The following is a 1,138,918-nucleotide window of genomic DNA, read 5'->3' as shown; positions in this document are numbered from 1 at the left end:
GAGATAAAGGCTCAGTGACCCCATTAGTCTCATTCACCCACTTGTTTCACTGCAACCCATTCTCCCTCACACACCATCAAATCCCTCCAGGTTTTACACCCACCTGTAACTGGTGCTAACAAACATACTAGCATGACTTTGGGATGTGAAAGTGGAGCATCTGCTGGAAACTCACGCATTCACAGGGAGAATGTGCAAACACCTGAGGTCAGGATCGAACCTGCGTCACCGGAGCAGTGAGGCAACCGTCTTTGCTGTGCCAGCCTGCCAACTTGTTGCAAATAACAATCTGCTCGGGGAACTCAACAGGCCTATAGAGGGAAATGGATGCTCAACGTTTGGTGTTGAGACCCTTCCATTGACATTTCGTAAACTCACAAAGAGTCCCTTCTCCATTTCCTTGAGTCTGATCTGGTTAAAACCCGGGGTCAATCTGGCCCACCAGGGACCCGGGTTCAAACCTGACTACGGGAGCTGATTGTATGGAGTTTGTACATTTTGCCTGCGACCATGTGGGTTTTCTCTGGGTGCTCTGGTCTCATTCCACATTCCAAAGACATGCCGGTTTGTAGGTTAATTGAATTCTGTAAATTGCCCCTAGAGTTTGTGTAGGGTAACAGAACTAGTGTATGGGTGATTGTTGGTCCGAAGGGACAGTTTCCATGCGGTATCTTTAAACTAAACAAAATAATCCTGATGGTGTCAACAATAGTAGAGCTGTTGGATGTCAAAGGAAGGTGGTTAAACTCTCTGTACATAGAGTTGTACAGCATGGAAACAAGCCCATTGCCTGCTGAGTGCACAAAGTGCATGCTGGGCATCAAACACCCACTTACAGTAATTTTCCCCACATTCCCATCAACAACTGCCACTACCCCCCACCATAGCTCCTACCAATCATCTACATATAACCAACAACAACTAAGTTACCTATCAAACCTCATGTCTTTGGGATGTGGGAGGAAACCACAGCTGAGGGAGCCCCACATGGTCACAGAGAGAACATGCAAATGCTACACCAACAGCAACCTGAAGTTAGGTTCAAAATCGCATCACAGAAACTGGGAGGTTGCTGGTGTACCTGTTGTGCCAATATGCCGCCGATTTGCTGGAGGTGACCATTGACTGTCACTTGACACAAACATTACTTTGCATTTATCAATCCAACCCTGAATGTTATCAGGTTGTAAACATGATCTGCTTTGGTTTTTTGAGGAGTTGGGAATGGAACTGAACAGTTTTCTGTCTTCGGTGAACATCTTATAAAGAGTCAGTGATAAAGTAGTTCACAGACTTTAGTTCCGGAGGTAAACAAATAAAACCACAGATATTGGAATCTGAACCAAACAGAGAAATGCTGGAAGACCTCAGCCAGTCAAGTAGGCTCTGTAGAAAGAGAAATCAGTTAAGGTCTCAGGTTGAAAATCCTTCAGCAGTTTCTGGAGGATTGCCCACAGGAATTCCTGTACTGCTGCCCAAGGCTGAGAAGATAAGATGCCAGCAACCTCAACAATATTACTTTGTGTTAGGTATGTCTCCAGCCATTTTACAGGCTCTCATTGATCACCATGTCAAGGCTAATTTAGGCTTAGATGCGAAGAATGCCCGGATGGAAAAGGCCAGGATGTTTTAAATTTGATCTTGGTGTACATTCAACATCAATAGGACAGGAGAGAAATCTGAAAGAAAAGAAAGCAAAAGAATTGCAGAAGGTATGGAGTAAATCAGGAGTGAACGACGAGGCAACTTGGCTCAAGTCATAAGGACAATAAATTTCTAGTGTATCGAGGACAATTTTCTTAAATTGAACTGTCAAGGGAGCAGATCATACTAGATTTAGTAATGAGTAATGAGCCAGAATTTATTAATAATCTGACTGTAAGGGAACATCTTGCAATAAGCATAAAATAATGAAGATTTGTATACATTTTCCAAAGGAAAAAGATTACCAGAAACTAAGGTCCTGAATTGGAGAAGCTGATTCTAATGGTATAAAACCAGCCTGACAGCAGGTATTTGCAATTAAATCTACAACAGACCAGTGGGATTAATTTTAAAATGAAATTGTGAGATTGAGAAATGAGCCAATGTGTTTCCATGAGGGTGAAAGGACATCTGGAACCTTGCAGATAATGAGGATTGGCTAAAAGGAAACATGTAGCTTATGGCTGGTGTGGAGAAGTGAAAACAGAGTATGGAAAGTGCACAGGGTTCTTACAAATATAATTAGGAGGGCAAAGAGGATGTATAAAATAGCACTGGTGGGCAAGATTAAAGAAAATTACCAAGCATTTAAGACCTGGGAAACAGTAGGGCCCTTAGGGGACCAAAAGGGCAATCCATGCATAGAACCTGACGGAATAAATGACACCTTGGATGGATACCTCTCATCCATATTTACCAAGGATAAGTATTTTCTAATTAAAGCGTTCTGGGAGGGGGATAGGAGAATTCCAGAAGTAGATATCTTTGCAGTCTTAAGAAGGATAAATCCCCAGTATTTGATATGATGGCTCCCAACTTGGTTTGGAGGTGGGTGTGAGAGGGGGGTGGTGGGGGAGGGAGGAGATCATTGAAGTCATGAAGGGATATTTAAGTCCTCTTTGGCCACAGATGAAATGCCAGATGACTGGATGACAGGAAATGTGGCAACTGTATTCAAGAAGAACAGCAGGGATAAGGCTGGTAATTATAGACTGTTGAATCTAACATATGTTGTATGGAAATTATTGTAAAACATTTTCAAGGATAGGATTAATTTGCACTTGGAGAGGCAGATTAATCAAGAATAATCAGCACGGCTTTGTTAATGGGAGATCGTGTGTGACTAATTTAATTGAATGTAAGTCAATGATGTTATCCATGTGGGCCTTTGATATGGTTCGAGTCCATGGGAATTAAGAATTTTGGCAAGCTGATAACCCGAATTGCTTTGGCAACGGAATGCAGAGGGGTGATGGTCAAGTGTTCAAGAAGGAACTGCAGATGCTGGAAAATCGAAGGTACACAAAAATGCTGGTGAAACTCAGCGGGTGCAGCAGCTTCTACGGAGCGAAGGAAATAGGCAACGTTTCGGGCTGAAACCCTTCTTCAGACTGAAGAAGGGTTTCAGCCCGAAACATTACCTATCTCCTTCGCTCCATAGGTGCTGCTGCACCCGGGTGATGGTCAAGGTTTGTTTTTGTGACTGGAAGCCTGTGAACAGTGATGTACCACAGGGACCAGTGCTGCACTCGTTCCTGTTTATGATACGTGTGACTTCTGGGTGTGAATATAACATATGTTTGGAATGCTGCTGATGTTATGAAGCGGGACTTACTTACCATCACCCGGCAGGGTCGCAACATCGGAGACTTGGATTGCCTCACCGCAGAGGGAGAGCAAGGAGGGAAGAGACAATGACTTTGGGACTTAAAACTGTGTTGAGTGTTTGTTATTTATTCTATGTTATGACTGCAGGCTAAACCATTTCGTTGCACTGAAAAGTGCAATGACAATAAATTAAATCCAAAAAAAAAAATTAAAAAAAGATTGGTGGCGTTCTTGATAGTGGGGCAGGTAACCTTCATCATCAAATAATACTGATCAATTGGTAAGATTGGTGGATAACCAAGATGACATTACTGAGAGATTGTTCAGCAAGGCTACATGGGTGGAGCTGAGAAATAGATGATCATCTTGTTGGGATTGTACTACAGATTTCCACATAGACCTGGGTGGGCCAAACACCTGTTTCTGTGCTGTATGACACCATAACAGTTATAACCCAATTTGAAATGGTGGCTTTGAATTCAAGTGAAAACGATTTTTTAAAAAGACAAGCTGAACATGTAAAACTGTGAAAAATTAAATCTGCACAGATGTGTTTGAAAAACTGTTCAAATAAAGACTAATTTGCAGCTCTGAGTTTCAGAAGTCCCACGTATAATATCAAATATGAATAGAAAGCTAAAGTAAGTGTAGTTGACATATGCCAAGCCACTGATGATCCCATGAGTGTGATATATTTTAGGAAACAACAAACTGACACAAAGAAAATATTGTTCAATCAAGTAATACATGTTTTTGTTGTACAGGGTTGAAGCACAATGGAAAATAGCTTGTGAAACATGAATAGTTGCAATTGGCAAGCCTCGTGCTTCATCACTCAAGTAAGCGTGGTGTTGATCAATGCACAAATGATTCCTCACCTGCGAAGTGAATTCACGTGCAAGTGCTTATCACAGTGAGGCTTATGTAAGTTATGAATAACAAGAGTCAGCCCAGTCACTGCGTGATTTTAAGAGATCAACAATTAGAGTTACATTCTTACAACACCAAACAGGCCGTTCTGCCCATTGAATTCATGCTGACTATCAAGCATCCATTTACAATCATCCCATTTTATTCTCCCCATGTTCCCATTAACTCTCCCCAGATTTTACCACCCCCACACACAAGACAGAATTTACAGTAGCTAATTAACTTCCCAACCTGCATATCTTTGTGATGTGGCAAGAAGCTAGAGCACCCAACTGTCACATGGAGGTATGCAAGCTCCACACATACAGTCCCAGAGGTCAGTATTGAACCTTGGCAGATGGAGCGGTGAGGCAGGGACACTACCAACTGCATCACTGAGCTGGCAGGTATGCTGGGGAGTCAATGGCACAGAGTCTGTTGGAGTCGGCTGCAGTGAACTTTGGGGCTGCAGCTGACCATGTGAATCTACAGGTCCCACATATGCACCATTCCTTCGTGTTTTATTGTGGCTGTTGTAGTTGTAATCCCATTGTACTTGCATCCGGAGAGAAGCCAAGGGCAGGGCCACCCTTACAGACAATGATAAAGGACAAAAATATGGGCTTTCAACAGATTTCTAGCTCAATTGTCGAAAGGGCATTTCACCTGGAGGTCAAGGTTTTCAAAGTACCTGTATGACCAAAAATTATTCCCTTTGCAGCCAGAGCTTCAACCTCTGCAAAGGGGGTGCAGGGAGGATGTTTCCCATGGCTGAAGAGTGCAAGGCCAAGCAGCAACTTGGGCAGGGGAGAATTTTCTCCTGGCTGAAGAGGCTAGCACCAAGAAGCAATGCTTCAAAATATCAGTTTGGCCACTTAGGAGCAAGATGTGTAGAATTTCTCATGCAGTCGAAGATGAATCTTTGGAATTCTCTAACCCCGGTGGCTGGGGAAGTTCAATCAAAACACAGGCAGGTCTGCTATAATGGGTAGTTGCATAATGTAAATTGGATACAACGTGATAGATGAAGTGAGGAAAACTATATGTATTACGCAAGCCAAATGAATTATTACACAACCTCTATCAGGAACATTGACGCAGAGACAACAACCTGGCTGCTCAACACCCGGCTTGAGATATAACTATTCCTTTGGTTTATGTTTCATTCGCAAGAAGAAGGAGGAATGAAAGAACCACAAAAGTAACTTTGGAAATTGACAAGCAGACAAAAAGCTGTTTTGGAAAAAATAAAAATTGAAGGAAAATAACCTGTTTACATGCAACCTCCCAATAGTAATCAGAACACTGGCAGTGAATTGTCTTTTAAGAACACAATTCATTGCCAGTGGCCATTGAAATTTATAATAATTGCTTCCATTGACACTTGTGCAATGATACTCTGTCAAACAATGTCGCATACAGCCTTTAGTATTTTTAGCTTGCAGTAACAAAAATAATTTGTTGCTAAATAAAAATATATTTATTTTTGAAAATCCTTGAAGAGAAAAAAATTGGTATTGGGAGTCTGAGACTCTCCTGTCCTGGAACCCCACTTTCCCATTGATACAATTGTATTTACAATTAGATTTTCTATCACACAAAGTTTTTTAGAAACACAATTATTGTGTTATGTCAGAACTATCTGCAGGGATCACTAGATTCCTGGACATTGAGGGAATCAAGAGATATGGGAATAATAGACGAAAGGTGTACTGAGCTAGATCAGCCATGGTCTAAATGAACAACCAAGCTGCTAGAAAGGCTTACTCCCATTCCTGTTCTATATGTTCTTATGCAACCAATCTGCACTGCACTGCCTATGAAGTTGCAAGTCACTACTCCCCTGAATCTCTTGGACTCCAAATCATTCCTGGCAGTGGTGGATAAAATTCACCAAGTGCCACAATTTGCTGTGAGCTCTGGCCTTGAGGAGTGGGAAAACAGGGCAGCTTGCAGAGGTTACTCAAGCTGTGGGCTTTCTATGGGTAGTGATCATCTGCATCTTTAAAAACTCAAGGTTTCACATGTTAACCCAGTGCACTTTGACCTTGCAGATAATATGGGGCCATTAAGAACCCTTTTGGTCTATCTGTGCCACATTGGTGGGACGCTCACATGATGTGTTTATCCCAAGTCCGATGTCCCTGTTGTACGGCAGCTATCACTACCAGATCGCAGAGAACGTTACCTCATCTCTCTGAGGTAACTCACTCCAGCACAGGCTATTTGATTGCTGGAGTCAGATCTACAGCAGGACCACTAAGCATTTGCCGGTGACTCTGCACTGCTCAAGTTGAGATCCTATTGCCCGGACTGCTCACATTCCAGAGAAAAATGTGAAATTCCTGAAATTGTACCCGCATCAGACAGCTTTAAAAAATTCTCTGTGAATACCTTCAATAATATTTGAAGGACAAAACACAATTGATGACACATCATGTTAATACGATGTTAATAGAGACATTTAACAAGCGCTTAATAGTAACACCCCCACTGTCTCGCAGAAAGTGGAGATTTTAATCGTTTTTTTTTTCACAGAAGTTCCGGATTACAAAACACGGGGGGGGAGGGATTGTCCCACACCTCTCAAAGCATGGGAGGGATGTGTCCCACCCATACCACCCGAGATTTCCGCCCTCAGGCACTGGAATAGACTGTTGGAGGCTATGTAACTGCAAGGACGAAGAAGGGATGGAAGACCAGGAAAGCTGCAATAGGTGGTGACTCAAAAAACACCTTGATGGCCATTTGATTGCAATATCACACATCAGGAAACCTTTACCTTTTCAGATTCAGATTACTTTCTTGTCATATACAGCAGTGCTGTGAAATTCTTTGGTACTCCAAACGTCAACAGTAAATTTACAGTAACGATAAATACAACAATAAATATAATGACAAGTGCAAAACAGCAGAATTGGACAAAGATTGTAGTGCAAGAAAATATTGAAGTGCATTAACAGAATAACCAAATGCGGTAGAGTTAAGAGTAAGAGTGTGTGGCAGCACTTCCATGAAGTGGGTATGAAAGAAGGGATTGGTTCAGGAGTCTGATAGCCATGGGGAAGAAGTTGTCCTTAAGTCCGGCTGTCTGGGCTTTCGAGCTCCTGCATCTTCTCTCAGAGGATCGAAGAGAGAAAGGTGAATAGCCAGGATGGCAGGCATCCTTGACGATTCCTCCAGCCTTCCTGATGCAATGCACTGTCAAGATAGACAGTGGCTCTGGGCAGTGTTAACCACTCTCTGCAATTTCAAGTGATTAAGAACAGAGCAGTTGCCATACCAGGCTAAGATGCACCCCGTCAGAATACTTTCCAAAGCATATTTGCAGAAGTTCAACAGAGGACATGCTGAATTATCTTAGATGAAATTTGCTGATATGCTTCCTCAATCACAACATCAGTGTGGAGGGACCAGATTAGGGTGTGGCTGATCTGCAAGTCAAAGAACGATGCACAAAGCAGCCCCACGGCATTGCCACCCCATGAGCAGACCCACTATAATCGAGCATTGCCATAATGCCCTCATGCACAAAGTACCATCGGAATAGTAATAATTCACCAATGCTTCCTGTTCATCACAAGCAGAAGCTTTGACATGCACCACCAAAAAGATAAGGCCAGACATTGCTTAGTTACTGTATCTAATGCAAATTAAACTCAAACCACAAAGCATCCTTATTAGGAAACATATTTCCTGCAAGCTTACTTCTCCTCTTGTTGAAGCTGAGCCCATAACAACATTGTCCAAGTTCCCTCAGCACAAGCCCTGCAATGAGTCAGGAAATGGCTTCTCAATCTGCCCAGCAGCAGTTAGGAATGAGCAATAAAAATCACCATGCTGCGACCTCTCACAATCAAAGCGAATAGAGTGAAACCCAAATTCCCATCGTGATCCATCTCCCTAGATTCATAAGTTATAGATTCATTGAGCTATTCGCAGAGCTCAATCATCAGTGAACATCCTCCTTCTGACCTTATGGTGGAAGGAATGTTGTTGATGATGCAGCTGAAGCTGGTTGGGCCTTAATTATTAATTTATTGTATTATTGATTATTGTATATCTATGCGTGTGATATTGCATTAATGAGGCCTGTAAAGCTGAAACTAATAAGAATTTCATTGTTTCATTGTCAGTGACAAAGTAAACAATCTTGACTCCTGATAATGCCCTGAGGAACCCCTACTTTGATATGCTGAGACTGAGATGACTGTCCTCCAACAACCATAACCATCTTCCTGGTGGGGTCTGAAGAACAGTCCTTACCCGAAGCATCATCTATACATGCTCTCCAGAGATGCTGCCTTACCTAGCACTCCAGGAGTTACTCCAGCACTTTGTGTTTTTTTGTGTAAACTACTAAATGCAGTTCCTTGTTTCTACCATCTTCCTTTGTGTAATCTATGACTCCAACCACTGGAGTGTTTCCCCTCATTGCCCCGTGCGTTCAGTTTTACTAGGACCTTCTGCTGCCTTATTCAGTCAAAGGGTACTATGCCCAAAGTATTCACCCTCAACTCACACCAATTCCTGCTCCTCTGTTTGTTCATGACATTGGAGTCCCAACTTAGCACATGATGCACATTCCACAGGCTGAGACACGTTACATTGCTTCCACTTGTTGCATTCATGCAACTAACAAAGTATAAACTTAAAAAAAACTTTCTATTAAATTACTTCCTACTTACCTACCTATAATTAAACACTTTGGAAACTCAATGCTTGTTCAAACTCATGTACTCCTTTTAAACAATTTCCAAGTGAGATTGGGAAGCACCTCTTCAATCAGAGGATAATAGATATTTGGGAGTCTCTCCCCCAAAAGGCTGTATAATGCTGGGCATGAACTGAAGATTTCAGGACGAGATTAGTATGTAAGGGTAGCATGCAATATGTAGTAAGGGCAAGAGAGTGAAGTTGAGCCACAGAGCCAATTTCTGTGAATGCCAAAGGAGGCCGAGGCCCCTTCCCTCTGCAGCTATACTTCCTAAACGTTTAAACTACATTATGTTCCTTAACAAGTCTGGATAGACTTTAACAAAGACATTTAGCAATGTGATGGCATTAATTGTTTATGGCAAGATCCTGACGATGTTTATAAGACTGAAGATTTGTGGCCTATTTCATTTCCAGATTGTAAACCACTGTTTCCTTGGCAACTATTCCCACACAAATAAATTCTCCAAACCATCTGCTGGAGATGATAAATGTCTTGTAACACATGCCACAGCAACGACAGGCAATGATCAACTCCAACTGTGGCTGTTCACCTAATCTATGTTCCTGATGATATTATAGATCTCTATATGCTCACCCTTAAGCCTCCCATGCTCCAGGCAAAGAAGAACCAACCTGTCCATATAACACAAATCCTTCAGACTCAGTAACATCTCTTTTTGCACTCTTTCCAGTTTAATGACATTATTCCTACAGCAGGCTGAGCTGTATTCAAAGTACACAGTATTCAAAATGTGGCCTTACCAATGTCTCATACAGTTATAACATGATGTCCCAACTCCTGTACTCAATACACTGACCAATGAAGGAAAGCCTGCCAAATGCCTTCTTCACCACATTTGTGGAACAATGTACTTACACTCCTAGGTCCCTCTGTTTTACAACACTCTTCACGGTCCTACCCTGATTTTATTTTTCTAAAATGCAACTCATCGCATTTATCTGAATTAACTCCATTCCTTGGGCCAGCAGGTCAACTGTTCAGGATACACTGGTTCCAGTTGCTCTCACTTGCTGGTGCCCACTTACAAAGCCCTACCTAGAGTAGATGGCATTGAGAGGGGTATTCCGTGGGCAAGATTGGAAACCATCACCACTGTGTGGAAAACTCTAATGACAACTGCCCCCTCACTCTTTACTCTGGGGAAGTTTGCTCCTTGAGGAGATGGTACGGTTGTGCAGTTACTTGAACTGCTGTCTCACAGATCCTTCCTAACTTCTGATGCTGTATGTGTGGAGTGTGTGTGTGTTGTGTGACCATCCACTGGTTGCTCTGGCTTCCTTCCATGTCTCAAAGGCATGCAAGCTGGTAGGTTAATTTGCCATGCAATCTGCCTCTGGTGTGTAGGTGAGGGCTAGAATCTTGGGGAGAGTGAGAGTGTGGGGAGAATATAAAGGGAATAATGTAGGATTGGTGTAAATGGGTGGTTGATAATCAACATGGACTCAGTGGGCTGAGGGTGCCGTTTCTGTCCTGCATGGCTTGTGATTCTATAATTCTTCCCAGTATCCTGTTCAACATGGTGTATGAATACACCAATCCCTTGAGGAAAAAAATTCTAACACTGAGAATCAAATACAACTATCAGTATGCATCCAATAGAGTAACCTGTCAGGAAGCTAAGGATATGAAGCGATCTTGGAAAGGTGGTTGGGCACAGGATCTAAGTGTATGTTGGAGATGTGCTATGGTTTGTGCTCTCCTGTATCTAAATTTTACTCTTTCTGCCTGTCCCTTAGTTTATATTCCTTTGTAAATCTGTCTCACATCTAAACTACTAACCAAGTCTGGTAACTGAATGTTACCTGTTAACTGGTATGAAGACTTCCCCACTTCCACATCCAAATTATTAATAGGTACGACGAAGAGATAAGGGCCCAACTGAAACTGTTGCCAAATAGTACAGGTACTTGGTATGTTTCTCCAGTCAGTGAGAACTTCATTCATCTGAACTTCTCTTCACAACCAACCAATTGCAGATCTGTTCCCAGTCTACCTCCAGTCCTGTGAGTTTTCTCTTTTGCTTTTAATTGCTAAATTAATAGATTCAAATCCAGTGATCTGAAGAGGTGGCTTAAATTTACCAAGGCAGCTTAGGAAATTCAAATTTCATGTAGACAAAAATGGAATAAAGAGCTGGTATTAGCAAAGAATGTCAAGCCTTGAATGTACAGCATTGAAATGGAGCCTTTGGCCCAACATGAACCTTTTACACCATCAACATTAATTTCATTTGGCTGCATTAGGACTACAAAAAGTCATGATTTTTAAAAAAATCCCATGGTTTACTCAGGCCCTCTGGCAAATAAAGGAATTCTGTGATCCTTATTTAATCTGACCTGTTAGTGACTTTAGATCAAAGCAATTTCTGGTGCCCCTGAAATGGTCCATGAGGTAGTTCGAGAAGGACAAATAAATGCTACCTTGCCAGAAATATCCATGCATTTGAAATGAATCAATTGAAAAATCTGTTCATATAGACAACGCACGCAACCACTTCCCTCTGGTGACCTTTTCTGGGCCGTGGGTGAGGAAGTCTCATTTTCTGCATTTCTATAGTGTTAGTGCAATAGGGTGCTGAAGGTCATCTAACAAGCCAATCCAAAAGAATCCACAGATACTGGAAATCTGAAATAAAAACAGAAAATGCTGCAAAAAGTCAGCAGGTCGGGCAGTAATTGTAGAAAGTGAAAGTTAATGTTTTAGGATGGAGACTCTTTGTCAAGAAATTAAAGGTTGAGCTGAAGTGCTAAAGGAAATCACAACCACAGATGTGTTTTGACCCAGTTTCAGTTCACCTTTTCCCCTCTAATTACCCTGCCTTTGACTTCAAGCTCTAACCTGTTGCACACGCAGCAGCTTTTACGTAACTTATTTGATCAATTTGCTTCCCTTTTTTATTAACTGCTTTGTGCAATGGATCTTCACCGGTGATGGTTCAGGCTGGATTATTATCCATAGGGTAAAGCCAAGTGTTGCTGGAGAATTCAGTTCTTTTATGTACGGCAGCATGAACAAGGTGAACCTCACTCTCCTTCTCTTCATCCCTCGTCCATTGGAGAGGTATGGCTGGAACTGGAATTCATCAATCAGGTGGTTCCTCTCCTCCTAGAATGCCCCCTACCTTGATCTGTATGATTACTTGTAGTTAAAGATTATCTGTTCTCTTTCATATTGCAGCTCAAGGCAAACTGGCTGATGCATTCTGATACTGCAACAGGCAACAGCAACCACACATTGAAAGTACTAGAGAACCTCTGAGTGGGTGAAGATTTTGGGGAATGAGTTTATTAAGTGATTATTAGCTGACGGAGTAGAGATATATTTAGTAACCCTGACCAGAAACAGCGGGAGACAAAAATAATCGGAATACTGTACGATCTCCCCTCAGCAACAGTGGCGGCTTCACCACAAGGAACCCATCCTCTAGGAGAAATCCGTGCCAGTACCCAAGCCTGAAAATAGTGTAGCAGTTTGCAAAGGCTGTGGGCATATGGAGTCAGGACAACTGATAAATGACTATGATAATGGATCCGGAACTGTAAAACATATATGCTACAGATGTGAAATTCGCATCACCTAATATGCAAATGAAGCTGCCACACCTCTGTAGCCATTGGAGGTGATCATGATGGTTGTCCCAAAGGCTGTCAACATGGAAGGCTTGATGTCATTCCCAGAGACAGGCATTTATGGTGAACAGTCTGCACTGCAGCCTGATATCACTGCCACTACAATGAAAATCTTGCCCCCTCAAGCACTTCTTCCCTTTCCTGCCAAGTGTATATAACCGGGCCTCAGCTTGCGAACACACCCTTCTGTTGCTACATGATGTGGTGTATCCTGTGCTTGCTTGCCTGCTTATTCCCTTTAATATAATGGCTGCATGAAATTCAGTTTCTTCTCACTCAGCAAACTCTTTTAGTGCACAAATAGTAGATTCCACAAACCACACCATACTGCAAAATTGTATCTAAACCTGTATTCAACTTGTGGTCTATCATTCCACTCAAATTTGTGACTGGATACTGATTACTGCTGTTGCCCATTATACTTCATTATATTACTGGTTGGTTGAGTTTGCTATGATCTTGAACAATGGGGCTTGGGCTGGGATACCTCTATTGAGCTTGTTGACCAACCCTACAAATGTCATGTATCCTGATATATCTAGAGCCAACATGGTTCTCATCAACAGCTGGGTTCACATCCACAGGCGATGTCAAAACACACGTCTTCTTCCGTTCTGGGTTGTCATCTATGATGAAAAGATGGGAACCTACTCATTGTCATTTTCCTGTCCGATCCTCATATCCTTTGATTCCTTCAATATCCAGAATTTTTTTCGTTCTCTGTTTTGAATGGTCCATGACCGAGTCTCCACAGTTTCTTATGTAAAGAATGTTAAAGAATCACCTTCCCCTGGGTGGAGAAATTTCTCCTTATGTCAATCATCTTTCAGTCTCACCAACTTCCCTCGTGCAATTTTTGACCAATACTGACTTCCTTCAGTTTCTCATTCTTGCTTTACCCTTGGTTCTCTAATATGAGAAATGTAGATTAATTAGTAATCTCCAAAGTACAGAATTTCCATACCTTTGTCAACTGACGAAAACTTTTTTACTCAATTTTGTGATCCTTTTCCTTCACACTACCATGTCAACAGTGTTCAACATTAAATGCTGTGTTCCCCTTATAACGTGTGGCCTCATTTCCCAACAGTTATGCTTTAAGAAAGACTTGCTGCATTTGCATCAAGGTTATTATCGCCGTCCCCCAAACCTTCCCACAAACTCTAATGTTTCTGAAGAAGGGTCCTAACCCAAAACTTTACCTATCCATGTTCTTCAGACATGCTACCTGACCCATGAGTTACTCCACTTTGCATTGTAAACCAACACCTGCAGTTCCTTGTATCCACAGCTCTAATGCTGACTTCTTTACTGGTTTTAGGGGAGAGGAGTGGAGGGGGGTGGGGCGTTACCATTTTCCTACTAAATATTCAAAGCCTCCAGCAGTGTTGCTTCTTTAAGGAGTGCACATAAAAGAGAAAGCCCGCTGATTGTTACGTAAGGAACATAGCGTGGGATAGTAGGTTTCATACCCAATGCCAATATATTGAGGCAAAGGTGCCAACGTAAGAAGTAGGATGGGTGATGAGATTTGTCTGGTGGACTGTGATGAAGGAGTAAGGTACATCATTGGCAGGATGTTGTGAAGAGACAGAGTGTACAGTGATGTTGGTGGAAACATGTGAGAACATACTCTCTGATGACAGTAGTTCATTCAATCCCTGTTGCTGACATTGATATTCAAGAAGATCATGGCTCATCTTTCACCCCACGCTACTTTCCTATCCCAATAACCCTTGATTCCTTTAATTATTAAAAAAAAGCCCTCTATATCACTGTTTTGAATGCACTGTCTGAGCCTCGAGAACCGTCTTTGGTGGAGAATTCCAAAGATTCACTAACCTCCTGCCTCATTTCCCAGCAGTTAAACTTTTAGAAGGATTTCTTATCTCAGTCCAGAATGACTGACCCCAGTGGCTGTCATCATTCTAACCAGTAGAAACACTATCTTATGATTCATGCCCTGTAAGAAATTTGCAAGTTAAACTACCTCTCTTTCTCTTAAATTCAAAACTGTATAGGCTGGGTATGTTTAATATCTCCTCTGACAACAAGCCTGCGGCCCCACGAATCAATCTGATGTAACATTGTTGCACTCCTTAAATCACAAACAGTAATTCAGATTTAATATTGCCAGGTTTCTGTACAGTTGGAGCTGGATAACTTTCATTTGAGATGTTGCCAAGTCCTCTTACAATCAAGCCCATTTGCAACATACCATTTGCTGCATCTACATGTTAACACAGCACCCTCTGAACACTTACATTTTTCATAACGCCATTATTTAAAAAATAACATGTCTTTCCATTTTTGCTATCAAGGTAGGTGACCCCGCACTCTTCCAGATTATATTTGACCAGCCATGTCCTCGCTCATTCTTTTAACCTAGCTTCTCGCTAAAACCCCCTTGTATCCTCACAGCCAACACAACCATCCAGCTTTTCATCATCAGCAAATTTGGACATATTCCACATGATCCCCTCACAGGTCATTAATATAGATTGTGAACAGCTTAAATTGCAACATTGTTCCCGCCCCCCCCCAAAGATCCAAGAGTCAAGCATCAAGAGTGTTTTATTGTTATGTGTTCCAGATAGATCAATGAAATTCTTATGTGCAGCAGCACAACAGAATATGTAAACATAGTACACTGTAAGCAATATAATAAATGAGAAAAAAAAGTTCAGTGTGTGTCTATGTACATATGCACATACACACACACACACACACATATATATATATATATATATATATATATACATACATAAAAAATGAAAAATAATCGTGTAATATATTTAAGGTTGTGGTGTAAGGAAGACCCAATGGCTGTAAGGAAGACTCTGCTCCTGAACCTGGACGTTACAGTTTTCAGGCTCCTGTACCTTCTTCCCGATGGCAGGGGTGAAATGAGTTCATGGCCAGGGTGGTGTGGATCTCTGATGATGTTGGCTGCCTTTTTGAGGCAGTGACTCCGGTAAATCCTTTCGTTGGTGAGGAGGTCAGAACCCGTGATGGACTGGGATATATTCACAACCTTTACAGTCTTCTTCACTCCTGGGCATTCAAGGCCGTGATGCAACCAGTCAGTATGCTCTCTATTGAACACTCCAGACCCCCAAATGACCCATTTATTCTTACTCTTTGTTTCAATCTGTTAACTAATCCTCAATCCAGAGCAGGATGTCACCACCAATGCTGTATGCTCCATTTTTAAATATTTATAATGTCTTGTATGAAACCTAATTGAAGACTTGAAATTCTAAATATACTACTTCATCAGGTTTACCCTTATTCATTCTGCTAGTTACAACATCAAAAAAGGTTTGTCAAAAATGTTTCCCTTTCATAAATCTGGATTGACTTGCTTATTATTATTATTATTATTTTCTAAGCACGTTTCTTAATTATAGAAAGCAATAAAGGGAGGATGTTATGTGATGGTGAATTGGTAGGTGCAAGGGGAGGGGCAGATGCAGGCTGGTAGTTGCCACATGTAAGGTATGGTGCACAAGGAACTCCATTTGTTGGAATCTTGAGCAAAACACAAAATGCTGGAGGAATTCAGCTTGTCAGGCAGCATCCGTGGGGAGAATGGACAGACAATTTTCGAAGAAGGGCCCCAACTTAAAATGTTGTATGTCCATTCCCTCTATGAATGTTGTCTGACTAGCTGAGTTCCTACAAAATGTTGTGTTTTGCTTATAAATGGTATCGCCCTTCAAACCGTCAACCACTAAGAACTTCTTGTCCACTCAGCCATTTAGGTTCTCACCCAATGCAGCTGAATTGGCATGGAGTTTTACTAAGCAACACATTTGTTGACTGCAGTGCAATTACAATTCTGTTTGATGGCTCAGTATTAGGAAATAGCTTGCAGTTTTTGGAACCCGAGGGGAGAAAGAGGAAGAGGTAATTTGAAATGCTTTGCAAATGTTTTTAAAACATGCAATGCCTGTTACCCAATTTGCAGCTAAGAAACAAGCTGAAGATTTCAGAACCTTATTTCGGAACTGCTATTAAATTATTTGTTAACAATATTTGCTCCGCTGAAAAAAAAATCCTTCATTTCAATTGCCATTCAAATTAATTTTCTCCATAACCATTGCAAGACCTTAGCATAATTTTGAAAGTTTACTACATTTGTTGAATTGGACCCATTGGAATGGTCCAACTGATCACTTCCATGATTATAATGGTGCTTTTGTGGTTGTGTTAAATTGTCCTGAAATAATGTATATCCAGTGACTATATCTACATCTTCACTCAGGCCAGGTCAATAGACAAATCTTCTGGCTAGACCTCTTATTTACTGTAGCCAAATGTGAAGTTCATTTATAATATATGCTTCTGCTACTCTCTTCTTGCTTCCATGTTCTTGTTAATGGATAATTCGCATTGTCCATAATGAAACAGCTTCACCTCTTCAGACAAATTTGTGCCTGAATTCACCTGGCCATGAAGTATTTCACCTGGCCATGAAATTGTGTTTCTTTATGTAACTGCCATATCCACTACTGTGACAGGAAATTCATTGTCTATTGCCTTCGGAGCATGTAATTACCACTTTATGGATTGATCAATTTTGACAATATGCTGACACAATCTGTCAAACACTTCCCTGAAGTTTTCCCCCTCCATGACTGTTATCCTGATTACACAGACAATGTTGGATCCCATGCAGCATCTTACCATGGAGAAAAGGAATAGTTGATGTTTCGGCTTAAGATCTGAAGAAGGGTCTCAATCCAAAATGTCACCTATTCTTTTTCTCCATAGAGTTACTCCAGCATTTTGTGTTTTATCTTCGGTGCAGTTCCTCCCGACAGCTCCTTACCATGGTTGCCTGGAATATTGTTGGTGTCTCATTCAGTAGTTTAGCACATAACTAGAACGTCTTCTACACATTAATGATCAAGAATTGCTAGCTTTCCTCACCTACATTCATCCAGGCGTGAACCTAAAAGAGAACTATGCAAAAACTATGTATTCAACAACTTTATACAAATGTTGCAATTTGGGTAGAAGCTATTGTTCATCTTCATTGTCCAGCTGGATGGTTTTGGTCACTTTGGAAACCATTTTAATGGCTGTTTCCTAATCATTTTGTGCCACTTTTACCAAGATCTTACACCAAATATCCTACATCACTTTTACCTAGCTCTTCTATCTGAACTTCATGCCACAAAGTGTCTTAAGTAAATCCCTATATTAGTGCAGCTCATTCAAACCCGTCCATGACCTGATAGTCTGAATGCATTTTTCCAACTAATCCTCAGCCCTTTCAATGAATTTCTTTCACAATCAAGTTCATCTCATAACACAATCAGCCTTCATAAAAGGTAAAAGATCACACCTCCCACCTGTCCTAATACTCTTGGACTTCTTTTTTCACTTGTTTGACTGCCAATAATCTGCTTTGCTGTCTTCTGTCCAGTTTTGTATGCAGATGCTATCTGTTCTTACTTGCACGAATTAAGCATTTTTGTTATACTTAATTGAATCATTGTGAACTATGTGGTTCCTTCAGCAGTGTTTCCCAACATAATTGTTTTATGTTTGGGATTTCTTGTGTGTAGGACGTTGGCACCACCAAATGATGTGCCACCATGTTATGTTCTCATTTCAGAAAATCATTCAGCAACAATTACAATGTTTAAAAAAAACATTTGGTCAGGTACAAGGCTAGAAAAGACTTGGAGGGATATGAGCCACACTCAGGCAAATGGAACTAGCTCAGGAATGGATGTACGAGTTTGGCTGACAGGCCTTTTGCCAAGCTGACTAACTGTATGACTCTTTGGCAGATGTGAATGGTGAACGGTGAGAGTCTTGCATTCTGCTGCAGGCCTTCTTCATATGACTGAGACCTCCTTGCAGCAGCATGCAAGGCTCTCACCATTCAGACCTGGCAGTTGTTTTTGCTGAGCCCGTGGTTAGGAACTTTTCACTGCACCTCGGTACATGTGACAATAAACTAAACTAAACCAGAACCTCCAGCAAATGGTGCAGCAACAAGAATCACAAGATGAAAGGGGATATTGAGGAGTAAGAAGAAGGGACCTGAACAATGGAAAATCAGAAAGGCATGCTGAACAGAAGGGGCTTCTAGATATGCTGTCAGGAATTGCTTGGTTTCTAGCACACTCAAATACTTCTTCAAATGATGCACTAATTTCCCTCAAACATGACAATGTTTTTTTTGGCAGCAAAACCGAAAGTGCTGGAGGAATTCCGAGGGTCAGGCAGCATCCATGGAGGGAATGGATAGGTGATGTTTCAGGTCGATACACTTCTTCAGGCTCATTCTTATGTCAGTTATGTTTCAGTACCATATAAGAGGCCAAATTTCAAAGAATCTATTACTCTCTCATTGACTACATAAGCAGCAGTTATTGAAAGACATTCATACAACTACTAAAAGTGCTCATTTCCTGAGCACATAATTTACTTTACCCTCTGTAGACTTTGTCAGTGGATTCGAATAATTGTGCTAGTTTTGAGTGAAATGCACAGAGGTTTATTTAACTCTAGATTATGTAAAAATGCACGATGATTCCTCTGTGATACTGCTGAAAATGTTAGGCTAAATTTACTCAGCCTGGGCACAATGTTTCTTTATATTAGATCAATTCTTTATTGGCTAAAAGCTCCTTCCATTGAGAATCTCTGCGTATTTCATTCATCTGGCTCAATAGCCACATAACCAGGGTTATTTTCATGAGCAAAATGTGCAGACATTGGATAAGTTATAATGTTACTGTATTAGATTAAATGTCCTGCTGAAGCATAATGGAAAAATACTGATGCTATCAAAATCACATAATTTACCCTCAACAACTTGATGTGATTAATTAATTTCAGGTTGCTGGACTCGGTGCAATATCAGGCATCCTTTTCAGAATTGCAGTTTGCCTACTTTTTATCTGCGAGTTAGTGGCAGAGATTTGTGCTCCAAGTTAGGCAAAATAAATGAAAGCAATACAATGAACTAATGTCCAGCAGAGACTGCACTTCCTGAGGGTGTTCAGGAAGAACAACATCACTCAGAGGCTGATGGTCCTTTTATCGGTGCTCCATTGAGAGCATACTAACATACTGTGTATGCGTGTGGTACACCAGCTGCACAGCGGCTCAGAGGAAAGCGCTCCAGAGGGCCATTGACAACGCCCAGAGGATTGTCGGCTGCCCTCTCCTTACCTTGGAGGACTACACAGTGAACCAAAAAACCCAGAATATAATTCTTCCCAAAGGACACTCCCTTTTGAACTGTTGCCGTCAGGCAGACGGTACAGATCCACAAGGACAAGGACAAATAGACTAAAAAACAGTTTTTACCCCACTGCTATAAAAGCACTAAATGTAGCCGCCAAGGAACGCAGGGGCGATACAGACTAAGGGACTGTGGTAACGGTGAAATCGACAGAAGGATGGAGGGTTGGGTGTGTATGCGTGCTTTGTCTGTGATATTTATTTATTTGCTTATCTTTATTATTTTACCGTGGATGTTTCGTTAGCTTTAGAAATGTTTGAATGCTGCACTGACTGGCTGACATTTTAAATTTCGTTGTACATGGCCCATGTTACAATGACAATAAAGAAACTATTCTATTCTATTCTATTCTATCTATATTCTTAAAGGAGATTACTTGATTGATGGTATGAATGCACTGGTATATGAATGCCTGACTGTTCTCTACGAAGGCTCCAGTCAAAGCTGAGGGGAGACTTGATAGAAGTAAATAAATTGTGAGAGGCATAGATAAGATAGACATTCAGAATCTTTTTACCCAGGGTTAAAATATCTAACACTAGAGTTTCTAACTATAAGGTGAGAGGGTGAAAGTTTAATAGAGATATGCAGGGCAAGAATTTTATATCGAGAGTAGTGCTGGCCTGGAACCCATTGCCAGTGGTGGTGTAGGAGGCAGATACAATAGTGGTGTTTAAGAGGCCTCTAGATAGGCACCTGGAAGTGCAGGGGACAGAGGGATATTGATCTTGTATAGGTAGATTAAATCAGTTTAACTTGATATCATGTTTGGCAGTACAATAGACGTGCACACCTGGTAATCGGTTGAAGGACCCATTCCTGTGCTGCATTGTTCTATGATCTCTATGCCCAATGAGAGCGTGGTTGAGATGCATGTGCCAAAACAGGTCAACAGCAGGTTGTCTTCCTTCTCTGTGTTGCACCACTTGTACAACAGGAACCCATACGATAGGTTGGTGTTCAACGAGCACAGCTCAGCATTCATCTCTTCTAATCTTATCGTCAAACTCATGGAACTGTTTGTCCCTGTGCAACTGGCTCTTCGACTTCTTATCAGCAGACCTTAGTCAGAATCTATTGACAACTACACTTCTAGCTCGCTGACCATCATCACTGGAGCCTTCAAGGTTGTGTGCTTAGTCTTGTTTTATTTTCTCTAGATCCATGACTGTGTAGCCTGACACAGCTACACCATCTTTAAATTTGCCAACTGGAGATTTCAGCTCCATGTATCTGCTGATGTGCAGAATAATGTGCATTATTCCCTTTCTCTTCTATTTCTGCTACAACTGATTACCAGGTGTGCACGGCTATTGCATTGGAAGACCTTCCAACCCATCTCACATTATGGGTTGCCTCCTGTGGTGATCTTCATGTTTGAGGGCTCTGCCCTTGAATCAGGTTGCTTGCTCCTGCGCCTCTGGGTGCTCGATGTGCCTTTATCTAAGCCCATGTAGAGCAGCGCAGTGTGTAGCCTGTGGATGTTCTCTGAAGAATCAAAACCTTATTATAACAATGTGTGTCCAAGAACCAGCAGCTGTGTGAAATTCCATTGCATTTTCTGCAGAATGACAACTATTGTAGCCTCAACATTCTGAAGTAGAGAATTCCAGACATTCACCATCCTTTGTGAGAAATTCCAACACTCATCTTTAAATGACCGTCCCTTTATCTTGTATTATGTGTGCTCATACAAAACTTACCCACCAGCAGTGGCGTAGCGTGGGGGGGGGGGGGCCAGGGGGGGGGCAGTTGCCCCGGGCACTAAATTTTTAGGGGCGCAAAAAAATTGTTGAATAAATTTTTTAAATAAAATTAAGAGGCCCGGGGAGCCGTTGGAGCGAGGAGGGGTTACCTGGAGCTGTGAGTATAAAAACAGCGCGGGCCAGGCCACCGCCGCCCCAGCTCCGAGTTTTGGCCGCCGCTGCCTCTGCCCCCCCGCCCCGCCCCGCCCCCTCTAATGAGGAGGCGCAAAACTTTAAACTGCACGGGGCGCTCAAAACCCACCCTACGCCACTGCCCACCAGTGAAAATATCTTGACCTATACCATGCCATTGTGCCCTTATGTTTCAACAAGATCACCCCTCTTTCTTCTATATTCTAAAGAATGCAATCAAACTTATTTTAACCCTTCCAACTAGGAAATTAATCCAATGAATTGCTTCTGGAATGCCTCCAATATGGGCGTTATATATTATTTCTTAAATAAGGAAAATAAAACTGTACACAGTGGGTGACCCCAACAGCCATTCATGGGTGAGGCAATAGTCTACTTCTGTGATGTATGACTATGACCTTAATGGTGGCAAAACAGTCAATAAGTGGTTAAAAAAGAATACTGAGTGCTTTTGTCATCTGGGGCATGCAATGGAAGAGTAAGTTGGTTATGCCAGAGTAGTTTGGTTCTCAGTAAAATTCTGGTCACAATACAGGAAATAAGTGAGTACACTGGAGCAGGTGCAAACATTTATGTAAATGTGTCCAGGACTGAAAAAAAGGATTGCATAGATGGGGATTGTTTCCTTTGCAACATTGGAGGCTTAGGGTAAAGTTATTTGACGTGTATAAAATCATGATAGGCAAAGTAAATGGAAAGACCTATTTTCATTGCCAGAGAGGTAAAAAAAGCAGAAGCATAATGTAGGATTAGAGTAGACCAAGAAATAACCCACCAGTGACAGGAGTTTGAAACTCACTTAAATGATTGCAGAAGCAGAAACCCATGCACATCGATCCACTTCCACTTCTCGTCACACAGTTCCTTTTCCCTCCTCTATCTTTCGCACCCTTCCTACTCTGGGTCCCCGACTTTCCTCCATCCACCATGTTCCCTTCCAACCACTATCCCCTCTGGTCCTACATATCAATCTTGATCTTGAGATCCAATGTGCCTTCTCTTTAATCTTTCCTGGTATTTTCAAAGATCTGTGTGTACATATATGCAGACCATTGTGATCCAATACCCCCTTTAGAAATGTACCCTTTGTATTATTCCTCTACTATCATTTGTACTAACACTTTATCATGTTGCATATCCCTATATTATATTTAATTTGCCCGTGACGGCCATTCTAAATTCATGTGAGGTCTGTCACATTCCTAAAATAAAACACTGTACAAAATTCAAGTTATTAATGTATATGTCAAAAACATTTGTCTCCAGCACCATCCTCTGGGGAGTGCAATTTATTGAGAGAAAAACAATCTCATAACCATGCTTTGTTGCTAAGCCAGTTTTGCATCCATGCTACAATTGCCTCTTTTATTCCATGTTCTCCAATGCTGCTGATAAATATATCATGTACATATTATCGAATGTACTTAGATCAATCTCATGAGTAGCACAGTGGTGCAGCTGGTACAGGTGCTGCCTCATAGCACCAGAGACCCGGGTTCAATCATAACTTCGGGTGCAGTCTGTGTGGAATTTGCATGCTCTCCCTGTGACAGTGTGGGTTTCCTCCGGGTATTCTGGTTTCCTCTTGCATCCCAAAGATGTGCAGTTTTATTTAGTTGACCTCTGTAAATTGCTCTTAGTGTGTCGGGAGTGGGTGAGAAAGAGGGATAACATAGAACTAACGTGGACGGGTGATCGATGGTCGGCGTGGACTTCATGGATCTAAGGGCACGTTTCCCTGCTGTATCTTTAAATTAAAACACCTCATCAATCCTCTCCAAAGTCACCAAAGAATCCTGTCAAATTTGTTAAAATAATGGCGTTAGCTCTCCTTTATTGTCAACAATCATAAATTATGAAGAGACACAAAATGCTGGAGTAACTCTGCGGGACAGACAGCATCTCTGGAGGGAAGGAATGGATCATGTTTTGGGTCGAGACCCTTCTTTAGACTGAGGGTCAAGGGAAACGAGATATATAGATGATGATGTAAAGAGATATAGAACAAATGAATGAAAAATGTGCAAAAAAGTAACAATGATAAAGTAAAAAGCCATTTGCTAGGTGAGAACGAGAAACTGGTGCGACGGGTGGGGGACGGATGGAGAGAGAGGGAATGCAGAGGTTACTTGAAGTTAGAGAAATCAAGGTTCATATCACTGGGTTGTAAACTGCCCAAGCGAAATATGAGATGATGTTCCTCGAATTTGCGTTTAGCCTCACTAAAAAATGGAGAAGGCCTAGGACAGATAAATCAGTGTGGGAATGGGAATTAAAGTGTTTGGCAACTGTAGGTAGGTCCAGGCAGACTGAGCGAAGAATATGGTATATTGTGGTTATGATTAATTATGGTTTGGCATATAATTTCCAGGTTTCCCACCATCAACATTTAGTTGATCAGTGCAGAGTTGACATATTTATTCTTATCATCTTTTCAGAATAAGGTGTAACATTTGTAGTTCTCTAGACACACGCACTATCCCTTTTTTTCAAGTCGAGATTATATAATCAGGAGCTCTGCAAATTCCACTATTACTTACCTCAGTAATCTTTGATGCATTCCATCCTTCCTGGCAAATCAGTAGAGTAGAAGTAAGAGCACCAAGAGTCCTTCTAATATCTTCTGAACAATTTGTAGGCTCTCAAGTATCTCAACTAGCTTTTCTACGATAGTGACATTGACAACATCATCTTCCTTTATGCAGAGATGCAAAGTCCTTAATATGCTCCTCTGCCATGCTGTTGCGGCGTAATCTTTTTTGAGATTCCTAATCAGTTCAAAACTCTTCTTTAACTAAAACTTACATGTCTGTGGGACATTTTTTGTTTTCCTGTTACTGTTAGCTGCAGGTCTACTTTAATTCTCCAAAATGCCCAGCTAAGGCGATTTCTCACAAAACTTTACAATGAAAGTTCTGTTACACATTGTTTAATTGTGATGGCATGATTACTTACACATTTAAAAGTCAAACTCTGGGACTTTTTATGTATTGCTGTTTAATTTACCTCCATCAAAATATATACTCATAAGATTGAGTGTCAATGCCCACTTTGTAGAGTGGTTTTAATCACTTGTACAGGTGTCCAGATGGTCCTGCCAATTACCACCATACTGTTGCCATTTGTGGAACTTTAAAGATTAAAGAAGCGTATTTTTTTCTCAGACCTTATTTATTTACAGGTGTAAGGTGAACAAGCATGAGCGAACACCTCAACCCAAGTTAAAATTCTGATAGCAACACACAACAAACCATCGTTATTAACCATCGTTACATTTTAACTTGCACACATTGTCATTTTCATTTTTTTCTTTCTGCAGGAGTTTCTCTTGTGGATTCCAAGTTCCAGTAGTTTAATTTTAAGTGCGTAAAATGATGATCCTATCCTTGCGTTACATTACTTTCCTCTCCTTCAGTTCACCTGAACTGGGCCTCTGCCCAATCTCCCTTTGTGGGGCCTTGCCTCTCTTTTCCTCTTGGTGCGGTGCCTTTTCTCCATAATATCAGTTTCCTCTGTAGTTTGCTCTCTGTGGCTGCCGAGACATCTCCTTCTCCCTAAGTCTCTCTGCCATGCCACCTGCTCAAACACCCTGTCCACTGTAATGACTTTCTTCTTACTCACTTTACACTGTGCTGTCTGCTTGCATCCCATGTGCGTCCAGCAGTCATTTTCTTAGCATTAATATTTTCTTTGCGGAATTGCCTGCTTGTATTCTTTCTAGCTGTAACTGTGTTTGCTTAGACCCCTCGGCTTCTCTCTGCCAGACAGGCTGGTTCTACTTCTTTTGCGTGCTGCAGTGTGTCTACCATCATATAACGATTCTCTGCTGGACTGTCTGCTTAGTCTACCTCTTTTACCTGCAGATTTTTTTCTGATGTTCAAGCTCTCTCGGCTGGGGTGTCTGCTTATTTTTCTTTTGTTATCTTTAGAATATCTTCTGTCCTCAACAAACACTCTGCTGCGGGATCGGCTTCCTCGGCCCCCATGTGCTTGATTACTATTTCTAATATTTATACTCTCCCTGCTCTGCTGTCTGCTTGGTCTGCCTCCATGTGCCATAATACCTTTATAACTCATATTTTCTTTGCTGTGCTGTCTGTTTGATCTACTTCCGAGTTTTGGAGAAGAATTCCCTTTTTGGTGTCTTGCATCTTTTGCTTTCTCTGTTCTTTTTCTTAAGTACTCACCGAGCCGCTCTGGGGACCTTTTTCTGAAGCGGATTTCTTTGTCACTATCATTCTGCCTCTTTTTCCTCTGTTTTGTACTTTCTGTATCACCTTCCATGCAATCTCCGCAGCAAAAATTTCGAAAGGCTTTGCAAAGCATCAACATATCTTACAGGTTGGAAAGATATTGGAATCTTTACTTATATGGGTGTAACAGAAAGACATCTGGAAACCAAGAATATTATTAAGATTAATCAGAATGACTTTCAATAGATAAGGTCAAGCCTGGTTAACTATACTAAGTAATCAAAGTAGACAAAGAATACACTTAATAATTGAAGGCACAACAGACTGCAGATGCTGAAATCTGGAGCAAAAAAAGCAGAGCTGCTGGAGGAACTCGGACAGCTTCAGTAAGTCACCAGTCCAGATGAAAAGTCTAGTCCTGAAACATCGACTGCTCTCTTTTTTATATATATCTATAGAGGTTAATTGAATGAATTTGATATATATAGAATTGCAAAAGACAGGGAACAACATAAACATTAAACCAAGTTTAGTTTAATTTATTTAAGAAGGAACTGCAGATGCTGGAAAATCAAAGGTCCATTAACCATTAACCCATAAAGGTCCATTAATCCAATTGCCTCTTTCCTTCGCTCCATAGATGCTGCTGCACCCGCTGAGTTTCTCCAGTTTTTTTGAGTACCTTTAGTTTAATTTAGTTTAGTTTGGAGATACAGCGCGAAAACTGGTCCTTCGGCCCATCGAATCCGCACCAACCAGCGATCCCACAAACTAACACTAGAGATAATTTTACACTTATACCAACAAGCCAATTAACCTACAAACCTGTAAGTCTTTGGGGTGTGTGAGGAAACCGGAGCACCCAGAGAAAACCCACACAGGTCATGGGGAGAACATACAAATTCCATACAGACAGCACCCGTAGTCAGAATAGAATCTGATTGAACCTGGGTCTTTGATGCTGTAAAGCATCAACCCTACCACTGCGCCACCATGTCACCCTTGTCAAGTGTCAAGCAGACGATTGCACACAATTAATTTTAATGTTAAGTGCATTGGATTTTGACAGGAGTATAAATAAGAAGGTCAATCACATCTTGAAAATAAGTTCAACGTTTAAATGTTTAAAGTTAGATGTACATGGATGGAATAAGTAGTACAAACACTTGATAATGTATAAATGAATTATGCATCTCCTATCAATTAAAATATAAACACTGAAAAGTTATACTAAGTTGATCTAAAATTTTTGTTTGACCATGATTGAGGATCTGGTTTCCCTACACAGAATAATAATACAAAATGCTGTAGACTCGGATTGCTATTTTCCATTTATAAACATAACATGCATACGCTGAATAAAGTGGGGGGCAAAAATGTGAAATTCCAGAACTCTGAGCCTGGATCTTGAAAAAACAAATAAAGATTGCCCTAGCATTCTTCACAAGGAAGACATGCAGAACTGCAGATGCGGGAATCTTGAGCAAAACACAAAGTCCTGAAGTTTGACTCAGCAGGTCAGGCAGCATCCGTGAATGGAATGGACAGACTTTTGGATATCCATTCCTTTCGCAAATGCTGTCCGACCAATTCAGTAACTGCAGCACTTTGTGCTTTGAGCATGGGTGAAAGGCCTGCTTCCGTGCTGTAAATTGGAAGGTGTTTTGGATATGCATTCCCTTCACAGATGTTGTCCGGCCAACTGAGAAACTGCAGCACTTTGTACTGTCAGCATGGCCCTGCTTCCATGCTGTAAAATCTAGTGGCCAACCTCGAGCCACTCACATGGGATCCAGGGAGAGCTGGTTGACTGGATAGAAAATTGGCTTCATGGATGGCTTCAGTGAGTATTGCTCAACAATTGTTTTTTGGACTTTGACTAAGAGGTATGCCTCAGGGATCAGTGCTGGGCCCATTGCTGTTGTGCTTTATATCAGTGATTTGGATGAGAATATAGAAGGCATGATTAGTAAGTTTGCAGATGACACTAAAGTGGGTGGTATCGCAAAAAGGAAAGATGTTCATCAAAAAGTTACAGCAGGATTTTGATCAGTTGAGCAAGAGTGGGGGGAATGGTTAATGGAGTTTAATACAGATACGTACGAGGTGGTGTATTTTGGGAGGTCAAACCATGGAAAGAATTTCAGTGAATGTCAAGGCCTTGGAAAGTGTTGTTCAGCAGAGAGATCTGTGAGTGCAGGTACATAGTTCCTTGAAAGTGGCATCACAGTGCTTTTGGCACAATGGCCTTTATCAGTCAGGATATTGAGTGCAGAAGTTAGGATGTTTTGTTACAGCTGTACAAGACATCAATGAGGCCACATTTGGCATTGTTTTCAGTTATAGCCTTGCTACATTATTTTGTTACGCTGGAAAGAGTGGAGAGAAGATTTACAAAGATGTTGCCAGGATTTGGTCTGAGCTATAGGGAGTGGTGGAGGAGGCAAGGCCAGGTCCAGCGACAGGGACCGACTGCGGCCGCCATAGGGCAGCTAACAACGGAGAGATGCAGCCTTACTTGCCTCTGGTGCCTGAGTCGCGTCAGCGGCGGCAGACCCCTCCACTCACACGCAAGGCTATCTACAGGCAAACAAAGGGCTCGGTGCCCACTCCGCAGCCGGAGCCCAGGCCACGGGCCGCGGCCTATCAAGCCCCTCCTCTCCAGCATGCTCAGCGGCGGCCGCCGCCGGGCTGTGTCACGTGGCAGCAGGCCCATTGTCAAGGCAACGACGCGCGCGGCCTGGCAAGGGGGCGGGGCCCGGGCCCTAGCAACGCCAACCGCCCCGAGGTACTGCCGGCCGAGTGGAGCCGAACCCGGACCCTAGCAACGCCAACCGCCCCGCGGCACTGCCGGCCGAGCGGAGCCGAGTGGAGCCGAACCCGGACCCTAGCAACGCCAACCGCCCCGCGGCACTGCCGGCCGAGTGGAGCCGAACCCGGACCGAGCAACGCCAACCGCCCCGAGGTACTGCCGGCCGAGCGGAGCCGAACCCCCGGACCGAGGTACTGCCGGCCGAGCCGAACCCGGACCCTAGCAACGCCAACCGCTTACACCCAGCGGTATGAATATTGGATTCTCCAACATCAAGTAACTTGCTTTCCCTCTCTCTCCATCCCTCCCCCCCCCTTCCCAGTTCTCCGACCAGTCTGACTCTTCTCGTTTACATTTTATATCTGTTTGCTTCGTGGTTACCTTCTTCTAGCTAACAATGATCTATTTTCATTTTCCTTGAGCCGCATCCCCTTTTGTCTCATTTTCACATCTCCCCCTTCCTAAGGAAATTCCTTATCTCGGTATCTCCCTCTCCCCTGACTCAGTCTGAAGAAGTTGTCTCGACCCGAAGCGTCACCCATTCCTCTCCAGTGATGCTGAGTTACTACCCCCAGCGTTATTACTTACTGTCGGCCGAGCAGAGCCCGGGGGCCCCTGCCCCAGCAACGCCAACCGCCCCTCCGTGTTGCTGTCGGCCGAGTGGAGCCGAGCCCGGTTTGATCGGGCCAGGAGCCGGATCCGAGCAACGCCAACCGCCTTGCGATGCTGCCGGGCCGGCCGAGCCCAGTGGGCCGTCGGGCCGGTGCAGGGACCACCAGCGGAGGGCACAGGGTGACCTTGGCGGATCGGGCCGATGTGAGGGGCGGGCACGGGTCATGGGGCCCAGAGGAGGGGATCCTAGTACCCAGGCCAGGGGACTGCCTCAGACTAGAGCGCACAGTTGTACTCATTGAAACGGGCACTTCAGCCCATCCGGCCCATGCCGACCTTGTTGCCCATGATCTATAGTCATCCTATTGGCCCGCATTAACTCCGTATGTTCCTGTGCCTTGTCTATGCAAATGCCTATTCAACTGTCCAGCCATCAACCCCCACATCTGTACTACCCCCATCTGTACTCTGCCATCTGTACTCTGCCATCTGTACCACCTTCCATCTGTACCATCTCCCATCTGTAACCCCCCCATCTGTAACTCCCCCATTTGTAACCCCCCCCCCCCCCGTCCCATCTGCAACATCCCCATCTGTAAACCCCCCCTCATCTGTACACTCCCATCTGTGCCCCCATCTGTACCACCTCCCATCTGTACCCCATACGCAATCTATACGGTAACGATTAATTCTCTTTCTGTTTTCCAGTCGTTAAAATGGAAGAAAGCGAGACCCTTGATTTTCAGGCTCTGGAACGGGAGTTACAAATCGCCTTGACACTTGATGAGAAACATAAACGAGAAAATGATGCCAAGTTTAGGGCTATTCATCAGAAAGTTGGATCATATGAAGAATTTAGGTAATGCTAAACCTATCAACGGAATTTGCATTCAGATGTTGTAGGTGCTCACATATTGGGAAGTTTACATCTTTTGTGAAGGACATTTGGTACCTCTGTCACTCCATGTAATATGCCTCCTGTGGGGACATGAGGAATTGCAGATGCTTGTTAACAGAAAAGAGACACAAAGTGATGGAGTAACTCAGTGGGTCAGGCATCATCTCTGGAGATCATAGACAGGTGAGAATTAACAGCAAGTGTGCAGCTCCCAGAGCCACAGGGAGGCAGAGTGGCACAGCGGTAGGTTGCCGCCTTACAGTGCCAGAGACCCTGGTTTAATCCTGGCTACGGATGCGATCTATACAGAGTTTGTATGTTCTCCCTGTGATCGCTTGGGTTTTCTCCGGGTGCTCCATATTCCGCCACATTCCAAAGACATGCAAATTTGTAAGTTAATTGACTTCTGTAAACAATTGTTCCTAGTGTGTAGGATAGAACGAATGTGCAAGGCATATTTTAGGCGGTTACACAAAAAAGCTGGAGAAACTCAGCGGGTGCAGCAGCATCTATGGAGCGAAGGAAATAGGCAACGTTTCGGGCCGAAACCCTTCTTCAGACGGGTTATTTTAGGCGGTGTGAACTCGGTGGGCCGAAAGGCTTGTTTTCACGCTGTATCTCTAAACTAAACTAAATTAAACATTGAGCCAATGTACTACTTTTTTCATTTATAGGTAAAAGATTCTTTGGCATTGCTTTGAAGAGTAGCAAGATGTATCACTGGTGTCCTGCATAATATTTATTCTTACATAATTTTATCTAAAATAGTTTATTTGTTGATCAACACATTCCTCTTTTTGGAAGCCTGCTGGGCACAAGTTACTTACTTCATTTTGACTACTGTCCTCTTACAAATTTTCCCTACTTTCCACATGCTAAAATTAATTTTGGTGTTTCTTACATTACAACGGTAACAGTACATTAAAACACTTATTTGGCTAAAATGCGCTTTTGGGTATTTTCAAAGAGATGCGTGAGGCACTATGTAAATGCAAGTCTTTCTTGAGAAGCTAGTTCACATCCATTCCCTGAGTACTGATTAATTTCACAACAAACAGTGATTTGGGATAAGTTTAGGGCAGCACTGTAAGTGTTTGAGATGAAGATTTTAATGAACTGCAGGATTGAGAAGCGAAAGAAAATGAAACAAGATGATTTGGAGTCAAATCTCATGCAGAAAATGGAAATTGGATTGAGAGTAAGGAAAAAATAGAGAAGCAAAATAAAATGCAAAAGTTTAAAGTTTGAAATTTCAGAAGTCTTTAAGAAAAAAATTACTACCTGTTGTAATATGATCCCAGTTTAAATTGTTCTCACAGGGCAAAGAGATTAATTGGGATTACATTTGCATTATCTTATTTAGAGTCCTTGCACTCTTATGCATGTGATCTGCTTTCCGTAATGAGTTTATATTAACAAGCAAATCTAACATATTTGTAAAACTAATATGGGCTAACTGCACAATGCTGTTTTTGTGAAGTAAATAGCAGAATGGCATAAATCAGACAGCATGCTCTGGGATTTAAAGCTGGTGGCGTGACCCCTCTTTCCTTAGACTTTCTGCCTATTTACCGATTAATTAATTTGTGTCATTAACATGCAATTACTTTTCAAGAAAGAGTCAGCCCAGTAATTAGAAAAATCCAGTTCTGAAGCTCCTTTGTGCAGCTCTATTGAGTAGCAATGGATGCAGATGGAATTGGCATTAGACAGTCAAAGTCTCTCACCAAGGCTTTTGTAGGTTGATATTTTTAATATTTTAACAAATCCAAGCAGTATTTGATGTTGTCTATAACTCACACATTTGACATTTCGCTTTCTACCCTCACTTTAGAATTATTTGTGTCTGTCCTGTGCCAGAAAAATCACTCAACACTAACGTCATTACTGACAACCTGAGGCAGATTCTGTTATTTTAATTTGAAAAAAAAATTGTTAATAGGATACTTAGTTTGATTGATTAAAAGGCCCATAAAGTTTTTTACATTTGCTGTCGAATTCAGTGGGTATGATACATAAAAATGGTAAGGTTGGTTGAAATTCTATATTCTGGCATGCTTTGGACTTGCCTGATGCTGGATTGCAGAAATTGCCCCAGATCATCTTCCTCTGAGCAGGACAACTGTTCTTTTTAAATATAGACACTCTCCAGGTCATGTGAAGGTTCCAAGAACTGTCTGTCACCTAAGTTTCTGTGATTTGTAAATGCTGTAAATTGAGTTTACCATTGGCTGAGATTTCAAAAACTGAACTGGTAAGTTCATTAGCACAGGTTGATACAGATCTTAGTTCGCTCTTAGTTAGATACATTTAATTAATATTAGGGGCTAGTGGAGTCAAGGAATACGGGGAGAAGGCAAGTAAGGGTTATTGATAGGGGACGATCAGCCATGATCACAATGAATGGCGGTGCTGGCTCGAAGGGCTGAATGGCCTCTTCCTGCACCTATTTTCTATGTATCTATGTATCTATGTAATATACGATACGAAATAACTTTATTCATCCCCGTAGGGAAATTGGTCTGCCAACAGTCATGACACACAACATGGTACGCGAAAACTTGAAATTAAAAGTGAAAAAATAATAAAAAGACAAGCGACTGTTGGCTGGCTGCTGTGTGCACAGTGCCTTAACCAGAACAAACAAAAATACAAACAAACTAATGCAGGCTTATCTCTTGGGCAGAGGATTATAACCATATAACCATATAACAATTACAGCACGGAAACAGGCCATCTCGGCCCTACAAGTCCATGACGAACAAATTTTGTTCCCCTTAGTCCCACCTGCCTGCACTCGTACCATAACCCTCCATTCCCTTCTCATCCATATGCCTATCCAATTTATTTTTAAATGATACCAATGAACCTGCCTCCACCACTTCCACTGGGAGCTCATTCCACACCGCCACCACTCTCTGCGTAAAGAAGTTCCCCCTCATATTACCCCTAAACTTCTGTCCCTTAATTCTGAAGTCATGTCCTCTTGTTTGAATCTTCCCTATTCTCAAAGGGAAAAGCTTGTCCACATCAACTCTGTCTATCCCTCTCATCATTTTAAAGACCTCTATCAGGTCCCCCCTTAACCTTCTGCGCTCCAGAGAATAAAGACCTAACTTATTCAACCTATAAATATTTGAATTAGATTACTTATTGCCTATATTCAACTTATAAAACTAGAGTGCCCCCACACCGGGTCCCCTTTTGTTCTCCCACCGTCCAGGTCCTCCGTTGTTCTTCACAGCGGTCGTGCAACGCCGGGTCCTCTATTGTTCTTCACGGCGGTCCCCCAACAGCGGGTCCCCATTGTCTTCCCTCACTCCCTCCCTCACGCTCATCGACTGCTGATCGCGAGGCCGACCGCCACCGTGGCTCCCGCTGCCGAGGCTCCCGCTGCCGAGGCTCCTGCTGCCGAGGCTCCTACCACACCTGAGGCCTCCATCACCGCTGCCACTGAGGCTTCTTCGGCCCAGACAAGCCTCAACACCCGGCTTCTCCACAGTCACCTGGGAGGAGTGTGGGGCAAGTCGGGCCTACTGGGGCGCATTCCAGTCGGCGGCGCGGCTCGCCAGGACACTCCTGATACGCAGGCGCATCTCGCCGGGACATTATACATACAGCAAAACATGCTGGTCCACAGAATGCCATATTAAAGAGTTTCAAAGTGTAATTCTTATTTAATTTTATGTGTCGTTCCTTTAAACTTTGCTTGCCATGGGAAAATTTTAGAAATTCGTAGAGATGGAAATGTGAAGAAATGTGGTGAGTAAAACCTATTTTACCACTTTATATTCTGTAGGGATATTGTGCTAGCTTCACATCTGAAGCCCTTGGAAATGCGAGACAAGTTGGGAGCAAGGAATCAACCCTGGAATTCATGTGCCGGGGTAACAAGTGCAAAGGCCAGTGTTCCAGTGGAATTATCCAAGGTCAGTATTCAATACCAGAGTAAGGAGATTCTGGCGTGTTGAGTCAATGACATTCTATCTGATCCTTAGAATCCTGCAATAAGTAATCTAATTCAAATATTTATCATGATTAAGAGATTTGGAAGGGAAGTTAGCGATAACATTTATCTGGTGGGGAAATCCAAAACAAGAGAGCAAAACTTAAAATGTATGCTGGATTATTCATGACTAACAGTAAAAACAAATTCTTCTTGTAGAGGGTAATGAAAGTTTCAAGTACTCTTCCACAAAAAGCTGTTGAGACTGATCACCTGGAAATATTGGAACTAAGGTCAATATTAATGATGAAGGGTACGTCCCTAATGTTCATCTATAAGTAGGGCCAAATACAGTATGTAGTCATGTTATCACATGCGAGGAGAGACTGATGTGGAATGGCATGTCCATGTAGGGTCAAATGATTATTTCTACAAATGCTGTATATCATATATCATCATCATATATTTATTAAAACTCTGATCTTGTACGTATGTATATGTGTGTGTCTTTACATCTTCGTGAAAAAACTATGCGGTAACGATAACATTTTTCCATATTCCGGTTGACAATTTTCCATTCGAGGCCGGGATCACCTTATCTGAATATTTCATGCTTTATTTCTCGACCTATTACTGATTAGTCTAAAAAAGTGAAAAGACTTTGAAATTAAAATCACCCGCTTCAAATGATGACGTCACAATGGCTCAGCTAGCAGAAACCAGTCTAATGAAGATTTCATCCTATATTTGACATTTGACAAAAATGCCAACTTTCACAAGGTTTTTACATATTCTGATTCAAATTTTCTCCTCGAGGCCGAGATCACTTTCACTGAACATTTTATGCCTTCTTTCTCGAATTATTACTGATTATAGCATTAAAAAATCAAGCCTCAATGAAGATTTCATCCTATATTTGACACATTATTTGCGAATAAAGCATTCAAAATGCCAACTTTCACAAGATTTTTACATATTCCAATTCACATTTTTCCCCTTGAGGCAGAGATCACTTTCACTGAACATTTTATGCTTTATTTCTTGACATTACTGATTAATTACCTTGAATTTCAAACCAACTAGCTTCAAATTATGACGTCTTTGAATTTCAAACAGACCAGCTTCAAATTATGACGACACAACGGCTTGACTAGAGGGGGGAGGGCGAAATGCTATTGCAACACGCAGGGCAAGTGCAATTGGAATTTTTTTTAAAGATCACTGCTGAGGAAGGCAAGGGGAGTGCTGGAATCTTACGTTTGGGAACAGCTTGAGTTGGAGAACCACACCTCCCGTGGGGGCTATGGGTAAGGAATGGGTGCATTGGGTGAGTAAACCCAACAGTCTGCAGTTACAATATAAAAATGTTATAGGAAATTGTTTTAACTGTCCTGCCACTTATACGTTAATTTTAGACAATCGATAAATAACTTTTAAGGAGTATTACTGCCTTTTCTAAATTTCTTTTTTGATAATCTTTCTCTTTGTTTTCTCTGAAATGCATCACATTACAGCCATATTCTTTTTATGTTTTTCCTGATCATTGGGATCTTCCTCACAAGATGGTGCAAGAGAATTATGAGGAAGGTTGTTCAGCCCATCAAAATTCCCGAGAGACAGTGATACATTCAAAGCTGATAACTGCTTCTAAACTGATTTCTAGACCTCTCTCAGCAGCTCTGAATGGAGCACTCTCTCTTAAGTATTTCTTAATACAGCTTGTGTAGAAAGGAACTGCAGATGTTGGTTTATACCGAAGATAGACACAAAATGTTGGAGAAACTCAGCAGGTCAGGCAGCATCTCTGGAGAAAAGGAATAGGTGACGTTTCGGGATGGGACTCTTCTTCAGACTGCCTCCAATCTCCGATAATTTCTATGTTCTATATAGAATCTATGTTCCCATAGTTTCCAATGCAGTGTCTTCCCCCAAATCTGCTATGGGAGGGATGCTAGGGTCATCTCCTAGAATGGAGGTCCCCAACAGTGTACAGTAATCCGCTAGTCCCTGCTAAATGCTATTTACTGGGCAGCACAAGGGACATGCTAGTTCAAGTAGATGTTAAATCCAAGTGCAATAGAGCTCAATTCTTCTTAACATCAAGTTGTTGTTTGAATGTTCATCCAATCCCTACATCACTAGGCTCAGAGTATTTCTGCCTTCAATTCCTGTCACTGAGGCAATCACTGTTTATATATTCATTAACATAATTGCAAGGGTTTTAGATACCCAATGTTAAGGTTTAACACTCCCATTACTCCAATGACAACTGCAGTTACTGAGATAGTAGAGCTCCATTTACACTACCTTAGTGCACTGCTTCATTCTCAAAGGTATAGCTGTGTTGATTTAACAAATGCTGTGCACGTTGCCTCCATGAATGTTCTGCTTTTTGTTTTCTGTTACAAACCCATGTCCCCACAGAATGGGGTTGAGACTGGTTGGGCTTGACTGTCCCTGTCATTAAAACAACATTGTTTGAAAAGATTGTCTTTTAATTCATTTTGCTGTACAATGAAGACAGTTACATGCTAATTATTCCCCTATCACAGTACACAGATTCCTGGCCTCGGACCTCAGCGGAGTTTAGCCGTGACTGGAGAAGATACTACTGTACAGGACCAGAGAAATATGCCTTCCTTGTCACCTTAGGTGCCCAGCTCTTAGAAAGCATCTTCTGTGCCGAAATAGGATTTGGACTCCTTGGTGAATTCCTAGTCATACTTTGTAATCATTTCCAACCAGAAGATGCTCAAGCAATTTATTGGATTCTGCTGCACCTTTCTCAGACTCAACGGTTTGGCCTGAGTGTGGATTTCCTGAGCAGCAGTGAGAGGGAGAAAGGCCAAAGGCTGTTTCAGATGCTGGAACAGAAGCTGGGTGTACCTTTGCAGCGGGGAAGTAAGGCAGAACTGGATCCCGCGGGGGCTGCACAAGAGGCATGTGTTACCGAGGAGACAGTAAATGTGACAGCAATGCAGCAATTGATGAAATCATACAGGTTTACCTAGTGCTTTATATCTGAACTACTCTACCCCATTTCATGCTATTGTTAATTTCCCTGCACATCTCACAGTACAAAATATGATTTTTTTTTCTAAATAGGAATGTAAATATAAGGACCATAAATGAAGCAGTAGCAAGTGTATGCAATGTGACTCTTCAGGCTCGTTATACCTTTCAATAAGATCATGACTGAATTTAAAATACAACTCTATTTTCTTATTGTAACCCTTTTCCCCTAAGACAAAGCATCTCACTGTGTCTCACTGTGACTTGTCACATGTGACAATAAAAGTATCTAATCTAATCTCCCTTCGTATTTTTTGCATCCATAATCTGTGACCTTGATTTTAAATAGAATAAATTGAGCATCAACTGTCTAAGGTAAAAAAATCCTTTAAAAAAAAAAAGTTATTTTTGATTTGTCAATTCCCCTGTGGTTCATTCAGAGCCATTGGGCTCTCTTACACCTGGATTTATCAGCTATTAACTATTCTGAACTAGCATGTCGGTCTGGTATGTACAGATTTGAAACAGGCAATTGCTTGTATGAGACAACTGCAATAACCGCAATCCATTTGTGTTCATATCAGTTTCCAAGTTGCCATTTACAGTCCTAAATGTTCTTTATTTCAGGTTGTCTATTTTCAGTTAATTTGTGCATCTGGTTTATTAACTCTAATTAAATCAATTCAATCACTATTTTAATAATTGCCCATGGCATCATAGAGCTGTACAGCACACATATAGACATTCAGTCCAACTCGCCTCGGCCGATCAACTTGCCTTCACGAGTTAGTCACACTTGCCTGTGCACGAGTCATATTCCTCCAAACCTTTCCTATCCATGTACCTGTCCAACACTTTCAAATTTATTAATTATACTTGCTTCTCCCATTTCCTTTGGCAACTCACCCCAAATACATTTGTAAAAAAGGTTGCTCCTCAAATCTCCTTTAATTTTTTCCCCATCTCATTTTAAACCTATGCCCTCTAGTTTTAGACTCCCGTACGCTGGGGAAAATAATTTATTTATGCCGAACAACAATCTGAAGAAGGGTCTCGACCCGAAGAAGGGTCTCGACCAGCCATTGAACTTTGCAGGAAATTGTGTTTGAACCAACATTCTTGCTCTATGAGATATAAACTGTAACATTAAATGGTGGGCACGTCACATCAGGCTGATGCTTGTTTTCTGAGGTTGGGTAATGTCTTCATTGTTTTGTAGGTATATGAACTCTTTCCTGGCAGCTATACTAGCATTCCATGGCCACTGGGCTAGAATTCTGTCTGCTGGGACTAGGAAAATATAATGCAAATAAAGGAATGAAAAATGTTAATCGAGATTTCTATTTCTCTTCCATTAAGTTTCTGGAACATTTTGCATATCAATTGGTGAACCTGCTGATGATATTGGTTACAGAGGATCCCTCATAATGTGCACATTTTGGACAGTCTGTGGCACGTACACCTACCTGTATGTTAAATTCCAGTTTTTGCCTCTCTGTTCATGGTTTAGTATCCACCTTCATATCCCTTTCTGGCTCCCCTTCCAAGCCCTAACATCCACTGTTCCAGACCTAATTTAGCTGAAACTCTTTGGGTGGGGATATGAACAGATAATCCCAACTAAGGGAGGATCAAATGCATCAACCTTCATCCAGGCAATCTATACTAAATATCCAAATGTAGATTGGGGGATGATTCTGCTATCTTTGCGAAAGTGGCCTTTAGAAGGATGAATGTCAGATATTGAATGTCTTGCTAGTCTGTGTCTGAATTAAGGACATATATATGTATTGCTAATGTGTTTTCGTCAACAGAATACGCGACCCATTCGATAGGCTCTCTATGGCTATCAGATGTTATGCGGTTATCTTATGTTGTCAAACTTTTCTGCTCTTGAATATATAATAAAAACAAATAAAAAGATTACTTTCATGATATTCTTTTTGTGAAAAATTTCCACAAGTTGTTTGCCTTGAAAATTAGATTGTTTTTCCCTGTTCAGGAAACTCAATTAACTTAAACTTCAGGCAATGAAAAGAGAACATGGCTCAACAATACGCTGATGATGAAAGTTAGTTCAATAACGTTAGCATCAAAAGACAATATTTAAATTGCCTTGTGTTCAAGAAGGAACTGCAGATGCTGGAAAATCGAAGGTACACAAAAATGCTGGAGAAACTCAGAGGGTGCAGCAGCATCTATGGAGCGAAGGAAATGGGTAACGTTTTGGGCCAAAACCCTTCTTCGGACTCTTTAAATTGCCTTTTCCTGATTGCGGGTTCTGTGGTTTCTGTGTTGTCAGTGGATGCTGATTATACGATTGTTTTGAGCAATTTCCGCGACAGGACATAAAGAAATGCTTCAAGAGTTAGTACCTAATTGACATTAGTACATATCATGAATTGGTGCCACATCCTATACTACCTGTAATACAAAACTTGAAAATGCCATTAGTTTTGCTGCCATTTTCCACATTTCTCTCACATTTACATAGTCCATCTCTTACACTGCCCTTTTCATTCTGGTTCCATCTCAAGAGATGGACTGGCCACTACCATCTTTTATAAGCCCACAGATTCCAACAGCTGCTTTGATTATCCTCTTGTTCTGCCTCCCGTAAAAATGCCATTCATAGAAACATAGAAATTAGGTGCAGGAGTAGGCTATTCAGCCCTTCGAGCCTGCACCGCCATTCAATATGATCATTGCTGATCATCAAACTCAGTATCCCGTACCTGCCTTCTCTCCATACCCCTGATCCCTTTAGCCACAAGGGCCACATCCAACTCCCTCTTAAATATAGCCAATGAACTGGCCTCAACTACCTTCTGTGACAGAGAGTTCCAGAGATTCACCACAAAATGTTTTTCTCATCTCGGTCTTAAAGGATTTCCCCTTTATCCTTAAACTGTGACCCCATGTCCTGGACTTCCCCAACATCAGGAACAATCTTCCTGCATCTAGCCTGTCCAACCCCTTAAAAATGTTGTAAGTTTCTATAAGATCCCCCTTCAATCTTCTAAATTCTAGCGAGTACAAGCCAAGTCTATCCAGTCTTTCTTCATATGAAAGTCCTGACATCCCAGGAATCAGTCTGGTGAACCTTCTCTGTACTCCCTCTATGGCAAGAATGTCTTTCCTCAGATTTGGAGAACAAAACTGTACCCAATACTCCAGGTGTGGTCTCACCAAGACCCCGTACAACTGCAGTAGAACCTCCCTGCTCCTACACTCCCGAATCCCTTTGCTATGAGTGCTAACATACCATTCGCTTTCTTCACTGCCTGCTGCACCTGCATGCCTACTTTCAATGATTGGTGTACCATGACACTCGGGTCTCGTTGCATCTCCACTTTTCCTAATCGGCCACCATTTAGATAATAGTCTACTTTCCTGTTTTTTACACCAAAGTGGAAAACCTCACATTTATCCACATTATACTGCATCTGCCATGCATTTGCCCATTCACCCAGCCTATCCAAGTCACCTTGCAGCCTCCTAGCATCCTCCTCACAGCTAACACTGCCCCCCATATTCGTGTCATCCGCAAACTTGGAGATGTTGCATTCAATTCCCTCGTCCAAATTATTAATATATATTGTAAATAGCCGGGGTCCCAGCACTGAGCCTTGCGGTACCCCACTAGTCACTGCCTGCCATTCTGAAAAGGTCCCGTTTACTCCTACTCTTTGCTTCCTGTCTGCCAGCCAGTTCTCTATCCACATCAATACTGAACCCCCAATTCCTTTTACTCGGATTCTTCATTTCCATTGTATTTATTCTAATGATAAGGCACCCACTCTGTTGCCTCTGAAATGTCCCTCTTCCTGAAACATGGGGTTCTCCTCGGTCATCGTGGTTGGAGCTCTCAACCGCATTTCCTCGACTTCGTACATGTCTGCTCTCACTCCTCTCTCCCAGGACAGGACAATAATAGATTTCCTCCGAAGCTCACCTTCTATTCCAATAGCCTTCACATTCAACATATTATCCTTTATGATTTCCTCCAATTCATAAAATGATTCCACTGCAGGTCCCATCTTCCTGGCTCTTCCTGTTTTTGCATTTCACAGGGATTGATCACTTTGTGATTCCTTGGCCCATCCCTACCATCCACTCCCAATCCTATGGCACGTTAACCGGGAGAGATGCAACCCATGTCCATTCTTTCCTTCCCACCACCATATTCAATCCAAGTGAAGCAGATGGCGTTGACAATGTAGTCCCTTCTGCATTGGACGAACCAAATGTAAATTGGGTGGTCCTTTTGCAGAGCACCTGGACTCCGCAGAGGTAATTCTGACTATCCTGTTGCATGGCACTTTAATTTTCAATCCTATTCTCATTCTGACTGTCTATCCGCGTCTTTCACCACTGCCATACTGAGACCCAACATAAAGTAGGGGAACAATATGTTAACTTGCAACTGGGTACTTTGGAGTCTTCTGGAATGAATACTGAATTTTCCATCAGGTAAATTGCTCTCCTTGTTTTTCCATTATCATGCTTATGTCATTTTCTTATCACATTTCTTGAAAATACCGTACCAATGGTCAGTTCCAATGCTCTATATTGCCTGACCTGTTTTAACCTACTATTGTATTTTTTGTAATGCACCCCACCCTCCCTTGCCCACCCGACCCCCATCCCCAATGCTCGACCCCCATCAACCCCCCCCGAATGCTTTGAAAATGATTGCACTCTGGGTATTTTCCTGCTTTTGTTTCAAATTTTAACATCTGCCGTTGTTTTTTTTTTCCATCTCAGAATTGAATTCATTGAATAACATTGCAAGAATATTTTACAGTAACTACTTATCTCCATTTCTCATCTTACAAATGATGGTGTGTATTGTAGTTCAACACAGGTAATACCTGTGCAACATCAGTTCAGGTAACAGAAATCCATCCTTATGGAATTCACAAATCATTACTGAAATATCTTGCAAAAAATTAACTCTCACGGAATTAGTGTTTGTTTTTATTTTACTTCCAGCTATCATCTTGTGGCACATGGGTGGATGGCGTTTCACATTGTGGAAAATTGTGATAGGAACTGTGTTTTTGACGAACGCAACTCCTCTCCCATTTTACATGGATGGGAAACATTTGGAATGTTTCACAGGCAGATGGGACTAGTGTAAACAGGGAGTCATGGTCAGCATGAGCAGGTGGGGCCGAAGGGTCTGTTTCCATGCTGTATTACTCTATGATTCTATGTAATGCAGAGGTTGTCTGCGCTCTCTCAGTACAGGAATGTGCTCAAGTTTCTGTAAGGAGGCTTGAAACTACAGCTTTTTGATTTATAATGCCACCTATTGACCTGACCTATGCTTGAGGAAGATTGCATCTGTAAACTCAGTGAATTATTCTGCTTTAAATCTTCCCTTTGAGAAAATTAAGTCCAATGCTAGTGAGCAAATGCTGCAATATCCATTAATAGCTGTTCAGATTGAAATGCATAACTTTAATTTTGTAGGTAATGACATGTATTGCCTGCAGCATTTTTGTGTTCCTGGAATGTTTTCCATTTATTGAAGATTATTTTCTTTATCTGTATTTTTAAATATGACACTGAACATTATTTGGAAACTTTTCAAAACATAAATTAGGATTTCTTTCAGAATGTTGATTCTTTCTTCAACTGAATGGGACAGTAGAGACGAGTACTGGGGTTTCACAGATATTAGCAGTGACTTGATTGCACCTAAGATTGGTGAATGCTGTGCATATAAGGGGTGGATGGATACATTCTGCTCCAGTGTGAAATGGAAAAAATATTTCCCATACATTTTCTGTCAGGTTTGAGAAAATAGATCAAAGCTAGTTTGATTGGAGTAACCGAATTATGGTGCAAATAAACCTCCAAGAAAATATGTGTAACTCAATTACTTACTGCATTACACAAAATTTGGAGAAACTGCGGGTGCAGCAGCATCTATGGAGCGAAGGAAATAGGCGATTTCGGGCCGAAACACTGAAGAGGGTTGCCCGAAACGTCGCCTATTTTTCGCTCCAGTTTCATCAGATTCTCCAGCAAGACTTTGATCTTCCAGCATCTGAAATGGCTTCAAAGTCTTCCATGCAAAACCACTGTTTTTCAACAGGAGTTGCACTTTTCAGTTCATCAGGTTAAAGACCATGGCTTCAATGGTTATGAAAAACCCCAACACGTCCTCATGGTTAGAAAAACCCCAAACATTCATTTTTTCACCACCATCGCCTGGTTGGTCAAAGTGTGTATTATCCACAAAATACACTGCTGTTACTTGCTCGAGCTACTCCCATTGCACCCTTTACGACCTCACCACTAAGAAGGGGTAAGCCATTTAGAACGGAGATGAGGTAACACTTTCCCACACACAGAGTTGTGGGTCTGGGGTATTCTCTTCCTCAGAGGGCGGTGGAGGCCGGTTCGCTGGATACTTTTAAGAGAGTGCTAGATAGGGCTCCTGAAGATAGCAGAGTCAGGGGATATGGGGAGAAGGCAGGAACGGGGTACTGATTGTGGATGATCGGCCATGATCACATTGAATGGCGGTTCTGGCTTGAAGGGCCGAATGGCCTACTCCTGCACCTATTGTCTATTGTAAAAATAATAAAGGACAGGCAGCAAGTGCAGGGAAACAGCACCCCCTGCAGGTTCCTCTGAAGTTGCACACCGTACTGAATTGGAAATTAAACCTTATCTTTCCTCATTGCGGTCCTCATTGAACACCCTCCCTACTGCAATAATGGAAGCACCTTCATTAGCATCTCAAAAGGCTAGATAACCTCCTTCTCAAGGGCAATTAGGGATAGGCAATAAATATTAGCCTTACTAGCTATGATCAAATGGGAAAATTAATGAAAAAAGAATAAAGGTGTAGGAAGGTTTAGATGTTAGTTTAGATGTGCAGACGCTGGTTTAAACTGACAATAGACACAAAATGCTGGAGTAACTCAGTGGGACAGGCAGCATCTCTGCAGAGAAGGAATTGGTAACATTTCGGGTCAAGACCCTTCTTCAGAAAGATGTGTGAGAGTATAATTTGTTAAAATGGAGTGGAAAACAAAGGTACTTAGAAACATAGACATAGAAACATAGAAATTAGGTGCAGGAGTAGGCCATTCAGCCCTTCGACCCTGCACCGCCATTCAATATGACCATGGCTAATCATCCAATTCAGTATCCCGTACCTGCCTTCTCTCCATACCCCCTGATTCCTTTAGCCATAAGGGCCACATCTAACTCCCTCTTAAATATATCTTCATGTTTACATGAAAATTATTATCATAAAATCTTAGAAATGTTATGACACGGAAGTAGATCAGCTTTTCTATTGTCTGTAAGGGTTGAAAAAGAGCCTCCTAACCGAACCCCACCTTCTAGCCTTGGTTCTGGAGTCCTCAGAGATACAAGAGTATGTAGATGATGAAACCGAACTCCAACCCCATCCAATATTTCCTCATAGGTAACGATTTGGTCTCGGCAATAACCTCATAAACTTCATTTGTACCTTCTCCAGTGTTATCACATCTTTCCCACAATGTGTTGATTAGAAGTGTGATTGTGCTACACTGCGATTTAACAAACATTCTGCGTGCTTCTAGCATAACCTCCCTGCTATTGTACCCATTGACCAATATAAGAAAACGTCCAAGATGCTATTTTTTGGCCACCTTATTACCTGCCTGACCTAAGGATTTGTGGACACATACTACAAAATCCTTCTTCTGCTCTACGCCTCTCTGGCCTTTGCCACATGCTTTGTATACCATTGTCTTATTGCATCTCCTCAAAGCATTCCCTCCTGGATTAAATTTTATTTGCCACTTTTCTACCCAGATGACCAGATCATCTATATCTTACTAGCATCCAAAGCTTTCCCCCTTATCATCCACATGGATCATTTTTGTATCCACTGGAAACTTCTGCATCATGCCCAATTATTTAAACCTATCATTAATTCATGCAGCTGAAAGTAAGGGACAGTGAGTTCTCAACCTCGTGGAACCCCATTATAAAAGTAGAGGCTACTGAGCCCCATGGGCTTGTACTCAATGACAATATACTGTAGGTTTAAGGAGGGGTGGGGGGTTGATTTAATAGGAACCCGAGAGGTGACTTTTTTTACACAAAGGGTGGTGGGTATATGTAACAAGCTGCTGGAGGAGGTAGTTGAGGCAGGTACTATTGCAATGTTTAAGAAGCATTTAGACAGATACATGGACTGGATAGGTTTAGAGGGATATGGGCCAAATGCAGGCAGGTGGGACTAGTGTAGAAGGGGCATGTTGGTTTGCGTGGGCGTGGGCATGTTGGGCCGAAGAGCCTGTTTCTATGCTGTATGACTCTTACTCTATTGACATGGGACCATTTTACGATCTAGAAACTCCCTCATTCTACAGTCCACTGCTCAAACTTCCCTGCTACATTTAGACTAATGTTATTTTATACACTTTATTAGTTTAAACATTTTGTTCAATAATTACTTGTAGTTACAGTACATCTAAATAAATAGTTAACTTAACATATTTGATTATAATATTCTAATCCTGACTTAAACCTCTACAAAGTTTAGTTGGAAAAAACTAATACTTACTCACCAACCAATCACCCACTTGCTATCCAGCGACATCACTCTTGGCGTCTCTCTATCCCTGTCACTGAATTTCTCTCTCCAAATCTAAATCTACATATTCCATCTGTAGTCCACGTGTTACCTATGCTATGATGCATCCTCCCTAAGGACCACTCCGATCCCTGTCACCCGCAGACAGGCCAACGTAACGACCAGCACCATGAACAGCGCCTCCTGCTGGAAAACACTGGCACCCTGGACAGTGCTCTGGACAGTGAGCTGAGGCAACAGCCAAAGGAGAAACAACTGTATCCAATTAGCCAAGACTGGAGCAACTCACCTGCACCTTGTCAACCCTACTTTTTAAAAACCAGGGCAGTTCCAGTTGGAGGAAGAGAGAGAGAGAGAGGAGAAATAAGGAGGACTCCCTGCTAACTGAACCTCTCTTTGGATGCTCAGAGCAAGACTGAACTGCTGGGATACGCCAGAGACTGCCAGTGCCTCCTCCAACTGCCCATGGACGACGAGGGACTGAGCGCCTACATGGACTCGGAACTGTACCTTAACTATCCGTTTATTGGTTAAATAAACCTCTTCAGTGAGTTTAGCCTACCACAGGGGTGGGAGATTGCAATCTTCATGTGGTCCGCCCTGTTTCAACCAATGCAATCAACCTGGCGTATACAATCAAATAAGATCAATTAGAACACGTTGTCCTACGACTTTAGGCTGTGCATGCCCTACGCAAGAAGAAGAAGCCTACCACAAGTGCGTTGATGTAGTTATTCTCAACCCTGGGTCTTCCCCGACACCACACCTACCATTCCCCATATATTGTCCACCCATTCCTTTCATTCCCATTTATAATCAGGCATTTCATTCCTTCCCATGCATTCCTGGCACAGTGCCTACACCAACCTATGCCACGTTGAAGTGTCCATTTGAATTACATAGGAAAGAGCAACGTCTTTAACTGAGAACTGGCTTGCATTGATTAGAAATGGGCAGAAATCGGCGTTAAGCTGGAGTGTGACGTTTAGGCTGAGAATGATAACCACTGAGCGATGCCTGTCCATCCCACCTCTGTGGTTCACCGAATTCCTGTTCATATTCTCCCAATTTTGTTAGTCTTTGCTGTCTCCTCCCCTTCCTCAGCCCTCCTGCTATCTCCTCCCATCCCCCAGCCTTCGAGCTCCTCCTCCTTTTTCCTTTCTTCTCCCCGCCCCCCCACTCCCAATCAGTCTGAAGAAGGGTTTCGGTCCGAAACGTTGCCTTTTTCCTTCACTCCATAGATGCTGCTGCACCCGCTGAGTTTCTCCAGCTTTTTTGTGTACCCTGTTCATACACGATCTGTGTTAATAAGCCTTGGCATGTGAACACCGAGCCACCTCCGGAATTCCTGCTGGCAGCATGTTCTTTAATTCACAATGGCAGAGTTCTAGAACCAAAAGACGTTCCTTCTAGAACTCAACAGCTTTTTGTGGATTCCACGAGCTTGCCATTCAGTCCATGGCCAGATTTGATCAGACCCTGAGAAAATGTTGCCTGAACACTTTGTTCTTTTATTTACGCCCATTCTGTGGGCTCTGCCCGCTTATGCTAGTGAGTTTGTAATTGAAGAGAAAGAGGATATATTCAAGGTACAGTCCTGCCCTGCCTTCTTAATGTTCCTGAATGCTGCCTATCTGGCTGATATGACCTTTGAGCTACCATGCCTTTGTAAGCCCGAGAACGTGAAATCAGTTGTCTGGTACTATCAGGAGAAACTGGGCAAAGGACACACAAAAGTACTGACTGACTTCAATGGAACAAAGATCTTGGATACTACCCAATTACCTTCTGGATCGGCAATTAGTTCACGGTTCAGTATCTTAATGTTCAGCCTGGTTGTCTTCAATTCCCGCCCCCAGGATTCGGGGCATTATATGTGTGGCTCTGTGAAGGGTGATTATTTTTATGGTTATGACATTGACGTGCAGAGTTATAAAAAAGCACACATAAGCTTCCAAGAGGGGAAGCTGAAGCCTCAACTGGACGTGGAGACTAAGACCTACAAGATCTTTACGTTGTACTGGGATTGGACCAGATGTGATCGATGTGGGGTGAGAGGGGAGCAACGACGTGTTGGCTTGTGTTACTTCCGCAGCCCTTACCTCTATTTCAGGTACAAGAAGGCCATGCCTGACATCGTTTCCTGTGGCTCTGCTGCAGTCCCCCGCAGATACCGGAACATCCTGAAGAAGAGAAAAACGGAGATCTTGGTACGAAGCTGTTTCACGCCGTGCGCAACACGTTACCCCTCCATTGAAGGGCAGAAGTTCATCTTTGAACTGTTTGGTTTTACCAATGACAAGAATAAAAAGATTCCCAAAGTCCCAGTGCAGACCCACTTCCAAGTCATTGCAGAACCTTTGATTCTCGCCTGTCCAGGGGCTAGAGCAGAGGAAGCTGTAGCCTGGGATAAGGGGCACCGACAGCTCTACAGGCAGGAGTACATGATGGGTGTCAACAGCAGCATGAGGTTGTATATTGATCATGGTAATCATCTGGTTATCCGTGCCTTTCAGCTGAATGACATTGGGACTTATTACTGTTGGCGGCAAGGCCAAATGGTGGCTGGGATTAGGTTGTTGCTCGGCCTCGCAAAGAGGAAACACAGAAGTTTCACCGATCCCGAGTCCATCTTTGCGATGCAAATAATCCTTAGTACCTACGTCATACTGACGATAATATTTGTCTTCCTCAAATGCATGAAATGTATGAATCATTACTTTGTTTGTTTTTAAGACAGGAACAGGATGACATTTCTCCCCTTTACCAGTTCAAAGCAAATGGTCAAAGTCAGTGTCAGTGTCAAATTATGTTTGTAAGTAAATGTTTATCAGTCTTGCTGTTTATCTGGAAACCTAACCCTTATATCAGTGGGTCTCTGGTTTCAATTCTTAAATGGAAGGGTTTGGTTTGATGCCTGTGTGGTTCGGCGTTTTGTCCGATGAATACAGGAACAGGAAAATTGGTTACAGTAACCCTCTATTAATATAAAGTAGATTGCCCCATATTAAAGACTGGCACCACAGTGGTTGTAATGACTGTATGGAATATAGTGCTATCATATAGGGGGGCTTCAGCAGCCAAAATATCACAAGAATGTAGTGAGGCATTAATGGAGGGGAGGAGATGGTCATATTAATTGACTTGTCTTACAAACACGTTGGGAATGTTTAGGAATCAAATACCTGTAGTATAGAAGTTAATGAAATTTCATCTGCGAAAATTGCTCAGTGCAGTAAACAAAAGCTGTTCAAGGACTGGATAACCAATGGTAGTAGTTGAGTACATCACCAGATGATTGCACAGCCTGATGGCATTCTATAAAACAGGGCACTGTGTGAGATTCACACATCTATTGTAATGAGACATGTTGATGATGCAATAAATGGCGTTTGTGGGGTTGATCCTGAAGGAGTCCCTGATATGTGAGTGTATTTGGTATCCCTGTCGCAGTTACAGCACATGAAGGTTTTATGATTTATTTTCTTATTGACTTGATTTAATAAAGAGTGTTAACCAAATATTTTGAACTTTAATTGGCGATAAAGGTTGGATAACCATATCCATATAAGAACCATATTGATATTTGATGACACCTGATAACACCTCAAAAGAGGGAGATTGAGAGGGAAAGAAATAGGACACGAGGTAGTGCTGACAACTTAGTTAAAGGAGAATCCTAAAAGATTCTATGTATATTATTAGCCCAAACCAATTAGTTGGTTTGCTCACTATGGCCATGGAGGAGGCCCAGGACAGAAAGGTTGGATTCCTATGGTGGACCCAAGTATCTTTCTTCACCTTGTATTTTCAGTTGGAATCTGCAATAACTTCTAACCACATTCCGTTTGAGTGTGGCATTTACTCATGTAGTCCTCCAGAGGGCAGGCATGTACTGCTCCCTTGATCCAAGTTGCACAACTGAAAATAATCTGGCATATAACCATATAACCATATAACAATTACAACACGGAAACAGGCCATCTCGACCCTTCTAGTCCGTGCCGAACACATAATCTCCCCTAGTCCCATATACCTGCGCTCAGACCATAACCCTCCATTCCCTTCCCATCCATATAACTATCCAATTTATTTTTAAATGATAAAAACGAACCTGCCTCCACCACCTTCACTGGAAGCTCATTCCACACAGCTACCACTCTCTGAGTAAAGAAGTTCCCCCTCATGTTACCCCTAAACTTCAGTCCCTTAATTCTCATGTCATGTCCCCTTGTTTGAATCTTCCCTACTCTCAGTGGGAAAAGCTTTTCCACGTCAAACCATCTGAATCAGTGTTATTCGCTAAATCACAAGGTAGAAGGCACACCTCAATTTACACTTTTCATTATCTGACCACAGACTTAAATTGCTTTTACCAATATTTTTTACCCGTTTTTTGTTAAAGTCTAACAGATTAGAGCGACTTACGACTGATTGTAGGGAATTCATCATTAAACGATGCTTTCGTTGCCTTTGTGTGTCAGATACTATCCATTATTTTAGTACTTGAGACCCATGTAAAACCCGTGGTCTGTTGGACAGCAGTGATCCCTGGGCTCCCATATGTTTCTGCAAGCTGGACCACCAAAAGCAGGCAGGTCAAGGCACCATGAAAACATCTTCCATGCCTGCTCTACAAAACCCTCCAGATCCAGTGGAAAGACAGGTAGGAGTCACTCACAGAAGCCTAAAGTCCCACACCACCGATCTGGAAGAGCTACTTTCCAACAACCATTAGGTTCATGAACTGACCTGCTACAACTCTAATCCTACATCAGCAACAAAACAGTATGGACCACATCTTGAATCAAGATCTCTATCTCCATCATAGGTGATAGACTTCTGACCGACATCCACTATAAACCCACTGACTCCCACGGCTATCTAGACTACACTTCTTCCCACCCTGCTTCCTGTAAGGACTCCATCCCTTACTCCCAATTCCTCCGCCAACGCCGCATCTGCTCCCAGGATGAGGTGTTCCACAGCAGGGCATCGGAAATGTCCTAATTCTTCAGGGAACGGGGGTTTCCCTCCCCTACTATAGATGAGGCTCTCACCAGGGTCTCTTCAATACCCCGTAACACTGCTCTCTCTCCCCATCCCCCCACCCGTAACAAGGGCAGAGTCTCCCTACTCCTCACCTTTCACCCCACTAGCCGTCACATACAACAAATAGTCCTCCGTCATTTCCGCCACCTCCAACGTGACCCCACCACTCGCCACATCTTCCCATCTCCCCCCCTGTCTGCCTTCCGCAAAGACAGCTCCCTCCGCAACTCCCTGGTCAATTCTTCCTTTCCCTCCCACACCACATCCTCCCCGGGCACTTTTCCTTGCAACTGCAAGAGATGCTACACCTGTCACTTTACCTTCCCCCTCGACCTCATTCAAGAACCCAAGCAGTTGTTCCAAGTGCGACAGAGGTTCGCCTGCATCTCCTCCAACCTCATCTATTGCATCCGCTGCTCTAGATGTCAGCTGATCTACATCGGTGAGACTAAGCGGAGGTTGGGCGATCGTTTCGCCGAATACCTCCGCTCGGTCTACATTAACCAACCTGATCTCCCTGTGGCTCAGCACTTCAACTCCCCCTCCTATTCTGAATCCAACCTTTCTGTCCTGGGCCTCCTCCATGGCCATAGTGAGCACCACCGGAAATTGGAAGAGCAGCACCTCATATTCCGCTTGGGCAGTTTGCACCCTAGCGGCATGACCATTGACTTCTCCAATTTCCGGTAGCCCTTGTTGTCTCCTCCTCTTCTCGGCTCTCCCTCAGCCCTTGGGCTCCTCCTCTTCCTTTCTCCTTTCCCCCCCCCCCCCCCCCCCCACCCAACATCAGTCTGAAGAGTGTTTTGACCCGAAACGTTGCCTATTTCCTTCGCTCCATAGATGCTGCCTCACCCGCTGAGTTTCTCCAGCACTTTTGTCTATCTTCATGTCTAAGCTAATTCCAATTGGTTATACTGGAATTGGAATTGGAATTGGCCCATATCCTAAATTATTCCTATCAATATAGTTAACCATACATGATTGGGCCTTTCGATTTGCAGGTTTTACCATGATTTTGTTATGTGCAAGTTAAATTATATAAGGTAAACTACATTTTTGCCATACTACTGTCCTGTCAATTGATCCGATGGAATATTAAGATGCCAATCAGGTAAGCTTCATTGGGAGTGTTCAAGTATCAGAGGGAATGTATCATATCTATAAAATCATATCTATAATATAAACCGGTGAGTTGGAAAACAAGTTTAAGGAGAAAGTGAAGGTGTTATAAGACATGTTTTGTTGGAAGTGCTGAGATACTTGTAGAATGTTTTTAAAGCGAGTTGGACTAGTGGCATTACTGGATGGTATGACAGTGCCCTGGTGGGAGACAGAGAGAGACAATGAGACAGATAGCGAGGAGGGAGAGGGAGAGGGAGAGAGAAACAGAGAGAGAGAGAGAAACAGAGAGAGAGAAGAGAGAGAGGGAGCACCACCGTTTGGACTGGGTTGAGGGGGGGGGGGGGGGGTCTTGGTTTATCTATACATGCTCATCCTCAGGTTCTGATCATGTGAGGTGCTCATGTCTGCTGGCTGGGGCAGTCGGGGTCTCACAATCCTCTCACAAGCCATGAGTGGCTTTTGCCCATGTGGGGACGCTGAGCCATGGCTCGTATGGCTCGTTTGGTTCGAGCGCTTTCCAGAAGTGGCGACGACATTGAACGGTTGCGGCTCGCCTGCAGTCCGTCTGTTTTTACTTTTTTTTATTTTATTTGTTTTGTTTTGTCTTGTTTTAGTCAAATTTTGGTTTATTAGGTTGTGTTATGTGTGGGGTACGGTGGGTGGGGGGGATGAAACATGGTTTTCTGTCTCTTCCTTCGGGGGAATGAGACTCTTTCTGTCTTATCCCCCCTCCTCTGCCTCCGTCTGCACTGAGGCCTAATGGCAGAGCTGGCGGCCTCCAACTGCGACCGACCTCGAAGCTCAGGAGGCAGAGCCAGCCAGGTCTCACAACGCGAAGGCTGGCTGAATTCGGAGCTGTGTCGGCGTTCCGGTGGCAGCGGCACGACTCGGGCTGAGGCAGTGCTCCGGTGAGGGCGGCCCGACTCCAGGCTGAGGCGGCGGTCCGGTGGCTGAGGCGGCGTTCCGGTGGCTGAGGCGGCATTCCGGCGGCGGCGACCTGAATCCGGGGCTCGGCCGCGGGCCAGTGGACGACATCGTCGGAGCTCGCAGGCAACAGGCTGGTGCCTGTTTTTACGGAGCTCCCGCGGCAACAGCTGCGTCCGCTGGACTGGAGGGCGACATTTCGGCAGCTTCGACCACCCAGGGCCGCGGAGCTCGGTTGAGCCGCGGGACTGACTTACCATCGCCCGGTGGGGTAACAACATCGGAGGTCTGAATTGCCTCAGCGCAGAGGGAGAATAAGGAGGGGAAGAGACAGTGACTTTAAGACTTTTGCCTCCATCACAGTGAGGAGGTGCCTGGTGAACTCACTGTGGTGGATGTTAATTTGTGTTTATTGTGTGTTTTGTTGTTTATTATTGTTTATTATTATATGTATGACTGCAGGCAACAAAATTTCGTTCAGACCGAAAGGTCTGAATGGCAAATAAAGGAATCTAATCTAATCTAATCTCTTTCGGCATAGTCAATAATCTCCTCGTACGTTTTGGGGGGGATGCTGTGCCATTGCACGCTGGTCCTTAGCTGGCTGGCTCCTTATTAGATAATGTTCCATTGCCACAAGATCCAAAACTTCCACACCGAGGTAGGCCGGTGAGGGTGGAGCCAGCGTGTGGCAAGCCTCCTTAGTTGGGCCAGTTCAGCTCATGGAGGTTTGCAGGGGTGGTTCGTCTGGTCATGGAATTGCTGTGCCGCAGTCTCAGGGGAAAGGCAAAGGTGGTGCAGTCCCTCCATCTTGACGGTATCGCAGTCTGAAGCCACTACACGGGGTAGCAAAAAATAAGCCTCCTAGGCCTCACCAGGTATGGAGCCAAGATGTGCTTCCAACTCTGACATTGACATCCTTTTCCCTCAGCAAACAAAAACATGTAAACAATGGCATCTTCTACATGTGACTTTGATTTTATTTACATTTAACAATCAAAACCTGCCACAAAACCACAGGCAGTATCTAGAAATGCTGGGAGGACCAGTAAGTCTGGTAATGCACAGTAGAACTCATTGCATGACCTAGGTATGTTACAAAACCTACCTGAATCGTGGCTGAGCATCTGCCCTACCCCGTGTGTGTGATTTTGGCGCTGTTTAGAGGGGGCGGGTTTAAAACGCGATTTTTACTAGGCTGTTCCAATCGAAAATGTTCAGCCTAGTAAATCATTAACGGAAAATCGCTGAAAGACCCCGTCGCAAAAGGTATTATTCGTTTTTATGGCCTTGTATAATGTTTATAGTAGTTTAAAAATCACTCTCTCACTCCGCAACCTCTCGCAGCCCCAGGGTTTTATAAAGCAAACAATTAAAGGTATGTACCTTATTTTTACATTAAATGGGGCTTGTATATAACCCTGTAATTAAAGTTTTCTATAGCGTGTAGTTCATTTTGGGCTCTTTACATCCCGCAGTATTTTTCTGGGCACTTGAGGGCACAAATCCAACGCAATGTGAACGTTCTAAACCAGCGCGTTCACAGGAACCCACTAGAAAGCCGATTTAAATTGACTTTAATTTACAGCAAATGAACACTAAATTCCTTCCATTTGGCCTATAAATTGATGTAAATGAGATTTAAAAATCATGTTTTATTGTGAATTATTTGTGAATATTATTTGGACACTTGGGCTATTTAAAAATGGTAATCATTTATTAAGAAATGGATAGATGTTTAGATCTAGTGTTTGAAGTTTGAAATTAGCTACAATTGGGTAATTAACTAATTATATGCTTTAATTTCAGGTCAACCAAGTAAGATTATTTTATATTTGTTTCAGAATGCTTCAATCTATGATAACTGAAAATTTCATTCAGTTCTCTTAATTTTTAAGAAGGTTATGGGCTTTTGACTGTCCACGATCACAGCTTTTTTGTTACGTCCATAGAAAATCAATAGGGAACAAGATGCTAATTTCTTAGTATGAAAATGGCCATAACTTTTTTATTACTTGAGATTTGAAAGTGAATTAGGTGTCAAATTAAACTTATTGTTATGCTTTATCTGATGGGATAAATTGCAGACTTGATTTTTTAAATCTCAAAATTTTGTAACATTGCTACATGACCACCATGTATCATTTTTTATTTGTGACAGGTAGTGTTTCTCTTCCTGCTAATCCACCTAATAGAACACGAATAACAAAAAAAAATTGTGTATAAATAATCTTGATGTTGTGGTTGGAAAACAACTGGGAGCCTGGATCTGTAGATACAACAGGCCTTTAATCTGTCCAAGCAAAGCACAAGGGAAATCAGGCGGAAGAACCTCTGTGAAAATTAAAAAAAATTGTTGGTATCATTTAAAAATAAATTGGATAGGCATATGGATGAGAAGGGAATGGAGGGCTATGGTATGAGTGCAGGCAGGTGGGACTAAGGGAAAAAAAGTTGTTCGGCACGGACTTGTAGGGCCGAGATGGCCTGTTTCCGTGCTGTAATTGTTATATGGTTATATGGTTATACAGGTGCACAACCTTTTATCCAAAAGCCTTGTGGACCAGACACTTTTCGTAATTCAGAATTTGTCGGTCTTCGGAATGGAAATTTTTTAGCGTAGATTTTAATGGCTGGCTCAGTGGTAGAGTGTTCGGCTCATATCCGCAAGGTCGCGAGTTTGCGCCTTGATCCCGGCAGTTACTCGGTCGCGAGTTTGTCTTCAATGTCGTTTTTTCTTGCAGAATAAATGTTTGTATGAAATGCAGTGTAGGAGAGGTGTACTGACTGTGTGGGCAGAACTTTGGAAGTGATTGCCCACCAGTCTAAAAAGCCGCTGTGTCTCCCTGTCCCTGGGATAGCAGGGGGCGATCAAACAGCACAATACCCCCCACCCCCTCCAACTCCAGAGGAATACGCTCCCCGATGGGCCGCTACGGCGACAAGTGGCTGTTTGCCCACAGCCCGAGCTGCGCCACCCCAAGAACACCTTGCACACCATCCGCTTCTGCCCCTACGTGTTCCTCTGGAGTTGGAGCGGGGCTGGGCTGGAATTGCTGCTGGCTGTGGGTCTCTGGGATCTCCGTGCTTGCAGTGGGCCTGGGGGTCGCTGTCCCGTTGGTCCTGACGTCTCCGGCCACCCCCCTGGACTGGAGCTGAGGCTGGGAACTGTAGCGCCCTTGGCCCCTCCCTCTGCAACTGCAAACAACCCCACTCTCCTGCAAGGGCGGTACAGTTCCCAGAGGATAGCAGGTGGCCGGAGACGTCAGGACTAACAGGAACCCGCTCCCCGATGGGCCCCTACGACGCCCCGAGCTGCGCCCCGTCATCCGCAACCCAGGTTCCTCTGTAGTTGGAGCGGGGCTGGGCTGGGCTGCTGCAGGCTGTGGGTCTCTGGGTTCTCCGTGGGCCTGGTGGTCGACGTCCAATTGGTCCTGACGTCTCCGGTGACTGCACTGGCCTGCTGCCATCGCCGACGTGAAAACAGTACAAAGCCCCCGCGCCGGTGCAATGAGCGGGGAGCTGGAGAGGGGAGGGAAGGGGTCACATGCATGGCCGGGAAGCAGAGGGGTGTAGGTGGGGTGAAACTGAAGGGAGCGACAATCTACTGCTGCCTGCACGCTGAGTTAAAAAGTTCCCACGCAAGACTCATGATACACTGTGTATCGTGAGTCTACCGTGGGAACTTTTTAACTCAGCTGGCAGGTAGCAGCATATTGTCAATTATTAACCCTCCCGCACAATATACCCTCACCTTCTCTTTTATGAATGGGGATTTAGTTCCCCTTTCTTCGAGGACCGACCGGAGGTTCCGCTGTCACCTCTGCAGGCCGCCCTCGGTGAACGTTTTCAAGGACCTTTCTTCAAGGACCGAAAAAATGTCGCTATTCGGAGGTTTTCGTTATTTGGATCTTCGGATAAAAGGTTGTGCACCTGTATTGAGGTTTATATTTTCTATATATATTTATATATATAAATGTGTATATAATAACTAGAGAACATATGTTAAGGTAAGGGGGAGGTAGTTTAGAGGGGATTGAAGAAGAAGGTGAATGAAGTCTGGAACACAATGTCCGAGAAGGTGTTGGAGACAGAGACTCAGACACCATTTAACAAGCATCGTCGAGCACTTGAATCACCAAGGCATGGAGGGCTGCGAACCAAGTGCTGGTAAATGGGATTGGTGTAGATGAGTAAATAACGGTGGGCATGTATATGGTCGGCTGGCTGAATGGCTTATGCGATACGATACGATACGATAGAACTTTATTTATCCCAGGAGGGAAATTGATCAGCCAACAGTCATAAAACACACAATACAAGAAACAAGAAATTAAGGTGATGAGCGGAAAGGATTGGGAATATTTCTCTGCTGTAGTGTTATGACAGCAGAGACTGACCGCTGGTGTGTTGAAGTTAACCAGGACAGATCAGTAACCGACTACTGCATGCGTGGGCTGGGCTGGAATAGTCCAGGGCAGTTGGTGTCCATTGGCTGAGTCGGGATGGCATAGGTGTTGCTGTGCTTTTGCAAGTTCGAGGGACGTGTGGCTGGTGTGTATATGGGGTTAGATGGGATAGGCCAGGGAGCAGAACATAGAAAACAGAAAATAGCAGGAACAGGCTGCTTGATCCTTCACCATTCAATATAACCATATAACCATGTAACAATTACAGCACAGAAACAGGCCATCTTGGCCTTTCAAGTCCGTGCCGAACACTTATTTTCCCCTAGTCCCATCTACCTGCACTCAGACCATAACCCTCCATTCCTTTCCCATCCATATACCTATCCAATTTATTTTTAAATGATAAAATCGAACCTGCCTCCACCACTTCCACTGGAAGCTCATTCCACACAGCTACCACTCTCTGAGTAAAGAAGTCCCCCCTCATATTACCCCTAAACTTCTGTCCCTTAATTCTCAAGTCATGTCCTCTTGTTTGAATCTTCCCTACTCTCAATGGGAAAAGCTTATCCACGTCAACTCTGTCTATCCCTCTCATCATTTTAAAGACCTCTATCAAGTCCCCCCTTAACCTTCTGCGCTCCAAAGAATAAAGACCTAACTTGTTCAAACTTTCTCTGTAACCATGACCATGAGTGGTCTGCCCTAGGCTTCAACTCCTCATCTATATGAATTCCAGAGTGCCTTCCACATGTTGATTTTTCAAAATTGCATCACCCTCTCATTAAATGCCTTCAACAATCAGTGGTCAAGAATTCTCAAGGGCAATCATCCTCTGTGAGAAGATGTTGCAATGCCCCACAGTTTTAAAGGACTTCTCCCTAGTTTTGCAATGATGTTCCCTTGTTTGCGACTCTGGTGTGTATGGGGTGTTGCCACTTCTGAGGTGTCGGTGTGGATGAGGTAAAGATTGCGCTGCTGTACATGATTGTGATCATTGGGATTTACGTAGAGAGGGACGGCACAGCTACCTTGTCTGTGCGGTTGTTCCCTGCCCAGTTTTATTTCAAAATCTGATTGGAGGTGGAAAGTCTGAGCTGTCTGTAATGTGAAACTAGAAGAATCAAAACTGGTTTACAGCAAATAGTTCACTGAGAGACACGGAACATTACTATTGGATTTCTAACTTCAAAGTCAATGTGAGTATTTAACTATTTTTACCAAAGTTACATTTCTGTGCTGCCAGTGTTTATCTACTTGCTATTGTGGTGGTCCGCGGGAGTGCAGTACTAAGAGGCAGTGGACGCTATTCAGGTGCTACCTCTTGCTTTAGAAATGAAATGTCTTTGTTAACATAAAAGGATTTGGTATTCATAGAATATGATAACATAGTGGGAACTTTTCAGGTTGCAGCTGCATATTTCTTCATATAAATCCCCAGTTAGTCTTGACCATAGGCACAAAGTGCTAGAGTAACTCAGTGGGTCAGGCAGCATCGCTGGAGAAAAATGAACGATGATGCTTCAGGTAGGGACTCTTCTTCAGACTGACTGGCTGTCTTCTTCAGAGTTAGTCTTCCTTTCCTGCAATTGCTCCATCACCAAAAAAAAAAAAATACCTCTTCAACTATATTACTGATTTTGTATTGAGAGACACTATTCAATCTTCTTTCAATGTTGCTATCGGCAGTAGTCTTGCTTGCACTTTTAATTCTTTTTTAAATTTCTCTCAATTCTGGAGTCTTTGCTTAGGTTCAGGATCACTCATATTGGGGATCAGACACTGCATTCATTGCTATTCGCTAGGTTCAGTTGAATGAACACCATGTCTCAGTAGAGTTTGGGTTCCATGTTTCATGTTGATGTCTGTGTTCTGGATGCTACCTCTTGTCTAGTTCTACCCTTACTCTGGGACATTGGGGCCTGGTCCCATCGCCAATGCTCCTTATTATAGTTTGTGTTTTTCACTAGTCTATGTATTTCACTAGACTTCAATCCCATGAAGGTACTGCTCCCCAGTCGGGTCAGAGTTCCATGGATTCTGCTTCTCATTGGTGTGTTGATCCAAGGGTATTATCTTCCATTGGAACGAGAGATAAGGAATTATCCAAAGTTGAAGGGTTTGGACTTGTTTTTACTTGGCTTTAGAAGCAAGAGAGGTCTTATCAAAATAAATAAGAACCTGACTGAAAGACAATGAGAAGTTATTTCCACTTGTTGGAGAGTCAAGAACTATCCTTCCTTCTGGATTCCCCCAGCAGGGTAAATAACATCTCTGTAACAGGTTGTTTAAATTTGGCTTGTATTCTCGCGAGGCTAGAAGATGGAAAGATGAACCGATTCAATGATTTAATAGGAAGACACAAGGAATTGCAGATTATAGTTTATTAAAAAAAACCCATAAAGTGCTGGAGTAATTCAGTGGATCAGGTTCTCTGGAGAACATGGTTACTCAGACTGAAGTGATTTAATATGGTTGGCCACTGAGCAGACAAAAGTCATAGAGGTAGTTTAATTTAGTTTAGAGATACAGCGCGGAAACAGGCCCTTCGACCCACCGGGTCTGCACCGACCAACGATCCTACTATCGTAGATCAACATTATCCTACACCCGCTAGGAACAATTTACGTTTATACCCAGTCAATTAACCTACAAACCTGTACGTCTTTGGAGTGTGGGAGGAAACCAAAGATCTTGGAGAAAACCCATGCAGGCCACGGGGAGAAAGTACAAACTCCGTACAGACAGCACCCATAGTCGGGATCGGACCGGGGTCACCGGCGCTGCATTCGCCCTTAAGGGGCTGGGGTGCGAGTGGGGTGGGAGTACGCTCTGGATAATACTTGGCCCTGACCATCATTAAAAACTGATGACTGCTGTTATTGCCTTCTGGAGAATCTACTATAGTCAGACTTGTGGCTGCTTGCCAACATTACAATGGTAATTATACTTCAGAAATTACAGTACTTTGCTATAAAGTATTTTATTATGTCACCAGGTCATGAAAGGCACAGCTTGTATGCAAGTTTTATGTAGCAACTGTAGCATGGATTTCCATGTAGTTTCAGAGTGATTTATAGATCTGTTGACAGGTCATTGTAATCTGCCAGTCCATTCAATCTAGGTTTCCAAGGAAGTAGTTCTGTCTCTTTCTGTGAAATTGCTCTAGATTCTACTGACATTAACAGACGTTCTAGGTTACTATTGAAAAACGTATTCAACCCATTCTCATTGAATTTGGTAATTGCAGGAATGGAATCAATTAGGCGTGGTAAACTGTAGAATACTTTCATGTTTTTCATCAGTAGGTGTGTTTATATTCTAACCATAAATGAAATGAAGTTGAACCTGTTTGCTACAAATGGCTTTGATCAGAATTCTAAGGTACATGGTTCAATTTTGCAATTGTAACTCTATCATTCATATTCTCACTACAGGTTTAGTGATCAAGTAAACTTTTAAAAATCCATCATTTTTCCTCTTTGCAGACAATGAAGCATGAAGAATAACCTGTGATTGGCAATTCTTCAATGTTTTGGTTATTTTTTAGTATTGAATGCCTGGGAATTATTGGTCTCAGCTAATTGTGTTCTCATCTCAGTCCACCAATGTAAACATTCTACTCATTGGTCAGCAGATGTTGATTAGGTGGCTCTGCCTGGCTGATTCACCCAGAATGACTCCTCAAGATGAATTTCCCTGATTATCTTTCATTAGATAATTTATGCTGACTAATTTCTCAAGAATGTGCAGTTTTATACCGTTTGTGCATTTATTCATTGTTCTATGGGGCAATACAGTAATTATAGTTTTTTAAAATCTATCTATAGTCCTATCTATCTATCTATCTATCTATCTATCTATCTATCTATCTATCTATCTATCTATCTATCTATCTATCTATCTATCTATCTATCTGCCTTAGGTGGTTTATTTAGTTTAGTTTATACAGCCTGGAAACAGGCCCTTCGGCCCATCGGGTCCATGCTGACCAGTGATTCCCGAACACTAGTTCTATCCCACACACTACAGAAGCCAATTAACCTGCAAACCTGCAAAGGTGGAAGAAACCGAAGCACATCTATCTATCTATCTATCTATCTATCTATCTATCTAATAACTGGTTGCTGTGAACAATTCTGTAGGTGACTCACCAGTATAAAATCTTCACTCAACAATGACTGTGAGATACTACTCACTGTACAATTCAATTCAATAAACTGTAACTGATTTAGTGACGCAGCCTGTGAACGCAATGATTGCACATTATCTGTAAATGTTTCAGCCGGAGGGGTGTTTATCTGTAAACGAACAGTTGGGTAAACGCATCAAAGCCTCCAATATCAGCAGGGGAACGTGGGATGTAGGTTGAAGATGAAACGGATGCAGCCTCCAATATTATTGTGCACAACTGTGTGCTGAGAGCTGCGGAACTAATTAAGAATGCGAACAGTTAGAGCTCAAGGGAAGGGATTATATTGCCTACGAAGGCTTTTCAATACAGTACAATAATACTCTATTAGCCAAGTATGTTTTGCAACATACGAGGAATTTCATTTGCCAAGTCGGTCATACAAATAAAAAGCAACGGAACACACAAAATACATTTAACATAATCATCCACCTCAGTGACTCCTCCATATTCCTCACTGTGATGGAAGGCGAAATGTTCAATCTCTTCCCTTCTTTGTTCTCCTGCGGTCGGGGGCCTCAAGCCTTCCGTTGATGGGACGATCTTACTCCCGGTCGGGCTCTCCGCGTCAGGGCGATCACTCCTGCATCCAGGCGGGTGGTCCGGGGGGGGGGGGAAGCCCCGCTCAAAGTCAGTTCCAAGGAGGCTTCCAACTCCAAGATGTTAGGCCGCAGAGCGACCGGAGATATGACCCGGAAAATAAACGCATCTCCAGCACGGTAAGGGATTGAAAAAAAAGATTCCCCCGATTCCCCTCCCCCTCCCCCTCCCCCACATAAAACAAAGCAGAGAACATTAAAACGAACTTTCAAAACTCACTAAAAATAACAACAAAAGACGCAAAAACAGACAGACTGTTGGTGAGGCTGCCAATCGTACGGTGCCCCTTGTGGTTTTCAACCAGCCAATGCAAAAGGGTCCTAGAGTCACGTTATTGTGGCCCTGTGGAATGATGGAGCTGTGAAGATGGTGAGGTCGTGGTAGATGGGGCTTATCTCTGGACAAGAGACTGTCAATCACGTTTCATAAGGACAACAGGAGGAAAGTCTTGGTTTTATACTCAAGAACCCAAGATGTGCCAAATACGTTATAGACAATAATAGACACAAAATGCTGGAGTAACTCGGGTCAGGTAGCATCTCTGGAGAAAAGGAATAATGACATTTCAGGTCAAGACCCTTCTTCAGACGTTTCTCTGGAGAAAAGGATTAGGTGGTGCTTCGGGTCGATGCCCTTGTTCAGATTTCTGGAGATAAGGAATTGGCAACGTTTCGGGTTGATGCCCTTCTTCAGACCTCTGGAGAAAAGGGATTTATGATGTTTTGGGTCATAAACCAGCATCTGCAATTCCTTCCCACAAATGTATAACCGATGTCTATTGTAATGAAGGAAGCCAAACAGTTCAAATGTGCACAGTGAGATACCACAACATCAACATGATGATGACCATTGCGTCTGTGTTCAGGTTGTCAATAGAAGGATTAATATTGGGTAGAATTACCGGGAAAGGTCTCTTGCTGTTTTTCAAAAACGGTGTTGCGGGCTCTCTTACACCTGTTGAGGAGGGCAACCATTGAGAATCTATGGGCCTGTCCCCCTTACACAACTTTTTCGGCGACTGCCAGCACCTGTCATATGTCGTGGCAGGTTGCTGAAAATGTTCAACGTGTTGCAGTTCCAGCGGCGACCAGAACAAGGTACGACTCTTTGGGCGACTACTTACGATCATACAGGCTTCACCCCGCAACATGTCGTGGGGTATTGCCTTTGTGGCCACGAGTAGTCTCCTCAGTCGCCCAAAGAGTAAAACCTTGTTCTGGTCGCCCGCTGGATTTTCAACATGTTGAAAATTTTCGGCGACCTGCAACGACTCATGACAGGTGCCGGCAGTCGCCGAAAAAGTCTCGTAAGTGGGACAGGCCCATTAGGCTTCCTATTTATTTTGAATTCACCAGGACACTTTGTGGATTGTCTTCATTTCAAGCCCCTTGCTGAATGTGTAAAAAGGTGTGGAAGGACTGATGCCTTGTGAGAAGGGGCAGGGTGCAGGCTGTGTTATGGTTACTTTTGTTTTCTTGTTGGGAGAACCAGTTTTTGGCTCGTTGTCTAACTGCGTTTCTGTCCCTGGGTGGTTCTGTCACTGTAGCGTGGTGCATGATCTCATGCACATTTCCAAGCTTCACTCAACACCCTTGTCATTTCTTTTTGCGCAGCGCCAACAGTAGGGACTGCTGCATCTCTTCAATCGGAGGCCAATCAGTGCTGAGAGGTAGCAGCTCAACATGCTGCACCACTATGCCGCCCCTTATCTGTGACCATACAACCCTTGCCAGCCCGATCCAATCCATCTATCCTCCCACTGTCCTCAAGCTTCTGTCCTTGGACTTCTCCAATTGTTTTACCGGTTGGCTGCTTCATAGTGACATTATCCCAAAGCTTCCACATATTTGCTGACCCTCAGTCTGAAGAAGGGTTTCGGCCCGAAATGTCGCCTATTTCCTTCGCTCCATAGATGCTGCTGCACCCGCTGAGTTTCTCCAGCAATTTTGTGTACCTTCGATCTTCCAGCATCTGCAGTTCCCTCTTGAACTATTTGCTGACAACGTCTTTCTGTATTTCAGTTTCACCTGCGTTGACCCTACCCTTGCCTCCATCTAACCTCTAGCCCTGGGAGAGCAAATACTTCCACCAACTAAATAACGGAAAGACCAAAGTAATTGTCTTTGCCTCCTGCCACCAACTATGTTCCTTCACCAGCATTTCGTTCACTCTCTGGCATTTCATTCACTCGTTCACTGGCATATCTCTGACACTGACCAATACTATTCACAAAGAACATAAGTGGTACATTTGACCCCAGGATTAGCTATTGACCATTTGCACCTCCGTGGAATTGTCCAGCTATGCCACTTGCCAGCTTCCCTTTCAGTCATTAGCTGGATGATCATTTGGGCTTATTGCCCTGGTGATGTTGAGCAGCCTTCTTTAGCTGCTTGTGTCTGTGGTGTTGTAGAGTCCTACAGCCCGCTGAGTCTGTGCTTGCATTCATGTCCAGTATCTATCCCAGTGGCCGCCAGCTTGCTGTGCATGGTGGCTCAAATTCCCATCTAAATACTCCTTAAATACGAGAGTTCCCATCTCCACCATTTCCTCAGGCAGCAGGTTCCAGATTTCAACCACATTCTGGGTGAATATTGTTTTCCCCTCTAAATTTCCTACCCCTCATCTTGAACCTATGCTCTCCAATTTTAAACACTGCAAAGAATATGTTTCCTACTCTCTACTTTATCTAAGCCCTTCATAGCTTTGTACCCTCAACCAGCTCCCCCTCAGGTTTCTCCGTTCCAAGGTAAACAAATCTAGCCTATCCTTTTTTAGTCATAACTGGCGCACATTCTCCAAGCAACATTCTGGTAGTTCTCCTCTGTACCCCTTCCATTTGCAATCACATCCTTCACTTATGTGGAGACCAGAATGACACACAGTACTCTGGCTGTGAGTTACACAATTTTTTGTAAAGTTGTCCCTGCTCATATATTCTATGGCCTGGCTAATAGGGACAAGAATCCATTATGCCCCTTTCACCACATTATGTAGCTGGATTGCCACCTTCAGGGATTGCTGGACTGCTCCTCCATACTTTCCATCTTCTTTGATCCAGTGATGAGTTTTCATTCAACATAAACTCTGGGCTTTTTCTTGCCACCTTTCATTGATAATTATGTCTTATTTGCTGTGCTCCATTCAATGGATCTCATTCATGGCTTCGGAGCATTGAATAGTTTTTCTCAGAGCCCCAGCACTCTTTTTGTGCTTTCCTCCCATAGCAGCCCAGGATATATCTCACCACGCCCTGGGGAATTTATTCACCTTTAAGCCACCTTTATCCCTTGTCATGAGTCATGAGTCCTTTTGTATTGCCCCAGAAAAGCGATCATCCTTTTTTAAATTTCTAACCTCCAACCCTATGGCCTCACTTTAAGAACCTGCTTTGATATCCCCCCTCTTTATAATAGTAGTGGACCTCTTGATTAATATTTCACCTCACCGAGTCATAGCTGAAGGTTTTGGGCCTTGGAACGCTGAATTGCTCTTTCAACTACTGTATGTGTCCATGGCAACGGTGTCGTAGTTGTATTCCCCACCCTGAGTTCAACTACCTTACTTTACGCACCCCTGCATTAAAACACTCCTCCCTTGTGCCTTGAATTCTCTGCCTCTCAGACTAACTTTACCCAGGTAAAGCTGCGGTCAATGGACATCAAGGAGAAAATACTTGGACTTGGAGCTGACACAAAGGAAGATGGTTGTTGTTGAAGATCAATTATTACAGGGCCGGACATCACTGCTCGGTGATGGAAAGCGAAAAAACAATTCAATCTCTTCCCTTCTTTGTAACATTCGAGCCAGTGACCCATTCTCAACCACCATCTGTTTCATCAGTAATCCCCTTCCATCATGAGGTGGATATGGAGATGTTTGCTGATGATTGCTCAATGTTCAATATATCACCATTGCTTCTTTATTAATCTAACTGTTCCTTAGGCAACCTTATAGGAACACCTTCACTAGAGGGACTTATACCACCAGGGGCGCCTCACGTTTGGCAGCCCCGCCAACAGTCTTCCTGTCTTTTTTTGTTATTTTTAGTGCGTTTCAAAAATTTGTGTCAATGTACTCTGGTTTGTTTTATGTGGGGTGGGGGGGGATGGGGTCGGGGGAAACCTTTTTTTTCAATTTCCTACCCTGCCGGAGATGCCAATGTTTTCCAGATCGTATCTCCGGGTGTCTGCACCCTAACATCATGGACCTGGAGGCCTCCTTGGATTGACTTTGAGCCCCACCGCGGGGTGCGAACTTAACATCGGAGCCGATCCCTTGCCTGCGGACTTTACATCGAGAGTCCCAGGAGAGGCCGAGTCGGGAGCTCGAACGACACAGAGGTTCGACAAGCCCCGACTCGGAGTACGATCGCCCGGCGCGGCGGAGCTGACATCCCCCCGATGCGGGGGTTGATCGCCTTGATGCGGAAGGCCCAGACGCCGCTGGCTATGGGAGTCAAGATCGTTCCGTCAACGGAAGGCTCGAATGTTACAAAGAAGGGAAGAGATTGAATTGTTTTTTCGCTTTCCATCACAGTGAGGAATGTCAAGGAGTCACTGTGGTGGATGTTCATGGTAAAATGTATTTTGCATGTTCCATTGCTTTTTTTTTGTATTACTGACTTGGCAAATGAAATTCCTCGTATGTTGCAAAATATACTTGGCTAATAAAGTATTATTGTATTGTATTGTATTGTATTGTTCCATTTTAAGGGTATTTTTGAACGGACAATAAATGGTGCCTTTGCCAGCAACTCCTAGAACTTCGTTATTATTATGATATAAGAGATGGTCATTCAGCCCATCAGTCCAATGCTGGGTCCAAGCTGAATAATTGGAATGGAGGAGTGGGAGGGCTTAAAGAGGTAGAACTCAAAAATGAATTGAAAAGAAATCCAACGTTGGCATGTAACAAAGACCCGATGGTAACAGACCACCTGCACCTATTTGAGAGAGGAATTGTGTTGATGGTGTGTGCATGCAGACTATGAGGAGGAGATGGGGCAATGACTTGTGAAGGAGGGGAGGGAGAAATAGAAATGATTTGAGAATTGATTTGACCCTACGACCTTATGTCACAGCTCCCTTCCTTATGCCTCGGCTCGGAGCGTGAATGCAGAACAACTGGAGGTTCCTCAGGTGCAATGTGCTTTGTTGTTGCTTCACAGCTGGACCCCACCCTGTGTGAGGAATTCATCCTTCCACACTTAGCATTAAGTGCCTTCAACATGACTGTGAACAGTATGGTGGAAATCTCCACGTCAAGGTATTCCTGCTGCAAAACCTGTTAGTTCTGAATGCCTCTCTTCACTGCGCCCATCCTTATAACCCTATAATTAGTCATTAATGGGATATCTACTGTGCACAACAGAAGAAATGCGCAAAACCCTCCCCACATCATTCACTAAATCACTGCGTTGTTGACGAGCGCAGGATGCAGGAAATGTACTGGAATATGAAGGGCAGTCAGTCTCCTGTGAATGAATAAAGAAGATCGATGGCCTTGGGATTCTGCTATTAGCCGACTGCAGTAAAGCAACAACATCTGCTGATAGTGATGAGCATTTAACGAGTGTCTTATCTCAGAAGTAATCTATGGGTGTGAGGAAAGGCAAGACTATTCCTGCCCTTTCTGGATGTAAGTGCAATTGCCGCTTTGGTGCTTTGCATCGTGTCATCATAGCAACCACCACAATATTACAGCTGTATCGTTTACACCCTCTGAAGGGTGGCGACTTCCACAGTGTTATTCCGATGTTCCGATGCTAACCTTTCCTCCAAGACTGTGGATTGCTCACCACTCCGGAAAGGAATAAATACAGGAGGAAAATCACAGGGACTCCAAAGCAAGAATGGTTTCAAGTGTTAGTGCATTACATATAAAAAAAATAATGATGAGAGATAAGTGAAGCTTGTTGACTGAGTGTCAAGTACCATCCAGGTTGGTAACAGTAAAATGTCTGCCTTCTAATTGACATAGGTGGACAGGGGACCCTGAAGATAGACATGTTGGCTGACCCATTGTGCATAGTTTGTAGTGTTCTGAATTATATTGTTACCCGGGCTGACCAAAGATCCATAGGGCGAGGACAGTCCATGGAAGAAGATAGTCACAGTTGCCAAATCAACCCAGATACCCGTTGGGACTGTTTTCTCAACTTTACACTGCCAGCCCGTCTCTGTTGCCGTGTTAGACTTCACTGTACAAATTGAAGACCCACTGAAGGGCACATTCCAAGAACCAATATCCTTAGTCTTTAACCTGGAAATTACTTATTGTCTCTAACATGAGATGCTGCTTGACCAGCTGAGTGTTTCCACCATTGGCGACAATACAAACTCCACTTACACAATAGGATTTGTACATGAGTTGAGATTTCATGAATGAAGACACTTTGATACAAACATTTACATTGTACCATGATGTGCTTTTTTTAAATGAAGGCAGGATGCAAACAATATTTCTTAATGCAATTGACTGTGTGTGTGTTCTTTAATGGTGGTTTAATGGTGGTCCATGGCTTGCTGCTGATTATATGAGGGTTGAGCATCTTGTTACTGAGGTCTTCCTGCGAGTATTCCTGGCCTACTGTACCTCTAATGGGGCATGAAGGACAAAGGGAAAGAGATAAAGTAACAGGGTTGCCACAGTAAGGGAAATGTGAAAAAGTCTGTACATCATCAGTAAATCACTGCATCAGTGACTTGAATACAGGATGTAGGAAATGCACTGGACTATAAGAGATAGTTGGTCTCTTGTGCAAGAATCAATGGGATTGATGGTTATGAGTGTTACACCTGGGATTGCTGGACTGATGTTTCAGCCTCTGACACCCACTGTTCCAATGGTGGGATCTCGGCTGCAATCCAGCTGGCTGAAGCCACCCAAAAACATGTCCCCTCCCGATAAAGCAGGGAATGTATGAGCTACCCAGCACAGCTAAGTCTGTCTCCGTATAGATGCTGCCAGACCTGCTGAGCATTTCGAGCATTTCCTACTTTTATTTCAAATTTGCAGTCACAACAGTTTTGATTTTTGTGTGGTGACCAGTAGTTGCAAGTGAGTGTGTGGGGACTTTGGATTGTGCGTGCAGGTTGGGGAAGGACTGGAGGAAAATGCCACTATATCCTTGTTTAGGTAAGGTGACCAAAACTGTGCACGGTATTCAAGATGTGGCCTCACTAACTACAACTGGAACAAAACTTGCCTATTCTAAACCTCAGGCACCCATTACAACAAAGTCCACAATGCTGTTTGCCATCTTAACTATGTTAGACCTGCCTGCTAACTTTATGTGATTCGTGCATTGGAGCAGTTAGATCTCCCTGTACGTCACTCATTTGCAGTCTCATTTCATAATTGACCTTTTCATTCCCATGACTGCAATGCACAACATCAAACTTTCCCACATTAAACTTCATTTGCCCGGGTTTTGCCCCATTACTGTCCCGTGATTCAATGGGGACCTTGTGATTCGAGATGCAGAACCACAAAGTCCTGATTAGAACGTACCCTTCCACATATTAATTCAGTTCTCCTTCAGCCTCCTCTGACCCAAGGAAAATCCTAACTTATTCCCTCTTTCTTCCAAGCTACAACATTCCAATCTTGGCAACATCTTTATAAAGCTGCAAACAACATTCCCAATCTTGGTTTTTTTATGTTTTTTTAAAAATTTTTCTTTATCAAAAAAATCTATTTACACTACAATAAACAACAGCCAGAACCCACCACCTCTGCAAACATTATCATACTCTTTACTCTGATGTACAACTATGAGGAGCATTCAACACCCTGCGGAGCCCAGCGGTCCCGGAACTATCAGAGCACTGTGGGGGGCATAGTGGTGCAGAGGTAGAGTTGCTCATATGCATGGAGAGGGTCCAGAGGTTTAATAGGATGACAATACAAGGGCCCTTCCTTCCCACCAGAAGCAGATTCTTAGAGCAGGTATGGTTGCAGCTAAAAAAATAATATTACTGAATTGGAAGTCTCCACTCTCCCCATGTTTCAAGAGGTGGCTCAACAAAATGCTTTCTATTGCTAAGATGGAACAGATTCGTTTTAACAAAGGGAATTCACAAAATTATTTTTTGAAGGTGTGGAAACCATTTTCGATATTGCTTGATGAGGCATAACTGTCTGATTTGTTTATTTTGCTGCTATGTCTTTAATCTGAGCGAACTTTGATCTTGCACTCTGACTGATATTCTGGCTGCCCTCCACTCGGGTTTTTTTTGGGTTTTTTTTTGTTTGTTTTGTTTTATTTGTTTGTTTGTTTGTTTTTATTGTTTATTGATATGTTTTTGGGTTTGTTTGTTTTTGTTATTTTTTGTTTTTATTTGATTAAAAAATTATTTTTTTTATTTTTTTTAAATTTTTGTTTCTTTAATTGTTGTTTTTTGTTCTCTGTCTACTGTGTGTTTGTTATGATAAAATTTGAAAAAAATGAAGCTGTACAATAATTGTATAATTGTAGATGCCGAGCGATTTATCCGTGTACAATTGCTTCAAATAAAAATTTAAAAAAAAAACAAAAAGGATGATCCCAGAAATGAGTGGGTTAACATAATGAGTGAGTGTATCACGGCACTGGGCTTGTACTCACTGGAGTTTAGAAGGATGAGGGGGAACCTTATTAATACATACCGAATAGTGAAAGGCTTGGATAGAGTGGATGTGGAGAGGATGTTTCCACTAGTGGGAGAGTCTAGGGCCAGAGGTCATACTCAGAATTAAAGGACATTCCTTTAGGAAGGAGATGAGAAGGAATTTCTTTAGTCAGAGGGTGATGAATCTATGGAATTCTTTGCCACAGAAGGAGGCCAAGTTAATGGATATTTTTAAAGTAGAGATTCTTGATTTGTATGGGTGTCACGGGTTATGGGGAGAAGGCAGGAGAATGGGGTTAGGAGGGAAAGTTAGATCAGCCATGATTAAATGGCGGAGTAGACTTGATGGGCTGAATGGCCTAATTCCGCTCCTATTACTTATGACCTTATGATCAACTCCATCTACATTTCACACCATCTCTGGAAAACAGCTAAGATAATCAAGGGCCATTCACAGCCCTGTCATTCTCTCTTCTCCCCTCTCCCAATGAGCAGACGATACAATAGCTTGGCAGCACACACAATTGGATTAAAGAAAAAGCTTTTTCCCTGATGTTTTCAGACTCTCAAATGCATTTCTTATAAACTAGGGATGAATTTCCGATCACCCAATCTATCTGATTGCGGCCCTTGCACTTTTGTTTATATCCGTACTTACTCTGGTGCTGCAAATTTATACTCTCCACTCTTTCCCTCTCTCTGTTTGATGTACTCTGAATAGCATGATCTGCCTGGATAGCATGCAAAACAAAACTTGTACCTCAGTCTGAAGAAGGGTTTAGGCCCGAAACGTTGCCTATTTCCTTCGCTCCATGGATGCTGCCTCACCCGCTGAGTTTCTCCAGCATTTTTGTCTACCTGGTATCTCAGGATTTAATTTGTGTGAAAATAGCTACAAGGTATTCATTAAGAACCTACTCACATCCTGTCTCCATTATCTTTCTTGTCCTTGGAAAGGCGTAATCTTTCATTAGTTTTCCTCTTTCTCTTTAATTTATCTCACTGAACCATACAGACCTATTACATGTTCTTTAAGGTACATGCACTGATGTTGTTCCTCTTGACAGGATTCTTAAAACAAGGGTGATAATCTCAAAATAAGGGATAAACTATACAAGACAGAACGACTATTTTCATTTGGAGAGAGGCGAGTCTGCTCCAGCAGGTGTGGGGTTCAGTTGCTGAGTATATTCAAGACATTCATACTGTATATTCAAGGCAGATTGATATATTTTTATTTCTCATTATTTAAGAAAATCGAGGAATATAAGATCAGCATTGGGAAGGCTGACTGTATAGCTGAGTAGTGGAAGCTAGGAATAAAATAGGATAGGCTACGATTCGTATAAAAATGTGTTTGATGGTTGGCATGATCTCAATGGGCTGAAGGGCCTATTTCTACGCTGTATCTCTCTATGACACCTTGACTTAGAAAATATCCTTGGATCTACACCCTATACTTTTTTCATACTATTACAATGCTCTCCCATTTTCCCCTTTGCTTTTGTCCCACACTTTCCAAACTTCCTTTTGCTTTCTCCAACGTTGAATTCAGTTTCTGACATAAGCTGCTTTTTTTGTTTGCCTTTTGTTACTTTTAATACACAATGTCTTCCAGGGGGATCTAGATTTGGTACTTCTCACTTGGTCCACTTTTGCTAAATCACTTTCCAGTCTAAATGCTTGGTTTTAGCCTATGTTAAAATCTTTACTTTTGTTTCCTTTTGTTTTTCATAACAATGGGCTCTACATTAATTCGACATGCAGTACATTGGAGCCATAGAGTTGTACTACAGAAAAATGGATCCTTCAAGCCATCACGTTCATGCCAACCTTTTTGTCCATCTACCCGGCAAGTGGAATTAGACTGAAAGAAGTGCAAGTGAAGAGGTGAAGGACAGGTGTTGCACCCCCGACAGTTTAGTTTAGTTTAGAGATACAGCGCGGAAACAGGCCCTTCAGCCCACCGGGTCCGCGCTGACCAGCGATCCCGCACATTAACACTATCCTACACCCACGAAGGACAATTTTTACATTTACCAAGCCAATAGACCTACAAACCTGTACGTCTTTGGAGTGTGGGAGGAAACCAAAGATTTCCTGGGAAATGGGAATAACGTACAAACTCTGTACATACAACGCCGACAGGGATCGAACTCGGGGCTCTGGCACTGCATTCGCTGTAAGGCAGCAACTCTACCGCGGAGCCACTGTAACCGCCCTGGACACTGCACGGGAAAGTACTGAGGGGAGGGGAATGATTAGCTTCCTTTGTAAATCTCTGCCTCGCCCTTCCATCTCCTTTGGTCATTTCAATTCTTGAGGCAATTTGCCTTGTAATGGTTTCTCTTATATTTCCAGAATCTATAGGTCTTTTTGATTTTAATTTGTGAAAGTTTGCATGTCCGAATATGGTTGTGTATTTTTGATGAAGCCTGTAACTACTTCCCTTCTCATTCAGGTCCTGCTACCTTGTGCTGATACACCCATGCCTGAGTACGAGACCATGGATGACCAACCCTCACAAGGGACTGACAATGGCAAGCCAGGTACCATCTGAATCCATTGCAACCTGTAAATGATTTTTAATGGATTGGACAGGCGAGATGCAGGAAAAATGTTCTAGATGTTGGGGGAGTCCAGAACCAGGGGGTCACAGTTTAAGAATAACGGGGAAGCCATTTAGGATTGAGATGATGAAAAAACGTTTTCACCCAGAGAGTTGTTAATTTGTGGAATTCTCTGCCACAGAAGGCAGTGGAGACCAATTCACTGGATGTTTTCAAGAGAGAGTTAGATATAACAGAATCAAGGGATATGGGGAGAAAGCAGGAATGGGGTATTGATTTAGGATGATCAGCCATGATCATATTGAATGGTGGTGCTGGCTCGACGGGCCGAATGGCCTACTCCTGTTTTCTATGTTTCTATGTAGCTGGTGAAGTGATGAACTCCAGTCACTTTATACCTTTTGGACTTTACTTTAGGGATACAGTGTGGAAACCGAGTCTGCATCGACCAATGATCATCAGGGGCACCAACACTAGGGACAATTTAACAATTTTACCGAAGCCAAATAACCTACAAACCTGCATGTATTTAAAGTGTGGGAGGAAACTGGAACACCAGGAGAAAACCCACGTGGTCACAGGGAGAGTGTACAAACTCCTTACAGCCAACACCCATAGTCAGGATCGAACCCGAGTCCCTGGCGCTGTAAGGCAGCAACCGCTGTGCCACTCTGCTGCTCCTTTGTCTAACACCAACCTCAAACATCATGTTTGAAAATAGTGATGCCTAGAACTAGCACCTTGGCATAACTATACTCCAAGGTGCCTCTGCTCCTCTACCCCACTTAGACTTATACGTAATGCATTTGCAACCACTCTATCCTTCCTATCAACATGTACCACCTCACAATTGCCAACTTTAATAGCCAATAGGTTTGCCCTTTTATAGGTTTATTAATGTCCTTCTAGACCAAATGTCAGTCCTCCTCAATCTTGACTATTTGGTTATCATGTGCAAAATTTAGAAATTGGGTTCTTCGTCGGCCTCTGAATGACCTTATTCCCTTCCCTTCCTTTTCTATCAACGAATCTGCAAAATTATTTTCTATTTTGTTGTTTATTCCAAGATAATTAAATTTGACTTGCTCTTCCCAATGCCTCCACATGTTGTCCTATTACGGACTCCTCTGCTAAACCCTGTCCTTACCCTCAGTCGCTCACTGCGGGGAATCTCATGGTGTGCGGCTTGTTTTGTACAGCTGATTTCCTTAATGAGTTGTTCAAAGTCACCTTGTGAAATGCACATCCAGCAAAGGGGCCAGGATGGGAGCAGGAAGTGAAAGTAGAAGGCAAGAGAGGGTGTGACTTGGGAAATGGAACTGCAAGGGTCGAAAATCAAAGGGTAGGGGGTAATCAGTTGTGAGCTGGAATAAGTTTGGGGGGGAAAGGTTATAACAGTGCATGGTTCTCTGAGGTGTGGAACTGCCAATTTGCAGAGTGGGTCCATATGGGTGCCACACTGGAGCCAGGGTGGTGAGTGGGGAATGGGGCAATTGGTCCCAATATTGCTCCCAATATTTACTTTGCCCTTTGTCTTCGAACCCAGAATGCTACAAATCAGGAGGACATTCTTAGCATTACAGTATTTTTTTTCAGAAGTGGCATTTATTTCCCTTTAAAACCTTGGTATGTTTGCTTCAGTATTGCAGCCTGGCTCACCATGTTCTCACATTCAACAACGTCACCCTCAACTCTGTTCACTTGCTCCAGATGTAGTTATGGGAACCTGTGTGTGCTCAAGCTGCGCCTGTATTTGTGGGACACGTGGGCCGGTCACTGTTTCAGTCCTCACTCGGCCCACTCCCTCTGCTCTTTTCCCACTACATTGCTGACTGCGTTAGTGCTGCTTCCTGCATTCATCTTGAACTGTCAGTCAGTGTTTTGCTACAGTTTCTACCCTGCTCCTGTTCACACGGCCCATCCCCGACTCGCCCCTTCTCTGTATGCCTTGCCTGTACTTGCTTCAGAGTTTCTTTCTCCATCGGTATGGCCTGACCTGCTGGATGTGTCAAGTGGCAACTCTGTTTTTATAGCTTTTATTGTCTTTTTTTGTGGTGTTGACTTACTTCATTCATTAACCTTTCAACAAGATGATTTTAATAATAGCTTTTCACCATGGCAACCCCGACCTCACCCTGTCTGAAACATTCCCTGTACCCTGTCCATTCTCCTCCCACCTCTCGATACTTATTTTCTCTCTTTCCCTGCTCTGATGAGAGATCCTTGATCCTGCAGAGTGTTTTAATTTTTTTTTTACTTTAGTTGCTGTGAGGCTTTCATTCAGTTGAGAATCTTTTATCCTAGAATGTTTTTAAATGTTTGTGTGTGCGCATGCACGTGCATTTGTGTGTGTGCGCATCTATGTGTGTTTGTGTGTGTGTGTTTGTGTGTTTTTTGTGCAGGTTCGCACATGTGCACATGACTTCAACTTGTAAAGGTTATGAAGATGATTCAGTGGAGTGCAATCAAATAAACTTTGTTCGGAACTCAGGAGATATTTGGGCTTATAAAGAGTAGGTTTTGAGGTCTGTGTTTGGAGTAGGAGAGTTGGGCTGTGAGCTTTGGATGTGTCCACAAACTCTAAGCCTGGTTGGGTGAAGGGCCCAATTGCCAATGCTGTTGTGCTTGAAATCTGGAGCTACACACAGGGTGAGGCCTGGAGGAAGGAATACCAGATTCGGGGAGTTGTGGGGCTGGAGGAGATTGCAAAGAAAAAAAAGAAAGTGGATGAGTATATTGATGGCATTGTAAGTAACATTGAGGGTTTAAAATTGGAGGCATCGCAGTGAGGAGAGGGGAAGATTGACGTTATAGGTTTAATCTGCCAACTGCTGGAATCTGAAGAGGGTGCCAATCGACCATTTCATGGAAGATAGACACAAAAAGCAGGAGTAACTCCGCGGGTCAGGCAGCATCTCCCGAGAAAAGGAATAGGTGCCGTTTTGGGTCGTGGCCCTTCTTCAGACTGAGAGTCAGGGGAAAGGGAAACGAGAGATATAGTACAAATGAATGAAAGTAATATAAAATAGGAATGATGATAAAGGAAACAGGCTGTGAGCTCGGTGAAAATGAGTTACAATGAGACTCAACAAGACGACTCTGAAACTGTTCAACGTCTTCAGTGGGGGAGAGACGGAGACAGAGGGAATACAGGGGTTACTTGAAGTTAGAGAAATCAATATTAATACCGCTGGGTTGTAAATTGCCCAAGCAAAAAATGAGGTGCTGTACCTCCAATTTGCATTTGGCCTCACTCTGACAATGGAGGAGGCCCTGAACAGAAAGGTCAGTTTGGGAATGGGACGAGGAATTAAAGTGTTTGGCAATCGGGAGATCAGTTAGGTGTAACTGATTACTAGTCACTCTTGTTCTTTGTGAAAACGCAGAGGGAGCGAAACGATGACCCAGTCTATGTTTTGTCTTGCCGATGTATAAGAGTCCACACCTTGAACAATGGATACAGTAGATGAGGTTGGTGGAGGTGCAAGTGAACCTCACCCAACCTGAAAGGACTGTCGGGGTCCCTGGACTGAGTAGAGCGAGGAGGTATAGCGACAGGCGTTGCATCTCCTGTGGTTTCAGGGGAAGGTACCTGGGGAGAGGATAGTATAGGTGGGAAGGGATGAGTTAACCAGGGAGTTGCTGAGGGAACAATCTCTGCAGAAGGCAGAAAAGGGTGGAGATGGGAAGATGCGACTGGTGGTGGGAGGTGCGATCCCGTTGGAGGTGCGGAAAATGTCAGAATATTATGTGTTGTATGCAACAGCTGATGGGGTGAAAGGTAAGGACTAGGGAGACTCTGTCTCTGTTGCGACTAGGGGGAGGGGGAGCAAGAGTGGAGCTGCAGGGTACCGAGGAGACAAGTGTGAGACCCTCATCTACGATGGAGGTGGGGAACCCCCATTCTCTAAAGAATGAAGACATCTCGGATGTCCTGGTATGGAACATCTCATCTTTGGCACAGATGCACTGTAGACGGAGGAATTGGGAGCAGGGGAAATGTGTACGAAGGAACTGCAGATGCTGGTTTAAACCAAAGATAGACACAAAAAGCTGGAGTAACTCAGCGGGACAGGCAGCATCTCTGGAGAGAAGGAATGGGTGATGTTTTTCAGGTCGAGACCCTTCTTCAGTGATAGGAAGCAGGGTGGGAAGAAGTGTAGTCTAGACAGTTGTGGGATACATGTCTATATCACGTGATGGAAACATGGGTCTTGCAACAAACATTGTGCACCTTAAACGCACGAACATTGACCTTCTTTTACCACTGCAAAGAGCCTGGAAAGATTTGTCTTGTATGTGAGGTACACTGCAAAACATTGCACATGAATTCCCTACGCCATGAATCCAAATGTTAGAATGACATGAAAGGGTAAGTGGAAGATAGAATAGATGGTCCGTTGATCTTGTGTGTTCAACTGCACATTTACTTTATTGATTGAGCCATCATCAGATTAATTTTGCCGAAATAGTCATAATTTGGAGACAGCTGTGTTTTGTAATTGGATTACCATTGATAGAAGAGAGTGGTCCTATACCTGAGGCCAATGCTGAGGACAGTACTTTGATGCACTGCTGAGCACGAGTCACGGCCATATAATTGAGATAAACTATCAAGGTCTGGAAAACCAAAGTGAGGGAGGAGCAGAGGCCGGAGAAAGTCGATTGTCTCTGTGGGTTGGAAATCCTAGCAGCTAAAGCAGGAGTCTGAAGAAGGGTCCCCACCAGAAGGGTCCCCGCCAAACATCCTCTATCCATGTTCTTCAGGGATGCTGCCTGACCTGCTGAGTTACTCCAGCACTCCAGTCTTTCTTTTAAAAAAACAGCACTTACATTTCCTTGTTTCTATGAGAGTCAACAAATATTGTCTGCATCGTAAAGATAATTCAAGAGATGCTGGGGACCAGAGGTGGGTGGAAACAGCAGATTAGGTACGATCTGTGGAGAAAAATCATTCAGGTTGAGTAACACTTCCGCTGACAAATTTTGTGCATTAAATCATCTCAAGATGTTTCACAGGAGTGACAGTAAACACAGTTTGATAGAGAGTGACTCGGGGCATATAAGTGCACATGGCCAGATGATAACCGAAAGAGGTTTTAAGGGTTGCCTTAAAGGGTGAGAGAGGGAGAGGGAGACGTGAAGGAAATTTCGCTACTTAGGGCCTACTGTCCCACTAAAGCGACTTTTCAGAGACTGTCTTCGACCTTCAAGGTCGAGGGCACTCGCCTGAAAAACCTCCAGCTGGATCGTCCGTCAGCGATGAAACCGCGAGCTGGATCGACCGACCGCACACACACACACACACACACACACAGACACATCGCAATGGCGGGGGCCAGGGAAAGTGGGGGAGCGCTGTCTGAAATTCACACCCGCGATGAACAGGAAGGTAAAAGACGGTTGCCACAGTGTACAGTAAGTCCTTTAGAGAGCATGGAGGGTGGAGAGAGAAGGGGAGAGAGAGGGGGAGAAGAGGGAGGAGAGAGGGAGAGAAGGAGAGAGAAGGAGAGAAGGAGGGGAGAAACTTTTAAGAAGCCAGATAACTTTTAATAAAGTTTAGCGGGCATTTGGTGGGGTTTTCCTTGGTCCTTAAAACTCCAATGAGTCATTTAAAATGCCCGGTCAGCAAAGGAGATTGCGTACGGCTACCTTGACTGCCTAGAGACCCGATTCCACTGCACTACGAGTTCAAAAGAACCGAGCTGACCAACAGAATGATTTAGGTTGAAGGGTTTCGGCCCGAAACGTTGCCTATTTCCTTCGCTCCATTGATGCTGCTGCACCCGCTGAGTTTCTCCAGCATTTTTGTGTACCAACAGAATGATTTAGCCAGGTATTTTGTTTTGCTGGCATGAGCGGTTGTGGGAATAATACTGACCAGAACATCTTTCCCTGCCCTTCGGATATTCCTGTGTAATCATTAATCCACCTCAAAGGGGAGAGGGAGCATGAGATAAAGACATCACATGCAACAAGGCACCCTGGGCTGTGTGGCTTCAATTGCTGCTTGAAATCTCATCTGTCGCAATCAAAGCCACCAATGTAGATGAAACAATGACTTCCAGTATCAAGGTTCCATATCAATAAATATAACAATAACATAATAATCTTCGCATGATGAAGGCAAATATCTTCTTTAGGGGTGGGGTGAATGTCAGCTGGAAAAACACTGAAATAATCATACACGTGGCAATAAATAATTAAAAAAAAACAAGATGCTGGAGGAGGTTACACAGAAAAGCTGGAGAAACTCAGCGGGTGCAGCAGTATCTATGGAGCGAAGGAAATAGGCAATGTTTCGGGCCGAAACCCTTCAGGGTTTCGGCCCGAAACGTTGCCTATTTCCTTCGCTCCATAGATGCTGCTGCACCCGCTGAGTTTCTCCAGCTTTTCTGTGTAACCTTCGATTCTCCAGCATCTGCAGTTCCCTCTTAAACAAAATGCTGGAGGAACTTGGCAGGTCTGGCAGTATCTGTGGAGGGAAATGGACAGACCATCTTTTGGGTGGGGACCTTTCTTCAGAATGCACATCTCTGAAGTCCCAGTCTGAAGGGTCACGCCCGGAAACATTGCCAGTCCATTAGCACCACAGATGTTACCTAACCTGCTGCATTTTTTCAGCACTTCAATTTATGCCCAAGATTATAACATTTGCAGTTCCTTGTATCGACAAAAAATGTTGCCGGAATGTAGCTAATGAACACTAATTATGTACATTTGTATACTTAGCTGGATCTTTGTTAACTCCCTGTCTGCGTCATCTCTAAATGCCAACAACAGTTACTCACCTGCTGAGCGTGGTTGGGTGGGACTACTCATTGATCAAGTTTGCCTGGGTTACAGTGAGCAACAGCATCCTCATAGGTTTTGATGAATCAGCATTAGAATTGCTTCAAGATGAACAATAAACAATAGACAATAGACAATAGGTGCAGGAGTAGGCCATTCGGCCCTTCAAGCCAGCACCGCCATTCAATGTGATCATGGCTGATCATCTCCAATCAGTACCGCGTGCCTGCCTTTTCCCCATATCCCCTGACTCCGCTATCTTTAAGAGCCCTATCCAGCTCTCTCTTGAAAGCATCCAGAGAACCTGCCTCCACCGCCCTCTGAGGCAGAGAATTCCACACACAACTCTCTGTGAGAAAACGTGTTTCCTCGACAACTTCACTCTTGGAGGAGTTCAAGTTTCTGACCTAAACCTCAACCTCCAGGACCACACGGGGCTTCAGGAAAGGTGATGTGCCTCGATACGCATGGAAAGGTCCCATCCCATCCAAGGAGTGGATACGGTAGTCTCCGCTCCTTATCATGCCCCTGCCCATCCCGTGGTACCATGCACCCACAACCAGTTTGGCAGATGGGATGGCAGAAGTTTTGCTTCTGTCAGTTAACAAGGAGACACCCTCAGGATGGGCCTGGCATTGAAATACTTTGTTCATAGTTTTGCTGGAGTTATGGCAGAAGACTGCCCCCTGGCTTTGACCTAAAGCAGCTGCAGTTGCTGACTCAATGGCCTTTCCCCATCCATGCCTCTTGAATGCCATGTCGCTGTAAGACTCAGAATCAGGCTGAGAATATCCCAACCCACTGGAGATTAGAGAATGATGGATGGAACTCAAAGGCGACAGCTAGGTCAGTTTGCAGTCCCAGAAGTCAGGTCTGTGTCACTTGTTTCGTGCCAACGACTCCAATATATTGTACACTCATTTGTCCTGCTGTTACACTGAGGTGCCCCCACCCCCCCACCCAGCAATGGGAATTCAATGGTGAGCAGGAACAGGAAATTGAACTGACTTCTCCCTCTCTGAACCCAGGAGCATTGTGATTGATCATGTCTGTTTATCTAACATTTAATTCAGCACAGGCCGGATAGTGACCCTGTGTCCTCCATGTCCGTGTGGCGATCACTCATTTTAAATTGAATTTCAGTCCCATTTTGTTGAAAATATATCTCTGTTTAGTGTAAAAATGTGTTGTTGATGTATCTTTATGAATAGACTCAGCACTGACAATTCATCACTGTTGTCATAGACTCATAGAGTCATGCTGCACAGCAGTAGGCCCTTTAGCCCAATTTATTCGGACCGACCAGGGTTTATGACTGAGCTGGCCCCATTTGCCTGGGCTGGGTAGTGGGTGCATGAAATCAGTGGTGGGCATATAGAGCAAGCTGCTGGGGCAGATCGTTCAGGCAGGTACGATAACAGTTTTTAAAAGCCACAAGGAAAGGTCAGCCATGATCATATTGAATGATCATGGCTGACCTTTGTTTAGAAACATAGAAACATAGAAAATAGGTGCAGGAGTAGGCCATTTGGCCCTTCAAGCCTGTACCGCCATTCAATATGAACATGGCTAATCATCCAACTCAGTAGCCTGTACCTGCCTTTTCTCCATACCGCCTGATCCAATTATGCACAAAGGCCACATCTAACTCCCTCTTAAATATAACCAATGAACTGGACCTCAACTACCCTCTGTGGCAGAGAATTCCACAGATTCACCACTCTCTGTGTAAAAAATGCTTTTCTCATCTCGGTCCTAAAAGACCTCCCCCTTATCCTTAAACTGTGGCCCCTTGTTCTGGACTACCCCAACATCGGGAATGATCTTCCTGCATCTAGCATGTCCAACCCCTTAAGAAGGGATACGGACAAATGTGTGCAAATGGGACCAGCGTAGATGAAGCATCTTGGGCGACAGGAATGAGCTGGGCTGAAGGGCTGGAACACTATGAGTCTATCCCTCCAAACCTTTTCCTGGTAACATCCTGGCAAATCTTTTCTGGACCCTTTCCAGCTTGATGCCACCCGTCCTATAGCACGGTGACCAAAACTGCACATAATGCACCAAATATGGTCTCACCAATGTTTTGTACAGCTGCAACTTGACTTCTGAACTACTGTAGTCGATACTCTTACCGATGAAAGCAAACATGCCAAATATCTCCTTCACTCTCTGTCTACTTGTGTCGCCACTTTCAGAGAACTTTGTACCTGATCTCTCTGTCCCACACGATTCTCCAGAACCCTACCGTTTACCGTGTAAGTTCTCCCTTGGTTTGTCTAAAGGCCCTGTCCCACCATGCAAATTTACCCAAGAGCTCTCCTGAGTTTAAAAAAAAAAATCAAATTCATGGTAAGTACGTAGAATGTACGTAGCTGGTACGTTGGAGCTCATGGATGTCTCGTAGCGGCTCGTAATGCTAACGGCAGGTCCTCGGGAAACGGGGAAACTCGTGAGGGTTTTTAACACTGTGAAAATATTCCAAGAGTAAAAAAATACTCTTGATTAAGTACCACGAGTTTGATTTTTTTAAACTCGGGAGAGCTCTTGGGTAAACTCACATCGTAGGACAGGGGCTTTACTGAAATGCATCAAGGCTCTTAGGGCTAGCAGAATCAAGGGGTATGGGGAGAAGGCAGGAACGGGATACTGATTGTGGATGATCAGCCATGATCGCATTGAATGGCGGTGCTGGCTCGAAGGGGCGAAAGGCCTACTCCTGCACCTATTGTCCATGTATCTATGTAATGCTCCCTCACCCATCAAACACATTAATGTTTTTTTGTCTCCTGTTCCAGCTTCAAAACCGGACCTCCCCAAAGTGAGTGGTCGAGCCTGGGGAAGACTGCTGGTGAGTGTGGCTGTACGGTGCTGGGAGGAGAGGTGGGGCAGACCACTCGGTCTTCTGATAGGGGTACAGACGACTGGTATTCTGGCTGTGGCAGTGGAGTAGGCTACTGATGAGCTGGGATTTTTGTTGTCGGAGCGGGAGGAGGCAACCAGTGAGTTGGGATTCTTGTGGTGGACGTTGAGCTGCTGGTGAGCTGGGATTTGTGCCATCAATGGACCTGCCCGCAGGGTGGATGAGGTCCAGTTATTGGTGAGCTGGGATGCTCATTGTGGGAGTGCAGGTCCTGATGAACTGGGATTCTCGCTATGGCAGTAAGTTCATGGACACCAATGGTCCTGGTTGCAAGCTGGACGAGGACTAGTTGTTGGTGAACTGGGTCACTCGTTGCTCTTGCTGCCTGGCTTAACACCTCACTGCAGGTCAGATCAACAGAGATAACTTTCATGCTAAACAGCTGTATTCAGATATCGTGGACATAAAAGTCCCAGGTTGTCAGCGATACCCATCTGCATCCCCAGTGGAAGAAATTAGCCTTGTTTACGACCAGGTGAAAAACACATGATAGCGGGCACAAACCAATCTGTCAACCACTGAACTGATTGGCAGAGTGATCCTACTGAACGGAGGGTGGTGGGTACGTGGAAGGAGCTGCCAGAGGAGGTTGTTGGGGCAGCTACTGTAACAACATTTAGATAGATCCATGGATAGGAAAGTTTTAGAGGGGTATGGGTCAAACCAGGGCCACTGCGACTAGTGTAGATGGGTCATCTTGGTCGGTATGGTCAAATTGGACCGAAGGGTCTGTTTCCACGATGTATGACACTAACGCTGCTGAGGATGATTCTGGTGGGAGATCAGTGATCACCTGATAATAATCTGCTCTATTCAGCTGCTGTGGTGTTGGGGGCAGTGGTGGACTGGCCAGGGTGTCAGCTTGCCCGATGGCAAGGGGGCCCTTGATGAAGTGGGCCCCCTATTATCAAGTGGGCCCCTGATGAAGAGGGCCCCCTTTGTCCCCTGCCAACCAATATTTTTAGACCTAGTCCGCCACTGGTTAGGGGAAGGGAGGGTGGGCTGTAATCAGTGCCCCAAACTTTGTTGAGTGGAGACACAAAATACTGCAGATGCTGGAATCTTGGGCAAGAAAACAAGCCGTGGAAGAACTCAGCGGCCCAGGCAGCACCTGTGGAAGGGAAGTGGACAGATGCCAGGTCGGATAGGGTGCCTTGGGTCCGACCTGAAAAATTGTTTGGCCATTTGGCCATTTATTCCTCCAGCTGTTTGTATTTTACCAAAACCTTTCTGAGTATTGACTGTTGACATCTATTGATGAATTCTTAATTTTTCAGAAACTCTTTCACCTGAACACTTCTGTGATCTTCATCTTGGCAACTGAGTTCTTTGAAAAGATTGCTTTCTTTGGACAAAAAGGTAAGGGAAAATTTCAATAATAGTCCTGTATTCAGGAGCCATTCCTATTAGGAGGTATATCTTGAGGATTAAAGGCTGATCACTGAGCTCTGATAATCTTTAAATATTCTGTTGTTGAAGTGTTATGGCAGTTTAAAAAAAGTTCTCATCATATGGTGTTGGAGCAATTAGACTTCAGACTTTAAAGATACAGAGTGGAAACAAGCCCATCGACCAATCGAGTCCGTGCCGGCCAGCAATTACCCTACACCCATTTACCCTTTCCTACACATAAGGGACAATTTACATTTGCAAAAGCCAATTAACCTACAAACCTGTCGGTCTTTGGAGAGTGGGAGGAAACCAAAGCACCCGGAGAAAACCCATGTGGTCACAGAGAGAATGCGCAAACTCTGTCGATTCAGCAACAGTAGCCAGGATCAAACCCAGGTCTCTGGCACTGTAAGGCAGCAACTCGACCTCTGCAACACTCTGCTGCCCCATTCCATGGAGACTAAGGAGTGGACACAGTACCTGGGCAGTCCAGAGAGGGTCAGTAAGGAGTGGACACTCAGTTCTGGGCACGAAGGAGTGGACACCCTCCATGGGCACTATGGAGTATCTGGACACTCCATAGTGGGATAGTACTTCACTAACTATCTTGCTCTCAGAAGTTCTTTCATTGAAGAACCCTATTGAATATTTTGGGCATCAGAGTGTTAGTCATTGAACATCCTGAAGATCAGTCATTAATTATTCTGGACATCAATTCAATCCCAGAGCCAGAAATATTGTTTTTATCCACTGAGTCTCCAGGGCCTGGCACTGGGAGATGGACACACTTCCTTCTTCCTCAATGGGAGGGTGCTACCACTGACTTACAGCGTAAAGGAAATAGTTGAACAGTTTTAATCACTCACTGATTTGCCCCAGAAAGGTTACTTCAGCTCTGTTGGTTACCAATGTTTGTGAATGCCCTTCTCATTGCCCCTTGTGTGTCTCATTTAAGCTATCCTGGTGTTGTTCTTCACTGATGGACTCTCCCTGTCTGAGAGCAAGGCCACATCTCTCTACCATGTCTTCACCTTCTTTGCAACAACCTTCACCATCTTGGGAGCCTTCCTCTCCGACTACGTCTGTGGTCGATACAGGTATGAGGCGATCCCTCTCAGACGCTTAAGAAGGAATCTCTTTGGGATGCAGGGGTTTAAATGATCTGTTGGGGGAGGTATAAAATATTACCTTTGGTGGGGCAGTTCAGAACAAGGGTGATACTTTAAAATGGTTGTCCAGGGTTCTGTCAGGAAATGCTGCTTTGCCAAAGAGGCATAGGAAATCTGGAATGTGCTTCTCCTAAAAGCTCTAGATAGTGCTGTAGAGGGTGCAAAGGTGACTCACCAGCATGTGCCCTGGGATGGCGTGCTTCAGTTATAAGGAGAGACTGGAGAGGCTTGGTTTGTTTTCTCTTAAAGGGAAAAGTTTAAGAGGGAACATGATTGAGGTCTATAAAATTATGAGTATGGATTGGGTAGATGGCTGGAAACAGGGAGAAAGAATGACAGTGAGGGGGTGGGGTGGGGGTGGTTTTGGGGAAGAAAGGGGAAGGGGAAGGATATCTCTCAATTTACAACATATAACATGAGACCAATCCTCCATTACCCATACTGCCAACTGGAACAATATATGTCATAATCTTTAAAACTTCATTAAGTTTGCCCAAAGAGTGGACTCCTACTTCTTTGAGCCTGCCTTGATAAGCTAGTGTAAGTTTGTGGAGTTCCTGACCTCTTTCCACACTATACTCAAGCTTCAGTCTAACCAAGGATAAATGTGCTCATGAGAAGCAACGTGTAATACTTGGGACGACCTTAGAGAAATTGTTCTAATAATAGAGCGGGAAAGGTTGCAGAGAAGTTCCACATAATAAGTTGACATAACGGTTCAAAATTATTAGGGGATTTGATAAGAGAAGCTTAAGAGGGAATCCATTGGAGATGTAGAGGTTAAACAGTGGCAGAAGGTGATCAGAAGGTGCACTTTTAAATTGGGTACATTAAATGAGATGTATTGTATTGTATTGTATTGTATTTTAATGACCACACAGCCAGGCTGGTGGAATTTGTTATCAGTACAGCTCGGTACAGGTTCCAACATTTCATCAAACATTAAACATATAGCATAGATATACATACAAACAGATACATTACATAATACATAAGGGCCATGCTTATTCTTATTCCTCACCGTACAGAGTTTAAAATGTTAATTGCAGTGGGAATGAAACTGTTTTTAAAGCGGTTTGTTTTTGAGGCAATTGTCCTGTAGCGCCTCCCAGAGGGCAGTAGCTGAAAGGCATAGTGTGCAGGGTGAGTAGGATCAGAGATGATCTTGCGGGCTCTGTGTAATGTCCGTTTGTGGTAAAGTGATTCAAGGGATGGTAGGGGTAAGCCAATAATTTTAGATGCTCTGTTGATGATGCGCTGTAATTTCTTCCGGGAGAGTGAGTCGAGACTGCCGAACCAGACTGTGATGGATGAAGTGAGGATGCTTTGATGAAGTGAGGAAGTGAGGATGTGAGAAGAAGGGAAATGTTTCATGCGGCTAATTTTATGAGCACGTGTCAGTAGATTTTCTATTACCCCTCACACAGCAATTAGACATATAAACACAACAAGTTGGTGGTATGGGTACAGCATTAGGGATTAATTGAACAGTTCTATCAAGGAGCCGACATTGTTATAAAGTGCAAAATGATCATCCCCTGTACAAATAGATATGATGTTTCTATTTAGATCAAAGTGCCTGTGCTTTGGTAGACACAAAATGCTGGAGAAACTCAGCGGGTGAGGCAGCAGCTATGGGGAGAAGGAATTGGCGATGTTTCGAGAGAAGGCCAATTCCTTCTCTCCTTAGATGTTGCCTCACCCGCAGAGTTTCTCCAGCATTTTGTGTCTACCTTCGATTTTACCAGCATCTGCAGTTCTTTCTTAAACTTACCTGTGCATTGGATACATAAAACTTTGTACATTTAGGAAATGGTGGGTAATCATAGGACAGCAGTAAGGAGTCCATGATGTGACATTGTTTCTAATTCTTGGCTTCACCATCTTGGATTCCAGGAGCATTCTCATATTCTCCATCATATTCCTGGGTGGTGCCACTCTTTTGTCGGCTACTGCTTATCCAATACCAATTGGGATGCCAGGGTGAGTATATGAACCTGTCGTAGGTGAGTGTGGGTGGTGAGGTCCAACTGTAGTGTGTCTGGGACCTCACAGAATGACCACCACCATTGATTTCACTGGCTTCTTTGTTCCTCGCTCAGTTTGATGCTGGCAATGTACACATGCACAGGTCGCCCCAAGGCTCTTACACAATCTATTTTTGGTCCTGTATGTACAGGAGCGAATGTCCAAGGTTCACAAAAATAACACGGCTTGCTTCTCTCCAGAACGACTTGTAATCACACCCTCAACCAAGTAAATCAAACCATCCCTATTGCTCAGCCATGGTACCTTTCCCTGCCGGTGAATGCTCTCGGCCCATCTCCTATGCCAAGTATGGTGAGTTGCCCACATGATACCCTGGGTGGCACAGATCTTAAATGAGGCCAGAGTTTCAAAACAGCAGCTGAACCTTCACCATGGTTATGGGCAACCAAGTGAGGCTAAAACTGACCACAACATTGTTTTGGTCCTTGGAATTAACAAAGGTCTACAAATGTCCCTGGATGAGAATGGCATTAGATTGAGCACCAAACTGATGCGCCCTCATACATTTGCCCCTGTCCACACTTTGTCTATCAATGGGGGTGCCTGACTAGATGTGGTTGAAAGGCATGTGGGCATGAAGCCCATTTTGTGTAGCTATTCTATCCACTTTAACCCAGGCCCATGGCACGTGGAGCAAAGTGAGGACCAAAAGATGGAATTAAATTGAGAAACCGATGGATTGGGGTAAACCCATTGTAAATTGGACCAGGGCTCTTCCTTTCCAAAACCCCTGATAACAATCTCTCTGCTCCCTTCATAATGAATACCAGGCATGCGTGACATATCATCACGTTGGCATTGGGAATCACGAGACCAGCCGATCACCATCATCAGACTGACCAGCCCTGATATTGTCATTCATGGTATTATTATCTCATATCCCTTCCCTACATCTGCCCAGCAAAGTGGAATGATGCCTCTCTGTAGAAACTGCAACTGTGTAGGAATGGCTGCTCTCTCAACAGGCGCGAGGGGTTGAGAAGGATTTTTTTTTTACTCTGTTTCGTCCACATTAAATGAGTTCTCAATGTTCCCAATGCTCTCTAACCTTCTCAACCATCGAATGTTATTGCATTGACCGGACTCTCTCTGTTTGCAGGGTTGGTTCCGCCATTGGACTCTTCCTCATTAGTTTGGGATTCGGCAGCATCCAATCCAACTTGTCACACTTTGGTGCTGATCAAATTGGTATGAAAGAGGTGAGGACAGATTGCCTCGGTGTCTCTAAGACTTTGGGATGGTTCGGGAGACATGTTAAAAGATTGACCCAAGGAAGGATGGAAGTGGCCTTGAATGGAGTCTAGCAACAGCTCATCTCAGCAGTATAAGGTCATAAGGTCATAAGGAATAGTAGTAGAATTAGGCCACTCGGCCCATCAAGTCTAGTCTGCCATTCAATCTTTTAACTTGCTCACTGCTAAAAATGTTAGCTAATTTTAATTAATTATTCTGTGAGTTAGATTCAATTTACTAATGTCTGAATCATGGAAAAGGTCATGGGAATACATACAAAGGTAAATAAATCTCTGGGGCCTTATCAGGAATATCCAACGGCATTGTGTGAAGCTAGGAAATAAAATGATGGGAGCCCTTACTGGAGAGGATTTAGAGGAATTTGCAAAGGCAACGGTTGATTAGGGATGTTACTGGAGAGGATTCAGAGGAATTTGCAAAGGCAGGGAGGGGTTGATTAGGGATACTGTAAGTCAGCATGGTTTTGTGCATGGAAGTTTGAGGTTCATGAATTTGATTAAGTTTAAGAAGTAACAAAAAGGTTTGGCAGGGCCATAGATGGACCATGGACTTATATGGACTTCACCAAGGCCTTTGATAATGTTGGTCATGGAAGGCCTGCTCTGGAAGGTTAGATCGCATAGTATCCAGTGAGAGCTAGCTAATTGGGTATAGAATTGAGAGTATAGAGTGTAGTTCTGGTCACCCCATTACACTAAAAATGTGGAGGCTTTGGTGAGGTGCAGAAGAGGTTTACCAGAATGCTGCCTGGATTAGAGGGTATTTGCTACAGAGAGCAGTTGGATGAACTTGAGTTTTCTCTGGAACATGGGAGGATGTGGGTAGACCTGATAGAAGTGTATAAAATATGAAAGGCATAGATAGGATAGACTGTCAGAACCTTTTTCCCAGTGTTAAAACTGGAAGGAATAGCTTAAAGGTGAAGGGGAGAAAGTTTAAAGGAGTTGCCGGTGTAAGTTTTTTTATGCAGAGTAGTGGGTGCCTGTGTGGTGGGAGGCAGATGTGAGTGTGGGTCGGAAAGAACTGCAGATGCTGGTTTAAATCGAAGATGGACATAAAATGCTGGAGTAACTCAGCGGGCCAGGTAGCATCTCTGGAGAGAAGGAGTGGGTGACGTTTCGGGTGGAGACCCTTCTTCGGACTGAAGATATAAGAGTGGTATTTAAGAGGCTATTAGTTAGGCACATGGATATCGAGGGGTAAGGATCATGTGTAGGCAGATGAAATTGGCTCAGCTTGGCTCAAACATTGTGGGCTGAAGAGCCTTTTCCCATGCTGTATTTTATTCTGTTCTATGTTCTACATGCAGGTTGAGGAGATTAGTTTAGCTAGGCAGTTGTGGAGGGCAGTGTGAGTTGTGGTGTGGGGTTGAAGGTGTGGGGAGAAGGTTGTGGGGGGGGGGGGGGGGGGGGGGGGGGGGGCAGTGTGGGAGGAGTGTTGGGGAGGGGGGTCAAGTCTGTAGAGAAGTGCAGGGAGGAGCTGTGGGGGTAGGTGCGAGGGGAGGTACAGAGAGAGGTGTGGTAGGAAGTGTGACATTAATAACAGAGTTTGTTTCTCGTTTGCAGGAGAAACAATACTGGACGTACTTTTCACTTTTCTACTTTTCTGTAAATTTGGCATCTTTGATTTCCGGGATTTGCGTACCGATTTTGCGAGGTGAGAGATCTTGTCGAGTGAGGCGGTGAACCGGTGACGGGGTGGGAAAGACAGCCGTGGCTGAGGTCACACCTGGCTGGCTTTGTGCTCAGTCCTGCCTGCCTGGGGCAAGTGGCAGGTGTGGGGAATACTGAGAGTGGGAACAAGCCCAGGTGATTGCACTGCCATCGGTCAGTGCCTGGACTTCCTGCAAGTCTAGGTGTTCCTCTCAGCACGAATCCAAATTAGTAGAGACATTGCCAGCGAGAGCAGTCTCCACAAATAAACCTGCTTGTAGAAGTCCCCATCATTGTCTTTAGTGAGTAGGTAACAGTCTGAAGCAGGGTTTCGACCCAAATCGTCGCCCATTCCACCTCTTCAGAGATGCTGCCTGGCCCGCTGAGTTACTCCAGCATTTTGTGTCTATCTTTGGCTTAAACTAGCATCTGCAGTTCCTTCCTGCACACATGGTCTTTAGTGAGGCTGTGATGAAGGAATCTTTATATTGCAATTCACTTCACAACAGTGAACTGATTGAGATCTAGTTGTGCCAAAGCGACTCCCAGTGATATCTGATCAATGTTGCTGTCCTCCATTGATGCTTGACGTACGATGGATTGAAGCTGATTCTGATCTGTGTCTGTGACTTCAAGCAATATCTTATCTCTTCCAATGGTAGCTGATCTGTCCTGATGGCCTGCAGTTTCATTTCATGTGCTTTATTCACTTCCAGTGATACCTGCATGTTGCAGTCTCGCAGTGATAATCAATCTGCCCCAGCGTTATCTAATCATTTCCCCCTAACTTCTGCCCTGATTCCAGTGATATGTGATCCATTCTACTGCTTTGCAGTAATATTTGAATCTCATTGACTTTGAATGTTATCTGAGATGAGACAACATCCTCGAGTGCTATTTGATGTGCTCCATTCTCTTCCAGTGATATCTACTCTCGCTCAGAGGCATCCAGTGATATATATGACCCAGCATCTTTGACCATCTCTGACATCCAGCAGCTCTCCTTACCCGCCAACCTCAGGTATCTCCCAAAGAGATGCATAACACTGTCTTGGATTTCCCAAGGGAAATATGGTGAAATATTCCCAATATTTTCCCGTTCATAAAAACTTGCTGTGGTATATTTGCATATTTAATTAATTCTGGTAATCATCTTTCTTGCTCCCTTCAGATGAAATATTTATTTGCCCCAAAGGTTATCAATCTTTGGAATCTTTCATTCTAGAAAACTGAATGCCCAATATCTGTGTCTATTCAAATCAGAGATCAATAGATTTGTGGTAACAAAGGAAGTTACGGGATATGGAAATAGAAAAAGAAAGTATTTTAACATCAATTCAGATTAATATCAGCTATTATTTTACTGAATCATGGAGAAACAGAAAGGTTCAGATAGTCTATTTCTGTTCTTAGTTTTTATGTTACCACGTCCTGGTTACTCCTCTGTTTAACCTTTACATGTCCTTGCCTGACCACTAGGTGTTGGTATGTGACATATATAATGCCACTGCTGATGATGCCTTACCGTTGGGTTCTGGAGTATCGCAAATGTGTTTATTTTTGTAACATCTGTGTATAACAGTTTGGTAAATGCACAGTGTTGTATGATGTCAGTACTAACACCATAACATGTGCATATTACTGCCTGGTCACTGGTCCTGTTATCTAACTATAATGCAGCAATAACTGAGTGATGGATATTACACTTTACATGTAGAACTAGGAGGCTATGGTGGAAGTGATACTAGTTACTGGTATAATGAACAATTCCTTGTCTCTAATTCCAGAGGATGTCAAGTGTCTCAATGCAGACTGCTTTCCCCTTGCATTTGGAGTTTGTTCAATAGCCGTATTGGTGGCTCTAGGTAAGTTTCACCTTGTGTTGATCTATTTTCAGTGGGCAAAGTGTGGACCCTGCACAGTAAGATCTGGCAATATTTCCATGGTTTCATTGGTCTCTCTGTTGAGGTCTGGATTTCTAGCTGGATGTCAAACAAGTCCCACTGCCGTCTATGTCTCTGGTGACTGCACCTCTCTGGCCAGTAGTTCAGCTGCCTGGGTCCGTTATTCCTGAGCCTGAGCCACTTCTCTCTTTTGTTTTGTATTATCTGGTTAAAATCTATCTTTAAAAGGTGCCCCAAGAGAGATGTAGAGTCTACAGCCAGAAGGGAAAGTTGAAAGGGTGATGAAAATCTTGTGAGATGTAGTTCAAGAATAATTTTGAAGAAATACAAATAAAATGGCAAAAATAAATGAGAGGAAGAGAAGACAGGTATTATGAAAATAAGAGGGCCAGGTGATGGGATGAAATGGGCATTGGTTTATTATCAGCCTTGATCATATTGAATGGCGGTGCAGGCTCGAAGGGCCGAATGGCCTACTCCTGCACCTATTTTCTATGTTTCTATGTTTCTATGTACTGAGGTACAGTGAAAATCTTTTGCGTGCTATCCAAGTAAAAAAAAGTCCACACATGATTATAATTACAAGTATACATGAGGACAACAAAAAGAATGGACACAGAGTGAAGGGAAAGTGCAGATTTTACAAAGTGCATGGACCAAAATGAGGTAGAATGGAATTTAGGAAATACATCCCTTTGCTATTGATGGGTTCAAGAGTCTGATAACAGTGGGAAGGAATCTGTCCTTGAATCTGGTGGCTTGTGCTTTCAACCTTCTGTATGTTCTGCTCGATGGTAGGGATGAGAAGAGAGAATGATTAAGTGAGAATGGTACTTTCTTATGTTGGCTGCTGGGCTGCTGTCTTGAGGCAACGTGAAGTGTAGATGGAGTCAATGGTGGTGGGAGAGGGGTTGTGGGTGAAGGCTGGTTTGTGAGATGGAGTGGGCTGATGATGTGAGGTTTTATGACTAATCTAGGGCTGAACGGGGCACCACTGGCCCTAGACAGATCAAGGGAAAATCTATCTTAATTTAATTGTATCGATAGTTAATGTCTGGAGGGAACAGGCCCAGGAGAAGGTAGTGCGGGCTCTTTGGTGTGTAATCTGCAGCATTGACTGCTGTATTTCAGATGTGACACGATCTGATTGAGTGACTTGAGAGAAAGAATGCTCAATGCCCGACGTAAGCTGTCTTGTTTTTCAGTGATCTTTGGAGTAGGCACACCCAGGTACAAGATCTACCCACCATCTGGTAACCTGTTCTGCAAAGTCTTCTCTGCCACATGGGTAAGTGGTGCACTGTGCAACAAGGTGTAGCCTCCTGACCAATGGAAAAGGGACAGAGCTCAGTTCATTATCAGTTAACCTGTAGCAAGGCAAATGTGCAGTGAGTTATTGTAATTAATTAATTTATTGTGACTAATTTTTTGGAATTAATTAATTTATTGGAATTAATTAATTTATTGGAATTAATTTATTAGCCATGTATGTAAATATACAAGGAATTTGATTTGCCAACAGTCTCACACAAAAGCAATAAGATACATAAGCACAGAAAAATTCACAAAGACTTAAACAGCCACCACAATGGCGTGTGAGAATCCCCAGGGCACACAGCATAAGCGGAGACTGCAACAGCCATCAGTTCAATGTCCGGGCTACACACACGCTCCTTCACTGTGATGTGACCAGAGTTGTACCGACCGCTGTCACTCTCTCTGCAGTCCCTGCCCGCCCGATCAGTCAGAAAGCCGTCCACACTCGCACTAGACTCCGGGATATCCTCATGGAGCCATGACCCCGCAGAACACTCAGATCACTGCACTCACGGCACTCCCTCCGAGCCCTCACCAGTGCAGGCAGCACGTCCATCTTGTTTTTTCGGCGAACTCACATTCCCCACTGTGTTGGAAGGCAAATAACATACCATCTTTCCTCCTTTTCTCCCGCGGTCAGGGGCAATCGAAACTTCCGCAGTCGGGGCGATCGAAGCTCCTACGATCAGGGCGGTCGATGCTCCTGCGGTTGGAGCTCCCGCAGTCGATCCCTAACAAAGGGACCGCCAGCTCTATGATGTTAAAGCCGCAGTGCAGACGGAGATCCGATGAAAAAATCTCAATTACGTCGAGGAAAGAGATTTAAAAAGTTTTACATAGATACATAGATACATAGAAAATAGATGCAGGAGTAGGCCATTCGGCCCTTCGAGTCTGCACCGCCATTCAATATGATCATGGCTGATCATCCATCTCAGTATCCCGTACCTGTCTTCTCCACATACCCTCTGATCCCTTTAGCCACAAGGGCCACATCTAACTCCCTCTTAAATATAGCCAATGAACTGGCCTCAACTACCTTCTGTGGCAGAGAATTCCAGAGATTCAACACTTTTCACCAGAATTCCAGAGATTCACCAATCTTTCTTCATATGAAAGTCCTGACATCCCAGGAATCAGTCTGGTGAACCTTCTCTGCACTCCCTCTATGGCAATAATGTCCTTCCTCAGATTTGGAGACCAAAACTGTACTTGGTGTAGTCTCACCAAGACCCTGTACAACTGCAGTAGAACCTCCCTGCTCCTATACTCAAATCCTTTTGCTATGAATGCTAACATACCATTCGCTTTCTTTACTGCCTGCTGCACCTGCATGCCTACTTTCAATGACTGGTGTACCATGCCACCCAGGTCTCGTTGCATCTCCCCTTTTCCTAATCGGCCACCATTCAGATAATAGTCTGCTTTCCTGTTTTTGCCACCAAAGTGGATAACCTCACATTTATCCACATTATACTGCATCTGCTACATTCAAGTAGTCAATGAATGGAGACCACTATTCTGTATCTGAACCATACTGTAATTGCCCTGGAGTCTTTAAAAATATCGTCTTGATGACGTTTAACCATTATGTGCACTCTAATCTTTTTGTGTTGGTGATTTAGATTTAGTTTTACTCGCTATTTAACTAATGCATCATTGATCAAGTTCACTTCCAATGGCCTTGATGAGCTCCAAAGCATCTATGTTAACCATGCTGCGAATCCATGTCATCCTCGCATGGATAATGCGATAAGCACCCATCTGTTGCCTGTCTGCTCAACGTATTAAACATGTCATGTTTGGGTTATGCAGAGCGCCCTGAAAAACAAGATCAAGTGGCTCAGGAATAAGAAGAATGAGAAGGCCAGGGAGCATTGGTTGGACTGGGCCGACCCACGCTATGAGGTAGGTAACTACGTGTAATGGCTAATGCAATGACTCGCCATGGTAGCACTGGGAGGTCCACTGATGTCCATACCCTGCACGATAATGCAGGGAACTTGGTGTAATATTTTCTCCAGTGCCACTGTTCTTAACTCAACTGCATTGAATGATAGTTCTTTAGATTCCAGGTTCAGGTGTATTGAACGATTAGTAGTGCAAGTGTATAATGTAGCAGGTGTTAGTGATGGAGTCGTGTTCTCCTAGGATTTGATATATTTTACAAAAGCATTTTCAATTCTGCTGGGAGTTGGTGGTTGATGGGGTCTCCGGAGGATACATTATCATCCAATGAATGTATTAATATTAAACGACCATTGTTTTCCACTTATTTTGTTAACGTCCTGCCATGAACACTCCTTCTCTGCAGTAGAAAGTGGACCCTCTCTGTTGCTGATTCTGGCTCACCCCATACCTGAAAATGGATACCAGGCAGGATGATTTGAATGTTCATCTCATTACCTTCCCAGAGTTGTATTTGGTCACCACCCCGTTCCATTCTCACTGCTTCTTGTCAATGTGCACTTAGAATGAGCGGGCTGGGATTGATGGAGGATATGCCACATTTTATTACTTCAAACTCTGAAGGTTGTGAGCTCACCGCCCCCATCTCCCCAGGATACAACTGACAATCCAGTAGAGTCCTGAGTGTACATTTGCAGCACGTAAAACACTAAACCGAGATCCTTTCTGTCCCTTCGTCAAGGATTCCATGACATTTGCTCAATGAAGATCAAGAAGATTCTCCCTGGAGTTGCAGCCTCTATTTATCCGTTAGTCAACGTGATAAAAAAGATTGGCTCTTATCATAACTGTTAATGGGAACTTACTGAATGCAAATTGGATGCAATGTTTCAATGGATTATACATTGTGTTAGCCATGCCATGGTTTGGGACATGCTGAAGTAATGCAAGTCCATCTAAATGCAGATTGTAAACTGATCAAAGAAAGTAAACATGTAGTTGCAGCAAGTGCAGGAGATGGCAAGGCTTTGTAGTGAGAAGATTCAAGTGTTGGGATGTCTTACTGCAACTGTACAGGGTCTCGGTGAGCACACAACTTGAGTAATGTGTGCATTTCTGAGGGATGGTGAGAGTACAGCAGAGTTTCACTGGATTGATCTCTGAGATGACAGGACTGATGTGTGAAGAGGACTTGGGATGACTAGGTTTGTATTTGCTGGAGTTTAGAAGGATAACAGGAGACCTAATTCAACTTTTAAATTCCTGACACGACTGGACAGATTAGATGCAGGAAAGATGTTGCTGATGTCAAGGAGACCAGGACCAAGAATCACACTATAAGGATAGGAGTTGGCCTTTTGGGACATGGATGGGAAGAAATGCCTTGACCCAGAGTGAGATGAAGCTGTGTAATGCTCACAGCACAGAGGCCAAGTTATTGAATATATTGAAAGGAGTTAGATAGAAGTTGTTCTTGAGGCTAAGGACATCAGGAATGTGGGCAGAAATTAGGATAAGGGCACTATTGTGATGGACAGATATTACATTTACTGCTTGAACTTTTTTGTATTTCAGCAAGATCTCATCAGTGATGCCAAGAAGCTATACAACCTGTTGGTGTTATACCCACTGATGCCAATGTACTGGGCACTCTATGAGCAACAGGGCTCACGGTGGACTCTACAGGCCCATGAGATGGAGCTCAGCATGGGATCAATCACACTGAAACCTGACCAGCTGCAGGTACAGGGACCACACACCATTCAGTGGGTGACAGGGTCTGGAAGGTGAAGTGGTGGAGGGAATGGGAACAATGTTTTGGTTGCTGCTCGTGAGGGTGTCAGGGTGTTGGGCCATTGCATTTACAGGGACATTTATACCCCAGACATTATCTGGGTAATAAAGGTAAAGTGGCAGGAATATCATAGATCAGTGTTAGGTTCCTTTACCAAAGGGCTGACACACAAACCATGAATCCCATAGTCAAAGCCGGGGGGAAATGACTCTCAGAGAGGCAGTGAGTGGGACACAAAATCAGATCGGCTGGTTTTTTTTTTCCTTAGAATAGAAATAGCTGAAGGAAAATTGTCCTGTATAAAATTGTGAGGAGCCTAGATTCCCTTGGTTCCCATTTACTGCTTCTCTTAGTGCAGGAGGCAAACAACAGGTGGCTGGGAACTAAAGTCGTTGGTGGATGGATTGGTATGGAGAGGAGGAATCTCTTATTGCCCAAAGGGTACTGGGAATATGGAGCTTGAAATAGTGAACCCCTCAGTGGGGGAGGGGCATGAACCTGTCAGTGGGGGAGGGGCACGAACCTGTCAGTGGGGGAGGGGCATGAACCTGTCAGTGGGGAGAGGGTTGAACCCCAGAATCAGTGGGGGAGGGGCGTAAACCTGGAAGTGAGTGGGAAGGCGGTCAGAACGTCCCAGTCACAGGGAGCTGAGGTGAAGCCTTGGGTCGTTGAGGAAGGGAGGCAGCCTTTATCATCCAGGAGCAAGGTCTTGTTATCCCCACAGTGGACAGGGGCTGTTCTAAGTTACATCCCTCCCTTTATTTCCATGTCTCTACTCTATTCCAGAGCCTGAACCTGTTCTTTGTGCTGTTCCTGTTGCCGATATTTGAAGGAATCATCTATCCTCAGTTTGAGAAGATAAACTTGCTGTTACAGTAAGAACCACATGTCTCTGCTTCACCCCTCTCACCTCAACCCATGTGAATATCTCATCACAGGGCGTAACCTTCTTACCTCCTGATGCCTGGGCTCCTTTGGAAACTCATTCAGCTGAACCACACTGTATCAGGGCAATTCTTGTAATCCCTTAACATAGGTTTGGTGGGTCTTCTCATAGAGTTCTGACGGTCCGTCTCTCAACTACAGGGGTCTTGCATGCAAGGTTCTGTTCCTAACAGGGATATTGAGGGAATGGCTCCCTTTGTATGGTGAGAATGTTAATGGAATGCTTTCAATCAATCAATCAATCAATCAATCAATCAATCAATCAACCATTATTGTCATCTTGCAAGCAACAATTGTACAGTGCAAAATGAAAAGACGTTTCCCAGGGAATAGCGGAGCATCGCACATGAAATTTAAAACGTTTCACACATAATAACATTAGAAACAATCCAGTCCCTGATGGAACAGTATAAATAAATAGTTAAAAGCAGGTAAAACACAACGTTAAAATACAATAAAACCAATCATCAAAATGTCCGGGGCAGCTGATTTGAGTGGCCAGTGCCAGTTATTAACGTGTCCGTGCCAAGCCGCAGAATCAAGTGACTGTGAGTACAGAGTGACTGTTTAGCAGCCTCACAGCCTGTGGCAGGAAGCTGTTTAGCAGTCTTGTAGTCCGGGCTTTGATGCTGCGATATCTCTTGCCTGATGGCAGGAGATCCAGGTGTATGTGGAGGGGGTGCAGTTTGTCCTTAGCAATTCTCTGAGCTTTTTGCAGACAGCGGCTCTGGAACAGCTCTTGTACCGAGGGTAGGGAGACGCCAATGATCCTCTCTGCTCCCCTCACTACCCTCTGCAGAGCCTTTCTGTCTGAGCAGTTGCAGGTGGAGTACCACGTATTTATGCAGTACGTGAGTACAGACTCCACCGTACCCCTGTAGAAAGTCCTGAGGATGTTGGTGGGGAGTGAGGCCTGTTTTAGTTTCCTCAGGAAGTGCAGTCGCTGATGGGCCCATTTGACGGTCCCAGTGGTGTTCCTGGGCCAGGTGAGGCTGTCTGTAATTTGCACACCGAGGAACTTAATGCTCTCCACTCTCTCCACTGTGGTGCCACTGATGTTGAGGGGTGTTTGCTTTGGCTGCGCCCTCCTGAAGTCGACAACCATCTCCTTCGTTTTGTCGACATTTAATTCTGGATTATTTTTGCCGCACCAGTCCACTAGTTGTTTTACTTCCTCCCTGTACATTGATTCGTCATCTCCGCTGAAGAGTCCCACCACTGTTGTGTCATCCGCGAATTTTATGATCTTATTGTCCCTGAATCTGGCAGCACAGTCATGTGTGAGCAATGTGAACCACAGCGGGCTGAGCATACAGCCTTGAGCGGAGCACCGCGGTGCTCAGCGTGATCGAGCCTGAAGTGTTCTTGCCAACACGGACTGACTGCGGTCTCTCTGTCAGAAAGTCCAAGATCCAGTGACACAGGGTGGTGTTGAGGCCCAGCAGGGTTAGTTTCTCCACAAGTCTCTGTGGGATGATGGTGTTAACAGTTTTGAGTAGAATACATTGTGGATTACAGGGCTGACCCTCTCCAACCAGCTTGTCTCCCTCCTCCCAATCCCTCTTACACCTTTTGAGGCAGCCACCTTGACCCACATGAGAAAGGCCAACCCTCACCTGCCACCACTGTCAAGTCAAGTCAAGATAATTTATTGTCATGTGTCCCAGATAGGACAATGAAATCCCTGCTTGCTGCAGCTCAACAGAATATTGTAATCAAAAATACAGAACAGTTCAGTTCAATATACACATAGATAAGCAGATAAACGGCACTAGGCTGTTACAGTTCAGAGTCTGTATGTTGGCGAGTTTAATAGCCTGATGGCTATGGGGAAGAAGCTGTTCCCTAACCTGGATGTAACAGATCTCAGGCTCCAGTACCTTCTGCCCGATGGTAGCGGAGAGGTGAGTGCGTGGCCAGGATGGTGTGGGGTCCTTGATGATGTTGGCTGCCTTTTTGAGGCAGCGACTGCGATGGATCCCTTCGATGGTGGGGAGGTCAGAGCCGATGATGGACTGGGCAGTGGCTGCATCCTTTTCCGCTCCTGGACGCTCAAGTTGCCGAACCAGGCCACGATGCAACCAGTCTCTACTGTGCACCTGTAGAGGTTATAGAGAGGTACACAAAATTGCTGGAGAAACCATATAACCATATAACAATTACAGCACGGAAACAGGCCATCTCGACCCTTCTAGTCCGTGCCGAACACATAATCTCCCCTAGTCCCTTATACCTGCGCTCAGACCATAACCCTCCATTCCCTTCCCATCCATATAACTATCCAATTTATTTTTAAATGATAAAAACGAACCTGCCTCCACCACCTTCACTGGAAGCTCATTCCACACAGCTACCACTCTCTGTTACCCCTAAACTTCAGTCCCTTAATTCTCAAGTCATGTCCCCTTGTTTGAATCTTCCCTACTCTCAGTGGGAAAAGCTTTTCCACGTCAACTCTGTAAATTCAGTGGGTGCAGCAGCATCTATGAAGCGAAGGAAATAGGCGACGTTTTGGGCCGAAACCCTTCTTCAGAGGTTATAGAGAGTCCTCTTTGACATACCGACTCTCCGCCGTCTTCTCAGGAAGTAGAGGCGCTGATGTGCTTTCTTTATAATTGCATCAGTGTGCTGGGACCAGGAAAGATCTTCGGAAATATGCACACCCAGGAATTTGAAGTTCTTGACCCTTTCCACCATTGTCCCGTTGATATAAACCACCGATCCCATCCCCAAATCCATTTGGCCAACTAACCCTCCCTTAAAGCTAACCATTCCTCCCGAACACCTGAATGTAAAGTCCAACTTCTCCAGCCAACTTGTCATCCCAACAATGCAAATGAAGACTCACAATTCTTCACTCTCTGGAGGACAATTATGGATTGGCAATAAATGCCCAGATCCCAGAAAACAATGCAAACCATGCCGGAAACATCAGTGACCATCATTCAGCAGAATGCTTTTGGCTGTTCTCCATCAGCACTGTGTTTGCCAGCAGCTGTGTTTCGTAGTTTAGTTTATTAATTTCACATAGACCAAGGTACAGTGAAAGGCTTTTGTTTGCGTGCCGTCCAGCAAAAGACTATACATAAATCCCATCGCACCATCCACAGTGCACAGGTAATGGGTACAACATTTAGTGTAAAATATCTAAAACAGCCACCATACAAAATTGTGGGGCCACATAGCCCCAAGTGGCCAGCAATTGGTATACATATTGAGGAGCAATAGTGAGGGCACCATCGACTGCCAGTAGTGCGTATACACGCAGAGAGAGGGCAGCAGATTCATCGTTGCTGCTTGGGGCCTTGGTCCTGCTCCAGGAGGTGGCAGTAGCATCCCAGTAATCACCCAGAGTTGATCCTGGTAGAGTGAATGTTAGCCACACAGACCCTTTCAACAGTGGAATCCAGGACTGTGTTAGCAGTGATCTGGGATCTGATGCAGAAACCAGAACCTCCAATGGACCTGACATCAGTCTGAAGAAGGGTCTCGACCCGAAACATCACCCATTCCTTCTCTCCAGAGATGCTGCCTGACCCACTGCGTTACTCTAGCATTTTGTACCTTTTTTTACCTTTTTTTCCCCTAAACCAGCAGCAGAAGTTCCAGACTTTGGCTGTGCTGTCTTCCACGACCAGCCACCTGAGCGGACGGAATGCTAGTTGGGTCTGTGAGTTGTAACTGGCTGACCATCGCATCCAAACTGGAAAGGGTGGACTTCTAGTCCCACGCATGTGGCACACTTAGTCGAAAGCACCTCGATCTGACAGGTGATGCTGACCTGGATGAGCTGTGCATCCACCTGCACAGGTAGGTTGTCCCGTCTGGGTCTTCAGGAGCAGACAAATGGTATTCCACAGGTGTAGTAAAGGTCTGCAGATGCTGGTTTAAAATTGAAGGTAGACACAAAATGCTAGAGTAAAAGGCCTGTCCCACGAGCATGCGACTCCATGCGGCAAGCGGGACCTAAAGGGCGTGGTCAAACGGGCATGCCGTACGGCCATGCGCAAGAGCGACCTAACGTGGTCCCACTTCGATCGCCGGAGCCGCATGGAGTTGTGCGGAGCTGGATCCCGACATTGCACGGGGCTCCGAAAAACTGACTGTGTTCAAAAATTCCGCGTGGCAACGGCCTGCAGGCCCGCAGCCGCCTCGACACCGTACGTCACACGCGAACTTCACGCGGACTTCGCTCGAACTTCATGTCACTCACTCGACCTCCGCGCGGCCCCCGCTTCTGGTTTGGTCGCGCTTGCCGCATGCAGTCGCAGGTTCATTGGACAGGCCCTTTAGGTCGCACTTGCCGCATGGAGTTGCATGCTCGTGGGACAGGCCCTTAACTCAGCGGAACATGCAGCATCTCTGGAGAGAAGGAATGGGTGACGTTTCGGGTCGAGACCCTTCTTCAGACAATCTGCATTTTGGGAAGTTAAACTAGGCCAGGACATGCCTGGTGAATGGCAGGGGCTTGGGGAGTGGTGTTGAATAGAGGGACTTAGGGGTACTAGAATATAGTTCCCTGACATGGGCAATACAGGTAGACAGGGTGGAGAAGAAAGCATATGGTGGTGATGTATATGTGCTGGAATGTCATGTTGCGGCTGTATGAAATGCTAGTTCAACCACATTTGGAGTATTGCGTGTTCTGCTCTTCAAACTGTAGGAAAGAGTATTGCATGTAAAAAAGATACACAAGGAAATTATCTTTCGCTGCTTCTAGTACCCCCTCTCTTCCTCTTCCTCTCCCCATCCCCTCCCTTTCCAATTCCCTCTCCCTCTGTCTCACTCTCCTTCACCCTCCACCCCTCCCTTCTCCGTCCTCATCTCCATCCAAGTCGTCCTCCTTGTCTCCCTTCATGTTTTCTCTGTCTTCCTCCGTTTCCCTCTATCTGTGCCGATCCCTCTTCTTCCTCCCCTCTCCTCTCCTCTCTTTGTGTCTCTCTGTCTCTCTCTCTCTCTCTCTCTGTCTCTCTCTGTCTCTCTATCTCTCTCTCTCTCTCTCTCTCTCTCTCTTCTCTCTCTCTCTCTGTCTCTCTCTCTCTCTTCTCTCTCTCTCTCTGTCTCTACCTCTCTCTCTGTCTCTCTGTCTCTCTCTCTCTCTGTCTCTCTGTCTCTCTGTCTCTCTCTCTCTCTCTCTCTCTCTCTCTCTCTCTCTCTCTCTCTCTCTCTCTGTCTCTCTCTGTCTCTCTCTCTCTCTCTCTCTCTCTCTCTCTCTCTCTCTCTCTCTCTGTCTCTCTCTCTCTCTCTCTCTCTCTGTCTCTCTCTCTCTCTCTCTCTCTCTCTCTCTCTCTCTCTCTCTCTCTCTCTCTCTCTCTCTCTCTCTCTCTCTGTCTCTCTCTCTCTCTCTCTCTCTCTGTCTCTCTCTGTCTCTCTCTGTCTCTCTCTGTCTCTCTCTCTCTCTCTCTCTCTGTCTCTCTGTCTCTCTGTCTCTCTCTGTCTCTCTGTCTCTCTCTGTCTCTCTGTCTCTCTGTCTCTCTCTCGCTCTCTCTCTCTCGCTCTTTCTCTCTCTCATCTGATTTGTAACTCTCCCTGTTTTGCTGCCAATTTACAGGCCGGTCACACGGATGTCCATTGGGCTGTTTGGAGCAGTGGTTGCATTCCTTATTGCTGGGATTGTCCAGCTGCAAATTCAGGTGAGAATGAGACTTGATTCTGCAGCAAGCTGCTGCTCAGCATTTAACCTTCACTTCTGTAAATTTTCAATTTGGATGAGAGCCTTCATTATGTGGTGCATTTCATTGCCAGAGGGGAGAAATGATATCTGCACTGTGGTTCTGATTAAGTGAAATTACATTACTCCTGTACCTTAGATCCAAGTATGTGAGACCCACCTACTGAATATGATATAATGCTGCTCCATCAGTAACCTTGGTGTATATTTGTTCTGATAAGGATTTTGTCAGGCTATGGTGATGAGCTGATTGCCTTATGATCGCTCTATGATTGAGAGTTGCCCATCCCAGTATATTTGAAAGTTTCTGATTTAGTATTTATCCTGGCATCATGGGAGGTATCTGCTCATTTGTGTCAGAAGCACATCGCCCAACATAGGTCAATTTGGCACCTGACCCAACTGTTCGAAGATACAACAGTGCAGCCCAGGATCAGGCCCTTCGGCCCACGATGTCTGTGTCCAACCATGATCCCAATTTTAACTAATCCAACATGCCTGCGCATGGTCTTCAGTTGTAGACCAGATTGTCTCTGGTGCCTGTGGGTGGGGGGAGGTAGCAGTGCACTAAAGTCCACGCCTCACAGCAGGGAGGAGAGTCTTGAACCTTTTACGGGTATTCTGATATTCGGGATTACTTTCACAGAAGTGGCAGCTTCCACCTCAGCCAGACGGTGTGACTGAATTGAAAATCTTTAACGGAGCTCTTTGCAATCTTAACATCGATTTCTTGGAAAATCATCTTGTGATGGATCAGCACGCGGTAAGAATGTCTTATGTTGCAGCTTCCTGTACGATTAGTCATTGTCATTTATAAAGAACCATTTATTTTATTTTAATTTTATTTGGGTTTATTGTACGTACTGACTAGTGATTTGGAATGGACTGCCTGACAAAATGATGGCAATGGATTTGATGGGAATAATGTGTCCATGCTGTGCTTCACACAACCCTACTTCCAATCTAATTTTTCTCTCCCTACCTTCAAATCTGGCATCAGCCATGATCACATTGAATGGCCTACTCCTGCACCTATTGTCTATTGCCTATTAAATCCTGTTCAATCCTCATCTGCAACAGCCCTAACATTCGGCTTCTCTGGTTAACTCATCTAATGCAAGTGCACTGTTTTCTGTGAGAGAGGTTTCTTCTGGACCTCTTAGTAAAATGGTTAGTGACTATCTTATCTTGGGTTTCCCAACCCCAGTGTGATCATCCAGGCCAGGTATTACAGAGTAACTGGTGGTTACACAGAAAAGCTGGAGAAACTCAGCGGGTGCAGCAGCATCTATGGAGCGAAGGAAATAGGCAACGTTTCGGGCCGAAACCCTTCTTCAGACTGATCGGGGGTGGGGGTGGGTCGGGACAAGAAAGGGAAAAGGAGGAGTAGCCAGAAGGCTGGAGGGTGGGAGGAGATAGTAGGGGAGCTGAGGAAGGGGAGGAGACAGCAAGGACTAACAGAATTGGGAGAATTCGATGTTCATGCCCCAGGGGCATGACAGAGTAACAGAGTAATTACAGAGTAACTGGTTGGTGTCGTGGATAGTCCCCCACGTCCCTAGCAGAATACAATTCAACATCCCCCACCTGTCTTCTTGGGCACTTTGTCTTTATCTTTGGTTAGAACCAGCTTCTGCAGTTCTTTCCTTCTTCTTATTCTGATCTCAAATGCTCCCTCCACACAAGGCCATCCTGACCGTGGTCTTTGAAAGGAGCACAAGTGGAACTTCTCTGCTAGAAATCTGCCTGAGGGGAAAGCAGTGCAAATCCGCCAAAATGCCCTTAAATATCTTATACCCAGGATGCCCAGTGATGGAGAGGGGAGACTTCTCAGAGTCACCTCATGACTGAGGATGCAACTGAGCCCTCTTCTCTGTAAAACTCTTTTAGGTGGTCCTTTGCCTTAATGTGTGACTGGTACTGTCATGGGTCAGGCTACAATAACACAAACAGCAAGTTGGAAATAACTTCCCACACTGACTGGAATAACTTGTTTGTTTTAGTTGTCTCCCAGCTATCCCGTGCCCATGGTTCCCTACACACTGCGCATTGTTCCTGAACGCTGCTCACTGCCTCCAGTGTCAGGAAGCATCAACTTCACGACCGACTCAAAGGCCAGGAGTACCCTCTTCATAGTGCAAGATCTCAAAACCAGGGAATTGAATGTCACACAGGTGAGCAGGATGAACGGAAAAAGGTGTGCTGGTGAAAAAGTAGCTCATTGTAAATGACATGTCAAAGTATTGATTTCTAACTTGGTCTTTCCACATTTAAGCTTAAAGGCAAATCCAGAACGGGATTCAATTTATCTTCATACACAAAGCTCCAATGATAACAATGTGGGCCTGCTGAGGTTTTAAGGACTGGCCATCCAATGCAATTATATGCATCACGTTAGTATTATTTGGATGTCTGACTGGCAGCTTGTTTTAACCAAGAGAGATACTACAACTTCATTCAAATTGGGGCTTAGTTGAAAACTAATTTCCATTACAATTACAATTTTTATGGTGCAAATACCCCGTACACTATCTCTGCGCTGGTAGATATTATTGGAAATTAACGAGAGAAATTCAGGCTATTTGCACTTTTTTTGTATCAATCTCTACACTATTGCAGCTGGTAATGATGGATGTTCACTCAATACCCATTCTGTGCTGGGACAGACCTGGGAGTAATGATGTAGAGGGATCTGCATCTCATCCTGTGCTATAGTCTATCTAGAAGGGTTTGATAGGACAATCTAGGGGAAGCTTTACTCAGTATCTGACCCTTGCTCAACTCCACCTTTGGGACTGCTTCATGCAACCCTGCAGAGGATGATTCACTCTCCATCTGATGCAGTTTGTATCCAGTCTAGACAGATTTCAAGATGCCTCTATGATTGGACTGAGAAGTATTCCATTCTCATATTAACAATCCCCCAGTATAATGGGAAAAAATTATCCAAAGGCACCTGATTAACTGTACATTTTTGGTTCCACTTGCTTGGTTCAATATTGTCACACGGAGGTACAGTGAAAAGCTTTTGTGTGCGTGCTATCCAGTCCAAGAAAAGGCTTTACATGAATGCAATCAAGCCTTCCACAGTACACGGGTAAATGATAAAGGGTATAACATTCAGTGCAAAGATATAACATTTAAGGCTGATAAAGTCCAATTAAAATAGTTCAAAGGTCTCAAATGAGGCAGATGGGTCAGGCCCACACTCTGGCTGATGAGAGGACCGTTCAGTTGTCTGATAACAGCTGGAATAGATAAAATGTTCAAGAAGGAACTGCACATGCTGGAAAATCGAAGGTAGACAAAAATGCTGGAGAAGCTCAGCGGGTGAGGGAGCATCTATGCAGCGAAGGAATTAGGCAACATTTCGGGCTGAAACCATAGATGATGCCCGACCCGCTGAGTTTCTCCAGAATTTTTGTCTACAGCTGGAATAGAAACGGTTCCAGAATCTTGAGGTATGCTTTTTCAAACATCTTGTACCTCCTGCCTCGATGGGTGAGGGGAGAATAGGGAGTGACAGCTTGTGACTATTTATATCCCTACAGATTCCGGACAACACAGTGAAGATTTTGGATAACTTAGCTCTTGTTCGGTATGTTGTTTGCTGCCCTTGGAAGTGTTGCTTTCAAAATGATGTGCAGAGAAAATGACCCCTGCATGCACCTGAGGGTTACATGGTATCTGCATGTGTTAGGCCATTTGTCAGGGAACCTGCAGGTTCAGGGCATTGTAATGCCCCTGTCCCACTTAGGAAACCTGATGGAAACCTCTGGAGACCTTGCGCCCCACCCAAGGTTTCCGTGAGGTTCCAGGATATTTTGATGACTCTCCCTAAAGGTCGAAAGTGGTTTCCGCATAGTCGAGGCTTCCTCGATTATTGAAAAAAAAAAAAAAAAATAGCCTCGACTTAAAAATAGTTTGCAGTTTGGTCGAAGCCAGTGGAGTGGGGTTGCTGTTTACTGACAGGCAGTCGAAGGCCATCCCCTTCGCTGACCGGACATTTTGATTGGCTCATTGGAGTTTTCAGGAACGATCCTGTAGGATCTTTTGGTTTTCAGGACCTAGAAGATCCGCAGGAAAGTAAAATGGCCGCTAACTTTATTAAACTTCTTAAAACTGTGTCCACTCCTTCTCCCCCCCACCTTCTCCCCTTCTCTCCCCTTCTCTCCCCTTCTCCCTTTCTCTCTCCCCTGCTCTTCCCATTCTCTTTCCCCTTCTCTGTACTTCTCTCCCCTTCTCTCCCTCCCTCTCTAAAGGACTTACCGTACTCTGTGGCAGCCGTTTACCTTCCTCTTCATTGCGCAGACTGCACTCCTCCGCTGTCCCTGGCCCCCACCTTCGCTGTGTGTGTGTGTGTGTGCGGTCGGTAGCAAAGATCCTGTAGGATCTTTGGTCAGTAGATGCAGCTCACGCTTCGGTCAAGGCTTTCCAGGCAAGTGACCAGAACCTCTGGCGACTCATGGACACCTTGGGTGGGGCGCAAGGTCACCAGAAGTTTCTGCTCAGGTTTCCTAAGTGGGACAGGGGCATAAAGCTAACCTGCATGCATATTGGTGTCCATTTCATACTCTGACTTGGAAAGCTGTTTGGAATAGTGGAGACTGCAATAAAACATGAAGCTTCAACCGATGTATCTGGGTTATCATAGCTGCACACCTAATCGAGGACCTTGAAAGGCAGTTGTTTTTAAAAAATGTCCCTCATCTTTTTCAGAAAATTGGGCCTCCTAGGTACACAGAACAATTACTGGACCCTTTCTCACCACGCCTCCACTTTCCCCAAATGTGAAGGAAGGAACTGCAGATGCTGATTTACATCGAAGACAGACAGAAAATGCCGGAGTAACTCAGCGGGTCAGGCAGCATCTCTAGGGAAAAGGAATAGGTGACTTTTTGGGTTGAGACCCTTCTTCAGACTCAAACCGAAACGTCACCTATTCCTTCTCCTCAGAGATGCTGCCTGACCCGCTGAGTTACTCCAGCATTTTGTGTCTATTTTCCACTTTCCCCATATCTCCACTGCCAAACTTGATCATTATCATTCCAGGGAACTGCCCAAAGGCTTTGAAGCGGCTGGCAGGCAAACAACTTCAGGCAACATCATTGGCACGAGTTCTTAACTTAATTGAGGTGGTACGGTGCCAGGAATTAGGCCCATTGGGTGTGCAGCTCTATAAAACCTGCAGGACTACCTTACTTATGATGTGTGGCAGTAATTGCAATCTACCTTCTGCAGGATCTTCCCCTTGCTGGGAACAGCATCACCAAACCGCAACAGAACTGTGAGACTGAAGTGCAAACCGGATGCTTCAGAAAATCTGCATGTGATACCATTTGTTCCATCAGCCTACACACCCGTACAATTTGGCAGGTGAGACTGATGGTGTGAATTTTCAGTTCTAACTCTCACTCCATTCAAATTGTGAATGGCTTTTGCTCAAATCCTTTTTCTACCCTCATGTCGACCATTCCCGTTCATCTAATCTACAAGGCTCCCAGACTAAGCCAATCTTTATCTTTAGAATTTAGTGTTAAATCTCCTGAATTTTCCTGATTTTTTTTGTTAATGCCATTGGTCATATATTTTTGGGAATATTGGCTTATTGTTTGTTTTCTTTCTTCCACTGCATAGTTTGAGCTTTGTACCTGGTATGTTCTTCTTTCATTTATTCTTCAGTTGGTTATGTTGCCCCTTAGACACAAAGTGCTGGGGCAACTCAGCAGGTCAGGCAGCATCTCTGGAGAAAAAGGATGGGTGATGTTTCAGGTCGGGACCCTTCTTCAGACCTCTGAGTTGCTCCTTGTTGCTTTAAATGATGCCCTGTCCCTTTCTGGAGTTTATCTGACACATAGTTGGATGTTACAAAAGTGCAGATGTAGTGAGTGACTTGCTGCTTGACTCAAAGTTTTCCCACCTTCTCCAAACCATGCCACAGTGTGATAGAATAAACTTGATTTCCCCATTCTCCGTGAACATTAAATCCTGACCTTGTCAGGTACACCACATTCCCTGAGAAAGTAAAACAAACATGAACTAATTTCAAACTTTGCCAAATGTTGATTCTAGCAATTAGAATATTCTCAGTGATTAAACATTGCTTGATGAACCTCGTACCTCCTTGTTCAGGCAATCAATGTGATCAAAAACACATATAAACATGAACATACACACAGACATCATGCACACAGACACAAGTTGTGATATACATGTTCTCTGCTGTCTCCTCATTTCCAACAAAGTCCATTTGCAGAGCATGGAGATAAACCTGGACAAGGCAGAAAAGAGCTGACAAAAGGGTGTGTCCTCTTTATTCCAGAAAGCCTTTTATAAACATTGCTTTTGTGGGTCACATAGCATTATCCATAAAGTAGTAATAGACTTCAAGCAGCAATTACTGTTCATCACCAATGCTACATGTATCACACTGACAATATAATTAACCGCATTCATGCATACACACAGACACACAGCATTCATAAACAGCACTGCTGTCTCACAGCACCAGGGATTTGATTCGGATCTTGGCTGTGGTCTGTGGTGAGTTCACATGGTTATTTTTTGTCCTGTAAAATATCATCCTGTCAAGCCCAACGAGAAATGAGGTGGGAGATTTAAGAATAAAGGTTTGGTGGACTAAACCCAATCACCCCTAATAATATAACATTCCACCATATTGTGATCACTTTTCTCAAGAGGACCTCAACCACAAGGTTGTTAATGAACCTTTCCTCATTCCACAACATGAGATTGAAAGTAACCTGTGCCCTTATTGCTTCCTCAATTCACAGTGATTCTGAATGCACAATGATGGCATAGTGATTCTGCAGGTAGCCACCACTATCGTGCAGCTCCAGAGACCTGGGTTCAATCCTGACCTCAGATGTTGTCTGTGTGGAGTTTGCATGTTCTTCCTAAGATTCTGTGAGTCTGCTTTCTTTCCACACCCCAAAATTATGCTGAGAAGTTAATTGATTACTATAAATTACCCTTAGTGTAGGTAAATGTTAAAAATAATCCAAAGCGTGTTCAGGGACATGTGAGAGAGAATTAGCTGTAGGGTACAGGGAAATAGAGAAGAGGGATTGGGACTGATGGGATTGCTTCCCAGAGAATTAGCATGGACACACAGTTGGCCAAGTGACCACCTTCTGGGTCAAAATAAGCAAATGAGTGTACACACTTCGGATGCACGCTTACAGACTTTTACCCACTCAAACCACAATCACTCATCGAAACGAAAGATAATTTTCTTGCTGAATGAGCGCTTAGTCTATACTGTGCGAACATTTGAATCATGAACATTTAGGTCATTCTTAATCATAGCCTTTGTGCTTTTTTGTCTCAGGTGTTCTTTAGAGCTGTCAGATGGAGTTGGGCTCAGTTTTACCCCTATTGAGGACGAGGTGGAGCTGAAGCAAGGTGGAGTTTATACAATTGTTCTCCATCAAGCTAATAACACAGAGAATGTAAGTAAATTAGAGGGGTTGTATGCGTTACTCCCATCAAGTATCCACTTTTGCCAAAAGCTAACTTGGACAGAAGGAGCTATCATGGGTCTATTGTTGAGGATGAGGTCAAGTAAGGTGGCGCAGTGGTGCAGCGGTAGAGCTGCTGCCTCACAGCGCCAGAGACCCGGATTTGAACCTGACTATGGGTGTTGTCTGTTCAGAGTTTGTACATTCTCCCTGTGATTCCGTGGGTTTTCTCCGGGTGGTCTGGTTTCCTCCCACATTCCAAAGACTCCCAAGTTTGTAGGTTAAATGGCTTCTGTAAATTTCCCCCCAAATGTGTAAGATGCAAAAATGGGATAACATGAATGAATGAATGAATTCATTAATAAGTTTATTGGCCAAGTATTCACATACAAGGGATTTGCCTTGGTGCTCCGCCCGCAAGTGACAACATGACATACAGTGATAGTTAGGAATGGCACATCAAACATTAAACATTAATAATAACAACATGGAACTAATGTACAGGTGGGTCGATGGTTGGCATGGACTTGGTGGGCCGAAGAGCCTGTTTCCAAGCTATATTTCGAAAACTCTAAAAGAAGGTTTACTGTAGCATTGGTTTCCTCACTACATTCCCCAGATCCTGGAGCTCTGTATATCAGAGCTTGTCCAGCTCAGTCATCAGTGGAGCACTAATACCACTGTGGGTGGTGGACCTTAAAGTCCCCACACAGAGTATATTCTGAGTCTTTGCTTCTTCCGAGGGTTGTTAAAACATGCAGGAGTACCACTGCATCAGCTGCGGGAGGATGGTAGGTGATAATCAGGAGGCATATTTTGGTCATGTTTGATTGTTACTTGAGACATCATGGGGCATTTAGGTCTCCAAGGGCCACTTTCTCCTATTATGTATTTTGCTGTGCACCATCTCTGGTGGGTCTGCCCTGGGTGAGTGGAACTGGATGTACCTGGAACTGTGATGGAGGACATCATATTGTCAGTAGATGGGATACAGTAGATGAGGTTGGAGGAGGTGCGAGTAAACTTTTGCCGAACCTGCAAGGACTGTCGGGGTCCCTGGGTGAAGTCAAGGGAGGAAGTATAACGATAGGTGTTGCATCATATTGGCCTCCCGATGGGCTGCGGCTGTGGACTGGGATCTCAATGCCTCCTGGATCGCCGCATAGAAGCCCAGGTCGGGGCCCAGCCGGGGCCTCACGGGTCGGAGTCCGGGTCGGCGGAGCGGCCGACTGAGACCGCGGCACCTCGGAAGCGGTGAAGCAGCGGCAGCGGTGAAGCCTCGTGGGTCAATGAGAGCGTGGAGGACCACCGTGAGGGGGCAGGGGAAGAACAACGGAGGATCCGGCATGGGGGGAAGGGGGGAGGAGAACAAAAGGCTGTGCTTTGTAACTCTGACAGTGCCGTAGGTGGCTACTATTTGTATACATTGGGTGTGCAAGCAAAGAATTTCATTGTACCTAATCATATGTGACAATAAAGTATTCCATTCCATCCCATATTGTCTGTAAGGAATGATTCTGCGAGCACAACTACGTTAGGCTGTGGCTTGACTCGTCTGTGGCACAACTCTCCCAAATCACATATCAGTTATAGAGTCAGTCATACAGGCCCTTTGGCCCAACTTGGCCATGCCAACCAAGATGCCCCATCTAAACTAGTCCCAGTTGCCCGTGTTTGACCCATATCCCTCTAATCATTTCCCATTTGTGTACCTGTCCAAGTGCCTTTTAAATATTTTTTATAGTTCCCATATGTTTGTGAGGAACAGTGTGTAAGGTTGACTGGGCTGAAAATGACTTGCTTTGTCAGGATCTGATGCTCAACTCAGTGCCATGTGATCTGTCTGGTTTAAGTTCTTCTCTGGAAAACTGTGGTGGTACCAGAACAGGTGAATGTTTGGGTAACTTCAGAGGGAATTTCGGAGTCAATAACATTGGGCTGGCTCTGGAATCACATATATGCCCCACCAGGTGAGTTTAGCAGATTTCCACTCCTGAAGGGTATTAGTGAGCTAGGAAGGTTTTATGTGGTCATTATTTTCCCCCAAGATTGCAGGTGACTAACTGAATTTAAATTCCACTGCTGCTTAGTGCTATCTGGATACCTATCTAGGTAGTATCTAGTACCTTAACTACTGTGTCACCTGTGAACATGTAAAATCTTGCCCTGTGCGTGAAGGTGACTTTACTTGGGTTTCAGGAGACATTTGGGAGGGAGAGATGGTTGTGCGATTGGGCTAGGAGGTGTGTGTTTTGGTCATAATTAACAAATAAAGGAATGTTTGTGCAGCTGATAGTTTTCACCATTTCCATCTTGTTTCCATGTTCCTATGTGCTACAGTAATGGTCTTTCTCTTTGCCAGGTGACCGTGCAGTTGAACATTGACAGCTGGCCAAAGACTGTCTCCGTGCTCTGGCAGATTCCTCAATATTTTGTTATCTCAATCTCTGAGATACTGTTTGTGGTGCCTGGACTACACCTGGCCTATACTCAGGTAAAGGCTTTAGTCTACAGAGGCACTGAGCTCTCTGGTTTTGTTCTCATGCATCTCCTCTGTATTTGAAGTTTGAGTTGAAAGCTCTTTCCTTGGAAAAAAATGGAGACACTTGGATTTCACCAGCAGCTGGGGATAGGTGGAGGGTTTGCAGTCTCTCAACTCTTTTTGTCCAGCCAATTTGCCACAGTTAACCTGTTCACTGCAAGGTTTTGTTTTCAATATTGACCATGAGCCGAATATACTCGAGGGTGTACTACACTAAACAGGTTGAACAAGGTTGGCCTCCACTGATCCACCTTGATTCTGTAACCCTGGCCTGCATTGTAATTTCCAAGCAGGCTGGCTGCATCTCATCTACTATATGCATTTGGAGATCACAGCTAAGAATGGCTTTCTTCAACTGATGGCTGCAGGCAAGATGAATCTCAAAATATTTAAAAGGTTGCAGCTCATTTTTGGACAGTTTCTGCAAGGGCAAACACGGAAAAGCAGAATTGTTTATTTCAGGAAAACCCCAGATTTATTTTTGGACAAATTCACTTTATTTGTTATCCCCCTTTATCACATTGCCTGTATTTTTTAAGATAAAGGGAATGTTCTAAGGTTTATTCGAGCTGCTCTGTAACTGTGCATAGACTATTTAGGGACTACCCAAAAAATGGGGAATGGGTTTACCGTTTATTTAATATTTAATATTGATTCATTACATTTTGAGAATTCTTTGTTTAGGATTTTAAATCAATATACCTGAGATTTATGGGGTGGGTCAGGTTTATTTCTATGGAGTGGAGTGGAGTGAGATGGGAGCTGAGTACCATATCTGGTCATGTTATTAATTCATGGTATGAATCCATAAAACTATTGTAGTTTCATTAAATGTTTGCAATTGAAGTCTTCCTTCAAGTACTTTCACTTATTGCAATCAATATTAATGGCAATATGGAGACACAAAAATCTGCAGTTGCTGGTTATAAACAAAACGACACAGTGCTGGAGTAACACAGTGGGTCAAGCACCATCTCTGGAGAACATGGACAGGTAACATTTCAGTTCGGGACCCTTCCTCAGACTTTAAAAAAATCCTCGCCCGAAACGTAATCTATTCATGTCGTCTAAAGATGTTGCCTGACATGCAGAGCTACTCCAGTACTTTTTATCTATCCATGGGGAAATGTTGAGTGAATCTACTGCCTGGTAACATAAGCAGAAAGTGCCGCGACATTCAGCAGATCAAACAGCATCTGTAGAAAGAGAAAAAGAGTTAGCATTTGAACAGGGGACGTGAGTTAATAATGCACAATAGGTTTTACACCTCCCATCGGGATCAACAATTTACCCAGACACTTCCCTGCTTCCCCATCATCCAAACACAAGTATTTATCAGTAGTTTACAGTACGAGAAAATAAATACCAAAGAGAAGTTCAAGGGGTGAGCTCACAGGCCGTTCCTGAGAAATAGGTAGAACTTGTGGAAAGATTCTGTCTGGAAACTTTAATGTAGACACCCCGTCAGGCCCGTGGATGAAATGTCAGAGCCCACATACGTAGATACTGATGCACAACCCAAGTGTTGGTTCTTACACTGACATGTTGTGGAGGCATGGGGCAGACGTTGGCTAAATACACTGAGATTCTCAGATGCCACCTGAACACTGGGTTCCATTCAAATGAACAGACTCAATGCATGGTGGTGGATGAGGCCAATGACTAATACTGTTTAATGAACAAGGGGAATGTTCTCACTGAATACCCTGGCTGCCCTTGCTGCAGATGCTGTAACCTGGGGGAGGGATTTAAGTTTGATGAATGTCTTGATGAAGCATTTAAACACAACATTTCAAATAATAAGCTTCTGTTTGGCAGATGTAGACACAAAATGCTGGAGTAACTCAGCGGGTCAGGCAGCATCTCTGGAGAGAAGGAATGGTGGCGTTTCGGATCGAGACCCTTCTACAGACGATTTTTTGTCCGTGCAGGAGTCCGATTTTATTTTCAATCCCTTAATCCGAGTTCAGATTTATCTTGTTATTTAAGACACGGAATTGCCAGAATTGATTTAAACAGCAGTAAAATGGTCACCTGCTGTGGGGCTGAATTGATCTACAAATTGCAGGGGAAGGGACAGCTTTTACAATGAAAGCTAAAGATGGAACAAAGGATGATGTAATTGCGTCAAAAAAGAAGGAGCCCCTGCTTCTTGGTCTTTCTCTGCTCGTGAGTTTACAATGTTCAAAGGTTTCGAGTTTTAGAGACACAGCATGGAAACTGACTCTTTGGCACACTGAGTCCACGTTAACCACTGATCACCCATTCCCATTTATCTCATTTTCTCTTCTATACTGAGGGAAAAACAGGGCAAGAAACATTTATACAAAGTTGATTCGGTCTCTGGGATTCTCTTCCCCAGTGGTGCAACTGCTGGTCGACTGGTGCTGCCATGACTGAAAGCCCTGTCCCACGGTATGAGTTCATTCCAAGAGCTCTCCCGAGTTAAAAAAAAAAATCGAACTGACGGTAAGCACGGAGAATGAACGTAGCGGGTACGTCGGAGCTCGGGGACGTCTCTTAGCAGCTCGTTACGCTAACGGCAGGTACATGGGAAAACTCGCTAACGGCAGGTAAGCATGGGAAGACTCATGAAGATTTTTCAACATGTTGAAAAATGTCTACGAGAGCCCCGAGTACCGACGAGTGGCCATTACCGTAAATCTCCGAGTTCGAATCAGGGCAAACTCGGGGAGAGCTCGTACCGTGGGACAGGGCTATTAGGTTATCGATTGTTATTAGGCAGGAGTATCAATGGATATGAGGCAAAGGTGCTGAGGAGAGATGACTGTGACAAGATTGTGAGGCAGAGCTGGCTCAAAGAGCTGGGTGGCTTCTCTCCCAAGGTGAACAGTTGAATGGACAGTTTACTTCTCTGCTAAAAGGATACAAAGTGCAGGAGTAACTCAGTGGGTCAGACAGCATGGATGGGTGATATTTCGGGTTGGGACCCTTCTTCAGACTCACAGGAGACGCACTTCTATGCCCACGCCTCAACAAGTTTTATGCCAGGCTGGAAAACGGTCTCGACCCAAACCAACATCTATCCATGTTCCCCAGAGATACTGCCTGACCCGCTGAGTTACTCCAGCACTATGTGTCTTTTTATGTCAACCAGCATCTGCTTTTCCTAGTTTCTACTTCTCTGCTAACAGGCTAGTTGTTGGTTTGTGTTGCAGGCTCCGTCATCGATGAGGTCCGTGACGATGGCAGCTTGGTTTGCCACCAAAGGGATTGGAAATCTCATTGTGGTGATTGTGGCTGAGAGTACACTAATAACCAATCAGGTAAGTGGTCTGCAATCACCTGAGATACATAAAGATGTGCAAACATAACCAATAAATGGAAGTGGGAGCAGGCCATTTCCCCTTGAGCACACTTCACCATTCCCTATGCTTGATTCCCTATCTCAATACCAAATCCCTGCTCTCTTTCCCCATGCATCCTTGATGCCTTTTATGACTAGAGGTCCTAATTTTCTCCTTCTTGGATATATTCAATGATTTACCTTCCATTGATTTTTGTAGTAGAGAGTGCCAAAGGTCCATCAGCTTCTGTGTCAAGAAAAGTCTCCTCTTCTCAGTGCTAAGTATTATTCCCCTTGACTTGAGTTTGGGACACCTGATTCTAGACAGCCTGGGCCAGGGGGATCATGCTCTCTGTATCCAGCCTACCCGGCCTTGCCAGAATTTCCTACATTGTCAATGAGTTTCTAAACTCTAGTGAACCCAGGTCCTGCTGACCTAATCTTTCCTTGCAGACTATCCTGCCAACTGAAGAGTGGGGAGAAATTTCATTTCATCTCAGTCCCCAATGGTGCATCCCTTCTTCTGAGGCCATGACTCTTGGTTGCATGCTCACCCACTAGGCCGTACCCTCCCTGTGTCTACCCTCCATGCCCACAGAGTGTGCAATAGTTGGCAGCTTTCTCCGGCGTCTGAGTCTGGAAGTGCACATTCTATAGCCACCTCAGCATGGACACCACCAGAAGCCACCCACTATTGGAGGCACTGTTGGCACCACGGTGAGTCAAGGCCTTGCCTTGGGGTGGTGAAGAGCCCTAATCCCAGAGAATCTTCAGAAGCACCACATCCCACCATACATAGAAACATAGAAACATAGAAAATAGGTGCAGGAGTAGGCCATTCGGCCCTTCGAGCCTGCACCGCCATTCAATATGATCATGGCTGATCATCCAACTCGGTGTCCTGTACCTGCCTACTCTCCGTACCTCCTGATACCTTTAGCCACAAGGGCCACATCTAACTCCCTCTTAAATATAGCCAATGAACTGGCCTCAACTACCTTCTGTGGCAGAGAATTCCAGAGATTCACCACTCTCTGTGTGAAAAATGTTTTCCTCATCTCGGTCCTAAAAGATTTCCCCCTTATCCTTAAACTGTGACCCCTTGTTCTGGACTTCCCCAACATCGGGAACAATCTTCCTGCATCTAGCCTGCCCAACCTCTTGAGAATTTTGTAAGTTTCTATAAGATGCCCCCTCAACCTTCTAAATTCTAGCGAGTACAAGCTGTGTCTATCCAGTCTTTCTTCATACCACTGACAACATTGGTAAGTTTAGATTTCCCATGGTTGTTGTGACTGAGATGTATGGGATTCTGTGGGGAGGCCTTGGCCATGCTTTTGTGGACTTATTTTTGTGGAGGTCAAGGTCATGTTGATCCACGACTTTCTCACCAAAGGATCTTTCCAGTTGGCTGCAACAGATTTCTTCCAGTCTCCTAGTTTCCTTTCCAGTATTGCCAGACAGTTTCCTCCTGCTGAACATTATGTTCCTAGGAGTACGTCACGCTGAGGAGATCACACTGCCCAACATTCCTGGGATCTGATGGATGCTGTCTATCTTTCCTGGCTCCCTCACACCAGTGAACTCTCCAAACATTCCAGTAGACCTTGGGGCAGCGCAGTGGTTCAGTGGTAGAGTTGCTACCTTACAACACCAGAGGTCGTGGTTCAATCATGACTATTGGTGCTGTCCATATGGAGTTTGTATGTTCTCCCTGTGACATGGCAAAGATTCCACAGATTCACCATGCTCCAGCTAAATAAATTCTTCCTCATCTCCATTCTGAAGGTACATTTTATTTATCCTGAGGCTGTGCCCTCTGGTTATAGACTGTCCCATTACTGGAAACATCCTTTCCAGTTCAACTCTATCTAGGCCTTTCACTATCCGGTAGGTTTCAATGAGATACTCCCTCATCCTGTCAAACTCCAGCGAGCACAGGCCCAGTGATTTCAAATGCTCCTCACACACAATTATCCCCAGGATCATTCTTGAAAACTTCCTTTGGATCATCTCCAAAGCCAGCACATCCATCCTCAGATCGGGGCCCAAAACGGCTCACAATATTCCAAAATGCTGTATCTGTACACTCGCCTTTTGTGAAACATGCACCAGGGCACCCAGGCCCTGCTGCACCTCAAAGCTGTGTCATTTCTTAGATACAGATTTAATATTTCTTCTGCCTGGTTGGATATTTTTACATTTTCAAACATGATACTCCATTTCCCAGATTTTTGACCACTTTCTTACCCCCTACATCCCTTTCTTGGTTCCTCTTCACATTGTATTTTCCTACCTATCTATATTTCATCATCAAGTTTAGCAACCATATTTTGACTTTCAATTGTTGAGCTTCAATCCCCATGGCGTGCCACTCGTTTAGTTTCCTAAGCAGAAACATTAACCTGTTATGCCACTTCACTTTCCTTTCAGCAAACAAACCAGCCTCCTGTTCCTGACAATCTGTTAACACGTCATAGTCTTTCTCCTTCATTCCTTTGCCTGGGTCACAAAACAACTAGAGAACTTGTCAGCACTCCGTGGGTTTGCTGGTGTGCGATCTCCAGTCAGGGCGAGCACTTGTTGCCAGAACATGCACAGGTTTAGGGCAGACCACAGGGTTCTTTGACTGTGATGTCAGTGTATGTCCCAGGGAGCAGTTTGTGCAGTGCAGAGTCATGTCTTATTAAGAAACCTGCACTGCACACCTGATGGTCCAGGCCCACTTATTCGAAAGAAGGATGACTGAAGATTTGCTCCAGGTGATTAGGTTTCATCGTACACCTTGGATTAGCCTCAGTGAATTGTCGGTCTGTGTTCGGTCTCCTGGCCTAGGATCTTGAGCTTCATTGATGCTGGTTTCCTCCTTTCTCTCCTGGAAATAGGCGGTGGAGTTCTTCGTGTTTGCTGCACTCATGGGATTGACCACACTCATCTTCTTCGTCACTGCAAGGTTTTATGAATATCACCCGATCGACACCAAAGAGAAAGAAACCGATGGACTGAATTCAGAGATAAAATCACCGTTGTCATACTCAAATAAGGAGAACCTAATGGATAGCAACAGTTAGCTCCTCAAAAAACCATAAGTGCCCGTTCAGAGACTATCAAACCTTGAATGGAAGTCGACACATGTACATTCATGTACGTGTGTGGGTGTGTGCTTGGATATGTCTCAAGGGAGATTATCTTCTACATCCACTATGATTGTTAATCTTAAACAATATTTTCATTGACTTCACCCGGGTACTTTCTTTGATTGGAAGTTGGTTATAGTGTTGATGAAAATAATCAGTGCTATCTGGATCTGAAGAAGAGGAATAAACCTTGATGGGACTCCAGTGGAAACCACAACCATGGCCTGCAACTATCAAGTTTTAACTTTTGTCCTGGTTTGAGATGGATAATAAAGTCGGTGTGTGCGGTGATGTAGAGATTATGATGCTATGGTGATTTTCAGTATTATCTCCTTCCCATTAACTGCAGTTGATGAAGGTAGCCAAGGAGTTCCCCAGGGCAATGTCATCTTCAGCTGTTTCATCAATGACCTTCCATCCATCGTAAGTTCAGAAGTGAGGATGGTTACTGATAGTTGCCCAATGGTTTAATTCCACACATATCTGATGTTTGGATTTACTGTTTCTCATTATATTGAGGCTGTGCCCTTTGACCCGACACTATCTAGGATAAAGCAGCCCGCTTGACTGGCAATACACATCGTGGAACTCTCCACCCAGCAGCTCCATGGGAGTCCCTTAACCAGAGGGACTGCAGCATCTTAGCACCTCGAGGATCAATAGGGGTGGCAAATAAATGCTGGCTTCGTTGGTGATGTGCATGTCCCAAACGGATGTACCTTTAAAATGCAGATGAGGAGGATTTCCTTTCGCCAGAGGGTGTTGAATCTGTGGAATTTATTGACCAAGACATTTGGGTATTTTTAAAGCAGAGATTGATAGGTTCTTGAATAAGAAAGGGATCAAATGTTACAGGGAGAAGGCAGGAGAATGGGGTTGAGGGAATGATTCAATGGCGAAGTAGACTCGATGGGTTGAATTACCTAATTCTGCTATTATGTCTTATGGTCATAAAAATTGAATAAATAAAGGTAAAGTTGCTTCAAATATAGCGTACTCTTATGTCTCACAAATATCTGCAGCTGTGAAATCATAAGTGATGTAGAAATCATCAATGACTGAACAACTTTGTACAGTACAAATATTGTGGGCCAAAGGGCCTATTCTCGTGCTATACTGCTCCTTTAGTTAATTATTATAGATAGTGCTACGGAAAGAAAACAGGTTCAAAACAGGAAATGCCAGACCACATAGTGCCTGCCTAGAGTGTCTCAACCGTTATTTATAATGTTGTCATATAAAGAAACCAAAACTATAGCCAGTCTTGCAGATGTAGCCTCGCCAACATTCTGCATAATTGCAACTATTCTTCTCTGATTTTATATTCTAACTCTCAACAATAAATAGTGTTACAGAGTCATAGAGTGATGCAGTGTGGAAACAGGCCCTTCGGCCCAACTTGCCCCCACCTGCCAATATGTCCCAGCTACACGAGCCCCACCTGCGAGCATTTGGTCTATATCCCTCCAAACCTGTCCTATCCATGTACCTGTCTAACTGTTTCCTGAATGTTTGGATAGTCCCCGCCTCAACTACCTCCACCGGCAGCTTGTTTCATATCTCTACCACCCTTTGTGTGATAAAGTTACCTCTCAGATTCCTATTAAATCATTTTCCCTTCACCTTAAACCTATCTCCTCTGGTCTTCAGTTCACCTACTCTGGGCAAGAGACTCTATGCATCTGCCTGAATAACGGGCACAATTCTTTTTTTCCTTTCCCAATTACCTGTGCCTGCCTGCTAATTATTTATGTTTCATGCACAAAAACATTTTGATCCCTCTGTCCGTCTCTCCTTTCCTATCTCATTTAGATTATGGTCTACCTTTCGATTCCTCTTACCAATCTTTTTTGGTGCCTTTCATGTGGCGACTCTTTGCATACCTTGGGTATGCAAAACAAATAATATCACTGTGACTTGTCACATGTGACAAAGTATCATTCATCATTCAATCTGTTTGAAAATGCTCCTCCAAATTGCCTTTGCAACCTTCTGCCACTATAAAGATAACACATACTTTCAAGCTGTTGTTGTGGTTCAGCTTCCCATTGAGTGATGGTGCCAAATGCTCATTTACTCTCTTTATTTTGTGCAGTAAAACATCATATATTTAGCCAAAATGACTGGTCACTAGATGACGTTAGGTTGTAGGGACTTCATTTCATTGACAATCACAGGGGATGTCTATAAGAACCAAACCATCATTAGACATTTATTCCTCTACGTTTTGCTCCTTATGGGAAAGCTTGTTGCTTCTCATGCATTTCCACCTCTCTGAACATTGCTATCTTCCTCATCAAAGACAATACAAGTTAGAGCAAAGCATTAAGGGCATGTCCCACTTGGGAGACCTAATCCGCGAGTTCTGGTGAGTTTGCCCTCGACTCATACTCGCAGCATGGTTGACACGAGGTCGGAGGAAGTTTTTGTAACTCTTCTTCATGCTCGAGAGTGGTCTCCACGTACTCGAGGCCTCAGCTAGGTCGCGGCGTTTTTTTCAATATGTTAAAAAATGCCCACGAGTATAAAAAGGTTGCCATGGAAAAAATCTATACTTTTTTTACTCATAGGTTTAGTCGTAGTAGGTCGTAGTAGATTGGCATGTTAGTCGTAGGTAATCAAGGGTAGTCGAAGGTAGTCATAGATAGTCTTCATCATAGAAACATAGAAAATAGGTGCAGGAGTAGGCCATTCGGCCCTTCAAGCCAGCACCGCCATTCAATATGACCATGGCTGACCACCCAACTCAGTTTCCTGTACCTGCCTTCTCTCCATACCCCCTGATCCCTTTAGCCACAAGGGCCACATCTAACTCCCTCTTAAATATAGCCAATGAACTGGCCTCAACTACCTTCTGGCAGAGAATTCCAGAGATTCAACACTCTCTGTGTGAAAAATGTTTTCTTCATCTCGGTCCTAAAAGATTTCCCCCTTATCCTTAAACTGTGACCCCTTATTCTGGACTTCCCCAACATCGGGAACAACCTTCCTGCATCTAGCCTATCCAACCCCTTAAGAATTTGGTAAGTTTCTATAAGATCCCCCCACAATCTTCTAAATTCTAGCAAGTACAAGCCAAGTCTATCCAGTCTTTCTTCATATGAAAGTCCTGACATCCCAGGAATCAGTCTGGTGAACCTTCTCTGTACTCCCTCTATGGCCACCATTGAGATAATAGTCTGCTTTCCTGTTTTTGCCTTCAAAATGGATAACCTCACATTTATCCACATTATACTGCATCTGCCAAACATTTGCCCACTCACCCAGCCTATCCAAGTCACCTTGCAGTCTCCTAGCATCCTCCTCACAGTTAACACTGCCCCCCAGCTTAGTGTCATCCGCAAACTTGGAGATATTGCCTTCAATTCCCTTGTCCAAATCATTAATATATATTGTAAATAGCTGGGGTCCCAGCACTGAGCCTTGCGGTACCCCTCTAGTCACTGCCTGCCATTGTGATAAGGACGCGTTTACTCATACTCTTTGCTTCCTGTTTGCCAGCCAGTTCTCTATCCACATCAATACTGAACCCCCAATACCGTGTGCTTTAAGTTTGTATACAGGGTACTAATCTCTTATGTGGGACCTTGTCGAAAGCCTTCTGAAAGTCCAGATATAACACATCCACTGGTTCTCCCTTATCCACTCTACTAGTTACATCCTCGAAAAATTCTATAAGATTCGTCAGACATGATTTACCTTTCATAAATCCATGCTGACTTTGTCCAATGATTTCACCACTTTCCAAATGTGTTGCTATCCCATCTTTAATAACTGATTCTAGCAGTTTCTCCACTACCGATGTTAGACTAACTGGTCTGTAATTCCCCGTTTTCTCTCTCCCTCCCTTTTTAAAAAGTGGGGTTACATTAGCTACCCTCCAATCCTCAGGAACTACTCCAGAATCTAAAGAGTTTTGAAAAATTATCACTAATGCATCCACTATTTCTGGGGCTACTTCCTTAAGTTCTCTGGGATGCAGCCTATCTGGCCCTGGGGATTTATCAGTCTTTAATCCATTCAATTTACCTAACACCACTTCCCGGCTAACCTGAATTTCACTCAGTTCCTCCATCTCATTCGACCCCCGGTCCCCTACTATTTCCAGCAAGATTATTTATGTCTTCCTTATTGAAGACAGAACCAAAGTAGTTATTCAATTGGTCTGCCATGTCCTTGTTCCCCATTATCAATTTACCTGTTTCTGACTGCAAGGGACCTACATTTGTTAAAGGAACTACATATAGTCAAAGGTTTGACAATATGTTTGACTACATATAGTCAAAGGAAGGTCAAAGGGAGGTCGAAGGGGGTCGAAGGGGATCGAAGGAGGTCGTCTTCACTCTTGACTATTCGGTGTCCAATTTTCCCGAAGTTAGTTGTAGCCAGTCGAAGCTGGTCTTCAACATGGTCGAAGGAGGTCTTCAACATGCCATTTTTTCAAACCCTTCTAAACTTGCCAATTAGGTCGCCCAAGTGGGACAGCCCCTTTAACAACAAGTTGCAGCAACTGTCCTCAGTATACACGCAGTCAGGACGCTAAAAAGCAAAAAGGTTCATCTGGATATGCGTGTGCCCAAGGACAATGTGTATTGGCAGATTATTATATCGTTCAAGGAATTGTTTCCTCTAGCCACTATGACTGAAGCCAATTTGTAAGGAGATAGCTTCGTTACGCATCTACTAGCTCTCCACGAGACATTCAATACCGTCGAAAGATAAATCTTCAAAACACAGTCTCTTGATTAATAGTTTCTTTATTGCTGCAGAAAAACCAGTGAGATATTTACCCAAACTTCTTGTTTAAGTACATTTTAATCTTACTCATAGTCAAACTCATGCATGTACAAACTCCATGGTCAAACTTGTGCAAGGTCGAAAGCGTCTGACTGAAAAATCCCAGCCACAAACACCCATGCGTAATAAATCCCCTCCTTACCAGAAACTAAAAAACAAACAACTGGAGAAAAGCAGCGTCTGCAGGCAACGTTTCGGGCCGAAACCCTTCTTCAGACTGATCGGGGGCGGGGGCCACAAGAAAGGAAAAAGGAGGAGGACAAAGGCTGTCTCCAACTGCAAGGTAACAAAATGGGAGAAAATCCCACTCCCACAGGTGCTGTTCCTATTTACCCAGGCAGAGGTAACATTTAAGTTGAAGGTGAGCCACCGGGAAGCTGGTTATGCGGAACCATCGCGGCGAACGATACTGAGTTAAGCTAGAATGGCGCAATACTGCATAAACCCGTCGCACCCTAATTGCTTTCTGAGTATATAACGCAAGGCAATTACTAGATAGAACATCAAAAAAGTAGCTATAAAGGCTTAACATATATCAAAAACCACAAATAGCATGCATTCTATATCCGCCTTCAGACTTCTTCAGCAATTCTTCCATCTTCACCTTCGCCTTCTAGAAGCAAGCATAACAGTTGGTTATTGGTCTTATTAAAACATTGTTCTTAGTCTGAAGTCGTACTGTGCACACCAAACCCTTAACAACAGGCATGATACCCAGAGTATAGTCCAAAACACAAAAGCCCAAAGTTTTGACAGCATGAAACTTCTTCCTCCATGTCCGATCAACTCATGGATACGTTGTAACAATAATGTTGAAGTGTGAAAATCCTTCGAGAGAATAATAGGATTTTTTAGCAATAACGTGAGATTTTGTTTAATTTCCGGGTCATTAGCAGAGATTTCAAATCCCAGCTCAGGTTTTGGCCATTCTCTGTCTGGCTTACAGAGAAACTCTGGTCCATTAATCCATCTCATATTGCTTAAGAAGCGATCTGCTGTCAGTCCTCCAGAAGCTTCATCCGCAGGATTTTCTTTTGTGTTTACATATTTCCATTGTGAATCATTAGTAGCTCCCAATACAAAAGAGATTCTGTTTGCTACAAATGTCAAGAAACGTTTGTTGTCATCGTTGAAGTATTTAAGCACCGTAGTACTATCGGTCCAGAAGATAGATTCTTCCAGTTGAAGCTGTAGTTCTTTTTCTCGCAATATGTCAACTTTAACAGCTTAAAGCCCTGTCACACTGTGCGAGCTGACCCACGAGGTACCCCGAGCGAAAGACTCGTGGTTGTGTACGAGATTCCAAGTGTATGATCAAGAGTTTAACTGAGTTCCCACGGGTATGATAAGTTTGCCGTTTACTTGTAATTTCTGCGATGTTCCAAGTTCCTCTCCCGAGTTACGCTTGAGCCACCGTGAATGAAGGTCTGTTTTAATAAGCAACAGTGTTAAAGATGTTAACTGTGATAAAAATATATGATTCTGTTATTTGTGGAGCTGCTGCACAATTGAGACACTGTACACATTCTTCAAAATAGCTTTTCAATGCAGCAATCATTCAATCAGTTGCCCGTTTGCTGTTTAAAAAGATTGCAAAGAAAGATGAACCAGTCCAAAATTTGTGGTGATTGATATGGCATAAACTTGGTGGTATGAACAGTGTGTGAGATCAGATCCAGAACTAATCGGATTGGAACAGGGTGTGAATAGAGCATCAGAAAAATCAAAAGAAATGAAGAGTGATAGCAAGCAGAGCAATTTGTGGATTGTCAGGCAAATTCCACAGAAACTTTGCCGATCAATAACCGAAAGTCTGAACAAGTGTACAAAAAGCTGGAGAAACTCGGCGGGCCAGGCAGCATCTCTGGAGTAAAGGAATTGGTGAATGTTTCGTGTCGAGACCCGTCTGAAGAATGGTCTTGACCCGAAATATTACCTATTCCTCAGCGATACTGCCTGACCCATTGTCACTCCAGCATTTTGTCTGTCTCTAGTTCATGGTTGCCTGATTATGAGACTTAATAGAATAGAATTCAGCGCATCCGCATCTATTGCATTTTGAACTTCTCCTTTTCCCAGAGAGATCAGGTCACCGCTTGAGTCGCGTGTGGAAAAAAGGCACTTTTCTTCAACTCTTACATAATTCGGAACAAGAACAAAGAACCCTCGCTGTTCTCTCCGAGGGTTGGTGGGGATGGGGGAGGGGGTTCATTTTTAAGCTAAACAGGTAGAACGAGCTATATAAGTGGTGTTTGGTCTCCAGGAATTCGGCTGGTTCGGTGACAAATATCCATTACAGACAAAAGTCGCGTAACCCTACCTCTCCACACGGTCGGCTCACCTGAAAACGGACAAAAGAGAAGCCATTTCTGAGCTTGTTCCGAAAGGTGTCCGTGGGAAAAGGTGTTACAAACGGTGAAAACGGTACAATCGGCTTGTCGCGGAACAAACGTGGAACAAACCAGTTTCGGGGCACCCAGATCTCGCTCCACCAACACACATATACAACTTTAAGCAATATACAACTTTAAGCAATATCCCACTCATTCTGCACATCATCCTTATCTGGGAAACAAATGGTAATTTTCTGCAGTGAACCGCCCGCGTCCAAGCAGCGAAAGGCTTCAATGCGGTTGGCATTGTGAAGATCTGAAAGGAAGCTTTGCACGGTAGATAAAATATAATTTCACATTCCAATATTTGGAAAGCGATTATGCAACATGTGAATGTTATTAGAGTCGCCCGCATGTCTATTTACTGAAGATGATCAGGGAAAAAAAATGATCACAAAGGGAAATAGAGATAAAGACTTGCTCTGTATTACAGCGCCGTTCAGACTCAGGGTGGCCGAAACACCTAAATAACGATACAACCAGTGGTATATGGAGGAAACAACATGTGGATACACGTGTATTAGTATGGAGGCGGTGGGTGTAAACTAAAATGCTACTCAGTAGATTTAAACTATTCCGAATAAAATTATTACTATCGGTAAGAACTTCACTCTAACACGGAACTAATTAACGCTCGCTTTCCAGGAGCTGCATGTATCTTTCATCTGTCAATGGTTGGTTAGTGCTTGTAACATGCATGTTTGATATACAAACCATATTTTGAGTTCAGTTCGGCCTTAACATTTTGAGGAAGTACGTTGAAGTACAAGGGTAACTCCATTATATGAAATCCATTGTCCTTTCATCGTGAGGTTCAATAGAAACGTCATCCCGTCACCCATTCCTTCTCTCCAGAGATGCTGCCTGCCCGCTGAGTTAAAGAGTGCCTACGGTAGACTCACGAGACACTAAGGTAAACTCACGGGCCACTACGTTCTTACAGCGAGTTTAAATGTTTCCGTTTTTAACTTCAGCAGTACATTTTACTCGTGGAAAACTTGAAACATGTTTGAATATTTTTCAAGAGTTAACAAGTTTCACGGGTACCTGCCGTTAGCGCCACGAGTAGCTAAGTTGCATCCACGAGTTCCGACGTTCCCGCCACGTTATTTGTACGTGATTACCACGAGTTAAAATTGTTTTAAACTCGGGGTAGCTCGTGGGTCAGCTCGCACAGTGTGACAGGGGTTTAAGACTACAGCAGTAAGTTCCATTCTGGGAATTGTCATTTGTTTCAATGGTGCCACTCTGGCCTTTCCCATTAAGAATGCAACATGTACTTCTTTGTAGGTACACAAAAATGTTGGAGAAACTCAGCGGGTGCAGCAGAATCTATGGAGCAAAGGAAATAGGTGACGTTTCGGGCTGAAACCCTTCTTCAGACTGATAAGGGGTAGGGGGGGAGAAGGAATGAAAAAGGGGAGGAGGAGCCTGAGGGCGGGGGGATGGGAGGAGACAGCTCGAGGGTTAAGGAAGGTGAGGAGACAGCAAGAGCTAGCAAAATTCGGAGAATTCAATGTTCATGCCCGCCGGCCGCAGGCTACCCAGGCGGAATATGAGGTGCTGTTCCTCCAATTTCTGGTGTTGCTCACTGGCAATGGAGGAGACCCAGGACAGAGAGGTCGGACTGGGAATGGGAGGGGTAGTTGAAGTGCTGAGCCACCGGCAGTTCAGGTAGGTTCTTGCGGACTGAACGGAGGTGTTCGGCGAAACGATTGCCCAACCTCCGCTTAGTCTCGCCGATGTAGATCAGCTGACATCTAGAGCAGCGGATGCAGTAGATGAGGTTGGAGGAGATACATGTGAACCCTTGTTGCACCTGGAACGACTGCTTGGGTCCTTGAATGTAGTCGAGGGGGGAGGTGAAGGGACAGGTGTTGCATTTCTTGCGGTTGCAACGGAAAGTGCCTGGGGAGGGGGTGGTACGGGAGGGAAGGGAAGAATTGACAAGGGAGTTGCGGAGGGAGCGGTCTTTGCGGAAGGCAGACATGGGGGGAGATGGGAAGATGTGGGGAGTGGTGAGGTCACGTTGGAGGTGGCGGAAATGGCGGGAGATTATTTGTTGTATTTGCCGGCTGGTGGGGTGAAAGGTGAGGACTAGGGGGACTCTGCACTTGTTGCGAGTGCGGGGATGGGAAGAGAGAGCAGTGTTGCGGGGTATGGAAGAGACCCTGGTGCGAGCCTCATGTATGGTGGAGGAGGGGAATCCCCGTTCCCTGAAGAGCGAGGACATTTCCGATGCCGTGGTGTGGAACGTCTCATCCTGGGAACAGATGCGGCGTAGGCGGAGGGATTGGGAGTAGGGGATGGAGTCTCTTACAGGGGGTAGGGTGGGAAGACGTGTAGTCCAGATAGCCATGTGAGTCAGTGGGTTTGTAGTGTATGTCGGTCAGAAGTCTGTCCCCTGCGATGGAGATGGTGAGGTCAAGGAATGGTAGGGAAGTGTCGGAAATGGTCCAGGTGTATTTGAGTGCCGGATGGAAGTTGGTGGTGAAGTGGATGAAGTCAGTCAGTTGTGTGTGGGTGCAGGAGGTGGCCCCAAAGCAGTCATCAATGTAACGGAGGTAGAGGTCGGGGATGGGGCCCTGGTACGTATTGAACAAGGATTGTTCGACATACCCGACAAAGAGGCAGGCGTAGCTGGGGCCCATGCGTGTGCCCATAGCTACGCCTTGTGTTTGGAGGAAATGGGAGGAGTCAAACGTAAAGTTGTTGAGGGTGAGGACCAACTCCGCTAGGCGGAGGAGAGTGTCAGTGGCTGGGTATAGGTTGCTCCTCTGGTCGAGGAAGAACCGGAGGGCTTTGAGGCCATCCTGGTGGGGGATGGAGGTGTAGAGTGACTGGACATCCATGGTGAAGATGAGGGGGTGGGGGTCTAGAGAGTGGAATGTGCGGAGGCGGCGGAGAGTGTCTGAGGTGTCTAGAACATAGGTGGGAAGGGATTTGACCAAGGGGGATAGTATGGAGTCAAGGTATGCGGAGATGAGTTTGGTGGGGCACGAACAAGCAGAGACAATGGGTCTGCCGGGAGAGCGGGTTTGTGGATTTTGGGGAGAAGGTAAAACCGGGCCGTGCGGGGCTGGGGAACGATGAGGTTGGAGGCTCGGTCGGGCAGGGCGTGGGAGTTGATGAAGTCGGTGATGGTGCTAGATATGGTGGCCTGGTGCTCGTCAGTGGGGTCATGGTCCAGGGGTAAGTAGGAGGAGGTGTCCGAGAGTTGGCGCGTGGCCTCAGCTTTGTAGAGATCGACGCGCCAGACTACCACGGCACCTCCCTTGTCAGATGGTTTGATAACCCAATCTGGGTTTTTGCGGAGTGATTCGATGGCAGTGCGTTCAGGGGGGGAGAGATTGGAGTGAGACAGGGGAGTGGAGAAGTTGAGGCGGTTGACGTCGCGGTGGCAGCTCTGGATAAAGAGTTCCAAAGCCGGGACTTCGCGAGGGGGGTTCCACGAGGAGGTGGTGCGTTGGAGACGGGAAAAGGGGTCATCATTGGGGGGCGAGGACTCCTTCCCATGGAAGTGCGCTGTGAGGCGGAGGCGATGGTAGAAGCGCTCCAAGTCATGGTGGGCGTGGAACTCATTGAGATGGGGACAGAGGGGGACAAAGGTAAGACCTCTGCTGAGGACAGACCGTTCGGTGTGGGAGAGTGGTGGGAGGGGGGGGGGGGGGGGGGGGGGGGGGGATGGTGAACACCCGGCAGGGATGGGGGTTGGGGCCAGAGGAAGGCAGGTGTGTGGACTGGGGACGGGGCGATGTGTGTGGGGGGGGTTGTGGGTGTTGGAGGGGTGGTGGGTGGTCAGTGGGTGGGGGGGTGAGAGGGCTATAATGTGGGTGGGGAAGAGCGGGGGTCACATAGTTGGAGGGGGATGGGGGAGAGTCAGTGGAACTGCCACTGAGGTTAGCAAGGTTGGGCAGACTGGCACTAGGACCCAGTGGAGTCAAGCCCAGGAGAGTGGGAGTAAGCAACGTGGAGGCTTCAGGCCCAGTGCAGAGTCCAGGCTCCAGGTAAGGCGGCGGCTGTGAGTAGTTAGAGGGAGGTGGAGTGGCGCGGGTCACCGGACCCGATGGTCGGAGTCCCGTGGCGCGGGTCAACGGACCCGATGGTCGGAGTCCCGTGGCGCGGGTCAACGGACCCGATGGTCGGAGTCCCGTGGCAGTTGAGTCGGGGTCCGCGGGCGATGCGTCCGAGGTCCCGGTGGGTGGATAGTCGGCGGGGCGGCGCGGGACGGCCATAGCGGTGGTGCGGCGTGATGAGTCGGGTGCTTCTTTGTTATCATTTTCCAGTCTTAGATATGAAACTGTACTGTAACCACTTTCACTGGCATCTGAGAAATGATGCAGCTGTGTACCTCTGACCTGACCAAAGTTTGTAGGCTTCATGCACTGGTCCACTTTGAATTCTGAGATCTTGTTGAGATCTGCTAACCATTCTGTCCATCGGTGAGAGGAAGTTTGTGTTATATTCTCATCCCATCCAAGTTTTTCCTTACAAAGATCCTGCAAAATCAACTTGGTTGGCAGTGTAAATGGTGCAAGAAATCCCAAAGGGTCGTAAACGGAACCAATCACGGATAGGATACCCCTTCTAGTACATGGTCGCTCTTGAATTGAGATTCTGAACTTGAACACAACTTGAACAGTGCTCTTTCCATTGGCAAATTGGCTTTGTCCAAATCCAACTCCCTGGTCTCTTTGGCTCTATCATCTGGTGGAATGCTTTCCAATACAACACGACTGTTGCTGATCCACTTGGAAAGTGTGAATACTCCCTTATTGCAGAGGGAAGTCAGATGTTTTTCAATTTGAACTGCTTCCTGCTCAGTTGACATGGATTTTAAGCAATCATCCACATAGAAATTATTCTTCACAGTAGTTATCACCTCTTCCGGAAAGTGAGCTTTATTGTCCTCTGCGGTCTTCTTTAATGCAAAGTTTGCACAGCTTGGTGATGACACTGCTCCAAAGAGATGTACCTTCATGAGGTATTCAACAAGATCTTGTTGTGCATCCCCTTCAGGCCACCATAAGATTCACAAGTAGTCAATGTGTTTTTCTGATACTTTGACGATGAAACATCGCTTTAATATCAGCCATCAAAGCAATTGGTTCTTGTCTGAATTTAATGAGAACTCCAATTAGTAAGTTGGTAAGGTCTGGACCTTGCAGTAGTTGACAGTTAAGTGATGTTCCTTTGATGACTGCAGCACAGTAAAAGACCTCCCTCAAGGTCCGTTTCTTCGAGTGGTACACCATGGTGCGGAATGTACCAAAGCTCTCCATCACTTCGATTCAGTTGGTTTGTTGGTACCATTTCGGCATAATCATTTTCAATCATATCCTTTAGGAAAGACGTATATTCCTCATGAAATTTCGTATTCTTGCCAAACTTGCGTTTCAGATTCTGGGTGCGTTGCTCTGCCATACGGCAATTATTCGGCAGACTAACACTTTGTTTGAAAGGTAAGTCCAGACAATAGTGTTCGTCTATCATCTTTACTGAGTAGTTCATAATATCCAAGAACTTCAGCTCTTCCCTGGACATTTCTTCTGATTCCTTACTGGCACTTTCATTGAAGTCATGATTGTATTGCTTGATCAATAACATTTCTAATTTACCCATAGATATTTGATTAACAGCAGTGGCAGGGTTGTTCTTCTGGTTCCTGCTTTCATTGCCCCTTCTCAAGGAGCCATAGATAACCCATCCTAGTAGGGTTTTCACAGCAAACGGCCCATCACCTTGGCTCCTCACAATCTGTATGGGTTCCAATGCCTTCAAAGCATTCGTTCCGATAAGAAGGCCAATACCAGAATTTATTTGAGATATTTTCACATCCTTCAAGTAAGGCCATTGTCTCAAGTCCTCATGTCTGGATATATTTTGATGACAAACAGGCATGGTCTCATGTGTAAACACCAGATATTGGTATAAAATCGCCTCCTCCGAACTAAAACTAACAACTAAAAGCGCGTCTGTGTGAAACACCCCAGCCACAAACACGCCTCCAACTATGTAATAAATCCCACCCACATAATTACAGGCAGATAAAATTTAAAGGTCATAACCATAACATACAGAGTTAGGCTCAATGGCTACTACGCAATGGAACCCATTACTTTGGAGTTTGTCCAAAGTTTGTTGAAGGTGGCAGCACAACAGTAACGTGCTAAAGAAGGCTTGCGTGACACAGGTCTTCATTTGCTGGAGCATTGAATGCAAATCCACATTGAATGCAAATCCAGTGAGGTTAAACCATTGGTCAGACCGCAGCTGGAGCTCTGGTCACTGCACTATGGGAAAGATGTGATTCAGAGAAAGATGCAGCGGAAGTTCACGGGGATCTTGCCTGGGAAGATACATTTCTGTAACGAGGATAGGTTGGGTCTGTTTTCCCTGGAGCGGAGGTGGTTATGAGTGAACACAACCAAGGTATGAAGGAACATTATGAATGGTACAGATAGAGTAGGCTTCAAGAAGCCTTTTCCTTTATTAGTGGTAGATACCATTAGAGGACATATACAGGTATGCAGGGTAAGGGGGAAGTGATTTAGAGGGGATCTGATGGGAACCCTTTTCACCCAGAGAGCAGTGAGCACCTGGAATGCATTGCCTGAGGGAGTGGTGGAAGCAGAGTCATTGACAGCATGTAACATCGTCGAGACCAAGCGATTTAAATGCCCAAACGTTGAAGGCTACAAGCCAAGTACTGGAAAATTAGTTTAATACAGATGGATGTCTGCTGGACAGCATGGATGTGTTGGGCTGAATGGCCTGTTTCCACACTATTTGTCCTCATGATTGAGTGCCTGTTAACAAGGGCAGCTGTCACAGGCCAGGGGGTTGTCCACACATTGGAGTGGGGTGGACAACTAGGAATGGCACTGAGGCGGTGGGTGATATGAAGCCCAAGCTGCCCCTGCTTGTCCGGACACTACAGGCTCAGTGGTAGCATGGGTGTCAGGGCAACAGTTCTCATTGCCCATAAACCAGCACGCCGTCGGAAGAGGCAAAGCTGCTACGGGAATTTTCAACACGTACTGTCAACTGATGACACACCTCACAATGGTAGGATTCAGCCATCTTCAGAAGGTCCTTGGGTGTGTATCATTGATGCTGTTTGTGACTGTGCCGGAGTGTGTAAGAGTTGTGTAACAAGCACTGATGTGAGTGTTTCAGGATATGTGTGCCCATGAAGGTATCTGCATGTTTGTGAGATTCCAAATAGTGAGTCTGTGGGTATGAACGTATGTATGTACATGTGGAATAAAAATGTGTCTGCAAATTTTTTACATTACAAAGATGCATGTGAATTAGTTTGTGTGTGTGTGTAATACCTTCCTTTATTGATCCACTAAATGAATCCTGTGTTATTTATGATATCATTGGCAGTCCTTAACTGTCTGATGATTTGGATTAATAGCCTGATATAAACGATAGAAAGGAACAATGAACAATAATGGGCATGAAGTTGACTGATTCATATTTGGCACTTGGTATTGATGTAAATATTCCCAGGTGATTTATAACATCAGGCCTTCCAGGAGTTATTAGGCTGATGGCTGCCAGGAAATTTTAATCCGAGTGCCATAACCAAAAATATAACCATCAACAACGGTGTCTCAGGCCCAGACAGACCCTGATTGTTTGCTTGTTATTAATATCTTGAAGGGACCTGGGCCAATGTGTGTAACGTAGAGGGTGGGTCTCTTTCACCCAATAACAAGCAGGGTGTATGTTCGAGAACCAGCTGGGTCAGTCAAGGTGCAACATGTTTTGGTTCCTTTCCCCAGAAGCTAAACAGCTTGAATCTTTAAAACGGTGATGATGTTTTGATGGGTTTGGCACACAGAATACTTCCAGTGTTCAAAAACAAAGTGCCATAAACCTAGTGTGTAGGAAGGAACTGCAGATGCGGGTTTAAGCCAAAGATAGACACAAAAAGCAGGAGTAAATCAGTGGGGTAGGCAGCATCTCTGGAGAGAAGGGATGGGTAACGTTTTGGGTCGAGACCTGAAGAAGCCTACCCCGCTGAGTTACTCTAGCATTTTACATCTATCATTGTCCACAAATCTATCAGGGATTTTCAGAGGAAATGTTTTGTACTTATTGTGGTAGGATTGTGGAATATGCCGTGGGAGGGAGTGGTGGAGGTGAGAATCATTTATCAGTGGTGCTCAGAACATTGGCTGTCTGAAAAGCAAAGTAAAACAAATGAGCTTGGCGAAACCAGGAGCTGATATAGAAAATGATGGTAGACAAAAATGCTGGAGAAACTCAGCGGGTGAGGCTGAAGAAGGGTTTTGACCTGAAACGTTGCCTATTTCCTTCGCACCATTGATGCTGCCTCACCCGCTGAGTTTCTCCAGCATTTTTGTCCATCTTCAGTTTAAACCAGCATCTGCAGTTCCTTCTTTAACATAGAAAATAATGGAATCACTTTGGTCACCCCACTGTGGCCAAAGAAAGATCTGGATTACAAATGTAAACTGGTATTGACAGGAGTTCTGTGAATTTTTGTTTAGTTTAAGCCATTTCTTGCAGCACTTTTGGTCTGGGGAGGAATCAGCTTGACCTGGGAGCTTCCTCGAATGGCTCCAGTGTCCAGTCAAATATTAGCAGGGCCAGAGAAACTCACAGGCCTGGCGAATCTGAACAAATATGTGTAGAAGGCCTTTTATTCATAACATACATGGATAGGACAAGTTTTGAGGGACATGGACCAAATACAGGCAGGTGGGACTGGTGTAGTTGGCAGGTGTTGGCCGGTGTGGGCAAGTTGGGCCGAAGGGCCTGTTTCCACACTGTATCACTCTGTGACTCTGTCTGTGATGTTTGGAAAATAGCTGTTCAGCTTTAGCCCTCTCAACCGACAGCACTAGAAGTGGCGGCTCATCAAGTACTGTTGAAACATGAAGAGTGTTGGTGTCTCTCCCACCTTTTCAGGCGGCAAATCCCAGACCCCTTCATCCCGTGCGTCCTCATCTCCTCTCTAATCCTTCCACTAATTACTTTAAATCTACACTCTCTGGTTGGTGATTAGGGAACTTGGTGCTTCCTTTTAACTCTCTGCTGGACCCTCATCTATCTATATATTACTAAAATTCTCATCTTGTTTGTTTGCAGATTTGTGTTGTACCTCTATTTGCGCAAACACCTATATTATACACAATAGCGCTACAATTTTTGCCCCACCTTACTTACCGTTGTCCTTTGCTGTAAATGAAACAAGGTTTGTTCAGATTGATGGTATATTTTAAAAGTTATTAACATTAAAAAAGCGCCTCCACCCGCACATGGGCAGTTGGGGGAGAGTTCCTGTGCGTGTCTTTACTGGCATCACAAAGGGCACCCATAGGGTCCTCAGCTGCACCTGCGCAGTTGGGGCCCATCCTGAATTCAGATCGCCATCTTTTTTTCACAACGGCAACACGGGAACACGGTTAAGATTACATCCATTTTAATTTCTGCCACCCCGGGCCCGCAGGGATCCGCCGCCTTGGCGCTGAGGTTGGGGCTCTGTCGGCGGATTGCATTGGGGAACGGGTTGCGTTGGGGGACCAGGCCTCCCGTGGGACAGGGTCCCACTTAGTCTAGTAACCTTATATATTTATTTTAAGTCTCCCCTCTGGATCCGCTGTTGCTAAGAAAGTAACTCCAGCTTTTGAAATCTTTCTTCCCACCAACAATTTCAGCAGCATCCCGTTAAATCACCTCAGCACCCTCTTCAGTGTAATTAGATTTTTCTTCTCCTGACCACCTATCAATTTTTTCCAGAGATGCTGCCTGGTTCGCTGAGTTACTCCAGCATTTTGTGTCTGTCTTTGGTATAAACTAGCATCTGCAGTTCCTTTTTATTAGCTTAGATCTTTCGTGTAAAGTTGTGACCAGAACTGTGCACAGCGCTCAGACTGCACCCCTATGGGTGGTGCCTTAGTTCTAACATAACCACCACCCTATCCCTGTTACCTGCTTTTAAATGCACAGATTCTCTTGCCCAGAGTAGGGGACTCAAGGACCAGACGATATAGGTTTAAGGTGAAGAGGAAAAGATTTAGCAAGAATCTGAGGGGTATCCTTTTCACACAAGTGGTGGTAGGTGTATGGAACAAGCTACTAAACGAGGTAGTTGAGGCAGGGACTATCCCAACATTTAAGAAACACGAGACTAAGTGGGACCTATTGGGTCCCAGTCACATGGGAGGCCCAATGCAACTCGTTCCCCAACGCAATATTCCACCACTCACCCGTTCCCCCAATGCAACCCTTTCCCTACATGCAATATTCCACCACTCACCCATAGCCCCCATGGGAGGCCTGGACCCCAAAGCAACCTGTTCACCAATGCAATATTCCAGGTGGAACAACTTCAACCTTTGTACATGGCATTCATCGGCCTCACTAAGGCCTTCGACTCGGTATCAAGGGAACTCTTAATGGACGTCCTATCCACCTTTGGATGTCCTGAAAAGTACATTTGAATCCTGAGACTCCTCCACGATGACATGCTTTCCACTGTCATGGCCAGCAACAGTAATTGTGAGCCATTTCAAGTCAGATCAGGAGTGAAACAGGGATGCATGATTGTCCCAACACTGTTCATTATCTTCATTGCGACAACCATCCACATCACCTCTCCTCCAATGTCGACCTTGATGACGAGACCCAACATCGTCTTAAGTGTGCTGGAACAGCTTTTGACGTCTTCGAATGAGAGTCTTTCAAAATCGTGACATCCGAACAGACACCAAAATGTTAGTGTAGAAATCAGTGGTGATTCCAACGCTCCGGTTTGCATCAGAAACCTGGACAACATACCGACGCCATCTGAAAACACTTGAAAAGTTTCATCAACGATGTCTTCGAAGCAGCTTAAATGTCAGTTGGGAAGACAGAAGAACCAACGTCAGCGTGCTGAATGAAGCGGAAACATCTAGCATCGAAGCCTTCGTCATCAAGAACCAACTAAGATAGGTCGGTCATGTCGTTTGGATGGAAGACGAGCATCTACCAAAGCAAACCCTTCTACTCCCAGCTTAAGGAAGGCAAACATAAAAGAGGCGGGCAAAAGAAGAGATTCAAAGACGCCTTAAAAGCCAGCATGAAGAAATGTGAAATCGACATCGACAATTGGGAAACCAATGCCAAGGATGGAAAACTCTGGCGGACCATCACCCAAGAAGGAACACCGACCTTCAAAGCCAAGAGATGCCCAGAATTAGAAGAAAAGAGAAGAAAACGGAAAGAGAGGCAGCACCAACCAAAGCCCGATCTGCCATCTGGAGTTACCTGTCCTGAATGCCGAAGAACTTTCAACGCCAGGATTGGAATCATAAGCCACCTGAGAGTTCATAAAAACAACAGAACTTAAACCATCATCCTCGACCTCGAGGGATAGACCCGACGAAGATTCCACCACTCACCCGTTCCCACAACGCAATATTCCACCACTCACTCATAGTCCCTAACTGCGCAGGCGCGGCTCATTTACCCTCATCCACAGCACTCCCTCCCCCTCCTCTTCATCCTCTTCTTTCCCCTCTCCCCCCTCCCCTAATCCCTCCCTCACCTCTCCTTTTCCTTTCCACTACCCACTATCACTCCCTCCCTCCCTCCATGACTAATCTTCTCTCCCTACACCCCTCCTATCCCTCTATCCCCACCACCCACTCTCCTTCTTCACCTCCCCCACTTTCCCCCCTCTCCCTCCCTACCCCTCCTCTTTCTCAATCCTGCCACTCTCCGTCCTCACCTCCCCTGGATCGCGAGGTTGCAGCAGTTGGTCTCGCAGTCAGTCCCAGAGTCTCCCTCCTCACCACCCCAGGATCTCGATGTTGCAGCTCTTGGCCAGGCTCTGTTCGCTCCGCTCCTTCAGCTATATTCTCCCCGCCTGTGAGAGACAGAGAACCCAGCCAATCAGTGCGGCGATGTTGCGCCGGAAGGGGCGTCGCCATCCCGGCCTGGGTGTCGCCGTCCCGGGTGACTGACAGGAGAGGAGACCAATTTTGCGCTTGTGCGGTTTTTACGATTTGTAAACCTAAATAACTTTTAAAATGAGCACAGAATAAAACGTGTTGCACTTGAGCACAGGAGATGGTGAGTAAGGTGGCGAAATATCGTAGCACTATAGTGTACCGTTTTTACACAAATAGAAAATCCACATAAACCGGAAGAGCACAAGATCAGAGTTTTAGTGTATAGACAGAATAGGTAGAAGACAGATAAATAGCTTTAGACAGGTACATGGATAGGACAGGTTTGGAGGGATCTGGACCAAACACGGGCAGGTGGGACTATTGGAGCAGGGGACATGTTGGCCAGTGTAGGCAAGTTAGGCCGAAGGGCCTGTTTCCACACTCTCACTCTATGACTAAATTCCCAGCCATTCTGCTTCATTGAGCTTTATTCCACCACTCACTCATAGTCATTGCGTTTATTGTATTAAAACAGTCTTTCACCCACTGCACAGTGCTTTATATTCTTTGGTGGAATGAAGAATCTGAGGGAGTGCACACTGCCTAAGTGGTGAGGATTTGGGGCACATCTCATTTGGCTGCATATCTCAGTGATCAAACATTGGTGTGGATGATACCGATTACACTTGAAAAGAAGGGAAAGGGCTGGAGTTTGAAAGTTTACTCCCCAACTTGGGACATGCAAGTACTTTGCAGCCAAAGAAACTTCACAATGATTGTTTAAGAAGGAACTGCAGATGCTGGAAAATCGAAGGTAGACAAAAATGCTGGAGAAACTCAGCGGGTGAGGCAGCATCTATGGAGCGAAGGAAAAAGGTGACATTTCGGGTCAAGACCGTTCTTCAGACAATGCTTGTTATCAGTGCTGTAGGAAATGCCGAAGGCTGAAACCGCTCTGATATTCTGAGAAATATGGTGCACTGCTCAGTGGTTGCGTGAAAAGCTTAAATGGCGGAAAACTATTTGAAAAAACCGAGGAGAGAGGGCTTTAGATGTAAAGTGCAGATTGATAGAGATTGACAGAGGGCCGTTGTTTTATTGGAGATTAAGTCTAAGGCCATCCATCCAGCACTAGCCATGTTCTGTAACTCTTAGTTTCAACCAGTTTGTTTTTGTTCCTCTATACTCCATCTAACTCCCCTAGATACACTCCTGCAGACAGCTCCGCTGCGGATAACTAACATTTGTCAACCCCCTACCTGGAAGGCATCAAAGGCATGTGTGTTGTGAGGACAACATAGCTTTCCACCTACTCACACCTCCCTTGTTCTCTAAACCTTTCTTTGCAGCTTAAAACTACATTTGTTTTATTATTATTATTATTATTATTATTATTATTTTAATATTTCCGATTGAAGGGTCCTTGACCTGCAACATCTATTCCATTTCTCTATCCACAGATGCTGTCTGACCGGCTGAGTACCTTCAGAATCGTATCTGTGGACCTTTGCTTTCAAATTCAAATCACAGCACACTTGGCAGACACGTTTGAAGCTGCTTAAGTCCTAAACGCTTCACCTCTAACATTTTCACTTTCTTTAATCTGAGTACTTATCTCGGTATTGCCTTCTTTGTTCAATGTCGACTCTTGTCTGACAACATTCCTGTCAAATATTACTGGAGATGTTGTTGTTTAATGGTACCTGTCAGACAACTCAGTCAGTGATGTCGTTCACAGATATAATCGGGTAAATTATGCGTAGTTATACTTCCCGGTCTTTGGTTGAAGGAGTACAAAACATATTAAGGGTAGTCTCCAAGATTTTTTGTGACTCTCCTGCCTGCAGTGTGTTCTGATATCACCATATCTAAATTGGATTCCAGAGACATCATTCCTACCCTAGCATGCAGAGCATGAAGGGAAGGCAAAGATATCCACACATTGTAATAACGACATGTAGAGAATAAAGGAGACAGAACAAAATACAGTTTAAAACAGCTCAAGTATATTGTTCATGCTGCTAGTTACACCGGTCGCTTAAGCCATCTGATTCTAGTATGTGGATCCCCGCATACCAGGAAGTGGAACTTGCACACAAATCATGCAACGAATGTACGTACGTACATGAGAGAAACAATGTAATGTTATGAAGTAGATCTTTCGAGAATACAGCAGCTTGTTCAGCAGTTGCCACTAGATTTGGTTTCCTCGGTGGATTCTTGATATGTTTTCCTCACCAATTGCACTCTCCCGAAGGTGCTGGCTTTGCTTCTCGATGAGTTCTTGTTGCATTCTTTGTCATTGTTCACTCAAGGCTTGGCAGTGAGTCTTGATGGACTTCTCAGAGATATAAATGTCCCAATCCAACCTGCCTATCTCCTCGGGATGTCCATCGGATGGCAATGAGCGGCAAGCACTGACTGAACATCACCTGTCTAGCATTGAGATATTCCGGCTAATTGTAACCCTCCAGCCTTCATCCTGGTGGAACTCAATCGAGTCAACACAGGCTGCCAACCAAAACTGGCAGCGTAACGTTTATGCAGCTCATCTACACACAGGAGACATTCGGCGAGCCATTGCAACAGCAAGTTATTACATTTAGCCTCTCTTCAACAGTTCATTGTTTTAGAAGAGAAATAGAGTTTAAAAATATTAAGAAACATTTTTAAAGTCTTATGAAGCTAGAATATAAACTGGCCATGTTACCCGTTTTAAAGTAATCGACAGAAACGGAAGTAATCTTTTGTTAATAATGTCGATGAACTTTGATGGCATCCCACACTATTCACATCCGCACCAGGCTCCCTCGCGTAATGCATTCTCCTGATTGTTTTAAAGATCTCACATTCGGCTCAAAAATTTGATAAACCAATTATTTAGCAAAATCACACCAGGCGTGATGCACTGGAGAACCGTCTCCCTCTCCAAAAACTCAAGCAGGTCCAGGTGTCCCGTGTGAGAGGGCAATGTCTGTTTATTATGTGTGTGAACCAATGCTGCTGGCAGATAATGGTGCAGCCCATTGCTGAAGACCAAGAGAGACATCCTAGGGAATTTAGTGAAGTGTGGGGTGCGAGACTTTGAGTGGGCAATTGCAGCTTTCGTTACTCCAGTATTAGAATATATCAATCCTGCTTAAAGATAAAAGCCTAATCACCAAACCTTTCCATGGCAGCTAGATTTGCCTGCATTTCTAATGTTGGAAGACATGATTGCATTTCCACTGCAGTTACATGTGGTTGCATTTCCAATGCAGTCGTGTATTGTTGCATGTTTGCTTCTGGCAGTATTGGTCAAGTACACACTGGAGTTATATATACATGTGGCCTCATTTTTACTGCAATTCAATACAGTTGCCTTTCTGGTATCTATATTTTTAAGATCTGACCAACATTATTTCATGGAATCTCAACAATGAAACCTGAAACTGCTTGAATTTACATTAAAAATTACAACAATTTACAAACATTAGAGAGCCATTTGATATATTATTTCATATCCCTGCACAAAATACCTAATCATTGCTAGAGAAAATACGTGATTGAATAAACATTCTTACACCAGATTTACAAATTGAGCACTGAATTGTTTGGTTTGCATAGTGAAAGAGTTCCGACCTTACAAGATTTATTTTAAATCCATTTGATAGTCAGGTGATGTTTTGTTAGTTCATCACTTTCTTTTGAACATTTTTATTGAAATGATTATGACGGCTATGGCCAGGACAAGGGCCAGTACAAACAAAATCCACTGCCCTGCCTTTGCCTGGTCTGGCGCTAAACTCAATCCCAGGAAAGCCACATTGCTGTTTGCGGGAGCTGATGTTGTCGGAGCTGAAGGTTCAGTGGATGCGAAGGCTGGAAAGGAAGCAGTGAAAGTTAATCCCTGTTCTGACGCATTGACGATCAGAGCACTGGCTGCCCTGATCAGCCTGCCCTGTGCTTTTCTCTGAGTGATCTGAGCAGCCTTCCTGCACATCCCCTTACTTTGCTCAAAATATCACAATGGCTGCAAAACATTCCCTCTCTGCCCTCACCCTCTACACCTACAACCTATGGGGAGAGGAGGTTTTCTAATTGTGTGTTTCTTGATTTCAATCCCAAACATTCCATTTCTAATTTAGTCAGATTACCCACCTCATAGAAACATTGAAAATAGGTGCAGGAGGAGGCCATTCGGCCCTTTGAGCCAGCACCGCCATTCATTGTGAACATGGCTATTCGTCCCCTATCAATAACCCGTGCCTGCCTTCTCCCCATATCCCTTGACTCCACTAGTCCCTAGAGCTCTATCTGACTCTTTCTTAAATCCATCCAGTGACTTGGCCTCCACTGCCTCTGTGGCAGGGAATTCCATAAATTCACAACTCTCTGGGTGAAAAAGTTTGTTCTCACCTCGGTCTTAAATGACCTCCCCTTTATTCTAAAACTGTGGCCCCTGGTTCTGGTCCTTATTTGGCTATATCCTTAATATTCTATTGTGAAAGGAAGGCAAGCCTGTTTTCTGGTGATATGATCTAACCCTTTAAATCCCAGTATTCAGGTAAATCCACGGTCTACTCTTCCAATGCCAATATAAACTTCCGGAGTTGTTGCTCAGATTGAACACTGTTTTAAAACATATCAGTCGGAGCCAAACTCCAACCTTTTATTATCACAACTTTTTGAAGGTATGGGTCAATTCCTGAGGGCTTTCCATGAGTTCATTATAATTATCTCTAACAATTAGCACATTGGCACAGCTCATTGAATTGGTGTTTCACAGCTCCAGTGACCAGGATATGAATGAATAAATACGTTTATTGGCCAAGTATGTACACATACAAGGAATTTGCTTTGGTGCTCCGCTCACAAGTAACAACACGACATACGGTAAAGAATTAAGAATAAACCATAAAACATTGAAACATTAAGAATAAAACATTATAGTTTAAACATGCGAATGAAATAAAATACCAGAGCAAATGGAGGCTACAGACTTTTGGTTATTGAGTAGAGCTACTGCTTGTGGAAAAAAGCTGTTTTTATGTCTGGCTGTGGCGGCTTTGACAGTCCGGAGTCGCCTTCCAGAGGGAAGTGATTCCACGAGTTTGTGGCCAGGGTGAGAGGGGTCAGAGATGATATTACCCGCTCGCTTCCTGAGGCCCTTGCAGTGTACTGTTCGTCAATGGGGGGAAGGTTGCATCCAACAACCTTCTCAGCTGATCGAACGATTTGCTGTAGCCTCTGAATGTCGTGCTTGGTGGCTGAGCCAAACCAGACGATGATGGAGAAGGTGAGGACACACTCTACAAGTATAGAATTGGGCCATCATTGCCTGTGGCAGATTTTGTTTCCTCAGTTGCCGCAGGAAGTACATCCTCTGTTGGGCCTTGTTGACTGTGGAGTCGATGGTTTCTTGGGGTCTCTGTGAAATGTAGACATTCTCCCCATGACAATGTGGGCTTTATCCTGGAGCACTAGTTTCCTCCCACTTCCCAAAGACCTGTGTCTACTGTAAATTGTGGAATTAAGGCCGGATAACCATGAATAACACACGGACATTTCACATTCACCAGCACCACTCTAGCAGTGCAGCAGCAGTTGCAACAGTGCTGATGTTAGGAAGGGATAGTATTTGTGCTACAGCATGTACTGTTATTGTAAGGCAATGGCCCCATATTTTTGTTGTACCGTAGTCATCCGGCAGCTTGCAGCAACCATATTATAACAGAATAGCAGCTAAACTCTAGTGGTTCTGCTGCAGTTTTGCAGGCATAATGCAGCAGTACTGTGAGGATGCAGTATTGGTATTGGTTTATTATGGTTATATGTACCAAGATAAAATCAAAAACTTTGTTTTGCATACTATCCAGTAGTAGAAGACCATACAGTGCATTAGTACAACAGAGAGTGCAAAAGAGAAAACAAACAGAGTGCAGAGTATAGTAGTTCTTCTATAATGTGCAGTTTAAAAGTGTGAATACTGCAAAAAGGTAGAGTGTAAGTTGTCCAAAGAAGAGTTCCATCCTGAAACATCGCCTATCCATTCCCTTTTTTGATACAACTTGACACCCAGCACTTTGCGTTTCACTCAAGGTAGATTGTAAGATCGGGGCTATATCCTAGCCTTCGAGAGGTCTGTTGGAGCCGAATTAGGCCACTTAGACATGAGTGTGAAGGGAGTTTAGGTAGGGGCTGCGACTGCAGTCTTGTTGAGCATTAGTCTTGAGAATTATCCGGGAGACTGTTTTGTTGCCTGTTTTCACTGATGTGATCTATGGGTCAGAAGATCAAGCATCGAGAAGCAGAAGGGGGTGCTGAGGCCTAGGCCCAGGAGTTTGTAGATGATTTTGATGAAATTAGGGTATTGAAGATGGAGTTATATTCCATAAATGGAAGTCTAACGTAGGCGTCCTTGTTTCAGGGATGAGTTTGAGGCTGGGAGATGACGTCAGCTGTGGACCCGTTGTGACACTTGCGTACTGCATTGGGTCTGGACTGTCTTGAAGGCTGGAGTTGATGGGTGATGTGACCAGTCCCTTGAAGCACTGGCAGTTCTAGACAGTAGATGACAGAACTCAGGACGTTAGTCATTAAGGCACACTACTGATTTTTGCTTTGGCACTTGGATAATTGTGATATTCTTCAAGCAGGTGTGAACCTCAGATTGGCACGGGGAGAGGATAAAGATATCTGCAAGTGCTTCTGCCAACTGGTTCGTGCAGGCTCAGAGAACAAGGCTGGGGACTCCATCCAGGCCAGTTGCATTCTGTGGCTAAAGGTAGCAGTGCAGCACATACCTTAGCAGTATTGTAGCCATGTGCGGTAGTCAAACTGCAGCAGTATTGCAGCCATACAGCGGATGTGCAGTGGATGTACCACAGCAGTATCACAGCCATTCTATAGTCATGCTTTTATAGTACTATTGTTATCCTATAGTCATGCTGAGCAATACTACAGCAACAAAGTAGCAATACTGTGGCGGTCCTGTAGCTGTTGAGGTGTAGGACAAGACACAAGCTCACAATACAATATGTGGCAGACATGCAGCTATGTAGTAGCAGTACTGTTGCAGCTCAATAGCAGAAATACTGGAGCAGTCCTGCAGCCTGAATGTAGAAGTAAGGAGGCTATTCAGCAGTAGCACTGCAGATGCACGGTTGTTGCACTGTGGTTGTAATGTTGCAGCACCGTGGGCACGCTGCAGCAGCATTGTTGCCATCACTGTAACAGTACCGCAGATAAACAATAGCCATGCGGTAAAGCTGCAGATGTATAGTAGTTGATGGTGTTAGCCGTACTGTACATGAACTTTAGCCGTACCGCGTCAGAATGCAACCAAACTGCAGCCCTAGTCACAGAGTTGCAGGCACACTTTAGCAGCAGAAGCTGCACTGTAGCAATCCTGCAGGAATACTGTTGCAGCAATGTTGACATACGGCCATGCGATTATCTGCACTGTACCAATCAGCAGCAATGTTGTAAGATTCTACACCAGTTGTGTAGAAATACAATAGATTCCTATTCCTACAATAGAACAGTGCTGTCGTGATTCTGCTGTTCGTTGCGGCTGTAATGTGATAGAACTCTCGGCATACCATAACAGTAGTTTAGCCATTCTGTGGAAATAATGCAGCAAGCATTCCTGAAGCTGTATTGCAACACGACTGAAACCATTCTGCAGGAGTAGCGTAGCTTCTCTATTGCCATATTGCAGCTGTACTCTCACCAGACTGTAGCCACTGTGCAGCTGCACTGCTGCTGAACTGCAGCGATATTTGAGGTGCACTGTTGCAGTAATGTTGTCACTATCTGGCAGTACTGAGGCAGTCCATAGATTATTGTAGCACTTCTAGCAGTACCATCGCCAGGCTGTAGCTTCACTGAACCCAGTAACAAAGTCAGGTAATGTTTAAAAAGTATACTTTGTCCTTATTAATGATGGAAGCAAATAATTTAACTTGGTTGTAGTCATAACAAGATTCCAATCATTTCTGCAACTACATTGAACCCTGACTGAAACCTAAGTGTAGGAAATTGTAGATAGACACAAAATGCTGGAGTAACTCAACGGGTCAGGCAGCATCTCTGGAGGAAAGGAATAGGTGACGGTTTGGCTTGAGACTTGGTTGCTGCCTGACCCGTTTAGTTACTCCAGCATTTTGTCTCTTTCTTCAGTGTAAACTATCAGTTTGATAGTTATATGGATGGGAAGGGAATGGAGGGTTATGGTCTGAACGCAGGTATATGGGACTAGGGGAGATTATGTGTTCGGCACGGACTAGAAGGGTCGAGATGGCCTGTTTCCGTGCTGTAATTGTTATATGGTTATATGGTTATATAAACCAGCATCTGCAGTTCCTACTCACACAAGTAGGAAACTGTGTTCAGATCTGGTTTCCCTATCTAAGAACTCAAACACACAAAACTTAGAGGTCAAAAGAGTTTGGCCAGATTGATTCCTGGAATTGCTGGATTGAGAAGAGAATCTGCAGTTTTTTTGGTGTTAACAATATTTTCCCCGGCCTGTTGACTTTGTGCAAGGGATCACATATCTCAAAATACAGAGTTGGCCATGTAAGACTGAGATCGGAAGTGATTTCCATGGCCAGTCTGGGGTGAATCTTTGACATTGTTAACCTGTGTGGACTGTGGAGACTCCATCACTATGTATGGTTAAAACAGAGATCAATTGTTTTTGGACAATATGAATGCAGGAAATGGACATTTGGATCAAAGATCAGCCATGATCATATTGAATAGCGGAGCTGTTCAGGACAGAGTGATTCACTTTAGCTTCTATTTCTTATCTATTTATGTTTTCACCATATTTCAGATCCCATTGAGAGTCTCTAACAAATATTAGTATAATTCTAAATATAATTTCACATGATCTCCTGCTGCCCCAGTTTCTGCATGCCTACATATTCTGGTAAATTTACATGAATTTTGTTTAGCTTTCCTCTCCATTAGGGGGTGACATTTCGTTGTCTCTGTACTGAACACTGACAATGACAATTAAAATTGAATCTGAATCTGAATCTGGCTGCCTTACAGTGCCTGAGACCAGGGATCGATCCTGACTACGGGTGCTGTCTGCATGGAGTTTGTATGTTCTCCCTGGGACCACGAGTTTTCCCCAGGTGCTCCGGTTTCCTCCTACACTTCAAAGACCTACAGGTTTGTAGGTTAATTGGCTTCTGTGAAAATTGTACATTGCCACTAGTGTACGGGGTGTACGTTGGTCAGCGCGGACTCAGTGGGCCAAAGGGCCTGTTTTGCACTGTATCCCTAAACTAAACTAAACTAAACTCTCCGGGTCACAGGCTAAGTCCCCATGGAATATATTGCTCCGTGATGGCAGATGATACATTTTTCTTTTCAAACACCAGAGTTTTAGACTGACAGCTGCACTCAAGAAGTTCCGACTGCAGTTTCTGATTCTCAGGCTGATTCCTTCCCAGGCTGAGACTTGATATCTTGATACTAGTGGTTCACTCGCACCTAGAACTGGATGGGTTAATGACCACTGGTGATATATTATGCAAATGTACAACCTTACAAATAGGAACTGGTTTTTCAAGCCAATCCTCTATTTAATAAGATTGTGGATAATCTGGTAACTCTGCAATCCCATGTTATAATCAATTTATCAAACTTTTTTCCCCCAATCATTTCCCCCGTTAAGATTCCTTTGTAGGTTTCTTGTGTGTTCTTCAAGATGAATATCAAAATGTAAGGTCAAAAGACCAAAAGTTGCTCGGAGCAACTTCATATTCATAAGACAACAGCCGACCTATACTTGATCTCTATGGGACCATTTCCGAAATCTCCCTACCGTTTCTAGACCTTACTATCTCCATCGCAGGTGATAGACTTCTGACCGACATCCACCATAAACCCACTGACTCCCGTGGCTATCTGGACCACACTTCTTCCAACCCTGCTTCCTGTAAGGACTCCATCCCCTATTTTCAATTCCTCCGTCTATGCCGCATCTGCACCCAGGATGATGTTTTCTACACCAGGGCTTTGGAGATGTCCTCACTCTTTAGGGACCCTGAAGCTCTCACCAGGGTCTCTTCTATATCCTGTAACTTTGCTCTCACTCCCCATCCCCCCACTCATAAAAAGGGCAGAGTCCCCCTTGCCCTCACCTTCCACCCTACCAGCTGTCACATACATCAAATAATCCTCCGACATTTTCGCCACCTCCAACGGGATCCCACCATTGGCCACATCTTCCCATCTCCTTCCCTTTCGGCTTTCCGCAGACACCGCTCCCTCCGTAACTCCCTGGTCAATTCATCCCTTCCCACCCAAACCACCCTCTCTCCTGGCACTTTCCCTTGCAACCACAGGAAATGCTACACTTGTCGCTTTACCTGCCCCCTTGACTCTATTCAAGGGCCTAAGCAGTCTTTCCAGGTGTGGCAGAGGTTCACCTGCACCTCCTCCAACCTCGTCTATTGCATCTGCTGCTCTAGATGTCAGCTGCAGGCTTGGTGATCATTTCGCCGAACATCTCCGCTTGGTCCGCAATAACCAACCTGATCTCCCGGTGGCTCAGCACTTTAACTCTCCCTCCCATTCCGAATCCGACCTTTCTGTCCTGGGCCTCCTCCATGGCCAGAGTGAGGCCCACCGTAAATTGGAGGAGCAGCACCTCACATTTTGCTTGGGTAGTTTACACCCCAGCGGTATGAACATTGACTTCTCCAATTTCAGGTAGTCCCTGCTTTCTTTTTCTTTCCCCTCCCCTTCCCAGCTCTCCCACAGCCTCTTCCTTTCTTCTTCCCACACCCCACATCCTCACATCAGTCCGAAGAAGGGTCTCGACCCGAAACGTCGCCTATTTCCTTCGCTTCATAGATGCTGCCTCACCCGCTGAGTTTCACCAGCATTTTGATCTCCAGCTATACTTGATCTCCATGTACTTGCTAATTACTTATAACTGTTAACACCTTTGCCTGATAGAAATATATCAATCTTGGTCTACACATGTATAACTGAACCAGCCTCAGGAGCATCTGAGTGAGCAGGTGAGTGGTGGGGTGGTGGTGGGTGGTGGTGGGTGGGTGGTGGGTGGGTTGAAGAGTTGACCAGGTGGGCAATCGAGGGGATGTCGGAGACAGGCAGGGAGGGTTTGGTGGGGCGGCAGGTTGGTGTTTGCAGGGTGACAGGTGAGCGTGGAGTTGCATAAAAGATGACAGAAGCTTCATCTGACGGCTCTTTCGACGTGGAAACAGCGGCTCCAATCAGCGAGGCAGGTCAGTCGGCTATTTCACGTACTCTCGCGTACGATGAGCCACAGAAACGTCAGACTGTTAACCAATGCAGTTGTACTCACCAGCCCTTTTGTATGGCTGTGTGACTTGGACAATTGACAAGAAACATATCAAACAGTGCAAGTGTTTCCACCTGAGATCCCTGTGATCATTCATGGGCATCAAATGGTGGAGCAGAGTGACAAATTTGGAATATCTGGACAGGGCCAGCCCATTTGGCATCAAGGCCATGATGAACATGAGGGAACAGTTGCAGTAGACTGGTCGAGGAATCTCTATGGACAGCTCCGAGCAAGCTCCCTTATGGAATTCTTGCTCAGAAACTAGGGACATCCAAGGAAGTGATACTCGTTCCTCGCCCCGGATGGAACAAGCTTGTGAGCTTTGACCAAAAGGGCCTGAAATCAACTCTGAAGACTGCGGACAGGATGGAATCGGCAGAGCCAGAGAATGTGGAATGCCTCAGCATCTGCACCCACCTCAGTGCCTTCCCCTTACAGCCACGGTTCCTCAGTGCATGCCTCCAGGGCTGGTCTTGCCAGCCACATTCAGGCTCACATATGAAGACCACACAACTGACATAATCAAACACCAGGGCCAACCAACCGTGAGGCGAGTGATTGAAAGGGCTGGGCAAGGGTGGGGCTGGTGGAGATGGGAGGGCGTGGAGTTGGCAAGGGTGGGCAGGTGAGGGTTGTTTGTTTGGCGGGGGTGGGGAATGCGAGGGGCATGTGATGAGTGTTGCATTTCTGCCTTACTGTCGGGACGTGTTTTTCTTTAACTGGTGAACATTGCTGACCTGGTGTCCAGTCATACTCGGGCCATCCCAGTGTCTCGCCATTCTTCTTGTTTTCCACTTCCAGCCATGTGATCAGCGGCTCAAAATATGTCAGCAGAGACGCGGCCGACATACTTGTGTTCCCAGTAATCATCCTCATGGCCTCGTACCAGGGCTTGCTGCTTCCCAGCTTCATGGCGTCTCTGCGGGAAAGGCACAGAAAGAGTTAGACGTCGGCTTTGATTCTGAGTCACAGGTGACAGGAGGGGGGGGTATGTGAACCAGTCAAAATGCATGGGCTCCCTGACATAACGAGAGTTTGCCATCACTGTTGGACAAGGCATTGTAGGGTTAAGGTACCGTATGCATCGTATGTACCAGAGGATCTGGGTTTTAGGGTTATCCTGAGTTGGAATATATTGTGCAAGAAGGAACTGCAAATGCTGGTTTACACCAAAGATAGACACAAAATACTGGAGTAACTCAGCGGATCAGGCAGCATCTTTGGAGAAAAGGAATAGGTGACCTTTTGGGTCGAGGCTCTTCATCAGACTCATCTGATGAGGATCCTGCCGTGAAACGTCACCTATTCCTTTTCTCTGGAGATGCTGCCTGACCTGCTGAATTGCTCCAGCATTTTGTGTCTATCTTTGGAAAATATTGTGACAACTGCTAATTTGAGTATTGGAGCAGGGAGATTCTACTGCAGTTGTACAGGGTCTTGGTGAGACCACACCTGGAGTATTGCCTCAGCTTTGGTCTCCTAATCTGAGGAAAGACATTCTTGCCATAGAGGGAGTACAGAGAAGGTTCACCAGACGGATTCCTGGGATGTCAAGACTTTCATATGAAGAAAGACGGGATAGACTCGGCTTGTACTCGCTAGAATTTAGAAGATTGAGAGGGGATCTTATAAAAACGTACAAAATTCTTAAGGCTAGATGCAGGAAGATTGTTCCTGATGTTGGGGAAGTCCAGAACAAGGGGTCACAGTTTAAGGATAAGGGGGAAATCTTTTAGGACCGAGATGAGGAAAACATTTTTCACACAGAGAGTGGGGAATCTCTGGAATTCTCTGCCTCAGAAGGTAGTTGAGGCCAGTTCATTGGCTATATTTAAGAGGGAGTTAGATGTGGCCCTTGTGGCTAAAGGGATCAGGGGGTATGGAGGGAAGGCAGGTACAGGATACTGAGTTGGATGATCAGCCATGATCATATTGAATGGCGGTGCAGGCTCGAAGGGCCGAATGGCCTACTCCTGCACCTATTTTCTATGTTTCTATGTTTCAGTCACTAATTCTAGGGACCCATGACACCTCTCATTGGACCAATGAGCCAATGGCCAGAGAGATTATGTCAGGATCCAGCAATGTGTGGGATCAGGAGCTGTGGTGTGACCATCTGACCTCATCCCTGGTCTGGCTATTGGTTACATAAAAAGGTACAGCACAGGAACAGGCCCTTCGACCCACAACACGTGACGTTGTGTCATATATGATGTTGCTGAGTGCAATCTGAGCAGAATGTAGTCATCAACATTACAGCCATGTGAGGTACCTTGGGATGTTTCCTGAGACATACCATTCGAGGCATATAAAGACCGGAGGAGCAAGTTAGGATAGGAATAAAGTGGTATTCCATTTTCTGCTGTGTGGTACCGCTATTGGGAATGCTAACTTATCCACTACCCTATAACGTATCATGGAGTGACTTGCTTGACTTTATTCATTTTTTGAGATCGATGGCTCGTTTGCAAGGCTGGACTTTACTGCCTATTCCTAATTTCCCTTCAGGAGATGGGCTTGTTAGACTATTTCAGAGGACATTTTGAGTTAACCATATTGATGTGGTGAAAGTGTCATATAAAGGACAAAGCAGGGAAGGACAGATTCCTTCCCTCAACCTGTCCTTGCTGAAGAGCATCGGTGAACCAGATGGAAGATAGAACATCGAATAGTGTGGCACGCGACCAGGCCCTTCCGCGTATGAAGTCTGTTCTGACCATGATGCCAGTTTAAACTGTACACTTGCCTACATGTAGTTTATATCTGCCCATTCCCAGCCTATTTGTGGTCTACCTAAATACCTTTTAAATGTTGCTATCGTAAATGTTATAAGAATTCATCACATCTTCTGATCATCATCACCCATTCTCAATTGGCTTTTGAATTCCATACCAGCCATGGTGAGATTTGGTCAGATCCTGTGTTTGTTAGTCCAAGTCTCTGCGCTGCCAGCCTTGTATCCCAAGCATTGTACCAATAGACCTGTTTCACTAGTGATTTGTTTCACAGTTTAATGTAATTCTTTATGTAGACCACGGCAGCCCTTTTACATTGCTCTTACCCAATGAGTTTTCCAGCTGCACGTGACTTGTAGATGTCACATTTGTACAGAGGTCCAACGTGCTCTGCAGCTTTGCAAAGGCTCTCATGGAACTGGAACTGGATGATGAAGCTTACAAAATACCTGAGAAAAAGTTTAGGAAGATAAGCAGAATTCATGCATATTGCATAGGCGGACATATTGATGAAAATCAATGTTCTACTGGCCAAAACCGTTTCCGTAGAGTATTGTAAAGCATTATAGGATTCAATCAAATTCCAATGACATCAGTTAGTTTTGGTCATCTTAGTCAAACCCATCTTCCTGCCTCTCATACCTGACTCCCGTAAACTCTCTTCCTCACTCTCTGCAGTGTAATCAGCGTGGTGAGCAGGACTGCACCTTTACTGCACTTACTGTGTGTGCGTGCATACTAATTCTTTCACATTACTCTGAACATAACAATTTAATCATTTCACACTAATGTTCTCTTTCCCCAGTGCTGGTGCTAGTAGTTAATGAATACAATCTCCTTTATCCCACACTCTTTAAGCCATGGGCTCAACACTCAGACCTTATTAACTTTATCCAATCTTGCATTTGGCTCAGGTAGTAATCAAAGGTAGTATTACCTTTATAGTTCTTCCCTTTCACTTTGGAGTTTCAATCCATATATTCTGTTTTTTCTAATTCCACTTATGTTTTAGGTTTATACACGGAGCACAAGATCTGGTTCCTCCTCCTCCTACTGTGTCTCATTCCAGTCCTTTGGGACTTACACTCGTGGCTGCGGAGCATACTGTTTATCTTCACAACAATACTGTCCTCTGCCACTAAGGCACCCCCTCTCAGTCCCTTCCCTGTATGGCTATAATGATGCCATGGTCCAATCTCCCTCATATTCATTGTTCACGTTTGAATGCACTGTAAGTGCCTGTCAACCCGTTGGTCACAGCTTAAGCTGACCCACTGTCTCTGGTTCCCAGAACAACATGGCTTGTTATCATGTCCAGTCCATGAGAATTTCCCAAACCCAGGTTACTGCCTGACTTCAAGATTAGTCTGCACCAGGGATCAATGATCCAAATTCCTGATGAAATATGATAATCTGATGAAACTAATGCCTGAAACTCAGTGCAGCTCAACATGCCCCAACGTGCTAAGTTGGTTTCTAGACATCTCACTGCGCTCCAGGAAATTGTACTTGGAACAGGAGAACTAGTTCCTCTGACACGCACTTTACAGCTACAATACATTACCTGCCTTGCCAACTGTAAGAAAGATTGCTCAATGTAATGAGTGTCTAATATAGGGATCAATGACGTGGCCTCAGCCCAACGTTTTGTTTTGTTTTATGTGGTCAATCTGTTGTGATTTGTATTTGATAACCAATTTGATTTTTGATCATTCTAATCCCAGTAAAAATAATCCTCTTACATATTTACCTTTTCGATTGTAAGCTGTAAGAAAACGTGCATGTGTATCATCCTGTACTTATCAGCAAACAAAACTGGAACATTTACAACCTGGCGGTAACATTAACCATCCTAAGTACGGACAAACTAGGAACACAAATAGATTGCTTGGTCCCTCACGCTTCCTCTGCTACACAATAAGATCATGTCCTATCTTACTGTAAACTCTATTTTGCAATCCCATATATCTGCAATGTAATTTCACATCCTTGTTCATCAAGAATTTATCTAACTCTGCCTTAAAAATCTTCAAAGACTCCCTTTACAATTGGATTCTTGACTTCCTCATTGAGAGACCTCAATCAGTGCGGATTGATAGCAAGATCTTCTCCTCATTGACCAGGTGCACCTGAGGCCTGTGTGCTTACCCCCCTGCTCTACTCTGTACACCCATCTATGGCTAGGCATAAGTCCAAGGCCATGATGCCACTATTGTTGGCTAAATCACAGCGAGTGATGTATCAGCCTACAGGAGTGAAATAATAGAACACCTAGTTAAGTGGTGCCACAACCACAACCTCTCACTCAATGTCAACAAAACCAAGCAACTGATCATTGACTTCAGAAGGGAAGTCTGGAGACCATGTGCTGGTTTCCAGAGTTCGAAGAAGGTCCTGACCCAAAAGGTCACCTATCCAATTTCTCCAGAGATGCCATCTGACCCGCTGAATTACTCTTGTACTTTGAGTCTATCTTTGCCAGTTTCCATTGCTGGGTTGACAGTGGAGAACATCAGCAGTTTCAAATTCCTGGGCATTAGCTTCACGATGATCTGCCCTGGACCTAGTAAATAGATGTAATGAAGAAGAAGGCGTGCCAGTGTTTTTATTTTCTTAAAGAGAGTTGGCATGACACCGAATACTCTAATAAACTTCCACTGATGTGTCTTAGAACGTATCCTGACTGGTTGCATCATGGCAATTCCAACATATGGGAAACACAAGAGGAAGCAGAGAGTGGTGATCTCAGCCCAGTCCATCATGAACACTATCAATAACATTAAAATGAGGCAGCATCTATCATTATGGGTCCTCCTCTCTATCTGGACTTGACCTCTCTCACACCAACCATTGAGCAGGAAGGATAGAAGCCCAAAGTCCCACACCACCAGGTTCAAGAATAGCTATTTTCCTACAACCGACCTGTACAGCCCTAATCCTATCTTGGCGATGAAACACTACAAACCACCTCTTGTACTACCATGAACTTGTTTAAAAATTGTGTCTTGCAATAATGTATTGTTTATTTACTCTTTTCCATTTACTGTCGTGCAGAATTTATGCAGAATTTATGCAGAATTTATATATAATTTATGTTTTCGTTGTGTGGTCTGAATCTATGTGACTGTGATTCTGTTGCAGACAAGATTTCATTATACCTGTAGCATGCCATAATATATATGCATATGCCAATAAACTCATCTTGACATCACTTGCAAAGCTCTTGAGGAAGAGATTCCAAAGACAGAACTACCTGAGAGAAAATAAATTTGCCACCCATGGCTCTTTATTTTTAAGAGGAACCATTCAACATCACTCCGCCCATGTACCTCATGATCTCATACATTTCAAGCAAGTTCCCTCTCCCACAGCTTCATGTGTCCTTTTCATTATTTACCACACTATCCTTCCATCATCAGCAAATTACTGCAGCCAGGTCATTATAGAAATTGTAAAAACTGAACCCCAGCAAACATTGCCTGTGGTATGTCACTTATTACATCTTGCCACCTGAAAAAGCCAGCGCTGCAGTTCTTGGTTGCCAGCTCATCTTCCTCCCTTGCTAATATGTTAAATCCTAATCTGTGAGCTTTTAATTTTCCACAATAACCTTCGTGTGGTATCAAGCATCGTCGACAGCAAGCTGCACCCCCTTCCTCTCGAAAAGCATTTGCTAACCTGGCCAATTTATTTTAACTGACCCTAGGTCGAAGTTCCTGATTTAGTTTAATTTAGAGATACAGCGCGGAACCAGGCCCTTCGGCCCACCGAGTCCGCGCCGACCAGCAATCCCCGCACATTAACACTATCCTACACACATTAGGGACAATTTACATTTATACCAAGCCAATTAACCTACAAGCCTGTACGTCTTTGGAGTGTGGGAGGAAACCGAAGATCTTGGAGAAAACCCACGCGGTCACAGGGAGAAACGTACAAACTTTGTACAGACAAGACCCGTAGTCGGGATTGAACCCGGGTCTCTGGCACCGCAAGCGCTGAAAGGCAGCAACTCTACCACTGCGCCATTGTGTCACCATCGTCATTTAAGTCATTCAATTACTCTTCCTCAGTCAGACCAAAAATAGCATTGATGTCTTCTGGTCAAATTTCAACATCCTTATGGCTAAAAAAATGATCACTTCTTTCTGATGACATCACAGATGGTCAATGCCTTTGGTTGGACATATTTCTGGAAGTTCCATCACATGCCCTCCCCCACCCATAACTTCACCTGCAAACCCACCCTCAATCTGCCAAAGAGAATATTTCCTACTTCCACAAACTTTACAAATTATTGATGAGGAAGGAAAATAATTGTTTTCATTGAATCATTATAATTATAATTTTCTCCCAGGATTGATGGCAGAGTTTAATCTTCAAGTTATTGTGCCTCCAGGACAACTCTGCAGGGTTGGAAACCTGAGATATTTGAGTTAAAGTTACCATAAGATACATTAACAATATCCCAGAGCCGGAGAAACATCTGTGTTCAGGACATACCTGACATAGGGGACACTGGAAGGAATGTGGAATTTCGCACCAGGATCAAAATCTTCCTCTGAGCGAAGTACAGGAGGACACAGTCCTTGATATTTTAACCTGTGGGCAAGAGATACAAGGTAATTTGGGCACTAGCACAGCGCAGGTGAGGTTTAACATCTACCCTGAAGCTTCTACTTGCTGTAGGCTTCAGAAAGTCATTGTACCCTGGATCTGGGGTTGGTGGGTGGGAGATGGGGCAGCATACCAAATGCAGCCAACAATAATAGAGTCATTTGATAGGAACTGCTTGGGAACCATTCACAAGATGGTGGGTCCAGCATTCATCAGTTTCACTAATTGTTCTGAAGAAGATGCTTAGAGATTCCTGAACTGCTGATGTCTTTGTGGTGAAGGTTGTGAAATAGAGAGTTCTGGTATTCAGACCTTATGGTGGTAAAGGGTATATGAAATGCAGAAGGACTTGGATATCATGGTATCCCACAGGAGGTTTTTGTCCTGGTCTTTCTTGAGGGTGGAGGTCATGTGTTTAGAAGATGTAGTCACAAACATCATACACTTGACACATACTGGAACCTCGCTAAATCTTGCTTGAGAACACAGGAATTTAAGCGGGTCATATCTTGAGTCTGCTGAAGAAGAAAATCATCAACATAGTTGATAAGGTGAACTGCGGATGTTTCCGTTGAGGTTACACACACAAAACCACTTCCCTTAGACAGCACTCCATGCAACTCAATTGTTATCCCTCAATGTGTCCCGTTGTTGCAATAGGTCAAAACCATCAGAAGTGGAGACTCAGATGTAAGTCATATCCCCAGCCACACCAACATCCTTCCAGACTCTATGACATCTCATGACATCTCCTCTACCACTTCCCATCTTCTCTCAGATGCGAGATTCCCCCATGTAAAGACTACTTGAGTAAAGTTACTTTCTCTCTGTTCCGTTTTCTCTTCCCCTCTCTTTCATTCATACTGTTATCTGTGTCACAAGCCATCTATTTCTGATACTTAAAATCCATGCAGTCTCACTGTCTCTGGTAATGTAGGGCCATCTTACCAAATGAGTAAGGTGATATGTCAGCTGCAAACAATGCAACCACTGAGAAAGTTGCCAGAGCCATTCGCAGGATGGGGCACTGGTGGCAAGCCCAGTCTACATTATCCAACCCATACTCTCCATGAGAAGGTTATTGATGTGCTCACGGTCTATCATGTTCTCTCTTTCTTTACCGGATGTGATATATATGAGGATAAATGTATCGTGAACATGATATAGAGGAGGAATGACTTCAGTTAGAAAGGTATGGGATGTTGACGGTTCACACGGTGATTGATGATGGTCCTGAGGTGGACACAATGAAGCATTTATGTGCGGATGGATCATAGAAGAACGCGTAACCTTTATACATATGATGATTGAGGAAATTAGATTTGTGAACACTTTTGTAGAAATAAATGGGATTGAAACCAATAAATTCCCAGTGCCTGGGAATTTCAGATCATGGGGCCTGAAGTAAATCATTGGAATCTATTATTGAGGAAGTGCTTGCCATTAGGAAATAGAACTGGACCATTAACATGGATGTGTGAAAGGGTACCTGTCAGTGTTAGTGTTTTCCAATGACAAGGGGGAACTAAGGTCTTTACGCTGACTGGTTAGCACGCAACAAAAGCTTTGCATTGTACCTCGCTACACGTGACAATAAACCAAACTCAAACTCAAACGGCACTGCCTAGTTGGTCTCTCAGAAGGCCTTTGATAATGTGCCACAGAAGAGGCAACTATGTGACCTTCCCAATCACAGAACATCAGCCACTGTATTTTACCTCAGATTCCACCACTCTCGGTTGTAATCACTTTCAGGGATCCGTCCATCGAAAACCTTCCATCGCCATTGATCCATTAGGTAGCCAAATGGGAGGAAAGCAATCTTGTCCAGGGCAATGCTCATCAAGTAGTTGATATCACTCTCTGCATAAATAAACCTCCAGTCATTATGCCACTTATGGCAGTTTCATTAGCAATAAAAACTCATTGAGTGCAGTGCTCACTCTGTGTGGACCCTGGTGAGTAGCAGATCTTTGTCGACTTTTACAGCTGGGCTTTCCTAATCTTGTCATCACCATTTTCATATGCAAGCTAACAGTAAATGGTGATGGGAAGCAGCTGCCATCTCCCAGCTTTCTATTTGAAGGCACAGCTTGTAGAGATGCTGCATTACAGTGACAGAGACCCAGGTTCAAACCTGACCTCGGGTGCTGTCTGTGGAGTTTGCATCTTCTCCCTGTGACCACGTGGGTTTTCTCCAGGTGCTCTGGCTCCATCCCACATCCCAAAATGTGCGGGTTTGTAGGTTAATTGGCCTCTGGTGCGTAAGGAATAGATGCGGAAGTGAGATATATTAATGGTCAACATAGACTCTTTGAGCCAAAGTGCCTGTTTCCATGCTGTACATATCTTTTAAACAATTTAATCTGCAAATGAAGAATTCATGTGGCACAGTGGCGCAGAGGTAGAGTTACTGCCTTACAATAGACAGTAGACAATAAACAGCGCCATAGGCCCAGGTTCAATCCTGACGATGGGTGCTGTCCGTGTGGAGTTTGTACGTTCTCCCCGTGACCTGCATGGGTTTTCTCAGGGACCTCTGGTTTCCTCCCACACTCCAAGATGTACAGGCTTGTAGGTTAATTGGCTTGGTAAAATTGTAAAATTCACCTGGTATGTGTAGGATAGTGTTAGTGCGTGGGGAGCATTGGTTGGCACAGACCCATTATTAATTAAATTATTCTGTTTTCTGGTCTGTGAGCTAATTAGGGCATGATGCTGTATGTGTTCCGTGATGGTGAGTTTGGAGCGCACGTTTCAGCAGGTGGTCACCTGAGAGTGCAGGCATGGAGGGGCTGGGTGTCTGCCTAGTACTTATTCAGGTGATCCACAAGGACTGTCTGATCAGTCCTGCTCTGATTCCTGTCAGGGTTCAGCCAGAGTCAGGATCTCGGACCCCAGCACTGGAGGTGTCTCAGCTGCACAGGAAGGAGGAAGATCAAGAGGCAATTCTGGAGCTGGAGGAGCAGACAAGGGTTTCTGATCATCGTAGACCTGATTGCATGACGATCTGTTGCCTCTCTGGTGGCGGGTGAAGGATAATGCTGAGTGGCTGCAGGACATTCTGGGACGGGAGTGGCCAGAGATCAGGTTCCTGGGTAACACCAACAACAAAGAGATGAAATCCTGCGCGCAAAGTTTTGGACTTAAGAATGGAATTAAGTAGCAGCACCTGGAAAGTGTTAAGTCCAGAATACCACTGGATGCCACGTGTCAGTGAATACGGAAATAGAAGAGTGCAGATGATTGTGTGGCTGGAGATATGATGACAGAGATGTGCGGGGAGCAGAAGCTTTGCAGTCCTGGCCCATCCTGGCAGGTTCTGAGTAAAATGGGGGAAAGTATGGTCGTGCCAGGTGGGGGGGTGTGGCACCTGCACTGAGCTGGGGCAGATATGGTAGTGGGCAAGTTTGCTGCTGTTCAGAAGGGTGGGCGTAGTCAATGTACTGCAGAGCTGGGTATAGAGGTCACCACGTTGCTGAGGAAGCAAGAGCAAACAATGGAAGGAACACAGACACAAAGGGAATCAGGTAGTTATCTAAATGAAAGGAGGTCAGTGAAAAAGGTGGATGATCTGATATGTGGAGGCTGGCATTGCAGTTATTACACAAACCTTGGGTAGAGGGGCAGCTGAGACCAGCAGGGCCAGAACCGAGTGCTGGAAGGTTGGATTCAGGTTGGTCGTTTTGTCGTTTTGTCTCGGCCAACGCAGGATCAATGTGCTGAGGAGGTTCCTTCCGTATAGTACATTTTCCATGATTCACAGCTCAGCCACAAACAAACCAGCAACTAATTCCTCCGATTTCAAAGACATCCTGTAGTGAGCGCCGTGGGATTTACCTTTATTGTCCATCACCTCGTTGAGCAGCCCAATGGTTTTGAGGTGTTTCGGAGTGGAGACTGACAGAGCCATTACATCACCAATGGCCTCGTGGAAACCAGGGTTAGCCCCGTCACGGAATGAGATGGGAAGGTCTTTGTACTGAAGGAAGTATTGGACGTGACCCATTTCATGGTGCACAGTCACCAGGTCGTCCATGTTCACCACAGTGCACTGCTTAATTCTGTAGGAAAAGGATCACAGAAGAATTGAAAGGCCATCAGAGTATCTTCTGAGCAATTACTTTATGAGGAAATTATAATACAGCACAGAACGTTTCCCCTCGAAACTACATGCAGAAGTGTGTGGCAAGAATGATGGGGTCACTCTGATGAGGCTGAATTATGTTAAAAACTTACTGTCACTTCAACCACTGGGATCTGTGATTTCACACCGCTGCTTTGAAGATTGACGCGCATGCGCACTGGCGGGCTTCTATTCACGTAATCGCTCATCGTAACTCATAAAATAAAGATCAAACTTCAAACTGGTAAGTTCTAGTTTAATCTTAACTTATTATAGCTCCAGGGGAGGTTGGTGGTAATTAATGTGTTTGGAAGGACTTGGGGAATTATTGTCCACTATGGATTGATTGTATTACTAGTTGTACTAGTAATTGTCAAATTTTTGATGGAATGATAATGATAAGGCTGAATTATGTTAAAAATATAAGAAAATATTAAATGTATTCCTGGGCCAGCTTGCAACATATTTAGTCTCAAATCAGGCTTTTCTCCAGTAGATTGATACAGAAATGCAAGTCTAGGCTTGCCGGTGGTTATTGAGATAATGAATGACTATAACATTTGTCTACCATTTGACGAGAGAGAAAGCCCAGATTGATCCCACTAAGGGGTATTGACAAATGGCCGATGCCTTTAATATGTAAGATATCTTGTACCTAATGTCCAATGCCTTTGAAATGTAAAGTCCTTGTACCATATGACAAGATGCCTTTGATGTGACGCCTCCTGTAGTATCCTGTGTATTCTCTGTAACTCTGACCATGACTAATGTTTGTGGAATGTGCTAAGGTGAGAAAAAAACACTATATAATACGATGTAATTCTGTTGTTCAGAAAAGTGGACTGTGGACAGGCAAGTGTCTGTATTGGTCACACAAAAAAGCTGGAGAAACTCAGCGGGTGCAGCAGCATCTATGGAGCGAAGGAAATAGGCAACGTTTCGGGCCGAAACCCTTCTTCAGACTGATCGGGGGCGGGAGTGGGCGGGGACAAGAAAGGGAAAAGGAGGAGGAGCCCGAAGGCTGGGGGATGGGAGGAGACAGCAGAGGGGCTGAGGAAGGGGAGGAGACAGCAAGGACTAACAAAATTGGGAGAATTCGATGTTCATGCCCCCGGGATGCAGACTCCCCAAACGGAATATGAGGTGCTGTTCCTCCAATTTCCGGTGCTGCTCGCTGTGGCCATGGAGGACACCCAGGACAGAGAGGTCGGAGACGGAGTGGGAGGGGGAGTTGAAGTGCTGAGCCACCGGGAGGTCAGCTTGGTTATTACGGACCGAGCGGAGGTGTTCGGCGAAACGATCGCCCAACCTCCGCTTGGTCTCACCGATATAGATCTGCTGACATCTAGAGCAGCGGACGCAATAGATGAGGTTGGAAGAGATGCAGGTAAACCTCTGTCGCACCTGGAACGATTGCTTGGGTCCTTGAACGGAGTCGAGGGGGGAGGTAAAGGGACAAGTGTTGCATCTCTTGCGGTTGCAAGGGAAAGTGCCCGGAGAGGGGGTGGTACGAGAGGGAAGGGAAGAATTGACAAGGGAGTTATGGAGGGAGCGGTCTTTGCGGAAGGCAGATATGGGGGGAGATGGGAAGATGTGGCGAGTGGTGGGGTCACGTTGGAGGTGGCGAAACTGACGGAGGATTACTTTTTGTATGTGACGGCTGGTGGGGTGAAAGGTGAGGACTAGGGGGACTCGGCCCTTGTTGCGAGTGGGGGGATGGGGAGAGAGAGCAGTGTTGCGGGGTATGGAAGAGACCCTGGTGCGAGCCTCATTTATGGTGGAGGAGGGGAACCCCCGTTCCCTGAATAATGAGGACATTTCAGATGTCCTGGTGTGGAACGCCTCATCCGTGGAGCAGATGCGGCGTAGACGGAGGAATTGGGAGTAGGGGATGGAGTCCTTACAGGAAGCAGGGTGGGAAGAAGTGTAGTCCAGATAGCCATGGGAGTCAGTGGGTTATAGTGTATGTCGGTCAGAAGTCTATCACCTGCAATGGAGATAGTGAGGTCAAGGAATGGTAGGGAAGTGTCGGAAATGGTCCAGGTGTATTTGAGTGCCGGATGGAAGTTAGTGGTGAAGTGGATGAAGTCAGTCAGTTGTGTGCGGGTGCAGGAGGTGGCAGTCGTCGATGTAGCGGAGGTAGAGGTCGGGGATGGGGCCCATGTATTGAACAAGGATTGCTCGACGTAACCTACAAATAGGCAGGCATAGCTGGGGCCCATGCGTGTGCCCATAGCTACCCTTGTATTTGGAGGAAATGGGAGGAGTCGAACGTGAAGTTATTGAGGGTAAGGACCAGCTCCGCTAGGCGTAGGAGAGAGTGTCAATGGCTTTAATATGTTGCCTCTCTTGTACCTAATGTCGTGGTTGCCTTTGAAATGTAAAGTCCTTGTACCATATGACAATGTGCCTTTGATGTGACGCCTCCTGTAGTATCCTGTGTATTCTCTGTAACTCTGACCATGACTAGTGTTTGTGGAATGTGCTAAGGTGAGAATAAACACTATATAATACGATGTAATTCTGTTGTTCAGAAAAGTGGATTGAGGACAGGCAAGTGTCTGTATTGGTCACTTGACTGAGGTTCCTTGCCACTTCCATCGGTCGATAATAAGTAAAGTTTTGGAACTGGCCTACCAACCGTATTGTGAGTTGTCTGTTTATTAAGAAGCGAAGCCGTTTGATTGTTATATAAGTAACCTTCCATCGAGGGGATTTATCGCACTCGCTGCCTCAAAAAGGCTGGCAGTATCATCAAAGACCCACACCATCCTGGCCACACACTCATCTCCCTGCTACCTTCAGGTAGAAGGTACAGGAGCCTGAAGACTGCAACAACCAGGTTCAGGAATAGCTACTTCCCCACAGCCATCAGGCTATTATACCTGGCTCGGACAAAACTCTGATTATTAATAACCCATTTTCTGTTATTTGCACTTGATCAGTTTATTTATTCATGTGTGTATATATTTATATTATGGTATATGGACACACTGATCTGTTTTGTAGTAAATGCCTACTATGTTCTGTGTGCTGAAGCAAAGCAAGAATTTCATTGTCCTATACAGGGACACATGACAATAAACTCACTTGAACTTGAACTTTTTCAACTCTCTACCTTGGTGTGGTCTGCACCCTGGCGCATGGTGTAATGGAAACACCGGCCACTACTTTGTTCCCAGTGTATATTGTGCATGAGAAGGCAGTCGTATTCGTAGGTGTATTCTTGCAGGGAAGTGTGAGACCAATGTGCCAAGAATTCTGCCAGCTATTGATTACACACCAGTCGCCAACCAGTTTGCTCTGTAATAGCTGGCATGCACAGTCAGAGAAGCACAATTGTCCTTTGGAACAAAGGTCAGAGACCTGCTGGCATTTCTGCTGATCTCACCAGGTACTTTGTGGATGGAGAAATGTCTCATCCTTCTCCTCCTTGTGGAATCCCTAGCTAATGCTGAGAACTATAATCTGTACTCTGTATCCTCCCCTTTGCTCTATCTACTTTACGTGAGTTTGCCTTGGTTGTATTTATGGATGGTATATCTTATCAGTTTGGATAGCATGAAAACAAAGGTTTTCACTGCACCTCAATGATAAACCTAAACCCAGCCCCAAAACCTGTTATTACTCCAGTTGAACAGCAATTTCCAACTCCCATCCTATTTCCCGAATAGAGTAGATGTTTCACGCAACAAAGGGGAAGAGAAAGTATATTCTGAGTCTTAATCTAACCCAAATCTATCTTTTAACCCTCATATGTAAATAGATTATCCGTTCACTTGTGGAAGTCTAGTATAATGACTCCACTGGCCTGACACTAACCGGAAGTCCTTGCGGTTGAAGAAGTCCCAGGCAGAGGCATGACACACCACTTCTCGGTTCGCTGGTTTCTCCAGCATTGACTTATTCCAGAACTCTTCTGGCATTTTTATGAGGCCAAGCGACTGGAAGAACTTGTCTGATTCCAGAAACATTTTTACGGGAGTCCATTTCTGTTAAAGAGAGAATAAGGCGTTACAGGCAAAAGGATCAGCCAAACCAAATAGCTTTAGGCTGTCTTTCTATCAGGCTACAAAAAAAACAAACTGCTGGTGGAACTGAATGGGTCAGCCAGCAGTTTGGAAAGCAAAATGGGCCGGCGACCTTTCAGGCTGAGACACTTCTTCAGACTGATTGAATAGGAGGAAGTAAACTAGGAAAGAGAGGTGGGTAAGTGGGGCAATAACGGGCATGTGATAGGTGGGAGAGGGGTGATTGGCAGATATGTGGAGATTGATGTGGGGTTTCATTAGGCATGGATCGGATTGTGATCCCTCTGCGCAGGTTTGTTCAGGACTTTTCTTTGGTTGTGATTAGATGGGATCCTGTTGTCCAAGTCGTGATTGGGTTCTCCCTGATTTACGGTTGCACTGGGAGATTGCACCATGAGACGGGATATCACTGTAAATGTTTCAATGTGCGATTGGATTGGGAACAGATTTTGGTGGGTTGGCAATAGGATTTAGCTGTGCGATTAGATTGGTTCTAACGATGCAGTGGTTGGTGTGCCAAGGCCTGGTTTGGGAGATCACTGGATGGGTGATTTAGATCCAGCTGCAAAAATAGATTTGGCCCACACTGTGCAGGGATGTGATGGTTGGAGTGTGACCTGACTGTGAGGGGATTGAGATGACATTGTTTGGTTGGGTTAGGAATTCAATATGCAATGGCCGCTTTGGAGTCTTCCTGTGCATGGGATGGTGTACAACTGTCCTATCCATCTGTGGACTGGGACCTCAGAGTGTGTCGAGGGGTTTGACTATGTAGTGATTAGACCATGATCTGCTTGTGCAGTTGTTACTCTTACAAAGCAACTATTGCATTGGGATCTTACAGTACAGTTGCTGGGGTTAGATCTTACTGTCTCATGGGGTAGGAATGGATTGTGATCTCCGGCACCCATGCGACCATTCTGTGTGGCTGTAGGTTTAGTGAGGTCGCATATTCCAGACCATGAGACCTCCAAACCTCATCCAGACCTCTTATAGAAACTTACACAATTCTTAAGGGGTTGGACAGGCTAGATGCAGGAAAATTGTTCCCGATGTTGGGGAAGTCCAGAACAAGTGGTCACAGTTTAAGGATAAGGGGGAAATCTTTTAGGACCGAGATGAGAAAAACATTTTTCACACAGAAAGTGGTGAATCTCTGGAATTGTCTGCCACAGAAGGTAGTTGAGGCCAGTTCATTGGCTATATTTAAGAGTGAGTTAGATGTGGCCCTTGTGGGTAAAGGGATCAGGGGGTATGGAGAGAAGGCAGGTACAGGATACTGAGTTGGATGATCAGCCATGATCATATTGAATGGCGGTGCAGGCTCGAAGGGCCGAATGGCCTACTCCTGCACCTATTTTCTATGTTTCTATGATTCACTCCCTTCAGCGGACAAAACTAACCTGTTTGATCATTTCAGGGGTAGCATCAACATGACTGGCATCCGGGTAGGGCATCAGCAGTTTGTAGATGTTATTCCATGACTGAGCCCACATGTTACCTGACAGCACAGAGAGATAACATTAACCACAAATGACCATCATAATCAGTGCCTGGATTGCATTTCTCTTTATCATTTCAGAACGCTGGCAGAAGCTGCCATGGAACAAAGTATTGCCGTCTGTCCATTCCCTGTGACACGAAGGGGAGCACTCTTACCCAGGAGCTGGGAGTTTGCTGCTTCGAGTTTTCATGGGCATTGTGCTGCAACATTCCACGTACACTCCAGGGCCTTTTCACCCACAAAAAGATTTAAAACTTTCTGTTGTGCTAAATCAACCTTGACTGTGCCTCTCCGGGGCTTCCTGCTTTGGCAAGTCACCAGTGAAGAGTGCACAGGATTTAGAAAAACAGAAACCAAAGTAGCAACTGCTGGACATGTTCAGCAGATCAAGCAACAGAGCAATTCTGTTTCAGCTCCTGTCTGTGTTGCTGAACTGTTCAGCACTTTTTTACTTTCAATTGAAACACAAAATGTACAAGTAGAGGGAGACCTTTCAGCCCACCGTGTCTTTGTTGGTTGAAAACAAACCGCCAACTTCCAGCATTGGGTCGGTAAACCCTGCATGTCACAGCATTACACCAAGTACTGGTGAATTGTGATGAGGCTTTTGGTTCCACCACCCTCTGGGGCGAAGAATCCTTTTCTTCCCTCTAATCCTTTAACCAATTACTTGAAAGTCTTTAATACTTTCTCTTAAAAGAGAAAATTTCCTTTTTCCTCTCTTATAAGGGAAATTGGTCCTTTGTATTTCTTCTGTAGCGGGTCATAGATCAACACAGCACAAAACAGGCCCTTTGGCCCACCTCATCCATCCCAACCATTTTGCCCATCTACACAAATCTTGTATGCCTGCAATAGGTCCCTCATTAACTTCATAGATCTCCCCTCAGCCTCTGTTCCACAAAGAAACCAACCCACTCTCTCCGTTGTTCCTCACAACTCTGTGCTGGCAACATTATGGTGAATCCCCTCTGTTATCCCTCCAGTCCATTCACATCTTTCCTGCAATATGGTGACCAGAACTATATGTAGTATTCAAGCAGTGGCATAACTAGTGTTGTGCACAGATCCAGGATAATATTCCTGCTGCATTCCTTGATTAATAAAGGAAAGCACCCTGTGTGCCTTTTTAACCACTTTACTAATATCTACCCTATGCATTCCCCAAATGCATTAAATCACACTTCCTCATTTGCCACTGACCAGCCCATCTGATTCTTCCTGCAACTAAAGGTTTTCCCCCTCATTATCACAGTTGTTTTTTTGTATCACTTACAAACTTCTTTGTAAAGGTACCAACATTTAAGCCTGGTTCACATAACATGCTTCAAAGAGGCCACTATTACTGAGCCCTGTGAAATCCAACTGAAAGCTGGCTTCTTGGTGGAAAGCCTTGTTATGTCCATGTCGATTTCATGAAAATCCATGCCCTTGTCCATCCTCTGTTATCTTCTCAAAAGATTCAAACATGTTATTTAGTCGCCAATTCATTTAACAAATGCATTTTGTTTGTCCTTGAATAATCTGTGCCATTTCTCTCAGCAGAAATAATATTTTTTGTTGTTACCATCGGGCAAGAGGTATAGAACCCCGATATTCCACAACACCATGTTCAGGATCTGTTGCCTGCAACCATCACGTTCTTGAACTGACCGACCCCAGCTGAAACCTACCTTAGCAACAAAACCATGTAGACCATCTCTTGCACTACCATTGAATTGTTTTCAAATTATGTTTTGCACTTTTTTTTCTTGTTTTTACAGTATTTTTGCTTTTACCGCTTTAGAAAATGAATGTGTAATTTTTGTATAATTTATGATTTTGTGTATCGATTGCCCAAATGTATGTGTCTGTGATGCTGCTGCAAGCTAGATTTTCATTGGGCCTGTACCGTTAGTTTAGTTTCGAGGTACAGCACGGAAACGGGCCCTTTGGCCCACCAAGTCCATCCCGACCAGCAATTCCCACACACTAACACAATCCTATACACAATAGGGACAATTTACATTTATACCAATTAACCTATTAACATGTACGTCTTTGGAGTCTGGGAGAAACCAACGATCTCATAGAAAACCCACGCGGTCACGGGGAGAAAGTATAAACTTCGGACAGACGGCACCCGTAGTGGGGATGAAACCCAGGTCTCTGGCACTGTGAGCGCTGTAAGGCAGCAACCGGCTGCTCCATCGTGCCGCCCTCAGCATCTTTGTACAGCTGACAATAAACGCGTCAACTGACCTTGACATCCCCCTGACCCCACTACTCCTGCGTCCTGCAATATAAAGTTTGGTTGGTGTTTGCAGTGCGCATTGACTGATTTTGAATTCTTGGGTGTACCAGCCGGAAATTCATCTTTTGCTGCCAGCAAGACATGCACCAGGCAAGCCTTCATTATCACAGAGGAAACAAGGTGCGTCTAGGCCTGTGAAGGGGAGAATGCTTAGGGTAGGTGGGGAGGTTGTGGATTTAATGAGGAGATGAGCATGTGCTAGTTGATGGTGTGAGTGCATTATGATATATATTAATGATTTGGACGAGGGAATTGAATGCCACATCTTCAAGTTTGCGGATGACACGAAGCAGGGGGGCAGGGCAGTGTTAGCTGTGAGGAGGATGCTAGGAGGCTGCAAGGTGACTTGGATAGGCTGGGTGAGTGGGCAAATGCATGGCAGATGCAGTATAATGTGGATAAATGTGAGGTTATCCACTTTGGTGGCAAAAACAGGAAATTAGACTATTAACTGAATGGTGGCCGATTAGGAAAGGGGGAGATGCAACGAGACCTGGGTGTCATGGTTCATCAGTCATTGAAAGTAGGCATGCAGGTGCAGCAGGCAGTGAAGAAAGCGAATGGTATGTTAGCATTCATAGCAAAAGGATTGTAGTATAGGAGCAGGGGGGTTCTAATGCAGTTGTACAGGGTCTTGGTGAGACCACACCTGGAGTATTGCGTACAGTTTTGGTCTCCTACTCTGAGGAAAGACATTCTTTTAGGACCGAGATGGGGAAAACATTTTTCACACAGAGTGGTGAATCTCTGGAATTCTCTGCCACAGAAGGTGGTTGAGGCCAGTTCATTGGCTATATTTAAGAGGGAGTTAGATGTGGCCCTTGTGGCTAAAGGGATCAGGGGGTATGGAGAGAAGGCAGGTACAGGATACTGAGTTGGATGATCAGCCATGATCATATTGAATGGCAGTGCAGGCTCGAAGGGCCGAATGGCCTACTCCTGCACCTATTTTCTATGTTTCTATGATCGTTGTTTGCAGATGGGGAGTGCTGTTAGAGGTGCTGCGACTGGAGAGATTTGTGCAAGGAACTGGGGAGTTTCTTTGTTGTGTTATGAGATGGAGTTGGTGGCTCTGGTTGATTGAGGTTGGGGAGAGGGACATTTCTAATAATTAATGAGGGGGAAGCAGAGCCTGGCGGTGTTCAGATGGTGGATGTGACATCACACACCAGATGGCATTGGTGCGTAATCTCATTCAAAGTAGACTTACGAAACTGAAGTAGACTTAAAAAACCCCATCTATGGCACGCTGCCCTGCACTGGGACAAGAGTTGGGAGTGGCGCTTTGGTCAATCAGGGTTGTGGGATGGAGTCAGGGGTAGTGGGATTGGTTGGGGTTGGAAGAGCAGAATTTTAGTTGGGGAGTGGAGTGTCTGATCCATTGGAATGGGGATTAATGGCCGGTGATATTGTTGGGTTTTTGATTAGCGATCTATCTTCTCTGCTAATAAATCCCCCCCAAAAAATCACCTCTCAACTCAAATTAGCACCTTCAATGAGTTTTTTGCTAATTCTCTGCCCTCTCCTGCGTCCTTAAATGTGTTTCCTGTTTATTGTGCATGTCTCAGTCTCAGTTCTTCTGATAAGGTTCAACCCACCCACAGCATAGCAACAATGCTGTTTAAAAGCCAACACCAACAGGTTTGGAGGGGGTGTGTTGAAAGTATACACGAATTAGCACTGAAGCCTTCTTCAAACTGCCCACATTATACACCCAAGGACAGTGGCGGACTGGCCAGGGTGTCAGCTTGCCCGGTGGCAAGTGGGCCCCTGATGAAGTGGGCCACCTATATCAAGTGGGCCCCTGATGAAGTGGGCCCCCTTTGGCTCCTGGCAACCAATATTTTTAGACCCAATCCATCACTGCCCAAGGATAACTCTGGATTCAAAGCAACTGCCCTCTTGGATAACTTCATGATACAAAGATCCAACTTACCCAAGAGATGGGCTGGGATTGGGCCCTTCAGGTTAATGTACTTGGTTCCATATTTCTTAAACAACGCTCTTCTGACATAAGCGTGCAGGTTCTGGTACAGAGGCTTCAGCTCATTGTAAATATTCTCCAAGTCTGCTTCAAAGGTCTTGGAATCATAGAGAGACCTCCAGAATGCTCCGGTATCATGAAAGCCTGGGAAACAGGATGGGAAATAAAATAATAGAGACTGTAACATCGGCCAGTAAATCAACTGACGGAAACAAGCACACTGAAAGATACATAGATTGGACATTATAGTAAGTAGTAAGTAGTCAATTTGGGGGCCAATTTAATTGATATGGACTCAGGGCATCAATTTACATTAGTGCGTGATCTCACTCAAAGTAAAGTTGCAATATTGTAGAATGTTTTTTTAGTCAGCTGACGTGTGCTGTCCTACCCTGGGCGTGTGTGAGAAAATAGCGTAGAGGGAGCATTTACATTATGTGTGACCAATGCCATCTCTGTCTAGCGAGTATAGGGTGGGAAAGATGGAAGGGACTTTACATCCAATCCATATCTCCCTGCCAGGGGGTATGTGTCAAGGCAGTGTGGAGGGAAGCTTCGTTCTTATCTAACAAGTCTTGTCCTTGTTCTGGGAGTATGTGACAGGACAGTGTGGAGCATGCTTTACTCTGTCAAACCTGACATTTTGGGCCCTTATCCCCAGACCCCCACTTTTTGATTTAAAAACAAATTTACTAGCATATTGCAAATTAACCTATTATCCTTAGTCTCGAATACAACCCAGTTCCTGAAGAACTTGCATATAAAATCTGTGTCATCCCTACCTGTGGAGCTTCTGATATAACCATGACTAGTCCCTTGAGTATCAGAGGACAAAGGTTTAAGGTAAAGGGGAAAAGATTTAATAAGAATCTGGGGGGTAACCTTTTCACACAAAGGATGGTGGTGTATGGAACAAGCTGCCAGAGGAGGTAGTTGAGGCAAGGACTATCCCAACATTTAAGCAACAGTTAAGGGCCTGTCCCACTTAATTCACGACTTAATTCACGACCTCTGCTGAGTTTGCCCTTGACTCATACTTCCAGCATCGTCGTCATGAGGTCGTAGGAGGTCGGAGGAGGTCTTAGGTAGTAAGTTGGGGCGTGTTTTCTAGCCTGATAAAAAATGCCCACGAGTAATAAAGGTCGTGAATTAGGTCGTGAAAGTCGGACAGGCCCTTTGGACAGGCACGTGGATCGGACAGGTTTGGAGGGATATGGAACAAACAAGTGCAGCTATGGCATGTTTGGGCTGAAGGGCCTGTTTCCACAGTGTATCACTCTATGATTCTCTGATTGACCAGATTCAAAATAACTCCAAGCATTTTCATAAAGAGTTCGAACAGATTTGACCAGTTTATTCAATCTGAGTACCATTAACTATATGGGCAGAATGTAAAGTATTAGAAACAAATTAACAGTAATTCGACTTAAAAGTTACAGTATGCAATTACTGCTCCTCAAAGTCTGTCTTGAAAAATGAGCTTTAGCAACTAAAAGCCCAGTCTCTCTTCACGCCGAGAACCTCACCGTTGAGTCTTGCCGCCTTGTTGCTTAGCTGCACGTATTTCTTGAAGTTGGTCCTCATTTTCTTTCCTGAAACATTTCTCCATCCTTCCCAGGCAAATAGTAGCTCGTCATAATCATTTGAGGTGGCCAAGATGTGTGTCAGATCTGTGGATGAAAAAAGAATGTGACACTTGGAAGAGCAGTGTACTGGTTGTTGTACCAATCGGCAAGCCCTCAGCACCTAACCGCACAGGGCAGAACACCTCACCTGGGGGCAGTTCTTCACACCAGGGCAAATCTCCACACAGCTACAGATACCCACACCAGGGATAAATCTTCAGATAGGTGCAGGTCTCGATAACCTGGGGCAGGTCTACGCACCTGGGAAGACCACACAGGGCCATACATCTACACCAGGGGCAGAGTTCCCCACAGGGACAGCTCACCACATCATGAGCAGTTCTCCACATCACATACTATGGAAGCTCAAATTCAAGTTTAATTTCTTTATTGCTAATAATTTTTCTGGTGGGGGGGGGGGTGGAACGGGGGGGATGGGGGTTCTCATTTTGCACTGGACCTTTGGTTCTCCAGTTGGTTTTGGTTTGGCTTCTACTGTAAAGATGAACACAGTGATTTCCCCTTCCCCCCTCCCCACCAACTCCAGTGCACACCCATTTCTCCCAGCTCTCTACCCCCTTCCCCCTCCCCCCTTCCCCGTATATTCCTCCCTCTATCTTTACATTTCACTCCTTTTCTCATCTGACACTCATTTGCCTCCCTTTCATCTCTAGTCTTTGTCACTTGCCTGGCCTTGTTCCACTTTTCTTCCATCTTGCTCCCCCCCACACCCCCACCGCATACTACAACCAGTCTGAATAATGATCTCGACCCAAATGTCGCCCATCCGTGTCCTCCAGAGATGCTGCCTGACTTTGTGTTTTATTGAAGATGCCTACATCGGCAGAAATGGTGTCCCAGTCTCAGACTGTGAGGATGAAACGTCTTCAATACACGAATAACCTTTGTTAACTTGTGATTACGTCGGTGAAACAGTTGCACTGCAGACTGTAACTCACCAGGGTCCAGAGGGTGGCAGGTCCCATTATCCCGGCATACTTTAGCAACACTGTAGGTGGTCTCCATCTCAGACACGACACTGTCGTACTGGAAAGAGAAGGTGCTGAGTATTAAATAGAATACTTTGGATCCGTTTATAGAAAATTAGGTACAAAATCTCCAGAAGAAAGCAATCAATGAAATATTTAATTAATCCACCTGTCCCCCCCCAAACCACCCCCCCCCCCCCCCCCCCCCCCCCCCCAACGCATCCCATTTACTGTTTGATATCAATCAATGTTCATGACTAAGTAAGGTACAACTGCAGAGTTTCAACCTGATATGTTTGTTTTGGATTGCTCAAGACTCTGTTTACTGCTCACTGTATTCATTAGTTAGCTGTGGTCCTATAATTACAGCTTCATTTTATAGTTCAACTATCCACATTGCTGCTCCAGCATTCCTTTCTACACTACTCATTAAACCTGGGCTTGGCAGTAATGATAGACTGAGGGATATGCCAGGCCATAAGGTTGCAGATTATAGCTGGTGCACATTTCTTCTGCTGATGGATTCCTGGTTTTGAAGTCCCAATTTTTGATCTTAGTCTTTCCCATTGAACACATTTGTAGCACCACACAACATGCTGGATGGTGTAAAAACAGCACCTTATTTCCACAAGTGACAATGGTCACTTTTACCCCATTCCTCTCACGGACAGATATATCTACTGCAGGTGGCCTGGTGAGGATGAACACAAGTCAGTTTGTCCCTGGTGTTGGTTCACTCACTACATGCCATAGTCCCAGTGTGGCAACACTAACCTTCTACACCCGGCCAGCCCAGTCAGCAGTGGGACTGCCAAGCTTAGACTAGTTCAGTTTAGTTTAGAGATGCAGTGTGGAAACAGTCACTTTGGCCCCAACACACCCACGCCGACCATCGATCACCCATACACGAGTTCTATTCTACACTGAAGGGGCAATCTACAGATGTCAATTAACCTCCAAACCCATGCATCTTTAGAATGTGGGAGGAAACTAGAGCACTCAGACGAAACCCACAATGTCACAGGGAGAACGTGCAAACTCTCTACAGACAGCACCCGTAGTGAGGATCGAACCCAGATTTCTGGCGCTGTAATGCAGCAACTCTACCACTGCACCACTGCGCCGCTTCTCCTGTCTGACTGTACGCCTCTGGTGGATCTGGCCTGTGGTGAGACAAGACATGTCAGAGACAATGATGAATGAGTGTGGCTCTGCCTGTAGGTGGGATTCTGTGTCAACTATGTCAGGCCATTGCTTGAGTAATTAGTGGAACCCCCCCCCCCCCCCCCCTAATATTTCAGCACCAGTTTGCGTGGAGATGGACCGGGGGACAGGGGAGACACAATTTCTTGACGGCTGCGCGTGCATGCGCACACTCACATTCACACGCGAGGCTTCGGAGGCTCAATCCAGCGCTAAATGCAGCTCAATTCTGCATGTCTCACCGGGTTAACCTACAGCCCTGCCAGGACTGACGGGACACCAGCGCTGCTTCTCCGCGCAGGCTGTAAACCTGAGCCATATTTCCCGCAAGTCCAGGCAGGGCTGTAGGTTAACCTGGCGGGACAGGCAGAGTTGGGCTGGGTTTAGCGCTGCTACTCTGCGCTGCCTGTGGGCCTGGGGGCACAGCGCCCGTCTGACTCTTGACGTCTCTGGCCACCCCCGGGCGGGGGGCACTCGGGTGGGGACGGGACAGCGCCGGAGAGCCGGGATTGATCTGTGCAGGTCTGTGCCGCTCCCATTGCCTGCTGACCGACGTCCCTCTTGTCCAATCGGCGCCCTCGATCAGCAGTCCCACCCCCACTCTCTCGCGGAAAGCGGAGATTTCACCAGGTTTTAAAATCCGGATTACAAAAAATGAGGGGAGAACTGTCCCCCCACCTCTCAAAACAGGGGGCGACGTGTCCCACCTGTGTCCCCCCCCCCCAGTCAATTGGCTTGTGGTTTTCTTCATGAGGATAGTAAAGAGTAACTGTGATCTGGGGTCTCATTGAGACTAGACTTGATAAGGACATTAATGAAACAGGAGAGAGATCTTTACGATAATTTGTTAATTTTTTTCACTGTTACTATGATTTATCTTTAAACTGAATCTTAATTCCACAGCTGAGATGATGAGATTTAAACTTCCTTTCCTGTTTACAAATCCACTAATTCAACAACAACATTATGACTATTCTCTAAACTATTTAACCCATCCTGAGAAATGTATTTGCTTTGGTGACATTTTCAAATCCCAGCAGATTAATGTTAATTAAGAAGCGAAGTTATACAGAAAGTTCAGTGCCAGAAAATCAAAAGGTAAAGTCAGTGATCAGTGAGGGTATTGAAATCTATTCGCTGAAAACTTCAGTCATTGACAGAGACAGTGAATTGCATTCAGCATTCACAACATCTTTCCCGGGATAATGCAGGGCACTGCCAGCACAACTGCAGACCATTTATATAGAAAAAACATCCTAAGACATTGATAATTCATACTGTGTCATATAGTAGAATCAGTACTCTGTGCTAGACTCAGCACAATGGGCAATTTAGATTGAATACTGCACAATATAATGGACAATTTAAAATGAACACAGTCGAGTGCAGTCATCAACTCTCAATCCATATTGCAAGTGACTTTTAGTTATTTTCAGTGACTGCAATAAGGATTTGACATAATAGTTAGATAATTTATGGTGCCATTAGTAATTTAATCGAACCTTACAAGGGAAAAATTTGTCATTCATGCTGGCACAAGTGGGAATTGTCCTCCTTAAATCCTTCTGTTTCCCTGACCCCTTCCACAGTACATTGATGGGCATCTCAGGTCCATCATGTTTGCTGCTGGGACTAGATACAATGACCCCAATATCACTAGAATGTACTTGGAGAGGACATAAAAACAGAGATGTAACGCTAAGGCTTTATAAGGAACTGGCCAGACCGCATTTGGAGCATTGTGAGCAGGTTTGGAGCCCATATCTGAGGAAGGATGTTGGAGAGGGTCCAGGGGAAGTTTACAAAAATGATCCCAGGAATAATTGGGTTAACATGTGATGAGCATTTGATGGCACTGGGCCTGTTGACGCTAGAGTTTAGGAGGATGAGGGGGGGACCTTATTGAAACTTACCAAATAGTGAAAGGCCTGGATAGAGTGAATGTGGAGAGGATGTTTCCACTAGTGGGAGAGTCTAGGATCAGAGGCCATAGCCCCAGAATAAAAGGACATGACTTTAGAAAAGACAGCAGGAGAAATTTCTCTATTCAGAGGATGGTGAATTTGTGGAATTCATTGCCACAGACTATGGCTATGGAGGCCAAGTCAATGGATATTTTTCAGGCAGAGATTGACAGAATATTGATTGGTAAGGGTGTCATGGATTATGGGGAGATAGGAGAACAGGGTTGAGAGGGAAAGATAGATCAGCCGTGATTGAATGGTAGAGAAGACTTGATGGGCCAATTGGCTGAATTCTGCTCTTATGAACTTTTGAACTTATTGCTCCATGTGCTGATATCAAACCATGGAGACTGCAGAGAGTTGTGGTCATTGCCTGATCCATCGTAGGTACTGAATTCCCATCCATTGCTAGCTCGGTTCCCATCCCAACGCTGGCTCAAAAAGGCAGCTAATGTCATCGACGACCCACACCACCGTGGCCATGCTCTCATTTTGCCACTAACGTTGGGAAGACGTTTTAGGAGCCTATAAATTGAGACCACCAAGTTCAAGAACAGCATCTCCCCAGCAAACATCAGGCTCTTGAACACTGCACACCAATAACCACTATCTCAGCAAATATGATGTTCAAACAATATGTTTTTGGTTAGACTACAGACTTCAGTTGTGCATTATTGTGGTTACCTGATATTACTTCATTGAGTATTATATATATATTTTTTAGTTTTTTGCGTAAATGGGCCTTTCAAATTGCAGCAAGCAAAACATTTAATTCTTCTGCTCTTGGTGCGTATGGCAATTAAACACTCTCTTGGCTCTTGACAGTTATTGGTGTGAATTTGTGAATTATTAATATCAATGTGTAGCACTTGCAGATTGTCATTGGCGTTTGTTGTGAACGTTTTTGTATTACTTGATGGGCGTTGCTGTTTGGATCAAGTATCATTGGCAATTTACTGTGTAGTTTACTATTTGTCACAAAGTACTGAATTTAAGTTTGGGCGCCAGAGTGGTGCAGCTGGTCGATTCACCACTTCACTGCTTCAGTGACCTGGGTTCCAATCTGATCTCAGATGCTGCCTGTGTGAAGTTTGCACGTACTCCCTGTGATTATGTGCATTTCCCCTGGCTGCTCCGGTTCTCCCCCACGTCCCAAAGATGTTTGAGTTAGGAGGTTAGCTGGTGTGTCAGTGGGTGGTAGAATCTTGACAGAGTTGATGAGAATGACAGGAGAATAAAGCTAATGTAGGATTACTGTAAATGGAAGTGGCTGGCATGGAGTCAGTGTACTGAACGAGTTGCTGCATGATGGTCTGAATTATTAATTTTGTGGATCATATTTCTTGTGTAATATGTGATGTCAATTATTGTGGGCTTGTTGTTTACCTTTTGGTGTGAATTATTGCTGGTGCCAAGATGTATCTCATGTAAGGGGTGAGAATTAATAGTTTGTTATGTAGTAGTTGAGATGAATTACAGATTGTATTATATGTAATTTGTGGTAGTCCCTGGTTGCATCTTCAAAAATTATGTGAAATATGATAATATTAAGGAATATTTAATGTAATTGTCTGACCTTGTCACAATGTGGTGACTTACATCTTTTTGACATTATGAATTGCCTGTTACGCCATGTAATTTTTGACGTGAATTATTACTGATTTTGTTGCACAATATTGCAATGAGACAACTAATTATGGTGTTTACTATAAGCAGTACAAGGGTTTTGTAAGGATCCCAATTATTCGCCACAATGTAAATTCCTCATGTGCTATGAAGAGTCTAGCTCTCTACTAAATGTTAAATGTTACAGACATACCTGTAATAACTAAATCAAAAGTTCCATTGTGCAAATAGTGTCATAGAGTGATATAGTGTGGAAACAGGCCCTTTGGCCCAACTTGCCCACAGTGGCCAACATGTCCCAGCTACAAGTCCAACTTGGTCCATATCCCTCCAAACCTGTCCTATCCATTTACCTGTCTAACTATTTCTTATATGTTGGATAGTCCCTGCCACAACTACCTCCTCTAGCAGCTTGTTCCATGCACCCACTACCCTTTGTGTGAAAAAGTTACCCCTCAGATTCCTATTAAATCTTTTCCCCTTCACTTTAACTTATGTCCTCTGGTCCTTGATTCACCATCTCTGGGCAAAAGACTCTGTGCATCTACCCAATCAATTCCTTTCATGAATTTATACACCTTAATAAGATCATCCCTCATCCTCCGGCGCTCCAAGGAATAGGGTCCCAGTCTACTCAATCTCTCCCTCTCCCTATAGGTTAGCTTTATTTCAATAACTGCATTACAAAGGCTGCAATTTGCATCAAATACTTGATAAATAATATATCAGATATGCACATAATCAGTAACCTTGGTTGAATATACAACAATACTGCTGAAAATATCAAAAACAATTGCAACATAATTGCTAAATTAAAATACGGTGCTATTAACCATAATCAATAACTTAGGCCATAATGCTGTAAAACAATGGGTAGTTCCCAGTACACTAAAAGGAAAAAATTAATATTCGTCATAAAATGTTGTGTAATAGAATTAGAACTTGACATCAAAGGGTAAAGAGCACCATAATTACTCAATGTACAATCAGCAATTCATGTCAAAAATGATATGACAGAATCAGTCATTTATCTCATTGCTACACAGCTCAATCAATAACCAAATACAAAGAAAAGTCTTCAAAGTCTAATGAACATTTTTTCAACCCATTGATTTTAGGGTTGCTTCCTTTCGGGCCTGTCCCACTTTTCCGAGTTATTCATGAATTATTCTGAGTTTTCAAACTTGCAGAATGTTCGTAACGAGTCCATAGGAGGCCGTAGGCGCCCGTGGATATATCGTAGCGGCTCGTTATGCCAGCCGTAGATACTTGGGGCTATTTTTTTTACTCGTGGACATTTTTCATCATGCTGAAAAAACGTCCCAACTTACCTGAAGCCCCGAGTACCTACGGCTGGCATAACGAGCTGCTACGATATATCCACTGACTCCTACAGCCTCCTACGTACTCATTACGAACATTCTGCGAGTTTGAAAACTCGGGGGAATTCATGAATAACTCAGGAGAATTTGTGAGACCGGATTTTACTCCACTTCCACCATTGTGTATTGTTCATATGTACTAAACTACACTGTAATCAGTGTGCCCTGATTACCAGCCTCTCTGCAACATTGCATCATTAGTGAGTTCATCTTTCCTTCCTTTCATGTGATTAGTAGGACATCAACCCCCTTGTCATTTCAAGCAATGCCATCAACTCAGTCTTGTTTAAGAAAGAGCTGCAGATGCTGGAAAAATCAAAGGTAGACATAAAATGCTGGAGAAACTTAGCGGGTGAGGCAGCATCTATGGAGCGAAGGAATAGGTGACGTTTCAGGTCGAGACCCTTCTTCAGGCTGAAGACCCTGTGTTATGCTATGTTGCTTTCAGCATCCATCCATACAAATCACACAAGATAGACCTCAGTCTGAAGAAGGGTCTTGACCCGAAATGTCACCCATCCCTTCTCTACAGAGAAGTGTTTATCTTCGGTTTAAACCAGCATCTGCAGTTCCTTCATACACATATAAATCACCCACATACAGTTGGGTAACGTTACTTCACATGTTATTAGCAAAGGTTCCAGTAGGAAAACAGTAAACACACGTGACGGGGTCCTTCACAAAGGTCCTCCACAGGGAAGTTGTGCCGCACGAAAATTCAATGTTGCTCCCATTTTTCATCAGAATACGGGCCGTTTTCGCGGTTTTTAACAGGTTGGGCAACTTATCACATTAGCAAAGGTTCCAGTAGGAAACAGTAACACACTGACCTCCTTCACTTCCTGCACGGGAAGTGCCGCACGTTCAATGTTGCCCAGTTTCATCAGAATGCGTTTGGTGTCTGCGTTTTGGAAGTCTGTGTAATCGAACTGACGAGCTTGCAATCCATATTTTAGTGCATGATTAGACATCTTTAGGCTTTTCTCTAACTGATGGAAAAGAAGAAGTGATTATATGTTTTGTAGTGTGACATGGCACGCACGCACACACTTGTACACGCACACATGCTCATTCAAACTCGTATGCCGTTGTCAGTAGATGTGCTTCCTTCAGCATGAACATGCACGTTTGCAAGTATACACAGTCTCCATGGAGACACACACACACACATGGTCGCATGCAGTGATACCCATTCAGGCAGGAATACATGTGTACATGCAGACATATGAACACTTCCTCATGTACATATGCAACCGGGTGACAGTGCCCCAGCCCTCACTCCAGTTCATCAGGGGGCATCTTAATGCACGTCAATGTAAGATCATGCAGTGTGTATAGCCAATGTTTCATTAAAATTTTCAAAGATAGACACAAAATGCTGGAGTAACTCAGCGGGGCAGGCAGCATCTCTGGAGAGAAGGAAAGGTTGACGAGACCCTTCTGTAGACTCGCAACCCGAAACATCGCCCATTCCTCTCTCCAGAGATGCTGCCTGTCCAGTTGAGTTACTCCAGAATTTTGTGTCTATCTTCGGTGTAAACCAGCGTCTGCAGTTTCTGCTTACTCATTAAAATTTTTGTTAGCTTCCAATTCTTGGGCTACGTTAAAAAGGTTTGCAAATTTGCAGAGATAAAATTGCAATTAATTCCTGTGCAAGTTACGTGATCTTATGGCATGATCAATGTGGCTGGAAGTAGCTACAATCTAGTTCCAGGATCACAGCAGTAGTCTATTGTATGATTATGTGGGCTGTTCAGTGGATGTCCCAACTCCATTGGCGAGCTGAACTATTGGACAATGGCAGAGATATATCCACGGTGCGCTATACGTGATGGACGACACCGTGTCTGTGTGGAGTTTTAAGTTCTTCCTCCGGGTTCTCCAGTCTCCTCCCATATTTCAAAGACATGTAGGTTGCCCCTAGTATGAAGGTAGACTCTCTGTAAAGTGCCTCTGGTATGTAGGGAGTTGATACGAACGTGGGATAACATGGAACTAATGTGAACAAGTCAGCGTAGAAGAGGCCCATTTCCATGGCGTAACTCTAAACCATCTATAAACTTAGGAATTGGTAGCCCATGCTAATGGTGGCTAATTATCGGTGAAGCCAAACATCCATTTGCCACGACTCACCAGAGCTACAAAGAACTGAAGTTCTGCTTACTACCCCACACCTCGTGGACTCGAGGGGTAAAACAAAATAGCTGCATCGAATTATGGGCACTGTTCATTGGGGAATGAAAGGGTCAGACCTTTCAGCAAAACAACTGGCACTCACTTCCTTCGGTTTAGCCAAATGTATGTCTGCAGGCACAGAAGATAAACGTACCATGATCAGGTTATTATGTACCGTGATGTTGGTATTATATGTCCATGAGGACTCTATGTAGTCATACCACACTTTCTCTGTCGCTGTGTTGTACTCCTTTACAAAGTTAATCGCTTGATTTTCATCAGTGATTTTATCTGCAATAAACCAAAAATGAAGTAAGTCATGGGACAGCCATAGCAACAACAACTTGCATTTATGCAGCCAGCCAGCTTAATAAAAGTCCAGGGCGCCTTATGGGAGCCCATGCAGATAAAATAGAAACATAGAAACATAGAAAGTAGGTGCAGGAGTAGGCCATTCGCCTCTTCAAGCCAGCACCCCCATTCAATATGATCATGGCTGATCACCCAGAATCAGTACCCTGTTCCTGCTTTTTCCCCATATCCCTTGATTCCGTTAGCCCCAAGAGCTATATCTCACTCTCTTTTGAATACATCTGCCACCTGGGAACTAAAAGGCTGGTCAAGGAGGTAGATTTTGTGGTGTTCTAACAGAGGAGGGTGGGGGAGGGAGGGGGAGGGGGAGGGGGTAGGGTGGTGAAAGGATCATGTGAGGGAATTAGAAAGCTTAGGGCATCAGAAGTTAAGGGCATGGCCATCGAGCCGGATGAGGGACACAGGGAATGCATCAGAGAACAACAAGAGTTTGCAGCTGGATGGTCATACAGGGAGAGCAATGAAAGTGGTATCTACACCAGCGAGGTAATTCCAAATTGTACTGCTGTATGGCAAACGGGTGACTGTAAGGAATGGCCCAGAGTCACAGCAACAGTAGTCATATGATGAAGAGCAGGGAGATTTATTCACCATTGCCATCGGGAAGAAGTTCCAGGAGCCTTAAAACTGGAACGTCCAGGTTCAGGAACAGCTTCTTCCCTACAGCCATCAGGCTATTAAACACTACAAGAAATAAGCTCTGAACTGCAACAAGACTATTATTATTATTATTGCACTATAATTGTTTGATTATTATGTATGTGTGCATGTGTATATACACACACAAACTGAACATTTTTTCATCTCCCATTATGTACTATGTTTACATATTCTGTTGTGCTGCAGCAAGAAGAATTTCATTGTCCTATCTGGGACATGTGACAATAAAACACTCTTGACTCTCGTCCTGGCCCACATCACTAATATGCAGATTTCATATTCCATATTTCCCTATGATTTAGAGGGACGGCATTTCAGCCCACTGAGTCAATTCTGGCTCAGTGAGAATCCCATTCCATCACTCATTTTCTTATAACCCATTCTCCCCATGTCCCCATGTCCTCTCCCCAGATTCTGTCTCTCACCTACACTTGCAGCAATTTACAGCGGACAATTAACTGGGCCACCCAGTATGCTTTTGCGATATGGGAGCAAACCAAAGGCACCTCCAAAAATGCAGAGTTTAAGAGGGAACTGCAGATGCTGGAGAATCGAAGGTTACACAAAAAAGCTGGAGAAACTCAGCGGGTGCAGCAGCATCTATGGAGCGAAGGAAATAGGCAACGTTTCGGGCCGAAACCCTTCTTCAGACGTCTGAAGAAGGGTTTCGGCCCGAAACGTTGCCTATCTCCTTCGCTCCATAGATGCTGCTGCACCCGCTGAGTTTCTCCAGCTTTTTTGTGTAACCTCCAAAAATGCAGAGTTCCGTGCAGGGATACTTGCATAATCTTTCACCTGGTTGCATCAACTTTCAAGGGTGGCACAGTGGAGCAGAGGTTAAGATGCTGCTTTACAGCGCCAGGGAGTCAGGTTCGATCCTGACTATGGGCGCCGTCTGTACGTTCTCCCCATGACCGGCGCAAACCCGGTGGGCCAAAGGGCCTGTTTCCACGCTGTATCTCTCTAAACTAAAATCTAAACTTTAACCACAGGTGAAGTTCCAAAAGATGGCCAGGGAACTACAAGCCAATGGGTTTGACATCACTGGTGGGGACATTGTTCAAGATGTTTCTTTGGAGTAGGGATAAATAAAACGGAATAAATTAGCAAAATATACCCTGACTAATAAGATTGATCAATCTGATTGAAACAAGATGGCTGGCTACCGTTACCGAGTTGGAACTAAACGCCACTGCATACGCCAATTCTGATGACCATCACCACTTCACCTGGTACCTACCAGTGCCATTTGGGTATCCTTCAGGAACTGGGGGCCGCCACTCAAAGTCCGACCACCCCAGCTCATCCTTATTTTTGGTGTTTTGCTCCTTTAACCAGTCGGTGATGGGTTTGAAATACTCAAGTAAGGCGGAAGCATCCATTTTATCAGTGCCCGTGAAATCCTGAAGAACGTCCTGCCAACGAACTGAGGAGCCAACCTTCAATGCGTCACTAAAACAGAGACCATAGGATGGAGTTACGAATTACCATTGAGTGTGCACACAATTATGGTTCCGCTAGTTCTGTGCTTTGAGTTATGGCTTGGTACCTGGAAACAGAAACTGCTGCCTGGTTTGAGCCTATGTAGGTTCCAGTGCTTGTGTTTTCCAGTTTGATTTACAATACTTCATTGTTTCTCCCAAATCTTCCCTGTTCATTGCTCAGATGCCACTAAAAGGGTGGTGCGAAACACCAAGTGCTGGAGTAACTCAGCGTGCCAGTCAACACCGCTGGAGGAGGACATGTTTGGGTCAGGATCCTTCTTCAATCTGATTGAGTAGGGACGGAAAGCTGGGAAAGAGGTGGGATGCCTGGCAAGTAACACACACAGTGCCCAGTGTGAAGGCCATCAGGGATGGCACTCGAGAAGATCTTCAGGAGTGGGGTGTTGATGATTTAGAATTATGGAGATGGTGAATGAGACGTGGCCAGGGAAGTTGTTTGGAAGATGAAAGTGGGAACTTGGGGCAAGTGATCAGGAAGGAGAGATTACTGCAGCAGAGATGAGTTGGGGTAGATGAATGAGAAGATAATTGGGGAGATGATTGGGCTGTGGTTTGATGTGATTCTTAGAGCAGTTCAGCAAGATGATCACAGGGAAGGAGATGGTGAGGGTCAGCGTTGGATTTGATGAGATTGCAGATCATGATATTGATGAGAAGATGCGAGGTAGAATGGGGAGCAATTTCAGAGCCACAAAATGGGGTAGGTGGGACAAATTATGGGATGAGAAGAGATAAATGCAACCTAGTATTATCGATTGATCTCTTGATCTTCTTGATGTAATACATCTTTGGTGCCGGCCTCACTTTGGAGCAGGCCTATCTACATTTCCATTGATATTTAAGATTTGCCGCATGTGTAGAGCAATTTTATCTCAGTAGTGTTAGTAGTGTGTTGAATCAGGACTGATGGAATTGGAAATACTCACTGGGTGCGGAGGTCTCAGACTGATTCTCTGAGTGCGTGGTATACAGAAGGAAAAGGTCCCGTGTCTTTGTTTAGTTTAGAGATACAGCGTGGAAACAGGCCCTTCAGCCCACCGAGCCCACGCCGACCACCGACCCCCGCACATTAACACTATCCTACACACACTAGGGACAATTTACACATACACCAAGCCAATTCACCTAAAAACCTGGACGTCTTTGGAGTGTGGGAGGGAACCGAAAAATCCCGGAGAAAACCCACGGGAAGTATGAACAAACTCCACAGAGACAGCACCCATAGTCGGAATCGAGCCCGGGTCACGTGCGCTGCAAGCGCTGTAAGGCAGCAACTCTACCGCTGCGCCACCACCCTGCCCTTAATGTCCCTTAGCGCCCTAGTGATTGTGTTTTAGATACATTTCAATCATATAATGCGTTAAAACTGCACATTGCATGAGAATTTGGGAACCATTATTTTCCCGTTATTTATTTCGGACTGGATGAAAGATGAAGAACCCACCTGAGCTTTTTGCCAGCGGCAAGTGATTTGTAGATGTCACATTGATGCAGAGGTCCGGTATGTCCACTAACGTTGCACAAGGCTTTGTGGAACTGGAACTGCAGAATAAAACTCACAAAGTACCTGTAACATAAGAGGAAGTTGGGAATTTTGTAGAATGGGAAATGGAGGAACTGCTTTGAGACCTTTTTCCATCCACTTAGCTCGCAACTGACCTACTCTGTTTCATTTTCATTGATGCTCTCACGCAATAAAAATCAGTCTTAACAAATCAATTTAAGTGCAGAGAGTTCCATGTTTCATCTTTGTGTCAGTTCAGTTCAGTGTGTTGCCACGTGTACCGAGGTACAGTGCAAAGCTTTTCAATAAATGTTCCTGATTGTTTTCTACTATTGGACTCCCCACCAGCCCAACACATTCTACTGGTACTTCAGTTGCATAGACCATGCAATTCAAGGCAATGCAAGTCAATTGCCGTTATTTACTCATTTGCAAGTACAGGTGGAAAAGTTAGCATTTATTTCCCATGCCTAAATTACCCTTGAAAAGTTTTTGAAACACTCTGGTTCCAGCTCCTGGATTTTTTTTCCGGGGATTCTTTGCTGTATGTTTCTTTGAGTCTATGATTCAATGAATCTATGCTGTGCCTCCACCAAGGGTTAATTTATGCTACCTGACTGACTGAAGGAAGCACAATATTGAATGATGCTCTGCACTCCCTCTCTAATCATTCATAAACCCAGACGGTTGTACACTCTATTGCCCTGCATTATGGATAACTATTCCCTATTGGCCTAGATTGAATGGGCTGTGAACTATTTATTTGTTGAGGATATCTCTGTTCATTTTTTATGAAGATCAAAACACTGCAGATGCTGGAAATCGGAAATAAAAATTGAAAATGCTAGAATCAATCAGTAATTCAGGCAGCATCTGTAGAAATAGAAACAGAAATATTTGTTTTGGTTTGAAAACCATTAGAAGGATAGTCATAGAAGCATAGAGCTATACAGAATGGGAACAGGACCTTTGTCCCAAATTGTCCAAGGTGACCAAAGTTGTCTAACCAAGATAGTTGTACTTGCCTGCACCTTCTAAACCTTTCATAAGTTCATAAATCATAGGAGCCGAATTAGCCATCCGGCCCATCAGGTTTCCTCCACCATTCAATCATGCCTGATCTATCTTTCTCTCTCAACCCCATTCTCCTGCCTTCTCTCCATAACTAATCTGTCAATCTCCGCTTTAAAATTACCCAATGACTTGGCCTCCACAACCACCTGTTTCCTATCCATGCACCTTGCGAAATACGTTTTTTAAATGTTGCACCAATTCTTCGAGCAACTTTTTCCATATATCTTCCACCCTATGTGCGATATGATCAGCCATGATCATATTGAATGGCGGTGCAGGCTCGAAGGGCCGAATGGCCTACTTCTGCACCTAATTTCTATGTTTCTATGTTTCTATAACCTTGCCCCTCAGATCTTCATTAAATTGTTCCTCTCTCGTCTTAGTTTTAAACTACCCTGCCCATGGAAAAATGGCTGTGACTATTCTATCAATGACCCTCATACTTTAATAATTCCCCATAAGATTACCTCTCAGTTTGAGTTCCTGCAAAGAGTGAGAATGGTCCCAGCATATCCATTTACTCCATGTATCTAAAGTCCCTCATTTCTTGGCAACATCCTGGTGAATCTTTTCTGCCCTCTTTCTAATGCCACACATCCTTTCTATAGTGTGATGAACAGAAATGCACCCAATATTCCAAATGTGACCTAACTAATATCTTATACAGTGCAACATGATGATCCAGTTCTTATATTCAATACCTCTGCCTATGAAGGTGAAACGTTTATTTTGGACAGGTTTACCTGATGTAAGGAGTATTTCCAGGGATGTGGTATTTGGCACCAGGGTCAAAGTTTGTTTCGTTCCTTGGAAGAGGAGGGCAGATGCCTTGGTACTTGGTCCTGGAAGGCACAAGTGGAGACACAAACTAAATCTTGATGCAAACCAAAGATGAGGCTGATCTGACTTTAATCTCACACCACGGACCACTCTATGCTTTACCTCAGGTACCACCATTCAGAGTTGTAGTGATCTGGGGAAATCCTCCCACTAAACACCCCCCAACGCCACTGATCAATCAGGTATCCAAACGGGAGGAAGGCAATTTTTTCCAAGGCCATTTTCAGGAGGTAGTTAATGTCGGTTTCTGTCAAGAAATAAAATGATTCCATTAAGCGAAGTACAAGCTAAGTATTTTTATTTTCTGCTTTAAGGTTTAAATTCCAAACCCCACACCAAAGTTTCCTTCCTGACTTTCCAGTACCTCACCTAAATGGCTACACTGGGGTCCACATAAAAGGCCTCTGTAAAATTGTGTTTTAAAATCCAATGTCCTCGATTGTGTAGAGATTAGTTGAACCGTACCCTAGATTATGGATAGATTGTTCAGAAGCCTGACAACAGACGAGAAGAAAGGGGATAGCCGATTTCTAGGTTCCTGAGTTTGGAGATGACTTTGGATGGGATTATGGTGTTAAAGGTAGAGTTAGAGTTGATAAATAGAATTCTAACATAAGAGTTCTTGTTGTCTAAGTGTTTCAGAGATGAGTTAAGGGCCAGGGAAATGGTGTCTGCTGTGGACTTGTTGTGACGGTAAGCAAATTGGCTGGCAGACTGGAGTTAATGTGCGGCATCATCAGTCTCTCAAACCATTACATGATGGTGGATGTCAGAGTCACTGGGCAGCGGTCATGCGGGCATGCTACCTTACTTTTCTTCGGCACCGGGGCGATAGTGGGCCTCTTAAAGCAGGTGGGGTCCTCAGAATGGAGTGTGAGAGGTTAAAGATGTCTGTAAATATATCTGTCAGCTGATCCGCACAGTTCCCGAGGCCGTGGCCAGGGACTCTGTCCAGACCAGTTGCTTTCTGTGGATTAATTCGCAGGATAGCCACTCTTATGCCTGCCTCAGTAACCACTGGTGCAGGTAAACAGAGACTGACAGGGCGGGTGGCATTCCACCACAGACCTTCTGTTCAAAGCGGGTGTAGAATGCAATGAGTACTTTGGGGAGTGACTCTCTGTTGCCAGCAATACTGCCGGCTTACTTAGTCCATCAGTGTGCAAGCCTTGCCACAATCAATCGGTATCCTCGCTATTTTTTTGAGACTCCAGCTTAGACTGGAATTCCCTCTTGGCATTCCCAATGGTTCTGCGGTGATCTTAGATAGATTTCTTGTACCGCTTGTGATCATTTGATTTGTATGCTGCAGACTTGGACTTCGCCTACAAGTAGACCTTGCCGCTCATCCATGGTTTCCGGATGGGGAATACACATATTGTCTTATTTGGAACACAGTCCTCTGTGTTGATGTTCAACTTCAAGTGAGTTTATTGTCATGTGTCCCTGATAGGACAATGAAATTCCTGCATTGCTTCAGCACACAGAACATAGTAGGCATTTACTACAAAACAGATCAATGTGTCCATATACTATAATATAAATATATACACACATGAATAAATAAAATGATAACGTGCAAATAACAGATAATTGGTTATTAATAAACAAAGTTTTGTCCGAGCCAGGTTTAATAGCCTGATGGCTGTGGGGAAGTAGCTATTCCTGAACCTAGTTGTTGCAGTCTTCAGGCTCCTGTACCTTCTACCTGAAGGTAGCAGGGAGATGAGTGTGTGGCCAGGATGTTAGAGCAGATGTGGGTGAAGGCCATCTTTGTGGTGACTGACTGGGATCCCACATTCAGAGATAACATGTGCAGGTTGTTGGTGAAGAGCATTGCAATGGATCAGCTGAATGGGCACAATTTTCCTGTTCTCTATCTAAAAAATCCTCCATTGACATTCAAGTTCTCATGGCCTTTGAACTTGATGATGAGGCAACATGAGATTTTATCCTGCTGTCTGATAAAAGGCAAGTTAATGATTCCCCTAAGCTAATTTAACATAATCAATTAAAAATTAAAAAAGGCAATAACCTCAACATCTGCAAAACTGCTCAAGGTGAATGCAGTGGCATTACGCAGAATCAGGTCGATCCATGAAACAGACTAACTTCTGCCAGAACATTGATATTGGTATATGGGTTATTATTGTCACATTTAGTGAGATACAATGCAAAGTTTTGTTTTGCATGTTATCCAGGCAAATCGTACTATACATGAGCACATCAGGTAGTGTAAAAGGGACAATAAACGTAAGGCACGGTATAGTGTTACAGATACAAGAAGATAAATGTATGTCGATCCAATGGATCTTTACTAGGTCCCAATAATGCAATGTAGTGAAGCTCCAGGGGATACATTGATTTTCAGCAGGATAGTAATGCTATGTCGCTGTGGATACTTTGTCTTGCCTTTCAGATCCAAACCTGGTATTGCCTATTATTGGCAATATTATATTGCCAGGTACTGACCTCTTGTTGTAGATTGTCCTCTCTCTTACCTTTTCCATTGTTGGGGCTGATCTTCATTTAACAATTCTAACTTTTCCTCAATTAATTAAGAAAACTTGTTTTCTGCAGCCTGGTATTTATTGTACGATGAAATGCAGTTTACAGAAGCAAAGAATTCCACAACATTGGACTATCTTATACTCTTTAGAAGTATAATCAAATTACTTAGATCCCATAACTTACTTAGAATCCTACAAAGTGTCAATCCTTTCCTGTCAGGTGCCTATCCAATTATATTTTAACTGTTGAGCCGACATTCACTCCTCTCTCAAATAATTCCAGATCGGAATAATTTGTTGCATAAATACATTTTCGTCACCTTCTCACTGATTCATTTGCTTATTCTGATCCTTTGCTTGCCATTGTTGTCATTGTTTCCTCATCTCTGCTCCATTTTTCAAAATAGCAAAATTCTCCAAAGGTGAATTTTGCTTTCCACGTGAACACACAGAATGCATCTTTACAAGTGAACACACAGAATGCATCTTTACAAGGCCATATCCAGACTTGCTTTTGAGAATGAACGATTGAATCGGCCCCCGGGCAGCTCATTAGCTTGAACTTTCTGTTTCCGATGAAGAATCTGCTTACCTTTGTCAGTGGTGACATTTTCCAGTAGTCCAATTTCGTTCAAGTGTTTGGGTGTAGAGACTGAGAGAGCCAAAACATCCCCGACCGCTTCATGGAAGCCTGGATTAGCTCCGCTCCTAAAGGTGACTGGTTGGTCCTTGTACTGCAGGTAGTACTCCACGTGGCCCATCTCATGGTGCACTGTAAACAGTTGCTCCATGGTGACTGTTGTGCACTGTTTGATTCTGGAGAATGAAGAGAGGTGACATTACTGTGGCGTACTGAAGTGGATCTTATCCTTTGACCCAGTATAAAGCAGAGGGTAAGAATGAACCAGATAAATTAAAACAAATGTTTTCAATACAGTGCTTTTCAAAAGCTTAGGATTTCCCAAAATGGCTTATACAGTCAATTAAGTCACAGTCATATGGCACGCAAACAGACCCTTTAGCCCAATTTACCCATGCCAACCAAGATGCTTAATCTACACGAATTCCACCTGCCCACATTTGGTCCATATCCCTCTGAACCTTTCCTATCTATAAAGTCAAGTGTAGACACTGTCATAGTGGTGGTACAGCAATAATCAATCAGTGAATGACCACATATTCTGTCTTGGTGGTTCTGCTTGAGAGATAATTGTTGGCCCAGAGACCACTGCCCTCCTTCACTTATAGCTCCGTGAGACCTTTTATAGCTGAAAGGACAGACTTGCTTCAATATCTCTTTGGAAGGACAATGCAGCACTTCTCGGGAAGACAATTCAGCTACGGCCTTAGAGTACCAGCACTGTGTCACGCCTGACTTCCATTACCATTGTTTATCACCTGATAACATAGCAGATTTTCCTTTCTCATGGAGCATTCCCTACATTCGTGGTTCTTCTGCACATCCTTGCATCAGTGAAGCAGTGAACCAACCTGAAATCCTTCCGGTTATAGAAGTCCCAGGCAGACGCGTGGCACACAACCTCTCTTCCATCATTAGGCTTCTCCAACATTGAGTGATCCCAAAACTCCTGCGGCATCTCGATGAGGCCCAGGGAGGTGAAGAATTCTTCAGAGACTCTGAACATGTGGGTGGCATTCCAGTTCTGTGAAATATCACACATTACCAGTGAGGCATCTGCACTCAGAACAGTTACAAGCAAACCGGTAGCACTCAACATCTAACACATAACATTCTTTAAGTCTGATAGGTCTGATGGATCAGACAGAAGAATGGTGCTGACCCAAAATTTCACCTATCCATGTTCTCCAGACATACTGTTTGAACTGCTGAGTTACTCCAGCACTTTCTGTCTTTTTTTTTCTAAACCAGCATCTGCAGTTCCATGTGTCATGACTCCTTAAGCCTTTGGCCCCACACTGTGACTCTGTTCCTTTATCTTTAATCAAGACCCTCATCTCCTCTGACCTCCACACAAGTCACATCTTTGGAGGACATAACTGTTTTGTTTAAACTGAGAATCATAACAAGTTAAACTTTATATTTTACAAAATGAGTAGGAATCGGGGTTGGGGAATTGGAGAAGGTTGAAGACATTATCAAGCTGTTACTTTCTCACTGCCTGGATTTTTTTTCTCGCTTGTTCCTGGCACATCCTGACTAGATCAAATATCTGGCTGCTCGCCAATTTGTGAGGTTGAGCTTTCAAATTCACTCTGCCGCTGCACTAATTTATTTATTATTGTACAAGCAGAAGATTCCTGGAAATATGAATCCACCGTCTCCCACTGCTGTGTTCGTGAATATATATTTGATGTGCTCCTTGCTCCATATGTTTGGCATTCCCTCCGTGCCTGGCTCTCATTAATTGTCGGGCCCACAATTGTCCCTGCTGATCCACCACGTACCAATTCAGCGCAAGCCTCGCGCTTCATTTACTTATTTTTAATTCCCCTCTGCATTTGTTGATGTTTTAAATTATTAATTCTCTTTAATGAGAATTAATCTCCTGAGTTAATTGTGAATTTATCAATTGATTGAGTTCATCTAATTGTATAGCAAGACCCATACTTTGATATTTAAAATTCTTAACTACTTCCACTCGTAGATCTTTTGTGCCCTACAGGATAATCTGGGAACATTTGTCATTATCACCACCTATTGCATCAGAGATTACGTTCGTTTGACACTATCTTTGTAGAAAATCCAAATTGTTTCCTTTCTGAACATCTAATGGAAATGCCAACGTGTGATAATGCACATACAACAACTCACCTTTTTTTTCATCATATCGGTAACATCAATATTGGGCTTGCTGGGGAATGGGATCATCATGTCATAGATGTTGTTCCATTGTTGGGCCCACATGTTACCTGTATGAAGGAGAAATCTCATGTTAGGTATGGAATTCTCTCTCTGCAGGAGCAAAGATATGTATTTATAGAGCACCTTGACTGAGGTAAAACGTTCCAAACACCTACAGTACGTAGGAGCAGAGTCAGACAAACGTTAACCTCAAGATAAGGAGTCATTGAGACAGAGGTAAGCTTGTCAAAGGATCTCAAAGGAAGAGATGCAGTGAGGTGGAGCTATTTAAAGGAAGGTATGGAGTTAGCCAGTGCCTTTCAGGATATCTCTAAATATTTTAGAAGTGTCGTCATTGACATAACTTAGAAAGGTAAATTCTTGTACAGCAGCATTCCATGTTCGCAATTGGACGATGTCCAGTAAAACTGTCATTAACGTTCCCTTAATTCCTCTGCCCTTCTGCCGAATAATGCCCTGTGATTTTTCAAATCCATCTGCACCTGTTTCATTAAATAGTGGTAGCTCAGGCAATGCAGTACAATATTAGTACTGCTGAGGGTCAGACTCAAGTCCCTGTGTTGGACTCAGAGCCTTCAGTCTCAGGGTCAAGTGCCTTCTGAGCCACAGCCAGCACGTTGAGGTTTTAGTATCTTGAAGTCGAAAGGAAGCAAAAGATAACTGAAATGGAGTACGTTAGATTTCTGGAGGATTATAGGGCTGGAGGAAATTTAGGCCACGAAGGAATCTGTGCAGGTAAATTGGCTTTTAGTATCAGCTACTTTCATGGAATTGAGGATGAATAGATAGTGTGAATTAGGAATAGCCACGTTTGAAGGTAACAAATGTGTATTCAGCATGCAGTCAGGCAGAGCCAGAGGCTTCCAGATAACAAAATGATCATGTAACAACCACACTCTAAACTGGGTTTCGGCCCGAAACGTCGCCTATTTCCTTCGCTCCATAGATGCTGCTGCACCCGCTGAGTTTCTCCAGTGTACCTTCGATCTTCCAGCATCTGCAGTTCCTTCTTGAACACTCTAAACTCAATCAGTTGATTAGCAATCTCAACAGGCTGCAGTTAGCAAACTTGAACACATTCTGGGACCTCCAGCCTCCAAATTCTTGGCCCTAACTCTCTCACAATTGGTATCCTGAGTTATATAATATATTATGTGTTTGCTTTTTATAAATAAATCTCTGAATTTGTTTCCATTGCTAATGGTTTCCCCTCTGGTTGTTTGAATACGTAATCCCTCATGACTTGGAAAGTCTGGCAGAGTTGTCCAAATATGCAATCAAGGGGATCAGTCATCATCTTGCAACCAATGCACAAGCTGGATGAATATCGAGGACCAACACCAATTAATTATGATAGTTTTAAATGTAAGAAAAAGCCATTATTAAAAGAGAGTAATTACCCAATAGATGAGCAGGAATAGGTCCTTTCAGATTGATATATTTGGATCCATATCTATTATACAATTTCCTCCTCACAAAAGCATGAAGATTAAGGTAGAGTGGCTTGAGATCATTGTAGATCTTTTCAAGATCCTCGGCGAATGTTGGCGAGCCGTACCAAGATCTCCAGTACTCTCCAGTGTCTGCAAAACCTGCAAACACAGCCAAGTGTCGGTCTATTACAACAAACTAAAGGCTCATAGCATTTAATAACACCGTCTTACATTCATTGAGAAAGTGTAACATGATTCAAAGTCCCAAGGAGTTTCACAGGAGTGTAATCAGACAAAACCTGGCATTGACCCAAATCATTTGATATTAGGGTGGGCAACCAAATGCTTGCACTGAGAGATAGGGGATAATGTGATCTTAAAGGAGGACATACAAGAAAGTGTAAGAATGGAATTCAGGACAATTACCTCGGCAGCACTTTAAGAGGAAGATGTGTTGGTGAATATCTGGACCATTTATCCAACATTCTGACCATCAGATTTAAAGGAGACAAGCCCATGGACAGAGTGGAACTGTGACCTGGCTGCGAGAGAGTAACACTTCCCTAAAACCAGGCCATTGAAAGTAAAAGGGAAGCTGTAGATCATGTGATTAATGGTTGGGGAAATGACAAGGAAGTCAATGGCTGGGCAGTTGAAATGGGGAAATAGACGGATTGCACCTGAACTAGAGGGGACCTGTATCCTGGGAAGGAGATTTGCCAGTGCTACTTGGGATGTTTTAAACTAGATTGGCATGGGAGATGGTCCCAGAGCAGAAAAGAGGCAGTTGACAAAATGGGGGCAAATACTGTTGTTAAACAGAGCCAAATTAGTAAATAGGACAGACAGGTGCATAGCAAAGGGAATGGAAAGAGCGGTGGACTTTGACAAGGTGCTGCATGCTAGGCTAGTGTTGAAGGTTTGTTCACATGGAATCCAAGGTGACCTAGTGAAATTGAATCAAAATTAGCTTGGAGAAAGGAATCAAAGGGGGTTGGCGAGGGTTGCTTGTCTGGTTGGCAACATGTGACCAGTGGTGAACTACAGGGTTCGGTACTAGGTCCATTGTTCTTTGTTGTCAATGTCAATGATTCCGAAGCCAAAGTAGTTAACATTGTTAGTAAATTTGTAGATGACGCCAAAATTGGTGGTATAGTGGACAGTGAAGAATGGCATCTGAGTTAACAACAAGATCTAAATCAGTTGGGAAGGTTGGCCAAGGAATGGCAAATGGAATTTAAATCTAACATGTGTGAGCTGTTACACTTCGGTATGTCAAACCAGGGCAGTAAATGGCGGAGCCCTGGACAGTGTTGCAGACACTCTCAGACTTGGGAGTATAGGTGCATGATTCCCTGAAAATGAGGTCAGATGGACAAGGCCAGACCAGAGCTAGGAGCGTTCCCATTGTGATCCCCTGGCTTCTTGACCATGGGAGATATCCAGAGGAAGACCGGGACATTCAAATGAGAAGGTTGACACTATTCGAGAGAAATGCTGATACATTTAGTGCAGAGCATTCATTGAGGAAGAGACCATGACCGACTGCCCCACATTAACTCATATGTGGGGCAGTGAGTCTACAATGAGACCAAGGAGCTCATTGTAGACTTCAGAAAGTCTAGGGGCGGCACGCACACCCCCATCCACATTAACGGGACGGAGGTGGAACCTCTCCGATGACCTCTCTTGGACCCACAATACCTCAACTCTGGTCAAGAATGCTCACCAGCGTCTCTTCTTCCTGAGGAGACTAAAGAAGGTCCATCTGTCTCCTCAGATTCTGGTGAACTTCTACCGCTGCACCATCGAGACCATCCTTACCAACTGTATCACAGTATGGTATGGCAACTGCTCTGTCTCCGACCGGAAAGCACTGCAGAGGGTGGTGAAAATTGCCCAACGCATCACCGGTTCCTCACTCCCCTCCATTGAGTCTGTCCAAAGCAAGCGTTGTCTGCGAAGGGCGCTCAGCATCGTCAAGGACTGCTCTCACCCCAACCACAGACTGTTTACCCTCCTACCATCCGGGAGGCGCTACAGGTCTCTCCGTTGCCGGTCCAGCAGGTCCAGGAACAGCTTCTTCCCTGCGGCTGTTACATTACTCAACACTGTACCTCGGTGATTGCCAATCACCCCCCTCCCCCCGGACGGCAGGAAAAAATAATTGCACTACTGTGACTGTATGCACGTAAATATATTTATTTATTGCTCATATTCTTTGTCGCTCTTCTAGGGAGATGCTAACTACATTTCGTTGTCTCTGTACTGTACACTGCACAATGACAATAAAGTTTGAATCTGAATCTGAATCTGAATCTGATATCACAAAGGGTCTTTACTGGTGACACTGATCAGCTCCTGGGAATCAATGCTGGCCACCCAGCTCTGGACCCCTGGAGAGGGTTAATGTACTAACCGTCCATTTGTGAGGCTTTGTTGCTCATTTCAACAAACGTTTTGTAGTTGGCTTTCTGTGGGATTCCTGCAGAGTTGTGCCAGCCTTCCCATGCATAGAGCAGCTCTTTGTAACCCCGGGATGTTGCCATCTTATCTGTCAGCTCTATAACACCAGAGTGAGAGGGAGAAGGAGAAAGTTATTGAGTTATTGGACAGACACAGGCACAGTTATAACACAGACATACTCACAGACAAACAACTATCAGACAATCAATCAATCAATCAATCAATCAACCTTTATTGTCATCTTGCAAGCAACAGTTGTACAGTGCAAAATGAAAAGACGTTTCCCAGTGAATAGCGGAGCATCGCACATGAAATTTAAAACATTTCACACATAATAACACTAAAAACAATCCAGTCCCTGATGGAACAGTATAAATAGTTAAAAGCAGGTAAAAACACAATGTTAAAATACAATAAACCAATCATAAAAAAATGATTTAGACAGTCATAGTCTCTTCATCATGTTGCAATAGACAGTTTATAATATGCAGACAATGACGGACAATGGTGAATAGACAAGAGACAATAGGTGCAGGAGTAGGCCATTCGGCCCTTCGTGCCAGCACCGCCATTCAATGTGATCATGGCTGATCATCTACAATCAGTACCCCGTTCCTGCCTTCTCCCCATATCCCCTGACTGCGCTATCTTTAAAGACATATCAAGCTCTATCTTGAAAGTATCCAGAGAACCAGCCTCCACCTTCTCTGAGGCAGAGAATTCCACAGACACACCAATCTCTGTGTGAAAAAGTATTTCCTCGTCTCCGTTCTAAATGGCTTATCCCTTATTTTTAAACAGTGGTCCCTGATTCTGGAGTCCGGGAACATGTATCCTGCCTCTAGCGTGTCCAAACCCTTAACAATCTTCTATGTTTCAATAAGATAGCCTCTCATCCTAAATTCCAGAGTATACAAGCCCAGCCGCTCCATTCTCTCAGCATATAACAGTCCCGCCATCCCGGGAATTAACCTTGTGAACCTACGCTGCACTCCCTCAATAGCAACAATGTCCTTTCTCAAATTAGGGGACCAAAACAGCACACAATACTCCAGGTGTGGTCTCACTAGGGCCCTGAACAACTGCAGAAGGACCTCTTTGCTCCTATACTCAACTTCTCTTGTTATGAAGACCAACATGCCATTCGTTTTCTTCACTGCCTGCTGTACCTGCATGCTTACTTTCATTGACTGATGAACAAGGACCCCCAGATCCTGTTGTACTTCCCCTTTTCCCAACTTGACATCATTTAGATAATAATCTGCCTTTCTGTTTTTGCCACCAAAGTGGATAACCTCACATTTATCCACATTAAACTGCATCTGCCATGCATCTTCCCACTCACCCAACCTGTTCAAGTCACCCTGCATTCTCATAGCATCCTCCTCACAGTTCACACTGCCACCCAGCTTTGTGTCATCTGCAATTTTGCTAATGTTACTTTTAATATCTTCATCTAAATCATTAATGTATATTGTAAATAGTTGCGGTACCAGCACCGAGCCTTGCGGTACCCCGCTAGTCACTGCCTGCCACACTGAAAGGTACCCGTTAATCCCTACTCTTTGTTTCCTGTCTGCCAACCAATTTTCTATCCATGTCAGCACTCTACCCCCAATACCATGTGCCCTAATTTTGCCCACTAATCTCCTATGTGAGACCTTATCAAATGCTTTCTGAAAGTCCAGGTACACTACATCCATTGACTCTCCCTTGTCCATTTTCCTAGTATTTTTTCCGTGTTGTATCTCTGTCCGCACTGCGGCCTAACATTGGCAGCCTTTGCTGGAGTCCTATTTTGAGTTCCACCGCGGGAGCCTGCTGACTTACCATCACGGAGCCCGCGATCCCTTTGCCAGGGGTTAACCTCGGCGCTCCAACCGTGGATGCTTGCGGACTTTAACATCATGGAGCCCGCGTTCTCTGGTCAGAGACCGACTTCGGGAACACAAAGCAGCGGGAGTTTCGACCGCACTGACACAGGAGTTTTGATCGCCCTGACACGGGAGTTTTGATTGCCCCGACGCGGGTGTTTAGACCGCCCCGACACGGGAGTTTCGATCGCCCTGACATGGGGGCTTCGACCGCCGGCTGCGGGAGCTTCGGCAATCTTCTGCCTTCCATCACAGTGAGGAATATGGCGAATCCGCTGTGGTGGATGTTTATGTTAACTTTTATGTAGTTGTGTGTCTTGTTGCTTTTTTTTCCGTGTAGGTGTATGGTAATTTCCATATCACTGTACCTTAATTGGTACGCGTGACAATAAAGGACCTTTGAAACCTTTGATAAATACAATGTGCAAAACAGTGGAATGGTGCAAGATTGCAGTGCAGTCTGAACTAGTGACAAAAAGTATTCATTGAGAGAGTTATGAATAAGAGTATGTGGCAGCACCTCCAAAAAGGGGAATGAAAGATGTGATAGGTTCAGGATTCTGATAGCTGTTGGAAAATAAGTGTTCTTAAGTCTCGGCCTTTGAGCTTTCAAGCTCCGGCATCTTCTCCCAGATGGTAGGAGAGAGACAAGGAATGGGCCAGCATTACAGGAGTCCTGTGTTCCTTGACCAGTATGTGGGACACTTCTCCCAAATTGAACACATTCTACATTTGTGAGGAAGACTAGCAGTGTTGACCAAGGTGGGTGTGTAGTTGCTAGATCCAGGTCTGCCCTTGCCTAATTCGGCACTAGGTCATCTGCCTAATTATACCCTCACTGTGTTTTAATGTGTCCATCTGGTTCAGATGATTGGATTGCTTGGCCAGTTGAAAAAGCAGTTAATAGTCAATTGTATTTCTGTGGGTTTGATCAGCTGGTAAGACCAGACGGAATATGGATGGCAGAATCCTTTCCAGATAGAACTTAAGTAAACTATGCCAACCCCATGGCTTTATGGCTACCCCAACTGAGGGTCACTCTTTTACTCCAGATTATTTACATTGTTGCATTTAAATTCTACAGAACCGATACTTAAATCACATTGCCAGATCAGAACTTCAGTCCCATGGACTACTAATTCAGTAATTTAAAAGTTGTGCCATAATCAAGGCAGGCAGTGGCATAAAGTCATAGGGTCTTACAGTGTGGAAACAGGCCCTTTGGCCCAAATTGCCCACACACTCCAATTTGCCCCATCTACACTAGCCCCATCTGCCTGCATTTGGCCCATGTCCCTGTAAACCTGTCTTATCCATGTATCTGTCTAAATATTTTTTAAACTTTGCAATAGTACCTGCATCAACTACCTCCTCTGGCAGCTCATTCCATACATCTACCCCCCTTTGCGTGAAAATGTTACCCCTCAGGTTCCTGATAAATCACTCCCCCATTGCCTTAAGCCTATGTCCTCTGGTTCTCGATTCCCCAACTCTGGGCAAGAGACTCTGTGCGTCTACCCGACTGTGTACAGAAGAACAGCATAAACGGCTGGAAGATGGAGACTAGCATGTCAACATGAGCAAGGCTTCCAGTGAATAACAAACCATTTGATTGTTCACATAATCACTGTTCCCTCGAGGAAATTCAAGGCAGGGATTTGAGCTGGACAAAAGCAAAGTTCTCTCCTCACGGCCAAATCCATCCCATATTTTTGCAAGTGTTCCACGGGCTAAAGGGAACAAAGGTCTGTTCATGCAGGGCCAAACACTCGAATGCCAGATGTAACATGGTGTAGACAAAGAATAGAGACACCAGAGTTGGCAAATACAGGAATATGAAGCAACAAACAATATGCTGGATGAACTATGTGAGGAATAAAAGATTTGTTGATATTTTAGTTCAAAACCGTGCCACAGAACACAGAGCAGTGGTCAAAGAAGGAACTGCAGATGCTGGAAAATCAAAGGTACACAAAATAGCTGGAGAAACTCAGCGGGTGCAGCAGCATCTATGGAGCGAAGGAAATAGGCAACGTTTCGGCCCAAAACTTTACCTATTTCTTCGCTCCATAGATGCTGCTGCACCCGTTGAGTTTCTCCAGCTTTTTTGTGTACCTACAGAGTAGTGGTCTCTCACTGTGTGGCTTGTCATTATTCCAGTGACAGGTACCATGCTGGTTAGCATGGTATACCAGGATAATGCACCCTCTTCACTGTCATGTCAAACATGATGGGTATGTCTACAGTATGAGGAGAAGGACAGAGGAAAGTCTGCTGTTTTGTTCATTTAAGCCAGGATACGTAGACTCAAATGGAGAACTTTCTGAAATCAGCTCCAGAAACGTATCTTAATCCACACCCGGAGGAGGTCCTTTTCCAGTTTACAGTATGTATCAGTCATTCTGCAGACTTTGTTATCTGGCCAATTACAATCGCAACAGAAGTTTCTACGATTGTCTTTGTGGTTCAGATTACAATGAGCTGGAGGGGAGAAGGATGAGCCTGGGGCAGTCTGGTGAAAGGGTTTAGTGTGGGGATATCAGACAGCTGAAAAGCTAGGATTTAGGATTTGAAGGGCTAAACATAACAGTAGTGATTGAACTGGTGAAGTGAGGGCTCAGCAGATGACCAGCTTTAGAGGGGATTCTCCCCTCTTTATTCTCCCATCAGGCAGAAGACACTAAAGTTTGAAAACACGTATCTTCAGTTTCAAGAACAGGTTCTTTCCTGCTGTCAACGGACTCTTGAACAGACAATGGTTCAATGGCTCTTTATTGTCACACGTACAGACATACAGTGAAATTTTTGTTTTGCATGTAGTTCAGTAAAGTATTGCCATACATAAGCACTATATCTGATCATACAAAGTGTATGGAAATAGTCCACTAAGATCGCAGGCAAGTAGCCAGGTTTTGACATAAGCCAAATATGTTTTCTTGTCCTTTTAATCTACCCCATTGAAACACCCACATGTTTTTATCAGCATTTTCTCAGTAGCTGTAATACTACATCATGTACTGTTTTCTTTCTCTTTTGCATTATCTGCAGTCCTCCTGTATGGCAAGACCTGCCTGAATAGTATGCAAACCAAAGTTATTTTTACTGTATCTAGATAAATGTGAAATAATAAACTAGACTATAATATATAGAGTCAGTGAGCAGGTAACTCGTAGACTACTAGAGACCACGGTTCGGTGCTGCATGTGTGGAGTTTGCATGTTCTCTCTGTGATCATGTGGGTTTCGGCCGGGTTCTCCGGTTTCCTCCCAGATCCTCAGAATATGCGTAGAATAACTGGCCTCTGCAAAAATGCCTCTAATGTGTGAATGGATGAGAAAGTGGAATAACAGAACTAGTGTGAGCAGTTGATTAATGGTCAGTGTAGACCCGGTGGGTTGAAGAGCATGTTTTCATACTGTTTATTATATCTGAACTAAATGAAACTATGACATGTTGATCAGCCACCAGCATGAACAAGCATGGACATATTGTGATTTCTCAATGTACCTTATATACAGTGTGTGGGGGTGGATCCTGACCTTGGTCTAAATTGCTCAAGTTAATGTTCTTCCTGGTCTGGAAAGACTAAATATTGATGTTCCCTCTGCTGCATTGCGGCCTCTTAAGTAACATTGCTAATTCCCCCATCTGACTTACCTGGCTCGAGAGACCAACATTTGCTCTGGTCTTTTTCACCATATGGACACACCTTAGCTGTGGAATATATATTGTCCATTTCACTCAGGATGGTGTTGTACTGAAACAAAAGGAAGTAGGTTAGCACCCTGCAGCATAAACCAAGAGTCTGCAATATCAGAAGAGAATAAAAGCAAAGATCATAGTTTTGTTTCTGGTAATATCACATCTACATTAAGTCCCATTCCATTGTAGTCAAGAAATAGATCGGAGGTCTATAATATGGATGCCCATTGTATTGTAGCAGAGTACATTTCCTGGGACAACTAAGTTTTCATTGGAATACGGACAACATTCTAGAGAAAGATTGGACATTTGAATATTTCCCCTGTAGAAAGTTGCCAGAGCATGGCGCCTCTTTGTGTTCCCTTCCTGGAGAAAGACCTACCACCTTTCTTACAATCGCTCTTCTCTTTTAAATCTCTTTTCTACCTGTAGGTATAATACCGAAACGTTTATGAGAATCGGTATAAAACTTTAGTTGGCCGCGTTTGGCGTATTGTGTGCAGTTTAGGTTTCCGTACTAAATGGAGGTTGAGGCTTTGGAGAAGTTGCTGAAGAGGTTCACTAGGATGTTGCCTGGATTGGAGTGTAATAACTATGATAGGTTAGACAAACCTGGATTGTTTTCTCTGGCGTGTTTGAGGCTGAGAGATGACCTGATGGACGTTTATAACATTATGAGAGGCACAGACAAGGTATTCAATCAAAGTATTTATCCCCATGGTGGAAATGTCAACTATTAGTGGGCAGAGCTTTAATGTGGGGGGGGGCAAGTTTTTTCAGACCGGGGTGCCTGGAACGTGCTGTCGATGGAGGAGGTAGAAACAGATATAGCAGCAATGTTTAAGAGGCTATTAGACAGCATAGGTTCTAATAAACAATGGAGGAATATGGACCTTGTGCAGGAAAATTGATTAATTTATATTGGCAACATGGTTGTTGCAGACATGGTGGGAAAAGGGCTTGTCCCCGTGCTGTACCATTTATCCAGTTGGTCTTCTTCATTTTCCTTGGATGTTGATGGTGGGATCTCAGAAACGTAATGCTATTGAATTTAAGGGTGGTTAGTTGGATTCTTTCTTGTTGGAGATTATCATTGCCTGGCGGTTTAATGGCACAAGTATTACTTGCCACAGTCTAGTCCATACCTGAATGCCACACTTAATCAAATACTGCCTTGATATTCAGGACAGTCACTCTCACCGCACCTCTAGAATTCAGCTCTTTGGTTCAGATTTGGGGGAAAGGAGGAAAATAGGGCAATTCACCCAGAGGAGGGATCACAACTGGAGCTGAGATTTACCATGACTAAGGCCAAGATAAAATGGCCATAGGTCAGGAACATGCCTTGCCGGCTACCTGGCACAATACAACACCAAACATTGAGCTTGCACATTTGACAAAAAGGTGAAACCCAGTGGAATGAATGTAAAAATATTCAATTCTCCACAATCTTGAAAATGGAAAAAAAAAACTACTATAAAATATACCTGACCCATGAATGGCAGAAACTAATGGTACATGTTAGCTCCAGAAAAATTAAGCTAGCACCAAATGCCAATGAAAGTACATGGATTTCTCCTTAGACTAAGATAGCATCTTGTTTGTGAAAGATTAATGGCAAGTGTTGGTACTTTCCTGCCCCAAACACCTGCCTGACTCTCTCATTTTTTTCCAATCAGATAAGCTGGAATGACGGGGAAAACCATTGTTCCGGGTCGGGGAAAGGAATGCCTCTTAAGATAATGTCATGCCATAGCTGGTCAGGTGATCCTCCACGCATATCAATGGGGCCGGCAAGGTTTGAGAATTTAGCAGGGTTGCCTCTGGTTTTATGCCACAACATCTAAGGTCAGGTTGGAGGGTGTCGTTTCTGACTTAGGGGTAAGAGCTAGATCACTGCCATAATACCTGGAGTGGGTCACGAGATGGGAATACAGTAAGGGGCATCTTCATGATGTCACCCTTCCACCAGGTCAATGTACCAATGTGATTGTTGATATGATTTTGGATTGCAAGGGCCTTCTGCAGAGGTGAACCAGCATCCGAAGTGAACTGCGGAGAAGGTGATGATATTTGGTCCACTTCTAAATCCAGAATGATAAGTACAGCTTGACAAAATTAACTCTGAGTATGTGCAACAGGTAGGAGATGTGTGAAGAGAATGGGATGGGTCACGGCTCATTATGGACTGGGAAGAGTGCCTTCTCTGAGGTGGGAATTCTCAATTTGGCGTGAGATAGTACAGAGGGAAAGTGAAGGATCATGCAAGATGGATTGAAAAGGAGAGTAATGAAAACAATGAGTGCTGCAGGATGCAGATCCTCCAGTGTAGACACCAGAGGGTGGGGAAAGAATGGAGGCACAGTGGGTAGGGAGGATGAGAGAGCAAAAAGTGAAAGAGCATGGAGATGGGTGGATATGGAGAAGATTATATCATTGAAAGTTGGGATCATTCAGTGAGGTGTGCTGGGGATAGATCTTTTGGGGATATTTATTATGAGAATGAGTTGAAGAAATGGAAATGATGCTGAAACTTGGGTTGGAGTGAGTTGTATGCTTAAAGTAAATGGTCAGGGTAGCTGAAACACAATGCTTATTCTGACTGGGAAATCTAGGCCAGAACAACATCATGTTAATATTAAATTTGGGAGATTCAGTAATAAAATCAGGATGCACATTTTTAATGAAGTGCAGGGATTATTTGGAAAGGCTGGAGGTGTCCAAGACTGCAGGGCTGAGCTTGACTGGCGTGTGAGTGTTGGGGGCCAGTGGTGCCAAGTCTGAGCTGAGTAGAGTTCTGGCACAGATCAACCAAGGTCTGATTGAATGCCTGGCTAAACCCTGGCTGGTCACAACATCTGAACGAGTCATTCTTGGGCTCCAGTTTGACTGATGTTGGGAGGTTAATGGCTAAGTTGAGGGGGAACAGAGATTTCCCAACAAGGATTCCGGTGTCACTAGTTTAGTTTAGTTTTAGTTTACAGATATAGAACGGTACAGGTCCTTCGGCCCACCGAGTCCGCATCGACCAGCAATCCCCGCACACTAACATCATCCTACACACACTAGGGGAATTTGTACACTTACATCAAGCCAATTAACCTACAAACCTGTACGCCTTTGGAGTGTGGGAGGAAACTGAAGATCTCAGAGAAAACCCACATGGTCACGGGGGGAACGTGCAAACTCCGTACAGACAGCACCTGTAGTCAAAATCGAACCCGGGTCTCCGGCACTGCAAGCGCTGTAAGGCAGCAACTCTACCGCTGTGCCAATGTGCCTCACTACGTGAGAGAACGGCTTTGCCAGAATTAAATTCATACCTGCTCTCTTTCAGTCTGCGGGAGGTTAGCAGGGCCAAGGATGCGAATATTGTCGAGAAGATGTATCAGGTTCTTATCCGTGAAATTGACTTTGACGGCATCAAACTCCTTTGCTTTCTTAGCCCAGGCTTCCACAAACTCCTGCTCCTCCAGGGAGGCATTGATCTGTGGAACACAGAGAACATCCACTTTAGTTTAGTTAGTAATGTTAATCCACAACTCCTTTTAACTGTGGCTGTACGGAAAGTTTTTAAAAACTCTCAGCAAGACGGGCAGCATCTGTAAGGAAAGAAATGGATTTAATGCTTCAGATCAAAGACCTGTCTTCAAAACCGGAAAAGAGAGAAAAGGCTCAGGAGGGATGGGGAGCACAGAATGAAAATCTCGGATAAGGTAAACTTTGTCAGGGGTAATGTGTTTTGGGCATGTTATAGGGATTCTCTTGGGCAAGTTGGATAAGGAATCAATATTGGATAGAACTTCCAAACACCTAGCCTTCAACTAGCACACTTACACCCAGCTAGGTCCAAAGGGCAGCAGTCTTCTCCAGTGCTCGACTGGAAAACCATCCCTGCAGTTTGTGCTCAAGTTTCCGGAGCCTAGCAGACCCGGCTGTGTGAATGCTCTAGTTGACTCTGCCACGTTGCTGCTTAGTCTTCTGGTGAGCTTTGCTCTGCCCACGGTTTGCGCGAGGGCAGGATAATATAGATCTTCGTGCATCTCGTTCACTCGAGGGGGCCGCAAATCAATTGCAATGAACCAACGGCTTCATTCTGGTCGCCGCTAAATTTTCAACATGTTGAAAAAGCCACGGCGACCATAATGAGTCCGCGACGAGTTCCCAGAATGCGGGAACTCCTCACGACCATGAAGGCGACTCCCCGGCAACCACCTGCGAACATGTTGTGACCATAGAGTCTCCTGCAGTTGCCTAAAAAGTCGCCTAAGTGGGACAGGCCCATAAGGAACATGTTTTGTGAAAAATGCTTTGACTGGTGAAATTTGAATTTGGAGCTTATGTGGAAGTTGTATAGCACAATGCTGAAAACAATGAGAACACAATCACAATCCCAATAATACTTTTTTAGCCTAGTATGTGTTGCAACATATGAGGAATTTAATTTGCCAAGTCAGTCATACAGATAAAAAGCAACAGAACACATTTAAAGATAAACATCCACCACAGTGACTCCTCCACATTCCTCACTGATGGAAGGTGAAAAAAAGTTCACTCTTCCCTTTGCTCTTCCGCGGTCGGGGGCCTTGAGCCCTCCATTGACGCGACAATAGACAATAGACAATAGGTGCAGGAGTAGGCCATTCAGCCCTTCCAGCCAGCACCGCCACTCAATGTGATCATGGCTGATCATCCCCAATCAGTACCCCGTTCCTGCCTTCTCCCCATATCCCCTGACTCCGCTATTGTTAAGAGCCTTATCTAGCTCTCTCTTGAAAGTATCCAGAGAACCTGCCTCCAGAGAGTACAAGCCCAGATGCTCCATTCTCTCAGCATATGACAGTCCCACCATCCCGGGAATTAACATTGAAAAACTACGCTGCACTCCCTCAATAGCAAGAATGTCCTTCCTCAAATTAGGGGACCAAAACTGCACACAATACTCCAGGTGTGGCTCTGTACAACTGCAGAAGGGCCTCTTTGCTCCTACAGAAGGACCTGCAGAAGGACCTATTTGGGGCGATCTTGACTCCCGTAGACGGCGGTGTTTTGGGCCCTCCGCGTCGGGGCAATCCATCTCCTGCATCGGGTGGATGTCAGCTCCCCCGCACCGGATTAGTCTGAGGAGGCCTCCATCGATGGTAGGCCGCAGACTCTGGCAAGGTAAGAAACTGACAAAAAAGTTCCCCCACCCTCCCCCATCACACCACATAAAACAAACCAGAGAACATTTACGCAGACTTATAAAACTTAAAATTTTTTAAAAGAGACGAGAAAACAAACAGATTGTTGGTGGGCTGCCAATCGTTCGGCGCCCTTGATGTATAAACTGTACATCTGCACCCTGTATACAGTGTGGTCCCATGTTCTCTCTGATCTTTTCAAACTGTTTATAGTAGGTTGATTCAAAATTGAATTTTGAAGCAACTATACTATAAACAACGCAAAATGTAGTGGAGCAGATAAGATGTGCAGGAAGGAACTGCTGATGCTGGTTTACAAGTGACATTTTGAGTCAAAAGCCTGAAGAAGGGTCTTGACCCAAAATGTCACTTTTCCTTTTCTCCAGAAATGCTGCCTGACCCCGCTGTTACTCCAGCATTTTGTGTTTATCTTCAAAATTGAGTGATTAGGTAAGAGACCATATTGTTTGTGGTTACATTTCCTGTTTATCTCTCTGTTAAACCAAAATGAAAGAGACCTTGATTAATCAATATTAATATTATTTGCAATCAATCAATCAATCAATCAACCTTTATTGTCATCTTGCAAGCAACAGTTGTACAGTGCAAAATGAAAAGACGTTTCCCAGTGAATAGCGGAGCATCGCACATGAAATTTAAAAACACTTCACACATAATAACACTAAAAAAAAACCAATCCAGTCCCTGATGGAACAGTATAAATAGTTAAAAGCAGGTAAAAAACACAATGTTAAAATACAGTAAACCAATCATAAAAAATGTCCGGGGCCGATTAATATTATTTTGCAACAGTTTTAGAATGTTATCTAATACTGAAATGATTATATTTGGTTTAATGGAAGATGGGAATAAATTGAACACATCTCAGTAAAAACAGGAAAGATGATTTTAGATGAACAACCATGATCATATTGAATGGCAGTGCTGGCTCGAAGGGCCAAATGGCCTATTCCTGCACCTATTTTCTATGTTTCTATGCTTGAGTAAATGGTAATAAAACTCAACCACTTGATTTTGAAGCATCCATGCATGGTGGAGGTATAATGTAGTCATAGTGTGAAAACAGGCCCTTCGGCGCAACTTGCCCACACCTGCCAACAGTAGGACTTCCGGCGGCGTCATGGAGAATTAAGGCGCGGCATTGAGCTTCTCCCCCGTAAAAAATTGTAAAAGCCGTTTTAAGTCAGCACCGATTTTTTAAAAAACTCACCGAAGTTGCCTGGTGTTGTGTAAGGGTGATATCATCAGAAGAAGACGTGAAAATCGGGGAGATTAATGGTGAAATCGGGTGTTTAAATGAGTTTAAATGAGCAGAGATAATCGTTCAAGGGCGCCAGAGAAAAACACTATCAGCCTTCAGCTCGAGAAAGTATTGGATACTCTGCAAACGACAGAAGAAGGTTCAGAAGAAGAAGATTCTTACAGACAAGGGTCTCTGTTTGAAATGGCAACAAAAGGAGACAAGAAGGAGAAAGAAGTGAAGCAATTGCTTTTAGATATGAATGCTACAATTAACATTACACTGGAGAAGATGCAAAGTATGGAGTCTCACATGGAAAGTAACAAGCAGAGTATGGAGGCTAGCATGGAGAAACTTTCTCAAAAAATTGATAATACTTGCAGTGAGTTAAAAGAACTGAAAAAGCAGAATAAGGAATTTGATAAGAGATTAAAATCAGAGTGTGTCAGAATTGAAAATGATTACAACAAGAAATTTAAAGGTGTAAAGGATGATTTCGGAAAGCTGGATGAGATAATGGAAGAGATGGAGAATGAGATAAAAGAGATTGTCTCGGAAATAAAGAGTTTGAAACAATCACAGAAAACTGAAGAGGAAAAACTTGGAAGAATGACTGATAAATGTCTGGACCTGGAATCAAGAACTCGGAGATATAACTTGAAGATTCTTGGAGTAAAGGAAGGACGCGAGGGACATGAATCTCAAGCATGTACTTTCGTTACTGATTTGCTCAAAGATGTCTTTGAACTGTCAGAAGAACCAAGAATAGACGTCGCTAACCGAGTTGGGTATGTTGCAAGAGGAAAAAATTATTCAAGACAGATAATCGTGAAATTCCGTGACATCTCTTCAGTGGAATTTATATTGAAAAAGATCATTCATGGCAAGAAGCTAACATACCGTGGGGATAATGTGCGAATATTTCACGATTACTCTCCTGAGGTAGTCCAGAAAATGAGATTGTTTACACCGGCAAGACACACTTTGGGGGATGTCCCAGGAGTAAGATATGGAATTTACTTCCCCGGAAAAATGAAGGTATCTTATAACGGCGTTGAACGCTCATTTGCAGAGCCCGGAAAAGCTTTAAAGTATGCAGAGGACATCGTTAAGAAAACATCGGGGCAAGCTGCCGACAAAGAAGAAGATTGAACTTTTTACAGAGCTTTGAACTGATTAAAATGGCCAAGCTAACCAGGCAATTAAAAAGCTTATCTCGTTGGAATGTGTTATTCAGAGAGCTTGGTTATATTCAACCTTGGATGAAAAGCTCAAAGTTTAACCCCTTGGCACCTGCCTGTACGGTAGTTAACCCTTTGGTACCGGCCTGTATGATGTATGGTAGTTATAGAATGGGATATTATGTAAGAATCCTGGGGGGATATATATTGGAAAGTTTAGATTAGATTAAGATTGGATAATTGGAAGGACATATATACTTATATAATCGTGTATATGTTATGTTCTATATTTGTTTTGGGTTTTTTTTTACTCCTTATGTCTCTTCCTGGTAACTTTTTTTTTTATTTTTTATTTTTTCTCTCGGCTGTCATGCACTGGTTTGATAAACTCATATAAGAAAAGACAAAATATGAAACGGTATGTAACTTTTTATGAGGATTCACCAAGGGGAGGAGCTCAATGTATAACAACATCAAGGAGGTCGATACATTTTTTGCCATCATTGATGGCTATTCGTCCTTAAGGTATCTTCCCTTAGATACCTTAATAGCACCTTTTTTTTAAAAGCACAATCAAGATTTTTATCTGTTTAATTTTTTTGAAAGTAATTGTATATCACATTCTTTTTTTCTTTTTCTAAGGCACTTTACAAGAAGGAGATGCAATATAAATCTAATAAACCGGGATGACCACCCAAGTCCTAAAATTCTGAGGTATTTGGTTGCACCATATGATTCAGGAATATTACCCTGATTACAATGCAAGATGATAGACAAATAAAGAATGGAGGAATTACATTTTGTAGTTGGAATATAAGGGGTGCCAACGAACCAATTAAGAGGGGTAAAATTTTTGCCCAACTAAAATCGTTGAAAAGCGACATAATGTTTTTGCAGGAGACCCACATGAAACAACAAACACAAATAAGATTAAAGGCGAAAAGCAAAAAACATTGAAATCATACTTCTACAATGCACTAAAACATGATCTTAATACATCAAATTTCAAATAGCACTCCCCTCCCACACCCTCCCCCCCCACTCGGTCACTTCACTGCCTCGCCGGGTAGCCCCAAGGCCAGTGATCAGTGATCGCTCAGCCCCCCCCCCCCCCCCCCCCCCCCCACACTTTCAAAAATGCTGCCGCAGCCCCTGGTTCAGACAGAGAGCACCGCCAGATGTGAGCCGGGAGTTGAGGCTAGTTGGCTAGGATGTCTGGATCCTGATGCTCAGCGCTTCGTGTTTTGGAGTCCCCCCCCCCCCCCCCCCCCCCCCCCCCCCCCCCCCCCCCCCCCCCTATTCCCCCCAGGTCGCGATGCTCCCTCGGGCTTGTCTCTCACAATTTCTCACTCCCAACTCTCACCCAATGTTGGCAGCCCTGACTATGGGACCATGAGAATAATGGCTGCTTGTGTGTGGACATGTTCTTGAAGTTTCTGAGCTCAAATATGGCAGTAAAGACTGCCCGACATTGAAAAAGATATGCCAGCAAACACAAACATCCTGCTAAATAATGTAGGGATAGTTTTATTTCTACCAAATTACCATGAAATGTGGCCGGCCGGCACAATGGTGCAGTGGTCGAACTGCCGCCTAACAGCACCAGAGACCTGGGTTTGATCCTGATTACGGGTGCTGTCTGTATGGAGTTTACACGTTCTCCCTGTGACCGTGCGGGTTTTCTCCGGGTGCTCCGGTTTCCCCCCACATTCCAAAGACGTGCGGGTTTGTAGGTTAATTGGCTTCTGTAAATTGCCCATGGTGTGTAGGATGGAATTAGTGTATGGGTGAATCAGCAGAATTTCGGTGGGCCGAAGGGCCTGGTTCCACACTGTGTTTCTGTATTCTGAACTACTGTATAAACTAAACTAAATGTAATTACTTTACTGCACATTCATGTGGTTTTCAACAGCACAGCCCTGTAGCCCAGACACAGTATTAATTATCTATTACAGGGTGCTGAGTTTGTAATTGGATTCAAATAGCATTTCTAATAAAAATGCTATGGAATAAAACATTCTGTTTTGTTCAAGAACATTGCTTTTTCAAAGTCGATTCCTGTTTTCAATTTGCAAATGTTTACGGTTGGCTGAAAGCATGTGACCAGCTGAGTTGTTCGTACAGTTTAATTACTGAATGCTTCTTGGGTTGTATCGTGTTAGTATTCATGAATCCAAGTCCTTGTACAACTGTAGACAAGGGTGGTGACAGGACCATTGCGTCAGTCGACACCTAGAATCGGGAAACATTCAGGCCTTGTTCCCCATCCAGAATTCCAGCGTTTACTTATGCTTTAACATAATGTCCCTCTTGCCTCGTTATCGTTAACATCAGCGTTTAAGAAACATTTAGACCGGTACATGGATAGCATAGGTTTAGAGGAATATGGGCTGGTGCGACTAGTGTAGATGGGGCATGTTGGTCAACCTGGGCAAGTTGGGCCGAAGAGCCTGTCTCCATGCTGTATGATTATGGCTTTGTGCTAACTCTGCTGTGCCAACAGAAATTAAAGTGCAACCTCTGACTTTCCTTTACAGCTCCAAGCAAAGCAAGGCACAAGCCCCTCAAATTGTCAGCATGCAGATGTGAATTAAAAAGTTCCCCATCGGGACAATAATGTATTGCTCTCTGCTTTTGCTTCGATGAATCTTTAATGCCCTGTATACTTTTCTTCACAGTGCAGAGAATCATTATGTGTTTCATTAGTCGTCAGCTGAGCCAAGGAATAAGATCTCTGCGGAATCAAGGACTGATACCGCCCAGCTTCTTGAGTCCATTGTTGACTTTGGACCTGGTCCACGATGATGATGGTGAGAGACAGTGGAGTGGATACAGCTACACTGTAGCTACCATGGAGAAAAGTCTTTAGGCTTTGAGGAACAGCACCTCATTCAGCCTGTAATCTATTGCCCAATGCCTGAACATTGAATGCTCCAATTTCAGGTAACAGGCTTACCTTTTTACCCCCTTTTCTCTCTGTCTAATGTATCCAGGACCTCACGTACACATGCTTCTTTTTAAGCTCCCCCCAAGCTACTATTAATGTTTTTTTTTCCTTCCCCAACTCATTCAATCTGTTTATCACCCACACATTCCTCTCGACCAGTCCCCCCTGTCCCCCTCCCCATTGTTCTGCTCACATCACCTCCATTTCTTTCCTGTGCTTCACTTTTACCTGCTATCAGATTCTATTATCGGCAGCCTTCTGTTGGGGTCAAGGAAAGGGCGTTCACGTCGCGACCCTGTTTCCACCAATCTTTCCACCACCATGCGCATGAAGTACAAGAAGCGACAAGACAGACACCATTGCATGCAGATGCCGAGAAATGTATTCTTCTTGCGTATGGCATGCACAGCCTAAAGTTGTAGGACAACTTGTTCTATTTGGTTGTGCACGCCAGGTTGATTGCATTCGTCGAAACAGGGCGGACCACGTTAAGGTTGCAATCTCTTGCTGAACAACATCTAATCTTGTGTGTGGACTCGATAAGTGGAAGAAGCCCTCTGTTGCCTCACTTGCCAGCCTCTGTCGCTATTTCCACCCTTCCCACTCCACTCCATCTGCCAATCAATACCTCCTCCCCCGCATCCACCCTTCACTTGTCACCCATGCCCCCCCCCCCCCGCTTCCTTATACTGAGGAAGGGACCAGACCCAAATCTTCAACCGTGCAACTCCCTCCACAGGTGCTGCTCAACCTGCCGAATTCCTCCAGCAATTAGTTTGCTGCTCCTGACTCCAGCATCTACAGTCTCTTTAATCCTCCATTTTAAGGTTGCAGCCTACTCCCCATTATCACCAACAGCAGTTGTAATCTCTGCAGGCAGATGCAGTCAGAACAGTGTGGGTTGCGGTCCCATGCAGCAGGCCAGGGTGAAAAACACTCTGAGAATTCTTAAACATAGATCATGAAATGTAGAAAAGTACAGAACAGCACAGGGCCCTTTTGACCCATAATGGCAGTGTCGAACATGATAAACTAATCTAATCTGTCTGCACATGATCCCTAACCCTTCATTCCATGCATATCCACATGCCTGTCTAAAGTCTAAAGGTGGAGAAGCATCTGCGGCGGGAAGTGCACAGTTGACGTTTTGGGTCGGGACCTTTCCTTCAGATTGAAAGAATAGAGGGAAGATAGTCAGTATAAGTCTTAGGCACACCTATTATATTTGCCTCCAGCCAGTTCTAGGCGCCCACCCGCCTTTGGGTATAAATCTTGTCCCACACATCTCCTTAAAGGTAAACCTTCCCAATTTCGCAAATTTTGAATTGTCCAATAACTGGCAATGAAGTAGCCACCTGTTCAGCGCACCAAATAAAGGTTAACTCCAATTTCTAGGCTGAGAATTTCTAGTATTGTACATCGGCATAATTTATGCTGCGAAGGTTGAGGGCACTTGAGGAAAGAGCTGACAGAGGGAGGCTAATTGGATCTTCGTCACATTGCCAGCATGTTCTCCACAGGCCAGTGGCCTCTGACAGCTCCATGTGTGTTTATCACGTTCTCACCTCCTGGGATGTAAAAACCAGATCAAACAAACAGCCTTCAGCACAAACATTCAGCGCTGAGGAGCGCCTCGAACAAAATCCAGCTTCCATCTTAAGTAAAGACGTCTTACTCCCATCATAGAAATGAAAGCTTGAAGATATTGTGCTCTCATTTACAAACATTAAGAGCAACATGGCCGATGTAATTCTGGGAGTTTGGTGCTTTTAGTTTTTGTTTAGTCTGGAGATACTGTGCGGAAATAGACCCTTTGGCCCACCAAGTTGGCACTAACCAGTGATTCCTGTACACTAGCACTATCCTACGCACTAGGGACAATTTACCATCTTTGCCGAAGCCTATTATCCTGCAAACCTCTAGGTCAATGGAGTGTGGGAGGAAACATGGGCACCAGGAGAAAACCCACACAGTCATGGGGACAACATACAAACTCCATAGCCTCTGTCCCACGATGCAAATTTACCCAAGAGCTCTCCCGAGTTTAAAAAAAAAATCAAGCTCGTAAGTACGGAGAATGTACATAGTGGATGTCTCGTAGTGGCTCGTAATGCTAACGGCAGGTACTCGGGAAACGCGGTAACTTGTGAAGGTTTTTCAACACTATGAAAAATATCCAAGAGTAAAAAAATACTTGCGATGAAGTACCACGAGTTAGATTTTTTTTTTTAACTCGGGAGAGCGCTTGGGTAAACTTGCATCGTGGGACAGGGGCTTAACAGCACCCGTAGTCAGGATCGAACCTGGGTCTCTGGAACTGTAAGGCAGCAACTTTACCGCGGTGCCACCTATCTATAGGACTTAATGTCCAGTCTTAGATGCTATGAAAAAGCTTCTGCTGGGCATCTTCGTGAAGAGGAATAAGGAAAATGGGTACCAAAGGTTGCCATTGACTCCAGAAACAGTGAAAGTTTGCCCTCCCCAGAACTGGCGTTAGTTCCTGAGGCTTCACACAGACTGCAGCTCCCTCACTGAAACCTGAATTAGTCTAGAGATTACACACTGCTGCAGATCACTAACCAGTGGAGCAGAATTGGGTGGGAGGACTTCATCGTGCCAGCCCCAGATCACATGCATGGAAGAGGGTATAGTCAGCGGCTTGTAACCCTGCTCACAGCTGTCCCACCACACTTCCAATACCTCGCACACCATCTCCCACACTCCCATTCCGTCCACACCCTCTACTGTCAAACAAACCCCCACGTCCGCAAGTCCCTCACAAGGAAGGAGTGCCCTCACTTTCTCAACCCTCCCATGAGATTTACAATGGCTTCCATAAACAGTAGCAAGCAATGAGCACCCCTCCTTTGCCGAAGCCTATGAGCACCCCTCCTTTGCCGAACAACGTACCTCGGTGACTGCCAATCACCCCCCCCCCCCCCCCGGACACTTATTATTTATTTTGTTTATTCAAAATCGTTTGCTATGTCGCTCTTCAAAGGAGATGCTAAATGCATTTCGTTGTCTCTGTACTGTACACTGACAATGACAATTAAAATTGAATCTGAATCTGAATCTGAATCTTTAAGAGGTAACGGTTTGGGTTCTGCTGGTGCCAACCCCATGGGATTACATCCCATGAACGAGCACTGAAGATGTGGTTGGTGTTGCTTGGATGCTGGTATCATGATAAAGACGTAGGTGGTGAATCTTGTGAGCACTACACACCCGGTCACCATGTATGTTTTCCAGTCTGTCATATTTAAGCAGCCCCAGCGAGTTAAACCCGAATAGCTGTGAGTAGATGCAACAACATGAACAAAGTCAAAGTCAATTTTATTTGTCACATGCACCGGAAGGCATACCTGCAGCGATACAATTAAAAATAACACACAATACACAATAAGATTTAACACAAGCATCCACCATAGCATTCTTCACTGTGGTGGCAGGCACAAAGTTCAGCCAGTCCTCCTCCTTTGTTCATCCATGGTCGGGGCCATAAACCCTCCGTAGTCGCCGCTATGGACGGCCCGATGTACGGGCCCTCTCGTCGGGATGATTCAAACTCCGACGTCGGGACGGTCAAACACACTCCATGGCTTGGAGGTCCCGAATCAGCGCTTTCTTACTGGAGACTGCGGCTTCAGGATGTTATAGGCCACAGGCTGGCGGTCGGAGCTCTTCTCTGGCGATCCCCGGCGAGGGATCCCAGGCTCCGGATGGCAAGTCCACGCCGTGCCCGCGTCTAGAAGCACCACAGACCGCGGCTTCAGGATGTAACAGTCCGCGGGCCAGCGATCGGAGCAGTCCTCTCTGGTGGACCCGGCAAGGGTTCGTCCACCCCGCGATGGAAAAGTCCACACTGCGCCCGCAGTTGTAGCTCCGGGCCCGACTCCGGGAAAGGCCGCTCCAATCCATGGTGTTAGGCCGTGAGGGAGGCGACATGGAAAAAGTCGCCTCTCCGCGGAGGAGGCAACCGAAAGCACACAAGGCCCTCTACTGTCAAACACTTGCATACAATGAGCTAAATCAAAAGACACAAACTGCTGGAGTAACTTAGCAGGACAGGCAGCATCTCTGGATAGAAGGCATGGGTGATGTTTCGGGTCGAGACCCTTCGTCAGACTGAAGTGTGGGAGGAAAGGCAGAAGTCTGAAGAAAGGTCTCGACCCGAAACGTCACCCATTCTTTCTCTCCAGAGATGCTGCCTGTCCTGCTGAGTTTCTCCAGCAGTTTGTGAATACCTTCGATTTAAACCAGCATCTGCAGTTCTTTCCTACTAAATCAAGACAGACAGTTGCAAGCAACATTTAAAGGCACGTTCGATCAAACTGTTAGTTAAAGAACAAAAGTGTGAAGGTGTACAATCTTCTGACGAAGTGGACAACACAAAGGTCTCAAGGTGTTTGGGGATGGGAAGGTGACCAAATGACACAAGTGGCAGGGAGATGTGAGAGGAGATCCACAGGCAGGTCACCAAGTGGGTCAACTTTAATGGGCCTGTCCCACTTGACGTGTTTTTAGGCAACTGTCTTGATGCTGCCAGCGACTGTCATTGTTGTAGCAGGTCGCAGAAAAACCGACGTCAACCTACGACAGCACCTACATCGGCAGAAGTCAAGCTACGCTCATTGGCGTCAAACCCACTGTCGGTGAAAATTTTTCAACACGTTGAAAATTTAGCAGTGACCACAAAGACGCATCGACTTTTTGCACGACTGAGGAGACTACTCCCGGTGACCACCAGCGAACATGTGGCGACAAACTAGTAGTTGCCTAAAAAATCGCCTAAGTGGGACAGGTCCATTAGGTTCATTAAAATGGGAACAGGGGCAGAGGGAACCCAAAGCTTTCAGAATGGACTGATTGAGCCCATATTCTTAGGTTGAACGTTGAATGGTGTGACCAGCAAAGCCAACATTTTATCTGAGTCAGTTCATTTGGCCTCGGTTCATTGTTTTCCAGCATCCCAGGCTGAGTTCCGAAAGTTGTCGAAGTGTCGACGTTGTGACAAGTGATTGTGCATTCCTGGTTCTCACTGCTCACTTCTCGGAAGCTTCAGGGAGGGGAGGAGTGGAATGGGGAGCTTTAGAGATGGAATTCCAGAGTCATGGCCTGGATGTTTGCCAGCAGGGCTGTGAGCATCGAGTAAAGGAAATGCAAGACGTGCAAGGGGCTGGAAATCGGCGAAATGCAGACTCCGCAGAAAAGTTGTAATGTAGCTCCTGCATTTACGTTAAACCCTGTCAGAGTTTGAACACATTAGATTGTCCCTTGGACTTTCACATGGCCTTGGTAACCTATTTTACAAGTTGATTACCTCTTGGGTATAAAAAAAACAACTTGCAAATCCCCATATATTACTAGTTCTTTTATATCTAACCTGAGGCTAATAAGTAACATAGCATACCTCGTCTCAAAATATACAGTCTCAGCCTTGCCAAAGACTAGGATTGGAAGTAAAAACAGAAAATGCTGGAAATACTCAGCAGCTCAGGCAGTCTCTGTGAAAGGCTGAGGCGCATTTCTACCCTTTTCTTTCTTTATTTCGATTTTCAACATTTGCATCTTCTTTCTTTTTTATTATGAGTTCAGTAGTGGGCCCTGATTTGTACCCAGCAACAGTGCCTGTGGTTTGTAGTTGCGTTTTAATAGCATTGGAAATGTCTTGGGATTGTGAAAGATACTTTGGAATTACGTGTGGCACAATGGTATAGTACGTGGTGCTGCATTCTCACAACTCAGGTGACCCTGATTCGAACCCGACCTCCAATTGTCTCTGTGTGGAGTTTGCATGTCCTCCATGTGACCACGTGGTGAGCCTGTTTCAAGGACATGCTGGTTGGTGCGATATCGGCAATGCAAATTACTTCCGCACTAGATGGGTGGCAGAAGAATCCCAATAGGGTTCATGGGTGTGCGACAAGGAATATATTGTAGGGAAATAAGTCGGGAAGAGGACTGATATGGGTGTAAAGACTCAATAGATGAATTGTCTCTTGTGTTATAAGGAAATATGTGCATGTGAAGCTGTGCACAAACCCTGGTGAGAGGGCATAGGACTTGCGTTCAAGATTAAGAGGAAAAGGTTTAATAGGAAACTGAGGGGTAACTTTTTCACACAAAGTTTGGTGGGTGTATGGAACAAGCTGCCAGAGGAGGTAGTTGAGGCTGAGACTATCGCATCAGCCATGATCATATTGAATGGCGGTGCAGGCTCGAAGGGCCGAATGGCCTACTCCCGCACCTAATTTCTATTTCTATGTTTAACAATCAGTTGCACAGGTACATGGATAGGACAGGTTTGGAGGGATATGTACCGAGCACAGGCAGGTGGAACTAGTGTAGCTGGGACATGTTGGCCAATATGGGCAAGTTGGGCCGAAGGGCCTGTTTCCACACTGTATCACAATCTGACTCTATGACTCCATGGCAGTGTTGGGGCCTGGGACAGACTTTCAGCGACCTGTTTCCATGCCACATGCTGGGATATCCTAAAGTGCTCCACAACAAGATGAGTATGTTGGAGTGCTAATCAAATGTGTAGTTCAATCTTCACTCGTGCGTTTGTGTGCTGGTTGTTTCAAGAGTAGATTTTGACCTCACCTTCTGCTCCCCGACACACGCTCTCCCTCGCCAACTCTCTCACCAGTGCCCTCATCTATGCTCTGATTGTCTCTCAAGAGGTTGACAGATTCTTGATTAGTACGGGTGCCAGTGGTTATGGGGAGAAGGCAGCAGAATGGGGTTAAGAGGGAACGATAGATCAGCCATGATTGAATGGCGGGGTAGACTTGATGGGCTGAATGGACTGATTCTGCCCTTATAACTTGTGAATTTATGAACTCTGATCCTCCCAGTGACATGGTTCTGAGCTACTGTTTCTCTGCCCACTGTTCCACCGTCCGCCCTGCTTTCTGACTCGTGATGTGACTATCCCCGAGCCCATTTACTAACGTCCTCTCGCCTTCCCACTGATGTTCACAGCCCAATTTATAACCTGCACCATGATCCAGCTGGTCACCCATTTTCTAACCTGCCCCCCAGAACTGATCTCTGCTCACTTTAACCCACCGCACTGACTTATTTTCTATTGCTTCAGCACGCGCTGACACCTTGGCTAATGTCTCTGGGCACCAGGCGGTCACAGGGAGAACATACAAACTCCACACAGATAGCACCGGAGGTCTAGATTGATTCAGGGTAACTGGTGCTGTGAGGCAGCATCACCATCTGCTGCCCCAATCTGCCACAAATATTTCCAAAGCATCTTTCTCGATATTAAGACATCACCAACTATGTTTGCTGTGTGTATCTCCTGGACCCACACCCTGCCTGCTGCTCACGGGGAACTGCACAGAGTAGGAAACTACTTATGCCTGTGGATTGCTTAATATGTGGCAGTGCTTTTAATAGCCGGAAATATGACCTGCCCGAATTTCAATCCTAAATCAGATGCAGTCGAGGGTTCTGCTTATTTAAAATGAAAGCTGCAATTGCAATGACCAAGTTCTGTGGCTCTGTAATCTGTTGTGAGGTACAGAGTGTGTAGCCTTTACTTCATGCATTGCTGCTGTGTGAAGAGTGAGTTTAGTTTGGAGATACAGTGTGGAAACAGGCCCTTCGGCCCACCGAGTCCGTGCCGACCAGCGATCCTCGCAACACTAATACTATCCTACATGCACTAGGGACAAATTTTCAATTATTCCAAGCCTAACAACCTACAAACCTGTATGTCTTTGGGATGAGGGAGGAAACTGGAGCACTCGGAGAAAACCCATGTGGTTACAAGGAGGATATACAAACTCCATACAGACAGCACCCACAGTGAGGAACGAACCCAGGTCTCTGGCGCTGTAAGGCAGCAGCTCTACCGCTGCGTTTGAGGGTCCCGACCAGGCTACAAGCCCCCGCACCCCCATCTGTGAACACGAAGCAGCTGCAGGATAGCAATAGGAAGAGCTGAAAAATAGTACCTGTTTCTGCTGGTTGTACTTGGTTAGGTTGGTGTTGTAGTTCCAGCTGGCCGAAACACTCACGAAGAAGATGTCTTCTGCAGTGTTGTTATGATCTTCCACAAACCTACCTGCCCCGGTTTCATCTATAGAGTAGTTGGCAGGCATGAAAGCATTATCCAGGGCACAAGTGCTGCCAAGGAGGCTGAACAATCCAAGGAGCAGCGGCATGGTGGTGAGCATGTTGTGATGCCTGCCGGCACTTCTTCCTGCACCAGCCTCTATAAATACAATTATGTCCAGCCCAGTCTTCCCAATCTCGTATTGCTGATAAAACATTAACTGAGAGCTGTTCCCGTTCGGACTGTTCAAAATAATAAAAGCCTTCCTTAATTAGTGTTGTACAACACTCCCTGTCAAGGGCTCCTCCCTCAGTCATTAGCTGTCAAAACCCAAATATCTTCACATCTGCAAGCGCAATTGCTTCTGCTGTACGGGGGTTGGTCCTTACTACAGGAGTGGAGTCTTGTTCAATCTAACGCCTCCTCTGAATGGCAGCAGAAGGAATCCTACACTGCCATTCTCTCTCTCTCTCTGTTGCACTCTCTCTCTCTCTTTCTCACACACACACAGACATTCACACGGATAGATGGGCTCGGTCAGAATCTGTGACCACTATATTCCTTCATTCTTTGAGCAGCCTGCAGCCTTACATTACGTCAATTCATGTTAATGGCAAACAGCAGCACAAAAATAAGCCCAGGCAGAAACTCGCTCTCTGCTCGTTGGCCTCTGTCAAGCAGCATGGATTTATTTTTATTAACATGTACACATACCTTCGCCATGTTGGTGCCTTGAAGTTTGGCACTGAGGCAGTGGTCAAATCCATCACCCTGCGCACTGACTAAAGCCAGACAGCAGTAGATATTATTTCCTTTGCAGTATGTGAATGTTCACTTTCAAATTCATGCGCAGGAGGATTCTTACAGAATTCCAAAGCATCACACAGTATTTTGCAGCCAAGGCACAGCTCAACTGGTTTGTGCGATTGTTTACGCTTCAGTAGAATTTATTCAGTAGGATTTACATCTTATCATAACAGAACATTCTGTAATTACCATCGAATCACAGAACAGTAGCAGTTCAGAAATAGGTGACTGGGCTCATGTTTGGTCTATGTGGCGGAACAAGTTGCTGCATGTAACTGGGAGATGCTGCTTCCATAGTCTGAGCACGGTGGAACTCTGGAGTGGGACCAACAATTTCCCCTTTGTGAACCTCACTCTTCCTTTTGTGTGGTCGGGTTTAATTCCTATAACACCACCCCAACAGCACCATGGGAGTATCTTCACTGGCAGGACAGCAGCAACTCGACAAGACTGCTTCACCACAACCATCTCAAGGGTAATTAGGGATAGGTAATAAGTGCTAGCATGTCCTTTCAGACCTCAAACCTGTTGTGGTTTGGTGACAAAGTCAATGCTGGACAGTTACATTTTCAGTTAAAAGTATCACAGAGTTGTCACAGCAATTTCAGAATTGTAGAATCCTAGAATTGTCCAGTACAGAAACAGGCCCTTCAGTCCATCATGTCTATGTTAACCCTCTTGACCATCTACAGCAATCTCATTTGCATGCACTAGGATGATTTTCTAGGTTACCCTGGGCAATTGCCAAAGCCAATCACAAACATAGTGCCATATTAAATGGAAACAGCCATGGACTATTCTGCCATTCAACAAGATCATGGCTGATCTTTCACCTCAGCACCACTTTCATGCATGAATCCTACTTCTCTTCATATCCAAAATCATGTTAACCCCTGTCTTGAGTACATTTTAGGTGCAGAAATAACTTTTCATCTCTCTCTCCTGGATGCCCAGTGCTTTAATCTGAGACTGTGACCAAAGGTTCTAGCCACCCCAGCCAAAGGAAATATCATCAGTCAATCTACTCTACTAAAGCCCAACTAGGATTTTATGGCTTGCAGTGAGATCACAGCTGATTCTTCTGAACGAGGACGCACACAGCTCCACTGCCTTGACCAATCCTCGGTACATTCTTTGTAAGACATTTAGACAATGCCCATATTAGTTTGCCCAAGAGATAATTGCATCACCACATTTTTTTACAAGCAGTAAGGCATCCTCGCTATGAATAATGTATTAGATTGATGTTTATTAGCAGCATGATGCATAAGCACTTATATGCTAATTTGAGGCCAGGTCGATCAAACCAAATGAAATGTAAATTTCTATGAACTTGTCTGTTGTGTATTTGGATGCTTAGAACATACTTCAATAAGGCTCAAACACGGGAGTAATCTTATGCCCCTGTCCCACTTAGGAAATCTGAACAGAAACCTCTGGAGACTTTGCGCCCCACCCAAGGTTTCCGTGCGGTTCCCGGAGGTTCCCGGAGGTTTTTGTCAGTCTCCCTATCTGCTCCCACTACCTGCAACCTCCGGGAACCGCACGGAAACCTTGAGTGGGGCGCAAAGTCTCCAGAGGTTTCCGTTCAGGGTTCCTAAGTGGGACAGGGGCATAACAAACTACTTTATTCCAGGACGCCACCTTGAGTCTCCCCACACATGCGTACTTGCACAAGACATCACAAGACATCACACATACTAATTACATATGCTAATTATCACATACCTAACATTGTCTTTTTAATTTTACAGTGATAAAACGTCAAACGCATCTTTGCGCCAACTGCTTACAATTCTTATCAAATCTGTATTTCTCCTAACCGAGATATCAGATTATCAAGCAAATAGTGCCAGAATGAGGATGTAAATTTCATAAGCACGTCCATGATAAAGCGCTCAAAATTAATGAACTTTTTTTAGAAACACTGAAACAACATAGAAATTAGGGTGCAGGAGTAGGCAGCGGCATCTTCGGCCCTTCGAGCCTGCACCGCCATTCAATATGATCATGGCTGATCATCCAACTCAGTATCCCGTACCTGCCTTCTCTCCATACCCCCTGATCCCCTTAGCCACAAGGGCCACATCTAACTCCCTCTTTAATATAGCCAATGAACTGGCCTAAAACTACCCTCTGTGGCAGAGAGTTCCAGAGATTCACCTGGCGATGGGATGTCCCGCGGCCATTAAAGCCACCTCTCTGTGTGAAAAAAAGTTCTTCTCATCTCGGTTTTAAAGGATTTCCCCCTTATCCTTAAGCTGTGACCCCTTGTCCGCGGGGAGTTTGCTTATCAATTCACTGAAACAGCGCACATTTGGAGAAATGGGCTTCAATTCATGAGGGTACACAAAATTGCTGGAGAAACTCAGCGGGTGCAGCAGCATCTATGGAGTGAAGGAATTCATGAGGAGTTGGCACCCGAATTGGGAAAGTTTCCAAAAGTGATGGGCTTGACATAAATCGGGCTGAAGCCAAGTGAAGTGAGTCAGATGAGTTATTGGTGTCAGGGATGTGGCACTAAATTAATTTGTGTGGATTAGAGGGGAGGACTCAGGTGAGGGGAAAGTATGGATTATAACATATAGCATAATAGAAAATGAAAATCCAACACAAAAAAAACTGAAAATCCTGCAAACACTCTGCTGGTCAGACAGCAGCCAAGGGGAGAGAAGGAGAGTTGGCAATTTGGTGAATAACCCATTCATTAGAATGTGAAAAAACAAGCTTGTCTTGTTTGCAGGGTGGAGTGAAAAGAACAGATGGATTATCTGTGATTAAATAGTTCCAAAGTTGTCAAAGTGGGAATTACTGTACAGAACTGGCAGTTAACCAGGGATGGGGTAAAGAAATAGAATGAAATGACAAAAGGAGGGGCAAGTAGTGGGTGCTTGGAACATGCCCAGGGTGGTGGTGGAGACAGATTGGATAGTGGTATTTAAGAGGGTTTTGGATAGGCGTGTGAATATGCAGGGAATGTAGGGATGGGACACATTCTGCAAGTTATTGGTGTCAGGGGTGTGGCACTAAATGGGGGGCAGAGGAGAGGGGGAGGAGAGGGGGGGGGGGGAGGGAGAGGGGGGGAGAGGAGGGGGGGGGAGGGGGGGGGGGGGGGGGGGGGGGGGGGGGGGGGGGGGGGAGGGGGGGGGGGGGGGGGGGGGGGAGAGGGGGGGAGAGGGGAGGAGAGAGGGGGGGGAGAGGAGGGGGAGGAGAGGGGGGGAGAGGGGGGAGAAGAGGGGGGGGAGAGGGAGGAGAAGGAGCAGAGGGAGGGGGAGGAGAGGGGGGGGGGGGAGGGGGAAGGGGGGGGAGTGGAGGGGGGGGGGGGGGGAGGGGTGGGGGGGGGGGGGGGTTCTACAACGCTTGCAGAATGGGGGGGGGGGGGGGCGGGGAGGGGGGGGGGGGGGGGGGGGGGGGGGGGGGGGGGGGGGGGGAGGGGGGGGGGGGGGCGGGGGAGAGGGGGGAGAGAGGGGGAGGGACGGGAGTAGGGGGCGGCGTTCTCTCGGAAATCGCAGCACAGATCGACAAAACCTGTCAAGAACAGAGATTTAGTAATTTAGATTGATAAACGAATTACCTTATGTTTTGTCCCCTATGTGAGATCCGTCCCGTTATCGGCGTTGACGCCGTTAGAAGTCGCTTTTTTATTTTACTCCAGCGATTAAACTGTCCCGCGATTTTTTTTTTAAACTTCCGAGAACGCAAGTCGGAACAATTTTTCAGCATCAGCTAGCAGCCCAAGAAAATATATCTCAGACAGGCAGGAGGGAAAACGGCATTTTAATCCCAGCCCCCCCCCCCCCCCCCCCCACCCATCAAAGGCGCCAAAGTCATGCACACGGCCAGATGGCAGAACTATGCAGTTACGGCGTTGACGCCGTTAGAAGGCTTTACTCCAGCGTAAATTTGTCCCGCGATTTTTTTTTTTAAACTTCCGAGAACGCAAGTCGGAACAATTTTTCAGCATCAGCTAGCAGCCCAGAGAAAATATATCTCAGACACAGGCAGGGGGGAAAACGGCATTGTAATCCAGCCCCCCCAACCCCCAAATGTGTTCAAAGGCGCCAAATTCATGCACACGGCAGTGGCAGAACTGCAGCACCGTGAAGGTAAGTATTGTAACATACCTACATTGTGCCAATGTGTTCAGACCATTCAGAAGCAGGCAGAGTGCAGGTCCCCATTCTGCTCAGCCAGAGGAGAGCAACATGGTTAAATCTCAGCTTGGGCTCTTCAGATCATCTGTTTTCTTTCTGTGACTTTAGTTGAGTGTCTCTTTATATTGGAGAGACAAGAGACTGCAAATGCTGGGAGTGCGATAGAAAAAGAGAGGGGTGTTTAGGAAGAATTTAGGGAGTAAGGCAGGGGAGAGAACGGATAGTTAAGCCTTCATCTGGCCTCGACCCAATGAGTTGACTGTCTATTTCCCTCCAGAGCTGCTGCCTGGCCCCATGAGTACCTTCAGCACCTTTCTATTTTTGGCTCTCTCTTTATATTTCTTTTCCTTCTCTTTTGCTGCTGTACCAAGTACAAGAATAGCGATGCAAATGTTCCAAGTACGAGAAGTGCTGGCATGTGCGAAGAACTGGGAAATATATTAGACTGGCTCCCTTTCAAGCTTTAAGTCACTGGTAAATGTTGGTAATCCAGTTCCTTGAGGGCAGGAGGTTATAGCAGCAGGAGAGGCTGAAGCAGGTAGGGTAGCGGGTATGTCTGGGTTGGACTGGGACTAGGCCTACCTCATACACTGGTGTTCTTTGCCACACACAAGCCTCTTCCTAGCCAAATCTATCACCACTAGCAGGCGCTGGGAGGGAGGATGAAGGGGCTGGGAGTTCACCCACAAGAGGACAAGGCCTGGACTCATTGGTGTGGGGGATGATAGCAGACTGTGTGGAAGCCCAAAGCACAGGAGTCTCAAGGCTTCTCCAAGAGGCTGGAGGCCACACGGTGAGGTCGGAGGTTGTCTGTGGGGCTTGGGGGAGGTTGGATGCTGCAGGATGAGGCCCAGCACCCTGTGTGGGGCTGGTGTGAGGCTAGAGGCGCAGAATGAGGCTCAGCATTGTCTATGGGGCCTTGTGAGGTCTGACACTGCAGGGTATGGCCTATGACTGCCCATGGGGGCCTGACCAGGAAACCCCATCATTATATTTGTGCTCCCCACCTGGGTTACTTCTGCCCTGTCATATACCCAGGCACGTGGGGCTGGATGGCACACCAGCTACTGCTGAGGCCTCTGCCTAAACTTGCAAACCAGACCTAGATTTGCACATATAGATAGATCCCACTCACCTTCACTGCTGACTGACTGAGCAAGCTAACAGCAGCAGGGGACAGGGTGGGAGTAATCAGAGGGAACATATTAACCCTTGCCCAGTCTGCTGGAAACCAAGTAAAAAATGTTAAAATTGGTCCAGGGAACAATGGAGTTAAATAGCATTGGGCCTTTATGTCTGGGCGAGTCTATGGAAAGTTAGCCAGGCAGTCCCATTCTCACAGACTAGTAACCTCTCCCTTCTCAATAGTCATCAAATCTGGAGACACAATGAACTGCAGATGCTAGGATCTTAAGAGAAACACAAAATACTGGAGTAACTCAGCAGATCAGGTAGCATCCCTAGAGGACATGGACAGTTGATATTTTTGGTTGGGACCCTTATTCAGAAGTGATTGTTTCAGGGGAGTGAAAGCTGTAAATTCTATAAAAATGGTTGAAAAGCAAGAGTTTCCTGCCCCAACCTTTTTTTCCCAGCTTTCTACCCTGGGTACAATCAGTCTGAAGAGTCCTGATCCAAAACATCACCTCTCCACGTCCTCCAGATATGCTGCCTGACCCGCAGCGTTACTCCAGCATTTAGTGTTTTGCTCATCCAATTTGCTTTTGCAGGTTCCCATTGGATCAGTATCACGGTGGCGCAGCGGTAGAGTTGCTGCCTTACAGTGAATGCAGCGCCGGAGACCTGGGTTCGATCCCAACTACGGTCTGTACAGAGTCTGTAGATTCTCCCCATGACCTGCGTGGGTTTTCTCCGAGATCTTCGCTTTCCTCCAATACCGCAAAGACGTACAGGTTTGTAGGTTGATTGGCTTGGTAAATGTAAAAATTGTCCCTAGTGGGTATAGGATAGTGTTAATATGCAGGGATCGCTGGTCGGCGCGGAGCCAGTGGGTCACTGTTTCCGCGCTGTATCTCTAAACTAAACTAAAAAAAGTATTCACTGCCTTCGATAGCAATGCAGTCCTGAAGATTGCAGCTCGCTGCGTGATAGCCTGCCTCAGGCTTACTAGAAATTAATGCCTTGCAGAGAGACTTTATCTTGCACTGAACGTTATTCCCTCATCACGTATTGACGCACTGTAAATAGCTCGATTGTAATTATGTATTGTCTTTCCGCTGACTGGTTGGCACGCAACAAAAGCTTTTCACTGTACCTTGGTACACGTGACAATAAACTAAACTGAAGTTAGACGGATAGTCACGAGTTTAAGTTGCCTCATTGCCCAACTCCTTTCCTCCATCATATCCTTGTCAAAGTGTTTTTGTCAATCGTCTTCATCCAATTCCTCTGAGAGGCACTTTTTGTCCACTGCACAAATCAAAAAAACTTTCAGAAGCTGAAATCATTAGACGCCTTCTCCCCGTAATGGTCAGACTCAGTGTCCGAGGGCAGATAGTTGCTGACTGCAGGGTCTGGCCCACTGCAACCCAATGGCATCTGCAACCAGGGCAGAGGTGGCTCAACCCCAGTGGCACCAAGGCACTGCCCAGCATCGGCCAGCATCATTAACACCAGGCTGCTCTCTTAACCTTTTGTTGCTTGGCCATTTGTTAGTAAAGGCTAAATTTTACATTTGCAAACAAATAGAATAAACATGCAAGCGGGGACAAAAGGCCGTGAGGTTCTGTTTATAGTGTTGGCATCTGATTCCAGCACATGAAAGACTTAATACCAGCACTCCATTATCCCAGGTGGAATCTGGCACTGAGACCTGGCATTTAATGTCAGACCATTTGATCCAGCTGATTAATGAGCTGCCAACCACTTGACCTGGCTAGTTAATGATCTCCCTAGCCACCAGGTACAGCTGGTTAATGTGCTCAGCAGCAGTGATGCTTGTTCCATGCAAGAAAAGGATAGAAAGGCTCAATGCCCCCACATGTTTCACAGTCAATAATGTGTTTTGTTAAAGGTAATCACCAATTGAATGAGGTTGCCAATACTACAATTCTACTATCTGTCAATCTGTTAATACTACTATCTGTTGCATCTGCTGCTCTAGGTGTCAACTGCTGTACATCGGTGAGACCAGCGCAGGCTTGGCGATCGCTTATCCCAACACCTTCGCACAGTTCGCATTAACCAACCTGGTCTCCCGGTGGCTCAGCACTTCACCTCCCCTTCCCATTCCAAATCTGACCTTTCTGTCCTGGGCCTCTTCCATGGCCAGAGTGAGTCCCACTGCAAATTGGAAGAGCAGCACCCCATATTTCGCTCGGGTAGTTTACATCCCAGTGGTATGAACATTGAACTTCAATTTCAGTTAGTCCTTGCTTTCTCCCTCCTTCCCCTCCCCTTCCCAGCTCTCCCACAGCTTACTGTCTCTGCCTCTTCCTTTCTTCTTCCCGCCCCCACTCCCACATCAGTCTGAAGAAGGGTCTTGATCTGCAACGTCACCTATTCCTTCGCTCCATAGATGCTACCTCACCCGCTGAGTTTCTACAGCATTTTTGTCTACTGCCAGATTCTACAATACTACAAGATTCTTCACCAGCCTTGCATCTTTCCTGCCCAACATGAATGGTAGGTGGGGTCCTTGATAAATGTGACCAGGAAAAACACAATGTTCAATAGCGTGCTGAGGTCAAACTACACCTTGAGCTCAGACCTCTGGAGTTAAGCCTTCTGACTGAGGGGAATGTATTGCCAACTGAGACCAGGCTGGAACACAAAGAGATCCATGTTCTCCCCACTACTCCATTACATCTGTTCCCACCTTCATCCTGGGAGGCCCGGCCCAGCCCGGCTATTTGTACAGGATCCAGCCTGCAGCACGAGTAACTTTTCCTGGTGCCCCCTCCCCTCAGATTTTTAGTTTAGTTTAGAGATACAGCACGGAAACAGGCCCTTCGGCCCACCGTGTCTGTGCCAACCAGCGATCCCCGTACACTAACACTAACCTTTGCACTTGGGACAATTTATATTTTTGCTGGAGCCAATTAACCCACAAACCTGAATGTTTTGCAATGTAATCCATCTAGCCCTGGGTAGTTGTCACTCTCCTTTCTCTGAGCACCAATAGAAACATAGAAACATAGAAAATAGGTGCAGGAGTAGACCATTCAGCCCTTCGAGCCTTTCAATATGATCATGGCTGATCATCCAACTCAGTATCCTGTACCTGCCTTCTCTCCATACCCCCTGATCCCTTTAGCCACAATGGCCACATCTAACTCTCTCTTAAATATAGCCAATGAACTGGCCTCAACTACCTTCTGTGGCAGAGAATTCCACAGATTCACCACTCTCTGTGTGAAAAAAGTTTTTCTCATCTCGGTCCTAAAAGATTTCCCCCTTATCCTTAAACTGTGACCCCTTGTTCTGGACTTCCCCAACATCGGGAACAATCTTCCTGCATCTAGCCTGTCCAACCCCTTAAGAATTTTGTAAGTTTCTATAAGATCCCTCCTCAATCTTCTAAATTCTAGTGAGTACAAGCCGAGTCTATCCAGTCTTTCTTCATATGAAAGTCCTGACATCCCAGGAATCAGTCTGGTGAACCTTCTCTGTACTCCCTCTATGGCAAGAATGTCTTTCCTCAGATTAGGAGACCAAAATGTACGCAATACTCCAGGTGTGGTCTCACCAAGACCCTGTACAACTGCAGTAGAACCTTCCTGCTCCTAGACTCAAATCCTTTTGCTAGGAAGACTATCCTATACCCACTAGGGATAATTTTTACATTTACCAAGCCAATCAACCTACAAACCTGTAAGTCTTTGGGGTTTTGGAGGAAAGCAAAGATCTCGGAGAAAACCCACGCATGTCATGGGGACTCTATAGACTCTATACAGACTCTATACAGACAGAACCCGTAGTCGGGATCGAACGCGGGTCTCCAGCATTGCATTCGCTGTAAGGCAGCAACTCTACCGCTGTGTGTGCAACCAGGATGACCTACTGATATTCACAGAGGACATGGTAGAACATCTGGAAATCCTCGAGCAAGTTCTCACACGACTGAACTGCCACAATGTCAAACTGCGACAAAGTAAATGAGCATTTGCGCAGTCAGAGGTGGCCTACCTTGGACTCAAAGTAGATGCCAACAGACTTCGCCCTGTGAAGGCGAAAGTTGAAGAAATAGTGAATGCTCCAAAACACAACAATGTGTCAGAGCTACGATCATTCCTTCGGATGGTGCAGTTCTATGCACGATTCCTTCCAGATTTAGCAACTGTGCTAAAGCCACAACATCATCTGCTACAAAAAAGATGTGAAGTGGACGTGGGGAAAGGAACAGCAACGTGCATATAACATCTGCAAGGAAAACTTGACAAGTGACAATCTCCTTGTTCACTACGATACGACACACGAGATGAAACTTGCTTGTGATGCTTCAAGCTATGGTGTAGGTGCAGTGATCTCCCATGTAATGAATGATGGACAGGAAAAGCCTAATGCTTTTGCATCCCGCACCCTATCACCGAGTGAACGCAGATAGAAAAGGAAGCACTCAGCATCGTATTCGGAATCAAGAAATTCTATCAGTTTCTTCTCGGCAGACCATTCACCCTAGTGACTGATCACAAGCCACTACTAGTGATACTTGGTCCCAAGTCAGCTATACTTTTCATGGCGGCATCGAGGATGCAGCGCTGGGCAATTTTGCTGTCCCAGTATGACTACAAGGTTGAGTACTGAAACTTCAAGTGCAACGCTGTTGCAGATACGTTGTCCCGGTTGCCCCATGAGACCTCTGGCGTGGGAAGTGAGAACTCAGACTACACACTGCAAGTTGTAGATGAAGACTTTCCGGTGACTGCAACAGAAATTGCAGCAGAAACAGAGAAAGACACTGTGCTAAAGTGGGTCTATGAACAGACATTGAATGTTTGGACTGAAATAGATAGTGGATTAAACTCAGTTCTGAAGCATTTCCATAATCAACACCATGAATTATCATGTGAGCAGGGATGCACTAAGTGGGGTTACAGAGTGGTTGTACCAGAGTCTTTGAGAAACAAAATTATGAATGAACTTCATGCCGAACATCCTGGCATAGTAAGCATGAAGTCAATTGCCAGAAGTTTTGTGTATTGGCCTGGTGTTAACATTGACATCGAGTATGTATGCTGAGGAGCAAATGTAGTGTCTGTCAAAATTGCCAGAGTAAACCACCAAAAACACCGCTGCAACACTGGTCATGGCCAAATAGACCTTTTCAGAGAGTTCATGGAGATTTTTGTTGATAGGGTAATGATCACTTTCTGGTACTAGTGAATAGTCATTCCAAATGGATTGAGGTTAAGCATATGGGGTCAAGGACCACAACCCTCTGCAGTCGCCGCTGCGGGTGTCCAGATGTGCAGACAAGGTAAGTCCAGGTAAGTCCTGAAACGGTGCTTCCCCACCGGAGACCGCGGCTTCAAGATGGTGTAGGCCGCAGGCCAGCGGTCGAAGATCTAAAGTCCCCGCCGCACCGCAACCAGAAGCACCGCAGACCGCTGGGCCGGCGGACGGAGCTCCTCTCCAGGGATCCCCGGCGAGGGACCCTGCTCCGGATGGTAATTCCCCGGTAGAAGTTGGCCGCGGACTGGCGGTCGGAACTCTTCTCCTCCGGGGTCTCCATTGAGAGATCCCAGACTCCGGACGCAGCGCCAGCTGGAGCTCCGCTGACCGCGGCTTCAGGCTGCCGCGGGCCAGCGAACGGAGCGCTCCTTTCATGCGGCCCCCGGCGAGGGCTTGCCCGCTTCACGATGAAAGAGTCCTCACTGCACCCGCAGCTGAAGCCCCGGGCGCTTCTCCGGGAAAGGCCGCACCGATCCTCGATGTTAAGCCACGGGGGAGGCGACATGGAAAAAGTTGCCTCTCCATGGAGGACGCGACCAAAGCGGTTTCCCCCTCACCCCCCCACACCACCCCCCACACAAGACACACAGAGAAACATTAAAGACACACTAAAAAACATAAAAAGTTGAAAAAACTAACACGCTGCTGGCAGGGCTTCCAGCTCGCAGCGCTCCCACCGACCTAAAGGAGAGGTACTTCAAGCCAGATGAGCAGGTTTGTGTTCTCAGTCCTCTCAACAAGTCCAGTCGAGACAAATGGGATGTTGGGAAAATAGTGGAAGTGTGTGGAACAAAAAGATACTTAGTTGAAGTTGGAGATAGGATCAAAAGTATTCACGTTGATCAAATGATTTCAGCCAAAGATGAACCAAAAACTGAGCATGAAGTCCTAATCCCTGAGTTTTTATCTGAAAGTGAGTTGGAAGAGACCACTGTGATTGAAACACGAAGTTCAGTCAGTTCAGCCAAAGGAACAGGTTCCTCTGGTCATAGTCGGGGTACTAAAATAGAGCCTAACAAGCCATCAGTTGAATCAACACATAAACCTGTTACACCTGTTACTGTTAGACGATCAGGCAGGATTCGTAAACCAGTAGTCAGCAAAGATCTTAAGTCAGATTAGGTTTGTAAATTAAGTAACTCACTGTATAAATAGAATGAAAATGTTTGATATGTAAAATAAATGTATTATGTTTATCATTTAAGATTTCATGAATACTGGTTTAAATCAAGTATCACAAAAACAAAATTGTAACTGTGTACTTAATTTAATACTTTAAAAAAGGGAGAACAGTGTAATGTATTCATGCATATATGTTTAAGAAGGAACTGCAGATGCTGGAAAAGCGAAGGTACACTAAAATGCTGGATAAACTCAGCGGGTGCAGCAGCATCTATGGATACAAGGAAATAGGCAACATTTTGGGCCGAAACCCTTCTTCAGTCTGAAGAAGGGTTTTGGCCCGAAACGTTGCCTATTTCCTTCGCTCCATAGATGCTGCTGCACCCGCTGAGTTTATCCAGCATTTTTGTGTACCATGCATATATGTTAATGAGTTGATGTTATATGTAAGCAGGGAATGTTGGGTAATAAACCTGCCTCTCATGATCCAGGCAACCTGCGTGTAAGTTGTCATTCATTCTGCCATCGGAATATAACAACATGTAACTCACCTGATGTCGATTTCCAGACAATTTTCCAGATCTTGCTTCATAAAATATATTCTAGGTTGCCACCATCCTTAGATTTGGCTGTGGAATGTGTTCAATATGGAATGTCAGGATTCAGGAAGTTCTGTGCCATGTGCAGTAGTGTCTCAACAATGAGCTAAATAGAGTGTCAATGCAAACTGGAAGAAAGTAAAGAGAGCTCTTGTGGATGGGCTGTGTGTTAGCAAGATAAGGGAACCCTGTGGAAACGTGAACCTTTCATATCGCTGACAGTAATACTATAATGTAAACATTCCAAATTGTGATTGGAGCTTCTTAGAATTCTTTCCTTTACATCACTTGGTCTGTGCGTTCAATGTTGAGTTCAACCAGTCTCCGACTTACTGATAGAATTCCGCACTTTGGAGTTAACAATGTGGAATTCAGGACAGTGAGAAGGAGGCAGGCTGAAGCTTGGTCGCTGAGTATCAATTTGACATCCAGTGTCCACTGGTGTAGATATCCTGTCCCTCACCCTGTCATTATTTAATTTACGGAACTCCTGCTATGTATTGGTATTAGCATTGAATCATTATTGTCATGCATTCCAAAAGATTGGTGTGTAACTATCTAGCCACATCATGCCATCCATGAGTCTAACAGGTAGTGTAAAATGGAAAAGAAACAGTATAGAATGTAGAGTTACAGCTCAAGAGAAAGTAGGATAAGAAAAGTGCAGGAGCTGCAAAGATGTAGGTTGGAAGACCAGGATCATATCCTGAGCACTTGAGTGGTCTGCTCAATAGTCCGATGACAGCAAGCATGGAGGACTAAGTGCCGACTGTCTGGAACTGATAACCTAATGCAGGTCTCAACACAAATACTGTCCACCCCTACGCCTTCACGGATGCTGCCTGAAACACTGAGTTCATCCAGCAGTTTTCTTTTGTTCCTGTTTCAGCAGCTACAGTCCCTTGTGTCTCTTGTCTAGAACTGAGATGATTATAACTTTAATGTGATCAGGCAGGTTGTCAATTCATTTGCAAATCTTGCCTTTGTAGAGAGTGAGACTATGAAAAGTGATGTTTGTAATCTTTTGCCAGACTAGACTTTGTCAATCTCTAACTGAAAGGGAAGCAAATTCAGTATGTGTATCTCGCATACCACACCATCGAAAGCATCTAAATGAGGTGTTATCTCAAGAAGGGTGTCATCAAGCATCACCACCATCCAGGACATGCTCACTTCTCACTGTTACCATCGGGCAGGAGGTCCAGAAGCTTGAAGTTCCACACCACCAGGTTTATTAATAGCTACTTTCAAACACTGCGGGGATCGCTGGTCGGTGTGGCCCAGGTGGCCCGAAGGGCATTTTCGAGCTGTTTCACAAAACTAAACTAAACTACCAAGTGTTTGAATCCTACCTCAACAATGAAGCACTACAGACCACCCCTTGCACTACCAGGGATTTCTTTGCTCATTGTGCTTTGCTACAAACTCTTGGTTTTGCAGTTATTTTTGTTTCACTGTCTTGTAGAATCTATGTGTAATAAGTGTTTTTGCATGTCTTATGTGTTATATGCCTGTGAAGCAGCTGCAAACAGCATTTTTATTGTACCTGTACCTGACTAGCTGTGCATAAGACAATAAACTTGACGATTTGATTTAAGGTAGAAAAGTTGGTTTGTTTTGCTGTCATTTTTAGGTAGTCAGCTAAATGTATTTATTTTTTTCTTAATGCTAATCCTCTTTTTTTTTAATTCTTCCCAGAGTACATATAAGGTGCAACATCAGTGCATTCCTTGTGTCCAAAATGGTGTTGATTAGTTTTGGTTTCTGAAAGGAATATTCGGAACAAAAGATAACTCTCACAATATAATAACAACACATTCCTCAACTTTCTGATGGCATTGAATAAATCTACTGCAAACAAGTTTACACATGATTATTATTATAGACACAGTCAGGCATTGATTGAGAAATTATTTTAGGTCCACTAGGTGTTATGATATTTCAAATTATTTTGATAATGGATGGTTTATCTAAAAAGCCTCAATATAGCTTTCTTATTCAGCCCCTCTTTCTGATCTCAGTTTGAGAAACATTATACTTTTTCAAAGTGTGAGGCAAGGAGCGGATTGATTGCAATCATCACAAAAGAAGGTTGTTATGAAAAGAATGCACCACATAGTGAGGAAAGAAGCTAACCGATGTTATTCTTTGCAGTTATTGTAGTCTGAAGAAGGGTCTCGACCTGAAACGTCATCCATTCCTCTCCAGATGCTTGTCCCGCTGAGTTACTCCAGCTTTTTGTGTATATCTTCAGTTTAAACCAGCATCTACAGTTCCTTCCAACAAGATGTTATTCTTTATTGTTCTGTCGATTGAATACAAATATCAGGAGGTCATGCCTCAATTTAGTAGGATATTGCTGAGGCTGTGTACAGAATTGATCTCCTGTTTAAGGATATTCATATGTTGTAGGCAGTTCAGCGAGAGTTTATCAGGCTGATAGGAATTTGACAAGTGGCTTTATGAGGAAAGGTTGAACAGACTAGCTTGTAAATGCTGGAGTTTAGAATAGCGAGCAGGGATTCATAAGTGATGGGAGCAGAATTAGGCCATTCAGCCCATCAATATTCCGCCATTCAATTATGGCAGATCCATCTCTCCCTCCTAACCCCATTCCCCTGCCTTCTCCCTGAGGGGCCTTGACAAAGTGGATGTGGAGAGGAAGTTACCTCTCTTGTGTGAGAATATGGAACTGGAAGTGACTGTTTAAAACTAAGCGTCTACCCATTTAAGATGGAGATGACGCCACCGTTTATTTCTCAAAGAATAAAAATCTGAATAATTTAACTGCCACACATCAGAATGAGTTTATCTGAAACAGTTTGAAAGGTCTTCTAAATGGGTAGCTGAGCCTACAATTCATTATACAGTGGGCGGATAGATTGCCAGCCCTTTACCCCATTAGGTTTTGGATCAGGTAGCCCTTGCAGAGTCTTTGAAGCTCTCTTCCCATTAGAGCAGTACAAGCAATCTCCATGAATATGTTTTAAGACAAAGGTAGATTGCTTCAAGGCAAGCAAAGGGGTGAAAGGTTACCGCAGGTACTGGTTTTGGGATATTATTGATATATATGTGTACAGTCAAAGCTTACACAAGTACAACAGGCCGCGCAAAGATAAGAATCAACAAAATAAGATAGATTATGGAGTTGCAGTGATAATCAGGTTAGCCATGATGATATCAGAAGGCTGAGAGGCTAAATGGACTGCTCCAGCTCCTAATTAATATGTGTGCATGTAAAGGGCTACCAATAATTGAGAGCAGCATGGTGGTGCAGCAGTCACACAGAACATTGAACACAGAATAGTACAGCACAGGAACAGGCCCTTCAACTCACAATGTGTATGTCAAACATGATGCCACATTAATCTCCTTTATTAGTGTGATTCATATGAACTCCACTCCCTGCATAGCCACGTGCCCATCTAAAAGCCTATTAAACGCCACCATTATATCTGCCTCCCATCACCCTTATAGTGCGTTCCAGACATCCGCCACTATAAAATACCTGCCCGACACATCTCCGTTAATCTTTCCCCCTTTCACCTTAAAGTTATGCGCTCTGATCTTTTCCAACCCAGAAAAAAGGTTCTGATTGTCCACCTTATCTATGCCTCTCATATATTTATAAACTTCTATCAGGTCTTCCCTCAGCTTCTGATGCTCCACAGAATACAATCCAAATTTGAGACTTCAAGAATGGGACTAATGGAATTAGGAGCACTTTTTTAAAATGTTACAGCATGGACATCGGTGTTGACCAATGAACACCCATACACTAGTTCTATCCTACACACTAGGGACAATTCACAGAACCCAATTAATCTACAAATCTGCACGTCTTTGGAATGTGGGGCGGAAACCGGAGCCAGGATTGAACCCAGGACTCTGGCGTGGTGAGGCAGTCACCCTAAATGGCCTCCTTCTGTGCTGTGGTAGATCATTTATCACATCCAATGACTCCATTTTTGGAATCAAGGTACAGGAATGACATTGCGGGTCAATCAATCAAAAAAAATGCAAGGGACTGGTTATGTTAAACGTCCACTGAAAAGTATATAATAAAGAGAAATGGAAAGGATTTGTTCCAACAGGTTGTTACACGAGGGTAACAAAGTAATTTGCTTTTTCAAGGACCCTAAGTTGTCTTCTGAGACCAAAATATCAAGGTGAAATGGTTCCTGTTGTATTTAAGTTTATTATAATTGTAGCTAAAAATAAGCAGTGGAGATCAACTGCCCGGCATGCAGCTACAGTTATGGCATGATCAAACAGCTGAAGGACGGAAACATAGGGGACGATCAAAAGCCTCCTGGATTTAATCACAAATTAGATATTGCCAGCATGTCAGATAAAGTTTTGTCAGAAACAATTCCAAACTGTTTCTCAGCAGGTAGAAAGGAATACTGTCCAATGTATCTTACACTGGGGACTTGAGGTAACTGACTATGTGGGGGCCGTATTGGTTAGCAGGCTAAGAGCATGACTACTAGTTTGGTATTGAGTGACTAAAATTCATCTCATCTTACTTAGATGGAGCTGCATATCTGGGGCAGTGGTAGAGTTGCAGCCTTACAGTGCCAGAGACCAGGGTTTGATCCTGATTATGGGTGCTGTCTGTTTGTACATTCTCCTCGTGACCGTTTGTTTTTTCTCCGGGTGCTCCGGTTTCCTCCCACCCTCCAAACACATGCAGGTTTATCGGTTAATTGGCTTCAGAAAAATTGTTGACTGTAAATAAAGATTTCACAATGAGCACTATAGTGAAGGGCTGTTGTGAAAATGTTGGCAAAAGTCTAGGTGTCCGTGGCACATACTTGACAAAATTAGTAATTCCACAAAACAGTCAGCGATGCAGGAAATACACCAGTGCTTTGGTGTGAATGGGCAGGTTAGATGGACCAAAGGACCTCTTTTGTCTAAATCTGTTTGCATGCGACAGGTGCTCAGACAATGGGTAGATGAAAAAAAAAATATGTTGTCAAAGAGGGATAGATAAATAGAGTGAAAGATAGATAAAGAGGAGGGAGAGAGAAAGAGCCCAAGTGTAAGAAGGAAGAGAATCTGTAGTCACCAGAACTTAGAAGGAGGACAAGAGATGAATCACAGTTCCTCAGAGTGTGGGCCCAGGTAACGGAAGGAGGAATGTGTTTGGTACGTGTTACTCCTTTGTATGAGATGTGACTTTAGTGTATCTGTTGTTCTTATAACCAGCGACACTGTCTATAGAAGAAGGGGGAGGTGGCCAATCACAATCTGGATCACTGTCCAATCACAGCTCATACCACTCCCATTTTGAACATTAGCCCGCTCACCATTACATTGAAACAAAGATCTTAGAGCTCTCCCTTTGTTCATTTAAAATTCTCACTCCAACAAAGAAGACAACTTTTGCAAACCTCCCAATCCCAGTCCACAAATTTTGCATCAATTCTGCAAATTGGTTCCCATAGAAACAATTATTTTTTTTTTAAACAGAATGGCTTTTGTCAGACAAGGGAGGGAAATGGAAAATTAATACAGAGAGACGTCTCTAATGTTTTGCATGATTTCTTTGAAAATGAGGGGGCTATGCCACTTGGACTAACCTGTCGAATTAAAATGTTTTTGTACTCGTTTTTCTTTCAATGTTCGAAAGTTAGTATTTGTTAAAACCGGAAAGCTATTTCAAAAGTGTTCTTTCAAATTGTCACTCATCCAAGTTCTGTCTCTTATCTGACTAGAGAAGCTCAGTGTTCTCTATGCTGCCAAGATACTAGCAGCTTCATATTCCTGTGTTTTTTTTCGCTAGGTCTTTTTAATTTCTCCCAAAGCCTATCGGGATAGTTGACATCAAGTAATAGGCTATATTTATATATTTATACTAGACCAAGTGCAGACCCGTTGGGTCTGTTCCCCCAACGTGCGGTTGTGTGGGGGGGGGGGGGGGGGGGGGGGAGGCGGCATGCAGCGTCACACACACTAACTACCCCCCCCTGCACTCACGCTAATTACCCCCCTTGATATAATATTAATTAATATTATATTATATTACATTATATTATATTATATTATATTATATTATATTGTGTTCTTTCATTTCACTGCACATCTCGTATGTGTATGTGACAAATAAACTTGACTTGACTTGAATATATTAATTTGTTCCTTTTACCCCATAACCACCCTATCTACTGACGCATAGACCCCAACTTGCAGTCACATCTAGAGAGGGGGGGGGGGAGAGAGTTAGGGCAGAGAGAGAGGGGGGGCAGAGACAGAGACAGAGACACAGAGAGAGGGGCAAGAGGGAGAGGGGGTGGAGAGAAGGAGAAAAGGGAGGGTGGGTGAGGGGGGAAAGGTGTGGGTGGAGGGGAGGGGAGAGAGAGAGAGATGAGAGTGTGGGGGGGGAGAGAGAGGGGGGGAGAGGTGAGGGGGGGGGTGAGAGGTGAGGGGAGGGGGGAGAGGTGAGGGGAGGGGGAGAGGTGAGGAGCAGGGAGGGTGGAGGGAAGGGGGTAGGACTGTGTGGAGGGGAGGGGGGTTTAGGGGAGGGATGGTGGGGGAGGGGATGGAGGGGAGGAGGGGGGAGAAGATGGAGGGGAGGAGGGGGAGAAAAAGAGGGGAGAAAGAGAAGAGAGAGAGAGAGAGGGGGAGAGGAGAGGGGGAGAGGAGAGGGGGGAGAGGAGAGGGGGGAGATTGTGTTAAAATCTGTAATTGGATTATTAAGAGACCACCCCCATGTGGTTCAGCCCCTCGAGGTCCCGGGACATATAAAAGTCCGCTGCCGCGAGGTCCAGCGTGACCTTCTGGAGTCTCTCTGTTTGAGCGAGGCCTAGAGGGCTTGATCAGGCAGATACGAGGATGGAATCCGTGGTGGGATAGGTACAGTAGTTGAACTGTAATTGTGCTTTGTCAAAATAAAGATTAGTTGTTCATGTGCTTGATTCAGTGTTTTTTGACTGAAACTAGACTGGGGGTAAGCTTAATACAAGCAATTTACAAAGTGACCTTCAAGTGGACTTTTGCTGACACTGGTAAACGTATGTTGACATGATAACAGAGACAATTTACACAATCTTGGGTCAAAGTTAAGAAACCATTCACTAAAGGAAAAAATGGACATGAGTAACACTAACCTCAATGATCTAAACCATGGATGGGAAACCTGTGGCCTCAAGGCTGCATGCGGCCTTCTAGGCCATTAAGTGTGGCCTTTTGAATGAATCCAAATTTTATCGAACAAATCCTTTTATTTTTATTAATATGTTTTTGTTTGTCTTTTATTATTTTTATTTTAATCTTAAAATGAACGTATTTAAAATACCAAAGAGTAGAAGAAAATTCAACGAAATAATCCTATATCTAATTGAAGTTTCTTGGATGCGGTCTTATTAGATTACAGCTCATTTAATGTGGCTTTATTAGATTACAGCTAATTTAATGCGGCCTTCCAACATGAAAAGGTTCCCCACCCCTGATCTAAACAGTAACTATTGCTCAATGTACGTGTGATGTCGGGTTGAAGGGCATGACTCAGTTAACACTTCATTTCTTTTTTAAAGATACCTGTACTTATGTAACTGCATTTGTGTTCTCTGCAAAGTTGGATACATTACAAAGAATACAACTAGGGATATAATTAAATTGACAAATGTTATGGTTAAACCATTGTCCAAAGAATGCAAACTGAGTGTTTTCTTTGGCTTTCCCTCACCCTACGATGACTGGGGATGGAAATGTATCAACAGAGATTTTTCCAGTGGAATCTTTGGCTACTGCTTGATCATCTCAACATTTATTTAATGCTAATTTATTCCTTGTCCTCGTTGTTTATTTGCAGCTTCAAACTTTTGAATAGTTCCCTTATACCAACTGTGCAGAATTTGGTTACAAATGTCACTTTCTGGTCCAAGTGTTCTGGCCCTACTTCACATATTTCAAGTCACAGTCAGTGTATTTCTCTTAGGCTTAACGTACTCGTTTTATTCCAGACTTTCTGGCTGTTCAACAAAACACCACTGTATAAATTGCTGTTCCTGCTGCCACGATTTGCAAGTTTTAAACATAATTCTGCTTCTTTGCAGCTACTGTGATATAAAACTGAAGTGACCCCCTTGCTCTGCTGCTCGACCATACATCATTGTAATAGTTTAAAACAATGTTGAATGTGCCTAAACAATTTTAACAACACCATACCACAATAGCAACAATATTAAAACTAAAACACAAGCACTCCGAATATGGTTTTGTAAAGAACATAGTTCAACAATTTGCCAGTTTTGGAATTGTATCATTTACTATTACTTGGAGCGCGGGGCTAAGGAAAGAGCATTCACGTCGTGGCCCTGTTTCCACCAATCTTTCCACACAAGAAGCGCAAGACAGACACCATTGTATGCTGATGCCGAGAAGTGTGTTCAGCTCTGGCTGGACAACTAATCTTGTGTGTGGACTGGAAGACTTGTGTGTGTGGAAGAAGACTTGGAGCGCAATATTGCTGAGGGGTGATCGTATAGAGGTGTATAGAAGAAGGCAAATAGATAGGGTGAATTAAAGCAAGACTCCAGTCTGAAAAGACTGGACCCTTTCCCACCCACCCCTCTCCAATTACTACTTTACACCCAATTACCCACACCCTCCATGCTGAACAACATCACTTCTCCATCATCAACAATAAAAATAGAGGAGGTGGAGAGGCGTTTCAGAAGACAGAAAAGCCGGAAATCTCCAGGACCAGACAATGTTTCCGCCTCTACTCCCAAGCTCTGTGCCAAACAACTGACCACACAGTCTACACAGTCTACACAGTCTACACACAATGTCTACACAGACATTTTTACCAGTCCCTGCAAACTTGTACTGTCCCTGCCTACTTCAAAGTTTCCACTATTGTCCCTATACCCAAAAAGGCAAGGATTATTGGTCTTAATGACAAAACTGATTGTTTCGTTGATTTTGTTGATCAGTGATTCGCACTGACCTCCGTAGTCATGAAGACCCTTGAAAGGCTTGTGCTGGCCAAGCTGAATAATATTACGAACCCCCGGCTGTATATCGGGCCAATAGATCTGTGGATGATGCAGTCAACCTGGGCCTGCACTTCATCCTCCAGCACCTAGACCGCCAGGAGACCTATGCGAGGATTTTGTTTGTTGACCGACCCCCATTGTCAATCTGTTGTCCTCGGAACCTGGTTGGCAGCTCCAATAAGATGCACCTCTCCTGTCGCCAAGGTAGCGAGCTCGCTGCGTTCCCAGCACCTGGCTCCAACCGTGTGGTGTAAGGAGACCAAATCATGTCCAGCTATCCGCTCAAAGCCACGCTGGAAAAGCAGTCGTCAATACTGAGCTGTTTACATGCTCAGCAAACCAGAACGCTGCACAAGAACAATCGCTGCACTTTGAGCATGAACTCAATGTTCAAAGTCTTATCTATGACCCATCTGAAGTTTGGAAGCACGGTGTTGTTGGGTCAGCAGGCAGCAGGTCCGCTTGGTTGGGAAAGCCCGAGAAGCAGGTCTGTGCCCCTGCTACTGAGTCGCCAGTCTTGGATACGTCTCCCACAGTACATAGCTTTCTGTGATGTCTTTCACGTGCTTGCTGGATTTATTATCACACATCGCTTTTTATTCTTGAGTAAGGGGTGGTGCTAAGAGTGCGCCACACTGTGGAATGAATGGGGCAGAGGGACCACCGCACTGTGGGAGGGGTGATGCAGAGGGGTGGTGGTACAGGGACTGCTGCACAATGGGAGGGGAGTGCTGGCGGCTAGCATTGACTACCTGTCCTTTAAACCACTCCAAGAACAGGTAGTCAATGAGGCGTTGGACCTCTACACACCTCCTGAAAACTGCATCTCGCTAAATGTACCTGCCGTCAACAGCCAAATCTGGGGGTACATTGGGCAGGGTACAAGAACCCAAGAATTGAAACTGCAGCGAATATTGAAACTCCTGACGTCACTATCACCTCCTATGCTCGTTCCGTGGACGGGGTAGACATGACAATTACAGAGGCTGTGTGATGCAGAGCCAGGGGTGGTGGAAACTGGGGAAGCAAAATCCCAGCACTGAGCTGGGAATGCAATCCGACAATATCAGCAAAGAATGTGCCTTCCATGACATAAAGGTATTAATAGTCTTCTTCAGAATTTAGGGATTAGCAGTGCAGACTGCTCTGGAGTCTGCCAGTGAGGGTTGGCTTCATGCCTACTTCTCTACTAGAGCAGAGAATAAAACAAATATTACATTGATTGGCTGTGACAAAGTTGAGAGGAATGTGTCCATTTCTCGAGAGTCTGTGGGGCCAGCACTGAGGCTGCAAAACAAGCCAGCAATGTAACGTGATGTCCCAGAGTGATGGGACTGCTATGAATAACCCGAGTCCAGGATATCACTTCAAGATGTGGATGGATAGATCTCGACCCAAAACGTCACCCATTCCTTCTCTCCAGAAATGCTGCCTGTCCCGCTGAGTTACTCCAGCATTTTGTGTCTATCTTCTACCACTTCAAGGTTCTGTCATCTCAGAGCAATGTGAATATTCACAGTCCTTGACAGCAAGGAGTTCATTTCCACATGAGGTGGAAATGAAGCATTGGATTGCAAATGAAGCATTGGATTGCAAATGAAGCATTGTCATGTAAATGAAAGTAGTCAGGTTTAGTATTTTGTTGCATATCCTTTGCATTCAATGACTGATTGAAGTCTGTGATTCATGGACAACACCAGTTGCTGGATGTCTTCTCTGATGATACTCTGCCAGGCCTGTATTGTAGCTATCTTTAGATTATGCTTGTTTTTGGGGCTAGTCCTCTTCAGTTTTCTTTTCAGGCATGTTCAATTGGGTTCAGATCGGTTGATTTACTTGGCCACTCAAGAATTGACTATTTCTTAGCTCTGAAAAACTCATTTGTTGCTTTAACAGTATGTTTGGGATCATTGTCTTGCTGTGGAATGAACTGACGACCAATGAGTTTTGAGGCATTTGTTTGAACTTGAGCAAATAGGATGTGTCTATACACTTCAGAATTAATTATGCTGCTACCATCAGCAGTTGTATCATCAATGAAGATAAGTGAGACAGTACCTTCAGCAGCCATACATGCCCAGGCCCTAACCACCGTGTTTCACAGATGAGGTGCTATGCTTTTGTTTCTTTATTATAATGAGAATTCTTCTGTCATCAGCTGTGGAGGTCTTCCTTGGCCTGCCAGTCCTTATGTGATTAGTAAGCTCACCAGTGCTTTATTTTTAATCATGTTCAAAGCAGTTGATTTTGGTAAGCCTAAGGTTTGGCTGATGTCTCTAACAGTTTTATTCTTGTTTCTCAGTATCATAATGGCTTCTTTGACTTTCATTGGCACAACTTTGGTCCTCATGTTGATAAACAGCAATAAAAGTTTCCAAAGGTGATGGAAAGACTGGAGGAAAGACTAGGCGCTGAGAGCTCTCTTATACCTGCATTAAGGAGTCAATTAAACACACCTGATTAATTACAAACGCCTGTGAAGTCATGTGTCGCAAACATTATGGTGCCCTGAAATGGGGGGACTACGTATAAACACAACTATAATTTCTACATGGTGAAACCAAAATGTATAAAAATGGCCTTTAATAAAATCTGACAATGTGCACTTTAACCACATTTGATATTTTCTATTACAAATCTCAAATTGTGGAGTACAGAGACAAATAAATAAATGACAGGTCTTTGCCCCAAACATTATGGAGGGCACTGTATGTGCTGTATTTCTAATGTGTGTGAAGAAATCATAACCAATCTCATGTGTTTTAGCCCCAGGCTTTGGACTTCGTTTCTGTGAGTTGGGTGAGCTGGCCTTGGCTCAAGTTGTGCACTGAAATGCTCAACGATTGCAACAGAATGTTAATTTCTGTTCTTACCTATTTCCCAACTATTATAAGATGTAGTCATTTCTCCCCCCCCCCACAAAAAGAGATGGCTGACCTTCTCGTCATGATCCAACATTTTCTGAACAGCTCTAAAACGTTTATAGTTTCCGAGTCCATCGTGTTGTGGTTCCAGCCATTTCTCACACACTGACAATCACCACAGGCTGCTTGGATTTCTTTCCAAATTCAAGATAATCAGGATGTCAACTATCCTGAAATGGCAAGAGATCCAGATGCCCACATCACCTTTAAACAGTACGAGGATGTGTGCTTAAAGAGCTGTGACCTACAGGTCTCCACGGTGGATGAAGGGATTAAACTCCATGTGGGGTGGCGAAACTTTTAAAATCTTTTCCCTGTACGGAGGACCTGACCTTTTCTCTGTCGGGTCTCCGTTGTGGTTGGGGCCTAGCACCGTGGAGCGGCCTCTAACCGGAACGACCTGGGAACTCCAGTCGCGGAGCCTGCGGACTACTTACCATCGCGGAGCTGGCCGGCTTTGGAGCGGGAGGAGCTGTGGTGGCGCGCTGCTGCGGCCCGACCCCGTAGATTTGGAAGCTCCAGCTGCCGGCCCCGTGGACGGTAACACCAGGAGCTCGCGGGTCCTGGTGGGAGACCGCTTTTCGAGGCTTCCGCAACAGCGGCTTCTCCTGCCCGAGTTGCGGGGTTGAGGATGACCTGGAGCGGGGCCTTACATCGCCCGGCGCGGCTTTAAATGGCCGCGGGACTTATTAAAACCGCCGGGGGCTCCAACATCAAGACCCGGAGCAGGGCCTTACATCGCCCGGCGCGGCTTTAAAGGCCGCGGGACCTATTTACCATCGCCCGCCGGGGGCTTTGACTTTGACATCGGGAGGAGAATAGGGAGTGCAGGGGAGAGAGATAAGACTTTGCCTTCCATCACAGTGAGGAGGAGATTCACTGTGATGGATGTTTGTGTAAATTGTGTCGTGCCTTGGTTCTTCTACTTGTGTGTATGACTGCAGAAACCAAATTTCGTTTGAACCTGAATGAGGTTCGAATGACAACAAATAAATTGTATCATTTTATCATCTATTTGATTAAGATGTTGCTCCCCATTCCTCATCTCAGCCTGGACCTGTAGAAGCACCTTGAAAGGCTCCTTTCATTAAAGATGTGTAAATGAGCTCTTTAACTATTTATCCAGACCTATGGAGCAGGCACGTTACATGGGGATCATCTTGTTACGCCTCCAGAGACATAATGCAAAAAGTCACTGCCTCTATCTTCGTCCAGTGATGAAGATTTGAAGGACAGGTCAATGATGAAATCTGACACAAGTTAAACTCATTCATTTGAACGTTATTAAAGTATACATTGTATAAAATTGTAGGGAACCTGCTGATAATGAATGTGATTTATTATTTGCTGTGCTGCTTTTTCAATGCCGTGTATCTATCAGGAAATGGTGTTAGATAAACTGTTGGGACTGAAGGCAAATAAATCCCAGGGCTTGAAGGTCTGCATCCCAGATTACTCAAGCTCTCACTAAAAGAAAAACGTGAGGGACAAGCAGAACTGGTGAGGTTACATACAAAGGGAATCATAGAGAAATCTAAACATGAACCTTTGGAATTCGTATCAAATATATTTACTAAAACCAAAAAAGATGGTGGATGTCGCGTCATCATTGACTTAACCACATTGAATACTTTCGTTAGGTATATACACTTTAAAATGGAAACATTTGTGACTGCCAAACAATTGATTTCCAAAGGATACTTTATGGCAAGCATCGACTTAAAAAATGCATACTAATCAGTACCCATTCATAAGGATCATCGTAGATACCTAAAATTTACCTGGATGGGGCAGCTATGGCAGTACAAATCGTTGCCTAATGATCTAACATCAGCCCCAAAACTGTTTACCAAGATATTAAAACCAGCCCCAGTAATATTAAGAAAACAAAAACATATTGTCATGGCATATCTTGATGATATTATGATAATAGGCAAAACCATGGAATTTGCTAATTCAGCAGTATTAGCTACTAAACATTTATTTGAAACCTTGGGCTTCGTCATACATCCAGATAAATCTAAGTTGACGCCATCCACAACTATGGACTATCTGGGATTCACAATTAACTCAGTCCACATGTCTGTAACGTTGCCAAAAGAAAAATAAGCAGAATTGGCACAAACCTGTAACAAATTAATGGTTAACAATCAACCAACCATTCGACAAGTGGCAAGAGTAATTGGGAAATTAGTAGCAGCATTTCCAGCTACCCAGTTTGGACCTTTGCATTATCAAAACTTACAAAGAGGAAAGGCGCAAGCGCTAAAACAACATGCAGGTCACTTTGACCGAACCATGAAATTGCCTATCGAAGCAATATCAGAGTTACAATGGTGGAAAGAGAACATTTGACATAGTTCCAGTCCCATCATTATCAATAACCCAACAGTAACAATACAAACAGATGCCAATGCTCAAGGCTGGGGAGCAACTAATACCATATCCAGTACAGGTGGTAGATGGACTATTCTAGAATCATCACTACTACAGACACAGGGCATAAACTATTTGGAAATGTTGGGTGCGTTCTATGGGTTAAAAGCATATTGTTTAAATATGCAACATTTGCATGTTTGTTTACAGATTGACAATACCACAATGGTGGCCTATATTAACCATATGGGCGGGATAAAATCGATATCATGTGATAATTTGGTCAACACAATCTGGCAATGGTGTGTCGACAAACATATTTGGTTATCAGCAACTTACCTACCAGGTAAGCTAAATACAGTGGCAGACACCAGGTCACGTAAGTTCAATGATAACACCAAATGGATGTTAAACCCCAAAGTATTTGCTGAAATTACAAAGCAATATGGAACACCAGACATTGATCTCTTTGCATCCCGACTGAATCACCAGGTACCGATGTATGTCACTTGGGAACCAGACCCTGAGGCAGCGGCGATGGATGCATTCTCGCTGAACTGGTGGAACTATTTTTTCTATGCTTTCCCCCCCTTCTGCCTCATCAGTCGGGTACTACGCAAAATACAGATGGACTCTGCTTCAGGCATTTTGGTAGTACCCGACTAGCCTACACAGCCGTGGTTCCCAGTGGTCCTTGACAGGGTCATTGAACCACCCATGACCATTCCCAGTGGACCAGATCTACTGATCCACCCTGTATCAGGCGAAAGTCACCCAGGCCATGACAGAATAAACCTACTGGGTAGCAGATTCTAAAAAGACCTTTGCTGGACCTGGGAATGTCAAATAGGACCATGGACACGATGACAGCATCTCACCGACTTTCCACCAAGAAACAATATCTCTCCAGTATAAGAAAATGGGAAACATACTGCTCGAGAACAGGGACAACCTACAGATCAACCACCATAACAAATGTACTGGAGTTCCTGGCCAGCCTTCACCACGATGAAGGTCTGAGCTATAGCACTATCAATTGTGCTAGAAGTGCACTGTCAGCCTATCTAAGGCAGGCACCAGGACAACAGGCCATAGGGTCTCATCCGCTGGTGGCCAAATTAATGAGAGGGATCTTCAATTCAAACCCTCCCTAGACCTAGGTATACCAAGATCTGGGATGTCAGCGTTGTCCTGACATACCTAAGGGGATGGCCACCAGCCAGATCCTTCACTCTGGAACAGCTAACCCTGAAAACGACCATGCTGATGGCGTTAGTCTCAGCACAAAGGGTTCAGTCCCTTTACCTACTCAAACTGGACAATATGGGCATAACATCAGACCAAATAACAGTCACCATTCAGGAGCTGGTAAAACAGAGCAGACCAGGAACTACAGGACTCATTATGGAATTCCGAGCGTACCCACCTGACCACCGTTTATGTGTCATGACTCACCTACTACTATATATCAACACAACCAAAGATTCCCGAGGGAGAGAAAAAGCACTATGGGTCAGCCACAAAAACCCACATGGTCGGGTGTCGAGTCAAACCATCTCTAGATGGCTCAAACAAGTATTGGGAGCTGCTGGAGTGGATACTGATATTTACACATCTCACTCCACCAGGGCAGCATCCACGTCGGCAGCTACCAGAATGGACCACATCCTGGTAACAGCGGTGTCGTCCATGGAAAGAACTTTTCAAACATTCTACAACAAGCCATTAGTAAAACCTGTTTCATTTTCAGAGAGAATTTTACTCTGCAAATATATAATTTAAGCTCGGGGGGAGCATTATTTTCTTTGTTATTGTTTTCAAATAAATACTATTATTGTTTTATAAACGTATAACCATATAACCGTACAACAATTACAGCATGGAAACAGGCTATCTCGGCCCTACAAGTCTACCTGCACTCAGACCATAAGTCTCCATTCCTTTCCCATCCATATACCTATCCAATTTATTTTTAAATGATAAAATCGAACCTGCCTCCACCACTTCCACTGGAAGCTCATTCCACACAGCTACCACTCTCTGAGTAAAGAAGCTCCCCCTCATGTTACCCCTAAACGTCTGACCCTTAATTCTGAAGTCATGTCCTCTTGTTTGAATCTTCCCTACTCTCAATGGGAAAAGCTTATCCACGTCAACTCTGTCTATCCCTCTCATCATTTTAAAGACCTCTATCAAGTCCCCCCTTAACCTTCTGCGCTCCAAAGAATAAAGACCTAACTTATTCAACCTTTCTCTGTAACCTAGTTGCTGAAACCCAGGCAACATTCTAGTAAATCACCTCTGTACTCTCTCTATTTTGTTGACATCCTTCCTATAATTGGACGACCAAAATTGTACACCATACTCCAGAATTGGTCTCACCAATGCCTTGTACAATTTTAACATTACATCCCAACTTCTATACTCAATGCTCTGATTTATAAATGCTAGCACACCAAAAGTTTTCTTTACCACCCAATCTACATGAGATTCCACTTTCAGGGAACTATGCACAGTTATTCCTTGATCCCTCTGTTCAACTGCATTCCTCAATTCGCTACCATTTGCCATGTACGTCCTATTTTGATTTGTCCTGCCAAGATGTAGCACCTCACACTTATCAGCATTAAACTCCATCTGCCATCTTTCAGCCCATTCTTCCAAATGGCCTAAATCTCTCTGTAGACTTTGGAAATCTACTTCATTATCCACAACACCACCTATCTTAGTATCATCTGCATACTTACTAATCCAATTTACCACACCATCATCCAGATCATTGATGTACCTGACAAACAACAGTGGACCCAACACAGATCCCTGAGGCACCCCACTAGTTCAGCCACTGTTGAATCCATCTTGCTACTCCTGCATTAATACCCTACCATTGAACCTTCTTAACCAACCTTCCTTGAGGAACCTTGTCAAAGGCCTTACTGAAGTCCATATAGACAACATCCACTGCTTTACCCTCATCAATTTCCCTAGTAACCTCTTCAAAAAATTCAAGAAGATTCATCAAACATGGCCTTCCAGGCACAAATCCATGTTGACTGTTCCTAATCAGACCCTGTTTATCCAGATGCTTATATATATTATCTCTAAGTATCCTTTCCATTAATTTGCCCACCACTGAAGTCAAACTAACAGGTCTATAATTGCTAGGTTTACTCTTAGAACCTTTTTGAAACAATGGAACAACATGCACAGTACGCCAATCCTCCGGCACTATTCCCGTTTCTAATGACATTTGAAATATTTCTGTCATAGCCCCTGCTATTTCTACACTAACTTCCCTCAATGTCCTAGGGAATATCCTGTCAGGACCTGGAGACTTATCCACTTTTATATTTTTCAAAAGTGTCAGTACTTCTTTTTCTTTGATTCTCATAAACAGATTCATGTTTGATTGCGATAACATACTTCCTCCCTTGGATGACTTCGGCAGTGAGTGAAGCATGGACTGTTACACGGTTTGAAATCACAGAGCTCACGTGACTCCGAAGTAAAATAGTAAGATTAAACGCAAACTTACCAGTTTGAAGTTTGATCTTTATTTTATGAGGAGTTACGATGAGGGATTATGTGCCCTCCGCTCCCACCCTCAATTATAGAGATCAACTGGTATCTTAGTTCTCCTTATCTTTACTATGTTTATTTCAATTATTGTGTTGTTTCTGTGATTCCACACCGCTGCTTTGAAGTATGTCGCGCATGCGTGCTGGCGGGGTCTTCACGTAATCCCTCATCGTAACTCCTCATAAAATAAAGATCAAACTTCAAACTGGTAAATTCTAGTTTAATCTTACTATTAATGAGTTATTTTCAGAATGGTAGGCAGTGGCTAGTGGGGTGCCGCAAGGCTCGGTGCTGGGACCCCAGTTATTTACAATATATATAACGATTTAGATGAGGGAATTTGCAGATAACACAAAGCTGGGTTGCAGTGTGAACTGCGATGAGGATGCTATGAGGCTGCAGGGTGACTTGGATAGGTTAGGTGAGTGGGCAGATGCATGGCAGATGCAGTATAATGTGGATAAAAGTGAGGTTATCCACTTTTGTGGCAAGAATAGGAAGGCAGATTATTATCTGAATGGTGTCAGATTAGGAAAAGGGGAGGTGCAACGAGACCTGGGTGTGCTTGTACATCAGTCACTGAAAGTAACCATGCAGGCACAGCAGGCAGTGAAGAAAGCTAATGGCATGTTGGTCTTCATTGCGAGAGGATTTGAGTTTAGGAGCAAGGAGGTCCTGCTGCAGTTGTACAGGGTCCTGGTGAGACTGCACATGCAGTATTGTGTGCAATTTTGGTCTCCTAATTTGAAGAAAGGACATTATTGCTATTGAGGGAGTGCAGCATAGGTTCATTAGGTTTATTTCTGGACCGCATGAAAGAATGGGTCGACTGGGCTTGTATTCACTCACTGGAATTTAGAAGGATGAGAGGGTATCTTATAGAAACATATAAAATTCTTAAAGAATTGGGCAGGCTAGATGCAGGAAAAATGTTCCTGATGTTGAGGGAGTTCAGAACTAGAAGTCACAGTTTATGAATAAGAGGTAGGCCATTTAGGATTGAGATGAGGAAAAACATCTTCACCCAGAGATTATAAATGTGTGGAATTCTCTGCCATGGAAGGCAGTGGAGGCCAATTCACTGGATGTTTTCAAGAAGGAGTTAGATTTAACTTTTAGGGCTAATGGAATCAAGGGATATGGGGGAAAAGCAGGAACGGGGTACTGATTTTGGATGACTGGCCATGATCATATTGAATGGCGGTGCGGGCTCGAAGGGCCAAATGGCCTACCCCTGCACCTATTTTTCTATGTTTCTATGTTTCTATAACACCCCTGAATGCTGGTGTCACATCTCAGCATGACTTATAGCCCTTTTTCACGGGGCGACTTGACGCAAGATGTAGCTAGAGTGGAGTGGTCGTGGTCTAGCACGATATCACACGATATAACGGGGGTAGAGTAAAGAGTTCCCACGGTACTCGGCAATTCTGTCATTTTTGCGAGTGACTTGTCCGTCTCCCGATCTTTCCCGTTAATCGTGAATGAACATCGTGGACTGTAGTGTAGTTAATCACGTGGCACAAATGATGTTACTTTGTGTCACACACTATATTGGTTTTTTTCACCCGAGCTCTTTAATGAGCTGAAGAATAATCTGTGTTTTTTTAGACAAATGTTGTCTGGTGTGATGCACCTTCTCTCAATATGTGCAAGAAGTCGTCTTTTTATTTTGTCAAATATGAATAAAGACTGTGTCTCACATTGACCGTGATGATTGTGTTATTTTATGATCTACTGAGAGGTGAAACTTTCAGTCTGAAGAAGGCTCTCGACCCGAAACGCCACCTGTTCCTTCTCTCCAGAGATGCTGCCTGTCCCGCTGAGTTGCTCCAAGCAACTGGTGTCTATCTTCAAAGGACTGACCAGGACTGCCTCTCTCTCTCTCTCTCTCTCTCTCTCTCCCTCCCTCCCTCTCACACAGGCATGACTGGAGGAACTCCGCGGGCCAGGCAGCATTTACGGAAATAGATAGATAGATAGATAGATAGATAGATAGATAGATAGATAGATAGATAGATAGATAGATAGATAGATAGATAGCCTTTTATTGTCATTCAGACCGAAGTCTGAACGAAATTGCAGCAGTCATACATATAATACCATACAATAAAACAACAATAAACACACATTAACATCCACCACAGTGAGTCCACCCAGCATCTCCTCACTGTGATGGAGGCAAAAGTCTTAGGTCGCAGTCTCTTCCCTCCTCTTCTCCCTCTGCGCTGGGGCGATACCCCCCCCCCCCCGGGCGATGTTAAGAACAGTCCCGCGGCTCAAACACCGCGGCCCGGGGTGGTTGAAGCTGCCGCCCACCAGTCCTGCAGAAGCAGCTGCTGGCCCGCGGCCGAACCCCGGACTCAGGCCACCGCCGCCAGAACACCGTCCCAGCCACCCTCACGTGAGTACTGTGCCGTCTTCAGCCTCGGGCTGGGCCGCCCCGACTTGGGCGCCGAACCTCCCCCGGACCGGGCCGCCCCGACTTGGGCGTCGCTTCTCCCCCCGGACCGGGCCGCCCCGACTTGGGCGCCGAACCTCCCTCGGGCTGCCAGCGCCGCACCTTCCCGAGCTCGGCCGCTCCGACGGGAGCCTCGTTCCACCCTCGGGCTGGCCGCCCTCACGGGAGCGTCCCAACCTCTTCCAGCCCTGAGCCGGACCACCCTCACGGGAGCGAGCTCAGAGCGAGTCCTGGCGGGCTCTGCCTCCGGAGCCTCGAGGTCGTCAGCTCCATTAGGCCTCAGCGCAGACGGAGGCAGAGAAGGGGAATACGACAAAAAGGTCGTATTCCCCCGCAGGGAGAGACTGCAAACCCCGTTTCAAACCCCCCCCCCCCAAAAACACAAGCTAAAACCAAAAAACTAAACTAACCAAACAAAATAAACAACATAAAAAACACAAAGACAACGGGACCGCCGGTAAGCCGCTGCAGCCAGAGCCGCGCCGCCACTCCGAAATGGACAGGCGACCCATTCTTCAGGCTGCCTTATGTCTCTCTCCCCCCCTCCCCCCAACTCCCACCCACACACACGAATGCTGGAGAAACTCAGCGGGTGCAGCGGGGCCGAAACGTTGTCTATTTCCTTTGTTCCATAGATGCTGCTGCACCCGCTGAGTTTCTCCAGCATTCGCGTGTGTGTAGGTGGGAGTGTGGGGGGGGGGGGGGGGGGGGGGGGTAGAGAGATAAGGCAGTCTGAGGAAAGGCTCGCCTGTCAATTTCCCTCCGTAGATGCTGCCTGGCCCGCGGAGTTCCTCCTACCGTTCACAGGAGTTCCCACGGTAACCGCAAGAGTTACTACGGATATCGCACTGGCCACTACGTTCATAAAATGTTGCAATGCTCAACCACAAGTGTACAAGTCACTCTTGGACAAATTCAAACATGTTTGAATTTTCTCCCGAGTACCCAAGTTACACGATTACCTGCCGTTAGCCCCACGGTGGTCCACGAATGCCGTACTGTTACCGCACGAGGTTCCCACGATGTTAAACTCTGGTTACCTCTTGCGTCAAGTCGCCCCGTGAAAAGGGGGTTTTAGAGGCATCATTAACCCAGAGTGTTGTAAAACTTGTCCTTGTATTTATCGTTTGTTTATCTCCTTGTGCCATGCTAACAAAACCCCCAAACCTTTGGACACAGATAAAAATTCCTTGCAAAGCAGAACCCTGCTGACATTCTTGCAAGTATTTCATAAAGTAAATGCTACAGCAGAACAGCTGGCCAACCTTCCAGACACAAGCAGGCAACTGTCAATAGTTCCATCAGCACATCTTCTCTGGCCTGCTTAGCTTTGGTGTTTCTCAATGCAAGAGCCAGGTTCAGAATGAAAGTGTAAAGGGCCTGTCCCACTTGGCCGTCTTTTGCGCGCCATTTACGCAACCTTCAAAAACGTGGTCGTCGCGTTGTGACGCCCGGGTAGCGTGTGGGTAGCGGGGCGGGCGCACGGAGAGGCGTGGAGGAGTGTAGAGTTGCGCGCGGTATCGCACGGCGCTCCAGAATTTCGTGCTGCATGAAATCTTCGCGCGCCACCGGCGTGACGTATCGCTTACGCACGTGGACATACTGCGGTTGCACGCTGACATCCTGACCTCGTACATGTAGTGCGTGGTGATGCATGATTACGTCACCGTGCGTAACCATGCGCCGCCCATACGCAGTCGGCCTGCCTTTTACAAGTCATGGATGTAAGCGTGCGCAATTTAAGCGTATATTGTGGATAATTATTTAGCATTTTCAGAACAATGGGAATGTTGGCAACAGGTAATTCACATTAGGAATGAGAAATTGAGGGTTTGGCAGATATTTATATTCTGAACGAGCTGGAAATCCTTGCACACAAATTCCTGAAAGGTTACATACCAATACATACCAATATAGAAATGGAAGAGCAAACCAGATAAGTGATACAAAATGCTGGAGTAACTCAGCGGGACCGGCAGCATCTCTGGAGAGAAGCAATGGGGGACTTTCGGGTCGAGACCCTTCTTCGACCCGAAATATCATCCATTCCTTCTCTCCAGAGATGCTGCCTGTCCCGCCGAGTTACTCCTGCATTTTGCGTCTATCTTCAATTTAAACCAGCATCTGCAGTTACTTCCCACAGATTAATTTGGTCTGCAGCTTGCTACTTTTCATTCACTTCTTTTTTTAAATTGGGGCTTTACATCTGCAGTTTTCCAATTGCTAGCACCACTCAAGAAACTGGAACATTTGAGAAAATCACCATAAATATCATAAACTGGGTAAATATCATCAACTGGGTATTCAAATGATGTCCCGCGCTCTAGGTGGCTGTGCTGACGCATGATGACGCATGATGTCGTGGCCATCGCGCGTCAGTCTCTAATGGCCTAATGATTGGCGTTTAAGTCCAGTGGGTGGCATGGTGGCGTAGAGGTAGAGCTACTGCCTAACAGCACCAGAGACCAGGGTTCAATCCTCACTATGGATGCTTTTCTGTACAGAGTTTGTACATTCTCCCGGTGACCTGTGTGGGTTGTGTCTGAGATCTTCGGTTTCCTCCAACACTCCAAAGACGTGTATGTTTGCAGGTTAATTGGCTTGGTATAAATGTAAAATGATCCCTTGTGCCTGTAGAGGTGTTAATGTGCGGGGATCGCTGGTTGGCGCGGACTTAGTGGGCCAAAGGGCCTGTTTCCAAGCTGTATCTCTGAACTAAACTAGTTGTCCCACTTGCTTTTCCCACTCATGATCTGGGAGCGTGGGTGGGAGCATTAATTTGTGCAACGGACCATATGCATAAGAATGGAATTATTGATTATGGAATGCGATACAATGCAACGAATTGGTGATGTGGGAATGGAGCGGGATGGGACACATCAGGGATCTCATCCTCATGCATACATTTTGGCGGAAGTCTGGATTTCCACAGGAACATCCAACACTGGACATCACGGCATTCGAAGGAATGGGATAAATGGAGATAAGAAAGATCAGCTGCAACCGGGCACCTACCTCGATCTCACTGATTGATATGACCAGGCTCCTGTGTGAAAATAATTGTTCCATCATCTAGCAGTGCGCAAGGTTGGGGCAAATCCTGAGGCTAAGACCAGGAACTGAGATGTTCACGAGAATGAAGCCAGAATTAAAGCTACCCCCAGGGGCCCTGTCCTGGGGACAGGAGAGGAGAATTTCCCAGGAATATGGTTGGGCGTGAAGGATCCCGGAACTCGTCCTAAAACTAGGTGATGCTGGTTTAAATCGAAGGTAGACATAAAATTCAGGAGTAACTCAGCGGGACAGGCAGCATCTCTGGAGAGAAGGAATGGGTGACGTTTTGGGTCAAGACCCTTTCATCAGAATCTGAATCTGAAGCAGGGTCTTAACCTGAATCGTCACCCATTCCGATGAATTTTCAGGTTGGAATCCTTCTTCAGATTTCTGGCTTAACACTTTACATGGATGAGAGATGTTTGGAGGACTATGTGCCCGGAGCGGGCAGATGCAACTCGCCTACATGTAGCATCTTGATCAGCATGGATGGGTTAGGTCGAGAAGCCTGACTCCATGCTGCATGACTTTAGGAATCTATGACTCTACATCACTATGTCACAAGGCTATTTATATTAAAGGGTCTGTCCCACTGTACAAAGTAATTCTAGAGTTCTCCCGAGTTCTCCCCTGATTCGAGCTCGTGTAATGTACGTAGCGGGTACGTAGGAGCTCGTGGATGTCATTTAGCGGCTCGTACGAGTAACGGTAGGTACTCGGGAAATCCGGTAAACTCGTGACGTTTTTTCAACTGTGAAAAATGTTCACGAGTAAAAAAATACTCATGATGAAAAAAATGGTTACTTTTTACTCGTACGAGCCGCTACGTACCCGCTACATACATTACACGGGCTCGAAACAGGGGAGAACTCGGGAGAACTCTTGAATTACTTCGTACAGTGGGACAGGCCCTTTACTCTGAAACTCCTTGTCTGTGAGTTGCACCGTGTGGTTGGAGTTGCCACTTTATCCTATTCCCTGCCATCTGCAATGAATATATTTCATGTCCCAGCGACTGCCAGCTGGTCTGGGGTGTGTTTTCAGGCACAATTTTTAAGACCAATGTTAAATCAGATGCTGCAGTATCTGTAGAGAGAGAGAGATGAGAGAGACAGATGAGAGAGAGTGCGAGAGAGAGAGAGAGAGAGATAGTAAGAGAATTAACGTTTTGGCCTGATACCCTTTCATCACAACTTTGCAAAATTGGAAAACAACCACTTTTTTCAGCAGTTGGATAAAAGGATGGGTAATGAGAACCAAAGGAATATCTGTGGTGGGATAAAGACCAGAAGGGTCTCGACCCAAAACGTCACCCATTCCTTTGTCCAGTGATGCTGTCTGACCCACTGAGTTATTCAATCTGTTTGTATTTACCTAAAATCAGGTGATGTTGTTAGTGTTGATTGAGAGGGCAAGGAAGGCTTGTTTGTCGCAGATTAGGTGTAAATAGAAGAAGTGTTCAGAGGGCAGGCAGGGTATCTTTGGACAGGGGTAACAGAACTGGAAGTTTGAAACATAAAACCCTGCAGTTACTGGGAATAGAAAATGAAAGGCAACTATAGAAAGACTGAACCGATTAGACAACAGCTGTGGAGAGTGAAAAAAATCAGTTAAGGTTGTAGGATAATGATCCTTCATCAGAGCTGGCCAGTCGGATATCTGGGGAGGTTACATATGTGAAATTATTGAATTCAGTATTGAGTCTCCAGGGGCTGTAACATACCTAGAGGGAAGACGTTGAAGGTTCACTGAGTTTATGCTGGCCGTTTTAGAGCTGTGCAAGAAAACAAGACAGAGAGGGCTAGAGTGGCAGTGAGGATGGGGAATTAAAGTCAAGTCAAGTCACATTTATTTATATAGCACATTTAAAAAACAACTCTCGTTGGCCAAAGTGCTTTACATTTGTTATAGGAATAGCACAACAAAACAGACTACATACATATATACATGTAGCTCTCACTCAGAGGAAGACGTCAGGACCGCGTGGTCGAAGGGAGGTGTTTTACAAAATGTGTGTTTGGTTTTTCCAGTGTAGAGAATTGTGAGCACTAAATGTAATGCACCAATTTTCAAGATGCACAAATAATGATTGAAGCTGGTGAGCTTGAGTCCTTTGATAATGGCAGTGGAGAAATGAAAGAGAAGAATGCACCACCTGTGGATGCATGGGATAGTGCTGAGAGATGTCCTGAGTTCCAATGACACTGGCTTCCCTTCTTGTGACACTTGCCCTTTACAAGGGTTTACTGGAGATTACGCTGTCAGACAGTTTCGGACCTATGGACTCTGTAGATAGTGCCTGGGGTCAATGGGTGACCTGTGAGATAGTGCAGGCATTGAACTAGCCTTGCATTGAGATTGGTGCCTGCATCAGGACTGCTGCATAGAAATTGCATGCACTGGCATTAGTCCAGTTTGGAAGAGACGCAAAATACAAAAGAACACAAAAGCAAAAATAATAGGAGCATGGATAATGCTTTTGAACCTTCAGGCCAGCTCTGTCATTTATCAAAATTTGCCTAATTTTCTTGTAGTTTCCATATCACTTTATTTCCTAAACATCCAAATTCCATCTATTGCTGTTTTAAATTAATTCAATGGCTGAGCCTCCTAAATGCTCCAAAGAAGGTAAAAAAAACTCTAATTCAAAGTGAAAACATTTCTCCTCATCTCTTTGTTAAATGGCTTAGTGCTTCTTCTGAGTCAGAGCTCAGGTGCTGAAGTCCTCAACCAGGAGAAGCATCAAGTCTACTCGGCCCCGTAAGAATTACAGCAAATGCAGCGCCGGAGACCCGGGTTCGATCCCGACCACGGGTGCTGTCTGTACGGAGTGTGTACGTTCTCCCCGTGACCTGCGTGGGGTTTCTCTGTGATATTCGGTTTCCTCCCACACTCCAAAGACGTCCAGGTGTGTAGGTTAATTTGCTTGGTGTGTGTAGCATAGTGTTAATGTGTGTGGGGATTGCTAGTCGGCACGGACCCGGTGGGCCGAAGGGCCTGTTTCTGCACTGTATCTCTAAACTAACCTAAACTAAACTAAACACTTCATCAAAACTTTCCAACATCGATACTAAAAGCCTGAGTAAGGGAAACTGATAGGATTCAAAGGTTCTTTATCTGAATAGGCTTGACAAGGAACATGAGTCAGCACAAATCAATAGCTATAATTTGATAGCCAGGACAGAGATTTGATTGCATGTTGACCAAAGATGGCAAATGGTATTTGTTATTTCGGAAGGGTGGACAAGCAGGATAAAGGGGGTGGCTTTGTTAACAATGGATGAGTTTACTGGAGTGTGTAAGATGGAACTGAAACGGGATTCCACCACCAGCCACATTTTCCCTTCACCCCTTTCCGCCTTCCGCAGAGGCCATTCCCACCGCAACTTCCTGGTTAACTCATTCCCCAAACCACCCCCTCCCCAGGTACCTTCCCGTGTAACCGCAGAAGATGCAACACCTGTCGCTATACTTCCTCCCTCGACTCTGTCCAGGGACCCCGACAGTCCTTTCAGGTTCGGCAAAGGTTCACTTGCACCTCCTCCAACCTCAACTACTGCATCCGCTGTTCAAGATGTGGAGTCGTATACATCGGAGAGACCAAACGCAGACTGGACGATGGTTTCACAGAACACCTTCGCTCAGCCCATGTGAACTAACTTGATCTTGGTTTGTGCTGTAATGGGCCACAAGCTTGATTCTGCCCCTTGCACCATTTTCACTTACTGCATCTTTGTTTTTCATGAGTCAGTTATTTATTGTTTTTATCATTCGTATTTGAGATTAGTTTTAGTGCCTTTCTGAATTTAATCTATATTAAAATTCTGGACTGAACGGCATCTCAGTTCCTTATCAATATGTTGTTTTCACCTTTATTCTTATTTCTCCAAAGGCTCCTTGATACCTGTATCTGCCTTTATTTGTTTAAAGTCCTTTCCACAGATCTGGTTGAACACTGTGTTGGGACATTTACTGCTGGCATGAATCAATTCTGTGAAAGCACAGCTTTAGCTTAGGGACAAGAGATTCACAATGGGAATCTTTCTCTTGCTATGTTGCACAGAAGATGGTCAATGTCAGTCTGTAAACATCTTCATTCACTAGTGGACAAGTGTAGTTAAGAGGCTATTTTGTTTCAGTGGTAGATGGGATAGGAAGATAGTACTTCAGAAGTCCTTGACACCATATAACCATATAACCATATAACAATTACAGCACGGAAACAGGCCATCTCGGCCCTACAAGTCCGTGCCGAACAACTTTTTTTCCCTTAGTCCCACCTGCCTGCACTCGTACCATAACCCTCCATTCCCTTCTCATCCATATGCCTATCCAATTTATTTTTAAATGATACCAATGATCCTGCCTCCACCACTTCCACTGGAAGCTCATTCCACACCGCTACCACTCTCTGAGTAAAGAAGTTCCCCCTCATGTTACCCCTAAACTTCTGTCCCTTAATTCTGAAGTCATGTCTCTTGTTTGAATCTTCCCTATTCTCAAAGGGAAAAGCTTGTCCACATCAACTCTGTCTATCCCTCTCATCATTTTAAAGACCTCTATCAAGTCCCCCCTTAACCTTCTGCGCTCCAGAGAATAAAGACCTAACTTATTCAACCTATCTCTGTAACACCAGTCCAAATATGCTGGGTTAGGGAAGGCTCCGGAGAACTTACAGCATTGAAACAGTTCGATGCATAAACTCCAGCTTCCTGTTGTCTTATGGCTAGTACTTCCTCGTGCTTCTGCAACTTCCTTTTAAATGTATCCGTACTCTTCACCTCATCTGCTCACTATGATAGACACTCCTTGTCTCATGTCTGGGTGAAGAGGCTTCTCCCAATTAGATTAATCGATGAGAATCTTAGAATTTAAGGTGAAGTGAGCCACAGTGTATTCAGAGTTCCTGGTAGTTTACTATCTCAACCTCCTGATTGTATCTATGCCTTCTCCTGCTTCTTCAAATCATTTTGTAATGGACAGGGCACATCTTCCTCCATGGAGGAGCATTCCTGGGCTTTTTACCCCACACCTAGGTCTGTGTGATTCACTCCACAAGTTCCCTCGTCACCACGACATGTACGTTCTGATGCAAGGTGTGCGCAAAGTGTTTGTTGGCAAATGAGCGGGAGTTGACCTGGATCTGTCAGCAAGTAGACGATCAAAGTAAACAGCTCAGAGGACCTTGCTTATAGCCCTGTCTCACTGTGCGAGCTGACCCACGAGGTACTCCGAGTGAAAGACTCGTGGTTGTGTACGAGATTCCAAGTGTATGATCAAGAGTTTAACCGAGTTCCCATGGGTTTGACTAAGTTTGCCGTTTACTTGTCATTTCTGCGATGTTCCAAGTTCGTCTCCCGAGTTACTAAGTTCCTCTCCCGAGTTACTCTTGAGCCAACCGCTCATGAAGGTTGAATGAAGGTCTGTTTTAATAAGCAACAGTGTTAAAGAAGACACCTCTATCCTGCGGCTTTGAGTTGAGGAAAGGAAAACGAGAGATGTAGAATGAAAGGTATGTACAAAAGTAACGATGATAAAGAGAACAGGCCATTCATTGTTAGCTGCTCCACTTGTATGTGTCCGTCTTTGGTTTAAACCAACATCTGCTGTTCCTTCCAACACATTTCAAAGTGATTGAGTTTTTTTTTGTAAGAAGAGATTTTTTTTTCACTCCCTGTCCGGAGGCTGTTGTAAAAGGCTGCACGGATTCGTACATGGTGACTGGTCCTCTGTGGGCAACGCGTTATGATGTGGTTTTGTTGAAGAGCTGGGAGAATAATGTTGACAGGTTGCATACAGTCAGTGTAACCACCAAGGTCATTAGATTAAGTTACAAAAAATGTCCGTGTACTAGCACATAAAATATTCCAAAACGGAGCTAATGCATAAAAAGTGCAGGCGGTGTTTTATTGAGTGAAGCTGAATTAATAATGATCTTATCTCGATTTACTTTTGAATGACAGTTCATTTTAAGCTGCTTCCTCATTTTTTCAGTGGCTGCCCGGTAAGAAAAATGGGTTTAATTTTAATATGTTGTCAACCTCCCGTGATTATCGGAGTAATATGTTTTCGACAATCTTCCATCAACCAGTTCGGCTGCGGTGCAAAGATTACCGTACACTTTCCTGGGATTTCCGAAATAGCCGGTTCTTCTCCAGTCGCTGCGTTATTTGTTATGTGTAGGAAGGAACTGCAGATACTGGTTTAAACCGAAGATAGACACGAGAAACTGGAGTGGCTCGGCGGATCAGACAGCATATCTGGAGAAAAGGAACATGTGACGCTTCGGGTCGAGACCCTTCTTCAGACCCTTGTTTAATGCCTGGAGATTCCAAAGACGCAATAAATACAGATTGCACGTCATTTGGAAAACAACAAGTGATCCTTTGCAGTCTAAAATCAAAATTAACCCAGCAGCCAAATGCAGGGTGGCGATCCGAAACACGTTCTCCACAGATGTTAGTTCATCACTTTTCTGTTTCAAGACAACAGCACCAGGGTAGTGGGAGATGGTGGCGGAAATATTGAATGAAACACAAGCCTTGCTGTACTGTAGACTCTGCAGAAACCTGGTGGGTATGAGAGGTTTAGAGGGATAGAGGCCAAATGTGAGACGAGGTCATCCCTCGGCCTCCTGCACTGCAAAGAAAAAAAACTCAAACCTATCCACCTTCTTCTTGCAACCCAAGCCCTCCAGGAAGGACCTAGCTTGGAATGAGGGGGCTTTTTCCGTGCTGTAACACTCTATGACCCCCCCATAACCAAACCATGTAAATCTCTCAGAGCGGGTGCCATTCTTGATGCGCACAGAGATTGTGACAGAATCCCTGGTCTACAGGCCAGACACTAAGTTGGCGATGTATCGGATTCACAGAGACATTGGCCACCCCCTCGCCTCTCAGAGTATTTTTTACCCCTACATTCTTCCTCTATTTGCGAGGCCTCCCTTTAACTGAAACACTCCACTTGATCACTCTCTACCGCAGGGATTTGCTCCCACGTTATGTAATTGTTTAGAATTTACAGCATGGGAACAGGACCTTCGGCCCACCGAGTCCACGCCAACCATCGATCACCCGTACCCAATTTTTCGTTTATCCCACTTTCGCATCCCACACGCTAGTGGCAATTTACAGAAGTCAATGAACCCACAAACCTGTACGTCTTTGGAGGTTTGCTGCTCCGTTCTGCTGGTCACAATAATTATGAATTGAAATCATGACAGTTGTAGACTCACGAGTCACTAAGGTAAACGCAAGGCCCACTACGTTCTTACAACGTGTTTAAATAACCATATAACCATATAACAATTACAGCACGGAAACAGGCCATCTCGGCCCTAAAAGTCCGTGCCGAACAACTTTTTTTTCCCCCTTAGTCCCACCTGCCTGCACTCATACCATAACCCTCCATTCCCTTCTCATCCATATGCCTATCCAATTTATTTTTAAATGATACCAATGAACCTGCCTCCACCACTTCCACTGGAAGCTCATTCCACACTGCTACCACTCTCTGAGTAAAGAAGTTCCCCCTCATATTACCCCTAAACTTCTGTCCCTTAATTCTGAAGTCATGTCCTCTTGTTTGAATCTTCCCTATTCTCAAATGGAAAAGCTTGTCCACATCAACTCTGTCTATCCCTCTCATCATTTTAAAGACCTCTATCAAGTCCCCCCTTAACCTTCTGCGCTCCAGAGAATAAAGACCTAACTTATTAAACCTATCTCTGTAACTTAGTTGTTGAAACCCAGGCAACATTCTAGTAAATCTCCTCTGTACTCTCTCTATTTTGTTGACATCCTTCCTATAATTGGGCGACCAAAATTGTACACCATACTCCAGATTTGGTGTCACCCATGCCTTGTACAATTTTAACATTACATCCCAGCTTCTATACTCAATGTTTCAATTTTTAACTCCAAGAGTACATTTTATTCGTGGAAAACTTTAAAACATGTTTGAATTTTTTCAAGAGTTATCAAGTTTCACGGGTACCTGCCGTTAGCGCCACGAGTCGCTAAGTTGCGTCCACGAGTTCCGACGTTCCCGCTACGTTCATTGTACGTGATTACCACGAGTTAAATTTGTTTTAAACTCGGGGTCCCTCGTGGGTCAACTCGCACCGTGAGACAGCGGTTTTATGTTCATCATAAAATGTCAAGGCAGGCTATGGGATCATCGTGAAACGGAGAAGGGAGATAAAGCTGAGCCTTCCTATGATGAGCATTTCCCAGTTGCTACTCCCTTGCTCTGGCCGCCCTTGCTATGACAAGTGAGGGGTAAAGCTTGATCTAATCTTAGGGAGTTGCCAGGGCAATTTGCTGAAGTGTCAGTGGGTGAGCCTTTGATAAAGTTCCACATGTTAGACTGCGAAACCCGTGTGGCAATGTTTTCAGCGGGAGGACGGTAAGTATATGGAATGTGCTGCCCAGAGAATGTAGTTGATGCTGAGGGATTTGTATTGGTATTTGGATCGGAAAGACTTAGAACCATGAGGGCCAAATGCGGGCAACTTAATTTAGTTTAGACGGGGGAACCTTGTTCGGCATGGAAGAGTTGAGTCGAAGGACCTTTTTCTGTGCTGTGTGACTATGAGGCTACGACTCTTGCTCAGTTCTGCAGTGGATGTCACCCTAGATTTTGGATCACATCTCTCGAACCTGTCGTCTGGTTTACCGGTGCTTTGATTTTTTTTTGTTTTCTATGTTACAGGCTTACGAGTGAGATTGCTCGCTACTGAACCTTGGCTGAGGCAATAACTGGAGCTGACCCCAAGAACATAAGCTTCCTCTCGTAAGATCCTGTCCACTTTTGAAATTAGATGACAATACAATCTCTCGGGAGGTGACATTTCATCACAGCTCGTGTAGCAAGGCCAGCAAACATCAATAAACCTGAAGAAACACTTCGCACAAAGATCCAATCACTGACTTTGCTTCCCCCAGGTTTAAATCCCAAAGGCAATCCGTTTTGCTACAAATTGATTTATTTCCAGGAACAGTTTAATCCCCCGAGGACACGCCCTGAAGTTGCCGAAATAATATTTATTTCAATTGGTGACCCCGAATTGGAACAGTGGGGGTCAATCAGTATATTTAGCACAACACTGAGGATGTGATATATTTCCTGAGATTCACCTGCTCCATAATCTTTATCAACTACCAACATGAGCATCCTTGAATATAACATCCCTGACGGAAATTCCTTCAGTGGAATTTTTTTGCCAGTGTTGTTTTTTGGGGATTAAATTAGCTAACTTCCTAAATGGCCCCTTGGACAGGATATGTGATTAACCCTTGCTATTTACTTTACCGCATTTTACTGAGCTTCACATGGTCACAGTGAACACCAGCTTCATCCATGCTGTTGGCTGCACAATGATGCCTCAGGTGTAGCCAAAGGAACCAGTAGATGTAGTGTATTTGGATTTCCAAAAGAAGTTTGACATGTTGCCACATAAGAGACTTAACTTAACTTAACGTGCACAACTTAAAAGCCCAGGATGTTGGAGGAAATGTGTTAGCATGGAGTGAAACTGGCTGTCAGACAGAAAACAAAGTGTTGGAACAAGTAAGTTATTTTCAGGCTGGGGGGATGTAATTAATGGAGTACTCCAGGGATCAATTCAGAGGTCCATAAGTTCTTGGCGCCGAATTAGGCCATTCGGCCCATCAAGTCTGCTCTTCCATTCAATCCTCTCAACCCCATTTCCCCCTCAACTCCATTCTCCCTCCTTCACCCCTGGCATCGGTACTAATCAAGGAACTGTCAATCTCTGCCTTAAAAATATCCATTGACTGGACCTCCAGATCCTTTGGCCCCAGTTGTTTGTTATTTACATTAATGATCTGGAGGAAGGAACAAGGTGTAAAGTGTTCAAGATTGCAGAGGATACAGAAATAGGTAGAAGGGTGTGTAGCGATGGGGACATGATGATTCTGAAAAACAAAATAGATAGTTGAGTGATCGGGATAAAAATCTGGCAAATAGAGTTTAATGTGGGGAAGTGTGATGTCACATACATCAGTACGAGGAATCAAAGATTGATTATTATCTTAATGGCACTAGACTGCAAGTGAGCAAAGTACGGGGGAATTAAAGTGTTTCAGTGCATGAATCACAAAGGTCAGTCATCATCATCATCAACCTTTATTGTCATCTTGCAAGCAACAGTTGTACAGTGCAAAATGAAAAGACGTTTCCCAGTGAATAGCGGAGCATCGCACATGAAATTTAAAACACTTCACACATAATAACACTAAAAAAAAACAATCCAGTCCCTGATGGAACAGTATAAATAGTTAAAAGCAGGTAAAAAAACACAATGTTAAAATACAGTAAACCAATCATAAAAAATGTCCGGGGCCGCCGATTTGAGTGGCCAGTGCCAGTTATTAAAGTGTTCGTGCCAGCCGCAGAGTCAAGTCAAGTGACTGTGGGTGCAGAGTGACTGTTTAGCAGCCTCACAGCCTGTGGTAGGAAGCTGTTTAGCAGCCTCGTAGTCCGGGCTTTGATGCTTCGATATCTCTTGCCTGATGGCAGGAGATCCAGGTGTGTGTGGAGGGGGTGCAGTTTGTCCTTAGCAATTCTCTGTGCTTTCTTCAGACAGCGGCTCTGGAACAGTTCTTGTACCGAGGGTAGGGAGACGCCAATGATCCTCTCTGCTCCCCTCACTACCCTCTGCAGAGCCTTCCTGTCCGAGCAGTTGCAGGTGCAGTACCACGTATTTATGCAGTACGTGAGTACAGACTCCACCGTGCCCCTGTAGAAAGTCCTGAGGATGTTGGTGGGGAGTGAGGCCTGTTTTAGTTTCCTCAGGAAGTGCAGTCGCTGATGGGCCCGTTTGACGGTCACAGTGGTGTTCCTGGACCAGGTGAGGCTGTCCGTTATTTGCACACCTGCAAACAGTCGACAGGTCAAACAAGTAGTTAAGAAGGAAACAGCATATTATGGCGTCATAAAACTGTACAGCATGGAAGCTGGCCCATCCCCCCCCACCATGTCCATACCAACCAAATCGGCATATTGGCCCAAATCCCTCTAATCCCTTCCTGTCCACACATCTCTCCGAAGGTCTGATCGTTCTTGCAGAGTGTTAGAAAAGGTAGGAGTGTTAGAAAAGGTAGGTTTTATTATAGTTGTGTGGGTGAGGCCATAACTGGAATACTGCACACAGCTTTGGTCACATGACCTAAAAAAACATATTGTAGTATTGGAGGCAATCCAAAGCAGATTCATAATCATAATCATAATCATATTTTCTTAGCCAAGTATGTTTCGCAACATACGAGGAATTTGATTTGCCATACAGTCATACCAATAAAAAGCACCAAAACACAGACAATACATTTTAACATAAACATCCACCACAGCGACTCCTCCACATTCCTCACTGTGATGGAAGGCGAAAAAAAAGTTCAATCTTCTTCCTTTCTTTGTCCTTCCGTGGTCGGGGGCTTTGAGCCTTCCGTTCACGGGACGATCTTGGCCCCCTTGGCCGGTAGTCGGGCTCTCCGCATCGGGGTGATCTCCCACGCCAAGCGATCGGACCCCGAGTCAGGGCTGGTCTATCCTCTTGCGACTTTGGAGCTTCCTGATATCAGTCTCTACCTGAGACTACGAGCTCCTCGATGTTGAAGTCCGCAGGCCGCGGTTGGAGCGTCGATCCCAGGCAAGGGATCTCAGGCTCCGATGGTAAGTCTACGGCCCCGCGGTGGTGCTCAAAGTCAGCCTCTAGCAAGGCCGCCAGATCCATGTTGTTAGGCTGCAGAGCAACCGGAGATGCGATCCGGAAAAAATCACATTTCTGGCAAGGTAAGAGATTGAAACAAAAACTTTTCCCCGACCCCCTCACCCACCCCCCACATAAAACAAACCAGAGAACATTCACACATACTTTTTAAAACGCATTAGGGGGGAATCTTATACAAACATAAAAAGTCCGAAGAGAGATGTTGAGATGTTTTTTTACTGGAGGACGAGTCATGAACAAGGGGACATTGGTACAAAATAAGGAGTGATCATGCAAAACCGAGGTCTGTTCAAACTTATTTTCTCAGAGAGCATTGAATCTCTGGAATTCTCTGCCCCCGAGGATGGTGAAGGCTGGATAATTCTTTGTATTTAATTAAGATAAAATAGATAAATATCAGAAAGCTCAAGGAAATGAGGGTTATGGAGAATTAGCACAGAAGAGGAGTTGTGGCCAGTATATATCAACTACAATCATACTGAATGTTAGGGCAGGTTTGAGTTGCCTGGTGGTCAACTCCTGCTGCTATTTTCTTGTGTTATTGTGCATGGCATTGTTAGGCAGCCGGCAAAATTACAGCAGAGTTTGTGTTGTGGGGGTATGTTGGATGGGGGGGTGTGACGTTGGGGTATTCTTCCTCGTGTCCGACCATCTTCTATATCACGTCTTTCCGGTCGGTCAGTGACGGTTGACGGTCGGTGGTTGCAGAATTGGCTACTTCAGTCAGTCACTGAGGTGCAGTTTCTGTCATCAGCATTGCCCAGGATGAGGCTTCTGCTTGCATCCCATTGGGGTATTGAGGTGAGAGAATAGTTAGGGTGGAAGTTACATTGGTTTGTGTCGTTACATTTAGGTAGGGCTTCTGTTGGGGTGGGGATTCACTGAATTAATTGTCACATATGCACTGCACAGTGAAATTCTTGCAATTATTGTCATATTTTGGCACCATAGAAACATGGAAAAATAGGTGCAGGAGTAGGCCATTCGGCCCTTCGAGCCAACACCACCATTCAATATGATCATAGCTGATCATCGAAAATCAGTTCCCCATTCCTGCTTTTTCCCCATATCCAGTGATTACTTTAGCCCTAAGAGCTAAATCTAACTCTCTCTTGAAAAAATCCAGTGAATTGGCCTCCACCGCCTTCTGAATGGCCTACCCCTTATTCTTAAACTGTGACCCCTGGTTCTGGACTCCCCCAACATCGGGAACATTTTTCTTGCATCTAGCCTGTCCAATCCTTTAAGAATTTTATATGTATCTATAAGATCCCCTCTCATCCTTCTAAATTCCAGTGAATACAATCACATCGACCCATTCTTTCATCATATGACAGTCCCGCCATCCTGGGAATCAACCTGGTGAACCGACGCTGCACTCCCTCGATACAAATAATGTCATTCCACAAATTAGGAGATCAAAATTGCACACAATACTCCAGGTGCGGTCTTACCAGGGCCTTGTACAACTGCAATAGGACATCCTTGCTCCTAAACTCAAATCCTCTCACAATCAAGGTCAAAATGCTATTTTACTTCGGAGTCACGTGAGTGACTACGTGAAGAACCCACTTCAGCACGCACGCGCGGCATTACGCTTCAGCAGGCAACAGCGGCAGGCGGGAGTTAGGCACTCCCGCTACAACCCTGAAAGGAAGCTTTAGGTAAGTCTTACCTTCAGGTCAACAGCGACTCGCGTCTGTTTGTTGCTCCAGGTGGAGCAAAGCAGCAGAAGAAAGCGGCCCCCGTTGGACTCCGGGGAAGGAGTGTTCCGTTTCACGGAAGGGGGAGAGACGCCACCAGGACCGCACACGCTGCGGTCCACGGACAGGGAGCTGCGCCGGTGCCAGTCCAGACGCAAGCGGCCCCCGTTGGACTCCGGGTAAGGAGTATTTTCCGTTTCACGGAAGGGGGAGAGCGCCACCAGGACCGCACACGCTGCGGTCCACAGACAGAGAGCTGCGCCGGGTTCCAGTCCAGAGAACAACGGGAGTCAGGCGCTCCCGCTAAAGTTTAAAAACGGACCATCAGGTAAGTCTACTCTGCGGTCGGTTTAACTGGCAAAGGAGAGTTCTTTGCTTGTTCCAACAGCCAAGAAGAAAGAACAGAACAAGACTCTCCAAGAAACCTGTCCCCAGCTCGGCTCCAGCAGACAGGCGTCTCATCACAGGGGGACAGAGGGCGGTAGGACCGCCAACCCGGCGCTCCGCCATCCCCGACACCGAGCCGAGCCCAGTTCCACTAGCGCCTGAGCAGCGGACTGGATGTCAACAATCCGGCCGGTGGTATCCGATTCGCTGGACGGGGACGTCTCACCGCCCACTTAGGGCAGAGACAGCCGCCTGAGCCACATGGAGCGGCTCGTGGAGCATAAGCTCCAGCGAGACTTGCTTATGGGGAGCAGTTTCGCAGAGGGAGTTCAGGCACTCCCTCCACAGTGCCTCATGCACTGGCCATTGCTTCTTCCTCATACGAGGACAGCTTTGGCGACCAGGGCTGGGCTGGTCAAGAAGAGGGGCACTGGCTGAACAACATCGGGAGTACGCATGAGGTACAGGAACAGGAAGAGCTGCTGGGTGTGGCCGCTACGTGGTTTCACCACAAGCGAAATGGCTTCAGTCTTAATTGATGGCCAGCCTACTACCTGTCTTTTCCAAAAAAAAAAAAAACCCCCTCCAAGACAGGTAGCCATGAGGCGTTGGATTTATCACGCCACCCCTAAATTGCATTTACTCAAAGTGCCCGCCATTATTGGGGGATACATTGAGCAGCGCATTTAACCTAAATGTTTTTAAAATGCATTTGATACCTGACGTCGGCTATCATGTCCACCTGCTCATTCCAGAAGGGCAGGGTAGTATGGCAAAACACCTGACCCTAATGTTCAACGGTATACCCCATAACTTCTCTAGTGAAGTCACAAACCTGCCCTCAATCTATGAAATTAACAGGATTATGAGAACGCCGACCTCACAAGCACAGATCCTGCTACCTGGCATTTACCAAACCAGTCCTAAAAAAGTGGACGAAGTGTTCAAACTATTCGGCACAAGAGGGTAGAGCCTGGAATGAGCACCACACAGAATAGCAGACAGCAGTACCTCTCCGCGTCCACCAGTGGCGTCTACCTCAAGGTGCTGGTGAAAGCTCGGGGCCTGCATGCCAAACCCGTAGGATTTTAGGCCACGGCCCAGAGCAGGCCCCATGGAAAATGTGCCACCCCCCCAACAAACATCGTCCCTACAAGAATAAGGAACCAGAAACCAAAGAAAACAGCAATAAAGACAGATAAGTATGGTTCCTACCATCACATAAAGGTGAAGGGTTGTACTAACAAGGGGTGGGTGAATCACACCTGGTTAGGAAGCTATCACTTTGGTAGTTATATATAATATCTTGCCACCAATTTAGCAAGCACCCCAAGGGGTCTACCCTCCCGCGATGGTGAATGTCGCACCATCATTGATAAACCACTTGAATATTCACCAGGTATACCCATTCATGGGATTTGTAACTACCTGTACTACCATGGGACCAAGGATACTTTATGGTAGACATCAACCTTGAAGATGCATACTATTCAGTACTTTCTCATATAAGTTTCGGATACTGCAATTACCTGGATGGAGTAACCATGATGAGCATTGCGGCATTTAAGTCAAAGCTATCCAGTATCAACCAGCCCTGACACTTAAGAAACATCTGTCATGGCATGTCTATATATTAACGACACACTATCCTTGGATACAGCTTTAGCTGCATTAGCTACTAACTTATTTAGCGGGCACTGCCATATATCCAGATATTTACGTTGACCATCCACAATTTTGTCATCTGGTATTCATTAAGACTCTCAGTTATGGTAACATTAACCACCAATCAACTACGTGGCAAAGTATTGGGATAGTAGCAGCATTACCAGCTACTGAACATTGTACCTTTCTTATGAGCTGAGATACTAGTGTTCAAAACTATATCCATACCTGTGATATGGGGCAAATGGATTAATCTGGAGTGTTATCATGGAATTATCGGCAGGAAGGATTATGGTTGTACACTTCCACCTGTTTTGAGTAACATCTTATGTGTCCTGAAGTGTTACTGAGCTTGTAATACTTAGTGCCAATGCAAATTGACTTAAACGTGTTATATATTAACTTACTTAATTCTAGTGATGCATTTGCTCAGTAATCCACCAAATTTGCATGTTCGTTTATAAGTTAACAACATCACAGTGGTGGCATATACCAAACCACTTGGGCAGGGAACATCGATATTAGGTGACAATTTATTAACAATTGGTAACCGTGTGTCGTCAAACATATTTGACCATCAGTAACCTCACCTATCAGGTGAGCTAAATACTGTAAACATACATTTAAACCAAAAATATTTGCTGAAATTATTAAGCAATATGAACACCAGATATCGATTCCTTATATCCAATCAAATCACCACGTATTAACTTACGTCACATGAAACCAATTTCAAGGCAGCGGCTATGGAGACATTCCCACGTATTGAGGGGTGGGGGAAATCTAATCTCTAAATTCTCCTTTCCTTCTACCTCTTCAATAGGTACTACGGCTTCATCAGTCGGGTACTACGCAAATTACAGTGGACCAAGTCCACAGGCATGGTTCCCAGTGATCCTCGATATGGTCATTAAAAGGATTGCAAAATTGGGAAGACCACTGCTGTGTTTGGATCAGCAGCGCTATCAACCTGATGACAGCATTCCGTCGCATATCCTAAGGAACATACCTGAGGAGCATCAAGAAATGGGATACTGTTTTTCCAAAACAGGAATTACACATTCAACTACAACAAAGCTGTACTGGAGCTCCTGGCAGGTCTTCACCACAATGAAGGAAATGTTCTGTCAGCCTACTCAACTTGGGTACCGCTCACTGGTGATCAGATACAGGAGAGGCATATTCAATCCATTCCCCAGAAATAGGTTCACCCAAATTGGGATGTCAGTGTAACCCTGACGTACCTTAGGGGATGATCACCAGCCAGGTCACTCACCCTGGAACAGCCTACCCTGAAGATGGACATGCTGGTGGCCTTACATCAACACAAAGAGCCAGTTCTCCCATCTACTGCGATGGGACAACATGGTTATGACACCAGATAATGTCACATTCCCATTCAAGGGTTGGCCAAACAGAACAGACCAGGAACATCAGGTCCAGTCATGAAATCCGGGCATACCCACCTGAACCACATTTTATGTGTCATGACCCACTCAGAGATCTACATCGACACAATAAGGAATATCGAGGGAGAGGAAAAAGCCTTATGGGTCAGCCACAATAAACCTCTTGGTCGGGTGACGAGCTAAACTATCTCTAGTGGCTCAAGCAGGTATTGGGAGTTGCTGGAGAAAATACTGACGTGTATAAGTCTTATTCCACCAGGCCGGCTCCCATGTCAGTGACTAAGAGAATGGAAGAGCCTATGGACCTCATCCTGGCTACTGCAGGTTGGTCCAGGGAGTATACGTTCCAAACGTTTTTTAACAAACCACTGACAGAACCTGTATCGTTTGCAGAAAAATAATCTGCAAAAAATATATAATTTAAGGCCGGGGGAGCAATTGATCTTGTTGTTGTTAATAACACCATTATTCTTTTACAAACAGATTCATGGTTGATTACGATAACATACTTCCTCCCTCGAATGACTTCAGCAGCGAGTTAAGTATCAACTGTTACATGGTTTGAAATCACAGAGCTTTGAAGTCTTCACGTAGTCACTCACGTGACTCCGAAGTAAAATAGTAAGATTAAACGAGAACTTACCAGTTCGAAGTTTTATCTGTATTTTATGAGGAGTTACGATGAGGGATTACGTGCCCTCCGCTCCCACCCTCATTATAGCAAACTAGTAAACTGATGTCTCCTTGTCTTTACTATGTTTACTTCAAATAACTGTGTCTATCTGTGATTCCACACCGCTGCTTTGAAGCATGCCGCGCATGCGTGCTGAAGCGGGTTCTTCACGTAATCCCTCATCGTAACTCCTCATAAAATACAGATCAAACTTCGAACTGGTAAGTTCTCGTTTAATGTTACTATTAATTGTCACATATGCACTGCACAGTGAAATTCTTGCAATTATTGTCATATTTTGGCACCATAGAAACATGGAAAAATAGGTGCAGGAGTAGGCCATTCGGCCCTTCGAGCCAACACCACCATTCAATATGATCATAGCTGATCATCGAAAATCAGTTCCCCATTCCTGCTTTTTCCCCATATCCAGTGATTACTTTAGCCCTAAGAGCTAAATCTAACTCTCTCTTGAAAAAATCCAGTGAATTGGCCTCCACCGCCTTCTGAATGGCCTACCCCTTATTCTTAAACTGTGACCCCTGGTTCTGGACTCCCCCAACATCGGGAACATTTTTCTTGCATCTAGCCTGTCCAATCCTTTAAGAATTTTATATGTTTCTATAAGATCCCCTCTCATCCTTCTAAATTCCAGTGAATACAATCGCATCGACCCATTCTTTCATCATATGACAGTCCCGCCATCCTGGGAATCAACCTGGTGAACCGACGCTGCACTCCCTCGATACAAATAATATCATTCCACAAATTAGGAGACCAAAATTGCACACAATACTCCAGGTGCGGTCTCACCAGGGCCTTGTACAACTGCAATAGGGCATCCTTGCTCCTAAACTCAAATCCTCTCACAATCAAGGTCAAAATGCCATTAGCTTTCTTCACTGTCTGCTGTACATGCATGCTTACTTTCAGTGACTGATGTACAAGCACACCCAGGTCTCGTTGCACCTCCCTTTTTCCTAATCTGACACCATTCTACAATAATAATCTGCCTTCCTGTTCTTGCCACAAAAGTGGATAACCTCACATTTATCCACAGTATACTGCATCTGCCATGCATCTGCCCACTCACCCAACCTATCCAAGTCACCCTGCAGCCTCATAGCATCCTCATCGCAGCTCACGCTGCCACCCAGCTTTGTGTCATCCGCAAGCGTGGAGATGTCACATTTAATTCTCTTGTATAAATCGAGAGTGCCGCTCAATGTGGGGTTCAAACTCATGACCCTGAGATTACGAGTCTCATGCTCTACTGACTCAGCAAGCCGTGCTGTGTTGCAGCATTGGAGTGGGTTTATAGTTTTTAGAGATACAGCATGGAAGCAGGCCCTTTGGCCCAGCGATTCTGCGCCGACCAGCGATCACCCAAACAGTAGACAATCCTACACGCACTAGGGGCAATTTACAGAAGCCAATTAATCTCCAAACCCGCATGTCTTTGGAATGTGGGATAAAACTGGAGCACCCAGAGAAAACCTATGTGGTCACAGGGAGAAAGTGCAAACCCCACACAGGCAGCCCCGAGGTCAGAATCAAACCCGGTTCCCTGGAGCTGTGAGGCAGCAGCTCCACTGCTGCTCCAATGTGCCGCCCTTAACTGTTTTAACCCATGTAACCTCCATCAAACATATCCCTTAGGTCCTTTAATTTATGTTAAGATGGGAGATACATTGCAATGTGGATGGGAGCTCACAGCGTGCGATATCTCAGTGATATAACAGGTAGATATTCTAACCGAACCTGTAGCAAAAGTGCTGAAAGAAATAAACATTAAAGGGTTAATGGGGTTGTACTATCATGGCAGTTTTGTGGTCTTCGCATTCTCAAATTTATCAAGCTTCATATCGCAGCATGTTGTGAGTAACCAAAGGAATTTGAAATTATTTTTAAAAATAAGCTGAGATGAACGAATTACTGGAGGAAATAATATATTCAGCGACATTGGTGAAGTGCAGGAGAATCACTTCACACAATGAGTTTATTGGAAAACAACCATCTCTTTCCTCCTCTGACATCTGGGATGTGGCTGTCCACAATACTTACAACTTCTTGCTGTCTGGATTAATTCCAAAAGCCTTTGGAAATGTAAACACTTAAATCACTGCAGGAAAGGAATCCATTCACCAGCCTTACAAATTACTAGTAAAACCAAACATGTTTGTGGGATAAGGTCCAACATCAAACAGACTGACCTTCCAGAGAGGATGACGAGAACAGGACTGAATATGAGATCTACAGAAAAAAATATATAAGAAAGTTGGTACCATTGAAGGTGGGTGGGAGTGATGGTGAAATTGTATGATAAATAAAGACGGTTTAAGGTGATCTTAGAAAGGTGCAAGCAAACTATCTTCAAATGGGAGATTTACACTGGGACCCAGGTTGAGAGATATGGGGTGATTTTGAGCAAATGTAGCCGAGATACAGATGTGCAGAGATACAGATGGGCAGAGATAAATGTTGTTCGTGTGACAGAACAAACTTGCATTGGTCTCCTCTCTATGTCTACACTGTGAGTTCCAGTCAGAAGAACGTGCCTGTGACCTTATTCCACCATTTCCAGCACTGCTTCACCTGCAGGAAACATGTGCAATGACCCAAGGCTGCATGCAGCATGCATCCTGCTGACTGTGCAAGGTTTCTTCATGTTTTGCTGTCAAATATTTACCCCACGAATTATCACAGTGCCCAAATTACTCTGTCAGCATATTAGCGTAGAACATTAATGAAATTGATCCATAAATTTCTGGAGACAAGTTTCCAGCTGAGTTTGGAAATTTATTTCTTGGCTGCTCAGCAATAATCACTGAGGACACTCCTTGCCCTCACCAACCCTGGAGATGAACTCTGAGCTGCACGCAGCATATCCCAGAGTGGAGGCTTGTCCTGGAGTCTCTGGACCTGGAGCATTCTTTTAATGCAACAACCATTTGGATGCGAAACATGTTGTTTCTCAACTAATTGTGGCACGGTGAAGCAGTGGTAGAGTTGCTGCCATACAGCACCAGAGACCTGATTTCGATGCTGACTACGGGTGCTGTCTGTACGGAGTTTGTATGTTTTCTCCATCACCTGCGTGTGTTTTCCCCGGGTGCTCCGATTTCCTCCCCCACTCTAACGACGTACAGGTTTGTAGGTTAATTGGCTTGGTGAAATTGTAAATTGTCCCTGGTGTGTGTAGGATAGTGTTAGTACACGGGAATCTCTCGTCGGCACGGACTCAGTGGGCCGAATGGCCTGTTTCCGCACGGTATCCCTAAACTAAACTAATTAATTTTGAATCGTTTTGCTTCTTAGTTGCGAGGTTGTTGGAGCTGTTTGCCAGGATGGAACTGATGTGAACAGGGTGGTTGGTGCTTTCCATACAAAGGGCAGCCCATTCATAACTGCAGGCATCATGGTAATAGCAAGACAAGTACCCAGAACTAAGGGGTGCATTTAAACCACTCTTAAAGAGCGGGTTTCCACAACTAAAGCCATCTTCACTAAGCACTGAGCTCTACTGAACATTGTCTTATCGATGGAGCCAATGAAGCACGAGGTCATCAGTCAATGGGCACAGAACCGTAACACTCAGCTGGGAACAAGAATGTTGTGTGCACGCTGTATTGAAACACTGCAACAGGTTGAGCGACGCAGTATTGTCAATACATATTCCTCTCCTCCACCATTACTTTCATTTGAATGACCCCCAAGTCCGGAACCCACTTTACTGAGGAGCTCCTGCCAGTTGCCTGCCTGAATAACAGGAACAAGCAGGGGGTGAGGGAGTGAGGATGCTCCCTCAAACAGCTGGACTGTGAGCTCGTGTGACTTTATGTGGGGAGATGTCTCTGAGGAACATCACGTCCTGCCAATCTTTAACCATAAACGTTATCGGTTTCAGTAGTAGGACAGGTGGCTGACCGAGCAGCTTCTTATCTGGCACACCTTTAGTTTTTGCTTGGTGTGCTCCTCAGATCTATAATAAACAACCCGTATAAAGATAACACCAGGCAGCTGTAATCTCCCAGGACATAGTTTATTGTCCAATGCATGATGTTGTGCATGGGGAGGGAGCAGATTAAAGCAAGCCTCATAGAGAGGAGAGAAAGCAAGCAGAACACTCAAGAGTCAAGCATATTTTATTGTCATGTGTACCGAGACGGAATCATGAAATTCTCTCTTGCAGCAACACAACAGCTTTATGAACACAGTAGATGGTCTAATAACAAGCAAAAAAACATTAAGGGTTCAATAAATAAAAAATCCCAATATAGAGCCAAATAAAACAAAGCCTCAAATCCCTAATGCAACCACAGTAGTTTTGTAGTGTTCAGTAGTCTGATAGTTGTTGGGTAGAAGCTGTGCCTGAACCTGGGGGTTGCGGTTTCCCAACTCCTATACTTTCTTCCCGATGGCAGGAGTGAAATGAGAGTGTGGCTTGTGTGGTGTGGGTCCCTGGTGATGGTGACTGCCTCCTGTACATGCCTTCCATGCGAGGGAGGTCAGTACCCATGATGCACCAGTTATTGTAATCTCTTGTTCGAGTTGACGAACCAGGCCGTGATTAAATCAGTCAACATGAAAGACTATTCATTGACATCCCAAATCCTCTCAATCCTCTCGGGAAGTAAAGGCATTTTTGAGCTTTCTTTATGGTGCCATCAATGTGCTGGGTCCAGGATAGATCTTCAGAGATATGGTCCAGAACCAGGGGCCACAGTTTAAGAATAAGGGGTAAGCCATTTAGAACGGAGTCGAGGAAACACTTTTTCTCACAGAGAGTTGTGAGTGTGTGGAATTCTCTGTCTCAGAGGGCAGTGGAGGCAGGTTCTCTGGATGCTTTCAAGAGAGAGCTGAATAGGGCTCTTAAAGATAGCGCAGTCAGGGGATATGGGGAAAAGGCAGGAACGGGGTACTGATCAGTCATGATCGCATTGAATGGCGGTGCTGGCTCGAAGGGCCAAATGGCCTACTCCTGCACCTATTGTCTATTGTGTAATGTCTATTGTTCACCCAGGAACTTGACGTTGTTGACAAAACATTGACAGTGCTTTGATTTCCCAGTCCCCGAGTCTGGTGCTCCTGTTTCCTCCCACATCTAAAAGATGTGCGGGTTTGTCAGTTAATTGTCCTCTGTTAAAAAAAAAAAAATGAAAATTGCCTCTAATGTATAGGGAATGGGTGAGTAAGTGGGATAACATAGAACTAGTGTGCATGGGCAATTGATGGTTAGCGTGGACTCGGCGGGCCAAAGGGCCTGTTTCCATGCTATGTTTCTAAATTAAAACTCAATTAAAATTAAAACTGTCTAGGTTGGGTCTCGAACCAACAAACTTTTGATTCATGGTCGCTTGAAGCTGAGCCTGTAGAAGATTGGGGATATTGACTTGAGCTTCAGTTCAGGCATGGTCTGAGTGAATGGCAGACCAGCCATTCGTTGAACAGTCTCTTTTGTTCGTAAAGATCCTATCGCAGTAGGAACATGACCCTGGTTGTGTATGCAGCTGGCCACTCTCCAGCGTTCCATCGCATCTAATCTATTGCATTGTTCCGCTGCAGGAAACCTATGAATGTGGTAAAGGTCATAGAAAAATAGAGAGGACATTTAAAAGCTCCGAGGCATTTTATGTAATTTAGTTTTACCCTTTAAAATATTTCCGAAAAGGAAGTCTTGCAGGAGTACGTTTACGGTATTAAAATATTTTAAAATTGTAAAGTTGATTGCTTGCTGAGATTGTATCAGCATGAAAATAAGTTTAGGGAATAAATAAAGTTATTAAAATTGCAGCTTAATGAATTCACTGGGAGCTACGAGGGGCAGCTTGCAGGTTAACCATAGGTCATGGGACATAGATCGGAAACTTCACAGCAGCTATAGGCAGGATACTGGAGTCATGGGGTTTCCACACTGAACACTGTTTGTCTTACATCTGCAGATGAACTTTTGCGTTTTAAGCTTTGATTCATGGAAGTACACAGTGTACTTTATAAAACTCACAAACAATGTCCTAAACTTCCATGTATGATGGGCCCATGCAACAGTTGTTATGTAAGGCAACTGTGAACATTTGCTGCAGGAATGAGCTCACCTTTTTCTGCTCCAGCATGGTAAAGGGCACTCACAATAAAACAAGATTTCAGATTGGTTGATCCTTAGCTGCTATGCTGCTAACAAAGAAGAGTCTTGACCCAAAAGGTCACCTATTCCTTTTCTCCAGAGTTACACTGAGTTACTTGTTTTTCGTGTCTATCTTCGGCTTAAACCAGCAACTGCAGTTCCTTCCTACACATGCTACTAACAGAGTTCTGTTGCAACTAGTCTCTCACTTTTAATAATTGTCTTGCCGTCGATAGGTGTTGCCTGTGGAGGTGGTCAATGCCTGGTACTTGCATAGTATAATGCCCCTGTCCCACTTAGGAAACCTGAACGGAAACCTCTGGAGACTTTGCACCCCACCCAAGGTTTCCGTGCAGTTCCCAGAGGTTGCAGGTGGTTGCCGGAGGTAGCAGGTAGTGGAAGCAGGTAGGGAGACTGACAAAAACCTCCGGGAACCACACGGAAACCTTGGGTGGGGCGTAAAGTCTCCAGAGGTTTCCGTTCAAGTTTCCTAAGTGGGACAGGGGCATAGGTGTTCCTTGCCATGTGTAAGCCTGCATCTGAATGTTGTCCAGGTCTTGCTGCAATGCAGGCTGTTTCAGTTGCTGAATTGTGTTGTGAATGGATAGTGTGAATGGTGAATGCAATTATATATTGTGCAATCGGTCCCAGTTCTGACCTTCTAAATGGAAGAAAGATCATTGATGAAGCAGCTTAATATGTTGAGAACCTGTGCTGTAAAGTTGCAGGCGAAACACAGCTTTTGTCACTTTTACTATTATCAGCCGCTGTTAAAATCCCCGCAAGTTAAAATTCCCCGCTGTTTAATTTAGGTTTTTATTTTACAGTGGGGCCGGAGCGGTGCTCTGGTGAGCTCAGGCAGCACTGCACCCCTGGCTGGATGCCAGTGTTGTCACTGTCCTATCCTGGCTAGAGGTGCAGGATCAGCAGGAAAATGTTTGTGTTGGTGATGGTCCACGGCTCCTCATGGATGCCCAGTATTGAGCTTCCAGAACTGTTTTCAGTTACTACGTTTTGCAGTTTTGTCATGCCACACAACGCAGTGGAGGGTGCCCTGGATGTGAAGATGAAACCTACATCCTCTCTGGGATAGACGTATCTATGACAGCTGCTGACGATGAGGTCAAATAGGCTTATCCCTTGTGTTGGTTCCCTCAACTCTCCTGGCAGCACAGTCCTTCAGGACTCACCCAGCTCTCTCAACCCTAAGCCACTGTTGGTGAAGGGCATAGATCTGGGTGGGCACTTCAATGTCTTTGCTATTCAGTGCGCTTCCAAGTTTGTTCAACAAGGAGGAGCACTGTCTCATCAGCTGGGGGATCGCTAACCAGGAGGAGTAGTTGGTTTGGCTTCTTCCTGCTCCTGTTCAGACACATACAATTTCATTTATTTATAGATATTGTTTATGACACTTTATAAATATTCTTGGTTTGTTTTTTGTATGCTGTTTCACACTTGCTTTTTATTCGTTTATTCTGTTCGAAATAACTTTATAAAAATAAATAAATAAATCAGGAGGAGGTTTCATGTTTGATCTGATGCCATGTGGTGTCATGGAGTCAATGTTGAGAATTCATAGGGATCATCGCATGACCTGCCCAGGACTGTGAATGAGTCTGAAATGTTGTCTAGGGTATGATTCAGTAAGGGCTGACAATTTACCCTGTAACTGGTGCCAGATCTGTCCGTCACAAGATCTTTCGTCAGCACCTTACTAGGCGCCAGCAACGGTCATGACTCCCAATGTAAACCGTCTCGGCACTGATCTTTCTGCACAGTGTCTAAGTGGAAATGAATATCACACACCAAATGATGGTGAATCCAATCTCCATCAAAACCTACCTTAATTCCCTACCAGGTTGCTCCAAGAAGAACAAATACACCTCCTCCAGCCCCCGCACAATAGAAGCACTAGATCCTGCTGCCATACCTATTAATGTCTGCACCCATGCCAAGGGCAGTGCAGACAGGGTGTTCAAAGGGCTTGACCCTTTGCTCTACAGTTTGATGTTGCTGTTTTCTCTAATCCTGAAAGTTCTCTTTGAGCAGCCTCACACGTCTGGAGAGAGTCTAATTCTTTACCCAGGGTCAAAAACAGTCTTGAAAAGGAAGCGATGGGCCACCTTCTTGAACAGCAGCAGTCTTGGCCGGCAGAGAACTTTATTACAATGTTCAGGAGGCACCGTATTACACGCTGTCCGTCCATTAGACTATTTTGTCTGTAAATCGGAAAATACACAAAATAGACATGTGCTCTGGGATCCACACCTCCACAGTGTTGTAATAATCGGCATTGAAAACACACAAGACTGATTTGAAATAATAAATTACTATAAGTGAAGAGAGAGAAGAAACTAATTCTGCCATTCGTTGGAACAAGTACATGTGCGTACATTGGCCTTTTGAATTTAATAATATTACTGGAACTCGAATGTATGTACGGGTGTTCATAAACCTTTCACTCATAACCCAGGGACACAGGGCCGGCCTTAGGAGGTGCAGGGACTAATTGGGAACAATTTTGGTGAGCCCCAGGTTCCCAGCCAAGCTCTGTAGAATCATAGAAATGCAAATAAAGTCTATTATAGACTTTATATCTCTATGGTAGAATGGAAAGTAATCAAAATGTGCACTGAAAAATGTGCATGCCAGTTAATGGACCAAACAGATTTAAGTTACATTTTAATATAAAATTGCATACATGTAAGCCTACAAGTAACAAACAAAATAGTAAGATTAAACGAGAACTTACCAATTCGAAGTTTGATCTGTATTTTATGAGGAGTTACGATGAGGGATTACGTGAAGAACCCGCCTCAGCACGCATGCGCGGCATACTTCAAAGCAGCGGTGTGGAATCACAGATAGACACAGTTATTTGAAGTAAACATAGTAAAGACAAGGAGACATCAGTTTGCTAGTTTGATCCCATATAATGAGGGTGGGAGCGGAGGGCACGTAATCCCTCATCGTAACTCCTCATAAAATACAGATCAAACTTCGAACTGGTAAGTTCTCGTTTAATCTTACTATTTTACTTCGGAGTCACGTGAGTGACTACGTGAAGACTTCAAAGCTCTGTGATTTCAAACCGTGTAACAGTTCATACTTCACTCGCTGCCGAAGTCATTCGAGGGAGGAAGTATGTTATCGTAATCAACCATGAATCTGTTTGTAAAACAATAATGGTGTTATTAACAACAACAAGATCAATTGCTCCCCCGGGCTTAAATTATATATTTTTTGCAGATTCTTTTTCTGCAAACGATACAGGTTCTGTCAGTGGTTTGTTAAAAAACGTTTGGAACGTATACTCCCTGGACCAACCTGCAGTAGCCAGGATGAGGTCCATAGGCTCTTCCATTCTCTTAGTCACTGACGTGGGAGCCGTCCTGGTGGAATAAGACTTATACACGTCAGTATTTTCTCCAGCAACTCCCAGTACCTGCTTGAGCCACTAGAGATAGTTTAGCTCGTCACCCGACCAAGAGGTTTATTGTGGCTGACCCATAAGGCTTTTTCCTCTCCCTCGGTATTCCTTATTGTGTCGATGTAGATCTCTGAGTGGGCCATGACACATAAAACGTGGCTCAGGTGGGTATGCCTGGAATTTCATGACTGGACCTGATGTTCCTGGTCTGTTCTGTTTGGCCAACCCTTGAATGGGAATGTGACACTATCTGGTGTCATAACCATGTTGTCCCATCACAGTAGATGGGAGAACTGGCTCTTTGTGTTGATGTAAGGCCACCAGCATGTCCATCTTCAGGGTAGGCTGTTCCAGGGTGAGTGACCTGGCTGATGATCATCCCCTAAGGTACGTCAGGGTTTCACTGACATCCCAATTTGGGTGTACCTATTTCTGGGGAATGGATTGAATATGCCTCTCCTGTATCTGATCACCAGTGAGCGGTACCCAAGTTGAGTAGGCTGACTGAACATTTCCTTCATTGTGGTGAAGACCTGCCAGGAGCTCCAGTACAGCTTTGTTGTTGTTGAATGTGTAATTCCTGTTTTGGAAAAACAGTATCCCATTTCTTGATGCTCCTCAGGTATATTCCTTAGGATATGCGACGGAATGCTGTCATCAGGTTGATAGCGCTGCTGATCCAAACACAGCAGTGGTCTTCCCAATTTTGCAATTCTTTTAATGACCATATCGAGGATCACTGCGAACTATGCCTGTGGACTTGGTCCACTGTAATTTGCGTAGTACCCGCCTGATGAAGCCGTAGTACCTATTGAAGAGGTAGAAGGAAAGGAGAATTTAGAGATTAGATTTCCCCCACCCCTCAATACGTGGGAATGTCTCCATTGCCGCTGCCTTGAAATTGGTTTCATGTGACGTAAGTTAATACGTGGTGATTTGATTGCATATAAGGAATCGATATCTGGTGTCCATATTGCTTAGTAATTTCAGCAAATATTTTTGGTTTAAATGTATGTTTACAGTATTTAGCTCACCTGATAGGTGAGGTTACTGATGGTCAAATATGTTTGACGACATACGGTTACCAATTGTTAATAAATTGTCACCTAATATCGATGTTCCCTGCCCAAGTGGTTTGGTATATGCCACCACTGTGATGTTGTTAACTTATAAACGAACATGCAAATTTGGTGGGTTACTGAGCAAATGCTTCACTAGAATTAAGTAAGTTAATATATAACACGTTTAAGTCAATTTGCATTGGCACTAAGTATTACAAGCTCAGTAACACATCAGGACACATAAGATGTTACTCAAAACAGGTGGAAGAGTACAACCATAATCCTTCCTGCCGATAATTCCATGATAACACTCCAGATTAATCCATTTGCCCCCATATCACAGGTATGGATATAGTTTTGAACACTAGTATCTCAGCTCATAGGAAAGGTACAATGTTCAGTAGCTGGTAATGCTGCTACTATCCCAATACTTTGCCACGTAGTTGATTGGTGGTTAATGTTACCATAACTGATAGTCTTAATGAATACCAGATGACAAAGTTGTGGATGGTCAACGTAAATATCTGGATATATGGCAGTGCCCGCTAAATAAGTTAGTAGCTAATGCAGCTAAAGCTGTATCCAAGGATAGTGTGTCGTTAATATATAGACATGCCATGATGGATGTTCTTAAGTGTCAGGGCTAGTTGATACTGGGTAGCTTTGACTTAAATGCCGCAATGCTCATCATGGTTACTCCATCCAGGTAATTGCGGTATCCGAAACTTATATGAGAAGGTACTGAATAGTATGCATCTTCAAGGTTGATGTCTACCATAAAGTATCCTTGGTTCCATGGTATTTTCCCTGGGGCCTGCTCTGGGCCGTGGCCTAAAATCCTACGGGTTTGGCATGCAGGCCCCGAGCTTTCACCAGTACCTTGAGGTAGACGCCGCTGGTGGACGCGGAGAGGTACTGCTGTCTGGTATTCTGTGTGGTGCTCATTCCAGACTCTGCCCTCTTGTGCCGAATAGTTTGAACACTTCGTCCAGTTTTTTAGGACTGGTTTGGTAAATGCCAGGTAGCAGGATCTGTGCTTGTGAGGTCGGCATTCTCATAATGCTGTTAATTTCATAGATTGAGGGCAGGTTTGTGACTTCACTAGAGAAGTTATGGGGTATACCGTTGAACATTAGGGTCAGGTGTTTTGCCATACTACCCTGCCCTTCTGGAATGAGCAGGTGGACATGATAGCCGACGTCAGGTATCAAATGCATTTTTAAAAACATTTAGGTTAAATGCGCTGCTCAATGTATCCCCCAATAATGGCTGTTGGAACAAGCAAAGAACTCTCCTTTGCCAGTTAAACCGACCTCAGAGTAGACTTACCTGATGGTCCATTCTTTAGCGGGAGCGCCTGACCCGTTGTTTTCTGGACTGGAACCCTGCACAGCTCCCTGTCTGTGGACCGCAGCGTGTGCGGTCCTGGTGGCATCTTTCCCCCCTTCCGCGAACGGAACACTGCTTCCCCAGAGTCCAACGGGGGTCGCTTGCGTCCAGACTGGCATCGGTGCAGCTCCCTGTCCGTGGACCGCAGCGTGTGCGGTCCTGGTGGCGTCTTCTGGTGCTTCTCCTGCTGCTTTGCTCCACCTGGAGCAACAAACAGACGCGAGTCGCTGTTGACCTGAAGGTAAGACTTACCTAGCTTCCTTTCAGGGTTGTAGCGGGAGAGCCTAACTCCCGTCTGCCGCTGTTGCCTGCTGAAACGTAATGCCGCGCATGCGTGCTGAGGCAGGTTCTTCACGTAGTCACTCACGTGACTCCGAAGTAAAATGTATAGATCGAAAAATACATAGTTACAATACCACTTGTTTTAGTGACTATGAAATGAAAAACAAAAGTAATTTAATTAACTAGATCCTGGAAAACCAATAACCATTGGCAAACAAAAAGTCCAGGCATTACATTTTGGGATTCAGCCCCATCCTACCCTTTGGACTTCTACCCCATCCTAACTTAGTTGTGTGTGTGTGTGTGTGTGTGTGTGTGTGTGTGTGTGTGTGTGTGTGTGTGTGTGTGTGTGTGTGTGTGTGTGTGTGTGTGTGTGTGTGTGTGTGTGTGTGTGTGTGTGTGTGTGTGTGTGTGTGGAAGGGAGGAAGAAGGGAAGAGAGACAGGGAGGGAGGGAGGGAAGGAGTAAAGGGAAAAGAGAGTGAGGTAGGGGAGGGAGGGAAGGGAAGGAGAGAAGGGAGATGGCTGGCAGCAGGAGCGGATGCCAGGGTCCGAGTGGACGGGTGTGAACTGAGGCCGAGGTTTGTAATCGTTGCTCCAACCCCCGGCCCGGCCCTCCCTGTATTGCTCACCGCGTCTCCCCGGGGAGAGAGAGGGGTGGAGCCAGGTTGTGTGCGTAAAGCACGGCGACTGGAGGGGCGGGAGCGCTGCCCCGGGACCATGAGGGAACGACCCACCTCCCCCTCTCCCCCATCTCCATTCCCACTCACACCCCCCTCCCTGTCTACCCCTTTCTTCCCCCTCCACCCCTCTATTCTCTCTCCACCCCCCTCTCTCCCCTCCACCTGGGGTAGATCTACCCGAGTCGAGAGTAGATTACTCTAGTGCGGGGGCCCAATTGGGAGCAATTGGTCCAATTGGCTTAAGGCCAGCCCTGCAGGGACAAACTGTACAAAAGCCTCAGCTGGACAAACACCGTTTGCCAACCTGAGTATCTCGGCTGCCAAGGCACTGTGTTCCAATTCAGGTTTCTCTGCTTTTCAGGGCGTTGAGTTGCAAAGGATAGACCTCTGCTGGACGAACATTGTATTACACTTCAAAATTACTGAGCCAGTCGGGCATTCAATTATAATTCAGATTCCTGGTTTTTCCAACCTATATATGAAAATACATCTTGATTCTCGACCATCCAGGCACCGCATTATAATTCAAATATCACAAGCAGGCAAAAGCTTTCAACTGCTCTGCATTGTATTACAACTCTGTTTACCAAGCACTTACTGCATAGTGCTGTATAGAGCTCTATGGCTCTATTGATGGAGAGTGCATCCAGCTGATTTATTGTATAGGGGGGTTGCACGTAAGGTCACTGGGTCATAGGGCTTGACGCACGGAGCTGCTCAATCCATCTGGAGGACATCCGTAACTTCCGGTATATGTTATTAATGCAAGAAACGCGTACTTTCCTACCTGTTAAAAACCGTCAAAATGTTGAATTTTTCAACTGTAAAAAATTGTGGAAGTCGGGGTAAGTGTGAGAGACATGTACCCAACTTCAGAATTCCAAAAGTGAAGCGAAATGAAGGTAAAGAGAAGCGAGAGCTGAAGGGACAACAACAGCTAAAGTCCTTGGCGAACATTGGCCGTGAAGATATCGGAATTGAAAATATTGGGAGTTATCACGTTTGCTCACTGCATTTCATCAACAGTAAGGCTGTTAGTGCTTACCTGCGGTTCATCGCGTGTAATCCATTGTAGAATCCATGGGTCGTGACCCGACTGCCGTGAAACCTCCCTATTGATGGAGAGTGCATCCAGCTGATTTATTGTATGCTTGGTGCAAACTTCCACCTTCCCGTAGATTCACACAAATATACAGCACAGAATCAAGCCCTCCAGCTCACCAATTCCATGTCGACCATAAAGCAGCCATTTGCAATAATCCTATATTAATCCCTCTTTTTTATTCTCCCCCACACTCTCATCATCACCTTCCAGATTCTACCACTTGTCTACATACTAGAGGCCATTTACAGTGAACCAATTAACCTACCAATTTACATGTCTTTAGCAAGTGGGAGGAAATGTGCAAACTCCACACAGTTTGACACAACCCTTTGCATAAACTTCATCCTATTTGACTGCATAACCAGTTCAACAGTGAAAGGACATTGGTTAATCATTAACAGAACAAACTTGGTTTGGGGTTTTTTAAGAAGGGACTGCAGATGCTGGAAAATCGAAGGTAGACAAAAATGCTGGAGAAACTCAGCAGGTGAGGCAGCATCTATGGAGCGAAGGAAATATGCAACGTTTCGGGTCAAAACCCTTCTTCAGGCCTCACCCGCTGAGTTTATCCATCATTTTTGTCTACCAAACTTGGTTGGGGGAATATGTAATAGCATTCTGAAAAGCTTGTGCATGTATTTTACTCGAGTAATGATCCTGATGTTTGGCTCTCTCCTTGTTGCTTTTATGTAGGCTTGTAAATCTTTGATAGTTACAGCATTGGGGTTGAGAGAAAGCTGTTTACATATGCAGGTTCTTCAGAATTTTCTCTCAGCTCACTGTCTTTTAGAAAACTTCATTTCAGAGTCCCGTTGTCCATGAGAACTACTGGCCAATTTGTAATCCATGTTGCTTTTCCACGAAGTCAGACAGATTTGCTAAAAGTTTTCAGTTACTTGTGAGATGTGGATAGAGAGATGTGTTCAAATCCTTTTGCAAATGATACACCACACTTTATCACTACCCTGATGGATTTGGGGCATCAGTGTTATAATCACTTGCTTGATCAGTCACCCCGTCAGTGTAGTAGGTCTGGAGATAGAAGCCAGTTGAACTTCTCTTACTTACCTAACTTGGAAGTGAATGGTGGTCTCTGTCAGTGTTTATTAATCCCATTTTCTTGCAGACATTGCACCTAACTCCCATCCTTTCCCAGGGCTATTGCAACACACTCCATTTTACACAACATACTCCTTTTCTTTAAAATTATGTCTTTGTATATAAAAGTCTGTGGGTGGTCTATCAAGTAGCTCTTATTATCAGTTGCAAAAAAATTGTTTTGACGGAGGGACACTTTGCTTAGCAATATCTTGACACTTTAGCCTTATTTGGTGGGACACCTAGTGTGTGTTGCTACACAGCTTTGTCAGCTATTCTGTCTTTGCTGCCTTACCCTCATCAGCAGCTAGGTGGCCATTATGTTGTATTCACTAATGTACGAGTCAGCTGGTTTCCTTCTCCAGAATTATCTCTTTTAGAGACTTTCTGAAATTTTTGTTTTCTGGGTTCCAACTTTTTTAACATTCATTTGGAGAATCCTTCACCACCAACCACCCACATTTGTTCCTACGCCTCTCAGATGTCTCCAACCTCCAGACTAATATATATTCCGAACATACTTTGATTATGATTATGATCTCATTCTCTTTTCTGTAATTCAGCTTTAGATGTGCGTCTTAGTCAGGATTGCATTCAATGTTAATATATAATTACACTAAAAATGCGAGATTATGCAGACGCATGATGAGATCTCAAAGATGTATCCCATTGGCCCACAGGGCTGCTTTATACAAGGCATCTATTAATTTCTATGTCTAGCTTTTCCTTACACATTTTAATACCATTGTGACAAATTGAGCCTCTGTATTAAAGGTTGAAATATAACTGAAAAGGGAATATCATAATCATACTTAGCAATATATTTCTTCAACTCCTCGCCACCAAAGTTGTGAATTTACAAAATGATCTTATAATGACGGCCTATGGGATAAATTGCAGGACTTAAAGATCGCTAAATTGTATAGAAATCACAGCATGTGTGCAAATAATTAATATATATAATACAATTAAAGTTGATATCCCTGGAGATAGTACAATACAAATCCATTCCTTTGATGGTATGTGATGCCTGAATGTGTATCCTGCTGACATTATCTCCATCTCTAGGAAGGAACTGCAGATGCTGGTTTAAGCCAACAATAGACACAAAATGCTGGAGTAACTTAGCAGGACAGGCAGCATCTCTGGAGAGAAGGAATGGATGACATCACCCTTGGTTTAGGACATGCTGATTTAGCATTTTGTGTCTATCTTCGACATTATCTCCATGATGTGTTGCACGTGTGAGCTCTCCAGAAGTCCATACTATCCAGTCATGATGCCATCAGGATGGAAAGGGAAAGGCTCCATCCTGGGCCTGTCTTTTTGTGACATCCCCCCTAAATAGGCAGCAACAAATTCTCACTGTGGTTTCATGGCATAGGCTTCATGGAATGGGTTGCAGCCAACCTCCCGATTACCCCCAATATCTTCCAATTTCTGGAACGTAGATTCAATCCTGACATCTGGTGTATGTGGAGATTTTGCCTTCTCCGTGTGACTGCATACATTTCCTTTCTAAACACTGGTTTGCCCACACATCCCAAAGATGTGTGAATTGTAAGGTTAATTCACCATGGTAAATTGCCCAGGTGTACAGTGACGTGCTTGGACTTGGATGATTGGCTTCCAACAACTACAACCACCTTTTTTCATCAATTACTGAAGTTGTTGCCTTATTGCCAATCGATTTCAATTTTACCGGGGTGCCATGCTACAGCATTTGGGCAAATGCTGCCTTGGTCTCAAGAGCAGAGAAAATTATCCATGAATTCAGCTCTTTGGCCAAGCTTATCTTTTTTCTTCTTGCGTATGGCGTGCACAGCCTAAAGTTGTAGGACAACTTGTTCTATGTGATCTTACTTGATTGTGCACGCCAGGTTGATTGCATTCGTCTAAACAGGGCGGACCACGTGAAGGTTGCAATCTCCCACCCCGCCAAGCTTATGAGTACTGCTGATGCCAGCTTCCATCACTTTTTTGATCCTTAAGAGGAGACTGATTAGTTAATAATTAGCCAGATTGAATTTATCCTGCTTTCTCTGGACATACCTGGGCAGATTTACACATTGTTGTTGAGTTTCCAGTACAGGAACTGTACAGAACACATGGCTGCAGGTATAGCTAGTTCTGGATGTAGCAGTGTGGAGCACACTACTAGATGCTGTGCACGCTCACCCCCTGTCCTCAGTGCTACAGTTGGACATGGTCTGGCCCTGAAGCCTTTGCTACATCTAGCAGCTTCTTTGGCTAGGGATTGTGATGAAGTGGCGATGGACCACTGGGCACTTCTGGCTGAACGTGGCAATGAATGGTTCAACCTTGTCTTCAACTCTCTCAGGCCGACTCTTGCCTAAGTAGAGGATAACAATATCCTTGGAGGTTCATCTTCTTATCAGCTGTTTAACTGTCCATTCATTTCTAGATGTGGTCGGATAGCATGCAACCAAACCTCCACTCAGATTCCCCTGTCCCTTCTCACTCACTCCCCTCACACACTGACCCCTCCCCTCCGCTGGCCCCCCTCCCCTTCTCACTCGAACTGAATCCCCTCCCCATTCAATCCCACCCCTTTGCTCCCCAGTTCTTTCGAACTTCCTCAAGCATTCCGCCCCCTCTCTTTTCCCACTCATTAGAACCCGTTCCCTCTTACCCACAACAACCTCTCCCCTCTTCCACCTATTCCAATCCCCACTTCCATCCACTCTCACCCCTCCGCTCACTCCAAATGTATCCTCTCCCCCACTCCCTCCATCCTTCATTTGCCTACTACAACCCCTCCTCTCTCCCAACCATTCCAAAGGGCTGCTGTATAAAATACAGGACTCTGTCTAAGGAGAGGGATAGCTGGAAACATTACCGAAGCCCTGTATTTTATTTTGGATCGCTAACACTCTTCGAATTCTTCTCTATCCAAAGGCAAGAGTAAATTGAATGGCAGAGCATCGAGCAGATGGCTGGGGACTAATACACAACAGCAAAGGTCTTGAGCCAAGTTCATATTTATTGCGGCATTAAATGAGAATCACTGCTTGAGACGGCAGCTGCCAGGCACTTGGGTCTCAATGGTTATTGAGCCAGATGTGTGCTTCGCGAATGGATCCTCTTGGAGCGGGACCCGGAGCCTGTCATATCGGACCATCAGCCGCATCGTAATACTCTGCAGAGCAAAGACCAGGTCTCAGTTAATTTGAAAGCAAGAAACATCTGGAAACTTCCTGGATTGCAACACTGTAGCACGGTGGCGCAGCGGTAGAATCGCTGTCCTACAGCACCAGAGACCCCGATTCGATACTGACTACGGAGTTTGTAAGTTTTCCCCATGATCGCGTGGGTTTTCCCCGGATGCTCCAGTTTCCTTCCACACTCCAAAGACGTGCAGGTTTGCCGGTGAATTTGTCTTTGGTAAATTGTATATTGTCCCTTGTGTGTGGGATAGTATTAGTGTTGGGGATCGCTGGTCGGCGTGGGGACGATGGGCTGAAGGGCCTCTTTCCCTGCTGTATCACTAAACTAAACTAAATAATGGGTCCATAAATTGGCAGGAAGGAGCATTCAGAGAGTGTGGAAGGTGCCATATCAACATGGCCTGTTACTTTTTAAACTGGAAACCTGACTCCATCAACCACCCCGCCTTTCCCCGCAGATTTACAATTAACATGAAGCAATTTCAATTTGAGCTTTTGCAGACAAATATTGTCAAAGCTAAAATCGGGAGAAATGACCAAAATGCTCAGTTTCGGAGTGAACCTCCAAACGACTTTTGAAAGGGAAGTGCGGTGAATAAGGCCTCTAACTCAAAGGGTGGTGGAAATCAGGAACAATCTCCCCTCAAAGATGTGATATTGGGAAAATCAGCGAAATGTGCGTTCTCTATTGCTGGTGAATAAGGCAACTCAATGGGATGGAGCGTCTAATCACGCATCTCTATTCATGCAGGCAACACCCAGCTGACAGCAAAGGCAGAAACACCAATGTATCAAAAATCATTCCAGAAATACATTTACATTTCATTAAGTTCACACTATACTGCTCTGTACTGAGCTTTGTTATTTTTAGAAAAAAAGTAACCAAACCACAACTGTTATCCTTCACTTCTATTTAATTAGTCTATTGTTTTCATACAATGGGAAATTATACCGCTCTACTCATTGTCCAGTCCTCAACTCTAGGTGTAGGAAGGAACTGCAGATGCTGGTTTGAACCAAAGATAGACACAAAAAGCTGGAGTAACAGCGGTATATTGATTTCTCTAACTTCAAGTAACCCTTGCATCCCTTCTCTCTCCTTTCCTCCCCCACCAAAGTTGTTGCACTAGGTTCAAAGTCGTTTTGTTGAGACCCATTGTCTGCAATTCATTTTCACCTAGCCACGGAAGGGTTTTGGCCCGAAACGTCGCCTATTTCCTTCGCTCCATAGATGCTGCTGCACCCGCTGAGTTTCTCCAGCATTGTTGTCTACCTTCACAGCTAATAATGTCCTGTTTCCTTTATAATCGTTACTGTTTTGAATATCTTTCATTCATTTGTTCTATATCTATCTGTATCAACCTCTATATCTCTTGTTTCCCTTTCCCCTGACTCTCAGTCTGAAGATGGGTCTCGACTTGAAACATCACCGATTCCTTTTCTCCAGAGATGCTGCCTGACCCGCTGAGTTACTCAACTCTAGGTTCTTGTGAAGTTGCACGTCTGGTTAAAGGATGAACCACTTCCTGTGCTGTCTTTGCACATAGATCCAGGAAGTGCACAGGGGGGAAGCAGTGCATAAGGCACCAAGGAGAGCAATGCAATTGGTGCTTACCTGAGGCCGGGAGGACGTCTGCTCCCACTGTCCCTGTGGCACTGGGTGGTGGAGGTGGAGGGACCGCTTTACTAGGAGACAACAATCCAACAACTCTGGTTAACACAAACCACTTTGAACAAATAAACCATCCGATCTGAAAGGGGTTTGTTAATTGCAGGTTTTCTGGATATAATACCCAGCTGATCAGCACTGAAGATCAACTACGTTTAACCCAGAGCCTCCATTCATTTATGAAAATGACTGGGTCTCTGAAGGCATTGTAGAGTCAACGTGGCAGAGAAAGAGGCTATTCCACCCATTGTCCATGCCCAATCTGTTCAGAACAATGCCATTTGACCTAACCTCAATCCTGATGCCAACCAAGTCAATTACTCCAGGGTAGCTTTCTACCTTCAAGTCCTGATCCAAATTATCTTGCCAACATTGATTGTTTCCAATGGCACCAGCCATGTGGACAGTAAACCCAAGGTCCTAATCACCCACTTCCTTAGAAGTTCTTCCGTTTATTCCCACACATTTTGCTAAATAGTTTGAGTCTGTTCCCCCTTCAGAAAATAACATTTCATTTACTTTGCTAAAGATTTCTAATATTCTCCTTAAACCTGTGTTGGAAAGAACTGCAGATGCTGGTTTAAATTGAATGTAGACACAAAATGCTGGTGTAACTCAGCGGAACAGGCAGCATCTCTGGAGAGAAGAAATGGGTGACGTTTCGGGTTGAGTCCCTTCTTCAGACTGCCTTCAGTCTGACATCAGTCAACTGACATCAGCTTCTTCCCAACAACCATCAGTAACCTACAAATCTGCACGTCTTTGGAACATAAGAGCCTTACTCAAGGAGCTGCTGACAAGTACCTACTGAAACCAATGATCCCAAATCCTAGATGAATCCAAATCCAAATTTTTGGGGAACCCCAAACCTCCCGATCTGGGATACATTATCATCTCGGGTTCCTGTTGATGTTGACATTAGCTAATGGGAAGGCTGTGTAAACCCTTCATTAGTCCGAGGAGCAGAATTAGGCCATTCGGCCCATCAAGTCTACTCCACCATTCAATCATGGCTGATCTATCTTTGAAAAGGTTAAATGCTTTTAAATATATAAGAGATACTGTAGGTTGTAGCATATTTCTTCTCAAGCAGGTTTTCTCTAGTGGAAAAGTACCAATTGATAAGAGAGAGAGAGAGAGACAACCACAGGCTTGTCATAGGTTGATATATATTGGGGTTATTAGTAGCTTTGAAATGTCTTGTCTGATATGATGCCTTTGAAATGAGTCTACTAATTGATAAGCATAGAAACATAGAAAATAGGTGCAGAAGTAGGCCATTCGGCCCTTTGAGCCTGCACCGTCATTCGATATGATCATGGCTGACCAACTGACAAGCTGAGACTCGTCCTGTAGTGATGTTATTGGCTGCATCTTGTGACCATGACTAACATAATTTGGAATGTGACTAAGTACGCCGTACAAATCTTTGTTCATTGAAGTGATGACGCGGGGAAGTCAAGTGTCTGTTGCTTACTTGACCGGTATATCCCCATCACTTCCGCCGGCTGATGATCAGTAAAGCTTGAGCTGGTTTACCGAACCTTTTTGTGTCAATCTCTGCCTTAAATCTCCTTCCACGATCAGAACACTTACAACTCTCTCCGGGGATTTGGACGTCCGTCTCGACTGATGTGCCGCACTGTTGGCTGCAGGTTCTCTTGCGGTAGTCGGATCGGGTGGTACAGCTGAGGTAGGACCTGGGGTGGCAGTGTCGGCCATGTGGGATACGAAGGGTAGGGCCAGGGCTCGTAGTGATGGTGGTAAACTGTGTCTGGCTCACTCTCTTCCATCCTGATTGATATTGCATTCTAAACACAATAAATAAACACACATAATATTCTCAGATCTGACATCTTTCTGTACAACACTTGTAAACCAGAATCTGCAGTTCCTTGTTTCTGCAAGATATACATAAGAATCTTCTCGCACAAGGGATTAATAGGGAAACAAGATATACATGGGAAAACACAGAGAGTAATTCAATGGGTCAGGCAGCATCTCAGAAGAATATAGATAGGCAACACTTTGGGTTATGATACTTCTTCAGACTGATACTAAAGGGACCCGACCTGAAACGTTGCCTATAAATGTTCTCCTTAGATGCTGCAGTAACTCAGCAGTTCAGGCAGCATCTAAGGAGAACGTGGATAGGTGACGTTTCAGGTCGGGACAACTTTGGGATCAGCCTGAAGAAGTGTCTTAACCTGAAATGTCACCTAGCTATGTTCTTCTGAGATGCTGCCTGACCCATTGAGTTCCTCCAACACTCTGGGTCTTCACATGTATACGTTGTCTCCCTATCAATCCCATTTGTGGGAAGATTCAATCAGATTTTTTTGAACAGCCTCCTCTACATTGGAGAAAGCAAGCGCAGATTGGGTGGCTGCTCTGCAAAGCTCCTGCATTCAGTCCTCCACTGTGATCCTGAGCCTCCAAATGCCTGCTTGTTTTACAAAAGGACACAAAGTGTTGGAGTAACTCAGCGGGTCAGGCAGCATCCCTGGAGAATATGGATAGGTGACATTTTGGGTCGAGAATTTCTTCAGATTCAAAACATTACCTATCCATGTTCTCCAGGGACACAGCCTGATCTGCGGAGTTACTCCAGCACTTTGTGTCCTTTTTGTGTATTAATCAGCATCTGCAGTTCTTTGTATCTACATTTTGCCTGCTTTTTTAGTTCTCTTCCCATTCCCACTCTTCACCTTTCTGCCTGTGGCCTCCTGCACCATTCAAATGGGACCCAATGCAATCTTAACTTCTTCCATTCCGATTAATGGTGTATTTAACATTCATCTTCAGTCTGGGAACATTGTGTTGAGTTCTATGACTTCAGGTCACTCACTCTTCTTTCCATCTGTGTCAGGAATAGCTATTTCTGCCTGTCATTTGCCTCGGATTTCTCTTTCTATTAGTATGATATGGATACATTCCACCACCCTGCTATTAATAACAACTTTAGCGCAGTGTTTTGACCCAAAACATCGACAATTCCATTCAGCTACCACAGATGCTGCTCGACCCGGTGTATTTTGCTCAAGATTCCAACATCTGTAGTTCCTCGTGTCCTCACAACCAGATACACGTCTTTTTAAGACGCAAGAGACTGAAGGAATTCAAAGTACGGAGAAACCGAGTAGGTCAAGCAGCATCTGTGGAGGAAATGGACAGGTAACGTTTCAGGTCCGGCCAGTTTTTCAGACTGAGTATCTGGCAGTGAAAGCTTCACTAAATGAGACTTCCAAGGCAATGCAAAGTAACCAAGAGGGCAACACTCAGGGAGCACCCCAACTGTTACCTGCCAAGTCTGGCACTGTGGGACAACTGGCCTGTCACCACAATCCAATCGTTGAGATGCTATTTGTGGGATGATTATTGATCGAGTCCTTGAGAGTTCACCTGCTGCTCAGTGAAGCTAACACAGAGAATCCCTGCAAATGCAGTCAGGGCCCTTCAGTTCAGCAACGGATTCAAGTGATGACACTTCCAACAGTGTGGCATTCTGTCAATGCATCAAAGAGTGCTGAATGAGCGGGACTCCACACCGTCATCTCCAGCGACTGGCTGGAGTGCCAACATTAGTGGGTTACAGGAACGTTGGTGGTGGTGGGGAGGGCAGGTTGAAAACAAATGACCTCTGACCTGTTTGGCAGGCTGTGGCTGCGTGTTGTACCCAAAGCTGGAGAGTGCTGACATGGTGATGTTGTTCATGATCACTTGGTGCATCTGTGCATTTTGTATCATCATCAGCTCCACCAGTTCTGGGGAAAGAAACGCATCTAGCGTCAGGAATACAGGCCCCTTCGTTACAACAGATCAGAGGTATTAGGAAACACGAACAGAATACTTGTGCTCGGTCTGCCTAGACCTGTTGATCTCCTGGTTGCAAATTATTTTAACATCCCTTCCCATACTGACGTTTCTGTCCTTGGTCTCCTCCATTTCCAGAGTTCAACTGGGGTCGCTTACAGCTCAATGGTGTGAACATTGGAATTCTCTAATTCTAAGTAACATCCTTCCTTATAACCTCCATCAATGTTCCCTTCCCTGAACTATTTAGTTCCCATCACATTCTCTGTGGTAAATACAGACAAAAAGGTATTCATTTAGAAGCTCATCCACCTCTCATGGTTCCACACAAGGATCTTCTTCTAATCGAGTCCACACACAAGATTAGAAGTTGCTCAGCCAGAGCTGAACACACTTCTCGGCATCTGCATACAATGGTGTCTGTCTTGTGCTTCTTGTGTGTGGTGGTGGAAAGATTGGGTGGGAATAGGGCCGCGATGTGAACGTTCTTCCCTTGACCCCCACACCAGGATGAACATACTGACTCGAGGGGTCCTATTCTCTCCTTAGTTACCCTTTGCTTTCAATATAGTTATAGGATCTTAGAATTCTCCTTATCCTACTTTATCTGCTAAGAAAATTGATAATTGAGTTTAGTTTAGTTTATTATTGTCATATGTACCAAGGTACATGAAAAGCTTTTGTTTTGTGCAATCCAGGCAAATAAAAGACTATGCACGATTACAATAAAGTTGCCCACAATGTACAGATAAAAGATACAATATTTAGTACAAGATAAAGTCCAATGATGTCCATTAAGGATAGTTCAAAGTACTTTACTTGGTATTCAGTACAATAACTACTTTTAATAGGCACTTGAACAGGTGCATGGATAGGAAAGGTGTAGAGAGATACTGGCTAAACGAGGTCAGGTGGGACTAGCGTTGATGGAGCATCTTGGTCAGTATGGACAGGTTGGGCCAAAGTACCTTTCTCCATGCTGTTGCACTCTTGCTGATATTCACTGGACAGGCAGCAACCGTGGAGAGGGAACAGCTGTTCACATTTCCACCCAATGATCATTCATTGGAGTTGGGCGAGATCAGGTTCTGCCTCAGGTTCTCAGAACGTTCTACTCTCTCCACAGAAGCTGCCCGACCAGCTGAGTGTTTCCAACTCTGTCTTTAATCCCAACGACAGCGTGGAATGTGGGAAATGAGCCATAATGACTGCTTTACCTTGCTGCTCCTGCTAATCTGAGCTTGTCTGTGTCAGTGCAACCTGTGGCTCAGGTCCAAAGATCAGCAAGCTTCCTGGCAAACAGAAGGGGAAAGCATTGCTTCCAGCTGTGGTTGTGAGCGAGAAGCAACATCTGGCTCCTACATTCATTGAACAAGGTCAAGATTTAAAGGCATAGGCCACTACCTGACCAACATCGCCTTTGTCACAAAGGTACATCAGTCGCTGCTTCCTCGTGATCCATCGTATTACATGTGGGTGGGCCCACAGTGCTAGCTCCCACCCCCCTGAGGCACGTCAGGTGCTGAGGGTTGTCACTGCTGGAGACAACACGCTGGCTTACCTTCCTTCATATGTCCATTCCTGGCAGGTGGAATCTGAGGAGGCTGTGGTCCAGGGATTTGCTGGATTATGGTCGCTGGCTGCTGAGGAACCTGCAGGAAAGGAGACAGACTGGAATCACACCGTGGGACTGGTCAATGAGGGCAGGGGGAAAGTGAGCTCTCAGTACCAAGGGGCGGGCGTTCCTTAGCAGGAGAGAGACACAAAGTGCTGGAGTAACTTTTCTAACGTAGGGATCACATGTATGCAGTTATTGTGAGCATTTGGAAAATAAAATTAGAGGGCATAAGTTTAAGGTGAAAGGGGCAGAGTTGAGAGATGAGAGGGGTGATTATTTTACACAGAGGATGGTTGATGCCTGGAATGTGTTGCCAGAGGTGGTGGCCAGATATGAGAGTGGCATTGAAGAGGCTTTTAGAGAGGGGACAGATTTCTAGATATTAAAGGAACTGAGGAATATTTGGGCAGATAGTGGGTGATGTAAGAGATCAGCTGTGATCCTGTGAATAACAGGGCATGTATAAGGGACTGAATGGCCTCCTTCTGTTTTTACTACTTGTGGTGAAAGATGGTCATTTAAGTCACTCCCAGCCCATTGGACGTTGAAGGCAAAAGGCCTGATGTTTACATTGTGAGAGCAGGCCCAGAGATTAGTCATCAACAGCCTGACGTGGCCATTCACATGGAGTCACACCTTCAGACAATATGGTACATTCCAGATACATCCTGACCCAACAGCAGGGCAGAAGGAGCGGTTGTGTACAGAGAGAGAGAGAGAGAGAGAGAAGGAGCTCTTGGACTCCTCTACAGTGACACCAGAGCCCCTGAAACCTTGTGGCATCAGGTGAAATGTTGGAAAGGAAACCTCCTCTTCCAATCCTGGGACAAAAGAGCTTAATTCCAGTGATGAGGGGATAGGACCTGCCCTTGAGAGCGGGGTATCATTTGACTGAGTGTGGCATCAAGAAAATGAAGGGAAAACACCCAGAGATGTATCTCGCACTGAGGTTTTAGTTGCAAGGTGGCAATCATCTCAGCCCTAGGACGAGTATGGCTCAGGGTTAGGTCATTGGTACAACCATTGGTACAGGGTGGTGTCATTGGTAAATGCCTCATCAATGGCCCTCCTGCTATCTTATGGTCAGAAGGGGGAATGTTAGTTCATGTGTGCACATGTTCAATTTTATTTGAAACTTCTCAAAAAGTGAACAAATTGTGCCACAAAAGCACTAGGAATTGACTATTTCCAGCAAAATAAGAGTCTAACCCTTGATCGTTGACTTTCAATGGTGTATTTGTTGTAGATTCTCCCATTATCCATGTGCCTGGGGATCACTATTAATCAGGGACTCAAATGTACACACATTTCTTAGACTTCTTCAGTCTGAAAAGAGGTCTCGACACAAAGCATCGCCTTTCCATGTTCTCCAGAAATGCTGTTCGACCTGCTGAGTTAATCCAGTAGTACTTTTGTGTATTAACCAGCATCTGAAGTTCTTTGTTTCTTTACACATAAAAACCATGGCCACAACAGTAGAGGCTGGGTATCCATTACTGAGTGAACAATTTCTTTGCACGTTTTGATGCAGCTAACACCACACCCAAGGGGAGAGCCAGCCCCTGCTTACAAACCGACCAGCCAGTCCTGATCATAGACTCAATGGACACACGGAGAACTCTGTCCAAGGTCAACCCATGGAAAGCAGTTGGACCCGACAACATTCCAGGACGTGTGCTCAAGGAATGTGCTGATGAGTTAGCAGATGTGCTAACAGACATCTTCAACAACTCCCTTAGTCAAGCCATTGTCGCCACATGCCTCAAAACTTCCACTATAATCCCAATAGATTGCTTGATCACTCTCAACACTCCAAATGGTTTCCACCATCTGCAAGGCACATTAGGAGCCTGATGCAACACACTTGAGATGAGTGCAACTCCACCAACTCTCCAGATGTTCAACACCATCCAGAACAAAGCAGCCCACTTGATTAGCACCTCGTCAACCATCCTAGATGTTCATTCCCTCGTCACCAGCACACAGAGGATGCATGTGTACCATAACAAGATGTGCTCACCCAAACTACATTCCCAAACCTGCCAGCTCTCCCACCTAGCAAGACAAGGGGAGTGGATGCACAGGAATTTCTCCAGCTACCAGTCTCCTTCCAAATCGTACACCATACTGACTTGGAAACATATCACCAGTCATTCATCATTGTGGGGTAGACATGCTAGGGATCCCAGATATGGACAAGAAGGCAGCCAATCCCACATCCTGTGGGAATGAAAGGGACACAAAGATGACAGGAAGGAGCTGGGGACATTTCTGACGCCAGACCGAAACATCCATCCACTGGAAGAAAAAACAATCTATTTTTAAGTGCCGGGTGCCGAAGTAAGTTTCTCGTGTCAAAATTCAAGGGAAATTTAATCAATTTCCTCCAGAACCTTAGTGCAAATTTCATTAGTGCTCTGGAAGACAAATATGTTTTAAATTTGCTGACATTAGGATGGAGACTGTGTGCAATTAGAAAGTTGCAAAAAAATAGGAGAATTTTCAATAATTTAAATTATTTCTGCCACTGCTACTCTATTTAATTGCTTGCAAACTCTAAGATATGAATCTTTGCATCATCATTCTCTCAGAATTGTAATAAGCAATGCTACCCTCATTAATAATTGCTGCTATTGGAGAATATATAAAACATTGCTTTATACCATCCATGTATAGATTTATACCACATCCTTCTCCCAACAGCTCATCATCCCCTCAAGTGGAGGGATGGAAGATGCAGCAAATCATCACTAATTCTCACCGTGTCAAATTCCCCCAGGCAGTGAAAAACACAACATACAGCTAGATTCATACTCCTTGAACAAATAATCATAAAAGAAAAGAAAATAGGTTGTTAAACAGCAGTTTGTTTACAGTCAGAGAGTCCCGGGCATGGTGGTGGAGCACATTTCGCAGGAGTTGTTTGACCCCACCCCTCTCTCCTCCCAGTGCTACTGCCTGTGCTTCTGGCAGGAGGTATCTGAGCTGAGTGGAGGTGGGGGATGTGTGGAGGGAGGTGGTCACTCTAAGGACATGTGCAAGGCCTGGGATGCTTTTCTAAATGCTTACAGTAACTGCATACATGTGATCCCTACGTTAGAAAACACCCTGGCCACGCTCTCATCTCATTGCAAACATCGGGATGAAGGTGCAGGACCTTGAGAATCATGATCTTTTGATACAAGATTAGCTTCATTACAGCAACCATCAGGCTGCAATCTCCTACCATAACTCTAGCTAGCTCAGCAACAATCTATTATGGACTTTGTTTTGTTGCACTAAATGCTCTGGTTTTGCACTATTACGGGCTGGCTATCTGATAATTCATTTTTGTATTATTAATTATTATATATTTACTCGTGTTATTGCGTAAATCTGCAGCATGTCAACATGTCATTGTTCCATTCCCAGTACATGTGACAATTAAATTTGACATCAACACATTTCATGTCCCCCAAAAAAATCTCTGTGCATCCTTGTCAGATTTCTCACCAGCACCCATCTTTGTTTCGGCAACAAGTCTAGATAGATTTCACTTGTCCCCTCTTTAGATCATTGAAACAAGTTGTAATCAGCTGGGCCCCCGGGATACAGCTCCCTACTCCTGACTTCAAAACCCAAAAATCAGTAATTCACACAATGTATAGTGGCCATTAACCAATTCTCAATCTTCACTCCGTAAAATTCCAAATGTTCTCTTATCAAATGCATTCAGAACATAATAAGCTGGTTCTGTTTTATCTAGTAAACAACTTTAAATCTAAAATAAAATTGGTAGAATTGTTAAACATCATTTTCTTTCATAAATCTGTATTGACTTTGATCAATTCTATTATTTTCTATTTACCATGGCCCACTTGCTTAATAATAAAATCGCACAATTTTCCTCCCGAAGATTGGCTGCAATTTATTGGATTTCACTCATATTAATTTCTCCGCTCCTATTTTGTTTGCCCTTGTTATTTCTTTCAATTCCTTATTCTCTTTAAACCCAGTGTTCTCCACTATGTCTGGGAAAGTTTGGTTTACTCTATGAAGCCATTTACTTCTGTGCAATGGAATTTGTCCAGCAAAACAAATTAACTTTTGATAATCCTTTCCTTTATATACAGCACTAGAGGCTTTTTCAGTCTATTTTTATTTCTCAGGGTAAATTTGTCTTGTTTGCCATTTCTCATTTTCTTCTCAATTTCTTGCTTCGCATGTGCAAAATTCTGAAATGCCCCAGTCTGCAGCTTTACTGCCCTTTATAGCAACATTTCAAACCTTTCCCATTGATTTAACACTGCCTCTATGTTCTTTCATTAGCCACGGCCAGAAGAAAACATTTCCTGCTGAGTTTTTTGTTCTTTAACAAGTTGCAAAGGCACAGACCCAGATAGTTCCTGATCTACAAACATTCTGCGGAGGGAAAGATGGATTACCGTGATGCTGACAAACTTTGCACCACACATGGAGAACTTTTATTCTGTTATGTAAACCAAGAGGAAGAATAAGTGAAGCAGGGAAAATTGAGGAGACAAAAAAACTTAACAGCATGAATGTTCCGTTTTGCTCTAAAGCTGTGCGCTCCTATGTGTGAGCTGGGAGCAGTGACCTGAGTGCGTTGATCGGTCCGCAGCTATCATTGTCAGCGCTGCGTGATGCTCTAGGAGTCAAGACAGGGAACCATTGACGGTTTACAATGCGTAACGTTAAACACCTGAAAGCTCTGTGGGTGGGAGCCGGTCTGGGTAAATAACGCTCGGACAAGTGGAGATTTACACAACCCAAGATCGTAACAGGATGAAAATCTAAAGGTGCCGCTGCTGAAAACCTAAAAACAGAAAATGATGGAAGAACTCAGGCAGCACCTGTGGAAACAGAGAGAGATAGCGAGACAGAGGTAGACACAAAATGCTCGAGTAACTCAGCGGGACAGGCAGCATCTATGGGGAGATGGAATCCAGGAGAATGGTAATGTTGCATCCCAAGCCCTGGATCAGCGTATTGCTGGGCAAGTGCAAAAGCATTCCCAGAGCAGAGGGTCACAACAGCATGGCCAGATGTTGCAGCATTCACAAGCCAATGGACACCAGGATAGAGGCCCACATGGATCCCAGGGTTTAGTTTTATGTTCTTTTTGTAGTTTTTAAAGATGCATCATGGCAAAAGGCTCTTTGGCCCACCGAGTCCATGCTGACCATCGATCATCGGTTCACACTAGTTCTATGTTATCTCACTATTGCATCCCGACACGCTCAGCAGAGCAAGTTATTGTGGCCAAATAACCTACAATCCCTCAGTGGGAAGAAACCACCCACATGGTCAGAAGCAGAATGTGCAAACTTGACTTAGACAGCACCCGAGGTCAGGATCGAACCAGGGTTTCTGGCGCTGTGAGCCAGCTCTTCTGCCAGCTGTGCCAGTGTGCTGCAGCATTCTTGGCAGCACAGCCACAGCACTCCCGTGCCAGGATTCACACCACTCCAGGCCCCGGCATTACACCATTCTCAGGCCCAAGGGCATTCCCGGGAACAGGGATGCAACATTCCTGGATGCACGATGACATGGACCACAGATTCATGGTTACAATATTCTCAGACAAACGGTTACATGTCATTCCCTGTCCCAGGCTTCCATTGTTCCTGGGCTCAAGGTTAGATAATTTCTGGACCTAGGTTACAGCATCTCCAGCTCAGGCTTACATCATTCCCAGACACATGATTACATTATTCCCAGGTGCAAGCTTATATCATTCCAGGGCTCCAGTTTACACTATTCCCGTTCCCCCACGGTTACACCATTCCCAGGCCAAAGATAGAGGAAATTTGACATATCTCCAATCTCTACAGATGCAGCACAGAAAGCATCCCATCAGGATATATCACAGCTTGGTTTGGCAACTGCTCTGCTCAAGACGGCAAGAGAGTTGTGGATGTAGCCCAGGCCATCACACAAACCATCACTGCAGCATTCCCAGCCCAGAACTACAACATTCCCAGGCCTAGGGCTAAATCAATCCACGACCCAGGGTTATAGCTAGGATTGCCAACTGTCCCGAATTAGCCGGGACATCCCGTATATTGGGCTCAATTGATTTGTCCCATACGGAACCGCCCTTGTCCCGTATTTGACTGCTACTACTTGGGTCGATGAAACTGTGGGGTCTGAGCGCCGCGTCCAGCCCCGCCTCACCGTCCCGACGTAGTGCAGCCCATGGAGTGCAGCAGCAGCGCCTCACCTGTGGCCCCGTCGGTCAGCAGCCCGGCCAGCTGTCCGACCTTCGGACCTTCGCTTATTGCCGACACCACCACCCCTCCTTCTCATGGCCGATCACCAGTTCATGTGTTGGATGGGGTGCCGGACTTTGCGCGCGACATCGCGTGATCCAAAAATCCTCAGCTAGCCTGCCGGTTGGGTGTGCAGTCCAGCACCCGAGCCAACTCATCATTCACCCAGCAAAGGCCGAGTCAGTCAATGAATTGCCATCAGGAATTTGTCCTTCATTCTGACCTTTTGTCCCTTATTGGGAGTGAGAAAGTTGGTAACCCTAGTTACAGCATTCCCAGGCCAAAGCAATGTAATTCCAAGCCCAGACTTAAACCCCTGTCTCACGGTGCGAGTCCACCCACGAGTGATCCCGAGTTTAAAACAAATGAAAATCGTGGTAATCACGTAGAATTAACGTAGCGGGAACGTCGGAACTCGTAACACTAACGGCAGGTACTCGGGAAACTTGTTAACTCGTGAAAATCTTTCAACATGATGAAAGATTTCCACGAGTCAAATTTACTCTTGAAGTAAAAATGTTAAAAAGCTCGTTGTAAAACGTAGTAGCCCGTGACTTTAAGCTCTGTTTTAACTAAGAACGCAGCATCTCTGGAGAGAAGGAATGGGTGACACGAAAAATTCTGCTGCTGAAGTTACTCCAGCACTGTGGTTCACTTTTTGACAAGCATCTCTCTTGTGTATGACATTATTTGGCTGGCAGAGTTTACAACATTTTCCAGCACAGTTACATCATGAGACCCAGGCCAGAGAGGTCTTTGCTATACCGCTACAATAATCGGACTATTGCCTGGCTGAGAGTTATACAATTTACTACCGACGGTGGCATGAATCTCACTCTCTCAAATCATCAAGTCAGAAGTCTCTGTTACAGAGTTACAACATTCCCAGCACAGTTACATCATTCCCAGGCCCAGGGTTATATTATGCCTGGCTGAGAGTTATACAATTACTGGTGCAGCATCAAGTCAAGTCTACTCAAGTATATTGTTAAATGCACAAGTGCAGTGAAGTACGGATACCATGAAAATCTCGCTTGCAACAGCATCCCTGGCACATGTACTCCGACAACACAAAAATATAATGATGTGCTAAAGCAAAAACACAATTAGAAACAAGGTGCTGGCAGTACAAGAGGTGGCCCGTGGTGTTCCGTTAGTGATTAGCATTGTACAGGTTGATTCAAGAACCAGATGGTCGTGGAAGAGTAGCTGTTCATGAATGTGATGGTGTGCGACTTCAGGCTTTGTACCTCCTGCCCAAAGGTAGCAGCCAGAAGAGGACATGGGGATCCTTAATGATAGATGTTGCTTTCTTGAGGCTGTGCCTCATATGGATGCTTTTGATGGCGGGGAGCCTGAGCCCGCCACTCTCTGCAGCCTCTCATATCCCTGTACATTGTAGTTGCCACACTCGGATATAATGCGTCCAGTCAGGATACGCAGGTTTGTTGGAGTACTCAGGGACATGCCTAATCTCCTAAAGCTTCTTTGTTCTAAGATATTTCCTAGGTCCAGGTATACATCAGTCCCTATCCCGTGTGATACAAGTATTGGGCACAGAGTTATATCATTCTCAGACTCCAGTACACATCGTTCTCAGGCCCAGGGTTACAATAATTCCAGGCCCAGGATCACTTTATTCGGGAGCCCAAGAACACATCTCCCACGCCCAGGGTTACATATTCCCAAGCCTAGCATCTTACTAACCCAGACCTGGAGTGAATCCATTGCCAGGGGGGGGGTAGTGTAATGATGGGAACATGTCAGCTCCCAGCCCATCTCTCCCCACAGCTCAATACACTGACAACTGCTTTAAACATGGGATTTTCCCAGTTGGAGCATTGCATGGACTTGCTACCATCACTGGGGCCCATTGCCAAATAGTGCTCCCTTGCCAAATAGTGTGAAAAATGGAAAAGAAAACCCATGTTTATTTGCTAATACCAATAACTAATGTAAGATATTAAAACAAGTGCCTGAATAGAATAATGTTGTGTATATTCTAGGATGTCTCACTAGATAATTTAGTTGTATTGTCATCGTTTATAACATGGACAGTGCACACAGGATTCGTCCGCAAACAACCCAACAGTCATGGTCAGATCATTTCTGTCCATACCACTGAAGATGAAACAAAGAAGGTCTTGACATCTGGAGGAAATTCTCTCATGTACTTTATCATAGTTGTAATGATTTGTTTACATCCATCAAAAGAATTGACCAGGCTTCAGTTAAATGTCTGATTCTGATTGATTGTACTGACCGTCCAGTAAACTTCATTGCCCTGCACTGTCTGTCTGCTCACTCTGACCCAGCTCTCTCTCTCTCTCTGCCCCCCTCTCTCATCCTTCCATAGAGCCTCAGACTGCACCGGAGGGAGGGTCAGTCTAGATTTTGCACACAAGTCCCTGGATTGGGCTCCGAACCCACGGGTTTGTTTACCCGCTGTGGTAAAGACTGCCTCTGAGGCATTGGTGATTTTATTTAACATTGCAAAATATTACATATCTTAGAGGAGTATAGATCTCATAAAGGGGTACTTTGATCATAGAGGTGTATAGAATCATGAGATGATTAAACAGAATGAAGCAGGGCTGGGGAATCAAGAAGAGGGCATAGTTTTAAGGTGAGAGGGGAAAGATTTAAAAGGAACCTGAGGGGCAGGTTTTTGGGTATATGGAACAAGGTGCCAGCTGAAGTAGTTGAGCCAGGTATAATAACAATATTTGGGAGATATTTACATGGATACATGGATAGAAAAGTTTTAAAGGGATTTGGGCAAGCCACAGGTGAAGGGGGTTTGCTTGGATGGGGAATCTCAGTTGATATGGATGAGTTGAGCTAATAACCTCGTTTCCGTGCTGTATGACTCTATATTACCAACTAACATTGAATGAAGTCAAACGTTTCAGTGATATGCGGGGAAGTAGAATTCTTTACCCTTAAGTTTTGTTCCCATACAGCCAGGACACAAATGTTATTCTGCCTGTAGCTCAGGCCCACGCTATTCCTTACCTGCTGTTGAATTATCTGCACTCTTTGAGGTTCTTGTTCCCATGCCTGAGGGGAATAGACAGCGTTCTCAGCAAAATACATTCTCTTCACACACTGATTCTGCACTGGGAAATGCTACTGTGTAGATCCAAGTAAACAGCATGAGGAACGATACAATAGGTCTCCATGGAACCCAGCTCTAAACACTGACGTGCTTGAGATGAACATGGCACTTAATACAAATACCTATTAACCACAGCCTTTGTTTAATTCAGTGAAAAGAGGGCCAGACCCAAGCTGTACGCAGTTAAATAGCCAAGTATAAAGGCAGGATAACCCGGCAGAACATGGGATTGAAGCAGCGGAGGTAAAAGACTTTGATCCCACTATAGTGGATATGTAAACATCCAAAGATTTTTCATGCTGCCTTCCCAGTGAAGTTCAGAGAAAGTACTGCCATATCTGAGCTGATATCCTCCATCAGAATCCTCTCATGATTTGTTCCATTGACCTGAAACATTCATCCCGTTTCTCTTTCCACAGATGCTGCCTGTCCTGCTGAGTATCTCCAGCTTTTTCCAGTTTTATTTCATGCTTCAAAACCCAGCCATTGACCGTGGTTGTAAAAAAGGTGCAAAAGGGAGGTTGGTTTTCTCCATTGCCTTCAGGCTCTCTGAAGTTGTGCAGTCAGTGGTGAGGTAGGAACTGGCGGGGAGCCTGCATCATGTCCTTTGGCATTCAAGGAGCGTTCAAATCTGCACCAGCTAAAATTCCTGTCCTGGTCTTCACAATGCTGTGGCTCTGGCCGGCTATCGGATGCCTGCAGCTACAGTGCCCTCCATAATGTTTGGACAAAGACCTATAACCTATTTATTTGCCTCTGTACTCCACAATTTGAGATTTGTAATAGAAAAAATCACATGTGGTTAAAGTGCACATTGTCAGATTTTAATAAAGACAATTTTATACATTTTGGTTTCATCATGTAGAAATTACAGCAGTGTTTATACATAGTCCCCCCCATTTCAGGGCATCATAATGTTTGGGGCACAGCAATGTCATGTAAATGAAAATAGTCATGTTTAGTATTTTGTTACACATCCTTTGCATGCAATGATTGCTTGAAGTCTCTGATTCATGGACATCACCAGTTGCTGGATGTCTTCTCTGGTGATGCTCTGCCAGCCCTGTATTGCAGCCACCTTTAGCTTATGCTTGTTTTGGGGGCTAGTCCCCTTCAGTTATCGGTAATGGCCATTTGTAGGTACTCGGGGCTCTCGTGGACATTTTTCAACATTTTTCAATATCTTGAAAAATCTTCACGTCTTCCCGAGCTTACCAAGTACTTGCCGTTAGTGTTACGAGCCGCTAAGAGACGTCCCCGAGCTCCAACGTACCCGCTACATACATTCTACGTGCTTCCACGAGTTTGATTGTTTTTTAACTCGGGAGAGCTCTTGAATGAACTCGTACAGTGGGACAGGGCTTATTCCCGATGTTGGGGAAGTCCAGGACAAGGGGTCACAGTTTAAGGATAAAGGGGAAATCCTTTAGGACCGAGATGAGAAAAACATTTTTCACACAGAGAGTGGTGAATCTCTGGAACTCTCTGCCACAGAAGGTAGTTAAGGCCAGTTCATTGGCTATATTTAAGAGGGAGTTAGATGTGGCCCTTGTGGCTAAAGGGATCAGGGGGTATGGAGAGAGGGCAGGTACAGGATACTGAGTTGGATGATCAGCCATGATCTTATTGAATGGCGGTGCAGGCTCGAAGGGCCGAAGGGCCGAATGGCCTACTCCTGCACCAATTTTCTATGTTTCTATGTTTGGGATCATTGTCTTGCTGTAGAATGAACTGCCGGCCAATGAATGTTGAGGGATTTGTTTGAACTTGAGCAGATAGGATGTGGCCATACACTTCAGAATTTAAATATGCTTCTACTATCAGCAGCTGTATAATCAATGAAGATAAGTGAGCCAGTACTTTCAGCAGCCACACTTGCCCAGGCCATAACACCCCTACCACCATGTTTCACAGATGAGGTGGTATGCTTTGGATCTTACGCAGTTTTTTCTCTCTTCCATACATTACTCTTGCTATCACACTGATATAAGTTAATCTTTATCTCATCTGTCCTCAACGCCCCCCCCCACCCACCCCCCCATCAGTCTGAAGAAGGGTTTCGACCCGAAACGTTACCTATTTCCTCCGCTCCGTAGCGCTGCACCCGCTGAGTTTCTCCAGCATTTTTGTGTACCTTCGATTTTCCAGCATCTGCAGTTCCTTCTTAAACACCTTTTTTCCGGAACTGTGGTTGCTCTTTTAAGTACTTCTTGGCAAACTGTAACCTGGCCATCCTATTTTTATGGCTAACCAGTGGTTTGTTTCTGTTCATGAAGTTTTCTGCAGACGGTGGTCATTGACAAATCCACACCTGCCTCCTGTAGAGTGTTTCTGATCTGTCGGTCAGGTGTTTGGGGATTTTTCTTATTATAGTGAGAATTCTTCATCAATGACATTAGCTGTGGAGGTCTTCCTTGGCCTGCCAATCCCATGGTGATTAGTAAGCTCACCTTTCTTCATAATGATGTGCCAAACAGTTGATTTTGGTAAGCCTAAGGTTTGGCTGATGTCTCTAACAGTTTTATTCTTGTTTCTCAGTCTCATAATGGCTTTTTTGACTTTCATTGGCACAACTTTGGTCCTCATGTTGATAAACAGCAATAAAAGTTTCCAAAGGTGATGGAAAGACTGCAGGAAAGACTAGGCGCTGAGAGCTCTCTTATACCTGCATTAAGGAGGCATTTAAACACACCCGAGCAATTACAAATGCCTGTGAAGTCATGTGTCCCAAACATTATGGTGCCCTGATGTGGGGGGAATGATGTATAAACACAGCTATAATTTCTACTTGGTGAAACCAAAATGTATAAAAATGTCCTTTAATATAATCTGACAATGTGCACTTTAACCACATGTGATTTTTTTCTATTACAAATCTCGAATTGTGTTGAGAGGCAAATAAATAAATGATGGGTCTTTGACCCAAACATTATGGCAAGCACTGTACATGCTTCTGCTTTGCAAATGACACGTGTTAGTTGGGTGTGTCAGTGTTTATGGATGATGTAAACCTTTCCCAGCACCTGATCTCACACATGTGGCAATCCTCCTCTCCCTTAAATGCTGAATAACCAATCACTTTAGTTAGACTGTCTAATCTCTCTGGGGTTGAGGTACATCTAATACCTCTGTTGTATTTGTATATCACAGTTTGATATGTTTTCTCCATCCCTCCCCCCACTTCAAGCACAAATATCCTGCCCCACATTTATCAATGTGGACCCATGTTTTTGTGTGACACTATGAAATTTAATAAGAAAACGCAGCTGGTGGAACCAACAATTGCATGATAGTGACAGGGGGCGTGGAAGATAATACTGTGCTTGTGGTCTAAGCCACCAGGCATTCAGTCTTCAGATCATGTGTAATGCTTATTTAGATTTTTTTTGCCATGCAGCTGATTTATGCCTTCCTTGCCAGTTGACAACACAAACTACTCACAAAATTGGCTTTTTTCCAGATAGCCGAGGATTCGACATCATGTTAAAAGGAGCAGGCAGGTCCAGTGCCACAGAACGGACCTTCTCCATGGGCATCTGATGTGCCTGGACTGTGGAAGTTGTTCCATTGATTGATTAGTACGGGTGTCGGGAGTTATGGGGGGGGGGGGGGGGGGGGGGGGGGGGGGTAAGGCAAGAGAATGGGGTTACGAGGGAAAGATACATCAGCCATGATTGAATGGTGGAATAAACTTGATGGGCCGAATGGACTGATTCTACTCCTGGAGCTCAGGACTGATTAAGCAGCAGCAGCTGGCACTTGTTGCAAATTTTATTAAATGGTCATGCCGCAGCCCCCCCCAGCTCTCCCTCCCCCCCCCCCCCCCCCCTTTCCCCTGCCCCCCAGTCTGAAGAAGGGTTTGGCCCCCACCCCCACCCAACTGAATTCATAAGGATTGTATTCAAAAGGATATACTTGTTTTTGAGGGGAATAGCCACAGGGGATTCCTGCATGCTCTGCCTACTCTCTTTCCTGATGGTCACCCATCTACTTTTTGGTCACTTCACCTTCAATGTGACCACTGATCACCTCGCTATAACTCGCTATCTATTATGCTCCCATACTCTCGGACAATCCCGAGGTCGTCCCGCTGTGGCTCCAATTCCCTCAGGCGGACAGCCGGGAGCAGCAGCTGGACTTACTTCCCACAGGTGTGGTCCTCCGGGACACTGAAAATCTCCATGACTTCCCATATCCTGCAGGAGCATACCTGTACCCTAGTTGCAATTTTCACTGCACTACCACGAAGATGAAATGAATAGTACATTGCTTTATTTCAATCTCAGCATCCTCGCTGAAGCCTCACAAGCCATGGCATACCTCAACATTTACCCTCATATGATATGACAAATAATATGCTTAAGTGGGAAGAGTCTGGGACTAGAGGTCATAGCCTCACAATTAAAGGACGGTCTTTTAGGAAGGATATGAGGAGACCTTCTTTAGTCAGAGGGTGGTGATTCTGCCACAGAAGGCTGTAGGCCATCAGAGGATATTTTCAAGGCAAACAAAGAGATTCTTGATTAGTACAGGTGTCAGTGGTTATGGGGAGAAGGCAGGAGAATGGGGTTCGGAGAGATAGATCAGCCATGATTGAATGGCGGAGTAGACTTGTTGGGCCGAATGACCTATTTCTACTCATATTCCTTACGACACTATGGAAAGATTCACAGTCTTACAAGGCAAGTCTGGATGAAATGCACTATCATCCAGTGTCGCCAATGTTATGCACGCTTTTAAACAATTTGCAGAAAGCATGCAATTTAATTTGCTGAAACCAGACCAGGAATTTAGCAAATAAATACAAGGATGTAATTTTTGTAACTTTATGACCATGAGCTGTTTTTTTGCAAACACCATAGCAAATGAAAATGGAAAGTTCTGCAAATAGATCTTTCCATTTGGATCTGGAAATCTAAGGCCTTTGGGAAAAGAAACAGCGTTTACTGTTCAGGGCAAAGTTTCATCAATAATAGCAGGCAAATGTGTCTGAAGGGTCTCGACTCGAAACATCACCTATCCATGTTCTCCAGAGATGTGGCCTGACCTGCTGAGGTACTCCAGCACCAGCACATTTACACCATTGCCCCTTTCCCACAGTGGCATGAAAGTCATTTTTCATCTTAATAAAATGGCCAGAATTAGAGGATCTCATTGGGAGTTTTGTGCTTTGTACCTTACTTTATCAAAATAACAAAACAAAGATCACCTTGGTTCAAAGTTTTGTTTCAAGAGCTATGGGACATTCCGTATGATCCCTGGGATGGCGGGACTGTCATATGAGGAAAGATAGAAAAGTCTAGGCTTGTATTCACTGGAGTCTAGAAGGATGAGGGGGATCTTATAGAAACATATAAAATGATAAAAGGACTGGACAAGCTAGATGCAGGAAAAATGTTCCCTATGTTGGGCGAGTCCAGAACCAGGGGCCACAGTCTTAGAATAAAGGAGAGGTCATTTAAGACTGAGGTGAGAAAAAACGTTTTCTCCCAGAGAGTTGTGAATTTATGGAATTCCCTGCCACAGAGGGCAGTGGAGGCCAAATCACTGGATGGATTTAAGAGAGAGTTAGATAGAGCTCTAGGGGCTAGTGGAGTCAATGGATATGGGGGAAGGTGGGCACGGGTTATTGATAGAGGACGATCAGCCATGATCACAATGAATGGTGGTGCTGGCTCGAAGGACCGAATGGCCTCCTCCTGCACCTATTTTCTATGTTTCTATGTATGACTGCCTCCCCTGAATCACACAATCCAGGGAGACAGTCTTGAGGCACAGGTAAGGTGAATACCCAAGGATTTTGTTCCAGGATTGGGGAAATCAAGAATGAGTGGGTGACATAATGAACTGCAGATGCTGGAATCTTCAGCAAAACACAAAGTGTTGGAATAATTCAATGGGTCAGGCAGTATAAGTGGAGGAAAAGTGTAGGTGACTTTTCAGGTGTGGACCCTTGCTCAGCCTTTAGACCACAGAGGTTTAACAGGAGAAGGCAGAGAGAGGTTTAATACTAACCCAAGGGGTAACTTTCTCACACAAGGCATGGCATGTATAAGGAAAGAGGTGTTAAGATGAAAAATTGAGGCAGGAACAATAACATTTAATAGATATTTGCACAGATACATGGATAGGAAAGGTTTAGAGGAATATGGGGCTCAAACTCGCAAATGAGAATGACCTAGAAAGGCATTTGATTGGCATGGACTAGTTGGGCTGAAGGACTTGTTTCCATGTTGTATGACTATGAAAAATGGTAATGGACAGGTCTTACTTTGAAATAACGGGGAATGGCAATTTAGGCAGTAATCAGCCACCACGTAAGTGAACACCATAGGGTCAGAGCCATAAAGCACGGAATTAGGATCTTCAGACAAACTTGCCCAAGCTGCCCCATCTACCATAGTTCCACCTGCCTGTGTTTGGTCCATACACCTCTAAACATTTCCTATCCATGTACCTGTCCAAATGTCTTTTAAATGTTTAGGGTGAGAGTGGCAAAGTTTAAAGGAGATGTGTAGGGCAATTTTTTTTTTTTTTTTTTTTTAAACAGAGGGTGGCGAGTGCCTGGAAGGCGTTGCTGGGATTGATGCAGATATGATAGAGCCATTTAAGAGGCTTTCAGACAGGCATACGGATATGCAGGAAATGGAGGGATATGGATTATGTGTAGGTAGATAGGAGATGGTCTTGACATCATGTTCAACATAGACATTGTGGGCCAAAGGGCCTGTTCTTGTGCTGTACTGTTCTATGGGTTGGGAAACTGCTGAAGGGTCCCGACCCGGATCATCATCTGTCTATTTCCCTCCACAGACGCGCCTGACCTGCTGACTTCGTCCTGTACTTTATTTTTTTTAACTGTTGCAGAAACGTCAGTGCAAAGGACGTGATAGCATCAGGTCCCATGTTTTGTACCTAACTCACAGCAATGATTCAGCCACATAGAGCACCCTAAGGCTAAGCAGTGTCCAGATAAAAGGCATTAACCAGCTCAGAGAAGAGGAACACACAGCACACTGATATAATCTTGCTGCAACATTTATTTAATAATATAATAACCATATTACACAGAATAAAGTGCACAAATAAGCTTTAAACCAACAGACACACAAACACACATCTGGCTGGAACAATTCAACAAAAATGAGCAGACAAATATTTGGAGCCCAGTTTCTTTAGTCTGTTGACACCTGCATGACTCCTTCTTTCTATTACATATTTAATATAATAGTAGACATAATGTCTATTAAATCCCTTGTGTACTTTACCAGGGTGAGGGATTTCTATGGGTTATGTGTATTCTCTGCTTCCAAAGTCAGGAATCTCACAGGTATTAGCATTTTCTAAAAACGTATGAATAGGACAATTAGGACCATGTAAAAATGTTTAAAAACCCTAATAAGTGCAATAACACTTGGTATGTCTGTGAAGGGAGTGGTGGATTTGGCCTTAAAATCTGAAGATGCTCCTGAGCTTGAAGGAGACTGTTTCCTCCACCGCTGTGGCTTGGCTAGCTGACAGTGCCCTGTATTCACTGTTTCCAATGTTGTTTTTGTTTATATTGATCTATCGGTAACTGCCTCAATGAGTAACCAGTTCTGTGAGAGAGATAGTAGAGTTCCCTCCATGCTGTACCAGAAAATGCTGTTCAGCAAATCCAGATTAAGTTCGATACTGTCCTATCAATTACTCCCACAGCATTAAGGCAGTTACCGATAGATCAATATAAACAAAAATAACATTGGAAACAGTGAATACAGGACACAGCTTATACTGTCAGTGCAAAGCTCCCTCCACACTGCTCATCAAATCCCAGAGTGCTTAGATTAAAGTGGAGATGTGGGACAATTGAAAAGGGATTGATGTAAATACCTCTTATGGCTAACGGAATTACGACATACGCAAGAAGTAACTTGTTCTTGCTTTCTCCCAAAGCAAGAACAGGTTACTTCTTCTTGCGTATGGCGTGCACAGCCTAAAGTTGTAGGGTTACTGGTTTTGGATGATAAGCCATGATCATTTTGAATGGAGGTGCTGGATTGAAGGGCCGAATGGCCTACTCAGGACTATTATATAAATATTGGAGACGGGCAGTTTTGAAATAGTCAAGATTTCTCTCATAAGCCGCTTGAGAGGTTGTCTTGGCCTGGGATGCCTGAGATGGGATGGATTTGGCTGATGACCAAGGTGGGGAATGGGATAGTTAATGACAGGAGTGTTTGTGAAAACTGCCAGGAAAGTGTCCGACTAGATCAGGCTACTGGGAATGTCTTCAATATTTCCAAAGCTCAGCAAAGTACTATGTTGAATAACATATCTTACACAAAGCAGTATAGGCACAACGGATGCAAGATTCACTGGTGTGGTACCTGGAATCAGTTAAAAAAAAATCATTTTACCCAGCTGATGTGCAATGGGGCTGTTAGATTCTGGACTCTCAGTTACCTGGGGACGGAGTTGGTTAATCTTGCTCCTCGAAAGAAAAATAATAGTGCAAACACAAATATACGGAAAATAAAATAAATACTGAATGATGTGCCCACAGGAGTGCAGACACAAGCAAACCTTCTTGTTTCTGATGCCATTTACCCATTCCAGCAGAAGACACCCATCCACCCCCACCCCCCTCCCTCTACCCAGGAGTAGCAGTCACTACATCACCCTTTCCCATTCCAATTTCGTCCTGTTTTCCCACCCCTGGGCACTCACAAGAAACAGAATCAGGGAAATTGACAGGGTGTTAATAAACCTCAATGGCCCACAATTGGGCAGGCTTTTCTTAGTCAACACAATTTCCTCCTCCCCCCCCCCCCCCCCTCTGATTTGAGACGTTTAGTAGGTGGATTAGTTATTGCAATTTACCCCTTGTGGGAGAATCTGAGAGGATTGGATAGGAATGTGGAGAGAGTTTAATGGCTGGATATGAAGGGGTGGTTGATTGCCAGCACAGACTCAGAGGGCTGAATGGCCTATTCCATGCTGTATGACAAAGCCTCCATGGGAGTATGTTGCCAGGCAACTGGTTACTAGATTGGTAACTAAGTGGGAAATCCACTCGCTTCTCAGTCTGAAGAAGGGTCTTGACCCAAAAGATCGCCTATTCCTTTCCTCCAGAGATGCTGCCTGACCTGCCGAATAACTCCAGCATTTTGTGTCCATTCACTTCATCTGGTCAAAGTTGGTGGCGTTGGAACCCTCAGCTATAAATCCTTCTTTCAGCGATGACTGCAAGGTTTAACTAGAGCGAAGTTATTTTAAAGTTTTGACTATTTAAAGAGAGTGAAAAGGAAATAAGATCTCAAGTGGTGTCCACAAAATTAAAGAGCTGATTTACTGGGGAGCTATCACTTTAGGCTGGTGTCATCAACATGAGAACTGCTCAGTGACCTCTCCAGTGTTCATAGACCTTCGAGGCAGGGAAAATGCCGGAGGGTTCAGCAGGGTCTCCGAGGAGACGTTGAGTTGGAGGTGTGTCATCCCTCTCTCTCAGCAGGACGTTGGTGAGCAGGGAGCCAGCTGAGCTGATCCAGTTGTCAATGGTGTCTGGGCAAGCTGTTTCATTCACTCAGTGGTTGATTGGACCAGGGGCTGTGGACCAGGAGCAGGCCATGTGTCCTCGCCCTTCACACTGATCAGGACTGTGCTTGGGAACAGGGCTGGATGCCAGGTCGTGACATGCCATTGGGCTCAGTGATGGGGAAACCAGCCCTGGCTCCCACAGGAGGGTGCCCAGGCAGTCTGATGAGACATTCGTCCCAGAGATGAGCCTCTTGCAGAGAGTGTCACTTGCATTAGTCTTAGATCAATATGGTGCATTTCACCACCTCAGGGGAGCCCAAATTGCCTTGGATCTTGTAATTGGTTAATCTGTGGGAACATTTTCAAAGTCAAGCCTCTCTTGGGAAAAAGAGGAAACAAAGTGCTGGAGTAACTCAGCAGGTCATGCAGCATCTCTGGAGAACATGGATAGGCGACGTTGTAGGTTGAGTCCCTTCCTAAGACTCCTATCTAGCATTGTTAAGAGTCTTGGGGGGGTTTGCGGGATTAAATTGCAGGTTTGTATTGGTTGTTGGAGAAGGATTTTCTCGGGCTGCTAGCTGATGAAGAAAAATCGTTCGTGCTTCCGTTCCCGTTTTTTTTTTTTTTTTTTTAATTGCATCGCTGGATTGAAGTTAAATGCGACTTCGAATGCCTGCAACATCACGGATCGCAATATGAGGACAAAACAAAAGGTATGTCGTTTATTTAACATATTATCTTGCTTTTGGTGTGGCTTTTAATCACATTAATCTTATGTTGCGAAAAATGTTATTTAGGGCCCCATACGAATCGGCCATGTCTTGCCTGCCGATATGGACTTAAAATATATGGCATCGGCCACATTCCAATTGATCACATTCCAGAAACATCCATTCTCAAGATAATCAAATTTTTTGCACAATCATGTCATAAGAACATCTAAATCATCTATATGTTGTGTTATTGTCTATCCATGATCAATATTTTCATACTAAATATCCACAGTACAGTTTTAGTCAGATGTATTGTGGAAACATTAATGATTTTGATTATCTTGAGAGTGGATGTTTCTGGATTAATTTATGGGAATTAAACATTAAATTCCTTCCATTTGACATATAAAATCATGTTATATTGTGAATTCTTGTGTGAATTGTTGCTTGTTATTTGGACAGGCCATTTAAAAATTTTAGCCTTTTCTTAAGAAATATATAGATGTTTAGAATGATCTAGTAATTTATTAGATGAATTTAAATGATTTGATGAAACTGATGAATATGAATTTTTTGGGGGATATTTACTATTTGTTTTAGCGTTTAACTTTATAATATCTACTTTTTTTCGAAAACTGCAAATAATAACTTGTTTCTATTAATGCTGTTCAGTGGGTTTTTTTCTTTACATTTGAAACAGATGTCTCCGAAGAAGAAATACTAAATTGTCTAGACAAATGCCCAGCAAAAGAGACTGATTTAGACAGCATTCGCAGAGATTATCCAAATTTGAACTACTCCAAATGTGATGATCTACAGGACATTCTTAATGTGAGAATAGTGGGCAGAAAGGCATGTCATGCGTGGTTTGATGAGCAAAAATCTGCATTTTACAATGCCAAAATTGAAAAGTTGAGGAAAAACAAGGTTGTATATCTGTTACAAGAGTTACAATCTGAGGAGTATGATGATGCTACTCATTATGATATGCCAATGTGCCAGCTAGCAACTGGTCTTCTCCATAAAGACTTGGTCTTTTGCTAGAAATTCTAATTTCTTTACCTGTCTGTTATGGACTTACAGCATATAATACAATAATATTAAAGTTCTGATCTTGAGAATATCACATTTTTGAATTTTCAAGGTAATCTCGGTGTTTATTACAATTTCTGTCACAACAGTCAATTTTGTAATTAGCTACGATTAGGTAACTAACTAATTATATGCTTTAATTTCAGGTCATCCAAGTAAGATAAGTTTCATATTTGTTTCAGAATACTTCAATCTATAATAACTGAAAATCTCATTCAGTTCTCTTAATTTTTAAGAAAGTTATGGGCTTTTGACTGTCCTCAATCACAGCTTTTGTGTTAAGTAATTGGAAAAGCAATAGGGAACAAGATGCTCATTTCTGAGTATGAAAATGACCATAACCTTTTTAATACTGAAGATATGAGAGTGAATTAGGTATCAAATTAATGTTATTTTTATGCTTTATCTGATGGGATCAATTACAGGCTTGATTTTTTTAAATCTCACCATTTTTTAACATTCCTACCCTATCCATGTTCTCCAGAAATGCTGCCTGACCTGCTAGGTTACTCCATGCCCAAGTGAGTGTAGAAACAGGGAAATGCTGGAAAAACACAAAACAGCACAAAGTGTTGAAGGTCTCGGAGTAAGATCGGAAGGGAGAAAAGCTCCTCAACCAGCTTAATATCCTGCCCCAAGACTGGCGTCTAGAACACACCCTGACCCTCTCCTTCACAACACTGATGTTGCAGTGTTGCCCTAACCCAGGCCTGCTTGGGGTATGAGGCATTGATGGCGGCATGGTCCATGCCTGCTGGGAGCTGGATGAAGATAGGGAGCAAAGTGGATGGCTGGCCAAGCAGGGAGAGATCTGGATATGGTCAGGACTCAGACCCAAAGGATTTCTGCCCCATCCATTGACCCTAGTGGCAATCTACTGGGGGTGTCCTGGACAACTTGGCATTTGGTAAGAAATTTGACATTGTGAACCACCAGACAACAGACATGAACCGACCTGCTGCCTTTTCCAGTTGCGCTCACACACTCACACAGCAAACACCACACTGCCACAATTTTACTTGGTGCTTTGGATCTGAACGTTGACCTTCACTGATCCCGCTGTGAGTCAGGACTCCCTCCTTCAGTCAGGGTCTTGAAGTGCATGGACAGGGCCTCCTCCTCGGGGCTCGCCTCCCGCTTCCACTCGTCCCGGCTCAAGATGTAGCCCACCACAAATCCAAAGGAAACCAGCAACAGCCCGAGGACATTAGCCAGGATCCCCTGGGGGTCGTACTTGGAGTACGTGGTACTGCGAGAGAAAAGAGTTAAACTCATCTTAAATCATGGGAAACTAATATGTAGAAAATAAAAATCAGAGGTGCAAGTGAGGACATCAGTTTGCCCACAACTCCCACTCCCACCCTCACCTACAGCTGCAACCCCTGGCTGGCATGAAAGAAGAAGGAATGCATTACTTACTCTGAAAACCTATATTAAACAAATAGCTTCAACCCTGCATCAGAGAATGGATGTACAGTGCAGCTGGTAGAGCTGCTGCCTCAAAGCACCAGAGACCCAGGTTTGATCCTGACCTCTGTTACTGTCTATGTGGAGTTTGCATATATTCCCTCCAGTTTCCTCCCACAATCCCAAGACGTGTAGGGTTGGAATTTAACTGACCTCTGCAAATCACCCTAATATGTAGGGTGTGGATGTGACAGGGGATTACAAGAACTGGTGTGAACGGGTGATCGATGGTCAGAGTGGACTTGATGGGCTAAAGTGTCTGTATCCATGCTGTATTACTCAATCAATCAACAAGTGTGGCATTGTCGAGTTTCTGGAGCTCAATTCACAGCTGGCTGTGGCCACAGTGCAGGAAACATCCAGTCCAGTCACAGTCACAGTCACATGAGGACCAGTTTCTATTTTAAGTTAAATCAAATTCGATACACAAAAGATTTGTGCAAATGAGGAACTTTCCATTTGACAGTTCCTAATCTGCCTTTCTGAAGTGGCGCTACTTGTGGGAACCAAGGGCCATAGTAAGCCCACACCTTGGGAACAAGACCAGGGAACAGAGAGCGCCCATTCAGAGAGGAGTTCCAATGATCTTGTTAGTGTCCTGACCTCCTGTTATCTGTTGGATGGCACTTCCTAGGGTGGATTTTGGGAAACTGTGCATCCATTATTATTGAGGAGTTTGGGTTAAATTTCTCACCTCTGAAGACAGTGGCCTTGAGGGGAATTACAACACTGAGCTAAGCCCTACCTGTGGCTCCTACCTCAATTGGCCAATAACCCCATCACCTCCCCAGACTCCTTTGACACTTACCTGATGGAAAACAACAGCTTCTCTGTGATCCCAGCCAGACAGGTCCCAATGGCCAGAATAAATAGCCCCATTCCAAAGTACACATGATAGGGGTGGTAGATGGCTCGTAATGAATAGGACAACGTAGGTAGCAGGAAGAATGTCAGTCCCATAACCCACTACAAAAAAAAAAGATCAAAAACATATATTTTATATTTTAAATTAATACTGACATCACAACTTGCATGGTATAAATAATTCCTCAAATCTGTAGTCAGAGGTTGTCACAGAGGAAGCAAAAGTGGTTTGTTTCTATTGCTGCCACCTGGTTATCATCGTACAATGGACAGTGTTCACCTTCAGTTTAGTGTTCTCCTAATCCGTTCAGTCCCCTCCACAAGAAGTTGTTTAGAAGCTCGCTGTATTCCCACAACTATGTGCCTGCCCATCCACAATATGTTATATACTGGTACAGTATGTGCATGAATTTTAATAGTTGCTCTATTTTCCTTTTGTTGACCAGGCATTATTGACCTTGGGACGAGGGGATGAGACATCCTTGAGCTGCTGCAGTCATTCTGGTGAAAGTGTTTTTTTTCAGTGCCTTAGGATAGGTGGGGGGGGGGGGGGGGGGGGGGGGGGGAGATGAATAGCAGGCTGAAGGGGGGGGGGGGGGGGGGGGGGGGCTGTAGTATTGATGCTCTTTCACTTACATATCCAGCCTTCCAGCTTACTATGCCATGTATGAAAATTGCTTTCATGTTCAGATGGTAAGAGTTTTGAGGTTTAATCAGTCTCGTCCCAATATCATCAACCATTTCATGTAACTTGCAACCTCACACGATTGCTCTGGAACATCCACAGGATTGTATCAGAGCTCTACCTGATGCAGTGCTTAAAGATTTCCTTTACACTGTGTACATTGCAACAGTTAGAACAGAAACAAACTCTGTCATCAACTATTTAAATGTAGAGTTAAGGTTTCAGAACTCAGTTTGTAAGGTCTCACGTGAGATAGGCATTTCAAGCAGGTCACCCACCTTAACAAACAGTTTCTAACCACACTGCCAACTTAACATGGTTTCTGAGGCATTAAAGATAATCTTGGCCAACGTCACTAAACGCTATTTCCTAACAAGTTTACCGGTGAGAGCTCAGAGGTTTCTCACTCAGCCTCAATCCCAAGCAATTTTAGAGGAGGGGGTAGTTAAGTTCAAGGGAATCCCACTTAGGTTGGAGCTTCTGAGGGTGAGCACCTCAGGGGACAGGGTAGTCCATTGAAGGACAACCTACCTGTAAACAGAAGAGAATAATGGTTATGAGGCCACACCAGCTGTGAAGGCTGTACATCTGGGGGATTTTCTGCGCGGTGTGAAAATCAAACACAGCAATCGTACCTAGAAGTGGGGGAAAAAAAAGGGGTCTTACAGTGTAATAGCAGTAAACAACTGAGCCCATGTCTTGGTCACCATCAGAACCACCGACTCCAGTCACCCCCACCAGAGTCAAACCACAGACTCAAGTCAACCCCCATCTAGCTCAACCACTGATCCCAGTCACCCATTGGGAACAGACCACTAACCTCAGAAATGTAGGTCAGGGTCAAATTACAGTCCCCAGTCGCCTCCATCATGGGCAACCACAGATTCTCTATTATGTTGCAGACCAGGTTTCCAATCAGAGTGCTCTATAATCCAGTCTTCTCTGAGTGTTTTGACCCAGGTACCATCCCTCATTACAAGTAAATCAGTCACAATAAAAAGTTTATCTGGGTCCCAGATCCTGATCCTGATCCCAATCACCCTACAATATGGAGACACAAGATGCTGGTTTGCAAAATGGAAGAGTAACACAGTGGGTCAGGCACCATCGCTGGAGAACATCTATGTTCCCCTGAGATGCTGCCTGACCCGTTATGCTACTCCAGCACTTTGGGTGTCCTTTTTTTCCATCCTATATCATGAGTGTTATAATTCAGGCTCTTTAAGGATGCAGATTGGTGGACCAAAAAGATCAAATTAGGCACAAAATAATTTGCTACCATTCACAAAAGAGTCACGTGTTTAGAAAACATTCCCTCTTTCCAGTACTTTTCTCCCCACCTTCCTCCCTGTGCCTTCTCTCTCCCCCACAACCCCCCACCACCACCTTGAGCCTCCCTCTCTCTCTCACTGCACTGGAGAATGCTCCCATTTTTAAGATGCTCCCCCTGTTGTCATTGCATGCAACTACATACCTCTGCCATGCTTGACTTACCTACAATGACAGCCACCAGTGCCAGCAGTTGGATGGATGCATGCAGGATCTTGGCGGTGGTTTTACTCTCGTTTCTGAGCGTTCTGAAGACCAGAATTGCTGCAGGAGAGACATTAAGTTAGCAGCAATGTTTAGAGATTGTGATGTGGTCGCAGTATTGCTGACATGTTCATGATTTGTAATTGAGGAGAAGCATCAAAGGGAAGCCTGGGCCTGGCCAATAATGGTAATGTTGTTCCCTCAGTCTCTCCAGTGGCTCTGCTTTTCCATGATGTGTCTAAAATATGTTGCAATAAATATCTAAAATACTATGTCACCCCCTCCTCACAAACTAGGGGTAATTTACAGAGACCAATTAACTTACAGACCCGTATGTTTTTTGGATGTGGAAGGAAACTAGAGCACCTGGAGAAAACCCATGCGGTCACAGGGAGAGCGTGCAAACTCCGCACAGCCAGCACCCAAATTCAGAGTCAAACCTGGGTCTCGAGAGCCGAGAGACGGCAGCTCTACTAGTTGCACCACCGAGCCACCCTTAGGATGGGCTGAGTCTCGCCTCTTAGTAAAGAACACAAGAAACATGGAGTTGGCCACCCAGCACTGTGTGCCTGTTCTGCCATTCACTGTCATTGACTCATCTACTTCGCTGTCATTTTCCTACACTAAAATGAATCAAATGAAATCGGGTTAATGTCCTGAAAACTAGATCTATATTTAAAATCAGCTCAGTGATTGAGCCTCCAGAGTCCTCCAGGGTGGAGAATTCCCAAGCTCCCTCAGCCTCCGGGTGCAACATTTTAAAATCTTATTTAAAACTGTGTCGTCAGGTCCTTTTCTTCTCATTCAGGAAATCATTCTCCCTGGATGAAGTCTGCAGATGCTGCAATCTAGAACCAAACCAGGATGCTGGAACAACTCATTGGGCTAAGCGGCATCTGCAGAGGCAAAAAGATGCACGTTGACTTTCCAGGTTGAGATTTAGCATCAGGACTGATAGGGAAGAGGAAAGATTGCCATTACATAGCAGTTCAAGGGGGTGGGAGAGCCTGGTAGTTGGAACCAAATAGGGTGGGGATGATGGGCAAATAGAACCAATTGGAGCAGAGGACAGGTGAACAAAACTAAATGGACAAGTGAGTGTTTGGAAAGAACACATTTTTTCAGTGGTATGAACACTGACCCTTACTGATAGTTACCCTCAGGCAACTCAAACCCTGTATTTTCCCACACCACATTTCCTCCCCCCCCCCAGCACTCCTGCAGTAACTTCATCTAGGGTACAGTCCCGATTCTTCATCCTACCACTTTGGAACTGTTACGGTAGGTACAATGCCGAGGACCATATTTTGCACTCTCTATATTTCTCTTCTCTGCACCCTTGCACTCAGTTTAGCTTGATTGCATTTATGTGCAGTGTTATCCTATTTATTGAATAGCACGCCAACAAAAGCTTTTCACTGCACCTCAGTACACGTGACAATAATACACCTATACCTACCTAGCTCTGTCTGACGATCATCCCCTCCTTATCTGCTTCTCCTCAACACTTACCAGCCTCTATCTCACAACTCTCTCTGGTTTAGATTAGTTTAGTTTAGGTTACCCTCTATAGACCTTTTCATTTCTGACTGCCGGCAGGACATTGAAGATCTTAACTTTGACCTCACTTACCTACTCTATGCTCAGAAAATCTGAAGAACGGTTCTGACCCAAAACGTAGTCTATTACTTTCCTGCAGAGTTACTCCAGCATTTTGTGTCTATCTTCGGTGTAAATCAGCATCTGCAGTTCCTTTCTCCACTGCTTTCCCTATGATTGGTAACATTGTATTCTGAGTAGAGGCAAGAGTTGGGGAGATTGGGTTGGCTACATTTGAGGTAACTTGTTCTGTTGCATGGCTCCAGAGGAAGGCCACGTTTGATTAACGCAGGGAATGCTCTCAAGTCACAAAGGGCCCTTCTTAAAATTCTGCTCAATTCTGATGTACAGATTTGCAATTCCATCCGGTCCACATGCACAACAGGCAGTAGCTGAGTGAGTGCTACGGTGATTTGATTTGTGTTTATCCTTGGGATACGAAAGGAGAAACGTAATTATACTGATCATACATCAAAATACCTTGTTTTAAATTGAACCCACCAAGCTCTAGGCTGTAAGCTGATCCGATTTCCTATTTCTAATTTCCAGATGCCTTTCACAGTCAGTACTCCAAGCTATCTAATAGCTCATTTACGTTCCCTATAATGCATGGAAACCTCATTAAAAGCAACAGCCCCAAGGCAGTACAGGTACCAGACTTGGTTTGGTTTAGCAGAAACTTCATATGAACAAACATGCCATGCAGATGCTGGAACTCAGTGGGTCAGGCAGCGTCTTTGGAGGGAAACTAGCCCTGCCTGGGTTTATTCCTGGGCACGCAGTGTGTAGGCAGAATGTGTGTTGTATCTTGTAACGTTGACACTCCTTCTTCTTGCATATGGCCTGCACGGCCTAAAGTCGTGGGACAATATGTTTTATTTGATCTTATTTGATTGTGCACACCAGATTGATTGCATTCGTTGAAAGTGGGTGGACCATGTGAAGGTTGCAATCCCCCACCCCACGTTGACACTGATCATGGTAGATATCCAACCAGATGATTGGTGTCTGATGTCAAACAATCTGACCGAGTCCACTCAAGGCTTAGTTTCCCAGCCCTATCCTCCCTCACTCAGCGGGTCACAACTTACAGTAACAGATTGTTGCAGATATATTGTACTTTTAATGTAGCAAAATGTTCCAAGGAGCTTCAAAGAAATTTTATCAGACAAATGGCATCGGGGAGGCGGGACGGCGATTGGTATTGGTTTTGGTTTATTGTTGAGATACGCCGAGATACATATGTCGCGATACAATAAAAAACATTGTTTTGTGACATATTCAGTCAAATTAGACTACATGAATACAATCAAGTCATCCACAGTGCACAGATAACGGCTAAAGGTACAACAGTTGCTGGTATGAGCCAGGAGTCATTATGTCGCACTTTGGAAGAGAATGGGGTCATTATGGACAGTCAGCTCATCTTAATAAATGGTAAGTCGTATCTTATTAACTTGATCAAGTTTTTCTTTGAGGTAACAAAGGTGATCGATAAGGATAGGGCAGTGGATGTTGTCAACATGGAACATGGATTGTAAGGCATTTGCTAAAATTCCCTGTGGTACACACACACACACACACACACACACACACACACACACACACACACACACACACACACACACACACACACACACACACACACACACACACACACACACACACACACACACACACACACACACACACACACACACACACACACACACACACACACACACATGTAGACGGGCTGGCTAGTAAATTGGCAAATGACAACAAGATTGATGAAGTCATGGTCTGTGATGAATGCTATAAAAGTATAGAACGGGGTACAGATTAGAAATGGGCAGAGAAATGGTAAATGGAGTTTAATCCTAGCAAATGGGAGGTGCTATACTTTGAGAGATCGACTGTAAAAGGAAAATATATAATTAATGGAAAGGCCCTTAACAGCACTGATGTGCAGATGGATTTAGGGGTTGAAGTCCATAACTTGTTGAAAATGGTAACACATGGACAGAGTGGTAACGATAACTTATGGTATGCTTCCTTCATTGGTCGGGTCATTGAGTATAAGAGACAGTGAATCACATTGCAGCTTCATTGGATTTTGGTAGGGCTGCATTTGGGGTATTGTGCGCAGTTCATGTTTGCCCCCTTACTGGAAGGAAGTAGAAGTTTAAGGTGGTGCAGAAGGGGTGCCACTTGGATTAGTAGGTATTAGCCCAAACGGAGAGGATGGACAAACTTGGATTGTTGTTGTCTGGAGAGTCAAAGATTGAAGGGAGAAATGATAGAAGTACGTAACGTAATGAAAGGTATAGATAGGGTAGACAGACAGAAGTAATGTCAAAGACCAGAGGGCATTGCTTTAAGGGACTAAGGGCAACATTTAAGGAGATTTGTTTTACACAAAGAGTGCAGCAAATGCTTGGAACACACGCTGTCAGGGGAGGTGGTGGAATGACATCTGATAGCGGCACTTAGAAGATTTTTAGATAGGCACATGGATTAGCAGGGAAAGGATGGATATGGAATCACGTCCAGGCAGAGGAGATTTGTTTAACCTGGCATCATGTTCGGCACTGTGGGCCAAAGGGCCTATTCCTGTGCTATACTATACTGTCTATGCCTATTATGACTGTGATTGGGTAACATACTGTAGCACAAAGATAAACTGACAGTGACAGCAAGAAAGAGTGACATCAAGAGTTTTAGGCCCCAGTGTTGTGAGTGCTCACACAAGGTACTTTAATTAGACACGGAGGGAGAGCTAACAAGCAAATACATGAAAAGGGACACACAGTGCCCTCCATAATGTTTGGGACAAAGACCTATCATTTATTTATTTGCCTCTGTACTCCACAATTTGAGATTTCTAATTTAAAAAAAATTCACATGTGCACATTGTAAGATTTTATTAAAGGCCATTTTTATACATTTTGGTTTCACCATGTAGAAATTACAGCTGTGTTTATACATAATCCCCCCCCCCCCCCCCCCCCATTTCAGGGCATACTGCCTCATCTGTGAAACATGGTGGTGGGGGTGTTATGGCCTGGGCTTGTCTGGCTGCTGAAGGTAATGGCTCACCTATCTTCATTGATGATACAACTGCTGATGGTAGTAGCATAATGAATTCTGAAGTGTGTAGACACATCCTATCTGCTCAAGTTCAAACAAATGCCTCAAAATTCATTGGCTGGCATTTCATTCTGCAGCAAGACAATGATTCCAAACATACTGCTAACGCAACAAAGGTGTTTTTCAAAGCTAAAAATGGTCAATTCTTGAGTGGCCAAGAAAATCACCCAATCTGAACCCAATTGAGCATGCCTTTTATAGCTGAAGAGAAATCTGAAGGGGACTAACCATATAACCATATACCAATTACAGCACGGAAACAGGCCAACTCGGCCCTTCTAGTCCGTGGCGAACACTTATTCTCCCCTAATCCCATCTACCTGCACTCAGACCATAACCCTCCATTCCTTTCCCGTCCATATACCTATCCAATTTATTTTTAAATGATAAAATCGAACCTGCCTCCACCACTTCCATTGGAAGCACATTCCACACAGCTACCACTCTTTGAGTAAAGAAGTTCCCCCTCATTTAACCCCTAAACTTCTGTCCCTTAATTCTCAAGTCATGTCCTCTTGTTTGAATCTTCCCTACTCTCAATGGGAAAAGCTTATCCACATCAACTCTGTCTATCCCTCTCATCATTTTAAAGACCTCTATCAAGCCCCCCCATAACCTTCTGTGCTCCAAAGAGGGACTAGCCCCCAAAACAAGCATAAGCTAAAGATGGCTGCAATACAGGCCTGGCAGAGAAGACATCCAGCAACTGGTGATGTCCATGAATCGCAGACTTCAAGCAGTCATTGCATGCAAAGGATATGCAACAAAATACTAAACAGGACTACTTTCATTTACATGACATTGCTGTGTCCCAAACATTATGGAAACCTGAAATGGGGTGATTATGTATAACCACTGCTGTAATTTCTACATGGTGAAACCAAAATGCATAAAAATGGCATTATTAAAATCTGACAATGTGCACTTTTGAACCACGTGATTTTTTTCTATTACAAATCTCAAAATGTGGAGTACAGAGGCAAATAAATAAATGATGGGTCTTTGTCCCAATCATTATGGAGGGCATTGTATTTGGTATGTGCCCATGCAGGCTGGGACCTGTTCACAGAACGCCATGTAAATTTTATCCATGCTGAGCAAGCAGCCCAGTGGTTAGCTCAGATTTCTCAATGGGAGAGACAATGTGACAGCTTCACCCAGCCGCACACTAAGCAAGCATTGCCTGCTTACTTGGGGGAATGATTTATTTACAGGTACTGCACCTCAAATTTCCTGAAACCATAACAGTGGCATTCCACTCCAGGACCATGTGATTGAATTTCTAGGACACTGAATTTAATCGCCAGTGAATAAGGTCACTTTAGGGATAAAAGTTGAAAGTTAAAATGTAAAGCACTTTATCTGAATGCACACAGCCTCTAACACAATAGAACTCATAGCATAAATAAACTTAAAATGGTTTTGATCCAATAGCATTGTGAAGGTGTGGCTACAGGTTACAGCGTGGAAATATTCCAGTGCACTTGGCTTCGTAAAGACTGATAGGAGAGGAAAGGGTGTGTCCAATAATAATAGTAGGAAGGGTGGATATGCAAAATAAATTTGGCAGAAACAAAAATTATAAAATGATATAATTATGAGTGGAAGTAATGTAATAGGGCACATAATGTTGTCAGTAGTTTATGGGTCTTCATAATAGATATACAAAGGCAATTGAATGAAGCCTTAATTTAGAGTTAAAACCAGCCCGGTTAAATATAATACAATTAGCATTGAGCAGTGCAATCGTATTAAACTGGGCAAATAAAAATGTCAAACTATTTTGGAATATGAGTTGATAGAAATGCATACATTATGTCAATCCAGAAGATAGTTGAAATCCTGTCCAGTTTGGTAGAACTGGATTAAATGGCAATTTTATGAAAAACAATGATCTAAGGAGATACAATCAGAATATAGTATAACTTTAAAGTTCAAGAATTAAGATCAAATACATTGGTCTAAGGAGCAAATTAGCCAAGGCGGATTTGGGAATTACATTGGTGGTAGTGCTAAAAGAACTATTTCATAATTTTTCAAAAAATGCAACTCTTACTGTGAAATCTCCAGGGACAAACAATTCTGCTGTATAACAGTCACTTCCCCTTCTCAGGGCAATTCCTAAGTCACGTGTTTCCTGCAAATTCCACTTTAGCCTCAGCTGTTTGCCCCTACTCTGACTCTGCAATTTGTAGTATTTTGGAACTGTTAACTAAAAGGGCAGGTCTCCTTCCCTTGTTTGTATAATAACTAGGAATTGGCCCAGCTGCAGATTCATAGAAATGGGAGCAAAATCTGCAGGTGCTGCAAATCTGAAGCAAAACAGACAACCTCTGCAAGTTAAGTACACAGACACAACCAATGCTTCAGATTGACGACCAACTAACTAAAGGATCATCAAACTGACACACTGACTCTGGTTCTCTCTCCATGGATGCTGCCTAATCTGCCAAGGGTATCCAACATTGATGGATAAAACCTGACGACATTATGGGCCACCTGGGATCTGGTCCAGAGCAGTCCACTCCACTCCAATGTAAGAATATCCACCATGGTCAGGACTTGAAAAGGAATGCAAATTCTGAAGTAACATTTTCTTTCTAACAGTACCCTTTTGTGTGACATTCATGCTCTGATAATTAATGGGACCATCAAGTATTTCACAGCGATATGGGGAAAACAAGCAAGGTTCCAGAAAGCAGCAAGCCCCATTCAGAATGACCAACTGATTTCACCATCAAAAGTATTGACAATCGATAGTCAAGACCATGGAAATTAAGACTTGTTCCCTACTTTGAATCTTTGCAAGTAACCCAATTCACCAACCCTTCGCAAAGTCATTCCCACACTTGCCACCCAAACTGTTCACATTCTCTATTCCAAATCTACCTTGAGAGGCCTCTCAACTCCCAGCCTATTTACAATCCACACAATCATTGCAGCAAATGCCACACATTTTATTCTTCCAAAATACGTCTGATGCTGAAGGTCTTTGAAAAGATTTTAAACAAATATGAATTTTAAAATGAACCAAATTAAATCCAAAGTAAATACTTAGATACAAATAAGGACATTGGCACAGCTGGTGGAGCTGCTGCCTCACACCTCCAGTGACCAGGGTCCGATCCCACCCTCGGGTTTTGCCTGCTGAGAGTTTGCACGTTCTTGCCACTGCATGCAATTCGCCTATGGGCTCAGTTTTCTTTTAATGTCCCAATGGCTTGCTGATTATTTGGTTAATTAACCAGTGTGTAGATGAGGGGTAGAACCTGGGGGGAGTTGCTCGGATGTGCGGAGAATAGAATGGGATTAATGTAGCGAAACGCAAAGTGCCAGATTAACTCAGTGGATCAGGCAACATCTGTGGAGGAAATGAATAGGTGGTGTTTCGGGCCGGGATCTTCTTCAGACTCTTCAGGCATGAATGTTGGCAGTAGTGGCTTTGTGTAAATAGGAGGCACAGACTCAGTGGTCTAAACAACCAATTACCGTGTTGAATTCTCCATATGATTCTGAGTTCCAGGTGGTGAGCATACTGTCCACCATCATAAGAATGTCCACCATGGTCAGGGGACTTGAAAACAAATCTATGACCTCCAGTACAAATAAGACAAACCGCTGGATTAACTCAGTGGGTCAGGCAACATCCCCAGACAACATAGATAGGCAATGTTTAGGGTTGGGGTGCTTTTTCAGACTCCACATTCTTCTGACTTCCAATAAAGTTCTCTTCATGACTATCAGCCAGTGTATTTGCAATAAGTATCCAGACAAGCTACAGGGCAGGAGTATAGACTTGTGTTACTCTTTTTTTCATTGATAAGTTAGTCAGCATGGGGTGTGGCGTGGAGTTATTATTGCCGCTGTCAGCCTTATCACTTTTCATTAGCTGCACAGAATGACTTTGAACAAAATCTAGTTGTTCAAATCGAGACATAACATGCAGAGAGAATCAGGTACTCACCATCTCCATAGAGGAAGACCATTCCAAGCACCATGCACAGTGGGTGAACATTGAACTGTTGCGCACTTCCATCCCATGCAAAGCCTCCTTGATAGTGACCCAGCCACACACCAGTTATGATTACTGCAGACAACCCAAGAATCTGTGTTGCAGCCACAAACCAGCGCAGTAGGCCAATATGGCATCCTTCCAGTGGGTTGGCTTCCATTGCAGGATACAGGCTTCTCGCATCCAAAGGCCTGTGGGAGAGATCATTAATGATCAAGTCGATTGAGGGCAGACTGGACAAATAAATAAAATCCAATGAAGAGGGGCAAATCAGATCCAAAATCAGCCGAGTGACAGGAAGGCAAAGGTATTATTGTGACACTAGACACTGTAGATACTGGAATCTTGAGGGAAAAAAGTGCCAGGGGAACTCAGCAGGACAGGCAGCATTTGTGGAGGCCTTGCTGAAGTCCAAGAAGACTATGTTTACCTCCCCCCTCATCAGCTTACATGGTTACCTGTATAGCATGGAAACAGGCTCTTTGGCCCTATCAATTTAAAAAACGTAATTAAAGTTGTGAAGGTGTAGAGAGAGCAGTGGGAGTCCATGTGCTTGCAAGCTGCTGAAATGGAGATAAAGAAACTGAGAATAGGAAGGGCCAGAGAGGGACCCTACGGAAGTAAGAGCAGATGGAAATTATGAGCCGTTTCAATCTGGAACCAATGATATCAGTACTCTAATTCAAAGTTGTGGCTCAAGGACTTAAAGAGCAGCCTTTTTTGCATCAGATTCTGCGTTGTCCATATAACGTCATATCAATGCACCAACCTGGGAACTAGAAAATGCCACATGCTCGAACTATTTAGATCATTATTATTGCATAAATCAGTTCCATTTTGCTGCATTTCCTTTTTATTTTGGAACTTCTGTTCTCCACCCTGAATGATGCAGTTGATCAATATCTGGAATGTGCGCCCACCCCAGCTCACTTTCTACAGCCTCCAGCTCTACTTCAAATCTACCTCTTTGACCTTGCTATTGGATACCGTAGCTTCAGTTTGCTAACCTTTCCACCAATGACCTATAGTGATGATGCGGTTCCAGCATTATTGGTGAGTACCCAATTCTCTCTGTATGTAATGTCTTACCTCTTGCAAGCTTTTGTTCTTACTGGTTAATGACAACAAGAACATTTTGTTTTGGCTACAATAAGCAAACGTGTCCTTCACTAAAGATACTGTAAATTAGAATAATCTTATTTCATACTCATTGAAAGCTGTCAACACCTTCCAGATCTCAGGTCAGGGGCTCTACTTGCAGAATTTGATCCTGGAACATAAAGGCATCAATGTGGCTTGACTACTGGGACAAACCAAAGGGAAACCCCTAAAGCACATGGCTTCAAGAGCCTGTCCTTGGGATCAATATGCTATGGTCTAGCAAAATTCCTCAAGGTGTTTGGACATCATGTTGCAACAATAAAGTTATTAATGAGACTGCACATAAAGTATTGTGTACAGTACTGGTCGCTCAGCTATTGGAAGAATGGCATTAATGTGGACAGGGTGTAAAAAATATCAATGAGGATCTCATCTTAAGGGCCTGTCCCACTTTCACGACCTAATTCACGACCTCTGCCGAGTTTACCCTCGACTCATACTCGCAGGATGGTTGTCACAAGGTCGTAGGTAGGTCGTAGCAGGTCGTGATGCTAGTTGTAGGTACTCGTGGCATCAAGTAGGTCGGGGCGTTTTTTCAACATGAAAAATGTCCACGAGTAAAAAAGGTTGTGAATTAGGTTGTGAAAGTGGGACAGGCCCTACACTGGGTCTGGGGAGCACGAGTTAGGAGATGCTGGACCTTATTCTCTGGATTATTGAAAGTTGAGAGGCGACCTTAAAGGTTTATAAAGAGTTAGACAGAGCTCTTAAAGATAGCGGAGTCAAAGGATATGGGGAGAAGGCAGGAACGGGGTTATGATTGTGGACGATCAGCCATGATCACAGTGAATGGCAGTGCTGGCTCGTTGGGCCGAATGGTCTACTCCTGCACCTATTGTCTAAAATCATGAGGGGCGTCTTTTCACGTGGATGTCTCTTTTCCATTGATTGGGGAATCAAAAAATAAAGGGTGGAGGTTTGAGCTAAGATGGGAAAGGTTTCAAAAACACAAGGGGCAAATTTTTCACATAACGAGTGGTACATATATGGACTGAGCTTCCAATGGAAATGGCCAAGTCAGGTACAATTAACAACATTTGGACAGGTACATAGATAGGAAAGGTTCAAAGGGATACGAGTCAAACACAGGCAAATTGGAATAACTGAAATGGGCATCATGGTCAGTATGAACAAATTGGCCGAATGGCCTGTTTCCATGCTGTATGACTCTACACCTCCTCCCACTCTACTTCTCCATTGACTTCACTCCAATCTCCATCTGCTGTGTAAAGAGACCATCTTCTGATTTTCCTAGACCCGATTACCCAGCCCAAATCACAAAAATAGTACTAAATGCCACAATTATATTTGTTACCAGCATATTCCAGGCATCCACCACTCAAAAACAAATTGTCCTGCACAGCTCTTGAAACATTTCTCTCTCAGTTTATAGATATACTCTTTGCCTTTGACATTTCTACCCACGGAAAAATAGGTGCTATGCTCTCAAAATTTTCTAAGTCTCCCCTCAACCTCCGACATGTCAGAGAAAACAATACAAGTTTGTCCAATCTCTCCTTATCGCTAATATTCTCTAATTCAGGCAGCATTTTGGTAAACATATTCTGGGCCCTCTCCAAAGCCCCTATATCCTTTATGTAATGGGGTGACCAGAACTAATTTAGTTTAGTTACGCATGTGTACCAACATGCAGCAAAAAAGCTTTTATTTGCATGCTATCCAGTCAAAGACTATACATGAATACATTTAAGCTGTCCACAGTGTAAAGAATAAAGGGTACATCTGCACACAATACTACTCAACCCAATTTTTATAAAACTACAACATGACTTTCTGACTTTTATAATCAATTCCCTGAATGATAAAATAAAAAATAACCAATAAGCTGTCATTACCACATCTACCCGTAATGCCATGGAGCTTTGGGCTAGGACCCCAAGATCAAGTGCCATTAAGGGCCATGCCATTAACTGTATACTTTCTGCTTACAACCTCCTAAAGTGCAACACCTCACGCCTGTTCAGATTAAACTCCATCCGCCACGTCTCCATCCACATCTGTAACTCATCAAAATCCCGCTGTACCCCTTTGACAGCCTTCTTCACTGTCCGGGGACTCCACTAATATTGATGTCATCTGCAAATTCACTATCCAACCCATCCACGTTTTCATCCAAGTCCTTTATATAAATCATAAACAATGTCCCCCGCACAAATCCCTACAGAACACTACTAGTCACAGACCTCCAGCAAGTATAACAACCTTTCACCCCATCCTCCCTTTTCTCATTCATCTTGCCACAGCACTTCCCCAAGCAACTGAACCAAACACACCATCTCCGTTCCCTTTATCCAGCCCCCAAACACTTCACCCAAGTGAAGCAGCGATTCACACACACTTCTTCCAAAATCGTGCACACACAGTTCTCACCAATGTGGTCTCCTCTACTCTGGAGAAACCAAATGTAGATTGGGTGACCACTTTGAGGTGTACCTGTGTACAGTAAAGACATTTTAAATCTCCTGCCGGCACAATAACGTTCTAGTTAAGGGTCCGGGGGGGTTGGGGTTCACATTCTCTGAACCTACCTTGACTTTGTACTTTTTGATCTGGAGACTGATCGGAACACACGGGTCTGTATAAAGCAGAGAGAAAGGGGACACTTGGACAAGTGCAAGCAAAGTGGAGTTGGGCTCAGACAGCAAGCCAGCCTCTTGGGGCGGGGTTGACCATCAGGGGGAGGTTCAGCTATACCAGAGTGAAGCCTCCAATTTGTTAAAGTAAACAGGCATGTGGAATCAACGCTCTCAGTCTGTGACCTTTGTACCGCACTCGGGCGTATTTAAAAGTTAATCTGAATGTGCCGCCCCCACGTCAACACTACAGATCACCGCACAAGTTATCTCTTGGTAAACACGCACACGCACACACTGTTTCTGAGCGAATCCGGTTGCAAAGTCCTGGAGAAGAGAGCCACAGGTTCCGACAACACCTCGACTCTGATCTGAACCCAGCACTAACCTGTTCAAACCCCGTGCTTCAGACACCAGCTCACTGGACGTCTCCCTCCTGCCCAGAGATACTAGAGGAGCCTGTGGTATCTTTGCTCCTGCCGTCAGTGGGTGACACACCGGAGGCAGGGGGAGGGAGAGAGGAAAGAGATGGGGAGGGAGAGAGGAAAGAGATGGGGAGGGAGAGAGGAAAGAGATGGGGAGGGAGAGAGGAAAGAGATGGGGAGGGAGAATATCAGCCTTGCTGGTGCGAGGAAGAGATACTAATGGAGCCTCAGGGCGGCAGCTCCGGTGAGGTGTCCTGAGCAGCTCCGGCTGTGTGATGAGCAAAGACAGAGCTAGGCGGGGAGTTGCCGAGCGTCTCCACGTAAATCCCTCCCTCCCTTCGCAACCTCTGGGCCCGCGGTTGCCCTGGCGATTGCAGGAAGGTAGATGTTGTTAGTGCTCTCAGCACCGCGGAGCCCTGACTCATGCCTTTTCTAATGGGAGCCGAGATGCCTGTCCCGGTGGGGCGGGGGGCACGGTGTGGACCACCACCCCCACCTGAAACACGGGACGTATCACAAATGTCTCCTAATGCGAGGCCGAGTCACCGGTGCATGCTTCGAGAAACGCAGAGTTGTTATTTTTTTTTCCTGGCCTAATTTTTATTCCATTTGTGAATTCTGTAAAGGCAATTTTCCGTAACGCGGGGGTCGCCTGTACCTAGATCCAGAGATGTCCAGTGTGGAAATAGGCCCTTCTGCCCAATTTGCAGATGCCTGTGGTTGGCTCATGCCTCCAACCTTTCCATTCCATGTACCTCTCTTTTAAATGTTTGAAACATTATAACTGCACCCCTGTACACAGCTTATTCGGCAGCTCGAGCTACATACTCACCATCACCTGTGTGAAGAAGTTACCCTTCATGGCCTTGTATAAAACTTTCCCTTCTCAACTTAAATCTATGTCGTCTAGTTTCAGAATCCCCTACCTTAGGGAAAAAGACTGACAATCCACCTACTTTATATCTCAATAGACCAACCCTCAATCTCCTGCCTATCCAGTGTTTCTTTATCTTAAGCCTTCCATTGCCAATAGAAACATAGAAATTAGGTGCAGGAGTAGGCCATTCGGCCCTTCGAGCCTGCACCGCCATTCAATATGATCATGGCTGATCATCCAACTCAGTATCCCGTACCTGCCTTCTCTCAATACCCCCTGATCCCCTTAGCCACAAGGGCCACATCTAACTCCCTCTTAAATATAGCCAATGAACTGGCCTCAACTACCCTCTGTGGCAGAGTTCCAGAGATTCACCACTCTCTGTGTGAAAAAAGTTTTTCTCATCTCGGTTTTAAAGGATTTCCCCCTTATCCTTAAGCTGTGACCCCTTGTCCTGGATTTCCCTAACATCGGGAACAATCTTCCTGCATCTAGCCTGTCCAACCCCTTAAGAATTTTGTAAGTTTCTATAAGATCCCCTCTCAATCTCCTAAATTCTAGAGAGTATAAACCAAGTCTATCCAGTCTTTCTTCATAAGACAGTCCTGACATCCCAGGAATCAGTCTGGTGAACCGTCTCTGCACTCCCTCTATGGCAATAATGTCCTTCCTCAGATTTGGAGACCAAAACTGTACGCAATACTCCAGGTGTGGTCTCACCAAGACCCTGTACAACTGCAGTAGAACCTCCCTGCTCCTATACTCAAATCCTTTTGCAATGAAAGCTAACATACCATTCGCTTTCTTTACTGCCTGCTGCACCTGCATGCCTACCTTCAATGACTGGTGTACCATGACACCCAGGTCTCGCTGCATCTCCCCCTTTCCCAATCGGCCACCATTTAGATAATAGTCTGCTTTCCCGTTTTTGCCACCAAAATGGATAACCTCACATTTATCCATATTATACTGCATCTGCCAAACATTTGCCCACTCACCCAACCTATCCAAGTCACCTTGCAGTCTCCTAGCATCCTCCTCACAGCTAACACTGCCCCCCAGCTTAGTGTCATCCGCAAATTTGGAGATATTGCCTTCAATTCCCTCATCCAGATCATTAATATATATTGTAAATAGCTGGGGTCCCAGCACTGAGCCTTGCGGTACCCCACTAGTCACTGCCTGCCATTGTGAAAAGGACCCGTTTACTCCTACTCTTTGCTTCCTGTTTCTTTATCTTAAGCCTTCCATTGCCAATAATATTCTTGTAAATCTTCTCCATCGCCTTTCCAACTTTGTGACATCCTTCCTATAGCTGACTGACTAGAATTTCACAATATTCCAAGTGTTTATAGTTGCAATGATTTGTGAGCCTAAGCCAGACTCAGGAAAAGAGTCTTTGAAGACCGAGACCTAAAGGCTCAAACAAAACTGCTGGTCCACAGAGCCGTTGTCCTCTCCACCCTGTTGTATGGAGCCGAGTCATGGACCACCTACAGCAGGCCCCTGAGAGCCCTGAAACAATACCATCAAAGATCCTTACGAAAGATTCTAAGGATCAGCTGGGAGGACAAGCGCACCAACATCAGGGTTTTGGAGGAAGCCAACATGACCAGCATCACCACCACAATAATGCAGCACCAACTTCGATGGACGGGCCATGTCATCGACATATCCAACACACTTCTCCCTAAACAAATCCTGTACTCTCAATTAAAGGAAGGTCGGTGGGCCAAAAAAAACACTTCAAGGATAACATCAAGAACAGTCTGAAGAAATTCCACATCACATCGAGCAACTGGGTGCAAATTGCATTGGGCAGGCGCCCCTGGAGAAAATCCGTGCAGGAAGGAGCTGCACGTCACAAAATGGAACTACGCCGTGTCGCAGAGACAAAGCCACAGCACCATAAGGAGAGAGAGAAGGGGGGCTCGACGACTACCAATCACCACCAGTCTCCACTGCCCACGTTGCACCAAGGTGTGTGGACCGCGGATCAGCCTCTAGACATCTGCAGACCCACAAGTAGACGACACTATGGAAAGGAGAGGACAGTCATACTTGTTTCGAGTGACCGCCGATGATGTACAGTTGTAATGGGATGCCCCAATTCCTGTACTCAATGACCCGACCGATAAGGCAAGCTTGCCAAACACCTTATTCACCACTGTCTCCCCGTGTTGTCCATTGAACAGAACTGTTTACATGAATCCCTGGGGCTCTCTGTGGAATCTGTGGGTCATACTCTCAGCACCCTACCATTTTCTGTAAATCTTATCCTGGTTTAACTTTCCAAAATGCAAGACCTTGCTCTTCCATTTGCCATTTCTTGGTCCACTTCCCCAGTTCATTCAGATCCCATATTCTGTCCTTGACCTCCTCCTCAACTGCAAAAGTGAGGCCATACAGACTGGAACTGCTCCTCATATTCAACGGGTAGTCTACAACCCAACAGCATGAAATTGAACTCTCCAATTTCAAGAACCCCTTCCTTCTCTTCCACCCACATTCACACCCCCTGCACATGCACAATGTTCTTCCTGCACCCTCTGCCCCGTCATCCAATGACTTCCTCCATCCTCAAGCTGAAGGGCTTGTTTCTGTGCTGTATGCCCATGACATTTTAGGTCCACTAGAGAGGTCAGTCAGGGCTTGTTTAAATCTTTAATGCCCACTCTCAGTAGTCCACGGCAGTACCAGCACTTAAATTCATCCCTGCGTTTCTCAATTCTGCTTGAACCATATCTTTGTCACCACGAAGGATTTATAAGATGATTCCATGAGGGAACTATTGGATGTAATCTCTTATGCCCTTATACACTGACAGTCCCCTCCGTAGGGGCTGCTGTCTTTAAATTGTACCAGTATTCTGAGAGTGGAACTCCCCCAAGGACCAAGGCTTTGGATCAGGCTGAAGTGGTGTGAGCTCCATGGATGTAGAGAAGTTGTTTTGTAGATTGCCATCTCCCAGCCTAATAGCCACTGCAAGCAGTCGTATATATATTCAACTTTGTGTTAAATTGTTGCTTTAGTGCAATTAATTTTGAATTCAAATCCTACCATGACAGCTAACGAATTTAATATCAGATAATTAAATAAATGGGATGTCAGTATCAGTAACAGATACCAAATGCCACCACAAGACTCTCAGAGCTTTGCGCAATATTTTGTGGTTGAAGTCAAGTTTATTGTCCTGTGTATAAGTGTGGTGGGATAGAGATACAATGAAACTCTTGTTTGCAGCAATATCACACTCATGCACACACAGGGATGTAAATCACATATAAATTAGACAAATTCTGCAAGACAGTGAAAAGGAAAAAAATACATTAGTGCAAGGTACAATTAGAAAACAAATCACCTTTTACAGATGCACTCTAGAAAACATCCCATGGGTAGGATAGAGAGAGTAAATACCGGGGTTACTTGAAATTAGAGAAATAAATATTCATTCCACTGGGATGTAAGCTGCCCAAGCAAAATATGAGATGCTGTTCCTCCAATTTGCGTTAATCCTCACTCTGACAATGGAGGAGACCACGGACAGAAAAGTCAGTGTGGGAATGGGAAAGAGGATTAAAGTGTTTAGCAACCGGGAGATCAGTAGATTCAGTTGGACTGAGTGGGGTGGGAGATTGCAATCTTCACGTGGTCCGCCCTGTTTCAACCAATGCAATCAACCTGGCGTGCACAATCAAATAAGATCAATTAGAACAAGTTGTCCTACAACTTTAGGCTGTGCACGCCATACGCAAGAAGAAGGAGAAGAAGAAGTTGGACTGAGCGAAAGTGTTCAGCTAAACGATTGCCATTCTACGTTTGGTCTTAAGCAAAATGATCGCTCAGTCTAAGTTTGGCGTTCGAGGGAACCTCGGCATTCCCACTCTCTTTATCCAACCCCCCCCCCTCCCCTCCCCCACACACGTCGCACTAGCTTCTCGTTTTCACCAAAAAAGCTAACAAATGGCCTGTTTGCTTTATCATCGTTACGTTTTTGCATATCTTTCATTCATTGTTCTTTACCTCTCTACATCCTACACATTTAATGTAATTTGCCATTGTGTTCGATATGGCTATTGTGAACCAAAATGCCTTTCCTGTGTACTGTACTAGTCTACGTTCTATAAAGTGGGTTTTGCATGCTGGGCCTGGATTTAATTGCCCATACCTAACCGACCTGGAGAAGATGGTGGTGAGCTGTTGAGATTATATTCTCTGAATTGGTTCCAGACCATGTGTACATGAGTACAAGAATTGGAGGAAAGGTCAGATGAATATGTGGCTAATGGAATGGTGTAGGAGGGAGGGCTTTGGGATTATGAAACAAAGATTGTTTATGGGGGCCAGTGAGACCTGATGAACCAATATGGGTCACAGCTGATTGTGAGCAGGTTCAACATCTTTACAGAAATGTTTGCAGGTGGTTTTCTGGACAATTTAAACTAATCTGGCAAGGATTGAGACTCAGTAGGTGCATGGTTAGGCAGGTTTGGTGTGGGACACAGTTACATATAGAAGGGAAAACAAGTTATCCCAGTGGGCAGAGCAGGCATGGGCTTGGAGAATAAACTGCAACTGTTTTAATACCCTGCGCGGTAAGGCAGACGGAACTGAGTGTTGATCAGCAGGAGGGATATGATACCGTTACCAAAGACAAGGTTAAAAGGGTGTGGCAACTCTGTGTTCCAAGATATAGAATCCTCAGGCTTAATGGGTGGGGCAGTGGCATTACAATATTAATTAGGGAATCCATTTAAGATCATAAATTTATGATGATTACCACAATCCATTACTGAGGTAATGAGGGAGGATATCGTAGAAGGCTCAGAATGGAAAAGGGATGATCACGTTGCTGAGGGTATATTCCAGGTCTCCTAAAATGGCAGGAGATGTGGGAGCGGATAGGTGGAAACCCCACAGAGGAAGACACGAGTAAAAGGGTTCTAGTTGCAAAGGATTAAACCTCTCCAAATACCGGCTGGAATCATCTCCAGGGATTGGATGGGATAAGGACCAGATAAAGAATTAAGGGAAGCATTTGGCAAGCATTGACGACTGAAACCAAGAGTAGAAAGTGTACAGGGCATGTAAAGAAATTAGGGGGTGTAAAGGGGAGAGATAACATATCATTGGCAGATTGGATAAGGAAAAATCCCAAGGCATTTTATAAATAGGCCAAGGGCAAGAGTGTAAACAGAGAAAGACGAGGGACTGTTTAGAGTCCAAAGGAGTAATCTGTGAAGACAGAGAACAGGAGTGAGAGCTTAAGTGAATACCTCTCACCTCTATTCACCAAGGGGAAGAACAGTGGGATTAGAGAATCGTAGATGGCGGGTGGTGAAATTCTCATGTGTGTCATCATTAAAAGGGAGTTATTAGGAAGTCTTAGTGGATTTAAAGAAGGACAATTCCCTGGAGCTTGATCAGAGACGGCTATTGCAAATGGAATTTAATGTGGAGAAGGTGAGTCATGTAAGAGGAATCAATTAGCAGATTACATAAATGGGGAGAGATTACAAGTGTATGAAGCTCAGAGTGAGCTCAGTGTTCTAGTGCATGAATCACAAAGAGCTAGCAGGCTGGTCCAAGCAGTCAAGAAGACAAAGAGCATGTTGGCATTGATAGCCAGGGAGGTTTTGTTACAATTGTACAGGATGTTGGCGAGGCCATGCCCGGAAAATTGTGCATAATTTTTGCAAATGCTCTATTCAACCACCTGAATCTGCGAAGAGAACACACCTGAGTCTATCACAGGCTCGTCTCTTCTATCCATTCAATTCATCTTCATGATCCATTGTATCTGGAAGGCTGGAAGTATCCTCAAAGTTGCCTGTCATCATGGCAATTCTTTCTTCTCTCTAACCTCTGGGAGAAGATACAGGAGCTTGAAAGCTTGGACGTCCAAATTTATGACGTTTCTTCCCAAGTCCCAATCAATCGTCACTTTCACGCCTCATTCCCAGATGTGCTGCCGTAAACTCTTAAATCTACCTCAATTGTTTATTCTGTTATTATATTTTAATATTATTTTGCACTATTTGGATTTTGCACAATCTTGCATCATGGTGCTGTTTTGCACTCGCCATTGTATTTATTATTTCTGTATTTGTACGGTTTACCTTGAGCTTAGTGTGACAAGGAATTTCATATACACTGAGGTACATTGACAACCAATTCATCTGAATCTGAAAGGTTGTATAATTGCGCTCCAACATGTTTTATAAGCTGTTTAACTTTTGACAAACAAGTCATTTACAGAACTGTGAATAATTGGTGAGTTTTAAAATGCTGCATGAAATGTGGCAACTTGTGAGTTCACTTAAGGAATGATGGCATGCGTAAGTGAGTGAGTGAAAGCTGTTATTGTTAAATCTATGTTGTAAGATATTTCAATATTAATCCCATGCTCCAGTAGAATCAGACGTGACCAACTGAAAGGTATGTGAAGTGCAGATGGAGTCAATTGGGAGGGTGCCTCAAAAGAGGTTGTTTTGGGTGATAGACTGGGCTGCATTCATAACTCTGCAATTTCATGCACTCTTAGGCAGACCAGTTGCCATACCAGACTGTGTTGTGTTCATATAGCATGCTTTCTTTGGTGCATCTGAAGAAATTGGGTAAATCACTGAAGACATGTCAAATTTCCTTCGTCTGCTGACAAACTGGAGCTGTTGATGTGCATTCTAGGCTGTAGCGTTAATGTGGTTGGACCAGGTTGGTGCGAATTAGAACTAAAAACGTGACCATCTCCACTTCAGCACCTTTAATGTAGACTGGTGCATGTGGTCCACCTTGCTTTTTGAAGCCAATGATCAACTCTTTCATGTTGCTGACATTGAGCATGAAGGTGTCTTGGTACCATGCTACTGAAGATAGACACAAAATGCTGGAGTTACTTGAAGTTAGAAAAGTCAATATTCATACCACTGGGGTGTAGGTTGGCCAAGTGAAATATGAGGTGCTGCTCCTCCAATTTGCACTGGGCATCAGTCTGGCAATGGAGGAGGCCCAGGGCAGAAAGGTTAGTGTGGGAATGGGAGGGGGAATTAAAGTGTTTAGCAACCGGGGGGTCAGGTAGGTTTAGGGGGACTGAATGGAGGTGTTCAGTGGAAAGATCGCCACGCCTCGCCAATACATAGGATTCCACACCTGGAACAGCGGATACAGTAGATGAGGTTGGAGGAGGTGCAAGTGAACCTCTGCCTCACAAAAGACTGTTAGGGTCCTTGTACAGTAGATGAGGCTGGAGGTAGACAAAAATGCTGGGTAAGTAAAGAGGGGCAGGACGAGGAGACAACTTGAAAGGAGTCATTGGCTGAACATCAAGAAGTCACTATGGTGAGCTCCATCTAACTATCATTTAAACGCTAATGATATTTAAAAGATAGCTTGTAAGGGACTTAGATGGGATTGACGGCAGTGTGAGACAGAGGTATCAGGTGTTACGATACGGGTTATAACGCTTTTTGGTTGAGAAACATAGAAACATAGAAATTAGGTGCAGGAGTAGGCCATTCGGCCCTTCAAGAATGCAGAGGTAAAATTACAGTTAAATTTATAATATTATATCTTATGATGTTACATGAAATTACCAAAGCTATCCTTCCTGAAGTGTTTTGTAATTTTATGATTTTCTTTCTGGTTTAGTCAGGATTTTGTAAACTTTGAGTTCTGAGTTGCACTGCTGTAAGAGCTACGACTGGTTCACCCCACTCAGGCAGGTTGTGGCTGAACTCTGAGGATAGCTGGAACAATAAACTGCCTCCAGGTGGGTGATATTTCCCTGCAGCTGTTCTATCTGATGTCATGGGCGTGTGGCACTGCTTTTTCTGATATTTAACGATGATCTACGGTGATCATAGGCCTCCAATGATACCCGCTACAGATGAGGCTGGAACATTGCACCTTCCCCAGAAAATGTCTACATATCTACATACAGAGAAAATATCTCTGCCTCAGAGGGTGGTGGAGGCCGGTTCTCTGGATACTTTAAAGAGAGAGCTTGATAGGGCTCTTGAAGATAGCGGAGTCAGGGGATATGGGGAGAAGGCAGGAATGGGGTACTGATTGTGGATGATCAGCCATGATCACATTGAATGGCGGTGCTGGCTCGAAGGGCCGAATGGCCTGCTCCTGCACCTATTGTCTATTGTCACTCTCCCAGTGCAGGTATATTTACGTCACATGTGTATATAGCAAATCAGCACCAGCATTCCTGTGCATTCGCCCTTTTATTTTACTAATGCACTCTGAAAGATCAACATTTACTCCATAAGCATTGAGATCACATGTCCAAGTCAATATCTAATCAGATCTAATTTGTGACGAAAACCTATTACTCCTATCTGGATTACCAATTAGTGATATAATGACTGACCTAATGTCATGGATAAGACTGGTTTAATGAGGAAAGAAGACTTTGCCAACTGAAGTCTGTCCCATGTTGTCACTTGCTTATCACACCTGTGTCTCGAGACAGGAGCCTGCATGCGATGTTGGTTCAGCCTCCGAGCGAACATCACAGTCATTCTCCATCCTTAGCCCAGTTAATCCCACCTGTCCTGGGAAACAGAAACAAACCCAGAAAGTGCTGGAACCATTCAGCAGTTCAGCAACATCTGTGGAAGAGCCCTGGAGAACTGAAAGAAATTACGTTAGCAGGAATTTCCATATAAAAGAGTAAAACATGCTAAGAACGTATGGCACCGGGGGAAGTGCATCAGGATGCATTGTGGATTAGTTACTGCGTAGAAGTGCGTCTTAGAACAAACATATAATTTTCAAGCTAGGGGGATGTAACCAGTGGAACATCTCAATGATTAATTCCTGGCCTTCAATTTTGATGATTAATATTCATCACCTGGAGGAGCAAGGAGAATGTTCAGCATCCAAAGTTTGCTGATGATAATAACATATACAGGAGGGCAGGTTCCAACAAAGATATTTGGACATTGCAACAGGATACACAGTGGGCAAACACTTGGTAAATAGAGTATAATGTGGGAAAGTGCAATGTCGAGGAGGAATTAAAAAGGCAGATCATTGTCTAAATGGAGAATGATTACAGATGAGTGAAGTACAGAGAGATCTAAGTGTTCTTGTTCATGAATTGCAAAACCTTAACAGACAGGCGCAGCTTATAGTTAGGAAAGCAAATAATATCTTTGGTTTTCTTTCAAGAGGGCTGGTGTTTAGAAATAGGAAAGTATTGTTACAATTGGTTATGGTGCTGGTGGGGCCACTTTTGGAATAGGAGGTATGTTTTTGGCCTCCTTAAGAAATAATATTAGCAATGGACACAGTCCAAACTAAAATAATTCAGCAAATCACTTGAATGAGGAGGTTGTCCCAAGACAAGTGACTGAAAACATTGTATTCTTTGTAGTGTAGAAGAGTAAGGGTTGATCTTATCAAAACCATACAAGAGTTTCAGGGCCCATGGTGGAATGGGTTACACCAGAGCTCCTCTTGAACATGGCGAACCATGGCATCACCTCACTGAAGTCCTGACAGAACCAACCCAAAACTCCTGTGGAATGGCTAGAGTTTCATGTAAAGTTTCATAGTGCCAAATATGATAACATTGCAAACAAGATACCAGGAAGTGGGAATGAGCAATCCCAAGAGGCCCAAGCTATGCCTGTCTTTTCATTGGTTAAATTGAACATTTAATTCCAAACTTACTCTGCCAGAACTTTAAGTCTTTCTCCACCACATCAACAACTGCATTGAGGCTGCGCATGCAGAACTCACCAGTATTATCAACTACACCACCAACTTCCACCCTGACTTCAAATTCACTAAGACCAACTTAGTTTAGAGAGAGCGCGGAAACAGGCCCTTCGGCCCACTGGGTCCGCGCTGACCAGCGACTATCGTACACCCAATAGGGACAATTTTCATATTTACCAAGCCAATTATCATACAAACCTGTACATCTTTGGAGTGTGGGAGGAAACCGAAGGTCTCTGAGAAAACCCACGCAGGTCATGGGGAGAACGTACAAGCTCCGTACAGACAGCACCCGCCCGTTGTCGGGATCGAACCCGGGTGTCCGGCGCTACATTCGCTGTAAGGGAGCAACTTTACTGCTGTGCCACCATGACCACCTGCCACTAACTCTGGCACTATCTGTCTTGACCGTGCCTCCATTTCAGGATTCGCATCACCCAGTCGTCTACTATAAACCCACTGACACCCTCAGCCACCGTGACTTCACCTTCCTCCCATATCTTGCAAGGAAACTATCCCTTTCTTGCAGATTCGGAGTCTCCATCATATCTATTCACAAGATGAGGCTTTCTCCTCAAGGACACCCGAGATATTGTCTTCTACAGTAATCACCACCAGCCTTGGTTACAATCCCTCCCCTCTTCATCCACACCTGATACCTGTAAGTCAATCCCTTCCTTGCCCGAAACCAGCTATCACTTACCAGCTCTTGCCCCAGTCTTTTACCTTCACTTCCTTCTACAAGCTCCTTCTCCTACTTGCTGCTCTGAAGGGTCCTGACACAAAACCTCATCTGTCCATTTCCCTCCACAGATGCTGCCCGACCTGTTAAGATCCCCCACAGTTTGCTCTTTGTTATGCATATACGAGTCTGTGGTTGTTTAGGACTGAGATGAGATTTTTCACCTGGGACATTTGGTATTTGGAATTCTCTTCCTAACCAGCTATAGAGCTCAGTTAGTTTATGCTTCAGAAATACAAGAATTTTACATATTAAAAGGGACACGAAGTTAGAGAGCAGAAGAGTTACACCAAGATGAAATGTCAGCTATGACCTTATTGAATGGCAGTGGAAACACAAAGGGCCAGCTAGCCATTTCCTGCTCCTATTTCTTGTGTAATTGAATCACCCTTTCAGATCTATTCAAGTTCATATTTTACAGAAAGAGCAGCACGTAAGAAGTGAAGAATAATAGTTTTACTACCATTCTGCACAAATAACAAAGTGAAAATTGACTTGCCTGATCAGGACTTGCCTGCACCAGTCTATTCCTGATTACTACAGTGCAGACTGGAATGGGTGGATTTGATTAAATATCCATTCACCAAGCAAACATTGTAAAGGATGATTTGAGAGTTCATTTACATGATTAAGCAGCTTAGTTTGGAAGTGAAATTTAAGACTTTCATTAAGGAATGGAATGAGCCAGTGATTATTACAATTTGAAGCAATGAACTCAGAACAATTATGTTGAGACTATAAGTGATAATTCATCCTGATGAGAGTTGAGAATGAACATCCATATATCCTTGGATTTGTATTACCTCCCCACTGAATATTTGCTCGAGAAATTACTGGTGTTGTACGTGTGCTCTTGCTCCCCCTACCTGGAGCATGTGGTGTATATGTACCAAGCAGTCTATCTAGCGAAAGAGTGCTCTGACTGCAATCTATACCCCGCCTCAGGCAAGCGTCAGGCTAGCACTTGAGGAATTGAGTCCTAAAATCAACCATTAAAACAGTAAAATAATAAGGGGTAGGCCACTTAGGACTGAGACGAGGAAAACATTTTTCACCCAGAGAGTTGTGAATCTATGGAATTCTCTGCCACAGAAGGCAGTGGAGGCCAATTCACTGGATGTTTTCAAGCGAGAGTTAGATTCAGCTCTTAGGTCTTAAGGAATCAAGGAATATGAGAAGCAGGAATGGGGATACTAATTTTAGATGAACAGCCATGAGCATATTGAACGGCGATGCTAGCTCGAAAGGCCGAATGGCCTACTCCTGCACCTATTTTTCTATGTTTCTTTTCTATGTTTCTAACAGTGTATCCCAACATCCCTGGACACTTCAACCAGGCTATCTTCAAGTCTCCACCTAACTACCATCCATACATAATTGTCAACACCTGAGGACCCAACACACCCAGTCATATCTACATCACACTCAATTCTATCTATACAACCACTCCATCCCTTGTCGTAGTCAGTTTAAACTCTGACCACTTGTGTGTGCTTCTTCCTGATGAATGCATTACTGGCAACAAGGATTACAATGAGCTAGTAAGCAGAGGCAGAAGAGTGTTTACAGGACTGCTTTGAGGTGGTGCATTTGGTTGTGTTCAAGGGTTCATCAGTACACCTGAATGAGTATGCCACAGTTATCACCGACCTCAAAGAAAGAGTGCCTATTTTCAAAAACATTGAGTATTCATGAAGCAGAAGCCCTGGATGAACCAAGAGATTTGTAATCTAATTTGTCATCTGTTGCATTGAGGACTGGCGATCCAGAATAATACAAGAAGTCCATGTATGATATTCTGAAGGCAATTCTGACCTAAATTAGAGTCACAGGAGGATGCTATTGCTCTTCAAAACCGGTATGCACTTTTGAATGCTGTGAAGGGGGATGGTCTGCCAGGAGTGAGCATCAGCATCAGCATTGGCCAGGTCTCTGGCCCCGAGCCTGGCTCCAAGGCACATTGGGGAAGGGAAATATCAGGCAGAGCCATAACGGTTATTAGATTCATTAGGTGGGAGGATAGGCAGAAGATTCTGTAGCAGCAATTAAGACTCCAGGATGGTGTGTTGCTTCCCTGGGTCGAGGATGTCTCAGAGCAGCTGCAAGGCATTTGAGGGGGAGCAGTCAGAAGTCATTGTGCATGTTGGCACAAATGACATTGGTAAAAAATGGGACGAGGTCCTGCAAACTAAATATAGGCAGCCAGACCAAAGTTTAAAAAAGCTGGACCCCCAGGTTAGAATTAGAATTAGAATTAGTATTTCCTTTATTGTCATTCAGACCTTACGGTCTGAACGAAGTTTCGTGCCTGCAGTCATACATACAATAATACAATAATAAACAACAATAAACACAAATTAACATCCACCACAGTGAGTCCTCAAAGCACCTCCTCACTGTGGTGGAGGCAAAAATCTTATGGCTGCAGTCTCTTCCCTCCTCTTCTCTCTCTGCGCTGAGGCGATACCCCACCGGGCGATGGTACAAACAGTCCCGCGGCTCACCGAACCCCGCAAACGGGCCGGCTCAAACACCGCGGCCCAGGGTGGTCGAAGCTGCCGCCCTCCAGTCCAGCGGACGTAGCCGCTGGCCCGCCGCTGAACCCCGGTCTCGGGTCACAGCCGCCAGAACGCTGTCCCAGCCACCGGAGCACCATTCCAGCCCCGAGCCGGATCGCCCTCACGGGAGCGCCGTTCCAGCCCCGAGCCGGACCGCCCTCACGAGAGCATCACTGCCCCTCACGGGAGCGCCGTTCCAGCTCCCGGTGCCACGTGTTAGTGAGGGGAGGAATAAAGATAAGACTGGTGACTACATGGTTCAGGAATTGGTGCAGGGGGCATAGATTCAGCTTTTTGGATCATTGGGATCTCTTCTGGGGCAGAGATGACCTGTAGAAGCACTTGAATCGGAGAACGAATATCCTGGCAGACAGGTTTGCTAGTGTTCGTCAAATCGAATTGAAACAACAATATGCCAGGAGATTGCAGGTAGTGCAAAACTAATAGGACTATAGAGAGTAGGCCTAAAATCTGTAGGAGGCTGGATACTGGCGAGGATTCTGAGAGATAAGATGTATATACATTTGGATGAATTGGGCCGATTAGAAATAATCAACATGTCCAGGACAAGGGGTCACAGCTTAAGAATAAGGGGGAAATCCTTTAAAACAGAGATGAGAAGAACTTTTTTCACACAGAGAGTGGTGAATCTCTGGAACTCTCTGCCACAGAGGGTAGTCGAGGCCAGTTTATAGGCTATATTTAAGAGGGAGTTAGATGTGGGCCTTGTGGCTAAGGGGATCAGGGGGTATGGAGAGAAGGCAGGTACGGGATACTGAGTTGGATGATCAGCCATGATCATATTGAATGGCGGTGCAGGCTCGAAGGGCCGAATGGCCTACTCCTGCACCTATTTTCTATGTTTATATGTTTCTATGATTGTACATGGGTGATAGTGTCTTACAAATTTGAGTATTTTAAAAACTAACCAAAAAGGTCAATGGGGTCAAACACATAGATGTTGTCTATATGGACTTCAGCAAGGCATATGATACGGTTCTGCATGGTGGGCTGCTCTAGAAGGTTACTTCGCATGTGATCCAGGGAGAGCTAAATGACTGGATGGAGAATTGGCTTTGGAAAGAAGCAGAGGGTGATGGTGGAAGGTTGTTTTTTTTTTTTTGACTGAATGCCTATGACTGGTGGGGTGCATCAGGGTTCTGTGCTGGGCCCATTGCTGTTTGTTTTACATCAACCATTTGGATTAGAGTACAAGGCATGATTTAGTAGAGAAGGCAGGTAGAATGTTCCTACTGCAGGATGTGGGAAGTTAGAAATTGCTTGTATCCCTGATGACTAAATTAGTGGGAATTGTGCACGGGTGCAGCTCCTTAAAGACCACCCTAGGGAACTGGCGCTGTGGTTAGGCACTGCGAGTGTCAATGTAGTAATTGTCATCCCTGACGCCTCAACACCTCTTCCATCCATGAAGCCAATTCTCTCTTGTAGGCCCTCTCTCTCTGGATTCCATGCAGAGCAGCATACCATGCTGAACTTTATTACATGCCTTGTGGAGGTTCATATAGGCAATATCTATGGCTTTACTCTACACCTTTTTGGTTACTTTAGATTTGCAAGAAACGATCTCCCACATACAAAACAAACTCAAATAGACTCACCCAACCAATCCAATAACTGTCTTTTGAAATCTCCCACTGCTACTCTGACACTAAAATAGCTTAACCATTCCAAACTGCTGCCTTTTTTAGAGGCAGCCCATTAAGATGTACAGAATGCTCCTACAGATCCAAATAAGAATAATAAGTTATAACCAAGTGCAGTGGGTTCTCTGCATACAAGTCAGCAATAAAAAACAATGCACATTGACATTTACTGCATATTGCCAGATTGTATGGGAGGAACTTTCACAGCTTTGCTCAATGGGAGTAAGCCAAGAGAGTTGCTGGCTTTAGATTTATTCCATTGAGCTTTGTGAAAGATCTTCAAAAGGAACAGCCTACTATTAATCACTATTGTACTTCTTCATCACTGGCCAATATGCTAGAAAGCAGTTCCTTTAGGCAGGCAACCAGCATTTACAGTGGAGAAGGCCAACTCTACAGTGGAGAAAGCCAAGTCTCACCCTATAGCAGTGGAAGGCACACATTCATGTTAAATTTACAAGCCCCCATCAGGAATGGAATTTGTTTATAAACCTGGCCCATAAACCATTGTACTGCCAGTTAAAATCAGTAACCTATCATGCAAGGGGGTTGTACGAGTTTATGCAGAGAATTTGATAATGTTGTAAGTCACCAGTCATTAGGGGAAGCTAGTGTTATTATTCATGAGTAAGCAGCTTGGGCTTCAGCTGTCTCATCAGTTCAAGCCAACAGTTGCTTTCGACAAGATAATGAATGCTTGATTAGGATCAGTCACAACATGGACCTTCCCTTAGCTGTGGTGCTTGCCTTGAAGTTGAGATTAAACGGTGGACAGATCCATTGCCTACCAGTTGTGCTGTCTTATGTCAAAATGCAGTAAGACCTTTGACATGGTTCCACATGGTAGGCTGCTCTGGAAGGTTAGATCACATGGGATCCATGAAATGCTAGCTAACTAGATACATTGATGGTTTCAAGGTGGGAAGCAGAGGTACTAGTCCAATGTTGCTCTATCGGACTGGAGGACTGACTACTGGAGGCCCCATTGCTATTTGTCATCTATATCAACAATTTTGATGAGAATGGACAAGACCCGATTAGTATGTTTGTAGATGATACTAAAATAGGTGGTGTCATTAGATAAAGAAGATGGATATCAAAAATTCAGAAACCAATTAACTTGCCGATACCTAGATATCCTGGGCTACTATCTACCTCATTGGAGACCCTCAGGCTTTACCTTGCACTAAATGCTATTCCCATTATCATGTATCTGAACACTGTGGATGGTTCGATTGCAATCAGGTATTGTATTTCTGCTGAGTAGCTAGCACTTTCTTTTCACTGTACCTCGGTACAATAATCTAGTGTGGCTGTCCATGGGAAGAGGCTATGATCATGCAACTAGAGTCATGTTGGTGTTAAGGTTCAGCAAAGACATTAAGTATTATGCAGAGTATTACTTGACATGTGTCCAAAATGACCCAGTCCAATTAAGATGGGGGGAATTAAGCATAGCTGAAGGTTCATTAAAAACTGATTACATTGAGCCACTTTCCCCGTGAGGAAGAATTTTGGTATTTTTGGTAGTGACTAATACCTTTCCTAGATGGTGTAGTGGCAAGCAGAAGACAACAAGAATTCTGCGATCTATTTAGTTTAACCATACATTGTGAGGTTCAACGAGCATTTAAAAACCACTGGTTTTAGTTTAGTTTAGAGCAATAGCACAAAAACAGGCCCATCGGCCCACCGAGTCCGTGCCAACTGGCAATCACCCCACATTAATACTATCCTACACACACTAGGGACAATTTACAACATTTCCAAACTAACAAACCTGCAAAAGGTCATTGGGAGAGCATACAAACTCCATACAGACGGCACCCGTGGTCAGGATCGAACCTGGGTCTCTGGTGCCGCAGGGCAGCAACTCTGCTGCTGCTCCACCATGCCACCCAGGCGTGGTAAAGGTTAATGTGATAACAGCTCCATTTTTTGCTTGCGATTCGTCACGTGACAGAATGGACTTGCCACACACCAGGAAGTTGTTTCATCATGCATATACATAGAAACATAGAAAATAGATGCAGGAGTAGGCCATTCGGCCCTTCGAGCCTGCACTGCCATTCAATTTGATCATGGCTGATCATCCAAAATCAGTACCCCATTCCTGCTTTTTCCCCATATCCCTTGATTCCTTTAGCCCTAAGAGCTAAATCTAATTCTCTCTTGAAACAGGGAGATTTTCCACAGAACTTCTTTGGACTGGTGTTGGAATTTGTGCAAGGGACAGAATTCTGAGAAAACAGCAATGTTTGATGTCATTGTGGCTATGGAATAGCAGAGGTCTTCTCCTTTCGTGTCCATCTTCAATGTTTCAAATGTTGACATCGCTGTCATCGTCCGTCCTGAAAAGGCCGCAAGCTCCCGGCAACAATCAGTGGGAGCCACCACTTGTTGCAATAGATGATGGCAGAACAGAATTAGCTCAGGATACTTCAAGTTTCCAGCCCCGCGACTGGGATGCTTCTGACAGTATTGTTTGGTTTGAAAACTGTTTCTTGAATCAATTCAGCACAGTTGTCTTTTGAGCTGTGGTCACGAGTGGCATGCAGGGAATAAACTACTCATTAACTGTCTCCCGTGGTCTAAGACGCAAGAGTGTGGATTTTGTTTACTTTAACTGGTCAAACTTCTCTTTTACTAATTGCTTAAAACAAATTTCAAACATATTAATTGGATCAGAGGAATTGTAACAAACAGGTGCATTGCATTGGGTGGGTGGAAGCATCTCCAGTTTGAAGTAAACTCGGGCTCAAGCAATAACAGAACTAATTCAGGTTTTACCAGATGAGGGCTCCAAAGAATCAGCTCAAAGCTCACACTTCATGTGGGAAATTAAAGATGTAATGAAAGTACTAGATATTTGGCAGAGATTTTACACCGCTTGTCATTTGTAATCAGCTGAGACTGTTCTCGGAACAAAGTGTTCTGTGAAATGCATGATCAAGAAATTGGTCCAAATCAATTCCACAAGTGTTGCTGTATACATCGACAATTATCAGAATCACCATCTCAAGCTCTGCAGGGAATAGCCCTTAGCAATTGATGGAGATTATTGGAAGAGATTACTCCTTGCCTGGGACTGGATATACAGCCTGGGCTACAAGCAGTATTCCCAGATGAGGGAATTCATGGTTCTAAATGCATTATGGATGCGTGCAGTGATTCAACAATGTACCAGGAAGCCTTTTGGGAAGGATAATTCTCTGGAATTCCAAGTGGAACAACGTATCCTAATCTAGGACCAATAGACCGGAACTCTCTCTGAACCCTGATATTTTATTCCCTACAATGTTAATAATATAAATCCAACTGTTTACTAGATTATACTATTGGATTCACAGGAATCAATTAAATGCACTTCAAGCTGTGTTACCATTAACATTATGTTCGATGCAATAGAAGACCCAAATGACTTCAGTCTTGTTCAGTGTGTTGACCCCAACAAAAGACTGCCTGTTTAAATGTGACAACACAACATCATCGGAGAGAATGGCAATTAGTTTGTTAAGATGATGACTTTATTGAAGACATTAAACTTAAATACCAGATATTATTTTGCAGATGGTGACCCAATATGACAGACGTTGATCTGAACACGTACACTACCATGCGGTGCCCCGGGACACTTACTTGTCCACACGATGCAAACTACTGGAGGAATAGTTAACATACCATCTCCATCTAATAAAAATATTACAAAAGCTATACAAGATATACAATAGAATACACATTTTAAATAGACAAAGATATGAATTTAAAAATAAATCAGGCCCTGCATAGAGTTAGAAGTTTTATAGGCAACAAGAAATAAGCTGAGAGTGATTGGCCATTCCTCAGTGCTCTCATTGTTGTGCCCCTGCATCGTCTCTACAGACGCACTGTAGTAAGTCTCACCGCTTGGGTTTGGGAACACACTGCACAAGACCTCAAGAAACGGCAGAGTTGTGGATGTCGCTCAGTAATTCACGCAGACCAATCTCCTTCCTCCACCCAAAGACTCCATCTACACTTCAATACCTCGGGAAAGCAGACAACATATTGAAGAATCTTTTCCACTCTTGTCATCCTCTGTTCTCCCCTCTCCCATCGGGCCACAAGATACAAAAGCTTGAAAGCATGTACTATCAGATTCAGGAAGAGCTTCTTCCCCTCTTATTTGACAAGTGAATGATCCTCTCATAAACTAGGGTGAGGTCCCAATCTTTCAATCAATTTAATTCTGAATCATCCTTTTTGTTTTCTCTGCAACTATAAAGCTATAATGCTGTAACACTATATTACGAACTTCGGTATTTTTCTCTTTGCACTTCTTGTATGGTTTGATTGTACTCATGTATAGCATGATATGATTTGACTGGTTAGCATGCAAACAAAAGCTTTTCATCTTATCTTTGTACATATGAAAATAAACCAATATCAAATCTTGAATTCCGTGCCTAACACAGTGTTACGCTCCTCCTCCACCATCTCTCTGCCTATTTCTTTGGCAAAGAATCCTCACCTCTTTCCCACCCCCAATGACAACTCCTTCTCGCATCTCCAACAGAATGGACATGTCATATGACAAAGTTTTGTATTCATACATACACAAGGATCTTTTCCACTGATAGAGAACTTCATTGGACTGGAGTCAGAAGTGGTTCAAAGGAACAAACTGAAGACGACACATGTAGATGTTGCCAGGATTTCGGAACAGAATGATGTAACAGTATTGTGTAGGAAGGAACTGCAGATGCTGGTTTAAACCGAAGATAGACATAAAAAGCTGGACATCACCCATTCCTTCTCTCCAGAGAAGCTACCTGTCCCGTTGAGTTACTCCAGGGTTTTGTGTCTATCTTCGATGTGATAGTATTGATAGGCTTGAGAATTTTCTTGATTCAATTGAGTAAACTTACCATTTATAACCACAGTTAGAAAGTGATAAAAATAATTAATTACTCATATTTGCAGTCTCTAGATGTCAGAGGATGAGGACTGAGTTTTGTTTACTTTAATAAAATACATCATATTCCAGATCCTACGCTCATTGCTGGAACATTCAGCCAACAAGGACCGATATTAGACTCCTCTATTTGTTGACTATAACTCCACTTTCAACACCATAATCCCAACCAAACTTATTGCTAAACTCCTGTACCCAAGAGCCAGCAACCCTTTCTGTCAATGGATCTCCAATCTGTAAGGATAGGCAACAAAACTCTCCACAAAAGTTCTCAACAGTTCAGTGCAAGGATGCGTTCTTAATCTGTTATTGTACTCCCGATACACATGACTTTGCTGCCAAATTCATTTCCAATTCCATTAACAAGTTTATAGATGGCACCACTGGAGTGGAGCGGATCTTGGACTATGACGAGGCAGAGTACAATGAGTTAGAGAGCTTGGTAATATGGTGTCAAGATAAATCTTCCTTGATGCCAGGGAGGCAATGGAGCTAGTAAATAACTTCAGGAAGTAAGGTGGAGTACAAGTCCTAATCAAATTAAAAAATTGTAAATCAGAGCTGAAGTTCCCTTCCTTTAGGCACAATGATTGGAAGTGAAACTGGCACTAGTAGTTTATCACATTGCTATACTGATGAGCAGGAGATCAGCTGTAGGGACGTTTTTTGCATGCTATATAATAAAACGTTTTTGCATGCTTTAAAAGGTATAGTCTGTTCACAAGGATTTGAAAGCAACATGTAGATATTGCCAGGACCTTGGAACAGCCTTTGCAGGCTTTCAAAGTAACAGAAACTGGCAGGAGCAATGCCACCAAAACCTTTGGGTCTATTCAGGATGATAGGTTGGTCAAGAACACCAACGTCAAGTGGTATAACTATGTCAAGAACTTTTGTGATAAGGTACTATACCTTAAGTGAAGAATTTAAGATATGGACAATACATTGTGGATATTTGACATCTAAAAAGGACTGTTGTGATGGATCTAAGCATTAGGCTTAAAGATAGATTGTTTAGGATTGGAAAGAGAGAAAATATCTTTGGATCTTAAATACATGGATGGGAGATAATATAGTTTGGCAGATGTTTATTGATTTTAGTCAGAGCCATGGGAAATTCATTTCCTGGAGCAATTTCATCGCACTCGACTTGTGTCTTGTAGATGGGCAAACATATATGGATGTGAGGAGAGTCACTGCAGGATACGGAAACCTGGACTTTGCTGTGATGGATCATCACTGTAAACATTCATCCCCTCCAATTCTAGTGCAGTGGTTGCAGGGTTTCACACATGGAAGACACTGCAGTTACTCATCCAGGCTATTCTGCAAGACCTCCGTAACCAACAGCCTCTACCAGCAATAGGAGGAAAGGCTTACAGGACCACCAAATAAGTGTTCCCCTTCAGGATGCACATCATCCTGGTTTGAGAACATGATCACTGGGTTTAAATGTCAGACACCACGATCTTATACCATTCTAGGTGGCACTTGTTCAAAGCTCACCACCAACCTAGGGGCAAGTTTGAGAAGAGTGGCAAATTATAGTTGCCAATCATACTTGCATTCCAAAAACTGAAATTTAAAAAAGGATATCCGTAGAGGTAAGTAATGGGGCTCGGGATGTTTGATTAAATATGGAATATTCATATTGGAATATCCATAAAGTCAGGGTGTACAGCATGGAAACAAGTCCTCATGCCACCTTGTCCACACTGATCTAGTTGGAAAACTGGACTAGTCCCATTTGCCTGGATTTGACCTAGAGGCCTCTAAAACCTTTCTATCCAATTACCTCCCCAAATGTCTTTCAAAAATCAGAATTATACCTGCTTCTGTAGCAGTTCATTCCAGGACCGTTCAGAATAAATGAAGTTGCCTCTGAGGTCCCTCTCGAGTCCCTTTATCCATGTCTCTCATGACCTTGCACACACCAATAAGGTCACCCCTCAGCCTACTTTGTGCCAAAAAAAGATCTTTGTGAGGAGAAGTGCAAGGAGAATTCCTGCATTAACAGTCCTGGGGGTGGGATAGATTCAGAGGTAGGTCTGATATGCCCAACTTGGTCAGTGCAAGTACTGTGCCTATCAGATAGATGCTAGTGGCAATGTACCCAGAAGGGTGTGTAAGGATAGTGTTCAGCGAGGGGAACAAGTTAGCGTTCAATCATTGAAACAATGAACTGCCTCGAGCCCAGCGCGGGTTGCCAGATATCCCTTTGAGAAATGTCAGGAAATTCCACTCAATGCCAGTGGTAGCCAGGGTAAAGCCCAGCTGGCATTCGACCAGTGGTCAGGTTTATTGAGATTCCTCAGGTCCATTCACACCATTCTCAAGGGGAAGGACTTGCTAGTAGATAGAAACAAGTGGTGCATGCTCAGTGCTGCCCTAGCTTAGTGCTGCGTTCTAAGCAGCTCCACTCCTTCTCCAAAGAGCTAGTACCAGGATCTAATGTACTCCTGACATGAAGATCAGCCTGAACATCTACACCAGCAGGAGGTCTTGGTTTTCACGGTCCTCCGGGCAGGAGATATGCTGTGAGCTCCTGCCAGGAAGCCCACACCAGTCCAGAAAATGAATCTGCTAAGCCCTGATGTGCACGAGTCTACACCACTCTACTCGGGTCCCACTTAAGTTGGGCGGCTAGTCTGCTGAGCCGACTTTCCTGCCAGAGATGCTGGAAGTCCAGGATCTGATGCTTAGCCAAACTTAGCCAAAACAAGAACCAAAAAAAACAATGACAAAAAAGTAAAGACAGACGGACTGCAGGCGAGCCGTAGCTGTTAACAGCGCCGCCTCTTCCGGATGCCTTTAATTCACATTTTAAGTTGCGAAATGGTTATTTTTTTCCCCATACGAACTGGCAGTATTTTTCATGCCGATACGGGTTTAAATTTACAGCAACCGCAACGTTCCAAATGATCGCATTCCAGAAAAACCCACTTGAAAGATGATTTAAATGGCCATTAATTTACAGGTATTAAACATTTAATTCCTTCCATTTGGCCTATAAATCCATGACAATGAGATTTACAAATGATGTTATATTGTGAATTCTTGTGTGAATGTTATTTGGACACTTAGGCTATTTAAAAATGTTAATCTATTCTTAAGAAATTGATAGATGTTTAGATCTAGTAATTGAATTTTGTAATTAGCTATAATTAGGTAACTAACTAATTATATGCTTTAATTTCAAGTCATCTAAGTAAGATTGTTTCATATTTGTTTCAGAATGCTTCATCTATAATAACTGAAAATTTCATTCAGTTCTCTTAATTTTTAAGAGAGTTATGGGCTTTGACTGTCCTCGATCACAGCTTTTGTGTTAAGTCAATGGGAAAGCAATAGGGAAATATTTCCGAGTATGAAAATGGCCATAACCTTTTTAATACTGAAGATATGAAAGTGAATTAGGTGTCAAATTAAACTTCTTTTTTGCTTTATCTGATGGGATAAATTACAGACGATTTTTAAAATCTCAAAATATTGTAACATTGCTACTTCTATGTGAGCTGGACATGGAGGTGGCCTCCTTGGCCCTCGCCGATGAATATGCTCCTCATAGTCACCAACCCTGTTGACCTGCGGAGAATGTGCGAATGCCAACGGATCTTCTCAGCCACTTCCTCTGCAAGGATCAACTGGGAAAATATGTTCTGATTTCTTGGTGGGTCCCTGGCAGGTAGACTACCTCCCAGAGGCCTTTTGCATGGAGCACCCTCTACCTGGGATTCTACTCGAGTCCCACTGCAGAGACCTGGCCAGCAAACTGGCAGGACATAGAAATGAAAGTAGTTTCCCAGCTGGGGCGCTGGTCAGGTCTCCGCAAGGTGCTTCCCGACTGAGGTCGGGTGTTGGTCATCAACTAACTGGTGGCCTCCATGCACTGGTTTCGGTTGATCACTTTGGTCCCACCTGTATCCTTTTCTGTGATTATCCAGAGGAAGCTTGTGGACGACTTCAGGGGGCAATGGAAGGCAGTGAGTCACTGCAGCGGTCCCGAGTCTCCCAGACGAGGAGGGTGGTCAGTCGCTGGTTCACGGGCGGCAGCTCTCCGCCTCAGGACCCTGCAGAGATACATGTACTCTGGGCATCTTCCCAGGTGGAATGTGTTGGCGCCATACTTTTTCCAACACAGTCGCTGCCTTCAAGAAGGTACATGGATACTGGTGGTGGGCATCAAGTGTGACATGTGGCCTAACACCAGTCTGCAGGTGTGGACAACGGAGTGTGTACACAACGGAGTGTGTACACGAGGCAATTCATGAAGATTTTGAGTTGAAGATGAAGACTGTTGAAAACAGCTCTGAAAGGTTTAATGCAGCTCTAAACAAGAGGCATATAACCGGATTACAACTGTCTGTGTTAATTAAACATTTTTAGGGACAATGAAATGGAGATACAGAACTTAGAGTGGCACGCAATGGTTTGGGAGAACAAAGTAACTATCAACCATGGGATGTGCACATTTAAGAAGCACTGGGATACATTTGTCTTTAATGGGGATAAGTAAGTTTCTTTGTACACTTAATTGGAGTTTCACATGCATGGTAGGCTTTTGAATTAACTGCTCGTGTAACCTTTGAAGATGTATTCACTTTTTCCACATTAAGTAGACACTTGCAGGTTAAGATTGTTTTATTAAAAATACATCTCGTCTCCAAGATAAGAAAGCAAATGGATGCTTACTGAAGCAGAGGTTGATCTATTTCAGGCTCCAAGAGCTCAGCTGTTAGTGGGATTGAAAGACTGCCAAAGGCAAGGTAGATGGGAGTGATCTTGCAAATTCACTGTCAGTCTGTGAAACTGCCTGCTGGATAAACTAATGTCAAGGCTGCTAGTTGAGTCATTACTTTTTCATCAATTCTTTGGAATATCGGCTCTATCAAACAACTTAAGTGACAATAACAGAGAATCTTCAACAGCATAAAACCATTTGTCAGAGCTAGAGTGAAAAGTTTCCAACTTCTTTCACATTTGACTTAAACGCCAAACAATGATTGGCCTGCTTCAGACTCAACCTCCACTGGAGGAAAGCGAACCAATAGACAATGGACAATAGACAATAGATGCAGGAGTAGGCCATTCGGCCCTTCAAGCCAGCACCGCCATTCAATGTGATCACGGCTAATCATCCCCAATCAGTACCCCATTCCTGCCTTCTCCCCGTATTCCCTGACTCCGCTATTTTTAAGAGCCCTATCTAGCTCTCTCTTGACAGCATCCAGAGAACCTGCCTCCACCGCCCTCTGAGGTTTTGTTCTCCTAATCTGAAAAAAGACATTCTTGCCATAGAGGTAGTACAGAGAAGGCTCCTGGGATGTCAGGACTTTCATATGAAGAAAGACTGGATAGACTCGGCTTGTACTCGCTAGAATTTAGAAGATTGAGGGGGGATCTTATAGAAACTTACAAAATTCTTAAGGGGTTGGACAGACTAGATGCAGGAAGATTGTTCCCAATGTTGGGGAAGCCCAGGACAAGGGATCACAGTTTAAGGATAAGGGGGAAATCTTTTAGGACCGAGATGAGAAAAACATTTTTCACACAGAGAGCGGTGAATCTCTGGAATTCTCTGCCACAGAAGGTAGTTGAGGCCAGTTCATTGGCTATATTTAAGAGGGAGTTAGATGTGGCCCTTGTGGCTAAAGGGATCAGGAGGTATGGAGAGAAGGCAGGTACAGGATACTGAGTTGGATGATCAGCCATGATCATATTGAATGGCTGATCATGGCAGGCTCGAAGGGCCGAATGGCCTACTCCTGCACCTATTTTCTATGTTTCTATGTAGAGAATTTCACAGACTCACCACTCTCTGTGAGAAAAAGTGTTTCCTTGTCTCCATTCTAAATGGCTTACTCCTTATTCTTAAACTGTGGACCTTGGTTCTGGACTCCCCCAACATCGGGAGCATGTTTCCTGCCTCCAGCGTGTCTTATATGTTTCAATGAGATACCCTCTCATCTAAACTCCAGTGTACAAGCCCAGCTGCTCCATTCTCTCAGCATATGACAGTCCCGCCATCCCGGGAATTAACCTTGTAAACCTACGCTGCACTCCCTCAATCGCAAGAATGTCCTTCCTCAAATTAGGGGACCAAAACTGCACACAATACTCCAGGTGTGGTCTCACTTGGGCTCTGTGCAACTGCAGAAGGACCTCTTTGCTCCTATATACGATTCCTCTTGTTATGCCTCATGCCATTCGCTTTCTTCACTGCCTGCTGTACCTGCATGCTTACTTTCATAGACTGATGTACAAGGACCCCCAGATCCTGTTGTACTTCCCCATTTCCCGACTTGGCGCCATTTAGATAGTAATCTGCCTTCCTGTTTTTGCTACCAAAGTGGATAACCTCACATTTACCTCCATTAAACTCCATCTGCCATGCATCTGCCCACTCCCCCAAACTGTCCAAGTGACACTGCATTCTCATAGCATCCTCCTCACAGTTCACACTGCCATCCAGCTTTGTGTCATCTGCAAATTTGCTAATGTTACTTTGAATCCCTTCATCCAAATCATTGACGTATAATCAGTGTATAACCAAACTGCACCAAACTCATCTCCCCAGTAGATGGCAGCCGTGCCCTGACCTCATTACCAGGGAGACTCCCACCAGTAAAGACATCTTCCGGGGATATCTAAAATCCAATAGCAAATTTGAAAAGCAAAGTTTTCGAAACAAATCTTTGGCTTTTCAAAGTCTGACCTATCACAATTCATCAGAAAATAAACCCAAATCTGCGAATGTATAAATATACTGTTACAATCTGACCAGGATAAAAAATATTATGTTTCACTACTGAAGACAAAGCCAAACCAAAGCAGTCCTGGTGGCGCAGCGGTAGAGTCGCTGCCTTCCAGCGAAGGCAGCGCCGGAGACCCGGGTTCGATCCCGATTACGGGTGCTGCCTGTACCGAGTTTGTACGTTCTCCCCGTGACCTGTGTGGGTTTTCTGCGAGACCTTCAGTTTCCTTCCAAATTCCAAAGACGTACAGGTTTGTAGGTTAATTGGCTTGGTAAATGTAAAAATTGTCCCCAGTGGGTGTAGGATAGTGTTAATGTACGGGGATCGCTGGTCGGCGCAGACCCGGTGGGCTGAAGGGCCTATTTCCATGCTGTATCTCTAAACGAAGCTAAATTAAACTACTAAACGTGTCTGCAATAGAAGACAGTCCCTCAATTCTCTACAGCCTCTGCACCTAAAAAAGGTGATACAATGATAAAGATATTTGAAAAGTATCAATCATTTCACTACCAATGGCAAGGCCACTTCTACCTCGACTACATGCTCTGCTTTAAAATTGGAATTGCAGCCTGAGTATCTTGTAACACACACCTCTTGAACCAATCCACACAAATCACTGCAAGGAAATCACTTATGGCCCACTGACAGCAAAACAATCAGAAACTCTTGTTTGGTCTTTGTTTGAGAGCTGATACATCCCAAGGACCCAGTGATCTGCATCCTAGGGCTTTAAAAGAGGAGGGCTTCAGAGAACAGATTCCTTGGTTATCATATTCCTAGATTTTGTCAATTCTGAAGTAATTCTTGTGGATTGGAGGGTAGTAATATCCTCACTATTTAAAGAGAGGGTGGTTAAAACAAGGATCTACTGATTTAGTAGGGAAAAAATCCAAAATTCAAAATGGACACAGTGGTGCAGCAGTATAGTTGCTGCCTAACAGCTGGAGACCCGGGTTCGATCCCGACAACGGGTGCTGTCTGTATGGAGTTTGTACGTTCTCCCCGTGACTGCGTGGGTTTTCTCCAAGATCTTCAATTTCCTCCCACACTCTAAAGATGTACAGGTATGTAGGTTAATTGGCTTGGTGTAAATTTTGCCTAGTGTGTGTAGGATAGTGTTAATGTGCGCGGATTGCTGGTCGGTGCGAGCTCGGTGGGCCAAAGGGCCCCTTTCCGCGCTGTATCTCTAAACTGAACTAAAACTAAACTAAGCAGATCGAGGAATCAACGTAGATTTATATATGAAAAGGTAGATACAAAATGCTGGAGTAACTCAGTGGGCCAGGCAACATGTTGTTCAAGAAGGAATTGCAGATGCTGGTGATGTCTGAAGAAGGGTTTCGGACCGAAACGTTGCCTATTTCCTTCGCTCCATAGATGCTGCTGCACCCGCTGAGTTTCTCCAGTTTTTTTTGTGGGCCAGGCAACATCTCTGGAGAGAAGCAATGGGTGACATTTCGGGTGGAGACCCTTCTTCAGACTGATTTATAAATGAAAAAACATGTTTGACCAATCTATTGTTTTTTCAAGGATGGGTGAAACCAAAACTGGATTTCTGGTAGGTTTTTAATAAGGGTTCACACAGGCGATTTGTTGAAATGATTAGAGCACATAGAAATGGGGTTATCATCTTCATGGATTGTAAGTTTGTTATTGGATGGAAAGCAAAGTGGGAAACTTGGTAAGCCTGTGACTTGCGACTTACAGATATTGATATTTTAGCGCTTGCTATTCCCAAAGTACATTAGTTATGATATTGGATAGCTTGAGTTATTAGGGGCAGCTGGGCTGATTTTCCTTGGAGTGAAGGAGGTAGAGAAGCTTTCCTATATATGTTTATAAAATAATGAAATTAATCAAGATGAATGACCAGTCTCTTTCCCAGGGAAACAGAGTCTAAAACTAGAGGACGCAGGTTTAAAGTGAGATAGGAAATATTTAAACAGGACCAGAAGTGCAGGACTATTTTCTTACAGAGGGTGGTGCATGTGGAATGAGTGGCCAGAGGAAATGCTACAGGTGGGAACAATTACAATCTTTGAATGACATTTAGAGGTAATGGATAGGAAAGTTGCAGCTACATGGGACTGGCTCATGTTGACACCTTGGTTGGCATGGATAAGTTCAGCTGAAAGGCCAATCCCTGTGTTGTGTAACTCCACAACTATTAACAATTTGGCAAGAGGAACCAAATATCTAATTTGCTGACAAGTCTGTTGACAATACTAAACTAGATGTGGATCTAAAAGAGTCTTCATGGAGACAGACAAGTTGAATGAAATGGGTGAGGACATGACAGGTGGAGCAAATGGGACTCCTAAGACATCCTCCTCAGTAGAGATGGTGATGCTCAAAAGGCACCTGGTTGTGCATGGCCATAAACTTAATACAGAGCTCTAGGTGGACTAGTAGGCTGGCATCCATTCTGTTAACCCATCTGATCTATATTTTAACCCAACTTTGATAAGACCAGGACAAGACCCATTCCTCATCTGAAAAGGAGGCTGCAGGCCAACCATTGTTCCTCATTTTAATATTAAAGATGATATATGCATGCAGTATTAAATAGGGATGAATGTAATTCTAATGAGGGATGGGCTTTTTTTTAGTGTTTTTAGCTCTGGGCTTCATTGATTATTTGACCAACTACCATAACAGTGTTTCTACAAACATCAAGAATGGCCTTGAGGTAAATATCAATAAATGTTTCACTTTGAATCCAAGAATTAGATATTTTATTTTCAATATGAAAGCAAGCAAGTTGAAGCTCATTATTCCAGGGCAGGTTGAGATGCATTTAGGTACAAGGAGCCACCCTTGGTTTGGATGTTTGGGGCTAAAACTGTTAGTAAGCGAGGAGAGTTCACACAATGTGAGCAACTTAAACTCACAAACTGGAAATAGGCACAGTGGCGCAGCGATGAGGTGTTGCCTTTCAGCGCCAGATACCTGGGTTCGATCCCGACCACAGGTGCTGTTTGTACGGAGTTTGTACATTGTCCCCATGGGTTTTCTCAGAGATCTTCGGTTTCCTCCCACGCGCAGCTCAGAAATAAACCATTGGGCTTAAAGAATTGTCCATGTAAATATGAGTTTATTGAAGTCGCCCACTACGTAGGTCGGGGTGTGCCTGTAAGTCTATGGCTCATCAGACTTTAGTTTCTGGGAGCCTACTATGCACTTACTGGCTACCACATTCTCGACATTACACAACACCAATAAAACACACACAAAAAAACAGGAGCAGGCTGCCTGGCCCGTCAAGCCTTGGGCACCATGGCTAATCGACCCCAGACCTCGCCCCCTCTGTGCTGGAACCCCATTGCCCTTAATCCTGCAATTTCCCAACAAATTCTTTAATTTTAAAACTCCAAATAATCAAGCTTCCACAACTCTCTGAGACAGAGAACCCCAGCGATTCACCCATCAGCAGTTTCAGATGCCAAATGAGGACACTGGGACAAATGTAAATGCCTGTCACGCATTGCTTTACCATCCCCAGGATAATGGCAGCAGCCAAAAGCAACCCAGATCATGGGGATTTAGAAAGTCTATGCTGGCAGAATATGTATGCACATAAGTTCAGCACCTCGAGCATGATTGCACAGAGAAGACATAAGAAGAAGTATCCAAGATCTTAAAAATGGAACATCAGAATATGTTAATCGTCAGACATAATTTAAAAGCAATTACAGTTATTGAAAAACCTGCTTGAGTGAAAGAAGAAAACAAAGCAGCTCAGGGAATGTTGCAGTATGTTAGCCATACTGGGACCTTGCAGTCTTAGTTTGGTTTAGAGTTACAGCATGGAAACAGGCCCTTCGGCTCACCAAGTTCATTGCAACCCATTCACACTATTTCTATACTGTCACAATTTTGCATCTACTCCCGACACACTAGGGCCAATTTTACAGAGGCAACTAACCTACAAACCCAGGCGTGTTTGAGATGTGGGAGGAAACCCACGCAGTCAGAGGGAGAACATTCAAAATCTACACAGCACCTGAGGTCAGATCGAACCCAGGTCTGTGGAAACATGAGCTGCAACTTTGCCACCATTAACTGTCACAATTACAATAGGCATAAATGGACCCTATATCCCATGAACTGCAGTCTGTGCTCGTCTCAGCTGTCCAAGGCTCGTCTCCTGCTCACGTGGCAATCTGGATCATGACGATAGCTGCAATGGGCCTTCATGGCCAGCTGCAGCTGGGACTTTGAAAATGACGCCAAAACCTAGCGACTCTTGCATATAAAATCAGTGGGCTGTTTCTATAAATTCTGTACGGAATTGGGGATTGTACTTATGCATGGCAATTATATTGCTGATCTGTATGCAAAAAAATAATCTTATTGTACATCGGTACACATGGTAATAAAGAGCCATAGAACCGTTGCAATAATCACCATTCCAGTGGGCCAACTGGTCCAAAATCATTTTAAAGGGCCCAGGATCCCATGGCATATTTTCTTTCATCATTGCTTTTTCTTAGCCTGCCACAACGATGACATAACTAATTTAATCTAAGTTGCCAACTTCATAAGAATGATGTGAAGCAATGCCTGGAGCTGATCCCAATCTACACTAACATTAATACTACAACTGGGGGATATGGGATGCAAGGAGTCCAGATGATTTTTGTGGAGCTGTGAGGCCAAGTGTAACACCAATATTGGTCTGAGGATTATACTCAATTACTTCTCTGTGGATTAGAATTAGACCTTGTTTCTCCATAAGAGTTCAATGATCACCAGCTGATCTCGTCAGCTATTAGGCTACAGGAGTTGCCATGCATTTTTAATACTATCTATTATCCCCAGAAAGTCACAATGTCTATTGGCTTTATACAGTTAAGAAATCTCTATAACCACGTGGTATCCCTTTGTACATTATTTCTCCAACGTAACCCTTTAGGCGTGCGACATTCTTCCAGCATAACTCTTTAGCTAAACAGCATTCTTTTTAAGATGATCGTTAAAGATGTTGTGTTCAAATGTGCCATAATTTAATTTGTCATAATCTTAAATCAAAGTGCAACATAGCCCTTTCAGCTCACTTTGATTCAAGAATCCCTTGCATATGACAGAATGTTTTCCCCAAGGGCTCATAGTTTCACACTGTGAAATCAATTATTTAGATCTATTTAACTTAATACAGAGGGAAAAGACACAGTGTTACTGACTTTATTTAAGTTTTATAGTGTGATGTATGATCCTTCTTTTGCTGCGGAACATTGTTCAGTCACTCAATAAACCAACAGTAGCAATCGCTCACCATGCATCGGGTATTAAAATTGCGGTCTCGTTTTTGGTGTCTGCTTTCTCTCTCATTGACAATTTTCAGCATTACCGTACACTGTCAGCACAAACCGAAATATTGATGACAGCGACTTGGTAGACAACAATCAAATAAAGAAGTCACGGACACTGCCAAGACTTGCAGAGCAGCGAGACGCTACTGCAGGGCACCACATTCAGTAATAACACAGCATTGAACCATAACAAGTTCTGGAAATGGAATTGGACATTCTGCACAGAAATACAGAGACCTTGCAGCATGGAAGCAAACCATTTGGTCCAATGTTCTCTCAGTGATTGCCTCCCACAAAAGCAAAGAATCCAACCTAAACCGTACAATCTCTGTTCTGCAATAAGATGCTTGGATATTTACATTTCTGGAAGGGAAGTGCACAGCCCCAAACTCTGTATAAAGCAGTGCCTCCTGTCCTCCCTACTCATGCTTCCACATTTAACAATGAACCTGGTCCTAGACCTCTGGGCCACGTGAATGTCATCTTTTCTCCTCTGCATTTTTTATATTGATATTTTTCAGATTTAAACAATTGTGCTCCAGTTGCATCATCATCAGGGATCTGCACCGTCCAGGCCATGCCCTCTACTCAGTGCCACCATCAGGCTGGAGATACAGAAGTGTGAACACCCACACCAGCAGCTTCAGGAACAGCTTATTGCCAACAACAATCATGTTCTTGAACTGAACTACACAACCCTAAACCTACCTCAACAACAGACCACTACCGTCACCTCTTGCACTACTATGAACTTGTTTTTCTAATTATGCTTTTGTAGTCATAGACTACAGCGTGGAAACAAGCCCTTCAGCCCAACTTGCCCATGCCAACCAACATGCCCCAACTACAATAGTCCCAATTGGCACATATTCCTCTAAATCTATCCTGTCCATGCACCTGTTCAAATGTTTTTTTAAACATTGTGATAGTACTTTGGTCAACTACGTCCTATAGCAGCTCATTCCACATACCTATCACCGTTTGTATAAAAAAAGTTGCCATATTGTTATAAGCCTTGTTGCCTTATTACCTTATTCAACATAAAAGTTACCAGAAGGGTTTGAAGAAGGGTGTGAAGAAGGGTTTCGACCCGAAAAGCTGCCTATTTCCTTCGCTCCAATAGATGCTGCCTCACCCGCTGAGTTTCTCCAGCATTTTTGTCTACCTTAAAAGTTACCAGGTTCCTGGTACATATTTCCAGTCCCCCCCCCCCGCCCCCTCATCTTAAATCTATGTCCTCTGGTTCTTGATTCCCCTACTCAGGTCACAATGGGGAAACCATAACTGAACATTGTGTGTGGTAGCCTGGTAGAATGCAGTGGCCAAAGGCAGGGTATGACGACTTTGGCCTGGGAGTGGGCGCAATGCTCATTCTTGGTCAGGGAGTGGATTCATTTATAGACTTATCTTCACTGCGGTATTCTCTCCACCCACAGCAGTTCACAACCCTGATGGCACTGACCATTTCTGAAGTGGAATGGATGTTGCCGAGGAGGAAATATGTACTGATATAGATTGGAAATGTTGCTGGTCCCATCGATGATTTGAGATGCCATTCAGGGTGGCACAGCAGTAGAGTTGCTGCCTTACAGCGCTTGTAAGGCCCGGAGACCCGGGTTTGATCCCGACTACGGGTGCTGTCTGTACGGAGTTGGTACGTTCTCCCCATGACCCGCGTGGGTTTTCTCCGAGATCTTCGGTTTCTTCCCACACTCCAAAGATGTACAGGTATGTAGGTACATTGGCTTGGTATAAATGTAAATTGTCCCTAGTGTGTGTAGGATAGTGTTAATGTGCGGGAATGCTGGTCGGTGCAGACTCGGTAGGCCAAAGAGCCTGTTTCCTTTCTGTGTACTAAACTAAAAAAACCTAACATTTAGTCCTTCGGTCCAAATGAAATAAAGTTGATTCACCCAACTATTGAACCAATGGTTGAAATCAATTCCATGGAACCCCTTTAACTTTTTCTCCAATTTCTTCTCCCCTGTTACACCACCATTCTTTTCCTCTGTTAATCAATCCCGTCCTCGATTTTATTACAGCAACAATGGATGAGAATTGCAACTACTACTCGTCCATCATCTGACAGAGTTTCTCCCCCAGCTCTCCCACCACAGCATCCAAACATGCTACCTCTACCAACAATAGCAACAGGTGCAAGGATACCCCACTCCCTTGCCTCCCCCCACCCTTCTCCCTCTCTCTCTCTCTCTCTGGGGTGAAAGGCTTTCTATACCAACTTCACCCAGGATAACCAATGCACGTGTGTTATACTAACCCCTAATCCTAATACCTCCATTCTACTCACCCCATGACCACATTTCAAACCTTACCCACACACCTCCAACAGCCAATCCAATCAGACTGTCTGAAGAATCACTGCCAATCCCCACGTTTTCAAATTCCCCCTATGTCTGAAGCTTTGCTGTTACGATCTTCCCCCTTCACCCTGGATCTCTCTCAAAGATGCCCACTTCTTCACTTTCCCGCTTGTACAACCCACAAACCAGACCTTGGCAGATAACTCGTTCTCAACATTACACCTATCACGGTAACCTAGAAACTTCGATCAACTGACCTCATCAATATAGTGATGACAGGTACAAGCAAACAGCGGAGTGTCCACGACTGGTGACTCTGCACCTGACATATCTTTTAACCAAAGATAGCCACAAAATGCTGTAATAACTCGGTGGGTCAGGCAGCATCTCTGGGGAAAAGAAATCAGTGATGTTTTGGGTCAAGCCCCTTTGTCTTGACCCGAAATGTCACCTTATCCTTTTCTCCAGAGACGCTGCCTGACACACTGAATTATACCAGCATTTTGTGTCTATCTTCGGTGTAAACCATCATCTGGAGTTCCTTCCTACACATCTTTTAAACATCTGGAACACATCAGGACTATTGTGGAATGGTCTCCACGCACCTGGCAGTGGTCATTCGGGTTGGGAGCAAAATCAGACTGAGGAACAGGGTCAAACGAAAGAACAGAGGTCTACAGAGGACACTGGAACTATCCAGCAGGTCAGGCTGCATTGGAGGAAAGAGAAGCAGGTTCTTTGTCAGAACTGGGAAAGAGACAAAACGAGCTCTGTGTGTCTTCCTAGAGACGTAGCCTGACATACTACGAATTTCCAACAGTTTCGGCTTTAATTTCAAGATTCTGGTATTTGTAGATTTTTTAGTTTGCACTGAACAATGGTCCAACAATTCAAATATCTCAGATAGATGAAGCCTTTAAGGATGAGCCAACTGGGTCTTATTGATATGATCATACGGAACAAGTCATAGAGCATAATGAATCTACACAAAACATCTGTTAAATTCTTCTGTCAATGTGACTTTGAATGAATAGGCAGATTGAAGGAGTCATAGACAAGAACAAAACATTGCCCATCCCTAAGCGTCCTTGAGAACCTAGTGGTGAGTTGCCTTCTTAGAACCATTCCTTCTGGTGAAGCTGGGGAAGGATTTCTGGGATTTAGACAGTCTCAAGCTGGAAAGGATGCAGAGAAGATTTACTAGGATGCTGCCAGAACTGAAATATAGAGAGATGTTGAGCAGGGTAGGATGGAGCGCAGGAGGATGAGGTGTGATTTTATAGGTGTACAAATTCATGAGAGGAATAGATCGAGTAGACACACAGAGTAGGAGAACCAAGAACCAGAGGACATAGGTTAAAGTGACGGGGGAAAAATTTAGTAGGAACCTGAGGGGTAACTTTCTCACACAAAAGGTCGTCGGTGTATGGACAAGCTGCCAGAGGAGATATTTGAGGCAGGTACTATTGCAATGTTTCAGAAACATTTAGATAGGTACATGGATAGGACAGGTTTGGAGGGATATGGGCCAAGTGAGACTAGTGTGAATGGGTCATTTGGCCATTGTGGGCAAGTTGGGCCTGTTTCCACACTGTATGAATCTATGACTCTATGATGGCAGAGGAATGGTAACATATTCCCAAGTCAGGATGCTGTCAACTTGGAGGAGGACCTGCAGGTATTGGTGTTCCCGTGCAATTGCTATCCTGTGCTTATTGGTAGAGGTCTATTGCATTAAGAGGTGCTGTTAGTGTAACCTGGATGGAATAGCAGATAGTGCACTCTGTAGCCTCGCTGTGATGGTGGTGGAGGTAATGAATGTTCAGGTTCTTCATGAGAATCCAGCGCCATAAATCTATCAAAAATATGTTTGCAAATATTGTCCTGTCCCTCATCCCTTACATGGATTAACTTGTACAACGGTTGCTCTTCTGAGATTTAGTTGAAGAAAGTGTCACACCCTCACGTGATGCTGGGCTTCAAACGGCCGTACGTTCCGTTCTCCAAAGAATGCAAGAATTGTAATCAGCCTAGTTGAGAGAAACAAGCAGAGTCACTCAGAGGAAGTTCAATTGGTACCAATTTACAAGCTTATATTTTAGTCAAAAGAACCTAATTCAGAGGCTTGGATGCAAGGCGTAAATTGGAGCACACATGCCAAGGAAGCAATTTGGAAGTGATATTTTTCAGGTAAGTTGTTAAGGGCAAGGGTCTTGCCAATTTTCAGGTGGCCTCATCTAGAAATGGATTGATAGAATTAGGAAGCGGCAGACAGAGTGAAACAAATTAACAGAAGTCCTCAGAAACCCTTGTTTCGGGTGAGCTATTGAAATCAAGACCCTGTATATTGTCAGGTGGACTTTAGATGTCCCACAGAAATATTTTGAAGGTGATTTCCAAAGTTCCCCTGGAGTTGTTTACCCTGTAATCATTATCTCGGTGTTGCTGAAATTACTACCAGCAGTGAGACACTCACATTTACCACTGACTTACCCAGTGTCGGTCTACAAATCCATTGGGGTCAATTTCAGGACCAGTACTGACCTGATACCCAAAGGAGGCTCTGGACGGACAAGAACTTGCTCGAAGCTGCCACCCACAAATTTATATATGGGCCATGAACTTGTGGTTCACCAGGAATGGGCGACTTGGATCAAGCCACAACCATAAAACAATTAAAATATATATTTGACAGGCAACAAACCTACATCCCTGTGGTTAGCTAGCTGTTAACCATGTAGGAGACCTGAATCCTCTAGGTATTCTCACACTCTGGAGGATGCTGCACACTGGGAGAAGCGGTCTCTCAGCACATAACTAGAAACATGCTCCGTGCACAGTCTTCAGAAGTTGGAATGACACATCAGTGCAGCCACACTTCATGCTGCCTCAACAAGGCCACCATCAGAATCAAGGACCAGTCTCGCCCCAGTCACTCCCACTTCTCCCCTCTCCCATCAGGCAAAAGGTACAGAAGTTTGAAAACACATTGATAAATTATAGGAGTAGAATTAGGCCATTCAGCCCATCAGGTCTACTCCACCATTCAATCATGGCTGTTCTATCTTTCCCTCTCAACGTCATTCTCCTGCCTTCACCCCATGACCCTTTACACCCATGCTAATCAAGAACTAATCAAGATTCAGGGGCTGTTCTTTCCCAGCTGTTATCAGATAACTGAATTGTCCTCTCACCAACTAGAAAACGGACCTGACTTCCCATCTACCTTGTTGGAAACCTTCAAACTATCTTAAATCTGACTTTATTGGACTTTATCTTGCACTAAACGTTATTCCCTTGATCCTGTATCTGTACACTGTGGATACCTAGATTGTAAGCATGTACAGCCTTTTAGTTGACTGGATAGCAAGCAACAAAAGGCTTTTCACTGTACCTCGGTACATGTGACAATAATAAACTAAACTAAACTAAACTAATAGCAATGTTGCCCTACAGCTCCAGTAACCCGGGTTCAATCCAGGCCTCTGGTGCTAGGTATGGAGTTTGAACGTTCTCCCTCTGACCACGTTTGCCTTCTCCAGGTGCTCCTATTTCCTCTCATATCACAGAAGTGCAGGTTGGTGGGTCAATGCTATGAGAATATCTAGTGACTGTACAATGTTCTGGGAAAACCTCTGGTTGTGAAATGTCTTATAAATCCTGATGTCTCCGCTGTTTTACTTTTAAATAATTCTGTCCTGTCCGGATATTTGAAAATAAATCTGAATATATTAATGCTGAAATGTTAAAATGCAATTTTGAATCTTGTTGAAATTATTGTGTGTAAGCCAAACAGTGAAGATGTTGATGTCTAAAATTAAACACAGGAAACATCTGTGGAGAGAGTTAAAAAAAGGGTCAACGTTTCAGGTCAGATCTTTAAGTCATCGTGATCTGTTTTTGGTTCCTGTTTTGGCCAGGAAGTATGTCTAGACGTTAAAGTTATGCAAAAGAGGTTTACTCTGAACGAAGGGTCTGGTGTGAGACAGGAAGTTTACAGGAGAAAGTTAGATACAACTCTTAGGGCTAACGGAATCAGGGGATATGGGGAGAAAGCAGGAATGAGGTACTGATTTTGGATGATCAGCCATGGTCGTCCAAAATGACGGTGCTGGCTCGAAAGGGCCGAATGGCCTACTCCTGCACCTAGTTTCTATGTTTCTAAGTCACCCACCGTTCCAGAATGAGGCCCAGGTTATGTTCATGCCTGGGCCTGGAGTAAGTTGTCCAGGCAATTTACAAGGTTGCAGGGAGCGATTAAGTCTCTCGGTGCTGATGGACCAAAACTATGTGGATGCTAATATTGGCTGCCAGGCATTCTCATGATTGAGACAGTTGTGTTGAGGTTAGGGGTCGGCTTTGCAGCAGAGATGGTGGGGTCAGGGCTGAGTCTGCACTGGAGGAAGCATAAGATTTCATTTTAGGCTCAGGAATGGAGCAGTTTCTAATAAGCAGAGCAGGTTGTACCTGCAGGTTGTACCCAGGTTGGCTCCTCCATTATTTTCACTTTCTGTGGCTGATGTAAAACTGAGGGGCCAGATACAAGGTGCCTACTGACCCTGTTCACTTTCTGGTGGAATCACTGTTGGGCTCGGTGCTGAGCCTGAGGGTGAAATAGGCAGTCGGGAATGCCACCATGGAGCTGCACCCCTTTCTGTGCTCCCATGCAAGTGGATTGGTGCAGTGGTTGCCATCTCTGCACTCAACCTGATTGCCTAGGTGAGTCTCCTGGTGGGAAATAGGTTTGTTTCACATGACTCTCTGAGATGGCCAGGGCCTCAGATGAAGGGACTATTACCAGAGAGCGCCAGGAAAGAATTGCAGGTGTTGGTTTAAATCGAAGGTAGACACAAAATGCCGGAGTAACTCAGCGGGACAGACAGCATCTCTGGAGAGAAGGAATGGGTGACGTTTCGGATTGAGACCCTTCTTCAGACTGATCTTGCTGAACTCTCATCGGAGAGAGGAGGAGAACTTCATCAAAGTAGACATACCTTGGGGAGATTTCGCAGTGGAGCGGACAAAATGTGTAGGAAAGAACTGCAGGTGCTGGTTTAAATCGAAGGTAGACACAAAATGCTGGAGTAACTCAGACTGAAGCAGGGTCTCGACCCAAAACGTCAACCATTCCTTCTCTCCGGAGATGCTGAGTTACAGCTGAGTTACTCCAGCATTTTGTGTCTTCCAGAGGCCTATCTTGGAATAGAAGTTCCCTTCATTGAATGAATTCCAGCCAGCCAGACAAATGACCACAATGTACAAGAGTCTTACATTCCCTATTCTTCTCAGTCAGTTTGCTCCCTTCATATCTGAGGCTATTGTCCAGGTTGCAATAATATAAATGTACAGCAATAGAGGCTTTATGCCTTAACTTCTTGGAATGTAACAGAAAGTAGCAGCGGAATTATAAAGAAGCTGTGGAATACTGGGCAAGGAAGTTAAAACTGTTCTGAAACACAGATTAGAGGCATGGCTCCCAGAACTATGATGCGCGGAGCGGTTACTATTTCTGTACATCACGTTTAATGAACAAAGTATAAGAGGTACCAAAACATGTACTGGACTGACATGACGGATGTCTGACTTCAGTAACACACAGAGATTGGAGATATCTGGATTGTTCATGCAGAGAAGAGCATGTTGACGGAGACACAACAGATTGCCGATGTCGGATTCTTGATCGAGAAACAAACTGCTGGAGGAACGCAATGGGTCAGGCTGCATCTGTGGAAGGAAATGGACTGGAATAGTCCGAAAAAGAGTCCTGAAGTAAAATGTCACCTTTTTTACTCCGCAGATGCTACCTAACCAACAGTTTGTCCCTCCAACTGTTTGTTTTTTGGTCAAGAATACGTTGATTAATCAGTTCAAGCAATCAAAATCATTAATGGTTTTGAAAACATGAATAGGAATAAACCATTTTTGCTGGCAGAAGGGTCAGGACACAATGGCTACAAATTTGGGCTGATGTGTAAAAAAGCAGAGAAGAACGAGGATCAGTTTAGATTTAGTGAAATTGACGATCAGCCCAATTAGTCCCCAGCGCATCAAACATTTCTCTCTTTGAATAATTAATTCAATTTCCCTTTCAAAGTTATAATTGCATCTTCTTCTGTTACAGTACCTCTGCAGACCCTGCATTTCAGATCAAGTGACACTTTGGGTAGAAACTAACGTTCTCCAGTCTGCTTCAATAGATTTGCCAATTATTTTAAAGTTCTGTTCTCTAATTAGTGAAACCCTCCCTCTCCCCAATTATTGGAAAAAGTTTTACTCGGAAATTATAGAAAATCAGTTTGTAAATTATGGCAGGTACACAAAAATGCTGGAGAAACTCATCGGGTGCAGCAGCATCTATGGAGCGAAGGAAATAGGTAACGTTTCGGGCCAAAACCCTTCTTCAGAATTTGTAAATTATGGTGACAAGATTATTCTGCAAGCACCATCTGGCTTATGAAATTTGACCGACGAACAGGAGATATTGGGTAAGGCAGATGTTTGGAGCTATGGTAGCTGTAACTGGGCCATGTTTCACTGCTTCACAAGGAAACATCTTTATGTAGTGCGCCATTTGCCCCCGTTGTGCGGTTTAAAGAAGTCCCCTCTATGAGTCTTTATTGGTAACTACAGGTATCACCATTTCTCCATCTTTTACCTCTTTGCTCAATGGCTGGTGTTGCCACTGAAAGTAGTGTATAGCTGTCAGAGGCAGGGCAGTCATACCCAAGGTTGGAGGGACATCTACAGAGATTGTCTCCACAACACACTCAGGAAGCCAGACTCCCATGCCCCAGACCCCTGTGTCCCCTGGTTTTCCACCATCACTGAGAGGGATTGTGACCTCAGCCTGTTGACCTCCAGCCTCAGCCCATGCCTCTGCAGCATGCTTGTCCCTTTACCTCCCCCCCTCGACTCCATCCAAGGACTCAAACAGTCTTTCCAGGTGAGGCAGAGGTTCACCTGCACCTCCTCCAACCTCATCTACTGTATCCGCTGTTCCAGGTGTCAACTTCTCTACATCGGCGAGACCAAGCGCAGGCTCGGCGATCGTTTCGCTGATCACCTCCTCTCAGTCCATCTTAATCCACCTGACATCCTGGCGGCTCAGCACTTCAACTCCCCCTCCCATTCCCAATCTGACCGTTCTGACATGGGCCTCCTCCAATGTCAGAGTGTGGCCCAGCAAAAATTGGAGGAACAGCACCCCATATTTCTGAAGAAGGGTTTCGGCCCAAAACGTCACCTATTTCCTTCGCTCCATAGATGCTGCTGCACCCGCTGAGTTCCTCCAGCAATTTTGTGTACCTTCGATCTTCCAGCATCTGCAGTTCCTTCTTGAACACTCCATATTTTGCTTGGGTAGTTTACACCCCAGCGGTATGAACATTGACTTCTCTAACTTCAGATAGCCCTTGCTTTCTCTCTCCATCCCCTCCCCCTTCCCAGTTCTCCCACTAGTCTTACTGTCTCCACCTACATTCTATATTTGTCCCGCCCCCTCCCCTGACATCAGTCTGAAGAAGGGTCTCGACCCGAAACGTCGCCCATTCCTTCTCTCCAGAGATGCTGCCACACCGGCGGAGTTACTCCAGCATTTTGTGTCTACCTTCGATTTAAACCAGCATCTTTCTTACACATCCAAATTGTTAAAGTATATAACAAATTGCAGCAACCCTTGAAGCATTCTACTGGTTACAGATGTCCAGTCACCTTTAACAATCAGCTTTTATTGGCCAATAATGGACAGTGGTAGAAATTGTGGGGAATTGGTACAGAAGATGACCTGAGGCCTGTGGAGATCAGACATAATCATATGAATAATGGGTCAGGCATGAAGGGACGAGTGGTGTACTCCTGCTCCTGTTTTCTTGTGTTTTTGTGTTAACCTTTTGACTAAAAGCTATGTCACTTAGGCACAAGGTAGGAAGGGGAGCATTGAGAAGATTCAGGCACAAATCCTAAAACGTTGGCCTGGGCTGCTGAAGGGCCAGCACCAATAGTGGAGTGATGAACATCAGGAGTGATCAGGAGGGTAGAATCGGAGCAACTCAGAGATCTAGTTATGGGTTGAAGATGGCTACAAAGATAGGAAGCTCAAACTGTAAAGGAATCTGACAAAAAAGAATGAATATCTTAAAGTGATGGCATTGTTAGACATGGACCCTATTTAATAATAGGTGAAACAACAAATTAGAAGTAGCAACTAGAAGGAAACCAAAGTTTAAAGGAAAGAAGTGAAAGAGTATAGAAGCTGCAAGAGGTTACCTGGGTCAGGTGATTCTCACTGACAGGCGTACATTGGGTGTCAGGGCTACATCTAGCCACAGGGGAATGATTTCCCTGCTGGCTTATTTCAGAAGAGAAAGAGGAGTTGCCTTGGGGCCCCGAGGAAATCCACAGTTTGCTGAGTAAACAAAGGTACATGTTAGAAGCCCAGTCTTTCCCAATGGTCCCGCCACCCACCCCGGCCGACTGTGCTTTGCACAGGACACAAGTAGTCAGGTCAACCAGGCAACAGGAGATTTCTCAAACCAAATGCATTGAAAGAAAGATTAAATTAGGTAGGAAAAAACAAGTTGTGCAGAAAGCTCTCTACTTGTTACAAGGAGCTATATTTGCAGAAAATATTGGCCAAACTACAACACTTAACTGTCTGAAATTGATTTGCCCAGTGCACTGTGGTGGGAACAATCAGATTCCACCCAAGGCATGAGGCTGATGTGTCACTGCCGTCTCCATGAGTCCCACATCACATGCGACGCACAATGGGGAAGACGAGATCAAACCTGTTTTCCTTTCATCTCCCAAGTTGCAGATTCTCACTGGCGCACATTTCCACACTGCCACAGAGGTTTAGAATCTCAGTAAACTAACATTTTCCACATGTATGTACCCCAGCCAGGACAGTAAGTGCCCAATCCAGTTACTTAGTTTTGAGTCCAGAGATACAGCATGGGCAAAGTACTTCAGCACACTAAACCCACGCTGACCACCGGTTACCCGTTGTCACTGGTCCTTTGCTATCCTACTTTCACATCCACTTCCTGCGCACAAGGGGCAATTAACAGAGGCCAATTCACCTACAAACCCTCACGTCTTTGGGATGTGGGAGGGGACTGGAGCACGCAAAGGAAACCCAGAGGATCACAGGGAGAATGTGCAAACTCCACACAAACAGCACCTGAGGTTTCTGGCACTGTGAGGTAGCAATTCATCCAAATTGTCAGAGGTCCTACTGATTGGGTTCGAACGAGGGCCGTGAATGAGGAGCAAAAGTGCAAAATAATTTTACTCCTCCTGAGGTCAAGGCTCATGAGACAAATAGGCCAATTTTAGCGAAAGTTGCAATTTAATGAACACAACATGGAATAAAATGGAGTCAGAGTCCAACAACATAGAAATAGGCCATTCAGCGCAGCACATCCATGCCAACCACTGTGAACCATTTTATACTCATCCCATCTATCATCACATTTATACATAATAGCACATTCATACATGAACCACTTTAATGATCATTTTAGATCAACTGCCAATGCACTTGTCCCTGGGTCAAACGGTGGTCAAACACAACAATGGATCTGGCATTATCACAGGGCAGCCTGAGGAGAGGGGTGAAGTGTCAGAGTTACAGCCCATTGGATAGATGCTAACCTGAGACACTATTGGCCTATGGGTAATAAAATCCCCATGATAGCTACAGGAACTTTTCTGGATTTCCAGTCAACACCAATTCATTGACCATTGGTCATTCCTGGGTTATAAATGCCCGAATTGTGGACACCCCTGTACTTATGTATGAGCTTTTGGGAGACAAGCGGGATGGATGGTGAGGACTGCAAACATCTGCTGCTGGGGGGGAATGGGCATTTCTGTGTAACTTCTTTCCACCCTCCCCCCTACGATCTAAGCAGAGCTGCAAACACTGAACAAACACACTTGCTCACTCGCGGGGTCTGTGAGGTCAGCTGGTGGCCTCTCTTCCCATGTCAGCTCCCTCTCCCATCACAGTTATTTCTGTGGTCCTTCTCACACATTGGTTTTGTTCCTTTCCGACTTGTGAACAGTGCGGGTTACAAAAAGCTCTCTGAAATGGGACCCTGTCATAACCCAGGGAGTGCCTGGTTTTCCTCTGGCTGCTTGCAGGAGGTTGAAAGACAGCATGTGTCCAATGTGCAAGTCAACCCACAGACATGCCAGCTTGTTCACTTACACCCATTGCCTTTGCTAATTTATTTACCGATAATGAAGAGTGCAATTAGTGACCAACCTTCTGGAGTCAAATCTCTGCTGAGCATCTTTGAGAGACCGCAGCTTTAGAGCAAAGACAACTATCAGAGCAAGGAATATGAGAGAAATCAGCAAGGTTGCGCCAATCAGTATGCACGTTAGTTGCACCTCCGTGACAACAGTCTGGCACCGTGGTCCTCTGTACCAGGTGTGTTCTTTTGCACTGCATCTAATCACACAGACGAAGAGAGATAGAATGAACCATAGATGGCTAATATTGAAAAGAACATAGCAATTAAACTGAGATTTAATAGTACACTATATGGGAGTGAATTGGATGTGGCAGAACCCAGCTGGACCGTCCTTGCCTGAACTAGATCAATAAACATTAAATTAGATTAGGCTAGAATGATTAAATTAGATGGATAGGTTAGCTTTTTAATATTGAAAAGCGAACATAGCAATTACAACTGAGATCTCGACCCTACTTCCGTGCCGAAAGTAGTCCCATATACCTGCGGGAGTCCAAATTGGATGTACCACTCTCTGAGTAAAAGTTCCCCCGGGATGTTACCCCTAAACTTCCGTCCTTGCCTGAACTAGATCAATAAACATTAAATTAGATTAGGCTAGAATGATTAAATTAGATGAGATTAGGTTAGCTTTTTCTGGGGATAGTAAAATCTACTATTTTACTGGAGTGCGATATCATATAACCATATAACCATATAACAATTACAGCATGGAAACAGGCCATCTCGACCCTACTAGTCCGTGCCGAACACATAATCTCCCCTAGTCCCATATACCTGCGCTCAGACCATAACCCTCCATTCCCTTCCCATCCATATAACTATCCAATTTATTTTTAAATGATAAAAACGAAACTGCCTCCAGCACTTTCACTGGAAGCTCATTCCACACAGCTACCACTCTCTGGGTAAAGAAGTTCCCCCTCATGTTACCCCTAAACTTCAGTCCCTTAATTCTCATGTCATGTCCCCTTGTTTGAATCTTCCCTACTCTCAGTGGGAAAAGCTTTTCCACGTCAACTCTGTCTATCCCTCTCATCATTTAAAAAACCTCTATCAAGTCCCCCCTTAACCTTCTGCGCTCCAAAGAATAAAGCCCTAACTTGTTCAACCTTTCTCTGTAACTTAGTTGCTGAATCCCAGGCAACATTCTAGTAAATCTCCTCTGTACTCTCTCTATTTTGTTGACATCCTTCCTATAATTAGGCAACCAAAATTGTACACCATACTCCAGAATTGGCCTCACCAATGCCTTGTACAATTTTAACATTACATCCCAACTTCTATACTCAATGCTCTGATTTATAAAGGCCAGCACACCAAAAGCTTTCTTTACCACCCTATCTACATGAGATTCCACTTTCAGGGAACTGTGCACAGTTATTCCCAGATCCCTCTGTTCACCTACATTCTTCAATTCCCTACCATTTACCATGTATGTCCTATTTTGATATCAAGTAAGAATTTCAATGTTCTGTTCCCAGTTTTAACATGACAATTAAATGTTCTTGACTCATCTTCACTATTGACATATCCCTGGATCCAGAAAGGAGGGAAAACTACAGAGAGGCGGTGAGGGGAAATATCAGGGAGTAATCCCAGAAACACTGAAACAATGATCATTGGGACAAAGCTTCTGGAGAATGATAATTAAGTTCCGTTTTGAATAAAGTTGCATATAAAGACTTCATCCTACCTGCAAATCGCACCAACATTTTCTATGACTCCACATTCACCTCCGTTGTAACAATAATTGGGGTTCACTTCACAAACAGACCAGCAGGAGTCATTTTCATGTATATATCCTGGGTTACAAGCACTCCAGGAGTGATTTGAGCTCTGGTTTGTATTTGATTCAGTGATCGATGTCAACTGGATGGGCCAATGGTCTTGTTGCTCCGATGATTCTAAAGGTGGCTTTGATGTCCCCTCTGAATTGATGATGTTCTCATTCACCTTTCTGCTATTGCTCAAGGCATCATCCATTGAAGGCAGGCCTCTTTGCAAAGTGTCATTGGATTTTGTTGGGACATCACCATGGTCCTGATGAGTATTTGATGTATGGATTGTAACCAGATATTCTTGCTTATTTTTCTTGGAAGGAGGCGTAACACTATTGCTGAACCTTTGAGTGGTATCTTCAAATTCTATCCTGTTTATTCTTTGCGTTACAAGGTTGATGTCATCTGCATCGGGCACTAGATGAGGAAAACCACTCCCCTCTATCACCTCACTGACAGGAGAAACATTGGTAGGAGTGGAAATCCTTGAATTAGGATTTAAGTGCCTGTTAATTTGAGGCAGATTAGAATTCCTTGTTAAAGCGGAACTGAGAGCACAGCATGTGTCTAATTGTCCAACCTCATTCAGGTCTTCAGTGAGATCACCAGCCTCAGGATTGGATAGATCGAGAATGACATCCTTGCTTCCACTATGTGATTTGTGAATAACAAAGGTTTCAAACTGAGGACTGGCATCAAAGACGAGATCCTCTTCAAAGTACAGATGATCAGCAGTGGCAGGCTCCACCTCAGCCCAAGAGCGAAGAGGCTGGGAGGATGAGCCAGGTGATTGGTCTTCTTCTTGTCTCAACCCAATGTAAGAGGCCGTCTCATGTGGAACAGCAGGGATTCCATCACCTGTTCAACATTCCAACAACAAACGTATATAGTTTAGACCACATCTCCCATATTTTATCTTTACTACAATGTACAAAGTGTTAAAAGGGTGGCCTTAACCAGATTTCCATTTTGTGCAAAGGGATCTTGATTTACAAAAGTATCATATGATTGTGTGGTAGGAGATAGCTACAGAACCCAACTCACTCACAACATCACCTCACAATATCATAGGAACTGGTAATATTTGGAAAGGTGAGACACAAGGAATCTTGAGTAAAACACAAAGTACTGGAGAACCTCAGTGGGTCCGGCAGCATCTGTGGAGGGAATTTATAGACAGGGACGGAACCTTTTCCCAGCGAAAGTAATTAATTAACAATTCTTAATTGCTTCTTCGGAGCAATGAGGAACTGCAGATGTTGGAATCTTGAGTAAAACACAAAGTGCTGGAGTAACTCAGTGGGTCAGGCAGCATCCCTGGAGAACATTTACAGGCAATCTTTCAGGTCGGGACCCTTCTTCAGAATATTTGTAAACTATTCCATCTTTGGTAAGAATGCTCCTTAGATTTCTGGGGTTTGAAAGGGTGGATTGTTTTGCTAAAAAGTGGGAGAACTGTCCCGGGATGTAGTGCTAGGACCCACACTGACTACTGAGTAAAGAGTGAAAGGATCAAACAAGATCCAAATGCACTTGACGTTGGATATAAAATAGCAGTTGCACCAAGAATATCACTCAATCTTCATCTTCAGCCACCCTGTGCGTAGGGGAGAGGATAGGGCCGAGGATGTCCAGATTGGGTTGCTCTTGGGCCTGGCCAAGCTGGTCATCCGCGAGTGTCACGGTGCCAGGTGGAAGAGGGCTCTGCCCCAGCCGGCTGCTTGCCCCTTTTCCGGGTTCACGTCTGTGCCCGGGTGGTGTTAGAGAGGGGCTACGCGCTGTCCATTGGCGCCCTGGGGGATATTCAGGACCGCTGGGCCCCACGGGGGGTTGAATGCATCCTTAACAAGGAGCTTAAGATAGTTGTATAATACTTTATCGTTTGTCGAATATTTATGGTGGTGGATTCTGTATTTTTTTTAACTACTGTATATAATATTTTAATATTTGAATAAATATTTTTAATTAAAAAAAAGAGATTATCACTCTCGTATCCACCTCTTCAACTGCAACCATCAAATTTCCATAATTCTCCCTTCACGAAAAGAAGATTTAATTAGTTTGGTCCCTATAGTAAGCTTACTCTCTCTAACACAATGAATCAGTCTGTGGCCTCCCATCGGTTACAATTCTGTTGGCTCCCCTTTATTGCACCCAGTGACACCGACCAGCAGCACAATCATCAACATGGGCTATTTGAAACAAGAGTTTGTAAAACAGCTGCAATAGCTTTGTCCCTGGGAGCAGAACTCAAAACTGCACTGGAATTGGACCAAATACAGTCCGTGTGGCTGATAATTCAACCAGAACCTTTAACCATCGCCAAATTATGAGGAAAGATATATTCACTATATTTTGCTTATACCTCCGTACTTGATTGCTTAAGTAAGAGCTATGAGCATCTGTCTTTATAGTCGCTAGTCTATTTGATTATTCATCTATGTCTACCGAAGGACAGCAGCTAATAAGCGAGTTTGGTATTCTGAAAAATGCAAGGAATCATGGCATTTTTCAAAGGTCACTCGCGATAAACATTCTCGGCAACTGTGCTGCTACATGTAAACAGACCTGTGTTTCATCCATAGTCAGGATCGTACCTGGGTCACCGGCGCTGCAATCGCTGTTGAATTGCTACCGGACCATCCCTGCCCCCACCCGAGTGTCCCATCCCTGTCCGTGGTGACCCTGGACTGACAGGACACCGGCCCGGAGCAGTGGCGGTCCAGGCTTACAGCCAGCGCCGTGAAGAAGCGCTAACTCCAGCTTATCTCTGCCTGCCCTGCCGGGTTAATGGACAACCCTGGACTGATGGGACCCCGGCCATCAACAGTGGCAGCCCAGGCTTACAGCCAGCACGGTGAAGAAGTGCTAACTCCACTGCTCCGAGCCGGTGTCCTGTCAGTCCAGGGCTGTCGGTTAACCCGGCGGGGCAGGCAGAGTTGAGCTGGAGTTAGCGCTTCTTCTCCGCGCTGGCTGTAAGCCTGGGCCACCACTGCTGTGGGCCGGTGTCCCGTCAGTCCAGGGTCACCCCGAACATCTCCGGCCACCCCCAGACAGGCATGGGACACTTGGGAGGGGACGGGGATGGTCTATTAGCAACTCAACAGCGCTTGCAGCGCCAGAGACCCGGGTTCGATCCTGACTACGGATGAAATGCAGGTCTGTATACATGCAACAGCACAGTTGGCGAGAATGTTTATTGCGAGTGACCTATGACCTGGGCAAGCATAGTTGGAATACCGAACTCACTTATTAACAAAAAATATCCTTTAAGAACACAGTCCAGTGAGTGGTCCATGCAGTGACTACTCTGATGCCAATCCACGTGATGGAGATAAAGGTGAAAGTAAGCCAATGAGTACAAAAATCTAGTGAGGAAGTTGCCAACAATATGTTTGCAGTATATTGGAATTGGTAAGCATGTTGGTGCAGCGCAGGATGGGGTAACGCATTGGAACACTGAGATCATGTTTCTGCTGCCTGCATTATTGTGGAGGAGGCTTGCAGATCAGGTGTCCGAGATGTGTGTGGTCCTTTAGATGCTGCACAACTTCCCACCATGAACGAACAGCCCTAGCCCCTCATTAGGATGAGCTGAGAAACAGGACAAGGGGGATTTGGAGGAAGCTGAGCAGGAAACCGGGTTAACCCATTCAGGTACTCACTGTCCCGATTCACACTGAATCACAAACTCATACAATATTGGTAACAGCAGCTCTATTCCTTTTCCTCAACAGTCCCCTACGATGGTTTCACACTTTCAAGTAAAATTGTGTTGGCCTTAAACGTAAAATAAACATTCCAAATTCAATTGATTTGTAAATTAAGCATTTACTTGTATTTGTAAACATCAACAAATTGCCCTTCCTTCATGTCTTCCACATGTATTAAGCTGTACCACTGCTCCTTAAAGACTGGCTGCAGTGGCTGGTGGGGGAAGCTGTCTCTCGGTGGTGAGGGTGGGGGATGATTCTGGCAGCTCAGGATTTGAACGCCTGGCAACAAACCTCACTGTGTCAGCCGGTGTGATGATTGCCAGGGTGATGCTGAATTAGATGAATCCAGCTATCTCCAAATCTGGCACCACCAATGGAGACTTCTGTATCCATTGGATTAAACCAGAGGAGACAGTGCACAACTGGAACTGGGCTCACAACTCGATCTATGAGTGAATCATTCCAGGGCTGTACAATCCCAACCATCTCTGCATCATTCCAAACAAACTATTTTTAACCATTCCATATATCATGTGGACTCTTGAGTCCTGAGGTAAATGACCTGTCCCTTAAATGAATTTAAAAGAGAAAAATATGTGCAAGCATTCTGGGCTGACAGTGCCATAGCAACGTGGGAGAGGGGACACTAGTTTCAAGGCATCACTGAGGGCAATGCCTTAGACAGGTGATCAGTTGAAAGTCTAACTGATGATGTGCTGGGACACTCTCCATGCTACTGATGATGGCAATCTGAGCTTGCATAAAGCTGTTGGACCTTCAAGGGTAATTTATTGCTGCCGTGCTGGGTGATTGCTACAATGCTGACTGAATGTCGGGTGATTGCTGAGGTACTGAGATATTGGGTAATTGTTGAGGTGCTGAGAATTTGGGAGATTGCTGAGATTGCTGGGTGGTTGCTGGGTGGTTGCTGGGTGGTTGCTGGGTGGTTGCTGAGATGCTGTGATGCTGTGTGATTGGTGATTGTGCTGAGTTGTTGGCGATTGCCTAAGTGCGGCATGTCGTGTGGTTGTTGAAGAGTGGACATGTTAGCGATTGCTGAGGTGCTGACATGTCGGACGATTGCTGTAATTTTGGGATATTTCTGCTTGTGCAACCAACATCAGTCACCTGCCCAGAGCTACATTAATTCTGCAATCAACATCTAACGAGACGATGCAGTCAAACATTGCTAATCATTTAATCTGAAGAAGCATTTCAACCCGGATGTCACCTATTCCTTTTCTCCAGAGATGCTGTCTGATCCGCTATTGTGTCTGTCATTGTTAATGGAACCTGTCTATGCACAAGTTGGCTCCTGCCATATGAAACAATTGAGACCCCATTTCAAAATACTTAATTAGCTGTGAAAGGATATTAATGCAAAGAGAGCTATCACGATGTAAGTGCTTTTAATTATTCTTAACTCTCAGATTTCATGCAAAAGTTCAGAATAGTTCACACTCTCTGGGACCGATAATTCTTTCCATTTAAATGACACAAAATCCATTGAGATGCCCAGGCTGTCTCAGAATGACATTGAATCTGAGTTAGAAAGCCGGGTGTAGAGACCAAGCATGCGATGGTTCAGGCATCTGACAGCCTGCTCGAGATTCCACATGAGGAGAGGCTGATCCTTACCTTTGAGAAGCAGGAAGAGCACCATCAGGCAAAACATCTGAAATCCTCTGTCACAGTCGTACCGCTCCACAAATTCTCAGAGACTCTGTTCTTATTCGAATCCTTCTAACCCACGAGCCATGTTGAGTCCAAGCAGTTTTACACTCACTTACAAGTGCTCTGCCTTCTCTTCGTCTCGTGACATTGAGACGACAGCAAGCCTGTGATGTGGTTGCTGGCACGCTGCTGGGATAATTGGATACATACTTCATCTTTGCCTTTAATACTAGATTCACTTCAATGTAACTTAAACTTAACTCTTCCTGTCCCAGTCAGCCACTTGATGATTCAGTGCTTCTCCACCCTGTGCTTGATATTACACCAAGACCAGGGAATAAAGAGGAATTAAGATGACAACTCTCTTCGGCCAAGTTGACATACTTTTGATTTGGGAACTTGGTACTAATTTACTTGGTTCAAAGCATTGCCATATAAGGTGGAGATTAAAATGTATCCTCATCTGCAGTCGCCGGCTCTGATCCAGTCCCACATGTTGCTGGGAATCAGACCAACGGGTGCCATACATGGCGACTCTCGACTTCGTGGCTTGACAGTATTGTATCCATTGAAATCCCAGCACTCAGCTCCCTGAGGAACTGCAACACCCATGAAATTCACTGTGTAACAGGAAAAGGTCCAGTAGTGAGGAGACAGGAGTCAACTAATTCGAGGGGCTTTTGGCATTCTCTACATAAAGGATAATTGGAGTTGAGGAAATATGGATTAACTCTGACCTCATGGACAAGGACAAGGCATCAATGGTGTTATTTCACTGTGCACTGGAAAGACACAGAAGAAAATCGAGGCAAGTGTGGACACAAGAGATTGTAGATGTTGGAATCCGGAACAACAACAACATCTGTGGCAGGGTTTCATCCTGAAATGTTGACAATTATTCCACCCCCCCTCCCCCAATCTCCCCACGGATGCTGCTCAACCTACTGGGTTTTTCTAGTAGATTATTTATTTTAATTGAGTTTACCGATCCAGTGCTGAAACAGGCCCTTTGACCAGGGGCAGAAAACCCGTGGCAGCCAGAGGGGACACATCCCCCCCATGTTTTGAGAGGTGGGGGACATCCCCCCCAAGTTTTTGTGATCCGTATTTTAAAATCTCCGCTTTCCGCGAGGCAGTGGGGGTGGGACTGATGATCGAGGGCGTGATGATTGGAGGAGGGATGAGTGGGGGGAGGGGGGGTGGGACTGAGGATAGAGTGCGGGAATCAGACGCGAGCTGTGCCCCCAGGCCCACAGCTAGCGCAGAGAAACAGCACTAAACTCTGCCTGTCCCTGCGGGCAATATGGCCAGCGTGGAGAACCAGCGCTGTTGTCCCGTCAGTCCAGACAGGGCTGTAGGTTAACCCGGTGAGACAGGCAGAGTTGAGCTGCATTTAGCGCTGGATTGGGCCTCCGAAGCCTCGCGCGCGCGTGTGTGTGTGTGCGCATGCGCGCGTGGCCGCCAAAATATTGTGTCCTCCGTCCCCTCCATGTTTTGATAGTGAGTTCCGCTCTTGCCTTTGACCCACTGAGACCGCACCGACCAGCACTACAAATGCAATCCTACACACTGGGGACAATTTACAATCTTTACCAATGCCAATTAACCTACAAACCTACACATCTTTGGAATGTGGGAGGAAACCGGACAAGCAGGGAAAACCCATGTGGTCACGGGTAGAATGTACAAATTACATACAGACAGCACCCATAGTCAAGATTGAACCCGGGTCTCTGGTGCTGCACGGCAGCAACTCTACCGCTGTACCACTGTTTTGTTAATCTGGCTACATTTTATTCTGATCTTGAGCTGCATTATTTCAGTATTTTGCCATAACAATGTACAGAAAATGAACAACGTAATACAGAGGCCAGGGCTGGGTCCTACTGTTAACCTAGTGGATGTGTACACTGTGTAATGAATCACGCTTAAATCAAGTCAATGAACATAGTTCAAGAATTCTCCCTCCACTCAGAATGATTCATGGGCCTGCTCTAACGACAATGTAAGTAATTGTTACAAGAATTACTTCTGACCAACGAGAGTCGCTTCAATGTGATAAATATGATTATGAGTAGTGGCTCCCCTGGTCTGGAATTTTGATGAGGATGGGTCTTACATAATGTGAAATAGTACGTGGTCGGCTTGATAAGCAGTCTGTATTACACTACAGTTCGTTTTATTGCAGAGTAATATTATTTTTTTAAATAATTGAATACATTGTTTGATTAAAAAAAAATAAAAAAAATAGCTGGAATGGTAGAGAAAGTGAATTGGGGTTGGTGTTGGCATAACAGTTGGAGCTCAACTTTTGAATGTTGCAGTCCTTGCAGTACCTCAGTGTTTGAGACCCGTTTCTTTTATGGACCTGGGATGTATGGGTGTTGGCAAGAGAGGACTGAGCTGGGGGTGGGGAGGAACTGTAATAAACATGAAGGAGGACCAGGGAAGAGAATCCGAGGGAGGAGACAACTTTGTGCAGGAGTGGGGATCCTGGGAGTTGATCTGGTGGATCGCTGAGCAGATGATTGGCTGGGCACCCGAGAATTTGAGCAATGGCTACGTACAGATGATCGGAAAACCGAAAGGAAATGTTTGGGAGATGCCAGCAGAGGTGACTGTGGAGATAGAGTTGAGGAATGATTCTAAGGGCTTAAAGATATTGGTAGTGAGATGGTGATTTGGCCATCGCAACAGCTGAGGATGGACCTTACTTTGAGGAAGATTAAAATCTCGTAACTGGGTAGGGGCAGGCCCTTTAACTGACCGCAAGCAAACCTCAAATCTCTAGTTCAGACGTGCTTTAATTTCTGAGACCAGATCCATTCATTTACCTTGAACACAAGGTTGAATATTGAGTTAAAGCAAACCATGTGCCCAACAGCCTCCAGCTATGTAAGTGTATTGCACCAAGAGTCTGAATGGAAATGCTACCAGCACAGCATTAAACACAATCAGGTTTTTCATAAACCTTTGTTCCACGTTTCTTTCCAAGCCACAGTCTACTCTGAGCTGGAAGAACATCCTGCAGAGAGCACAGTTTTTGTCATCATTCCCCCAATCTTTTGGACAGCTGTTCATGCAGTACCCATGACATCGGGAGACTGCAGCTCATTTGGAACGGTCTGCAGGATCTCTGCTGGAATATTCACGCTGAGCTCCCACATATACATAAATGTAACTCTCCATGAACGACAAGCCCCAAGAAGATCTTTGCAATTGATTTGATTTGAATCTGAGGGTCTAGGACCTGAAACATTAACCCGTGCTCCTCTCCCCACAGCTGCTGTCTGAGTATTTCTGTCATTTTCTAGCTTTTATTTCAGATTTCCTGCAACCACAGTGTTTTCATTTTGACTTATCTCTGTTGCCAACTTTATTTGATTCACTTATGCACAAATACTTCAGGACTTTAATGGACTTTTTTTTACAAAGATGTAGAACAATAACGCAATAGCAGCCAAACAGCAGTACGTCTCAAGATTTTGGAAGGCTGTGTGAGTTTCCATGGCAACGCTCAGAATTATTGATGAGAGTTAATGAGAACATTTCCATTCAGTCAGAGCACGGAACAGAAATAGGATGGGCCTTCGAATGGAACTGGTTTACCTCCTCCTCCTCCTCCTTTCACACCAATCCCTCTCTTTTGTACCTATGGATTGTAAATAATGATTAACAAAACTTATAGTCATCTGATCACACATCATGGAAACAGGCCCACCATGTCTGCACTGATCAAAAAGCACACATTTACACTGTTGCTGTATGAATCCTATTTTATACATCCCACATTGTCATCGACTCCCCCAGATTTTATCACTCACCTCTACACTTGGGACAATTTACAGTGGACATTTAACCTGCCAACCTACACTTGTACAGAATGTTGGAGACAACCCACATAATCACAGGGCAAGGTCGGGACTGCACCTTACTGGTCGCGACTGCACAAAATGTACAAAGCCCACACAGCTTCGCTACCCACTGCATACTGTGTCGCCTCTGCTGACTACCTTGTTAATAGTTGCCTCAACTGAAAACTAGGACTTCTTGGTCTTGGTCTTGGTCTTGGGATCTCAGTATTGAAAGGGGCCAGAACATACTACATCAGATGGGAAGAGATGCAAGGAAATTGCTGTTTGGGTTCACTAGATGGTCACAGAAAGGCCTCAGCCTTACCAAACAGGCCTTGAAAATTTTCACCAAATGAAAATGTGCATTCCAGAACTGAGCCAAACTCCAGGAGTATTAACGGTACAGAGAGAGCCATCAATGTAGTGTTAACCGGTGCTGGTTGGGTGGGCAACTAGGCCAAGGACTGGGAATGAGATTCAATCCAGTAGTTGGTCAGAAGGAAGTGGGAAGGGAAGAAACAATCAGTGATAGGGAACCAAGGAAGAGGCCAAAGGTCAGGGGACAGGTCAGAGATCAAGTCAGCAGAATGGAGCTGGTGTGATACTTGTACTGAACTGCATACAAAAATGTATTTCACTGTACCTCGGTACATGTGACAATAAAGAACCATTGAACCATCTGAGATTATCTCACTGGGAAGCTGAAAGGAAGAGAAATGTATTTCTTTGGAATTCTGTACACCAGAGAGTTATGAAGAACTAGGCATTGATTTCATAAAAAAGACATTGAAAGATTTCTGGATATTGAGGGAATAAAGGGATATGAGGATAGGGCAGAAAAAGGTTGCTGGGATATGGCTATGGATTTGTCTATTGGCAAACAAGGTTTAAGGGCTCCTTTTATGTTCTTATTGTATGTTGATCCTGGGCTGATCACGGACTCTGATTAGTTCAATAATATGAGAAAGGAAGGGCTCTAATGTTAAAGGGGCAAGGCTGTGTCTGCATTGTGTGGACCTAGTTTTAATTAATGATGGTGACTACCTGGTTCCCCTCTATGTTGCTGTAAAAGGACAAGGTGAATATGACTCTGTAATCATATCAGACCTCAGTTGTGACTGACCGGGATGCATCCAGCCAAACTTCCAGAGTAAAGCTGTGTATGTGTGTGTTTGTGATTGTGCGTGTGCGTGTGCGTGTGCGTGTGCATGTATATGTGTGTGTGTGTGTGCATGTGCGTGCGTGTGTGTGTGTGTGTGTGTGTGTGTGTGTGTGTGTGTGTGTGCACGCGTGCTTTGCGTGTGTGTGCCGCGTATACGTGTGTACGTGCATGAGAGAGAGAAAAAGAGGAAGGGAGATTTGGGGCTCATCACTCATTAAAATGTTATGTACAGTGCAGAAAATAATCAAAGGAACTAAATGGTTAGTAAGCAGATATAAAAGAGAAGGGGATGAGATTATGCTAGTTATACGAGTCCTTGCCACACCGATTGCTGATTGCATCATAATTGATATCCAATACATTACCATGTACCCTCCCACAAAGCTGCAGGAGATGCAACACCTGGTCTTTTACCTTCTTATTTATTTTTGTCCAGTGACTCAGACAGAAATGTCCTTGTATCTCTTCCCATCTGATGTAGTATAAGTGGCGTTGACTATCTGGTCTCCTCTACATCAGAGAAACCAAACAGAGATTGAGTGACCACTTAGAGAACAATTTTATTCCGTCCTTAAGGATGACCCTGAGTTTCTGTCGCCTCTCATTTTAATTCTCCTTCCATTTTTGACCTTTTTGACCTTGGTCTGCACAGTTCCTTTGAAACCCAAAGTAAGCTCAAGTAATAACATCTCATCGACTGTCTGGGCACATTCCAGTGCCTAAGGACGCAATAATGAATTCAACAATTTCAGATAATTAACCTTTCCTCTTTGCATTCAGTTTCTGCTGCATTTATTCAGGAAAGCCAGTGGCGGGACCCGCCATGATGTCAGAGGCCAGGTATGGCAGTGCTGGAGTGGTAAATGCAAGTCAGACCATCCACTTCCAGAAAGCAGGAAGATAAGACGCAGCAGTGGCGTAGCGTGGGGGGGGGGGCCAGTGGGGCGGTTGCCCCGGGCGCTATATTTTTAGGGGCGCAAAAAAATTGGTGAATACATTTTTAAAATAAAATTAAGAGGCCCGGGGAGCCGTTGGAGCGAGGAGGGGTTACCTGGAGCTGTGAGTATAAAAACAGCGCGGGCCAGGCCGCCGCTGCTGCCGCCCCAGCTCCGAGTTCTGGTCGCCGCTGCCTCTGCCCCCCGCCTCTGCCCCCCCCCCCCCCCCCCCCGCCTCCGCCTCCGCCGCCCCGCCCCGCCCCCGCCTCTGCCCCCGCCCCGCCCCTCCCCCCACTAATGAGGAGGCGCAAAACTTTAAACTGCCCCGGGCACTCAAAACCCACCCTACGCCACTGAGACGCAGTGCAAGAGAAAGGCATGTTTGAGCATGGATATTAGCTGATAGAGGCCAGATAGATATTAGTAGAGGCCAATTCACTGGATGTTTTCAAGAGACAGTTAGATTTAGGTCTTAGGGCTAATGGAATCAAGGGCTATGGGGAGAAAGCAGGAACGGGGTACTGATTTTGAATGATCATATTGAATGGCGATGCTGGCTCAGAGCCAAATGGCCTATTACTGCACCTATTTTCTATGTTTCTATGTATAGTGGCAACTGTATGTCAGGGTTATGTTATACCCCAGCTGGCATATTAATTGCCATGAGTCAGTTAATAAGGAGGGTTTAGTGCAGAAATATCCTCAGAGATTTAGTGAGGATATAGACAACTCAGCAGAGTGCCCTGAATCAGACTTGATGGACTGCCAGTTTGTTATTTTATGCCCCTCATTGACTGCCAGTGGCCCGTGGAGATAAACTGAAGAGTCTAGGAAGGAACTGCAGATGCTTGTTATACCAAAGATAGACACAAAATGCTGCAGTAACTCAGTGGGTCAGGCAGCAGCTCTGGAAAAAAGGAATAGGTGGCGTTTCAGGTCAGAACCCTTCGTCACACAGAGAGTGGTGAATATCTGGAATTCTCTGCCACAGAAGGTAGTTGAGGCCAGTTCATTGGCTATATTTAAGAGGGAATTAAATGTGACCCTTGTGGCTAAAGGGATCAGGGGGTATGGAGAGAAGGCAGGTACAGGATACTGAGTTGGATGATCAGCCATGATCATATTGAATGGCGGTGCAGGCTCGAAGGGCCGAATGGCCTACTCCTGCACCTATTTTATATGTTTCTATGTTTCAACTGAAAGGTCTGGTCAGGCAAGGTTTTCCAGCTCGAGTAACTACACTGACCACAATGGTGGCAACATCCAAGGAGGATGGATCACTGCCAATATGCTTAGAGACTGAAAATTCAGAATAAAGAGGTTAAAGTAGAGTTGTATCCACTGCCAACAACGACTGCAGTTACACACCGACATGGTGCCAAGTTTACACATTTCATGGCTCAAAGTCTAGAGGTTTTGCAAGGGGTTTGATTTGTGAATTTAAATAATCAATCTTCACAGCCAATTACCTTCTTTTCACCTTCTACAAAGTACTGCTGGAAGTGTAGGCAATTTGGGATCAGCTCTCTGTCAAAAGTTTTCAATAGATAATAGACAATAGGTGCAGGAGTGGGCCATTTGGCCCTTCGAGCCAGCACCGCCATTCACTGTGATCATGGCCGATCATCTACAATCAGTACTCCGTTCCTGCCTTCTCCCCATATCCCGAAGAAAAATCTATGAGTTCAGGAAAGAGGAGACATTACTGGTGATTTTGTGGCTGCAGATTTTGAAGAGAAATGGAAGAAGCAGTTCAGGACCATTACGCCTTTAGATGCATTTAGCTGTATTCATTCAAAGATATTGTACAGTGAGCATGCGCTCTGAAACACATAGGATAGGACTGTATTCCGCACTCTAGGAATTTTTCTCTCTGCACATCCTTGTGTATGGCTTGCTTGTACTCGTGTATAGAATGATTGGGCAGGATAGCTTTTGCAGGATTTTTCACTGTATCTCGATATGTGCGGCAAAAATAAACCATATCAATAGCAAGGTAGACAAAAATGCTGGAGAAACTCAGCGGGTGCAGCAGCATCTATGGAGCAAAGGAAATAGGCAACGTTTCGGGCCGAAACCCTTCTTCAGACCAATCATATCAATAGCAAGTTGCTTTTACGGCACAGTGGCGTCATTGGGGCGCAGAGACAGAGTTGCTGCCTTACAGCGCTTGCAGCACCAGAGACCGTGTTCGATCCCGTCTACGGATGCTGTCTATACGGAGTTTGTACATTCTCCCTGTGACCTGCGTGGTTTTTCTCCGAGATCTTCGGTTTCCTCCCACACTCGAAAGACGTACAGGTATGTAGGTAGATTAGCTTGGTATAAGTGTAAATTGTCCCTAGTGTGTGTAGGATTGTAATAATATGCGGGGATCGCTAGTCGGTGCGGACTTCATGGTCCGAAGGGCAAGTTTGCGCCCTGTATCTCTAAACTAAACTAAACTACTGGGCACAGTGTTACAGGCCAAGACTCTGTGGGGATCCTGTGGGCAATGTTGGCACAAACAGATGTGCAGGGATCCAACACTGTTGGCACCTTCCCAGTAACAAGTAGGTTTCTCGCTCAACCAACAGATGTGCTGAAATTCTTGAGAAGTTTAACAGGGGAAGATACAGCTTGTTTCTGGAGAGTCAGAGCAGACCAGCTCTAAGATGTAACAAAAAGGTAACATTACAATGCTCAGCATCTCAGTCTAAACTTGGGGTAAGTAGGTTGATCCTAACTTCAGGTGCAGTCTGTGTGGAGTCTGCACGTTCTCCCTGTGACCGCGTGGGCTTCCTCCGGGCAAAGTGTGCGACACTCAATGTGCCACAAAGTGTGCGGCAAGTTGAAATGTGCCACATTTTGTTGGACACTGCAGCTTAAGAATAGAATATTTGTGATATATGTATAAGATGCAGCACAGTGGTGCAGCTGGTAGAGCTGCTGCCTCACAGGGCCAGAGACCAGGTTCATAGAAACATAGCAAATAGGTGCAGGAGTAGGCCATTCGGCCCTTCGAGCCTGCACCGCCATTCAATATGATCATGACTGATCATCCAACTCAGTATCCTGTACCTGCCTTCGCTCCATACCCCCTGATCCCTTTAGCCACAAGGGCATCTAACTTAAATATCTACTGGCTCAACCCTCTTCCAAATACTCTCTGTGTGGAAAAGCCGGATCTCATGTGCTATCTAACTGTGACTGCCTCCCAACTACCGGATTTGTTCTGTGGCACCCTTGAGGAATTCCACGGATTTTCATCCATCACTCGCTCTGTGTGCCAAAAAAAATGTTCCCGGATCTCCCCCCGTGCTCAAATCTATGTGGATGTTATTGCATGTAAAGCCACCCGGGTGTGAGGTCGCACACTGGTGTCTTGCTGTTCCCACATCGCAAAGACACGCGGATTTGTAGATCCATGTTGGCCTCTGTAAATTGCCCCTAATGCATGGAGATTGAATAGGAAACTGGGATAACATTACATTACTAGCATGAATGGGTGATCCATGGTAGCAGCAGTGCAAACATGGCTCCGGACTCGGCCAGCCCCGCGACGGCGAAGGGCCAGAGTCCCCGGCTTTTCCATGCTCGTTGTCCCCAATACAAAAAACCCGAATCAAAGTCTAGGGAGGATTTAAAAAGGTGCTCCCACCCCCCCCCCCCCCCACACACACACACACACCCCAACAAAAAATATTTTAAACCGCTGACTTTCAGAGTCGCGCCGACTAGTCAGATCTGAATAAAACAAATCTACTAGCATGAATGGGTATCCTGGTCAGTGTAAACACGGGGGGTCTCATGGCACTGTCCTGATAGAAAGTAAATCAAAGCCTAGTCGACAGACTAGTGATCTGCAGATAAATATCCAGCTCATGGGCCTTACAGTGATCCCAGATCCTCCCTCCTCACAGCACAAACATCTGTCAGCCAAAATAGGGCCTTGACTTTCCCAGATGTACAGGAAGTGTTTCAGCTTTTTTCTGCTTCAGGGCTTCAAAACATACTTCAATCTGTACAAGGTCTCATTTTGATAGAAAAATAATATTTTAAATATGCATAATGAAGTAAGTATTTTTTTACCCCCACATTTCATTTCCAGGATACAAGATGCATATAAAATACAGATGTCTCCTGGAGCCAGTTTTGTAGTCTGGAATTAAAGGAGTATGGCAGCACGGAATATGGAATAGATTATTCACTTCAGAAACTACTCATCACAAAATAAGTTTAGTGCTCAGGAAGTTTTTCTGGAACTGGCTAATAACTCGGTAACAGGCCAAGGGGGAAAGTCAAACTTATCCAATCCCAGATATCGCGATCCGAGTCCCAAGTGGATCTCAACCTGAAATAATGTTAGCCAGCATATCCTGGACACTGGCTAGTCTGCCGTAGTGCAGATGCAAAACGTCACCCATCCTTTTTCTCCAGAGATGCTGCCTGACCCGTTAAATTTCTCGAGCACTTTGTGTCTATCTTTGGTATAAACCAGCATCTGCAGTTCTTTGTTTCTAAACAAGAAGTACCCTGGAATAAAACATGAAAGCAATACACATCAAGTCCTTGGGATTTCAGTAATGTCTTTGTTTTGAGAAGAAGTGCATCATTATATGTGGCACAATGCAATTCAATTTCCAGAAGTGTGGCCTTTACTATGATCTGTGGTCAGACTCTCAATTGTAATCTTGACCCCCATAGCCCTCTAAGTGTATCCACATCCATCAACGTCTTACCACTGCGTGTTTATTCCCATTTCTAGTTTTACTCCTTTAGTTTAGTTTAGTTTAGTTTATAGATAAATCGTGAAAACCGGCCCTTTGGCCCACGCCAACCAACTATCACACGAACAGTCGTTTTATCCTCGACACAAGGGTCAATATACAGAGGCCAATTAACCTACAACCTGCATGTCATTTGAATGTGGGAGGAAACTGAAGCACCCGGAGCAAACCCACGTGGTCCCAGGGAGAACGTGCAAAATCGGTACAAACAGCCCCCGTAGTTAGGATCAAACCCAAGTACCTGGCACGGTAAGGCAGCAACTCTACCACTGCACCATTGTGCCACCCTTTGTTCTATTACCTGGCTGGTTCAGTTGCAATCATTTGGATGCAACTGAACTAACCTGGATGTAACTGCAAGCAACCTGTTTGTTCAATTTATCTGTTTTCCTTTAGTCTCTTACAATTATCCTTGCTGCTTGCTCAGCTACATATCTACTATTATGTCAGCAAAACATTCTCAGTATTAGTCCCTGGAGCTACATCAACATAAGTGAGCAATTTTGTCTGAGGAAGGATGTGCCAGCTCTGGAGAGGGTCCAGAGGAGGTTTACAAGAATAATCCTAGGAAAGATCGGGTTAACATATGATGAGTGTTCGATGGCACTGGGCCTCTAAACGCTGGAGTTTAGAAGAATGAGGGGGGGGGGGACCTCATTGAAACTTATCAAATAGTGAAAGGCTTGGATGGAGAGGATGTCGAGACGATGTTTCCACTAGTGGGAGGGTCTAGGACCAGAAGTCATAGACACAGAATTAAAGGGCATTCATTTAGGAAGGAGGTAAGGAGGAATTTCTTTAGTCAGAGGGTGGTGAATCTGTGGAATTCATCGCCACGGAAGGCTGCAGTGGCCATGTAAATGGATATTTCTAAGCCAGAGATAGATGGAATCTTGATTAGGACGGGTGTGGGGAGAAGGCAGGAGAATGGTGTTGAGAGGGAAAGATAGATCAGCCATAATTAAATGGCAGAGTAGACTTGATGGGCCAAATGGCCTAATTCTGCTCCTATAACTTATGAACATACATACTTTGAGATTAGCAGTGGACCAGACAAGATAACAAGGGTACACCACTTACAATGTAACTTTCCCATCTTTCCAAGACTTGTGCAACCATGCTCTGCTTCATATGCATTGGCTAACATTCTCAACATATGTTGGCATTATCTGGATTTTTCTGACAATTAACTTATTTGATCCACTTTGAAAATGGAGACCACATAGTGCAATTTTTTTTCATCAATCTCTCACCAAGCACTTTTGAACGATTTGTGATATATTTCAATATGCCTCAAGTCTGAGGATATATAACCCTTTCTATAAACTACAGAAAACTCCTCTCTTACCTGTGTACGCCATTTAATGTGCACCAATTGCCCCTCAGATTTGTGTCGCAGGCTCAGCGACACTTCAAAGGTAATCAATTGAATGTTAAATACTTCAGGGCATTATGAGGTTTGGAAGGATGTAATGAAACTACATATATTTATTACCTTTCAAGTAGTTTAAAACAGTTTTCACGACCTACTCATCATTTAAAGTGGTGTCACAATAGATGAACCAAACAAGGTTCATTTCCAGAAGGACAAAATTGAAAAATACAAACAAGTTACAGTGAATGTACAAGGGAATGCAGATGCTGGAATCTGTAGCAATAAAAAAGCAGAGCAGTTGGAGGAACGCAGAGGGTCAGGCAGTGTGTGGGTGTTGGCAGATGGAGTTGGTGAGGGGGAGGGAGAAACAAACAGAGTGATAGGGGGCACAAGGGAATTATAGGAAGAAGCAGGTGTGTGGGGGGGTTAGATAGGTTAAAGTTAAAGTGAACTTGTCTCAGCAACTTAGAGTACTCTGAATGATCTGATTTCCATGTTATAAAAAAGGAATAAAGTGATACTGGAGATGGTGGAGAAAAGATTTGCTGGAAAAATATAACAACAGAGAGATTTGCTAAGAACTTGATGGATGACAGTGACCAACAATCGTTTCAGCCATGGGCTTGTCATTGTAACCTTCTACTGAACTCAGGACTTGAACCCTGATTGCTCACTTGCTTGGAGCTCCACACAGTGCATGTGGAAAATCCAGGACTGGCCCAAAAAGGGTTGACCCCATGAGAATCGAGTTCATTGTGCCAGCCTACTGCTAATGGCTGCTTGTTGGATGTGAAGGACGTGAGATGAGAGCTTTGGGTGGGAGTTTTGGAGGTTGGTAAACCTGGGGATATTGGAAAGTTGATCTTGGTTGGTCTACAGGATTCAGAGTAATGGTGGAGCATGGACATCTGCTATTCAGCTGATGGGTGGGATTCAAAGAGTTGGGGGGAAATGGGAAATCAAGACCTGGGATGAATTGAAAGGTCAGGGAGTTCAGAGACTGAGGAGAAGATCGTGGCCTGGGCAGAATGGCCATTCGTAGGGATGAGCTTAATAGTTTAGGGTTCAATAGTCGGGGCGGCCCAGCTCGAGGGTGGAACGGTGCTCCCGTGAGGGCGGCCCAGCCCGAGGGTGCTCCCGTGAGGGCGGCCCAGCCCGAGGGTAATGGCGCTCCTGTCGGGGTGGCCCAGCTCGAGGGTGGAACGGTGCTCCCGTCGGGGTGGCCCAGCCCGAGGGTAACGGCGCTCCCGTCGGGGTGGCCCAGCTCGAGGGTGGAACGGTGCTCCCGTGTGGGCGGCCCAGCTCGAGGGTAACGGCACTCCCGTGAGGGCGGCCTGGCTCGGGGCTGAGACGCTCACGTGAGGGCGACCCGGCGCGGGGCTAGAATGGTGCTCCGGTGGCGTTCTGGCGGTGGCCTGAGTCCAGGGTTCGGCCGCGGACCAGTGGACGACGTCGTCAACAGCTGCGTCCGCTGGACTGGAGGGCGGCAGCTTCGACCACCCCGGGCTGCGGTGTTTGAACCGGCCCGTTCGCGCAGCTCGGTGAGCCGCGGGACTGATTTACCATCGCCCGGTGGGGTATCGCCTCAGCGCAGAGGGAGAAGAGGAGGGAAGAGACTGCAGCCCTAAGATTTTTGCCTCCACCACAGGGAGGAGGTGCTTGGTGGACTCACTGTGGTGGATGTTAATTTGTGTTTACTGTCTGTTCTGTTGTCTATTATTGTATTATTGTATGTATGACTGCAGGCACGAAATTTCGTTCAGACTGAAAGGTCTGAATGACAATAAAGGAAATTCATTCAATCATGCATTCATTCAATCATGCATTCATTCATTCATACATTCATTCATTCCAGGGGAAATGGTGACTGAAAGTCAGGAAATTCAGAATAAGAATTTGGAACCTTGAATTCTCACATGGAATCTAAAGTCACATTATTGCAATCTGGTTGACCCAGGAATGAGCAATATTGGAAGTTCTGGAACAATGTGACTGATTTTCTTGGCAGCATCAAATTAGATTACGTAGCAGGTGTCTAATCAGGACATTTAACCAAATACAGAGATTAAATTGACAGTCTACAGGCAGTTTGACCTGGAAATGGACAAAATCTGGTTGCACTCTAGAAACAATTGAAAATGAGGAAACAGCTCAAAGGGTCAGGAAATAAATTTGTCTCTGATTGTTACTATTACTTGCACTGATCTCAGCTCGTCCAAATCATTGACTTCAATGGAATCTAACATGCTGAGCTGGGTAACCCCATCAGTTGGTGTGCCTTTTTAATGATGTTCAGTCACCAGCTCCTCTTTTGACCTCTTTTTAATGGCAATGAGCAAGCTTGTCAAACGAATGGACAGAGCAAAGATATCTCTCATTACTCACAGGCATTAAATGTATCATCGACATGTAAATGGAGCGTTTGCAACTCTTGCAGTCTTGGACATAGAATTAACCGCCTCTGTTGCTTCTTGCATTGGTATGCACCATTTGTTTATGAGGCTTCCTGCTATACTAAACCTTTTCAGCTGGAAGATTTTCTATTGAAACATCAATCAATGCATGGCGTGGTGGCACAGCAGTAGAGTTGCTGCCTTACAGCGCCAGAGACCCGAGGACAATCCTGATTACGGATGCCGTCTGTATGGAGTTTGTACGTTCTCCCCCTGATCATGTGGGTTTCACTGGGTGCTCCAGTTTCTTCCCACACCCTAAATATGTGCAGGTTTTTAGGTTAATTGGCTTCAGTAAAAATTGTAAATTGTCCCTAGTGTGTAGGATAGTGCTAGTATGCGGGGATCGCTGGTCAGCATGGACTCAGTAGGCCGAAGGGCCTGTTTCCATGCTGTATCTCTCAATTAAACTAAACTATGTATGGGGATCCGATTACCTTGGGTCTGTGCCATTGTTCCTTTAGCAAACCCAATGGTGGTACTTGCTCATTCGTTGGCACAACCTAGCTATCTTAGTTGTACACTCAATTCTATGTTACAAAGCTATCATTTAATTTAAAAACTGTGGTTTGGAAAGGGAAAGGTATGGAGAAGCTGACAAAAGCAATATGCAAGGACCAGAAACCTCAGAGCTTTAGGAAATAAGCTTAAGATGAGTCTTTTTGGAGCCATGGTCTCAATGAAATGACAATTTTATTTCAGCACAGCAACTTGAAATTAGGCTTGAATAAGCCAAGACAGGGTGAGTGGAAAATCTCAGTCAGAAGGGGATTGTGTAGCAGCTCTGTTTGGTTTTTTAATCAACACATGGATTCAATTCAAGCAGATAAGTATTTAGAGACCTCAATCTCTTTCATTGGCAAGAGTTGTCTTTCTTCAAACCCTAGAAAAAGAATGGCTATAGATCTTGAAGGAAATATATATCGTGCTCATCAGCATTACTTAAAATCTGGGGGCCCTTGTTCATCAGTCTATGAAAGTAAGCACACAGGTACAGCAGGCAGTGAAGAAAGCAAATGGCATGTTGGCCTTTATTATAACAAGAGGAGTCGAGTTTAGGAGCAAAGAGGACTTTCTGCAGTTGTACAGGGCCCTAGTGAGACCACACCTGGAGTATTGTGTGCAGTTTTGGTCCCCTAATTTAAGGAAGGACCTTCTTGCTATTGAGGGAGTGCAGCGTAGGTTTACAAGGTTAATTCCTGGGATGGCGGGACTGTCATATGCTGAGAGAATGGAGCGGCTGGGCTTGTACACTCTGGAGTTTAGAAGGATGAGAGGGAATCTTATTGAAACATATAAGATTGTTACGGGTTTGGACACTCTAGAAGCAGGAAACATGTTCCCGATGTCGGGGGAGTCCAGAATCAGGGGCTACAGTTTAAGAATAATGGGTAAGCCATTTAGAACGGAGATGAGGAACCACTTTTTCTCACAGAGAGTTGTGAGTCTGAGGAATTCTCTACCTGAGAGCACGGTGGAGGCCGGTTCTCTGGATACTTTCAAGAGAGAGCTAGATAGGGCTCTTAAAGATAGCGGAGTCAGGGCATATGGGCAGAAGGCAGGAACGGGGTACCGATTGGGGATGATGAGCCATGATCACATTGAATGGCGGTGCTGGTTCGAAGGGCCGAATGGCCTACCCCTGCACCTATTGTCTATTGTCTAAAATGCACCTTGTCCTTGAGAAAACAAATCCTGCTTTTCCTGAATGCTAACTCTGCCAAAAGGCTAATGGTTGGGGTTGTCTATTTTTCGGGGTCAAAATGGTTAATTGTGATGTGACTGTTTTCATCCCAAGAGTGGGGATGTGAACACCTGGTCTCGGCAGCACCATCCCATCCCGGTGTTCCCAAACATGGAATATTTCACAACTCCTCTGTCCCAACTCTGGTGGGGAAACTTAAGTGCTGAGTCTGTCTCCTAGGATTTTGCCATGAAACACTAATACATAGCCCGGAATCCCAAGAGGTTCTTCAGTGCACCATTGAAGGGATTCAGCCATACCTTTCGGCCCACTGTATTGTCACTAACTCCACACTCAAGTAAATAACTGAAAATTTGTAATTAAAAAAATGAAAACTTTTTAAGACATTTGTCCTTCAGCCTCCTCTCTACTGCAATAAATGGATTAATTGTTTTGCGTTCGAAACAACTGTCAGATTCCTCAGCATAAGTGCTGGGCAACTGTTGCAGGTTTGCATGCTGGCAGCAGGCTCCGTAAAGTAATCTGGCGTTGGTGAACTTCAGAAAATCTCAAGGGAAGAACAGCTAGTAAATTCGCAACTTCCACATGGAATTGCCAGTAATTCCAGCCAGTGAATCTATAGAACAAATACTGTCTTAGAATTAGTTGACACGGTTGTACTTGTAATATAAGAATATATATATATAACATAAGAACCAACATGTCGGCCAGTTTGGGCAAGTTGGGCTGAAGGGCCTGTTTCCACACTGTATCACTCTATGACTTTAACTCAAAAATAGACATAAAGACAAGATTCAATTTCACCTTAGAAATCTGCACATTTAATTGACCAAGTTTGCACATTCTCCCTCTGATGACATGGGTTTCCTTTGGGGTCTCGGGTTTCCTCCAACATCCCAAAAACATATGGGGTTTGTAGGTTAATTGGCCTCTGTAAATTGCCCCTAGTGTGTAGGGCGTGAATGCGATAGTGGGATAACATAGAACCAGTGTGAATGGGTGTTCGATGGTCAGCCTAAACTCTGGCCGGGCCTATCAAAGAATTTCCCTTATTCCTATCCATCCATTCCATATTCTGCAGCTTAAACATTGACTATTTTCTCACTTTGTTTACTTTGATGAAGATTATTCAAGCTGAAACATTAACTGTTTTTCTCTCCACAGATGCTGCTTGAACTGAGGAGTGGTTCCTGTTTTTACTTTCAGAACATTCTCCTGGTGGTGAAATTAACAAATTGCAGCAGGCTCTCCTCTGATCCTAAAGGGCCTGTTCCTCTTGCACCACCTAATTCGCGACCTTTTTTACTTGTGGACATTTTTCGTGTGCGACCTCGCACCACTCGGCGTGGCTTAAATGGCCGCGGGACAATCGCCATTGCCAGCCGGGGGCTTTGACTTTGACTCTGTCATCTGGGGGGGGGGGGGGGAGAGTGCAGTGGAGAGATAAGTTTTTTTTGGCCTTCCATCACAGCAATGTGATGCGACCTTTTTTACTTGTGGGGTCTATATTTTTGTAATTTTCATCAGGCTTTCGTTTGGACTCAAGTGGTCCAAATGACAATTAAATTGACTATTGACTATTTTCATCAGGCTAGAAAAACGCCCCGACCTACTTGATGCCACGAGTACCTACGACTAGCATCACATCCTACCTATGACCTCCTTCGACCTCCTACGACCTCCTGCGACCTCGTGATGACCATGTTGCGAGTATGAGTCAAGGGCAAACTCGGCAGAGGTCGTGAATTAGGTTGTGAAAATGGGACAGGCCCTTAACATTTCTCAATTCACAGCTCTAAAGTTTGCTGGGAATCAGAATTGACAAGGAACATCCCCCCAGGATGACTTTTGATTGAGCCAAAACACACTCAGTGCCAACGCCAACCAAATTAAAAGCAAAAGAACATTCTGTTCATAGCAAACCTCAGCTTCAGGACCAAACATTCTAACAAAAAAAAAAGATTCTTCATGTTTTATTCAAATAAAAGAACAAAAATAAGATGACTGCTGCATTGCTTCACGGTCTGCACAGATTGCTATGTGGGAACTCAATATATAAGGTGCAGCGTCCTGATGTTGGATAGAATTTCTGTCAGGGAACTGATTTGGTCAGCAGCATTTTGCTTGGGTGTTGCAACATTACAGCAAACCTAGGATACTCGTTACATGAAATTGCATGTCTCAGTGTGCGTTGCATGCTGGAAGAATGCAGAATGGATGTTGCATGTAGCGTTGCATGCTGGAAGAATGCAGAATAGATGGTGGAGACATCCAGGAGAATCTAGCATTTCTGTGCACCAGTCCGTGCACTAAGCACAGGAGGAAAGACATCCCTCAACCAGCTCAATTAAAAGGGATCCTAATTGATTTCAAGTTTGCTAAGGATTGAGTTGAGAGTGAGCTCCTCGTTTTTCAACACTGGTGCAGTGTAGGTATCATCTTTTGCATTAATGCAAAAGGCTCAGGTTAAGTAGGGCGGCACAGTGGCGCAGCGGTAGAGTTGCTGCCTTACACCCATCGACGAAATGGACAGCAGGACCATCCACACCAACATATGGAGAAGGCTCAATCTCTGCCATTAAGAAAAGCTAAGCCATGAATTGATTGGATTCTGTTCCATTTGCTGAGCAACCCTTAAATTAAACAAAATATTCAGACATGGCAATAACATGCTATTGCTCTGGGAGCACTGAGGCAGTTCTGGAACCTCCCATCTGCCAACACTTCCTTCAGCCCAAACAGCATTGTGTGAAGGCAGCAGCTCCTCGCCCCCTTCCCACAGACAGTTTGGGAAAATGATTAGAAGTTGGCCCCGTAGTGAATACATCCCACGTCCATTGCTCTCCCCGTGCCAACTAAGTACACGTGATGAACACAAGGCTGAACAACATCAATGTGCTAAACCTATTTACACATTAAACTATATGAATTAAACATGTGTTGGCCAATCATCCATGTGCAAACTTTCAATGTCTTCATTGCCTTTTCCTGTCCAGCTCATCCTACACAACGCTCCTCCAGTTTGTTGGAAGGTTTCATTGTGGTGAAGGAGGCTGCAGATGTCCACGAAGCTTGGCTCAAACAACTGTGGGTTTAGATGGTCCAGCATTAGATGCACCATAACGTGAGCTAGCTGACTGCTGGACATCAGCCAAGGCCCTGGTACTGGAGCAGTTTCATATGCTGGCTTAGCGTAAGAGGGCAGGAGAATCTTATTCCTTCAACTCTTGCTTCATGGTAGTGTTTGCAATCGGTGGACGGCGGTGTTAGCCAGCGCCAAATCCCCGCTGAACCTGCTATCCAGGGCCTTGTCAGAGGCTCTGCTGCTGTCTCAGACACTGGGTGGCTCTCATCTTCTGTGCAGAGGAAGCAGAAACATCAGCCACCAGATCCTGCACCATGGAGGAACAAGAGAATGCAGATACTTCAATCTGGAGCAATGATTAATTCACTGGAACAACTCAGTGAGTCAAGCAGCAGATGTGGGTGGAATGGATAGATCGATGTTCACACCAAAATACTGTGCTATATTTGGATCCACGTGTAAGCACAGAGTTGCTGCCACTTTGTTGCTGAAACTAGTGGACTCCCAGCTACTCATAAAGGCCCGTGCAATGTTGGTGTGGCACGCCACCATGTTTCCAGCATTTTATGGCCTTTTATTTGGGGAAGACAATGCCACAAACACCTCAATGCACATGTCCATCAGTAACATTTCTGATCAAAATACTCAGCTGAGTTATAGAGCTATAGAATACTCGAACAATGATCTTCAGCGCATCGAGCACATACTATTAACCACCATTTGCGCTCATCCTATATTAATCCAATTTTATTCTGTTCATCTTCTCCTTAACGTTCCCTGGACAATTTACTGTGGCCAAATGATCTACCATCCTGCACATCTTTAAAATGTGGGTGGAAACTGGAGCACCCAAAGGAAACCCAAGTGGTCACAAAGAGAACGTGCAAACTCCACAGACACAGCCAAGGTCAGGATTGAGTTTGGAGGTTTGAAGATGCGTCTCTACTAACTGCACCACTTCACTTATGTCTATGGATAAAGATGTAACAATAAACATGTTGCATCAGAGCAAAACGCAAAGTCCTGGAGGAATTCAGTGGGCCAGGCATTTCAAGTGGGCCAGGTGACATTTCAAGTCAGAACCCTTCTTCAGACTTCACACATTCCCTGTGTCTCAATATTGCATTGGAGAATGGTCAGCATACAGTAAGTAAGATGAGAACAGGTTTGGCCTGCATCAACTGGAATCAAAAAGCAACTGCCAACACTGTAATTGAACCATCAGAATCCTTTTGGGATGAGATAATTGTCCGGTGGGCCAAAGCCGGAGCACTCTGGATGACAAGAGAATTTAAAATAAAGCACCATGTTGCCATGCAGCCACAAGTGCTGAGTAGATGCTCCGACTCAGCTTCTTCGTAAGGTTCCAGCCGTCACAGAAGTCAGTCTCCTACCAATTTGGTTCACTCCATGGGAGATCAACAAACAGCTGAGATCATTACATACAGCAAAGTCCCTGGGATCAGACAACATCCAGTCTGCATTGTTATTTCATCACATTGTTAACTATTGGTCTTTACCAAGGAATAAGATGCTATACGATTCTTCGCAAAGGAGGATGGTTAAGATACTAAGTGGGCTGAAAATTGTTGAAGAGAAGGTGCAGGAAAGATATCTGATCTTAAAGAGGATGAATCGCCTTGTCAACATGAGATGCATTCTTGATTGCTGGCAGATAGAAGAAAGAAATCATGGAGGTATCCAACATAATCTGTCGAGACGGTGGTGGTGCCTGAGGACCTGACAATAATAAATGTCACAAATAAGTTTTAAAAAAATGATGACAGAGTGGTGCAGTGGTAGAATTGTATAGATGGAGTTGATACATCAAGTAACTTCAGTCCAGTGATGGGAAAGCTTTCGGATAAAAGAATCAGGGACAGATTGATAATTTGTTGGTAAATTATCTTTAATTGACTTCAGAATTGGTTGATCTGATAATAGACCGGATATTGAGAAAAATGCAGTTAATTTAGTGTAAGCTTTCAAATAGACTCTGCCAAATACAACATAAAAGGCTTGGCATTTAAGACTAAAGCTCATAGAATAGAGATTAGTTTAGTTTAGTTTTTAGTTTAGAGATACAGAATGGAAACAGGCCCTTATGCCCACCAAGTCCATGCCGACCAGCGATCCCCGCACACTAATGCTATCCTACACACACTAGGCACAAGTTACAATTATACCAAGCCAATTAATCTACAAACCTGCACGTCTTTGCAGTGTTGGAAGAAACCGAAGATCCTGGAGAAAACCCATGCAAGACACAGTCAGAAAGAACAAACTCTGTGCAGACAAGCGCCTGTAGTCAGGATTGAACACAGGTCTCTTGCGCTTTAAGGCAGCAACACTACCGCCGCACCACTGTGCCGCCCTATTGCTGTGGCAATATGGTTAGAAAATGATCAAGTGATGGAAAAGAGCAATGGTTATAGATTGTGATTTGGATTGGAGGGAAACATAGAAACATAGAAACATAGAAAATAGGTGCAGGAGTAGGCCATTTGGCGCTTCGAGCCTGCACCGTCATTCAATATGATCATGGCTGATCATCCAACTCGGTATCCTGTACCTGCCTTCGCTCCATACCCCCTGATACCTTTAGCCACAAGGGCCACATCTAACTCCCTCTTAAATATAGCCAATGAACTGGCCTCAACTACCTTCTGTGGCAGAGAATTCCAGAGATTCACCACTCTCTGTGTGAAAAATGTTTTTCTCATCTCGGTCCTAAAAGATTTCCCCCTTATCCTTAAACTGTAATCCCTTGTTCTGGACTTCCCCAACATCGGGGACAAGTTGGGGAAGTCTCCCTAAGTGTCCCCAAGGGGAAGTGTCCAGTAGTCCTCCGCAGGGATCAAAATAGGGAGCTCTGTTTTTTAATATCATTTGATAATGTGGCACGACACAACTTACAGATTTACAGAAGAAACAAAATTCGAAGTGTGATAAAGTATGAGGAAGGTTGTAATAGATTTGGAGAAGATTGAGACAAGTTGATGGAATGCACCGATAGATGGCAATGGAATTTAATGTAGCAAAATATACTGTGTCATATTTTAGAGGAAAGAGGTAATGTAAGAGAGGCAATGTAAACTAGACACTGCTGTAAAAGGGGTACAGGAACAGAGATCTGTCAGTACATTTATTTTTGTTTAAGCGGCAGGTTAAAACAAGGTATAAAAGATCCTAGGCTTTATAAATAGCCATATAAGTACAAGGGGGAGGAAGTCACGAATACCTTTCACAAAGCATGGGTTTAGCATATCTATATTACTAAAACTCTGATCTTGACCGCATTTGGCCTACTGTGCTGCGATTTCCGACAGAACGCCACCACCTATGGCCACCTCGCTCAGAGCTCCCTTCCGCCTTAAATGAGCAGAGGATTTTTCCCAACAATGACAAATCAGAGAGATATTAATGTTTTTTTAAAAATCACTATTCTCTCTGCTGCCCCTGCTGGAGGGAGGGGGAGGGACTATAAAATCCAGGAAGTGGTGTGCCTCACTAAGTCTCTTCAATATGGATGAAGCCAAGGGTCACGTCTCGCTGAGCTCTGAATAACACTGAACAAATGTCTACATAACTGTGAGTCCCCGTAATGTGCTTTGAAAATGAAAATATGGTTTGTTTGAAGTAAAAAGGCACTGCCTGCAAATAGTTGTTTGGGTGCTTTGGCTTGAAGTTAAAAGGCATTACTTACTGCAAATGGTGGATTGGGTGCTTTGGCTTGAAATTGAAATGCACTACTTACTGCAAATGGTGGCTTGGGAGCTTTGGCTTGAAGTTGAAAGGCACTTCTTACTGCAAATGGTGGCTTGGGTGTGGCTTGAAATTGAAAGGCACTACTTACTGCAAATGGTGGCATGAAGTTGAAAGGCACTACTTACTGCAAATGGTGGCTTGGTTGCTTTGGCTTGAAGTTGAAAGGCACTACTTACTGCAAATGGTGGCTTGGGTGTGGCTTGAAGTTGAAATACACCACTTACTGCAAATGGTGGCATGAAGTTGAAAGGCACTACTTACTGCAAATGATGGCTTGGGAGCGTGGCTTGAAGTTGCAAGGCACTACTTACTGCAAATGATGGCTTGGGTGCAATGGCTTGAAGTTAAAAGGCATTACTTACAGCAAATGGAGACTTGGGTGTGGCTTGAAGTTGAAAGGCACTACTTACTGCAAATGATGGTTTGGGTGCTTAGGCTTGAAGTTAAAAGGCACTACTTACTGAAATGGTGGCTTGGGTGGGCTTGAAGTTGAAAGCACTTACTGCAAATGGTGGCTTGAAGTTGAAAGGCACTACTTACTGCAAATGGTGGCTTGGGTGCTTTGGCTTGAAGTTGAAAGGCATTACGTACTGCAAATAGTTGCTTGGGTGCTTTGGCTTGAAGTTGAAAGGCATTATTACTGCAAATGGTGGCTTGGTTGCTTTGGCTTGAAGTTGAAAGGCACACCACTTACTGCAAATGGTGGCTTGGGTGTGGCTTGAAGTTGAAAGGCACCACTTACTGCAAATGGTGGCATGAAGTTGAAAGGCACGACTTACTGTAAATGGTGGCTTGGGTTCTTTGGCTTGGTTAAAAGGCACTACTGCAAATGCACTTACTTCCTGTTTGCACTGTATATTGATTTTAGATAAAACGCTACACTTACGGCTGTGATTTTTGGCCATCTTACTCAGTCCCCCTCCGCTGAGCTGGTGCAGAGAATTCTTCCCATCAATGAAAAGTAAAAGTGTTATTAGTTTTTTTTTAAATGTTGAGAATCTCTCTCCTGACAATCACTCCATGAAAGCCACACCTTTTCCGGTGGGGGGGGGGGGGGGGGAGGGGTTATAAAACCAGGAAGTGTGGGTGTGGCTCAGTCTCTGCATGATGGGGGAGCGAGAGGTCACGACTCTGTCTGAGCTGTGAATCAACTGAACACACTGAATGTCTACTGAAGTGTGAGTTTGGTGTTTTGTGTGGTTTTATGGTGGTTTCACCCTGCATGAAATGGTATGAAGCTGCATTTGAATTTGGAGGCCTTGCACCCTGCTTGAAATGGAATAAAACTGCACTTGAATTTGGTGGCCTTGCACCCTGCTTGAAGTGGAATGAAACTGCACTTGAATTTGGTGGCATTACATCCTGCTTGAAGTGGTATGAAACTGCACTGAATTTAGTGGCCTTGCACCCTGCTGAAAGTGTTATGAAACTGCATTTGAATTCGGTGGCCTTGCACCCTGCTTGAAGTGGTTGGAAACTGCACTTGAATTTGGTTGCCTTGCACCCTGCTCAAAGTGGTAGTAACATGGATTAGAATTTGGTGTTCTTGCACCCTGCTTAAAAAGGAATTTCAAGGAATAGTCATGAGTCAACTGCCAGCCCACCAGCTGTGAGTGAGTGAGGTGGAATATTGCGTTGGGGGACCAGCAATTCCGTGTGAACATGGGACCCAACGGGTCCCACTTAGTCTAGTGTATATACTGGGTGCTGGATTGTAGGATAAACGTCAAGGCTCTTGAGAGGGTGCTGAAGAAATTTGCAAGAATGTTTCTGGGGAAGAGGGACTTTAGTTTCAGCGAGGGACTGGAAAAGCTGGAATTGTCCTCTTAGGAATATAAGATCAGAAGGAGGTGTGTAATGCCATGAAAGGTGAGACACAGTAGACAGTGTGAAACCATTCCCAATGAAGGATCAGAAACCAGAGGACAAAAATAAAAATGAGTGGAAAAATATAAGAAATAATGGAGGAAAGATTATTTTTTACACGGAGAAAGTTTAGGATTCTCAAGGGGAATAGTGGAGGCAAATTCAATTGAAGGCCACGGAATTGTTGCTTTAACAGTGTGGATAGAAAATTAACCATGTGATAGAAAAGAGGGATACGAGTCAAACACAGGAAAATTGTGCTAGCTTAGATAGGCAACTTGTTCAGCATAGGTGGATTGGGCCAAAGGGGCTGTTTCTGTGCTGCATGACTTTGACTCCAATTGTGATGCTCACTAAGAACTGACTAAACACTTCAAAAGGAAATAATTACTACTCTCTTGGGAGAAGGTTGGGTAGAGGGACAACTACATTAGTATTGCACATAAACAAACTGCTGTAGGAACTCAGCGGGCCAGGCAACATCTGTGGGGAGGGATGGTAACAGTGTTTCAGGTCAGGACATTTAATGAGTCGAATGGCCTCCCTCAGTGCTGTAACATTTCCATGTTAAATTTAGCACCGATCCCTGATACATTATGATACTGGCCATTCAGCACACATTTATCTTTATATTTGTATTTGCAGGATAAAGTGTTACTCTAAATGTCCTAATCTACTAACTGGGAGTCAGGGTGACTTTCACAGATCGCCAAATCATATATATTCTGTGATAGAATTAATACATACTGAGAAACAGCAATTGGTTGTCGTGTTGGAGATGTTTGTCATTCTGCTTACAAAAGATAATTGTGAAATTGGCACGCACTTTGGATTCACTAAGTGTTGCCAAGGAAATGATTCCAAAATGTAATTGCACCCACTGATACAATCATGGGAAAACATTGGTTCTATCTCCGTCACACTTAACCCTGCTCCGCTCTGATCCACCACTGACAGCTTGACTGCGGGAGATTATTCAGTGCTGCCCTCTGTGCATTAAGTATTGACATTTGCTTTCCTTGCAGTTGGTCAGGTTTGGGTGGACTGTGGACAAAGGTAAGGCATCTTCAGGGCATGTTGGGGTTCAGGTTTGTGGGGTAGAGGGTAGGAGGATTTGAGGTTGAGAAGATGAGGTCAAGGAAGATTGACTTCTGAAGGGGTTTTGGTCAGAAGGGCTTAGGGGTCAGTATGAGCAGGGGGGAATCAGGTTGGTGAGCTTGTGTTCATAGATAATAGACAATAGACAATAGGTGCAGGAGTAGGCCATTTGGCTCTTCGAGCCAGCACCGCCATTCAATGTGATCCATGGCTGATCATCCCCAATCAGTTCCTGCCTTCTCCCCATATCCCCCGACTCCACTATTTTTAAGAGCCCTATCTAGCTCTCTCTTGAAAGCATCCAGAGGACCTGCCTCCACTGCCCTCTGAGGCAGGGAATTCCACAGACTCACCACTCTCTGTGAGAAAAAGTGTTTCCTCATCTCCATTCTAAATGGCTTACTCATTATTCTTAAACTGTGGCCCTTGGTTCTGGACTCCCCCAACATCGGGAACATGGTTCTTGCCTCTAGCGTGTCCAAGCCCTTAACAATCTTATATGTTTCAATGAGATCCCCTCTCATCGTTCTAAACTCCAGAGTGTACAAGCCCAGCTGCTGCATTCTCTCAGCATATGAACCTTGTAAACCTACGCTGCACTCCCTCAATAGCAAGAATGTCCTTCCTCAAATTAGGGGACCAAAACTGCACACAATACTCCAGGTGTGGTCTCACTAGGGCTCTGTACAACTGCAGAAGGACCTCTTTGCTCCTATATTCGATTCCTCTTGTTATAAAGACCAACATGCCATTCGTTTTCTTCACTGCCTGCTGTACCTGCATGCTTACTTTCATAGACTGATGTACAAGGACCCCCAGATACCATTGTACTTCCCCTTTTCCCAACTTGACGCCATTTAGATAGTAATCTGCCTTCCTGTTTTTGCTACCAAACTGGATAACCTCACATTTATCTGCATTAAACTTCATCTGCCATGCATCTGCCCACTCCCCCAACCTGTCCAAGTCACCCTGCATTCTCATAGCATCCTCCTCACAGTTCACACTGCCACTCAGCTTTGAGTCGTCTGCAAATTTACTAATGTTACTTTGAATCCCTTCATCCAAATCATTGATGTATATTGTAAACAGCTGAGGTCCCTGCACCGAGCCTTGCGGTACCCCACTAGTCACCGCCTGCCATTCTGAAAGGGACCCGTTAATCCCTACTCTTTGTTTCCTGTCTGCCAACCACTTCTCTATCCATGTCAGCACTCCACCCCCAATACCATATGCCCTAATTTTGCCCACTAATCTCCTATGTGGGACCTTATCAAATGCTTTCTGAAAGTCCAGGTACACTACATCCACTGGCTCTCCCTTGTCAATTTTCCTAGTTACATCTTCAAAAAATTCCAGAAGATTAGTCGAGCATGATTTCCCCCATCGTAAATCTATGCTGACTCGGACCGATCCTGTTACTGCTATCCAAATGTCCGGCTATCTTATCTTTTATAATTGACTCCAGCATCTTCCCCACCACCGATGTCAGGCTAACTGGTCTATAATTCCCTGTTTTCTCTCTCCCCCTTTCTTAAAAAGTAGGATAACATTAGTTACCCTCCAATCCACAGGAACTGATCCTGAGTCTATAGAACATTGGAAAAATTATCACCAATGCATCCACGATTTCTAGAGCCACTTCCTTAAGTACCATGGGATGCAGACCATCAGGCCCTGGGGATTTATCAGCCTTCAGCCCCATTAGTTTATCCAACACCATTTCCTGCCTAATGTGGATTTCCTTCAGTTCCTCCGTCACCCCAGATCCTCTGTCCACTACTATATCAGGAAGATTGTTTGTGTCCTCCCCAGTGAAGACAGATCCAAAGTGCCTGGCAAACTCATCTGCCATTTCCTTGTTCCCCATAATAAATTCACCTTTTTCGGTCTTCAAGGGTCCAACTTTGGTCTTAACTAATTTTTTCCTCTTCACATACCTAAATAAGCTTTTACTATCCTGCTTTATATTCTTGGCTAGCTTACCTTAGTACCTCATCTTTTCTTCACGTATTGTCTTTTTGGTTATTTTCTGTTGTTCTTTAAACATTACCCAATCCTCTTGCTTCCCGCTCATCTTTGCTATGTTGTACTTCTTCGCTTTAATTTTTATATTGTCCCTGACGTCCCTTGTCAACCATGGTCGTCCCTTTCTCCCCATGGAATCTTTCTTCCTCCTAGGAATGAACTGAGCCTGCACCTTCTGTATTATTCCTAGAAATACCTGCCATTTTTGTTCCACTGCCATCCCTGCTAGTGTATCTTTCCAGTCAACTTTGGCCAGCTCCTCCCTCATGGTCCCATAGTCCCCTTTATTCAACTGCAACACTGACACCTTCGATCTACACTTCTCCCTCCCCAAATTTAATTTCCTTGGAACCATCATCTCCATATCCCTGAAATGGGGGGGGAACACCATCTACTCCACAGTCAAAAAGGCATAACAGAGGATGTACTTCCTGCAGCAGCTGTGGAAACACAATCTGCCACAGGCAATGATGGTCCAATTCTATACGGCCATCGTAGAGTCTCTCCTCACCTCCTCCATCATGGTCTGCTTTGGCTCAGCCACTAAGCACGACATCCGGAGGCTGCAGCGAATCGTTCGATCAGTTGAGAAGGTTGTTGGCTGCAACCTTCCCCCCATTGATGAACTGTATGTACACTGCAAGGGCCAGGAAGTGAGCGGGTAATATTATCTCTGACTTCTCTCATCCTGGCCACAAACTCATTGAATCACTTCCATCTGGAAGGCGACTCCGGACTGTCAAAGCTACCACAGCCAGACATAAAAACAGCTTTGTTCTACGTGAAGTAGCTCTACTCAATAACCAAAAGTCTGTATCCTTGTTTTGCTCTGATATTTAATTCACATGTTTAAATTGTAATGTTTTATTATTAATGTTTAATGTTTTATGTGTCATTCTTAATTGTTACTATATGAACTTAATTGTCATTCTTATTGTGTCATTCAATTGTGTCATTCTTAATCATTACTATATATCGTGTGGTTACTAGCGAGCGGAGCACCAAGGTAAATTCCTTGTTTGTGTACATAGAAAAGTAGAAAATAGGTGCAGGAGTAGGCCATTCGGCCCTTCGAGCCTGCACCGCCATTCAATATGATCATGGCTGATCATCCAACTCTGTATCCTGTACCTGCCTTCTCTCCATACCCCCTGATCCCTTTAGCCACAAGGGCCACATCTAACTCCCTCTTAAATATAGCCAATGGACTGGCCTCAACTACCTTCTGTGGCAGAGAGTTCCAGAGAATCACCACTCTTTGTGTGAAAAATGTTTTTCTCATCTCGGTCCTAAAGGATTTCCCCTTTATCCTTAAACTGTGACCTCTTGTCCTGGACTTCCCCAACATCGGGAACAATCTTCCTGCATCTAGCCTGTCCAACCCCTTGCGTATTTTGTGGGTTTCTATAAGATCCCCCCTCAATCTTCTAAATTCTAGCGAGTACAAGCCGAGTCTATCCAGTCTTTCTTCATATGAAAGTCCTGACATCCCAGGAATCCGTCTGATGAACCTTCTCTGTACTTCCTCTATGGAAAGAATGTCTTTCCTCAGATGTTGAGACCAAAACTGTACACAATACTCCAGGTGTGGTCTCACCAATACCCTGTACAACTGCAGTAGAACCTCCCTGCTCCTATACTCAAATTCCTTTGCTATGAATGCCAACATACCATTCGCATGCATACATATATACTTGGCCAATAATCTTATTCATTCATATGCAGCTGATTAAAAAATATGTTATTTCATGCAATTAGCTTATCAGCAGTTTAGGGATCTAACCCTTTATAAATCTCATCATTTTTAATCATCCAAAATCGCAGATAAAATGAATGCTTAAAATCATATCATGCTAATGAATACCTATATTAAATTGCATCTCTTAAATATTTCTTCAGCCAGTGTTTACGTTAATGATTTATTATTCTTTAGACAACTTTGAATATGCCTGCTTGCGCCTATTGACAAGTCAGATATAGCTTTAAGTTATGATTTAATAAGTTATAAATAGTTGCTAGTGCATTAACTATTGCATTGACTTGTCAAGAACAAGTTAATTAATTCACATTGTGGGCATCCATGTCAAAAGAAAAGCTTAAATTTGACATGAACCAATTTAATTTAAGACACTGAGACACAAGGAAGTGCTGGTGCTGGAAGCTTGAGCAAAAGATGAAATACTGGAGGAATTCAATGGGTCTGGTAGCATTTGTGGAAGAAATGGACAGACACGTTTTGGGTGAGGACACTTCTTCAGACAGACATTATTTAAGACACCATTAGCTGCTCAGTCTATAGTGAGAGAGATTCTCCATGTGGTGGTACTGAGGTTAGGTAAGATCATATAGGATTTATTTAGTTCCTTGATTTATATGTGTGTGTATTCCGAGTCTAGAGACCTCAGACATCCACAGACAATGCCTATTTTCAAAAACTCACAGATGAGCATGTCTAGAATATTGGATGTTCATTTCTGCATATTATGTTTTGGCTTTGTTTATTTCAAACAGCCAGGAACAAAATAAGCAGGCAGAGTGAAGTGCTCTACCCTTTAGAGCAAGCGCTACTTGATGGGCCTGCTTTGAGTTCAAATTGCCAGTGTTATGCCCAGCCTAATGGTATGACTTAACTACTGGACATGGTTCACTATTAAGATGTCCATCACATCTCCATCCAATTCAGCCAAATTGATCAGAAATAAATTGAATGATAAAGTCTATTGGAGTTTGAGGATTAGAGTAAGAGAAATAAGAAGGTAACTTCTCAACTGTATTAAGCACCATAATTTTGTTGTCTGCAGTTGATTGTGGTTCTAACTATTTCATGATCGCTGAAACTGAAACCAGCTTGGTCTCCTGCAGTCTGTGAGGCAGATTTGCCCCATTACACCAGATGTTTGTTGGAGCGATCTAATCAGCCCCAGTCTGCCATTCTTTCTTCACAACCGACAAATGATACTTTCATGTTTGAAACTCCCTTTTGGAAATGTTTTGAAAGCATGGAATCTGCTTTCACCACCTCTTCATCACAGTCCAGATTATTATCAATTCACATCTCCCTCCTGGTTTTATTGGCAATTATCTTAAAACCGCACATGTGCCACTGACAGACCTGCCAAGGCAAATAGTTTGTTTCTGTTTATTCTTTCAAAAACTCTTCATTATTTTGAAAATATATATAATTTCCTTTTAACTTGCTCTGGTCTAAAGGCATCTGCACCTTATTCAAATATAGACACAAAGTGCTGGAATAACCCAGCGGGTTAGGCAGCATCTCTGGAGAACATGAACAGGTGATGTTTCGGGTCGGAACCCTTCCCAACCCGAAATGTCACCAGTCTATGTTCTCCAGAGATGCTGCTTGACCCACTGAGATACTTGATGACTTTCTGTCATTTGTTTTAAACTAGCACCTGCAGTTCTTTGTGTCCCCAAATTGTCCAACCTTTCAACTTACTTAGTTAAACCCCTCATCGTCAAGTTATTTGAATAATTCAGCATTGCATTTCCTAACTGGTTTATTCCCGAGTTGTGGACGAATATAATAATAACTGATTTATAGAGCTTTAGCATTGTTAAAATTCTATTATAAGGCAACCAATGATTACTAACCAAGTCACAACTTTGAAATTAAAACTGATGTCTGGGGACCTGTTTATTCAACAGTTAACTGGGCTACATGGGTTACATGGTTTCTCAGTACTTTGCTTCCTACTCAAAACAACAAAATCCCCACCTTGTCTCTTCCCATCCATCCTTCTAGAATCCACTACAAACTCACTTCATTACATCCCATACCAGCCAAGTACACTATTTCACTCCATTCCTCTCAACCTCACACAAGCACACCCTAATGTACCCAAGATCAGCCCTACCCTCTCTGCACTCAACATCTGCCATTGAATCCCACAACACCCTACCCCGCCACACCTCAAACCCTACCCGCATTGTCCCAAAGTACCCACCACACCCCCAAACACTCCCCATCCTATCCCATTGTACCCCAGCTCATATCTCCACATAACATCCTTCATACCGACCCTCACCTACTACATTCCAATCCATAACATTCCTTCTTCCCTAACTTTAATCCAGATGACTCCATTCCAATTCACCTCAAAACAGCCCACCTTTCTTCCCAAGTCATTGCATTCTTCCAACCCACACCGCCTATTCCCCACAGTGCCTTTTCCCACATCTTTTCACTCCACCAAACTCCAATCCACCCCATACCATGTCCCCCTGCCCACCAAAGCCACTTGCCACCAGCACCCAAGCCCACGCACTCCACCTCCTCTTGCCCCTCCTCACCTATCATATCCACCCACTGCAACCAACATACCCCCACACATAAACGTTGCCTGGGATACTTCTGTGTGGCATTGGTTGTCATTGTGTTTTCAGACACGTCGCTTGTTTTTGACAGTCTGTGAACAATTGCATAACTCAAGGCATTACGTTTACTTCAGGTGAATGCTGCACCACAAATCCCTTCCAAGCAATGCTGAAAACCTACCGACTGACAGTCTACTGGGACACTCTCAGCATCTACCCCCTGATCTTATACATGCACAAAAATGTCATGCTCATCTTCACTCATACAAGCTCCAACAATATAGATTCTGTGGCACAAAACTGTGACTGAGACTTGATCCTTCATTAAAAACTTAGTTAAGTGAGTGGATTTTAACCTGAAGTGCCTAGTCTGGTGGTGTTCAACTGCTATTTGAGGATTTAGTAATACATTGAATCTTATCAATATTAATCAGCTCATAAAATTACTTTTTAACATCAAATAAAAGAGGTAAAAAGAATCTGTAAATTATTTGTTCCTCTTGGCCTTATTATGCCATAGGAATGGAAGTTTAGCTATTGTAAATTAACTGTTTGTACAAGGCTGTTTGTATGTGGAGATGATTGCACTCGGCAGAACTGCCTGAGCAAACAAACCTGCCTAACCAATTGAATAATAAATGTTTAATTTAGCTGGGAGGATAGAAGAATAGTGTCTGGAAATTGGAGTGCATAGTGCTTTTATTTGAGCATTATACAATTAAAAGTCAATTTAACCTATGGTCACAAATCATTCAGAAAAGTCTGAAGCAGGATCCTGACCTGAAACGTCACCTATCCACATCCTGCAGAGATGCTGCCTGACCCACTGATTTACTCCAGCATTTTGTGTCCTTTCGTCACAAATGATTTAATGTCCTGGACCAGCTCTGATTTCCCCCACCAGGACATGTCACTCCAGTCATCCAGCACTCCTCTACAAATGCTGACCTAATCAAGACTCATCTCCTGTCAGCCCCACAAGAGAATCAAAAGTCAAGAGTGTTTCATTATCTTATGATCCGTTGTACTACTGCAAGTAAGAATTTTAATTGATAAAATTCTTACTTGCAGTAGTACAACGGGCCATGTAAATGCACTACACAGATAATATATAACAAACATTCTATACATTAATAACACCCATACTAGTGTGAAATACCCCAAAGTCCTTAGTACAAGCAAAGACAGTCTGCAATTCACAGTTAAGGTTAGTGTTGTGAGTGTTGAAGAGCCTGATGGTTGTTGAGAAGAATCTAATCTTGAACTTGGTTGTCAAGTTTAGCTTCCTATACCCTGTTCCCAATGGTGGGAGTAAAATGAGAGCATTGCCAGGGTGGTGTGGGTCTTTGATGATATTAGCTGCTTTTCTGATCCAGCACCACTTATTGATCCTTTTAATCATGGGGAGGTCAGTACCCACGAGAGCCTGGGCTGTGTCCACCACTCCTTGTCATCTCTTTTGCTCCTTTGTGTCTGGGTTGCCGAATAAGGCCATGATGCAACCAGTTAATACTGTGTGTTCTCTACTGTAGAATTTCGAGACAGTATCCGTTGACACACTGAATCTTCACAATCCTCACAGGAAGTAGAGGCATGGATGGGCTTTCTTCATGGTTGCATCAATATGCTGGGTCCAGGACAATGCCTCAAAGATAGGCACGCCCAGGAACTTGAAGTTATTGACACTCTGCACTATCAGCCCATCAATGAAGACAGGATCGTGGATCGTCAGATCTTCCCTCACTGTGGAGAGAGGATCTCCACAGATCCTGTGTGGAGTATATGCAGAGGATCCTCCTTCAGATGACGATGCAGATGAATCCTGCACCCTCTGCAGGAGGATGAACATAAGAACATAAGAAAATATGAGCAGGAGTCAACCACCAAGCCCTTGAATCTTGCCCTTCTATTCAACATGAACTGTGGCAGTTCTCAACTTCTCCTCTGTCAGATCCCCAGAGCCCTCAATTTTGCTAATTTCTCCAAAGCAATGTATGGTTAAATACTTCCAGTATGCTGGTGTCCACAACTCTGGCAGAGATTTCCAGAGATTCATTACCCACTGCAAGAATAATTCCCTACATTTCTCAGTTTTAAAGAACCAGCCCATATCTTGAAACTAAGTCCCCTGGGCCAGGATTCTCTCACTTGTGGATATATACCAATATTTACCCTGTCAAGCCATTTTAGAGTTTTATGTTTCACCCTTCATTCTTCAACGCCAACCTTTGCAGAACCAACCTGTTCAGTTTCTCTTTAGAACCCTCTAATCCTAAGAATTAGCCTGTTGAATCTCTTTTAGAATGCCTCCTGTTAAAATGACCAACACTATGCTGTACTCCAGATGTGACTGACCAAAACCCTGTACAATTGTGACATAACTTCCCCTTTTCTAAACACCAACCCTTTTGCAATAGACCAATATACCACATACACTCCTAACCTCTTGTTCCTTGCCAACTTTTAGTGATTCATGAACAAAAATACCTAGGTCCCTCAGGACTTCATTTATTTGCGGTTCAAATCCATTCAGATAGTAGCTTTTTGGTTTCCCATCACCTCATACTTTCCCACATTGAACTCCATGTCCTCCCAAAGACTCTATCTGACCCATCGCTGAGTCACAATATCCTCATTACACCATGATTTTCTCCAGAGATGCTGCCTGACCCGTTGAGTTACTCCAGCAATTTGTGTCTCTCATCTTCTATCTGTCCTTCGCTCCCTGAATGGTAAATGCAAAAAACATCCCCTAACTTTAAAAACCGCATGAAGTTCCCTCTGATCAAAACACTACCAGCCGTGAACTGTGGAACTGTACCCTGAAAGGCTGAGTAACATTACCTTTTCTAAACTCCGCGCCCATACCTTGAAATCCTCTTATTACTTCATAGAGATACAGCACGGAAACAGGTTCTTCAATCCAACTTGTTCACGTTGACCAAGATGTCCTGTCTAAACTAGTCCCATTTGCCCGTTCTTTCTTATCCATGCACCTCTTGACTATATAAATGCTTTACATTTATCAATTAACTAGATTTGGTTTATGAATGCTATTTTGTCATCAAATTATTCAATAGTTCGAGTTGGGTAATTTAATTGCTTCTAACTGGTATTTTTCCAGCGGAAGTAAATAAAGAGCAAAGTAATTTGAGTTTTGCAGCCTTGAACATGGAACAATACTCTGCTAGTTTAATCCTGTGCCACTTAATCCCCAGCGGCTTGGTTTCATTGATGGATGATGCATTTTGATCACATTTTTATTTAATGTGTGCAAGAGAATGCAAATGACCCCTTGGTCTATTTCAAAGAACATTGGAGTAAAGGAAGAAGCAGCAGGAGAATGTCATTCGGTCCCTTGTGCCTGCTCCACCGTTCAATAAGATCATTTACCTCAGTGCCGCTTTCCTACACTAACCCCATATTCACTAATATTCAAAAAACATTGATCACTCTCTTGAATATACTCAGTGTCTGCCCTTTCTTGTGTAGATAATTCTAAATATTCTAAATATTCATTGCCCCAGAGTGAAGAAATTTCTTCTCATCTCTGTCCCTGCTTTTAGACTTTGATGCCTAGTTCCAGACACCCCAGCCAAGGGAAATATCAACCCTGAACTTGCCCTTCAAGTCTCTAGTGAATGTTATACATTTCACTGAGATGAAGAAGTGCCAAACTCCTCCTGATTCGGTTGAAGGGTGGGGACTCTCCCCTTCATCTGAAATCATATCGAATGTTCAACATTCCTTTTCTTTTGGGCAATCGTTGCTGAACAAATTAAAAATATTTAACTGGCTGTGGTCATGAAACACGTTTCATAAATTGACTTTTTTTTTTTAAAGCACAGAATGACCATTGCCTGATCTGCTTTGGCTTTCCATCCTATACCCTGTGAATGGCATCCCTATGTAAGAAGTTAAACTCCATCTGGCCCCCCCATATCTCACTGACCTCCTCTCCCCCTACCAACACTCACGGTCCCTCAGATCCACATCAGCTGGTCTCCTCTCCATCCACAAGTCCAACCTCCGCAGTTTTGGGGACAGAGCCTTCTCCAGGGCAGCTCCCAGGCTCTGGAACTCCCTCCCCCAACTGATCTGCAATTCCGTGTCCCTCACCATTTCCAGTCCCGCCTCAAGACCCATCTCTTCACATCTGCCTATCCTTAGCCCCACGTGCCGTCCCTTTTCATCTGTGCATTAATTGCCTCATACTGTGTTTTGTATTGAATTCTGTATTTACTTTGTGTACTAGTCGTGTCTCTACTATTTATTTCATTCCCCTTACATGTTTTTCCTCTACCTGCTAAATTTTTGTAAGGTGTCCTTGAGACTCTTGAAAGGCGCCGGTAAATAAAATGTATTATTATTATTATTACCTAATCTCTCTAGTATAGAATCACCAAGTCACAGAGAGATCCCGATGGGCTCCTTTGTCCCATCAAATCCATACTGACCATCAACCACCCAAGCACAACCATGACCAGCTGTTTCATCAGTGATCTTCCTATTATCAAGCCTTGAAAATAATTTGCTGATAATTGCACCATAATTACCTCAATTTATAACTCCTTGTGTGCAGACAGCAAGAGCTGAACAATATTCAGGCATAGGCCATGAAATACACAATCAATGGAAGAGAGTGAGAGGGTAATGAGGAACAGAGGGACCTCAGTCTGAAGAAGCGTCTTGACCTGAAACATCACCTATTCCTTCCATCCATGGATGCTGCCTCACTCGCTGAGTTTCTCCATCACTTTTAGTCGACCTTGGTATACAGGTCTGTAGATCCATGAAGGTAGCAGCACAGCAAGATAAACTGAAGATGATGTCATATGGGATACTTTGCTTCATTAACCAGGACATAGAATATATGAGCAGGGAGGTGATGGTGCATCTTTTTTTAAATATTGGCCAGGCCAATATCATAGAGTTTTGATTCCTACATGATAGCAGTGGAGAGGGTGTAGAGGAAATTCGCCAGAATGTCGGGATGGGAGATTGCAACCTTCACGTGGTCCGCCCGGTTTCGACTAATGCAATCAACCTGGCGTGCACAATCAAATAAGATCAAATAGAACAAGTTGTCCTACAACTTTAGGCTGTGCACGCCATACGCAAGAAGAAGACCAGAATGTCATCTGGGGTGGAGTGCAACAGAGAGTAGTTGAAATCTAGACCTCACTTCCCCTGAGTTGTGTGTGGGGAGGGGGGGGGGGGGGGGGGGGGGGGGAAGGGGAGAGGGGGGGGGGGGGGGGGGAATTGGTGGGGATGTGGAGATAGGTACTCGCACACCATTTAAAGATGAGTAAATAGGCATTTGAGTCAACACAGCATAGAAAGTTGTGGGCAAAGTGCCTGAAATGGGGTTAGTATAGTTGAGGCCTATACAATAAACATGGTCATGGTGGGCTGAAGGGCCTGTTTTTTATGCAGTTTGACCCTATGGCCGTGAGTGAAGCCTTCAATGAGCTGTGAATCTGCTTTAAAACACCAAAATAACTACTGCAGAGGAATGTACAAGGCCGGCTTCTAAAGAGCTCAGGGCAAGGGTTGATCTTGGGCTGCCCTTATAATGAGTGCTGATTTCCACTTGATTGATAAATATCACAAGTAAATGTTCTCAAAGCCACAAAGATCCTTGCCTAAAGTGGAAATTAATGTGCAAATAAATCTTGTTCAACCCCTGAGTATTTTGTTGTTACACAAGCTGATTGCAGTGCAGGTAATTGTGATGCCAGGCTGCACAGTTGTGGCTCTGTGAAGAACCAACAAACATCACAAATAATTTTGCAGCTGAATTTTAAACCTGATATTGACATCAAGTAATTACCATAATGTCATGGGGAGAAGCAAACACCTTTCATACTAATTTACTTCAGTACAAGGACGAGCTCTTGGCAGGACTTATGTGCTGAATTGTTCATGTGTGCATTTTGCTTGGGGTGCGGGGATAGATGACCAACCTTGGGGACCATCACAATGATCAATTTGTCAGCTTTTCGCTTTTGTTCCTTTATCATTAATAGGAAGACACAGACACCGTTGACAGAATTTAATTAACCAAACATTTATATCGGCAGCAGTTTCAAAACTTTAAATGGGACGTATATATTTGTTGCAGCCTGGCACTCGAGAAGTGTTGCATTGCCAAAGGTGCTGCCTTTTAATTGAGGTATTCACAAAGGCCATGTCCATGAAATTGTATGGGTAGCAATAAGTGGATACATTCAATGTGATACAATTTGCAGAGAATACTGTTGCTCATTTTTCAGACGACAAAAGTCCTTCACTTGCTCTTCTACTTTCTCAGTCTAATATGTGGAGACATCTTGACATGTGCGCTGGTGTCAACGCATATCCAGTCGACATCACTAATTTCACTGGTACGCATTCAAGGTCCGAGGCCTCTCCTCCCCACAATCAGTTCTTCAGGCCATCTCTATCATATGCTCTTTCTCCCTGAACCCATTCCCTGCAATCCCCTCAGTCCTGACCTCTGTCCTTTGTCAGTGGCCGAGAAGGGGAAAGGTCATTGGAGGCATTCATCCTACAATATCTACCCTTCTAACTCATGAAGATTCAGGTTTGTACACATCCTCTACATATAACTCAGACATGGTTGTCAGAAAGTCAGCCTCTCTGTATATTCTGTGAGCAGCTACCATCAGGAATGGAAGAGTGGGAATTTTGAAAGTCAGCCAGTTAACAAGATTCATCCAGTTTTGCAGCTGAAAGCAGCTGACCGTAAAGAAAAGGTGCTCCAAGTGGGTGTATAAAAAGGAAGGCAGTGTCTAGTGGAGTGGCCTGTTAGGAGCGGCTGTGTGGAGGTTCAAGTTAAGGGTAAGTGTGAAGCTTTTAATGGCCCCCAAATTGTCAACGGGAATTAGAAGGAAATAAAGTTGTCATATTAGGGGGTTTTAACTTTCCCAATATTGACTGGAACTGCCATCGTGTCAAGGGCTTGGATGGGATGGAATTTGTCAAATGTGCTTGGGGAAAGTTTCCTAATGCAAGGCGTAGAGGGGCCTACAAGGAAGGGGCCAAAGCTTGACTTACTCTTTGGGAAATTGGGAAGGGCCAGTGTCTGAAATGTCAGTGGGCTTGCCTTCTGGGACCATCAGCAACAGTTACATTAGCTTTAAAATAGTTATGGATAAGGGCAGGATGAGCCCACAAGTTAAATTCCTGCATTGGGGCAAGGTCAACTTTGATCGTAAGACAGAAACTTGCTGAATTGATTGGGGTGGGGAATCGAAAACAAGACATCATATGTTTACAGGGTGCAGCAGCATCTATGGAGCGAAGCGCTGAGTTTCTCCAGCATTTTTGTGTACCTTCGATTTTCCAGAATCTGCAGTTCCTTCTTAAACCCAAACATCATATGTTTACAGTTGAGTTTAGTGTAGAGATACAGCCCGTCGGCCCACTGCATTCGCGCCGAACATCGATCCCCGTACACTAACATTATCCTACACGCGCGGGACAATTCGCAACCCAGACCGAAGTCAATTAATTTACAAACCTGTATGTCCTTGGAGTGTGGAAGGAAACCGGAGCACCTGTGGAAAACCCACTTGGTCATTTTCTATCCTGTCACATGCTTCAATCATTCATAAACACTTAATCCTCGAAAATGTTTAATGCACGAAGGCAGCTCTCCATAACCTTGAGATTAATTGGAGATAAACAATGAATACTGGCTGGACCTGTAGGTGACACTCACATCTGCAAATTAAATAAATAAGTATTTTTAAAATGGGTCACCTTTAATCTCCTAAAATCAAGGAAATTCAATATTTCGTTATACAATCTGACATCATAACATAATCTCTTTACTTGGATATCACTTTGGTGTATCTGCAATGAAGCGTTTAGTATCTGATTCAATTAATGCAGGTTTTCCGCTGAACCGTTTCAACTTGGAATTCTGGTCATTTATTTTAGTTGTCTTTTCGTCTTCCATTTAATCACATTCCAAAGGTGTGCCTGAGCTCTGGTCGATTAAGAATTCACAGTAGGCTATAAACAATTCACTCGTCTGATTGTGAGGCGTTTGGGTTTGATAGATCTGACTGACAGTACTGATTGAGTAGATTGCACAATAGCTGAGCAGAAAGACCCAAGCCACTGTGGAGTTGTTGGAGCTGCCATTGTAGTTTTACATTGCAAAGTCAAATGATTGTCTTGCAGACAATGGATATGAACATTTTGTTAGCTAGTGGAAACGTTCAACGTTCACATTAGTTTCAACACTAGTCAGATATGAATATTGCAAAATATGGCTAAGCACTCAGGAGACTCCTTGTTAATCCAGGAGACTCCATCCCAATTTATTCAGACTAGAAGGGAGAGTGAAAAACATATTTGGAGAATTCATTAGCAATTACTCGAGAATAATTACGTCCTGGTTAGCTGCTGCTTGCATCAACAGGTATGCCAGATCCCCTCAGTGCATTGGGATCAGGCCAAGGATGTACTTCAGTTTCTTATGCAAAATGTTTCCACAGCTGTCTGATTATCAGCAATGTTATTTCTTGAACGTGCGGTGATTCTACCCCTCTGCTTATTGGCCTTCTGAAGGCTTGGATTTTAATCTGTACCTGATTAACCATGAATTCTCTTCACTGTTTTGGCCACTTGATAATGCATTATTCCTCACTGTCGACTTGTTGGGGAACTTCCTGGAAAATATGCACCCGGATGTGTAATGTGATTTCATTAATATTGCATATTCTTTAACAACTGGAAATGTTGGTTGATTTGTTGGTCATGGATTTCTTCATGAGGATGCAGTGGTGAGGTAGTCCCACATTCTTAGAAAGATAGAAACATAGAAACATAGAAAATAGGTGCAGGAGTAGGCCATTCGGCCCTTCGAGCCGGCACCGCCATTCAATTTGATCATGGCTGATCTTCCAACTCAGTATCCTGTACCTGCCTTCTCTCCATACCCACTGATCTCTTTAGCCACAAGGGCCATATCTAACTCTCTCTTAAATCTGAACGTGAGGCAGCTGTGCCACTGTTTACTGGCGCCCTCCCCTAATTCCTGATTTACTGGTGCCATCCCCTAAATCCCAATTTAATGGTATCCTCCCCTGATTCACCATTTAATGCTGCGCTCCCTAATTCCCCATTTATTAGTGCCCTCCCCTAATTCCCCATTTATTAGTGCCCTCCCCTAATTCCCCATTTATTAGTGCCCTCCCCTAATTCCCCATTTATTAGTGCCCTCCCCTAATTCCCCATTTACTGAGACTTGCTCGTTTTGCACTGGGCTCGCAGCTTGTGCGCCCGGCTCGTAGTTTGTAGACGAGGTTCGCAGCTTTCGAGGCAGGCTCGCACTTTTTGCACCAGGCTCGCACTTTTTGCACCAGTCTCGCAAATGTAACACGAGGCTCGCAATTTTCGCAAAAGCTCGCACTTTTCGTATCAGGCTGGCATTTTTCGCAGACGGCTCGACTTTTCGCACCAGGTTCACACTTTTTTTGCGGAACGCTCGCAGTTTTCGCACCAGGATCACAGTTTTCGCACCAGACTCCCTCTAAACCCCTCTGAACCCGTTTAAACCCCTGTAAATCCCTCTGAACCGCTCCAAATCCATCTGAACCGGTCTGAACCCCCTCTAAACACCTCTGAATCCTGCCAATCCCATCAAAACCATTCTGAACACCCCTGAAGCCTTCTGAACCGCTCTAACCTTCTTCTCCTTTAAGAGAATAGATGTGTGTTGTAGAGAATATGGAACAGGACAGCACAAGAACAAGTCATTTGGCCCACAATGTCCGTGTCAAACATCATCTCTTATCACTATGCATATAATCCATATAACTGAATTCCCTGCATATCCATATGCATATCTAAAAGTCTCTTAAATGACACTATTGTATCTGCCTCAACCACCAATCCTGGCAGTGTTCCAAACACTAGCTATCCTCTTTGTGTTTAAAAGACAATTGCCCTGCATATCTCTTTTAAACTTTGTCCCTCTCACCTTAAAGCTATGCCCTCTAGTATTTGATTTCTCTCCCCTCCCCTCCGCCCCCTTCCCCATCCCCATCCCCATTTTGGTGTTCCAGAGTAAACAATCCAAGTTTGTCCAGTCTCTCCCTAAAACTAATAACTCCTAATCCAGGTATCATTCTGGTAAACATCTGCACTCTTTCCATAGCCTTCCTGTAACCCTGTAACCCTGTGGCCCAGAACTGCATGCAATACTACCAATGTGTAGGAAGGAACTGCAGGTGCTGGTTTAAACGGATGATAGACACAAGATGCTGGAGACTAGTCTGAAGAAGGATCTTGACCCGAAACGTCACCCATTCCTTCTTTCCTGAGATGCTGCCTGTACCGCTGAGTTGCTCCTGCATTTTGTGTCTATCAGCAATACTCCAAATGTGGCCTAAACAAAGTCCTATAAAGCTGGAATCTAATCTCCGACCATCATGGGGAATTGCCTCAGAAGGAAAGCAATCTTCTCGGTCATCATGAATCTCACAGCCTGTGGAAGTATTCTCCTTTTTCCCCACACCACTTCCAAAATCGGCCCAGGCTTATCAAGCAGGTCTGCCCACATTTCATTTCTACCTCCAGTGCTGTAAACTTAACTTCACGCATGGAAAGCAGTTTTGGTGATGTTATGGGTAATTGTGTTTTTAATATAGGATCTGCTCCCTATCCAGCACTCACTTGTGAAGCACTGATTAGCATGAGATGGACAGTGGGAGATCTGGGTGAGGCATGGAGATGGTGGAGAGAGGGAAGGTATTCAAAGAGAGGTGGAGAACTGGGGCAGGGATGGGGAACCTTTTCATGTTGAAATGCCGCATTAAGTTAACTGTAATCTAATAAGGCCGCATCCAAGAAACTTCAATTAGATATACTTCAAAATGTACAATATTTTGTTAAAATAGCCCTCATGACTTACTAATGTTTTAGTTGTGCCCATTAGTCGGGGAGGATTGTTTCGTTGAATCTTCTTTTACTCTTTGGTATTTTAAATAAGTTCATTTTAAAATGAAAATTAAAATAATAAAAGACGAACAAAAACATATTAATAAAAATAAAAGGATTTGTTCTACAAAACTTGGATTCATTCAAAAGGCCGCATTTAATGGCCTAGAAAGCTGCATGTGGCCTTAACGCCGCAGGTTCCCCACACCTGGACTGGGGGATAGAGGAGAGTTCTGTTCTCTCCTCCTCTCCAATTCTTCTGGGAAGGAGGAAGGGCTCAGGGGTGGGGGAATGTAGAAGGATTTACGTGGCTGCGGAGGAAGTCGATACACATGTGGAAAGGACGGGAGTGTGTCTGATGGGGGAAGTGCGTGTGGGGTGGAGGGAGTGGGTGCGGTAAGGGGAGTGTTTGGGATTCAAGTCCAGTACCATCTCCACATCTGCTCTCGAAGCAGAGGTTTCTCAGTCTGAAATGTTTTTTTTCAACTTTATTTTTTCAATCAACCCACAATATCTGCAGGTTTTCACTCTAAATATCACCAACCACTACAGTCCTGAAAACAGCTAATGTTTCCAATAATTGCCCATATAATTGAAGCAATTAATGGCAATCTAGTGAGTGAATGAGTGATAACCCGTGGCTAGAGTATCAGAACCATTCTGATTCATTCTGATACAGACCATTGAATATGATCCCCCTTATTCTCTGCACCAGTTCCCCATAGCCCTCAATCACCTCATTTTCAAATCTTTAAGTACATCCACTTTAAATACTTCCAATGATCGAGCCTTTACAATTCTCTGGGGGAGAGAATTCCAGAGATTCATCACCCTCTTTGACATATCATTTCTACGTTTTAAGTCCTGGAGCGACGTTTCCTGAGGGGACCTGGCCAGAACCTCGGCTTTGGCTGCGGCAGCGCTGGAGCGCTATCGCGGAGCGGGCGATGCCTTGCCTGAGTCGCCGTGCTGGAACTCCAGTATGCTGGGACCACCGATAAAAACATCGTGGAGCGGCGGTTCTGTGGAGCGGCCAGCTGCGGCACTGAACTTTACATCCCGGAGCCTGGGATCTCTCGCCGAGATCGCCAGTGTGTGAAGCTCCGTCCAGCGCGGTCTGTTGACTTGGAAGCCACGGTCTCCGGTAAGAAGGCGGCCGTTCCTGGCACCCCAAGCTGCTGAGGGTTCTCCCGACGCCGGAGTACCATCACCCGGCGAGAACGGCCGGGAACATCGGGCCCCGTAACGGCGACTGTGGAGGCCTCAATAGGCCCGACTCTGAGTGGACAAGAGGATGGGGACTGGACTTTGTGCCTTCCCCCACAGTGGTTCCCACTGTGGGGGGATGTTTTTATGTTTTAATGTTAAACTTCTTGAATGCTATGTTGTATTTTTATTAGTGTGCTGCAAGGACATCTGAATTTCCCCTGAATAAGGGGATTAATAAAGTATTTATTATTTATTATTATTATTATTAAATGGCCAAGCCGCTTGTGATGAAGTTAATTCCTCTTGGTTATGACTGTATCAGATAAGGTGAATCTTCAGAGGTCAGTGAGCCATTATTTTTATTTGGTCCTGACTTTGGTCCTCCCATGTCTCTACAACACCATGGACTACTAGAAACGTCAAGAAAACAAATATTAAATGTACACTGTAAATTAAATTTACAGCTAAACTTGCATTTCTTGCACAGGTAGCCTGGGCTCTGGTTATTGAGTTGACCTCGGAAACCTTGATGTGGGTCAGATCAGCGGCCGCCCGCGGGTTGCAGTCGCCGCTTTCCCGGCCGGCTCACAATTCTAGAGGACAGACGCACGATTCCAGGTAGAGATAGGCGGCCTCGCCGGGCCTAGGCACGTTTTAACAGCGTCTTCCAAACACCTACACTACCGAGTTGGCAACACCATTGGCCACTTACACTAAGTTCAGCCACCGAAGCCCCGATGAGGTAGAGATTGGCTGTCTCATCCGGGCCAAGGTGCGACATTTTGGGGAGACTTCTGGGGTAGATTTCAAGTATGTTCTCATAATTTTGTCTGGATTAAAGGAGGTACTGGACCATCAGTTTCCAGAAAATCGGTAATGTGCCTGTATTACTTTCTACCCATTCCTTCCCATGAGCATCACTGGGAGAGAAAAAGAAACAGATTCCATTCGGCCACCCACCAAAGGTCCCAGATGTATATCCAACTATCATGGGAGTAATTAGATTGAAATCACCATATACTGCAAATGGCACAAACCTGAAACAAAAATAGGAAACTCATGAAATACTCAGTAGGTCAGGCCACGCCTGTGGAAAGGGACAGTGGCTTTGTCAGATCTCAGAAGTACAGTCCCTGGATGGCAGACTTGGTATTGTGCTGACCAGGAAGAATTTATTACAGACAGGTGGCGATTGTGCAGTGGTGAAGCAGAAATAAAACAAGCTACTTTGATGTGCAAGAAGGAACTGCAGATGCTGGTTTGCACCGAAGATAGACACAAAATGCTGGAGTAACTCAGCGGGTCAGGCAGCATCTCTGGGGAGAAGGAATAGGTGACATTTTGGGCCGAGACCCTTCATCAGACTCAAGGTCTGATGAAGTCTGAGTCTGATGAAGGGTCTCGACCTGAAATGTCACCTATTCCTTCTCTCCAGAGATGCTGCATGATCCGTTGAGTTACTCCGGCATTTTGTGTCTATCTTCAAGATTCTTTCATGGCTGATTGCATTCATTTCTCTGGACTTGTTTCCTCCTCAATTTCTTCTGTAGGCTGAAGTTATATGATTTTACCACCCATTAGACGATAGCAATTTAAAGTCCTTAATAGAGTAGTTGGATGAGGTAGAGGGCCTTTACAGAACTATGCTGAGTATTCAACACTCAATATCTCAGAAATCCCGCAGGCTTTTAAAATTTCAAAAGAATACCCGACCTTAATTAACTGCAGTTCACTTCACCAGAAACTGACAGAAGCCATCAGGAATGGCTAGAAAAGGCTACTGAAAATAGTGAAATGAGAATCGAAGGGCTCACCTGCACCTTGTTTACATGCTAAGCCATATGGAAAGGCACTAATTAATTGCTGGGTATTTATTGACGGTATAGGGGGCGATGTGTGGCTTTCACCACAATGGCTTTCTGTGCAAGAGATTATTTTTAAATTCATTTTCGCAGTAGTGAGCACATTTGTCCGAGAATCAGCTCCTTGGTGTTTGTGTTTCTTCTCTCCGTATTCCACTGGCGGAGGCTCCAGTCAGGAGTGCTAACTCGTTGGAGCTGCCCCTTTACGAGGTGCTGCAACCTGCTGGTCATTAAGTCGGAATAAGAGAGCACATCAGCTGCTGGTTCTTCTCAAGAATAGGGTGCTCCAGCTGAACACAAATATTGGATAGGAACTCCCAATTTCTGCAACACGAGTGGAAAAACCACGTGGGACGCAGTTTATCCCCACAAAAGTGTAATTGGGTTAAGCACTCCAGTTCTACGAGTTATAGTGTCATATAAACCAGAACCATGCCCTTTGGCCCACCATGTCTATGCTATCTACCTATGCCAATCTCATTTACCAGCACTTAGACCTTGGCCTACAGAGATCTTCTGGGATCAGATTTAATATCAGGTTCCTCACTAGGATTAAGCTACCTAGGGGAGCCCTGTTAAAATTCAAGACCTGCAGCAGCTGTTATATGCACCACATAAGATCGTAGGTGGTATTATGTAATGCTCCTGGATTGTTGAAATAAAGTTATTTCTAGCAAAAGCAATGGCTTGTTTTGCCTTATCAATCACACTGGCAGGTTCAGCCCGCGCTCTCTTCATTATGTATATTGATTCCTACCCAATGGGGACAATGGTTAAATAAAGATTGTATACATTTGGCTTGGTCACTCTGGAGTTTGAGGTGATATATGGGGAACCTACTGTATTTCCTTTGGTGAGGGAATCCAGAACAGGGAGAGATACATTTTAAATGAGACTTGGGCTGGTTGAGAAACCAGGAAACAAATTGTCACCAAAAGAGCGTTGAGAATCAAGAACAGTGATTCCTCAGGTAGGGGTCAGTTTAAATTTTAAACCCAGAGATAGGCAGATTATTAGCATGATGTAAACTGACTTTATTAAAGACGAAAAGTAGCGCAGAAATATTTGAATAAAAAATCCTTTTTGCAAACATCATCTGCACCTGACTCCATAAAGTTGAAAAGAACATCATTGGCTTGGTGTGTCGTTCATCTGCCATGGTTCTAAACTGTTCTCAAGAGGACAACTACTGTACTTCATGTTTGTTTGCTGTGACTTGAAGCTCAACATTGTGTTCAATGGTACGATGTCTGAGAAAACAAAATAAGATATGTTCATCTTCTCTGCAGGTGAGTCTTTGTACTAACAGCCACTCCAGTCATAGCCCCACACAGATTCTTCAGCTCAATGGCCACAGTCTCACAGTTCAACTTCATCAAAAACCAGCTCAACTTCATGATGGCAACAGTGGGGGAAATGGCTCAGCCTGCCCAGTGAATGGTAAATTACTTAGGGATAGCTAGATGTTAACAGCAGGGTGTTGGCAAGTCACTACAAAGTATGCAATATTTCCCAGTGTCTGAGCCACCTATTGTTACAGTTAGACTCTGAGGATGAAATTCACCGTCTACTTCAAAGCCCAAAACGTCACCCATACTTTTTCCCCAGAGATGCTGCCTGCCCTGCTGAGTTTAGTTTAGTTTAGTTTAGTGATATAGCGTGGAAAAAGGCCCTTCGGCCCAATGAGTCTGTGCTGACCTGCAATCCCCCACACTAACACTATCCTACACACACTTGGGGCAATTTACAATTTTACCAAGAAAATTAGTCTACAAACCTTTGGAGTATGCAAGGAAATTGAAGCTCCTGGAGAAAATCCATGCAGGTCACGGAGAGAACGTACAAACTTCGTACAGACTACCCGTAGTCGGGGTCGAACCTGGGTCTCTGGCGTTGTCAGGCTGTAACTGTGCCTATGTGCCACCCAGTTACTCCAGCATTTTGAGCCTACTTCAATCTGCCTGCTGAGCACAGACTTTGATCGATTGAAGCCTTTGAAAATCATATCTCAGACCTGAAACAAAAATAATGCTTTTGTTCAGCAAGCCAATTAAGGTTTAAGAGACCAGTCTGGGTAGATCAAATCAAAAATTAAAAAATCAGCCACAAAACTGATTTAAATGCGGAACAAATTTAAAAATTGAATGACCTCCTTCATTCCTACATCTGTGAATGAAAGAACTGAAATTAAGATCTGAAGTACTTCAAAAGGAAATGATGCTAATTGAGATTGGTGAAATACGTAAGGCTTAGCTAAAACATTTTAGAAGGTTGGTGGGAGTAGTAAAAAGGAAATAATTAGTAATAAAAAGTAGTAAAAAGGGAAATAATTTGATTTCACCTTGATACAGGACACAGAGAATAAAGACATAAATCAAGTCTACTTCTGGGCAGAACAACGGTGCGTCTCGTACAGCAGCTGTTTCACAGCTCCAGTGACATAGGTTCAATCCTGACATCCGGTGCTGTAGGTCACCTCATGATTTTCCTCCTACATTTGAAACATATGAAAGTCGGCAGGTTAATTGGCCATTGTAAATTGTCTTGTGCGTATGCATGTGGAAGACAGTTGATGCAAATGTGGAAAGACTAAAATGGCACGTCTATAAGATCAACATACAGCACGTGGATGCTCATACTTTGCTTGGGTAGCTTACAACTAAGATGTCAATTCTCCAATTTAAGGTGAAACCTTCCCCCCACCCCCCACCCCCCACCTACCCCCTTTCCCTCCTCTCTTTCCTATGACCCACCCGAGTGCACACCCATTTCTCCCACTCTACCTACTTCCCCCTCCCTTTCAACCTATCTTCCTCAATCTGGCTTTACATTTTACTCCTTGTCTGACCTCTTCCATGAGAGAAGAGGTCTCTCATGACCATCATGAGAGACCTCTTCCACCCCTGCAACGGACTGTTCCAGCCGCTATGGTCAGGCAAACGCCTCCGTTGCCATGCAGTGAGAACGGAGAGGTTGAGAAGGAGTTTCTTCCCAGAGGCAATTCGGACTGTAAACGCCTTTCTCACCAGGGACTAACTCTACAGAACGTTTTTCCTTCTACTATTTATTATGTAAAAGAATATGTGTTATGATTGTGTTTATAATTTGTTTGGTTGTTTTGTTGTTTGTCTTTTGCACAAAAGTCCGCGAGCATTGCCACTTTCATTTCACTGCACATCTCGTATGTGTATGTGACAAATAAACTTGACTTGACTTGACTTGACATCCTTATGTCTCCTTTTCATCTCAAGCCTTTCTACCAATCACCCCCAACCCCTCACCTGTATCCGTTTACATTTGCCAGGCTCTGCCCTGACCCCATCTCTTTTCCAGCTTTCTTTCCCCGACTACAATCAGTCTGAGGAAGAGTACCGATCCAAAACGATGCCTGTCCTTGTCTTCCAGAGATGCTGCCCGACACACTCAGTTACTCCAGCACCTTCTTTTGTAAGTGGCGATTGATAGCCAAGCATAGACACAATGAGCCAGACATGTTTCTGCCCGAATGACTCTGAGACTTTAACTCACAAAGGCTGGCTACCTTGTTAAATGTACATCAACAAAACCAAAAGCATATCCCCCTAAACGGAATCAGTGTATTGCAAATTAAGACAATGGAATAATTTTTCAATGGGTGATTGGGAGAAACCCAAGGTGCCACGGGATGTAAAAACGAACTGCTAGAGGTACTACAGATAAAAAAAACTACTGATGTTTTCAAAAGGGAACACAAGTGGGAGTATGTGAAAATGGAAATTAATTTTGTTGCATAGAGAACTTCTGCCTCTGAAAAGGATGGTTTAGGAAGAAACCAAAATCTGCAGTGGGTTAGTGGGGATGGAATGGAAGTGAGAATAAATTAAATGAGCATGAATTATATTCTTAAAGTAATTACAATGTAATGTGATTACATTTCCGTCCTCGGCGGAAACATAACATGATAGAGTCTGGATAATTTTATAACAATTTAACAGTTGGACAGGTTTTAATTCCAAAATATTAAATGGAGTCTCTTTCTGCGACGTCATGCCATTACAAATCCAAATTTCAGAGTGTGAAGACATATTTATTGAAGTAAAGATGTGCTTGAAGATTGTGGTCACAGTAAATTTGAAAGTTTATTACCGTTTTCACCAAACAATAATTAATTCAGAAGAGCTGGTCTCAATGTTCACGGGGAAAACCTTATTATTGAAATGGATCAAATTCATGATTCTATCACTAGTCTGTGAAATGAGATTATCCTCCTACATTCCCCCTTCAAAAATGAATACAGTCTTTGTGCATTTAAGAAAATCATATTATAAATTCTAGCCTTTAATCGACATTTATGTCATAGCCATTAGCTCCAAAGTTTGTGCAAAATATTAACTCTATATGTAGACTACACCAAACTAGAACAAATATAAACCATACATTTTTTTTTGTAATTATGTTTTATATAGACACACACTTAGAATTGAATGCATGTAATTTTACACAACTTAACAATGATTTTACATAGCACAGCTAATTAGATGTTTGGTTGATTGTTTCGGTAACGCTACAGATAATTAGCTAATTGGTATATTGGTTAATTGGTTGGCTGGTTTCTTGATGATTAATTGACTTGTAGATGGTCTGATATTGCAGAAACAGATTGGTACAACGAATACAACAAGATGTGTGCAGAGTCAAAAGGGAATGCTGGTAGCTGCTCACCTTAATGTGCAATAGTAATTGGAGCTCTTTGTGGAGAAACTTCCACCATTATGTCCAACAGGGTATTTAGATCTTTCACAGGAGCAGTTACCCTATTTCCCCCAGTGTGACGATTCTAATGCTAATGACTTTTCCAGAACACAGCAACCCCCCACCCCCTCCCAGATTTTGTGCAAATTCAGTAAATCAGATTAGCTGGGGGGAAAATTGCAAATGAACCACCTATGCCCTCTTCCTCCAGGTATATTAGTGAGTATGGTTTTTTTTATTGGAAGTCCCTTTGGGGTCAGTTCTGATCCTTAGGGCTTGCCCCACTTAGGCAATGTTTTAGGTGACTGCCAACAAATAGGCTGTCGCCACACGGTCGCCTGTATGATCGTCAGTAGTCTCCTCGGTTGCCTAAAGAGTCATAGTGTTTTTCTGGTCGCTGTTGGATTTTGAAATGTTCAAAACCTTTCGGCGACAGTCGCCGACCATGGGCTTGTTGTAGCTTGTCTTCTCCTGATGTATGTGCTGTCGTAGGTTGTCGCCAGGATGGCGTAGGTTGTTGTCGGTGCTGACTTCGGTGAATTCCATTGTCGTAGTCACCAGCTGTCGCCTAAAAAGTCGCCTAAGTGGGACAGGCCCATTAGTCCAGTCGCCAGTTTTCATCGGCGACCTCTACGACAATGACAGTCGTCAAAAAAATCTGAAGGGACAGGCCATTTAGAATAAATGTACAAAAAGCTGTTTCAATGCAACTAAATGGTAGAATTAAGCACTGAGAAAAATTACACACTTAAAAAGTGGCCTGAATACACTTGCATGTGTGTTCTTTTGCAAACTAATTTATGACTTGCATTCTCGGATCACTGTTTGATAAGTGGCTTATGTGTTTGTTGCCAAACAATGTCCAATGAATGTAGAAGTCGATTCATTCTCCCATTCCAGCAACATCAATGCCGCCGAATAAAAATGCATCATGATGCAAGCCCAGCATTTGAACAGGTGAGATAGGAGTTCCTCACTTTCCCCTTCATCCAACCACCAGCAGACCACCAAAGAACCAAATAAAATCCAGACTTTTTCTTTCTTCTTTTCCTTTCTCATTTCTGTTATTACTTGGTTGCTTAGTTGAACTTTTCACAACCTGGAGTCACTGCAAAAACCTTTTAATGGTAAGAAGTTCTTTTGAAGGGTAGTCATTGTTGGTGCAGGTTCTGGTATTGTGCTGAAGTCCCCGGAGTTGTGATCAGACCCAGGACTACTCTGACTGGGGCAAGGGCAGTACCCAATGAGCCACAGCTGGTTGGACCCGTGCCTAGTGCACTGGATTCTCACAGTCTGTGTGTTTTATTTTCTTGTTAGAGGCTCCATCAGTTAGGGTTCAGCTCAACATATCACCCCCATTTGGGGTGGGAGAATCCAACCTTCACATGGTCAGCACTGTTTTGACAAATGCAATCAACCTGGTGTGCACTATCAAATAAGGTCAAATAGAACAAGTTGTCCTACAACTTTAGGCTGTGCACGCCATACGCAAGAACGGTTTATGGTTATCCGCATAGTAATTTCCCACCTTATTGGCTTTCATGTTTGAATTATCCTTTTTCTTTTATTTCTTCTCCTAAAATGGCTATTTGTTGATCAGCTTGGCTGTGCCATTGGCTAATAATGCTCCCTTCTGTATGGTTGTCTTTTGTTTTTATTCCTCGCAAGGTTTAACTCATAGAGTGCAATGAGTTTGTTGCCAGGACTTGGTAATAAGGGAGGTTTTAATTGCCTGCTTCCGCTGAGCTTCTTAATTCTACAAAATATCTTTTTTTTTAATTGAGGCAATGACATTTTCAACTGGAGATAGACAGAAAATGGAACTGTCTTGTAAAATCAGAACATAGAATTCACTAGTGGGAAATTGCTTTCACTCAACTCTGTCATTCTGATCCCCACTGCAGCACCTTCAATTACTAACATAATCTTGTTCCTGCACTAACCTATATCCCTCTTCTCCCTGCTGAGTCTGGATTGCAGTTGGGCATTCATTCTCCATGATAATTGGCTGCCGATTCCCCAAATTGGAAATCCCTGAGTGTTAACCTTCTGCAAATGAAACTGATGCATTTCATTAAAAATTTAGCAAGATTGAAAACAATGATATTAGTATTCAGCAAACACACCCTCAGTGTGTTCAGTAACATCTTCAAACACAAGTGGACTTGACAAAGTGTTGAAGCAGAGAGGAAAAGATATCCCACAATATGCTGAAAGAATCAATGTGAGTTCTCTTCAGGTGGTGGTGTCAGTTTGATGCAGTTCTTTCAATCAAGGTATTGTTTTCACAGCTCAATATGTTGGTATAATGAGATAACTAGGCAGGTACAAGGAACTGGTGCAATGTTTTTATTTCATGTAAGAACGGATCAAATTTTCATCTCAGCAAGTAACAACATCGCCTTATGGAGCAAATGATAAAATCCAGATGCAAAAGACATTTTCATTCTGCACATCCAGTGATGTATTATAAAACATCAATTTATAATGCTCTGCTTTTGCTGAAGTAAATAACTTACCAAAATTAGTTGTGAATCTGAAGGAACGTAATATTTCAAAACCAGGGTACTCTTGTTCAGTCTCCGAACAAATCAACCAAAACCACAATTATTCAACATCAGAACTTGTCAGGAATTACAATATTGTCATACTGTTGGAGTCCCAGGACAACAATAAATAATAAAATATTCAATCGCTCCTTAGTGTCCCTGCTGTGATTCATTTTGCACCTTCATTGCTGAGCCTCCTCTGGAGATTCCAATCCCATTCTGGATATAAACACATAATCTATACTTCACTGCTATACTGTAGACAAATCAAAGACCGAACTCTCTCAGCTGCACATTAAATCTTTCACTGGACTGCAGTGGCGATCTCCCCATTATCCTTACAATCAGTTATCTCCCAAACAACTCTATTAAACAAACTATCTGGTCACTATTTCATTATACGTGGAACCTTGCCATGCACAAATTGGCTGCAATCATCCACTACATTGATACAGCAATTACACTACACAATAGATCACTTTTCTTTGTTTCAGCATGTCATTTACAACTGATCTCTCAGTTTGCCCTCCTTTTACAGGTTTGTAGGTTAATCAGCCTCTGTAAATTAATGGTAGGCAGTGGATGGGAAAATGGGATAACATAGAACTAGTGTGAATGGGTGATCAGTGTAGACTTGGTGGGCCAAAAGGGTTGTTTTTGTGCTGCATCTCTAACTAAACCAAACTGAATATGATCGGTGGGATTATTCTAAAAACTTGGTGAGTTGGTGAATTAAATGGTCTCCTATGGTGTTGTAGGAAATGAATACGAGAAACATGGAATGCCCCAATGGTGTTGCAAAAAGGATTCTGGCATTCTAGAAGTGATAAAATCAAACTCAAGACAATATGTGACTTTATGATGAAGACATCAATACAAACAGATATCAAACTTACTGTTGTTGCTTTATCATTTAAAAAAATAGTTGTTAGAGATACAGCATGGAAACAGGCCCTTCGGCCCACCAAGTCCATACTGACCGTCAATCACCCATACACTTCTATCCTACACTGACCATAAATCACCCAACAATTCTATCCTGCACATTAGGGGCAATTTACAGAAGCCAATTAACCTACAATCCTGCATGTCTTTGAAGTGTGGATGGAAACCGGAACACCCAGAGTAATCCCACGTGTAACAGGGATAACGTACAAACTCCTTTCTTCACGTTGTCCATTTTGATGGTAATGATGTTGTCCTTCGAAAAAATGTTTTTTTTCCTATTTCCTCTCAGGACACAGACATGACCAGCTATTCCCTATTGCTCTGATGACTCAATGGTGGTGGATGACATTTCTCAACCAGTGCAAGTAATGTAATAGAGGTGGGTGGCTAATGAGAATGTTTCCCAGGGCTTTTCAAGTTTGTGTGGGACGGGAGCTACACAAAGGTCAGATCAGCTAAACGGCAGCAGGATTTGTAACCTACAATGAGTAAACTAACAACAATTCATATTAAAGAGAGAACTGCAGATGCTGGAAAATCGAAGGTACACAAAAATGCTGGAGAAACTCAGCAGGTGCAGCAGCATCTATGGAGCGAAGGAGATAGGCAACGTTTCGGGCCGAAACCCTTCTTCAGCCAATTCACAACAATTCATCAACCTTTATTAAGGCCAGCTTTCTGCTTCCAATCTACTTATTTAATCTAAATTCACATTCTCACCTATGGTTGGACGATTTGAACTCAAATTCTTTGGACTTCTGGAATCTGCTACCAGGAGTCATCCATCTTTCATTGTTCCCTCCTAGTCAAAAGGGTGTGAGCTCAAGAGGAATCGTGTACAAAAACCCAGGATGATGCTGCAGTGAAATACTACTGGGATAACCATCTTTGGATAGAGATGTTGAACTGAGTCTGTTTCCTCAGATAGAAGGAGATGCTGAAGGAGATTAAGGGAGTTCTTCCCAATATTCTGCAAAATAGTTATCCTTCAAGTACCATCGCTGAGATGCATCATCTGGTCATGCTTGTAGTATGTGGTGTGCAAGTTTATTGTACATTTTCTTGCCTACACCAACCACCACATTTAAACAGAGTTTAAAGTCGTCAAGTCAAGTCACTTTTATTTATATAGCACATTTAAAAAACAACTCTCGTTGACCAAAGTGCTTTACATTGGTGGAGGTACTAACGTTATACAACAGTGGTTCATAGATTAAGTACATACATAAATACATACATATAGTCCTCCCTCAGAGGACGTCAAGAAAGGCTTGATAGTAAAGATGAGTTTTAAGTCTCGACTTAAAAGAGTCGATGGAGGGGGCAGTTCTGATGGGAAGTGCTTTATGACATTCTGAGCTCATTAAAGCTGGTACAAAAATGCAAGTTTATTGTATTACTGATGCAGTAAACCAACATCTTGGGTATATTACACTGTTAGCAAACACAGGCCATCACCACTTCACTGCCTCGCCAGTATGCCCCAGCAGTGATTCCACTGGGGACAACATTGCCCCCTCCCTGTCAACGAGCAACATACAAGTAGCAGTAGAAAGAAGTGGAATGCATTCATTCCATCAGATTTCCTGCCTGTCCTCTGGTCAATCTTATTGAATGTAGCAGGAAATCTCACAAAATGGATTTCTCCCTAATATTGCCCAGAATATTGGAGGGAACCATCTTACTTTATTTTCATTATGGTTACTGTAGAATATTTTATGTCCCTCTGCACATCTACAAAGACCATTTCATTCTCATTCTTCCTTCTCATTCCTCAAGGTTCCATACATCATCTGGTCCAGCTGTGAATCAGCTGATGCTGAAATGGCCAAAGTGTGATGGACTGACTTCCCTTATTTCAATGCACTAAGGTGATATGAAAATAAACAACTGCAGATGCTGGAAAACTGAACACAAAAGGGAAAATGTTGGACATGCTCAGGAGTTCGGACAGCATTAGGTGAATGGGAAACAGAGTTACTCCTTCAGGTCAAAGATCCTTCATCGAACTTTAACTGTTTTTCGTTGCACAGGTGTAGCGTGACCTGTTGAGGGACTATATGATTTGTTGACAATGATCACAGAATACAACAACATGTTGAAGGAACCAATTTTGTCACATATTCCTCATTCTAATTTTTCTTGACTGTCGTCAATTACTATAAACCCAGGGACACAAGAAGCTGCAGATGATGGAATCTGGAGCAACAATGTACTAGAGGAGCTCAATGGGTCGAGCAGCATCTATGAGGGGTGATTTGAATTGTCGGCATTTCAGGTTAAAACCTTGCATCAGGATTGAATGTGGAGACGAAAGATAGCCAGTATAAAGAGAAGAGGGAATGTGTAGGACAGGGTCTAGTGAGTGATTGGTGGTTGGGGAGGGGAGAATCCAGTGGTTGAAATATGTGGGTGGTGCAGCATAGGTTTACAAGGTTAACTCCCCGGATGGCGGGACTGTCATATGCTGAGAGAATTAAACAGCTGGGCTTGTACACTCTGGAGTTTAGAAGGATGAGAGGGTATCTCATTGAAACAAATAAGGTTGTTAAGGGTTTGGACACGCTAGAGGCAGGAAACATGTTCCCGATGTTGGGGGAGTCCAGAACCAGGGGTCACAGTTTAAGAATAAGTAGTAAGCCATTTAGAACGGAGACGAGGAAACACTTTTGCTCACAGGGAGTGGTGAGTCTGTGGAATTCTCTGCCTCAGAGGTTTGGTGGAGGCAGGTTCTCTGGATGCTTTCAAGAGAGAGCTACATAGGGCTCTTAAAAATAGCGGAGTCAGGGGATATGGGGAGAAGGCAGGAACGGGGTATTGATTGGGGATGATCAGCCATGATCACATTGAATGGCGATGCTGGCTCTAAGGGCCGAATGGCCTACTCCTGCACCTATTATCTATTGTCTATTGGTAGGTAATAGAATCAGGAGGAGGAAGGAACGGCTGAAAATAGACCATGGTGTAGCTGGAGCAGGGTATGGGAAAAGGAATAAAATGGAAGGACCAGAGGTGAACTGGAAATGGAGAGAGGGAAATGCAGTGGAAAGGATTATCTGAAATTTTGCAAATTCAGTATTCATACCATTAGATTGTGGACTATCTCAAGTCAAGTCAAGTCAAGAATGTTTATTGTCATGTGTCCCTGATAGGATAATGAAATTCTTGCTTTGCTTGCTGCAGCACAACAGAATATTGTAGGCATAAATACAGAACAGATCAGTGTGTTTATATACCATAGACCATATATATACACATAAATAAACAGATAAAGTGCAATAGGCTGTTATAGTTCAGAGTTTGATTGAAGTTGTGTTTAATAGTCTGGTGGCTGTGGGGAAGAAGCTGTTAATGAACCTGGATGTTGCAGATTTCAGGCTCCTGTACCTTCTACCTGATGGCAGCGGAGAGATGAGTGTGTGGCCAGGAGGGTGTGAGTCCTTGATGATGTTGGCAGCCTTTTTGAGGCAGCGACTGTGATAGATCCCCTCGATGGTGGGGAGGTCAGAGCCGGTGATGGCCTGGGCAGTGTTTACAACTTTTTGCAGGTGTTGTTTCTCAAATTTGCATTGGACCTCTCCCTGGCAATGGAGGTGGCTGAGGATAGATAGTCAGAATGGGAAGGGGAGTTGAAATGGCATGAAACAGGAAGATTGGGATGACTTTTGGGACAGAACGCACATGTTCTGTAAAATGTTCAGCAAGGACTGGAGCAGTGGGAAGAAAAAAAAAATGTACCAATGATGGCAGAGATGGTGGATCATAGGACATGGAGGGAAAGCTGTAAGGAGAAGTGTTGAACTGACTGACTTGAGATACTGGTTGGGGGCCAAACTGGAATGTATATGGCAGTATAAGACGACTACTGAGGAAAGATACATAGACGTAGTAATACAAAAGAACCTGGTCAAAAAGCAGAAGAACAGTTGTGACCACGGAAGAGGAGAAGTGAGAGAGGGTCTACAGAACTCACATTGAAGAGAAGAGGAAAATGTTTTCCAAGTTGGCAAGTCTTGCAGATACTTTGTAATGAAGTAGTAAAAAGGAGCCACAAAAGATTAATCAATCTAATCTACAACTATTAATCATTTTTTCAGGAGACCCTACTGCTCACACCTACAGTACATGCCCTCTACCACAAAGGTCTCTGCTGTGGATGCCCCACTGGGAGGTCATAGACCCAATGATAGGAAAAGATACTCCAAACATGGCAAAGGTTGTAACTGTTGTCACAGATAGAATGGGAGAAAAATCAAGCAAGAGAGAACCCAGATGAATACATGGAATTCAAAAGGTATTGAAGGTTGTAATCTTTCATGCTGGAGAGAAAGAAACATGTTTTTTGTTGTAACACTGAATGTGTAAAGGGTAAAGTGGATTGAGGGTCAGGATAGTTTGAGTTGGTGCTGCTGCCTTGCCCACAACGCATGACTAAATAAATAAACATCATTGGTCATAACCTGTTAGGCTTTTCCAGAAATAAATCGAGTTTGCTTCAGCAGTTTTAATATTTGTTTGTTGCTTGTTCTGCTTATTAAAGTTGTCCCTGGTGCACAAGGTGTGTAAGTGGGCAGCATGAGTGCTTCTGGTTTGTGTGTGTGTGTGTGTGTGCGGAGGGGGCAGCAATTAAAGTTGGAGAGCTGTACTTAATGTAAATATGACATGCTCTGCAGCTATGATTCTATGACATCTGAGAGGAAGGAGACTTTTAGAGCCTTCCTAAAGAAAAAAATCTATCTTGCTCAAGTTTGTAACTCCTTACCATCAGTTGCTTTCCATACCAAAAATAAAATAGTATCTGAAGAAGGGTCTTGACGTGAAACATCACCCATTTATTCTCTCCAGAGAAGCTGCCTGTCCTACTGAGTTACTTCAGCATTTTTGTGTCTATCTTCGATTTAAACAAGCATCTGCAGTTCTTTCCCACACAAAAACAAAACAAGAATCAATTTAACTAAGTGCATTTCCACTACAAACATCTCTGTCACTATAACCACACTTTCCAAATGAATGAAGTGGCCCAGCACTGCTCTGAAATATTTATTGAAGAGTGAAAAATATGCAGAGTGCAAAACAAAGACCCAGGCAGTCACTCATGCCCACAGCGGGTGGATGGGGCTGAATGAACAAAGGACTACTGGGAGGAGAGTAGTTTGTGTTGGTTCTGTCAGCAAGTAGTATTTAAACTTACTAATGGAACCCACACTGGTGAATAGGAGCATATTTGTTGCAAGGAATTAATATTGGCCATCTCCAACATCACAAAGACAGCCAGTGGACTAGTGCAGAAGAACAGAGATAGAGTGGGTGCGGGGTGGAAAATTGAAACAGCTGCCTTCTCTTATCCTTTCCTCATCCTGAAAATCAAGGGGCTATAGATTTGGTTGGAACACTCTTCCTTCGTGAAAATGTCCCTCCCGTTGCTCCAAGACTGATTCTTCTTCAAGTAGCTGTTTCCACATGTTAAATAACTTTCTGTCATTGACTTGCCTATTACATCTTCCTCTCTTTCCATAACTAACATATTTATGCTAAATCTAAAAGAATTATGATAACTTTAAAACTCTCCTGATGCAACTTCCATCTAGCCAACTCCATTTCACAGTATAAATCTAAATCCAGAATTATTCCCAACCTCTTTTCTGGCTTGCTTTATCATGCCTAGGAAACTTCTGAATCTAATTTACAAACATTTTTACCAGGACACTTTCCCAACTACTATCAAAATAACCTCAATTCCCCACTGTCGGTGAGTGCTTCTGTACTTATCAGAACTCTGGAAACAAATCCCTTCCTCTCTTCGAAGCCTTTAGCAAATTCTTAACAATGTCATTTTTTCTTTTTATCTTTATTATCTTATTTACTTGAATCAATCTGGCCCCAAATGGAAAATGTTGTAACCCTTTCACACTGTGCTTGTTTAATTAACTAATATTGTCCTTCCTATCCTTCCCTCCTGATTCCTCCGTGAAACCCCTTTCTACCCCACAATACTACGTCTGCTAACTCCTGTAATCAGAAACAATAACCTGCCTGTTCTGTTCCTCTTTGACCCTAGTAGTAGCCAGTAATGGCTGCAGTATCATTTTTCAACAAGTCTGCCAGTGCCTTCAGCATCTTGTCCTGTTCAATAAACTCCTTACATACTCCAGGTATATAAAACATCAAACACCTCTGGACTTCCCCGTTTTGTCTGTTTCCTTGTCTTAGTTTGGTCTGCATCTATTTCCTGTCCCGTTCTTCCCCCATTCTAAATCTGTACTGTGTTTCCCAACTCTTGCTGGCCCAATCCCAACTACACTCCCAAAGCCATAAAAATTGGTCAAAAAAGTGCAGTTTGCCTGGTGAGGCCCACCCCTTAGGTCCCACTGCCCAGAGTCAGTCCCATTGCCCCAGGAATCTGAAGCCCTCTCTCCTGCACCCTCTCTCCTGCACCATCTCTCCCATCATGCACTTATCTGCGTTACTCTTCTGGTCATGGAGTCATAAAGGGACTGCTAGCCCCTTGGTGGAATAGCGGAAACATAGAAACATAGAAAATAGGTGCAGAGTAGGCCATTCGAGCCTGCACCGCCATACGAAATGATCATGGCTGAGCATCCAACTCAGTATCCTGTACCTGCCTTCTCTCCATACCCCCTGATCCCTTTAGCCACAAGGGCCACATCTAACTCCCTCTTAAATATAGCCAATGAACTGTGGCCTCAACTACCTTCTGTGGCAGATAATTCCACAGATTCACCACTCTCTGCGTAAACAAACCCTTTAACCCACCAAGTCCACACTGACTATCAAGCCACCATTTTTACATGATTCCAAACTTAACCCATGTTATTCTCCCCCACATACCCTGCAGATTCAACCGCCACCTACACACTTGAGGCAATTTACAGCATCTTAGTTTAGTCGAGTTTGGAGGTACAATGCGGAAACAGGCCCTTCCGCTCAATGAGTTCACACTGAGCAGCACTGTCCTACACACTAGGACAATTTACAATCTTTACTGAAGCCAATTAACCTCCAAACCTATACATGGAGTGTGGGAGGAAACCGGAGCACCTGGGGAAAACATACGCAGTCAGGGTTTTTTTTACGCCTGCTCAGTATTATTCTTGACCCTGCCATTATTGATCCCACGTATCATCTTGTAATCACTTCTGCAGAAAATGCTAGCGAATCTCAGCAGGTGTGGTATCGATGAAAAGAAAAACAATGAACATTTCAGGTCGTAGACACTTAATCGGTGCTGAGAAAGGCAGAACAGCACATTGGTCTAGGTAGCAGTGAAAGTAGGGGAGGATAATTGGGTTGAACAAAGGAATGTATGAGATAGTTTAGTTTCTTAGTTTAGAGTCACAGCAGGGAAACAGTGCCTTCGGTCTACTGAGTCCGCATCGACCAACAATCCCTGCACATTAACACAATCGACACACTAAGGACAATTTTACATTTATACCAAGCCATTTAACCTACAAATCTGTATGTCTTTGGAGTGTGGGAGGAAACCGAAGATCTCAGCAAAAACCCACTCGGGTCACGGGGAAAATGTACAAACTACGTACCGACAAGCACCCGTAGTCAGGATCGAACCTGGGACCTGGGGCCCTTGCGCTGTAAGGCAGCAACTCTACCACTGTCCCACCCCACGGATGAAATAGTGTTGCCATTGAGGTGCAGGTGAACTCCCTATCAGTGTAATGTGTTGCTAAAGGTACACAAAAATGCTGGAGAAACTCAGCGGGTGCAGCAGCATCTATGGATGCGAAGGAGATAGGCAATGTTTCGGGCCGAAACGTTGCCTATCTCCTTTGCTCCATAGATGCTGCTGCACCCGCTGAGTTTCTCCAGCATTTTTGTGTGCCTTCGATTTTCCAGCATCTGCAGTTCCTTCTTAAATACAATGTGTTGTTAACATCAAAATAAACTCACAAAGCTAACTACTAAGAAGAATGTTATCCCCTAAACATTAGATCTGTATGAGGTTTAGAAGAATACACAAGGGTTGGTCTTATTGAAACAGGTAATGTAAGGGAGCTTGATATGGAGAATATTGAGGTACTTCCACTCATCAAACAAGTGGAAAAGGTTTCAAGGGGACAGTCATTTAAAAATGAGGGAAGTATAAGTATTGCACATTGGGAGGTCAAATGTAAGGGGCAAGTATACAGTCAATGGCAGAACTTTTAACAACATTGATGTTGTTACCATTGATGGGGTCCAAGTCTATTGTGGCCTGAAAGTAGCAACACAAACACATAGAGAGCTAAAGAAGGTGCATGGTAAAAAAAAAACAAAAGACTGCAGGAGCTCAATGGGTCAGGCAGCATCTGTGAAGGGAATGGACAAATGAGGTTTCGGCTTGGGCTCTAGACTTCAGACATCAGTCATCTGTATATTCTCTCCACAGATGCTGCCTGACCTGCTGAGTTTCAGTGGACTTTTATTTTTTGCTAAAGATTCCAGCATCTGCAGTTCCTTGCTTCCCAGTATGTTATGCTCAGCTTCATCAGATGGGGCAATGAGTATAAGAGACAGGAAGTCATATTACAGCTTTGTAGAGCTTTAGAGAGGGTTTAGACAGGGTGCAGAATAAAGTTACTAGGATTCAGCCTGCTTTAGAAGCTATTGGCTATAAGCAAAGGTTGGCCAACTTGGATTGTTTCTTCTGGGACATCAGAGGATGAGGAGTCCTGATATAAATATATAAAACGATGAGAGGCATAGATAAGCTAGACAGACAGAACCTATTTCTCATGAAATGATAGACAGGAGGGCTTAAGTTTTAAGATTAGAGGAAAAGTGTACAGGAGGTATTTTTGTTTACATTTAGAGGTACAGCAATTTAGAGGCCCACCTGAGTCCATGCCGACCAGCGTTCCCCCATACACTAGTTCTACCCAACACACAAGGGACAATTTACAGGAGCCGGTAAATCTACAAACTTGCAAATCTTTGGAATGTGGGAGGAACCTAAAAAAACTCACAGTCGCAGGGAGAAGAAACAAACTGCTTACAACCAGCACCCATAGTCAGGATGAAACCCGGGTCTCTGGTGCTGTAGTGGAGCAACTCTGCCGCTGCACCACTGTGCCATCAAGTAAAGTGCGTGGGGCACATTTTTCACAGAGAGTGGTAAGAGCCTGCAACAGGCTGCCAGGGGTGGTGGTGGGGGCAGATGCAACAGTGGTAATAAGAGGCTTTTGGAAAGGCACATGGATATGCAAGGAATGGAAGGATATGGGTCAAGTGTAGGCAGAAGGGACCAGATCAATTTGCCATCTTGTGCAGCACAGAGATCATGAGCTGAAGGTGCTCTACTGTTCTATGTTCTATGAGGTGCGTTGGAATTTCTTCTTGCAGAAGGTGTTAATTATCTGTAATTTTCTACCCTGGAAGATTGTCTGGGTGGAGATGTCTTATTGTCATGTGTACAATGCTACCATGAAAACCTTTGTTTTTAGGCTATTCAATTAAATCACACACTATATAGAAGCACAATCAAGCCACACACAAGTATGATGGAGCAAAGGGAAAATATACAGCATGCAGAATATAGTTCTCAGCATTGTAATCCAACAGTTCTAGAGACACAGTCCAATGTCCGCAATGGGGTAGAGATGAATTGGACAGCACTCTATGTTGTGGAAGGACCATTAAGAAACCTGATGACAGAAAGGAAGAAGCTGCTCCCAAGTTTGGTGCTGCACACTTTAAAATTTCTATATCTTCTGCTCGATGAGAGAAGGGAGAAGAATGAAAGAGGCCACATCACTGGAGGTACTTACTGGCTCAGTACAGGAGTGAAAACCTGGAGTTTGTACGTTTTTTCTTCCCAGAGGCCATTAGGACTGTAAGCTATCTCACCAGGGACTAACTTTTAATGTAGCTCTCTACTGCTTATTTTTTAAAGTGCTGTTTTTTTCCCTTTTTCCTTCCGCCCACAATATTTAATATGTAAAATAATATGTAATTCTGTTCCATTCTGTTTGTAGTTTGTTTGGTTGTTTGTTTGTCTTTTTGCACAAAGTCCGCGAGCATTGTCACTTTTCATTTCACTGCACATCTCGTGTGTGTATGTGACGAATAAACTTGACTTGACTTGAGCAGATTGGCCATGTTTATGTTGAATTACGGGCAGGCTTGATGGACTGAGTGGTCAACAGGCAGTGCTGCTCAACTGTGCTTTGTCGTCTGTGAGCAGGAGCTTCTCAGAGTGAGGTGAAGGAAGAGGCCTGAGGGAGAATGGGGAGAGGAGGGAGAGGGGAAAGGGATGAGAGAGGAGGGGAGAGGGAATGAGGAGAGGAAGGGAGAGAAAGATGAGGGTGTGCAAGAAAGGGAAGACAGGGGGAAAGACAGGTGGAGGAGAGAACAAAGGGACTGAGAGGGTGATATGAAGAAAGTGCAATACGAAGTTGGAGGGAAGGGGTGGCGGGAGGGAGAAAGGGGAATGAAGAAGTTAGGGTGAGAAGGGGGGAAGAAAGAAGGGAATTGATACAATGGGCAAGGTGATGAGTGGAGGAGGAGAAAATGGGTTTGAAGAGGGGAGGAGAGGGGGAGGAAGGAAGAGAGAAAGGGGAGGGGTGGAAAAGGTGATAGGAGGAGGACATTGAGGTAGGAGGGAGATGATTCAATGTTAGTATGATTAAAAGGACGATTAACGCGAGATGTTTCTAACAGCTTCGACAGCCGTCCTGAAAGGGATTGCTGGTCCTGTAATAGCGTCACTGGCGAGGGCGTGTTTGGCGCCGTCTCTTCCACAAGTCACTGGGATTGAGGCGAGCTAGTGCCCCACCAAACCCAAGATGCTGATTTCTCCCCTCCTTTTTATTTAAAGATTCGGTTCATGCGGGCAGGAATTAGACGCGGCCTCCGGAGGGAACCGGAACGTGAGGGCAAGAAGTGTTGAAACTGCAATTAGCAGGTGGCGAGAGATCAGACCATCCTTCTCTCCCACGGGCTGGCGAGCGCCGGAGCTCCACTTCCATCCACAGTGCAACTATACACCAGTGAGGTTAAATGTATTTCTCCCAGTTGTTGTAGATTGCTGTTTGCACTGTACATCGGAAGAGCCCGTGAGCCTGAACCCGATGAGCGAGGCTGGGTTTGAACTGTTGGAGCTGAGGTGCTGCCCCTCGCCGAGTCTGCCCGCACCCCCGGGCGTGGGTCCGCCGCTCGCCGCTCCCAGCTCCCCTGCACCGCGCTGTGCCGGACGAGCCGCTTCCACTCCCCGGGAATGTGCCCTGCAGCCGGCGCGCTGCTGCTCAGCTGCCTCTGGACCGTCTCGGTGAGTACACTTTTACACTCCATGCGTCTCGCAGTCTGTCTGATGTCCTGTGGTGTACTTTTAACTTTCTGCACTTCATTCAGTTTACATTCGCTGGCAGAAGTCACTGGCAATTTCGTTCAGAGCAGTGACAACCATTTATTTAAAATTAGTATTTTAAACTCATTCGATCCTTTTATCAATCTTCTGAAACCAGGGCAGGTGGGTGGGGGCGGTTCTGCCTGTGTGGGATCACAGCGATCTCTGCGAACTTGAAGAGAACAGAGTGTTTTATTGTCATATGTCCCAGATCGAACAATGGAATTCGTACCTGCAGCAGCACAACAGATTATTTAAACACAGTGCACGGTAAACAATGTACAGAGTACACTGTGAACTTGATGATTCTCCTCTCATTGTGTTCCGGTCACTGTTTGGTTGCTGGCGTTGATTTTACTGAAGGTCTGAAAAGAAGCAGGGTGCAGGGGGGTTGCCGAGAAGGTTACGTGTTTGCAAAACCTTTCGCGACCGCCTCGGGTTGCTTCGGGGCCAGCGATGGACTTTGAATTGGCAGCCACCGATTCGGGGAATGCAAACGAAAATTAGTCCTCAGCCCAAAGGTCCCACGAACCACTGTCTGAGAAATGTGAGCTGTGACACTGCGAAAATCCTCATCTCTTCATCTAAATCGTTTTTACAACCACGATTTCAGTTTGACATGGAAAATAGGTGCATGAGTAGGCCATTCGGCCCTTAGAGCCAGCACCGTCTTTCAATATGATCAATGGCATCCAAAACCAGTTACCCGTTCCTGTTTTCTCCTGAAAAGTGCACCATCGCACACAAGCGATAGCATCTCCACACCAACTACTCCCATCGTGTTTGCTTGGGCTTTGCCTATGAAGGGTAGGAGAGGACAGAGCAGGTAATGGTCAGAGAGTCTTGGAGAATCTTAGAAATTCTTAGTCTTGGTACAGAAACAGAAAGATGGCCCAACTCATCTATGCTGCCCAAGTTAACTCGCTGAGCTAGTCCCACATATCTATGTCTTGTCTTTATCTCTACAAACCTGGGCAGACAGTGGGACTGGTGGGCAGACAGTTGATGGTATGGACAGTCGATGGGATGCATGCAATAATTAGCAGGGAAACGTACAGATAGGTAGATTGACAAACTAAATATTAATTATGTAGGAAGGAACTGCAGATGCTGGTTTAAACCAAAGATACACCAAATGCTGAATTAACTCCGCGGGACAGGCAACAATCAAGATGCTGTCTGTCCCGCTGAATTACTCCAGCAATTTGTGTCTAAATATTAATTAATTGGAATATTTTATTGTGCTCAATGAAAAGGTAATTTAATAAATTGCTAAATTTAGTTTAAAAAATCTATAACATGCTCCAGTACAATCCTTCAGCAGCTGTTGTGTTATTACAACAACGAGGTGAGTAGGTGAGTCTATCGCTGGCTACAGGATAATCCATGCTGGGGTCATCAAGCTAATAATGATCATTGTAATTGCACTCTTATAATATCTGAGACGTGAGGAATTTAGACAAAATTACTGATCGCTGAGAATGGAATGATGCCAAAAAAAATGCACTAGATGCTCCAGTACTTGCATTCTGATACGTGGACGTGTTGGTCATGACCCACTGTTACTCTATGACATTCACTGATGGACTTTTGTATAAAATCAATGCGGGTTCTCGGGGTCAGCAGGAGTGCTGCTTGGAATAGACTGTAAACTATTTAGGGTTATTTGAAGTACAATAGAAATTTAGCCACTGATCCTTCTGGATTTAGTGGAGGGACTCTGGATTAGCTAGTGCATTGTTTGGATTAGTTGGATTGGTAGCTGGAGTACACTTCGGGATTAAAACCATATGAGCATTGTATGTCGGTAGACCTGGATTATGAGTAATTTAAATACAATGGGATTGGTCTGTGTATGGGATATTTAAAATGTTCTTCAGGTGTTATTGCCTGAATTATTCAGTTTATTTAATGTCCCATACAGCACTACAAGTACTAATGTTATCCCTTCCCACCGGGATACTGCATATGGTTCCCATCCAAAATATTGGTTCCCATCCAAAATGTCGACTGTCTATTTGTATTGTATTGTATTCAAAAATGTGAGACAACGAAATGAATTTCCCTTACAGGCAGTATCATAAAAAAAAAATATTTCCCTCCACAGATGCTGTCTGACCCACTGAATTCCTTTGTTCCTCCATTCCTTTTTGCTGAATAGAATTATGCAGTGTGCTGCATTGGATTAGCCAGTGCACTGTGTGAGATTACAAAAGCACTGTTTGAAGACTGCAGACTAAGACTGCACAGAGTACAGTTTCGGAATGGCTAGACAGTGTTAATAATCTTTGTCCTATTATGACCACAACCACACTGAATAAGAAGCTGCATCTTGTAATGTAGGATACGGAATGGACTTTATTGATCAATTTCAAGGGATCGTTACAGCTCGGAGCAGTTTTTAGTTCTATGTTTCAAGTCCATTAAATTTTCTTCCTAGTGATGCATCATATTTTGCCAACATCAAAGGTACATGTGGTGGAAATCACTTCTAAAGAATCTTCTAATTCTTTGAAGATGTCTTATTCATGTATATAGCTGGTGTTTGTTCATTGAAAACTGTGTCCCTCAAACAAGACTTCCTGATCTGTTACCGACCTCAGAAGAACAGACTTTATCAACCATTATCTTCCTAAACAATGTGTAATGGATCCTATTGCAGCAATATTTTGTTCGCAGCTAAAGTTGGATTTTGTTCAGCATGACTCGTGTTGTAATTGTAACTCTTTTTCTTACCTAAGCATTTTTTGCCTTAAAGGATGAGCTGTGTGGTCTTCTCATAGCTCATCAGTGCCATCTGTTAAACCATGGAAACCTCTTACTTCAAGATACAAAAATGTTTCCCCATAACTTTCTAAGTATAGGATCAGTTTTCTTTTTTAATTCTTACACTCGTTCAATCCATCGCAGAGTGAAAACGTCACTGGAATAGCCAGCATTTGCTGTCCATTCCTAAAGTTCCCATGTCTGCTCTCTCGGCCAGTTTAGAGAACAAGCAAGAGGCAACCACAATGTTTGGTTGGAGTCACATAGGAGCCAGACTGAATATCATGGATAGGATCAGATCAGGTTCTTTATGTCTAAAGAAGGGTTCTGGTACAAAACGTCAATTTTCTCCAGAAATGCAGCCTAATCTGCTGAGTTACTCCAGCACTTTGTCTTTCTTTATAACATTGACTGGGCTGCTGTTTGGAATAATAAAATTCATTCATAATGTCCTTACTCTCTCGGGTATGTACATCATATCAATCTGTCTTCTGGCAATTCTCTTGGATGGCATCCTTGTGCATAGGACAAGATTAGTAGTTTGTATATCATTCTGCTAAGATAAAGCTGCATTTGAGTATTTGTTATAGGTGGCAGGTTACATGAGTGCAGATATGGCTCAGACAGGGGAGTAGAAGGTGAGCTATTGGAGGTCTAGCTTTCACAGCACTTTAAATGCTCTTTTATTACTGATTTTGCCGAAGGTCAACAACAATGGCAACTGCAGCTTTGAGTTGCCGTTGCTTTTCTAGATAGATGTCAGACCAGAGGTGGTCTTAAAGACCGATAGATGTATGTCCCTGTATCAGTTGTTAAGTTGAGGATGGTTGGGAGACCTGATAGTGAGGCTTAGAGAAAATGTTATTGTTAAAGAGCAAAGGTGGGAGCATTTTAATGGAGAATGGTTATTGCCTGAGACTGCCAAGGGAGGGTGGAATAGATTTGATTTAATGGGGCAGCTATGAGGGGCAGACTCAATTAGTTAGCATTTGAGGTGAATTTAGCATGTGTGCACAGTTGCCGTGTTCTTTTCATGCAACCAAAAAAGTTCAATGAGGCTGGAGAGAGAAACCAAGGTTGTTGTTACAACATCTCAATTGAATGGTTGCCATTTTGTAAAGTGTTGGAGTATACGAGTCCATTGTCCTTGTGAGAATGAACCGTGAAGGACAAATGGGTAAATTGTATTTTATTTGGGATAGTTCCACAGGAGTTGTCTTTTGCACAAGGTCCCATGCTTTTTTTTTTAGCTATTCCATTACTGACTAAATTCCCATGGAGATATCTTCATTATGTACATTGTATATTATAACTTTATTTTAAGAAATATGTATGTAATAAAAATATCCCAGAAGAAATCTGATTATTTTCATGTTAGAAATATCATCACAGAGATGACTCTGGCAATTGCTTAATCACGGTGACACGGTTCTTTGTTGTGACTGGATGGAAGTACAAACGAGAGCGATGGTTCTCTCTGGAACATGCCTGCGCAAAATGTTATGATTCAATCAGTCAATAGATTTGTATAGTCATTCATCATCACACAGTGCTAAACTTTAACAAACTTCAATCTTTCAAAATCACTGATTTTACTCAAATGCACAGTCAAGAACTAAAGACATTGAGGTGAACAACTACTGATTTTTTTTAAAATATGCTCTGCTACTATTTAATATGTTTGTCAATTATGATCTTGAACATACAACGGTACAGTATAGAAACAGGCCCTTCAGCCCATGATATCTGTGATGACCCTAATGCCAACTTAAACTGCACTCTGCCTGCGTATGGTCAAAGTTCTTTAATTCTGTGTCTACATAAATCCCTCAAACATCACCATTTTTATCTGTTTCTTGGCAGTGTGTTTCAGGAATCTACCACCCTCTGTGTAAAATAAACTTGCAAAGATTCTGCCTATCTGTCTTTCATAATTTTACATACTTCCATCTCATCATCCCACAGACCCCAACACCCACAGAAACCAATTGAAGTAATGTGCTATTCTGTTAGAAAAGAGGATTCCAGAAAAGAAGGGTCTCGACCCGAAATGTCACCCATTACTTCTCTCCAGAGATACTGACTGTTCCACTGAGTTACTCCAGCTTTTTGTCTATCTTCGGTTTAAACCAGCATCTGCAGTTCCTTCCTACACAAGAGGATTCCTGCTGCGGATGGGAGCGATGTGCAAAAGCACCTCCCAACTGCACAGCTAACCACAAGAAGGGCAAGGAAGAGGGCTTCAGGTGCAAGCCATGCCACCAAATAGAGCTTTTACTACCCATTGGGCACTTGCATCTTCATATGAAATGGGCAAACTATATTAGTAGTAATAGTGTTGGGGGTGGTCAACTGTAGATTCCCCTTGAAGTTAATTGTCATCTGACTTTACAAGAGCAAATTGGGGAAGGATAATAAATGCTGACCTTGCCATCAACTCTTCGGATCACAAAATGAATTAGAAATAAAGAACCTGTTGCCCTGTACAGGAGGAATGTTGGCCCTCACTTGAAACTTGTTTTGTGTAATACCCTTGATTTTAGTTAGTCACTGGCTACTTCCTTGTTTCTCAGGCAGCTCAACTTAGTAATTGATTGAAAGACACAGAATGGGAGCAGGCCCTTTGGCCCACCGAGTCCACGCCAATCATTAATCTCCCCTTCACACTAGTACTGTGTTATCCCACATTCTCAACTGATCCCTGCACACTGGGGGTGATTTAACAGAGAGCCAATTAACCTACAACCTGTCTTTGGGATGTGGCAGGAACTTGGAGAACCCAGAAGAAACCTACACAGTCATAGTGAGAATGTGCAAACTCCACACACACAGACTATCTGAGGTCAGGATTGACCCCGGGTGTCTGGCACTGTGAGGCAGCAGCACTACCAGCTGTGCCACTGTGCCGCCCTTAGATGTTAGGTGGGCTTGTTGATAAACTCTACAACTCAGTCTCTATCTAAATCTGAATGCCAAAGAGATTGTGCGAATCATCCAAACTTGGGTAATATTTGGCAGTGCACTGAGACACACTTGGGAGCACAGTGGAATAAATAACACTTGAATTGCAGCAACCTGTCTGAAGAATTTACAGTAGGTATTTACAGTAGGTAACAAAGAGAAAGGTTGATGTTAGAGATATTGAGCTGTAACAGCAGATAAACCATGTTGGATGGAAGTTAGGGTGTTGATGCATTTGACAAGAGCAGAGAGTTGTCCCATGACAGAAACCCCTCATTTGAGCGTCTGAAGCGGCATTAAAGTTGTTACACGCATTTTAAAATGAAAGAGTTTACACACCAGGAGCAAGAAAAATCCTTTGATAATTTTGAACAGAATCAGGACAATTAGCAGAGAACCAGTTTTGAAGGTTGTGTTAGTTGGCGGGTGGACATGTAGCACACTGTCCAAAGTGGACTTTGATATGGAACTACACAAGGACACACATTTTTATTGAGGTGGTCGGCCTTCCACTGAACTGCATACAAGGGATGATGATTGTTATTGAAGTTGGCTTCTTGAGGTAACAGTAGCTCACCATTTGATGACAGTTAGTAGTTATACACCACAGGATTATTTGTGGAGTGCAGGAATCGAGCCTGAGGGAACATTGAAAAGGTGGGTCAAGTTTAACTTGATGAAAGTGCATTTTAGGTACACAATACTGCAGAGCTATCTAAAGTCAGGCCAGAAATTTCGGGTGGTCAGCAGTGGGTAGTACATGTGGACACAAGGCAAGAGGCAGAGCAGAGAAAGTTCAGTCAAAATGGTTTAAATGCTGCACCTATTGTGGGTGGCAATCTCAGAGGCTGCAAATGAAATGTCTCGCGTGGGGAAAAGAGCACAAAATGTGAATTTACAAAAAACAAACTATATGCAATGAAGGGAACAATAGAATTTAATTCACTGATGCAGCAAAAACTAAAAAGACAACCAGTACCTAGGCATTTACTGCAGGTGGGTTTGTGCACAGGAGCAAAGACATCTAGCTGCAATTATACAGGGCTTTAGTGAGAACATACCTGGATTATTATGTGTAGCTTTAGTGTCCTTATCTAAATAAGGATATACTTACCACAGAGAAGTGCAGTGAAGGTTCACAGGTTGATTGCTGGGTGGACAGTTCTGACATACAAGTAGAGATCAGGTTGGCTGGATCTGTATTCAACAGTGCAGAAGAAAGATGGAGGAACTCATTGGATGGTTTTCGGATAGATTTATAGACAGGCTGCGGGTGAGGGGGCAACTGATGATGATAGTTCATGGACTTGGAATATGGGATATAACATGTTGGGCTGAGATCTTGGAGAAATTTCTTCGCTCTGAGAGAGGTAAACCTGGGGAATTTGCTTTCATAGAATGCTGGGGAGACCAAGTTATTGAATATGTTTTGAGATGGAGGTAGATTGCTCATCACAAAATGAATCAACGCATATATACAGAGAAGGTGAGAATAGAAATATATGACAAAGGGTGGCGCAGTGGTTGAATTGCTACCTTTCAGCGCCAGATACCCGGGTTCGATCCTGGTTACGGGTGCTATCTTTATGGAGTTTGTATGTTCTCCCTGTAACCACGTGGGTTTCCTCTGGGTGCTCCGGTTTCCTCCCGCACTCCAAAGATGTACATGTTTTTAGATTAAATGGCTTTTGTAAATTGTCCCTGGTGTGATATGGATAGTGCTTGTGTATGGGGCGAATGCTAGTCGGCTTGGACTCAGTGGGCCAGCCTGTTTCTGCGCTGTATCTCTAAAGTCTAAAGTAATCAGCCATAGTTGTATTGAATGGAGGAGCAGGCTTGAAGAGCTGAATGCTAAGTGGACCATTTTTGCAAGAGGCTTTGAGTACAAGTTCCTATGTGCTATATTTTTCTATGCTGTGATAAGCAGAGTAGGGATAGAGACATTGTCAGATTCAGCATATCAATTGAACACAATGTACTGAATGCCACATGAAGTTTGTTCTGTGAAAGGAAAGCACTTTGAATGCATTTTTGCCAAGATGTTGTAGCAAAAACAGCAAGTGACATTTCAAGTCGACCCAGGAGCAACATGTAATGGCCACATGGAGCAAGCCATCAACCTGGGGGTTTAAAGCAACATGTCCCATGTTGTTAATGTACAGCAAGGCTCCACTGACACTGGCTGGGTGATGCTGTACTGAAATGGTGTATGGAAAGAATGGAGAGCTGTGATGTGGTAGATCAGGAAACTCTCACCTATATTTGGAAGTCATGCAGTCCAGTAGGTGGGACTGGTGAGGCTACATCAGCAGGGAACACAATGTACGCTTCAACCCAAGTAATCACAGCACAGCTCAAGCCGAGTGTACAGGTGTTTTTCGCAGTGCAGGGAAACCAGAAAGGTGCAGCAAAGCAAATAGAGGGGGCCAAAATAAGGTGGAAAACACTGCTTCCATGGAGGTGCCAGAGACCTGCTGCTGGCACGGATTAAAGTCACAAGGGGAATGAATTTCACCAAACCAACACCAGAGTGCCAGAAGGCAGTGAAATCCACCTGTCAGTTGTGGAAGACCAGATCTGGAAGGGCAGTCAATTAAACCAATCATCTGACAGACTTGGTAGACAAAAGTGCTGGAGAAACTCAGCGGGTGCAGCAGCATCTAAGGAGCGAAGGAAATAGGCAACGTTTTGGGCCGAAACCCTTCTTCAGACTGATGTAGGGTGGGCAGGGAGAAGAAAGGAAAAAGGAAGAGGAGGGGGCTGAGGGAGAACTGAGAAGGGGAGGAGACAGAGTTGGAGGGAAGGGGGGGATCTCAGAGGGGGAGCAGTTAGAGAGGAGGTTGTAAAACTGTCTTCAGAGGGAGGAGAAGAACTTCTTCAAAGTAGGCATACCTTGAGGAGATTTCGCAGTACACAATACAATTTATTTGTCATTTGGACCCCGTTGAGGTCCAAACGAAATGTCATTTCTGCAGCCATACATTACAAAACGAAAAAGACCTGAGACACAACACAATTTACACAACCATCCATCACATCGCTGTGATGGAAGACAAAAAAACTTATCTCTCCACTGCACTCCCCCCCCCGATGTCAAAGTCAAAGCCCCCGGCTGGCGATGGTGATTGTCCCGCGGCCATTAAAGCCACGCCGGCTGACGCAAGGCCGCGCCGCCCACCAGTGGAGTAGACAAAGTGTTTAAGAAGGAACTGCAGATGCTGGAAAATCAAAGGTAGACAAAAGCATCTGAAAGATTTGTTGCCAATACAAAGCACATGGAGAATGGATTTTGTTTTGTCCATTTTTATCATTAAAGGAAGGATGTAAAAAATATGGTTTGGGTATGTGCTCCCTTAAAGAAATGTATGCAACAAACTGGTTCCGGTGTTTGATGCAGTGCCAGCTGGTCTGTGTGGGTGCAAGCCCAAGCAAAGATGCCATTGATCATTGTCAGATTTTTGTTTAAAAAGATCAACAAGCTTTAAAAGCAATGAAAGGGTGGAGAGGATGTAAGAGAAGGTTTGTGATAGAAACATTGAAACATAGAAACTAGGTGCAGGGGGAGGCCATTCGGCTCTTCGAGCCAGCACAGCCATTCGTTGTGATCATGGCTGATCGTCCCCTATCAATAACCCGTGCCTGCCTTCTCCCTATATCCCTTGACTCCACTAGCCCCTAGAGGTTTATCTAACTCTCTCTTAAATCCATCAGGTGACTTGGCCTCCACTGCCCTCTGTGGCAGGGAATTCCATAAATTCACAACTCTCTGGGTGAAAACGTTTTTTCTCACCTCAGTCTTAAATGACCTCCCCTTTATTCTAAGACTGTGGCCCCTGGTTCTGGACTTGCCCAACATTGGGAACATTTTTCCTGCATCTAGCTTGTCCAGTCCTTTTATAATTTTATATGTTTCTATAAGATCCCCCTCATTCTTCTAAACTCCAGTGAATACAAGCCTAGTCTTTTCAATCTTTCCTCGTATGACTGTCCCGCCTTCCCAGGGATCAATCTCGTATGATGGGACGGAGGGTCACAGCAGGTGAAGAGGTGAAATAAGGTGGTGGGGTTATTGGTGAATAGGAAGTGGTCAAGTCTGGAGGAGTTGTAAAGAGGGGAATATAAAAATAGAAAAGAAGGAATAAACAGGAAATGTAGAATAGAAAGGCCGAAACTGCTGATTATTTGCAAGTAGGCACAAAAAGCTGGAGTAACTCAGTGGGTCAGGCAGCATCTCTGGAAAAAAGGAATAGGTGACGTTTTTGGGTCGAGACCCTTCAGACAAGTGCTGAACTCATAGCTGTGTATTTTTCAGCTGAACATTAAAAATTCAGATGACAAAATACTGCATGAGTTGAGCTATTGGAGACCCTCAGACAAAAACTGAATAAATATAACCGCTGTCACAGACTGGACTTTATATACACATGTACATATACAATGTACACAAAAAAGCTGGAGAAACTCAGCGTGTGCAGCAGCATCTATGGAGCAAAGGAAATAGGCAACGTTTCGGGCCGAAACCCTTCTTCAGACCGCCTGAAGAAGGGTTTCGGCCCGAAACGTTGCCTATTTCCTTCGCTCCATAGATGCTGCTGCACCCACTGAGTTTCTCCAGCTTTTTTGTGTTCCTTCGATTTTCCGGCATCTGCAGTTCCTTCTTAAACACTACATATACAATGTTTTGCCTTGCTAATGGATTCTCCATATTCTGCATTACCTAGACAATGAAAGTGATAAATCCATTTGATTTTATTGACACATTTTTGTGAGTAAAAATTATTCTGAATAGTATTTCCAATGGAATTGTTAACATAATCAAATACTATTAATGTATGAACCATTTTAATATCGCTATGAACTCAATTTAAATTGATTAGTATATATTAGATGTAGTTAAATATATTTTGTGCTACTATTATTGGTAGGAACATTGTTCCCACGGTCATTTATTTCCTCTGCATTTTATTACTTTTTATATCGTTCAAATTTTGCACTTCATTTGCAATTCTGCATAATTGCCAGAAGTAATCCATTTTTTTCAGTTTCCTGCACAGTTGAATGTCTGACATGAATGTTTCCACAAATCAGCAACATTTGCCAGTGTTCGGACACCCAGAATAATTTACTGCCATCTGTGGATGCAGAATTGGCTTTCATATAAAACGGAAAGTGCTGGGCATACACAGATGGCCAAGTCCAAGTAGCATCTTTGGGAGGTTACACAGAAAAGCTGGAGAAACTCAGCGGGTGCAGCAGCATCTATGGAGCGAAGGAAATAGGCAACTATCGGGCCGAAACCCTTCTTCAGACTGATCGGGGGTGGGGGTGGGTGGGGACAAGAAAGGGAAAAGGAGGAGTAGCCAGAAGGCTGGAGGGGGTTTTGTGCAGGGGACTGATTAAGGGGAGTAGACAGCATTGACTAACAGAATTGGGTCATTCGATGTTCCTCTGCAGACTTTATTACGGAATATGAGGTATGTTCCTCCAATTTCCGCACTGCTCGCTGTTGCCATTCTGCATACCCATTGCAGAGAAGTGGAGGCGGATGGGATTTTTTTTCAGTTTCCGGGAGGTCAGCTTTGAATGTCGGACGATGAGGTGTTTCCACAAATCGCCCAACATTTGCCAGATATAGATCTGGACACTACCAGCGGACGCAATAGATGATTTGGAAGACTGCAGGTAAACCTGTCGCACCTGGCACGATTGCTTGGCTTTCATCGAGGGGGGAAAAGGGAAAGTGTTGCATCTCATGCGGTTGCAAGGGAAAGTGCCAAGTCCACCTAGCATCTTTGGGAGATTGGTTTTGGACTAGCCCAAGAATATTGTGAGGTACATTAAATATCCCTCTCTGTTGTATACTTGTGTCTTCGGCAGTGCCCTGCAGTGTGGAAATTGGATTTTGCCCATTTTCGGTGCACTAAGTAGGTACCACATTCTGCTATAACACCAAGTCAAGGATCTGCTGAGAAACCTCAAAGTGGCGATATTCTCACTTTTAGAAATCCCAATTTACTTTTTTCTCACATTGAAAACGTTCTTGAGTGTTGGGAGATGGTAGCTATTCCTGCTCTATTTTTGCACATTTTTCCCAGGTTAAGGTTCTCCTTGTCCACACCTTCCACTCCCTGGCCTGTACATTCAATGACTACATTCTCTGCAGTTTCTGCCATCTTCAACAAGATCGCGGCAGCAGCCACAGCAACCGTTTTAGTTATCTTCTGTGCTCTTTAAAAGTTTCCCAATCCTTTGGCTTTCCGTTCTTTGTTATGTAATACATCTTCTCTATTTTTATACTGTCCTTGACTTCCCTTGTCAGCCACGGCCACCTCTTACTCCCCTTAGAATTTATTTTCCTCTTTGGAATGACCTGATCCTGCACCTTATGTTTTTGTTCCCAGAAATACCTGCCATTGTTGTTTCACTGTCATCCCTGCTAGGGTCTCTTTCCAGTCAACTTTGGCCAGCTCTTCCCTCATGCCTCCATAGTCCCCTTTGCTCAACTGTAATACTGACACTTACGATTTTCCCTTCACCTTTTCAAATTGTAGATTAAAACATCATATTATGGTCACTATCTCCTCATGGCTCCTTTACCTTGAGTTCCCTTGTCAAATCCAGTTCATTACACATCACTAAATCCAGAATTGCCTTCTCCCTGGTCGGCTCCATTACAAGCTGCTCTAAGAATCCATCTCAGAGGCACTCCACAAACTCCCTTTCTTGGGGTCCAATACCAACCTGATTTTCCCAGTCTACCTGCATATTAAAATCTCCCATAACCACTGTAGCATTCCCTTTGCTACATGCCAATTTTAACTGTTGATTCAACTTGCACCCTATATCCAGATTACTATTTGGGGGGCCTGTAGACAACTCCCATTATGGTCTGTTCAAGTTCAAGTTCACATTTATTGTCACATGCACCAATTAAGGTACAATAATATTTGAGTTACTATACAGCCATACAAGTAAAAAGAACACAATACACGATAGATTTAACATAAACATCCATCACTTTGATATTCACCTCCCCTCTCACACTGGTCATTGCCCCTGACCTTACTCCCTTATTCCTTCTCGAACTTTCCTTCCCATTAATTTGGGAGTCTTTTGCACCTTATCCTGTACTCGCTTCCCCTTTAACTCCACCTATATACTCCCAATTTGTCAACCCCTCCCCCCGCTATTTAGTTTAAACCCACACGTGTATCACTAGCAAACCTGCATGCCAGAATGTTGGTCCCCCTCTGTTAAGGTGTAACCCGTCTCTTTTGTCCATGTCACCCCTACACCAGAAGAGATCCCAGTGGTCTATCAATCTAACTCCCCGCACCCCCCCCCCCCCCCCCCCCCCCCCCCCCCAGCCACACATTCAGATCCCCTATCTCCCTGTCCCTGCCCTCACCAGCATGAGGCACAGGAAGCAATCCAGAGATAACCACCCTAGAAGTCCTGCTTTTCAATCTTCTTCCTAACTCTTTAAAGTCACATTGCAGAACAACCTTCCTCTTCTACCCAACGTCGTTTGTGCCCACATGCACAACCACTTCCGGTTGCTCACCTGCCCTCTCGAGAATGTTCTGAAGTCAGTTCAAGACATCTTGAACCCTGACACCAGGGAGGCAACAGACCATCCTCGAGTCTCGCCTGCCGCCGCAGAATCTCATGTCCACACCTCCGCAAGGCTGCTCCGCTACAGCTGCCAAAAGACTCTTCATTTCCAAGTAATTACGGTTAAATGCACCCTTGCTTCACAGATGTGGCTTTGCAACCCAGTCCTCCACTGTCAAATGTGCTGCCTTGGAGGTATCTCATTCCTGAAGTTGGCCTCCTTTTCTACCTCCTTAAATCATTAGTTGGTCATGAAATTTGGTCCAGGTTTTGGTATCAAAAAGGAACCCTAAACTTAATGGCACTTGCTGTTGTTTTACATATAATCAGCACAACAGCTACAGGTAGGGGTGGGGTAGCATCATCGATCTTGCCATTTGAGTCACCGATGTTCATTGATCAGTAAGAGCTTTTCCCACCATGTTCTGCTCTGGCAGGCCTGAGATGGACCTCTTTCTCGTCCCACTTTTAGCACCTTGTGTCCCAAACCGTTACATGCAGCAGGAACATCAGGACCTCAGACTGGGGCATATGTGAACTAATAATAGTGTGGCGTAGGAAGATTTTTAATACATGAGAATGACTGGTGGGATTGATAAAGTATACAACGAAGGTCCCCAGGCGAACACTATAAATCATTCAGGATTAGCCACTTCCAGTGTGACGTATTTGCTTTATTAAAAGTTAATCGTGGAAGTTGTCGGTTGCAATCTTTTGATGCCAATTTCTGTCCGTAGGTAATTGATGTTGAAGTCATTATTGCATCCACAAAATAAGATGAGGTAATGATTTGCATGGTAGGGTGAATTGGAAAAAGCAGTCACTTCAAAACACATATAATGTGTTTGACTTTTGCAAATTTGCTGAAAAACTACAGGTGAAAATGAAATAAATTTTTAAACTAAACACCTCTCTGCAAATAAAATCTAGTTAACTGCACATTGATTCTAAAAATGACAAAAAGTGCTAAGAAACGTCACAAAAGACAAGAACAAACCAGTTGGCTATGTTGATGCTGGGAATTATTAAATGGATTATATTTGTACAAATTGAAAATGACGAGAAATAAATTAAACACGAACAGAAACTGAGCTTCACATTACTCACTTCCATTTCCAGCAAAAGTTTGCAGTTTTTGTGTGAAGGAAATTGCACTTGCCTTGTTGCCTCCAGAATCACACAAACAGACAAAGGAAGATATTTACAGAGCATTTTTCAAAAATAAGCCAGAAAAATATAACTCTCAGTAGTCTGGCATCTTAGAAGAACATATTGTTACAGTTGACTGCACAGTTTCTATTTTGCCAGAGTCTAATAGCTTCAAATTATGCACAATTTTAGGCATATAAAAACGTTTCTTATCTAAATTGTTAAAGTGAATGGGATCAGTAAATGAGGCATCCAATAAAAAATAATTGATTTTTTCTGTCTGCAGCAGCCAATTTGCCTTTTGAGATGGCTCTATAGTGAAAGGTTTAAGAAAGAACTGCAGATGCCAGAAAAATCAAAGGTCGACAAATTGCTGGGGAAACTCAGCGGGTGAGGCAGCATCTATGGAGTGAAGGAATAGGTGACATTTTGGGTCGAGACACTTCTTCAGACTTATGTGGGGGGAGGGGGGGGATCAAGTTGATCGAAGAACCTGGATGTTGGGGAGTATCCAACAGGAGAAGCTCCCATGAAACAAAATGCAAGGCCATGAGACTTCCCTTATTCCAGCCATGTCTTGCCAGCCTTGTGTTTATTTGTTCATAACTGGTGAGAACAAAATTAGGCCATTTGGCTCGTCAAATCCACTCCACCATTCATTAATGGCTGATCTATCTTTCCCTCTCAACCCCATTTTCCTGCCTTGGAAGTGGCATCAGACTTCCAAACCAGGAGAGAGCCATCAACTTTCTGGTGTTTATATATTTAACTGACTCCATTGAATGAGTACTTTGACTCCATTACCTAACTCATCCAATGTTCGTTTCCTGGTGGAAGGTGAGCATTCTGCGAACAACATGCAGTGCAAGACTAGTGAACGAATGTGCCAAACCCTGGTTTTCCAGAGTAGTGAAAATCTCTCGCATCATAACAAGGTTCTATTCTCCCATCCCCAAAGCTTGCTCCTACCTTTTTCTCTCTGATTGTTAAGGTTCATTTCTTAAACCTGACAACTCACAATAGGTTAGGTAAGCCAACAAACTTTACTTTTGCGTCAGACGGGAGTGGCTGGAAATGTTACAATCCAGAAGTATCCAGTGATACTTCTGGTTCTCCCAAGATACCACTCTAATGAGCAAAGTCATACGACATATTTTTATATTATTTTGGAAACGTAATTGTATGTTTATACAGAGTTGCAGTAATGACGTCTAACACATCAATCACAGAGTATATCACTGATGCACTTGTCATCTTGTGGTTCTATCAATCACAAACTGCTGCTCACATTAATGTCAGCTACCCACAGACGTTCCTGTTTACAGATTAGCAACTACAAAGGAAATACATCTGCTCCTACTGTTGTCAATGGTATTTTACTTGGGCATATAACAAGAAGCAGCTTGAATGCAGGCCTCTAACTTCCTGATTACCCAGCTCTTCTACAGCACAGAATTACAAAGCTTCATAATCCAAAGAAAGTCAAATTCCTCTTACATTATCTTGCATTATAATTTATTATTAACTAGGATATTCTCATGATATTGTGGTATTTGATAGTTAAAGCTGGTGCAACCAGGCTGTAGATAACGAGAATACTGATGAGAACAATGAGGACACTCCATTCCAGTGGTAATAGTGGGATTTGAATGTTACTTGCCATGGCTTCTCCTTTGATATCTCAATATATTTTGGCTCTGCACCAAGCAAAAACATTTACTAGAGGAACTTAATGGGTCCAACAACATCTGAGGGGATGAAAAGAAATGGTAGACTTTTCAGGTCAAGACCCTGTGTCAGGACTTTGGACCCTGTGCTTGTAAATTGCAGATCAGGTAATCTACTCAGTCAGGGCACCAGAGCCAGGATGGACAAACGGCTTCAGTGCAAACTCCAACTTCATAGTTCAGAAAAATACGTAGCACATTCCCTGCTGATTACCTATTCTGCTGAGTCTTATCCAACTTGAATAACAAAATCTGCATTATTGCAGACACCATGGAAACACGGTGCCCCTGTACTTGTAAACAGAGAGTGCCAACCTTACCTCCACATATTCTGCAAGCAGGTACCTGTTACTGAAATTACAAATCCACACATGGAATTTGCATTCAATAAAATAATGTGCATTAAATTTAATATGTAAAATAAATTTAACACAGGAACAAAGCCTGCTCAATGATCCAGGAGCGAGTTGTGAATTGCAAGGCAAGAGGCAATCGTGTTTTTCCATTAAGTAGACATAAACGCACCTGCTTTCACAAAATACCTCGGTGTGCTAGAGGGATCAGGTCATGGAAAGGAAGGTAGATAGAGTTCAACATTGGCTTCAAAGGGGGAAATTTGGAGTGAGATGCACCTGTGGCTCTGGAAGGTGGATTGTTTTAGTGGTGGTCATTTAAAGTGAGCTTCCTCCCACGTACATCATTGCCGTCTCCATCTACCCCTCTGTGCATCTGTGCTTCCCTCCCTTTTAATAACCATACCTCTTTTTGCATGAAGAATTCCTTGTCGAATGTATTGCTATCTTATACTTTTGCCGCTAGTTTTAGATTCTCGCGTAAGAAAATATTTTTCCTTTGTTGTCCTACAAATCCAATACAACCCATAATTTAATTAATTTTGTTTAATCTTCACTTAGCCGCCTCTTTTCCGGAGGAAATTGTCACCAGTCCTGCCTGGTGATTATAACCTTTCATCATCTTTAGCAGGTTTCAATTCTGCACAGTCTCCAGTGCTTCTACCTTTATTACAGATGTAGAAGATTAGAACCGTGTATGGTGTTCTAAATAGTGTCTAACCCAGGGGTCGGGAACCTGCGGCCTTCTAGGCCATTAACTGCGGCCTCTTGAATGAATCCAAATTTTGTAGAACAAATACTTTTATTTTTATTAATATGTTTTTGTTCATCTTTTATTATTTTTATTTTAATCTTAAAATGAACGTTTAAAATACCAGAGAGTAAAAGAAGATTCAACAAAATAATCCTCCCTGACTGACAGCCACAATTAAAACATTAGTAAGTCATGAGGGCTATTTTAACATAGAAACGTAGAAAATAGGTGCAGGAGTAGGCCATTCGGCCCTTCGAGCCTGCACCGCCATTCGAGATGATCATGGCTGATCATCCAACTCAGTATCCTGTACCTGCCTTCTCTCCATACCCCCTGATACCTTTAGCCACGAGGGCCAGCATTAACACCTGTTATGCTCATGATTTAGTTCTAATGCGACTCCAGAAGGTACGTTAACCTCCCTGCCTGACTGGCGCCACCATCACCTGAGGCTGGTTGATGAGAGGGAAAATGTCGGGAATAGTCCGCTGGCCGTCCAGTCTTCAGCCTTATGAACTTTTGATAGAAGTGCACATGGTTTTCAGTTTGAAGTTGAATTTGAGAATAGTTAAACAGCGTATTTGTTTGATTTTTTTAAATTCTGTCTGCTTAACAGCCCATGTCAAAGAAAACGAAGAGAATGCTGATGGAAGAAAAATAGTTTTTAATTAGGATTGGGAACTGCAATATTATCTTGTTTCTGCTAAAGATAAGATGATTTGCTCGCTTTGTGATACTGCAATATCAACATTGAAGAAATTCAATGCTCATCAGCATTATGCCGCTCATCAGCATTATGCCACTCATAAGGACCACAAATATTTCAAATTTGAGAGAGGCGCGAAAGGTTGCATTGCAGAAATGAAAAGATGAAAAGCAAAGGCAAAGGCAGTTATTTCAAGCAGCGGTAAAACCCGTATATAATGCTACCGAAGTAGCTTATATGCTGGGGGGGGGAGGAGGGAGGCCATTTAGCGATGTAGTAATCATAAAATAATGCATTGTCGAAGTTGTAGGATGCGTAGACCCCGATAAGGTTTCAAAGTACAAACAACTGCCTCTTTCAATGAGAACTATAACTGATTGGCAGCATGAATTAGCCCTCAACGTAACAGAACAACTTCACGCAATACTCCAAAAGGATACATTTTGAAGTATATCCAATTGAAGTTTCTTGGATGCGGCCATATTAGGTTACAGCTAACTTAATGCGGCATTCCAACATGAAAAGGTTCCCCAACCCTGGTCTAACCCAAGTACCACAAGTTTAAGAGAACTCTACTTGTTTCTAATTCCATAGAGATGAACTCCATTTGCATTTTTATAGCCTTTTTATTTGTAATTCTTTCTTGCACTTTTTAAAATCTGCTTTTTATCTGTAGTATTAACATTACGTTCTGCACTGTGTATTTTCCAATTTGCACTACCTGATGTACTTATCCATCAACCCTTTGCTCCATTTAGATGATTTAGAAAGCGTGTTAGGCCCCACTGCCTCTGCCATTTCCGTTCTGCAGGTTTATTAACATCTGTACATATTACAATTTTTTTTCTGTTTTGTGGTTGAATTGTTTGTGTGATTCCAAATCACTTATTGAATACATTTCACCTTTTACCAGCCCAAATAAATAATTTTAAACACCTCTTCCTGTTTTATAATTGATAAATTCCATCCTTGTACTTGTGTCCAGTTCCATGGAGTTCCTCTTTCCATCCCCTGCCTGTACAATACTTTAACAAAGGCCTTTAGAAAATCCCGATTCGTTACATTTTGCATGTTGGCCTTTTCTATCCTTTATTGTCATTCCTTCAAAGAATTCAATACGTTTATGGAAGTTTTGATGTTTCTTCGTCCTTTGCTAATGATTCTTTATCCCCCACAGTTTCTGGAGAATTTTTCTGTTCTATCTTTGATTATGGCTTCCATTATCTTTCCTCCCACTCGTGTGGAACTAATGAGTCTATTGTTCCCTAGACGTTCTCACTTCTTTAAAAATGTAAAACTCACATCAGTTAGTATAAAAGCTATGCCATGTGTTACAAATACCTAATAGTCCTTCTGCTAACCTGTCCCTCCTTGTTTTTTAAAAAAAAAACATGCAAATGTTCTGTCTGCTACAAGTTTACGTTCTCTAACTTCAGCTAGTTTGTCAGTTATCTTCCCCTTCCTTCCTTAAATATTTGATACTTTTTTTTCTAATCTAACCTCACCTGCACACTATCCAGGCAAAACATACCATACATAAGTATATCAGGTAGTGCAAATTGGAAAATACACAGTGCAGAACGTAATGTTAATACTACAGATAAAAAGCTGATTTTAAAAAGTGCAAGAAAGAATTGCTACGAGGTAAATGGGGTAGATCAGGAATACATCCTTAGCATGCGAGAGAGAGAGAGTCTGATAACAGCAGAAAATAAGCTGTTCTTGAAGCTAGTGCTGCTTTCATATCTTCTCAACGGGAGAGGGAAGATGAACGAATGATTGTGGTGTGACTGGTCCTCGATTATGGCTGGTTTCTCGTGGCAACATAAAAAATATAGATTAGGGGGGAGTTTGGTTTGTGTGATGGACTCAGCTACTCTATTCAATTTCTTGCAGTCTTGGGCAGAGCTGTTGCCAATCTGATGTATTCAGATAGGAATGCAAATGGAGTCAGGCCGAGTTGCCATAGCTTTCTGAGGAAGTAGAGGTGTTGATGATGTGCATTCTTGGCCACGGCATCAATGTGGTTGGACCAGGATGAATTGTTAGTGATATTTACATCCAGGAACTTGGCATAGGTCTGAAGAAGGGTCTCGACTCGAAATGTCACCCATTCCTTCTCTCCAGAGATGCTGCCTTTCCCGCTGAGTTACTCCAGCATTTTGTGTCTAACCTCAAAATGATATTTCAGTTGTGCAGCCCAGTGAGGCATGGATTGACACCATTATTGGCAGATGGGCAGGTTAGCACCCTGGGTGTTGGTGTGAAAGATGGGTTGCAGGAGCCTAGATGAACCCTGCATCCCAGATGACCTGGACAATGTGTATCACTTTAATACAATTGCTCCAGTCTCCCTCCTCTCCCTCCAAATGCATTGTCCTCTCAGGCTGGTGCCTTTCAAACTTCGCTGCAGCAAACTAGCACCATCACTAATCCACACAATGTATACCATGGCGACCCCTGAGCCGTGGAGTTTGAACCGGCCCGTTCACGGAGCTCTGATTCAGCCGCGGGACTTACCAACACCCGGCGGGGTCCCTACATCGAAAGCTGGATCGCCTCAACGCAGAGGGAGAACTAGGAGGGAAGAGACAAGGACTTTAAGACTTTTGACTTCCATCACAGTGAGGAGGTGCCTGTGGACTGATGTTAAACTGTGTTCATCGTGTGTGTTGTTTTGTCCTATGTTATGACTGCAAGATTCACAATTTCGTTCAGACTGAAAGGTCTGAATGACAGTAAAGGATACTTTGACTTTGACTTTGACAATACTGAGGAGATGTTGAACTGGATTTGCTGCATACATGTTGTGACTGTAAGAGCTTATTAGAGGATGGATACTCTGTTAGTTTGTTCCACTGATCGAGCCAGCGAGGCAATCTCTGAAACATTCCAAAGGTGCTACCTTAGAAACATATTCAATTGTGTTCGTTATTGAGAGATCAACTTTGTTTAATAATAGCATCAATAAAGTTAGTGGTTCAGCCTTGCATAAATCACATACTTCAGCAAACCTCCTGAATTTGTTCTTCAGGCAGTGATGATCCATCCTGACTGTGAGCTTTTATTGGAGATCCAGCTGGCAGAGGAGTCGTGTCTTTCCGATGTTTCAACCTTCCTTCTGGAGGAGGAGTCCGGTGAGTGAAATATCAAAGCAACAGAAAGGACTTGTAACTGTGGGTCCCTTGGGGCTTTTCCATACAGCAGGGTGGGATTTGTTCTGAACGCTTCACCCCTTTCAATAGTCGCATCAATAAAGAAGTGACCGTTACCCTGGGCTGATCAGCTCCTGTTTATCTAAATGGACATGGAAATGACAGCATGCTCTCTGCTAAAGTGAGGTACTGACCGTAAGGTTCATGCCATGAATGGATCTGTCCCATGGATTAGGGGACAGCATACAATGAGCTGGTCTTTGCATCTCTTGTCATTTTTATTTTCACTGTGCATGAGGTACAGGAGTGAGGGAAGTGAGTTGCCACCCAATAAAAATAAATCATCATTGTCCTCCCTCAAGTTTGTGAGCAAGACACAAAGTCATCAAAGAAGGTTGGCAAGAAATTATCAGAGGAAGGATACTGGGAGAAAATGTGAGATTATCCACTTTGGGAAGCAGAATCAAAAAGCAAATTATTATTGAAACAGTGAAATTACATAATATTGTGATGCAAACAGATCTGGGCCTCTGTAGTGTGTTATGCCCCTGTCCCACTTAGGAAACCTGAACGGAAACCTCTGGAGACTTTGCGCACCACCCAAGGTTTCCGTGTGATTCCCGGAAATTACCGGGGGTTTTTGTCAGTCTCCCTACCTGCTTCCACTGCCTGCAACCTCCGGCAACCACCTGCAACCTCTGGGAACCGCACGGAACCCATGGGTGGGACGCAAAGTCTCCAGAGGTTTCCGTTTTGGTTTCCTAAGTGGGACGGGGGCATTAGTGTGTAGGTACAGTAAGTAATTAGGACGGCTAAAGTAGTATTAGCTCTTATTGCAAGGAGTATAAAGGTAAAGAAGTCTTGAAGCAACTTCACTGGATGCTGGTAAGACCACATCAGTGGTATCGCATACAATTTTGGCTGCATATTTAAGCAGTGATCTATTTCAATTAGAGGCAGAAGAGATAAAGTTCACAGGGTAGATTCTGGAGTTGAAGGGTCTGTCTATGAAGGAAGGTCAAGCAGCTTCAACCTGAACATGTCAGTGCTTAAACGAATGTGGGGTAATCCTATTGAAATATAAGATTTTGTGAGAAATTATGGTGGGTGCTGAGAAGATATTTTCCCCAGCGGCAGTATCCAGAATCAGAGTGCATAGTTTTGGAGTGATGAAGTACCCACTGAAAATGGAGATGAGGGTGCATTTCTTATCTGAGGGGGTTGTAAACCTTTTCCCCAGAGTGCTGTGGAGGTGAAGTCACCAAATACATTCACTACTGAGACAGACATTTAAAGCACACAGTAGTGAAGAGGAGGGGGAAGCACACAGAAAAGTGGTGGAAATGCCAATTGGATCAGCCATTGCAGTGAATGATGGAGCAGGCTGGAAAAATCCATCAGACTACTTCTACACCCGTTTCTTTTGCTTTCCTCTCCCTTTATTTCAGGTTGTTATAAATTTCCGTCTTTCATTCCCATGTTTTACCTGAGCCCACCTTTGCCGTCCATTGTTTCCGAACCTTTGCCCCAACTCTTGCTTGGTGTGCTGACTCTCATTCCTTCTCTCCCCTTCAGTAGGGTGTCACTCCATGTGGGACAACCTCTCCTGTTGGCCGGCGGGAGCGACAGGAGCAACCGTGGTTCTTCCTTGTCCCAAGGTTCTGCTGCAGTACGCAGACCGACCAGGTGAGCCACCAGATGGGAGAGCACGTGATCACCCTTTGTAGTTGAGTTTAGATTATTGGCACATGTACTGAGGTTCAGTGAAAAGCGTTTGCTATGTGCTCTCCAGCGGAAATACATGGTTACAAATGAGCCATCCACGGCGTACAGAGACATGATGAAGGGAATAGCGTGAATAGTGCAAGATAAAGCCAGTAAAATCCGATCAAAGATAGTCCGAGAGTCTCCAATGAGGTAGATAGTAGTTCAGGGCAGTAGTTCTCCATTATGTGAATTGCAGACACTGTTGATTAAGGTAGGCAGATAATTAGCTGAATTTGGAATGAGCATGTTATTCCAGATTAGGTCGTAAATGTTGGGACTAAACATTTGGGTGAATGGATTGGGGCCCTCTAAAGGAAAATCCCTGCTTTGCTGGGGTTTTTTTTGTAGATCAGGTTCATGTATAAAAAAATAATTCCACTCAAGAAGCGTTAAGAAAGAGGCAAGGTGCAATGGGCTGGACACTCCACCCAAGACGCAACCAATTTCCCCTGGCTGATGGAGTAGACTTTGGGAATTAACATAGTCAAATCAAGTCAAGTTTATTGTCGCATGCACAAGTAGGGCAAGGTACAGATGCAATGGAAATATTGTTTGCAGCAGCATCGCAGGCACATAGACTCAGACAAAGCCAAGGGTTTAAAATTTCCCTTCATCACTCCCTTTCTCTCGTGTCCCTCAGCACCACAACCAGATAATCTCACTGAAGTCCTTCATTTTTGGTTTTAAGCCAACCCTATCATTTGTCTGGAGACTGACAAGCCTTCCCTAAGTATTTCCCCTCTTCGATTAATATTATTCCTTAAACCTATCGCTTTGACAAAGCTTTGAATGCTATCTCCTTATTTGGCTTAATACCAGTTCTGTCCTCTATGTGCACAAAACAGCCCATTGAGTCAACATGCAAGATTTGCCATTTGGGCACCATTTAACAGGCCCAGCTGTAGCTGGTGACAAAGGTCAGTGGCATCTGTCACCTCCATTTCGGTCATCCCGCGATCCCATGTCCCTCTCTATGCCTGGCTCAGATATTTGGGGGAAGGATTTGAGCCCATCTGAGACAGTGGTGAGAGGGATCACTACCAGCCCTGCTGACACTGCTCACCAATGCTACTCAGGCTAAAACAAAGCACTGCAATCTCCTGCCTCAAGATGCTCATAAGCTGCTCAGTGACTGACAAAGCAACACTCACATTTCTGAAGAGACTTGGGAGCCCTCCAGTTTTATGACAATCTGGTATAAAAATTAGAAGGAAATGAAACAAAATGGAATGTTTGGCTCTCAACACTTTCGGCTTGCCCACGGGCCAATCTATTTATTAGTGACAAGTGGAAGTATTTCTCAAAAGGAGCCACAAAAGGGTCATCATTGCATTCTCAGTACACTCGAGCGCCTGGGCTTACAGTGCTTTCAGTGGAACATCGTTATGCAAAGGCATAATCTTGTCATGGGTATTCGTAAATGAGTTGATTCTGACAGCTCGCTATGGCTAATATTTCTGGTTGGCATTTTGTTTTGTCCCTTGACAAAGTTTGTATTAACTCTTCCTTTCAAAAAGTGGTGCTGCTGTGATTTGCGCAGAGTAAAACATTAAATAAACAAAACACTGCACGTACCTAAACCTCAAACTCGTGGGGAATTTGCAATGAACAGGACGTTATACAAATTCCCAATAACGAGCTTTATTTACTGGGTGCTCCAGGATCTTTGCCCACAGGCACCATCTTCTTTCTCAACAACAATAGCTGAAAGTCACCAGCTTCCCACGTGAGCCAGTTTACCAAATGAAACCCTGTACAAAATCTGGATGCCACTTCAGTACAGTGTAAAGTAAAGTATACTTTATTGCCATTCAGATATTTCAGTCTGAAATAAAATGTATACCCTGCATTCATAACATAGATTAAAACAACAAAACACACACTTAACACAGTTTAATATCCACCAGAGTGCGTCTACCAGGCACTTCCTCACTGTGATGGAAGGCAAAAGTCTTAAAGTCCTTGTCTCTTCTGCAGAGGGTGTACAGGTCAGTTTAGAACATAGAGCAGTGCAGCACTGGAACAGGCCCACAATGTCTGTGCCGACCATGATACAAAATTAAATTAACCCCATCAGCCTGCAGATGCTCCATATGCCTCCATTGCCTGCATATTCATGTCTGTATAAATAACAAATGATACTGTGCAAGCTGCAGTGTGACAAAGGTTAAGATAACTGTACAGCACAATGTGTAAACCGCAGTATGACAAAGGTTAGGATAGCTGTACAGCACAACAGCCTTTAGACACTCATTGACGCACATCAATGTTCCTGATTGGCATTCATTGACGTTTCCCGATGTTTTGCGATGGGTATTTCTTGACGCACACTACAAGGTTCATGATATTGAAAATTAAATAAAGGATTAAATAGCATGTAGGTTGACTTGTATTAGTGTTATTGTATTTGTATATTCATGTTTTGAGAACATATTGTTATTGATGATAAGAAATTAGAAAGTGCTCACAATTTCAAGGGTCATAATCTGTATAAAAAGTTGACCGTTCTGATTGGAATTTCAGTGCAGTGCAGTAACTGGGTCTGTGCTGCTCTCATTAAGCACAAGTAAATAAAGCGTGTCTGGGGGAAATGAATGCAAGTTATCAGAGTCCAGTTGATCGTCGATGACATTTCCATCAATTCCTGTGGCAGTGCATTCCAGGCACCCACCACTTTCTGTGTAAAAAAACATTTCCCTTAAACACTTGTAACTGATGCCCTCTAATCAGGAACATCCCAGTGAATCTCTTCTGCATCCTCTCCAAAGCCTCTACTTTCTTCACAGAGGGGTGACCAGAACTGCACACAATACTCAAAATGTAGCCTAATGAATTATGAAGCTGCAACATAACTTCCTGACTTTTATACTCAATGCCCCATGTCCTATGACTTCCTCACTATTTTATCTACTTGTGTTGCCACTTTCAGGAAGCTATGAAGTTGCAGCCCAAGATCATCAAAGTAACGAAGGATCCTTCCAACTACCACATAGTTTCCACTTCGACTTTAACCTGTCAAAATGCAACACTTCACACTTGTTCAGATTCAACTGCATCTGGCATTTATTTACCTGGAACTCCAACTGCTCCACATCCTGCTGTATACTTCGGCAACCTTCTTCACTATTCACAATCTCATCTATTCTTGTGTCATCTGCAAACATACTATTTAGCCCATCTACATTTTCGTTCAGGTCATATATATATATATATATCAACAACATAGGTCCCAACACTAATCCCTGCAGAATTTAAGTAGAATTTGATTTGAAATGGAGATCTGTGTTCTCCACTTGGGGAATGATCTGACACTAGCATTAAATACGCCTTAAAGGTTCTGCCAGAAATGTACCCTTTTCACTGTTGATTAGAAAGTGTGAGCAGTAGGGTAAAGGAACTCAATATTATTGATAGGTTCATACAGATGCACCCAGAGAACTTGAATATTGCTGAAACTACCCCGTCCCTGATGGTCTGTGCTCAAGTAATTTCATTCAAGCCTCTTGTTGTCACATGAATGATTTCCTGTAAGCTCTGTTCACAGGGTAGGAATTGATAATATTTCAATCACTCTTTAACGCAAAAGCCAATACTTTCAAAAGTATCAATTCATCACAGATAGCAAACACACCAACCAGAGCAGAGAAAAATTCAACATTCATTTCACAAGCAAGCAATTTACATTACTCATTTCCGTCTGTGAGTTTCTTTGGCACATTGCTGGAGAAATGACCTTCAGAAACTTAACAGTAAAATGGATACCCAAACACTAACGGGATCTTAAGGCCCTGTCCCACGATGCGAGTTTACCCAAGAGCTCTCCCGAGTTTTAAAAAAAAAACAAAAACTTGTGGTACTTCATCGCAAGTATTTTTTTACTCTTGGAAATTTTTCACACTGTTGAAAAAACTTCACGAGTTTCCGCATTTCCCGAGAACCTGCCGTTAGCATTACGAGCCGCTAGGAGACATCCACGTGCTCCGACGTACCTGCTATGTACATTTACGTACTTACCACGAGTTTGTTTTTTTTTTAAACTCGGGAGAGCTCTTGGGTAAACTCGCATCGTGGGACAGGACTTTTAAGGTCTTAACCTCAATAAGGAACTCTTGCACTTTCTTGTACTGATATAGATCTGTAATGTCCAAACTGGTCACAAATGGCTCCAAATTTGGTATTTAAGCCATCACCTGCTAGTCAATCTGTGACCATTAGGTTTATGTTTATCGGTTCATTCCTGTTTTTATTTTGGGGGCATGCTGGTTCAGATTACAAAATGAATGATAGAGAGAAGGTTTGTGCCATTTTATGGTTTCTGTTACAACCTCAGGGCTGCTGTTGCTTCTCCCTGGGGATTGAGAATAACCATACATGATTGCAATCAAACCATCCACTATGTGCAGATGCAGATTAGCTTAGCTTAGTTTATTGTCTGTGTACCAAGGTACAGTGAAATGCTTTTATGTTGCGTGCTATCCAGTCAGCTGAAAGACTGTACATGATTACAATCAAGCCATCCACAGTGTAGATTCAGGATAAAGGGAATAACGTTTAGTGCAAGATATAGTCCAGTAAAGTACGATAAAAGATAGTCATGGGGGCAATAGTTTGTGAGGTGATGCACTCCTGTTCTTTGCTCCTTTGCTCCATCCCCTCTTCTCAATACCATTGTGAATGCACCTTCTATCCATTTTAACTCATAATAAATCGGAGGTTCTGGGAAACTAGTCTGGCAACATAAATTTTAAGCGATGGATAAGGATAAGACTGCACCTTGAGGAAATGTACAAAATTGGGGTGAGCCATCCATCCCGTGGCTGAGGCCTCTTGTTGTATCCCATCAGCCTTTTCGATATTCCTGCCAGCTTTGTGCAAATGGATTCTCAACCTCTTTGCAACTTGCAGTTTGTAATTTTCTTTTCTACAGTTCCTGAACTGTGGAAAATTCCAGAATTTCTTGGTTAAATTCTAAAATAAGTCTTCAAACTTCACAAATTAACCTCTGTGCTATGTCTTTTTTTCTTCATTCATTTAGTCAGTCCATGTCCTTTTGAATCCAGTCTATGTAACAAACCTCCCTAAACTAGTGACAAACATTGATACATTACTCTCTGCGCCTTTATCTCAGTCATTATAAATAGGATTAAATTGGGAACACTACCTCACATTCAAAGAATGTTCCCTTAATCCCCATTCTTGCACAGAAAATCCCACAACTCATAAATCAGTTTATCTAACTTCCCAATAAACATTCTTGGCAAGCAGAACCCAATTTCAGGAAAAAACTAATCATTGCATTCGAAATAACAACTACTCCTCAGTGGTTAGTAGCGTAGAAATTCTGAACAAAAGATAAAAGCTTATTATTGTTGGCCTAATATTATAGTTTAAAGATTAGAAATGGTAATGTGGACTTAACTGTCCTTACAAAGGGGCTTACTGCAAACAACTTGTCAAAATGACCAGGAAAATCAATTCTCATTGTGGAATATTTCTGCTTATTAAAATGGCGCATTCTAGGGAATAGATTTTTCTGTGTACATTGGCTCACCATCATCAGACCCAAGATCTGTGGACTCTTATACCAAGATCTTCTCATTATACTTTACCTTTAAAGTGTCGGCCTCATCCAAAAGTTTCCATTTCCAGATAATGTTTCCAATTTATCTGCATTAGAAGTTGAGTCTTGGCTAATATTTGCCATTTATGAAATGGGCCACAGCCCAACGGAATCTAGTTGACAAGGCAACTATTGAGAGGGGAGATGGGTCTGTCTGACCTACCTTCAGACCTGGCGTTCCAAGGTTCAGTTTGGGATTGTCTTGCTGCCTGACTCCATGTATTTATTTCGACATAAAGACTTTCTAGAACACAAAGAGGTAGCAGAAACATAAGAATTAAACGGGAAAGTAGAATGATCGGCCTATGCTTCTGGTTTGTTGGAATTCACAGTGGAGAAGGAACGATTTGCTCTGACATGTCGTCCGTCACCATAATATCTCAAGATGCTTTGCACCCAATGAAAATTTAGATACCTAAATCACAAAGAGGAGGAACTCAGCGGGTCAGGCATCATCTGCGGAAGGAATTAATACTACCCAACTATGTCACAGTTGTAACATGGGGAAACATAGCAAAGCAAGATCCCAGAAATGATCTTTTTTTAAACAATGATGATAAAGAATATGGTTCCTGGATTTTCTGTTTTGTTTCAGATTTCAATATTGAAAATGCTACTGTATATCATGTCTTCTTATCTTGCTGTAGGTGTGAGCAGTTCCTTAGCCTATAATTGATATGTGCTGAAGGAATCCACCATCATTAGTCTGGGCATTGTATCTTGATTGTGTATCCATTATGAATGTTTCAGTAGTCACTTTCTGGCTGCAATACATTCACTTATTTATTTCTACAGTTCGGCCAAGGTGGCAAGTAACCCCATCAAAGATTCTCAATGGATTTTGCCTTGAAAATGTCATTGATATCCTCTTGAAGATCACTCCCAAGCAGTGTTTCTCTCCTCTTCTCCTACAATACTAACGTTAAATAGGAAAGCATAATGCTTTTGGACGTCATCGACGATAGCTCTCACTAATAAAACTATTCACCCTGGTTGCTGTGAATTCCAGGTCTTTGGCTTCACCAGTCGGTCGTTGTGAATTACCGTTCTAATGGCATTTCTCTTGCCCCAGGGAACGTGAGCAGACAGTGCACTGATGAAGGTTGGACTGAGCTGTTGCATTCTTACTCTATTGCGTGTGGCATCAACATAAGCAACATGGAAGACGACATTAAGGTCGGTGCTTTCCCTTCCAGAATCGTACTCACTTCTACCCTATCGTGTTCTGACACGCCACCTTTCACCATAATATCTCAAGATGCTTTGCAATCAATGGAAAACTACTTAAATCACAAAGTGTTGGAGTAACTCAGCGGGTCAGGCAGCATCCGTGGAAGGATTTGATCACTGTCACTATTTTTGTTTTTTGTTTTGTGACCAGGATCTTCTTTTCCTTTGTAAACGTAATCACCATTTAAATCGTGATCCATGCAAAAGGAATTACATTTGGGGACAGTTCTAGGCTGGGATTTATGTTACCATCAAGAAAGCTACTGCCCAGGGCATTTTTTACAAATTAGTTTCTGAGGGTTTTTAGCCTTCTCTGTACCCTATAGGGACCCTGTGGAAAGAAAGGGGTGCAAGGCATTTGAGGCGTTGATGAGATTGGGGAAGAGGCATTTCAACCCTGAACTAATCAGTGGACAGGATGCAGTGGAAGCTGTTAGCGTTGAGTAACTCAAACACAAATTCTAAAGCGTTCCTTTAGAAATGCTCAGGATAGAGTATTTGAGTAATTTAATACGTAAAAGTCACCATGGGCTCAAAAAACGACTGTAGATCAATGGTTCCAAAAACACTACACCACAGGATATCTGGATCAGTTGTAAACTTATTGATTGTAATTGATTAAATGATTATTAGAGGGGTTTTTTTGTGCAATCTTGGGAAAATTATCTAAAGAACCCTGTCAGACTCATGAACCAAATACTTCTTTCATACCTTACCAGAGGTGCTGCCACAATCCGTACTGGCCCCACAGGGTTATTCTGTTATTGTACTTCAGTATTCTGATTTGAACAACAACCTTCATTCACAGTTTTACATTAATTTCCTGTACTTATTGTTGTATCTATCACTACTATTTACTGTTTTCGCCACGAGCTTCATACAAACAAGGCACTTCATTGTGCCTTGGTGTACATGACCATAACCTAGTACAAACAAAGAACTACAGATGCTTGTCAATGCACAAATCGACACAAAGTGCTGGAGTAACTCAGAAGGTCAGGTTGCAATTGTGGAGAACATGGATAGACAACGATTTGGATTCAGAGCCTTCTTCAGAAAAAGGGTCTCTAGCCAAAATGTAGCCTATCCATGTTCTTTAGGGATGCTGAGTCACTCCAGCACTTTGTGTCGATTTAACTTTAAAGAATCTGAATGCAGTTACGGCCTTAAAGTCATTGCTGTTATTTTATCATTCAGGGAATATTTCTACAAGCTGTGAAGATCAGTTACACTGTTGGACACAGCCTATCCCTGCTGTCCCTGAGTGCTGCCTTAGTAATTCTGTGTCTCTTCAGGTAAGTACTTCTACTAATATTACAAGGCATTGTATTTGCAGTATCATAGAAATTGTTTGTCTTCATTTTATGGTTCATGTCGGGGAATAAACTATCACCCCACCCAGTCCATTACCATGAAGCCTCACCATGTTCAATCGACACTCTCATTTTCTTCCTGTTTCCCACCCAAACACATTTAATTTACTCTTTGATACCCCACTTAGACTAATCAGACTGTTTCGCTAACTCCCATTTCTTTGTGAGAGTTTACGCTGTATCTTTTTGGAATGAGATGTGAACACAAAACTCCAACTCTCAGAAGCAAGAAAGCTACCACTGATCCATAACAAAGGTGGTTGGATGTAGAACAAGACAATGCAGCTTTATGTTAGACAACTGACTGCCGTTCACAGTTAACAAAATCCACCCCCAGGCAGTGCGCAGTGTGTTGACTCGGAGAGAGTAGAGTCAGAGTTAACACACACAGATACAAAGGTAGACAAAAATTCTGGAGAAACTCAGCGGAGTTGAATCTCCAGCATTTTTGTCTGCCTTTGATTTTCTAGCATCTGCAGTTCCTTCTTGAACACACAGATACAAACCCTGCAGCCCACCAAGTCCACATTAGCATCAAGCACCCATTTATACTAATTCTATTTTTTTCTCTCCACTTTCTCATCAACCCCTCAATGATTCTATCACTCATCTACACAAGGGGCAATTTACAGCAACCAATAGACCTGCCAACCCAAGTGTTTATGGTGATTTGGGAGGAAACAAGATCTAATGCAGAGATTGGTAGGTTCTTGATTCGTAAGGGTGTCAAAGATTAACAGGGAGAAGGCAGGAGCATGGGGTTGAGAGAAATAGATCAGCCATGGAGCAGACTTGATGGGCCAAATGGCCTAATTTTGCTCCTATGGTTTATGATCTTATGATTCCCGGATGAAAGCCACGCTGCCACAGGATAACATGCAAACTCCACGCAAGTAGCAGGATCTGAGCCAGGTTGTCGGTTGGCAGTACTTCTACCTGCTGCACTACTGGGCCGCCTTCCAGAAAGGCTGTGTGACAAACCACCCTGACTTATCCATTGCTTACCGGACAGGGGTGACAAGAATAGTTGTCCACCCTCACCACGTAATGATAGTCCAGGCGATCTCCACAACACGGGTCTTCAGCTTCGATTCATTCATTCAGACTGGACTGTCACCAGCTCTAATGCACCATGACAAAAGAAAATTGAATTACCCTGTTAAAAAGTAAATTGAAATAGAAAAGTAATAAAATTCAGTGCTACTCTCTCAAATCTGAGAATTATGATTTTATTACGAATGATTACATTTCGGAAAAGATTGGACAGAACTAACCTATGATCAACATGAATGTGAAGTGTTTCAGAGGTTCAGTCAGAACTGGGAGATGTGATGGTACAGTGAACAGTGGCCAATTAACCTAACAAATTGACATCCTCCTACATAACATGCCTTCCATTCTAACTAGCCCGCTTTACTCTATCAATCTAATCTCTGATGCTGGCTTGCTCCGTGCTTCAGTTATTAGCTCTCATTTATCATTATCTCCAAAAAGCCCTATCCTCTATCTTAATTCTCCTGTGTTTGGTTTGATTTCCATGTTCCTTAAATCCTGTAATCCTTCAACCACTGCAGGCATGTCTGTTTATATCTGTTCTGTCCAATCCCTTCAGAAATGTAATCAGTCTTAACCAAATCATCATAATTCCCGGTTCCAAGAAAAGTAACACATTTTTATTGCTTTTCTATTTTAATTTAATTTTAACAGGTAATATCACAGTTAATCCACCCTTCTCGCTCCTATAACCATAGAACCATATAACAATTACAGCACGGAAACAGGCCATCTCAGCCCTACAAGTCCGTGCTGAACAAATTTTTTTTTCCCTTAGTCCCACCATAACCCTCCATTCCCTTCTCATCCATATGCCTATCCAATTTATTTTTAAATGATACCAATGAACCTGCCTCCACCACTTCCACTGGAAGCTCATTCCACACCGCTACCACTCTCTGAGTAAAGAAGTTCCCCCTCATATTACCCCTAAACTTCTGTCCCTTAATTCTGAAGTCATGTCCTCCCCCCCTGCCCTCGCCCTCACTACAATTCTGTCACTGAAGCTAGACAAAAATGCTGGAGAAACTCAGCGGGTGAGGCAGCATCTATGGAGCAAAGGAAATAGGCAACTTTTCGGGTCGAAAATTTTTTTTCCACGGATATTGTTTTTAAGTTTGTGAGAAAAATAGGACGGTCAGTTCAAAGAGCAAATATATTGCAAGGGGTGTATAGTTAAGTGAGTTAAGTGGTCGAGCATTTGACTGCAGATCAAGGTGTCCCTGTTTCAATTCAATTCCCCCCCCCCCACATTTCAGAATTTATTGGCATAGATAGGGTGGATAAATCAGAACCTTCCCCCCCCCCAGGGTGAAATTGTTGAATACTACAGAGCATAACTTTGAGGTCAGGGAGAGAAACTTGAAGGAATGTGCGGGGCAGTGAGAGATTAGTGCCTGGAATGCATTATCAGGGCTGGTGGGGAAACCGTTATGATAGAGCTCTTCAAGAAGATTTTAGATAGTCACATGAATATGCAGGAAATCGAGAGATATGGATCATGTGGAAATTAATTTAATTTGGCATCACGTTCGACACAGACATTGTGGGTTGAAGGACCTGTTCCTGCCCTATGTGTAACAAAGGGTCGGACAGGAAGAAGGACTGGGTGTAGTTTGTCGAGGGTTGCCGAAGGAAAGGTTACAAAAGATCTGAAGGACGTAATTGAAGTTGAAAGGTTGTGCTTCTTAGTGTCTGAAAGGCTGGTACAAAGGTGCCAGCACTGGAACAGGGAACAATTTTGAATGGCTGAGTGCCTGGGTCTTGGTGATGGCAGGATCATGGAGCGAAGAATCTATGGTTGGTGCTTTGTGGACCATTGTGGTTAGAAGGAACAGAACAGAGAATCATTAGAAATATCGCTCTTAATGTCTTGTGAACTCAAACCGAAAGTCCTGCTGCTGCTCCTCCTTGTTCAATCATCTGCAATTCAAAATATCATTATTACATTTTATTACGTAAAAGTACACGCCAATGTCACTTATACTGACATTGAATTCTGATTCCCAATTCTTTATCTCATCCAAAATATTAAGATCTGGAATAAAGGCTTGCATCATCTCACTGTAAGGAAATTATTAGAATGGGATTAATTGAGAACAAACCTCGTTCATCCCATGGAGGAATTTCTGGGGTGAACGAGGGTAGTGATGGTGAAGACATTCAAATTATTTCATTTAATTTATAGATACAGCGTGCAAACATGTGCCCTTCAGCCCACCAGGTTTGTGCCGATCAGTGATTTCCGTACACTAGTTCCATCCTACAGACTAGGGACAGTTTACAAAAACCAACAAACCTGCACGTCTTTGGAATGTGGGAGGAACCCGGGGCATCCGGAGAAAACCCACACTCAGTGCAGGCAACACCCATAGTCAGGATTGAACCTGGGTCTCTGGCGCTGTAAGGTAGCGACTCTACCACTGTGCTGCCCTTTATGAAGCTGCTAGATATGATGCTGAGGAGTCAATAGGTTTGGGATTAACTTCCCTCACCTGTATCAAACACGTGAGCATCATCACTGTGCATAGAGAGTCATGATGACTAGAAATTCCAGGCCCCCATTGGGAGGATGGGATGGTATTGGTTTTGGTGTATTATTGTCACATGTATTGAAGTACAGTGAAAAACTATTTTTTGCATGGTATCTTGGTAAATCACTCATACATGATTACAATTAAACAATACAGAATGCAACATCACAGCTACAGAGAGAGTGCAGATAAAAGAAAAAGTGCAAGGGCCACAACAAGGTAGAGCGGGGGATCGGAATAAATCTTTATCTCGTGTCTTAAGAAACTATCCTTGATTCTGGTGGTATGGGTTTTCAGACTTTTGTATCTTCTGCCCGATGGAAGAGGGGAGAAGAAGGAATGAGTGCGGTGTGAATTTCCTTGGTTATGTTGGCCATATTGATGGGCATAATGATGAGGTGCCAGTGTTTCAGTTGGTCATGGTTCATCCACACTGCAATCTTCAGTGCATTTTTTGGGGAGTGGAAACATGTCATCCTGTGGATTGTTCTGAAGTTGAACCAACAGGATCAGGATCACTTTATCAGCCTGTGCCCTGTATTAGGGTGGAAGTGTAGGAGTAGTCCAGTTCTGTAATTGGGAGAAGGTCAATGGAAAGGAAGGATAGTAATGGGGTTGAGGCCTGGGTTATGGAGATTACAGATTCTGGAGACTTGATGGTTGGGGTCTAGGGGTAGAGGTTGAGAGATCAGGACATCACACAGTTCAGTTTGGGCTAAAGTAGGGTTGTGGTGTCAAGCTCTGAGTGTTGGGTAGTTTGGTGTGACATCGGAGTCAAGAGCAATGTAGCCGGTTTGGTACAATGTAGGAGGTATTGCGAGATGTGGAGAGGGCAGAACGAGGTAAAGGTAAAGCTTATCCTCAGCACATGAGTCCCATTCCATCATGTTATTGGGAGGACATCGTTGTCTTGGAAGTGCCCACTAATGGTCAAAATAACCTATCAAACAAGAGAGAGAGTTGCAAGGGAAACATTGAAATTCATTCCACCTAAATATAGAAACTGGTGCAGGAGTAACCCCATGCCTGAAGTGTGCATTCAGAGTATCTGGGTATGAAATTGTTTGCAAGTGGCTAGCTACATGTTAACTCTGGTAAAAACAAAAATAATTCAGAAGCAGAGCACTGAAAATAATAAGCAGTTTGTGAATTAATTTTATGGCTTGCACGAGTCTCATGAAATGACTTTATGTTACTTTTATTACAGTATCAAACATTGGAATAAACATTAATTTTGTGCACACACACACACACCAGTAAATGGCCAGCATAATTTCAAGACAGATATTAGAAAACGGGGCTAATGAAGCAAGAAATATGACACTGCTCAAAAATCTGAATGAAGGCGTTAATTAAGCGTTAAAGTAAATTAATTCAAAAGTCAATTAAATCCACAGCAGAGCAAGAAACCAATCATGACATACACTGGAAGAATCTCAATGTAATTACAATAATAACTTTATTTGTGTATCACTTTTCATACAATTGAATGCAACCCAAAGTGCTTTCCACACGGACACAGGTCTAAATAAAAACACAATTTAAAACAGTAAGAACGTGGGTGGTTAATAGTATTTAAAAAAAGACACAGATTTATATAAAAATATAAAATATAGCATTGAGAGAGTAAAAGGACAAAGGAAGTAAAGCCAGTTAAAAGCTTGATTAAAAAGATAAGTCTTTAGCTGCCGTTTAAAAATGTCAACTGAGTGGGCGTCTCTCATAGCCCTGGGATGTAGAATAGTAGGGATCAGTTTAACTGCAGCAATTGGTGTTAACGGGGAAGTGGTGAAGTAAAATGGCTCAACACTGATGATCATTAAACCTAAAAGCGGAACCACAACACTTGCACAAGACCCTGACCCAAGTGTGCATGTTCTCGGCAGTAGAGCATCTTTATTATGACATACAAGCGATCCCAATTACTATTTCACACAGAGGGTAAAAGTGCTTGGATGGCACTGCCAATGGATGTAAATACGATAGAAGCATTTGACAGATGCACGAACAGACAGAGGATGAAAGCATATGCACGTGCTTGCAGATGGGATTACTGTAGAACAACATCATAAACATCACAGACATTGTGCGCCGAAGGGCCAGTTCCTGGGCTCTACTGCTGTAATCTAGGATTAGTATGAATGTGGGGTCAATCATTAATGACAACTCTGTGGGATAAAGGACCTGTTACCCTGTTGTATCTGTCTGACTGTATATGCAAGGTACACCTTGGTCACACCTTGGTCACCTTAACATGTCGTGTAACAGCCCAGCAATGTCAGGAGGATTCACCCCAGGATGCTCAGACCCCAATCCCCCAACTCGCCGAAAGGGAAAATCCACTGGTCAGCGATGTGTCGGTTTGCTGTGAAAGAATTCTGGACAAAAGATGAGATGGAAATAACAATATAGATCTTCATATTGGAGGCACAAGTGACTGCAGATGCTGGAATCTTGAGCAAAAAGCAAAGTGACTCAGTGGATCACACAGCATCTGTAAAGGGAATGGACAGATGGTGTTACAGGTAGGGATCTTCATACTCAAGGCTCCTGACCTGAATAATTTGTCCATTCCCTCCACAGATTCTGTCTGACCCATTGAGTTCTTCAGCTCTTTGTATTTTAGATCTTCATATTGTTCATGCACCAACATGCTTCTGCCAAATAACCAGTAGATATAATCAAACTAAATATATTGGAGTCAATCTTTACAGTAGTTTTAAAATAATACTATGAGTCATGAAAAAATCATTTTCTGAAGCATGAAATACTCGACAATTGAGTTTACATTACAATAAGCTTACATTAAAATGTGTTTTAATGTAAACTTCACAAATGCAGTCGATTATGTTGTGGCTCATTCTATACACACACCTGCTTTAACTATCACACACACATATAGAGTTACATTTTTAAGAAAGAACTGCAGATGCGGGAAAAATCAAAGGTAGACAAATGCTGGAGAAACTCAGCGGGTGAGGCAGCATCTATGGAGAGAAGGATTAGGCGATGTTTCGGGTCGAGACCCTTCTTCAGACTCAATGGGCAACGTTTCGGGTCGAGACCCTTCTTCAATTTTGTTCTGTTGGCAAGTGCTTTGTTGATGTAATAGAAGTAGATGGAGTTTGAATGAGTGCAAGTACGTCACAGATTTGAATTTGATCATTGTTGCAAGCCCCGAGGGTTCTGGTGAGAATGTCACTGGTTTCTCTCATTGATCATTGTCTCCACTGAGACCCTTGCTTATTTCTTTTAATTTAGTTAAAGATTTATGAGACGGCAGCAAAGCCAACACATTGTGCCCATGGTAGTGGAGATCTGGTACTGTTTCCTTCACACCGATAAACTGAACACTTTAAAACTTACATTGATGGATGATTTATTTTTGTTGTGCGGGGGTTTTATAAGATAGAGAAACAAGGTAGGAGCTAAAGTGTAAACCCACCACAATCTAACTGAATGATAGATCAAAGGAACAAATGACTCATAAACAGTTAACTAATAAGAGCCTAAAAGGGCCTGCCCCACTTGGCGATTTTTTTTCAGCGACTGCCGGCATCATTGACTGATGTATCAGGTCACCAAAACAATTGCGGTGTGGCGCGGCATGATGACATAAGACGCGTGGTGTTTTTTTAAGTGTCGCAACATTTTTTTGTCGCCGCTGGATTTTGAAATGTTCAAAATCTTTTGGCGACACTGATATGACGCCGGCAGTCGCTGAAAAAATCGCCCAGTGAGACAGACCCTTAACAAAATAAGAGCAGGCATAAGCCACTTGGCCACTCAAACCTGATCTGTCATTCAATATAATCATGGCTGAACTGCCCCAAGTCTTATCTCCTCCTCTGTGCCAGCTCCCAATAGCCCTCAAATAATAAAATTAATAGTTCCTTACATCAGTACATCTATAAACTAGATTGTAGACACATGGAACTGCAGATGATGGTTTACAGAAATAAAACACAAAGTGCTGGATGAACTCTGCGAGTCAAGTAGCATCTCTGGAAAACATGGATAGACTATGTTTTTGGTAGGTCCATTCTTCAGACTGATTATGGTACGGGTGGAGGGGAAAAAGTGTGGGGACAAGACAGTCTGGAAAGTGATAGGTGGAAGAAGGAACTGCAAATGCTGGTTTACACCAATGATGTACACCAAACCATGACATGAAATGCTGGAGTAACTCAATGGGACAGGCAGCATCTCTAGAGAGAAGGAATGGGTGACGTTTTGGGTCGAGACCCTTCTGAAGAAAGGCCTCGACCTTAAACATCACCCTTGCCTTTTCTCCAGATATGCTGCCTGTCCCGCTGAGTTACTCCAGCATTTTGTATCTATCTTATGTGATAGGCGGATACAGTGAGGAGTGTTTATGACGGGCAGAGATGGTTGTACAAAGGCTGGAGATAAAAAGACAAAAAGTGTGAGATGAGGAGATAAGGATAGAAGAGGTGCAAATTGTGAAGCCAGAGGAACATGGGTGAAAGTCCAAATAGGATAGGAGAAATAAAGGGAGAAATGTGTGTGCATCCAGATGTGGCACAGGAAAGAGGGGGGATAAAGGGGTGGGGAGGGAAGGGGGAGGGTGTTTGTAAAGTTAGTTACCTAAAATTGAAGAATTCAATGTTCATACCGTTGGGATGCAAGCTACTCAAGAGGAATATGTGGTGCTGTTCCTCCAGTTTATGTGTAGCTACACTTTGGCAATTGAGGAGACATAGCATAGAAAGATCAGTATGGAAATTGGAAGAGGAGTTAAAATGGTGAGCAATCAGAAGAGCAAGTCTGCCTTGGCAGACAGAGCGCAAGTGTTCGACAAACATTCGATGGCTGACTGCTTTACCTAAGGGGCATTAGAGTTCCAACCATAATCTGACCGTTTCATGTACTGACTTATATTTTTACATTTTACTTAAACTGAACTTCAGTTCTCACGTAGCTATGGCAGAATTTGAACTCGTATTCTCCTAATTTTTTGGTTAGTAAAAGAGTTATGGAATTGAAATGCTCTGACTGCATTTCCACAGCCAATAACTGTACAAAAATAACAAAATAAACATTGAAGGAATGGCAGAGGGTCTCATGTCTGTGAAGTTTCATAGGCGTTAACCTAACCTTAATGTGCACAAGGTACCAACAATTACAGCACAGGGAAAGTCGGGAAGATTGGTGGAGAATAGTCAATCGGGCCAAATAATGGAAGCCGCAAGATACAGCTAACAAAAGCTGATGATTGCTAATCCTTATGCACATCAACAACTGATAATTTGACCTACTACTTGTATCATTTCTGCTGCCAAGTTACTTATAAATCCATTTTGAGAACGATTTGTAAGGATTATGAAATCAGGATGCCATAAAGCATTTTGCATCTCATTAAATACTATTTGAAGTATAATCAGTGCAACATTGGAAAGACAGCGCCAAGGTACGTGCTGCAAGATGATTAATGGAGCAATAAATATACTAATGACCAGATCATCTGGAAGGTTTGTCGAACAGTGCAGCTAGGCAGAATGTCAGCCTTTAATACATTCAGGGTGGCCTGGAGAGCAAAGCAAACATGTAACTTTCTGATTTAGATTCTGGAGCAACAGTGGCCCACGGTAAATATGGTGGCCATATCTTGCTTGCCAAAAGTACCTGCAAGACCTTCTAAACAATGCAAGACAGCGTTAACTGCGAATTTGTACTGTTTATCTGCTCGGAACAAAATGTTCTCAGAAAATAGTTATATTGAGCAAGAATATCTGATGTCATTGAAATGCATCAAGTTCTACTGAGGCCTAGCAGAGTCAATGTTTCCTCTGACAGGGTTCTCCAATAATCTCCAGCAGAATCCAAATAATGATGGAGATCAGAAGAAGCATCTTCATCTTGCGGACACCCTCGGAATTCTCAACCCTTGTGCAGGTTGTCATTTAGTATATTCAAGTGAGGTTGGAACAATGTTTTAGTAATTCTACATTTCCTCTGTGCTGCTGTCACTCACGAACCACTTATAATGTGATTGCCACCCATGGAACTATTGGCTAAAAATGTTAATCTACAGAGACCAAAGGAGGCTAGTGAACACATGTCTACCACTGAGGCAACAACAGGACATAGTACACAACATACAGCCTACAGAATGATTGGCCCAAACGCAGGCAAATGGGACTAATTTTGAGGGGCATCTTGGTCGGAGGGGCTTTCTTTGTGCTATGTGATTCTGAGCTTTTCAGATCATCAGTCATTCATCCCTGCCGAACAACTACACAGCACTAACACCCAACACTGAGGTTTCTGTAGCTTCTTCGCTGTTTTCAGGAGAGAGTTAGATTTAGCTCTTAGGGCTAAAGGAAGCAAGGGATATGTGGGGAAAAGCAGGAACGGGGTACTGATTTTGGATGATCAGCCATGATCATATTGAATGGTGGTGCTGACTCAAAGGGCCGAATGGCCTACTCCTGCACCTATTTTTCTCTGTTTATCTCTTCTCCAAATGTAATTTTAAAACATGGGACTGGTACGGTATAAATCCAGACAAGGTGAAGTGAGCCATAGCAACTCCTCCCAGTGATAATACTTCTCATTATGCTCTTTTAAATGGTCATGTTTTCTTTGTAAAACCCTTCTCAGCATTAGTGCATGCTTCTAGTGTTTTGTGCATATTTTAATCTAAATCTCAAATATATCCTTCATCTTCATCTCAAGAGTGACTGAATTGGTGTCTGGAAATTCATTCATCTGTCTGAGTGAGTATTGGTTTTATTCACTACTGTAATAATTTATGAAACTAAGTGGATTATCAATGTCTGTTGCTCATCATCACATTAAGGTTGGTTGATTTGATTCCAGTAGATTAATTCAACACTTCTTTTGACTGGCAATTTTAATATATTTAAAGAAAGGCTAAGTCTCGGGCTAGCGGAGAATATGTTTTCTATTAAAATTGTCGTCTTAGCCTAAGCAGCTCTTGAAAGGTTTCAAATCTAAACTAAAGCATTAACTTGCTACTGTAGTGTAGCCACTCTGCATACATAAGAAAATTATCACAGAAATATCACTGGAATTGCAGAAAGGGAAACTTTACTCAAGGGTCTAGATGCTGATGCTCAGATTGGCTTTGTTCATTTTCTAAGAAGGGAAGGGAAAAAATAAAATAAATACAATTTGCCTTCATGAAAAGTGTCTTGATTAAAATTTAATTCAGTGAACTGTCCTTTCTTTGAGTAGTTGAGATTTAAGTTGATCTTCAGATTGTTTCCCAGCCAGTTTAGTTTAGTTACATCACGGAAACAGCCCCTGCGGCCCACTGAGTCCACACCGACCAGCGATCCCTGCACATTAACACTACCCTACACACACTAGGGGCAATTTTACATTCATACCAAGCCAATTAACCTGCAAACCTGTACGTCTTTGGAGTGTGGGAGGAAACCAAAGGTCTTGGAGAAAACCCACGCAGGTCATGGGTAAACGTACAAACTCCGTACAAACGAACACCCATGGTTAGGATCGAACCCGGGTCTCTGTCGCTGTAAGGAAGTACCTCTACTGCCTTACCACTGTGTCATTTAGTCTGAACCTCCACCCAGTATTCCCTCTCACTGGCTCCTGCACAGACATGATCCTGGGGACATGTGATATTTTGCAAGTTTCCTATCCACATGCTATAATTTAATTCCAATTTTCCAAAAGGTGTTGGCATTTTTAAATATTGGAGAGGGCAGTCTTAACCTCGTCAGGATGGGATGGGGCTGCGAGGCAAAATAGTAAAATTTCAATCCCAACCTCCAAAACTGACAAAAACACATTGCATCTGGTGTCACTGTGGTAGGTTTGGATGGGACAAATAGCCCTTTTGGGGGAGAGAGTTATCCATTGTTATGCATGGTAATCATGTGCTGTTCCTTAGATTTTGGCAACTCTTTAACAGTAGCTGGGTTTCCCAGAGCTGGGGAGTGTTTACAATTTGAAGGACACTAAGGCTGCGCCTTGTTGGATGAAGGTCTTGTCCAATATTGTTTGTGGACCCAAGGGACAATGAGAGCACCACATGCCCATTTGAGGTCCTATTGCAAACTGTCTCCTGAATCGCTGGTGTCCCTTCTCCAACTCTCCCCGTAATCCTCCAGCCTCCGCAATGAACCTTCCACCCACAAATCAGCACCCTCTCTACCCCACACCCCAAAACCAACACCTCTCAGCAATTTGTGCCTCGCACTCTCCCACCTACTGCTCTTCCCTTCCCAGCTCTTCTACCAGAGAGCATTATTGCTACCCTCTCCAACACACATCACTCCTGGCTAAGATGATCTCCCTCCCCCTGTTGTCTGCACTGCCCCCTTGCGATTTCTTTCCTCCCACCATCGCATTGCCAATTCCTGACAATCTATTTCATCATCTGTCTCACCGACCACTCCCCGAACAGCTTATCAATCTTCTTCCTCAGCCACCATTCCCTCACCCACCCCTCCTACCAACTCTCTCTCTCTTCCCAACTCCCAAAGAATTTATTTCTTAATAGTCTACTCTCAGAAAGACTTCTCTCTCAGCCCAGCATTAACCCCGTGTCTGAGACCTGACCCCAGCTCTGGACACCTCATCCCGCCAACCCTAATGATCGTTCTCAAATCCAGGTCATCTCCACCTTCTCCCCACTGGACCTCTCCACATTCACCACATATCCACGCTCACCTCACTTAGCAATCTCCCTTGCCTCCTGCAATCCACTCCCCTGTTACCAACATTGTTCCATAGAACAGTTCAGCACAGGAACTGACCCTTTGGCCCACGATGTCTGTGCCAATCATTATGCCACTTCAAACTGACCTACGTATGGTCTATATCCCTCCATTCTTTGCCTGTTCATGTGACTGTCTAAATGCCAATCTGCCTTGTGGTCGCCGCCTCATCACTACATCCCCCTTCCCCATGGACACAGGCACCACCCGGAACTTCTGCTCATTCTAAACTCAGTGAGGAAATGCTTACCTTGTATACCTTAGATATGAGGTATGAAATTCAAGCAATTTCACTGTGACGTCACATGTGGCAATAAAGCATTCATTCATTCATCCATTCATTCATTCATTCAATCATTGATTGATTCATTATTCATTCAATCATTGATTGATTCATTCATTCATTCAATCATTGATTCATTCATTCATTCATTCATACATTCATCCATTCAATCATTCAGTCATTAATTAATTAATTAATTTATTTATTAATTCATTCATTCATACACATGGCTGAGAGTTGTGGTAAGTTGGTTGGTAGACCGAGTCATGAAAACTACTGGGAAGGTGATCCCAGCTTCTCAAAAAGATGCTTGGTTTATGCGGCCTGAGGTATTTTGTTCTAATTCTATGACATCTTCTGTTGTTTTGATACAGGAAACTACACTGTACCAGAAACTACATTCACATGAACCTGTTTGTGTCCTTCATTCTGAAAGCCATTGCTGTGTTGATAAAGGATGTGGTGCTGTTTGACAGCGACTCCGACCAGTGCACGCTTTCCACGGTAAGCGGATGCTCACTGTTGTCCCTGGCACAGCCACAGTCACCATGAACAGAGACCTCTCCTTCCTTCAATCTTTTCCTGTCTTCCTGTCACCTACTTGGCTATTTCATGACATTCCAACAGTGACCACAATTTATCAGTCTGCTTTTGTTAAAATGCTTTTCCTTAACCAACGAAAGTTATCAGCTATTTTTGTAGTGCTCTGCGTTTTACAATGATGATAAAGATAACATTGGCACAGAGTCTAGCTCCTCAGAACGCAATATGTGTCATTGACAGTGGTGTTCCATTGTAGGTCCAGTGTCATCCTTCTAATGTTAGTTATTTATTACTTATCTGATGCAAGTCCTAGTATTCCACACTGTCCTTTCTACCCCCTTTATCTCTCCACACTGCGATTACACCAACCCTCTGAACACCCTTGTGTTCTTCTCAGGCCCTTTGTTGGTCTCTATGCAGCCCTGCTTCTTTCCTCTGGTTCTGAGGTTTTTGCTTTTTCTGCTGGTATATGTTGACCTTTAATTCCCAATGCCAATTTGATGATCCTGCAAATGAGTGTTGTTTCAGTTTCTGGAGCCTTAAGGGGCTGTCCCATTGCGGCGACCTAGGTGGTGAGTTTAGAAGAGTTTAGGAGAGTTTGAAAAAAATGTCAGGTTGAAGACCTCCTTCGACTATGTAGTAGACTAGCTTCGACTAGCTTCGGGAAAATTGGACTTCGAATAGTGGAGAGTGAAGACGACCTCCTTCGATCTCCTTCGACCACTATCTACGACTACCTTCGACTACCCTCGATTACCTACGAATAACTACTTGCCGACCGACTACGACCTACTTCGACTAAACCTACGAGTAAAAAAAGTATCGATTTTTTCCATGGTGACCTTTTTCTGCTCGCAAGCATTTTTCAGCATGTTGAAAAATACGCCGCAACCTAGCTGAGGCCTCGGGTCACAGGGACTACTCTCGAGCATGAAGGAGAGTTACAAAGACCTCCTAGGACCTCGTGTCGACCATTCTGCGAGTATGAATCGAGGGAAAACTCGTCTGAACTCGTGGATTAGGTCGCTGCAGTGGGACAGCCCCTTTAGTTGTCATACACCTCCCATCCTTTTCCATGGGTAATGTAATCGTTTATTGAATACACCTTCCATATTCACTTGCTTCAGTACAAGGTATTTATTCAAGCCATCATCGATGCTTTGTCATCTATAACATCTATGTCCTTCCATTCATCTTCTGATGGTGTCAACCTTTTTTCCAATAATATTTTCAAACTCAGTCCAAGACAGTTCCTTTGTTACATTTATCATGTTGTCGACTTCTTACAATACCAGTGCAAATGGTATGTGGTCCTGTTGATTTTTGATATTCACACATTTTCTGGTGAATATAACTTCTTTTGCTACCACAGCCTCTGCTATTTCTTTCTCCTACAATGTACCCTTTAATGTAACGGAACTATCTTTACATTATACCACTTTCATGCAACCAGGCCATGATGCAACACGTCAGTATGCTCTCTATTGGAGAGTTTTGGTTAGGTATTCGTGCATTTCTGGAAGAAGTTAGAGCTTTCCAAGGCTTATGTTCATCAGGACCACTCTGTAAAAACATAACCCATGTCTTAAATTGCAGAGCCAAGGAGACCATATCTTATAAATGAGCTGAGTGCCAAGTTTATCAAAGACATGGAAATAGTTTCGTTTGTTGTTATTGTCACGTGTGGCGAGGTGGAGTGAAAAGCCGTTTTGTTGCGTGCTATCTATTCAGCGAAAAGACAATACATGATTACAATCAAATCGACCACAGTGTACAGATACAGGATAAAGGGAATAATGTTTAGTGCAAGATAAAGTCCAGCATGGCCGATTAAAGATAGTCCGAGGGTCTCCTATGGTAGGCCAGGACCACACTCTAGTTGGTGATTTGGTTGCCTGATAATAGCTGGAAAGAAACTCTCTCCTGAATCTGGAGATATGTGTTTTCACACTTCTATACCTCTTGCCTGCTGGGATAGGGGAGAAGAGGGAGTGACCAGGGTGACATTCATCCTTGATTATGCTGGTGGCCTTGCCAAGACAGCATGAAGTGTAGATGGAATCAATGGAAGGGTTGTTGGTTTGTGTGATGGTCTGGGCTACGTCCACAACTCTCTACAATTTCTTGCGGTCTTGGGTGGAGCTGTCCCCAAACCATGCTGTGATGTGTCCAGATTATTTTGCAGCTGTAGAAGTTGGTGAGAGTTTTTGGAGACATGGGATGGAGAATGGGCAAGATCTAAGGCAGAAACTAATACCAAATTCTTCATTTCCAGCCATCGTGCAAGGCTGCCATCACCTTCTTCGAGTTCAGTATCACCGCAAACTTCTTCTGGCTGTTGGCAGAAGGCATCTACCTTCACACGCTCATCGTGGTCTTCTTCACCGAGAGGAAGTATTTTTGGTGGTACATCGTGACAGCTTGGGGTGAGGCATTTTTCATTCATACTTTAAAATTACCTGCAAGCTTTCAGGTTTCCACCTTTTGTAAGACCTCCTAAATGGTCAACCACCTTCTCGAATCATTGTTGCCTCGATGATAAAGGATCATCCATTTCCCTCTCATAAAGATTCTCAGTCTCATGCCTTTGACTATGAAGAAAGATTTTGCACTTAGGAAAATCACAGCCTAACTTTCAAAGGTTTTTCTCAATGCAATTGGTAATTTTATTTATGTCCCTATAGGTGTCCCACTATTGATCACGGTTAGCTGGACTCTTGCAATGATGTATAACCATGACTTCGGGTAAGAACAAATATGTTTGTTTGTTTGTTAAATAGAGCAGTATGAATGGCTTGATTGATTCTCACTAATTTTGGTTATAAATGCATGCACCTATCTCTAGTCTCTCATCTTTATTGATGAGCATAGATGGTTACGATGTTGAGCATTGGCTAACTGCTTGGCAAATGAAGGTGTTAAAACAAAACTGGATCCTGGCGACAAACTGATTGCTACACATGCACACATGCACACATGCAAAAGCAGATGCATGCTTTTAAAAGAGTGACACTGAAAGTTCAAGGTATGCATATTACTGTTAGAGTGAAAGGGAAGAACCCTGTATCACAAGAGAAATTGAGACTCTGGTCAGGAAAAAGAAGGAGGCACCACTTAGGTATGGGCAGTTGAGATTACGCCTTCCTCTGGAGGAATTTAGGATTGAGGAGCAGACATACAAAGGAAATCAGCAGGGCAAAAAGAGAGCTTGAGATAGCCCTGACAGATTTAGGAGAATTCAAAGACATTGTATAAGTATATTAAGGGGAAAATGGAACTAGAGAAAGAATAGGGCCCCTCAGAAACCAAGGTAGTCACCTGTGTGTGGAGCCACGGGAAAGGGGCAGGTCCTCAGTGTGTTTTTCACCTTTTTTTAATGTGGAGAAAGACATGAAGACTAGGAAACTTGGGATTGCCAATAGAGATGACTTGAGGACAGTCCATATTGCAGTCGATAAGGTGCTGGATGTCCTACGATGTATGAGGTAGATAAATATTCTGGGCTGATCAGGAGGTTCCAAGGACAATGTGGGAAGCTAGAGAAGGAATTGTAGAAGTTTTCGCTGAGATACATGAATCATTGTTAGAAAAGGATGGGGTGCCGGGAGACTGGAGGTTAATATAGTGCCTCTATTTAAGAAGGACTGTAAAGGTCCTAGCATATGTATGGTAGGAAAGTTATTGGAGAGGATTCTGAGGGATAAGATATCCATGCATTTGGAAAGACAGGGGTTTATCAGGGATAGTCGGCATAATTTTGTGCGTGAGAGATCGTGTCTCATGAATTTGATTTTTTTTGAAGAAGTAACCAAGAAGGTTGATGAGGGCAAGGCCTTTGAATAGTTTCCACATACAAGGCTGCTTTGGAAGGTTAGATCACTTGGAATTCAGGAATGTCTAGGACTACGAGTACATGGTACCCTGGAAGTGCCATCACAAGTAGATGGGGTGGTGAAGATAGCTTTTCGTACCTTGGCCTTCAACATTCTGTAAATTGAATAAAGTTGGACCATTATGTTATAGTTGTACAAGATATAGTTGAGGCCACACTTGAAGTATTGTGTTCAGGTTTAGTCACGCTGATATAGGAGAGGTGCCATTAAACTGGAAAGAATGCAGAGAAGATTTACAAGGAAGTTGCCAGAACTTGAGGGCCTGAGCTATAGGAAGAGGTTGAGCAGGCGAGGACTTTATTCCTTGGAACGCAGGAGATTGATTTTTATAGAGGTGTTTAAAATCACGAGGGGAATATAGGGTAAATGTGCGGCGTCTTTTTCCGAGGTAAGGAATCAAGATCTAGAACAGAGGGATTTAATAGGAAACTGAGGGGTAACCTTTTCACAGAGAGAGTGATGGGTATGTGGAACGATCTGCTAGAGGAAGTAGTTGAGGCAGGTACAATAACAATATTTAAGTTACACGTACAGGTATATGGATAGGAATGGTTTAGGGGGAAATGCAGGCCAATGGGACTAACTTATTGGAATAGATGAGTTGGTCCAAAGGGCCTATTTCCCGAAGGTACAGAATGTCTCAATGACACCATGATTTACTCAAGACCACAAATATTGCTGTCTGTGTGCTCACCTGCACAAGACTCACTCACTCACTCACTCATTCACACTTCTCTGGATGAAGAAGAGCATCAGGACCCCGGTTATCTATTTTCACTCATAGACCATGTGAAGTCAATTAAAAACACTGTTTTCTGAGATTGATTCTCTCAGCCACTTCAAGAAATGTATTGTTCATTTCCATTAGATGCTGGGATTCAATTGACTCTCCATACTTTTGGATCATCAAGGCTCCGATTTCACTGACTATTTTAGTGAGTATTTGTTCTTTGTTTCTGAGGTGAAACTGCCACTGTCATGTGTCAGGGTAATATATCCATTTCAGTATTGATTTAGTTACACACCCCAGACTTCACACTGCCTTTGGCTGCCAAGGAAGGCAGGTAATTTTCTTGCCTTCCAGCTGCACAGGCTTGGTTTCTCATCACCGCAGAACACAGTGTCTCGGAGAGTCAATTGTACCATAATGTTTTTTTACGCTCTTTAGTGAAGTGAACCAGAGATCATTTCTGGACTGTTTCACTCCAAACACTCAACTGGGCACTAGTCACCCTTATGCCCAATATATTTTTGAATCAGAGAGTATAGGTTGAAGTCATTGCCCATGGAACGTTCCTTCTGAATCAATGCAGGCAAATATATACCAAGATGACTAGGAACATACACATCCATGGGATAACACAGTGGCACCCTGGGCCATTAATTGGGTAAGTTCCAATACCGAATTGCACCCCTCTGCACCACCTCAGCCCAATACCACTCCACGACACCAAGTGCTTTGCCACCTGCTTTCCTCTCTGCCATGCAGCCCAAGCCCAGTGGCGCAGCAGTAGAGTTGCTGGATAAGAGCTCCAGAGATCTAGGTTCGATCCAGACTATGGGTGCTGTCTGTACAAAGTTTGTAAATTCTCCCTATGATCACGTGGGTTTTTTCCGTGTGCTCCGGTCTCCTACCACACTCCAAAGGTGCACAGGTATGTAGGTTAATTGGCTTCTGTAAATTGTAAATTATCCCGAGTGTATAGGATAGTGCTAGTGCACGGGGTGGTTTAGTTTTAGAGATATAGCGTGGAAGCAGGCCTTTCAGCCCATCGAGCCAGCACCCACCTATGAAAACCCGTACACTAATTCTATTCTACACACTAGGGACTATTTGCAGAAGCCAAGGGTGATCACTGGTCAGCGTAGACTCGGACCAAACGGCATGTTTCCATGCTGTATCTCTAAAGTCTAAAACCCAATTGCATGTACTAACGGCATGCCCCCCTCTCCGTTGAGCCATCCATCCATCCTTCACTACCATTCCCTATTTCTTCTCAATAAATCCTTTCCCCTGCCACCTGTCCATCTATCAGAGAGTCATAGAAACATAGAAAATAGGTGCAGGAGTAGGCCATTTGGCCCTTCGAGCCTGCACCGCCATTCAATATGACCATGGCTGATCATCCAACTCAGTATCCCATCCCTGCCTTCTCTCCATACCTCCTGATCCCTTTAGCCACAAGGGCCACATCTAACTCCCTCTTAAATATAGCCAATGAACTGGCCTCAACTACCTTCTATGGCAGAGAATTCCATAGATTCACCACTCTCTGTGTAAAAAATGATTTTCTCATCTCGGTCCTAAAAGACTTCCCTCTTATCCTTAAACTGTGACCCCTAGTTCTGGACTTCCCCAACATCGGGAATAATCTTCCTGCATCTAGCCTGTCCAACCCCTTAAAAATGTTGTAAGTTTCTATAGGATCCCCCCTCAATCTTCTAAATTCCACATCCCTGCCCAGACCATCCACCACAGGGTCCTGATCCCCAACGCTTTTGAATAGACTTGAATTTTTAACTACAGGTACATTTCAATTACTTTCTCTCAAACTAGCCAACTCTTAGACAAATTCCAGTCACTTGTTTTTTTTTTCCGATTTACAGGACACAGTGAAAATCACTGAGCTGTGATGTGTTCCTTTTATTTAGGTGAACTTTATTCTCTTCATCTCCATCATACAAATCCTGATCCAGAAAGTATATTCATCAGACAGCAGAGGAAGCGAGTACAGGCAGTACATGTAAGTACAGAATACGTGTGGTGGCACAGTGGAGCTACTACCTTACAGCACTGGATTCCATTTGTGCATTCTCCCTGCGACCATGTGGATTTTATCTAGGTGCTCTGGTTTTCTCCCACATTCTAAAGACATGCAGATTTGTAGATTAATTGGCTTCTGTAAAGTGCCCATGTGCAGGATGCAGAAGAGGGATAGAATAGAAGTGTATGGGTGGACGATGGGCTGAAGGGCCTGTTTCCACATTGTATCTCTGAACTAAACATATCCTAGAACACACAGTGCAGCAGGAAATGCCATCGTCCCCAAAATGCCCTGCCGTCCTTATCTCCATTAGTCAGTGATCCCCAAAGAACATTTTATGAATCCATTCTTCCAGTTCACAAAGGGTTTTTCAAAACACTGATCCCACTAAGCCAGAGAACAAGAGGTAAATGCTCTCAAGATTCCAGCATAAAGCAATCTAAAGGTGGGTCATATTTGGACACTACCATCCTACTGCATATTTCTCCTTCCATTTAAATTAATCCTTTTTGAAACCATTAGGAGCAATCCGTACCACCCTTAATCCAAGAAAATGCACTGACTGGATGGTCATCAAGAAGAGATAGAGGTAAACATACAAGGAATTTGATTTGCCAACAGTCAAACAAGATACATAACCATAAAAAAATTTAAACATAGACTTAAACAGCCACTACAGCGGAGTGTGAGAATCCCCAGGGCACACAGCATAAGCGGAGATCCACAGCCATCAGTTCAATGTCCGGGCCACACACGCGCTCCTTCACTGTGATGTGACCAGTGTTGTACCGACCACCATTACTCCCTCTGCAGTCCCAGTCTGCCCGAACAGTTAGAAAGCCATCCACACTCGCACTAAACTCTGGGATGTCCTCATAGAGCCACGTCCCCGCACAACACCGAGATCACTGCACTCCCTCCGATTACTCACCAGCGCAGACAGCACGTCCATCTTTTTTTTTCGGCGAACTCACATTCCCCATTGTGATGGAAGGCAAATAACATACCATCTTTCCTCCGTTTCTCCCGCGGTCGGGCCGGTCGAAACTTCCGCCGTCAGGGCGATCGAATCTCCTGCAGTCGATGATCAAAGCTCCTGCATCGGGGCGGTCGAAGCTCCTGCAGTTGGAGCTCCCGCAGTCGAACCCTAACAAAGGGACCACCAGCTCCACGATGTTAAAGCTGCAGTGCAGACGGAGATGCGATGAAAAAGTCACAGCTCCTTCGAGGAAAGAGATAAAAAAAGGTTTCCCCAACCCCCACATAATACAAAAACTAAAAGTACACAAAAAACATACAAGTAAACACAGACCAAAACAGCAAAAGAAGAAAAAGACGAGACAGGCTGTTGGCGAGGCTGCATTGTACGGCTCCAACCGATGACCAAAGACATCAATCAAAGACATAGTAATACAACCAAAGACATAGTCCATAGAACACCATAGTTGCTCAAGTTAGTTCAAGAGCCTGATGGTTGCAGGCAAGAAGCTGTTCAGGCTCCCACACCTCCCTATGACAAAGTGACAATATGAGAGCTTGTCCAGTGTGGATCTTTGATGATATTGGCTATCTTTTTGAAGGCAGAGCCTCCTGCAGATCCCTTCAATGGTGGGGAAGTCATTATCAATGAGTCTCTGTAGTTTTTACGTTCCTGGGAATGTGAATTACCAAACCAGGTTGTTATGCAATCAGTCGGCATGTTGTCCACCATGCACCTGCATAAGTTCAATAGGGTATTCATCAACCGACCTGGTCTCCTCAATCTTCAAAGGAAATAAAGCTCTACTTTGTGGTTGCATCAAAGTGCTAGACCCGTTAGATCTTCAGAGATATCCACACCCGGGAACTTGGTTGTTAACTCTCTCCACCATCATCATATCAAGATGAAGACAAGTTTGTGGATCTGTGGCTTGCCCTTTCTGGTCAACAATCAACTCATTGGTCTAGCTATCATTAAGAGCAAGATTGTTTGTCTGGTAACATTCAGTCAGATTTTCAATCTCCCTCTGTACTTGGACGTATCAGGAGGTTAAAGACAGGTGTAGTGGCTGAAACTGACACAAAGCGTGGGTTCAGGAAGGCAATGTGGTTGATGTAGGAGAGGAGTAGGAATGAGGAGAGCTCAGAGGATGAGCAGAGGGAGTATGGTTGTGGGTATTGTTGGGGTTGAGGTAGGATATGAGATCAGTGGAGAGTTGTGTGTGGCAGGAAAAGAGCGCGGAGGCCTCTGTGCGGCATCGGGGACCTGAAGGCGGGGGGGGGGGGGGGGGGGGGGGGGGGGGGGGGGGAACAGAGGCCCACACACCGTGTCAGGAATGTACTCTTCCACTAGCTTTCCATGTGATAGTTGTCAAAATAGGCAAAGCTGACCAAGACCTCGTCTACCATTAAAATAGGTTTGGAGGGATATGGACCAAGTGCAGGCAAGTGGGACTACTGTAGTTGGGACGTTGTTGGCCGGTGTGGGTGAGTTGGGCAGAGGGGCCTGTTTCCACATTGCATAACTCTATGACTCTATTGCTAACACCCTTCGAAAGGAGATCCAAATTAGTGGGTTTAAGCTGCGATCTTTAATTTTAAATTTAACATTGGTGTTTGAAAAATACTAAAGATTCATTTCTGAAAGTTCGTGTTCCAATTAATCAAGTGCAGAACATGGAAGAGTTTCTTTATTCACGTTAATTAGTTTCTTAAGCAAATTAATAATTTTCTAAAACTGTTCTTCCTTTTCTTTTTTTTTAAAGGAGGCTTGCAAAATCGACTTTGCTTCTCATACCACTATTTGGAGTCAACTACATAGTCTTTGTCTTTGTCCCTGATCATCTGAACGTCTACTTCCGGCTGGTATTTGACCTTGCCTTGGGATCTTTCCAGGTGGGTAATCTGGCTTTCATGAATGAAAGGTATCTCTAAAGAGAAGCTATTAATGAATGCAACTTTAGCCAAAGGTGCTATGGCATGAAACACAGAAACACGTGGACCATTCTGCCCGTGACCCTATTCCGCTAGAGAATGAAATTGTGGCTAATGTCTACCGAACTTTAATAGCTACCACTGCTCCATAACCTCGATACTCTTTGAAACTAAAGTGTTAAACTTAAACCCTCCAAATGAATGCAAATGAATTAAAAAAAACATTATTGTTTGAGAAGATAACATGCCTTCAGAAACTGGTGTTGATAACAACACGTTCAAGAAATTAGTTTGGTAATCTAAATCAACGGACACTGCAGCTTGAGTTTGCAGAATGCAAGGTGGCCATAATTTTACACAGAATTGTTCTTCTCCTTCTTGCGTGTGGCGTGCACAGCCTAAAGTTGTAGGACAACTTGTTCAATTAGATTGTGCACGCCGGGTTGATTGCATTCGTCAAAACAGGGCGCACCACGAGAAATGGACACGAATAAATATTGAGCAAGAATCTTTTCAAGTTGTGATTGATATACAAAGGGTAGCGTTAACAACCATTTACAACTGAAACCAATTGGGAAAGATGTTAAGTGTGTAGGAAGGAACTGCAGATACTGGCTTAAACCGAAGTTAGACACAAAATGCTGGAGTAACTCAGCGGGACAAGTCTCTAGTCTGAAGTAAGGTCTCGACCTGAAACGTTACCCATTCCTTCTCTCCAGAGATGATGCCACTAGTCTGATGAAGGGTCTTGACCCAACTCATCACTCATTCCTTCTCTCCATAGATGCTGCCTGTCCCGCTGAGTTACTCCAGCATTTTGTGTCTATCTTCGGGAGGGATGTTAAGTTTACCTGACGAATCAGCCCATTTTCACTGCCAGCTATTTGATCTGCTCTTCTGGACAGTCAATAGGAACATGCCAGGAGCCAACAGAGTCTTTATTTAAATGTGCAGATCGGGCTGCAGCTTAAATGGGACTGCTCCAGTGGGCACAGTGGAGTATTGTGGAAATAGTATGTGAACTGAAGAGATATCTGGAGTTCTGTTTGGCAGGAGCAGCAGGGAGAACATAATGATACAGGGTGTACAGAGAGCAGAGAGAAGAGATCTCATCCTTATTTTTGCCAATGATTGAACTTGCTGTCTAAAACAAGATCATTTGAACCACATTACCATAAATTAAACAACCACCTTGGCACAGTTAGTACAAAGTTCCGTTGCACATATTCGTAAGTTGGGACAGTGCTCAAAAGTAACGGAAGAGCAGCCTGAATTTCCAATCTGTGTGCAGGTGGCTTCCAAATCACAAGTAATTCAGCCTCCATCAGTCCACCAGCAACTCAATTCAACATGCATTCATTCAAGCAAAGGTTAATGTATCTAATTTTGTGCAGTGTGAAAACTTATTCTCTCTTTTCAGGGTTTCATCGTTGCAATCCTGTACTGTTTCTTGAATGGAGAGGTAAGAGCAATCATGCTACACTGGGCATTGCAGTCAAATGTTCTATTAATATAGACTTTGCATGCAGGTTCAAGTAGTAACCTTGTAGGAACCAACCTACCTTTCAATATGGTGCCACATGGCCCACACTGTATGGACCCAGTCTCTTGAATCCAGTCTGGTCAGTTCCAAATCCAAAATCAACATGGGAGTTTTTAGGATCAGGTAACAATCAATAGACCAGAAGTGGCCTTGCGAAACTCACCTGCAATACGAACTGTTCTTCACAGGGGTAACACATCTGAGTTAGTTTTGTCAGCTCCCAAATGCTGGGAATTCATGTTGCAGCTGAAAAAAACATTGGCTAAGCCACGCGTTGGAATATTGTGTGCAGTTTTGGTCACCACTGTATCGCAGTGTTGCCAGGATTTAAGGGCTGTAGTTATGAGGGGAGGGTAGATGGGCGAGGATTATTCTCATTGGAGTGTGGGAGGCTCATTCTCGTCAACTCCCCCATATTCTACTGACTAGCAAATGCACGAGAATTTTAAGACGTGGAGGGACCTGGAAAACCCAAAGGAAACTCGTGTTTTCATAAGGAAAAGTGCAAACCTCACACATAGAACCTCCATGGACACGATCGAACCCAGGATGCTGGAGCTGTGAGGCAATAGCTCTATTGGCCCACACCAATGTGAAGCCCAATTTGTAATCTCTTACCTCCTTCACCAGATTACTCTGCCTATGTGACCAGAACTATGCAGAGACCTGTTAGCATCCTTAACTATATCTGCAGTGTTTGGCTAGCAGTCTCAGTAGTACCTGGCTGCAATAATGGCCCTTTTGATTTTTTCTGGACCTTTTGCACCAGTGTTGATGCATTCCCCGGAGGGTGTATTAAATCTAACTCGCCCTTGTCAAAACTTTCCGTTGCAAACATTAGCAAATCCTAGAATCTTCATTCAGCATCTTTCTCTGCAGCACTAATATTCAAACAACACCTTGAGCAGGAAGAATAAGGAACTCTTATTCAATAATTCCAAGAAAGTATGAGCAGGACGTCATGCGATCACCCTCCTCCACCAACTCTTAGTTATATTCCCTTGAAGCCAATTTCCCACAGGAAATAACTTATCAGTGAATTTACCCTGGTAAGCATGTTTTGCAAGACTTATCGCTATACTTTGGTTGGCCGATTGATAAAGGTCCAGAATTCAGGGACTGGGTTTATTTTGCTGCATTGTACACCAGTGGCTTTGGCAGACCACACAGAATCTGCAAAGGTACTATCCACAAGTTTATCAAAGAAAACAATTAACAATTAAATTGGTAATTAGAGTTTTTTTTTTTTAAAGCAATCAATCATGTACTTTGAACCCAACATGAACACATTAAACCTTGAGAATTGAGAATACGTTATAGAGGATTTAGTGTAAATGTTTATTGAACTCTATTAATCAGACTCGGCAGCCATGGCATTTGCGTTCATCCCCTTGCGACATCTGGTCCACGGATTCCCTTGCTCAAGGACTTCTTGGCTGGGAATTATCCCAAATAATCTCCTCGTTTCTTTTCCTATTCCCCTCCAACCATTTCCAAACTACCGGTGCATTGTTAAATAAGATCATAAACAGGCATGACGATCATGTCTTATTGGTATTTCTAGATAAATTGTAAACACAAATTGAACGGAGAGATTCACACCACACGGTATTGCTTCTGTCCTCTCAGTGTGTTTTAATTTTACAAACTCATTTGGATTGGCTGCATTCAGCTCCCCTGAGTGTTTCTGTTAGTAGAGCATAAATACTCGTTTGTTTAATTAACCGCGCTTACCCTCAGCCTTTCTCTAACCCCCAGGTTATTGAAATATACTTCAAGATTATATTATCTAATTCAATGTGTTCTTTGAATCCATATTAGAACTATGTTTGAACCTAATTTAAACCTCAGAGCACAAGGAAAGGCCAGAGCACCAGGGCTGTGACATTCTCATCCCAGTGCCATTTAAAACTAAAGGTTAAACTTGGGCTTAACCCCACTGGGACATCTTGAAACAGGCACTTGTCCTGCTGACAAGTTAAATACATGGGCCTTATGCAAGTTAAATGTTGAGCATGATTTGGGTTTTACAGTGGCTTTTGAAGTTAATGATATAGCTCTGGAATCCTCCATGCCAGTATGCATGGGGACACATGGACATGTGCCGTGGTGTCTTGCAGCTTTGTTTGGGTACACTTCCACAAACGTGGTTCTCATTAACATGATCAACATACCTATGGAGGAGTTACAAGGAATTGCAGATGCTGGAATCTTGAGCATAACACAAAGTGCTGGAGCAGGGGGGAGAAAGCCCCATCCATTTCTCTCCCTTACTGCAATCATCTGAAGGAGGATTCAAACCTGAGACATCACCTATCCAATCCCTCCACAGATGCTGCCTGTCCTGCTGAACTTCTCCAGCACTTTGTTCCTCACTGAAAGAGGAGCTGCTGTACGTGAGCAAGTCCTGGCTCCATGTGAATTGGCGGTGGGTGTGTTGCCCTTACCTACCCTTGCTACTGATCTCCATCAGGACCCCCCAAGCACGCCCACCAACACCATGATCGATCCCACCCACCTACCTCACCACCACCACTATTCAAACAAGCACCCTGCACCCAGTAGGCATCACAGCCACCCTAAGATCTGGGCCTTGGACTTCATCAGCAGCATTTGGCAATGGCATGCTCTCGTATAAAGCATGTTTTGTCCCACCACGTACCACACAATAGCGTCGAAGAATTGTTCCACTAACGTCCCCTAACTCGGACGCTAAAAGGTAGACAAGCAGATTACACAAGCAATATTGTCAATCAATTATCTTCCCGTTTCCCTTTACTAGACTGTTTAGTTTAAGTGTAGAGATACAGCGCGAAAACAGGCCCTTCGGCCATTCGAGCCGGTGCCGACCAACTATCCCCGCACACTAACATTATCCTACACACACTAGGGACAATTTAACAATTTACAGAAGCCAGTTAACCTACAAACTGAAAGTCTTTGGAGTGTGGGAGGGAACCGGTGCACCCAGAGAAAACCCACGTGGTCACGGGGAGAACATCCAAACTCCATGCAGACAGCACCTGTGGTCAGGATCGAACATGGGTCTCTGGCGCTGTAAGGCAGCAACTTCACCGCTGAGCCGCCCTTGCTGCACACATTGAATTTATAGAAACCTCCAATGTATAGGTGAATGAGCAATTGCCTTTACGAGCCCCCCTCTGAAGAGGACTTTGTGTTTGTGTCTGCAGGTGCAGCTGGAGCTCGGCCGGAAGTGGAGGCGGTGGTGCACACAGTGGTACCTCACAGCCAACTCAAGATACTGCTTCCCTTCCCTGGAGAATCACACCACAAAAGAGGGCACTCAGATATCAATGGTGTCCTGCTACAGCTCTCAAATCCAAGCTGCGAACAATGACCATGCTGACCTGCACCTTGCTTCTGTGCAGTGAAGTGCAAGTCAGGCACGGAGGGTAGTAACCAAACTTTGGCAATTCTAGGAGTGATTTTCTGAAACTTTAGCAAAGGCCACGGAAACTTTAAAATCAGACATGCAGTCATAAGTCCTAGGAGCAGAAAAGGGCCATTCGGCCCATCAAGTCTACTCCACCATTCAATCATGGCTGATCTATCATTCCCTCTCAACCCCATTCTCCTGCCTTGAATCTGTGAGTCTGTCAATCTCCGCATTAAAAATATCCACTGGCCTGGCCTCCACATTCGTATGTGGCAATGAATTCCACAGATTCACCTCCCTCTGACTAAAGAAATTCCTCCTCATCTCCTTCCTAAAGGTACGTCCTTAGGCAGTCATAGGCATGTTTGTATGACATTGCAAGCCATCAGAAAATCAGCCTTAGAAGGCCATGGTAAAGGTTATTTAGATCGTTCAGTATTTTAATTAATCAATATATATTGCCGTTCAAACTAAAGAAAATAATATAGCTTCACTCTTGACAAGAAATACCTGTCAAGCTCGTAAAGAATCACATGATTTTTCTCTGAGCATTTCGAGACCAAAATATTAGTGGCAGGAATGCTGCAGAAACAGAATTTCATGCTGGGTTGTATGTGTGAAGCACCAAAATCAATACTTCGGTATTCAGCTCCCTGGATTTCGACAGAGTTGAATTGCAGAAGTGGAGTTCAACCTGGAAAAGCTACTACGCCATGGTGTGGGCAGCAGAAGGCAAACCTGTGCCTTGCAGGGTTTACAATAGGCTCTTGCTTTTTTAAAATAATCTTAATACCCAACTTCTCATCTGTCCATCAAGCATCACCGAGGAGCTGTTGTTTAGATGTTTGCAGTGCTTCTGTCCCTTGCCAAGTAGACAGGCTTAACCTCACAATCATTCATTGTGTGTGAAGTTTCTGTAATGTTTCTGGGAGGTAACAGGATGATGTATCAGTAAAAAAAATGCATTTACTTTCTTGGCAGGTGTCTGGTTATTTGGGCTCCACAAAAAACACACGTTCAAAGGCAAAGCAATCAATATCCCCACTGGAAATCTCATTTATCATTTGCAGCTGTGGATATAATTCCACAGAGTCTCAGATCACTGGAGCTCTATGAACCCCACCTTCAGATTCTACCAGTCATGGATTTATTCATGGAATTATACAATACAGCCCTTCAGCCCACCGTCAATACTGACTATTGTGCACCCAAACATGCTAACCCTACTTTATTCTCCCCATCTTCCTATCGATTAACAGGCATAATGACATAGCGGTAGAACTACTGCCTTACAGCGTCAGAGACCCGAGTTTGATCCTGACTACGGGTGCTGTCTGTATGGAGTTTGTACGTTCTCCCTGTGGCCTGCGTGGGTTTTTTCCGAGATCTTTGCTTTCCTCCCACACTCCAAAGACGTCCAGGTCTGTAGGTTAATTGGCTTGGTATAAAAGTAAACTTGTCCGTCGCGTGAGTAGGGTAGTGTTAATCTGTAGGATTGCTGGTCGGTGCGGACTCAGAGGGCCTATTTCCGCACTGTATCTCTAAACTAAACTAAACCCCACCTTCAGATTCTACCAGTCACCTACAAACCATGGGCAATTTATAGTGGCTAATTAACCTACTAACCGGAGCACCTGGAGGAAACCCATGGTCACAGGGAGAACATGCAAACTCCACGTAGACAGCACCCGAGGTCAGGATTATGCCGGCTTGCTAGAGCAGTGAGGTGGCAGCTCTACCAGCTGCACCATTATTCTCATGTAGGAAAGAACTGCAGATGCTGTTTAAATCGAAGGTAGACAAAACAAAATGCTGGACTAACTCAGCTGGACAGGCAGCATCTCTGGAGAGAAGGAATGGGTGACGTTTCGCGTCGAGACTCTTCTTCAGACTGATGATTATTATTCAATCACCATTATTCTCCTCTGGTAATGCTGATCATCCAACTCAAAATGAGAGAGGCAGGCCTAGTGAAAAAGAGGAGCAGTGTAGGGGCAGAGTGGTGAGGTGGTCCAGGCAGCAAACCAGCAGCGCTAGGGAACTAAGTCAGTGAACGGGGAGAGGGACAGTAAACTGAAGGGGTTGGGAGTGGTGTACAAAGCATAGCAGCCTGGGTCTGGAGTGAAGCAAGAAGCTGGAGAGTGAAAAGAATAGGATGGAGCCGAACGTGTCGCCAATGACCACAATGGATGGGTAAAGAACAGCACAATGTCATCAGGAAACAGGCAAATGAACCGTTCACCATAACATACCATTCATTAAAGTGTGTAACATGGATGAAAGGAATGGGTAAAACCAGCTAAAGAGCCCCGACTGCAGAATTGGGACTATGGGCAGGCTGCAGCCGATCACACAAAACTTCAAAATTCAGAATACCATTGGAAGGAACGATCAACTAATTAGCAGCAATGGCCAAGGTGTGTGCTGGCGCAGATGTCAGTAATCCTGCTCCTGTATATTACCTGATAGGGACCTCCCAATATCCATGGGCCCGCTCCTCCACTTCCTTGTATCAGCCCTTAGAAGTTAGAAGCTGAAGAATAGACATCATGTTACACAGTAGGAGGGGCTGTCATATGCTGGTGGACCTTTAAAGGCAGGAGAGGGATTGTTTAAACTGGAAACATAGGACAGGGGCCATTTAAAGATAGAATGGAGCATTTTAGGAATGGTGTTTAAGAAGGAACTGCAGATGCTGGAAAATCGAAGGTACACAATGGAAGGTAGGAATGGAATGGGTTGATTTATGGGAAGAAAAGGGGTAATTTAGGAATAATCATTTTAGGGTAGAATAGAAAATTATTTGAGATATTTTGGGGAAGACAGAACATTTAATGTTGTTTACTGACGGACGGGAATCCTTTTAGGGAGAAAATAAGGCAGTTAAGAACAGCATAGGGGATTTAGGGCCCGTGAGGTTATTTAATGGCAAAATAGGTTTCTAACTAGTTGGCTGTGATATTTTGATAATGGGACATCATTTTATTTACGCGGCATGATGCGTGCATCGTAACGCACACGTGATGCGCGCATGGTGCGTGGTGACGTGGGCAGTGACGCATGGTCGCGCACGGCGCCCTAGGATTTTGGGATGTACAAAATCTTTGCGCATCATCTGCGTGACGCACAAATGACGCCCAAGTGGGACAGGCCCTTTAAATATCACCACCCCTGGCAGCACATTTCAGGCATCCACCACTCTCTGCTTAAACAACTTGCCTCGCACATCTTTAAACTTTGTCCCTCTCACCTTAAAGCTCTGCCCTCCAGTCTTCACCATTTTCACCCTGGGAAACAGGCTCTGTCTGTAGGTCACTGATGTGGATGTGCAGAAAAGAGCCCGGGAAGAGACTGCTCAAAACATGTTGATGGAAAGCAACGGAAATTTTCCAATTTTGGTTATTAGTAGTTAGATTATCAACCATTCAACGCTTCACACATCTGAAGAACTTTTACCTGATGAATGCTTATCCTAGTTTATTAGGGTCTTGTATTCACATTGTTGGAGCTTACAATGTACAAATTGGTCACCACCTCTGTTGTGATACAACAGTGATCCCACTTTGAAAAATATTTATCTTACCCCTATGACCATGCTTTCTACTGTTTAGGCATTTAATCTGTGGAAGCTGATGCCTTTCTACCCATCTCTATTTCAAAATATTCCTCACAATGTATCCATCACCTTGCTAATCCCACATTTTTTGTTTGAATGAATTCCTGTGAAGCATATTTACATGTCTTCCTATGTTAAATGTGTTGCATAAATACATCATGAGGTTCTTTGAGAGACCAGTCATGGTTCACATTATCTCCAGCCCCCCAGATAGATGCAATCTCCTTGATCCTGCACTCAACTCGGGAACATCTACATAAAAAAGGGCACCTACGTCAGATTCCTATTTATTGCCTATAGCTCAGCCTTCAGAACTAGAATCCTAACCAAACTTATCTCCAAACTCACCTTTCTGCCACTGAATCCTCAATGTTCTGATCTACAGACCCAAATCAGTGACTATAGGCAACAAAACATCCTCCACAGTGATTCTCAATATGTACCCACAAAGGTTTGTGTTCTCGTCCCCTCACTGTACTTCCTATACACTCACAACTATACTGCCAAATCCTGCCCTACACCCATCTACAAGTTCACAGAGGACATCACTGTAAAGGACCGGATCTTGAACAATGCAAGACTGAATAGAGGAAGGAGATAGAGAGCTTATGAACATGGAGTCAAGACAACAACCCCTCCCTTACCCATCAACGTCACTCATTCCTTCTCTCAGGAGATGCTGCCTGTCCTGCTGAGTTACTCCAGCATTTTGTGTCTATCGCTGGTTTAAACCAGCATCTGCAGTTCTTTCCTACACAACCTCTCGCTCAATGTTAGTAAGATGAAGGAAGCAGTTATTGACTTCAGGAAACATGGTGGAGTATGTGTCCCAACCAACATCAATGGTGCCAAAGTAGAAATAGTCAAGAGCTTCAGGTTCCTTGGCATAGATATCATCAATAATTTGTCCTGGACCAACCACATTGAAGCTATGGCTAAAAAAACACATCAAGGCCTCTACTTCCTCGGGAGACTAAGGAAGATTGGTTTGTCTCCAACAACTCCTACCAACTCCACAGACACACCGTAGAAAGCTTACTGTTGGGTTACATCACAGCTTGGTTTGGGAACAGCTCAACCCAAGATCACTACAAATTGCAGGGTTGTGGATGCAGCCACAAAAGTGGAGGTAAAATCCAAGTACTCATGACCTCTTGCTCTTCCCCTGGACTATGAATCCAGGAACACTCCGTCATATCCTGAGCTGTGGCTCTGGATGCATTCCCTTCAGGCCCTCCATCTTCACATCAATCATAGTCGGTGTAACTAGTACCAGAACTATTTGAGGCCTCAAACCACTTTTAAAGTAGTTCCCCCCCCCCCCCCCGTCCCATTCCTATACAAATCTTTCTGTTGTTAACCTCCACCTTTTCCAGAGTGAGCTACATGCAAACTGGAAAAAGAGCACCTCACTTGGGTAGCTCACAATGATATGAACATTGAATTCCCTAATTTCAAATAATGCCGCTCTTTCTTTCTCGTTACCTCAAGGCATTGTCACTTAGTTTAGTTTAGTTTACTATTGTCACGTGTACCGAGGCATAGTGAAAGCATTTTTCTGTGTGCTTTCCAGTCAAAGGAAAAACTATGCATGATTACAATTAAGTTGTCTACAGTGAACAGATAAACGGTAGTGCAAAAGTCCGATTAAAGAAAATTCAAAGGTCTCCAATGAGGTAGATGGAAGGTCAGGACTGCACTCTAACTGGTAAGAGGAGTTATTATTGCGTGCATCCATCTATCAGGTGCAGGTGGCTTTTCCCCCACCTGCACCTATCTTTCACAGCTTTCTCCCCTCCCCACTGTATCAGTCTGAGGAAGAATCCCAACCGGAAGCATCATCTCAAAACCACCAGGGGGCACCGCATGATGGCAGCCTCCCAACTTTTCGTCTTTTTGATTTTTTTCGTGTGTTTTAAAAGTTTGTGTTAATGGTCTCGGGTGGGGGAGGGGGGGGCCAGGGGAACTTTTTCCCAATCTCTTACCTTGCCGGAGATGCGATTGTTTTCCGGATCGTATCTCCAGTCGTTCTGCGGCCTAACATCATGGAGCTGGCGGCCTTGCTTGGCACTGACTTTGAACCCCACTGCAGGACCGTGGGCTTACAACCGGAGCCAATCCCTTGCCTGGGATTGCTCCAACCGTGGCCTGCTGATTTCACCATCGAGGAGCTCGCAGTCTCGGGTAGAGGCTGATGTCGGGAAGCTCCAAACGACGCAGAAGGTTTCGACCAGTCCTGACCTAGGGTCCGATCGCCCGGAGTTAGGGAGCTGAGATCCGCCCCCCCGAGTTTGATCGCCCCGATGCGGACGGCCCAACCACCGGCTACAGGAGCCAAGATCGCCCCGTCAATGGAAGGCTCGAGGACCCCGACCACAGGAGAACAAAGAAGGGAAGAGATTGAACGTTTTTTCACCTTCCATCACAGTGAGGAATGTGGAGGAGTCACTGTGGTGGATGTTTATGTTAAAATGTATTTTGTGTGTTCTGTTGCTTTTTATTGGTATGACTGTATGGCAAATCAAATTCCTCGTATGTTGCAAAACATACTTGGCTAATAAAGTATGATTATGATGATAGTTATCATCTGTCCAATGCTTCCACAGATGTTGCCTGACACACTGAGTTACTCCAGCCTCTTCTTTTTTGCTCAAGATTCCAGCATCTGCAGTTTCTTGTGTCATCAATATAATTTGGCCCATTATTTCACATCACTGCGACATCCGCTAACTTTAGCCATGGATAAACCCATACAGTTGTTACTGTGATAATAGTGAAAGCGGAGTCAAATGGAGAAAAGTTAATATATAGTAATATTAGTTGTGAAGAATATCAGCTCCTTTAAAAAGACTCTAGGCTGCAATGCTGTTTAAAGTTCAGAAGACTTTCTCTGGGGAGCCCTTGATTAACTCCTGTGCACACATTCTGTTTGAGCTCCTGCTGTCTTATGTGCATCAGAATGCACACTCTGAAATGGACTTGCACAGTGATAGGTTAAAAACCCACTGAGAGCTCTTACATTTAACCTTCCCACTGAGCTAATCAGGGGGAAGGGCAAGCGTTGGAATATCCTTGGTTGAGCTTTGCTTGGAAACAATACCAACCCATAAGAAATTCACCTCTTCGGATTCCTCCACATCTCCGTGCCATTAATTGCTTTTGGGGAATATGGAGATACCGAGCAAAATGTGTGCTGAATACAAATGGGAGAAGAGACACAATAATAATTACTCCTATGGTGTAAGGCTGCAGAGGTTAATAAGTATCGTAGTGTGAACTAATAACTGTCTCGCTCAACAAAATATAGATTTTCTCTCCGATATTTCAAAGCAAAAATTGTAGTTAACAAATCTGGCTTTATGACTCCATGCCAGCATGCACCTGGACATCATTCAGGCATGGGTTGATAACTAGCAGATGACATTCAAGCCACAGAACTGCCAGGCAATGATCATCTGTCACAAGAGAGAGTCTAACCTCTTGACTTTAAAAGGCATTATCATCACAAAACCCCCACCATTTCTATCCTGGACAAGGAACTCAACTTGACCATTCACACAAACACTGTGGCTGCAAGTGCAGCTCAGACACTAAGTATCCTGTGGTTTTCCTCCTGGTACCACAAGGTGCTCAGCAGAAGAGCAATGAAATACTCCCCCCGTGGGGCAGGTAACAGTAGAGGGAATGGGCAGGCTGAAGATGGGTATCGACCTGAAAAGTTACCTGTCCATTCCCTCCACAGATGCCGCGGACTCATTGAGCTCCTCTCACATTTTGTGCTTTGCTCAAGATTCCAGCATCTGTAGTTTCTTGTGTTACCATGAAATACTCTCCACTTGTCTGCATAGAGGCACAACATTAGCAAACCTGCAGTCTTCTAACACCTCACCTGTGACGGACAATGATTCACATATCTCAGCCAGGACTCCTGCAATTTCTTCTTTAGCTTCTCACAATGTCAACATACAATATAAAAGAGTACAGGAGAGGAACATGTCCTTCAGCCCATAATGCTATTACGAATATGACGTCAAGCCAAACTAACTGCTAACGCAATATCTACACCCCTCCATTCCTAACATAACCATGTGCCTATCTAAAAAGCTTCTTAAACACGATTGTATCTGCCTCCACCACCATCCCTGGCACCCTGTTCCACGCACCCAACACCCTCTATATAAAACCATGCTCCACACATCTCCTGCAAACTTTGCCCCTCACCTTAAACTTATGCCCTCTCCTCTTTGACATTTTCACCCTGGGAAAAAAGGTTCTGACTCTACCCCATCTATTCCTCTTGTAATTGAATATATTTTTCTATCAGGTCTCCGTCACCCTCTGGTGTTCTAGAGCAGTGCTTCTTAAACTGGCGAATGGTTCACCCAAGTGCGAATTAAATGATTTTGGGGTGAATGAAACTAGAGGGGTGAATGAAGGGTGAATGATTTAATTTATTCAGATATTTATATATTTTTTCCTATACTTAAAAAGGACATTGGCATTAAAGTGGTTAGTAAGCTCTTATTGGTTTTAATGGCAGTGAAGCTGGAAATTTGTTTTTTTCCCTCTACCAATGGTTTTCTAATCAGATTCAGATTCAGATTCAGATTCAGATTCAATTTTAATTGTCATTGTCAGTGTACAGTACAGAGACAATGAAATGCATTTAGCATAATTTCAAAGGAGCAGGATATTTCCCAAATTTACTGTGATATAACCTTTTAGGGAAGACCAGATGAGCTAATGGGATCATAAATGTATAAATGGCAACTCTGGAGGATTGCCGTAAGCAACTGTTGAACTGTAACTTTACTTTGTGTAGCAATTTAGCTACCAAAGTTGATGGTATTGTGAGTTTTTGTCGGGGAGAGTTATAGAAAGTTATATTAGCTGGATACATATATATTAAATCACATACTCCATGGTTTTTTAAGCGTGTTTTCCAAGAAAAAACTGCAGTCGTCAAAGCCCCCCAAAAGGGTAGGATGGGGCTGAAGCCCAGTGTTTAGACATTGGAATGGTTTTTTTTTTAATCATTCTAATAGAATGATTTCCCAACTCCAGTGGTAATTAAACTTGTTTTTTCTCTCCGAGTTTTCATTACATATTTTTAGGATGTTCAAAAAGTTGAATAAAATAAACATTTAAGAAATGAGTTAATTTATGTTTTTTGCTCATGTGACAAAATAAATTATATATAAAATTATACACAAGGGAGAATAAGACGAAAATTACCAAAATACATCAGAAAATTTAGTCGAGGGTGAATGAAATTTGGTGATAAAGACTCAAGGGTGAATGCCATTGAAATAGTTTAAGAAACACTGTTCTAGAACAAACAATCCAAGTTTGTTCAACCCTTCCTTGTAGTTAATACCGCCTCATCCAGACAGCATTCTGATAACTTTTCAGGTCGGGACTCATCTTCAGTCCAAAAAGTTGCCATTATATTCATGCCCTGATCAATAATGGTGAGCTTTCTTTGTCACACTATCCATTTGCAAAACTCCATCACAGGAAAAAAACTATCGACTGACGTCTATTACAAACCCACTGACTCTGTGACTGTGACTCTATGCATTGAAAAAAACATTACTTACATACCCAATAGACAGAACTTTTTCAAAGCATACACACATCCTTCCCAACATGTACACTCCGCGCCTCACATCTCTAAGAGATCGCTCGGCCTTGTCATACACATCTTCCTCAATGCACAAAACTTCAAGTAAGCACCACCCGTCCTGCCACACAGCCCAACCAACACCTCCCCCACCACAAGCACCCACTGAAACCCTGCGGGCAGACCCAGTGTGACCTCACAATCCCACTAGCTCATCACATGATTGTCCTTGATCCAATTTCCTGGCCTGCCTTCACTTAGGTGCCTTTGAGCTGGCTAAACTATCTGTCCTGCACCCACATTGTCTGCCTGCCTCTGATCTGGTTCAGCGATCCTCACCCAAAATCCAACGCAGTGAACTTAAGTTTAACGTTATGTGACATGCAAATGACCAGAATTATTCCATCTGCCTATCATTGGTCCTCCGATCAGAACATAATCCAAAGAGTCGCCACCAGAACCAATCACATTGGATTCCATGGGCTTTTTAAGTTCATTGTCTGCAGAAATCCATTCGGCTAACTGACGTTCAGGAAGTTCAAGCACAATCTCTGCAGGTATAGTATTTCAAGATTAAGGTGCAGGCATTACTGAGTTAGTCAGCCAAGGTTGTAAGCTGATCAAAAAGGCTCAATCATATCAATAATTTATGAAGCCACGCTCAAAGATTATTTTAAACCTGATGCTTCAGTGCCCACTCACAGACAACCAGAATAGAAGGATCTGACATTTAGTTCCTGTTGGCTGGTACACTAGTGGGACTGATTACACTGTCCAAACATCCAAGGGTCCAATCCTGTCATGTTGACTCTGTGCAGAGTGGTTACGATGTCATGATTTGAACTGCATCATCATACAGATCTTTCCCCATCCTCCTGACAGTGTTCATCTAACCTGTGCCTGCTGGCTGCTTCACCATGAAGAGCTGGCAAGAGGGCAGACACATAGATACATAGAAAATAGGTGCAGGAGCAGGCCATTCGGCCCTTCGAGCCTGCACCGCCATTCAATATGATCATGGCTGATCATCCAACTCAGTATCCCAATATCATGGCTGATCATCCAACTCAGTGACACAATTTGTTACTGTCCCAGACCAGAGGTCAGCATTGAGCAGTGAGGTAACACCTCTACCAATTGCACCACTGTGCCAGCCCTGAGAACCACCACATCCAGTAGTTGAAATGAAGACGTGAAATCTATGCGCGACACCAAAGGTTTCACAGGTTACACAAACTTACAGCCCATGTAGGGTCATGTGTGATATGGAATATCAGGACTGCTTTAAATCACACATCCAACCTTGATTGATTGATTGATAATCACATGTGACATGTCACAGTGAAATTCTTTGTTTTGCATGCCACACACACAGTATGCAAAGAGTCACCACGTATTGAGCGGCTACAAAATTACAGTGCTCAATGTAGTCCCCAAAGGTCTCTCCAAGAATGGATAAATAGGCGGAGACAGTAGAACTTGTGGGAGAACTAAGAAGGGGAAGGGGAAGGAGGGAGAAAGCAAGGGCTTTCTAAAATTAGTCAATGTTCATACCGCTGGGGTGTAAACTACCCAAGCGAAATATGAGGTGCTGCTCCCCTAATCTGTGCTGGGCTTCACTCTTTAGTGTCCTAGTCACTTCAATGTATGGATTATATTTCCCATTGAGCATGGGAAATTGTATGGGTTATATTTCCCATCGAGCAAGCCTCAGCGAGCTTCCAGCTGAAGAACCATTCGCTACGTTGGCCAAATTACTTCGATAATGGAAATAATCACATCGCAGCAGGAGCATGCAGCCATGAATCTCACAAATTGATCCACACTCTTAGCTGCATAGTGTCCATTCCCAAAGGATGGCAATGCCGACCCCTGACTGTGAATCACTGCAATTTATTATAATCATTTCCAACCTCTCCCACCGTCCTTCTAAAAATCCCTCACATGGAGCTTTATTTTCATAACAGCGACTATTATGTCACCTTTCAGAGTCCCAGGATCAATACTGACCTCAGGTGCTCTCTGTATGGTTTGTATGTTCTCCCTGTTACTGCATGGATTTCCTCCTGGTGCTCCAATTTCCTCCCACATCCCAAAGACCTGCAGCTAGGTAGATTAATTGTCTACTGTAAATCGTGCCTAGTTGAGTATGTCAGTGGTAGATTCATGAGAGAGGGGGAGTTGATGGGAATGTAAGGAGGAAAAAATGGGATTACAGTGGGATTGTGGTGTGGTTTGCCAGCATAGCACGCAAAACAAAGTTTTTCACTGAATCTTGGTCCAGGTGACAATAATAAACCAAGAGTTGTAGGAAGGAACTGCAGATGCTGGTTTCGACCAAAGTTAGATACAATTCCACAGAGACCATTCCCTCTGCAACTGCCTGGCTAACTCATCCCTTCACACCCAAACCACCCTATCCCCAGGTACCTTCCCCTGCAACTGTAGGAGATGCAACACCTGTACCTATACCTCCTTCCTCGACTGTGTCTAGGGACCCTGACAGTCCTTTCAGGTTAGTTTTAGTTTTAATTTTAGAGATACAGCACGGAAACAGGCCCTTCGACCCACCGGGTCCGCGCCGACCAGCGATCCCCGCCCATTAACAACCACGAGGGACAATTTTTACCTTTACCAAGCCAATTAACCTACAAACCTGTACGTCTTTGGAATGTGGGAGGAAACCGAACATCTCAGGGAAAACCCACACAGGTCACGGGGAGAATGTACAATCTCCGTATAGACAGCACCCGTAATCGAGACCGAACCCGGGTCTCCGGCGCTGCATTCGCTGTAAGGCAGCAACTCTATGGCTGCGCCACCGTGGTTCACTTGCCCCTCCTCCAACCTCATCTACTGTAACCGTTGTTCAAGGTGTGGACTCTTGTACATTGGCAAGACCAAACATAGACTGGGCGATTGGTTCGCTGAACACCTCACTCAGTCTGCCTGGATCTACCTGATCTCCCGGTTGCCAAACACTAGTTCCCCTTCCCTCACTGACCTTTCTGTCCTATGCCTCCTCTATCGTCAGAGTGAGGCTAAACGCAAATTGGATAAACAGCATCTCATATTTCGCTTGGGCAGATTAAACCCCAGTGGTACGAATATGGATTTCTCTAACTACAAGTAACCCCTCTCTCTCCATCCCTTCCCCATCCAAGTCGTACCAACTTCAAAGTCGTCTTGTTGAGTCTCATTGTCTGTACTCATTCTCATTTAGCACACAGCTAACAATGGACTGGTAGACAAACATGCTGGAGAAACTCAGTGGGTGAGGCAGCATCTATGGAGCAAAGGAAATAGGCAACATTTCGGCCCAAAACCCTTCAATGGGCTGTTTCCTTTACCATTGTTACTGTTTTACATGTATTTAATTAATTTGTTCTATGTCTCTCAACATCACCATCTATATCTCTTTTTTCCCTTTCCCCTGACTCTCAGTCTGAAGAAGGGTCTGGACCAAAAAAAAATCACCCATTCCCTTTCTCCAGTGTTGCTGTCTGACTCATTGAGTTAAGGGCCTGTCCCACTTGGCTGTTATTTACGCGACAGGCCGGTAGTGACTGACACGCAACGGTCGTGTGCATCATCACCCCGTCATCATGCGCCTTCAAATATTTGATCTGCTCTGCAAGTCGATAGTCAGCGTATTGACATTATTTGTTAAGTGAAACATTGATAAAATTATTGTTTGCTGGAAAAATTCATTTACTTTTAAACTTTCTGAATTACTCCCAACAAACACAAAATTGTATTCTATTATAGCTGTTTGAGGGTTTGAACTCAGCTTAAGAATTAGTCTGCAATTTTTTTTTAAATGGTATTAGTAAAATTGTTGGTGGTTATTTAAAATAAACTAATTAGGTTACTAGTGTTCTATAAGGATATACAATTTGCAATCCTTACCTGGATGTTAACTTTTGAAACATCCTTAACTAAGGATGTGTCAAAAATACTTATTAAGGTGTTACTCTGAAGGCATTACTCTGAAAGCATTGATGCTTATAGCCTAATTATTTCCTCATTGCGGCTGACTGCGTATGGGCGGCGTGCGGCGGTGCATGGTTACGCACGGTGACGTAATCATGCGTCACCACGCGCTACACGTACGAGGTCAGGACGCCTGTGTGCTACCGAAAAATACCCGTGTGCGTACGCGATACGTCATGCCAGAGGCGCGCAAAGATTTTTTGCTCTACAAAATCCTGGAGTGCCGCCCCACGCAATACTGCGCGCAACTCCATACCCCTCCGCGCTTCTCCATGCGACCGTCCTGCGTGGCCCACACGCTAACCGCGCGTCTCAACACGACGACGATGTCGCGTAAATGGCGAGCAAATGGCGGCCAAGTGGGACAGGCCCTTTACTCCAGCTTTTTGTGTCTATCACAATTATAAACCAATACCAATTTGTGTAAAGGAGTGGTTGATGGTTAGCATGGACATGATGAGCCAAAGGCTTCTTTCTGTGCTGTATTTCTCTGAGTCTATGGCATAGAGCAGCTCATGGTGTCTGTGTCGACCTTGATACCAAATTAAACCAACCCCATCTCCCTGCACGTGAACTATATCCCTCTATACCCTGCCTGTCATGCACCTGTCTAAATGCCTCTTAGATGTCGCTATCATATCTGCTTCTACCTTCTCCACAGTCAGCATGTTCCAGGCACCTACCACTTTCTTGGTAAAACAACTTGGACCACAGATTTCATAAAGATTGTGCTGGGATGGATGGAATGGGGCGCCAGATGAAGTATTTGAGGAAGGTACAATAACAACAGTTAAAAGATACTTGGACAAAAAGGTTTGTATAATCAGAGGTAGTCAGGGTAATGTGGGCTTAGCATAAGGCAGACAATTTAATTGTACACATTTACTGAGTGTCTGTCTCATCTTTATGTGAACAGGAGGAACAAGTTTTGCCGAATGTTGGAACTGAAAGACCTGCAGCAGGAAGACTGAGGCGGCAAGAAGCTGTTAAACCTGCAGCAACGTCACACCACCATGTCTGTCGAAGACATCAGAAGCCAATTCTCATGCTCAATATGTCTGGACACATTTAAAGACCCAGTCACCACAGAATGTGAGCATGACTTTTGCAGACCGTGTATAACAGAGTATTGGGATCGAGAGGAAACGTCCATCTGTCCCCTTTGTCGACAGTATTCCTCAGGCATCTTGAGAACTAATCGGACACTGGCCTGCGTTGTTGAGATTCTTCAATCAAAGAAAGACAGTTCAGAAGAAGCAGATGCATGTGGAGAAAACAATTTTGGATTCCTGCTTCTTGTCATCCTCATTTCTGTAATTGTGCTCCTGTGGTCAGTGAGCCCAGATGCTTCTTCACTTGGATTTTACCCAAAGGATTACGACATGTGTCCTCAGCACAAGGAGAAGCTGAAGCTCTTCTGTGAGGATGACCAGGAGTTACTTTGTCTTATCTGCAGGGATTCAAATAAGCACGTAAACCATCAGGTTTTCCCCATCAGTGAAGCTGCTCGAATCTACAAGGTAACATGGTCGGGTGGAGTCCAGGGCTCAAAATATTTATATTTTATAAATATTGCCCTTTTAAACTGATAAACAAAAATAAAACTGCAGATGCTGGAAATCTGATATAGTAACAGAAAATGCTGGAAATGCTTGGCTGATTCTGATGAAGACATCACGCTGAAAGGTCACTCCGTTTCTCTTTCCACAGATGCTGCCTGACATTGAGTATGCCGAGCAATATCCATTTTATTTTCCGTTTTTATACGATGCCTTTCACAATCACAGAACATAGAACATGGTACAGGACAAGAACAGGACCTTTAATGACCATGGCTCCAATTTAAACTATATCTGACTGCACACTCTCTACGCCTCTCATAATTTTATATACTTTGATCAGGAGGACCACAGTCTAGGGTCCTTCTGCTGCTGGACATTAAGGGGCACCCATCAAAGAGAAGGAATATCACCCCAGGGGGCCACAAGAACATATGTAATGTGGGATTCTCTCAGCATTGCAATCAGGTGTCAGCTCAGATTTCTGAGCTCAAAGCTTAAAAGTCGGCAGAACAATGTTTTACACCAGAGGTGTTAGAGTATCAATGAGATTTGTCAAGACTTTCCGTCTAAAAGTCGTGCTAAGCATTTATCATATTTATTTTGCTTTTGGGATGTTTTATATTTTATTTTTTAGTTTAGATTGCATTAATATAACTTCCTGGACATACTTTGTTATTACTTTTAAAAGTGTCCAATGTTAATTATCTGCTCGTTCTCCCTGGTATTACACCTTATGCCAACAATTTGTTATATACATTCAATGATGCCCCTGGCAGTACTGATCTGTTGGGCCCATTTCACACCTTCCATCTGTCTAAGCAGCTGCCTTTGCCCTACTTTCTGATATCTATCATACCACAAACTAGCTCTCCGTTCTGCTCCAAATCCCAGTTCTGCATGCTCAGACCTCATTCATTAGCTACTAACATCCGTCTGCTCTTTTGTCCCGGTTAGGCATGCTGTTTCAGCTGAATGGGCTCCCATCTCATGTTCTAAGAATATCCCATCTGCTTTGACTTTGCTGAAGTTCCCAGGAATTTCAGATGAGGCAGACTGGGACTACATAATTTTTTTGGACCAAATCTTCCTGAGCTCAACAAATTGCTTGGCATCGAGAACAAAAGATGGACAAGACAAATCCAGCCAATTTATTTTATGGGCAATCTTACAATGATACCGACTCATGTTGATCATCTCTTATCTCCCTGGACACATTGAGAAGATGGTAGAATTAATCAAATTCCCAGGGTTTCCTTTTATGCTGAGTTAAAGGTTACTGGTGTAGACCATCTGCCTTGTTGTTTGTTATCTATGTGTAGCCTTCTCCCGCACTCAGACAGCAACACCAAGATACAGGCAGGGTGAAGAGTGAAGATACAGACAGGGTGATGATGATATTCAGGCCTCCACCTTTCCCAGGAGGTAAATGATCACAGTTTTGCCAAAATGGTAGAGAAATGGATGGAACTCAGCCACCTACGAAATGGCTGAAGAAGGGTCCCTGCCCAAAACATCACCTATCCACATTCAGTGAAGCTGCCTGGCCCACTTAGTTACTCCAGCACTTTGTGTATTATTTTTTACAAATGTAAAGTTTCAAAGTAGTAATTTTTCCTAGCAGCATACAAAACGGAGGCAGGCTCTAGTGGAGCGGTTATTTTGGGGTGATCCTTGACTGGGGCTTTATCTTGTGAAGACAAGGTAAGTTCTTTCACTTTCCTCTGTAGTCTTGGTGATTTAGAGATGGAGTCAGGGCAGGCATTTTCTCGTCCTGCAGTAGTCCCTTTGCAATTCTGCGCAACAGAGCATAGGAGTTTTGAAGAAGTCGGAAGAAGGGTCTCGAACCGAAACGCGTCACCTATTCCTTCGCTCCATAGATGCTGCCTCACTCGCTGAGTTTCTCCAGCATTTTTGTCTACCTTCAATTTTTCCAGCATCTGCAGTTCTTTCTTAAACATAATTTTCCAATCTTGTGACCCTGATACAAGTTCTTACAAATGCCATTTGTATTGCCGTGATTACTTAGATCTAATGTGCAACATTTCGTTTCAGAAAGAACTGTCCACAACTCTGGAATTATTGAAAATGAAGCACATCCATCACCAAATAATCAAGTCCAGTTATGATGACAACATGACTTTGTTGATGGTCCGTGAGTATTTAACGTGATGTGACCCTGGCCCCAGCTGTTAGGACTATGTAGTAATGATGTCAATTACCTGTCCGGATGTTCCACCATGCTGTAGGTTGAGCCAATGCCTGATCTAATAGATAACATGAATCACGATAGACACAAATGCTGGAGTGATTCAGCGGGACAGGCAGCATCTCTGGAGAGAAGGAATGGGTGACATTTCGGGTTGAGACCTTTCTTCAGACTGGTTAGGGACCCACACATTGATGTATGGTTGGCCACACATGAATCACGATGTGGCTCAAAGACTCGTGATCTGCCTTTGATGAGCTAATCCACCTATCAATATAGTCAGAGCCGCACAAAGAGAAACAAGTCCATCAGCTCCCAACTTCCATGCCAACCATCGTACCCATCCACCACAATCCCATTTACCAGAACTTGGTTCATTCCCTTCTGCGTTGGTATTTAAAGTGCTCATTTAGTGGCGTTACAAAATATGGTGAGTGTATCTGCCTCCAGCCACAAGCAGTTTTCCAAATTCCATTTCCCATCTGCTGAAAAACTGATTCGTCAGATCGCCTCTAAACCTCTTACATCTTATTCTAAACCTAGGCACTAGTTTTAGATATCTCAACTATGGGGAAACGTATTACCTACCCCATCTTATTCCCTCATAATTTTGTATATATGTTTAAAATACCATATCTCCCTGTTCTTAAATTCTATGTACTAGATCATGAAGGCAAGTGTGTCTTCTTCACCACTTATTTACCAAAGAGTCCTTTGATTTCAATAAGAAGGTCCCACATATTATACAGATCTCACTACTACTGGAATCTCTATCATTCACTGTGTCTGGTCCAATGGTGCAATCTATTCTACTTATCTTTCCACAACATGGCGATGAGAGGGTTGGGCAGCAACTACAGCTTGGTATCAATTTCAGGCCTTTTCAGTTAGGTCACTGCTGGAGTATGGTGTGCATTCTTTTGGTCACCACAATACGTGGTTGCAATGGAGAGGGTGCAGGAGTGACTTATCAGAGGTTACCCGAGATATAACGGTTCTGTTATGAGGAGAGACTGGGTTACATAGAAACATAGATAGGTGCAGGAGGAGGCCATTCAGCCCTTCGAGCCAGCACCGCCATTCATTGTGATCAGGGCTGATCGGCCCCAATTAATAACCTGTGTCTGCCTTCTCCCCATATCCCTTGATTCCACTAGCCCCTCGAGCTCTATCCAATTCTCTCTTAAATCCATCCAGTGATTTGGCCTCCACTGCAGGGAAATCCGCAAGTCCACAACTCTCTGGGTGAAAACGTTTTTTTCTCACCTCAGTCTTAAATGGCCTCCCCTTTATTCTAAGACTGTGGCCCCTGGTTCTGGACTCGCCCAACATTGGGAACATTTTTCCTGCATCTAGCTTGTCCAGTCCTTTTATAATTTTATATGTTTCTATAAGATCCCCCCTCACCCTTCTAAACTATAGTGAATACTTGGATTTTAGAAAGATGCTTTTCCTTGGAGTGGTGGAGGTCGAGGGAGGGCCTGAGAGTGTAGGGCAGAATGATCATGGCTTAGATAGGTGGACAGTGAGGAATTTTACCCATTATGGATTAATCTAACTCCAGATTCTTAATGAAACTTGAGTTTCACAATTGTAACAATGGAATTTGAAGCATTTCTTTACTTATTGATCCAAACATAGTCTGGGAATGCACTACATCAGAGTGGCATGCAAAATAAAGTTTTTTCACTGTACCTCAGTACACCTGATGATAATAAACTAAACCTAATCTGTCGCCTAACCAAAATGCCTGAAGTCATATTCTCTGTCAGAAATATTTTGAAAGTGATATCAAGTATTTCTTGTCACCATACCCAAGGAAGCATATATTTGCTTCTGAGACAGAGCTTCAAGATTGATTCTGGGAAGAGGGAAAACCGAGTAAGACTGGACTATGCCCACAAGAGTTTAGTTTAGTTTTAGTTTAGAGATACAGCATGGAAACATGCCCTTTGGCCGACCAGGTCAGCACTGATCATTGATCACCTGTGTACACCGGCTCTATGTTATCTCACTTTCTCATCCACTCCCTACACATTAAAGGCACTTTACAGAGGACAATTAATCGACAAATCCACACCTTTTTGTGATGTGAGAGGAAATTGGAGCGTTGGGAGGAAACCCACGTGGTCACAGGGAGAATTCCACACAGACAGCATCGGGAGATCAGGATCGAACCAGGGTCTTTTGCAATGTGAGGCAGCAGCTCTACCAGCTGCACCACCATGCAGCCCGAGAAGAATTAGTGGTGATTTCATTGAGACATCCAATATTCTCAGAGAAGAAGTTAAAAGTCTGTTTCCTCAGGGAATCTGGCTACAGTGTTAAGATAATAATAATAATAATAATAATAATAATAATGCATTTTATTTATGGGCATTTTACTTTATGGGCGCCTTTCAGGACACTCAAGGACTCCTTACAGTCAAAACAAACAAACCACAAATATACAAATCCAGCAATAATATGTAATTTGGAGAGAGAGCAGTGGCAGCTAGTCGTGCCAGCGTCCGGCAGCCATACTCATTAGGGATGACAAGATTTTTTTTAGTGGGTTGTAAACATTTAGAATTTTCTAGACTAGCAGGCTGGATTCTTGGGTATCAATTATATTCAAAATCTGATTGATTTGTGGGCACATCAATCGGACGAAATTAACAGATATGGGCTTTAGGGGAAAGTGGATGAGTCGCAGGATCAAACAAAACCTCATTTAAAAGAGAAGCTCAAGAAGATTTAATGATCTTTTCCAACTTCAACATTTACCAAAAACTCCCAGAAATATTATCACTAATCACTAATCACTGTCTTTATCAGTTTAAAAAAATCAGACATAGGGAGAAATTGCTGATAGGTTCAACATCGTCCAATGGGCAATGGCATTTTCATCCATTCGGTTTGGTTGATGGCTGGGCTGGAAGTACAACAGCCAACATGCAAAGTTAAAAGCTCAGACAAAGGCTCCTCTAGCTATATGCCCCGTCAAAATCCTTTCACCTTGTTAAGGCAGTTAATTTGGAGATCTGAGCCAAACTGGTTAGGCAGCAATCTTTATCCAACTGAGAATTTCATAGACTTGTCCAACTCAAATGTCAATGAAAACAGGGTTAATAACTGAGTTGGTTCCCCCATTTGCCTGAGTTTGGCCCATATCCCTCTAAACTATCCTTTACTCTGTTGTATACGGCCTGCAAAAGTCGTGCTCACATTCTGTGGTGACTGGGTCTTTACATGTTCCATATCTTTTAAATGTTACCATTGTACCCTCTCTACATCTTCCAGATACGTATCACCCTTTGCGATAAATTGCTCCTCAGGTCCCTTTGCCTCTCTCACCTTGAACCTATCTCCTTTAGTTTTCGACTCCCCTATCCTAGTGTAAAGATTGTGAGTGTCCATCATGTCTATTCCCCTCATGATTTTATAAACAGTAAGATTGCCCCTCAGCCTCCGACACACCATGAAAAGAAACTCCAAGCATATCCAACGTCTTATAGCCCTCGAGTTCCATTAACAACAGGGTGAATCTTTCTGAACCCTATCCAGCATAATCAGATTTTATCAGAAGCTGCGATATCTTAGAGTCAAACAGCACGGACACAAACCCTGTGGCCCAATTTGCCCATGTCAACCAAGATGTTCCATCTACGCTAGTCCCACCTGCCTGCGTTTGGCACATCTCTCTCTAAGCCTTGTACCTGTCTAAAATGTCTCCTTGCTGTCTCATTGTTAACCTCGCCCCTTTCCTCCATGCACACGCTGGCTTCCTCTTCCTCCCAACTCTTGATTTCAACACCGTCTTGTCCCTTTCTCCAGGATGATGTGACAATGACGGAGCAACACATTAGGCAGGTGTTTGTGCGCCTTCACGAGTTCCTGAGGATGGAAGAGGAAAGCATTATGCGGGAACTGCACAATGAAGCTTGGCAGCGCTTCACTGTGCTGCAAGAAATAATCATACAGCTGGACTTTGAATCTACTGCATTATCAGATATCATTCGAGTAGTCAGTGAGGAGCTGATGCAAGAAGATGCCATACTATTCCTAATGGTTAAGTATTTTGCCACCCACTCTCACAAACTGATTCAACAAACAATCTGCAAGGGGAGCTCAGTGGGTGGATCAGCGTATGTGAGGTGGAAAGGAATTGTCAACATTTTGGGGAGGATGGCTTTTAATAAAATTATTAAAACAAAAGAAAGCTGGAAATATATTGGGCCGTGATAAATCTGCAAGCTTCATCTGTCTATGCATATCCTCCTGTAGTTTAGTTCAGAGATTTTTAGTTTAGTTAAGAAAGGCACAGCAAGGAATGAGACCATTTGGCCCACCAAGTCCATGGCAACCATCGATCACCCGTTCACACTAGTTCTATATTATCCCACTTTCACACCCACTCACTACACAATATTGGCAATTTACAGACCCATGAACCTACATGGTGAACTTAACACTGTGTGTTTTTCTCTTTCCAGAACATGAAACTAATACAAGAAAGGTAACCATTTTATAACTGGCTATCCATTAAAATGAATGTATCCCAGTTGACCAAACAGAAACTTAAATTTAAATCCATTTTTCTAGAGTTAAAATGGCAGTTTCTAATCCCCAAAAAGTGTCTGTGATGTTGGACAGTGCCAAGTACAAATTCCTATTGATGTACAGTTCCTGGAAAAAAATGGTCCATGAAATCGGCTTTAATCCCGGTAAGAAAATAATATCTTAAGAAAACAGTTGAGTTGTTGGTACTCAGTGGCCCTCCCTCTAGCCTCACACCAACTGTGTTTACATTGAAGGTCTATAGTTCAGCTGTTTCTTGTTATAAGTGTTTCCTGGTGCTCGTGTTTCTTGTTATAAGTTGCAAATAGCACACAGATCCCGCTGAGTTACTCCAGCACTCTGTGCCTTTTCTTGTAAACCAGCATCTGCAGTTCCTTGTTTCTACAGGCAGACGAGATTGTTTAGCTCCATTCACAAATGCATGCATATGAAGCAATCTGTGGCCCTGCTTGGGCTTATGTTGCAAGTGACACACACATCCATCACACAAGCAATAAGAAACATTTATAACAAAAGACAGCTTACCTGCTCCTTCTAGATGCCATGATAGGGATTATCAGAAACCAGAAACTTAAGTGGATAAAATTATGAAGAGCATGGTAAGAGTAGATACTAGAGGATCCTTTCCCCATAGCGGGTGTATCTATAACTAGAGGGTACAGGTTGAAGGTTAGGAGATAGAGGCTTAGAGGCGATCTGAGGGAGAGATTTTTTACCCAGAAGTGGTTGGAATCTGGAACACACTGCCCGAGAGAGCGGCGGAGACAGGTGCTCTCTTCATTAGACAAGCACTTGACTTGCCAATGCATAGAGATCTCCAAATCAAGTACCAGTAAATGATTAGCATAGATGGGTACTTGATACTAGTCAGCATGGACTGGTGGGTTAAAGGACATTAGTCTGTGATCTGTGTATTTCTATGACCGTATAACTAAAAGGCAGGAGGATTGTTTAAATGCACATTATATAGTCACTATGAAGTTCAGATTCACCCCATCAAAGAAATTCCAGTGTTAATTTTTGACCAGCAGCTTAGTCAGAGATAATTTGAACGTGGTGAATTAAACATTTAGATGGACAGGTCGGGAAATCACATATCCAATATTTGCTAATGAGACAATGATAAGTGGCATTGGAAACACTCAGACAAAAGCTTTAATTTACAGAGATAACAAGCAAATGGGTTTAAATGTTAGGCTATGTAATTTGGATCTAAAAAGTATAGAATAGAATAGAATAGAATAGAATAGAATAGAATAGAAAAGAGAAGGAGATTAGGGGCTAGTGGAGTCAAGGGATATGGGGAGAAGGCAGGCACGGGTTATTGATGGGGGATGATCAGCCATGATCACAATGAATGGCGATGCTGGCTTGAAGGGCTGAATGGTCTCCTCCTGCACCTATTTACTATGTTTCTATGTTTCTAACACTTAACCTTTGGCTATAAATAATGGAGGTCAAAAGAGATTTTGTCATCTACATACAGAGAATATTACAGTACAATGAACAGATGCAGATAATAATCAACAAAGCAATGGAATAATGAATTAATATCCAAAGGAACAGTGTACAGAGGGGCAGAATCGTGGCTCACTGCATATGACCACTGCATATATTTCAGGGCAGCACATCATACGGAGGGTAAATTGCCTTTAAAAGCACTTAGATTTATGCTTGGTATTTCCTTGGATTAAGTTGCTAGAACAAGTTATAAAACAAGATTGTTTGCACCAAATGTTAGCAGATTAGACATTTTCAAGATATTAAGAAGGAACTGGTTGCGTAGGAAAAGAAAAACTACTGAATGCTTAGACAGTTAGAACTGGAAAATATTAGGGTTTCAGAAGGGCACAAAAATCTGGAGACAGGTTTTTCAGATGTCTTTTACTTTCACGTATAAAGAGCGGTAAATGTTTGGAACTCTTTTATAAAAAAAGGCGATAAATGCTGGGACAAAGATTTATAAATGGAGTGGAGCCACAAATCATTCTGGATCTCACTGAATTTGGAACAGACTTGAGGGGAGAAATATAATTTCCCTATTCGTGGGCTCTGAGAGGGAGTTGGCAGAGGAGCAGTTCCAGAGTTTGGTGCCGGGGCAGCTGAAGGCACAGCCAGCTGTGATGGGGCCAAAGCAATCTGGGCCAGAATGGAAGAAATGTCAACATCTTGGCAAGGCTGTGGGACTGATGGAAGTCTCTGATAGAGGAAGGGGCAAGTTCTTGAGAGATTGAATACAATGTCTGCTGTAGGCACTTGGGCACAGCAGAAGGATGTAGCAACAGAGATTGAAAGATCACTAAGATAACAAGATAAGAGTAGGCCCTCACTCCGTCTCCCTGCAACTCAAGGGCCTCACTCACCCCGGCCTCTGCTGGACCACAACTTTACCGTATTCTCTGCTGGATCCATGCTTCTACCCTGTCCTCAGATTCACTTAGAATGTCTCTGACACCTCTTTCCTCTTTCTTGATCTCTCTGTCTCCATCACATGTGACAGACTATTGACTGACATCTACTACAAACCCACCGACTCCCACCGTTATCTGGATTACTCCTCTTCCCACCATGACACAAAGATGCTATCCCCCACTCTTAATTTCCTACGTCTCCACTACATCTGTCCCAAGGTGAGACTTTCCATTCTCAGACATCCCAGATGTCCTCTTTCTTCAGTAAATGTGGTTTCCCCCCTGCTGTCCTAGATGGATATCTCACCTGTATCTCCTATGTGCCCCATAGTTCTGCTCTCACTCCTCCTCCCCCCAGACGGAACAAGGATAGACTTCCCCTGGTCCTCACTTTTCACCCCACCAGCCTCCACATCCAATGCATCATACTCCAACATTTCCGCCACCTCCAACATGATCTCACGACCAGTTATGATTTTCCCATCCCCATCCCTTTTTGCCAGGTCAAGAGAGACCACTCCCTCCACCATTCCTTGGTTCACTCATCCCTCCCCATCCAAACCACTGTCTCCACAGGTACTTTCCCCTACAACCGCAAGAGATACAACATCTGCCCATGTAACTCCTCCCTTACTCCCATCCAGGAACCCCAGTGGTCCTTCTAAGTGAGACAGAGGTCCATGTGCACCTCCTCTAACCTCATCTGATGCTCCCGATGTGACCTCTTGCACGTTGGCGAGACCAAGCAAAGACTCAGCGACTATTTTGCCGAACACTTACGCTCGGCACGTCAAGGCCTACTGGATCTCCCGGTTGCTAACCATTTTAACTCCTCTTCCAATTCCCACACTGACCTATGTGCCCTTGGCTTCCTCCATTGCCAGAGGAAGGCCACATGCAAAATGGAAGAACAGCACCTCATATTCTTCTTCGGTAGCCTACAATCCGATACTGTGAACATTGACTTCTCCAACTTCACAGAACTGCCAGACTCCTTTCTCTTCTTCTCCCACCATCCCCCCACTCTTGTCACTGTGCCCCACCTTAATGTGTACCTATTCCCTCCCCTTTTAACTAACTTCCTCTACACAACTCACAACTCTTCAAACCTTTTGTCCTTCTGACTTTTCATCTCTGGCCTTTGTCCACCCATCTGCCTATCAAAATGAAACCCTTCATCTGTATCCACCTATTACCAACCTGATCCTCCTCTCTTCCATCTTTCTTCCCTCCCCCACCCTCCACCACCATCATTCCCAAGAGGGGTCCTGACCCAAAATATCTCTTATCCATGTCCTCCATAGATGCTGCCTGACCCGTTGAGTTCCTCCAGCACTTTGTATGTTTTTGGTAAACCAGTATCTGCAGTGCCTTGCTTCTACTCTGAAGATGAATTGGGATTGCTTGGATGTTAGGAGTGGAAGCCAGTGATTTGGATTTGGACATGGAAGCATCATTTCAAAATTGGCCGACAACATAAATGTAGGAGTGTCCACTAACAGGCCGCCTGCCCAAGACAATCCGTTATAGTTCACGCTCTCTGTGACTCTCGCACACTTCCCACTTGTTGATTGTTTCACTATTGGCAAAGCTAGTCTACAAGACATAATGAAAGGCAAGGGGATAAAAATGAGAGGAACTATGATATTTTAAATTGAAACAGCAGAACAATTGTACTGAAAGATCCATTGGTCGAACTGGGTGAATTATATTCTGTAGAATCTGAAATAAGCTTAAATTTTAGAAGTTTGTTTTTATTGCAAAGGTACGGTTTATCTGGCTTTTTGGAGCTCGGTAATAATCAACAGTTGAATTGTATACAATTTAAATTCTTCAATTGGTTAAATTCCATAATCTTAATGCAATGATTGAGTCGATTTCCCTCTTTTCATTGTCAACACTGTTCTCCATTCTTTGGCAGTGCCACTGAGTCTGGATCCTGAGACTGCACACCGGGACCTTCTCATCTTCAACAACATGACCAACGTCATCTTCAGCCAAAGTTTGACAAAGCCTCCCGACACCAGCTCGCGATTCGTCATCCACCCCTTTGTCCTGGCCCAGCAAGGCTTGTCATCGGGAGTACACTACTGGGAGGTCTATGTGGGATGCAAAACCGGCTGGATCATAGGGGTGACTAAAGAGTCTGTGGAACGCAAGTCACCAATCTCGCTGACACCTCAAGATGGCTTGTGGACTTTGGAGAGAAGAAACAGACACTACGTGGCAAATGATGAGCCCCAGGTGGTCATCTTTTCAGGGTATCGGGCGCAAATAATTGGAGTTTATCTTGATTACGACAGAGGGCATGTGGCCTTTTACAATGCTGACTACATGAATCGAATATACACCTTCAGAGACACGTTCACAGAGACAATGTACCCCTTGTTTAGTCCAGGTTTTAATTTCACGCCACTGAGAATAATCCATATAAATCCTTTAAAAGGTAGTGTTGTAAAGTAAATGCAGTAACATTTGAAGCTGCCTGTGAACCTATTGCAGATATAACTTGTGCCTACCTAAAAACAGCTGGCTCATAGCAGCATCCAACTCAACTGCAAATACATTCAAATTTCTCTTAAATCTGTTAGAAATTATTTAGTTTTATCTCTCTCTTTCTATCCTTGCATCCGACACATCACATTATACCTCTAACCCAGACAGCAAGCAGGTGTTCTACTTCCAGGCTGTTGGCAATTTCTCTCTGTGACTCGCCCCTGCTTGGAATGGCTCCAGCAGGTTTCTTTCCACACCGTAAGGAGGTGCCCATCCTTCGTGTTGTCCTTCCTGACATCTTCACTGAGATCGAGAAATCACTGAATAAAGAATCATATACTAATTCTGAGCAGCTCCCATTTATTCTGTGCCTTGATAGATCTGCTCCTCATAACACCATTTCTCTTAATGTCCCAGGGACTCCCACAGCTCCTGCTAGGGAGGCCGCTATGTGCCTTTCAGAGAATGATGTAGAACAAATTACAATGAACTTATCGACAAGAAGTTCATTACTATTGTGTAATGAACAAACCTTTGATGGATTGTTACTCAGGGGATTGTGTTAATTGAACATGCAGTACCTCAGTGTGACACTGATGAGGAAATAACACTTTAACCTGCCTTTACTCAATAAACCATCCATGCATATGCACGTTTTGTGTGTGTATGTGCACCTGTGTTAGTGTGTGTGTGTGGGTGTGTGTGTGGGTGTGTGCCTGTTTGAATGCTTGTGCCTGTATATGTGCATGTGCCTGTGTGCGCGTGCCTGTGCATGTGTGCCTGCTCCTGTGCATGCTGCTATGTGTTTCTATGTTTGAGCCTGACCATTTATTCTGCATTTGAACCTGTTGCTCTCTCATTCTGCACTGGTCCCCTCGCTTCTTGAATGTCATAGGTTTCAAAGGTCTTATATTGTCACATGTACCAATTAAGGCCCAGTGATATTCGAATTACCATACAGCCATACTAAACAAAAAAGCAACAAGACACACAACAACATAAAAGATAACATAAACATCCACCACAGCGGATTCCCCACATTCCTCACTGTGATGGAAGGCAATAAAGTCTAATCTTCTTCCCTCATTTTTCTCCCGCCCGTGATCGGGGCAGTCGAACCAGCCGTCGAGGCGATCGAAGCTCCCGCAGCCGGTGAGCTCCACGATGTTAAATCCCGCGGGCTCCCGAAGTCGGTCTCCTGCATAGGCCGCCAACTCCACGATGTTAAGCCTCAGTGCGGACGGAGACACGATATGGAAAATAATCGCATCTCCGTCGATGTAAGAGAATGTTACAGAGTTCTTTCCCTCCCCACATAAAACCAGCTAAAGAACACTGAAACATACATTTATCACACACTCTAAAACAACAAAGAAGGAAGGGACGGTCCAGCAATCCAGAACTAAATCAGGATTATTTATCCCTTCCTGTTTCTCCCGTTAAAGGCAAAATATCAGCTGCTGTCAGAAACAGACCCATTCAAAATCCAAGTGCTGGATCCAAGTGCTCATAACGCAGTGTCTTGTTAAATCAAGTGCTTTCCAAAACAAAATGGAAATGAATAAGTGCTGGCACATTATCTTAGTTATACAGACACTGCAGGTGATGAACATTTCATACAACTCTCAGTACTCTCCATTCTGAAATAAGTGAGTCCTCAAAGCAAAGAAGCATAATCAAACAACCATAATAAAATAGTTCTAATGATAGAAATGGCCATTCAGCCCTTTGGCTCCATGCTGGCCCTCAGGGGACTAATCACATTCATCCCACTCCCCCTCTCCTCATTTCTTGTACCCCTGATTAAGAGATAATTAACAGATGTGGGTGTGTGTGTGCGTTTTGCTTACAACCAGTTTTGGAGATGTTCCCTTATGGGAGGATTATGTTAACTCAAAAATGTGTCATCAACGTTTTGTCTACCTTCAGATTTTTTTCAAGTCATCTGTCAGTGCCAAAAGTTCCATTAATTCTTAAAAAAAAAGTGACAGCACATGCCGATATTACACCATGGGCAGTAATTAATGGGTGAGGACATTTAAACTATCTGGGTTCTATATATATATATGTTCACCGTTTACTGAATCCCCATTGTGTGTGTTTTTTGAATGACTGCTGCAGATGTGTAGACAAAAATGCAAGTGACCCCACTGAGAGGAAAATGCCTAACTCTATACTAACCCTAACTCACCCCCTTCCAGAGATGCCCACGGCTGAAGCCGCTTTGGGACTGGCTGTGGGCTCCACACGTGTGGCCGCTCAGCGAGTCCACGTCGGCCAGCATGCCCTTCTGGATCATCATGGTGATGATGGTGTGGAGCAGCACTGCCTTGAACGCCGCCCGGGCCGCCTTCAGCACCCCCATAGCGCCAGCTCCGTCAGTCTGCCCGCTCGCTCGCTGCAACACCGGCCGGCCGACAGCCCGACCGACCCCTCGCAGCACTCACTGGCCGGCCGACCACTCGCAGCACCCACCGGCCTACCAACTGCCCGACTGATCCTCCACAGCATCCATCGGCCTACCGACAAGCCCGACCGACTGACCATAACCCAAACCCTAGCTGTACATTTGTTATTTATCATTTCTATTTAACAGTTCACGTCACAACTTTATAAAGATAGATCAATTGAAAAACAAAATGATCAGCAAGGTTAGCATTACCTTTATCCTTGGAAATCTTGTTATTGCTATTGATGTAATGAGGAGGCAGCCATGATCCCAGAGTCCTCGTGCCTAGCGACCATAGAACAAAGCGCGGGATTGGTCAATTTGTGTCCGACCTCAATGTCAAACGTGCATTGATTGGACAATTACTACTCGGAAAATTGGACGTTTTTGTCATATTTAAACAAAATGTGCAGGTTTTGTTCTTGCCGAGTTTCAGGTATGATTTATATAATATTTTTACACAATATGTTAAAAATTCAGGTAGTTCCATGAGTTGGGTCACGAACCTGAATGAAAAAGCTCCTCTGCCCACAGCCTAGAAGCCAGAGCACCCAGAGGAACATCACATGGACATGGGGAGAATGAGCAAATGTCACAGAATAGCATTTGAGATCAATGTTTGTCCTTGGAGCTATCAGACAACAACACTAACTGTTACATCAAGGTTATGGGGAGAAGGCAGAAGAATTAAGTTGAGAAGGAAATGAATATCAGGCGTGATTGAATGGCAGAGTAGATTTGATGGACCAAATTAACTTATGAACCAAGACGCTGCCCTGTTTGTTCAACACATTGTGTATATGCCTATGGTGCTGATAACTCTCACCAAGCCAAGGTAACTCTGGGCTTGGGGGGCACTGTGAGTGGATGGGGTGTGGAAGGGCATAGATTACCTGAGCTTGCATTTTGTGGCCTTGTGTTAGTGGGCGGGTGGGAGTAGATTGAGCTGTGATGCCTGTTATGGTTGAGGGTTGTTGTCTGAGATCTACTCTTGCAGAGTAAATAATAGAAGAAATAGGTGAGGGGGGGGGGGAGGAAAGGCAATGAGACAGATTGAGGGTGGGGGAAAGTGAGGAAGAGAGGGGAGAGCAAGGGATCAGACTAGGAAAGAATAAAAGGTAGACAAAAGTGCTGGAGAAACTCGGCGGGTGCAGCAGCTGAGTTTTGGGTCTACAACAGTCTGAAGACGGGTTTCGGCCCGAAACGTTGCCTATTTCCTTCGCTCCATAGATGCTGCACCAGCTGAGTTCCTCCAGCACTTTTGTCTACCTTCGATTTTCCAGCATCTGCAGTTCCTTCTTAAACACATAGGAAAGAATAAACCAGTGGGACAAGGTGGGTGAGAAAAGCGAGTGGGAGTGTTGTGGTTAAGGTGAGAGGAGTGACCATTCTCCACATGCCAGGCATCATTGATTCGTATCTCCTGGCAGAGGATCTGTCACTTCTATACCACCATTGAATCTCCAGCTTAATCCTTCCACTTTCTTCAGCAGAGTCTGACTTCCACTGCTCACCCACAGCTAATGCTGACACCCAGTGGCCAGCGCTGCACATTGCAGGCTAGAGGAGACCAGGCAGCTAAACAGGATGAAAACAAACAAAAATAAACAGTTGGAACTTTACCAAGATTATTTATCGTTAATAAATATCTTTCCCAGTTGGGAGGAAGGCCAGAAACATTGACTCTTTCTCTTTCCACACATACTGCCTGCCGGGTTATGGGGAGAAGGCAGGAAAATGGGGTTGAGAGGGAAAGATAGATCAGCCATGATTGAATGGTGGAGTAAACTTGATGGGCCGAATGATCTCATTCTGCTCCTGTACCTTATGAACGTTTGTATGCCTGACCTGCTTAAAGCTTCCAGCATTTTCTGCTGAGGAAGCTGAGCTGCACTAAACTGAATGAGTTGGTTCTGGCCCAGTTTAAAGGCCCCAGCTCAGTCATGTGCTGCCTCATTTGTAGAATCTGATTGATTGATTGATTGATTGATTGATTGATTTTAATGACCACACAGCCAGGCTGGTGGAATTTGTTATGCCAATGCAGCACATAGAAAAAAAAGAATACAAACATGACAATACTAAAGAACGTTAACATGAAAACATCCCCCCACAATGGTTCCCATTATGAGGGAAGGCACAAAGTCCAGTCCCCGACCCCAGTTCCCCCATAGTCGGTCCAATTGAGGCCTCCACAGTTGCCTCTACGGAGGCCCGATGTTCCAGGCCGTTCTTGCCGGGTGATGTTGTTCCGGCGTCAGGAGAGTCCTCTCAGCGGCCTGGGAACCCTGGAAACGGCCGCCTCCTTACTCGAGACCGTGGCTTCCGGAGCCGACAAGGCCGCGCCGAATGGAGCTCAACTGGCAATCTCATCGAGAGATTCCAGGCTCCCGATGGAAAGTTCAGCGCCGCCGCCCGCAGCCGCTCCACAGACCCGCAGCTCCGCAACGGACCCAGCTCACCGCAGTTCCAGCTCAACGACCCGGGCAAGGCACCGCCCTTGCACTGCAAAGGTCAATGAGTGCACCTCCCACATATTTTGTCCAATAATCAGTTATTATTCATTCTCATTCATTCAACTGCATTTCGTTGTCTCTGTACTGTACACTGACAATGACAATTAAAATTGAATCTGAACTGTAATATTAAATCTGTTTATTAATTTGAATTGGTGTGATTGGGTGGCAGAATGATGCACCCATCGTGTACCCATAAAAGAGTTAACTGACTCCTACTCTCTACCAGTGCTGCTCCTGGCCTGGCTGCTGGGCTATGGATACGCTCTTCCACGGTAGACTGTCTACTCCAAGTTATAAGACAAAGCCTACAGCCTATACTTCCCTCAAAGCCACAAAACCTCGGCAGAATGGACGAGCAATATTTTAGCAAGATTTGTAATCAACTCCCTGACTAAACTTAAGGCAAAGTAAGAACTAAATATATTAAAGTCATATACAATCATACAGTATGTCCACGTTGCCGAGATATTGGCCTATAGATGTTGGCCTATATGCCCACATTTTGGCCATACCCCTCTAAACCATTTCAATCTATCTACTGTAGAAAATGACTTTAACATATTAGATTATTGTACCTGACCCTCAACTACAGGCCCCTGGCATTTTGTTATGCATACCCACATGCAGCTGTGAAAAAAAAAATGTTCCCCTCAGGTTCCAATACTAAAAACTCTTAACTCTGAAAAACTTAAACCAATGTTCTTTATGAGGGTGTTCACATGTACATGATCAGTCCCCGATATAGTTCCCCCATAGTCGGGCCAATTTGGGCATCCACAGCACCTCCATGGCTGGAATACAGAGTGTTCTCAAGTCATCAAAGATTCAGATTCAGATTCAGATTCAATTTTAATTGTCATTGTCAGTGTACAGTACAGAGGCCTGGGAAATGGAAACGGCCGCATCTCCCTTGAACCGTGGCTTCCATAGCAAACGAGGCCGCGCCGAATGGAGCTCAACTGGCAATCTCATCGAGAGATTCCAGGCTCCCGATGGAAAGTTCAGCGCCGCCGCCCGCAGCCGCTCCACAGACCCGCAGCTCCGCAACGGACCCAGCTCACCGCAGTTCCAGCTCAACGACCCGGGCAAGGCACCGCCCTTGCACTGCAAAGGTCAATGAGTGCACCTCCCACATATTTTGTACAATAATCAGTTATTATTCATTCTCATTCATTCAACTGCATTTCGTTGTCTCTGTACTGTACACTGACAATGACAATTAAAATTGAATCTGAACTGTAATATTAAATCTGTTTATTAATTTGAATTGGTGTGATTGAGTGGCAGAATGATGCACCCATCGTGTACCCATAAAAGAGTTAACTGGCTCCTACTCTCTACCAGTGCTGCTCATGGCCTGGCTGCTGGGCTATGGATACGCTCTTCCATGGTAGACTGTCTACTCCAAGTTATAAGACAAAGCCTACAGCCTATACTTCCGTCAAAGCCACAAAACCTCGGCAGAATGGACGAGCAATATTTTAGCAAGATTTGTAATCAACTCCCTGACTAAACTTAAGGCAAAGTAAGAACTAAATATATTAAAGTCATATACAATCATACAGTGTGTCCATGTTGCCGAGATATTGGCCTATAGATGTTGGCCTATATGCCCACATTTTGGCCATACCCCTCTAAACCATTTCAATCTATCTACTGGTTCAAATGATTTTAACATATTAGTTATTGTACCTGCCTCAACTACTTCCCCTGGCACCTTGTTCCACATACCCACTCTTCCCTGTGTGAAAAATGTTCCCCTCAGGTTCCTATTAAATCTTTCCTCTCTCAACTTAAACCAATGCTCTTTAGTTCTTGGTGTTCTTGGATGTACATGATCAGCTCAGGAGATATATTTACCTTCATACATGTTTGGGCATCCAGCACCTCCATGGCTGGAATACAGAGTGTTCTCAAGTCATCAACATTAACTTTCCCCATTTCCTTGACCTTCATTGCTTTCCCTGCGATTAAAAAGTAGCAGAAATGTTAATTGAGGACATTGCTCATTGCCTATCTGTTGGGGTTTCATACATATTTGACGGCTTTGGATCCTAACGGGCCCTATTCTCTCTCGTTACCCTTTTCCCCATAATATACTTAGATTTAGCTTAGAGATTAAAAATAAAGCATCAAATCAAGCCCCTCGGCACGCCGAGTCAACGCCGACCTTCGATCACCCATTCACTTGTAAAATCTCTTTGGATTCTCCTTAAACGTATCTGCCAGAGCTACCTCAAGTCCCTTTTTTGACTTCCTAATTTCCTTCTTAAGTATGCTGCTCAATCCCCTCTACTGCTCTAGGGATACCAGCTGCCTATATCTGACTCGTGCCTCTCTTTATCCTGGCCATAGCCTCAATTTGTCTCCTCATCCAGGTTTCCTTACTCCTACCTGCCTTGCCTTTCACTCTAACAGGAACATGCATACCTTTCACTATCCACTATTAAAATCATCCCATTTTCTGGAAGTCCCTTTGCCTGCAAACAACTTACTCCAAACAACTTTTGCAAGCACCTGACCAACCCACTAAAGTTGGCCCCAATTTAGAAGTTGTTCGGAGGTTGGCATGGCACTCAATAATATTGCCTCAACTTTGTAACAAGATTTCAGTAGAGGTTTTAGTAGACAGTTTACAGTAATTCCCTCTCAGGTCTCTAGCATTGAAATAAATGTTATTTATTCCAACTATCTTTCCTCACTCCCTGCCATGCTCCTGCCTATCCTGTCCATTGACCTTGCTGTCATTGCCTCCTGTACTGACTTCCAGTCTCCCACTTGCCTCAATACTGCATTGGATCCCGACCCTCTGACAATCTAGTTTAAACCCTGGATACAAGAAACTGCAGGTACTGGTTTACAAAACAAGACCCAAAGTGCTGGAGTAACCCAGCGGGTCCGGCAGCATCTCTGAGGAGCATGGATAGGTGACGTTTTGGGTCAGGACCCTTCTTCAACCCCTCTTTAAACCCTCCTGAGTTAAATGTTCCCAGTAGCAAACCTGTACCTCTCGTACAGATCACCTCTATTCCATAGAGAATGGTCTGTTTCCATTCTGTATGACCCAAGGAAGCTGCCATGTCCAAATCACAGAGGCTATCAGGATGGATGAGGCTGCAGCATAGTGCTGTAAATTCTTGAGCCATGTGTTGGCCAGTGTACATCAGCAACAGCATATTAATATAAGGTTAAACAAAAGAGATGGCTGTGCTTCTGAACAATTCTCTTTAGGATCAACTCTGTTCACTATCACAAAGGATTTTTCAACACTAATGATACTCTCGGGACAATTTACAAAGGACAATTAAACAACAAATCTGTGGGATGTGGGAGGAAACCCAAGCATTCAGAACACAAAATAAGGTTTTCAAGGTCAGTATATTGTCACATGTACCAGTCAAAGTACAGTGAAATTTGAGTTATCATACAGCCATACTAATGGGCCTGTCCAACTTAGGCAATTTTTTCGGCGACTGGACTGCCCTACGGCAATATCTACATGGTTTTTTCCGTTTGCTTCCATAGTTTGTGGCAGTCAGACACTTCCATAGTTTGTGGCAGTCAGACACTTGAGATGAGAGAAGAAGCTCTGATGTCAAGACCATGGACACAAACAAAATGTACAAAAAAAAGTACAAAAGTTAATCCTGGACATTAATGGTCTTACTAGGCTAACGACTGCCAGACCTGTGAAGTTTACGGTGTGAGCTGAGACCTTAAAGCCTGTAAATGTAAAACAAATTACACGGTGAGTATTAGAATGTGTAAACAAAATAGATAATTGGCAGGAAAGGAGCTATAAATAAAGAGGAGAATTGATTAGTGTTTGTTTCTCCCACGGAGAGCTTGTGTCAGACAATAACACTAAGTAGGCATTGGACCAAGTGCTGATAGATGGGATTAGTAAATCAAGAGTGATTAATTGTCATATGCATGGGGAATGGAACAATGAAATTCTTACTTTCTGCAGCTTTACAGGCACATTAGTGCAAGTATAGATGGGTCCTTGATGGTCAGAATAAAGACGGTGGGCAGAAGGGACTGTTTCTTTGTTGTGTGACTGGGATCCAAAGCCATCCTTGCACACGGTGCCCACAGAGCAATCTGAATGAGTTACAATAACTTGTTTTTAAGTTAAAAAAAAAAGATATACGGCATGGAAATAGGTCCCTCGTTCCACCGAATCCACGCTCACCTGCTGTCACCCATACACTATCCTACAGACTAGGGACAATTTATAGAAGCCAATTAACCTACAAACCTGCATGTCTTTGGAATGTGTGTGGAAACTGGAGCACCTTGAGAAAACCCACGCAATCACAAGGAGAACGTACAAACTCCACACAAACAGCACCGATAGTCAGGATTGAACCCGGGTCTCTGGTGCTGTCAGGCAGCAACTCTATCGTTGCGCCACAGTGCTGCCCTTTATTTTTAAATCTGGAGGCAGTCGTAGATGTGATCGTCCTGTCAAACAAATTGACTAAACCACAGGCAGCCTTTTACTCAAAACAACCGTATCCATAGCATTCTGTTAAGCTTCTTCTGTCTGAAATTTGCTGTTACTGTAAATTCAGCTGTGTGATTTGTAGCTTCAAATACCCTAGTGTGGCTTGCAAACGTCTGCGCCCAATGGCATTTGTGTTGATTTACTGGAGTGCAAATTCTACAGGAGGCCTGGATGCTTTGTAACCCACTCACAAGATAGCACAAGAAAGAATGGGTGTCACTCTGCCAGGGTCAGTTAATGTGTGTACCATTGTCCAAGTTAGTTTGTGAAGACTGCACTTGGAAAGTGTACCCGAGCCAGCTGAAGGGGAAGCGGAGAGAGAAATGGGTCAGGGGGAGAGAAACAACTGGCCAAAGGAATAAGAAAACCAGAATGGAATCTGTTGAGAAACAGAAAGTAGATTGTCAGAACACCAAGCTTGTGTCAAACAAAGGTCTCCGTGCAATTCACAATCAAAATCTGGAGTTTGTTGCAATTCTAAAATAAAATAAGAAAATGCTTGAAACAGCCTGGTTAGGCAGCTTCTGTGGAATGAGAAACAGTTAACTTTTAAGGTTGTTGACTATTCATTAATTCTGAGCAGATTCCTATCCTGAATTTCCCCCTATGGAATTGACCCTCAACCATGACTGTAAGTAGAAAGAGAACCTGGCATTCAGCTCCACGGGCCTGCTCTGCCATTCCATCAGATCTTTGGTGATCCAACGTTCCTCAAATCCACTTTCTCGCCCTTTCCCCATAACCCGTGATTCCCTTGCTGATCAGCAATCTATCTCAGCCTTAAATATATCCAAGGACTTTGCTCTCTCTGTGGCAAGGAGTTCCAAATACTCTCAGTACTCAAAGGGAAGAAATTCCATCTCATCCCCGTCTTAATAACACATTCACTTATTCTGAGTCCATGGCCTGTGGTTCTGGACTCTGTCACGAGAGGAAACATCATCTCATCATTTACTTTCAGGTTTAACTCTGTAAGAATCTTGTGTTCCAATAAGATTGTCTCTCAATGTTTTCAACTCTAATTAGCTCCAAGACAATCCCTCCCAATCCAAAATTATCCAAGTGAAACTTTTCAGAATAGCCTCCAATGGAATAGTATTTTCTTTTAAATGGGGAAACCAAAATGTATGCCAGAACGCCAGACGTCTCACAAATGCCCCTCATTGCTGAATCTGCCATCTCATTGATAGAAAATGATGTGCTGAACTCTGCTGATTACAGTGAAAGATCTCCGTGTGAGATCATCTTTCACTATGTGACAAATCTCGATGTTCATTTCTTTCCAGGGGAGTGACTTCCTGCGAGGAACAATGGACCCTCACAGACTTCCTGCCCAAGCAACCTCCCTCCATGCTGCAAAATAATGATTCAATGACTGCCTCAGGAAAGCAGCCAACATAACTAAGGATCACCCACGCTCCAGTTATTCCTCTTCTCTTCTCTTCTCTCCCATTGGGCAGAAGGTACAGAAACCTGAAAGCATGCCACCATATTCAAGGACAGCTTCTTCCCTGTTGCCCTTGAACAGGCTTCCCACATGCTAAGAATGTATTCCTGATCTCCCAACCTACCTTGCACCTTTTTTGAATTGGCACTTTCTTAATAGCTGGGAAACTATATTCCGCACTGTGTTCATTTTTTTCTCTTTAAGGGGGTTGTGCTTATGTTTGTAAAGCCCCTGTCCCACTTAGGAAACCTGAACGGAAACCTCTGGAGATTTTGTGCCCCACCCAAGGTTTCCGTGCGGTTCCCGGAGGTTTTTGTCAGTCTCCCTACCTGCAACCTCCGGGAACCACAAGGAAACCTTGGGTGGGGTGCAAAGTCTCCAGAGGTTTCCAACATTGAAGATAGCACACTATCTAAGATAGTGTGGTGTGATTGTACGATTCTCCCTGGATAGTATGCAAAACAGTTTTTTACCGTATCTCATTACATGGCAATGATAAACCTATGAGCAATCGTTCTCATTCAAGATTCCATTGGAGAAGATGTAGAGATCTGCATCTTTTCAGAAGCTTAAAGAACATCCGAGAGTTTTACAGCCAATGAAATGCTTTTAGGAGTGCATTCCTGGCAAGAAACACAGCTGGGAATTTGTGTGTAACTGCAGTGGGCAGACAATCTGTTCTGGTGATGCTGGTTGAAGATCAGTATTGGCTGGGGATAAATCACCAGATCTTCATCAATATTTTTCCAATTTACCTGACATGGCAAATCCCATTTCACCTGCAGCATGGAACCTGTGATGATCTTGCGTTCTTTCAGCTATACTCTAGGACAACCGACCTAGACTACAATTCTCATGAAATTAGGGTAAAATTGTATTTTAGAATCCTCTGCCACAGAGGTGAAGGTGTGTGGAGGGAAATTAAAATAAAATCAGAAAATGCTGGAAAAACTTAGAACAGGGAGCATCTGTGGGAAAGAAGTGTTAAAGATTCAGGCCCAGGATCATTGATTGGACAGAGGCTGCTTCACCTGAATTATTAACCTTTCCTCTTTACATAAATGTGTAGGAGGAACTGCAGATGCTGGTTTACTCCGAAGATAGACACGAAATGCTGGAGTAACTCAGCAAGATAGACAGCAGGAATTGGGGAGGTTTTGGGTTGAGACCCTTCTTCAGTCTGAAGATCCTGGAACATCATCCATTCTTTCTCTCCAGAGATGCTGTCTGACAGGCTGTTACTCCTGTATTTTGTGTCGATGCTCTTTACACAGATACTGCCTGACCTCTGGAGAGATTCCAGTACTTTCTGATTATATTTGAGGTACCTTGGAAGTGGGGCCAGGAACTCGTCACAAATCATGGTGCATGGTCATCAGGCTGAAGACATCATCAACAGGGGAGTGAGACTTTGCTACTTCATTTCCCAGCCATGAGGTCCAAGGAGTCGGGTTAATGGCTTGGTGTACAGATGGAGTAGGTGTTCCAGGGCTGAGTAAATATCACTCAGCGACCAGACCGAGAACATTGCCTCTATTACAAGAGTGTTCATGCCCAGAGCTCAACATAAGAACTGAACAATTTTACATACAAACAGTCTGGGGAAGGAATGCATTTTGGTCAGTGATATCATATCTACCAGCAGTCCAAATTCAGTGGAAGTGAATATGGAACAAGCCTAACACCAGGCAGGAAGTGCAAGTCAAATATCTACCTCACTTCACTTTTTGCAAATGTAAAATTTGATTCATATATTTTGTGATTCAATTATAAAATAATTTACTGATGGTTGTTCTCAATATTATTTCTTTGCATTCATCTGTGGAAAAATTCAAACCTCCAACTGCGAAGAAATAGGTCATTTGTTGTTGCATTTGTAGATTACACTATATTTTACTGTAGTAGAGTTCAACTGTGTTAGTGCACATGAAGGAATACCGAGTCTGGCTGGCAATTAAAAAATGATGCGTACCTTCACTAAAGTCATCGGGTATAAAATCCAAGAAAGCTGTAAAAAGGTTACCATTCACCAACAGAAGTGTGACCCTGCTGAGTATGACAGCTTTCATTCCTATGCAAAAAATATAAAGTTCTGGAGTTACTCTGCGAGTTAGGCAGCACCTCTGGAGAACATGGACAGGTGACATTTCGGGTTGGGGCCCTTCTTCAGAGTGAAGGGTCCTGACCCAAAACATCGCTTACCCGTTCTCTAAAGATGCTGCTTATCCCGATGATTACTCCAGCATTTTGTGTTTTTGCTCAAGATTCCAGCATCTGCCACTCCTTGTGTCCAGCCTCATTCATACTTTGTAACTTGGTAAACTGGGTAGGCTAAATTGTCATTCAGGCCAGTTTATGAATACAAATGTGAAATGAGCTGTTTATGGTCTGTGAGTTTGAGAAGTACGGAAGAAACCGTGTAGACAATGCTACTAGATAGATGTTTAAGATGGTAGATTGTGCTATTCAATCAAACTGCATCTTTCTGGATGTTGAGCTTCAGTGTCCTTTGATCTGCACCCATTTAGCAAAATCGCCAATGCTATATCTTACTCCTATTTTGCTCCTTACAGGCAATGCACCATTTTGGGGGTGTCGGGAAGTAAGTCTTTTACACAAGATTACAAAGTGTCAACCCTGTTTGTTTCACCAGAGTGCTTATTGGGCGGCTCCATATAATGAAATGGTGAAATGCAGTCATCAGAACATTGATAATACTGACGGTAAACACAGAATTCTGGATTAACTCAGCGGGACAGGCAGCATCTCTGGAGAGAAGGAATGGGTGACGTTTCGGGTTGAGACCCTTCTTCAGACTGATGTCAGGGGAGTGGGCGGTACAGAGATAGAATGTAGTCAGAGACAGTAAGACTGGTGGGAGAACTGGGAAGGGGGATGGGGTGGAGAGAGAGGGAAAGCAAGGGCTACTTTAAGTTAGAGAAGTTAATATTCATACCTCTGGGGTGTAAGCTACCCAAGCGAAATATGAGGTGCTGTTCCTCCAATTTGCGCTGGGCCTCTCTGACAATGTCAGATTGGGAATGGGAGTTCAAGTGTTGAGCAACTGGGACATCAGGTAGGTTAAGGCGGACTGAGCGGCGGTGTTCAGCGAAACGGTCGTTGAGCCTGCGCTTGGTCTCGCCGATATACAGGAGTTGACACCTGGAACAGCGGATACAGTAGATGAGGCTGGAAGAGGTGCAAGCCTCACCTGAAAAGTCTGTCGGAGTTCTTGGATGGAGTCGAGGGAGGTAAAGGGACAGGTGTTGCATCTCCTGTGGTTGCAGTAGAAAGTACTTGGGGAGGGGGTGGTTTGGGTGGGAAGGGCCGAGTTGACCAGGGAATTGTGGAGGGAACAGTCTGCAAAAAGCAGAAGGGGTGAAGATGGTAAGATGTGGCCAGTAGTGAGATCCCGTTGGAGATGGAAAAAATGTTGTAAGATTATATGCTGTATTCGATGGCTGATGGGGTGGAAGGCGAGGACATGGGGGACTCTGTCTTTGTTACAAATGGGGGGGGGGGGGGGGGGGGGAGCAAGAGCGGAGCTGCAGGATATCGAGATCTTAGTGAGAGCCTCATCTATAATGGAAGAGGGGAACCCCCGTTTGCTGAAGAATGAGGATGACCTGGTATGGAAAACCCTCATCCTGGGCACAGATGCAGCGTAGATGGAGGAATTGGAAGCAGAGGATAGTCTTTACTGGAAGCAGGGTGGGAAGAAGTGTAGTCTAGATAGCTATGGGAGTCAGTGGGTTTGTAATAGATATTATTAATGATAATGCTGACTTATTGATGGTGCCTCATAACAGGACCCAAGGATGTGGTTCGACTGTCAGTGGAGTTGGGCATTGCCTGATACTTGTATGTCATAAAAATAACAAAAAAAAATAGATGCTGGAAATCTGAAATAAAAAAGCCTGAAAATATTGGAAATACTCAATCATCTTTGGCAGGAGAAAACTAATTAATGTTTCAGGTTAATGATCTGAGTGTGTGCTACTTTCTATCAACACCTTAAATCTGTATGATAAGGCTTGCAGCTTCACAATCTGTGCATTGGTCATTGATCAGTCACTACTTCTGGCTCACAGCATGCTCCATCCCACTATATTTTCTCCTATGACAATTCCACGGCCTTTTAATTTGTGTTGCCACATGCAATGATTTGTGTCCACTGCTCCAGATTTCTGTTGTTTACTATTTTTCAAGCATTTTGATGCTCTATTCTTCCCTCCAAAATATACCACTCATGGAGGCCAAATTAAAGTTCATTTATCTACTACCCAATCTGACAGTTAATGACTATGCTTCTGTACTTGAAATAATATATATGCTGGAACAGTCAAAAGGTCAAGCAGCATCTGTTGAAAAAGAGAATTAATGTTCTTGGTCTAAAACTCTATGTGCATTTATTTTACTTCAAAAGTCTTTTTTATTTACTTGTATTTTCCTGGATTTTATCAGCTTTCAATAGATTAAACTCCCCAGTTCAAGTTTTAACGCTGGTCCTCATCTTGGTCATCACGAAACACGTCTGTGAACCTCCTGACGAGTGGATTAACTTTCACACCCTATTGCCAATTTTCTAACTAGCCATTGTTTTTCCTCGGTATCTGAAAAATATAAACATGCTAGTTTCTCACTAATAGTTTATAAGAACTGCAACTGAAAAATGATTTCACCCATGCCACAATTTTCCGCCGTTTAGAGGCACTTTGTTGGCAGCCAACAATATAGCCGTCTCCACGTGTTTATAGTTTTGTTATTTTTTTTAGTTTGGAGATATGGTGTGGAAACAGACCCTTCGGTCCACTATGTCCGTGCAGACCAACAATCACGCATACGCTAGCTTTATCCTACCCATACGGATCATTTATAGAAGCCAACTAACCTACAAACCTGCACATCTTTGGAATGTGGAAAGAAACCGGAGCACCCGGAGAAAATCTACATGGTCACAAGGAAAATGTACAAACTCCTTGCAGACAGAACCCGGTTCTCTGGCGCTGTAAAGCAGCAACGCTACTGCTACGGCACTGTGCCGCGTATTTACTAATCCTTACGCCGATCACATTTTCTTCTGAAAAATAATAAAACCTGCAGATGCTGCAAATCTGAAATAAAAGTACAAAATATTGGAAACATTCACCTGGTCCTAGTGTTCCCAGGCTTTTCTGCTTTTATTTTATTGTTTCTGCCCATTTTTGTTGCACTCCTCATTAAATTTCAGAACTATTGGGACCCAAAAGCCTCAAGTGAAGTTAAATATGTATCAGACATGTCCCGCTTGCAAAATCCTTCCTTGGCATCATCCCTCCCTACATCGCTAATATCTCCAACACCGAAGCAAGGCCTTCCTCTTGCGCCATCTACTTGGCAGTGTTGGCAGTGCTGTCGACCAGCTGGTAGAGTCATAGAATGATAGCGCTTGGTCCATATCCCTCCAAACCTGTCCTATCCATGTACCTGTTTAACTGCTTCTTAAACAATGAGATACTCAGCTTCAACTAACTCCTCTGGCAACTTGTTCACACACCTTTTGTGTGAAAAAGTTACCCCTCAGATTCCTTTTAAATCTTTTTCCCCCTCACCTTGAGCCTATGTCCTCTGGTACTCGATTCCACTACTCTGGGCAAGAGACTCTGTGCATCTACCAGATCTATTCCTCTCATGATTTTGTACACCTCTATAAGATCAGCCCTCACCCTCCTGCACTCCATGGAATAGAGACCCAGCCAACTCAACCTCTCCCTATAGCTCACACCCTCTAGTCCTGGCAACATCCCCTCGTAAATCTTTTCTGAACCCTTTCAAGCTTGACAATATATTTCCTATAACATAGTGCCCAGAACTGAACACAATATTCTAGATGCGGTCTCACCAATGTCTAATGCAACTGCAACATGACCTCCCAACTTCTTTACTCAATATTCTGACTGATGAAGGCCAAGTACTCAAAACTCTGGAATTTATTCTGCATTTGTATCTCTTGTCACTCTGCAAAATCTACCTCTGTCTTTGCCACCATCATATACAGCTTAACAAAACATAATTTGTCTTGACTTAATACTTCCAACAATATTTGATATTTAATATCTTAATATTTGAGGCAGAGATTTTCATAATGGAGCAAAGTGCAATGGGATTTCTTTGGAATTGCAAGAATTCTGTGATAGTAAGGGGGAAATGTTTTCTGTGATGTGTCAACGTTATTACTTCAGAATTAACCGTGTTTATTTTGTTTTTGTCTGGTAGGTACATTGTGTAGGTCCTTGGCTTTTGAGATTGCAGGAAAGAGCTGAGGGTTGGTGTGAGCAGCACTTCAAGGTAAGATCTCATGAAAGGACAGAAAGTGCTGAATAACTCAGCAGGTCAGGCAACATCACTGGTGAACATCGATATGTGATGTTTCAGTCAAGAACCTTCTTCAGACTGATTGGTCTGAAGAAGGGTCTTCATCCGAAATGTCACCTATCCATGTTCTCAGGAGACGCTGCCTGATCTGCTGAGTTACTTAAGCAATTTGTGTCCTTTTGTGTATTAATCAGCATCGGTAATTTTTTGTCTCTACTCTACGATCCCATGAATGAAGATCATTCCAAAGTAGAAAATTCTTAATAAGATGAATCAGTAGATAATGAGCCTGCAAGGAAGGATGACTCTGTAGCAGTTTGGTACCACTTGATTAAATAATCATCACGCATATGTTCTGTGTTTCAATACTTCTTTGAAGGAACAGCAGGTATTTCATATACAGGAATTTCAAAAATAACATTAATGAAAGTTGGGCTGTGGTGTTTCATTTAATTTGATGTGTTAACCATTTATAAATATGTACAGTATTTCCATACAGTAAATTGCACAGATCATAATCTGTAAATGAAAAATAAAAACAGAAGCATTCGTTTATTTTTTTTTGTTTTGTTTTTGCACTAACTCACAGCCCACATGTACAGACAATATTACTCTGCTCAGCAAGCAACACAGCAAAGAGAAATCTCCATCCAAAATATGGAAAGGGCCGCAGCCCATGACGACCTGGATACAATATCACAACCTTTTGTAATTATTAATCAGTAACTGGAACAAAACATGCAGTTGATAATATACAGAGAAAACTTCTTTACATTGAAAGAGAGAGGGAGAGAGAATGAGGGTGGCATGGACAGAGAGGAAGGGACGAGAGAGGAATCCAATTGTTTTTTTTTTACACAGCTCCTCAGATGGTGCCTCACTGTGTAAAAATGCCTTCCTGGCATATTATTAAAAGTACAGCAAAAATAAAGGAACCCATGAATTAACGCAGAAATAACACATGGTGCAATATAATTTTCTGCAATTACATTCAAATGGTTAGTATTTTGTCAAAAAAAATGAAAGGAAGAAAAGTACCTACATGCATCCCTGCCGCAGCTGATTCTGCATCTTATTTATTCAACATTAATAAAAAATAACATTGCACTCCTCATTAGGAAGGAACATTACTTCCTGTTACACTTTGCACTGTTTTGAGCTAATTATATAAAGATCAGACAGTTCTCAGTCATAAGTGTGTTTATCTTCTGGAGTGTCAATACCATTAAGGTCGATAATATTAACTGCAAATACACACGTTCACTTTAAGTCAGAATATAAGCTTAAATGTACATTATGATAAACAATGTTCTGAAAATGCTCAGGGCTATTTTCAACGTGATATTTCTGGTGAAGGCCTGACAATTGATGTTCATGAACTATATATTGCACCTTGCCCCAATATTTTAATTTCCTCCCATAACACTATGATACATTTGGGAAACTAAGCCAGTTTAGACACTGTACTTTGGAATCACTAGAGACAGAAGCAACAGATCAGTAAGATATATGTAGATATGTAATCACTAAATTACATTTTTAAATCATGGCACTTTTAAAATAGTAGATTCCTGAATGTTTTATGCAGTTTTAATGCTGCACAATACATGATTTAACCAGCGTCTCCATGGTGGTTCACCAACATATTTAAGACAATTTTTGTTGGTTTACACAGCGTTGATTTTATGACCCTCACTTATCCATGCACCAAGCTACTAAATGGCCGATAAATATACAGCATGTGTGCTTAATTTAATTTGGGTATACTTGCATCTTTGAAATCGAAGATGATAAAGCATTAATGTTTCATAATTTGCCACATTTAAAGAGTGCTTCAAAACATCACTAGAATAAGATGCTCTTTATATTATAAGGTTGTTGAGGGTTGGTGTTACTGTTTACATCAGGAGCAATCAATAACTTTAATATCAAACATCATAAATTGAAAAGTAAATGATAAAACCACAAAGTATTGAACATTCTGTAAATAGGCCAGAGAGTATAATTGGATCAAATTTTAGTCCTATAAAGTTGTTTCAGTTTCCTGTTGAAAGGTTATTCCCATAGTTCTGTTGGCAGTGGCATTGCATTGATCATTCTGTCAGCAAGTTATGCAATTGGATAATAATAGAAACCCAGTCAACGTGGTCCAGCAAAAAACAACAACTATCTGTTCAGCATAAACCACAAGACCTAGCAAGATGATCTGCGCTTCAGTCACAGGATTCACATTGATATCTTAACTTTAAGCTAGTTAGAGATATGGGCAACAAGAATATAGAGTTGCCGTGACAATGAAAGTTAGCAAGTTTCTGTGATCTTAAAAGTTGCAGGCTAAAGGAAACATTCAGCCAACACAACTTAACTCCAAATTACATTACCGCCGCTTGATCTATCATTAACAAAAGGCTTCAAAGAGATTTTGAGAACCAGATTGATATAAATAGGCATGCTCAAGATTTCTTCAGAATATAACCCAACGAGTGGCCCTGATTGTGCATTTTACTTAGGCCAGAATTAAGAAATGGTATTTTTCCACTTTAAGCCTTCCAGTAATTCCATAGTGATCTTTCTAGCTGGTGATACTAGCTCCACATACTTTATGAAAATGACCCATCCAATGCATCCATTTTCCTAGCAGTTTTAGGTAGTTTCTCTTCTCACTAACTCTTGCAAATAAATTGTTTTTGCCTAGAGTACAGTCCAATATAATTTACAAGCAGAAAATCCATGTACTCATTCTTAGTTGTGCTGTTCCAATCTAGATTTATAAGCAAATGTGAGGTGAAGCCATCATACTTCGCAGGCCCTCTCTCATCAATGTAATGGTGAGTTTCTACAACTGAATTCTGTACTACAAAAATATTATAGGCACATGAGAAAATGATTTTATGTGCATTTCCAGGCAATATGTACCTTCTCTATGTTCATTATATACACGGTGAAAGTGAGAGTTAAGTTATGCGCTGTTGGAGTTTCCAAGGAAGTGCATTTGTGGAATGCTGGATTAGTGCCAAATGTGGCATTTATTTACAGCAACCTTTTTGTGCTACAAATTTAGAATTTTGTTTTCTTTCCTGTGAAATACATCAAGGATCACAACTGTTCATCTCCTAATGAGAACACTAATCACAATTATCTATCCAGTATATAAAGATCAACAATAAAGTGCACTCATATACAGGAAATATGGATGGCAAACTTTCAGTACAATTTCTTGAAATATGTGATGGTGTAATTAAGGAGCTGCACACTATGATTGATGTGTTTTTTTTTGCCTATCCTTTTGTATTTTAATGCTAAATGACTTCATATATCTTCATATAACTTCATTTATCTGAAGTGCATCTGGGGGACATTTCCAAATATTACTAGAATTAAATGGCAGTGAAGTAGAGATGACTCCAAAAGCAAAAGCAAGCTATCTTGTAAACAAAATTGAGCAACATGCTAATTCATACAGTTGGAAATTATAACAGAGGAAGGAGTAAAAAGAATGATAAAGGTAGGAACAAAAGATTCTTATTAGTAATACAGAGAAATGAAGCAGTACGACAGCAGTGACTTCTAGATTTGAGGAGCTGGAGATGAGATAATGCTTAGCAGAAGACAAACACTTCCCACAGGGAATATTAGGAGAAACAAGGAAACCAAGTTATGAACTTGATAGGTTCATTTCATGACAATTGTGGTTCTAATTTCAACTCAGGATATGTACAACTCGATCTCTCTTTAAAGCGAAGGATTGAAAAACCAACAGGTGGAGCATTATTGGAAAATAAAATAGGAATAAGGCTGGGAAAAAAAAATCAGGAATGTTAATTGGGACAAATAATCCAACTTAAATATATGTACAATGTGTTTTAGATACCCCTAATGTTAAACTTTTATCATCTTAAATAACAAGAGCGACGGACCACATCAGGACTGCATGGTTCTGCATGAAACATTTTCCCAACCCAAAACGGCAATGCAGTGGGAATTTATAAAGGAACTTTAAATATAAAATCTAAAGTACACAATTGAAACTAACATAGAGCAGGAAACGAGTAGTGTGCAAGTGGGCAACCTTCATACAATTGAATCTAATTGCGGATTACTGCTGAATATGTGTAATGGCATTTTAAAACCATACAGTTGGATATCTGAGTAATTCTGCTTAGACTTTTGTGCATTTTCGAATTACTCCTTTGAGGATGCTGCATTTTAGCTCTGTCGGAACTTACAACAGAATTCTATCTTTTATTGGGAATATCTACTTTAAATTCATTTTAGCAATTTAGTGTAGAATATAAAGAAATCTTGGTAAACCAGCATCTGCAGTTCCTTATTTCTACATAAAGGAACTTTTTCCAGTTGTTGGTGGACAGGGAACAAGTGTTCGTTCTGAAAGTGTTCCATTGCTGGCAACCTAACAGATTTATTTGTAGGTGAGATGGGACAGCACAATGAAAGAGGTGGAGAGGTTGGCCAATAGACCATGAAAAGCATCAATGCAGGTGTAGTTGCTCAAGAGTAGAAGCGAATAGCCCTGGGAACACCAGAGAAATGGTGTCTATTCCCTTTATCTGGGTTCCCACAGCCTTTCTGCCCAAGAAATAGTGAAGGAGCAGGAGAATGCCAGGGATAATCAGCTCTACAGTTTGGGAATGTCCCCTTGTATTCACATCAATTCAGCAATTGTTGCACCTGGTTTAAAATTAAGTTTAGAAAAATGTTACCCTATACAAGTTGATTTAACTTAAAATATTCTTAAATATTAATAACTACAGGTCTGTAGAGAGCAAAACTTCATACAACATTTACAGTATTAAATAGAATAACCTTGCAGCTGAAACAAACACTGTTTATCTCTGAAGGTAGAATATTTCTAATCCCATGCTGGTGCTGAGAATTGATTTTTATGCAGATTAGTGCTTGAGGTTTTGGAAACAGACTGACAGTTCTGTGTAATGCGCCCATTATGTATAAATTATAGTAAATTGATTACAAGTTGTACAAATCACAGCATTGTCTTTGAAAATAAATGTCATTATCTGCACCGTATTGTAATTTGTGTGTCAGACTTCCTTAAAAAGTCCAATTAAAATTGCTCATTGTACATTTTAACTATACCTATGTAAAGTAAAAAGGTGAGCTGACCTGATAATGGATTAGTCTAGCATTCGTCACTTAACCATTCACACTTTGAGTTTGATTTCATGTCTCTTTCCCCAACATTTAAACTTCTGTACATTTGGTAGAAAAGTTAGAAACAACAAAGAATTCAGTAACGAAATAAAACTAAACCCACTACAGTTTCTTTTCCTCTGGCGTATTTCGAATGCAAGTGGAAGCAGCTTCATTACACAGTGCACCGTGTGGCTCCATGTGCAGGAGGCACAATAGCAGATCTGCTATTATACTTCTGCAGTGGCTCACAACATGGGATTTAGAATCTAGAGGATTGCCTTTATACATTTGACTCTACGAATGGTCTCTTTGGTTTTAAAGGTGATGTTGGCCCTTGTCGTGAGTCTCTGGAAAGCTGCCGATATATGCTGTCCTGATATGCCTGTGCAACAGGCAGCGTTCTGGCCACTTTTACATCTGGATACGAGGGAGTTTGACTAACTCTCTCCAAAATCTCTCCCCGGGATCCATTGGTCAGCTTCCCATGTGGGATACACATGTCCTCCTCAAGCAGGTGACCATTTTGGGCATTGTTAGTCTTATTGAAAAAAGCAATATTACTAACTGGGGGTGGGCTGTAGGAGGCGGATTGAGGGGACATTCCTCCAGAGGAGGTGGGGCTGGTGATGACAGTGTCGACAGAGGACACAGCCCACGTTCGGCTCTGCTGGTGCATGTGGGTGTATTGCTGTGTCCGAGCTGTTTTATCTATGATCCCCATGAAAGGTGTGGTCCTTGAACGACCAGAGTCTCCAGGGTAACCCTGTGTTGGAGAGATGGGAGACTGTTCTTCATTGGATCGGCTTTCATAGGAGGGTTTTATTGGAATCTCCATCTGTTGGATGGAAGCAGAAGGTCGAAATGATGACACAACATTAGAGCTCGAAGAAAGGCTATTGTTAGAGGGGGAGAAACGAAGGCCAGTGCTTTGGGAATGGAGCAGTGGTCGGGGAGTTGGTGGGTGAGGTTTGATCTCTGGAGGATTCACGGTGAGTGCCCTCCTGATCATGTGAGATACATCTGGAGATGAAATCTGGCTAGATGGAACAGAAGATCTTTCCAATTCATGCTTGGAATGGGATACAGGATAATATGACGCAGACTGACTGCGACCAATCTGAGGGGTCTGGCCATACCTCACTCCTCCTCGAAAGGCTGAAGAAGGTCGTTGACTGTGATCCTCTTTGGTCATCACTGATCCAGGATGTTGACAAACATTGCTGATTGCACCTGCACTCAGACTGGCCTGCACATGCTGGACGGGTCTGCTGTCAGCTACCACTCCACCCATTACAGGCTGATATACCAGGCGACTTTGAGTAGGAGCCATATCAACTGAAGACTGATGTTTGGTACTCATGGAGTGAGGTCCCTGGTTATAGGATCCACCAAGTATAACAACACTAGAGTGGACCGCAGAGCTGGGCTGATTGGTGCGAACAATTTGAGCTTTGGCTGGTTGTAACCTAAGCCCTTGTTGGGGTAGACCGGATGGAGGTTGAGATAATTGATAGGGTCTTTGGGCCATTTTAGACAAAGGAGACTTTGGCCTACCAGGAAGCTGGCCTATTGAGGTTTCTTGCTGATATCGGACTGGGGAGCCAGACTGAGACCTATATACACTCATACTATCTGCAGGAGGACTAGCTCTGTACTGCGGGGCCCTACGCAGTGGAGAAGGAGGGGGACTTGACTGGTAATCTTTGTTTGGGCCACTTACAGGAGGCGGGCTAAAGCGGTACGAAGAGCCCTGATGAGCAGGGGAGGTGGTCGGAGGGCTAGGCCGATAATGAGAATTCTGGTGGGTAGGAGAAATTGATGGCGATGTGGATTGGTACCCCTGCCGAGTGGGGGAGGAGATGGAAGGGTTTGGTCTGTAGTCAAAAACCTGGTGGGAGTTGAGAGGCGAGCTGGATCTGTAGGTGGGTTCACGGTGGGCCGGGGAAGGTGGTGGACTCTGGATAACAGGCAGCCCTTGGCTAGGTCTTGTTTCATTCTGTAAGCCAACGGAGACATTGTCCAACTCCTGCTCCAAATATTCCTCATCATAAATTTCATGCATTGAGTCTAAGTCTTCTTGCTGAGTCTGTTGCTGTTGTTGCTGTGACTGCTGCTGCTGCTGCTGTTGTTGTTGTTGTTGTTGTTGCTGTTGTTGTGGTTGTCCATATTGTAACGGCTGGCCGTATTGCAACTGCTTGAATTCCTCTTCTACCCGTATCAACAAGCGTTGTATCTCACGGTTATTCGGGCAAAGCTTCACAGCCTCATGCAAATCTTCCAGGGCTGCTGGAAACTGCCTGCATGGAAGAATATTGTGTGTAAGATAAATATGGTCTTACTTGAGATACATCATCCATCGCTTACTAAATGTTATCTTCAATAAATTTTGGGACGTTGCCCACGATGAAAAATGAACTCACATTCCCTAGTCTCCAAATTATTTGCTTATCCACATTCTGGAGAAGATACTATTATCATAGACTTCAAAGTTTTCTCATCCCTGTTTATTTGAGGCTAGTTTTATTCTGCTCTGCATTCAAGTCTTTTCAAATTTTCATGATTACATCTGTGATCACAAATTAAATCAGTTAAATTTTGTCGGGGCTTGTCATATTTCCATGATTTCCTGAAGGGCTTCATGGCCAATGAATTATATAATATGTGTAGCTGGAAGTATAATTTGGGGAAATGCGATAGTCAATTTGCATTCAACAAAGTCCCATAAACAGCAATTAGATAACCTAATTGAGCATGTTGATTGATGAATTGAGCTCGGAGACAGAGAGAGGCTGTGTTCTTTTTCAAACAGTGCCAGTTTTGTGGTTCATCTGAAAGTGCACAATGCAGCTGGTCAATGTTATGTGTACAAGTATCTGAACAGAGATTTTAACTCATTTTAAAAACACAATCGAAGGGCCGAATGGCCTCCTCCTGCACCTATTTTCTATGTTTCTAATTAGATAGGTACGTGGATAGGACAGGTTTGGAGGAATATGGACTAAGGGAAGGCAAGTGGGACTAGTGTAGCTGGGACATTGTTGGTCGGTGTAGGCAAGTTGGGCTAAAAGACCTGTGTCCAAATTGTATCACTCTACGACTCTAGTCTGTGGGCGGGAATCGTTGGTCGGTGCAGACTCGGTGGGCTGAAGCGCCTGTTTCTGTGCTGTGTCTTTAAACTAAACTAAGCTAAACTCAGGCTTTTTAATTCGGATGTGAGTGTGCACCATCTAAATCCAGTTGGGTATAGATATAAACCAGTACTCAACACATACACTATGCCTTTCAGCACATGCATGGAGTTGAAATAGTTTAAAGTATTATTCTCAACTACATTCACAAGCTAATTGCCACCAACAGGTTCCTGCAGGTATGCTTTCATTCTTGGACAACTAAGCAAACTAACATCAAATACAAAACATGGAATGAACAATACATTACATTGCAAAATTAACACATCATTCATAATAACCTTTCATAAGGGTAAATGCATCCGGCATCCTATCAGTGTTGTCCTACTTACAGGACTAACATTCAAAGATCAGTTCCAGTGTGATAAAAATATAAAAGGTGAATTCATTATAGGGTTTTGACAGGTTTCTTAGGCAAATAAATGAGTAAGGATGTTTTAATATGAAATTAGAACCTTACTGAAACAAGTCGCAAACAGGCACATCCATTATTAATTCAGCAGAGAAATAGTCAATAACATCTTAAAAGAAGATGCTTCTGAGGTGAAATAATCAATATCTTAAGCTACTGGGTCAAAATAATAATGCCTGCTTTAAGTGTTCTGTCCTATGAACAAATTTGTAAAAAATCCAGTCTTCTATATGCTGTGCTAACTCCAGTTTATCCAGGCAGGGTATTCAAGTAAGGAAGTTACACTCCTTCATCCAAACTGTTACGCGGGACTTATTAATGGATTTTATTCCTAAAGAAAACAAATAATTTCATGCAATAAAAAGAGCATTTATTCCAATAATGCAAGGGGTATTGATCCTTGCAAGAAAAGCAATGAAGGTGACGGATGACACTCTGATACCCTGACATATTTGATTCCATAACATAGCTTGGCAGAAAAATGAACGGCTGCACTAACCTACAACCAGAAGGATCCAGCATTTTTCATTTATATTGCGAGTGAGATAGAATTAATAATACACACACACACACACATCCATACATCCAGCAAACTTTGCAGAGATCTTGTTTAAAGAGCAATTACATGGATGGTATCCAGGAGAACAAGTTTGTTGCCATTTCTCACGTATGGAATGCCAATTAAGTAGGTCAGCACTTGTAAAATCCATGCCATTAAATGGGATCCTCAATATTGGATGAAAATGCCTCAGAAAATTAGAATTTTAGTTTCATTTTTATGAGGAGATAGCCATCATTGAAAAGGGGAGTATTTATACCACATCTATGACTATCCCCAAGTACCCTTGAGGTGACTGCAAGTGTAGTTTGTTTTATGAAGATGTTCCAATTAGACTATTTTTGTGGAGAATTTCATGGTTTTTACACGACTTTGATGAAAGAATGTGTTATTTAATGCCAGGATAGGATTGTGTGAAAAGTAATTTGTAGGCAATGATGCACACACATTTCTGCTCCCTTATGCTTTTGATGGGCTTATAGGGGTGATCAAAAAAGCATTGGTCAGTTGCCGAACAAATTCTTGTACATGATACATACTGAAGCCATGGGTGCCAGTGATTATGTGAACTCTTACTCTCTGTATAGGGCAAGGTTTCCTGCGTGTTCCTGAATCTGCACTCAGCCAGTAAATTAATAGTATTCCATTCCACTCCTGCTGTGTGGTGGGAACATTTTAGTAAGTGAAGTCACACCCCGTGGGATATCCAACCTTTAACCTACTCTGGTTTAGTTAACTGTCTGGTCAAAGGTTACCATCATCATGGTGAAATATCTAGTTGGTAATTATATTATAAAGTCATAGTAATACAGCACAGAGGCCTTTCAGCCTTACCCATCCATGGCGACCAAGGTACTCCTTCTAAGATAGTCCCATTTACCCCCGAAAGCCTTTTGAAGCACAGGTCATTGATTGAAAGCAGCTTTAGCTGTGCTTTATCTAATTATTCCAACCTTGATGAGGGAGACTGACAGTTATGCTCTCAAAATACTTTTAATCTTCACTATGATTCAATAATTTGTAATATCCTTTCTCTCAATCGTAAACTCTGAATCAAATGTTGATGCCAAATGTCCTTTGAAATGTAACTATAAATTTGATGGGACTAATCTTGCTGACAAAATAATGTCAATGTTGTCAAGTGTAAATTGGCCAACAAATGCAGAGAATTGAGACATTGCAAAGAATGAATCAGTAGAATTTGCTGGCAGATTTACACTGGCTAGACATTTTCTTTACATGAACAGCATCTGAACCCTATCGTTCCTTATCAGGGGGCGGAAATCCTGGGTTTGAGAGGGGGGGGGCAAACCCCCCCCCCCCCCATGTTTTGTCATCCGGACTCTATCAGCCGCTTTCTAAGGGTTGAATCGGCCCATTCGCGGGGCCTTTCAGCACCCGTCGCAGCTTAAAATCAAACTGTTGCATCGAGGCGATCAAAGCTCCCAATGTTGAAGCCTTCGCCGGCCGATGAAAGACCCTGTGAACGGGCTGATTCAAGCCCACAGCCGAAGCCTCGCATGCATCTCGCTCTCTCTCCTCCAGCCCAGCGCGCCGCTTGACTCAGGGGTGATTCGGTACAGCGTGGAGTCAGCGCCTGATGAGCAGAGGGAACCGGGACCGGGTCACCGCCAGGGATGCGGTTCTCTATCTGGAAGGTGGGGGGTCTGCTGCGGCTGCTGGCAGGTACAGAGAGAGAGAGAGAGAGGCCACTCGGCCCGCGTGTTGCTGCTGCCTGACAGCGCCAGGGACACAGGTTTAGATCCCGACTCCGGGCGCTGTCTGTACAGAGTCTTTTTCTCCCCACTAGCGCCTTGTCTGATGTTGATCTCACCCTTGCTGCCGAACAGACCGAGCACCAGCACCGAGTGCTCGCTCCGCCACCTCTCTTGCTTAAACTTATTTTGAAAGTGGGTCTCCACAGGGCCCACGGCTGAAGCCTGCGAAGCTTCGCGTATGCGTGTGAGTGTGCGCATGCGCGCGCGGTCGCCAGGAAATTGTGTCCCCCCCAATGTTTTGGTAGCGATTTCCGTGCCTGGTTCCTTTTACTTTAACTTATCTGCACATGAATGCTGAGTCTGGTAAACTTTCAATGTCACAATAATTATTGATGATTACCAATCTACTGTCCGAATCCTATCGAAAATGAGTTGCTTGAGTTCACAAAAAATAGTCAACTTTGATTTTTTTCTCTTTTTTTTAGCTATCTCTTAAACCAAACATTTCTTTGCCTTTCTTTATCTGATTTGATTTTAATGTTTCCAGCTTATTGCTCTGGTTGCTCTCTAAAACCTTTCATTTCATACTCCTGTTCAGTAAGGTTCAAGATAGCTTGATCCAACATATTAAAGGGAAAGCAAAAGCAATTATAGTTTAAGGAGGCTGAAAAAGTCCATTAGCAAATGCTATTAAATGCCCATTTCAACAAGATCCAGCCCAATTTCTATCATCTTGCTAGGTAAATGGGCACACCAAGACACAGTCAGCAGAAATAAATAGTATACACAATTATTTCCAATAACTAATGTCACATGGCCCACCCTGAATGCAAAACATTTCTTTCTCCCCTTTTTACCTGCTGCTTCGCTTTGCTCTAGCTCTGGCATAATATGCTTCATATGCCTTGGGTTTCAGCTCCAGTGCTTTGGTTGCAAACTCCTCTGCCATTCCAAAATCCTGCCAAGCACAACACATTGATATTAGCAATTCGGAATACTATGTCAGAGGAGGGAAAATTCTGTAATTGTAACTGTACCTGAAACAGTTTTCAACTAAAATGTTTTTCACTCTCATTTTTTCAGGTTACAATGCCACACAAGCAACAATTGACTATTATATCAGAAATTGATGGTATTCTATTGAATATGAACGCTAAGACTGCAAGTCTTCCAACCAATCTACAAAATTGAACTCCTTGAACAAATGAGACAGAACTTGTTATTACCATTCAATCACAGTCACCTCCAAAAGATTGCCATTGTTTTCTGGCCCTTTACATTTTTGCACATTGAGTGATTTAAAATATAAAAGGGTACATTTTGCTATCACTGTATAACATGCTGTTATATTTCACAAGTCCAGCTCAAACCAGGTCTGATTGCATGGTTTAAACATGGAGTTGACTAGATTCAAGTGTAAAGAGATAGTGCTGTCAACACATACAACCACTGCTGTGAGAAGAAGGATCACAAACACTTCAATAATCTGTTTTTAAATATTGCAAGCTGCTATGTCAGCTCCAGTCTGGTCCATTAGTCTAACCGTTCATATAAATAAATCTAAAATGTAAAACAAAAATTATAACACATTCAGCAAAGAATAAAGAAAGAACCAATTTTATACAGTTTAAAAGTCCATTCAATAAAGAGAGCAACTTCAACAAGAGTAACAAATTTCTCCCTACATTGAGTATGAATTTAATTTCACTCATCTTAGGTATGCACAAATATCACACTCACCACTTTTAACCAACTCTCTCCCCCTGCAATCACCATCTCAACTACTTTAGTTTAACTTTCTGAACTTTTTATGCACACCTCAGAAAACTGAATCCTGATAATTATATTAAGTCAACATCATAGAATCATGGCATGGAAACAGGTCCTTCAAGTCTACTGAATCTGTGCTGACTACCAAGCACCCATTTATACCAATCTTTAAAAAAAAACAACCCTATAAACGCCCTCAAGGTTTTCCCACTCATCTACAAACTAGGGGCAATTTACAGTGGCCAATTAACCTAACAACTTGCATATCCCTGGGATGCAGGAGGGAAACAGAGCACCTAGAGGAAGTCCACATTGTCGGAGGAGCTCGTGCACACTCCACATGGACAGCACCAGACATCAGGATTAAATCTAGGTTGCTAAAGTTGCACCACTGTGCAAGTCTTCTGAGCTTTCTGGTTAGGTTGTTAATGGATGTATGGTCTAAGGTATATATAAAATAAAACTAGATGCGAATTGCTCCTATGTTGCAGTCAGTAGTAAGGCAAGGGATTGAGCTAAAACTATGAATTGAGACACAAGGAATGACAGTTGCTGGCTGACCTGCTGAGTTGCTCCAGCACTTTGTGTTTTGCTCGAAACGATGAATTATTTACCTGGAGATGGGCCAAAGATGCTTAAATCGGACAGCATGTGAAGATAATGCACTATAGAAAGGTTTGGCCTCCTTTCTCTCAGAATTTATTCCGCACCAAGCAGGGAATCCCCTGATCTAATCTTTGTGTGCCTTGCTATGCGAAGTGAGAGAAAAGAAAAGGTGTGTTCAAGAGGAACGTAAATTACCATACATCACCATTTCTCCCTATAATTTGCAGATTCAATGTGGCAATAAGTATAAAGTGGCAAATGGGAGCTCTGTAACTTACGGTGTAAAGATTCATGACTAGATTCATTGGTCTGCAACATAGTAGAATGGTGCAACTTTGCACAACTCCAGTGACCCAGGTTCAGCCCTGGCCTACGTGCCATCTGCATATTTCCATGACTGCACTCCTCTGGGTTAGTTTCCCCCTCACATCCCAAAGATGGGAACTTAGAAAAGAAATTGCAAGGGCTTGGTTGAATTCTTTGCATTATCGTTAGACACAGCTGAGGTGCCAGAGCACTGCAGTGATGCAGCTGATAGTGCCGCTGCCTCATAACACCAAGAGAATAACACATAAACTAAGGTTTGATCCTGACCTCGGGTGCTGTTTATGTGAGGTTTGCAAGTTCTCCCTGTGACTGGATGGGTTTCCTCCGCCTGCTCTGGTTTCCTGCCACATCCCTAAGATGTGCGGGTTTGGACGTTAATTGGCCTCTACAAATTGCCCCGAGTATGTTCGGAATGAACGAGAAAGTGGAATAGCGTAGAACTAAGTGACGGATGATCAATAGTCGGAGATGGACATAAAAGCTGGTGTGACTCAGTGGGACAGGCAGCATGTCTGGAGAGAAGGAATCGGCGACGTTTCGGGTCGAGACCCTTCTTCAGACTGATATCAGAGGAGGGGGTGGGACAAAGATAGAATGTAGTCGGAGACATTAAGACACGAGGGAGAACTGGGAAGCGGAAAGAGGATAGAAAGAGAAAGCAAGGGCTATCTGAAGTTAGAGAAGTCAATGTTTCTACCACTGGGGTGTAAACTACCCAAGCGAAATATGAGGGGCTGTTCCTCCAATTTGCGCTGGGCCTCACTCTGGCAATGGAGGAGGCCCAGGACAGAAAGGTCAGATTGGGAATGGGAGCGTGAGTTGAAGTGCTGAGCCACTGGGAGATCAGATAGATTAGGACGGACTGAGCGGAGGTGTTCAGTGAAACATTTCAGACCGTTCCGTATCAGAAAGGGGGAGATCAGGGGGGATGGTGAACACACGGCAAGGGTGGGGGTTGGGATCGGAGGAAGGCAACTGAGTAGATGGAGGCCGAGGCGATGTCTGGTGGGTGTTCAGAGAGGAGGGGGGGCATGAGAACTATTGGATGGGTGGGGAGTAGCTGGGGTCACCTGGCTAAAAGGGGAAGGGGTCAATAGTCGGCTTAGACTCGATGGGCCAAAAGGCCTGTTTCCGTGCTGTATCTAAAACAAAACTGATGGCTAATACTCTGTCAATACTTAAGAAGGGCTGAAAGAAAAACCTGGGAACTGGAGATCAGTAAACCCAACATCTATGGTAGATAATTTATTGGAGGAGATTAAGATATACCTGCATTTGTAAAGACGGGTTAATTAAGGATGTGTAGGAAGAAACTGCAGATGCGGGTTTAAACCGTAGACACCAAAAGCTGGAGTAACAGGCAGGGTCTCTAGAGAGAAGGAAGAGTGATGTTTTGGGTCAACATCCTTCTTCAGACTATTAAGGATAGTCAGTACTGATTTGTGTGTGGGAGATTGTCTCTCACAATTTTTTTTAAAGAGGAAACCAAGAAAGTCAATGAGGGCACGGCCATAGACATAGTTTATATGGACTTCAGCAAAGTCTTTAAAAATATTCCACATGGTAGAGGTTTAGGTCAAACCGAGGCAAATAGGACTAGCCTAGATAGGCATTCTGATAAGCTCATTCTGTGATATATATCAGAATATTTGTAGGAAATAGGTGGGGAAATGGGATTGATGAGACTGGTCGAGAGATTCAATGGATTTGAATGGTTTCATTCTATGTCATAATGAAGTATGATTAGGTGAAATGTGGCAACAGAAACTGTTCCCAAGAAGTTTCCAATACTTAAACAAGAACAGAATTATTTTTAAATGTGACCCATTATCATTATTTTAAGTGTTTTGGTTTATTAATCACTCGTAAACATGCATAGCATTTAAGCATCTGCACGTATGAGCTTGATTACTCTGTATGCCTTTATTTGTATTTAAAAATGTCAAAATATTGAAAAGGAATTTTGGGGGCATGTCAGCTTTAAACAAAGCTCCTTGCATCTTCTATTTACCAAAGAGGCCATTGGACATACATTCATTTTTCTCCGACATCGTGAGAGGTTCAGGAATAGGGACACTTTCAACTCCCGAAACGTTTTTAAATCTTCTCCAAATCCTTCTCGTGGGAATTTCTTCAACGCGTATTGGTATCGTTGTGCTGCTTCCTTCACTTTTCCTTTCTGATCAAACAGGAGAGAAAATAAAAAATTACAAACATACTTTGAAATGTTTCCAGAAGATTAGCTAACATGCAGAATTCTGTAAATTACATCTTTTGGCTTGCTTGGAACTATCAGCTAAAAGGGATTAACTATTGCTGACTTTAAAACTCATCCGAGGGCAGAATCTTGGAATTAACAAGCAACCACACGCTTGTTGGACCTCATACAGAGATATTTCAAAATTTAGCAATCTTAAGAAATAAATCTATATTATCCTAAAATGACTGCAAATTAATCCTGATGTTTCTGATATTTCTGTTAGAAGAAAGCCAAAATAATTGTCCTGATTAGAGAAAAGCATTTAGCTCATATTATGCAATAAAGTAATACTTCTTGGGATGTCACTCACAAATTCCAACTGTACAACTGCTTTCTGTCGTTTATTTTATATCTGCAGTGATTCCAAATAATAAACTAGATTTGGGATATCTTTTAGAATTTGGTGCTGTCTGTAATATTTCCTCTGGACAATTCACCATACATTGTATGATATGCTGCTGCTCAATTCCAAGAATTCTCTTCAAAAATCTATAAAAATCCTGAACATGATTAGTAACTTACCTTTACAGTGAAATCAGTTGTCATAAAAAATAAGTATATTATTACAACACTAGTATGTAACAGGGATAAAATTCAAATAGAATGTTTTAACGTGGTAATGGGCTCAAGTAGCACAGAAATAGGCCCTTCATCCCAACTCAACCATGCTATATTTAACCATATCCCTCTAAACACTTCCTCTCAATATAAATATCCATACGTGATTTCAAATGCAGACAAGCTAACAAGTTTTCCAAACATCCCCATTCTGACTTAAATAATTTTGCTACTGTCCTGTGGCTTGTTATCTAGCACCTCCTGCTACTGCTATGGTTACGTTATTGGACTAACATTTAGAATTCTGGACCTGGAGTTTGAATTCAAGCATTGCATTTGCAGAACTAAAATCCACACAATTAATTAAACCTATAATTTAAAACAAGTCAGCAACTGTGAGTGTGAAACTACTGAATTGTAAAATAATGCTTATGCAATTCACAAAAGGAAACCTGCCATATTAATGCAGTCTTGGCAATTTGTGACTTCCAATTTTACTTCCTCAGTTCAGAGGCAATTGAGGATGGACAATAAATGCTGCCACTGCCAGCGACATCCACATCCAATAAATGATTGTGAAAAATATCTATGCTTTGATTTTTAATACTATTTCAGTCTAGTTCAACTCAAACTTCAGAAATAGTTTTCAAACTTAAGTGTTAAAAATATCTACTCCATTGCACATTCCTTGTTTGGTGAATAATTACAGAATCAACTGTGGTAGCTCACCAGAATTCTGGATACTCAGCATCCTACTAATTTTAGAATTTCATCATCACATTCCTTCTCTTTTCATCCATTCATGGTCCATTTTCTACCTTCCACTTTGGATTTGTTTTGGCCATCTATCCTCTTCTAAAACTTATGATTTTTTTGTATCAACCAATATCCTTAAATTTTTTTAAATCTTTTAAATAATTGTTTACATGCCACTAATGAGAAATATGTTAGTTTGAACTTTTCCCGTAATTCCTTCTTACTGCATTTGTTAGTCCATTTAAGGGATCTTTTTTCTCTAATTCTGATAAAGGTTATCAACACAAAACCTCAACCTATTTTTTGCTTCTGTGAGATGCAGATATAGCTATGCATTAAAGCCTTCACTGTTTTAAGAACGCATTCGCTATGCAGCCAGAGGCAAAAACTAGACATGACTCAATACAGAGAGCTACTTATCCTGAAAGAAATTCATCACAGCCCTTTGCATGGATATTTGGTGAAATTTTAAATCCATTTCCACAAGGCATCATTTAGAAGTCAATTCAGCCAGCTTGATCAATTCCCAAGGATCCAGATTAGGGCTGAAGGAACAAAGTATCAGGCCAACATGAGATGTTTCAACTATTAATCACTTGTCAAAGGCAATGAATTTATTTAGCATTGTTAATGCCACAGAATGTTGGAGAGGCTTTACATTAAGTTTATTGATCAAATAATTGGATAAAGATTTTTAAGTCAAGGAGCTTCTTCAAGAATCGATAGATTGAGGAAGCATAGTGGAAATAGATCTCCAAAGCTTGGAATTGAGGTCGCTGCCATTTGTGGTGGGCATGAAGGTAGAATTAGAAGAATGTTTAGAAGTGAGGGGGCAATAGATAAGAAATTAGAAAGGAGGAGGCATTCACTTGGGAAGGTGAATACTGAAGCATCATACCGATCCAGAAAGTCAGGACAGTTCCTCCATACCTACAGATAATTTCCTTCCCCAACTCATTATTGGTATTCTTTGAACACTGAAGTTGCATCGAAGAAGACAGAAATGCTCACCAAAATGATAAATGGAATGAGCTACAAGGAGTTTAGATGGTTCGGTGGATTAACTCAAGAATCAATATAGGAAAAGGGAAAGAAAATCTGTTTTCACCACTACTTAAAAGATGGGTAACTAACTCAAGTTCTAAAGAATTCTATATGAATAATTTCCAAGAATGCTGCGACATTGGACCCATCGCCCCACCTATTTTTCCCACTATACGTAAGAGGTGCCTCACAAATATAACCACAAGCTCAGTTGCCAAAATATGATGACATTATAATTGTACTTTGTGAAAGAACTTAGATTATTCCAATTGGACAGTTAATCAATGCTGTAATCAAGTAACCTAGAGAACTAAGTCCTGGCAATATGCCAAGATTGTAAAGTTATTAAAGGCAAGGCAGTCCAGATCCTTTCTATTGTGTGGGGACACGAAAATTAAAGCTGAGCCACTAGGTGTCAGGGTTACCGTGCGAGATGAATGATTGACTCTACAAATGTTGTGAAACCAGGTGCCAAGATATGTGCAACTCCAGAAATTCTCCAGAGGCCTTTATTTCAAAACTCCCACAATGCAAAGCATTGTAACGTTTGCACGCAATACGTCCATGATCCCGTCTGCGCTCACAATACTCACAATATGATCATGGCTGATCATCCAAATATTGAAATACATTATTCCCACATTCTATTCACATTGCCTGGATCTTCCAAAGTTGGGATTTAGGTGTAGGAAGCCAACCAGAGGAAATCCCCAGAGATTTTCCTCACTTCTCTATTTTCAGCATTTCTCCGGGTTAGAATTCCGAGGCTGGGAATCCAAGTTGTACAGATATTCAGCTACATTATGGAACAACACTTTGATGCATTCACAGTTACATCAGCCAGTCAGCTTCTTGTTTATTTACATAGATCAGCTCGAATATTTCAAATTTGGAATCATGACAAATAGTTTTTGATGTTTCCCAAATCGTGCTTCCCACCACTCAGCTTTCTTTTCTCCCTATGATATCATTTTGCATATTTCTTAAGGTGTGTAAGAAGATCGTGATCCATTCTCTACCTTTTATTCTTTACCAATTTACTTATATAATACTTCGTGGTCATTATAAAACAAAGCAAAACATGAGAGTTCATTTCCAGAGGAATAGTATTGAAGGGCAGTAATGTTATGCATCGGATCTTGGATGAACCTTACATTAGCCTTATAATAAAAATATGTGGTCGCCATTTGACCCATTGGATCCATGCAGCTTGCCGTGAGCAATTCCATTAGTCCCGTTTTCCCCATTACCTTACTTTGATGTATCCCTGCAATGTGTTCACTCTCACATCTTCCCATCAACTCCCCTTTGATTCTTTTTTGCTATTAACCTGCACTAAGGAGTAATATATAATGAATGAACCTACCAGCACACTTTGGGGTTTCAAAAGAAATTGAAGCACTCCGAGGAAACTTGCAGTCATGGAAATAATGTGCAAAATGGCCCAAAAGCACCTAAGATTTTTGTATCTATTGAATCTCCAAGGTCAAAGGAGTTGTGATGTAACAGTTAGTGCTGTTACCTCACATCACATCTCCAACTTGTGCACAGTGAATCAATTTTTTATTTTTAAAAAATACAATGGAAACGAGGTTTACCAGAATGAGTGCAGAATTGAAAAGTTACATCCATCTGGAAAGACTTAGTAGACTGAAGTTTTTTTAATTCTAATAAGGATATGATGAAGAGGTGATCGTGGTTTAATAAAGTTTGTCAGGGAAGTCATTATGAGGTTTTCCATTGCAAGGTAGACCAGGGACAAAGGTAATAAGTGCATGTTAAATGGCAAGAGGACTAACCATACGATTCCTTCTCTGTCATTTAGTAAGATCCTGGCTGATCATTTACTTCAACTGTACTTTTCTGCTATACCTGTTCATTTCTTTGAATACAAGTGGCCACTAATGAATCCAATATACGATTCAGGAGTAATGTTATCAGCTCAAATCAGGTAAGAGCTTGAAATAGTTCATGGAAAATGCATAGATGCATTTAAAGAGGTCAGATGATGGATCAAAAGACTGGAAGGATATATTGCTGGATATATGGATGGGAGATGTGGACCAGTTGGCTGAATGGACTGTAAATATTAGTTATACTTCCCATGTAAGAGTTACGATGTAGGTCCCTCAAGCCAGCTCTGCTATGCAATGCTATAATTGATACTGCTTCAAGTCTACATTCCTACCTGCTCACCACATTCCTTTATTCCCGAGTGAATAAAATCCACTCTCAGGGGCCATATTCTGAGCATCCCACAATTTTTTAAGATACTTCTTCTCAAACTCTTGGAGCCCATGAAAAGATGCGCAGTTCTATCTGATCTTTCATGAGAACATCCTTGCCCTCACATTCTAGGTATTGTTCCAGTGAACCAATATTCCATTACTCCGAAGGCATTTTTCTTTTCACATGGACATTAAAATCCAAAACAACTCCAGACTTGGTTTTACTAAACCTATGTAGTGGTGTTGCAAGGTTTCTTTATTCTTGTATTAAAACTGTCTCCACCTCACCTCTCAATAAAGGGCAACCTGGCATTTGTCTTCCTAACTTCTCTCCATCACTGCAGGCTAACTTTGTTAATTTACATCTCCCACCTTATACAGATTATACTTAAGAACCTGACTGAAATTGTTAAATCATCACCCTTCAGAGTTTGTTTTTTTTGCTTTACTTCTTATCTCTTCAACTCTTGAGAGCCCATGAAGTGAATGTAGTCCAGTTCTATCTGATCTTTCATGAGAAAATCCTTACCCTCACATTCTAGGTATTGTTTAGTGAAACTAACTGCTATTTTGTGAAGTTTTTGTGGAATTTGTATAGTTACTGCAGTAGGGAAACAAGCATAACTTCTGAGAGAGGTGGAAAATGGATATTCAGTGTCAAACACATTGCTTTTGCATATTCTGGCAATTTAGGGAGATTTATATAAAACAACATTTTTTTTGGAAATGCAATATCCTCCACAAACCCACTCCCTCAATTTTACTATATTTTGGGGAGCTGTAACAGTATAAAGCAGACACTTGTGTTACAATATATTTAATTGACCCAAATGATTAGTAGAGACATATACGTATTCTTAGAAATTGCAGCTGGAAAAATCCATGAAAAAATTCCTATATTCGTAAATTCTGAATTTATTGCTAGACTTTGAATATTAATTAATCTATTTATTGGTTTAAAAAAGACATACTCATCTCTCTTTAATTCTTTGAAGCGGCATCTTAAAAACTGGAAACGCGGATATTACCGATTGTGTAAATTACGTCTGCATTTATGTGCGTGAATTTGGAAAGGATAGAACACAGTATAACGTTCGTTCCTTAATGCTGAGGTCCATCCCAACAATCTAGCAGCCGTCCAGAACTACATCAGATCAGAATAAATTGGGAGGAATAATCTAAAGGGAGTCTAATTTTTTCTGAAGCATTGTTGAATTATACTGCATACGGTATATTGCTGATGGGAAGATTTTCAAATTTAGGTAAAACTAAGGCAAGTAAATAAAAGCATTCTAGGTCATTTTATCCAGGTATTAAAAGTAGCATCAGAATTAACTTGGTGCCCAAGAGGAAAAGGGAAGTGCCTCAGCCAGTTGCAGTTTGGTCCTGGCACCAGCTAATCTCTGGTTCATCCCACCTTGTAAAACATGTCTCCTTCTTCCATCAGCTTGCTCAAGAGGATGATCATGATGTCCGGTTTTGAAGTGGCCATTGCCCACGTCGCTGGACCTGCAGTGCACAGGATGCATGAGGGGTAAAACACACGCAATGCCAGGGTAGGAAACCATATGAAAAACACCTATAGGCGAATGAAGGTAGAGAACAACTTTCCATGTTTAGATATTGTGCCATATGACTATCATTTAAAATAGCATCAATCTCAATTGTCAGGGTATCCAGCAATTATATATAGTAGCTTATTAAGAGTAAACTTCCTAAAATTTATTTAAAATTGAATGGGAGCAATTATTGGTGGTGAATTTGATTTTGATGCTTCTATGTGCCTCAGTGTTAGTAAATCACTTATTCCATAATATGTCAGAATTATTATACGTAATAATTGTAATTTTATGAATTAAGTGATTATGGAGATGTGGGGATGGTATATTAAACTAAAAAAAATGCAATTTAGTCCCAATCACAGCTAAGCCTCATCCTGTCATATACAGCTCGGGTATGAAGGTTCAGACAATATACAAGATCATTCTTTAGAGTGGCATCTTAACGATGTTTGTATCAGCCTTCTGTGCAACCTAGAATGGTGCAAGTGTTTTAAAGCCTGAAAGCTTTAGGTTAATTTAATATGAACTCCATTTGGTTTAGTACTGTGAAACTATGTTAATTAAAAATGGAAATAGATATTTTGGGTATAAGTTTAACTGAAAGCAATTTGATATTCAGCACAAAGAGATCACCTGTTGCCTGTTCGGCAGTTCAGAGAAATAAGAAGGCAGAGCTCTAACTCAATTTGGCATTCACCTGAGTTTAAGTGGCTTATTTGTTGACACTCTTTCTGAAAATTCTTTATGTACATTGTGTTACTTACATCAATGGATTAAAAGCTTGTCAAAATGACAGGCATACAAATTATCAACAAGAACTACTCAACTAAAAGTCTTATCCAGTGAGACTTGAATCTTAACTGGGAACATTTGAATTACTCATGGCAAGTTTATTCCAAAGAAGACAACTGCGGGAATATTTGATGTGACCGAACAATAATTTATGTCCAGCAGTAAAATAAAAAGAGGCAGTAATATAATTAAAAATAATTAAATGGGTGATTGCTCGGTGCTGAAGAGGAAAATTGAGCGTAAATACATGGCAGTATTACGAGGATGGCTGTGGCATTTGTTAGGCCAGATTGATTTTTCAATCACAATTTAGGCGCAGAATGAGATATGATCATAATTCCATTAATTAATATAGGACCAGGAAGCAGCCAGATGTAAGCATGGCAATAGATTCAATTGAAGGGCAGGGCGCAAGGGAGGTAAGCAGGAGCAAAGCGCCCCACCCAATGAAATGTAAAACAATTCTATGGACATTTGTCCTATAATGTTAAGGTGTACCATCTAAAAGCCAGTAAATTAAAAATGCACACCCTCGAGGCACTGATATAGATAGGTGCCGACCATAGAATTTGCTGCAATTTCCATGACAACTGTGTATGTGAACATACTCCAAGGATGTTACTTGTAAGGTTTGCTAGGAAGTGTAAGGGGGAACCTTGCTGCAAGTTCAAAACATTCACCATCTCTATAGCAAAAGAGAAACGATTGACACATTGAAAGCAGCTCTTGCAGAATGCTGCACTATAGTGAGGGGGAGAAATGGCAGCACTGCAAAGTAGAACTCTCCAATTTCAGCAATGCTGTATTAATATGTAGCTTTAATGTTTGTTTTGGTAACAATGCTGTGTTAATGTAGTTGAATGGGATTTTTAATTCTTTATATGAAACACCATCGGGTGTAAGAAAAACTGCATATGACTTCTTACTATTGTTTTTACATTTATAAATCATGTCCACATGATTAAATTTATTAAAAATGGACATGTTCGCAAACACATTGCTGATTTGGGTTTAAAGACAGTTAAAAAAAAACTACTTAGTGAGAGGTGATGGAGAAAATGATGGTGATTATTTTCTCCCCAGAAACAATGACATCAATTTTGAATTTGACAAACACATCATCATGGTAATTTATTTCACTGACGTTTTAAATGTTGGAAACAACAGCCTCACTACTCTTCTTACAAGGACTATCAATGAATCATTCACACGCAAATGCCTCTGTAAAGGTTTGCGTTTGAGATCCTTGTTCTTTTATGTGACAAATTTGAAAGGGATTGTGTTATGTCACTTGAGGAGGTTCTTGAAACAGAAACAAATCTCAAGGATTTGAATCAGTGGCTCTTCAGCCACACGACAGCTTCTGACATGGTCATCAGCAATACTGCATACATTAAGTCAGAAACTGAGTACTTCAGGCATCTAGCTCTCTGCCTCTAATCTCTGGAGGCAGACTGACAGGGAAATGTTTTGACGTCATAGCTCTCAAAATTCCATGTTGATATTCTGAGATTTGAATTAATTTAGAAATGTTACATGGCAGATATTTTATATTCAAAAACCTTCTTCAAAATTGTGCAGAAACAGTCTGACAGGTTGAGATATTCTGGTATGAAACCATCAAATAGAATTGGAAGAAGTGAGAAACAGGAAAAGGAAGGGGTTACTGGATTTTCAGTGGTTTTATTTGCAGGGAGGCAGCTACTGCAATTTATTAAAAATAAAAGCAAAGAACATATCCTTAACACCGACCAATGAACTTCACATCCAATAGATTATTCCTGGAGCACTGCTATAAATGTAATATCATTAATTTGGTGACCGATTGCAGATAATTAACATTTGATCCAATTAATTGGGGCAGAAAATAACATGATAATCATGGCATCAATAGTGGTTAAAAGGGACCAGGTATATCCATATTGTCCCCTTTCCATCTGATCCAAAAGATATATCACTGAATCACAATTTAGTGTTACTGTTTACCAAATAAGTTGTCCTCTACAACAATCCTATTGGTTGCTTTCATCAGGGGTAAAGAAAGAAAAGCACATGAATCTTTCATGCTGTCCAGAATGAACTGGATGGGGGCAAACAAAAACAAATCAAATCGTGTACCTCGAGGACGACTTGGGAGTGTTTGGCAACCTTGTCAGTGATGAAGGAAAGAGAAAGAGGGAAGGGAAGGGATTTTCAAAAGACATGAGGATGAAGAACAGAAAAGAAAAAAAATTGCAGTGAGCAAGCAGCAAAGCCAGTGCATCAGCAAATCATTGCACAAAAACACAGCACACAAGAGGAACTGTGTGAAGCCAAGCATACACATAACTGTCTGAAGCACACGCACAGAAAGCTGCCTATAGCATACGGTAACATCAGAAGCATTAGTTCCAAAGCTGGAAGATTTATTTGATTTGGGGACCCGACTCTCAAAATATTCAAAGAAAAATACGGGTCCTAGCTTTTTCTAATGTTTCTGCACAAAATATATGTACAGATGTAAAAGGCAACATAAATCATTGCACTAATTGGCTACATCAAAGAATGCGGTGTTATCATCTGCATGATTGAGATCTGAGGTCCCCACTCAAACTTAAAACCAGCAGCAATGCTGTTGACTTTCTCTGACCCCACATCCACTTCTATTTTTGGGTTGTACATCAGAACCACTTCATAATAAATATCTATCATGATTTTAAAATGGTTTTGAAAATGTTACATAATGACAGTGAGATCAGACTATCTCTTCTGAATATCATATTCAAGGCAGTAGCATTGAAGTATACAAGAACACGTAGAAATTAAAGAGAAGTGTATATTAACAGAAGAAACCCTGATATAGATTAAAAACTTGATGGTTAGATACACAACCAATCCAAAAGTATTGCATTCAATGGTAATATTCCATTGGTTAACATCAATAACAAAAACAACCAAAAATACATATCTTCCCCATCTGTATGACTGGAACAAAGTATTTCTCATTTCTACACCATTCCTACCAAATAACAAACAGCAGACAAGTAACCAAATTGATTAACTCAAAAGTGTTCATTTCCAAATATATTTCCCAAGTGATAATGACTTTTCAGGCTTAAGTGCGAAACAAAAGGATTCTCTGTAATTTTCAGTGTGGAGGGCTCTTTATAACTTCCCTGTTGTAGAAAAAAAGATTGGAATAACACAAGCTCTCGTTAGCTTCAAGAAATATATCCATGTTCTCCTTTTGTCCTTCTGGTGGCCAAAGCAAGTTTAATTAATAATATATCCCAGGATGAAAATGTTGGTCATCAGCCAATTTACCAAGTTTCTGAACATCTTTGAGCAATTAATAAAGAAAACAACAAATTGTGTCTCAATTTTCAAGAGATTTTTTGCGAAATTCCAACATCAATGAAACACTGTTAATATAAAGTTTCACTGAGGAACAAATGTATTACACTAACTACAAGAGAAAAAATAATAATGTGACATGAAAGCTTTCATGACAATTACATTTAATCATATCGTTAACTGGTTATTTAACAGATTTGGATGAAATACCAAGGTTCTGATGCTTTCTACTATAAAGGCATTATGGTGGTCATTAAAGTCTTTCAGAGACTACATCATCACAATTAATGCTAAAGATATCCGGGGCCTGCTTTGTTGGTGATCCTACAAAATATTGAGCTGTAAAAAGAGCAAAAACCTACATTCATTAACCTGGAGACTTTCTGATATTATAATAGCCGAACCAAAAAAAACATCCAACTAAGAAGAAATTTACATTAATTAACATTTGATACGAAACATCTGTTCATATAACCAAAAATGTTTGCAAACCAGAAAACACTTCAAAAATAATCTTTTGTAACAACACTGTTTAAATGTGCACTGAATTTGCTGCATCTTATAAATATATAAATCTGGTATATCATTTGAAATGCTGGATTGATACAATTCAATAACAAAGACTTAGTGGGTTTTTTTTTGCCACTAATCATACACAAAGCTTGAATCCATACATACGTATGGCCAAGAACTGTACGTCATTTTGATCCATAACAGTAACCAATCAGGTAAAAGAATATGGGAACATATATTCAAAGACATATCCCACATGATGACCATTCTATTATGTACACTGAATGTGTTTGTCTGCTATCATTGCAGCCCCTTTTGGAACAGAACAGCAGTATGCAGAATCAAAGCTCCATCAATTCATCTATGACATTGTATTTCCATTTCTGTAGTCACTATGTGATTGTGAAGCATTCAATTATGTGTCAGTGCCATGTCTAAAATCTGTCTTATTATTTATACGTCTCACATCCGGCCACTGAAGAGGCAACATATACATTGAAATGTTTCATTAACAGACAGGTAATGAACATTAATGTATTCTAAAATATGATCTCATAGGAGCTGCTAATGTCTTTAACTTCCATATATGCCAATGGTTTGGGCAGAGGATCTGCTTCCTAATGATGTAATATTTACATCAGCAAATAAAAAGGGGAAAACAAATCAAAGGTTTACTTTCCATTTTTAATACTATATTTAATATTAATCTACACTGTTTGATTTTCAAGAACGTTTAGTAACCAAATACTGTAACTGTATTGTGTTGTTAAGTATTATAGTTGGGCTGAATATAATAAGTGGAAAACTTCATGAATTAGCAACAGGTAATTCATCAAACAAGATATTGCAGCATAAGAAATGTGATTAAACATAATCAGAAATGAAGGACAAAAGATTTCCAAAGCTGTATTTGGCAGTACGTGATTTAAATGTCTTTGATTTGAAGCAAATTATTAAACTTTCTTTCAATACATGAACTTTTAGACAAGATCAATTCATGATAACCACAACCTGTGTAATTCTCATCCAACATGCCAAAGCATTTTATTATTTCCAATGCATTCTCAATATCTTCCATTTCCTGTTAAGGAAAGTAACTGCACTGTTAAGTTCTATTTTGTAATTATTTTTCCTAGAGAATATATATATTGTTTTGTTTTAGAATTGATGTATCTAATACTATGTTATTCCCTCTACTCTCTTGCAATCCATCATCTTGTGTTTCCATCATGATCCAAACATCTGCCTGCAATTAGTTTTTGTTAGAAAATAAGGTAGACTTCCCATGCTGGCATGCTGTCCATGAGGCATCAGAGTGAAGTTAGTAAGAAAAACACCAAACGTACCTCACCTAATTGATTAAAAGCTTATTAGCTTGTTATTACTTCCTTCTTAGCATGGAGACTCAATGTGGTAGAACTTTATCACAGAAGGCAATTAAGATTCAATTTAAAAATAACTCCAGAAGAATAATGTTTCTTCAGTTTAGTAACTTATTTGAAGTGCAAGTTTCAATAATTGCAAATAGTATATTTGCTTAGTTTCCTCTCTATCCCTAATTATTGCCAATGTTTAGAAGTCAACTATTTTGTAGCTGGCTTAAATGCAAATTAGAAAGGTTAACAGGAATCTGCATGGTAGCATCTACCGTAAATGAAGTTTGAAAGGTTATTACGTTATTTATAGGAAATTCCAATTAATAACAGTCAAGGAAAATGAAATAACAAACAAGATTCTAGCGTTTCTATAAAGGCATCTATTATAAAAGCAAGGAAATCACAGTGAATATATACAAGCTTAGAACACAGATTCCATTTCATATGGCTGTTTTAGCTGTTAAGAGGCAAAATATCAGAAGCTATTCAGAGGTGATAGAAAGGATATTCTGAAATTATACCAACAAGGAGAGATTCCAGTTAAAAAGGGAACAGTTTAAGAAAATGCTTGCCTTTTTAATTCTAATACTTTTACAAATTTGAATCCACTGGTTAGAAAATTATTAACATAGTACGAAAATTGAAGAATTAAGTTTAAAGGTATTTTTATTTGATTAAAAAAAATGCTTTATCACAAGTGACTGTTGTGAGAGACTAGCATAATTTAAAAGGGACATGGAAAAACATTTAAAGAGGGAAGGAAAGGGAGAACAGAATGAGATAAGGTAGGTCTGGTTGAATATCTAATGGTGTTTATCCGTGCTTTAGGTTTCTATTGCAATCTTTTAAAATAAAATGTCAGAATAATAAGAGAAACTACGTTTTTTGAGAAGGCAAAATTACTTTAAGACAAAAATTGAACAGTGGATTGTCCAATTGGCAAGTGAACATAACATAATTTGCAGCAGTGGACTAGCCAGTGCTAAATTTATTGTAGATCCGAGAAGGCTATACCGGTATTAGATGTAGCTGTGCATGAATTTATGCCAGAAAAGTAGTTAAGGAAAGGATTAAGAAATTGGCTGCAATTGGCCCACCATTCAATGTACTCACATTATTATTTTTTTTGATACAAAAGGTACAGGAGAATGCTACACCTGAGCAACTGCACCATTATACCCAGGAAAACTTGGAACTTGCAGATTAACAGAGGGCAAAGTCAGTCTTTGATATAACATCACATTTTAATTGGTTGCAAAAGCAAAGTAATTAATAAAACAAAAAAAACGAATTGCAAATCAGGTTCAATGAAGTATTGTAAATGATTCTCAAACAATAACTCTGGGCATCAGTGATAATTGCTCAGAAGTTACTTTATCTGACCTTCCTTAGCACTAAATCCACTGCGAATTTTTGTGAGATTTCTATACAGTAATCTGGAATAAAATTCACGGAGAAAAAAGCTTCAAGAAATTTCTCCCTGTTAAAGGAAATGCATGATCTGGTTTAAGTGTGCAAAACTTCTTGCACGCAGCTTCAAGCAAGGTATGGAGGAAGAACTGATGGGACTATATTTTCCAGCTGCATTAAATAGATTGGTTGACTTTAATGTGGAACACTTGTGGATCTTTATCAGCAATCAGAAAGTATAAGGATGCAACCTCAGACACAAGTGACAAAGTGGTGACTTTGTACAGCTAAGCAAGACATAAAGGGAAATAGAAAAATTTAACTGTAAGCACAGTTCCAAACTAAACCTCATTTGCAAGATAAGGTAGTATTTTGGAGAACAAACATCCAGGAGCTCTTCTTCAGACAGAAAATAATTCTTATCTGGAATGTACTTCTGGAAGAGTGGCTGAAAGCAAACTTTCCAAAATTATTCCAAAAGACAGATTCGGCTGTAAAGACACTATAGAAAGGTGGACTGTATAGCCTCCTTTTCCTGAAATTGTATTTATGTATTTTGTCTCCTTTTTCAGTCTTATTAAAGTCTGAATCAGGCACTGGAAATACATAATTTTCTTTTTAATCATCTGTAGAGTTTAAATCATCAATTCATATCAACCTTGGTAATAAGGAAAGTTCAGAAATAGGAAAACTCAATACAACAGAAAAATTACAAGTATTAGCTCAGATGGACGTATTAGCTTAGATGAATGTGTGTGAAATAATGTTTTATATCTTGAGACAAAACTTTGCGTATTCTTTTGAGGATCAATTCTGCATTCTCTTGCAAACATTGTTAAAGATGATTGAGGAGTGTTCCATCAACAAGATTTAATTAAAATAGCATTCCCTGCCCATGACAAAATGGTAGAAAGATCAAGCTTTTATTATTTGGATCCTTATCATGAACTCATTATCCAAAGTGCTGCACATCCATTGAACTACTCTCTGAAGTATCGTGATAGTTGTTTTGAAGATTTTTGAGACGAAGCCTTCCGTAGCAAGTGTTGTTGCAGGATTTTTTTTTTTGCAATAGTGGTTTTCTGCAAATACCGACATATTCCTGGCAATCACTACCCTATCTTGCAAAACATCATGTCAGGTACTTAAAGGAAAACAGTGCCATCATTGCAGAAAATGTTTTTATTAGTATACAGCAACAGAGAAATTGTGTTAGTGAGTCAACAAATACAGAAACATACAGAAAGCCGATGACAGAGGAATAGCAATCTGACGACCTTGAGGATTATGCATTCTGTGGGAGTGTCACCTGATTTTCATCCACATTTACAGCATAGCGTAAAGTATCAGATGAGACTATATCAAAGGAGATCATCATAAGATCAGAAAGAGGTGTCCAGGCCACATGCAGCAAACCCTACATTTGGATAATCAGTATTCAAGACCATAGGATTCCACTTCTACTTCTGATTGTGTTACTTTGTTATTTATATATTTCAATTTTATGCACTCTGGGGTTGGAAAAGTGTATTGTCATGCACTGTTGTCACGGTGCCAATTAAACCTCAAGTCCCAATGAAAATCTAATGGTACCAACAAGTTAATGGGAAAATGGAAATTGTTGACAAATTTGCTATTGGATTTAAAGTTCATGCTTGTCCCTTGAGGCTGCAAACAAGCATGTTAGTGAGTGCATGAAGCTTGGACTCTCTTGCTCTGGAATAGCAGCACGGTGTTGTGAAAAGACCAAAGCACAGATCAATGTCGCTACGATATAAGTTCAGGCTAGTAAACAAAGATTAAACAAATTGGGATGTGTTATCATTTCCAGAATCGTGTTTCCTTAGATTTTCTTCCTTCTAATAACAGAATTAATTCACAATGAAGTAAAACATTGTTGGGGTTTCAAGATACTACAGTCAGCCAAAATTAATAATTTTTGTCACATTTCTTTTTAAGTTTCACTTATTGTAGTTGAGTTGTAATAAATATCACTAAATGTTTAAAGTTAAATATATTTTCTTCCGATTGAAAATCGAACAACATGAAAAATAATCTGCATCCTTATTAACTTTCATCTGTTTGGACAATACCAAATATAGTGCTTAAAAGAACTAAAGTTTTAGTTGTGTGATATCTGCTAAATTCATGCAATTCTAAAACTGCCACGATTTGGTTTTACTTCCTGATTCCACCATTTTCTCTAGCTTTTAGAGGTAGGCAATACATTTATACTGTTTCCACCAAAATGTAACTGAAAGACCAATGAGAAAAGTCTTCCTTGGAAATGGAACATTTGTAACACAAATCCAAAATTTTCACCCAGACCAAACATGAGCTGGCACGCTGCATTTGGATGTTCTTTCTCTTAGCCTCTCTTGGTAACTTCCAACTGCTAAATCAATTTTTTTTCAAATTACTATTTACATGGAATTGCATTATGATTTCTCATTGAGATGCCTTTATGCATCTCGTAGAAAGATTTTCATCCATTGGTGGTGAATAGATGGGAAAAAATATTATATATCTCAAAGGAATTACTTAAAAATTAGAATGTTGGATATGTATCTATGCTGTATTGTTTTCCAGCAGAGATTTCCAATGTTTCCAAACAGCAGAGGTTCATTGGACTCCACTGTGATAAATTAATGAATGTATTTTGTAGCCACATGCTTTCTAAATAGATATTGATCCAGTAATCCCAGTTATATTAATCTATACATTAGATTATCTCATGTTCCTTTTTCAGACGTAATCCATTTTCCTAGTTTTAACCTCACAAATGTAATTCCCTTTCGAACCATCTGGAATATCAGCATCCAACTACCTTCATGTTTAGCAGTATTGAATACAGTGACTTCAAGGTCAATGCATTGCACACTGTAGTATGCTGTGTGAAATCAAAGTTTAATTTAGTGCTGAAGATATTAGGTTCACAGGTTACTGCAAATCTGACAACAAAGGCTAGCTAGACACATCATTTCCATATTAATGTTCCCAACATAGAAACGTAATCCATGAATAGTAAAGTGATGGTGTTTGAATGTATGGTTTTCTTTTAAATACAAGCAATCACTCTCATACAAAAGTGAACATAAATTCACTTTGTACTTCAAAAGAGAATGTCAAATCTAGCCCCCTGCTTCAATGAAAAGCATATCTACTCCAAACAGTTTAATGACACTCACTGCAAGGAGGAGGGACTGTCTCTAAAAGGCCTACCTATCTTGGCTCCTTTCTTCAGAAGGGTGACCACCACTGCTGTATTGCGGCACCCCACTGCTCTGTCCAGAGGTCTCATACCGCTGTAGTCCACGTGTTCAATCATTGCTCCATGATCCACAAGGTATTGCACCTGTCAACAAGTTTAACAAATACAAATATCAAAGGATTAAATATTTTAGTGATCATAACTTATCAGTATGATTGAGAATAGCAGAAATATTGTTTGACAGACAATTCAGTATAGGGAAAAATATATTATTGCCTAGAAATGGAATTGGATAATATTTTATTCACTATTGCCTTGTTGGAAATTGACTTTACCTGGAGTGAAATGAGATTATGACCATCTCCAGGTCATTTTCCATCAGTCTGAAATTCTGCCAACATCGCCAGATAAATTTCATACGAGGATCGAATGTGATCTCGTTGTCAGAAATCAATGACATGATGGCATTTTCTGTGGAAAGTTCCTTGGAACATCCGTGGGGAAAATTAGACCAAAGTGTCCAGGCTACAACCAGTGAGAAACACTCCCTGATAGGTAGGTTTTAATCGAACAACACCAGATTAGGACTCCCTGACAAATCTTATACTTATCTTTCATCCTTCATATGCTCCCCCTTCTTATATAAAAACATGGAAAAATGGGTGCAGGAGTAGGCCATTCGGCCCTTCGAGCCAGCACCGCTTTCAACATGATCATGGCTGATCATCCAAAATCAGTACCCCGTTCCTGCGTTTTCCCCATATCCCTTGACTCCTTTAACCCTAAGAGCTAAATCTAACTCTCTTTTGAAAATATCCAGTGAGTTGGCCACCACAATCTTCTGTGGCAGAGAATTCCACAGATTCACAACTCTCTGAGTGAAGACGTTTTTCCTCGTCTCAGTCCTAAATGGCCTACCCCTTATTCTTAAACTGTGACCCTTGGTTCTGGACTTCCCCAACATCAGGAACATTTTTCCTGCATCTAGCCTGTCCAATCCTTTAAGAATTTGATGTTTCTATGAGATCCCTTCTCATCCTTCTAAATTCCAGTGAATACAAGCCCAGTCGACCCATTCTTTCATCATATATCAGTCCCGCCATCCCGGGAATTAATCTGGTGAACCTAAGCTGCACCCTCAATAGCAATAATGGCCTTCCTCAAATTAGGAGACCAAAATTGCACACAATACTCCAGGTGTGGGCTCACCGGGGCCTTGTGCAGCTGCAGTAGGACCTCCATGTTCCTAAACTCAAATCCTCTCGCAATGAAGGCCAATATGCCATTAGTGTTCTTCACTGCCTGCAGTACCTGCATGCTTAGTTTCAGTGACTGATGTACAAGCACACCCAGGTCTCGTTGCACCTCCCCTTTTCCTAATCTGACACCATTCAGATAATAATCTGCCTTTCTGTTCTTGCCACCAAAGTGGATAACCTCAAATTTATTCACATTATACTGCATCTGCCATGCATCTGCCCACTCACCCAACCTATTCAAGTCACCCTGCAGCCTCATAGCATTGTTTCTGGATCTAGATTTTGTCTAAATCGTTAAATATATATTGTAAATAACTGGGTTCCCAGCACCGAGCCTTGTGACACCCCACTAGTCACTGCCTGCCATTCTGAAAAGGACCCATTAATTCCTACTCTTTGCTTCCTTTCTGCCAACCAGTTCTCTATCCATGCCAATACCCTACCCCCAATACCATGTGTTCTAATTTTGCACACTAATCTCTTGTGTGGGACCTTGTCAAAGGCTTTTTGAAAGCTCAGATACACCATATCCACTGGCCCTCTGTTGCATCCTCAAAATATTTCAGAAAATTAGTCAAGCATGATTTCCCCTTCATAAATCCATGCTGACTTTGACTGATCCTGTCATTGCTTTTCAAATGCGGTGCTATAACATCTTTAACAATCATTCAAGCATCTTCCCCACTATCGATGTCAGGTTAACTGGTCTATAATTCCACGTTTTCTCTCTCCCTCCTTTCTTAAAAAGTGGGGTTACATTGGCTAGCCTCCAGTCCACAGCAACTGATCCAGAGCCGAGAGAACATTGGAAAACTACAGATACCGGAATCTTGACCAAAACACAACGTGCTGGAGTAGCTCAGCAGGTCAGGCAGCATTTGTGGAGGGAATAAACAAGGTGACGTTTTGGGTGATGATCCTTCTTAAGACTCTTTGGTCAGGACCTTCTTTGGACCCATCCTCAGGAGTCCAAAGAAAGGTCCCGACCCAAAACTGTGCCCACCCATTCCCTCCACAGTTACTGCCTGACCTGCTCAGCTACCCCAGCACTCTGCTTTTGCTCAACATTTAAAAGACATTTGGATAGGCACATGTATGGAAAATATTTAGAGGGACATGGGTCAAATGGGACCAACGTAGATCTTGGCATCTTGGTTGACATGGACGAGTTGGGCTGAAGGCCTATTTCTACATTGTATGATTATGTGACTTCATGACCTATCTAATAAATGCATGCTAACAACTAAATGAAGATGACATTGCCATTCCCACTGGATTTGCCCTGACCTTCTCTACTGATTCCATCTGCCAGGTCCCAACCTTTTAGTCTTTTTGCAGACTCTTTCTCCTGGTTGACGTGCATTGTGCAGACGTCCTCCCTGCCTCTAACACTCCACGTAGACCCTTCCTTTCCTATTCCTAATGCCTTGTTTATCAGACCATAGCCCTCTCCCTTATTTCTTTCTTAGAATTCATTGTGGGGATAGTCTATTGGACATTATTGTCAGCACTGCACTGTAATGATGATCAAGGTATATAACACTAAAATTAAAGACCATAGGTTTCAGATAAGGGGCAAGCGATTATAAGGGATCTGCGAATGAACCTATTCACACAGAGGATGTTTGTAATCTGGAAAGCACTACTCGAGTGGATGGTGGAGTTACATTCTCTCACAACATTTAAGAAATACTTAGATGGACACTTGAATTGGCAAGAATATAGAGCGCTACAGACCCAAATCACAGCATGGTGGCACAGCGGTAGATTTTCTGCTTTACAGCGCTAAAGACCCGGGTTCCATCCTGACTGTGCATGCTGTCTGTATGGAGTTTCTACGTTCTCTCCATGGCCGTATGGGTTTTCTCCGGGTGCTCCAGTTTCCTCCCACACTCCAAAGACGTACAAGATTATAGGTTACTATGGCTTTGGTAAAAATGATAAAATGTCCCTTGTGTGCAGGATAGTGTTAGTGTATGGGTATTGCTGGTCGGTGCGGACGGTGGGCTGAAGGGCCGGTTTCTGCGCTGTATCTCTAAACTAAACTAAAGTGCTGCTTAACAGGATTAGAATCGACGGTTACTTGATAGACAGCATAGATATAATGGCACAGAGATCCTGTTTGTGTTGTATTGCACTGTGATTCGACATCTTTCATCATCTTGCAGTCTCAATTGTTTTTTTCCAGTAACGCACAGGAATGAAAAAAGGAATAACGAAACAATGACAATGTGACAACAGTATAAATGAAGGAACAAGAAGTGAAAAAAAATTAACAAAACGAGTATATACAGGAGATGGAGTGAGAGGCATTACTCAACCGCATTTGAAATGTCTGCAAGATCAAAAGGTTGTCAGGATTACAGTATCCAACTCAGTGACTAAATAATTAAATGTTAGTTTTCTGAGCATTTTGATTCTCTACCAGAAATTCTGAAAAAAAATCTAAATATCCTTCAAGTAAACATTGTATTTTGAATAAATCACCATTAAGAGTAGAATTATCTCATCATTCATTTGACATGAAGCTTTTTAATCACCATATTAAATATTGCTTAAATTAATGTTAAACCTAAAGTATATAAGGTCACAAGCCTGCACTGTGCAAGCATAACATTGTCCATTCACCTGAATGGATGAAATTGGCTGCCAGCAGCAAGATAGGCAGTATATTTTGTATTCAGTTAAATTAGTTTCATGTTTTAAAACAGTCTTTATGTGACATAAATATAATTTTTAAAACATGTCATGCCAAAAACAACAAAAGAGATTTGATAGGCCCACTAACAGTGATGATAGTCTTTCTGAAAACGGGTCCTGACCCGAAACGTCACCTATCCATTTTCTCCAGAGATACTGCCCAACCCGCAGGCTTATGCGTGTTTGTGTGTGTGTGTGCGTGCGGGTGTGTGTATGCGTGCGTGTGTGTGTGTGCGTGTGTGTGTGTGTGTGATTGAGTGTGTGAGTGAGTGTGTGTGTGGTGGGGGGTGGGGGGGGGGACTCCATTTTCATATCAGTCAAGGAGTTGGTGAAAAGTATTTACCTTTCACGACCCAGTTCACAGCTAATCCATGTCAGGGTGCACAAATACATCGCCCCACCTACATGTCTAACTATAGGTGTTTTTATATGGTCAAACAAAGTATCGGCTTTTACGAAAGATACACAAAATGCTGGAGTAACTCAGCGGGTCAGGCAGCATCTCTGGAGAAAATGGATAGGTGATGTTCGGGTCAGGACCCTTTTTCAGACATTATCAGTTTTTACAGTTTTGACCCATCTGTTAATTTAAAGCAGATTATTTGGTTTTCAAATCTGAGAGAAACAAACCAAAGCAAAAATGAATCTAATGAAAAAATCTGACCAGATTTAGGTTTTCAATATCCCTTCCTTTGATTCAAGCACAGCTGTTTAAATAGGGAATGTGAAGTGATATTCCAGGACGCCAAACATAAACAATAGTGAGTAACTGTTGATATTTTCAAGTCAACAGCGTTAAAATACTTTTGTATACAAGATACTTACAACATCTGCATCACCATAAAATGCAGCAAGATCAAGAGGTGTCCGTCCATTTTTATCTGCATGATCTGTTGCAGCACCTCTTTCTACTAAGGACTGGACTACAGGCAAGTGTCCCTTCAGACATGCCCAGCTGAGGGCAGTCAATCCCTCCTTATCCATTAGTGAAAGTGCTGCTCCTATAGAACACAGAACATACAATGTGAAATGAATGAGACAAGTTAGTCTTCATTATCACATATTTTTAAATACATTCCAGAACCTTTGTATAACCTCAGATTGAGAAATGACCAATGTTCCTTAGGAGCCTCAAGAAAGCCCACCTGTCCCCCCAGATCCTGACCAACTTTTACCGCTGTACCATAGAGAGTATCCTGACCACCTGCTTCACGGTATGGTACAGCAGCTGCACTGCTGCGGACAGGAAAGCACTACAACGGGTGGTGAAAACCGCGCAGCACATCATCGGTGCCCCGCTCCCTGCCATGGATGCCCTCCACCGAAAACGGTGTCTGAGACGGGCTGGGAAGATCATCAAAGACCCCTCACACCCCAACCATGGACTGTTTGCCCTCCTCCCATCAGGGAGGCGGTACAGGAGCCTCAGGTCACGTACCAGCAGGATGAGGAAAAGCTTCTATAACAACACAATCACACTACTGAACTCGGAGTCCCGACGATAGACTTCTCTGGTCCCTCCGTCCCCCTTTGTTTAATCATTCTGTATTTCCTGATTATTCTGTATCTTCTCTCTTTCTATTTTTTTTCTTGTTTTTTCTCTTTATGTACAACTACTACGGTCTGACGCAAAACTGCATTTCGTTGTACTGATACTTGTATTTGTGCGATGACATTAAAGTTGAATTGAATTGAATTGAATTGAATCTAATCCCTTATTCCACAAAACAATTAACTCCATTTTTTTTCTGAAATGTCTAAACTCCGTTGATGAGGTTTTGATTTTCAGCTCATTTTTAAAACAATTTGATGACAGCATCCATTTACCTGTCTTGTCTCTTTGAACAAAGGAATGTCTATAATTAATGCCCCTCTAATGCAACAAGCCATGACATTTCTTGTGATGCCAAATATTAATATATTTTATGATCTGTTATGGGTTTCAGAAAGTTCATAGAAAGTTGTTCTTGCTCCTATACTTTGCACAATAATAATATTTGAACGTTTGCCTTCTCTTCATTTACATTGCCCAGTTGATGAGGTGAATGCAATTTGGGTTGCAGGGTTATCTAATTTCCTGTCATACCTATAATATAGGGCTTATCTGGAATACTTCCCAGCAGTATTTGCATTTAAATATGTCAGGACATTCATTTTTAAATTGCCTCATACATAATTATGGCACATCTATTAATTTCTTCATTTCAGCCGTGCATAAAAATAGGCAAAGGAATGTAATTCAAATATTTTGATCCATTAACCACATATGCTTTTCTCAAAGTTGTCTGTTGAGGCAAAGGAAGAACAATATATTCCAGATGAGGAACAGGACACAAATGAAAAATTGGAGGAGCCCAGGACTGATCCTTTAGGGGCATTTGGCCATGTAGATTTTATCCAATAATAAATTCAGTGATGTTTACTGCAACAGGAAATCAAAAGCATTTACTTAATTTCATGAACATCTTCGTCTTACTTGTTTTGATAGAATCATTACACGTGACATTAACAGAGCAAACAGCTCTACAGTAAAGGAATAAACTGCCTCCTGATGTGAGTAGGCAATTCAGAGTCTTGGGGCAATGGCTTTCTCAATGTCATACTCTGAAATACATATTGAACACAGATGATGTATAATGAGTTACATGGCAGTGGTTGGATCAAGTGCGTCTAGTGATGTCATCTACTGGAAGGGAATTGATACCCCCAATTATTACCTCATAACCTCAATTCTTACATTTCTAACATTAATTGGTAATATTTATTACTGTGGTTCTTTTAAAATTACTGTGTTGATTTAAAAGTATTGTTTCCATGGGTTGTTGGAGAAAGGAGATCATAAAGCATAAAGAGTCATGGCTAAATGTGACATGCTGAAGCAATTTAATGCTGAGATCACGGATATTCTCTTGGACAAGTATATCACAGATATGGAAAAAAGGCATATGGATCGGAGTAGTGGCATATATCAGCCATGATCTCAGAAATACCACTACGTATTTTTATGTCTGGTCTTACAAGGACAGAATAACCTTGTAGGCAAGACTGTGCTTAGTGTTAGAAAGTACACATTCAGGAGAGAAAATATTGGTGGGACAGGAAGTGGTGATGTGCACATTCCATTATTTTTGTTCATTTAATCCCATTTAAATTGAAGTAAAAATTTATATCTTTGACTTCGGAGTGTAGCGACATTTTGCCGCAGCTGGGCAAGATGATCTTAAATATCCCTGTTGTTTGTAAAGCTGCAGTAAGTAAAACATTCATTGTTCTAGTTGATATCTAGTACATATGACAAATTAATACTTTTGAGTCTCTATCTACAACTTGACATTTATGATTAATAGACTTTCATATCAATGCTATTTTAAACATTTGAATAATTATGAAATGAATGATATTTTCAATGATTTCTCTATAAAACTAACCTTGAGCAAGCAAGAATTCCACTGTGTCCAGATGCCCTTCAGATGCTGCCATCATTAGTGGGGTCCTACCCTGCTTATCGGCCATGTTTGAATCCGCACCGTGAGTTAATAGCAAATCCACTATCTGAAAACACAAATAACATTGAACTATTTCAAAGCAGTTTGTAATGTAGTATATTTTTGTGATAGACATTCTCCTAAATCAGCAAGAGTAGAGAAAGATAATCTGCAGCAGCAACATCTTTTAATATAGCACCTTATGTAGAAAAAATCATCTTAAGGGGCTTCAAGGCAATGTTATCACACAAAATATTTGGACAACAGGTGTAGATTTGAAGGAATGTGTTATAGGATGAAAAAGAAGTAGAAAGGTGGAGAAGAATAGAAAGGGAATTTTAGACCTTGGCATCTTGGCAGCTGTAGGTAAAATATAAAAGGTAGACACTGAGCACTGGAGATGCCTTAGAGGGTTATAAGGCTACAGAAGATCATTGAGCTAGGGAGGCTGATGCTTTAAAAATAAAATAAAAATTCAGCATTTTTAATTAATTTGGGCCTGGATTGGTTGGTATTACTACAGGGAGAGGTTGGACTGTCTTGGATTGTTTTCTCTGGAACTCCAGAGATTGCAGAGAGATGATAGAAGTATATAAAATTACAAGAGGCACAGAAAGGGTAGATAGTCAGAACCTCTTTCCCAGGATGAAAAAAGTCATATACGACAGGGCATAGCCTTAAGTTTAAAGGGGATGCATGGGGCATGTTTTTCTTACACAGAGGCTGACAAGAGCCTGGAACGCCCCTGCCAAGGATGATGGTTGAGGCATATATGGTCGTGGCATTTAAGAGACTTTTGGATAGGCTTATCTATACGCGGGGAATGGAGGGATATGGATTATGTGTAAGCGGAGAAGAGTTAATCTTGGCATCATGTTCGGCATAGACATTGTGGGACAAAGGCTTGATCTTGTGCTCTATTGTTCTAAGTACAATAATTCATTTTCCAGCATCTGGGCAAGGCTGGTAAGGCCATCATTTATTGACCATCATGCTTGAGAAGGTGGTATGGAAGAAATTTCTTGACCTGCTCCAGTCAGGTAAGGTAGTGTCAGGTAAAGGCGCTGTTGGGTAGTGAACTTCAGAATCCACCCAGTGAAGGAACAACAATATACTTCCAACTGTGTAACATGGATAAGAACCAGCAGGTGTTCTCATGCATCTGTGAACCTTGTCCTTCTTGGTAGAGATCACAGTTTTGGTAAGTTCTGTCAGGGCCGAATGGTGCATTTTCCAGATGGTACATGCCACAACCATTCTGCATGAATGCTGGAGGGAATGAAAGTTAGGTAGCTGATGGTAACTGCTCTCACCCCAACCATGGACTGTTTACCCTCCTACCATCCGGGAGGCGCTACAGGTCTCTCCGTTGCCGAACCAGCAGGTCGAGGAACAGCTTCTTTCCGGCGGCTGTCACTCTACTAAACAACGTACCTCGGTGACTGCCAATCACCCCCCCCGGACACTTATTATTTATTTTTTATTCAAATCGTTTGCTATGTCGCTCTTCAAGGGAGATGCTAAATGCATTTCGTTGTCTCTGTACTGTACACTGACAATGACAATTAAAATTGAATCTGAATCTGAATCTGAATCTGATGAAGTGTTCATTAAGCAGGCCTGTTCACAGCATTGTAGTTTCACTCATCCAGAGTATTCTATCACACCTTTGATTTGTCGATGGTGGAACCATTCTGAAATATCAGGACATGAGTCACTGTCACAGAACACCCTACTTCTGATCTCCCCTTGTAGCCATGGTATCATGTGGCCAGTCCGGTGGAATGTGCGGTCAATGGTGGCCACCAGGATGTTGATGGTGAGGGATTGAGGAATAATAAGTCCACTGAAGATCAAAGATATGAGGCTAGAGTTTCCCTTTTAGGAGATTGTCACCATATAACTACATAATTATGGTGTTATACTTATCAGCACATGACTGAACATTGTTTAGATCTTGCTGTATGTAAAGGGGCTGTCCCACTTGGGCAACCTAATCCGCGAGTTAAGAAGAGTGTCTTCAACCTTCAAGCTTGAGGGCACTCGCCTGGAAAGCCTTGAGCTGGATTGACCGTCCGCGTTGAAACCGCGAGCTGGATCGACCGACCCACACACACACACACACATTGCAAAGGCGGGGGACAGGGAAAGCGGGGGAGCGCCGTCTGCGCAATGAAAAGGAAGGTAAACGACTGCTACAGTGTATGGTAAGTCCTTTAGAGAGTGCGGAGGGGGAGGGGGGAGAGAAGGGGAGAGAGGGGGAGAGAGAAGGAGTGGAGACACTTTTAAGAAGTATAATAAAGTTTAGCGGGCATTTTACCTACTGGTAGGTCTTCTTTGGTCCTGAGAACTCCAATGAGCCAATCAAAATGCCCGGTCAGTGAAGGAGATTGCCTATGGCTGCCCTCGACTGCCTGTAACTAAATAGCAACCCCACTCCACTGCACTACGAGTTAAAAAGAACCATGCCGACCAAATTTTACTCGCGGAAAAATTTTCAACATGCTGAAAATTTTTCCGTGACCTAGATGAGGCCACGAGTATTCGGGAAATTCCCTCGAGCATGAAGGAGAGTTCCAGTGACCTCATATGACCTCCTAGGACCATGTGTCGACCATGCTGCGAGTTTGAAGGTCGAAGACACTCTTCTAAACTCGCAGATTAGGTCGTCCAAGTGGGACAGCCTCTTTAGAGTTCTGGCCTGAGGAACACCTGTAGTGATGCCCTCGACTAGAATAATTCACATCCAATGGCCACAGTCATCTTCTTTTATGAAAGAATAATTTATACTGCTGGAGTGTTTTCCCATTGTTGCCAACTGGTCATAGCTTCCTGATGCACACTTGATCAAATGTTACCTTGATAACATGGATAGTAACTCTCAATTCTCCTTGGGAATTCTGCTCTTTGGGCCTTATTTGGGCCTGGAGACACATGCTCCTGGTGAAACAAGTGCCATTTGATAGCACTGTGCGTGATTATTTCCATCATTTTGTTGTTGATTGAGTCATCACTGCTGGGCATTAATCCAGGTATTTCTCACCCAAATGCACTATGGCAGTACCTTCACCAGAGGATCTCTGGCAGTTCCAGACAGTGTCTCATTACCACCTATTCAAAGGCAATTTAAGGATGCTTGCATTGACTGGATCTCAAAATATGTTTTAAAAAAATCACTGAAATGCAGCATGCAGATTAGAGTTGGACAGGACCTGAATAAATGCATCACGTTTGGATTGGATACCAGAAAAAATTCCAAGTGCTACCTTGTGATCAGGTCTGCGCAGACCACTAATGACAATGTAAAATTGAAAGTGACCCAGCTAATACTCATGGTACCGCAAAAGAAAATGGTGAAATGTAAGATGCAAACCAATACTGGTGATTTTCTGGTTAAGAGGTGGGAAGACTGGAGCAGTTGGATGACACAGAAATATTGAAATACATGGAGGTATGGAATACCTTTGTCGCAGCATGGCAATTCAGCTCACCTGCCAGTGTCCTTGTCTCACTGCACTGAACAACGGGACAATCCCTCGCCTGTTAGACTGCGACACTGCTGCTCCTTGTTCCAAAAGCAGTCTGCACACTTCAAGCTTTCCACGTCCAGCTGCAGCAGTCAGTGCTGAGAATGTACAAACACATCATCAGTTCAGAAGGGCATGAGTATTTTGAAAAGAAAGTCCATTGATTTCAACAAGTCCTCCCCATCTATTTTATATTATTCAAATCAGATATGCTTCAGTGAGCTTTCAGAACCCACTCGTTTTTCCGGTTTCAAAGCACTGCTCTCTAACGGATTCCTAATTTTGGTGACTAGGCAACTGCTTTGCCGAACACTTGCCCTCTGTCCACCAGGACCAGTTGGACTTTTCGTTTGTTGGGCTCTTCAATTTCTCTTCACATTTCCATGACATCCTGTCTATCCTCAGCTTTCTCCTCTGTAAAAACAGCACCTTATATTCTGTTTGGATAGACTATAATCCTACGGCATGTACAATGAATTCTCCAGTTTAAGGTAAACTCATGCCCCCACCCCCCTCCTCTGAGCTACCCAGTTTTCCCTATCTCCCAACTGCACAGAGCCCTTCTCTTCCTTTTCCATCTGCTCAGCACCCACACCTCCATACTCCGAGCCCCCCAGTTTTCATCCCCCCATTCCCTATACGATCCCTCCCTCTGGTTCTATTTTTCACCCCAACTTTCTTTTCCTCTCAGATTCCACCCATTAGGTCCCTTTGTCTTCTCTACTTATCGCCTCCAGCCTTGGTTACTATCTTCACTCTTCTCTCCCCCACCTGACATCTACTAAGTAACCCCTCTTCCTATTACAGCCAATCTATCACTTACTACTAAGTAACCCCTCTTCCTATTACAGCCAATTCCATCCCTTCACCACACTTCTTTCTACCAGCTAACTCCATTTTACTCTATCAGTCTTTGGAACAGTTGTGATCTGGAATGCTGCCTATCCATTTCCCTTCACATATGCAGCCTGACCCGCTGAGTTCCTCCCACAGTCTATCTTTTGCTCCAGATTCCAGCATTAGCGGTCTCTTGTGTCTCCTATTTTTGGAAAATGTTTTATCTGGCATCCTGCCTCTTGAAACTTGAAACCATTATTGAAGTAAAACAAAGTCTGACTGCATTAAGTTTTAGAATTGCCTTCACAATCTGAGCCCAATTTACTTAACCTTCATTCCTGACACACCAAGCAAACTACATTGTGTAAATAAATACCGTTCAAGAAAAAAAATCTTACTCACAATTGTAACACCAGAACAATGCACATTATTCCACTGGCTAACAGCCGTTTGAAATCATTGAATTTATTAAATAGAAAGCATCGCAAATGTGAAATTACAGAGCTAACCACAGAGTTAGGTTATTTTATGTTTCAGTTATTTTCAATATATTGCTCATAATTCGAAACATTTTTTTTCAAAATTATCAAGAAATTAAAGTGGTACCCCTAGTTGAGAGAATTGGAGAGGACAGTATATTGGGCTTGTCTTCTTCAGAGAAGAGGTTACTCTTCTGTATATAGTGGTAAAGAACACATTACCGATAATGGGCAGAATAAGATAACAATAAGAGCTACTTAAAAATGGGAAAGAAATGTTAATCAACCGTTCTCAGTTTTTCTATTGTTATTACAACGTTTAACCTTAATTCCTAAAAGAGCTAGACTTATCATGAGGAAGTCAGGTCTGCCTAATCTGTTTCATAGATCTGGCATGTTCTGCAGTAGAGATGGACATGCAGGAAGGAAAGAAGGAGAATGAGACTGGGTAGGTAGTAGAACCTTTCGCGAACAATGACTACAATTCAAAAAGCTCGATGGTAGACTACAGTAAGCTATGTAAAAGGACACGGTTGGGCCTAAATTTAAGGTCTTAAATTGGGGGACGATTGACTTAAAAAATAGAAGACATGACTTGACAAGGGTAGAAAGGGAGCAACTGCTAGAAATCAAACTAACATCCAATAAATGGGAGGCGTTAAAAAGTGAAATAGTAAATGTTGCGAGAGAGGGTGTCTAAAACTAGAGGATACAGGTTTAAGAAGTAAAGATGGTAAGATTAGGCAACCAAAGGAAGTTGAGGGTTTGTTCTGGAAAAAGGAAGCGGATGTCAGGTACAGGTAATCAGTTCAGAAGGGCATGAACATTTTGAAAGATAAATTCAATTGAATCCAACAAGTCCACCCTATCCAGTGATGTCTATGAGATTTTTACGGACAAAAAGGAGGACATGAAATGTCTCTTTTGCAAAAATATTAGAAAAGAATAGTGGTGAAAGAATGGATTTCATCAGCAACCAATAAGGTCTTTATGTGAAACCGGAGGACAAGTTTGGTGCCCTGAATGAATATTTCATGTTAGTATTCACCAGGGAGAAGGATAAAGGGGGGAGTCTAAAATTAGAGGGCACAGGTTTAAAGTGAGAAGGGAACATTTCAGGGAATTCTGAGGGGCAAATGTTTCACTTTGGGTGATGGGTATATGGATCAAGCTGCTTGAGGTGGTGGTAGAGCCTAATGTAATTACAGCAATGAAAAAGCAGTTGGGCAGGTACATGTACAGGAATAAATAGAGGTACATTTGCCAAATGCGAAATGGGATTAGTATAGGCAGGCAGGCACGTAGAAGATAGGCCAAAGAACCTGTTTCCATGCTGTCCGACACTTAAGTAAGCAAAGTATGTAGAAATGTAATCATTTTACTCGCGAGGAATACCATAGAAGAAAAGAACATGAAACCATATGAATTTACCAATGTACAATTTAAATCAAATTAAATCAATTATGCAATAGAAAATCCAAGCAAAATTACTCTGGAATTCAAGATCATATGTTGAGGCAAAGATGTTGATGCATTTAAAGAGACATTAAATAAATGCAGAAGGAAAGAACATGAAGGTATGCTGAAAGATGAATGAAGGGTCCAAGGAGGTTCATGTGGAGCCTAAACGTCATCACATACTGAATTCCCAAGTAGTTTACTTCTCTTTCATGCATGTTATGGAACTCAGTAATATGTAACTGTTTAATACAAAATTCTCCTAAGCTGTTCTACATTAATAAAGATCCTCAGCAGAGATGTGATCTCAGTTTCCATTTATTTCCCGATGACACCTCGGGTAACGGCTGCAGATGGAGCCAACAAATGTCACTTTTGAAATAGAAAATAAAAGTGTTTTATTAGTGATCCCTGATGGCCTTATGACGAATGGCCTCCTGCTGGATTGCAGAAATTTCGCTGCGGTGCCACATTTGGTCATTCTTTATCTTATCAAGCGTAATTATTTTAAAACTTGCTAATTTCTGATATCTGCAAATTATTAATCCCCTTTTAAATATTTTATATATTTCATTTTTATATTTATGTATGCTTGAAAATGAACTCATACTGACAATACTGGTGAATTCTACACTGTTGGGAGAAAATTGTACGTGACTGAATAATTTTCTTTGGAACATTAGTTTGACTGCTGGATCAATGACATTCATTTGGGGGCACTGTGGAGATGTCTCAGAAATTATTATCAAGACAGCCCTTAGAAAAATCCATGTATACAATAAATTATTGGGTTTGTTTCTATGTTTGAAACTTAGTGTTGTCAGCTCCTATTAAATCGAGAAAATTAAACTCAGGCTTCCAAAAATACCCTTACTGGTTATAAACACTTGACAAACATAATCAAAACAAAAACAAGATTAATTACAAACACTCAAAAGTCATGCTTTTATGTTTTTTTACATGGAACCTAAAGAAACAGTTATAATTAAAAGAGAAATGCTCTTTTTGAGGTTTTTAAACAGCAAAGTGACAGATTACAAAGCCAAGAGCACTGGTAAGAACAGTTGCTCTCCATGGTGAGGTTGAATGAAAGGGGTTGGAGACTGGGTACATAGGGTGACATAAGGCAGATGCAGATTATTAAACTTAAGAACCTAGTTAAAGTAATTCCAATTAAGCTTCCAAGTGAATGTGTCAGGGCTCAGAAATAGGCACAAATCTTCTGCCTTGCACTAACATAGAGTGTGGTAAAACTGCCGATTATACAGAAAAGCATTCCCTGTTATTGGTGTTGAAACCACTGGAAAGAAGTGATCTCACACTCTAAATACAGTATGGTGGCCTGGAGCCAATGTTTAAACTTGAAGCATACAGTTTAAAAGGTTCTCAAATGGCTGGCTAACTGCTCTGAAGTTACTCGTGCTTTGAAACAGATTTCTATTCATATGTGAAAGTTTCCAATTCTATAAATCATTCTGGCAGTTGGAGATGAGTGAATAGAACTCTGGACACAGTTTCAGTAAACATGCTTAAGCTCGCAATTTCCTTGGATCCTTCTAAGAAATATTTGCAATACTGGATTACTTCAACCAGTGTAAAATAAGAGTCATTAAAGCACAAGTCAAGTTATTGCCTTGCTTTGCTATATTGCAACTTAAGTTTTCCAGAAACAACAATCTGGTTATCCAATGGATGTTAACTTTTTTTGCTACATCTGGTTATTTATGGCTTTTTAGATTAACTCATTCATGTCAAAATCTTTTATTTCTGTGTAGGACTACTTCCTACTGATTATAGTTTGAATAATAATAATCACCAATTTTTTTCCCCCAATTAGGAGTCTTTTTATTGTATTATAATTGCACAAAAGGGTAACTGGGTAGAATGCTGATCTGCAAAATTCAATGATAAAATTGGTTCCATTTTATTCAGACTTTCCATTGTTCCAGAGCCTTCAGTCTCTAGTTAAAAAATCAACAGTGCAAAGAAAATTTAGCTTTTGAACCAGAACTCAATTCATACAATTGTCCAAGCTTTCAATAATTTCCAATTTGGATTTGTTGTGAATATATATCAAAAAAGTCTGTCTAAAAGATATCATGGAATAGTTTTTGGAACTTAAATCAACATGGTGGTTTGACATCAATTGCTCACTGCAATGGTATTAATATTTTTAACTTTGGTTATCAAAAATTACAGCATGATTTTTATCGGTTGGGCTGAGGAATAATAAATGGAGTTTAATGTAGATAAATGCAAGGTGTTGCATTTTGTAAAGTCAACTAATTGTAAAGTAAAACACTGACGTTACTATGATTGCTATCTGATTGAGCTAAGTAGCAAGACATAAATAAAAATAAAATATATTTGATTTAATCAGACGGATCAATTTAGACAGGGAAGGACTGTTGTATACACAGAGCACAATATAGCCAGCGCTTTGAAAACTGTGTGAGCCAAATTATATATTGGTGATATCTTCACGTTGGCATCTTTAGACCCATTTGATCAGTGGATGATGGGTTAATAATAATTACTAACCCTTCAAACTGAAGATTAATTTCAGCATTAATTTTCAGGATGTTTAGAAAAATTCCAAGTGTACAAGGGTAGCCCTTTACAGAGAACAGATTCAGGCCAAATTTCAACCTTGGCCAAATCTTGACCCAGTCTCAGTTTCTTATTGAACATCAATAGAGACCCTGCCCATTGCATTCAATAGCACTGTTAGGACAAGTTGTTGTGAATTCAGTTGCAGAGGTAAGTTTATTGCGTGAAGCAAGACACAAAGTACTGAAGCAACCCTTTGAAAGAAGGGTCCCAATCTGAAATGTCCCTATCTATGTTCTCCAGGGATGCTGCCTGCCTGCTGAGTTGCTCCAGTAAATCAGCATCTGCAATTTCTTCTGTCTCCAGGTTTATCATAAGCTCTATCAATATACAAGCTATGATTTCCATCAATATTTTTGTTGTTACATACCTGTTTCTCCCCAAAGGGTATCAAAACTGTTAATCTGAGCTCGTTCCACTTCTTCTTCATCTTTTTCAGGCAGATCCAATAAATAAGAGACAATCTGAAATGAAGTTCAAAAGAATATTACAAGAATGAGATCGATTTGTTTCTGACTTTTGTGGGTCATATTTTGCATTATCTAATAAAAGGGTTTGCAGATAAAAGATTTTCTGTGCTAACCTCCATCAAGGTGTTTTGGTTCACCAATGATTTGTGCCACAAAGCAGAAAAGCACCAAAATCTCATCTCAACATTTCAGTACTTGGCAGAAGCAGACCAAAATTCACCCGTTCAAATTGAGTTTTAAGAAATCCCATAAGTTTCTTGGCTAAAATACATCAGGGAAAGATGCCTCAAATATATCTTTCCAAAATGCAACTTTGCGTATCATTCCAAAATCCCATCTAGGGCAGTTATGGACAGAAGATACTTTTGTGTAGAACAAAATGAGATTGCAGTTTCAAACTTTCAACCTGTCCATAGAATCATTAATGAAAGAGACCAATTATCCAATTGGACTAGACCTTTGGTAAAACTTACCAATTAGAACTATTTTAGAGTTCCTCCCCATTACTATTTTTCCCCTTGCTTCAAGAATTCTTCTTATTTCTTTTTGAAAATGATTTACAAATGTTCTTCCATCGTTAGATGTTGTTGAAGCTGTACTCCTCAAGCAGATTGTTGATTGCTTCAGATTCCAGCATCTGCAGTCTCGTGTTTCTAAAATGAAACCTTTTGGTTTCGTGTTAATATCTATTTCATTGGTGATATGTTCTCTCTTTCCCTCACATAGAAATGTTTTAAATCTTCTCATATCATCTATCTTTGTTCAATAAATGCTTTGCCTACCAAATTGATTCGTCCACATGGATCAGATCCTGTTTAAACATATTAAATTGAGCCTTACTGTAGTTAAATACTTATATACTGATCATTTTTATGATATTTTTGCAGCCCGCTTCTTTCAAGATCACACAGAGAAAGATCAAATTCCAAATAATATATTGGTGAAAATTCATAACTCAACAAATGTTAAATGCTCTGCGAAGTTCATTGGAAAGATGATCTATGGTGTCTTTCTTGCTCTGTGGAATTATATTGTTACACCCAGCACTTGCACAAAATACAATTAGATTCCTAGTTTCTATGGGATTATAAATCATAAAACAATTTCAATATTCATCATACACATTACGCACCTCAGTATATCCCATGCTTGCTGCAGCTATAAGTGCCTGTTGAACTGCTTGACTCTTTTTAAACACACCCTGTTGTTGCCCTGCCAGTGTCCAGTCGGCCTGGATCAGAAACTTAACAATTTCCAAGTGGCCACGCAGCGCTGCATGGACTAAGGCGCACTGCCCATTCTTATCCAAGTGGTCCACCTTTGGAAAAGAGGAAAATAATTAGTTTCATCCCAGACATCTTCAACTCGATGTAGATTAAAATCATTTACTGCGGACCTAAATGCTCTGACTCAGCAATTGGTCTAGAATTAGCTTCAATCACTATAGTGCAAGGAACACAGTTTAATTGAAAAGAGCAAAAAACAGTGCATGGGGTTTTTACTTAAATCAATGAACATGATTTTTTAATTTACATGACAAAGTAGATCAACTGATTGAATTGATTCAGTAGAAAGTTAAAAAAAATAGAAAACTGTAGCAGTAATGGTCATCTTCAGTATGAATTGTCATAACTATATAACAATTCCAGCACAGAAACAGGCCATCTCGGCCCTTCTAGTCCGTGCCGAACACGTATTCTCCCCTAGTCCCATACACCTGCACTCAGACCATAACCCTCCATTCCTTTCCCGTCCATATAACTATCCAATTTATTTTTAAATGCTAAAATCGAACCTGCCTCCACCACCTTCACTGGAAGCTCATTCCACACAGCTACCACTCTCTGAGTAAAGAAGTTCCCCCTCATGTTACCCCAAAACTTCTGTCCCTTAATTCTCAAGTCATGTCCTCTTGTTTGAATCTTCCCTACTCTCAGTGGGAAAAGCTTATCCACGTCAACTCTATCACGTCAAAAGCTTATCCACGTCTATCCCTCTCATCATTTAAAAGACCTCTATCAAGTCTCCCCTTAACCTTCTGCGCTCCAAAGAATAAAGACCTAACTTGTTCAACCTAACTTGTTCAACAAATCAAACTTTTGTATATAATATTGAGGACTTACCTTTGCATGCTTTTTGGACAGTAGATGAACAACAGTGAGGTGGCCAGAAGCAGCTGCATATCCCAAAGGAATCAGTCCACTCTCTGAGCAGGCATCCACATTCGCTCCAAACTCTAGCAGGAGTGCAACCATGTCCGAGTTACCAAGGTGGGCCTGAACGCAGAGTATCGGGGCGTTGTTCAATACTTCAGTCCGGTAATTCACATTGGCACCGCCCAAAATAAGCAAACGACTCACCTATTTATTGATAAGATTCTCAGCATTAGCGAGACGGTCAAAAAAATAAATCAGGATCTCTACAATAAGTGTACAACATATGCTGTGGTTTGGTCCTGTTGGGTGAAATAGTCAGCTGATCTTTTTATCCACAACTATATTCAAAATGCAGTTAAAAAAAGCTTTTTCACTGTACCTCAATACACGTGACAATAATTAACTGAATTAAACTAAACATAGTTTGCATTTGTCTCCATTATATAGTAAAAATGTATGTTCAATAGGTTCACAATACTTTCAATTGAAACAATATTTTCATTTTCCATTAAAATATTAAAGTTTTGAAATAATTGCTGAGTTCTTGCTGTATGTTCAAATTCTGACTACAATTAAAATGACAGAGGAACAACTGTTTCATTTCTAATGTTAAACTTGTCTTCACAATAGGAACTTTTAATTTCCAAATGTTCTCTATAACTACTGCCTTCAATAAATAATTCACAAACTCAGTCCTAAGTAATCCCCAGCACTAGGGATATGCTCCACTAATTAGGTCAGACAAGAATAAAAGCCTTGCTTATTTATATCAGGAACTGTGAATTGAAATGACCATCATGTAATTATCACATCTTCACTTCTGATCTTATGTTGCAAAGAGTATCATTGGTGATCAAATAACATTAGGCACTGCCCTGAAGAATTGCTGCCGTGAAGTCTTGGGACCGAGATAAAAAAACTCCAACAGCTATAACCATCTTCCTTTGCGTGTAGAAGGATGCTGGTTACTATTCAAGAAGGAACTGCAGATGCTGGAAGATCGAAGGTACACAAAAAAATGCTGGATAAACTCAAAAGATGCAGCAGCATCTATGGAGCGAAGGAAATAGTTTTCCCTGGCTTCCTCTGATTTCAGTTTTACTAAGACTTCTTGATGCCACATTGCAACAAACATTAACTAAACCCCAAAGGCAGTTATTTTCACCTGACCTCAAGAATTCTGCTCTTTTCCCCGTATTTTTGCAAGACCACAAGAAATAGCACAGTTGTGGATATAGCTCAATTCGTCACAAAAACAAGCCTCCCTCCACTTTATCTCCTTCTATACATCATGTTGCCTCAGGAATGTAGCTAATATAAACAAGGATCATTTACAAACTGGCCATTCCCTTTTCTCCTCTCTCCTGTTGGGCAGAAGATCAAAAAGCTTGAGTGTACATACTAGCAGATCCAGGAACACCTAATTTTCCACTGTTATCAGACGACTGAACCGTCCTCCCATAGGTAGGGTGTAGTCCTTATCTACAAACCTACCTCAATTCGGATCTTGTAATCTTTTTACCTGCACTTTCTCTATAATGCCCTAACGCTATAGTCTGCACACTGGCATTTTTCTTGTTGCACTATCTGTTGTACTTCTGTATGGTTGGATTGTATTCATATATAGTATCATTTGACTAGATAATGCATAATACGGCTTTTCGTTTTATCTCGGTACTTACACATGAAAATAATAAACCAATACCAATATGTAGACTAAGAACTGTGTGCAGAACTAAGTGGTCATAAATTAATTTAAACTAAGCACAATTAATAAGTTATGGGTAAGAAAGTTACTAATTACATTACTGATGGCAATTAGTTATATCGCATTTGTCCTGTTTTTTTTGTGTACAAGACAGACCTAGACAGTCTTCCATGGTCAGGCAGATGGCAGTATTGTAGCTGTACTGCAGAGACTGGATAAAGGCACAACCTGTCCCGGAGCATATCATCAGCAATACAGTCAGAATATTGTTAAGGCCAACAGCCTCTGCTGTTATCAGTGCGCTCAACTTGTTTTTCATAGTTTGCATTAAACCCAAATAATTATATGTCCTATCTAAGGAACGGATGATGAAAAGGTTACAACTTTCAGGTGATTGGCCTACAACATAGTGAAAATAAATTCATAATTTTCATGCTTATGTTGCAACTATCAGTTCTAACTTTTCATTTAACATTTATCACCAGTGAAATTCAAGCTAATCTCCAGTGAAAGATAAAATTTAAGTCGAAATTTCTGATATTCTATTCTAACAGCTGTTGAGACAGTAGTACAAAGTTTGTTAAACTAATCCCCTGTCTGTATTCTCAGGTGAAAATAAAAGATCCCAAGGCTTCAGTCTGAATTAATATCTATCTTTGAACATAACGGGATTATCTAGTGTTCATCACATTGCTGTTTGTGGGAGATACAGGACAATCCATTTATAGTGCAAAACGACAGTCGTGAAAACAATTTCTCTCTTCATTTTTAACAAAATTTACTTATTTTCCAAAATTACAACTACTTTACTAAAGGGTCGCCAAAGACACTTGTTATTGTAAATTTGTCTCCTCCGAAAGCCTGTACCAGACTTCATCGCCCTGGAGTGACCTGCCGTGGTCTGAGTGCTCTGACAAATCTCCAAGGGGAGCACTGATTGCTGAACAACGCAACTTGATTTGTGTCTTATGTGGAATTCATATCAAAATACCAAGTCCAACCCAATCTATGCAATACCAGGTTAGCAACTGAAGTGAAATAAAACAACCTGAAAACGGTCATTATTATATTTTGGGTTGTGACATATTACGTTATAATATATAATGTTTTTTGAATTCTTCTCTTATCTTATTTTTTTGGTTGTGGAGGACACACTGGTTACTGCCTGACCCATTGACTTACTCCAGCATTTTGTGTTTATGATATTTCCATGCCTGGATGGTATGGGTCTTGGAGAGTAATCTACAGATAGTGGTGTTCCCATGTGCCTGCTGCCAATGACTATCTTGGTAAAAGGTGACAGTTTTGAAAGGTACTGTTGCAGTTGTCAGGTGAATCGTTGCAATATATTTTTTAAACGTTAGACAGTGTCCTCAATGTGGTAAAGAGATGAAGAATGATCCTGTGAACCATGATAGCTTACATTGTTTAAGCTACTATATAAATATATTAGATGATAGGAGGTTTTAAGGTGCGCACTTTTATTGTTGATAGTGAAGAATTCAAAACTCTCAAAATGTTAAGAATGATTTTGTATTAAATATTACCTCGGATTAGGTTTATCACATCCAAATACTTGATTGCACAAACTTAACTTCTTACATGTAGGTCTCAAGTTTAAAAAAAAATCAAATGCAATATTATTTTAGTACAGATGTTTAAATCTGAGATTTTTACTTAGAAACATAGAAATTAGGTGCAGGAGTAGGCCATTCAGCCCTTCGAGCCTGCACCGCCATTCAGTATGATCATGGCTGATCATCCAACTCAGTATCCCATACCTGCCTTCTCTCCATACCCTCTGATCCCCTTAGCCACAAGGGCCACATCTAACTCCCTTTTAAATATAGCCAATGAACTGGCCTCAACTACCCTCTGTGGCAAAGAGTTCCAGAGATTCACCACTCTCTGTGTGAAAAAAGTTTTTCGCATCTTGGTTTTAAAGGATTTCCCCCTTATCCTTAAGCTATGACCCCTTGTCCTGGACTTCCCCAACATCGGGAACAATCTTCTTACTTCTTGCAAGCTAATTAATTCAATCTTATTTAAACAAAATATTTTCATGTATTTTGCAAAATTTGGCCGAGTTATAAACTGGTTGGGGTTGGAGGTTGTTGTTGTCATCGTTCTCTGTGCCCTGTGCCAATGGGGAGAAACCACTGCAGTGCCACGATTCTCCTCTCTTTAGCGAAGATTTTGAAATTTACATATTTTTCTAGCATCGGGCTAGGTAATGTGCATAACACAGCATGCTTGATTGAATAGATTCAGTAGAAAGCAAAACAAATAGAAAACTGAGCAGTAATGGTCATCTATCTAAGTTGGAAATTATACTGCAACATAGCAGCAATAACCCTCAAAAATGCATAATGGCATTTTGAAATTATGCAGGTAGATGAGTGGTTGCAAGAATTTACATTAATAAAGGACATTGAAAAAAATCACACTAAATAAAGCATAAAGTATGCATTAAAAAACCCCAACTGGTACAGGCAGGGTTCAGGTGAGGGAAATTCTGAAGGTTAAAGAGAAAGGACAAGGCAGGGCACTAAAATTGGCAATGATAACCAGAGTGTAACAAGCAATAAAGGATAGAACTATATGGATGCATTTGCAAAAAGAATTGCAATATAATGAAATTGATTTAAGAAACAAATTTACAACATCGTTATTGTAATGTACACATTTGCAAAATGTTGGAAGAATTGATAGTACGAAAAGGAACACATCCATATGACCAAGTACAATAACAAGGCTCGGCTGCAAGGTGATAAAGGCTGGGAACTATATATTCCAGGATACTTGGACTCTTTGGAAGAATATAGAAAAAGGAAAAGGAGATGGAATGGCTCGATTAATAAATTATGAGATCAATACAATGATGAGTTATGATTTTAGCTCAGAAGATCAAAATAGAAAATCCACTTGGGCAGAGAAGTCACAATTAGTGGCAATTTATAGGAGCCAAAATAGTATTAACATTGTAAATAAAAATGAAAGATCAAATGGTTGGTGAGCTGTGGCAGATATTTAAGGAGACATTTCACAATTATCAATTAATTGGGAATTAATAAAACTTTGAGAAGAAATATCCATCAGGGGTTGACTAAGGACATTAAGAATGTGGTAAAAAAGTAATACAGACATTCAATATTTTGAATATTAGTCATAGGTCAAAAGATTGGGGAGATTTAAGAAACTATTAAAGAATTATATAATGGGGGCTTAAAGAGAAGATACGGCAGTGAAATGGATACCTTTAAGCTTCACATCAAACTCAAATTGGAAAAGATGGCCTTGAGCATGTAATTGTAAAGTGTAGTTTCTTAGAATATTAAGCTGTGGAACTAATCATGGAACAGTCTTTTTTAAACGTATTCACTGGTAATGAGACAGAATTAATGAGTGATCTCGTAGTGAAGGATCCTCTAGGGCAGACTGATCGTAACATGATAGAACTTCATTACCAGTTTGCAAATGAGAAACGTGGGCCTGAAACTATTATCTTGATATAATCATGGATGATCTATAACTAAACGCCATATCCTCACGTCTCATCCATTCCCAATGTATTTACTACCTTCTTAAATATATTCAGTGAGCTCTGTGAAGACATTTCTCATCATTTTCATCCTAAATGCCTTATCCTACATCCTGAAGCTGAGTGGGATAAGCCATCCCCACTCCCAACCCACCCCCTACCCCCTGAGTCTGGACAACCATTCTCACCCCTCCCCTGCCCCCCTCAAATGCAGTTGGTTTCTCCATGCAAGGATCCTTCTCCTTCTGTTCAACTCTCATGTAATAATGATCAAATCTCTCGCCAGACCACAGCCCTTCCATCAGTTTGGTGAACCTTTACTCACTCTCTCTGAAGGTTGGAAATGAAAAAACAAAACAAATGTTGACATAAAAATATTAGAAATGGAAAAAATAGCTGATGAAAGTTACCAAGGAATGTAAAAACACACAGCAAAAGCTAAATAACTATATCTAAAAAGAGGAAGTTGGCAAAACTAACATTAGTCACCTAGGGAATGGATCAGGGGAATGAATAATGCAATTTTCTGCTTTGATATCTTTGTATGCAATTTGAATACGTATTTTGAGTAAAATACATTAAAAGCATCCCTCCCAATAATACCAGGAAATACAGTAGGAAACGTGAGGTTAAAGTTCACACATTTTCATCACAGAAAAGGTGTTTGGTAAACAAATGACTGACAAATGGAGCTGAAGGACTGCACCTTAAATTCTCACAAGATTTGGCTGCAGGGAAAATGGATGCTTTGGTTGTGATCTTCCTAATTTCTCCTGGACAGAGCTCTGTGGTTTAAAAACTGCAAATGTAACACCTCTGTTCAACATACGACGGGCCAAGATACAATCCTTTGTGGGACCCTGATAGTTGCCACTGGGAAATGGTTAGAGTCCATTATTGAGGAAATAGCAGTAAGGCATTTAGAAAGTCACCATACAATTAACAGTGTTAACATGACTTTATGAAAGGGAACTATGTCTGCCAAACTTAATAAGGCTGTTTTGAGATTGTGCAGTGTATAAAGGGAAGCAATAGATATAGTATATTTGGAATTCCAGAAGGCATTTGACAAAATGCTGTATAAAAAAAGTAACTTTATATATTGGAAAAATAGTGGCATTTGGATAAATAATTTGGCATGGATAGTGGAGGGTGAAACTAAAAAGAAAGATAATGTGTAATTTAGCCAAATTTGCTGACTATACAACAATAAGTAGAAATGCAATTTGTGATGTACAGAACATCTGCAAGGAATATTAAGCAAATTGGCAAAATATTGGCTGATTGAGAACAATATTGGGAAATAGGAATTCGGTGGCAAAAATAGGAAAGAATATTAATTAACTTGGGAGAGACTATAGAACAGTGGAGCAGAAAGCTCTGGATGTCAACATGCATTAACAGAGAAAGTTATTATATACGAACAAGTAATTAAGAAGGAAAGAGATATGTGGGCCTGTAATAAAAAGTCAATGGAGTATAAATATATGAAAACCTTGCTAAACATGTGCACCAGTGAAACTGCACTGAAGTGACTGTGTATGATTTTGGTCCCCTTTTTTAAGGTATTTTTAAGATACTTGCACTGGAGGAAGTTCAATGAAGGATCACAAGATTGATTTATAGGATGAAGGGGCTGCCTGACAAGAATAGGCCAAGTAAGTATGGTCAATATGTTGGAGTTTAGCAAAATGAGAAGTGATCTAATTTAAGTATGGAAGGTTTCAAGGACTTAACAAAGTCAATAGTGAAAGGCTGCTTTCTGTCAAGGGCTACTCTGGAAATGTGGAGAAAGTTTCAAAATCTTGAGCCAGGTGACATTATAAAATAACTGAATTGCAAATAGAGGTAAAATTGCATGCTATTTGAAACATGCACTGTTCATAGTTACATTGTTGCTGATTTTAAATTAAAAGATTTTCACTTTATACCTTAAGTCCAGGACAAGGGGTCACAGCTTAAGGATAAGGGGGAAATCCTTTAAAACCGAGATGAGGAGAACTTTTTTCACACAGAGAGTGGTGAATCTCTGGAACTCTCTGCCACAGAGGGTAGTTGAGGCCAGTTCATTGGCTATATTTAAGAGGGAGTTAGATGTGGCCCTTGTGGCCAAGGGGATCAGAGGGTATGGAGAAAAGGCAGGTACGGGATACTGAGTTGGATGATCAGCCATGATCATATTAAATGGCGGTGCAGGCTCGAAGGGCCGAATGGCCTACTCCTGCACCTAATTTCTATGTTTCTATGTTTAACTCATCAAATCATACATGATGTAAATGAATGACAGACATGAAGACTTTGAATGTGATTCAATTTGTCTATTTCGGGCACTGCTACTTAAAGAGCGCATTGTTGCTCGACCCACAAGAACATCTCAACATCAGGACCAAATACAAATGGTAAGAGATGTATGTGTTCTTGTATGACCTCTTGAAAATAAACGTTTTTTAAACTGTACAGCATTACGGCCCATTTAAGCTCTTTGTGTCTTTATGATTTTGTTAACATATCAAAAATAATCAAATATAACAGTAATAAGGTAAATTGCACTATTTTGAACCATGCTGCTTAGTCTAAAGATAAAAATAAAATTTAGTAACTTAATGTCAAGATACTTGTTTCATTATCTTGATGCAAGTTTTTTTTAAGTATTACTCAGCTTTGGGCAGGTGAAATGTAGGTCTAGATTTTTGGAAAGCTCATTGTGTGTTTTGAATTTTGTCCTTGGTGGCCAGGATATAAATAGAAAGTGAAATATAACTGTGGCATAAAATACTGATTGTAACCACCAACAGAGACTTTTCAAATATAAGAAAGTGTTGCCTAAACGGTAGATAGCTACAGGAAGACTCCAAAATATAATGCTAGATAGTTTAGGAAAGATTTATTTGAAATATTGATGAACCAGATGCTCTATATTATATTCAGTTGGCTCTGAAGACCTATCAAACTGGGTGTCCTGATAATAAAGGTAGGCATGTAAGGCTAATCGAGCAAAATAGGATATGTTATGGAGCCTTTCTGCCATTCCTAGCAAGAATTACTTGTGACGTGACATAAATAAAGCATACATAAACAGAAACCTCTGCCTTCTAGACTTACTAAATTATTACTGTCACTTATTTACAATTAAATTCTGAGAATAACAAACACAAGAGTATATTTTGTATGACTTTTTTTTGCATTGTTTTGTTTCAGTCATAAAAGTTTAAGGTGTATTATCATGACCACATGGAAAAGATATATGATTTTTTTTGTTAAATCAATAAAACGAAGGAACATACATTTGTGGCACAGGAACAGTCTATACCTCAATGTTGGATTCAAATCTAAAAAAAATCATATAAACACAAACAATTATTAATTATGCTTTTACCTTGATATTTGGAGTGTATAAATTGCGTAAAGATGCCAATGCTGTGGACAGCCCTTCTGTACTGTAAGATATCCACAACCCTTGCAGAATGGAGGATGAAACTCCAACCTTTTTGCTCAGACCCTTAAAGAGAAAAGGGAAAGATATTTATCTACATCGGAAAACTGAAATGCGAATATTGCGTGCAGTTCTGGTTGTCCCATTACAGGAAGAAAATGGAGGCGTTAAAAAGGGTGCAGAGGAGGTTAGCCCGAATGATGCCTGGATTAGGGGGTATTTGCTGCAGGGCGAGGTTGGACAGACTTGGATTCTTTTCTCAGGAAGATAGTGGGGAGACCTGATATAAGTATATTAAATTATAAGAGGCATAGATAGGGGGAGACAATCAGAACTTTTTCCAGGCTGGAGATATCAAATACCAGAGGACATAGCTTCAAGGTGAAAGTTTAAAGGTGATATGCAGAGCAAGTGTCTTTTGGTCAGAGGATGGTGGGTATCTGGAGTGCACTGCCAGGGGTAGTAGTTGAGGCAAATACGATAGTGATATTTAAGAGATAGGATTGGATAGGAACATGGATATGCAGGGAATGGAGGGATATGGATTATGTTCAGGCAGATAAGAGTTAGTCTTGGCATCATGTTCAGCACAGGCTTTATTGGCCAAAGGGCCTGTTCTTCTGCTGTACTTTTCTGTGTTCTATGAGTTACTGATTCTATGGAAATATTCTGGATTGTTGTTTGGAATGACAGGACCTGGATTTGCAATATTTCCAGCCCTAACTGCAATTAGGAGACCAAACTGGTGGAAGGACAGATATACTGGAACAGGTTTGAAGGGAAAATAAAAAGAAATATCATCTGTAATATTGGTCAGCATCACACTGAGACAGCAGTATATATAATAGGATGGCATAGCAGTTTAAATCTGCCATTGCAATCAGCCAAGATCATATTGAATGACAGTGCTGTCTCAAAGGGCCAAATGGCCGACTCCTGCACCAATTATCTATGTTTCTATGCATTGTTATCAACGCAGCTGCTTCACATTGACTTTAGTTAGTTCTGTTTGATGTAATCTACACACACAGGTTTTCTAATATCTTTCATAAATAAGATTACCTTGAAAATATGAGCTTTAAGAATGTGGTGTCCCAGCTCAATGGTCTGCTGCCGGTTCAGTTTGCCTTCTTGACGAGAGAACCAAAATGCCAGCAATGTGTGGCCACTCCTGAGAACAACAGAACTTGTTTTAGAACCATATTTTGAAGATAATTGTACATTATTTTCCCTAAAGCTGCTCATTTACTTCTTCGCTTTTGTGCTTCCAGATACAATTAAGAAAAGTGCATCAACTTTGTCGGGAAAAAAATAAACATTTAATGACTTTCATATGAGTTTCATATCCTCAGGATCTCCCAAAGCACTTACAGCCAACAAAGCACTCTGTAATGTTTATTCATGATTTAATTTAGGAAAATAAAAGCAGCCAATTTGCACACAGCAATTTCCCCTCGCAAGCTCTGCACATAGCAATCCCTGCTACACAGCAGCAGGATAATGAGCTAAGCCAAATAATTTATTTTCCGAGCAGTGAAAAACATGCTGTGCAGATCAAATTTGGCTTAAAAAGGAAGATTACAGCAAGTCTGTGCTTATTTCTCAGCCTTTTATCACGCAGCTCCATGCCCAGTCGGGGTTACCATCGAGGAAGTTAGTACTGAAGGTACTGTCGTGTTTGAAGGTAGACAAATCTCCGGGGCTTGATCAGATATATCCGAGGACATTGCGGGAAACTGGAGTGGAAATTGTGGGAGCTCTGGTTGAAATTTATGAGTCGTCCTTAAATACAGGAGAGGTACCAGAAGATTGGAGGGTGGCAAATGTTGTGCCTCGATTTAAGAAGGGCTGCAGGGAAAATGCTGGGAACTAGAGGCCGGTGAGCTTAACATCTGTAGTTGGTAAGTTACTGGAGAGTATTCTGAGGGATAGGATATACAGGCGTTTGGATGGGCAAGGGCTGATTAAGGACAATCAGCATGGTTTTGTACGTGGGATGTCGTGTCTCACAAATCTGATTGTTTTTTGAAGACGTGAGCAAAAAGGTTGATGAATGCAGAGCTGTAGATGTTGGGTACATGGACTTCAGTAAGGAGATTGACAAGGTTCCGCATGGTAGGCTGCTCTGGAAGGTTAGATCTCATGGGATCCAAGGAGAGATAGCTGAATGGATAGGAAGCAGAGGGTGGTGGTGGAAGGTTGCTTCTCAGAATGAAGGCCTGTGATTAGTGGTGTGCCACAGTTTGGTGCTGGGCCCGTTACTGTTTGTCATCTACATCAATGATTTGGATGAGAACATACAGGGCAACATTAGTAAGTTTGCTGATGATATAAAAGTTAGTGGTTTTGCAGATAGTGAGGATGGTTGTGAACGATTGCAGCAGGATCTGGATCGATTGGCCAGGTGGGCGGAGGAATGGTTGATGGAATTTAAGTGTGAGGTGTTGCATTTTGGGATGTCTAACAAGGGCAGGACTTACACAGTGAATGGTAGGCCTCTGGGTAGTGTTGTGGAGCAGAGGGATCTAAGAGTGCAGGTGCATGGTTCCTTGAAGGTCCAGTCGCAGGTAGATAAGGTGGTCAAAAAGGCTTTTGGCACTTTGGCCTTCATCAAACATAGTATTGAGTATAGAAGTTGGGAGGTTACAATACTATACAAATTTATTATAATTTGAACCTCAAAAGAAGTTCAAACAAAATTTGGTTTCTGCAGTCATATAACAAGAAAAGAACCAAGACACACAAACAACACAATTTACGCAAAGTCTTGTCTCTCCCCTGTGTTCCATTCTTCTCCTGAAGTTAAAGCCCCTGGCGGGCGATGGCAAGTCCCGCGCTGGGCAATGTAAAGCCCCGTTCCGGGTCCTAATGTTGGAGCCCCCGGCGGGCGATGGCAAGTCCCGCAGCCGTTAAAGCCGTGCCGGGCGATGCAAGGCCCCGCTCTGGGTCACCCTCAACCCCGCAACTCAGGCGGTAGAAGTTGCCGTTGCTGTCTCCCACCAGGGACTCGTGAGCTCACGATGTCACCGTCCACCGGACCTGCGGCTGGAGCCTCCGAGCTCCGGAGTCGGGCCCACAGCGGCGCGCCACCACAGCTCGCCACGCTCCGAAGCCGGCCAGCCCCACGATGGTAAGTCCGCAGGCTCCGCGACTGGAGCTCCCAGGTCGTTCTGGTTGGAGGCCGCTCCACGGTGCTAGGCTCCAAGGACAACGGAGACCCAACAGAGAAAAGGTCGGGCCACCCGTACAGGGAAGAGATTTAAAAGTCCCCCACCCCCCCATATACACAGCTAGAAACAATATAAAAACCATAACAAACTATACATTCAACGGGCCAAAAAAAAAAGAAGACAGACTGCAGAGGCCACTGCAACGTCAGTCACACCACCCTCACATATATGTTGCCGTTGTCTAAGACGTTGGGGAGATCGCATTCGGAATATTGTGTTCAGTTCTGGGCACCATGTTATAGGAAAGATATTGTCAAGCTTGAAAGGGTTAAGAAAAGATTTACGAGGATGTTGCCAGGACCAGAGGGTGTAAGCTTTAGGGAGTGGTTGAGTAGGCTGGGTCTGTATTCCATGGAGTGTAGGAGGATGAGGGGAGATCTTATAGAGGTATACTAAATCATGAGAGGAATAGATTGGGTAGATGCACAGAGTAAGGGTAACTTTTTAACACAGAGGGTGGTGGGTGGATGGAACAAGATGCCAGAGGAGGTAGTTGAGGCTGGAACTATTCCATAGTCTAAGAAACAGTTGGACAGGTACATGGATAGGACAGATTTGGAGGGTGATTACCAAGTGCAGACAAGTGGGACTAGGGTAGCTGGGCTATTGTTGGCCGGTGTGGGCGAGTCGGGCCGAAAGGCCTTTTTTCACTATCACTCTATGACAACCCCCTTGCAATTTCTTGCTTGGAGGGCCTAGATGCATATGGTACTTGTACAATTGTTAAAATGGCACGGATAGGCTGGTAACTGAGTTATTAAGAAGACACAATTGATATGGACAGGTTAAAGGCGTAAGCAAATAGGGTACTGGTTGTTAATATTGGTAATGATACAAAGAGAGGTTGGAAACTGAGTTATGAAGACAACATAAGGAGGCTACAAATCCATAGATATACGTTAAATGCATAAGCAAAGATTTGACAAACGGAATACATCAAGGAAAATGCAAATCTACCCATGATTAAAATAAACAGGCATCTTATCTAAATGGTACAAGTTAGCACCGCTTTGAAATGCAGAGGAATGTGGGTGTCCGAGTGCAGGCTTTACAGAGGATATTAAGAGACATTAGGAAAGCCAACAAAAAAAAACAAAGTGTTTGTTTAATTCAGCAGCTCTCTGCCCTCTAGTATTTGACATTTCTAGCCTGGGACAAAGACTGTCCTATTTATGCCTCTAATAATTTTCTAAGCTTCCATCAAATCTCGACCTTCGATGCTCCAGTTAAAACTTTGTATGCTTAGCCAACCTCTCTTTACAGCGAATACTCTTTAATCGAGGCAAATCCTTCCTGTAATACAGTGATCAGAACTGCAAATAAAACAATGAATGTGTATCTACCAAAGTTTTATACAGCTGCAAAATGACCTGACTTTTCCACTTAACATACTGACCTATGAAGGCAAGTATGTTGCATGCCTCCTTTACCACCCAACCTACATGTTGCCACTTTCAGGGAGCAAGAGGCTTGCACCCCGAGACCCCTCTGCACTTTAATGCTCCAAAGGGTCTTGCCATTTGCTGTATGCTTTCCTCTTACACTTGACCTCCCAAAATGCAACATCTCACTCTTCTGCAGATTAAATTCAGTCTGCCATTTCCCCACCTGTATTTATAACTGATCAATTTCCTGCTGTACCCTTTGACAACCTTCATCGTTGTCCACAAGTTTGCCAGGTTCGTGTTTTTTGCAAACTTATTAAACTACACACCCACATTTTCAGCCAAATCATTTGTATATTTCACAAACAACAGATGTCCCTGCACTGATCCCTGCTGAACAACATCGGTCACAGATTACCAGTCAGAATAACAACCCTCTGCCACTACTCTGTTTTATATGGCCAAGATAATTTTGAATGTAATCTTTCAAATCTCCATTGATCCCACGTGCCTTAACAAAGGAAACAAATGTAGTGCACTTGTATTGTGCCATATACCACTTTCAGAATAAGTCAATGGGTTAGTAACCAATTAAGTATTTGCAAATGTTGCAAAATTGAAAATCTGCCAGCTAATTTATCATAAAATCACCTAAATGGAAAAATTCAAGGTGCAGATTACTTGTTTTTAGAATTGTTGATTTAGCAATAAATATTGACCATGACATTTATGGGATAATTTCTTTGCTCCTCTATTACACCATCTTCCTCAGAGAGCAGATGGAGCTTTGGAGAAATGTCTCATTTGGAAGATAAAACGTACAAAAAATGTAGACAAATACTTAAACAAAACATCAATGCTTTAAGCCACACTGCTTTATCATTTATCATGGAAATAGTTAGAGAAGTGTATGCAGAGCCATCAGAAATGTGGTACGTTTAGCACAATAAATAAATTATCAACAATACCTTGTAACTGTTTAAAATTACTGAAAGTTTATACACTTGAACAACTTAAATCACAATTAAATTCTAAAATGGGTGCCTTGTGCTAGAATTCTCACACCAGATAGTTTTCTCAGGCATGTCAAAATATTTTTATCAACAGTTCTGCAATGTGGTGGGAACCTCTGATGTTTAAGCAGAAAATGATTTTTTTAGAACATTGTCCAATTATTTAAGTTAAGCTTTAAACATTTTGATATCTGTTATTCTGACACTTGTAGTGCTCTCTACAAATACAGATCCTGAATCTCCTCTTGACAATATCAATAATTGCATGAGGATAAGGTGTGTTCGGATAGTTGGCTCTCTTTCAAATCTCACGATTCGATGTTATAAATCACTTTCATATAGACTTCAACTTTTTCTTAGTTCATTGCTTCCTCTAACTTTATATGGTATGTTTTTAAAACTTCTCTGACAAACTACTGGAGAGCATAATGTTAAACGTAAGATCACTTTAATTTAAAAAAGGCCATAAATTAAAAACCATGTGAGCATGGTGAATGAGGTCTTGGTGGCAGCAATAAAATACATTGAAATCAATGCGCAGATGAGGCATATCTTCAGTGCCACCAAATAGACAAGGTGTACCACCCCACCCATAATTATATATACTCCATTAATGTTTAATTAGACGTGGCCGTTCTGTGTTGTCTTAACTGCCATATTAAAAAACTAGCATGAATTTTGCTTTGTGCAATGCAATCCTTGTCTCCAGCTTAATACAGAGGAGATATGCAGAAGGTCAGGAAAGAAGCTGCACCTGAGCTTTTATTTCTGCTTAAATATATGTCTACTTTGTAAAAAGCTTCGAACCAATTTGATCAAGTGCAAGCAACATGGCTTCCTGGAAGTTTTAAATGTCAATTAATGATTCAGTGTAATTTACTAGGTCGCTGGGGATTACAAATAGAATAGAAATGAAAAGTCATATGATTGCAATACTATGTCATTATAAAACCTCCTGGAATTTTCCAAGACTGCTTAATTTATCCTTCTCATCGAAGGTCAGGTTAAATCTCCAGAGTCCAGCTGCAGTAGAGAAAGATATCACGCAAGCAAAAATAACTTGAACTGTTTTTCAGTGATAAATGGACATCTGACTGGAGTGGGTTTGATGTGATTACTAAATGCAGGTAAAGTGGTTGTACAGACTAATCAAGAGTGTTTTATTGCCACATGTCCCAGATAGAACAATGACATTCTTACTTGCAGCAGCACAACAGTACAAACTACTGCAAACCTAAGGTACATATTGGAAAACCAATAGGAATAAGTAATAACATGAAGTTTGCAGTAAATCAGGACATATTTGTCTCATTTTACAGTGGATAGTTTTTGTATGCACCTCTTATTCAAGAACATGATGCTACATAGTCAAGTATTGTGTTGATTAGGACTACTAAGAGGAATTTCACAAGTATTGCACACTTGTTGAAGCAACAAATGTTAATGTGATATTCTGGCTCCAATTTGGGCAAATATGCTGATCGATATATCCAACCACTCACAGAGGTCACAGGTCAGCATGACAACCACTGCAGAGAGTGTTTAGTTTAGTTTAGAGCTACAGGACAAAGGACAAAGGACATTTATTGTCACATACACCAAATGGTGTAGTGAAATTTGTCTTGCCATGCAGCACACAGATAAAGATTAGACACAACATTAAAGAAATGTAACAATAAACATAAAAACATCCCCCCACAATGGTTCCCACTGTGGGGGAAGGCACAATGTCCAGTCCCCATCCCCAGTTCACCCATAGTCGGGCCTATTGAGGCCTCTGCAGTCTCCTTTACGGAGGCCCGATGTTCCAGGCCATTCTCGCCGGGTGATGTAGCTCCGGCGCCGCGTCACAGGATGAGAATTTTTATACTGACAAATTGTAATGTTTATGTTGGCCTAAAATAGGACACCTTGATAGTGTCCTCTGTGATGTTCAAAGGAAAGACTCCGAACTCTTGAAATGGCTCTCACAGCGGCTTGGGACACCTGGAACAGTCGCTTCCGTACCGGAGACCGCGGCATCCGAAGCCAACAAGGCAGCGCTGGATGGAGCTCCACAACTGGCGATCTCGGCGAGAGATCCCAGGCTCCCGATGTTAAGTTCAGCGCTGCCACCCGCAGCTGGCCGCTCCACAGACCCGCGGCTCAGTGATGTTTCATCGGCGGTCTTCAGCTCACCGGAGCTCCAGCGCGGCGACCCGGGCAAGGCATCGCCCGCTCCGCGATAGCGCTCCATCGCTGTGCCGCTGCCGAAACTCTGGGCGGTCCCCTCAGGAAACGCCGCTCCAGGCCCGCTGGTAGGCAGCGAGGACGGGTCGAAGGTGCAGCCCGGAGAAAAGCCGCCTCTCCGACCAGGTAGGGACCCTAGAAAGTAGCTTCCCTCTTCCCCCCCCACCCCTCCCCCCCTTACATAAAAAAGGCTAGAACTCCTAAAAACAAAACACTCAACTAACTAAAAATTTTAAAAAGATGAAAAACGGACAGCTGCAGGCTGGGCAGCCATACCACACAGGACGGCACCCGCTACAATACAGCTACAGTGTGGAAACACGCCCTTCGGCACACCGAGTCGGCCACGACCAACGATCCCTGCACGCTAACACTATCCTACACACACAACTAGAGACAATTTACAATGGTATGAAGAGCCAGTGATAGCAGAGAGGTCTTGACGCAAGGAGCATGAATCTAGGAGCACAGCTTCAACCTTCCCTATGTCTCTGCACTCTTCAGCATAGAAACTCCTTTTCACTAGACAACCTGACTACATGCTGATGGATGACAGCAGGCCTTTCAGCTGCCATTGCACCAGAGGCATTGCTTCACTATCCCGGCTCGACTAGCTGCCATCATATTGCTGGAGTGTTCAAGAAGGAACTGCAGATGCTGGAAAATCGAAGGTACACAAAAATGCTGGAGAAACTCAGCGGGTGCAGCAGCATCTATGGAGCGAAGGAAATAGGCAACGTTTTGGGCCGAAACATGTCTTCAGATTGATGGGGGTGGCGGGGAGAAGGAAGGAAAAAGGAGGAGGACAGCCCGAGGGCTGAGGAAGGGGAGGAGACAGCCCGAGGGCTGAGGAAGGGGAGGAGACAGCAAGGGCTAACAAAATTGGGAGAATTCAATGTTCATTCCCGCAGGATGCAGACTCCCCAAGCGGAATATGAGGTGCTGTTCCTCCAATTTCCGGTGTTGCTCACTCTGGCCATGGAGGAGACGCAGGACAGAGAGGTCGGACGGGGAATGGGAGGGGGAGTTGAAGTGCTGAGCCACCGGCAGGTCAGGTAGGTTCTTGCGGACCGAGCGGAGGTGTTCGGCAAAACGATCGCCCAACCTCCGCTAGTCTCACCAATGTAGATCAGCTGACGTCTAGAGCAGTGGATGCAGTAGATGAGGTTAGAGGAGATACAGGTGAACCTCTGTCGCACCTGGAACGACTGCTTGGGTCCTTGAATGGAGTCGAGGGGGGAGGTAAAGGGACAGGTGTTGCATTTCTGTTGCAACGGAAAGTGCCCGGGGAGGGGGTGGTACGGGAGGGAAGGGAAGAATTGACAAGGGAGTTGCGGAGGGAGCGGTCTTTGCGGAAGGCAGACAAGGGGGGAGATGGGAAGATGTGTATCTGTATCACCTGTATCTCCTCCAACCTCATCTACTGCATCCGCTGCTCTAGATGTCAGCTGATCTACATCGGTGAGTAAGCGGAGGTTGGGCGATCGTTTCGCCGAACACCTCCGCTCGGTCCGCAAGAACCTAGCTGACCTCCCGGTGGCTCAGCACTTTAACTCCCCCTCCCATTCCCCGTCCGACCTCTCTGTCCTGGGTCTCCTCCATGACCAGTGAGCAACACCGGAAATTGGAGGAACAGCACCTCATATTCCGCTTGGGGAGTCTGCATCCTGCGGGCATGAACATTGAATTCTCCCAATTTTGTTAGCCCTTGCTGTCTCCTCCCCTCCCTCAGCCCTCGGGCTGTCTCCTCCCCTCCCTCAACCCTCGGGCTGTCTCCTCCCATCCCTCAGCCCTTGGGCTCCTCCTCCTCCTTTTTCCTTCCTTCACCCCGCCACCCCCTATCAGTCTGTAGAAGGGTTTCGGCCCGAAACGTTGCCTATTTCCTTCTCCTATTTTTGTGTACCATCATATTGCTGGAGTCCATTTTTAGCAGAGGTCTCAATGCTGTGATAGCGGCTGTGCAAACTACTGCCGTCTGCTTCTCTGGCCAGGGAAGATTGGGGGGATGGGAGGGAGAGGTGCCAGAAAATCTATGGCATACATCTGATTTCCTCTCTGAGGATGACAACATTTGTGCTCCCACTACTGCCACTCCAACAGGGCCCTTACAGTTGACCGAGCAAGCACACTGAAATCAAGGAAATGTGATCAAGACTGAATGTCGTGTGGCAATTAGCAAACGTTCACTTACTGAGCCAGCAGCTGACACAGTCTTAAAAATGGAACAGGTTGCGCGGCTTCCTTTGGGATGGGGAGGAAGCTTTCAATAGTTCCTGCTATTCAATTATATAGTACCATTCAACACAGCCATTACATTGGTAATAGACTGCAGAGATGACTGAAGCTAGCTCAAAAGGTGGGCAGTGTAACAGCTTCAGTGACAGGCAGGTCGCTTTAGGACTAAAGCAGCAAATTAACCAGCATCAGTCCTTCCGAAATTGATAGCATGCCTTTCATCGCTGCCCTATTCTAAATCTGTACCAGGTCAGCTGAATCAGTTACATCAGCATTTGGAGGGTACAACAATCTTGTATTTAAGAACACAAAAATGAGATATGAGACAGGCAAAACACAGCCACAATTGTTAACTATAATTGTTGCATGGCAAATTTAGATTTCAGGAAAAGGGAAGTGCCCAAAATGTTTACCATGCCCAAAGACAATTGCAAATATAGAAAACTCTACAAACTTTGGCACAAATAATTCCTCCTAATTCAGAGAAAACTGTACGAGCACATTAGAAATATCCCACTCAGTAGCCAAAACATGTGAGCTACACAGGGTGAGTTACACAATGACAGTAATAATTAATAAGATGTCAGCTCTTACATCCACTGTGAAACTACTGAAAATTGTGCACAGCTGACCCTTGTTTGTGTATATTAGTGCCGCTGGGACGTGTGGCTGAACTAATGATGTGAAGTTTTCTTTGCCTTATTAGACAGATTGACCTGAGACTCATCATTACATACGAGTAGGTTGTAGCTGTAACTCATGCAGCTGGTTTTCTTTAACTAGCCTCTTACAAGTCCATTTATGCATCAGAGATTACAGGATACATTTTCACATGCACTGATGATATCCTGATAAAACTTCTATCTTCTTTTTAAGGAATGTGGGAGAACTAATACCTGCCTTCTCAGGCACAACACAAAGGACAACCGACAAACAAGCCTGAGCTGTCCTTGTTAATCATCTGGATAAAGCACAAGTGTGAAAAATTGTAGAAAATATATGGTCCAACATCACCTGGCGTTGAATTGTTTGCGCACAATCCACATCCCTTAAGCAAAGTGACCTGTGGACAATATTAATCAAATTCACTCCCCACTCATCTCCCATCACCCCAGGGATACCAGACTGGGCGAGAAACCCTAGGAACGGCCAGGAACTCGATCAACCTGAAAGGTTTTGGTGGAGCGGGACTACGTAATACTGGTGCCCCTTGCTATTAAGGAGATTCTATTACCTGGCAAATGGCAAGACTGGCTTTGTCAACTTTGCCTTTGGCTTGCCTTTGACATGAATACGAGAGGTTTGGAGGAATATGAGCCAAGCGGAGGCAAGTAGGACTAGCTCAGTTCTGTAACGTGGGCAGCATGAATAAATTGGACCAAAGGGCCTATTTTGTGCTCTAAAACGCCACAAGAAGTTTTCTTCAAATTATAGGGATGGCACCGCGGTAGAGTTGCTCGCTTAAACACCAGAGACCTGGGTTTGATTCTGACTATGGGTGCCGACTGTATGGATTTGTATGTTCTCTCCGTGCCCTGCGTGGGTTTTCTCCTGGTGGTCCGGTTTCCTCCCATGCTCCAGACGTACAGGTTTCTAGGCTAATTGGCTTGGTAAAATTGTTCATAGTATGTGTAGGATAGTGTGCAGGAATTGCTGGTCGGCATGGTCTCGGTGGGCCGAAAGGCCTGTTTCCTTGATGTATCCCTTAACTAAATTAAACTACAGTTATCTCAATAACTAAAACAGAATTCACATCTAAGATCTACCAAATATAACAGCAACATTTGAAACTAATCTACTAGATAATTATTTCCTTACTAATGGTGTTTGGCAGTTTTGTTAATTGATTGTGAAATGTTGAAAGATTGTTATGCAAATACTTTGTTCTGATTATGAACACGAGAATAATTTTTTTGCGGTTGTTGTGACCCTCACGTATTGCATTTCACAAAGCACCTTCATCACCAAAAACACTTAAGCATTGCGACTTTTAGCAGGTCAAGTTTTCAGTCATGCGTCAATAATGTGCCCTTCAACAATGAACAGGCATTTTTCTAAGTTAAGCTTGCTCATCCTTTATTAACTGATTACTGAGCAACATTGGTAAAGATCTAAGCAGATGCTATTTGCTGAATCTCGACAACCAGATAGCAGTGGCACTGAAATAAAGTTCAAGGTCAGATTTTCCATGATAAATTGTAGTCATCTAGTTGTGAATTGGAAACCAAACAAAAATATGGAAAGTAATTATGTTCAATTTATTATGAGATAAACTCACTTCATGTTCCATCTTAATTCTGTTACAATTAAAACTGTATTTTTATAAATCTCATTTTCAAAGTGTTACCACACTGTTTAGAATAGCAATTTGATAAAAGCCTAGTTTACTCTAGTTTTACATGCCTTGGTATTTAGTTTAGAGATTCAGCATGGAAACAGGCCCATTGGCTCACCAAGTCCGCACCGACCAGCGATCCCTGCACATTAACACCACCCTACACACCAGGGACCATTTACATTTTTACACCAAGCCAATTAACCTACAAAACTGTACAACTTTAGATTGGGAGAGAAAACCGGGGAGAATGTACAAACTCTGTACAGACAGCACCCGTAATCAGGATTGAACCCTGTGTTTGGCGCTGTAAGGCAGCAACTCTACCGTTGCACCCCACTATGCCACCTGAGGAAGTGTAATTATTCTCTGATATTCATTATGTTGATGGATGTCACTTCTGAAGATAAATGGTTATGGCCAACTACAATGAATCATCCTGTGCAAGGTCTGAGTAACTTGAGTTGTACTTTGAAATCGTAATGGCCATATTGAAGAATGATCAAAAATAAATAATTGCAGTAAAGTGCACTCTGATTTGTTCCACTGCTGTTTCATCAGGATTGACTAAGCAGAAATGGCCTTGAGGCACTTAAGCCATTGTTGTTGGTCCCTGCCATAAAGTATTTTCGCTGGACATTATTTGCAAGCTTCTCCCTGGCAGAGTCAGTTTCACATACAATTATGTAAAAGCAAAACTAAAATGCTGGAAATACTCAGCATCAGGCTCCATCTTGTGCTGCCCCTAGACGATGATTTCACAGTTTTTTTGCTTGACCTCCAATATTCCACCCAACATAAACTTATATCCACTCAACCACACCATCCTGGCCATACACTTATCTCACCACTACCATCAGGAAGAAGGTGCAGGAGCCTGAAGACTGTAACGTCCAGGTTCAGGAACAGCTTCTTCCCAATGACAATAAAACACTCTCGACCAATGTTAAACACTAGAACTGCCCTAGCTGAGGTGTTCTGTACAGTTTTGGGCAATTTGAGAAATATGTACGGCTCTGAGAGGCATACTAGACTGGCAATGGACATTTATAAATATATTAATGTGAATAATCTTGGATATTTCCCTTTAGCATACCATATTAATAAAAAAAACTATAAAAATGTTTAAAGTTGCGCTGGATTTCAGTGGATATAATAAAGAGAAATGCTTTCTAATGCATGAAAGGTTGATAACCGGGCAGGACTGTTTTAGGATGAATAGCAAAAGAACCAGAGATATTGTGAGGAAGGGCCCGCATTTACAGATCAATAGTCCGGGTCTGAAGAAGGGTACGGCCCGAAACTTTGCCTATTTCCTTCACTCCACCGATGCTGCCGCACCTGCTGAGTTTCTCCAGCACTTTTGTCTACCTTTGTTTACAGATCAATAGTTGCCTTCAGTAGGGAATTTGACGAACTAAAAGTTGTGCTCAGGAAATAATAATGCAATGTGGTTGACTGGATTGTTTTTCAGTATAATACCAATAGATTATTGGCCTCTTTCACTGTTACATTCAAGCTTTACTGAACCTATCATAACTTACACCATCCCATTTATCCATTGTGTTGGTTGACATGCAAGGAGTCCTTGTAGGATGTACAACCAACAAAGTGAACCAGCAGTTCATCTCTTGTTTGCAATTCATACTCAGTCCATGCCAGTCACTATCACTATAGCTTTTTTGACTTTTAGCCTTTAATTTTTGTTTCTTTTCAAAATTACTATTTGTGCATTCCAATTGTGATCATTGGATCAAACTTAAACAGCCAAATTCAGATGCTTCATTACTTACCCCCATACCATTGTAAGTTCAGAAGAGGGGAAGTATTCCAACAATTGTAAGTTGTTCAATTCCATTCACAACTCCACAGCAAATGAAGCAATCCATCTTTTCAAGCAGCAAGACCTGGACAACTTTCAGGCATGGGTTGACAAGTGATAAGTAACATTTGCCAGTCACTGACCATGTCTAGCAAGCGGAACTCTAACCACCAATCCATGATAGTCTAAGTCATTAACTTCACCAAGTCAACATAGATTCAGAGAGTCATAATACAGAAAAACAGGGCCTCAACTCTGACCATTGCTTCCTGTTGGCTGTATGCAGAAAGACCAACAGGCTGGCAAAGGGACATAGAAGCTGAAAGTTGAACAGTTGACCCCAGAGAACAAATAACTTTTAAGGGATTACACGTATTGGAGAAATGTGAAATGCACCTTGACTCCCTGATGGACTGGAGGGACGTAATCAAGATGAACATCAAGAGGTTCTTCATCCTCAAATGTATTTAGAAATATAGAGGGAACTGTGGGTCAACCCTGAAGTAGCATGCAGTTCTTGATAGAGGTGAATATGAAGGAGGGGCTCCAAGAGATAAAGAAGCAGCAACCTATGCCCTTTGTCTCATAGAGTCCAAGACCATCTTCCAATCCAGAGGCTGGGACAGGAAGCAGGATGAGTTGAGCAAATGGTTCTTGTTCCAAAAGAAGCAGCTCTAGGATCAACATCATTTAATGAAGAGGTTGGTTCAACAATGCATATACAGCTGGACATATTAAGAAACTGCCAATCTCCTTTACCAGGTTATAAGAATGAAAGGCCAGACAGAATGAAAGGCCAGGCAGAATGAAAGGCCAGACAGAACAGCCTCCCAGAACTTGTTATCCTCTAGCTCAGAGCTTTCTGATAACAGCAAGTGGGTGAGTCTGGAGTAGCCATTAACTCTGGAGGAGCTGACAAGCTATCTGTAAAACTGTAGATAAATAAGAGTTACTAAATGTATACTTAGTACTCTGATAAATAGAGTTAAGCGAAGGCCCCTCAGTCTCATTCAGTACACATCCTGTCCAATGTGGTGCAGGATGGATTCATCAGCATCGATTGAAAATTGTTTAAAGAACAGAAAGAGAGTGAAAATTAACGTGTTATTTGCAGATCACCAAACAGTTGCTAGTAGATGGCACAGGAACAGTAATGCATAAGCAATTGACAATACGCCCTGTGTTGAGTGTAAAGTATCCAATTTTGATGATGATATGAAAACTAGATAAGAAAGTGAGATGTGAAGGTGCTTAGACTCTTCAACTGATGGAGCAAGGTAAAGGCAGATGAAGTTGTGGAAATTTGTAAGGCTGTTCACCTTGGTGGAAATAAATAGAAAAGCACCATTTGGAAAATGGTAAGAAACTTAACAGAAATTGTTAACGGAAAAGCCTGTGTGAGGTGGTTCAGGGAACAATCAATGAATATGCTGGAAGGCAAATGGTTTGTTGTTTTTTTATTGCAATGGATTGGAGTACAAAGGAGTTACTTAACATATACATTCAGAGTACAGGATGGAGTATTGTACTCCATATTTAAATAAGAACATACAGGCCTTGGGGGCACTTCAGTGTACATTTACAAGCATTTTCCTGGAATGAAGGGGCTGTCCTTATGAAAGCCTATATTCACGTGTGGACAATAAAGTGTTTTTCAAGCATAGTTATAGATTCATACATTCAGAAACAGGTCCCTTTGGCACAATATATCCATGCCGAACAAGTAGCTATCATTGCAAATCAGGAAACAAGGAAAGTTGTACACAGTAAGAAATGAAAAAAGCACCGTGATAATGAGATCATCTTTTTTTGTTACGTTGAGATTGAAAGCCCTGTCCCACTGTTCAAGTTAATTCAAGAGTTCTCCCGAGTTTGCCCTGGGGGTTGGTACTCGGGGCTCTCAGGGATATTTTTCAACGTTGAAAAATCTTTACGAGTCTTCCCGAGCTTACCACGTTTCCCGACTACCTGCCGTTAGCATTACGAGCTGCTAAGAGACGTTCCCGAGCTTTGACGTACCCGCTACGTTAATTCTACGTGCTTACCACGAGTTCGATTTTTTTTTTAAACTCGGGAGAGCACTTGAATGAACTCGTACTGATGGACTGGGTTTTTAACTTCCCTGCTCTACTTTGTAGTAATCACATGGATGGTTTATAGTCGTCCAGGAAAAAAAAAACAGCTTCTCCATTAACACCCTGACAAAAAAAGTAGGTACAGGCGTACAACTCAGCCCTTTCTAGGTGCAGGAAGGGCTTTTAAAATGAACAAACAAGTTTCCTGCATTTTCTAATTAATTTAATTGCTATTTCATTATCAAATTCAATGCATGTAGCAGTAGTAATTTTATTGGTTTGGCTGCAAAAGTTGAAAACATTAGGCAAGCTGTTCTGACATCTAGAATGGCACAGTAAGTCTGAAGAACGATCCTGACCTTAAACATCACCTGTGCGTTCCTTCTATTGATCACGCCTGACCTGCTAAATTCCTCCAGCACTTAGTGTTTTGCTCAAAATTGCATCTGCAATTCCTCGAGTCTCCACAGCACGGAAAGTACTAAACAAGTATTCCCAGGAATGAGCATGCTCATGCAACCAGCACTTAAGGAGACATTGTCATGAACCCTACAATGGATAACCCCATAGTACCCTGTTGCTCCTGAGAACTGCTGTTGGGGGAACCAGGAGTGGTGATTCCGCTCAGCATGTGGTGGACGTTGCTAACACCCCTCTCACGAGCTGTTATCATGAAGAAATCTCTGGGCCAGTGTGAGCTGTGCAGTCAAATAAATAGAGATGGAGAAAGCAGTTTCCTTCAAATCCAGCAGGAGGTCATGAGAAAGATCATAGGATCCAGGTTAGCCACGTTGCAGCCCCGAGATCCTCATCTCAGCCCCAACCCACTCACGAGCAATCCTCACAGGCAGCCTCTCCTTACCAATCCAAGGCCAGGGTTTCATCCCAGGTTCCCAGCACAGCAATGTGTCGCCGGAGTCTTTTCAATAGAATTTGGATGGAAGTACTTGTGACTGTTTGGTCTGGAGGACCAAAAACACTGTAATGAATCTGGAGCTTATGCAGTAAGAGCGTATTGGTCAAATTCTTGAGGGTCCAGAAGTGGTTATCATTCATCGTCAATGAAAAACTTGATTTTTAGTTGCATTATATGCTCCACTTTCTGGTTTCTAAGCAAACATATAGATAGCTAAACTAACATTTTAGTTCTGTCTTACTGAGATTATGTGTGCATTAATGATAACTGATATCAGTTTTACCATTTGAGTTTGCTGGGAACCAGACAGGGCACTGCTTACATCCTGAAATAAAACTGCAGGTGATTAATGAGCATCAGAAACATTTAATTGCATTTACTTATAGTAATGGCTTCCGACTACTTGGGGAAAACAACACATCACTCAGGTTGATAAAATGGGAATATTTCCCATGAGAAATGATGCTTTATAATCACAAAGAGCTTCATTGGAAAATGCCTCAAACATGACTGTATACAGAGCTCATACCTCAACGCTACAGGTATTTCTTTCCGCTGTCATGCATTTTGTTTCAGGTGTCAGTGCCACCATAGCTCAGTAATCACAACTGAATTCTGCCATGAGTTTTAATACACATCAGGAGGAAATAAGAAACCCATGATTACACAGCAGCACTTTATTAATGGCTCAGATTGAACACCTGAGGTCTGTCATAATCTTCCATTCAATTTCATCTACTAAGATCAATGTAATATTTCAGCCTGTCAAATGCAGCTGCCTTTTTTTATGTTGGCAGACATCACAGGGTAGTTTTAGTGAAAAATTGCAGGCAAAAAATATTACACACGGGACCACATCTTGTCTGGCTTTATCAAAACTTTGGTCACTTCCATCTCCCTCTCACCCCCCCCCCCCATCACTTCCCTACCTATTTATGTTAGTATTTGATGGTAATATCACAAGATACATCTACAAGTTGTCACTCTAGCTGAGAGCTAATGTTATTAACGATTCTTTCCACTGTCATGTATGATGTATGTATCATTTATGGTTTTATGCGTTGTCTGAGTCAATTACCTCTGATGCTGCTGCAGAATTTTCATTGCATTTGTACCTCAATGTTCTTGTGCATATGACAATAAACCTAACTTGAGAGTATCAGTGCACTGAGTCTTAGAGGAGGATAAATAAATGTTCACTCTCAAGTAACATCCTGTCAATTAGTATTTGAAAATATGATTTCAGTGAAATCTGGGCTTCTGGCCCTGTTCAACCAGTGACAGGTATTTATAAGCTTACACATAAAAACACTTTCTCCAACTTCAGTAATTAACCATGTCGATTCCTTAATCCATTCACGTCATTCCTTTAATATCCTGTTTGAGTTTCCCATTTCTGCCATGACAAATGATCTGTTCTATCATAAACAACCTTCTCTGTGACAATAGGATATCGACTTTCCTTGACTATTCTGCAGAGTTTAATCATTTCTTCATAGCAGATTCCTCCAACCCACTCCTTGGTTTATTTGAGTTCATGTAAATTTGCATCAGCATAGCTAGAGAGATTCAAGAAAAATGTCTCACCACCACCATTCAGTTTTGAATCCGCCCCTCCCTGTTTTTACTTACATATTGCACTTTGCCAATATCATTTACAGACTTCTATACATGTAATGACACAAAATTATTCCTCCAGGACTCGACTCCAAAGTTCCACTGCTTTGGTTTTACTTATCCTGCATGATATTCAGATAATCCTCAATTTTCTCCAACATTTGATCCTAGCTATGAATCCTGTGATATTGTCATCAATCTCATATCTTCCCCTTGGCATGATCTCAGGCTAAACTAGACTGCCCTCAATGTAAAGATTGTTTGTCTTAATTCCTGACGCTATATCAACACCAACAAAATTTCCACTTTTGGATCAGCAACAGTGTACATTTATCTCTTATTCCTTCTTCTTTCTCTGTATTGACGTTGATTCATTATTACCAAGCGCAAACAGATTGGTGTGGGTGAAAGTGGGGTAAGAATTAAAGACCCCGGTTGCCCATCATTGTACGTCCACCCCACTCCAACCTTCCTGCCTGTGGTCTCCTACACTATTTTAACAAAGCTTGATGATAGCTTCAGGATCATCTTTTACCTCCATATGTTGCAGCTTAAGAGACCCAAAATCAAATTCAACAACTTCAGATATCTTCCCTTGTCAACTAGTATCAGATTTGTCCAGTTCTATTGCATGGTTGTTCAGCTATAATATTACCTTTGTTCTCGCCACAGATGTTGCCTGATCTACTGAGTATTTCCAACATTCTCCTTTTGGATTTTGAGTTTCAGCAACAGCTCTGACCTACATTCCAGTTTTATACATCCCTTTTTCGCTTTCCTCTCAAAACGCTTTAGTTCATCTATTAACCAGCCAACTCTGAAAACTGGGCAACCCCAGCCTCGCCCAATCAGAGATGTTCCCTTTATCCTATTCATTCCACCCTGATCTTTTCTGTAACTTTCTTTCACAGTTTTGATTCTACTTGAAGCATTATTTGTTTTTGGATTATATATCCACAGATTTTACATGACCTGCTGAGTTTTTTCAGTACTTTCAACTTTTGATTGGTGCTATGCACTACCCTAAGTATTAGTTCCCTTGTCCTCCAATGCACCGTGGCAGTAGAATGCCTTATGGCTCTCTGATAGCATCTCCCACACCAGCAAATGCCACCCCCAAACCAAGGGCACTAGCTGTATGCGGATAAGCACCACACGTGGATTCTCAATGCACAGCATCCTGACATGGGAATATTTCACATTTCCTTCATTGTTGTTGGGCCTAAATCTTGAGTTCCCTACACATAGTACCTTCACAGTGGCTACCCTTACTTTCTCAATGAAAACTACAGATACGTAATAAATGCTGGTTTTGTCAATGATATTCCAATACTAAAAGATCATGATGAATATATTTCAAGGCACAGGGAAACCCATAATTTTCATCAAGTGTGCTCTTAAATTGTTGAAATTTACCTCAACGACCTTGGTACTATACCAGTACCCGCCTAGACCATGCATTCAACCTCAGTTTCAGATGAGAAATGCTGTAACTGAGTCAGGATGATTCAAAGTTTATGCATATAAGGGAGATACTGCAGATTAAATGCAAGCACTAATTTACTAAAACTTTCGCAATGTTTCAAATCACTTTGAAAATGTACATTTGTTAAATTTTCATTCATGCTCAAAAAATGGCATTTGTAAAGAATAAAAACCTTAGCCACTGAATGAACAGAAACTCGACTGATGCAGATGGCAACTGATGGCTCAGAAATAATAATTCCATCTCAAGAATTTTATTTTTATGACACCATTAATATTTTAATACAAGAACGTCAGATTGCATTTTGTGTCAGAGCTTTTCCAAACCTATTACTGGTATAAAAATCTCTGGACTGCTATGAGCACACTCAATGCATTGCCTCATCAAAATGCATTTACTTATATGACTTTTCTTCCCATTCACTACATGAAGAGGAAATATTATATTCCTGCTACGTGCATGAGATCATAAAAATGTCTCTTACAATTTACATTCATTTCCCACTGGAAGGCATTTGAAGACATTAATCAAATTTAAGTTAGAAATGCCAATAATTTTCTGACCTCACCGGACTTTTCATGTTGGCTTGACAAGAGGCATATCGCTTTTACTTGAGTAGGGAACAGTTTACAATTATAGCAAAGAACAGTCCTGGTCATGTAAAGAAATTGCATTAAGCTATAAAGCAGTCTTCAGTGAAAGATTGCTCATTCTTGACAGTATGGAATTATCATTCCAGGCACCAAAATAAACATTCTGACAATCGCCTTTAAGTAAAATCTCAACAGGCATATAAACATCAAGTCTGTAAGATCAGGACAGAAGATGGGAAGACTGAGGTGAATGACTCACATCATGACATCCCAAAGCCTTTTCACTATCCTAAAGCACAAATCAGGGACTTCTGGAAATGCTCTCCATCTACCTGAATAAATGCAGCTCCAACTGTTCCCAAGAAGCTCAATGCCAGCCAGTGCAAAGCAGCCCATTCAACTGGCATCACTCCATCGCCCAAAACATTCAATCCAGTCACCACACAATGCCTTCAAAGTCCGCTGCAGTTACTCACCAAAGATACAGTGCCAGCACCATGCATGACCTCTATCACCAAGAAAGATCTGGTAGCAGATTCCCCTTCGAGCCGTACAGCACCCTCATCTGAAAATGTAATGCTTTTCTTTTATTGCTGCCAAGTCTAAACAGCAATATGGGAGTGCTTTCATCAGAAGGACTACAGAAAGATTGCTATTCAAGACAGTGGATTAGCACAACCTCTTCAAAGATAGTTAAGTCTGGGAAGTTGACATATTTAAGTGAGCACTGCACTATACAGAGATTCAAATAATCCACGTGAAAATGTGTGGATAAACATGCCTCTACACCAATTTCTTTGCCAATCCAGGAAACCTTACATTTATTCTTGTTATGAAAAATATTTGTAGGGCATTTTCTATTTTAGAAAAGCAGTCACTTGCTTTTAAAAGCAATTTAAATTAACACAAAAGACCTTTAAAGTGATTTAAGAACAGCTTGAAAGTCACAAAAAGAGCTAAAAGCAATACATTTACGTGTTAGGCTGGATCACTCAATTGGATGTTCACATGTGACTCCAAACACTGTTTGGTAGCACAACATGCACTGCTTGCCATTTACCGATGGCCTGATGAACTTTGGGCTGGGTCCTACAGGCTCAGAAACCAGTGAACATCATTCTACATGTCAATCCTTTGAGGGAAGGCCACATGATCAGATCTGATGCACACTGATCACACATTACACAGATCTTATAGGCAGCAAAACCCTTGAAGATGTTTATATAGAATGATGAGAAAATTAAGCACAGGTCATCCAGCCCTTTGAGCTTGTCTCATCATTTATTATATCTGTGGCGGATCTACCTCTGTGCCATTTTCCTGCACTAACCGTGTAGCCCTTGACTCTCAATGTCCAAAAACCTACTTATCACTATTAAAAATAAACACAATGATTGAGCAACAATCATCTAGCTGGAGAATTCCAAATGTTCATCTCCCGTTGATTGGAGAATCTTCTACTCATGTCAATTCATTTCACCCCTTATTTTGAAAACCACGCTCTCTTCTCAGCCTGTCAAGCTCATGACAAATTCTATCTGTTTTAATAAGATCTCCCCTCATTCTAAAGTCCAAAGAATACAGTTTACTCCATCTCTCCTCATGTCACAACTCCAATTTCTTTGGAACCAGCCTAGTGAATCTCCACTGCACGTCCTCTATAGTAAGCATATTATTTACTCCTGTAGGAAGGATCCCAAAGCATCACATCCATTTTCTCCAACGATGCTGTCCAACCGACTGAGTTACTCCAGCATTTAGTGTCCACCTTTACACCTGTATTCAATTGTTCTTATGATAAGACCTAAGATACCACTCGTCCTTTTAATCACTTGCTAGACCTTCAGTAACGTGCACACAAGCACACCTAGATCCCTTTGAACATCAACACTACTTAATGTTTCACCATTACCAAATACTCTACTGTTTGGTTATGTTCAACAAGGTTTTTGACATCCCATTTCTCCATATTATGCCTCATCTGCCATGTTCTTGTTCACTCACTCATCTTGTCCATATCTCCGTAACGACCGTACCCTCCCTCATACTCACAATCCAACCAAATTTAGTAACTGTCAGTAATCTTGGAAAATATGTTATTTGATTCCTTCAGCCAAATTGTCTATATGGACTGACTGTTAATTCGATTCCTGACTGTGTCTTATTTTGGGGAGCGGTGTGACTTCATACCCATGCTAACCCCAATAAGCACATGGCTTATACATGCATGTCAGCATGTTTCCACATCAATTACCAGGCAGGGAGGTAATAAAATACTAAATAATTCTTTCAGCCTCCCTTCAATTAAAAAAAAAATATTCTAAAATGTATCAAATTCACATATCTCCACAAATGTTATCTGACCTGCTGAGTTCCTCTAGCACTTTCATTTTTCTTTGTTTATTTATTTTTTATGGCATAACTTTGTATGATTGGTAAAATTCAGAAGTTACTTTGTGATTCATAATTCATTTTCCAAATGGATGGAAATATTACTGAAAGATTTTAAACCTCTGTATGAACTCAACAATGCTGAACAGTTATGGGCCTCCCCCTTAACACATGAGTGCCATTCTCAATAAAATTCTCCCATACAGAGTGTCATCAAACTAAAATGGATCAAGAAGTACAAACAATGTGGTCTGGTCCAGAAGTCTGTAGGAATGTCTTGGGGGACCACAGACAGACTATTCCACTCTGTAACAGTTCCCCGTGTATGCCCTGTAGCACATGCTGCTCAAACTCATGGCCTTGCAGCTGCCAAAACAACAGCGATGTACGACAGTGACAGGGACTCTAAGCCCATTTCGACTGAGTGTCTGTTGGCAGTGCCACACACCCACTCAAATGCTCCTAACCAAAACTCCAATATTTACATGGAATGGATAAATTCATGAACATCATAGACTTTCACCATCACAAAGAAATTGGCAAACGATATTCTTGGAAATAGCACCAGCGATACAGCCAGTAGAGCTGCTACCATACAGCTGCAGAGCTTGGGTTCAATATCAAGATTCAAGATACATTTAGTTGTCACATGTGCCAGATGGCACAGTGAAATGAAATTCCCATACAGCCATACAATAAAAAATAAAGAACACAAACTATAGAATTTGACATATAACATCCCCACACAGCAGAATCAAAGTTTCCCACTGCGTGGGAAGGCACCAAAGTCAGTCTCTTCCTCCACTGTTCCTCGTGGTCAGGGCCTCCACAAGCCCTCCGCAGTTGCAGCTACGGGCGGCCCGATGTCCAGGACCGCTCGCCGGGGTCATACAAGTCCGACGTCGGGGCTGTGGGACGTCCTCAGCGGCGTGGACACCAGAGTCGGCCCCCTCCTACCGGAGTCGGTCGGCTTCCAAAGTCCGTAGGCCGCGCCGGGTGGAGACTGCTGCTGGAGACCCTCTGCAAGGTGCCCCAGGACTCCGCGATGTTGTTCAGCGCCGCCCGCGTTGGAAGCTCTCCGCACCAGAGCTCCACAATGTTGGAGCAACGGCCCAACGCTCCGGAGCTCCAAATGGCGACCCAGGTAGACATCGCCCGCTCTGCGGTGACTTCAGCGCTGCGCCGCCGCTGTAGCAGCCCCGGTCCGGTTCCCGGTCCCCGGCAGGAAAGGCCGCTCCGATCCAGCTGGTAGGCCGCGAGGTGGGGGGCGAGGACGCGACTAGGATAAATAGTTGCGTCCCCGCCAGGAAGAGACTGGGAGACGGTTTCCCCCTTACCCTGCCCCCCCCCCCCCCACATAGAAAAGTAAAGGTTTCCCCCTAAAACAGACTTTGGACTAAATGAAAATTTAAAAAAAGATAGAAATGACAGACAAGGCTGTAGGCAGATTCAGATTCAGATTCAGATTCAGATTCAATTTTAATTGTCATTGTCAGTGTACAGTACAGAGACAACGAAATGCATTTTGCGAAATGCAGAGGCTGCTGCCAGTGCAGCGCCCCCAGAGGAAGTTCGCACCAAATGTATAAATAAAAGTCATGATCTGTTGAGAATTAAAGTAAAATCAAGAAAATTCACATGACCTATCTTGAAACCGACATTAATGCTAGTTAATGAATTCCGAAGTCAGGGCCACTTCTGAAAAGATTCAGGAGACATGAACAATAAGTATCTTTGACAACGTGCTTTTTTGTGCCATTAATTAACCTACTTCTCTTTGCCGTCCCTTGTACATGTTGCCACTGTTTAATCAGTCCAGCCTTGTTCAAAACGTTCTTCAGTCATATAGTTCCATAAAAAGATGATTCACAGTGCCATATTCCAGGTTAATTTCCAACCCATTTATTTTCAGAGAACATTGTGTTCTCTGCATAAACTACAAATGCTATCACACTAAATTAAGAATGGGAATGATTTAATATCTGTTTTTGCAGGCAGAACAAGCAGAGATTTATGCTTTGTACATAAGAGAATTTGCGTGAGTGTTGACTGTCAAAGCTTTCACTCTTCTCAAATGATAAAATTATTAAAATTCAGGAAAAAATGTTTATGAATAAAATGTGTTTAGAGACACATCAGAAATAGGAATTGAATTTCCATTTGTCATGGATCATAAATTAGCTGTACCTTTTTTGTATGTCAATTAATGCATTTTTCCCAGTTATGTCATCACTCAAACAGGCTAAAAAACATAATGTTACCAAGAAGGAAAAGAGCAATTGGCCACCTGCATTTCAAAGTCATCAAGAACCAAGGAAAAGTGCCACAGCCTGCCGATTCTACTTGTGAAATCTCACACTTTAATTCTCACACCAAGCACATGTCAATCCCACACCCTATTTCACGGACTGATATAATGTGGATATTTCACACAGTAGGTAAACTTATCAGTGTGTTTATTTCAAGAGTCAAGAGTGTCTAATTGTCATATGCATCGCTACAGAACAATTAAATTCTTACTTGCAGCAGCACACTAGTAAACACTGCGTCTGGCAGATAACATATTAAGCCAAAAGAAAAGTTAAATAAACTTAAAAAATAATATAGTACAAATCAAAACCCCACAGTCCCTAGCGCGATCGAGACAGCTCGTAATTCAGTTGAGTTGGTGCTTGTAGCTTTCAACAGCTTGATGAGTGTTGCAAAGAAGCTGTTCCTGAACCTGGTGGTCATGGTATTCAGACTCCTATAACTTCGTCCTGGTGGAAGAAGCCAAATGGGAGCGTGGCCTGGGTCCCTGATGATGTTGGCAGCCTTTTTGAGGTAGCGCCTCCTATAGTTCCCTTCTTTGGTGGGGATGTCAGTACCCATGATGGACTGGGTAGAGTCCACCATTGTTTGTAATCTTCTCCGTTCTTGGGCGTTCAGGATGACAAACCAGGCCGTGATGCAACCTGTCAATATGCTCACTACTGTACTCCCTTAGAGAGAGTATTCGTCGACATAAAGAGTCGTTTCTCTACCTTTTCTGAGCAGTTCTGTGCAGTCCATAGGCGTTGCCTATATGCAGGAAGATGGAGCACAGCAAGGTAGTTGGATTTCCCAAAATGAGGGTGAGAGATGGAGTGATAGGCATCCTTGATGGTAGAATGGCAGTGGTCGAGGGTGTTTGATCATCTGGTGCTGCAGGACATGTGCTGGTGGTAGTTTAGAAGTGCTTCGTCAAACTGGCCTTGTTGAATTGAATTGAATTGAATTGAATTGAATTTCCTTTATTGTCATTCAGACCTTTCAGTCTGAATGAAATTTCGTGCCTGCAGTCATACATACAATAATACAATAATAAACAATCAGACAGTAAACACAAATTAACATCCACCACAGTGAGTCCACCAAGCACCTCCTCACTGTGATGGAGGCAAAAATCCTTGACTAGGAGAGGAAAGGCATCGGGGTATGCCAACTGGTGATAGCTGACCATGGCATTGAGCTCCTCCAGTGCTCAACAAGGTCCTGCCTGTGTGAGATGTTGACTGTAGTCATGATGGAGGTGAATTCCCTCAAGAGGTAGTAGGGAGGTAGTTATGGAGATGTGTGGAGGGCAGGAGTTGGACAGTGCGGCTACATCTGAGCACCAGGAGGAGTTTACCGTGAGGCAGGAGCCTCTGCCTCTTCCTTTCCCCGATGCCTTCCTTTTATATTATCAATAGAAACATAGAAAATAGGTACAGGAGTAGGCCATTTGGCACCTCGAGCCAGCACCGCCATTCAATATGATCATGGGCTGATCATCCAAAATCTGTACCCCTTTCCTGCTTTGTCCCCATATTCTGTCAGCCCTCAGAGCTAAATCTAACTCGCTCTTGATTACATGTACAATTCATCAAAACAGATACATCTTTCTTCCTGGAGTTCAGGAGTGAAGGTTCACATCTTAGAAAGGTTACAGCAAGGAAGGAAACCGTTCGGCCCATCATTTCCATGCTAACTCCCTACAAAACAAATCCAGATAGCTTTATTCCTCTGTGCTCTACCTGTACTCTGCAACATTTTGTTTTCAAATGTTTCTAAATTTGAATGCTTGCTTCTTTGTGATGAAAAGCAGCAGCTTAAGAGTAAGGTATGAATTTCTGAGGTAATGAAAAGTGTGAACAAATAAGTGATTAATCTTGATGATAAAGAAAATACTATAAGATACAAACATAACATTCAAAAAATAAATGAGAAAACTCATCTCTTCTGCCAAATGTATTAATGTTTTTCTTTGATGGATGTTGCCGCACAGTCGCACAGTATTGAACCAGCCCTTCAGCCCAACTCGTCCATGCTGACTAAGATGCCCCATCTAAATTAGTCCCATTTACCCATGCTTGGCCCATATCCCTCAAAACCTTCCCTATCCAAGTACCTGTCCAGATGTCTTTAAAATGTTGTTATGGTATCTGCCCCAACTACTTCCTCTGGCAGCTTATTCCATATACCTGCGTCTCCCCGTGTGAACGTTATTTTGTTTTGTTCTGGACAATCCTTCAGTAATGTCATCTCGGACTACTGCCTACCCTAATTTCCTGGCATCAATGGACCCAACCAAGCAAGCAGCAAATAATCAACCATGCATAGGCTTTGGAGTCACATTTAGGACAGTTCAGATAAGGATGGCAGATTTCCTAGGATTTAAACTGAAAGTGTATGTATCACAAGCTTGGCCTATTGAAGTATCTTTATGTCGTTCTTACATGCCCACACCACACACAGTAGTTATATTTTCTACAGCAAGCTCTTATTACTCATGTACACTCACACAGGGCACTCCATTCTACTTTGCTTTCTCCAGACCTTTACATCCCTGGAAAGGCAAGAACTGATTAGTATTTTATGCATAGGAAAGCATGCCTCAGGAAATGAATTGTCTTTTTTTGAAGAGATGACCAAGAGGATTGATGAGGGCAGGATAGGACAGGACAGGACATTGTGTTGCGTACATGGACACATAACAAGGCCCTTCACAAGATCATATGGTCAGATGGGCTGAAAGGTCAGTTCACAGAGATCAACTGCACAACTACTTGCACAAGTTTATTTAGGAAACTCAAGTACAGTGCTCTCCATAATGTTTGGGACAAAGATCCATCATTTGCTTATTTGCCTTCATACTCCACAATTTGAGATTTGTAATAGAAAAAAATTGCATGTGGTTAAAGTGCACATTGTCAGATTATATTAAAGGTTTTTTTAATACATTTTGGTTTCACCATGTAGAAATTACAGCTGTGTTTATATATATTCCACCCATTTCAGGGCACCATAATGTTGGGGACTAATAGCTTCGCAGGTATGTGTAAATGCTCAGGTGTGTTTAAATGCCTCCTTAATGCAGGTATAAGAGAGCTCTCAGCACCTAGTCTTTCCTCCAGTCTTTCCATCACCTTTGGAAATTGTTATTGCTGTTTATCAACATGAGGACCAAAATTGTGCCAATGAAAGTCAAAGACGCCATTATGTGAGAAACAAGAATAAAACTGTTGAAGAGACATCAGCCAAACCGTAGGCTTACCAAAATCAACTGTTTGGAACATCATTAAGAAAAAAGAGAGCACTGGTGAGCTTATTAATCGCAAAGGGACTGGAAGGCCAAGGAAGACCTCCACAGCTGATGACAGAAGAATTCTATCTATAATCAAGAAAAATCCCCAAACCCCTGTCTGACAGATCAGAAACACTCTTCAGGAGTTAGGTGTGGATTTGTCAATGACCACTGTCCGCAGAAGACTTCATGAACAGAAATACAGAGGTTACACTGCAAGATGCAATCCACTGGTTACAGTTTGCCAGGAAGTACTTAAAAGAGCAACCAGATTCTGGAAAAATGGTCTTGTGGGCAGATGAGATGCACATTAACATATCAGAGTGATGGGCAAGAGCAATGTATAAAGGAGAGAAGGAACTACCCGAGATCCAAAGCATATCACCTCATCTGTGAAACACGGTGGTGGGGGTGTTATGCCGGCGCATGTATGGCTGCTGAAGGTACTGGCTCACTTATCTTCATTCATGCTACAACGGCTGATGGTCATAGCATAATGAATTCTGAAGTGTATAGGCACATCCTATCTGCTCAAGTTCAAACAAATGGCTCAAAACGCATTGGCTGGCAGTTCATTCTACAGCAAGACAATGGTCCCAAACATACTTCTAAAGCAACAAAGGAGTTTTTCAAAGCTAAAAATGGTCAATTCTTGAGTGGCCAAGTCAATCACCCGATCTGAACCCAATTGAGCATGCCTTTTATATGCTGATGAGAAAACTGAACGGGACTAGCCCCCAAAACAATCATAGGGTAAAGATGGCTGCAATACAGGCCTGGCAGAGCATCACCAGTGAAGACACCCAGCAACTGGTGATGTCCATGAATCGCAAACTTCAAGCATTGCATGCAAAGGATATCCAACAAAATACTAAACATGACTACTTTTATTTACATGACATTGCTGTGTCCCAAACATTATGGTGCCCTGAAATGGGGGGCTATGTATAAACACTGCTGTAATTTCTACATGGTGAAACCAAAATGTATAATAATGGCCTTTATTAAAATCTGACAATGTGTACTTTAATCACATATGATTTTTTCTACTACAAATCTCAAATTGTGGAGTCCAGAGGCAAATAAATAAATGACGGGTCTTTGTCCCAAACATTATGGAGGGCACTGTATTTAGGGTAAAATTACTGAAAACTTGCACCTAATGATGATCTCGTCTTAAACTATAATTATGCCAAAATTGCTCTAAATTACAGGTTAAATAACACTTGTCATTACTTGAGCATGCCACAGATCACTGGTGCTTTTGTGTTTCCCCCGCAGACTTCTGTTGTTAAAGTTTAGGATCTAATCATAACTTTGGCCTCTTCCCAATTGAAAACAAGGCAATAGGGAATTTTGAGATGCCCGAAACTGCAAATGCAGGAATCTTGAACAAGAAACAACTGTTGGAGGAACTCAGTGGATCAGGTAGCATCCGTGGAGAGAATGGGCAAATGCTTTTTGGGGTGAAGCCCTTTTTTCCGACTGATTGGAGTAGGGGGATAAAGATGGGGGGAGGATTGACAGATTATGGAATGTGTCAAAAGCGAGTGCTTAAAAAAAGACAAGAGGAAGAGTGAATTGTAGAGCCGGAGAGAGGGATATGCGGGGAAGGGGACACGGTGCTTCTGAGTGAGAAGTTCATGTGCATCTCTTCAAACCTCATCGACTGCATGTTGTACTCCCTATAGACCTCCTTTACGGTGATGTGAGACCAAGCAACCGTTTCGCCGAACACTCTTGCTTTACCCACCAATGCCTGCTGGAGCTCCTGGCTGCTTCCATTTTATCTCCTCTACCCATGCTTACACCAACCTTTCTCTACTTGATCTCCTCCATTTCCAGATTGAGGCCTTACGCAAACTGGGGGGAACAGCACCGCACTTTCCACTTGGGTAGCTTAAAACCCAATGATATTAACACAGAATTTTCCAATTTTGTGTAATATCCCTTGTCTCTTTCTCCTGCACCCGGTGCACACACATTTCTCTCGCCACCCCAGTCACTCTGCTTCTTTTACCCTCCTTTGTACGTTTATCTTCCATCTCCGAGGCCTACATTTACCCTTGATGCCCCGCTCTTTCCCCTCCCACTGTTCCCTTCACTCCGCTTTACATTTCACTCCACTTCTTTCCTTATCTGACATCCATTTGTCTCCCTTTCACCTCTAGCATCTGTAACTTACTTCACCCTTCTGCCAATCACTCACCCTCACCTGTATGCATTGACCACTTGCCTGGCTTTGCCTAATCCCATCTCTCTTTTCCAACTCTCTTCCCCAGGAATTCTCAGAGCAATCCATTCAAATTCATTCGGCCACTTATTTCCATATTAGTTCATATGCCCATTAATTCCTACTTGAATCTCCCACTAGCCATCTGTGTAAGGGGTAATGACAGTAGCCAATTAGCCTAATATCTTTGTAATGTGGGAGGAAGCCCACACATACTCAAAGTGAAGGTGTAAACTACACCCACATACCACCAAAGGTTAGGGTCAAACCTGAGCTACTGGAGCTGTGACTCAGTTGCGCTACCGGCTGTATCAGTGTGAAATAATATAAAATAGTGTGGCCAATGTTAAAATGTACACTGAAAATATTTGGTGAAATATATTAGAGAAAATTAGAAACGATATTAGCTTTACTTTTTGGTTTGCCCAACTTTTGGAATTGTGATTTCATGTCGGCAACACAGAGATTTCAAATGGTCTTTGATTGCTCGAAGGAATATTAACAAATAGCAAAGTGGATTAAACAGAGATTGTCAAGATCTCTGAAGAGTTTATTGTTTTCTAGTTAAACTACACTATTTTGTGGCAGCAAAAATATCACATTGCTTCAGGGGACTGTTACTAAGAATTATCGCAACAAATATGAAAATGGGAATCATTCCAACCTCCGCATTAATACACCATTTTTGTCTTGAAATACGAAATGTTGTACCCTTTATCTGTGCACTATGGATGGCTTGATTGTATTCATGTATAGTCTTTTCTTTGACTGAATAGCACAAACAAAAGCTTTTCACTGTACTTTGGTACATGTGACAACAATAAACTAACCTAAACTAATCAATGCCAGATCCTCTTATTGAATGCTTGAATTGCTTTTATGTACTAGGCTTTGGAGTGAGACTTGGGAAGAGGCAATGCCTTAGATAATTTATTTTTTCAGTTGGCATGGAAATAATGGCCACTTTCTCCATCATGGAATTCTGATTCAAGGCAGAGAGCTAAATTTGAACAGGGGAGGAAGAGTAAAACCCGAGGAGAAAACAAATGGACTGGATAAATAGAGTCAGGTGCAGAATTAAAAGAGATTTGAGCTATGAAGCTAAATTAAGAAATTCTAGAGATTATCCCAAACTCCAAAGCCAACTAGAAATTCCATCAATTACAATGGTGTGAAGGTTTCTAGAGTGGGCAAAATGGTGGGGTTAGTGGATTAACAGTGCTAGATATTTAAACAGCTGGTATATGATACTCAGCAGAAATGTATCCCATTTTGGAAGAAGGAAAATAAACCACCCATCCCAGAAGAAAGATAAATCACCAATGGTTGGTAGAGATGAAGTAATATATTAAATCAGAGACTACAACAAATGAGGAGAGTAAGGAAAATTGGCACAGAACAGGAGAACAGGACATGGACAGAGCAGCCATAACCACAAGGAATGGCAGGGCAGGCTTGAGCGGCTGAGTAGCCTACTTATGCCCTATTTTCTTGTGCTCTTAGTGTTTAAAGAACAAGTTGGAGATTGTCAAGAAGCAGCAATCACCTCTCTACCAGTAATCAGGCAACTGACCATCCTATCACATAACAGAGAGCAGTCCCGACTCAACATCCACCTCAATTGAGACCCTCAGACTATCTTTAATCGGAATTTACTTTACTTTATCTTGCACTTAACGTTATTCCCTTTACCCTATATCTGTACACTGTGGATGGCTTGATTGTAATCACGTCTAGTCTTTCCGCTGACTGGATAACACACAACAAAAAAGCTTTTCACTGTACCTCGGTACACGTGACAATAAACTAAACTAAACTAAATTCTGGGAAATTTACCAGCATTGGAGCTGCATGAGCAGCCCAGCCTTGTGACTACATAAGCTCAGCAAATTTCAGGACATGGAAATTAAATCCACAAAGCTAGGAAAGGAAAGGAAAGCCAAAATCTAAGTTATGAAATTGATTTTGAATCCTGAGAGAAAAATCAAAAAGAAAATGGCCAACAACAAGACCGAGTTGATTGTTAATTAAAGCAGCAGCTTGGGCATTAACTGATAATCAAACAAAATCTTTCTAATTTAAAATAATGTTAATCACTGCAATAAATTTCAAGTAAACCTATGAAAAAACACAGTAGAACATGCAGGCTAATCCAATGGAATTCATGCTAATTCATCTGGAATTGTGTTTGTACCCTGAGGCAAAATCACATCAGTAAAAAATAGACACCATGGAATTCAACAGTCCTTTTCCATTATTGCATGGGCGACTGTATTGCATAGAAAATAATCGGATTATGGAAGAAGATGGGAACACAATCTATTTTAATAAATGTAAATGCCAGAAGTATTTTGTCGTAGTGCATATATCAAATTATGATTTAGGAAAACAGATAAAGTATACATTAAATGAGATTTGCAATGTCACAACTGAAGGGAAATATAGTGAAGGCTGTTTATGATTACTATGTCAAATGGTTCAAATACTATAGCAGAAGATGATTAAATCTCCTTTCCTTGAAACAGGATTATCTAAAAAATGTTTTAAAAGCTAATGTACCTAAATAAGTTGCGACAAGTTATAGACATTATAGCATTCTTGAAGATTGTAATATGGTGAAGAACTAGATAGTTTGTCAGGCACAAAATGCTGGAGTAACTCAGCGGGACAGGCAGCATCTCTGGAGAGAGGGAATGGGTGACGTTTCGGGTTGAGACCCTTCTTCAGATCCTGCTCTCCGTCGAGAGTTCAGCAACATCCTCACAGAGATGCTGCCTGTCCCGCTGAGTTACTCCAGCATTTTGTGTCTACCTTCGATTTAAACCAACAGCCGCAGTTCTTTCCTACACATATATAGTTTTGACAGGCATCCAGAATTTATAACGCCTCCACCAGAGTGGCCAACATCAGAGTTATTTTCTTCAAAATAATAATTCAACTCTGTGGATCTATGACATTTATGGGAATTATCCTAATAATATAGCAACAAGTGAAGTTTTTTTAACATATCTCTATCCAACTTTATCACAGATAAAATCCCCATTAGTTTCTCACCTGGGATCACAGAGGAACTTTGTCTTCTCTCCATCCTCTCTCCATATTAGCCATTCTCGGAAGGATGGATGAACAAACATCCGTGTCATATCCCTCCGTTTTATCAGAAACATAGAAAGATTGTCCAGTCTTTGTTGAAAGTCCTCCCATTCAAGGCTCCCATCAATATTGCCAGCATTGATTGCCTGGTAAAGCTGGTCATCTGTCATCGGATGCAAGGATGCCACAGCTACATTTAGAAGTGGTAGCACTCGTTCAAATGAGGACTGTGTAGGGAATTTCATGTTGCACTGCAAGAGATAGACCTCAGCAAGGGAAACAGGTACTACTTTATAGCTTGAACTCTTAAGCACCAAATATCCTTTCTCAATCAAGTCAAAAGTCAGTTTTAAGTAGAGGTACGATCCTTGGCTCAAAGCTTTGAGATGAGTACTGAGCTTCCCAAACGTTGCGTTGTCCATTTTACCATTAAGGGAGATGTTATTCTGGATTTCAGGACTGCTGTGAATTCGATGAAGAATATAGGCTTGTAAATCCTGATCTATTGCCTCATTCACTTCCATTTTGTCCAGATAGATCTTGTGGAATGGAAGAAGTTTGGCCACTTCCTGTGAAAACATTGTTTTTTGGAAGAAATAAAGTGACTAAAGTTAGATGGGAGCGAGATCACGATAGTGGTACAGCATTTGAAAATTTACTGTATTTGTTGGCCTACACTGGTGCTCAATGTTCTGTTACTTGTTACCTAAAATTCTTATCTTTGTTTTCACATCCATCCACTGGTCTGTCATATTATTTGTAAACTGCCACAACCCTCAGATATGTACATTCTTCCAATTCTGACCATGTCCATATCCTAGTAAAGTAAAATATGATTAGAGTAAATGGGTGCCTGATCGTTGGTGTGGACTAGGTGCCTGAAGGGCCTGCTTCAGTGTTGGACTATGAGTAGGAAGTATTGCTGGAACTGTGTTAAACACTGGTTCAGTAACAGCTATAGTACTGTGTACAATTCTGGTCAACAACAAGCCAGAAGAATGTGATAGCACTGGAACATATTTAGGAGAGATCTGGGAACTTTATGCACATCTTCCCCTATTCTCTTTGGTATTTCATAACTTTACATATCCCAGTGTTAGTTAAATATCTTTTCAACTCGTGCTCAAAAGATGGCGTAAACAGAGTTATTGAATATTTTAAAGACAAAAGTAGTTAGACAAGTGGATAGAAAATTGGCTTCATGAAAGGAAGCACAGGGTGATGGTGGAAGGTTGCTTCTCGGTCTGGAGGCCTGTGACTAGTGATGTGCCTCAGGGTTCGGTGCTGGGTCCGTTACTGTTTGTCATCTACATCGATGATTTGGATGAGAACATACAGGGCAAGATTAGCAAGTTTGCAGATGATACAAAAGTGGGTGGTTTTGCAGATAACGAATACAGTTGTGAAAAATTACAGCAGCATCTTAAGCGCAGGAAGATGAGAGGTGATCTTATTGAGGTGTATAATATCATGAGAGGAATAGAATGGGTAGACGCAGAGTCTCTTGCTCAGAGTAGGTGAATCGAGGACCAGAGGACATAGGTTTAAGGTGAAGGGGAAAATATTTAATAGGAATCTGAGGGGTAACTTTTTCACACAAAGGGTGGTGGATGTATGGAACAAGTTACAAGAGGAGGTAGTTGAGGTAGGGACTATCCCAACATTTAAGAAACAATTAGACTGATACATGGATAGGACAGGTTTGGAGGGATATGGACGAAATGCTGGCAGGTGGGACTAGTGTAGCTGGGATATGTTGGCTGGTGTGGGCAAGTTGGGCCAAAGGGCCTCTTTCTACACTGTATCACTCTGACTCTATTTAATAAGCAAGAGATGAATAGAGATTGTGAATAGACAGGATTGAGCAGATGAGGTTGTGATCTGATAGGTTACATTCTTGTTAAATGGCAGAGTTGGTGAAAGGCTGAGTATTCTGCTCCTGGTCTTAATATGCTTATTTTAGGGTTGAGCCAAATAGACATACCTTAAGAGTTGTGCGAACTGTCACTATCAACTTCAGCCATGATGGGAATTTTCCAATCATTTTAGTGAGAAATGACACAATCGTGTCCCCATAATCTGGTTTGTGGAACTCTGCTTCATTTAGCCCATCGATTAAGACGATGTAATCTTCATCTGCAATTTTTCGCTCTGAAAGAAAAAAACAATCAACTTTCAGGGGTGATATTCTCCCTTTATGTACAAAACAGTTTAAAAATTGCAAAAATTGAATACAATGACAATTCAATTTGAGTAACTATAATCTCCAGTGAACTAAAAAATAATTGAATTTACCAAGAAAAAAATACCTTGCAATACATTTCATTTAATTTCTATTCACACATATGTCCAATTCTACTGATTTGAGCGATCTCCTGATGCTGAGGCTGAACGATAATGTTGCCGCACCATGCTGTCTCACGATGCCAGCAACTTGACTTTAAGCCTGATCTTGGGCACTGTATGTGTGGACATTCTATGTTCTCCCTATGTGGGTTCCCTTCAAGTGGCTCAATTTATATCCATACACCAAACATGTGCAGACAAGTGTAAATTAACCTTATTCTGACAGGCGGTAGAATCTGGGGAATCTTACATGATCAGGGGAAAATAAACTGGGATAAGTGTAAATGGATTCTTGTGGTTCGTGCCGCTTCGATGGGCTGAAGGGCATGTTTCCATGCTCCTTGATTACTATCCAATACTATGATTATGACCGATCTCTCATTGCCCTGGCATCACTAATCATTTCTGCTCTGGGCTACATTGCTTATTTCATCCAGGACCAGAATGCAGCCCACTGCTGGGAAATGATTCTTGACTCATGGGCATGATGAATGATTGTGTGGGCATTTCACTGTATGTGCCTGACTGCATTTACAGTATGTTTGTGACAACAATTTACTCCAGGCTCGCAATCTGTCAAAGCTATCACTGTTATGAATGCTTGTGCATGGCATAAACACCCAAATATCACTTGGGACTTGGTAAAAAAATATTCAAAACCTTTTTTTTTAATAAGTTAAAACATTAAATACACATGCAAGGATATTTAAAAACATGTATTCCAACTAAATTAAATCAAATAAAAAGTTTTATGTATTTTTGTCCCAGCAGCTTACTTTTCCCAAGCATTTCAAAGGGCCAATTGTATGTGCACAGATTAATCTGATATGGGTTCAATGGGCAGATTTTCTACCCTGTCAGATGGGAAATGAGGTAAATTCACATTACCCTGCTATATTCTGTGAGCAGGGTATAATATAATGGCAGTACATGTGCCCCATGTTGAGCGCTCAGACTTCTTGCACTACACGTTGTGCCATTTATCCTGTATCTGTACACTGTGGATGGCTTGATTGTAATCATGTATAGTCTTTTCATTGACTGGATAGCACGCCAAGAAAAGCTTATCACTGTCCCTCGTCACACGTGACAATAAACTAAACTAAATTAAAAACTAAAATGAGTAGGAATGCAAATGCTAGTTTAAACTGAAGATGAAGGGAGAGTTAAAGTGTTTAGCAACCGGGAGATCATTCAAGTTTAGGGGGACTGAGTGGAAGTGTTCAGTGAGACTAAAATGAACCAGCTCGGGTGCTTAATGTGTCCACAATGCACTTTAGCGGAGCTATAATACATACATAATGCTATTTAGGATCTTAAATGGCTGAACATATACAAATACCCATAACATAACATGAAGAAACATATAATGAGGAAACCTTAATGAAGTGAGAAACTCTCAAATTGATCAGATTTCCCTTTTTAAAAATAAAACAGGTAGCCGGTTTATATAGTAATTCTATCAGCAGACTTAGACACAGGTTTCCAAATTCTTTGGCACTGAAGGTATTGGCCATATTTGAAGTGTGCAATTATATTTAATGGCAGAATGTAATTACAGTGTTTAATTATTACAGCTGGGTAAATTGTATTAAAGAAAACAAATCAATTGAAAACATTACTGAAGAAGTAAGATAGGTAAATGAACAATTTGAACTGTCAAGCAAGGTTACATCAATCCAAAGGGATAAAACATTTTCCATTTCCACAGTTGATGTTAATGTAGCATTTTTACTTGAAATACAGCACGTTTGAGGCAAGCTGTAGTCATACCAACAATGAGATTAGCTTTAAAACATATTTCCAGTTGGCACAATTTACACTTTTGTTTTTCACGAGTCACCATCCTGGTTAAATGAGACTATGCATGAACAAATTGTGAAAGGTTGTAAATTGGATGAAATTAACCAGAATAAAAAGACATTACACATTTTATTTCAATCAAGCAGAAGTAAAATTTGAGCCCAAAGAGCTGGATTCCAATCCCAGATCTATACAAATCCCTTTGTACCCTGTAATTTTCTGTCTTTATTTCCTTCCAGATGAAATACTAACTAAAATCAAGGTGCGTATCAAGCCAGTTAGTTTTGTCATAGTTTCCAAGAAAGTACAAGAAAGATTTTTTATGTACATCTCACGTCCTTTTGTAGGGGTAAAATATTGCTGTCTGGCCAAATAGCTGTTTGTGAAGCACAGTTAAAATCAGTTATTGCAGAATATGTTTATGTCCCCCCCCCCTCCACACCTGCAGTACTGCAAAGAATCATGGCAGTGCCTAACATCTAATTCTTCAAAAAATTATAAAACATTGGCCTACCTTTACGTAAGTTGTCAAGTGGTTCCAGGACTCCTCTTCGAAATGATGCCATAGGATCTTGAACACAAGATCGTAAGCTGAGCATACTCTGTAAATGTGGTTCTCGAAGAAGCTGCTCCCTATAGGCAACAAGCTGGGGTGATCGGCAAAGGAGAGCTGCCACATTGTGTACAAACTCTGGAACTAAGCAGGTGTAGGCGTTGTCTGCTTGGCAGTAATGGTATGCTACCACCTGAAAAGATAAATTTAATAAGCAGTTTTCTAACATTTAGTCAATTTCTCAGTTGATCAAAAAAACATTGAAATAGCAGAAGTCGGATATAAATTATGAATTTGATCCAAAATTTTATTCTTGGGGAAATTAATTCTGGAACAAAAATACCTCTGGCAGGGAATATTTATTATTAATATTCATGTGATCTGCTAGTGTACTGATCTAAGACTATCCTCCATGGCCAGATTGAGTCCCACCATAAATTTGGCTTGGGTTGTTTGCACCCCAGCAGTATAAACATTGACTTCTCCAATTTCAGGTAGTCCTTGCTTTCTCCCTCATTCCCCTCCCCTTCCCAGCTTTCCAACAGCCCACGGTCTCCACCTCTTCCTTTCTTCTTCCCGCCCCACCACCCCCATATCAGTCTGAAGATGGGTCTCGACCCGAAAGGTCACCTATTCCTTTGTTCCATAGATGCTGCCTCACCCGCTGAGTTTCTCCAGCATTTTATCTACCTTCGATTTTTCCAGCATCTGCAGTTCCTTCTTAAACATGAAGACTATACAATATATTTTTGTTATTGGTTTAGTTTCAGTTATCAGTTTAGAGATACAGCGTGGAAACAGGTCCTTCAGCCCACCGAATTAATACCAACCAACTATTAGATTTTAATATTTTCCCTGAAATTGCAACTGTGGAATGTCTTGCTTTGCTTTAAAATGCCAAGATATTTTCCAGGAATAAAACACCACATTTTTAAAATTGACTGCTGGTCAGCTAAATACAAGCTTAAAAATATTTTTTCAACATTGCAAAGGATGTTGCAATCTTAACAAGCTTTTGGCTGATTTCAAGTACCAAATTAAATATAATACAACTTGTCAGTCATCTTTTAATGGCAGAGCAATATAACATGGTGGCAATGTCACTCATCTGCACTGATTCATGTGAACATGAATTGTTGAAAAATATGGGCAGAAGCTTTTACTGTGGAATGTCTTTTACTGTGGAATATGGCTTTACAAACTCATTTTATTGCCAACCAGTCAGAAACAGATGACCTTAAATCCTTCTGCTACATTAAAACATTGATCCAGCAAGTGAGACGCATTTACCAGTGTAGGGCGAGGTTTTGTCAGAAAATCTTCCGAGACTTTCTCAGAGACTTTCTAATTTGAGACTGTTTCATCAGTATAGCGCAGCACAGTGGCACAGCAGGAGTTGCTGCCTTACAACACCAGGGACTCGGGTTCTTTCCTGACTACGCATGCTGTCTGTATGGTGTTTGTACATTCTCCCCGTGACCATGTGCATTTTCCCTGGGTGCTCTGGTTTCCTTCCACACTCCAAAGATATATAGGTTTGTAGGTTCATTGGCTTCTGTAAATTGTGTAGGATAGTGTTAATGTATGGGGATTGCTGATGGTGTGGATTCGGTGGGCCGAAGGGCCTGTTGTCTCGTTGTATCTGAACTAAACTCCAAAAACGTGCAGGTTTGTAGGTTAATTGGCTTCGGTAAATTGGCCCCAGTGAGTAGGATAAAACTAGCGTAGGGGTGATCGCCTGTCGGCTTGGACTTGGTGGGCAAAAAGGCCTGTTTCCGCACTGTATCTGTAAACTAAATGGTGGCTGTATATATTGCTGAGACAGAACGAGATAGAGATAATATGACAGCCTTAGTTTCATCTTAAGGTAACAGCTGCCAATTTTTCATTGTTAATTAAGACAACAATCATTCCATCTTTATCTTGGGATGAAATAAGTACAAAATTATTTATAACGATAACAGCCTGGACCTTGCAGCAGTTATGATGTTAGCCGTCACAAATTCCTAATACATATGGCAAGTTCAGACAGTTGCTCGTGAGATCCAATGCACCCTCACAGGCAGAATTGTTTTCAATCCTGCTCCATTGCAATTACATTGAAATTAACTGAACTGACATGAATTTAAGCTGTTTACAAAGTAGACCCACCGTAAAACAGTTTACAAGATATTCTGTTTAATTACATGCAGTCTAGATGAGTATTTAATGGTATGATACCATAGTTGTTGATTACCATGGTTCTGTCTTAACAGACAGTAGCTGAGATTGGCAAAGGCTTAGTTATTACTAGAGATCTGCAGATTTTGGTGGGGGCTTAAAAAAAATTAGGTCATTTTCCTTCTGACACAAATTTGAGGCCTTTGTTTTCTTGGATTACAAAGATTTTCCTAGACATTTCTAGATTCAAATAATTCATTGAAAATTAATTATTTCTCATGAAATCCCATATTGAATACAAAGAATACATTTTATTAATCAAAATGCTTCAATGATTACCTAAATTAAATTGTTAATGATGTTGTTTATGCTCAATTAAGCTTTTGTCTCTTTTGTGTGGCACAGTCTGGATGACTCAACCCACTGGCAATAAAATAATTTGGATTTAGTTTATTTTTTAAGTAATGGTCAGTTTATAGATGATCATGATTTTAGTTTGTGATTTGGAAATGGAAAATAATTTAATAAAAGAGCATGGAATTGCCAGTACAGTTAACAGAGATTTGAGTTGGTGGTGAAAAAATAGGCTGAGGGTGTGATCGCTCCAGAGCTTTGGTTTCAAATTAGGTTGATTATTTTGGGGTCAATTTCTTGTGCTTAAATCCTTTAAGTATTTTTCAATTAATAATGAAAAATTATCTGTACCAAAGGCAATATTACCTTGCAGTAACATCGCAACTAGCATTAAGCAGTATGTAAATCAGGGGTGAAATCAATAAAAAACAAAAAATTGTTGGTAAGTCATTTTCTACTTTTGATGACTGACATAACAGTTTGCTAATCATAAATCACTGAATCACCCCATTATTATATATAAGAGACCACCATTTTGCAGATCAAGGTTATACTCAAATCTGCACAATCTCTGCAATGAGTCATCCCTTTATTTCCATTTCCCAATAAATTATCTACCATTAAGTTGCTAACCAGTTCCCTATTTAAAAGACTGCATCCACTTCCCTTGCAGGAAGCCATGTTCCACAGCATAAACCATTCATAGATCAGCAGAAACTGGACATTCAGAAATAAACAATCATACACCTGTCATACCAACTCCATTGTTTAATCACAGATAAAATCCTTGTTCCTGATAACATTAGAATTTGGGCTACATTGCTAGCTGATCCCAAGACAAACTTCAAACACGGACAGTTATGCTTCTTCCCACCAGCCCAACCCTGCCTCAGCTCGCCTACTGTTGAATCTCTCACTTGTGCTGTTGTTATCTCTATACTAGACTAATTTAACTCACTTCAGGTTGCTCTCCCTCATTCTACCTTGTATAAAATTGTGGTAATCCGAAACACCATTGCCTCAGTCCGACTTGGCAGTAAGAAGCATTTTGTTTGTACATTACTCCTTTGTTCTCCATTGCCTGGGCCCTTTTCCAGCCTTTCAACCCTGAGGTATTTCCCTGCCTTCAGTCTGGCTTCTTGAGCGCTTCCAAGATCATAAACTCAGGAATTCCAAAGCCACGCTGTCTCTGTTTCTTTTGCTTCATTTAAGATTTAAGTTTTCAGCCTAACTCAATGACTAAGCTTCTGGTCAGCCGCAAAAATGTTCCAACAGAATATGTTGGGATGTTCTGGCCACTAAAAGTCCTACATAAATAGCAAAAGTACTTGATATTATTGTTGCATTTAAAATTGCCAGAGGGAGCAGTTTCAGAGGTTTATTTATTTTGCATAGATGTAGCAATGCATATTTATTAATTTATACTTTAGTAATGCGTACCAAATGCACGAATCATTAGTTCAGCAATTAATGCCTTTTTATTGCCCAAGCATCTTTTTCCTGCTTGAACATTCAGAATACATCTACAATATTTCCAACCACTGACTGTAAAAGATGCTGAATAGAGATTGGCATGATTAATGGATTTGCACTCATGTTTTAGATCAACATAAAGATTAATTACGTCATTCGAAAGAATAGAACAATCAATAATGAGAAGCAGAGATTTTGAAGTTTGCATTTGTCTTTGTAAAGTAATGATTCATCAGCTAGGCATTGCTTATCAGAATCATCCATATAGTAGTATGTTCATGAGTAAAGAATCCAGTTAATGATATTTAATAGGCTCCAAACTATAAAATAACTGAGCAGGTAATTGCTCTAACTTGATCTAATATGAAACATAAACTGTGGGACATTAAAGTATTAGATTGCCATCATATTTCACGCCTCATTGTACCTGAGTGGCCAGTCTTTTCATGGCTTCCTCCTGACGCCGACGTAGTTCAGGTGTGCTTGGACAACTCCCACTGGAGATGGATGGATGTCCTTGAGATGGCTGGGTAAGTGGTAGATCTCTGCTGCTTTCTACATCTACAGTAGAAAAGAGATTGGCAGTCAATCTGAGAACAAATTGTTGGCCTTGTCAAGGTACAGCTCAAAAAATGTAATTCACTCTTCTTTGTCTCATGTTATTTTGGCAAGGAATCCATCCAACTGTGGAGTACTCATTTCCAGCACTCAACTTCAAGACTGCATGCATAACCAACAGTATTAAATCAGTTGAATCAAGCAAAAATATCTGAAAGCCGTTCAATAAATTCATTAGAAATTGTCTGCAAACTGTCTGAGTTTGCCTAAGATTACTTTATAATCCCCTTGTACTTTCCACTCCGTTCCCTTCTCCAGTAGTTGTCTAAAAATGTTTGATTTCTACCGTTTTTTAAATTACTATGCAAAGGTCATCGATCTAAAAGGTTAGCTCTCTCTGCAGTAATAACCTGATGGGCTGAGTATTTCCAGCATTTTCTGCTCCTTTATGCCAAAGTTCATCTGTATGAATTATACTTAAAAATCAAAGCTGCTAATATAAATGATGGTGTTATTATTATTATTTTTTTTCTCTGGACCCTTTGAACCATAACTGGGCATCGAGCTTGTGTTTTGCTGACGGAAGGAGGAGGACAATTGTGTAATTGATCTAACACAATGCAACTGTAAAATTTACGATATAAATAACATTTGGTTGGAGCTGCAATGTAATCTCAAGGGTACAATTCTAAAAGGGGACTAGGAAACAAGAGGAGCAAATCTTTGAAGGTGATAGGACAAAGAGTTGTTTTTTAAAGGCCTCAAATACTTCCTGCATATTAGTTAACTTATATGTCAACGATAGACATAAAATGCTGGAGTAACCCAGCGGGACAGGCAGCATCTCTGGAGAGAAGGAATGGGTGACATTTCGGGTAGAGACCCTTCTTCAAACATCGAAGACATGGGTTAGTAGGATAGTTTAAAGAGGCCAGAATCTGGTAACAGATGAAGGAAATGTGGGGAGAATAAAGTAGGTGCTTAATGGTCAACATTAATTCGGCGGGCTGAACGGCCTATTTCCATGCTGGTCATACAGCACCGAACCAGGCCCTTCGCCCCACCACATACATGCTGACCATTTTGCCCATCTGCACAAATCCCATTCGTCAGATAGAAGCCATGACCTGACATGCTTGTATTTGTGTTTTGTTCTGCTCCTATTCTTTTTTTCCCCTCTGGCTGAGCTTTACATGAATTCTACCAACATTTCTACTAACTCTCTGTACTCTAGAGAAGGCAACACATTTTCATCAGTGTATATGTATCTGAACATCCACCCAAATTCTTGACATCACTCAAGAAGTATTTTCTGTTCACTCTAAGTTATTCACCTTATTTTCTAATGTACAATAATTCAGAATTCAACCAATTTTGCAGATGTAGCCCAAACAGTATTCTAGACAGCATTTTCTAGACATGTGGATTTCACCTCTGGGGTTCACTGCAGTGCTAAATGTTCCACATTTGGTGGAATTCATGCTCCTAACTCAGAAGCAATGATTTAAATATCACACCATGCAACTCAAGCGCAAATATATCTTGGTGAAACCTTTCTACAATATTAAAGTGCTGTGCTGTTACTCACTATGCATGAATTCAAAGCATTTGGTGTACAGATACATCCACAACAGGAAATGACCAAGAAAAACCAGTTAATATGCATTTCACCATCAATGAATAAGAATGGTGACTGAGTGAGATGCTCCAGCTCCATTTCCATCATCTGTGAAATCGTGCACTTGCACTCAACAACCTTGCAACAGAGCACAGGGAAAATGCAATCTATTAATCACAGGCACGTTCCTCAAGATTCTTCTGATGTTTTCTGGAAGATATAAATTATCAAGGGGGGGGGGGGGGGGGGGGGGGGTGGCAGATGCCCTGGGGAATATGGAAATAGACATTAAGGCATTCCCAAAGAGGAAGAATAAGAACAGTCAGTGGGTGATATCGTAGTCAGTGGAGCAAGCAGCCTAGGCTTGAAATAGGCTAAAGTGAAATAGGCTAGAATGGGGGAGCGAGGTGGGACTTCAAGAGGCTGATGAGACAGATAAACACAAAAGTTATCGTGCATGCCTGTGTGTGTCCGTGTGGGTCTGACTGGCCACAAAGAGCCCCAAATGCTCCTAACAGATGATTGCAAGAAATAACACAATCTCATAGATAAGCGAGGGTGAGATCTCAGCACTTTATAACACTTCTTAACAACATCTAAATCCTTATGATTCAGCTTAATTTACGCTCTGCTTGTTCCTCTCCCTCCTCAGTATACACATTGACACTTACTCACTCATCCCCCATCCAGTCTGCATTCACGCCTCCCCAGGCATGTGCACACACATGCCCTTGCATTCATTCTCATACACATACTTTGACAAGCACTCCACCTGCACACAGACTGTGGCAGTGATTAAGCAGTACGTTTTGTCTCTCACATACCCATTACCACTCTCCACACTAATCATTCCTTCCCACTACTGTAACTGTAGTGTTCACCATCTACAAATTGCACTGCAGTTACTTGCCTGGATTATTCCACCTATAAGGAAGATAAGAGCAACAGGCACATGGGAATACCTCTAACTGCATGTTTCCTACACTACAGGCGCACACTATGTTGATTTAGGAATAGATTGCCAGTCTTTCACCTTCATTGGACCCAAATCCTGAATACTACAATTCTTGCCCAATGATAGCCCCTTTGGAGGACATTGAAGAGTCAAGACCATTTAATTTTCATGTGCACCAGGAATGTAACATTCTTCAAAAGGACTGCAGCTGTTTAAGGTGGTACCTTACATCCACCTTCTCAAAGCCAACTATAGACAGGAAGTTAGATTTGCCAGCAACTGTCACATCTGGAAAAACAAATAAATAAAAAGCTGATGACTTCACAGAGCCTTCTAAGAAAGCAAGAATGTGGAATAGCCTCATGGATGTTGACAAATTTTACGTCTTTGGGCCAAAGATTGGTGCTAGTAGAGAACAAGGTGTCAGATCCTTGCCTTGATCCGAATTTAATAAACACACAGTGCCCTCCATAATGTTGGGGACAATGACCCATCATATATTTATTTGCCTCTGTACTCCATAATTTGAGATTTGTAATATAAAAAAAACACACATGTGGTTGAAGTGCACATTGTCAGGTTTTAATAAAGGGCATTTTTATACATTTTGGTTTCACCATGTTGAAATTACAGCAGTGTTTATACGTAGACCCCCCCCCCCCCCCCATATTTCAGGGCACCATAATGTTTGGGACACGGCAATATCATGTAAATGAAAGTAGTCATGTTTAGTATTATGTTGCATATCCTTTGCATGCAATGACCGCTTGAAGTCTGCGATTTATGGACATCTCCAGTGATGCTCTGCCAGGCCTGTATTGCAGCCATCTTTAGTTTATGCTTGCTTTGGGGGCTAGTCCCCTTCAGTTTTCTCTTCAGCATATAAAAGGCATGCTCAATTGGGTTCAGATCGGGTGATTGACTTGGCCACTCAAAAATCCAAATTTTGTTGAACAAATCCTTTTATTTTTAATAATGTTTTTGTTTGTCTTTTATTATTTTAATTTTAATCTTAATATTTAAAATATCAAAGAGTAAAAGAAGATTCAACGAATTAATCCTCCCTGCACGAAAAATTATTTCTTGCTTTTCAACCACTTATTACTGCAAATCTACATTCTCCTACCTAACCCAAATCAAGACGCCCTTAAGGTCACAAATGATGGATACCCATCTAAAACAACATTGAAAAGTTCCCCACCCCTGGTCTATACACTTCAGAATTGATTATGCTACGAACATTAGCCGTTGTATCATCAATGAAGATAAGTGAGGCAGTACCTTCAGCAGCCATACATGCCCAGGCCATAACACCCCCACCACTGTGTTTCACAGATGCAGTGGTATGCTTTGGATCTTGGGCAGTTCCTTCTCTCCTCCATGCTTTGCTCTTGCCATCACTCTGATATAAGTTAATCTTCGTCTCGTCTGTCTACAAGACCTTTTTCCAGAACTGCGCTTGCTCTTTTAAGTACTTCTTGGCAAACTGTAACCTGGCCATCCTATTTTTGCGGCTAACCAGTGGTTTGCATCTTGCAATGTAGCCTCTGTATTTCTGTTCATGAAGTCTTCTGCGGACAGTGATCATTGGCAAATACACTCCTGAAGAATGTTTCTGATCTGAAACAGTCTGAAGAAGGGTTTCGGCCGGAAATGTTGCCTATTTCCTTCGCTCCATAGATGCTGCTGCACCCGCTGAGTTTTCCCAGCATTTTTGTGTACCTTCGATTTTCCAGCATCTGCAGTTCCTTCTTAAACACAGTGTTTCTGATCTGTTGGATAGGTGTTTGGGAATTTTTCTTTATTATAGAGAGAATTCTTCTGTCATCAGCTGTGGAGGTCTTCCTTAGCCTACGATTAGTAAGCTCACCAGTGCTCTCTTTCTTCTTAATTTTCAAACAGTTCCAAACAGTTGATTTTGGTAAGCCTAAGGTTTTGCTAATGTCTCTAACAGTTTTATTCTTGTTTCTCAGTCTCATAATAGCTTATTTGACTTTCATTGGCACAACGTTGGTCCTCATGTTGATAAACAGCAATAAAAAGTTTCCAAAGGTGATGGGAAGACTGGAGGAAAGACTAGGTGCTGGGAGTTCTCTTATACCTGCATTTAGGAGTCAATTAAACGTGCCTGAGCAATTACAAACGCCTGTGAAGCCATGTGTTGCAAGCATTATGGTGCCCTGAAATGGGGGGACTATGTATAAACACAGCTGTAATTTCTACATGGGAAAACCAAATGTAAAAAAATGGCCTTTAATAAAATCTGACGAGTCCAACAAAACCACATGTGATTTTTTCTATTACATTGTGGAGTACAGAGGCAAATAAATAAATGATGGGTCTTTGTCCCAAACATTATGGAGGGCACTGTACTTCAAGGACACTGAACACAGGACGTTTTGTATTCTTCGTCCTTCATTCCTTTACATCCCGGCCATGTGTGTCCTCTCCCTTTCTGACTCATAATAACACCTGATACATTTAAATACAATGTTAGATATCCCTCCCTTATTAAACAAAGGATTTCCACATTATCATATTGTAAACTAAAAATTCCCACACCATCTAGGTAGGATGTGGCATTCATCACTTTGGGTGCAAGGTGGGAGGCATGACCAGAGGAATTTGATGCTTACACAGACAGCATAGGACTGTTTGTTAAAGGAGCAACGTCGGTGTAGCTCACACGTACAGTATTGTACGGCGCTGGAGCTTCAATTCCAGAACAGGAGGACGAATAAAACAAAACGTTGTGTGTTCAGTGTCGTTGAAGTTTATTACATTCGGTTCAAAGCAAGGATCTGTCATCGGGATCTAGACCTCAAGTAACCCTTGGATTCCTTCTCTCTCCGTCTCTCCCCACCCTAGTCGGCCTAGTCGTTTCATTGTTGTTCTGCTTAGTTTCACTTGTTAGTTTCACTCGTCATTACCTTCTCCACAACCAACAATGGACCATTGTGGGCTCCACCTTTCTTTAATCATCGGTGCTGGTTTTGATTTGTCAATTTTGCATATCTTTCATTCATTTGTTCTTTGTACCTATTCATATCTCTAGTTTCCCTCTCCCCTGACTCTCAGTCTGAAGAAGGGACTCGACCCCAAATGTCTCCTATTCCTTTTCTCCAGAGATGCTGCCTGATCCACTGAGTTAGTCCAGCATATTGTGTCTATTCAGGGTTCAGGACTTAACAGGTTCTGGGTTGAGTGAGACCCAAGTACATGGGAAAGCTGATCATAATTAATCTTCTGGATAGACATTTGTCCCAGTATTATACAATCTCACTCATCCCAAGCAACAAATTTACTTGCAGGAAGTATAATGCCTGGAATAGAGCATTCTAAAATTCAAGGTCGTCTGAGCATTAGGGAGGGTATTTTTTTTTTTTAATTTAATTTTATTAGAAGTACAGTAAATTACAGTAATACACATCACATATATCTTATTTTGTACCACTTCATTTTTAGAGCTTTAAAAAAGGTAGAAATAAAGGAAGTAAGGAAAGTGAGCAAGAGTCGTGAAGGTGCAGGAAAGTGTTGGGAAAAGAAAGCCCCTTAGAGAAGAAGTTAGAGAAGGAAGTAAAGAAAGGAAATACCAACCGTATTTTTTTATTTTTTTTTACCCCCCGTTACCAGATCCTGGTACCATTTATTTTTTAAATTACTATTGCACCTTATGCTTGTAATAGTTCCATAAATGCAGACCACGTCTTTTGGAAGTGGTCTGCTTTGCCTGCTAGGAGGAGTCTCATCTCTTCCAGGTGTAATGTTTCGAACATGTTTGAAATCCACATTTTTATTGTTGGTATTGGAGCGTTTTTCCAGAATTTGAGTATAAGCTTTTTTCCCATTATTAGCCCGTAAGTTCTTTTGAAACACGTTTAGTTCGGGGTTACCTTCCGATATTCCAAAAATGATCCATTCTGCTTTTGGTACAAGTTTTATTTTAATTAATTTTGTGAAGATTTCAAATATTTCGTTTGGATTTGGATTTTTATATAAAAAACAAAAGAGTGCGCTATGGTAGCTTCTTGTGACTGACATTTATCACAAGTGGGTGAGACATTGGGAAAAAGTTTATTTATTTTAGTTTTTGAATAATATAGTCTATGTAATGTTTTATATTGAATTAGAGTATGTCGTACGTTGATCGAGCATTTATGCAAATATAGTAAGTGTTTATCCCAGCTCGCTTTTGAAAATTTTATAGCTAGTTATTGTTCCCAGTCTCTTCTAATACCATCAGTTGTAGGAATTTCTATATTTAAAATAATGTTGTATAAGTATGATATTAGATTTGCTGATTCAGTCTTTGTCTTCATGGCTTCATCCAATAAGTCTGGAGGCATGTTATGATAGTCTTTTGTGTATTTTTTCAGATAGTCACGGATTTGAAGATATTTAAAATATTGATTATTTTTCAATTTATATTTCAGTTGTAAATGTTGAAATGATAACAATTTTCCCAATTCATACGTCTCCGAGCGTTTTGATTCACATTCTTTCCCATTGTGTAAATGATTTATCTATAATTGAAGGTTTAAACGACGGATTATTGACTATTGGCATTAAAAGAGATAGATTTCTTAATTTTCTAATTGATTTCTAATTAAAATCCAATTCTAAATCATTGGATTTTTATTGTAATTTTTGTTATTCAGATTCATTGGTGAGAGGAGAGTCGCTCCTGTATTACACAGAGAGCAGTCCTCTCTCTCCATTACAATCCAGTCCACCTGCTGGGCAGAGATGTCCGGCAGGTGAATCATATTTTTAATATTTACTGCCCAATTATAGTACATAAAGTTAGGGAGCGCTAGACCACCCATCTCTTTTGGTTTACTAAGGTGTGCTCTTTGTATTCTGTGGGATTTATAATCCCATATAAAATTTGTAATGCCTGAGTCTAGTTTTTTGAAAAACTTTTTTGGAAGATATATAGGTATTAATTGAAATAAATATAGGATTTGTGGTAAAAAGATCATTTTTATAGCATTTATTTGACCTATTAAAGACATCGGGAGCGTTTTCCAGAATTTGATTAGATTATTTAGTTTCTTAAGTAAGGGACTATAATTGGCATTAAACATAGCGTGATAGTTTCTAGTAATTTCAATTCCCAAATATTTGAATTTTTCTGTGGCTATTTTAAAGGGGAATTTCAAGAGATGTGTTGAGTCTTTCGGTTTTATCGACATAATTTCACTTTTGTTCCAGTTTATTCTGTATCCTGAGAAAGATCCAAAGTCCTCAATTAGATTTAATATGTTTGGTATACTGATTTGGGGTTTTGTGATATACAGTAGTACATCGTCTGCATATATTATGTTATTTGAATATTTTGTATTATAACCGTAAATATCAGGGTGTGTTCTGATTTTTTCAGCTAAAGGTTCAATTACCAGAGCAAATAACAGCGGTGATAATGAACATCCTTGTCTATTGCCCCTTGTTAATTGGAATTTCGTAGATAGTATATTATTAGTTAATATTCTAGACGTGGGTTTGTTATATAATAATTTTATCCATGCGATGAAGTTCTCTCCCATTTGAAATTTTTGCAATACTTTAATCATATAATCCCATTCTACTTGATCAAACGCTTTTTCTGCGTCCAATGAAATCATAGATAACTCTTGTTCTTGAGGTTTGTGAGAGTGCATTATGTTAAGCAGATGTCTCAGGTTGTTAAATGAATGTCTCTTAGGTATAAATCCCATTTGATCCTCATTTATTAATTTACTAACATATTTACTTAGTCTTCTAGCTAGTGTTTCCGCTAATATTTTTTGATCTGTATTTAACAAAGCAATAGCTCTATATGAGCCTGGTTCTTCTATATCTTTATCTTTTTTAAGTATTAATGTGATTGTTGATTCTGCTAGTGTTTCAGGTAAGATTTGTTCTTTAAAAGCGTATGTATACATTTTCTGTAGACGTGGTGTAACTATGTCGTAAAAGCATTTATAAAATTCATTACTGAATCCGTCTGGTCCTGGTGTTTTTCCATTCTTAAATGTGTTTATTGTGTCTTCTATTTCCTTAGATGTAATGTGTGCTCCCAGTTCCTCTTGTTCCTTCAGTTCTAGTTTTGGAAGGTTACAATTGTCCAGAAATTCTGAAACTTTATTATTGTCTATTAGCGTTTTCGATGTGTATAAATTCTTGTAAAATTGAGCAAATCTTTGATTTATACCATTAGTTGGTGTTAATAATTCCCCTCTATCTGATTTAATCTTTAAAATTGCATGATCTTTTTCCCGTTTTTTCAGTTGGCGTGCCAATAGTTTATGGGGGTTTATCCCCAAATTCGAAATGTTCTTGTTTTGTAATTTGGAATAGTCTTATAACTTTCTCTGACAATAATTTATTTAGTTTAAATTTCAGTATTAAAATTTTATTATGTTTATCCATAGTTGGATCTTTAGCATTATCTATATCTAGTTGTCTGATTTGTTCTTCTAATTGTCTTTGTTCATTCTTATTCTTTTTGTTTTGAAAAGCTTGATACGAGATAATGACTCCTCTAATAAATGCTTTGAAGAATTCCCACAGTAAAGTGGGCGATATATCTGGTGTATCGTTTGTCTTAAAAAATAGGTCCATCTGTTTTTTTAGATATATACTCTCTTGTGGGTCTTTCAGAATTTGCGAGTTAAACCTCCAGAACGATTTGTTCGTAGACATTCCTTCTAATTTTAAAACGAAAGTTAGCGGGGAGTGATCTGAAATCGTATTGGTGTGATATTTAGGGTTGTAGCTGGAATATAAGGGGTATTAATGAACCAATTAAAAGGGGCAAAACACTAGCTCAGTTGAAATCATACAACACGGACATTACTTTTCTACAAGAAACACATCTTAAACATCAAGATCAGATGAGATTGAGGGCAAATTGGATAGGCCAAACATTTCACTCCTCACATACTTCGAAATCCAGAGGCACCGCAATTATTATTCGCAAAGGAATACCATTCAAATCAAAGAACATTATATCAGATATCTTATAGTTACAGGAGAGATCCATGCTACGCCAATCACTTTGGTAAATATATATGCGCCCAATTTTGATAATCCTCAATTTTTCAATAAAATCCTGAATACAATCGCAGAATTTAACTACCAAAATGTTATAATTGGAAGAGACTTCAACTGTGTTTTAGATCCGTACTTAGATAAATCGATGCAAAAACAAAGGTAATATGAAATCTAAAACTAGTGAACTCTTAAATACATATATAAAAAATGCAAATATTGCAGACGTTTGGAGGATCGCGAATCCGACTGCAAGGGAATACTCGTTTTATTCAATGGTACACAAAACATACTCACGTATAGATTATTTCCTAGTGGATACAAAACTAATCCCTCATACTATGAACCCTAAATATCACACCAATACGATTTTAGAGAGGGTATTTGAATGGACATTCTCATGTATCAAGGAGATGCACTAACCTAAGCGAACACACAAATAGTCTAAAATATTAATGCATTACTCCATACAAGAATCATCCAGTGGCAACAGCAGAATTATTCACATATATAGATAAAAATGAAATTTACTCATATTTAATAGAGCACCAAGACACATTGATTTATAAAAGTATTCAGAAATAACTATTGTTACAGATAAAAATGAAACCCAAAATGTTGGAAACCATCAGCAGAACAAACCTGGCCTGCTGAGTCTGATTTTATTTCAGTTTCCAACAACTTCAGTGTTAGATATTTCATTTCTTGTTATGGAGCAACTGGAAAGAATTTTTGTTCTGGGGCATGGAGGCAGTAATGATCAAAATGTTTCCAAGTAGGAGAGTCCTAAAGCTTCAACATTTGAAACCCTGCAGTGCTGAGCAAGATTAGTCTGTCAAAAAAGATTTCATCCTTAAATTAAAAAAAAAAAAATTGCTTTCTGCAATGCGTTGTGCAGTAATGAGGACCAAACGAGTCAAATAGCTTAAGTCTTACGTCAGCTATGTTCAAGAAGTAGAAACTAGCCTTGTGGATGAATCAGTATACAAGGTAATTGTAGGCACAAACTTGAAGTGGTGAGTTTTGAGACAAGTGCATTAGCATGAACTAGCCAAAATATTGAAAACCTGTAGGGCAGAATGGCACAAATGTTTGCATGAACGTACCTATGCAACTCTAAACCAGACAATGGATTGCACATGAAAAATTTGAGTCAAGCACTCAGACCATTATCAAGCAGCTAAAATTCACCGGACACACCAAGTCCAGTAATATGAAAGCTTATGCTGCATCATCCTTTAAGGTTTTCAGGACTACAAGTGTCCAATGTGAGTTCAGCTGGCACTGTGGCATTTGAGGCACACTTTGTTTAGTTTAGAGATACAGTGCGGAAACAGGCCCTTCGGCCCACTGAGTCCGTGCCGACCACCGACCCTGCACACTAACAATATCCCACACACAATAGGGACAGTTTAACTAAGCCAATTAATTGACAAACCTGCACATCTTTGGAGTGCGGGAGGAAACTGGAGCACCCGGAGAAAACCCACACAGGTCGCGGGGAGAACGTACAAACTCTGTACAGACAGCACCTGTAGACAGGATCAAACCCGGGTCTCCAGCGCTGGAAGGCAGCAACTCTATCGCAGCGTCACCGTGCCGCCCTCGATGCCAGTGCCTCTACTTTGGCCGCTGGTTCATCAATAGTACCCTCACCAATGCATCCGATCATCTTCCCCTGACTGCTGGTGCAACAGTTGGGATGCCACAACCCAGAGTTATGGGGCAAGAGACCATTCTGGGCATTATTAAAGGACATAAAATTCTTGTCGACTTTCAGCAGCAAGGAGGCAGTCCAAGGGGCAGCTGCACCTTGTGGTACATATGGTTCAAAATATATTTGGGCGCTCACTTCACAAAAGAACCAGCAGTACTTTGGAAACTGCATCTCGTGTCATGGACGTGAGGGGTGAAATTAATTCTTAATGATTGGATGAACTCGACCTGAAATGTCATTGACATTCTCTTTCCACAGATGCTGCCTGACCTGCTGAATGTTACCGATATTTTCCGTTTTTATAACTAGCTGCATTAAAAAAATCTATTTGTGTAAAGTGTTAATATAGATTCTAGATAATTATTTACATTATGATCCACACTGTGGTAATGATTTTAACTCTTCTACATTACAGTGGTAATGATTTTAACTCTTCTAATAGTTTTTTATTAGAAACAATTGTATCATGGTGTTTGTCATGATATTAGTGCTAAATAAAAACTTAATGTCTCACCATGTTGACAAAAATGAGTAAATAGGAAGAAATTCTGTTCCATACTTTTGTGGGTCAATCCATAAATGTTCTCTGCTTTAGCATTATTTTGCAGAACACTGAACCTAGCTGTATGAAGCTGATCTTGCCTGTCAAGTCAGGAGATTACCTAAAATTAGATACCAGAGTTTACGGAATATTATATTATAGAGCAATCTATCATCCAGTGGCAGCCTGTATTGCTATTTTCCACAACAGCAGTATTGCGGTGTCATTGTTACAAAATCAGGACACAATTTTAAAGGCTTATAATGCATCCATACTCTAGAGCCGTCTGCATTTTACACCTGCAGTGTAAAATGTATATACATTGCCATGGAGTGCTATTGCAATGAATCAGATCCCATAAGTAAAGTAATTCCCAACTGAGATGAGAGTTTTGGAAAGGTAACTCTCACATTCCCCATTCTATCACACAGCAACCTGGCGACCATTGCACTGCCACGTTGCTTTATTGGACTAAATGTAAATATATTTTAATGTACTTTACCACAAATGTTCTTAAATGTGTTTTCTCATCAGCATCTGAAAGTACAGTTAATGAAAAAAACTACTTGTTATGAGGGTATTTTCCCTATGGTTAAATTAAAGATATAAGTAGGTGATATGTGCGAGGATTGACAGGTGTGGACACAATTAAAAAAATCAAAACAATTTCAGAGTTGGACATAGAGCAGTAAGAAGAAATAAGCAAACCACAAAGTCCCGTGTTCAAGTCAAGTCAAGTCTATTTGTCACATAAACATACGAGATGTACACCAGAGATTTTAATGCGTGCAAGTGAAAAAAAATAAATAAATGTTGTACTTGTGTGGAATCCTTTAACTGCTTGAATGCCATGAAGCAACAGGCAATTATAAATCACGAGACCCTGGCAATTGATTCTACAGTGTACCCCTGAAGTGTTGCAGACAGCAATTTATCAGTTTGAGCAGTGCAATCACAGTCTCCATTAAGCTTCCAATGTTCTATTAAAGCAGTACTTCACTACAGTGACTTCAAGTTTTAAAGGTTCGTGAATCCTTTCCACGAGTAGATAGCTCTCATTACTATCCCTGAAAAATAGTAGGCAGTTGCGAACGCCTTGGAATGAATGAAACATGTACTTCGAATTGACTACAAACATATTTCAGTAATAGTGTAACACAAGCTGCATTTTAAGCAACATAACCCCTTGCAATTATTGAATGACTCAGGGTTCTGGTGAGCTCAAATAGCCACTTCAGCACAGACTGAACAGTGCTCTGAAGAAGCCAGTAATACTACTATATCCATGCGCTGGGTCTGTCTAATTTTCTCTGAAGGAAAACAAGATGAGTTCTTTCCTCGTACAGAGCATCACTGGCATCTCTCATACAGCAACAAGCAACAACATTATATATACACAAAAAGCTGGAGTAACTCAGCGGGTCAGAAAGCACCTCTGGAGAAAAGGAATGGTGATGTTTCGGGTTGAGACCCTTCTTTAGACTATCAGGGAAAGGGAAAAGAGAGATATAAACGGTGTTAGAGAGAGAGATAGAACAAATGAATGACTGATTTACAGAAAGTAACGATGATAAAGGAAACCGGCCATTCCTAGCAGTGAGCTAGGTGAAAATGAGTTACTGATAATGAGACTATACAAGACGACTTTGAAACGAGTATAATGACTTGGGTGGTGGAGGGACGAAGAGAGAGGGGATGCAAGGGTTACTTGAAGTTAAGAGGAATAGTAAGATTAAACGAGAACTTACCAGTTTGAAGTTTGATCTTTAGTTTATGAGGAGTAACGTTGAGGGATTACGTGAAGACCCCGCCAGTACGCATGCGTGTCAATCTTCAAAGCAGCGGTGTGAAATCACAGACAACAGTTATTGAACTGAACATAGTAAGATAAGAGAACCATAATACCAGTTGACCTTTATGATAGAGGGCTGGGAGCGGAGGGCACGTAATCCCTCAACGTTACCCCTCATAAAATAAAGATCAAACTTCAAACTGGTAAGCTCGTTTAATCTTACTATTTTACTTCTGAGTCACGTGAGTGACTACGTGAAGATTTTAAAACTCTGTGATTTCATGCCGTGGAAACAAGTCCAGGCGTCATACACTGCATCAGTAGGCCAATGATGAGTGAACATTAATATTGCATTCAGACATGACATTGATATAGACATGTTGGTGCTATTAATGAACAATAGTGCAATAGTAACCTCCCTCAACCGGGAGGAAACATACCTAACATAGAGTTGGCAAATACCCCCAATCTGGCAATGAGTTTGATCTGAATATTTGGGCAGATCAATAGTTTGACCATCCTGCAGCCGCTAGGATGTGGTCCATAATCCTGCTGCTGAGGTATAGCGGTCCTGGTGGAGTGAGACTCAAAATGTCAATGTTCACTCCAGTATATGCCAGACCCATTTAATCCTCTGGAGAAGGTTTGTAGTGATTCCTTCTAACGAGGTTTATGTAACTAACAATATAGCTAGTCAGAGTCTATAATACGCTTAGGGACTTGACATACTGGTGTAGATACGTGATTACACGCAACCCAAGGTCCATGGGATATGCAACATCTAGGTTGGTCTTATGTCCCTGTCTACTCTGCTTGACTAATCATGAACAAAACATGATTATTATAGCCCACAGATATGATCATCCTATCCAGTGCAGCAATGACTGGACTGGACCCGTAGCGCTGCACTCAGCACCGTGGCATATCCATGGCGTAAGTGAGTTTGACCAAGGACAGGGATGTTGCTAGTGCCCATCGGCGAAGTGACGTAGCACAATGTTAACAACCCATATCTCTGCGTCCCTAGACCTGAGAGGTTTTAAGTTGACGCTACCCTTCATAATCTAAATGTCAGAGGGTGAGACCGGACAGAGTGGTTTATGTTCCCCGCAGCCAAATGATGAGGAGGTACTTCAGGCGCTGTAAATGGAATATTAACTTAATGTTATAATCCCATAAAACTGAATTTCAAGATGTCAGTCATCCGTGCCTAGTTAAACGTAAAGAAGCATAAACAATACGTCCCATCTCCTATGAGGAATGCTGCTATTTGATGCTATTCCTGCAATCTGCAGTGAGCACTCCCAATGCTTTAGGTTTGACAACTCGAGCCACAGGAACGGTCTCTCAGAGTCTGTAAGTCAATGAATTGATTATATCATGCAAAGGATGGTTTCAACATCACAACTGAACCAGCATCTTTGTGTCCAGAAATAACCATGTAAGGTTTTATGCTCATTCCCCAAATCAGCGGGAACCATGGATAAATAACCCAGGCAGGCATCTATGAAAAAGCCGGAAGCGGGAATTTTGCATGACCCGTCCTTTGAGGCCAAATGGAGGAAGACATAAAAGACCATTCCTCCCTTGTGTAGCAAGAATGCACCCTTCGCCACTGAAATGCCTCGTATGTTTGCAACTGGTGATTGAGCCTGGATGCAAGCATCTCGATCGTTAGTGTTCCATCGATCCACAATGTCATTAAATACCTTGTGATCGCACATTCATTCTGTGTTGCCATTGATTTGCATGATAATACACCAGTGCTAAATGCGGTTAGGTAAAACTATCACCGGATACTTTGATTTGATTGTACCTTAGTGATTAACATATTCCACCACCAAAGTGTATCACCTAGCACTTGTGCGTGCAGATCATGCATATTCACACACCCTTTAATGCACAGAATGCACCTGGTGTCCATTGGCAGTTGATACCATGAATGAACAATTGATAACTCATGTTAATCCCATCTGCCTCCGTAACTAGAGATGGTATTAGTAAATTCCCCATCTTTGAGCAATAGCATCAGTTTGTGAATGACTGAAGATTTACGGATGAGAGGTTTAGTGGAGCAACGCTGAATACTGTTCGTCCACTATTGTGACTTTGATAGTTTCAGCTGGGAATAGCAGATGTCTAATCTTTTGTCTCAGAGCCGAATCCCAGACAAATAAATGGATTGATTGTATTCCAATAATCAATAGTTTCAGTTGGTATCAGCTTGATTTAAATTTAACTGGACGGGTTAGAACCCCAATTTATCAAGTATAGCTATGTGGCTGATAAGGCTAATTTAGTAAAATTCAGTATGTTCAATATCATCCAGATTGGCCATAACACTTATTTGTTAGCTCTGTGTAGTCAAAGCACTAATTGTAGTGATTTGGTAAATAATCTGGATACTGAAGTTAGCCCATTTTGCAACGCTACTGAGTGTATCATTGCCTCATCCAGTTAAATTTCAATTATCTCCGAACCCTGTGAGCCGAAATGACTATACTGCACTTGCGGTTTGAGGCTGCTGACAATGATCAGTCCACATCTCCCATAATTGTGAGCCTGCCTTGAAAGGCTACTCCAACCATACCTGTTGTGCAGTATAAACTAATCTTATGTTATCCCAAACCAGGGTAAATATTCAAACCAGTGTAAATATTACCAACTTGTATCCGTGACAGGAGACATCACGATGTGGCTCCCTACCTTCACACTGCCGGATGGGGAACTTCCAGGAGTTGCCTCAATCCTTCCACATCCGAATGGGAGGACTTATGTACCCGACCTAGGAGCTGCCTCAACCATGTGTGCACGATTTTGCATTTCTGCTCCTGGGAGGTAGAGGAGCTTGAGTACGGGGTTGGCGCATCTTCCAGGAAGGTCGTTCTGGGCTGTGGCCTAAAAAGACCTTTGTCCTGGTTGTACGGCCTTCAAGCTTTCACCAGCTTCAGTGTATCGTGGTTTGCTGGTGGGTGCGTAGGGGTGCTGCCGCTGGAGATGTGAGGTCTTGCGTGATGATGTGGCCTTCATGAGCCCAACGGCCCTTGTCGAGCTTCTTGACTTGTTTCATCAGGTTGCCCAAATGGCAGTATCCCCCTGATAGCTGTTCGCCGCAGGGACACTGAGCGAGATACAGTTTCCTGGTGCTGGGTATTTGGTAGTTGTTATTCACAGCCTTCTCCTACTGCTGGTTGTGTTGTTCCTGCACCCTGAGCACACTTGTGGTATCTTCAGCCAAACCCCTGTCTTCAGTCAGCCCAGAAGTGACTCCTAATGCTCCCCTCTGTCGAGGGAGATGCATTATGCAGCCCTCGATAAGGTGCTGCCATGGGCGTCCTAGGACCCCATGGTCACTAGAACTCCATATACCGGAGCATGTCACATTGCTCCATCAACCGCTCCATGCGGGATATGCGATCACAGTCACTCCCGCCGAAGGTGATTCTTCACAACCCGACTTGTCCGAGTCTTCGGCCTGTCCGACTTCTGCTTGGCCTTCCCGCCAGTCTGTGGTGTCGATTCCAACTGTGCAGGTGCCAGGTCGGAGACTGCTGATCAATAGCGATCTAGGTGCAGCCTACCGCTGCTGACTGCCCGCAATTCCGCGGTCCTCCTCAGTCAGTCTGGATGCGGTCCATTCCTGTAACATATTCTCATAAAATAGCACAAAACGACCTTTGAGTTAGGATTTTACCTGCATGTCCTGTTTTAAACCTTCTGCTGAAGGGGCAACGTTCCTCCCGAGCCTGGTCTCCTGGTCGTAGTTGTTGCAGCTGGGGTTCCCTCTGTGGTCCTTGTAGAAAGGTTTCCATGTCGGGTATTTCTCCCCCGAGCTTTACCTCCGCAGTCCCTATAGCAGGGCTTCTCCGCGATGTTCTCCAGTCGGGGCTCCCCCACCCCCCCCCTCTTGAGCTGGGTATCACCGCAGTAACTGCAGCCGGGATATCCGCGTTACTGCCAGCGGCTCGGAAGGCGCATCCACCGCCGCCCGCTCCCCGTGTTCCGCGGTCACCGGAGCGGTTCTCTAGGTGCCCCCGGCACCAATATGAAGCCGCTGGCTCCACCACCAGCGGCTTGAAAGGCGAATCCACCTCCGCTCGCTACTCGCATTCTGCCGTCTACCGAGCGACTTGGTCCGTGGGCAGGCATCCCCGTGACCGGGGTTCCATATAAGTTCGTGACTGGGGTTCCCCCTTAGTCCCGACTTTGTCCCGGACTTTTAGCAGGACCTCTAAGTGGAGGTTCCTGCAAGATGAAAAAACCTGAAAAAGTTTTTTAAAAACTTACCTCAGGTCTGTTGCTGGCAGGAAAATCACGTCCATCCTGCCAGTCGTCACGCAATGCAATAGACGATATGACACGCATGCGTACTGGCGGGGTCTTCACGTAGTCACTCACCGGACTCCGAAGTAAAATCAATATTCATACCATGGGGTTGTAAGCTGTCCAAGCAACAAACATTGACCAGCAGTAATGCCAACAATGGCAATGAGGCAGCGAAGTTAAGTTTGACTTGATTAATTTGACTTTTACATGAGAGCAGTCCAGGCATGTCTATGAGTCCATATTCCTAGCTGCAGAAAAGCACAGCTTCTTGTGACGAATGTCGTTGAAGAATAATGTGCATATCAGCTGCGCCTCAGAGAAGATAGAAATAATGGTGTCCAGTCCACATTTATGAGCCCCTCTTATGCCTTCTGCTCCATGATTCTAGTGTTTCCTTGTGGTCCTGGAAACTGTCTATGGAGACTTGAAAACCCCATGTCCCTTTCCTTGTTTATTTGCAATAGCAGTGGTTAGGAGACATGAGACTGCAGATGCTGCTACCTTGATTGAAGAACAAAGTGCGCCATTCCGTTCATTTGAATTGAGTTGTCAATATTCGTTAAAAAAAAGTGGGCTCTTTAATTGCAATATAGTTACAATGTTATTTTTAAGTGTTTTTAAGTTACCTATTTTTATTTTTATTACTTTTAACCCATTTTGACTCGAGTCTGGAAGGGAAACAAAATCACGGAATGTTTAAGCAGCAGTTGGACTGAGCAGGCTGAGTTTGTTCAACACAAGACAGTGGCCAGGGAAGAAATGGAGTAGGAACAGAATTTATGGTGGTGCTGATGTGAATAGCTGTGATATTCCTTTAGCTGGAAGAAATGCCTTCTCGTCGTGGACCGAACGTCATGGATTCTGACCTTGCGGAAGGCAGTGGGGGTAAAATTGACCTTGTTGCTCGTGTACATATGGAACCTGAGTGCTGGTTATAAATCAACCATTCATTAAGTCTGCCCCATGTAAAACCAAGTACTGGAAATGTGAAGAAAAGAATGTTCTGGCATATAATATAAAAATGTATCCAGCAATTCTTCAAAAAGCTGAAAAGATCACTGAAGGGTTAAGAAATAAATTATAATCACAGCAGGAAAGTTAACTTACAGTAATGAATAACAGCTGTTGCTGATCATATCTGAAATTACTCATGCCACTCTGATATGCTAAAGTAACTTCATACAGTGATGCTGCTGGGTTTTTGAGCTCCACTGAATAGCATTACCTGACTGTTGATGAAAATTACCTGGCAGCAGACCAAACCCCCAGAGAATCTCAACATCAGCTTTAATATAAATAAAATTAAAACTTAGGAAAATATACCACACACAGCAAATAAGAATATGCTAAATTTGTCGTAGACTTTCCAGTATAACACAGTTTTATTTGGAATTACTTGCAAACAGGTTTTGGAAGATAAATGATCATCTTCAAATGTGAAACACCAGTTGTTTTTTTCTTCTTCCTGTTAGAGCTGCCTGGAATAATGTTCCATCTCAGCAGTTACGTCATCCTTGTCGCCAATTATGCCTGAATGATGCCTAATGCCAACTGCAATTAGTAGAATACTATTTTGTGCTATCAATTAAGATGTTGCAACAATAGCAATCAGTAGCCCTCAGAAGCTGTATTTTATGTGTAGGAAAGAACTGCAGATGCTGGTTTAAATCGAAGGTAGACACAAAATGCTGGAGTAACTCAGTGGGACAGGCAGCATCTCTGGAGACAAGGAATGGGTGATGTTTTGGGTTGATACCCTTCTTCAGACTGATGTCAGGGGATTGGGTGGGACAGGGACAGAATGTAGTCGGAAACAGTAAAACTGGTGGGAGATCTCCGAAGGTGAGGGGATGGAGAGAGAGGGAAAGCAAGGGTTATTTGAAGTTAGAGAAGTCAATGTTCATACTCCTGGGGTGTAAGCTACCCAAGCAAAAAAGAGGTGCTGTTCCTCCAATTTGCACTGGGCCGCACCCTGACAATGGAGAAGGCCCAGGACAGATTGGGAATGGGAGGGGGAGTTAAAGTGCTGAGCAACCAGGTGATCAGGTAGGTTCATGCGGACTCTGCGGAGGTGTTCAGCAAAACGATTGCTGAGCCTGCGTTTGGTCTCGCCGATGTGCAGGAGTTGAAACCTGGAACATCGGTTGCCATGGATAAGGTTGGAGGAGGTGCAAGTGAAAGGCTGTCAAGGTCCTTGAATGGAGTCGAGTGGAGAGATAAATGGACAGGTGTTGTATCTCCTGTGGAAGTTGTGGAGGGAACGGTCTCTGCGGAAAGCAGAAAGGGGTGGAGATGGGAAAGTGTGGCCAGTAGTGGGATCATGTTGGAGGTGGCGAAAGTGTTGGAGGATTTTTGCTGCATGCGACGGCTGATGGGGTGGAAGATGAGGACAAGGCGGACTATGTTACGAATGGGGAGAGGGGGAGCAAGAGCGGAGCTGCGGGATATCGAGGAGACCCTACTGTGAGCCTCATCTATAATGGAAGAGGGGAAACCCTCGTTTCCTAAAGAATGAGGATGATGACCTGGAATGGAAAACCTCATCCTGTGCGCCGATGCGGCATTGACGGAGAAATTGGGAGTAGGGAATAAGAGTCTTTACAGTTAGCAGGGTGGGAAGAAGTGTAGTCGAGATAGCTATGGGAGTCAGTGGGTTTGCAATAGATGTCGGTCAATAGTCTGTCTGCTGTGATGGAGACGGTGGGTTCTAGAAACGGTAGGAAGATGTCGGAGATGTTCCAAATGAATTTGAGTGCAGGATGGATATTAGTCATGAAGTTGATGAAGTCAGTGAGTTCTACATGGGTGCAGGAGGTAGCACCGATGCAGTCGTCAATGTAGCGGAGGTAGAGTTCGGGGATAGGGCCAGTGTACGCCTGGAACAGTGATTTTTCGATGTACCCTACAAAGAGGCCGGCATAGCTAGGGACCATGTGAGTGCCCATAGCTATGTCTTGGATTTGGAGGAAGTGGGAGGTCGAAGCAGAAGTTGTTGAGGGTAAAGACCAGCTCTGTTAGGTGGAGGAGAGTATTAGTAGATGGAAATTGGCTGATTCTGCGGTCGAGGAAGAAACGGAGGGCTTTAAGACCTTCCTGGTGGGGGATGGAGGTGTAGAGTGATTGGACATCCATAGTGAAGATGGGGGAGTGGGGGCCCAGAAAACGGAAGTAATTGAAGAGACGAAGAGCGTGTGAGGTGTCTTGGACATAGGTAGGGAGGAATTGGACCAGGGGGGAATAGGATGGAGTCGAGGTATGTGGAAATTAATTTGGTGGGATATGAACAAGCAGAAACAATGGGTCTGCCAGTTCTGTTTGTGGTTTTTGGAGAGAAGATAAAATCGGGCCGTGCGAGGCTGGGGAACGATAAGGTTGGAGGCTTTAGAGGGCAGAGAGCCGGAAGTAATAAAATCAGAAATGGTGTGTGATATTGAGGTCTGGCGCTCGACTGTGGGGTCATGTTCCAAGGATAAGTAGGAGGAGGTGCCTGAGAGTTGTCGCCTGGCCTCAGCCCGGTAGAGGTCAGTGCCACAGGCTATCATGGCACCTCCCTTATCAGCGGGTTTGATTATTTTATATAAAAGCTGTATTTCATACTCTTCCTTGCTGCTAATGTAGTCAACCTATTACAGAAGCAGCAGGGCTTCAACATCAATTTGTCATCTTTAATGGCAGCATTCAACACCTCAAAGAATGTGTTAAATAAGCTTCAGAGGGTGCAGTTCGTCTTTCTGGCTAGCAATGATCTGCGTACTTAAGCCTCTGAACAAAGGTGGTAACATAGCCAAAGAAAGCCCAAGAAGGAGGAGACGCAGGGCCTGCAGATGCGAGAATCTTGAGCAGTTGCTGGAATCTGGGTAGGAAATGGACAGGCAATGTTTCTCGCCCATGAAGTGTTTTGGGCCTGTCCCACAGGCAATAAAATCTTGGTATTAGTCTCCTGCAAGTATTTTCTACCCATACCTGCTTTGTGCTCTAATAACCTGCTACTTTTGTCAGGAATTCAATTTACCTTTGGTCTAGCAAATGCCTTACTCATGCAGAGAATCAACAATTCTTCTGCTTGTGGATGATACCTGTAGAAAGTGTTCGTCACGCTGATATGAGCTACTCATTCTCTTACAAGAGACCATGTCCTACTTGCTTGAGTTCAAGTTATCAAGACCAGAAACTCTAAAGTAAATGGTGCTGGAATACAACCAGCTGAAACAGCAGAAGACATTATCATGCACATCAGTTAAGCTTCCAGCTGCTCTCAAATCTGTTAAGATAGTATGCAAATTGGATGCAAAGAGGAAACAAATACCAGTTCCCGATAACAGAACGTGTCATCCATATGCTTTTGTAGAATGCCAAGTAATAACTCTTGACATTGATCATTAATCTCAAAAATCCATATGATTTGATTAGATGTCGGTTATGGCGGAGTAGACTTGATGGGCCTAATGGCATAATTCTGCTCCGATCACTTGTGAACTTATTTTCCCAGACTATAAATTGATGAGCACATTCAGATTTGCTATGTCGACGACATATAAATGATGAGTAGCACAGTTAAACGTAATATATGTCAACATCATTGTGTCTTGCAGCACTCACCATTTGTGGTTTGGCACAATGAAAGCTTATCAGCAATATGATTATAGTTTTGATGTTCCAATTATATTTCCCTTACATTCAGAACTTGAGAAATAGTAGAAACATTAGACTGAGAAAACGAGCTTCAGCTTTGATCTGTAGTTGGAATGTTACTAGAGGGTATTCTGAGGGATGAGATATATAGGCATTTAGACGTACAAGGGCTGATTAGGGATGGTCAGCATAGTTTTGTACTTCGGAAATCGTGTCTCACAAATCTGATTGAGATTTTTGAAGACGTGACCAAAAAGGTCAATATGGGTAGAGATGTAGATGTTGTATATATGGACTTCAGTAAAGTATTCGACAAGGTTCCGCATGATAGGCTGCTCTGGAAGGTTAGATTGCATGGGATCCAAGGAGAGATAGCTGAATGGATAGAAAATTGGCTTCATGGAAGGAAGCAAAGGGTGATGGTAGAAGGTTTCTTCTCAGACTGGAGGCCTGTGACAAGTGGTGTGCCTCAGAGTTCGGTGCTGGACCCGTTACTTTTTGTCATCTATATCAATGATTTGGATGAGAGCATACACGGCAAGATTAGCAAGTTTGCAGATGATACAAGTGTGTGATTTTGCAGATAGTGATGGTTGTGAAAAATTGCAGCAGGATCTTGATCCATTGACCAAGTGGGCTGAGGAATGGTTGATGGAATTTAATGCAGAAAAATGAGGGGTGTTGCATTTTGAGATATCTAACATGGACAGGACCTAAGCAGTGAATGGCAGGGCTCTGGGTAGGGTTGTAGAGCAGAGGGATCTAGGAGTGCAGTTTCATAGTTCCCTGAACATGGAGTTGCAGGTAGGTTACACAGAAAAGCTGGAGAAACTCAGCGGGTGCAGCAGCATCTATGGAGCGAAGGAAATAGGCAACGTTTCGGGCCGAAACCCTTCTTCAGACTGATCGGGGGTGGGGGTGGGTTGGGACAAGAAAGGGAAAAGGAGGAGTAGCCAGAAGGCTGGAGGGTGGGAGGAGATAGTAGGGGAGCTGAGGAAGGGGAGGAGACAGAAAGGACTAACAGAATTGGGAGAATTCGATGTTCATGCCCCGGGGGTGTAGACTCCCCAAACGGAATATGAGGTGCTGTTCCTCCAATTTCCAGCTGACCTCCCAGTGGCTCAGCACTTCAACTCCCCCTCCCACTCCGCCTCCGACCTCTCTGTCCTGGGTCTCCTCCATGGCCACAGCGAGCAGCACCGGAAATTGGAGGAACAGCACCTCATATTCCGTTTGGGGAGTCTACACCCCCGGGGCATGAACATCGAATTCTCCCAATTCTGTCAGTCCTTTCTGTCTCCTCCCCTTCCTCAGCTCCCCTACTATCTCCTCCCACCCTCCAGCCTTCTGGCTACTCCTCCTTTTCCCTTTCTTGTCTCCGTCTACGCCGCATCTGCTCCACGGATGAGGCGTTCCACACCAGGACATCTGAAATGTCCTCACTATTCAGGGAACGGGGGTTCCCCTCCTCCACCATAAATGAGGCTCGCACCAGGGTCTCTTCCATACCCCGCAACACTGCTCTCTCTCCCCATCCCTGCACTCGCAACAAGGGCCGAGTCCCCCTAGTCCTCACCTTTCACCCCACCAGCCGTCACATACAAAAAATAATCCTCCGTCAGTTTCGCCACCTCCAACGTGACCCCACTACTCGCCACATCTTCCCATCTCCCCCCATATCTGCCTTCCGCAAAGACCGCTCCCTCCATAACTCCCTTGTCAATTCTTCCCTTCCCTCTCGGTCCACCCCCTCCCCGGGCACTTTCCCTTGCGGCCGCAGGAGATGCAACACTTGTCCCTTTGCCTCCCCCCTCGACTCCGTTCAAGGACCCAAGCAGTCGTTCCAGGTGCGACAGAGGTTTACCTGCATCTCTTCCAACCTCATCTATTGCGTCCGCTGCTCTAGATGCCAGCAGATCTATATCGGTGAGACCAAGCGGAGGTTGGGCGATCGTTTCGCCGAACACCTCCGCTCGGTCCGCAATAACCAAGCTGACCTCCCGGTGGCTCAGCACTTCCACCCCCCCCCCCACTCCGCCTCCGACCTCTCTGTCCTGGGTCTCCTCCATGGCCACAGCGAGCAGCACCGGAAATTGGAGGAACAGCACCTCATATTCCGTTTGGGGAGTCTACACCCCCGGGGCATGAACATCGAATTCTCCCAATTCTGTTAGTCCTTTCTGTCTCCTCCCCTTCCTCAGCTCCCCTACTATCTCCTCCCACCCTCCAGCCTTCTGGCTACTCCTCCTTTTCCCTTTCTTGTCCCGACCCACCCCCACCCCCGATCAGTCTGAAGAAGGGTTTCGGCCCGAAACGTTGCCTATTTCCTTCGCTCCATACATGCTGCTGCACCCGCTGAGTTTCTCCAGCTTTTCTGTGTAACCTTCGATTCTCCAGCATCTGCAGTTCCCTCTTAAACAACATGGAGTTGCAGGTAGATTGGATGGTCAAAAAGGCTTTTGGCACGTTAACCTTCATCAGCCATAGAACTTGGGGGTAGACACAAAATGCTGGAGTAACTCAGCGGGACAGGTAGCATCTCTGGAGAGAATTATCCAGAGAATTATCTCCAGAGGTGTTGCCTGTCCCGCTAAGTTATTCAAAAAAATCTTCAATTTAAACCAGCATCTGCAGTTCATTCCTACACATAGAAGTTGGGAGGTCATGTTGCAGTTGTATATATGACGATGGTGAGACTGCATTTAGAATATTGTGTTCAGTTCTGGGCACCATGTTATAGGAAATATGTTGTCAAGCTGGAAAGGGTACAGCGAAGATTTACGAGGATGTTGCCAGGACTAGAGGGTCTGAGCTATAGACAGAGGTTGAGTAAGCTGGGACTCTATTCAGAGCGCAGGAGGGCGAGGGGTGATCTTATGGCAGTGTATAGGATCACGAGAGGAATAGGTCAGGTAGATACACAGAGTCTCTTCCTCAGCGTAGGTGAATCGAGGACCCGAGGACATAGATTTAAGTTGAAGGGGAAAAGATTTAATAGGAATCTGAGGGGTAACTTTTTCACACGAAGGGCGGTGGATGAATGGAACAAGCTGCCAGAGGAGGCAGTTGAGGCAGAGACTATCCCAACATTTAAGAAACAGTTAGACAAGTACATGGATAGGACAGGTTTGGAGGGAAATGGACGAAATGCTGGCAGGTGGGACATGTTGGGCAAGTTGGGGGGAAGGGCTTGTTTCCACACTGTATCACTCTGTCTCTATGTCTCTATAAAATCATGATTTTAAAGAAAACACATCTGTGTGAACTTGTACAAGTACAGTTACTGCAAAGTCACTTTCATGACTGTGGAATTTTGGTTATAGATCATCCTGGTGCAGGGGACAACTTTATATCGACTGGAAATGTCAAAGCCCTATTATTGGCTTGTGTGAAAGCTCAGTTTGTTATTGATTATTCTTAATAAAATACAACCAGAGGTGTTGGTAGAATTACATTTAAAATAGGCTATGGGTTGCAGAAAAAAAATTATAGGCAAGTTCATTGCTTTGATGCAGAAGAAATAAAGCATCTGTGGATTTGGAAGTCCATGCTCATGACTTGGCTTGGTAACAGAGGGTCATTAAATTATTTCATGACCCAGATTGTACTCAACCTGTCCAATATCCACATTTGCCCCAATAGCTGTCAGTAGGGTTTAAATGAGCTGGCTCTCCACACCTGATATACATCTGGCAGAACAGCACACAGGAACAATGAGTGGGATTTAGAACCCCAGCCAAAAAGTCCCAGCAGCCTGTGACAGCTTGCTGGCTTTCAATACTTTTTTAACGGAGCTTTTTCAAATGTCTCTGGAAGACATAAATTCTTTTAAAAACTAAAATAAATATGTAATTTAAAATAATGTTTTTGTCACATTATTAATGAACATTCCATTAAAATCACAATGGTGACTAAAACATTAAGATAATATAAGCAAAGTACTCATATTTTTCCATAAGTTTATACAGTGCCACTAGACTTTGGCATGTGGCTCAATGGCAAGTCTGACGATAGAGCAGCAATTCAGATGTGTTGTCATTTGAGTTTCAGCTGTCGTTGGACTTCCACCGTTACAATACATTTGCCAAAATCCGAGGTATGAAGAAGTGAAAATAGCTGATAGTCAATGTTACTTCTGGAACCCCCAGCACTATTTGATCCAATGAATATATAATCCACAAGACCGGAAAAAAATGAAGGAAAAAAAAATAGGGAGGAGCCTATCAAATATGCTTTAAGCATAGTTTTCTATATTATTCAGTTAGTGTGGTTACTTTGTCACTGTATTCTAAGAATATCGGATAAGCACCTACCAACCTTGAAAAGATTATAAAAGATTTCCAGCATCTGCAGTTCCTTCTTGAACACTTGAAAAGATCATGCTTGGATTCTATTAATGATGGCAAGCTGAAGTAAACGTCTGTGTTGAATGACTGAATGTAATATTTTAATAACACTTATTGTGAAACTTCAAGGAGTTTTGCATCAGTTATATTTCAACTGTATTAGAATTATCAATATCAAATGACAGATATGATCACAATGCCTCGGATATTATATAATTATGAAATTCGAGCATACAAAATGCAACCTATATTGTGAAATGTGACTGCTACCTTGCACCTCCAGTTTATGAGCCTGCAAAATAGACCCACTTTTAGTGCAGCAAAATTTATTTAATGTTTGCCATAATCATAATATTTACAATATTCCCTTTTTGAATATATTAGTGTTCCTCGTTACTGTCACACAAATCCTCCGACTACTAACCAAAGATATGTGATATCAGTTTTGCTCTGACCAAAACAAATGCTACGGTTTATTGAAAACATTTTGTTCAAGCATTGTCGCTTTTGCCGAGTAACTTGAATGATAACACTTTGGCATAATCTGATCCAAACTCATATTTTTGGTATGACATTGGTACCTAACATTCGGCATGATACATATTACAATGAAAGAAACAATGAGGATTCTATCATGAATTTCAGCTCAAAACAATCAATTTGCTCTAATGAACTCGGATATTGTAGCTCTTAGAAACATAGAAACATAGAAATTAGGTGCAGGAGTAGGCCATTCGGCCCTTCGACCCTGCACCGCCATTCAATATAATCATGGCTCTTCTATCCTATTTTGCTTCAGTTAATTATGGATAGATATCCATGATTAGGCTTCACACTCAACAAACTTGGGTATTAGATCTTGCAGATTCGATCCTGACCTCGGGTACTGTCTGTGTGGAGTTTACACGTTCTCCCTGTGACCTTGTGGGTTTCCTCCCACATTCCAAAGACGTGCAGGCCTGTAGGTTGATTGGTCTCTGTAAATTGCCTCTAGTGTATAGGGGGTGGATGAGAAAGTGGGATAATATAGAAATTACGTGAATAGTGATCGGAGTGCACTCGGTGGGCTGGAAGAGCTGGTGCCCATGCTGTATCTCTAAGCTAAACTTTATTAAAATAAGATGCCACATTGCCCCGTATTTCCAGTCAAATTAAAATGCTACCTCAAAATCAATGATGTTGTCAATATATAATATAAACCCATTTATCACATGAACTTCTTTTTTAAGGCTCCTGGTGAGTTTCACATTACTATTCCCAATAACTCTCAAAGCAATTGCTGTTTTGTTTGGAATTAATATCCAAGATGTGGATATTGTTGAAAACTAAAAAAGTTTGCCGAGTCCACATTATCCTGAGAAATTGGTGGTGGGGCACATTTTGGGGCTTTGCAATGTCATCTGTGAATAAGACAACTATATTCCAGTTTCAGTGAAATCTCATGCTTATCAACTTAGTCATGTAAAAGTTTAATATCTGTCATTCCTCTTAAAAAATATGGGGTATAATTAATTCATCCAGAGGGATCTCGACTCATTTTGAGAAAGTACAGATGGATTTCTCTACAAGCAAAACTTAATAGGAATGAAAGAAAATAATAGTTTAAGATCCTTAACTGGTCAAGAGACAAGGTAAAAAAAAATAGTCAGAAAGAGAGATAAGTTGGAAAATTGGCTAACGAGCATAAATTATTAAGAGGCAATTTTAACAAATCCTACACTCATGTCGAACTCCATTTGATTAGCTTAACATTTTACAATTTCAGATAAGCCTCTTGCTTTTATACTTTTGGATGAATATTTTGCAATCATGCTTTTGTTTTCATAAATTCCTTTCCTTATCTGTGAGAATCTCATGTGCTCTCCTGGCATACAACATTATTCAATTGCAAGCTTCACAAGAGTGGTTTACTTGGGTTTTTTTTTAATCATTTTAATTTTTCTGTTTATTTGTTTTGGAAAATTTCAGCATCTTTATCTCGATTTAATCCTTGTCCTACCCATTCCACAATGGTTTTGATGGATAGCTATTTAATCTTGCATGGTGCTCCATGGCTGCATTAAAAAGGCTGGTCTTTACATTCAAAAGTGCACTGAGAATTGTTACTCTGCCTCTGGCTCTTTGGCAAGGCAGTTATCACTTTAAATGGTTCTTTTAAGCTCATCATTAGGTGCTTAGACAAAACAAGCCACAAGTATAATGGAAGAAAATTAGGGCGTTAAAGGAAATAATCAGCTAGTTAAGAAGAGCTCCAATTTATCAACCTTTGGATCAAAAGGCTGCTTGATGACACAGCATGCAGAGCGGCAGCCCGGCTGCTCTAGTGACCCAGTTTCTATGCTACAACTCTACCTTCTGAACCTTCGGAATTTTGTAGTCGGCAGGGCAGTACTCTGCATATCGCCAACTTGGACAATTTTACATTTTTATCAAGCCAAATAACCTACAAATCTGTAGTCTTTGGAGTGTGGGAGGAAACCGAAGATCTCGGAGAAAACCCACACAGATCACGGGGAGAACGTACAAACTTCATACAGACAGCACCCTTTGTCGGGATCGAACCCGGGTCTCTGGTGCTGCATTTTGCTGCAAGGCAGCAACTCTACCACTGTGCCACCGTGACTGCCCAATACTCTATATTGCTCCAAATGGCCTCAAGTTGTAAGAAAGATTTTCTCACAAAAGTAGGGGCAACAGAACAACTCAATAGCAAGGTCTGCGGTCTGATTCCTCAACACACTGAAACTATGAAGTGTAAGAGGTAGCCTCAATCGATTTTAATTTCATATTGGGTGCAGCACACGTCTTCTATTGTAGCACAAGACCTCAAATTATAACATAACAGTATATTAACAATAACATTTGATCAATTAATATAATCTAGTTGCAGGCAGGCATTACAAATTTCCCTTATCTCATTGACACAAAATTATCAATGTATGGTTTTACTTGAATTAATTGAAAAATTAAGGTTTGTTTGAAATATGTTAAAGTAGCCAGAAATGAAAAGTAAACTCGAGTTACATTTCAAAATCTTATCTTTCTACTGTTTTCATTAAAACCCCTTATGTAGATATGATCTAATGCCACTATATGAATTATGAAGAGATTGACAGAAAACATCTTGATTTATCTCTTGAGACTTGGAGGAATTTATGTTCTTGTACAATAGTGGGACATTTACATTACTACAAAATTAACAACAGTTAGTTGAACTTGAATATTACTTCAGTTTAGACTGTATTCTTTTTAATTAAAAATTGGTAAAACTTCATGCCTTCATAAGAGGAGATAATGGAAACAATTGTTTCTTATCTGAAATAAACTTATTTATCTAAAATAACTGACCATCTTAAGTAACATGCTGTGTCATAAGTTTAACCTCACAAACCATTCATGAATCCAAGGTAGACAAGAATGCTGGAGAAACTCAGCGGGTGAGGCAGCATCTATGGATCTACGTTTCAGGTCGAGACCCCTCTTCAGATTCCTTTGCTCCGTAGATGCTGCCTCAACTGCTGAATTTCTTCAGCATTTTTGTCTACCTTGGATTTTTCTAGCATCTGCAGTTCTTTCTTAAACATTCATATATCCAAGGATGTTTTATGTAAATTTGGGAGAATATCTGCAAAAAATCTCTAATCACTGAACGGCAAGCAACTGAACAATAACATATCACAGTTTTAGACACAAAATGTTGGAGTAACTTAGTGGGTCAGCCAACATCTCTGGAGAGAGAGGTTTGGTTTAGTGAAGTCAGGACCCTTCTTCTGAAATGTCACCTATCCATTTTCCCCAGAGATGCTGCCTGGCCCACTGAGTTACTCCAGCATTTTAATTACATCACAAAATAAAGGATTGAAAAGCTTAAAGGGGTGTGATCCAAATGGGAGTAATTGAGAATGGCTGAGATGGGACATCTTATTTGGCATGGACAAGTTGGGCCGAAGGGCCTGTTTCCATGCTGTATGGCTCTATGGGCAGACAATTGTACTGATGCTCAGTCTCTGTTTGGAATTAGTGGCTGCTTTTATCTCAAAAGAATGTCTGATTATCCTCATTCCTTTTGAGCTTTTTACATAACATGCATTGATCTGGTAATGAAACCAACTGGAAGACCTTATTAAAAAAAGAGAAACAACAGAACAGCGTGTGAGATGTGCAGTATTTTACTAACAGCTGTTTTTTATTTTATTTCCAACTGCTTTTCATCTCTCAAAGGCTGGGCTGTTTTGATATTATTTTGTTAAAAGCGAAGACATTAACCCTTTCCGCTCTGCTTTCCAAAAAACCCTCACGACCTAAACTTTGAGAAAACTAGAAGTGGACTAATAGATGAAGAATAGATTAGAAGCCTATTTAGTGACTTCCCCAGTATAGATGGTACAATCCATCCCTCTTAATGGAAAGTTTCTTGATTCAAATTATCTTAACGGTTCAACTTTTGGAAAATCACAAGGTTACTGTATATTTCTGTGAAGTTGCCAAGTTTAAAATATTATTTTTGTGCAAAAACAATCTTAACATAGCAGGAAAAGATGGACCATTTAACGTCAACTCACTTATTTTGGCATAAACATAGGTTGGAAATTCAATACGGAATAATATTATATATTATTAATAAATTGGAATAATCCAATTATAGACCTGTTAGTTTGGCGTCAGTGGTGGGCAAATTAATGGAAAGAATACTTAGAGATAATATATATAAGCATCTGGATAAACAGGGTCTGATTAGGAACAGTCAACAAGGTTCCTCATGGAAGGTTGGTTAAGAAGGTTCAATGGTTGGGTATTAATGGTGGAGTAGCAAGATGGATTCAACAGTGGCTGAATGGGAGATGCCAGAGAGTAATGGTGGATGGTTGTTTGTCAGGTTGGAGGCCAGTGACGAGTGGGGTGCCACAGGGATCTGTGTTGGGTCCACTGTTGTTTGTCATGTACATCAATGATCTGGATGATGGTGTGGTAAATTGGATTAGTAAGTATGCAGATGATACTAAGATAGGTGGGGTTGCGGGTAATGAAGTAGAGTTTCAAAGTCTACAGAGAGATTTATGCCAGTTGGAAGAGTGGGCTGAAAGATGGCAGATGGAGTTTAATGCTGATAAGTGTGAGGTGCTACATCTTGGCAGGACAAATCAAAATAGGACGTACATGGTAAATGGTAGGGGGAATTGAAGAATGTAGGTGGACAGAGGGATCTGGGAATAACTGTGCACAGTTCCCTGAAAGTGGAATCTCATGTAGATAGGGTGGTAAAGAAAGCTTTTGGTGTGCTGGCCTTTATAAATCAGAGCATTGAGTATAGAAGTTGGGATGTAATGTTAAAATTGTACAAGGCATTGGTGAGGCCAATTCTGGAGTATGGTGTACAATTTTGGTCGCCTAATTATAGGAAGGATGTCAACAAAATAGAGAGAGTACAGAGGAGATTTACTAGAATGTTGCCTGGGTTTCAGCAACTAAGTTACAGAGAAAGGTTGAACAAGTTAGGGCTTTATTCTTTGGAGCGCAGAAGGTTAAGGGGGGACTTGATAGAGGTTTTTAAAATGATGAGAGGGATAGACAGAGTTGACGTGGAAAAGCTTTTCCCACTGAGAGTAGGGAAGATTCAAACAAGGGGACATGACATGAGAATTAAGGGACTGAAGTTTAGGGGTAATATGAGGGGGAACTTCTTTACTCAGAGAGTGGTAGCTGTGTGGAATGAGCTTCCAATGAAGGTGGTGGAGGCAGGTTCGTTTTTATCATTTAAAAATAAATTGGATAGTTATATGGATGGGAAGGGAATGGAGAGTTATGGTCTGAGCGCAGGTATATGGGACTAGGGGAGATTATGTGTTCGGCACGGACTAGAAGGGTCGAGATGGCCTGTTTCCGTGCTGTAATTGTTATATGGTTATATGGTTAATATTGCAGAAGGTTCCTGGATGTAATTGTGAAGAAATCACTTCATGTTTCCACCAGCAATGGAATGTCCTAGTCACTTTCAACATATCATAATTGTTTGTTTTTGTTTTAATTGAAGATTGTTTCGTTTTTCAGGAAATAATTGTTATGCCTCACAGCTCCAGAGACATGGATTTAATCCTGGCTTCTGGTGCTGTCTCTGCAGAGTTTACACATTTTCACAAAGTGTTCTTTTCTGGGTTGGGGAAACAAAAGGTTGGGCAGCTGCTTTGCTGTTCAGTCCACAAGAGTGACCCCCAAGCTTCTATTTGCGTGTTTTAATTCTCTTTCTCACTCAGTTTTTGGCTTCTTGCATCGTTTCAGCTGAACAAAACTCAAGGAGCAACACCACATTTTCCAACCAAGTACATTGCAGCCTTCAGTACTCAAAAGCAAATTCAACAACTAAAGATAGTCAGCAATTTCAGCTTGGTACTTTTATCATTTAATTTTTTCACTCTCTTCTGGTAAGTTGGATTTCATTTGTCTCCTCTAGACATACCTTACGTTATTCATTAGCCTTTATTGCCCTGCTTCAGATAGCACCATCACAACATTACACTGTATCTTTCTTGTGCTCCATCTTATCATAGATCTTCCCATTTTTTCCGTCTGTTCCCCTCCCCTTTCCCTTCAACGTTAAACTCGTTTTATTTCCAACATTTTCCAGCTGCTGAAATATATTTAACTTAAAACATCTACTGTATCTTTCCACAGAAACCAGCAGATGTGCCCATGACTTCAACCATTTTCTGTTTTCTTTTCAGTATTCCAGTATCTGTAGTACTTTTCTAAAGTCAGTAAATTACAGTAAACTGAAGAAAAAGGGAGTATATCCCACTTATTTTAGGTAACCCAGATCCCTTCCCACTTATTTTAAGTTACTTTGACAACCATTGTCCTCCTTTTGTCCACGATTAGAGCCAGTAGGACAGAGTGGTTATAATCACCATTCCACATCATAAATTTGGGTTGCTGGTACCCTTTGCAACTACCCACACATGTACTCATGTGAACGCTTCATACAGAACAAGTGTATACACACACACACACACGGAAACAAACTCACGCATGCAGACAGAGACACGATCACACGCACAGACACAAATGGATTTCTGATACCTTGAAACCTTGTAGACAATAAAGAATCAGCTACGACTGCCACATTATAGTAATTTCCTGCACTTAGTCTCAAAGCCATTTCTCCTTCATATGCTACATTACAGCAAGACTGGGATCTGGAATCATGACTACATCCTAAATGCTACAAATGGATCATTTGAGCTGCAGCGTCACATCAGTCTATTTCCACTCACATCTACTAATGCAAGGTTGCTCTTACTGAGCTAGGCATTTGCTGAATTATTGAGGAACAAATGCAAAGCTTTACATTTAACTCCTATAGTTAACCAAATATAGGATAGACAAACATTTTAAACATTTCTTATTAACCAATCTATTTCCAAATAGATCAGTGGGCATCAAGTCTTCAAACAATCAAGAGTTTTTCCATCAATAGGGAGCAAAAAGGGAATACTTTCAAGGATGATTATTTTTTAATGTTGCATGGGTGACAGGTAGTACATTTGGTGCTGCTGCTGCCCCATAGCTCCAGAGAGCTGGGTTCAAGCAATAATTTGACTGCACTTTGTGTGGAGCCTTCGTGGAGCCTTCGTAGTGACTGCATGGTAACTTCCCCAAATGCTCGGGTTCATCCCAAAAGCCAAAGCCTTGCTGGTTGATGGATTGACCATCGATTTAAATCGCTGTTAGTGCAGATGGATGGCAGGATAATAGGGGGAGTGCGGTTTTGTGGGGCTGCAAGAGGAACAATGGGATTACCATTTGGGAGCTTGATGGTCAGCACGAACATGGGAGCTAACAGGCTCTGCTGTATAAATCAATTAGGCTTTGAATATTTAGTTTTTGATTGCAAAGAGCATTTAGATAGGGGTAGAGTGGAGCCATGAGAAGATAGAAAGAGAGGAAGAGAGATATTGTCACAGCGAACCAAAACTGCAGAGCTATGAAGATGACGACGTTATTGAGCATAAAACAAGGGAATACAGGTTCTCTGAATAAATCTCTTTTCCCATCCCTACAGATTTGCATAAAGAAAGATATTTATTCTTAAGTACATACGCTTTGGTGATGCATGTGGACTATCAGATGCAATCTGCCTCATGCGAGATCCATGGCAGCTGAGGGCGACCAGTCTTGAGATGATGGCTGTTTTTCCAAATCCAATATTCCCAATGATCACTACTCCTCTGTTCACACTGGGATTACTACATTTTAACTGTGTATCTATCTCATGGAAGAGCCAATCTCGCCCAATGAACACCGAATCTGTGGTGATGCTGGGTACTTCAAACAAAAGTGGCTTCAAGGAGATGTCTGGAGGTCTGTATGGTGCAAAGCGTACTGTGGGAACAATAAAAGAGCTATTGTCAGAGCAATCTCGATAATTCAATTAAAAATAATTAATTGCAAGACCATTTTCTAAGGAATAAAACAACTAGAGACTTGGTAGCACCAAAAACAGAAAACCCAAAGAGAAAAATAAAGGTTCAGGAATGTTTTACAATAAGTTATTGATAAATCTACAAGCAAGTCCCTGAGATTTTGATTGTTTGCAATTTTAATTATCTATCCCATTTGGATCTGTCTAGAATTATCCTGGAAGCTTGATAAAGAGTATTTCTGTTTTCAATTCAGCATTTTAACTACCTTGACTAAGCAGCTCCCAATTTCTTAATTATTTTTTTTATAATCTTGGAAGAAAACATGCAGGTGGGATTTTTCTCATGCCCCTGTAGTTCTCCTCCTTCTTAGTGACAGAGGCTGTGGTTTTCTGTAGAGGTTTCAGAGTAGTATAGGTTGTTGACTTTAGTGTATTTTGAAGAAGATACATTTTGAAGCCATGGTGCAACAGCAATGAAGGGAAAGGGCGAACTGCCTAGGGGTTTTCAAGCAGGCTCTTTTATACTGGTGACGATACTGCGCTTCTTGCAAGTCGTTGGAGCTGCAGTTACCTGAAGAAGAAAACCCATCATATTCCTGACTTTCGCCTTGAAAGGGTGGAAAGATGTTAGGAGGCGAGTCACGTACCACAGGGTATTGCTGCAACAGATGTGGACTCCTTATTTGCTGAGGAGTTGCAAATTGAATTAACATTATGCAGTCATCAGCAAACAAAACCATTTCTGATCTTATAATAAAAAGATCAATGATGAAGCAGGTGTTTGGGTGAAGAACACTGTCTTGAGCAACGCTTGCTGTGATGTGGTCGGGCTGGAATGATTGACATCCAACAACCACAATTATAATATTTTGTGCAGGGTATAACTCAACAATTATATTGTTTTGGGTAATTTGTTACCAATCATCTTCATTTTCCTTAATCCCATCTGCATCTTTTGTATTTTATATTGCATTAATGACCAATACGCTGACTAAATAAAAACGTAAAATTCAGAAAAGCACAGAACAAGGTTATTTTGGCTTTGCTGTCTTTTTGAATGAACCAACAATACATATCTTCTCTCTAGAGCCAGACAAATGTTTTCAAATATTTAGCCATTTCGTTTTGAACACTTCAATTGATTCTTCCTTCATTACTACCTGGCCATGTCTTCCAGACACTAACCACCTAATGTATACTTTTTTTCATATCACTCTTGGCCCTGTTACCAATCATCTTCATTCCATGTCCTCATGGAACAGAACTCCCCAGGGCCCTAACTTAACTTAGCTTAGAGATACAGCGCGGAAACAGGCCCTTTGGCCCACCGAGTCCGCACCAACCAGCGATCCCCGCACATTAACACAGTCCTACACATACTAGGGACAATTTACATTTATACCAAGCCAATTAACCTACAAACCTGTACATTGGGAGGAAACTGAAGATCTCAGAGAAAAGCCACGCGGTCACGGGGAAAACGTACAAACTCCGTACAGACAAACACCAGTAGCCAGGATTGAACCCAGGTCTCGTGCTGTAAGTGCTGCAAGGCACCAACTCTACCGCTGCTCCCCCGTGCATACCATTTACTATGCAAATCCTGCCCTCATTTGTCTTATAAAAATGCATTTATTTGAATTAAATCTGCAAATCCTTGGCCCACTGGCCCAGTTGATCAAGATCAACACTTAGATGACTTTCTTCACTGGTGGCACGGAGGTAGAGGTGCTGCATTACAGCTCTTACAGTGCCTAAGACCCGGGTTCGATCCGGGCTACGGGTGCTGTGTGTACAGAGTTTGTATGTTCTCCCCGTGACCTGCGTGGGTTTTCCCGAAGAACTTCGGTTTCCTCCCACACTCCAAAGACGTACATGTTTGTAGGTTAATTGGCTTGCAATGAATGTGAAAATTGTCCCTAGTGTAGGATAGGGTGTGATGTGCAGGGATCGCTGGTCGGTGCGGACGGTGGGCCGAAGGGCCTGTTTGCATGCTGCATCTCTAAATTAAACCTGCACTCACACCTAAATCACTAAAATAAACAATGAACAACAGTGGACTACGTGGTTACTGATCCATGTGACACACCACTTGTTATAGGCTAAGTATGGTTTCCATAACATCTGTTTGACTGAAGATATGCAATTGTGATGATGCCCACAACTCAAAATTGGTGAAATCTCAGGTAAAAGGCAGTTGTAATTTGTAGGTGTGTTGTCTTAATCTATAACTGAATTATTCAGGAAACGGAAATTTCAGATTCAGTCAGCACATTTTGTTACTTCTTACGTAAATAGTTAAATAACTAAGAGGAGGAAGGTGCGTTGAGATGTCCACCATTCTCGCTATTTGTTACAGCGACTATTTTTTTTTTAAGGAACAGATTAAATTAATGAAGGATCCTTCCATTTCAAATATGATGTTTTCAAAATTTATTTTCTGATTTCAGTAAATTATAATTTGTGAACTCAAGTCATTGCATACATTATTTAGTTTCTGGTAAAATCACCATTACACTGTTTGGACATTTACATATAGTAAAATCTGCTCCTTGGTCACATTTTATTTCTCAAAACTCAATTTTTTTTAACCATTAAAGCCTAAGGAATTGTACAAAATTGCATCAGTCAAGCCAGTTGCCATAGCCATTCCCCTTTCAATAGCTTCCCATCACTGATTCTCACGGAAAGGGAAACAACATTCAATACAGAGAAACAACGATACAAAACATGCATTTTTAGCTTACAGTTGTTTGATATGCAAACACCAGCTACAAATTAAAAGTTAGTCATGAAACAGTTAAAGATTATCCAAGAATTGTAACTTACGTGAATGAGTGTGCCAAGCATGGGCATTAGTGGAGGCTAAAGCAAAAATCAGAGAAGAGCCAGAAAGTGATGCAAAATGTTAGCAAAAGTCACAAGCATAAGAGCATTAATAATCAAGCATCAAAGTTTATGCATTGGGTTTGAAAGAACTCTAATGCTAGCTTGTGTAGGAAAGAACTGCAGATGCCAGTTTAAATCGAAGGTAAACACAAAATGCTGGAGTAACTCAGCAGGTCAGGCAGCTTCTCTGGAGAGAAAGAATGGGTGACGTTTCTGGTCCAGACTGATTTCAGTCTGAAGGAGGATCTCGACCCGAAACGTCACCCATTCCTTCTCTCCAGAAATGCTGCCTGACCCGCTGAGTTACTCCAACATTTTGTGTCTACTGCTAGGTTGTTATATTTCCTTCAACATAAATGTTATATTTTCTTCAGCACATTATACAGCCTTATTCTAGATTCCATCTACCAATAGTGTGTGATGTTGCTCTCTGTGCTTTGAAACAAATACAAACTCTGCTGTAAGAATCCCACGAGATGATAAATTGATTTTTATTCGGTGCTATACCCTTCAGTTTTGCTGTGCAACTTTCATTAAAAGTTTGTTGTAAATAGTAGGTCTGGAAAGCATTATTAAATAAATAAATAAGATTGCACTATAGAAAAAGTGGTATTCTCATAAGTCTGCACAAGCACATGTAAATGAACATAGCAGGAATGTTGACAAAATGATGCATTCTGAAATTCGATTATGTGCACATTGACTAGATTGATTTATTTGTGAGATTAACATTTGTTATATCAAATTATGATGAAATTAAAAGAGGACTAAAATTGAATTTAAAACCTCCAAAATCTATGGAAGTGTTAATGCAAATACAAATTCAAAGTCTGTCTCGAGCCCTAATCTTCTATCAGCGGATCTCATTCTCCAATTCTCTGATGTCCAATAGTCCAATCACCTGGGATTCAACCCTTCAAATCCACCAATCTATACTGCCCACTCACTACCCCAGGCTGCAATGGCCAAAAGAAGCTTCTGCCTTCTCTCATATCCTGATCTTCTAATCTATTGCACCCTCAGATCCAAATCTTGTGTGGGGAACAAAGCTGCCCTTCCCATTCACAATGGCCACTCCTCCTCCAATTCCTGCTCCTGTACTGACTGAACTGAATCTCACAAGTCCAATCAGGCTGCTGATTGATGACCCCCTCTCCTCATTGAACCCCCAGCACAGCCTCGGTCCTAAAAACACAGAGTACTGCAGGAAGGGCCTCACACCCGCAGTTGCTACAAGTGGGAAGCTCACAACCAAAATGGTGGCCAGGGTATGAAAATGCACTCAACATTTACAGGCCCAGGCCTTCCAAATCCACCCAAACAGCATCCCAAATCTACCAGACTTCTCTGTGCTTTATTTCATTGTTTTCCCCATTATATTTTCCAATGTCCAAAATTGCAATGGGACATTTTTGGATAGCCAACAATTTAGACAAGCAGCTCATTCAAATTGCCTAAAATATATAGATTTTTCCAGATATCTCCTTTTCTCTAACATCTCATACTTAGAAACCCAGTTTATATAAGAAAGTTTTTTTAACAATATGTTTAAACAATAACATAAATGTTATCCATTAAATTGCCTTAGTATCATTTAATATTTTAATTGTTTTCCGTGTGGTTGCATTTCCTCTGTTCCACTTCAAAGCCTGGGATTTGGGTGAGTATCTTTGCCCAATGTTATTACTTTGAGTACATTTTTTATTGTAGTTTGAGAATGTCCAGTGTACAGAATTTCCCATGGATATCCAACATCAGTCAGATAACCTGATGGAATATTAATAATTTAGATATAACCATTGAACACATGTGAATCACTGTTCTATTTAATTACCTTTCTCTCTGCCTTTCTCCGACTGAAATATTATTACAGATCCCTCGACTCCCTATTCAATACCTACTTCAGGTAATTTTCAAAAGCAAATTAACAACATAATTTTTACCCTAAATATGTTTTTAAGTGGACTCTTTTTATATTTAATTGTTCCCACACAAGAGTAGAAATCATTATTGTAAACCTGCTTCACTTGTCAAGTTGTCAAATCTGCATAAACTCCAGAGAGTAAGAAAACCTGAGGGGAGAGAGGTGGAATTAGATGTGTGATGAACAAGCGGAGGAAGTGGGGGCAAATGGCTTTCAAATGAAAATTCAATTTTCGAAATAAGCAAGTCAAGTTTGATGTTAAGCACCAACTTCATTTGGGACCTATGATATGTTAGCAAAGGCTGATTTCCACTGATCTATTCCAACTGCTCATAACAACTGAGGCAGAAATTCAAAATGAATGGAAGAAAATTTGCAGCCTCTTTTAGACTTCCTGATTTGCTTTATCATTTCACTTCAGCGAAATACACGCTAGTTTAATTGAAAAATATCTATTCCACTGTAACTTTGTGACATGATATCCACTGCAATTCCACATATCACTGTACGGAAAGATAAGGCTGACATGACTCAGGAATTTACGAACATGCTTTCACTTCCCTCTGGTTTCAATTATATAAACATCATTATTGTAATCTTTGAAAACCTTCCATTTTTCAAAATACAATGGCGGCATTCAAACCCACACTCCTGATTCACTAAGAGCGGATCTCGTAACGTAATTATTATGTTACCACACTACCAATGAATATAATTTTACTTTATAAAAAAAAGGATGATTAAAAAAATCTTCTCCCGCAATATGTCAAACCAAATCAAATTTAACATGAATGCGCCAGTAACTCATATGTGGCATACAATTTTACCAGAATGTAGTAAAATACAGTCAAAGACCAAAGGTCAGCACTTAAACAGGTATGGCCTTTGACAATAATAGTTCAATAGAAAGATTATTGGGATTTGAGTTGAATCTATTCAGTGTCCATTCACTTCTGTGTGTATATAGGTTATTTGTAACCCACTGTAGGGAAATGACTAATTCCTGAAGTAGAACATACATATTTTAGCCTCAAAGCTTCTTGAATTCTCTCCCAATCATTCTGACACAAAACCAGTTTACAGGGTTTGTGCTCCATCAATTCAGCAGGGTAGAAAGTTCTAATGCAAAACTTCACACATTATTTAAAAGGGGCAACTACTCTGATTTTGGTTTGGCAGTAATAAAAATCACAGTGGTGTAGTAAGTAACATAACCAATTGCTTGAATTTATAAAGAGATACGCAGATCTAATCAATTAATATAATTTCAATGTGTAGGAAGGAACTACTGGTTTACACCGAAGATAGGCACAAAATGCTGGAGTAACTCAGCAGGGCAGACAGCATTTCTGGGGAGAAGGAATGGATGACGTTTCGGGTCGGGTCTGAAGAAGGGTCTCCACTCGAAACGTCATCCATTACTTCTCTCCAGAGATGCTGCCAGTCCATCTCAGTTACTCCAGCATTTTGAGTCTATTTTCATTTAATTACAAACAGGTTAAATGAATGGGCAAAAGTGTAGAATGTTGATTTTACTGCATAGTTTTTTTTTGTTTATTTTATTAGAAGTTAATACAGTACAAAACAGTAGTGGGACCTAATTTTAGGTGCCAACTATGTCATACCGTAATCCATTCTATGTACAACCTTTAGTTTTATGTTTTGAGAAGGAAGTAAGCAAGACAAGAAAAAGAAAACAATACAAAGGGGAAAAAGAGGAAAAATAGATGGTAGAGAATAGAAAAACATGAAGTGTGTATATAAAAAAAAGAAAAAGTGGAAAGTAGAAATAGGAAAGAAGGCCCCTTAAAAGAGAAATTTTCAAATCTTTATTCGGAGATATAGATCTATCCACGGCATGAACTGAAATCAGCAATCTTTACGGTACCACTGCGTCACATGATTCCAAAAAGTCGATGAAAGGAGACCAACTCCTTAAGAATTGGTCATATTTATCAATTAGTCGGACGGAGTCTCATTTCTTCAAGGCGTGCTATGTCCATCATATTCCTAATCCACATTTTAACAGTTGGTATGGTTGTATTTTTCCAAAATTTAAGTATCAATTTCTTTCCAATTATTAACCCATAATTAAAAACGTTTTGGTCTTTATTTAAATTGATATCTTCTACTATTATTCCAAATATAATCCATTCCGTTTTAGGTTCTATTCTTGACTTGAAAAGCTTTGTAAATATATCAAATATATCGCTCCAAAACTTTGTACATCCTACTGCATAGTTAAGGAAATAAAGGATAGATATGAGGATTTAAAATAAAAATGAAAATCTACAAACAGATATTTAGAGATTCATATGAACACAATGAAAAATGTGTAGTCGTCAGCTACAAAAAGTAAAGAATAAAATAACGGAACGATAGGCTTTCTAACTTTGAGGACTACAGAGTTTTGCCAGTTATATAAAACTGATTGATGATATTTGGAGTATTGTGCTTGGTTGAGGACTGCACATCTTGGAAAGGATTTGGTGGACTTGTAAGCAGTGCAGAACATATTCTTCAGATTATGATCACAAAGCCTCGGTGAATTAGACATTTAGAGGAAATGTCCTTAATTTAGGATTGTATTCTGTGGACGACAGGAAACAAAAAAGTGATTTGTTCTTTGGATTTTGAAAGGAATTGGTAAAAAAAATGTTGTTCGCAATCAACCAGGGTCATGAATTCAGTCATAGAGTAAAGAAATTGCCTGCCAGCCCACCATGTATGTGCCGATCATCAAGAATCCATCTATGCTCTACATGTTTGCTAGCACTCTGTCCAGAGCCATCAATGTGTTGTCAATTCACTAGTTTTTCTAGATACATCTTAAATGAAGAGAGAGTACACCTGCCTCTGCCATCTACTCTGTCACTGCTTCCAGATCGCAACCGCCCTCAGTGATGAAAATCTTCCTGGGATCCTCCTTAAACCTCCTGTCTTTATCCTACATCCATGCTTTCTAGTTTTAGAATGCCTCTGTTATGTTGAGAAATTCCCAGCTATCTACTATTTCACTGCTCTTCATAGGGTTGTGTACCTCTATCAGGTCCCATTCATCCTCCCGACTCCAAGAAAATCAGATCTAGACCATCCATTCTCTTTTCATAATGGAAATGCTCCATTCCAGACTAGGGGGAGGGGGAGCAAGGGCGGAGTTGCGGGGTACCGAGGAGACACGAGTGAGGAACTCATCTATGATGGGATAGGGGAACCCCCATTCCCTAAAGAATGAGGACATCTCAGATGTCCTGGTATGGAACACCTCATCTTGGGCACTGATGCAGTGTAGAGAGAGGAATTGGGAGCAGGGGATAGAGTCTTTGCATGAAGCAGGGTGGGAAGAAGTGTAGTCGAGATACTTGTGGGAGTCAGTGGGTTTGTAATAGTCGTCAGCCGATATCATCCTGTTGCCTACGACTATTCTCCTCACGATCAAAAACATTTACTTTTGATTGATCTGTGAACTTAAAACATTCACATCCAACTCTTTAATGTACATGACAAACCGGAAAGGCCTCAGTGCCAATCATTTTGGTACACCAATGGTGGAATATTTCTATTCATGAAGACAAACCTGCCCCTCCACCTGCTTTATATTATCAAGCCAAAAAACAAAGAGCTGGTAGAACTCAGAAGGTCAGGCAGCTTCTGTGGAGGGAAATGGACGGATGACATTTCAGGTCAGGACCATTCTTCACACACTTTTTACCGCCAAATTTAGATCCAATTTGCCAATATGCCTTAGTGCCCATGAGCTCCAATCAAATGGAGCATTTCTCATGTGTGACCTTCTCAGAAACCTTACTAAAGCCCATACAGCCTACATCATTCACACCGACTCATCAATACATTATTTACTCTAAAAGTTTTTGATCCAATTGGTCAAAGGGAATGCATCCTAAAAACAAAGCCACCCCACTAACACGATAGGTAGGAAATACTACTTCAAGAAAAAGGTCGTAGAAAATAAGTTGATGCCAGCTATATTAACAGTTAACAAATTAATAAGATTTCTTTACTAGTTAAACTTATTAAGGAATATTAAAGGTGGGGGTGTAAATGCAGACAAGACGCATCATTTATGATCTCTGTGGACTGCTAAGTTTATTTTGCACATATTTCACACAATTGTGTTTTTTTAATTAATCTTTTCTGAACCACATCGATTTGCTGCATTTAACAGATGTTTCTTTGGAAATCTTGTGGAATGGCATGCTGGTACATATATCCTCTTGAGTGAAGGTAAATTAATGCATTTCCAGGAATCTGTGCACAATGTTTAACTTTTAATATTTTTAATATTGAACTTTTATATTGTTTACAGTGTACTGTGTTGACATATTCTGTTGTGCTGCTGCCAGTAAGAATTTTATTGTTCTATTGGGGACATATGACAATAAAACTCTCTCGGCTCTTGAATATGACATAAATAAAACACACTGCGTAGAAATTAGATGGTTCTTTACAATATCGTGAAAACAACACAGCATTGATCGTGAAGTCATTCTTGTTTATCTTAGGGCATCTATTTAGTGACATGTGGCAATTAATTTGTGACACAATAAGAACCTTTGGGCAAGTCAGATGACAGCCAAATGGATTAGGGAGTTGTCACTCCACACATGGAGAAGTGCTGCTGCCTTAATATATACAGGGGTGCAATTGGAATCAACTGACAAAACACGTGTAGATTAAAATACTTCCTTCTCCATGTATGAATCACATCTAATTGGTTTGATCTTTCCCATCATCTGTAGTGGCCTCAAAAGGCCAAATGAGCAGTTCGCTACTCATCATTCTTGCTTTACCAGTAATTATTCAAGTACAACACTTATTCAAGTCTTATTCAAGACGGACACCTTTTTCATTAATACATAGCTACATATTCCAGGTCAGATTTGCACTAACTCATCAACACATTATTTTAAGTTATTATATCGATAAAAGCCACAATGACCAGCTTGAGGCCATATGTAGACTGGACGGTGCAGAAACTGTCAAAAAGATGAAACAGTTTGGATAACAAAATTCCAACAAAATACAATTATAAAAATGTTGCTGATGCGCACCTCTCAGGTCCTGGGGGGTTCGGCCTCCTGTTACATGCTGCCTTGGCATTCGCAGAGATGTCCTCAAGGGTGTGTGGCGCTGTTCATCCAGATAAGCCAGGTCCTCCAGATGGGCAGAGCTTGTAGCTGGTGACAAAACAAGGTATTGCTTTAAGCATGTCAAAGTCAAATATGTAAAGAATCAACAAAAAGACAACTTTAAAAATACAGCTTTTGCCTGAAGACAAAAATAACAGATCAAACTATACTAGGTGCAAACTACATCAAAAATGTTTGATTCAAAGGAATACATTGAATCCCAGCACAATCATTCATACTCATGAGAATGAGATTCTGGGCAAACCAAACAGTTTTACAAGTTGTGTGATCTGTACTGGGGAGACCACAAATTAAGGCAGATCAAAGAAGACTAAACTTTTCAGTTTTATATACTCTTTCACAGGAATAAAAAAATTAAAACAAATCTTATTTCAATAATATTTTGATATCATGAGACTTTCTGATATTTATACTTAAACACTTGTCAGAGCTCAAGAGATACAGAACACATTGAGGAATGCAGATTCTAAGTTGATTTAAGGCTTTATACAGTATCATAACAGTCAGAGAGTTTGGAGAGTTTTGTTTTAGATTACTTTGGAAACTTCAGAAAAAAATTAAGTATTTCACTTACTATTTACTACAGGTGCACAACCTTTTATCCGAAAGCCTTGGGACCAGACACTTCTCGGATTTCGGAATTTTTCGGATTTCAGAATGGAAGATTTTTAGCGTAGATTAGGTAGGTAGCGCGGGCGGCTTGAAAAGTCTGGAGCAGCTGCCTCCTCCACGGAGACCGGGAGAATCATTGCATAAATGTTAGTCAGTTAGTTTGGAGGGATTTTATGTGGTGGTGGTGGTGTAGGGGTGAAGGGGGAAACTTTAATTCTTAGTCCCCTACCTACCTGGTCGGCGACTCCCAACCTCGCGGAGCTGGGGGCTCCGTCCGGCCGCGGGCGGCGCCGGTTGGAGCTCCGACCCCGGCAACTCTACCCCTGGCTGCGAGGCGCTCCAAATCCAGCGCGGCCCGCGGCCGGACGTCCCAGCTCCGAGAATGTCGGGAGTCGGCGGCGTGCAGCGCTGGGATACCAGCGGGGAGCGAGCAATGCCTTACCGGGTCGCCGTGCGGCAAGCTCCGGAGCGCTGTGGCCGCCTTCTTCCAACATTCGCGGAGCGTCGCTGGATTTGGAGCCGCGGAGCTGGGGGCACCACCGGCCGCGGGCGGCGCCGGTTGGAGCTCCGACCCCGGCAACTCTACCCCTGGCTGCGCGGCTCCAAATCCAGCGACGCTCCGCGATGTTGTGTGTCGGCGGCCACAGCGCTCCGGAGCTTGCCGCACGGCGACCCGGTAAGGCATTGCCCGCACCCCGCTGGTATTCCAGCGCTGCGACGCTGCCGACTCCCGACATTCGCGGAGCTGGGGCGTCCGGCCGCGGGCCGCGCTGGATTTGGAGCGCCTCGCAGCCAGGGGTAGAGTTGCCGGGGTCGGAGCTACAACCGGCGGCCCCACCGGCCACAGCGCTGCGGAGCTTACTGCACGGCGATACGGTAAGGCATTGACCGCTCCCCGCCTCTCCGACCAGGTAGGGGACTAAGAATTAAAGTTTACCCCTTCACCCCCCCTTCACATAAAAGCCCTCCAAACTAACTGACTAACATTTAAGCAATGATTTACAGATGTTTAAGCGTCTCCCGGTCTCCAGGGAGGAGGCAGCCGCTACAGTAGTACAGACCTGGGTTGACCGTGGGTCGTTTTGGGTCAGGTTTGGCGCCAAACGCGAGCTTTGGTGCGCAGACGACATCTGGAAAAAATGGTCGGTTTTTCGGAGCTTTTCGGTTTCTGGAACACCGGATAAAAGGTTGTGCACCTGTATAGGTTTTTATAGTACTGTATACACAATAGACTGACATGAAACCAACATTGACATTTAGGAACTGTTTATTGAAATGAAAACACACTTGCTCGAAATCATACCGATTTTTGTTAAATAATTTGCATTTTGGATATTTGGTTTATTCATCACATTTTAGATATTAACAGTCTAACATTTATAATATGTAATTTAATGTTAATCATCTCAGCAACTCATAACTCAGCAAGTTATAAATTACCTTGTCTAAATTCAGTTTATTAAATCTCTTTAAAACATTAAACTGGATGCCAACAACATCAACAGAAAGCTTTTTGATGCATCAACTTTAAAATGTTTTAATTTGGATATCAATAAAGTTTTAAGATAAAACAGATAACATTCTAAGGTGGTTACCAGCAAATTGTGTATATGTTAGAAGAACTACTGAAATTGGATATGATAAAAGTTCAGGGTTAACCAGATTAAACATTGATTTAATTAGTTTTAAGTACAATCGTCATCTTTTTCTATTGGAAGAAGATACTGACGTTCAGGGTTTTGAATATTTGAACAAAGCTTTACAGCCTTTAACCTATTGTTCAATTTACCATGACTAAACTTGAGGCTTACTGGGCAGCCATTTGGAAATGTAAATGAGAGGAACTCCAGTTGAGGGTGAAACCCCTTTGCAGACATTAGAATGAATATAACAGGTGTCTGACTTCCCATTACTCCAAAAAAGGACACAGAATGCTGGAGTAACTCAGCGGGTTAGGCAGCATCCCTGGAGAACATGGATATCCACGTTCTCCGGAGAGGATACCTGACCTGCTGAGTTGCTTAAACACTTTGTGTCTTTTTTTTTGTAAACCAGCATCTGCAGTTCTTTCTTTCTCCCATACTCCAAATTCTTTATTGCTTTCCACCTTACTAAGTTCAGGCAATTCTTTTTAAAGCCTCATATTTTAACTCCGAGATCTTGCAGAAGAATTGAAAAAGAGAACAAATAATTTTAATGTTGCAGAATGGGGGTGGTGTGGGATGGATAAGATTAAGAGTATACCTCTGATAGGGAGGGACTTAAAGTCGATGCATCAAAAAGCTTTCTGTTGATGGTGTTGACATAAAGAACAAGACCTAAGAATATCAAAGCTGCAGAGGGAGATGTTGGCCTGGTCAGACAAATTGCAGTTGTAGAAAAAATCAATCATATAAATTGTACTCAAGAATGTATAGGGTGATTTCACTAAAGGTCACTGGAGCGTAGATCCGCACCCACGTGACCAAAATTCTCAAGTGGAGGACACTCGAGGGTTCGGTACATGTTAGTGGATGGGAAAAAACGCATTTTCCCACCCGTTAAAAACATAGAAAACGGCGAGGTTGTGAGCTGCAATTTACTGTGCCAGTCGGGGTGACCGTGAGGCACAGTTACCTAGATTTACAGGAAAAAAAAAAGATAGCAAGTAAGGTAAATTCAAGAGGGAACTGAAGGTGCCAATCCGGCGGAAATGAACAGCCGACATTTGCCGTGGATATTTAAAGGTCCAAAATATCGGGAATTATCGCGTTTGCTCGCTGAATTTATCAAAAGTAAGGCATTATTAACTTACTTTTGATAAATTCAGCGAGCAAACGCGATAATTCCCGATATTTTGGACCTTTAAATATCCACGGCAAATGTCGGCTGTTCATTTCCGCCGGATTGGCACCTTCAGTTCCCTCTTGAATTTACCTTACTTGCTATCTTTTTTTTTCCCTGTAAATCTAGGTAGCTGTGCCTCACGGTCACCCCGACTGGCACAGTAAATTGCAGCTCACAACCTCGCCGTTTTCTATGTTTTTAACGGGTGGGAAAATGCGTTTTTTCCCATCCACTAACATGTACCGAACCCTCGAGTGTCCTCCACTTGAGAATTTTGGTCACGTGGGTGCGGATCTACGCTCCAGTGACCTTTAGTGAAATCACCCTATATTCATCCAGACCGACTACCAAAGTTCTAGTTCCGCCTCCCTCACTCTTCAGAAAGAATGGAATCTGTAACCCAGGAACAGAGATTGTGATAGTAGGTATGTTGTAAAACTTGCCTTCAGCGGTGCTGCAGTTCTGCCGCTGCCCATGTGCGCGACTTTCGCGCCTTTGAGAGGGGGGAGGGTTTAAAACGCGGTTTTCTCTAGGCTGTTGAAATCGATGTTGTTCAGCCTACTTAGTTGCTGACAAAAAATCGCTGCAAAATTCGTTCGCTGCAGGTATTTTTAAACTAAATTGGGTTATTTAATTGGTATAGTAGATTAAAAATCATCCTCTAAAGCCGCGAACCCCGACAACGGGACGGATCTCATGTAGGGGACAAGGCAAGGTAGGTTGTTTATTTTTACATTAAAAAGGGCTTCTTAAGATCCCTTTATACAAAATTTTATGTTGCGAGTAGCTGACTTGGGAGCCCATTCAATCCCGCAGTATCTTTCATGCCATATGGGCTTCAAATCCACCCCAATGGCAACGTTCTAAACCAGCGCGTTCCACAGAATCCCACTCGCAAGCCGATTTAAATGGCCATTAATTTACAGCAATTGAACACTAAATCCCTTCCATTTGGCCTATAAATTAATGTCAATGAGATTTAAAAATCATGTTTTATTGTGAATTCTTGTGTGAATGTTCTTTGGACACTTAGGCTATTTAAAAATGTTAATCTTTCCTTAAGAAATGGATAGATGTTTAGATCTAGTAATTGAATTTTGGAATTAGCTACAATTGGGTAACTAACTAATTATATGCTTTAATTTCAGGTCATCCAAGTAAGATTGTATAATATTTGTTTCAGAATGCTTCAATCTATAATAACTGAAAATTTCTTTCAGTTCTCTTAATTTTTAATAAAGTTATGGGCTTTAGACTGTTCTTGATCACAGCTTTTGTGTTAATGGAAAATCAATAGATAACAAGATGCTAATTTCCGAGTATGAAAATAGCCATACATTTTTTAATACTGAAGATATGAAAGTGAATTAGGTGTCAAATTAACCCTCTTTTTATGCTTTATCTGATGGGATAAATTGCAGACTTGATTTTTTAAATCTCAAAATTTTGTAACATTGCTAGTGATAGGGACAAAAGAAAATGGAACCCAACCTCCAATGCTTAGAAAAAAGTTCTGGTCATCAAACATGAATGAAAGTAAAATGACAACTGAATCGACGGGCTTAATTCTTGTGATCTGAAAGTTGTTTTGCTCCTCATATTGGTTTAATCTGTTAAACTTGACTGATCCAGATTCATATATAAATGACAACCGATGCACATTAAAGGCAGTGTTCTGTGTTAATACCATAACTTCCCAAATCCTCTTTAGTACAGAACAATCTCTGAATGATCACAGAACACTCCTGCTCCCTGAATAGATGCAGTGTTTAAAAACAGACATAATTCAAGATGAAAGATCTCTGATCACCAACAGCAGTGCTTGTTACCACCACATACATTCTACATGATGAATTGGAACAAGTATTTAGGAATCTTCAGCCACAACTTCTAAACTTGTAATTTCCAGTGTCGAGGACAAGAGTAGCAAGAGTATGTAAGCATCTCAAAGCTCAACAACAAGTCACTGAGGATCTAGTCCTGGGTATCCATCGATAGTACTACAACATAAGTGGGCCAAGATTCTGAAACTATAACAGGACGAGGGCAGTACACATCACCATCTCCTCAGGGGGAAAGTGGGTTAGCCATAGCTTCCACTCTAACAATTTTTAAAGCACAAGATATTTTTAATTCTCTAGCTTTACTTCTGCTGTTTTAAAACCATAACTGAACCAAATGTAATAAAAAAAATTATGTTAAACTAAGATGTGTCTTAATATAAAATGTTCTTGCAATTCCTGCAATTAGTCCCTCCCTCAGCAAAAAATATCTGGAAACTCATTTTTTGCATTCTCCCAATACTATCAATAGCTTTTGTATATACCATGACAGATTAATGCTACTTATGCACTAACTGTCTTCAGAAACATGACAAAAAAGGCTGCATGAAATTCATTTCAAAATAAGTGGACACTCTTGAGAACTGTAGTCCATAGTCTGCTCTTTCTGATATGGTATTATGCTATAATTAAAATGTTCAAACATGTATTTTCAGCATCCTCACCTTTATACCCTTCAGCAGAGAGCTATCTGTCTGTTTGGCCTAGATATGGCCACTCTAATTTACATCATGTGGATGCCTTGGATTTATGAAAGCACATTTCATGGCCTATATATGTCACTTAACAGCCAATGAAAAGCGTTTGAAATGTAGGCAATCAGGGAATGCAGCACACATTTTGTATACAACTTGCTCACACAGTGATACGGCAGAGTTTTTATTAGGGATGGTTGGTTAAGGAATAAATGTTGCTGAGAGGGACGGCCACTAGATAGAGAATAGATGTAATGGTGCTTACAGGCAAAGATTCTGGTCTTCCCAATATTTAGCATGAAGAAAGATAGTGTTGTTTCTAAATTAGTGTTGGATATCAGACTAGCAATCTAAATATAATCTAGATACATTGGAACATAGATCGAAAGGTGATGCTTAGTTCATAAGTCATAGGAGCAGAAGTAGGCCATTCGGCCCATCGAGTCTACTCCGCCATTCAATCATGGCTGATCTATCTTTTCCTCCCAACCCCATTCTCCTTAGGTAAAGTTGGGTGTCTTCAGCATTCACGTGGAAACTAATGCTATGATTTCAGATTATATTTTCATGGAGTAGCATGCATATGACAAATAGGAGGAATCTAAAGATAGATCCCTTGTTGAACACTGTGGACAATAATGCATTTGTGGGAAACAAAGTGATTGATTTTCCAGTAACAAAGCTCTCGCTTACATCTAGCTGGATGATCGGAGAGGGACAATAGAGAAGGATATTATGGTCAACTCTGTCAAAGTTCACAATGAGGTTAGGAAGTAAAGAGATAATTATCCTTGTTATCATCATAGGATATCAGTAGTGACAACCAACCTGCAAGTGTTGTTTTTATTTCAATAGTTGAGTCCAGCTGACAAAACATAAAAGATTTATCTCCAATCTAACATACAAATTATTTGGCTACATGATACTCCCTGCACAGTATACACAGCAATAAAGAAATCTGCAAAGCCACAGCATGTCATTGCAACCCAAATATCATCTGACACAATTACATGTACATGACATCCTATTTCCTAGCTATAGAATTAACTATAATAACTGACATTTAACTTTGAAGATGAAAGTTGATGAAGCAAAACTTAAAATTCTGGATAGGTGGAGAAATGTAAATATTCAACAAATTGAAGCTTTCAGGTTCTATTAAACAATCACTGACCAACACTTATGCTTATGTACATGCAGCAACTGTGTTTCCATCTCTCATTCTTGAGAGTCAAATTAACATGCCGACATTTTGTTTCTTTTGTGAATACAGGCTCACAGTCTACATAGAAAATAGAAACTGTGACGTATAGTATCGTATAACTACATGATTTTCCAGAAGAAATAATGAGTTTCAGAAATTTGGAACATTTTATTCATCATCTTATATTCACCCGATTCCTTTATTGTTCTTTAATTCAAATTTTTACCTTTTTTTATTTCATATATTCTTTTCCATATTACCGCTGAAGGAAAAAAAAGCTTCCCCCCCCCCGAGGATACTGTTTAGTCAACCATATGAAAACCATTACATCAAGTTGTTCACAAAGTATTCTAGGACACAGTACACTCTGGGTTTGCTCAGTCTAAATCAGGTTCGCTAAGTCATAACTGACTCCATCTTGTAATTTCAAGTAATCAACCTCACCATAAATAAATCAGAATGCTCAATTAACATGTGTACAACAGCATATTAGAGAAGCTCTACAAAGGACAAAGTACAACTAAGTTTTGATTTTTCACAAGGCCATAAAATCAACTATTAATATTTTTCATGGCATTTAACTGAAAATACATGGGGTAATTTTAACCTCATCTCTCTGATAGCACTAACCGTCACCATTGGCCTAGTTTTATTTCTGAAATTAATTCCCATCGAGTGAGATCGGTTTAAATAACATTCCTTTTTTTTTAAGGGGACACAAACGAGCAATTTAAAATCCTCTTCACATGGGAGTGTTAACTTAAATGTTTAAAAATCAAAATGCTTGATATCTGAAGCAAAGGTAAGGAAAATCTAAGAAGGTCCGGCAGCAACAGGGGAAACAGATCTGTGACATGCTCTGTGGGGAGTGCTGTAGAACAGGGACAAGACCTTGAGATGCAGGTACACAGTTCCATGAAGAAGGTGACACAGGTGGACAGGGTGGTGAAGAAGGCATTTAGCACACTTGCCTTCGTTGGGAAGACAATAGAATAGATCATAGGTACAGGAGTCGGCCATTCGGCCCTTCGAGCCAGCACCGCCATTCAATGTGATCATGGCTGATCATCCCCAAAGAGTACCCCGTTCCTGCCTTCTCCCCATATCCCCTGACTCCGCTATCTTTAAGACCCCTATCTAGCTCTCTCTTGAAAGTATCCAGAGAACCTGTCTCCACCACCCTCTGAGGCAGAGAATTCCACAGACTTGCAACTCTCTGTGTCAAAAAGTGTTTCCTTATCTCCGTTCTAAATGGCTTACCCTTTATTCTTAACCTGTGGCCCCTGGTTCTGGACTTCCCCAACATCGAGAACATGTTTCCTGCCTCTAGCGTTCCAAACCCTTAAGAAGGGTATTGACTACAAAAGTTGGGACATGTTACAGCTGTACAAGAATTTAGGAAGGCCACATTTGGAGTAATGTGTACAGTTCTGTTGCCCTGGGATGGGAAGGAGATCACTAAACTGAGGAGGATACAAAAAACGATTTATGAGGATGTTACTGGGTCTGAAGGGTTTGAGCTGTAAGGAGAGGCTGGATAGGCTGTGTATTTCCCCCCAAAATGCAGGACCTTATAGAAGTATATAAAATGATGAGGGGTATAGATAAGGTGGACACCTCAGGGTAGTGGAATTTAAAACTAGAGATATAGGTTTAAGATGAGAGGGGAAATATTTAAAAGAGACCTGAGAAGCTATTTTATCACAAAGAGGATCCTGTGGTAGTGCGTGGGTACAATTGCAACACTTAAAAGACACTTAGACATGTACATGGATAGGAAAGGTGTGGAAAGATGTGGGCCAGGCACAGGTAAATGATACGTTCAGCAATTTGGTCAGCATAGATGGGTTAGGCCAAAGGGCCCATTTCTGCTGTACAAGCTCCATGAATTTATGATATCCAAATTGGAGGAACAGCACCTCATATTCCGCCTGGGTTGCTTGCGTCCGGGTGGCATGAACGTTGAATTCTCCCAGTTTTGCTAGCCCTTGCTGTCTCCTCCCCTTCCTTAACACTCGAGCTGTCTCCTCCCATCCACCCTGCCCTCGGGCTCCTCCTCCTCTCTTTTTCCTTCCTTCTCCCCCCACCCCCCCATCAGTCTGAAGAAGGGTTTCGGCCCGAAACGTCGCCTATTTCCTTTGCTCCATAGATGCTGCTGCACCCGCTGAGTTTCTCCAGCATTTTTGTGTACCTTTTATGATAACCAGTTACTTTTCTGCACTTTAGGACATCAGGAATTTATGAAAGGCATTATAATTTGTCCTTCCAAATGTACAATGCAATTATGCCAGCAGTCTGTTTTTTTGTCTTTTTTACTTTTAGTGTGTAATGTTCTCTGGTTACATGGGGAGAGGGGGAGGGGTCGGGGGAAACCTTTTTTTTCAGTTTCTTACCTTGCCGGAGATGCAATTAATTTTTGGATCGCATTCTCCCGTCACTCTGCGGCCTACCATTGATGGAGCTGGAGGCCTCTTTGGACTGACCATGGGCCCCACCCCGGGGCGTAGACTTACATTAGAGTCGATCCCTTGCCTGGGATCACTCCAACCACGGCCTGCGGACTTTACATCAGGAGCTTGCAGTCTTGGGAGAGGCCGTGGATGTCGGGAGCTCCAACATCGAGGAACATTGTTCAACTTAAAACAGCCCCGACGCGGGGTCCGATCGTCCAGCACGGGGAACTAACATACCCTCGATACAGGAGCTGATCACCTCAACATGGAGGGCCCCGACTGCGGGAATCAAGATCATTCCACCAACGGAGGATTCGAGGCCCCCGACTGCGGTAGAGCATAGGGAAGAGATTGAACTTTTTTTCGCCTTCCATCACAGAGAGGAATGTAATGGATGTTTATGTTAAAATGTGTTTTGTGTGTTCCATTGCTTTTTATTCGTATGACTGACTTGGCAAATCAAATTCCTCGTATGTTGTAAAACATACTTGGCTAATAAAGTATTATTGTGATTGATTGTGATTTCGAATGATGTAAAACGATACTGTTTTACATTCTTGCCTCAACGAGCACCAGTAAAACAAACACAGATTTGCTGTTGTGGAATCTAGCATGCAAAAGACAATGTTGTTTGCCCACATTACAAATCACTGTTATTAGAATGATTCAGAGCCATGTAAAGTGCCTCGAGGTGTCCTTAGAATTATTTACGGCACTTCCACTGCACTCCATCACTATTAACCTGCAGAAACATGATACTAAGCTATCTGTTCAATAAATGTAGGTTGTTATTTTTGCTTTTAAAATCTCAGGAAATATATTTAAGTTGAACAATGTTTCATTTGATTGGAGGAATTACCAGAAAATACTCAGAAACCTTAGAGAGTAGAAATAATACTAGCTTTGCTCTGTGCCGACATCCAAATATGCAAGAAAACTTTCTTCAATTATTTTTCTGTTCTGCAGAAGTAATCAAATACTATGCTGCTTAGAAATTTCTCTTCCAATACCAACTTTGCCAATCTGAAGACAGATTATTAAAGATGACCCTCTCTAAAGTGTGTCTATACAAAAACAATTCTAATGCACAAGGATTAACTTGAACATCGCAACTGTAATAAAAATAAGTCTTTGGGGATATTATAATTAATCGCATGATGAAGTTTCTAATTTTACTACATGGAATAACTTTACTAAATCAGATCTTCCACCTATTTTGTCAAGTACCTTAAATGGGTTTATGCTTAGTTGGCCTGATTAGAGGGGATCCAAGTAATTTGATTAATGTTTTTCACCTGGATTCCAAGGACAAGTAATAAAACGGAAAAAATAAAGTTCTACAGAGTGAATAAGACAAAAAAATGTCAAGAAAGAAAGAGTGCCATAAAAACCCTGCAATAAACATTCTGAAGACCCAAAGCGGAAAAAAATAAACTACGTATTTTAAATTTGACACTTAGCAGTTCAATATTCACTGCCAATTAAGATTATTATGTTGACTACCAACAATGTAAACCATTTACAGCCATTTCTTATCAAGAAAATTGAAAAGGAGCTAAAACTCAAATGATTGCAGGTTTTTCTTCATATAGATATTTTATTTACCATTTATTAATGATTAGTGATAGTAATAAACTGGATTAATTTTGATATTCAAATAGCTATACTTGAAAGGCTTTTATCTGTTACCTTGCAGAATGTGATGAACGACCAAAAGTTCTACAAAAACAGCTGATTAGTAAAATACAATTTACTCTTGAGGCTTCTGAAAGATAAGATTGGAACCTAACCAACTAAATTATGAATGGAGTTCCTCGTGCACATACGTAAAAAAGATATTAATAATTCCGAAACGAATACAAACAGGAATCATCCAATTGGCAGTATTATAACTTATTTAATATCACAAAATCGCAAAAAGGCTGTTTACTCCCATGAATCACATTTAACAGTTCTTAAATTACATTTCAGTCTATAAATTATTTTTGCCTGACACTTTATACAGATATGAGTTAAACGTTAAAGTAAACGCAATATTAACTCATTATCATCTTTGATCATACATCCAAAACACAAAATATTTTTGGCAAGAGGTAACTATGTAGCCCTTATGGACATATTAAAGTTGCTTAGTCATAACATGGCTCAATTTACCAATTTATACTATAAATTTTATAGAATATCGTAAATTCGCAGAATTGAAGTATTAAATTATTAAAACATGAGTTGCTACAATAAATAGTCAATGGAAAACATCTTGCATGGTAAGCTTGGAATGTGTTTCTGCACTGCCAGCATCATATATTTTAATAAGTCAGAGATTAGAATGTGATAAAAATCCAAGTGTTTTTCTCAGTGATTCTCGACACATATGGGTTCTTGGGTTAAGCTAGATATTTATAAAGATGTGCTGAAAGGATGATATTTCCTGATTGAGGAACAATCACTTTAACTCATAGTTGTGCAGTATTTAATATACACACACCCATAATCAAAAGTAGAACCAAATTATATCAATAACCTGATCTTGTAAATGTTGTTTTCTTATTAAAGAGTCATTTAAAAATATTAAAATTAGTTTATCGAATGATGTGAACGATCTATAAAATCAACGTCAGATACCTCTTGAATAGACCACAGTGAACAATTTTGAAAGCAATAGTATATATAAGGTACTCACTGTGCTTCTGCAAGGCAATTGTCTCTATTGATAGTGCAAACTCAAAGAAACATAGCAAAAACACCTGGATACTAAATAATCACAGCAAATGATAAATAGTAATGACCTGTATTTTATTCAACAAAATTGTTAAGTTATTACAGACAACAAATCTATATTCCTACCTGCTACAGAATTTGGTCGAGGCATTAGGTAGAGCGGTATTGAGTGAACAGATTGAGATGAGACAGTCTCCAAGTTCCTTTCTGGGAATTTATTCAAGCTGAACGTGGAGCCAGATATATTTTCATCCACTCGATATAAACAGGAGTCCATAGCAGATTTCTGACCATGCCATGGTTTAATGTTTGCTCTGGAACTTGATTCTTTCCCACTTTCCCCGCTGTATTTGGTACGGTCCACATTTTCTGAATAACTTGTCAAAGTTGCTGCAGATTGGTAAAATGGGGAAAAGGTAGAAACAATGTTTTAGCGATGCAAGTTAATAGTACTCAAACCAATTAAATGTTTACCGGGGCAGCTCTTCCATTGTATCCTGAACCGTCTATGCGAGGTGCACTGTTTGTTCAACCTTGACCCAGTGCAGTTTCCTGCTGGGATCTGACTCCTTGCACTTCCTGTTCCAACCCAACGTGGGGCTTCTCAGGCAAAGCAGGTGCTTTCCCCAGGTGCTTTCCCCAACAGAATGGCTGGTGAAGTCACTACCCCATGCCCACCAACTGTCCAAGATATCAATGGTAATAGTTGTCTGAATATCTGACACTCAAGCAATCTATAACATTTGGAACCTACAACAAAACATCTCAAAAAGATTAGAAATAGTATTTTTTTTAAACAAAGAACATTGATGCATAGACTCAGCTTCTAAGCCAGATAGCCATGATGCCTGCAAATGGCAGTGGTGACCAGCTGGAAGAGCCATTAAGTTCTGAAGAGGAACACAGAAGCTGCCTGACTTGCTGATGCTTCTCTCTCTCTCTCTCCTCAACTCTTCTGCCATGATGGGTTTCACAGTTGTAAAATAAAGCATTTTTTGAAGCTTAATCATGTTAAACGGTATGGATACTAGATTTCTCGTCTTCTACCTTGCCTTTACAAACAAGAACAGCTTTATTTTCATAACAGATAATATGTTGTAGAAATCTATTTTCAAGTCATTGACAGTAAATGAAGATGTATAATTGTGGTTGCACTTTGTACTCCACTTCTGAAATTTAGCCACAGATATCAAGACACCAAGGTTTTAGACAGCAAAGCAGAACGCAGACTCCACTATATCTGTTCATTTAGCAAAAGTGCCTCATGAAGAATATCTACTATGCATCTCTGATGAAGCAGACTGAAAGCCCAGGCGAATGTCATAAGTAGCAGTATCACGTTTAGTTTATGGGTACGGAGTACAAATACCAGTAACAGCAAATGGGCCGTTGGATTTTGAACACTGATAGATTTTGCTCTCGATATGTCATTAAATTGTAGAAGTTTTTCACTTCACCTTCAAGAGTCAAGAGTGTTTTATTATCACGTCGTGCAGAACATTTTAATGCGTCAGTGATAAGGATGTTTGGTGTATTCAGTAGCCAATTTCGGTAGAGATTAAAACTCAATGCACTGTTGTTTAAATTCAACATGCTGCCACGGGTTTCTTTGCTTTTCCCAGGGGTTGTCTTTCAGATTTCCTTTACAATAGAACTGTCTTAAAAAACATGCAGGCATATAAATCTGAAGCATATCCTTTGCAGTTTATGCCCCAAGGATCAGAATCATATTGAGGTTTTTGAAGAATATCTATCACAATAGATGATGTGCCTTATAATACGAAAAGGAAAGAAAAACAGCAAAACAATACCAGTAAAATTAAGCATGCAAATTTGAAAGTGTGATTGACAACAAGAAAGAAAGTCGTAAGGTGGGAGAAATTTTAGTTGAACATAAAACAATCCAACATAGATACAGTCCTTCAGGCCACAGTTATGCCAAGTCCTCTGACTGCACATGATCCATATCCCTTAATGTCCTGCATATCCATGTGCCTATCTAAAAGACTCTTAAACACCTATAATATATTTTCTTCCAGCATGACCCCTGGCAGTGCGTTTAGGCACTCACCACTCTTTGTGCAAATAACGTGCACTGCACATCTCCTGTAAATTTCCCCCCTTCTGATCTTAAAACTATGCTCTTTAGTCCTCTGGAAAAAAGGTTCTGCCGACTGTATCTCTGCCTCCTATAATTTCAGATACTTCTATCAGATTTTTCCCCACTCTCCGATGCTCGAGAAAAAACATTCCAAGTTTGTCCAACCTCTCCTTAAGGCTATTACCCTTTAATCTAGGCAGCGTTGTGATATATCTTTTCTCAGCATCTACAAAACCTCCACGTCCTTCCTGTTATGGGGCAATCAGAACTGCATACAATACTCCAAATGCGGCCTAGTCAAATCCATATAAAGTTGCAACCTGGTTTCCTTACTCTTCTACTCGATGCCCTGAGCGATATAAGCATGCATACCATATGTATTTTTCTACTCCATCTACTTGTGTTGCCATGTCCAGGGAGCTGTGGACTTGGATCCCAAGATTGCTTTGTATATATATGCTATGAAGAGGTTTGCCATTAACTATGTACTTTCCCCTTATAATCCACCTCCCTTAGTGCAACACTTCACACTTGCTTGGAGTGTGGGGTCTTGGATTCCCTCTAGATTGACATGCTCATCTTCGGAAAAAATCTAGTGCATTTACGTTACACTGCCTTAAAACGTATATAACATTTCTGTTCTTTCCACCAAATTAATTATATATACAAGCTGTTCAGGTATGAGGTTAAATGTGACTCCCACTCCTAAAAGTTTGTTTTTCAATTGAAATTTCCAAGCCACTAGACAATACATTAGGTGCAGGAGTAGGCCGTTTGGTCCTTCGAGCCAGCACCGCCATTCACTGTGATCATGGATGATCATCCACAATCAGTGCCCTGTTCCTGCCTTCTCCCCATACACTCTGACTCTGCTATCTTTAAGAGCTTCATCTAACTCTCTCTTGCAAACATCCAGAGGATTGACCTCCACTGCCTTCTGAGGCAGAGAATTCACAACACTCTGTGTGAAAATAGTTTTCCTCATCTCCATTCTAGATGGCTTACCCCTTATTCTTAAACTGTGGCCCCTGGTTCTGGACTCCCCCAACATCTGGAACATGTTTCCGGCCTCTAGCGGGTCCAAACCCTTAATAATCTTATATGTTTTAATAAGATTCCCTCTCATCCTTCTAAATTCCAGAGTACACAACCCCAGCTGCTCCATTCTCTCATTCTAAGATTGAGATTTTTTTAATAGATGCGGGTATAAAAAATATAGTTTAAAGGGGTAAAATAATTTGTGGTTGAAAGCATTCATGTTTGCATAGAATTAATATCTATTGATGAGGACAATGGCATAATCAAGATAAAAATGTGTTTTGCTTATTAAATATGTATACTGATCATAACAAATGTTATGAGTTTGTAATCTGCAAAATAGCAAAATGGATTAAAAAAAATTTTTTTAGATGGTAAAGAAAATATAGTCACAGTATGACATTTTTTAACCAACAAAAACAACTCCAAGCATTTTGAGTACTGATTAAAGGGAAAATCTCATTTTCATGTGGTTAGAGATAATTACTGTAATGTTAAATTTTGCAGAGGGCCTTTTAGGGGCAAATTAATAGGATGTTTTATGATGGAAAATAATTCTTGATCCAAGTCCAAGTTGTGAAAAGGGAAAATCATAGAATATGTATAACATAAGAGCCCGGCTGTCCATCAAAGATCTACTTAGTGACCCCCACTGCCACCTTTCCCCACATGACTGAAATTGTTCATTACAAGATTTATCCTAATTCCTGTTTAAAGCTACTACTGAATCTACACCCACTGAACTATCTAACACTGCATTTCAAGTCCTATTTACACATAAAGATATTTCTCTCTTACTACTCACATTCTGAAACAATTAAACCCTTTCTCTCTAGTTACAAAGACTTGGGTCACAAAAAAACATTTTTCACTCTGCTTACTCTACCTAACTGAGATTTTTTAAAATACTTTCATCAAGATCCAAGAGGAACTGCCCAGGCTTTTCAAACTGATAGAATAATTCCAGTAAATCACCTCTGCGCTCTCCCCAAACTGGATCACCCACATTACAGGCTTACAGATGGAAACTAGCATCATACTAGGATGGCATAATGTACAGAATAATTATTGGAAAGTAGATGAGACTGCGGGCTTTACTTGTTCCTCTCCCGATTCCATATCTATCCTACAGCATGATATCCAGAACTGGATGGGATACTAAAGTTTGGGGACATTTTAACAAAGGTCGAGAATTACGTTTGGCTTTGGCACTCCTCAATTCTATTTATAAATTCTTGGAACTCGTTAACTTATACAGTTACCCCTGTTACCATAATTATTAACTTACTTGTTAATTATAGTTACCTTGTCCTACACCTATATTTATGCACATATGTTGCCAGGAATCCCTCTGCAAAATTGCATTAATTTGCATGCTCGCTCTTCTCATTCTTCTAACCAAATTGTTTTCACATTCTTTGGTGTTAAATTTAATCTGCCACTCCTCAGTCTATGTCCACTTATGATTTACCTTCCTTACTATTAGTATCATCTAAAAGAAATAGAAGATGGTACCTTGGTAATCAACAGAATAGCACTGGCCCTTTCAGAACTCCAGTGTGTACTTTCTTAAAGTACAGAAACAGCCACCCATTACAACTTCTACTGCTTTCTGATTTTTAAAATTTGTGCAAGAGCTTCAAACATGTTAATCGCACGTTAGTAATTGCAATGCAGTCATTCAGCTTTAGCCTAATCAAAAAGCTTAAAACTAAAATTAAATACAATTTTCTCCAGACCTTTAGCAATGAAGATGTGCAATGAAGGCTAATCTTTCTGGATGTTCACTTTGGAACTATCAAAATTCATGCATTCCAGTACTATTACATTCTGGGCTTGTGCTGGCATTGCATCTGTCTCAACACATTTCTATGTGGAGTCCAACAACAGGATCCTGTCTGATTGGGACTCCCCCGTAATGAACTGGGGTAATCTCACCTCTGATCCTATGCCAGGTTAGACCTGGGGCATAGGATTAGGTGGGGAAGGATTAGGTAGATTTTTCAATTATTTCATCGTAGTTTATTATTTCTGAGTAATTCAATGTGTTTTCAGTTAACTTTACTTTTACACTATATTTTAGAATGTTTTTAATACTTGGAACAAATTACATCAATTTTAATAGCTTCCAAAGATCTCTGAAAATAAAAGCCTGTCAGGCAGTCTAGGGATGGGGACTCGGCAGTACTTGGCCTGACTCCTGCTCATTACAGAGACTACAGGGGGCAGAGGATCAACAAGATCACCTGTTGAATCTGAAACAGGTGAATAGGAGAACATGGACCAGGTCCAACAATATCCAGCCCAAGATGTTTTAAACCTTACAATAAATAAACATATTTAATATATTTAAATATATGAATGGCCAATTAAAAAGCCATTGGAAATGTAATGGAGCTTTAGTGGCCAGTGTGAAATGTAAAGGTCACTAATTGATTGGTGCAAGCCGTCATAGCGACATTTAGTATGACTTGAGACAAAGTTTGTATTGGATCTAGATTCATTTAGGGTTCCATCTGTCACCTTTTATGGTTTCTTATTTCAAAATCAGTCTTCTTTAAATATGTTAGCTTAATTACTATTGACCATCAAATTGATTAATTAGTATTCTGAGCAATGCACATGCAGATATTAATTCAAGATAAAATATTAAGTTTATCAGTTACCTTTTTAAGAACATGAGAAGTAGAAGCAGGAGTGGGTCACTTGGCCTCTCTTGCTTGCTTTGCCATTCACTTGCATGATGACCAACCTGTTACTTTAGTGTCCCTCTCCTGGACTAAACATCCGTTCTCTCAAATCTCTTAAAATCAAGAAATATACTGATCTCTGTCTTGAACACACTCAGCAACACCACAACCCTCCTTGGGTAAAGAAATCCAATGATTCTCTATCTCCATGGTTGAAACTTATTTTCTGTCCTGACCTTGAATATATTGCATTCAATCAAACCTATCATGATATAGAGCCAGGGATCCTGACACTCAACTGGCCACAACCTGGAAGGACGTAGATGGTTAGTGATTGATTACATTCAAAGTAGAGATAACTAGATATCTTCATATTAAAGGAAGTAAGAGATAGAGACATAAGGCAGATTAGGTAGCGGATCTGTTATAATGTGTTGAACAGTGATGCAAACCGAGGGGTCGTGCTGTCAACTCCTGCTCTGATAACAGACAATTTATTGCATCAGTGGTTATTGTTTATTTATTTGTTGCATTGTTGCGTTAATGTGCCTGTAAAGCAGCTGCAAATATTTGCATTGTTCAGGTCCTGGTGCATATGGCAATCAAACATGCTTGACTCTTAACTCATTCGATCTTATTCTAATGTCTCAGTTGTTCTTTCAATTAACATGAGCAATCTCTTTATGTTGTTATATCTCCATGACACAAACATTTTGCTCTTTGTTTCAGTCACACTCTCCTTTTCCTGTGTTTTTCACCTACTCCTTTTACCTGGTGTAAAATTTACACATGGAGGCCATTTGGATAGAGTGCCCTCCATTATATTTGAGACAAAGACACATCATTTATTTATTTGCTTCCGTACACCACAATTTGAGATTTTTTACAGAAAAAAAATCACAGTGCATATTGACAGATTTTATTAAAGGGTATTTTTATACATTTTGGTTTCACCATGTAGAAATTACAGTTGTGTTTATATGTAGTCCCCCCATTTCAGGGCGCCATAATGTTTGGGACACATGGCTTCACGGGTGTTTGTAATTGCTCAGGTGTGTTTAAATGCCTCCTTAATGCAGGTATCAGAGATCTTTCAACACCCAGTCTTTCCATCACCTTTGGAAACTTTTATTGCTGTTTATCAACATGAGGACCAAAGTTGTGCCAATGAAAGTCAAAGAAGCCATAATGAGACTGAGAAACAAGAATAAAACTGTTTGGGAGACATCAGCCAAACATTAGGCTGACCAAAATCAATTGTTTGGAACATAATTAAGAAGAAAGAGAGCACTGGTGAGCTTACTAGTCACAAAGGGACTGCCAGGCCAAGGAACACTTCCACAACTGATGACAGAATAATTCACTGTATAATAAAGAAAAATCCCCAAACACCTGTCCGACAGATCAGAAACACATTTCAGGAGTCAGGTGTGGATTTGTCAATGACCACTGTCCGCAGAAGACTTCATGAACAGAAATACAGAAGCTACACTGCAAGATGCAAACCACTGGTTAGCCTCAAAAATAGGATGGCCAGGTTACAGTTTGCCAAGAAGTACTTAAAAGAGAAACAGCAGTTCTGGAAAAAGGTATTGTAGACAGATGAGACGCTGATTAACATATCCAGTGATGGCAAGAACAATGTATGGAGGAGGCCCCATAGCAGAAGCGTCCACATCGCGGGGCTGGAAACTGGAAGTATCCTGAGCTAATTCTGCAACCACCATCATCTATTGCAACAGGTGATGGCTCCCACTGATTGTCGCCGGATACTTGCGTCCTTTTCAGGACGGATGATGACAGCAATGTCAACATTTGAAACATGGAAGATGGACACGATAGAAGAAGTATGGAGGAGAGAAGGAACTGCCCAAAATCCGAAACATATCACCTCATCTGTGAAACACAGTGGTGGGGATATTATGGCCTGGGCATGTATGGCTGCTGAAGGTACTGGCTCACTTATCTTCATTGATTGATGATACAATTGCTGATGGTAGTAGCATTATGAATTCTGAAATGTATACACATCCTATCTGCTCAAGATCAAACAAATGCCTCAAAACTCATTGGCCAGCAGTTCATTCTGCAGCAAGATAATTATCCCAAACATACTGCTAAAGCAACCAAGGAGTTTTTCAAAGCTAAAAAATGGTCAATTCTTGAGTGGCCAAGTCAATCACACGATCTGAACCCAATTGAGCATGCCTTTTACATGCAGAAGAGAAAACTGAACGGGACTAGCCCCCAAAACAAGCATAGGCTAAAGATGGCTGCAATACAGGCCTGGCAGAGCATCACCAGAGAAGACACCCAGCAATTGGTGATGTCCATGAATCGCAAACTTCAAACGGTCATTGCATGCAAAGGATATGCATCAAAATACTAAACATGACTACTTTCATTCACACGACATTGATGAGTCACACACATTATGGTGCCCTGAAACGGGAGGACTATGTATAAACACAGCTGTAATTTCTACATGGTGAAACCAAAATGTATAAAAATTTGACAATGTGCACTTTAACCACATGTGATTTTTTATATTACAAATCTCAAATTGTGGAGTACAGAGGCAAATAAATAAATGATGGGTCTTTGTTCCAAACATTATGATGGCACTCTACATATCTGATACTTAATTGCCAAATCCTTTATTTTACTAGCCATAGTAGACATTCTGCGCAGATACATTTGTTGTTATTATATTAAAACCAGAATGCCACTAAATTATTGAGAAATTAAGAGTAAACAATGTCTGCCACTATTTTGTCAATTTATATAACATAACTAAATTGCTAACAGACCAATCATTCCAGTTATGATTCGACAATATTACAATGCTATCTCAATTTAGCCATTATTATCTAAAATACAGCTTGAGTATACATTCCAGAGCTCACATATTTATAAAGAACCATATTTGGAGAATATACACAGAGTATTATCTTAAAATAACTCACCAATAATACCACTGTCCCTGCTCTCCAGTGTAGACGTTGGGCTGGTGACAGTTCCATAAGAGCAATCCTTAACGGTTGCCGAAGTACTAACTGGTGGTAGTGTAGAACAGGGACTGTTCGCAGGTGGGGACGCAGTGCTGCTGGTCAAAGTGGAGCAGGGGCTGATACGCTGAGTCTCTGCAGATGTCTGCAAACATAAGAGAGGAACCATGAAAAGATATTGAACATGTGAAAAAACAATTAGAGTAATATCATTACAATTTTTAAACAATGTCTTTAAAAGGATTGAATGGTTGCCAACATTCCAGCTCACAATCTGCTGAAAAATCAATAGTTGAATTAATTGGCAGCTTGCTTCAAAAGGGGATGTGAAAAATCTTTAAATCACGACCTAGAACTCCAATTCTCAAAAGAAAACATAACAAAAGTTTCATATATAGTTTAGTCTTGTCGAGTTCCTGAGCCTAGAAATGTACACAATGTACTGTTGCTATAAAAATGATGTAGGACATTTCAGACTTTTAGCAGAATATTTATTAAACTTTCAATGAAAGGAAAATCTGTTATGAAATATGGCTAAAGTTCTCAGTTTCAGTTCAGTTTAGTTTGTTGTCACATGTACCGAGGGACAGTGAAAAGCTTTTGTTGCTGCAACAGAAAGAAAATACATAATTACAACAGAGCCATTTACAGTGTACAGAAACATGACAAGGGAATAACATTTAGTGCAAGGTAATACCGGAAAAATCAGATCAAGGATAGTCTGAGGGTCACCATAAACGTAGATAGTAGTTCAGCACTGCTCTCTGGTTGCTTTGAAATTCCCTGCACGAATTCAAATCAACTAATGATAATTGTGTCAAATGAACCTGGGACCAACAAGACAGCAGTTCACAGGCTTGAACTTGACAAATTTACACCCAAATACTTGCTTTCTGAAATCTGATGATTCATTTCCTGACATCCCCAAGCCATTCCACCATTTGCAAGATCCAAGTCAAGAATCCAGAGCAATTTGCTTTGATGAGCACAACTCCAATAATATTCAACAGCTCAGCCCCACCCAGAGCTGAACAGTTCACCAAACTAATCATTAAACCCTTCGGGCATCAACCTACTGACCTACGTCCAAAACCTCTATATTTCTGAATTGTCCAGGTCAAAGACAGCAGGTGCTTGTGAACATCACCAAGAACATTCGCCTACATGCTGGCTTGATAATAGGTCACCTCTTTTTTGTGGCAGTGACTAAATCATGGAATTGCCAATGTAACTTTTAAGTGTCACCACCACAAGTTGAGTTGGTGGCTCACCACCACCTTCCTAGGGGCAGTAAGGATGGCATTCCGTTATGCCCACACCCAAAAGCAATCACAAAATATTTTTAGGTTTCATTTATCATTGCGATTTGTTTTAAACATTTGTACACACCATGGACCAAGTATTTGATGCCAAAATTTGCTTATGAAAATTTACATATATTGATATTTAATCTTTGTAATGCTCCAATTCTAAATATAAATCTTTATTTATTTTTTAGCATTAAAGTCAATTGCACATAATTTTTAAATATTTATTTAAAAAAATAAACACAATTGCTGTGCTGCACTGGATGTCTATGGACCCATCAGTTTACTCAATTGGTTTTTATTTATAGGTTTTAATGCATTGGTATGTCTTACAATCAAGACAGGAATCATTGTTGAGCAATTAAAATCTGCATCAAAGAAACACAGATTTTTTTTTACAATGCTATAGCAATGTTACAACATTTTGAGATTTAAAAAATCAAGTCTGTAATTTATCCCATCAGATAAAGCATAAAAATAAGTTTAATTTGTCACCTAATTCACTTTCATATCTTCAGTATTAAAAAAGTTATGGCCATTTTCATACTCGGAAATTAGCATCTTGTTCTCTATTGCTTTTCCTTTGACTTAACACAAAAGCTGTGATCGAGGACAGTCAAATGGCCATAACTTTCTTAAAAATTAAGAGAACTAAAAGAAATGTTCAGTTATTATAGATTGAAGCATTCTGAAACAAATATGAAACAATCTTACTTAGATGACTTGAAATTAAAGCATATAATTAGTTACCTAATTGTAGCTAATTACAAAATTCAATTACTAGATCTAAACATCTATCAATTTCTTAAGAATAGATTAACATTTTTAAATAGCATATGTGTCCAAATAACATTCACACAAGAATTCACAATATAACATAATTTTTAAATCTCATTGTCATGGATTTATAGGCCAAATGGAAGGAATTTAATGTTTAATACCTGTAAATTAATGGCCATTTAAATCATCTTGCGAGTGGGCTTTTCTGGAACGCGACCATTTGGAACGTTGCGGTTTGCAGTGATTTAGACCCCCATATCTGCATGAAAAACACTGCCGGTTGGTATGGGGACTAAATCACCGTTTCGCAACTTAAAATGTGAACTAAAGGTATCTTAAGGACCACTATTATACATAAAAATAAACAGCTTTCTTTTACCTGTCACCTACATGAAATCCGTCCCCGTTGTTGACAGCTTTAGAAGCTGATTTTAAAATGACTCTAGCGCTGAACGAGTCGGGCAATTAAAAAAAAAAAATACACAGAACGCCCGTCGGAACGATTCTTCAGCAAAAGCTTGCACTCCAACCAAATATAATCCAGGGCAAGGTAGGAAAAAAAAGCGTTTTAACCACCCCCAAAGGCGCCAAAATCGCGCATACGGCCAATGGCAGAATTGCAGCGCCGCTGAAGGTAAGTATTGTAACATACGGAAATGCTATACACTATTTCACTACATCACTAACAAGTGATGTTTTTGCATTAAACTTATAATAGCTGGAATACATTAATTGTTTTTTGACTAATGGCCTTTTCATTCAAACACTTTTTTCTGCGACACCTTTGAAAGATAGCCAAATATGCAATTTATGTCCGAACACATGTAGCTTTCTGTCCAATTTGGCCAACTGGAGCTCCTGGTTGCTAGCCACTTAACAGATTCCACTATTTGCACTGTTTTGTCTTTTCCATTCATCCCCCCCCCCCCCCCTTCTTTTCCCCACATTACTTATCTGCCAATTAATCCCTCTTTACCTGGTTCCACTGATCACTTGCCAGCTCTTGCCCCACTCCTTCCCTTCACCTTTTTTTCAAGCTATCTCCCTTCTCCATCAGTCTGAAGAATAGTTCCGACCCAAAACTATGTCTGTCTATTTCTGGCCAGAGATGCCGCCTGATCTGCTGAGTCCTCCAGAAAATCTTATTTTCCTTAAGATTCCCACATCTGCACTCTGTCTCTCTACTCCTATATTCAATCGCTCCACAATGATTCCTGTCTTGATCATAAGACATACCAATGCATTAAAACCTATAAATAAAAAACAATTGAGTAAACTGATGGGTCCATAGACTTCCAGTTCAGCACAGCAATTGTGTTTATTTTTTTAAATAAATATTTAAAAATGATGTGCAATTGACTTTAATGCTAAAAAATAAATAAAGATTTATATTTAGAATTGGAGCTATACAAAGATTAAATATCAATATATGTAAATTATCATAAGCAAATTTTGACATCAAATACTTGGTCCATGGTGTGTACAAATGTTTAAAACAAAACACAATGATAAATCAAGCCTAAAAATAATAGAAACCTTTCCTCACTGCAGAGTAACAGCTGTAACAGTCATTCAGCTTCAGTTTATCATGAAATGCTTTTGAACCATTATTTACCTCTTGTTATTTCTGAAACATCTGTTATTTTAATAATGACCTTTGTTACATCGCAATCAATAAATCCCTTTCTGAACATTTACAAGTACAGAATGTCAGCAACTTCTAGAGAAACTCAATGTGTCCTTTCTCAGCCACAGCACACAAAGTCTACCATAAATACTGTGGGTTTGTGTGTGTTTTCATGAGGGATATTCATCATTTTTTACTTCTTCCTTCCAAGTACTTCTCTTTGCAGAAACTGTTAATTTAGTTAGACATTGCCCAGACAAAACATCCACAGGTCTTGACAAACATTACATCTTCATCTTCATCTTCTTCTTCTTCTTCTTCTTCTTGCGTATGCACAGCCTAACGTTGTAGGACAACTTGTTCTATTTGATCTTATTTGAATGTGCACGCCAGGTTGATTGTATTTGTCGAAACAGGGCGGACCACGTGAAGGTTGCAATCTCCCACCCCAAACAATACTTGGGAATCAGTTGCTTAGAAGTATAGGGACATGATAGAGCAATATAATACTACTTTTGATTGGGAAATGCAATCAATAGGGACACATGCCCAAAACCTACATCAGGTTAAGCCACATTCAATTGTTGCATGTGCTCAAATAATGAAATTGGCAAGGTACCTTTATAGAATCCTAAGAATCAGTTTCTTATTCTAGTACAAATCAAATGGGAGTATTTGATATAATTGTACAATGAGTCTCCAGCCCAATGGGAACAAGTAGAAACACCATCACCTGCAGATTCCAAAACCTTGGAATTTGCTACCTAACAGCAGTGTGGTTGTATTCTCAGCAGTTGAACTGTAGCAATTCAAAGTTACAGTTCACCACAAAGTAATTATAGATCAGCAATTAAAGTACAAGAGACTGCAGATGCTTGAATCCTGAGCAAAAGGCAAACTCTGGAAGAACTAAGTGGGTCAGGCAGCACCTTTGGAGGGAAATGGACAGACACAATTTTAGGTTGGAACCCTTCTTAAATATGAATAATTTCCCTCTATAGATGCGGCCTAACCTGCTGACTTCTTCCAGCAATGTGTTTTTTCCCTTAAACAGGCAATAAATGATGGATTTACCACCAATGCCTACATCTGGAAAAATGAATTCAATAATGAGCATTTGTCAATGGAATTGTAATCAATTTCAAGTTATTCTGAAAATGCTTTGATGCATGCTGAAATTACTTTTCAAGATGATGAAAAGAATCCCATTATGTTATGAAAGGCTGATGTAGAACGATATAAATTACACAAACTAAAATTTTAAAGAGCCCAGTAAACACTATGCAAATAAATATGAGAAAGATTAGCACAAGCATTCACTATTGCATTCATAGTTGGACTTTCATCATAGTGTCTATCTTAGCAACCTAACTGTACATGGAACACAGAAAAGTACAGCACAGGAACTGGTCCTTAGGCCCACAACTTCTGTGCTGAACACAATGCCATGACAACTGATCTCCTCTGCCTGCAGATGACACTTATTCCTCTTGTCCCTGCAGTGCACTATTTGGTTACTGTCAGATAGTGCATTATAAAAAGAACAACTTGGTGTTACAGAAAAAGTACTGGTTATCCATGGGTAGGAAAACAGAGTTAACATTTCTCTTTTTCTCTCCTCAGATGATACCTGAGTAAGTTGAGAATTCTCAGACATTTGTTTTCATTTCACAACTCCAACTTTTGCACTTTTTTTTGCTCCTGAAATGTTTGTATTCTAGCAGATTCATTTTCTGACATCAGAAGCTGCATTACAATTTACATACTTCTTGCCTCCTCCCTAATTTTTAAATGCCTTTCCTTCACTACATTTAAAACGTACATGTGGTGATGGGGCTGCATCTGGTTAATAAAGATTGTTGAGCCATTTAAATGGCAGTACGGTTGAAATTTCCCAGCCTGCTGACAAATTTGGAAAGGTTAAACCTGTCAGCATCCTCGATTCTGGAGTCCCCATGGAGTCCACTGGTAGATCCCAGAATTGCTGAGATTGTCCGATAATTATGCTGCTGAAATCACCTCTCTGATCTAGAGCCAGGTTAGACCTGGCAAGGATCCAAGATCCTACTGATTTCAAAGGGGATGGATGGTAGGGCTATGAATTATAATGCATTGGAGAAGGTAAGATTATCTTTATTTATTCTTTAGCGTAATATTTGTAGTCATTTGCACGTCAATGTTTTCATTGTTAATTTGATTATTTACTTCAATTTTGAACATCTCTAAATTCCAAGGGTATGTAAAAACCATGAAATCACCCTTGCAACATTTACCGCATTTGTATCTTGTAAAATTTATCTTTAAAAATAAAATCCTCATTCAAGTCAGATCAGCACACGCTCTCACTGAAGACAGAGTGCCCTGTATGTGCTAAAAAATAAGCAACAGAACATTACATCTACCTACTGTGTCCTGCACTGAAATGTTGCATGTGCTTTCATATTAGTAAAAATTTTATCTTTCCATTTTTGATATGAAACCAATTAGAATTGATAGTGAAAACCTTTACGATATTCCAACTGTATATTCCAACAGCAGGTTGGAAGTAGTTTTTGTACTGTTACCTGGCGGCATAGATATTCAATATTCAAAATAAATAAAACACAGATAATTTTTGGTGTTTCAAAGCACCTAACAATCCTACTTTGTAAAAGAAAAGGGGAAAATTGTCAGAAATGCTCAGCATGTGAGGCTTGATTTGGAGTGAGAGATAAAGGTATAAAAAGATATTGTACATCCTAAAGGGAGCAATGGATGCTTGCTGCAGTGGTGTGCCAACTACTGAAAATGGACCTCCTTGTACCGAAGCCAAGGCCGACAGTTGCATGCCCAGTTGGGATGTGAGGCACAATCTGTCATTTGAGTAGTGACAAAGACTGATGGCAGCGGCAACAGCAGGGGTGGTTACAGAGGTGCAGTGGCAAAGGGAACATTTGATCACGCTTCTGCTGAGTTGGATGGAAGACATGAGAGAGGAACAAATCAGAGTCTGGGCTGGTCAAATACACATGGGTGGGGATAATAATAATAATGGAGGCCCATACCATGAGAAGTGATTCCCAGACAGTTTAGTTTACGTGAGATACAGCATGGAAACAGGACCTTCAGCCCAGAGTGTACGCTCATCTGCCCACATTGGTTCCATGTTATCCCACCTCTTCATCCACACTCTATACACTAGCTACAATTTACAGAGGACATTTAACCTACAAACCCACACGTCTTTGGGATGTGGGAGGAAACCAGAGGATATCTACACGGTCACATGGAGAACATGCAACCTTCACATACGAAGTCAGGATCGAACCCGGTCGCTGGCATCATGAGGCACCAGCTGTGCCACTTTGGAATGTAATGTGACAAAGCAAAAACAAATTGAAGGAGGAACTCAGAAGATCAGATAGCCTCTCTGGAGGGAAATGGACTGATGATGTTTTGAGTTTCTTTCTCTGCTCCTTTGTCAACTGCATTGGTGTTGCCTCCTGTATCCATGTAATGAGGTTAATTCCCGGGATGGCAGGACTGTCATATGCTGAGAGAATGGAGCATGTATACTCTGGAATTTAGGATGAGAGGGGATCTTATTGAAACATATAAGATTATTAAGGGATTGGATACACTAGAGGCAGGAAACATGTTCCTGATGATGCGGGAGTCCAGAACTAGGGGGCCACAGTTTAAGAACAATGGGTAAGCCATTTAGAATGGAGATGAGGAAACACTTTTTCACACAGAGAGTTGTGAGTGTGGAATTCTCTGCCTCACAGTGGAGGCTGGTTCTCTTTCTCTGGATCTTGAAGATAGCGGAGTCAGGGGATATGGGAAGGTAGGAACGGGGTATTGATTGTGGATGATCAGCCTTGATCATATTGAATGGTGGTGCTGGCTTGAAGGGCCAAATGGCCTACTCCTGCGCCTATTGTCTGTCAATTTAATCAACTTCACTACTGACGTCCACCCTTCCCTCAAATTCATTTGGACGATTTCTGACACCTCTCACCACGGATGCTGTCTGTATGGAGTTTGTACATTCTTTCTGTGTCCGCGTGGTGCTCAGATTACCTTCCACATTCCAAAGACGTGCAGATTTGTAGGTTAATTGGCATCTGTAAAATTGTCCCTAGGGTGTAGGATAGAACTAGTGTATGAGTGATCGTTATTTTGCGCAGACTCTGTGGGTCAAAGGGCCTGTTTCCACTTTGTATTTCTAAACAGCAGAGTCCAGACAACGAGGCTTGACCTGAAACATCAACTGTCCATTTTCCTCCACAGATGCTACCAAACGTACTGAGTTCCTCTAGCAGTTTGTTTTTTTGCTCTAGATGCCAGCATCTATAGTCTCTTGTGTCTGCAATGTGACCGAGGAGCTTTGGGAGTGCTCCAGGGAGAACTTGCTTGATTTACTGCATAATACTCCAATGCGAGCACTGCACAGGAATAATTCCATTTGATGCATGCCTGCTGAGTATATTGTGTCAGACCCGCAAGCATCATCACACACTGAGAAGTGCAAGATCAAATTTTCAGGGTTATACTAAATGACCAGGAAATGGTTGCTAGCATCTTTCACTTAATGTTACGTCTATTTTAATTTGCGTAGTACTATTTACTTCAGCACTTCACAATATAAATCCTACATAAAAGAGTTCACATTTCAGATCCATGATCTTACAACAAAACCTAGTCCACAATGTCATTAATCACGATAAAAAAATTCTGCTTATTCACCAACACAATTAAACAACAAGACAAAAATCATCTGTTAATTATATGGCACTTCATCTGTCATATAAATCTCCTGGGCTATATATCACATTGCCCATGAAGAGACACAAAAAGGTTGCGTTGCTCTGAGGCCTGTACCAAATCTGTGCAAGACTCTCTGGTAGGGGTATTTTATTACACAAGATCCCAGCATTGTTTACAACAGAAAAATATTTATACAGTTAAATATGCAAATAGGCATTTTGTCTGTAACGTGTTGCCAGCCTGGAGCTCAAAGTCAATTGGGCTGCTTATGGTTTAGTTCTTCATTTTATTTTGTGCTCTTTTGGAGATCTGGGCACGACTGACAAGACTAGCCTTACGAACTATCAGTAAATGCCCTTAATAATGTGGCAGTTAACCAGCTAATTGAATTGTTACAGAATTATTAAAAGATACTGACCAGATTCATCGGGTGGGGAGGAGCCAGTAACATAATTAGTCAGTGACATACTTCCAAGTCAGTTTTCAGTGTAATCTGCCGATCGCGATCTCCCCATGTACAAGCTGCCTACTCTTTATGTTAGTAGGGGCTGCGAGGTTGGGAGGTGTTCTCACAGTCGGAGAAGTGAGTAAATGCAGCACATTTTTGTACACTCTACAGTCAGAGGGACCAAGGTTTTATGGCGTTGGAGCTATGCCAATCAAGTGTGCTGCTTTGTACTATGCGTCTTGAGTGTTGTTGGGGTTGAAGCCATTCAAGCAAATTTAAGGAATTCCATCAAACTCTTTTTCTGCCTGATAGAAAGTGGAGAGGCTTTGAGGTATTAGGAAGCGAGTCAGGCATGGCAGGTTTACAAGCCTCTGTCTCATTCTTGTAGCCACAGTATTTTTATGGCTAGCCCAAATAAGTTTCCGACTAATGCCCCATCTTCCGAAAATGGAGATGACCTTGGAGCTTCATCCTCCTCCCATGGGCTTTTAATTATCCACCACCATTTAAAATTGATGTAGTAGACTGCAAAACTACTATCAAATCAATTGTTCGTGAGATTGCTTTGCTCTTTCATGTTGTTTGCATGCATGTTGTTGCTTCTGTTAGCGATTGGTGTCTCATTGCAGTTATGCAGGCTTGATGTTGTTTCTATCCACTCTTCTCCACTCCCCTATGAACAAAGCTGATCTCCTGACTTAACAGCAATGGTAGGGTGAGGGCTATGCCATACTGTGAATTTCTGCTGCTGCCGATGTCTCACAGTGCCACATGAATGCCCAATTTACATCAGCCAGACCTTTTCTCATGACTATTAAATAAATTCTAGTTCCAAAAATGCAATAGTAAGTGAGTCTCTCCATGGCTGTTTTAAGCACCTCTAACTCAGCCCAAATCAAATTCCAGGGCTGGAAATTAATTCACACAATGTAAAATAAAATCGAGCTAACATGCAAAAGATCTAATTTTGTTTTCAACTCCTCATGTTCAGCAAGACTTTCATTTTCCCTACCATTCCTTCTCCGGTATAAAGCTTCCTCAAATGACTCAACATTCATTGGCAGGGAGATTTTCTACCTCACTGCTCTGAAAAGTGAGAGTGCATTATGTGCCAAATAACCAGGTTTTAGTAATCCTGTTTCCCTGAAACCATGCATTTTAATGTGCCAACATTCCTACTGATTGTACATACGGTGTGCTTGTAAAGTGTCCAGTGGGCTCTCAGTGTGCCTTGACTGCTTTGCTTCTGTTGGTCAGGATCATAATCACACTCAGCTTCCTAATTCTAGGATTAGTCATTACCACTGATCTCTGCCATGTCTCACAGGCTGCTGCTCAATGCTGCACTGGGAAGAAGATGAATTATCACCCACTTTCCCTTCAACCCACAGGAGCAATCAGAGAGAGTCAACATTTGCACGAGGCGTGCAGGCTCGACCTACAGTGGCAAGTAGAGAATATTCAGACTTGAAATTTGCAGATAATTAAAAAATTAAGATGAGAACAATTTTGGAGGGATGAACCATTGAAAAAGTGAGAGCAGATACAAACGTTTGAGCTCACAACAAGCAAAATGTAATCAGAAAGTTTCCACAATGTTTTCCTTGATCAATGAATTGTGCTGAATCTCAGACTTTTAAAGCATGGATGGGCATTAACACTACCAGCTCCCTCTGACCAATTATATTGCTCTCCCCGTGTACCCTTCCACATTTTTTTCACTTATCCCATTTCATTTTACGTTATTGTTGAAGCTGCTTCGATACAGAACAAAATTACAGCTACACTGCAGTTTCTCGTGTCATGAAATGTATTTGTAACAGCTTTAGCTACATGACAAAAATGTTCCCCATGATGCCAATAACCTAATTTCGACAATACTAACTCCATCACAATATAGTGCACAATAGCAGCTATACATTTACATTGTTTTTTCCCTTATAGATCCATACCTGATTTTCATCCTGTTCATCCATGCTGTATTCTGTGTTTGTCTGTACTTCTGAGGCTTTATCTCCCAACAGAAAGCCTAGTCGTGTCATTAGTGTACTTGCAGCCTCATCCACAGAGGGTGGCGGTCCAAGTTCCTGTTCCGAATCACCTGTGCAGGAAGATGAATAATAAATCAATTCAATTAAGTAACATCACTCTAATTTACACACAAGAGGACAATAGCATTCTATCATGATCAGTCTCTCTGATCTACATTTGTATCACTAATGTTTACTCATTTATACAGATGTTGTAATGGCTGCACAGCTGCATAATTGGGAAGTTTATCCTCATAGAACAGGTAGACACGTACCTTTGTGGATACTAAACCAAAATACATGCCCACATAAATATGAATTCAGATTTACAGCCATCTAAATATAACCAGACTGTTCACAGCATAAAGTGAATTTAAAATCTTTCAATTCACTGCAATATTCACCCTTGCAGAAGTTTACCTGAAACACTTGAACAAATGCTTCAAATATTCCAAAACACTATTTTGCTCATACATACCATTGCAAAAAAACTAATACGTACAGAATTGCTTTGAAGTAAGTGCCTCTGATGAGCATACAAAAGCCATAACCTACTTGCACTAGGAAAAAAAGGTACCGAGGGGAATAGTTAAATATAGCTTGGAGGTTACTTGACACAGAAAATCCATGCAACACATGAATGTGACAGGGCTTTCATATTTATTTTTAATTGTAATAGGAACATTCAAAGAGTATAGGACATAAAATAAACAATGCATGCATAGTAATTTAGTGAATGGTCTCCATCAGTACATTTGTTTTAGCATATTATGCATAAATTCTATGAGCCTAACAAAGTACCCATTAGTCTCAGCTGTGAACATTTTGAAGATGTCAACAGATAATGTTCCCGCTGAATTTGTGCATTCACATCACATAAATGTTTGGCTGCAAATATGCTGCTGCATATAAATGCCACCTTGCCTGTGGGTAGTTTTTCCAGTTATTGTAAGATTTGCTAATTTATTTTTCACCATTCTGCTTGCCCTTCATTGTTATCCTGGCAATGTAAAGGAAAACTACTATACACAGAAGCAAAATATATCTAGGAGCATTGGTAAAGAAGATGGCCTGATACACCAGAGCCAGTTATGTCACTTAATGAGTAGGCTGATGAGTTACTCATACTTGCTCTTTGTATATCTCCCTAAGAAAGAAACTCTACCTAATCTATGAAATTGTTTTACTTCACTATAGCATATTTAGCGATAAGAGCAAAACTTGACAAATACTAAGTCTCCTCTGGATAAATGCCGTCAGAAGTCTTATTGTAGGTACAATTAGACCAACAGCATTTTCATACTTTTGCGGAAAGGACACCTGTTCAGATTCATTTACGGTTCACAAAACAAATACATGCCATGCATGTAAATCATTTAATAGCCTCTGTAACTTCCACTGCTAAGAAGAAAATATTTTTGTACACATGCTGCCTCTTTCAAATTAACTGAACTAACAAACTAGTGTCCGCATAAAAATCAAAGGGGCACCCTACTATTGAGAGTCACAACATTGATTTAGAGTGAGGATGAAATAGGGCTAGATTTTTTAATTACTTTGCCAAAATTTTTAATTTTCTGTATGTAGATACAAAATCCATCATTGCTCCATTTATGTGGGGACTTCTACACCTGTAGCTTTTCTCACCATTATGTCACTGTTTAACACATCCCACAAATAAACCATCCACTTTGAAAACAATTTATGGCATTTTGAGAGCAGAATGAATAAAAATGCAAATTCCACATGGTTGACATTTAATGTGGTTTTACTGATAAATTAAAAGGAATTATTTTTTCATGCTGCCCTTCACAGTGTAGCTTTCTCCGATGTTATTAGTCAAAATGGAAAAATTCAAGCCCCATTATTAATACGCGTTTCCAAACAATTCCATTTCCCATAGATCATTTCATGTTTGAGAGAAGGAGAAAAAGGATGAAAACTAATGTGAAGGTTGCAACTGGAAGTTCAGGGTACCTGTAAAAAGATTTAGAATATGTCTAAATATAAAGCATGACTGGAAGTATTACCAAGAAGAAAGGAAAGGGGTGTTTCTGAACTTTGTAAAAAGGAGAAAGACGGAGAACATAAAGTAAACCAAAAAACATTGTAAGAGGAAGAAATGAAATAAGTAGCAATTGGGAAAGAAGCAAATTCCAGAAAATAGAAGCATTGTGCTTGAAGGAGCCAGAGACATTTGGTTTTCCTGAGGATACCGGGCAAGAAAGGATTGCTACGAATGCAAGGAACACAGCAGCATGACTTTTGAAATTGATTAGCTGCTGTCAAGGAAGTCAATGAAGCTTGACTAATAGGACATTAATGAGAGGATGCAGCAATGCTATTTTACATAAATTCATGCTTTGAATTACAATGGTAATATGAGAATCAACCTAGGAGGTTGCGAGAAAAGTAAACCTTAAGATAATGAAAACATGGCATAGTTTCAACTGGGTTTTAATGTAAGATCATTGAACTAAAATGTTAACTCAGTTTCTCTCCCCACAGTCATTGTCTCACCTGCTGAGTATTTCCACCATTCTGTTTCTTAATTCTATTCACCAACACAAATTTCCTATAGGTTGAAACTCTCTAATCCAGCACCATTGGGACCTAATTGGTCCCAGACCACGGATAAATCAGATGTATTCATATTTCTCAGTGGTTAAACTGGGAGATCTGATCAATTAACATTCAGCTCTGCCAGTCAAATTTATTTCAGTAGGTAGATGCGTCTCAAAAGACACAGATAAATTCAAATTACTTACTAATTATTTTATTTAACTGAGATGATTAAATGTAAAAAAAAAAACAAATAGTGTTTCATTGCCTCTTCATTTACTTTTAAAATGTTTTAATAATTTTAAAATGTTGGTGTATTTTTAATGGTTAATTGTTTTTATATATTGCCCTTACTATCCCTGGCCTAATTCAATCTTCATATTGGCCTATGTTCTGCGCCCAGCAGGCCCAAAATATGAGACAAACTTATGTACTCTGGTTCCTGACTCACTGACCAGTATTTCCTTACGTAATTCCTTATAATTATGGATTAAATGTCGATCATTTCTATTTCTCTTGTTACTCAGTAAAATATATTCATCCTTAGCATCACTTTAGAAACCCTGCAAAGCCCCTGCAAGGAGTAATAGAAAGGCTGATTCAAATTGTCAAATGAAAAGACAATGGAAAAATTGGAATTGCAGGTAGACAAAAATGCTGGAGAAGCTCAGCGTCTTTGGAGTGAAGGAAATAGGCAAGAAGAAAGGTCGAGACCCTTCTTGCATGTGATTTCTGAAGAAGAAAGGAATTGCATAATTTCTGAATAAAAACCAATATACTGAAAATGGATTATAAAAGAAAAAGATGAAAGGTTAATGGCATAGATTTCCCAAGGATCTACAAGCTGCTCGAGTTTGTCGTTACTTGCCCCTGCAGTCCACTTTTGCTTGTACTAAATCCCTGTTGGCATGCTGGGAGTGTATGAGAACGGGCCGATAAATTTGGGGAGGATCACCAGAGAGGAGATCATGGTTAGATGAAAGAATAGAAGCGCAGGGATACAGATTATGGGAGTGAACCAAAGGACAACAGTGGATATTAGGAGGGAGTGGAGACTGATCATTGTGAATGGACAAGAGATAAAAGAGTAAATCCTTTCCTCTGATGAAAGGTCATCAACATGAAATGTTTACCCTTTTTCTCTCTTCATTATTGTTACCTGTCCCATTGTGTAACTCCAACATTTTCTGTTTTTATCTCAGATTTCCAGCATTTGTTACCTTCTTCCTTTTCAAAACAGGAACAGACTACTTTAAGGTAGATTTAAGGTGGATATACTCCCCAAAAACCCAGTTATGAATAATACTCCCCTTAAGTATTGCCGGGATTTTCTCCAGTTCAAGAGACCCACACCATTTATTCATTGCATAAACTTGGCAAAACTTTGTGCTTGTGGATTAATCAACTATTGTAAACCCATTGACGTCACTGTGCGTGCCATTTGGCCTTTTTGCGGGGGCGAGTATGGTTTGTATTGAATTTTTTGAATGTGCCCTACATGAGTACAAAATAATAGATTTACTAGAACAAAATTCACCTGCATGTACTGTTATACGTGATAAAGCCTCCACCTTTGAAGTTAAATCCTACTATAGATGGAATAACGGTACCAGCACTGTAAATGAATATTCACAATGGCCAATGTACATTCTATGAAGCAGTGCTCACCTAGCCAAGAGCAACTAAATTATGCATAAAACTTAAGAGACTATGAACCAGTGATATGCTTTGAAGACATTAAACGTCTGAATCGTATTAGCAGCAGGGGGATAAACAGTAGTAAGTGTACAATTATAATTAATTGTCACGGCATTAATATTTTGTTACTTCAACAGAGGTCACTGCACACTTTGATAAATTCTGTAAAACTAAACATTACTGCCTGCTATTTAAAAATAACTCATCAGGAATCTGCAGAGTTAGATTGCTTCAGCTCAGGAAACAGAATGAAAAGTTCTGATCAATCCTATTCTCCTTAGAAAGTCTCGCCATCTTGTCAGTTGAATAGGATCCTGTATTGGTAGCATGATGCAACAATATTTTGTTCTCTTTACCAAAGACAACAAATGGAATAGAAGTGGAAAAGAGAATTCTCACACCTGGGCATCATTTTACATTTCAGTAAACATCTTTTATATTCATCCAATTAATTGCATTCTATTCTTTAAAATACAGACAATGCTCGACAACAATCCCCCCAGGATAACATAATTGTTCAACTGCACTTACCCGTTTCGCTGTGAACAGCAGTAATTATATCATTTTTCATGCACTAAGGTTTGATACAACAAGGTTTGAAGTATTTAAATGCTGAAAATGGAAAATAAAATCCCTTTAACCAGACAGTTGCAACAGCAAATGCTCAAAGCAAAGGGAGTACCTTGAACATCAGGGAGGGGAAGTCTCCTACAGGGATGTTACTCCCACTTGAGCAATCTCATTAGCTAGAATTTCCAGCAGGCAAATAGGTCTATACCACTTGTTTGTTTCAGAGGGTTTTAGTACTGACTGCAAGTTATGAATATCCAAACACAAATGATATGGAATTAGAAATAATCAAGTTTGCTGAATAATTAATTGATGTCACTTATACAATTTTCTTTCCCCATCCTGAGGGGAAGTGGGGATGTTCTAGAGGGGTGAACAGCCATAGGTTGTGGTCCATACCGGTACCAATTATGTAGAAATAAAATAGGATGAAGTTCTGCAAGATTAGGCAGGAGATTAAAGAGCAGAACATCAAAGGGAGTAATTTCTGGATTTCAGCCAGTGGTACAATTCAGCACCAACAGAAATAGTGCAAATGCGCACTTTGGCCGAAGAGAACATGCAGGAAGGCAGACTTGAAATCTTGCGGCAATTGAACTTTTTTTTGAGGGGGAGTGCTGCCTACCCAGCATTGACAGTCCCTTGGGGATGTGTGTATAAGATTTTATTTTAAGGTGGGGTAACTGTTGCGCACAGTTTTGACTGAACAATGTCTTAGTCCAAAGGCAAGAAGTCCACGACAACTGGCACCCAAGCTTTAGTACACAAACTTAGCATAAATATGTGGGGACATGCTTTTATCTGCATCTTTTCCCTCAGATTCCCCAGTACAAACATTTTAATCTCTGCCCTCCTGGAGCCCTCTTCTCCCCAGTTGTCTCCCTAACTATCCTTGCTCTTAGCAATGTTCACTTCATCCACACACTGTATCTTAATCACCACGCATCACAAGGTTGAGGGGATACCTGATAGAAGTATATAACATTATGAGGGGCAGAGATAGGGTAGATAGTCACAAGGGTAGTCAGAACCCTTTTCTTCGGGTGAAAATGTCAAAGGCTAGAAGGCATAGTTTTAAGGCCAGATTATGAGGTTTGAAGGGTCTATTCTTGTTCTATACTGTTCTATGTTATCTCCAAGGTAAACAAAAGTGCTGGAGAAACTCAGCGGGTGCAGCAGCATCTATGGAGGGAAGGAAATAGGCAATTTTTCGGGCTGAAAACCTTCTTCAGACTGACGTAGGGTGGTGGGGGGGGAGATAAAAGGAGAAAGGAAGAGGCGGAGCCTGAGGGCTGAGGGAGAGCTGGGAAGGCCCCCACCCTACATCAGTCTGAAGAAGGGTTTCGGCCCGAAACGTTGCCTATTTCCTTCGCTCCATAGGTGCTGCTGCACCTGCTGAGTTTCTCCAGCACTTTTGTCTACCTTTGATTTTCCAGCATCTGCAGTTCCTTCTCTAACACATATCTCCAAGGTCACTCTTCCAATTGCTGTTCAACCTCACCACAGCCATGTCACTCAAGGCTTATACACTCTTCAACCTCCATGGAAAACCACAGGAGAATCTTCAAGTACCTACCCAATGCTGTCTGACCACCCAGTGCATTCAGGGATAGGTGGATGGATCTTACTGCATTCATCCTATAGGTGTGGAGCATCTCATTCCACTACCAGGGAGGCTCAATTGTACTGCTGTTATGTGACTGATTTTGCGGATGACACGAAGCTGGGGGGGCAGTGTTAGCTGTGAGGAGGATGCTAGGAGGCTGCAAGGTGACTTGGATAGGCTGGGTGAGTGGGCAAATGAATGGCAGATGCAGTATAATGTGGATAAATGTGAGGTTATCCACTTTGGTGGCAAAAACAGGAAAGTATTATCTGAATGGTGGCCGATTAGGAAAAGGGGAGATGCAACTGGTACACCAGTCATTAAAAGTAGGCATGCAGGTGCAGCAGGCAGTGAAGAAAGCAAATGGTATGTTAGCATTCATAGCAAAAGGATTTGAGTATAGGAGCAGGGAGGTTCTACTGCAGTTGTACAGGGTCTTGGTGAGACCACACCTGGAGTATTGCATACAGTTTTGGTCTCCAAATCTGAGGAAAGACATTCTTGCCATAGAGGGAGTACAGAGAAGGTTCACCAGACTAATTCCTGGGATGTCAGGACTTTCATATGAAGAAAGACTGGATAGACTCGGCTTGTACTCCCTAGAATTTAGAAGATTGAGGGGGGATCTTATAGAAACTTACAAAATTCTTAAGGAGTTGGACAGGCTAGATGCAGGAAGATTGTTCCCAATGTTGGGGAAGTCCAGAACAAGGGGTCATAGTTTAAGGATATGGGGGGAATCTTTTAGGACCGAGATGAGGAAAACATTTTTCACACAGAGAGTGGTGAATTTGTGGAATTCTCTGCCACAGAAGGTAGTTGAGGCCAGTTCATTGACTATATTTAAGAGGGAATTAGATGTGGCCCTTATGGCTCAAGGGATCAGTGGGTATGGAGTGAAGACAGGTACAGGATACTGAGTTGGATGATCAGCCATGATCATATTGAATGGCGGTGCAGGCTCGAAGGGCCGAATGGCGTACTCCTGCACCTATTTTCGATGTTTCTATATTTCTATGATTGACTGGAGAAGAGGTGTGCTTGCTCCCCTTATCTTCAGTTGTTATTATCTGCACCTTACTTGGATGACTGTGGGAAATTCTGGTCCATTTGATACAAAGGTTATTGAGGCACCAGGAAGAGTGCAAGATATTTTTTGATGATACAAGAACTATGGGAAAATAGAAACATAAAAAACAGAAGCAAGAGTAGACCATTTAGTCCTGTGTATGCTCCACCATTCAATAAGCCCACGACTGATGTTGTTTCTGAATGTCATTTACTAGTGTTGTATCCCTTTGTTGCATTAATAACTGAAAAAAATCGATCTATTTCTTTCCTGAATACACTGAATGTCTCAGCCTCCATGGTTCTCTTGGAAACAGAGTTCCAAGCATTCAACAACCTCTGGATGAAGACTTCTTCTCATCTCTTCTTCTCATCTCTAATCTCTAGAGAGAAGGAATGGGTGACGTTTCGGGTCGAGACCCTTCTTCATCCTTATTTTGAACTGTGACACCAGATCCAGACTTCCATGCCATGGGAAATATCTGTCAAGCACCGTACGATTTGTGTGCATTTCATTTGTGTCTCACATTCTTTTTAATTTAAAAGAGTATAGGCCCAGTCTGTTTAGTCTCTCCCCATACATTCAACCGGGCATCCCAGTTGGTGAATATTTTCTGCACTCTCTTTCACAAATATATCCTTTTTTTGACAAAGGAAACAGGGCACTGCGCAGCATTCCAAATGCAATCCAATTACAGTAGAATCTTTGCTGTTTGCACCTTGTATTTATCAGTACTGTGCTTATACTAGTTAATCAACTTTCATATGAACAAAGCATTTCATTGTACCATAGTGTATATAATGGATTCATCTGAATCTGAATCTCACAAGGACACTGGATAAATAGAGAAAAATGTCCCTACTCATGTCAAATCTTTTAGCAATAGATGCTAAAATAGTGAATGTCTCACTGATTGCTGAAACTGCAGATCGTATTCAGAAAGTACTGGAGGTACTCAGAAGGTTAGGTAGCATCTATGGAGGGAATGGACAGATGATGTTTCTGGTTGGGAACATTTGTTCCGACTCTTTTTGAGTAGAGGTAGGGTAAAGTGTTACATCTCCTGGAGTTGCAGAGGAAAGTGACTAGGGAGTGGGGGATTCGGTGAGAACTAGTGGTCTCTGCAGAAAGCAGTGGGACATGAAAATGTAACTGGTGGTGGGATCACATTGGTGGAAATGGTCATAGAATGATGTGTTGGATGTGGAAGCTGGTAGGGTCATAGTCATACTGTACAGAAATCTCCATTATTCCAGTCCCCGCCCAAAAAAATAAAGTGACTTGTCTCAATGTCTACTGCCCAGTAGCTCTAACACTGACTATAATGAAGTGATTTGAAAGATTGGTAATATCCCATGTTTGTGACAGCCTCCTGGACAAACTAGGTTGCATATCATTTGCATAGAAGAAAAAATAGGTCTGCAGAGGATGACGTATCTCTTGTACTACATTCAGCCCTGGGTCAACTTGAGGAAAAGAACACCTATGTCAGGACGCTATTCATTGTCTACAGCTCAGCCTTCAACATCATAATACCGAATATGCTCATCGCTAAACATCTGGACCTTAGCCTTGGGACCAGTAAATCGGGTTTCACTGTACCATAATTGGTACACGTGACAATAAAATACCTTTGAACCATCTGAATTGGTTTCCGATCGGCAGACCAAAATCGGTTAGAATTGGTCATAACTTTTCTCCACCCTGACCCTAAACACTGGTGCCCCTCATGGTTCTGTGCTATACTCTATCTACGCCCATGGTTGTGTGGCCAAGTACAACACCAACTCCATCTTTAATTTTGCCAATAATGCCACTATTCCTGGCCAGATCTACAATAACAATGAGTCAATGTGCAGTAACGAGATAGAGAACCTTGCGTCATGGTGTCAGGACAACAACCTACCCCTTAAATATCAGCATGATAAGAGTTGGTTATTGAGCTAAGGAAACGGGGGGATGAACACAACTCTGACCTAATCGACAGAATTGCTTTACACTGCCTTTTACTGAATTTCTGCAACAGCAGAATGGTTAAACACAAATTTAAACCCGATGCCAGGGATGGGCGAGGGGGGGATGGGTAGCGGGGGGTGGGGGGGTGGGGGGGGTTGGTATATCTCCATCTTCTCTTTTTTTAAATTTATTTTATTTTCTCTTGCACTTCTTTGGTAAGTTTGGGGTCTTTTTCTTGCTTTCTCTTATTTTCTATTTCTTCATTCTCTTCTTTTTTTCTCTTCTTTTCTTTTTTTTTTGTGATTTAGGTTTTACTGTTAAAAATGAAGCTGTACAATAATTGTATAACTGTTATGTTGATCGCCTTATCCCTGTACAATTGCTTCTAATAAAATAAATAAATTTAAAAAAAAAAAAATTGCTTTACCGACGGCGACAGCTTCAAGTTCCTCGCCATCCATATCACCAGCAAACTAACCTGGTCCCTACACAATGATGCAGTGATCAAGTATCAATGAAGATAGCGAATGCATTGGAAACTGAATTTTAGCAAGGCTTATGAAAACATTGATAAAGGATTCAAAATAGCATGGGATCCAGATTAAAAAAAACAAGTTTGATTAAAGATCAGTGGTAGAAAATGGTAATATTTGACCAGAATTGTGTATCTAGAAGGCTGGTGGTGCACTGAGTTGCATTGCGGAAGAACAGCTTATTAGCAATTCAGGACTCACTAGCTATATCGTTTGCGTCATTAGATGTACCTGTACAATTTCGACTACAATTAGATGCATCAATGTTCTCGTTTATCATAACATTTCAAACTTCAGAATGGATCTACTTCCTGCTCTAATTTATGGGCCTGTCCCACTTAGGCGATTTTTTAGGCAACTACAGGCGACTAGTTTATTGCCACATTTTCGCCGGGAGTAGTCTCCTCAGTCGCGCTGAAAGTCATAGCGTCTTTCTGGTCACCGCAAATTTTCAACATGTTGACATTTTTTCGGCGACAGTGGGTTCGACGCCAATGAGCGTAGCTTGACTTCTCCTGACGTAGGTGCTGTCATAGGTTTACCCCAAGGAAGACGCAGGTCGTCACCGGTTTTTCGGCAACCTGACAGTCACCGGCAGTTGCCTAAAAATCGCCACATGAGACTGGCTCATTAGGCAGTTCTTGCTCAATGCATCTCAGGCACGTCAAAATTTCAGACCCTGATCATTATTCAGAAGACATAGACTTTATGAGCAGCAGGGGATTGAAAAGTGATAAAATCCTAATGGGATGAAAGACATGACATGGCATTTAAACTGGCTTACCTGCTATTTGAGTTGGGGGATGAGGGTGGCAGAGAATGGGATTGTACTAGTTTACAGCCTATGTTAATAGTAGAAAAGAAGCCACACTCATTACATCAGAAAATAATCTTTAGCAAAATTAAACAATGAGGCTGGAGTATGTATTTTAAACAAGATAAAGCTCTTAAAGCTAAAAAGTTTCAAAGAAGTATTTTTTTACTATAAACACCAATGCACATTAAGTTTTTACAGTTTCAATTTGAAAGAGTAATAAATCCCAGTTGCATACAGAGTCTCTTGAACAATTTACTATATGCTTCTAGCATTAACAATAATGCTTGATAGAGTTACATTTTTGTCTGGTTGAACAATATATCAGGTCAAAGGCAGCGGCAATATTTATAGAGAGTAGAGGCTAATATTTTGCGCCATTCAAGAGGCAAAAGGCACAATGGAATCAGAAATCTTGGGACAAGCTAACAGAGTGCCAATAGATAAAAGGATTTAAAAATAATTTCAGGATTAATTAAATAGATAATATGATTTAAAAATGCTAAGATAATAAATAATCCAGAGATCCGGGTTTGATTTTGGCCAGTTTCTGGGTGTGTGGAAATTACAAGTTCTCTCCATTCCTCCAGTTTATTTCCATATCCCAAAGACCTGTCGAAAGATTACTTTGCTACTGTAAATCACTCCTGACAGGAGGTCAATGGCAAAAAAGAATCAAAGGGGAGTTGATGGGCATGTTTGAGAGAGAACAAGTTGGAGGAGTACTAAGAAAATGAGAGGGAATGGGTCAAAGAGTAGCTGGCATGGAGTTGATGGGCTAAATGTCCCTCTACTGTGCCATTACATAAATTAATACAGGAAGGTTTTAAAAAGGACAAGAGCATTATTGTGGACCATTAAGGGGATTCATTTTTTAATAAACAAACAGTATGGTTGGGTGTGGAGGCAGGACAATAGACTTGGTACTGGACCCCAAGAAAGGCAGTTTGTAGAATGCCTCCGAGATGGATTATTCGAGCAGCTTGTACTGGAGCCTACCAGGGAGAAGGCAATTCTGGATTTAGTGTTGTGTAATGAACCAGATTTGATAAAGGGAACTCTAGGTAAAGGAGCCATTAGGACAGGGGTCGGCAACCTGCGGCCCATAACCCGGAATCATCTGGCCCGCAGGCGGATTTTTTTATCCCGTAATCATCCGGCCCGCCGAGCGCCATGCGCGGCCGAGCGCTGACTCTGGCTGTACCACATCCTGCACAAAGCCGCCAGCACGGTCGCGCACCTTCTGTGAACACGTTTAAGAAAATACTTCAGATGCTGGAAAAATCGTAGGTAGGGCGGGATGGGGGTGGGATCCATGTGTACATGTGTTAGATGTGGCCCGCCATCCGTTCACAGACATACGTCCTGGCCCCCATGCAGAACAAGGTCGCCGACCCTTGCATTAGGAGGTAGTGACCATAATATGATAAGTTTTAATCTACAATTTGAGAGGGAGAAGGGAAAATCGGAAGTGTCAGTGTTCCAGTTGAACAAAGGGGACTATGGAGGCATGAGCGAAGAGCTGGCCAAAGTTGACTTGAAAGAGACCCTAGCAAGGATGACAGTGGAACAACAATGGCAGGTATTTCTGGGAATAATACAGAATGTGCAGGATCAGTTCATTCCAAGGAGGAAGAACGATTCTAAGGGGAGTAAGAGGCGATCCTGGCTGACACGGGAAGTCAAGGGCAGTATAAATATAAAAGAGGAAAAGTATAACATAGCAAAGATGAGTGGGAAGCCAGAGGATTGGGAATCTTTGAAAGAGCATCAGAAGGTAACTAAAAAGGCAATACGGGGAGAAAAGATGAGGTATATACATTAATGAATTAGATGAAGGGATTAAAAGTGGCATTAGTAAATTTGCAGATCACACCAAGCTGGGTGGCAATGTGAACTGTGAGGAGGATGCCATGAGGATGCAGAGTGACTTGGACAGTTTTGGTAAGTGGGCAGATGCATGGCAGATGCAGTTTAATGTGGATAAATGTGAGGTTATCATTAAGTCATCGGTTGAGTAGAGGCAAGGGGTTCAGCAAAACTCCGGTCAGACTGAGAACTGGGAATTCATTGATCTTTTATCAAATTGTACAAATAAGTAACTTTTCAATACAGCAAAGCCAAGAACCCAAATAATTCATGAATTCAGAAAAAAAGGATCATGCCTTTAAAAATGTGTCTGTATTATTATGCAGCCTGCTGCCAATTAGATGAACATTGAACATTGAACATTGTCATAGGTGCAAAGAACTGCAAAAATATGCACTATATAATATTTCCAGGAAGACTGTGTATATTAAACATGAAGACTGTCTTCAGAAGTGAAACAGACAATATTTTTAGCTACCATTTTTTTCCAACTTGAAAAATAAATGGTCCTAATCTGAGAAGAAATATATTATTTTGTAAAATCCAGATTAAGACCAAAATGTCACATTTCATTTGGGCAGCACAGTGGTGTAGCAGTGGAGCTGCTGACTCACAGCACCAAAGACCCTGGTTCCATCCTCACTACAGGTGCTGTCTGCGCAGACTTTGCACGTTCTCCATGTGGCAGCATGGGTTTTCTCTGGGTGCTCCAGTTTCCACCAGACTTTCAGGTTTTTAAATTAATAGGCTTCTGTAAAGTCTTAGTGTATAGGATGTGAAAGTGGTCTAACATAGAACTAGTGTACGGGTGATCAATGGTCGGTGTGGACTTGGTGGGCCAAAGGGCTTGTTTCCACACTGTAACTCTAAACTAAAATAACAAACACAGGCTATGATGCATCTTCTGCAATGAACTGTTGGAAAATCAAAATGTAAAACATGTAATGTACAACTATACAAAAGTAATGTAACATTTGTTTTAAGACAAAGCATTCTAACCTTAAAGATGAACCTCGTAACATTTAAATACAAAAGAAAAGTTCAGGAAATGCTATAAGAAGAATCTATGTACTATCTGTACACCACCTTCGAAGAGCCCATCAGAGAAGAATGATACAGCGCAGAGACTGTAACAGATGTGCAAATGATGTGACGAGCCCCTTGAAACCGGTTGAGCTTGATCAGAAACACAGATGGACATTGGTTAGGGAAAGGACATGTTGTTCCTCCAAAGAATTTAGACAAATTTGCTGATGCAAATTGGTAGTACTTCTTCAGTGCTTTGAGGTATCTAATATCAGTTCTCCTCAATTCTCGTGCATTTGAGTGGGCAGGGATCACCGTTACTCAGTGGATTATGAGTTTGGTCAGAAATAACACTTCAAAGACATCCTCAAAGCTGCCATGCAAATAAAGTAACGTCTTCCTCAATCTATAGGAATCTTTGGTCCAAGACTTCTCAAATTGGCAGAGACACACAAGTAGTCAAGTACTTCTGTCTCTCTTTACAAGCATTTGGAATCCAAATACAAAAACATTGGGAGAAGCGTGGTATAATCAAATCAGTTCACCCACTAGTCTCAATTGTGGCAGAATTTGATGACCCACACATGACACATTCATCTCCTTTGAATGTGCAGATATATATAGAGAAAGCAAGGGATCTTCAACCTCAACGAACTGATAAAGAAGAGTGCATGTTATCATTTGGAATAACTATGCACCAAAATGCCTTCATATTTAGGAAATTTAATTTTTACTTCCGAGACTGACATATGCAATGCATTATTGGTAGAGTCAGCTGCAAAAAATTAGCACCAACCCCACTATGCATATTTCTAACACAAAGAAGGGAATGTAACATTTTGGAAGACAGTAAACTGCTGATTATCTTTCAATAAATAACTATTTGACTTCATTTAATCTGCAGAAGTGTCAAACCGTACCACCTTGCTGACTTGAATGTGATCTGTGTGGGAAGGCAATTTTCAAGAGATTTAACATTTTAGTGTGAATTTTCTCACTTTGGCTAGGTAATGAAATATTTGTTGCTGGGGATAATTAATTTAAGTTGTTGCGTTTTAGTATATCTAAATGCACTGATGTTGCAACTGATGGGGGTCATTTCAATGATTAGTCATTTTAAACATTCAAATACTTTATGAAAACAGTGTTTGCAACATGGAACCTACTGTTTCATCCAGAGAGATATTATCTACTAAAGCCTTGGCACGAAAGCTTCACAAAATTCTAAAAGGTGTCATTAATCTTGTGAATCATATTAAATAAACAAAACCAGGAACTTTTCAAGCTTTAGACAAACAATGAGCAAAGTATTACCATGTTGAAATCCCTTGTTGTATTACCATGCTGAAATCCCTTGTCTATCCAAGGCAAATTGCTGTTTCATTATCTAATATGAACTCTGACGTAAGCTGGCAGTATTCCTTAAAAAAGTCTCAACCAGCAGAGCACTTTAACAATGACACATGGTTTGCTCACGTTGCATATCGTGCAGATATATTTGATCAGCTGAATGCTTTCAATCTGTCTTTATGGGGCAGAGGGTACAATTGCTTTGAACAAGCTGACAAAACTGTGGCACTTGGGGAAATATATCTGTGCACCAAATATGTTTCAAATGATAGGATAGACAAGATACTATTTTCTACAAAGACAATTTTGGAAAGATTCCACGAAACGAGAAGCACCGACGAAAATAATTGTTTAACTAAACCGCACCATAATTTCCAGATGAGCAACTCAAGGGCAAAGGATATGAAAACCAGTTGGAATTGTACCAACCCCCCCTCCCACTTAAATGTGCATTTCTGTTCCTTGGTGCAGTGTTCCTGGAGTATATCCTGCTTTTGCCTGCCAAGCTTTTACAATCATTTTGTCTTTATGTTCCATATTCTTGTGTGCAATTGGATTATTTGCCTTGAATCAATTGAAGATTTAAAGCAAGGACAAGCTAGATGCTGAGCCCAACCTTTGGATTATGCTGATGGCCATTTCACTAAAGTAAGATGGTCATCAATGAGAAGCAAGATCAAGTTTCTCATCAAATGTAAACTACCTTTTAAATTAAAAAAATCAATGGAGATTAGACTTTTTACAGAATTTACTGCATTACTTAACCTATTAGTTACCATTTTAGAGTGCAAATAGCAAGGAGTACGGGCACAGGCTTTCCACTACATTAAAAATAATTTCACAATTAAGCTATATCTACCTGATATAACCCTTATAAAATATAATTGTTCCTAACATTGCTCTGAAAGCATGAAGACACATCAATAAACACATTAAAATGTTTAAATATCTTAAAAGGGAAGAGAGACTATTGTTCATTTATGTTTTGCCATTTTTAACAGTGAATTAAGACTTGAAATGTGAAACTTTGATTGAGAGGGATCATGCAATGTTTACCAAGACAGATTGCAAGTGAAACTGGATGCAAAAGTGGGCTGCAGATGCACATGACTGGATAGCGTGAGAGACGTTTGTGGCAGAATACATCCTACCATTTTGGATGCTTTTAAATCATTTTGATTCCGCTCAAAGTCTCTTGACAAAACAAAAACAAGTTGGAACTAACCTTGCACATATGTGGACAGCAATCATCAGATAATAAAGACCAAGTGTATTTGCTTCAAATTTAACACAGATGAATGCGTCTTGAGAATAAAGGAGGTCACAGGTCAATAGTGCTTCCTGGAGCTATAGAGTTGTATAAGCACAGAAGCTCTTCAACCCACCACATCCATGCCAACTTTTTTGCTCATCAACACTAATCCCACTGGCCTCCATTAGGTCAATATCCTTCTGTGCCTTGCCTAATTAAAAGTCCATCCAAGTATCTCTTAAATGTTTTAACTCCAGGCGCATCCAAGTCGGTAAATGTTAGGTAGTCCAGGGACAATAAATGACAGCATTTCCATCATTGTCCATTTCCCAATAATACATAAATATAATTAATCGCATACCAGAAATAAATGCTTAGTTCCCCATACACTTGATGACACACTTGAAGAGCCAGAATAACGAAGGGATAAAATTCACAGCACGTTTTTTGCAAACAAGCACAGTGGCACAGCGTGTAGAATTGCTGCCTATGGCACCAGACATCTAGGTTCGATCCTGACCTTGAGTGCTGTCTGTGCGGAGTTTCCCGTGTCACTGCATGGGTTTCCTCCAAGTGCTCTGGTTTCCTCCTACACCCCAAAGACGTGCGAGTGTGTATTTTAATTGGCCTCTGTAAATTGCCCCTTGTGTGTAGGGACTGAGTGAGGCAGTGGGATAACAAAGAACTAATGTGAATGGGTGACCGATGGTCAGTGTGGACTCGATGGACCGAAGGACCTGTTTACATACTGTATCTTTCAATTCAATCAAGGGTGATTAAACCCTATACCAGGCATAAGGTGGAATAATTCAGTAATCATGAGAAACAAATCTAGTGGAGTTTTTTGATCCATTAATTTCCAGTTGTCCCCGGATCTGCCTATTTGCAAAATGTGCCATATATTACCCAGTAGTGTTGCTAAATATCCTTTCCTCTCTAGCCCTCTCCTCTTGTATCTGGGGAATTGTGTGTCCAGGAGATGGATTGCATTTGCTTTCTCGTGCTGACAAGTTGTAAACTAACAATGATCAGTGTGCACGAGAACTGGGGTCAAAAACCTGGATCAGGTGTTTATTTTGTTCATTGTTATTATTATTCTTTACAAATATGTAAAAGTAAACCTATGCTGCACATCATTTCCCAAATCTTGTAATTTCTCATTTGAGTACAGAACATACTAGCCGCTGCATAGTTATATAGTTAGTGTTGCAGCTGGAGGCAAAGTGAGTGTTTGGGAACATCAGGAGTTAGAAACTCGGGTAGGTTTGCAGTTTGTTGCTTCAGTGGTAGCCACTAGCTTTCTGATGCTGTCAGATGTTGGAAAACTTAAAGCCAGTCAATCTCCATCCCATAAGGTTGTAGTAAATCAAACTGTAGTTGTTTTTACATGCTAAAACCTAGTGTCATTGCCAGCTGTCTTAGATAGATCTGAGATCTTATTTCCAGAGAACGTTTACGCCCCTGTTCCTTGTGGATAACAAGGATCTATTGTGCATCAATGCCTCAGTCCAGAAACAACACGAATAACAACAGACAAATGACACAATCATCTTCTTCTTAAGCAGTCTCTTGCTCCAATCTTGTTTTCTGGGTTGTGAGGTAGTCGATAAGATCAATGTGGGAAATGCAGACATGCACAGATCAGGCGGGAGTTAATTTATAAGATGGTATTCTCCTTCCACCACCGACATGTGGTGTCTGTGTGCTCCTGATGCATGGCCTCTGCTTTCTCAATACCATCCCCAATGTTCCTTGTCCACTTGAACAGGTCATGGGCCAGAGATTCCCAGGTGTTTGTGAGGATATTGCTCTTCCAAGAATATTTGAATCATTTTCAACAATCTTTCTTAATGCAATGGGCACTTCACCTCCAATACACTTCACAGGACAGTGCAGCCAATCTTCAGAACCAATGAGTAACTGTTTAACCTACATCAATGACAGTACGGAGGTCACCCCAACCTCAGTAGTCAACCTAAAGCATGCAGAGGCCACCTGCTCGGAAGTCGAGCTACAAGACATTGTTGACTTGTTCACCAAGGCAAATGAGAGGATAGACCAAACTCTCAATAGCTGAGAAACCAAGGAAGTCAAGCAACCTGCACCTACTGCCCTCCCAAAATAAAGGTACACAGCAAATCCTTGGAAAATTCAGATCATTTCCCAGATCTCGGGAGACGGCTCAAGGCAAAAGTAGACATTGAGAATGAAATTCAACAGAGCTCTCAATGCGTCAGCAAAGCTTTTTGATAATTGAAGAAATTCTAACCGACCTAGCACAAAACCTATGTTCTACTCGTCAATAGTGAGGTCTGCACTCTTGATATTAAGCATCTCAAGACAATGAAAAGAAAAGCACCAACAGCAACTGTAAAATCTTCTAAATTCACCAAAAGGATAAGCAAACCAAGATTACTAATTATTCCCAGAACACCTCTAGAACTGGGGATCCCAGTTACTTGCAGTCCGCGAAGTTGGTCAATCCACATTGTTTGCACACCCAACACCTGACTATCCAAACAGACATGTCTGAAGAAGGGTCTCAACCTGAAACGTCGCCTATTCCTTCTCTCCATAGATACTGCCTCACCCGCTGAGTTTCTCCAGCATTTTTTGGCTACCTGCTCTGCTCCAAGCTGTGTCTTGCACAGAGATTGCCAGGGAGACTGCGAAAAAATGAGACAGAAAAGGGCAGAGCAATGAAAGCCACCTAGTACATAACATAGAGTAATATATTCCAGGACCCTATGTACCATACCATTTTGGTGTACCAGGTTTTCTAGTCCATGCTGGTCACGTTGCAATAAGGCTGTTAAGATATGAAAATTCCAATACATGCGAGCCAAAGGTACATGGGGATTGTACAAAGTTATGCTCTAGTAAATAGCCCCGAAAAGGCACTGCCATTTTCTTGAGAAAAATTGGCTCCCAGATGCAGTTGAAACACTAGCGATTGGGGGTTGCACTGAAGAATAGCCAGTCCAACTTAAATTGTGAGAAATCTATTCCCTGAGCTCAGGGCATTTCACCAACCTAACCATGCTTTTGTGTTCTTTAAACTTCCTGCTTCGAAAAAACACATTAACTTCAAAGCACAGGAACGGATGCAGAACTGATTCTCTAAGGCTGCAAGGGGGGTGGTCTCTAACTCAAGCAATTCTTGCAGGCTGCTGGGCAGCAGATATCTCTGAGAGGGGTGAGAAGGAGTGAAGGGAGAAAAGGAATGTAAGAAATGGAGCAAGGGAGTCAGGGAGTAAGCTATAAGAGAGCCATGGAGTTGGAGTAAGTACTGGGAGCAGGACGAGGAGGGAATGATTCGGCACACTTTCAATACTACATTGAAATAAAAGTGGAGGGATAAGAAAGGCGAGAGTGAGAGTGAGATGAAATAATATAGAGGTGGAAACAAAAAGGGAGGAGTGAATGAAGAACTCTCAGGACCCCTTACCGTTTTGACATCTAGGTCACCAACAATCCCTAGAAAAGGCCATGACTGTATTTATGGAATCCACTGGTTCTTGAACTACAACTTTGTCTGCATCTTACAAGAACCTACCCCCACCCCCTCAGCCAATTAAGGCATTTTTCAATTGAGGAATCATGCCACAGAGGAAAAAAAGCACTTTAAGCCTTTCTGCAAGTCCAATCATCAAAACACTGACAACTGCATCTTAAAATTAAAACACATGCCCTAGGATAAAATTCCATATTCCAGACCGTATCCCCACTACTTCCAAATCATACGCAGTAAATATTGGAGACAAAATATCAACACATCAGGATGTCATCACTGTCAGCATAACTAAACAATGATATCAGGAAGAGAAGTGATATCATAGGCTAAAACAGTAAACCAAGCTTCAAAGTAGTGGAGCCTTACGAGTGAAATTAGACATGTTGTATATTAAGTTGGGAGAAATAAGATGACATCCAAAACTGCCTGTATTAGAAATAAATATTTAATTTAATACTATCTTGGAACTATGGTTAAACTCTCATCCGAGCTTCAATGGCTACAAACGTAATTCCAGTTTACATTGCCCCATTCACCTGCATCCACCTATTACATGTCAAACTTTGCCCCACCATCACCTCACGTTTCTAGCTTTCCTCCACCCCTCCCCCCCACTCCACTGAAGATGGCTCCCGATTCCAAACATTGCCCATCCATTCCCTCCACAAATGCTATCTGTCTGCTGAGTTCCGCTATCACTTTGTATTTTATTCAAGATTGCATTCTCTGCAGTCTCCTGGATCTACATTCCAGTTCTGATGCACTTCAACTGGGCTTTTGTTTCAATGTAGTATTGAAAGTGTGCTGAATCATCAAAGCAGTCATTTGGGGGGGGAGGGGCACAGTGAGGGCCTCAGGTGGATGTAACAGTTTCCATGTCACTACTTGGAAGGAACAGGGAAATTCTCTAGGTGTCTTCATTAATTTCCTCAGTACAAAATGGCCGAAACAGATTAGATTGTCATTCATCTGTGAGACCGAGTTGTATTATAATTGCAACTACACTTCAAAAGTATTTAATTAGCTGTGAAATATTTAGTACATCATCTGGACATGAAACATTCTCGATAAATGCAATTTCTTTCTAATGAACTAAATCTAAATATTTTCTGGGATTTAAATCATGGTTTTAAAAATTAGAGGATGGTCATATAACCACCATCAGGAGCGGAAATCGCTATCAAAACATGGGGGGAAACAATTTTTTGGTGGCTGCGTGCACACGCACACACGTGAGGCTTTGGAGGCTTCAACCATGGGCCCTGTGGACAGTAACATCGGGAGCTGACCTGTTTAAGAAGGAACTGCAGATGCTGGAAAAATCGAAGGTAGATAAAAATGCTGGAGAAACTCAGCAGGTGAGGCGGCACCTATGGAGCGTCTGAAGAAGGGTCTCAACGCGAAATGTCACCTACTCCTTCGCTGCATAGATGCTGCCTCACCCGCTGAGTTTCTCCAGCATTTTTGTCTACCTTCAGGAACTGACCTGGTTGGTGACCGACTCCGAACTCCAGCAACAGCAGCTTCGTCCGCCTCGAATCGTGAGGCTTCAATTGGCCCGTTCGCAGGGCATTTCATCGCCCGGCGCGGCTTAAAACCGGCTGCGGTATCTTCCATCCCCCGGCGGGGGCTTCAACATCGGGAGCCTCAATCGCCTCGACGCAGCAATTTGACCGCGGTGCGATGGAAGATCCCGTGGCCGATTTTAAACCACGCCGGGCTGGGCGATGAAAGGCCAATTCAAGCTCCGCTCTATGATCTTTGCTCCACCAGCATGTCTCCCTGCTCCAATCACCGCGTTCTATCCTCAGTCCCAACCCCTACTTCCGCCTCTGACCGACACCTCCCTCCTCCAATCATCACGCTGAATCATCATGTCCTGCCCCCCCCCCACTGCCAGCTGACTGACGTTTCTCTCGTCCAATCTGCGCCCTCGATCATCAGTCCCACCCCCACTGTCTCGCGAAAAGCGGAGATTTTTAACAGATTTTGTTTCACCAAAATTCAAAACCCGGATTACATAACATGGGGGGGATTGTCCCCCACCTCTCAAAACATGGAGGGGACGTGAGAACACAGATTACAGGGTCAAGCCAGCAAGAAATATTGAAGCAGTCAGCCCAAGTTTTTATATATTCACTATGCTGATCCTTGCAAAAAAGTGTTTTCCAATTAGGAAAGGTTGAACAGGTTGGGCTCATACTCTATGAAATTTAGGAGAATTTGAGGTGAGTTACTGAAATATGGAAGATTCCGAAAGGGCTTGATATGGTAGATGCTGAATGCATTCTTCCCCGGGTCTGGGAATCCTGAACTAGGGACCATAGTTTCAGAATAAGGTCCCCAACATTTAAAACAGAGATTAAGTGGAATATCTATTTTCATAGCGCTGTGAGCATTGGAATTCTCTACCCCAGAGAGCTGTGGAGGCAGAATCAAGGGGCATGGGGTACAGGCAGGAATGTGCACTTCAGATTAAATTAGCCATTATCTTAATGCATGAAAGAGCTGGTTTGGGAGGCAATACACCTGCTATTTCATATACACTACAAATTACATAAAGCAAGAATAACACATCCAAAACTGAAGTGACTGCTGAAATGAATGTCCATTGTAATTAATGTGTTAAAACTCTCTGCTTACTGATACTAACCCCTTAGATATAACACCAACTATCTCAAAAATATGAAATTTTATCTCCTAGCTTTTAAAACCTAACTCTCACCCATGTAACATAAGATGATTTCTCACTCAAATGGAACAGAAAGCAGCAGCAGCAGCAGTTGAATGGATACATTTAGGAGGTGACAGATGCAATGGAGATTCACTGACAAGTAGGTGCTGAAGGGGAGGAACATTCAATATGGTCTCACAAGAGGGAATCCAGAGAAGGTTAAGCTGTACTTTTCCTAATAGGGCACACCTGCTCCTAGTGGGTTGTGACACTCTTCAAATTTGTGGCAGCAGCTGATTTGCTTCAACCTGGTACAAATGTTGTGAATAGCTTCCCAAAGGGGTTTAAGTTAAAATCGCATTGTGGTCTAATGGCGTAAGCTATTGCATTACAGTAAGTTTTAAAATGGTGGCTACCAGGATTGCTATGGGCTAATTTGCTTTGAAGAACACTGTTGGCAGGATGACTTAGCATGTATTCTTTCCCATTTGAATGAATAAGATCAAAGCATAAAACTGCATGTAAAATGCCATGCAGTTCCCAGATATTGAATTATCCTTATTATGCCACATTATTACCAAAGGGCAAAGTAAAGTAAATGCACATAAGCATCTTTGCAACAATAATATGTGCATTAAATGTGCTATCCCAGTAACATTGTTTTAATCAGTTCAACAAATTATTAATTTAATGTAATCTATCTGATTGATATCTTAATGTGCTGCAATTTTGTATAACTAACCAATTCTGCACGGCCATCTTAGAGTCTGTTCTCACCTTCTCCATCATGGTCTGGTTTGGCTCAGCCACCAAGCACGACACCTGGAGGCTGCAGCGAATCGTCCGATCAGCAGAGAAGGTTATTGGCTGCAACCTTCCCTCCATTGATGAACTGTACACTGCAAGGGCCAGGAAGCGAGCGGGTAAGATCATCTCTGACCCCTCTCACCCTGGCCACAAACTCTTTGAATCACTTCCCTCTGGAAGGCGACTCTGGATTGTCAAAGCTGCCACAGCCAGACATAAAAACTGTTTTTATCCACGAGTAGTTGAGTGGTCCACTCAACAGACAAAAATCTGGAGCCTTCCTTTGATCTGGTATTTTGTTGGTTCACATGCTTGATCTATGGTGTGTTATCATTAATGTTTTATTATTATTAATGTTTAGTGTTTTCTGAGTCATTCGTAACTGTCACTGTATGCCATGTTGTTACTTGTGGGCAGAGCACCAAGGCAAATTCCTTGTATGTGAATACTTGGCCAATAAACTTACTTACTTACTTAACTAATTAATTTGAGAATTGTCACTTGCATTTAAAAATATTTCCAAGTCAATAGATTAATAGCTCGTGAATCCATAAATCATTCTAATCCAAAATATGGAAAAAAATAGTGAGATTAATTGTGCAAATTGGCAAGCCACTAATGACGCAGAAAAGATATTGTAATTTATAAATTGCAAATGACGAAAGTTGCTGGGCAATTTCAGCTGTTTCACTGTTAGATTTGCATGAATAACATTTGAGCTTGTACAACCCCCTTTGATTTTCCTGGTTTTTGCACTAATTGCCCAATAAACTTCCTGTAGAAAGCACAGAAATTAAACATAGGTAGTACTTTAACAATGTAATTAATATTAATTACTGCCATTCATTTTCCTGACCCAGTAAGTGAACATTTTAAACATAGAATCTCATCTTTCCAGGCTGTTGATTGCAGCTGGAGATTTTGAAAGAATGAACTTTAATTATAACAATTTTCCCTTTTGTTTTCCTTCACCCTGCCATCTTAATCCAATCTTTCTTTTCCTCTTTTCATTGTTATACCTGTTTTGACATTGAGTTTACCTAATCTAATCAAACCACTTTTTCAGATTCTCCTGATTTTGTAATTCAAACCTTAAATGGCTTTCTCATATCCATCACCAAGGTCTCAGATATCCTGCTACGCTTGCACGCATTAGTTTGCAATTCCAACAACTTATTGAGCAAAATATTTATTACATAAATATACAATAACAAGAATGAAATTCTCCTCGAAATTCTCTATTCCAGCAAAATCTTATATGATTGGATATCTCGAATGCATGTCATTTAAAATCAACACATCAAGCAATCCAAAGATAGACATAAAATGCTGGAGTAACTTAGTGGGTCAGGCATCATCTCTGGAGAAAAGGAATAGATGATGTTTTGGGTCGGAATCCTAATTATATTAATTATCAGGCAGGCCCTGAATTTTGCTGGACTGGCAGATTTTCGGGTTTATTGGACATTGTGAATATTTTAGATGTTTTTCAGTTTCAGTTTTTTTAAGATGTTACTCGTTATGATAACAAATTATAAAGCCTGCAAATTGAAAGGAGGTTAGGTAATCACATTAACTGCAATTTTACCTTCCCGTAGAAAAGATTTCTCCATTATCTTATAATAAATTTACCTAGGTACTAGAATAGTAATTCAGTTTTGAACACTTACGTGATTATCCAGCCGCACTTATATGATTAGCCAGCCGCACTTACATATATTTGAACTGGTCAATACGCTTCCTATTTTTTTGCATTTAGAATTATTTTAAAGTATTTTTAAGAATATAATTCCAATCACAACGTATATCCATTCAAAGCATGTAAGCAGACTTTAACTATGCTTAATATGTTTTAACTAGAATTATAGATTAAGTTTAACTGCTCAAACATAATAAACATAAGGACAGAATGAACTGTTAAATACGAACATTATCAAGCACAGAACATGAGATACTTCCCAACCTCCTGCTTTCCACATGTTTGAGATTTTTGAGTGCTAGGTAGCCAGTGTGATGTCTACAGACACTACATCAGCTACCGCACTGCCTCAGGGACTTGACAGTGAGACAAAGAAATAGGCAAACACAAGATGCAGGCAGCTCAGATGGAATCTTCACCCAGAAGACTTCATAACCCCAGTAACTTGTGTAAATGACCACACTTCAGGTCAGATGCTCCCAAGAATGATACAACATTATGGGATAGCGACACTTTAACTGGCAAGGGGGGTGTGTGCATGGGGGGTGGGGGGGGGGGGGGGGGGGGGGGGGTTGAAGGGTCACACTAACCACCTCCTGCAAACATTGCAGATTACAACTGACAAATACCTCAAGGTTTCCCTAGTCATGGAATGATCCATAGGTTCAGGGAGACCCCAAGAGGGGGAGAAATATTTTAAATAAAAACCTTTGCACTAGGCAGAGATAGTAGCTAGAGCTGGAAAAATGCAATTGTGAAGTACAGAATTCCTCTCAAACAAATGCAGTCCACAAGGTAACACGTAAGCTAGCAAACATAATTTGCAATTAGACCTCCAGTACAGAATCACAGGATTCTGTTTGTAGATCCCACAAGTATCCAACAAAATTTCTCCACAGGATATCCTACAAGGTATTTTTGAAAGGGATCATTTAGTAATTAATTCGGCAGAGGAATAACAAACAACTGCATGAAATAAACTACATACTAAAGTAAAATCAATGAAGCACAAAAATGTTTTTTTTTGTAGTTGAAGTCCTTGGTTAAACACTTCTATACGAAAGCTATCCAAATCTTTTTATTCTCGTTTCAAAAATGTATTTCCAAAACATCTATCTTACCCAAGCCACAAGAAGAAATATGATTATTTTGAATGCATTTTCTGAACTCAGCAAGCACTTTCCGTTTGTACAAGACCAAATGCATGCCTGAAGCATAAATTAAACTATCCCACATGCACTACTCCGGAGCAGACCATTATCACAACAAGCATGCACAGAGATCAAACCGTGCTATTTTTATATTACAATTTCTAGAAGTGACAACTCTGAACTAAAGCATTCTGAACCTAATTATTTAAATGCACAATATAATAACCAACTCATCCTTTAGTTTAAAAAACTGGTCTCTGTCGACAACATACCACAATTGCTTCTCCCCTCTCTATTGTTATGCACTGAAAGGAGCCTAAACATTATCAGATCCTCTGCTGCAAAGATTACCAGAGCTCCACACATACTGATTTGGCATTGCTTTTGTGAGACAAATAAACCAGCCTATCCAATCATACAACTATGAAATTTGCTAGCTAGTGGAGAATTGAACCCTGTACATTCTTACCAGGGCAGAAAGCATCCAAGTCTGGCTTCTTGGCTGTGGTTCTGGTTGGGGAACTGAGCTCCGACTCTGGGACTCGAGGGCTTTCCACAAACTTCGCCTTCCTCAGGGGGGCTGGGACAAGAGAGGAAGAGGGTCGTAAGTGAGGGGAACAGCAGGCAACAGATGGAAGCAGTTAACTAAACGGCCCACTGTGACGGAGACGGATTGAATTACTTTATTTGTTGTGCTGCATGAAAGCAGCTGTACTAACCATCTACAACTGAAAGACAAGGTGTCTTGTTTTTCAATAAATACACTACATGTAAAACCACAATACACTATACTAGTACAGACTTCTGCCCATTAATCTCAGCTATCCTTAGTGTAAACTCCAACACATATTAAATAAATCACATTTAATTAAACTTTATACTACCAGGCAAAATACATATTGTCTGTCAATCAGTACTGCATAGTTTAGCAGGTAAGCGACTAGAGATTAAAGAAAAAATACAAGTAGTGTGCAAAATGTACACTACAGGTCAACTGTAATTCAAAACCTCTACAAAATTCATATCCATTTAAAACTTTAGTAATCTGCCCAGAACAAATATGTGCAACATTCAGAAGCATTTCCAAAGGAATGCATTTCTAAGTATCTTGAAAAGGAAACAGGCCCAAAGTCAGCTTGATTCTAGAAAAATAAGCAAAAGAAAGTATGTGGCTATTTTTTGTCGACAATTTCCTTAATGTAAACCATTATTTAATATAGTGTTTCCAGTATGGTTTATTGAATGTAATCTCACAGAACACTAAATACAGTCCACATAATTTGACAACACTGCAAGTAAGGCTTAGTAGAGTCGAGGTACTTTGTGATTAGGGTTTAAACGTAACACTGAACAGCCTACATACACTGGAGGTTATTTACAGGGACTTAAAATACTCAGTATGTTTGTACATTCCAACATATGTAGTTTGTGACTGTAATGTCTGCTCCTCTGTCTTGATTATTTCAGTACTTTGTAATTCCATTTCCAAATTTTTGTGTTAATCATTATAATTTTGAAGACTATTCTTCAACCGGCATCTTTTTGATGTGCACAAGTTCTATATGACTGGCTCATAATGGAGAGGAAAATTATATAATAAGCTATGCATTCCATTCCTGAACCACTCATAGCATCCTAGCATGTGAACAGTAGTTATTTGTTTCCTTAATCCTTGTTTGCTGTCTGCATGAGCTCTCCCGATAATTGTACTATTCCTCCTTATGCTAGTAGTCCTGTTTTTTCCTCCCAAAATTGATTCTTTTCCACTGAACTTTCTCTGCTCAAATGAGAAAAATCAATTGAATCTGCCTCTACCATCTATCTCAGATGCTAATTATGGGCTGGTATGGATGTTTTTCCTCATATAACTTTTTATTGCCTTTCAATTTAAATCTATGTCCGCTGGTACTAATGGGAACTGTGTCCATCTGCTCTGCCTAAACGCTTCATTATTTAGAGCACCTTGATAGAGAACAATCTCATTTTACCCAGCCTTTTCCCATAAAAGTCCTTCATCCCAGGAGTCATTCCTGTAAATCTTTTCTAAATCCTTTCCATGTCCTTCACATCCTGTGGTGCAGTGACCCGACCATGACGCAACCAATGAAGCAATATTTAGTGAAGATTTATTGTAATTTTCTCACGTTGTGTATCTCATGCCTCCAAAATCGTAAAGGCCTTCTCTGCTACTTTCTCACTGTGTGTTAACAGTCAAAGATATATGCACACAAATGCATATGTTTCTATATTCCTGCACCCATCTTTAGATATTATCCCATCTTGCATTTCCTTCCTTCATTTCACTTCCAGCTCTGGTCACATATACGCAAAAACAAATCAGACACCTACCATGACAACATGTCAGCCTATATTTACTTTCTTTCTTTACATGTTACAAATAAGTAGTTTGATGAAGAATTTACCAGCATCAAGAAATACTCTATAGTAACAGGGATGTGCAGAAAAATGATCATTAAGGAACAATGAATATCTTTGTACTATTTACTTTGTAGTAATTTAGTCTTAAACCACACTACTATAGTGATAACTTTGACCAGTATTGCCATGTTATTTTCTCTAGAGATGCTGGCTAACCTGCTGGGTAACTCCAGCATTTTGTGGCTTCCTTTGCCATATTTTTCTCAGTGTATCTTACTATCCTGATAGGCTTTAAGCCAAAATAAATAAATCTTAAAACCCATATTGCCGTCCTTCAGTCAGGCAAACAACATTTAACATTTTCTATTCCAATATTATATCCCCAGTACTATCAGAACACATAAATTGCTGTTCAATATTAAAAAAAACATTTCATAACATTGTTGCATTAACAAAAGATAGTAAAAAGGAAGAAAGGGAACAAACCTCCAAAATCCCAGCATCACAATTCATGGCAAAATCAATGGTCGCAGATTAAAATTTTGACTTTAGTTACAGAGTTGCCAACTGTCCCGTATTAGCCAGGACATCCCATATATTGGGCTAAATTAGTTTGTCCCCTGTCCCGACTCCTACTACTCGAGTCGAGCGGACTGTCAGGTGAGAGCACCGATCCGACCCCGCCTCACCCATCCCGAAGTAGTGCAGCCCATGGAGTGCAGCAGCAGCGCCTCGCCCGTGGCTAACTCGTCATTCGCCAAGCCACAGCCGAGTTGGTCGATAAATTGCCGTCGGGAATTTGTCCCTTATTTTGAACTTTTGTCCCTTATTTTGGAATGAGAAAGTTGGCAACCCTAGTTATGTACCCCTTATAATTCTTCCACTAAGTGCATTCTCTATTCAAAACTCAGAAAGCAGTTTAAAAGAACCACAAAAACAGCGCCACCCGGCAATAGGAAGTGCATTACCACAAAACTGCAGTGTACTCAAAGTGTGAGATCCTGATCTGACTCTCAAACACACAAATCCCAGGATGTGAACTGCTCCCCAAGGAGATAGCCGTATGAGATTGAATCCACAAGGATGGTATAATCTCCATTTTGTTACAAAGAATGTTTAGAAGTGTCCAGGTGGATCTGCTGACCCCTGGACACTTCATACACACATCTCACTCCAACATTATTAGAACAGAGTGCACACTCCGGCCTCCAATCTCCTAACACTTCAAATAAGTCACAGACTGAATGGAGCTGCCCTTTGTCTGACCCATGGTGGTGTGCGGCCAATATCTTAACTTGGTTCTGCCAGATATGCACTAGCTCCACTGACAGCTGTCTGTGGCCAGTAATTAGAGTGCGATTACACTTTGCATTCAATGTAATCAATGGAAGTCACATAGCTAAACAGTGTCCTCCTAATGAAAGTGTTTATTATTGACCTCAGTATCTTGTCTTTGGTTCAGCAATACAAGGCCCATGTAGAAGGCTAAACACAACAGGCGTTTGCTAAACCATCAATATTATTTAAACATTTTGATCAGGCATATTTTATTACCGCGATGGTGCGCTCGAAATATCTCTGCACTTACACCTCTACAGTGATGATGTTCAATTTACGCTCCCAGTAGCAGAAAATATGGAGGTTTAAATTGTATAGACCGTAATTTCATATGTCTACATTAATCTAACCATTGTACACATCTCAGTGATCCTGTCCTGGATGATTACATGCCTCCAGTTTAAAGGAAGCTGGCTACAAATTTCAAGTACTGTTGAAAGTCACTGAGAACTTGGACATTCTAAGACGGCGGCAAAGGAGCTTCTAATCGATTTCTTCAAACTCTGAAGAAGGATTCCAAACCAGAACATCATCTATTTCCCTCCACAGATGCTTCCGCTGAGTTCCTTCAGCACTTAGTTGTTTAGTAATATTCCAGCATCCACAGTCTCTTGTGTCTCCATAAATATGGAGCACCAGTCTGTAAGTCTATTGTCAACAGTGTCACACTTCCAGCTTCTGATCACAAGGTGAAAATGCTCCTGGTCAATGTCATGTATCCACGGCTTCATCCTCAGCCAGGTGAGGGTATCCATAAATCAGCTCCCTTAAAACATCAAAGGTATGAGTCTCTTTATTGGAGACAAGGTTAGCATCTACAATTGCTCATACTCTGCCTTCAAATCACTTTGCTACATGTGAGTCGATGAATGCAACATTCATACAAAATGCTGCCAGAATGGAGAATGAGCAATAGACATATTGCTAACAATCATGTTGAGATGCTCATACAGACGTTCACATCCAGACACGAGGTTGCCAACGGTCTTCCTCTATTACTAGAAATTTCTACCCCAATTTGGTGACAAGGACTGGCATCATTAGCTGAGTTAATGCCCCTCGATCTCGGAATCAGAATCACACTTTATTCGCCAAGTATGTTTTGCAACATTCGAGGAATTTCATTGGCCAGGTCAGTCATACAATTAAAATCAACAGATCACTCAAAAACACATTTTAACATGAACATCCACCACAGTGACTCCTACACATTCCTCACTGTGATGGAAGGCAAAATAAAGTTAAAGTTCTTCCTTTTGTTCCTCCTCGGTCGGGGGGGCCTCGAGCCCTCCGTTGACGGGACGATCTTGACTCCCATAGCCTGCGGCGTTTGGGCCCTCTGCGTCGAGGCGATCAGCTCCTGCATCGAGGGGGGGGGGGGGGGGAGGGAGATAGTCAGCTCCCCCGCGCCGGCGAACGAACCTCGCATCGGGACTTGTTGAACCTTTCGCGATGTTGAGCTCGCGACTCACCCTCACCCGACACTGCGAGCCCTTGATGGTAAGTCCACAGTAGTCATGGTGAGAGCGATCCCAGGCAAGGGATCCGCTCCGATGTTAAGTCTGCGCCCCGCGGTGGGGCTGACAACAGTCCGAGGAGGCCTCCAGCTCCAGCGATGTTAGGCTGCAGAGCCCGGAGAATGTGATCCGAAAATTGATCACACCTCCAGGAAGGTAAGAACTTGAAAAAAAAATTCCCTTAACCTCCCCCCACATAAAACAAACTGAAGAACATAAAAACAAACTTTAAACAGACGCTAAAAATAACAAAAAGGTAAAAAAACGAACAGACTGCCGGCAGGGCTGCCATCTCCCCGGCGCTCCTGGTGCTCATCTCCCCAGCGCCCCTTCTGTGTGCAGAATTGAGGAGTATGAATTTCAAGAGAATCCCACAGCTATGAGAAGGCCGCTATTAGTGCATGCAGCGAGAACCCCTCTTTATTGATCGTCCCTTCCTGCAATTCAGGAAGAGCCTTACCCTCTCATGTCCAAAATGTGGACATGACAATGAGATCACATCTGTGAGCACTGCAGTTCATGTGGAGACTGCAATGTCATCTCAGGGCTCCTGATGGCATTATCCAAGGGCTCCCAACTTTGGGGTACCATTGCCTTGTATTATAACGAGGCGGCCAGAGAAGTCAAGACAGCCACCTTCCTTCCATAATGGCTGCCTTCCCTGCAGAATGGTAGCTGATTTATTCTGGACACCTCAATATGGCTGAGGGTGATGCAGCAGTGGGAACTCTCTGCATGCTTGGTCCTTGTGATTCACGTGGAGCTTTCAGTTCACAAGAACCCTGATGTGTCACAGATGCAATCTACCACTTCCAAAACCTTCGGCAAGTACAAATTCTTCATAATTCTGCATGACGTTCATGGTTTCTTCTCTCCTCTCAATGGAAAGATGATGAAATGATCAAGAAGATAAATAGTTCAAAGTGACATTGACCTTCAATACTGCAGAAAGAACAGTCCAGAGATTGATGACTATGGGGAGCTCTGCTTTGAGAAGATTGCTGTGGGTTCTCTGCCACCATACAGGAAAACCTTAGCCTCTGGTTTCCCCAATCCTTGAAGTACAAGTAGGAATATAAGTCCCTGTACATTCATCTTTCAAGGTCCTCTGGCAATGCTCCAAACCTCCGGGTAGCTTTAAACTCAGGCAGGTCATCATTTAAGCAGCCATAGCAAAATAACATTAACATTGCCCTACGCACATATTTTGCCACAGTTACAGCTCAACTGCACCAGGCTTCCCAATGAAGCTAAATGGAACTAATCACGACATGAAAAAGCATAGCTCTGTGCACAATGATGTTGTGGCGGATGCACACCATTTCACTATCAGAAATACATGCTATGGTTCCAGCAAGCAGATTAAAAATGAGGGTTACACAGTGGTCAGTCTATGCTCCATGGCACAACCACATCATGGAGGCAGAAATATTTGCATGGCGTGCCGTTTTGTCAGATTCACACAATGTAATCACTAACACTAAGATTTTTCATACCTAATGTTTTAAAGGCAAGAGATACTCCAACACAATCTTTTAAAATATTTGTTAAATAAAATAATTTCCTGGTTTTAACGATCCAGACATCTTTGTCAGATTTCATGCAATATTTACCTTGCATAATCTTCAAGAAACAGGCACTGTAAAACCTCCTTGATTGTTAAACCGTATAGTCTAATGTGTTAATGATCAGTTCAACCTACTGTACACTTGAACCATCAGTAGCCAGCATAACCCAAAACACAGCTTGCATCTCTCGACAGCTCCATGACCTCATCATTCTAAAATGCTGTTCTGTTTCTACATTACTATAAAAGACTGTTGGGACTGCTATATATATACATATATCACAGAGCTAGAATAAAGACAAAATGCTGCATTTCCAAAAGTCTGTCAACCACAATCAGTTCATGTAACAAAGAAAAATAAAGTTTGAATTCCATTTCAATGACAACCCTGAATGACTTGGGTATGTTGAAAGCACTAAACTCTTTTTTAACAAGTGTTCCATCTTGAACTTTTATTTTGGATGCAAGTCAAAACCATTTTCAACTAATTTACTAAAAAGTGACAGCCAAATTCAAAGATATTTGAAAATTCAACATGGAAATATTTTGATAGACATTTTTCACGCATATTCCTAATTAAATAAATTAATAGTGATCTTAATTGTTGGTATTGGTTTATTATTGTCGCAGAGTTTTAAACATTCTATTGTCACAATACATGCTGCTCATCATCCAGTGGGGAGGAGTGTAATTTGTAAGTTCCTCCTTCTAATAGGGACATATTTAGTCTGGACTTTCACTTTTTCCTCTTTTAAATACCTTCCACTGCTCTTACACAAGTTAAAAACTCATAAAACCATTATTAAATTTTAAAATAGGATTAGATGAGCAATAATCAGCAGAAACATATTTAGTTTAGTTTTGTTTTTACAGGCCACTGTGACAACTACAGAACATGCACCTGTCTATCACAATCATTTGCTGCCGTCATAAATCGCCTCTAAAATAATGCACTAAAAAATATAGCTAACAAATGGTCGGCTATGAAATGCATAGATAACGGGGCCGTTGCAACTGAACCCTTGCCTAACATATCATTCCTGGTCATTGTTTCAAGTTTCAAATAAACACTTGTTCATTGTTGTGCTGAATGTTACAACTTTATACGCTGACTGACCAAATGAGAGTATCACCAACTCATACAAAATTTGCCTTTAATTGAGATATATTCTCAAGCAGTAAACACACAGGGGTGGGGAGGGAAGGAGAGGGGGGGGGTGGGGAGAGGTGGAGGTGGAGGGGGAGGGGGGGGGGGAGGGAGAGGGGGGGAGGGGGAGGGGGAGAGAGAGAAGTTAGTTGAAACAGGAAGGTAGATGGTGTAGGAAAGGACAGCAGATGCTGGTTTAATCGAAGATAGACACAAAATGCTATAGTAATTCAGCGGGACAGGCAGCACCTCTGGAGAGAACGAATGACCGATGTTTCGGATTGAGACCCTTGATGATGTACTTTATTGGCCAAGCCTTCAGCTATATAAAACACCTTTTCGACCGTTTGGAATAGTTAAAATCAACGCATTAAAGGAAAGATGTTATGGTTCTTTAGAGGGTGCACAAGAGATTTACACATATCCCTGTCATGCAATTTCAGTTTATTACTATAATGTGGAAAAAAGATAGCAAAGAACAGTACCAGGTAACATCTCACTTTTTTTGATCTGGTCCAATTCTTTCTAATTCATCTCCATAACAAGCCATGATAGTTCATTTTAATCACCCAGTAAGAGGGGAGGTGAGCAGAATACCTTTCACCCAGCAGGGCACTCCACTTTTACATGAATATGCTCAAGAATGTGTACACACACTGTGACATTAATTGGGAACACATTGTGAAAAATTGTGCATTACTCACTTGCAGAATTCCATCCATTAATTTTACTGTATGCATAATTGTAGCTGGCAGTGCACAATATTTTGTTATGCCATCGCAACAAATCCCAGGAGAGCACAGCAGAATTTTTTCAAACCAGTCTAACATTAATCTGATTAATGGAGACACTAGGAACTGCAGATGCCAGAATCTTGAGGAAAAAATTAAAAGTTCTGGAGGAAGACTGAAGAAGGATCCTATCTCAAAATGTTGAATGTCCATTCCCTCCACAGATGCTGCGTTCCTCCAGCACTTCGGTTTTTTTTGCTCATTAATCTGATTAAGTTTGCTTATAGTTAGTATCTAAAAAAGTCACTTCATTAATTTGATTGCTTTTTTACAGCTTAACTAGATTTTACTTTGCACCCTGAACCTAATTCCATAAAAATGATTAAAAATAATTATTTTCTAAGCTAATAAGAGAATCCTGTTTCAGCTCTGAGCTTAAAATAACAAAAAATAATGCAAAAGTTTTGGAATGGAGCCTGGATCTGTTTAACTGACCGATTTTAACAGAATTAAAATCAGAATGCTTAGATGGTTGTAAAAAAAATCAATTAGGCACAGAGCTCGTTAAACAGACGCTTAGCAGTACTGTCCATTAAAATAATAGCAGGCAGTTGGCCCATTTGATTTTTTGCCAGAACAAGAAATTTGAATCTGCTAACTTACTTTATGATGCATACTGGAACTGAGAATTTACGGAGGTGTTCCAAGACATCATGATTCTGCCTAAATGGTTGAACACTGAACACTGACAATTTCTAAAGATCTTCTGTAAAGTGGGCATATATGCAAAATACCAACAGAGCCTGATCTTTGGCTTCCAACAATGCCATTTGGTATCATATATTAAAATATTTTCAGTATACCCTATTGTAACCTGAACATTGCAAACAATGAAAACATAATAAATAATTTTATTAATACTATTTTTTTAAGTATGCGACAAAAAAGGATAGGCTTCCACAGACTAAATACACTTTCTCACTACTCTGTTTAATGTTAAGGATAACTTCTACAAAATACCTCCCTGACCTTCAAAGCAAAACTTGGGACATTCCAGATGGAAACTCTCAGCAATAGCATCTATCAAGAGCAAAAATGATGAAGGTGATAAAACTATTCAAACATATGGCACAGTGCTTAGTTTTAAATATGGTACATTTTAAAATGTGTTACATTTTAAAATCAAAATGATTGATTATATTAAGCAAATTTTGATCACCCTTAAATTTGTTAAATCCAAGAGTAAAAATTGCTCTTAATTTATGTATTGTGGAGCTTCGGAGTGCAGTGGTGATGTGAACGTACCATAATAATTTGTGTTCAAGCTCCATCCATTCACTTAAAAGGCACAGATTTAAATTCACAGACAATGTACTTGGCAATGAAGGCAGTACATCTGGCAGGATTACATGACAGGGGGTTTTAATAGATTAAGCAACTGGTCAAATCTGCAAAAAGATTTTAATATGGTATAAGCGAATAACCCATTTCATGCCTATAAAGAATAAACATACTAAATGATTGGAAAAAAAAACAATACAAAGAAAGGTACAAAGAACATTGGGATTTTTAAGAAGGGGGGTGCGGGAGGAAGGCGAGGGGTCAAGGGGGGAGCGAGAGATCACACTTGGCTGAGTGGTCAGCAGCTCTGAGCACCACATCTTTGAAAGGACATAAATGGCTTTGGATGGATTCTTATGTAGGTTTACTAAACTCAGTGGGTTAAATTACAAATTAAGCATGGATGGCAAATGTTAGTGGGAAATAGCTGCCTCTTGATAATATTGTCATGACACCTTTCAGCATTTGCAGAAGTTTCAGACAGGGCCAATGGAGAGGTAATTAACCAGACTGGATTTATTCTTATTTAGTTTTGTTTAGAGATACCGCGCAGAAACGTGCCCTTCAGACCACCGGGTCCGCGCCGACCAGCAATTCCCGCACATTAACACTATCCTATGTGCAATTTTACATTTATACTAAGCCAATTAACCTACAAACCTGTACGTCTTTGGAGTGTGGGAGGAAACCGAGGATCTCGGAGAAAACCCACCCAGGTCACGGGGAGAACGTACAAACTCCGTACAGACAGCACGCATAGTCGGGGATTGAACCAGGGTCGCCGGCGCTGCATTCGCTATAAGGCAGCAACTCTACCGCTGCGCCACCGTGACCGCCCCCATTCTTTATTCTGTAGACATGAAATACCTGATGCGATTTTCACTTTGGTGGGTAGTCATCAGTGTTTTGACTGACCAGGGACAGGTGCCCAGAGGCACTACTGGAGCCCAGATAGTCAGGTCACATGGCTTTCATTGCATCCAATGCTCCCAGCTGCTTTGGAATATCATTTGGAGTAATGAAATTGGCCAAAAGCTTGCTTCTATATTTTGCAGAGAACTCAGAAAGAAGCTTTGGAGAATCATTCACTCAACACTTCACTAAGCGTGTTTACAAAAAGTTAATAGACTTGCAGAAACTTCAATCTTGGTCATAAGTTTGAATCCCAACACCGTAACTGCTGAATTTATATATATATTACATATAATAACGTCTAGTCTCCAACCTAGAGCTTTCATTTTCTTACTTTTAAAAAATGACTCGGCTACAACATCAGTCATTAAGTTTTTATTCAATGTTTCCAAGTTAGAGGACTGAAATTTAATGATTTGCTATGAGGTACTAATAAAACAGGTTAATCTCTCCCCGATTTGATGTGTGAGAGCTTTAAAAACAACTATTTGAGTTAATTAATCTGGAATAATTTCCTGCATCAGTCTGATGTTGAACTGATACATTCCATACATGGGTCCACCTGGCTTTAATACATACTGTAAGTAGCTGTGGCAGACGACGTTTTTCAATAAATATTGAGCAAATTGAGTAAAAACACAAAAAATTGTTTTAAACTCATGAAAAAGGACAGAAAATCTTGAAATCTGATTTTTTGCACAAATCACCACCTTTAATTCAGTATAATCTTGCTGAATGCACTCCGATTCAAATAAAATACAAATTTGATAAATATAATTACGTCGTTGTTTCTTTGACCGCACACTGAAGGTAGCAATGAAAATAAAAACAGAAAATACTGCAAACATTCAGCTGGTCAGGCAACATCGTGGAAAGAGAAATAGTCAGGATTTTGTGTCGAAGACCCTTCTTCAGAACAACATTTTCTGATTATGAACAGAGGTTTATGGAGTCTTATTCAGAAATAAGGATAGGAAACTGAGTGGTTCCTCAAAAACCTTTGGAAAATATCGCAAGTTTTATTCTTGGATAAATCTGTTATCAGCACTATGATAGATTCTGAAATGCTGCCAATGATTCCACCCATCCAGTTCCATCAGTGTAACATTATATGCTAACAAAATAATCTGACATCTGGGCCAATTTGATTTAAATTATAGTTTTTATTTGATGGGGGTTTTTTTTACAGAAGGGGAGGCAAATACAACAGCAGCATTTAAGATATTTTTTATTTACGTACATGGATATGCGGGAATGGTAGGATCTGAATTATGTGCAGATAAATAAGAGTTGATCTTGGCATCATATCCGGCACAAATAATGTGAGCCAAAGGGCCAGTTCACATGCCGTACCATTCTATGTTTATGTTTATGTTTATGTTGTTTTATGTTGTTGAATGGTTCCAGTGTACTGATCTCAAGCAAGTATACTGGCAATCCATTCCTGCTGAAGATTATTGTCTATTAAAGAAATATTTCCTTGCTTTTGTGTACAATTATTATTATAAACCATCAATCTATGCTTATCTATCCTTTCAGTACCTTGTGTCCTTTTTGATTTACTTCAAATAAATATTTACATAATTACAGAATCTTAGTCTATGCTATTGAAGTATTCTTCCTTTCACTGTCTCACCACCCTTCTCTTTTCTTTATTTCTCCCCACCATGCCACACCTCCCGCACCACATTAGAATAAAAATAATAGAATAAAAATTGTAAGCCAAGTATGGATACATACAAGGAATTTGCCTTGGTGCCTTGCTCAGCAAAAGGATAAAAAAAGATAGACAGCAGACAAATTAAAAATAAAACATTATAATTTAAACATGTGAGAATAAAGTACCAGAGTTAAAAGAGACTCTAGACATTTTTGGCTGTTTAGTGGAGCTACTGCTCGTGGAAAAAAAGCTTTATGTTTGCCTATGGCGGCTTTGATAGTCTGGAGTTACCTCCCAGAGGGAAATACTTCAAAAAGTTCATGGCCAGGGTGAAAGGGGTCAGAGATGATCTAACCCGCTCGCTTCGGGGTCCTTGCAGTGTACAGTTCGTCAATGGGGGGGGGAAGGTTGCAGCCAACAACTTTCTCAGCTGGTTGAACGATGCTCTGCAGCCTCTGGATGTCATGCTTGGTGGCTGAGCCAAACCAGACCATGATGGAGAAGTGGCATGGTCTGACAGGTGGCAGGTTGTGTTTCCTCAGCTACTGCAGGAAGCACATCCTCTGTTGGGGCTTTTTGACTGTGGAGTTGATGGTGGCCTCCCATTTAAGGTCCCTGGAAATGATGTTTCCGAGGCACTTAAATGACTCCACAGTTGGGATTGTAGTGTTGTTGGTTCATGATGAGTGGGGGGAGGGGAGGGGCAACTCTCCTAAAGTCTACAATCAATTCCACTGTCCTAAAAGCATTGAACTCCAGGTTATTGCAGTGGCATCAAGACGCCAGCTTTGTCATTTCCTGTCTGCAGGCAGATTCCTCCCCATCCTGGATTGGTCCAATCAGGGTTGTGTCGTCCGCAAACTTGAGATGTTTGACAGAGGAGTATGTGGAGGTGCAGTCGTTGGGATCGAGAGAGTAAAGGAGGGAAGAGTACGCAGGCTTGCAGTGCTCCTTTGCTGAGGGTCAGCGGGACCGAGATGTACTTTCTTACTAGCATCTTAATTATTTCATCTCTGACCCCAATTTTGATTAAAGGTTATTATTCTGAAATTATTTCACCACAAATGCAACCTGATCTCTCCTTACGTCTTTATTTTTATTCTGGTTTAATCCATTTTTATGAAAGAACTGTAAATTCACTCAGTTAAGAAATAGTCTGAAAAATGGTTACTAGTCAATTTAGATGATTACTAGTCAATGGCAGGACGACAATTATGCCTTGCAGTTTCTAGCTTTGTTTCAACTTTTGCAGATGTCCAATAATATTGTTAATACTGATTAACTACAGTAAAGGGAAAAAATGATTAAACTCGGACAAATCCAGACTGAAGTGTACAGTGTTCAGCTTTTTTCCTTGAATTTTTCACAACAGGTCCACATTGGTTGTTTTTACATCCAAATACCAATGCCAGTCAAATTTACAGTAGATGTGTCTGTTTTGTTCTGGATGAAATATGAAACAACTTGATCTGATGGCCTTATTTCACTTTTCTATAAATGGGGGGAAAACATTGTAAAATGACCTATTGCATTGAGTGGCTGTAGGTTGCAAATGTATTGAAATATGAGCAATGTTATTGAACTGATGATCTACTTGAACTGAAGCTGCCATGGTGGGACTGATCATATGCTTACAATATCACTGAGGTTGAGTCATTTCTTTTTCAGATTATTTTAACAACTAGCATTTTGATTTGCTCATCACAAACCTGGTTTATGTTTGTCCTAAGTTCTCATTTTTGTGCTGCTGATTTTGTTAAAAAAAAACCCATATTATTCATGTGAAGCCCAGTTTTCAGCGTAGGTGTTTAATAGGATAGGTGACATTTAATTATATGGGGATATGTCAGATCTGCACCATATATAGAGGGAAGATTAGACTTGCTTGCCTTCCATCACAGTGAGGAATGTGAGGAATCCGCTGTGGTGGATGTTTATGTAAACTTTATGTAGTTGTGTGTCTTGTTGCTTATTTTAGTGTGACCGTACGGTAATTCGAATTTCACTGTACCCTAATTGGTACACGTGACAATAAATTACCTTTGAACCTTTTTCAAAGGCTAGAACAATTGGAATTTTTTTTTAAACTCTTTAAAAAACTTTTTGTTTCATAACAATTACAGAGCATTAATGAGATAGATATTATCGCTGGCAAAATTCTAAGTAAATAAAGAAATAAAAGCAAAAATACAAAAAAGAATCAAATGTGTATACAATGTTATTCCATTGCACCAATATTACCTCAAATGATACAAAGGTAGGGAGGACACAGAATTCATAAAATGCATTCAGAAAACTTCTTCAGGCAGTCTAGAGTAACTCCAGCATGAATGGTGGTGTGAAATTATGGATTGATATGAAACGGAACAGGGGAAAGGAGATTTAGGTGGAGAGCAATGTTGGGTCTTGATCATATTTTTAAATTATGTTTATTATGGAAATATGAGAAAAAAAATATGTGCAAAAGTTCTACACTGGAGGGAGGCAATTTTACTAAACCAAAAACTGATGAAGATAGATGAATAAATTCAAGTGCATTTACAAAAGAGAACAGTGCTGATAGAGTAGTAGACATATAGCACGGATATAGGCCTTTCCAGCTCAACTTATCCATGCTGACCAAGATGTCCCATACTCTAAAACCTTTCTATACATGTACCTGTGCAGATATATTTTAAATGTTATTGTACATGCCCCAATTATTTTTTCTGGTAGCTCGTTCCATAAATCCACACCCACTGGTATTGTAGTTGAGGAGGACATAATTATAATATACTAAATGGGGTATGCATCATGTAATAGAATGGGTTTAGCAACTTTGAATGTGAATAAATTGCCAGGATGAAATATTCATCAGGCTGTTCGAGGAAGCAAGAGAGAATACTGCAGAGGCTCTGGCCATTTTCGTCTAAATGCCCCTGTCCCACTTAGGAAACCTGAACGGAAACCTCTGGAGACTTTGTGCCCCACCCAAGGTTTCTGTGCGGTTCCCGGAGGTTTTTGTCAGTCTCCCTACCTGCTTCCACTACCTGCAACCTCTGGCAATCACCTGCAACCTCTGGGAACCGCACTGAAACCTTGGGTGGGGCGCAAAGTCTCTAGAGGTTTCCATTCCTAAGCGGAACAGGGGCAAAAAAGGAATGGTTCTGGGAGAATTGAACTGCAAATATTGTATCATTGTTTAAAAAGGGAGGAAAGGATAAACTGATTGTATTACTGTTAACATCAGTAGTGGTAAACCTATTGTAATTGACACTGAGCAACCGTATAAGCCTTATTTAGAAAGTAACAAACAAATTAAGGACAATTGCCATCATTTATTAAGGCAATGTCATGTGTGACTAACTTTTGAATTTTTTTGATCAATGAAAGGGCCAAACGGCCTCCTCCTGCACCTATTTTCAATGTTTTCTATCAAGAGGCGCTGCTGAAGGCACTGATTTGTGTATATGGATTTAGTGGGTCTTGTAACAAGAATCCATATAGCAGACAAGAATGCTGCATCCATGGGTGCAGAATAAATTAAATCATAAATTGGCTTAAGGGCAGGAAAAAATAGAACAGTTGACGTGCTCCAGTGAGTGGATGGCTTTTATCATTAAGGTTCCACAAGACTCATTGCTCACTCTTTACATGTGTTATACAAATTACTACACACACTTAAATGTAAGATGTGATAAAGAATTATGGGCATGGCAAAATGGCTACATGTTAAAGAGCAGGAAAGTTTTAAACTTGTTGGTTACTTGGATTTGGATAGTGGACAAAGAAGTAGCCTATGGAATTTAATCCACAGGAATGTGTAGTAATGTATTTAGTGACATGCAAAAAGGCAATGGAGCATGTAATAAATGGGAGGATATTGAGAAGTATGGAGGAACTGAGGGACTTTAAAATGGCAAAAGATCCTTAAAATAGCAGAGTAGTTTGATTATGGTGGTTTAAAAGCACAAATTATGCTTTCCTTTGTTAGCCTCTGCATAGACTTTAAGAGGTGGAAGATTATGGTCAAATTGACCAAAACAATTGTCAAGCCAAAACGACCTCAATTTTGGTCACTACATCACAGGAAAGATGTGATTGCACTGCAGAGGGTAAAGAGGACATCTATTAGACAGCCAACAAGAATAAAACAAATGTGTAGTGAGGGAGGGGTCAGAAAAGATAAGGAAACCGTTTTCCCACACAGGCTGTGGCACAAGCTTGGGGCTTTCTCTTTAAACATATTTAAAGGACACCCATATTTGTACCTGAGAGCTGTGACCTGCAGGATTACAGATCAAGTGCTAGAAAATGGGATTAGGTTACATTGCTGTACTTTGATCTGCACAGTCACTATGGCTCCTCAGATGTGAATTTTCCTTCACTGGAATCTACTGTATTGTTTGCAATTTCCCTTAAACTTGCCCAACACTGGATAGCAAACAGATGCGTAACCCTTCTCCTGCTTTAACTCGAGGATAAAGAAGCTAATCGCAACCACTCCTGGCTGAGAACAAAACTACAACCTGCCTACACTGTAAGGTTTAGCCAATTGAATTATAAAAAAAAGTTTCCAACAGCACCCAAGATACAAAGAGCAAACAAATATACCAGTTATATAACAAACAACTTTTTTGGGGGATGTATTTGAAAGACTTGTAAATTCAGGATATCTTTGGAAAAACAACTATTTTGCCAAGCATTAGACAAATTGAAAGTATCAAATCATAACAATGCACTAATGGAATTAATCTGTTATGAGGGCCAAATTTACAAAATTAAATAATGTTACATCAATTTGATTTGAAAATTCCATAATATTCAAAATATATTCAGCTGATCAACATAGAGAGCACATAGTTCTTGAATTTTCCTACACCAATTTGGGCTTAGGGTGTTAGTAGACATTTTTCAGCAGATAAAAATGTATTTTCTCTCTTGATCAATAATTCAGGAGAGTTACTGAAAAAAATATATTTTATTTCACAATGGTTCCTTTTAACTCACAGACTAAGTTTTGTTTTAAATGAAGAGCAATTAAGTTATTAAGATAATTATGTATAACCAGAAACTATTAATATCAAATGAATCAGAAATTCGATGCAAATGAACTTATCACATTAAAAATAGTGAAGAATTCCCAATTCATGCCACGTAAAATGAAATCTAGTGACTACAGTACACAGAAAAACATTATTTGGAACTGAGTCCTAATACACCCAACTGCAATTACTCTAATCAGCAGAGCTCTAATGTTAGAGCTTAGGAGCTCTAATCAACAGCTCCTAAACAAGACAGTCCTCCATCACACACGGTCTGTTCTCGTCTGTGTTTTTTTAAATATATCTAATCATACAATTTCTCCCTCCTCCACTTCATGTGGGTGGGTGACAAGTTGGATGAAACTCTAAGCCCACATTTGCCTACTCCTTCTTAGTTCACTGCAGAATTTTGCAATGAGGTATTTTAAACAAAAATAGTACGAGTTATAAATTCTGCCAACGTTATTAATCACTGTGATCAGCAAAAAAACGCATACATTTACAACAAAAGAACTGAATTCTATTCGTGATTTCTAAATTAAAAGCAAAAAATCCTTTAATTGTGTGATTTATACAAGTTAATTTTGCCAGACTTAACTTTCATTGACCTGGATTTTCCTGAGAAATGCTGGCGGCTTCAAGAACAAATGGCCACCCTCCCACGACCACCTCCAAAACCATTACGTGTTTGGGATCCTTGCAGGAATTAGCCAATCTCATACTTCCTGACTGGAAGAACATTAAAATCATCTGACTACTCTCTGCTACATGGACCGTTATGAACTCTTGATTGTGACTGGTTATGGAGTACTAACTCCTTACAATGAACCAGTATCTGCACTGGGTAATCTGCCCATTGAAACTGCACTGTTCATTGGGAAGAGAGGGGTGGAGAGAGAAAGATAGATCAGCCATGATTGAATGAGTAGATTTGAATGGCCAAATAGTCTAATTCTGCACCTAGAACTTATGAAATGAACTTATGGAGAGAGCAAGCAGAAGGAGTGAGAAAGATAAGTGTTAGGTAAAACACATTTTTTTGAATGACTTAGTTTATATAATGCTTTAACTATTTTAATTCCTACATTATGTAATGATGTACTTCTTCCTATTTATTGCGTTTGATTTGGTGACCATGATTCAGCCCCTATACTGCCCATTTATGTACATTGCAAGTACCATCAAATCACTTTTGATCAGAGAGGAAAAACTGGCTTCCTGAACTCATTGAATTCCATAATGAATCCTGAGGGCTGCACCATTTCTATGTGGGAGATGACATAATGTTCTTTGACCTTATGTTGGACAACAATGAAGCAACCAACGACTAAGCGAGCACCAAAGGCTATGCAATAAATTGGATGGCAGGAATTAGGAAGAATGATCCATTAAACATGGAAGCTGGTGAGGTAGAGGACAGAAAGAAAAATATTGTAAACTCTGTCACCATAATGGATGGGAAGAGAGGGAGTGAGAACAGAGGTGCAAAAAAAAGAGACTCAGTTGAGAACCATGTTAGTTATGGTGGAATAGAAGCCCCTTAAAGAAAAAAAAATACATTGTCTCAAAGGCACTGATATGGAACAGATAAGATGAAGAAACAGGGCAAATGGAATAAAATCCTCAAGGAAGCAGATTAGGAGAATGTGTATATGAAATAGCTGTAGAATATGTGGGCTTGACTTAATTATTAGTTGGTCACCTTTCCCTAAATCAAAGAAAGAGCAGCCAAGAAACAGAAAGGAACAGTCAGAAATAGTAGAGGGGAACTGGGGCACTGAAATGGTCCAATGTATCAGCTCGTCTATGATAATTCAATTGACATTGAATTTTACTACTGGAGTTGCCTCATCCAATAATGTACAATGTATTAGTCAAATAAAAATGTAAACATTCATCAACATGATTGGAACTTTGTTCACATAATCACTCAGAGCACATGGAGGGGGGAAAAAGTACATATGTTAGTAATTATAAATCAGAAATTATTTCATGCACTGTCATTTCTTTAGGATTAACTTTTTCACGTACTTTTTGGTAAACTTTATCAAACACAAACAGATTGGGTATTTCTAAATGCAGCTCACTGACAGACCAGAATCATGTGGTTTCCAGTCACTTAAACTTTTTCAAATGCAGGAAGTTGGAAAAATTGATGCACCATGTCCACTGGTGTATGGCAAAGAGGAGATGCACAGTACTGAGTCAGCCCAAGCTAGCAAACATTAGGCTATGCCTCAGAACATAGAACATATAACAGCTTGTCATCCATAAAATACTTTATAAAAGTTTTCAAATGACTCGTATTTCATTGTCCTGTCAGGGACACGTGACAATAAGCTCTCTTGACTTGACTTGAATTGACTTCAGAAACATTTAATACTAACAAAATTGATCACAAAAAAATAAAAGAACGCACAAATAAATATTAATCAAAACACATCAGAACACTACTTTTTAATTTAAAATGATATATTCAAGTACAATTCTATTTTTATATCTATTTTTACAGGGTCATTGATCCTTTTCAAATAAATGTGATCAAGATTTCTACAGCAACCCTTCCTGGCATAAAGCTAAGTGCATCAGGATCCTCACAGCTACAGTCAATGACGAGTCCAGTGGTGGAGGCAACCGTCAGCTGTTCCGGTGTTTGACCTACAGGGGTATTAGCCAGCACAACCTAGTCCTTTCTCAAGCAAAGATATTGGTCTGTAAAGAAAAAAAAAGTTAAACAACAGACAGTTGAGGCTTGAACTTTGTAAGAATCCAGTCGCTGACCTCCAGTGTCCAGACACTGGAAAGTCAGTGTTTAACTGAAACAAATGAAACTCTCGATATAACTCGAGGTGAGAACTGGGGTGGGAGATTGCAACCTTCACATGGTCCACCCTGTTTCGACTAATGCAATCAACCGGACGTGCACAAACAAATAGATCAAATAAAACATGTTGACCTACAACTTTAGGCGGTGCACACCATGCGCAAGAAGAAGATGACAATTTAACCTGGGAGTGATCGATGATCGAAAACCAAGGCACTTTCAACTTCAAGAACCTGCCTTATCCTGAAAAGTTAAAGGGAGTGTAGAGGAGAGAGCACCAAACAATTCCTACAACGTTCAGATAAGTACTTGCATTTCTGGTCCTCTCAGCATACAAAATACGAGATGCCCTTCAATAAAATAACAAACTGTACTTGCACAGAAGAGCTTTCTCATTCCAAGGACTCCAGGTAGAATAACATGTACAAGTCACCGAGACAAAGCAACTGAATGACGCTGGTCAAGCCGTAATTTGTGCAGCTAAATGACATCATCACCCCCCGAAGACATAAATCTCTGACGCAGATGGCGCAGGTTATAATTGAGTGAATTGTGTAGTCACACACCATCTGAATACGGAGAAATGTGTGGTTATCCACTGTTTCAATTGCTTAGAATAAGCAGAAAATAAATTGATGGCAGTCTCAAATGAAAAGTTTTATGAGGGATGAAATTATCATTAACAATAAAATGCAGATTAGGTAATGAGAAGCTTCTTTTTAATTATAATCCAACATACATGTTAGAGCCCAATTTATAATACATTCTATTAAGATTTGCACAGAGTAATATAATTCTAAAAGCTAGAAAAAATAAGCACACCTTTGTTCAAATCATTTGACTAATTTTCTATTTCAAACCTTACACCAAGGGTCGGCAACCTACGGCCCTCGGGCCGAATGCGGCCCATAACCCGAAATCATCCAGCCCGCAGGCATATTTTTTTCCCCGTAATCATCCAGCCCGCAGACTTCTGTCATCTCCGCCATGCTCATGAGCACCCGTAACTAGAGACAAGTGATCCGGGTAGCGTCCTCGAAGGGGCGGGTATCTATGTGAAGACGTGATTTGTTGCTTGCCATCTGGGGTGGGATCCATGTGTATATGTGATAGATGTGGCCCGTCATCCGCTCACAGTCATGCGACCTGGCCCCTATGCAGAACAAGGTTGCCAACCCCTTCCTTACACGATATGAATAAGAGTTAAAACGAGACCAGGTGACAAAGGAATTAAATGATCCAAAAGGATTTTCAATGACAGCCCCATATTTTCAAGGACATTTTTCAAGGCGTTTAATATCAAATTTATTTGATTAACATTTACCAACCGCTTTATGGTATTACAGGGCTCTCGCTTAACATTTTTTCCCTGTTGCCAGTCGGGCAACCTTGCTTTTTAGGTTGCCAAATGACAGTTTAGGTGGTCATTTAAGATGGCTTGCATGACGCGTGCGATAATGTGCTCGGACGAAGTGCGTAGTTACCAGTCGGAATTATACTCAAAGAAGCATTCACATATTATTTTTGCTTCAAATAAAGTCACAAACTAAACATTCACCAATCAACACATGATATATCCCACAATGACGCAGCACAATTATGACAGTTCATCTGGGAGAGAAGTGTCCGTGTCAGTTACCTGCTGCCTTGCCTTGTACCCCGTCAGTGTTTATGTTCCCTTCCACATCCTCCTGGTGTCTCCTGTGTCACAGAGGTGTCCCTGGATTTTCCCCGCGCAGGCACGTTTCGCTGCCCTGATTCCTTACACCTTACCAAGGGCTTGAGTGGACACAAAGATCTTCGTCAAGGCCCATACAATTTCCTCACTTACCTCTTTCAATGAGCTGGGAAATATCCCATCATGCTCTGGGAATTTATCCACCTGAATGTGCTTCACAAGACCACCTCCTTCTCTCCTGTGCTAAACCTGAATATCTTGATGACTTTTCAATCCAAAAAACCTTTAATCTCTGCCTTGAATATACTCAGACACAGCCTTCACCGGCCATTTGGGCACAGAATTCCAAAGATTTATTCGTACCTGGCTAAAGATTCCCTCTCAACTCCACTCACCTCCATCATGAATTGCTGGCCCTAACTTTGAGACTGTCACACTTGATTACAAATGCACCAGCCAGGGAAAATATCATTCCTGCATCTACCAAGTTTAGTCCCACAATCGATCAGTTTTGCAGTCTTCTAAGTATTAGAGGATAGGTCAGTTTTTTTAATCATTCCACAGAAAATATTTCCCTTTTCATCCCCAAAACCAACCTGAAACTTTGGTGCACTGCCAATCTCATGAATATATCCATTCTTAAGCTGTGAGGAGACTAGATCTGGGTACTGTAATTCAGCTACTGCCTTCCCAGGATCAGACTTAATTACAGTCAGGTATACTGGACTCATACAAAATGACTGAGAGAATTAATTTTCATTTGGAGTTCACAAACATACAACTGCAGGAGCATCAGTTTACTTTAAGATTATCTACAGTTCACAAGGCAAGAATTGCCAGTTGGGTGAGCATCAACATTCCCTTTATATCTTTTAGATTTGCTGGTGAAAATATTGTTCTTACTGACAGCTGCAACACGACATTGTCATATCAATGAGCTTAACATTACATGACATTTTATCACACGAGCAAGAAGCCAAAAGATTCTTTGCAAATAGTACTACAATTCATTCTAGGTAAATACACAATTCAGTCGCTTTTGAGAAAGCCATTTTTATTGCAAAATAATTAAACTAAGCAATGTTCTTGATAACTGACACCCTCTTCTTTCCAGTAAACAAATGACCATGCTTACCTTCTAGCTGCAATAAACCCTTTGCTTCTTGCAGCATCGGTGCACAGTCAAGGTTGACAGGCTGGCAACTGCTGAAACGTTAAATCTTAACAGCACTATTAACTCCCACAGCAGCATAAAGACTGCAGGAAAACAGTTATTTTCTCTCTATTGTTTGAAGTCATCTTGACTACTGACGGTGTTCTGACAAAGGCTGCAGACTGACAACCTTCTTTAAATAAGCCCCTGCTATGTTAGGATTTTCACACTACATTCATGCCTGATTTTAGAATCGTGGCGTAAAAATCCCTATATGGCACCAACAGACTCCAACTGGTTCAGCTGCTTTGCTTCCAAAAAGACTGCACTATCTTCACATCATATTCTGCCAACTGGCAGCCCTGCAGACACACCACAAAATAACGGATGACCGAAGTCCAAGTGCTCTCATAAAATGGAGACAACGGACTGCAGATGGTGGAATTTTGAGCGAAAAATAAACTGCTAGAGGAAATGAGCAGGTCAGGCAGCATCTGTGGAGGTAAATGGACAGATGACATTCAGATTGGGATCCTTCTGTCCAAAGTCCCGATCTAAAGTTTTGTCGGTCCAATTCCCTATACAGATGCTGCCTGAACCACTGAGCTCTACCAGCAGATTTTTTTTACTATCAGAAAAGTATAAGATTTGAAAATGATCACCGACACCAATCTGACCATAACTATATGAACTGACGTGGCAATAGAATGAAAACCAGTTCAAAGACGTGTGTAATCTCTGCTTTCCAGGAGTTAGGCATATAACCACAATGATATCACATTTAACAAATCAGTACCAGCTGCAATAACACCATCCAAGAATTGGATTGCAGTTAAATTCTCTGCACTCCCTAGAAATTTCATTGAATTTAAATAGAATTAAATAGAACATTTGGATTCTCCAATATTATTTGTTCCAATATTTAGACTTTAGAGAAACTGTTGGCCCACATAGTCCATGACGACCAGCGTTCACCCCGTACACTAGTACTATCCTACACACTAATAACAATTTTACAATTTTACCAAAGCCAATTAACCTCCAAACATGTACATCTTTGGGATGTGGTAGGACACTGGAGCACTCAGGGTAGGATGCAGAGGGGAAAAAAGCATACACAGGCAGGTTTAGCAAACTAAAGACTGGAGAGGGTTGTCAGGATTATACAAAGTGCAACAAAGGGCTCAAAGATTAGGAAGGCAAAGTTGGGTCACAAAATATCATTTGTGTACAGGATTAATCTGAAGGCCAAAAAGAATAACCAGGGAAAGATTAAGTACAAAAGAATAACGTGGGAAAGAGTAGAACCCATTAGGCAATCCATGCAGAGAGCCAAAAGATATAGACGAGGTCCAAACATAAATACTTTTCATCAGTATTTCCAAACTAAACAGACTTTGTAATTGGATAATTCAATGTAGAGAAAAGTGAAATTCTGGTACGAGTTTTCATAAATAAAGAGCAGGTAGTAATAACAGCTGGCAGAGAAGTTGATAAATCCCCAAAACCATATGAAATTTATCGGACTGCTATGAGAGATAAGGAAAGAGATTGCTGGGGCTCTGACTGCGCTTTTTAAATCTTCACATGCCACAAGTGAGGTATCGTGGAGGCGGAGGCAGCATATGTGGTCCCCCTTTTAAAGTAGGCAGGCAGATATAATATTGTTAAATACTGCCTTGTGAGCCCAACAGTAGTTTGGAAGGTTTTAGCACTTGAAAAGGCAGGAGCAGATCAGCTATCGTCATTGAGGACTGATTCTGTCTGACCATTCTGAAATATTTTATTGTACGATAAAGAAGTGTATTGATGAAGGCAATGCAGTAGATGCGGTTCACATGAACTTCAGTAAAGCCTTTGAAAAGTTTCACATGCAATACTAGGGAAAGGCCCATGGGTTCCAAGGTAAATTAGATCCAAAATTACCTTGACAATAGGATTCTAAGGATGATGCTACAGGGTTGATTATAGGATTATGCATTTTGGGGTTACTAAAGATGCAAGCAGCACCATGAATGGGAGAGTCCTTGGGAGAATTGAGAGACTTGATGTACAAGTTCTTGAATGACTTAAGGGCCTGTCCCACTTACGTGTCCTTGGCACGCAAATTACGCTACCTCGACGTCGCGTTGAGGCGCAGGACATCGTGTGGCCGCACGGGGCCGGTCCCACTGAGAAGCGCGGAGGGGTATGTAGTTGTGCGCGACATCGCGCGGGGCTCCGAAATTTTTGTAGTGAACGAAATCTTTGCGCGCCAACGGCCTGTCGCATAACTGACGGCCAAAGTGGGACAGGCCCAAGACCCTGGCATGACGCAACGTCTCACCTCCAACAGCAGCAGAAGCAGTCAAATGATCGCCGAGCTCGGCCTGGGGCTCACGGCCGTTGCGGTCCGGATCCGCCCCTACTTCTACTTCCAGAGCGGGGCCAAGAAAATTGAAGATAGACACAAAATGCTGGAGTATCTCAGTGGGACCGGCAGCATCTCTGAAGAGAAGGAATGGGTGACGTTTCGGGTCAAGACCCTTCTTTCAGACTGAAGAAGAGTCTCAACCCATAACATCATCCATTCCTACTCTCCAGAAATGCTGCCGGTCCCACTGAGTTACTCCAGCATTTGTGTCCATCTGCAAATGACGTCACGCACTCCAGTCGACTGTGCGGGCGAATGAAGTCTTGCGCAACCTTCTTCGGACCGTCGCGTCTCAACGCGACTACGAGGTTGCGTAATTAGCGTGTCAAGGACACGCAAGTGGGACAGGGGCTTAATATTACATGAGAATGGGTTGCCTAAAGGCAATCCTTAGCAAACTTAAATTCACCACATAATTTAACAATGAAATCAACAGAAGTGCAGTTAAGTGAGCTGCTGCCTCACAGCTCTAACTACCCAGTTCAATCCTGATGTCTGGTATTCTCTGAATGGAGTTTGTACATTATCCCAGTGATTAGGTGACGTACTCTAGTTTCCTTACACATCCTAAAGACCTGTGGATTAGAAGTTTAATTAGCTATGTAAATTGCTCCTAGTCTGTGAGTGAATAATAGATACTAGAAGGACAGGACCGTAGAGCAGCGGTAAAATTGCATCGCCAGAGACTCAGGTTCGATCCTGACCACGGGTGCTGTCTGTATGGAGCTGTTGCCTTACCTCCAATTATGCTTTGTTCCCATTTAAGACCAATAAATGGGTAGATTATCAGATACTATAAATCGCTCTTAGAATGTAGGTGAATGGAAAAATCTAGGATGAATTGAAGGGAATGTGGGGAGAATAAAATAGGATAATGTAAATGGGCATCTGATGGTGTGCACAGACTTGGTGGGTTAAAGCGCCTGCTTCCATGTCAGTGCATGGCAAGAGGTATAGAACCTGAATGACTGAGTTCTGTGCACAATAACCCTTCCAAAGAGGGAGCAGAATAAAGGTAATGCCCAATCTTTACTGTATATGTTTAGCTTTGGAAAAATAATGGTATATCATGTTAAATATATGTGGTTAATTGATAGAATAATTTAATACATATACAGATATAGGCCAGTTACTTTTTTAAAAAAGGTCGAAAGTGGTGTTGTTTGTTTGGTACACACAGTGCCCACCATAATGTTTGGGACAAAGACCCATCATTTATTTATTTGCTTCTGTACTCCACAATTTGAGATTTGCAATAGAAAAATAAATCATATGTGGTTAAAGTGCACATGGGGATGCAAGCACAAGCCTCCACGTGGCGCATCTCGGGCAATGCTGACGACAGAAACTGTACCGCAGTGACTGACTGAAGTAGCAAATTCTGCAACCACCGACCGTCAACCGTCACTGACCGATCGGAAAGATGTGATATTGAAGATGGCCGGACACGAGGAAGAAGAAGTGCACATTGTCAGATTTTAATAAAAGCCATTTTTATACATTTTGGTTTCACAATGTAGAAATTACAGCAGTGTTTATACATAGTCCCCCCATTTTGGGGCACCATAACCTCCATGTACTAATGAACTAAAACCTTATCACAATAGACGACATGAACTGTCATGTGAGCAAGGGTGTATCAAATGAGGTCGCAGAAGAGTAGTACCCAATTGTTTAAGACAAAGATTACTTAAAGAACTCCATGGACACACAGGTATTGTGGGAATGAAGTCTACAGCCAGAGGTTGCACATATTGGCCAGGATTGGACAATGACATACAAGCAATGTCAAGCAAATATAGCACCTGTCAGAGTGGTATAAGTAGGCCTGTCCAAACCACTTTGCAAATATGATCTTGGCCTACCAGACCCTTTCAGAGGGTTCATGTGGATTTTTGTGAACACGAGAATAATAATGTTCTTGTTTTGGTAGATAGGCACTCAAAGTGAATTGAGGTGGTACATATGGGTACAAACACAACAACAGAAAGAACAATAGACACATTGCGGTCTATCTTTGAGTGTCATGGATTACTGGAAACACTCGTCCCTGACAATGGCCCCCAATTTCTTGCTGCACTGTTCCAAACATTATTAAGCATATCTTAGTGACAACCTCCCATCCAGCATCGAACGGTGCAGCCAAAAGATCAGTCAGGATAGTCAAAGGAGCTCTCAAGAAACAAATTCTTGAAGGGAATTTAAAATTCAGTTGTCACAGCGGCTAGCTAGTTTCTTACTGAAATTTCGTACCACGCCACAATCTAACCACAGGGTATACGCCAGCTGAACTTCACATGAAAAGAAGGCTCAGAACTAGATCGAGTATTGTTCTACCAAACCCATCTCCTAAGGTTGAACGCAAACAATCTGATCAGAAACGTAATTATGGTGGAAGTCAAAAAGAACGTAGGTTCAATACACATGATCAGGTTCTCAGCACCAAAAGCAAACAAATGGGAGGTGGGAATAGTAGTTGAAGTGTGTGGTACCAGGAGGTACTTGGTAGAAATTGGAGACCGTGTTAGAAGTGTGCACATAAACCATATGATCCCAGCACGGGATGAACCGGTACATGAGCAAAGCATAGATGAAGAAGTAGATCTGACAGATTTTGGTATTATTCCAAGTTCAAATGTAAAATCAGAATCTCCAAAGAAAGAGGAGATAGAGGTAAATGATTCTGAACTTGACTCTCCTTTACAACCACAACCCGACGCTCACCCTAAACCACTCAGGAGATCAGAAAGAGTGTGTAAAGCAGTCGTCAGATTACATTTATAAAATTGTTCTTGTTTGTCTAATTTACAAGTTATTTTACTTTCTAAGAGGAGAGCAGTGTAGTGTATATAATGGTAAATGTAACGTTAAGGACTGAGTATTAGAATGGTATGGTTTGTGTCACGTGACATATTCAATATCTAATCAGTCTTGTGAATATGTGCAGTGTACTTTTGTAAAATAAAGACCCACAATGGCAATAGCGTGTACCGAAAATTGTGCGTGTTCCTATCTACATGCTGAAGCCGTAATATCTTACACTTACTTTTTTTCTTATGGACTGAAGGAGATCAGCTGAATATGCCAAAATGCTATTGTCCTTTGGAGTCTACCAGCATCTTATTGCATCCATTTCTTTCACAGCTTTTCAGTTAGATGTTATTGTAAAAAGCGCATTAACCAGATCATGTTGTATGTCTGTGGGAGCAGCTGAACATATTCAACACCATTCTGTGACAGGGCCATATTACTTGATATATCCAGTAGTGTTGGCTACCTAGAATGCCAAATTGAGTTATTTTTAACTGTTACTAATGAACAGGCTCATTCCAAGAGCAAATTAAAGGTGCTTCATTGATATACAGTTTTGGAGCAAGTAATAATAATATTAAATTAGATTGGCTCCGGGGAAATCTATTATAGCTGTTGCAAAAGGCAGCGCCACATAGCCAGACAGTATATAATAATATATAAAGCCAGGAGCCTGCACATTTGTAGCACTAATCCAATACAAAACTGAAATTAAATCCTTGCCACTTCCTCAAATACATTTATTCAAAGAATGAATAAAACTTTACAAAGTAGCAAATATCCAATACTCCAACCAACATTTTCCACTGTAAGGTTACACAAGTATATCACAATAATATAATTCAAGCTGGTAATATAAGATTAGAATATAGTAAATGTTATCAGAGTTGTATTGCAATGAAATATAGAATCTTCCCCTACCGATTGCTGCTCATTTCAGTCTATCTTGATAAGTTTTCATTATAGGCAACTGACAATGGTTTAGAATTCAATAACTACTTAATACAAGAGATGAACAACTTAGAATTCTGCAACATTCCATGTCAAGTTGCCTTGTAATGGAATAGAAATAGACTGGAAATTGAACATTGAAGACATGTTGGTACGTTTGCAGCAATTTTACTTTTTAGTTTCTGCTGCACTTTTTTAAATACAGTTTGCACTGCAAGTGTTTATTTATACATTACAAAGAGGGAAATTCCAATTAATTTTCATGATTGCGTTGTTGCAAGTAAGACTGGTAATTATGTTCCATCTTTCATTGCCCTTAAGAAGAATTTTTCTCCTTGAACTGAAATGAATAAATTACTTATGACATGTATGTGAATTCTGTGCCTTTTGCAGCATAAATGACATTGAGTTTATTTTCAGAAATAAATTCTTTGGGGACAACAAGCCGTATAAATATTTTTAGCAACTAATTTTCTACATACTATTTTAAATAATCATTTGTAATAAAATTGCCTCAATTGCAAGCAATTATCCTTGGAGAACACACTTCGTCAAGTTAAAACATTGAGAGTTTTCCTTCTTGCTGCGACAGTATTGAGAAAATGACTGCACTGAAACATTTATGGCTCCGCATTTCAGCTTCTCTATGCAGACCCACAATGAAACCTATAGATGAGCTGCTATGCAAGCAAAGCTTTTAAGATTAACATTTTATTTGAAACATTAAAGTAACCTTACTTTTAGGAAGCAAGGTAACTCATGAAGAAATACAGAGATTCCTCAAAGAACACAAGGCCAGATGCACAAAATAGCAAAATATCCCCTAGTTTTGTCAAATCAAGAATAATTTTATTTTGAGTAGTTCATTGAGTTGCCTTACGGCGAATGCAGCGCTAGAGACCTGGGTTCAATCCTGACTATGGGTGCTGTCTGTACGGTGTTTGTGCGTTCTCCCCGTGACCTGCGCCGGTTTTCTCCGAGATCTTTGGTTTCCTCCCACACTCCAAAGACGTACAGATTTGTAGGTTAATTGGCTTAGTGTAAATGTAAAAATTGTCCCTAGTGGGTGTAGGACAGAGTTAATGTGCCGGGATCTCTGGTCGGCGCGGACCCAGTGCGCCGAAGGGCCTGTTTCCTTTATCTCTAAACTAAGCTAGTTCTGGTGGTCAAATCTGTACAAGAAGATAATTTTATTTCACATTACATGCCCCAACATAATTTAAAAAAATTATCAGGATCAGAAATTATCTAAGAGAAAAAATAATCAATGGCAGTCTACAATATACCCAGAAACAAGGCAGATAGATCTCCAGTGCTAAACAGCTTTAAGAATAATGAGTCTAAATTCACCTCATCCCAAATATATTCATCAAAATAATGTTTCAACTGACTAATTTAGTATTTATCTAGTCCTGTGTACCACAATCTCTGGCTCTTCTATTATGGACAAGGAAAAGCAGCATCTCACAATCACCATTATCTTGTCCCTTCAGGAACAGATCACCTCTCCACCTTCAGTGACAAGCACAATTTATGCAATTGTTCATCATAATCACCTTCAATCATTACAATTGCTGTCTTCTGTTCATTTTGAATAATTGCAATAACATTTCTTCACTGCAGCAATTAAAAGTACAGTATTCTAAATATGATAATACTATGGCCTTATGAAATACTAGAATTTCCTCACTGTTCTGCCTTTATTTGTACTCCTAAATCATTTCAATACTTTACCTAAATCACTCAAAGTATTACTGAATTAAGAAAACTTATCATTTCTATTTCTATTTATACTCTTCAGGTTTTAGTTTTTATTATCATACATATTTTATTTGCATGTAGAGTCTATAATCTACATTTTTAAACTTCATATCAAACACTACGTGTTTTTCTAAACAGAATTTTATCTGACACCTGCCTTCAATAATTGTCGAACAATATTCAAATCCTCCTGTAATATATACTTCTTGGATCTGTGTTGTCCAGAATTGGACCCATTTCTGAAGCAGAGCGAGGGGACTAACTTGGCTAAAAACATAAAGTTTGAGAATTAACACACAGGCTCTAACAATAATGGTCCATGTCAAAATCCTTTAATATATGGACTACTTCTTACATCTTGGAAGCAATCTCTCATAAAGATAGACATGGGTAACAAAAATCATCATCACCTTTGGTGCATTGCAGAGTCTTTGCTGATTGAGGGAATGGGTGCTTGAAGATTAGCTGCTCAGATCTGGTACTTGATGTACCAATGATTTCTGCTTTCCTCTAATTTTCTGAATACTGGCCCACTTACCAGTGCCACCTTGGTAAAATTCTCCAAATTCACTGGACAAAAACATCAAACCAATGTCAAAACTTTCAGAATTGGAACAGTAAATGCCTGAACCTTTACAGTCAAATGCATTGGTTTTAAATTGCAGGGCAGAATTAACAATGGCATAATTGCCCATGTTCAAGTCATAAGCAGTTGGATGAAAGTTAACATTGTTCTGATATTCCTTTCCATATTCATGGTGCCAGACGGCAAACAAAAACACAAAATGCTAGAAATATTCAGCAGGAACAGTCAGCATTCATGGAGAGGAAAAAAAAGAGCTCATGTTTCAAGTCAATAATCTTTTGAATAGATGTCACTCAACCAAAAGGTTAACTCCATTTCTCTATCCGTACGTATGTGCTGCCTGACCTGCTGAATATTTCCAACATTGTATTTTTATTTCCAATTTTAGTATTTGTAGATTTTTGCTTTTTGATCACAGAAAGCAGAATGAATAACTAATTAGAAAGTTGGCAAGATGTCAGAGATCAGCCTTTTTTCGCTGCATCCAACATGCATCAACTAAGATACACTTCATAAACTTTACGCATGATGAAATACCGTTTTCTTATCATAAAGATTCAAACTTGGCAGTGCCAACTGTTACACAACAGTGCAACCTACAACAGACAAAATCTGCAAAACCATTGATTATACAATTTTGACACATCCAAATAAGCATTTACAACAGCACCAAACAAATGATAGGTTAGAATCTGCATGATAAAGGAATAGTTGATAATATATGCACATTTTTACACTGTTTTCAAAATACACTACCTTTATTGCATGTGTGTTCTGCTATTAAACTAGATAAGAAGTCAATAACTGTCGTATGTACTGCGAAAGAAACAATAGAATTATTTCTTGCTTCAACTTTACAGGTACATCTAACAAATGATTAACTAACAATTGGAGTCAGAATATTAGGCCTTGAGATATTGGGAAGGGATCAGTTCAGAAATTAGACTCTGAAGAATAAGACTATGTGGATGAATAGATCTAGTTAGCAACTTCGGGAAGTAGGGTGGGATATATGCCCCAATCAACATCAATGGTGCCAAAGTGGAAATGGTTGAGAGCTTCAAGTTCTTTGGAGTCAATATTACAATGTTCTGTCATGGTCCAACCATATTGAAGAAGGCACACCAATGCCTATACTACCTCAGAAGACTAAGGAAATTCCGCCTGTCTCCAATGACTCTTACAAACTTGGGCAAATGCACCACAGAGACCATGTTTCCAGTTGCATCACAGCATGGTCTGTCCCACATTGAAGAAATTGCAGAGTTGGGGATATAGCCCAGCCCAGCCCATCACATCACATCTACCAGACTCCCTACCATTGACTCCATCTACACTTCCCACTGCCTTGGGAAAGCAGCCAACATAATCAAAGTCCTTTCCCACCCCAGTCATTCCTCCTTCTCACCTGCCCCCTTTTGGCAGAATATTCAGAAGCTTGAAAGCGCACACCACGAGACTCAGGAACAGTTTCTTCCCCTCTGTTATTTGTATTATACAACCTGTTCATTCATCTAAACCATCAAAATACATTCAAGCCTCATGTATGGATATAAATATTCATATTTATCAACAGTGCTATCAAACGACACATTCATTTATAACTTGCTCACCTACGTACAATTTTGATTTTGTTAGAGCCTGTGGACATCAGCCCTGGGAATACTAAATCCAGTGAGGATTAAGTGGCAAACACGCCAATGAACGAAAGACATATGGCACACAAAGAAAGACAGCGGTGATTGATGGAGGTCAGTCATCCCAGCCAGGCTATCACTTCAGGTCCTTTGGGCAGTATTCGGAGCCCAAACATCTTTAGGTGTAAATGATCTTCCTTGACAAAGTCAGATATAGAATTGATTGCACAATATTTCAATTCTATTTTCAACTTCTTATCAAATAATGCAATCCATAACTACAGGAGCTAGACAAAGACTATTTTCAGGAATGGGTTGATAAGCAGCTGATAACATTTTTACCATGAAAGTGTACAGCAATGACAATTTCCAAATAGTATATAACAACCTTCTGTTAACATTCAGAGGCATTACTTTCTCTGAGCACATCACCAATAATCCGAATCTCCACTGGACCAGCCATATAAAAACAGTTGCTATAAAATAAATCACAGGTTTGGTTTCCTGTGGCAAATTCCTGTCAGCCCAAGGTATTTTCAACATCTACGACACAAGCCAGAAGTATTATGAAATACTGTCCATTTCCTGTATGAGTGCAACTCCAACAATTTGAAGCTCATTTGATTGGCACACCATCATCTAACCTACACAATCATTGTTTCTACCAATGGTTCACAGTGGCTGCTGTGTGCACCGCCCACAAAATGCACTGCAGTTTTGTTTTTGCCCAGGCTATTCCATCAGCACCTGCCAAGTCCACAACCTCTATCATAAGGACAGGGCAGCAGGTGTATGGAAATATGACCATCTACAAGCCCCCCTCCAACTTGCACATCAACCTAATTTGGAAATATTTTGTCAGTCCTTCAATATCACTGGATCTCATTCCTGGAACTCTCAACATGCGACCATGGTGAACATATTTTCACCAGAATAAGTGAAATGGTCTAAAGTGGCAGATCACCAATTTCTTTGCAAGAGCAATTTGTGATTTGTAATAAATGCAAGCAAATAAATAACAGAACTATGGATATAAATAACAGAATTAGAATTTTTGCCATTCTAAAACATAACTGCCACGGTAAAACTCCTCAAGAACGCATAACATTCACAACTAAATTCCTGATATCTACATGATACAATTTCAAATTACAAGATGGGTTTAACACATTACATTGCATTACTGAGCAAATTAATATGTTACCTGTTAATTTCTTCACAGGTTGAAGACGGACACTGATAGATTGGTGTGTGAGTAGTGGGGAAGAGGGGAGGGAGCGGGACATTCCTTCCATTATCCGAATATGCTGCATTCCTTCCGAAACTGGGAGAGACGGGACAGCGTAATCTGGTTCAAAAGCACAGTCGTTTTCTGTATTGGACCCACCTTATTTAAAAAAAGAGAACAAGAATTTAGCATGAAAAAATTGAAATGTTTTTACTTAACTTGTGTCACAAAAAAAAAGCAACACGGAGGTAGTGAACTGATTACAAAAGGGTTCATTCTGCTGCAAACTTCCCCTTGTCAATATCTGACAACTGTTAGACTTGTTGATATATTGATTTAGCCAGAACAACTTTGCCTTTCCCACACAGACACTGACAACAATAACAAATGCCACAGTTTTGGATCCATTTAGAAGCTTTTGATATCTAAATTTCCAACTAAAAGACGTTGATGGTAAAATACATGGATAATAATGCCTATGCTTGTTAACAAGCTGTTAGAGAAAAAGTAGCCATAAAATGTGAAATATCATACAAACATTTAATAGAAATTCGACATGTTAGAAATTGTTCTGCTGATTTTAGGCAGTGTTTTGGACTCAAGGATGAGTTGCTCCCACTTTAGTTCTGCGGGTTGAGGTGGCCTTAGAGATGACCCGCAGACTCTGTCACAGCTGGCACATAACAGGTTGGGCGAGTGGGCAGTTTGGGAGTTAGCAAGCTCATTTTGTCACTTTCACTGATTCTCTGCATGTTCCAAGTGCCATCCCAAATGTTCCTTTTCCATCTTGAGCTGTCAAGGGCCAGGGATTCACAGGCGTCAGTGGGAGGCTTTGTAAATATCCTCCAGCCATGATCTCTGTCTTCTTGCTTATCATTTGCTGTGACAGAGCTCAGACTAGAGAATATGTTTCAGGAATCTGGTGCAGGGAATGCAAATATGTTTCAGGAATCTGGTGCAGGCTCATCAAATCCAGCTAAATGAAATCAGGGTCACTTAGTTGGACTTGAAATATATATGCTACAGTTAATATCACTTGTCAGTGAATTTGGAGGATTTTGCAGATATATTGTCAATTGCGTCCCCAGTGTCTTGAAGAGTCAGCAATAGGTAGTCCATGAATCTTAAGCAGACAATAGACAATAGGTGCAGGAATAGGTCATTCGGCCCTTCGAGCCGGCACCGCCATTCAATGTGATCATGGCTGATCATCCCCAATCAGTACACCGTTCCTGCCTTCTCCCCATATCCCCTGACTCCACTATTTTTAAGAGCCCTATCTAGCTCTCTCTTGAAAGCATCCAGAGAAACTGCCTCCACCGCCCTCTGAGGCAGAGAATTCTACAGACTCACCACTCTCTGTGAGAAATAGTGTTTCCTCGTCTCCGTTCCAAATGGCTTACTCCTTATTCTGAAGTGTTCCGGACTCCCCCAACATCGGGAACATGTTTCCTGCCTCTAGCATGTCCAAGCCCTTAACAATCTTATATGTTTCACTGAGATCCCCTCTCAACCTTCTAAACTCCAGAGTGTACAAGCCCAGCTGCTCCATTCTCTCAGCATATGACAGTCCCGCCACCTCGGGAATTAACCTTGTAAACCTACGCTGCACTCCCTCAATAGCAAGAATGTCCTTCCTCAAATTAGGGGGCCAAAACTGCACACAATACTCCAGGTGTGGTCTCACTAGGGCTCTGTACAACTGCAGAAGAACCTCTTTGCTCCTATATTCGATTCCTCTTGTTATAAAGGCCAACATGCCATTTGCTTTCTTCACTGCCTGCTGTACCTGCATTCTTAAGTATTCAGGGAACATTGCAGTATGTAAATGCAGAGTTGTATCCTGATTTTTTGCCGTTATTTCCAAACACGATTCCGCAGATAGCCTCAGAAAACCTCATAAGAATTTTGGTACATTGGCCTTCATCAGTCAGGATATTGAATATAGAAGTAGGGACATTCTGTTATGTACAATGAATTGAGGTCACAGTTGGAGTATTGTTTTCAGTTTTGGTCATCCTGCCACAGGAAGGATGCAATTAAACTGGAAAGACTGCAGAGAAGATTAACGTGGTTGTTGCCATTACTCAAGGACGTGCCCCACAAGAAAAGGGCGGGCAGGCGAGGACTTTATTCAGTGGGTGTGATCTTACGGAAGTGTATACAATCATGAGCGAAGGAACAGTCTCTTTTACCAGAGCTGCTAACTCTCACACATTGAGTGTGAGACTCACGCTCTGTTGTGAAAAATTCTGTGATCAACGAGAATTAAAAAATAATATCAACTACATGAGCCGCGGGTGTTGGAGAGCCGGAGCAGAGGGAGGGATGGAAGCAGAAGCAGCGGCGGGGGCAGATGCGGACGGGGAGGCAGGGCTGGCGAATGTTTGCCGGGCTGGCGAGTCGCTCGCTGCAGCTCCGGCCATGGAGCAGCCTCAGTGCAAGAGTCCCGGGCCATCAGAAGCGTCGGAAGCATTGTGCCGCGGCCTGGACCAGGCTGCGGCTCGGTGCATCCTGGAGGACAACCAGTGGCTGCAGGAAGTAGGTACCAAGCACTGGGTAGAAGCGGTGTTAGAAAGTGGTCTTCAAATGGGGGTGGTTGGAGAAAGCATCCTGCTTGCCTGCTAGATTTTCACTTACTGTAACTGAAGGAAAAATGTTCCTGCAGTTCAGAACCAGGGGTCACAATTTAAGAATAAGGGATAGGCCAGTTAGGACTGAGATGAGGACAAACTTTCTTCACCCGGAGAGTTGTGAATCTGTGGAATTCCCTGCCGCAGAAGGCAGTGGAGGCCAATTCACTGGATGTTTTCAAGAGAGTTACATTTTGCTCATGCGGCTAGCGAAATCAAGGGATATGGGGGAACAACAGGAAAGAGGTACTGGTATTAGATGAATAGCCATGATCATATTGAATGGCAGTGCTGGCTCGAAGGGTCGAATGGCTTATTCCTGCATCTATTTTCTATGTTTTTATGCTTATATGGCAATAAAACTCGACCACTTGATTTTGAAGCATTCATGCATCGTGGAAGTATAATGTAGTCATTGAGTGATACAGTGTGATACCCCCACCAACATGTCCCAGCTACACTACCTGCTTTTGGTCCACATCCCTCCAAACCTGTCCTATCCATGTATCAGTCTGTTTTTTAAATGTTGGGATAGTCCCCGCCTCAACTACCTCCTCTGGCAGCTTGTTCCATACACCCACCACCCTTTGTGTGGAAAATGTTTCCCTTAAAAAGTTATCTTTTAAAAATACTTCAAATAAAAAATATTGAAATCATACTTTTACAATGCACTAAAACAAGATACGGGTCAAAGTAAATGATAACCAGAACTAGGATGAAATGCGACTGGCTTCATCACGATGATCACCTAAGTTAAACTCAGCATTCTTCAAAACAAAATCAAACTGCTTCCATGCAAAGCTAATACAAATCAAATTAATTGCAAAACAAATCTAATATCAAATCGGTTCTGCAATTTTATAAAATCAAGTTTACATGAAAATATGTCAAATTGAAAGGACCATTAGCCAAGCACAATTGGATCATATATGTTCAGTTGCATATTAAATTAGATTCAGCTAAGATTTCACAATTGTAATGTGAAATAGATTAACATTATTAAATCAAAATTGTGGCATCCCTGGAATTTGCAAATTTAATTGTGAACAAATTAAGGAAAGCTGAAATGTTGAAACAGGCAATACATCATCAGGATAAAGCAAACTCCTTGAAGTCCTCTTAAAATGTCATCACTATTACAATACTAGGTAAAGATGATGATATTAACAAATAAGAACTTTTCTTCCTTGAAAGGGTTCATAATTCACTCAGCCATGTCAGCTGAGGAGAGCTTTGAGTTTGCTGATGGCCATTAATGCGTTAGTGTCGGCTTTAAGTCATTTTACGGAGGCCTGTTTTAAGCTGAAAGAGACTTATTTTTAAAGCCACGACACAAACACAGTTCCTGACAAATTCTCTTTTGCAAAAACGAATTATATAAATACTGTTGCAAATAAACAAGGCATTTCTGTGTTTGTTTTGATATCTTAGGACTGAGATCCAGAGATACTTCAGTATTGTGGATAAATGTGAGATTATCCACTCTGGTGGCAAGAACAACGCAAATTATTATCTGAATGGTAGATAGACAAAAAAAGCTGGAGTAACTCAGCGGGACAGGCAGCATCTCTGGAGAGAAGGAATGGGTGATGTTTCTGGTCGAGACTGAATGGTGAATGGTGTCAGATTAGGAAAAGGGGAGGTGCAATGAGACCTAGATGTCCTTGTACATCGGTCACTGAAATTAAGCATGCAGGTGCAGCAGGCAGTGAAGAAAGCAAATGGCATATTGACCTTCATAGCGAGAAGATTTGAGTATAGGAGCAAGGAGGTCCTACTGCAGTTGGATGGCCCTGGTGAGACCACACCTGGAGTGTTGTGTGCAGTTTTGGTCTCCTAATTTGAGGAAGGACATTCTTGCCATTGAGGGAGTGCAGCGTAGGTTCACCAGGTTAATTCTCCGGATGGCGGGACTGACATATGATGAAAGAATGGATTGACAGGGCTTATATTCACTGGAATTTAGAAGGATATGAGGGGATCTTATAGAAACATATAACATTCTTAAGGGATTGGACAGGCTAGATGCAGGAAAAAATTTCCCGATGTTGGGGGAGTCCAGAATTGGGGTCACAGTTTAAGAATAATTCTCTGCCTCAGAAGGCAGTGGAGGCCGGTTCTGTGGATGCATCCAAGAGAGAGTTTGATAGAACTCTTAAAGATAGCGGAGTCAAGGGTTTATGGGGAGAAGGCAGGAATCAGCCATGATCACAGTGAATGGCGGTTCTGGCTCAAAGGCAGAATGGCCTACTCCTGCACCTCTTTCCTATGTTTCAGTTGCATTTACACCATATAAATTATTCTGACTTTCCATCTGAAATTAATCATTTTGCTCGCCTGCACATCGTTCTTTTTTATAACATTTTGTATTAGCTTGACAAATATCTTATTCAGGATAGGGTAACAGGTCGCCCATGAAAACTGCATCTGTTAGAAACATAGAAAATAGGTGCAGGAGGAGGCCATTCGGCCCTTCGAGCCAGCACCGCCATTCATAGTGATCATGGCTGATCGTCCCCAATCAATAACCCGTGCCTGCCTTCTCCCTATATCCTTTGATTCCACTAGCCCCTAGACCTTTATCTAACTCTCTCTTAAATCAATCCAGTGATTTGGCCTCCACTGCCCTCTGTGGCAGGGAATTCCAGAAATTCACAACTCTCTGGGTGAAAAAGTTTTTTCTCACCTCAGTCTTAAATGGCCTCCCCTTTATTCTAAGACTGTGGCCCCTGGTTCTGGACTCGCCCAACATTGGAACATTTGTCCTGCATCTAGCTTGTCCAGTCCTTTTATAATGTTATATGTCAAGTCAAGTCAAGTCAAGTCAAGTTTATTTGTCACATACACATACGAGATGTGCAGTGAAATGAAAGTGGCAATGCTCGTGGACTTTTGTGCAGAAGACAAACAACCAAACAATCAAACAAACTATAAACACAATCATAACACACATATTCTTTTACATAATAAATAATGGAAGGAAAAACGTTCAGTAGTTAGTCCCTGGTGAGATAGGCGTTTACAGTCCGAATGGCCTCTGGGAAGAAACTCCTTCTCAACCTCTCCGTTCTCACCGCCTGGCAACAGAGGCGTTTACCTGACCGTAGCAGCTGGAACAGTCCATTGCAGGGGTGGAAGGGGTCTGTCATGATATTGTTGGCTCTGGAGTTGCACCTCCTGATGTATAGTTCCTGCATGGGGGCAAGTGAAGTTCCCATAGTGCGTTCGACCGAACGCACTACTCTCTGCAGAGCCTTCTTGTCCTTGGCAGAGCAATTCCCAAACCAGATGGTAATGTTCCCGGACAAGATGCTTTCCACCGCCGCTGCGTAGAAGCACTGGAGGATCCTCGGAGACACTCTGAATTTCCTCAATTGCCTGAGGTGGTAAAGGCGCTGCCTTGCCTTACTCACGAGTGCTGAGGCGTGTGATGCCCATGTCATATCCTCGGAGATGTGGACTCCCAGATATTTAAAACAGTTCACCCTATCCACAGGATCCCCATTTATCCTCAATGGAGTGTACGTCCTCGGATGATGTGCCCTCCTAAAGTCCATGATCAGCTCCTTCATTTTTTTGATGTTCAAGAGGAGGCTGTTATCCTGGCACCAGAGTGCTAGACCAGCCACCTCCTCCCGGTAGGCCTTCTCGTCGTTGTCTGAGATCAGGCCCACCACCACAGTGTCATCAGCAAACATAATTAATGAGTTGGAGCTGAACCTAGCCACAGTCATGTGTGTACAGGGAGTACAATAGGGGGCTGAGGACGCAACCCTGGGGCGATCCTGTGCTCAGGGTGAGGGACTTCGATGTACTCCCTCCCATCTTGACTACCTGGGGCCTGGCGGTGAGAAAGTCCAGGACCCAGGCACACAGGGAGGTGTTAAGCCCCAATTCCATTAGCTTCCCGGCCAGTCTGGTGGGGACTATCGTGTTGAAGGCTGAACTGTAGTCTATCAACAGCATTCTCACGTAGCCCCCCTTCTGGCTGTCCAGATGGGAGTTTCTATAAGATTCCCCCTCGTCCTTCTAAACTCCAGTGAACACAAGCCTAGTCTTTTCAATCTTTCCTCATATGACAGTCCCACCATCCCAGGGATCAATCTCGTGAACATACGCTGCACTGCCTCAATCACAAGGATGTCCTTCCTCAAATTAGGAGACCAAAATTGTACACAATACTCCAGATGTGGTCTTACCAGAGCCCTATACAACTGCAGAAGAACCTCTCTACTCTTATACTGAAATCCTCTTGTTATGAAGGCTGACATTCCATTAGCTTTCTTCACTGCCTGCTGTACCTGCACGCCAACTTTCAGTGACCGGTGTACAAGGACACCCAGGTCTCGCTGTACCTCCCCCTTAACTAACCTAACTCCATTGAGATAATAATCTGCCCCCTTGTTTTTGCCACCAAAGTGGATAACCTTACATTTATCTATATTATACTGCATCTGCCCACTCACTTAGCCTGTCCAAGTCACCCTGCAACCTCCTAACATCCTCTTCGCAGCTCACACTGCCACCCAGCTTTGTGTCATCTGCAAACTTGTTTGCAGATGACACAAAGGAATCCTAATTCCCACTTCCAAATCATTAATATATATGGTACACAGTTGTGGCCCAAACACCGAGCCTTGCGGCACTCCACTCGCCATTGCCTGCCATTCTGAAAAGGACCCGTTCACTCCTACTCTTTGCTTCCCATCTGCCAAACAATTTTTTAGCCAAGTCAACACCCTACACCCAATACCATGTGCTCTAATTTTGGTCACCAGTCTCCCGTGCGGGACCTTATCAAGGGCTTTCTGAAAGTCTAGATACACTACATCCACTGGCTCCACTTCATCCATTTTACTGGTCACATCCTCAAAAAATTCCAGAAGATTAGTCAAGCATGATTTTCCTTTCATAAATCCATGCTGACTTGGATTAATCCTTTTACTGCTATCCAAATGCCCCATTATTACCTCTTTCATAATTGCCTCCAGCATCTTTCACACCACCGAAGTCAGGCTAACTGGTCTGTAATTCCCCGTTTTCTCTCTCGATCCTTTCTTGAAAAGTGGGATAACGTTAGCTATCCTCCAATCCACAGGAACTGATCCTGAATCTATTGAACATTGGAAAATGATCACCAATGCGTCCACTATTTCTAGAGCCACCTCCCTGAGGATCCTGGGATGCAGACCATCAGGCCCAGGGGTTTATCATCCTCCAGTCCCATTAGCCTACCCAATACTATTTCTCGCCTAATGAAAATTTCTTTCAGTTCCTCTACCCCCTTAGATCCTCTGTCCTCCAGTACTTCTGGGAGATTGTTTGTGTCTTCCTTAGTGAAGACAGATCCGAAGTACCTGTTCAACTCTTCTGCCATTTCCTTGTTGCCCCATAATAATTCCACTCGTGTCCGCATTCAAGGGACCCACATTTGACTGCTATTCTTTTTCCCTTAACATATCTAAAGAAGCTTTTACTGTCCGTTTTTACATTCCTGGCCAGCTTCCCCTCGTACCTCATCTTTTCAGCCCGTATTGCCCGTTTTGTTTCCTTCTGTTGTCCTATGAAAGTTTCCCAATCCTCTGGCTTCCGGCTACTCATTGGTGTGTTGTACATCTTTTCTTTTAGTTTAATTCTATCCCTAGCTTCTCTTGTCAGCCACAGTTGTCTCCTACTCCCCTTAGAAACTTTCTTCCTTTTTGGAATGAAATGATCCTGCGTCTTCCTGATTATGCCCAGAAATCCCTGCCATTGCTGTTCCACCGTCATTCCTGCTAGGATCCCTTTCCAGTCTACCTTGGCCAGCTCCTCTCTCATGCCATCATAGCCCCTTTTGTTCAACTGCATCACTGACAATTCCGATTTAACCTTCTCCTTCTCAAATTGCAGATTAAAACAAATCATATTATGATTAGTTATGTTAATGTTATGTTAATCCATTCAAATCTGGATATAAATTCTCCCACTATAGTATATTTTAAAAGAACTTTCCATTTTAAATGCATTCTTTTAGTATTGATGAGAAATCAATTTATAAAAATAAAACATAAATATCATCACATATAAAGTAAATGAAGAGGTATGTTATTTAATCACCATTATTGAAAAAACGTTCAGGTTCAGTTTTATTAGCATTACACTCTCCTGCTGAACCAACCCACACTGGGAACCAATCGGCACACAATAGAATTCAATAGCACCATTTGTGTAGGTGTTTTTTGAGAAGTCACGATCCCAGCGCTCTTAATACATCCACCTCAGCTTCTCTGTTCAGTGCCTTTTGAATTTTAATCAGCTGTGGGTTTGAAGTGCTAGTACTTCATCTTTCTCCCCACCCAACCATGGGAGAATTTACAGCATAAATATTGGTATGCCTCTTTCCACAATTTCCTGATTCAAAACAAGAATCATGAAGTTGCATTTAGTGGGACTGGAAATGCATGCAACATTACATCTGTATATACCTTAAATAGATATCAGTGATGCCCTGAAAACAACCGCATGATACTTTCCAATGTTGCTAAGGATCCTAGACCTCCATTGGGACTTTTGATATTAAAGTATGATATTTCAAAGTGCATCTGTTAAATAAGTTCACAAGCTGCATTAATGAGGGTTTTTTTAAGAAATGCTTCATTAGAGATGTTTTAGGAACTGTTTTTTATTCTTCAACTTTCCATTGGTGACTTTTTTTATGCTCATTGGATGTTAAGACAGCTTAACAGGATTTGCTTCCTTTTAGGTGCAACAGGAAGGAAAAAGGATCTGCAAATGCCGACTAATAACACTTAACGAATTGTGGCATGTGACCAATGTAAGTTTCTGTAAGTTGCAAAACTGGTTCACTTTAAAATCCGTTAGACCACTCTCAGTCAATAGACAAAACCTATATTGAACAAAATGACCATTTGCACAATTTAAGTTCCTTTATAAATATGGTGCCCTTCCGAATGCTTGGCGTAATGTTGCAGGGGGGAGGGCTTTGGGTTTATGAATCACTGGATCAGTTCTGGGTCAGGGGCGACCTGTACATGAAGGATGGATTGCACCAGAACTAGAGGATGGATTGCACCAGAACTAGAGGATCAATATCCTTGCAGGATGGTTTGCTAGTCGTGCTACTCGGGAGGATTCAAGGGGTGCAGCGCCCAGAGTAACCGTGTTGCAGGTGGGGAGGCAGACTTGTATGCAGAAAATGGAACAGGCAAGTCCAGTGCTGGCAGCTCAATGTTCCAGATAAAGAAGTTTAGAATGTATGGTGGGGTGGGCTAAAGGTTAGGGAGTATGCACTGGTGATCTGGAAGAGCATTACAGCTGTTCTCAGGAAGGATATATAGGTCATTTAATGAAGATATTGTAGCGGCGCCTGCTAGCGCACGCAGATATCAAACCCGGCGTACGGAAGCCGCAGTCACATGACTCGGGAGGAGCTGTTGTTTTCGCGCGGTTTTTCCCTTGCGCGCGTTAGTTCAGCGCTGACCACCGTTGTGGGCAGACGTGTCTGATAAGCCTAAATACTGCAACTTGAACTTTTGAATAAAGATCTGTTGAAAATTCCAGTAGTCGTTTCTCAGACCACTAAAATATAAGGCTAGAATTTAGGAATAAGAAAGAAGTGATCACCTCAACAAGGTTACCCGATAGGCCCAATGGAAATAGAAGATATTTAAGCAGACGGGTTGTCGTAGTGGGGGATTTTAAATATCTCAATATTGACTGGGATTGCCTTGATGCTAGGGTCTTGGATGGGGTAAAATTAATAAAATAGATCCTAGAGAGTATCTTGAAGCAGCAATTAGATTCCTGCAAGGGAGGGGTCTGCACTTTACCCTACTTTAGTGAAAGAAGATGTGTAAGTGATATAAGTGTCTGCAGGCTCTCTTTGGGAATAGTGACTCCTGAGCAGGAAAGCTTCAAGGTTGTGAAGGGAAAAGATAAGATTGGTGCTCGAGGTAGTGTCCTAAACTGGGGAAAAGCTGATTTCAATAGTGCAAGACAGAACCCGGCAAAAGTAGATCAGTAGCAGCTCTCCGGGGTGAAAAACCACATCCAATAAGAGTTTGAAAGCTAGATAATAAGTGTTTAGAATGTGGTAGGTTTAGGAAACATTGGTCACCAAAGCATATTGAACCTTGAAAATCAAAGATTTGGAGAGAATTCATCAAGACTGGATTTACTCCTATTTGGAAGAGAATGGGCTAATTTTGGATCGCCTGCATGGCTTTGTATGTGGACAGTCACGTCTCACTAACTTGAATTAGTTTTTTGAGGGGCTGACGAAGGAGGTGGATGGTAGGCCAATGGCTGTATATATAGATTTTAGTAAGACTTTTGATGAGGTCCACATGTTAGGCTGATTCAGAAGATTAAGATGTAAGGGATTCGTGATGACTTGATTGTTTGGATTCCGAACTGGCTGATTATTAGAAGACAGAGTTGTGGTGAAAGGTAGATATTCTGGTTGGAGATCTGTGACCAGTGGAGTTCTGCAGGAACCTCTGTTCTGTGCTGGAACCTCTGCTGTTTGTGATTTATGTAAATCTATATATATATATATATCTATATATATATATATATATCTATATATATATATCTATATATATATATATATATATCTATATATATATATATATATATATCTCTTTTTTTTTTTTTTTTTGTATGTTTTTTTTGATGTTTTTTTTTATTGTTCCTTCGTGTGTTTTGTGGGGGGGGTGGTGTGGGGGGGGGTGAGGGGGAAACTGCTTTGGTCGCCTCCTCCACGGAGAGGCGACTTTTTCCAGGTCGCCTCCCCCGTGGCCTAACAACGAGGATCAGGCGGCCTTTCCCGGAGACGTGCCCGGGGCTTCAGCGGCGGGTGCAGCGTGGACTCTCGGCGTGGAGCTGGTGAGCCCTCGCTGGGGCTCGCTGGAGGGGAGCGCTCTGTTTCGCTGGCCTGCGGCAGCCAGCAGCCTGAAGCCGCGGTCTGCAGAGCTCCAGCTGGTGCGGCATCTGCAGCCCGGGATCTCACGTTGGGGACCCGGGGGGAAGAAGAAGCTCCATCGGCCGGACCGCGGCTGACTTCTACCGCGGGCCCGGCTCGGACTTACCATCACCCCTGGAGGGGAGCTTCGACCGCCGGCCCTGCAGTCTGCGGTGCTTCTGGCTGCGGCGCAAACTTTAAATCTTCAACCGCTGGCCTGCGGCCTACACCGGCCTGAAGCCGCGGTCTCCGGTGGGGAAGAGCCGATCCTGGACTTACCTTGACTTTTACCTTGTCCTTTTATCACCTGGACGCCCGCAGCGATGGCTGCGGAGGGTTGAGGTCCCGACCACGGGGGAAAATGGAGGAGGACTGGCCAATTTCAGTGCCTTCCACCACAGTGATAACTGCTGTGGTGGATGTCTGTGTTAAATTTTTATTGTGTTTGTGTGTTCTCTATCATTGTACCGCTGCTGACAAATTCATTTCACTTGCACTTTATGTGCAATGTGACGAATAAAACTGATTGATTGTATAAGAAGGAACTGCACATGCTGGAAAATCGAAGGTAGATAAAAATGCTAGAGTAACTCAGCGGGTGAGGTAGCATCTATGGAGCGAAGGAAATAGGCAGCATTTCGGGTCTTCAGACTGATGTGAGGGTGGGGGTGGGGGTGGGAAAAAGAAAGGAAGAGGCGGTGACAGTGGGGTGAGGGACAGCTGGGAAGGGGAGGGGAAAGCAGGAACTAACTAAAATTGGAGAAGCCAATGTTCATACTGCTGGGGTGTAAACTGCCCAAGAGAAATGTGAGGTGCTGCTCCTCCAATTTATGGTGGGCCTCACTATGACCATGGAGGAAGCCCAGGACAGGAAGGTCAGATTCGGAAGTGCTGAGCCACTGGGAGATCAGTTGGTTATTGCGAACCGAGCGGAGATGTTCGGCGAAGCGATCGCCAAGCCTAAGCTTGGTCTCACCGATGTAGAGCAGCTAACACCTAGAGCAGCGGATGCAATAGATGAGGTTGGAGGAGGTGCTGGTGAACCTCTGCCACACCTGGAAAGACTGCTTGGGTCCTTGAATAGAGTCAAGGGGGGAGGTAAAGCGACAAGTGTAGCATTTCCTGCGGTTGCAAGGGAAAGTGACAGGAGAGGGGGTGGTTTGGGTGGGAAGAGACGAATGGACCAGGGAGTTACTCCATTCAAGGACCCCAGCAGTCTTTCCAGGTGCGGCAGAGGTTTCAGGTTGAGACTCTTCTTATATATTTAAAAAAAAAACAATAATAGTGCAAAGACAAAAACAATACCCAAGTCTATGTAATTCAGAGCTTAATTAGAAGTTTAATAGCCCGATGGTTGTAGGAAAGAAGCTGCTCCTGTTTTCACCATAGTTAAAATAGCCCAGTACATGATAAATGATTTCTGATAATGCCACTGATTTGATTTGCTTATCGGACATTATGTTAATTGCCTGCGCACAGACCTTACAAGATAGTGGTAACGTAATTGGATGACAGTTTAAAAGATCGTTTTATAGTCCTTAAAGATGCAGTCATTGTTTTTATACCTTCAGTCATAGATAGAACCAAGTGTGAATTATCCTGGATCACCTATGTTTTCAAACTGGGCGCATGATTAAGTTTTGAGTGTGTAAGAAGTTTTTATTCTTCTTCTTCTTGTGTTTGATGCAACAGAAGTTATATAACGCCCCCCAAGTGCTGTAGCCAGTTCAATGTGCTGTTGTCGAGGGCCGTGAGGTCAACCCCTTCACCAGGGGGACGGAGGACAGTGCAGTTGAAAATGACGTGCTGCGCTGTTTGCTGGTCTGCTCCACACACACAGGCTGCTGATGAATGCAGCCCCCAGCGATGCATGTTGGCTTTGAACCGGCCGATCCCTGTACGGAGCCGGTTCAGGGCGACCCACTCTTTGCAGGCCAGCCCCTCTCACTCCTCTGTGTCCCGTACAAGCGCCTCGAAGGCTTCTCCTGGCCCGGCTCGATTCAATCGTCGACCCCCAACTACCCGCTGAACAAGCCGGATTCCGTCTTGGACGCTGCACCACCCATCAAATAGTCAAGCTGGCCAAGTTTTTATTCACTGTTTATAACTCCAGTGCAAAACTCAGGACGGAGGATGGAGAAACAAGAATACCACCAAAAGAGGAATGACATTTTCTGTCCCAGTAACATCAGCACTTCCCTCTTAGAGATAGTATGAAGTGCCAATGAGATGTTCCCATGCTCTGGTGCCAACTGGCCTTCAAAACCAACCTACCTTTTTAAATTGCCTCACTCTCAACCAGATTGTAAAACTTCTTTCACACATTCATCATTTATATAAACTCTTGTTTTCAGTTCTATCCCTTCTCAGCTTTCTCTTCTGGTTAAGAGGATGACGACATGTGGACGAGGGTTTAATCCAATATTTTCAAAATGGAATCAGTTAATATCTGCTCTGTTAACTCGATACTCAGTGGACAATTCTCCTCTCCTATTGCAGTCAGTGGGACCAAGCATAGGCTTGGCGATCGTTTCGCCGAACACCTCCGCTCGATCCGCATTAACCAGCCTGATCTCCCGGTGGCTCAGCACTTCAACTTCCCCTCCCATTCCGAATCGGACCTCTCTGTCCTGGGCCTCCTCCATGGCCAGAGTGAGCCACCGGAAATTGGAAGTATATTCTGTGCTCTGTATCTTCCCCTTTGCTCTATCTATTGTGCTTGAGATTGACTTGATTGTATTCATATATTGAATATCTGATCGGTTAGGATAGCATGCAAAACAAAGCTTTTCACTGTACCTTGGTGCCTGTGACAATAATAAATCTAAACCCAAAATATCATATTTCTCCATGCATTAGACAGCATGCCATGTGCTCTGTGACCATTAACTGCATTAAAACAAAATAAGGTAGACAAAAGTGCTGGAGAAACTCAGCAGGTGCAGCAGCATCTATGGAGTGAAGAAAATAGGCAACGTTTCGGGCCCAAACCCTTCTTTAGACTGAAGTAGGGTGGGGGAGGGGGGAGGATGGGGAGAAGAAAGGAAAAAGGAAGAGGAGGAACCCGAGGGCTGAGGGAGAGCTGAGAAGGGGAGGAGACAGCAAGAGCTACCGGAAATTGGTGAATTCAATGCTCTAGATGTCAGCTGATCTACATCGGTGAGACCAAGCATAGGCTTGGCGATCGTTTCGCCGAACACCTCCGCTCGGTCCGCATTAACCAGCCTGATCTCCCGGTGGCTCAGCACTTCAACTTCCCCTCCCATTCCGAATCGGACCTCTCTGTCCTGGGCCTCCTCCATGGCCAGAGTGAGCCACCGGAAATTGGAGGAGCTGCACCTCGTATTCCGCTTGGGCAGTCTGCACCCTAGTGGCATAAACACTGAATTCACCAAATTCCGGTAGCCCTTGCTGTCGCCTCCCCTTCTCAGCTCTCCCTCAGCCCTTCTCTTCCTTTTCCCTTTCTTATCCCCATCCCCCCCCCCATCCTACATCAGTCCAAAGAAGGGTTTCAGCCCTAAACGTTGCCTATTTCCTTCGCTCCATAGATGCTGCTGCACCCGCTGAGTTTCTCCAGCACTTTTGACTACCTTCGATTTTCCAGCATCTGTTTCTTCTTAAAACAAAATAAAAATGAATGGAATGCATCTGTCTGCAGATCATTTTGATGTGTAGTGTTAAGCAAGCATTAGAAGTCAACAACATAGAACAAAAATGAGGAAGATATTATACTTGCATTATAGACCCGCATTCATTCAGTAAATTATTCCATATATTTTATATGAATAGAAAAAACATTACATACATAATGCAAATCTTGGGTAAAATCTGACAGGATTGGCAGCTTAATGTGCCATGTTTAATGTGAGAATGAATTGTTTTTACTTGCAGCAGAAATATCAAAAAGCAGGCAGCGTTTTGCTCAGTATGGGCAGCCTCCAAGTTGCAAAAGACCCGACTTACAAATGTTTGACTTTGCCAAAATATTTATACAATTTCCTGAAACGAATTAAGCTTCCCTAACTTTATCGCAAAGCTTCACGGATGAATCTGTGTGACAAACCAAATGATTTAGGGTTAGTCAGTATAGAATAAGCCTGATCGTGCAGTCGTATGCTGCTGAGTTGGAGGTGATATATTTGGCAGGAATTAGCAGTGATTTAAGCCACTGTGCTGGCTGTTCTCTTTGGGGATGGATTTTTCGGCTGTTGCAGACTGACAGGCTTTCCCAGGTTCGAACTTGTGGGGTGTTTCCCCAGACATTTGGGGTTGGGAAATGGTGGGGTGGATGGGGATGCATTTACTGACTGCTACAGAGCTGCAGGCATCTTCTGCTATGTGGGAACAGAGTTTTTCCAAGCTGCGCAGAGCTGGAAGCAGTAAGCACACTCACTCGCTCAAACAGTCAGCAAGGCTGGCTGGCAGCTGTTTCTCCCGCGACTGCTTGCTCTCCCGTCGCAGCTCTTTTTGTGATCCTCCCCCACACACTGTTTTTGTTCATTTCCAATTTAGAAAAAAATTGGGTTGCAAACAGTTCTCAGTAACGGAACCCTGTCATAATCCAGGGACTGACTGCCTGTATTATACTTTTTTTAAATTACTCATAGCTTTGTAACAGCTGAATGAATGTCATGAAAAATCAATAAATACTCTCCAGTTTATTGGCTAACTAAACAAGTACTAAACCGGCCATTCTCAATCAAGTAATGAATGAGTATTATCTTTGCAAGCAACAATTCAGAAGAAATGCTAATTAGCAAGTCTGCCAGGAATTTTTCTAAGTGATCATTACACAGTGACTTTGCTGGAATTACCACCGCTCAGTGAAATTGGGATAGCACTTAGGCCAGATTTTGTTCATGCTCAGAAAACCATTACCCCCCCCCCCCCCCCCCCCACCCCTTCCATAACCCATCACGGGTTATTTTTCCAACTCATATCAGAGCAGAGATTAGCCCTCCACTCCATCACAAGGAAGTCATTAAATAAACATGAACTTGAAATGCTGGTCAGACAACTAACACTGTTTACCATGCAGTGTGCTGCAACTCCAAAACATGCAGCGCTAAATGCTAAGAATATGCATTTATTTTGTGCAGCTGCTAATGTGAATAGTTCCTGGACGAGAGAAGAAACAGCTGAACGGAGCTTCGCCAGCTTGAGATAACCTAGCAAGAACAGTATTAAAGGAGATTATGGAATCAAATCAGTCCCCCGAGACCTCTGGCTCCATTTGACATAAAGTCCACATAGTTCAATGTCAAGAGAAATTCTGTCTGGATGTAACAGTATTAAAGAACAGGTTTTTGAAAAATTAAGCTGCAAGGATTTGCATAATTCTTGGACGTTTCGTAAAAGTCAGCCAACAAGATCAATTAGAAAATAATGAGTGACAAAATGTTCTGAAAATGTCTTATGATTTGAGTGATTAGTGTATATTAAAAACATTGGGGTAAAGTGTGTGATTGCAGTATCAAAGTATCAGTATCAAACTGATCGAAACTGAACTGTAAAATTAAAAAATAAATAGACCAGAAAAATTAAGCTACCGAATGGTAAATTGTTGAGTAAGCTGCCCACGAATGCAGGAAATATGAGAACATCACCCATCACCCATCCCCCCCCCCCAACCATGCTTGATATAAAACTGACTGAAGTTAAAAAACATGTGGAAACCAAGAACCTTAACAATAAACAGGAAAGAAGAACTATGTTTAAAAAATAGCTAATAGTAAAGTCAAAGGTCAACCAGTAATGCAGCAAAATACGATGCAAGGTGGTTGTCATGTACTGACTGAGCTTGCGAGGGGGATGAGCAAACAAGGGATGAGAAAACAGTACAATGTTCATGATCCCAAGAGCCACCATGTAGATGAAGTGAGGTCTATATTTGTGACAATGTTACAGATGAGAAAATGCAAATAGCATTGTTACTCCTATTGACGAATGTGTGTACTGAGGAGAGTGATAGCAACCTGTTCCCCTTCTCATACGCAGAATGGAGAGAGAATACTATTGATATGACACAAAGCTGGAGTAACTCAGCGGGACAGGCAGCATCTCTGGAGAGAAGGAATGGGTGATCGGGTCGAGACCTTTCTTCAGACTTCTTCAGAGAATACAATTAGGTCTAACGGGACAGATTTGGGAGGGAAAGGAGAGCGGTGTAGGAGGTGAGAGAGGGGGCTGGGGGAGAGACGTGTGGGAGGGGGGAGACGTGGGGAGGGGGGATGGGGGGGGGGGGGGGGGGGGGAGAGAGAGGGGAAGGGGTGGGGAGAGAGAGAGGAGAGGGGGGGGGGGGGGAAGAGGGACAGAGGGGTAGGGGGGGGGGGGGGAGGGATGAGGGGGGGAGGGGGAGAAGGGGGGTGGGGGGAGAGAGGGAAGGGGGGTGGGGGGAGGGATGAGGGGGGAGGGGGAGGAGTGGGGGAGGGAGGGAGGGGGAGGGGTAGAGGGGAAGCGGGAGTGGTGGAAGAGGGACGGGGGGGAGTGGTGGAAGAAGAACAGAGGGGTAGGGGAAGGGGTGGGGGAGAGAGGGGAAGGGAAGGGAAGAGAGAGGGGTGGAGGAGGAAGTGGGGGGGGGAAGGGGGAGAAGGGGTAGAGGGGAGAGAAGGGGTAGAGAGTGGAGGAAGAGGGACAGAGCGGTATGGGGGAAGGGGCGTGGGGAGAGAGGGAAGGGGGTGTGGTAGAGAGGGAAGGGGGGTGGGGGAGAGAGGGATGGGAGAGGGAGAGGGGTGAGGAGAGGGAAACATATAAATTAAGTGCAGGAGTAGGCCATGGCTGATCATCCAACTCAGTATCCAGAGCCTTCTCTCCATATCCCCTGATCCCTTTAGCCACAAGGGCCACATCTAACTCCCTCTTAAGTTCCGATTGGACATGTGTGAACATTGGGCATTGTGACATCACACAATGGAACGTTCACCATTGGCTGGGGCTCCTGCAAAGGCATATGTAAATGAATCCATTCCGATTGGACATATGTGAACATTGGGCATTGTGATATCACACGATGGAACGTTCACCAGGGGCTGGGGCTGGTGCTGGTGCTGCTTCTATGGGTGAGAAGCCAGTTTATTTTTGAAATATTGGGGGGGGGGGGGGGTGAAGGATTTGATTAAAAACGTGTACATGTAAATAGATCGATTCCGATTGGACATCTGTGAGCATCGGGCATTGTGATTGGACATCTGCGAGCATTGGGCATTGTGACATCACACGATGGGAACAAATCAAAAGGCAGAAAGGCAGCCGGACGGACGGCAGGCGACAGGCACACAGTTTTATAAGTTAACTAGACCAAGTGCAGACCCGTTGGGTCTGTTTCCCCAACGGCGTTTGCGGGGGGGAGGGGGGGCTGCGGCATCAAACTCACATTAACTATATTGCTGATACAGAAACCAAATATTGAAAATATGCAAACGTTGTCTCAGTTTTACCACCATCTGTATTTTAGTTTTCCATGATTGCTAATGCTACTACACTATTTTAAATTTTAAATATGACAAGAATCAACAGCGTGTAGGCAACTCCTACGTTACAGCTGTTCGAGTAACAGAAATTCACCCTTACATAACTCACAGATCGCTACCCAGAAAATACGAGATCACACAATATTTGTGTGAAAGAAAATATATAAATAAACAATATATTTCCAACTTGTTGTTATTGATGCATGCACGGATGACGCGGCTTTGCATTATGGAAAATTGTAATAAGGAGCGTTTTCTTGGAATACAGCCTACTTTTCCCTGGAACAATGGGATGCCTGTAGTTGGTTTCTGATAAAAGTCACAGTAATAGCACTGAAAGGAAATATTTCTAATTAATTTTAATGTTACATTCTAATCCTTTGCCTTTAACTTAGCCCAATATGAAATATGCTACTTGGACAACAAATGCAAAATTTCATTTTAATATTATATGTATCCATATCGATTAAGTGTCAAATGTGGTGATGCTCTGGAGTATGGTGCTTTTAAGTGTATTGGAAGTGGTGCCAATTTAAGGGCCTGTAGTCCATGCAATTTGTGCTATAACATTTGCATGGAATTGTAAAAGGCATTTACACCAAGAACAAAAACAAAGACATACATCATTGCATCAAAAACAAATTGCTGGAGGAACTCGGCAGGTAGAATAAGTATCTGTGGATGTAAAGAGATACTTGACATTTTGGGTCAAGACCCTGCAGCAGGATTGATGCAGGCCTTTGTCTCCACACATGCTGCTTGACTACGAGTTCCTCCAGCAGTTTTTCTTTCTCCAGAATATACCATCTTCAGTCTCATGCCTCTATCAATGTATTTATCTAATTCTAACAAAGGGAACAAACATTTCAGCCTCACTTGCTAAGATTTGTTAACAAGTAGATTACACCTCCAAGACCGCATCATGGCAAATATAGCACTTAAGGTTGTTTTGACGGACACACTTATTTTATAGAAAAAGCCGTTAATTTATTGATGTAATATCAAAATCGCTTTCACTGATTCAGCTTTACCATTGCACCTTAATATTGGCATCAGGAATGCCAAGAGACAATACCGGGACAAACCTGAGTCTCTGTAGAACCACTCAGACACCTTTTGAATGTGGCAAAGCCTGAATACAATAATGGGCTACAAAACAAAGTCAGGCAGCAGCGCTGGTGATAGTGCGGCTTTCCATGATGAACAATGCATCTGCTCGCTTTGAGCAGAATACCATAAAGACGATGACATCTGTCCCGCCAGATTCGAGTGTGCCTTCACATGTTCACAGTTGCAGAAGTAAAATTTCTGAGGGTAAACCCATGGAAATCAACACGCTCGGATGGGATCCCTGGCTGTGCCTAAGGAACTGCGCGGACTAACTAGCGGGAGTGTTCACGGACATCTTTAATCTCTCCCCACTTTGTCCTTAGGTACCCACCTACTTCAAAAAGACCACTATCATTCCAGTGCCAAAGAAAATAAAGATCTTATACCTTCGTGACTACTGTCCAGTAGCCTTGAAATCCACCATTATGAAGTGCTTTGAGATTCCTAACCAAGCTCATCTCCAAACCCTTGGAACTTGGAGTCAGCACTCCACTCTGCAACTGGATACTTGGCATTCAGATCAATAGACCACAATCAGTGAGGATAGATGACAAGTAATCTTCTACGATAATTCTAAACAGTGGCGCCCTGCAAGGATGTGTTCTCAGTCTCCTTCTATGCTCATACATTCATGACTGCAGCCAAATACCAATTTAACTAAATTTACCAGTTTGCAGACGACACCACCGTTCAGGGCCGAATATCAAATAAAGATGTGATGGAGTACAGAAAGGAGTTTGAGAACCATGCAAACTGGTGCCAAGACAACAACCTCTCCCTTGTCGATGCCTTTACTTCCTTAGAAGGCTCAGGAAGATCGGCATGTCTCCAATAATTCTCACCAACCTCTAGAGATGTGCTGTAGAAAATATTTTATCAGGATGCATCACAGCCTGGTTTGGAAAATAGCTCCATATAAGACCACAAGAAATGGAAGGGAGTTGTGGACGTAGCCCAGACAATCACTCAAACAAACTTCCCTTCCAATGACTCCTACACTCACACTACCTCAGCATGGCCACCAACATAATCAAGGACCATCCCATTCACTCCCTCTTCTCCCATCAGGCAAGAGGTACAGAAGTATGAAAATGCATGTCTCCAGCTTCAACGATAATTTTACAAAATCAGGCAACTGAAAAGTCCTCTCATCATCTAGAGTGCGGTCTTGACCTCCCATCTACCACATTGAGACCTTTGAACTATCGGACTTCATCTTGCATTAAATGTTGTACTCTTTACCCTTATGCCATTTAAGTATCGTCTTTTCTTCGACTGGATAGCACGCAAACAAAGCTTTTCAATGTACCTCGGGACACGTTACAATAATACATTAAATTAAAAAAAACTAAACTAAATTAAAAGAGTCTACAGGAAATATTTTCCCCCTTTGGGCCAATTAAACAGATGTGTTCCATCCATAGCCTTCAAAAGAAGTTGAAAATAGGATTACATCGAAGGAAAAGGTTTATCATGTTGCCAAAAGTCAGACGATTAGGAAAATTACAGAAACACAAGGAACTACAGAGATGGGAATCTTGAGTAAAACACAAGGTGCTGGGGGGCCTCAGCTAATCAGGAAGCATCCCGCCCACAGGAAAATTACACACTCATTTGGGGAGGACCAGCTACTGATTTTGAAAGAGTAGACAGTGAAAGAAGAGCATCTGCTGCAAGAGCTTCTGTGAAAATGTAATAAGGAAAAGATTGGCAGGTTAATATGGAATTCTTACAAACTGAGACAGGAAAATAAAGAAACAGCAGAAAAATAATCAAAATTGTTTATCTGTTTTCGCAGAGTACACAGAAAATCTTCCAGATTAGCAAGCGGACTACAAATCGAGAGTGAATCAGATCAAATCAATTATCACTGGCAAAATAAATTAGTATTGGAGAAATTAATAGCACTAAGTAAATAGATTTATTAGAAATTAATAGATAGGAGAGATAAATCTACAGACCAGTTAGCCTGACATCAGAAGTTTGTAAAATGCTGGAATCTATTTTTAATGGTTATAAATTACGTCAAACAGCAACAACAATATATTGCTTATTTTCAAACAAAGCTAACCCTTTGACTCCATCAATAAGGTGGGATTGTGGAACACATTCCACAAATTCAACTGTCCGCAGAAACTTATCTCCATCATTTTGCTTGTTCCTTGACAGCATGTAAGCTATGATATGAGTCTACAACAGAACCACTCAGAGCTGACTGGTTGCAAACAAGGTTGCTTCATGCCCCTGATCGTCTTTTCGTGCCACATTGTTGCGTCTTATCTCCAAAGATTTTCCCATGGAAGTGGCGCTAATTTTCTCAATTATTGGGAAGCTGTTCACTCTAGGTCCCGAGTATTGGCTGAGTATGTAGATGTGTATGTGTGCATTTGTGCACACTTGTTTACCAAGCTAAAAACCCTTACTGACATTTTTCAAGAAGCATAAGTAGGATGGGCCTTACATTCAACATTTGTCAAATTGCAAAACTTTACTAACCAATCCCCATTGAACCACCTGCCCTTCAACAAAGGTTCACAGTGATTCTATGGAAACTGTGGACCATTTCCTGTACCTCAGGAATCACCTCGCAGTGGAGTGGACATTGATGATGAAATCTACTGCAGCCTTTAGTCGATTGAGGAAAAGGATATTTGAAGATCAAGACTTCAAACCTGGTTCAAAACTCTGTCTTGCAGGCAGCAGTGATACCTGTCCTTGTATATGATTCTGAAACATAAAATGTCTACAGTAGGCATCTCAAGGCATTGGTAAAATACCAATGTCATCTCCATACAATCTTCCAAATTCACTTGAACGGCAAACAAACCAATACTCTCCCCTAGTCTTGAGACTTTAGCTACATTCAGTCATCCGTAGTTACATTCAGTTGGGAAGGTTGTGTGGTTCACATGCCAGACTCCAGATTAATGTAAGGGACATTCTATTCCATGCTCTGTCACCAGCAGAGATTGCCAGGCATACAGAGGAAAAGATTTACAGTAAGAATGTGTTCACTTGCAGAATTGTAACATCTCCACTGACTCCAGGAAGTTCTGACCCATGACTGTGCAAAATGGTAGAAATTTAGGATAATTGAGACCCTTGAATCCATGCATTGGGAATAGAGTTCCCTGTCTAAGCTGCAAAAGGAGAAAATTACTTCCCAAACTATCCAGGCATCCATTGCGTCAGTCACTATCTGCCTCATCGGTCGGTAGTTACCAAATTAGCCTCATTAATTATCTCAAAAATCACATAAATGGAGTAGAAATTATTTTCGATCCCAAGGGAGAGTAGAAGAAAACAAATTTGAGAGTGACGTGTACAATTTCAGTCCACTTATTTGGCAAGGACATTGATGGCCAAAAGGCCTAATCCTATGTTGTACTGATTCGTTTAAGGAAAGATATAATATCACTGGTTGCAATTCAGAGAAATCACACTTGAATGATTCGAGAAAGCATCATCTTGAGAGGTTAACTAGGTTGAGTGTATAGTTATTGGAATTTAGGAGTAACAGTAAATGTCGGGAGAATCTAGGCCAAGAGTAGATGATCTCAGAATGCGATACTGAGATGAAGTATTTCTACTCTCAAAGGATTGCGCGTTTTGGGAATTCCATGAGCCAGAAAACAGTGGAGACTGAATCCTTGAATATTTTCAAACCCCAGATAGCGATGCAAATGTAAGACAGAGGGCAGGAATGTGGAATTGAGGAAAGTTGGATCAGTCATGATCTTATTGACTGGTGGAGCAAGCTCATGAGGCCACATAGTCCACTCCTATTTCTAGTTCTGTGGATTTAATGGCCAACACCCACAGATCCTCAGCTACATATCAGATTATCAAAATGGTTGCTTACACTACCCACTAAACTTCAATACCAACCAAAACATGTCCTACCTTGTTCAAACCGGTTCTGCCGAGAATCTATGTTTGTTTGCCTCCGATCTGATTGTTCCTCGTTCCCACTATCTAAAAAAGCACAGATAGTAGAATGTCAATGTGGTAGCAACTTTTGTTTCTGTGCACAGCAATGGATTTAGGGAATCAGCGTATAAGTTCGAAAGGATACAAAGTGTTGGAGTAACTCAGAGTGAAGAAGGGTCTCAACCTGAAAATCACCTATCCATGATCTCCAGAGATGCTGACTGACCTGCTGAGTTACTCCAGCACTTTGTGTCCTTTTGTACATTAACCAGCATCTGCAGTTCCTTATTTCTAAAACATACAAGTTCTCTTGTCAATGAGAGCTAATGTAGTTGTTTTGATCTGAATACTTAACCCAAAATGCTGATTACACAATTAATTGAATGGTTTTCATAACTAACATATTATCCAAATGAATATAAATCATTGACTTTCAGGATGTTTGCACTAAAAATGTTACTGGTATTCTACAAGTTTTCATTATGAAACTGAAATTAATCAGTGGAACATGTCCATTTTTCATTTTAATAGTGATTAGACTAGAGCAGTGGATGCAACAAATGTTTTTTTTTTCAATTCAACACAAGCATACATGCAAAGTTTATCAGATGAAAGATTCTCGTTGCCCAAGAATTGAAATACATGATGCTTTCTATACCATGGATACAATGATAAAGTGTAATCAGTGACTGACAGCCCATTGGATGTCAAAATGTCTATTTTGGCAAGGTTAACACGCAGATAGCAATCTGGGACCATATGTGGTCCCATGCATAAGTTTGAGAAAAATAATCCAGCAGTACAAATAACAAATCTCTCATGCATTGTCCCGCTATCGTCTGGTCCATTCATACCTTATCTGTTTCCTATTGATGTTCTCAGCCATTTCTGCATTTTCACTGATTCAATACAATTCTTTCCCTTCCCTTAGTGTTTCCTGGCAAGTTTAAATGCATCTTTCATCGATTCATATTAATCCAGCTCATTGTCAACTGTCTTAACATTCCCTACTATGTATCCCCGTACATTTGACCAGTTATCCCAGAATGCCTTAAAGTCATGTCACATTTGTGGATTTTATCCAATCAATGTGAAAATGTATTGGAACATCTGAAAACAAAACTTTTATCCAAACATAGGTAAACTAAAAAAACTATGAAAACTTTCCTGATCTAAACATAATTGACCTTCATTCCTTTAAAATCTAAATCTATTGATCTCTACCTTTAACATAATCAGTGAACAATCACAATGACCATCACAGCTCTCATGGAAAAATAATTCTAAAGGGTCACTACCCAATGTGTAAAAGAGATTTCTCTTCATCTCAATCATAGTCACACAGCCCTTCGGCCCAATTTGCCCATGCCGACCAACATGCCCCATCTACACTAGTCCCACCTGCCTGCATTTGGCCCATATCCCGCTAAACCTATTCTATCCATTTACCAATCTAAATGCTTCTTAAAAATTGCGATAGTACCTGCCTCAACTATCCTCCCTAGCAGCTCGTTCCATATACCCACCGCCCTTTGTGTAAATAAGTTACTTCTCAGATTCCTATTACATTTTTACCCCTCTCACCTTAAACCTATGTCCTCTGGTTCCGGATTCCCCCACTCTGGGCAAAAGACTTGTTTACTCGATTTATTCCTCTCATGATTTTGTACACCTCCATAAGATCACCCCTCATCCTCCTGCACTCCAATGAATAAAATCCTAGTCTGCTCACCCTCTCTCTACAGCTCAGGCCCAAGTCCTGGCAACCTCCTGACAGATCTTCCTTGTGCCCTTTCCAGTCCTGAATAATCAGCCCCAGTGCTTTTTTTTGTGCTGGTATGGCATACCGGATGGAACCTCTAACAAGCAGCTTAATGTACAACAGTCCATAGCTTTGCATGGCTTGTTATGTGTACTGGCATCTTTATGTCCACATAAAAAGCACTGGTCAGCCCCACATTGAGAGTATATAACCTCTAGTTATCCCTTCAGATTCCGAACTGTCTAGCCTCAGCCTCCTTTATTGACAGGGTGGAAGAACAAGCAATTCAGATTTGGATTTGGCACGCTCCAGCCGAATGGCATAAACATTGAATTCTCAAAATTCATGTAAACTGCCACTCCTACTTTCTTCTGATATACCCCCATTCTCTCACGCACACCTTCTTTTCCACTATCCCTACCTTCCAGTCTCCCAGTTCCTTTTGCTCCTCCACATCCCCCTTCTGCTCGTCACCCACCTACTCGGGAGGTCTCCCTTCCCCAACTCTCCTCTCCCTTTATTCCCTCCCTCGTTCTACACATTTCACTCCTCATCTATTCTTATCAGATTCTATAATTTGTAGCATTTTTTCTTCTCTTCATCACCACTAGACTCTGTGATTATCTCCACCCTTCGCACCCCCATTTCGCTCATCTGCCGATCATTTATCAGCTCTTGCCGCTCACCTTTCCTTCCTACACCTGTTTCTATCAGTTCTCTCCCCTCTACTCCAGTCTTGAAGGTTCCTATCGAAAATAATTGAAACTTATTTTTAACTTTAAAATAACGTATCCCCCCCGCCCCCCGCCGATGTTGAGCGTCTACCACTCTCAACAATCAACAAATGTCGTGAAATGCTCCCCACCTATTGGCACAAGGGACTTCTTAACATCTTGTCCTGTGTACTTGATTCTGGGTAAACTTTCAGCACAAAAATAGACACTACGAAAATTAAAAGTTATTTCTTATATCTATTTTCACAGTGAAGTAATCAATACAGCATGATGATCACGGCCTTGAAGAGCCCAGCATGTCATATCCTGGAATGCTGGACAGCTGGAATTTCAATCTCATTCCACACAGACTGAAGTGGCTACGGTGCAGATGTGATGGCCATCCATCTCCTTGCAGACTATATGTTTACCAAGAAGGTCTGGAAAGTGATGCAGTGATCTGTGTCAATGGTCATCCAGAGCTCCAAGGATTGCTCCTGGGGAAGGATAGCGAGACAAACATCATCTGCTTCTAGAAAGTCATCAACTCAGTAATCTGCCCTAAACCTGTTGATTGTCCAGCATAAGAAGATGCCTACTTCTGAAATATTGCCACTAAGCAGGAGTTCACACACAGTGGAGCATTGAAATTTTGTGCACAAAAGATCTCTGGAGAAAGACCGCTTTGTAAAGTCCTATTCCAGTGGCACTGAGGGGCTGGGCCCTGTGTAACAGGCACTCAAACGTTTCATCACGCAATATTTAGGGATGGCATATCAGTGACTTTGTAATTTAATGGATTGCATTGTTTGGTATGGTGAATAAAGCCAACATGTTTGGAACATATTACAACATAGTTTATGGATAAAGTATATTTGAGGACAAAAATGTCAGAAATAACATTATTATTGGATTGAGTTACATTGATGGCTGTAAATGAATGGAAAATGCATCCTGAAACATAGCCATTGTCCAATACTAAAAACAAAACTTTCAGATCCATGCCAATTCACCAAACCCAGCAAATACACCAGACCTGGGAAAATACATAGCACATACAAATGTTCGTAATATCATTTATTCTCTGCACAACCTTTAGCATTATTTCTCAAGCAATATAATGGGAAATAACTGACAGCTATAATCGAGACATTATTGAAAAAGATAATAACGTAAGATGAATGTACCAAATAAATCTAAACAATAATATTAAATATACTAGTTCTTGGTAGAAATGTGCACATTTTTTCCCTCTTAAATACAGTAACCTTTGTGACTGGCATAAACCATAAATAAATTAACTTTTAATTACATACTGAAGTGGCAATTATTTTTGATGAACAATAAGTGAAGTCCCATGGTTCTGCTCAATCCACATAACAGTTTGAAGCTAGCAAGTAACAGATATACTATCCATAGTTCAGATACGATGATTGGAGAACCAAGAGAAAGTATAGTATTTAAATAGTCAACCGCGAAGAAGGAATAGATTACATTAAATAACATCATGCTAATTACTTCAGTGCCTATATGAAATTTTTGTAGATGCCTCCATTTAGTGCCATTTACAAAATCAGGTCATCCAAAACACTTATATCGTTAAGTTAGCATCGAGGTATGGTTAGTTTACATGCTAGGAAATGCAGCAAACAAAGCTACAAAACTAAGTTCCACAAACTACATTGAAACAAATAACTTGATCATCCAATTCAGGCGTCCATTGTGGGATAAAATGTGTCCAAGAAATAGGAAGAACGGCCCTGTTCTTCTTTAAATGGTGCATGGAATCTTTTGTATCCCATCAAGTTTAACATCTATGAAAGATAACATATCTAACTACATTATACTGGTTTAATCATTCAAGTGTGAACCCAAGACCTTTTGATTCAGAGGCAGGTTTACTACCTCTGAGCTACAACTGACACCTGATGTGATTTACCATCTAGCCATGCTGCCCTCACACTGATCCTATAACCAGAGGTGGGGCCTATTAGACTGCAGTGTTAGAAACAAGCCACAAATTTGGAAGTTTGGTTAAGAAGCAGAAAATAAAATCAATTTAATTGAGAAGTGTAGTTATTTCACATCTAACCAGTTTATCAAATTTATGCAATGAGGGAAGTGACATTGGAAGTTGTGATTATTCCAATTTTGCAGGTGATTTTTCTCACAAGCATATTCAGTCATTAAAGGAATATATAAAGCATAGAATGCAGTTTTCAGTGACTGTTGACAAAGAGGTCAGTGAAATATTTATTTAAACAGAAACAATGTTTTTTCAGGAATGGGAAAGAACATCTGCAATTTGCAATATTGACCACATTCACTGGTTTAGCATTTTTGGAATTCACTTCAGATTGTTTATCTTCCAGAGCACACACACACACGAGTGACAGATTGTAAATCATTCATCCTTTCAGATTGACAGCATGCTCTCAGCACTGAGAATGGTGCCTGGAATGAAGAATCTTGCTGAAATGCAGTCTGTTACCAAGGCTACAACCATTCCCAATATAGCCCATTCACAATGCAAAACATATTTTCTGTTTCATTCTTAGATATCACATATTTCAATTCTGTCATAATTTCAGGAATTTTGAAATAGTATTTCCAAAATTCCACTTTGAAAGAATTGTGCATTCAATTTGCTCTTGCAGGATCAGATAATGTATTGAATGAGAAACAGCCACAAAATGAAGTTTAATTATAACATTTTGGCTTGAAGGCTTAAGGAAAATGATATAAAATGTACCAGATTTTCTGTAACTTGTGACATTAGGCGCATTCGAGAAATGTTGCATAACTTCAGCTTCATTCTGCTTCAATAGGTTTTGATTTTCAATCATGATATCTAATGATACTTGGAACATAAATCTGATTCAGCAAGAGTAACTTGCGATATTAACTTAAATTGGATCAGTTCACAACTAGAAATTGTTTGCTCCCCCCCCCCCCCCCCCCCCCAACACCCACCCACCCACATCATCATCCTAAGCAAGATATTCAGTTGCAGTTCTCAACTCCGAGCATCCATCCAACCAACTGAGACAAAAGCACACTGGATAGCCACCAAGTGGTCACAGGAGTGGAAGGTAATCTCATCTCCATTACACAGCTACGTCTCTTCACCAGATAAAAGCTGTCCAGGGTCTGACCTCCCCAGAGGAGCATGGGTGAAACTCAACAGACTTCGTACTGGAGTTGGGCGTTTCAATGCCACCATGTGGAGATGGGGACTCCGCCAGAGCCCAGCCTGTGAATGCGGAGCCTGGCAGACATTGATGCAGAGACAACAAACTGGCTGCTCAACACTCGGCTTGAGATCCAGCTATTCCTTTGGTTTATGTTTCATTCACAAGAAGAAGACGACTTATGAATCTCAGCATTATCTGAATTTATACTACCTCATCACCCTTATTCTTATCACCACATTGGACACGAATGGAAAAGGCATAGAAATAGAGTTCTGAACCAAGGTTCCCACCAACAGACCGGTCATTCGTTGTCACCTCCACTCAGTTCCTCCAGCAGATTGTTTGTTGACAACAATCAGAAAGTTGTTCTATTGCTAGAACCCATTACTATTTAGATTTTGCATTGGCAATTCACTTACAAGATACTGATACCCAGCTATAACAATTCCTCCTTCGTTTGATGGATAGCAATCGATAACCATTAAGAAAATTGGCAATTTATCTTCAATCCCCAAGATGCTTTTATAAAGCTCCCTAAACCCTGCAGTATTTTTAAACTTCATTCTCTACATACCTTCAAAAGCTAGCGTCATTCATTAGATCACTATACTGTCTGCTTTCTCTCTACATTCTTCCCCTCACAATTCCTCATTTCATTCTTTCATTTTATCATTTTCTCCCCCATTGATGAAGCCACCTTTCACCTCATCACCTCATATACAGAGTCAATAAAAGCATGGGTGGACCTTTCAGGAGCGTACAAGTTCTAGCTGGGGTGAAAATGAATGATGATATGGGAACATCTGGTAAAGGGAGGCAAGAGTAGGACAAAGCCTGGCAAGTGATAAGTGTGAGGAGGGGGCGTGTTATGAAATGGGTGGAGCAAGTGACAAAGGCTGGAGGCAAAATAAATTGTCAGATTAGGGAAAGATGAGGAGGAATTAAATATAAAGCCGCAGGGAGCGATTTGGGTGGAAAGGCACATGGAGGGGAGGGGGAGGGGGGGGGGGAAGGAGAGGATAAAAAAAGAAATGGGGGACACAATTGCTAACCATTTTAATTCCTCAACCCATTCCCATACTGACTTCTCTGTCCTTCGCCTCCTCCATTGTCAGAGTGAGGCCACATACAAATTGGAGGAACAGCACCTCATATTCCGTTTGGATCATTTACAACCCAGTGGTATGAACATTAAATTCTCCAATGTCAAGTAATACCTCCTATTCCTCATTCCCATTCTACCTACCATCTACCCATATTCATTCATGCAACTTTATATTTCATTCTCCTTCTTTCCTCATCCAACACCCTTTTGTCTTCTTTTCATCTCTAACCTTTGTCACTTTGTCCAACTGCCAACCTACCCCCCCCCCCCCACAATTCCCCCATCACTTGCCAGTCTTTGTCTTCCCTCCCCCCGCCACTCTTTTTCCAGATTTCTCCCCACTACTCCAACCAGTCTGAAAGAAGGGTCCCAAACAGAACATCACCTGTCCATTCCCTCTATAGATGCTGCCTGATCCGGTGAGTTCTTCCAGCACTTTGTGTTTTGCTCAAGATTCCAACATCGAGTTTCTTGTCTTTCCTTGGGAATGGGATTTGGTAGTCCTGACAATGGGGCAGTATGCAATTAAAAGCTTGCTTGAGAGACAATGCATATTAAAAATCCAAAGAGTCTCAATTAGCACCAGATAATTGCCAATTGCAGGTTAGAGGCAGTGGCCAGGAAATAGAATTTGTGGCAAAGCCAGAAGCCAATAACAACAGATTATCTGCTTATTATTGCACTGTACTTGTGAATGACAACTGGGTATAAATTTGCTGACATATTAACTGCAGTGGAATGGTGATTACATTCAAAGTCCTTCATTGGCAGTTGATGGTTTTGGGATGTTCTAATGCTGTGAAAAGTGCTGTAGAAATGCAAGATGTTCTTAGGAAGAAGATTTCCATTGAATAATTTTCTAGATAGTTTCAGAAGTCTGAGAAGTAGGAGAGATTGAGGTAGAGCTCGAAGTGATCAACCTGCTTGTAGAATATGATGTTTTCAAATGACACTGCTAAAGAGGAAGAACCTGGGTTGAGAGGCGATGGGAGATAGGAAGAAACTCAGTTAACAATGCAGCTATGTAAGTCTACTTAGTTCAAAATGGAATAGAAACAGACGAGGATGACATGAGGTGCAGATTCACGCGCAATAGTTTGCCACAGTTACGGAGAATGGCAGGTTCAACCCTGCTAAAGTTAATTCGGTGGAACAATGGTAGAGAAAAATAAACAAATGGATTGAACACTAAGAATATTTGGAAATCACCGTTGAAGATTGCCTACAGGCTGATCACAGCTTACCAATAAAGACATGGCCATTTTTTACATGCTGGTCTAAGGAATGTCAATCGTAAAACACATTTGAAAGCTGTCCATGGAATTATATTTCTGCTGTTCCAAATCCCCCAAGTAAAGGAAAAAAATTATACAACAGCTCGATAAAAGTCCTTTTTTTTTTAAATCATAGTCCAACTTCTCTCTTGTGAAGATATGCAAATTATTATTCCGAATTTACTTTAAATTCCATTTAGCATATTTCCAATCACTCAATAATGACAGCAAGTCAATTGGTCACATCATAACATGCAAATTAAAAAAGGCGCAATTAAAAAAATACACACAGGCATTCAAAGACACCCCAAAACTTCTAGCTTTTTTATTCATATCATCTTTCAGAAGAAAGCCAATTTTTACCTTGATAAAGCCTGGAACCAACTTATGTCCTTCTCGAACTAGTCAATTTGACCAATGAACCAGAAAATTAAGTCTGGTTATAAGAGAGAAATCTTTCCAGATTGCCATTTGTAACAAACTGTGCAGCAGGCAATTGACAAAAATGTGTTAATTTACTTATGAATTTAAAAAAAAAATGAATTGAAATATCCAGCTGTTTCCCATTTCATATTAAAGCACTATGTCAAAATGGCTTTTGGTCATTGCTAACTGCAGAATGGAAAAATACTATTGCAAGGAGAGAAATAATTGAAGAAAATTAGTAGAGTGAGAAATGAGAGAACATGCACTGCACAAGCAAGGTGCTATCAGAGAAACTATGCAGATGCAGCAAGGAGAGTAAAGGCAGATATAAGTGGGTAAAACATGAATGCAGAAAGAGGCAGTATACAGTGCCCTCCATAATGTTTGGTACAAAGACCCATCATTTATTTATTTGCCTCTGTACTCCACAATTTGAGATATGTAATAGAAAAAAAAAAGTCACATGTGGTGAAAGTGCATATAATCAGATTTTATTAAAGGACATTTTTATACATTTTTGTTTCATCATGTAGAAATCACAACTATGTTTATACACAATCCCCCATTTCAGAGCACCATAATGTTTGGGACACATGGCTTCACAGGTGTTTGTAATTGGTAAGGTGTGTTTAATTGTCTCCTTAATGCAGGTATAAGAGAGCTCTCAGCACCTACTCTTTCGTCCAGTCTTTCCATCACCTTTGGAAACTTTAATTGTTGTTTATCAACATGAGGACCAAAGTTGTGCCAAAGAAAGTCAAAGAAGCCATTATGAGACGGAGAAACAAGAATAAAACTGTTAGACATCAGCCAAACCTTAGGCTTACCAAAATCACCTGTTTGGAACATCATTAAGAAGAAAGAAAGCACTGGTGAGCTTACTAATCGCAAAGGGACTGGCAGGCCATGGAAGACCTTCACAGCTGATGACAAAATAATTCTCTCAAATAATAAAGAAAAATCCCCAAACACCTGTCCGACAGATCAGAAACACTCTTCAGGAGTCTGGTGTGGATTTGTCAATGACCACTGTCCGCAGAAGACTTCATGAAAAAAAATACAGAGGCTACACTGCAAGATGCAAACCACTGGTTAGCCGCAAAAATAAGATGGCCAGGTTACAGTTTGCCAAGAAGTACTTAATCTCCATGGATTGTCACCTTGTCGTGGTGGAGAAGCTTGTGTGGTCCTGAGATCCTGAGATCGATCCCGTCTGGAGCTATGCTCCTCGTAGGGACACTCATAGCGGTAAGGTCGGGAGCAGGATTCTGACAAAGAGCAATCCAACCAAGACGTCAAAAGTGGAACAGGCAGAGGAAGATGGCTGACCTTAGTGGAGCGTCACAATGGCTGGGAAGGCGGATGAAGGCTGCAGCAGAAAAGGGTCTCTGGTCATCTTGGACTCCATGCCACTGGATACTGACCCAGATCTGTCAAGGACCGTATGGTTGCTGTCTGTGCACCAGTCTCCCCAGGTTAAACAAAGTCACGCACTAGCGTCCTCCAACCCTGGAGACACCCATGGTTAGGCATGACCGAAGGGGGCCTAAGAACTTAAAAGAGCAACCACACTTCTGGAAAAAGGTCTTGTGGACAGGTGAGATCACGATTAACTTATATCAGAGTGATGGCAAGAGAAAAGTATGGAGGAGAGAAGGAAATGCCCAAGATCCAAAGCATACCACCTCATCTGTGAAACACAGTGGTGGGGGTATTATGGTCTGGGCATGTATGGATATTGAAGGTACTGGCTCACTTATCTTCATTGATGATACAACTGCTGATGGTGGTAGCATAACGAATTTTGAAGTGTATAGACATATCCTATCTGCTCAAGTTCAAACAAATGCCTCAAAACTCATTGGCCGGCGGGTTCATTCTCCAGCAAGACAATGATCCCAAACATACTGCTAAAGTAACAAAGGAGTTTTTCAAAGCTAAAAAATGGTAAATTCTTGAGTGGCCAAGTCAATCACCCCTTTTGAACCGAATTGAGCATGTCTTTTATATGCTGAAGAGAAAACTGAAGGGGACCAGCCCCAAAAACAAGCATAAACTAAAGATGGCTGCAATACAGGCCTGGCAGAGCATCACCAGAGAAGACACCCAACAACTGGTGATTTCCATGAATTGCAGACTTCAAGCAGTCATTACATTCAAAGGATATGCAACAAAATACTAAACATGACTACTTTCATTTACATGACACTGCTATGTCCCAAACATTATGGTGCCCTGAAATGGGGGGACTATGTATAAACACTGCTGTAATTTCTACATGGTGAAACCAAAATCTGACAATGTGCATTTTAACGACATGTGTTTTTTTCTATTACAAATCTCGAATTGTGGAGTACAGAGGCACATAAATAAATTATGGGTCTTTGTCCCAAACATTATGGAGGGCACTGTACTACTTGTGTAAGAAGGAACTGCAGATGCTGGTTTAAACCGAAGATAGACACAAAAAGCTGGAGTAACTCAGCGGGACAGGCAGCATCTCTGGAGAGAAGGAATAGGTGACGTTTTGGGTCGAGACGGAAGAAGGGTCTCGATCTGAGTTACTCCAGCTTTTTGTGCCTATCTTCCACCTATTACTTGCCAGGCTTTGTCCTGATCCTCCTCTCTTCCAACTTTCTCCCCGTCCCCCACCGTAATCAGTCTGAAGAACGGAACTGACACAAAACATCACCTTATCCAGAGGTGCTGCCAGACCTGCTGAGCTACTCCAGCATTCTGTCTTCCTCAACAACATCTTCATAATTTGGCTGATGATTATGTGTAGATTATGGATCTGACAATGTTTAGTAAGATTAGGTTTGACCTGTTTTCACTGGATTTAGTCTTTATTTGCATGGACTAAAATGTGGATCAACTGTATTACAGACACTGCCGGCCAGAATCAAGGATTGCTTGATTATGCAGCTCTGACTAGACTTCCACCAGTATGGGGATTACCAGTTACACTTGAATTGAATGACATTCCCAGGCTTTCCTCAGTATTTGTTAATTGGAAAGGGTTCCTATCTTTTTCCATGTGACCACTTGCAGATCTTTTGCCAAGAGTAAGCAAGATACATGAGCAATCCTTCCAGATATATTCAATGCTTGAGACTGGCTATTGAGGATAAATGTAAAGCCACTTATTCCTACAAGATGTCCAAGGAACAGAGGAACAAATAGTACAAAGGTAATTGTTCTAAAATTTATTTGTGTAAGTGGTCCACTGGAATGCCACAAATGTGTTTCAGATATCTTAACCAAGACAGAGATGCCTTTAAAAAAGCACCAACCATGATACCAAAAAATGGTGGTGGTTTTCTGGTTATTCCATGGAGGAGAGTTCAAAAAAAGGGCAGCAAAAGACATAGGCTCCATGGGTGGTATAGGATGACAATGCATGCAGTAACATAGAAGTATAATGGTAACAGTCTTAAGAAGGGTCCTGACCCGAAACGTCACGTATCCATGTTCTCCAGGGTTATTGTCTGTTCCGCTAAGTTACGCCAGCACTTTGTGTCTTTTTGTTTTGTAAACCAGCATCTGTAGGTCTTTGTTTCTACATAATGGTAGTTGGAAGTCATTCAGATATGCAAAAACTGTGTAGGAAGGAACTGCAGATGTTGGTTTAAACCAAAGATAGAAACAAAAAGCTGGATTAACTTGGCGGGTCAGTTAGCATCTCTGGAGAAAAGGGATAGGTGACCTTTCGGATCGAGAACCTTCTACAAAAGGGTCTGAAGAAGGATCTCGACCCAAAACATCACCTTTTCTCCAGAAGTGCTGTCAAACCCCCTGATTTACTACAGCTTTTTGTGTCTATCTTCAGCTATGCAAGATAGACAGAAATGCTGGAGAAACTCAGCGGGTGAGGCAGCATCTATGGAGAGAAGGAATTGGCAACGTTTCGGGTCGAGATTCTTCTTCAGACTGATACAAGGTATGCTTCTTCAGCTATGCAAGGTTCACTTTGCCTCTGGCAATGCCCCCAGATGAAATTTTGATGGCAACGCCTCTTTACTTTGCATGCCTTTATAAATGCATCCTGTTAAATCCCTATTGTTCAACTCCAGGCCATAGTATTTACATTGCACACGTGAAAAGTTAATTTGTCATCACAAACATAATTATGGCAGACTTGAAAATAGCAAGAATCTTTTTGATTGCACAAACAAAATTCTCAAAGACATATTAGGGATTTACCATGTTCAACTTTGATTTATTCAGCAGAAGTGTAGATGGGCTGCTCAAATCTGTGACCTAAAACCCATAATGTTCTGGCTAACATATCATTCTATTTTGAAAAGAATAGAGTGCCCCCAGATCCCAAAATTGGCCGCACCTGTGCAAGAGTCAAAATTGACCATGAGAGCAAAAGTTAAGAGAGTAATGGTTATGCCTCGATCAGACTACCATCTCCAACACCATTGCAATATTTATAGGGAACGATAATCAGAAAATGATGAGTGGGTCTACAAGGCGAATATGACAAGAATCATCTGCTATATCATTATAGGGTTTGATTAATTAGTTCAACAAGATGCAGGTCTTCATCTTCCATAATGCAATGAAAATATTAAGCCCTTTATGGCATTAAATTCAGAAATAGAAAATCTGCTGTTTACTTTGGCAGCTACTTCAATTCGCCCATTATTTTTGTTGGCTCCAAACCATTCTTTCCTATTAAGAAATAAAATACTCCTTTAGACTGCATAATGCTAGAAAGCTTGAGCAAACCTTGAGGTAACCTTGTCGTGCAAGCTAACTATTTTTCTCATCCTTTGGGGTGCAGAAAACCTCAAAGCCCAAATGTTTAATATCCAAGTTGAAACAGGATATTTAATGTGGCCACTGCACCATTAGTTTTTGGTGGGTGGGGAATCTGAAAGCAATATATTAATGAAGCAATTGAAGTTACTCCAATTCAATATATGCTCTGTACCACTCAGCATCCCCAACTCCACTCCATCTTCCACTTACTTCCATCCCTCGCACAAACTACCAACTCCTCTCCCCACACAGACACACAGACATCCAGAAAAGCAGAAGTCAATGCAGGATGAAAGATAAAGGCAAGCTAAGTTATTTCAGTTGTTGTTGAAGGGAATGTCAACAATATATATTGCAAAATAGAATCTAAAATCTAATGCATTTACAATACAATCCTACCAATATGCCCCACCAATTAAAAAACTGTGGTTGGTCCATTTTTCACAAAATCACATAGTTTTGGAACCACAAGATTTTGTAAAAAAAAAGATTAAGCAAAAAATACCAAGAGTTAGTCATAAATTAAATTTACATTTAATTATTTTAAATTTACATTTGTATATGTTGAAACAGAAAAATCTGAAAAATATCCCCAATCTGTTTAAAGTAATGGAAAATGTTTTTATTGTCTTAAATTAGCTCTATAGTTGCCACAGGGAAGCTTGAACTGCATATTCATACAATTTTAGCACATTCTCCAAAACAGTGAACATGATTAAAACATTAGCTACTGATTCTTTCGTGTATCCTGACCAAGGCCTAGAATTAGCCATGGGTGCTATATAGATTATGCAGGATTAAGGTCACTGAGATAGGACAGAATCATGAGTTTTGTGAGAAAATGTATGGTGAATGGATAAATTAAATTGATTTATTTAAAAATAAATTACAGCACACAAATTATTTTTATTATTTTAAATATTTTAAATTAAGCTACACTTGTAGAAATGAGTTCCTGTCATCTGTTAAAATGAGAACAAAAATTCTGAAAGTTGGAGTTAATCCAGAAGCCAATACTAATTTTAGGGACTAAAACACTGCATTAAAAAATGACAGGATCTGCACATTTTTATTGTGAAATGTATTTATGCTTTGTTTGTTAGATATCTTGTAGACAATCCTTCGAAACAAGTGATATTGTAAGTTTAGCCAAAAAGAAAAAGGAAGCTGAAATCGTACAAGGCCCTTGAGGAATATAAAGGAAGCAGGCAAGCAATTAAAAGGGCTAAAAGGGACCATAGAATATCTTTGCTAAGTAGAAATATGATGAATCCCAAGGTATTTCAAAGTATATTAAGCGAGAGGGTAGCTCGATAAAGGGAGGTACACTCAAGGATAAAGGAGGGAATTTATGTATGGTACCAGAGGAAATGGGCAACGTTTGTCATGAGTGTACATTGCATTGATATTCAACAAAACAGAAAAGGATAATGATGAGATTAAGTATGTTGAAGTATGTTGAAATTCTAGCACACGTTGATATCAAAGCGGTGGTAGTTTTGAGATGTGGTGAAAAACATTAGGATAGATATGTCCCCAGGACCTGGTGGAATCTATATGGTGGAATCCTGGTTGAAAAGCAGGCAAGGATTTTGCTGGGGCCTTGAAAGAGATCTTTATATTTTCTTTACGCACAAGCGTGGTCCAAGAGAACTGGCGTAATGAACATTGTTCCTTTGTTTAAGAAGGGCAACAGTGATAATCCAGAAAATTAGAGGCTGGCGATATCAATGATAGAAAATTTATTGGATGAGATTCTTAAGGGCAAGATTTATTCTCATTTGCAAATGTATGGACCTATTTGAGATAGTCAACATGACTTTATGCAGGAGAGGTCCTAGCTCATGAATATGATTTGAGTTTATTTTGGAGGTGTAAAGATGACGGATGTGTGGAGGGCAGTAAATGTAGTCTCTACCTGGACTTTAAAGTATTTAACAAGGATCGTTTGATAGGCTGGTTCAAAAATTAAATAACAAGATCCATGGAGAGTTGGTAAACTGGATAGAAAATTGGTCTGGTCATTGCACTCAGAAGAGAGTGGTGGAGAGGTTTTCTTTGTGACTGAAGACCTGCGACCAGTGGTATTCTGCAAGGATCATTGCGGAGACCTCTCTATTGGACAAATGTTTTTTGTTTGTGATATATTAAATTATAAAATAAGAAAAAATTAACTTGCCGAAAAATCGCTACTACCATAGGATACATAGAAACATAGAAACATAGAAATTAGGTGCAGGAGTAGGCCATTCGGCCCTTCGAGCCTGCACTGCCATTCAATATGATCATGGCTGATCATCCAACTCAGTATCCCGTACCTGCCTTCTCTCCATACCCCCTGATCCCCTTAGCCACAAGGGCCACATCTAACTCCCTCTTAAATATAGCCAATGAACTGGCCTCAACTACCCTCTGTGGCAGAGAGTTCCAGAGATTCACCACTCTCTGCGTGAAAAAAGTTTTAAAGGATTTCCCCCTTATCCTTAAGCTGTGACCCCTTGTCCTGGACTTCCCTAACATCGGGAACAATCTTCCTGCATCTAGCCTGTCCAACCCCTTAAGAATTTTGTAAGTTTCTATAAGATCCCCTCTCAATCTTCTAAATTCTAGAGAGTATAAACCAAGTCTATCCAGTCTTTCTTCATAAGACAGTCCTGACATCCCAGGAATCAGTCTGGTGAACCGTCTCTGCACTCCCTCTATGGCAATAATGTCCTTCCTCAGATTTGGAGAACAAAAGTGTACGCAATACTCCAGGTGTGGTCTCACCAAGACCCTGCACAACTGCAGTAGAACCTCTCTGCTCCTATACTCAAATCCTTTTGCAATGAAAGCTAACATACCATTCGCTTTCTTTACTGCCTGCTGCACCTGCATGCCTACCTTCAATGACTGGTGTACCATGACACCCAGGTCTCGCTGCATCTCCCCCTTTCCCAATCGGCCACCATTTAGATAATAGTCTGCTTTCCTGTTTTTGCCACCAAAATGGATAACCTCACATTTATCCACATTATACTGCATCTGCCAAACATTTGCCCACTCACCCAGCCTATCCAAGTCACCCTGCAGTCTCCTAGCATCCTCCTCACAGCTAACACTGCCCCCCAGCTTAGTGTCATCCGCAAACTTGGAGATATTGCCTTCAATTCCCTCATCCAGATCATTAATATATATTGTAAATAGCTGGGGTCCCAGTACTGAGCCTTGGGGTACCCCACTAGTCACTGCCTGCCATTGTGAAAAGGACCCGTTTACTCCTACTCTTTGCTTCCTGTTTGCCAGCCAGTTCTCTATCCACATCAATACTGAACCCCCAATGCCTTGTGCTTTAAGTTTGTATACTAATTTCTTATGTGGGACCTTGTCGAAAGCCTTCTGGAAGTCCAGATACACCACATCCACTGGTTTCTCCCCTATCCACGCTACTAGTTACATCCTCGAAAAATTCTATAAGATTCGTCAGACATGATTTACCTTTCGTAAATCCATGCTGACTTTGTCCAATGATTTCACCACTTTCCAAATGTGCTGCTATCCCATCTTTAATAACTGACTCTAGCAGTTTCCCCACTACCGATGTTAGACTAACTGGTCTGTAATTCCCCATTTTCTCTCTCCCTCCCTTCTTAAAAAGTGGGGATACCTCATTGGGTTTTTGACAAGCATTAGAGGTTTGGAGCCTCCGTGCTTTAACGGTCATTGTGACAATGACAAGCACAACGACCATTACTGAACCATTGCTAGGCAGAATACCAGACATGCTACTGTATTTTTCTCCTGGTATTGATGAAGATATTTCCCTAGATCATTATCAAAACGTATATGTATGAGGGACCATATGAAGTTTATTATGAATTAAATAAATATTCATGACTTGAGTTTTTAATGTCACATTTTTGGTGTCCGAAATGGTGGTAAAACGATGAAAATTTGCTATGAAATAAGTTTTTGAATTTTGGGCTTGAAGTAATCTAATTTATATGTTATTTGTATGGTTTCACGTGATGGGTAGATTTTTGCTAAAAACAATGTAATGGTGTAAAAACCTGAATAATAATCTCGTTCCTCAAAATCTCTCCAGTATTGTAAAAAGACTCATATAGTAACTTAACCCTAATATTACGTGTACCAAGGTACAATGAAAAGCTTTTGTTACGCGCTGTACCGTTCTAAATGTCATGTGTGAATATACATAATAGAGGTTCAAAACAATTATCTAGCACTGCTAGATAATAATAAATTTACGTTTGATGGCAGGTGAAATATTAACAGCGGCCACATGTTTTTGCATTATCTATTTTTTCAACCATGATAGTGTGTTTTATGAAAAACTATTCCATATCTACCTTTGTTAAACATAACCTCTTACTATTTTGCTATATCAAGTACAACTACTCCCCCCTCCCCCACAGATAGTATTATCGGTGTGGATTTTGCATGTTTTCTCTGTGTGCATGGGTTTCCTCTGGGTGCTCCAACTTTTCCCCCACATCCCAAAAACGTATAGTTGATAGGTTGCTTGATCGCTATAAATTGCCCCTGGTGTGCAGGTTGTGTAGTCAAACCTGGGCAGAACATGATGAATATATGGGGAAAATGAAATTAGGATTAGTGTTAATGGATGGTTGGCACACTCTGATCTGAAGGGCCCGTTTCAGTGTAGTCTTTGTCTTTTACTGATTTGGCACAATTAAACACCATGGACAATCCAGGCAGCACATTTTAAGTGTGATTCAATTGTTTTAATGTGCACATGGATATACTAGATATGCTATAAATGTTCCCTCTTAGATCAAAGTATGTTGAGTTATTAAAAATAGTCAAATTAAGGTCCAGCCAAAGTAAAGAAAGATAAATATTTTACATTAACAGAAGAATCAGTAACCAGAGAGCTCAGATTAAAACACTTTCGCATATGATTCAAAGACGAAATAAGAAAAAGAAAGCTTAATATGTGAAATAAGGGCAATAATAACATATTTAATAGTGGAACTCCAAAGCAGTGAATAAATAAAAGGAATGATAACTCGATGACCTTAAGGGAAAATCCAGCAAACTGGGCTGCTCCAATAAAATGCCACAGAAACTTAATGTGTCCTGCAATTATTCTACAGACAGTTCATGTAAAATAGAAATTCCCATTATTTTGCCAATTTGCACAACTGTGAACTTTAGCTTTCAGCTTGGAGTGTTCAAAACAATTACTCTATTTATTCTATCTTAATCACCTCCATTAAATCTGGTCTAAGATTTCCTACTCGGGTAATCCAATCATCTTCACAGCATCTTCCAAAAAGTAATCTTTCTTTCTGGAAGTATTCTGGTGCATCTGCTCTAAACCTAAACCATCATTAGGTATATGAATCCTACAAATAATAACTTGAATTAGATTTCATGACAAAAATAGTGAAAAGTATTTAATTTTAACATGGTTCTACAATGGTGACCACTGCCTCTGGGATCTTGCATGGTGCTAAAGTCCAAAATCCAGGGGGACAGTTGATGTGAATGTGGCAGAATGGAAAATTGCACAAAATTAAGAGTCTGCATGCATGTGTGTTTGCAATTTATTAATGCCAGGGTTCTGACCTGAAACATCACTGTTCTTTTTCTCCAGAGATACTGCCTGACCCGCTGCGTTACTCCAGCATTTTGTTTCTACAATCATAAAGCCTGTTTGTAATCTGTGTTATTTTATATAAAAATGGATAATCAGTGATATTAATCTTATCTGCTTAAAATCATTGCATTCATTTGGAAGTAACTTGACATTGCTAACAAAACAATGACAAATATAAATTTAACTTTATTAGGCTGCCTTCACTGAAGAACAACTGAAGTCGCTTCATGATTACCAAAACTAATTTGGCTCCTTTTCCAATGCAGTACAAAATATTGTATTTCAAACTACCACACTCAACGCGTTATTTAGAAATCACTAACACATAAAATGTCGTACTCATTCCGTGAGTGATAAATTGGACTTTGGTACAGTTTAAGTGAGAAAATTTTGTAATGTTATAAAATTGATACACAATCCAGTATTATATAGGGTCATTATCCACCAGATAATGTACTTTATTATTCGCTGCAGGATTCCCAGTTGTCTGTCATAATTAAATCGCATAATAAAACAAATGTTTGTAGAATGTTATATTTGATTGAAGTGTAATAATTTAAAAGCTCTCACACCAACCTTCCTTCAGTTCCTGTTTTTAAAGTACCAAATGTGGAAAAATATAGATGTTTCATAATTATATCATTGCAGAATTTAATTTATATATTAAAAAGCTACAGCCACATTATTGAACAAACATTCTTATCAAACGCCTTCACCTTCAAGTAGGCCTGTACCTACACTCCAAAACTCTGTCCCAAATGTGATACAGAAGTAGTGCAAGTTATTTTTTTACTATCAAAATGTTCTAAAAGTCATGTCTTAGCAGAGTCTACTCTAAAGATTGAACTTACCAAACAGATTTTGGAGTACAGTTTCTTGTCTGAGACGTTCCACCTTCTCCCTACTATCTAATTCAACAATACAAGTACTGTCTCGTGTGGTTTGGAGAACAATTTGAATAAACATCAGACAATATCATCATTGTGCATGGGTGGTTCTGGATTACTTGTTTCTAGACTGTTTAAAATTAACCACCCATTGTACATGACAGTTTCTTGCTCAGCACTCATTGGCAGTGTCGTTTACTATTTCTATAGGGATCATTTAATTAACAGCCTTACCTTTCTAGTATTAATCAAAAAAAACATAAGCCATGCATGGACTTGTTGAAACTTCATTTAAAAATTTGAAACTACTAACTTTCACGAAGCGATGATTTTCCGCTTACAGGTCATTCTTGAATATTAAACAATTTCTATTTTTAAAGTAATCTGTTAGTCGCTTTTGCCATTAGTTGGAATATGCACAACATTCACTCATTCTGGTAACCATATCTCCATAGTACTGTAATGAAGTATATCAGAAGCAGATAAGACCGATTTGAAAGAACAATTGGCAAAAGTGGTATGAGAGAGGAAACTAATTCTGCAATTGAATTGATGTATGTCTGCCAGACTTTTCAATTTAACAATTTTTAAATTAATAATATTATGGTAGCTCATTTATATGAAGGGGTGTTTGACCTGATCTGTAATGTATCATGGAAGATTAACTCACCCATTATATGGTTTTGATGTTGGTCACGGTGGAAAACTCACTGGATTGTCAAGAAATTGTTTACTTTTCAGGTGTGCCTGTCTTCCTTTGTTGAAAGGTTCTGTGGGTGAATATCCTTATCATGATAATGTTCTTTCTAAAATTTCTCATACACCCATCATAACAGCACGAAAAGCAATGTCCAGGAATCTATAGGTTGAAAGGAACTTAACAATAACTATGAAGAGTTGGATTACAAAATTGTATGAATTGACAACAATCAAAGACAAGCAAACTTTCTGACCTACAAATAGTTAAATATCACAAACAATTTTAACAGAGTGGACAATGTGGTACAAAGATAAGATATGGGCTTTCAACATCAACAGCTCAGTCAGTGTCAAGTGCAGGAAGGATCATGGTATTAATTAGAAGCTCAATAGCTCCTGGATTTGATCTGCAATTTACTTCAAAAAAATACCTGCATTTGAAAAATCCCTTTCTTGACAGCAGACAGAAACTAAATATATTTCTGACAATGTAGAAGCTCTTGAAATTTCATCACTATTATAGTCAGATATGTGGCAGTAATTTGAGTGCCGGAGGTGGAGAGGGTCAGAGACGTTGCCGGAGCAAGTGAAATATTTTTCTGTAGCTTTCCATTAATCAACTGGTCAAAGGTCTGCTCTATTTCCTTCGATTTTTTATCGAAAGATGAGAATTATTTTTTATATTTCAAAATATCCCTTTGTATTTATAATGGAACTTACGAAGGTTTGGAAGTGAGCGTTTAAAAGCTCCTGTAACAAGGGCTAACAGAGTTGACAGGTGTACATTAGTAGTACACCAGATACAACGTACATCATCTCCAACATGTACTGCAGCAACCTACCACACCTTCTTCAATAAGACCTTCTACAAACTTGACTCCTACGGTCAACAGGCTCAGACAGGTGGTGCATGGGAATGTCATCACCACCACATTTCTCTCCAAATTATACAGCATCTCAACTTCGAAATAAATTACTGATTCTCTTTGTCTTTGCCTCACTGACAGCTCAACATCAACATCAAAGGAATTATGCATAAGATTGTCATGTTTTGCTTCCCCATGACCCTAACATCCCCCACGAGTGAAGAAAAAAACACTAAATCTTCAAGAGCATGTAACAAAATGATGACTATTTATTTTCTTCATTCAGATGAATAGTTAGACCTAAATAAACAGTAATATTCACAAGGAAATAGATTGTCCTGTGTGCATGTTTGACCTGAAATGTAGATAAGTCTATCGATATCTCCAGTGCCAGATTGTTTCAATTAAAAATTAATTACTAATTAATTAAACATTTTCTAATGAGGTATTGATCACCAATTGTTTATAAGGCACCAATTAACAAGAGAAATAAAATGCGTGGAGATGCTCTCATTGGATTGGCAGGGATCTCATGTAGGATAGTCAATAGTCAGATTTATTCGTCACATACACAATAAAATGCAGTGAAATGAACTTGCCAGCAGCGGTGCAATAAAAGAGAACACACAATGCACAATAAAAAGGCTAGAAGTTGGAATGGAGGATGGTGCGGGAAAGGTTAATGGACAGACTAGGCAGGTGAAAGGCGGAGATCGAGGAAGGGGGGTTGGTTTAAACTGCTCGGATTTTTTTTGATGGAATGTTCTGGGGCTAGGATGATCAACCCAAGAAATAAATCCATCCTTTGTGCAAAGTTCAACTCCAACCATTTGAATAGTTTCCCTTGATGCTCACCAACGTCACTTTCACCAAAAAGGTATTTTCTTGTTTTCAGTTCCTCTTCCCTACAACCCATCTGAAGATGGGTTCCAACCCAAAAATCACCTATCCATTTTTCCAAAGATGCTGCCTGACCCGCTGAGTTTCTCCAGCATTTTGTGTCTCACTCTCACCAAGTTGCTTTGAAGGTATACCCAGGCAATTGCTGCCCAGTGATAAGGGGAGTTACTTTTATTTCTAGTTCACTCGTTTTTATTTAAACAATTGTTAATTTATACAATTCTATGCCTAGTGATTTCCTCTGGCACTCAGTTATTGCAGACCTTTATTCTTCCCTAAGTATCCATGGAGAAACATGTTATGCCTATTGACTTGCTGGAGGCTTCCAGGACTCATGTGTACCAGAGAGGTTAGAGCACATTCCAGGACAAACATAGAAACATAGAAAATCGGTGCAGGAGTAGGCCATTCGGCCCTTCGAGCCTGCACCGCCATTCAATATGATCATGGCTGATCATCCAACTCAGTATCCTGTACCTGCCTTCTCCCCATACCCCCGATCCCTTTAGCCACAAGGGCCACATCTAACTCCCTCTTAAATATAGCCAATGAACTGGCCTCAACTACCTTCTGCGGCAGAGAATTCCAGAGATTCACCACTCTCTGTGTGAAAAAAGCTTTCCTCATCTCGGTCCTAAAAGAATTCCCCCTTATCCTTAGACTGTGACCCCTTGTTCTGGACAATAAAGATAATGTTTTGTTAACGGTATTCTGTTACATTTTAATAAAGTTATTTTACCATTTTTTAAAGAAAGATGTCAAATGTCAAGTGAACTTTGATCCAACGTTTGATTCAGTGGATATGAACACTACCTTTTTCAGTACATTAGAAAAGACAACCAATTCCCTTGAAAGTGTTTTTCTTTAATTCATAAACAGACATGTCACAAGGATCCCCAAAATTCTGCTTAACTATTGAATCCTTGATGTCAGTTATAAGAATCTGTCAGTTTTGTGCCACATTTTGATCTGCCAGAAAATATTTAAGAACAAATTATTCCACTACATCTGGCTAATTAGAAAGAAACACATTTCAAAAGCATCTCCAATTTACTGATGCAACCCAATGGCATAGCAGAGATAAAAGAAACTCAAATGCAATACTATCTGAACACAATTTAATGACTCATGATAATAGCTTGTGACAAAAATTTGTCAACTTCGTTTGGAAATCAGCATCTGAGCTAGCATTGGCATTTATTACACTTCACCACACACCCCACATATAGGACACAGTGTTCATTGGCCAAAGGACAAAAGGACATTTATTGTCACATACACCAATTGGTGTAGAGAAATTTGACTTGCCATGCAGCATACAGATAAAGATAAGACACAACATTAAAGAATTTAACAATAAACATAAAAGTCAAGTCAAGTGAGTTTATTGTCATGTGTCCCTGATAGGACAATGAAATTCTTGCTTTGCTTCAGCACGCATAACATAGTATACATTTACTACAAAACAGATCAGTGTGTCCATATACCATAATATAAATATATACACACATGAATAAATAAAACAGATAAAGTGCAAATAAACTGATAATGGGCTATTAATGTTCAGAGTTTTGTTTGCGTTGAGTTCAATAGCCTGATGGCTGTGGGGAAGTAGCTATTCCTGAACCTGGTTGTTGCAGTCTTCAGACTCCTGTACCTTCTACTTGAAGGTAGCAGGGAGATGAGTGTGTGGCCAGGATGGTGTGGGCCTTTGATGATACTGCCAGCCTTTTTGAGGCAGCGACTGCGATAAATCCCCTCGATGGAAGGAAGGTCAGAGCCGATGATGGACTGGGCAGTGTTTACTACTTTTTGTAGTCTTTTTCTCTCCAGGCGCTCCAAGTTGCCGAACCAAGCCACGATGCAACCGGTCAGCATTCTCTCTACTGTGCACCTGTAGAAGTTAGAGAGAGTCCTCCTTGACAAACCGACTCTCCGTAATCTTCTCAGGAAGTAGAGGCGCTGATGAGCTTTCTTGATAATTGCATTAGTGTTCTCGGACCAGGAAAGATCTTCAGAGATGTGCACGCCCAGGAATTTGAAGCTCTTGACCTTTTCAACCATCGACCCGTTTATATCCCCCCACAATGGTTCACACTGTGAGGGAAGGCACAAGTCCAGTCCCCATCCTCACCCATAGTCGGGCCTATTGAGGCCTCCGCAGTCGCCGCTACAGCGGCCCGATGTTCCAGGCTGTTCTCGCCGGGTGATGGTGCTCCGGCGTCGGGAGATGCAACAATCACAAAAGAGCAGGAAGTAATGCAATTCTTACCAGCTAAGGCACTGCATTCATATACAGGTGCACAACCTTTTATCCGAAGATCCAGATAACGAAAACCTCCGAATAGCGGACATTTTTTCGGTCCTTGAAAAAAGGTCCTTGAAAACGTTCACCGAGGGCGGCCCGCAGAGGTGACAGCGGAACCTCCGGTCGGTCCTCGAAGAAAGGGGAACTAAATCCCCATTCATAAAAGAGAAGGTGAGGGTATATTGTGCGGGAGGGTTAATAATTGACAATATGCTGCTACCTGCCTGCTGAGATAAAAAGTTCCCACGGTAGTTTCACGATACACAGTGTATCGTGAGTCTTGCGTGGGAACTTTTTAACTCAGCGTGCAGGCAGCAGCAGATTGTCGCTCCCTTCAGTTTCACCCCACCTACACCACTCTGCTTCCCGGCCATGTGTGTGACCCCTCCCCTCTCCAGCTCCCCGCTCATTGCACCGGCGCGGAGGCTTTGCACTGTCTTCACGTCGGCGATGCTAGCAGCACAGTGCCAGTCACCGGAGACGTCAGGACCAACGGGATACCGACCCCCAGGCCCACTGCAAGCACGGAGATCCCAGAGACCCACAGCCAGCAGCAGCCCAGCCCCGTTCCAACTCCAGAGGAAAACTGCAAACTGGCCGGAGACGTCAGGACCACCAGAAGCCGTTCCCCGAGCTGCGTCCCCTCATCAGGACACCGACCCCCAGGCCCACTGCAAGCACGGAGATTCCAGATCAGCAACTCCAGCCCAGCCTCGTTCCAACTACAGGGGAACACGCTCCCCGTATGGGCAGAAGCTGATGGTGTGCAAGGGACGTCTTGTTCTTTGGGTCGCGCAGCTCGGGCTGTGGGCGAACATGCACTTGTCGCCGTAGCGGCCCATCGGGGAGCGGATTCCTCTGGAGTTGGAGGGGGAGGGGGGTATTGTGCTGTTTGATCGCCCCCTACTATCCCAGGGACAGGGAGACAGGACGTTCACCGAGGGCGGCCCGCAGAGGTGACAGCGGAACCTCCGGTCGGTCCTCGAAGAAAGGGGAACTAAACCCCATTCATAAAAGAGAAGGTGAGGGTATATTGCGCGGGAGGGTTAATAATGGACAATATGCTGTTACCTGCCCGCTGAGTTAAAAAGTTCCCACGGTAGATTCACGATACACAGTGTATCGTGAGTGTTGCGTGGGTACTTTTTAACTCAGCGTGCAGGCAGCAGCAGATTGTCGCTCCCTTCAGTTTCATCCCACCTACACCCCTCTGCTTCCCGGCCATGTGTGTGACCCCATCCCTCCCCTCTCCAGCTCCCCGCTCATTGCACCGGCGCGGGGGTTTTGTACTGTCTTCACGTCGGCGATGGCAGCAGGTCAGTGCAGTCACCGGAGACGTCAGGACCAATTGGACGTCGACCACCAGTCCCGCCGCAAGCACGGAGAACCCAGAGACCCACAGCCAACAGCAGCCCAGCCCAGCCCCGCTCCAACTACAGAGGAACCTGGGTTGCGGATGACGGGGCACAGCTCGGGGCGTCGTAGGGGCCCATCGGGGAGCGGGTTCCTGGTTCCAGTTGGTCCTGACGTCTCCGGCCACCTGCTATCCTCCGGGAACTGTACCGCCCTTGCAGGAGAGTGGGGTTGTTTGCAGTTGCAGAGGGAGGGGGCAAGGGCGGTACAGTTCCCAGTCTCAGCTCCAGTCCAGGGGGGTGGCCGGAGACGTCAGGACCAACGGGACACCGACTCCCAGGCCCACTGCAAGCATGGAGATCCCAGAGACCCACAGCCAGCAGCAACTCCAGCTCAGCCCCGCTCCAACTCCAGAGGAACATGTAGGGGCAGAAGCTGATGGTGTGCAAAGTACGTCTTGTTTTTGGGGTGGCGGATGAGGGGGCGCAGCTCGGGCTGTGGGCAAACTGCCACGTCGCCGTAGCGGCCCATCGGGGAGAGGATTCCTCTGGAGTTGGAGGGGGAGTGGGGTATTGTGCTGTTTGATCGCCTCCTGCTATCCCAGGGACAGGGAGACACAGCGGCTTTTTAGACTGGTGGGCAATCACTTCCAAAGTTCTGCCCACACAGTCAGTACACCTCTCCTACACTGCATTTCATACAAACATTTATTCTGCAAGAAAAAACGACATTGAAGACTCAAACTCGCGACCGAGTAACTGCCGGGATCAAGGCGCAAACTCGCGACCTTGCAGATATGAGCTGAGCACTCTACCACTGAGCCAGCCATTAAAATCTACGCTAAAAAATTTCCATTCCGAAGGCCGACAAATTCTGAATTACGAAAAGTGTCTGGTCCCAAGGCTTTCGGATAAAAGGTTGTGCACCTGTAATCGGAATGGATTCTTAGTCATTGGTTGAGCATAGAGATGTCAGAATGTAGTTTTGTGCCTTTCTGATGCCAATACAATTCAAGGCCAATCACACCTTATAATCATTTTGATTCTTTAATGTAGAAATGCAATGCCATTCTATTGCAACACCAACACATTTTTTCCTTTAGGCCAGTAATTATACCAATGTACTCTTGATTTATTTACTTTAAAGAACACATATTTATTCCTTCACAGGATGTGAACTTTATTGGCGATGCTGATTTTTATTGCCCATTCCTAAACGCATTTGTGAGTTCAAAGTGCATAGATTTGGCAAAAGATCCAAAGGACAGTAGATTTATTCTGAATTTATTTAATAACATAAATTCATCCAGCTGCCATTGTGGGATGCATAACTATGTGCACAATGGTCTTGATAGCTAATGACTAGACTCTACACATAATGAATACATTTAAAGTTCTGTTACTACTTTTATGTGCTGGATTACATTCTCTGCTACACAATAAGTAAATTCATGAATTGAAATGTTCACAGAGAGATAATGCAATATAAAATGGGGAGACGTAATTATATGATATGGTGTACTAATGCTTGGAATTAATAATGTCTTGGTCGTATGGATTCAGAACTAGCACACCGACAGCTTACTGGTGGAAGGACAATATTCTGGCTTATATATTAACCAAAACAATATATCAAACAGTGGTCCCAGTACATATCTCTGTGGATCTCATCCATCCATCCATCCATCTCTATATCTATCTATCTATCTATCTATCTATCTATCTATCTATCTATCTCTATACCTATCTATCTATCTATCTCTATCTATCTATCTCTATATCTATATATCTCTCTATCTCTCTATCTCTCTATCTCTCTATCTCTATATCTCTCTCTCTCTCTCTATCTCTATCTCTCTATCTATCGACTATTAAAGGTCTCATCTTGTTTGTCTGTCTGTCTGTCTGTCTGTGAAATCAAGGAACAACACCAAAACGGTACACAATAGCCCAAAAATTACTCAGCTTTTTCCTGTGGTTGTTAGTATCAAGTTTCTTCACATATGATGTTATATTCCACAAGTTATTGATATTTAAAGTTTTAAAATAGCCAACTTTGAAAATAATAATAGGGAAAGAATTAACTTCAAAATAAAACATTGTGATTTTCATTGTGACGGGTTAGGGGGAGGTTTCATTAAAAAACCCATTGATTATGAAGTGGTGGAATAGGGGGAGGTGAGTGGGGAAGCAGGGGGCTAGAGGGAAAGGAGGGAGGTAGGGAGGGTGAGTGAGGGGAAAGTGGGGGAGGTAAGGAGTGAGGGATAGGGGCAGGGCAAAGGGGATGGTAAGGAGGGAGAGTGGTGGGTGGGATTGGGGGGAGGTGAGGAGTGGGGTAGAAGGGGATAGAGGAGGGGGATAGGGAGGGGAGATGGCTTATGGTTTGAGGGGAAAGGTGAGGGAGGGAGAGGTGAGGGAGGGAGGGAGTGGTGGAGGGGACGAGAGGGGAAAGAATTGGGAGGGTGAAGAGGAGGGAGAGTGCTGGGGAATGAGGGGGAATGGAGGAGGAAAGGGGTAGGGATGGCGAGGTAAAGGAGGAGTGGAGGGGAAAGAGGGAGGAGGGAAGGTGGGGTGAGGGGAGGAAGCAGAGGAGGGTGGGGAGAGGGAGGATAATGGAGATGGGGAACAGGGGATTGAAGAGGGAGAGCGAGATGCGTTTACATTGATCTTTATTTTACATGTTATTGCCATTTTTTCAAACTTAAAAACGTCGCAGTCTCGCTCCCACTTGCCGGCCGCACCTGTGCAGTTTTGGGAATAACGCATTTGGAGCATTGTATTCAGTTTCGGTCATCCATGTAGAGCTTTGGAAAGGATGCAGAGCGGGTTTGCCAGAAAGATGCCTGGATTACTGGGTATTAACTATAGGGTGAGGTTAGACAGTTTGGATTGCTTTCCCTGGAACACCAGAGGTGGCGGGAAGACCTGGTATAAGCGTATGTGTCTTTTTACAATACTGGAGAGATTTTGAGGAACAAGATTATTATTCAGGTTTTTACACCAATACACTGTTCTTAACAAAAATCTACCCATCATGTGAAACCTTATAAATAAGATATAAATTAGATAACTTCAAGACCGAAAGTCAAAAACTTTTATCATGACAAATTATCATCGTTTTACCACCAATTTGGACACCAAAAATGGGACTAAAAACTCTGCCATGTTTCGTCATGAATATTTAATTCATAAATAAACTTCATATGGCCCATACATATACATTTTGATAATGATCTAGGGAAATATCTTCAAAACCAGGAGAAAAATACAGTAACATAAAGATAATACAGTACAGTAAAGATCCCGTAACGGGCATTGTGTTTTGTGTCCATTGTCACAATGACCGTTATCGGGGTCGGTAACTCCATAAGTTAAACCACGGAGGCTCCAAACCTCTAATGCTTTTCAAAACCCAACATGGTATCCTATGATCGTAGCGATTTTTGGGCGAGTTAATTATTTTTTCTTATTTACCAATTTAATATATCAAAAACATCGTGGTGTCAAAAACGCAACGATCATTTACAAAATATTTTCCGACTTTTTAAAATCAATTAAAAAAAATGTTTGGACATAAATTGGTCATCAAAATTAAGAAACTGAGCCAATCTTCAATTTGGCAATACTGTCTCTTGTTTACCTTTCGTACGGACCAAGTCACTCACTTCATTCCTTTGTGTCAACTTCGGGAAGCTCCACAACGACTGTTAGAGACATTTTACTTAATAAAAAATCAGCCCAAATCAAACGTTCTGACGAATCATTGGGCATCGATATAGCTCAAATCCATAAGATAATGTACCGTTTAGATTACGTTGGTGAAAATCTTTGGTTTTCACTAATAATGTAAAGTTAGTTTTCTGGGACACCAAACCTTTGAGTGTCCACCGCAACGTACGTTTGTGTGTATCATGTGTAACGCACGTTGCGGTGGCCACTCAGATGGATGCAGTATTCTACTACAGTATTCTACTACAGTGGGCGGTGATTGCCTGGAATGTGCTGCCAGGAGTGGTGGTTGAAGCAGATATGGTAATGGCATTTAAAAGACCTCTGGATACACAGGGAATGGAGGGATATGGGTTATGTGCAGGTAGATAAGTGATGGTCTTGGCAGGTTGCAGGTATTGGTGCAGGTATCGTGGGCTGAAAGCCGTGTTCTTCTGATGTACTACTCCATGCTCCAGATTAAAATGTCAAGAAAGCAATAAGTCCTTTATTATCAGCTAACAGATCAAACTATTGCAATTGCTCTGACTGCAATCATTATTTAAAAGTGTCTTCACTGCACAGACAATTTAGGTAATGATTTTCTAACTACTTTCCTAATTTTCCCAACGATTTAACCAACAGGAGGAGCTGACTACAATTTATATTTATGGAGTTCCTTTAACTTTGTAGAACACTTTGATGGAAAGCTTTGAAATAAAATTTGAATTTGAAAGTCCTCACAATGAAAGATGACTTAAAGCTTGATCAAAGACTTAAGTTACACCTAAAGTGTTCACTAAAACAGGAAAGGGAAATAAATAATTGGAAAACTTTGTGTAGAATTTCAGACTTTGGTCTTTGGCAGCTAAGTCTTAGTTGGCAATGGTGGATCAATTAAATTCCAATGTAATGAAGAGCCACAAAGGCTCTCAAAGGGTTCCAATAATTTAATAACAAACAGTGATTGGGAAAGTGAAGACCATGGAAATAAGTGAAAATAATGAGAGATTTTAAATCAAGGTCTGCCTTTACCAGGAGCTAACATAACGGCAGGATGATAGGTGAATGGGATTTGACGCGAGTCACAATGCTTGGAACAGAACTTGGAATTACCTCAAGTTTATGGACGGTGGGAGCGCATCCAAGAGCAAGTTGATATGCTTTACACCGCTACAACAGTGGTATCAGCTGATAAAACACAAAAATGTTCACATGCAAGAGAAAAGATAAAACGTTACCAAAGCAACAGACAAGATCATCAACCATGCTGTAAAGTCAAAGGTCTTCATCAATAACCTGAATTCCACAAGCAATTTGAGAGTTCTGCACTGCTATCAATCAACAATTTAAGAATTCTAGTAAAAACAAAAGTTAATGAGAATCTCCATCAACTGATGGTATTGCAATAGAAAAAATTATTGGAAAACCATTTCAGACAAACATCATTACAGAAATTTGGTTGCACCCGCTGAGGGTGCACCCGCTGAGTTTCTCCAGCTTCTTTGTGTACCTACTATGTTTACATATTCTGTTGTGCTGCTTCAAGTAAGGATTTCATTGTTCTAACTGGGACGTGAGAGAATAAAACACTCTCGACTTACATCACTAATGTGTGGGATAGAACTAGTGTACAGGTGATCGGTGGTTGGCGTAGACTCGGTGGGCCGAAGGGCCTTTTTCCACACTGTATCTTTAAATTAAACTAAAAACACTAAAACCAGAGGAAATCTAGTCACCCAATTTCTTCTATCCAGAGATGCTGGCTGCTCCATGGAGTTCCCCCGCACAATGCATGGAATAGTCTTCACCCTACCATAGTTACCCGACCAGATGCAACTAAATTTAAAGTAACTCTTATCTCCCAAGAACCCTTTTTTGCTTAAGTTCGTCAAGAGTCAAGAGAGTTTTATTATCATGTGTCCCAGATAAAAAGTTCAGTGTGTCAAAATACCATACATATATATATATATATACACATATATATATATATACATATACATATACATACATATACATATACATACATATATATACATACATACACACACACACACACACACACACACACACAATAAATAAACAGATAAAGTGTAATAGGCTGTTATTTTTCAGAGTTTGGAGTTAGTGGGTCCACTCCTGTTTAAATTCCATTTGGAATATTTCTGGAGGACCAGGAAACCAAGAAGCAAGAGTTACTCCAGGGATTGACTCCACTTCCAGGGAGTGATTCTGCGTTGGTTTTCAGTGGTCGCGGCGACCGGACAGCAATGGCAGCCAGATCTCCCAAAATGCAAAGGGAGGGAGAAAGTAGCCGACGCCGACCAGTTGCCGTGGCAGTGCGCATGTGCAGGGGGAGGATTTGCAAGCCACGGTAGTGCGCATATGTAAGGCAGCCGGCTATGCCGGCGGATGAGGAGCGAGCGGAGAGCGGAGACCCGGACACGGATACGGATGGCGAGTGGAGACGGAGAGTGATACATGGAGAAAGAGAGTGGGGCTCACTCAGAATTAAACGATAGGTGTCCCGGTTGCTTGCCAAGCCGGGCAAAAGGGCGTGGCATTTAGGTTGCCCGGCGGCACTTTAGGTCGCCATTGGCACCCGGGCAACCGCTAATTTCAAACCCCGCTGTACCTTATGGTATTCAAAACTGCGATTAATGAAAGACAGCATCCCTTTACCTTCTTAATCACATTATCTACCTGCGCTGCTACCTACAAGGATATTTGGGTTTGTATGCAAAGATCGTTCTGCTCCTCAATGCTCCCTAGGACCTTAATGTACCGTATTTTCCAGCAATGAAGACTCTAGTTTTCACCCTAAAATAAGGCCCAAAAATGTATCTGCGTCTTGGAGGTCGAAAGTTAGATTGTAGTCCAAGAAAGATAGACTTGGCGGCTGCAGCACTGCTGGGGGGGGGGGGGGGGGGAGTTCCATCCACAGCGTTTGGGGAGTCTGGCCTGAGTCAGCACGGCTGGACCGCCAGGGGTAAAGTTGTGGGGACGGCAGGAGCATTGAGAAGAAGGGGGTCGGGATCATGCCAGCAACTCCTCAGTAGCTCGGGTGGCTGCAAAGGGGATCTAGAAACTGCAGATCGTCATCCGCTCACAAACATGGGTCCTGGCCCCTATGCAAAAAAGGTTCCCGACCCCTGGACTAAACCAAACCCTTGATCTTGTCCCGCCAGCCTTTTTTCAAAACTTAGCAACTCAAAATGGGGGTGAGTCTTCGACACAGGTGCATTATCGTTGCCAGGAAATACGGTAAATCGAGCTGTTAGTACTTTAAAAATATCAATTTATCAGGATTACACTCCAACTCCATTTCATCGAGCATTTAGGATGCAATTATTCAAGGCTAATTATTTATTGAAAATGTTCTGTTATTGGATTATGAATTCTGCAGCGGATTAATTACTGTACATTTAAAAGTGAAGCAGATAATTAACAAACAAAAATTTAAATTTTAGAAATTTAACACCTATCTTCATCTCTATATTCCCCTCAAGTCCTAAAACTCTCCAAGATCTTGTGGTCCCTAAATGTAACCATCTTTTCCTTTTCCACACCGATAAGCGATCCCACATATTAAAACATGCCTACACATACTGGGGACAATCTACACTTATACCAAGTATACAAACCCAAGTCAATTAACCTACAAACCTGTACGACTTTGGAGTGTGGGAGGAAACCGAAGATAGACAATAGACAATAGGTGCAGGAGTAGGTCACTGACTGTGATCATGGCTGATCATCCACAATCAGTATCCCGGTCCTGCCTTCTCCCCATATCCCCTGACTCTGCTATCTTCAAGAGCTCTCTCTATCTCTTGAAAGCATCCAGAGAATTGGCCTCCACTCCCTTCTGAGGCAGAGCATTCCAGATTCACAACCCCCTGTGTGAAAAAGTTTTTCCTCATCTCTGTTCTAATTGGCTTACCTCTATGGTAACTGTGGCCCCTGGTTCTGGACTCCCCCAACATTGGGAACATATTTCCTGCCTCTAGCTTGTCCACACCCTTAATAATCTTATATGTTTCAATACGAATCCCTCTCATCCTTCTAAATTCCAGAGTATACGAGCCCAGCCGCTCCATTCTATCAACGTATGCCATCCCGGGAATTAACCTCGTGAACCTACTCCCTCAATAGCAAGAATGTCCTTCCTCAAATTTGGATACCAAAACTGCACCCAATACTCCAGGTGTGGTCTCACTAGGGCCCTGTAGTAAGATCTCGGAGAAAACTCATGCGGTTCCGGGGAGAACGTACAAACTCTGTACAGACAGCACAAATAGTCGGGATCTAACCCAGGTCTCAGGTGCTGTAAGGCAGCAACTCTACCACTGCACCACCGTGCAGCCCAGAAACAGTCCCTTGGGTTCTGCTGGCTATTAGAAAGCTTATAATATAATCCTCTGAGCGATTGCATCTTTATATTTTTAATCACTACTCGTATTATCTCAGTGACTAATCTCTCCAATATGTCCTCTCTGCGTGCTACTGTGACATTCTCCCTATGAGTAATGCAACTCCTTCACCTCTTTTACCCCCCTCTAAATCATGTCTGAAATAGCAAAACCCTGGAATCTTGAGCTGCCAGTTCCTCTCACAACTAATTCTATCTATTGATCCAGGCTCTAACCTCAGCTACATTACCCATAATATCTCTTCAATTGAAATAAACTTATTTCAGCCCATTCGCACCATGTTCATTAATCCGTCCTTGCCGGGCCTTCCTTTCAGACTTGCTTGTCATAACCTCTATCTTTCCATCAGTCTACTTTTTGACCTGCTGCTGTGCCACTCTTGGTTAAATACCTCAGTAACACGAGTGCACCTTCCTGCAAAGATATCGGCTCCCCTCAGGTTCAGGTCCAACCCATCCTTGTATAGGTCTGATCTGCCCTGGACAAGCACCCAATGATTTATATAACTGAAATCCTTCCTCCTGCACCAGATCCATGGCGACATATTGAACTGCGATATTTTTCTTGCCTCACTCGCTCGTTGCACATTTAGTATCCTTGAGATTACAACCTGGAGATCCTGCTTTTTTAACTTCCTAAATTATTTTTTCTGGACCTCATCTCCCTTCCTACTATGTCACAGACATTCTTGACTCTGGTACCAGGGTGGCGATACATCATCCGAGAGTCCCATGCACCCACAGAAATGCCTGTCTATACCCCTATCACTATTGTTTTTACCTTTTCTCCAAATCAAGACTTTTTAGAGCAAGTCAAATAGATGTTATATTTTAGATTTGACTAACACTGTTTATTTAACTGTGTAATTGGTGCCCTATTTTTTTGAAACAGCTAAATTTGACTCATACCCTTGAGACGTGCTGAAGAAAACTGTAAAGATATCCAAATTGAAAAGTAGGCCAAAGGTAAACCAGACTAAAGATTCTGCAATATACAGCAGTTCCCCTTAACGCACATAAAACAAACTTGGCATGCTGAACATTCAGGATCTTGGGAACTTGCCTTAGGCACAAAACATAGCCTTGACAGGCTTTCCTTGAAATATATCCAAACCAAGTAACAATTAACAAACAAAGATGCTGGCATGTATTCAAATGCCACATAAATTTTAGGATCTAGAATATTTTAAAACAACAGGAGGGGAATGGGATATGGCTCAAAGTGGCGAACTGACTGACTTTTGGAAAATAATCACGAAAACTATCCTGTCATCATAAGATTTGAAGAGAGAATAATCCAATGATTGCACAATATCCACACAAGTGGCAGACAATGATCACTTTGACAGAGGATCGAGATGGAGGATGTGTAATATTCAATGTTATTACCAATGTTCTACACTCTTTATACACATGACTGTAGCTAGACACAGTTATAACACTATCTGTAAATCTGCCAATTATACCACTGTTGTTGAACGAATATCAGGCAATTTTCAAGTATTGCTAAGCTCTTTCACCAACTTCAAAAAGGTTTCTCCAAGCAACCATAAAATGTTCAAAATTAACCTCTGAAGATATATGAAATGCATGAATTTGTGATTATGTTAAGAGACATGAAAAATAATTAAGATGAGAGCAATCAACTCTTATCTCTCAAAAATCACTTAGCATTAAGCGATACTACCAGAATTTGTTTTCAAAACTTTTCTACATTAGAACGTTCAGTCCAAAATTAATCCTGCAAATTCCTTGCTAGAATTTACAGTTTCAGAACCAGCTGGCATTACTGGAAAACAGGCATTTTAATATTGGCCAACTATGATAGCAATGTATCAAAATATATGGAGAGCTGGCAAGAGTCAACTTCAATGAAGACAGAGTTCTTTGAGGCTACGCTTGCAAGTCTGGACTAAAGACAGTCCTTTTAATCTTCTGGCAGCTTCCAAGTATTCACATTGGTTGGTGTTTTAATTTAGTCCAAGTTTCTGGAATCAATCGCTCTTCGTGACAATTAGTTAATCGTGTTAATCTTAGCCCTGATACAGTCTTGACTCGAAAAGTCACCCACCCTTTGCCCTCCACAGATGCAGCTTGACCTGTTAAATTCCACCTGCATTTTGCTTTTTACTCACGATTCCAGCAGTCTCTTATGTCACCTATTATTCAACTTTCTCTCTAAAGAAATACTGGACAGCAATAGCTCAATTTTCTCCTTCACGATCATGTGCCTCTCCATCTTTCCCTGCTATGACTGCATATCTGGTTCACTTCTTCAATTCTTTGCTTTTCTTAAACATCACTACAAAGATGCTGCTGAGAAACCTCTCAAGCACGCCACACCAATCCCCCAAGACACTGCTCAAGTCCTTACTTATGGACTATGGATTTATGTGCATAACCTTCTCTTAGATTGTCTCCACATTACAGTAGGCACAATTTCAGACAAACAAAAATAGGATATGGCTGCCCGAGACTTGGTAAGAATTTAACTCCAAATTTAACTTGTTTATTGTAATTTGTACCGAGGTACAGTGAAAAGTTTTTTGTTGCGTGCTATCCAGTCAGTGGAAAGATTATACATTATTATAATCTAGTCACCCACAGTGTACAGATACAGGATGAAGGGAATAATGTTTAGTGCAACATAAAGTCCAGTAAAATCAGATTAAAGACAGTCCGAGGGTCTCAATGAAGTAGATGGTAGCTAGTTGTTGCTTGGATGGTTCAGTGGCATGATAATAGCTTTATCATGATTTTTTTAATTCAATATTAATGATTTCCATTCACATTTTGCTAGTAAACCACCTCCCCCTCCCCCCTCCCACCACCACCACCACCACCACAACCACCCTCCCATTCCTTACGGAAACATGGTGGTTTTGCTAATGAACAGGTTAATCTAAAAGCACAGATAATCATCCAATATACTGGAACCACGGCAGTTTGAGAAATTGAATTAGGAATATTTTAAAGCATCGGGGAGTAAAATGCCAGAACCACTACAAATCATCAAGTTATCAGACTATTGATTATTGAATAAACATCAAGTTGTCAGAAAAATTAAGCTGGTTCTCTAAGGTCTATAAAGGAAACATGGTCTTCCTTATACTCAATTCTAGTCTCATATTTTCAGTATGCCAAGCTACACAGCCAGGTATTACCTTCATTTTGTAGCGACATCTGAATCATGAGATTGGGAGTTCAATTTCCAATCCTGGACTGAATCCAGGTAGACACATAAGTGCCATCTTTTGGGAAAAAAACAATGCTTATCTAACCATTCACAGGAATGACTACCAATGTCTTGGTCAGGAGAATTCTTACCTACGAAAATAAGCCTGTCACATTGTGCATTACTATTCAACTGCATTTGTCTCTCAGTCAGTCATAGTGTCATGGAATGATAGTGTGATACCGCATGGAAACAGGCCCTTTGGCCCAACTTGTCCACACCGGCCAACATGTCCAAGCTACCTTAGTCCCTCCTGAATGCATTTGGCCTGTATCCCTGTCTGTTTCTTAAATTGTGGGATAGTCCCTGCCTCAACTACCTTCTCTGGCAGCTTGTTCCATATCCCCACCCTCTGTGTTAAAATGGTACCCTTCAGGTTCCTATTAAATCTTTTTTCCTTCATCTTAAACCAATGTCCGCTTGTCCTCGATTAGCCTACTCTGGGCAAGAGTGTGCATCTCTGCTCTGCTGTGCATTAAGGGGAGTCACTCCCTTCAAGTGGAATTTGAAGTCTGAGATCAGTTTGGTCCCTCACAGCGAGGGCTGGCAACTCAACAGAACCTCCTGCTATATAAAACTGTCATGTTGGAGTGGCCAAAACAAGCCCCACCCTTGCCATTGGTGGTCTATGTTTTCCAACAACTTAATACTTATTTTTTTTTCAGAAGACCTTTCCTCAATTACCACATGGGCCACAGGAAAACTAACTACAAGGAGACATAATAAGCTAGACCAAAAAAGAAAAAGAATAAAGAGCGATGTAAAAATAAAAGTAAAACTGGGGAGAAGTAGAAATATGGACTCACAAGGATAAGTGCTACTTGGGTGGGTTTAAACTAGATTGGCACCGTGACTGGATCTAATGTGGGCGAGGCAAGTGAAAGGCTGGAAGTCAGTATGGAAGGCGATAAAGGTTCAGTGGATACAATAGGCAGGAACTAGGCAGGGAGCGAGGAAGGATTGTTGACTTGAATTGCATATATTTTGAAGCGAGGAACCAGACGGTTTAAGGCGGATGAACCTAAGGCGTAGATAGGTACGTGGATAAGACGTACGAAAGGTGGTTAACCTTCCGAGCCTGATCAAATATATCCGAGAACATTGTGAGAGGCTAGAGAGGAAATTGCAGGCACCCTGGCTGAGGTATATAAATCATCATTAGACATGAGTGAGGTGCCAAAAGACTGGAGGATGGCCAATGCTGTGCCACTATTTAAGAAGGGGTGCAAGATGCCTGAGAACTATAGACATATGTGGTAAGCAAGTTACTGGAGAGGACTCCGAGTGATAAGATAATGTATATATATATCCTTTTGGATAGACACGAGCTGATTAAGGATAGTCAGCATGGTTTTATACGTGGGAGATTCTGTCATGAATCTGATTTAGATTTATTTTTTTAACAACTAAGGCATTTGATAAAGTTCCGAATGGTAGGTTGCTCAGGGAGGTTAGATCGCATGGGATCCAGGGAGAGCTAGCCAAATGGAGAGAGAATTGAATTCATGAAAGGAAGCAGGTGGAAGGTAGTTTTTCGGACTGGAGAACTGTGACTGGTGGTGTGCCTCAATGATCTCTGCTGGACTCATTGCTGTTTGCGGTTTATATCAACAATTTGGATAAAGAATGCAGAAGGCAAGCAGTCAAGTGTATTGTAGATAGTGAAGATGATTATCAAAAATTACAGCCGGATCTTGATCACGCATGCAAGTGAGCTGAGGAATGGTTAATAGAGTTTAATGCAGATAAGTGCGTGGTGTTTCATTTTAGGAAATCAAACCAGGGCAGGACCATCACAGTGTATAACAGGCCGTGTGGAGTGTCGTAGAGGGATTTAGGAGTGCAGGTACATGGTTCCTTGAAAGTAATGTCACAGCATGGTCAAGAGGCTTTTTCCACATTGGCATTTATCAGTCAAGGTATTAAGTATAGACGTTGGGATGTTATGTTACAGTTGTACAAGGCGTTGGTGAGGTCACATTTGGAGGATTGGGTTCAGTTTGGGTTAACCTGCAATAGGGCGAGGCTGGGCAGGCTAGGGCTTTATTCCTAGGAGCCCAGAGGTGTGAGCGGTGAACTTACAGGTCAAAAAGATCATATGGGAAATAGATAGGGTAAATGCACAATGTCTTTTATCCAGAGTTGGGAACTCAAGAACCAGAGGACATAGGTTTAAGGCAAGAAGGGAAAGGTTTAATAGGAATCCGAGGGGCAACTTTTTCACACAGAGGTTATGACTATATGAAACGAGCCTACAGTGCGGGTAGTTGAGGCATGTGTTGTAACAACATTTAAAAGATATTTGGACAGGCACAGGGATAGGAACTGTTTAGAGAGACATGGGCCAAATGGGAGCGGGTGGTACAAGTGTAGATGGGGCATCTTGGTCGGCGTCGGCATGGGCAAGTTAGGCCGATGGGCCTGTTTCTGTGTTGTATGACTCTAGTGTTAGACCTATGGGCCAAGCCGCATGGTCTTCAATTCTGACGCTCTCTATGAATTGATTAAGAAATGATTGTTATTTTAGTTTAGTGATACAGCGCAGAAACAGGCCCTTCGGCCCACCGAGTCCGTGCCGACCAGCGATCCCCACACATTAATACTATCCTATACACACTAGGGACAACTTACACTTTAACCAAGTCAATTAACCTACAAACCTATATGTCTTTGGAGTGTGGGAGGAAACCGAAGATCTCGGAGAAAACCCACGGGGTCACGGGGAGAGCGTGCAAACTCTGTATAGACAGCACCGGTACTCAGGATTGAACCCGGGTCTCTGGCGCTACAAGCGCTGTAAGGCAGCAACTCTACCGTGCACCACTGTGTCACCCACGGTTGTATAATCTACATACATATTTTCTTACCTTGAAAAGAATAAAGTGTCAAAGTTGTCATTTAATATTTAAATTGTACTTATAATTGCTTGTGCAGGTATGGTGATAGTGGAGTTAGTAACATTTAGGGAAAAATGCATAATAATTGAGAATATCAGATATCATGAAAAGTGGCCAGTTAAGTGCCAAATGAATTCTAACTGCAAATAGGAACAACTTGATAAGTAAGCAGAAAGACACTAATGCACTGTAAATTAGGAAAACATGGGATAAAGAGTCATTAATGGGATTAATTTATGCAGGCACAGAATCCAAAATTAACAATGTTATAACTAAACTTGAATCATAGCTTTGCTAAATAAAATCATACTAAGCCTGATAATACTAAGTCTGATCCCTATACTTTCAAATGCATAGAAAAGGTTAAAGAATGCTTAGGCATGGATGTTCTCAGAACTAAATTATCATAACTATCAGCTAACAATAAATAACTTGGGGTATTTTTTTAAGGAAATAATACATTTAAAAGTGATAAATGGGTTGGTCAGGGAAGATGTGGAGAAACTTGTTGCAACCTTGTGGACAACTCTGACAAATTGTGTTTATTTAAGGGATGTGAATAGTGCTGGTGGTTTATTTAACCATATTACTTAAGGGGCTGTCCCACTTGGGCGACCTAATCCGCGGGTTAAGAAGAGTGTCTTCGACCTTCAAGCTCGAGGGCACTCGCCTGGAAAGCCTCGAGCTGGATCGACCATCCGCGTTGAAACCGCGAGCTGGATCGACCGACTGACCGACCACACTCACACACGCACAGCAAAGCAAAGGTGGGGGCCACGGAAAGCAGGGGAGCGGTCTGCGCGATGAAGAGGAAGGTAAACGGCTGCCACAGTGTCCTGTAAGTCCTTTAGAGAGCGCGGGGGGGAGGGGAAGAGAGAGAGAGAGAAGGGGAGAGAAGGAGAGAGAAGGGGGACGACGACACTTTTAAGAATTACTAGACCAAGTGCAGACCCGTTGGGTCTGTTTCCCCAACACGCGTGGGGGGGGGGGGGGGGGGGGGGGAAGGGGGTGGCGTCACACTAACCACCTGGGTCTATTGGGTTGTTCCTCCAAAGCACGGCTGCGGGGTGGGAATCTGGCTGGGGCTGGTGCAAAGGCATATGTAAATTACATCCATTCCGATTGGACATATGTTAGCATTGGCCATTGTGACATCACAGGATGGAACGTTCAGCTGGGGCTGGGGCAAAGGCATATGTAAATTAATCCATCCCGATTGGACATATGTGAACATTGGGCATTGTGACATCACACGATGGAACGTTCACCAGGGGCTGGGGGCTGATTCTATGGGTGAGAAGCAAGTATTTTTTGAAATATGGGGGGGGGTGGCGGCCTCACACCCACATCAACCACCCACCAAACAAGCGGGGGGGGGGGAGGGGAGGTGAGAAGAGGGGAGGGAGTGGAGGGAGGGGAGAGGAGGAGGAGGAAAGGGGAAAGATTTGGGAGAGAAAGGAGAGGGGGGGTAGGGGGGGTGAGAGAGGGGGATGGGAAGGGAGATGTGGGGGGGGGGGGGGGGGGAGGGGGGGAAGAGGGAGGGAGGGGGGGGAGGGGGGGGGGGGGGAGAGAGGGGAAAGAGTGGGGAGGGAGAGTGGGGGGGGTGGGGGGAGAGAAGTGGAAGAGGGGGGAGGGAGGAGGAGAGCGGCAGGGGAAAGAGGGATAGGGGAAGGGGGCGGGGGGGGAGAGAGGGGGGGGGGGGGATAGAGGGAGGAGGAGAGCGGCAGGGGAAAGAGGGATAGGGGAAGGGGGCGGGGGGAGAGAGGGGGGGTGGGGATAGAGGGATGGGGAGAGGGAGAGGGGTGAGGGGGAGGGGGGGAGGAGAGAGAGGGGAGAGAAGTGGAAGAGTGGGGAGGGAGGGAGGGAGGGGAGGGAGGGAGGGGGAGGGAGGGAGGGGGGGGAGGGAGGGAGGGGGGAGCGGGAGTGGTGGAAGAGGGACGGGGGAGTGGTGGAAGAGGAACAGAGGGGTAAGAGGAAGGGGTGGGGGAGGGAGAGGGGTGGGGTAAGGGAGAGAAGTGGAAGAGTGGGGAGGGAGGGGTAGGGGAGTGGTGGAAGAGGGTCAGAGGGTAGGGCGAAGAGGGCGGGGAGAGAGGGAAGGGGGTGGGAAAGAGAGGGATGGGTGCGAGAGGGAGAGGGGTGAGAAGAGGGAAACATAGAAACATAGAAATTAAGTGCAGGAGTAGGCCATTCGGCCCTTTGAGCCTGCACCACCATTCAATATGATCATGGCTGATCATCCAACTCAGGATCCCGTACCTGCCTTCTCTCCATATCCCCTGATCCCTTTAGCCACAAGGGCCACATCTAACTCCCTCTTAAGTTCCGATTGGACATATGTGAACATTGGGCATTGTGACATCACACAATGGAATGTTCACCATTGGCTGGGGCTCCTGCAAAGGCATATGTAAATGAATCCATTCCAATTGGACATCTGTGAGCATCGGGCATTGTGACATCACACGATGGAACGTTCACCAGGGGCTGGGGCTGGGGCTGGTGCTGGTGCTGCTTCTATGGGTGAGAAGCCAGTTTATTTTTGAAATATTGGGGGGGGGGGGGGGGGAGGGATTTGATTAAAAAGGTGTACTAAAACACGACGAAATGTAATGAGGAGCGGATACTTAGAGAGAAAAGTGAAATCTCTACCGAAATGGAAAAGATGTCGGCGATTCTGCATCTGGTACCGGAGTTGCAGTGAATCAAAGGAAGAAATGCGGCCGGCAGCCGTCCATGTAAATGGATCCATTCCGATTGGACATCTGCGAGCATTGGGCATTGTGATTGGACATCTGCGAGCATTGGGCATTGTGACATCACACGATGGGAACGAATCAACAGGCAGAAAGGCAGCCGGACGGACGGCAGGCGACAGGCACATAATTTTATATATTAGATAGATAAAATAAAGTTTAGTGGGCATTTTACCTGCCGGTCGGTGGGCATTTTACCTGCCGGTCGGTTTTCCTTGGTCCTGAAAACTCCAATGAGCCAATCAAAATGACCGGTCAGTGAAAGAGATTGCCTACGGCTGCCCTCGACTGCCTGTAACTAAATAGCGACCCCACTCCACTGCAATACGAGTAAAAAAGAACCATGCCGACCAAATTTTACTCACGGAAATTTTTTCCATGCTGAAAAATGTTCTGCGAGCTAGCTGAGGCCACGCGTATTCAGGAACTTCCCTTGAGCATGAAGGAGAGTTCCAACGACCTCATAGGACCTTCTAGGACCATGTGTCGGCCATGCTGCGAGTTTGAAGGTCGAAGACACTCTTCTAAACTCGCAGATTAGGTCGCCCAAGAGGGACAGCCCCTTTAGTCTGGAGTCACATATGACCAGATGAGGATGATAGATTTCCTCTCATGGAAGGTGTACATGAAGCAAATGTTCTTATTTCGCATTCAACAGCTTCCTGCTTATCAATACTAAATCTCATGTTTTTCTTCAAATTTTTTATTTATCTTATTATTTGAATTTATATTCCTCGGCTTCTGTCTTGAGATTTAAACTAATTTCACAGGATCAATTAATCCTGCCGCCTGTCCAAAAGTTAGGCATTATGTGATTAATAGTAAATGACTCAGGCAGATGTCTACAGTGCTCACTAACATTCTAATGCCTTCACAGATGCTTTCAAGAAAAAAATACATGAAGAGCAAAGGCTTGGATGAGGTGAATGAAACTGAAAGACAGTCGAACACCCATGCAGGTGAGTTGGGCTGTATGGGCTGTTGATGCACTATTCTGAGTAATCCAATATGTATCAAACGGTATAAGTAATAGATTCGAAATTTGCATTCCTGCTCAGTCACCTTAACTACATTGTATACGATTAGAATTTTAGCTGACCATCCAGCTGATACTAATGGACCATTTTTACTTGTTTTTATCTTTGCTCCGCTTATGTTCACTGACTGGCTACCTCACCTAAGTGTTTGCATGTGTCAGCTTCAGGTATAGCATCAGATAAAAGTATAAGCCCTTTGGATCAGATCAGATTCACCCAACCAGCTCTCAAAAAATAAATGCGCTGAAGCTCCATTCAGTGGGCAAGAAAATGTTCATTGTTACAATCAGCCACATAACACCACCATGTTTAAAAATTTGCCCTGCACATTTGTTTAAACTTTGCCCCTTTCACCTTAAAGCTATGCCTTCTAGTCTTTGACATTTGCACTTTGGAGAAAAAATGTTCTGACTACATATGTTATCTATGCCTCTCACGTTTTATATCAGATCTCCTCAGCCTCCGGTGCTCCAGGGAAAAGAATCCAGTTTGTCCAATCTCCAAATCTTAGTTTACAAGAGGTCTGTTCAAGGGTCTGATAACAGGGGGAAGGAATCTGTCCTTGAATCAAATCGTGCTTTCAAGCTTTTGTATCTTCTGCCTGATGAGAGAGGGGAGAGGGGAGAAGAGGGAATGACCAGGCTGAGTGGTCACTCGATATGCTTTCTTTCTTTTGTTTTGTTTTTCAATTTTCATAAGTAATCAAATAAGACTAGATCTTTATTATATAATGCACTACCTAAGGCACCCATGTACAATGAGTACAAAACCTTGCCTATGTTTCCAATTAGTACACAGTGAGCAAGGTGACGAGGACATGCCAGAAAATGATTCAACTAAACCCATCCCAATCTGGTAGTTTTTTCACACAAAAAAACTTCATATATGAAAGCAAATCACTTAGTGGGATATAGGTATATTTTTAACAGTTTCTTAGTTGCTCAATTTTGAAAAATGACAAAAGGGTAGATTTGGCAAGAAAATTAGTTTATGATCACAACATGCACAAACTTTGCCACGTACCTGGGGTTCAGGGACTTAATTTTGGAGATGGCTAAATCGGTCGACATTTATCTACATCATTCATGACATAGCTCTAGCACTGAGCAGTTGGCAAAAGGAAACATTAAGTCAGAGAATTCATAGCACATGAATATTGAATGCTGAGGCATGCTGTGCCTTATTTTCCACTACTCAATATTCACAGCAATGGGCATAGGAAGCTTTGTGGGGGGGGGGGGGGGGGGGGGGGGGGAAAAGAGTGGCAATCAAGGTTGAATGGATGAGCATTGCTTTGTAGAGGAATTGAAGCAAGCTCATGGACAAATAAATTAATTGCTGCAGTCCTTTATTCACTAACAGCAAAATTAACATTTTACTTAATAAGGTGGAAATAAGGAATACTTGTTCATTTACTACACTGGGCAGCCTTCCCATGTTGGCCATGCACAGTATTTGTCATAAAGCAAAAATGAATGGCATCTCCAGTATCCCAATAAGAAGCGCATTGATCAAATCTGTTGGACAAGACAAAGCAATCAAGGAAAATGGTTCCCAGAGTAAAGGTTCGATTCTTCATGCTTTCGTATGCCAAGACACAGGCAAATGTAATAGTTTCAATATGTTACATGCTGCAACATATTCTGTAACATGGGATTCGTGCTGGAGACATGGCAGCCATTAATGATTACCTATTCCACTTTGGGAAATATATTACATGATGGCATTAGACATGAATCTCATTTGTCAATGCCAAATAAGATGCAAAATATGCTTCCCAAAGTGACCTGCACATTAGTTCCCTACTTCTTCATACAGAGCACAGTAACAAACACTATAGTTTGACCCCGAGGATAATATTAAATTTACCTGTCGCTGGCAAAGTTAACATTATACTTGGGTTTGCTGTCATTGCTCTTGTTATAAATGAGAATTCGGTCATGTTGAATCTACGAAGCAGAGGGAGCTGTGCACTTCATTTGAGACGGCCAGAGCTTTATTAGTTACTAGATCAAGTGGGACCCGTGGGGCCCGATCCCCCAACGTTGGAGGGGGGATGCGGCATCACACGGGAGGGCTGGTCCCCGAATGCAATATTCCACCACTCACCCATAGCCCTCGACTGAGTAAGCGTGGCTGACGGCCGCCTCTGTCACACACTCCCCTCCCCACACACACTCGCCCCCCACCCAGCAAGTTATGACGTCACAATGCCTTACTGGCTACAATGTTGCAATTGCAGAACACTGAGTCCTTCATAGGAAATGTCCTGATTCTGCCAGCCTTAAAGAGCAGCAGCACCTGTCTGTCTCTCTCTCTCTGTCTGTCGTGGGAGGGCGGGGGCAAAAATCTCACTCTCTCCTTACTCCCCTTGAAGCTGCTGATCCCAATGTCTGTCACCTCCTTTCCCCTACCCTCAGTCACTCAGTCCCTCACCTCTCTCCTTTCACACTCCCCCACTAAAGACAATGTTAAACATTTCTTCCCCTCCAATTCCCCACTCCGTCAACTCTCATAGCTTCTGTATTGGCAGCAGAGATCACATTGTGATGTCATTTTTGGTTTTCGGAATCTTCACGGCAGCTTGTGTAAATGAGATCCATTGTGATTGGACGACTGTGAGATGGCATTGTGACATCATCACTGGAAGCTGCTGGAAGAGTCTCCCTGTCAAAGGCAGTTATTCTTTTCAAACTGGGCTTTTGTAAAACTTTAAATATCAATAACTTTTTAAAAATAGCATCAAATTTGAAGGGAATCTAATTATCACGACGACCGTAAAAATGTAAGATTCTGTAAAAATGTCAGCTACCACGTGGCGTTTTGACGAAGATGCAAAAAAACACACACACACACACATACATACAGACACATACACACACACACATACAAGATGAGAGTTTTATAAGTACCGGTATATAGATAAGTTGTGAAAAAATATCTGCAACAACAAAACACTATAACAAAAATGCAATGAAACTCTGACCAAAAGGCTATTTAAAAACCTGCTTTGGTCCTGTTTTAAGGAGCACACCTACCTGATGAATGGAGTTTTAAATATTTCTACATGAACTCCAGGCATTAATGACTACTTTGGTTTACTAAAAGCAGACTTTGGTTTACTAAAAGCAGAATGCAGAGCAGAAGGAAAGTAGCTCAGGGCTTTCTTTCAAATCATTGCCAGATGATCTCCACCAGATGTACATTTACAATTCCGACACAAAAGTTTGTAGCATCTGTCCAAGGAACATTGGAAAATGGATATGTATACTGTCTTGGAGACAATTATTCACCTTACCACAAATCTTCAGAATAGTGTTCGATCAATCATTTATTATTTCATCAGCATAATCAAATGTGCGCTAAAGTTGGACTCCGGATCAAGATAGAACGAAGTTCATTTGGCGAGCCATAAAATTGACCATAATCATTAACCATTGAGCTGGCATTCTACTCCAACTTGGGGGCACAAGTCCAAAAGATCCACAGGTCAGTTGCAGCAAGTTGCCAGCCAGCTTTCTAAACTGTTTCCCTGTCAAGTGCCTTTAGGAAAATGACCTTCTTTAAAGAGTGTCACATAGTTTAAAACTTAACTTGAATTAATCGATGGTCTGAAGTGTGTTAACGTAGATTGTCCTCGAATGTACATTCTAACCTGTGGATGCTGACCTGAAATTGGATTGAAAACTCTTCATTTTGCTAATGGTTGGTATTCTCAGTACAAGATCACAAACACTTCCCCTAAAGTTCTTGAATCCAGATGCGAAAATACACAACCTTGAAATTTGCAGTGAAATGAAAGCAAACTAGGATTTATACATACCAATGAACTAATGTAAAAAAAAGATTAGTTCCTATAGCTAAATTAAAACCTTGGCCCTCAGTCAACAACACATAAAATTAAATACATATACATGGTTCAAAGTATCACAATATTTCATCATGTGCATAGAAAATTTCAAGCTCCAAGATGTCTCTGGAAATGTATTCAGGTGAGCTTTATTTGATCTCCAATCTGCTCTAGTTGACAGCTAGGATGCAGGAGAAGCTCAGTAAACTGGTACATGAAGAAACGCAGCTAATATTCCTGTCCAGTATCATTAATTCTACCACATTAGATTGATATTACAGTAGTCTTAGCCATAAAGCTCCGTGTTCAAATATCGTTGAGGTTTACAGAAAACCAACATCTGAATGCTGCCTATCCCGCTGAGTTACTCCAGCACTTCGTGTCTATCATTGGTTTAAACCAGCATCTGCAGTTCCTTCCTACTAATCTATGTGCAGTGGTCATCAAAGCTCAACTATTGTCAAAGCCCAGTTTGTGTATTCAGCAAGGAAGTGTAATCCACTGAAGGTAAAATTGGTGTGGCAAAATTACATGAAAAAATAGTGTCAATTGAAAAGTCATTTTAGATGCAGTATACAACTTGCTATTGTTTCAAATGCAAAAACAATTGTTGTAGAAAAACATCTTACTTACTTTTCACTTAAGGCCTAGCTTAAACAACCTCAAATTCATCTCTCTAAATACAGTGATTTTGTGAGTAATTTCCGACTGAATGACTGGATTTACAAAACAATTGCTAGATAATTCTTGATACCATATGCTGCAGAGTTCACTTGAATTGCAGCAAGCACAGGAAGAACTTATTAAGATCGGGGGAACAGTCAGCATCCACTGGAAGAAGCAGGTAGATCTTTGACACTGGACTCAAACCTATGCAAGGCAAGCTATCCTCCACAATCTTGGCATCAAACTGAAAATAGTTTGAGGCAGCACTTGACAGCTCAAAATTAACGCCTTTGGAGCAAAATCTATGCTGAAGTGTTAAGAAATTGCAAAGAAATACTTCTAAGAGTAAATCCATGACCTCATCTCCCTTATCTCAAGTGGAAAGCCTGCCGGGTGTTTGCAGAGATGAAAGGAGATATCTAGAATAATCCAAAAACAGTAAACAATACTCAGCAGACAAAGTTGCATTGACGGCAAGAGAAATTGTTAACATTTAAGATTGAAAACACTGTCAGAAATGGACAGTCAATGGAGAAATTGTTCAATGTCAGAACAAGCTCAGCTAGATGAATGGGTGTGTTGGTGGAGAAGAACTGCTCAAGGAAGAAGCAGAGGGCTGTCAGACCATCCTGATGTGGGACAATGGTGCAAAGGGATTGCAAGTCGATGGTAAATACGAGACTGCTGGGGCAGGGGAATGGGATTATGTTAAAATTGCAGTGGACATCATAAGTGTCACAGATATAAATGGAAGGGTACTGGCCCAGAGGAGAAAGAAGAGTTTAGGTTCGAAGTCTGGTGGGAACAGATTTAAACAAAGGAACTACGAAAATCCATAATTAATCCCATTTGTAGATTTTGGGCAGGAGATGGAAGCAATCTGCGCGGAGCTGGTACACTACAAGGCTGGAAGATATAGAGGGAAGAACTCACAAGGAAATTAGGTCAGTGTGCATTGGAGATGTTAAGGCTTAATGTTTGATGGCGGGGTCTAAAAGGGAAGTATGAGATGTCTTAGAGTCAGAGTCGTTCAACACGGAAACAGGGCCTTCAGCCCAACTCATCCGTAATTTGATAAACCTCTATAACATCACCTTTCAGTCACCTGAACTCCAAGGATCAAAGTCCTAGCCTGTCCAACCTCTCCTTATAGCTCAAGCCCTCATGTCCTGAGAGGATTCTTGTAAATCTCCTCTGCACTCAGAGCTGACATCTGGCCTTAGCAAGATAGAAGTCCGTTTGCCAGACCATAACAGCAATGCCGTTACCAGCAGTTTTGATGAAGATATCAGAGTTAGTTCTTATGAAATAGAGTGCTGCAGGTTCAAATTGGGGTAGTTTGGAGCATGAAAAGCGAGTGAAAAAGTCAGGACAGTCAATATTGCATCAGAATTCCACCAGGTGGCGCCCGCAATAGCTGCCTCGCCAACAGTCTCTTTCGTGCCTTTCTTCTTTGTTGTTTTATAGTATGTATTAATTGGATGTTTTAATATCCTTCTGCTTTGTTTTATGTGATGGGTGGAGGGGGGGGTTTGGGGAAACTCTTTTTAATCTCTTACCTCGGCGGAGATGCAATTTTATCGTAGCTCCGTCCGCACTGCGGCATAACATAGTGGAGTTGGCGGCCTCTTGCTGGAGATTGACCGGGAGCTCCAAACGCGGGAGCCTGAAGGACTTAACATCATGGAGCTGGTGATCCCTGTTGGGGATCGACCTTGGAGCTCCAACCGCGGGAGCCTGCGGACTTTAACATCGTGGAGCTCTCGGTCCCTGGTTATGGAACGATTTTGGGAGCTCCAAGCCGCAAGAGGTTCGACCACACCGACGCGGGGGCTTTGATCTCCCCGACACGGGGGCTTCGATCGCTGGCTGCAGGAGCTTCGATCGCCCTGACTGCAGATGGTTCGACTACCCCGACCGCGGGAGAATAAAGAGGAAGGAGTTTAGACTTTATTGCCTTCCATCACAGTGAGGAATGTTAACAATGACTTCCATCACAGTGAGGAATTTTATGTAGTTGTGTGTCTTGTTGCTTTTTTTTAGTATGCCTGTACGGTAATTCGAGTTTCACTGTACCTTAATTGGTACATGTGACAGTAAACAGACCTTTGAACCTTTGAATTGTCAATAAATGGATCTCAAGAGGGCAAGTGTCCACAAGCAGGGATCCAACTGGATCGGGAATACTGAAGAAAGACCTGAAACGTCACCTATTCCTTCTCTCCGGTGCTGCTGCCTGTCCCGCTGAGTTACTCCGCCATTTTATGTCCACCTTTGAAATAAGCCAATGCGCAGTGAAGAGTCTTGACCAGTGAAATGGGCACAGAGGCTGAGATGGTGAAAGAGTTCAAAATTATGTCAAACTAAGAATTTATTATGATGAGACTCAGAGGACAAAGTTGGGCCCTAGGCTAAAGTCTGCTCACAGAGAAAAACATCAAACATGTCAGGGAGTGGGGTTTGACAAAAACAAAGGGGAGAAAGAATCAGAAAAGTAATGGAATGCAAGACTTATTGGAGTTTAAGATCCTTGACATCTGAAACAAAGGAGAAAGTTGTCTATTGCAATTCAGAATGTGCAACGTCAATGTGGAATTCCAGACCACATCAGCTTTGAGATGGAGCGAGTCAGTGTCATCCCTGAGAAAGTTCTGGAGCATAAATAAGCCGCGCATAACATTGAATGGAGATCTGAGTTTGCAAAGCGAATGATGCCTTGAGACAAAACAAACGATGCCTTGAGTAATTTGAACATTACTGTGTGGGGCACAATTTTTGTTGGAGCCCATTTGGAATAAGTTGGAGCTGGACATATTTGCTTCAGAAAGAGACGTGGTTGTGGAAGCAGGTTTTGATCAATACCTTATCAAAGTAAAGAAGGGAAACTGCACTGCCGGTGAACAAGACGAGAGGCAGACAGAAAAAAGCCTGTCATAGAGCAGAGTGGAGCTTGTGACAAAGGATCTTCAGTCTGAAACAGTTAATCTGTTCCTTTTCCCACAAATACAGCCTGACCTGATGAGGTATTTACAGCATCTGCCTGTTTTCAATTTTCGAGGAGACACCCAGTTGTGGCAATTATGAAGGTACCCTGCCATCTTTAATAGGAACATCCTCATCAACCACCTTTCCGCACCATATTTCTAAACTAAACTAAACCTTCTCCAAATGGGTAATACAGTTCTTCCAGAGTTACAGTGCGGAGTCCATACATCAAAATGTATAATTGACCTGATCTTTATGCAAAACTTCAAAAGGACATGTAGGAAGCAGTAAGAACCATTGTGCATGGTCTTTTTCAACCTCTCAAACCTTCAACCAACAGAGGTTGATAAAATTGGCAATGGTAGAAATTCATAAGCATTCCAGTTTTCTTTACATTTGTATATTTAGTTTAGTTTAGTTTAGAGATACAGCGTGGAAACAGGCCCTTCGGCCCACCGCGCCGACCAGCGATCCTCGCACATTAACACTATCCAACACACTCTAGAGACAATTTACACTTTAAACAAGCCAATTAACTTACAAGGCTGTACATCTTTGGAGTGTGGGAGGAAACCGAAGGTCTCGGAGAAAACCCACGTAGGTCACGGGGAGAATGTACAAACTTCGTACAGACAGCACCCGTAGTCAGGATCGAACCCGGGTCTCCGGCGCTGCAAGCGCTGTAAGGCAGCAACTCTACCGCTGTACCCCTGTGCCGCCTGAACACCATAGAAGGGTATTCTATGCATAATTTTGCTAGCAAGCAATATTACACTATATTTGCTTATTACTGTCAAGAAAATAAAAGACAAATGAATGTCAATATTTGCTGGCTTCCTGTAAGGTCGACACTATTTAAAATTATTTCATCCCACTTGCACAAGATTCGGCAACATACAACCTCTTTGCAATTCTAAAGAAGTTATGATACAATAAACAAATATTAACCATTGAGCTAAAGGCTGTAAAAAAATTCATACAAACTGTAGAATATCACTCATCACCTGCAGAAGCAACCGAATGAACTCAGAATGATGACGAAGGATGATAACGATGAAAGCCACGCAGAAATGGAGGTGGCATGCAGCAGGGGTGGAGTGCAGCAGGGATGAAGTACTTATCATAGCAGCAGTCAAAATAATTCAAATCATGACTGCAGAATAGAATTATGTCTGAGGATAAGCACATAAAGGAAAATAAGATCTTGGCACAAAAGGCAAGGTAGAATAGAAATGTAAAGATTTTTTGGAAGGTAGAAACAAATTTTAAAATGTAATTGCTGTAACATTGTAAAATTAATAATACGAACAGTAATGATAGTAGAGAAGATGCAGGTTAACCAGAAAAAATAAATGAAATTTGGTTGCCAAATCACTATATTTCCTCTACGAGAATAAAATAGCATCCAATGCAATTATTAAAAATGATATAAATAGTAAATTTGTCAGATAATTTAATACTTCACCCAAACTATACTCACAGTCGAGTAAATGTAAATTATAAGCAAAAACTAGCGCTGAAAATAAATGTTATTTGGTCCAATGCAGTACTTCTTTAAAATCAACTTTAATATTCATTACTCAACATTCAAACTGCATTAATTCTAGCCAATGATTTAGAATATAATATGTACAGTGGAAAGATATTCAGTACTTAATAGTTAAACGCTGTGTTCAATTCATTGGACCATTTTGCCAGTATATTTTTTCGTACACCAACCTAAAAGGTAACCAAAATGGTACAAAGCAACAGCTACAAAAATAATTAATTTTTCTGAAAAAAATTCAAGGAACAGCCCAAATAAGACCAAAACAATAACTCAAATACAAAATTTTAAATACTGTGTCTTGTTCCAGTTTAGAAATCCTAACAGTGATGCCTAATTCCACCCCTTACTAGGGAACAATTCATTCATGAACACAGCACATCTGGAACCTTTGACAGCTATGGTACATAATCAACAATTAAGCTTCTCCAGGAATGTGTTCCTGTTCTCTCTTTCATTTAGTTCTATGACAAATGGTCTCTTGCCAACTGACTTCTCTGTAGCCTTTTCATTATTCAAACACTATTTCACTAGGATGACAAGACAAAGAAAGTCATGCAAAACGTGCGAAAAATTAAATGAGAGCAGAAAAATAATATTTCTATAAATTGAGACACTGGCTTCACTTTATAATTCATAAAGATAAACGTATCTCTATCATCATGAAGCAACAGTTATACATGGAACTTGCCACTAACATATTTTTCCAGCACCTAATTTGGACATTTCCCTCATTTCAGTCCTTCCCCTCACAATGCAAATATGCCTTTTTTTTTTAAATACGGATCAACAGGGCTGGTTTGGATAAGATGATAAAACTATTCTCTTTAATCCTTCCTCGGACCAATATCAGTCCCGCACTGCAGCTACAATGAAACTACAGCCACATGAGTATGGTCCTACATTTCATGGACTTGAATCTCATTATTTTCCTTTTGGCAAAACAGTCTTAATTACACTCAGCTCTTTGCCTGCATTCCGCAATAATAACCACCATTTTGTTTCCAGCGTATCCTAGACAGATTTGCCATTCTGTCTTATTAGCATATTGTCTAATTTAGGCATAAAGCCATTGAAAAAGGCACGTGCGGCAAATGGAGATTTTATCATGGGAGCAAGTTTTGCATATACTGCACTGGTGGCATTTGATCTACAGGTCTATAACATCAGCCTAGTACCTTTTGTATTCCTGTTTCTCAGTTTTAAAGCTCATTTCACTGTTTCCTTCAATAATAAATTTCAAAATCTACACCAATATTTTCAGCACTTCTCCTTAGTGATTCTATACAACATGCTGTGTCATTTGTATTTCTCTCTTCCTTGCTGCCCTTCTGTGAATACCAATTAAATAGCACACTTGTATTGCAATTTTAATTCTAAAGCAAAGATCAACCCATTTTCTCTGTCTTCCCAATTTTGTCCTTGCTCAATAAAGCCACTTTACATCTGTTTTGCCTGCCGTGATGATGTACTGGTACCTAGAAAAATATGACAGAAGAGAAAGCTATACGGAGATACAACCCTTTGCAATCTCCTAACTGCAAACTATTCCCCAGAAGAAATGTAATTGCCACCCACCTTTTTGCCTTGCTCACCGTGAAGATTACACATATTCCACTGAAGGAGCCACTGCAGCATTTTCAGCACTAGACAAAGGCGGCAGCGAGCTGGTGTAAAAGCAGAACAAATGGAACAAAGCAGCAGGAGCTCCAGCCATTTACTGCAGTCGTTATGCATTGAGTACAGTGCTTTCAACACCACCAGGTGTCTACGTAAAACCTTGCAGCTGCAGTGGGATAGTTAATATCTTTACGCCAAAACATCTCATTTCCTTCACACATCTTAACCCTTTCACCAACAAAATAGCTAAAAATCTTGAGGTAGATGCTACTACACTACAACTGAAGAACTGATCAGACATTAATGTTATAATAGTTTGATCTGGTGCATAAGATAAAACAAATGGACGTTTAATGACTATTTCTCACCGATCTCCATTTTCCAATTTAATTCATATCAGTTCTACCTAAAGGTGGGACAGTTATACATCCATTACACTGGTTGTTACTGTGGGTTCAACACCATGAAAACCATGAATTTTCTGTTATCATCAAACAGTCTTTCTTGCAATCTGTTCTTGTATTACCACAAAATCTATACTTATACCATGCCCTGTAAGGTGGACCAGCAGCTGTATTATTCTGAAGATAGACTCAAAATGCTGGAATAACTCAGGACAGGCAGCATCTCTGGAGAGAAGGAATGGGTGACGTTTCGGGTCGAGCCCCTTCTTCAGACTAAACCAGACTGTCACGCTTAGTTAATCCAGCATTTTGTGTCTATCTTCGGTTTTAACCAGCATATACAGTTCCTGCCTGCACAGCTGTATTATTCTCCTTTGTGTTTAACTTATGCTTTGTAATTTGAAGTGTTAACTCAGCATATGTAAAGTTCTGGCAGACACCTACACCTCCCATCCTGCAGCACAGAACATCAGGTTGTCACAAGAAATGCACAAGATGAGCAAGTTACATACTTGTAGTGCTTTTATTTCTGTAAAAAGTTTTAAAGCACTATGTGTTTCTGTTGGGGGCGGGGGGGGGGGCAAAAACATTCAACAAACTACACACGTCTGCAGTGCCTACACCCAAATCTCAACTTACATATCAATCTCATTAACATACAATGTGTACGTGACAAAATAATATCTGCAGTTTATCTAATATTAAAATAACTTGTGTGGCAGGTCCTTATTTACTGTCTCTGTTTAAGGGCCTGTCCCACTTTCCCGAGTTATTCACAAATTCTCCTGAGATATTCACGAATTCTCCCGAGTTTTCAAACTCGCTTAATGTTCATAACAAGTTTGTAGGAGGCCCTGGATATATAGTAGCGGCTCGTTATGCTAGCCGTAGGTACTCGGGGCATCAGGTAAGTCAGCATGTTTTTTCAGCATGATGAAAAATGTCCATGGGTAAAAAAATAACCCCGAGTACCTACGGCTGGTATAACGAGCCACTACGATATTTCCACGGACTCGTTACGAACATTCTGCGAGTTTGAAAATTCGGGAGAATTCGTGAATAACTCAGGAGAATTCGTGAATAACTCGGGAAAGTGGTACAGGCCCTTACATGACCCACCCAGAACTTTAAACTTGACTGTTATATGAAGACATGTCCTACTTATACAGCGGCAATGACAAGAAGATGCTTGCTATTTGATAAATTATTTAAGCAAAACACCTAGCAATGCTGGCAAAATGGCAGAAACCTTCACCAATTTAAGGTTCCACAACCACCAATGAAAGAAATTATCAGTTATTTTATCTTAATGGTGTCTGCTATGCCTAATCACCAGAGAGCAACAAGTTATTTCAATGCTCTCAACCAAACCACCATTTAGTTGCTCATGGGAGCTGAGTTTGCTGTGTACATATTGGTTATTACATCAGTGATTTCAAAAATAAAATACATTGGGTTTGTAGCACTTTGGGGCATCCTGAAATTGTGGAAGGCATTACACAAATGATAGCTCTTCCTCTTTATCAATGCTGAAAAAACTTCAGCATGTTATTGGCCCATGGAAACAAAATAATTAACAAGTTCACAGACACATCAATTAAAAATATTTCAAATGGGACTATTATGGTATAGATAACAAAATAATGCTAGCAACAAAACAAAAACAGGAGGGTATATGGAATAGAAGGAATAGACCATTTAGATCCCATTTACCTCCCATCCCTGCTCTGCCATTCAATAAGTCTATGGTTAATATTTTACCTCATGCCATAAATATTAAATTATGTTCTTGCATTGGTATTTTCCAGAAGGATACAACAGGTAAACTTGAATGTGAGAAATGGGCAATTAGTTCAATAAATTCATCAGACCACGAAAGTTCTGGGCCAAATTAACAGTATTGATGTACATTTAAGAAAATCTAGCAAAGAAACAGTAGCGACTGTGGATTTCAAAGACTATGCCATTACTACATATATTTAGTACATCAGGGAAAAGGTTTAATGTCAGAATACTGGTGGATCATTTATATTATATCTCTTTTTAAGGAGGCTAGAAAATGTCAGGGTATGTATAAATCAGCCAGTTCAACATCAATAGTAAGATGGATGTTGGAATTGCTACCAAAGGAGGGAATGTAAAGGGCTTGTTCCACTTACACGATTTTCTCGGCGACTTGCCGGCACCCGTCATAGTGGCACCAGGTTGCCGAAAATCCAGCACGACTTTTTGGCGACCATTCATGGCCAAACAGGCGTCACCCAGTGACATGATATGGTAACCCATTATAGGCTGCTGCATAAGATCAGAGAATCAGTTACTAGGAACGGCAGAATGAATTTCAGTCTTCAGGAACGAAAGGAAATTGTTGGTCTAAAAATCACAGTACCAATTCACAATGGAAGAAGGCAAGTACCATCTTCCTCAAGGATCAGTGTTGGGTTCAATGTAATTTTATATTAATGCTTTTGTTGGAATAAATAATTGGCAAATTAAAATGAGCACAGTGAATACAAGGCAGTACATTTTGGCAGGAGGAGCACTTATTGGCAAGTGTGAATTATACCTAATTGATTTGGATGGGGAGTTTATGTGTTTGTGAAAGAGAATAGATTATAGGGAAATGAGTGGGGAAATGTGATTGATGCAAATCTAAGTAGGTCTGAGGAAAAATTAATCTCGGCATATAAATACGTCAATCATTGAAAGCAATATGGCAAGTTAGAAAGTTCATTTATAAATATAATCCAAATACTAGGGCTTATTTCAAGTGGTGCAGGTTTGAAGTGTTAGCTAAACCTGAACCAAACTTTGGTTTGACCACAATTAAACCAATGCACACTATTCCTCTCATCATATTGTTAAAAAGATAGGCCATTATAAAATGTGCAGAAAAATACTTCAAGGAGGATACGATAATCACAAAGATAAGCGCATCAGAAGAGGGTGAATAAATGGATTTTCTCTTTCCTGGAGAAAAGGAAGCTGAATGTTCAGCAAATAAAAAGATTTTGATATAGTGGATAGAGAGATTGTTCCCACTTTTGGGAACGAATATAACTGGAGGCAATTAATACATGAAATTCAAGCACAAATTCAGAACAAACTTTGTGAAGTAGTAATCGGTCACCCCGATTTCCTCATGCATAGAAGGAATTTGTGCTGGCTCTCATAGCAATTCCATCATTTTCCAACTTTGTTAATTATTCATGTCCTTCCCCAGTTACGAACTCCAGACTCATGTACAGCTCATACACATGAACAAATGTTTGGAGATGGATGGGATGGATTTGCCACTGCTGTAGGCCTGTAGACATTGTTTGTCATGTGGGAACTCGGTTTGCGCCAACATCTGAATGGTTCAGTTAAGCACCCCGATTTAACTACACAGTGTCCTTGGTTGGTCTAGTTTTATTAAAATATATATTGCTGGGTGGTCACATTTCCAATTTGCAAATCGATGAGCAGCTCTCAGAAATACAAACCTGGAGAGGCATCTACAATCTACTAAGGTCATAAGTGATAGGAGCAGAATTAAGCCATTTGGCCCAACAAGTCTACTCAGCCATTCAATCATGGCTGATCTATCTCTCCCTCCTAAACCCATTCTCCTGTTTTCTACCGATAACCTCCGACACTCATACTAATCAAGAATCTATCTATCTCTGCCTTAAAAATAAAAATAGCCTTCCGTGGCAACTAATTCCACAGATTCACCACTCTCTGACTAAAGAAATTCCTCCTCATCTGCTTCCTAAAAGAACGTCCTTTAATTCTGAGACCTTGACCTCTAGTCCTAGACTCTCCCACTAATGGAACCACACCCACTCTATCCAAGCATTTCACAATTCTTCACATTTCAATGAGGTCCCCCATCAATATTCTAAACTCCAGCGAGTACAGCCGAGTGCCAACAAACACTCTTCATTCGTTAACCTACTCATTCCTGGGATCATTCTTGTAAACCTCCTCTGGACCCTCTCCAGAGCCAGCACATCTTTCCTCAGATATGCTGCCCAAAATTGCTCACAATATTCCAAATGTACCTGACCAGAGCCTCAGCATTACTTCCTTGTTTTTGTATACAAGCCCCCTTGAAATATTTTTATTTTATTTTATTAAAATGCTAGCATTGAATTTGCTTTATTTACTACCGATCTGACTTGCAGATTAACTTTTTAGGAATCCTTCACCAGCACTCCCAAATCCCATTGCACCTCCAATTTCTGGATTCACTCACCATTTAGAAAATAGTCTATGCCTTTATTCTTACTACCAAAATCCAAGACTCCACACTTTGCTAAACTATATTCCATCTGCCACTTCGCTGTCCACTCTCCCAACACATCCAAGTCCTTCTGCTTACCTGCTTTCTCTACACTACCTGACCCTCCACCTATTTTCGTATCATCCGCAACGTCGTATATCATCATATCCTCCCTCAATTGCATATTAACTCCCCATCCAGATATACTAAAGATAACTTACACATGCCTATTTAATTCCCAAACAACGTGTCCTTAAAATATGGGAGAACATTAAAGCACCACAGAAAACCCACAGCGAAAACATGCAAACTTCACAGAGCACACCGTACATCAGGCAGGATCAAACAGTTTCTAGAACTGTGAGGCTGCAGCACAGTGTGCAGTGCCACTTTGCTGTCCTTTCTCCAAATGAGTGATGAGAATATTGAACTCATTACTATAGGGAGTTGATGGATGGAATAATTGAGGTACATACAAGGAAAGGTTGGACAAGCATGAGGGAGGAGGAAATAAAAGGAAATGTTGACAGATTTACATGAAGAACAATGGGAAGAGGCTCAACTTGAAATAAATCCCAATATGGACAGATTGGACCAAATGAACTGTTTCTGCACCATACATTCTGTGTAATGAAACATCCAAACAACAAATATGCTGCATATCCACAAAATATTATTAACCTTCACCACACGTTTTTATATGCACTTCTTCCATAAGGAACATCCATAAACACTTTATAAAAAGGAATAAATTGGCAGACTATAATTCCACATAGTGTTGAAACAATAATATATCAGTTCTGTTGCCCCCGGCCTCGGATGAAAGACAAAAACAAAATGCAAACATTTCTACTTGACTGTTTTTGACCATAAATGCTGACCACATAAAAATGAAATTTAGTCATATTTAAATAAATGCATTGCTAAACAATAATACAGCATCAATACTTTCTTAAGAAAGATTTTAGGAATGATCCTAAAGAAAAGACCTTAGTTCTGAATAACCCAATAGAAAATTATTTTGCCATAATAACCTATAACATTATTTAAAAGGAATTTGCTTGGTGCTCCACCAGCAAGTGACAACATGACATAGTGACAGTTAGGAATGATACATAAAACATTAAACATTAATAATAAAACATTATTGACTAAACATGTGAATTAAATAAAAATACCAGTGCAAAAGGAAGCTACAGATTTTTGGTTATTGAGTAGAGCTACTACTCGTGGGGAAAAAAAACTGTTTTTATGTCTGGCTTTGGCAGCTTTGACAGTCCGGAGTCGCCTTCCAGAGGGAAGTGATTCAAAGAGTTTGGGGCCAAGGTGAGAGGGGTCAGAGATGATCTTACCCGCCCGCTTCCTGGCCCTTGCAGTATACAGTTCGTCAATGGAGGGAAGGTTGCAGCCAATAAGCTTCTCAGCTGATCGGATGATTAGCTGCAGCCTCCGGATGTCGTGCTTGGTGTCTGAGCCAAACCAGACCATGATGGAGAAGGTGAGGACATACTCTACGATGGCTGTATAGAATTGGACCATCATTGCCTGTGGCAGATTGTGCTTCCTCAGCTGCCGCAGGAAGTACATCCTCTGTTGTGCTTTTTTGACTGTGGAGTCGATGGTAGCTCCCCACTTAAGGTCCTTGGAGATGATGGTTCCCCGGAACTTAAAAGACTTCACAGATGTGACTGTGGTGTTGTTGATGGTAAGTGGGGTGAGGCGAGGGGGAGCTCTTCTAAAGTCTACTATCAATTCCACTGTCTTAAGAGCATTGAGCTCCAGGTTGTTGCGATGGCACCTGGACGCCAGCTGTGTCACTTCCTGCCAGTAGAGCATCGCTGGCTCACCAAAGGTAATGACTTCCCCAGCATCAAAGAGATCTGCAGGAAGCACTGCCTCAAAATGGCAGCTAATATCATGAAAGCCGCACCATCCTGGTAGTCCATTCATCTTGCTCCTAGCAGTCAAGAGGCACAGATGTTTGAGAACCATGGCCTCCAAGTTCCAGGACAGCTTTTTATAAATCAACAAACAGGCTCATGAAACAATTATCAGTTGTTCTTGGCTCTTGAACCACGCTGCACAATCCCAACCACAAACCTACCTTAGCAACCATCTACTATGGACTTTGGTTGTACTGCATACTTTGGTATGCATAATTATGGTCAGATTACTGATAATTTATTGTATTATTAATTATTAAACAATTAACCATTTATTTGTGCTACATTAACGGGCCTGGAATACTGCAGCAAGAATTTTATTGTTCTATTCCCGATGCATATGGCAATTAAACAGTCTTGATTCTTGACTATCCTGTCTAGCATTGGCAGAGTTGAACAATTGCAATCTTTGTTAAGAATACTAGTGATGCTAATTGTATTTTTGTCATTTTTTAATTTCTCGCACCGATAGATAATATCAATAGTCAAATATTTATTGAAATTTAATTATTTAACTGTTTTTGCAACTACTTTGAAATTTACCCGAATTATTTAACCTGAGATATTCAGAGACACTGAAAGTAGAGACACATTTGTCAGAAGGTGATCAGGGAAAGGGGCCTAAAGATTCATTGACTTCAGTGAATCATCCAGGACATAGGATACTGAGTGACTGCAAAGGGTTAGAGCAGCTGGCAGGACTCCCACTGGAAATTATTGAGATGTGGGCTAAGGCAGTGGCCGATCATTAAAATCTTTTCTCTTTCCACAGAAAAGTCTGAAGGAATATAGAATTGAACAGAAACAGACCTTTCGACTCACTATGTCTGTGCCAGCCATAATGCCAATATAAACTGTATATCTGCCTGACAGTCTCTATCCCTCCATTCCTGCCTATTCACGACTCTGCCTCTTAAATGTCATTATCGCATCTGTATCTATTACTTCGGCTGGCAGCATATTCCACTCACTATATATTTAAAAAATTGCCTCATAAATCTTCTTTAAACGTTCTCCCTCGTACCATAAAGCTATGCCCCCTAGTATTTGACATACCTACCCTGGGAAATTTACTATCTATACCTCTCATAAATTTATACGCGGCCTCTCCTCAGCCTCTGACACTGCAGGAAAGTGAGAGATATGCTGAATATTTCCAACATTTCCTTTTATTTCAGTCTTACAACCAGTGCAGTATTTTCCTTTTAACTACAAAATGTTGCTCTACTGAAGTCTAGGTTGAAGTGTTCAATGCCAGATCGATCAAGTTCAATGGCACAACATAATGGGCATGTACTACAATGTCTCGGGATACCAATAAAATAATGCTTCTGCGTTATACAGTTATTGCAGATTTATTGTGTCTGTTTATTTTAAATAACAGGACAACATGGCTTCCATCCAGTATCTACTGGTATCTATTATTTTTTTCCAGATGGCACCAGTCACCTACACACTACTTAAACTCTCATATTTTCACTGTAAAACATTGTGAAAGACCAATGACTACTGTTTATCCAATTTTAAAAGAGAAAATGTGAAGAGCAGTGAAGGAAAATGTTTTCACCTATTGCTCTGGCTATGTTTTAAAAGTCCACAAACTATAAAAGAAAGAACAGACTGAAAGAATGTCCTTAGATTAAAATTTACATCCCTATGATGAATCAAAATATCTAGAAAGAGAATTCAAGGCACAGCAACCAGCATATCTGCAAACGAAGAAAACAGAGAGTTGTTCACAAACAGAGGAATCCATAAATAGCACATGAAGAGGTGAGAAATACAAGATTGGTTGCATCAAACAGGTTTTTCTTGTATCCCCTCCAAGACCGATTGAGAAGCCACTCCAAAATTCCAAGCATGTGGTTCAACGCAACTTGCAGTGGCCTGAAATGGCAGAGCAGCGGTGGGGGGCACCACCAGCATTGCCTAGCCAGGCAGACCACAACTCCAAACCATTGCCAGTGTTGGGACAACAGGTCTTTATGACCAGACTAACATTTTAAACAGCACTGAACTTGAATGATACAAGATGGTGCCAAAAACTTGGCGACTCAGGGTAATGTACTATCTTACACTCTTGTATTTGACGGCATCTATATATAGTAAGATTGTTAATGAATTGTATGCAAAAAGAGAATGTTGCTGTACGTAGGTACATGTGAGAATATAGCACCATTGAACCATTAAATATATCACAGGTAAGTAGGCTTTTTATAGCCTAGAATAATACACGAGGGAGTCCCAAAGCATTAATAGAAAATAAGTAAAAGGTAATTTTCCCTTTAAAAATATGAAGGAAAAGTTTGTATTAGTTTTTTTTATATACAAGTATTCAAGATGCATTCAGCTGGTTTTATGGAAATAATGCAACTTGATGGACGTTGCTGGATGACAGTACGATTAACATTTGGATCTGGATGTTAAGAAACTGCGGGCATGACAAAGGAAAGGAGGGAAAGAGAATGAGGCCAAAAAAATACTCAAAGTAAGAAAGAGGATCTGAAATGCTGCCAAAAGTAGACACACATAACAAGACACATGTTGATGGAAGCTTTGAAATTGTCCAACATAAAGCTAAAAGATTTGCTCAAAGCATTCAACAGTAGAAACTCCAACATTGCATTAACAGCCAACAAGGTCATCAGCCAAGGAGATAAATAACCATGCTGGTGATCATTTTTTCATTGAACAATCATATAAGTTATCATTATTTTTATAATTTTCAATCTAAGAAGAATTCCATTTAATAAGCACTAGTTAATTAAATAATAGCAAAGAACAAGTCACAAGGTTGACATGCAAGAGTTTCACTTTCACTTTATTGTCACGTGTACCAAGGTCCAGTGAGAAGTTTTTGTTTTGTGCTAACCAGTTAGTGGAAAGACAATGCATGATTACAACCGAGCCAATCACAGTGTACAGATACACAATGAGAGAATAACATGTGCAAGATAAAGCCAGTAAAGTCCGATCAAAAATAGTTTGAGAGTCACCAATGTGGTAGATAGTAATTCAGGACTGCTCTCTAGTTGCAGTAGGATGATTCAGTTGCCTGATGGTAAGAAACTGTCCCAGAATCTGGAGGTGTGCGTTTTCACATTTCTATACCTTTTGCCCGATGGGGGAGGGGAGAAGAGGGAGTGGCCAGGGTGCGACTCGTCCTTGATTATACTGCTGACCTTGCCGAGGCAGCAGTGAGATATAAATGGAGTCAATGGAAGGGAGGTTGGTTTGTGTGATGGTCAGGGCTGCATCCACAATTCAATGCAGGATGGGACAGAGGCTGGGAAGGAGGAGATGGCGGCATTATCATTTTAAAGCACACTTATAGAAAGAGAAAATTGCCATAAGACTAAAGATAGTAAAACAGCTTTTTGCACTGCATAGGAATGCTGATAATCAAAAAGAAAACTGCAGATACTAGAAATCGAAAAAAGAAAAAAACAAAGTGCTGGAAATACACAGATCAGATCGGTGTGGTAGAGAAACAGAGTCAATGTTTCAGATCGGACACACGTCTGACAAATTCAACTTGACGTGTTAAGTATTTCAAGCTTTTTTTATTTTTGCTGTAAAGGAATAGTAATGGGAGGGCAGAGAAATTATGTAATAGTCAGGCATGTGGCAAAGGCCGAGACAATAGGAAATATATTAAGCACGTTTTTACGGAATAGATGGATATTGAATTAGGTGTAGATTTTGAACTATAAGGTATTCCCCCCAGTTGAACCTGCACCTCCTTTAGCACAGATGTGTTCTCAGGAACATAAACACTGGTGGCATTATCAGTACTCGAATAGGACACTGTAGCATACATATGATAGTGCTATTGGTAGAGCAATTTTGCTAACAACCTAATGTGAATCCCTACTATCTGTCAACATTGCTTGGGATCAGCAGCATATGCACAATGTCCTGCACTCATTCTGCTGGCAAGTGTGAAGCCTGTACCCAAATTTTACTGCTGGGTGACTGTACTTCATGCTACCCTGCCCAACATCAGCCTTCACAGATGGCCTTCCCACAATGAGCTGCACTCAATTATCGCTGGGGAAGCCGCAGTGGAATACAGGTTCCCAGCACAGCAGTCCAAAATACTGGTGGATACATATCCACATATGTTCAGACTGGACAGCCAGAAACACTGTAGCAAATCAGTGCTTTGTGGGATAATGCTAAGTGGGGTATCAGTGTATACCAAAGCTATTCAAAATGAAGATGGCCAGTGGGATCCAGTCTTACAAAATCTAGTGAAAATAATAAAGGGAGTCGCTAATATGATGTAAGTTTTCACGAATGGTCATTGACCTGAAATATTACCTCTGCTTATCTCTGCATAGATGAACTATCAGGCATAACATTTTAATAAAATCACAGATCAAAAATACAAGTTACTCACATTTACACAAGCTTCCAACCTCACAATTATGCTCCTTTATATAACGGATTTCTGATATAATGGACCAAGGCATCCATTTGTGGTAGTGGATGACGGGTGGCACACTGTTCAGCATTGGGCAGTGGAAAGGGAGAGAGCAAGCAGTAAAACTCTCTTGGCGAGCGTTGCAATGGGCTCAGGTTTGCAAGGGCTGCTACAAAGCGAGGTCCCAAGCTGTTGGATGCAGAAGCAGCACCCGCCACTACACCTGCGTCACCCTTGCAACGCATGGCATCAGTTGCCTGCTAACCGAGCAAGGCTCCCATTGCAACACCCCCCACTTCCGCCAGGTTACCTGATAGCTGGTGCCACATGGCGTGCTTCCGGTTGCAGGAGCAGAGAGAGTGAGCAGCATGAAGGCAGCATGAGTACCAGGCCCATCCCTAACGCAGCGCTTATGGGGCTGGGTGTTCTGTGGCTCCCCAGCCTATGAATTCCTGCTGGTTTAACCGCCCCCATCCCCCCCCACCACCACGTTTCTTCACATCTGGCCTTGACCTTGGGTTATAGCGAGGGTTTATACCGCAGCCATTTACAGAGAGAAATTGTTGTAGGACTGAGGTGGCTTAAGAGATTTTATTAAGATTTTCCACTTTTACATTAGGATTTGAAAACTTGCACTAACAGTACAAAGTTTTCCCAATTAAGCAAATTGCAGCACCTATAAATCATTTATTGACATTGTTTTCCTTTCTACAGTGCCCAGAGAATTAAGCAGTCAGAAATGAAGATATTGGACAGATGGCAGCCTAGTAGGTCGCCAATTTACCGGAGAATTTTTCACTTTGGGAAATCACAATATATCTGGCATAGACATTTGTAAATGTCCGTGCAATATTTTCATTATTTCAGCACCATGCTATCCTCCAAGGAGGGCTTAGGATTTTGGTCTCAATGCCACAAAATTAAACCAGAATCTATGGCAAGCTAACATTTTTGCACTATAAAAACCTATGACATATTTTGACACCCCTGCAGTTTAGAGTGGTAAAGATAGATACAAAGAGTTATACTGCATGAAACAGGCCCTTCAGCCCAATACATCCATGCCAACCAAAATGCCTCAGATCTCAAAATGGCTATCTAAAATGCAAAAAAAAAATAATCATAAAAATACCAGGTATTCAGGTTTAAAAAAAACCCACAGGTTGGGGAAAATTATGAAAAATGGCACTCACAGCACCCATTTAAATTTTTTTTTTTTACACACACAATAACTTTCATTTTAAAGTTAATTTTCACTTTTGCCTGTTTAGCCCATAATCCCTAAAATCCTTTGTCTTTGTCCAAATGTCTTTCAAATGTTATTATTGTCACTGCCTCAACCACATCTGCTGGCAGCTCGTTCCATTTTCCCACTACCGAGTGCGTGAAAAACCTGCTTATCAGATCCCCCTTAAATCTTTTCCTTCTCACCTTAAACCTAAGCCCTCTAGTTTTAAGCACTCTTACCCTGGAAAAACATGTGTTGACTACCCACCCTATCTATGCCCCTCATAATTTTATCAACTATTATCAGCTCACCTCTCGGTCTCCTTCACTCCAGGGAAAACAGTCATAGCTTCTTTTATAGCTCTCACTTTATCGCTCAATTTCTCCCATCCAGGCAATCTTCTTGTGTCTTTACTGCACCTTCTCCAGTTTAATCATACCACCCCTATAGCGACCAGAACTGCAACAAAAGTTTTTCACTGTACCGCGGAACACGAGCTACATACAATTCTTCAAGCATTGCCATACTAACGATTGATCCAATTGTAACATGCTGTCCCAACTCCTGTTCTTGATGCCTCTGCTGATGAAATCAAGCATACCTTCTTTATCACTGTCTACCTGTGTCACAGCTTTCAGGGAAGGTACTGTTCAACAACATTCCCCAGTACCCTGCCATTTACTGTTTATATCATGCCTTGTTCCAACTTCCTAAAACGCATCACTTTACAATTGCCTGAGTGCATGCAATTCAATCCATTCTCTAATTCGCTTTTCCATTGTTCTAAATCGTGTTCCAACTTTAGTTAGTCTTTTTCATTGTTACTATATCACAGCTTTGAGGTTATCTACAAATTTGACAAAAGATGCTGAGGTTCTGGTCAGGAAACTGGAGACATAAATCAGATTTATGTCTACAGGACCAAGCAAGTCCCTCTAAAAGTTTAAGGCCTGGAAGAGTAGAGGGTGGCTAACGCGGTACCATTATTTAAGAAGGGCCCCATGAGCCAGAGAGCCTGACATCAGTGGTGGGAAAGTTGTTGGGGAGGGATTTTTAGTGACAGGATAGGCGTGGACTAAGTAAGGATAGTCAGCATGGCTTTGTGCATGTGAAATTATGTCCCACAAAGGTCCCACATCGTTAACTACTCTGGAAGGTTAGATCAGATGGAATACAAGATGAGCTAGCCAACTGGATGTAAATTCAGCATGGAGGAAAGGTAGTTGTGGACGGCTGTTTTACTGATTGGAGGCCTACACCAGTGGAGTGACACAGAGGCCGATGCAGTCCTTTTATTCATTGTCTACATTAAGATTTAGATGACAACGTAATTAACATTGTGAAAAAATTGACAAATTACACCAAGACTGGTGGTATAGTGGACAGTGAGAAATGTATCTAAGAATCTAGATCAGTTGAGAACATATGCCAAGGAATGGCAAATGGAATTTAACTGACAAGTATGAGATGTTTTGCTTTGGTATGATAAACAAAGGCAGGACTTATGCAGTAAATGGCAGAGCCCTGGAGAGCGTTGCAGAAGAGAGACATTGGTAGATTCAGGTTCCCTGAAAGTGGTAAGTCAGGTGCACATGGTATTGAAGGCGGCAATTGGCATATTTGCCTTCATTGGGAAGGTTATTGAGTACAAATGTTGGCACATGACGATACAACTGTACACTTCGTTGGGGAGACTGCGCATGTGGAAAGTGTGCAATCTGGTCACCCAGCTCTCGGAAGGATATCATTAAGTTCGAAAGGGTGCAGATGGGTGACGCGACTGACGTCGCAGCGGCCTCTGCAGTTTGTCTGGCTTTTTTTTTTTTTTTTAATCCCGTTGAGGGTATAGTTTGTAGTGGGTTTTTAACTGTGTATGTGTGGGAGGCAGGGGAGTGGGTGGGGGAAATTTTTAAATCTCTCCCCTGTAAGGGGACCCGACCTTTTCCCTGTCGGGTCTCCGTTGTCGTTGGGGCCTAGCACCGTGGAGCGGCCTCCAACCGGAACGACCTGGGGGCAGAAGTCACGGGGCTGGTGGAGCTGCGGACCTACCATCGTGGAGCTGGCCGGCTTCGGAGCGTGGAGAGCTGTGGTGGCGCGCTGCTGCGACCCGACTCCAGTGGATGGTGACACCGGGAGCTCGCAGGTCCCCAGTGGGAGACTGCTTTATGGAGCACCAGCAACAGCACCTACTCCCACCCGAATTGCGGGGTTGAAAGTGACCTGGAGCGGGGCCTTACATCGCCCGGCGCAGCTTAAACAGCCGCGGGACTTGCTAGCGCCCGCCGGGGGCTTTGACTTTGACATTGGGAGAACAATGGAGAGCAGGGGAGAGACAAGACTTTGCCTTCCATCACAGTGAGGAGGAGATTCATTGTGATGGATGTTTGTGTTAATTATGTTGGTGCGTGTCTTGGTTCTTTTCGTGTTGTATGACTGCAGAAACCAAATTTCGATGTGAGGTTCAAATGATAAATAAATGGTATTGGTATTGTATTGTAAGAGTTTCACCAGGATGCTAGCTGGGCTTGTGGGCTTGTGGGCTTGAGTTATAAGGGGTGATTGGATAAGCAGGGACTTTTTTACTTTGAACTGTAGGAAACTGAGAGTGACCTCAGAGGTGTACAAGATCATGAGGAGTCTGGATAAATAAATAATGTATTTTTTCCTGGGTAGAGGATTCTAAAATTAAAGGACATACGTTAAGGTGAGGGGAGAGATTTGAGAAGGACCTCAGAGGCAATTATTTCCACTCAGAGGGTACTGCAATGAGCTGCCAGAGGAGGTTATAGATTTGGCTACAAATGTAACCTTCAAGAGTCATTTGAACAGTTGGTTGGATAGGATTTAGAGAGATATGGGTCAAATGCAGGCAAATGGGACTAGCCCAGAATGCCAACTTGGTCAGCATGGACAAGGTGGCCCGAAGGACACGTTTCAATGCAGTATAGCTCTATGATGCAATGGTGTAAATTACATTGCTTACAGTGATATGGAAATTATTGTTGTGAGAATGTGACTTCTTCTGTCAGAGATGGCAGAAGCATTCTGTTGATTATGAAAATAATGTGTGAGAGCATAGCCTCTAAATACCCAAGATAAGTTTATTGGAATGTCTTCACAACTGTTGCACTAAACACAAGATTTACAAACTAACCAAAACATAGAAACTATTCACAACTGGAATCCTCTTTGGCGTTTCAGCTGATGGAGATTTATAGATTTTAGTAAATTTTCAATACACTGAGCTACCAAACGTCTGCAAAACGTAACGAAATAGGATAGCATTAATTTCTTATTGAAGATTTCTGTATTCTCCTTTTGTTTCTTGTGCTCCAAATCAAGTAGAAAAGACAACGGTAAATTAGCCAACCAAATTTTAACTAACCATTGAATTGATTTGAATTGTACTGCATAGATCTGCCTTTATAATTTGCAGATTCAAATTAATGCATTAGAATTTTATTTATAGTAATGCTTAAACGTTTGAACATTTTCTGCACTGTTAAAGATAATTATGAATTTGATTCTGACCGGGCAACATAGTGTGATGGCTGACTGAGATATCCATACTTGATGTTACTTTTCAGTTAAGCGATCTTCATCAGGTTAAACAATAAATCAGTCAGACAATTAGATTATGTTTAATTAGTATTTTAGACTTGGATTTTATTGTAATGAAAATATTCAATAAAGCCAGCAGAATTTGTAGTGTTGCTTATTTAAAGCGACACCTTTCTTTAACGTCTACATTTTCATTTCCACACCAACATTAGCCACCTACTCAGAAATTAAATGACTTAACAGTGCGCTACACATCAGCAATCAGTAACCCAATAGAAGTGAAGATTGGTTATGCTATGTGTGGATCAGTGTCACTCATGTTATGAGTCATGCTTTGGTAGTTACGCCCACTTGCTTTTACAGTAGTGGTCCCTGCCTGTTCCCTTTAGAATTAGAAAGATGTGCTAGCATGAAGTTACATATGCTATGTCGTTAATAAAGTCTTTGGACCTTTATCATGGTGTAAGGCTTCAGTTATTACAACAGCCGACACACAACATGGTGTCAGAAGTGGGATGCGCCTCCGCTTCATAATTTCAAGAATAACTCTGCAGTGCTGATTATAGGATCCAAGTGAAGGAATGATCTTTCACACTTTCTAAATTACAGAAAACTAGTGATGTCTCGTGCCTTACCCATCTTCTCCTGCAATTCAAATTTGCTGTTTGTGACTACTGCAAACGTTAATTGAAGCAGGGCTGCAGTATTTACCTTATGGCACTTTGCAACATATTTTAAACTCAAAATATTCCATTATCTCATTTATCTGCTTCACATTTCCTGTCCCACGTGCAGGCAGGAAAAGTCTGCCAAAATATTGCTTTATATAACCAGTAATGCCAGCTCTCGTCTACACATTGTAAAAGGTTAAAGGAGATTCAGTGCAACGGTGAGAGTAATGAATAATATATTACTCAATGCTGGTCATGTCAGGTTTTGTTTTTGTTAATGTGATTGAATTTGCAGAGCTCTCTGGTGAATCGCTAGCCACATGCGTTTTAGTGGAAATGACAGACAGTAAAAGGATTCCTTTGCAATGCAGCTGCTCCACAATATTGGGAATACCAAAATGTATTTTGCCTCCTTTCAGGATTGGTCTTTGTCACCATTACTTAGCTATCTTTTAGCAACAATTCCTTGGGAATGGAAATGAAGGTCTAAATACATTTGGCAAGTGTCAATAAAAACAAATGCCATATCATTGGCATTGCAACCGATAAGACTGTGCAACAGCATATTTGTTTCTTTTTGTCCAGTTCATCACAAAGTTCTGTAAATATCTAGTAAGCTCTGTACATATTATATTCAAGATAAGTACAATACTGATAGTGAGATGTGATTACTTAACTTGCACTGCAGATTTCCTTTCAATGCGGAAGACAGTAGTGAAGACCATAGGAATAAAAACAATGGTGCTTCAGATTCTCAAGTATACTTCAATTGGATCTTGTGTGATCCAACGTTCCTCAAATACACTTAACTGCCATATCCCTTATAGATCAGAAATGCATACATCTTAGCATTAAATATAACAATTGTACTCTGCCCCCACATCTCTCCGTGGTAACGAGTTCCAAAGATTGTCAACCATCTGAGAGAAGAATTTCTCCTAATTTCAGGCTTAAATGGGCACCCCTTTATTCTGAAACCAGACAATCAGATTCTGGAATTCAACATGAGAAAACATCATCTCAGCATTTACCTCATCAAGGCCCCCTCAAAATGTAATATGTTTTAATGAGATTGCCTTTTGTATTTTTGATAATCCCTCCATATCTGGCTTTGTCCATGTGAGCTTTGTTCTTTGACGTGTTCTTTGAACCACTTCGAATGAAGCACGTGTTCTTTCCCTGGAATAGGGGGATTAAAATTGTTCCTAATCTGGTCTGGTCCCATTGAGACATGGGTATAATTAACAATTTGTCCAAGATCGCACCAGACCTTCTCTATTACCTGCTACACTTTTTTTTTTAAAGATACACTGGCCCACTGAGTCCATCGATCACTAATTCACAATAGTTCTGATACCCAACTTTCGCATCCACTCCCTACACACTGGAGGCAATTTACAAAAGCCAATTAATCTACAAACCTACACATCTTTGGGAAATGGTAGGAAGCCAGAGCACCCGGAGGAAACCCACGCAGTCACAGGGAGAACATGCAAACGTCACACAGTGGTTAGGACCGAATCTGGGTCCTTGGCCCTGTGAGGCAGCAGCTCTACCAGCTTTCCTGCTAGCTAGCTTTCGTGCATGCCAGTTTTCTGTGCTTCATGGACAAGGACGCACAAATCTCTTTGTACAACAGATTTCTACAAACATTTATTATTTAAACAGATTTCTGTTTAAACAGATTTCTGTTTAAATAATACTGTTCTTTAGTTCTTCCTTCAAACAACTTCATATTTTGCCCTAATGTGCCATTGGCCAACCTTTTGCCCACTCACCCACCCTAATAACATATCTCCTGATAAACTGCATGTATCTTCCTTGAAGCTTGCAGTTCAACCATTTTTATGCCCCCTTGCAAATATGGCTACTGCACATTTACGTCCATCCTCAAAGTTGATAATGTATATCATAAGCAATTGTGGTCCTAGCACTAACCCCTGTGGCATCCCATTAATCACAGAATAGATTATTAAGTATAGCAGTACATTTTGAATATCATTCATGCCATTGTGTTACTTCCAATACCTGAGCTCTTGAAATTCCCCCCCCAAAAGTGCATATTCTAGAAAGCTAAAGGACAGAAAAGGCCTGAAACACAGCATCCCCAGACATATCTATGTAAAGACAAACAGTTACATTTCAGATGCCTCAAACTTGCAGAGAAGATGGAAGGAGGAAGGTGGATAGGACCAAAGGAAGTGGTAAGATGAGGCCAGGACTCCCTTGGGGATAATTTGCAGAGGTCATCTAGTCAATTTGCGCATAATAACAGACAAAGAAGTGTCATGTGTGCTAACAGCAGGACTGTGGAACATGCCCAATAGGTTAAGCTAGGCCAAATGGAGCGAGGGAAACTGCGCCAGGATCACAGATGGATAACTTCTAGCCGAAATAGCCAATTCTGATACATGGAGAGGAAGTAAATTACCAGTAGTTGAAGAATTCAATACCAAATCTAGAGTGCCAAACACTTGCTTAGAATGAAGATGTGGCCTTATTCCTCAAGCTTGTGTCAAGCCTCTATGGTATTCGTTCCAACACGAAACGATGGATTTCCAGTTTCCTGACAAAACGTCTTCAGCGGGTGTGTGTGAACGGAAAGAGCTCCAATTGGCATCCAGTATTGAGTGGTACACCTCAGGGCACAGTACTTGACCCACACCTAATTTTGCTTTACATAAATGACATCCATGAAAAAGTCGCAAGTACGACCAGACTTTTCGCTGATGATTGTTTGCTGTACCGTCCAATTAAGTCAGCTGATGATGAAGATGCTCTCCAAAAGGATCTCGATACTATGGTTGAGTCGTCACAACAAGGGGATATGCAGTTCAACCCATCCAAATGTGAAACGATGCGTGTCACCAGAAAGAGGATTCCAGGCGAAACATCTTACAATATACTTGGTGCCACCCTTGAAGAATCCAAACAAACCAAGTATCTTGGCATCAAATTGCAGAATGATCTGCGTTGGAATGGTCAGACTCATCATGCAACGGTGAAAGCAACAGGTGTCCTAAACTTTCTGAGGCGCAACTTTCATCATTGTTCAACTTCTGTTAAGGAGAAGCTATACTTCACCCTCGTTAGACCTCATTTGGACTACGCAGTTGCAGCATGGGACCCATACACAAATAAAAAAAATTCTTCCATCGAACGTGTCCAAAGACAGGCAGCTTGATTTGTTACTAACACCTATGAGAGAGAAGCGAGTGTCACCAAACTTCTGAATTCTCTAGGGTGGAACCCTCTCCAGGACAGCTCACCGTTTGACCTGTTTTTACAAAATGTTAAATGGTCAGCTTGACATAGACTTCAAGACCTACACCAAACCCAAACCAATTTGGAGCAGACGAGGGCATTCGATCCAATTTGTGATCCCAGCTACAAAGACAGATGTATACAGCTATTCGTTCTTCCCCCGCACAATTAAAGCATGGAATAATCTCCACCCAACTATAGTTACCCAACCAGATGCAACTAAATTTAAAGTAGCTCTTTCTTCCCAATAACCCTTTCTGGCTTAAGCCCTCCTTTCACCATCTCCAGTTTAAATTCCATTTGGAATATTTTGGAGGACCAAGAAACCAAGAACCAAGAACAAGAACATAAAGTGAAGAGACCACAGATAGAAAGGTCAGTGAGAGTGTGATCTGGAATGGACGAGTCAAGCAGACTGAAAACCAGTGCTCTGCAAAATGATCTGCAAAGTGAATTGCACTCGGTTTCTCCAGCATAGAGGTGGGCACATCACAAATGCTGATCACAATCTACTAGATTGGAAAAGCAAGTGAATTGGTGCTTCACCTGGAAAGACCATTTGCATCTCTTAATATTGGAAAGTGAACAGGTAAAAACCATGGGTGTTGCATCTCCACAAGAAAATCTATGGGAAAATATATGGACAAACTTATTTTTATTTGTCAGGAATTCCGCACATTTTATCTGCCTCCATCATAACTCCTGGCAGTGTGCTCCAGGCATCCACCACGCTCTGTAAAAAATATGCTTCAAATATCTCCTTTAAACCTTATAATTCTCACCTTATAGATATGCTCTCTAGTCATTGACATTCCCACCCAAGATTCTGACCGTTCACCTGATCTATGCCTCTCATAATTTTATATATTTCCATCACTTCTTGCCACTTTCAGAGAGCTATGGACTTGGGCCCCAAGATTCCACTACACATCAATGCTGTTTAAGGTCTTGCCATCAACTGTATATCTTCTCCTCAACCTCCAAAAGTGCAACACCTCTCAGTTGCTTGGATTACATCTGCCATTTCACTTCCCATTTCTGTAGCTGATCTAATATCCCGCTGTATTCTTTGACAGCAGACAACACAAGCAATTTGATGTATCTGCAAACTTACTAACCAATTCATCTACATTTATATTCAAGTCATTTAAATAAATCCCAAACACCAGAGGTCCCAGAGTGAATCCTGTCAATGTGACTCCCATGCATTTTGAACTTCTGGATCAGCCTACCACGACAAACCTTCATCAAATGCTAAATAACTAAAATCTATGTAGACATGATCCTTATCCTCATGTACCTGCCCAAGAAAATGTTTAATAATTCATTATTTTTCCAATAACATATTAGTTGACCTATATTTACTTGCATTTTACCTTACTGCTTCTTTGTTAAATTGAGATGTCACATTGGCAGTTTTCCAATACTCTAGCATCTCTCCACAATCCAAGGATTGTAACTAATGCATCCATTATATATGTAGCTAATTCTATCTTAGATCCAAAGATGTCAGACATCAGGGCCAAGGTTAGTTATCAGCCTTTAACCTCAACAGTTCTCGTAATTCTAATTATTTAGGAATGGCAATGGTACAAAATCACTCCCAAACATTATTCAGTATTATTAGGATGTTCATAGAACCTTATATCATAACGATAGAGATTTATACCAGACTTTAGGTCTAGTGCTAACTTTTGTCTGCTCATACATTTTCGCTTTCATCTTAATACCGTCCTTATATTCCTTGGTTAGCCAGGATTGGCTCATCCCTCCCTCAGCATCCTTCGTCCTTACTGGAACACTATTTTTGCTGAGCATTAGGAATTAGTTTAAAATGTCTCCCACTGCTGACCTGCTGTCTTTCCTGCTAACCCATCAGTTAAGTACACTTCAGCAACGCTTATACTCATTCCATTGTAATTCCTTGTATTTCAGTTAAACACTGTTGTTTCTGACCCATCATTACTTGTTTGTGGATCTTTACTACGTCATTACCAGATCCAAGATAGCCTAATGCTTGGTTGCTGTGTGCTGACGTAAAGATTACACCTAAAAATGTTCGTGTAACTATAATTTCCAACCAGCACAAATTCATAAGTCTATCCCATACCATAAGTCAGAGTTCACACCAACCAAATGTAGTCGAGTCTTCCAAAGGGGAGTGGAAGTATTGAGTGGAAGTATTTTACTTATATTATGTATTTATTTGGTCAGAAAGAACTAGCTTTTAAAACAGTTACACAATTTGCATTGTACATTTCCATTGCATTACAAGATCTATTTCTACCCTTACTTATTCGATGCTTCGGTTTTGGACTGTAGGTTAGATGGATTGCCAGTGATTATCATACAAAAGAAAACCCATTGTTCCTATTGTAGAAACAAGGAACTCCAAATGTTGGTTTACCAACGAAAAACATAAAATGCTGAAATAACTCAGCAGGTCAAGCAGCAACCCGGGAGAACATGGATGGGTGATGTTTTGGGTCAAGACCCGTCTTCAGACAGAAGAAGAGTTCCAACCTGAACTGTTACCTACCCATATTCTCTGGGGATGCTACCTGACCCACTGAGTTACTCCAGCATATTGTGTCTTTCGTGTTGTACCAATTGTTGCTCACTTCCACGGGACTGCTCCAGTGTTCAATTTTCTCAAAGATGAAATACGCTCAAAGCCTTTTGAATGGACTGACTTTGAACTTTAAGGTCACCTTATATTAATTCTACTATTCAGTAATATTTATATCCCACAGACACAATTCAATATATGCACTAAAGCTTAACCAAGGAATAAGAAAGTTGTAAAAAAATTGTGGACAAAGAATGGAGAAGGTGTTGTTTTTCTACATACTGTGTGATGATGGAAGCATTAAGGTAGTGGCATTACTAAGGTAGTAAGCAAGATTCTGCACGTTGTTGTGAGGTATCTTGTAGGTATTGTATTGTATATCTTTATTGTCATTTCCTGAGTATTCACATACCCAGAGGAAACAAAAAAAACGTTGCTCAACCAGTGTCCATTCAGTGTGCATTAAAAATAAATAGAAATAAAAATACATATATCATGAACAAATTTAACACTCTACTAAACATTCAACAGGCGTTCCGATCGGCAGCGGCACAACAGTGGCTCTGCTGCAGTGTGTCCAGGTTGGTGGTTGGTGCGCGATACTTTGGCAGGGGGCAAAGTCCGTTTAGCAGCCTTATAGCCTGCGGGAAGAAGCTGAGGAGCATCCTGCTGGTTTTGCAGCTAATGCTCCTGTACCTCTTCCCAGATGGCAGGATGGAGAATATGTGATGCAATGGGTGGTAGGGGTCTTTGATGATGGAGATGGCTCTGCTGATACATCTCTTTCTGTATAAGTCCAGCAGGAAAGGGAGTGGAGCACCAATAATCCTGATGGCGGTCTTCACATCCTGTCTAGTTGGTGCCGTTCGTACGCCTTGCAGCTCCCGAACCAGGAAGTGATGCCGTAGGTATGTTGCAAAAGTACCTGAAGCGTCGCTGAAAATCTGTCCCAGCCCGTGTGTGCGATTTTGGCGCCGTTTAGAGGGGGGGCGGGTTTAAAACGCGATTTTCCCTAGGCTGTTCAAATCTAGGTTTTTCAGCCTAGTTAATTATTAACGAAAAATCGCTGGAAGATTCCCTCGCTTGAGCTATTATTAGTTTTAAGGGCTTTATTTAATTGTTATAGTAGGTTAAAAATTAACCTCGAAACCCCCGACTGCCGACAACGGGCCAGATCTCATACAGGGGAAAACGGAAGGTAGGCTGGTTATTTTTACGTTAAAAAGGGCTTCTTAAGATCCCTTTATACAAAGTTTAATGTTGCGAGTAGCTAATTTTGGGCCCATTTTATCCCACAGTATTTTTCTGGGCATTTGAGGGTACAAATCTACCGCAATGTGAACGTTCTAAACCAGCGCATTCACAGGATCCCACTAGAAAGCTGATTTAAATGGACTTTAATTTACAGCAATTAAACACTAAATTCCTTCCATTTGGCCTATAAATTAATGTAAATGAGATTTTAAAATTATGTTTTATTGTGAATTATTTGTGAATATTATTTGGACACTTAGGCTATTTAAAAATGTTAATCATTTATTAAGAAATGGGTAGATGTTTAGATCTAGTCATTGAAGTTTGGAATTAGCTACAATTAGGTAACTAACTAATTATATGCTTTAATTTCAGGTAATCGAAGTAAGATTATTTTATATTTGTTTCGGAATGCTTCAATCTATGATAACTGAACATTTCATTCAGTTCTCTTAATTTTTAAGAAAGTTATGGGCTTTTGACTGTCCACGATCACATCTTTTTTGTTATGTCCATAGAAAATCAATAGGGAACAAGATGCTAATTTCCGAGTATGAAAATGGCCATAACTTTTTAAATACTTGAGATATGAAAGTGAATTAGGTGTCAAATTAAACTTCTTTTTATGCTTTATCTGATGGGATAAATTGCAGACTTGACTTTTAAAATCTCAAAATTTTGTAACATTGCTATATCTTGCAATAAAGTATTTTTTTTCTAAAGTACTTTCTTCAATCTTCAGCCTACATTTGCCTCAAAGACAGGGGCCAATCACAAACAGAATTATCTAGTGGATAGCATTAGAGTGCTAGATGAATCTTATTTAGGCTCCGAATAGAAATGCAGCAAATATGTGAACACAAAGAAATATACAACTCCAACTTCTTTGAAATTCAGTGAACAAACAATAAATAACCTGAAAGTTTGCTCGGTAGCCCAGAACAATCAGCCAGGATTTCACATGCAAATTTAGCTCACCGAGTATATTTATTATCAAAACATGCCATTAAAATGCAATTCCTCCTTAAAATGTATCTTTGTTACAAGAGAAATAAATGCAGAAATAAGACGAGGACAGCAACTGTGTCACTGGAGATTTTTTTTGCTAATTGTGTTATAAATTAAATGATTAGCAGTGATCTAAATTGGTTCATTACGTGTTTCTGGCCACAGATGCCCTGGTTTCAACAGCAATAAATCTGCAGTGAAATATCCCATCTGCTGTAAACCCAGTAATCAGTGAGGTTTCTAAAAATAAAATGACTTCTTATTACAGTGAACTTAGTTCTTAATGCTGTTTTTTTCCTTTGGATCAACTCAAACCTTCTAATTGTGATTCTCTTAGCCAAAGTTTGTTTCTTCTTACAAGAACAAACTTTGTTACTTGTTGCCACTGGTTGGCACGGACTTGATGGGCCAACGGGCCTGTTTCGATGCTCTATCTCTAAAACTAAGAGGCTAACAGATAAATTCATCATGTCGAAAATAAAAATTGATAAACATTGCAGAGCTCATGCTGGTATTCATAACTTGATTTAAAATGTCCAGTACTACATTTCTTTCATTTTAGCCAATGCAGTCTAAAGCAAAAAATCCAAGATAAATAGTTATTATTAATTAGAGAGAATTAGAACCTAATGTTAGATATAAAATAAATTTACATGTCATGTCTGCAAAGGGAAACGTGCTATCTTTGTTTAGCACAAACTTACCCTCTACTCAAGGAAACCAACCACGTAAATCACTGATGTCGTTGTTCCACCCTTGAGACAAGTGACTATGATGCTAAGTCTTTGTTAATTAAATACAATATCAAACATAATGATTTTATTGAGGGACTTTGAACTACCAATTGGAACTTGGACATATTTGAGCACTTCAGAATCTGAGATGATTAATGTAAATCATAAATATTCCATTACTCAGTGCATCAGAAAAGCCAGGAACGTATTCTATACCTTGACTTGGTAACGCTAAATGATCTTGACAGCATAGAGGAAATGGACGTTTTAGAGCCTTATGGGATATAGCAACTAGAATCTGAAATTCAGAAAACTACTGTGGAGTTGGAGCTCAAAACAATGTTTTAGATGGACAACCTGGAAGAAATGAGAAAAACAGCTTGCGCAAATTGTTTTTCATGGCCGGGAGGGGAAAAAAAGTAGTGTTCAACACTGGAGGACAGGTGGATATATGTGGGATAAATCAGGATAAATACAAATCTCTGGTCAAGGTCTGAACTAAACAAGTGTGGCAATTAATGAATAAACTAATTAGTCGGAGAAAGTGCCCCCGATGATCCCTGTAGGAGTTCACCAATATAGGAGCATGTAAAATATGCTTTAAAAAAATGGCCAGAGGAACAAATCACAGAAACATAAAACATTAAAGGAATTGCTTTCAATAATTCAAGAGGATGCTGAACACTAAACTCCACATTTCCCTTTTAGTCCTTGCCAATTATTTTTAATTTATAGCCTCTAGTTACTCATCCACTTGCCATAAGCAATAGTTTTTCCTGATTTTATCAAAATCCCTTAGTTTAAAAAAAATTCTGTTAGATCTCATGTTCAGCTTCTTGCTCTAAGGAAAATTAACTCAGCATCCCCAAACTCTTCACTTAACTAAACTCCCTTTTCTCTAATATTATTCTAGAGCAACTTCTCTGCAAGTTCTGAACTGAATGTGACAAAAATGTGTTCAAATTTATGTCCGATACTTTAATCAAATTGAATTAACAATATTTGCATTCTATATTTGTTTCAGTACCTTACAAAGGCTATGCCAGATACATTCTTATTCATTTAATCAACTCGCCCTACCTTCATGAAGGATTTCTTAATATAAAACCCACATTCCTTTGCTCTTGATTCACCTCAAAGATTATATTGCCTTCAAATAATTTTTCTGGACATTAAACTGTATTTACCATGTCTGCTTAGTCTGCTGCTTATCTTGTTCACCGTTCAGTTGCAAACTTTCCATCACTGGAAAGCTTCCTGTAACCAACATCCACATTATCTAAGATGAGAAAATCAGTGGTCTCCAGGGTGACTGCCTTGCATTTAATCTTCCAATTGGAAATGCATCTAATCACTATCCCTCTTTGATATTACTGATGGACAATTTCATGGCAAAATTATCATCACCTCTTTAGTACCGATATATATCAAATGCACTTTAAGTATTCAAAACATCCACAGCTCAACTTTATCAATCCTCTCATTACTACGTCAAAGAACTTTGAGGTTTGAAAGCACACTGCCAGAGAAAACAATCCAAGTTTATCCAGCCTGTCATTGTAGCTAAAACTCCTTAATTCAGGCAAAGTTCTGGTAAGTAGCTTCTGCATCCTCTCCAAAACCTCCACATCCTTCATGTAATGGGGCAACCAGAACTGCACACACTACTCCACATGTAATGAACCAATTTAGATCACAAGCCTAACCAAAGCTTTATAAATCTGCAACATGGCTCCCTGGCTCTTACAGTACAGTTCCCTTTGAATCTCCACTGGTCACAGACCTTCAGCCAGAATAACACCATCCACCACAATTCTTGAGTAAGCTAATTCTGAATCCATACGACCAAGTCATCAACTTAATCTTCTGGATCAGCCTTCCAAATGCCTTTCTAAAATCCACGTATACATCTGCCATCTGACCCTCATCGATCACCTTTGTCACTTCTTCAAAAAAACATAATTGTTAGTAACCTACCATACACAAAGTCATGCTGACTATCCCTAATTAGCCCATTCCCTTCCAAATGGGAGTAAATTTTATCTCGAAGAATCCTCTTCAATAGCTTCATTTCCAATGACGAGGTTCGCCGGCCTTTAATGCCCTGTTGAATCTCTACTTCCTTCCTTAAGCAAAGGAACATTGGATACTCTCCAGTCCTCCGGGACCTTGACTGTGGCTGGTGAAGATGCAAAGATTTTCATTAAGGCTCCTGAATCTCCTCCCTTGCCTCTCTCAACAACCTGGGATAAATTCCATCAGGCTGTGGGGATTTATCCACCTTAATGTTCTTTAAGACCCCAAACTCCCCAGGCATATCAATATTCTCTAAGCTGATCATCTTCCATATCCTACTCCTTGTAGAATACAGATGCAAAATACTTATATAGGACATCATCTACATCCTGACTCCACGCACAAATTCACTCCTTTATCCTTGGGTGGTCCTACCTTCTCCCTAGATAACCTTGATTTTAATGTACTAATGTGTTAGCCACAAATCTAAAATAACAAATTATTCATATTATTTGAAAGATTTGTAAACTTTAAATCAGCAGCAAAAAATATTTTCAACGATAATGGAGGATACTCAGAAACTAAATTAATTCAAGGCTGATTCCTGCTTCAAAGTTAAATGCTCTCGTATTTTCCATCCATCTGTAATTTTTCAAATAGCATCATCCACATTGTTCCATAAAGACTTAACCAGTACAACAATAGCAAAACAGTTAACTAATTTAGCACATAGCAGATCATTGATGAACTCCAAATTACATTTGTCAATGCAAAATATTTATTTCCTAGTTTAATAGAAGAACGAGAGAGGCAGGTATGCACATTCACAACTACTAATTATAAGCCTCTGCAGCACTTAACTCAATAGTAGCATTACATTTTTTAAAAAATCATAAATATTATTTAAATAACACCTGTTCGATATTGTGTACAGAATACTAATTAACGTACAACACAGTAACATTTGCCATTCTTGAAAAATATTCCACAGATAGAAAATTAGTTCAAACACGCAAGTTATGTAAATAGGTGTTAATATATCACTCATAAAGCAACTTTATATGATTTTGAATAAACTGGAAAAGTTTTAGCTCCTGCCAGGAAAATTATTCTCTCCAAAAGTTCAAAACAATGACAAAATATTGTGGCATATTTGCATTTAAACAGTCCATACTGATGATCCCACATTGATTACCCGCTCGCACTAGTTTTCACCCAGAGAGTTCAGAATTTGTGGAATTCTCTGCCACAGAAGTAGGCTGTGGGCCGAGGAGCTTTATTCTGCAGTTTCGTGACCCAAGTCACCAAACTACATGAAATTTTCACATATTGTGTAAAATAAATCATATAAATCACCCCTGAAACTCGTCATGAACAAGACTTGCACATTTTTATTAAATTAGAGAAAAAACAGAAAAATGTTGGGTAATTTTTAGTCCAATCAAAGCACGTTTAACATTGAGTTGTCTGCCAGTTGGCCAATCACGCGCTTTGCTTCAGGCTTGCACACAAAATGGCTGAGGGGGCTTCACTGATGCCTGTTTTACTGGAGATTCCGATTTGTTGTTCTGTGGAATAAGTGTTGTGGAAAGTTGCAGCAAGGTAATTGAATTTAGTGAGAAAAGCATTAAAAAGGCTGAAGAAAGTGCTGCTAAGTGGATGGAAGTGCAAGAAAGCCTTGAAAGCAAAGTCGCTGCTGAGGTGCTGGAACACAAAGATTAAGAGCCAGGAATCAACTCTAACTGAAAGGTAAGATCAAAAGTCTGAATTTATAAAAATCTATCTGTATGGACTTTAATTAATTTAACTGCACCCTTTTATAATGTGAATAAATTCATTCATTCACTTACTCCATTTATTCATACATTCATTCACTCATACATTCATTCATTCATTCATTCTCATTCATTCATTCATTCATTCATTCATTCACTCATTCATTCATTCACTCATTCATTCATTCACTCATCATTCATTCATTCATTCACATTCAATCATTCATTCATTCACTCATTCATTCATGCATGAAGTTGAGGGCCTAAACTATATGTTTCCATAACACAGTCAATTAAATATTGTCACTAATGCCAGCATGTTGTAGAGTAATAAGTCTTTAACAGCTAATCTCGGAGCTGCCTGCGATAACTTACCGGGAAAAAGTGCTCCGATCGCGGGGCCTAGGTAATCGCGGTAAAGTGAAGCCGCGGTCTCAATTAATAAGCGGCCGATTCGCGAACGCGGAGCCGTGGATCATCTCCGCGGGGGGTGGGGTGGGGGGGGGAGGCTGTACATAGTGCCGTCTGTAGCGGCAGTTTTCAGGCACCGACAACGGGAGAAAAACGGAGGGATATCGATCGCACTTTATAGGCTTCCATTGCAGTGCGAAATGGTCAGAAATGGTTAATTTTTCTGTAGAAATGAATTGGTGATATGTGAACTTGAACTAGTTTTTCTATGGTAGTAACCTATTGTTTTTCTCATTAACATTCTTCTTGGTTTCTTGGTCCTCCAAAGTATTCCAAATGGAATTTAAACTGGAGGTGGAATTTAATTAAGATTAATTAACATTATTTATTAACAATTATTAATTCATTTATTAATTATTATTAATTAACAAAATGTATTAACATTAAGAAGAGGTTGAAATTTTATGAATTGACGTCCATGCAGACAATGACTGAGATTTTTTTTCTGTAGCCTCTTGAAATAGCATCAATTGTAGTAAATTACAGTGTAAGTCTCATTGACATTAAATAGAGGTTGACACTTTATGAATTGCAGTCCATGCAGACCTAGGTACTATGAGATGTTTCTTTCTCTAGCTATTCTGCACCCTCTGCTCCTGCACTTGAACTTGAAGTCTTATCTATGGCAGTAAATTACAGTGTCATTCTCATTGACATTAAGAAGAGATTGACATTTTATGAATTGAAGTCCATGCAGACCTAAGTAATATGAGATTTTTTTTCTGCAGCTTCTGCCCCTCCACTCTTCAGAGCCTGGCCACACAAAATATGATTACATTCATATTTACAGGTTATATTGGTATAATAATATATGATTTAAATGGACTGCAACACAGAAATAGGCTGCCCATGATGTAATACGGGCATTGGCCACTAGATAGCGCTTATTTTCCCGATCTCATTTTCTCATTAGTTTAATTAATTAATGTGCAACGTTTGGCAATGACGAGTTATAACATCCTTCTCAATTATATTTCATCTAAATCTGTGGAAATTTCATGTAGTTTGGTGACTTGGGTCATGAAAACTGATTTCTAGACACATTTTTGATGCTCGGCCCACAGCCTAAAGGCAGTGAAGGCCAATTCACCGGATTTCAAGAGGGAGTTAGATTTAGATCTTTAGGCTAAGGGAATCGAGGGATATGGGAAAAAGCCGGAACGGGGTATTGATTATAGACAAGCAGCCATGATCATATTGAATGGCAGTGCTGGCTTGAAGGGCCGAATGGCGTACTCCTGCACCTATTTTCTATGTTTATATGTTATCCCACTTTCTCATCCACTCCCTACATACTATGGGAACATTTTACAGAGGGCCATTTAACTTTCAAACCGCACACCTTTGGAAAATGGGAGTAAACCAAAGCCCGGAGGAAACCCACGCAGTCACAGGGAGAGTGCTAAACTCCACACAGACAGCACCTGAGGTCAGGATCGAACTGTGAGGTCTCTGGCGTCGTGAGGCATCAACTCTACCAGCTACGTCGCTCTGCTGTTGTTTGTATTTCTAAGTTTTCAAAATGTCAGTTAATCTGTAACCCGTATAGGTTTGTAGGTTAATTGGCTTCTGTAGATTGTAAATTGTCCCTAATGTGTAGGATAGTGCTAATGTACTGGATGATCGTTGGTCAGCAAGGACTCAATGGGGTGAAGAGCCTGTTTCCACGCAGTATCTCTAAAGAGTCTACATCTATATATTTTTGCTGGTTGGGAAGAGACTCTTTAATATACACACCTTTATTAAGGTAAATAGCACATTAACAAAATCCCTATTGTACTGTATGTTTCTGCCAATCCATTCAGTGCAGCAGATTCCAGTTTGTTAATTTTAACAAGCCAAATATACTTGGCCTTATCATCATCTACTTCAAGCTGAAGACTTCACTTGAATAACATTGATATACCACAATGCAATGTCTCCTGCTGCAGCTGCAAAATAATCAGAGCATAAATCTTTTCACTCTCTACAGTCAACAAGATCTTCATTACAAGGCTGCCAGAATATTCATTTTCTAATGCGCTGACTATCCCATAATATGAAAGATTTACACCCATAAAAGAAAAATCTGATTCACTTTGATAACCTCAGGATTGGTTTAACAAAATTTATTTTTTCCCCTCCAATAATACAGTAAAATAATAGAGGGATGTTTTAAGAGAGATTGAAATTATTCAACATTTTGAGAAAAATAGTGGCTTCTTCTGCTTTTTAATAATCAAGGAGATTAAAAGCTGTAAATTATTAGATAAGAGTTACGGGCCTGTCCCACTTAGGCAATCCTTCAGCGGACTGCCGGCGACTGTCAAGTGGAACACAAACACACACATCGCTTCCTTCACCAGCCCGTTATGCAGGCGGGGATAGGGCAAGCGGGGGAAGCACTGTCTAAAACATTCACATGGTGCAAAGCCAAGGTGATACACACATTGCAATGAACAAGAAGGTTGGCGCTGTAATTAATACGGTTAAAGCACAGTGTACAGTAAGTCCTTTAAAAGATGGGGGGGGGGAGGGGAGGGGAGAAGGAGTGGAGACAACTTTTAAGAAGCTAGAAATACACGGCTGTGAAGTTCAGTGGACATTTAACATTACCGGTCAGATATCCTTGGTTCTGAAAACTACTGCTTACCTTTTTTCCCCCAATGAGCCAATGAAGTTCACCGGTCAGCACCGGCTCCAACCTAAGAGAACCTCCAAGAACCTTCGACCACCCGGCGACCCACCTATGACACGAGAATTCTCGCTACTGTCCATGGCGGCTTAATTCATAGACCATAATAAGGCCGCGACTAGTTCCCAGGATGCAGGAATTCCTCACAACCATGAAGGCAACTCCCCAGCAACTACCCGCGAACATGTTGCAACCATGTGGCAACTGCATAGTCTCCTGCAGTCGCCTAAAATGTCGCCTAAGTGGGACAGGCCCATAAGCATGTTTTTCACAGGCATGAGACACTAGGTGATATTGAAGCATAGATCAATTTAAAATAATACATTTTTTGGAAAAAAAGTAAAATGAGTTTTCGGAATGCATATCCAATTGAACAGTTAGAATGTTATAATATGTGTCCTGTTCTATTATGCAATTTACTTGATTGAACAATATTCAATATACACATAGCCTATATCTATACCATCTGCACAATTAACTGTAGCATGTAGACTAAAATTATCTTTGTTCAAAATGGTATTTCAACGAAACTAAAACTAGAAATGTTATTAAGAGAATTAATTTATGATTTGAATACAATGACACAACAGCAGCATAAATTGAAAACATAGGAGGCAGGGAGGTGAAAAGCATGTTCAAGCAACAGTGAGGCATCACTCCCAGACTCGCTCAATCATTTCTTCTCTTGCTTCTAAAGGGAGAACAGTCTTCTCGGGTCACGTAACTCCTAATCAGCCATCAAGGATAACATCAGAAGATGCTTCATGAGGGTGAATCTTCGGAAAGCATCTGGTGATGAAACTAGCCGTGTTCTAAAATCCTGCGCTGAGCAACTGGCTGGAGATTTGCGAACAACTTCAATTCTTTTCATTACGAAAGTCATCTTTCTTACTGAGGTTCCCAACTGCTTTAAAAGGGCATCAATAAAACCAGTGCTCATGCAGAGTATGATAACATGAACATCTGTGGTGATGAACTGCTTTGATTAAAGTGCACATCGCCTCCTACTTTAGCAAGAACCTCGATCCACTACATTCTGCCTACTGCCACAATCGACCAATGGAGAATCCGATCTCACTGACTCTACAATCTGCACAAGACCACGTGAACAATAAAAACACAAATGTCAGGCTTGATTCATCGACTACAGCTCGCCTTTCAACATCATCGTCCTCTCCAAACTTATCAAACTCAGGGAACAGTGTCTCTGCTCATCCCTATGCAACTGATTCCTCGACTTCCTCATTCGCAGATTATAATCAGTACAAATTGGCAACCCATGCTCCTCGATAAGCGTCAACACAGAAGCACCTCAGGGCTGTGTGCTCAGTTCCCTGCTCTATTCATTCTAAATCCATGACTGCGTAGCCACAGTTCTAACACCATCTTTGAATCATTGACGACACCACCATTGTTGTACGAATCGTGGATAATGATGAGTGTGAGTATAGGCAAGAGAATGAAAATCAGATTGAATGATGCCAGAGCTAACCTTGCTCTCAATGTCAGCATGACAAAGTAACTGAATGTTGACATGAGAAGGGGAAAGCTGATGATCCAGGAACCTGCGTAAATCATTGGGTTGCTGGTGACAGACAACAACTTCAAGTTTCTAGGCATGCATCTCTCTATGATAATCTGTCCTGGGCCCAGCAGATAATAGACAATAGACAATAGGTGCAGGAGTAGGCATTTAGGCCCTTTGAGCCAGCACCGGCATTCAAAGTGATCATGGCTGATCATCCACAATCAGTACCCCGTTCCTGCATTCTCCCCATATCCCCTGACTCCGCTATCTGTAAGAACTCTATCTACCTCTCTTTTGAAAGCATCCAGAGAACCAGCCTCCACCGCCTTCTGAGGCAGAGAATTCCACAGACTTACGACTGTGTGAAAAAGTTTTTCCTCATCTCCGTTATAAATGGCTTACCCCTTATTCTTAAACTGGCCCCTGGTTCTGGACTCCCCCAACGTCGGGAACATATTTCCTGCAATCATAAAGAAAGTCCATCAATGCTTCTACTTCCTTAGATGATTGATGGAAATTCAGAATGTTGACAAATACTGTCTTGATCTTCAACAGATGTATGGTGCTGAGGATTTCGACTGGTTGCATCATAGTTTGGTTTGGCAATTCAAATGCCCCGGAACAAAGGAGAACAAAGAGTGATAGACACTGGCGGTCCATCACGGCACTGACCTCCCCACCACAAGAGGGATCTATATGAAGCTCTGCCTCAAAAAAAGCTTCAAAGACCAACACCGCCCTGGCGATGCTCTCATTTCATTCCTATTATTGGGAAGGTACAGAAGTGTGAAAACCATAACCACCAGGTTCAAGAATGGTTTCTTCCCAACAAACAACGGGCTCTTGAACACGACACAACATTAACCTACGAAAAATATTGACTGTCTTTAGTTGTACCGATATTAGGTATGTTACAAAACTTATTTTCAGCGGCGCTGCAGTTCTGTCATTGGCCGTGTGCGCGACTTTGGCACCTTTGGGAGAGGGGCGGGCTAAAAATGCCGTTTTTATCCAGCCTGGTCAAATCGGTCTTTGTCAGGCTATTTAGTTGCTGAAGAAAAATCGCTCCGACTACCGTTTTATTAAATTTATTAAAATTAGCGCTGGATAATTTAATAGCAGGAGTAAAATTAAAATCATCTTCTAAAGCCGTGAACGCCGACAACGGAACGGATCTCACGTAGGGAACAAAGCAAGGTACACCATTTATTTTTACATATAAACGTGCTTCTTAGTATGTCTTTAATCCAAATTTCACGTTGCAAAAATGTGATTATGTAAATATACGAACCGGCAGTATTTTTCCTGACGATATGGGGTTTAAACTCAATGCAACCACAACGTTCCAAACGATCGCGTTCCACAGAATCTCACTCGCAAGATGATTTAAATGGCCATTAATTTACGGGAATTAAACACTAAATTCCTTCCATTTAGCCTATAAATTCATGACAATGAGATTTAAAAATCATGTTATATTGTAAATTCTTGGGTGAATGTTATTTGGACACACGCTATTTAAAAATGTTAACATTTTCTTAAGAAATGGATAGATATTTAGATCTAGTAAGTGAATTTTGTAATTAGCTACAATTAGGTAACTAATTAATTATACGCTTTAATTTCAGGTCATCCAAGTAAGATTGTTTCATATTTGTTTCAGAATGCTTCAATCCATAATAACTGAACATTTCTTTCAGTTCTCTTAATTTTTAAGAAAGTTATGGGCTTTTGACTGTCCTTGATCATAGCTTTTGAGTTAAGTCAATGGAAAAGCAATAGGGAACAAGATGCTAATTTCCAAGTATGAAAATGGCCATAACTTTTTTAATACTGAAGATATGAAAGTGAATTAGGTGTCAAATTAAACTTCTTTTTATGCTTTATCTGATGGGATAAATTGCAGACTTAATTTTTTTAATCTCAAAATTTGGTAACATTGCTACCGATATCTTCAGACTTTCTTTGCACTAGTATTGTGTGTGTTATTAATTTATTGGATTCTTGTTTATTATACACTAGACGACCCGTGGACCCGTTGGGTCCCAGTTGTGACGCCAGAGATCCCCGTTGTGAGGCCACTCAAAATGGCAATCTGAAAATGGCAGAGGGCCCGGCAACCCTCCCCCAACTGCGCACGCGCGGATAGCAGGCCCATCAAGTGGGAGCGTTGTGCTGTTCAAGGTAGTCCAAATATTGTAGTGCTATCGTGTACCATTTTGGCGTAATTCAGGTCATGAATCACGGACACACTTACAAACAAACAAACAAGATGAGTTTTAGTAATATATATACTATTCCTATCTGTATATCTGTTCCAAATGTCTTTTAAAAATCTGAATTGTATCCACTTCTATAGCTTCTTCTGGCAGATCATTCCAGAGATAGATTACCTGCCAAGTGAAAATGTCGCCTCGGATGTCATTTTTAAATCTCTAATCTCTCACCTTAAATCTCTTCTGCACTCTTTCCAACTTAATGATTTCTTCTTATATCTGGGCAACCGGAACTTGTTTCAATCACTGTCACTGTGACCCTGCCAGATTGTTATGTTCAGAATAATCCTTCAGGGAAAGAAATTTGCCATTGATACCCTAGACACAAAAAGCTTGAGTAACTCAGCGGGACAGGCAACATCTCTGGAGAGGAGGAAAGGGTGATGTTTCGGGTCAAGACCCTTCGTCTCAAGAAGGTTCTCGACCCGAAACATCACCCATTCCTTCGCTCCAGAGACGCTGCCTGTCCTGCTGAGTTACTCCAGCTTTTTGTGTCTATCATCGGTTTAAACCTGCATCTGCAGTTTCTTCCCACACATGCCATCGATACCCTGTCGGGCCTGTATAAGACTCCAAATTGACAACAATAAAGGCTGATCCTTTATTGGCTCTCTGATGGTTAAAGACATTTGAAAACAAATGACAAAAAAATATATATAATCTAAAAGGTATTTAAGCACAATTGCTATAATTTAATAAAGACAAATGATACACCTTTCCAATAGCTGACCATCAGCTTGTATCATTATGGAATGCCTCTGCACTCAATGGCAAGACCAGAGACAAAGTGGGCGGAGGGATGTGCCCACATTTAATCTCCTATTCTAGGAGCATGCCAACCCATGCACAGCAGCTAGCAAGTAGATCAATGAGCTTTCATTGTTAAAACAGCCTATTAAAACAAGCTGGCAGACACATGATGTTTTGAGCTCCCAGGTGGGCAATGTAGATACTATAGCACCATTTCAAAGAACAGCCAGGGAATACTGTGCCAAAAGTTACCACTCAATCAAGATTGTTTACAATGATTTACTGGTCATCCTTGTATTGCTATTTGTGGAATCTTGCCTTTGAGAAACCAATTGTTAATTTCCTATAGTACAGAAGTGATTACACTTAAAAAGGTACTTCATCAACTGTGTATTTTTGACAAATCTGAAATTGTGAATAGTATTACGAAAGGATTTTATTTATTTTTGTTGTTAATCAATTTGAAATACAAATTGAATAAGAAACTATTATTGGAAGAGGTTTCAGCCTGGAAATAGTTGAGCATGAACGACACATTATGCAGTCATTGTGTTCCACTCCAATACTACTCTGGTATTGGACTCGCACAACAAACTTCAATAATTCCCAAGGCACATTATTGAATTGTCTCATATTACATGAGACAGCGTTGGAGACCCGACCCAGCCCAGTGTGGGAGGCACAGCCCTGCCCGGAGTCGGAGACGTCGCCAAACGGAAAGCGGAGACTCTGATCCCGGTGGAGAGAACAACCAGCGACCAGCACCCACTTGGAGTCACCATCGCATCGCCAATTCCAGCCATTACCCCTCTGGTCCCCTCGCTGGCTCCTCCCCTTCTACCCCATGGCTCTGCCCCCGTCTTTCCTCCGAGCTCACTCCCCCCCCCCCCCCCCGCCACACACACCCCTCCCCCCCCCACACCACCGCCCCCCCCGCCCCCAACCCCCCCCCCCCCACACCCCTTCCCCCCCCCCCACAACCCCTCTGCCTGAATGACACAAATAACCTAAAATGAATGAATGAACATGAATAAAACATGTATTCGCCAAATATGTATACATACAAGGAATTGCCTTGGTGCTTTGCTTGCAAAAGGATAAAATAAAACATTATAATTTATTTCACTTGCAAAAAAAAAACTGATTTCCAGATGAACATGATCAATTTTTTTAGGTCATTGATTATTCCCCAAAAGAAGGTCAGCAAATATAATGATCACAATACATGCTTAACTCTCATTCTCCCATGAAAAGCTGCCTTATATTGCTCAGATACTGAACAATTAGACATACACAGGTGACCTGATTTAAGCTGTTAGACCAGCCAGAAGTGCAATCCATTATAAAAATAGAATATCCCCCTGAACAATAGACAGTGTATCCAAAAATAAACTGGTTTAAATATACACATAATATAAATTTAACATTTCTCAATCACAAAATGTATATAAAAATTCTAATTATGACATAGCATATAAGGGTTTCTATTTATATAATTGTACTCAAAAGTTATACATTTCCTAGTGTGATTCAGGCATATAAGCACCCCTTCACGATGGAAAGAAAATCTATTCATGAAAGAGATAATGTAGCAAATCCAAAGAAAAGTGGAGCGGCTGATTCAGATCAAGGTGACTGAAATTAGGCTAGATTCCCGTGTGCATAAAGAATTCCAGGGCCTAGTTCTGCCGAAGCTATTTTGGACAAGTAAATACAATTTTATATGCATATGTCTTCCTAAAATTGAGAATTACATGCATGTGGAATTTCAAAATGATTTACTAAACTGTTGTGTTAAAGAAATGCTTAATTGCTAGTTAAAAATAAAGATCCAGTGGATTGTTTCAATAGATAACAAGCCGGATATTATTCTCAACCCCCCCCCCCCACCCCACCCTTTGCTTGCTGTTAAATATGTTCTTATTCTGATCCCAAGGAAGATCAGTTGGTGTTACTCCTATGACATTCTCACTGTACAAAATCCGTCCCATAAAATCGTCCCAGCAAAAAGCCGTCTCAGCAAAAATTTAGCGGAAGGAATAATAGAATTAAATTTCAAAATATTGGAAATAAAAATCTAGATTTTGCAGTAGCTGTGAAATAATGGCACTCTGCACTGACTAGTGGACAAAAGACATAACGCCAGAGAAATGTTCCTTTCTTCCAACAATAATTGGGTTGCTGTTCAGCTTCCAAATGATTCCATGCATCCAGTGAGTGTTTTCATCAAAAGCTGGCTCAATCACATTGACTATCCCTGATATTATGTCATTATCCTTCATTACATTGTTCTGTGGCCTTAACATTACTTTATCAGGCACAGGTGATTTGATCCTTAATTTCTCTGGTAATTTTGCTTCAGTGATATTAATTTAAATTCCTCGGTGGCATTCGACCCTTAATCCTTATCCACTTTTGCCAAACGTGTTGTGACTTCTTCAATGCAGATATATATAAATATTAGCTTAATGCCTCATTATTTCTATTTCTCGTTAGAATTTCCCCCATTATTGGCTCTTTGGGACCCACATTTATATTTTACTGTTTCCTTCCTTGTAACACAATTGTACGTACACTTACAACATCTTTTAATTCTATGTTGGTCGACTCTCAAAATCTATATACACTCAGTCATTTTTGTTGTTTTTTGTTCATGATAATATTCCAATCATCAGTCTTAACACTCTTCCTGACAACATTCATTTGAATCATCCTGAAATGGGCCTGCTGTCACCCTTATCCCCATGCCTATATTTATCAAGTACAGGTGATCTTTGCATTATTGCCATACGGCTACATGTATATAAAAGTGGGAACCCGCAGCCTCCTCGATCCTGAAAGCATCAGGCAAAAGATAACAAAGCTTTTAGTGACAACTAGGTAGGCAGTGCAAGCCACAATGTCCTTCGAGTCTTTGACAGAAAGTAAAACTGGATGCAACGTTTTTAATTCGGTCAATGAAATACAATTAATATTGAGTAGTACAACTCAGATCCATGAAGGCCTGGGCAGCTTCTGTCACTCAATAAGTCCAGAAATTACAGCAAGTTCCAGGAATTCAGTATAAATGCCTGAACTCCAGTAACTCACTTCAAAACCACTGATACTGCCAACAAACATTTGGCACAAAACAAGCATTTCATTTTCAATTCGAAAGGTAATGATAGGAATTGTGAAATACTTTTAGAATTTGTTTATCTCCCAGCAAAATTCACAATCCAATTTCCTTACCTGCCTCAGTTTAAGCAGCTTCCATAGCAGCATAACTGAATACATTTAAATGAAATAATTCAGTTCCCAACTGATCTATCATTCTCAAACTACATACAAAATGCTATCATACTGTGATCACCTTTCCCTTGTGGGTCCCTTTAGAATACTAATTAATCTGTATTACTCTGCAAGACAAACCAAAATAGTTTTCTGTTTGGGTCAATTATATAGTTTCAGAAAACTATCATAAATGCATTCAATGACCTCATCCTTCAATCTACTTTTGCTAATTTATTTAATCAAGTCAAATGCAGATTGATATCTCCCATGATTATGATGTCAACCTTGGTTACAGTCTTCTTTTTTCTTTATTGATTTCCTCTCCAATGGTGTTGCATCTGTTGGGAGGGGGGGTGGTGGTGCTGTGGGAGGTGATGCTGTAATTATTCCAATAATCGTTGTTTTATACCACTCTATAACCACCATACTTCGTTTATTTCTTATTGTCCAAGGTCGATTACTGACTTATTTATCCGTTCACCTTCTCCACCACCAAACAATTATTCCCATTTGTCTGCCCTTTCTGAACATCAAGAAACTTGGAACGTTTATTCTCAACTTTCATTTCGATACAGAAATCTAAAATGCTTGACAGGACAGATGGCAAGAGATTGAGTACCTTGAATCAAGAGACTAAATCTAAGGGATAAGGTATCAGACTGTAAAGGATGAGGTTTGAAGGAATTTCTTCACTCAGAAACTTGTGGATCTTTGGAGTGCTCCACCTCAAATTAGAATACATACATGATTAAGAAGCCAAAACAATTTTGGTTTTAAACTTTTGGATAAAGATAAAATTCAATTCTATTTACAAATATTTTAATGAGAATTGTGATTTCAAAAGCATAAAATTAGTTCTCCTTAAATCCAGAGAAGTTATTAAAAAACTGTAATTCAAGTCATTAAAAATTCAATTGCATCTCATGTATAATGAATAATATTTCACAAGAAGAATATTTTACAAATGCCAAAATGCTAGTCAGGTCATCAAAATCAGAGGTTTATATTGGAGGAGAAGGCTGCAAAGTAGCAAATCTGGTGTACTGAGAATCACTGTTGGCAAATTTACTATTTCCATTTTTAACCAAGTCCTCCTGAAGCTACTGTCAGTTTCATGTTGTAATGACAATGAGCACTGTCAGTTTTACCATGATCATAATAGCAAGCTCTAGGCCAAAAGCTTATTATGCTGAATGAATCCTATTGCAATTTTCAGACATTAGCTATTTCAATTGGCTGATAAAATAAAAATAGCTTTTGCAATATTTTTGCCTGTTTCAGTTAAGATTAAGTTGTTTTCAGTTGTGTTCTATCGAAAATAACAACTGAATACTTGGATAATTATATGGACGGGAAGGGAATGGAGGGTTATGGTCTGAGCGCAGGTATATGGGACTAGGGGAGATTGTGTGTTCGGCACGGACTAGAAGGGTCGAGATGGCCTGTTTCCGTGCTGTAATTGTTATATGGTTATATGGTTATAATACAATGTTAATACCCCTATTGAAGCACTGGTTCAATCATTTGCTGTGAAACTCCACTAGTCTGGCAGATGTTCAGGGTTACTGGATGCTATCCCCTCTACCCAACCTCCCCGTTATTGTTCTCCCAGCATATTGCTAATTTACTTTTTTCAGATATAACACAATACACAAAACAGGCCCTTTGACCCATGATGTCTGTGTCGACTATGATAATAAATTAAACTAATGTGATCTGCCTGCTCACTATTCATCACCCTCCATTCCTTGCATGCTCATGTGCCTGTCTAAATGCTTCTTAAGAATCACTATGACATATGCTTCCACCATCCTCCTTGCAAGCTGTTTCAGATACCTACCACTGTTTGTGAAAAATTGTGGTGCCATCTTGTGTACAAGTCACTTGTCTCCCGAACCTTCGATGGTCGGGCTCGAACTCTCACGTGGACCAGGCGTGATCTGGGCCGATTAATCACGCAGTTTTGAGAGCAGGCCATCAGGCGGTTGGAATTCGAAGGATTGGCAGTTGGAGTTGGAGTGGAACTCTGGGGGGTGGGTTAACGAGCAACGGCATAGTAGTAGTAGTAAAATATTAACTTGACGGGCCTGGATCGGTTAATTATTAAACAGAGTGCTTACACAATGCATGGACCTCTACAGTGGTGACCCCAACGATCCAAAACAACCTATTTTGGATTTGATCATGTTTACAGCCGACAATCCAGACCAGCAAAACACAGTTTCGATCAAACTGCCCACTTACTGGACATCACAGCCCCACGTAGCAATGTTACAAAATTTTGAGATTTAAAAAATCGTCTATAATTTATCCCATCAGATAAATCATAAAAGAAGTTTAATTTGACACCTAATTCACTTTCATATCTTCAGTATTAAAAAAGATATGGCCATTTTCATACTCGGAAATTACCATCTTGTTCTCTATTGCTTTTCCATTGACTTAACACAAAAGCTGTGATCGAGGACAGTCAAATGGCCATAACTTTCCGAAAAATTAAGAAAACTGAAATACATTTTCAGTTATTATAGATTGAAGCATTCTGTAACAAATATGAAACAATCTTACTTAGATGACTTGAAATTAAAGCATATAATTAGTTAGTTACCTAATTGTAGCTAATTACAAAATTCAATTACTAGATCTAAACATCTATCAATTTCTTAAGAATAGATTAACATTTTTAAATAGCCTAAGTGTCGAAATAACATTCACACAAGAATTCACGATATAACAAAATTTTTAAATCTCATTGACATGGATTTATAGGCCAAATGGAAGGAATTTAATGGTTAATACCTGTAAATTAATGGCCATTTAAATCAACTTGCCTGTGGGTTTTTCTGGAACGCGACCATTTGGAACGTTGCGGTTTGCAGTGTTTTAGATCCCCATATCTGCATGAAAAACACTGCCGGTCGGTATGGGGACTAAGTCACTGTTTCGCAACTTAAAATGTGAACTAAAGGTATCTTAAGGACCACTTTTATACATAAAAATAAACTGCTTTCTTTTACCTGTCACCTACATGAAATCCGTCCCCGTTGTCGGCGTTGACGGCTTTAGAAGCTGATTTAAAAATGACTCCAGCGCTGAACGAGTCGGGCGATTTAAAAAAAAAATAGACAGAACGCCCGGCGGAACTATTCTTCAACAAAAGCTTGCACTCCAACCAAATATAATCCAGAACAAGGTAAGAAAAAAAAATGCGATTTAAACCCCCCCCCTCAAACATGCCAAAATCACGCACACGGCCAGTGGCAGAATTGCAGCGCCGCTGAATGTAAGTATTGTAACATACCTACCCCACGTATGGTGTGAACAGTCTGAAGCTCAGATCCACATTCACCACTGCTGATGCCACCAAATACTACTACGTGGTCAGTGCACTGGACCAGGACATCACCTGGCGCATAATCGCCTTCGCCAGCCACCAGCTGACACGCAAGCACAAGGGCCTCAAAGCGCTCCTCTTGAGCACTTTGGGCGTCAGCCTCCGCGACAGGGCAGCAAAGATCCTTCACATGGGTGGCCTAGGCAACCACTAGCCACCTGTGCTTATGAACTATATGCTCGCCTTGCTGGACGGCCACGAGCCCTGCCTCCTGTTCAAACAGGTTTTCCTCAAACAGATGCCTGATGTCAATAGCCTGTTCCTCGCGAACGAAGATTTCACCGACCCCCGCTGGGTGGTTGCCCATGCAGATGTGCTGTGGCAGGCCAAACAGCAGGGTGGCACCACCATCAACCGGGTGGCGGCAATGCCTCAGCGGGTCAAGCGGCCGGTCCCAGCATCCACCGAAGGCACAGCAGTGAAGCTGGCCATGAGCGATGCCAGCAAAGGTACATGGAGCTACCACCACCAAAGGTGGGGTTCTGAGGCCCTCCGATGCCGACCACCCTGCACGCATCCAGGGAAATGCCACGGCCGGCCGCCAGTAGTGGCTACTGCGGCAGGCCAGAAGCATCGCCTCCTCTACACCTGGGACCATCATTCGGGGTGGCATTTCCTCGTGGACACGGGAGCAGTGGTCAGTGTTTGGCCATCATCAGCGGCAGAAAGAGGTGACCTCCTCTGGCCGCCGCCAACGGCAGCAACATCAAGACATACGGGGTCTGCACTATCCCGCTCACCTTCAACTCCTGTCACTTCAAGTGGCCCTTTACAATCGCCAACGTCTCCCAACCACTGCTGGGCGCCGATTTCCTTTCACTCCCTGCTGGTCGACGTGAAGAGATGTTTTGTCAATTCTGAGACGTACGAGACGATCGCCTTGAGCCACGCCGAATTGATTGCGTCACATCTCGGCTCGGTGACCTTCCCCGACATCCTAAACCCCCCCAGTTCACAACGGCCAGCCCCAAGTATGGGGTAAAGCACCATATCCCCACCACCGGACCGCCAATCCATGCACGCGCACGTAGGCTGCCCCCCGGCCTAAGACAAGTTCCATAGGATGGAGGAAATGAGCATTGTGCGACGCTCAGACAGCCCGTGGGCATCTCCGTTTCACATGGTCCCCTAAGCGTCTGGGGACTGGAGATCCTGTGGGGACTACCGCCGTCTCAATGACGTCACAACGGCCAACCAGTACCCTGTTCCTCACATCCAGGAATTCACGGCCCATCTGGACGGCGCCGCAATCGGCCTGGTTCATGGCTACCACCATCACCCCCTTCGGGGTCTTCGTTCCTGTGGATGCCTTTCGGCCTCGAGAACGCCGCTCAGGCTTTCCAATGGCTCATGGACATGGTGGGAAGCGAATCTCTTCTGCAATCCCTCAAATGCCTCGACATCATATCAAATTTCAGATTAATTGATTTTCATATGCACCAGGGTGCGATGAAATTCCTTGTCATATGGCACTCAAAGTGAACAGTATGCATACAATTATGACAAATGCAACAACAAATAAGGCAAGTGCAAATCAACAGAATTGTGCAAGATTGTTGAGCAATCTAAAGTAATACATAAAAGAAACTAGAGTACAATTGCAGAGTAACTATGTGACAGTTAGGTGTAAGAGTACAAGGCAGCACCTCCAGGAAGTGTGGTGACCAGCACTGCACACACTACTAATGTGGACAAACAAAAGTTTTACACAGCTGCAATGTGAATTCCAGCGTGAAAATACCTGGGGTATTCTCCATGGCACAGCAGCAAAATAACTTTTCCAATGTACCGGGCAACTTTACAGGGAGCTCAGGAAAGTCAAGAGTGTTTAATTGTCATATGTACTGACAATGGAACAATAACATTTTTGTTTGCTGCAGTTTAACAGGCTCATAAATTCAAAAACGCACATAAATATATAATCAAGAATATAATAAATTAATAATCATGATACTGGGTAACCATAATAGTGCAGAACCTAAGTTTGTAGTACACTTCTCTCTCACTCTGCACGTCACCTTTCCCACCCATGAAAAAGGTCACATCCTTGACCTGGTCTGCTCCACAAATCAACCGGTACTCGACCTCCATCCTTGCCTCTTCCCCCTCTCTGATCATAAGCTTATACGGTTCACCATCCCTTCTCCGACACCTCGCCCCGCTTCCTCCGAGAAATCACCTTCCGTAATCTAAAATCCATTGATCCCCACCATCTCTCTGACCTGCTCTCCACCACTCTCCCCCTGGACTCAACCCCCATCTCATCTGATGATCTCACAAATCATCTCAACTCCACCTTGTCTACCTCCCTTAAACACTATGGCCCCCCTCAAAACAAGAACCGTAACTTTGAACACATCATCACCCTGGTACACACCTGCACTTCATAAACTGAAACAGACTGGTCGCCGACTTGAACGACTCACAAAGAAATCATCTCTCACAGTCCACCTTGAAGCTTACAAACTCCACCTCACTGACTACAAAGATGCCCTCATTGCTACAAAATCTGCCTACCTCTCCTCCATATTTACCGATCCCTGCCTAAACCACAGAACCCTCTTCTCCACAGTGGGCAACCTCCTCAAGCCTCGAGCCAACACTCTCCCTACCTCTACTCCGGATCTCTGCAACTCATTCCTCCACTTTTTCGCTGATAAAATCAGCACCATCTATCAATCTTTATCCCCTGTACCCGACTCCCCAGCATCTACTCCACCACCTACCAAGGCCCCTCCTTTCAACATCTCCACTGACCTCCTTACCCCTCCTCCACACTGCTTCCTCTCCCAGTTTGACCTGGTCATCCCTCTTGAAATCTACAAACTTATCAGCTCTTCCAAACCCACTACCTGCTCCCTCGACCCTCTCCCCACTCCCCTGCTGAAGTCCTGCCTCCCCGTTCTTTGCCCCAACCTCACTAATCTCTTCAACTCCTCATTGTCCCAAGGAATTGTCCCCTCCGCTTTCAAAACTGCTGCTGTTACACCAATCTTAAAGAAACCTGGTCTTGATCCCTCCTCTCTCATTAACTACCGACCAATCTCAAACCTCCCCTTTCTTTCAAAAACCCTGGAGCGTATCGTTGCGACGCAACTTCATTCCCACCTCCTTGCGTATAACCTACTTGAACCCCTCCAACCTGGCTTTCGCCCCCTCCATAGCACAGAAACTGCTCTCCTCAAAGTCCTCAATGACCTCCTCACCTCTGCTGACACTGGTTCCCTCAACATCCTCATCCTCCTCGACCTGAGCGCAGCCTTCGATACAGTGAACCATAACATCCTGCTCACCAGCCTCAAAGACCTCGGCATTGAAGGCTTTGCACTCAGCTGGCTCCGTTCCTACCTTTCCAACAGATCCCACTTCATCTCTCTCCACAACGACACCTCTGCTACAGCCACAGTCACTCAAGGCGTTCCCCAAGGCTCCATACTCGGCCCCCTCCTCTTCATCATCTACATCCTCCCCCTTGGTCAGATACTCCGCCACTTCAACCTGGACTTCCACTGTTACGCTGATGACACCCAGATTTGCCTCAGCACCAAATCCCCCCACAACCCCCCCTCTCCCATATCAACTCCTGTTTGTCAGCTATAAAAACCTGGATGCAACATAATTTCCTCAAACACAACAGCAATAAGACATAATTCCTCCTCATAGGCTCCAAAGCCACACTCAGCAAAATCAATAACTCCACTCTCAACATCGACGGCACCACTGTCTCCCCATCTCCCCAGGCCCGCAATCTTGGCGTGATCTTTGATTCCACCCTCTCCCTTGAGCCTCACATCCGCCATGTCATTAAAACCTCCTTCTTTCATCTCCGCAACATCGCCAAACTCAGACCCTCTCTCACACCTCCCGCTGCTGAAAGACTCATCCATGCCTTCATCTCCTCCCGACTGGACTACTGCAACTCACTTCTCCTTGGCATTAGCTCCACCTACATCAACCGACTCCAACTGGTCCAGAACGCAGCCGCCCGACTCATCACCCACACCAAATCCTGGCATCACGTCACTCCAGTCCTCAAACAACTTCACTGGCTTCCCATCTCCCACCGGATCAACTACAAAATCCTGATCCTCACCTACAAAGCCCTCCACCATCTGGCCCCCCCATATCTCACTGACCTCCTCTCCCCCTACCAACCCTCACGGTCCCTCAGATCCACATCAGCCGGTCTCCTCTCCATCCACAAGTCCACCTCCGCAGTTTTGGGGACAGAGCCTTCTCAAGGGCAGCTCCCAGGCTCTGGAACTCCCTCCCCCAACTGATCCGCAATTCCGTGTCCCTCACCATCTTCCAGTCCCGCCTCAAGACCCATCTCTTCACCTCTGCCTATCCTTAGCCCCACGTCCCCCTCCCTTTTCATCTGTGCATTAATTGCCTCATATTATGTTTTGTATTGAATTCTGTCTTTACTTTGTGTACTAGTCATGTCTCTACTATTTATTTCATTTCCCCTTACATGTTTTTCCTCTACCTGCAAAATTTTTGTAAGGTGTCCTTGAGACTCTTGAAAGGCGCCCATAAATAAAATGTATTATTATTATTATTAATCAGAGACAGTCCATTGAAAATCAGTTACTGGGGTTGATGTTGTGTGATTCAAAAGCCTGATGGTTGTTGGGAATCCACTGTCCTTGAACCTGTTGACCACGGGGTACCAGTGAGTTTATAGGCCCCACCAGAACAGGACCCTTGTGATCCTGAAGGGATCAAACTCCATAACCCAGATAACAAAACATGGAGGTTTCCAAACAATTGAATAGTAGGTTTTCAGAAGTGAGTGTAATAATTATCACAATTGGCTTTATGTTTTTTATTACTCAGAATCCTAACTGCATACATATACTGACAGATGTTAGATATGTTTAGCTTCTTGCTGGTCTTCAAAGTTGAGAATTCAATTTCAAAGCCTATGTCCAAAGCAGCTTCTTTTCTGCACAACTGTGCACTCAAACTATGTTCCCTCTTCAATTATATAATTATCCATTCAATCTGAATTATTATCCATGCAATCTGAACTATTAATATTTTTTTTAACTGATATCAACTGCTTTCGCACCTCTCCAAAAAGTTGGTATCAACTCCCAAATGATTGAGTTTATTCACTAAATTGATGCGTCAATAATAAAGTTCACTCGGCAAACTATATGAAAAGGGTTATGGGGAGAAGGCAGTAGAATGGGGTTGAGAGGGAAAGATAGATCAGCCATGATTGAACAGTGGAGTAAACCTGATGGACGGAATGGCCTAATTCTGTTCCTATAACTTATGAAAGCATCAAAATCAGCCAAGCATTCAATCATAGGAGCACTATAACTGCAAACAATGCTTGTGCAGTCAGGGCTTAGCTCCAAAATGTCATTGACTTAGCACGATTCTTTTCAAGCTACTGGTAAAATACCACTAATGTTGTCTCTGTAAATTGATTGGAGGAAGAAGTGTACCAAAGTCAGTGTCCTCCCCCAACCAATAACTCTAGTACGGGACCCCTAAATTACTCGGACAAGTTGTTCTCGTGCTCCACTGAAACAGACCATTCTCAGCTCTGCCATGAAAGATTACCAGGTAGGGAAAAAGGTTTAAGGACATGCGCAAAGCTTCCATGATGAAGGGCACCATCCTCACAGACTCCTGTGACTCTCCAGCACCTGACTGCTTATAATTAAAGAGGAGCATTTGCAATGGTATGGTGAGCACCAAGGCATGTGAGTGGCAAAAGGAATGTGCAATCTTACGAACTCCAGTCCAGTCATTATTATGAAATTTCAGTAATGGGAGGTGATGGCAATCTTGCATTTAATGAATTAAATGCTTAAATGACACAAACTGGCCAGCGGTATGCAGGCGGCGGGGTGTGTGAGATGGGGTGGTGTGTGGGTGGTGGGTGGCGTGGATCTGTGTGGGGGGTGTGTGTGTGCAGGGGGGTTCGGTGCAGGGGTGTGTGTGCGGGGGGTGTGTGCGCGTGCGGGGGGGTGTGGGAATGGGGCTTGTGGGGGGGGGGGGGCGAGGGGAGTTCGCCTCCGCCGGGATCGGAGTCTCCGCTTTCCTTTTGGCAACATCGGCAACATCTCCGACACTGGGCTGGGCTGGTTCACCAACGCGGGGCTGTTGCTTGGGGCGGGGCTGCTGCTTGGGGCGGGTTCTGCTGCTTGGGGCGGGGGCTGCTGCTTGGGGGGGGGGGCTGCTGCTTGGGGTCCTCCGAAAGTCCGGTTGGAAACCTCCGCCGGCCATTCTCAGCTCCAGTAAAGACACGATGGCACAGGAAGGAGTGACAGGGGAAGAGACTGATCCGCGCGGTGCTGACTGGCAGAAGAGATCAATCTGTGCATGCACGGTTTTTAAGATTTTTAAACCTTGCTAACTTTTACAACATTCAACCGATCGGAACAAAACTTGATACACCCGCAGCAAAGGAGAACGGTGAGTGAACTGGGGGAAAATCGTAGCGTTATCGCGAACCGTTTTTGCGCAGATCAAAAGACCGCCATACCGGAAGATAACAAGATCAGAGATTTAGTTATGTATGGATACCGTAAAGAGTTAATGGCATTATGGTAAACACTCATAAACACTCTGAGGAATACGTCTACCTGGAGATACAGCAATTGCATTTTTAACTACATTATATCAATGAGCAACTCATTAATCATAATATATTATTTACAGTTAAAAGCATATGATGCAACTTCATGGAGGACAAAAATGTGCCTGGATCCACATGACTTTACAAGAAGTAACGAATGACCTACCACTTGATCTGCTCTTGCGATTGGACTTTCCACCACTGAGGAACATCTTTAGACTATTACGGAACATATCTTCATCCGCACGGCTCGTCAATATTCACTCCAAATTCTATCAAAAAAAAGGGGGTTGTCAATGGGAACATACAAGACATTGCAAAAACAATAGATCAGTACACAACAGTATTTATTCCACAAATTACCCCAAACCATAACTGGCTTTTTAAAAGATTTCATCAGAGTTTTTAACATGGACATGCATTCATTTTCACTTTAATTACCTCCAATTTTTCCAAAAATCTTTGCACCTAATACATTACATTAATGAAGCTACGGTTGTATTTGCAAGCTCCCACAAACAATAATGCGATAATGAACTGATGAACTATTTTTATTGTTCATGTTGACGAAAGAATAACATTTTGTCTGGATACAAAGGATAGCTGCTGCCTGTTCAAAACACTGCCATATGATGTTTTATATAGTACAAAAGGAGCCTATTCTCAGATAGCATTTCAAAGATAGTGTGTTAGACAATCCAGCATTCTCTCAGAATTGGACTATATTTGCGACTATCAATCTCAGTGCAGTCTTGAACCAAAGCAGAATTGAAGGGCAGGTAACTGAAACAACACATGTATAATGTACCGTAATCATAATTTTAAAGTAATTTATATTTATAATGTTTGTATTTCAGAGATTAAACAGCAAGATACCCAACATTCTAGAAAATTATATTCTTCTTCAGAAAACAGTACATTTTGAGCTATCAGCCTTTACATAAACCTGAGACACCAAAAACTGCAGATGCTGGAATCTTGAGCAAAAAAACAAAGTGCTGGAGCAACCAAAACGTTGTCTGTCCATTCCTCCAAAGCTGATGCTTGACCATCTTCAAACCTGCTCAATTCCCCCAACACTTTTTTTTTACATAAACGGCTCCCATTACAAATGTGGACATAAAAATTGATAATGGAAAATATTGACAAAGATGTGCCAGTATTTATAAATTAAAAATCACTGATAATTCACTTCCAGACAATTTCACGGAAACATTTCTTTTTAGCCCACTTTAAGCATTGCAATCAATTTAAACCAGAGTTCAAAATCTTAGGACCATAAAATAAAAATTGAGATCATAATGACGCCCGACAGTGAAATATAGGCGTGATATTTTCATTTAATCAGGTTTATTACTGGAATGGTTAACTGCAATTCACTTTAATGGCTTTATTTATTTATTTACAATTCATTTACAATATTAAGATCATATCCAGGTATTTTAATGCCTACATAATCAATTGGCCTGCAACATTTTGGGGATGCAAAAAAGTTCAATCTTTCAATGGGTCACGCAAGGAAAAGCTTGGGAAATACTGTGTTAACTCAAACTGCTGAATGACAAAAATGATCCAAATTTAATGCTCTTCTCAGGCTCTCACATTTTCAATTGGATCTATTATCCTCATAGACACTGTATGAATAAATTATAGCAATTTTGTTCATTTTATTGAGGAAAAGAAACACTTGCTCACAATCCTGAAATACAATAAATTGCTGAAACTTAATATCTTCCTAATCCATTTTGTAACATGGACTAGAAAGCACTTATTTTCCAAGTTATATAAAAGTTTGCAGATGGACACAATCTTAGGTCTTGCAAGATCCAAATTCAGTCATGTGGTTCATACAAATTCAGGTTTAAATATATAGGCTGTGGGCCGAGGAGCTTTATTCCAGTGTTTCGTGACCCAATTCACAGAACTACATGAAATTTTCACATATTGTGTAAAAATATTATATAAATCACCCCTGAAACTTGTCATGAACAAGACTTGCACATTTTTTTATTAAATTAGAGAAAAAACGGAAACATTTCAGGTAATTTTCGTCCAATCAAAGCACGTTTAACATTGAGTTGTATGCCAGTTGGCCAATCACGCGCTTTGCTTCTGGCTAGCACACAACATGGATGAGAGGACTTCACTGATGCCTGTTTTACTGGAGATTCCGATGAAAGTTCTTTCTAGTTCTGTGGAATACATGTCGTTGAAACTTGCAGCAGGGTAATTGAATTTAGTGAGAAAAGCATTAAGAAGTCTGAAGAATGTGTAGCTGTGAATAGAAGTGGAAGAAAGTCTTTAAAGCAAAGTCCCTGCTGAGATGCTGCAACACAAAGTTGTGAAACTAGTGAAACTTTGTGAATCAACTCAAACTGAAAGGTAAGATCTAAAGTCTGAATTTATAAAAAATAATCTGTATGGACTTTAATTAATTTAATTGCACCCTTTTATAATGTGAAAAAATGAGATTTGGAGGCTGTACATTCACTCACTCACTCACTCCTTCATTCATTCACATTCATTCACTTTCACTCATTCGCTCACTCATTCATTCCTTCATCCATTCACTCATTCATTCACTCACTCATTAATTCACTCATTCATTCACTCACTCATTAATTCCTTCATTCATTCATTCACTCATTCATGCATTCATTCATTCATGCATTCATTCATCCATGAAGTTGTGGGCCTAAACTATGTGTATCCATAACACAAGGTAAATTAAACATTTTCACTAATGCCAGCTTGTTGTAGTCTAATAAGTCTTTAACATCTAATCTCGGAGCTGCCTGCGATAACTTACCGGGAAAAAGTGCTCCGATCGCGGGGCCTATGTACTTAACATAGTGAAGCCGCGGTCTCAATTAAGAAGCGGCCGATTCGTGAACGCGGAACCGCGGATCATCTCCGCGGGCGGGGGGTGGGAAGGCTGTACATAGTGGCTGTACACAGTGCCGTCCGTAGCGGCCGTTTCCAGGCCCGACCACGGGAGAAAAACAGAGGAATATTTATTGCACTTTATAGGCTGCCATTGGAGTGAGAAATGGTCAGAAATGGCTGATGTTTATGTAGAAATGAATTGGTGTATGTGAACTTGAACTAATTTATCTATGGTAGTAAGTGTTATTATCATTAACATTAAGAAGAGGTTGAAATGTTATGAATTGAAGTCCATGCAGACTTAATGACTACAGGATGTTTTATTTTGTAGCCTCTGCCTGACCGTCCACGTGAACTTGAACTAACCTATCAATGGACTTATCAAAACTTATCAAAAGACTTGGAATCTGATGAAGAATATTCAGATGACGATCAGATGTAATGTAAACAAATAAATTGGGGAAATAAATGATTATATAAAGTTTTATTTTAGTGTCGATCGTTTCACTGTTTATTTGGTCAAATTATTTAAACAATGAGTGAATTACTTATGATAATAGCGTGCTGGTGAATGACAGTGCAACAGCCCACCCATCCACACATCCACACACACATCCATCCGTACGCACACTTCCATGCATGCACACACACACACACACATGTACACATACATCCGCACACACACACATCCATCCGCACGCAGACATACATGCACACATCCATGCACACACATACATCCACACACACATCCACACACACACATCCATCCATTCACACATACATCCATCCACACATACATACACACTTACTCCCACACATCCACAGATACACGTTTGACAGGTATACACAGACACACACACAAACTACAGATACTCAAACAATGCAACACTTTTAGGGTTATTTTAGGTTAAAGGTAATAGCCCTCATTTGCAAAGGCACCATCGGGGGGTCTCTATCATATATATAGGCTCATTGTAGCTTAAAATGAATACTCATCGAGTAAACATCAGAGCATTCGATTCTTGGTCAGGATGTGACATTTACATCAGAAATAAGACAGGTCTCTTGCAGGTCTGCCACCCAGCCTGGCATTGCCCCAGTCCCACTATGGCCATTCCCCCCACTCTCCCCACTATGGTAGTCAGTGGGGTTCAGTAAAAAGGGGAACCCAGAGGATCTGTCCTGACCCTTTAATTAGGCAGGTTCATGAGCCTGTAAAACCTGGGACCTCTGCGGCAGTCTCATTACATTTCCTATTAAAGCGACTGGAAGATGCCTTGCAGGTCTGTCCCCAGCCTGGAACTGCCCCAGTCCCACTATGGCCGTGACCCCCACTCTGCACACTGGCAGTCAGTGGGGTTCAGTAAAGGGAGGAACTCACAAGAACTGCCCTCACCCATTAATTATTCTGGTTCAGGAGCAGGATGTCTGCGACAGTGTCATTCAAAAAACACACTCACAAAATTATATTCATCATATTATTTATATGATATCAATATACTTAATTATATATGATAACAGTCATATTTACAAGTCATATATTTACATGTAAATATAGATATAATAATATATAGTTTAAATGGACTGCAACACGGAAATAGGCTGCCCATGGTGTAATATGGCATTGGCCACTAGATGGCATTTACTTTCTCGATCTCATTTTCTAATTGGTTTAATTAATTAATTAATGTGCAACGTTTGGCAATGACAAATTATGACATCCTTCTCAATTATATTTCATCTAAATCTGGGAAAATTTCATGTAGTTCGGTGACTTGGGTCACAAAAACTGATTTCTAGACACATTTTTGATGCTCGGCCCACAGCCTAATAGTTGCAGGTTCCATCAACGCAGAAATGAATGTTGAACTATTGTGGTTTCCAAAAGCAGTACTGAACCTTTTCCTGGTATTTTACAGCCTTTTAGTCTTTTAGTTTTCAAGTATCCATGCACAAATTTAGACATTTCCAAATAGATCTGACCTTTTCAGAGGATGTGGCCATTATTGTTATGACCAACATTTAATATCCATCTATTATTATTCTTGAACTGAGGGCCTTACTGGGCAATTTCAGGGGGCATTTCAAAATCAACCACAGTTATGTGGACCTGTAGCTACATGCAAGCCATAAACGAAAGAAAATGAAGTTTCCTCCTTAGGAAACAAACTGTTTTATCACAATCTCACTATGCTAAATCGAGGGCTTAAGTTGTAAGGAGTGACTGCATAGACTGAGACTCTTTCCCTGGAAGATAAGAAGCTAAGAGGTGACCTTTGAGGTATACAAAATCATGAGGGGGCATTGATAAGGTGAATGGTCCGTCTTTTCCTTTGGGTGAATATCCAGAACAAGAGCATAGGTTTAAGAGAAGGGAAAGATTTAAGAACTATCAAGCGTTATTTCTTCACGCATAAAACTAAATAGGTGATGTTTCAGGTCGAGACACTTCTTCAGACTTCAGGCGCTGATGTAGATATAGAACAAATTAATGAAAGATATGAATAAAAGTAATGATAAAGGAAACAGCCCATTGTTAGCGGTGTGCTAGGTGAAAACGAGTACACACAATGGGACAACCATACGACTTTACCAGTTTCAAAGCCAGCTTCAAAGTCATCTGGTAGAGTTACTCCATTTTTTGTGTCTATCTTAAACAGATTTAGAGTGATGTGAGACGTATAAGCAAATGGGATTAGTTCAGCTATAAAACTTGGTTGGCATGAGCAAGTCGAACCGAAGGGCCTGTTTCTGTGCTATATGACTATAATACAATCCTGGTACAGAAGGGTGGTTACAAACAGAGAGATTAAGCAAACTGAGCATGTACTCTCTAGAGTTTAGAAGCATGAGGAAATCACATTGAATCATACAAAGTTCTTACAGGATTTGACAGTGTAGATATAGAGGATGCTGTTTGATCCCTCTGGTGAGTCCAGAATTTAGGTATGTTGCAAAGCCTACCTGAAGCGTCGCTGAAAATCTGTCCCAGCCCGTGTGCGCGATTTTGGCGCCGTTTAGAGGGGGGCGGGTTTAAAACGCGATTTTCTCTAGGCTGTTCCAATCGAAGATGTTCAGCCTAGTTAATTATTAACGAAAAATCGCTGGAAGACCCCGTCGCAAAAGCTATTATTAGTTTTAAAGGCCTTGTATAATAGTTATAGTAGTTTAAAAATCAATCTCTAAACCCGCGACCACCGGCAGCCGTCAGGGTCGCATAGAGCAGACAACAGAAGGTAGGCTGTTTTATTTTTACATTAAAAAGGGCTTCTTAAGATCCCTTTATACAAAGTTTAATATTGCGAGTAGTTCACTTTGGGCCCATTATATCCCGCAGTATTTTTCTGGGCATTTGGGGACACAAATCTACCGCAATGTGAACGTTCTAAACCAGCGCGTTCACAGGATCCCACTAGAAAGCTGATTTAAAATGGACTTTAATTTACAGCAATTGAACACTAAATTCCTTCCATTTGGCCTATAAATTAATGTAAATGAGATTTAAAAATTATGTTTTATTGTGAATTATTTATGAATATTATTTGGACACTTAGGCTATTTAAAAATGTTAATCATTTATTAAGAAATGGATAGATGTTTAGATCTAGTAATTGAAGTTTGAAATTAGCTACACTTGGGTAACTAACTAATTATATGCTTTAATTTCAGGTCATCCAAGTAAGATTATTTTATATTTGTTTCAGAATGTTTCAATCTACGATAACTGAAAATTTCATTCAGTTCTCTTAATTTTTAAGAAGGTTATGGGCTTTTGACTGCACACGATCACAGCTTTTTTGTTATGTCCATAGAAAATCAATAGGGAACAAGATGCTTATTTCCGAGTATGAAAATGGCCATAACTTTTTAAATACTTGAGATATGAAAGTGAATTAGGTGTCAAATTAAACTTATTTTTATGCTTTATCTGATGGGATAAATTGCAGACTTGTAACATTTTGTAACATTGCTACAGAATTGGGAGTCAGTCTCAAAATAAGTAATTAGCCAATCATGACAGAGATAAGAAAAAAATTCTTCGCCTTGAGGATAGTGAGTCCTCAGAGTTCTGCACTCAAGAAGGCCATTAAGGCTCAGTTGCTGAGCAAACGCAAGATAGAAAACAATAGATTTTTTAAGAGACCATGAGATAACAGATTAATGCTGGAAACTGGCGCAAAGGTAGTAGTCATTTGTAATCTTAATGAATGGCAGAAAAGTTCAAGCAGTCTTGCTTCTCTTTCTGATATTCACATGAGCATGTGCTTAATTTTTCGATTTATGAACTGCATTTAAAATTTTTGAATTTAAGAGATATTGTCAAATTCTCAATTGTACCTTATATTCTATTTGGATTTCCAAATGCAATCAGAATTGATAGCTGTAAAACTTCAGAATATTGCTTGGCTCTTTGGTCTCGACGCAAAACATCACCAATTTCTTTTCTCCAGAATGCTGCCACACCCAGCTGAGTTACTCCAGTATTTTGTGTCTATCTTTGTCACTTTGGTTCTTCAGTTTGAGTTCTGGAAGAAATTTCACAAATAAATTTCTACATTCCCTTTGGGTACACCTAGGGTTCTCCAGTATTGTCCAATTTCCTCCCGCATCCTAAAGACATTTTAATTGGTAGGTTAACTGACGCTTGTAAATTACACCAGTAAGGTGGGTGGCAGGAAAATTAAAAGTGGGGAGGGGGAGAGGGTTGTTGAGAGAGATCAGGTTACAACAATTAAATGGGGAAGTTGGTTGGCGACTAAAGGTCTTATAACTGGCAGAGGTTCAACTGGCTGTAAGAATTTATGAGAATTGTTACAAACATATTCGCACAAACCTTGACAGACTGTCAGTCTGAAGAATAGCAGATAGTATGAAACATGCATGAGGGTCATTTTTCTTAGAAAAACAATCAAAAGCAATTAACATAATGCTACATTGTTTTAAACACCCATCTCCATTCCAGTTTTCTCCAAAAAGCAGCACAGATTTCTCTACCTTTGAGGACAAACTCCCATTCAGTTCTGGGAACAAAAAAATCAATACCAATTTAAATTAGCAAAGCTCTCATTACCAAGTCCAAAGATAGATATCCCACAGCACAAAATTTCCCCTCCTCACCAACATCACATGCCAACTCCACACGGGCAATAACATAGTTGAGATAACCTTTGTTTTCTTGATTAAATTACGTAAATTATAGGTATCAAGAAAAACAACTGCACGCACAACATTAAACAGGGGCAGAAAAGGGGACACAGCATTTTCTAAATTATCAATCAAATACAAAATGTTAGGTACACAAAAATGCTGGAGAAACTCAGCGGGTGCAGCAGCATCTATGGAGCGAAGGAAATAGGTAAAGATTCGGGCCGAAACCCTTCTTCAGACAAAATGTTGTTGTGGTTTTTTCATGATGTAGGTATTGCTCGCAAGACCAGCACTTAATGCAAAGAGTGTTTTATTGTCACATGTCGCAGATAGAACAATGAAATTCTTACTTGCTGCAGCGCAACACAATATGTGATCATAATTTAACTCAAAAAAACAAACAACAGTGCAATAATAATAATAATAGTCTACTGTAGTCTATTGTAGTTCATAGCTTATGAGGTTTTAGTGTTTAATAGCCTGATGGTTGTAGGGAAGAAGCTGCTCCTGAACTTGGATGTCACAGTTCTCAGGCTCCTGTACCTTCTTCCCGCGTGGTGAGATGAGTGTGTGGCCACGAAGGTGTGGGTCTCTGATGATGTTAGCTGCCTTTTTGAGGCAGCGACTCCGATAAATCCCTTTGATGGTGGGGAGGTCAGAGTCGGTGATGGACTGGGCAGAGTTCACAACTTTTTGCAGTCTTTTCCGCTCCTGGACGTTGGTTGGTGGCGGCGCCTAACGGCAGCGGCTCGACTACAGTCGTCCGTCTTTTTTTTATTTTTGTCTTGTTAAATGTATGTTTTGAGCTTAGTTTTTATTATTTTTTAGCTGTGTATATGTGTGTATATGTGGGGGGTGGAGGGGAAACCGTTTAATCTCTTCCCTGTACGGGGACCCGACTTTTGCCCTGTCGGGTCTCCGGTGTCGTTGGGCCTAACATTGAGGAGCCGTCGGCGGACTCCGGCCAGGACCAACCTGAGGGCTCCAGTCGCAGAGCCTGCAGACCTGACAACGCAAAGCTGGACGCCTTCAGAGCGGGGAGAGCTGTGGTGGCGCGCGGCTGCGACCCGACTTTGGAGCTTCGGAAGGAACATCGGGAGCTCCGGCTGCAGGCCCGGTGGACAGGAACATCGGGAGCTCCAGGTCCCTGGGGCTTTTCGGAGCTCCCGCAATGGCAGCTTCTCCCGCTGGAATCGCCGGGTTGAAAGGACACGGAGCGTGGCCTAACATCGCCCGGTGCGAGTTAGTGGCCACGGGGACTTACTATTGTCACCGGGGGCTCTAACATCGGAGCCCCAGTTCGCCTAGACGCTGCAGTTGAACTGCTGGACTGGTTGGTCTGCTTGATCCGCGGGGTTTAAAGGACACGGAGCTGGGGCCTAACATCACCCGGCGTGGCTAAATGGCCACAGGACTTACCATCCTACCAAGCGGGGGGCTTTAACATCGGAGCCACAGTTCGCCTCAACGCTGCAGTTGGACCGCGGGTGGAGAATAAAGGGAAGAGATAAGACTTTGCCTTCCATCACAGTGAGGAGGTGTTGGAGACTCACTGTGATGGATGTTTATGTAAACTGTGTTAAGTGTGGGTTTTGGGTTTTTTTTGTAATGTAAAAAACTGTAGTAAATGTAATTTTGTTCAAATCTAGGTTTGAATGACAATAAATAGCATTCCAAAATAGCATTCCAAGTTGCTGAAGAGAAAACCTTATTTTCTCTTAGGAGGTAGTGGGTGATCTTCAACCATAGCCCTCATTCCCATGAAGGTGCTCCCAGGATTTAAAGTCAACCCAAGAATGAAGTGTGTTTAATTGTTATATATACATCGAAACAAAATAATGAAATTCTTGCTTACAGCATTACAACAGATTTATAAACAGTACTCAATAGATAACACAATAAACAAATAATAACGTCCCATAAATTGAAAAAAGCCCAACACAGTGCAAAACAAAACAAAGCCAAAAGTCCCTCATGCATCCACGACTGTTTGTATTTCAGTTGGAGCTTGTAGTGTTCAATAGCCTGATGGTCATTGGGAAGAAGTCATTTCTGAACTTGGACGTCAGAGTTTATCAGACTCCTACACCTTCTCCCTGGTGGCAGGAGTGAAATGACAGTGTGCCAGGGTGGTTTGGGTCCTTGATGAAGTAGCAACTCCTATAGATCCTTTCGATGGTGTGGAGGTTAGTATCTGCAATGGATCAGGCAGGGCGTTCGAGTTGCCGAAACAGGCCGTGATGTGACTAGCCAATATACTCTCTACCATACACCTCCAGATGTTCCAGAGACCATTTGTCGATATACTGAATCTTCTCAATTTTCCAAGGGAGTAAAGGCATTGATGAGCCAGATGAAGAAATGAGAATTTCTACTACAGCATATAACCATATAACAATTACAGCACGGAAACAGGCCATCTCGGCCCTACAAGTCCGTGCCGAACAACCTTTTTCCCCTTAGTCCCACCTGCCTGCACTCATACCATAACCCTCCATTCCCTTCTCATCCATATGCCTCTCCAATTTATTTTAAATGATACCAATGAACCTGCCTCCGCCACTTCCACTGGAAGCTCATTCCACACCGCTACCACTCTCTGAGTAAAGAAGTTCCCCCTCATATTACCCCTAAACTTCTGTCCCTTAATTCTGAAGTCATGTCCTCTTGTTTGAATCTTCCCTATTCTCAAAGGGAAAAGCTTGGCCACATCAACTCTGTTGTGCTACAGAGAAGGAAAGCTGATATTTGAATGGCATTCATCTAAATAAAGGGCATCCAATATGTTCCTCACTTGTGTTTTGTAATTAGTAGGAAGTAGAGCTAATTGGAGTGGAGAAAGGTAGGGTAGGTACGTCATCGGGGTCATCAGGTGGGCACCCTCCTTCTTTGACGTTTCATTGATAAGCCCACAACATCTCCAGAGGGCTCAACGGTGATACCTGGCATCCCAGTTACACCACTTCAATTCCATACCCTCCTGTCTTCATCTTGCAGCCCAATTGTTGTCTCTCCTTTTGATCCAAATCCAATTGCTGCTTTTTTCTGCAGAATTTGATAATGACTTGATTGCTTGTTGGAGGGAGCAACCCCTCACATCCATTTTCTTTAATAGCCTGGTCATAGATGTAGCAACAAATCCGCTGCATCCCACTTCAACAGGGAAAATCTTGGTCTTCCAGCTATTCTGGGAAGCTTCAGTTGCCAGTTCAGAGTAATTGGTCTTTTTCCTCTCGTAAGCTTCTTCAACACCATCTTCCCATGGAACTGTCAATTCCACAACGTATGCCAACTTGGCTGTTGTGGACCACAGGACCATGTCTGGCCGGAGTGTTGCAGCCACAATGTCTGAGGGAATCACAAGCCTTTTTTCTAAGTTCACTTCAATTTTCCAATCCCGGCCAGGCTGCAGAATGCTTGTATCCATTGATGTTATCCGGTGCTCTGGAGGTTGGCCGGCTGGTACAAATGTTGTGAAGTGGACATTTCCTGCCGATGTTGGTGGGGAAGCAGTTGTGATCGTTCACCCCTGTTCAAGGATTGATGCCAGCTGTCTGAGAACTTGTTTATGCCGCCCAAGTGTAACGCCCTTAGTCGAGGCTCATAGTGCATCCTGTTAAAATGTGCCTGAGTGATGCTGGTGTTTGGCAAAGGGAACAAGCGGGATCTTGTCCCAACCACTGCTTCAGGTTCTGGGGTGATAGTTGAACATCATAAGTGGCTCTGATGACAAAACTTAGCCGAGATCCTTCCATTTGCCAGATGTCACGCCAGCTGAGTTTCCTCTTTTCCATGTTCTCACAGTTAGTCCATTGGCCCTGCTTGGTCATTGAGATGGCCTTGGAGTGTTGCTCTGCCTCCTCCCGTCTTCTCACCTCCTCCACCACAAGGGATTTAGAGTTACAGAATAGATCACTCACTGTAGAATATCTAACCTGATCTGCTCATGTAACCCCTGCATTTCTGTGTGTGGTCTAGTTGAATTTCCGGTCAATGGTGACCCCAAGATCTTGGCTTGGCATAACAGAAGAGTTATAGAAATGCACTGGAATGCGATTAAAAATAAAATTAGGTAAACAAAGCGGAGGAGGAAAATATTCTGGCAAGTAAAATCAAAGGAAATCCTAAGTACATAACAAGCAAGGGGATAACCTGTTAAGATCCGAGAGGAGATGATGGTAAGTTTCTCAATGAATATTATGCAGCTGACTTCACAAAAGAGAAACATGGTGCAGATGTTATAGTTAAAAGGATGCGTGAACTATTGAATGAGATAAACACAGTAAAAGAGGAAAGATTAAATTGTTTAGTATTTTTGTAAACGGATAAAACTAACAGACCTGAATTAAATATATCTCAGGCTGCTGGAAATAATAAGAGATGTACAGACTAGAATTTTTCAACGTTGGCACCTCCTCTAAAGCCAGGGAGAAAATTGTTCCCACTATGTTTAAAAGATGAAATAAACCAAGAAAGTACAGGCTGGTTAGTTTAAAATCAGTGGTAAGCAAATAAAGCCAGCATCTATCAGAAAAATATTTTAAAAACTCAATGGGAATGAATGATAGGATTCATAGAAAGCTGCATTCATGTTTTTTTTCTGCTACGTAAAGACTGCATCTCTCCATTATGCCCATTTAACCTACTGCTCAGAAAAATACAACCACTTGTAGTGACAGTTTTTACAACTTCTCAAAGTTCAACCTTCAATAGCCACTAATTTGTCAGGGATGATTAGAAAAGCACTCACACTCCACAACACATTTGAAACAGCAAAGATGAATCTACCAGAAGTAGTCTCTGGATTAATAGCTTCTTTATTGTAGTAACACAAAACAATGAAATAATATAACTTTCCTGTCTTAATCGCCGTTCCATTCATGTCATATAAATCATAAAAACTACTTTTTGTAAAAGTACATCGTCTGACAACATATATATGTCCCAATCATGCTCGTGGACATGGTAGAAAACTGTTTCATCCCATGGCCCGACATCAAAATGAAACAAATCATCTGAGAGTCTGCGGCAGAATCCTCTAGCCAAAAACACGCACCAGACAATGTATAAAATCCCACCCACAGGCAGATAATAACTAAAGGTAACTAGACGTGACTATAATAAACTTACTTAAGCTTAATAGCTCCAACACCACTTACAGTAACAACTGATTTATCTTCAAAGCAACAACAGTTAAAGAAATAGAAATCAATGGTTTGAGTTTTCTGAAAATATTGCTATTAACCTGTTGCTGCTTAATAGATATCAAAACTTCTTAAATCCGAAATGCAGCACTGAGGAAATACCCTGACTGGAACATCACATATCCACGTTTGCAAGAGATGCTGCCTGACCTGCTGGGTTACTCCAGCACTGTGTCTGTTTTTATAATCCAGCAGCTACAGTTCATTGTTTCTACGTAGTACTGTAAAATACTTCAATTAATGAAATTAACAATTCAAAAGGAGTTTGTCTGATACAACACTAGTTAAATAATATTTGAAGAAATTACACTTTACTTAATCCCCATCTTGGTTAGTCAATTCTACTGCCTCTTAGGAATCCTATTCACCTACTTATCTTTACATTATTATGCTCTTTCATCTCTTGTTCTACTCTTTCTACTACAATAATGTGCCTACATCACATTCCTGCACTCAGCAATTTCCAAGCTTCTCCCTGGTGCCTAGTGCGAAATGTTAATTCCCTTTGCCCCTGTTTTCCAATGTAGCATGAGTTATCTTTCAATCCCAAATCCCATTCTCATAATTAAAATGCCAGCATCTCAAACTTCCTCTACTTTTACAAACCCAGCTCTGGAAAGTAGGACCATGTACAACATCTGAGTATTAAAACATAATTTCCAAGTCTCCTCCAAGCACGATGACATTTCATTTAAATATTGTCTCTAATGCATCCTTGGAATTTCTAGGTAATTATCAGCACAGTGATAAAAATTGCTAACCACTGAAAATATGTGTTTATACATTTTGAATAGTCATTTAGTCAACATGCAATCTTATGGAACTGACACAATGCACATATAAGAAAGAACTTGCCTACAATACTGGCATTGGGGGTTCAGTATTGGTTGGATTGTGTTTTGGAAGGCTAATGTTATACAAGACACCAATTTCAAACGATATTAACATTACAACATTAAGTTCACTAATTAACTATTTCGTGTGATTATTTATTCTTTTGACCGCAAGAGCCCAGTGCTGGGACCAAACAGCTATTTACAATATTTTTTAATTTTTTGGAGAGGTATTGAAGGCTAATATCATCCAATATTTGCGGATGACACTTTGTTGTACCACTTCGGGGGGCAGAGCATTAAAAAAGGTAGGATGCTAGGAGACTGGAAAGTGACAAGGATCGTGGGTGAGTGGGAAAATGTTGGGAGAAGAAAGTTTTGGTGAATAAATGAGAGGGTAAATCCATTTTGGTGGCAAAAAGAAGAAAGCAGATTAAAAGGAAAACGGTGGCTCGATTGTAAAAAAATTCCAGATGCAGGCGAGACCTGGGTGTTTTGGTACAATTTCATTGAAGGTATTACCAGCAGGTGCACCAGGCAGTAAAGAAAATTACTATTGGCTTATCATTGAAATAGTTCCGTAAATGCAGACCACACGTCTTTTGGAAGTGGTTCTGCTTTGCCTGCTAGGAGGAGTCTACTGCATTTCTTCCAAGGGTGTTTGGTGAGAATCCACATTTGGATTGTTGTATTGCAGTTTTTTCTCCAGAATTTGAGGAATACGCATTTTTGCCATATTAGCCCGTAATTAAGAGTTCTTTTTGCAGAGATTCAGGTTCACCTTCCGATATTCCAAAAATGTCAGGACTGTCTTATACAAGAAAGACTTTAAAGACTTTGTTTATACTTTCTAGAGTTTCGGAGGTTGAGAGGGGATTTATATAGAAACTTAAAAGTGCGCTATGTTAGCTTCTTGTGACTGACAAATGGCTAGATGCAGGAAGTTTATTTATTTCCGATTTTGAATAATCCAGGACAAGTAATGTTTTAGCTTAAGGATAAGGGGTACATTGATCGAGCATTTAAAACCGAGATGAGGAGAGCTCTTTTTGAAACAGAGAGTAGTGATCTCTGGAACTCTCTCTTGTTCCCAGTCTCTTCTAATACCATCGGTTGTAGGCTATATTTAAAATAATGGCTATATTTAAGATGATATTAGTTAGATGATTGGCCCTTATGGTTTTCAAGGGCTTCAGAGGGTAAGTCTGGGGAAATGTTATGATACGGGATACTGATTTTTTCAGATAGTCACGGATTTGAAGATATTTAAAATATTGTGCAGGCTCAAAATATTTCCGAATGGCCTGAAATCCTGCACCTAATTCATACAAGTTTCTATTTTTTCCATCAATCTCCATTGGTAAATTTACAGATCTATGGTTGAGGGTTTTAAACGGGGTTATGACTATTATAAAAGAGATAGATTTCTTAAACTGTTTTAATTTGTTTACAAGTTTTAAGTTCACTAATTATCACTGGATTCGTGATATATTTTTGTTTTCAGATTGATTGGTGAGAGGAGAGTCGCTCCTGTATTACACGGAGAGCAGTCCTCTCGCTCCATTAGAATCCAGTCCACCTGCTGGGCAGAGTTGTCCCGCAGGTGAAGTCATAGAAATTTTAATATTTACTGCCCAATTATAGTTATACAGTTTTGTTGTACCACCCATTCTTTTGGTTTACTAAGGTGTGCTCTTTGTATTCTGTGGGATTTGTAATCCCATAAAAAGTTTGTAAAGTGAGTCAAGTTTTTTGAAAAACTTTTTTGGAAGATATATTGGAATTGAGAAATAAATATAGGCCCTTGGGGTAAAAAGAATTTTTAGAGCAAGGAAGTAAAGACATCGGAAATAAGACCCAGAAAGAAAAGGAAAAAAAAGGGAAAAGTAAATCGCTCTATTGTAACACAACATTCCGATAAAAAGGAGTGATTTCAACCTAAATGTTTTTTTTCTGTTATTTTATACCCCCCGTTTCCAGAGATGTGATGATTTTTTTGGTTTAATCGACATAATTTCACCTTTTGTTCCAGTTTATTCTGTATCCTGAGAAAGATCCAAAGTCCTCAATTAGATTTAATATGTTTGGTTTGCCTGCTAGGAGGAGTCTCATTTCTTCCAAGTGTAGTGTTTCGAACATATATTTCGATTTGAATATTTTGTATTATAACCATAAATATCCGGGTGTGTTCTAATATTTTCAGCTAAAGGTTCAATTACCAGAGCGAATAACAGCGGTGATAATGAACATCCTTGTCTATTGGCCCCTATTAATTGGAATTTCATAGATAGTATATTATTAGTTAATATTCTAGCCGTGGGTTTGTTATATAATAATTTTATCCATGCAATTAAGTTCTCTCCCAATTGAAATTTTTGCAATACTTTAATCATATAATCCCATTCTACTTGATCAAACACTTTTTCTGCATCCAATGAAATGAGAGATTACTCTTGTTCTTGAGGTTTGTGAGAGTGCATTATGTTAGACATCTCAGGTTATTAAATGAATGTCTCTTAGGTATAAATCCCGTTTGATCATCATTTATTAATTTACGAACATATTTACTGAGTCTTCTAGCCAGTGTTTTCGCTAATATTTTTTGATCCGTATTTAACAAAGCAATAGCTCTATATGAGCCTGATTCTTCTATATCTTTATATTTTTTAAGTATTAATGTGATCGTTGATTCTGCTAGTGTTTCAGGTAAGATTTGTTCTTTAAAAGCGTATGTATACATTTTCTGTAGACGTGGTGTAACTATGTCGTAAAAACATTTATAAAATTCATTACTGAATCCGTCTGGTCCTGGTGTTTTTCCATTCTTAAGTGTGTTTATTGTGTCTTCTATTTCCTTAGATGTAATTTGTGCTCCCAGTTCCTCTTGTTCCTTCAATTCTAGTTTTGGAAGGTTACAATTGTCCAAAAATTCTGAAACTTTATTATTGTCTATTAGCGTTTTCGATGTGTATAAATTCTTGTAAAATTGAGCAAATCTTTTATTGATATCATTAGGTAGTGTTAATAATTCCCCTCTATCTGATTTAATCTTTAAAATTGCATGATCTTTTTCCCGTTTTTTCAGTTGGCGTGCCAAACGTTTATGGGGTTTATCCCCAAATTCGAAATGTTCTTGTTTTGTAATTTGGAATAATCTTATAATCTTCTCTGATAATAATTTATTTAGCTTAAATTTCAGTATTAAAATTTTATTATGTTTATCCATAGTTGGGTCTTTAGCATTATCTATATCTAGTTGTCTGATTTGTTCTTCTAATTGTCTTTGTTCATTCTTATTTGTTTTGTTTTGAAAAGCTTGATACGAGATAATGACTCCTCTAATAAATGCTTTGAAGGATTCCCATAATAAAGTGGGCGATATATCTGGTGTATCGTTTGTCTCAAAAAATAGGTCCATCTATTTTTTTAGATATATACTCCCCTGTGGGTCTTTCAGAATTTGCGAGTTAAACCTCCAGAACGATTTGTTCGTAGACATTCCTTCTAATTTTAAAACGAATGTTAGCGGAGAGTGATCTGAAATCGTATTGGTGTGATATTTAGGGTTCATAGTATAAGGGATTAGTTTTGTATCCACTAGGAAGTAGTCTATACGTGAGTATGTTTTATGTACCATTGAATAAAACGAGTATTCCCTTCCAGTCGGATTCACGATCCTCCAGACGTCTGCTATATTTGTATTTTTTATATATGTATTTAAGAGTTCACTAGTTTTAGATTTCATATTACAGGTGCACAACCTTTTATCCGACAGCCTTTGGGCCAGACACTTTTCGTAATTCGGAATTTGTCGGTCTTCGGGATGGAAATTTTTTTTGCCTAGATTTTAATGGCTGGCTCAGTGGTAGAGTGCTCGGCTCATGTCCGCAAGGTCGCGAGTTTGTGCCTTGATCCCGGCAGTTCCTCGGTCGTAAAAAATGTCCGGTTTCTTCCAGGTAAGCGATATACCCTCCCGGGCAATATACCCTCCACTTCTCTTTTATGAAGGGGATGTAGTTTTTTCTTGCAGAATAAATGTTTGTATGAAATGCAGTGTGTTGAATAAATTCCTGAATTTGTAAATGTGACCGCAGCATTGAATCACCTCTCGACCAAGACGTCTTACCTTGCACACCATCAGCTTCTGCCCCTACGGGGAGCGTGTTCCTCCGGAGTTGGAGCGGGGCTGGGCTGGAGTTGCTGATCTGGGATCTCCATGCTTGCAGTGGGCCTGGGGGTCGGTGTCCCGATGAGGGGGGCACAGCCCGGGCCCTGTGGGCGAACTGCCACTTGTCGCCGTAACGGCCCATCGGGGAGCTTTCGGGTGGTCCTGATGTCTCCCGACTAGTTTGCAGTTTTCCTCTGGAAAAACGGGCTGGGCTGCTGCTGGCAGGTAGGATCTCCGTGCTTGCAGTGGGCCTGGGGGTCAATATCCCATTGGTCCTGACTTCCAGTCTGGTATTGTATGCTGGCATCGCCGATTGAAGACAGTGTTCCCCACGCCTTGCAATGGGCGGGGAGCTAGAGAGGTTCCGAAGGGGTCACACACTAGCGGGCAGAGGGGTGTAGGTGGGTCTGAAGGGAGAATCTCCTGTCCCTGCCCCTGTCCCTCGCAAGACTGGTATCGTGAGTCTACCGTGGGAACTTTTTTAACTCAGTGGGCAACAGCAGCATATTGTCATTATAACCGTCCCGCGCAATATACCCTCCCCTCTCTTTTATCCAGGGGAATCGCGCTCTGCCCGACTTTTTGGACCTTTCTACGGACGAAAAAATGTCCGGCAGTTTTCGCCCACAGATCCGAGCTGCGCGACCCCAAGACCAAGACGTACCTTACCTTGCACACCATCAGCTTTTGCCCCCGGGGAGCGTGTTCCTCTGGAGTTGGAGCGGGGCTGGGCTGGAGTTGCTGATCTGGGATCTCCATGCTTGCAGTGGGATGATGGGCGCGTCGGTTTGTCCAAATGAGGGGGGCACTATAAGATCTCTTCCTTATCTGGGATTGAATGGGCGAATAACTGCCACTTGATTCGAAGTATATGAGGAGTGAAATGTTTGGCCTATCCAATTCACCCCAATCTCGGGGATCTTGATGTTTGGTGGTCCTGAAAAGTCATGTCCCGCTATGATTTTGAGCAGTTTTCCCCCTTTAATTGGTTCATTAATACCCCTTATATTGCTGCTACACAATGTGGGTCCATTTTCTGGGATCTCCGTGCATTTTGCTGATTTTAATACCCTGGGGGTACGGTGCATCCATACCTCAGGTCTCTGACGTGGGGGGGGGCGTTTATATGGTACTTCCTTGTATCCTTTTGCATCGCCTTGAAAAAAACTTGAAGACAGATTTTGCAAATTGAACAAGTAAAATTACACGTCTGAAGTATTGCAATGTGGTGCATGTCCCACGGGGGGATTCAACATCTATTCGACTTCCGAGTTGATGTTGGACAGGGGTACACACATATATATATCATATATATATAGAGGGGTGTATCAGATCTGGGCTACTGTGAATCTAACACTTTCATCTACTAATTATTTAAGTTATGAAGGTAAGAGTTAACCAGAAACAGGCTCCTGGAACAAGTCTCCTCTGCTGCTCCCTGCCCATTTATATTCTATTATAGTATAGTAATTCCGGTTAGTATCCATGTTATATTCTGTTCTGAGTTAAAAAGTTCCCTCGCAAGACTGTGTATCGTGAGTCTACCGTGGGAACTTTTTAACTCAGCGGGCAGACAGCAGCATATTGTCAATTATTAACCGTCCCGAGCAATATACCCTCACCTTCTCTTTTATGAATGGGGATTCCAAAGCGTCAAACCTCTGCGGTCTAGCCCTCGCACGTGAAAATTCTTTCCATTTTAAACTTTTAGAGAATGGTGTTTCTTCCCTTATCTTCAAGGACTGAAAGAAATGTCCATCCGCCCGCTGCCTTGATTAATTTTCGTTTCTATCTTTGGCATATTCGGATAAAAGGCTGTCCGACCTAGTGAAAGTTTTCTCTTTTCCCTTTTAATGTTTCCTTGCATCTGACATCTTTAATCTAAGTATCTGTCTTGTCTGTGCAAAACAATCTCATAGGATAAGTTTGATAGTGTCATTTCCTCCAATCCATATAACATCTTTTGGTAGTTTATGATCTGTCGTGGGTGGGCTGGATCTGCTTGTGATCTTATAAATCTAGGTATTTTTATTTCCGGTTCCAAAAATTGAGTACATATTTGATTATGGCAAAATCATGGGGCGCCCCTATGTTTTCCCAAAGTAAATTTTGGCGTCGTGAGCGAGCTTCGAGGATCTCTTTCGCCTGAGGCTGTCTAGTTTAACTATAAGATAGTTTCCATGTCTTTTATTCCCTTCCTTATCTGATATAATGTTCATTTCCATGTCTTTGATTTGAATGGAATTCCTTTGCGAACAATAATTCCCCAGTGCCTCTGGATTTTGAAGTATACTTTTTGAGGAGTTTGAAATGTTTGGCCATTAATATTTTCCATCATTTTTGAGTTTCCCTCAATCTCATCTACCGAGTTCTTGATCTCCTGTTTCATTTTTCTTCTTGCAGCCATCTCAGTCTTCTTGTAGCCATTCCAGAATCCAAGAGGTCTGTTCTTCATTTTCTGTGTTTTCATATGAGATTGTTCTCTGAGGGCTCTGAGCTGAAGACGGTTTTTTAATTTAAAATCCTTTATCCTCCGTTTTAAATCACAGCGCTTACTGATGACGTCATCAACGCGACGTCCCGGGGCTCCGGTGAGTTTTTTAATTGGTCCCGACCTCCAGACCCGATTTTAACGCGGTAAATCGCGATTTTACAGCAGCGGAGCTAAAAGTTGCGACTGCTAGTCCAGCATGGCGCCACCGGAAGTCGCATTACAGCAATCTAAACAGCAATTTAGATCATGACATATTTTTCATTTTAATCATGTCAGCTTTGAAAAAAACATCAGAACTGCCTTTGAATGGTCTCTCAATTCAAGGATGATGGTAACTTGCAAAATAATGTTGTCTCATTTTCGGTAATTTGCTCATCCCGTTCAAAAATACCATAAACAAAGAACCAAGACGCAGATGGAGCTAATCGCAGATCACATATGTTAATTCTGAAGAAAAGTCTCGACCTGAAACATCACCTATACTTCCTCTCCAGAGATGCTTCCTGTCCTGCTGAGTTACTCCAGATTTTTGTGTCTATCTTTGTGTTAAGTCTAATGCCGTTTGATCCCTGTTCATCGTAGGTCGTGTTACAAAATGGTCCATATAATGCTAACACATACAGCCATATTTCTCACACTCCCTGAAATAATATTCTCATCTTCATGTTCATTCTTACCGTATATGGAGCAGGTCTGACATGACTGCAGATAATTAAATATCATCTGCCCTATTAAACACCCACATTCTGAAAACTAGGTCTCACACAAATAATGTGTTAAAATATCTATCAAAACCAACACAACACAAAAAATTAGGACATAATACAAACATAAACCAGGTTTGTGACAAGTAAATTAAAAAGCAGGTATCAAAAAGCAGCTGCAAAAGAAATGACTCAACCAATGCAATGCAATACATTAATAGCCCTATGTTACTGCTTCCAGTTCTAACAATTTATCTGTTCAATAACGCTGAACATCTTCACACAGCACTACATAAATTTAAAAGCAAGGCATTCAACCCAACGCTCATTCCAAACTTTAGGCCTCATGAAACTTCTAGCCAACATCCAGCGATAGGTTAGAAAAGCTCAACTTGGATCAGAAGCTGGGCAACTCTTGGTGTGGGAAAGGAATGGCTATTTTAAATGGCATGTGGGAGAGAGAATGAGGGTCAATCCCCTACATTGGCACTAAAAGATACAAAGTGCTGGAATAACTCAGCTGGTCAGGCAGCATCCATGGAAAACATGGATAGATGATGTTTCGTGTCGAGACTCTTCAAATTATCCTAGACTCACACTTGAGCAAAACACAGCGCTGGATTAACTGAGCGGGTCAGACAGCAACTGTGGAGGCAGTTTCGGGCGGTGTCTGAAGATAGGCAACATTTCAGATTGTGACCTGTCAATGTCCTACACAGATGCTGCCTGATCCGCTGAATTACTTTAGCACTATTTTGCGACAGAAAGATAGGTATGGAAATGGAGTTCAAATGGCTAGCATGCAAACAAATATACCAATATTTTTTTTTTTTAATGCAATACTGATGAACATATGGGTTTCAAATGCTTTTATGAACATGTAAGTGACTGCATGTCAAAATTGTCTGTCACAAATTATCCCCCATATCTCTACAGTATTGATATAAGCACCGGAAAAATGCATGAGACATTATGCCTTTTCCATAAAGGAACTTTCGAATACTGAACCACACTGACATCATTGCCTCCACTTGGAAAGCTAATGATTCATAATGATACACGATAGTTAACAGGGAAGAGAAATTTAGATATTGTACTTTAGCAGGTGTCAAAGCCTTGGGTAACTATGGAATTAAAATTCCTATGCCCACTTTTTATGTGGGATTGGTATGAGGTTGTATATTGGTATGTGGGATTCATACGTGACATTATTATACTTCAAGAGAATGATTACCATTTCTAAAATAGCTTTTAGTTAACTAATTTCAACTCCAGCGCAACCATTTCCTTTACTTGCACCCAACTTGATTATTAAATATGTGTCTTTTTAACAATACTGCATACAATAATGTGACAAATAGAGTCAAATTTCAAATTCCTTCAAAAAAGTTGACAAGCACTTTATTGGGATCATGACTAACATAGTATCAACAAAAAATAAGAAAAGATAGCATATTGATGGTAAGTTTCCGAAAATGGCTTCAGAATACACAAATACATTTTGTGTAACGGTTATCGTGTGGTGTCCACCAGTGACCTGGTTGGCATAGTAAGTGCACGTATTTCTTATTCCTTTCTATGTTTATGAATACCACATGGAACAATAAAATTGCAAACACCGCTTCCACTTCATTCACTTGATCATGTAGTAGAATACTGCATCCATCTGAGTGGACACGACATACACACAAACGTACATTGCGGTGGACACTAAATGGTAGTATCCCAGAAAACGAACGTTACATTATTAGCGAAAACCAAACATTTTCACCAATGTGATCTAAACGGTACATTACCTTATGGATTTGAGCTATATCGATGGCTGATGATTCGTCAGAAGGTTTGATTTGGGATGATTTTTTAGTAAGTAAAATGTCTCCATAACAGTCGTTGTGGAGCTTCCGGAAGTTAACACGAAGGAATGAAGTTAGCGACTTGGTCCGTATGAAAGGTGAACAAGAGACAGTGTGTTGCCAAATTGAAGATTGGCTCGGTTTCTTAGTTTTGATGACCAATTTACGCCCAAAGAAATCTTTAATAGAGTTTAAAAAGTGGGAAAATATATCGTAAACAGTTATATATTAAATTGGAAAATAAGAAAAAATAATTAACTCGCCCAAAAATCGCTACTATCCTAGGATACCTCGTTGGGTTTTTGAAAGGCATTAAAGGTTTGGAGCCTCCGTGGTTTAACTTATGGAGATACCGACCCCGATAACAGTCGTTGTGACAATGGACACCAAACACAACAACCGTTATGGGATTTTTGCTCGGCAAAATACCAGACATGTTACTGTATTTTCCTCCTGGTATTGATGAAGATATTTCCCTAGATCATTATCAAAACATATATGTATGAGGGACCATATAAAGTTTATTTATGAATTAAATATTCATGACTAAATGTGACATGACTAAACATGTCCAAAATGGTGGTAAACCGATGAAAATGTATCTGTTATAGTAAAAGTTTTTGACTTTCAGTCTTGAAGTTATCTAATTTCTATCTGTTATTAATAAGGTTTCACATGATGGTTAGATTTTTGTTATGAACAGTGTAATGGTGTTAAAACCTGAATAATAATCTCGTTCCTCAAAATCTCTCCAGTATTGTAAAAAGACATGTGCGAAGATGTGCTGTACTGTTCTTGAAAGATGTTTAGCTCTTGCAGACAAACTGTTATAACAGTAAAATCCATCAATTAGTCATAAAATCCCAATGGTTTGGCAGCTGGCTCACCAGTACCTCAGTATCTGCACATATTTGAAGTTCACCCCGTGCTGCTTTCTGTCCTCCCTTTTATTTAAGAGGGAGGTAGATGTGGCCCTTGCGGCTAAAGGGATCAGGGAGTATGGAGAGAAGGCAGGTACAGGATACCGAGTTGGATGATCAGCCATGATCATATTGAATGGTGGTGTAGGCTCGAAGGGCCGAATGGCCTACTCCTGCACCTAATTTCTATGTTTCTATGCATTGGGTACTTTCTCCACATTTAATTCATGTATAGTCTTTTCACTGTCTGGATAGCATGCGACAAAAAAGCTTTTCACTGTACCTATGGTACACAGGACAATAATAAACTAAACATGCTCCCTTTTAAACTCACCTGGATCTTTTACACTTTAAACTTATTGGGGTCCAATTTCCCACAGTTCCTTTAGCCAAAGCGAGACCTATCTATGTTCTCTAGGGGTGCTGCCTAACCTGCTGAGTTACTCCAGCACAGGTTCACTGGAAAAAACATCATTCTACTCTGCAACATCCAAAACAAAATTAATTAAAATGTGTTGGGATTTTATAAGAATGCTTCCAATAATCCAGAAAATCTGCACCAATGTTCACACTATGCCAGATGAATGGAGTTTCATTGTACACATCTTCTACAATGATTGTAGTCATGTGTGCATTCGGAATCAAAAAAGACAAGTTATAGACAAGTTATAAAATAAAACCACTAAACACTGGAAACTCCATTGCAACTCTGGCAGTATCTATAGAGAGAGAAACAGAATTCATATTTCAGATTCAAGACTGATGCCCAGAATCAGGAAAGTGAGAAAACTAGTTTTAAATTGCAGCGATAATGGGCAAGGAATGGTTTAGGATGAAGAAATCTCTGATTGTGATCAGGGTTGCAAAACATCAGAAAAATCAAACCTAGAGATGATAAAAACGGGTATTTCAGTACCTGTTAAGCTGTAACAATGGAAGTTAGGTCATATTAAAAATGGTAGTTGATACACTAGTTGATGGAGTGGTTATAAGCCCCAACCTCATCTCTAGGTTAAATGTATAACCAAGGAGGAAAATTATGTGGTTTACTTTTCAAACCCGAGATTTGATGTTAAGAGAAAAGATTGTGGCAAAGATTAAACACAACCATTTCTATAATTTAACGTTAGATCACATTGAACATCACGGAGCTGGGGCTGCAGGCGTCCGGCCGCGGGCGGCGCTGGATTTGGAGCACCGCGCAGCCAGGGTATAGTTGTCGGGGTCGGTGCTCCAACCGGCGACGCCCGCGGGCGGCGCTGGATTTGGAGCGCCGCCCAGCCAGGGGTAGAGTTATCGGGGTCGGAGCTCCAACCGGCGATGCCCGCGGCCGGACGCCCGAAGCCCCCAGCTCTGCGATGTTGGGAGTCGGCAGCCACAGCGCTCTGGAGCTTACTGCACGGCGACCCGGTAAGGCATTGCCCGCTCCCCGCCTCTCCAACCAGGTAGGGGACTAAGAATTAAAGTTTCCCCCTTCACCCCCCCCCCCCCCCCCCCCCCCTCACATAAAAGCCCTCCAAACTAACTGACTAACATTTAAGCAATGATTTACAGATGTTTAAGTGTCTCCCCGGTCTCCGGGGAGGAGGCTGCCGCTACAGTAGTACAGACCTGGGTTGACCGTGGGTTGTTTCGGGTCAAGTTTGGCGCCAAACGCGAGCTTTGGTGTGCAGACGACATCCTGGAAAAAATGTCCGGTTTTCGGAGCTTTTCGGTTTCCGGAACTCCGGATAAAAGGTTGTGCAGCTGTATATTCGATTCCTCTTGTTATAAACGCCAACATGCCTTTTGCTTTCTTCACTGCCTGCTGTACTTGCAGGCAGTGAATTTCCTATTTCTATTACCAATTTCCTATTCCTATTTCCAATTTCCTATCATCTGGCTACTTGTACAACTTGCTAGCAACTTCTGCTTTTATTTTATTCCCTGACCCAAAGTGAGATTTGGTTTACCTTTTCCTGGAAATATCGGCTTCATTCTGCAAATGGCCTCTTTCCATAAAAAAACAAACCTGAAATATGTCAGTTCAGCATTGCTTTTATCCAAGGTTGAAACATTTAAAACTTTACTCTCTGAAAATCATAACATTTTTTTTTTCATATTTTCAATTTAAGAATAGGGGGAAAATGCTCCATACAGTAATTTTCTTTTTAAATAAATAAATATGACTATCTTAGAGCCAGACCATGATGACCAACTGCACTCTCTCTATCTCAACACCGGTGGAGGCGTATGACTCAATGTCAGCCTATTAGACGATGGACAACCTTCTTTGCTTGCACCTCATGTCATAATTATAGGCATCACTATTTGAGTGTAAAGGTTATTCTGCTGGCAACTTAAAGCACATTTCAGGATTTCTTATCTTTTGCATAAGAATTATGAGAAGATGCATTTACTTAAACTAAGCTGGATGTGAGCGAAAATCTCTCTCCATATTCCTAACATAAAATTGAACGAAAAGGTAAATCAAAATATGATACACATGTAGATAAACTGGTTTCATAAAGTGTGCGAATGTAATGGATGTATTATTGATAAATATGGCAGATCTTATTCCACAGCTAGTGAAGAAAACATCAAGCAGCTTATCATCGGTCTGGATAAATCCTTTTCAATTTCATAAAATTCAAAGATTATCAAAGCCAAAGATCAATTTTAAAACATTTTGTTTTGCAGATTTACACTTGCATGTTAAAAATATCAATGACTAAAAGGGAACCTTAGATGTTTTTCACAAAGATTATCACTGTGAAAAATCGCAACGTTCCCAAAACAAAACTCAACAGCTTTGGATGAAAGGAAATAGTGGACAATAAGAGTGCCAGTTATTAAATACAATTTTACCAATTAAATTGGTCAGCTTACTTTTAATTTCAAAATTATAAATAAGGACATAGCCAGAAAATTGTGCTGATTTTTGAAAAACAACTGGAGCCAAAACCATATGCTCATCTTCAAACTGATAAATCTGAAAAATTCTGCTATGTATTACATGGAGTTAACTGTAAATCTACACCTTACCATGCTTAATGCACATGATGCCTACTGAGGAATGAGAGATTGTGTGGAATCAACACTTTAAAGAAATTTATTCCAAAAGCATTCCAATAAGGTGAGTGTTATATAGATCTGATTTTGCTGGAGCTATATGCAGTGGAAGTTCCAATTCTATCAATGCACTTTATGAAATCACTACGTTTCCAATAAAATTACAAATAAGGATTAAATACTTTTTAAAACAAAAATTCAATTAACTGTAAACATTTACAGTGCATTCAAAAAGTATTCAAACCACTTCATTTTTTCTACATTTTGTTACGTTACAGCCTTATTCTAAAATGGACCCAATGATTTATTTTAACATCAATCTACACACAATACCACATAATAAAAAAAGAGAAAACAGGTGTTTAGAAATGTTTGCAAAAAAATTGAAAATAAATAACTGAAATATCACAGTTACATAAGTATTCAGACCCTTATCTTAGCACTTTGTTGAGGCACTTTGTTGAGGCACCTTTGGCAGCGATTACAGCCTCAAGTCTTCTTGGGTATGACACTTGGCACACCTATATTTGGATAATTTATCCTATGCTTCTCTGCAGATCCTCTCACTCTCTGTCAGGTTGGATGGGGAGTGTTGATGCACAGCTATTTTCAGGTCCCTCCAGAGATGTTCAAGCGGGTTCAAACTGGCACTCACTCCTTACCAACTGCATCACAGTTGGATGGGAACTGCTTGACTCCGACCGGAAGGCATTGCAGAGGGTGGTGAAAATTGCCCAACGCATCACCGGTTCCACGCTCCCCTCCATTGAGTCTGTCCAAAGCAAGCGCTGTCTGCGGAGGGCGCTCAGCATCGCCAAGGACTGCTCTCACCCCAACCAGCGTTTTCCAACCATGGAGGCGCTATTCTTCAGGTGCCGAACCACCAGGTCGAGGAGCTTCTTTCCGGCGGCTGTCACTCTACTTCAATCTCGGGACTGCCAATCACCACCCCCCCCCCCCCCCCCCCCGGACACTCAAATCGTTTGCTATGTCGCTCTTCAAGGGAGATGCTAAATTGCTAAATGCATTTCGTTGTCTCTGTACTGCACACTGACAATGACAATTAAAATTGAATCTGAATCTGAATCAAGGACATTCACAGGCTTGTCACGGAGCCACTCCTGCGTTGTCTTGGCTGTGTGCTTAGGGTCATTGACCTGTTGGAAGGTGAACCTCCACCCAAGTGTGAGGTCCAGAACGCTCTAGAGCAGGTTTTCATCAACGATCTCTTTCTACTTTGCTCCGTTCATACTTCGCTCGATCCTGTGTAGTCTCCCAATACCTGCCGCCGAAAAACATCCCCACAGCATGATGCTGCCACCACCATGCCTTCACCGTAGGTTAAGGATTGGCCAGGTGATGAGCGGTTTCCACCAGACGTGATGCTTAGCATTCAGGCCCAAGAGTTCAATCTTGGTTTCATTAGACCAGAGAATTCTGTTTTGTATGCCTTTTGGCAAACTCCAAACAGGCTGTCATGTGCCTTTTACTGAGGAGTGGATTCCGTCTGGCCAATCTATCATAAAGGCCTAATTGGTGGAGAGCTGCAGATATAGTTGTCCTTCTGGAAGTTTCTCTAATCTCCACAGAGGAACTCTGGAACTCTGTCAGAGTGACCATCGGGTTCTTCGTTACCTCTTCGACCAAGGCCCTTCTCCCCGAATTGCTCAGTTTGGCCGGGCGGCCAGCTCTATAAAAAGTCCTGGTGGGTCCAAAGTTCTTCCCATTTAAGATTGAGGGAGGCCACTGTGCTCTTCAGGACCTGAAATGCTACAGAAATTGTTTTATACCCTTCCCCAGATCTTCGTCTTCCTTCGTCTTCATGGCTTGGTTTTTGCTCTGACATGCACTGTCAACTATGGGACCTTATGTAGACAGATGTGCCTTTCCATATCATGTACAATCAATTTAATTTACCATTGGTAGATTCTAATCAAGTTGTAGAAACATCTCAAGTATAATCAATGGAAACAGGATGAACCTAAGCTCAATTTTGAGTGTCATAACAAAGGGTCTGAATACTTATGTAAATGTGATATTTCAGTTATTTCTTTTTAATTACTTTGCAAAAATTTCCAACCACCTATTTTCACTTCTTCGTTCTGGGATATTGTGTGTAGATTGTATGTACTGCAAATGCTGGGTTTAAGATTATCACTAACTATTAAAGCTATTAATAAGGAGTCAAAGCTAAATATAATTAAATCTGACAATACTTAGTGCCACACGGTGGAGAGAATGTGGTTGTGCACTTGTAATATCTTCACTTGGTTACCAACTTCTGTTTTTACATACAATGCATTCTATTTGATAATATATTTCCTTCAGTTTGTTCTTTCCCGACCACGCAGTATCTATAGCTGTGTTAATTCAATGTCAAACACTTGCTTTCTTCAGCCACATCTTCTTGCTTCTGCTTCCACCGTCATATGGCGAGTTCTTTTTCCTATCAGTGCAACGTTATTAATTCTAATCCTTTGATTTCAGTGCCATCTATTAAAAATGATTTTTTATAAATCAGCAATTGGCCAGATCAATCTCATGTGTAGAAATTCAGCCACAAAACAATTTGAGAAAAAGCAGGCACCACTTAAAGTGAAAGCATTGTCAAAGTAAACAAAATGGTATTAAAAACCAATGAGCAAGTTATCAACCCACTTCTCAATTCTCATCTTCTACAAACTGCAAAAGGGCCATCAGAAATTTACAATAAATAATGCCTATAAAACTGATAGTCCAGAGAGCTAGCAATTATGTTAGATTCAGAAGCCTGGGAAGTCAATTTCATTTTACTGATTCAATTTTCATTCAACCAGCAAAGGAAAAAAGCTTCTATAATTTCCACTTTGACCAAGATCCCAACAACGAGGTTGAGGGTAATATACTTCAATGGTTCAATTGGACTTTGATGATTGTATATTGATATGTAGGTATAGCCAGCAATTAAGAAGGCAAACATTATATTGCCTTTGTGTAAGAACGAACTGCAGATGCTGGTAAAATCGAAGGTAGACACAAAATGCTGGAGTACCTCAGCGGGTAAGGCAGCATCTATGGAGAGAAGGAATGGGTGACGTTTCTGGGTCGAGGCATTTCTTCAGTTACTCCAGTATTTTGTGTCTACCTTCGATTTTACCAGCATCTGCAGTTCTTTCTTACACAACGGCAATATAATGTTTGCGTCTACCCATTATATTGCCCTTAATGCATGAGGATTTTAGTATAAGAAAAGATAACCCACTCCAATTATATGGAGTTATGTGTATTGGTTTGGTCTCCCTGTCCAAGGAAGTATATACTTTGAATAGAGGGAGTACAGGGATGTTTTACAAGATTGATTGATTCATTCTAGGAATTGCAGTGTTGTCATAAGAGAGATAAAGCAGACTGAACCTCAAGTAGGTTCAACAAGGTTCATAACTTAATCAACAGGAGAGATGAAGAAATTATCTTTACCCTATATACGAGAACTGGGGTCACACTCCTAAATTATGGTGCTGGACATTTGGGGAGGGATGAGCATTTTTGGAATTCTCTGCATGTGGTCTTGAGTGCTTTATCAAGAAAACTCAAATTAGAACAGAAGTGGCAGTTGACAGTCTGGATCACATGAAGGCAGAGGAGATTAATTTAACTTGGCATCACAGGCTCTGTGGGCCAAAGGGCCCATTCCTGTGCAGTACTGTTCTATATTCTAAGCTCTGTTTTAAGCTTCAGATATACTTAACACATAGATGTGAGGGTATCTACAAGAAAATAGAACTTGATCGGCTGGGCAAAAGACTTGAGGCATGGTTAATGGAGCTTAATGCACCAAAATGCTAAGTGTTGCATTTTGGAAAGTCAAACCAGGGCAAGACATTCAGAGTGGAAGGCAAGGCCCTGGGGAGACGGATCTAGGAGTGCAGGTACATAGTTCCATGAAAGTGTCATCATGGATAGGTAGAATGATCGAGGTTTTAGTATAGTGGCCTTCAATAGTCAGGGTATTGAGTATAGAATTAAATAAAAGGGAACTGCATAGAATCATACAGCATAGAAACAGGCCCTTTGGCCAAACCTACTCACGCCGTAGTAACATATCCCATCAATACTAGTCTCACCTGCTTGCACCTGGCCCATATCCAAACCTATCCTAACCATGTACCTCGCTAAATGTTTCTTAAAAGTTGTGATAATATTTGGCTCAACTACTTCCTCCGGCAGCTCATTCCCTTTGTGTAAAAAAAAGTTACTCCTTCAGTTCCTATTAAATCTTTCCCTCACTCACCTTAAAGTCATGTCCACTGTTTCTCGATTCCCCTACTCAGCAAGAAACTGTGCATCTACCCGATCTATTCCTCTCGTGATTTTGTACCCCTCGATAAAATCACCCCTCATCCTCCTGCGCTTCAAGGAATAGAAGCTCAATAGTTCCTGCCCAACCTCTCTCAAAAGCTAGGGCCCTCGAGTCCTAGCAACATCCTCGTAAATCTTCTCTGCACCCTTTCCATCTTGACAACATTCCAATAACATGGTGCCCAAAACTGAACACAATTCTCTAAATGCGGCCTCACCAACATCTTATATAACTGTAACATGACCTCCCAAATTCTATACAGGTGCACAACCTTTTATCCGAAAGCCTTGGGACCAGACACTTGTCGGATTTCGGACATTTTCGGATTTCAGAATGGAAGATTTTTAGCGTAGATTAGGTATGTAGCGCGGGCGGCTTGAAAAGTCTGGAGCAGCTGCCTCCTCCCCGGAGACCGGGAGAATCATTGCATAAATGTTAGTCAGTTAGTTTGGAGGGATTTTATGTGGTGGTGGTGGTGTAGGGGTGAAGGGGGAAACTTTAATTCTTAGTCCCCTACCTACCTGGTCGGCGACTCCCAACCTCGCGGAGCTGGGGGCTCCGTCCGGCCGCGGGCGGCGCCGATTGTAGCTCCGACCCCGGCAACTCTACCCCTGGCTGCGAGGCGCTCCAAATCCAGCGCGGCCCGCGGCCGGACGTCCCAGCTCCGAGAATGTCGGCAGTCGGCGGCGTCGCAGCGCTGGGATACCAGCGGGGAGCGAGCAATGCCTTACCGGGTCGCCGTGCGGCAAGCTCCGGAGCGCTGTGGCCGCCTTCTTCCAACATTCGCGGAGCGTCGCTGGATTTGGAGCCGCGGAGCTGGGGGCTCCGTCCGGCCGCGGGCGGCGCCGGTTGGAGCTCCGACCCCGGCAACTCTACCCCTGGCTGCGCGGCTCCAAATCCAGCGACGCTCCGCGATGTTGTGTGTCGGCGGCCACAGCGCTCCGGAGCTTGCCGCACGGCGACCCGGTAAGGCATTGCCCGCACCCCGCTGGTATCCCAGCGCTGCGACGCCGCCGACTCCCGACATTCGCGGAGCTGGGGCGTCCGGCCGCGGGCCGCGCTGGATTTGGAGCGCCTCGCAGCCAGGGGTAGAGTTGCCGGGGTCGGAGCTACAACCGGCCGGCCGCCCGCGGCCCCACCGGCCACAGCGCTGCGGAGCTTACTGCACAGCGACCCGGTAAGGCATTGACCGCTCCCCGCCTCTCCGACCAGGTAGGGGACTAAGAATTAAAGTTTACCCCTTCACCCCCCTTCACGTAAAAGCCCTCCAAACTAACTGACTAACATTTAAGCAATGATTTACAGATGTTTAAGCGTCTCCCGGTCTCCAGGGAGGAGGCAGCCGCTACAGTAGTACAGACCTGGGTTGACCGTGGGTCGTTTTGGGTCAAGTTTGGCGCCAAACGCGAGCTTTGGTGCGCAGACGACATCTGGAAAAAATGGCCGGTTTTCGGAGCTTTTCGGTTTCTGGAACACCGGATAAAAGGTTGTGCACCTGTACTACAGATGCTTGCTTATACCAAGAATAGACACAAAATACTAGAGTAACTGAGCAGGTCAGGCAACATCTCTGGAGAGAAAGGTTAAGTGACCTCCAGAGATAACTCAGTTACTCCAGCCTTTTGTGTCAATATGTAGTATAAAAATTGAGATGTCATGTTACAATTGTACAACACATTGGTGAGGTCAGGTTTGAAGTGTTATGCTCCGTTTTGGTCACCCTGCCATAGAAGAAGGATGTTGATAAGCTTGCAACAGGGCAGAAAAGATTTACAAGGATTTACTAAGGACTTGAGGGCCTGAGCTATAGGGAGAGAATTGACGGGCTAGAACTTAACTACTTGCAGCGCAGAAGGCAGAGGAATGATCGTACAGAGGTATATAAGATTATGATAGAGTGAATGCACAGTCTTTTACCCAGAGTCGGGGAATCAAGAACCAGAAGACATAGGTTTAAGGTGAGAGGGGAAAGATTTAATAGGAACCTGAAGGGTAATTTTTTTTTACACACACAGGGTGGTGGTGGGAGAGCACACTTGAACACTGTTACACGTAAATCAAGAACGCATATCGCTCTGTTCCCCGGGCGGGTCTGGGTCTCTCTGATCATTGTCTAGTTCAGTTTATTCCAACCTACAGGCTGAAACTAAAATCTGCAAAGCCTGTGGTCAGAACAACGAAAAGGTGGACAAGCGAGGGCATTGAGAACCGGCAATCCTGCTTTGACTGCACGGATTGGAATGTGTTCAGGGAAGCAACCACAGGCCTCGATGAGTATACAGACAATGTATCATCATATGTTAGCTTTTGTGAGGACAGTTGCATTCCAACTAGGACCCGGACCTGGCTCAACAACAACAGCAAGCCCTGGTTTACTGCAGAACTCAGACAGCTCCGACAAACTAAAGGGGAGGTCTACAGGAGCGGGGATGCAGACCTCTACAGACAGGCCAAGTACAAGCTGAGAAGAGGAATCAGAGCTGCCAAGGAAAGGTACTCTGAGAAGTTGAGGAGCAAGTTCACAGCTCGTGACACTTCTTCAGTTCGGAAGGGCTTGCAAGAAATCACCAGCTACAAGAGGAAAGCCCCCTGCTCTTTGGACAATCGTCAGCTGACCAACAACCTGAATGTGTTCTACTGCAGGTTTGACAAGCAGAAACATAACCCTGGTACCCCCTCCCCAACAAACACAGCCAGACCCAAGTTTGCAAAGAATGGACCCTTCTGCACCCACTCCTCCCCATTCACCACTTCACACCTACTTAAAGCAAGACTCCAGTGTGAAGAGACTGGACCCTTTCCCACACACCCCTCTACATTCACCATTTCACACCCAATTACCCACACCCTCCGTGCTGCACAACATCACTTCTCCATCATCAACAATACAAATAGAGGAGTTGGAGAGGCCTGTCAGAAGACAGCAAAGCTGGAAATCTCCAAGACCGGACAATGTTTCCCACTCTACTCTCAAGCTCTATGCCGAACAAATATCTACACAGACATTTTCAACCAGTCCCTACAAACCTGTACTGTCTCTGCCTGCTTCAAAGTCTCCACTATTGTCCCTGTACCCAAAAGGCAAGGATTACTGGTCTTAATGACCACAGGCCTGTCACATTGACCTCTGGAGTCATGAAGACCCTTGAAAGACATGCTGGCCAAGCTGAAAAATATCACAACCCCCCCACTGGACCCTTTGCAGTTTGCATATCGGGCCAAGAGATCTGTGGATTACGCAGTCAACCTGGGCCTGCACTTCTTCCTCCAGCACCTAGACCGCCAGGGGACCTATGCGACAATTTTGTTTGTTGATTTTAGCTCTGCATTCAACACCATTGTGCCAGAGCTACTACACTCCAAACTTTCCGAGTTGACTGTGCCTGAACCCCTCTGTCAGTGGATCACCAGCTTCCTGACAGACAGGAAGCAGCATGTGAGGCTGGGAAAGCACATCTCGGACCCGCAAACCCTCAGTATAGGAGCACCGCAAGGCTGCGTACTCTCCCCTCTCCTCTACACTAATGACTGCACCTCCACTGTCTCCTCTGTCAAGCTTCTCAAGTTTGCGGATGACAAAACCCTGATTGGACTGATCCAAGATGGGGAGGAATCTGCCTACAGACAGGAAGTGTCACAGCTGGCGTCCTGGTGTACTTCCTGCTGCAGCTGAGGAAGCATAATCTGCCACAGGCAATGATGGTCCAATTCTATATCATAGAGTCTGTCCTCATCATCTCCATCATAGTCTGGTTTGCAGTCAATGCATTTGGAAGAACATGCACAAAAAAAAACATTGATGTAACATCTCCAGAGATTCCACATACTTTTTGTGGGTGTACATGTTCCCTATGTCTTCTCTTTTCACACGACCAGCCTCCACATTTATAAATAATTGTTTGCAATTTCTGCCACATTCAATGAGATTGACCCATTCAACAGATCAGCACCTTTTTCCTTTCAACATTTTAAATGTCCGCAGAGGGCAGAGGAGGCAGGTTCTCTGGATGCTTTCAAGAGAGAGCTGGATAGGGTTCTTAAAGATAGCGGAGTCAGGGGTTATGGGGGAAAAGGCAGGAACGGGGTACTGATTGGGGATGATCAGCCATGATCGCATTGAATGGCAGTGCTGGCTCGAAGGGCCGAATGGCCTACTCCTGCACCTATTGTTTATTGTCTAAATGGTCACTTCTCTTCACAATTCCCTGGTCAGCTGCTCTATCTTTACCCATCACTCCCATTCTTACAGTACTTCCCCAGAGAGCCAACACTTGCCCAATTACTTATCCCCTTCCTCCCTTCATGGCCTCAATCAATCCTTTCAGGTGAAACAGCGACTCAATTAAACATCTTCCACTCAATGGTCTCCTCTGTTTTGGAGAAAACCAATGCAAATTGGGTTATTTCTTTGCATCTCACCTGTAATCAGTCCTCAGGGGCAACCCTGATATCTCAAGCACCTATTTTAATTTGCTATCCCATGTCCACTCTTACAACTCTGACTGTTTTGTAATGAGGCGCATAACAACCAAGAAACAGAAACTCATCTTCTGTCTCAGCATATTCTTGAATTTGGTGTCAGCTCCAGAAAGCAACAATTTCAGAAAACTCACTTTTTCTGTTTCAATCAGCACTTCCCAATTCCGCTACAAGACATCCACTTCATGAATATTCAGTATTTCTCTTTGACATGATGCCTAACAAGCATTTCAAAGATTATGCCAACATACCAGAAAGTAAATCCAATGGATTAAGCATCCATTTAGCAGCAAAACTTCCATTTCTGTAGATTTCAATCAAGTACATCCCAAGTGTTTTTTGTCAGTACACCAGAATGTAAATCCAACACATTATCACACACTATATTTGACAACGAGTAGACATGGAGACAAAAATAGATCAAGAAAACTCAAAAGATTGGTTATAAAAAACAATGCAGCACAGGAAAGAGGCAGTGACTTAGGAAGAAGGTGGTATTGTTGAGAGTGAACCTGGTTATCAAAAATCACAGGAGGTTTGTGATCAGCGGGCAAGTGGGCTGAGGAATGGTTAATGAACTTCAATGGTGGTAACTAAGGCATTGCATTTTGGGAAGACAAACTAGGGTAGAACCTACACTGTGAATGGCAGGACCGTGGGGAGTGTTGTGGAGCAGAGGGAACTGAAAGTGCAGGTACACAGTTCACTGAAAGTGGTGTCATAGGTCAGTGGTTCTCAAATGGGGGTACGTGAAGGCACTCCAGGGGTTACGTGAGATTTTAAAATATAGGCCTACATATATTTAAAAAGTAGCATCCATGCAAAAATCCTTTAAAAATAATTATTTAATAAATATTTCAGGAAAATATAAGTATAAGTTCATAAAATGAATTTTATATTCAGTAGGCTATTCAATTTCATTATCCTAAAAACCCAGAGTCTCCCCCATTCCAGGATGGTTCGACCCAACCTGTCATATGCCACCCGGCATCACCTGTCAATCACAACTCAAACGATGGAGTTGTGGTTGAAGCGTAGCAGCAATTCTTTTGAAAACACGGAGGGACAAGTGGCAAAGAAGGCCAAACCAGAGCCGGAAAAATTCCGGCTGTATCTTGAAGATTATGTTTTAATTGGATTTACGTCCACAAGTTGCAACCCACCCAAGGCACTGTGTTTTTTCTGTGGGGAGAAATTAGCTAACAGTAGCATGAAGCCAGCACATCTGCAGCGTCATCTTAAGACAAAACATGGATGTCACGTTGGTAATCCACCTGACGTTTTTAAGAGGAAACTGTCTGAATTCAGATCATCTCAAGACACGATGCGGAAGGCCTCCACAGCATCAGCCAAAGCCCTGGAGGCCTCTTATGCAGTATCTTTGCTCGTAGCTAAAGCCAAGAAGCCATTCACTATCGCTGAAGGCCTTCTCCTTCCAGTGGCTGTAGTGCTGGCTGAGACTATGCTGGACAAAAACGCAGCGGAGAAATTAAAGACTGTACCGTTGTCAAATGACTCTGTTTGCCGCAGAGTAGATACAATGGGAACAGACATTGTCGAGCAAGTTGTGAGAAAACTTAGCGCCTCCTTTTCACTCCGGCTGGATGAATCCACAGATGTCAGTGGAAATGCACAACTTGTTGCTTTTGTGAGGTACGTTGATACTGACGACATTTATGAGCACATACTATTCTGCAAAAGTTTAAAGGGGAAAACAACAGGAGAGGACATATTTGATGTTGTCAATGCCGCTTTCCGTGAAAACGGTTTGCGCTGGAAATCCTGCAGCAGCATCTGTACAGACGCAGCAGCATCAATGACGGGCAGCGCGAAAGGACTAATAGCGCGCATTAAAAAAGAAAACCCCGACGTGATGTGGACTCACTGTGTCATACACAGGGAGGCATTGGCGTCCAAGAAAATGAGCCCTGTGTTACATGACGTTTTGAACAGCAACATCAAAGTGATCAACTTCATTAAGTCAAGGCCACTTAATGCACGCCTGTTTCGCTGCCTCTGCGAAAATATGGGAGTTGAACACACACAACTGCTGCTGCACACAGAAGTGTGCTGGCTCTCTCGAGGGAGAATACTCAACCGGCTGTTGGAATTAAGATCCGAAGTACACGCCTTTCTGATTGAGCACAGATCTTCCCATGCCACCTTGTTCCAGGACACAGACTGGCTTGCAAAGCTGTGCTATCTGGCAGATATATTCAGCAAACTGAACGAACTGAATATGTCTCTGCAGGGCAAGGACACCAGCATTTTAAACCTGTATGACAAGGTGGGTGGCTTCCTGAAGAAAGCAGTGCTGTGGAGAAGGGCCTGTGCACAGGAGGATTTCACCTGCTTTCCTCAGCTGGATGATTTTCTCTCTAGTGAGGATGTGGACAGAGCTCCAGTCAACTTGGTCATAGTGGGACATTTGACCAAGTTGATACAGGATTTTCATTCCTACTTTCCTGACATGGAAGAGAAATCTGCACAGCTGGATTGGGTGAGAAACCCATTTCTCTTGTCCAAAGCAAACCGAAGCAAGCTCCCTGTCACCTATCAGGAAAAACTCTTGGAAGTGTCATCTGATCGTAGCCTCCAGATGAAGTTTGCCATGTTCACACTTAAACAGTTTTGGGTGTGTGTGAAGCAGGAGCACCCTGACCTGGGACAGAAAGCTTTAGAGCAGCTACTACCCTTTGCCTCCACATATTTATGTGAGGCCTCCTTCTCTGCAATGACTGTGATCAAAACAAAGCAGAGAAACAGACTGTGCCCGGAGAAGAGCTTGATCACAGCAGTTGCCTCCCTGCCACCAAGAATGAAAAAGATCCTCAGTGAAGCACAAGCCCAAGTGTCTCACTAAAATGTCTCACTAAGTGCAAAAACACTCAGTTCAGTGCAACAATGCAATATTAAGTGTTGACAGTTTGTAATGTTAAGATGTCAGTCTTCTTTTTGATTCTTAAAAAGATATTTTAAGATGATAAATATTTTTATTTTTTATTTTTAGCAATTTCTGCTTTTATTTAAAATTAAGTTAATGATTTATTTTTGAGCACAGATCTTTACTATCCCAAAAGAGGACACTTTATGTTGATAATTATTTTTATGTGCACAAATCTTTATTTATAATTAAGTTAATTATTTCTTTCTTTTTTTTAGTTATATCTTTTTATTTCCAAATAGTTCAAGAGAGACCACTACAAATGAGCAGTGTTTTGCACATTTATGGAGTTTTAAATGGTTCATTTTATAGTTTTAAATGGTTATATGGTCACTGTTTTCACTACAGTAGTTTGAATCACTATGTGATGAGAAATATTTGCAATAAATTTAGTCATGGATTATTAACATTTAAAATGTTCGAAATAGTTTTTTTTCAAATGTTTGAATTTTGTATGTGTTTATCAGTTCCAAAGTTTAATAAATCAGACACTGATGGCACAGCGCTCTGTTTTAAGTCTTTTTTTTCCCAACCAAAAATGCTTTGCGCTGGTTAGAGGGTACTTGGCTGAAAAAATATTTCACAGGGGGTACATCACTGAAAAAAGGTTGAGAACCACTGTCATAGGTAGATAGGATGGTCAAGAAGGCTTTTGGCCTTCATCATTCTTCATCATTCAGGGTATTGAATATGGAAGTTGGGATGTTACAGTTGTCTAACATGTTGATGAGGCGGCATTTGGAGTATTGTATTCCATTTTGGTCACCCTGCTACAGGATGTTGTTAAACTGGAAAGAGTGCAAAGTAAATTTACGAGGATGTTGCCAGGAGTTAAAAGCCTGAGCTATAGGGAGAGGTTGGACAAACTAGGACTTTATTCCTTGGAGAGCAGGAGGTCGAAGAGTGATTTTTATAGAGGTGTATAAGATCATGAACGGGATTGATAGGGTGAATGCACAGAATCTTTTACCTAGAATGTAAATCCAATGGATTAAGCATCCACTTAGCAGCAACATTTCCAATTTCGGTGTAGATTTCAATCAAGTACAACATCCCAAGTTTTTTTTGTCAGTACACCAGAATGTAAATCCAACACATTATCACACACTAAATTTACCTTTACCTGGATTTAAGGTGAGAGGAACCTGAAGGGCAACCTTTTCCACACAAAGGTCAGTGGGTATATGGAATGAGCTGCCAGGTAGTTGATGCAGGTATTATAAACAACATTTAAAAGACATTTGGACAGATACATGAATAAGAAAGGTTTGTTGAATTATGGGATAAATATGGCCAGCTGGGACTGGCATAGATGGGGTATCTTGGTTGGCATGAAGAAGATGGGCTGAACGGTCTGTTACCATTCTTTATGACTATGACTAATTCCAGTCGTGGTTCGTGGAGTTGAAGTGGTATGTGATTACATTTAATGGATGATCAAAAGATTACAATTGAAATAGAGGCATCTAATATAGCAGCTTATGAATGAAAATATAACTAAAAATATTGTGACCTTATAAATCATATACATTTTAAGGGTAGGGTGATGAATCGTAGAGATCAAAGGGAATATTTGTAATAGGGTTGAGACAAGAGAGATTTAATGAACAAACAGTGGGAATTCACTCAGAGAGAAGGCTTGTCAATCTCACTCAGTATCTCTGCAGGAGATACAAACATAAGGAGATGAATGAAAGCACGTGGAGGAAAAAAAGACTTTGAAATACAAAGCACCGCAGTTGCTGAAAATCTTAATCAGGAACAGCTTCTTCCTCACTGTTATCAGATTATTGATAAGTGTGAAGATCTGTGAACTACTCAACTACTCAATTTATCTAATTGTACATTTTTTAATGCAAACTTTCTCTGCAGCTTTAATACTGTATTCTGCAGTCTGTTTATTTTCTCTTTGCACTATCTGTTGTACCGATGTATGATTTGGTTGTTCCCATGTATGGTACAATTTGTCTGCAGAACATGTAAAACAAAGGTTTTCACTAAAACTCAGTTCACCTAACAATAATAAATCAAAAACAGAATAGTAGAAATATTTAGCAAGTTGGACAAGCATCTGCAGAGATAAAAACAGTCGACTTTAATGATTGATGGCCCTTCATTTTATCTGGACAGTTCACCATCTTCACAGAAGCTGGCCCTTCCTATCTAGTGGCAAATAGAGGAACACACATGCTCCAACACCATTTTTTTGCTTTCTGTATGAAAACCCAACTCATTCAACACCATATACTTCTAACGATATGATGGGCTGGACATTTTAAGGAGTCAGACAGTAGCCACAAGGCCAGGGCAACAAGCAGGCCAGGCCTTTCTTGAAAATGTTGTAACAAAATTACCTTACAGCTTTAGGGACCATGTTCAATCTTGAATGCAGAGTTTGCACTTCTTCCTGTGCACATGGAGTTTTCCACTGGGTCCTCCTTTCCTCCCACATCTTAAAGATGGCCTAGTTGGTTAATTGGCTGCTGTAAATTACCCCGACATGCAAGTAAACAAAAAACTAAAGAGAAATTAATGGGTGCCTAAAAGAGAATGATTTGCAGGGTTACATGGAAAAGGGAAGGTGACTGCAACTGATGGGATTTATGCTAAGAGCAGCTATGGACCCAATGGGCTGAATAACCTCCTCTTGTTGGCTAATGACTTTAGTAAAACCTAACAGACACACTGTAATTTTCGGTGCTCACTCCAAGGTGATCATGCACTCTAGGGTGAGAATGACAGATCAAAAAGGAACATGAGAAGTTTATAGAAATAAGGTCAAGATTATGTAAATCAGCATTATAAAATTGAATCAAACCAATAAAGGAAAAAAAGATGAACAAGGGTTCCAAATTAAAACACAGGCAGAGTATTCAATATCCTTGTTATCCAAGAAAATGGCATAAATAAAAGTTGAAGCTTAATATAATAAGGAAGTGTAATTCTACCAATGCAGCACAATGTTATCATCAGTTCCTACTGTTGGCAATTATATATTTTCTACATCCACCTAAATCATTCACCCATTTCTGTAAAGCAACATACATTCTAAAACACTGCCAAATAGGAGTATAATTTGTACTTGTCAACCTTCAATTATGAGAGGTTACCTGCAATGATATTTCTCTCCAAATACATCTCTTTGTTATAGGGTTTCACAACTATTGTACTTAATTCTTTCTTGAACTCGCAGGAAAAAAAAAATGTCTGAGAGGTCACTTTCAATGTCAGTGCTAGGAAATGTATGCTGTCCCATCCGGTCGCAATAAAACAATCTGCCAGATAAGATCCCAAAAATGTTAACAGCTCACTGCCACCATTTGCTACCATTAACACGCCTTAAACTTACTTTCCTATGGGTCATCTGGTAAATTGGACAAGTTTCTAGGAGTTGGAATTAATCCTGTTAAGTGCGAGATGGTGCATTTTGGGAGGTCTAATAAGTGCAAGACATACACCATAACCTCTGGGGAATATTTAGGAACAATCGGATAAGTTCCCTAGCATAATAATTTGACCAAGAAATCATGGAACACCCGCAAAAAAACTTAGGTTTGGCCACAACTGGACAATTGTGTGAAGTTCTGGCCAGCACACTATAGGATAGATGTGCTTCCACTGGAAAGAGTGCAGAGCATATTTGACAGGATGTTGCCAGAGATGGAATGTTTCTGTTATGAGAGACTGGAAAGGCTGGGTGTGGCCAACTGTCCTTTGGAGCAGAGGTGCCTGAGGAGGACCTGGCTGAAGCATACTAATGTTTAATTGGCACAAATGGGATAGATGGTGAGAAACTTCCCCATGAGACATCAAAAACCATAGGTTTATGGTGAAGAATAAGGTGGTAGGAGAAGAATCTGTAGACACTTGAGAAGTTTTCTTCACTGAGGGTAGGCAGGGCTCGAAATTAACGGTTGCCCGGGTGCCATTGACCACTCAAAGCGGCGCCGGGCAACTAAACGCCGAGTCATTTTGCCCGGCTTGGCAACCAGATACTGGTTTGTACCAAAGATAGACGCAAAAAACTGTAGTAACTCCGCGGGTCAGGCAGCATCTATGGAGACAAGGAACGCGACGTTTTGTGTCGGCAGTGACGACTGTATTGCGTGATAAAGATACTAGGTGCGTGGTGACAAAGGGTCGCAGTGAATGACGGGCCCTGAACAGCGGCAGCAGCGGCCACTACAGCGGCTTCATCTCCTCCTCCTCCCGCACCCCGCCCGCCCTGATAGCGGCCGCTGCTTGCAAATCCACTACCCGGCGCTTTCAAAACAAACCCTCCCGTACGCCGAGGCCACCCCCTCCCTCCCTCCTCCCGGCCTCAGCGTACGGGAGGGTTTGTTTTGAAAGCGCCGGGTAGTGGATTTGCAAGCAGCGGCCGCGCTATCAGGGGCGGGGGGGGGGGTGGGGGGGGGGGGGGGGGAGGAGGAGATGGAGGGGGCTAGCGGGTTTGCCGCTAGCGGTTTGCAAGCAGCGGCCGCTATCAGGGAGGAGTTGGTGATGGAGCCGCTACTGCGGCTGCTGCTGCTGCTGTGCGGGACCCGTCATTCGCCCCGACACTTCTGAAGCAGCTGCACCAAAGATACTATAGCTATAGGATCTTTGAGGTGCACCGCTCGGCACCGTTGGCTGGCGGAGGAGGGAGGCGGTGGGGAGGAATTCCCAATGGTCAAGGCAGCAGGCGCTGTTGTCCGAGGAGCGTTGACCTTCCTTCCTCCCCACCTCGCCCCCCCCCTTCTCACTCACTCTCTCTTGTATGCCCCCTCCACCACCCCTCCCGTTATCATGGGACCCCTCCTCTACATCCCGCACTGATCCACATTCCCGCTTCCATTCAGTCCTCTGACATCCCCTGTGCCCCCCTCCCCATCTCCCCCCTCCAATCTATTCATCCTGCGCTGATCACCCTATCCACCTCGCATTAATTCTCCTGCCGCCATACCCGCCCCCCCCCCCCCCCCATCTATCTATCCTACACTGGGTTCCCCAATTCACCCTGTACTTACCCCTTTCCCATCCGTCCTGCACCTCCTCCATCCATCCTGTACTGATTCCCCCATCCATCCTGTACCAATCCACGCACCTTCCCCCATTCATCCTGTAGTGATTACCCCTTCATCCTGCACAGACCCTCCGATCCACACTGTACTGACCCCCCCCCCCCCCCCCCATCCATCCTGTACTGATCCTCCCATTCAAGAAAAATGGGGGGAACAGTCTGAAGCAGGGTCTCGACCCGAAACGTTGCCTATTTCCTTCGTTCCATAAATGCTGCCTCACCCGCTGAGTTTCTCCAGCACTTTTGTCTACCCCATCCATCCCGTACTGAACCCCCCCCATTCAACACCACTGACATCCCCCGTGCTCTCCTTTATTGAGTATAATGCCGACTGGTAACTACGCGCTTCGTCCGAGCCCATTATCGCACGAGTCATGCAAGCCATCTTAAATGACCACCTAAACTGTCATTTGGCAACCTAAAAAGCTGCCAAGGTTGCCCGGCTGGCAACAGGGAAAAAAAGTTAAGCGAGAGCCCTGGTAGGTACCCAGAATGTTGAATACACTACCAGAGGGGTGGTATCAACGGGTACTCTCGCGACATTTAATAAATGTGTGAATGAGCGCTTGAATCCTCAAGCCACAAACCTAGTAAATGGGATTAGTATAGATGGGTACTTGATGTTTGGCACAGACATGATAACCAAGTGGCCTGTATGTGCTGTATGACTATGATTCTATAACACTGATTTCTGTCATCCATTTCTCCTGACGTCCACCCTTTCACAGACATCTCTTTGCTCCCTCTGCTTTCTAAATTTTCTCAGTCCTTATGGGGCATCAACTTGAAATATTCAATCATATTTCTCTCCAAAGACCTGATAAATATTTCTAGCTTCAACATCTGCATTTATTTGAATTCTCCATTTAGAAAATGCTTCATTTACAACTTGCATATTTTATTTTTTCTCATATCTTCTACTCAGTTCTTCAAGTATTTGACTAAACAAATACATGGTTTATTTTAATTAATGCATTTTTAAACTCATTTACACTCAATTTAAACTTGGTAAATTTGAGCATCTAATTAAAAAAATAAGAATTTTAATAAATTCAGATCAACAGCAGACATGTCCCAAAAGGGAGTAGGCAGTGCACTAAAACGCACAATGCCAAGCACGTGGAAGGCTTGGAAGTGAAACACCGTCTTGAAGCAGGGCTTCAGCACAGAGCAACAAGTACTCCAACCCTTTACATGAAAACTACCAGAAGGAACATTCAAAGGCTGAAGAGAGACTCAACACATGCACATTGCACCAAGTATATTTCTTTTAAAATTGTGAGCTATACAAGTTACATAATATATAAATACGCTATTCTTATAAATACAAAAATATCACTATAATTTCAAAATGGGAAATACTCAAAATATGAAAATTAAAAATGGAAACAGAATGCTATTTACACAGTTGGACAATTATCAAAACGAATTATACTAACTTTAGACAGACATAACAAATGTTACTGAAAAATATTCTTACTGTGATAAGTGTATCAGGAATCAAAACTAAGCACAAATACGCCATCAATCTTTGCAAATGATCAGCAGGTGGCGTCTGCTACGGTTAAGAAAGCCTCCAATGCCGTCTTCAATCAAATTAGTTTAGTCCCAAAGGATTAATCCACGTCTCTGTCATTTGTTTTACCCTGCAGAGAAAAAGACAAGGAATTAAGTGTCAATTAAGTTTCCATCGCTACAATTTATTCTACAGGTGTTACATTATTCTTTTAGTTTATTCTAACATACTTCCACATTAAATTCCTCATAAGCCAAGTATACTGACGGTGACTAACTAGTAATTGTTTTATGAGGATTCACTTACAGAAGCCTGAAGTACACAGATTGTACAACCGAATAAATCAGGATAGTTTGTCGCTCAAGCAGCAAGCAAACGTTTGCTGTCATGACGGCCACCCTTAGCACTGTGAGAGAATAGAAAATTTAGAAATAAAACTTGCTACAGATCATGTACCTCTTATTTGAAAGGATTCCCAACAAACCATCTTTCCAAGCGTACACACAGCATGCAGCTTCCGTCACCCTCTACGGGAAGCATTGTACGTGAATCAAGCTAGAAATACAGTTATAACAAGGAACCTGTTTGGTGAGGGAGAAAAAATAGGAGGATGATGATGTGGGAGATCAAAAGAGAGCTTGGACAAACCAGGAGAAAGGAGAATCAAATAAGAACACAAAGTGACGAGAGCAAAGGAGAACAATGAAGCTAGAAACTGTGGTATTCTGGAAAAAAATAGGCAACATGATGGCAAGATATTAGGAGAGTTCAAAGAAAAATAAATCTGGTGTCCCATGATGGGATGGAGAAAGAACAGATTCAAGTAATGCAGTTGTAGCACTTTATTAGGCCATACAATGCCATGCATCCTCTAGGTTACCCATTGATGCCAAACATCTGTCAGACCTGATAACATGGAACAATGTCACAGTTAATTTGCGAGCATCAAATAAACTAAAGTACATACTGGAATTCTCTGCCACAGAAGGTAGTTGAGGCCATTTCATGGCTATATTTAAGAGGGAGTTAGATGTGGCTCTTGTGGCTAAAGGTATCAGGGGGTATGGAGAGAAGGCAGGTACAGGATACCGAGTTGGATGATCAGCCATGATCAGATTGAATGGCGGAGCAGGCTCTAAGGGCCGAAAGGCCTACTCCTGCACCTATTTTCTATGTTTCTATAAACAATATTCTAGAGATACAAAACAGTCCCAAGCTCTCCCAGATCTACTCCAGTTCTCTCACAGATACACTATTCCAGCCCACATCACACAGTTTTGTTGCTCTTCCCCATCCACTCCATCAATCCATCAACCGCACACTCCTCCCACCAGTTCTACGCCCAACTGTTCCCACCTCCCCAACTCTTCTTCAGCTCCATGCTTCGCCATCCTTTTCTATCAGATTCCAACAACTACATTTAAAAAAAACATTTTCCAAGCTACTAATAACAAAATGTTTCATGGTAACCATTAACAATTGGATACGGTATACATTCTGTTTGTTTAAATATTAGTATTAGCAATTATTGAATAAAATGAAATTATAGCAAGTATATGTAGACAATGCAACATGGATTACTGTAGAAAGTTTATGTTTCTGACTTGGAGAGAAATCAGCTTAATGAGAGTTTGCAAGAACAAAGCCTTCACATGACACAGGAACTGCCTGTACCAGGAAACACTTCCACACAAAAGCATCATAACCTCGAGGCAAAAGCAGATGTTTGTCTTCTCCATCCCTCAAAAAGGCCACCATTAAAGGAAGGAGCAATTCGGCAACTCCAGAAGGGCCAATTCTGCCATGCAATGTTGTTTCTGGTGCAACAGTTTAGACATATTCATTCAAATAAACTATTACCAACAGAGCAGTTATTATTGGGTTCACCCCACAGAAGAAGAAAACAGAGGGAGCAGGTGGGAAATTGAGTTTTTTTTCCCCTCATCCTCTCAATCCCTCCCCTTAGAGATGATACATTCAGGAGCACTCAGCAAAGCATTTTAAATGCAAAATGTAGAGGTCCAGGTGGGCAATGTTCATTGACGACCACTGTCCAGTATTTTCAACAGCTTCATTTACAGGTGCACAACCTTTTATCCGACAGCCTTGGGACCAGACACTTTTCGTAATTCAGAATTTGTCGGTCTTCGGAATGGAAATTTTTTAGCGTAGATTTTAACGGCTGGCTCAGTGGTAGAGTGCTCGGCTCATATCCGCAAGGTCGCGAGTTTGCGCCTTGATCCCGGCAGTTACTCGGTCGCGAGTTTGAGTCTTCAATGTCGTTTTTTCTTGCAGAATAAAGGTCTGTATGAAATGCAGTGTGTTGAATGAATTCCTGAATTTGTAAATGTGCCCGCAGCATTGAATCACCTCTCGCACTCATGTCACCCTAGCGGGGCTACATGCCCTTAGGCGGCCTAGCTCGGGGATTCTTGAATCCCCGAGCTAGGTCGCGAGTTTGCGCCTCGATCCTGGCAGTTACTCGGTCGCGAGTTTGAGTCTTCAATGTAGTTTTTTCTTGCAGAATAAATGTTTGTATGAAATGCAGTGTAGGAGAGGTGTACTGACTGTGTGGGCAGAACTTTGGATGTGATTGCCCACCAGTCTAAAAAGCCGCTGTGTCTCCCTGTCCCTGGGATAGCAGGGGGCGATCAAACAGCACAATACCCCCCTCACCCTCCAACTCCAGAGGAATCCGCTCCCCGATGGGCCGCTACGGCGACAAGTGGCAGTTCGCCCACAGCCCCAGCTGCGCCACCCCAAGAATAAGACGTAACTTGCACACCATCAACTTCTGCCCCTACGTGTTCCTCTGGAGTTGGAGCGGGGCTGGGCTGGAGTTGCTGCTGGCTGTGGGTATCTGGGATCTCCGTGCTTGCAGTGGGCCTGGGGGTCGGTGTCCCGATGAGGGGGCGCAGCTCGGTGAACGGCTTCTAGTGGTCTTGACGTCTCCGGGCAGTTTGCAGTGTTTCTCTGGAGTTGGAACGGGGCTGGGCTGCTGCTGGCTGTGGGTCTCTGGGATCTCCGTGCTTGCAGTGGGCCTGGGGGTCGCTGTCCCATTGGTCCTGACATCTCCGGCCACCCCCCTGGACTGGAGCTGAGACTGGGAACTGTACCTCCCTTGCCCCCTCCCTCTGCAACTGCAAACAACCCCACTCTCCTGCAAGGGCGGTACAGTTCCCGGAGGATAGCAGGTGGCCGGAGACGTCAGGACCAACAGGAACCCACTCCCCGATGGGCCCCTACGATGTCCCGAGCTGCGCCCCGTCATCCACAATCCAGGTTCCTCTGTAGTTGGAGCGGGGCTGGGCTGCTGCAGGCTGTGGGTCTCTGGGTTCTCCGTGGGCCTGGTGGTCGACGTCCAATTGGTCCTGACGTCTCCGGTGACTGCACTGCCCTGCTGCCATCGCCGATGTGAAAACAGTACAAAGCCCCCGCGCCGGTGCAATGAGCCGGGAAGCAGATGAGTGTAGGTGGGGTGAAACTGATGGGAGCGACAATCTGCTGCTGCCTGCACGCTGGGTTAAAAAGTTCCCACGCAAGACTCACGATACACTGTGTATCGTGAGTCTACCGTGGGAACTTTTTAACTCAGCGGGCAGGTAGCAGCATATTGTCAATTATTAACCCTCCCGCGCAATATACCCTCACCTTCTCTTTTATGAATGGGGATTTAGTTCCCCTTTCTTCGAGGACCGACCGGAGGTTCCGCTGTCACCTCTGCGGGCCGCCCTCGGTGAACATTTTCAAGGACCTTTCTTCAAGGACCGAAAAAATGTCCGCTATTCGGAGGTTTTCGTTATTTGGATCTTCGGATAAAAGGTTGTGCACCTGTACTACATTCTTTCTGTTGTAGTCAGAATTGAGGATGTTTGCTATTGAATGCACATCATTCTAATCCATTCACAACTTAATAATGAAGCAAGATAGGCACAAAAATCTGGAGTAGCTCAGCGGGACAGGCAGCATCACTGGAGAGAAGAAATGGGTGACATTTTGGTTCGAGACCCTTCTTCAGACTAGTTAAGGGCAAGGGAAACGAGAGATATAGACGGTGATGTGGAGAGATAAAGAACAATGAATGAAAGATATGCAAAAACGTAACGATAAAGGAAACAGGCCATTATTAGCTGTTTTAATTTAGAGATACAGCGCAGAAACAGGCCCTTCGGCCCACCGGGACCACACCGACCAGCAATCCCCACACATTAACACTGCCCTACACACACTAGGGACATTTTTTACATTTACCAAGCCAATTAACGTACAAACCTTTACATGTTTGGAGAGTGGGAGGATACCGAAGACCTCAGAGAAAACCCACGCAGGTCACGGGTAGAACGTACAAAGTCCGTACAGACAGCACCCATAGTCGGGTCTCGTTGTCTCTGTACTGTACACTGACAATGACAATTAAATTGAATCTGAATCTGAATCTGAATCTGAATCTGGTGTTGCATTCGCTGTAAGGCAGCAACTCTACCGCTGCACCACCGTGACCGCCCAGGGTGAAAATGAGAAGCGAGTGTGACTTGGGTGGAGGAAGGATAGAGGGAGAGGGAATGCCGGGGCTACCTGAAGTGAGAGAAATCAATATTCGCACCACAGCGCTGTAATCTGCCAAAGCAAAATATGAGATGTTGTTCCTCCAGTTTACATTTAGTCTCACTTTGATAATGGAGGAGACCGAGGACAGTAAGGTCTGTTGTATGAATGGCAAGGAGAATTAAAATGTCCAGCAACCGGAAGATCAGGTTGGTTCACGCGGGCTGAGCGAAGGTGTTCCGCCCAGTCTGCATTTGGTCTCGCCGATGTATACGACTCCACATCTTGAACAACGGATATAGTAGATGTGGTTGGAGGAGATGCAAGTGAACCCCTGCCTATCCTGAAAGGACTGTCGGAGTTCCTGGACGGAGTCGAGGGAGGAGGTATAGCAACAGGTCTTGCATCTTCTGTGGTTGCGGGGGAAGTACCGGGGAGGGGGTGATTTGGGTGGAAAGGGATGAGTTAACCAGGGAGTTGCGGAGGGAACGGTCTCTGCGGAAGGTGAAAACAGTTGGAGATGAGAAAATGTGACTAGTGGTGGGATCCCATTGGAGCTGTCAGAAATTTCAGAGGATTATGTGTTGTCTGCGAATGCTGGGGAAACTCACCCGCTGAGTTTCCCCAGCATTATCTACCATCGATTTTTCCAGCATATGCAGTTCTTTCTTAAACATGTTCACAGAAGGTGCGCGGCCGTGCTGGCGGCTTTGCGCAGGATGCGGTACAGCCAGAGCTCGGCGCTTGGCCACGTATGACGAGCTGGATGATTACTGGAAAAAATCCGCCTGCAGGCCAGATGATTTCGGGTAATGGGTCGCATTCGGCCCACAGGCCGTAGGTTCCAGGCCCCTTGGATAGAGTCTTTGCAGGAAGCAGGGTGGGAAGAAGTGTAGTCGAGATAGTTGTAGGAGTCAGTGGGTTTGTAATAGATGTCAGTCACTAGTCTATTTCTTGTGATGGAGACTGAGATCAAGATAGGGGAGGGAGGTGTCGGAGTAAATTTGAGTGCAGGATGAAAACTGGTGGTGGAGTTGATGAAGTCCATGAGTTCTGCACGGGTGCAGGAGGTAGCACTGATGTAAGTCATCAATGTAATGCACATAGAATTTGGGTGATGGGGCCAGTGTATGCCTGGAACAGGGATTGTTCAACGTACCCCACAAAGAGGCAGGCATAGCTGGGGCCCATGCGGGTGCCCATAGCTAGGTCTTAGACGGAGGAAGTGTGAGGAGACAAAGGAATTGTTGAGGGAGAGAACCAGCTCCGCTAGGCGGAGTCGAGTATTTGGAGAGGAAAATTGGATGGTTCTTCAGTTGAGGAAGAAACTGAGGCCTTTAAGGCCTTCCTGGTGGGGGATGGAGGTGTAGAGTGACTGAACGTCCATAGTAAAGATGAGGCAGTGAGGGCTCGGAAAGCGTGTCATTAAAGAGACAAAGGGCATGTGAGGTATCTTGGACATGGGTCAGGAGGGATTGGACCAGGGGGGGGGGAACAGGATGGAGTTGAGGTACGTGGAAATAATTTCCGTGGGACAGAAACAATGGGTCTACCAGGGCAGTTGTATGTGTGGATTTTGGGGAGAAGGTAAAAGCGTATTGTGCTGGGCTGGGAAACAATAAGGTTGGAGGCTGTGGAAGGCAGACAACCAGAAGTGATAGCCCTTGCTTTCACTCTCCATCCCCTTCCCAGTTCTCCCACTAGTCTTACTGTCTCCACCTACATTCTATCTTTGTCCCACCCCCTCCCCTGACATCAGTCTGAAGGGTCTCGACACGAAACTCCAGAGATGCTGCCTCGCCCGCTGAGTTACACCAGCATCATGTGTCTACCTTAAATCAGTAATGGTGTTTGAGATTAAAGCCTGGTGCTCATCTGTGGGATCATGGTCCAAGGATAAATAGGAGGAGGTGTCTGAGAGTTGTTGCCTGGCCTCAGCCCGGTGGAGGTCAACACGCTAGACTACCATTGCAACTCCCTTGTCGGCAGGTTTGATTATGTCAGGGTTGCTGCAGAGTCAGCGGAGGGCTGTACCGTCAGAGGGGATGACGTTGGAGTAAGTGGGAGGAGTGGAAAATTTGAGATGGTTGATGTCAAGCCAGCAGTTAGAAATAAAGAGGTCTAGAGAGGGTAGAAGGCCATTCTGGGAAGTCCAAGAGAAGCAACCCATTTACAAACGTAGGACAATTTTCATAACATTCAGGCTTGAGATTTGTGATAAACTCAAATGAACCAGGCAGGTGCCAGATCATGATCAGCTCCAATAACAGAACCTCAAACTGCCTTTCTTTGACATTTACCCACAATACCATCGTCAAGTATTTCATTAATCTTCTGGGTCATCAAAAATATATTAGATTGGTTCTAAGGATGGCAGGTTTGTTGTACAAGGGTAGACTGAACAGACTATGCCTGTATGTTTGGAAGAACGCAGGAAATCTCATTTAAATAAAATGCTTAAATGCATCTACAAGCTAGATAGGGATAGGATATTTCCATAGTGTATATGGTTGAAGAGTGTGGGTTACAGAGTCACAGAATAAAAGATAAGTTATTTGGAACTAAGATTTGAAAAAAAATCAGCACAACCAAGCTAGTTGAAAGAATTTGTCGCAAGAATGCAGAAGGATGAACGCAACCCTGACTTCATCAAATACGCAGCTACAGTGATGATCAATAGCATCCAGGCATCCACATTACCAATAAATAATCTGGTTATTTCAGACTGATCCTGTGGTCATTAAAGTGCATTCATGTTTTTACTTAATCTGATGTCTGAGAAACTTCTGCATACCCACAAGGATTCTCTTCAACCTCTAGAGAAGCATGTTGCAAAATATTCAGCTTGGAATGGCAACTGCTCTGCTCTTGACCAGTTGAAACTGCAGTGTGTAGCGATCACAACCCAGTCCATCATAGGTCCATCTTCACAGAGCACTGCATCAGGAAGACTGGAAGCGTTGCCATGGATACCTGCTACCCTGGTGCTCCTTTTTGTCTCGTCTCCATCTGGGAGAAGACACAGGAGCTTGATAGCCCAGACATCCACACTTGACAGCTTCTACTAACTGCTAAAACACTCCTGAACCAATCACTCTTTCACCCCTCCTTACTCTTAACCTTATTCAGTTATTCCATTTTATTCAGCAGCGATTCAGATTATACTACAATCTTGCGTCGTTCTGCTGTTTCCCATTAAATTTACCATGACTATGTCTATTGTTTAATTTGTGAGCTTCATGTGACAAAGAATTTCACTGAACCTTGGGTACATGACAATAAACAAATCTGACATTACGTCATGCACAGGGAGGCGAATCTTTAGAATATCTTACTCTGGAACTTGGCCATCAAATTAATTAAAAACAGAAAATGAACAATTTCTGGGTATTAGGGATATGGGGTAGTGCAGGAAAAGAGTGTTGAGTTAAAACATCACCAATGATCTTGACAAGTGGCAGAGCACGCTCAAAGGGTCTTATGGCCTACCCCTGCTGCTATGTCTTCCGATGCAAACCGAATTGGCAACATAAGCAGAAGTACGTACTCCTGGACAAAGTAGGACATTTAGGGCTTTAAATTTGCTGTGAATTCTATAGTCACATCATCCGTTTATGTGCTTTTGACTGGCTTGGAGATTTCCAACCCTGCTTCTTAACTAGCTGGAGTAACTCAGCAGGACAAGCAGCATCTCTGGAGTGAAGATATGTCTTCTTCAGACAACGGTCTCGACCCGAAATGTCAACCATTCCTTCTCTCCAGAGATGCTGCCTGTCCTGCTCAGTTACTCCAGTTTTTTGTGTCTATCTTTGGTTTAAACCAGCATCAGCAGTTCCTTCCTAAGGAACCAGCTTAACTGTTGACTAAACAGCAAAACTGGAGCCCTATAGCAAAATCATATGTTTTTTTAAAATACAATAAATCCCTTACAATGTGCAACTGTTTGCAACCCTGGTACTAAAACTGGCACATGCCCACCAACTCCATCTACTTCAATGGGATGTAATGGTTCATAGGAGAATGGATACAGGAAACATATTTGTTTCAATTCATAAGCTAAGTTGAATGTATGGAGTAATTGTATTTAACTTAAATCGAGCATTCAAATTAAATATTTAAAAATCAAGTTTAAACATTAATTATTTTAAAAAGTATTATTTTCTAATAGTTTGAACAATGTTCAATCTTTGAAAATGTCAAAGACAATTTATTTTGACATTTTTGACAGATGGTAAACCTGTGGGAAGATTTAACCAGCTGTCGAAGCAATTGTGGACACATCTCTTGCATTTTGATGGCAGGGTTACGTGCTCCACTAGGTCATGCCAATCTGAAACAGGTTTCAGAAACTAAGTCACCAGTGGATCCAAGTACAGATAAATGAGTGACAACAGCATCCTGCTCACCACTCGGAGGCAGTCCAGACCAATTTATCCCAGGTACACATATAGTACACCAATGTTTTATCCAGTCCCCAATCAATTTGATTCCAGCATAAAACATAAAATGCAAGAAATAATTATCAGGGAGCATCTGTCAAAAGAGAAACAGAGTTAACAATTATGGTGGGAGGAGTCATGATGAAGATAAAAGGAAAACATAAGAGGTATTTCCATGAAAAGTAATTTCCTCAAATCTGATACCATGGAGATTTAAAAAAGGTGAAGACAATGGAATGGAATCCTAACAGGAAACAAAAGAAAGTATATTTAAGGCACGTGTGGGAGTTCGTGGGCTTCAAATGATTATTGATGAGATGGAGATAGAAATCCAGTAATGGTACAATGATTGGTCACTTCAAAGTGAGAATGCAGTGAAATAGGGAGCAAAAGTAAAAATATTTTTAAATTTTGTATTAATGCACAAAGCAGCACCTATACTATCAATGTTAAAATATTAAGTGAGTGGACACCAAGATGGATTGAAGGATTTTTCTACATATCCTACAAAGAAGCATGTGAAGCCTGGGCCCAAGAGAGTTCCCAGAGCCATGCCTTTGATCAAGAGAAAGTAAGTTGGCGATTTGATTCCAATACATGAAATACTAGCACCATGTTGGACTGCTGAAGGGAAATCATGGCAGATGTCAAGGTAATCTGTTTTGTTTCAGAATTTCACCCGAGGGCCTTCTCGCTTATTTTGCCAAAACAGCATCCAGATGCTTACGTGATATATGGAAAGGCTTTATATCATAGGAAGTTGTGAGGAAAAGCCCAAGGAAGGAAAGAACATGAATAGGATATCAGCAACCTTAACAGATGATGACTACCTAACTAGCAGAGCAAAGAATAGGCTCTCCATTAACTACGAGCTGTAAAATCAATGCTTTGTTCCATTACTGCTAATTCAGTCATAACTACAGAATATCATGACAGTTTCACTTCCTTTGCTGATGATTTACGACTAAAATCCCTAAAGATGTATCCTTGTCCATCCATTTTCTCATCTACTTAATGCCCTTTAATGACAAAATTCAAAAACACATTAGGTTGCTCATGTTAGCTATTTATCGTAACTTGCAACCCCTCCATTTTGTCTGATTGATTACTCAAATTTGCCTTGTTAGACTAGAAAACTCTGATTATAGATTGTAAAAATGCATATTCAGTGCCACCGTTAACTCCGTTCCCTCAATGCTGTTTAAACTCTTTCTTCTAATCACCTGGCCAATGTCCTATGTTGTTTATACACTTTCCTGGGATGCATAGGCAATCAACCAAATCATAGTTGTGACTAAACCTGCAACAAGAATTTATTTAGTTTGCAATAATAAACAAACATTAACTAAAAATGGAACAAAAGCTATAAAGACACCCACACATATTGAAGGACATACGTGCACTATTGGCCTTTTTACCGATACGAATGAAGGTGCTGCTGTCACTAGAGAAGCAAAGGAAATTGTGGTGCACAAATACCAGAGTTGCAGGAGCAGAATGTTGAGATCAAGAGTGTTTTCATACGTAGCAGGAACTAACTTAATAATAAAATAAATAATAATCAGCAGGTATTTGTCACACCTTTGCCCAAGATGTGGAGATTTTTACAGGTTACATTCTTTTGTCTCTATGTTTATTATCTCCGCCGACCATGGCCTTCTGCCTTGGCTTTCGAGGATGTAACTAGTAGCGTGGATAGGGGAGAACCAGTGGATGTGGTGTATCTGGACTTCCAGAAGGCTTTCGACAAGGTCCCACATAAGAGATTAGTATACAAACTTAAAGTACACGGCATTGGGGGTTCAGTATTGATGTGGATAGAGAACTGGCTGGCAAACAGGAAGCAAAGAGTAGGAGTAAACGGGTCCTTTTCACAATGGCAGGCAGTGACCAGTGGGGTACCGCAAGGCTCAGTGCTGGGACCCCAGCTATTTACAATATATATTAATGATCTAGATGAGGGAATTGAAGGCCATATCTCCAAGTTTGCGGATGACACTAAGCTGGGGGGCAGTGTTAGCTGTGAGGAGGATGCTAGGAGACTGCAAGGTGACTTGGATAGGCTGGGTGAGTGGGCAAATGTTTGGCAGATGCAGTATAATGTGGATAAATGTGAGGTTATCCATTTTGGTGGCAAAAACAGGAAAGCAGACTATTATCTAAATGGTGGCCGCCTAGGAAAAGGGGAGATGCAGCGAGACCTGGGTGTCATGGTACACCAGTCATTGAAAGTAGGCATGCAGGTGCAGCAGGCAGTGAAGAAAGCGAATGGTATGTTAGCTTTCATAGCAAAAGGATTTGAGTATAGGAGCAGGGAGGTTCTACTGCAGTTGTACAGGGTCTTGGTGAGACCACACCTGGAGTATTGCGTACAGTTTTGGTCTCCATATCTGAGGAAGGACATTATTGCCATAGAGGGAGTGCAGAGAAGGTTCACCAGACTGATTCCTGGGATGTCAGGACTGTCTTATGAAGAAAGACTGGATAGACTTGGTTTATACTCTCTAGAATTTAGGAGATTGAGAGGGGATCTTATAGAAACTTACAAAATTCTTAAGGGGTTGGACAGGCTAGATGCAGGAAGATTGCTCCCGATGTTCGGGAAGTCCAGGACAAGGGGTCACAGCTGAAGGATAAGGGGGAAATCCTTTAAAACCGAGATGAGAAGAACTTTTTTCACACAGAGAGTGATGAATCTCTGGAACTCTCTGCCGCAGAGGGTAGTCGAGGCCAGTTCATTGGCTATATTTAAGAGGGAGTTAGATGTGGCCCTTGTGGCTAAGGGGATCAGAGGGTATGGAGAGGGCAGGTACGGGATACTGAGTTGGATGATCAGCCATGATCATATTGAATGGCGGTGCAGGCTCGAAGGGCCGAATGGCCTACTGCTGCACCTAAGTTCTATGTTTCTGCACAGTGGACAGGCGATCTGACCTCCAAGTCAGCTGATACAAAGGTCAAGATATTTGCATGTCATTATCATGACTCATCGTCATGACATCCCTCCTTTGCCAGAATTAAACTTTAAATTAATATGTGGTCTTTCTAATATACTTTCCAATTAAATTTTTACAAAGCATATTTGTGCTGTGTGTTTTCATTTGTGTTCCAATCACTCACAAAACACATGCATTACAACTACAAAATAAATGCATTAAACTGTCTTTTTTTCCCCCAAACCCTTTCATCCTATTTCTTTAAAGGCAAAATGCAACTTTTTACACTCTTGTAACCTGAATAAACTCCTTGATCATAATAAACAGTATCATAATAAACAGTGTGCTATTGACACAGCTGCACAATTAAACAATTCTTTACCCTTAAAAATTATTGTTTTGGCTTCATTAACCAAATACACCATGGCCTATGAAATACTAACTAAATACCACAGTTTTGGAACTTTCTGGCTTATTGTTTTTTACTAAATAAAATATCAGAATACAGAGTTCTGCTATAACACGTTTCCATAGAACAAATTACACATAATGTGCGAGACAAATCAGGGAACACTTTGCATTATGTGGGCCGAATTGGTTATAATGCTATTTCAATTGGGCACTTTCAAACCACTTCAAAGTTACTTTAAAAATTGACAAGCAGAATAGAAGCTTTCAGGGAGAAAAATGTCTTAGGAAATAAAAACTGTTTCCATGAAACCTCCCCACAATAAGACATCATTGTCTCTTCAGAACACAGCTACTACTTAAACCACAGGTAGCCATAGAAATTGACAATCACTTCCATTGATTTTTGCAATATTACTCTGTTAAACCATGCAACATGTCATTAATATTTTTAGCTTGCATATTAAAAATAAACATTACGTTAAAGAGACCTTTATTTTTGAAAATCTTGCAGAAAGACTAACTTTATTACTGGAAGTGTGATACGGTTAGAACAGAACTACCTGTACATTGTTAAATCCTATTTATCATTCAGAAAAATCATAATTAATATTGCTGAACATCCGTAAATAAGATGCATCTAGCTGCAAATTTAATCTGGATGCAGTATAATTAGAGGTGTTCAAGATCACCAAGTCTTTCTTCGGAACTATCTCTAGAATAGATAAAAAAGATTGAATCAGACCACCCAACGACCCACCAGTTCATGTTTGCTCTTGATGGAAGAATTTTCTCTCCGACCAAACACACCCAGGGATTAGACAGCAAACCCTGTGAAGCAAATGGACCTCGTGGCAGAGTGCCAAGGCCCCACGTCTGAAACACTTAAGATAGGTGGGCAGAGCTTTGTCTTCCGCTATAGCCCAAAGGAATTTTCTTTTGTCATTTAGACAAGTTATTTAATATTCACTGATATTGAGAAAAGTGTGAGTGTATTGTACATGGCCCCCCACTCTCCCATCTCACACAGAATATGTTTGACCACTAACATCATGCTACTGCCTGCCTGTGAATTCAATCATGCAAAGGAATTTTTACATCAGTGGGATGCAATTCAGCAGCTGTTTTTCATGGAGTTACAGGAACAGCCATTTGTGATACTCCCGAAAATCCATTTCCCACCTAACATTTCACTTGCCGCATCTTGGGGGAAATTACACAAAGTGTTTTATGGATAATCTGAGGGTTTTGTGTCTGAAGATCAATAAAGTAATCTTATTTGTCTTTCTTTCTGTAAGTACCCCCCAATATAGCTTCTGCAACTCCAGAGTCGAGAACAGGATGGAGGTCCTGATCCCCATTCCCATACCACCCCTCCTCAGCAACTGCCCCACTATCCTCTCCACAACCTAACTTAGACACCAACCTGGTCTATAGCCCTGATCTTACTCACAAAACACCGCTCAATGACTTGACCTTGCTTGCAGGCCAGTTTCACCCACTAACCCGAGCTGCATTATCAGCAGCATGGTTCCATCATATTTAGTAGAATCCAAAACCAGATCCAGTAGAACCAGAACCAGTCGATACATGTGCTTGAAATTCTAGACCACTATGCCTTGGATAGAGCTTTCCCTTTGTAATGGATCTAATTATGTTTTTACTCTGTATCAGAATTATAAGATTGTGGGATGAAGAACAAAACATTGTGTTGAGAAGCAGAAGCAGAAGCAGGAACTGAGGAGCCGTGTCAGTTGATTAGATAAAGACGTAGTTCACGAGGACCATGAGCATTGACTCAGACTGGTCCAGTCTAACAATCTGACTCGATGTTGTAAATTCCATATAACCAGTCATTTTTATGAGTCCTTCACATGAATTAAAAAATTGCACCACCGTGTAGAAATTGACACTGTGATTTTAGCAAATGTGCAAATGAAATAGCTTAGTTATGTTCAGATAATATATATTCAGCTCAGACATTTTAGCTATATTGATCTCTTCTATCAAGGTAACAATATGAAAGCTATATGCTAAAACCATGATCATGCAATACAATATTGTAAACTCTTGCTTAAAGGGCTTAGCAAACTAATTTACAGCTGATTGCTCCAAAGTCATTCATTTTCTTTTGATGGGCGCAAAGTATCTCACACAATGCAAATATATAACCTCAACTTACTTAAGTAAAGCTCTGTTTCAGTAAACACTATAATTTAAACTTAATTGTTTCACCTACATTTATAGATGTAGTGACATTTACTCCGACGGGATAAGAACTCTGAACAATGTAATTATAACCTATTATGTTGTTATACAGTTGTTGAATGTTTGTACCTTAACTGCGTTGAAAGCTTAAGTTAACATTAATAAATTAACTTCCACAAATACCTCTGGGCTGTCTTTTTGACCTAAATAGCTGTGCACAAGTTCTCCAATGGAAAAATAAAACCATATACCGTAACAATTCACAAGCAAGATATCCCATGGTTTGTTCACAATAGGTTGCCTGGATGAACAGAAGCATTGAGAGAACAAAGCACAAATATATGCGCAAAGTTAGCAAAGACATTCCAAGATGTTCTAATGAGTGAAGCTGTAATCCATTTTTCAGAATTATTATTGCACAAGCTGGGAATCTTGTAGTATAGACAAGCAGGGAGTTCTGGGCTACAAGACAAAGGTGATTCCAAATCAGAATTGAGAATGAGTTGAAGATGAACTTGAAGATGATGTTATAATGAACCAAGAGCCCCTGTTTTTTATAGATATTAGAATGGTATACGTTTTTGCTGCCAAAATAATCTTGACAAAATTAATCTTAAACATATTGTGAATATCATGTCATGGAGGAAGTTTCTTTTATATATCAGGTGAAGGGAAATACCATACAAGTCAAATATTTTACCATGGCTTGTGTTGAACTAAGCACTAATGTAGAGGCACCTATCCTGGCCAGTGACAAATACTACTTCTTTCTCCTGGCTTGTGGCTATTACTTTATGGTTCGAGGTCAACATTTTCATGGCTAGTGCAACTCAGTGTCAAGAGTTCTCATCCCATCAGAGTAAAATAACAATCACCAGGATGGACAGTCGGAGATTCATTGATGGCAATATCAAACAACAACAGGGTTTAACTCCCTCTTGGAGGTGATCATTGCCTGGCACTTGTGCTATACACATGTTATTTGCTGCTTGTCTACCCATCCATGATTGATGTTCTGGTCTTGTTGCCCAAGGGTGCAGACTATTTCATGTGGTGAATTGCTAATTGAGTTGAACATCACAAAATCAATGAATACTCCTGCTTCTAAAGCAACTGAAGATGAAGCTGTCTGAAAGAACACCTCAGCCACAGGACTTTGATGCAGAAGACTGGCCTCCAACAGCCATCTTCCATTGTAGTTCAGTAGGACTCACGCCAAATGACAATTTTCCAACACCATCCTTACCCCCAAATCTTGATCTATACGAGTATGAACATTATCAGTGTGATATACACTAATAGTTCCCATCTTGGGGTGCACACAAAAAGCTGCAAGGGTCCATAAGGCTTAAACAAAAGCACTTCCTGGAAGCAACCAATGGCAAATTTATTAGAAAGTGTGTGGTGCCCAAAAAGATTGGTTAAAAACATAGAACATTTCCTAAAGTTTTTTTTTAAAGTTTTTAAAACATTTAGATAGTAGGGTTAAGAAAAAAGTCAGAATGAAGGCAAGATATTAGAAGCAATGTAAAACAGAAGTTTTTTGTAGCAGGTTGAATATCTGTCTGTCTGTCTATCTATCTATCTATCTAATCCATCACTAAAACTCTTGATCTTGTGCTCTTCTGGTTTGCGTGGTTTCTCTGCACAAAACGGTACACGATAGCGCTACGATTTTTCATCACCTTACTCACCATTCTCCTGTGCTGCAAGTGTAACAAGTTTTGTTCCGATCGATGGTATATTTTCAAAGTTATTAAGGTTTAAAAATCTTATAAACCGCATATGCGTAGATTGGTCTTCTCTCCTATCGATCAGCGCCACGCAGATTGGTCTCCTCTCCTGTCAGTCAACGCCATGGCAATGCCCCTTCCTGCACCGTGACCTCTCCCGCCTCACTCACAAACTCCTCTCTACCATCCTCACAGTAACTTGTCTACCATCTCCCCCACCACAGGCAGCGGCCGCAGAGGGGGGTTCAGTGGAGGCCCTGGTCCCGTCTCTCTCCCATAATCTCTCCCCTCTCTCCCGCCCACCCTCTGCGGCAATGGCGGTCCTGTATACCAGTCCTCTCGGGTAAATAGCTGCTACCATCTGTTTCCTCCGCCGCCGCGGTAACTCATCCTCACGGCCCTCTCGGAGATCTTCTCCACCAGCTCATCGAAACCCGTGGTGCCCACCAACTCCATCCCTCTCCGCGGCCCGGCCACGGCAGCGAGCAGGCGGGCGGGGATGGGCCGAGCAGCAGCAGCGAGCAGTCGGGCACGGGCCGAGCGGCAGCTGAGCCGGAGTAAGCAGTGAGGGAGGGAGGGAGAAGGAGGGAGGGAAAGTCAGGTTGCAGGGTGGCCAAGAAGTTTGCACGGAGTTTGAGTAAGTCACACACACACGATGCAAACTGGTCCAATCGTCTAGTCAACGGGATCTAAACCACAGTTAACAATGAATGACCTGTGGAGGAAGGAACTGCAGATGCGGCTTTTTATGGAGGGAGGGAGTGACTGAGGGTAGGGGGAAGGAGAGGGAGGAAGAGGTGAGGGAGGGATTGGGGAGGGGAGGAGGAGAGGGGAAAGATCCTGGGGGCGTGAGGAGGGAGAGTGGGGAATAGAAGGAGGGGGGAGTGGTGAGGTAGGGAGTGGGGAATAGAGGGAGAGGAGGGCAGTGGGGGAGGTTAGGAGGGATAGTAGTGGGGATAGGGGAGGCGAGGAGTGGGGGATAGAAGGATAGGAGGGTGGTAGGGAGGGGAGAGGAGTTATGGAGGAAAGGAGGGAGTGACTGGGGGTAGGGGAAAGGATAGGGAGGGAGAGGTTAGGGAGGGATTGGGGAGGAGGAGAGGGGAAAGAAGAGGGAGGGTGAAGAGAAGAGGGAGGGAGTGCTGGGGGATCAGGGGAAATGAGCCGCGCCTGCGCAGTTGGGGGCTATGCATGAGTGGTGGAATATTGCATTGGGGAACGGGTTGCATTGGGGAAACGGGTGAGTGGTGGAATATTGCGTTGGGGGAGCAGACCCAATGGGTCTGCACAGTCTCGTTTTACACTAAAATTGAATATATTCAGTAGTGAATATATTCAGTGGTGATGAGTCAGTGTACAGGTATACTGAGATAGAATACCTGTTTGAGTGCTAGCGACCTCTTGCTCAACACCAAAAAAAACGATAGTCGACTTCAGAAAAAGGAACTTGGAAGACAATGTGCCAATTTACATTGTGTTGTCGGTGAAGTGAGTTAGCATCTCCAAATTCATGGGCTTTAACATCGCAGATGGTCCATCCAAGGCAAATCACAGGCAAAGCCCTCTTCACCATTGAGGCACTTCCTCAAGGTAGCAGCTTCTGTCAATCACAGATCCTCCTAAATAGGCCTTGCCTTCTTCTATTAGCATACAATGTACATGTCTATGTCTTGAATATATAAGTGAATGCAAAATGATCAGAGCTTTGTTTCAATTTCCAAATGTAGAACATTTCAAAAATCAGAATTCAAAGATGATTTTGGAAACTTCCCTGATCACCACCTGTGAACTTGTATTGTGAAGTATAATATTACATTGGAAGAACAAGAAAATAGGAGCATGATTTGACCACAGACCTTCAAGCATGCCCTGCTATTCAATGTGATTATAGGTGATTTATGCTCGCCTCAATTTCTTTACTGTGCCTGTTCTCTATAGTCCTAAATCCTTGATTATACAGATATTTATCTATCTCCATCTTAAATTTATCCAATGATCTGGGTTCCACTACCTTCAAGAGAGTCATCGAGATACAGAGACTCACTACAGTCAATGTCAATGTAGGACAAAATATCCAACGTCTGGCAATCGCTACTATTAAAACTTATCTTGTAAGGACACTAATAAACAACATTGATTAACATTTACATGTGGACAGGATTTGGAAGTATTTCATAACAAAAAATATGTACACAAAAGAATTACACAGAAACTCATTTGAATGATGCAGTCATCAGAAGAAATTTGATCAGACATGACTCAGCCTTTCAAACCCAACATTTGCTGCATCACAAACCACAGGATGGTATTGGTACTTTATTGTAACGATCACCGAAATAGTGAAAACCTACTTGCATGTTATCCAGTCAAATCGTACCTTACTCAAATACAATCAAGCCATTAACAAGTAGAACAAACAGCGAAATAACCAGTGTGCAAAATACAGTATTAAAGTGTTTCAATGGTATAGCTTTACAGAAAATTGAGATTTAAAAAAGTCCACTTCTCCTTCCCATCTAGATTCATCATCATCGTTGAAAACATTAGCGATGCAATGGTGCTGGTTTCCAACGGGAACGATGACGGATGCACCACACATCTCTGTCCTCCAGTTCCTGCGGACTTCCGCCGCTGGAAGTATAGGATTTTGGTTTGTGTGCTTTATCATCATTCCTTACAATGCAACAGAAGATAACCAAAAAGACAATACGGGGAGAAAAGATGAGGTACTAAGGTAAGCTAGCCAAGAATATAAAGCAGGATAGTAAAAGCTTCTTTTGGTATGTGAAGAGAAAAAAATTAGTTAAGACCAAAGTTGGACCCTTGAAGACTGAAAAAGGTGAATTTATTATGGGGAACAAGGAAATGGTAGATGAGTTGAACAGGTACTTTGGATCTGTCTACACTAAGGAGGACATAAACAATCTTCCTGATATAGTAGTGGCCAGAAGATCTGGGGTGACAGAGGAACTGAAGGAAATCCACATTAGGCAGGAAATAGTGTTGGATAGACTGATGGGACTGAAGGCTAATAAATCCCCAGGGCCTGATGGTCTGCATCCCAGGGTACTTAAGGAAGTGGCTCTAGAAATCGTGGATGCATTGGTGATAATTTTCCAACGTTCTATAGACTCAAGATCAGTTCCTGTGGATTGGAAGGTAGTTAATGTTATCCCACTTTTTAAGAAAGGCGGGAGAGAGAAAACGGGAAATTATAGACCAGTTAGCCTGACATCGTTGGTGGGGAAGATGCTGAAGTCAATTATAAAAGATGAGATAGCCGCACATTCGGATAGAAGTAACAGGATCTGTCCGAGTCAGCATAGATTTACGAAGGGGAAATCATGCTTGACAAATCTTCTGGAATTTTTTGAAGATGTAACTAGGAAAATGGACAAGGGAGAGGTGGATGTAGTGTACCTGGGCTTTCAGAAAGCATTTGATAAGGTCCCACATAGGAGATTAGTGGGCAAAATCAGGGCACATGGTATTGGGGGTAGAGTGCTGACATGGATAGAGAAGTGGTTGGCAGACAGGAACAAAGAGTAGGGATTAACGGGTCCCTTTCAGAATGGCAGGCAGTGACCAGTGGGGTACGGCAAGGCTCGGTGCTGGGACCGCAGCTATTTACAATATACATCAATGATTTGGATGAAGGGATTCAAAGTAACATTAGCAAAATTGCAGATGACACAAAGCTGGGTGGCAGCATGAACTGTGAGGAGGATGCTATGAGAATGCAGGGTGACTTGGACAGGTTTGGGGAGTGGGCAGAAGCATGGCAGATGAAGTTTAATGCTGATACATGTGAGGTTATCCACTTCGGTAGCAAAAACAGGAAGGCAGATTACTATCGAAATGGTGTCCAGTTGGGAAAAGAGGAAGTACAACGGGACCTGGGGGTCCTTGTACATCAGTCTATGACAGTAAGCATGCAGGTACAGCAGGCAGTGAAGAAAGCAAATGGCATGTTGGCCTTTATAACAAGAGGAATCGAATATAGGAGCAAAGAGATCCTTCTTTCGTACAGAGACCTAGTGAGACCACACCTGGAGTATTGTGTGCAGTTTTGGTCCTCTAATTTGAGGAAGGACATTCTTGCTATTGAGGGAGTACAGCGTAGGTTTACAAGGTTCATTGCCGGGATGGCGGGACTGTCATATGCTGAGAGAATGAAGCAGCTGGGCTTGTACACTATGGAGTTTAGAAGGATGAGAGGGTATCTCATTGCAACATATAAGATTGTTAAGGGCTTGGACACGCTAGAGGCAGGCAACATGTTCCCGATGTTTGGGGAGTCCAGAACCAGGGGCCACAGTTTAAGAATAAGAGGTAAGCCATTAAGAACGGAGACGAGGAAACACTTTTTCTCACAGAGAGTTGTGAGTGTATGGAATTCTCTGCCGCCAGTGGAGGTAGGTTCTCTGGATGCTTTCAAGATAGCTGGATAGGGCTCTTAAAGATAGCGGAGTCAGGGGATATGGGGTAAAGGCAGGAAAGAGGTACTGATTGGGGATGATCAGCCATGATCACATTGAATGGCGGTGCCGGCTCGAAGGGCCGAATGGCCTAGTCCCGCACCTATTGTCTATTGAGCCCCTTCTTCAGACTGACAGTCACGGGAAAGGCGCCGACATGGCACCTATTGCGCTGTATGATTGTTGGTCACACGACACACACACACACACACTGTCCAGCAGATCGGTGCGGGCCGAGACCAGGAACAGGGCACAGGATGACATCAAACAGGCCATGGCAGCTATCGAAAAAGTGCCGAGATCGTAATGGGGGATATTTTTTTAAAACACCCGAAGGAAATAGATGTTAACACAAAAAATGGGGCCGACGTCGCTCCGTCTCCGTGTCCGAGGGGGGGGGGCAGGAGGATGGCTTGAGTGGGTGCAGGATTTTCTGCAGGAAACGCCGCTCCATTTTCGATGGTAGGCCGCGAGGACGGGGCGAAGAAGCAGCTTGGAGGGATGCTGCCTCTCCGACCAGGTAGGGGACTAAGTAATAAAGTTTCCCCCTTCCCCCCCCTTCCCCCCCCCACCCCCACCCCCACCCCCACCCAGCCAGCACATAAAAGACCTCCAAACTAACTGAACAACATTTAAGCAATGATTTACAGATGTTTAAGTAGCTACAGTAGTACAGACCTGGGTTGACCGTGGGTCGTTTTGGGTCAAGTATGGCGCCAAACGCGAGCTTTGGTGTGCAGACGACATCCTGGAAAAAATGTTCGGTTTTCGGAGCTTTTCGGTTTCCAGAATTTCGGATAAAAGGTTGTGCACCTGTATTCTAGATTATCAGGGTTAATCTCAGAAGAGAGAAGGACGATTAACCGAAAACTGACTAATATATTACGATATGTTTTAATCTCAATAACTCAATTTCACATGTACCTGGATGATTGGGTTGCTAAAATATATAACGACTAGAATGGATTTTCTTTTAAAAGAAGAGTTTTCAGTAATAGGCCTAAGAAAACTGCAATAAATATCTAATTGTGCACTAATTTATTACAGCATATTGAATCTTCAGAAGAACCAGAAGATCCAGATGATTTCACACTTTCATATGACTATTTTGGGCTTTCAGCTTAATTAGGCATGAAACATGAACAATAAAAAATGTGAAATCTAGACCTCAAGAGATCTTGGTGTATCCACCCAACAGAATTGCAGATTTACAAAATAACAAAAAAAAACTTTTGTCAATGCTTGAACTCAAAAATAAACACATTCTGCAAAATTTCAGATCAGGTAGATTTCAGACACACCAAATAGCTGACTATTTCAAACAGTTGACCTGCTAGGCATTTCCAACCATGTGTATTATATATTTGAAACTCTTGGACTTGTGATTGCAATTTTATATTTGCAATCTTTTAGTCAGAATTATACAGCATGAAACAGGCCCTTCAGCCCGACCTGTCTTTGCGTAACAAAATTTAGAAATTTACAGAGAAACTGCAGAGCAAAAGAAAGCTCACATCATCTGCAAGGAATAATACAAAGTAAAATACCACTGAGAAATTACTCAGCACATGGCTAGAATAGAAACATCATGGAGAATGGCCATACCTTGATAACTGCATTCAGCTTCTAGCTTGACAACAATTTAATTGACTCAAGCATGCATTCATTCTTCTTTTAGCCTCTTTAAATGTAAATAAGAAGTATTATAGTGTTACAATGGGGGACCTCATTGAAACTTACTAGTTAATAGTGAAAGGCCTGGATAGAGTGGATAGGGAGAGGGTGTTTCCACTAGTGCGAGAGTTTTGGACCAGAGGCCACAGCTGCAGAATATAAGGACATACCTTTAGAAAGAGGACGAGGAGGAATTTATTTAGTCAAAGGGTGGTGAATCAGTGGAATTCACCTCCACAGAGGCCAAGACAATAGATATTTTTAAAGGCCGGGATTGATAGATTCTTATGGGGAAAAGGCAGGAGAATGGGGCTGAGAGGGAAAGATAGATCAGCCATGATTGAATGGCGGAGTCGACATGATGGACTGAATGGCCTAATCATGGTCCTATAACTTATGAACGCATGTATCAAAAATGTTCTCTTCCTTATTCACCTGACTTCCTGTAGCATTTCATCCATTTAGGTATTATTTATGTGACGTATTATCAGATAATTAACTACAGAAAGATCTCAGATGAACTGGGTCCTCATACATGTGCATCAGCTAACGCAAGTATGCCATTGCTATGCTAGGATAACTCACGACTGTTGCCAACTGGTGGGTTATAATAATAAATAAAAACATGTTATGCAACTATAATTCTTTGAGACCAGCACATAAAAAGTCAATTACATCCATAAAAGTTGCATGACATACTTTCACTTAATACACCAAAGGTTCTCAAATGTGTGATATTCTAGCTTACACTGGATATATAATTTTAAAAATCATAATTATTTTGTAGCAAAGATTTGAAGTAAATAGTTTATATACCATCTCTCCAGAACTTATACTTATAGTTCCCAAATGTCAGAAGACTACAATAATGACCTTTTTAACATTATACTTTCAAATTGTGTAATTGAAGCAGCATGATCTACTGTCCTGTGATCTAATATATTGATTGGTGGTCCTGAAAATGATTGCAAAAGTCATCCAATTTAAAATATTAATCCCAAAACAAAAGTTTGACATTTGTAAAATATATACTGCTTTATGCATAAGAATTCTACATATCTCATAAATTAAATGCAACTACATTGTGAATAATCATACATTAATTTCTTGTAAAACTGGAATCAACAAAATGACCGCTGCTGTTTAATGCCGTATATAAAAAAAGAAAAGGATTCTTAGAGGCAATATACTCTAATTCATTGTGATTGGCTATATATTAAGTAAGGGCACGGGAGAATACAAACAGAGCTGCTTTATTTATAATATTCTAGGACAAAATGGGAAAAAGCAGACCCCTAATTAAAATGCAGATGGAAGATGAAATTATCCAAGTACTCCACAAATATTGCATCGGCAAAACAATCTATCCAGTTTATTTAGTTGACATTTTCAATGCTATTATTTTTCCCGTTTCCCACATTTGGGAAATGACCATGATACTGCTACTAATGTTAATCTAAGTGCTGTTCATTTTTATGAAATAACACTGTAATTTATCAAAAATTAAATGTTGGATCTATCTAAAATAATCCAAGCTTCCTGTGAAACAGTAAATTCAAATTAGAATATTTGTGAACATCGGCGCTAATTGTTTCTAAATATCAGTAATTTCAAATTGAAATTGATGCCACAGAGGGTTAAACTACTCAGTGCTGCCAAGTCTAACATAAGAAATAAATGATTTATGATAATTGGAATAATTGTATCTACATTACCAATCAAGGCCATCAAGTTTACATTCTTCAATTAACCTTCGAACATTTAAACACCTAAAACTTTGGCGATTGTATTTCTAATGGAGTTGCTAGAGGTACTGAGCCTTCAACAGAAGACGTCATCCAGGTGATTTATACAATGCCATTTCAAAATAAATATATGCTTCAACCCCAAAATAGAAAAATCTATATGTCTGCTGAATTAACCCTTTTGTTATTTTCCCAACAATTGTTTTGAGCAAAATATCTTCTAATGTCCTATTAATTTACAGGAACTGTACTGCACAACGTTAACTTTGTTCAATAATTTAGAGAACACTGAATTAATCACTGCCATAGTAACACAAGCTGCTAACTCAGTAATAAAATGATTCAGGCCATTAGGCACTCACATTACATGGCTGTCCTCATGGTGCAACGCAAGAATTCTCTTTCCCTCCATAATTCATTCACCTACTAGGAGCATATCTGACTATTTTACGTAGCGACGGTTAAGTCTCAGGAAAACTTCCTATACATTAATATTTTCTTAGTCTATAATTTTGCAACAATTAAACAGAAAGTTCCCAGGTTATGACAGCGTTCTGTTCCTAAAAACTGTTCGCAAGTCAGAAATGAACAACTGTTCGTGGGAGAAGATCACAGAAATCGCTGAGTCAGAAGAGTGAGCTGGAGCATGAAGAGTAGCTGCCTGCCAGTGTCGGTGAGTGAACGAATAAGTCTGCTCAGAGCTCACAGCTCTGCTCAGCCCCTGAAAGTTGTGGCTAGGAGATGTGGGGAAGGAAGCCACGCAAATGTCAGCACTCCTGCAGCAGTCAGCAAATCCACCCCCATCCATCCCACTGGTGTTCCAAATGTTCATTCATACATACAGGGTTCCCATAGGTCAGCAACGCGTAACCTGGGAGGAACCCGTGTAAGCACCACTCACCAGGTATGCATCCTCTCTCACTAAGTGTTATGGACACTCGAACATATGAAATAGAAGACAAGACATGCCATTCAACCCTTTTTCGTTTGCTCTGTCATTCAATAAGATCATAACTGATCTATTACCTCCACTAGACTTTCCCGCACAAATCCCGTCAATCTAGGTCCATTGTTATGCAAAATTACATAAACCTTAGTCTTGAAACATATTTAGCAACTAAGCTCCGTCAGACTCATGACTCAACAAGATCCTCTGCCGGAGAATTTGAAAAAAAAATCATGGCTGTCTTGACGAATGGCTACCCTGACTGGCTGGACCTTTATTTTGAGACCAAGTCCCTTGATCTCATTCAAGGGAATCAATATCCCCACATTTATCCCACAAAGCAACAAGAAAATTGTGTGTGTTTCAATATGATCACTTTTCATTAAACTCAGGTATAGGCAGTGTCCGATCAACATCTCCTCATAGGACTAACCACTTCCTCCTCTATTGCACTGAAATCCTGACGTAGGTAAGAGGCCAGGCCTGTAATCAATATTTCCAAAGCAGTCTCACCAGGCCCCTTATTTTTTTTTACCCCAAATTTTCTTACATCATAGGAGTCTATATCAGCTCTCAAAGCAGTCTCACTCCAACCCCAGTGCTACTCTAATTAATTTCAGTACACTGCCATTCAATGTGATCATGGCTGATCATCCACAATCAGTACCCCGTTCCTGCCTTCTCCCCATATCCCCCGACTCCATTATCTTTAAGAGCCCTATCTAGCTCTCCCTTGAAAGTATCCAGAGAACCGGACTCCACCATCGTCTGAGGCAGAGAATTCCACTGACTCGTAACTCTCTATGAGAAAAAGTGTTTCCTCGTCTCCGTTCTACATGGCTTACCCCCTATTCTTAAACTGCGGCCCCTAGTTCTGGTCTCCCCCAACATCGGGAACATGTTTCCTGCCCCTAGCGGGTCCAATCCCTTAATAATCTTATATGTTTCAATAAGATTCGCTCTCATCCTTCTAAACTGCACAGTATACAAGCCCAGCCGCTCCATTCTCTCAGCATATGACAGTCTTGCCATCCCGGGAATTAACCTTGTAAACCAACACTGTACTCCCTCAATAGCAAGAATGTCCTTCCTCAAATTAGGGGACCAAAACTGCACACAATACTCCAGGTGTGGTCTCACTAGGGCCCTATACAAGTGCAGAAGGTCCTCTTTGCTCCAATACTCAACGCCTCTTGTTATAAAGGCCAACATGCCATTTGCTTTCTTCATTGCCTGCTGTGCTTACTTTCATTGACTGATGAACAAGGACCCCCAGATCCTGTTGTACTTACCCTTTTCCCAACTTGACACCATTTAGATAGTAATCGGCCTTCTTGTTTTTGCTACCAAAGTGGATAACCTCACATTTATCCACATTAAACTGCATCTGCCCACTCACCCAACCTGTCCAAGTCACCCTGCATTCTCATAGCATCCTCCTCACAGTTCACACTGCCACCCAGCTTTGTCATCTGCAAATTTGCTAATGTTACTTTGAATCCCTTCATCTAAATCACTGATGTATTCAATGTTATATATACACAATAGACAATCAAATGTTACTCTCACTGTTGAGAAACTGTAATATTTAGTGTTCCACAAGTATCCAAAATTGTACGCAAATTATAGTTGTGAACTGCATATTTTCATGATGCGAAGTAAAATATCTTCATTTCACATTCCATTATGCATTTAAATTACGATAACCCTCTCTTTTCAACATTAATGCACTGTTACTATCACATTGAGTATTATAACAGTTACAGCTGTTCATCTTAAATCTTCTCAGACTCAGTCTTACAATGACATTGAGTTAAGTGATGAAAACTAAGCATAAGTGTCAACTGCTTCATTCCAATTTATCTATTGATAGCTCATTAAAACGCAAAGTTTACAAATATAGTGCATAGCCACAAATGTATAGATTAAGGTGCAAGAGTTAATGAGTTTCACTGACAGCATGCTTAAGCCAAAGTATTGGAAACAATATTCTTATCCACAGAACAAAACAGTGTACATCAATAATATATGTAAACACATAAAATATTCAGCATACAGTATGCAGTTTGTCCTTTGCTTTAAAAAAATATTGCATTACATTGCAAAGATACATACATTTATCCAGATCACTTGTTCTAGTATTTAGAAACTAGGATATTCAAATTCACTGCACACAGCTTAATGAGAGACTTATTTTAATTTACAAAAGTTGGTAAACAGGATTTTAATAGAAACAAAGCATTAATTCTCAATAAAGTAAGGGTGGCTTTTGCCTGTGCTAAGTTATAAAATTATTTCAGTTTTTGTAAGAACTATTAAAAAAAAAAAAATGCAATAAACACAAAAACGTCAGCAAGGCATTCAACAAGGTTCCGCATGGTAGGCTGCTCTGGAATGTTAAATTGCATGGGATCCAAGGAGAGATAGCTGAATGGATGGAAAATTGGCTTCATGGAAGGAAGCAGTGGAAGTGGTGATGGTGGAAGTTTACTTCTCGGACTGGAGGAGTTTACTTCTGTGCCTCAGGATTTGGTGCTGGGCCAGTTACTGTTTGTCATCTATAGCAATGATTTGGATGAAGATTAGCAGGTTTGCAGATGATACAAAAGTGGGTGGTTTTGCAGATAGTGACGATGCTTGTGAAAAATTGCAGCAGGATCTTGATCGATTGGCCAGGTGGGCTGAGGAATAGTTGATAGAATTTAATACAGAGAAATGTGAGGCGTTGCATTTTGGGAAGACTAACATAGGCAGAACCTACACAGTGAATGATAGGGCTCTGGGATGTGTTGCAGAGCAGTGGGATCTAGGAGTGGAATGGATTGGAAAACTTTATTGTCACATGTGACTAGGCACAGTGAAATTCTTTGCTTGCATACCCAATGTATACAAATCGCAGCCACCTACAGCGCTGACAAAGTTACAAAGCACGCCGGCTTCTCCTTTTGATTTCCCCCAAGATTCAATAGGAATCTGTGGGGTAACCTTTTCACACAAAGGATGGTGGGTGTGTGGAACATGATGCCAGAGGAGGTAGTTGAGGAACAGACAATCCCAACATTTACGAAACCGTTAAGACAGGTACATGGATAGGTTTGGTGAGATATGGACCAAACGCGGGCAGGTGGGATTAGTGTAGCTGGTACATGTTGGTCGGTTTGGGCAAGTTGGGCCGAAGGACCTGTTCCCACACTGTATCACTCTATGACTATGACTCTATACAAAATTATTAACACTAATAATTCCATTCTCTGAGCTTTGTCTGCTCCCACTGCACAAGTAATATCTACAGCAGTATCTTCCACACAATGCTGATTAGAGCCAGGATGTTTAGGTGCTAAAAATCTCTGAAATAGGCAAGTAAAAAGACATAATAAAATTACAAAAAAGGCACGAAAAAGGTATTTATTGACAAACAAGGCATAAAAAGGCATTTATTTCCACCACCAAAATGTGTTTAAAAATTATAATTATAAAGGTATACTACATTAAATGACCAAAGTTGCCTGGTTGCACATAACTACCAGCATTTTTTCAAATGATCTGGTGTTAAACTATGCCGTCTGTCAAACAGAATATGCTACAGTTGTGAAAAACTTATTTCTGCCCCAGCTGAGGTCACTGGTGCATACCTGAAACAAGCTACAAACTCTACATCCATGTCAATATCTTGTGCATTACAACTATCTTTGAGAACTTTAGCTATAGAAAATAGGTGCAGGAGGAGGCCATTCGGCCCTTCGAGCCAGCACCGCAAGAAACCTATGTTTTGTATTTCTTCAAAATCTTTGTTAGCTAAAATCACCCTCTCACATTTTCCTTGTACGTCTTCACCTACATCGCCAGGAATTTTAAGTACAAAGTACAGCAAGTGAAGATGTAAACAACTGAGCAATAGTTCAGCTCCTTAACTTCTCCAATACTTCCGATGTCAAGAAATACGTCTTTGATGGTTGACCTACCTCCAGTGTACTAGTGACCACATTGGCAAATCTCCCCACAGCATCAGTTATCTCGTCTATTGAGATCCATATTTTGTTGCATGCAACTTCATCTCTAATTTAATGCACAACAATGTTGAAGTTGCTGTCAACATAATTTTTCCGTAATGATGACTCGCTTGGTATAAGTTCCTCTGTGTATTTCCCTAAAAAACCTCTGAGAGATTTGTTTTCCAATTTCCACAGTGGAATTCCAGCATCAATGAATGCGTTGCACAGATCACTCGAAAACTCAGATTTGCGATTGAAGCCAGCAGTAAATGTTGTGAGGAGACAAGCTTGCGTATTTCCTACCTTCTGTTTCTCTGCCGCCAAGTTGTGTTTAGCTGTCTGTACATGCATGGAGATTAAATATTTTTTCTCATGATTCACTGCTTTCTCACATGTATTGCAAAGCAGCGCACAGTTGTCTGTAGAGAATATATCACTCTGTACACTCTCACCAAATCGTTCAGTTTTTTACAAGGCGTTGACTGACTTAAGGCATTTTGACGCTCACAGGGGTAAATCATACAGGAGCGGGAATGCAGACCTCTACAGGCAAGCCAAGTACAAGCTAAGAAGAGGAATCAGAGCTGCCAAGGAAAGGTACTCTGAGAAGTAGAGGAGCAAGTTCTCAGCAAATGACTCTTCTTCAGTGTAGAAGGGCATGCAAGAAATCACAAGCTACAAGAGGAAAACTCCCCGCTCCTTGGACAATTGTCAGCTGACCAATGACCTGAACAAGTTCTCTAGCAGTTTTGATAAACAGTAACTTAACCCTGGTAACCCCAACCAACATTTCACACCTACTCAGTTTGACAAGAATGGACCCTTCCCCACCTACTCCTCTCCAATCACCATTTCATACCTACTTAAAGCATGACTCCAGTTTGCAAAGACTGGACCCTTTCCCACGCACCCCTCTCCAATCACCACTTAACACCCACTTACAGCCGGGTTTCACCCCGGTGGTGTAAATTTTCTCGTAAATTATGTTAAAATAGCAAAAAAGGATGATTTAGGCGCTCAATTGGGAAAAAGGCATTATCTTCCTGAAATCATCCAAAAAAAAGGCATGAAAAGGCACGTGGCATTTATGGCAAAATCCTGGCTCTACTGATAAGCCAGGCACAGGCATGTTTCTGATCTGAGATGATGTGCAAAGAATAATTAACTTCCATGTCGAATATACAACATGCAGATATACAAACCAAATTATTAATACAGGTGCACAACCTTTCATCCGAAAGCCTTGGGACCAGACACTTTTCGTAATTCAGAATTTTTCGGTTTTCGGAATGGAAGATTTTTAGCGTAGATTTTAACGGCTGGCTCAGTGGTAGAGTGCTCGGCTCGTATCCGTAAGGTCGCAAGTTTGCGCCTCGATCCCGGCAGTTACTCGATCGCGAGTTTGAGTCTTCAATGTAGGTTTTTCTTGCAGAATAGGAGAGAATAGGGAGGGTTAGGCTGGGATCCTTCTCTGCGAGATGATCTTAGTGCGGGAGACAAGTGTAGGAGAGGTGTACTGACTGTGTGGGCAGAACTTTGGAAGTGATTGCCCATCATTCTCAAAAGCCGCTGTGTCTCCCTGTCCCTCCAACTCCAGAGGAATCCGCTCCCCGATGGGCCGCTACGGCGACAAGTGGCAGTTCGCCCACAGTCCGAGCTGCGCCCCCTCATCCGCAACCCGGGTTCCTCTGGAGTTGGAGCGGGGCTGGGCTGGAGTTGTTGCTGGTTGTGAGTCTCTGGGATCTCCGTGCTTGCAGTGGGCCTGGGGGTCGGTGTCCCGATGAGGGGGCGCAGCTCAGGCTGTGGACGAACTGCCACTTGTCGCCGTAGCGGCCCATCGGGGAGCGGCTTCTGGTGGTCCTGACGTCTCTCAGCTCCTGTCCAGGGGGATGGCCGGAGACGTCAGGACCAACAAGAACCCGCTCCCCGATGCGCCGCTACAGCGACAAGTGGCAGTTCGCCCACAACTCGAGCTGCGGCCCCTCATCCGCAACCCGGGTTCCTCTGGAGTTGGAGCGGGGCTGGGCTAGAGTTGCTGCTGGCTGTGAGTCTATGGGATCTCCGTGCTTGCAGTCGGTGTCCCGTTGGTCCTGACGTCTCCGGTCACCCCCCCTGGACTGGAGCTGAGACTGGGAACTGTACCGCCCTTGCCCCCTCCCTCTGCAACTGCAAACAACTCCACAGTTCCCAGTCTCAGCTCCTGTACAGGGGGTGGCCGGAGACGTCACAGCCCGAGCCATCGGCTTCTGTCCCTACGGGGACAGCGGAGAGCGTGTTCCTCTGGAATTGGAACGGGGCTGGGCTGGGCTGCTGCTGACTGTGGGTCTCTGGGATCTCCGTGCTTGCAGTGGGCCTGGGGGTCGGTGTCCCGTTGGTCCTGACGTCTCCGGTGACTGGCACTAGCTCCGACGTGAAGACAGTGCAAAGCCCCCGCGCCGGTGCAATGAGCGGGGAGCTGGAGAGGGGAGGGAAGGGGTCACACACATGGCCGGGAAGCAGAGGGGTGTAGGTGGGGTGAAACTGAAGGGAGCGACAATTTGCTGCTGCCCGCTGAGTTAAAAAAGTTCCCACGCAAGGCTCACGATACACTGTGTATCGTGAGTCTACCGTGGGAACTTTTTAACCTCAGCGGGCAGGCAGCAGCAGATTGTCAATTATTAACCCTCCCGCGCAATATACCCTCACCTTCTCTTTTATGAATGGGGCTTTAGTTCCCCTTTCTTCGAGGACCGACCGGAGGTTCCGCTGTCACCTCTGCGGGCCGCCCTCGGTGAATGTTTTCAAGGACCTTTCTTCAAGGACTGAAAAAATGTCGCTATTCGGAGGTTTTCGTTATTTGGATCTTCGGATAAAAGGTTGTGCACCTGTACTCACAATTCTACATTAAATCCTGATCAAATACCAAATGACACTTTTCATCTCTGCATAAAGCAAACAATTGACAATCAATTTCAGGATATATAGACAATTTATTTACCAAACTTCCATCCCATTAGGTTGGGCTAGAACATCTAACTACTGACTGGATGATGATAAGAAAGCCAGATTGGCAGAGCTGCTTGCCTTATGCAGAATTAATAACCTAACAATTCACATTGTCAATGAAGCCAGTCCCCCACCATGCTTCTCCTAGCTTTTATATCAACAGTTGAGAGGCTGCAATGGAGATGTTTCAGCAAAGCAGACCTGCTGAGTGAGACATTGAAAAAACAATTTAGTCCAGTAAACGGAGCAACAGATAACAACGGACGGTAATTTTCAAATCTTCACGATTTTCAAACACAGTGACTACAGACATTCATCTTATCCCGACCAGAAAAAAAAAAGTTGATTAAAAAAGAAGTGTATTTTTCCCCCAAACAGCAAAACAAACTTTGATCCGTTCAAGATGAGACTTTCCGCTACTGGACATCTGAAACATCCTCCTTCTTCAAGATACATGGCTCTCAACCCCCAGCCTCACTACCACTGTGTTCGATAGTGCCTTCACCCACATCTCCTCCATTTCCTGCACTTCTGCTCTCAGTCCACCTCTTACTGTACAGAACAGGGCTATAGCTACCTGGCCCTTACCTTTCATTCCACCAGCCTCCGTAACCAGCACATCATGCCATTTCCTCCAGCTGCAACAGGATCCCACCAGGCACATCTTCCCCTCCCTACCACTGTATGCTTTCTGCAAGAATCACTCTTACCACGACTCCCAGGTTCGCTCATCACTCCACAAGAACTCTCCCCTGCAATCATAGGTGCAACAACTCTCCTGCAACCTCCTACCTCACCTCCACCCAGGAATTAAACAACCCTTCCAGATGTGACAGATATTCCCATGCATCTTCTCCAAACTCATCTTAGCAATGTTACAAAATGTTGAGATTTAAAAAATAAAGTCTGCAATTTATCCCATCAGATAAAGCATAACAAGAAGTTTAATTTGACACCTAATTCACTTTCATATCTTCAGTACTAAAAAAAAAAGTTATGGCCATTTTCATACTCGGAAATTAGAATCTTGTCCATATTGATTTTCCATTGACTTAACACAAAAGTTGTGATCGAGGACAGTCAAAAGCCCATAACTTTATTAAAAATTAAGAGAACTGAATGAACTTTTCAGTTATTATAGATTGAAGCATTCTGAAACAAATATAAAACATCTTACTTGGATGACCTGAAATTAAAGGATATAATTGGATTTAGCTTAATTTAAAGATACAGCGTGGAAACAGGCCCTTCAGCCCATCGAGTCCATGCCAACCACCGATCACGCTTACACTAGTTCTATCCCACACATTATCGACGTAAGTCAAGAGTCGAGTGTTTTATTCTCTCACGTCCCAGTTAGTACAATGAAATCCTTACTTGCACATGTGTGTATGTGTGTGTATAATATATAGTATAGCATCGTGTGTGTAGGAAGGAACTGCAGATGCTGGTTTAAACTGAAGATGGACACAAAAAGCTGGAGTAACTCAACAGGTCAGACAGAATCTCTGGACAAAAGGACAACGTTCTGGGTTGTGTCGGACAAAGGTTCCTGCACACCTTTGGAATGTGGAAGGAAACACGAGCAACCGAGATAACCCATGTGATCAAAGGGAAAAGGAGCAAACTTCATACGGACAGCACCCATATTCAGGATCAATTCCGGGACTCTGGCAATTTTAGGCAGCAACTTTATGGCCAATGTGAACTGCCGCATAGTCTTGAATTGAATTAAAACATACAGCAGCTGTAAAGGAAGACATAGCGTCACAGAGATTTAAGACTGAAAATGGATAGTTTCTTTTTTTTTTAGTAACCAAAGTTAACAACGTATAATTTTTTGTGTGTTGAAAAATAAAATAGTGGCACAGCTAGTGGACTTGCTGCTTCACACGCCAGAGATCTATATTTGATCCTGTTCTCGGGCACTGTGTGGTGAATTTGCACATTCTCCCTGCAAGCATGTGGGTTTCCTCCCACATCCCAAACACGCATTGACTTTGTAAGTTAACTGGTCTCTTTAAAATTGCCCCTAAAGTGCAGGGAGTGGGTGAGGAAAGTGGGATAACAGAACTTGTGTGAATGGGTTGACAAAAATGCTGGAGAAACTCAGCAGGTGAGGCATCATCTATGGAGCGAAGGAAATAGGCGACGTTTCGGGTCAAGACCCTTCTTCAGACTGATGTGAGGTGGGGGGGTGCGGCGGGATGAAGAAAGGAAGATCCGAAGACAGTGGGCTGAGGGAGAGCTGGGAAGCGGAGGAGAAAGCAGGGTCTACCTGAAATTGGAGGTCAATGTTCATACCGCTGGGGTGTAAACTGCCCAAGTGAAATATGAGGTGTGTTGTTTTCCCAATTTACGGTGTGCCTCACTCTGGCCATGGGGGAGGCCCAGGACAGCAAGGTTGGATTCGGATGGGGGGGGGGGGGGGGGGGGGGGGGGGTAGTTGAAGTGCTGAGCCACCGGGAGATCAGGTTGGTTATTGCAAACTGAGTGGAGGTGTTGTGCGAAGCGATCGCCAAGCCTGCACTTGGTCTCACCGAGGTTGATCATACGCTGAATAATCCAACCAGATTTTTGTTTGGAAGTGGAAAGAAATAATAGAAATTGCATTCATTGCAACATGTATAAAGAGATGAGATTACTGTATTGTAATTTTGCTGCATGTCATTGTGGTATGTGGTATAGGTCATGTCTTGATTGATGAATGTTTAGTTTGTGACTTTATTTGAAGCAGAAATAATATGTGAATGCTTCATTGCCATAATTCCGACTGGTAACTTCGTCCGAGCACATTATCGCACGCCATCTTAGATGACCAGCTAAACTGTCTCTTGGCAACCAAAAAACCTGCCGAGGTAGCCCGGCTGGCAACAGGGAAAAAAAGTTAAGTGAGAGCCCTGCAGTAAACAATCCATGCAGTATTCTAATATCTGTCTGTTGGCAATCTGGTTTTTGATTTAAAACAAGAAAATAAATTACCACAACTAGAATTCTATAAAGTTAAAACATTTTGGTTTACCATATTAAACATGAATGGACCCCCAATCCAATATTTTCATCATTTTTTTTTTTAATGATCAGATAAAGAAAAACAATGAAGATCTTAATTTAATTAGGGAATGGTAAATGCCAAGGGAAGCAGAAAATAAGAGGAAATTAAATGCCAGCACTTAAATCAAGTTATAAGCTCATTTCTATTAGCTATATTAGTGATAAATAATGCTTGTGATTGTACAGATTGCAAGCTGCAGCAAATGCAGACACACTTTGAATAATTGCAAAATAAGCTTTTTGACGGCAGGCAGAGTGAGGGAGGAAGTGGAAACCATCATTAGCACTCGCGAGGGCCAGACATCACGGCCCACATGAACGGAGGTGATCAGCAAAGGGGAAAGACTGCTAAATTCCATAAGGAGTATAACAGGATCACAAAGTGGTGCACAATTCCCAATTTTAGAAACCCAGACATTCCAAATGTACACAATGTATTGACAACCCTGACATGAACTAATAAGCAATCAAACATATTGCAGAACATGATGGAACATGAAAACTACTCGATAAGCCAAAGTTCTACTTGGAAAAATATTATGTACTTTTTTTTAATTTTATTTTTTTTATAAACACAGCTCTCTTCCCTGAGCAATTTATAATACCACCCGCCTCCCCTCAATATCGCAGAACAAATAACTTTGAGGGGAAGGGGTGGAATTAATAAATTAACCTCCACAGTATTTTAGACAAATCTGCAGAATAAATAAAAAAATGTTCACCATTACAATATTTCAGAGGAATATTCACACCCAGTGACTGCAATGTTATAGTCATACTTCATGAATTTTAGCGTAGTTAAAAAAGGTCTTCTCTTTATTTGGCTTTAAATATTAGCATGGGTATTTCTATAGTCTCTATTATAGCTCCTTCCTCACACCACTAGTTTTCCATTTGAAGTACATTAAATAAATACATTGCCCCAGCACACATTACACAAGAGTACAATCTAAGAATGTTTTCACATAACACAGCAAAACATATATATTGTAATAAATAACATTACAGATTTAGAAATACAGGTGAGAAATATCACCCTGAAGTCTTAAAATATGCATTTTTAATAATATTCCAAAATCAAAATTTAAACAAAGTGAAACATAATGTCACCATAATGAACCATTACAATGTGTGCAAATAAGGCTAAAATCATGCTGTTCCCAATTCTTCCGTTTAGGAAAGTTTTTGCCCCAATATTTTCCACATCAAGCAAAATAGACAGACTTGAATTATAAAAAAATTTCAATCTATAATAAATGCATGAGAATGAAAAGACATTACTGCCAGCTCACATCTCAGATAAAGCCAGTAAAGTCTGTAGATTTATTTCATGTGTTGATAAAATCCAAAAAGCTGTAGGGCATTTATGCACTCTGGAAACAATCAGATCTCTGCCAGAGATGTACATTTTATTCAATTATATAGTCTTGGATAGGAAGATTTCATTTAGCTCCTTATTTGTCCATGCTGTTTTTCTCCTTGGATCAAATAATAGCAAAGATTTATTCTCTCACCTTAAGATCTAGTTTGTGGCTATCTCCATGGTTACCGTATATTGTAATTATTTTACATTCACTTCAACATACAATTATTTATCCTTTCACTTCTAGTTCCTACACTTGCAACCTACCTACTTCTATTCTATAAACATAACTGAAGAGTACAAGGATTTGGAAAAAATCCTCCACTGAAAATAGATAGCAAAAGCAGTGGCAAGATGATTTCACATCTTCCTTTCTCCTACATGGTACATTTATTTAATGAATGTGGATAACTTCATTAACGTATCAATTTTGAGCCAATCAATTATAAATGAATTCCCAAACTGTATTTCTAACTGATTTTTTTCCTATTTAAAATTTCAATATTATTACTGAAGATATTTACCCGTCTCTCGCACATCAATATCCATCCACACTTTCCAATACATACCTCCAAATGGTATAAATAATTAAAACTCAACAATGAAGAAGGGTTGTGGCCTGAAACGTTGCCTATTTCCTTCGCTCCATAGATGCTGCCGCACCCACTGAGTTTCTCCAGCACTTTTGTCTACCTTTAATTTTCCAGCATCTGCAGTTCCTTGGTTTCTTGGTCCTCCAAAATATTCCAAATGGAATTTAAACTGGAGGTGGTGGAGGGAGGACTTAAGCCAGAAAGGGTTATTGGGAAGAAATAGCTACTTTAAATTTAGTTGCATCTGGTTGGGTAACTATAGTAGGGTGGAGATTATTCCATGCTTTAATTGTGCGGGGGAAGAACGAATTGCTGTACACATCTGTCTTTGTAGCTGGGATCATAATGTTCTTCTTGAACAATGAGCATAACCTCTCTTTTAAACGGAATCTATTTGTTTTACGGGCTGATTATATTGAACACAACAGTGTCTTTTTTTTATTTATATCCTTTAGAATCTCAAATATTGCAACAAAGAGCCCATCTGGTTACCAAGTCCAACTTGGCCATTTCCTACAAGTATTCTTGCTTAATTCTGCTTTCCTGCTCAGTTCTCTTATCTTTGCATTGCTTTCAGCAACTAATTAATTTTGGTACTTAATTACTTTGAATTAAATGATCTACCTTTAATTTCATACTATTTTAACCACTCTGGCAAATAATTATTTCAAATCTTTAGATTTGTATTCATCCTAGATTTGCTACCATCTCACCAGCCAATTAATGTAATTTTAATATTTTGAGCACCATAAACTTTTAACATCGAAAATGTGTGTCAGCTTTCTTTCTCAGTTCAGCTTTGTCACATCTTTCCGTTTCTTAATACAATCAAAATTACATACAACATCTTAACCAGTGGGATATGGATTTCATAAAGTTCAACATAATTTCCACATTTGACTTTGTATCCGGAGGCAAAGAATACAAATCGCTATCCACTATTTACCTCTTCCACATTCCATGACTTGTGCTCAATATAGAAAGGTGTTTCTGGCACACAACATATTTTAGATTCTTATATTCTAGATCACTCAATCTGTGACAACCCTCTACACAATTTAGATCAACGCCCAATTGTGAACATGCCTTGTTAATTCGCAAATTAAGATTCAAATATGTGATAAATAGACCCAACATGTCAAATTCACAGATAAATAGCCTGCCAATGGAGGAGGCCAAGGACAGATTGGTCGGTATACCAGTGAGAAGGCGAGGTAAAATGGTTAGCAACCAGGAGATCCAACAGGCGAGAGTGCGAGAGAGAGAGAGAGATATGTATCAAAGATAGTCCAAGTGAATTTGAGGGCAGGGTGAAAGTTATTAGTAAAGTTGATGATTTGCAGTCAGAAACAGGCGAGCAGACCAATTGAATAACTACTTTGGTTCTGTCTTCACTAATGTAAAGAAGTCAAGTCTGACACACTGTAACTTTACTGAGTACTTAATTAAGGCACATGTGAAGCACGTCCCAGTACTGACTGCACTAGTATTCAGGCGTACTGGAACCAAGGGAGGAGCAAAGGGAGGATATCACATTTATACTGAGAAGACTACGGCGTGGTTAGTGGTTTTGAGGTAGCTACATTATAGGTTGCATGCATAAACCATCTACATCCTTTCCTTTAGAAATCTAAAATTGAAGTTAGAACGGTGGCAGTGTAATTATACAACACATGCAAATTCAGGCGAAATCAACGTAGCGGACCGGAGGTTTGACAACCCGACCCGAGCGGGTGCGTATAACACCATCACCCACCCCACCAGATAGAAGAGGAGGCGGGGCAGCAGCAGCCGGGAAGGAGAGAGCAGGTGGAGACCCAACCGGGAATGCGGGAGGTGATCCAGCCGGCACGGGAGATCCAGGAGGAGACGGAGGAGAAGGAGGAGGAGAACAAGCAGGGGAGGAAATCAACTGCCCGAACCCAGGAAGCACAGGAGGAGAATGCGGCAAGCGAACTAACCAGGGCATGCAGGGAGCAGTGGGGTAATTAGTAATGGCAGGCTTGAAGCGGAACGGAGGAGTGTAAGGATCCGCTGGAGGAGGCTGCGGCTCGTTAACGGCCAACAGGTGCTGGCGGCTCCGACGGTATACAGTTCCATCAAAGTCCACCAGGTAAGATCTCGGGGAGTTGTCGACAGCAACAACGGTTGCGAGTCGGGAGAATCCGGTGGCTGTCTGCATGTGGACGACCTGGCCAGGCAGTAGTGGCGAGAGCGGGCGGCAGGACTTGTCGTGAGAGCGGCACTGTACCTCATGCTTGTGGGCAATCCGTTGCTGGACGGCGGCAGGCTGGAGGACCTTGGGCACCAGGGACTGTTGGGCGATCGGCATCGGTGGCCGAAGCACGCGGGACATCAGACGCTGGGCAGGTGATCGCATGGTAGGGTCCCGTGAGATGTTGCGAAGGTTGAGCAGACCCAGGTAGAAGTCACCATTGGAGAGACCAGACTGCTCGAGCAAATTCTTGGCACTGCGGACAGCTCGCTCGGCCAGCCCGTTGCTCTGCGGGTACTAGGGGCTGCTGGTAAAGCGAGTGAAGTTCCACTTCGCAGCGAAAGCCTGGAATTCTGTGCTGGTGAACTGACGGCCGTTGTCGATCTGTAAGCGGACCGGGGACCCGAAGGTAGCAAAGTGTCTGGGCAGCTTACTGATAACCATTTCAGAGGTGATGGCAGGTAGAAGGTCCACCTCGAACCAGTTGGAGTATGAATCAACCAGCACCAGGTAGTGCTTGCCTCGCCATTCGAATATGTCAGCAGCCAGCGAGGTCCAGGGCATAGCAGGTGCAGGCTGCTGCAGAAGTGGCTGGCGCTGCTGATGTGGGGCCAGGGTGTTGCAATCAGGACAGGAGGCTACTCGGGCTTTAATTTACTTGGCCATGCCGGGCCAATAGTATTATTCTTGGGCATGTGAGACAGTGGCATCGGCTCCGGGATGCCCCATGTGAGCAGCGTTCTAGTACACGTCGTATAGGGAGGCAGGGACGACCACCTTGTGACCCTTGATGATGATACCGTCCCGGAGCACCAGTTCGTCGCGGACCAGAAAGAAAGGGTGGGCACCCGCAGGCAGTGAGGTGCGTCTGCTGGGCCACCCCCGTTGGATGACAGCTGCGAGCTGTTGCAGGTCGGGGTCATTGGCGGTGTGCTCAACCAGGCACTGCAGCTGCTTAGAGGGAACAAAGTTGACATTAAGTACCTGCAGATCCTCCTGCTCGTAGGGGTGCCCGTCACAGGAGGAGCGGGGGGCCCGGGACAGCGCGTCGGTCACATGCATCTCGGTGCCCTTCTTGTACACGATTAGAAAGTCAAACCGCTGGAGCATCTTGGCGCAGGCGAATACAACCGCAAGAAGCTCCTTCTCAATTTGTGCATATCGCTGCTCAGTGTCTGTCATGGTACGCGAGGCATAAGAAATGGGCTGTAGCGAGCCGTCATCATGGAGTTGCAGGCAGGCAGCACCGAGTCCGAAGCGGGAAGCATCGCACGTAACTACAATCGGACGTTGCAGATCGAAAAACTTGAGAGTCGGTGTACTGATCAGCTTTGTTTTGAGAAGGTCGAAAGCCTGCTGGTGTTGGGGAAACCAAGACCAGGCAATATTTTTGTTTGTCAGTTGCCTCAGGGGTGCGCTCAACTCGCTGAGGTTGGGGATGAACTTTCCCAAGTAGTTGACCATGCCCAGGAATCGCTGCAGGCTGATCACGTCGGGCGGGGCAGGCAGCTCGGAGATAGCGTTGGTTTTCTGCGGATCAGGTTTCAGCCCGTGGGCTGTGAAGATGTGGCCAACATAGGGTACTTCAGCTACACGGAACTTGCACTTTGACAGGTTGAGTTGATCTGGCGAGCGCGGTCGAGAATTCGGCAGAGGTTGTGGTCATGCTCAGCAGCATCTTTCTCGTAAACCAGGATGTCATCCACAATAATGGCACACAGCAGGCCAGCAAACAGCTGCTCCATGGAGCATTGAAACACTTCGCTGGCAGAGTTGATGTCGAACGGCATCCGCAAAAATTTGAATCTTCCGAAGGTGTTAAGTCCGAGGAGTGCTTGTCCAGAGGTATTTGCCAGAATGAGCTCCTGGCATCAAGGACAGAGAACACCGTGGCCTGGCCGACCTGGGCAGCAACATCTTCTACAGTCCTCATGGGATAATGAGGACGTCTTATTGCTAGATGTAAGTCTTTGGGGTTGATGCACACCCGTATCTCGTTCTTACCCTTCTTCATGGTGGCGACGATGGTGGAGACCCAGTCAGTGGGTTCGCAGACAGCTTCAAGTACTCCTATGTCAACCATGTTCTTAAGCATGGCTTCGACCTTGTACTTCATAGCAAATGACACCCTGTGCGGAGCACGGACCACTGGCACAACCGACGGGTCAGTTGCGATCTTGTACACAAGGGGCAGCTTGCACAATTTATCATCGAATAGATCTGGGTATTCAGAAAGCGGATTCAACATCACCCGCACTTCATGGACAGAGCGGTCAAAGGACACCAGTCCGAGATCCTGACATGCCTGATTGCTCAGCAGAGTCACACAATCACAGTCAAGGATGAAGAACGACAGGTCTCTCGAAGATTTCTTCAGCACACAGTGGAAGGTGGCCCTCCCCACAGGTTTCAGCTCCTCTCCCCCATAAGCACGCAATATGGAGCGATCAGCAGTTAACAGCTCATTATTTCTAATCTTCCTGAACAGGGATGTTGACATAACATTCACCTTCACCCCCGTGTCTAGCTTAGCAGTGAAGGATTTGTTGTTGACAGTGACTAGTACAGAAGGATCTGGGAGGCAAGATTGATTATGAAGGAGAGAATAAACACTGGCATCTCCCATGGAAGTACTGGGCTCAGAGTCGAGGGCAGTGTCGACAGAAGACTGGGAACCGAATTCGTTATCAACTTGTTGCAGGTTGTTTAAAACTTGTCTGGGAGCTGGTGGAACGTTCCCACGGGAGCAACAGGCAGCTGAGAAATGGTTCATCTTCTTACAGAAATTATAAGCTTTGCCAAAAGCTGGACACTGCGACTGCATAGAGTGGACATAATTACAGTTGGGGCACTTCTTAACAAGCGGGACCCGAGCGGCATAAGTCAGCCGCGGTGCAGGGCGAACGGTGGGGCATAGCAACACCAGTCAGATTGATAGCCCGATTGTCAGATCCCCTCTGCCCATGTAGCGGGGCAACCACCTCAGCTAGTCTGCATCCATGCATAGCTTCAGTCAGCGTGAGATCCGGTTTTCACAGCAGCTCGGCTCGTAGCTTCTGATCTAGCATGCCGGTGACTAAAATATCTCTAGTGAGCTGATCACACATGTGCTCGAAACGGCACCACTGAGCAAGGTAGCGCAGGTCAGCGATAAAACATTCAACAGGCTCATCAGGCTGCTGTTGCCTTGTAAAGAATCTAGCCCGCTCCAATATACGGTTGGAGGGCAAGTCACAAATCTCCGCAAACTTGCGTAAGAGACATACTGGGTCGTTGGCAGACTCCGCTGGCTCGACGACCTGGTTGTTGTCATCCAGGACCGCTGGATTGTAGATGAAAGTCCAAGCTCGTTTCATGGCCTCGGGACCGGCAAGGTTCAGCAGCAGTGAGGCTTTGACCGCATCAGGGTCATTTTGGTGCACAATGTTGATGAAGTGGTTGTAGTCCATCACGAAAGTAGCCCATCGCTCCGCAATGTCAGCGTCAAAGACAAGGGGAGATGGCTTTCGGCACGAGAATGCCATGGCAAAGAGGGAATTAAATACTAGTAAAACTAGGGGCAAATAAAACCCGATAAACAGGAGGCACGCGTTTCACTTGCTGACACCATGTAAAGAAGTCAAGTCTGACACACTGTAACTTTACTGAGTATTTAATTAAGGCACATGTGAAGCACGTCCCAGTACTGACTGCACCTTCAGGCGTACTGGAACCAAGGGAGGAGCAAAGAGAGGATATCACAGTTATACTGAGAAGACTAAGGCGTGGTTAGTGGTCTTGAGGTAGCTACATTATAGGCTGCATGCATAAACCATCTACAACTAAGGAAGACATAAATAATCTGCTGGAAATAGCAAGGGACTAGGGGTTAAATTAGATGGAGGAACTGAGTGAAATCCAGGTTAGCCAGGGTGTTAGGTAAATTGAATGGATTAAAGGGCGATAAATCCCCAGGGCCAGATAAATTGCATCCCAGAGTACTTAAGGAAGTAGCCGCAAAAATAGTGGATGCATTAGTGATAATTTTTCAAAACTCTTTAGATTCTGGAGTAGTTCCTGAGGACTGGAGGGTAGCTAATGGAACCCCACTTTTTAAAAAGGGAGGGAGAGAGAAAACAGGGAATTACAGACCAGTTAGTCTAACATCGGTGGTGGGGAAAATTCTGGAGTCAGTTATTAAAGATGGGATAGCAGCACATTTGGAAAGTGGTGAATTCATTGGACAAAATCAGCATGGATTTATGAAAGGTAAATCGTGTCTCACGAATCTTATAGAATTTTTCGAGGATGTAACTAGTAGAGTGGATAAGGGAGAACCAGTGGATGTGTTATATCTGGACTTTCAGAAGGCTTTCGACAAGGTCCCACATAAGAGATTAGTATGCAAACTTAAAGCACACGGTATTTGGGGTTCAGTATTGATGTGGATAGAGAACTGGCTGGCAGACAGGAAGCAAAGAGTAGGAGTAAATGGGTCCTTTTCAGAATTGCAGGCAGTGACTAGTGGGGTACCGCAAGGCTCAGTGCTGGGACCCCAGCTATTTACAATATATATTAATGATCTGGATGAGGGAATTGAATGCAACATCTCCAAGTTTGCGGATGACACGAAGCCGGGGGGCAGTGTTAGCTGTGAGGAGGATACCAGGAGGCTGCAAGGTGACTTGGATAGGTTGGGTGGGTGGGCAAATGCATGGCAGATGCAGTATAATGTGGATAAATGTGAGGTTATCCACTTTGGTGGCAAAAACAGGAAAGTAGACTTTTATCTGAATGGTGGCCGATTAGGAAAAGGGGAGATGCAACGAGACCTGGGTGTCATGGTACACCAGTCATTGAAAGTAGGCATGCAGGTGCAGCAGGCAGTGAAGAAAGCGAATGTTATGTTAGCATTCATAGCAAAAGGATTTGAGTATAAGAGCAGGGAGGTTCTACTGCAGTTGTACAGGGTCTTGGTGAGACCACACCTGGAGTATTACGTACAGTTTTGGTCTCCTAATCTGAGGAAAGACATTCTTGCCATAGAGGGAGTACAGAGAAGGTTCACCAGACTGATTCCTGGGATGGCAGGACTTTCATATGAAGAAAGACTGGATAGACTCGGCTTGTACTAGAATTTAGAAGATTGAAGGGGGATCTTATAGAAACTTACAAAATTCTTAAGGGGTTGGACAGGCTAGATGCAGGAAGATTATTCCCGATTTAGGGGAAGTCCAGAACTAGGGGTCACAGTTTAAGGATAAGAGGGAAGTCTTTTAGGACCGAGATGAGAAAATCATTTTTTACACATAGAGTGGTGAATCTGTGGAATTCTCTGCCACAGAAGGTAGTTGAGGCCAGTTCATTGGCTATATTTAAGAGGGAGTTAGATGTGGCCCTTGTGGCTAAAGGGATCAGGGGGTATGGAGAGAAGGCAGGGATGGGATACGGAGTTGGATAATCAGCCATGATCATATTGAATGGCGGTGCAGGCTCGAAGGGCCGAAAGGCCTACTCCTGCACCTATTTTCTATGTTTCTATGATGTATATTTGATCCACATGCCAAATAATGTGTGGATTAACTATCTCCCATAAATATTCACAAACATACAACATTAATATTTTCAGTGTTACCATTAACCATTACCAAAGCAGCCATATTAACACTGCAACTTTAAGATTAAGTCAGTGGCTGAGTGTTGAGACCACGGTTCTATTTCCATAGCAACCCTGCCACTCGCATCATGGTTCAAATCAAAATCAAGGAGGAATAATTAAATTTACCTAGATAGATGCAGATGCAACCAACCTAAGGAGCTCAACACCATCCTCAGCAAGGTGTACTGTTGCTATTGTTTACTGTTTGATATGCCAATCCACTGCCTTAAACTTCTATACACTCCACCATATTTTTTGTGTGTACTAGATTCTAAATGAATCTCTGAACCATTATCGCACAATTCTCTAAATGAAACCTTTTTGAGAATATGTTTACTGCAACTATAAATGGCTCAGAGAAAAACAAGGGTAACTACAATTATGAATGTAGACAGACTTTCCAACTTTGTCTGAAGAAGGTTTCTCGACCCGAAACATCACCCATTCCTTCGATCCATAGATGCTGCCTCACCCGCTGAGTTTCTCCAGCATTTTTGTCTACCTTCCAACTATGCTAGGTCCCTGGGGAACCATACCTGGTTCTAGTTTCACCGGCCATTCATCTCTCCCATGATGAATCCTGACACCTCCTTCCTTACCAATCAGATTCCAGCACGGGTATATCTTGTGTTAACTGTTTTTCAGATTTCTGCTCTCACTTCATCTCTCTCCAAACAGAAAAGTGATAAAGCTCCCATCAGTCTTCACCTACTACCCCACTAGCCTCCGCATCCTGCACATAAGACTCTCTCATATCTGTCAGCTGCAACGAGAATCCACCATGAGCCACATCTTCTCCTCCACATCCACTGCTGCCCTCCATGTAGCCAAGTCTTCTTGACTCCTTGGTCCACCACCAAAGAACCAGCAGCAGTGTGTACCATCTATAAAATGTACTATAGTACTCATTCAAATTATTCCAACAGCTCCTCCCAAGCAGTATGATTCTACCACCAAGCCCAAAGTCATTAGGACCTTGGAAGGACCAGCACCTCCAGGTTTACTCTACAAATGAGACACCATTCAGACCATATCCCACTGGTCTTAAAATTATGAACCCCCTAGCTAACAGTCAATAAATGCTGACCTTACTAATAATGTTCAGAACCCATAAACAAATTTAAAAAAGATTAACATCACTAAAATCTGTGGCTTTTCCCGACTAAAAATAAAGGTTAAGGAGATTGCAATTTCTCTTTTAGACATAAATACCAAAAAAATCTTGATTTCTTCAAATTACTCTAACATTCATCACTTAATTAGGTCCTGTAATTCAGCTACCTGATCTATGGCAGCAACTTAATAGTTGCTTGTCCAAAGCCAGAACCGCCTCATATAATTGCAGAACGTAGACAAGGTGTAATTGCAGTATTGGATAATGCAAGTTTGTCATCATTATTGAAAAAAAAAATATGGCTGATAGTTTCAGCAGGGAGAGCAACATTATGTCCAGTGTAGACACAAAATGCTTGAGTAACTCAGCGGGACAACTCTGGAGAGAAGGAATGAGTGACGTTTCCGGTCGAGACCCTTCTTCAGACTGATCTTTGTGTCCAGGTTATGTTTGCATTGTTATATTTAATATTACAGGCTTACTCTTCCCAATCACTCAGCCCCTAGGTGCAAAACATATCATACCAAGACTCACCTGAATCCCCAAATATGACCCTTTCATCCATGTTATTTATTTGAAAGCTTGCTTTGGGCTTCCTATACATGGGGTAGGTATTCTATAAAAATAGCTACCAAACATGAATCTTCATGAGTAATCAAAAAACAATAATGAGCACAGAAACATTCTTCCCATCTACTCTTCCATCTGATGTAACCTTCCTGCCCTCTTTTTTATCTAGTATGGAATCAAACAGTGATTAAGTTTGTATCATTTTATTAGTCCACAAAGATTATTATCCCTTAAGCTATTGCACATTTTTGATCAGATGCAAGTACCTAGCAATGAACAGATTGCAGGGTTGGGAATGAAAGAAATCGAAAATATTTCCATGATACTAGTTTTTACTTTATTCTTAACTCAACCTGTACTGTCAATATTATAGTCAACCAGTATTACCATGTTAATTAATATTTACTAAACAATTCAAACAGGATTGTAAACAAATAGATCACAGATAATTACACTTCTATTGATAATGTTTTGTAGATGTAACAACATGAAATATAATGTGCCTGTAAAGCTACAGGAATTTCAATAGTTCCATTTCATCCAGTGTATGACAAATAAACACTCTTGTCTACTTTTAAGCACCTTTGCACTTCCACTTCCCAAGCAACTAATTCCATATTTATAAATATTCATGTTGACAATTACATTCTGCACACAATTAGCTTTGGTATTTTAGTTAAAGACTGTATCTGTTGTTTTTCTAAAGAGTAATGCAAAATGTAAACAAATTAACTTGTACATCATTTTAGAATTCAAACGTTTAATGACATTTATGAATCATTCTTATTTTCATCAGGCCATTTTCCATGAGAACAGGATGCAAAACACTGTTTGAAAACCACGTCAACTGACATCACTTCAATCATCAGACACACCAGAAATCATTTTTCTTGCCAAGCTTACCCTTCCATTATCCAGGGTATAACGTAAATGATCCTGTCTTATAAAAACAATAAGTGTTTTTAAATATGAAACCACAGGAACGGATTGCACACATTTTACGTCTATAAATATCACATAACACCATGGTTCTCCCACGAAAACCTACTTTCCTGAGGATCACAGAACAATCTCACACCCTTCCCAAAACGTCAATCCTAGTACAGTGTGCAAGAAGTAACTGCAGGTGCTGGATTAAACCAAAGATGGACACAAAAAGCTGGAGTAACTCAGCGGGACAGGCAGCATCTCTGGGGAGATGGAATGGGTGACGTTACGGGTCGAGATCCTTCTTCAGACTAGTACCAATTTCTCCACACCGAAAGACTTCAGCATCTCCGAGTAATGATTCATCTGATAATAGTAACACACGTACATCCTTCTTTTGTTTTCACAGGACACAAACATAAATTAAAGCTTACCATCTCTGGTCTTGCTCAGGCTACAAATTATATAAAATACCTGTATCTCAGCTCACAATATTGCAAAATATGATGGGAGGCGCTATCTATAAACACAACGCCACGATTAAGAGCTGGCCAAATGTCAATACCAATGATGCATTCTCGTTCCCAATGCAATGACTTTGTTCTATTTATACACCATTCAAACACATCGTTTATATCCAAAACACACTTGAGAGTGAGGAATGGAATTACAAACACGGGTGAAACCTGCTGCCGTCTGTTGCTCCCAGTCGCTGCTGTGGGTTACATTCTTTATATTCTCTCTTACCTCGAGCGGACTGCGCCGGTCTCGCCGTGTGTCGGCGGCGCCGGAGGAACCCTCGTTCACTAGCGGGTGAGGAGCAGGCCGCCATTCCCGGCTCTCGACCCTGCCATCCCCGGCAGATTGCACTATCCAAGCCTCGCCTCAGATGTCGGTGCCGACTTTCTTTTTAAATATATTTATATGTGTAAAATGTATATATATATATATATAATTCCTTCTCTCTTTGACAAAAACAAGATCATCAATAACACAACGGCTATTATGTACTGCTATTTTTTTTCTCTCTTGCCAGCTTTTGCAGTCCGATATTGAGCCTCACTTCATTGAATCACGAGAGCGCCGAGCACCTCAACGACTCTCAGCGCTGCAGCCTCGCGCTCCAACCTCCAGCGCCGCGAGCCAGCCAGCAGGCGGGCGCGAGGGGCGGGACCGGATCCGCCGCCGCGTCCCCGCCCACCCACCCCTAGCAACCAATCAACTCGCCCCACTCCAATCTCCCCTCCCCTTACTCCGATTGACGTTCCTCTGAACCAATCCGAATGTAAAGCTGCAATGACCGACGGTGCGAATAGCCAATGAATTTGGTAAATAGGATTAAAATATGATAATTATCTTGAATATTCATATCATCTGGCCAATGGTGGCGGTAGGGGCGGGGCGGTCTGAAGGTGGCATTGAAGTTGCCTGGGGGTGATCAATGATAACAGCGCCTCCTGCCAGGAGGAAACCAACCATCCTGGATATGAATGATTCACTTAAACACATTTAAACATAAAGATATATCCTGTACGTTAAGTTATTTTTAATGTATTCGATTGGTATGGGTGTCATGGGGAGATCTATTTATTTATTTATTTGTTTGTTTATTTTATTATTTATTTCGAACAGAATAAAATAATAAAAAGCAAATGTGAAACAGCATACAAAAAACAAAACAAAAATATTTATAAAGTGTCATAAACAATATCTATAAATAAATGAAACCATATGTGTCCGAAAAGCAGGAAGAAGCCAAAGCTTATTATTCAACTGCTTGTAATTATCTTATACAAATTTAGCAGCTATGTGTACACCATATGTACACCAGCCACTATATGTACACCAAATTATTTACATTTGAACACTAATCAAATATTTACAATGCCATACAAAAAAGAAAAATGAAAAATGAAAAATGGCAGGAGAATGGGGTTAGGAGGGAGAGATAGATCAGCCATGATTGCATGGCAGAGTAGACTTGAGGGGCCGGATGGCCTAATTCTGCTCCTATAACTTATGACCTTATGATATTCCTCTTCAGCAGTCTTTCTGGATGGAGGATGACTTACTTCTATTCCAGTTCTGAGGTGATGCATGAAGCAAATGAGGGACCCTAGAATATGGCTCAGATGGTTCATGAGGACTTGACTGGGCTACAGGTAGGTTGCTCGTGAGGTATTGTACTCCTGCGGCCATTGACACTGGTCTTCTCTGTGCTCCACATGCATGGACTCAAGGTTCTCGGTGCCATCTTAAATGCACCCTCAAAAACCTTGGCGTGATATTTGACTCAGCATTGAAATTTGACAAACAAGTCAATGCCATGGTAAAAGCTAGATTCTTCCAGCTTCGGACGATAGCTAAAATAAAACACCTTAGGAAAGAGCTGCAAGATACATACACATTTAAAAGAACAGTTTATATGCAATCAAGTATAAACCATAAAATTAATTGTTAGCACCTGATGAAAATAAGCGGAGTCAAAAACGATACCCTTAATAGGCAATGTGGCAACAATACCCTTAATAGGAATGTGGAACAGAGCAATCTGAAGGTACACAAAAATGCTGGAGAAACTCAGCGGGTGCAGCAGCATCTATGGAGCGAAGGAGATAGGCAATGTTTCGGGCCGAAACCCTTCATCAATCTGAAGGACTGCCTTACATTGAAATACATGCAACATTTCTCACTTTGATACCACAGCAATGTATGGGATTTGATTTTGTGAAAAATGTAACAATTGTGAAAAAAAAAAATCACCAAGTAACAGGCCAGCAGCGGTGAGCCAAAACAACTTCAACAGACAGCAGGAAGTGCTGGAAAGGCTCAGATGGTCAGGCAGCATTTATGGAGAAAGCATTTCAGGTTAAATTTGTCAAAACTGAGCGATGATAAACCAATGATGAATCGGCGTACAGGATGGAGGTGGAGCTGCTCACAGGTTGGTGCAAATCCCACAACCTCATTCTCAACGTGGGAAAAACTAAGGAGATGGTGGTTGACTTCAGGAGGGTGGGGAAACAACACCATACACCTCTGCACATCGATGGAGCTGATGTGGAAAGGGTCAGCAGCGTGAAGTTCCTAGGACTACACCTGTCAGATGACCTGACGTCCACGGCCAACACCACAGCACTGGTCAAGAGAGCCCAGCAGCGACTACACCCTCTCCAAAGACTACGTAAAGCAGGTCTCCCCACTACACACCTACGGACTTTTTATAGGGGGACAATCGAGAGCACATTGACCAACGGCATCACTTCCTGGTTCGGGAGCTGCAAGGCGTACGAACGGCACCAACTAGACAGGATTGTGAAGACCGCCAGCAGGATTATTGGTGCTCCACTCCCTTTCCTGCTGGACATATACAGGAAGAGGTGTATCAGCAGAGCCATCTCCATCATCAAAGACCCCTACCACCCATCGCATCACATATTCTCCATCCTGCCATCTGGGAAGAGGTACAGGAGCATTAGCTGCAAAACCAGCAGGATGCTCCTCAGCTTCTTCCCACAGGCTATAAGACTGCTAAACGGACTTTGCCCCCTGCCAAAGTATCGCGCACCAACCACCAACCTGGACACACTGCAGCAGAGCCACTGTTGTGCCGCTGCCGATCGGAACGCCTGTTGAATGTTTAGTAGAGTGTTAAATTTGTTCATGATATATGTATTTTTATTTCTATTTATTTTTAATGCACACTGAATGGACACTGGTTGAGCAACGTTTTTTTGTTTCCTCTGGGTATGTGAATACTCAGGAAATGACAATAAAGATATACAATACAATATACAATACAATACAATACAATGAAAGATCTGAAATGTTAATTAATTTTTAGACAATAGGTGCAGGAGTAGGCCATTCAGCCCTTCGAGGTTACCGCCTTTTTCTGGCTTCACTAATGGTGCCCAGTCTGCTGGTTATTTCTACGATTTTCTGTTTTTAATATTTTATCATCTGTAGAATTTAGTCTTCTAGAATTCAGCAACATTACCCACCAGACAGCAAGTAGCTGCATTTAGCCCTGAGTTGGCTAAAACTGCACCAGCCTGCCAGATGTACACAGTGAGGAATCACAAGTCATAATTATGGCATTCACAAAAACAGAAGCAGGTACAAGAGCATAAAACTTCTATATTTAAACATGCTTGTCAACATATACGTGACCACTAAATTTCTAACACTGTTATTTTAACTAATTTACAAAAACACAATAGAAACTGCTTGCCGTAATTGTTCAATATGGCTGCATTTCCCACTGCTCTGCCCAATTCATTCTCCTTCTTTCTGTTCTACAATCTCTAGACTCTTTTCAAGGCTATATATTAGCACATAACCTCTAAAAGCATGTATTAAGTACCTGTTCCTGTGGTTTGCAAGTGACACAATGCCAAGATGCCAATTGATTTATATGACAATACTAGAGAGAGGGGGGAAGAGGGGGGGGTGGGGGAAGAGGTGGGGAGCAGGGAGGGGGGGGAGGATCCAGGGTGGAGGGAAGGGCGTAGGGGGTGTGTGGAGAGGAGGGGGGTTTAGGGGAGGAATGGTGGGGGAGGGGATGGAGGGGGAGGGGGAGAAAAAGGGGGGAGAGGAGAGGGGGGGAGGGGGGAGAGGAGAGGGGGGAGGGGAGAGAGGAAAGGGGGGAGAGAGGAAAGGGGGGGGGAGAGGAGAGGGGGGGGGGGGGAGAGGAGAGGGGGAGGAGAGGAGAGGGGAGGAGAAGAGAGGGGAGGAGAGGAAGGGGGAGGAGAGGAAGGGGGAGGAGAGGAGAGGGGGAGGAGAGGGGGGAGAGGGGAGGAGAGGAGTGGAGAGGTGAGGAGAGGAAAGGAGAGGGGGAGAGGAGAGGAAAGGGGGAGGAAGAGGAGAGGGGGAGGAAGAGGAGAGGGGGAGGAGGAGGAGAGGGGGAGGAAGAGGAGAGGGGGAGGAAGAGGAGAGGGGGAGGAAGAGGAGAGGGGGGGGAAGAGGAGAGGGGGAGGAGGAGAGAGGGAGAGGAGAGGGGGAGAGGGAGAGGAGGAGGGGGGGGGGAGAGGAGAGGGGGAGAGGGAGAGGGGGGAGAGGGGAGAGGGGGGGAGGGAGGAGAGGGGGGGGAGGAGAGAGAGGGGGGAGAGGAGAGGGGGAGGAGGAGGGGGGGAGAGGAGGAGGGGGAGAGGAGGAGGGGGAGAGGAGGAGGGGGAGAGGAGGAGGGGGAGAGGAGGAGGGGGGAGAGGAGGAGGGGGGGAGGAGGAGGGGGGGGAGAGGAGGAGGAGGGGGAGAGGAGGGGGAGGAGAGGAGGAGAGGGGGAGGAGGAGAGGGGGGAGGGAGGTGGAGAGGGGGGGGGGGGGAGGGGGGGGGGGGGGGGGGGGAGAACCTAAAAAAAGCATTTTAGAACCAAAAATGACAAATTCTGCAAGCATTGTAGAACCAAAAGAGACACTTTTTGCAAACATTTTAGAACCAATAAACACTTTTTGCAAACATTTTAGAACCAATAGACACATTCTGCAAGCGTTTTCGAACCACTAAGGACACTTACATTTGAGTAGACATGTGTTCAGTGTTATTCACAGCTCAGGGAAACGTGACCTTCTGCCTTCCTCCAGCTTGCAGACACTGATTGAGGCACACCACTTCCTGGTTTTATAGTCCCTCCCCCCTGCCGCCAGCAGGGGCAGCAGAGAGAATGGGGAATTTTGTAAAATCATTAATATCTCTGTCATTTTTCATCGACGGGAAAAATCCTCGGCACACATGCGGCGGAGGGGGGCTCTGACAGCCAAAAATGACAGCCGTAGGTGGCGGTATTCTCTCGGAAATCGCAGCACAGATGGGCAAAACCGGTCAAGAACAGACTTTTAGTAATATATATAAATAGATAGATAATATGGGATGCAATGAAATTTTTGTTGATCAGGTAAGTTGGCATTTGCCATTGATGTTACCCGGAGAAAAGATTTTTTTTAAATCAGTGAGTTCATTCATTCATTTAGATCTACCCTAGAATTTCCACATGTGTTTTTAGGCTCTCTTGAATTACAGGTGACAGCATCATATTAACCATCTAACCAATCTACTCCTAACATGTTTCTCTGGCCATTTCATACTTGACAGGTTAAGTATACCTCCAGGTAACTCAAGAAAGGTACTCGCAATACATATGCTGACTTCAATCTTTACTAGCCTTTGCCTTGATAACGCTTCAACTGTCATATCATTATCTGTATTTGGCTAATGATTAATGCAGTATGGAACAATAATGTGTTGATATTCCTTGTGCTGTAGTTTATTTTTATTTTACAATGTTCAGGGAGCAGACGGGGAATTACAAATGTTGTTTACCTTGCAAAAATATCCAGGTTGATGTTCCTGCAGGATACCGTGTACAGCACTATTGGAAGTGCTGTCTTTCAGATGGTGCAGAACTCCAGCACATGTGTTAGTGCTATTGGCACATACAGTGCCCTCCATAATGTTTGGGACAAAGACCCAGCATTTAATTATTTGCCGCTGTATTTGAAATTTGTGATAGAAATGACAGCTGTGTTTATACATAATCTCCTCATTCCAAGGCACCATAATGTATTGAACACATGGCTTCACAGGTCTTTATAATTGCACAGGTGTGCTTAAATGCCTCCTTAATGCATGTATAAGAGAGCTCTCAGCACTTAGTATTTCCTCAGGGGCGGAAATCCGGGGGGGGGGGGGGGGGGGGGGGGATGGGTCCCTCCATGTTTTCAGAGGTGGGGGACAATTCCCCCCTCCCCCAATGTTTTGTGGAACATATTTTGCAATCAGTTCCCATGTGACCGCACGCTGCAAAGTCGCGGCCGCATGCATGGTCAGCTAGCTCAGACTCGGAAAAGAATTAGACCAAATGCTGCCCACTTACATTTGCCTTCCTTACAATCTTCGTAGACTCCACTTGTTGAATGGCCTCTTCAGTGTACAATCATTATATGATTCTACAAGTGTGCAGAAAGGAACTGCAGATGCTGGTATATACCAAAGATAGACATAAAGTGCTGCAGTAACTCAGATGGTCAGGCAGCTTCTCTGGAGTTAAAGGATGGGTGATGTTTCGGGTCGGGATCCTTGTTCGAACAGGGGAAAACCTACATGGTCAGAGGGAGAATGGGCAAACTCCACACAGATGGCACCCAAAGTCAGGATTGAACCCGGGTCTCTGGCGTTGTGAGGCAGCAGCTCTAGTGGTTGAAGTCTGAAGAAGGGTCCCGACCAGAAACGTCACAAATGATTTTTCTCTGTAGGATTCCACGACACTGGTGGCAAACTAACTTTCCAGAAACTGAATGGTATGCATATAATAACGTAGCAATTCACGCTTTATAAAAGCTGTTCCTGATTGTTAGCAATCACATTCAAACAGGTAATTTCTTTCAGAGATCCACAAGACAACATAACACCTGTTCACAACTAAATCAGAAGACAGGTTCACAAAAATGCTGGAGAAACTCAGCGGGTGCAGCAGCATGTATGGAGCGAAGGAAATAGGCAACGTTTCGGGCCGAAACCCTTCTTCAGATTGATAGGGGGTGGCGGGGAGAAGGAAGGAAAAAGAAGGAGGAGGAAGGAGCCCAAGGGCTGAGGGATGGGAGGAGACAGCCCGAGGGCTGAGGAAAGGGAGGAGACAACAAGGGCTAACAAAATTGGGAGAATTCAATGTTCATGCCCGCAGGATGCAGACTCCCCAAGCGTAATATGAGGTGCTGTTCCTCCAATTTCCGGTGTTGCTCACTCTGGCCATGGAGGAGACACAGGACAGAGACAGAGAGTCTTCGGACGGGGAATGGGAGGAGGAGTTGAAGTGCTGAGCCACATCTAGAGCAGCGGATGCAATAGATGAGGTTGGAGGAGATACAGGTGAACCTCTGTCGCACCTGGAACGACTGCTTGGGTCCTTGAATGGAGTAGAGGGGGGAGGTAAAGGGACAGGTGTTGCATCTCTTGCGGTTGCAATGGAAAGTGCCCGGGGAGGGGGTGGTACGGGAGGGAAGGGAAGAATTGACACGGAGGGAGCGGTCTTTGCGGAAGGCAGACATGGGGGGAGATGGGAAGATGTGGCGAGTGGTGGGATCCAGTTGGAGGTGGCGAAACTGACGGAGGATTACTTGTTGTATGTGACGGCTGGTGGGGTGAAAGGTGAGGACTAGGGGGACTCTGCCCTTGTTGCGAGTGCGGGGATGGGGAGAGAGAGCAGTGTTGCGGGCCTCATCTATGGTGGAAGAGGGGAACCCCCGTTCCCTGAAGAAAGGACATTTCAGATGCCCTGGTGTGGAACGCCTCATCCTGGGAGCAGATGCGGCGTAGACGGAGGAATTGGGAGTAGGGGATGGAGTCCTTACAGGAAGCAGGGTGGGAAGAAGTGTAGTCCAGATAGCCATGGGAGTCAGTGGGTTTATAGTGGATGTCGGTCAGAGGTCTATCACCTACGATGGAGATAGTGAGGTCAAGGAATGGTAGGGAAGTGTCGGAAATAGTCCAGGTGTATTTGAGTGCCGGGTGGAAGTTGGTGGTGAAGTGAAGGGTTTCAACCCGAAACGTTGCCTGTTTCCTTCGATCCATAGATGCTGCTGCAACTGCTGAGTTTCTCCAGCATTTTTGTGTACCTTCGATTTTCCAGCATCTGCAGTTCCTTCTTAAACACATAAATCAGAAGACAAACAGGTGATGAATGCTACTGAAAATTATACCAACAATGATGGTTTCTCCATTGGTTTGTTAGCTTTCTTTTATATGTGCCATTTATAATACTTGCTATTACGTTTTAACTCTTGAAATAAAATAGCCACCTGGAGTCAATCACGATCAATACAGTTTGCTACATTTCAGAAGGAAATCCACCTTAGGAAAAAGCTTCAATGCTTTGATCACAAAGCACCTGCTTCTCGACTAGTGGGAGCTGAAGACTCAATGGGAAATTAAAGGGCCTGTCCCACTTACGCGATTTTTTCGGCGACAGCCGGCACCAGTCACTAATTACCATCCACAGGGCCCATGGCTGAAGCCTCCGAAGGCTCGTATGTGTGTGTGAGTGTGCGCATGTGCGCGAGGCTACCAAGGAATTGTGTGTCCCGGTCCCCCCCATGTTTTGATAGCGATTTCCGTGCCTGTCTTTCCTCCAGTCTTTCCATCACCTTTGGAAGATTTTACTGCTGCTTATCAACATGAGGACCAAAGTTGTTCCAATGAAAGTCAAAGAAGCCATTATGAGACTGAGAAACAAGAATAAAACTGTTAGAGACATCAGCCAAACTTTAGGCTTACCAAAATCAACTGTTTGGAACATCATTAAGAAGAAAAAGAGCACTGGTGAGCTTACCAATCGCAAAGGGACTGGAAGGCCAGGGAAGACCTTGAAACAGCTGATGACTGAAGAATTCTCTCTATAATAAAGAAAAATCCCCAAACACCAGTCCAACAGATCAGAAACACTCTTCAGGAGTCAGGTGTGGATTTGTCAATGACCACAGAAGACATCATGAACATACATATAGAGACTACACTGCAAGATGCAAACCACTGGTTAACTGCAAAAATAGGATGGCCATGTTACAGTTTGCCAAGAAGTACTTAAAATGGCAACCACAGTTCTGGAAAAAAGGTCTTGTGGACAGATGAGACGAAGATTAACATATCAGAGTGGTGACAAGAGCAAAGGAGGAGAGAAGGAACTGCCCAAGATCCAAAGCATTACATCTCATCTGTGAAATAGGGTGGTGGTGGTGGTGGTGTTATGGCCTGGGCATGTATGGCTGCTGTAGGTACTGGCTCACTTATCTTAATTGATGATACAACTGCTGATGGTAGTAGCAAAATGAATTCTGAAGTGTATAGACACATCCTATCTGCTCAAGTCCAAACAAATGCCTCAAAACTCATTGGCCGGCGGTTCATTATACAGCAAGACAATGATCACAAGCATACTGCTGAAGCAACAAAGGAGTTTTTCAAAGCTACAAAATGGTCGATTCTTGAGTGGCCAAGTCAATCACCCGATCTGAACCCAATTGAGCATGCCTTTTATATGCTGAAGAGCAAACTGAAGGAAACTAGCCCCCAAAACACCCAGCAACTGGTGATGTCCATGAATCGCAGACTTCAAGCCGTCATTGCATGCAAAGGATATGCAACAAAATACTAAACATGACTGCTTTCATTTACATGACATTGCAGTGTCCCAAACATTATGGTGGCCTGAAATGGGGGGACTATGTATAAACACTGCTGCAATTTCTACATGGTGAAACCAAAAATGTATAAAACTAGCCTTTATTAAAATCTGACAATGTGCATTTGAACCACATGTATTTTTTGCTATTACAAATCTCAAATTGTGTGCAGAGGCAAATAAATAAATGATGGGCCTTTGTAACAAATATTATGGAGGGCACTGTATCTTTCAAGCTACCCAGGTTATATCCAGACCATGGGCGCTGTTTGTGCGATGATTCACTTTCTCCCTCTGGCTGTGTAAGTTTCCCCCTGGTGTTTCGGTGTCCTCCTCCATCGTGGTTAGTTAATTGGCTGCTGTAAATAGCCCTTAGTGTGAGTGGGTGGAAGAAGAATTGGAGGAGAATGGGTGTGAATCGATGGGCATGTTGAAGAGAATTGATTGTTGGCAGATATATGGAGGAATAGGAATGATAGTTGTGCTCTCAGGGCTAGCACTGACATGTTGGACGAAATGTCCTCCTTGTATTGAATTACAAAATGTGAAATGACGCTAGTCTGAAGGGTCATGACCCGAAACGTCACCCAAATCCTTCTCTCCAAAGATGCTGCCTGTCCTGCTGAGTTACTCCATCTTTTTGTGTCTTCCTCCGATTTAAACCAGCATCTGCAGTTCCTTCCTCCGCCTAATGTATAATAAGAATCTGAGTGACATATAAAACCCTATGTACTGTTTCATGTATGTTCATCCCACTATCCTGACCATTGCCTACCCAGATGTAAGGGTTGGGAAGAGAAGCTGCTGCAAATGTGACTATAAGAAAAGTAGAATTAAGAACATGAAAATGCCACCCAATGCCTTGTGTCTGCTGTGGCGGTCAGTAAGATAAAGGCTGATCTTACTTCCATTCTCCTGCCTGATCCCTTTAATTCTTGTGGTCCAAAAACTATCTATCACAGCTTACAAAAATCAGCTGACAGTAGCAATACAAATATGTTAATTATAGTTTCATATTTTTCAGAAACGTTTAGCAATTATTATAACGGGTTGAAAATGAAGTATTGATTTAAATATTCAGTATTAGGTAGTGAATTTAAGGAATGTAGTACCAACAGAGTGAGTCAGGCAGTGAAGTTTAGCAAGTTCAAGCTAGCTGGGTAAATCTATGTATTGAAAGATTTGATAGTAGATTAGATCATGTACTATGGGAAAATACATATTGATTAGATTGATGATATGGTATTTTGCAGTTGGTTAAATCTCTCAAACCCTCCTTCATCTGTGCCATGAATATTCTTTAACAGAATCCTAGAATCATACCAAAAATTCATCCCACTGTGTTCATCAGTATTTCCTTCCTTATTGAGCTATTAACATTGCCTTTCATTTGATCTGCCCATTTTCTGCAGATGTGGATAAGTCAATTCCTCACTGCACAAGTCCCATTTGGGACAGAATTTGTCAGTAGCATTGACCATATTTGATAAAGCTATGATGTACTCAACAGTTCTATTTTTGAACCCTTCACTGTTTATACTAAAAACATTGTTGTTTCTCAGAATTGTTGAAGGTTCAGTAACACATGAACATTGCACATGTATACTTTACCATTTCAGCTAACTGAATACTTCAGCACAAAAAGAGCTGGTTGAATTTACAAATGTAAGTGTTGTCATTGAATAATCTTTATAAATGCATTATTAAAATAAATGCATGAGTAAAAAATAATCATATTGCATTCTACATCTAATATGGAAAATAATAAACCATTGACCTTTGGTGATAAGTACAAAAGCAATAACCTTGGTAAAGCTATATTTCACAGGGAACCTTTGTGCATCGTTTTTGTGTGTCTGTATTCAATGTAGGAAGTCTATGAATCCATTGTGAAACGTAAACAATAAAAAAACTTGGTGATATCATAAACTGTGAAACCAAAGGTCAATTAATTTAGAGCAGTCTCTTACTTTAACAAATTAATTATTTTCCTGAAGTTCCTGGTAACCAAATTAATTCTTGCACTTAAGTAAAGCATTAAGAAAATATTGGACAAACAGAAGTATCTCTGTCAGTGAAAAATGTAAACTGACCCAGCCCGCCCTGCTGGATGGAAATAAAATAATTCATGGTATTGCTCTGATGGTAAACATGGGCATTCTTGCCGGTATTCTGATTCTCCAACCAACATCAATAACATGGAAGTGAAAACAGGCAATGCTGAAAATACTTAGTGGATCAGAAAAGTCGTGCAAAGAGGGAAAGAATTAACATTTAAGTAAAACATCTTTTCATTAGAAGTGGAATATTTTAGATGCTGCAATTTTCAAGAAAGTGGAACTCTTGACCTGAAACATCACCTATTCCTTCACTCCATGGATGCTGCCTCACCTAACATACATTTATAATGCTCTTTTAATATGATAAAACTTTCCAGCAATCCTTAAAGAAGTTTTATGACTTTGTTATCAAGCCACATAGGGAAATAATCAGTTAGATAAAACATTTCTAGAACACAAAAACATTTTATAGAGCACAAAAGAGCTCTATAAAATCACAGAAAAGTATAGAACAAGGGACAATGTTTGATCCATCAAGTTTGTACCAGCTATTTAGATCTGTTAGAACATCGAACATAGAACAGCACAGAAAACCATATAACACACACAATGTGTAGGAAGGAATGGCAGATGCTGTTTTAAATCGAAGATAGACAAAAAATGCTGGAGTAACTCAGCGGGACAGGCAATATCTCTGGAGAGAACTCAGAGAAGGAATCGTGACGTTTCGGGTCAAGTCCCTTCTTCAGACTTCTTTGACCCACAATGTTTGTGCTGAACATGACACCAAACTAAACTGATCTCATCTGTCTATCCATAATCTATATCCCTCTATTCCCTGTTGATCTTTTTCATTAGCTATTTCCACACATTCTGATTATTTTTCTCCTTTTACTTATTCAGATCCCCTTTGATGGCTACTATTGAATTTCCTTACATCAGCCAGAGCATCACATTTTCTAACCACTCATTGCATTTAAAACATGTAACCTTAGAATCCTTCAGCAAATATTTTAAATTTGTGCTCTCTGGTTATCGACCTTTCAATTGATTGAAATTCTTTTCCTTTATGCTGTCCGTATATTACAGTTTTAGAGATTTCCTAGCCTTCATTGCCTAATATGTAGTATAAGGAATGGAACAAGGAACCCCAACTAGTGCAGGGTATTTTATAACAGAGGGAAAAACCGGACAAGTTGAAATACTCACCGAGTTAGGCAGCAGATGCGGCGAAGGAATAAAAGGTTTCAAGTCAATGACCTTTCAAGTTAAAAACCCAAAAAGTTAAAGATAAATAAAACATGTTTCAGAATGTGGTAAAAGGGCAGGGGAGGAATGAAGAAAAGAGGTCTATGTCAGGATATGTAGCAGGAGGGATCAAAAGAACATAAGACATAGAAGCAGGAGTAAGCCATTCCGCCCTTTTGGGGATAGCTCTGTATTTAATAAGTATATGATTGATCATTGCACCACTTTTTTTGTACTAACCCATACCACGTGAACATTTAATATCCATAAATCCAGATATTTATGGCTCCAAACAAAAATGCCTGAACAGCTCTCTCAAGTAGAGAATTTTAAAGATTCAACACACTTTGGGTCATGAAATTACTTCTCGTTGTCCTAAATGTCAAAACCTTTGCCCTAACACTGTTTCCCCTGATTCTAAACATCATCCTTGCATCTACTCTGTCAAGGTACCATATGCACAAATGTTTAGAAACCAATCCTGCCCTTTTTCAGTATGATTGACCTGCAATCCCACATAATTATTTACAACCTCAGCTCACTAGCCTTGTTTGATACATTTCTTACATTTATTTACTGTAAATGCATTGAAAACCCATCTTAGACCTACTTGGACTTTCTCTAATGTTGGTTCTATCTAAAAATGTAGTATTATTTTTTTCTATTGCTATTCCTCGCACTCTTTCAGAAAACCCAGCAAAATGAGTTTAAACCATCTGCACCACCCCCTACCCCATTGTTCTAATAAATCAGTCAATAGACAATAGGTGCAGGAGTAGGCCATTCGGCCCTTCGAGCCAGCACCGCCATTCAATGTGATCATGGCTGATCGTCCCCAATCAGTACCCTGTTCCTGCCTTCTCCCCATATCCCCATATCCCCTGACTCCGCTATTTTTAACCCCTATCTAGCTCTCTCTTGAAAGCATCCAGAGAACCTGCCTCCACTGCCCTCTAAGGCAGAGAATTCCACAGACTCACCACTCTCTGTGAGAAAAAGTGTTTCCTCGTCTCCGTTCTAAATGGCTTACTCCTTATTCTTAAACTGTGGCCCCTGGTTCTGGACTCCCCCAACATCGGGAACATGTTTCCTGCCTCTAGCGTGTCCAAGCCCTTAACAATCTTATATGTTTCAATGAGATATCCTCTCATCCTAAACTCCAGAGTGTACAAGCCCAGCTGCTCCATTCTCTCAGCATATGACAGTCCTGCCATCCCGGGAATTAACCCACCATCCCGGGAATTAACTACGCTGCACTCCCTCAATAGCAAGAATGTCCTTCCTCAAATTAGAGGACCAAAACTGCACACAATACTACAGGTGTGGTCTCACTAGGGCTCTGTACAACGGCAGAAGGGCCTCTTTGCTCCTGTATTCGATTCTTCTTGTTATAAAGGCCAACATGCCATTCGCTTTCTTCACTGCCTGCTGTACCTGCATGCTTACTTTCATAGACTGATGTACAAGGACAAGTCCTCAAGAGATACTGCTTCCAGCTCTGGTGAAGTGCAAATAACTTAGGCCAAATGATCCCACTTCTTTGCAAACCATTCCGAATGCCCGAGGAATCTTAAGTTCTCCTCTCTGCCCTAGTTATCAAGCCAAAAAATTGTCTGTGCTGTTCTCATATTTCTATAGTCCCTGGTACATGCCTAGGGAGTTATCCTGAGGTCTGTTCCTTAATCTCTTTCCTCACTCCTTAAAATCTATCTGCTAGATCTCACACTTTTATCCATTCGTACCAGTATAAAACAAGTCCTCTGGATATACCTCCCCCTTCCCCTCAAATCCAGCCCCTCCCACCCCTCCATCAGTTGTGAGAACTGGATATTTGTTACAAAGTAAGATCAGAGTTACCTGAAGAATTTTCCAATTCTTTTTTTAACTGTCTAGTAGTCACAGTCATCTGAGTGCCTCAACTCTTCTTAAGCTGCAGGGCAACCATTCTTGAAACATTCTACACACAAAACACTCAGCCTCACAAAAGAACTATAAACATTATTCTTCTACTCAACTCTTGTCACACAGAGATAATTCTAATCCACCCATATGGGGATAACCAATAGTGATATTCTCCCCAAATCTCCCAGAAAGGTATACTTTAATGTGACATCTGTCAAGACCTTAACGTATCCCAAATATTTTACCCCAAACCTACTCTAATGCTTTACCACTACTGAGTAAATAGGTTATTTTTTTAAAGAAGGATTAACGTTTTAATATTTGGAAATGTGGTCAATCTGTGCATAATCAGGGCCCATGAACTGCCAAAAGCTCATGGTCAAATAGTCTAATTTTCATGACATTGGCTAAAGTGTAAAATTTGGTCAGGACATTGGAGAAAAAAAATCTTTTCTCTGCTTATCTTCACTATAGTGCTCTTGGTTCTATATATTCATCTGAACAGGACTTGATTTAATGCCTCAGCAAAAAACAATATCTCCGACAGTTCACTACTCTCCCGACACTATTACTGGAATATCAGATCAGATTATTCAATGATATTTGTAGGTTGTGACAGAAAAAAACACTTAAGTAGGTGGATAAAATGATAAATAATATACTTACACACAGAGCAATGGAAAATTTAACAATGTCTTCTAGCAGAATCTCTTAAATAAAACTCTTGCATGTATGTGTTGGCATTCACATCTATGAATACATTGATTTAAAAAAGAGTAGTACAATATTTATAGTACATTCCATAAAGATGAGATAAAAGCCTACGTTTTGCTGGTAAAAGCCAATCAATTCCTAATCAAGAGCAATTGATTAGTGAGATGGAAGTCAGTCCAGGATTTCTGCACAAGTGTAGTCAAATGCAGAAATTCCAAATTTAGTGAGTGATCATTTACAAAAAATATTTACTTAAATTTAACACATTTTATTAGAGTTTGAAAACTCATAATTGTAAAAAGGTTTCTTTAGTACATTCTTGCCCTTATTCAGGATGTACTGCTGGAGTCAATAGACAATAGACAATAGGTGTAGGAGTAGGCCATTTGGCCCTTCGAGCCAGCACCACCATTCAATGTGATCATGGCTGATCATCCCCAATCAGTACTCCGTTCCTGCCTTCTCCCACATCAAACCAGCAAAAAGGCGCTCCACTTCTGGAGCAGTTAAATTCAGATACAAGGTCACTGCAGGTGTCAGCCAGATCTGTCCCATGGAACTGTCATGTAAATGTAAATGTTATGTAAACCTCTGAATCGAAAATGGAGACTCAGACAAATGTCTGAGTTAATATCAGTATCTCATCTACTACAAGCAAGATCCGATTGACTATTAAAAAGGAATTGCAGCTGATGTTTATTACCAAAGGTAGACATAAATTGCTGGAGTAACTCAGCGGGTCAGACAGCATCCCTGCTGAGTTACTCCAGTATTTTGTGTCTATCTAAGATCTGATGTTTGTGGGATAATGCTAATGGCTAATATTTATTTAAAACTATGCACATTGAATTTCATAGACTAATTAACCACTGTGCATGTTTTGAAATGATGTATATTTAATTTAATTAAATCCACATGAATGATAAACCAGGTTAAGTTGGTGTTGCATGAGATTTCTTGAAGGTTCTGTGTTTATATTACTGACTATAGTTAAATTACATTAACATTGCAGTGCGCACTTGATGAGTTTGAAAGTATTATGAAACTATTTCTGTTCCATACATGGTCACAACACCCACACTGTTTAAGCTCTAACAGCTGCCTTACCTTCACTTTCATACCAGGCGTAATCTTGTACCAAACAAACATTCTCCTAACAACTACACTGCCATCATAACATGGGAGACCAAAACTGCCAATTATAATCCTACCTGTAGCAACAGCTATGGCAGGAAGGACAGCACCAATAATTTCCTTTCCTGGTCTGAACATATATTTCACCTTAATTAAAAGGTGCTGAAGTACATCTGTAGATGAGGTCCTAAATGAGTACTTTGCATCTGTATTTTACAAGAAGTAGGATATGGAAGATGGTGAGATCAGCTTGGAGAATATTGATATGCCTGGAGAGTTTGGGTTCTTAAAGGACATTAAAGTGGATGAATCCCCACGGCCTGATGGGATTTATCCCAGGTTGTTGAGAGAGGCAAGAGAGGAGATTCAGGAGCCTTAATGAAAATCCTTACATCTTCATCAGCCACAGACAAGGTCCCGGAGGACTGGAAACTTTCCAGGTGGCACGGTAAACTCGTGACGTTATGCTTAAAGCCCCTGTCCCACCGTACAAGGTAATTCACGAGTTTTCCACGAATTCGAACTTGGAGAATGCCCATAGCGGGTCCGTAGGAGTTCGTGGATGTTTCGTAGCGGCTCGTAATGGTCTAACTACGAGTAAAAAGTAACAATTTTTTCATCACGAGTATTTTTTTACTCGTGGACATTTTTTACAGGGTTGAAAAATAACGTCACGAGTTTACCGGATGTCCCGAGTACCTACCGTTACAGGGGTAGTAATCCAGGGAACCTAGACTGACAATCCAGAGATTTGACTTCCTGTTCACCATTTACATCTCGGACCTCTCGGATACAACTCAGACTCCTGCCACCTGTAGACGTTTTCAGATGAATCTACAATTGTGGGCTGCATCAGTGAGGGGACGGAAGCTGAATACAGAGGTGTAGTCAACGACTTTGTTGAGTGGTGAGTATGTTGTATCTGCAGAATCACCTGCAGCTCAACACTGACAAGACTAAGGAGTTAACTGTGTACTTTCGGAGGAGAGGAACACCCCTGCCCCCTGTCTCCATCAATGATGTGGATGTGCAGTTTAGCAGGAAGTACAATACCTTGGAGTGTACCTGGACAGTAAACTGGTCCAGGAAAACTGAGGTCCTGTACAAGAAGGGACGGAGCCGGCTGTACATTTTGAGAAGGCACCGCTCCATCAACGTCTGCAGTAAGATGCTGCAGATGTTTTACCAATCGGTGGTAGGCAGTGCCATCGTCTTCGCTGCTGTGTGCTGGGGCAGCAGGACGAAGGCCACAGATGGCAATAGAATTAACAAACTCATCTGGAAGGCTGGCTTTGTCCTGGGGGCGGAGTTGGATTCATGGGAGGTGGTCTTGGAGGGGAGGATGCTCCTCAAACTGCAGAGCATCCTGGACAATACAGCTCACCCCCTCCATGACAAAATGGTCAACCTGAGGAGTACCTTCAACAGACTGGTTCCACCAAGATGCAGGACAGAACACCACAGAGATAATTTTCCCTGTGGCTATCAAACCGTAAAACTCCTCCCCCTTCTGTCATGGGGTGGGGTAAACTATGACTGAGACTGACTCCCCCCTCCCTCTCCCTCTCCCCCTCCCCAATTTTTGCACGTCCCCAATCCGTTCCACTTGTCATTTTTATGTAATGTTTCATGTATTTTGTGTTTCTATGACTGTTGACAGATCAATTTCCCCCCTGGGCTAAATAAAGTTCTATTGTATCGTATCGTAAAGTATTCTCTTCAGCTCTAGCTGTTCAAAGGTATGAAAGATTTCTGAAGTTAGACTTGAATGTATTGGTGTGGGGAAAGCTTCATCCCCAGTGACCCATACATGCTCACACCGCTTTCTGCTTTGTCATTTTTAACAAAAGGCCTAGATACCTTTGATTATCTTAAAATCCTACTGCGTCAAAATAGCACCAATGCTATTTATCTGATAAAACATATGAAAAACAAACAATGAACTAAAAAGAGGTTAATTAGAAAACAGGAAATGATTAATTGTCAATAGAAAAGTGATTTAACAAAAGGTAGACAAAAATGCTGGAGAAACTCAAAGAGTACTTTAACAACAGAAAAGTAAGGAAAAGACATTTTCAATGAGATCCACTGAATAGTTAGCTTAAGAAGGAACTGCAAATGCTGATTTAAACTGAAGATAGGCACAAAAAGCTGGACCAACTCAACGGGTCAGACAGCATCTCTGGAGAAAAGGAATAGGTGTTGTTTCGGGTTGAGTCTGAAGAAAGGTCTCGACCCAAAATGTCACCTCTTTTTTTTCTCCAGAGATGCTGTCTGAACCGCTGATTTACTCTGACTTTTAGTGTCTGTCCACTGAATAGTTAGTTAGATACATTAACTGAATTGGAGAGGGGAAATCAAAACTTAGAAAATTAGAATAGGTTCCTGTAGTTCTAGGTGGAATTATAAAGTAATCTATGCCTTAGGTAAATGTTAATATATCAGCGGGATTAATAGAAGCTAGTAGCTCGATGCTCAGAATGGGATTTCCCCATTGGTATACTACCATTAGAATGGTTTGTTCTCAAGCATATACCTTGGATAAACAAACAGTGCAGGGAATAATCAGCAGGCGAGGGAGTATCTGTAGAATGAGAACATCGAGAAAACATTTTAGTATGATCAAGTCTCCAAAACAAAATTGGGCGAGGCTATAAATACATGAACATAATATGATCACATTTAACATTAAAAGGGATTGTTAGATTATATAAACCAAGAAATTTCCTATCAGAGTGGGCATGGAGTGCTTGAATGTGGATAAAGTCATACAAGAACTATGTCCCAAAGGTGCCAAGTGTAAACCCAACTAAATTGACTATTAACTAACACATAAAATAGGGCATTTATGAATATGAAGGAAAATGACATGGATTTAGTTTCGAAAACAATACTATGAAAGTGAGCAAGGGATCAAATGGAAAACATCAACATGATGAGAAAATATGGATCATTGGGAACAGTTGTTGTATTAAGTGAGGAGTAGAGGTAATATGGCATAACGCCTAAAAATGTGGCTTATGCAGATGAAAATTGCCTGAATGCAGCATTTACAATTTTGCACGTATTTCTTAGTGTTGGCAGCAGTCATTAATAAGAATGGATTTTTGCTGGAGGTAATGCACTGTTTTATTGACATATAACCGTCCCAAGTGCCAACAATACCACTGTAACAACCAAACATCATTCACATTTGCATCGGTCTGAATTGTGACTGGTGTTTTATTAGATAGCTTTTAATTATGTTGAAGGCATGAAGAATAAAATTGAACATTATTTTTAGGGACAGGTGCCCCTTTTCCATAAACCTCAAGGAGACCGACCAAACTGGGATTCTACCCTACCTAGAAGGATTCAGTGGAATACCCCTCCAGATCAAATAGCCAGAAATGCCAGATGTCATCATATAAAAAAAGGATGGTATTCTATGTCTATCAGATCAGAAATAAGTTCTAAAAACTGGAGAAAGACTTTTAACAAAAGGTTAAGCACTCGTGGAAAGTTGTATTTTTCAATAATGGGAGATCCCCCTTCACTTCCTCCATGCCCCCTTTCACATTTCTTGACTTCTGCAAAATTAAAGATGATTACATTCTGATCATTGCACGTAGCCTCACCTAACTTTGAGGAGCAACATGTCAAATGGGAGATATATCAGTGGAGGCAGCCAGAGACAAGATTTCCAGAGGAAGGGTGACTAAGTGCAAAGCAGGCATTTGGGTTAGATTGCTACTTGAGGTTTATGACTTTTGCATTCACGCGGAAGGCACATTTGGATGCACTGGAAGGTTTCCAAAACTACAGGCAATCATAGACGCCACTGATTCTCTTCTGTAAATATCACTGGTATCTTCCAACCGTAAGTATTCTTTGCACAAGGAGGCTGCCTCTCACAAACACTGTTCGTTAGAAACCTGTTGCAGATCCCTGAATCCCCTGGGAGACCCTGCCACACCCTCCACCCAGTATTGTGATCAGCAGTTATTACTTTAAGGGCTGCTTCCTGAGGTTAGAGGTTAGAGAAACGGAGTTACTAACGTGAGAAGTCCAATCCGTAATGCCCACTACTCCTGCATAAGAGTAGCATTATATTGCTGCTTAATTTTAAAGCAGTGAAAGATCCATTCATGATAATCAAGGAGACGGAAGGTTACTGTGGGGAGATAAGATTGGCAAGTTGAGTAGCAGTCAAATTAGACATGATCTAACTTTACTGAACGTTTACTGAACTGAAAGTTAGCAGGGGCTAATTTTACTGAACGTTTTTCCTTCCAATATTTAATATGTAAAAGAATATGTGTGTGTTTATGATTGTGTTTATAGTTTGTTTGGTTGTTTGTTTGTTTGTCTTTTTGCACAAAGTCCACGAGCATTGCCACTTTAATTTCACCGCACATCTCGTATGTGTACGTGACGAATAAACTTGACTTGACTTGATCTTATTAAATAGTGGGGAGGTTTGTGGGGCCCAGTGGCCTATTCCTGCTCCTAATTTGTATGCTCGTATTCTGTGTTGAACTCTGGTAGCAAATTTCAGTTTTTGTTAAACCTAATTGAAACACCATGAAGTTAGATTGCTAGCATCATTTGATGCCAGTGAAACAGCTCAAGCAAATTCCTGGAACTGAGTGAACATAAAAAATGCAGATTCTCAAAATCGGAAACAAAACTAGAACGTTTTGGAAACACTCAGCAAATCAGGCAGTATCTGCAGAAGAAGATATAGAGTTAAATTTTCACGTCGAAGATTTTCTGACTCTGTTTCTCTTTCCACAGATGAAGCCGACCTGCTGAGTGTTTCTGTTTTGGTGGTCAAACTGAGTTCAGTTTAGTTTAGAGAGAGAGAAAGCATGGAAAAGGGCCTTCAGCCCACTGAGTCCAGGCTGACCATTCATCATCCGTTCACATAAGATCTTCCATGTACACATCCACTTACAGCATACACACTAGGGGCAAATTACAGAGGCCAATGAATCTACAAAACTGCTCATCTTTGGGGTATGGGAGGAAACTGGAGCATCCGGAGGAAACCCGTGCGGTCACAAGGAGAACATGTAAACTCCACACAGACAGCCCCCGAGGTCAGGATCGAACCCAGGTCTCTGATGCTGTGAGGCAACAGCTCTACCTGCTGTACCACTGTGCCGCCCTTACAACGTGTTTAAGTTTTTTACTTCTGCACCCAGCAATCAGGTAGCTAATTTGATCAGGAACGGAAATTAGAAGGCTTGCTGAGGTAAATTATAATGCTATACGCATTACTGCCAATGTGCATGCATGCGGTACTGCTTCACAATTAATCTGAGTAAATCTTGGAAAGTGTGAAGCAGAATCCAAGGCATTTTAACTAACTGTGAAATATATGATATAAACTCGGATGCAATTCATTAGCTGCAAAGCAATGAAAAGCAGATCGTACTCCAATTTATAAAAGGAAGCAAAAGTGACCGAGGCAACCACGTACAAACAAGTTTCAAGCCCATCATAGATAAGCTTACAGAAAGCTTTAAATATAAGATTTTGGAGCTTATATAGGAATAAAGTTGTAATAGACAGCCAAATAGGTTCTAAAGAGAAGGATTTGTTAATTTAATCAACAGCATCCCTTTGAGGGTGTGATAAAAAAAACAATGTATTTGGATTTCAGCCAGGGCATGAGATACATTTCCTCTGGAAAGCATGACTTGACAATGAAAAAAACTGGGAATATTTTACAATGGATGAATAAATGATATTGTGTGTCTTTGTCAAAGAGGCAATTAGGAGGTGAGGTGATTGTTATCAGGTTTCCACAAGGGACAGAAATGTCGGTCGTGACAAGCAGCATCAACTTTTCAAGAATGTTAGAACTCAAGAACAGTGCATCCTCAAAAGGGAGTGAATGTATTTATTTCATTGTGTAATATGGTCAAGTACAGGGGCAAGGGGTGGGGGATGGATTTATGATATAAGATGGATATTGTATCCAGATGCAGGATGAAGGGAACAAATAACTACAAATTCATTTCCCTGGATCATGTGCGAACATTACCACACACAGATCGATGTCTATTGCCATAAAAATAGCAGGGCATATGTATACATTTTGTCAATTCCATGTACGTTATTCTTTAAAACCTGCAGTCACACGACTCCATCAATAGTTGTATGCCTCATATCAAACATTTGGTTTCTTCCAACAGTGCCTCACCCTGTGATCGATCTTATTATAGATTAATTGATAGATTTATGTGATGGTTTTCCAAAACTCACATAGCAATAATATAACTGCCAAAATGGCAGAGATCACAATCTGGGCCTTGGGTTTTAAGTCCAGCAATTCCTATACCCATATGTAAAACATAAAAAGGCAGTCAGTCCTCAAGGTATTAAGATATCTTCTATGAACAATGGTCCTTGCACAGTTCAAGCTTGCCAGTGAAATATTTCTGTTGTTCATTTTCAGGATCTGGCTGTGGCTGGTTGAACAGCATTTACTAACCATCGCTGATTACTCTCGAGAACTTTGGGGTGATCTGCCTCGTTCAACCATGAGATATTGAAGATGTTCCCCCAGTCCTGTGGAGTCGTAAACCACCATACTGCGATCCAGTGACAGTGACAATGAAGATTTTGCATCCAATATATTTCCTAGTCAGGGTGGCATACAACTTGTAAGGGGACCTACAGATAGTGGTGCTCCAATGCTTGCTGTCCTTTCTTGGCATCATCGGATTACATGATGTTCTTGGAACAGCCTTGGTGAGTAACTGCAATGCATTTTGTAGATGGTCTACTCTGCTGTCATTATATGCTGGTGGATGGGGCAATGAATGTCTAAGGTGGTGAATGAAGTGCCAATCACACAGAACTGGATGACGTCAAGCTTCTTGAATGTTCTTGGAGCTGCACCTATCTAGGCAAGTTGAGCATGTTCCATCATACACCTGGCTCATGCCTTGCAGATGGTGGAAAGGTTTTGGGTGGGATATTCATTGCAGGAGACCCTACCTCTCACACACTCTTAAAGCCAGAGTATTTATGAGATTAGTCCAGTTAAATTTCTGATGGGGACTCAGTGAGGTAGACTCCCCCTTGATGGAAATGACCATTGCCTGACACTTCTATGTTTAAGACTTGATTAGAAACTTGTTCAAATTTGGAATGTAAACTAAATTTATGTTTATAAGCGCATACCTGTATGCTAAAGGAAGTATTTCAAACCGTAGATGTTCCTCCCAAATGCATGCCTTGATGGAACAGCCGATAAGACGGTATTAGCCTATTTCCCTCGACAGCATAATCAAACTGACCAATGCTTAAGATTTGTATCACCATCCAACAACTTTAATGCAATTAATCAAAATAAAGAAATATTGCCAATTCTTGCAGAAAATATGTATGGACCTGGGTAAGGTTTTGGTTAACCCATTCTCCTGAAGCACGGCAAAGCAAAGCACGCTGGCTCAATGGCAGAGTTGCTGCCTTACAGCGCTAGCGACAAAGGGTTAAATCCTGACCACAGTGCTATCTGTACGGAGTTTATACATTCTCCCTGTGACTGCGTGGGTTTTCTCCGGGTGCTCCGATTTCCTCCCACGCCCCAAAAACGTATAGGTTTGTAGGTTAATTGGATTTGCTAAAAATTCGCTGAAAATTGTAAATTGTCCCTAGTGTGTAGGATAGTATATGGGGATCGCTGGTCGGTGCAGACCCGGTGGGTCAAAACGCTGGAGTAACTCAGTGGGACAGGCTGCATCTCTGGAGATGCACTGAAGGATCTCGACCCAAAACGTCACCCATTCCTTCTCTCCAGAGATGTTGCCTGTCCCACTGAGTTACACCAGCATTTTGTGTCTACCTTCCATTTGAATCAGCATCTGCACTTCTTTCCTACACGGTGGGTCGAAACGGCTGTTTCCGCATTGTATCTCTAAACTAAAATAATAATTACCCTGTATATCCTGAGTCAATAAACACATATATCTCGTAAGACATCTATAAACTCTACAAATATAGACAAGGTAGCACTCCATTGGAAATAATAATATAATAGGTTTGTAAGAAGAAGTAGGCAACAGCTTTAGGCCTTGTAGCACTATCTGTTTTGACCCTGCTAGTGCCAATCTATTTCCATTTCTGTTTATACAGTAAATAGCAAACTCACACTCTTAATGCAACTCACGATGTCTGGTAAATTGGGCCATGCTTTGGTTCTGAACTGTGTCAGAAGTATGAAATGTATGCCACTGGTAGTGCTTATGTTTGTTTGTTGTCAATGCTGCCGAGGGGTGCAATGATGACCCAGCCAGCAAACGTGGGAATTGCAACTGGAAGAATCTCTCCCTGAATGCACTCTCTAACCTGTACAATATGAAGGCACTCTCAACAATTGACAGGTTTGTTGATGGGAATGAAATTTGTCAGGGAGAATTGCACTATATTTGCCTAAGGAGATATCATTCCTAATCCTTTTTTGTGAATGCTGCGTCTCCAGTTGAGAGGTTTTATACTTAAGTATTGCAGTTCGTCAAATTCATTTTCTGTCACAAATCTGTGCACTGATGACAAGTCTTGGGCCTCCAAAGTAGTAGGGATGAGAAGAGGGTTCACAAGCCAGAACAACCTGCTGGAGTAGGGAGGAGGAGAAAAACTAAAAGATTCTGAGCAAGAGCCTTACCCACAATGTGGCTCCAGGGTTGAATTATTTTATTTTCCGCTGGTGCACCTGAGTTGGAGAGTTGCATATGGTGACTCCAGTTCAGTAAGGAAGGTTATATGGTTCGGAATATGCTGCATGTTGCAGTCCCAACTAAAGCTGCTGATTTTGCACAGATTGCTTTGCCTCTGACCGTGAAGGTGATTGCAGTTCTCATTTTATTTTCCTTGGCTTCTTTCCAGGCTAGCCCTGGGGATATCAGCATTGTGAGCTACATTGGATGCACCAGTGCACTGAACATGGAGGCTCTCAACTCCAGGAGAGATACATTTATCTTTGGATAAAAGACAAGGGATCGATGGCACTGTGGGCATCCCTTCATGGCTCCATTTCCAATCTGAAATGTATGCAAAAATAAGATGTTTCACTTGCTCAATGTTCATCGGGTTATCAAGCATATTGAGATCGTCATGGTTGATCCTAGATCCCTGGACTAGGTCACAACATGCCTTAATCTGGTGCCCTCTATATTTCAGGTACCATGTCACACGTGGGTGGCAGCCTGGAGTCCTATTGCATCCGCTGCTCTAGATGTCAGCTGATCTATATCGGTGAGACCAAGCGTAGAATTGGCGATCGTTTCGCCGAACACCTCCGCTCGGTCCGCACTAACCAACCTGACCTCCCGGTGCATCAGCACTTCAACTCTCTCTCCCATTTCGTATCCGACCTCTCTGTCCTGGGCCTCCTCCATGGCCAGAGTGAGCAACACCGGAAATTGGAGGAACAGTGCCTCATATTCCGCTTGGGGAGTCTGCATCCGGCGGGCATGAACATTGATTTCTCACAATTATGTTAACCCTTACTGTCTCCTCCCCTTCCTACCTCAGCCCTCGGGCTCCTCCTCCTCCTCCTTTTTCCTTTCTTCTCCTCGCCTCCCACCACCCCCTATCAGTCTGAAGAAGGGTCTCGTCCCGAAAAGTTGCCTATCTCCTTCGCTCCACAGATGCTGCTGCACCCGCTGAGTTTCTCCAGCATTTTTGTGTACCTTTTAATTCCGCTGTGTGGGAATGTCTGTGTTAAAGTCTATAGTGTTCTGTGCTCTTTATTATTCGTATGGCTGTATGGTGACATACTGTAGCAATTGGTACATGTGACAAATAAATGTATCTTGTATCTATGTGCATTGGGGTAGAACACATTGTTTGGCAATTCCATGAGAAGAAGTCATTTACTATGCCTAACCTGACAATGCTCAGATAAAGACACAACTAATAAATACATGCAAGAAAATATGCATGTACAGGCAAAGGTTGATCCTTGGAAAATATTTTCCATGCGCTACATGTACGAGACAGTGGCCAATTGCAACAACAGAGAGCCTAGCCATCTTCCTGTAAAACCTTTGCAGTATTTCCAATTCAAAATCTTCCATCATCATCCAGGGGTCCCATTTTTCATCAGAAACTGCAAAAAACAGCCACAAGGGTACATCAAAGGCCATTGGCACAAATTCTTATTCTCCGTCTTTCCCACCCGTTCCAAAGTCTAAATCAGCAGTAACATGCTTTTTTCACCAAATGACTGATACATAGAGGTCAAACAATACTCAAGAAATTTACAGTCATTCAGACAGTTGAAAGACATTTATTCAACATCCTAAATATTCCTGCCATATAGTACAGATGCAATGTCTAATCTGTAAAATTCAACTCAACAGGCTTCTTCAACAGCTCCTCCCCACCCACGAGTCATGGCATTTAGAGTGCAAGAGTAGAAGGCACAGGAATCATAGAAACATAGAAAATAGGTGCAGGAGTCGGCCATTTGGCCCTTCAAGCCAGCACCGCCATTCAATATGATCATGGCTGATCATCCAAAATCAGTACCCCGTTCCTGCTTTCTCCCCATATCCCTTGATTCTGTAGCACTAAGAGCTTTATCTAACTCACTCTGAGTTCACATTGAACTGCAAATTCACCTCCTGAGTCAAAATCCTGGAAGTTACATCATAACAGCATGAGATTCAAGGAAGTGCTGCTTTGCTTTCAGAAGGAAGCTTGCCACAATTATCTGGAGGACAATTTAAGATAACTATCTCATACTAGCCAGTCAGCAATAAACACATCTCATGAATTAATAAAAAAAATAAAAATAAATATTCCTAATTTCTGCATTGTTCCTATAAAGAGAAACAAGGAACTGCAGCTGCCAGTTTACAAAAAAAAATCAGACATGAACTTTATGCATTTTCCATGTATATAATATTAATTCATTCATCATTGTTGTAAACATTAGCCGCGCAGTTGTGCTGGTTTCTGACGGGAATGGTGACAGACGCACCACACATCTCTGTCCTCCATTCCTGCGGACTTCTGCCGCTGGAAGTATAGGATTTTGGTGAGTGTGATTTATCATCATTCCTTACAATGCTATTTAAGACAGTGATCGCAACTTCTACTGAAGTGTGGGTGGCCGTTGGCTCGCTAGAAGCTCACCCGCCTCTTGACAGGTCTTGTTTTTGGTCCTGCTGGGGGTCCACAGCCCCCTCCTCACCTGGCAAACCAAGTGGGGGAGACGGTTTAGTCGCCGACTATCTGACCATGGAGCGGGTAGCACGGGATTACATGGTACCCATGGCGGGGGGAACTCCCCCCGACCAGACCTAACATTAACCATGTTACTAATCACCTCATTAAGGGCTTGACAATAATTACTGAATTTAATTCCTTTACATTCTATAAGCATCAGTTCCAAGAAATGTCTGAACAATTACTTACCCACCCTCTCTCAGGCAACTGTCTGAGGCTGAACCATACTCTGGCATCTTATTTGCCACTGAGTTGACATTTCTGGGCCTCACACCACAACAAGGATGCAAAGGCCTTGGAAAAGTACGTTTATTAGGAAATTAACAAGGAACTTTGGTTATGAGAAGAAATTGAAAGAAAGATTTATGAAGCAGTCGAGATCTTTAAAAATTGCTACTAGTTGAACAGCACAAAGACTTTACAACTTTCTCAGTTGAATATAAAAGCAACCTGCTGTGACGTGAATTGTGGATTTTGGTACTGTAGTCTAGCCAGGAGAACAAAATGAAGTTTTAATCAATGAAGATACAATTTCAAAGGTTTCACAGGGTGTCACCAAACAAACACAAGCCAGGCCATAAAAGATATTAGAGCAAAAAGTTTGTGGATTATAAAGAGTACCTAAGGGGGGTGAAAAGATAAAGAGGAGAGAGGATTAAAGGCAACTCTATAGCTTTGGGCTTGACAGCTGAAGGACTAGCCCAAATGAATATAACTGCAACCTGCACCACAGGTGAAGTAATTGAAATAGGGAATGCGGTAAGAGTCAGAGCAAATATCTAGTAGAGTTATCTGGCTGGAGAGGATTAAGGAAATAGGGATGGGTGAAGCCATGGATAAATTTGAAAACAAGAATGAGAGTGAGATACAAGCATTCATTGCTAAAATGCTGCTCTTTGTCTCCTGGCATGGTGCGAACAAATGAAAAGTTAGAGTGCAATGCCCATGATTTTAAATCATCTGGATCTTTTATCATGAATTCTGGTGAAAGGGGAAGTAGTCTCTGCTGTTGAGAAGTAAACATTGACAGACTTGTAGTAGAGTTACTGCCTTACAGCACCAAAGGCCCGCGTTCGATCCCGACTGAGGGTGCTGTCAGTTCGGAGTTTGTATGTTCTCCCTGTGGCCGCGTGAATTTTCCTCGGATACTACGGTTTCCTCTCAAATTCCAACGATGTGCATGTTTGATGATTTTTGTTCTCTTCAGTCTTGTTTGTGGGGTGCTAAAATATTTGTGAAGTTTTGCACCTGGAGTTGATAGTTAACGAATTGGATATTTTTTTCTCTAACACTGGGGCACCCAGTGTACTGATTGTAACAACCTTTGATCCATCTGATATAAGGCAGCTGGTGATAACCAGAGAAAGGATAACTCTTGTCATCTTGTCCACACAAAGATGGTCAATCCTAAGATGCTGCCCAGTGATGTTCCAGATGTACGCAAGACGTCATTCTGAGTAATGAAGTTGCCTATTGATGCTTATTAAACAGAGTTTTGTTATGGCTCCTGATGTTGCACTAGGTTAAATATGACTTTGTTGTTAGAGGCATCTGCCTGCTTTATCTCTGAATTTTAGTGCTTTGACATATGTTAGGATCAATGGTATAAAGAACTCAAGCTAAGTGCTCCAGGTAAAATCTAGCTGAACATTAGTGGACAGGTTTTGATGAATATACCAGATGCATTCATTAATAACATTTTATAAATCAAAAACACTGGAAGAAACACATCATGAGAATGTTGATACAAGGTATTCAGATTCAGATGAGTTTATTATCATATACATCAGGGTGCAATGACATTTCTTCCTTGCATGAGGCTGATAGAGTAAACAATATACATGGCAATGATAAAGACAACAAAAAATACAACAATTAATGCAAAACAGCAAAAATGGTGCAAAGATTGTAGTGCAATTCGAAGTAATACAAAAAACACTAAAGTCCAATGATGGAATGGATTTGAAAAAGGTGACAGGTTCCAGTGTGTAGAGAGATAGTGATAAAAATGGCTGTGTAAATTGAAGGCACATACCCTTGAAAGTCACTAACGTTATAACAACATTTGTAAATTGTATGTTTGTAAATTGAAGAATTATTGTAAGTGCTGCTTAATGACACTGTCAATGATACTTCCCATCACTTTGCCGATGATTGGGAGCAGACTGGGCAGTAATTAGACAGATTGGATTTGTTAACAGGACATTATTGAAGAAGTTTGTACATTGTTGGGTAGATGCCAATGTCACAGCTGTGTTGGCACAGCTTAGCTGGAATTGTGACTGAGTTTGGAGCTGATGTCTTCAATATCATAGCCAAGACTTTGTCTGGTCCCATAACCCTTGCCATATCCAGTTCCTCATCTTTTTCTGTATGTGATATGGAATGAATCAAACTAATCAAGGACATGTGTCCATGTTGGTGAGGACTGCAAGGTATGCTGCGATGAGTATGGTGATGTAACTTCTAAGTTATTCGAAACCAAGCAGACGCTTAGACCACACAATTTGAGGCATCTGTTTGAGCTTCACAAGGCAGCTCAGGAATTTATATTCAACAAAATCTGAAACTAAAAAAGTTGTTTCCCTTGCCGGTGATGTCCTCATCCCTTGAAAAGGCAAATCAAAAGAGATGAATCATCAATTGACATTTCTGATGGAAGATAATTGCAAGTTCCATGTCTTTGACGTGAATGCATCATCGAGGATGGGCATAGTCTTGGAATCTCCACCCTTGGTGTGTTGTTTAGTTGTTCACTATGACTGGTAATTATTGGGCAGAACACTGTGGAGAACTATTCTTTAAGTTGTGGTCTCTTCTACATTTATCTGACAAGGATGAAAGGCCTCACAGTCTACAGTCTCGTCAAATACGTCAATACTTGACGAGTGTGTTACTCCCTCAGTTCCATTTTGCAGTTACAGCATACATCAAGTCTTCAGAGTGGAATTGGAAAAAAGGAACAATCTTACTAACGTAGGAGGTTCTGAAATTTACAGTGAAGTGCCTATACAGAAAATCAGAGTTAATATTTCAGGTCAATGCCCTCCCATAAAAGTCTATTGAAAGGTCATTGACCTGCAATACTATTTCTGTTTATCTCTCCATTAGTGTCAGCCTGACTTATTTTGAGAATTTTATTTTATTATTTCAAACTAACCACATCTATGGAGTTTTGCTATTGAGTCTTTGTTCAAAAGTGTGGTCAGCGTGTAATGGAAACATACCAGACACTGCACATTCTAAACTCACAGAGAGAGCAACAACAAGACAAAAGTAGAGGAATGGTGGACTGGCGTTTAAATTACCAGAACAGTAATCCAGAGATAAGACTGACTGTCCAAGGCTATGAGCTCATACCCTCCACGGCAACTGGGAAATTTAATTAATTAGGTTTTCTAGATTTCTTGTATACTCTGGAATTTAAAAGGATGAGAGGATATCTTATTGAAACATTTAAGATTATGCGAGAGGCAGGAAACATGTTCCCGATGTTGGGGGAGTCCAGAACCCGGGACCACAGTTTAAGAATAAGAGGTAAGGCACTTAGAATGGAGATGAGGAAACACTTTTTCACACAGAGTTGGGGGGTCTGTGGAATTCTCTGCCTCAGAGGCCGGTGGAGGCCGGTTCTCTGGATATTTTCAAGAGAGAGCTTGATAGGGCTCTTAAAGTTAGCAGAGTCAGGGGATATGGGGAGAAGGCAGGAACGGGGGTACTGATTGTGGACGATCAGCCATGATCACATTGAATGGCAGTGCTGGCTTGAAGGGCCGAATAGCCTACTCCTGCACCTATTGTCTATTGTCTATTGTCTAAAACTACCATAATAAAAACAGTAAGTGCTGGAAATACTCAACAGGTGAGGTCATACCTGTGCGAAATGAAACAAGGTTAACGTTTTAGGTCGAAGACCCATGGTCAGAACTGGGATGGAGACAAAATAACCTCTTTAAGTTGCAGGGAGGGAGGATGTCTGTGCTAGGGTAAAACCCGGGTGAGGTTCAGATGTAGATCTCTGCAAAGTGGTTGCACAATTCTGTGTTTGGTTTCTCCAATGTAGATGAGACCACATTGAGAACACTGAATGCAGTACACCAGTTTGGAAGAAGGGCACGTGAATTGCTGCTTCACCTGGAAAGTTTGTTTAGGCCCCTGAGTAGTGGAAAGGGAAGAGGTGAGAGGACAAGTGTTGCATTGCTTGCAGTTGCAAGGGAAAGTTACCGAAGGGGGGGGGGGGGGGTAGTTGGTGGGAATGGAAGAGCAGACCAGGAAGTGAAGGGAGTCAAGAGTGTTTTGTTGTCATATGTCCCAGATAGAACAATGAAAATTCTTACTTGCTGCAGCATAGCAGAATATGTAAACATAGTACACTGCAAACATTATAATAACAAAGAGAGGAAAAAAGTATTGCAATAATAACAATAATAGTTTATTGTAGTTCAGAGCTTATTTAAGGTTGTACTGTTTAATAGCATGATGGTTGTAGGCTGTGTCTGAACCTGGGTGTTACAGTTTTTAGGCTCCTGTACTTCCTTCCTGATGGGAGGAGTGAAATTGGTGTATGGCCACGGTGGTGTGGGCCTCTGATACATAGAAATATAGAAATTAGATGAGTAGGCCATTCGGCCCTTCGAGCCTGCACCGCCATTCAATATGATCATGGCTGATCATCCAACTCAGTATCCCGTACCTGCCTTCTCTCCATACCCTCTGATCCCCTTAGCCACAATGGCCACATCTAACTCCCTCTTAAATATAGCCAATGAACTGGCCTCAACTACCCTCTGTGGCAGAGAGTTCCAGAGATTCACCACTCTCTGTGTGAAAAAAGTTCTTCTCATCTCGGTTTTAAAGGATTTCCCCCTTATCCTTAAGCTGTGACCCCTTGTCCTGGACTTCCCCAACATCGGGAACAATCTTCCGGCATCTAGCCTGTCCAACCCCTTAAGAATTTTGTAAGTTTCCCCCCCTTTTGATGATGTTGGCTGCCTTTTTGAGGCACGACTCCGGTAAATCCCTTAGATGGTGGGGAGGTCAAGAGCCGGTGATGGACTGGGAAGTGTTCACAACTTTTTGCAGTCTTTTTCGCTCCTGGGCATTCAAGTTGCCAAATCAGGCCATGATTCAATCAGTCAATATGCTCTCTACTGTACAGAGTGATCCATACTAAATGCTGAAAGAGGAAGATGTGTATCCTTGGATCTGTCCTGTTGCACAGGTGATGATCACACAAAAGGGAGAGGCACTGGAAAGTCTCAGCATGGCTTTCAGATCCTATGAAGTTTCCACTAATTGCCATGTACAACCCACCTTAATTTGAGGAATCTCTGAAAATAACAAAGGAAATAGAATGTACTCCGAGGAATCTAACGCCCAACATGTAGAATGGCTGATTTGGACCACCAAAGATCATACTGGCAAAGTTCTGAAGGATGTATCAGTTAGCTAGGTCTGCAACAAAGTGTTAAATAAATATGAGATTTACTGTAAGCTAGTTCTCATGTTGAAGATGCACCTATCCCAGACAACATTGGTAGAAGTTAATTTATGCTAGACAAAAACTTCTTGAAACATATTTTAGACTGTGTATGTTACCTGAAGCAGGGATCGGATGCAAATGAATCTTTATAAATTGATAAAATGAACTAGATTAAAAAAAAATATAGTCTAATTCAGGGTTGCATCATCTGAAATTGTACCTCCAATCACCTATTTTCATAAATGCAACATTTTACATATATGTAAATCATGAAGAAAACAACGCATGCTATCACACAATTATCTTTCTGGGTTGCTTGCAGTAATGTCCAGGAGATTAATCCCCAATCTCTTGAAACCCTCCTGAACAATTCAGAGTTGGGAATCCTATCCCAAAACCAGTATCTAACTTTAAAGCCCCTGTCCCACTGTACGAGGTAATTCAAGAGTTCTCCCGAGTTTTCCCCTGATTAGAACTCGGAGAATGTCCGTAGCGGGTCTGTCGTGGATGACTCGTAGCGGCTCGTACGAGTAAAAAGTAACAATTTTTTTCAGCACAAGTATTTGTTTACTCGTGGACATTTTTCACAGTGTTGAAAAAACATCATGAGTTTACCGGATTCTCCCGAGTACCTACCGTTACTCGTACGAGCCGCTACGGGATATCCACGAACTCCTACGGACCCGCTATGAACATTCTCCGAGTTCGAATCGGGAAAACTCGGGAGAACTCTTGAATTACCTCGTACAGTGGGACAGGCCCTTTAAACAAGATGAACAGTTGTAGAAATTCACATCCCTTTAAAATGGAAATTAGGATTGTAAATGCAAATAGCAACCATTTTTAAAGTATGTTAGAACAGATCCTGCTCTGAACATACATCAGCCAGACCAATGGGTAATACAAGGGAACTGCCCTGTAGAGCTTTATTTTAATTTTAAAGATACAGCGTGGAAACAGGCCCTTCGGTCCACCGAGTCCACGCTGACCAGCGATCACTACACATTAACATTAACCTACACACACTATAGACAATTTTACATTTATACCAAGTCAATTAATCTACAAACCTGTATTTCTTTGGAGTGTGGGAGGAAACGGAAAATTTCAAAGAAAACCCACGCAGGTCATGGAGAGAATATATAAACTCCATGCAGACAGCACCAGTAGTCTGGATTGAACCTAGATCTCTGGCGCTGTAAGGCAGCAACCCTACCGTTACGCCACCATGTTACTATGTCTTGAGTTACCTCTGTAAGAGCAACTGGAGTGGTCTTGAAAATGATAGACAGGTCTTGTCTCCGGACTTAAGGAAGGTTGGGGGGAGTGAGGATTATCCAATGAAGACAATGCTCTCTAGGATATAGAGCATTGATCTCACGTAAACATACATACAGGTCAGATGCAGGAATGATGTTTCACCTGCTCAGGTATCTCCAACAAGAAATAATAGTCCAAATAAGGGTTGGGCCTTTCAAGACAAAGATGAGAATAAGTTTGTTCTTTGGATTTTACTACCCAAGAGGTTCAGTTGTTGAATATACTCAAGAAAAAAAAAATTTTTTAGATATTAGAGGAAATTAACAGGTTTGGGGTTAGTTCAAGACAGTGGCATTGAGGTAAAGGATTAGCCATCATGTTATTGCATGGTAGAATAGGTGTGAGGGACCAAATGTCTTCTGCATCTACACCTTGTATTTGGCTCTTTCAATGGCTGTCCAATGGCCACAAACATAATCTGAGCGGATACAAAATGCTGGAGTAACTCAGCGGGACAGGCAGCATCTCTGGAGAGAAGGAATGTTCAAGTTCAAATGAGTTTATTGTCATGTGTCCTTGATAGGACAATGAAATTCTTGCTTTGTTTCAGCACACAGAACATAGCAGGCATTTACTACAAAACAGATCAGTGTGTCCATATACTACAATATAAATATATACGCACATGAATGCATAAATGATAAAGTGCAAATAACAGATAATTGGTTATTAATAATCAGAGTTTTGTCCGAGCCAGGTTCAATAGCCTGATAGCTGTGGGGAAGTAGCTATTCCTGAACCTGGTTGTTGCAGTCTTCAGGCTCCTGTACCTTCTACCTGAAGGTAGCAGGGAGATGAGTGTGTGGCCAGGATGGTGTGGGTCTTTGATGATACTGCCAGCCTTTTTGAGGCAGCGACTGTGATAAATGGAGGTGACGTTTTGGGTCGAGACCCTTCTTCGATTTAAACCAGCATCTGCAATTCTTTCCAAAATATAATCTGAGCCACTGTTACCCTGGGCCCCTTCCCTCAATAACCACAATTCAGACCTAATGTTTAAGAAGGAACTGCAGATGCTGGAAAAATCGAAGGTAGACAAAAATGTTGGAGAAATTCTACAGGTGAGGCAGCATATATGGAGTGAAGGAATAGGTGACGACGTGAAACGTCACCTATTCCTTCGCTCCGTAGATGTTGCCTCACCCGCTGAGTTTCTCCAGCATTTTTGCCTACCTACAATTAGACCTAATACCCTTTCCACCAATATCTCCAGCGGAAGCTTTGATTGGATTTCCAGTATTCAATCTGAGGAGTAGTATTGATCTACCTCAGTTCACACAGTGGATATAAATAAGGCCAACACTTCAATATCACCAGGTGGAGGATGCTGCAGAGAGCTGATGTATTTGGTAATGCTGTCAGAATGGGGATTGTACACAAAGATCGAAGTCTACCTGGCCACAACTTTTATGACATTACAACAGTGACCACACTTCAAAAGTAGTTCAATGAAAGTCGTCTAGTGTGAAATACAGCTCGGTGTCTCAGTATTTCCCTCTGCATCCTCCATATATCAAAAAATGGATTTACAGTAAATGTGTGTTAGTGCGTTAGTGAGGTTTGCCTTCCGTGATGGCATGCAAAGTGAGAATAATAAACTAAACTAAACTAAGTGGATGCTTTCCATTCCCCAAACTAACTATCCCTGCAGCTCCTAAACTCCCAAACTTGCTTTTAACAGTGTTCACAAGTAACAAAGAAGCCAATAAAACCACACCTTGTCTGATAAACATCCACTCAGTTTTGAAATGCAAAACCTTTCTCTGAGGCTAATACGGAAACTATTGATCTCGAATAAACCTGTTAGACTGGATTGTGCAGGTCAAAATTTCAACAATTTACGCTGACTTCATTTGGACAGCTGGGCTCATCAACAAAAACTGTGCAAACACAGACCTAGGCCATCTTAGGGACCATCATTCCTTTTAAGGGAGACAAAAATACTGAAAAAACTCAGCAGGTGAGGCAGCATCTACGGAGCGAAGCAAATAGGCGACGTTTTGGGTCGAGACCCTTCCTCAAACTGATGTGGGGGTCGGGGGGGTGAAGAAGTAAGGAAGAGGCGGAGACAGTGGGCTGTGGGAGAGCTGGGCAGGAGAGGAGAAAGCAGGGACTACCTGAAATCGGAGAAGTCAATGTTCATACCATACCGTTGGGGTGTAAACTACCCAAGCAAAATATGAGGTGCTGCTCCTCCAATTTACGGTGGGCCTCACTCTGGCCATGGAGGAGGCCCAGGATAGAAAGGTCGGATTCAGAATGGAAGGGGCAGTTGAAGTTCTGAGCCACCGGGAGATCAGGTTGGTCATTGCGAACCGAGCGGAGGTGTTGGGCAAAGCCTACGCTTGGTCTCATTCCTTTTAATGCATGTTCTCCACTTCCTGGCAGACTTATGGGTTGAGAATTTGATTTCACTCCATGAGTGTAGTGTGGAGGATGCTTGTGGGTGAATTATTTTATTGTAAAGTGCTGATTGCACACCAACCTTTGCATGGACTTGGCAGAACAAGGTCTTTGTTCTGTGGCAAGGAGGTCCAAGGCAATGCTGTACTGTGCAGGTTTAACACACACTCACACAGCCACCTATGCTCATTGGAGGGACACACGCAAATGCACATGTGCACACATACACATTCATATTGTAAACACATAAAGGCACAAGAGCAGTTGGTCTTAATCAGAACATATTCCCCAGCCCCCTCCCTTGTTCTCTTCTCCACCAAGATCCATCCACTGCTTCTGTTCCTCTCTCAGTGTCTTTGTCACTGTTGTAATGTCAGAAATGGTGTGGCCTGGTAGACTTTAATCGCTGTGTGACATCCCTGTTCTGTTCCCCCTTTTCCTACCCTTTCTCAGGCCACTTCCTACTCAGCTCCTTCCCTCTTTACTCAACCTTTCCTGCCCCTCTTCCCTTTTCCTGCTTCCTTTCCCTCGATTTCCCTGTTCTTCATCCATACCCAACCACATCCTAGCCACTCATCCAGCTTCGGGCTGCACCCTCCCTCCCACTGTGGTGACTGCTGTTGTTTGCTCTCTTCAAGGTCATCCCTGATTACTGATCACCCTCTCCACTAGTTCCTGTAATTTTGCTGTCCAAAGCATCTGGCCAGGTACAGGCACCTTCCACCACCCCCCCCCCCCCCCCCGAACCCAAAAAACTTGGGATGATTCTTCAACTGTATTTTGCTGTCAATCATGGAATGCAATGCACACATTTATAGAATGATAAATGATTTTTGATGTTTATTATTCAGTTATTGCCTTATTTGTGTAACCATACTGTGCAAAAATAGTCTGTCACATTTTCTACATCACAAAAGTTACTAAAATACTTTGAGGTGTCTTTATGTTTTGAAAGTGGCTAAATAAATGCAAAGTCTTTCTTTCTGAGAGCATATTAAAAGGTTTATGTCATCTTACCAGCTCTGATGAAAGGATCTTGAGTTGAAACTTTATTTCTTGTTCTCTGTTTTATTCTGGATTTCTAACAAATACAGTATTTTATTCTTGGATTATGTAGTTACATCACAACCTGCATAATTGTTTAATCTTCTTTATGAGTCATGAACTATTTTACAAAGCGATTCAGGGTTACTATGACTGATTATTTCCGGTTGAAAGTAAGGAGTGAGTGCTGGTGGAAAGACTTGCTTCACTTTTCTATCATATATCTCAGATTTGTCAACACCTGCAGATTGTCCTGGAGCCTCTGCAAATTGAAAATTGATCTTTCTAACTGCTATCATAGGAGCATTAAAAGGAATTGTGTGTTTTATTTTAATTTTATTTGAACAATTGCAGGTGGGAATAAAAGCTGTTTGGTTAACCACTGGATTTTTAGATCAAAAGATGAAAGCTCATCGCCTGGCGATATCTCCAAATGGGTCGCCTTGGGTATCTATGCCACAATAGGGTGCGAGTTGCTGGGTGTGAAATAGAGATGGGTCGATTTCCAAGTGTAAGGGATTAGGGGAAAAGGCAGAAGAATGGGGTTGAGAAGGGAAATTAAATCAGCCATAATTGAATGGCGGTGTAGACTTGTTAGGCTTCTTCTTCTTGCGTATGGCCTAAAGATGTAGGACAACTTGTTCTATTTAATCTTATTTGATTGTGCACGCCAGGTTGATTGCATTCGTCGAAACTTGTTATGCTGAATGGTTTAATTTTGCTCCTATAACTTATATAACTTGAGGAAGGACATCCTTGTGATTGAGGCAGTGCAGCGTAGGTTCACGAGATTGATCCCTGGGATGGCGGGACTGTCATATGAGGAAAGTTTGAAAAGACTAGGCATGTATTCACTGGCGTTTAGAAGGCTGAGGGGGGATCTTATAAAAACATATAAAATTATAAAAGGACTGGACAAGCTAGATGCAGGAAATATGTTCCCAATGTTGGGCGAGTCCAGAACCATGGGCCACAGTCTTAGAAAAAAGGGGAGGTCATTTAAGACTGAGGTGAGAAAAAACGTTTTTACCCAGAGAGTTGTGAATTTATGGAATTTCCTGCCACAGAGGGCAGTGGAGGCCAAATCACTGGATGGATTAAAGAGAGAGTTAGATAGAGCTCTAAGGGCTAGTAGAATCAAGGGATATGGGGAGAAGGCAGGCACGGGTTATTGATAGGGGATGATCAGCCATGATCACAATGAATGGCGGTGCTGGCTCGAAGGGCCGAATGGCCTCCTCCTGCACTTATTTTCTATGTTTCTATGTTATGAATGAGTGTTCCAAGGTAGTGTTTGCACCCAGCCCTGATGCAAAGCACCCACCCATTTTGCTGAGGTGCATGTATGTACTTAACATCATTGGAAGCTTGCACACTGAGAGTTTATAAAATCATTCAACATGCATTATCAATCTGATGCCAGCAGCCATTTTAGAGATCAGTGCTGTAGCAAACACTCTCTTCTGATGTGCCAAACAGCAGAACACAACTTCTTTTGGTATTTGAAGAAATCAGCAAATAATTATAGGTTGATTACTAATGTCACGCCTACTGTTGCAAATATAGCCCCTATTGTTGCTTTTCCAGTTATTTAAAAATTGCAAAATTCTGCTGGGAATGACATGACAGGTGCTGAAATACATTTACTGATTTTGAGGCTTCTGCACAAACCAGGTGTGCTCTGAATGAAGAAAAAAAAACAGTTGCTGGAAATAAAAACAGGAAATGTTGCACATTGTCAGCAAGTTGGCAGCATCTGTGCAAAGAGAAATAGTTAATGTTTCAAGATGAAGAAATGTCATCTCTTTTACTTTCTACAGATGCTGCCTGGTCTGTTGAGTGTTTGTAGTATTTCCATTTTGGTTTCAATTGTTCTGGAGATGGCTTCACCAGTCAGCCCTGTTCGCAGGATTGTGTGTAATCGGGACAATGAACAAAGGCTATACAGCATAGGAGAAGCTGTTACCGAACAGATGGGAAAGGACATCCGACAGCATGTCACATTCACTATGTCCCATAAAATCCATGGTTCAGTAAGGAGAACATTGCTAAAATCTAATAACTGTTGCAGCCACACCTTGTACCTCAGAGCAGCGAAAACATTGAATGTTAGTGACGATGAAGGCTGCCATGATTATGCATGTTGGCATATGATGAGTCTGAGAACATTAACACTATTTTGCAGCTTGCAATACATAATGGCATACAAAAGGACTCTGGGATTCTGTTCAAAGAGAGATCACTTCATTTTCTGCTGCCAGGGAGAAGCAAGTAGCATGAAACGTGTGTCAAGGTTCAATGTTTACCAATGACTGCACACACGTTTCCTTGGGAGCATTCCCTTTCAAATCTGCTATGTACTGGAATCAAAAAAGGATTCTATTCCAAGTGTTCCTGGTATGGAAATATGTTCAGTGCATCAAGCAGGCCAGCACTAGTTGCCAGCAAATACAATGCATTCATTCCAAGGTAACGTTTTATGCCAGCCTTATTTAAAGTACATTGGCAAACCAAGATATAGCTACTCGATGACATATCTTACATTCCAACATCAGCTACTACTGGGTGATATTGTTTACCTTACAACACCATGGCTCTGGTTCACAAATGCTACGGATGTACATACTTGAGGAAGAGGAAGAAAAGCTGAAACATAGTCAGTTCCTTTCTTCCTGAGCTGTATTTGAAGAATTGCCGAATGCATTTTGATTTAAATGATGAATTGGGTGAGGTGATGTTGGCAATGCTATATTGGTCTTTGAGAAAGTAGCGCAGAGCCTGTTGCTTGAACGATTGGACTTCAGTTTTGTTTAAATTCACATTCCTGACTTGTGCCTTGTAAAAGATGGAAAGGCTTTGGATAAAGTTACTGCAGGATACTAACCCTTTGACCAGCTATTGTAACCACAGCATTCAGCTGGCCATTTAATATTGATGGTCAAGGTCGAGATCGCAATATTACCAATCACCTTCGAGGGAGTTTATTAATATATTGATGATGTTATATTATATCATTGCTCTGCTATATTTTATAATTCCCTTCTAAACATCCCAAATGTTTAAACTCATGGATAATTCTGAGCTTAGCATACCATGACAGTATCTGTGGCAAGAGAAACAGAGTTAAGGGCCTGTCCCCCTTAGGCGATTTTTCAGCAGACTGCAGGCGACTGTCAAGTTCATGGCATTCGCCTGAAAAATCGGGAACTGGAACAGCGACTGTCCGAGTGGAACACACACACACACACACACAAACACATTGCAAAGGCGGGGGCCAGGGTAAGCGGGGGAGCGCTGTCTGAAATTCACACGGTGCAAAGCCAAGGTGATACAGACACACACCGCGATGAACAGAAAGGTTAAGATGGCGAGCACAGTGTACAGTAAGTCCTTTAAAAGAGGTGGGGGGGGGGGGGGGAGAAGGAGTGGAGACACTTTTAAGAAGCCAGACAACTTTTAATAAGCCAGAGATACACAGCTGTGAAGTTTGGCGGGCATTTAACATTACTGGTCGGTTATCCTTGGTTCTGAAAACTCGTGCTTACGTTTTTTTCCCCCAATGAGCCAATAAAAATGCCTGGTCAGCAAAGGCGATTAACTAAAACTACCTACGACTACGTTGACTACCCATAACTACATGCCGACCCCACTACAACGGCACCTACGACTACAGGATTATCGATTATCACCATGGCAACCAATTTTTGGTCGCAGAACATTTTTCAACATGTTGAAAAATATGCGGCGACCATACTGAGGCCATGACTAGTTCCCAGAATGCAGGAACTCCTCGCGACCATGAAGGAGACTCACCAGAGACCACCAGCGTACATGTGGTGACCATGTGGCGATCATGAGGCAAGCGCAGTGTCTCCTGCACTCGCCCAAAAAGTCGCCTAAGTGTGACAGGCCGTTTAATATCAAAGTTAACTTGTAAAGTCAAAGTCAAAGTAGTCAAAGTAGCCTTTATTGTGAACTGTCCATTATATAGGTTTATAATTGTCATGTTTCAAAACAAAGTCATCCTGCCATTTGATCTTTCCACATTCAGGGAGACAATAAATTATCACATGCAGTCTAGTTATCTGTGCAAGACAACCTGTGAAGGACATATAAATGTAATTAATTATAAAATTAATAGTGAGACACTATCATGCGTTTGGATATGATTATGATGATGATAGCCAGGCCCAACCTCTTGCACTCAAAGCTATCCTCGTTCAATACCATTGGGAAAAGTGCTTTCACTCTTTTGAAAGACCGGTGTCAGGATTTGGAATCACAGATGATATAAGATTTATTTTTAAATGCCTGTCGTTCTTTGATGATGAAGGATTGCTGAATGTTTATAAAACACTATTACCTCCAACTGTCGACTACATATTTTACCCTAAAGCAATTTGGTATGTACAAGCCAGTTGTACTTGTTACACAAGGCAAGAAGCGAAAGAAACAATTGATCAATATTTCATGTGTCTGAGACAACTTGCTGGAAAATGAGAATTTTTCTGATCTTGAGTAAGAGCTGAAAACAGGGATTATTAAAAGATATATTTCAAAGCAACTTTGCCAGAACTCCTTTAAGATGCACGTTAGCAAATTTATTGTCACCTTTAGAGTAGATGATGCAGAAAACTAAAAGATGCGGCTGTGACTAGAATTGTGGGCGGCACAGTGGCGTAGTGGTAGAGTTCCTGCCTAACAGCTTTAGCAGCGCCGGAGAGCCAGGTTCGATCCCAACTAAGGATGCTGTCTGTACGGAATTTGTACGTTGTGCGTGTGTTTACTCTTCAGTTTCTACCCACACTCCAAAGACGTAAAGATACGCAGGTAAATTTGCTTGGTAAATGTAAAAATTGCCCCTAGTGTGTAGGATAGTGTTAATGTGCGGGGATCGCTGGTCGGCACAGACCCAGTGGGCCGAAGGGCCTGTTTCCGCACTGCATCTTGAAACTAAACTAAACTAAAATAAATTGTACAAGACAATATATAATCATGACAAAATCTTTTGTTTAAATGTCTCCCTAAGAACAAGCCCCAGCTGCCGCAGAATAAGCAGAACTCAAACATTGCAATTATTACGGTGGCAGCAATACACAGAAGAAAAAAAACTACTGCTAAGGGAAAACATTGTCAGCTGAGTGGAGAACCTAACCATGTAAACTCTGCGTAAACAAATTTATCAGTGGAAACCCAACTTGAAAATTGCATCCTCTCATGATTTTGCAGATACACAGTAAGATTTGCATAAAGTTCTTGATGAAATCCTCCCCACATCATCACATTTTCCTCTCAAACCCACTATGTTGCTGATGTAGATGTTGCTCGTGCAGCCCGTCAACGTGTCGAGAACTAAACACCTCGTTAGAGAAAAGGTACACTTCCCAGAACAAATCACCAAATGTTTAGCATGTCAAAAAACACAATGCCAAACAGGCAAGAAACGATAAAAAGCATCAGAATAACCCTGCGTTAACATGGTTATTAATTTTGCAGTTCTGCATTCTGATGATCATTTGCTTGTAATTGTTGATGCCTACGGCAGATTCCCCGATGTGGAAATTGTCATTGATGTATTCATGAAAGTTTTCATTCCAAAGATTCATTATGTCCTTGTGTTGCTTGTTGTTCTGCGGAAGCTGAGGATAGATACCGTACTGTGTTCGACGCAAGTTTGCAACCTACACAAGGTTTCACTCATCGCAAGGTCATATCTTGCTGGCCACGTGCCAATGTTGAAGTGGAGAGATTTTGAGAACACTAAAGAAAGTCATCTGCACAGCTCATGCCGAAGGCAAATTATGGAAGCAAGAACTTTACCGCTTTTTACAGAGCAACATTGCATTTGACAACAGGAATGCTGCCAGCAACTTGCGTTTCTGAGAGCATGTGTTTCAGAGATACTACCCCAGATAGTTGATCAACATCTACATGACCGTGACAAAGACCAGACAAGCAGCATGAAGGTAATGCAGAAACACATGTAATTCAGATGCAGTGTTAATGCCAGAGGATACAGTTGTAGTGAAACACAACAACCATATAAACAATCAAGCGCATGACATGTGGCCATTGCATGTGACATCATGAAAGGATCCATAACACAGCATCACTTTGATTACACAACATCCCACCAAACACATCATTCTTCAAAGCGCCTTCCACTCTTGACAAATTGAAAGTAGAGAAGCTCAAGATCACAGAATAAAATCTGTATTCCCAGATGATACAGAGAATGCCCTCACACCATGAAATCACTAAACCTTATCTAAAGCAAAAGTGAATTACTCCCTCACATCTAAATGACTTTATTGTGAAGTAATACAAGACCGAAACACAGATATAAAAGTAAGAAAATCAAAATGTTTCTATCAATTAAAGTGAAGAGATTCAATGTTCAATTGTTGTGCAATGCTATTGTGCTGTATTTAAGGACACTATAGTTGAGGAAATGGATCAATGACTTCCTCCTTTCAAGCACAAATCACGAAGGAGAAACAATTTAACTCAGGTTATATTCTACTCGTCATTATTTCCAGCCGAAATCTTGCCAATTGGGAAATTGGCCTGGGAACTTCCACAAGCAGTTCACATTTTTCCACCAATATACTGCACTGTGTAGCATTAGTGTCTATTTACAGAGACACTGTGTTGACATCAGTAGACCTGACTAGGCAGATTAAGAATTTAATCAACTCCCAAGGTCTGCAGAGTGTGCTTAAACTAATATGGTTTCTTTTTCCAGAACTTAGCTGTTGAAAATCTAATTCAATGGGTGCCTTGTGAATACGGCTGACAGTGCTTCTTGAACAACCCTTCTAATTGAGGCAATGGCAAGATCTACGGTATTGCCAGCAGCTCTTATATCTGTGTCATTTATCTCTGCACAATGAGCGATGTTAGGAGTCTTAATTGAGGACTCACTTTAATACTGCTAGTAGAATCAGAATCATTCTGGAGATAATTATATTACACAAACTTCAACAATCATGGCATTTGCCAGTGTTTATTTATTTATTTATTTACTTATTTATTTATTTGTCTATTTATTTATTTATTTATTTATTTATTATTTCGGACAGAATAAAAGAATAAAAAGCAAGTGTGAAACAGCATACAAAAAACAGAACAAAAATATTTATAAAGTGTCATAAACAATATCTATAAATAAATGAAATCATATGTGTCCGAAAAGGAGCAGGAAGAAGCCAAAGCTTATTAATTCCCACCCATTATTCAACTGCTTGTAATTATCTTATACAAATTTAGCAGCTATATGTACACCATATGTACACCAGCCACTATATGTACACCAAATTATTTACATTTGAACACTAATCAAATATTTACAAAGCCATACAAAAAAGAAAAAAGGAAAAAAGAAAGTGTGATTCAATGCCTAGTTCCTTTCCCATTTCACTAGTTTATAAGTGGGTTTCAAAGCCCAAATATTACTTCCCTATGCAGACACAAGGAAGTACAGATGCTGGCATCTTGCGTAGAACACAAAAGGCTGGAGTAACTCAACAGGTCAGGTTGCATCTCTGGAGGAAATGGACAAGCAACGTTTTGGGTCGGGACCACTCTTCAGATTCTTTATGGCGAAGAGGTTCGAGATCTCAGCACAGTAGAGGTCAGCCCATCAGGTTCCCTTGTCAGTGGCTTTGATAACAATAATAAGAGTTGTTACTGAATCTGAAGAAGGGTCCCAACCCAAAACATTACCTGTCCATTCCCTGCAGAAATGCTGCCTGACCCGCCGAGCTACTGCAGCATTATCTGTTCTACTACTACTTCCCAATGGCTCTGGAGTGACTCCCAGTACCCTCTGGAGAAAGATACTTCTGTTTATCACCTCTGCATCATCCTAAGCTATGTCTCTGTTATAAATTTTCCCCTAAGAGAAATAAATCCATCCTGTTTACCTCAACGAGGCCACTCGTTATTTTATATACCTCAATTTTATATAAATCAAGACCTCTGTTTGGATATTGTCAAGCCTAATAATGTTTAGTACATCAAAACACCATAAATAACACTCTTTTCATGGTGAAAGGTTATGACAAAGAAGATGGCTTGATCTCTTTCAAAATGATGCCATGGGATCTTCTTTATTTACACCAAATAATAAATAACTTATTTGGAAGGTGGTACCTTGTCTGTGCAGCATTCTGTCAGTCCTCCACAATGTCAAGTCAGCTTTACTGTCATATGCACAAGGATGGCAAGGTACACGTATAATGAACATCTCACTTGTAGCAACAGTACAGGCACATAGGCAACACACAAACGCACATAAAGTTATACATAAATTCTGAAAGACAATTAATTTTATCTGTTAACAGGCTGTTGTCTAGGTTAGAATGAGAATTCATCTTAGACAGACATAAAATGCTGGAGTAAAGGGCCTGTCCCACTTACATGTCCTTGGCATGCAAATTACGCGACCTCGTCGTCGCGTTGAGGCGCACAGGCATCGTATTGCCGCGCGGGGCCGTCGGAGAAGCACAGAGGGGTATGTAGTTGTGCGCGACATCACGCAGATCTCCGAAATGTTTGTAGCAACGAAATCTTCGCACGCCAACGGCCTGTCGAGTAACTGACGGCCAAAGTGGGACAGGCCCAAGACCCTGGCGCGACGCAACGTCTCACCTCCAACAGCAGCAGAAGCACGCAAACGATCGCTGAGCTCGGCCTGGGGTTCACGGCCGTTGCGGTCCAGATCCGCCCCCAATTCTACTCCCAGTGCAGGGCTAAGGAAATTGAAGATAGACACAAGTGCTGTAGTAACTCAGTGGGACCGGCAGCATCTCTGGAGAGAAGCAATGGGTGACGTTTCGGGTCAAGACCCTTCTTTCAGACTGAAGAAGAGTCTTGACATGAAACATCACCGATTCCGTCTCTCCGGAGATGCTGCCGCACCCGCTGAGTTACTCCTGCATTGTGTGTCCATCTTCAAATGACGTCACGCGCTCCAGACGGCTGTGCAAATGCATGAAATCGCGCGCAACTTTCGTGGGACCGTCGCGCATCAACGCGACCACGAGGTCGCGTAATTAGCATGCCAAGGACATGTAAGTGGGACAGGGGCTTAAATCAGCAGGTCAGGCAGCATCTGTGAAGAAAAGGAATACGTAACATTTCGGGTCGAGACCCTTCTCCAGACTGAGAGTTAGGGAGAGGGAAACTAAAGGGACTGTCTCACCAGCATGCGATTGCATGCGTCTAGCGCGACCAAACGTGGTCGCTCGAGGCGTATGGCCTCGCAGGGCCGGTCCCAATTCAAACCGCGGAGGCGTCTGGAGTTGTGCGCGGCTGGTCCTGACATCATACTCACCAATCAGCTGGGCAGAAGGTGGGCCGACTGAATTTGGCAGTCGCACGGCGTCGGGCGGTAACGTCATCACGCAACGGCATGCCGGGCGGTGATGTAATCGCACAACACCACGCGCTAGGCGCACTCCGTCAAGACGCTGCGTACGATGTCAAGACGCTGCATACGCCCGTCGAGGCGCTGCGTACGGCCTCAATGTGGCTGCAGGCCGACAGGCCGTTGTCGCGCCGGATTTTCGGACAGTGAGCCCCGCGCGATGTCGGGACCAGCCCCGCACAACTCCATACGCCTCCGCCGATCGAAGTGGGACCGGCCCCGTGAGGCCGTACGTCTCAAGCGACCACGTTTGGTCGCGCTAGACGCATGCTATCACATGCTGGTGGGACAGGCCCTTAAGTGTGAATAGGTACGGAACAGATCAGAGTCGGCACCGATGGCCAAAAAGACCACAATGGTCCACAATGTGAAAGAGGTGATAACGAGGTGATATGAACAGTAAAACCAGCAGGACGACTAGGGGTGGGGGAGGGACGGAGAGACAAGGAATGTAAGAGTTACATGAAATTTCAGAAATCAATATTCATACCGCTGGGTTGTAAGCTTCTTCTTATCGAGTCCACACACAAGATTAGAAGTTGTTCAGCCAGAGCTCAACACACTTCTCAGCATCTGCATACAATGGTGTCTGTCTTGCCCTTGTGCTTCTTGTGCGTGGTGGTGGAATGATTGGTGAAAACAGGGCCGCGACGTGAACGCTCGTTCCTTGACCCCGGTTGTAAGCTGCCCAAGCGATTATGAGGTGCTGTTCCTCCAGTTTGCATGTGGCCTCACTCTGACAGTGGAGAAGGCCATACCAGCTGATTTCTTCACTTATCGCAAGTGCTATTTCACAACAGCCTTGGATTGCTCACAACATGTCTGTCTGGTGCCGTCCAAACCCTTTTCAGTGAAATTCACAGCTCACCTTAAATCTGTCTGAAGGAAAATTCGTTTTCTGGGCTGCCGTCACATAAATTCACCTTCAATTGCCAGCGTCAACATTGCACTGTTCCATGAGGCAATTAAAAACGCTTTCCATCTGAAGTAAGTCCTGAGGGTATCAAATCTGCAGTTGGCTCAATAATGTGTTCATTACCATGCCACTTTCTGTAACACCTAGATTAGGAAGTTCTAGCAGTAAAATGAAATAAAATACAGGAAATTATTTGACAAATGTTTCTGGCCATAAAAACAAACTCCAGTTGAGTTATATGGAGTTGCTATTTTGCCTGACATTTAGTTTTTATGGCGATTTAATTCCATTTAGAAATGGTACTCCAGTAATTGGTTGGCATTTAGTTCACAAATTCCATCACAGACCTCCTGTCAAATGGAGACAAAACATTGATTGTCAACATTGATTGAATGCAGGATTGGTATTGGATATTGCATTTAAGGCCTTGGAGGTGGTACCACATAATTTTACTGCAATTGGGGGTTAAAATGTGAGAGCTGGTTATATAAACTCTAGGGCACTAGCTTGAATTTTGAAGATTAGCGGTTTATCAGACCAAATAAAATATTACAGTGATTCAATGGTGAGAGAATAAGAATGAGAGGATTTAATTTTAGAAACAGAACTAGGTCTTTAGGGAGACACTGGAAAACTCCGCCTCATACAATGTGTAGAGGACACCAGGAATTGTCAGTCTCATAGCCTTATTTAGTTTAGTTTAGAGATACAGCATGGAAACAGGCCCTTCGGCCCACGCTGATCACGCATTCACACTCGTTCACTCCCCGCACACTACAGTGGCCAATTAACCTGCAAACCCGCATGTCTTTGGGATGTGGGAGGAAACTGGAGCAAACTCACACGTTCACAGGGAGAATGTTCAAATTTCACACAGACAGCAGCCAAGGTCAGGATAAAACAATGGTCTCTGGCACCTTGAGGCAATAACTCTACCAGCTGCACCACTGGGCCACCCATACTTGTATACTGGAAAACAATAGGAGCTTGCAAGACTGAAATCCTGTTTCTATATCCCTCGATCCCTGGCCTCTCTTGGGCAGTGCTCTCGGGTTTTTTTCCCCACTGGAATCTAAAACCTAATTATTAAACGCTATATGGAACTCTGTGTTCGCACAGTGTACTACCAAAATTTACTAAAGTTCTCGATGTTACAATGCACTGACATGCATCAAACACTTCCTCGGGAAGCTACAGTTTCCATTTCCTTCTGCATCTACCCTCCTTATGATGGCAACATTTATTGTAACGACAAAATATGCAAACACTCGCTCTTTTATCTCCCTTCTCACTGTCCAGAAGCCAGGAGCCTTTTTGTGACTAAATGATTTTCTTCCATTTAAGTCGATGCAATATGCTACATCTGTTGCTCATGATGTGGTCTCTTCTTCAGGGGGGAATCTAAAGGTAGACAGTGTAATTGCTTCACTGAACATTCCCATTCAATCTTGAACCACATATCACTTCAATTCTCCGTATCATTTGCACTTCAGCCCCCTGCACTAAGCTCAATGTAAGCTTTCACCTCCCCTTTTAACCTTGGTTATTAGGGACTCCCAGGCTTAATCAGCACAGCAGTATTCTTATTCCAGATTTCAATGTTTTATGTAACTTCAGCCACATGCTCTACATTCTCACATTCTCCAGCCTTTTGCTATCTTTCATTATCACTTTTTCTCTCACCCTTCATTCTATCACTGATCTCCTTTCCTCCCTTTTATTCTTTCTCAGCATCTTAATGAAGAAAGATGGCCTCTGTCCAATATGAAATTGAATGTTTAGTCAATTGCTGATGGACTTGGCCTAATGTCTGGGGCTGAAAGCTGGACTTGTTACATGGGTTATGTAACATGGGTTCCTCAGGTCATCCGAAGCTGCTTTACCAGAAATTAATTATTAAAATTATTCATGAATGTAGCTGAAGGAGCTGCCAAATAATGGTTGTTCAAAAAGGAAATGTATCCTTATTTATTGTGGAAGCTAATGAGGTTAGCTGCTCTCAAATCATTACGTCGCCGTAAGTGGGACAGGCCCTTGAGAGATATTGGTGAGAGGCTGAGTTGTGACCATAGAAGATTAAGAGGCAAAGAAGGGATAGCGCGTCAGAGTCTTTTCCCCGTGGGAGGGGTATCAAAAACATGAGCGCATAGGTTTACCGTGAGAGGAAAAAGTTTTAAAGGGGATCAGAGGGATACTTATTTTACAACGAGAGTGACTGATATCTGGAATGCATTGTCTGAGGAGGTGGTATACTTGTATATAATCACTGTCTTTATGAGATATTTTGACAGATATTTCGATAGACAAGGAATGGAAGGCTATGGTCCCAATGTGGGCACGTGGAATCAGTATAACATTGCTGGGCAAAAATGATATCATAGATGTGGTGAGATGAAGGGCCCGTTTCTGTGCAGTACAGCCATAAAGACTGAATAGGGGAGGCTACTCCTGTTGTTTCCCACTACTGTGACATTATTGTCAGGTTTGACTTAACAAGACTATGGAAATGCAAAAGTAGACCCTAATTTTGTGAAACATTGGTCATCTCTTTCAGTCTTATAAAGCATTTCATGGACCCCATTAAAATGTTTAATCTGAAGTTTATTTTATTTTCATTACTACATTGGAATTTCTAATACTGTTTGAACCCTCAGGGGGACCTACTCTTTAATCTTTTCAGTGTTGCACTGATGTTTGTTTGGATGGAATTGCCATTTCCTCAGCTGTAACACTTGGCCCTGGTATTACTACCACTACCTCCCCGGCACAGTTATCTTAAAGGCCAGGAGCAGGCCACCTTGGAGAACATGCTCCACAGTTAAAACTTTCAGGAAAATCATCGGAAATTATCTCAATCTCCACAAACTATATGTTTCAGGACTGTAGGCATTGCTGTGTGTTACTCTTCCAATATTTCATTTAGCCTTGAAAGCATGCACAGATTCTAGAGCAGGTTCTTCCTCTTTGTTATCAGAATCTTGAATGGAACTTTCATGTGCTCAGGATAGATTGACAATCTCCCAATGTATCTCATTTGGACCCTTGTATCTTTTTATATTTGTGCCTTCTCTGAACCTTTATCATTATAATCTAAACTTTGTTTCCTTTCTCTTTTTGCACTACTTGGTGTACTCATGTATATTATGATTCATGTATGGTATGATCTGTATGGATAGGTTTTCACTATATTTTCATGCATATGACAATAATAAACCACTACCAATACCGATAATTAAATCCGAGTTATACATATTAGTTCAGTAGCATGATATTTCCACTAATCCACAAGTAAATAGTTATGAGAATGTAATCGGCATCTCATAACATTTGTAATTGTTAATACCGTAATGTAGCAGTAATTGTTAATTATGTTAAACCAGCAATATAGGGTGGGCAAGTTTACATCATAAGAAACCCAATTTCACTTTGGAAGGTCCTATTTCCCAGTAAGAACAAAAGTGTCAGAAGAAGAATGATTCATGACAGTCTAATTGTCTGAGTCTCCTGTTTCCTGATGACCATCTTGTTCGAAAAGCACAAGAGCAGCATTGATACGAGGTAACCTGTGAAGATCAGGCGAATGCAGAGTTTGCATGGCATTGCAGACACTTCACCTAGATTAGTATTGGTATGCTGGCTTTTCATTAAATCAGTCACAATCTAAATCTTTATTCATCCCAAGCACCAGCAGCTTAACATTGGAATTTATCAGAAATCGCGGGGGTGAATTTAACCTCCAAAGATCAGAGACTTTGCATCAGATGTTTTTAATACTTCAAATACAAAGTAAATAGGCCCCAAATGCAGCCACTTATGGTTTTAATGGAAGCAAGCAAGGGCAAGAGACTAATCCACTCGCAGGAAGCGAGTGATTGATAACAGCTCTTGAGAAGGTTGCATGCTTTCTCTTTCACATGCTTTCCATTTTTAACCATTGTTAGCTGGATTTTCCAGCCTCAGGAAATCTATTCAAGGGAGGCATGAGGAACTGGAACTATGAGGTTCGTGCTTTGCACCACCCATTGTGGCGCAAAAGGAGAAGGACTAATTCCTCTTTGTCCAGGTAGATACCATGTAAATCACACCCACCTGTTTGAACGACAGCACCATTCTATGGTCATTGACACAATTGCCAAACACCAGCATTTTATCTGCTCCACCCCCCATCACCAGCACTGACTCCATTACCCTATCCTGCTGCAGGCTTTTACATCCATCAGGCTCACAGAAACAGGAAGACAGATTTAAAATGCATCTAGTAATTAAAAACTTGAGATCATTGGACTGACTCTTATTTCCAGGTTCCCCATCAACAACAGCTACCCTTCTGAACACTCCCTCCTTTCAAACCTACCTGCTCAGTAACAATTGGAACCATTTTATCTACAGTACATGGAGGAGGCCATTTGGCCCATTGTCCCAGCGCCATCCCTTTAACTGTTGTTAAATTCATCCCAGAACCCTCCACCTTTTTCCTCAACCTCAATTTTCTCTTAGTCAGTAGCAAATTTGTGTGTTCACTGTTTCAGTTTAAGCGGGCACTCCAGTTTAAAGATGTCTCATCTCCCATACATTGGTTATCTTGAACCACTATGTTTGATTACCAAACTTACCACTGGGTTAAAATTGTTTTGTTTTATTTGATCTCTGAGAATCAATCTTTCATTTCTTGCCTCTTTCCTCCACATAACTTTGCTTGTTGATATGGACCTGGTGACAACACCCCAAATCTCCTCATGGCACCATAGCAGCACTGACTCAGGCAACATCGTCGTATTGTTCCTCTGTCCATTGCCATGTTCTTAGCCACGAGTTTCACGGTTTCTACATCAAAATACTTTGCAGTAATCCTCCCACTGCCACATAACCTTTGAAATAGAATTTCTCAGGGAACACCGAAGACAGACACAAAATGCTGGAGTAACACTGTAGGACAGGCAGCATCTCTGGAGACAAGCCATGGGTGACATTTCGGGTCGAGACCATTCTTCAGATTTCAGAACCCATTCCTTCTCTCCAGAGATGCTGTCTGTCCTGCTGATTTACTCCAGCATTTTGTGTCTATCTTCAGTGTAAACTTGCATCTGCAGTTCGCTTGGGCAGCTTACAACCCAAGGGTATGTTTATTGATATCTCTAATTTCAAGTAGCCTCTGCATTCCTTCTCTCTACATCCCTCCTCCACCCAAGCCACACCAGCTTTTTGTTCTCACCTAGAAAACAGCTAACAATGGCCCGTTTCCTTTATCATTGTTACTCTTTTGCATATCTTTTATTCATGTGTTCTATATCTTTCCACATCATCGTCTATATCTCTCGATTCCCTTTCCCATGACTTTCAGTCTGAAGAATGGTCTAGATCCGAAACGTCACCCATTCCTTCCCTCCAGAGATGCTGCCTGTCCCGCTGAATTACTCCAGGATTTTGTGTCTATCTGCAGTTTCTTCCTACACTTTTCAGGGAACAGCTTTATTCTGGTAAACATTTATTTTTCAGCTCCATGTGACTAATTAGTACTTTTAGAAAAGATTATTGTAGGTTGCTCAATAAACAAAATCTCACCAGGTGCTGGAAGTAAGAAAAATAGTGCCTTTAATTTCTCTCATTATGTCTATTGACTTGCTAAAATCACTTTGGGCATTTAGCCATCTTCTGTTTGCCACTTAAGCATTTATGATCATTCATGTTCCTTCTCCCTAGAGTCTGTTTATCTCCTTTCCCCCTCCCCCCCCCCCTTTGTTCTGTTCCTGTCGTAATGGCTTTCTTCTGTAATATCTTCTAATTCTTTCAAAGGGATCACTCCTGAAAGCTTGTTTGTTCCTTCCACAAATGTCGACTGACATGTTACAGTGCCTCAAGTTTCAAATTCACCACATTTTCAGATGTGATCTTGAACTAAACAAATAGTTTAAAGGCTAAAAATGTGACCACATAAGTGACTTGTTTTTCTGCATTATCTAATTGAATATCTCTGTTACTTTATGGGCACATTGTGAACCTCAAGAACAGACACGAGGAACTGCAGATGGTGGAATCTCGAGCAAAACACAAAATCCTGGAGGAACTCAGTGGGTCAGGCAGCTTCTGTGGACGGAATGGACAGGTGATGGTTGAGGTCGGGAACCTTTTTCAAACTCAATAAAATTAGCAACTTCCTGGCATAATTCTTGTTGGTGCCTTTGTGTGCAATGTCATGCATCAATCTTCATGCAATCTTTCTTTTGAACCCATCCCAATGAAATGATGCAACATTTTCTCAATTCAGAAACCAGGAACCACATGTTTGCAGTGCTCCATGTATGGTGTCTGAGTTATTTAAAGGGGGTGGCAAACCTCTTTCATCTTTGTCGGGCCATCTTTTACACCCATGTTTAGTGGCTGGAAGGAGCAATTGGATCGGAGTCAGAACAAGAAAAGTAAAACACCTTGCCTCATCATAAGAATAATGAAGCACAAATTCCTGACATCAGGAACATTTGAAGCATAGTCATCTGGCAGAAGATTATTATTTGAGTACCTGCTTGCCCGAGTGCTGCTCACAGCTCAGATTCTGGCCTGCTTCTTTCAGGTTATTGGCAACAAACTCTCTCAGTCTACCTGGCATGTCACTGCAGTCCATTAGTGAGTCCTAAAGAGTGCAATGTCTTATTTAATAGAACCAATTGGTACTCTGTCAATCCATGAGAACGTCTTGTCTTCATAGATGCAGAATTGTACGTCAGAGGCCTGACACTGAAGTCAATGTCCTGCCAGAAATGACATCTCCAGCTAAATACCTGAAAAGCTGTCTCTTATCATTACAAAACCCATGATGCCAGGGCGATTTATCTGCCTGACATCTCAAATGGTCACCTTTTCAAAACAACTTAGTTTATTTTGCTAAATGGTCACCGTTGAATAGATCTTAATATAAATCATATCAGGAAAAATGAGCTTAGAAGCTAAGCATGGATTTGCTCCTTTTTCAGACTTGCACACTACATTCGGAATGCTATCACAATTTTTGTCAACCCACCATACTCTTTCTAGTCACTGGATAGGTGCACTTCCAAACCATTCTCAACTGGAAGGAGGTTACCTTGCCTCAAACATATATCAACAGGACCTTCAGAATAAATGTGAACCATGTGTCACATGTTGGACTCATGCCCTTGGTCTATGCAACCAGATGGCTCTTAAGCTGCACGCACTAATGATGACATTGCACATTAATGCTGAAAGCCGGATTCAATAACATCTTCTGCACTGGGAGCCTAGTGCTCTGGAAGGGCCGCTAATGCTGATGTTTTAAAGTGGGAATCATCCATCAGCTGTTCACCTGGTACACCAGAAGCATGGTACCTCTGATGCAACGGTCTGATCAAAGTGATTTCCTTCCACTGTGAAACCCGCACGTCTCTGTTACAAAAGGCACAGCTCCCAAGAGAGTTAATTTTCCTACTGTGTTCAGACTCCGTAGGTGTGGAAGGAGAAAGTTCAGGTACATCCCATTGATTTAAACATAATCAGTGAAAATTCTGTCAAACTTAAATTCCAAACTTCAAATAAAGGGAAATCTTGGCACCATCAATGACTATATTAGGATGTTATACTTCAGTTTTAGCCATCATTCTCATCACCAGTGCAGCTAAAGCCATTAAAGCTGGTATCCTGGGGTTCTTAAGAATAAAAGATTTAATGGCCAGGAACAGGTGACATTGCAGAGCAATAGGGAATTTCTAATTCCACAATATATTAATAGGCCATTCTCACGTTACGAGCTGACACACGAGGTAACCCGAGTTAAACCTCGTGGTAATAATGTACGATTAACGTACGGCAGTCGTGGACGCAACGTAGTGCATCATGGCGCTAACGGCAGGTTCTCGTGCAACTTGTCTACCCTTGCAAAAAATCAAACATGTTTGAAATTTTCCATGAGTCAATTTTACTCTTGTGGTTAATAATTGAAACATTTTAACTCGATTTAAGAACGTAGTGGCCCGTGCGTTTACCTTAGTGTATCGTGAGTCTACCGTGGGAACTCTTTAACTCAGCAGGCAGGCAGCAGCAGATTGTCGCTCCCTTCAGTTTCCCAGCGACAGTCACCTGCCACGCGAGAGAGATCATGCACTGTTGTAGGTCTCCTTTGCACGTCGGTGTTTCTGACTTTCTCCACTCATTGTTGGCCCCATCTGTCACCACCCCCACCTACACCCCTCTGCTTCCTGGCCCTTCCCTCCCCTCTCCAGCTCCCCGCCCATTGCTCCGGCGCGGGGGCTTTGCACTGTCTTCACGTCGGCGATGCCAGCAGGTCCGTGCCAGTCACCGCAGACGTCAGGACCAATGGGACATCGACCCCCAGGCCCACCAGGCCCACTGCAAGCACGGAGAACCCTGAGATCCACAGCCAACAGCAACTCCAGCCCAGCCCTGCTCCAACTCCAGAGGAACCCGGGTTGCGGATGAGGGGGCGCAGTTCGGGCTGTGGGCGAACTGCCACTTGTCGCCGTAGCATCTAGGTGAAGGTGACACAAAAAACTGCAGATGCTGGAATCTTGAGTTACAGCATGCTGGAGGAACTTAGCAGGTCAGGCATGATACAATTACAACAACTGTAAAATAATCAATCTGAAGATGGGTTCCTTCCCAAAATGTCACCTTTCCATGTTCACCAGAGGTGATGCCTAACCCTCTGAGTTACCCCAGCACTCTGCATCTTTTTTTTTATAAACCTGAATCTGCAGTTCCATATTTCTACTGATGATCTGGTATTTGACTATTCAAAAATCCCCTTGGTGGGATATCCGATTCACTCATGAGATTGGTGTGAGACTCCCATTGAATGCTATCCCAGCAGCTAAACTCTCCAGTCGGCAGTCTGTTCAGATGCTGCCCAGTTAACTCTCCTAATGTCAGCTGCGTTCCTAAAAATAATGGAAGAAGCCAACAACGCAGCCTGCCACACTCCCAGTCTACTGTGGATGTTCAAACAACAGCTGACACACAAAGGCTTGGACCTATGGCAACAACAGCAGTGAAGGGGGCTGTGTGAACATTGATGTTGTCAGGTGCAGGCCTGATGCTAGAAAGTGCCAGGCACACAAACATGATCCGCAGTGGAAGTGCCTTGTATCCGGGGCGAGTGTTATTTCTCTCTCAAATGACCACTGCAGCCATCCAAATGTATTTCACATTTTCAATGTCTGCAGTGTTTGCCCTTGACTCATACTCTAACCCTTGAGTACACAGAAAACAACTCCTACCATTTTACAGGCTAGAAAGTGTTTGGTTTTTTTTCTCACTAGGTTTTTTCACTAAATAAACCAGAGGACATAGATTTAAAGTGAGAGATGAAAGATCTAGTAGGAACCTGAGGGGCAGCCTTTTCACATTTTACAGTGTACATTAGGATAGGTTGCATACACTGGGAAGACAAATATGTCATCACATCATTTCCCTCTTAATTTGCAAATTATTTAAATAATTTGTAACTGCTTTGAACAAAATTGACCTCTGGTGATAGTTCGCAACCAACAAAACAATGGAAGAGCAGAAAATGATTCTTTTGATTTGCTCTCCTGACTGGTGGAATGTTTTTATCTTTAACAAATTCATAACTGATTTATGGTGTTAGAAATTGCCCTCATTGTTCCAACACTTGATTCCCAGAATAGTCATGATATCATTTCCAGTCCAGTTGTTTGCATGGACAGCAGTAGAGTCACACGCCATCTACTCTTATCAGCGACAGCCCTGTGTTGGCAGAAAAACCGTCAACTATTTGTCACGTGTGAGATTCGGAATCAAGACAGAGAGCGTTCGATTTTTTCAGCTATGAAATGACACAGGATTGGTGTGGGAGGGTAATGATTTGCCATGATTTTTCACCCAGAGAGTTGTGAATATGTGGAATTCTCTGCCAATTCACTGGATGCATTCAAAAGACAGAGCTCTTAGGGCTAGCAGAATTAAGGGATTTGGGGAGAAGGCAGAAACAGGTATCTGTACTACCTGGGAACAGCTGTAATGATTGTGGATGGTCAGGCACGATCATATTGAATGGCGGTGCTGGCTCGAAGGGCCAAATGGCCCACTCCTGCACCTATTTTATATGTATCTATGTGATCTTAAGGAGCAACAGACCAAATAGAAAAGGACTGAATGGCCTATTCCTGCTATTATTAGAAAATTGACAAATTGTACTGTAGATGCTGGACATCTGAACTAAAATAAAGAAAATGTTGGAAACATACAGTTGATCAGGATATGAAGAAAGAAATAGAGTTAAATTTTCAGGTCCCAGACCCTTCATCAGAACCGGGAAAGAGAGAAAAACTAGATACAAAATGCTGGAGGATCTTAGCAGGTCATGCAACTTCGGTGGAGGGATGGACAAAGGATGATTCAGGTCGCACTTCTTCAGACTGAGTGTTAGTTTTAACTTGCAGAGAGGGTTGAGCCAAAGGTAATGTTTATGATAGGGCAAGGTCTGGGTTGCCTGGGTGATCCGCACTTTAATGAAGCTGTGTACTTAATAGATTAATGAGAGCTGTTAGAGACAGAAAAACAAAGGGTTAAAGCTGGGAGATCCAGATCATAGCTGCTGCAGAGAGCTGAAATTGAAAGGGGAATGCCGAAAAAAGCTTAGACGACCATGAAATGTCTGTAGAGGGAGAAAAACCTACAGCAGACTGGTTGGTCAGTTCCGATACAAACAGGATGTGTGATGGCTTGAAATTGTGTTTTTTGTCACAGAAAAACAGTCCAAAGGAGAATAAATCTAAGGGAAGAGACACACACATATCAGGCACACACACCATGCACACACATGTACACAGACAAACATGGTGAACATACAAACGCACACATATGCACACATATACACACAAACCTGCATGCATATACAAGCACATGCACAAAATAAATAAATATACACAAAAATAAAATTTGAACTGAACAGATCAACTTTATCTATTCACCAAAAACAAAATATAGTTTTGCAGTCTTTCCCCAAGTTTAAAAAACAAAAAGAGTAGTTCAAAATATATATCTGTGACTGCCAGCTCCTTCTGTAAAGGTCCAAAGAAGATTTCATTTTCTTTGTTCACTGTTTATTCTGGAGCAACGACTTCTATGTTTTCACTAAAAACATTTTGAGAGTGGTTGAATGAGCTTTTAGCAACAACACCACCACTTCCTGGTGCAGTCAGATACCTGGGAACAGCCGCAGGAAGTTTCAGAACTGGAAAACATTGTTGCATGCTGTTCGACTGACAATGTCACATGAGAACGCAATATTAAGGGCCTGTCCCACTTGGGCGTTATTTGCGCGTCAAGCAAAGATTTTGTACATCCCAAAATCCTGCGGCGCCACGCGCGACCGCACGTCACTGCCCACGCCACACCGCACCATGCGCACATAATGCGCACCATGCGCGTGTCCTGCATTGTGATGCGTAAATTATGTCGCATAAATGACGGGCAAATAACGCCCAAGTGGGACAGGCCCTTTAATGGACTGCGGTGTTATCTGCAAACAGTAGAATGTCCTGAAATACGGCTTTCTCACACAGGTTTGGATATTTTTAGTCAATTTACGTCAAAGATCAAATAGCCAATAAATATGTGGCGGTGGGTTGGTATGACCTGCACAGTATCCATGTTCCCCATTTTCCAGGAGGTTATGCAATGCTTTACATTCACTGATGCTTCCTCTGCTTTACATTGCATAGCCTCACTGCCGTTTGTACCAAAATTATCAAATGCTTCGCAGCTTTGTATTTTGTTCAAGGTGACATGCATGACTTCCTGACCCTGGAACACAATCAGTGTGGATAAGTGACAAAACATCCTCCACAATAAATCACAGCACTGGTGTCCCATAAGGATTTGTTCTCAGCACCTTACTACAAGAACACTCCCTCTACATGCACGCTCTGCAGCCAAACTTGGCTCTCACTCCATCTACAAATGTGCAGATTACACCACTATAGGGCCTCGAATAACAAAGTGACGGAGTACTGGAATGAGATAGAGAGCTTCGTAACATGGTGTCAAGACAATAACCTCTCCCTCATTATCAGCAAGATAAAGGAGCTAGTTATTGACTTCAGGAAGCGAGCTGGTGTACATCATCCAGTCAACTACAATGGTGCCATCGTGGATAGCTTCAAGTTCCTGGGCGTAAACATCACCAACAGAGAGGTTGATAGTTTTGTTACAATGCACGTCAATTCCTGCCTTAGTAAGGACCTGGACCCACTACAACTCGCCTGCTTCCACAACAGATCAACAGAGGATGTGATGACGCTGGCTCTCCACTCTGCGGTGGACCACTTGTAAAATAAGAACACTTACGTCAGGTTAATGTTATTGACTGCAGCTCGGAATTCAACAACGCCATCCCCTCCAAACTTATCATCAGACTCAGAGACCTGGGAATCCGATCAGCCATACGTAATCGGATCCTCGACTTCCTCATTGGTAGACCACCATCAGTAAGAATTGACAATAACACTTCCTCCTTGATAACCATCAACACAGGTGCATCTCTCAGCTGCCTGCCTGCTCTACTGTCTCTAGTCTCCTGATTGTGTAGCCACACACATCTTTATATTCACTAACGATACCACCATTGTTGGACGAATAATGGGTAACAATTAGTCAGAGCACAGGAGGGAGATTGATAATCTGATTGAGTGGTGCCAGGACAACAATCTTACTCTCAACGTTAGCAAGACCTTGGGGCTGATTTTTGACAAGGAAGAAAAAGCCTGGGATTTATGAACTTGTTTTCATCGATAAGATGGCGGTGGAGAGAGTCAACAGCATCATGTTCCTAGGCATTCATATCTCTGAAGATCTGTCGTGGGACCAGCAGCACATTGATGCGATCACAAAAGATAGCCCATAAAAGCAGATACAACCAGATTCAGGAATAGCTACTTCCCCACTCTTTATCAGAGTACTGAACAGTCCTCTCAGAAGCTGAGGGTTGTAGTTCCGATCTCCCAATCTACCTCATTGTTGCCCTTCATCTTTTTTTTATCTGCACTTTCTTTGCAACTATAACACTATGATGCCGAAACATTATATTCTGTATTCTGGTATTTTTTTCTTTCTACTACCTGTTGTATTCATGTATATAATGATTGGACTGGAGACCACACAAACAAAGATTTTCACTGTATTCGGTACACATCACAATAATAATGAAGCAAAACCAATGTGAGGTGTTTACTGCTCGAGGATATTGCGCTGTTGAAAGTCAACAGGTGACTGACAAAAATACATCATCTCTCCCATTAAAGAATGGTAAGGTCACATGCAATAAGAATGTCCCTTTCCGCTGTTGACAACATTATGGATCTGCTTGGGATGCAAGGGGCTTCTCCTTTCTCCATATGATGCACACACGGAATCAGGCTTTGTGTGCAGAGCAGGCTGTAGTTGTCTACAGTTGTCTTGGTGACTACCAGGAAGACACCTACTAGATTCACCAGATAAACATAGAAACATAGAAAATAGGTGCAGCAGTAGGCCATTCGACCCTTCCAGCCTGCACCGCCATTCAATATGATCACGGCTGATCATCCAAAATCAGTACCCTGTTCCTGCTTTCTCCCCATATCCCTTGATTCCATTAGCCCTAAGAGCAATATCTAACTCTCTCTTGAATACATCCAGTGAATTGGCCTTCACTGCATTCTATGGCAGAGAATTCCACAGATTCACAACTCTCTGGGTGAAGATGTTTTTTCTCATCTCAGTCCTAAATGGCCTGCCCCTTATTCTTGAACTGTGATCCCGGGTTCTGGACTCCCCCAACATCGGGGACGTTTTCCTGCAAGCTACACTGTTACAAGCACGGCCTTCATTCCCATCTCCTGATCCTTTCTCACCTTGCTGTACTTCCTAACATACCAGCAGTGAAAAGAACCTTGCGTCTTGTTAGTGTTTCCTGCAAGGCCCTCCTCACGATCTTAATGTTCGCACTTACCTGAATAACACTTACTCTTCCCCTTCTGAGGCACTCCCTCAGAATGGAGAACTTGCGTCCACACAGACGTTGTGTGGCTGATGAAGCCAAAGTGGGAACAACAGGCTCTTCCGCAGATGGGGTAGGCAATAACTAATAGAGTGGGATGGGTGGGTGGGCTGTAAGGGGATCTACTTCTCCTGCCACTTACATGCTCTTTATGCATGGCCTCAAGGCTCTCCATGCCATCCCAAATGTCCCTTCTCCATGGTGATGGACATGGGCCAGAGATTCCCAGGAGCCGGTGGGAATGCACCTCCTCAAGGAGGCTTCTTTTCCCTCTGTCCATCTGCTTATCTTTCTCTGCAGCAGAGCTTGGCACGAGTGTCTGTTTCGTGAGTCGGGTGTCAGCACATGACTGAGTGTGATTAAACCATCAACATGTGGGATGATTTCCTGAGGCTGGGTGCGAGGTTAGGTTTTTTGATCCTTCCAGTGAATTTGGAGAATTTTCCAGAGTCATTGTTGGTGGCATTTTTCCGGTGTCTTGAAATACCTACTGTAGTTACTCCTGGTGTCAAATCCATTGGAGACCAGGGATCGTTGCTGCCCAGTGGACTGTGAGTTTTGTGCCAGATGTACAGTGAAGCCCAGGACCATGTGGGCTTGACGACTTGATCTTACAATACCTTTGTGCTCAGTCGTCTCAAGCCAATGCGGGTTTGTCAAATGCACAAGTACAGGTGCAATGAAAATCTTGCTTGCAGCAGCATTACAGGCACATAGACGCAGCCAACACACAAAACATCAGTTATACTTAAATTATGCAAAGAGAGTAACAAGAAAAACAAGCTTAAAACTCAATGAGAAAACAAGCCCGATGACCTTTGTTAAGGAGTGCAGTCGCAGTAGATTAAATCGCTCTGAAGTTGGAATGGGGCAACCTCGGCTGAGGTGAATGACAGCAAATTGGAGGAGGGTGTTCTATTGTTTTCCCCAATTGTAAAGGATTTAAATGAAGTTGAAAATGAATGATGTTGTGATGCTGGTGCTGCTTCCTGCATCGTTGTCGGAGCAGTTGTACAACAAAGGTCATGTCCCTTGGTGTTTTCACCTGCGGCAATAGGAGGTGCAACACTGGTTCCTACACCTCTTCTCTCATTTTCATCTAGGGTGTATCTTTCTGGGTCCTTCACATACTCTCCTCCAACCTCGTCTACTGCATTCAGTGTTCCTGACACGGCCTCCTCTGCATCAGCATCACCAAGCGCAGACTAGGTGGCCATGTTATGGAACACCCACACTGTATCCACAGTGACCATTCTGACCTCCTGGTTGCATGGCATTTCCACTCTCCTTCCCATTCCTACATCAGCTTCTCCATTGCCAGGTTGAGGCCAAATGCAAAATAGAACAGCATCTCATATCTCATATCCTGCCTGGGTAACTTACAACTCAATGGCATTAACATTGAATGTTCCAGATTCAAGTAAGCCACATTCTCTTTCCATCTGGTTCGTAACCCCACACATTGTTCCCCCCATCTCCCAGTTTAGTTCCCCTCCTATATTAGATTCTATCTGCTCACACACCGCACCTTCTGTTGATCCTGACCCTTCCCCCAACTTATTCCATTTATTCATCATCCCTTCCTTATCTGGTTCCATCAATCTGGTTCCATTAATCACCTCCTTTATTTCTCAGATTCTGCCATTTGCAGCCTCTTGTCTCCACTTGCCATCTTCCAGCTTCTGTCTTTACCTCCACCTTCCCCTCCCTCCACACGGCTCCATCTGTCCATCATCTCTACCTGGTGCCTGCCAGCTCCTACCTCTCCCCACCCTCTCGTCTCTCTTTACTGGCCATTTGCCCTCTATACTCCCAGTTCTGATGCATGGTCTCGACCGGAAATGCTGACTATCCCTTCCTTTGCCTCTACAGATGCTGCTTGACCCGCTGAGTTCCTCCAGCACACTTTGCTTTATGTTTATGTCCACTGTGTTCATGCCTCCAGATGAATGTTATCCAAAATGATGCAGTCTAGCTGAAGCACATCCAATTTAATTCACACACACTCCAGCCCACCTAAAGGGCCTGTCCCACTTTCACAACCTAATTTACGACCTCTGCCGAGTTTGCCCTTGACTCATACTGGCAGCATGGCCGTCACAAGGTCGTAGGTCGTAGGAGGTCGTAGGTGGGTGATAGGTAGGCCGTGATGTTAGTCGTAGGTACTCATGGCATCAAGTAGCTCGGGCGTTTTTCTAGCATAATGAAAAATGTCCACAAGTAAAAAAGGTTGTGAATAAGGCCATGAAAGTGAGACAGGCCCATAACACAGCAACTTTATGGAGGATGTTTAAGAAGGAACTGCAGATGCTGGAAAATCGAAGGTAGACAAAAATGGTGGAGAAACTCAGCGAGTGAGGCAGCATCTATGGAGCAAAGGAAATAGGCAACGTTTCTGGTCGAAACCCTTCTTCACTCATGCTTTATGGATATCTTTACTGTATCTGTCTTCTCTGGGCTCCTCCTTTCCTTGGTCATCGTTCCTTTTTTGTATTTCTTTCATTTATTTATTCAATATCTCTCTATATCACCGTCTACATTCCTTGTTTCCTTTTTCCCTGTCTCTCAGTCTGAAGAAGGGTCTCGACCTGAAACGTCACCCATTCCTTTTCTCCAGAGATGCTGCCTGACCCGCTGAGTTACTCCAGCTTTTTGTGTCTATCTTCATTTCAAACTAACAAACTGCCAGCACCTTCCTACACTCTATTCTGTGCCTGTTGTTTCAGATGTAACAATACCGATGACTGCACAAGCTTTAGCTTCTTCCTTTATCTCCGTGAAAAGCTTCGCAAATACTGATGTTTCTCAGGCTGCTTTTTGACAGCCTGTTGTCAATTGCCGTGTAGAGGATTTTCTGCTAAGCAGAATACTTCAGTCAGCTTTAAAAACTCTTATCTACCTCTGACTTTCACGTCACAATGAAGCATCTAACCCAGTTTCTGCAGTTTTCCTTCTTTTGATTCACAAACCTATGCTATATGTTTCATGGAACAATGCCTCGGAATGGGGTACAGCCTTTAATACATGGTGTTTTTGGGATGCTGTACACACATTGTAATCATGCTACTAGTTGTCATGTATCTCTTTTCGCCTGTGTTGGTGTCAAACGCTGCAACAAATTCCCCTTCGTATGTTCAAAATTCATAAACTCTGATGTAAAAACGGTTTGTCTTAAAAGTCACAAGAGACCATCAAAATGCATTAGCAATAATTCAGGTTTCATGACCCCTGCGACTCAATCCGAATTTTACACTTTGGGACTTTATTCCAGTAATCCTTAGAAAAACTCTGGATCAATTTTAACTTGTTATTTATAGTAAGCTGTTGGAAGGAATTATATTCTGCTTTGCAGCAGGATATTTTAATTGAATATTGTAACTACAACATGTAACAGGCAGTATCTCCGGAGAGAAGGAATGGGTGACGTTTCAGGGTTGAGACCCTTCTTCAGACTTTGTTTGATAATGTTCATTTGAAGCAACTAGGAAGATGTTATTGTGTTAAAGATGCTACATAACTACAAGTTAAAGAAATGTTTTGATGTCGATGATATGGTATCAGGAGATTTATACTGTGCCTCTTAATATGTCTGATAACATATGTAGGGGACTACAGTAACCAAATATTGATTCAGATCTTTCTCATTCCTCTTAATTCACAAGCTTTCCTCCTGCTGCTTTTACAGTGAGGGCGAATCCTTGTAGTGTGTCTCTATTGTTCTATTAGTGAAACCTGATCTTTTATCTTGGGGCTATTCTGTGAAAAATTGCCGTGTCACTAGGTCTTTGTGTGCGCGTGTGTGTGTTTCTATTTTTGTGCTTGTACCAGGAAGCTTTCAAATGTTTCATTCTACCACCACTAGAATTCTTTTTGTTCTCTAAGGTAATGCTGCGGGGCCCAGTGACTAAAGCACTTCTTCATTGCTTTGAATGCATTGCAAGCAGATGAATGTTTTGCATTGTGCCTCTGTTCAGGTTTGTCCTACAGCTGCTGGCACACTTATGTCACTGAGTATTAAAGCTTCCCTCAGAACATGATATTTCCTGTACTATATTGTTTGCTTGTTGCCTTTTCTGCATTGGCTCCAAGTGGAATTGACACTGTCCCTCAAACGTGGCTTGAAATGGGCGACGTTAGGTCAAATAATGATGTGGGCCCTAAGGGGTTCTTCATGAGACAGAGTGTGCATTGATTTTCTTGTCTGACCAAAAGCCGAGTGGTGGTTAGATGCCCCGTTTTATATTCTGTTGGACGAGCTGAATCTAGATCTGGCTGCACCTTCCAACTTCAATGTCAGCATTAAATTTCCAATCAGTTCCTCAGGTAGAGCACAACAGCTACTGGTTCTGTGGCACCATCTCCTGCGTTTCTTTACTGCTTGCGATCTTGCAACAGTACCATAAAACAAATGTTTTAATCCGGGTTCATTTTAACAGATGCCCGTAGTTTCCTGAACATGCTGGAGAAGCGGAGAAAAAAATAACAGAATGAAAATTGTAGCAATGTATAAGACATGCCATCGTTGCATTAAAAGTAAAATGACATCATCATGGTAGCAAGGTGGGATTGCCCCTGCACTAATTTATTTAATGCAGGATTGCAATCTTTGCAATATTTGATTATGTTTATGGAGAGGGGTATTACAGGCTCAAAATTATTTTAAGAAAAAAAAATCATATTTTTGAAGAAGTCATCAAGACTCTGGGCAACTGGAGCGCAGTAAGACACTTTTCCATCCCTGGAGGGAAGGAAAGGGTGATGCTTCCCATTCCTTGGGAAACGTCACCCATTCCTTCTCTACAGAGATACTGCCTGTCCCGCTGAGTTACTCCAGCTTTTTGTGTCTATCTTTGGTTTGAACCAGCATCTGCAGTTCCTTCCTAAATTTTATTTCTTCTTTTTTTTTTTACTTGCAGTCAGATGGCAGCTAGGGCTCTGTTGAGCTCCTTCTTGCAGGATGTATGACGGTCAGGGGAAGCTCCTGTGTCCCTAAATTATTGTTGTTTACTGTGGGAAGCTCATCCAGCTGCAGCTCCCGACTGACCATGTGACAGAACTGGAGCTGCAACTGGACGACCTGAGGATCATCCGGGAAGCAGGGTGAAAGGTGCATGCGCTGGATGAGGGGGGAGCTGAGTAGATGTGAAGGGCGTGGGGGGTCGGGGTGATTAATTATCTGCAATTGGATAATTTAATGTTCATGTCAAAACAAAATATTGAATGGCAAAATACAAAGTGTCAGAGGAATTCAACCAGTCAGGGCAGCATCTGAGGAGGATATAGACAGGTGATGTTTTGGGTTGGGACCCTTCTTCTGACTCACGCCTTCAGAACCTTATATGGAACAAACAATTTCCTCTTTAAATAAAAATGCTTCATCCATTTCCAGTTACCAACCCAACAGCAAACTGAACAGAGGTGCTCAGTACAGGAATCACTCAATCTTTGTTTGGTCTTCCTCATTTAAAAGGGACTATACAGTAAGCTAAAGTCCAATTAAAAGAAATACAGATGAATCATTATTTTGTCATCAGCAAATTTCATGTTCAGGGCATGAGCAGAGAGTTGGACTGATACACTTGTCAATGTACCAGAGTAAGAGGTGAGGCCAGAATCAAAATAAAGAATGTTCCGCATTTTTAGTAGAAATGGAAGAATAGTCAGGACCACAGAGATTTCCATAGCAACGTCTTTCTTTGACAGGAAGTGAAAGAAGTCAAGGGAGAAGTTATTGAAAGTGAGAACAATTGCAGCCAAGCAGAAAAGGAGAATTGCTGGAACATAGAAATGTAGAAATAAGGAACAGCGGATACTGATTTGCAAAAGAAGACATGGAGTGCTAAAGTAGCTAAGTGGATCAAGCAACACCTGACTGGAGTCTGAAGAAGGATCCCGGCCCGAAACGTCAGCTGTCCATGTTCTCCTGAGATGCTGCTTGACCAGGGGAATTGTCGGACCTTCATTCAAGCACGAAGCAGAAGACCTTCATGCCAACTCCATGGGGGATGGAGATGTGAAGGAATTGTGTAATGGTAAATATTTTTTGGTCTGTAAACTGTTGGAAGCTTTGTGGATATAGCATTAGTATTGCTTTATTATTGTTGTTTACTGAAATACAGTGAAAAACTTGGGTTTGCATGCAGTCAGGCAAATCATACCATGCAGTCAAACCATACTCAAGTACAACAGGTAATGCAAAGAAAAAAACATAGTAACAAATTTAATGTGTCAGTTAGAGAGAAAGTGCATGCAAAAAAAAAAGCACAAGGGGATCAACAAGGTAGGTTGGGAGATTAAGACTACACCCATAGTTTATGGGAGTTCCACTAGAAATATTCCAATGGTTATCAAAGGTCACAGCAGAATCTTCATCAGATGGACATGGGCAGAGGAATGGTTAATGGGGTTTAATGCTGACTGCGACTGTATTCCTTGGAGCATAGGAAGATGAGATGTGATCTTATTGAGGTGTATAGGATCATGGGGGGGAATAGTCAGGGAAGATGCACAATGTGTTTTACCCAGAATAGGTGAATCAGGACCAAAGGACATAAGTTTAAAGTGAGAGGGGTGTGTATGACTCTGTGCCTCTATCACTATGACTCTATGAGACAAGGGCAGGCAGAAATGATGTGTATTTCCCATTTGTAGATCTTGGGAAAGCAATGGAGGAGACAGAGAACCACGAAGGGTCACATTTATGAAGGGTGTTTGGGGTGAGTAGAATTTCTAGTCATGATGAGATCAGGGTCAAATTTAGGAAGTGATGGCTTGATGTTTGTTGATTAGGTTACATTGGGAGCCCAGAGAAATTGTAAACTTAGTGTAGCATCTAATGTGCCAGCTAGAGAGAAAGTGCGTACAAAAAGGTGCGAGGAGATGAATGAGGTAGGTTGGGAGATTGAGACTATGCCCTTAGTTTATGAGTTCCACAAGAAATGTTCCAATGGTTAAGACAGGTCATAGCAGGATCTTGATCAGTTGGACAAGTGGGCAGAGGAATGGTTGATGGCGTTTAATGCTGGCTGATTGTAAGACAGACTGGAAGAGGGGTCGAACAAGATGATTGAAAGAAAACATAAGGGAGGTGGGAAATAGGCAGTAAATAGGTAGCCACCCCACGAGCTCCTTCCTTTCTTTTGGAACCGGGATACAGTAAAACAAACAACCTTCCCCCATATTGTGCATGTGAGTGAGAGGGAGCCGGGGTAGCTGCAGGTTCCCAGCTGATTCATTGCTGCTCACACTGCCTACCTCTGTCTCCGGAGACCACTGCTGGGAAATTGACTCAAGTCAGAGGTCTGCAGCAATAAAACCTCGCCATCCTCCAACAGAGGAACGGGGGCCGGTAGAAGAAAATAGATACAAGATACATTTAATTGTCTCTTGTATCTTGTATCTTGAAAATGCAACTGCCTATAACTGTTAGCTTTAGATGTCATTGAAAGTTAAAAATTACAGTTATAGTTATAGTTGCAATTGAAAATTGATCTTTTTTCACAGTGAGTGCAATTACCAGCTTTTGTGGGTGATTTTCCATTACTCTGGAAATTTGAGGATGAGTCTACATTGCATAGAAACATAGAAACATAGAAACATAGAAACATAGGTGCAGGAGTAGGCCATTCGGCCCTTCGAGCCTGCACCGCCATTCAATATGATCATGGCTGATCATCCAACTCAGTATCCCATCCCTGCCTTCTCTCCATACCCCCTGATCCCTTTAACCACAAGGGCCACATCTAACTCCCTCTTAAATATAGCCAATGAACTGGCCTCAACTACCTTCTGTGGCAGAGAATTCCAGAGATTCACCACTCTCTGTGTAAAAAATGATTTTCTCATCTCGGTCCTAAAAGACTTACCTCTTATCCTTAAACTGTGACCCCTAGTTCTGGACTTCCCCTAAATCGGGAATAATCTTCCTGCATCTAGCCTGTCCAACCCCTTAAGAATTTTGTAAGTTTCTATAAGATCCCCCCTCAATCTTCTAAATTCTAGTGTGTACAAGCCGAGTCTATCCAGTCTTTCTTCATATGAAAGTCCTGCCATCCCAGGAATCAGTCTGGTGAACCTTCTCTGTACTCCCTCTATGGCAAGAATGTCTTTCCTCAGATTAGGAGACCAAAACTGTACGCAATACTCCAGGTGTGGTCTCACCAAGACCCTGTACAAATGCAGTAGAACCTCCCTGCTCTTATACTCAAATCCTTTTGCTATGAATCTTTTTGAATGCTTTTACATCTGGGCTGAATCACTGTCTCAGGCACACATGGAGTGACATCAATCCCTGTGCAATGGAAAATTGTGGGGGAACTTACAGTACATCACAGCGCTCCGAGGGTGGCCATTCGTGTTCAACCCATGGGTCTTATCAGTGCGCGACATCCGTCAGGTAAGCAAATTACTTCCCATTCTTTAGTTTTTAGAGATACAGCGCGGAAACAAACCCTTCGGCCCACCGAGTCCTGGTCGACCAGTGATCCCCGTACACTTACACTATCTTACACACACTAGGGACAATTTACAATTATACCACGCCAATTAACATACAAACTTGTACGTCTGTGGAGTGTGGGCGGAACAGCCGGGGGAAACCCGCGCAATCACGGGGAAAATGTAGAAACTCCGAACAGACATCACCCATAGTCAGGATCAAACCCGGGTCTCTGGCGCTGTAAGGCAGCATGTATAAGCCACCATACTGCCTATCTCTTGATTTACTCACACCCCTGGTTGCACTGATCCATCCACCTCCGTGATCCCAACCTCCTGATGTTCCAGTTATCCTGAAAGTCTAGCACTGCCACGCTGATCTGTTGCTCCTGACCCAGTGACAACCTGAGGCTGAGGTGGCCAGCTGCCCCATGGCTCAACCATCCACCACTGTCGGTCCTGGTTTGCCCATCCCCATCCCCCCCCACACTGCCAACATGACCACAATGCACAACATCTCATCTAACCACTTCTCCAAAACATTCATCAATGCCAGGACCCAACATCCATCAGTGTCAGGCTCTAACGCCAGTTCCCAAGGCCTCAAGCTTACATAGATGGCTGAGAAACCAATGACCAAAACTCTTCAGTCACTGCATCTCTGATCACCCATTTTGGGAATGATGGACATCTGGAATTATGGTCATTGAATTAGCTGGGGTAGGAAGCTACTTCCTCTGAGTTACCTGGCAAGTCTAAGTTGCAAGCATAACATCAGTGGGCAGCACAGTGGTGCATCTGGTAGAACTGCTGCCTCACAGCGCCAGAGACCTGGGTTCAATCCTGGCCTCGGCCGTTGTCGGTGTGGAGTTTGCACATTCTCTGGGTTTCCTCCGTGTGCTCCGGTTTGCTCCCACATCTTGAATACGTGCAGGTTTGTAGGTTAATTGGCCTCTGTCAATTGCCTCTAATTCGTAGACAGTTGGTGAGATAGTATAACCATATAACAATTACAGCACGGAAACAGGCCATCTCGACCCTTCTAGTCCGTGCCGAACACATAATCTCCCCTAGTCCCTATACCTGCGCTCAGACCATAACCCTCCATTCCCTTCCCATCCATATAACTATCCAATTTATTTTTAAATGATAAAAACGAACCTGCCTCCACCACCTTCACTGGAAGCTCATTCCACACAGCTACCACTCTCTGAGTAAAGAAGTTCCCCCTCATGTTACCCCTAAACTTCAGTCCCTTAATTCTCATGTCATGTCCCCTTGTTTGAATCTTCCCTACTCTCAGTGGGAAAAGCTTTTCCACGTCAACTCTGTCTATCCCTCTCATCATTTTAAAAACCTCTATCAAGTCCCCCCTTAACCTTCTGCGCTCCAGAGAATAAACCCCTAACTTGTTCAACCTTTCTCTGTAACTTAGTGTCTGAAACCCAGGCAACATTCTAGTAAATCTCCTCTGTACTCTCTCTATTTTGTTGACATCCTCCCTATAATTAGGCGACCAAAATTGTACACCATACTCCAGAATTGGCCTCACCAATGCCTTGTACAATTTTCAACATTACATCCCAACTTCTATACTCAATGCTCTGATTTATAAAGGCCAGCACACCAAAAGCTTTCTTTACCACCCTATCTACATGAGATTCCACTTTCAGGGAACTGTGCACAGTTATTCCCAGATCCCTCTATTCACCGACATTCTTCAATTCCCTACCATTTACCATGTACGTCCTATTTTGATTTGTCCTGCCAAGATGTAGCACCTCACACTTATCAGCATTAAACTCCATCTGCCATCTTTCAGCCCACTCTTCCAACTGGCATAAATCTCTCTGTAGACTTTGAAACTCTACTTCATTACCCGCAACCCCACCTATCTTAGTATCATCTGCATACATACTAATCCAATTTACCACACCATCATCCAGATCTTTGATGTACATGACAAACAACAGTGGACCCAACACAGATCCCTGTGGCACCCCACTCGTCACTGGCCTCCAACCTGACAAACAACCATCCACCATTACTCTCTGGCATCTCCCATTCAGCCACTGTTGAATCCATCTTGCTACTCCTCCATTAATCCCCAACCATTGAACCTTCTTAACCAACCTTCCATGCGGAACCTTGTCAAAGGCCTACTGAAGTCCATGTATACAACATCCACTGCTTTACCCTCATTAATTTCCCGAGTAACCTCTTCAAAAAATTTAAGAAGATTAGTCAAACATGACCTTCCAGGCACAAATCCATGTTGACTGTTCCTAATCAGACCCTGTTTATCCAGATGCTTATATATATTATCTCTAAGTATTCTTTCCATTAATTTGCCCACCACTGACGTCAAACTAACAGGTCTATAATTGCTAGGTTTACTCTTAGACCCCTTTTTAAAACAATGGAACAACATGCGCAGTACGCCAATCCTCCGGCACTATTCCCGTTTCTAATGACATTTGAAATATTTCTGCCATAGCCCCTGCTATTTCTACACTAACTTCCCTCAATGTCCTAGGGAATATCCTGTCCGGACCTGGAGACTTATCCACTTTTATATTTCTCAAAAGTGTCAGTACTTCCTCTTCTTTGATCCTCATAGTTCCCATAGCTACTCTACTTGTTTCCCTTACCTCACATAATTCAATAATCTTCTCCTTGGTGAATACCGAAGAAAAGAAACTGTTCAATATCTATAGTGGAATAATGTAGAACAAGTGTGAACAGGTGATTGATGGTCGGTGCAGACTCGGTGGGCAAAACGGCCTGTTTCCATGCTATATCTTTCAGCCAATCAATCAGCACCTTAGGCAGCGGAGCAGATGTTATAAATGGAGTGTGGACAGATGACTAAGAACGCATTATTGAATTGTGACATTGGGACATAGGTGCGCTGAGAAAACAAAGAAAGGAATATTTGCATCCATTAGCTTCATTCCTACTGCCAGGACATTGACAGCCAAAGAAGTATGACTGAAGGGTCGTGATAAACAGGGATATTTAAAAGAAAATGTAAAAAGTTGCAGATGCTGGGAAATTTTAAAGAGGAACAGACAATGATGTAAACACTCAGGTCAGGAAGCATCAGTAGAAAGGGGAAGGGTTAAGTCTGGGATCCTTCCTCATAACTGGGATAGAGAGTAAAACATGTTATTTTTCAGTAGAAGAGAATGTCGGGTTGGTATGGTTAGGAGTATTCAAGAATGTTAATCCATTAAAGGTACAAAATGGCAAATCTCTCTGATTATAATGGCTGTCATTGTGAGATAGTCCAGCTAATCTCAGAGATGTTCATAAAAAAACATGCTGGAAACACTCAGCAGGTCAGGCAGCATCTGTGAAAAGAGAAAGCGAATTAATAATTCAGGTCAATGACTCCTTACATTTCAACAGATGCTGCCTGACCTGCAGACTTTTTCCATCATTTTCTTTGTTTTTTATTTCAGATTTAATCAACTGCAGTTTTTTTTGCAGTTCAACCTTTGGCATGTTTCTGTGCTGATATTTGCTTTGATGTCGCAAGCTCTTCCAAAGTGGATCAGCATTGAATCTGTGAGCAGCAGGCATACTGCAAAACAAGTTTTACTCGATGTGAGGAACCTGCCCAACAATCCTCCGAGTGACTAATTAAAATTTTAATTAAGATGGAAATAGGGACTACAAAGGTGCACACATAACATGACTTTGAAATTTGATGCCAGTGTACTTTGAAATAACTAATCTTCTTAGGATTGAGGCTGACTGGCTTCCACTCCAGTTCTATAAGTTCTTGGATGGTTGATGTTGAGTCAACAGGTTCTGTCACCGATGAAGCAGCAGCAATCAATCTAGAAATTAAAATATGAAAAAATAAAGAGTGGACGTCACAGTGGCACAGCACCAGCAGCAGTGGAGCTTCTGCCGTACGGCACCAGAGACCCAGGTTCGATTCTGACAGTATAGTTTGTATGTTCTCCCTGTGACCGCTTGGGTTTTTTCTGGGTGCTCCGGTTTCCTCTCACACTCCAAAGATGTACAGGTTTATAGGTTAATTGGCTTTGGTAAAAAATTTTAAGTTGTCCCTGGGGTGTAGGCTAGTGCTCGGGGTGATCACTGGTCGGCGCGGGCTCGGTGGGCTGCAGGGCCTGTTTCCGTGCTGTATTCCTGAAGTTCAAAGTGTAAAGGAGTCTGACAGTGTCTGGGTGATTAGTTTAGGAGATGCTGTAATCTTTTGGACTCAAGGTTCTCAATGTCAACTGGAATTCTACTTCTAAATTTTGAGAAGTGAATAATTTACTGTTATGGCCCGAGCCCCAAGTGGAGCTTCTATTGAAGTCAAATTGAGTTCATACTGCACAAGTATGCTGATGTACAGGTCCAATGACAATCTTGTTTGCAGCAGTATCTCAGGCACGTAGACTCACGCAAACCCACAAAAACATTAATCATATATAAATTTCACATAAAATTCTGCAAGATAGTAAAAAGAGAAATTATTGTAAATAACAAGATGCTAGTACAAAACACAAATAGAAAACATGTCCATTGTAGTGCAAGAGGTGGTCCTCACTGTTTTGTTGTCAAGGTAGGATTAAGGTTTTGTAGTATCTTTAAGAAGATGATAATTGTAGGAAAGTAGCTGTTCCTGAATGTGGTGGTGTGGAACTTCAGGCCTTTGTACCTCCTGCCTGATGGTGACAAGAGCATGACTCAGATGGTGGGGACCCTTGATGAAAGGTGCTGCCCTCTAGAGGCAACACCTCATGTAGATACTTTTGATGGAGGGTGGGCTTGTGCCTGTAAAGGACTGGGCTGAGTCCACAACTGACTGCAGCCTCTTGCATTCATATGTGTTGGAATTGCCTTACCAAGCAATGATAGCTTCTACAGACCATCTGTAGAAGTTGTCAATGTATTTGGTGACATGTATTTGAACCTCTAAGTAGAGGTGTGGGCAAGCCTTCTTTGTTCTTTGCTACCCTATGTGCTGGGCTCAGGGTAGGTCGTCTGAGATGTTAACACGTAAGAATTTGAAGATGTCACTTCCTTCCATCGCCAAACCACCGATGGAAACTCTCCTGACTTCCCCTTTTTTGGAGTCAACGAGTCAACGATCGTTTGGAGGATGGAGTCATGCCACTGATTGGATGGATGATTTTGCAGAGACAGTTTTGATTGTATCTCTAAAACAAACCAAGGTAATATCATAGGTAGACACAAAATGCTGGAGTAACTCAGTTGTATAGGCAGCATCTCTGGAGAGAAGGAACGCGTGACATTTCGGGTCGAGACCCTTCTTCAGACTGATGGTAATATCAACGTAATATCATGCTATATTTCAGATGAGATGATAAATTAATATCTTCATCGTCTGCTCTGGTGGATGTAATTGAGTTAATGGCAAACAAGAGATGACATTGTATCTTTAAGCTAATATCACGGAAAACTGATTATCTGGTCATTATCACATTTTTATTCATGGAATCTTGCTGTTCTGAAACTAACTGCAGCGTATCCTACATCACAACTGTGGTCGCATTTCAATAACATTTTGGACTCATTATACCAGGCGCTCTTGCCACTCATGTGACCCCCTAGGGTGATATTGCTTCATTGACTGTAAAGAGTTGTGTGTTATCTTGAACAATGAGAAGCATTATACAAATGAAGAGATGTTTTTTTCTTTTGTATAAGTTTAGCTATTGTTATTCTAATTACACAATACTCCACCCTTCCTTGTTATGTGTCATTTCAATTCTCCTTCCCTCTCCCACACTGACTTGTCTGTCCTAAGCCTTCTTCAGGGTGTAAAATAGCACCTTGTATTCTGGTTGTGTAGTCTACAACCCTACAGTATGAAAATTGGGTCCTTTTCAATTATATTTGATTGGCAATGCCTGTGCTGCTTCTGATCCACCTCAATTCTTCCAACATCCTCACACCCGATCCCATCCTCCTGACACTCAGTTTCATTTCCTTTCTCCATCTGGTTTCAATCTGCCAGCAATCACTCCCCCCCACACACACCTTAACCTGCCTGGTCTCCTCACCCTTCCCATTACTGTTTCCATTTGCCCATCTTTCCTCCTTTCTCTGGTTCCATTTATCACCTTACTGATCAGATATCAGCATCTGTAGTGTTTTATGTCTCCATGTTTCACCTTCTGTCTCATCCTTCTCCGTCACCAAACCCCTCCCCCCACTTGAAACCATCTCCTTTATTACTCTTGAAGAAACAACAAACTGCAGATGCTGGTTACCAAAAAAAAAGACACAATGTGCTGGAGTAACTCAGCAGGTCAGGCAGCATCCCTAGAGAACATGGATAAGTGATGTTTCAGGTTAGGACCCTTTTTTAGACCGATCTTCAATCTGAAGAAGAGACACGACCCGAAACATCACCTATTGATGATCACCAGGGATGTCGCCTGACCTGCTGAGTTACTTCAGCACTATGTGCCCTTTTATTGCTCTTTCCTTATCTTTGTCTACATACCACCCAGCTATTGTGATCTACTTTCTCCGCCCCTCCCACGAGCCCACCTGGCACCATTATTCCTGCTCCTCACCTGGCCTCACCTAACATCTGCCAGCCCCTGCCTCATCTCTCTCTCTATACTGGCTATCTGCCCTCTCCATTCTTAGTCCTGTTGCATGGTCTGGACCCAAAACATTGATCATCCCAAGCCTTCCACAGATAAAGACTATCCCACTGATTTTATCCTGCAGTTTGCTTTTTTACTTCCCCTTTATACTTTTCTCAGGCAGCAGGTAACTTAATTAGCTGATGGCACAGATATGACTTTAGTTTCATTTAGTTTAGAGATACAGCGCGGAAACAGGGCCTTCAGCCCACCGAGTCCACACCAACCAGCAATCCCCGCACATTAACACTATCCTACACACAGTAGGGACAATTTATATTTATACCAAGCCATTTAACCTACAAACCTGTATGCCTTTGGTGTGTGGGAGGGAACCGAAGATCTCTGAGAAATCCCACGCAGGTCACGGGCAGAATGTACAATCTCCCTACAGACAAGCACCCGTTGTCAGGATCGAACCCGGGTCTCTGGTGCTGTAAGGCAGCAACTGTACCACTGCACCACCGTGCTGCCTGCTCAAGGTTGATTGAGTGAGGCTGTTTGCAAGTAAAAGAATGCCTGGCGAGTGGGAGAATTTTAAAAGTGAGAAAGGAAGAATTCAAGGCCAGTATGTTCCTGTTGGAATGAAGGTCAAAGCTGACAAGATTTAAAAAAAAAGAGGCATATGTCAGCTACAGGCAGCTGGAATCAACCGAGATCCTTGAGGAGAGTAAAGGATGTCTGTGTACATTTAAGATGGATTTAGAAGGGCAGAAATAGTATAGTAAGAATAAAAGGGTACCAAGGGATAGAGCCGGTCCTTTAAGGATCAGAGTTGTAATCTCTGTGTAATGCCCGCCGGAAATGGCCGAGGTCTTAAATGAATATTTCTTGTCTATAGTTTCCATGGGGAAGGGCATGGAAACTACTGAGTTTAGGGGAAGGAGCAAAGATATCCTAAAGAATACCAACATTATGAAAGAGGAAGACCATAAGATCACATCATAGGAGCAGAATTAGGCCATTTGGCCCATCAAGTCTTACTCCGCCATTCAATCATGGCTGATCTATCTCTCCCTCCTAACCCCATTCTCCTGCCTTCTTCCCACAACCTCTGACACCCGGGCTGGTCTTGAAATGTATTACATTGAATAATTCCCTGGGGGCTGACCAGGCATGTCCTTGGATATTACAGAAAGCAAGGGAGGGGATTGCTGGGATCTTGCCAGAGGATGTTCGCCACAGGTGTGCAACTGGTAGACTGGAGGATGGTTAATGTCATGCCTTTATGTAAGCAGGGAACGAGGATAAGCCAGGGAACTAAAGGCTAGTGAGCTTAACATTTAATTCTGGGCAAGTTATTGGCAGCAATCCTGAAAGACATAATGTATTTGCATTTGGAAAAGCGAGGACTGATTAGAGGTTGCCAGCATGGCTTAATGCGTGGGAAATTATGTTTCCATTAATTTAATTGAGTTTTTTGAGGAGGAGACCGAGTGAATTGACAAATGCGGGGTGGTAGCCAATGCTTACATGGACTTTAGCAAGGCCTTTTATAAGATTGTGCATGGTAGATTAAAACACATGGAATCCAGGATAACATAACAATTGGAGGGCAATTGGGGTGGAGGCAGATGATGACAGTGGAGGGTTGTTTTTCATATTTGGAGACCTGTGACAAGTCATTTGCCGTAAAGGTTAGTGCTGGTCCTCTGTTGTTTGTCATATATATGTGATATTTGGCTGAGGCACTATTAGTAAATCTGCAGATAACATCAAAATTGGTGTTATGGTGAAAAGTGAAGAAGGTTATCTGTGGTTGCAACAAGATCTCGATCAATTGGGAAAGTTAACTCAATTTAACTTGAACAAGTGTGAAATGATATATTTTGGGAAATTAAGCCAGGGCTGGACATACACAGTGAATGGCAGGGCCCTGAGCAATGTTGTTGAACAATGTGACTTTGGGGCACGTTCCAAGTTCCCTGAAAGTGGCAACGCAGGTAGACAGGGTGGTAAGGGAGGCATAGGCCACGCTGAGGGAGTGAGTACAAGGGTTAGGACAACATGTTACAGCGGTACAAAACACTTGAAGTATTGTGTGCAGTTCTGATTGTCAGAAACGATGTGATCAAGCGAGAGGAGGCACCGGAAAGATTCACAATGTTATTACCAGGATTGGAGAGCTTGAATTATGAGAGATAGTCTGGCTCTAATTTCCCAGGAGCAAAGACGGCTGAGGGGAGGGTTATGGAGAGGGAAAGGAGATCTGAGGAGTAAATTGTTTGCACATTGTTTGCACATCTAGAACACCAGAGGAGGTGGAAGGAGCAGGAACAAAACAACATTTAAGAAACATCTGGGCAGGCACTTGAAGGGTCTGTTTCTCTGCTATACAACTCCATGACTCAACTGGTGAAAAGTGGATTTTGCTTACAAACAAGCTCATCAAATAAGATCAATAAGGTGTAGCTTGATTTTTGTCAGCTAAAACCCTCAAAAGATTTGTACCAAAGTAGGCAAATGGACTTGAGATACGGATTAGCTGTGATCTAAGTGGGAGGTGGAACAGGCGTGAAGAAGTAAAGGCCTACATGGATATTGAATGTCTTGGACTGTCGCCAACACGAGCATTTCTGTTTTATTGCTGAAAGGAGCTGCTGATATAAATGCATTGTAAAACATGCATTTCACTCTTGGTTTAGATATCCTGCATTGCCAGAAAGTGTCAGGTCAAATCAGATGTCAGAATTATTATGCTCTGTGGAATGTATTGACTGATGTGCGTGATTTCCTCCAGTACACGACCAGATGAATTAGCCTTGAATATGTTGCTTGCCCTACTGGTGAATGTCTGCCATTAATTTGACACTTTAATGGACGTATCATGTATTTGAAATTCATATTTTGCTGCCATTAGTTGAAACTCATTTATAATCAATGCATTTTTTTAACAGAATTTTGCAAAAGGAAAACTGTGTGACTCTGACCTGTGTATCTGGGGCACACAGCAGTTTAAGTGTAGCTTGCACTTTGCTGATTACTGCAATTATAATCAATGTCAGACATAAAATCATACAGTAGCTATTAAGGAAAGACATTGTTCAGTTTCCTCATTCACATGTGACAGAGGCATCACATGAGAGCCTCTATAAAAAATATGAGAAGATATCACAGATTTTCTAATATATCCCAAAGTGGCTGTATTAACTGATGAAAAGTAATTAACCCTGAAATATCATCCCTGTTCTTCTCTTCGCTAGTGCTGCCTGACCCAATTATTATTTCCACCATTTTCTACTTTTGTACCAGATGGGGTGGCACCTTAGTGCAGTGGTAGAGCAGCTGCCTCAAAGAGCCAGAGACCTGGGGTGCTGTCTGTGCGGAGATCACTCATACTCCCTGTGGACCACGTGAGTTTTCTCCAGGTGCTCCGGTTTCCTCCCCCATTTTAAGGATGTATAGATTTGTAGGCTAATTGGCTTCTATAAATTGTCGCTAGTGTGTAGGATAGAACTGGTATACAGGTTGATCGCTGGTCAGCGTGGACTCGGTGGGCCGAAGGGCCTGTTTCCATGCTGTATCTCTAAACTAAACTAAAAGAAATTCCAGCATCTGCAGTATTTTGAACCTTGAATCTTGATTTTGTTCTTGTGAACTTTTTTTGATGATCCAAGACTGGATATCATCAGTTCTATTCCCCAGAGATGGAGAAGTGAAGAGCGAATCATTTATGTCTTGGCAGCAGTGGATAAAGCCACCGTTGCTGAATTGAACCATTAGAGACAACTAATCCCAAATCTGTGGGCAACCAGCGATTGCTTAGTGAAATTGAATAAAAGCCCTGCAGATGCTGCAAATTGGAAATAAAATCTAAAAATGGTGGAATTCCAGGTCCAACATAGGGGTCTTAATGTCGAGTGAGGGGTGATGCAGGTATTCAGATCTCCTCGTTTGACCAGAGTGGAGAAAGGGGAGAGTATGTGGGGGTCGAGCTCTGGCTGTCCTTCATGGTGGAAGCTTCTCCGAGAACCGCTACCTTGTCGTGGTGGGGAAGCTCACGAGAGCTCCTGGCACAGTCACCCATGGCAGGCAGGTCAAGGGAGAGGTTCCTGACGAAGCGCGGTCGAAGGAGAAGACCCCAACAGTAAACCCGGTAGAGCACGGTGGCTGGCCAGCAGATGGTGCACCACGTTGGTTGAGAAGGAAGAAGAAAGCTGCAGCAGTGCAAGACTCCCAACTGTGGTGGAGTCCATGCCATCGGACCAGGGTCTGTCTCTGTCAAGGACCAGTCTCTCCCCGCGGTGAAATATATCACACGCAAGTGCCCACCTGGACATCCTCCCATCTACACCTGCGATAAAGGCTGAGGCTCCAGGATTGACCTCTTCGGACATCTCTAGACCCACAGAAAGGAGCCACAAGGAGAACAATCATACTCAACTTCGAGTGACCACATATGATGATGATGATGATGATGATAAGCTTCCAATAGCCTGAGCATCCGAGCCCTAGAGTTTACAGCAGGGCAGAGATGGGGCCTTCCATGGTCCAAGTCCAAGCCAGTTTTAGGGAGTGTGTGTGGACCTGAGTCTGGGTCTATGAAAATGTCCCTTGTTTATTTACAACAGTCCTATTTATTTACCGTCCTGAAACATGCCACACATAATGGGATTTTCTATAAGATATTTGGACAATCTTGCATACCTGACTAATTTCCCCTGGAATGTTGGTGGTTGAGGGTTAACCTCATAGAGGCATATAAAATCATGAGGGGCATAGATAGGTGAAATGGACAGTATTTTTACGATTGGGGAGTCTAAAGATAGAAGGCATATTATACCTGGAAGGACAAAGATTTAAAGCTGACCTGAGGGCAACTTCTGTCATGGTTACATGGAATGAGCTGCTGGACAATTGGCTACAATTACAATTTGTTAAAAGGCATTTAGACAGGTACATGGATAGGACAAATGGGACTAGCTCAGTGGATCTCTAGATCTGCAGTGTTGAGTTGGGCCAAAGAGCCTGCTTTCATGCTGTCTAACTGTATGGCTCCATGATCTTGTCTAAAACAAGGCATCCGTGACAGTGCGATGCTCCCTTGGTACCGCTGAACATGAGATTAAATTATTGGCTTAACTGCTTGGAGTGGGACTTAAACTTCCGAACATGATTCAGGTTGGCAGTGTGATCACTAGGTAGAAGTCATTAAGAGGTCAGGAGTTTTATTGGCTGTTTCCCAAAAAACCCTCAAATGCAACTGGCATGGTGCTCTCTCCACTGGTGCAGTGTTTGTATGTTGTTCCATATGGCCAAGGCCAGTACTAATGATATACTAGCTGTGTTCTGGCACAACCTTAAATGTCAGAACAGTAGGAAATATTCTGCCTTCCATGCAAATATGTTCATCCATAACACACTGTGTTGCGATTCTTCATTCCAAAAATAGGATCATTGAGAACAGGCAATTTTCTACAGCCTGAGGGGGTATTTAATATTGATGCTATTTTGCAAAGCTCATTCAACAAGCAAATGTCAACCTGCTTCCATTTCTATTCTAAGTGATATATATCAACTGGATGCACATGCTAAGTAAAGATCAATTTGGGAAGCAAGATGGTTAAGGACACCAGCTGTGTCTGTGCCCAGCCTCCTGCATCATCCCGCCAGGCGCAACAGTCCGTTTGCTTCCGGCTGTTACGATTCCAAAACCTTTGATCTCACAAAAGCTTTCTAATCTGTCCACACTGGGGCATTGCCAATAATCCTCCTCAAATTTGGATGCTCTAAAATGTCGTCACCATCCTCGGTCTACTTCACGATGATGGGCAAGTTGTGATCATCGTCAAGAGATCCACCACAGAGCCAATCCAAGTGCGAACTAGGGTTGAGCAAGGTTATATCACCACCCCAATCCTCCTTGTGTGATTGATTGAAACATACAGCATGTAAACAGGCCCTTCTGCCCACCGAGTCCATGCTTACCATCAATCACCTGTTCACACCTGTTTCTAAATTATCCCACTTTTACATCCACTCCATACACACTATGGAAATGTTATAGAACTTAATAGAAATCTACAAACCTGCATGCCTTTGGGATGTGGAATGTACGTTCGAGCACCCAGAGGAAACCCACGTGGTCAAATAGGCAACTCTGAGGAAGATCTGAAGAATGGTCTCGACCCGAAACGTCACCTGGTCTCGACACGAAACGTCCCAGGGCAAGATGGCGGCGCGACCAGAGTTCGCAGCGACCTCTCCCAGTGAAAGTTCGGTGTTTTCGTGGGTTTTTGGAGCGAGTGGTGTGTACGAAGAGTGTGTGTCGGAGGAGTGTGTGTATGTGCGTAAGTACGAGCGGCAGGTTCTTTTAAAAATCGGCAGCAAGGCTTCTTGTTGCGACCTTACCTTACGGAGCGTCCTGGTGGAGCTGAGACTTCTGCGTCGCGTAGGCCCACGGAGGTGGCCCACGGAGGCGCGCAGGCCCATGGAGAGCCGCGGCTGCACCCGCACCCGCACCTGGAACAACGCTGGTGGGGAAACATCGCAAGCGGTGTAGTAGAGGGCAGAAGCGGGGGAAACGCGCAGGAGCCTACGCTAGGCTAAACGCTAACCCTCACAAACCGGCAGTGCCTACAGTCATGCTGGCAAATGTCCGCTCCCTCGACAACAAGATGGACTACCTCAGAGCGTGGAGAGCCTCCCAACGAAGCGTGAAGAACTGCTGTGTCTACATCCTAACGGAGACCTGGCTGAATCAGAACATCACAGACGCTGCGATCCAGTTGGAGGGACTTATGCTATACAGAGCTGATAGAGTAGCTTCGCTAGCTGGTAAGGCAAGGGGAGGGGGGCTGGCTGTGTATGTGAACAGATCATGGTGCCGGGATGCTGTGGTGATTTCCACTTACTGCTCACCCCACGTGGAGCTAATGACTGTGAAATGCCGACCCTTCTACTTACCCAGGGAGCTAACGGCAGTCTTCATAACGGCTGTCTATGTACCACCGAGCGTGGACGTGAAGGATGCTATGACAGTGCTCTACAACAACATCAGTGAGCAGCAGAGGGAACATCCAGATGCTTTCTTCATGGCAGCTGGGGATTTCAACCAGGCAAGTCTTACATCTGTTCTGCCTAAATTCTACCAGCATGTGAACATTGCAACCAGGGGGAAGAACAAACTAGATCTGGTGTACACCAACATTAAAGATGCATATAAAGCAGCCCCCCTCCCCCATATTGGCAACTCTGACCACCTAGCGGTTATGCTCATACCTGCATACAGACCCAGGGTGAAACAGGACAGGCCAACGGTCAAAGAAGTCAGAACATGGCCACAGGGAGCTACCGCAGCACTACAAGACTGTTTTGAAACCACACAGTGGGCCATTTTCAGAGAGGCAGCAACAGATGACAGTGGCATCAACCTCCAAGAATATACAGAATCCGTCATCGCATACATCAATAAATGTATTGAGGATGTAACGGTGGTAAAAACCATCAGGAGGCGTGCCAATCAGAAACCTTGGCTAACTGGGGAAGTGTGTTCCCTACTGAGAATCCGGAATGCGGCATTCAAATCTGGGGACAACGCAGCATACAAACTGGCAAGGGGTAACCTATCCCGGGGGATCAGGGAAGCGAAGAGGCTGTATGGACAAAAACTTAATAGCCACTTCGCAAATGACAAAGACACACGTCGCTTGTGGCAGGGATTTCATACCATCACTGACTACAAGCCCCCCCCCCCCCCCGCTGCGGATATGCCAAAACGACCCCTCTCTACCAGATGAACTGAACGAGTTCTACGCACGGTTTGAGGTTAAAAACAGCACCCAGACACGTGCACTACTGCCATCTCCCAGTGACCAGTCGCTCAGGCTGTCCGCAGCCGGAGTTAAAAGGGCCTTTGCCAGCGTAAATCCACGCAAAGCTGCAGGGCCGGACAACATTCCTGGATGCGTTTTAAGAGACTGTGCCGAGCAACTGAAAGATGTCTTCACAGACATTTTTAACATCTCACTCAGCCAGGCAGTAGTGCCCAACTGTCTTAAGAGTGCCACCATCGTCCCTGTCCCGAAGAAACCAAACCCAGCCTGCCATAATGACTTTCGACCAGTGGCTCTAACACCCATTGTAATGAAGTGTTTTGAGCGACTGGTTATGCAGCACATCAAAAATAGTCTACCTGCCGACCTAGACCCACTGCAGTTCGCCTACAGAGCCAACCGATCCACAGAGGACGCAGTCTCAACAACACTGAACCTCGTACTGTCACACCTCGATCGGAAAAATACCTATGCCAGGATCCTCTTCATAGACTTCAGCTCTGCTTTTAATACAATCATTCCGCAGCAGCTGGTGGAGAAGTTGGAGCTATTGGGGGTTGATGCTGGCACATGCAACTGGGTCCTGAACTTTCTGTCGCAACGGCAGCAGACAGTCAGGGTGGGCAGTAGGACATCAAAAACCATAGCCGTGAGCACTGGCTCACCCCAAGGCTGTGTCCTAAGCCCCCTGCTGTTTAGTCTGCTGACACACGACTGTACTGCTAGACTCAACAACAACTTCATCAACAAGTTCGCTGATGACACAACAGTGGTGGGTCTCATCAGTGACAATGATGAATCGGCGTACAGGATGGAGGTGGAGCTGCTCACAGGTTGGTGCAAATCCCACAACCTCATTCTTAACGTGGGAAAAACTAAGGAGATGGTGGTTGACTTCAGGAGGGTGGGGAAACAACACCATACACCTCTGCACATCGACGGAGCTGATGTGGAAAGGGTCAGCAGCGTGAAGTTCCTAGGACTACATCTGTCTGATGACCTGACGTCCACGGCCAACACCACAGCACTGGTCAAGAGAGCCCAGCAGCGACTACACCCTCTCCGAAGACTACGTAAAGCAGGTCTCCCCACTACACACCTACGGACTTTTTATAGGGGGACAATCGAGAGCACATTGACCTACGGCATCACTTCCTGGTTCGGGAGCTGCAAGGCGTACGAACGGCACCAACTAGACAGGATTGTGAAGACCGCCAGCAGGATTATTGGTGCTCCACTCCCTTTCCTGCTGGACATATACAGGAAGAGATGTATCAGCAGAGCCATCTCCATCATCAAAGACCCCTACCACCCATCGCATGACATTTTCTCCATCCTGCCATCTGGGAAGAGGTACAGGAGCATTAGCTGCAAAACCAGCAGGATGCTCCTCAGCTTCTTCCCACAGGCTATAAGACTGATAAATGGACTTTGCCCCCCTGCCAAGTATCGCGCACCAACCACCAACCTGGACACACTGCAGCAGAGCCACTGTTGTGCCGCTGCCGATCGGAACGCCTGTTGAATGTTTAGTAGAGTGTTAAATTGTTCATGATACATGTATTTTTATTTCTATTTATTTTTAATGCACACTGAATGGACACTGGTTGAGCAACGTTTTTTTGTTTCCTCTGGGTATGTGAATACTCAAGAAATGACAATAAAGATATACAATACAATACAATACAATACAATACCTATTCTTTTGCTCCAGAGATGCCGCCTGACCCGCTGAATTACTCCAGTTTTTTGTGTCTGTCTTCGATGCAAACTCTACCTTGAGGTCAGGATTGAACCTGGTTCTCTGGCACTGTGAAGCAGAAGCTCTACCAACTGCGCCACGGTGCGGCTGATGTTATACTTGCAATTTAGACCTGCCAAGTAACTCAGAGGAAGCAGCTTCCTATCCTGGCTAATTTTATGAATATAATTCTAGATATATCTAGTGACTGAAGACGTTTGGTCATTGGTTTTCCAGCAAACTGCATATTGAGGCCCAGGGACATGGCGTTAGATCCTCACACTGATGGATATTTGTAGATCAATGTCACATGTTATGAGTCATACTGTGGCTCCACCCACAGGTTAAATAGAAAGCCTTTTTCCCTTTCTCTCTTAGTTTTGAGCTGTATGTTAAGATGAAGTTACCTATGCTGAATTGTTAATAAACGTTTTTGGATCCTAATCACTGTGTGTGAGTTATGTCAATCCAACATGGTGTCAGAAGTGGGATATGAATCCACGCCTCCAATTAGGACCAGCTAGATTTGATCTGGCTGGTGTCCAGATTGCTCCCGCTGAATCCACCCGGGACCCCGACTGCCTGCTAAACAAATTCCGACAGTTATGTGAGTTACGTACTAATCTATTAATGGAGAGACATATATATTTTTTGAAAACCTGTTGAAACATACGGTCAGGATTGAAACTGACCACCAACCCCTGGTCAGCATCTTTAACAAACCAATTCATGCCTCTCCAGGGCGCCTTCAACGGATGTTGCTTCAACTTCAAAAGTATGACATTGTTCTGACCTACAAACGTACCTGGCTGACACCCTCCTGCATGCTCCCTGAAAGACATGCGAGGGTCCGCCCTCTCCGGATGATGACTTTGTAATAATGACTGTGTCTTTTATTCCCTCATCCTGTGTGGAGGACCTGGTTGCCCACACTGCTGCTGACTGTACCTTACGGTTGCTCACTTCCATTATTTAGCGGGGCTGGCCTGACAAGCATTACAATGTAACGCTTCCAGTTCAGCCTTTCTTTGTCGTCTGTGATGAACTAGTACTACAATCATAGGGGGCGCTGTCCTGTGCGCGGCTGCCCTGCCAGCAGTTGTCTGTCTTTTCACAGTTTTAGTTTTATTTTTAGTTAGTTAAAGTGTTTTGTTTGGAGGTCTAGACTTTTTTGTGTGGGGGGTGGGGGGGGGGGGGGGGGGGGGGGGGGGGGGGGGGGGGGGGGGGGGGGGGGGGGGGGGGGGGGGGGGAAACTGCCTTTCAGGGTCCCTACCTGGTCGGAGAGGCAGCTTTTCTCCAGGCTGCAGCCTCGACCCGTCCTCGCGGCCTACCAGCGGGCCTGGAGCGGCGTTTCCTGTCGCGGACCGCCAGAACCTCAGCTTCGGCGGCGGCACAGCGCTGGAGCGCTATCGTGGAGCAGCCGATGCCTTGCCTGGGTCGCCGCACTGGAGCTCCGGTGAGCTGAGACCGCCGGGAACAACATCACGGAGCTGCGGGACTGTGGAGCGGCCAGCTGCGGGCGGCGGCACCGAACTTTACACCGGGAGCCTGGGATCTCGCAACGAGTTTGCCGGATGTGGAGCCCCATCCGGCGCGGCCTTGTCGGCTTCGGAAGCCGCGGCCTCCAGTACGGAGGCGGCCGTTACAGGGTTCCCATGCCGCTGTGAGGACTCTCCCGACGCCGGAGCACCATCACCCGGCGAGAACGGCCAGGAACATCGGGCCTCCGTAGAGGTAACTGTGGAGGCCTCAATAGGCCCAACTATGGGTGAACTGGGGTTGGGGACTGTGTCTTCCCTCATGGTGGGAGCCATTGTGGGGGGGATGTTCTTTGTGTTTAAGACTCTCATTGGTGTTATGTCTGTATTATTTTGTGTACTGCAAAATGGCAAAAAGCATTTCACTTCATTACACCTCGGTGTATGTGAATGTGACAAATAAAAACCTTTGAATACCTTTGAATACTTGAATACAAGATGGTATTATTGTAAAAGGCCACAAGACAGTAGTCCCTGCTTCTTTACACAACAAGTATTTTAACGCTGTCCATGGAGGGCACCCAGGCGCTGAAGCAACTGTACTACGAGCAAAAAAGATGTTTTACTGGCCGTGTATGGCTGAATACATTCTCGAGAATATGGCATCCTATGCAGTGTGTAACCTCATCAACAAAAACACCCGGCTCCTGCCCTCCTGCGGTCTACAGTGGCAACTGACATATTTGAGTGGCATGGCAAGCAGTACCTGGTTCTTGTCGACTCGTATTCCAACTGGTTTGACATCGATCTTCTTAGTAGCCCCACTTCTCATGGGGTGGTTCTAAAACTCGCTCGCCATTTTGCAGACCATGGAGGTCCTTGTCAATTGCTATCTGATAACGGCAGTCAATTTACCAGCCAGCACTTCAAAGAATTTGCTGCACGCTGGGGTTTTCGTCACATCACCAGCAGCCCTGAATAACCTCAGTTGAATAGACTGGCTGAACGGGCTGTCAGGACTGCCAAATAATTAATAGAACGATCCCACAGAGCTAATTCCAATGTGTACCTGGACCTGCTCAACCTGCGCAACATTTCCCACGACTCGATCTTGGGTTCACCTGCTGAACGTTTATTGTCAAAGACCTGAGCCACAGTGCCTGTAGCAGATCCAGCATTAATCCCGCAGGTGGTCCCACCATCAGAAGTACAGTCCAGGCTGCAACAAAAGCGTGACATTCAAAAACAGTGTTATGACAAAACAAGCAGAACGCTGCTACGATTAACCGAGGGGCAGGTGGTTCGTTTGCAAACCGACAAAGGTCATAACCGTATCAGTGTGATTTCTGGAACTGCCTCTGAGCCACGCTCATATTTGGTCAATGCCGATGGCGGCACCTACAGACGTAATAGGCAACATATCCTGCCTGTAAATGAGCTGGCTCCACCTCCGTATTATCCTGACCGTACAAGTGTACTTCCATCCATGTCCAGCGGCATTGGCCCGCCTGCACCAGCACAACAACCTGTTCTGAAACGGTTACTTTGCCAATGGTGATGCTTCCCCCGCCTGTAACAAAGTCCCCTGTTTCATCACCAGGAATGCCGTTTCAATCTCCGCCACCAATTATACCATCAACTCTGTCCCCGGTGGCGTAGAACGGAAATGGTTTACATCGCACACGTGCTGGTAGTGCTTGCAAGCCCACCGTGAAATTCCCGGGCTACATTTGACTTTCCTCCAGTTTATTATCATTTAGTATGCATGCTTTATTTAGTCAATAGTTTTGTATTTACATTTAATTCTTTAAGAGGGAGGATGTAGATCAGTGTCACTCATGTTATGAGTCATATTGTGGCTCCACCCACAGGTTTAATAGAAAGTATTTTCCCCTTTCTCTCTTAGTTTTGAGCTGTATGTTAAGATGAAGTTACCTATGCTTAATTGCTAATGAAAGTCTTTGGTTCCTAATCACTGTGTGTGAGTCATGACATTGCAACAATATTGGATCCTGGCAGAATCTTTCCCTTGAAAATGGAAGACTGGGGAGTGGCTTGAAAGAGGTTGCCAAGTTAAGGAAACGTTTATTATAGTAGAAATTAAGATGTCTGCACTTGAAGCTGAGACCATAACTAGAGTTCATGGTTGTAAGACAGTTACACATGAATCTGAAAGAAAATTCAGGAGAATGTTTAAGAAGGAACTGCAGATGCTTGAAAATCGAAGGCAGACATGCTGGAGAAACGCAAGGGGTGAGGCAGCATCTATGGAGCGAAGGAAATAGGCAACATTTGGGGTCAAAAACATTCTTCAGAAATTCAGGAGAAACTAATTTACTGAGATAGTGGGTGGAATGTAAAAGTCGCTATCACAGAAAATAATTGAAGTAAATAGCATGGCTGTATTCAAGGACAATCTATGTAGAACATATTATGGCACAAGAACAGGCCATTTGGCCCACAATGTCTGTACCGAACATAATGCCAACACCATCACTTATCTACCTGCCCATAACCCATATCCCTCCATAAGATAAGATAAGAAAGAAAAGATGGAAGAATTATTTTGATGAGGAGAAACATTGCAAGGTCCTGAGTCAAATAGTCTCATCCTGTTAATACCAAGTGTTTCCAATAGGATTTTATGGTTGTTTGCGACATGATTGTTGTTATATACCACTCATTTCTCAGTTCTGTACAAACGTTGTTCAAATACATAAAAGATGCCTTTGAAAATGCATTAGTTTACATTATTTGAAATGAATAATATACAGTCCAAATAAAATTATTAAACAATTATCCATTCATTTATATGACCTTTCACAGAGCCCAAATAACATGCATTACATACAAATATAAATATTATACAGAAAAATATTAGTCTCACACAGCAGTGCTTTACAAATAACAACTCAATTATTTGAAAATCCGACTCTTAGTGTCCTTGAGACCGAGCAAGGAATCCTGACCGTTGCACCAAAATTCCATTGACTATAATATTTACTTGAAAGGGCATATGAGGTTTCCGTTTAAATGTAGTGTCAGTTTAGATTGTGTATTTAAGCCTAGAATGGAGTCTGAACTTATAACCTATGAGTCAGGAGCAAAAGTGTTACCAGCTGAGTTAAACCTATCGTGTTTAAATATACTTTTTTTTGTGTGTTATCTTGTTCTAAAACATCTTTACATCTATTCTCTTATGAAACCAGTGCATGCATAGATTGGTGAGATTTATTTTCTAGCTGGTGAAAGAAAATGATTAAAAATGTTTTTCATGTATCAGGGGTGACAGGGGTTATGGGGAGACGGCAGGAGCATGGGGTTGAGAAGGAAAGATAGATCAGCCTTGATTGAATGGCGGAGTAGACTTGATGGGTTGAATGACCCAATTCTGCTCCTAGAACCTATGAACCTATTTCTTTACAGACTTTGAAATTAAGAATCTGTTGCAAGTTTAATCATTCCCAACCCTCATCACTGTCTCATCCTCAGCTAGTTTCAGCATTAGATTAGATTAGATTAGATTCCTTTATTTGTCATTCAGACCTTGTATTGTATATCTTTATTGTCATTTCCTGAGTATTCACATACCCAGAGGAAACAAAAAAACGTTGCTCAACCAGTGTCCATTCAGTGTGCACTTCTGGTCTGAACGAAATTTCATTGCCTGCAGTCATACATATAATAATAAATAACAAAACACACAATAAACACAAATTAACATCCACCACAGTGAGCTCACCAGGCACCTCCTCACTGTGATGGAGGCAAAGTCTTAAAGTCACTGTCTCTTCCCTCCTTATTCTCCCTCTGCGCTGAGGCGATATGTTGTTACCCCACCGGGCGATGGTAGTCAGTCCCGCGGCTCAACCGAGCTCCGCGAGTGGGCCGATTCAAGCTCCGCGGCCCGGGGTGGTCGAAGCTGCCGCCCTCCAGTTCAACGGACGCAGCTGTTGCCGCGGGAGCTCCGTAAAAACAGGTCACCAGCCTGTGACCTGCGAGCTCCCGACGATGTCGTCCACTGGCCCGCGGCCGAGCCTCGGATTCAGGTCGCCGCCGCCGGAACGCCGCCTCAGCCACCGGAGCACCGTCTCACCCCGAGTTGTGCCGCTGCCATCGGAAAGCTGCAACAGCTCCGAATTCGGCCAGCCTCGCGTTGGTGAGCCCTGGCTGGCTCTGCTTCCGGAGCCTCGAGGTCGGTCGCAGTTGGAGGCCGCCAGCTCTGCCATTAGGCCTCAGCGCAGACGGAGGCAGAGATGGGGGATATGACAAAAAGAGTCGCATTCCCCAAAGGAAGAGACAAGAAACCATGTTTCCCCCCCCCCCCCCCCCCCCCCCCCCCCCCCCCCCCACCCCCCCCCCCCCCCCCCCCCCCCCCCCCCCCCCCCCCCCCCAACACATAACACAACCTAATAAGCTAAAATTTAACTAAACCAAGACAAAAAAAAACAACAAAAAAAGTAAAAACAGACGGACTGCAGGCGAGCCGCAGCTGTTCAACAGCGCCGCCACTTCCGGATTATTTTGTATCTTTGAATTTCTTTACATCCTTACATACGTTTGAGTGAGCATGGATGAGTACTCAATGTGTGCTAGGCTGAGTTTACCTGTTATTACCAGACAATGCCATCTCTTCATTCTTCTGTTGTAATGTACTGCCTCCGAATTGCCATCAGTGCTATTAATGTGTCATTCCATTGTTCAATTTTAACATAAATACAATGCATTTATCTTAAATGGGTTAAGGTTGATGTTAAAATATTCAATAATAAAGGTTACACAAATGTTGGTTTATTCAAATTGCTGAAAATTTTCAAGCCTTCATCTCAAAATGAGTCCTTGAAATACACAGATTTTTAAAAAGCTATCATTGCCCAAGTTATCAGATCTGAAAACCATTACCCACATTATCTGAACTTTGTGCCTATTTCTATCTTTGGTTTATGGAGTATTTGATTATGCATGCTTTGTTATGTTTTTGAGATGGGGAGGTTTTAGGTTTAGAGATACAGCGCGGAAACAGGCCCTTCAGCCCACTAAGTCCGCACTGACCAGCGATCCCCGCATATTAACACGCACTAGGGCCAATTTACACTTATATCAAGCCAATTAACCAACACACCTGTACGTCTTTGAAGTGTGGAAGGAGACACAAGATCTCGGAGAAAACCCACGCTAACGGGAGGAGAACATACAAACCCTGTACAGACAGTACCCGTAGTAGGGATCAAACCCGGATCTCTGGAGCTACAAGCGCTGTAAGGCAGCAACTCTACCACTGTGCCACCGTGCTGCCCAAGTTGTTTTGCTTCCAAGGGTCGATTAGTGGCAACCTTCATTTTGGGTGAAGGCTCTGGTGACTTTAAGAGAAGCTTTGTCTGAGATAGACATGATCTATCCCACAGCTCTGTATACCACAACGTTTTACATTTTGAGTCCATTATCATTGTCTAACTGTTTGCATTAACTCTTTGACCAGGAGACCTCGGATTGAAATTCAGATTAGTTTATTGTCATACACTACTAATGTCGTATAGTAATGTAATGAAATCCCTTGTTCACATGAAGCACAGAGTACACTATATGCATGGTAATGATAGATACAACAATCAATACAATGACAATTGTAAAATGCCAGAATGTAGTCAAAATTGCAATCTAAAGTTGTGCAAAAAGGAAACTAATATGCAATAACAGAACGATCAAATGAGGTGGAGTACATGGCAGTGCCTCGGGGAAAAGGGTGGGACAAATGTGGTTGGTTCAGGAGTCTGATAGAGGTGGGGAAGAAGCTGCATCTAAGTCTGGACTTCCAGTCTTTTAAGCTCGTATATCTTCTCGTAAGAAGAAAGAAAAAGGAATGGCCAGAGTTTTGGGCTTTCTTGATGATACTTTCTGCCTTCCCGATGCAACACACTGTGAAGATTGCTTTGAATGAAGGAAACTGGATGCTGCCTGACCAGCTAAGTATTGACATCGTTTTTTGGTTTTATTTCTATTCCAGCTTGTGAATTAAAACTGGGAGCATCTGCATGATTTGGCTGATTTGCACATTTTAGAAAATCTATAAATCTCGTATGAATACTGATGCGATCTTTCAGATTGAAGGAATTGCTGCACAGACATGTAGTGCTGCACTTGTATAAATCTGACGTGGAATGAAACTGACGTTACCGGGAGTGGACATCTATTTCACCCTCTGCCTAAGCAACATTTGAATGTGATACGGTGTTCCTCAATTCCCCAAATCAGGGAAAACATCAAGTTTCTTCAAGAAGGAACTCGTAGAAGGAACTGGCGAGGGCCTCCTTAACCACAGCTATATCTTTGACGTAAGCAGTTTTGATCACATCACCAGCAGCCTACCTGGTCCGACCTCGGCCTCTGCTCCTGACTGCCAATTGCCATATCCCAACAAAACAAACACATAGCTTTGTGAGCTGAGATTCTAAAACTTGCTTAAGAAGAGCTGCTGGCATGAATCCAAAATCTCATTGACTTGACATGATCACTGTACGTGGCCTTTCTAGACCTCACTCAATCCCTTAAGTCCATCAACAGGGAAGAATTGTGGAACCTCGTCCTAAAATTCGGGTACTCTTGGAAATTCATTTCCATCTGAACATTTGCATCGTGTTGGCATGCCGGTCACAATTACATCCGCAGCAGAGCTGATCTTCAGTGAAGGTCAGTGTCAAACAGGGCTGTGTTATTGCCTGACACTATTTTTAATCTTTCTTGTTCCAAAGCTACGCTTCGCCTCCAATAGACTTCCTGTGGGAATTGAATTAATTTTGGGAACTAATGCGAAACTTCAACCTCCAGCAACTACACTCCAGAACCAAGGTCACCTGAATCTCAGTAGTAAAGCACTGAATGCCAACCCATTGCCAGTTTATTCACCAAGTAAACGAGAGAATGGACTTTACCTTCAACATCCGCAGGACTAATGTCTTGAACCAATGTACCTCTGCCGTACAGCACCGCCATTAATAAAGAATTACAGAGAGACACCATCACAAGTGAAGCCTCATTGAAAATATGCAGTATCCCCACTAACTCTTGGGAAACCTCAGGTCGCTCAAAATGTAGAATATTGTTGATGGTATTAAGAACCTGAATGTACAGAAATCATGCATGAATTGGCTGTAGGAATGCACCACTCACCCCATTTATGGCAAAATCTGCTCTTCCCATTTACCCTCGTTGACCACATCAAAACCCATTGAATTGGAAAGAAGATACCAGGGGAACACGTAAGCACAAACACTGGTGGTTAAAGCGTGACACTGGCTTTGAGGTTCCAGACTGATTAAAGAGAGAGTCGGAGCATGGCTGAGTTAGAAAGCTAGCACGTTGTTAAGTTGCAGAGAAGGCTGAGGGTTGGAGAGAACAAAAGGGATGTCTGCAGTTGGGTGGAGACCAAGAGACGCAGTGATACAAATGATGGGGAACCTGCTGGGAGAGGGAGGGGATGGTTTAATAGCAATAGTTGAAGTGTCTGGAAGAGGTGTAAACAGGAAGGATTCGGTGGAAACGGGGAGATGGAGAAAGAAAACAATCCCGAGAATTAAACTGCAGCTCTTTCAATCCTAAAGAGAGTGAATAAAAGCAAATTCAGAGTTTACACCTTATCATGTGCCGGGCCAGGACAGGCACATGTTGACCCATTTGCCCAAGTTGCCTTGGCTGTAGAAAAATACTTGTTTACAAGTTACGTATTGCCTTATATAACCTCAGCATATCCCAAAGCACTTTAAAGCATAAGGTGTATTTTCGAACTTTAGCTGGCGATGTAATGTAGGAAAAATGAAAAAGGAAAGGTCAGTTGTATTGAGCGAAGTCGCACAAAGCCCATTGACCAGAGCATCTATCCTATTATGTTGATTGAGGGATGTACTGTTTATTGGCTCAAACACTGAACAGAATTCTCCTGCTCTTCTTTGAAACAGCGGCTTGAGATCATTTGCAATTATTTCGGAGGCATTGGATCTAGAGGTGACTGAGCTCTTGATTGAGTTTCAGGGCAAAAGCTATGGGATAATGTTGAAGATGGATGATCACAGAGACAGTGGGTTTGTGGATTAGCCCAGGGTCAGTGGCAAGCTGTGTGTGAGCTTCTACTACTACTACTACAAAGAAATCATTATTGGATTCTTGGATGTGGAATATATTTCTAAGGATGTCTTAATGTATCTTGTAGTCTCAAGTTCAGTGCAAGGAGTCTTATGAAAATGTTTACTCTGAGGACCCTACATTTTACCCACAAACTTGTAATTAAATCCAGTGGACCGTGATATTCCATCGCAAAAAAAACAAACTGCTGGAAGAACTCAGTGAGTCAAGTTTCGTGTGATCACACTGAATCTGGACAAAGTCTTCAGTCCTGATGCACAGTTACAACGTGAAATGTTGACTGCCTTCTCAGATGCTGCTTAACCTGCTGAGTTCCTCCAGCAGTTAATTTTTTTGCGTCAGATTCCCGCATCTGCAGTTTCTTATTTCTCTATTGTATTCAATTGCTTGGATCCAGCACTCTATTTGCTTCTGACTATCCACAAAACCAATTGGTTGTCATGTCTTTGATCAGAATGGCCTGATCTCAATCTCTTAAGATACCTGTGTAGGAAAAAAGTGCAGATGCTGGTTTAAACCGATGATAGACACAAATAAGTGGAGTAGCTCAGCGGGGTAGGCAGCATCTCTGGAGAGAACGAATGGGTGACGTTTCGGGTCGAGACCCTTCTTCGGACTAGCCAGGGGAATGGGAAACAAGAGATATAGATGATGATGTAGAGAGATAAAGAACATTGATTGAAAGATATGCAAAAAAGTAACGACGATAAAGGAAACGGGCCATTGTTAGCTGTTTGTTGGGTGAAAACGAGAACCTGGTGCGACTTGGGTGGGGGAGGGATGGAGAGAGAGGAAATGCTGAGGTTACTTGAAGTTAGAGAAATCAATACTCATACCACTCTAAGCTCCCAAGCGAAATATGAGTTGCTGTTCCTCCAATTTACGTTTAAGACTCCTGACACTTCTGGCTACTGCAGGAGGGGTTGGTCCACTCTATGGTTTATAGTCTATTAGTTTATTATCGTATCGTGTACCGTGAAAAACTTGGTTTTACTTGCTATCCAGTCAAATCATACCTGACATGATTACTAATTACAAGTACAACAGGTAGTGCAAAGAGAAAGATAACAAGAGTGTAGAATACATTGCCGCAACGTTACACTGTTAGAGCTCCAGAGAAAGTGCAGATAAAAAAGTGCACGGGCCATAATGAGATAGGTAGGTTGGGAGCTCAGGACTATATCCTCAGCTGATAAGAGGACTGTTCAGTAGTCCGATAACACCGATGCAAAATCTGGTGCTACGTGCTTTCCAACATGTGTATCATTTGTAGAGGGGAGAAGACGAATGACTGGTGTGAAAGTGGTCCTAGATTATATTGGCTGTTTTTCTAAGGCAGCATGAGCTGTAGATAGAGTTGATGAGGGAGTTAGGGGGGAGGGGGTGATGGTGGAGTGGTAGAAGCTGGTCTGTGTGGTGGACTGGGCTACATCCCCAACTCTTTGCAATTTCTTTTGGTCTTGGGTGGAATAGTTGCCAACTCGAGCCATGATGGTTTCTATGGTGCATTGCAGAAATTAGTAAGAGCCGTTGGAGACATGGTGATAATTAAATACAACAGCAAATGCAACCAGTGTGAAAACTTCAAACATTCCACTCCCTCATGGATTGTATTTATTTTACATGCTCTGATTTAATGCATTATTTATGACATTGCAGTGTTGCAAAATCACTCGAAGCCTCATCTTTTAGCAAGCTTTTTTTCTGTGATCCCCGTGGAGTGGGCTAATTCATTATCTGATAATAGAAAGCAATTGATAATCCTGAACGGTATAACTGAATGTGCTGTCACAAATATGTAGAATAAACTTTGCAGATGCAAAAAAGGGGAGTCGAGAAAAATGCAGAGCCAAAGAAACAAAATACTCGGGAGATTAAAGCTGCTAAACGTGTGAAAATAACAAATTTGTTCTGTCCTTGTCCACTGAGTCGAAGTTGGCCAAATCCTGATCTGAACTAGGTCACATTTGCTGAAGAAAAAGACGTAGGAACACAAAACTATCACAAGAGTTAAAAATGCTTTTGTGCTTCGCCAGCCAGAATAGGAGGAAAAAATGTCAGGAAAAATACAAAAGCAGTAAAGTATCCTGGTTGAGCCCAAGTCAATTAGCTTACATTTTTGTTTCATTAAAAAATGTTACAAACAATAAAAATATATTATTACCAATAGGCAGGTGTACGATAAAATAAATAAAATAGTTTAAATTTTAAAAATGTCAACTATTTATGTCTTTTTAAAACAAAAATATGTACAAAATAACATGTTAAACTCAAGAAAATAATTTGGCAGAAATAACTTGGATCGGTGTGATTTAACCACCCTAGGAGTGGTCCCAGTCCAACACTACTTTTCAATCGTTACTCTATGGGTGGCGTGTTTACATCTGGGCCAGAGGTCGTTGGCTTCCGACTTAAGCCTCGGCAAAGATACAAATTCAATATTCAGATCATCAGCAAGACCATTCATCTTTAGCCAAGTCCTTATCTCACCAATTCCGCTCAATTTCCACGCCCATGCCTGCCTGCAATGTTGATGGGGCAATGTGTAGACACTGCCTGACTTACGTAATGGGCGACTTACATAAGCTCGCACCTACTTAAGGAATTCTTTAAGCCCACTCACTTCTTTATTTCCGAGTTGTGTGTCTTGGTAATCTCGATAGCAATGTGCTACTAAGCAAGCGGTCATTTCTGCAAGCCAGTCAGCTGTTCCAGTGGATGCTCCCACATGGTTTCCGCGTTGGAGCTCACACATGATCTCAGTATCGGAGCTGCCCACATGCTCTCCGTGTTGGAGCACCCCATGTGGTCTCCACATCAGAGCTCCCACATGGTCTTCACATCAGAACTCTTATATGGTCTCCACGTTGGAGCTTCCGCATCTGGTCTCCACATTGGAGTTCCCATGTGGCCTCCACGTTGAATAGTAGAATTTACGCATGCGCGGTAGCATTTTCCTTTCCAACTTACTTGACGTCTTGGTGTGCCATTTTATCAAAGTATCCCAGGGAAGAAGGCAGTAAATTGTAATGGAGCAGCATTCAGAATAACATTTTTGTTTCAATTATAAATTTGATTCAAAATATATATACAAGGAATACAATTAGGAAATGTTTACCTCTATTCAAAAGGGGTATAACGAAGAGGCGAGTTGTGAAAATAGAAATGGGAGAATGGAATTCAAATAAACTGAGATCATATCACAGATGGATGACTGATACAGAGGGAAATTAAGCTGTTTGAAGTTGTAGAATTTGAGAATGAGTCTGCAAGGCTGCAACATGTCCAGACTGAAGATGAGACTTAAGGGCCTGTCCCACTGCACGAGGTAATTCAAGAGTTCTCCCGAGTTTCCCCTGATTCGAACTTGGAGAATTACGGTTATAGCCGTTCGTAGGTACTCGGGGACTATCGTGGACACTCTCTTCACTGTAGAAAAAACCTTCACGCCCTTACCACGTTTCACGAGTACCTGCTGTTAACGTTATGAGCCGCTACGTGACATTCACGAGCTCCGACGTACCCGTTACGTACATTACACAAGCTCAAATCAGGGGAGAAGTCGGGTGAACTCTTGAATTACCTCGTACAGTGGGACAGGCCCTTTACACTGAGCCTCATTGTAACACTACCGGAGGCTACAGACAATTAAAACAAAAACTTAATGGATGCATTTATTTCCTTTCTTTCCCCTTCCCCTCCCTTTCTTATTGTCCTCTCATCCAGTATCACATCATCTAACCTTTCCATGGTTGCCTTCTATGCTGTTTGATTCGATTATGGCAGAGCCAAAATGTATCTGACAACCTTGCCTGCCATTTCTCCACTACAGCAATATTGAACCTGTGGGAGAATATATTTTCATTAATCATCTTTGGATTATACAGGATCTGAGAGTTTTCAAACATCTGAGCAGTTTCAGAGAACAGGGAATCAATAATTAATTTAGTTACTTCAACCACAGCAAGTGTGTTTCATAAGTATTTATTATTCAGTTAATTTACACTGCAGTTTACACTTGGAAACAGCCAATTTGAGAACTATGAGGTAGTGGTGAAGGTTCAGACACTGTCTGGGAATAACTGAGTCATTTATATTTGTTGTACTATAGATTTTTTTTGATGGATCTGACAATTGATATGGTTTGTTGTAACATAAATGAGTTATGACCAGCAAAAAAATAATAAACGCTGAACTGTTGGTGATTACTGCAATATTCCAACTGTTTTGTTGATCTCTGACAGGTGAAAGGCAGGGTATAGCAAAGTGAATCATTTCCAGTTTGCTCCTGGACTCTAAAGCCAACACGGGTCTGAAGCACATTGCACAAACAGTTTGGTTTGCTTGCCAGTCAAACTCAGAAGCAAAAACCAAATGGCCACATCAGGTTTTACATTCAGGATTCTCATGGGTAGAGCCAGGAATTCCTGTAGAGGTAAGTAGGCTGGGGTTCGGAGGGGGCTATGTGTGGGAGGAGGGGGGGCAGGCCGCTACTTCTGGCCATTTTCAACCCTTGCCGCAAACTCTTGTAACTCCATGACCAAAAAAGAGCTTATAAAACCTTGCCAATGGCTTTTATCCTGAGAGCTATTTTCTTCTGTCCAAATTCTTTTACTATGACGTGTGTAAACCCAATAGGGTTGTAGTTGTCAGGGATTTTAACTTTCCCAATATTAACTAGGGTTGCCTTAGAACAGGGGGCTTAGATGGGATGGAATCTGTAAAATACATTCAAAGCAGAAAGCAGAGAGTCCTTCTAGGCTGGGATTGTACTTGGCCAAGCATTAGCGATTGAGAATGAGCAAGTAGTGACCATAACTTGGTAAGTTTCAAGGTTGTCATTAAAAATATGCCGTTGGTCCTGGAGTTAGGGTCTTAAAATGAGGGGTGACTGTAATTGTCGTTTATAAGATAATTAGGGGCATAGAGAGCATAGATAGTCCTTTTCCCAGGATGGGGGTGTCTGGAAGTAGAGTGTGCAAGCTTAAGGCGAGGAGAAGCAAATTCAAAGGAGATCTTGAAGGATGTGAAGAGTCCCTTTTAAAGGTTTCCAATCTAGCTATAGAACTTTAGAAACCATCCAGTTACTAAAGCCTGCTTTGTCACATCATTGTAGTCAGTGCCTACTATGTTCTGTTGTGCTGAAGCAAAGCAAGAATTTCATTGTCCTATCAGTGACACATGACAATAAACTCTCTTGAATCTCTTGAATCTTGAATCTTGAATCATTGGATCACAACTAACCTGCAGCTTCACATCTACCTGTCCTAGCACTTTATCCCTTTCCTTCGCAATTTTCCACACCCCTACGGGCTTTGATCATTGAGGGATGCACATTTCTCTCCCTATTTACATGCAACAAATCTTTCCTGATTTCACAACCAAACAACCCAGACTTAGTCATAGAAACATAGAAACATAGGTGCAGGAGGAGGCCATTCGACCCTTCGAGCCAGCACCGCCATTCATTGTGATCATGGCTGATCGTCCTCAATCAATAACTCGTGCCTGCCTTCTCTCCATATCCCCTCATTCCACCAGCCCCTAGAGCTCCATCTAACTCTCTCTTAAATCCATCCAGTGATTTGGCCTCCACTGCCCTCTGTAGCAGGGAATTCCACAAATTCACAACTGTCTGGGTGAAAAAGTTTTTTCTCACCTCAGTCTTAAATGGCGTCCCCTTAATTCTAAGACTGTGGCCACTGGTTCTGGACTCGCCCAACATTGGGAATATTTTTCCTGCATCTAGCTTGTCCAGTCCTTTTATAATTGTATATGTTTCTATAAAATCCCCCTCATCCTTCTAAACTCCAGTGAATACAAGCCTAGTCTTTTCAATCTTTCCTCGTATGACAGTCCCGCCATCCCAATTATGTCAAAAAAGAAATGGAAATCTGAGATTTAAAAAAAAGAAAATGGTGAAAACATTCAGTTCAGGCAGCATCCGTGGAAAGGGAAATAGGAAACATTTAGCACCTGATGATGGGTTGCATTTGGTATTCTTGTCTTCATAGGCCAAGGCATCGAGTGTAGGAGTTGGGATGTCATGTTGCAGCTTGGTTAGAATGCACAAAGTCCTGCTTACAATTCTGCAGGAAGGTGGTGGTAGCGATAGATAGAGCACAGAGGACATTCAGAAGGGTGTTGCCTGGGAAAGAGAGCAGTAGTCAAAAGGAGAGATTGGATGTTGGGTAGACTGAGTTTATTCCCAGTGGAGCCGAGGAGGCTGAGAGTGACCTGGCAGAGGTTTATAAAATTATAAGGGGCACGGATAGGATAAATAGTAAGATACCTTTTCTCAGGGCTGGGGAAAACTTCAGAACTAGAAGGCACTGGTTTAAGGTGAGAGGGAGAAATTTAAGGGAGATCTGAGGGGTAAGAGAGAGTGGTGAATATCTGCAACAAGCTGGCAGAGGAAACGATGGGGCAGATACAGTTACAACATTTAAAAGGTGTTTGGACAGGTACTTGGTTAAGAAAGGAGTGGAGGGAAAGGGTAAATACTGGCAAATGGGATTAACATAGTCATGGTCAGTGTGGACAGGTTGGGCTGAATGGACTGGATCTGTGCTGTATGTATCTGTGACTATGATTCTCTGAGCTGGCATGCAATTGGCCTATGGAGCTCTGCATACATTTTGGCTTCTTTCACAATTTCAACATGTTTGAAGGAGCATTCCACAGCCCATTAATGCTTTTCAAATACAATTGCTATTGTAAACTAAGGTGCACGGCACCCAACAAACTCCTGCAAACAGCAACAGGAAAATGACCAGACTCTAGTCAAATGACCAGTCTTCAATCAGTCATCGTAATCTCTTGACGAGAGGCCATTGAGCTGAAAGTTTAACTCTGTGTCTCTCCCCACAGATCCAGCCTGGCCTGCTGAGTGTTCCCAGCACTTGCTTCTTTTATTATTAATGTTCTCTAACCTACTGATGGATGGCAGCATTAATGCGTTTGGGTCCCAGAGGTCCATGTTGCTTTAGATCTGAAACAGTATTGTAGGCCATCAAAGGCCCACAAATGTTATACCTTTTCCTGCCTTCAGAGCTGAATGTAAATTAAGTGATCCCAGGACACTACTCTCATTAACCACAACAGAAAGCACAAATCTTTTCACAGGCCCATGCATTATTAATTATTCTAAAACACTCCACCCAGAATTGTATCTTTATTTAAACCATCCTGCTTAATTGGTCAAATAACTGCAGGACAAACTTACATAGAAACATAGAAAATAGGTGCAGGAGTAGGCCATTCGGCCCTTCGAGCCTGCACCGCCATTCAATATGATCATGGCTGATCATCCAACTCAGTATCCTGTACCTGCCTTCTCTCCATACCCCCTGATCCCTTTAGCCACAAGGGCCACATCTAACTCCCTCTTAAATATGGCCGATGAACTGGCCTCAACTACATTCTGTGGCAGAGAATTGCAGAGATTCACCACTCTCTGTGTGAAAAAAATGTTTTTCTCATCTCAGTCCTAAAAGATTTCCCCTTTATCCTTAAACTGTGACCCCTTGTCACAGTTTAAGGATAACAAAGGTTCAAACAATCCCAGGTTAAAGATCGTGTCAAATCCCAGAGGTACCACCACTGCCTTTGCCGGCATTGGTTCTCAAGCATGTTATCAGATGGAGCATTAGGAGACAGGGCAGGGAAATTATTTTAAGCGCCTGACTACCCGGCTCAGGAACATTGTTACAAAGATGCCTCTTCAAACAATGCGCCATCATCAGCGGTGTGACGGAAGAATCTGTCACCACTCCAGCCAGCACCCTCCTTCTCCCAGATAATCGGCATTAAACTCAGACATCTCAGAGGAAAAATGGAAAAGGATATGCCGCAAGGCCATGCATTTATTTTGTGCCTATAACAATTCCAGGACATCCCCAAGCACTCTCTGGCCACAAAATGTTTTGGAGATGCAGGAAACCGATGTTGCAAATGAGTGCACAGCAATGTTCCAGACACAGCGATGATATGTGTTGTAATCCAGGAATCCATTGGTGTTAGACTGCTGACTTCAGAGCTACGCTGCTGAAAATGGACTTCTCCTGCAGTGAAATGTGTCCTGCATCATTCAGGAAATTCGACCGAGAAATGTTCTGCTCTGAGTTGGTTTTGACGTAGACATTAGATCATCAGTACCCATACAGCTGTGGTAATCAGTCCACTCTCTCCCAGAAGTGGTTATAATCGGGGACTCCTAGGGCAATTGAGTTTAATATGACTGTGCCTGATATGGTTTAGGTTTTGGTTTGGGTTTAGGTTTATTATTGTCACATGTACCGAGGTACAGTGAAAAGCTTTGTTTTGAATACTATCCGAACATATCAGACATACAATCAGTTCAAACTCAAGTACAATTGATAGAGCAAAGGGGAAGATACAGAATCCAATTGTCAGTCTCAGACCCTCTATAGCACATTGTAACGCAGCAGTTCCTTAGACAAAATCCACTTTCTTCATCGGGGGATGTGTGAACTGAGCACAACGCTAGCTTATGGGAGGACCGTTCAGAAGCCTGATAATGGGGGAGATGAAGCAGTTCCTGTGGCTGGTAGTGAACGCTTCCGTATCTTCTGCCGGATGGGAGTAGGGAGAGCAGGAATGGCCTGGGTGGCCCAACATGTCACTGTTGCTCACCAAGCAGCTATTTACAGCAGACCTACATCAATCCCATTTTATGGTCCCACACATACCCATCGACTTTCCACAGGTTCTTCGCAAAGAGGTAAATTACAGTGACCAATTAACTTACTTACATGCAGGAGCTGGTGAAGTATGACATGGTGGACCCTTGACCAGAATGCTCATTGTCCAACTCTGCAACATGTACACTGCACCTTTCCAAGCTCCACCACTCTGACTGAGCCTCGCCTCTCAGGGCTATTGTTTGAGGGATGAATATTGGCCACAGGAACCGGTGAACCTCTTCATCAAAATGTCAGGTTTATCCGGTTTCTCATCCGCTCTTGAAAGAGAAGCAGAGGAAAGCGGACACCCCTAACAGTGTGGCAGTCCATCAGCCTTGCATTCACATCCCTTGGACCCTAATATTCCCGAGAGGCAAGTGTGTTGAACAATTACGTGCACAACTCAGAACTTGATGATGGGAATGGAAGGTAATGTTTCACAACACTCAACCTCGCACTATCACATCTCGACCGGAAGAATACCTATGCCAGGATCCTCTTTATAGACTTCAGCTCTGCTTTTAATACAATCATCCCACAGCAGCTGGTGTAGAAGCTGAAGCTGTTAAAGGTGGACACTGGCACTTGCAACTGGGTCCTTAACTTTTTATCACAACGGCAGCAGACAGTCAGGGTGGGCAGTCGGACATCAAGAACCATCGCTGTGAGCACTGGCTCACCCCAAGGCTGTGTCCTAAGCCCCCTGCTGTTTAGTCTGCTTATACATGACTGTACTGCTAGAATCAGCAACAACTATATCAACAAGTTCGCTGATGACACTACAGTGGTGAGTCTCATCAGTGACAATAATGAGTCGGCGTACAGGATGGAGGTGGAGCTGCTCACAGAATGGTGCAGGTCCCACAACCTCACTCTCAATGTGGAAAAAACTACGGAGATGGTGATCAACTTCAGGAGGGCTGGAAAACAACATCACACTCCGCTGCATATTGATGGAGCTGCTGTGGAGAGGGTCAGCAGTGTGAAGTTCCTAGGACTCCACCTGGCGGATGACCTGACCTCTACGACCAACACCACAGCAGTGATCAAAAGAGCTCAGCAGCGGCTCCACCCTCTCCGGAGACTAAGGAAAGCAGGTCTCCCTACTGCTCATCTAAGGACCTTCTACAGGGGCACCATCGAAAGCATAATGACCTACGGCATCACTTCCTGGTTTGGGAGCTGCAAGGCTTACGAACAATATCAACTCAACAGGATAGTGAAGACAGCCAGCAGGATCATTGGTGTCCCACTCCCTTTCCTGTTGGAGATCTACAAAAAGCGGAGCATCAGTAGAGCCACCTCCATCATCAAGGACCCCCTATCACCCATCACACCACATCTTCTCCATTCTGCCATCTGGGAAGAGGTACAGGAGCATCAGCTGCAAAACCAGCAGGATGCTCCACAGCTTCTTCCCACAGGCAATAAGACTGATTAACGGACTTTGTCCCCTCCCCAAATATCGCTCACCAACACATTCAACCTCATCCATACTTTGACAGCTAGGCACCTGTCAAAGTAAAGCCACCGCCGGTCCGAATGTCTGTTTTTATTCTATTGTAAATTTTAGGCCTACTATCTGTTTTTAGACATGGTAATTTTAATTTGTTTTTAAAGCTCTATGTATTTATCCTTTTTTTACTAACTACACTGAATGGAAACTGATTGAGCAACGTTTTTTCGTTTCCTCTGTGTATTAATTTATTAATAGCTCACTGTTCATTAAATTATTGTATAATGTTTAAAATTTACTTCAGCCTCCTTTATAGTTCAAGATTGGAAAAGGGTAACATCAAATTATACACTTAAGTTTTAAATAACTTAAAAATAAGAGCCAATGTTTCTACTGATAATATCTCTCTTCCCTCAAGGGCAGAACCATTATGAATGTCGATATTGTTTTACCACAAATGCATGTTAGAAAATGGGCACTTTCACTTATTTTCAGTGAACTAGACTATTGAGACCAAAATGACTCTGCTGGTGATTATACCTAACCCAAGCCCCACCTACTTAATCTAATTAAATCAACATGATCTCTCAATCATCCCTCCCTAATGTATTTATCTAGTTTTCGCTTAAATGCATCTCAACGATATATGTTAACTGCTCTGCATGTAATGAGTTCCACGTTCTAACCACTCTGTTAAAACTACTGCATTTACCAGTAACTATCTTACTTTAAAGCCCCTTACATTTGCACAGATCTTCTTGACATCTACCTCATTGAATTTCATGTTTCAGGTCATCATTTTTCTCAAGAAATAACTCCATCTTAGATTTCCGTGCTAGTTATATTCTCTGATGATCTCGTCAGTTTAAAGCTTATCTTACCATTTTCTTCTATATCTCTATTCATCTGATTCTATTGTGGATCTGTAACTTCCACCTCAGCCTCTGTTATTCCCTGTATAAGGCATGTCCTTTTTTGATGTACTGTGATCACTGGAGTTCCAGATTGATGATGAGAGATACTTGATTAAGGTTTTAAACAGAATACACAAGGACGTTTGGCTTCCAGTAATGGAACAGTGTCTAGCTATATCATGGGCTGTGGCATTTCAGTTCAGAACAGGGCTTTAATTGAAACTCTGTCAGACATGATTACTAAGAGAATATCTCAACATTACACACTTAAATCAATCCATAACTAATGCAAGCTGAAATAAATGCTCATGTTATATAAATACAATAATGTGGTTACTTTGAAAGTTTCCATGAGAATTTGTTTAGAATTTATCCACTTTTAAAATAAAATGGAATAATATTGATAAAATTACTTTTTTAAAGATTCTGGTTTATGAAAAAGAGTCTAGATAGGATTTCTCAAAATCATGAACATTGTCTCATTGTCAGGAGTCAGAAGGGTTAATCTGCAAGGATTCATTAACACCAATCTAATCTCACGGGGTAAGACAAAACATCCTCTCTTAAGATATTATCTGCACTCACGGAGGCACTAAATTTAGTCTGCTCAATGGTTTCCCCAAGCAGCAAGCTCCGACTGCTATTGATTGCAATGTAGTTTTGAATTGAAAAAATGACCAGGCACAGCTTCCTGGCCAAACACTCACACAACAAAAACATTGATGTATTGCTCTCCAAAGGTACATTGACCATTATTGGCATGTGTGCCTCAATGGACATTATGATCAAGAACCTGTGGTTTGAAGCATCAATGCATGGGCCTAAAGGAACCAGTAGCTACTTCTTCTTCTTGTCGAGTCCACACACAAGATTAGAAGTTGTTCAGCCAGAGCTGAACACACGTCTCGGCATCTGCACACAATGATGTCTGTCTTGTCGCCTCTTGTGCTTCTTGTGCGTGGTGGTGGAAAGATTGGTGGAAACAGGGCCGCGACGTGAACGCTCTTTCCTTGACCCCAGTAGCTACTGAATTCACCACATTATTATTGACAATTAAAGTCAATCAGCTTCAGGTGACTTAATGGGACGTAGTCGAATGGATGGGAGTACTTGAACTCGGGCAGGTCCAACATCCACGCAGGAAGGTCTGGCAAAGATATAGCAAAGTGTTAGAATCATTGAGCCAGGATAAGATAATCCGACCAGGGATAGTGCAATATTAGACCAAATCCTAGGGAATAAAAATGGCAAGTGGTTGACATGTCAGTGGATGAACATGTTCAGGATAGTGACCATAACTAAGTTTCATGAAAGCTATGGAACGGGATAAGGATGGTCTGGAAGTTAAGGTCCTGAATTAGGGGAAGGCCAACTTTAATACTGTAAGAAGGGCTGAGCAGAAATGGACTATGAGCGACTGCTTGCACTTAAGTCTACAACCAACAAGAGAACATCTTTTAAATGTGTAATAGTGAGAGCTCAGGGCCAGTGTGTGCTCATAAAGGTGGAAGATAAGGAAGGCTAATTCAGGGATCTCAGAATGTCAAGAGTGATTGAGATGTGCTTAAGGCAGGTATAGAGTACTTGTGTGAGTGATGTAATTCAGGAGTAAAGAATGTGCAGAATGAACGTAACAGTTAGGTGGGCTAAGAGCAGACAGAAAATATCTCTAGCGGGACAAGATTAATGGAAATCTTTTGCATTAAGAGCAAGAGAATAGAAACCATTGGAAGGCATATTGCCCTCTCCTGCTTTGATTAAACTTGCCAAATAAGTCAATTTAATTTTACAAACATTTCCTTGAATATCCAGAGGTTCTCCTCTTTGCAATTCAAGTATCATCCTGATTTCACAAATATTGCTGGATCACCTGGATTTTTTAATTCATGTCATCTGGAATATTGTTTTATCCCATATTTTATTTTGCAAGTACAGCCCCTCGGGAATAATATTAGAGAGAAAATCCTAGATGTCGTTGTCATGTTTCTGCTGGACAACACCATGAAAGAGATCTAGATTCACAAAACGTTTACTCTTGTCAATTCTGCACACAGATCTTGGGGGAGTGTACTGCTTATCATCTCATAGAAACATAGAAACATAGAAATTAGGTGCAGGAGTAGGCCATTCGGCCCTTCGAGCCTGCACCGCCATTCAATATGATCATGGCTGATCATCCAACTCAGTATCCTGTTCCTGCCTTCTCTCCATACCCTCTGATCCCCTTGGCCACAAGGGCCACATCTAACTCCCTCTTAAATATAGCCAATGAACTGGCCTCAACTACCCTCTGTGGTAGAGAGTGCAGAGATTCACCACTCTCTGTGTGAAAAAAGTTCTCCTCATCTCGGTTTTAAAGGATTTCCCCCTTATCCTTAAGCTGTGACCCCTTGTCCTGGACTTCCCCAACATCGGGAACAATCTTCCTGCATCTAGCCTGTCCAACCCCTTAAGAATTTTGTAAGTTTCTATAAGATCCCCTCTCAATCTGCTAAATTCTAGAGAGTATAAACCAAGTCTATCCAGTCTTTCTTCATAAGACAGTCCTGACATCCCAGGAATCAGTCTGGTGAACCTTCTCTGCACTCCCTCTATGGCAATAATGTCCTTCCTCAGATTTGGAGACCAAAACTGCACGCAATACTCCAGGTGTGGTCTCACCAAGACCCTGTACAACTGCAGTAGAACCTCCCTGCTCCTATACTCAAATCCTCTTGCTATGAAAGCTAACATACCATTCGCTTTCTTTATTGCCTGCTGCACCTGCATGCCTACCTTCAATGACTGGTGTACCATGACACCCAGGTCTCGCTGCATCTCCCCCTTTCCCAATCGGCCACCATTTAGATAATAGTCTGCTTTCCCGTTTTTGCCACCGAAATGGATAACCTCACATTTATCCACATCTCCTGCTTCATTAAGGGTCACTTTGTAATCTATAATCTCTGCAGACACAGATGGTTTTGTTCACCTTGGGGACCACAATGTTGAACCTCATTTTGTGTCACTTTTTATCAATACTCCATGTTGCTCAAATTTGCTTCACTCTTCTTCTGCCTGCACTTTCAATAGACAATAGACAATAGACAATAGACAATAGGTGCAGGAGTAGGCCATTTGGCCCTTCGAGCCCGCACGCCCATTTACTGTGATCATAGCTGATCATCCACAATCAGTACCCCATTCCTGCCTTTCCCCCATATCCCTTCACTCTGCTATCTTTCAGAGCACTATCTAACTCTCTCCTGAAAGCATCCAGAGAACTGGCCTCCACCGCCCTCTGAGGCAGAGAATTCCAGAGACTCACAACTCTCTGTGTGAAAATGTATTTCCTCATCTCCACCCCTTATTCTTAAACTGTGGCCCCTGGTTCTGGATTCCCCCAACATCGGGAACATGTTTCCTGCCTCCAGCGAATCCAAACCCTTAATAATCTTATACGTTTCAATAAGATCCCCTCCCTCATCCTTCGAAATTAAGTGCATGAGTCACAAGTCAGGGTTTACCGTTTGGCAAAGATAGACACAAAGTGCTGAAGTAACTCACTGGGTCAGGCAGTATCTCTGGAGAAAAAGGATAGGTGACATCTCAGGTTGCCCAAAACATCAACCATCTTTTTTTCTCCAGAGATACTGCCTGACTCACTGAGTTACTTCAGCACTTTGTATCTATCTTTGGTATAAACCAGCATCTGCAGTTGTTTGATTTTACAATTTGGCACTTAGTTCTATCTGAATGTGAGCCTTTAATCCCTCAGTACCTGCATAACAATCCATAAGCATGTCTTCATATTTTTGCAGAAACCTGCTCAAACTGGTTTATGAGATCATTGCATGGAATGATTTTGCAATCCATCCTCACCTGTCTCCCAGACAAATTCTGTTTATGAAGAAAATGACCTATTCAGTACTTCTGCACAAAAACTGCACATTCCATTTGTCTGAATGTCCTCTGGATGTCACCAGTGGAATTTCTTAATTTAAAAATTATGTTTGTCAATAGAATCTGAGGATTCTTTCCATTGCAAGCATTTCATCCCATCATGGATCAGTCTGCAGTGGCATCAATATTCATATCAATGTCTCAATTATTGATCCGTTCTTTAATTTTGAAAGCATTGATTTTTTTCATATCACCTCTCATGGCATGTCTGGTGTTCAAATTGCATTCTTTGCATTGCACATCCTCTGAGTTATGTGGTTTCTACTGTAATTCTTTCCCTTCTGTTGGGACTTTGAAAGATTGCTGGTGTTATAGCCCTTCTGATAAAGGTTATGCACCTTTACTGACAAAAAATAACTCATTCCTTGGCATTTAAACCAACAGGTTTCAGTTGTGGTTCCATGGCAACTATTGTAAAACTGCCACCTGTCTCTGGTCTCAGGAATGGTCACAACACTTTGATATCTAGAAGAGCAGAGTATAAGGCAAAAGGGTAGCATGTGCAAAAATGATTCAGTGTAAGAGACCACCTCAGAACTTCAACGATCACAAGATGGTCTCTTAAATGCAATTGATTTTGCTTCTTCTACCTTTCTGCTTCCTACTCACGTCTGAACATCAAATCGCCAAATAACCATCATGAGTTTATGCACTCACTCAAGAGACACAGAATAATTTTGTCTGTGGCCCATTGTAGTTATCCGGGTGTGGAATCTGTATTTTCTGTGGATTCTCAATATCTGTCAGTGGCAAAAACGGGAAAGCAAACTATTATCTAAATGGTGGCGATTGGGAAAGGGGGAGATGCAGCGAGACCTGGGTGTCATGGTACACCAGTCATTGAAGGTAGGCATGCAGGTGCAGCAGGCAGTAAAGAAAGCGAATGGTATGTTAGCTTTCATTGCAAAAGGATTTGAGTATAGGAGCAGGGAGGTTCTACTGCAGTTGTACAGGGTCTTGGTGAGACCACACCTGGAGTATTGCGTACAGGTTTGGTCTCCAAATCTGAGGAAGGAC

The 1,138,918-nt window shown here is 42.5% G+C and overlaps 11 protein-coding genes and 1 long non-coding RNA gene across 40 annotated transcripts; 6 read left to right on the top strand and 6 right to left on the bottom strand.

The window, feature by feature from the left end:
- Positions 1 to 28,732: 28,732 nt before the first annotated feature.
- Positions 28,733 to 39,156, top strand: ccdc103 (coiled-coil domain containing 103). 6 transcript variants are annotated; one of them, XM_055657086.1, is made up of 5 exons: positions 28,733 to 28,856; positions 29,001 to 29,012; positions 30,085 to 30,235; positions 34,074 to 34,203; positions 36,773 to 39,156. In XM_055657086.1, exons 3-5 carry the CDS (start codon positions 30,093 to 30,095, stop codon positions 37,229 to 37,231), a joined length of 732 nt encoding a protein of 243 aa, XP_055513061.1. In that variant the 5' UTR covers positions 28,733 to 28,856; positions 29,001 to 29,012; positions 30,085 to 30,092; the 3' UTR covers positions 37,232 to 39,156. The 6 variants fall into 6 exon arrangements, with proteins under 6 accessions (XP_055513061.1, XP_055513059.1, XP_055513060.1 ...); XM_055657084.1 differs by having other exon boundaries at positions 28,759 to 28,856; positions 29,001 to 29,040; XM_055657085.1 differs by having other exon boundaries at positions 28,837 to 28,911.
- Positions 39,157 to 47,234: 8,078 nt separating this feature from the next.
- On the top strand, positions 47,235 to 50,937 carry LOC129710230 (Ig-like V-type domain-containing protein FAM187A). Its single transcript, XM_055657081.1, has one exon. The coding sequence runs from the start codon at positions 47,334 to 47,336 to the stop codon at positions 48,579 to 48,581; it is 1,248 nt and encodes a 415-aa protein (XP_055513056.1). The 5' UTR covers positions 47,235 to 47,333; the 3' UTR covers positions 48,582 to 50,937.
- Positions 50,938 to 56,992: 6,055 nt separating this feature from the next.
- Positions 56,993 to 124,857, top strand: LOC129710229 (peptide transporter family 2-like). Of its 4 annotated transcripts, XM_055657077.1 has the most exons (23): positions 56,993 to 58,552; positions 72,528 to 72,650; positions 73,222 to 73,309; positions 82,921 to 82,973; positions 84,323 to 84,404; positions 85,393 to 85,534; positions 87,503 to 87,589; positions 88,755 to 88,854; positions 90,475 to 90,565; positions 92,349 to 92,426; positions 93,671 to 93,753; positions 95,598 to 95,690; positions 97,266 to 97,433; positions 98,272 to 98,360; positions 103,982 to 104,063; positions 104,748 to 104,864; positions 106,105 to 106,275; positions 107,653 to 107,699; positions 109,343 to 109,477; positions 111,453 to 111,573; positions 113,945 to 114,076; positions 117,304 to 117,411; positions 120,317 to 124,857. In XM_055657077.1, the coding sequence occupies exons 3-23, from the start codon at positions 73,249 to 73,251 to the stop codon at positions 120,500 to 120,502; spliced, it is 2,226 nt and encodes a 741-aa protein (XP_055513052.1). In that variant the 5' UTR covers positions 56,993 to 58,552; positions 72,528 to 72,650; positions 73,222 to 73,248; the 3' UTR covers positions 120,503 to 124,857. The 4 variants fall into 4 exon arrangements, with proteins under 4 accessions (XP_055513052.1, XP_055513051.1, XP_055513055.1 ...); XM_055657076.1 differs by lacking the exon at positions 72,528 to 72,650; XM_055657080.1 differs by lacking the exons at positions 56,993 to 58,552; positions 72,528 to 72,650 and adding an exon at positions 67,202 to 67,413.
- A 1,008-nt stretch (positions 124,858 to 125,865) lies between these two features.
- On the bottom strand, positions 125,866 to 223,146 carry ace (angiotensin I converting enzyme (peptidyl-dipeptidase A) 1). Its single transcript, XM_055657075.1, is given in 28 exon segments — positions 125,866 to 125,978; positions 139,048 to 139,099; positions 139,511 to 139,607; positions 139,610 to 139,648; positions 151,746 to 151,927; positions 154,070 to 154,192; positions 158,247 to 158,345; positions 160,079 to 160,223; positions 162,201 to 162,424; positions 166,309 to 166,478; positions 167,921 to 168,018; positions 172,251 to 172,442; positions 173,825 to 173,968; positions 174,883 to 174,970; positions 181,918 to 182,076; positions 183,417 to 183,553; positions 185,535 to 185,746; positions 187,244 to 187,366; positions 189,121 to 189,219; positions 189,320 to 189,464; positions 192,320 to 192,543; positions 193,219 to 193,391; positions 194,522 to 194,619; positions 195,973 to 196,164; positions 198,425 to 198,568; positions 204,003 to 204,102; positions 207,371 to 207,535; positions 222,599 to 223,146. Coding segments are annotated over 28 exon segments (4,020 nt in total). The 5' UTR covers positions 222,917 to 223,146; the 3' UTR covers positions 125,866 to 125,900.
- A 71,539-nt stretch (positions 223,147 to 294,685) lies between these two features.
- Positions 294,686 to 312,610, bottom strand: LOC129710227 (proline-rich protein 29-like). Of its 2 annotated transcripts, XM_055657073.1 has the most exons (6): positions 311,535 to 312,610; positions 302,191 to 302,281; positions 300,462 to 300,580; positions 298,413 to 298,627; positions 296,763 to 296,833; positions 294,689 to 295,119 (listed from the first exon to the last, which is right to left on the bottom strand). In XM_055657073.1, exons 1-6 carry the CDS (start codon positions 311,613 to 311,615, stop codon positions 295,088 to 295,090), a joined length of 609 nt encoding a protein of 202 aa, XP_055513048.1. In that variant the 5' UTR covers positions 311,616 to 312,610; the 3' UTR covers positions 294,689 to 295,087. The 2 variants fall into 2 exon arrangements, with proteins under 2 accessions (XP_055513049.1, XP_055513048.1); XM_055657074.1 differs by lacking the exons at positions 302,191 to 302,281; positions 311,535 to 312,610 and adding an exon at positions 301,598 to 301,829 and having other exon boundaries at positions 294,686 to 295,119.
- Positions 312,611 to 320,449: 7,839 nt separating this feature from the next.
- Positions 320,450 to 343,604, bottom strand: LOC129710226 (transmembrane ascorbate-dependent reductase CYB561). 3 transcript variants are annotated; one of them, XM_055657072.1, is made up of 7 exons: positions 340,394 to 343,604; positions 339,961 to 340,007; positions 336,203 to 336,441; positions 327,472 to 327,570; positions 326,509 to 326,612; positions 325,237 to 325,394; positions 320,450 to 324,210 (listed from the first exon to the last, which is right to left on the bottom strand). In XM_055657072.1, exons 3-7 carry the CDS (start codon positions 336,408 to 336,410, stop codon positions 324,009 to 324,011), a joined length of 771 nt encoding a protein of 256 aa, XP_055513047.1. In that variant the 5' UTR covers positions 336,411 to 336,441; positions 339,961 to 340,007; positions 340,394 to 343,604; the 3' UTR covers positions 320,450 to 324,008. The 3 variants fall into 3 exon arrangements, with proteins under 3 accessions (XP_055513047.1, XP_055513045.1, XP_055513046.1); XM_055657070.1 differs by lacking the exon at positions 339,961 to 340,007 and having other exon boundaries at positions 340,394 to 343,603; XM_055657071.1 differs by lacking the exon at positions 340,394 to 343,604 and having other exon boundaries at positions 339,961 to 340,366.
- Positions 343,605 to 376,099: 32,495 nt separating this feature from the next.
- LOC129710225 (uncharacterized) lies at positions 376,100 to 393,042 on the bottom strand. The gene is made up of 5 exons (XM_055657068.1): positions 392,743 to 393,042; positions 387,304 to 388,246; positions 385,616 to 385,804; positions 383,611 to 383,749; positions 376,100 to 377,375 (listed from the first exon to the last, which is right to left on the bottom strand). Exons 1-5 carry the CDS (start codon positions 392,777 to 392,779, stop codon positions 377,325 to 377,327), a joined length of 1,359 nt encoding a protein of 452 aa, XP_055513043.1. The 5' UTR covers positions 392,780 to 393,042; the 3' UTR covers positions 376,100 to 377,324.
- Positions 393,043 to 458,112: 65,070 nt separating this feature from the next.
- On the top strand, positions 458,113 to 519,012 carry LOC129710224 (vasoactive intestinal polypeptide receptor-like). Of its 3 annotated transcripts, XM_055657067.1 has the most exons (14): positions 458,113 to 458,750; positions 479,893 to 479,995; positions 481,589 to 481,699; positions 488,473 to 488,576; positions 489,828 to 489,925; positions 500,290 to 500,330; positions 503,042 to 503,109; positions 505,424 to 505,574; positions 505,833 to 505,893; positions 507,910 to 507,976; positions 509,694 to 509,785; positions 512,551 to 512,680; positions 514,140 to 514,181; positions 517,454 to 519,012. In XM_055657067.1, the coding sequence occupies exons 1-14, from the start codon at positions 458,700 to 458,702 to the stop codon at positions 517,652 to 517,654; spliced, it is 1,320 nt and encodes a 439-aa protein (XP_055513042.1). In that variant the 5' UTR covers positions 458,113 to 458,699; the 3' UTR covers positions 517,655 to 519,012. The 3 variants fall into 3 exon arrangements, with proteins under 3 accessions (XP_055513042.1, XP_055513041.1, XP_055513040.1); XM_055657066.1 differs by lacking the exon at positions 500,290 to 500,330 and having other exon boundaries at positions 481,592 to 481,699; positions 502,980 to 503,109; XM_055657065.1 differs by lacking the exon at positions 500,290 to 500,330 and having other exon boundaries at positions 502,980 to 503,109.
- A 7,429-nt stretch (positions 519,013 to 526,441) lies between these two features.
- On the top strand, positions 526,442 to 545,817 carry LOC129710222 (nuclear factor 7, brain-like). Of its 2 annotated transcripts, XM_055657064.1 has the most exons (8): positions 526,442 to 527,455; positions 531,553 to 531,704; positions 531,808 to 532,411; positions 534,506 to 534,601; positions 538,476 to 538,709; positions 539,135 to 539,157; positions 539,244 to 539,365; positions 543,552 to 545,817. In XM_055657064.1, exons 3-8 carry the CDS (start codon positions 531,905 to 531,907, stop codon positions 544,091 to 544,093), a joined length of 1,524 nt encoding a protein of 507 aa, XP_055513039.1. In that variant the 5' UTR covers positions 526,442 to 527,455; positions 531,553 to 531,704; positions 531,808 to 531,904; the 3' UTR covers positions 544,094 to 545,817. The 2 variants fall into 2 exon arrangements, with proteins under 2 accessions (XP_055513039.1, XP_055513038.1); XM_055657063.1 differs by lacking the exon at positions 531,553 to 531,704.
- Positions 538,399 to 551,377, bottom strand: LOC129710223 (uncharacterized). The gene is made up of 3 exons (XR_008725649.1): positions 550,955 to 551,377; positions 546,789 to 546,860; positions 538,399 to 538,535 (listed from the first exon to the last, which is right to left on the bottom strand). It is a non-coding gene; the product is annotated as an uncharacterized LOC129710223 (long non-coding RNA).
- Positions 551,378 to 561,848: 10,471 nt separating this feature from the next.
- tanc2a (tetratricopeptide repeat, ankyrin repeat and coiled-coil containing 2a) lies at positions 561,849 to 1,026,744 on the bottom strand. 15 transcript variants are annotated; one of them, XM_055657051.1, is made up of 30 exons: positions 1,026,343 to 1,026,744; positions 978,000 to 978,165; positions 932,604 to 932,709; positions 848,170 to 848,358; positions 827,719 to 827,790; positions 803,618 to 803,800; positions 769,453 to 769,563; positions 742,756 to 742,904; positions 731,851 to 732,037; positions 723,182 to 723,445; positions 710,608 to 710,733; positions 703,552 to 703,587; positions 700,401 to 700,682; positions 665,217 to 665,350; positions 660,764 to 660,995; positions 658,085 to 658,251; positions 656,062 to 656,669; positions 622,926 to 623,034; positions 621,807 to 621,929; positions 613,149 to 613,385; positions 612,158 to 612,343; positions 610,926 to 611,019; positions 605,136 to 605,269; positions 601,588 to 601,711; positions 598,985 to 599,160; positions 594,212 to 594,344; positions 583,421 to 583,512; positions 577,169 to 577,336; positions 573,312 to 573,412; positions 561,849 to 568,874 (listed from the first exon to the last, which is right to left on the bottom strand). In XM_055657051.1, the coding sequence occupies exons 4-30, from the start codon at positions 848,171 to 848,173 to the stop codon at positions 566,858 to 566,860; spliced, it is 6,249 nt and encodes a 2,082-aa protein (XP_055513026.1). In that variant the 5' UTR covers positions 848,174 to 848,358; positions 932,604 to 932,709; positions 978,000 to 978,165; positions 1,026,343 to 1,026,744; the 3' UTR covers positions 561,849 to 566,857. The 15 variants fall into 15 exon arrangements, with proteins under 15 accessions (XP_055513026.1, XP_055513027.1, XP_055513022.1 ...); XM_055657052.1 differs by having other exon boundaries at positions 848,170 to 848,269; XM_055657047.1 differs by lacking the exon at positions 848,170 to 848,358.
- Positions 969,532 to 971,379, top strand: LOC129710027 (SCAN domain-containing protein 3-like). Its single transcript, XM_055656714.1, has one exon. The coding sequence runs from the start codon at positions 969,532 to 969,534 to the stop codon at positions 971,377 to 971,379; it is 1,848 nt and encodes a 615-aa protein (XP_055512689.1).
- Positions 1,026,745 to 1,138,918: the final 112,174 nt, after the last annotated feature.

Source organism: Leucoraja erinacea, chromosome 27 (assembly GCF_028641065.1).
Source record: "Leucoraja erinacea ecotype New England chromosome 27, Leri_hhj_1, whole genome shotgun sequence".
NCBI classification, from domain to species: domain Eukaryota; kingdom Metazoa; phylum Chordata; class Chondrichthyes; order Rajiformes; family Rajidae; genus Leucoraja; species Leucoraja erinaceus.
This window is presented reverse-complemented; position numbering and strand designations above follow the sequence as displayed.

Bases quoted from the DNA above. Each gene is read 5' to 3' on its own strand.
- LOC129710230 (XM_055657081.1), top strand. From the start codon at position 47,334: ATGTTGCCTGAACACTTTGTTCTTTTATTTACGCCCATTCTGTGGGCT.
- ccdc103 (XM_055657086.1), top strand. From the start codon at position 30,093: ATGGAAGAAAGCGAGACCCTTGATTTTCAGGCTCTGGAACGGGAGTTA. The intron at 30,236-34,073 runs GTAATGCTAAAC...TATATTCTGTAG, and splicing joins GGATCATATGAAGAATTTAG to GGATATTGTGCTAGCTTCAC. The intron at 34,204-36,772 runs GTCAGTATTCAA...CCCCTATCACAG, and splicing joins TTCCAGTGGAATTATCCAAG to TACACAGATTCCTGGCCTCG.
- LOC129710229 (XM_055657076.1), top strand. From the start codon at position 73,249: ATGCCTGAGTACGAGACCATGGATGACCAACCCTCACAAGGGACTGAC. The intron at 97,434-98,271 runs GTACAGGGACCA...ACTCTATTCCAG, and splicing joins TGAAACCTGACCAGCTGCAG to AGCCTGAACCTGTTCTTTGT. The intron at 109,478-111,452 runs GTGAGACTGATG...TTTTTGTCTCAG, and splicing joins ACACCCGTACAATTTGGCAG to GTGTTCTTTAGAGCTGTCAG.
- LOC129710226 (XM_055657072.1), bottom strand. From the start codon at position 336,410: ATGGAAGCCAACCCACTGGAAGGATGCCATATTGGCCTACTGCGCTGG. The intron at 327,571-336,202 runs GTGAGTACCTGA...TCTCTCCTGCAG, and splicing joins GGTCTTCCTCTATGGAGATG to CAATTCTGGTCTTCAGAACG. The intron at 324,211-325,236 runs GTAAGTGTCAAA...TTTCTCTCGCAG, and splicing joins AAGCTGTTGTTTTCCATCAG to TACCACGTACTCCAAGTACG.
- LOC129710227 (XM_055657073.1), bottom strand. From the start codon at position 311,615: ATGTATTTTGCTGAGAACGCTGTCTATTCCCCTCAGGCATGGGAACAA. The intron at 300,581-302,190 runs GTAAGCCAGCGT...TTCTTTCCCCAG, and splicing joins GAATGGACATATGAAGGAAG to AACTGGTGGAGCTGATGATG. The intron at 298,628-300,461 runs GTCAGAGGTCAT...TATTGTGTTTAG, and splicing joins AGCCACAGCCTGCCAAACAG to AATGCAATATCAATCAGGAT.
- tanc2a (XM_055657047.1), bottom strand. From the start codon at position 932,670: ATGTTCCGTAATAGTCTAAAGATGTTCCTCAGTGGTGGAAAGTCCAAT. The intron at 827,791-932,603 runs GTAGGTCATTCG...GTGCTTTTTTAG, and splicing joins TCGCAAGAGCAGATCAAGTG to ATAGTGGGAACGAGGAACAA. The intron at 613,386-621,806 runs GTAAAAGCATAA...ATCAATAAATAG, and splicing joins TATACACTCCAAATATCAAG to GTGAGTCGTTTGCTTATTTT.
- LOC129710225 (XM_055657068.1), bottom strand. From the start codon at position 392,779: ATGTTTTGCCTGATGGTGCTCTTCCTGCTTCTCAAAG. The intron at 388,247-392,742 runs GTAAGGATCAGC...AATGTTGAACAG, and splicing joins GCTCTTCCTGCTTCTCAAAG to GTGATGGAATCCCTGCTGTT. The intron at 383,750-385,615 runs GTTGGTCACTAA...TTGTTTACTCAG, and splicing joins CAGAGATTTGACTCCAGAAG to CAAACTGTGGATTTCCTCGG.
- LOC129710222 (XM_055657063.1), top strand. From the start codon at position 531,905: ATGTCTGTCGAAGACATCAGAAGCCAATTCTCATGCTCAATATGTCTG. The intron at 534,602-538,475 runs GTCCGTGAGTAT...CCCTTTCTCCAG, and splicing joins ACAACATGACTTTGTTGATG to GATGATGTGACAATGACGGA. The intron at 539,366-543,551 runs GTAAGAAAATAA...ATTCTTTGGCAG, and splicing joins TGAAATCGGCTTTAATCCCG to TGCCACTGAGTCTGGATCCT.
- LOC129710224 (XM_055657065.1), top strand. From the start codon at position 458,700: ATGTGCCCTGCAGCCGGCGCGCTGCTGCTCAGCTGCCTCTGGACCGTC. The intron at 458,751-479,892 runs GTGAGTACACTT...TTTGTTCTTCAG, and splicing joins GCTGCCTCTGGACCGTCTCG to GCAGTGATGATCCATCCTGA. The intron at 503,110-505,423 runs GTAAGCGGATGC...CTTCATTTCCAG, and splicing joins ACCAGTGCACGCTTTCCACG to CCATCGTGCAAGGCTGCCAT.
- LOC129710027 (XM_055656714.1), top strand. From the start codon at position 969,532: ATGGAGTTGTGGTTGAAGCGTAGCAGCAATTCTTTTGAAAACACGGAG.